The 1,153,433-nt window shown below is 41.7% G+C and overlaps 9 protein-coding genes across 22 annotated transcripts in view; 4 read left to right on the top strand and 5 right to left on the bottom strand.

Moving 5' to 3' along the window:
• Positions 1–7,909, bottom strand: part of gsg1l (gsg1-like) — a 45,565-nt gene extending 37,656 nt beyond the window's left edge. The window contains exon 1 of the mRNA XM_075453987.1: positions 7,621–7,909. Within this exon, the coding sequence (XP_075310102.1) occupies positions 7,621–7,909 (289 nt within the window). The remainder of the gene's footprint in view (positions 1–7,620) is intronic.
• A 41,147-nt stretch (positions 7,910–49,056) lies between these two features.
• Positions 49,057–49,618, bottom strand: hoatz (HOATZ cilia and flagella associated protein). The gene has a single exon (XM_075454580.1). The coding sequence runs from the start codon at positions 49,615–49,617 to the stop codon at positions 49,159–49,161; it is 459 nt and encodes a 152-aa protein (XP_075310695.1). The 5' UTR covers position 49,618; the 3' UTR covers positions 49,057–49,158.
• A 38,530-nt stretch (positions 49,619–88,148) lies between these two features.
• tmem100a (transmembrane protein 100a) lies at positions 88,149–97,438 on the bottom strand. Its single transcript, XM_075453814.1, has 2 exons — positions 97,192–97,438; positions 88,149–90,599 (listed from the first exon to the last, which is right to left on the bottom strand). Exon 2 carries the CDS (start codon positions 90,508–90,510, stop codon positions 90,106–90,108), a length of 405 nt encoding a protein of 134 aa, XP_075309929.1. The 5' UTR covers positions 90,511–90,599; positions 97,192–97,438; the 3' UTR covers positions 88,149–90,105.
• A 3,689-nt stretch (positions 97,439–101,127) lies between these two features.
• pctp (phosphatidylcholine transfer protein) lies at positions 101,128–113,544 on the top strand. Its single transcript, XM_075454439.1, has 6 exons — positions 101,128–101,301; positions 102,691–102,808; positions 106,254–106,333; positions 106,417–106,588; positions 108,195–108,262; positions 112,920–113,544. The coding sequence occupies exons 1-6, from the start codon at positions 101,173–101,175 to the stop codon at positions 112,992–112,994; spliced, it is 642 nt and encodes a 213-aa protein (XP_075310554.1). The 5' UTR covers positions 101,128–101,172; the 3' UTR covers positions 112,995–113,544.
• A 66,041-nt stretch (positions 113,545–179,585) lies between these two features.
• Positions 179,586–180,749, top strand: LOC142371464 (noggin-like). Its single transcript, XM_075454137.1, has one exon. It carries the CDS (start codon positions 179,649–179,651, stop codon positions 180,477–180,479), a length of 831 nt encoding a protein of 276 aa, XP_075310252.1. The 5' UTR covers positions 179,586–179,648; the 3' UTR covers positions 180,480–180,749.
• A 28,683-nt stretch (positions 180,750–209,432) lies between these two features.
• cbx2 (chromobox homolog 2 (Drosophila Pc class)) lies at positions 209,433–218,146 on the bottom strand. 2 transcript variants are annotated; one of them, XM_075454244.1, is made up of 5 exons: positions 218,053–218,146; positions 217,887–217,930; positions 213,080–213,145; positions 212,771–212,840; positions 209,433–212,692 (listed from the first exon to the last, which is right to left on the bottom strand). In XM_075454244.1, exons 1-5 carry the CDS (start codon positions 218,122–218,124, stop codon positions 211,334–211,336), a joined length of 1,611 nt encoding a protein of 536 aa, XP_075310359.1. In that variant the 5' UTR covers positions 218,125–218,146; the 3' UTR covers positions 209,433–211,333. The 2 variants fall into 2 exon arrangements, with proteins under 2 accessions (XP_075310359.1, XP_075310360.1); XM_075454245.1 differs by lacking the exon at positions 217,887–217,930 and having other exon boundaries at positions 218,053–218,128.
• Positions 218,147–221,693: 3,547 nt separating this feature from the next.
• Positions 221,694–230,672, bottom strand: LOC142371862 (ectonucleotide pyrophosphatase/phosphodiesterase family member 7-like). The gene is made up of 7 exons (XM_075454605.1): positions 230,435–230,672; positions 229,179–229,324; positions 227,454–228,083; positions 223,756–223,990; positions 222,792–222,824; positions 222,418–222,538; positions 221,694–222,081 (listed from the first exon to the last, which is right to left on the bottom strand). Exons 1-7 carry the CDS (start codon positions 230,670–230,672, stop codon positions 222,024–222,026), a joined length of 1,461 nt encoding a protein of 486 aa, XP_075310720.1. The 3' UTR covers positions 221,694–222,023.
• Positions 230,673–353,803: 123,131 nt separating this feature from the next.
• Positions 353,804–970,743, top strand: LOC142372105 (RNA binding protein fox-1 homolog 3-like). Of its 13 annotated transcripts, none has more exons than XM_075454900.1 (17): positions 353,944–354,114; positions 445,220–445,344; positions 515,256–515,338; positions 611,195–611,257; positions 717,666–717,759; positions 830,541–830,650; positions 928,412–928,714; positions 937,420–937,563; positions 942,558–942,611; positions 945,127–945,219; positions 945,853–945,913; positions 946,007–946,060; positions 950,484–950,616; positions 951,680–951,719; positions 953,907–953,965; positions 956,284–956,362; positions 958,405–961,597. In XM_075454900.1, the coding sequence occupies exons 5-17, from the start codon at positions 717,738–717,740 to the stop codon at positions 958,447–958,449; spliced, it is 1,197 nt and encodes a 398-aa protein (XP_075311015.1). In that variant the 5' UTR covers positions 353,944–354,114; positions 445,220–445,344; positions 515,256–515,338; positions 611,195–611,257; positions 717,666–717,737; the 3' UTR covers positions 958,450–961,597. The 13 variants fall into 13 exon arrangements, with proteins under 13 accessions (XP_075311023.1, XP_075311015.1, XP_075311018.1 ...); XM_075454905.1 differs by lacking the exon at positions 958,405–961,597 and adding an exon at positions 965,529–970,743 and having other exon boundaries at positions 353,946–354,114; XM_075454906.1 differs by having other exon boundaries at positions 353,949–354,114; positions 928,412–928,663.
• Positions 970,744–1,001,108: 30,365 nt separating this feature from the next.
• grin2ca (glutamate receptor, ionotropic, N-methyl D-aspartate 2Ca) lies at positions 1,001,109–1,087,339 on the top strand. The gene is made up of 13 exons (XM_075454764.1): positions 1,001,109–1,001,538; positions 1,024,403–1,024,838; positions 1,039,370–1,039,971; positions 1,051,219–1,051,333; positions 1,061,731–1,061,942; positions 1,070,459–1,070,627; positions 1,077,135–1,077,288; positions 1,077,460–1,077,585; positions 1,080,805–1,081,034; positions 1,083,249–1,083,409; positions 1,083,499–1,083,686; positions 1,084,354–1,084,586; positions 1,085,124–1,087,339. The coding sequence occupies exons 2-13, from the start codon at positions 1,024,419–1,024,421 to the stop codon at positions 1,086,738–1,086,740; spliced, it is 4,227 nt and encodes a 1,408-aa protein (XP_075310879.1). The 5' UTR covers positions 1,001,109–1,001,538; positions 1,024,403–1,024,418; the 3' UTR covers positions 1,086,741–1,087,339.
• The last annotated feature ends 66,094 nt before the right edge of the window (positions 1,087,340–1,153,433 follow it).

Raw genomic sequence — 1,153,433 nt, 5'->3', positions numbered from 1 at the left:
TTTGTTCACCCTCCCTTTCTCCCTTTGAGGCAGGCTGTTGAGGAACACGTTCTGGCTAAAGACTGATTAAACCAGGCAATGATGAATTGCAGGTTGTAAACAAAGCTGCCACGCCAGCATGTTCACCTCAAACTGAACGCTTCAGCGTCTCAACAACAGAGTCTGTATCAAGATGGACGACATGACAGCTCAGAAATTAGGCCGAAGCAGTCACACTCTGGTAGCTAGGCTGGAAGAAAATGCCCAAAGTTTTGAGTTAATCAGGTTTTTTGTGTCATGAGTCTGATCGGTTTGTTCAGGATTAGTCTGTTCGTGTTGTAGAAAGAGAGTGTGAGACCAGGACTGACAGCTGTGATTGGCAGATGTCTGGAAGTGAATCTCTTCAGGATGATCTCTTTCTCTTTTATTCTTTTTTTCTAAAGTATTTTTTGGGCTTTTTGTGCCTTTATTGGATAGGACAGTGAAGCAGAGAGAGGGGGAACAACATGCAGCAAAGGCCCGTCCGATGCGGGACTCAAACAGGGGCCAGCAACAGCGAGGACTATAGCCTCTTGAACATGGGGCGCCTGCTCAACCCACTACGCCACGGACCACCCCACTTTATTTTATTCTTTGCTCTGATATAAAAACAGTAGGGCTGAGCAATTTTATCAATACTGCGATATGTGTCGATGTTTTGTTTCCCGATAAAGTATCGATTTTTTTCAGCTATGAATATCGAATTTGTTTGTTTGTTTTAAAGCAAATTTTATTGAAAAGTCCGACGTTACAATTAGTGAAAACACAGAACATTAACATAATACAATACAATGCCAGGGGGGGTCACATTATACAAAACGGTGATAAATGAGTTCATAAAAATGTTAAAAAGTGCACAGCTCTCACGTTTGTGACATGTTTGTTTGTTTCTGTTTGTCTGGAGGTGTTGTCCTTCCGGTTCAAAGGTTGGACCACTGGTCCAATCAGCAACGATTCATGTCAAAACACACACAAAAAAAAATCCCCCTTTTTTTTCAGAAAATTATGTAAGTATATCGAATCGATTCGAATCGTATCGTTGGCTGAATATCGTGTATCGTGAGATTAGTGTTTTGCGACAGCCCTAAAAAAGAGGTAAAACTTTTTTGTAAAGGTACGCTAACAGAGAGCAGCAGGGTGAAGTCAGAGCACAATGTAAATGTGAGTCAATTAAACTTTTCATCATGTCAGAATCCTCTATATCCTGCAGAGCAGAGGGTAGTTCACCTTCTACAGCATCGTCAGGTCATTTATACTGATTTTAAACAGTAAAACGATGCCACAAACCTGCGCTGAAATATAACCATTATATATATATATATATATATATATATATAAAAATATATAATATATAAAAAATATATATATAAATATATATTTATATATATATAAATATATAAAAAATGGCTGCACGGTGGTGTGGTGGTTAGCACCATTGCCTCACAGCAAGAAGGTTCCAGGTTCAACACCCAGCTGGGGCCTTTCTGTGTGGAGTTTGCATGTTCTCCCCGTGTATGCGTGGGTTCTCTCCGGGTACTCCGGCTTCCTCCCACTGTCCAAAAAATCATGCATGTTAGGTTGATTGGCATCTCTAAATTGTCCTTAGGAGTGAGTGTGAGCGTGCATGGTTGTTTGTCTCGTTTGTCTCTATGTGGCCCTGCGATGGACTGGCGGCCTGTCCAGGGTGTACCCCGCCTCTCGCCCATTGACCGCTGGGATAGGCTCCAGCCCGCCCGCGACCCGATCGACGGATTCAGCGGTATAGATAATGGATGGATGGATATATATATAAATATAAATATAGCTCAAACTCACCAAGAAAAACAGCAGCAATCTGACCACTTCGAGGCCAAATGGAAAATCCTCGAGAAATTTAAACATGCATGAGATTTTAAGTTTTGCAGATCTTGTTGATTCTAATTGTACAAAGTTATTTTTTAATAATATTTAAATGGAGTTGCTCCTCGGCACCATTTGTAAATACATAAATAAAAGCGCCCAGGCGTCAATTTCCGTGAACAAACTAAAACTTTGCAACTCGCCTCCCGACCGTCTCAGCTTCACTACTTTCATAAGGGACACGGAAACTTAAAATTTAAATAGTTAGTTAATTTGGTCAACTAAATATGAATAGACTCCAGCCACATGGTCACAGCCTCTCTTTAGACCAATAGTTCAGCCTTAAATACCCTTCTACTTGGTCTCTTCCATGATGTCATGAAGTACAAAGGCTATAAAACAGGAAGTGATTCCTTTATTCTACCTTTTGACCCTGGAACACAAGGTAAGTTCACAAATGACCAAACAGATGTTAATAAAGACGGTTAATTAAATAGTCTTGATTTAACAGATGTTGATGTATTTTAACTCTAAAAAGGATCAAGTAGGAAGTACAACCCAAACAAACCTGGGATGGTAAGTGTCCACTAACGCTAAAATACTTAAATTAAGACAGAATTAGGTTTGTCACAGTTTAAACTTCCATTCTGGGTATTCTGTTATAATCATGCTTCAGAGTATTTAGTTTAACTTGTTTTTCCCTTCTTGGTACAAATGTCACAAATTAGCACTGTTATACTTGCTGTTTTCAGCTTATCTTTGTACATTGTATCAGTCCCTATCAAATAAACCATAAATAAAGGAACAAATAATTTACATTTTGCAGCGAAATGGGTTGGAATATTTGTGATTCTCAATCATCCTCTGACGTTTCGCCACTTTAAGGCACCAAAAACTCTAATTCTTCCTCATAAACTTGTTTAATATTTGTCCATCACTGACTGTCTTGGTGGAGTAACCAATAAAAAATAAGCCGAGTTGATATTTTACTTGAATAAATTAGAGTAAAATGATGACCGCCTCTGCAATCTAATCTTTGCTTCCCAACAAATAAAGCAAACAACGACGTGTAGAGATATGAGGACCATAAATAAGGACTTTCTCTGTGGTCGTATTATAAAGTAATCAGAGTATCAATGTGGCAGCATCTCAGTTTCAAAGCATCCATCAGCTGCCTCAACAAAAAACTAAGATTCAGAGCAAATTAAAGGCAAGAAGCACTATAAATTAATCAAATTACATAATCAGAGAAAAGTTTGTGGTAAAGTTCGTGTGTTTTCTGACACACGAACGCACACGGGATCGCTCATCACATCCGAGGTGATGTTTCATGCACAAGGATTCCACCCGGACGTGTAAACAACATATAAACAAGTAAAAAATGTACACTTGTTTTATCAAGACGGCCGTCATCAAATACTTTGAGTTTGTTCCAACTCCGTGAAACGTTGAGTTAAGCTGCTCGAGTTCATCGGCACCAGAGAAAGGCAAAAGTTCGTGAAAGACACCGGATGCAAAACATCTGGGAAAAGTCGGCATTGGGTGTAGAAAATACAGGATTCCTGATAGAAACACATTAACACATTCATAACCTGATTAATTTCTCTCAGCGTAAACATCTTATTAATTTAATGTACAGCTGAGACGAGCCGACGCTGATACGAATCTTGTTTTTAATCAATCTTACAGCCAAAAGACAGGATTTATTCTCTGAAATGTATCACCTGAGGTCTATTACAGGTGACGTTTATGTGATTAAAAATGGATATTCTTACATTTCTTTTGTTTTCTCTGCTTAATCTTTAAGAGTTCAGATTATATGTGGAAAAAAATCTCAAATTTGTGTCTGACGTGAAGAAGAATCCTGCTTTGTGGTCAGGAGAGACAGAAACTCTGAAAAACAGATTATTTATCTTTAAAATTAAAGCAAAATCTATCCTCAACAATGATGCAAAGGCACACAAATAACACACAATGCTTCTATGGATAAAAATGTAAATAAAGACACCTGATCTGTCATGTTTAAGACATTTTTTACTGTAAAGACCAGCACAAAGCTACAGGCTTCTCTTTGAAAATAGACAGCAGTACAATGGATGTTATGTCCTCTCTGGAACTGCTTCTCTCCTCATTTCATTGTTTTATGTCTTCTCAAGTAAAATTCAGAGGGCCGTGGTTTAAAGCTTTAACTGAGGAACACACTTGAGCTGCTAAATGTGTCACTTAATCAATTTATCTGCATTAAGATGAAGGACATTAAATCTCAATTAACTTTGTTCTTTTAACGCCTTAAAACCTGGTTCGGTTTAATAAATAATGGATTTACTCATTTCTAATACATAATATAGGTTTGGTTAATTAAATGGTAAATGGCTCAGGTGACCCTGAAACATCCCATAGTTCTGCTGCTATGGGGGAGCTCCCATGATGCACCTCTCCTATATTTTGAACACCTCGGGACTCGAAACTGTAAATTGTGTTTTTATAGATTGTGACTACAGAACGAATATATATTCCAGACCCTCTCTCGGAAGTTGTTTTGAGCATGTTTGTGTGTGTTAAATGTTCTTGAATATCTAAGTACTATATTTCTGTAATGAATGTTGAAACTCTGTTTCAGAGGGTTGGAAGTTTTTCACTGCATATTTGAAAAGCATTATTCCAGATCTGTACTACAAAAGTAATGGGACACCTGCCAGCTTCTGCTTTTGTTAAGCTTCTACATTCTCAGTTTTTATTTACATTGTCAGAAAGGTGATAATTTGACTTTATTTTTATCACTGAAGTTGTGGTGGATGGTGCTGGTCTACCATTATAGTGCATTATGTTGACAATGTACCTAATATTTTGTCCCAATAGTGTATATTGGATGCAGTGTCTGTTCATGTCAGTCATGCCAATGTTTAACTTATGGCTGCCCCATAAAAGTTTGGGCAATTCAATCCACAATAGTAGTGGATTTACTTTGACTGTTCTTGTTAAACTGTTTAAAATGAAAAATAAACAGTTTAATTGCATTGTAATTTAGTTGTGTGATATGTGATAAATATATATTAAATGCATAGAGTATTGTTTAAATTTATTTGGTAACATTTATCAAAAGAATAATGGCAATGATTACCTAATTTTAGTGAGTAATGTAACGTAACGCAACCAAGTAAATTAAAATGTCAGGCACAAGAAAATAATTAAAATCTACTAAATTACTTCATAACAGCAAATACTACAGATATATAAAATTTTGAGTAAAATGATGTTCCTGCCTATGAAAAACAAGTAGACTTTACTTAATTTATTTAAATAAATATAACTTAAAACATAGATGTAATTACGTAAATGTTACTTAATATCTTCACAACTGTTATGTTTTATGGTAAGTAAAATTTACTTGATATTGCAGCATTAAATTTTACTTAAATCATTTGAGTGCAGATACTTACAGAGGGTTTTTTAAGTAAATCTTATGAGTTATTTTTTTCAGTGTACATGGCTTGAATTGGACTGTATCTTTGGAGTGGCCTGAGATTATTTGGTCAATTTAACGACAATATAATAATATAAATACATAAAGCCACAATAGTTGTCTTTCTATTCTCTCATGAAGCAAATCTGAAGCGATCTTCTGGAGGCCGCACAGTGTGTTGGTGATGGTAATAATTCAGCAGAAGAAGTAGTCCAACTTATATCATAGCTGGGAAGATGTCGCTCAGTCATGTGTGAGTTTATTATTTTGCAGCTCAGACTGGAAACAGCTGCTGAGTCATTTTCCAATCTTTTTACAAGGTCGGATTCAATTCCCAAAGCTGTTTCCATTCCCCAAATGAAAAACAACCACAGCCTTCTGTAGCAATACGAGTATTTCTGTGTTCTCTTAACTCCGTTCCAGTGGTTTTTTTACCGCTATCGCCCCTTCACACCTTATCGCTCTTCCTTTATTAGCTCCCTCTGGAGCAGAAATCTGGTAAATAAGGTAAACATACAGGTCCTGGACATCGGGACGGGTCAACAGCAGCTTTTAACTTGTGTTAAAACACGACTTCTACCTTTTTATCAGAGCACAGAAAGATAACCGACACTTAAATACTTCATCACACGAGGACTAAACAACAGAAACAGTTCGGAAAACAGACCCTGACAAATTCCCTGTTCTTCGGTTTAAAGAAATATAAAATATCTAATAAACTGGAGACAGAACAAAGATTGTTTCTAAGTGTTTTCCTTTACAATAAGCACATTATTTGGACTCGTTCATTGAAACGTGAACAAAACTAATGACTAAAGAATAAATATAAATCTCTGCTAAATTAAGGATTTATCTGAATCCCACAAACCAAAGTAAAAGTCAAAAGAGATTCAGTTAACTTGAATGTATTCAGAGAATATCAGAAAACAGTGTTTTGTTGGCATCTGGAGCCAAAGACAGTTTGCCTGGTTTATTCTTTATGAAATAAAGATGCCAAAGAATCTGCTGACAACAAACACTAAAAAACGAAAGAAGAACAAATAGCACTTTTACTCTCATTAGTTTTGGTCAGAGGTGGGTAGTAACGAGTTACATTTACTCAAGTATGTTTTCTAAATAATCATACTTCTAGGAGTAGTTTTAAATCTCTATACTTTTTACTTTTCCTTGAGTAGATGTGTGCAGCAGAAGCTGTCCTCTTACTCTGCTACATTAGGCTACAATGAGCTGGTTACTTTTCTTCTTACCTCTTTGGTATTCTACGCCTCATTATTTTTATCCCCCCGCGTACGCCTCATTTTAATGTTTTATTCTGACAGAGAGAGAGACTTCCGCCAAAGGCTCTACCACCTGACTGTGTTCCACCAATCAGACGCAGCCGTGCGGTCTGGTCACGTGACCGTACTCGATCTCAGCGGCGGGACGGGTTAGCTTTAGCATTAGCAGTCGTAGCAAACAAAGAAAGAAACAGATGAAAAATGTCAGAACCAACGGTGGGAAATGAAGACGCAGACGAGGCCTCATACTGAAAGCATGTTTACCTTACAAAGAGTGAGAAACAGCAGCTACATTATGTGTCTTCTGTGGCAACCAAAACAAACGCACATTTCAGCAGAAACTCAACATCTAACTTGAGGAAACATGTAGCGCTAAGTTTCCTAAACTCGTTTTCCCCCCATGGATAGGTGAATGTTTGTTTTTTAGGTTCCATATGGGTTACATATGTTTTAAACATTTCCTAAGTCTCTTTTATTTTTTATTGAAGTTCTTGAATTTACCTGGATTATTTTAATTTAAGCTATTTTGTAATTAATGAATTCATTTTAATTTATTTTATCAATTGGATGAACTCTAATTTGCCTAAAGATGACTATTTAGTATTTTTGTCTGTCTGATTGAGTTCTTGTGTTAACAAATAAATCAGACGTTACTCAACAGTTACTCAGTACTTGAGTAGTTTTTTCACCTCTTACTCAAGTAATTATTTGGATTACTACTTTTTACTTTTACTTGAGCACAATTTTTGGCTGCTCTACCCACCTCTGGTTTTGGTTTTACGCACAGAAATGTGCGTGTTTTGCGTGCGTAAAAACGGCACGTCTGACCTGTTAGATTCATGACTGCAGCCAAGCATGAACAAAGTAAAACTTATGGAGAGAGTTAAGCTCCCGAACCGTTTAGAATTAAAACACACAACAGAATCGCTGCTGGTTCTGGTCCCGGAGGCGCTCAGGAAAGGTTGGGTTCTGATCAAACCTCTTTCCCCGCAGACATGTGACCCCACGGAGTGTCGCACCCACCTGTTCCGTGGATGTTCTCCTCGCAGGAGTACCAGATGCCGGTGTGGAACCGGCGGAAGAGGAAGCGGTCGTCCCCGGTCTCCCAGCTGTAGTGCACCTTGTTCTGGTCCGTCTCGTTCACGCCGTAGTCGATGCAGTTGTGGCGCCGCTGCTTGCTGCAGTTTGGCTTCGGCACGCGCTGGGTGCCCTCGCACCAGTACGTCGTGATGAAGGCGGTGGTGGAGAACAACAGAGCCACGAGGTTCAAAGCCACCGACAGCAGCGCGCGACATTTCCGCGTCGTCTTCATGATGTCGGAGCGAGCAGAAAGTTTATCCAAGGAGCGGAGAGGCTGCAGCGGTCAGTGGGGGGCATGATCCGGCGGAGGCGCACACAAGAGTTACGCGCGTCTCCTCCCGAGGCACGTGACGGGTGTCCAGACCACAGAGAGCAGAGATCAATAAATCTATATTTATTTATATAAATACCTTCCATCCACTCAGGTATCACACCTTTACACCTTCCAGTTAGAGAAGGAGAGCTGCTCACCGTCAGAGAGCCGCGCGCGGAGTGGAGTGAGGGACCGTGATGCTGAGCGGAGCGTCCTCCTCTCTGTGCGCGCGCCGTGCGTCATCATCGTCACCGGACGGGAACCCATCACCTGCACCTGTTCAACACCTCAGCGATGATTAGCTTTCACCTTCTGACAAGTGCAGCCAGTCTCAGATGGAGTTTATTATCATGGAAGATAAAGGAGAGAACTTTCAAGTCTTCAGACATGCTTGAAAAAAAAATTCAAACTGATTCTGACTCCTCTCCAACATAAAAACAAAGTGCAAAAAACACATTTTTGGTAACTCATGTTTTTAACAGTATTTTTTCATGTCCATCCCAATGGACGCCACGATAACATGGGCATAAAATGTCATAAAAACTAGGGCTGGGCGAGTTAACTTGTTATTATCGCGTTAACTCGCTAATTATTTAACGCCGATAAATATTTTATCGCGCATTAACACAGTTTTTTTTATTATTATTATTTTTTAATTTATTTTTAATTTATTTTATTATTGTAAAAGTCTGTTGCTCACAGGCTTTTATTCTGTAAAAGTCTGCTGCTGTCTGCTGTGGAACAGGAAAAGAAAGTAATCGGCGGATCCACCAAACATGGAGAAGGGTACGGAACTTTTACTCGGCCATTTTCATTTTAAAGTTCTTCCAGACGGCGGAGTCGACAGAACCAAAGTCATCTGTAAACACTGCCAAGTTGAATTGTCTTCTCAGCGTAGTAGTTCCAGTCTAAAATATCACTCAAAGGCCCCACTCTGTGGAACCAGCTGCCAGTTTGGGAGGCAGAGCCTTCAGTTATCAGGCCCCTCTCTGAGGAACCAGCTGCCAGTTTGGGAGGCAGAGCCTTCAGTTATCAGGCCCCTCTCTGTGGGACCAGCTGCCAGTTTGGGAGGCAGAGCCTTCAGTTATCAGGCCCCTCTCTGTGGAACCAGCTGCCAGTTTGGGAGGCAGAGCCTTCAGTTATCAGGCCCCTCTCTGTGGAACCAGCTGCCAGTTTGGGGGGCAGAGCCTTCAGTTATCAGGCCCCTCTCTGAGGAACCAGCTGCCAGTTTGGGAGGCAGAGCCTTCAGTTATCAGGCCCCTCTCTGAGGAACCAGCTGCCAGTTTGGGAGGCAGAGCCTTCAGTTATCAGGCCCCTCTCTGTGGAACCAGCTGCCAGTTTGGGAGGCAGAGCCTTCAGTTATCAGGCCCCTCTCTGTGGAACCAGCTGCCAGCCTGAAAATAATAATATGAAGTTTTCTTCTGCATGATCCACAGTGTGATTAGACTAGAATCTACCAATAGCTAGAATAATATTATATCTATTAACGACAAAAAAAAAAGTTTGTTAACTTTGTTTTATTCTCATCTAATAAGGTGAAAATACTGTTTTGTGGGAATGTTTAGCCGCTATATATTATTCAAGAAAGGCCACCGTTGTATTCAGAGTTGATAATCTTATGTCAAATGTAATAATGTGTTATTTTAACGGCTCTTTGGTACTAATCCATGTGGATTACCGTTGCAGGACTTTTACATTTAACTGAGTATTTTTACATTTCCATATAGTTACCTTTAGTTACGTAAAGGACCTCGATGCTTTCTCCATCGCTGCTTGCTCGGCAACCTTGGAAATAATGAGGCCAGCTGTGTTTTTAAGATGAACATCGGTTGAATGTGTCAAAGTTGGTCAACTCATCCATCCGCAGCAGCACCCCGCCATCACCTTACTTACCCCTTTACTGCTGTCGTACTTTCAATGTCACAATAAAACACCTTTATGGAGGTCATGGAAAGCGGCTTTCACAAACAACCTACAGGGTCATTTTTTATTGACTTTATTTACTTTATGGGCGGGCGGGCTTGTTCATTTCTGTGGCTAAAATTGCCATTACCAACAGTTATGAGTTATAAATCACACGTTTGGTTTGTTTGACTCTGCCGGTGCCATCCCGGGCTTTTTTTTTTACTTACTTTTTTATTTCATGTGCTTAACATTCTCCATTAGTTTAAATCCTACAGGGAAAATCCTGAAAAAACAAGCTTTGCCTTCAAATCAATAAATCAGATTAAGACAAAGATGAATGAGATGAGTAACTCATCTCATTTCATCTCAGGTCCAAAGCTCTCGGGCTATAAAAGACGAGCTTTACATTACATTACATTACACTTAGCTGACGCTTTTTATGAGCTGGACATGTTCTCTGTTATTTGTTTTTTTTTGCAGGATTCAATGAATATGTAGAAACTGACAGTCCCTCTTTATTGATCGGCCAGCAGGGATCTCACATCTCCAGGCATGAAAATCACCGGTGACAAGGCCGCTCACTGCCCTGATCCATCACCGCTCACTTTATGGCTCCCACCTTCAGATCAATGCGGCCTCCATGTGTGTGAGCGTGTGCTTTCCATGTGATTCATGGCAGGTCAGTCGGATTCAGAGCGACAAACTACCCCAGGAGTCAATGAACAGAACAGGAAATAATACTGTTGGATTTATCTGCTATTTAACTCTGAACTCTTGAAATATTAATGTAGCTCGTACAGTCTCATTGTTTTATTACAGCAACAACAGTTCAAACAATGTTCAGACTGTGGTTTGACCTGCTGGTAAAAGGTTGGGCCTCCTTTGGCCTTCAGAGCTGCCTTAATTCTTCATCCTTTCAACAAGGTGTTGGAAGCATTCCTCAGAGGTTCTGCTCCATGTTGACATGACAGCATCAGGGCAGCTGCTGCAGATGTGTCGGCTGCACATCTGTGATGAGAATCTCCCGTTCCAGCACATCCCAAAGCTGCTCTGTGGGACTGAGATCTGGTGACTGTGGAGGCCGTTGGCACAGGTGGTCCTGGCTCGATTTACGCCCTGGGCGAACCATCCCTTACCCCGGCGCCAACACAGCAACATATTATATTATTCGTATTATTTAATCATATATAATCTTAAATACAAAAAGGTACAAAAAGAACTGAGAAAAAACACGATAAATAAATGAAATACAGAATATCAGAATCAGAATCGCTTTTTATTGCCAGGTATGTGGACACACACGAGGAATTTGACTCCGGTTACACCTCACTCTCTTTAGTGCAACAATTACAAAAAAATAGACAAAAAATAGTCATAGAACAAGATTAAATCAGAAGTGCAAATCGGTGCATGGTGCAAGGATGAAACACTGAAGTCCGGTTTTAGCTGTTTAACACAGAGACAGCCTGAGGGAAGAAGCTGTTCCTGTGTCTTGTTGTTTTGGCGTACAGAGTTCTGTAGCGCCTTGCAGAAGGGAGGAGTTTAAACGGTTTGTGTCCAGGGTGTGATGGGTCTGCAGAGATGTAACCTGCCCGTTTCCTGACTCTGGACAGGTACAGATCCTGGATGGAGGGCAGGCTGACACCAATAATCTTCTCTGCAGACCTTATTGTCCGTTGCAGTCTGTTCTTTTCCTGTTTGGTGGTTGATCCGAACCAAACGGTGATGGATGAACAGAGAACAGACTGAACAATGGCGGTGTAAAACTGGATCAGCAGCTCCTTAGGTAGGTCGAGCTTCCTGAGCTGCCGCAGGAAGTACAACCTCTGCTGGGCCTTTTTGATGGTAGTGACTGTGTTGGTCTCCCACTTCAGGTCCTGAGAGATTGTGGGGCCCAGAAACCTGAAGGATTCCACAGCAGACACTGCGTTGTTGGTGATGGTGATGGGTGGCAGAGTGGGGGGGCTTCTCCTAAAGTCCACTGTCATCTCCATTGTTTTTAGCGTGTTCAGCTCCAGATTGTTCTGACCACACCAGCAGACCAGCCGTTCAACCTCCCGTCTGTATGCAGACTCGTCACCGTCCCGGATGAGGCCGATGACCGTTGTGTCATCTGCAAACTTCAGGAGTTTAACAGACGGGTCTCTTGAGGTGCAGTCGTTGGTGTAAAGGGAGAAGAGCAGTGGGGAGAGCACACACCCCTGGGGGGCGCCTGTGCTGATGGTCCGGGTGCTGGATGTGATGCTCCTCAGCCTCACCTGCTGCTTCCTGTCAGTCAGGAAGTTTGTGATCCACTGACAGGTGGAGGAGGGCACAGTGAGCTGGGTGAGTTTGGTGCGGAGGATGGCTGGGACGATGGTGTTGAACGCCGAACTGAAGTCGACAAACAGGATCCTGGCGTACGTCCCTGCAGAGTCGAGGTGTTGCAGGATGTAGTGCAGTCCCATGTTAACGGCATCATCCGCTGACCTGTTCGCTCGGTAGGCGAACTGCAGGGGGTCCAGCAGGGGGTCTGTAATGTCCTTCAGGTACCCCGACACCAGTCTCTCATATATAAATATAATAAAAATATAATATAAATATCAATCACAAATCCTTAAATAACCTCAAAATAAAATAAAATAATTCTAGTTCAGCAAAACTAAAAATCAAACACAGTCGTGGCTAATAGCAACATATTAGCAAGAGGCTAACAGATAGCATGTAGCCTACGTCACTCATAGAAATCTGCGTCCCTTTATCTTTTGCCCGTTTCTCTTCTTCTTCTCTTCTCTTTCTAAACTGAAGGTATATGGGTCTATGTTCATTTTAGGAATGAAATACAGTTATTTTGGATTGGACGCACTTTGTGTTGTGGGGCCTGGGATCAGTCTATCTCCCCTCTTGCCTCTTCTGACACACACAACCTCCACTCCACTAACTTGACATGGAAATGAGCGGTAGTCTAGAAAAAACTGGCAAGTTTTTAAGAAAAAATTTGAGGGCGCTTGTGCGCCCTGGGCGGTCGCCCACATTGTTCAAGCAAAAACCGGCATTGACCATTGGAGTACAGGAAACTCATTGTTCATGTTCAAGAAACCAGATTGAGATGATCTGAGCTCTGTGACCTGGTGCAGAATCCTGCTGGAAGTAGCATCAGAAGATGGCTCATAAAGGGATGAACATGGTCAGCAGCAACACTCAGGCAGGCTGCAGCATTTAAACGGTGCTCAGTTGGTACTAAGGGGCCCAAAGTGGGCCAATAACATATCCCCCACACCATTACACCAGCAGCAGCCTGAACCGTTGATGCAAGGCAGGATGGATCCATGCTTTCATTACATTACATTACATTACGGTCATTCTGCAGACGCTTTTATCCAAAGCGACTTACAATAAGTGTGTTCCACATGGGTGGGCAAAAGAACTTCAGGCCACAAGAAATCATAAGTGCGTTTCCTTCCAAAACCAAACAGCTAAGAGCAGAACTAGTGCTAGAGTAAGTGAGATAAGTTAGGTACCGAGACAAATGGGAAGACAATTTAGAAAACAAAGACAATTTAGGAAACAAATAAGTGCGTAAGGAGCTGGGACAAAGCAGGTGATGTCCTCAGAGGGCGGATCTGGGTAGTGTTTCCTGCAGATGGTTTGCAGCCTGCGGCCAAAGATGGGCAGCGACTCAGCTGTCCTGACATCAGTCGGAGATCGTTCCACCATCGGGGGGCCAGAGCAGAGAAAAGCCGTGACCGTGTGGATGGTGCGCAGGGACCCTTTCCCTGAATTCACCCTCTCCGTTGCCACGTTACGCCACGGCACGCCAAGTGTTTTTTATGTCATGTCATGTCTTTTGTTTAGTTTTTCTCGTCACAGTTATATCCATGTTTTTGATCCCACAGTTTAGTGTCATCATCCGGCGCAGCCGTGCCCTGTTTTGTCTTTTGTTTTTCAGGTCCTGATGTGTCAGCAGGACCTGGAAAAACTAGTCCATGCATTCATCTCCAGTCGGCTTGATTACTGTAACAGCATCTTTACAGGTCTACCTAAAAAGTCAGTTCGACACCTACAGCTTATTCAGAACTCTGAGTCCTCACTGAGACCAGAAAAGTGGACGCCATCAGTCCAGCTCTGAGGTCTTTACACCGGCTGCCTGTCCATCAGAGGATAGACTTTAAAGTTCTGATGCTGACCCAGTATGAACCTTCCAGACCCCTCAGCTCATCTGGATCCGGTCTTCTATCAGTTCCCAGAGTCAGAACCAGACATGGAGGAGCTGCATTCAGCTTCTATGCTCCACATGTCTGGAACAAACTCCCAGAAAGCCTCAGATCAGCTGGAACACTCAGTGTGTTTAAGACACACCTATTTTCAGCTGCGTTTGAATAAAGCTCAAAACTTAATCACATTTTAACTACTGATTTTATCCATTGTTCTTATTTCTTTCTTTTTGGTTAAAATTTAAATCATGCTTTTTATTTCTACTGTTTTAATGTCTCCGTAAAGCACTTTGAATCGCCTTGTAGATGAATTGTGCCGTACAAATAAACTTGCCTTGCCTTGCCTTTTGTGGTTTTGTTATAAAACCAAGTTTGCTTTTCTACCTCTGAAGTCCACATCTGTGTCCTGCCAACCCATACTCTGACAATTACAAGATCTGTCAAAATTAATTAGTTGTAAATATGCACACATCCGTTAACGAGTTAAATTTTACATTTCTAGAATGATAACAACAACACGGCAGCTCTGAGCTAACACTGCAATAGAACGCGTTCATTCATTCATTGGTCTTAAAGTATCGGTGAAATAAAGACAGATAATGCCTTATTCAGAGGCTGTATTGTCTCTGCCCTGTTCTCTCCCGTTATATATGGATATACGCCGATCTCCAGTGATCTAAATATCTTCAGAAGGACGCCGACTTTCACCAAACTGTTATCGGTGAGTAGATGAACGTGTTTTATGCCAGAAATAAGGTCCAGGTTTAAAAAAAAAAAAAGAACTTCCCCTTTAACAGGTCATTAACCAGGTGTACCTAATAAAGTGGCCGGTGAGTGTATATTCAGATGTGTTTATCTTATAGGGTCATTGGGTTTTATAAGTTAATATATAGTTATTGTAATAAACGTGTTTCATTGAAACTCATTAAAAAAGATTCACATTTGGTTATGAAGAGTAGAAATCCTGAACTTAGAAGTCATCCTCAGAGCAAGCAGGAATACAATACAAACCTGTTCCCTGATGCACATTTTAACATTTGAACTATTATCCCAAAACCAATGATTAACCGTATTAAATCACATGTATTAACACAGCTCACTTTGCTTTACCAGATCAGCTGGTGTGACCATTTTTGCCCCTTTCTGGGGTTGCTGCACATTTAAATGTATAAATAAATTCAAGCTTTGACGTCACATAATGGTTAACAATTCAATAAAGATGAACAATTCCACCACCCGAAGCTCATCAAACAGGTTGAATTGGTGAGAAAGTGGTACCATTTTGCTTTTACCTTGGTGTATAAATTGGTTTCTTTTAGCTGTGAATCAGTCTCTCTGTGGCCACTGCGTCCCTCTCCTGGCTTCAAATGCACTTTGTTGGATAGATTCCCCTAATAATATTTCCCATTGGATATATGGGACCATCTGTGGGTTTGCCACAGCTTTGTTTGCAGCCTGAATTAAATTACTGCACCAGCAAGTGGATCACGACGTCAGAGTTAACACAGCTCGCTGCAGCAGCAGGTAACGCAATATGCCCCAGGCGGCAACAACAACAACAACACACCCCTGCTCTATACACACCGCTCTAAACTCATCTTCCAGTGTGAGTTCGAGATTGAAATGCCTGGAACTCCAAACCTGACTTTTAGAAAGTTTAGTTTTTCTATCTCCAGAGGTTTTGGAGAAACTTTTGCAGAGGACAGTGGTCAGAAAAACGTGGGTTTCCTTAAAGGAAAGCTTTAAAACTAAAGAAAATCAACATAAAACCGAAAATAAAGCAACATAAAGTGGATTTCTTTCAGGGGAATGTTAAAATGATCTAATCAGATGGGTCTTTAATTAAAACAGTTACTCGCTATCCTATGAAACTGTAAATTATTCAGTAGTTCTCATTCATTCTCACTGTCTCCTGGATATTTTAAATAATAATAATAACTTAAATGTGTCGTTTCTGACCAGTATTACTTTAGTTTGGAGTATTCATTCTGTTACGAATAACATAATCTAGTCTTTGTTGTTGTTGTTTATTGCCTTGTGAATTACACGGTCAAACCAGTTCAACTGTAAACAAATTAATTTACTATACTTAGCATTTTATAGCATTCAAATAAACACAAATTTTAAACCATACATTTTAAAGCTTCACAGTAAAACATATGAGCATATCACAGCCAAAGTTGAGCTGGCTTTAACTCACATTTTACAACATTATAAGCCACATATAATTTCCCTTTGAACACATCATCCTCAATCTGTTTGATGCTAGCATTTCGCTAACTAGCCGCTAACGTACAGAACCCTTAAGACACAGCTAGCATATTTCAATAGCTTAATGCTAATCTGCAGAACAACCCATGCAGAAAAAACACATTTCCCGATTGTTTACGTTCAAAATGAACTTACCACGTTGGGCAATGTATCAGAATGTAAGTCAAAGTATTCTTAAGTTTTAGGTAGCTGGTATGCTTCTTTTAATGACGTCAAAGAAGTTCCCGTTTTCTTATTTATTTTCTTAACTACATCACTTCCGGTTTTCGTCAAGACCCAAATCGATGCGATCTAAACAAAACGAGGCTGGAACTCTGCTCTCAGGACGCAGCAGGGGGTAAGAAGATGTTCATAAATGATGTTGCTGATATGGGATGTCATACAGCTTCATGTCAAAAGAGGCGAACTATCCGTTTAAGGCTGTTCCCTGCTGTGGCCGACGTCTAAAAGCAGTTAGTTATGCTAGTTAAAGGGCTTGAACCAAGGGGGGGTTACAAAGAAGAACAACATTTCATCACCTTAAACACGTGTGACCTACAGCTTAGCTTGTGTGATGGTTACAAACTTGAATCCAACCAAATATTTACCATTTTGCCAGGATTTCCCGACACTTCTCCCTTGGCTCCAGTGACACGATAACCAGCCGAACAGAACCAAAAATGTCTCATTTGTGGAGCTCTGGACCATCTGCTCGGGCGTCTCTGATGCCAGACGTTGATTGTGCCGCGGCTCTTTAATGGTCTTGGCATGACAACAAGTCTCTCCCGTCTTTGGACGAGTCAAAGCCGGACAAAGCTCCCAATGTTGGAGGAATTCCTCCAGCTGTTCATCAGAGTGCTGACTGGGCTGATCCCATTAGTTTACACAGCCCCACACTCCTCAGAGGAGAAAATTACTCTGCCTCTTAAAACACTTTAAAGGACCTTACATAACCTCTGCTGAAACATAATCCTAATTCATCAGTCATGCTAATGCCACACTGGCACAAGACTAACCGACGACCGCTTTTTACAGCTTCTGCTTTTTGTGGATGTTGAAAAACTCCCGTTTGTCCATTTTTTTTTTTTTATCACTGTAGACTAGGGCTGGGCATCGATTAAAATGTTTAATCTAATTAATCACATGATTTCCCTGATTAATCACGATTAATCACATTTGTACGCAGAATCCAAAAATGAATCCAAAAGTAGTGTATAGCTTTTAGCATTTAGCTTTATTTTAAATGTGCTACCATATGAATGAAAGTGCCATAACATTTGTTGTACAAACACACTTTTAACATCAGCATCTTTCTGTAGTTTTTATGTAGAAGCCTCGCTCCACTGTCTGTTTCCTTGAATGACTTGCTGCTATCAGTTGTGTGTTTTGCCTTTAAGTGATATTTTAGACTGGAACTACTACGCTGAGAAGACAATTCAACTTGGCAGAGTTTACAGATGACTTTGGTTCTGTCGACTCCGCCGTCTGGAAGAACTTTAACATGAAAATGGCCGAGTAAAAGTTCCGTACCCTTCTCCAGGTTTGGTGGATCCGCCGATTACTTTCTTTTCCTGTTCCACAGCAGACAGCAGCAGACTTTTACAAAATAAAAGCCTGTGAGCAGCAGACTTTTACAATAATAAAATAAATAATAAAACAGGTGGTTTCTGGCGTAGTGGGTTGAGCAGGCGCCCCATGTACAGAGGCTATAGTCCTCGCTGCAGCTGGTTCGAGTCCCACATCGGATGGCCTTGTGCTGCACGTCGTTCCCCCTCTCTCTGCCCCTGCTTCCTGTCTCTCTGAACTTTCCATTAAAGGTACAAAAGCCCACCAAAAAATTAAAAATAAAATATTTATCGACGTTAAATAATTAACGAGTTAACTCTACTGTAAACATTTGTTTGTCTAACAACTAAAGAAACACGTTCTTTAAGCTTTAAAAAGGATACAGCTTTTTATTTTCACCTTTTCACAAAAGTGAAAGCTTTGCAGGTTTGGACACATGTGAATGACCCTCATGGGGAATATGCAGATGAGTTTAGTTCCGTCAGGAAGTGATCAACATCTGGACGGGTCTGCCTGTGATCTTCCTTTGGTCTGTGTGTGAAGGATGTCGCCATGCCAACCTCCCTGATGATTCAGGGGAAGTCTGAGATGAGCAGAGATCCAGCCTGGAAATCTTTGCATCAGTATAAAGTCTGGATATAAATCATAACATTTAAACACAGACAACACAAAATAAATGTCAATTTAAGGTACAAATGTGCAACAATGACTGCTTTCAGTAGTACTTTACTACTTTATATGTTTTTATGAACTTAAATTGAAGGATTTATAACAATTTTACAACACATTTGACATAATGGGCTCACTTTTAATTGCACTACAAGTTCCTTAGTGATGAACCTGAAGGCGTGTGGGGGGGTGATCTAATCTTTATTTAGAAATAACACCGTCTTTCTGATCAGTTCCATCAGTTCCAGCTAATTGCATTGAGTAGAAGACAAGAAATACTGTTTAAATATTAAATGGATGGCAGAACATTAAAACAACCTCCGCTGCTAACACTGAGTAATTATTGCACCATTTCCTGCCTGAAGCTCTCTTCATCATTAGCAGGCAATACGGAGCATTTAAAGAACTGAAAATAATCATTTTTTCTGACACATTCGGCTGGTGAGCTTCAGGTTTTCTTTTTCTTTTCCAAGAATGTTAGATGAGGGATGAATAAGATCGTGGATACGAGTGGGCAAAGCTTTCTCTGAAGGATGGCAGGCCTCATAAGAACAGGATGAGGCTCAGAATAGGACGTATTCCAGAGGTTTTTCCAGGGCCGGTTTTTGCTATGGGCAATGTGGGCGACCGCCCAGGGCGCACGCTATGTGGGGGCGCCCTCATTGTCTCGTCAACTTGCTGCTGAGAGTCACACAGGTTGTGTTTGACAGGAGAGGCGGGGGGGCAACACAAACTGCTGCCAATCCAAATAAACTGTATTTCATTCCTAAAATTAACATGGATAGATAGATAGATAGATAGATAGATAGATAGATAGATAGATAGATAGATAGATAGATAGATAGATAGATAGATAGATGGAGTATAGGATGGATGAGGATAGATAGATAGATAGATAGATAGATAGATAGATAGATAGATAGATAGATAGATAGATAGATAGATAGATAGATAAGTACTTTATTCATCCCAATTTGGGAAATTGTTGTGTTGCAGCAGCATACAGTAAAAGATATGTAAAAAATTAAAGTAAAAACAAGCAAATAGAATAAAATAAAATAAATATGAAATAAAATAAAAATAAAAATAATGAATAAACATTCATGTAATTAACTGGGTTATGTGAAAAATGTCAAATAAAATTAATAAATCTGTGCAGTCATCTACTTGAATGTGTTTACATCACGTGACTCCGGTTGATTGACGGCTGAACGGACGGCGTTAATGGGAAAAGCAAAGGTAAAAATGTGGAGTCATCATGGATCATCATCATGGTGAAAGACCAAAGAAGCCATCAGGTGCCCAGTTTAGAAAGAGAAGAAGAGGAGAGGGCAAAAGATAAAGGGATGCAGCTTTCTATGAGTGACGTAGGCTATAGGCTATCTGTTAGCCTCTTGCTAACATGTTGCTATTAGCCACGACTGTATTTGATTTTTAGTTTTGCTGAACTAGAATTAGAATTCAACTAATTATTAGAACTAGTTTCACCCAAAGGCAACCTGGTCTAGTTTGTGTTTGCGACACAACAAGTTAATGTTAAAGCCAGCTGTAAACAGTCTGAGCTCTGTTGGTATCATTACTGCAGGAATCTTTCTTTTATGCTCCATAGAGTAGACTTTATTTATTTATTTTTAGCTTGCTTTGGTTATTTTTAGGATTTTTAGGTTATTTAAGGATTTGTGATTGATATTTATGTTCTGTATTTCATTTATTTATCGTCTTTTTTCTCAGTTCTTTTTGTACCTTTTTGTATTTAAGATTATATATAAGAAAATAATACGAATAATATAATATGTTGTTGTGTTGGTGCCGGGGTAAAGTGCGTCAAGGGATGGTTCCCCAGGGCGTAAATCTAGCCAGGACCGCCTGAAGTTTCAGGACTGACCTGATACTCGGAGAAACTACCAGTTGGAAGTTACAGGAGGTTCCTGGGAGGAGGAGGGTCATATGGTCTCTGCTCGTTAAGTGGTAGAAGATGGCTGCTTCATTGCTTCAGAAGCTCCATCTGGCTATCACTACAGAACAGGATGCTTTTTAACCTGTAATTGTTACATCTAAATACTTTAGATGACATCAGTTTGGATATTAAAACCCTAAAAGACAGGTTCATGTCTTACAGAATACCTCAGAATCAAAGATGATGTGTTATAAATAAGAAATGACTAAGAACAGGCGCCACACGACTGGGTGCCCCCATTGCTGTCTGCTGGAGCCTGTCCTAACACCGGTGTTTAATTCAGTGGATCGCCTTGTTGGGCTCTGACACACTCAAAATAAAGAGCATCAGTTCGTGGTGAAAATAACCTGCGAATCAATTCCACGCTCAGCAGATTTCACCTGCTTGTGTTTTTCCAATTACGAGTCGGGATGAGGGAACGTTAGGGGAGGCGGTGAGGAGGCGCGGGGTGTTTATTTTAGCCCGTAAATGACATTTATGCAAATCCCCGCTGGTAGGATTGCTGACAGCTGATATGTGTGTGGCGTATTGATACAGATGCATTAACAATTATGTTGTTCCCCAGCATGGTGGTGGGATTAATTGACCGAGCAGCTGTGGCCTGAATGCTTCGAGAAATTTAAGCTTCTTGTCCACAACTGGTGATCCGGAGCATTCCGTTACCGGATCCTGCAGGGCAAATGTCCTTGTTTTTGCTTTTCCCGTCGTTTACAAATCAGAAAGGATCAAATGTAAGCGAGAGGCTGTTAAAAATCAAAAATACAACACTAAGCATACCTTCATATGATGTATGACATGGTTTTGTTGTGCTCAGTTTTGTGGTAAAATGGTAAAAATAATGTAAAACGGCTAAATTACTCCAAATGTTTGACTTGTATTGTGGTTCTGACATTTTATTTCTGATTAATTCATGGATGAAATAAAGCTAACCACAACCAAACTAATCCTTTTCCTGGTGGAGTCAACACTAAAAAAAGAGCCTAAAACACTTAAAGGGATAATCCGGAGTAAAATGCACTTTTTTTTTACAAACATAGTCCAGTATTTCTTTCGAAAGTGAAATGAAGTTGTATGCAACAGCAAAGCCTAGCTTACTAACAGGTTGGAATTTTATAAAATGTCACGTGACCTACAGCAAAGCCTAGCTTACTAACAGGTTGGAATTTTATAAAATGTCACGTGACCTTACGTCTCGCGTGACCTAGCCTCCTGTTTACGGAAGACGTCTTTTGCGTGACTGGAGTGACCATCACAGAAGAAGGAGAGGTGTGTGAGCAGATTGTTGAACAAACAGCGGAGCAAACTTTTGGAGTTATGGTGCGTGTTTTCTTCCTATCCTGGCTTTCGAAAGAAATACTGGACTATGTTTGTGAAAAAAAAACGACAACGAAATTGTGAATTTCCAGAGCGTGTTACTCCACACTCGGCTCTCAACTCATACGGACTTTACGCTGAAGATGCCAGCTGCAGCAGGAGCATTTCCGGAAAGATACTGGCTTGATTAAATTCATTCTGGACTCTCTATCCAACCACATGAAGACCTCGGGACACTTCTGTTTGGATTTAGGGACCCTCTACTCACTACCACGTAAGTGTTATGTTGTTTGGAGCTGTAGAAAAGGTGTAAAAATAGCGTTTTGTAGCGGCGATACCATATGCCCCGCTCTCCTCCAGGCTAACGACTTTTGGCTGAAAACGGTCAAATCAAAATTCTCAAAACACATCAGAATTAAATGATTTTGATGTTAACTCAACGTATGTACTCCCAACATCCCGTAAATTGACCTAAAGTGCATTTTACTCCGGATTATCCCTTTAAATGTACTTAAAGCAACACAAGAGAAGTTTGTGAACCTTAAAACTACGTGATTCTGACCAGTTTGTGTTGTAAACATTGTTGAGATACTGCTGTTTACGCGACACCGTTTTGCTTTACGGTACCACGTAAAACGCTCGTAACTAGATAAAAACATACTTTCACCATCATAAATAACGTAAAAAAGAAAGAAAGACAAATGTCATAACTAAAAGAAAAACCTCTATGGCATGTTTGGCAAAAACAATGCCATGAGAGGAAGTGGGAAACAAGAGATTTGAGGAAGACTCGGGACAAGAATAAACATCGGATTAGATTTTACTGCTGAAGAGCTCAGAAAAAAATCGTCACCAAAGGTGTTCCCCAAGGTTCAGTGTTAGGACCTACTCTCTTTACAAAATTACCGACACATCCGTACATCTTTATGCCGATGACGCGACTGTTTTTTTTTTTTTACGCTTGAACACCGTTATCCTGCATTAGATATGATTCACAGACACTTGTCTCATCTTAATTTGTTACTGAATGCTGGTTATGTGGACTTAAACCCTAAATCCACATAAGGCACTTCTATCAACTTTGTGGCTTCTTATAAATATCTAGGCATTCCAGCTGATGAAAATCTCTCTTTTAAGGCCCATATAGAACATCTTTTAAAGAAATTTAAACGGTTTTCTTTCTTTATCTACTTTCATAGAAAATGTTTGTTGTAAAGTGGGTGTTACTGACGTCATCATCGTGCTACTACCACAGACAGCCCACAGACAAACACACACAGACTTTATGACAATGTCAAAAAACCGGTCTTATCCTTTAAACAATAACCATTTATCCTTCTGCGGTGTAAACCTACCTTCTCTGCATTCCCGTTGCCGGACCACCGCACAGTCCCTGAAGGTGTGTGGTTCTGGAACAACAACAGGCAATGCCCCTGGAGCGTCTGCGCATATGAGACACTCCGTCGCTGTCAGTTCTCTCGTAGTGTACCATGCCCATCTATACCACATATTCTGTGCTGTCTTCCCCCACAACCCATCTTCCACAGTTACACTGTTTCCCTGTCTCTTCATGTGCATGTACCCTCCATATGTTCTTGGATTAACATGATTATTCCGTCCTGTAGTGCTAACGGTATCAAGTCCCCCTAGACTTTCACGAGAAATCTTTCTATTCTTACCACCATTGTGAACAACTCCTTTCTGGCCCGAGGAAAACCTGATCTCCCCAGATTGCCCCTTCGTTTTGGCGTCCGGAGGCGGTGATTTGGTCATCTCCTCCACCGGACCCATGATCCACACTTCCTCACCATCCTTTATTCCCACGTACTCATGACATTCCTCTCCCACACTGACAGATGCAGTTAGCTTTGATTTTGCTATCACTAAGTATAAACTTATCGTCTCTGTCTCACAGATGAAGCCTCAGTTAGCTCCTCAGTTCTGTTTCAGACTAACATGGAAATAAGCTCTCATGTAAAAATATTTTGTCAATTTCACACCAAAATCTTGGAAGTTTGCAGCCTTTTATAGGGTTCTCTACCATCACATTTCACACATTCAAATCCTTCAGAAATGTAAGTCAGAAAAAGCTAAATATATTACAAAGAAAGTAGAGCATTTGATTTCTTTAAGTCCTTTTGTGAGCGTGTTTGTTCATCACATATAACAATATATTTAAAAGTATGCAGTCATAAACTTGTTAGGTCCTGCTGTAACATTAATACAAAACATCTCTTGACATATTTGGTGGCTTCTGGAGGCGTCTTCGTAAGCCTCGAAAACCATGACAACAAATTTCCGTGTACAGCAGTGCGTGTGCAGGGCTCAGACAGGGGGGAAACATTCACTACATTTATAGGATAACCAACTAGATTAACCAGGTTTCCATTTATCAGCACAACAAATCTGGAATGATTTCGGCTGCTTCTGACTGGCGATTTTCACATGTTACGATGCGTAACCGTGGCAACGGGAATGTTGTTAACCTTTTGGTAGCAGCTAACTGAGCTTTCCAAAGGCCCTAGTAATGCCCTGAATAAGACACCAAACCAAGATGAATTGAAGAGGAAACGTCTAGGATGCAGAGCAGGAACAAAATGGAGGAAAAGGAGGAGGAAGTTTAAACCATATCTTCCCTTGATCATCATGGGAAATGATGAATAAAATGAAATTTTGTTACCTGTCTGTTGTAAAAGCAGATCTTTAATAGATGCGATCTACAGGTCTACGCTTTTTGAGGAATGAAAGTGAAATAATCTAAACAAATGCATGGAACTTTTGACTTGTAACCTCTCTGTTACACTTCAGAGAGTTGGCTTCACAGGACATACCTCATCCTTATTTTGGATATACATTGATTTACCGTACTCTTGTTCGTGCTGACGGAAACGTAAAACTAACTAAAATGTTCGGAAGATGAGATCTCTGTAAACGATCTGTGGCGTCATCAGTTAATTAATTCCAAGATGCTTAAGCGTAGAATGGTACCAGAAAAATAATCAGTTTTTTCACAAATTCTGGCATTTTTAAGCTTGTAAATGAGCTGTAATGTGAGCTCTTTCAGATTAAGAGATGTCGACGTATACCTGTGACCAGTTGCTGACTTCAATCTTCTTCAAGGTGCTGTGCTCGCACACAAATATCAGCTGTTATCAGTGTTTCAGACGGCTGACACAACAACAGTGCTCACTCCATGTGAGTTTGCAGTGAACACGCCGGATCATCCCTGCATCTTCCTCATTTCCCTTCGGTAAAGAGCTGTGGCTGCGTGCTGACCTGCAGCCTATTATACCCTCTGCTGAACCTGCACTTCATGCTTCCCTCCTCCCCAATCTAATGGGAGTTTCTATCTGTCTCTGGCAGCCATTCGTATCGGGTTTCCACCAAAGGTCAATCCAGCATTGGGATTATCTTAAGCTCTTATCTTTGACTGTTTATTTTACGTCAACATTTATGCACATTCAATATATGTTGGACACTAAAAGTCTGGGTGCAGGAAGTTTGAATAAACCTGTTGCCAGATGGTGTGGAGGCTGGTTTCAGAGTATATTAATTAGATCAAAGTGATTTACACACACAGATGGATGAGAACTATGGTAAAGTTTTGATTTTAATTCTATTTGTTGAAGTCGTTAAACTCTGTTTTCACAAAGGGATGCAGTGAAAATAAGCATATCAGTTTAATTCAGTTTTATTTATAGAGCGCCAAAGCAGAAATGTCAGCCCAAGGCACTTTAAAGATAAAGTCCAATTCAAGCCAATTCGTGATAGTACAATAATTATCTAATCAAATCAAATTAATTAAAATTAGTCCAATAAATCCAGCACACACTGGCAGCTGGTTCCACAGAGAGGGGCCTGATAACTGAAGGCTCTGCCTCCCAAACTGGCAGCTGGTTCCACAGAGAGGGGCCTGATAACTGAAGGCTCTGCCTCCCAAACTGGCAGCTGGTTCCACAGAGAGGGGCCTGATAACTGAAGGCTCTGCCTCCCAAACTGGCAGCTGGTCCCACAGAGAGGGGCCTGATAACCGAAGGCTCTGCCTCCCAAACTGGCAGCTGGTTCCACAGAGAGGGGCCTGATAACCGAAGGCTCTGCCTCCCAAACTGGCAGCTGGTTCCACAGAGAGGGGCCTGATAACTGAAGGCTCTGCCTCCCAAACTGGCAGCTGGTTCCACAGAGAGGGGCCTGATAACTGAAGGCTCTGCCTCCCAAACTGGCAGCTGGTTCCACAGAGAGGGGCCTGATAACTGAAGGCTCTGCCTCCCAAACTGGCAGCTGATTCCACAGAGAGGGGCCTGATAATTGAAGGCTCTGCCTCCCAAACTGGCAGCTGGTTCCACAGAGAGGGGCCTGATAACTGAAGGCTCTGCCTCCCAAACTAGCAGCTGGTTCCACAGAGAGGGGCCTGATAACTGAAGGCTCTGCCTCCCAAACTAGCAGCTGGTTCCACAGAGAGGGGCCTGATAACTGAAGGCTCTGCCTCCCAAACTAGCAGCTGGTTCCACAGAGAGGGGCCTGATAACTGAAGGCTCTGCCTCCCAAACTGGCAGCTGGTTCCACAGAGAGGGGCCTGATAACTGAAGGCTCTGCCTCCCAAACTGGCAGCTGGTCCCACAGAGAGGGGCCTGATAACTGAAGGCTCTGCCTCCCAAACTAGCAGCTGGTTCCACAGAGAGGGGCCTGATAACTGAAGGCTCTGCCTCCCAAACTAGCAGCTGGTTCCACACAGAGGGGCCTGATAACTGAAGGCTCTGCTCCCCAAACTACCTCAAATCAGTCAAGTAGCTCAAAAAAATTCTTAATATTTACAATGATTGTATATTAACAACAACAATAATAATACCAATTCTGATCAAAATACTACTACTAACTAATAATAATAATAATAATAATAATAATAACAACAAATTACTAAATTAATTAATTAAATAAATAAAAAATGATTATGTATTATGAAATTATGACTTTCCGGTGGAAGAATGTGGTTTGTCCAGTTGAATATCTGGAGTCACACCTCGTTAGTTCATCAGTGTTTTTAAAACTCAGCGGGTAAATGGACCCGGTGTCGGGCTCGACAACACGACCTGTTTGTGTTGTGACTCCAGAAATCAGCCCAGCTTCTCCTTAAAAAAAAGAAGAGCAGCACCACAGGCCTGAGCTGCAACTTTAAATTACTGTCGCTGTGATTTAATTTCACACCTGCTGCGGCTTTCGTGGGACACGGATGAGCTGTTTCTCAGGTGGAGAGTCGGCCCCCCGCGACTCCATCTTGTCTCTACTTGTTCTGACTCATGACAGCTCTGCAGGTTCTCTGATCGACTGATCCGACGCCCTTTAGAGCCGCCTCATTTATCCGCCTTTCATATGCCGTCTCTCTCAAATTTTCCCTTCTTAATTATTTTCTTTACTTTCATTTTTCTTTAAAGTGGTGCTGCAGTCCATCAGAAGAAACTCAAACTGTCCTGAATCCCAGATCCTCACTGGTGGTGACTAAGGTTTGCATTCATGGTATAGGATGGAAGTCCCTGTCGGTGCAGCTTGTGTTATCAGAGATACTTCAGGTTTTCAACCGAACTAAAAAAGATAAAGAAGAAGAAACTGTAAAAGGGTTCGACGGCATCATTTCAGAGGCTTTTAAGCCTCTCAGGCCAAGCAAACTGTCTTTCTGGTTGTAAGCAGCATGTGTCATGGGCTGTGTTCGAAACCGCATACTACATACTGCATACTACATACTGTATACTACATACTTCCATACTACATACTGCATACTGCATACTGCATACTGCATACTACATACTACATACTGCTTACTGCATACTGCATACTACATACTGCATACTGCACACTGCATACTGCACACTGCATACTGCACACTACATACTACATACTGCATACTGCATACTGCACACTACATACTGCACACTGCATACTGCACACTACATACTACATACTGCATACTGCATACTACATACTGCATACTACATACTACATACTACATACTGCATACTGCACACTACATACTACATACTGCATACTGCATACTACATACTGCACACTGCATACTGCACACTGCATACTACATACTACATACTACATACTGCATACTGCATACTACATACTGCATACTACATACTACATACTACATACTGCATACTGCACACTACATACTGCACACTGCATACTGCACACTACATACTACATACTGCATACTGCATACTACATACTGCATACTACATACTACATACTACATACTGCATACTGCACACTACATACTGCATACTGCATACTGCATACTGCATACTACATATTACATACTACATACTACATACTTCCATACTACATACTGATCGATCAGACAGCATGCAGAGCGTTTACCCACAATGCATTTTGCTCCTGCCCGAGCCGAAATCAGCCGGCCTGAAGCTGATTTCTCTTAAGCTCTAAACTCTGTAAACTTTAGCAACATTTGAAACATTTTCAGGTGAGAAAGTAGTCGTTTAGATCCCCAACGTGTTGAAAACCTGACAAAATACCGGCTGTTTACGATTTTGTTCCCACGAATTCAGCGCTACTAAAGCTAGCCGCAGTGAGCAACGCACTTCCGGTTATTTTCACAAAATAAAATACCCGTTGCCTTTTATCATAGGGAAAGCCATTACCATACAATTGGTGCTTTTGTTTTGAAAACAGGAAGTGAACCTACCCTCGTTGTAGCTAGCTTGAAACTGCCGTTTTGACAGGAAATGACGATCGGCGACGTCACGTTACGTTGCATCTTGGGTAGTTTGAGTATGAGTAGTAACCTCATGATGCATACCCAACATTTCGGAGAATCTAGTATGCATCCGGGAACTTCTCGCTTACTCAAACTCGCATACTAACTCAAAAAGTTAGTATGAGTAGTGGGAGTAGTATGCGGTTTCGAACACAGCCCATGTTTTCTTCCCTGACTGTTACCATAAAGGTCAGTGATACGGAAGTGGTTTGGATTCAGTTAAGGATGAAAAACAGATTAATTAATGTGTGAACTTTGTCGTAAGTTGGTGAACACCAATCGTCCCATTGACTGTGCAGAAAGCATGAAAATGAGGGCCGACACGACTCGAACAGAATGTACCAGAACAGTAGTTTCATATTTCAGAGCAAAAGATATACTTTAGATGCAGAAGAGTCTTAAGATCCAGCTTCAGGTTTTGGTTTTACATGCAGTTTTTATTTGATTACAAGGAGAGAAAACTTGAATTGTTCAACAGCTTACGTTGCACAGAAGCCAGAGAAGGTCAGACATCAAAAGGATTCGTCTTTTAAGGTGTTTAAAGAGGTCCTGGTCAAAGGAAGTTTAAGGAAAAATAGAAGAAATGTGCACAGAAGCTGAGCAAATAGGTAAAAAGAAAAGAAAAGAATGACAAAACAATGAGAGAAACACACCAGATAAGACAGATCATCTAGTTCTAGTCTCAGTGAGGTGAATCATGAAATAGTCCCAAATTCCTAGGTCCACAGGGTCCTTATTCTGGCCAACACAACCTCGTATGATGTGCTCACTCATTAGGAGTGCTGAGTGTGTGGGTGATTTCCAGTCTTTATATGTCTCGGCCAGCTGAGGCCATCAAAACTGAGTATGCTCTTTTTTTATCAGAGCTGGGATTTCTGTTTTATGTCCCAAAAGACCTAAACGAGGAGACACCGGCAGGGAATGAACTCCTTTCTAAAGTTGAACTGTTTTCTTTGGGCCCTTATTTGTGCACTTTTGAAACTGCACCCATCTTCAGATGGTTTGTAATTAGCTTATAATGACAAAGAGCTTTCTCTTGTGAGTGAAACCTCTCGATGATTTGTTAGATTCCTGGAGAGATGAGGTGGTGGGTGAAGGAGATAATGGTCTGGGCCGGACTATCCAGTTCCAGATAGCCATGTATAACCCCTAAGAAGTATGCTGATATTCTAAGCTAACCCGCGCTGACTGTGGGAGTATCAGCTAGTTCAAAATGAGTGAGAGTTCTAGAAGTGAAGCACAAGAGGGGAAAAGAGGAGAGGGAGGTGTCTTTATTAAGAAGTTTGCCATCTATTGATATGTTCTTTGTCAAAATCAGGATGGAGAAGTTGTGGAAAAAAGAAGCTTAGCTGGAATCTGCAGAAGCTACTGTTAGCACAACGTAATCCAGTGCTAGCACAGAGCAACCAGGTACTAGCACAGCGCAACCCAGTGTTAGCACAGAGCAACCCAGTGCTAGCACAGCGCAACCCAGTGTTAGCACAGAGCAACCCAGTTCTAGCACAGAGCAACCCAGTGTTAGCACAGAGTAACCCAGTGTTAGCACAGAGCAACCAGATGCTAGCACAGCGCAACCCAGTGTTAGCACAGAGCAACCCAGTGCTAGCACAGCGCAACCCAGTGTTAGCACAGAGCAACCCAGTTCTAGCACAGAGCAACCCAGTGTTAGCACAGAGTAACCCAGTGTTAGCACAGAGCAACCAGATGCTAGCACAGCGCAACCCAGTGTTAGCACAGAGCAACCAGATGCTAGCACAGCGCAACCCAGTGTTAGCACAGAGCAACCCAGTGTTAGCACAACGTAATCCAGTGCTAGCACAGAGCAACCAGATGCTAGCACAGCGCAACCCAGTGTTAGCACAGAGTAACCCAGTGTTAGCACAGAGCAACCCAGTGCTAACACAGAGCAACCCAGTGCTAGCACAGCGCAACCCACTGCTAGCACAGAGCAACCCAGTGTTAGCACAGAGCAACCCAGTGCTAGCACAGAGCAACCCAGTGTTAGCACAGAGCAACCCAGTGTTAGCACAGAGCAACCCACTGCTAGCACAGAGTAACCCAGTGTTAGCACAGCGCAACCCAGTGCTAGCACAGAGCAACCCAGTGCTAGCACAGAGCAACCCAGTGTTAGCACAGAGCAACCCACTGTTAGCACAGAGCAACCCAGTGTTAGCACAGAGCAACCCACTGCTAGCACAGAGCAACCCAGTGTTAGCACAGAGCAACCGAGTGCTAGCACAGCGCAACCGAGTGCTAGCACAGAGCAACCTAGTGTTAGCACAGAGCAACCCAGTGCTAGCACAGCGCAACCCAGTGCTAGCACAGAGCAACCTAGTGTTAGCACAGAGCAACCGAGTGCTAGCACAGAGCAACCCAGTGTTAGCACAGAGCATTGCAACCCAGTGTTAGCACAGAGCAACCCACTGCTAGCACAGAGCAACCGAGTGCTAGCAGCAGTGATAGTTCACAGTGGGTTTACCAGCTGTTTGACCTGTTCTTATTTGCCTTTGTTTCTGGGTCTAAACCTATTGCTTTTTCTAAAAACTTTACTTCTTGTCTGCTAGTATATATTCGCATAATACATGTAAAAAAACATAATAACAATAAAATGAGGAACTTACCTCAAAATGTCGTGGAGTACACAGCATCTACTTACAGAGTAATAACACACTATAATGAGATATGTGATAATCTCTTCTACACCAGGAGAGGGACAGCAGGTGTGTGTGTGCATGAGTTAGAGAGAAAACGAGAGGATCTGTTCAGACGCTGCAGCCACTGAAGAGTGGAGGAGGAGAAATTAACCAAGACAGAACGAGGAGAGGAAGACGGACAGAGATAGAAACCCTGAAAGCCTGAGCTGAGCTGGAGAGCAGGTGAGTGACAACGTACACGAAACACAGTTTTATGGGCGGTCATTTCCATCTCCGCTCAGGATGCAGCAGACCTGATTTAGGAAATATTCCTTAGCAGATAAAAACATGAACGAGCTACACTGTTTACATACTGATCAAGGCTTAAATCCCGGCTCATAAAAACCACCACGATTATGTAAAGTAGTTCTGCCCGAAGAAGACAAAACGAGCTGGAGCAGAAATAAACACCTCTGTTTTATCCGCGTTTCGTCTTTGTTGGACTTCAGAAGCACAGATAGCTTTGAAATGTCAGAAACACATGAAATCAAACCAGAACCTCTAATAATGATGAGCAGTTTACCAGAGAGTGCAAAGTAGAGAGATGAATGAGGGGTTTACAGCCTATAAACCCCAGGACAACATCTGTAGAGGCCTTCGTGTAGATCAGGGATGTCCACATCTGGCCCTCGAGGGCCGCTGTCCTGCATGTTTTAGATGTTTCCTGCTTCAACACACCTGATTCAGATGAAATGGATCTCTTCAAAAGATTAAGTTCTGCACAAGCCTGCTAATGATGCCTTGATCTGAATGTGTTGAAGCAGGGAAACTCACTCCTACTACTGGAATTTGGGACTATTTCATGATTCACCTCACTGACACTAACTAGATGATCTGTCTTATCTGGTGTGTTTCTCTCATTGTTTTGTCATTCTTTTCTTTTCTTTTTACCTATTTGCTCAGCTTCTGTGCATATTTATTCTATTTTTCCTTAAACTTCCTTTGACCAGGACCTCTTTAAACACCTTAAAAGACGAATCCTTTTGATGTCTGACCTTCTCTGGCTTCTGTGCAACGTAAGCTGTTGAACAATTCAAGTTTTCTCTCCTTGTAAAACCAAAACCTGAAGCTGGATCTTAAGACTCTTCTGCATCTAAATTATATATTTTGCTCTGAAATATGAAACTATTGTTGTGTTACATTCTGTTCGACTCGCGTCGGCCCTCATTTTCATGCTTTCTGCGCAGAAAATGGGACGAATGGTGTTCACCAACCTACGACAAAGTTCTCCCACTACTCATACTAACTTTTTGAGTTAGTATGCGAGTTTGAGTCAGCGAGAAGTTCTCGGATGCATCCTAGATTCTCCGAAATGTTGGGTATGCATCATGAGGTTACTACTCATACTCAAACTACCCAAGATGCAACGTAACGTGACATCGCCGATCGGCATTTCCTGTCAAAACGGCAGTTTCAAGCTAGCTACAACGAGGGTAGGTTCACTTCCTGTTTTCAAAACAAAAGCACCAATTGTATGGTAATGGCTTTCCCTATGATAAAAGGCAATGGGTATTTTATTTTGTGAAAATAACAGGAAGTGCGTTGCTCACTGCGGCTAGCTTTAGTAGCGCCGAATTCGTGGGAACAAAATTATAAACAGCCGGTATTTTGTCAGGTTTTCAACACGTTGGGAATCTAAACGACTACTTTCTCACCTGAAAATGTTTCAAATGTTGCTAAAGTTGTAAAAGCGAGATGCATTGTGGGTAAACGCTCTACATACTGTCTGATCGATGAGTATGCAGTATGCAGTATGTAGTATGTAGTATGCAGTATGCAGTATGCAGTATGCAGTATGTAGTATGTAGTATGCAGAATGCAGTATGTAGTATGTAGTATGTAGTATGTAGTATGTAGTATGCAGAATGCAGTATGTAGTATGTAGTATGCAGTATGCAGTATGCAGTATGTAGTATGCAGTATGTAGTATGCAGAATGCAGTATGTAGTATGTAGTATGTAGTATGCAGTATGCAGTATGCAGTATGCAGTATGCAGTATGTAGTATGCATAATGCAGTATGTAGTATGTAGTATGCAGTATGCAGTATGCAGTATGTAGTATGCAGTATGCAGTATGTAGTATGCAGAATGCAGTATGTAGTATGTAGTATGTAGTATGCAGTATGCAGTATGCAGTATGCAGTATGCAGAATGCAGTATGTAGTATGTAGTATGCAGTATGCAGTATGCAGTATGTAGTATGTAGTATGTAGTATGCAGTATGTAGTATGCAGTATGTAGTATGTAGTATGTAGTATGTAGTATGCAGTATGTAGTATGCAGTATGTAGTATGCAGTATGCAGTATGCAGTATGTAGTATGCAGAATGCAGTATGTAGTATGTAGTATGCAGAATGCAGTATGTAGTATGTAGTATGCAGTATGCAGTATGCAGTATGTAGTATGCAGAATGGAGTATGTAGTATGTAGTATGCAGTATGCAGTATGCAGTATGCAGTATGTAGTATGTAGTATGTAGTATGTAGTATGCAGTATGCAGTATGCAGTATGTAGTATGCAGTATGCAGTATGTAGTATGTAGTATGTAGTATGCAGTATGTAGTATGCAGTATGCAGTATGCAGAATGCAGTATGTAGTATGTAGTATGCAGTATGCAGTATGCAGTATGTAGTATGCAGTATGCAGTATGTAGTATGTAGTATGTAGTATGCAGTATGTAGTATGCAGTATGTAGTATGCAGTATGCAGTATGCAGTATGTAGTATGCAGAATGCAGTATGTAGTATGTAGTATGCAGAATGCAGTATGTAGTATGTAGTATGCAGTATGCAGTATGCAGTATGTAGTATGCAGAATGGAGTATGTAGTATGTAGTATGCAGTATGCAGTATGCAGTATGTAGTATGTAGTATGTAGTATGCAGTATGTAGTATGCAGTATGCAGTATGTAGTATGTAGTATGCAGTATGCAGTATGCAATATGTAGTATGCAGTATGTAGTATGTAGTATGTAGTATGCACTATGCAGTATGTAGTATGTAGTATGTAGTATGCAGTATGTAGTATGTAGTATGCAGTATGCAGTATGTAGTATGTAGTATGCAGTATGCAGTATGCAGTATGTAGTATGTAGTATGCAGAATGCAGTATGTAGCATGTAGTATGCAGTATGCAGTATGCAGTATGTAGTATGTAGTATGCAGTATGCAGTATGCAGTATGTAGTATGCAGTATGTAGTATGTAGTATGTAGTATGCAGTATGCAGTATGCAGTATGCAGTATGTAGTATGCAGTATGCAGTATGTAGTATGCAGTATGCAGTATGTAGTATGCAGTATGCAGTATGTAGTATGTTGTATGTAGTATGCAGTATGTAGTATGCAGTATGCAGTATGTAGTATGTAGTATGCAGTATGCAGTATGTAGTATGTAGTATGCAGTATGCAGTATGTAGTATGCACTATGCAGTATGTAGTATGCACTATGCAGTATGTAGTATGCACTATGCAGTATGTAGTATGTAGTATGCAGTATGCAGTATGTAGTATGTAGTATGTAGTATGTATAGTTTCGAACATGAACCCATGAACTCAGTTTTGGGTTTTCTTGCTGGTTTGCAACCAGCTCAGAGGTGCATTATCGCCACCTAGTGGACTGGAGTGTTCAGACATCTGGTTCTGTGGACGGATCAGCTGAGAATGTTTGGTGAAACGATCCAGAACAGAACCTCTAACAGGTTCCAGGTAGATTTTAATCCACTGGCGTTACAAAGCCGTAATGTTTCCATAAAGCTTTTCCTTTGCTTGCTTTATTCCATCAACATTTGGGTGTTAGATGAGGAGAGAAAGTCTGAAGTTTGGACAGAGAGGCTGAAGCAGTAAATCTGCCGTCTCCCTTTGGTTGCAGACGGAGCGTTGGCCTTTACAACAGAGGCAGATGTGACTGATGGCCGCGGTCTGGAGACCGAGGATGGCGAAATAACGGACAGCACGAACTTGAAGGCTGATATATTATCCCTCTGTTCTCACTTTCTCCCCCTGCAGAAACCAAAGCTGAACAAACGGCTCAAACAGCCAAAAATAATCATCAATGTCTGAATTAAAATATCTGCTGTCGCCTGCCAGTCAGGGACGAGGTTGAATGTGTTTCCTTTCCACTCCTTGCTGGCAAGAGCCGTGTTTCCCCTTTATTTTAGCCGTTCGTCTGTTTCCATAAACGGTGGTTCATATATTTTGACATGTTAGTAAATGAAAGCCCTGAGAGACGCACCTAAAACAAGCTGTATCAGATTTAAAGGACAACTATAGAAAGCTGATTAGAAGTAGGCTAATTAAAATCATTTTCTGTGTGTGTTTTATAAACCAAAGTGTTGAATTTTGCAGAGCAAAGATGCCACAAAAGAGAGGATAAAGAAGCAAAAATACAGCCGTGGATCTCTGACCAGCTGGGTTAAGATAAACTCCACAGGTCTACATCTAAAGATGGGTTATTAGCAGAGGTGGGTAGTAATGAGTTACATTTACTTGAGTAAGTTTTTGAAAAACATTATACTTCTGGGAGTAGTTTTAAATCTCTATACTTTTTACTTTTCCTTGAGTAGATGTGTGCAGCAGAAACTGTCCTCTTACTCCGCTACATTAGGCTACAATGAGCTGGTTACTTTTCTTCTTACCTCTTTGGTATTCTACGCCTCATTATTTTTATCCCCCCGCGTACGCCTCATTTTAATGTTTTATTCTGACAGAGAGAGAGACTTCCGCCAAAGGCTCTACCACCTGACTGTGTTCCACCAATCAGACGCAGCCGTGCAGTCTGGTCACGTGACCGTACTCGATCTCAGCGGCGGGACGGGTTAGCTTTAGCATTAGCAGTCGTAGCAAACAAACAAAGAAACAGATGAAAAATGTCAGAACCAACGGTGGGAAATGAAGACGCAGACGAGGCCTCATACTGAAAGCATGTTTACCTTACAAAGAGTGAGAAACAGCAGCTACATTATGTGTCTTCTGTGTCAACCAAAACAAACGCACATTTCAGCAGAAACTCAACATCTAACTTGAGGAAACATGTAGCGCTAAGTTTCCTAAACTCGTTTTTTCCCCCCATGGATAGGTGAATGTTTGTTTTTTAGGTTACATATGGGTTACATATGTTTTAAACATTTCCTAAGTCTCTTTTATTTTTTATTGAAGTTCTTGAATTTGCCTGGATTATTTTAATTTAAGCTATTTTGTAATTAATTAATTCATTTTAATTTATTTTATCAATTGGATGAACTCTAATTGGCCTAAAGATGATTATTTAGTATGTTTGTCTGTCTGATTGAATGCTTGTGTTAACAAATAAATCAGACGTTACTCAACAGTTACTCAGTACTTGAGTAGTTTTTTCACCGAGCACTTTTTTACTCTTACTCAAGTAATTATTTGGATGACGACTTTTTACTTTTACTTGAGTCATATTATTCTGAAGTAACAGTACTTACTTGAGTACAACTTTTGGCTACTCTACCCACCTCTGGTTATTAGCGGATAATAGTTAAACATTTCCGTGGTGGCAGGGTGGGGTTCTGGCTCAGCTTCAGGGCAGACAGGTGAGGAAACGGTGCCAGGGCGGCCTGATGAATGCAGCTGTGGGACGTCGTTCACTGAGGTCCCGAACAGCCAGAAAAACAGACCGCAACCCGCCAGATGTCAGGTTCCAGTCGGCACATTTCTGGGACCGAGTTTGTAATAAATCCTGCAGTTTCATTAAAGCTGGTTGGGGAAAGCATGAGAGAGATTCATCAGTAGCAGACGCACTGTTTGTGCATCGTGTTACACCAAGGGTTCAAAATCAGGTTAACACATGGAAACTACTTAGTAAAAGTATAAAAAGCTTCTTCTGTAACAAGTAGGCTCAAGGTTACAAATAACCGGCAGGCTGAAGCAGAAAACCCTGCTGAGGTTAACGAGATGACCAGAGAAGAGGAGAGAAAAGATATTTATCTGACAGTCTGACCATCCTCATATTCCTACCTGCCGCTCTTCTAAAGTCAAACTGCTGGGAATCAAGAATAAAATTAAAATGTTTAATCTAATTAATCACATGATTTCCCTGATTAATCGCATTTTGTACACAAAATCCAAAAATGAACTCAAAAGTAGTGTATAGCTTTTAGCATTTAGCTTTATTTTAAATGTGCTGCCATATGAATGAAAGTGCCATAACATTTGTTGTGCAAACACACTTTTAACATCAGCATCTTTCTGTAGTTTTTATGTAGAAGCCTCGCTCCACTGTCTGTTTCCTTGAATGACTTGCTGCTATCAGTTGTGTGTTTTGCCTTTAAGTGATATTTTAGACTGGAACTACTACGCTGAGAAGACAATTCAACTTGGCAGTGTTTACAGATGACTTTGGTTCTGTCGACTCCGCCGCCTGGAAGAACTTTAACATGAAAATGGCCGAGTAAAAGTTCCGTACCCTTCTCCATGTTTGGTGGATCCGCCGATTACTTTCTTTTCCTGTTCCACAGCAGACAGCAACAGACTTTTACAAAATAAAAGCCTGTGAGCAACAGACTTTTACAAAATAAAAGCCTGTGAGCAACAGACTTTTATAAAATAAAAGCCTGTGAGCAGCAGACTTTTACAAAATAAAAGCCTGTGAGCAGCAGACTTTTACAAAATAAAAGCCTGTGAGCAGCAGACTTTTACAAAATAAAAGCCTGTGAGCAACAGACTTTTACAAAAATAAAATAAATAAAACTAAAAATAATAAAACAGGGGGGGTCCGTGGCGTAGTGGGTTGAGCAGGCGCCCCATGTACAGAGGCTGCTTCCTGTCTCTCTGAACTTTCCATTAAAGGCACAAAAGCCCCCCAAAAAACTGTGTTGGTGGATCTGTCCGACCTGGGTTGGTGTCACATGACCAATGGAGCGTAACTTGATTGGCTGCCGTTGGATGAATTGAGAGCAGGGATCAGGTGCTTCTTCCTGGTTACCCGGATGTTGAGTCTGATTCTTTATCCACTGAATTTTCTTTTTAGAAATCTTTTGAGAGGTTGAATTTTTTTACATGTTGAATTTTGAAAAACTGAATATTTTCAGACATTGATTTTTTGTTTTTTACACTGAATTTATTTTAACATTGAAAAAAAAAATCAGAGGCAAAAAAAATAAAAAATCGGTGCTCGAAATTTGATGGTTTTTAAAATTCAAAGTCTGATTTTGATGCTGTAAAAAATTCAATATTAGAAATTCATATTCAAACTCTTGTGGCACAGAAAAACTTCCATAATAATAAACTTGTTTCTTGAACATGAACAATGAGTTCCCTGGACTCCACAGTCACCAGATCTCAGTCCCACAGAGCAGCTTTGGGATGTGCTGGAACGGGAGATTCTCATCACAGATGTGCAGCCGACACATCTGCAGCAGCTGCCTGATGCTGTCATGTCATCATGGAGCAGAACCTCTGAGGAATGCTTCCAACACCTTGTTGAAAGGATGAAGAATTAAGGCAGCTCTGAAGGCCAAAGGAGGCCCAACCTTTTACCAGCAGGTACCTGATAAAGTGGCCGGTGAGAGTGTTATGGCCTGGTTTTAAACAGTCAGCAGTAAAAGTTCAGTTTCAGTCTCTCACTTCAGAGTTGAGTCTGCATTTAGGTGTCACGGTGTGTCTCAGGTAATGATGTGGAGGAGCCAAATGAAGCCGGAGGGAGAGGAAACTCAGACTGATTTATTAAAACAAAACAGAAAACACAGTTAAAAAGTAAACTGCAAAACAAAACCGGCTGAGAACGAGAACAAACTGGGAGACACAAATCGTGAAAGAAGTGACGGCAACAGCAAGGATCTGAGAAGGACTCAGCTGAGGATGAAGAGCTGAGGATGGAGAAGAGCTGAGGATGGAGAAGAGCTGAGGATGGAGAAGAGCTGAGGATGGAGAAGAGCTGAGGATGAAGAGCTGAGGATGGAGAAGAGCTGAGGATGGAGAAGAGCTGAGGATGGAGAGCTGAGGATGGAGAAGAGCTGAGGATGAAGAAGAGCTTAGGATGGAGAAGGGCTGAGGATGAAGAGCTGAGGATGGAGAAGGGCTGAGGATGGAGAAGAGCTGAGGATGGAGAAGAGCTGAGGATGAAGAGCTGAGGATGGAGAAGAGCTGAGGATGGAGAGCTGAGGATGGAGAAGAGCTGAGGATGGAGAGCTGAGGATGGAGAAGAGCTGAGGATGAAGAGCTGAGGATGGAGAAGGGCTGAGGATGAAGAGCTGAGGATGGAGAAGAGCTGAGGATGGAGAAGAGCTGAGGATGGAGAAGAGCTGAGGATGAAGAAGAGTTGAGGATGAAGAGCTGAGGATGGAGAAGAGCTGAGGATGGAGAAGAGCTGAGGATGAAGAAGAGCTGAGGATGAAGAAGAGCTGAGGATGAAGAGCTGAGGATGGAGAAGAGCTGAGGATGAAGAGCTGAGGATGGAGAAGAGCTGAGGATGGAGAAGAGCTGAGGATGAAGAGCTGAGGATGAAGAGCTGAGGATGGAGAAGAGCTGAGGATGAAGAGCTGAGGATGAAGAGCTGAGGATGGAGAAGAGCTGAGGATGAAGAGCTGAGGATGAAGAGCTGAGGATGGAGAAGAGCTGAGGATGAAGAGCTGAGGATGAAGAGCTGAGGATGGAGAAGAGCTGAGGATGAAGAGCTGAGGATGAAGAGCTGAGGATGGAGAGCTGAGGATGGAGAGCTGAGGATGGAGAAGAGCTGAGGATGGAGAAGGGCTGAGGATGAAGAGCTGAGGATGAAGAGCTGAGGATGGAGAAGAGCTGAGGATGAAGAAGGGCTGAGGATGGAGAGCTGAGGATGGAGAAGAGCTGAGGATGGAGAAGGGCTGAGGATGAAGAGCTGAGGATGAAGAGCTGAGGATGGAGAAGAGCTGAGGATGAAGAAGAGCTGAGAATGGAGAAGAGCTGAGGATGAAGAAGAGCTGAGGATGAAGAAGAGCTGAGGATGAAGAAGAGCTGAGGATGGAGAAGGGCTGAGGATGGAGAGCTGAGGATGGAGAAGAGCTGAGGATGGAGAAGGGCTGAGGATGAAGAGCTGAGGATGAAGAGCTGAGGATGGAGAAGAGCTGAGGATGAAGAAGAGCTGAGAATGGAGAAGAGCTGAGGATGAAGAAGAGCTGAGGATGAAGAAGAGCTGAGGATGAAGAAGAGCTGAGAATGGAGAAGAGCTGAGGATGGAGAAGGGCTGAGGATGGAGAAGAGCTGAGGATGAAGAGCTGAGGATGGAAAAGAGCTGAGGATGGAGAAGAGCTGAGGATGAAGAAGAGCTGAGGATGAAGAGCTGAGGATGAAGAAGAGCTGAGGATGAAGAAGAGCTGAGAATGGAGAAGAGCTGAGGATGGAGAAGAGCTGAGGATGGAGAAGAGCTGAGGATGAAGAGCTGAGGATGGAGAAGAGCTGAGGATGGAGAAGAGCTGAGGATGAAGAGCTGAGGATGAAGAGCTGAGGATGGAGAAGAGCTGAGGATGAAGAGCTGAGGATGGAGAAGAGCTGAGGATGAAGAGCTGAGGATGGAGAAGAGCTGAGGATGGAGAAGAGCTGAGGATGAAGAGCTGAGGATGAAGAGCTGAGGATGGAGAAGGGCTGAGGATGGAGAAGAGCTGAGGATGGAGAAGAGCTGAGGATGGAGAAGGGCTGAGGATGAAGAGCTGAGGATGGAGAAGAGCTGAGGATGGAGAAGGGCTGAGGATGAAGAAGAGCTGAGGATGGAGAAGGGCTGAGGATGAAGAGCTGAGGATGGGGAAGAGCTGAGGATGAAGAGCTGAGGATGAAGAGCTGAGGATGGAGAAGAGCTGAGGATGAAGAGCTGAGGATGGAGAAGAGCTGAGGATGAAGAAGAGCTGAGGATGAAGAAGAGCTGAGGATGGAGAGCTGAGGATGGAGAAGAGCTGAGGATGGAGAAGAGCTGAGGATGGAGAAGAGCTGAGGATGAAGAAGAGCTGAGGATGAAGAAGAGCTGAGGATGAAGAAGAGCTGAGAATGGAGAAGAGCTGAGGATGGAGAAGAGCTGAGGATGAAGAGCTGAGGATGGAAAAGAGCTGAGGATGGAGAAGAGCTGAGGATGGAGAAGGGCTGAGGATGGAGAAGAGCTGAGGATGGAGAGCTGAGGATGGAGAAGGGCTGAGGATGGAGAAGGGCTGAGGATGGAGAAGGGCTGAGGATGGAGAAGAACTGAGGATGGAGAAGAGCTGAGGATGGAGAAGAGCTGAGGATGGAGAAGAGCTGAGGATGGAGAAGGGCTGAGGATGGAGAAGAGCTGAGGATGGAGAAGAGCTGAGGATGGAGAGCTGAGGATGAAGAAGAGCTGAGGATGAAGAAGAGCTGAGGATGGAGAAGAGCTGAGGATGGAGAAGGGCTGAGGATGGAGAAGAGCTGAGGATGGAGAAGAGCTGAGGATGAAGAAGGGCTGAGGATGGAGAAGAGCTGAGGATGGAGAAGAGCTGAGGATGGAGAAGGGCTGAGGATGGAGAAGGGCTGAGGATGGAGAAGAGCTGAGGATGGAGAAGAGCTGAGGATGGAGAAGAGCTGAGGATGGAGAAGGGCTGAGGATGAAGAAGAGCTGAGAATGGAGAAGGGCTGAGGATGAAGAGCTGAGGATGGAGAAGAGCTGAAGATGGAGAAGGGCTGAGGATGGAGAAGGGCTGAGGATGGAGAAGGGCTGAGGATGAAGAAGGGCTGAGGATGAAGAAAGGCTGAGGATGGAGAAGAGCTGAGGATGAAGAGCTGAGGATGGAGAAGAGCTGAAGATGGAGAAGGGCTGAGGATGAAGAAAGGCTGAGGATGGAGAAGAGCTGAGGATGAAGAAAGGCTGAGGATGGAGAAGAGCTGAGGATGGAGAAGAGCTGAGGATGGAGAAGAGCTGAGGATGGAGAAGAGCTGAAGATGAAGAGCTGAGGATGAAGAAGGGCTGAGGATGAAGAGCTGAGGATGGAGAAGAGCTGAGGATGGAGAAGAGCTGAGGATGGAGAAGAGCTGAGGATGGAGAAGAGCTGAGGATGGAGAAGAGCTGAAGATGAAGAGCTGAGGATGAAGAAGGGCTGAGGATGAAGAGCTGAGGATGGAGAAGAGCTGAGGATGGAGAAGAGCTGAGGATGGAGAGCTGAGGATGGAGAAGAGCTGAGGATGGAGAAGAGCTGAGGATGGAGAAGAGCTGAGGATGGAGAAGAGCTGAGGATGGAGAAGAGCTGAGGATGGAGAAGAGCTGAGGATGGAGAAGAGCTGAGGATGAAGAGCTGAGGATGGAGAAGAGCTGAGGATGAAGAGCTGAGGATGGAGAAGAGCTGAGGATGAAGAGCTGAGGATGGAGAAGAGCTGAGGATGAAGAGCTGAGGATGGAGAAGAGCTGAGGATGAAGAGCTGAGGATGGAGAAGAGCTGAGGATGGAGAGCTGAGGATGGAGAAGGGCTGAGGATGGAGAAGAGCTGAGGATGAAGAAGAGCTGAGGATGGAGAAGAGCTGAGGATGGAGAAGAGCTGAGGATGAAGAAGAGCTGAGGATGGAGAAGAGCTGAGGATGGAGAAGAGCTGAGGATGAAGAGCTGAGGATGGAGAAGAGCTGAGGATGAAGAGCTGAGGATGGAGAAGAGCTGAGGATGAAGAGCTGAGGATGGAGAAGAGCTGAGGATGAAGAGCTGAGGATGGAGAAGAGCTGAGGATGGAGAGCTGAGGATGGAGAAGGGCTGAGGATGGAGAAGAGCTGAGGATGAAGAAGAGCTGAGGATGGAGAAGAGCTGAGGATGGAGAAGAGCTGAGGATGGAGAAGAGCTGAGGATGGAGAGCTGAGGATGGAGAAGAGCTGAGGATGGAGAAGAGCTGAGGATGAAGAGCTGAGGATGGAGAAGAGCTGAGGATGAAGAGCTGAGGATGGAGAAGAGCTGAGGATGAAGAGCTGAGGATGGAGAAGAGCTGAGGATGAAGAGCTGAGGATGGAGAAGAGCTGAGGATGAAGAGCTGAGGATGGAGAAGAGCTGAGGATGAAGAGCTGAGGATGGAGAAGAGCTGAGGATGAAGAGCTGAGGATGGAGAAGAGCTGAGGATGAAGGGCTGAGGATGAAGAGCTGAGGATGGAGAAGAGCTGAGGATGAAGAGCTGAGGATGAAGAGCTGAGGATGGAGAAGAGCTGAGGATGAAGAGCTGAGGATGGAGAAGAGCTGAGGATGAAGAGCTGAGGATGGAGAAGAGCTGAGGATGAAGAGCTGAGGATGGAGAAGAGCTGAGGATGAAGAGCTGAGGATGGAGAAGAGCTGAGGATGGAGAAGAGCTGAGGATGAAGAGCTGAGGATGGAGAAGAGCTGAGGATGAAGAGCTGAGGATGGAGAAGAGCTGAGGATGAAGGGCTGAGGATGAAGAGCTGAGGATGAAGAGCTGAGGATGAAGGGCTGAGGATGGAGAAGAGCTGAGGATGAAGGGCTGAGGATGAAGAGCTGAGGATGAAGAGCTGAGGATGAAGAAGAGCTGAGGATGAAGAGCTGAGGATGGAGAAGAGCTGAGGATGGAGAAGAGCTGAGGATGAAGAGCTGAGGATGGAGAAGAGCTGAGGATGAAGAAGAGCTGAGGATGGAGAAGAGCTGAGGATGAAGAAGAGCTGAGGATGGAGAAGAGCTGAGGATGAAGAGCTGAGGATGGAGAAGAGCTGAGGATGGAGAAGAGCTGAGGATGGAGAAGGGACATGACAAACATTAGAAACTCCATTCACAGAAGTTTGGACGCTGTGTGAAATAAATCAACGTTTTGCTCAGCTCTGCAGCAGGAAAACATTTAATGAGAAAGTTATTCAGCAGCTCGATAGAAACATCCCAGAGAAAAAGCAGCTGGGAGGGTTTGGTTTAGTTTCTGTTCTGTTTTCTGGTCTCTCGGCTGTTATTTGGGTTTATTCTGTTCTGATTCATCTTTTTGCTCTCAGATTTCTCCTCGTTCTCAGCTGGCATTTAGTTCAGTTTGTGTTCGTCTCGTCTTTAGTTGCTCGTCTTGTTTCTTGTTCCTGGTTCTCACCCACAGTTTCCCTCCTTTGTCTGGTCCTCAGCTGCACTGCCACACCTGCCCATCATCACCAATCAGTTCCCCCTCGGTGTTAAAGGGACAGTTCGCCTCTTCTGACATGAAGCTGTGTGACATCCCATATCAGCAGCATCATTTATGAACATCTTCTTACCCCCTGCTGCGTCCTGTGAGCAGTGTTCCAGCCTCGTTTTGGTGTTGATGAAGGTAGTCCGGCTAGTTGGCTGGGGTTTAAAAAATAAAGCGTTTTGCTTCTCAAAACAATATGCGTTCAACAGAGTAATACATTTGCATCACAAAATGGTTCTACAGGAAAAAGTCAGACCTCACAATCTCTTGGCCCTATTTTCTCTCCCTTCGTATCACTGCCTGCTGTGCAGACCGAGCAGCAAACAGCGTAACAGGCACGGCTGTCGGCAGGCGTCTTTCCTTTTGTTTCTTTTCTTCCCTTTTGTTTCTTTCCTTTTCTTTTGTTTCCTTTTGTTTCTTTTCTTTCCTTTTGTTTCTTTTCTTTCTTTTCCTTTCCTTTTGTTTCTTTTCTTTCCTTTCCTTTCCTTTTGTTTCTTTTCTTTCCTTTCCTTTCCTTTTGTTTCTTTCCTTTCCTTTCCTTTCCTTTTGTTTCTTTTCTTTTCTTTCCTTTCTTTCCCTTTTTTCTTTTGTTTATGTGCCGAGCAATAAATAAATAAAGCGTTTTGCTTCTCAAAACAATATGCGTTCAACAGAGTAATACATTTGCATCACAAAATCGTTCTCCAGGAAAAAGTCAGAGCTCACAATCTCTTGGCCCTATTTTCTCTCCCTTCGTATCACTGCCTGCTGCCGCCTGCCGACAGCCGCGCCTGTTACGCTGTTTGCTGCTCGGTCTGCACAGCAGGCAGTGATACGAAGGGAGAGAAAATAGGGCCAAGAGATTGTGAGGTCTGACTTTTTCCTGGAGAACCATTTTGTGATGCAAATGTATTACTCTTTTGAACGCATATTGTTTTGAGAAGCAAAACACTTTATTTTTTAAACCCCAGCCAACTAGCCGGACTACCTTCATCAACACCAAAACGAGGCTGGAACACTGCTCACAGGACGCAGCAGGGGGTAAGAAGATGTTCAGAAATGATGTTGCTGATATGGGATGTTACACAGCTTCATGTAAAAAGAGGCGAACTATCCCTTTAAACTCCCCTGGTTCCTCTCAGATCCTTTTCTCTGTGTGTGCAGCTTCATCTGCCTCCAGTTTAAAGCAGTTTAAACACTGAGATGCTCTTAAAGTCAGAGAGCAGCTTGGTCATTAAAAGCTGGACTTTTTACGGGGCTGCTGTGAGTGCAAAGCATCCCACCGGCTGCCCAACTTTTCCTGGAGAGGACACAGTTGTAGATCAGCTCAGGAGCATCCAGTTGCAGTGATTTTGCACAACAGTTTATCACAGATTGGTAAATATCATAATCTCTTGCACCACCTGAGCAAATAGAGCTCCAGTTCTGCATCTTGGTAGCACACATAAAGCACCCGCCGGCTCTGAAACAAACAGAATCTGCATCCTGCAGAGCACAGAGAGGCTGGCTGCGCGTTCAAACTGGACTATTACTGCGGGGTTGCATCATGAAGTGGCCCTTTGATGCTAAGAGTGTTGTATTATTCAACCAGAGACGAGGAAAAAAGCCTCAGACGACCGCTGCTTTAAACGTTGGCTTCGACAGAGATAAACTGAGCTTCTGATGACAGAGGAAGAAGCTGCATTTATCAAATTCTGGCTAAACGGGGGGAGTGAATAACAGATTTCTTTAGCTCGATGGGAGCTTCGGGGATGGACAGAAGGGATAAGACTGGAACTTTCCTGAGATTAACATCGACTTTGTCTCATCAGCTTCATTTAATTTGTTCAAATACGTCCATTTTTTGTATTTGAAGCCTGCAAAACCCTTCAAAAAAGTCAGAATAGGGGAAATTTAGGGGTTTTAAAGAGGTTAAAACTTCATCTAAAAGGCTGAGTCTTTTCTGGATCTCCAGGAATCACCTAAATATTCAGCTGAATACTATTTTATTTAGACATATTTAGACTTATTTAGCCACTTACAGGATGTTTCACAGCTAAAAGAATGCAGAAAGGTAGAAGAAGAGAAGTCAAAGTGACAGAAAGAAAATTACCTGGAGAAATAGAAAGAAAGAAGTGGATGGTGTGGGAGGAAATTGAGGAGAAACATCAAAGGAAAAGGCATCAGGAGGGAGAAAAGGGAAGTAAATTCAGAGGCAAAAAGATGCTGGAGAAGAAGTTACGATGGGAAGAAGCACAAGATCAAGAGAAATGAGAATAAGAGGGAAAAAAGGATGAAGAAGAATAAGTTGGCAGAGGAAGATGAAGGTTAAAAGAGGAGAGGAAGGAAGAAAAGGACGTAAAGAAAGAAATATCAAAGAGAAAGTGCAGAGAAAACGTTGCTTTGCCAAAGAGGAGAGCCCTCTGAAAGGGGTTTATTTTGTCTTCTTTTGGAAGTTTTATTCCAGAGAAAATTGCAAACAACTTTGAGTTTTATTCTTTCTTTTTCATGTAAACTGAAGAATAAAGATTTGTGTTGTCCTGAGCCCATTTAACCAGGCCACACAGAGTTTAGTTCAGCTGATCAGGTCTGAATCCCGGCTGTGAGATGATGACCACAGCTCTCCCTCACAGCTCTTCCTCTCCTTCCAGCGAACTGAGCGAACAGCAGCTGGCGGGCAGATATCACAGCGATCCGTTTCCACCCTCCAGAGGCTGCTGGGCGGAGATATCAGACACCAGCACATCCGAGCTGCTCCAGGTTGTGAATTACAGGCTGAAGACAGTTTGAGTTCACCTCAGCACATAAACAGTCCTAACTGCCATGGAAAATCAGCTGATTCCAGCATCTTTTTCTTCTCGTTAAAGCATTTAATTGAACACAAACACTCTGTAAAGGCCGAACAAGCCTCAGAACAGACACAGAGGGCGGTGAGCATCAAGATAAACCAATAACGAGCTTTTACTGACACCTAGTGGCGACCTCCCATCACTACACCAGCCTGAAACAGACCGGGCATGTTGTTCCCTCTCTGCCTGGTTTGTGGCTTTCAGCTCCATGTCAGCTCATAGAAATATATATTATAGACATATATATATATATATTTAACTTTAGGAAAAAAGATCAATAGTTGCCTGATACAGCAGCTCACTGAGTTTTTAATCTAATGTAAGGAAATAGTGCTTTTACTGGGGACTAATTTCACATGTATGTACTGTTAAAAACTCCTGATCAGACTATCTTTAAGCTTTGAAAGTGGTTCTGATCAATAGTTCTCCAGCTTTCTGAAGGTCTTTCAGAGTTTTTCTGCTCTTTTTCACCTATTTTCAGTCCAGAGGAATGTGTTTTTTCTCTGTTAAGCCACTTAACTCTGACCTATGAGACATTCAGGCAGGAAAAAGGCTCCTAACTCAAGGGATGAACCAGTGTTGTGTCCACACAGAACAGACAACTTAGCAAAGAAGCCATTTTAAACTGGATCTTTAGGCACTTTGTTCCCAGCAGCTTGTCACAGAGACACATCATTTGTTCCCATTTCTTTACATCTGTGAAAAACAGCTTCACAGTTTCAACTTTTTTGTACATTTACGTTAAAACTGCTTTCAGTTACCAAAAGAGTCAAATTAATATAAGAAATTCAGTTTAAAAAAATCCTAATCCCAAAAAAATTAATGTTATCACGTCTAAAAGTAGAAAAGTAGGAAAAAAACAGACAATAATAAGAATTATATGTTAAACAACATCAAGAAAATGAATGAGATTCATTTTAAAGCTTAAAAAGGAATATAAGATGTAATCTAATGACTAATTATGGAACAATTCATATAAATGAAATGATTAAACTGTTTTATGCCACCAGAAATGAATAACCTAGAAGCTCTTTGTGGGTTTTAGACTGGAATTAAGATTTGTTCCCATTTCTTTAGCTGCATGTGTGAAAAACAGCAAAGATAACACAGTGTGACAGACAGAAAACAGGATTTCTGCAGCAACAAGGTGATTCCCAAAGAGCTGTTAGCTGAAAACTTGGCATATCTCAGCATGGTGTGCAGTGTGTCCTTAAAGCATTTGAGGAAACTGGACAAGTGGAGGACAAAAGAAGAAGTGTCAGGCCTAAAGAACTATCTCCAGCAGATGCACAGGATCTGAAAGTGATGTCCTTAAGAAAGAGGAAAACATCCAGCAAAGACCTGACACAGGAGCTGAGAGATGCATCTGGACCTCGGCCTTCTCAGCTGGACATTTGGAATCTGAACATCCACACAGGCTTCGCTTCACATTATATATGATGTGGTTTGAATTAGACTTTAAATGCAGTCAGATTATTTTATTCTACATGGAGATCAGCATGTTTCACAGTGGTGCTCGTGCTGATTATCATTTTAGTTTGTCTGCAAGAGGCTAGAAAACATTTTTCAGAACTACTTAACCGTCTCGATGTTCATCTTGCATATTGCAAATAGATATAATTTCATTTTTTAAGAATTAAAGGGCCTATTAACTAAAAAAGTTATCTAAAATCTGACAATAATCAGGTCTGATGAGCTCATTTAATGCCTCTATTTGTCAATATGTGAAATATGTGAAAATGGCCTTTTAAGAACATGAAAGTGGACATTTTTCATCTTTTCCTTAAAGTTCATCACTCTTTTTATTTAATCAGGTAAGTGTGGAAACAGATAAATAAACACTGGAGTTTGCTCCAGCTTCTGCATCCGGATAATATGATGAATTTAAACAATGTTTTTTGACTTTATCACAGTTTAATATCAATTTACGCAGAGTTTAAAGCGGTTAAAGTCCCTTAGATGCTCCATGTGGCTCACTGAAGCTGTTTCAGCCTCTTCTCCATCTCACAGTCTGGAGGATCTTGAGGTTTCCTCGTCTTTGTTCTCCCGACCTCTCTCGGTTTGAAGCCCGCAGACAGCAGCTCTTTCTGGATCCTCTGCTGCCTCTGCCTCCCCAGCAGAGCCAGGATCTCCTTCCTCTGGTCGGCCATGGCCTCGTACCGCCGCCTCTCCTCCCGCCTCTGCCGGAGAGAGGAGCCGGCCGGCGGCTCCGGAGCTCCGGGAACAGCGGCGGCGCTCCTGCGCTGCGGCCGGGACACCGGCAGCCTCTGGCGGACGTCCGCCGACACCAGGCGGGACTCCAGCGGCGGCAGCAGGGACAGGGAGCTCCACAGCTGCCTGGCATGGGACACGTCCTCCGGAGAGGAGCCTTCAAACACGGTGAAGAGCTGATCGAACTCCTCTTCCTCCGGAGCCTCAGTTTGTAGAGACATATTCTCCGTGACGGTCGCTGTAGTTTACTGATGTTACCATGGTAACGCAAGACTAACGGTGGTAACTAAGGTAACTGGCAACGCAAGACTAACGGCGTCAAACTTTTACTAAACAAAAACACCGACTGAAGGTGGTCAGCGGGGCTGCCGACTCTCACGCATTTGATCGGTTTCTCACGCTGAAATACACATCAACTTTTAATCAAAGGTTAAAAACGGTTCTGAATATAATTATGGAAGTTTTTCTGTGCCATCAGAGTTTGAATACGAATTTCTAATATTGAATTTTTACAGCATCAAAATCAGACTTTGAATTTGAGAAACCAATAGTGTAAAAAAAAACAAAAATAAATCAATTTCTAAAAACAAAAATCAGTGGAAAAAAATTCAACATGTAAAAAAAAAAATTCAACATCTAAAAAAAAAAATCAACTTCTAAAAATTTAGTGGATAAAGAACCAGACTCAACATCCGGGTAAACAGGGAGAAGCAATCGATCCCCGTCTCAATTCATCCAACGGCAGCCAATCAAGTTACGCTCCTTTGGACAGATCGGCTCAATAGATATTAAGTAATATCTATTAGATATTAGAATAGATATTAGTAATATCTATTACTCGATTTTACTAACACAAATGGCAAATAAAGTAAACTCACTCACCGAAGCACCATCACCCGCGTTGGTGGACATGGCTGATCTGTCCAATGGAGCGTAACTTGATTGGCTGCCGTTGGATGAATTGAGAACAGGGATTTTCTTTCGCGGCAGTGATACGAAGGGAGAGAAAATAGGGCCAAGAGATTGTGAGGTCTGACTAATGACAGCTTGGATGGGCTCCAGCCCCCCGGTGACCCTGAATTGGATTAAGTGGGTATTGAAAATGGAAAAAATAAAGATGGTAATTTTCTACTGGAGTATTGAACAGGACACAAAACAGAACTTAAATCCAAAGGATCAGCTGGCAATCTATTGCAAATTTTCTAATACAGCATAGCTGCGTTTGTCTGCCTTTATGTGACTACGATGCGTCAGGAGAGGACGTGTGAAGGACATGAAAGACAAGCTATCAAATCAGAAAACAAGGCTGAGAATGAGCAGTTTGCTTCTGTCAGTCAGTCCTGCAGTCTGTTACACTGATGTGTTAACAGAAGCAGCTGCGGGACAATCTGGAATCAATCTGACATCATTCTGCTTCTACATCCTAATCTAACATGAGTGTCTCTTACAACGATGGTTTTTTTGTTGTTGTTATAGATGCATTGGTGAAGTAAAGTCTCCTCACCTGCAGAAGGCAGGAAAGCCAACTCCTCCCAGCTCCTTTAACTCAGAGAAACAATGGACCCTGGTTTCCAGAAAGACCGGAATCTGTTAAACCTGCACTAAAGGCCTCGGTATGCTTCCCCGTCGCTATCCGTCAATCCGTCTCCGTGGTCACGGAGAGGCTGTTAAACCTTTCGAAGTTCTCCGTCGGGCTGTCGGATACCAAAGGCAGTTCACCTCCCGATCAGCAGGCGGCGCTACGTTAGACGACCCAATCTCTTACGTCTGTGGTGAAAGTCGTGGATTGGTTGTTCACACGGGCGGATCTAGGGGCACTTCAGGGGCCAATCAAATTAGAGGCGGGGCCAGAGGGGCCGAGGCCCCGCCCCTGTCCTGTCAATCACCAGGCGAGAAAAACAAGTGGAGAATTAAATGATCACTGTTGCAGTTCCACCCCCAAACTGTGGGTGGCAGTGCGCTGGTTGTGTCAATACAACTGAATAGAAGAAGAAAAGTACTAAATCTCAAATGGTGCACTTTACTTCAGTGTTCATGTTTTAGTGTGCATGGCGTATTAATTACTTGAATTCGAGCTGGAAGCTTAAGAAGGTGACTTATTGTTACTTGGTGAGTCAAATCTTCTTGTTTGTTGTTAAGTTGAGGTTTATATTAAACTAAACTGTGACTACATAAAACGGTTGGCTTCTAAACTTGTTATCCACTGCACTTGTGTCATAAGTTGCTATTTTGTTGGTGGGATAGCAATAGCTTTGACCTGCTTGTTCAACGCTTAAGATATGTGATTTTGTGTTTTGTGTAATATTAAGATTTTGGCAGAGATAGCAGCAGACAGCATGAAAACAAAGTCAAAGGGAATTGAGCAGTTGTATACATGGTTTTTGCTACCTTGTTAGGACTATAAACAAACCTAAGAAGGAAAAGCTGCTATAAATATGTTTTGTTGTTGATGAAAGTACTAAAAGTGCAAAAACATTTGTTTACTGACAGGTTAGGGTAAGGGATTGTTTTGGTCAGGGCACAGTTCAGCATTCACTAATTTTGAATGCTAGTAAAATGCATTGGAGTCAATGGAAGGTGCTCACAAATATAGTAAGGTGTGTGCGTGTGGGAGGGAGGGAGAATGAGATTGAATATGTTGTTGTATATACAGTTAAAAGCTGTTATGTTTTATGTTTTGTGTGTTTTCTGTACCCTTAATGCACACTGAATTAAAGCAATACTATGTAACATTTCTACCTTAAAATAACAGCTTGAAAAAAATTGTGCAGCTAGAATGAGTTTTAATATTACGATTGGCCTGTCTCCTATGCCCTTCGGGGGTCTGAGTTGGAAAAACTGCGCTATGTAACTTTGCTGGAGCGGCCCGGGAGCTGAGCGGAGTACTTCGATTTGCTTTCTGGCACACCTACCGCAAAAACAAATAGACCCCTCTCACGCTCCCAGGTACATTTGATTACTCTTACCTTCTCGGTCGACATAGCTTGCACCTTCTGACTCCTCGCCGGTTCGTCAACAAACGTGAAACGTGAAAGCGAAAGGGTGTTGTATTTACGACAGTGTAACCGTACATTACCTCCAAGCCTGTAGGGGGAGCTCCATAATGGGCTTTTTGAGAAGTTACATTGTATTGCTTTAAAAAAAAGAATTATTACAAACGTTACTGATTCATGATTTTTTTATTTCAGTTTCAAAAGGGATACTGAATTATTCCTTTTTGTTTTTGGATAGTAGACTAGAAGTAGATGTTCTTTACTGTCAGTATACTGTAGAAGAGTAAGTTTAAAAAAAATTGCAATGATGTATTACAGTATGCAATACACTAAACAAAATATCCAAATCAGGTTGGTAGCCTATTTACCATGAGGCTATGATTGGTAAATTAATTGAGTAAGACTATGATGTTTTCTCACCACCTGCTGGATAATGTGTGTATTGCCTTGTCGCCAATTGATGTTTATTTAAGCAGCGTCATCACTGGATATCAGATGGTGGTGACACTGTTGGCCCCTGAAGGTTACATTTGGCCCCATTGTGGCCCCTGTTTCAGAAAAATCCTAGAACCGCCACTGGTTGTTCACCTTCTGGCTCCGTTCCTCCTCACAGCGAACGAGGGCGACCGAGAGAGAAAGACTGTTGTTGGAGTTGGAGCTTGTTGATGTTGAAATGCAAATAATTTTGACCAAATGTTGACCGGCACACAGTAAACTCTTTCAAAGATGGCGGCGTTGTTGTTCTGAGAGGAAGGAGCTAAACCGGGAAAGTGATTCCGGAAATGATGTTGTTAGCCGACCAATCACAACCCTTGGGGTCTCCGTCTCCTCGACGAATAGATAGATAGGAATGTTGGCCGACGCACACAAGAGACGGAGAGCGTCACTGGGAGGGTCTCTGTCTCCGTAGACGACCATAAATCAGGCTTTGATTTGTGGTCGTCTACGGAGAGCCCTAAAATATGTATAAAATAAAACAATAATCCGAACAAATCCCATGAATTTCATGTTGTTTATTAAGATAAAACGACGTCATTTGAAAGACTCGGAGATCTGTTGATGCACTGAAAACTACTGGTCATCAAACCCCGCTTCGCAGACAAAAACTTTCGAAATTTGCGGCATCTGGGAAGCAAAGAGTTCCCATTTCAATGCAAACATGTCAAAAAGACAGCTGAAAAAAGGAAGAGTTGCACAACGCTTCGAAACGAGCCTTAAGCCGGATTTATGGTCGTCTACGGAGAGCCAAAGAGACCCTCCCGGAGACGCTCTCCATTCCAATTGCGTGCATCGGCCAACATTCCTATCTATCTATCTATCTATCTATCCTCATCCATCCTATACTCTATCTATCTATCTATCTATCTATCTATCTATCTATCTATCTATCTATCTATCTATCTATCTATCTATCTATCTATCTACGCAAGGGTTGTGATTGGTCGGCTAACGACATCATTTCTGGAATCACTTTCCCGGTTTAGCTCCTTCCTCTCAGAACAACAACGCCGCCATTTTTGAAAGAGTTTACTGTGTGCCGGTCAACATTTGGTCAAAATTATTTGCATTTCAATATCAACGAGCTCCAACTCCAACAACAGTCTTTCTCTCTCGGTCGCCATCGTTCACTGTGAGGAGTGGAACGGAGCCGGAAGGTGAACAACCAATCAACCACTTTCACCACAGACGTCGCCAGATTGGGTCGTCTAACGTAGCGCCGCCTACTGATCGGGAGCTGAACTGCCTTGGGTATCCAACAGCCCGACGGAGAACTTCCAAAGGTTTAAAGCCTCTGTGTGACCACGGAGACGGATTGACGGATAGTGACGGAGAAGCATACCGAGGCTTTTTTTTACACAATGATTCACAGTGATGAAAATCCCCCCAAAAACACTAGCAATGTTACACAAAGTCTCACCAATACTTTAAAACTTGCTGTGTACTGAAGGTGTGGACCTTTTTAGCATTCACGCTAAAGGTTATCACGGATAGAGGCCAGAAAATGGGAATGAATCAAGTGAAACAGACGCACTGCAAATTAAAGAATTTAAACTTTTGAATACATTCTTCAGCTGTAAGAATGCAAAATCTGTTCATGTTACACATTTGCATGGATCAAATGAGAAGATTAAAGAAGTCACTAAAAATCTGTTTATGGGACACTTTTCCACAGGTTGTGGGTATATTCACGTGTTCATGTGAATGTAACGGCTGTCAAACAATCGTATAACAACCCGTTATTGTCAAACTTAGGAAATAAAACTCTTAAAAAACTCGAGTAATCAGTAAAGCAGGTCGCACCCCAAAGGGTCAGAGAAATTTCAAGTGTACGACCTCCATATTCAGGTCGTTTTTTAGTATTGCCTGGAGTTTCCGGCATCCCGACGGAGAACTTCGAAAGGTTTAACAGCCTCTCCGTGATCACGGAGTCGGATTGACAGATAGCGACGGAGTAGCATACCGAACTTCGAAAGGTTTAGTGACCACGACAGCTAGCCAACTTCACCGACAGCTAGCCAACTCCACCGACAGCTAGCCAACTTCACCGACAGCTAGCCAACTCCACCGACAGCTAGCCAACTTCACCGACAGCTAGCCAACTTCACCGACAGCTAGCCAACTTCACCGACAGCTAGCCAACTTCACAGACAGCTAGCCAACTTCACAGACAGCTAGCCAACTTCACCGACAGCTAGCCAACTTCACCGACAGCTAGCCAACTTCACCGACAGCTAGCCAACTTCACAGACAGCTAGCCAACTTCACCGACAGCTAGCCAACTTCACCGACAGCTAGCCAACTTCACCGACAGCTAGCCAACTTCACCGACAGCTAGCCAAGCCAGGGCAGGAGGCCGGTACCGCGGCAGCAGCAGGGCAGGTTGCCCGTCAGCCTGTGCTGTGCAGTATAGCCTAAAATAATTGTAAATTATTGTCATAACATTTATAACTATGGATATTATTTGAAATTAAGGCTTGTGAGTCCCACAGCATTGTCAGTGAGTATTTGTATGTTGTTTTCAGCAGTTTTGATATGTGGCTACAGCCCAGATACAACCAGGAAGTGAGAAAAGCGTTGGCTGTGCTAACCGAGCGGTACCACTGGGCCCCATCTTTCCATTCTTACAGGTGTGTTGGGTACCTCTTTTACTATGAAACTCAAGAATTAGTGAGCAGACTCAATGGCGCCCAATGCTCTGGTCTATGAAAACGACACCTCTGCAAAAACTGAGAGTGAACCTCAACATGTACAGTATACAGTCAGCACAGCACTCGGTTGAATGTGAGCTTATTTCTAAGTCTCAAGCTTATTTGATTTGACTTTTTGGTGTGTGACATAACAAAGGATACTGCTCTAAAAGTACATGATCCATTTATAAATGTTAAATAACTTTGAATGCAAAATCTGTTCATGTTACACATTTGCATGGATAAAATGAGAAGATCAAAGAAGTCACTAAAAATCTGTTTATGGGACACTTTTCCACAGGTGGTGGGTATGTTCACGTGTTCATGTGAATGTAACGGCTGTCAAACAATCGTATAACAACCCATTATTATCAAACTTAGGAAAAAAAACTCTTAAAAAACTTGAGTAATCAGTAAAGTAGGTCGCACCCCAAAGGCTCAGAGAAACTTCAAACGTATGACCTCCATATTCGGGTCGTTTTTGCAGGTAAAATGTCTCCGTTTAGCCCCTGATTCCTGCTGTGGAAACGTTGGGACTCAGAGAAAGCACCGTGTGAAAACTTTGTTTCCTGGAAAAGCTTCCTGCCATTAAAGCACTGGTCAACAGATGATTGACGGAGAACAACACAAACATTTTAGAGACAGATTCCAGGGCTTAATCCTATGCAGAAAACTCCAGATGTGGAGCCAGAGTGATGTCACGGCACAGAGGCAAACCTTTAAGATTTAGAGATGAATTCAGCTTCATCCAAAAGTTCTTCTTCGTGTTAATAAGATAATGAATATCAAGCATGTACCAATGTGAGTTATTATGAGTTATTGCTGCCTGCTGTTGGTTTATAAAGCCTTTAAAGGTTCAGATCTCCTGGGATGTTATGAACCCTCTGACTTCTCTGATTGTTGGGAACATGGAAAATGTTCTTTCAGTTTTTAGGCACTTTATATGTGGAGCAAACTCCCAGAGAACCGCAGGTCTGTGTCAACTTTAAATACAAACAAGACTTTGCTCTTAACTGCTGGATTTAATCGATTTCACTAGAAAAAAATCTAAGTCTTACCAAGTATATTTGTCTCACTTCTAGTCAAAATATCTCATTACACTTAATATAAGACACAACTGCCTAACAAGTGCAATTTCAGCCAGATATAGGGACTTGTTGGAAGACAATACATCTGGAATATCTTGTTACATGAAAAAGTCTTGAAAACAAATTGTTTTGAGTCATATTTCACATGAAACAAGCTTTTTTTTTTTTCATTTGAAGAGGTTTTTAAGCTAATTTCAAGATCACTTTTAAAGCTATAATGTGTAATATTTCACGGACAATGAATGTCTCCATGTCGCTCCGCCATTTTAAAACTACGGGATTTGTAGAAGGACATGTCATCAGCTTCGCATTTTCCGTTTACATTGGAAACGGAAAATGCGAAGCTGATGACATGTCCTTCTACAAATCCCGTAGTTTTAAAATGGCGGAGCGACATGGAGACATCCATTGGGGTGTAACACTCTTATGTACATTCGAATGCTGAATATAAAGAATATAAGAGCACGGCACTTTTGTGATGGAGGTAATTAATAACGATTGAGGTAATACTTGTGAATGATAAGACTCAAATTTGTTAATAAACGACGTGAAATATTACACATTATGGCTTTAACTCAAAAGTCCTAAATATCACATCTTATTTCAAGAAATCTTGACAAGCCGATTTTCACTAGTTCCATTGGCAGAAATCGTCTTTTATTTGTTGTTTTTGTTACTTATTTTTGGAGGGGCATTTTTTCCAGGGTTATTTGACTGAATTGAAGGACTTTGATGTTTCACTAAACTTTACCTCCAACTTTAGTTTTGATACTTTTATGTTCTGTGTAAAGCACTTTAAATTTTAAATGACCCAGTTCATCTCACTAATAGTTTACATGTTCGCTGAGGAAACAGAAAGGCTCAGAAGTTTAACAGCTGCGCTGGAGAACAGAATGAACATGGCAGCACTCTGGATTCTTCCCTCACATAATAAAAAAAGTATAACATAAACAAGAAGAGCGTGAAATCAGCTGCTAATGTGCTCCAGCCCTGCTGCAGAACAGATCCAGACAGCCACCATGTGCGCTGCCTCCTGGTGTGAACGCTGAGGGTTGGCGGCAGATGCACACACTTGCATGACCTCACCGCCCCGCTGACGCTCAGGCATGTAATCCCTCTATATGTTCAGGAAACCGATGTCGGAGGCGAAAGGCTTGACCTGGATCCTGCCGTACTTCCACTCTGGCTGCTCAGGATGGGAACTGGGGGATCATTTGTCTGTGAACAACAATGACCTCTGTGCGTCATGGATCCAGGTCCAGAAGTTTGCATCTGGAAACAGTCAAAGTGCCCCCCCCCACCCCACCCCACCCCCCGCGTCCTGGAACCACTTCAGCTACAATTGTACAGAATATTTTGATAATATGACATGCTGCAGTCAGGAAGAATTGGGGAGTTTTAACCCCTTCAGACCTGCATTTTTTTGGCTGAGCAAAATAAATCTTTTCAAACTGATTCTGACTCCTCTCTATGGAAGCCTGTTTCCGCCACTTAATAAAAATAAATTTAGAAATACTATCTCATAATTATGAGATACTAAATCTGTTCAATGAAAGTTGCCACCTCAGCCCCATCGGTTTTGTTCTTTCTACGCCAGAGTTGCTTCTTGCTTAAAATCCTTTCAAGGGTGCGTTTGCTCAGTACAATCCCAGGTGAATCAGCAAGAAAATTAAGCATTTCCTTTGTTGTAAAGCCACGTTTAAAGTAGTCCTCAAAGTACTCACAATCCATTTCTGTGTCAATCTTCCAAAGAGCTGCAACTGGAACTGCTGTGTGAAAATATCTCATAATTTCGACTTAGTATCTCATAATTATGACTACAATGAATAATAATTATGAGATAGTATTTCTAAATTTTTTTTTATTAAGTGGCGGAAACGGGCTTCCATATCTCTCCAACATAAAAACAAAGTGCAAAAAACACATTTTTAGTAACTCGTGTTTTTAATAGTATTTTTTTTTTTTAAATGGGCGTAAAATGTCATAAAAACATTAAAAAAACTAATGCTTTTTCCACATATTAACCAATCAGGTATGACCTAAACATCTGGAACTGGATGTTTGCACGGTTTTGAACATGAACTTGATGGTGTATCACAGCGTGGGTGATATAAATATTATCACTTGCAACTGTTACAGTTATACTGAGAGCAAATTTGTTTGACCAGCATGAAGATAAATTGATATTTTTGATAGAAAATGGGCTCCTCCCTCTCTGCAGTCTGATGTCTGAGATCAGTGTTACTTCTTTTAAAGAGGAAAGACCACCTCAGAGACCACAGAGGATGAATGATGCACTTAATTTTCTGGGTTCCACTCTTTGATGCAGAAGTCAGTGATGCCGTGCGGTTAAATCTGTTTTGGATCCACGCATCAGATCATTTCTTGGTCTTGTTTGTCAAAGACGGGAGAAATTAAATGTATACATGAATGAGATGACATCCGGAAAAACCCCGAGTGTTTTATGTGTTCCACATAACTGATAAAAGAGCTTAAATGGGATTTAACATGGGTTTTACAAGAATCTTACACACAGGAATATGATTCATAATGCAGATAAATGTGCTCATGTGGGGTTAACCCTTTGATATTCGCTGACTATACTCTGTTTTATTAAAGATTAGTGGAAGTAAATCCACCCAAACCATCTCTAAAGCTTGATTTAGGTATGTAATACTAAAAGAAAGCATCTGTTATGACTTTATTTGTGGCAAATTTCATACTTTTCCCATAAAGTGTCGCCCCAACCCCCCCCCCTTTTTTTTTTTTTTTTAAATCAGAGCAGAAGTTGGAGAGCCAAGAGCTGAAACCTCATCCCTCTTCATGATGTTAAAGCTCTCCTGCAAAGATAATCTAATGCGGATGTTATTTCACAGTCTGGTTCCAGCTGTTTTAGATCATAAACCAGAGAATAAAAGAGACTTTTAAGGGAAGTAGCTTTGTGTCAAGAATAATGCTGGGCAACGATTAAAATGTTTAATCTAATTAATCACATGATTTCCCTGATTAATCACGATTAATCGCATTTGTACGCAGAATCCCAAAATGAATCCAAAAGTAGTGCATAGCTTTTAGCATTTAGCTTTATTTTAAATGTGCTGCCATATGAATGAAAGTGCCATAACATTTGTTGTGCAAACACACTTTTAACATCAGCATCTTTCTGTAGTTTTTATGTAGAAGCCTCGCTCCACTGTCTGTTTCCTTGAATGACTTGCTGCTATCAGTTGTGTGTTTTGCCTTTAAAGCTGCAGTCTGCAACTCTTTTTCAAGCATAATGCCTGGAACTGTCCGGGGATTCTGAAAGTAGTACATTAAATACCCCAATACAAAAAAAAAAGAGTTCTCTAGGTCCCCTATATGTCCCGCTAGGTCCCTCCAAAGCCAGCAGGTTTGTTTACAAAATTGCAGACCGGACCGGTAAAAGGTAACCAATCAGGTTACGAGCTGGGCTCTGCTGCCTGTCAATCACCGACTGTGCACGCGCGATACAAGGTAGGCTCGTCCCCACGCTTATTTATCTGGACTATTGAACTTCATTACGGGCTAGTCTACTTACTGTGTCTTCCATGATCGCAAATGACAGGTGAGTTGATGAATGAGGAGTCGTGTAGGCGCATCTGGCATGCACGTCTACGTGCACAAGTTCTCATGTGTTTTGATGGGGCGAGACAGGAAGTTGAATAACTTTTTATTTTTCGGTTAAAAAATAAGCATTTCTTGCATTTTGCGACTACGGAGGTCACCGTTTTCAACTTCAAGCGTTCTGATAGATCATGTAAACTCTTAAAATGCCAAAAAGTAGGACTTTACGTATGACAACAACAAATCCTGCAGACTGCAGCTTTAAGTGATATTTTAGACTGGAACTACTACGCTGAGAAGACAATAGCTTGGTTTCAGTCACGTGGTCGTAAGGGGGCGCGGTTTTCAGATGGTTGTCAGGAAGTGAATTCTGCCCATAGAACTGCAAGCAAGATGCCCGTGTTTTGTGCTGTTTACGGCTGCTCCAACCGTTCTACCCGAGAAAAGGACAAAAGTTTTTTTTAGAATACCAAAGGTGGTCGTACACAAAGGTGAGAAATATAAAAAGCTAACAGAACAACGCCGTAAAAAATGGATTTTAAACCTCCGTCTGCAGTCGGGAGGAGCAGAGTTTGTTTACTCTCGTGTCTGCAGCGACCACTTCGTCAGAGGTATGTTAGCTAACTGCTAACTTTGTTTTTGTGGCTGTGTTTGTATAGCATTGGGTTGTTGTTAAATACTCATTTACTTAGTAATGATTATTAAAGGATGAAGCTCAAGGAAGACCAACAAACACAGTCAGCATGTGCAGTGGCTATGTTGGATCTCCAGCTGAGACAGCTGAGAGCCCGGGTCTGATGCAGACAGCCGAGCATCCAGCTGACAACCCACAATCAGTGGGCATCAGTGGGAATGGAACATTAGATCATCCTTTGCTCTCGTTGAAGAGATGCCTCGGATTTCGGCTCAGTGGTTTCATAACCGAGCTTGACCGTCGGAGCCCAGTCTACCGACTCAACGTCACCCAAAGCGCTAGGGACGCCTAAAAAGTCACAATGAAGCCCATATTAGACTACCGTAAACTTAATAATCATTACTAAGTAAATGAGTATTTAAAAACACCCCAATGCTATACAAACACAGCCACAAAAACAAAGTTAGCAGTTAGCTAACATACCTCTGACGAAGTGGTCGCTGCAGACACGAGAGTAAACAAACTCTGCTCCTCCCGACTGCAGACGGAGGTTTAAAATCCATTTTTTACGGCGTTGTTCTGTTAGCTTTTTATGTTTCTTACCTTTGTGTACGACCACCTTTGGTATTCTAAAAAAACTTCACGTCCTTTTCTCGGGTAGAACGGTTGGCGCAGCCGTAAACAGCACAAAACACGGTCATCTTGCTTGCAGTTGTATGGGCAGAATTCACTTCCTGACATCCATCTGGATTTCGCGCGTTCGCGATGCAGCACTGTGACGTCACGTGAAACCCTCCTATTCAACTTGGCAGTGTTTACAGATGACTTTGGTTCTGTCGACTCCGCCGTCTGGAAGAACTTTAAAATGAAAATGGCCGAGTAAAAGTTCCGTACCCTTCTCCATGTTTGGTGGATCCGCCGATTACTTTCTTTTCCTGTTCCACAGCAACAGACTTTTACAAAATAAAAGCCTGTGAGCAACAGACTTTTACAAAATAAAAGCTTATGAGCAACAAACTTTTACAATAATAAAATAAATAATAAAACAGGTCTTTGGCGTAGTGGGTTGAGCAGGCGCCCCATGTACAGAGGCTATAGTCCTCGCTCAGCTGGCCCCGGTTCGAGTCCCGCATCGGACGGCCCTGTGCTGCATGTCGTTCCCCCTCTCTCTGCCCCCTGCTTCCTGTCTCTCTGAACTTTCCTATCCTTTAAAGGCACAAAAGTCCCCCCAAAAAATTGTAAAAAATGGATTAATTTGCGATAAAATATTTATCTACGTTAAATAGTTAACGCGATAATAACGAGTTAACTCGCCCAGCCCTATTTAAGAACCTTTTATAATTCAATTCTGTGGGTCAACATGATTCAGCACATCTTAATAACTCAAATTTGTATGTTCGCTGATTCTGTGACCTGGAGCCTGATGGTTTTCAAAGGGATGCACCTCTGTGGGATGTTTCTATTGTGGTTGCACCACATTTTGAGTGTTTTGCAAAGAGGGATTCATCGCTAGAATAGATAAGGCAAAAAAAAAAAAGATATTTCTCCGTGTTTGATGCTGTAAAAAGGTGTATTTCAAGGCAAGTCAGTAAACCAAACCAAAGAGCTGCACTGGATAGAGTATCCTGGTTGACAAATGTGCAAAAATAACTAAATGGAGGAACTCGGCCTCACCTGAAACAGTCATGAAACGACTGTTTGGAGGCTGCAGACGTTGGTTGGTGGAGCCACACGGGAGCCAAATTCCAGGTTGTGTTTTCACCCCTGATGTTTTCAGGTAACTTTCACTCTCTGTATCATCGCTGTCTTACACATTCAGACTTAAAAGGTACTTGGTTTAGGTTCAGAAAAGATTAATCAAGGCTTCCATTAAGATTGACACTGTTATCATTTATTGAATGGTATTATTCTATGTTATTGGCTTTCTGATTTTAATCAAGCTCTAAGAGATTCAATTAACCCTTTTTTTTTTGCAGTTTTTGCTTGTGTTTGTTGTGGCGTTCGTGACCAAAAGGCAACTTAAATATAAATTTGGCATCACTGATGGCTCACGGTTTGTAGAATAGATAATAGAAGAATAGAAATAGGATAGAAAATAGAAAAATACTTTAGTCATCCCCCAATGGGGGAAATTCAAATTGGTCAAGTAGCTCAATATATATATATATATATATATATATATATATATATACATATATACATATATAAAAAAAAAATGTAAGGCAAGGCAAGTTTATCTGTGCAGTACAATTCAACTACAGGGCGATTCAAAGTGCTTTACAGAGACATTAAAACAGTAGAAATAAAAAGCATGATTTAAATTTTAAACAAAAAAGAAAGAAATAAGAACAGTAGATAGAATCAGATCAAATCAATATTAATATATACAATGATTGTATATTAACAACAATAATAATAATAATAATACCAATTATAATAAAAATACTACTAACTAATAATAATAATAATAAATGACTAAATAGATCAAATTAAAAAAATTATCGATTTTAATAATAATAAATAAAAATAAAAACATAAATTAAATAATAAAAGGGAATTAGACCTCCTTATTGGTCCTATTCTCTGAATGTATTTAATCCTGTGTGTTGTTTATGTCGGTGATGTTTAGAGCACCAATCAGTCCACAGACAGGATCAGTTATTTCCAGAGACAGAAGAGCTCTTAAAGAAAAGATTCCAAGCTCTAAAAACAGCAGCGCTGCTTCTGTCCCGGGGATGTTTGTGTTGTTTTGGTCCAGAGACCAAATGATGAGCTCAGAGGATGTAATAGGTTTGTCTGTGTGTACACCAGACCTCTGGGTGGAGTCTCTCCTGCCCCTATCTGCGGGCTCCATCTCCCCCAGCGGCGGGGTCTGGTGCCAGGGAGTCCGGCTGCTCCTGTGGGGCCTGACGACAGCCAGCCAGCAGGGAGAGCTGGGAGAGTCACTTTAGATTCTCCCCATGGCCCTCAGAGGCGGTTTGTTTCACCGCGGGTCTCCCTGCGGTGGTCCGCACCCTCGATCCGACACCTGCTGACCTCAGCCCCTCCTCTCCAATCATGGATCCCGGCAGGGTCTCCTGACCTTACAGTGCGAGCTCCGTCAGAGAAAACATCCATGTGGGAGACGGTTTTATGTCAGATAAAAGTGCAGAAATAGGCCTCAAAGAGGGAGAAAAAACATTTCTGTGGACTGCTTGTTTTACTTTTCTTCTTTTGCCAAAGATTGTGGGCTCCAGTAAATCACTTTTACTCTTTTCTATGTCAAGTTAACTTAAGAAATAAGTGTTTAGAATATGCATCACAAATAAACCAGAAGAAAAATAAACGACTAAATTTAACGTGTGATTTGATCTTATCACATTTTTAAAGAAGGACAGACATGAATAAACTAGGGCTGGGCGAGTTAACTCCTTATTATTGCGTTAACTGAGTAATTATTTAACGTCGACAAATATTTTATCGCGCATTAGCACAGATTTTATTATTTATTTTATTATAGTAAAAGTCTGTTGCTCAGAGGCTTTTATTTTGTAAAAGTCTGTTGCTCAGAGGCTTTTATTTTGTAAAAGTCTGTTACTCAGAGGCTTTTATTTTGTAAAAGTCTGTTGCTCACATGCTTTTATTTTGTAAAAGTCTGTTGCTCACATGCTTTTATTTTGTAAAAGTCTGTTGCTCAGAGGCTTTTATTTTGTAAAAGTCTGTTGCTCAGAGGCTTTTATTTTGTAAAAGTCTGTTGCTCACATGCTTTTATTTTGTAAACGTCTGTTGCTCACAGGCTTTTATTTTGTAAAAGTCTGTTGCTCACAGGCTTTTATTCTGTAAAAGTCTGCTGCTGTCTGCTGTGGAACAGGAAAAGAAAGTAATCGGCGGATCCACCAAACATGGAGAAGGGTACGGAACTTTTACTCGGCCATTTTCATGTTAAAGTTCTTCCAGACGGCGGAGTCGACAGAACCAAAGTCATCTGTAAACTCTGCCAAGTTGAATTGTCTTCTCAGCGTAGTAGTTCCAGTCTAAAATATCACTTAAAGGCAAAACACACAACTGATAGCAGCAAGTCATTCAAGGAAACAGACAGTGGAGCGAGGCTTCTACATAAAAACTACAGAAAGATGCTGATGTTAAAAGTGTGTTTGCACAACAAATGTTATGGCACTTTCATTCATATGGCAGCACATTTAAAATAAGATTGCCTGCCAGCCATTTAACAGCATGGCCATGACTGTTGAAGCAAGGGTGGTAAAGAAGGCACATACTATCTGTGATGATGTGTCACACCCCTTACATCAGAAATATGAGTTGTTGCCTTCAGGCAGGAGGTTCAGGCTGCCTTTATTCCAGACAAACAGAGCTCGTAGATCATTTATACCCACCAGGACATCCCTGTTAAATAAGGGACTGTGAAATTGTACCTTAATAACCCATTGCACTTGGTCTCTGAACAACTGCACTTTACAATTGTATTCTATTTAAAAATATGAGGGGTTTGTTCTTTGTTCTATGTCATCCTGTCTTTTTTGTCCTGGGGGGGGGGGGGGGGGGGTTATTGTGTATTTTTGTTTTGTGTAATTGTATCAGACGCACTGTCAATGGCACAGAACAATTTTCTGCAAAGACAAATAAAAAATCTATCTATCTATAAAACTAAAGGCTAAAAGCTATACACTACTTTTGGATTCATTTTTGGATTTTGCGTACAAATGCGATTAATCATGATTAATCAGGGAAATCATGTGATTAATTAGATTAAACATTTTAATCGTTCCCCAGCCCTAATATTATTACAAACCACAGACGGTCTGCAAATAAAACGTGTTCAGAAAGTGAATTGAGGTTTAAAGTTTTCCCCAAATATGTGACGTTTTGATGGATGGTTTAAAAGTTCCGTACCCTTCTCCATGTTTGGTGGATCCGCCGATTACTTTCCTTTCCTGCTCCGCAGCAGACAGCAACAGACTTTTACAAAATAAAAGCCTGTGAGAAACAGACTTTTACAAAATAAAAGCCTGTGAGCGACAGACTTTTACAAAATAAAAGCCTGTGAGCACCAGACTTTTACAAAATAAAAGCCTGTGAGCGACAGACTTTTACAAAATAAAAGCCTGTGAGCACCAGACTTTTACAAAATAAAAGCCTGTGAGCGACAGACTTTTACAAAATAAAAGCCTGTGAGCAACAGACTTTTACAGAATAAAAGCCTGTGAGCAACAGACTTTTACAAAATAAAAGCCTGTGAGCAACAGACTTTTACAAAATAAAAGCCTGTGAGCAGCAGACTTTTACAAAATAAAAGCCTGTGAGCAACAGACTTTTACAAAATAAAATAAATAATAAAACCTGCGTTAATGCGCGATAAAATATTTGTCGGCGTTAAATAATAAATGAGTTAACGCGATAATAACGAGTTAACTCGCCCAGCCCTAAATAATACTGCAGAATAAGAAATTGTCAGCTGTCTTTGTGGGCTAAAAGTGGGCGTAACCCGAGTACAGTCTCATGTCTGATGACATCACGTTCATTCCCTTCTATACATTGTCCTTCTAAATCATATGCTTCCCTCTTTCTGTGTTTGGTTTGCCATCCAACAGCCTTCCGGTTGTTTCCACACCATCTTGTAGTTAATCTATCGATGTTCAACATCAGCTCCACACTTGTGAGTCTCTGGTTTCTGCCTTTTAAACAATGCTGTAAAAGCTGTGATTACAGGCCGGAGAGAGTGGAATTTAAAGCTTCTTACTTACAGTTACACAAGAAGAGAGTTCGGGTTACGTCCACCGTTCATTTGTTTAAAATGTGAATGAAGTGGGGCTCCTTTGCTGAGCCTGGGGGGAACATTTTCTCAAGCCTGAGCTGGTTTGTAGGGCAGAGGGCAGTGATGAGGTGAACGTGATCCCCCGTCTCCTTTGTGTCCTCGGCCTGAGTTACTGCAGAGACGTTCCATGAGGTCAGCAAGGAGGTGTTACACAACCAGGAGACAGCTGAGGGGAGCTCCTGCTGGGCTGCTCCTAATCGCTGGCTCCGTGTGACCGCTCCATTTATTTATTTATTTCCTTTTTCAGCTTTTACACATTTCTGCTAAAACTGAGCGCTTCCCATTAGACCTTCTCTGAATGTCTCAATACACTTTAAACTGGTTCCAAATGTTTTAAAATGACTTCAACACTGCAAAAAGTGAAATCTAAGTAAAAAGAAATATCTCAGATCAAAGGGACATATGCTTATTTTTTGTCAGATAAGATAGTTCTTCTTAGTAAGCAGTTTTTAATGTTAGACTGTTTCACTTGTTTTAAGTGTTTCTGTACTTAATTATCTAAATAAGATATTACAGCTTGTTACTGAGATTTTATGACCTGTTTTGAGTAAGTACATGCTTGAAGCTGGAATATCAACAGTTTCAAAGCTGGTTTAAAGAAATATAAGGCCTGGCGACGTCTATGGTGAAAGTGGTTGATTGGTTGTTCACCTTCCGGCTCCGTTCCACTCCTCACAGCGAACGATGGCGACTGAGAGAGAAAGACGGTTGTTGGAGTTGGAGCTTTTTAATGTTGAAATGCAAATAATTTTGACCAAATGTTGACCGGCACACAGTAAACTCTTTCAAAAATGGCAGCGTTGTTGTTCTGAGAGGAAGGAGCTAAACCGGGAAAGTGATTCCGGAAATGATGTCGTTAGCCGGCCAATCACAGGCCTTGTGGTCTCCGGGAGGGTCTCTTTGGCTCTCCGTAGACGACCATAAATCAGGCTTTAGGCTCGTTTCAAAGCGTCATGCAACTCTTCCTTTTTTCAGCTGTCTTTTTGACATGTTTGCATTGAAATGGGAACTCTTTGCTCCCCAGATGCCGCAAATTTCGAAAGTTTTTGTCTGCGAAGCGGGGTTTGATGACCAGTAGTTTTCAGTGCATCAACAGATCTCCGAGTCTTTCAAATGACGTCGTTTTATCTTAATAAACAACATTAATTTCATGGGATTTGTTTTATTTTATAAATTTTTTTAAAACTTTCTTTTGATATTAAAATTTTTTCTATACAAGAGGTACCGGATCAGCCCAAATAAGTCCCGGAAAACACGGGCAGGCCAAAACCAAGAGGCGCCGGATCCTGTTTAAGCCCTGCTTCCTGGTTGTATCTGGGCTGCAGATACATATCAAAACTGCTTTGTTAAGGTTGGAAAAGATCCTGAAGATCCAGTTTCTCTCACAACCACTGGAGCTTGGATATTCTTTTGAGGAATTTTAAGTCATTATGACCTGCAGAAAGGAACATCCCGTGTGGGGGGAGGACAGCCTGAGACCCTGTAAAACTTCATTTAAATGAAGAGTTCAAAGTCAAAGGCAGTAATCTGGTGTTTCTCCATTTTTATCACTATCACTGTTGCCTGTGAAAGGGTTACAGGCCCGTCAACTGGTCTCTCATTTGGAGTTTAGAGTAATTCAAAATCAATTGCATTTAATATGTTTTATTATATTTAAAGTGTTTTTCATGTGTATTTCTTGATTTAATTTGGAAAATATTAGGGCTGGGCGAGTTAACTCGTTATTATCGCATTAACTTGTTAATTATTTAACGCCGATAAATATTTTATCGCCCATTAACGCAGGTTTTATTTTGTAAAAGTCTGTTGCTCACAGGCTTTTATTTTGAAAAAGTCTGTTGCTCACAGGCTTTTATTTTGTAAAAGTCTGTTGCTCACAGGCTTTTATTTTGTAAAAGAAAGTAATCGGCGGATCCACCAAACCTGGAGAAGGGTACGGAACTTTTAATCGGCCATTTTCATTTTAAAGTTCTTCCAGACGGCGGAGTCGACAGAACCAAAGTCATCTGTAAACACTGCCAAGTTGAATTGTCTTCTCAGCGTAGTAGTTCCAGTCTAAAATATCACTTAAAGGCAAAACACACAACTGATAGCAGCAAGTCATTCAAGGAAACAGACAGTGGAGCGAGGCTTCTACATAAAAACTACAGAAAGATGCTGATGTTAAAAGTGTGTTTGCACAACAAATGTTATGGCACTTTCATTCATATGGCAGCACATTTAAAATAAAGCTAAATGCTAAAAGCTATACGCTACTTTTGGATTCATTTTTGGATTCTGCGTACAAATGCGATTAATCATGATTAATCAGGGAAATCATGCGATTAATTAGATTAAACATTTTAATCGTTGCCCAGCCCTAAAAATATGTGAATTTCTTTGAACAAAAGCTCTTAAAAGTTATCCAAAAATGTTCTTTCTTGGTTGCTTGTTCTTACAACTTCTTTTTAAAGATTAGCTACTATATGTAATTAATGGTTGCATCAGTTTATTAGTTAAATACTATTCCTTCTTTCTCAAATAACGAGCTCTGACTCTGTTGGTGGATTCGGGCCGTGATTAAACATTCTGCAGGCTCTGCTGCTCCTCTGGGATCCGGCTCTCCTTGATGGACCACTACAATGAAGTTTTATTCATGACGACGTGGACAGCCAGGAGAGTAACCATGAATAATGCAGATGGTGTAAACCAATAGCCTCAGAAGCAGCCAGCAGGAGGACAGAAGGGAGCTACGGATGCAAAGTGGAATTACTTCAGAGGAAAAACTGTGAAGACTTTAATAGATCAAACTTTAACACTGGGAAAAATCTAAATCTTACCAAGTATATTTTTCTCATTGAGTATCTCATTACACTTAATATAAGACACAACTGCCTAACAAGAGCTATTTCAGCCAGATATAGGGACTTGTTTTAATACAATACATCTGGAATATCTTGTTAAATGAAAAAGTCTTGAAAACAAATTGTTTTGAGTCACATATCACATGAAACAAGCTTTTTTTTTCATTTGAAGAGGTTTTTAAGCTAATTTCAAGATCACTTTTAACTCAAAAGTCCTAAATATCACATCTTATTTCTAGAAATCTTGACAAGCCGATTTTCACTAGTTCCATTGGCAGATTTATTGCTTATTTCAAGCAAAAACGTCTTGTATTTGTGGTTTTTCTTACTTAATTTTGGAGGGACATTTTTTCCAGTGCTCTGGAAAAAATCTAAATCTTACCAAGTATATTTGTCTCATTGAGTATCTCATTGCACTTAATATAAGACACAACTGCCTAACAAGCACCATTTCAGCCAGATATAGGGACTTGTTGGAAGACAATACATCTGGAATATCTTGTTAAATGAAAAAGTCTTGAAAACAAATTGTTTTGAGTCACATAGCATATGAAACTCGCTTTTTTTATAACATTTGAAGAGGTTTTTAAGCTAATTTCAAAATCACTTTTATCTCAAAAGTCCTAAATATCACATCTTATTTCAAGAAATCTGCACAAGCCGATTTTCACTAGTTCCATTGGCAGATTTATTTTGCTTATTTCAAGCAAAAACGTCTTGTATCTGTAGTTTTTTTACTTATTTTTTACTCATCAGATCAGCTGTTCCTTTCTGAACCCAGTGGAGATGTGAGCGGTTGGGGGGGAGGGTGTGGTCGCACCCCGCAGACAGCAGTGGGTGATGGACAGGCCGAGGAGCTCGCAGATCTGATAAAGACCCAAAGAGAGCCCTTTCCTTCCTGAGTGGCGGACTGTTTGTGTTAGAGCGATCTGCGTCTCTTCTTCTGGGTGTGGGAACCTGCTCCTCCCAGAGTTCATGGTTTCCTCTCGCCAAGGACCCGCCATCAACCGGGCTGCGTCTGTCTGTGTGTGTGTCCAAATCTAACTGAAAAGTGTGTGTGCACCACTAAAAGCCTGCTCATGGGATAGTTTTAACCCTTGTTAAAACCATCTTAACATTGTGTTTACTCCCCTTGTCCTACGGGTCAAAAATGAGCCGCCCTACCAAAGCCCCAAAATAAAGCAACTTAATTGAATTTTAAATCCAAAATCTATTTTGTATGATGAAACCACCTGTTATTTATCTATTCAACTCAATTCAATACATTTTTTATCATGTATTTTTTGTTACACAATACAAAAAGACAATCACTTTTCAGGATTACACTTTTTTTATTACCACAAACCAACTGTCAGTCGGACCAACAGTTTTCTTGTTTTCTCAGTTTTCTTTTACATAATAAAGGTTTATTATTGCTATTATATAAATGTGAAGTAATTACTTCTGAATTAATTATGTTGAAAGGGAAAAAAACAGTGAACTTTTTTCTGGTGTTTAAATGTTTTTATAATTCACGGGTCAAAAATGACCCATAAGACAATCTTTGTGCCCTAGTGGTGTACAGCCCACATGGAAACATGAACAAAAATAAAGTATGACTTTTTCTAATGTCGATTTAGGAAAAGTCATAACATTTCAAGTTGGAAAAAGATAGTTTTAGGTATTTTTTCCACAGCTAAACATGGTAGTGGCTCACTTTTGACCCGCAAGACAACAGGAGGGTTAATGAATAACGGATAAGAAACAGGCTACTTTTCTTTTTGGGCACTTTATTTGCACCAGTGACAACAGAGTGAAACACATGGGGCATTTTAGAATTGCGGGGTACATTTCAAGTTTAGACAAAAATAATTAATAATTTTTTCTTTAACCATTTTCATTCTCAAAGAGAATACTTTAAATTTAACACTTCCAGCATTTGCCAAAATTAAACATGTAAGATTTAAAATATTTAATCTGAAAATCATCGTACTGACAGTAAAAAAAAATCAGTCAACTCTGCTGCAGACAAATTAGGGAAAATATTTATAGCACTCAAATGTAATACATTTTAAAACCATGTCTTCCCGTAGAGAACTTTTGTCTTTACATCCACTAATTCAAACTTTAAGTTTTCTAAAATACAGACTCTTTTTTTTTTCAGGAGTAAAAACAAAAATCTATTGTTTGTTCCTTTTGTGCATGTGCGAAATGTACAAGCCGACTAAAACCGTGGCTTTGATGTAGGCGGGTGCTTATAGAGGGCTCACTACCCATAAGTCACGCGCAGAAGTGGGTAGAGCAGCCAAAAAGTGTACTCAACTAAAAGTACTGTTACTTCAGAATAATATGACTCAAGTAAAAGTAAAAAGTAGTCATCCAAATAATTACTATTGAGTAATTGTACTGAGTAAGTGTTGAGTAACGTCTGATTTATTTGTTAACACAAGCATTCAATCAGACAGACAAAAATACTAAATAATCATCTTTAGGCAGATTAGAGTTCATCCAATTGATAAAATAAATTAAAATGAATTAATTAATTACAAAATAGCTTAAATTAAAATAATTAGGAAATGTTTAAAACATATGTAACCCATATGTAACCTAAAAAACAAACATTCACCTATCCATGGGGGAAAAACGAGTTTAGGAAACTTAGCGCTAGGTACCAGAGGTGGGTAGTAACGAGTTACATTTACTCATTAGTAAGTTTTTGAAAACATTATACTTCTAGGAGTAGTTTTAAATCTCTATACTTTTTACTTTTCCTTGAGTAGATGTGTGCAGCAGAAACTGTCCTCTTACTCCGCTACATTAGGCTACAATGAGCTGGTTACTTTTCTTCTTACCTCTTTGGTATTCTACGCCTCATTATTTTTATCCCCCCGCGTACGCCTCATTTTAATGTTTTATTCTGACAGAGAGAGAGACTTCCGCCAAAGGCTCTACCACCTGACTGTGTTCCACCAATCAGACGCAGCCGTGCAGTCTGGTCACGTGACCGTACTCGATCTCAGCGGCGGGACGGGTTAGCTTTAGCATTAGCAGTCGTAGCAAACAAACAAAGAAACAGATGAAAAATGTCAGAACCAACGGTGGGAAATGAAGACGCAGACGAGGCCTCATACTGAAAGCATGTTTACCTTACAAAGAGTGAGAAACAGCAGCTACATTATGTGTCTTCTGTGGCAACCAAAACAAACGCACATTTCAGCAGAAACTCAACATCTAACTTGAGGAAACATGTAGCGCTAAGTTTCCTAAACTCATTTTTCCCCCCATGGATAGGTGAATGTTTGTTTTTTAGGTTACATATGGGTTACATATGTTTTAAACATTTCCTAAGTCTCTTTTATTTTTTATTGAAGTACCTGAATTTACCTGGATTATTTTAATTTAAGCTATTTTATAATTAATTAATCACCTTAGAAATGAGTTTACATGAAACGGTGGGACAGGACAAACACACAGGGGCTCCAAAAGTATAATTCTCTGATGTGAAACAAAAGGAAAGACGTTTATTCTCACAATCTCAGCCTGCGGGCTTAATCAGACCTTCATAAAACCAAAAGAAAGAACAGGTTAAACATTCTAAAACAACGTTCCCGTCTTATTAATTGAGTCCTTGGTTAAAAAGGCCAGTTTAAATACGTCACCCCAGCAGCTCGTGTGCTGCTCACTCAGAGGAATGTCCACAGCTGATAAAAACAAAGAAGCACCCTGAGACTTCACGAAAACATTCCTCCCCTGCCGGGGTTCCCACTAATTGTTTGCGTGAGGATGAAGGAGGGGGTTGCTGATCGGATTCAGGGTGGTCCGGTGTGAAGACTGTGGATAAAAAAACGGTTTGTTGCCGGTTTGACGTTCCATAAATTAAAAGATTTACGATCATGTGGCTCAGATATGTTTTCCAGATGGATGATTCCTCCGTGACTGTGCCATATATTTCTGTAATTACACTCCGCAGCCAACAGTGACCTTGTGCGGTGCAGTTTTTGTTCGCTTTATGACAGGAGAAATGAGGGAGTGGAACTTCCCGAGGTTTTACAGCTGAAATGCTTTTCCATGTCAGTGACAAGATACACATTGTTATGTTTATTTTCCTCCCAAAACTTCAGTGTTCTTCTCTTATCGTTTCGTTACACAGAGAACACAAACTAAGGCTGTTTGTCCAATATTTGGTCAAAAAAAACAAAATATTGGACAAGTAATGACTCCCATTCTGGCAGTTGTTAATTCCTTTGAAATGCATCTGTGTTTTATGAACTTTTGGATTTGGATAGCCTTAAAATGTCTGGGAGTATGTCTCTATACCTCGTTAAGGAATCTATAGACACGCTAAGCAGGGCAAGCGTTGGGGAGAGGCAGCAGCTTGGCTGGTCGAGGCCCAAATCAGTAATTTGAGTGGTTCCCTCAGTCTTCCGTGTGGATCATACATCCACAACAACCAACCCAGCAGGTTGTTAACTGTTTCAGGTGTGGATTATCAAATTTATCCAATAAAGTTACAGTGATAATATTGAGCTGACAATTCGTTCATCTTCTTTCTCATTTCTTCATAAAATTTGATTATCAGAGACAATTTTGGACTTGTTGAAATTCGCATCTGTTCATTAAATCAGACAAACAAATATATGATGTAGATACATCTTTCCATTCCAGACTCTCTTTAAAGCATGACCAGGAGGGGATGCATATTTCGGCAAAGGTCTGCATTTCTCCGCATAAGCTCCCCGATAACAACAACACGGCAGCTCTGAGCTAACAGTGCAATAATACACGTTCATTCATTCATTGGTCTTAAAGTATTGGTGAAATAAAGACAGATAATGCCTTATTTAAAGGCTGTATCGTCTCTGTCCTGTTCTCTCCCGTTATATATGGATATACGCCGATCTCCAGTGATCTAAATATCTTCAGAAGGACGCCGACTTTCACCAAACTGTTGTCGGTGAGTAGATGAACGTATTTCATGCCAGAAATAAGCTCCAGGTTTTAAAAAAAAAAACAACCTTCCCCTTTAATAAATCACTGTTTATTTTTTATTTAATTTGCAATTACTAGATCAGATTGAGCAACAACATTTGCTTGCTTAGGTTGAGCAAAACAATCTGCTTGGGTTTAGAAAATGCTGCTTCTGAACATGTTGGATAATGACACAGAGAAACACCCAGTTTCACAATGCATCTGTCACCAAATCCTCCCTCTGTGTTGATTTGTGATGTCAGGGGATGCTGGAAAAAATGGAATTTGGAGGGACAACAGTGTGTAGCTCTAAGCTGTAAACACAGTTTAGCAAAACATAGCAAACTACTTGCATTTGGAACAGCCTTATAGCTTATAACTTCCCACTATTGGCTCTGTTTTAGCGGTTCCTAAAGGTTATGAGCTCACGTTTCTCTCATGGTTTCCATGCATCTGTATTACATTTCACTCAACACTTTTTATTCACAGACGTGTATAAAACTACAGAAACGAGGCAATGAAACCTGCAATAATCTGTGTGCAGCAAAGCAGCTCAATGCACTGTTATCATGTTTAACTTTAAACTAAACGCCACGTAGACACATAAATACAACTAATATCTGATTTAAAGCCTGTTCTCAAACATTTTAACTCAGGAACCTGAAGAATTTTAGACAAAAATAAAATCCTATAAAGGAGAAACGTAATAAGAATAAGAGGATTTAAGTCCAGAAACTAGAAATAACAAACTAATTTTGCTCGTTTAGTTTTGGATAATGACTGCAGCAGTGGAGGTGAATGTGGAAAATAGTTTGGGGGGTCTGTTTTGGAACTTTCAGGCTCAGGCGGGAGAGTTTCAGCCTGCAAAGTGTCTCAGCTGTTCGGATGAAAAGGAAACCAAGGACTGTGAAGAAGCTGCTTCCCATGACATCACTGTGTTTGTTAAATGACCTCTGGGTGTGTCAGACACACCTTCCCATTTCCTCCCGTTCAAATGATGGGCTTCATTTACTAATAAACAAACTTTTGTTCTGGAAACGATAGTTCTGGAAACAGATTCACCTTTTAAAGCAGAGCTGCAGGCAGATTAAGGCATTTTTCATTCTTTAAAGGCTCAATAAATGATTTAAAACTATTTTCCTTGCATTCATTGCAATGTAGGAACTCATTTCTTACATTCAAATATTGTAAATACTGTAAATAAAATGGTAATACTCACACTTCAGCATCTTTTCTTGGTCTTGTTTGCTCAAATTGAAGTTACATTTAGACTCTTTTGTCAAAAAAAATTAGTATATCTGTCGATAAACTACATAATAGAGGTTTTCATTTGTGTTTGGGAGAGATTTTCAAACCCTGATACACACCAGACAACTCACTTTGTTATAGTTTTTTATAATTAATTAATTATTTAACGCGATACATATTTTATTTTTTTATTTTTTTAATTAAAATTTTTGTTTTTTTAAAAAAAAATTCAGGCTTTTATTTTGTAAAATAAAACTAAATGCTAAAAGCTATACGCTACTTTTGAATTCATTTTTGGATTTTGCGTACAAATGCGATTAATCAGGGAAATTATGTGATTAATTCGATAAAAAATTGAATCGTTGCCCAGCCCTAGTTTTTTAACATCTGTGTAGATATAAGGCATCATCCAAACTTAAAAAACCTTCTCTAATGAGAAGATTTCTAAAAACTGTCAGTGTCAGTCCACTTTTAACTGTAGACTCTGACCATCGGTGGATTTCTAGTTCATTTAACTGAATCCAGGGATCAGAATATCTGTTCCTGTTACATCTGAAACACTGAAATCAGTGGATCTTGACACGTTAACACACCACTAAGCCCTGCCATCCTCTCACTGGGGACTCGTTTGCCTGTTAAAGCTGACACTGCTTTCATGTAACAATGTATTCCTGTGGTCGTCTTTTAGACTATGTAACAGTTTTAAGTGGTCTGAGCAAGAGTTCCTCAGGCTTTCTGGGCGTCAAAGTTCTTCTTTGGACATTGGCTGCTTTTTCACTCATTTTCTGTCTACGCTTGATCATTTTCAGAGTTTTTTTTTATTCGATAAGCCATTTAACTCTGACCTATGAGTCATTCAAACAGAAAAAAAGACGCCTAACTCAACCGGTACACCAGCCTTGTGTTTACACATAACAGAAAACTTAGCAAAGAACTACATTCTGTGAAGAAATGAGCCAGAATGCTGCCCAGAGAAGAATATGTTTCGAAATTTTTTTTCCTAATACACTGGAAAAAATGCCCCTCCAAAAATAAGTAAAAAAACAACAAATAAAAGACGTTTTTTGCTTGAAGTAAGCTAAATAAATCTGCCAATGGAACTAGTGAAAATCGGCTTTTAAAAATTTCTTGAAATAAGATGTGATATTTAGAACTTTTGAGTTAAAAGTGATCTTGAAATTAGCTTAAAAACCTCTTCAAATGAAAAAAAAAGCTTGTTTCATGTGAAATATGACTCAAAACGAGATGTTTTCAAGACTTTTTCATTTAACAAGATATTCCAGATGTATTAAAACAAGTCCCTATATCTGGCTGAAATGGTACTTGTTAGGCAGTTGTGTCTTATATTAAGTGTAATGAGATATTTTGACTAGAAATGAGACAAATATACTTGGTAAGATTTTGATTTTTTCCAGTGCACACATGGACATAATAACCCAGCTTCTTGGATATCAACTTTCCTTTTGTTCTGTTGCTTTTGTCGTCCCCTGAGGAGGCACTTGTCTTCTGCTGTTCCCCCCAAACTTTAAACTGAAGAGAAAGGGATGCAGATGTGGTTCAGAGTCGAACATCAGAGCAGAAAGCTCATCTTGACGTCAGACATGAGTAAATGTGCTTCTCCGTAGCTTTGTTTTTACGGAGAAAAAAAGCAACAGGGAACACTCGTGGGTTAGAAAGTGAAAGCTCACTGGGTCACCAGAAAGTCGAGGATAAAAAGCACCTAAGTTGAATCTTTTTATGTAAAAATGTGTGTTCTAACAAATCCTTTTAGCTTGAATATTGGGACATTTTTGGACTTTTTTAGCAGGGCCCACTGCTGTCCTGCCGGGTGTGTGTTTGAGGATGTTCATTTATCTGTTTTATCTTGTAGAAAACTAAACAAGTCACTTTAAAGTAGGGCTGAGCGAGTTAACTCGTTATTATTGCATTGCAATCGTTAACGCATTAATTATTTAATGCAGATAAATTTTTTATCGTGCATTAACTCAGGTTTTATTATTTATTTTATTATTGTAAAAGTCTGTTGCTCATATGCTTTTATTTTGTAAAAGTCTGTCGCTCACATGCTTTTATTTTGTAAAAGTCTGCTGCTCATAGGCTTTTATTTTGTAAAAGTCTGTTGCTGTCTGCTGTGGAACAGGAAAAGAAAGTAATCGGCGGATCCACCAAACATGGAGAAGGGTACGGAACTTTTACTCGGCCATTTTCATTTTAAAGTTCTTCCAGACGGCGGAGTCGACAGAACCAAAGTCATCTGTAAACACTGCCAAGTTGAATTGTCTTCTCAGCGTAGTAGTTCCAGTCTAAAATATCACTTAAAGGCAAAACACACAACTGATAGCAGCAAGTCATTCAAGGAAACAGACAGTGGAGCGAGGCTTCTACATAAAAACTACAGAAAGATGCTGATGTTAAAAGTGTGTTTGCACAACAAATGTTATGGCACTTTCATTCATATGGCAGCACATTTAAAATAAAGCTAAATGCTAAAAGCTATACGCTACTTTTAGATTCATTTTTGGATTCTGCGTACAAATGCGATTAATCGTGATTAATCAGGGAAATCGTGTGATTAATTAGATTAAACATTTTAATCGTTGCCCAGCCCATATTCAAAACATCTACTGACGTATGAAAGGTCTGAGAATAAAGAATAAACTCAGCTGTATAGATGTTTATAAGATAATTAATATTGCAGCTATTGCATACATTGTTTTTACGGCTAAGAATCTATAAACCTCTGCGTTTGGGGGCAGTAAATGTGACGCTGTTTTGGCGTTCACTGGAGATGATGCTGCAGTCCTGTTGATGTGGGATTTGCTGTAAAAATGGGAGGAAACGGCCAGGAAGAGCTTTCTCTTTATTATGTGGTAGGATGACAGTGACCCAGCCAGCGGCACCTCGGGGACTGTGGGCGGCCAACATGTCAGACGCTCCAAGAAACACCTGGCAGCTCATGAAAGGACCCCAGAAGGAGCATGTCATGCAGAGTTTCTAACACATAAAAGATGGCCCTCCTTTGTTATGTCACATTGCACAGGTTTGGTGTATTAAAGATCGGCCATAAATTGTGTCTTTGTGCATTTTTGTGCTGGTTTCTAATGGGAAACGTTTGTCAGGAGGCTTTGATTCGTGACAATAAAATGAAATAATGTTTCTACCATTTAAGTTTAAGTCTTTTCATCTTTTGAACCAAACCAAAACTGCTCCAAACTAATTACTTTGCATGCATCTGAGGGTTTTCGATCCTTAAGGATTGACTCTCTTGTCCACACTGCATCTCTTATATTGCCCCAAAGCTGTCACAGGATCATAAATCTCAGATGGAATCCAAACAAGCCGTGGGATCAGGGAGCAGACACACCTCTCTGGGCAGGAAGGAGCTGAGCTGAAGCGTGAGACTGAGTTTCAAAGACACAGTTTGGCTCACCTTTTATGCCCGGCTCTGATTCTGGACTTCCTTGCGGTGGGTGGGGTCCGGCCCAGCGATAATTCGGTGGAGGGAAAAGCAGCAGAGGCGTTCAAAGTAAAATAAATGATGCCCGAGTGTCTGACAGAGTGCAGAATTAGAATAGAAGAGGGTTGAAATTCTGTTTTTAAAACCAAACTTTGTTTTTTTTTCCCTCAACGATAATATAAAATCAGCTATTTCAGAGTCCAGTTTTAATACGAGTAAAACAGCGCAAAGGAAAACCAGGAAGTGGAAAATAAAATGGTCTATAATAGGGCCGGGCAACGATTAAAATGTTTAATCTAATTAATCACATGATTTCCCTGATTAATCACGATTAATCACATTTGTACGCAGAATCCAAAAATGAATCCAAAAGTAGTGTATAGCTTTTAGCATTTAGCTTTATTTTAAATGTGCTGCCATATGAATGAAAGTGCCATAACATTTGTTGTGCAAACACACTTTTAACATCAGCATCTTTCTGTAGTTTTTATGTAGAAGCCTCGCTCCACTGTCTGTTTCCTTGAATGACTTGCTGCTATCAGTTGTGTGTTTTGCCTTTAAGTGATATTTTAGACTGGAACTACTACGCTGAGAAGACAATTCAACTTGGCAGTGTTTACAGATGACTTTGGTTCTGTCGACTCTGCCGCCTGGAAGAACTTTAACATGAAAATGGCCGAGTAAAAGTTCCGTACCCTTCTCCAGGTTTGGTGGATCCGCCGATTACTTTCTTTTCCTGTTCCACAGCAGACAGCAGCAGACTTTTACAAAATAAAAGCCTGTGAGCAGCAGACTTTTACAAAATAAAAGCTTGTGAGCAACAGACTTTTACAGAATAAAAGCCTGAGAGCAACAGACTTTTACAAAATAAAAGCCTGTGAGCAACAGCTTCCTGTCTCTCTGAACTTTCCTATCCATTAAAGGCACAAAAGCCCCAAAAATTTATATATATATATAAAAAAAAGCACAATAAAATATTTATCGGCGTGAAATAACTAACGAGTTAACTCGCCCAGCCCTAGTTTCAAACTCTTGTCTCATCACCCAAAATTCTGTGGCATTCTGCCCCCGCCCTGTCAGCCAGAATCTCCACAGCTCTGCTTTAAACGATTATCTTGTATCGTTACATTAGTGCATGAAGACTCCTCACAGAAACAAGTTACCTAACCCTCCTAATGCGGTCTTGTTAGCCTGTTCTCACTCAGTGGGGTCACATGGCTCTGAAAGGATCAGCTTATTGGCTAAATTACAATCAGAACGAGCTGAGCGAGGGTAATTCTCCTTGGATATATGGTGGTGAATGAATGGGATCAGAGGCACAAAGCGTGTCATACCCCGGTATGATAGGTGGCGCTGTACCCATTCCAGCTGTTGCTAATAGAGCCACTTCCTGTTGACCTCTTCACCACCAACAACAACAACAAACTCAGGCATTGGAGAAAGATGGAGAACGCAGAGCCAGATAGAACAGTAACATCGCTTTTTTGTTTTTTTTTAAAGTATTTTTTGGGGCTTTTTATGCCTTTATTTGATAGGACACTGGAGAGAGACAGGAAGCAGGGGGCAGAGAGAGGGGGAACAACATGCAGCAAAGGGTCGTCCGATGTGGGATTCGAACAGAGTTATCTCGGGGTCTGAATCCGATCGCGAGTAACTCGATTCGATCCAATTTCTTGACAGATTAAGGCGTCTACATGCACTTAATAACTCAATCTGATTATAATTTAGCCAATAATCCGATCCTTTCAGTGCCGTGTAACCCCACTGAGTGTGACACAGTCAAATACTTCTGTTTTGTCAGGTGTTACGAATCGATACAGAAGAAAGCCTCCAGCACAAGTTTTCAAATTAGCGTGTAAACACAGTGAAACTCTCCAACATACTTAATGTTGTGAAGTGGCATATTTTACTCCCCCTAATCAAGTAGTACCTAAACCCGACCAAGGAGTCGTGGTGCCTGAACCTAACCGAGCAGCAACTCTCCATGATGTGGTGTCAAACTCCACTCTGACTCCACTGCCAACATCCAGTGTTTTAGTGCTGAGTTCACCATGTTTAAATGAGTTTCAGACTTCATTTTGGACAGTATTAGTAAGAGAATCCAGCTGTGACCTAGTAAATGTTAAAGGGGATAGAGAATCAAAATCATCTTTTTCCCGTTTTTGGTGTTAGTTCTGAGTCTCCCCGCTGTGGGGAGTACACACCAAGTGCCAGCAAGTGTCAGAACCTGTTTCAAGTACTCCCCTTTTTTGAATTGCCGCCAGAAAATGGGCAAATCCGTGTTTGAGCATTAAGTGACGTATCTTTTGGCGCAATCGCCCCCCCCCCCCACACCCAAATCCACAGCCACCCCGTTTCAGACACGCCCCTTCGGCGAGAAACAGGAACAGGTGTGCCTTCCAAGGCTGTGAAAGCGGACTACGATCGTTACATATTCTTCCCCTGGAAAGCAATGTTCGCGATCAATGGCTTTTATTTATTTTTAACAGCATCCCCAGTACATACAACCGCCGACTTTTCCTTTGCTCTGCGCATTTCACGGAGGACAGTTTCACAAAGCTTGCACGATTCCGAGCAGGCTTCAGTCGGAATTTAACGCTCCGTAGAGGGTCAGTTCCGACTTTGCAACAAAATCAACCCCAGCAATCAGTACAGCCTGTAAGTATCACATTTTATTCTGTTTTAAATGTGTGTTGTGCCATATTCCTGTTGTAAGAATTGCACGTTAGCTCTGGCTTGTTCATCTAAAGGGAATGAGCTAACCAGCCAATCAAGCAACAGCAACCGAATAGCGCCAACACCTACCTGCATTTCATAATGAGGTTGCCAGATAAGCTCTGAAACGACGCCAATAAGGGCAAACGAAGCATTCTAAACCCAGAATAGTAACATAGCTGTTTCAGAGCCTTTTAGGGAGGTTCTGAGCCATTACAGACCCAACCAATTTTTTTTGGGGCTACATATCACATCACAGAACAAGGATTAATGCCCCATTCAACCTTTCTCTATCACCTTTAAGATGTTCTGAAAAAACACTTGAGAACGAGTATAAAACACCACAGATATGAAAACCGGAGCAAAAGCCAGCAGGAGAAGACAGAATTTTGGAGAAAAATGCTCATTTTTATGTCATTTCTCTTCCTTCCTTCTCTCAGAAGAGATTTGTTGCTCGTCCTGTAACACTGAGGAATAAACAGTCGAATTAAACAAACATTTGGCCTCTCTGTGCTCCGTCCTGTTCCAGAAAAACGACACTTCGGTCTCAGCCTGTTCACGCTCCGGCTGCACAGCTGGTTTATCGGAGAGAAGTGGACGGTGCAGGATGCCTGTGAAGCTCAGCTCGTTATGCTTAATTGTCCAGGATTTGAACAATGTGCAGTCAGGTGTGCTGAAGGCTGGAATTTCACAGTACAGTCGGTTTTTCTTTGGTGAAAGGGGAGGAATGTGAATTATGTTTCCTTCTCTATTCAATCCGTACGTCCATTCATCTTTTCTTGGCTTTGTGTTGCTTCCTTCTTCCTTTCTTCCTTGTGCAGGTTGGATTGATGTGATATGTTGGTGTTACTTAAAGGCATAACTGGTAATCCTTCTGCTTATTTGTTGTATTGTCAGGCGATTGGTTGTTTTCTTTGAAGAAAACTTTGAAACTCACACTGAGCAAAGCATGAACGTTGCGTTTTTAAAACTTTAACTGTATTATTCCCCTGAACCCGACCACAGTCTTTTCCTAAACATAACCGAGTACTTGTTTTTTTTATTATGACTTAGTTTTCCATAAAGAAAAATACACAACAGTTCCAGATTAACATAACACAAACATTGGCATTGGTAAATCTTCTGGACTCTCCATAGCATGTGCCACTATGGAAAATAATAGAAAAAAAATTACTTAATAAAAAAATTAAAATAAAAGACAATAACATCAACTACCACTAACCAAAAATCTACGTATATAAATTAACTTAAAAAAATGCCCTACATTACAGTATATTCAGATCATCAAATTAAGTTTGAGCTGGAGATGCCATTTAACCCACATATGAAAAATAATGGGACCACTTTTTGTTGTACTCATTAATTCTATTTAGCAATCTGTATGATAATCTTTCTAAGGCAGCAAGTTTGCCCAGGGCGCTACATAACCAAGTACTTGTAATGCTCAAACCTTACCAGAATGGGCAAAACTGAAGTAAACAGCTTATGAAGGGACACAAGAATGTGAATAAACAGCTGTCCTGAGACGCTCTTCTGTGATGCAACTTTAACTGTGAATTATTCCCCTAAATAATGTCTTGCACTGAGCTGTTCGTCTTTTGCCGTCAAAATGGTAATTATGAAAGCTGAAGACGACGACTCTCGATCCCCCTCCCGCTGACATGTTGATGCATATCTGATATGAGTCAAGTCTCAAGTCTTTTCAAGTCACAAGTCTTTTATTTTTTGTCAAGTCAAGTCACAAGTCTTTTATTTTTTGTCAAGTCAAGTCACAAGTCTTATTTTTTTTCAAGTCAAGTCACAAGTCTTTTATTTTTTGTCAAGTCAAGTCACAAGTCTTTTATTTTTTGTCAAATCAAGTCACAAGTCTTTTATTTTTTTTCAATCAAGTCACAGTCTTTTATTTTTTGTCAAGTCAAGTCACAAGTCTTTTATTTTTTGTCAAGTCAAGTCACAAGTCTTTTATTTTTTGTCAAATCAAGTCACAAGTCTTTTATTTTTTTTCAATCAAGTCAAAGTCTTTTATTTTTTGTCAAGTCAAGTCACAATTTTTTTCAAGTCAAGTCACAAGTCTTTTATTTTTTGTCAAATCAAGTCACAAGTCTTTTATTTTTTGTCAAGTCAAGTCACAAGTCTTTTATTTTTTGTCAAATCAAGTCACAAGTCTTTTATTTTTTGTCAAATCAAGTCACAAGTCTTATTTTTTTTCAATCAAGTCACAAAGTCTTTTATTTTTTGTCAAGTCAAGTCACAATTTTTTTCAAGTCAAGTCACAAGTCTTTTATTTTTTGTCAAATCAAGTCAAAAGTCTTTTATTTTTTTTCAATCAAGTCAAAGTCTTTTATTTTTTTTCAATCAAGTCAAAGTCTTTTATTTTTTGTCAAGTCAAGTCACAATTTTTTTCAAGTCAAGTCACAAGTCTTTTATTTTTTGTCAAATCAAGTCATAAGTCTTTTATTTTTTGTCAAGTCAAGTCACAAGTCTTTTATTTTTTGTCAAATCAAGTCACAAGTCTTTTATTTTTTGTCAAATCAAGTCACAAGTCTTATTTTTTTTCAATCAAGTCACAAAGTCTTTTATTTTTTGTCAAGTCAAGTCACAATTTTTTTCAAGTCAAGTCACAAGTCTTTTATGTTTTGTCAAATCAAGTCACAAGTCTTTTATTTTTTGTCAAGTCAAGTCACAAGTCTTTTATTTTTTGTCAAATCAAGTCATAAGTCTTTTATTTTTTGTCAAGTCAAGTCACAAGTCTTTTATTTTTTGTCAAATCAAGTCACAACTCTTTTATTTTTTTCAATCAAGTCTCAAGTCTTTTATTTTTTGTCAAGTCAAGTCACAAGTCTTTTATTTTTTGTCAAATCAAGTCACAACTCTTTTATTTTTTTCAATCAAGTCACAAGTCTTTTATTTTTTGTCAAGTCAAGTCACAAGTCTTTTATTTTTTGTCAAATCAAGTCACAAGTCTTATTTTTTTTCAATCAAGTCACAAGTCTTTTATTTTTTGTCAAGTCAAGTCACAAGTCTTTTATTTTTTGTCAAATCAAGTCACAAGTCTTTTATTTTTTTTCAATCAAGTCACAAAGTCTTTTATTTTTTGTCAAGTCAAGTCACAATTTTTTTCAAGTCAAGTCACAAGTCTTTTATTTTTTGTCAAATCAAGTCACAAGTCTTTTATTTTTTTCAATCAAGTCACAAGTCTTTTATTTTTTGTCAAGTCAAGTCACAAAGTCTTTTATTTTTTGTCAAATCAAGTCACAAGTCTTTTATTTTTTTTCAATCAAGTCACAAAGTCTTTTATTTTTTGTCAAGTCAAGTCACAATTTTTTTCAAGTCAAGTCACAAGTCTTATTTTTTGTCAAGTCAAGTCACAAGTCTTATGTTTTGGTCAAGTCACAAGTCTTATGTTTTTTCCAAGTCAAGTCACAAGTCTTTTATTTTTTGTCAAATCTCAAGTCTTTTATTTTTGTCAAGTCACAAGTCTTTTATTTTTTGTCAAGTCACAAGTCTTTTATTTTTGTCAAGTCACAAGTCTTTTATTTTTGTCAAGTCACAAGTCTTTCACTTTTTGTCAAGTCAAGTCTCAAGTCATCAAAACAGCGACTCGAGTCGAGTCCATGTCACAGTGACTCGAGTCCCCATCTCTGGTCAGGACCATTGAATATATGCACTGAATACACATTTCTTTACTTGTAACGGAGTGATACTCTGTTGTGGTAACTCGACTCCACTGGAGCGCCTCCTGTTTATTGATAAACTGAGGCGGCAGCGTGGCACTGGGCGGAATGACAACCATGCGAGGCACAAAAAGTGACGCACACAGACTCTGCAGCCGAAGAGGCTAAAGACGCTGATGGCGAGCAGCTGTCAGACTTCATATCAAGTCTCCCATTTTTCCAGCTCCGGCCCGACAAACGAGGAGGAGACGCCTCGGTGTGTCATGTGTCCCATAAAAGCGTTACGGATCCGGCTGCGTGTGCGGCGGCGATCTCCCGAAAGTGACAAAGTGTGTTGTAGGTTCTCCTCTGACGCAGGGAAACCATTTAGTTGTAGTGTCTGGTGTCACACAAGACGCGTAGCAACGCAAACGCAGCCTATAAATACACTTCCATGTCCAGGCTATTTTAAAAACTAAATAGGGTCAAACAGGAGAGTTCAACTTCCCTTCTGCATTTGAGAATTTATATCCCGAAATGTTTAATTATATAAAGATGCCAGAAAGGAAAGCGGATAATTGCTTGGACGCTGAGGTAAACAGCTGCCTTTTGGGAACAATCGGAGGATGTTGAGCTCCAACTAATAAAGAAATATTTAATCAAATCAGGAGAAAAGTTGCTCGTGAGTGGAAGAAGTGAATTTCATGTTTCCCACGTGTTTTCGGCGCTTCCCCGAAGAGAATTTCATGTTTTTTCTCCATCTAAACTGCTGTGAATGGCTTGTTGTTGTTGTACACTGGAAAAAAAACTAAATCTTACCAAGTATATTTGTCTCATTAAGTATCTCATTACACTTAATATAAGACAACTGCCTAACAAGCACCATTTCAGCCAGATATAGGGACTTGTTTTAATACAATACATCTGGAATATCTTGTTAAATGAAAAAGTCTTGAAAACAAATTGTTTTGAGTCATATTTCACATGAAACAAGCTTTTTTTTCATTTGAAGAGGTTTTTAAGCTAATTTCAAGATCACTTTTATATTAAAAATCCTAAATATCACATCTTATTTCAAGAAATCTGGACAAACCGATTTTCACTAGTTCCATTGGCAGATTTTTTTGCTTATTTCAAGCAAAAACGTCTTGTATTTGTTGTTTTTTTACTTATTTTTGGAGGGGCATTTTTTCCAGTGTAAATCTGAATTGAGTTTAATCTTTCCACAGGGAAAGTTAAAGGTCGTAGTATCAGCAGTTGTGAGTCAGTTCATATAAAAACAGAAGCGGTGAAAAATGGTAAACTCTGACCAGTCTGGGTCCAAAATGTCCCAGATCTGGGATTGCTTCAGCCAACTCAGAGGCTCGCCAAAGGATGAGTTTATGGCCATCAGCAGTAAAAACTGAAGCTTTTAAAATGTTCCAACCTAAACCCAAAACTCACAGTCTAACTTCTGAGGTTTGTCTCTAACATGGAGCTGAGTTTTAGAGCAGCTGGAGTTTGCAGTGAGTGAACAACTGGCTGTTTCCTGGCCTGCAGCAAACAGCATTTGCACATCAATACAGCAGTTTGAAAAGAAGAAAATTGAGTTCTTTCCAAAAATCAATAATGAGCATAAAATATAAAAAAATCAAAACAAGCTCTTTCTGTTTAAAGAAAAAACATCTTCCATTCAGCTACTCATTAAATCAAGGAGTTTGAGATCCAGAAAATCCAGTTTTTAGTCCTTCTGAGGGTTCTGTGATGTAATAAATACACTCTTACTAAAGTAGTGTGTATGTCTGTGAAGGTTGAACGTTTTAAAAACAGAAGAAGCTATAGTCCTCGTTGCAACTGGCGAGTCCTGCATCAGACAGCTCTTTTCTGCGTGTTGTTCCCCCTCTCTCTGCTCTATGCTTCCTGTCTCTCTGAACTTTCCATTAAAGGCACAAAAGCCCCCCAAAAATGTTTTTAAAAATTAAAAAAAAAAAAAGCCTAATCCCCGATAAAATGTTTATTGGCGTTCAATAATCATCAATAATCAATTACGCGATAATAACGAGTTAACTCACCCAGCCCTACTTAAAATTATAGAGCTGAATTTAATGTGTTTTTTATGTCGGCATTTTGTGACAACCAAACATTTATCTTGTGATCTTATGATTCTTTAGAGTCTTTTTTACACTTATGCTAATTGCAGATTTCTGTGCTGTGGCTGCAGTCCTGGCCAGGCATCTCGTGGTTAAAGATTAGAAATGACACTGATGACACACTCGTGTTTGAGGAACCAAGCATTCCTTCACATCATGGAGTAACTCATCACTTCTCATAAACTCCCAAACTGTCTCTGAGGAATACGAACCCGCACACCAACGCGCAGTTAGTCACATTTCCTCTGATTACACAAAGCCTGGCCTGATCCCAAGTAAATACCCAACTCTGACCTACAGGCAAACTGCTGGAATACAAAGTTTTCAGGTCATTCAGACACTTTTTGGATGAAATAAAATCAGAGCAAAGCGAGGCCAACTTTATCTGAGCCGGATCTTTCCATCTGCACCAACAACCCAGGCTCTAAGAGGAAACAGGTTTGAGTAATAATGACTTTATTAAAACTCAAAACGTCTTGTTATCAGTTAATACATGCAACGTTAAAGAGAACATACACTACTTTTTTATTTTTACAGTATAGACAACAAGACAATTTAAATGTTACAAATCTTCCATAATAAGCAATAATACTCAAAGATTGTGTCGTATGTTGACTTTGTTAACAGTTGCAGTTATTGTTTGATATGAATAAAATTTCTTTATGTATTAAAGGTTACATAGTCCTCTCTGGCTGTGTTCAAAACCGCATACTTCTCCTACTACTCATACTGACTTTTTTCCCCGGATGCATACTAGATTCTCTGAAATGTTGGGTATGCATCATGAGGTTACTACTCATACTCAAACTACCCAAGATGCAACGTAACGTGACGTCGCCGATCGTCATTTCCTGTCAAAACGGCAGTTTCAAGCTAGCTACAACGAGGGTAGGTTCACTTCCTGTTTTCAAAACAAAAGCACCAATTGTATGGTAATGGCTTTCCCTATGATAAAAGGCAACGGGTATTTTATTTTGTGAAAATAACCGGAAGTGCGTCGCTCACTGCGGCTAGCTTTAGTAGCGCCGAATTCGTGGGAACAAAATTGTAAATAGCCGGTATTTTGTCAGGTTTTCAACACGTTGGGGATCTAAACGACTACTTTCTCGCCTGAAAATGTTTCAAATGTTGCTAAAGTTTACAGAGTTTAGAGCTTAAGGGAAATCAGCTTCAGGCCGGCTGATTTCGGCTCGGGCAGGAGCGAAATGCATTGTGGGTAAACGCTCTGCATACTGTCTGATCAATCAGTATGCAGTATGGAAGTATGTAGTATGTAGTATGTAGTGTGTAGTATGGATGTATGTATTATGTAGTGTGTAGTATGTAGTATGTAGTATGTAGTGTGTAGTATGTAGTATGTAGTGTGTAGTCTGTAGTATGTAGTGTGTAGTATGTAAGATGCAGTATGGAAGTATGGAAGTATGTAGTATGTAGTATGCAGTATTTAGTATGCAGTATGTATAATGTAGTGTGTAGTGTGTAGTATGTAGTATGGAAGTATGCAGTATGCAGTATGGAAGTATGCAGTATGTAGTATGGAAGTATGCAGTATGTAGTATGTAGTATGTAGTATGGAAGTATGTAGTATGTAGTGTGTAGTATGTAGTATGGAAGTATGCAGTATGCAGTATGGAAGTATGCAGTATGTAGTATGTAGTATGTAGTATGGAAGTATGTAGTATGGAAGTATGTAGTATGCAGTATGGAAGTATGCAGTATGTAGTATGTAGTATGTAGTATGGAAGTATGTAGTATGGAAGTATGTAGTATGCAGTATGGAAGTATGCAGTATGTAGTATGTAGTATGTAGTATGGAAGTATGTAGTATGCAGTATGGAAGTATGCAGTATGTAGTATGTAGTATGTAGTATGGAAGTATGCAGTATGCTGTATGTAATATGTAGTATGCGGTTTCGAACACAGCCTCTGTCTGTTTGAAACATGCTGGTGCCACGTACCATACGTTCATTCCCAGTAGGATGAACTGTGGCAGCTTATAAAGAGATATGTGCAAAAGAAGGTTCAGTAAATGAGGTGTGAATAACGTCCCATTCTCCTTCCTGGCTGTTTCTTTTCCACAGTCCCGTGCATTACAACCAGAGCTGCCCCATGCAACAGCATAGAAACGAGGGGCTTCCTCCACGCCGCCGCGCACGGTGCTAATTCATCTTAAATGAGATGCATTCCTCCTGGCCGGGTTCCCAGCTCACCAGATGCTCCACGTCTGTTTGACAAATAAGTCCCCCCGCACCGTGTTCAAAGCTTTGAGTTCTGGGCCTTGAGAGTTTTCACAGATTCGGACAATCCAACACAAAGCTGGATGACATCTGATTCCAGCCGGTTCTCCTGAAGATCAAAGACGGATCCTTCACAGACTCAGGAAAACCAGGGTTTGCGATAGTTCGAGCTGAAAAGTTTCAGGTGAAAATGCTCCTCCGGTGCACCACCAAGGCGGTTTGACTCTCCCGCCGCCTCTCCTTCTTCCTCTCCAGCCTCACCTTCCAGCAGATGGCGCTGGACACCAAAAGCACGAGCCCGGCCGAGAGGAGCACCAAGCCGAAGTAGGAGATGGTGGACCCGTGCGAGTTGAAGCTGTACGCCACCGCGGTGACCACGATGCCCGCGATGAGCACCACCACGCCGAAGGGCACGGTGCAGCGGTAGCAGGAGAGCTCGGCGCCGCCGGTGGCCGCGGTCAGCTGGACTTCGTTCACCAGGGGGATGTTTAACATCGCCATGGCAGCCGCAGGGAGCTCGGCGCCGTTGGGCTTCTCCGAGTTAGCCGGCGTTCTCATGGCGTCCTTGTTGGCTTCTTCTGGCATGGCAGGATGCGGCAGCTCCACGTTAACCAGCCACAGACGGTCCCTCGCCGTCGCCCTTTCCCCTCGATTCCACGTCAGGCTCGGCCGGTCTGTGAACAAACACACCAGGCGATGAAGGAACACTGGAAAAAATCTAAATCTTACCAAGTATATTCGTCTCATTGAGTATCTCATTACACTTAATATAAGACACAACTGCCTAACAAGCACCATTTCAGCCAGATATAGGGACTTGTTTTAATACAATACATCTTGAATATCTTGTTAAATGAAAAAGTCTTGAAAACAAATTGTTTTGAGTCACATATCATATGAAACAAGCTTTTTTTTTACATTTGAAGAGGTTTTTAAGCTAATTTCAAGATCACTTTTATCTCAAAAGTCCTAAATATCACATCTTATTTCAAGAAATCTTGACAAGCCGATTTTCACTAGTTCCATTGGCAGATTTATTTTGCTTATTTCAAGCAAAAACGTCTTTTATTTGTTGTTTTTCTTACTCATTTTTGGAGGGGAAGTTTTTCCAGTGTACAGCTTTTTCCACATGATGCACTGGAAAAAATTAAAGTCTTACCAAGTATATTTGTCTCATTTCTAGTCAAAATATCTCATTACACTTAATATAAGACACAACTAGCTAACAAGTACTATTTCAGCCAGATATAGGGACTTGTTTTAATACAATACATCTGGAATATCTTGTTAAATGAAAAAGTCTTGAAAACAAATTGTTTTGGGTCGGATTTCATTTGAAACAAGCTTTTTTTTTTTACATTTGAAGAGGTTTTTAAGCTAATTTCAAGATCACTTTTATCTCAAAAGTCCCAAATATCACATCTTATTTCAAGAAATCTTAACAAGCCGATTTTCACTAGTTCCATTGGCAGATTTTTTTGCTTATTTCAAGCAAAAACGTCTTTTATTTGTTGTTTTTCTTACTCATTTCTGGAGGGGCATTTTTTCCAGTGAAAGGAGCAAAGATGCAAACCGGACACAGCGAAGGAAAAGAGAGGCCGAGCAGATGCTTTTTGTTAGAATTCAACACCACATTTCACAATTCACCACCACGCTCTGACCGCCGCACGCTGCTCTGATGAACCCACGTAACCTCTTTGCACAATCCCCACCCGCCTCCCGGCCCCGGCCAGAGGAGGATGACGCAGGTCCAGCCGGCCCAGCACGAGCTGAGACATTCCCTGGAGAGCGCAGATATGACATTACAAGCTGCTCCGTGAAATGCAAGAAGCTTTGAAATCACAGGCACTTTCACAACTGCTCATTCTTCTGCCCTCACATCTGCCGGGTGGAAAGCCGGGATTCAGATGCTGAGACGCACGCCGTCACCGCTGCTTCATGCCTGCCGGATGTTAATCTTTTAATTACAAAAAAAGGATTCTGACTCGAGCCCCCACACTGAAAAAATGCCCCTCCAAAAATAAGTAAAACAACAACAAATACAAGATGTTTTTGCTTGAAATAAGCAAATAAATCTGCCAATGGAACTAGTGAAAATCGGCTTGTCAAGATTTCTTGAAATAAGATGTGATATTTAGGACTTTTGAGATAAAAGTGATCTTGAAATTAGCTTAAAAACCTCTTCAAATGTCAAAAAAAGCTTGTTTCATGTGATATGCGACTCAAAACAATTTGTTTTCAAGACTTTTTCCTTTAACAAGATATTCCAGATGTATTGTATTAAAACAAGTCCCTATATCTGGCTGAAATAGTGCTAGTTAGGCAGTTGTGAGATATTTTGACTAGAAATGAGACATAAACTTGGTAAGACTTTGATTTTTTCCAGTGCATCATGGGGAAAAAGCTGTCGCTCCCATTGGGTTCTGTGTCCTCTGTATTTGGCTGTTTGGTTCCATCACGTCTGATTTTAGTTCATCCGTAATCATTAGTTTGGATGTGCATGAAAGTAAGAATTGTTTTGCTTTTTGTTAACTCCCTCCATCCTGCCCTTTACAGAACTGATTTTAAACTTTTAATGTTGGTTTTTAAAGCTCTTAACGGCCTCGCCCCGTCGTATTTATCTGAGCTTTTAACAGTCCTGGTAGAGCTCTGAGGTCAGCAGATCAGTTTCTGCTGGAAGTGCCCAGGTCAGAATACAAACCCTGGGGTGAGCGAGCCTTTTCCCAAAGCTGCCCCCAGGCTCTGGAATAAGCCCCCCGTCCAGCTGAGTCTTATTTCTGACCTGGGCCTCTTCAGATCCAGGCTAAAAACCTGCTTATTTAGGATGGCTTTAATACCCAGTAGTATGATGACACTTTTATCTTATTTTATCTTAATTATTTTGTTGTATTTTATTGCTTTCACTGTTCTTTTATTGTTTTAATTTGTTTTTACTTCTTCTTCTCTTTATTTATTACCTGCTGTAAAGCACTTTGGTACACCGTAAGGATTGTCTGTAAAGGGCTGTATAAATAAAGTACATTTACATTTACAACTGCTAAACAGGATAAGTCACACAAACTGTCACTTTAACCATTGGAGTTGCCCATTTTTAATTGATTTTGATCAATGATTTTATGTCTCCTGCTCCAGGTGTGTAGAAGCAGGATGTGGGTCAGGAGGGATGATGCTTGAAAACCAGGACGGTTTCGGGCTTTTTCGTGCCATAGAGCAGCGGTCCCCAACGGACCAGTTAAATGTCAGACAATAATTTCACAGACCGGCCTTTAAAGGGACAGTTCGCCTCTTCTGACATGAAGCTGTGTAACATCCCATATCAGCAACATCATTTCTGAACATCTTCTTACCCCCTGCTGCGTCCTGTGAGCAGAGTTCCAGCCTCGTTTTGATGATGAAGGTAGTCCGGCTAGTTGGCTGGGGTTTAAAAAATAAAGCGTTTTGCTTCTCAAAACAATATGCGTTCAACAGAGTAATACATTTGCATCACAAAATGGTTCTCCAGGAAAAAGTCAGACCTCACAATCGCTTGGCCCTATTTTCTCTCCCTTCGTATCACTGCGTGCTGCCGACAGCCGACAGCCGCGCCTGTTACGCTGTTTGCTGCTCGGTCTGCACAGCAGGCTGGAACTCTGCTCACAGGACGCAGCAGGGGGTAAGAAGATGTTCAGAAATGATGTTGCTGATATGGGATGTCATACAGCTTCATGTCAAAAGAGGCGAACTGTCCCTTTAAGATCAGATTCTGCAGATAAAATTTCAATAATAAGGTGGCTTGACTTGCTCAAGAAAAAATTACTTGAGACTTGCACATGTGTGACTTGGTCCCATCTCTGATTAAGAGTGAGTCACAGACGGATGTAACGGAGAGAATTTGGTCATTTTTCAAAATAAAACATTGTTCAGACTCAGATAATAAATAAAACGGAAATAATGTAAGTTATTTAATCTTTCTGTGCGGCCAGGTACCGGGCGGCGGTTCCGGGGGCCCGGGGGTTGGGGACCGCTGCCATAGATCACCTTCCGCTTGGGGGCTGTGATAGAAAATGACAATGGCTGTGTTCGAAACCGCCTACTTCTCCTACTACACCTACTAACTTTAACTTTCCGGATTCATACTAGATTGGCCGAAATGTTGGGTATGCATCATGAGGTTACTACTCATACTCAAACTACCCAAGATGCAACGTAACGTGACGTCGCTGATCGTCATTTCCTGTCAAAACGGCAGTTTCAAGCTAGCTACAACGAGGGTAGGTTCACTTCCTGTTTCCAAAACAAAAGCACCAATTGTATGGTAATGGCTTTCCCTATGATAAAAGGCAACGGGTATTTTATTTTGTGAAAATAACAGGAAGTGCGTTGCTCACTGCGGCTAGCTTTAGTAGCGCCGAATTCGTGGGAACAAAATTGTAAACAGACGGTATTTTGTCAGATTTTCAACACGTTGGGGATCTAAACGACTACTTTCTCTCCTGAAAATGTTTCAAATGTTGCTAAAGTTTACAGAGTTTAGAGCTTAAGGGAAATCAGCTTCAGGACGGCTGATTTCGGCTCGGGCAGGAGCAAAATGCATTGTGGGTAAACGCTCTGCATACCGTCTGATCGATGAGTATGCAGTATGCAGTATGTAGTATGCAATATGTAGTATGCAGTATGCAGTATGTAGTATGCAGTATGTAGTATGTAGTATGTAGTATGCAGTATGTAGTATGCAGTATGCAGTATGCAGTATGTAGTATGTAGTATGCAGTATGCAGTATGTAGTATGTAGTATGCAATATGCAGTATGTAGTATGTAGTATGCAGTATGTAGTATGCAGTATGCAGTATGTAGTATGTAGTATGCAGTATGTAGTATGTAGTATGCAGTATGCAGTATGTAGTATGTAGTATGTAGTATGCAGTATGTAGTATGCAGTATGCAGTATGTAGTATGTAGTATGCAGTATGTAGTATGTAGTATGTAGTATGCAGTATGTAGTATGCAGTATGTAGTATGTAATATGCAGTATGCAGGATGTAGTATGCAGTATGCAGTATGCAGTATGTAGTATGTAGTATGCAGTATGTAGTATGCAGTATGCAGTATGTAGTATGTAGTATGCAGTATGTAGTATGTAGTATGTAGTATGTAGTATGTAGTATGCAGTATGTAGTATGCAGTATGCAGTATGTAGTATGTAGTATGTAGTATGCAGTATGTAGTATGCAGTATGCAGTATGTAGTATGTAGTATGCAGTATGCAGTATGTAGTATGTAGTATGTAGTATGTAGTATGCAGTATGTAGTATGTGGTATGCAGTATGTAGTATGTAGTATGTATTATATAGTAAGTAGTATGTAGTATGCAGTATGTAGTATGTAGTATGTAGTATGTAGTATGCAGTATGTAGTATGCAGTATGCAGTATGTAGTATGTAGTATGCAGTATGTAGTATGCAGTATGTAGTGTGTAGTATGTAGTATGCAGTATGTAGTGTGTAGTATGTAGTATGCAGTATGTAGTGTGTAGTATGTAGTATGCAGTATGTAGTGTGTAGTATGCGCTTTCGAACACAGCCAATGACTCCGGAGAGGAACTTTCAGTGCATGGGATGAGCCAGGTGGGGTGTATTTAGTTGGTTGCGGTCAGTGAACCCCACAGACTGCTCCTTTAAAGAGGTTAAACACAGCTGGTGTTTACATTCGCAGCTCAGCTTTCTGCTTTGGAACAAAGCAGATGTTTAGTCCCAGATGTTTCAGTTTTTTTTCATCAAACTGACTAAATACTTATCAGTTAGATCTCTTTCCTGATTGGACATGGTGGTGTCCATACCAGCAGGGGTGTCACAAATAACTTTTTTGAATTTACACAAGACTCGGAATAGAGCCAGGAGTTCATCTGTTGCACAACCGAACGAAGACACGCTGCCAGGAAGTTAACCAGCGTCTGTGTAATACCTGGAAACACAGCTCTCATGTTCGGGAAAACAAGATAATCTGCAAAATCAAGGATCAAGAACCCTCATTTGTACGTGTTGGATTCATATTTCAGATGAACTGTAACACAGATGATTTGGTGTCGGACTGAGACGTAAAAGCATTCCCACCTCTTAAAACGATCCGATGGACAGAAACAATCAAACAATCGAGTTTGTTTCACTGAAACTGAGTCAAGAAAATTCAACTCAGTATAAAAACTTTAATATTTTCTCTACGGGACCAGAAATTCTTCTGGTTTTAATTTGTTTGATTAAAATTTGATACACAAATTGGTCTTTTTTCCAGTTTCTTATCAACACGGTGAAAGGACTTTAGGTATTAAACTGTTAACAGAATACAAAAGAAAGAAACTTTTCACGGACTTTCTTCGTGGTGTCACTTTTTCAACAGCGTGTAGATCTTTGTAACTTAGTCTCTGTTACAGCTCTGCAAGAGATCACCACATAAATGAGTGAAAAATAAAGAACCTGTACAGTAAAAATGTAAAAAATCTGATCATTTACCGTCTCAAAGCTGTTCCTGTGAATGCTTTCATCTTTAATTTTGCTAAATGACCCAACAACTACCACAAAGAACCAGGAATGAGGTGTCAAATGTAGACTTTACGCGTTTAGGAGGATTTTAGAGTAAAAAAGAAATTAGAAATAAACTCCTGATTTGATCGACTGCTTTAACTGCTTTAACTGTACAGATGTCATGGACAGATGTGTGTCCATTCACAAATGAGCTAAATTACTTTATTGAAGAACAGGAAGGGTTCAAAAGTTTGTTTTAATCCAAAAAGTCCACAGAAATCAGAAAAATATTCACATCTAAGCGGCTGAAAATGATCATGATCTTTTTTTTTTTCTGAAGAAAATCAAACAAATTGTAACTGATATAAAAAGTCTGTGAGCAGCTAAAGCTGCAAAGAATATCTGGTTCAGAAAAAAGCAGCATCAGGAGGACAGACTGAAGAAATTACGCGTAATCTGGGGCCATTTAAAGAAGGGACGGATCGAAAAAAAGGGGAAAAGCCCCCAGATCTGAAGCCACAAGATCTTAAAACATGCAAGAAAATCTGCAACAGAAGAGGCTTCAGGGTTTCATATGTCAAACACCAGCTTTGAAATGGTTTTCAAGCACAAAATAAAGAGTTTTTTCTCAATTATTCATCAACCTAATGAGTATAATTTTACTATTTTTTTTAAATCCAAAACTTTAAACGATAAGGTTGAATAAGTTACACGTAAGAATAAACTTTGTTTTTTATTTAGATTATAAATCTGGTTAACAAAGGTTACCTCACAGCCGTTTTCCATGCCGGACCGGCGGCTCCAAAGTGTCCGACCTGCGGCTCCAGTGTCCGGGAGTGAAACCCGCTCCCACAGCCTCCTCTGGTTCAAAGCCAAAGCTGTTTTTTCTCAGTGCTGCAGCTCAAACAAAGTGCCTGAAATCTGACTCCCATTCATAACAAACGTGTCCCTGATAAGTCTGCAGGCTGAGAGCTGGGACACGGACTGCCATCCTCAATGAGCGCGAGCGCCTCAAGTATCGATGACTGCAGCGTGAAGCTGCACGTGACCAAGGAAGCTGATAGAACCGCCTGGATTCTTCACAATAAAACGAGCGTCTGGGCAAATACAACCAAAGGACTAATATTTGGTTTCATGCGTTTAAGCACTAAGTTAATAATAAACTACACTGTAACGAATAGCTGTATATTTACGGTGGATTTACAACAGTATCCGACTGTATTTTACAATAATTGTACAATAATTGTTTTTACAATAAATGATTTCCCTGATAAATCACGATTAATCGCATTTGTACGCAGAATCCAAAAATGAATCCAAAAGTAGCGTATAGCTTTTAGCATTTAGCTTTATTTTAAATGTGCTGCCATATGAATGAAAGTGCCATAACATTTGTTGTGCAAACACACTTTTAACATCAGCATCTTTCTGTAGTTTTTATGTAGAAGCCTCGCTCCACTGTCTGTTTCCTTGAATGACTTGCTGCTATCAGTTGTGTGTTTTGCCTTTAAGTGATATTTTAGACTGGAACTACTACGCTGAGAAGACAATTCAACTTGGCAGAGTTTACAGATGACTTTGGTTCTGTCGACTCCGCCGTCTGGAAGAACTTTAACATGAAAATGGCCGAGTAAAAGTTCCGTACCCTTCTCCATGTTTGGTGGATCCGCCGATTACTTTCTTTTCCTGTTCCACAGCAGACAGCAGCAGACTTTTACAAAATAAAAGCCTGTGAGCAGCAGACTTTTACAAAATAAAATAAATAATTAAACCTGCACTAATGCTCGATAAAATATTTGTCGGCGTTAAATAATTAACTCTTTCGGTGCCATTGACGTCTATAGACGTCAATTTAAAAAAAAACGTTCACTGCCAAAGACGTCTATAGACGTCAATTGCGTTTTTAACGGAGCGGGCTGGAGGACAATCTAGCGGAGTTTGTCACTAAATCTTAGGCTTGTAAACACTAAACAGAGAACATACTGGCAAAATTACCCGCTAGGTGGCAGCAGTGCCACTTTGCACATAAAAAGAAAAAGAGCTCGTTTTCTCCATTTTTTGGGTCAAACAGCTGTTTTTGGTGAAACCAACCTATGTTCTACTGTCTATTACTAAAAGACTGAAAATGGTAGAAACAAACTTTTTTTTCCTGATCAAAGAAGAGAGTCTACTCTTTCTTTTGGTAATTTCGGTGTGTACATAGTCATAAGACACACTTTTCTGTGGGTCTTGGAAAATCAGTCAAAATACTGAAAAACACTTGTCAGTATGGGTGGCTCTGAACTGAAAATGGCTGGCAGCCAATGAGTTAACGCAAGTTAACGCGATAATAACTAGTTAACTCGTCCAACCCTAATATTCATCCCTCATATGTAAATTAACAGTTAAATCAGTCATTTAACAACACCAGATAACTGTAATTTAACAGCATTAAACAGTATTTGTAATGAATTGATGTCCAAATCCAAAATACGTTATTATACTGTTAAATAAATTACGGCAGATGCGCTGTAAAATTACTAAAACACAGTTATACTACCGTCATGTACTGTAATCCAAAAAACGGTAATATACTGTTAAAATAAACAACAGTAGTTGCACTGTAAAATAACGGTAAAATACTGCAGCAGGGATGCCAGTATTCTTTGCAGTGTAAGTTAAACTAAGTTAATCATATTTTAACTTCTGATTTTATCTGATTTTATCTATTGTTCTTATCTCTTTCTTTTTTTGATTAAAATTTAAATCATACTTTTTATTTCTACTGTTTTAATGTACCTGTAAAGCACTTTGAAATACAGATAAACTTGCCTTACATTTGCGACATGCTTTCAAAAGAGTCGCCTAGAACTGAACCTTTATTTATCTGCAAACAAAAGGAAGCGTTAGACCGTCTTAAATTGGCGGTTTATTCTTATTTTTTCAATCATTTACATGCTCGTATTTCAGCTCCCAGGACACCACTTTTCTCTCTGTTGCACAACACTGCTTATTCTGCTTATCTCTTCTTTCCCAACCTCAGCAACACATTTTTAGGCCAACAGCTCACTCATCTATTGCAATGTGATTTCAACACAGTTTTATCTTTTATTCTACATCAAATGAGAAACAGAGCAACTGTGGTCAACAGCCGCCCAAATCAGTGATTTAACGTCGGAAATGGAATTTATCTACAATCCTGAGACTGAAAACTTCTCATCTGTGCATGATGCCTCAAAGGTGGCGTTTAACACAGTATTTATGCACAGTACATGGAAACAATGTAATAAATGTAAGAAGCCTGAATAACATCCGTTTGGACTGTGGAGTCTACATGAGAAGTAAAACCTGTTTCTGTTACTATAAACTGGTTATAGTTGATGATTAACTGAGACACTTAGACCCGAAATTCTTCAGGATGCTTTAATGCTTTCGGTCTGCAACATTTACTGGAATTTTCCTGACTCTGACTAAAGGTTGAAGAGGTGCTGTTAAATCCCACATAGTTGTTCTGATTTAGCTGCAAAGTCTAATTCAGCATGTGCTTCACCGTCTACAAGCAGGTTTAGTGTGCCTTTCAACCGAGGTCAATACCCTCTCTAATCTTACAGCAATGCGTTAGTCCGTCTTCCGTCCGATTCTTTGCAAAAGGTGCTCGAAAACTCTTGAAATTTTGCGAGCGCCACCTGCCAGCCGACAACATGAAAGAATCTAAACTTTATATTTTTGGGAGTCGCTCATTGACTCTGTAGCGCCCCCTATAATGCTTAAAAATGGTCCCTGTATTGGGTTTAGTTTCGCGTAGGACGATGAAATTCGGTACACTCATTCATCATGCCCAGACGCACAAAAAAGTCTCATGCCGCCATGGTCCCACGTCCACAGGAAGGCGGCCATTTTGGATTTTGGAAGGTGTGTTTTGGTGCCATTTTTGCCCGATTCCACGCCTTGCTTATGATCAAACTCCTCCTACAGATTTAATGCTACAGACTTCAAACTTGGCCAGGTTACTCTTAAGACATGGAGGGAAAAATATTACGATACAATTGGTGCTTTTGTTTTGAAAACAGGAAGTGAACCTACCCTCGTTGTAGCTAGCTTGAAACTGCCGTTTTGACAGGAAATGACGATCTGCAACGTCACGTTACGTTGCATCTTGGGTAGTTTGAGTATGAGTAGTAACCTCATGATGCATACCCAACATTTCGGAGAATCTAGTATGCATCCGGGAACTTCTCGCTTACTCAAACTCACATACTAACTCAAAAAGTCAGTATGAGTAGTAGGAGAAGTATGCGGTTTCGAACACAGACCAAGTCAGGTTCAACCCATTTTTGAGACTTTGGCTCCCCGACTAATAATTAAATAATCATGAAAATTCAAGTTTTCATTTAAATTTGCATATTGATGATGCCTTCACTTAATAAATTATGATACATTGCTCTCCCCTACACAAAAGTAGATGGTAGTAGTAAAAAGTATCGGTAATACTGGCCTTGTGTTTACTTAGTATTAGATCGATACCACATTTTGCAGTATCGCACAGCCCTAACAAATAGTTTGGTTGTGCTGTGGTCATATACATATATATACATATATATTTGCATTAAATTGAGCCAAAATCATCTAGTGTTGGAGGATAAAGGAGCTCAGAGCAGATATTATGTAATTGATTGAGCCTTTTGTTTTGAAAGCGCCAGCCGGAAGTCCAGTGTGTGATTCCAGCTGTCAGCTGATGGTCGGTGTGAGGCGGGCAGAGGCAGAGCCGTCATGTCGCTGCAGTTTACGGATGAGGAGTTCCAGCGCGCCTGGAAGGAGCTGGACGAGCCGCAGCTGGACGGAGGATGGGAGCTGTTCACCGAGACGATGGGAGTGAAAATCTACCGGCTGTACGACAAGGTGGGAGCCCCGAGAACAGCTGCTGCAGCCGGGGAAGCTGAGCAGCACTGCCCGGTGAATGGTCCTGCGGCTGCTTTCCTCTGCACAGCCAAGAATGATCACAGATCTCACCTCCCCGAGTCACACGCTCCCAAAATGTTCAGTTTTTTTGTCTGGTATTATGTATTTTTCAGCAACAATCACATCAGCAGTGACGTCCTAGCGGCCAGTTTGGGGATTACCCGGAAACTGTTGGAGTATAATGTTGTTTCTCTTGAGCCAGAAACCGGCTGCACCAGTTTAGTTTCAATGATTAATGAAAACAGGGAGTTTTTTCATGTGCATTACAGTGTAAAAGTATGAATTTCTTTTTAAATCACAAGGAAAATGGGGGGGAAAGGTGCAGTGATTTACTGACACATGTACAAACATAAAACAGTATATGAGGGGAAAAACAAGGAGCTTTTTCATGTACATTACAGTGTAAAAGTATTCACACACCCGTCATTTCTTTTTAAATCGCAGGGTAAAAGGTGCAGTGATTTACTGACTCATATAAGGCAAGGCAATTTTATTTGTACGCTGGAAAAAATGCCCCTCCAAAAATAAGTAAAAAAACAACAAATAAAAGACGTTTTTGCTTGAAATAAGCAGAAAAATCTGCCAATGGAACTAGTGAAAATCGGCTTATCAAGATTTCTCTAAATAAGATGTGATATTTAGGACTTTTGAGTTAAAAGTGATCTTGAAATTAGCTTAAAAACCTCTTCAAATGTCAAAAAAAGCTTGTTTCATGTGATATGTGACTCAAACAATTTGTTTTCAAGACTTTTTCATTTAACAAGATATTCCAGATGTATTGTATTAAAACAAGTCCCTATATCTGGCTGAAATGGTACTTGTTAGGCAGTTGTGTCTTATATTAAGTGTAACGAGATACTCAATGAGAAACATGTACTTGCTAAGATTTAGATTTTTTCCAGTGTAGAGCACAATTCGTACACAAGGCAACTCAAAGTGCTTTACAGCTACATAAAATCACAAGAAGACAATAAAATCATTCCAAAAAAAAACATAAAAAATAATCATTAATTAATTAATTTAAAAGTGAAGAGTGCAGATAAAATACTTTCAGGTGTCATATGCACAGCTAAATAGAACTGTACAAGCATACAACAGTATATGAGAGAAAAAACAAGGATCTTTATGGTCCAATGGACACATTCCCCCCATATAAGTGTGTGTTTCTGCACTTCTTGCAGGCTTGAATGCAGTCCTGTGAGCTGTGAGTGAGGGCGTGCCGCTGGCTCTAATCAGAGTGGTGTGCTCTGGGATTAGTAAAGCATGGGTGGGTGTGGTGTGGTGTTTGGCCTGCAGTGGGAAAACAGAGCTTTCATGTGCTGCTTTCAGGAAACCGGACTTTACGAGTACAAAGTCTTCGGCGTGCTCGCCACCTGCGCTCCAGAGCTGTGTGCAGACGTCTACATGGACCTGGCCTACCGGAAACACTGGGACGGATACGTCAAAGGTAAAAGAATAGATTTCCCCGGCCCTCATTTCATGAATAAATATGTTGATAAATGCCACGTTTGTGTCCTTTTCAAGTTTTTTTTTTTTTACCCTTTCCATTTAATTATCTTTGCTTTCATGCACATCTGCAGTAACAAGCAGGTAACATGTTTCAGCTGTGGCCTGTACATTGGAAAAAATCTAAATCTTACCAAGTATATTTGTCTCATTGAGTATCTCATTACACTTAATATAAGACACAACTGCCTAACAAGCACCATTTCAGCCAGATATAGGGACTCGTTTGAAGACAATACATCTGGAATATCTTGTTAAGTGAAAAAGTCTTGAAAACAAATTGTTTTGAGTCACATATCATATGAAACAAGCTTTTTTTTCATTTGAAGAGGTTTTTAAGCTAATTTCAAGATCACTTTTAACTCAAAAGTCCCAAATATCACATCTTATTTCAAGAAATCTTGACAAGCCAATTTTCACTAGTTCCATTGGCAGATTTTTTTTGCTTATTTCAAGCAAAAACGTCTTTTATTTGTTGTTTTTTTTTACTTGTTTTTGGAGGGGCATTTTTTCCAGTGTGGTGAAGTGAGCAGAATGGATTTTTGTTGTAGTGGGAACACACTGGAAAAAATGCCCCTCCAAAAATAAGTAAGAAAAACAACAAATAAAAGACGTTTTTGCTTGAAATAAGCAAAAACAATCTGCCAATGGAACTAGTGAAAATCGGTTTGTCCAGATTTCTTGAAATAAAATGTGATATTTAGGACTTTTGACATAAAAGTGATCTTGAAATTAGCTTAAAAACCTCTTCAAATGAAAAAAAAAGCTTGTTTCATGTGAAATATGACTCAAAACAATTTTTTTAAAGACTTTTTAATTTAACAAGATATTCCAGATGTATTGTATTAAAACCAGTCCCTATATCTGGCTGAAATGGTACTTGTTAGGCAGTTGTGTCTTATATTAAGTGTAATGAGATATTTTGACTAGAAATGAGACAAATATACTTGGTAAGATTTTGATTTTTTCCAGTGCATATAGCCTTTAGTTTCAATGAAACCAGCATCGTGTTTTAATTGTTTTCCCCCTAAATTCTTTGCATTTTTGCAGCTGAGCTGCAGACCTATCAGTTACAGATTGGAGTCTTTCTACATAAAGACACTGATTCTGTTAGAGATCAGCCGTCTTAAGGCAGACACAATGTCCTATTTCAGCATACGTGATGGAAACGAAAGGACCCTGAAAGCCGTTATCACGGGAAATGACTTTATTCTTCTGTAATGACCAAGGCTCAGTCCCATTTCACAGCGTTACCCCTTTAAACTGATACACAGGGAATAGAGGTGGAAATATTCCCGTAAGGAAAGGGACGCCCCATCCACAGATGCAATGAAAATGGCTGCTGCTGTGGTCTCTCACACATCATTTTCCATATGTTTAGCATGTAAACCATCTATTTGTGCACATAACCACAGACCCTGGATCTCACGTCAGGATAGTGTTTCTGCACTCAACCTGAAGAATTAGCCTCCAGAATTATTCAACCAAATGCTAAACATGTCTGTCTACTTCAAGTTTCAATATTAAAACATCTTTATTTTCAATATAGTAACTTAAAAAGCCACTGCATACCTCTGAAAGTATTATTTTTTTGCCTGCTTTCATCAATTAGACACGTTCTCCTGCATATTTGCCTGCTTTTGGCCAAACAAAAGAAAAACTACTCGGGCCTTCTCTCTAATGGCAGGAAAACGGTACCTGGTGAAGCTGGTGTATCAGTTTGTTGTTTGTTTGATAGCCTGCAAACAGATTTAGTTGCTTTATCTTATCAACAGTTAAACATACAGTTAAATCTTGATTGATCTACCAGGTTGAATTCTTTGTTTCCCCTCCTCCTCCCTCACAGTTCATCATCACTTCCGCCCTGTAACGAAGATTTAAACTGTGGCTAACTGTGTGCTGTCGGATGTGTTGATGAACATGTCTGGATTTAAAAATGTCTCCATTGGGTGAAAGTTTAATCTCCACTGGCAGTTTGTTCCACTTGTTTGCAGCATAACAGCTAAATGCTGCTTCTCCATGTTTAGTCTGGACTCTGGACTGGACCAGCTGACCTGAGTCCTTGGATCTAAGAGCTCTGCTGGCTTTATATTCTCTGAACAGATCAGCAGAGGTGGGCAGAGCAGCCAAAAAATGGTCCTCAAGTAAAAGTACTGCTACTTTAGAATAATATGACTCAAGTAAAAGTAAAAAGTAGTCATCCAAATAATTACTTGAGTAAGAGTAAAAAAGGTGAAAAAACTACTCAAGTACTGAGTAACTGTTGAGTAACGTCTGATTTATTTGTTAACACAAGCATTCAATCAGACAGACAAAAATACTAAATAATCATCTTTAGACAAATTAGAGTTCATCCAATTGATAAAATAAATTAAAAATTAATTAATTAATTACAAAATAACTTAAATTAAAATAATCCAGGTAAATTCAAGAACTTCAATAACAAATAAAAGAGACTTAGGAAATGTTTAAAACATATGTAACCCATATGTAACCTAAAAAACAAACATTCACCTATCCATGGGGGGAAAAAACGAGTTTAGGAAACTTAGCGCTACATGTTTCCTCAAGTTAAATGTTGAGTTTCTGCTGAAATGTGCGTTTGTTTTGGTTGACACAGAAGACACATAATGTAGCTGCTGTTTCTCACTCTTTGTAAGGTAAACATGCTTTCAGTATGAGGCCTCGTCTGCGTCTTCATTTCCCACCGTTGGTTCTGACGTTTTTCATCTGTTTCTTTGTTTGTTTGCTACGACTGCTAATGCTAAAGCTAACCCGTCCCGCCGCTGAGATCGAGTACGGTCACGTGACCAGACCGCACGGCTGCGTCTGATTGGTGGAACACACAGACACAAATACTAAATAATCATCTTTAGGCAAATTAGAGTTCATCCAATTGATAAAATAAATTAAAATTTATTTATTTATTACAAAATAGCTTAAATTAAAATAATCCAGGTAAATTCAAGAACTTCAATAAAAAATAAAAGAGACTTAAAACTACTCCTAGAAGTATAATTTATTTAAAAAACTTACTCAAGTAAATGTAACTCGTTACTACCCACCTCTGCATATCACAGATTGTGAACCATCAGCAGGCTTTTAAAATCTATTCTGGAAGCCAGAGAAAAGATTTTAAAGCTGCTGTGATGTGTTCAGATCTCTTAGTCCGGGTTAGAGATGTAAAAATCTAATTTACTACATCACAGAGTTCCCATGTGCACCTGCTGCCTGAAGCAGGTGAAAGATTTGGACTCTTTCCCTGGTTGAGACGGTCTTTCCTTAGGTTAACCTCACATATTATTGCACAGTTTTCTCACACGTGTTTACATATCAACCTCCAACTGCTTTCGTATTGAATGTTTTTGTCCTTTCTGTTCATTCAGAGCTCTATGAGAAAGACTTTGGTGGACAGACTGCGATCTACTGGGAGGTGAAGTACCCGTTCCCTCTGTCCAACAGAGACGTATCCTTCTGGTCCGCAGGAGTAGTGCGATTACTCGTGATTCAGTGTGATGGAGCGCGTTTCCCTAACAGCTCAAACTCCAGTACGTGTACGTCAGGGAGCGGAGGGACCTGGACGTGGACGGCAGGAAGATCTGGGTGATCCTGGCCAGGAGCTCCCAGGATGCACCGTGTGCAGAGAAGAGCAGCGTGCTGCGGGTCAAAGACTACAAGCAGAGCGTCTCCCTGGAGAGCGACGCGGCCGGCGGGACCAGAGGTGGAAGGATTCAACCGTTTAAACATTTTAACTGTCACAGGTTAAAGGGACAGTTCGCCTCTTTTGACATGAAGCTGTATGACATCCCATATCAGCAACATCATTTATGAACATCTTCTTACCCCCTGCTGCGTCCTGTGAGCCGAGTTCCAGCCTCGTTTTGGTGTTGATGAAAGTAGTCCGGCTAGTTAGCTGGGGTTTAAAAAATAAAGCGTTTTGCTTCTCAAAACAATATGCGTAATACATTTGCATCACAAAATCGTTCTCCAGGAAAAAGTCAGACCTCACAATCTCTTGGCCCTATTTTCTCTCCCTTCGTATCACTGCCTGCTGCCGCCTGCCGACAGCCACGCCTGTTACAGTGTTTGCTGCTCGGAAGCAGGGGACTGCTCGGTCTGCACTTCGGTCTGCACGGCACATAAACAAAAGAAACAAAATGAAAGGAAAGAAAAGAAACAAAAGGAAAGGAAAGAGAAGAAACAAAATGAAAGGAAAGAGAAGAAAGGAAAGAAAAGAAACAAAAGGAAAGGAAAGAAAAGAAACAAAATGAAAGGAAAGGAAAGAAAAGAAACAAAATGAAAGGAAAGAGAAGAAAGGAAAGAGAAGAAACAAAAGGAAAGGAAAGAGAAGAAAGGAAAGAAACAAAAGGAAAGGAAAGAGAAGAAAGGAAAGAAAAGAAACAAAAGGAAAGGAAAGAGAAGAAACAAAAGGAAAGAAACAAAAGAATAGGAAAGAAAAGAAACAAAAGGAAAGGAAAGAAACAAAAGGAAAGGAAAGAGAAGAAAGGAAAGAAAAGAAACAAAAGGAAAGGAAAGAGAAGAAAGGAAAGAAAAGAAACAAAAGAATAGGAAAGAAAAGAAACAAAAGAAAAGAAAAGAAACAAAAGGAAAGAAACAAAAGAATAGGAAAGAAAAGAAACAAAAGGAAAGGAAAGAGAAGAAACAAAAGGAAAGGAAAGAGAAGAAACAAAAGGAAAGAAAAAAAACAAAAGGAAAGGAAATGAAAGGAAAGACGCCTGCCGACAGCTGCACCTGTTACGGTGTTTGCTGCTCGGTCTGCACAGCAGGCAGTGATACGAAGGGAGAGAAAATAGGGCCAAGAGATTGTGAGGTCAGACTTTTTCCTGGAGAACCATTTTGTGATGCAAATGTATTACTCTGTTGAACGCATATTGTTCTGAGAAGCAAAACGCTTTATTTTTTAAACCCCAGCCAACTAGCCGGACTACCTTCATCAACACCAAAACGAGGCTGGAACTCTGCTCACAGGACGCAGCAGGGGGTAAGAAGATGTTCAGAAATGATGTTGCTGATATGGGATGTCACACAGCTTCATGTCAAAAGAGGCGAACTATCCCTTTAAAGGATTAACGGAGCAAAAACTTCTGCTTTCATAGAGCTGCTCACACTGACTGATGATCAGTAAACTGACCCTCTTAATGGGAGCAGGAAGGGTTCACTTAGTTTTTTATGCACTGCTTCTGCTTTTTGTCTCAGATTTTGTTCCATAACTAATGACATAGTGTTTTATGTCACGTTTTGTTGCATTTATCTAACTTTGAGATGTTTGTCTGAACATTAATCACTCTTTAAATATTGCATTTCAGTTTTCCTGAATTACTTTGACAACCCTGGGGGTATGATTCCCACATGGCTGGTGAACTGGGCTGCGAAGGTGAGTGAATCTAAGCTGGAATGCCATCATTTGCACATCTCCTCAGCTAATTCACTGGAAAAAATCTAAATCTTACCAAGTATATTTGTCTCATTGAGTATCTCATTACACTTAATTTTTTATGGGTTTTTTTGGAATGATTTTATTGTCTTCTTGTGATTTTATGTAGCTGTAAAGCCCTTTGAATTGCCTTGTGTACGAATTGTGCTCTACACTGGAAACAATCTAAATCTTACCAAGTACATGTTTCTCATGGAGTATCTCATTACCCTTAATATAAGACACAACTGCCTAACAAGCACCATTTCAGCCAGATATAGGGACTTGTTTTAATACAATACATCTGGAATATCTTGTTAAATGAAAAAGTCTTGAAAACAAATTGTTTTGAGTCATATTTCATGTGAAACAAGCTTTTTTTTTTCATTTGAAGAGGTTTTTAAGATAATTTCAAGATCACTTTTAACTCAAAAGTCCTAAATATCACATCTTATTTCAAGAAATCTTGACAAGCCGATTTTCACTAGTTCCATTGGCAGATTTTTTTGCTTATTTCAAGCAAAAGCGTCTTTTATTTGTTGTTTTTCTTACTTATTTTTGGAGGGACATTTTTTCCAGTGTTCATTTCACAAACAGTGCAGGCAACGAAACATTAAGAGCTTTGCATAAAGGATAACATTTTAAACTAGATTAAGTAGCTTAACCGCTCGGGTCAAATATTTAAAGTGCAGAACTGAGTCTGCGAGTTGCAACATGAAGGCAACATGTCTCCCGTCACGTTGGAGCAGAACCCCTCGGTGTCGCATTTCGGTGAGCTCATTAACCTTTTGCATCATTTGTCATCGTGCAGGTTGGTCCGATTCCTGATAATGTGGAACACATCATCAGTTTAGCACAAATCGTGCTGCAAATGCATACAATGAATGCAAAAAGAGACAGTTTTCAGGTCGTGCAACACACCCAGCGGCAGATTTATTCCTGCTCGTGCACGGACTGCTTCCTCAGATTATTTGAGTTGGCAGGCTGATGGTAATCAAAAGCCTGAGCTGAGTTGAGCAAGCTGAACACATGCCTGCTGCAATATCTTAATTACGTCATTTGAGATTTTTAGAATCGACAGAAAATAAAAGTTTCGCCTGATTTGCAGAAGTGATCAGAACTAAACCTTTTTTAACTTTAATTAAACGCGTTGAAGAATAAGTGCATCTCTGTCTGGTTCAACACTTTTTTTTTCTCAGTGGAAACACTTCTGTTGTCATCTGTACTCTTTGCTCCAAAAATGCTGCATGTATTGTGAGGATATGTCTTTGCTAGGGCTGGGCGAGTTAACTCGTTATTATTTAACGTCGATAAATATTTTATCTAAATATTTTATACTGCGCATTAACGCAGTTTTTTTTTTTTAATTAAAAAAAAAAAAAGTTTTTAATTAAAAAATTTTTTTTTTTAATTAAAATTAAAAAAAATTTAAATTTGGGCAGAGAAAATGCCAACTTTTTATTATTATTATTTTTTTTAAATTACAAAAAAATTTTACACAATTTTTTGGGGGGCTTTTGTGCCTTTTAATGGATAGGAAAGTTCAGAGAGACAGGAAGCAGGGGGCAGAGAGAGGGGGAACAACATGCAGCACTGGGCTGTCCGGTGCGGGACTCGAACCGGGGCCAGCTGCAGCGAGGACTATAGCCTCTGTACATGGGGCGCCTGCTCAGCCCACTACGCCACAGACCACCCCTGTTTTATTATTTATTTTATAATTGTAAAAGTCTGTTGCTCACAGGCTTTTATTTTGTAAAAGTCTGTTGCTCACAGGCTTTTATTTTCTAAAAGTCTGTTGCTCACAGGCTTTTATTTTGTAAAAGTCTGCTGCTGTCTGCTGCGGAACAGGAAAAGAAAGTAATCGGCGGATCCACCAAACATGGAGAAGGGTACGGAACTTTTACTCGGCACAACAGTTTGCACAACAAATGTTATGGCACTTTCATTCATATGGCAGCACATTTAAAATAAAACTAAATGCTAAAAGCTATACGCTACTTTTGAATTCATTTTGGGATTTTGCGTACAAATGCGATTAATCGTGATCAATCAGGGAAATCATGTGATTAATTAGATTAAACATTAATTAGATTAAACAAGCCCAGCCCTAGTCTTTGCATATGTTGCAGTTATATCCAGATAATTTTTCTCTACCAGCAGAACTGAAATCAGCCCCAACTGTGAGCACTTTTAAATCCAGGTTAAAAACATTTCTCTTTCCGTGTGCTTATGGTTGAGTTTATATTTTTTTGTTTTTCCCCTCTTCTTTGATTGCTTTTAACTGTGTTTTAATTTTTATTCTATTTTTTCCTCTTTAAATTGCTTGTTTTTCTGCTCTTTTAAATGCCTTTATGTAAAGCAGATTGATTTGCCTGTGGTATGAAATGCGCTGTATAAATAAAGATGCCTTGCCTTGCCTAACCAATCAGGTGGCAATCTCCTCGTGACTTTTAATGACATCGTCTCAGCCGCCCTGCAAGAATCCACAGAACTGCAACAGTAATTGTCGCACAAGAGGTTTAAAGTTCTGTCATGGCAGCTTGAACTAGTTTAAGTTTTCTTCTTCTCCAAACAAGCTGCACGTGTAGATTTCATTGAAAAACAAGTGTCCTCAGTGCATTAAAATGTGCAAAAACATGGTTTTAATTGATGTAAAATGACCTCGTGGAGTTTTTGTGAAGATTGTTGTTCACACGAGAATCTTAAGAGATAAACATCCAACAAAACGAGTATTTTACTTTTTTTTTTTCTTCTTCCTCGTCGAATTTCTGTCGTCATCTGGTATAAGTGATACAATTGGCTATGAATCGTGCGCAAAGCAGCATGGGAAGAACTAGACGCCATTTGATAGACATTCGTAGCGCCCAATAAACGGCTCTAGGCATTCGTAAACCACGCCTCAAATACGAGAAAATGCACACCTAGTTCCCAGACCACCATCTCATCCAGATGTGGACGCGTCAGCCAGGCTAAGTTATACCATCTACATGATTTAAAGACAGGACTATGTCCCAGTGTCTTAAACCCAGGTCAAAGTAAAACTTATATTAAACTAAACAAACCAGTCATGTTTGCTTCCATTAAATTGAGCCCTCATAAAGGAATGAATGCGTTGATTGTTGCTTTCTAAACTAAAAAAAAAATCACCCCGAAAAACAAACCAAAAAATAAATTAGACAGAAAAACAGAAAAAATGACCCTGAAAAACAAATAAAAAAATAAATTAGACAGAAAAACAGAAAAAATGACCCTGAAAAACAAACCAAAAAATAAATTAGACAGAAAAACAGAAAAAATGACCCTGAAAAACAAACCAAAAAATAAATTAGACAGAAAAACAGAAAAAAATGACCCCGAAAAACAAACCAAAAAATAAATTAGACAGAAAAACAGAAAAAAATGACCCTGAAAAACAAACCAAAAAATAAATTAGACAGAAAAACAGAAAAAATGACCCCGAAAAACAAACCAAAAAATAAATTAGACAGAAAAACAGAAAAAAATGACCCCGAAAAACAAACCAAAAAATAAATTAGACAGAAAAACAGAAAAAATGACCCCGAAAAACAAACCAAAAAATAAATTAGACAGAAAAACAGAAAAAATGACCCCGAAAAACAAACCAAAAAATAAATTAGACAGAAAAACAGAAAAAATGACCCCGAAAAACAAACCAAAAAATAAATTAGACAGAAAAACAGAAAAAATGACCCCGAAAAACAAACCAAAAAATAAATTAGACAGAAAAACAGAAAAAAATGACCCCGAAAAACAAACCAAAAAATAAATTAGACAGAAAAACAGAAAAAAATGACCCCGAAAAACAAACCAAAAAATAAATTAGACAGAAAAACAGAAAAAAATGACCCCGAAAAACAAACCAAAAAATAAATTAGACAGAAAAACAGAAAAAAATGACCCCGAAAAACAAACCAAAAAATAAATTAGACAGAAAAACAGAAAAAAATGACCCCGAAAAACAAACCAAAAAATAAATTAGACAGAAAAACAGAAAAAATGACCCCGAAAAACAAACCAAAAAATAAATTAGACAGAAAAACAGAAAAAATGACCCCGAAAAACAAACCAAAAAATAAATTAGACAGAAAAACAGAAAAAAATGACCCCGAAAAACAAACCAAAAAATAAATTAGACAGAAAAACAGAAAAAAATGACCCCGAAAAACAAACCAAAAAATAAATTAGACAGAAAAACAGAAAAAATTAACCTGAAAAACAAACCAAAAAAAAAAAAATTAGACAGAAAAACCAGAGTTTTTTGTTTTGTTTTTAAGTGAATGCAATATGCTTCCGTACCCAGACAGGGAGATCTTGCAGGAATCGTTTCCCACCAACACTTCCCAGCCTCTGAAACGTACATGTGTTCCGTGTTGACCCGCTGAGGAGGATCTTTGATGGTGTTAAACTCTCAGGGCCCTCAGAGCGCCGTCCCTCTGCCTGCTCGGCGCTTTTCCACCGTTATTGTTTGCAGATGTATCGCAGGGTGACGTCAGCGGCTCCCTTTATGTTGCCCCTCCTAGGTGGGTCCTCTTGGCACATGTGTTCATGACGCTGGCTGACTCAGATGTGTGTGTGTGTGTGTGTGTGTTTTAAACAGAGCGGGGTCCCAGGCTTCTTAACGGACATGCAGAAGGCCTGCGGCAGTTACTCAAACTACTGCCAGAAGAAGTGAGCGCCACTGAGGGAAAGGTGGCCCACACTCCAGGGCTTTCATCCCTTTTACTGCTGTTGTTTTATTTTCTTTCGGGAGGCTGTGTGGAGGTTAATGTGGCGCGGTGTGGGCCGCCGCTTGTTTTCGTAGCTGGCTGTTTACTCAGGCATGATGTGCATGACCGGCCGCCCTCATTAAAAGGCTGGTGTGAATCATTTCTGTTCCATTGTGCTGTGTTAACCACGACTCTGCCGTCTCCTTTGTGCAATCGAATGTTTCCCACAGAATCTGCCTCTTTCCTGCACTGAATTTTATTCTTTTTGTGTACATTTTGATGTATGAGTTAAACGAAATGTTTTTTTGTGGGTTTAATCACACTGGAATCTCGGGAATATTACCAAACCTTGGGAGGATTTATGGGTTCCTAACGGATGATGTATTGATATAGGCTGTTCCTCAGTACCTTTGACCTCCTGTTGAGGTGATTATGGTTTGCTCTGATCACGAATGGACTATTACCGTGTAATATAATTGTGTTAATGACACAAATAAACTCAAATTTTCATTGACACTTATGCACTAATGTGTGTTTTATTGTATACTCTACACATTAGGAAACCAAGGTGGAGTAACAGTCCCTAAAGCTTTGTCGCTCCAGCTGTAGTGCAGAAGATTGGAAGCATTTTAGCTTGAATATTGGGACATTTTTTGGACTTTTTTAGCAGGGCCCACTGCTGTCCTGCTGGGTGTGTTTTGGGGGGGGTCTTTGAGGATGTTAATTCAGCTGTTTTATCTTATAGAAAACTAAACAAGTCAATTTAAATTAGGGCTGGGCGAGTTAACTCGTTAATTGTTTAACGCCGATAAATATTTTATCGCGTATTAACGCAGGTTTTTTTATTTATTTTATTATTGTAAAAGTCTGTTGCTCACATGCTTTTATTTTGTAAACTTTTGGATTCATTTTTGGATTTTGCGTACAAATGCGATTAATCGCGATTAATCAGGGAAATCATGTGATTAATTAGATTAAACATTTTAATCGTTGCCCAGCCCTAATAAATAACTTACATTATTTCCTTTTTATTTATTATAAAAGAATGTTTTATTTAGAAAAATGACAGAATTCTCACCCTAATTTAAAGTATTTAATTTAACAGGCAAACACACCTACAAACAGACCATTTCTTTTAAGTCGAGCAGAGAAAACTAAAAATCGCTTTGTTGGAGCTGCTCTGGCTTTTCTGACTACTTGAATGGAGGAAAAACGGTTTTCTTTATGGATTAAGATCCAACTGTTTTCCCATTTATAAGAAAATTGGACTGTGTGCTCTTTGCTCTGTGGCAGGATGCTTTATCATCCTAAAAAATGACCTAGTAATGTCTGCTGGTACTTGATATCAACCCTGGATCATCAGTTACTGTGGAAATGTGTTTGTTTTCTTCAGCCAGTCAACTTTCTGTGTTTTATTGGACCTGCACCAAACTAAAGGTCCAAACTAAAGTGTCCTTGTCCAAAGCAGGTTGGTGATTTATCTCTGAATCTCACTTCCATCCAAGCATCCACAGCCCATGGCTGTTTCTCTTTATCCCACTGGAGCCCGGTTTTCTTCTCTTTAGGCGTTACTGATTACTGATTCTCATACACAGCTTTTTTTTTTACCACCCGTACTCAAATTCTATCCTTACTGTTCCATATTTCTAATTTTTATTCTTTTATCTTATTGTTGAGTGTTGTACTTTGAGAGTGAAGTTTAACCGGAGTCAAATTCCTTGTTTGTTTACTCAAACCTGGCCAATAAAGCTGATTCTGATGGTTTACTTTACTTTCACTCCTGTTTCCGCCCATTTGTTTTGCTTTAGTTGTACTTTCTATTTTTCTGCCCAAAGACTTTGATGTACTTCTACCGTGGTGAAGTTGGTTTGATATTGGATATTCGGATATTCAACAGATATTCACAATAAGGAAATAAGGTGTTTTTTTTTCCCAATACCTCCCAAGTCATGTGACCTAGTGACTCCAAACCGATGCAGAATAGTTCTCCTATGTAGTACCAACCACACACACCTTTTTTTTTTACATCAATTGTATGCACACGCTATTTTATATGATTTTATTTAAGAATCCAATTCATTTCTCAATAGCTTCCATGTTATGGAACCCAAACACCCCAAACCAATGAAGAACTGTTCTGCTATGTGGCACTAATAATCTTGCCAGTGTCCTTTCCTATGCTGAATTTTGCTGGGGAGGTAGCATAAAGAAGAGGGATGTTGGATGACTTGACAGGCTGGTAAACAGAGCTGTAGTTGGCATAGAGCTAGTCCGTACTTCTCAATAAATTCTATTTAACAATAGTGACAGCTTTGCACTGATTATATCCCTGCACTGTTTACTTTTTTATTTCGCACTACGACTACTACACACAATGTACAATAACATTTTATCATCATTATCATCAAAGGGGAGTGACAGATCATAATTAAAATCAATGGTTTCATATAAGTTGGCTATAACTCTAACTATAGGCCTACAGTGTAAAAAACACTCCAGGGTTCATAATCCACAATGCAGGTTGACCAGTGGGTGGCGACCATGAGCTTGAATGACAGTGACCAAGTGTACATGAAGAGAAAGTTAGAGCACGTGGGAGAACAGTTGAATGGCATGGCTCCACCTGGCTGCTTCAGGAGAGATTTGTTTGTTTGTTTGTTTGTTTGTTTGTCTCTGGCAACACAAATAAACACCAAATAAACCGGAAATGTTAGGTTTATCGGCGGCTAACTGTATACCCGGTGAGTAACGTTAAAAACAGCAAAGATAACACAGTGTGACAGACAGAAAACAGGATTTCTGCAGCAACAAGGTGATTCCCAAAGAGCTGTTAGCTGAAAACTTGGCATATCTCAGCATGGTGAGAAAAACATTTGAGGAAACTGGACAGAAGAAGAAGTGTCAGGCCTGACAGGAGTCTGTCTCCAGACTTTAGCACTCTGAACAGGACCATCAGACTCTTATTTATCAGCGACCTAGCACAATCAGTCCAGTTTCTGTGTTTTTAGCACGTTTTTGCATCAGAACTCTTCAGGCTAAAAGCTGATTCTTGCCTAATGTTTCCAGAGTTCTGCAGACCTTCCTCAGTGTTGGAGTCTCTGGAGGAAACCTCTCCCTGATCAGTGCGCTGACATGTGGCTTCATTTTCCATCCTTGGACGTGTTCTCCACTGAAACAGACTCAGGATCCTGAGGTTGGTAACAGCTGCTGTTGCATGAGAACTAGTGATGGGATACTCGATTCCTTTTACTGACTCCAGTTTGTATGAGTCACTTAAAGGTGGGGTAGGGGTTCTTTTTCTGGAGTATTTTTTTTACATATTGCTTGAAATACTCTTCACACCCCCATTACAACCAATTAATTAAAAGTTTTAGTGGCCTCTAGAACGTACAATCCAGGAAAAACACTATCCAATCATACTGATGATTGGATTCCGATGCGTCTATCAAACTGCAATCTGCTCCTCCCTCCCCCTGTGCGGGTACCCTTCTCCGTGAACGAATTACGCGTCCAGAAGCTTGGCAGGAAGCTAAACTAGAGCCAGCTTGGCTAGCACCTAGCATTATTAAACGGTTCATTATGATGTTGAAAGGTATTTTCTTACCTGTGAATCCGCCATGAGAAAAAGTTAGCAAAAGTTAGCCAAACCAATCGATGCTTGCTGTCAGAACAGTGCACGTGAACAAGCATTGCGCGTTCATGTACTCTAGAGGCGTGGCTTCGGGGGGAAAGTCTGAAGAAAGGGGTTGGGACTTTTTACCGGTGTATTTTCAAAATGCAGCTTCGCTGGACTCAAAATCCAGGATCTCCTACCCTACCTTTAAGTGAATCGGGTTTTCGAGTCACTTGAGTCAATCACCCAAAGTGTGCTCCACCGAATATACAAACAAGTTCCAAATCATTGTGAAAAAGGTCAAAAATCAAGAAGTCTCCGAGGCGAAACATTCAGTTTTCTTTCTTTCTCTCTAAATAGATTCAAATAACCCAAACAGCCAATAACTTAACATTCAGTACGAAACAGTGCAAAAATGTATGAAACGGTGCATTTAAATAACCTGCAAAAATAATAATATTCTAACATTCAACAGTGCACCATTAGAATAAAATAATTATGTACAAAATGAATGAACTCCCGCTTCCTTCAAAATAAAGCCGGGAGGGAGAGAGAGCTGTGAGCTGCCTGTGAACTGTGAGTGAGTCCTGAATCGCGAGTCCTGAATCGCGAGTCCTGAATCGCGGGTCCTGAATCGCGGGTCCTGAATCGCGGGTCCTGAATCGCGGGTCCTGTATCGCGAGTCCTGTATCGCGAGTCCTGAATCGCCGGTCCTGAATCGCGAGTCCTGAATCGCGAGTCCTGAATCGCGGGTCCTGAATCGCGAGTCCTGAATCGCGAGTCCTGAATCGCGAGTCCTGAATCGCGGGTCCTGAATCGCGAGTCCTGAATCGCGAGTCCTGAATCGCGGGTCCTGAATCGCGAGTCCTGAATCGCGGGTCCTGTATCGCGGGTCCTGAATCGCGGGTCCTGTATCGCGAGTCCTGAATCGTGAGTCCTGAATCGCGAGTCCTGAATCGCGGGTCCTGAATCGCGAGTCCTGAATCCCGGGTCCTGAATCGCGAGTCCTGAATCCCGGGTCCTGAATCGCGGGTCCTGAGTCCTGAATCGCGAGTCCTGAATCGCGAGTCCTGAATCGCGAGTCCTGAATCTCGGGTCCTGAATCGCGAGTCCTGAATCGCGAGTCCTGAATCGCGAGTCCTGAATCGCGAGTCCTGAATCGCGAGTCCTGAATCGCCGGTCCTGAATCGCGAGTCCTGAATCGCGAGTCCTGAATCGCAGGTCCTGAATCGCGGGTCCTGTGAGCTGTATTAGCTCCAGAGCTAATGCAGTAATTAGCTTTTTACTTTTAAGGCTGATTCATACTCGGCGCGACCTCGCTCATACTAGCTGGTCGCAAATGGCGCAAACGGTCACGTGTCCCAAAATTCCGCCATGCCCCCCTTCGCAAGCTAGAAAATCCTCGCGCGGCGCAAGGGCGCGCACACAACTTTTTTTCTGACTTCACGCGCGCTCAACCGGAAACAGCTGACCAAGAAAAAGAAAAACTGAACACTGCAGAGACCGCGGTGACCGAGAGGATGCGCCTCTACAAACATCTGTACGACACGTCTATGAAGTTACACTGGGACAACGTTTGACAAAGTTTGTCTTGTTACAAAGGACGAACATTCCACCTTCTCTTCTGTTTTTGCCGCAGCCGCTTAGCTCTGAGATACATATACAGTTCTACACCCAGAGTAAATTCATTCCGCATCAGATGTGCCAGCCTCTGCTGACGTGACACCACAGGTGGCATTGTGTATGCTTTCTTCGTATGCTTTTCAGCTTGTTTCCTCAACAGTGACGCCCGCTGGTCTGGAGAGAACTGCAAATGTGACGCATTCTCGGCGCAAACTGCGCTTATGAGCTGAAGGAACTGTGAAGGGGCTGGCGCTTTCGATGACGTCATTAATGGTTCTCGAGCCAGAACAGTTGCGCGTTTGCGCCGAGTATGAATCAGCCTTTACGCAGCTGCAGTCAGAATAACAGTTGTGTGGCATGTCTCCTCTTTGCAGTTAGCTGGCAGCAGCAGCGGTGAGTCAGTGAACGAGTTAATGGAGACAATGACTCGTAACTCCAGAGTCAGTAAAAAGAATCTCGAGTTTTGAACGATTGACTCGTAAATCGCACATCACTGAGAACCCAAAAACACACTGTAGGATGTATAAATGTGCTCATTAGGATCTAATGTAACGGAGCTTTTGCATTATTCTTCATCTCTTGTATAAACCTGCAACTTATCGTGGAAAGATAAAACTGTGAGCCCACGCCGTGCTGTGTCAGTGGAAACAAAGACTTGTAGGTTAAAGATATCTTTATTTATACAGCTTTTACATAAAGACGAGGCATTTAAAAGAACAGCATAAAAACAAGCAATTTAAAGAGAATTAAAAAAAAAAGGATTTAAATTAAAACGCAGTTAAAAGCAATCAAAGAAGAGGGTTGATTTCCCTGCTGCCCCTGTAATCCTCCTTATTACCCCTCAGTTGAAAGCGAAAGCAGGCTCGGAGCCTTTCTCCCCCTGCTCTCCCACCCCCGACTCTCTGTTTGTTGGTGAAGTGTTGGCCCAGATGTTTCCTGAAGGAAGAAGACGGTTGTAGTTTCCTATGAGGTCACTCAGCTGGTGATGCAGGGATGCTTTTAGTGGAGTTCTGGCTGTTGTTCCTGAAAAAAAAAGGTTTCAAATGGATAATGGCTCCATGTTTTGATTCAAATTCCATTTATCTTTCTATTTGAAAATGACAACTCCGCTCTAAGATTTGAAATTAATCTCCAAATGTAATATTTTTGGCAGTAACTCGTCTTAAAATGGCTGTTTTTATGGGTAGTTAAAGCAAGAAAAAAAGTCGCATTACATATGTTCAGAGCTTTTAAATTGTGGTTTGAAATAATCTTGATGTGATTTAAGCATATCGCCCAGCTTATTAGTCAGGTTTGTTGTATTTTACAGTTTATAGTAGTCTTATATTTTGTGTATATTTATCTCTGGACGGGCGACACTTCAGCACAAAGCTGCTGTTTGCATCCTTCGGGCTCCATCTGACCCATATCTGATGTCTTCACTCCCTCTGCTGTTGGAACGGCTGCACTGACAGAAAGCTGCTCAACTCAACTGTTTGCAAGCAATATTTTGGCTCTATATTATATTTTATACTTTCTATTATTTAAAGTTCGTGTCCGAGCTGTGGAAACATGTTATCCGTGTGAATTATTCATCATGATTTACCATGAAAATGCTCATTTTTCCTTGATTTTTCTTTTTTAACGACACTTTTTATAGCGCACCATACGACGCTGGACTTTTACAGATTGATTGTTTTATAGATTGCTCATTATTTATTTTAACCATATTTGGATAGGAAGGCGGTAATTCAGTGATGGTGTTTGGACAAAAACATGAATATTAAGAATTAAAGGCTCATTTTCATTAAGACCACCATCCCACTGAGCAGATGGAGAGAATCTAACTACAAACAACATGACTTCTGTCAGAAATGTGTACATTTAGCGTTGCATGAGGGGAAAATGAGCTTTTTTAATAGCAGGCTGCAGAAGCTGAAGATGTTTGGGAAGTGGCGTGTTCACAAACCGAATCTTTGCTCATAAAAGGCAACAGAATCAGTGCCTCTGTTGCTTTGAAGTTGTTGAAATACCCTCTCAGGTCCGGCAAGGAGAAATTTAAATATGCAGCCTCACTTTATTGTTAATCTTCCTTCAGCTAAAGCTCTGAATATAGTTCCTCTTGGCGTTTTCTTACCACTCGGGGGCGCTCTCAGAGACATGCAGAAATATCTGAGCCATCAGCTGCTTGTGTTGTTGGTTCATTAGCTTTGCTCTGCTGTGGAGGTTTATGTTAATGGAGGGAAACTTGGTGTTAAAAATGTTAAAAAAAGCTGTTTTTGGTGCCTCTTTGCTCACGCTAACTTCCAGCCAATCAGAAGCCCGGATGCTGTTTGTCTGCATTGAAAAGAAATGCCCCAAATCTTTTACTTTGCAGGGGCAAATGAAAGGAAAATACCTTTCTGCAAGCATAAACAGGCCCTGAGATGAAGCAATATGTTGCTCTAATACTTTATCAGTCTGGATTAAAGTTGCTTTGTGTATATATGCAGGTTAACTTTACCATGTGCACCTCCATGCAGCCGCTGGCTTTTATTTCGACAGTTTAGTAGTAAAAAGCTGTACATAAGCCTATAAATACATGCTTTTTAAAAAAAGAAAAGCAAAGAGTAAATAAACCATACCTCAGATAATCTCTCCCCGTTTTACAGAGATGTGACACAATAACCCGTTTCAAGATGGAAATCAAAAGTGAAAAAAACATAAAGTTAACATGTAAGATTAGATACAATTACAGAAATGGATAATCTTCCCATTTGCTAACATGAATATCATCAGATTTCACATTTTGGCCTGTAAAAGCTGCCTCCTGCAGCCCAGAAGTTGGAAATAAAGTTGATTCATCGCCCGGTTTGCAGCCTGTGGTGCGATTCTTCAGCTAAATGCACAGCCATGGGGGCACTTTTACAGCAAGATGATTTCACCTTTTTGAATTTTCAATGACCAAATAAAGTTTTAACAAATCATAAAATGTGTTTTAAAGACTTTGTACCCTCTTTAGAACAATTCTATCCAGATTTGAGCAGTGTAACTATTGTAGTTTCCATACAGGACCTAGTTTAGGGCGATCAAAATTCAGTAAAACGGCCCTGTTCTGCATTTTCACAAATCAGAAATAGGTTTCACAAATCCCAAACAAGGTTTTAATGAATCTATAGCCTCTTTAGAATAATTCCATCCAGATTTGAGCAGTGTAACTATTGTAGTTTCCATACAGGACCTAGTTTAGGGCGATCAAAATGCAGTGAAATGGCCCTTTATGCCCATCCATTTAATTTGCAATTGGGATGCCAACTTCAGCATCGTGTCTCTGGGCTTGATGTGGCGCTCATGTGCCCCCCCTGGAACAGCTAAAACATTTACTGGTCATCATGGTGACCTAATTTTCAGCAACGGTGAACATTTCCCTGCAGATTCAGCGTGTCACATACACTGAGAATATGTTATTGCATGTAATGATTATGATTTTAACTCTAATTACAGCATTTGCATGCGACTGGTCTCAAATTACAGCCAGGCAAACGTTTGTCTTCATTTTACAAATCGGGTGAATCATGGATTATATCAGCAGTAGCTGCTGTGCAGCAGCAGAACGTGCAGTAAATCCACAGCAGCAGCAGGCCACACCGCAGCAGTTCAAAGCGCACGCCACACAGCTGCTGGGAAGCTGGCTCGGCTTTCCTTTTTTTTTTTTTTTTTTTTGAGGACCTGAAGATCTCAAAGCACCGGTTTTCAGACCAAGATTTCTCCGATTGTGATTTTTATGCTGAAAAACTGCTGAAATTCTCTTTAAATAACATTTTACACAAGGTTTCGATCTATTTTTGGACATATTGTTTTATCTGAGCGACTAAAAAGCAAACACCAGATGCTGTAATGGGATATTTTAACCTCCGCATATCACACTTAACTAACTAAATGGAACATGGATTACATGGCGTATATTAAGCGGTACGACTTTAAATGTGTTTTTTTTTTTAAACCACGAGAAAGGGTAGAGTACCATTTATTAATCCCGAAGGAAATTAAGGTGTCTAGTAGCAAACATATATCAATACAAAATACACAAGGCACTATACACAACATTGCACATATATCAGCCATATAACTCTTCCATACATTCAGCAAAAAGGCAGATCTCACACACACACACACACACACAGTATGTATCTATTGTCCAAGTGAAAAGCAGTAAAAAGAGGGTGACTGTGGTTGTCCATTATAGAGAAGAGTCTGCTCAGTGTCCTCTTCTCAGCTGTGGTAGTGAGAGCCTCCAGTTCTGTGCCTACAACAGACCCAGCCTTCCTCACCAACCTGTCAAGGAAGTCCAGCATCTCTCTTCCTAATGCTCTGCCCCCCTCCCAGCATGTCACAGCATAGCAGAGCACACTGGCCATGACAGACTGGTAGAACATCAGCAGGAGTCTGTTGCAGACATTGAAGGATCTCAGCTTCCTCAGAAAGTAGAGCCTGCTCTGACCCTTCTTGTAGAGCAGTGTTAATTTCGTCAGCTTTTTTTAATTTAGTCTTAGGCTGTGTTCGAAACCGCCTACTTCTCCTACTATTCCTACTAGTCATACTTTTTTAAGTTCCCGGATGTATACTAGATGCATACTAGATTCTCCGAAATGTTGAGTATTCATCATGAGGTTACTTGTCACACTCAAACTACCCAAGATGCAACGTAACGTGACGTCGCCGATCGCCATTTGAACGGTCAAATTCAGTCAACGGGACGAGAGCAGTCAAAACGGCATAACCGGAAGTGCGTTGCTCACTGCGGCTAGCTTTATTAGCGCCGAATTCGTGGGAACAAAATTGTAAACAGCCGGTATTTTGTCAGGTTTTCAACACGTTGGGGATCTAAACGACTACTTTCTCGCCTGAAAATGTTTCAAATGTTGCTAAAGTTTACAGAGTTTAGAGCTTAAGGGAAATCAGCTTCAGGCCGGCTGATTTCGGCTCGGGCAGGAGCGAAATGCATTGTGGGTAAACGCTCTGCATACTGTCTGATCGATGAGTATGCCGTTTTCAAGTATGTAGTATGTAGTAGGCGGTTTCGAACACAGCCTTAGTCTTAGTCACAATGTCGAAAATCAATTTTAGTCTTAGTCAAATTTTAGTCAACACTGTACAGAATAAAACTTCTCCACACACTGCTTCTCTTTTTCTCTATTTTGTTTATATAACACAGTCCGGTCCCCCCACATCTTGGCCACCACCGACATCGGCGCCATGATCATTCATTATCATGCAGGTTGTTTTGTTGTCCTTCGCGTTGTAAACGAAATGGCTCCATACATCCAGGCGTTGTTTTCGCCCAGCTCCAACAAACCGTATACCGGTATCCGAGCCCGACGCCATGACTGGACTGCAAAGTTGAACTAGCTACGGTTAAGTTATAGCTAGCTACCGGCTACGTTACTTGACATGGGAAGGGCCTAAACTCAAATGAACTCGACTGAACTGTGGGACAGGCGCCGTGCAGGGACAAACAGGGCAACAGCGCGTAATCTTCTATGAAGTTAAAGAAACACTTATATTAACAATTACAAATTACAAATTAATTAAACAATTACATTTTTTAATGTCCATCCGTCCATGGCTTGTAAATTTCGTCTTGTCTTAGTCTCGTTAACGAAAATAATTTTTTATTCTCCACATATTTTTATTTTCTGGAAGCAATTTTGTGCGTCATCGTCACGGGAAAAAGGGGCGTTAACAAAATATTTTCGTCATCGTCCTGGTTGACGAAATTAACACTGTTGTAAAGTGCGTGAGAGTTTGCAGACCAGTCCAGTTTGTTGTCCAGATGTACCCCTAGGTACTTGTACGTGCAGACTGTCTCCACTGTCTCCCCCTCGATAGAGACGGGCACCAGTGGCGGGGTGGTTGGCCTGAAGTCAACCACCATTTCCTTTGTTTTGGTGGTGTTCAGCTGCAGCTGGTTGGTCCTGCACCACCTGACAAAGTTCTCCACCAGTCCCCTGTACTCCCCCTCCTGCCCATTCTTAATGCATGCAACAATGGCGGTGTCATCTGAGAACTTTTGCATGTGGCAGGTCTCTGAGTTGTAGTTGAAGTCAGTGGTGTACAGGGTGAACAACACCGGGGAGAGCACCGTTCCTTGGACGGATGCAAAGAAGATGAAGACCCGTGACATTTAAGGAAGTCCGTCGAACATCATCATCATCAACACGGTGCCTCTGAAACATTAAGAAAATGTGTCCTAATGACCTCCTTTCAGCTTCAGCCTGAAGCATCCGAAGAGTTTTGTCTTCTCGTCTGTTTGTTTGGGAATAAAATCGTTTGCACTGACCAAACCAGACGCTCAGATCTGGCTTTAATGCAACATTTTATCCCCTGGAATGTCTCGGTTGAATAATATTCGGTCCTGGAGTCTCTCCGCTGCCAGTCTCTTACAAATGGAAGACAAATATATTTCTTGGCCGGCCGTTGTGTTTCAGAGTGGGGTTCTTTTTGATTGGTAATATAAAGGGCTAATTAGCCAAAGAAAGTGATATAGTTTTTCTGCCGGCCTGCTGCTGCTGCCCGTTAAAATCAGCTCAGATTTCCCAGGTGCCTCGCTGTCTGCCAGAGGGAACGAAATAATGGCTCCACTCGGAAGCTTATTTTTCAATGTCCTGCTTTTTTTTTTTTTTTTAGTATATATTCATACAGCTATTAGAGATATTGGTGCACTCGAGGAAATTCTTAATGTTTGAATGGGCTTTTATATGCTTTTATTCTTCCTCTACAGTCTGTGGAAAAGGCAGATGTTTCATGATACATGCATTTTTAAACAGAGTAAAAGTACTGTTACTTCAGAATAATATGACTCAAGTAAAAGTAAAAAGTATTCATCCAAATAATTACTTGAGTAAGAGTAAAAAAGCGCTTGGTGAAAAAAACTACTCAAGTACTGAGTAACTGTTGAGTAACGTCTGATTTATTTGTTAACACAAGCATTCAATCAGACAGACAAAAATACTAAATAATCATCTTTAGGCCAATTAGAGTTCATCCAATTGATAAAATAAATTTAAATGAATGAATTAATTAAAAAATAGCTTAAATTAAAATAATCCAGGTAAATTTAAGAACTTCAATAACAAATAAAAGAGACTTAGGAAATGTTTAAAACATATGTAACCCATATGTAACCTAAAAAACAAACATTCACCTATCCATGGGGGAAAAAACGAGTTTAGGAAACTTAGCGCTACATGTTTCCTCAAGTTAGATGTTGAGTTTCTGCTGAAATGTGCGTTTGTTTTGGTTGCCACAGAAGACACATAATGTAGCTGCTGTTTCTCACTCTTTGTAAGGTAAACATGCTTTCAGTATGAGGCCTCGTCTGCGTCTTCATTTCCCACCGTTGGTTCTGACATTTTTCATCTGTTTCTTTGTTTGTTTGCTACGACTGCTAATGCTAAAGCTAACCCGTCCCGCCGCTGAGATCGAGTACGGTCACGTGACCAGACTGCACGGCTGCGTCTGATTGGTGGAACACAGTCAGGTGGTAGAGCCTTTGGCGGAAGTCTCTCTCTCTGTCAGAATAAAACATTAAAATGAGGCGTACGCGGGGGGATAAAAATAATGAGGCGTAGAATACCAAAGAGGTAAGAAGAAAAGTAACCAGCTCATTGTAGCCTAATGTAGCGGAGTAAGAGGACAGCTTCTGCTGCACACATCTACTCAAGGAAAAGTAAAAAGTATACAGATTTAAAACTACTCCTGGAAGTATAATGTTTTCAAAAACTTACTCATGTAAATATAGCTCGTTACTACCCACCTCTGTAGCACTAAAACTGGAGATGCCTGACTTTGTGCTTCCTTTTATCCCGACAGAAATAACCAACACTTGTTCCCAGGAGTAAAAACTTCACATGTAATGAAGAACGAGTGTTTTGGGATGAACGTTCAGATTGGTGTTTGGAAGGTGAATGGAAGTGAAGGGACGGATTTGGGCCTGTTTCTGTTGGAAGAACTTCACGAGTTGTCAACAATTCAAACACCGAGAGGTGTCGACTATAATTCTGCATATTGAAATCTGAAGCGTATTACGGTACACTGAAAAAATGCCCCTCCAAAAATAAGTAAGAAAAACAACAAATACGAGACGTTTTTGCTTGAAATAAGCAAAAAAATCTGCCAATGGAACTAGTGAAAATCGGTTTGTCAAGATTTCTTGAAATAAGATGTGATATTTAGGACTTTTGAGTTAAAAGTGATCTTGAAATTAGCTTAAAAACCTCTTCAAATGAAAAAAAAAGCTTGTTTCATTTGATATGTGACTCAAAACAATTTGTTTTCAAGACTTTTTCACTTAATAAGATATTCCAGATGTATTGTCTTCCAACAAGTCCCTATATCTGGCTGAAATGGTGCTTGTTAGGCAGCTGTGTCTTAGATATTTTGACCAGAAATGAGACAAATATACTTGGTAAGACTTTGATTTTCTTTTTTTCCAGTGTATTCGGGTAATTTCGGGGGGTTTTCTGCCTGAATGAGCGTGTGAAAAACTTGATGAACTGTGGATTGTGTCGGCCTCTCCGGCCTCTGAAAATGCTGAACACTCAGACCGCCCACAGATCAGCACTGATTTGATTAAAGAGTTGTTTTTCCCAAAAAGAAAAGCCACACATCAGATATATATCGGCTGATAACGCTCACCTTCAGGCTGTGAGTTGCATTATACTCTTTTTCATTTTTAACTCGAGCGCAGCCGTGTCTCTCCTGCCAATTTCCAGCCGAGTAAATCAAACGCTGAACATTTTGAGGTAACTCTACCTCGGTGAGAGATAATCCATCAAACTGTACTACGCTTAAGTGCATTACTCAGTTTCCTATAAAAGAGGAAGTTGCCCTCAGGTGGTGTAATTTAGATGTGATCTATGTTTAGGAAACGGCATGAAATAACTTTGGATTCTGCTTGATTTTTGTTTCTTTTTAAAAGATGCAAACGGTGATCGGAGTCACTTCGGGGATCCAGCTGGTGTTTGTGTTTCTTAATGGCCGTTCTTTAAACTTTAAAGCTGATAAACCTCTGATTTATACTTCGGTTTTCTTCTCGTTTGAATAACAAACCTGGAATATTAGCTGCTTTGAGAGACGTAAATAACTCGGATATCTCACCCACAGTCTTACCAAGTATATTTGTTTAATTTCTAGTCAAAATATCTCATTACACTGAATATAAGACTGCCTAACAAGTACTATTTCAGCCAGATATAGGGACTTGTTGGAAGACAATACATCTGGAATATCTTGTTAAATGAAAAATTCTTGAAAACAAATTGTTTTGAGTCATATTTCACGTGAAACAAGCTTTTTTTTACATTTGACGAGGTTTTTAAGCTAATTTCAAGATCACTTTTATCTCAAAAGTCCTAAATATCACATCTTATTTCAAGAAATCGTGACAAGCCGATTTTCACTAGTTCCATTGGCAGATGAGTCTGATGTTGGGTCACATAAATGGGTCCAAGCTGCCAAATCAAGTCATGAATTCAGTGAAATTTTCTATTTTGAAAGCACAGTTTGCATCCAGGTGAAACTGAAAGGAAGGAGAAAGATTTAGGAGAAAGCACACAAACCTGGAAGATGTGGGTATTTAATGAAGGTCACATCTTCCTACAAAGCAGAGAATATGTGTTGTAACACAAAGGGTGAGATGGTTGATCAGGCTGTGGAGCTCCGGCAGGCGAGCAGCGTCGGATAAAATGTGATGCCAGTGATACGAAGGGAGAGAAAATAGGGCCAAGCGATTGTGAGGTCTGACTTTTTCTTGGAGAACCATTTTGTGATGCAAATGTATTACTCTGTTGAACGCATATTGTTCTGAGAAGCAAGACGCTTTATTTTTTAAACCCCAGCCAACTAGCCGGACTACCTTCATCAACACCAAAACGAGGCTGGAACTCTGCTCACAGGACGCAGCAGGGGGAAGAAGATGTTCATAAATGATGTTGCTGATATGGGATGTTACACAGCTTCATGTCAAAAGAGGCGAACTGTCCCTTTAAGGCTGAGCAGGAACGAGGACTTGGATCCCAGTTTCTCTGCATTTTTAACATTGAACTGTGAAGGTAAATTAACTGCATTGATACAGCTCTGTAGGCCACGTTCAGCATTCACACAGACGTCACGGGGATCAAACCACCGACCCTCTTCTTTGTTTTTAGGCTTCGCTTCTACAGGAGCTGTTTCCTCCCCTAAAGCCAATTCTTTCTGGTGTGTATTTAGAATAAAATTAGCCTGAACGAGAGAATTCTTCTTCTTCTTATCATGAGGAATGTAAGGGAGCAGCCACTGTTTTCCTTTAGGTCTCTAATTGTAAGGTGTATCTCCGTCTCCACCCGCCTCCTTCCCGTACGCCTGCACTGAACGCTCCTCTAAACGCTGAGCCCTGCTGCTTGTCTGTGCTGGTGTAGATTTGATTGCATAACTAATGCTCATGGGCTGCGTCGCAGACGGCATGGCTAATGCCAGCTATTTGTTTTCCCGGGTGTTCATTAAAAATAATTGTGTTTTCTGCCGAGCAGACCACAGACTGGCACCTCCTTTTTGGAGCGGCCCTCCAACGTAAGCCCCCGCATACCGAGGAGCGGGACTACCAGCGTCTACCCGACGCAGACCGGCAGCCGGCCGAGGGTCCTATCCTCTTTCCTCTGTGGTTTCTGGCAGCCGGCGTCGGATTCCTCCGTGTCTATCAGTGCAATCAGCAGGCCAGACCCACAGTCGGCCAAGCAGCTTGAAACAAAGCAGCATGAGCCACCGAACATAAAATAGGTGAAGCGTTTCTTTTTGGGATGCCGAAGGTTGGAATCTGTTTTCCCTCAGATCTGTCAGGTTTCCACTCTTCCTCACCAGAGAATTATTGCTCTTGTTTTATGATAAGCCAAACTGGGTCGTGCATCTCGGAAAGGAAAGTTAATGCATCATAATTATAGTGTGTTTTAACACTATCTTTAAAACGTCAGCAGGGTTTTTTTTTTTTTTTTTTGTCTGTTTGGCTGCAGCCGTCGCTCTCTAAATTATGTCATTACCTCTAACTATGCATGTGCTGATATGCAAAGTATGCTCTTTAAATGGCAGAGGATGTAAAGCATGCAGAAAATAAGGGTGTTGGTTTTAAAAATGCATGTAATGCAGAGACATGTTTGCTGTGGAATGATAAGTAGAGCGATTTGTGTTGGCACCAGCCGACTGCTTTTCTTGGAGCAGAGTTTTTACCTTCGGTGATTATTTGGATTAAACCAAATCGTAAGAATGCCAGTCAATAAATGGCAGAAAAATATGAAACCTGCAGGGAAAACTCATAATTTCCTATCATTTTTGCTTTCAACTAAAGTTTATTTTAGCAGGTTTACTAATTGTAAGCAGAAGTTGGAGCTGTTATGATGCTATCGGCCCAAATTGGATTATTGTGGACTGATCTGCATCAATGTTTCTGATATGAAAGTAATTCCTTTTACCTTCAGTCATTATTTGGATTAGACCAAATCGTAAGAATGCCAGTCAATAAATGCAGGGCCGGCCCAAGCCTTTATGGGGCCTTAAGCAGAATTTCATTTGGGGCCCCCCTACCATCACCTCAGCTCCAGATGCCTCATTATTCCATAGGCTACACTGTTATGTGTGTAACGGACCCACAATCATTAGCATTATTTGTAATCATCTTACATTATACAGGTGTCATTCTTGTTTTTAACCTTAAAGGGATAGCAAACTCATAAACTCATAAATATGGTTTAATTAACTTCTACATAAAGAGTGATGTATAAGTGTGGCTCATTAATTTAACTATTTGAAAGTAACATCAGCAGGCTGGAGACTGCATTTATAGTAAACACGTTAAATAGTTTAATTTCTTTCAGATGTGCAATGGTGTGCAAAATGTTCAAAATACAAAATAGAATCAAATGACATTCACATTATCTTACAGAAAAATAAAGTTGTAATCAAAATTAAATACTTAAATAATAAATACAATACTTAAATAATTTTGCCCAACGGTGGCAGCAGCCAACAGGAGGCATAAATTAACCTAGTATTAGTATTTTGTGAATTTTTTTTTCTTTTTTTTCTGGTGTAATACAATTTCGTTTGAATTATTCAATGTTATTTTAATTTCATGTATATATTTACTTTTTTATCACATCGTCTCAGTGCTCTCTGGGGCCCCCTGGTGGCGTGGGGGCCCTAAGCGACCGCATAGTTGGCATATGCCTTGGGCCGTCTCTGAATAAATGGCAGAAAAATATGAAAGCTGCGGGGAAAACTTGACAGGTTTCATAATTTCCTATTATTTTTGCATTTATTAAGTTTATTTTAGCAGGTTTACTGATTGTAAGCAGAAGTTGGAGCTGTTACTTAACAGTTACTTGCCATTCATGGCCGATTTATTGGATGATGCTATTGGCCCATATTGGATTATTACAGACTGATCTGCATCAGTGTTTCTTATATGAAAGTAATTCCTGTACCGAACATGGAGAAGAACAAAGTTCGTTCGCGTAGTTTAGAGATTAGGTCATAGATTTTTCCAGTAACGCTCGAATAAACGGCCGTGCAGAATCGCATTTAAATAAATCGATTGAAAAATGAGTTTCTCACGCGTTTCATCCGTTTATTTCCATCAAACAAAGACAAAAAAAACACAACATCTAGTTTATTTTAAGGGAACTATGATCATCGAATACTTTAACCATAAGCCAGTTGGACGCTTAAATTCTGGGTTGCCAGGTCGCTCAACATTTAAAGAGGGTGAAGGTTTCAGCAGACCCGGTTTAAGTCCAGATTCTGACCCTTTTAGTGCATGATTGGATTTTTTCTGGATTAAAAAGCCTAAAACCAGCTCACATGACCATTTATTCACATTGACAGTGGTTCCAAGATGGCAGCTGCGCTGGTATTTACATGGACAGCAATATTCTGACATTATAACCTGGAGAAGAAGCTACTCTGAATAAGACGCTGCCATGAAAGAAGCATTTTCAGATTATCTTAACTGAAAAAAGGTCATTATCCGGGGAAAAAATGGAATTAAACCATGGGAAGTCTGCTGATTTTACTCGTGTTTACGGCTTAATCACATTACGTCCTGCCGGAGTTTCACGGCATCTTGTAGCCCACACTGCTGCTTTGATTATTATTTGCTGTTCATGTATATTTATTGATTGATACTGATGTCATGTGACTATAGTTAGCTTTGGCTGAATTGACGCCGCTGATGTCAGTGGTTCAAAAGGCCGTTAGCAGGCTTTGCCTTCATGTTTTTTTTTGTTATTTTCATATTTGTGCATCCTTTTAATTCGCCTCACCCTCTTCTTCGAATACTTCTGGCTTTAAAAAGTGGCTCAAAGTTTTGTTTATTTCGATTAATCTCCCATCGGCGGCGGTAAATTAGCATTTTTATGGATGGAATCCCACAAACGGACGCTCCTGCGAGTCGGCGCTCTGCGGCCGACCTTCCTCCAGGGTGATGATGCATGCAGAAACTCACCTCCACGCTCCCTAAGGCCGCGTGCAGATATGAATCTGTCTCCACTCCTTTGGGTTTCAATAACCCCTCATTTTCTGCAGAGCAGTGAAAGTGTTTTAGGAGAAGTGTTTGTTATTTCACACCGAGCTCATGGAGCCAGCAGTAAACCCGTCTGTGGACTTAAGTGCTCCTCTATAAACTTCTCAACAGTGTATTCCCCAGTAAAGAAAATCCAGTGTTGCTCAGAGATGGGTAGGGGGGGGGGGGGCGATGTGGGGAGCAATAAATCCAAAATACACAAATACCTCAAATGGGATGTCTGATTGCAGACTGATTTACTAGTTTCCACAATCAAAGAGCAGTCACCCTTATAATGTCCCTGTTCACAGCCACATCGGGAGTCGTGGGAGCACGCACAATGGCTCAGGCCGTATTACTGTTATTATCATTCCGCTGTTGTTCACTCCACGCTATCAAATCACTGGTAATAGATGTAATTCTTGCTCTGCTGCAAAGTTGCTGTGGAAATCCCTCTTTAAGTTGTCTCATTACGGACATAACAGTGTTTTATGGGAGAAGCCAAGAGGGAAATGTCTCAGAATCGGAGATTCGTCCAAGTAAAAGCCAGAAAATGTGAAAAATGAACCTGTCCTCCACCTAAAACTGATTTCATTCTCGGTGTGTGAAGCACTGACTGCACATCCTCTCCCTGATTTCCACTAATGCACTTGGATGTGATTGAATCCTGCTCCTTTTTAAAGACACGTGCCTGAAAAACTACCCCATTAGGAGCCCAGTTAACTGCGGTAATCCGCGCCGCGGCGGCTGCACATCTTGCAGTAACATTAATGCCGCTGCTTGTTATGGCTTCGTCCTTGGATCCACACGTGCTGGCGGTAATCGAAAGTGTTTCATGGCTGCAGCCATGGCAACAGAAAGTCTAAAGCTTTTGCTTTTTCCAGGAAAAATGTATCGTTTATCGACTTGGAGTTTAATGTTGTAGCCAGGGTAGAATTATATCCCCTCCATCTTCTCTTTTTCTTACTGATTTCATGTTTTTCTCTGCAAAGAACCGGAACCTCCTGCATCCACAAACAAAAGCGGTTAATATATAAGAATTATTCACTCTTTCTCGATTTAATTTGGTTATTTTGTCAGCGTGTATTTGGAAGCAGGAGACAGGCCGAGGGCCCAGACTCTTGGGCTGGGTTTGAAACCGAATACTGCATACTTCCATACTGCATACTCATCGTAAGTAAGTCAAGTATTTTTTTCTTGGGCAAGTTAAAGTCAAGTCACCTTATTTACATGGACTGCTATTTACATGGACAGCAATATTCTGACATTATAACCTGGAGAAGAAGCTACTCTGAATAAGACGCTGCCATGAAAGAAGCATTTTCAGATTATCTTAACTGTAAAAAGGTCATTTTCAGAGGAAAAAACGGAATTAAGCCGTGTGGAGTCTGCTTATCTTACTCCTGTTTACAGCTTAATCACATTACGTTTTCACGGCATCTTGCAGCCCACACTGCCGCACTGTCCTGGCCCCCCGAGTTGCCAGGTTTGCCGCACTGTCCTGGCCCCCAGAGTTGCCAGGTTTGCCGCACTGTCCCGGCCCCCCGAGTTGCCAGGTTTGCCGCACTGTCCCGGTCCCCCGAGTTGCCAGGTTTGCCGCACTGTCCTGGCTCCCCGAGTTGCCAGGTTTGCCGCACTGTCCTGGCTCCCCGAGTTGCCAGGTTTGCCGCACTGTCCCGGCCCCCCGAGTTGCCAGGTTTGCCGCACTGTCCCGGCCCCCCGAGTTGCCAGGTTTGCCGCACTGTCTCGGCCCCCCGAGTTGCCAGGTTTGCCGCACTGTCCCGGCCCCCCGAGTTGCCAGGTTTGCCGCACTGTCCCGGCCCCCCGAGTTGCCAGGTTTGCCGCTCTGTCCCGGCCCCCCGAGTTGCCAGGTTTGCCGCACTGTCCCGGCCCCCAGAGTTGCCAGGTTTGCCGCACTGTCCCGGCCCCCCGAGTTGCCAGGTTTGCCGCACTGTCCCGGCCCCCCGAGTTGCCAGGTTTGCCGCACTGTCCCGGCCCCCCGAGTTGCCAGGTTTGCCGCACTGTCCCGGCCCCCCGAGTTGCCAGGTTTGCCGCACTGTCCCGGCCCCCAGAGTTGCCAGGTTTGCCGCACTGTCCCGGCCCCCCGAGTTGCCAGGTTTGCCGCACTGTCCCGGCCCCCCGAGTTGCCAGGTTTGCCGCACTGTCCCGGCCCCCCGAGTTGCCAGATTTGCCGCACTGTCCCGGCCCCCCGAGTTGCCAGGTTTGCCGCACTGTCCCGGCCCCCCGAGTTGCCAGGTTTGCCGCACTGTCCCGGCCCCCTGAGTTGCCAGGTTTGCCGCACTGTCCCGGCCCCCCGAGTTGCCAGGTTTGCCGCACTGTCCCGGCCCCCCGAGTTGCCAGGTTTGCCGCACTGTCCCGGCCTCTGAGTTGCCAGGTTTGCCGCACTGTCCTGGCCCCCTGAGTTGCCAGGTTTGCCGCACTGTCCCGGCCCCCTGAGTTGCCAGGTTTGCCGCACTGTCCTGGCCCCCTGAGTTGCCAGGTTTGCTGGGCCCTGGATTACACAGATCCAGATCGGCCCATTTATCTCCACTTGCTCCTTTCTTCAGCCAAAGAAGTGTTAAAGCATGCGAGTGTTTTACCCCGAGAAGAATGAACCTGCTTCATTTTTTTATTTTATTTATTTATTTTTTAAATCCCTGCCAAGTCGGCCATGTTTTCAATCACCGAAACACAAACAAACCCACAAACTCGGCTGAAAACTGGCTGAAAATGGCCTTTAAATCGGGACCTGCCAGCTCAGAGATGAAGCGAACGCGATCAGCCTAACAAGCGTTTGATATTCTAATCTAGACTTTGCTTTATGCTGAATAATTTTTCACCCACATCTGTTTATACTTTCCATTCACTTGACGATATTGCAGATCTGTCCAAATAAATGGGATAATAATGTCCAGATGAACTCTCTCCATCGTGGTCGGGAAGCTTCAGCTGCTCTAACCACACAACTTTTGCACAAGTGGGGTGCAAGAGACTTAAAAAAGGGTAAAATAACCTGACATATTTAGCTGTTTTATTACTTATTGAACAGATAACAGAGTCGGTAAGTGGGGAAACGAAGATCCAACAGCCTGTGGAGCCGTCTTCAGCAGCAGCGACGGCTTGGAATGACGGTTTTCTGTGTGGTATCGGCCTCTCTCTGGTTGTGCAGGAATCTTGGCCCGCTCTGCTTTCCAGCGCTGCTCCAGCTCATTGATGTTTGCAGCATTTGTTTATGCACGGCGCTCTGAAGGCTGAGGTCTGCTCTCTGACTGGACCATTGTCAGTGTGCGTGCCACAGCGTTTGATCTCTAAGTAGTTTACCTGCTGCTTACTCTGAGCCCTGCTCAGGATACAGAGTGGATTGAGAAGAGCAGCTTTGCCCTTTGTAGTCCCCCCGAAGAGTCCGGGATGGACGGAGTCTTTGTTTAGTCTGCCCTCAGCGTGCTTCCTCTGCTCCCCAAAGCCTCTGGAGACACCAATCTGAGTGTCTGAATGTCCAGCAGCACATCAGTCACTGTCAGCTCTCAGCTTCACCTATTACCCAAACACTGGGGGGAAAAGAAAAGGTTTGGAAACTGAACATTTCAAGGCAACTTACTGGACACATTTGACTTCTGGGGGCAACTCAAGCTCCAAAGTTTTGAAGAAAGTAACTAGGGCTGGGCGAGTTAACTCGTTATTATCGCGTTAACTAACGAGTTAAATAAATAAATAATAATAAATATAATAATATATTAATATATAAATAAATAATAAATATTTTATCACGCATTAACGCAGTTTTTTTTGGTTTTTTTAATATAATTTTTGGGGGCTTTTGTGCCTTTAACGCCTATTGTCGCATATATGTTACAAACCGTTTGACTCAATCAACCAGCTGAGATAGCATCTTGTTTCTAGTGGGACCGCAAAGTGACGGACTTATTTCCTGTTGCAGATTTATGTAAATAAATATGTAAAAAAAAAAAAAGGTGAATTTCACTGTTATATTACTGTGTTGTTATATTATTTTTGACCATTATGCCTGTTGTCGCAAATTTGCAACATACCAAAATTTCTATTTATTTTTTGTGCAAAAGTGAAATTAATAATCTCAGCATTATTTACCATCTACTTAAAGGCTAAAACACACAACATTTTTTTATATATACAGCTATATAAATTCAGGCGTTAAGGGGTTAATGGATAGGAAAGTTCAGAGAGACAGGAAGCAGGGGACAGAGAGAGGGGGAACAACACGCAGCACAGGGCCATCTGATGCGGGACTTGAACTGGGGCCTTTTACATAAAAGCAGGGCTGTGGGAATATTTCACGATCTTTTGATACGCTTTAATTCATTCACTGTGTCGCTGCATAAATGCTTTTAACCCTAATCCCTGATAGGGGACATTTTTGTTCACTTGGGGTGTACTTTCTCCTCTAATTTCACACTGGAAATAGTGATACTCATCATATTTGGTCCAGTTGTGCATTTTTTTACTATTTTTTTCGAATTTCAGACACACATCATATAGCCTACAATGCAATTTTTCATTGTGTACAAAAAAAACTCCTTAATTTCTGAAAAGGGACATTTTTGTCCCCTTCTAAAATGATCCCCAAAATACCATGTTAATATTTTTTTCCACTTTTTTTTTTCCAGAAGGCTTTTCTTCCACTGGTAACGCCAATTAAACTAACTGTCATGTCAATCTAACAGCTCCAAAATTGTGCTACTGACATAAAACCTTTACATTTTAGTGAGGTTGGCACACTAATGAAATGGCAGTTGTGCTCTAAAAATTCAAATTTTGCAGATTTTGGCCAAAACTTTGGGTAGCTTGGAGGCATGCTGTGGGAAATCCGTAGCAGGTATCGACATGGCGTCTTCACTTCTGAACACAGCACGGACGTATCTACAAACTGACATTTGAATGGCGTTTCTAGGTTAATGCATGATGACACAGTAACTGCTCAAAACTTTGGTTTTTTTATGATTTTTCCAGGTCATCCCCCTGTTTATTCCTAGGGGGGCTTTGGGGAGCTGTTTTTTGCTTATTACGTCGCCATGGTAACTCCAATCTTCAATAAAAGTAATAGCCCGTGAAAAGTCATCGAGCCGGTCGTTTTGATATATATATTGTTGGGATGTATTAATGTGGACGGAAGAATAAATATACCTATAAATAGAGACGTTTTCCATGTTAAATCCCATAGACTTTTGCCAACGGAATAGTAAAATAAGTGCCTTGCCATGCATTTGCATGGCAAGGCACTTATTTACTTATGGAGTCAATGCCATGCAGTGACTCCATGCTTCGCAATGCTATGCAGTGCTCTCCTATGCAATGCTATGGCAGGCCCCAATAAAACAAACAAACAAAATGGTTAAAAAGTGTTTATCCCAGCTGAACTAACCCATCCTCTGGGGTTGACTGAATGCTAAAGACCCACACAATGAATTTTTTACAGTTTGTTGGAGCTCATTCAACTGAATATTTTGAGCTCAGTTGGTTTACAATTGATTTTTAAAAGGAACAACTTTAACGTTCTTCTTTTTATAGCGTACCTCAGCTTCTCGGTAACTGCCTCGGTTCTTGGAGTTTCCACTTATGGATCACAGAATCCTCCCATCGCAGCTCTTTAATCGTCTTGTACTAAACAAAGTATGTAGAGTTGGCTTCTTTTCTTTGACGAGTTTAAACACGCGAAGAGTTTAAACGCAGCAGCGTCGGGATCAGTGTGGACTTTAAATGTAAAAAAAGGGGGTTCGCTGCACAGCAGCTGAACTAAATACCTTTTTACTCCTCAGAAAGCTCTTAGTGAAGCTGATGGGAACGAAGAAAGATGGATTTCTACCTTCAAAGCCGTCCATATTTTCATCAGAAGTCCGAGGGTTGCTATAGGAACTATGATTCCAGGGTTATCTGTGTAATAACTCAGCAGATAAGTGGCATTTACCACAGATTATTCAGAGGCTGTGAATAGAATGTAGGTTTGATGTGGACGAGGGTTCAGCCCCATCGTTTTTAAAGGCTGACCTGGACTCACCAGGTAATAAACCAGGGGTGTCGAACTCATTTTCACCGAGGGCCACATCAGCATAATCGTTGCCCTCAAAGGGCCAGATGTAACTTATAAATGTAACTACTCCTTTAATGTTAAATAACTCTGAATTTATTACTTATTCAAGTTACAAATATTACATGTATATTTGCATAGATGTAAAAAAAAAAACATGTTTGCTTGTTGCTCTGTTATTTTATTACAATCACTGGAAAAAATCTAAATCTTACCAAGTATATTTGTCTCATTGAGTATCTCATTACACTTAATATAAGACACAACTGCCTAACAAGCACCATTTCAGCCAGATATAGGGACTTGTTTTAATACAATACATCTGGAATATCTTGTTAAATGAAAAAGTCTTGAAAAAATCTTGTTTTGAGTCACATATCATATGAAACAAGCTTTTTTTTCATTTAAAGAGGTTTTTAAGCTAATTTCAAGATCACTTTCATCTCAAAAGTCCCAAATATCACATCTTATTTCATGAAATCTTGACAAGCCGATTATCACTAGTTCCTTTGGCAGATTTTTTTTGCTTATTTCAAGCAAAAACGTCTTTTATTTGTTGTTTTTTTTACTTATTTTTGGAGGGGCATTTTTTTCCAGTGAGTCCTTTTAATTTGTCAGGTTATGAAACCCACATAACTCCATCCATCAACTATCAAACTATCCGAGTGAATAAAGAAAAATAACATCAAACACAAGTTAGGACATTTACTTTGTTCCAAACTTGAAATATCAAACAAAGCTAGCTTTTACTGACGCATTGTTTTTGGTTGCGATCGCAGTTTGCCTTTTAATTCTTGGGCATATTTGTGGTTTTTCTTGATGTAAATGTTGGCACACTGAGCTCCGTGTTTGGTCTCAGAATGCGAATGTAGATCGTACTCTTTGACCACCGCCTCACAACACAAAAGACAAACTGTTTTTTCTCCTTGAAGCACAAACACGTATTCGCCTTCCGATCTTTCTTGAAACAGAAAAATAGATGCAGATGGAAGGGCATCTGCATCAGTTTTTCTCTTCCTGGACATTTTGGGATCATTATTTGTATTTCTCAATTCCACTTGTTGGGAAAATCGCATCGATTTGGAAACATTGCAGTCCAGTGGCGGGATGCCGTCATTTCGTGCATAACATAATCAGCATGCATTGTGGGAAATGTAGTTTTTGGTCACTGGACGTATTTGACTTATTTATTTTTAGACAATCAGACCTTTTTAAGCTCTCATGGGCCACATTTGGCCCACGGGCCTCGAGTTTGACACATATTACTCATTGCGCGGCTCCTCAAGCTCTATTTGGTGGCTCGCACTCGCATAGTAGCTTATAACAATATGGTAACAATAACAATACATTTTTTCAAATAACACGCAGCGAATACTGCACAGTATTAAGTTTTTTTTATTAAGTTTGCGTTTTTGTAGTATTAAGGCTTAATGGTGTTTCCTAAAGGGGGAACTGTTAAACCTGGCAACGCGGCCCGCTTAAACCACCGTCACACCTGACCGCAGAGCACGCTAGCTCCTTTAGCCAGCGCGAGATGCAGGCACAATGGATCGGTTTTTAATTAAAAATGGCAAAAAGCAGCACAAAAACCATGCTCATCCTGAATGTCTCACTATGATTACAACAACAAACTACAAATACAACATGAAGAAAGTCGAGCACATGCACGCCAGCTTCCGCTCATCCCAGTATTAAGGTAAATATGGTCTTAATTGAAAATGTATTGGCTGTGTTGTTTCTTTTTTCTGTGGGATGTTTTATATGTAGAAATGCATATTTGCAAAAGGGGACTTTAGTTTGTCGTCGTAAAAGTGGCTCTTCCCTTGATTTTGCTGCCAATGTGGCTCTAGTGATAAAAATAGTGAGTATCACTGTAATAGAGGGAGAATAATTGTGTGGAATCATCCTTTACTGACCCCATCAGATAAGTGCATAGTTTTCTTCTGAAATGTGATGCATTTAAAGTACGTGTCTAACATTTTTCTGACGCTTATTGAGGTCCCAAAGTAAAGTAGAGTTTGTTCTTTCCAACTCAAATGATTTATATCTTATCTGTTGGAGCAGAAAAGCAGCCGGACCTCTGCTCGTAGCTTCTGTGAGATTCGTGAGCGTGGCCTGCGCTGCGCCATGTAAATGAAGACGGTGGAAGATGTATGAAGCGGCGCAGACGCAGGCTTCCTGCCAGGCCGGATCAGAAACACAATAAAAACAGGCCGACCACAGACCGCTCGGCTTTCACGGTCAACACTCTCCCGTCTGTCCTCACCAGCTCAGTCGTCCTGTTTCTGCAGAGAAGTCTGTGAAATGGGCTGAAATATGAAATAAATCAGCTGTGCGGGGGTACAGGATGTCGACCTGCTGTCTGTCAAGCTGCGACTGCCACAACTCTGCTCCACCGTCTGCTTCTGCACACGTTATTTTTAATCCGAATCCAGCGGGGATATCGGGCTTCATGACTCTTATTTTTAAACATTTCGTCCCATCAGGGCTCTGAAACTGCTCAAACTTTTTCTCTTTTCCCGATCAGCTGATGTCTTAACTCTTTTCTGCTTCACCTTCTGTCGACACTATCGTTTCTGCTAACTTGTTATTTTTAAAAATGTGGATCTGGGTGGTCCCGGTTTCTTTTCTCTTCGTGGGGAGCTTCTCAGTCGAATGTCTCAAAGGCACCCAGGTAATCTGAGTGTCTCCTAATTAATTGGTGCAGCATGGCAAATAGGAGTCCCCCCTGCCTTTTACTCGCAGACTTTGGTTGGCGTCGGACTGACATTCAAAGAAGGCGAGGGGAAAAAAGCGAGAGAGTTGTGAGTCATTCTCAGGGTCGGGTACCGGGCCTCTGTCTCTGAGCCACTGTTTTCATACTTCAGTGTCTGGGAAGCTGATTTGGAGCAATAAATGTTCGTAGACGGTTTGATGGATTTTCACGGCGCTGTTGAGGATCGGTCGGAGCAGCTGGACGCGGCGTAGCGACGGTGGGCTGAGTGTAAAACCAGATGCAGCCGATGGAAAGGGATGGATGTCATATTTATCATAAAGACACATCGTTGTTCCAGTCAATTTAAGGACTCTCCGGGCGCTCCATCATTTTATATGACCAGAGAACATTAAAATGCCATCGACCTATTGTGAGGTGAATTTCTGCAGGAGTTCAGAAGAAACTTTGGGCCATTTATGTTTAATTCTGTTTGCCTAAAGGAAGCCTTATTGTTTAGTTATCTTAAGACACCGTAAAAAGTCCACTTTCTGATGCCAGTATACTTTTAGCTCGTGTGAGTCCTGGTGATTAAAAATGAGTAAAATCGGACTGTATCTGTAATACAAACCCAGAAATTCTATACAAAACTTGACCACAAGTGTTTAATTTGTTATTAAGGATCATAACTTGATCTTTCCTGAGGCCCCAACAATATGACTCCATCATTATTTATGCCAAATAATTCTAATCTGAATCTAAAAGGGTTGACCGATGTGGTTTGTGTCTGATGTGAGGCATCGGCTCAACTTTAAGACGACCTGGAGAGATCCTGAACATGTCGATGGCTGTGTTCGACACCGCATACTTCTCCTACTACTCATACTAACTTTTTGAGTAAGCGAGAAGTTCCCGGATGCATACTAGATTCTCCGAAATGTTGGGTATGCATCATGAGGTTACTACTCATACTCAAACTACCCAAGATGCAACGTAACGTGACGTCGCCGATCGGCATTTCTGTCGGAAACGGCAGTTTCAAGCTAGCTACAACGAGGGTAGGTTCACTTCCTGTTTTCAAAACAAAAGCACCAATTGTATGGTAATGGCTTTCCCTATGATAAAAGGCAACGGGTATTTTATTTTGTGAAAATAACCGGAAGTGCGTTGTTCACTGCGGCTAGCTTTAGTAGCTCCGAATTCGTGGGAACTAAATTGTAAATAGCCGGTATTTTGTCAGGTTTTCAACACGTTGGGGATCTAAACGACTACTTTCTCGCCTGAAAATGTTTCAAATGTTGCTAAAGTTTACAGAGTTTAGAGCTTAAGAGAAATCAGCTTCAGGCCGGCTGATTTCGGCTCGGGCAGGAGCGAAATGCATTGTGGGTAAACGCTCTGCATACTGTCTGATCGATGAGTATGTAGTATGGAAGTATGTAGTATGCAGTATGGAAGTATGTAGTATGTAGTATGGAAGTATGTAGTATGGAAGTATGTAGTATGCAGTATGGAAGTATGCGATTTCGAACACAGCCGATGAGAAGGCGTCTCTGCAGCCCAGATGTTGAGATGTTGGCTGTTTCTGTCCATGTTCCGTCCTGAGATTTCACCTGTTACCTGCCGACGCTGTGGGACGTCTTCAGCCAAGTTGTTGCTAAGCTACAGAAATCGGTACCCAACCCCATTGGTGGTGATCTCTAAAGTCCAGCAAAGAAAGGTGTAGAAATCTTCAGATTAAATGAAATATACTTTATTTATCCCAAAGGGAGTTTCCATGGACTGCCGGTAAACAAATGTCTGCAGAAATCCTGTTTTCTGTCTGTCACACTGTGTTATCTTTGCTGTTTTTCACAGATGCAGCTAAAGAAATGGGAACAAATCTTAATTCCAGTCTAAAACCCACAAAGAGCTTCTAGATTATTCATTTCTGGTGGCATAAAACAGTTTAATCATTTCATTTATATGAATTGTTCCATAATTAGTCATTAGATGATATCTTATATTCCTTTTTTAAGGTTTAAATTTAATCTTATTTACATTTTCTTGATGTTGTATAACATATAATTCTTATTATTGTCTTTTTTCTACTTTTAGATATGATAACATTCATTTTTTTGGGATTAGGATTTTTTTAAACTGAATTTCTTATATTAATTTGACTCTTTTGGTAACTGAAAGCAGTTTTAAACGTAAATGTACAAAAAAGTTGAAACTGAAGCTGTTTTTCAAAGATACAACTAAAGAAATGGGAACAAATGATGTGTCTCTGTGACAGGCTGCTGGGAACAAAGTGCCTAAAGATCCAGTTTAAAACGGCTTCTTTGCTAAGTTGTCTGTTCTGTGTGGACACAACACTGGTTCATCCCTTGAGTTAGGAGCCTTTTTCCTGCCTGAATGGTTCATAGGTCAGAGTTAAGTGGCTTAACAAAGAAAAAACACATTCCTCTGGACTGAAAATGTGTGAAAAATCAGCAAATATCCAAAGAAAAACTCTGAAAAACCTTCAGAAAGCTGGAGAACTATTGCTCATGAGCACTTTAAAAGATTAGAAGAAAGTCTGACTGCTTGGATGCAAAATATAAAGGCATGAGCTGTGGCTTTGCCCCCTTTATTTTGTGCACACTGCAACTTTAAAGATGAACTTGACTGAAAATCAACCCCCAAACCTGCTCCTGGTTTCGGGAAGATACTTTGAAGCCGTGGTAGGAGAGGTAGTCTGAAACTTTTAAGACCCAAAAATGACTCAACAGCGACCTGGCCCCTTTCCTCATCTGATTTTAATCCTCTTTCACAACCTTTGGATCACTCTCAGATGTGACATTTACAGTTCGAAAAGACAATATTTCTCTTTGAACGGCGTTCGGGAGGCTGCGGTTGCTGCCTCAGAGAAAGCTGATCGGGAACACTTTAAAAAAAGAAGCCTTACAGACAATATGGAGGGAATATTTCTGGCAGTTACTGAGAGCTATAATGGCTTTAGTGGTCACTGAGTATTTTTAAAAGGCCACGAAACTTTTGTGTTGCACTTGATTTTAAAAATTGAGGATAAACTGTATTTTTCTGCATTGTAGGACAGATAATTAAACACACTTTCCCTGAAAAATGCAACATTTATCAGATTCAGAATGCATTAATTTGATTTATTCATCATGAAACTGATCGTACTGAATACGCCAAACATGTAATGCACTTGTTTAAGTGCTGATGCAGCTCTAAATGTTTGCTTTAACCCTTGTGTGGTCTTAACATTGTGTTTACTCCCCTTTGTCCTATGGGTCAAAAATGACCCGCCCTACCAAAGCCCCAAAATAAAGCAACTTAATTGAATTTTAAATCCAAAATCTATTTTGTATGATGAAACCACCTGTTATTTATCTATTCAACTCAATTCAATGCATTTTTTTTTATCATGTATTTTTTGTTAAACAATACAAAAAGACAATCACCAGTTTTCAGGATTACACTTTTAAAAAAAATTTTTTTTACCACAAACCAACTGTCAGCTGGACCAACAGTTTTCTTGTTTTCTCAGTTTTCTTTTACATAATAAAGGTTTATTATTGCTATTATATAAATGTGAAGTAATTACTTCTGAATTAATTATATTGAAAGGGGAAAAAAAACAGTGAACTTTTTTCTGGTGTTTAAATGTTTTTATAATTCACGGGTCAAAAATGACCCGTAAGACAATCTTTGTACCCTAGTGGTGTACAGCCCACATGGAAACATGAACAAAAATAAAGTTTGGCTGTGTTCGAAACCGCATACTACATACTACCACAGCCATTACAACGAACAGCCTTGCCACTCTGTATTAAGCCCCATTGTACCGGCTTTTTGGCTGCAGTTCCACCGGAATTCCACTGGGGGCGTCGGTGGAGACCAGAATGAATGGGGCCCAATGGAGCTAGATGCTACAAATGGTCAGTTTCACCTAAGTCTCCTCAAGAGCGCTCAGATTTTAATGGGTTTCAAGTCAAAAATCTATTGAACGAGTACATATATCCCTTTGATTTCTTACAGGTTGGCTTCTTGTTGTCCACCACGCGCTAGCATTGTGCTAATGACAGCGCTCGACCAGAATTACGACCAGAGGCACCGCTTGACGGCTGGCTCCATACCAAGCGACAACAGAATTAAGATGGACTTTTTCCGCTTATGTTACCACAGCCTAAGAATCTGTGATGTTACCACAGATTCTCTCTTACTACAGCTCTTCCTTGAAAACGCTGCTGCCTTTGAGACCAACAACAAGCAGGATTGTTGCCGTAAAGCGGCATCTCCGGTCGTAAGCTATGTATGACGTCATATACACTTCAAATCCTTTTTTTAAGCAAATGAGTGGCTCTAAAAATCTAAAACTCAGCCATGGGTATTTTCTAAACATCCTCTTTCGAAAACAACATTCGAATTACTAGAGAAAAAATTATATCTTGAGATAAGGGCACGCTAGGGCGTATAGCTCCATAGGACTCCATTCATTCTGGTCTCCAAAATTGAGCGCCCCACGTGGAAAAACGGTGGAACTGCAACCAAAATCGCCTCGTTGGAAACCGGAAATGCACCGTGAGTGGCGTATCTGTACTATTATAGAATCTGTGATACTACATACTCATCGATCAGACAGTATGCAGAGCATTTACCCACAATGCATTGCGCTCCTGCCCGAGCCGAAATCAGCCGGCCTGAAGCTGATTTCTCTTAAGCTCTAAACTCTGTAAACTTTAGCAAGATTTGAAACATTTTCAGGCGAGAAAGTAGTCGTTTAGATCCCCAACGTGTTGAAAACCTGACAAAATACCGACTATTTACAATTTTGTTCCCACGAATTCGGCGCTACTAAAGCTAGCCGCAGTGAGCAACGCACTTCCGGTTATTTTCACAAAATATAATACCCCGTTGCCTTTTATCATAGGGAAAGCCATTACCATACAATTGGTGCTTTTGTTTTGAAAACAGGAAGTGAACCTACCCTCGTTGTAGCTAGCTTGAAACTGCCGTTTTGACAGGAAATGACGATCGCCCACGTTACGTTGCATCTTGGGTAGTTTGAGTATGAGTAGTAACCTCATGATGCATACCCAACATTTCAGAGAATCTAGTATGCATCCAGGAACTTAAAAGTTAAAGTTAGTTAGTGTAGTGGGAGTAGTAGGCGGTTTCGAACACAGCCCATGACTTTTCTAATGATGGGGTCCCTTTAGGAAAAGTCATAACATTTCAAGTTGGAAAAAGATAGTTTAAGGTGTTTTTTCTACAGCTAAACATGGTAGTGGCTCACTTTTGACCCGCAAGACAACAAGAGGGTTAACTGAATATTAACTCATACTTTAAGGATAAGTTGATGATTTGCTTGTGAAATCATCACGTTGCAGAGCACTTCTTCCCTGCTGCTTCATCTCAAAGAATCTTTTTTCTTTGCTTTTTTTAATCGAGTAGGGTTTTGACCCCCTATAGAACTGAGATTGTAGCATTGCTTGTACATTTTTAGTTCCCAAACTAAATCAGCGAGGCACGTAAAGTGCTCTCATGTCAGGGGTTTTAAAGATATTAAAGGGTACAGTTACAGGTCGTAAATTCCTGTATTTACCATTTTTTGTTTGGTTAAAAAAAAATGTTGAGACATTACTAAGTTGATTTGAAAGCAGATAAGATGCTTCTGCTTTGCCTTCATATGGGCATTTAAGCACAGCTTGTGTTTTTCTTTAATAAAGCACCAGCTTGAGTCGCAGAGTCAGCAGGGATCGAGCATCCCGGTTACTGAGACGAGTTAAAGATCTTAAGCTGGGTGTCTCTGCCCTGCACCCAGTGGGCTTAAACATATATCACACTGGCAGTTGGCTGTTTGCTTTCAACCCCCCCCTCCCTCTGCAGATCCAGCCACTGATCCCCCTCGCCTTCCCTATCACAGGGAATCTCTTCTGGTCCAGGACTCTGGGTCGAGTTTTCAGTCCTGCAGCACCCATGCTGGCCCAGAGGGTCTTTGATCCCCCTGAACAGGGACCCTCCTCCATCGGCTCAATTATGTGTACTTACTAACAAAAATAATCATTTCAAGAAGGCAAATATGTGTTGCCTTCGTGACACGTAACTGCAATCTGATACTTGGACGTTTCTTTAAGTTGCAAAATCAATTTTAGTTGGGCCTGAACTGAGCAGAAACCTGAACCCCGATGACACGGAACACTGGAAAAAATGAAAGTCTTACCAAGTATATTTGTCTCATTTCTAGTCAAAATAACTGCCTAACTAGTACCATTTCAGCCAGATATAGGGACTTGTTGGAAGACAATACATCTGGAATATCTTGTTAAATGAAAAAGTCTTGAAAACAAATTGTTTTGAGTCATATTTCATATGAAACAAGCTTTTTTTTTTCATTTGAAGAGGTTTTTAAGCAAATTTCAAGATAACTTTTTATCTCAAAAGTCCTAAATATCACATCTTATTAAAAAAAAATCTTGACAAGCCGATTTTCACTAGTTCCATTGGCAGATTATTTTGCTTATTTCAAGCCAAAACGTCTTGTATTTGTTGTTTTTCTTACTTATTTTTGGAGGGGCATTTTTTCCAGTGAATCCAAAGAAAATTACTTTTTGGTTTTAAAAACACTATATAAACTTGTGATCTTTAAATGTAGATCTGCTTGAGAAATTCAATTAAATTCAAAATGTATTTATATAGCACATTAAAACAACCTCAGCTGACCAAAGTGCTTCACAACTGCATCACATATTAAGAGAGTCATCAATAAAATAGCAATAAGAATAACTTCACACTCAGATAAAAATGAAATTTGAGATAAAATTAGCAATAAAATAACAAAAGTAGCAAGCCAAGGTAAACTCCATTTCAGCTAGTGGAAGGCCAAATTTTACTAAAAAAGAATATAACAAGAATGTTGTTTCCAAATGGGAGAGCAGCTAAATTTCAGAGCTCCACAGTCGACACGGCAGGGGATGAGATGCAGAAATATGCAGAGATTCTGAGGCCGGTATGGGTGTGAAGAACTGTCCCGCTGACCCCTGGGGCTCCTTTGATCACTGGACCTTGGTGACAGTGCGCCATTCCGTGCCAAATTGCCATGTCACAACGTAGCAGACCATCTATCAATCTGGATTTCCCCGCGCCGGATTTGCAATGCTCCCAAAGAGGCGCGACCAACTCTGCAAGTCATTTTCTGTGGGTTTTAATCTCGAGCTGAAACAACTAGTCAATCAGAGTGGCTGAGTCTTTATGAACCGAGGTTATTTTCTAATGTAGGAAGAGAAAAAATCTCCTTAAATGTGAAGTCCGGTTAGGACTGAGCCCCAGAGGAAAATGTCTCAATCATTACGTAAGACAAATATAGTAGCAAAACAACCGGAGCGTTAGCTGTGATTGTGCTGGTACGAGTTACTGCTGACATCTTTGTTGCTTTCCACTCGCTGTTGTGACCACGTTCAGATACGAGCGGTTTTTTAATCGACAAAACATGGAGCCTCGCTTTGTCTAAAGAAAAAAAATTAGGGCTGGGTGAGTTAACTCGAGTTAACTCGATAATAACGAGTTAACTAATAAATATTTTGTCGCGCATTAACGCAGGTTTTATTATTTATTTTATTATTGTAAAAGTCTGTAGCTCACAGGCTTTTATTTTGTAAAAGTCTGTCGCTCACAGGCATTTATTTTGTAAAAGTCTGTCGCTCACAGGCTTTTATTTTGTAAAAGTCTGTCGCTCACAGGATTTTATTCTGTAAAAGTCTGTTGCTCACAGGCTTTTATTATTGTAAAAGTCTGTTGCTCACAGGCTTTTATTTTGTAAAAGTCTGTTGCTCACAGGCTTTTATTCTGTAAAAGTCTGTAGCTCACAGGCTTTTATTATTGTAAAAGTCTGTAGCTCACATGCTTTTATTATTGTAAAAGTCTGTTGCTCACAGGCTTTTATTTTGTAAAAGTCTGTTGCTCACAGGCTTTTATTCTGTAAAAGTCTGTAGCTCACAGGCTTTTATTATTGTAAAAGTCTGTTGCTCACAGGCTTTTATTTTGTAAAAGTCTGTTGCTCACAGGCTTTTATTTTGTAAAAGTCTGTTGTTCACAGGCTTTTATTTTGTAAAAGTCTGTTGCTGTCTGCTGTGGAACCGGAAAAGAAAGTAATCGGCGGATCCACCAAACATGGAGAAGGGTACGGAACTTTTACTCGGCCGTTTTCATGTTAAAGTTCTTCCAGACGGCGGAGTCGACAGAACCAAAGTCATCTGTAAACTCTGCCAAGTTGAATTGTCTTCTCAGCGTAGTAGTTCCAGTCTAAAATATCACTTAAAGGCAAAACACACAACTGATAGCAGCAAGTCATTCAAGGAAACAGACAGTGGAGCGAGGCTTCTACATAAAAACTACAGAAAGATGCTGATGTTAAAAGTGTGTTTGCACAACAAATGTTATGGCACTTTCATTCATATGGCAGCACATTTAAAATAAAGCTAAATGCTAAAAGCTATACACTACTTTTGGATTCATTTTTGGATTCTGCATACAAATGCGATTAATCGTGATTAATCAGGGAAATCATGTGATTAATTAGATTAAAACATTTAATCGTTGCCCAGCCCTAAAAAAACCCCAAAAACTACCATTCCTGTGTCATTTCCTACCAGCTGTGTGTTCTGCCCAGATGTTGCTTCACACCACACCCCTCGCAGTTCCAGCTGTGAGAAAGTCCCGAGCGTCTCATTTATGAAACCAATAAATAAATAAATGGAGATATTGAACAGGCCAAACATTGGTCACTCGTACCAGCAGCTTTTTTTTTTTAGGCAAGAATCAACTAATCGGTCAAATTTATCACATTTGTGAAAGATTACAACCTTAATTAACATCAATTACTGCTTTTTTGTTAATGGCTGATAGTGTAGCCTACAGATGCCAACCAGTGTTCTGTCATAAAGAACTACTTTACTCTGACATTTTACCTTTGAAATAACACAAGTTTGCTCATTTCTGCTCATTGTTGGTTTAACCGGGCCTGTAAATTTTTTGGTTGTGCTCTTTAACCAGCTGTTACTCGTGGAAACGGTTTGTCTGGGTCCTTCTCAGAGGAAAAGTTGTAGGATTTCTGTTTATCTGCAGCTAAAATGTTAAAGTCGTGACGGCTCCAACCACAGCCAGCGTGATGAATGGAGTCCGACGGCAGTGTAAGCAGAGGTGGGTAGAGCAGCCAAAAAATTGTACTCAAGTAAAAGTACTGTTACTTCAGAATAATATGACTCAAGTAAAAGTAAAAAGTAGTCACCCAAATAATTCAAACATTCAATCAGACAGACAAAAATACTAAATAATCATCTTTAGGCAAATTAGAGTTCATCCAATTGATAAAATAAATTTTAATTAATTACAAAATAGCTTAAATTAAAATAATCCAGGTAAATTCAAGAACTTCAATAAAAAATAAGAGACTTAGGAAATGTTTAAAACATATGTAACCCATATGGAACCTAAAAAACAAACATTCACCTATCCATGGGGGGAAAAACGAGTTTAGGAAACTTAGCGCTACATGTTTCCTCAAGTTAGATGCTGAGTTTCTGCTGAAATGTGCGTTTGTTTTGGTTGACACAGAAGACACATAATGTAGCTGCTGTTTCTCACTCTTTGTAAGGTAAACATGCTTTCAGTATGAGGCCTCGTCTGCGTCTTCATTTCCCACCGTTGATTCTGACGTTTTTCATCTGTTTCTTTGTTTGTTTGCTACGACTGCTAATGCTAAAGCTAACCCGTCCCGCCGCTGAGATCGAGTACGGTCACGTGACCAGACTGCACGGCTGCGTGTGATTGGTGGAACACAGTCAGGTGGTAGAGCCTTTGGCGGAAGTCTCTCTCTCTGTCAGAATAAAACATTAAAATGAGGCGTACGCGGGGGGATAAAAATAATGAGGCGTAGAATACCAAAGAGGTAAGAAGAAAAGTAACCAGCTCATTGTAGCCTAATGTAGCGGAGTAAGAGGACAGCTTCTGCTGCACACATCTACTCAAGGAAAAGTAAAAAGTATAGAGATTTAAAACTACTCCTAGAAGTATAATGTTTTCAAAAACTTAACTCGAGTAAATGTAACTCGTTACTCCCCACCTCTGGGAATTAGTTTAATATTTCCTCCTCGTGGATTAACGGTCGCAGATTGGCAGAAGGTAAAACCATAGAGGGGCCGCTCCGCTCATCTAGTTTCCGAATAGAGCGGTAACTCTGACTCTTTCATCGATCTTTTCATCGTTTGACGTTTACGGACGTTGGTGCATGGGCGTCGCACCGGGGGGGGATGGCGGGTGTTTCGACACCCCCACTTTTACAGCAAGATGATTTCACCTTTTTGAGTTTTCAATGATCAAATAAAGTTTTAACAAATCATAAAATGTGTTTTAAAGACTCTGTACCCTCTTTAGAATAATTCCATCCAGATTTGAGCAGTGTAACTATTGGAGTTTCCATACAGGATCTAGTTTAGGGTGATGAAAATGCAGTAAAATGGCCCTGTTCTGCATTTTCACAAATCAGAAAAAGGTTTCACAAATCCCAAACAAGGTTTTAATGAATCTATAGCCTCTTTAGAATAATTCTATCCAGATTTGAGCAGTGTAACTATTGTAGTTTCCATACAGGACCTAGTTTAGGGCGATCAAAATGCAATGAAATGTTCCTTCATGCTCATCCATTTCAGTTTCTTTATGGTTTGATGAGCTGTAGCTTTGTGCTGACATATGTTGTGCATGGACCATATAGCTTTTAGAAGTACTCAAGTGGTCATCAACTCATCTGAGGAAAGAGATTTGTACAACAGTAGAGCTGATTAAGTTGGCGTTCCACCTCCTGGACTGTTGGTCTGAAAATAAGAAAAGCAACGGTGAAACATTTCTTCCGTCCGGCCTCCAAACATCTTGCAGTGAGTTAGCTTAGCAGTCAAAGCGAGTGCGACCCAAACAGAAACTTCTTTCCTCAAAAACACAACCTCGTTCGCTGAAACGTTATACGTGTCGCGCTGGATGAGAGCCGGAGTCTGGACGTTGTGCTCTGCGTGAGAAAACCGCCTCGGAAAACAAACAGCAGCTCTCGGCCTGGAGCAGTGGAAAATGTCTTTGTTTCCGTGTTTATGTGACGGTCTAATTTAAACTAAAACAGATCTCATTGGGACAAATTGCCTGTTAATTTGCTTGTGTGCAATGCAGATGTTTGATTTGGTTAACCCCCCTCCCCTCCCACACTCCCTTTAAAAAAGAAAAAAACGCATGAAATTGCCTTTAATTTGTTCACTTTGTAAATTAAGTGTCCAGATGGATCCAAACTTTATTGACTCCAGGAATCCTGTGAAAGGAGCTTAACCCTAATCCCTGATGGGGGACATTTTTGTCCACTTGGGGTGTACTTTCTCCTCTAATTTCACACTGTAGATAGTGATACTCATCATATTCGGTCCAGTTGTGCATTTTTTACTATTTTTTTTTTATTTTAAACACACATCATATACAATGCAATTTTTCATAGCCTGATGCTGTATTCATTATAATGGATGTCTATGGGAGCCGTTTCTGTAATCTGCCATTGCAGAAAAACTAAAAAGCTGTAAAAACTGATGTTTTAGCTCATCAATGACATATACCAGACCTAATAATCCCCCACAGAATATTTCACTTTGCATTGCATACATTGAAAATACAGCAGTTTTTGTGTGTGTTTTTTAACAGAAATTAGTGTTTACCTCATGTACACTAGTATTTAAAGGGTTAATTTTTTGAAAATAATTGAAAACTTGGTGTTTATGATCAGAACTGAAGTGGAAGAAAAGATTTCTGGGAGAAAAAAAAAAGCGGAAAAAATATTCACATATGTTTTTAGGTAGTTTTTAAAAGGGGACAAAAATGTCCCTTTTCAGAAATTAAGTTGTTTTAAATCAGGTATGAGGGTTAATCTGCTACCTGAGCAGGTAAGAACTCCGGCTTTGACTTTCTCTGAAGAAAAGAAAGATGAAGTGGGAACAACTGACACTTTTTCAGCGTTTAACTGCAAGTTCTTTGGGAAGAATGCGTCTCCCAGTAAAGCGTCACCTCTTAAAGAAAGCATATTATGTTACATGCAAACATGTCATTTGTGGGACGCTGGGGTGGAAATGTCTCCCCGGGGAGCAATCAGACTGACTCCAGCTTTTTAAAAAGTCTCCTCTCTCCACCACTCCTCATTTTTCAGGCTCTTGGAATCGGTGGAAATCCTAGCTCGCACTGTTTGCCTTTACCCACACGGCTCGATTACATTGATTAGAAATCAATTAACGTTTTCCTGTTTTTTTTGGAAGCGCCTTTGTAATTCAACTCCACCAGAGATAAATTGAGGTTTTTCCTCCACAGACTGTAATAGTTTTCTGGCGGGCTGTTGAGGTTGAGAACAAATCATGTGGAATGAAAGCCTTGCCAAATTGCTTATATTGATTATCAAAGCAGAAAAGTCATAAAAGCCAGTCTGTGATCTGGGCCAGTTCTAAAGTTAAATGAATTAAGTTGGAGTACAAACCAAACCCTGCCAGGGAAAGTGTTAGAAGCTGCTGACATTCTGTACTTAGGAGCTTTAAACCACGAGTGGCCCCTCTCCCACATTCAATGTTAGCTGTGAATCCTGAGCTGGGCGATTTTTATTTTTACATCGGTCGATATCAATGTATATCGGGTCCATAACTTTCAGCATCCACTTGAACCCCTTATTTTCCACTGTACTTATTGGCAGCATGTCTTTTGCAACACAATAAGCTGCATCTGTAACATCACGGTGTCTCTTAGAGTTCGTGTCATACGACGCTGGATAAAACACTCTGTGGTCTTCTTTATATTTATTTTTTCAGTTTCCTCTCTAGCTATTGGTCAGTCAATGAATTATTATTATTTTTTTAATATTTTTATTTATTTATAATAAATCACCTTAAAATAAAATATATAAAAAAATCAAAAATATAAATATAGAAAAATAAAAACACATAAAAAAAAAACGCATAAAAAAATATATTTTTTATATATATATATACATATATATATATATATATATATATATATATTGTGAAAGTTTGCATTCTCCGTGCTCAGACGGGTGGTGCTGCTTCAGGTGAGCACTCATTTTCTTTTTTTTTTTTTTCATACGGCTGCAGCAACACAAACGAACAAAAACGTGCCACGACTAGCTGCTGGCACGGCTCTATTCCAGCCTCGTGATTGGTTCAGGGCGGCGCTAAAAATGGTGATTGCTCAGACGCAAATGTTGCCTCGGACATTCTAAAGTGGACTGGGAAAGCATTTTAATATTGAACATTAAAGGCTTCATCAGTCTTTTTCATTGACAGCATTCAGATTGTTTATGAAAGTGATGTAAAATCCATCATATAACCTGAGGTATAATACGGTCTTTATTATATAATCGCCGTAACTGTTCACAGTAGAGGTGACTGTGGATATAAGCTACTGAAGCTTGTTGAACTGTCGGTGTTGCACTTGTTGGAGGTTTGATTACGCTTCAGTAGTAGCTTGAGATTAACGCCCCACAAAACTGCGTTTGTCCTCTTATAGTTGGAACATGTTTCATTAAACAGAAACTGTGTTTAAAAGGAAAAAGGCGGCTTTAAACAAAGGTGGATAATCCCACAGAGAGCAGAAACTGAAGCTGGAACACTTTTTAACGCAGTTTATTCTAAAACTATTCAGCTGCTGCTAATTATTTTTTAATTGAACCACAGAGGAAGAAGGTTTAAAGTGATGCGAAAGAACTTGGTTTAGCGTTACAGTTGTGGCATGTAACACCACTTCCTGTGAGATCTGTGTGTGTACAGCTATAAACAGAACGGTGAAGAGGCCACAAAGACGCCATCAAAAGATGTCAAGCCAACGTTAAGCACAATTTAGAGGTGCAGGACTCGAAACTCTGATCCTGAACTGTGGTACCTCAGCCCCCCGGGAAGTCTCGGGTTGTTCGATGACAAGTCGGTCTGCTTAAAAACAAGTCAGTAGGACGTAGTTTTAAGGTTTAAACGGTGCCGTTATGAGTTATTTATAGAGTTAACTCGTTATTATTGCGTTAACTTGCTAATTATTTAACGCCGATAAATATTTAATCGCGCATTAACGCAGTTTTTTAAAATTTATTTATTTATTTTATTTATTTTATTATGGTAAAAGTTTGTTGCTCACAGGCTTTTATTTTGTAAAAGTCTGCTGCTGTCTGCTGTGGAACAGGAAAAGAAAGTAATCGGCGGATCCACCAAACATGGAGAAGGGTACGGAACTTTTACTCGGCCATTTTCATGTTAAAGTTCTTCCAGACGGCGGAGTCGACAGAACCAAAGTCATCTGTAAACTCTGCCAAGTTGAATTGTCTTCTCAGCGTAGTAGTTCCAGTCTAAAATATCACTTAAAGGCAAAACACACAACTGATAGCAGCAAGTCATTCAAGGAAACAGACAGTGGAGCGAGGCTTCTACATAAAAACTACAGAAAGATGCTGATGTTAAAAGTGTGTTTGCACAACAAATGTTATGGCACTTTCATTCATATGGCAGCACATTTAAAATAAAGCTAAATGCTAAAAGCTATACACTACTTTTGGATTCATTTTGGGATTTTGCGTACAAATAGGCCCCGGGGAAGACCCAGGACACGTTGGAGAGACTATGTCTCTCGGCTGGCCTGGGAACGCCTCGGGGTCCCCCCAGAAGAGCTGGAGGAAGTGGCCGGGGACAGGGACGTCTGGGTTTCTCTGCTCAAGCTGCTACATCCTTTCAACAAGGTGTTGGAAGCATTCCTCAGAGGTTTTGCTCCATGTTGACATGACAGCATCAGGCAGCTGCTGCAGATGTGTCGGCTGCACATCTGTGATGAGAATCTCCCGTTCCAGCACATCCCAAAGCTGCTCCCAAAGAGGCCGTTGGAGTCCAGAGAACTCATTGTTCATGTTCAAGAAACCAGTTTGAGATGATATGAGCTCTGTGACCTGGTGCATTATGCTACTGGAAGCAGCATCAGAAGATGGTGCACTGTGCTCACAAAGGGATGAACATGGTCAGCAGCAACACTCAGGTAGGCTGCGGCATTTTAAAGCCCAGTGAGCAGGCCGTTACAGCAGTCTACCCTGCTGGAGACAAACGCATGGATCAGTCTCTCTAAGTCTGGTTTAGACACTATTCCTTTGATTCTGGCAATGTTTTTTAGATGGTAAAAAGCTGCTGATGTTACAGATTTAATGTGGCTGTTAAAGTTCAGGTCTGAGTCCAATATTACCCCGAGATTTCTAACTTGGGCTGCGGCTACACGGAAACGTTTTTCACTGTAAACGATACTTTTTCTTATCGTTTCGCTGTCGCGGCCACACGGAGCCGGCGTTCCCACTACCCCAAAACGATAGTTTTTGAAAACGGGTTCCAGAGTGGGAAAGTTTGAAAACGGCCTCGTTTCGTTTCCATTGTTACAGCTAAAACGTTTTTGCGTCAGTCACACGCTGACGCTGTGAGCCAATTTAAACACTTCTCTATTGTCTCACAGCGTGGCGTGTGTACTGCATCGTTTCATCGTTTTCGTCTGGACAGCAGCGCGTTTCCGTGTGGTCGCAAGAATTTTCGCACCCGTTTTCAAAAAAAACCTCGTTTCGTTTTCGTGTAGCCATAGCCTTGATAATTAGGTTTCAGAGAGAGTCTGAAGGTGACTGATAACACTTTCTCTTTGTTTCTGTGGGCCACAGACAATGGTTTCAGTTTTGTCTGAGTTTAGCTGGAGAAAATAGTTTTGCATCCACACACTGATCTGTTCGATGCAGTGACACAGTGTATCTACAGGCCCGTGTTCTCCTGCCGTCACACGTAGATCCGAGTGTCATCTGCGTATTATCATTTTTCATTTATTTATTTATTTAAAAGGGGGACAATGCACAAAAGCATTAATTGTGAGAGAAGAGATGCCTTGTGCCAGGTTGTAGCAGCATTTGCTAATTTCCACCTGTAGTCCCTGGGCACGTAAGGTAAGAACAGATTAAGATTGTAAAATATGACAGATAAAAGTAATATGCAGACCACAATTTTTTAAAAATAGACAAAATACAGTGGCAAAAAAGAGAAAGGAAAACAGGAAACAAGGGTGCCAAAATCATGAAGTGCACAATAGGGATCAACAGCACATACTCTCTTTTACTCTCATCACACATTCAAACACAAGCACACACACAGATAACATTAGCTGGCCTAATGGAAGCATGTACAGATTGAACGATAGGGGTCCCAGGATTGACCCCTGGGGAACCCCACAGGTCATAGCCATTTGGTCTGAGACAGTTACCGATTTCAACAATATATTTCCTGTCCTGGAGATGGGACTTGGACCAGTTTAAAGCACGACCAGAGATTCCCACCCAGTCTTCTAACCTCTGTAATAAGATCGCATGGTCCACTGTGTCAGAGGCAGCACTCAGGTCCAACAGAACTAAGACTGAGACTTTGCCTGCGTCTGTGTTCAGGCGGATATCATTTAAAGGGATGAACATGGTCAGCAGCAACACTCAGGTAGGCTGCAGCATTTAAACGATGCTCAGTTGGTTCTAAGGGACCCAAAGAGTGCCAATAACATATCCCCCACACCATTACACCAGCAGCAGCCTGAACCGTTGATGCAAGGCAGGATGGATCCATGCTTTCATGGTGTTTAAGCCAAATTCTTTAAATCTCCTTTCTTCCCCGTTCTGATGCTCGGTTTGAACTTCAGCCGGTGTCTCGACCACCTCTACATACCTAAATGCACTGAGCTGCAGCTGATTGGCTGTTTGTTTTAACAGGTAATTAAACAGGTGGACGTGATAAAGTGGCCGGTGAGTGTAGATATATATTAATGTTACAGTAATAAGGGAAACTGTGACACTTAACTCGGAGGCTATTGTTGCCGAATGAACACACAATGCTGTTTTATAAATATACTCTGGCTGGTTACTGTAGATATTAGCCAAATTATGTCAAGCTTGAGTTAATGTTGCATGATCTGAATGTAAAGCTTTGCTGTTTTATGCACCAGGCCAAGAAAAGTACAACGAATCCATGCAATTCTCCTTACTAAGACCCCAGATGATGCCATTCTTGCTGTTGTAAAAGCAAGCATCATCTCTGAGGTGCATGAACAGCGTGTAGAGTTATGACTGAAGCTGTTTGTACGCACAAAGAGGATTTCATTTTTATCTGCTCCCTCGCTTTATCTGCTCCCTCGCTTTGTCATTTGAATATAAAGGGATAGTCTGTGGTGCAACTACATGGGTATGATGATGCAATTAACAGTAACCAAATTTTCTTTTCATGCTTTTACTTCAAAAAGCCGTTTGAAAAAAGCATCCTAAGAAGAAGAAGAAGGTTCAGAAAGAACCAACCCTAACCGACCCAAGTCTTTGGTTTTAACATGGATCTGAAAGGCTGAACTCTTTCAAAGTTCTGGTGCAGACGTCATAAATCCTCTCTTTCATCCTCGGCTAGTCTGGGTCAACAGGCACTGGCTGCTTAACTGGATTTTTTATTTTTTTATTTTCTCTTTAGACTTAAGCATCCAGCCCACAGACCCAAACCTGGTCCTGTTTATTCCAGCAGCAGGACGAGCATCTGCTCGGTGGCACCGAGGGTGGTTGTATGAGGTTGCACTCCAACATTTACACACTTGGCAGGGGCAACAAAGCAGCCATTGCTCTGGCAACCTCCGCCAGTCATTAAGCGTAATTTGTCTGGTGTCCCCGTGTTGAAAATGAACAAAACAGGGTGAGTAAAGCCAGCATGAGGTTGTCTTCTGAGCTGTCATGTAGAAGGTGCTGGGGGGCCGCTGGGGGGCCCCATGCGGGCAGACAGCGACAGAGAGGCTGGCCCAGCTCCCACAGGACTGTTTGGGGACAACAGCAACCCGAGAGGGACCCCCTGCCCCCCCACCCCCACCTCCCTTTTCTCTGCATATCCACCTAGAATCCCAGCACCACCCCCTCCCTGCAGCCGTGCATTCGACGGTTAGAACAACAGCCCCTGCGGCCAGCCAGGCTCCAGATTCTCCCCGACTGGATTTACGCTTCTTTCCGAGTTCCCACCAGCCCTCTGCTCTCCCAGCGCTCTCCTCTGTCTCTGCCTCGCTTCGTCCTGCGGTTTCCAGGAACTGTGTTCCTTTCTTTGCCGTCAGGCTCCCTCTGCTCCTTAGGAAAACAGTTTCTGCAACAACATGCCACAAAGCCGGAGCCAAAAGCACTTCAGGGATGCTAAATTTCACCTGAAAATTCCACAAACCATCGCTATGAAAAGCGTATTGTGAAGATATCGTAACCCTCGTGGTTTTTGTGTTTTACTGAAGCAAATAAGGTCACAACTGCTGTGCAGCTTTGTACATTTGCTTACATGTACTTGTATGATTGAACATTGACAAAACTTAAGCACATTTTTCATTTAATTGTTAAAATTGGCTTTGTTAAAAGCTGTACTTTTCCACGATGGACACGATATGTGACCTTAAGTGATCCAGGAATAGGGAGGCAAAACAATTGGCCTGGTAAAGCAGCTGCAAGATTCACACACACATTATTTGGCTTATTCAGAGAATATGACGAAGCATGTTGAACCTACTCATGTCCAAATCATATTTGGTCCACAATGAGTCCAACCTATGTGAAACAATGAGTCATATAAATACAAAATGTTACCGGAAATCGGGGCTCTGTCTGACGGATTTCGTGCGAGAGGTCTGCCTCAAATAAAGACTTCATTTAACTTGCGATTACTCCGGCTTGTTCTTGAGCTCCCAATGAAATGTCTTTTGGTAAAAAGTGGTGCTGGATTGACCAACTGGGCTCTGTCTGTCGTGGTTCTTTATTTAATTCTGTTGTACACGAGTGCAAGTTCCCCGCAAAACTGTTGGTCAGCAACATTCGCCATCAAACTTATTTAGTGCTGGGCAACGATTAAAATAGTTTTTTCACGACCCCAGGAAAACATCTGGAGCATGCGCAGAACGCAAAGTCTGATTCACCACGTGCTTCAGCGTCTACAAGCAGGTTTAGAGTGACTTTCAACCCAGTTATCTCGGGTCTGAACCCGATTCTTAGTCAGATTAAGGTGTCTACATGCACTTAATAACTCAGTCTGATTGTAATTTAGCTAATAATCTGATCCTTTCAGTGCCATGTGACCCCACTGAGTGAGACTAACTAGATGATCTGTCTTATCTGGTGTGTTTCTCTCATTGTTTTGTCATTCTTTTCTTTTCTTTTTACCTATTTGCTCAGCTTCTGTGGACATTTCTTCTATTTTTCCTTAAACTTCCTTTGACCAGGACCTCTTTAAACACCTTAAAAGACAAATCCTTTTGATGTCTGACCTTCTCTGGCTTCTGTGCAACGTAAGCTGTTGAACAATTCAAGTTTTCTCTCCTTGTAATCAAATAAAAACTGCATGTAAAACCAAAACCTGAAGCTGGATCTTAAGACTCTTCTGCATCTAAATAATATATTTTGCTCTGAAATATGAAACAACTGTTGTGGTACATTCTGTTCGAGTCGCGTCGGCCCTCATTTTCATGCTTTCTGCACAGTCAATGGGACGATTGGTGTTCACCAACATACGACAAAGTTCACACATTAATTAATCTGTTTTTCATCCTTAACTGAATCCAAACCACTTCCGTATCACTGACCTTTATGGTAACAGTCAGGGAAGAAAACATGGGCTGTGTTCGAAACCGCATACTTCTCCTACTACTCATACTAACTTTTTGAGTTAGTATGCGAGTTTAAGTAAGCGAGAAGTTCCCGGATGCATACTAGATTCTCCGAAATGTTGGGTATGCATCATGAGGTTACTACTCATACTCAAACTACCCAAGATGCAACGTAACGTGACGTCGCCGATCGTCATTTCCTGTCAAAACGGCAGTTTCAAGCTAGCTACAACGAGGGTAAGTTCACTTCCTGTTTTCAAAACAAAAGCACCAATTGTATGGTAATGGCTTTCCCTATGATAAAAGACAACGGGTATTTTATTTTGTGAAAATAACCGGAAGTGCGCTGCTCACTGCGGCTAGCTTTAGTAGCTTCGAATTCATGGTAACAAAATTGTAAATAGCCGGTATTTTGACAGGTTTTCAACACGTTGGGGATCTAAACGACTACTTTCTCACCTGAAAATGTTTCAAATGTTGCTAAAGTTTACAGAGTTTAGAGCTTAAGGGAAATCAGCTTCAGGCCGGCTGATTTCGGCTCGGGCAGGAGCCAAATGCATTGTGGGTAAACGCTCTGCATACTGTCTGATCGATCAGTATGTAGTATGCATGTATGTTGCATACTACATACATAACGTACATAAGTAAGACTCTTCTGCATCTAAATTATATATTTTGCTCTGAAATATGAAACTACTGTTGTGGTACATTCTGTTCGAGTCGCGTTGATCATTCTGTTGATCACTGACTGAAACGCTGCACCTCTGCAACAAAGTTTTCATGAACTAAATCCGTGCAGTTCGAGGTGACGGTTGGACGTGGTTTTCTCAGCTCTAGTGCGATTTCATCGCATCAGGTTAAACCTTCATCACTGCTTTTTAAAGAAAAATAAAAAGGAAGGAAATCTTTGGTAGATGAATAAACTGTAGAAGAGAGAAAGTTTAAAAACTAGGGGTGGGACGATATGCTTTGGTCACGATTCGATTGTATCACGATTCTTGATAATTGCGATTCAATATAATCAGTAATTGCAATTTTCTTCCTCCTTAAAAAACAAACAAGTTGAATCATACACTTCTGGAATGAATGTCGTTCCCATAAACGATGCACATCAGTCTGTGTCAGTCAGTCCAGCAGCTGACATTTATTTCAACTGAGACAAAAAGAGGCATTTTTTTAAAAAGTTTACAGTTACAAAAGGAATTGAAATGTCCACACAGCACAAATGTGGGCTAGTTTTAACCTAACTTAATGTAATGAATTGATGAAGTTTTTCTGGACACGGATATGACGGAATATAATCGATTCAGGGGATAAAAATCGATTTTTAAAATCGTCCCATAAAAAAAAAAATCACGATATGTACATGAATCGATTTTTATTTTTTTCGCCCACCCCTATTAAAAACCCAGCCTGTAACCTTTTGCTCTTAAACTTAATCTTAATCGTACTCAACAACCATGAGAAACCCATGAATTTAACATCTTGTTTTGTTCTCTATCTCACCATGTGAGTGCTGAAACCTTTAGATATTACAACACAAACTTCGTCCACTTGGTTTCACATTTTATGACAAGAAGGGGTGAAAAAAGAACAGAAATCCAGTCTGTCTCCATGTCTGTTGGAACTGAAGGCATCAACACTTGTGTGACTTTGTTAAACCACCGCAGGAGCCCGACTGAGGTGAGAAATGGAGGGGAGTGTGGGCAGCTTACAGAGGCAATAAAGTGATTATAGGGTCCTTCCTATCCGGCCCACAGATCTGCTCCAGCTGACTGAGATCTGACAGCATTTCACATTGGTTCATTTAATCCAACTTTGATTGATAGATTTTTATTTTCGAACATGTATAAAAAAGAAAACGCATGTAACTATTTGTACATACAAAAGAAAGAAAAAGAGAAATAAAAAATAAAAAATTCAATCACATAAAGTGCTAATACATAACAAAACACTGCACATTGTTCGAAAAAGTGAAGAAGTGCAATACTTTTTTAGTTGCCCACCCCTTTTTAACTACTCTTCAGTTTGTAAATATCCTAACTATAATACACCTATATAAAATAAATATATGCCATATATACACTTCCTACACTGGAAAAAATGCCCCTCCAAAAATAAGTAAAAAAACAGCAACTAGACGTTTTTGCTTGAAATAAGCAAAACAATCTGCCAATGGAACTAGTGAAAATCAGCTTGTCAAGATTTCTTGAAATAAAATGTGATATTTGGGACTTTTGGGATAAAAGTGATCTTGAAATTAGCTTAAAAACCTCTTCAAATGAAAAAAAAAAGCTTGTTTCATGTGAAATATGACTCGAAACATCAAGACTTTTTCATTTAACAAGATATTCCAGATGTATTGTATTAAAACAAGTCCCTATATCTGGCTGAAATGGTACTTGTTAGGCAGTTGTGTCTTATATCAAGTGTAATGAAATACTCAATGAGACAAATATATTTGGTAAGATTTAGATTTTTTCCAGTGTAAATATCTAAATAAATATATAAACACAAAAATAAATATATACTACACACACATCCATGTAAATATAAATGTAAATATGAATATATATATAACTATCCCCATAAATAAATATATACCATATACTAATTAAATTACAATATAACTGCTACTTTATTGTCCCAGATTTGTTCGTGACTGACACAGACCTGAAATATGAGAAGCTGGAACCAAACCACTGAAATTACAAGTGACTTGCACAACTTGTGCTGTGAAACGACCTGGGTGTCGGTTATGGTTTCTTCTCTAAACACGGAATTTTTTTTTTCATCGTGTGAAAGCAGTTTAAGTCTGAACCTCCATCCAAAAATATCATCACGTCGCCACTTTTCGTTGAGACGCTGGAATGAAACCATCGCGTCCTTCGTTCTGATGAGATGAAGCGGAGTTGTGAGGTCGTGCTTTTCTGGCCCGTTTTTGGCCACACGGACGCTCCTGCTGCTGGGGTGAGGAGCAGGGATGCTCCTGGGTGGCAGGGCAACGCACGGGGCCTCCCCGGCTGGCGCCTGTAATTTTACCTTCCCATTCATCAGCCACAGATATTAATAATAACAGCACATCTGGATTCACTTTACTGTCTCGTGTTAACCCTTTCCACAGCAGCACTGACTGCTACTGCAGCTGCTGGCGGGACCCCAACCCCCTTCTCCAGCTCCAGTCCTCTCGCTGTCGGTCTTCATTTTAGTCTGAAGCCAGACGGCTCACCTGAAAAACATCACAAACCCTCTCATCTTTTGGTTTTTTTTGCTTTGTTGTGACTGATTTAACTGTTAGAAATGAAAGTGGAAAGAGGGACGAGTTAAATTTTAAATACATATAAGCAGCAGTCGTGGCATCATTAACCTTATTTAACTGTTTGGAGGTGAAAAAAAAGTGACTTTTTGCTCAAACTAAGCGCAGCAGCAGCATTAAGGACGGCTGAAAAACTACACTGGAAAAAATGCCCCTCCAAAAATAAGTAAAAAACAACAAATAAAAGACGTTTTTGCTTGAAATAAGCAAAAAATCTGCCAATGGAACTAGTGAAAATCGGCTTGTGCAGATTTCTTGAAATAAGATGTGATATTTAGGACTTTTGAGATAAAAGTGATCTTGAAATTAGCTTAAAAACCTCTTCAAATGTAAAAAAAAAAGCTTGTTTCATATGTGTGACTCAAAACAATTTGTTTTCAAGACTTTTTCATTTAACAAGATATTCCAGATGTATTGTCTTCCAACAAGTCCCTATATCTGGCTGAAATGGTGCTTGTTAGGCAGTTGTGTCTTATATTAAGTGTAATGAAATATTCTGACTAGAAATGAGACAAATATACTTGGTAAGACTTTGATTTTTTTCCAGTGTAAATAAGGTTAATGATGCCACGACTGCTGCTTATATGTACTTAAAATTTAACTCCTCCCTCTTTCCACTTTCATTTCTAACTGTTTGGAGGTTAGCCGGAAAACTAAGAAACCGACCCCCCCCAGAGGTGGGTGGAGCAGCCAAAAATTATACTCAAGTAAAAGTACTGTTACTTCAGAATAATATGACTCAAGTAAAAAGTAGTCATCCAAATAATTACTTGAGTAAGAGTAAAAAAGTGCTCGGTGAAAAAACTACTCGAGTACTGAGTAACTGTTGAGTAACGTCTGATTTATTTGTTAACACAAGCATTCAATCAGACAGACAAAAATACTAAATAATCATCTTTAGGCAAATTAGAGTTCATCCAATTGATAAAATAAATTAAAATTAATTAATTAATTACAAAATAGCTTAAATTAAAATAATCCAGGTAAATTCAAGTACTTCAATAAAAAATAAAAGAGACTTAGGAAATGTTTAAAACATATGTAACCCATATGTAACCTAAAAAACAAACATTCACCTATCCATGGGGGGAAAACGAGTTTAGGAAACTTAGCGCTACATGTTTCCTCAAGTTAGATGTTGAGTTTCTGCTGAAATGTGCGTTTGTTTTGGTTGACACAGAAGACACATAATGTAGCTGCTGTTTCTCACTCTTTGTAAGGTAAACATGCTTTCAGTATGAGGCCTCGTCTGCGTCTTCATTTCCCACCGTTGGTTCTGACATTTTTCATCTGTTTCTTTCTTTGTTTGCTACGACTGCTAATGCTAAAGCTAACCCGTCCCGCCGCTGAGATCGAGTACGGTCACGTGACCAGACCGCACGGCTGCGTCTGATTGGTGGAACACAGTCAGGTGGTAGAGCCTTTGGCGGAAGTCTCTCTCTCTGTCAGAATAAAACATTAAAATGAGGCGTACGCGGGGGGATAAAAATAATGAGGCGTAGAATACCAAAGAGGTAAGAAGAAAAGTAACCAGCTCATTGTAGCCTAATGTAGCGGAGTAAGAGGACAGTTTCTGCTGCACACATCTACTCAAGTAAAAGTAAAAAGTATAGAGATTTAAAACTACTCCTAGAAGTATAATTATTTCAAAAACTTACTCAAGTAAATGTAACTCGTTACTACCCACCTCTGGTTATTAAGTAATAGTTGCTTTTTTTTTGCAGTTTCCCATCCAGTGATGAATGTTTTCATCAAATCCAGCAACATAATGAAGGATTTCAAAGTAAAAATGAGGGGCAATGCTGTGGAGTAACAATTTTTTTTTCCACATCTGCTTTACTGATAAATTGTTTTAAAATAAACCGGAAATGTACAAAAAAAAATTACAAACATCTGATTTAGAATAACTAGGCACGACTGGGCACTGAACTGCTGTCAAACTAAACTTGTAGTAAATCATGTTAAATCATATTATTATTGCTGATATTTGACATAAAACACTTAAAAAGTGATGGACTTTTACTTTTATTTACTGAAAACTTCTACGATTCCAGCCTGAGACGATGGCTTCGTTGACATGAAACTACGAAACTTTCGAAGGAATACCGGTGGAAGACCAATTCAGGAAGCTCCATAACTGATAACTGATCGTGACGAACACATGAGGACTTGGGTGACTCGGCAAGGAGGACCTCTGCTTATCATCTTTAAAGGTAGTCTTCTTCACACAGTCCTGCAGGGTTTTAGAAGTATTTTTCTATTTATTTTTCGACTAAAAACCTTAAATCTTCGGCCATTTTGAAGGATTATTTCTTATCTTTAGCTGTTAAACCAGACAAAGTTGTAAATATATTCACCCTCAACCTCCTAACTTTGCAGGAATTACAGCATAGTTTATGTCTGTATAGGTTTGCTACTCATTACGCTGGAATTTGTGTCCATTCTTCCAGAGAAAACTACTCAAAGTCCTTTAAGCTGGATGGAGCCACAGATCCTCAGATTCAGGCCTCTGGTACCTGTAAATGTTTCCCCACACGGAGTCATTATCACGCTGAAAGATGAACCTCCCTCCTGCAGAATTTCTGTATTTAGCATCATCCACCATTTCTTTATTTCTCACCAGGTTGCCAGGCCCTGCAGCTGAACAATATCCCCCTTTAACTGCGTTACTTTACTGTAAAATACTGAGGAAGATGCTCCAGCCTCCACTCTGGAGTTACCTTTTGGTTTCTTTGTTGCTTCTATCATATTTTCCCCGTCTGCTCTGTGAATTTTGTCGGTCTGCCCTTTTCTTGGCCGGTTTGTGGCAGCGACCGTATTCTTTCCATTTTCTAATAATATATTTAATGATGCCGTGAGGAATGTTCTCACCGTTGAATAATCTTTTCACAACCCAGCGCTCGTCTGTTCTTCTCTGGAATTTGTCACCGGCCTGTTTGGAGAAATCTTTATTTTAGCATTTTATCGAAGGTATTTCAGACAACAGGTGGACTTAATTTAATCAGGGTGACTTTTGAAGGTAAGTGGCAGCACTATCTTGGTTAAAAGTTTCATATCGAAGTAGCTGAATACCAGAAATTTGACTTTTTTAGAGTTCACTTCACCAATTTGGACTGTTTTGTGTGCCAATATTATGCTGGAATGGATAAAAATGGAGAGAAGCTTTGCTGTTTTTATTTAGTCGGTGTAAAGTTGCCATCAGGTGGCTTGAATACCAGAAATTTGACTTTTTTAGAGTTCACCTCACCAATTTGGACTGTTTTGTGTGCCAATATTATGCTGGAATGGATATAAATGGAGGGAAGCTTGGCTGTTTTTGTTTAATCGGTGTAAAGTTGCGTCAGGTGGCTTGAATACCAGAAATTTGACTTTTTTAGAGTTCACTTCACCAATTTGGACTGTTTTGTGTGCCAATATTATGCTGGAATGGATAAAAATGGAGGGAAGCTTGGCTGTTTTTGTTTAGTCGGTGTAAAGTTGCCGTCAGGTGGCTTTGGAATAAGGTTCTGAACAGTTTCAGACGAGTGTATCTGGTCTGAGGGCTCAATCAGAAGTTGCTGTTTGCATGTAAAATCAGGTGAAAAGGACATATTTAAAATGCTGATGAAAAGAAACAAGATTTAAAAAGAGCAGAAGTGGATTTCCATTAGAGGTTAGATCAGCGAAAGGGTTACCTGTGACACGGTCGGTGGCGTTTATTTCTTCAGCAGGTTACCGTAAGAACATTTAAACAGCAGAACTCCTGATTGTATGCTTCAATAAGTGTGAAACTGCAGCTAAATGCAACTGTTGATTCAATAGATTTTGTGCCAAAGGGTGTAAAAACTGGCCAAGAGATGGAGGAAGGAGCCAGGGAGGCAGGAGTAACTTTCACCTGGTGTCACGCTGATTTACGGTGGTTATAGCGCCTAAACCGTCATTCAGATCTGGGCTAAAAACCTACTTATTTAGGATGGATTTTAATACCCAGTAGTATGATGACACTTTTATCTTTATCTTAATCGATTTTGTTGTATTTTATTGCTTTCACTGTTCTTTTATTGTTTTTACTTCTTCTTCTCTTTATCTATTACCTGCTGTAAAGCACTTTGGTACACCGTAAGGATTGTCCGTAAAGGGCTGTATAAATAAAGTACATTTATATTTTACCTTTTTCGGTGTCTACTACTGAACATGAAAAAATCAAAGTCTTACCAAGTATATTTGTCTCATTTCTAGTCAAAATATCTCATTACACTTAATATAAGACACAACTGCCTAACAAGCACCATTTCAGCCAGATATAGGGACTTGTTTGAAGACAATACATCTGGAATATCTTGTTAAATGAAAAAGTCTTGAAAACAAATTGTTTTGAGTCATATTTCATATGAAACAAGCTTTTTTTGACATTTGAAGAGGTTTTCAAGCCAATTTCAAGATCACTTTTATCTCAAAAGTCCTAAATATCACATCTTATTTCAAGAAATCTACACAAGCCGATTTTCACTAGTTCCATTGGCAGATTTATTTTGGCTTATTTCAAGCAAAAACGTCTTGTATTTGTTGTTTTTTTTAAACTTATTTTTGGCCCTACCAGTACTCGTAGGAGTACACGCCATGATACATTTCAGGGATTACAGACTGGGGCGTTGGCCGTGTTGCACGCCGCTGCTCCTGTGTACATTTATCCGCGGACACTGTGCACGGAGGCCGAGTAAATCACCCTGCTGGGCTGTCTATAGGTGGAGCCAGGGTCCTGCCGCTGGCCGCCAGGCTTGGCTCCACGCCCGCCGCCTGAGCCTCCCGCTGGTGGCAACAGGTGACAGAGGTCTGCTGTGTGCCGAGCCGACAGCCCCCCTCACAACGCATAGAAACACTTGCTTCATTACCAGCCCCCCCCCCACCCCCCCACCTCTAGCTGCAGAGAGACAGACGGGAGCAGAGTGAGGCTTTACTGCTGTTTGTGTGCCACTAAATACGAGTTTGAGAGGAGGCAAAAAGCTCAGTGTGCATCACTCATCTGCTCCTGAGTCAACACTCATGATGTCACACGCCGGCCTGCCAGCCTCACACACAACTATACTGTATTACCAATTTTTTTTTGTATAAAAGAGCTTATTTATTAAAAACAGGGGAGAGTCGGCGGCTCTTTTTCCATGCAGTTTGGACTGAGCCGTACCTCCCAGAGAGTCCTCACTGTTAAACCGGCGTGCCACAAACAACCTGCTAAAAAACACTTATTCCTCCCGTACAGAAATAAACACCGGCCAATTAGTGCTCTTATTTTTGGAACTCCGTTAGCTGCCAGAGGAGTTCGAAAATATAACCGAGCAGACGTGGGGAGGACTTCTGGGGCGTCTCCGTGTGGACGAGCAGCTATCGAGGCCGCACATTATCAATGATGCTCTGTCTCTGGGATAATAATGAAGCTATTATGCAGCACGGAGAGAGATGGATTCAAACAGGGGACGGGACATCTTGATTTATGAAGTGTGAATTAGGAGCTGAGAGTTTGAGACCAAGCTGGGGATGGCGGGGAGGTGGAGTTTGCGTGGCACAAACAGCCGTCTGTGTTGTAGAGGCTGGAGACACCGCGACAGCCTCCCGTCACCCCCCCCCCCCTTACGCTCTGACTCCCGGCCTGTTCGCTCATTCATGAGAGCCTCTGCTGCCTCGACCCCTGATCCGCACAGATCCAGCCAGGTCACGCCACAGCCAGAGGACGCCCGCTGCGTGCCTGCGCTGGTCGTCAGGCTTCATTTCTGCCGTACAGCAGGTTGATGGAGCGCTGCGTCATCCATCAAGAGCGCGAGTGTTTACCGAGGTTCCAGAGAAGTGAAGGCTCGTCTGAAGCCGCTGACCTGGATTCCTCTTTGAGCTGCGAGAGTTCATGGCGGCGGTTGTGTTGGTCCGCTGTGTAAATACTGTTCATACCTGCAGAGTCCACAGTGAAATAACCAGAGAGAAAAATCTCTTAATTTGTTTATTTTTTTTCTTTGGGTTGACCAACGATTCAAATGTTTAATCTGATTAATCACATGATTTCCCTGATTAATCACGATTAATCGCATTTGTACGCAAAATCCCAAAAATGAATCCAAAAGTAGTGTATAGCTTTTAGCATTTAGCTTTATTTTAAATGTGCTGCCATATGAATGAAAGTGCCATAACATTTGTTGTGCAAACACACTTTTAACATCAGCATCTTTCTGTAGTTTTTATGTAGAAGCCTCGCTCCACTGTCTGTTTCCTTGAATGACTTGCTGCTATCAGTTGTGTGTTTTGCCTTTAAGTGATATTTTAGACTGGAACTACTACGCTGAGAAGACAATTCAACTTGGCAGTGTTTACAGATGACTTTGGTTCTGTCGACTCCGCCGTCTGGAAGAACTTTAAAATGAAAATGGCCGAGTAAAAGTTCCGTACCCTTCTCCATGTTTGGTGGATCCGCCGATTACTTTCTTTTCCTGTTCCACAGCAGACAGCAGCAGACTTTTACAAAATAAAAGCCTGTGAGCGACAGACTTTTACAAAATAAAAGCCTGTGAGCAACATACTTTTACCAAATAAAAGGATCTTTTGTTTTGTACATCCATCCGATGACGCCACATTTAAGCTGAGGAAAAGTCTGCCAGAAAGCCGTGTGGTGCGTTTGAGGACCAGTTGTCTTGTGTCTATGGCTGTGTTCGAAACCACATACTACATACTTCCATATTGCATACTCATCGATCAGACAGTATGCAGAACGTTTACCCACAATGCATTTCGCTCCTGCCCGAGCCGAAATCAGCAGGCCTGAAGCTGATTTCTCTTAAGCTCTAAACTCTGTAAACTTTAGCAACATTTGAAACATTTTCAGGCGAGAAAGTAGTCGTTTAGATCCCCAACGTGTTGAAAACCTGACAAAATACCGGCTGTTTACAATTTTGTTCCCATGAATTCGGCGCTACTAAAGCTAGCCGTAGCGAGCAACGCACTTCCTGTTATTTTCACAAAATAAAATACCCGTTGCCTTTTATCATAGGGAAAGCCATTACGATACAATTGGTGCTTTTGTTTTGAAAACAGGAAGTGAACCTACCCTCGTTGTAGCTAGCTTGAAACTGCCGTTTTGACAGGAAATGACGATCGGCGACGTCACGTTACGTTGCATCTTGGGTAGTTTGAGTATGAGTAGTGACCTCATGATGCATACCCAACATTTCAGAGAAGCTAGTATGCATCCGGGAACTTCTCCCTTACTCAAACTCGCATACTAACTCAAAAAGTTAGTATGAGTAGTAGGGGAAGTATGCGGTTTCGAACACAGCCGTTGTCCCTTTCCACTTTAACCTCTGGTTATAACTCTTTAACCAGAGTTATCTTTCACCCTGTTAGTGAAGTATATCAGCGCTGGACTCGGAGGGACAGAGCTTTCACAGGAAATCCGTCAGACCGAGCCCCGATTTCCGGAAACATTTCATATTTTTCTGACCCTTCATTTCCTAGAGGTTTGACTTACACTCAACAGAGTATTGACCCATCCCGTGTGACGTCAGCGCAAAAGTTAGCGCCATTTTGGACATTATCTCCAAAATTACCACACTAAAATCACATGCCATGACACCAAACTTCTACAGTAATACAAATATGGTCTGTACTCACCAAACGATGCATTTGGAAGTTTGTACATAGTCCAGGAGTTTATTATTATCAACACAAGCCTGATAGCGTCTCTGCTGCTAAAGCTGCGTCGACGTCACTTCCTTGATCTGGGAGCTTCAAAGTGAGATGAGGATTGATCTACTACTGTAGACAACAAAGTATATGCTATATTCTACATGAATTTTTATGTTGTAGAGTTGTGAATTTATTTTATCAATGGAGAAATTGAGCAGCCTTCCCAGTCATCTTTATTGATGCATTTTTTAAGCTGCAGCCACATTTTGCTAACCCATCAGCATCATATACACACTGGAAAAAATAAGTAAGAAAAAAACAGAAAATAAAAGATGTTTTTGCTTGAAATAAGCAATAAAATCTGCCAATGTAACTAGTGAAAATCGGCTTGTCAAGATTTCTTGAAATAAGATGTCATATTTAGGACTTTTGAGATAAAAGTGATCTTGAAATTAGCTTAAAAACCTCTTCAAATGTAAAAAAAAAAAAAAAAAAACTTGTTTCATATGAAATCTGACTCTAAACAATTTGTTTTCAAAACTTTTTAATTTAAAGGGGAACTGCGGTATATTCAACATTAAGCCTCTTTTCTGAGTCGTCTGCAATGTTTTAGAACCCCCCTCACCGCTTTTTTGATGTTTACTGCTGTCTCTGTCCCTAATTTTGATTCTTCTCAACCTGCTTCAGAATGGCAAGTCATGTGCATGTACAGAAAGGTCCGTAAAAGCACCATAAACATCCGTTTTCAAAATAATCAACTCACCGGAGTGGTTACTGGTGTGCACTGGTAATCCATATCAAATTTCGTGGCGAAAAGTTGCTTCTGTCGTGTTTTATTTGGCAGCTCGTTCATGCTCGCACTATTTTCTTAGCGGTGGCGGAGTAATATCAACGAACATCCAGTACAAAATGTCAAATAAAACACGACAGAAGCAACTTTTCGCCACGAAATTTGATATGGATTACCAGTGCACACCAGTAACCACTCCGGTGAGTTGATGATTTTGAAAACGGACGTTTATTGTGCTTTTACGGACCTTTTAGGACATGCGCATGACTTGACATTCTGAAGCAGGTTGAGAAGAATCAAAATTAGGCAAATACCGGAGACAGCAGTAAACATCAAAAAAGCGGTGAGGGGGGTTCTAAAACATTGCAGACGACTCAGAAAAGAGGCTTAATGTTGAAAATACCGCAGTTCCCCTTTAACAAGATATTCCAGATGTATTGTCTTTAAACAAGTCCCTATATCTGGCTGAAATGGTACTTGTTAGGCAGTTGTGTCTTATATTAAGTGTAATGAGATATTTTGACAAGAAATGAGACAAATATACTTGTAAAGACTTTGATTTTTTTTCCAGTGCATCAGCTCAGCTGAGTGCATCTGTTTGTGAATAATTCAATTAAACCTGTTTTTTCATAGGCAGAACTGCAGGGTACTGCGTGTTAATATCACCCAGACTGTGTTGGCTGTGGGTTCTTACCCTGAAACAGGATGTTATAACTCAGGATACCATCAGGAGCCATCTCCAGCCGACTTTCTGTTTTCACTTGTGCTTTTGCATCCGAGCCAAATGATATGGGTTATCAAAAGTCTGGTATGGGAAGTCCATATTTAATGTGTGTGAAATTCCTCTCAGATGAACCCTAACAAGAACTGTTTTTTCAACTCGAATTCAGAATGCTGCAGGAGTTGTGAAAGGGGAAAGAAAAATAGGTGTGCACAATGAGCCGAAGTCTCGGGGGTGACGAAGTTAAACAAAGCCGCAGTTCAGGAGTTATGAGCGGGACATAAAAATACTTGTTACGCTGCCACCAGCTGACCCATTGGATTACTCTGCGACACCCTGACAGATACTTAAAGTCGATTATGATTCTAATCCGAGTAACGGAATATTTCATCCAGAAAACAAGTTCAGATGTAAACACCTGAAGAATCTAAATATCCTGCTGTTTTTATCCTTTTTTATTGTTCCATTATTTCAGTTTATGATCCGGTTAACTCTGCTTTCTGTCATCTGAGTAATCGCAGAGTATTTTGTTACAAGTTCTGGTTTAACGACTTTGTTTGGATGATGAGTTGTGTCTGTGAAAACTTTATGGAGGAATGAAAGGAACACAAACTCTCGGGTTTGTTTTTCATTAACACTGCGGCCTGTGGGAAAAATTTGCTAAATGAGCTAATTATAGAGCTGGTTAAAAGCCGCCGATTTTCATTGTGTGTGTGTGAATGTTTACAACCTGAAGATGGTTTGGTTTGGAAGAAAGGATTCCTTCGAATTGAATGCCAAGAAACGTCAAGATGACGTAAAATATCATTTTGTATAGTAGAGTTTTAATGATTACTGTCTCGGACACCTTGTTAGGGCTGTGTTATGCGTTATAAAAACCCGAAAACAGTCGAACCTCGTCCCAACGGCTTCTCTAAACGACTGCCAGTTTTATTTGATTGCTCGCAGGAATTGTGGAGTTGAAGTTGAGGTCTAGACCAGAGGTTCCCAAACTGTAGATTCTCTTGAACTTAGTTAAATCGTAGCTGCAGAGTTGACGGTTTGATTCTTGACAAAGCTGTTTAAGGCTTCCCTACTTCTGCGTAAAGTTAATTAAATACAAATGTTACAATATTGAGAGATGTCGGGCAGCTCAAAGCTTTAAATAAATGAGACGAGAAGAGTGTGACATGCGAGAATACACTCAGTGGGGTCACATGGCACTGAAAGGATCAGATTATTGGCTAAATTACAATCAGACTGAGTTATTAAGTTCATGTAGACACCTTAATCTGACTATAAATTGGATCAAGTTACTCGTGATCGGATTCAGACCCCGAGATAACTGGGTTGAAAGTCACTCTAAACCTGCTTGTAGACGCTGAAGCACGTGGTGAATCAGACTTTGCGTTCTGCGCATGCTCCAGATGTTTTCCCGGGGTCGTGACCCGGTAGTCAAAGGAGACGATATTCCTGTTGTTGTCGCCGTCAGAAAGAAACAAACAACGCGATGGAGAATGCTCCGTTGGGCTGTGCGCATTACGAGCAACATTGAACACAGTTTGGAAAGTAAAAGGACCTAAAACTGAACCTTGATGCACAAACACACAGACAGATGTGTGGACAGGGCGGTCTCAGTCCAAACAGTTGGTGAATCTGTTGTTCCGTGATGGTGGGAGGAGCTACAAAATGCTATCAGAGCATGGGCGTCCATCCATACCTTCAACACCAAAACAGTTCTAACTTCATCTGACAAACCGGATGTTAAACGCATTTTGTATTGAATGATTTAGCTTTACGGAAACTTCATTCAGTGGGGTTACATGACACTGAAAGGATCGGATTATTGGCTAATTTACAATCAGACTGAGTTATTAAGTGCATGTAGACACCTTAATCTGACTAAGAATGGGATCGGATCGGATTCAGACCCCGAGATAACTGGGTTGAAAGTCACTCTAAACCTGCTTGTAGACGCTGAAGCACGTGGTGAATCAGACTTTGCGTTCTGCGCATGCTCCAGATGTTTTCCCGGGGTCGTGACCCGGAAGTCAAAGGAGACGATATTCCTGTTGTTGTCGCCGTCAGAAAGAAACAAACAACGCGATGGAGAATGCTCCGTTGGGCATCGAGTTTGTGCAACAAGCAGCTCATCACAGACCAAATGTTGAGGGACGTAGCTTCATCTGGCTCTGCGTTCTCCATCTTTCTCCAATGCCTGAGTTTGTTGTTGTTGTTGGTGGTGAAGAGGTCAACAGGAAGTGGCTCTATTAGCAACAGCTGGAATGGGTACAGCGCCACCTATCATACCGGGGTATGACACGCTTTGTGCCTCTGATCCCATTCATTCACCGCCACATATCCAAGGAGAATTACCCTTATAACTCATTCTGATTGTAATTTAGCCAATTATCTGATCCTTTCAGTAAAATGTAACCCCCCCCCCCCCCCTGAATCTGTCATCGGACTCATGGTTCGTGGTCACAAGTAGCAATTAGTTTTAATTTAGCTCACAGCAGGAGTGATTGTTGCGATTGTGTGCTTTTGGATTGCAGAGGAATGGAAAAAAGTGCTAAACAAACTAGCAATTTGCACACCTCCCAAGTGCCAGAGTAAACAGAGTGGCACCCACTTCATGTCTGTGTGTATTCAGCTTGGCAGTGTGGGCTCAATCAGCACGAGGTGTGATACAACGCACCGAGGGAGATGAAGCGTCCTCTGAATTACGCCGGAGCTGCTCCGACCTGCTCCTGGAACCCGGAGCTCTCCTGGCCTCGTTGTTTCTTTAACAGAAAGCCTGAGATTTTCTACGCATCTCAGGGGTTTTTAGTGGCTTTAAACTTCTTTCTGTTGTGTTTCTGCCTGAGCGTGACTCTTTTTTGGGACCTGTGCTGAAGATGGCTGCCAAGACAGAAGTCTGCTTTTCCTCACTAAATGAGGAATCAGCGGGGAAGGCTGCAGTGACCTGCACTCGCCTCGAAACACGGAGATTAATTATGAATGTATATCCTAAAGCGCAGGTTTAAAAGTCTTCAGGAACCAGACCCTGCATTTAAAAGAGAAGCCATTACAGCGGGCCATTTATTAGCCAAAGAGAACTGTGTTTGGTTAGCTTAGGAGTAAAAAAAAAACTCTTCAATTAAGCAGGCGTCTGTCTCAAGTAGCCTTTTTTTTTTTTTTTTAAGGAGGAATATTTCACTATCAAAATGTTCCTGTGGTTAAACAGTAGGAAGGGATTAGAAGAAAGCAAAACAACTCGGCGTTAAATGAGCCTGGCAGTCGTTTAATGAGAACCATATTTGGGCTTCTCCCATGCAGCCACGTCGGAGTGAAATATTGTTTCCGAAGAGAACCAAAGTGCAGATTTTTTAGTTTTAAACTCGATTAAGCACGAGATGAAGCGGTCCAAATCGGTGATTTCTTGTAATCTGATGCTTGGCACTGAGGTTTGTTTGTGTTTGGGCTGTTTACTCTGCACCGTCCCCCGTGTGAATGCGCTGGATTCAGCCTATCTGTCAAGCCTTCTCAGCAGCCGTGGTTTATGATACCTGCTGGTCGGATGAAAAATATAAGGGTGACATTTTCCAGACTTTTCACCATCATTTGACCGTAAACTAAATGAGTCGTGTGCTGAAGTGCTTGTGTGAATTAGCTCATTCAAAATGAAACAGAGATGCATTTATCTTAAGCCGATGGTTTACGGCTGATGTAGCAGCTGGCTAAGTTCTTCCATTAAATTATTTTTTTTTTTTTTTTCAAAGAATGATTCTCTGAGCTCGACTTTAGACAGGTTCACAAATTGTGATACTTTCCATGGCTGCGCTTGGTGATGGTTGTTTATTTGGGAGTTAATTTGGCCGGCTTTATTGAGGCCACGGTTACAGGCAGAAAATATCGTCCCACTTCAGCTGGACACGGGCTGTAAATATGCTGCAGAAGGCAGCTGGCAGCCCACTTCATCTCATGATCAGACTGTAAATCCTGCTTTTCTGCAATCAAGTATAAAGGATTTTAATTTATTTTCTTGTTTACTTTTCTTGTAGAACTGTCTTTGGCTTTTTTTTTTTTTATGAAGAAAGTTGTACTTTTACATCAGAGAAATGGCTCTGAACACATTCACATCAAATAAAAAACATGTTTCCCCACACAGGTCAACATGGGTGTTCTCTAAATGTGAGTTTTCCCACCACGCACTGTGAAAAGCTGCCAGACCAACATGCATCTTGTCCTTTAGCTTCATAGCAAATTGTGCTACCAAATTATTGAGCACTTAGTGGCTGCGTTCAAAACCGCATACTTCTCCTCCTACTCATACTAACTTTTTTTCCATACTAGATTCTCTGAAATGTTGGGTATGCATCATGAGGTTACTACTCATACTGAAACTACCCAAGATGCAACGTAACGTGACGTCGCCGATCGTCATTTCCTGTCAAAACGGCAGTTTCAAGCTAGCTACAACGAGGGTAGGTTCACTTTCTGTTTTCAAAACAAAAGCACCAATTGTATGGTAATGGCTTTCCCTATGATAAAAGGCAACAGGTATTTTATTTTGTGAAAATAACAGGAAGTGCGTTGCTCACTGCGGCTAGCTTTAGTAGCGCCGAATTCGTGGGAACAAAATTGTAAACAGTCGGTATTTTGTCAGATTTTCAACACGTTGGGGATCTAAACGACTACTTTCTCACCTGAAAATGTTTCAAATGTTGCTAAAGTTTACAGACTTTAGAGCTTAAGGGAAATCAGCTTCAGGCCGGCTGATTTCGGCTCGGGCAGGAGCGAAATGCATTGTGGGTAAACGCTCTGCATACTGTCTGATCGATCAGTATGTAGTATGCGGTTTCGAACACAGCTAGTGACCCATTTCTCCAGAGAAACTGCCTGTGAACAGAGCTGATAATCGCCCACAATCTTAGAATAGCAGAAGCCTCTGATATTCCCACTAAAGGGAACTTCCCAAAAGGTTTGCAGCAGAGAGGCCAACGCATCCTGTTGCTGTATCATGTGCAACTGTTAATGGAAGCTAGGGGTGGGCGGATCGATTTAAAATATCGATACTAACGTTGGTGTTGGGTACTGATCGATAGTTAAGTTTCAGTTTCTCTTCTGTGCAACTCCAGGGGCCTCATGTACAAAGACTCGCATGGATTTCCTCCTGAAACATGGCGTACCCTCAAACCCAAATGCCCTCCAACACACACAAATATCCGGATGTATGAATCTGTGCGTACGCGTGAATCCAAGCAAATTTCCTTTGTTCATCCCAATCATCGTGGAATTGAGCGCACATGCCGGAGCCCCCGACTCCTCCCTGTCCACGCCCCTACATAAAAATATGCACTTTATTTGCACAACTTACTTAGTACATTTCAAATTAAAAACATCTTGAGTTTGTTAATTGCAAATGCAGATTACCGCCCCAAAAGGGAAATTTAAGCTCTAAGTTTTCTATAAACATTTATGAGTTCCTTAATAAAAGTATTTTTATGTGCCTGAAAACTTTGTCCCGTGTTTTAATTATCATCATAAACATGATTAATTAAAGGAAAACTCACATATTTAATTAAATAATCATAATAAAATAATCAAATTTGCATATTGATGATGACTTCACTTAATAAATTATGATACATTGCTCTCCCCTACACAAAAGTAGATGGTAGTAGTAAAAAGTATCGGTAATACTGGGTTTGTATTTACTTAGATACCAAATTTTGCAGTATCGCACAGCCCTAACAAATAGTTTGGTTGTTCTGTGGTCATATACACATATATATTTGCATTAAATTGAGCCAAAATCATGTAGAAATGTATTTTAAGAGTTATAATTTCATTGAATGTTGTCTCCACATGTGTTCTGTGCATCTGGAATGCATTTATTGACAGCTTACCCAACCCACTGAGGATTTGTGGAAAATTGTAATTTTCCAACGTTTTCTATCAAAAAATGAAGGGAACATACACTAAAATGGCCACCATTTTTTTTCCGCCATGTTTCCGGCAGAGCAGACCCTCTGATTATTGCTTCTTAGGGTCAAAGTGAACATAAAAAACACAAATAAAAAGTATGGCAGACCATGTCAGGTTCAACCCATTTTTGAGACTTTGGCTCCCCGACTAATAATTAAATAATCCTGAAAATTCAAGTTTTCATTCAAATTTGCATATTGATGATGCATTCACTTAATAAATTATGATACATTGCTCTCCCCTACACAAAAGTAGATGGTAGTAGTAAAAAGTATCGGTAAGTATCGGGTCCCTAAATGCTCAAAGTTCTCTGCCCCACTATAGTTTTATCTATGGTGGCAAATTAAATGCTTGTAGAGGAACAACAGATGTTTGATGTGTTGTAAATACATTTTTGGGGCAGTTTCTGTTGTATTTGCATCCATTAAAACCATCTGTGAGCTTTTATTATATATATATATATATATATATATATATATATATATATATATATATATATATATATATATCAGAAATCTGACAAACTAAAGTGTCCCACGTGCCTTTAAGTTGCACTCGAACACATTTTGTCACCAGTTGGTTAAGATGTTGGAGTGTTTGGATTCACCGCGACTGACCAACAAACGCGAAGACTCAAAGACGGATTGAATGCTGTGTGGAAAACCAACAGGGGGCGTCTCCTCTCCGCGCGCCCCCCTCCCACCTCCAGCCCACCTCCCCTCCCAGCGCGTGGAAGAAGGAGGTATTGGGGATCGCCTCCGAGACAACAAACCTACATTCAAAGAGGGGCGCACGGATTACATCACGCTGCGCGTGGAGGATAAAACGCAGGTCGCGGCTGTTGCTCAGCACTTTTCCGCGGAGGAGACTACTTCAGCATCATGCCGAGCCCTCGCGCGCGCAGCATAAGGAGACAGCTGATCTTTGTCACGCGTTTGCTCGTCACAGACAGTTTCCACTGATGATCTTTTTTTTCGCTGGCACGGATTTTTATGATGGGAAACTGAATTTTGAGCGACATTCGAGACGCTGGTTTTTGGATAAGGCTTCGCGCGTAATTGCGCACAAGGAAAAAAGTGGCCCTTTCAGAAGCTCCGTGCGCGCGCTGATCTCCCCGTTGGTCATGGATCAGTCTCATCAGTGCGCAGCCATATATCTGCTGATGCTGTCTGTGGGACTCCTCATGGACAGAGGGATCTGTCAGCACTACTACCTTCTCCGGCCCATCCCGAGTGACAGTCTGCCGCTGGTGGAATTAAAAGAGGACCCGGATCCCGTCTTTGACCCCAAGGAGCGGGACCTTAACGAAACCGAGCTCAAGAGCATCTTGGGAGACTTTGACGGTCGGTTTTTGTCCGTGTCGCCGCCCTTGGAGGACAAATACACTGGACTCGACGAGCTCGACGTCTTCGAGAACTTGAAGGCGGCTGGAATACTGCCGAAGGAAATCCGCGCGGTGGACTTCGACGTCCAGTTCGGGAAGAAGCACAAACCCAGCAAGAAGCTGAAGCGGCGGCTGCAGCAGTGGCTGTGGGCGTACTCCTTCTGCCCGGTGCTGTACACCTGGACCGACCTGGGGAACAGGTTCTGGCCGCGGTTTGTGCGCGCGGGCGGCTGCCTGAGCAAAAGGTCGTGCTCGGTGCCGGAGGGGATGGTGTGTAAGCCCGCGAGCTCGACCCACCTGACCATACTGCGGTGGAGGTGCGTGCAGAGGAAAGGGGGGCTGAAGTGCGCCTGGATCCCGGTGCAGTATCCGGTCATCACAGACTGCAAATGCTCCTGCTCAAGCTGAAAGAACTCAATAAAGTTAAATTATAAGCTCAATATTTTTCTAATTATTTTTCCACGTGCACTACGGAGTGTAGGAATGTATTTTCTGTATATGCGTTGTCATGCAGGTTTTATATATAAAACTCCCTGTACAGTCAGTATTATTTGTAACCAGAGTCTACTTTATTTGTGGAGAATATTGGTTATATATATAAATATATATATATATTTGTATTTATGGAGCCGTGGCACGCGGAGCCACGTACGGACTTGCTGTTTTTTTTCTTCCAAATCCGGATGAAGCAGATCGACCTCAGTGTTGAACGTTGATTATCGATACAATCATGTATAAATGACTGGTTTTATCCTGTAAATTAAGGAAATGTATTATTTATTCTTTATATTCGTACAATAAAACGACACTGAAATGATTTTAAATGCTTCATCTCTCCTTTCTTCTGGGTTCTTTTAAGTCACCGCGCGCAGAGTGGAGTTATTATGAGGATTTTACGCATCGCCTCCTTTCTGCAACCAGCCGCTGCGTAATAACAGCAACACGGCGTCATTTGGTGATGGGTTGCAGGTGTTTGAAATGAATGTTTCTCCTGGTTTTGAATGCAGTTTTCAGATGTAACTGGTGTTATCACACCGCTGGTGGGCCGACATCAGACCTTTTACAAGGGAGCAGAGATTGAGGGGTTGAAGGAATCAACAGCTGCTCATAGGTTACTCTCATCTGCACAATCCCTCCTCCCCATTTGTAGCCCAGCAGGAGCTGAGGAGCAGAGCCTGGAAACTGACTCTCCAGCACCATTTGAACATTAAAAATTAGCTGCCCAACTTCCTCCAAATGACACAAACTGACATCTAACACGTGTTCAACAGTCCGTCTTTTCTTCTTAGCAACTGTGACCTGGAATATTTAGCTAAAAACACGTATTTAGCTGGAGTTATATGTATATATTCCCAGTTTACACACAAATAACTTTTCTTTATGGACTCTGAATCCCTTAAACTCAAACTTCTCCTCAGGTTAACAAACTCTGCTTTAGACTGGATCCCATCGCTTTGTGGCAGATATTTGTCAATGCAAATGATTCATTATTATGTTTTAAAAGCGTGTTTTTAAGTGGAGGCAAAATCATTTCTAAATAAATATGCTGGATAAGCATCGTTCTCCCATGTTTAAACAGCTCCTGGCACAATTATTTCCATATATTTACATCTTCTGGCTTGTATTGCACCAAACATTTCATCTACATCGGATTCTAGACTGAAATACGTCGTGTTTAAGTTCTAGAAATTTAAATTTAAAAAAAAAAAAACACAAATTTGTAGGAAAGACGACCACAAACAAATGATTTCTTATTTCTGCTATAAAATGCAAAGTGAAATGAGGGTTTTATGGTGCACTAAACAGCCGAATTATAGCTGCAGCTCATCGCTGCGTCTCTCAAATTGAGCTTTTGGGATGAAACATGCATCTATGAGGTGGTAAAGACCTTGAGAAAATAGAGACTCCAGAGAGCACTTGTATTAATTTTGAGTCGTCGTGGGTTTGTGTTGTTTTACGCATCCTCCCCCCCTCAGTTGTTCCAGAGCCTCAGCTGGGCAGACTGTAGGGCACCAGGGAGCCTGTGTTTTGTTTAAGTTGTGTTTAGTCCGTAATGATGCTCCTTAACCTCAGAGCCGGCTCGGGGAGCGCGTGCAGCTGACAGATCCCTGTGCTTGTCGCAGGATAACGTGAGGCCAAAGATCTGAGCGCCGGGCCTGAGCAAACACGGCGTTCAGCCTTTGATGTGTGCGTGTTGGATCCTCGGTGTTTGCTGGTAATCTTATTGTGTCGCTCACGGTACTTCTGTCCATTATTTCAGGTTTGTTGTGTGAGAGCTCTGGGAGGGAACATCTGGCCCATAAACCATGTGGAGGAACAGTTTCTCACGACGTTAAACCCAATCAGAGTGTTTGCTCACTTCTTCCTTGTTCTTTCCTCTTCTTCTGCTCTCTGTTTTTCCTGCCTGCTGTAAAACGGGCTCAGTTCTGACGCCGCGCGGAGGATTTGCGTGTTGGACTGACGCGTGTTGACGGAGCGTTCGGCGTCTGCTCGTACCGGCTGCAGCCGGGAGGATCACTTCTGAGCAGAGATGGGGACTCGAGTCGCTGCGACTTGGACTCGAGTCGCTGTTTTGATGACTTGTGACTTGACTTGACATAAAAGAAAAGACTTGAGACTCGACTCGGACTTGGAAGTTAAAGACTCTGCACTTGACTTGACTTGTGACACGATGACTTGAACGACTCGAGTGTTATTCAGTTCATGTTTTCAGTTTGAATATAAAATTAATAAATTAATTAAAAAATAACATGGATTACCCGGTAGGAGCGCAGGCTGAGAATGGCGTCATGATTGGATCCCTACCCTGTCCATCAGTCATGCCCTCTCTACATACCTTAGTGCTTATTGGAGAGAATAAACTTGTCTTCGGCTTTCATAATCACCATTTTGACGGCAAAAGACGAACAGCTCAGTGCAAGACATGCGGCATCAACATCTCAGACAGCCAGACGACAACTTCCAACTTTGTTCGTCATTTGAAGATCCATTCTGACCAGTAAAATTAGCTAATATTATCCTGTTAGCCTAGTCGGTAGTTAGCTAACGTTAGCTTCAGATCAGTTTCTGCAGGTAAAATTGCAATAATAAGGTGACTTGGACTTCACCTATTATAGGACTTGACTTGCCCAAGAAAAAATTACTTGGGACTAGGGGTGCGCGATCTGACGATATAAAATCGTGACTGGCGAGGAAGAGTGGAGAATCGCAGGCGATCTACCAAATTAGAGAAACCGTATAGATCGCCTTTGCCAATCTGCGCAATGATTTTTATTTTATTTTTCTTAATGCTGGTTCCCGCCGATGCGGCAGACGTAGGGCGTCCTCAACCTAACCGACCAATCATAGCAAACTGTGCGTCATGACACTTTCTTACACGCCTCCATGTTGTGTTTGTAAAAACTTAGAAAACGCATGGACAGCCATGGCTGAAAGCCAAGCCAACGAGCTGGTGAAGAGGAGGAAATCCACCTCTGTAATTTGGTTTGGAATTGGTTCGGGTTTTCTTCTACCCTAACCCACTGCTGCTGGTCCACATCAGGAATGGGAACAGCAGCAGCGGCACCATCCACAGCACATCCATAGCGGCGCACGGGAGAAACTCACGGCCAGCAGCAGCACTCTCGGGTCGGATGAGTAAACCGCTAGCTCGTAAGCTAACTACGGTGCAAGAGAAAAGGGATGCACCGCGACCGTGACAAACATTACACAGCTGGAAAGTATTCCTTCAGGGCGCTCTGGTGATGGCAGTGCGTGACTGTGGCTGCAGTAAATGAACATGCAGCGTTGCTCATCTGTTGCTAAATGGCATCATGAGGTGGAGTCAAGTCGTCATCAGCGGTTCGTTTTTCTATTTCCGGTTGCTTCACTCTCACTGTGTCAGATGTCATCAATTAGATCATTATTTTTCATCTTGAATTGGGTTACAGTTGAATTACAATGTGTTGATTGCCAAATTCTTTCTTTTACTCCTTAGCTCTTCTGTGGTTCAGCATGTCGACTTAACTCTACTGTAATTGGTCTTTTTTTTTTTTTTTTTGGATGGAAGATCGTGATAAAAAATCGAAATCGTGATTTTATGCAAAAAAATCGTGATACAACATTTTTTCCATATCGCCCACCCCTACTTGGGACTTACTTGAGACTTGCACATGTGTGACTTGGTCCCATCTCTGCTTCTGAGCTCCCAGCGTGGCGCTTCACAGCCTCCAGCCCCGCACATCCAACAGCGTAATGCTTTGAGTCGCCAGCAATCCATTAACTTAATGATCTCTTTAGGTATGTGCTTGTCTCACCGCTGCTCTACTCCTTCCCTCTTTAACCTAATCAACTTTCTTTCAATCTTTTTTCTATTTTCAGGCCAAAACATTTGTGCTGATTAAATTCTCCTGCTTGGTTCAGAGGTTTTCCTGATCAAAGCAAAACTTCTCCTGGTTTGTTTAGCCAACGATATCAAACGGAAGTCGTTCATTTTTCAGTACAGATGATAAAATAAGTTTTTTGTTAATTAGCTCGAAGTAGAAGTTGGAAAAGTCAGACAGACGTGGAAACGACACCTTTCTAAATAATTCTGTTTAACAGCTGAGACCATGAAAGGATGCGCTGTACACTGGAAAAAAATCAGTCTTACCAAGTATATTTGTCTCATTTCTAGTCCAAATATCTCATTACACTTAATATAAGACACAACTGCCTAACAAGCACCATTTCAGCCAGATATAGGGACTTGTTTGAAGACAATACATCTGGAATATCTTGTTAAATGAAAAAGTCTTAAAAACAAATTGTTTTGAGTTGGATTTCATACGAAACAAGCTTTTTTTGACATTTGAAGAGGTTTTTAAGTTAATTTCAAGATCACTTTTAACTCAAAAGTCCTAAATATCACATCTTATTTCAAGAAATCTTGACAAGCCGATTTTCACTAGTTCCATTGGCAGATTTATTTAGCTTATTTCAAGCAAAAACGTCTTGTATTTGTTGGTTTTCTTACTTATTTTTGTAGGGGCATTTTTTCCAGTGTAATGATCGGGTTTGAAAGCTCTGAATATACATTTGGACTGCAGCTCTGTAATAGAATTATACAAAACCGTGCGCATTTATTCAGCAATGAAAGACGAGAAGTGGTCTTTGATCCCGATAATGCAGCTCAAAGATTTGGGCTGGCAACAAAAACCTCAGCTCTGAGACACGTTTCAGACCTTCACCCCACAATTTTCCATTTTTCTAGCTTCTTTAGAGGCTGAGAAAAGAGGGATTTCCTGAAAACCTTCAGGTTTGAACTGTCTGAATGGCTTTAAACTTCTAAAGCAAGGTCTTTACGACATAGATGCATTTTTAATCCCAAAAGCTCAATTTGAGTAACACGACGATGAGCTGCAGCTATAATTCGGCTGTTTAGTGCACCATAAAACCCTCATTTCACTTTATATTTTATAGCAGAAATAAGAAATCATTTGTTTGTGGTCGTCTTTCCTACAAACTCGTGTTTTTTCTTTATATACGAGGTATTTCAGTCAAAATCATAGACGTAGATGAAATGTTTGGTGCAATACAAGCCCAAAGATGTAAATATATGGAAATAATTGTGCCAGGAGCTGTTTAAACATGGAAGAACAATGCTTATCCAGCATATTTATTTAGAAATGATTTTACCTCCATTTAAAAACACACTTTTAAAACATAATAATGAATCATTTGCATTGACAAATATCTGCCACAAAGCGATGGGATCCAGTCTAAAGCAGAGTTTGTTAGTATTTCGCAGCTTGTGGGTGAAAACAAGCCCTTCTTTAATGTTCTGAGCAACATGTCTGCACACATCTGTCAGTATGATCAAATCTGAGGAAATCTAAAGAAGTTTCACTCTCTGGCTGTCCAGATGTCCGGCTGAGGCCTCCGGTACACGGGCCTGAATGAAAGCAGGTGTTCTCTACCTGTGGAGCCGGGAGCAGCTGTTTCTGCTCACAGAGCTCAGATATGAACCTGTCGCTCAGTTACAGCCTCATTTATCTTCCCCAGGTTTCCAAAATGGAAAGTTGTTCTCTTCATGTCGACTAAGAGCCGCCGCACAAGCTGCAAAACCCTATTTTAAGTGAATGGCGGTTCATTTTTGGTTGGATTGTTCTGCATTTTTCTTGGGCTGTGTTCAAAACCGCATACTACTCCTACTACTCATACTAACTTTTTGAGTTAGTATGCCAGTTTGAGTAAGCGAGAAGTTCCCGGATGCATACTAGATTCTCTGAAATGTTGGGTATGCATCATGAGGTTACTACTCATACTCAAACTACCCAAGATGCAACGTAACGTGACGTCGCCGATCGTCATTTCCTGTCAAAACGGCAGTTTCAAGCTAGCTACAACGAGGGTAGGTTCACTTCCTGTTTTCAAAACAAAAGCACCAATTGTATGGTAATGGCTTTCCCTATGATAAAAGGCAACGGGTATTTTATTTTGTGAAAATAACAGGAAGTGCGTTGCTCACTGCGGCTAGCTTTAGTAGCGCCGAATTCGTGGGAACAAAATTGTAAACAGCCGGTATTTTGTCAGGTTTTCAACACGTTGGGGATCTAAACGACTACTTTCTGTCTGAAAATGTTTCAAATGTTGCTAAAGTTTACAGAGTTTAGAGCTTAAGTGAAATCAGCTTCAGGCCAGCTGATTTCGGCTCGGGCAGGAGCGAGATGCATTGTGGGTAAACGCTCTGCATACTGTCTGATCGATGAGTATGTAGTATGCAAGTATGTTGTACACTGAAAAAAACAACTCATAAGATTTACTTAAAAAACCCTCTTTAAGTATCTGCACTCAAATGATTTAAGTAATATTTAATGCCGCAATATCAAGTAAATTTTACTTACCATAAAACATAACAGTTTTGAAGATATTAAGTAACATTTACTTAATTACACCAAGTTTAAGTTATATTTATTTAAACAAATTAAGTAAAGTCTGCTTGTTTTTCATAGGCAGGAACATCATTTTACTTTTAAGTACATTTTATATATCTGTAGTATTTGCTGTTATGAAGTAACTTAGTAGATTTTAACGATACACTTTCAGAGTAAAGTTTATGTAGTTTTTCTAGGTTTATGTACATACAACTATTAAACATTTAAATTGTATGAGGAAACCTAAGTAAAACTTACTCTTCCCCCATAATTCATGTTATTACGTTAATAAAATGTTTAATTTTACTTAAGAAGCTCGAGTTCTTACTGAATCTTAAAAATACAAGGCAGAAACTATGACAGTTACTCTAATAGAGTTTACTTCACCAAAAAGTCACTTTTGTGTGTGTAGTTTGCGGTTTCAAACACAGCCAATGATTCGCTCTTTTGTGACTGTTGTACAGAACATGTAGGTTCACTAGATTAATTACTGGCTTATATTTCCACCGGGAATCCGTCACTAATGACTTTCAGAAGGAGCATGGGACTAAACCGACTGTTAATACATTTTTCCCATAATGCCAGAGGCCAACTCCTGCCTTTAATTTTTATTGGAGGCTCGTTAAGATTCTTAATTACATTTAGTTCTTTGAACAGAGATTTTTTTTAATCTAACCTGATGACACTCAACGACTGAGGCCTGGTTAGATTTACTACCTGAAGGGAAAAGGCTCCTGATCCAAAGCGGCTCATCTGTTAAACACGGCGGCGGCAGTGTGATGGTGTGGGCATGGGCGGCTGCCAGTGGAACTGGGTCACCAGTGTTTAGGATGCTGCTGCTGATGGGAGCAACAGGAGGAATTCTGAAGCATAGAGGGAATAATTCTCGTTCCGATGCTGCAGGTGGCTAACGAAGCGTAACTCGGTGAAAGCAGCCAAAGACACAATATAACTGAGCATGCTCTTCTCTAAACCAGTGCAGGGTGCTTTGAAAAAGACCAGGGACCTGCATACATCTCGACTTTGACCCCCTGTTCCGCCTCTACGTGTCGTGCACCATCCGTCCCGGCTTGAAAGAAGCTAACTGATTAGCGTTGCACCAGAAACCTGCCCGCTTATCGCCCTTTATATTTGTGTTTCTCACGAAAACGGACAGCTTGAAGCCTGGGAGGATGGATTCTGTCCCGGTTGAGAACTTTCTGATCTCGCAGGAATCCAGCCGCTTTGAAAAGTCGAGCCGTTCATCTTCCAAAGACAGAAACTCCTGGCAGTGGAAGAGACGAACGAGCAGAAACGGAGGTTCTAGCGCAACAACCAGCCAGACTTCCTTACCTGCAAATGATTTGCGTCCAAGTCTTAAAGATGATCTTTAAATCTATCATTCTGCTAATTCATCCAATTAAGATTGTGAAAATGGAGCAGCTTTAATTTCTAAATGTTTTTATAAAACCTTTTGAGTTAAAGCTGAAAATCTGCACTTAAGTGACAATAATCTCAAACCAATGTAGTAACCGACAGATGTGAAATGCAAAGCAATGAAAATATCTGTAGATCATTTATTGTATAAAACGCATTAAATCATTAAGAAAAGCAAAAATGTCACATATTCTCCTCCATATTTCTCTTTTACACTCGTCAGCTGTAGTTTTTGGACTTTTTTTGAAGAAAAAATGAATAAAAAAATGAGTTTTCTGCTTTAAAATCATGTAATCAAAGGGAAACTGTGCAGATGTGTAAAACAATGTTGTTAATCAGAGTGCATTCCCTCACCAAGGCTGTGTGTAATGGTCATTATAATTATGTCTTGGTCGTTCAAAGCGGGTGGAGTGATGCTCAAAATGTGCCTCTGAAAAGCATCTCCTCCCACTTCATTCCACTGTCAGACCTGAGGATGATTCCATGAGAAATATGAGAACTTTGGGCCTGAAGGAATCCTTTTTATTTTTTTTTTTAACATATTTTTGTTGCTTTTTTTCAAATTACACACGAAAAGCTTTGTACAGAAGCATGAAAGCGCCTTATATTACACAGAACGTGGTGAACAAGCAAGCAAGCAAACAACCATACAACAGCAAAAACCCATACAGTGAAAGAAAAGAACAAAAAAAAACAAGAAAACCTGAACAAATCTATTCAAAACAGATTAATATTAAGTACAGACAAGGACCAAAACAAAAAGAAACCATACAACGACATTAAAAGCTCAAATTTGTTCATCGGTTAAAGGGATAAGCAGACATCAGGTATTACTCCCTCTGGGAGATAAGTCCATAGAGTCTGTGCACTCTCCATACCAATATAATCTAAAAATGGATCCCAAGTTTTATAAAATAAGACAGGTTTGTCCTTAAAGGGATAGTTCGCCTCTTTTGACATGAAGCTGTATGACATCCCATATCAGCAACATCATTTCTGAACATCTTCTTACCCCCTGCTGCGTCCTGTGAGCAGAGTTCCAGCCTCGTTTTGGTGTTGATGAAGGTAGTCCGGCTAATTGGCTGGGGTTTAAAAAATAAAGCGCTTTGCTTCTCAGAACAATATGCGTTCAACAGAGTAATACATTTGCATCACAAAATGGTTCTCCAGGAAAAAGTCAGACCTCACAATCTCTTGGCGCCAATGTTCCCTCTGAGCTGCTCGCACATTCTCAGCGCACAAGAAAATCTATGTAGCGCATAAAATAAAATTCACCATAAAAGTATTAATTAATATCTAATACTAGACCTAATCTAATTAATTAGACCAATAATGTGTTTTTCTGTACCATTTTTCAATATAACGCCAGGTGTTCAGCCAATGATACGGTTTACTTACGCTATGCAGCCAATCAGAGCATTGATAGTGCAGGTTAGCTAGCTAACAACAGTGCGGCGTAGCTAAGAGACGCCCCTTATCATAGCGAAACCAACGGGCAGCGCCAGCGACACGTCCACTCACCGAGCCAAAGTAAAACAGAAATGCGGTTCTTTTAGGATGGAATGGCTGTCTGAGTGCAAATAGAAGAACAAGCGGTGAGACTGGGGGAGAGTTTTTCTTTTTCATGTGAGAAAACATGCAGGCTGCAAGCATGACTCTCACATAACAGATAACATACTACACATCTCATGAACAACAAAATTTTTGTCTTTTTAAATGAGACCAGGCTAACTGCAGGTGCTTTTAGCAAGAAGAGGAACTAAAAATATTCACATTTCGCAGCCTGCTTTCCAACTTTTTCCCCATTAAGACTGTTTGCTAATCAACCAAAAGAGGCGAACTATCCCTTTAAGCCAAGGAATCCTTTTAATTTCTAAACTAATCACCTGCCTCTGACTGTAGTTCTTGGTGTGAGTACGAGACGTTTGCTGGTGTGCCGTCAGAAGTTTAGTTTTGGCCGTTCGGCGTGCCGCTGAGCTCGCCGTGTTCTCCCACACGTCGGATAATTGGAGGCTTTTGAAATCTCCTGGTCACGATGCTCAAACTTGGATGTGTGGCAAGGTTGGATTTTTTTATTTTTTTTTGCTGGCTGTAAATTCTACCGAGCTGGGTTTGATGATTTGTGGGGGCGTGATCCTGCCGTTTGATGTCCAGACCTCATTAATCGAAGCCTCATCTGGTATGCAAGGTCAGAGCTGACTTTGATGTGCCAAGTTCAGAGAGTTAAAGAGGGGCACCGTTCGTTTAGGAAAAAAAATCAGGAACCGAAGCAACTCTGACACGGTTTGGCTTTCCTCCACCGACCGCGATGAAGATGAGTACCGCTCGTTAAAGGGGCCTCTCTGCCCCCCCGGCAGCCCAAAGCATGAACACTTTAACATCCACAGTGAAGCTGAATTCAATGCAAATCATTCCCTAAACGTGCAAATAATATGAGGAATGTTCCAAACTGTCAGATAGTGCAAGGCATCTTTATTTATATAACGCATTTCATACCACAGGCAACTCAATGTGCTTTACATAAAGACATTTAAAAGAACAGCATAAAGCAGCATTAAAAACAAGCAACTTTTAACCCTCCTGTTGTCTTGCGGGTCCAAAGTGAGCCACTACCATGTTTATCTGTAGAAAAAATACCTTAAACTATCTTTTTCCAACTTGAAATTTTATGACTTTTCCTAAATCGACATTAGAAAAAGCCATACTTTATTTTTGTTTATGTTTCCATGTGGGCTGTACACCATTAGGGTACAAAGATTGTCTTATGGGTCATTTTTGACCCGTGAATTATAAAAACATTTAAACACCAGACAAAAGTTCACTGTTTTCTTCCCTTTCAATTTAATTAATTCAGAAGTAATTACTTGGCATTTATATAATAGCAATAGTAAACCTTTATTATGTAAAAGAAAACTGAGAAAACAAGAAAACTGTTGGTCCAACTGACAGTTGGTTTGTGGTAAAAATAAAAAAAAGTGTAAACCTGAAAACTGGTGATTGTCTTTTTGTATTGTTTAACAAAACATACATGATAAAAAATGTATTGAAGTGAGTTGAATAGATAAATAATAGGTGGTTTCATTATACAGAATAGATTTTGGATTTAAAATACAATTAAGTTGCTTTATTTTGGCCATTTTTGACCCATAGGACAGGGGGAGTAAACAACAAGGGTTAAAGAGAATATAAAAATTAAAACGCACTTAAAAGCAATCAAAGAAGAGGGGAAAAAGAAAAATATAAACTCAACCATAAGCACACAGAAAGAGAAATGTTTTTAACCTGGATTTAAAAGTGCTTACAGTTGGGGCTGATTTCAGGCGAAAAGGCAGCGATAACAGAATATTTCCATGTGTGGACTCCCTGCTGCTCTGTTTTCTCTTTAAAGATGGTTGTATATTTCCCTGTGGTGGAAAAAAAACTGGGATAGTATTTAATTCCCTGGTCCCCGAGCTGCGTGACACTCCAAACAAACGCTGATTAATTTGTTTATTTGGACTCGAATCCTTCTGCGTCTCTGGATAGAGATCTCGTTGAAACGGAGAGGGGTGAGTGGAAGTGGGGTGTTTGTTGTGTGAAACAAAGCAACAACAGCCCCTACTTTGCACCCAGCGCAGGAATTCACCGCAATTAACTCCCGAGCGTCGCGTGTAAATATGAAGCTTTGCAGCTCAGCAGGCCGGCCGGCCGGCGCTCCCTCGCCGGGATCCTCGGCCTTTGTTCTCTTTGGGCTTTGGCCAGACGCTGCACCGCCTCGGTTGGCAGCATCCGGCTGTAATTTTCTCACAATGAAGCGGCGTGTGAGCCTTCCATCACTCCTCTACCCCGTCTCAGGGCTTCTTCTGTCCAGGTTTATCATCTTACACAACTAAACAAGCTGCCTAATTCACTCTTTTTACCAAAAAAGATCATTGCAGAAAGTGTTTCCAGAACCAACTCGCCATCCTGGTGATGTATAAAGAAGAGTTAGTTCAGTTCTGAGCAGCTTTAAAGTGAATCTCTGCAGATGTTTCCATGGTAACAGCTGCAGAGATTCACTGAAACATGTTCCAACATGAACATAAACCCAGAATCTGAGTCAGAACCAGAGTTAGTTCAGTTCTGAGCAGCTTTAAAGTGAATATCTGCAGATGTTTCCATGGTAACAGCTGCAGAGATTCACTGAAACATGTTCCAACATGAACATAAACCCAGAATCTGAGTCAGAACCAGAGTTAGTTCAGCTCTGAGCAGCTTTAAAGTGAATATCTGCAGATGTTTCCATGGTAACAGCTGCAGAGATTCACTGAAACTCCGATGTTGTGCTTTACTTTGCAGCCGTCTTATGTTCAGGTCTGCCAGCAGTGTTTCCTCCGTCAGATCGGCCTTTTGTTCAAACTTTATTGGAGCATCTCAGACAGCAGCAGCTTCGTTTGCATGGCAGCATGACTTCTCTGCTCGCCTTGCATTAGTGCATACTCGACCCATTCTGGATCCTGTGGAATTAGGTTTTCTGGTGTCCCATCATGCAGCGATGGGCCACAACATTCAGCAGCTGAAAGCTGAAGGAAATGACACTGATTGCCTTGTTGCTGCGGCACCTGTTAAGGAGATTAATTAAGTTCTTTAGACTGTGTCGGCATCTCCAGCAGCAGCAGAGCTCACCGAGTGCTTCAGGTACGCAGTGTTTCTGTACCCTCCAAAAGGAGCAGGAAGAAATTATTAAAGCATGAGCACCTAATTAGTGTGTGTGAGGAGTGAAACTGCTAAAAACCTTATTATTGTTCATGCTATGGGAGCTAATTAGGAGGCTGTGCAGCAGTTTAGTGACCATGCTGACTGATACACATCACTGAGAACACATTAGCAGCAGAACTGGACCTTTTACAGTATACAACCCCAAGTAAGCTGCACCTTTTTAACCCAAATATCCCAGATACTTGCATTAAATGTAAGCAACAAAAAGGTTCTGTATTCCATTGCATGTGGGAATGCCCTCTGATACTCTCTTTTTGGGGAAAAGTGCCGAATCATTGAAAAAGTGCCTCCTCTCAAACCAAAGTTTACTAAATATTCACCCGGACAACTTTGTGACCTCCAGAAATGAAAAATCCTTACTCAATATTTGTTTTCTGGAAGCTAAAAGATGTACAGCCTGTTCATGGAAAAGGGATAAACCTTGTACTACTTCGCAATGGTTAACAGGGATGTCTTTTTACTTGGCTTTAGAAAAGATGAGCTACGCCGCAAGTTTTGGAAAATCTGGAAGGTTTTCTGTAATTTCCTTGAAAAATTATATTGAAGTAGATGTAATGAAGATTTATCTTCAAATCTTTTCATACTATCTTACTATCATACTATCTTTCATACTATCTTGATTTAGTATACACATTTAGACCTTTACATATATGTATAGTAGGGCTGGGCAATGATTGAAATGTTTAATCTAATTAATCGCATGATTTCCCTGATTAATCACGATTAATCGCATTTGTACGCAGAATCCCAAAATGAATCCAAAAGTAGTGTATAGCTTTTAGCATTTAGCTTTATTTTAAATGTGCTGCCATATGAATGAAAGTGCCATAACATTTGTTGTGCAAACACACTTTTAACATCAGCATCTTTCTGTAGTTTTTATGTAGAAGCCTCGCTCCACTGTCTGTTTCCTTGAATGACTTGCTGCTATCAGTTGTGTGTTTTGCCTTTAAGTGATATTTTAGACTGGAACTACTACGCTGAGAAGACAATTCAACTTGGCAGTGTTTACAGATGACTTTGGTTCTGTCGACTCCGCCGTCTGGAAGAACTTTAAAATGAAAATGGCCGAGTAAAAGTTCCGTACCCTTCTCCATGTTTGGTGGATCCGCCGATTACTTTCTTTTCCTGTTCCACAGCAGACAGCAGCAGACTTTTACAAAATAAAAGCCTGTGAGTAACAGACTTTTACAATTATAAAATAAATAATAAAACGAGTGGTCTGTGGCGTAGTGGGTTCAGCTGGCCCCGGTTCGAGTCCCATATCGGACGGCCCTGTGCTGCATGTCGTTCCCCCTCTCTCTGCCCCCTGCTTCCTGTTTCTCTGAACTTTCCTATCCATTAAAGGCACAAAAGCCCCCCAATTTTATTTTTAGTTATTATTTTTTTAAATAAATAAAAATAATAAAACCTGCACTAATGCTTGATAAAATATGTATCGCGTTAAATAATTAAGGAGTTAACACGATAATAACGAGTTCACTTGCCCAGTCCTAGTATTTGGGAATGAAACATTGATGGCAATATTGCAAATCAAAGCCATTTTACTCAGATTGTAACCAAGTGATCTCACGCTGCAGATATATACCGTAACGGTTGCAGTTATGGGGGTTATTCTCACGTAATTTTCCTTTAATTTAGCTGCTTTTTCTGTGTGAATCGTACCGCTGAAGGGTCTACGAGAGAAATCCGAGTCAACTTTATGGAGCAGGAGGAGCTTTTAAGTGTTCTGTAACCTTCAACAGGACCGAGGAGGTTTTTCTTTTTCTACTTAATTGATTATATTATGTGTATTTCCAGAGGTTCAGCATTAACAAAGCCCTCCAGCATCGGAGACTGAGACGAAACCCCACCTGGCGTCTCCATCCTGTTGACTGAGCCCCGTCATTAACACGCCTGTGGGTTGCTGATTTAATTACATTCTGTCAAGTTTCTGCACAAACATGTCAAATACTGCATCTTTCATTGGGGAAAAATGACCATTTCTGCAGTGGGAGCTGGGCAGATCGTCTCAAAAGGAAAACCTTTGGAGTTAATTCCATCTCATGTCTGGAGGGTCTAATGCAGCACATGGATTAGATTTTAAATTATCTGCAAAATAGCTGGAGCATGCGGCGACTCCTGAAACCGCAAATTGTCGGTTTACATTTCTGATTTTAGTATAGATTACAAACAAGATGCAGCACGTCGACGGGAGCGAGTTTTGGCGTCTTTCAGCTTCCGTTCTGTATGTCGAGCCACCTGGAGACGCTGTTAAACTCGAGCATCTTCTCTGCGCTTTTTGTCTTGAGTCAAACAATCAATTTCAAGCTTTTCCTGCCCCAGCAAAACAAACTGAAGCTGCCTGAACAGAGAGGGCAGAAAGAAGCTTATAAAAGAGAGGAACGAGGAAGATTTATCACCCGGCTGTGGAGTGGAAAGAAGTGCAGCAAGTCTGGAGAGTGGGTTTCCACTTCAGACTAATTCAGTGTGAAGTGTTTAAGACACACCAGTTTGGGGAGATGAATGAGAAAGCCAGGCTTTTTCCACGGGACTGACACCTCTCCGTATTCTCATCTATAATCCACTCCCTTGGGAGGCGTTTGCCACAGTTTTACTGTAAGTTGTTGATCCGGCGCTCGTCTTGTTTTTGCGGTTTGACCCCCCCCCCCGACTAAATGTTTTATTTTTAGACGTGCCTGCAGGGTATCGGTTCAGAAATCTCAATAAAGGAATATTAATGACAGCTGTGTGCTGTGTTCTGAACGGTATGGAGCTGCATATGTGCCATCTAGTGGTGCAGATGCCTGCAGATGTTTCTCTGGATTACCTTTAAATCCTCCTCTGCTTGACTCAGTTGGGATGCATGTTGGATACAAACTGGAGCCCCTCTGGGGTCTGATTTAAGCACAAATGTTCAGCATGTTAACATGTATCCAACACTGAGGAATCCCTTTGATTCCAGACGCTTCAGCTGCAAGCTTTCCGTTTTTCTAAGATGTTCATGTCTGCGTATGTTTGTAGATCAAATCAAATTAAACTTTATTAATATAGCACTTTTCATCCTAAAAAGCAGCACAAAGTGCTTTACATAATGAAATAAAATCAATTCATGCATCCATAGGCCGAGTAGGCATAGTTTTTCCCGGTGTTGAAGATCCCCATGAGGAAAAACATAAATAAGAGGATAAATAAGTGTATAATAAGTATATAATAAAATAATAAAAAAATAAATATTCAAATTAATGGATGAATAGATAAAAGTAAATAATAAAACATGGGTGGTCCGTGGCGTCGTGGGTTCAGCTGGCCCCGGTTCAAGTCCCATATCGGACGGCCCTGTGCTGCGTGTCGTTCCCCCTCTCTCTGCCCCCTGCTTCCTGTCTCTCTGAACTTTCCATTAAAGGCACAAAAGCCCCCCAAAAAATAATTTGTAATTATTATTATTTTTTTTTTAATAAATAAAAATAATAAAACCTGCGCTAATGCGCGATAAAATATTTATCGGCGTTAAATAATTATTTAAAATAATGGATGAATAGATAAAAGTAAACACACAAAACAAACATAAATAATAATATAAAAAAATAATAATTATATATATATATATAATATTTTTTTTGTTTGTTTACTTTTGTCTATTCATCCATTATTTTAAATATTTATTTTTTATTATTTTATATATATATATATATATATATATGTATATAATGATATAAATTAAATAAAATTCAGCTGTTCAGCTAAACTAAAAAAGTAGGTCTTGAGCTTCTTTTTAAAAACATCACCAGTCTCTGCAGCCCTGAGGTTCTCCGGCCGGCCGTTCCACAGACGAGGTCCATAATGGTGGAACGACGTCTCACCATAAGTTTTTCTTCCAACTTTAGGAACAACTAAAAGGCCGGAGAGGTACCAGAGGACCTCAGGGTCCGCGAGGGCTCCTCATTTAAAAGCAGATCAGATAGATAAGAAGGCCAAAGACCATTAAGACATTTATAAACCACTAAAAGAACCTTAAAACCAACCCAGCCATTTTAAGATGAGTCCTTTGCATTAACCGGTGTATTCAATGCTCGGTCCTCATACTTCTTTATCACCTGAGCGTGCTAACCTGAAACCCTGCTCGGGCTCTGAGGAGAAGCTGAGGAGCTGCGTGAAAATGATTACAGCAGCAATTATATCAGGCACTTTGTGGGACTCCTCATTGCCCAGCTGTCTGCCTCCCGCTGCCCAGAAATGGATTACTTTCCCCGCTCCTCTAATAAGACGGTTAAACCGACAGCGTGAGCCCAAACAAGCGCTGTAGATGGGGAGGATGGAGAGAGATTAATGTTGTCAGGCTGCGGCCCGGCTCTTCAGCCGCTCATTATCTCTGACACTCACCACCGGATCCTGTCAGATGTCCTCACACAGGACCCGGCCGCTCACACAGAGAGCGTTCTGTGTACCGGGAGGTGCGATCCCAGCGGTAATAAAACTCAGGCAGGCCGTGTTGGTCCTGTAAACGTAATCTGCAATGTGTTAATTACAAGCTGGCGCCTCTGTGAAGCCGTGTGTGCTGGAAGTCAGCTGAGCCGTCAGCGGCGTCCTGATCTCCTTCCCAAACAACGGCGGCTCCAGCCATGGCGACAGCCCTGGAAACGAGATTTTCTCCCAGCTGGAGATCCTGCTTGAATGGGCAGCTTTAAACAAATTAAGAGCCAGTCGGATGCTGTGTTTGTGTGACCCTTCAATGCTCAGGGGGGGGTGGGGGTCCACCAGAGATCCTGTGTTGTTTACTGTCATTCATGTGTGTGTTGACCCCCCCCACACACACACACAACAACCAAGGAAAAAGTTTCTCAGGAACGAGACTCCTGGATTCATTGATCAACGAGCCGATCATTTCAGCTTCTGCAGCTCGTAGATTTGCTGCTTTTCTTCAAGAAAAGTTTATCTGTACGGCACAATTCAACAACAAGGTGATTCAAAGAGCTGTACACTGGAAAAAATCAAAGTCTTATCAAGTATATTTGTCTAATTTCTAGTCAAAATATCTCATTACACTTAATATAAGACACAACTGCCTAACAAGTACCATTTCAGCCAGATATAGGGACTTGTTTTAATACAATACATCTGGAATATCTTTTTAAATGAAAAAGTCTTGAAAACAAATTGTTTTGAGTCACATATCACATGAAACAAGCTTTTTTGACATTTGAAGAGGTTTTTAAGCTAATTTCAAGATCACTTTTATCTCAAAAGTCCTAAATATCACATCTTATTTCAAGAAATCTACACAAGCCGATTTTCACTAGTTCCATTGGCAGATTTTTTTGCTTATTTCAAGCAAAAAAACGTCTCGTATTTGCTGTTTTTCTTACTTATTTTTGGAGGGGCATTTTTTCCAGTGGCACGCTTGATGCAGATCTGACAGATTGCTACTCGGAACCAACACTGGAAAAGAATCAAAGTCTTAACAAGTATATTTCTCTCATTTCTAGTCCAAATATTTCATTACACTTAATATAAGACACAACTGCCTAACAAGTACCATTTCAGCCAGATATAGGGACTTGTTGGAAGACAATACTTCTGGATAAAAAGAAAATTAGATAAAATCAGGAGTTAAAATGTGATTAAGTTTTGAAACTCAAGCTTCAGATTTGGAGCTTTATTCAAATGCAGCTGAAAATAAATCAAATCAAATTTATTTGTATAGCAAAACAATACAAAGTGATTCACATAAAATAAAAGCATTAAAAAAAAGAACAAAAGAGAAACAATTAAAATCATTAAAATTAATTTAAAAACAAGCAACAGTCCAGATAAATTCAAAGATATCGTGCAGATTTCATGCATAGACACATGAGACAAGAAATGTCTTTAACCTGGATTTAAAAATGTCTCCATTTGGTGAAAGTTTAATCTCCACTGGCAGTTTGTTCCACTTGTTTGCAGCATAACAGCTAAATGCTGCTTCTCCATGTTTAGTCTGGACTCTGGACTGGACCAGCTGACCTGAGTCCTTGGATCTCAGAGCTCTGCTGGCTTTATATTCTATAGATAAAATCAGGAGTTAAAATGTGATTAAGTTTTGAAACTCAAGCTTCAGATTTGGAGCTTTATTCAGCTGAAAATAGGTGTGTCTTAAACACACTGAGTGTTTCAGCTGATCTGAGGCTTTCTGGGAGTTTGTTCCAGACATGTGGAGCATAGAAGCTGAATGCATCTTCTCCATGTCTGGTTCTGACTCTGGGAACTGATAGAAGACCGGATCCAGATGAGCTGAGGGGTCTGGGAGGTTCATACTGGGTCAGGAGGTCACTGATGCATTCTGGTCCTGGACCATTCAGAAGCCAAACGTTAGTCTTTCTGTGAAAGGATCTGCCTGTGGACTCGATGGTAGAATGATATCTGGTTCTCAGGACAGTCGGCCCCTACCTCTGGTGGATGAGACTGAACTCAGATTCTGTTATTGTGTAATGGTTTCCCAAAGGTTGATGGATGGCTCCACTATAGGTCTCCCCGAGGAGCATAACCTCTATCTACACATTAATCTGCTGCTGTGAGACAGACACGCTTGTTTAGCTAGCACAAAGCCCAGTAAGCTGTTGTCTCTGAGAAAAAGCTGGCCGTCTGCAGAGCCACTGGAGGCAGCCATGGCTGGAGCCAGAGTAATGACCTGTGAAATTCAGCGATAGAGTCGTCCTGTTGCACACAGGTCCGCTGGCTCCAGGCCGCGTTCGCAGCCTGCTGCTGATTTATCAGAGCGCCACTGGCTTTATGTGGATTTTATGTGGGTTAACTAAAGGACCTAAGAATTTGGGGGGGGGGGGAATAATGGAGCTTTTGTGATACAAATGGAATTTGATTTTGTCTTTAAACTTAAATAAAGATAAAAATGAGATGAAAGATTAGCATGAATTTGATATTTTCTGTCCTTAAACGTAAATTAAGATAAAAATTAGATGAAAGATTAGCATGAATTTTATATTTTCTGTCTTTAAACTTAAATAAAGATAAAAATTAGATGAAAGATTAGCATGAATTTGATATTTTCTGTCTTTAAACGTAAATAAAGATAAAAATTAGAGGAAAGATTAGCATGAATTTGATATTTTCTGTCTTTAAACGTAAATAAAGATAAAAATTAGATGAAAGATTAGCATGAATTTGATATTTTCTGTCTTTAAACGTAAATAAAGATAAAAATTAGAGGAAAGATTAGCATGAATTTGATATTTTCTGTCTTTAAACTTAAATAAAGATAAAATTAGATGAACCAGTCATTTGTTGTGTTTTATAAAGCTTCCATTTAGGAGTCACATTCCTTCTTTTCCACTGTGGAGTAGCATAGCAATAGCTTCAAATATTTACACTGCTTTGTCTTGTAAAATAGTCAATATATTTCCCCCCCTCTCCCCCCAATCTGATCAGGATGTGAGGCTGGAAGAGAAGGGGCGGTGCCTTTGACGGTGGTAAGGAAAGTAGCTGTGTCTTCCCCAGGGCAGATTATAGAAGGATCAGGAGGGCAAACGTCCCGCTGGCCCCTTGAATCTGGTAGATACACTTTGACTTTGTTACCTCAGTTTCACAGCAGAGGGAGATTCCTCCTTATTCCTTTCCCTGTGGGTGTTTAAAGAAACTCCTCGGTGGGAGAGAGGCTGAGCTTCATGTAAAGAAGTCATTCTACCCGCTGCCATCTTTTGTTCTCTATTTTATTCCAGCATTTCACAGCATTGTGTTATTACCTTTAAAATGATGAGATGCCTGAACTTGAACCCAATCAGAAACTGCAAGCTTAGAACTGTTGAAACTACGGGGCGGCTGTAACATCTGCTGGTTTTCAGATGCAGATGTTCCCGTGGGCATTTAAAGCTTTAAACACGTGTTTAACTGTGAGAATTTCAGAAACGGTACTCCAAAAATCACAAAACCTTCTCATAATTATTAAGGTTTGTCATAATAGTGAAGAAAAAAAATAATCTTACAAATGAATAGCATCACTCAGTGGGGTCACATGACACTGAAAGGATCAGATAATTGGCTAAATTACAACAAGAACTAGAGAGCTGCAAGCAGCTGTATGCGGGACCGAGATATGCGCACGTTGGGGCATGCGCTGGATGCCGTAGTCGCGCAACTCTGCGATATCCTCTGCGTACATACGAGCACATAATAACCCAATGCGGAGGGGTTTTTGCAAATTTCTAGGGGGCGCCACTGAGCCATTTTGCTCCACCCACACACGATACCCTTTACATATGTACGAGGTCGTCAGGGTGGACGTGTGCGCCAAGTTTCATGACTTTGCGATGATGATAAGACTTTCAAATCCCAAACGCCATCACATGATTTTCACCGCCTGGCCACGCCCACACCGTTCAGAGTTTGGAAAAGTTTCTCCATGATTTCCCCCCCCCCCCATGTCTTAAGAGTAACCTGACCAAGTTTGAAGCTTGTAGCATTAAATCTGTAGGAGGAGTTTGATCAAATGCAAGGTGTGGAAAAAAAAGACGTTTCCAACGACCAGCAGGTGGCGCTAAAGGTGGATGTCACTATGTTAAATGTGCGCGTTCAGGCTGGGTCCAGCATTCAGCGTATGAAGTTTGGGACAGATTGGATAATGTATGTGGGAGTTATAAGCGACTTAATTTTTTGTGGCGAGTGATGGCGTGTCATCAAACTTTGAAAGTTTAAGTTTTGAAAAAGTTTCTCCATGATTTTTTTCCCCCCATGTCTTAAGAGTAACCTGGCCAAGTTTGAAGTCTGTAGCATTAAATCTGTAGGACGAGTTCGATCATATGCAAGGCGTGGAATCGGTCAAAAATGGCACGAAAACGCACTTTCCATCCAAAATGGCCGCCTTCCCGTGGACGTGGGACCATGGCAGCAAGAGACTCTTTTGTGCGTCTGGGCATGATGAATGAGTGTACCAGATTTTGTCTTCCCATGTGAAACTAACCCCAATGCGGGGACCATTTTTAAGCATCGTAGGGGGCGCTACAGAGTCAATGAGCAACTCCCAAAGATATAAAGTTTAGATTTTTGGGAGTCCCTCATTGACTTTGTAGCGCCCCCTACGATGCTTTTTCATGTCGTCGACTGGCAGGTGGTGCTCGCAAAATTTCATGAGTTTTCGAGCACCTTTTGCAAAGAATAAGAAAGAAAGAAAGAAAGAAAGAAAGAAGAAACTTTACAGATACAATAGGGTCCTTGCAGTTTCACTGTTCGGCCCCTAATGAGTTTTAAGGGTAATTCTCCTTGGATATCTGGCGGTGAATGAATGGGATCAGAGGCACAAAGCGTGTCATACCCCGGTATGATAGGTGGCGCTGTACCCATTCCAGCTGTTGCTAATAGAGCCACTTCCTGTTGACCTCTTCACCACCAACAACAACAACAAACTCAGGCATTGGAGAAAGATGGAGAACGCAGAGCCAGATGAAGCTACGTCCCTCTACATTTGGTCTGTGATGAGCTGCTTGTTGCACAAACTCGATGCCCAACGGAGCATTCTCCATCGCGTTGTTTGTTTCTTTCTGACGGCGACAACAACAGGAATATCGTCTCCTTTGACTTCCGGGTCACGACCCCGGGAAAACATCTGGAGCATGCGCAGAACGCAAAGTCTGATTCACCACGAGCTTCAGCGTCTACAAGCAGGTTTAGAGTGACTTTAAACCCAGTTATCTCGGGGTCTGAATCCCATCCGATCCAATTCTTAGTCAGATTAAGGTGTCTACATGCACTTAATAACTCAGTCTGATTGTTATTTAGCCAATAATCCGATCCTTTCAGTGTCATGTAACCCCACTGACGGAAGTTTCCGTAAAGCTAAATCATTCAATACAAAATGCGTTTAACATCCGGTTTGTCAGATGAAGTTAGAACTGTTTTGGTGTTGAAGGTATGGATGGACGCCCATACTCTGATAACATTTTGTAGCTCCTCCCACCATCACGGAACAACAGATTCACCAACTGTTTGGATTGAGACCGCCCTGTCCACACATCTGTCTGTGTGTTTGTGCCTTTCATCCATGTGCAAACATAGTTTTCTGATTTTTAAAAAGTTGCCATGATTCCACAGAACGCTGCATTCCTCCTTCCTGTATTTTAGTCTGCAGCAAAGTGTTGGAAAGGACCAGTTTTGCCATCCCTAATGTGGACCATGACTAACAGAAATGTTTTAGACTTTACTTTGTAGATGTTTTTTGACACTTTTTGTAACAGTCAATGATTCCTGTGTATCTTTGTGATGGTAAAAAAAACATGGCTAAAATGGATTTAATTAAAAAGAAAGCTATGATCAAATTCTAAAGTTTGGCATATCCTTTGGTGTGCATCAAGGTTACGTTTGAGGTCCTTTTACTTTCCAAACTGTGTTTAAAGTTGCTCGTAATGCGCACAGCGCTGCACCCCGTTGTGTTAGAAGCACAGAAGTGTTCCTGATGTCTGAGAGCATTTACTCCTCCATCAAAAGTAAAATGTGAAACTGAAAGTAGAGCTACAGCTGATGGCCTTTCTGCTCAAATGTTCTCTAATCATACATTTAGTTTTCGTGTTTTTAAATTTTCCGATTAGAGATTCGAAAGGAAATCTTTTAGTGCATGAAAACTGACATTTTCACAGATTGATTAGCAAGAGAAAAGTGTACAAGGAGGCTGGATGACATCAGATACCACGACTAATCAACAGGACCCCTCTCTGCCTGCTTGCCCTTCAGGTGTCCGCAAAGGAGGTGGAGTTCATCTGGTGTAATAAAAGAAAAGAAAACCGGGAGGAAAATGTGACAGATGTGGAGGTCTGTGCCAACGAGAAAAGCGAGAGTGGGACTGTCAGACATGTCGACTCCGGCGTGGTGATGGATGGAGAGTGAGGTAAGACGGATGACATCGTCTGTCTGAGGCCGTGTTGTCATAGTGGAGGATTGCCGCTTGTCTTAACCTCTCAATATCAGAGAGCAAACTGAAGTTTGTTTACACTGCTCCAGTGGAGTGATTTAGAAGGAGGGGTAAAAGGGAGGCGTGGGTTTTAGGTATGTTCGCTGGAGGGCCGGATCAGGTTTCTAAACATTCCCTTTGAAATCGAATAGCAACCATCCCAAGGGTTTTTAAACCCAAGCAGCCACGTTTGGTTACAATCCTCGTGGAGAGGAGTCCAAACACAAACAGAAAATTAAATATCAGCGCCGGCCTTGACGTCTATCGCTGTTAATATTCTGGGATGTTGGCTGAGATTCACTGGAAAAAATGCCCCTCCAAAAATAAGTAAAAATACAAGACGTTTTTGCTTGAAATAAGCAAAAAAAACTGCCGATGGAACTAGTGAAAATCGGCTTGTCAAGATTTCTTGAAATAAGATGTGATATTTAGGACTTTTGAGATAAAAGTGATCTTGAAATTAGCTTAAAAACCTCTTCAAATGTAAAAAAAAGCTTGTTTCATGTGAAATATGACTCAAAACAATTTGTTTTCCAGACTTTTTCACTTAACAAGATATTCCAGATGTATTGTCTTCCAACAAGTCCCTATATCTGGCTGAAATGGAACTTGTTAGGCAGTTGTGTCTTATATTAAGTGTAATGAGATACTCAATGAGAAAAATATACTTGGTAAGACTTAGATTTTTTCCAGTGTTAAAATAGAAGACACACTGGAAAAATGCCCCTCCAAAAATAAGTAAAAAAACAACAAATGCAAGATGTTTTTGCTTGAAATAAGCTAAAAAATCTGCCAATGGAACTAGTGAAAATCGTCTTGTCAAGATTTCTTGAAATAAGATGTGATATTTGGGACTTTTGAGATAAAATTTATCTTGAAATTAGCTTAAAAACCTCAAAAAAAGCTTGTTTCATATGATATGTGATTCAAAACAATTTGTTTTCAAGACTTTTTCATTTAACAAGATATTCCATATGTATTGTCTTCAAACAAGTCCCTATATCTGGCTGAAATGGTGCTTGTTAGGCAGTTGTGTCTTATATTAAAGTAATACTATGTAACTTCTCAAAAAGCCCATTATGGAGCTCCCCCTACAGGCTTGGAGGTAATGTACGGTTAAGACACTGTCGTAAATCTCTTTCTCTTCCTTGCTTCATCAGTCAACGTCTTCTTCTGTTTCTTCGGTGCCTCTTCCATGATGATTGTACTGACAATGTTGCACTAGCTTAGCCTTATACCTGGGAGCGTGAGAGGGGTCTATTTGTTTTTGGGGTAGGTGTGCCAGAAAGCAAGTCGAAGTACTTCCGCTCAGCTCCCGGGCCGGTCCAGCAAAGTTACATAGCGCAGTTATTCCAACTCAGACCCCCGAAGGGCATAGGAGACAGGCCAATCGTAATATTAAAACTCATTCTAGCCGCACAATATTTTTCAAACTGTTATTTTAAGGTAGAAAAGTTACATATAATTGCTTTAAATGTAATGAGATATTTTGACTAGAAATGAGACAAATATACTTGATTTAGATTTTTTCCAGTGTTAAAACAGAAGATAAAGATAAATCATAATAATGATGTTTTCTACTCTGTATGATGTAAAGATTACACTATGCAAAGCAGTCTTTTTCTACAAAGTGAAAAGGTAAGCAACATAAGTTCCCCATACAGCCCCAACAATGCATTTGCCTGCTTTAATATAAATGCATCATGGAAAAAAAAAAATCTCTTTTTCGAGCTTTTAAACCCGAGGCCAGGGTGAAGCACGGAGATGATTGATTTATAGCAACTTGTGTTGCTAAAACAATAAGACATCCTGCAGGAAAAAAACAAAAACATCCCCAGAGATGAACTTGCCGAACACCCTGCAAAACAACGTGGTTAGGGATGTGTGTTATTGTGATGGAAGATGGATTAGAGTCTGGCTTATATAGCCAGGAGTCAGGTGTGGGGTCGGGGGATCGGTGTTGGTGCATCGGCGCTGGGGGTGAGGTAGGGGTTTAGGCTCATTTCCAAACTCCGCCTGAAGTCAGCGCTGGACTGTTCGGTATACGTGTGTGTGTGTGTGTTTGGTTGGGGGGTGTGAGGTTGGGATTACACTGTCACACTGTTCATACTGTTTATGCATACCAGGCCACTGTGAGTGCCTCTTTGTCGCATAAGTGTTTACTTGAATTTATTTTGGGAGAATTCCACATGACTGGGACAGGGATCTCTATAAATTATGGAATAGAGCGCTTTGTGTAATGATAACTTCTGTCAGTTAGTCAGGCTGTGTGACAGTGTTTTTAAGAGTGTGTAAATACAGGGGTGGTGAAAGAGGGAGTGGGGCGTCTGTGTGTTGAAAGGTGCTGCAGACTTTCCCCTTAAACAGAACAATAACAATGCTTTCCAAAGAACATCTCAATCCACTTTCTTTACTCAATGTGCTTTAAATACAATAGTTAAAACACATTGAGTAATGTGTTGTGCATGAGGGAAGTGTACCCTGAGAGAATGCTAGCTAGCAGCTAGCCCTGACCAAGTTGCTTTGTAGCACAAAAAAATGAAAATACAGTCATTTAAATCCACTACTTATTTATTGTTTTCAAATAGTTTTTAAGGTTTTCTCAATATATCAGAATATTAAGTTTGACATGGCTGAAGTCATGGGTACACAACAAGCTTATTTGCAGCTAACGTTAGCCACATTAGCTGCAAATAAGCTACTTGGTCAGCTACTTGGTCAGTGTCAGCTAGCCCTGACCAAGTTGCTTTGTAGCACAAAAATAATGAATATACAGTCATTTAAATCCACTACTTCTTTATTATTTTCAAATAGTTTTTAAGGTTTTCTCAATATATCAGAATTACAAGTTTAACATGGCTGAGGTCGTGCAGCTAACGTTAGCCACATTAGCTGCGCATTAGCTAAGCACATCAGCAGTTTTTCTTTATTTTGTGTGTGTGCTATTTAAATAATGGCAGTCTAGTATGAAGACTGTTATTTGCTTGCGACACTTAAAACAAAACATTCAATCTTCTTTGCCCGTGGCCAAGATATTAGCATTAACAGCCTCAACAAAGAGGTCGATGGAGACAAACTAGCTTTGAGTGCTTAACAACTTGGGCTGCAATGGGAGGGTGTTACATGGTGTAATCAAGCAAGGGCTTCAAAAGCTCAACAACCAACAAGACATCTCAGGCAGGGTAGGACTTAAGGTGCAATTATCCACCAACCCATTAAGCCTAAATGCAGCATTTGGGTTCTACAGTTTTCATGATTTGAGACGACGACGGGTCCAAATAAGCTGAATAATGCTCCAAAATGCAGTTAATTGGGTTATTGATTGAAATGTGGTGTCATTTATCGTAACTCATGTTGTATTTATGCACGGAAATGCTATACAAGAGTCGGCAGGAAAGGGCCACACCCGCAAAGCATCGTATGGCCACCTTCCGTAGCTTCGCCACATCTGGCTCCAACATACTGACGGTTAATTTAAATGTTACTTGAGGCTGACGCAGAGTTCTCTCATGGATATAATCAGTGTTGCAGTGTTAGGATCTACTAATTATTATGTTATCATTATGTTTTTCGTTGGTACATAATGGTATGAGGCAGAGAAAAGCTGTATATACGTAGACTAGAGAAGCTGCTAAACACTTGTTTGTTAAATTTTTATTTTTTTTGTCTTTTCAGTAAACAATCTGTCACTTTAGGATGGTGAATGTAGCACTTTTATTTTCCAGTATGATTCCAGTGCACATGTGTAAGTTTGACAGAAAATTAGGACCAGAAAATGACGGGTTGCTGTGATGCTGACTGACGATTTGAATCTGTAACTGGCTGTTTTTGGCTGTCTTGTAAAGGAGTCTTTAAAGAGTTTATTTGAATGACTCCTTGCCAAATCAGAAGCCGAGTTATTCTGTTCAGTCATGACCCTCAAATCCTCTTAATGATGACTGGAGTTTGTGGGTTAGAGACACAAACTGCTGCACAGCAATCCATAAACATAGCCAATACCTGGACTCGCTTCCCGTTAAGATGATCCGAAATGTTGTCGCTGGCTGGGAAGTGAAAGTGTGGCCAAGCTGGAAGGATTAAAGGTGTTGATATAATCAGATAGAAATGGAGAAGAGCTATATTAGGGTGACCATACGTCCGTATTTCCCGGGACATGTCCGTATTTCACGGGACGCCCGGGACAGGAAGTGAAATACGGACGTGTCCCGGGAAATACGGACGTATGGTCACCCTAAGCTATATTTATTCTGGAACACACATGAAAGAGACAGACTGTGGTTGTCGCTGGTATCAATCTTGGGTGAATACAGCTAATCAAGAACACCTTCAAGTGCAACAGCACCATCTAGTGGCCCTTTCAGGCCATGTATTTATCAGTTGCAAAGAAATCTGGCACTGATGAGATGAACATTAACCAGGTTTGTGCCCTTTTTCGTGAAAGGAAAGGATAATTTCTATTACATATTGATTTGGGTGCTCATTAAGGCTCAAACTGTTGCTTTAAATATGAAATAAAGGATAAAATCCATCCTTGAGCTCTTGTAAAAGCTTATTTTTGGCATAATTTTAACACTGAAAGTAGGGCTACGTGTGCTTCTGTATCGGCGTTGTTTAACACATTGGTTAGTCTGTAAAATGGGAGAAAAGGATCAATGATAATGAGCCCTTATGGCATTTTTTCAACATTTCTTGTTTTGCTGGTCAGAATTATGATAATTCCAGGACTGTATTTAATATCTTGATAAATGACACCAAACAGACCGATTCTGTAATGGGTACATATTTTAATAAAATGTACAGAGAGGTTTACAAGGTTCATACAAATATTCTGATGAACTCTGGACACACCTGTGGATCTAAATTAAGTCACTGAAACTCAAATTAACAAGTAAATGGTGGATTTTCTGCGAGTACAAAGTCGAAAGCCATCTCAGAGCAACATGCAGAATTCCAAAGGCTGCAAGAAACTCTTAAAAAACATCTGGAAATCTGTTTTAGTCAAATGGTAAAATTGCTCCTATGCTTCATTGACGTTGTGCTAACAAAAAACACTTGTTGAGAGGCGACATCCAGAGGACTTTAGGATGATGGAGCAAACCTGTGTGGTGTTTTAAGGCAAAGGACAAGCAGGATATTACTGTTGAAAGGCACAAGAAACATGAGCTCCTCAGAAATGCAGTGCATTGGATTGTTTATGGGCAACAAGGCGACATCTATACGGAGAAAATGTGTTTTCGGTGCTGTTTCTGGTACTGAAGGCACATTACTGAGGCCGTTTGGAGTGAAATGTGTCATCTGGTGTCGGGAAATGAGATTTAAATATTGGGCCTGGTCTTAATCCTGTAAAAAAAAGAAGAAAGAAAAAGTCCTGTAAACTGGAAGAAAAACACTGAAATGCCCAGTAAGTTGTTTTTTTCTTTTATTTCACTATACAAACGCCTCTTTGTGTCATTAAATAACTTACTCCATTAAGCATTTACTTTAAAATGTAGAAAAAGATGCTGTTTACACTGAAGGCTAAAGGAATTTCAACAGGAAATTAAGCGAGGCATCACATTTTATTAGTAAATATCGATGACACAGTCCTAAAGGCTTTTTAATTTGAAAAATAAATAGATTGCAAAGAGAACATCATCCCATTGAGATGGTCAGTTGATCTGTAGGAGACCACAACAGGAAACAAAGCGATGCCGAGATCTTCTTCATGAATACTGGAAAGCAGAAAACGTGACATTACCCCAGAGACCTCGACGAAGCCAAGACTAACCTCACACCTACTTCTATAGCTCGGAACTATACCATTCTTATGGCTCCCGTAGACTTTACCCCCTTTACAGAACAGATAAAAATAAGAGGTGCAGGGGGTGTTCCTTCATTCGGCAACCTGAAACTCCAGCTATCTTTGGTGCCTTTTGTGTTCAGTCTTTGAGAAGAAAAAAGGCACAATCTGCAGGGCAGGATTAAACGGACAGGTTCAGTTGAAGTGCTTTGTTGCCCGACTCCTCTCAGGGGAGCAGAAAGTAGCGCACATTGTTGTGGTTTCTTTTCCGTTCACATCAGATAAGGACTTTCTTTCCTCCTCCCCTCCTCTGGCAGGGCCAGGCCTGCGGCTGGGGAAGCAGGTGAGACGTCCGAGTAACCAGAAACAAGCTGTAGCAAACTTTAAGACACCGATATGATGATATGATTCCAGCTCAGCTGCCGTCCACACCCAGCCCTTTCCTTTTGTTGTTGGAAGCGGCGGCCTGAAAGGGCTTTTGGGAAGGCATTGTCCATGAATCCTCCTCGTTTTCAGGTTTCTGTCTGTGTTAACTCACCAGTCTGAGGTGCCTGGTGAGTTTTACTGAAGGACAGGACCGATGTGAAGGCCAAACCTCAGCGAGACCCAAGCCTTATCTCGGGCGGGCGGATGGGGGGTGGACAGAGATACCATATCTGCCCGCCCGCATGCTTCAGCCCGTTTGGAAAACAGTGGAATGAAGCTGCTCTTTGAGGCGATAACGGTGCGCACAGTTAAAAGCATGAAAGTCCAACACGTTTAGAGCTGCGTAACAGTGATGGGATACCCTGAAGGGAAAAGGTTCAACCTTCCCAAAAGACTTGGATTCGAATGTGAAATTACAAACAAGAGGTAGCTACTTCATGAAGTACTAAAAAAATAGTTCTATGACTCGATACTACTAAGAAAAACTGGCTTATGAAAATATTCCCTCCCTCCATCTGCTGTGTTGTATAAAAAAACTGTTCAGAAAGCCGCCATGAACCCGCATTCTGTGGAATGATCAGCAGGGGGCGACTCGTGCGGTCTGAGAGAGCGATATTCCTCCTCACCGGATTCGTGAGCAACTCTACATAATTAAATAAATAAAATCTTAATGATTTTATGGCCTCGTTTTAGAGAAAAAAGATGATAAATCGGTGCATCTGTGAAAGCCAAATGTCCGAAAAGGGTGACGTCTGAGTGGCTGTATCCAGCTGTTCTGCTGCATCCAGCTGTTCTGCAGTCTGTGGCGCTAACCAAGCAGATTGTAGACTAAACCGATGTGAATAAATTTGTCAGGACCGTAAACGAGCATCTTCTCTCCTCCGTCACCACGGTAACTCACCGGAGTCGCAAAGACGTGCGTCACCGAGCAAATAAATAGTTACAATTCATAACCGACTGTTCTTTTTATCTCTAAAACGTGTTTTTAATGACAGAAACCGAAGAACAAATCAATCCCTGATGCTGTAACTTCCATCCAGGTCTCTCAGAACCCAAAATCCACTCCTGGAGCTTCGAAGAGTCCCCGTCTGCAGGGGTCCGATCAGTAGTTGCGGAGGTTGAAGAAGCCCACGCTGGTTGGCGACTCTTTGACCGTGACGGTGACCAGATTGGCGGTGACGTCCGTGACGAACACGTGCTCGATCAGGCTGCGCGTGGGCTTCCAGTCCTGGTTCTGGACCGCGATGGAGTGACCCTGCCCCGCGTAGGAAGAGTCGTGGTCCGAGTCCGAGCTGCTCTCCTCTTCCCCCGTGCTCATGTCGGTCATTTTGGCCTTCTTGCTGCCTTTGGAGGCCGATCTCTCCGGCTGGTTCTGGATCTCCGTGCAGGATTTATCCAGCCTGCCCTGAACCCTGGAGCTCTGGACCTCCGGCGCCTCCCTGACTTTCTCTCCCGCCGGCGGCGCCTTCCTGGCCTGCGGTCTTCCGGGGGTCGCCGGAGCTTTCGGGGGTTCGCATTCCTGCTTTTTTGCGAGCGTCGTCTTCCTGGCGGGGTTTGTTGCGTTCCTCAGGCCCGACAGCGGCGGCGTCGTCCCGTTCCCAGGAGCGCCGCCGCTTTGAGACGTTTTGTTTTGGAGGTTGAGGGGCTGCGGGCCGGGACCCTGACTGGACGGGGGGTTCTTAGCCGGCAGGGAAGCCACCGCTTTAGTATTGGCTGTCCGCTGCACCGTTGACACGGGGGTCTGCGGTTTCTTTTGTCCGTTAGGCGGGCTTAGCGTGTGCTGCGTGGTTCCTTGGGTGGGATGTTTGGAGGTATTCAGATTCAGCGCTGCCACGCCTTTAGATTTACTCGCAGCCGTTTTCAGATCCAGACTCGGCCCGGCGCTCACGCCGGAGACGGAGAGTTTCCCCTCCGTCCCGCTCCTGCTCTGGCTGGATTTGTTCTGGGGAAGAGGGGAGGTTTGGGTCGACGGCCTGCCGGCGCCGACGGGGCTCATGGAAGTTTTGGCCCCCCCTGCCTGGGTCAGGTGGCTCCGGCTCGGACCGCCCGGACCGCCCGCCGCCTCCTTGGCCGAGCCTCGATGGAAACCCATGAAGGTGAAGCTCGCCGGGTGAACGGGCTTCTTGATGGCTCCTGGGAGATCGGCGCCTTTGGGCGTCTTCAGGATCTTGCGGGCGCCCTTGTTCTGTTGCAGCTCTTTGACCTCGGGGGGGAGGGGCTTCCTGCTGCGTTTCTTCGGGGGCTCCTGCTTCGCCATGACGATCTGCGCCTTCTTCTGAGGGACGGGGTGCAGGTCTCTGGTTCTGACGCTCGGACTCGCCTGTTTGACGCGGCTTTCGTCGTCATCGTCATCGTCTTCGGATGATGAAGACGAAGAAGAGCACGAGGACGACGAATCGGAAGAGGACGAGGAAGAGGCGGATGAAGAGCTGCTGGACTTTGAAGCTTCGGGCACGTTCTCCTGAAGTTTAAAGAACAGAAATCAGACGGTCGGTTCTCAGTCCCAACAGAACGATGCTCTGCGGTGACTCGTACTCACTAGGATTTTCCGTGGTCGTCCTCTGGGCCGTTTGCCTCTCTTCAGCATCAGAAGCTCCTTTTCTTGCTCTCTGGTGGAAAAATATGAACAAATTCTCAATTTTTTTTTAATTTAATGTTGTTAAACACGATTAAAGTATAAAATGACACGCATGATGGTTGTTATTAAGGTCGTTTTGAACCATCTGACCCCGTTCATGCTCCAATAAATGGCTTTTATTCCCCATGAGGGTCAGATGGAATATTAAGTGATCAGAAGTGTTGGTTTAATAGGTGGTTTAGATTAAAAACAATCTAATAAGACGCTTACTTTTTGTTGAAGGCAGCCAACAGTCTCGGGTCAAGGATGTTTTCCTGAGGCTCCCAGCTGTTGTGTCTGAAAGGAATGGACATTCAGAGCATTAAAAATAAAGAACAGGCAACATTAAAGGCAGTGACCACGCGTTTCATTCCGGCCCGGAGAACTCGGTTTCAGCAGCGACTAACTCTACACCGACGATTGCCGCAGTCGGCGTGAGAATAGATTCATTTTAAAATTTGCTGACGATTCGGTAACAGTCGGTTTTTTACACGATGACGAATATGCCCACAGTCCTGTGATCAATGCTTTTCTCCAGTTAAATGTGCAGAAAACTAAGGACATGTGCATTGATTTCAGACTAAAGCCCCATAACACCAATCAAAAAACAGAAATCAAAGGTTGGACAGTAGACATGGTCGAAAATTACAAACATCTTGGGATTATTTTGGATAATAAGTTCAATTTCAACTGAGAACCTGCAAACATCTTCTTCAAATCTAGGCTAAAAACCTACTTATTTAGGATTGCTTTTAATACCAAGTAGTATGATGACACTTTTATCTTATTTGATTTTGTTGTATTTTATTGCTTTCATTGTTCTTTTATTGTTTTTACTTATTCTTCTCTTTATTTATTACCTGCTGTAAAACACTTTGGCAAACTGTAAAGATTGTCTGTAAAGGGCTGTATAAATAAAATACATTTACATTTAAATCAGAAAGTAAAATATATTAAAAAAATACGCCATTTATTACCTGAACAAAAATCTAGAAGCATTAAAGAAGAATTGTATATGTAATTAAGTCCAAAGCATCTTTCCAACGTTAATCTTGCGTCTTTACATTTCTAAATGTCTTAATCAAGTCATTCTGGGTCGGTTTCTACTGATTTTGCATCGAACTCTGGTTGTTTTATGACTTCTGTAATGATTCTGCATGTCTTTCGGGTGACTTTTTGCCTAATTTTGCATCTTTTCATAATCATTCCATTTTCCCTTTGTGTTTTTTTTTTTTGTGTTCCCTTCAGCAGGACTAATCTGAGACGTTGGAGTTAATCAGGGTGAGTTCAGAATATAAAAGGAAAATCTCGTCTCTGAGCCCACAAACTTAGAAAACTTCTTCTTCTCTTTATTTATTACCTGCTGTAAAGCACTTTGGTACACCGTAATGATTGTCTGTAAAGGGCTGTATAAATAAAATACATTTACATTTACAAACTAAGTCTGAGAAAACTCTCCAAGTTTCAGATGATCTTATTCTACAGATCATAAACTGAATCTGTGCTGACCTTAACACAAGGTCCAAAAAAATGCACTGAGCAGAGAGATAACGACGAGCAACAAGCAACGGATCTGTTCAACAGACAGATAATCAGGAGGGCTGATGCCGTTCTGTCTGACAGCTCCCACCCTTTACATTCTATGTAAATGTTGCTATGTATGAAGAGCAACAGGTACAAGCACTCCTTCGTCCCTACGGCTGTTTCCCTTCTGAACTCAGGACAGGGTCGGAGGAGTCGTACCCGATTGGTTGATATTAGCCGCATTCGGACAGAGCCGTTCTAAGAATTTCTTTCTAATAACTGCCCTTCCCCAGGGCAACTGTTTCAGTTTGCATTCCCACATGAGTCAGACCTTGATGGGACTGATGCGATGCAACAGTCTGCGACAGCGACGTGTTACTTTAGCGTTAGCCTGGGAATTCCCATGCTGCTTTGCGTGCGATTTCATTCACACTGCAAAGGCAGCCTGGAAACCACCGCCCTTATTTTTGCCTGAGTTAGGGAACCAATCACAGAACAGGGGGGGGCGGGGGACGATGACGACGTCTATGCGTGACACCGAAGCTTGTTGTAGAGTGTTAATCCAACATGGCGGCGGACACAACGTTACCGTTCGATGCAGCCTTAGAAAGTGTTTTAAGTAGCTTAGAACGCGAGTTTACTTTTAAAAAAGAGCAACGCGTCTTCTTCTTCCTCGTCGAATTTCTGTCGCTCTACATACGTCATCTGGTATAAGTGATACAGTTGGCTATGAATCGTGCGCAAAGCAGCATGGGAAGAGCCAGACGCCATTTGATAGACATTCGTAGCGCCCAATAAACGGCTCTAGGCATTCGTAAACCACGCCTCAAATACGAGAAAATGCACACCTAGTTCCCAGACCACCATCTCATCCAGATGTGGACGCGTCAGCCAGGCTAGTTTAGCGCCACATTCAACACCAAAACAGAACAAAACAAAACCCGGTAAAAGTAAGGAGAGAAGAAGAAAACACCAGCAAGAAGCTAATATTGGCCGCATTCCCACAGTAGGAACCGTATGCAGTTCCTTTAACCTTTCCAGGAACGGGGTTGTTTTTTTTCATAATTCGCACATCAGGGACCACGGCCCTCAGTTCCTGGAACCATTTCAGCTCCTTCTCCTCAGCTGGGTCTGTTCTGGTTTCCATAGGAACACATCTGACGGAGGTGTTTGGTGGCCGGTAGCTCCGCCCCTTGTCATGTTGTCAGGCTGAAATGTTTCCTCATACGACATGGACACAACCTTGGCGTGTTTAATAAGTTAAACCTCCACGTGGTCTCCTTTGTCTGCGGCGCTCTGCTCTCCTTCCTTCATGAAACCAAGAAGTATGGCCTGCGCTCCATCCTTCGTCTCCTGACTCTCTCTGTGAGCTCTTCCAGCCTCCATGTTAGACGCCCCATGTGATCGTCCATGATTAATATCACCATCATGCAGACCGTGAACACGGTGGCCTCAGGAGTCAGGAGACGAAGGATGGAGCGCAGGCCATACTTCTTGGTTACCTTGGCTACCAATCACCAAACACCTCCGTCAGATGTGTTCCTATGGAAACCAGAACAGACCCAGCTGAGGAGAAGGAGCTGAAATGGTTCCAGGAACTGAGGGCCGTGGTCCCGAGTTCCTGTATGTCCGAATGAGGGAAAAAACGTCCCCGTTCCTGAAAAGGTTAAAGGAACTGCAGAAGGTTCCTACAGAGGGAATGCGGCTAATGTTTCTGTTTGTCTCCATGTGGTGTTATTGATGTTGGCAGAAATTGATGATACGCACCGTTCGCTACTGATGTTGTTTCAGCACACTGTATCATCCCTCCCTCTTAGACTTTTAATTTTTATGTTTTATGTCCTTTTTACTTGCTGTAACACAAATAAAACTGAATCTGAAACTGATTTTTTTTAAAAGATTAGCTGAGAAAGTTGACTCCAGCTCGTTCAAACAAGACGAGGAACTAAATTCCTCCTTTTGAAACAACAGATTTGCTCTGAGCAGACCCCTTTAAACCGGTCTCACTCCAGCCTGCGAGTTAAATCTCTGCTACGCCAACAAACCTCACAGACCTTTAAATTTACGAACACCCCGCGGCACCATCTGCTTCCTCAGTCAGACGAAGCACGCATTTCAACAACGTGACACCCGTAAGAGCCGAGGAGGCAAACTGACCTCCCTGCAGTCCAGATCCGTCACCCAACCACAACTTTTTGGTTTAAAATGAAAGAAAAACTTCCACCGACGCGCCCCCCAAACCCGTCGAGCAGCTGAAATCTCACAGAAAAGCAAGAATTCGTGAACATCTTGTTATCTGGTAGAGGTGATGGAACACAGCTGTAACAAAATTCAACTTTTTCTTTAAAGAAAAACATGTCTTTCTAAATTAAATAGGTTTAAATGATAATATTCAGTTTTTAATTCCATTTAACAAGTGGTTTTTTTTATTATACCAGTACGATTACAGACATTTAGAAAGCACCAGTGAGTAAATGTGGGCCCAGACTCTCAGTACTCCCTTTAACTTTTCTAAATTTAAAACTAAAGTTCCTCTAAAGTGTAAATAAGCATCTATATAATCAGATCCCACAATCAAGCGTTAAATAAACAAGTCGTGTCAGAGCAAAACTTATCATTCTTTAGTTACTTCGGGGTTTTATCGAGCAAATAAAGGGAAATGTGGAATATTTTCCAATTTTTTGTGCATATTTTAGCTTGTAGGCACACATTTACGCTCTTCTTTAACTCTATATATGTTTTAATCTGAAAGTTAAGAGTGCGATTGTGTTACGAGCCTTACGAGGAGTCCAGGAATTTCCCAGCTGAGGCCGGACAGCAGAAAGCAGGCCACAGACGCAGATCTGAGCCTCATGCATATGTAATTACCTTTTTCCTACATCACCAGAACTGAATAGTCTATTCTGATCAGCAGGCACCAGTGCAAAAATAATCAACCCCCACCCTTTTCCCCTGCACACAAACACACAAAGGATGTGGTTCTAACAGAAAACCATGGAGCTGGCAGGCAACAGTGTGCACTGATGGTGGATTACAGCAACAATGTGAGCACAGGAGGGCAAAGTGGTGAGAAATGAAGGTGGAGGGCAACCTTAGGGGCAGCAGCCCGACAATAAGGCAACATAAAACAGCTATAACCAAAAAAACGTGTTGAATTATTGCAGAATTTGGGGATTTATTGACCCCCGAATCACGCACAAACTCGATTAAAAACAACTAATCGATCATTAGAATAATAAAGTGTTAATAAACGCCTTTGAAATATGATGGAGGTGAAATGTTTCCGCTAACTTTGGGGGGGAAAAAACGCTTTTTCTGAACAAAAGGCACAAAAATGTGAAGGTAGATTTTTTTTGTGAGCTCCATGTGAACAAACCGCGAGCAGCAGCCGAAAATAAGTCCACGTTGCGGGGTCGGTTCCGACGGAAAAAGCCCTAAAAAAGCGACGGCGGAGGCGACACGTTGTTGTTGTTTTCATTGTTTCGGGGGGCTGAGCGGCACCACTTGCACTTACTTGGATGACCATCCCCTCCACTTCACCAGAAACTCCAACTTTCCCTGAAATACAAGAAGAAGAAAAACAAAAAGAAAAACGAGAGAGAGAACGTTTGCGGAAATCCACCGAAGAAGAAACAAGGGGAGGAGGGGAATGAACAGAAAAGTAGTTTCGGAGCTCTGACCTTTCTCAGTCGTTTGTTCAGAATGCATTCCGCATCAAAAACCTGCTCTCCCACGGCGCTCAGCTCCTCCATGTCTGCCTTCGCCCCGAAAACGGATTCTTTATCAAGAAGCGAGCTGCGCTCAGCCAATCAGAAGCCGCGATGGGACGGGACCGGAAGTTCAAAGTGCAGCCTTCACAATAAAGGCTCACTCCGCTTCATTCGCCTTTTTTTGCTTGGCCTTAAAACTCTTTTACATCAGGGCCAGAGGTGAGGAGCAGCCAAAAATTGTACTCAAGTAAAAGTACTGTTACTTCAGAATAATATGACTCAAGTAAAAGTAAAAAGTACTCATCCAAATAATTACTTGAGTAAGAGTAAAAAAGTGCTCGGTGAACAAACTACTCAAGTACTGAGTAACTGTTGAGTAACGTCTGATTTATTTGTTAACACAAGCATTCAATCAGACAGACAAAAATACTAAATAATCATCTTTAGGCAAATTAGAGTTAATCCAATTGATAAAATGAATTAAAATGAATTAATTAATTACAAAATAGCTTAAATTAAAATAATCCAGGTAAATTCAAGAGCTTCAATAAAAAATAAAAGAGACTTAGGAAATGTTTAAAACATCTGTAACCCATATGTAACCTAAAAAACAAACATTCATCTATCCATGGGGGAAAAAAACGAGTTTAGGAAACTTAGCGCTACATGTTTCCTCAAGTTAGATGTTGAGTTTCTGCTGAAATGTGCGTTTGTTTTGGTTGCCACAGAAGACACATAATGTAGCTGCTGTTTCTCACTCTTTGTAAGGTAAACATGCTTTCAGTATGAGGCCTCGTCTGCGTCTTCATTTCCCACCGTTGATTCTGACATTTTTCAACTCTTTCTTTGTTTGTTTGCTACGACTGCTAATGCTAAAGCTAACCCGTCCCGCCGCTGAGATCGAGTACGGTCACGTGACCAGACTGCACGGCTGCGTCTGATTGGTGGAACACAGTCAGGTGGTAGAGCCTTTGGTGGAAGTCTCTCTCTCTGTCAGAATAAAACATTAAAATGAGGCGTACGCGGGGGGATAAAAATAATGAGGCGTAGAATACCAAAGAGGTAAGAAGAAAAGTAACCAGCTCATTGTAGGCTAATGTAGCGGAGTAAGAGGACAGTTTCTGCTGCACACATCTACTCAAGGAAAAGTAAAAAGTATAGAGATTTAAAACTACTCCTAGAGGTATAATTTTTTCAAAAACTTACTCAAGTAAATGTAACTCGTTACCACCCACCTCTGGTCAGAGCTATCAGTTGATTGTCTATATTTAACAGATTACTCGCACAATAATGCGCTTTTAATGTGTTCTAAATGCAGATTTTTTTTCTCCATAATAAGAGGCGGACATTCATGCAACAATCCAAAGCAAATTGTCTTGAAGAAGACTGTTATGCTGTTATATCTGTCCACTACAAAGCACTGACGGATATAGCTAACGAGAATAACATGAAAAGCGGGACTTTCCTTATATGAGACTTTACTCGAACTGATTTAACTTCTTTTCAATCTCTCACTTTCATTCCATTCAGATTTGTAAAAACTAAAGGAGACATAAAAATGCAGAAAGTTCCTAAGTAAGCTGTCGGACATGTTCACATAAATGTAAACAACTGTTTAAGATATAGGAAGTCTCTGTTCAAATCTGATTGGTATGATAACAGTATATGTTTTATTCATGATTTGTTATATACTGTTATCATACGATGACTTTATAAAGAAATATAAGATAGAGATTTCACGTTACGGTTATAACAAGGTTTGTAAAGCAATACCCAACCATTACTCAAACTTCCAAAGTACCATGCAGTATTCTTCGATCCACACTAGCTTGATCTCGCTGACAATTGAAAATGTATTGTTCTTTATTTCATGGACAATCTGAACTCTGATGTCTCGATCATTTTGAGGAAGTATTTTATTCATACATGTAAATGGAAAGATACTGTTCCGCTGTTTACTGTCTTTCTAAACTACTTTGTTCAATATTTTAAATCACTTAAATATGTCTCTAACCCAAGCAAGAAAACAACTGTGATCCATCAAAGCAGTGCTAAATCTTTGCTGTTTTATATATGATGCTCAGCCCACGCCACGTTTGTTCTTATTGTTCTTTTTGTTCCTTTCTTTTTCACTTCACGTTCGGTTTTGTAAACTGTAACACTAGAGAGCTCTAATAAAGTTTGTTTAATTAAAAAAAAACAAAAAAACTGTTTAAGATATAACAGATTGATGACAAATTAAGATAATAGATTTGACGATCTCATATATAACGTTACTTGGTTGCTAGGCCACCATTTAGCAATACACAGTGGCTAGTAAAGTATTTTTATATTAAAACGAACAATTTGTTAATTTATTATCTTTAGAAGTGTTACGCTTACTGTTTCATAACTATCAGCATCTCATTCATTGACAGCTTGCGGTTGTATATACTTCAGGGATCAAACACGACCACATGGGAGTCAGAATACTGTCATATAAACGTTCTTCAGAATCTCCAAAATAAAAATAAGAAGCTTATCATAAACTCTGTATTGATCACATGTGGAACATTTACACAAACTACAGACTGTAACGTCCCATTTCCATGCTCTGATCGAGTTATGATTTTCAGACACTGTGGTCCAACACAGTCAATAGGATTCAGTCTCTTACAATCCCTCATTGTTGTTTTAATTACCGTACCCGCGGATAAGTTGGTGATAAACATGTATCAACTGGCAATAGCAAAGGATTTGATTTGCTTAATTAAGCAGATATACCTGTGTTTAAAAAGCTGTTTAAACACACTTCTTTTGGTGTAAAATGGCTTAAGACGGCTTCCATTGTGCTGTCTTTAAAGCACTTTATCGGCATCACTTAGCTTATGAAGTTACTCCTTTTATGATAGTTTATAGGAAACATTTAATACCTTCTCTCTCGTCAATGTTTTCCGTTTTTTAACAGCAAATCGGCATCAAAATTAGCCAAGTTGGGGAGAAAGATGCTGTTCTGACTCATTAATGGGTTGATAAAACTATAGATGCACAATTTCTCCATGAATTTGACTAAATTTAGTAATATTTCTGCTATAGATGGCTAAGGATGTGCATTCAAACTAGCAAACATTTATATCTGCATCAATTTAATCATTAAAAAAAAAAAATATATATATATATATATATATATATATATATAAATTTGCTACCAAAACGTTAAAATGGCGGTGACATGTCCTTTTAGATATTTGGTTATTTCATTATATGACACGATTTTTTTTTTTTTTTTTTTTAAGTAGATAAATGTTTAGCAAACATCAAAATGGTTTAATTTTGAAAGTCTGAACCGGAAGTGTGGCGCTTCCCTTTGTAACTTGACACTGGTACTCAAAGAGAGGCGGGCAAATTGGAACGTAGGCGCTGAAATATGAGATAAGGCAGCCACCGTAGTCATAACGGCGAGTGTTTTTCTTTATTATTATTATTATTGTAAATGAATGTAGCAACATTAAATCGTCATAAAATCTGATTTCAGAATGCATTTTAAATATTTCATAGATGAATTAGTCATCATTTTATTGCCATTTTCACTGAAATAATTCACATAATAAATAATTATTGATTTACAACCTTTAACAACAACATACTCCTGATGAATTAGTGGGAACATGGAGCTTAATTACATTTTTTACAGAAAGTATACAAAAAAAAACACTTTTTTCACATGAATTGTTTTGACCAAAAACTAAAGAACATTGAGTATAGTTGAACTGATAAGTTGGTTTAACCATTTTAATTCTGTTTCTTTTTTGTTGCTGTTGTTGATTTAGTTGTCTGTTAAGAACCCAGGAATCCCTCGCACATTGTTCTGCTTCTTGGTTCTTTGTGTGATCCACGTGGCTTTCCTCAGGGGCAATAAGACTGTCCACATGGGCACTTGTTTCTCTTTTCCTAGGTGACAATCAAAGGGAAGTCTGTTTCGTTTCATCTTTTTCTGGATAACTTCTCAAACTTCCTGATCTGAAACGGACACAAAGATATTTGTTATATATAGAAATAGAAAAATACTTTATTTATCCCCCAATGGGGGAAATTTAAATTAGTCAAGTAGCTCAAAAAGATTATTAATATTTACAATGATTGTATATTAACAACAACAATAACAATACAAATTCTAATAAAAATACTACTACTAACTAATAATAATAATAATAATAATAATAATTATATATATATATATATATATATGCATAGTTTTACAACAGAGGGGGCAAAAAAAGTCAAGTTTGTTAGAAATGTTTTTTTCACCATTATGTGCCCTTACGGCACATGACGTTCAGTTATTTAGTCATTTACCTTCTATTTTCACGTCTTCTTTTGAGTAATTTATGTGATGTCATCGCTATGGCAACTATAAAAAGAAATCCAGCTACTGCACCCAGTCCAATGTAGACACTTTGAAGGACGCTCCTGGGTTCTAAGAGGAGAAAACGCAGAACATTTCAATGATTAAAAAAAAAATTATGTTTTCCTACGGAGGTCAGAAATCAAATGGACCTTTTGTGTTACTTCAAGTAGACTTTTTTTTTTTTAAATTACAGAGAGTACAGTGTCTGCAGGAAACTACATACTGGAGCAGTGAGCTCAACCAGCCACATGATGCCGCCATACGTGCACTTTCTAAGTTTGTGGGCTCAGAGACAAGATTTTCCTTTATATTCTGAACTCACCCTGATCAAGTCCAACATCTCTGATTAGTCCTGCTGAAGGGAACAGAAAAAACCCACAAAGGGAAAATGGAATGATTATGAAAAGATGCAAAATTAGGCAAAAAGTCACCCGAAAGACATGCAGAATCATTACAGAAGTCATAAAACAACCAGAGTTCAATGCAAAATCAGTAGAAACCGACCCAGAATGACTTGATTGAGACATTTAGAAATGTAAAGACGCAAGATTAACGTTGGAAAGATGCTTTGGACTTAATTACATATACGATTCTTCTTTAATGCTTCTAGATTTTTGTTCAGGTAATAAATGTAAATGTACTTTATTTATACAGCCCTTTACCTTTACCCTTTAGTACCAAAGTGCTTTACAGCAGGTAATAAATAAAGAGAGGAATAAGTAAAAACAAATAAAAAACAATAAAAGAACAGTGAAAGCAATAAAATGCAACAAAATCAAATAAGATAAGATAAGAGTGTCATCATACTACTGGGTATTAAAAGCAATCCTAAATAAGTAAGTTTTTAGCCTAGATTTGGAGATATTTATTTATTAAATATTTATTTGAAGATGATTTAGTCTGGAAAAAAAACAAGAAATTATGAACCGTTTCCTTCTGTTTCAGCGCTTTTTCATAAAGCACAGCTCTGAAGCTCTTAAAAACGAGCCTAAAAACTAAATTTTAGCCCATTTCTAATGATTTATATCTTCGATAGTAACCGGGGGATCCTAGGCAGAATTGGAAAGGGAGGAAGAGTTTGAGGTTAATTAGGCAAACTTGAATATTGTTGGTCTTCACATCCAAATAACCTTTTAATGATACCAATGCAGTGTGGTTTTACCCTACAGTTACCCTGTATGTGATTGGGACAGAAGTCAGAAATGATGGATGAATGTCTCGGTAATGAGGGGGCAGGTGAGGCAGCGACACACTTTTGGGGCTCATTAGTGCGATATGAAACTCACCTGATGGAAGAGCGCTGGTGACCAGCATGTGTTTGGTGGCATCGAGGTGGCCGTCATTGACCTCGGGCTCGATGCCCAGAATGTGACACATCAAGGAGTAGATGTTCACCGTTTCAAAGGGGTCCACCAAGAGGTTCTTGTGGAAGGCCGGGCCCACCGCCCTGAAGAAAGGCTTCATGTCCATCTCTTGGTTGTCGAAGCCGTGCTCGCCTTTGTTGAACTGGACCGCGAAATACTGCAAGAACAAGATGGATGGTGTAACTGGCATGGCCCAGTTTGGGAGGTTCAATTAGAATGTAACTGGGGAGAGGAAAATGAAAGGTTTCCTCTCCCAAAAAAGACCAGGGCTGTGTTCGAAACCGCATACTTCTCCTACTACTCCTACTACTCCTACTTCTCCTACTAACTTTTTGAGTTAGTATGTGAGTTTGAGTCAGTGAGAAGTTCCCGGATGCATACTAGATTCTCTGAAATGTTGGGTATGCATCATGAGGTTACTACTCATACTCAAACTACCCAAGATGCAACGTAACGAGACGTCGCCGATCGGCATTTCCTGTCAAAACGGCAGTTTCAAGCTAGCTACAACGAGGGTAGGTTCACTTCCTGTTTTCAAAACAAAAGCCCCAATTGTATCGTAATGGCTTTCCCTATGATAAAAGGCAACGGGTATTTTATTTTGTGAAAATAACCGGAAGTGCGTTGCTCACTGCGGCTAGCTTTAGTAGCGCCGAATTCGTGGGAACAAAATTGTAAACAGCCGGTATTTTGTCAGGTTTTCAACACGTTGGGGATCTAAACGACTACTTTCTCACCTGAAAATGTTTCAAATGTTGCTAAAGTTTACAGAGTTTAGAGCTTAAGGGAAATCAGCTTCAGGCCGGCTGATTTCGGCTCGGGGAGGAGCGAAATGCAGTGTGGGTAAACGCTCTGCATACTGTCTGATCGATGAGTATGCAGTATGGTAGTATGCGGTTTCGAACACAGCCCAGGAGAAACTCCTCCATGCATTCATCTCCAGCAGACTCCATCACTGTAACGCTCTTTTAACTGGACTTCCCAAAAAGAGCATTAAACATCTGCAGCTCATCCAGAACGCTGCTGCTGGAGTTTTAACCCGGACTAAGAGATCTGAACACATCACAGCAGCTTTAATATCTTTACTCTGGCTTCCAGTCAGTCACAGAATAGATTTTAAAAGCCTGCTGATGGTTTACAATCTGTGATCTGTTCAGAGAATATAAAGCCAGCAGAGCTCTGAGATCCAAGGACTCAGGTCAGCTGGTCCAGTCCAGAGTCCAGACTAAACATGGAGAAGCAGCATTTAGCTGTTAGGCTGAAAACAAGTAGAACAAACTGCCAGTGGAGATTAAACTTTCACCAAATGGAGACATTTTTAAATCCAGGTTAAAAGCATTTCTGTTCTCATGTGTCTATGCATGAAATCTGCACGATATCTTTGAACTTATCTGGACTGTTGCTTGTTTTTCAACTTCATTTAAATGATTTTATTTGTTTTTCTTAATATTCTTTTATGTATTTTTAATGCTTCTTCCACTCCCTGCTGCAATGCTTTTATTTTATGTAAAGCACTTTGAATTGTTTTTGTTTATACAAATAAATTTGATTTGCTAACTTTCACAAAGCAGGAATCTTTAAAAAACAGAGGTTTAGCAGATTTCCAGCAGAGGGAGATGTTGGCCTAGGAAAGGAGCCAAAGCTGCAGAATGAGGGGGCTTTTCTCTCTTTTCTCTCTTTGTGACTGCTGTAACCCAATGAAAGTGTTTCAGTGGGAATTTGATTGCATCTAAAATGTCCTTTTCATGAAATACTTGGAAGGCATGAACATCGTTTGATTTAGTGTTATATATATATATATTCGTGTTTATAACCGAGCCGTGTCGTGTAAATATCAGTCATTTGGAAGACTCTGTTATCTCAGAAATTATATAACAGTCATGATGTCCTTATAATCCTCAAGGATCAAACTTATAGCGATAAATGTCATAAAGGGAGAGAGCAAAGAGTCGGCCGGTTTCACCATCACTGCCGGCCCTAACCTATAGACTTTAGATAACCCTCTTTTATCAGTAGGTTCACAGGACTGATTTTTATTTTTTTATGATTTCAGCCCTGTTCTCTCGGTAAGTCGTGGTTTGATGGTTCACAGTATCGACTGACACGTTCGGCTGCAAAGTTGCTGCACAGTGGAGTGGCTGCTGGAGTGTGGAGCCAAATGAAAATGCTAATTTTTTGAATTTTTGAGGCCTGAATAGGCTTCATGAAACATTTGAGAGCGCGGCGTGTCATCCGCCAGGCCTGGATTATCCGTGCAAATGCACTTGATTAAAATTGTAATGTACGAAGATTAGAATTTAAACTCCCTGTTTCTGATTGAAAAGGGCCCAGTTTTTTTTTTTTTGCATCTCCAATCAGCAAATCTGAAGTAATTTCATTATTTCTGTGGTCAAGACACGAGGATATTTCTGGAATCGACTGGTTGGCACACACAGATTAGTTATCTGGCCTGTTATTTCTGCCCGTAAGTGCTTGTCATTTGCTTTCCTCATGATCAATTAAGCAGATCATAATCGCATAAATTTTACTGACTGCTGTTAATTTGTTACCTAAAACTGTTGTTGCTGAAGATGCAAATGTTTGCTACTTTTAACTGGCTTTAAATGGCAATTTAATTTACCCTTTAAAGGGTAAATCAATAAGACTTCCTGCTGCAGCACCTGTCTCTGCGTGGGAAAACTTTCCAACATGTTGCATGAGACAAAATGTGAAAATCTTGGACAAAAGAACGGATGTCCTGTCTCGCTTTGGAGAGACTAACATATATTGTAAAAAAGGTCACTTATGGAGACCTTATCTGGACTTTCTGGAAACTCACAACCTTGAATTGTGATTAACTGTGCAAGTTCTGCAATGTGTGCACTGCTGTGACCCTATTGGAAAGTAATTTTGTTTTATTAATTATTATTTATCTACATTAGTATCATTTTGTTTGTTTTATTCTATCTGTTTATTTATTTTTATTATTATTTTTGCCAGATGGGGATATTATGTTCATTTTTTAAATCAATGAAAAATCATAATAAAAATATGTTTAAAGAAATATATAAAGTTGAATTGGGATTAACTGCACATGGAATGTAATTTTGTTTTATTAATTATTATTTATCTACATTAGTATCATTTTTTAAATTTTATTCTATGTTTATCTGTTTATTTATTTTTATTCTATTCTATTCTATTTTATTTATTTATTTTTATTCTATTTTATTTTTTTATTTTTATTCTATTTTATTTATTTATTTTTATTATTATTATTGTCAGATGGGGATATAATGTTCATGTTTAAATCAATGAAAAATCATAATAAAAATATGTTTGAAAAAATATATATAAAGTAACTAATAGACTTTTTCTGGATACTTGAATTGTGATTAACTGTACAAGTTCTGCAATTTGTGAAATGCTGTGAACCTATTGGAATGTAATTTTGTTTTATTAATTATTATTTATCTACATTGTCATTTTGTTTTTTTTTATTCTATGTTTATCTGTTTATTTATTTTTTTTAATTAAATTTTTTTATTTTTATTAATATTATTGCCAGATGGGGATATAATGTTCATGTTTAAATCAATGAAAAATCATAATAATAATATGTTGAAAATCTGTTAACGCACCCCATTGATCACATATCCGTTGTCGGCCCATAAAACGATGGGAAGGATGCGCTCGTGATTGGCGAAGTGGAGGTGCTCGGGCATCTCTTCCTTCTTGTACACGTGCAGGTGCGGGTGGGCGTTCTTCAAGGCGTTGTACACCTTCTCCAGCCTCCCCGGCTTGGGCAGCAGCATCCCGGAGGGGCCGTAGTCCACCATGTGGAAGCTCAGGTCGCTGAAGGAGAAGCCCGGGATCTTGAACAGGACGATTTCCTCCACGCCGGCGCCACGGAGCACCGTGCTCATGCCGTGGTCGGCCGTGATGATGATGTTCAGGCCGTCGTTCAGCCCGTGCTGCTCGGCAGAGCGTCGGATGTAGCCCACGGTTCGGTCCACCTGCTCCACCATCGCTTTCCGCTCAGGGGAGTCGGGCCCGTATTTGTGGCCGGTGCCATCTGGCTCACCAAAGTACAGGGACACGAAGTCCAGGTCCTGATCTCTGAACCAGCCCATCACCTTGTCCGTGTTGTTTCGCCAAGCTGTCTCGTTCTTGTAGTTGTAAAGCATGGGCTCCACTTCACGCAGCATAGCAACCTGTCCCTGGTAACTGGAGGCTGTGCCAGGGAAGTGAAGAGAGCCAGCTTTCAGGCCCTGGAAGAGATGGGGGGGGGAGGGCACATTAACATGAATATGACATATGTGGCGGACTTGTTGACAAGCATGCACATTCTTCATGAGTTCATACTGTGAGTCAACCCGGTAGGAAGGCAAAAGCAGTCGTTTTCAAGCATTTTGAAACATTTTCTTCCACCTTTTACTTGCAGTTTGCATTCATACTAGGGCTGGGGAGTTAACTCGTTATTATCGCGTTAACTCGTTAATTAGTTAACGCCGATAAATATTTTATCGCGCATTAACGTAGGTTTTATTTTACTTTACTTATTTAAAAAATATATTTTTTTTGAGGCTTTTGTGCCTTTAATGGATAGGAAAGTTCAGAGAGACAGGAAGCAGGGGGCAGAGAGAGGGGGAACGACACGCAGCACAGGGCCGTCAGATGAAGGACTCGAACCCTGTTTTATTATTTATTTTATTATTGTAAAAGTCTGTTGCTCACAGGCTTTTATTTTGTAAAAGTCTGCTGCTGTCTGCTGTGGAACAGGAAAAGAAAGTAATCGGCGGATCCACCAAACATGGAGAAGGGTACGGAACTTTTACTCGGCCGTTTTCATGTTAAAGTTCTTCCAGACGGCGGAGTCGACAGAACCAAAGTCATCTGTAAACACTGCCAAGTTGAATTGTCTTCTCAGCGTAGTAGTTCCAGTCTAAAATATCACTTAAAGGCAAAACACACAACTGATAGCAGCAAGTCATTCAAGGAAACAGACAGTGGAGCGAGGCTTCTACATAAAAACTACAGAAAGATGCTGATGTTAAAAGTGTGTTTGCACAACAAATGTTATGGCACTTTCATTCATATGGCAGCACATTTAAAATAAAACTAAATGCTAAAAGCTATACACTACTTTTGGATTCATTTTTGGATTCTGCGTACAAATGCGATTAATCGTGATTAATCAGGGAAATCATGTGATTAATCAGATTAAAAATGTTAATCGTTGCCCAGCCCTAGTTTAAACACACAGAACATTTAGCAGAAGGACAGAGGTCATACATCAGAAGCTGTTCAGGTGAACTAAAGACAGAAATCTCACAGTGATGAGTTGGAACGTGTGCCGCACTGACCTGTTTCTGAGCCGTGATCCAGATGGGCAGGCTGCCGTTGTCCCACCACTCGTTGACAAACTGGGTCTGGTAGTAGGGCTTCTTGGCGGAGGTGGTGGTGTTGAACCACATGTTGTGGATGACTCCGTGGTTCTCGATGTAGCGGCCTGCAGAAGAGCATCGCCGTCAGCCTCGCTCGCACTCTCACTGTTCGCAGCGTGACGCATTCGCATTAAAAATTCCATCAACTTAACAGGCTGAGTGGCATGACGCTTTTTTTTTTTTTTTTTTGGTCAAGGTCTTACCACCAACTTTGGAGATTAGAGGAATTTAATTTCAAGGAAGTTAAATTTTCTTTTAGCAGACGCTGATGATTTGAGAGTCAAAATAAGAAAGGGAACCGAATTCTTCCCTCACTCATCCAAGCATAATCATCTTACTCAGCTATAAAAGCTGCTGGACCCAGGGACATTCAATTACAACTAATTCCTCTTTTCCTGCGGCCCTTTTCTCAATCCTTGCAAAGTAAACTCAGAGCGTTTTTTTCCTGCTGTCATGATATGCAGATCTGCTGTAAATTAAATCAAATTTATTTGTAGGATATTTCATGTACAAACAATTCAAAGTGCTTTACATAAAATAAAAGCATTGCAGCAGAGAGTGGAAGAAGCATTAAAAATGCATAAAAGAATATAAAGAGAAACATATAGAATAATTTAAATGAATTTAAAAATAAGCAACAGTCTACACTGGAAAAAATGCCCCTCCAAAAATAAGTAAGAAAAACAACAAATACGAGACGTTTTTGCTTGAAATAAGCAAAAAAAAAATCTGCCAATGGAACTAGTGAAAATCGGCTTGTCAAGATTTCTTGAAATAAGATGTGATATCTTGAAATTAGCTTAAAAACCTCTTCAAATGAAAAAAAAAAGCTTGTTTCATGTGAAATCCGACTCAAAACAATTTGTTTTCAAGACTTTTTCATTTAACAAGATATTCCAGATGTATTGTCTTCAAACAAGTCCCTATATCTGGCTGAAATGGTGCTTGTTAGGCAGTTGTGTCTTATATTAAGTGTAATGAGATATTTTGATTAGAAATGAGACAAATATACTTGGTAAGACTTAGATTTTTTCCACTGTAGATGAGTTCAAAGATATCGTGCAGATTTCATGCACAGACACATGAGAAAAGAAATGTTTTTAACCTGGATTTAAAAATGTCAGTGGAGTTTAATCTCCACTGGCAGTTTGTAGTAGAAACTGGAACATTTTTACCTGTCAATAGGGTGAAGTGTGCCGGGCTGGTGATCGTGACATACGGAGGTGTGACGTACAGGGCTTTGACTCCATCTTTGGACATTTGGTCGAGGTTCGGCGTGTCCACGTCCTGGTCGTAATCCCACCGAAAGCCGTCGAAGGAGACCAGCAGCAGCCTCTGCCTCCCTTTGCTGACCGGGAACCCCAGAACGGCGGCGGCGGCCCAGAGGATGCAGAGACCGGCTCTCCAAAGCATGACGAAGGGTTTGCGGATCGCACTCAGAAAGGAACACGACTGGTTTGTTTAGGTGACGATCCTACGAAGCTATCAAGGCTAAAAAAAAAAAGAGAGACGGAGAAACAGATATTTATGCCAGTTCATCGCACGGTCGTCATGGTTTCAGACAGTACGTAAGAAGATAAAAGCAAAGTGCTGGAGTCCTGATATTAGCTGGGGCCAGAAAGCGAGATAGGCCAAGATACAGAGTTCCAAACTGAGGTTTGGGGTAAACAAACCGGTCACCCTGACCTTCTCTATGCTCAATATGTAACACACAGATTAACGCTCTGCTGGAATGAGCCGTACCTTTTGTCTTATTTCAGGGAATCCAAACCAAACCAGTCCTTCGGCTAAACCGAGAGCCCAACTCTCCTTTATATCCCACTCGAGTTCACGCAAACAAAAAACTTCTGTACAAAGTTTCCCCACCTTATCTTATCCGGCTGATTAGATGGACTTTATCTCGGCTCCTTATTCATGCGGCCTGATGAGGTTTATGGGAGGGCTTTTATGGCTGAGAGTTCTGCTCGCGGTGAATTTCCCCCCCCTCGTTTTATTCTTGAGCACCGGCAGTAAAGCAGATTAATTTTTCCGGGCATCTTGCCTGTTTCGGGTTGTTGATGCTGCCTTTCTGTTTGTCTGTGTTTCGGAGTTTCCTCTGAATCACTGACAATGGGGGAATGACACTTTGATGGGTTTCACCTTGAGTTGGGATGGTGCATGATTGATCTGACACCGGGAAAATGAAGAGGAGAATGAGAGTGTGTATATCTCATCCTCAGCCGGCAGTGGTCTCTAGGGACGGAGAGACCCTAATAGACATATTCTTTTTAATAACTCTAATGTGTAGATTCGCCCCTGGATATTGTTCGGATCCTTATAAAACTCGCAGTAATGGTCGAGAGGAGGGGTAAACTACACTCTCAGAAAATAAAGTACAGAATTGTACCTTTAGGGGTACGATGGCTTGTCACTGGGGCAGTACCCTCAGAGGGTATAGTTTTGTACCCTTATACTGAAGTAGCCTAACACAGACTGTCTATTGTACCCCAGAATGTAGAAAAAAAGGTACATACATGTACATTTTACCATTTGAGTACATATGTGTACCTTTTGGACCCTCAAAAAGGTACATATAGGTACATTTTACCACTTGAGTACATACATGTTCCTATTGGACCATCAAAAAGGTACATATATGTACATTTTACCACTTGAGTACATACATGTACCTTTTGGACCCTCAAAAAGGTACATATAGGTACATTTTACCACATGAGTACATAGATGTACCTATTGGACCATCAAAAAGGTACATATGTGTACATTTTACCACATGAGTACATAGATGTACCTATTGGACCATCAAAAAGGTACATATATGTACATTTTACCACTTGAGTACATACATGTTCCTATTGGACCATCAAAAAGGTACATATGTGTACATTTTACCACATGAGTACATATATGTACCTTTTGGACCCTCAAAAAGGTACATATAGGTACCTTTAGGTCCAATAATTAACCCTAGGGGGTACATTAGTATAGATTGTACCCCAGGGGACATAAAAGGACTCGTACTGGACCCCTGTTTCTGAGAGTGTGGCCCTCCTTTCTGTTTCGGCTCAGATCATCGTCGGTATTTTCTTCCTGACATTGTGTATCACTGCGATGCAATGTAACCTTATCAATGTCCATCAAATTGCTAGACAAGCTAACTCTTCAAATTTGTTCTTTATTGTGTGTGTCCTTGGCAGAGGTTCAAGGGAATAGACTTAATCTTTATGGAGATAAGGGATAACATTCATCAGCTTTCATTTACCTCATTCATATTCATCGGCTTTCACATATTAACTCTATCCGCTCGCCGTCCACCGTCAGCAAGATTTGGAGGAGTGTTTTTTTTTTTTTTGACTGCTGAGACCAGTCAGTCTCAGATCTCTGCTATGAGAACTTTATCAAACACAAACACACACACACACACACACACACTCTGAACTTGTGGGGCGAGCCAACTTTAATCTGACCCTCTCAGTCCTGCACAGAAACTCCAGCGGGGTTCTTACATATTCTCCAAGAAGAAAAATGAGCTTTTTGCCTTCAGCGCTGCCTCCTGCTGCACACCTTCCCCACACACAGCCTGCCAGCAAGCTCCACCACTCTCCCTCAGAAAGGGTAGTAACGATGCAGGAATTAAGTCCCTGCACTGCTGACACTGTTGCATCTTTTAACCGAAGCAAAGACTCGGATAACTTTCAAATAAATGAGCGTCGCAGATGGTGCTTAATGTCCACCTTTTCTTTACTTTTTTAAAATTTGACCTAGGTTATGGGCAACGATTAAAATGTTTAATCTAATTAATCACACAATTTCTCTGATTAATCACGATTAATCGCATTTGTACGCAGAATCCAAAAATGAATCCAAAAGTAGTGTATAGCTTTTAGCATTTAGTTTTATTTTAAATGTGCTGCCATATAAATGAAAGTGCCATAACATTTGTTGTGCAAACACACTTTTAACATCAGCATCTTTCTGTAGTTTTTAGATTAGATTAGATTAGATTAGATTGTACTTTATTTATCCCACAACGGGAAAATTCACTTGCCACAGCAGCAACAGCAGATATGAACAAGAAATTTAAAAAAGAGAAATTTAAAAAAAGAGAAAAGGCAAATACTAAAAGTAAAGTGACCTAGTATAAATAATATTGCACATTGTGAAGTTGAAATGAATAAAATATAAATAAATACGGATAAAGTAAAAGTTCCGTACCCTTCTCCATGTTTGGTGGATCCACCGATTACTTTCTTTTCCTGTTCCACAGCAGACAGCAACAGAGTTTTAAAAGATAAAAGCCTGTGAGCAACAGACTTTTACAAAATAAAAGCCTGTGAGCAACAGACTTTTACTAAATAAAAGCCTGTGAGCAACAGACTTTTACAAAATAAAAGCCTGTGAGCAGCAGACTTTTACAAAATAAAAGCCTGTGAGCAGCAGACTTTTACTAAATAAAAGCCTGTGAGCAACAGACTTTTACAATAATAAAATAGATAATAAAACAGGGTTCGAGTCCCGCATGGGACGGCCCTGTGCTGCGTGTCGTTCCCCCTCTCTCTGCCCGCTGCTTCCTGTCTCTCCGAACTTTCCATTAAAGGCACAAAAGCCCCCCCAAATTTTGATTTTTTTGATTGCTTTTTAAATTTAAAAAAACTTTATTTTATTTTTATTAACTTTTTTTATTTTACGATCGCTTGGCTCTATTTTCTCTCCCTTCGTATCACTGCCTGCTGTGTAGACCGTGCAGACCGAAGTGCAGACCGAGCAGTCCCCTGCTTCCGAGCAGCAAACACCGTAACAGGCGCGGCTGTCGGCAGGCGGCAGCAGGCAGTGATACGAAGGGAGAGAAAATAGGGCCAAGAGATTGTGAGGTCTGACTTTTCCTGGAGAACGATTTTGTGATGCAAATGTATTACTCTTTTGAACGCATATTGTTCTGAGAAGCAAAACGCTTTATTTTTTAAACCCCAGCCAACTAGCCGGACTACCTTCATCAACACCAAAACGAGGCTGGAACTCTGCTCACAGGACGCAGCAGGGGGTAAGAAGATGTTCAGAAATGATGTTGCTAATATGGGATGTCATACAGCTTCATGTCAAAAGAGGCGGACTATCCCTTTAAAGCATTTTGGAACATGTCCCTCTTTTCTGGAAATTGGTTAAATTAGAGCAAATGATTTTGTTTTTAATCCTATTGAGGATTATAGAAACCAGATGTGAAGCTGCTCTGCTGCAGCTGGAGAAAAGTTCCTTTGACATTAGTTGTGTTTGTGTCTCAGTGCCTGGATGCGAGAATTTATTCCCATCTTTATGCAGAAGATCTCGCCCTCACCAGAGATGTATGAAATTCAAAGAATACGTTTCTAACAGTTTTTTTCCCTCTCTCTGGAGTTGAGACAGTTTAAATAAATCACCACATTTGTTGTGTCAGGTTTAAAAAAACATTACCCAACTCATCTCGCAAACAAGCAAAAAAACTTCCAGAATGCACACCAAACATTTACTCTTAAATCAGAATTTCTGATGAAAGACGAGTGAGACCCAAATGCAAAACACACAAACACAACCCACCCTTTTGTAGGTTGAAAATAAACCCTGAGCTGCATCTGTATTCTGCTCACTTTGGAGTTTGAATCGCAGGCTGCTCTGCTCCCTGCTGTGACTGGAAGTAGACCATCAAGTTCATGCCAGCGTGCTAAGATCGATGTGTTCTGAATTGTGTGCAAACAAACTTTTAATGCATGAATGACTGATTATCAGGTTATATGAAAGTAAGTTCAAGCGTAAAACTCCTAACCGCAGGATAACTCCACTGGAAGTGCGCCGCGTTCACACAAGTAGTTCTGACTTAATAACTGCTATGGATACATTAAACGGTAACGTTTTAACAGCTTGTTCGGGGTGGTTAATTGCTGCCATGCTACAGAAAAACCACTGCGTGGCTTTACCAGCAGGTTTAAATGCAACATGAGGAAATGAAAACAATGTGCGAAACCTTAAAACATGTGAGAAACATGTCAGGACCATGAGGAGTGTGCAGGCTTCTACGTACAGCTGTGAGCATGCAGCCCTCTCTGCTGCATTAAAGTCAAAGGTCAAGTTTATTTGTAGCACATTTCATGTGCAAAACAATTCAAAGTGCTTCACATAAACTAAAAGCATTGCAGCGGGGAGTGGAAGAAGCATTAAAAATACATAAAAGAGATGGAGAAACAACTAAAATGATTAAAATGAATTAAAAACAAGCAGCAGTAAAAGAAACCGTGCACCTGAGGTGGCGTCGCAATCTTCACTATCACGGATTATGTACAAATTTACACCTGTCGTGGCATCGCTATCTTCACTATCACGGATTATGTACAAATTTACACCTGTCGCAGATTATGTACAAATTCACACCTGTCGTGGTTCGCTATCGCGGATTATGTACAAATTTACACCTGTCGTGGTCTCGCTCTCGCGGATTATGTACGATTTCAATCCTGTCGTGTCTTCGCTATCACGGATTATGTACAAATTTACACCTGTCGTGGCATCGCTATCTTCACTATCACGGATTATGTACAAATTTACACCTGTCGCAGATTATGTACAAATTCACACCTGTCGTGGTTCGCTATCGCGGATTATGTACAAATTCACACCTGTCGTGGTTCGCTATCGCGGATTATGTACAAATTCACACCTGTCGTGGTTCGCTATCGCGGATTATGTACAAATTCACACCTGTCGTGGTTCGCTATCGCGGATTATGTACAAATTCACACCTGTCGTGGTCTCGCTCTCGCGGATTATGTACGATTTCAATCCTGTCGTGTCTTCGCTATCACGGATTATGTACAAATTCACACCTGTCGCAGATTATGTACAAATTCACACCTGTCGTGGTTCGCTATCGCGGATTATGTACAAATTCACACCTGTCGCAGATTATGTACACATTCACACCTGTCATGTCTTTGCTATCGCGGATTATGTACAAATTCACACCTGTCGTGACATCGCTATCACGGATTATGTACAAAGTCACACCTGTTGTGTCTTTGCTATCGTGGATTATGTACAAATTCAGACCTGTCGCAGATTATGTACAAATTCACACCTGTCATGTCTTTGCTATCGCGCATTATGTACAAATTCACACCTGTCGTGGTCTCGCTATCACGGATTATGTACAAAGTCACACCTGTCGTGTCTTTGCTATCGCGGGTTATGTACAAATTCACACCTGTCGCAGATTATGTACACATTCACACCTGTCGTGGTTCGCTATCGCGGATTATGTACAAATTCACACCTGTCGTGGCATCGCTATCACGGATTATGTACAAAGTCACACCTGTCGTGGTTCGCTCTCGCGGATTATGTACGATTTCAATCCTGTCGTGTCTTCGCTATCACGGATTATGTACAAATTCACACCTGTCGCAGATTATGTACAAATTCACACCTGTCGTGGTTCGCTATCGCGGATTATGTACAAATTCACACCTGTCGCAGATTATGTACACATTCACACCTGTCATGTCTTTGCTATCACGGATTATGTACAAATTCACACCTGTCGTGACATCGCTATCACGGATTATGTACAAATTCACACCTGTCGCAGATTATGTACAAATTCACACCTGTCGTGGTTCGCTATCGCGGATTATGTACAAATTCACACCTGTCGCAGATTATGTACACATTCACACCTGTTATGTCTTTGCTATCGCGCATTATGTACAAATTCACACCTGTCGTGACATCGCTATCACGGATTATGTACAAATTCACACCTGTCGCAGATTATGTACAAATTCACACCTGTCGTGGTTCGCTATCGCGGATTATGTACAAATTCACACCTGTCGCAGATTATGTACACATTCACACCTGTTATGTCTTTGCTATCGCGCATTATGTACAAATTCACACCTGTCGTGGCATCGCTATCACGGATTATGTACAAATTTACACCTGTCGTGGTCTCGCTCTCGCGGATTATGTACGATTTCAATCCTGTCGTGTCTTCGCTATCACGGATTATGTACAAATTTACACCTGTCGTGGCATCGCTATCTTCACTATCACGGATTATGTACAAATTTACACCTGTCGCAGATTATGTACAAATTCACACCTGTCGTGGTTCGCTATCGCGGATTATGTACAAATTCACACCTGTCGTGGTTCGCTATCGCGGATTATGTACAAATTCACACCTGTCGTGGTTCGCTATCGCGGATTATGTACAAATTCACACCTGTCGTGGTTCGCTATCGCGGATTATGTACAAATTCACACCTGTCGTGGTCTCGCTCTCGCGGATTATGTACGATTTCAATCCTGTCGTGTCTTCGCTATCACGGATTATGTACAAATTCACACCTGTCGCAGATTATGTACAAATTCACACCTGTCGTGGTTCGCTATCGCGGATTATGTACAAATTCACACCTGTCGCAGATTATGTACACATTCACACCTGTCATGTCTTTGCTATCGCGGATTATGTACAAATTCACACCTGTCGTGACATCGCTATCACGGATTATGTACAAAGTCACACCTGTTGTGTCTTTGCTATCGTGGATTATGTACAAATTCAGACCTGTCGCAGATTATGTACAAATTCACACCTGTCATGTCTTTGCTATCGCGCATTATGTACAAATTCACACCTGTCGTGGTCTCGCTATCACGGATTATGTACAAAGTCACACCTGTCGTGTCTTTGCTATCGCGGGTTATGTACAAATTCACACCTGTCGCAGATTATGTACACATTCACACCTGTCGTGGTTCGCTATCGCGGATTATGTACAAATTCACACCTGTCGTGGCATCGCTATCACGGATTATGTACAAAGTCACACCTGTCGTGGTTCGCTCTCGCGGATTATGTACGATTTCAATCCTGTCGTGTCTTCGCTATCACGGATTATGTACAAATTCACACCTGTCGCAGATTATGTACAAATTCACACCTGTCGTGGTTCGCTATCGCGGATTATGTACAAATTCACACCTGTCGCAGATTATGTACACATTCACACCTGTCATGTCTTTGCTATCACGGATTATGTACAAATTCACACCTGTCGTGACATCGCTATCACGGATTATGTACAAATTCACACCTGTCGCAGATTATGTACAAATTCACACCTGTCGTGGTTCGCTATCGCGGATTATGTACAAATTCACACCTGTCGCAGATTATGTACACATTCACACCTGTTATGTCTTTGCTATCGCGCATTATGTACAAATTCACACCTGTCGTGGCATCGCTATCACGGATTATGTACAAATTCACACCTGTCGTGGCATCGCTATCACAGATTATGTACAAAGTCACACCTGTCATGTCTTTGCTATCGCGCATTATGTACAAATTCACACCTGTCGTGGCATCGCTATCACGGATTATGTACACATTCACACCTGTCGTGGCATCGCTATCACGGATTATGTACAAAGTCACACCTGTCGTGGTTCGCTCTCGCGGATTATGTACGATTTCAATCCTGTCGTGTCTTCGCTATCACGGATTATGTACAAATTCACACCTGTCGCAGATTATGTACAAATTCACACCTGTCGTGGTTCGCTATCGCGGATTATGTACAAATTCACACCTGTCGCAGATTATGTACACATTCACACCTGTCATGTCTTTGCTATCACGGATTATGTACAAATTCACACCTGTCGTGACATCGCTATCACGGATTATGTACAAATTCACACCTGTCGTGACATCGCTATCACGGATTATGTACAAATTCACACCTGTCGCAGATTATGTACAAATTCACACCTGTTATGTCTTTGCTATCGCGCATTATGTACAAATTCACACCTGTCGTGGCATCGCTATCACGGATTATGTACAAATTCACACCTGTCGTGGCATCGCTATCACAGATTATGTACAAAGTCACACCTGTCATGTCTTTGCTATCGCGGGTTATGTACACATTCACACCTGTCGTGGAACAACAGTCCAGATAAATTCGAAGATATCGTGCAGATTTCATGCATAGACACATGAGAACAGAAATGTCTTTAACCTGGATTTAAAAATGTCTCCATTTGGTGAAAGTTTAATCTCCACTGGCAGTTTGTTCCACTTGTTTGCAGCATAACAGCTAAATGCTGCTTCTCCATGTTTAGTCTGGACTCTGGACTGGACCAGCTGACCTGAGTCCTTGGATCTCAGAGCTCTGCTGGCTTTATATTCTGTTTATATACTGTTTTTGAAGATTGATGTTTATTTCTTAATAAGTTAGTGACTGTTCATGCTATTTATGGCTCCAAATGGAATATTTCCGTCTGCTTAAGCATAAGAGAAACCTTTCAGATGAGCCTCCACATTTCGGTTTGTGGTGCACATATTTATTATTTTAATTATAAAAAAAAACTGCAACATAAGGGCTCTGCTTCCAAGGTTATTAATTTTATAATGACTTCAAATAAATTCAATGACTTCTCCTGCTTGATAATCTACAGCTTGCAACTAATATCGAGACAAAAGCATGATTTAAAACGTGCAACAGATTTCAGTGCATAATTAGTTATTTTATGAGTTTAAAATGAATGTCCTTTTATATTTAATGTACTCATCTTAAAAGTCTCTGAGTTTATGGGAAGTGCTGATGTTATCTGTTCCACTATATTTCAATTTTAATTTGGACATTTTTAACTTCGCTGTGAACTTTTCTTTTGGGTTTTTGTGAGAAACCTGCAGCTTTAGTGTCGTTTGATGGGGAAAGCAGAGGCGTTTTCTAAATGTTAATTAAGAAAAACTGCTCTGTCCTATCAATGGCACGAGTCCTCACGAGTAACGGTACTGAAAACGGTTCTGAACTTTAAAATCACATCATGAATGCACTCTTTTCAAAGGTTTCCTTAGAAGGGATGTCTGTGTTGGTGAATAAAATGACCAAATGAATACAGTCTGACAGCATGTGTTTCTATCTTTTAAGAAAGTAAAGGTAGTTTAACACCACACTGTTCAAGTCTCTTTGGTTCACTATGTGCTGCTGCTTGAAGTTTGTAACCAAAACAACTCGAAAAGCATAAGATGGAAGCAACTAAAGAAGGGAACCGAGGCCATGAGAAGTGGACGGCTTTGTAGCCACGATGAGCTTAACATCTGGTTTGTCTGGAATGAATCATGAAACCATGAAAAGTATGTGTCAGAAAACATGTTAAATACATGAAATGACCAGAAAAAATAAGAACAAACGGAAATGTCAGCCTAAAATGTGTCCGTTTTTGGTCGTAATTTGTGTCTGTTGACCCAGAGATAGTAGTTTTTTTTACAGGTTTACCCAGATTACCCTCAAACCACCTCAACTAGATTTTATATAATTGTCAAGCCCAATTAAGGCAATTTTATTATTATTTTTTTTAATGTTGCCAAGAAGAAAATGAGATCAAATACTGGTTTTAACCCTTGTGCGGTCTTAACATTGTGTTTACTCCCCTTGTCCTATGGGTCAAAAATGCCCCGCCCTACCAAAGCCCCGAAATAAAGTAACTTAATTGAATTTTAAATCCAAAATCTATTTTGTATGATGAAACCACCTGTTATTCATCTATTCAACTCAATTCAATACATTTTTTATCATGTATTTTTTGTTACATAATACAAAAAGACAATCACCAGTTTTCAGGATTACACTTTTTTTTTATACACAAACCAGCTGTCAGTTGGACCAACAGTTTTCTTGTTTTCTCAGTTTTCTTTTACATAATAAAGGTTTATTATTGCTATTATCAGGGCTTGAAAACTAAATTATTTTTCAATCGTTCCGTTCCGAACGGTTCAGGCATGTTTAACGTTTTCGTTGTTGCGTTCCGCCACCAACATCTCGTTCCTGAACCGGTTTGGAACGTAAAATATCGTTCGTTCTTATCGTTCCGGCAGTGTTTGGCGGGCCTATCAAGTCTACGTGTGTGGACTTTACCTTAGAATAGACCTACTCATTAGTATTTGCCCTTGATTTACACCGTAGCTCTATGCCCAGAAATAATAAATCACCGGCAGCATCCAAAAACATTCAGATGGGCTATCCATCCCACATAGCTTACTGTAGCCTATAGGCCTGTTCTATGATAAATAATTTCTTATCAAAAACATTTCTGGATAAGTGGGGGAGAGCCGGGACAAATGAAACACGTGCGCCAATGAGCGACATCCAAATTTCTGTTAAGCTTTTTTTCTGCCATTCTGAAAACTATATTTAATCTAATTCACTTATTCTATAATTATTACTTTAGGCTACTTACTTTTAGCCTGACTACGTCATACTCACGATTCTAGTCAGAATGTGAGTCTGATACCGCTCAATAGAGTTTTGGGTATGGGGCGTGTTTCAACCGAACCAGGAGAAAAAATGCCTCTTCGCTCAATTGGATAGACCTACAACCAATCAGAGCAACGTAGTATGTGACGTAGATTAAGCAACACACACTTGTTGTAGGAAGGACGGCAAAAACATCTTTTCTATCGATAAAAGCCTTTATCGCGTTCCTCTGTTCGTCTTTCAAAATGAATGCAATGTGGAGATCCTGTAGAACAGACTCGATGGCAGAATCTACACGCCCTAGCTCTCCAGCGGCAGCCATGTTCAGCTCTTTAGTGACGTACTCGATAATGTCCCTGTTGATCATCTGCAGTGTTGTTTTCGGCAACGATTTCGATGACGAAATCATTTCGTTGACGCCACTTTTTTTCATGACGATAACGAGACGGTGACGAGATAAACATAGCTCTCTGATGACGAAAACATGACGAGACGTGTGTGAGTTTTCGTTGACGAGACGAGAATGGACGAAAATGTTAGTGAGTGATCTGTCAGACGTTTAAAATGCATGACATTTCTGCTTATTGTGTGTGTCAATTAAAACCTAAAAAGTATCTGCTGCGGCACCTTAAGGCTCGCCACAGGGATATTTTTTCAAAGGTAAGTTACAAATGCTGTTAACATAATCGATAACTTTCATAGTAAGCTAATACATTTGTATGTTTTCCACATACTCCTGGCGCAAATGGGCTGCTAACTTCAGGCTAAAGTTAGCTTTTGTAACGCTAACGTCAATTCTATATGTGTGTGTTACTTTAGCAGCATGTTTAGCCATGTTTACATTCAGTGACGGTGTGGTTATCTCTTTGTGTGTATGTTCTGTCTGCACGTAACTTGATATGTTAAACAGGTCGAGTTACTGTTATATGTAGAGTCTGCTAGCTTTAGCCTAAAAGCCACAAGTGACGTTGTACGCTTACAGTAAAGTTGGGACACGCACAGTACAGAATGAAAAATCAGAAAGCTTTCGTACAGGGTCAGTTAATAAGTTATGTATTTATGTTCTGCTTGTTTGATAGTTAAGACCATACTATTTTCTTAACACGGTAGACTATACTTATTTTTTCTTTTTTTTTTTTTTACTAAAACTAGACTAAAACCTTTTTGAGTTTTCGTCGACTAAAACTAGACTAAAACTATCACATATAGAAGTGACTAAAATGTGACTAAAACTAATAAGCATTTTAGTCCAAAAGATTAAGACTAAGACTAAATCTAAGATGGTTGTCAAAAACAACACTGATCATCTGTCCATCATCGTATAAAGCCCGCCCTGGCAATCTGATTGGGTCGACCGATTCTTGGTCGGGCATAATGATTTCCCAACTGAGCAGAGCCAGACCGAACTTCCCGACCAAATCTTTTATGGGCGGGGCTAAGTTCGGATGGCACCCAGGCTATCTTACTTTAGCCCTGTTGCCGAATTTATAGTGGATCCTCCTGTTTTATTTTGACCCAGCATTAAGGCGTGGGTGACGATTGAAACAAGTGTTTCATTCGTCCTCCTACTGACACTTAAATGCTGTTTGTCAGTAAACCTGACAACGTTAACATTTCATACTTTCGGATTTATTAAAGTAACGATTCATCTGCTGTATGGTCATAACATCCTACTGCATAAAACAACTAAAACAACTTTTGATCACAAAAAAACTGCGACGGGTAAGATTTTACTTATCAGTGTCAAAAACAGGCTGGTGGGGCTAACGCTGGAACGAGGTGACGTGACGGGGATTCGTGACAGCTGCCTGCATTGAGCCTAGCGGGCAGCGAAGTGAACGCACAACCGGAAGTACTCTTTTTTTTTTCCCTGACAAAGGCTACGCTTTTGTGAAATCTTATAATATATATAGAGAACGAAAAAAAAACGTTATTAACCGGTTTTGTGGAGTTCAGAATAACGTTTGTGTTCCGGAACAGTTGAAGACAATTTCCTTTTCGGTTCCGTTTCCGTTCCTCGTAAAATTCAGTTCGTTTTCGGTTTTCGTTTTCGTTCCTTGAACCGGTTCGGAGCCCTGGCTATTATATAAATGTGAAGTAATTACTTCTGAGTTAATTATATTGAAAGGGAAAAAAAGCAGTGAACTTTTTACTGGTGTTTAAATGTTTTTATAATTCACGGGTCAAAAATGACCCATAAGACCATCTTTGTACCCTAGTGGTGTAGAGCCCACATGGAAACATAAACAAAAATAAAGTGTGACTTTTTCTAATGTCCCTTGAGGAAAAGTCATACAATTTCAAGTTGGAAAAAGATAGTTTAAAGATCAAGGCTGTGTGGTGTCATCATAAGGCAGCTGTGTAAACAGTGTTGCTCATAGCTGTGATAAAGGAGCAGATTCTCTGCTAATCAGAAACAAATCTGCTCTGAGCTCCTTTCTCCTCCAGCACAGCCTGAACCCTCTCAGACAGCTTTCTGTCCTTTCTTTAAGGAGTCTTCAGGAATAGTTCTCCAGGCTTCTTGAAGGACATCCCAAAGCTCTTCTTTGGATGTGGGCTGCCTTTTGTTGCGTTCTCTGCCAACATGATCCCACACTGCTTCAGTAATGTTGAGCTCCGGGCTCTGGGGAGGATTCATCCCTCCATCAGACCTGCTGCCACTGATTTTCAGCCCACTTCTTGTGTCCTTTGGCCCAGCTCAGCCTTTTCTCCCTGTTTCCCTTCCTTAAGAACGGCTTCCTGACAGCCACCCTTCCATGGAGCCCATTTCTGATGAGGCTTGGGCCAACAGCAGATGGATCAGCTGAAGGTCCAGATGCATCTCTCAGCTCCTGTGTCAGGTCTTTGCTGGATGTTTTCCTCTTTCTTAAGGACATCACTTTCAGATCCTGTTCATCTGCTGGAGATAGTTCTTTAGGCCTGACACCTTTTGTGTTTTTTTGTGTTTTTTTTGTGTTTTTTTGTGTTATTTTGTGTTTTTCTGTTTTATTCTGTGTTTCTTTTGTGTTATTTCGTGTTTTTCTGTGTTATTTCGTGTTTTTCTGTTTTATTTTGTGTTTCTTTTGTGTTTTTTCTGTTTTATTGGTGGCTTTGGGTCAAATTTCCTCCTGTTCATCTGCTGTAGATAGTTCTTTAGGCCTGACACTTCTTCTTTTGTCCTCCACTTGTCCAGTTTCCTCAAATGTTTTAAGGACACACTGCACACCATGCTGAGATATGCCAAGTTTTTAGCTAACAGCTCTTTGGGAATCACCTTGTTGCTGCAGAAATCCTGTTTTCTGTCTGTCACACTGTGTTATCTTTGCTGTTTTTCTAAAGAAATGGGAACAGATGATGTGTCACTGTGACAGGCTGCTGGGAACAAAGTGCCTAAAGATCCAATTTAAAATGGGTTAAGTTGTCTGTGTTCACCCTTTGAGTTGAGGGGTCTTTTTATGCTCGGATGGTTTATACGTCAGTGTTAAGTGTGTCTCAACAAACAAACAAACCATTTTCACCTGAAAATGGCTCGATAACAATGACTGTATTTATTTTGGCTGAAAAAGCATCAGTGGAAAGAGGGGAAAGTATTGCTCAAGATCACTTTATAAGATCATAACTGAGTCTTATCTGCTTGGAGACTAAATAAAAAGATTTTTGTGCTACACACTGGAAAAAAATCAAAGTCTTACCAAGTATATTTGTCTCATTTCTAGTCAAAATATCTCATTACACTTAATATAAGACACAACTGCCTAACAAGTACCATTTCAGCCAGATATAGGGACTTGTTGGAAGACGATACATCTGGAATATCTTGCTAAATGAAAAAGTCTTGAAAACAAATTGTTTTGAGTCACATATCATATGAAACAAGCTTTTTTTACATTTGAAGAGGTTTTTAAGCTAATTTCAAGATCACTTTTATCTCAAAAGTCCTAAATATCACATCTTATTTCAAGAAATCTGGACAAGCCGATTTTCACTAGTGCCATTGGCAGATTTATTTGCTTATTTCAAGCAAAAAAGTCTTGTATTTGTTTTGTTTGTTTACTTATCTTCTTGAAATAAGATGTGATATTTAGGACTTTTGAGATATATTTATATTATTTATATTATATTTCTCTCAAAAGTCCTAAATATCACATCTAATTTCAATATTTCAATATCACCTCTTATTTCAAGAAGATAAGTAAAAAAAACAACAAATAAAAGACGTTTTTGCTTGAAATAAGCAAAAAAAATCTGCCAATGGAACTAGTGAAAATCGGCTTGTCAAGATTTCTTGAAATAAGATGTGATATTTAGGACTTTTGAGATAAAAGTGATCTTGAAATTAACTTAAAAACTTCTTCAAATGTCTAAAAAAAAGCTTGTTTCATGTGATATGTGACTCAAAACAATTTGTTTTCAAGACTTTTTCATTTAACAAGATATTCAAGATGTATTGTATTAAAATAAGTCCCTATATCTGGCTGAAATAGTACTTGTTAGGCAGTTGTGTCTTATATTAAGTGTAATGAGATATTTTGACCAGAAATGAGACAAATATACTTGGTAAGACTTTGATTTTTTCCAGTGTGCACTGTAGGTGGCTCTCCTGTTCCACACCTCGCTTTGTGATGCCTGCTGCTACAGATTTAGGGAAAAGGCCTTTTTTATTTTACGTGGAACACTCTTATCAGGGAGCAGATTGAAGCAGAGTGAGGATGTGAAGAGTGGTGGTCATGTTGCAGAAGGAGAAGAGTCTTTCCCACCTGTCAGACGGCTGAGGAGGGTTTCTGCCTGTGAGTTACGCAGCTGGTTAATGCTCCTGGCTCAGCACAGAGCATCTCCACATATGGTAAACATGTGATGACAGCAGAGGTCCTCAGGTCAGAGGTTCACATCGAGGTGAACATGTTTTTTTTTTTGAATAAATACAGTCCTTGTCATTCAAATCCAGTGTCACTGTTGGTTGCCGCGCGGAGCGTTAATTTCCACGTCAGCGCTTCGTCAGACTCCCGCCGACCTTGAGCATCTGTCTGTATAGTTGAACAAAGCGTATATATGAATACTGCTCCTGTAATGTGCGTTGACATTGATTTGATAACAGTGAGATTAACATATAGAGAGGGTGGCAGGCGTTTCCACCTGAATCGCACAGCAGACGTAACATACATTATTAAAACTGTACGGCAGAAGAGAGACAACAAATATTTTCTTAATGTAGGAGGGAGGCGTCCTCTAACGGACCCGGGCTTTTAATCATCTCCTGAGCCCACGAAAAGTGAGATGAACACGTCCTTTCTTTGGGTTTGTGTTGCTTGCAAACATTGGGACCTGTTGCGTAATTATTCATTGTAATAAATGATCAATTAGATTACGTTCCGATTGTCGTAAACCTAAAGATTGCTTTTAAAAAGAGTTGATTTTGTTTTTTATTTCGAAGCTTACAGCTTCTTATTGGGATGTCATGTCAAGCTTGCTGTTTTAACTTGACTGTCTGGACCAGTGGGTTTCAAAGAAAACTGGAGGGAAGATGAGAAAAAAAAAAATAGAATCAAATTTTTTTTAAACATCATTATATAAAATAGTCATATTTCTTTAATCAGTATTGTAAAATACCATTTATAATATATGGGCTGGGCAACGATTAAAATGTTTAATCTAATTAATCACATGATTTCCCTGATTAATCACGATTAATCGCATTTGTACGCAGAATCCAAAAATGAATCCAAAAGTAGTGTATAGCCTTTTGCATTTAGCTTTATTTTAAATGTGCTGCCATATGAATGAAAGTGCCATAACATTTGTTGTGCAAACACACTTTTAACATCAGCATCTTTCTGTAGTTTTTATGTAGAAGCCTCGCTTCACTGTCTGTTTCCTTGAATGACTTGCTGCTATCAGTTGTGTGTTTTGCCTTTAAGTGATATTTTAGACTGGAACTACTACGCTGAGAAGACAATTCAACTTGGCAGTGTTTACAGATGACTTTGGTTCTGTCGACTCCGCCGTCTGGAAGAACTTTAAAATGAAAATGGCCGAGTAAAAGTTCCGTACCCTTCTCCATGTTTGGTGGATCCGCCGATTACTTTCTTTTCCTGTTCCACAGCAGACAGCAACAGACTTTTACAAAATAAAAGCCTGTGAGCAACAGACTTTTACAGAATAAAAGCCTGTGAGCGACAGACTTTTACAAAATAAAATAAATTTTAAAAAACTGCGTTAATGCGCGATAAAATATTTATCGGTGTTAAATGATCGAGTTAACTCGCCCAGCCCTAAAAACAAAAGCAAAAATAGGATCAATTTTTTTTAAACATCATTCTAAAAAATAGTCAATTTTTTTATCAGTATTGTAAAATACAATTTATAATAATATATCATAGGACACTGCTGCCAAAAAAACCTAAGAACTGGCCGACTAAAATCAGAAAGTAGAGGCAGCATACATTAAGTGTGGCTTTACAGCCTTACAGAAAAATGGCCACGATTGCCCGAAATGCGTCTGGAGACCCTCTCACATGAGTGTTCAAAACCTTCGAAACTTCAGCGTCACTTGATACAAAAACATTCGGCAGACTTCTTCAGACGTAAAGAAGAGCATTTAGTCAGGCTGCATTCACACAGCGAGCTGCTGTCCGTGAAGAAAAGAAAGAAAATACGTTCCAAAAGTTGATGTTTCCTTACATATTTGTAGCATTGTCTGTGGTTTGCAAAGGGCCAGAAGCTAATACTGTTTGGGGGGCCTTGGCATGGAAAAGTTTGGGAACCCCTGTTGTATACCAATAAGAAAAGCCATTGTTATGTGAAGTGGACGCGTTTATGTCAGGATGACACGAGACAAAACGAGAAATCCAGACTTTTCCGACTTCTTTAAGGTCAGCAGATTTTTTTAAAGACGATGCCTTTTCTGTGACTTGTTTCCATTGAGGGAAACTTGTGTAGTTTTTGCCCTTCTGCACTTTTAAAGCTGTGTTTTCATCAGCATTTCAATGCAAAGCAGAGACGTTTAGAGACGCTTGTTCTCCAAGATCTTTAAACACTGTTCACACAAAATTTACAGCTATGGTGTCGCACTGGTTCAAAGGAGGTTTAAGGCTTATGGGCTGAACGTAGTCTCTGTTATACGCTCTCTGCTGGTGCCTTGCAAAGCTACGTGTTCAGATATTCCAGCTTTTTCTTGCCGCTCGGGGACGGTCTCTGGGTTGTTGGTGCCGTTACTGTTCCTTAAGCTTTGCTCTGCTGTGGAGAAGATCTGTTTTGTGTGATGGTGTAAAACTAAGTGTTCATAATGAAGATTGTTCAGTGCTGCTGTGATCATTGTCTTTTTCCCCCTATGCTTGCTTTTTTTTTCATGGTGTTTGGCTTTTTATCCTCTCTGTTGTGAAACTGTCGGCCCACCTGGCTCGAGTTAACTATCAGCCAATCAGTATTCAATCACCGGGACCTGTGCATTGACGGCACGTCTGTCTTTATTAAAGATACGTCTGTCCGTGGAAGCTGAGAGCTCAGCAAACGGTTACATCCTTTAAAGTATGAAATGTACCTTGCATGACTACCAAGAACCCACTATGTTCATTGTAATAACGGGTCATTACCAGCCGTAATGTTCCTACAAGAACAGCTTCAAACTGTGATTAATATGAGGACAATTTGCAAGATACTTTCTTGGCTTGAGGACATAAATGTGTGTGACTGCCTAATAAAACTCCAACATAACACAGCCTTGTCACTTTATCCGGGCCTGTTTACGTCAGAACGTGCGTCATTCAGTGAGCTGTTCAGATTTGCAGCCTGTTCAGATGTTGCAGCTGAGCTTGAACCGCTAAGTGAGCTTCACGTGTAAACTGTCAGTTGCATTGACCCCAGCCTCGGGGGGGGGGGGGGTATAAGAGCTGAGTGGACAGACAATATTCCAGCCACAGTCAGCCAAAATCAGTTGGTATTCCCCAACTTTTTGCCAGTCAGTGAATGACTCAAAAAAATTGTGCCTGAAAGAGGGATCAATATCAACTGTGTGTGGTGAACGTGCAAACGAGAGAAATGTAAATATTTGAGAAATAAGTTTTAGATTCCTTGGCTGTTTGCAGAGTTAGCATGTTAGCATGCTAGTTTATGGTTGATAACATGCTAGAGTTAGCTTGCTAGTTGATGATTGATAACATGCTAGAGTTAGCATGTTAGCATGCTAGTTGATGGTCATAGTCATAGTTTATTTATAGAGCACATTTAAAACAACCTCAGTTGACCAAAGTGCTGTACAGAAGCAAAAGCATTATAAAAATAATCATAAACACTACAACAACAAATACAACACAAGGGATGCTAATCATTCAATATAAAACAAATTAAGATTAAAAGTGAAAATAAGAGAGTAAGAGGGATAAAGAGAAAGCAAGAGTGTGGTTGATAACATGCTAGAGTTAGCATGCTAGCATGCTAGTTGATGACTGATAACATGCTAGAGTTAGCATGCTAGTTGATGACTGATAACATGCTAGAGTTAGCATGCTAGTTGATGATTGATAACATGTTAGAGTTAGCATCTTAGTATGCTAGTTGATGATTGTTAACATGCTAGAGTTAGCATGTTAGGAAGCTAGTTGATGACTGATAACATGCTAGAGTTAGCATGCTAGTTGATGATTGATAACATGCTAGAGTTAGCATCTTAGCATGCTAGTTGATGATTGATAACATGTTAGAGTTAGCATCTTAGTATGCTAGTTGATGATTGGTAACATGCTAGAGTTAGCATGTTAGCAAGCTAGTTGATGACTGATAACATGCTAGAGTTAGCATGCTAGCATGCTAGTTGATGACTGATAACATGCTATAGTTAGCATGCTAGTTGATGACTGATAACATGCTAGAGTTAGCATGCTAGTTGATGATTGATAACATGCTAGAGTTAGCATCTTAGCATGCTAGTTGATGATTGATAACATGTTAGAGTTAGCATCTTAGTATGCTAGTTGATGATTGGTAACATGCTAGAGTTAGCATGTTAGGAAGCTAGTTGATGACTGATAACATGCTAGAGTTAGCATGCTAGTTGATGACTGATAACATGCTAGAGTTAGCATGCTAGTTGATGATTGATAACATGCTAGAGTTAGCATGTTAGCATGCTAGTTGATGACTGATAACATGCTAGAGTTAGCATGCTAGTTGATGATTGATAACATGCTAGAGTTAGCATGTTAGCATGCTAGTTGATGATTGATAACATGCTAGAGTTAGCATGTTAGTTGATGACTGATAATATGCTAGAGTTAGCATGCTAGTTGATGACTGTTAGCGTGCTAGTTGATGAGTCTGCCAACCCACACGCTGCACTGAGCAGGGCTATGAAGACTGGCTTGAGAAGATTGACGTGGCAAAACAGACAAATACTTAAACCTGTTTTAAATTTAGTATTTATGGAGACATTTCTCCCTTTTTAGTGGGAGGCGTCAGACTAACAATTTGCTGGATCTGTTGGCAAATGAAGCACGGCCACCACTTGCTGGTCCAAAGCATTGCTGGCGCCCCCTACAGGTTGCAGTGAGCATTATCAGCAGCTCAGGAGGTTCAAGCTCCAGCTTTTCCTTGAATCTTTTGATTTTGATGCGTCTTGTGAAAATTTGTGTGGGGAATTTTGGACTTCTGCTTGTCACCAGTGTCCAAAAGCAGCCTCCCTCCGAATAGCAGGGTATCAGCATAGTGACAAAGATGAATTAATGCAAATTAAACAGCCCTGCAGAAATGTTGCCACAGATATTCATATCCAGGATGGAAGGCCTTTCAGATATGTGGCGGACAATATTTATGAGCCAATATGGGTTGTGCATTTTATGGTCTATTTATTTTTTTTAATCTTAAGCCCAAGCATGTGTACCATATGTGTAAGCTGTGCATGCGTATGAGACGGATGAGTAAGAGCCGGAGCAGAGTGGAGGAGGCTCAGGCTTGTGGAGGCAGCCCGGCTGATTTGCGGCTTCATTCCAGCAGCGTAGGCCCTTTCAGGCTCTGTTGCTTGTAACAGGTTGACGTGATAAACTCTGCAGCCGAGCCAGTCAGAAGTGGCACTTCGAAAGGCACCCTCCTCCTCCTCCACGCTCCTCCTCTCTCTTTTCCCCTCGGCCTGGTGTCTCATTGTGGGGCTCCGGTGTGCTGGCATTACACTTTCTCACGGCAGTAATTGATTTCTTTAATTTGCTTCAAGAGAAACTGTTGTCAGCCAACCAAGCAGCCATTTTTCAGGCCACTTTAATTAAATGCCAGGTCTTTAGGTGTGATATGAAATTCGTTTGGCTGCTCTGATCTTCTACTCCTTAGACAATTCATTAACATTTTCCTTTCTGCCTTTATGTTTTACACAAAGCTTCAAAGAAAGTGCTCATCAGTGACATTTCCATTCTTGCGCTTTACATTCAATCATTTATTTAAGTGCATTTAAACTAGAGATTAAATGCACTGGCTGTTTCACATGAGATAATACAGAGTTTCTAGAGCCTCGGTCAGCTTAGAAATTCGTTTTTTTATTCCAGACTCTGTTTTACCGTTGATTTTTCACTGTTTCGGGTAACTAAAATATACCCGAAGACATGCTGATATAATTAACTGCATTAAATGTTCATCATCAGCTACATTCATCTACATCTTTGGTGATGAGATTTCATCCCGATGACCTTTGCTGCTTTCACACATCCCAGGAGTGTCACTGGGTCTGTAATCTGTCAGGAGTCATAGGTTTAGTACCATCGAATCCCCCCCCCCACCTCTCACATGTTATATGTGAAGAGGCAATGCAGCAGAGCCGTTTATTTCAGCTGTAACAGGAGGGCAGCAGGCACACCTCCCTAATAATATCCTGATGCCTCACCACTCGTTCTGACTCAGATCTTCTCAAAGGCCCCTTTTTACTCATCCTCTTGGAGTGGCCTTTCTCTCAGAGAGATGAACAGGACCAGCCTCTTCCTACCTCCCACCATACGTCAACACTATGCCTCCCTTTGTATCTTACCTTGATACCACTCAGTGGGGTCTCATGGCACTGAAAGGATCAGATAATTGGCTGAATTACAATAAGAATGAGCGGAGCAAAGATAATTCTCCTTGGATATATGGCGGTGAATGAATGGGATCAGAGGCACAAAGCCTGTCATACCCCGGTATGATAGGTGGTGCTGTACCCATTTCTTTTTTTATTGACATTCAGAAACAAACATTCACATCCGGTACATGTGCGTACATCTTGTATCTGTTGTCTGTCCTCAATGCCAAAGTGGTATTTTTGTTTTATGTCTAAACGTTGAAAAGAGAACCAAACAACAACAAAAAACACAAGACTATGGCTGTGTTAGAAACCGCCTACTTCTCCTACTACTCCTACTAACTTTAACTTTTTTTAAGTTCCCGGATGCATACTAGATTCTCCGAAATGTTGGGTATGCATCATGAGGTTACTACTCATACTCAAACTACCCAAGATGCAACGTAACGTGACGTCGCCGATCGTCATTTCCTGTCAAAACGGCAGTTTCAAGCTAGCTACAACGAGGGTAGGTTCACTTCCTGTTTTCAAAACAAAAGCACCAATTGTATCGTAATGGCTTTCCCTATGATCAAAGGCAACGGGTATTTTATTTTGTGAAAATAACAGGAAGTGCAAATTTCTCCAGTTTAAGATTAATAAATGCTGTTATTCTCTCCATTTTATATATGTCCATTGTGATGTCCATCCATATGTTGAGAGTTGGGCTCTCTTGTGATAGCCATTTCCTGGTAATATTCTTTTTACAAGCCATCAGCAGGGTATTTATGAGGTGCTTATCTCTTTTCAGCCATCCCTCAGGTATGTGTCCAAAAAACATAGTCTTAATTTCGAGGGGTATTTCGCATGGTTGAGTTTATATCTTTCTTTTTCCCCTCTTCTTTGATTGCTTTCAACTGTGTTTTTAATTTTTATTCCATTATTTTTTTCTCTTTAAATTGCTGCTTTATGCTGTTCTTTTAAATGCCTTGTCTTTATGTAAAGCACATTGAGTTGCCTGTGGTATGAAATGCGCTATATAAATAAAGATGCCTTGCCTTGCCTTGCATTTGAAGATATCCTGCAGGGCGTTGTGTATCTCTTTCCAATAGTCCTTCATGAGCGGGCAGTCCCAGAAAATATGGTAATGGTTTGCATTTTGATTTCCACAGTTCCTCCAGCAGACAGAGGAGTTATTATCATAGTGAGATTTCTGGGAGGGTGTAATAAAGTACCTAATCAGGCTTTTCCAGTGCTGTACCCATTCCAGCTGTTGCTAACAGAGCCACTTCCTGTTGACCTCTTCACCACCAACAACAACAACAAACTCAGGCATTGGAGAAAGATGGAGAACGCAGAGCCAGATGAAGCTACGTCCCTCTACATTTGGTCTGTGATGAGCTGCTTGTTGCACAAACTCGATGCCCAACGGAGCGTTCTCCATCGCGTTGTTTGTTTCTTTCTGACGGCGACAACAACAGGAATATCGTCTCCTTTGACTTCCGGGTCACGACCCCGGGAAAACATCTGGAGCACGCGCAGAACGCAAAGTCTGATTCACCACGTGCTTCAGCGTCTACAAGCAGGTTTAGAGTGACTTTCAACCCAGTTATCTCGGGGTCTGAATCTGATCCGATCCAGTTCTTAGTCAGATTAAGGTGTCTACATGCACTTAATAACTCAGTCTGATTGTTATTTAGCCAATAATCCGATCCTTTCAGTGCCATGTGACCCCACTGAATGTTACTCTGTGGTTGTGTGATTGTATATTTCTAAAGGAGAGGTTAGTTTTTAGAGAAGCCCCGCTGTGTTCATACAGGTAACAAAGTCTTGTCCGATCATATTTTTCCCTTTAATTCAAGTGAATCCTTTTTAAAGTGTAACAAAACCAGGCAAACCTTTTAGGATATGTTGTTGTGTTAAAAGACAGGAAAATACAGGCATGACATGAATAGATTAATCCCTATAAAAACTATGACTGGAGTGATTTTGGAGTCCACATTTGAGCTGGATCCCGGTAGGACGTCTCCCTTCTGAGCTCATATTTTTTAGCTACATGCATTAAGTCATTGGCTGTGTTTGAAACCGCCTACTACATACTACATACTTCCATCCTGCATACTCATTGATCAGACAGTATGCGACGTCATGTTACGTTGCATCTTGGGTAGTTTGAGTACGAGTAGTAACCTCATGATGCATACCCAACATTTCGGCCAATCTAGTATGCATGCGGGAACTTCTCGCTTACTCAAACTCGCATACTAACTCAAAAAGTTAGTATGAGTAGTAGGAGAAGTAGAAGTATGCGGTTTCGAACACAGCCACTGTCTTCTGAAAACATAAGGATAATGAACATGAGGATTTGTACATGTGTAGAAATGTTTTTTACACTCTTTTCCCGGATCGATCCTTCCCCACGTTCCCCCACAGAATGATTCTGCCATCACCGTGTTTGACTGCACGGATGGTTTCAGATGAAGTGTCACTCCACATACTTTTAGGAAATATGGCCAAATGAATAGTAACATAGCAACGAATGGCTCCTGTTTGGCTGCACTGCCATGAAGGCCTGGAAGGAACTCAGGATCTCGTTCAGTTCCCGTCGGCTTGTCGGTTTCCTGTCTCACCAAATCCCTTCATCTGTGATTACTTGGCAGCCGCTTTGAGAGCTTCTGTCTCCAGACAACTCTTTGGTTTCTTTAAATACTGCAGAAATGTCTCAGTATCCATCCATTCATCTCTACTACAGTTTTGACTATTCTCTTCACATCTTTGTTGCATTGTTATCCCTCTAACATACTTTAACTTTTAGACTTTATGCGTCTTCTAAATAGTGTCGAATGTATTCAATTAGACACAGTTAAGCTACAGTTGAGTTGAGACAACAGCATGTCAAGGCAGCAGGATACACCAGAGCTCAGTTTCTCGTGTCTTAACAAAGCGTCTGAATACTTGTGTAAATTGGATTTTGAGCCTTTTATTTTCAGTAAATCAACTAAACTCTTCAAATACCTGTTTGTTTTTTTGCTTGTGTTTTAGTGAAAGTTGTGTGTAAAAAGGGAAAATATGGAAATACAAAACTTTCCTTATTCACAGTCGTACTTTCTGGAAAGTTTTCCAGAGATATCATTAATCCATTGGATAAGAGAGTCGTCATCATTCAAACCTTTTTTCTTGTCTAAGTGAAACATGAAACGCGGTAATGCTTAGAAGGCATCGTTTGTGTATTGTGTTTATCAGTCATAAACCCACACTCTCCTGACAGCTTCTTGAAGCAGTGAGACTCATTTTCTCTGACGGTTAGCATTTTTCAGACTGTCTTTTTTGAGCTCATCATCTGTGACTGCTCATCATCTATAACTGTGACAGCCGTAATTCTCGGCTGTTCGGCAGATTTTCTCCCTGCAGTAAAGACATTATTTCCTCCAAGGCGGAGGGACGCGTTACACAAGCCTGCAGACTCTCCAGCAGGTCAATGGACTGACTTAAACTCTGAACTGTAAGCACACTTTAAAGTACTGGCTACCCAAACAATGTGGCAACATAGAACCTGTAATGTATCACTGGTAGGGATGGGAATTGTTAAGAATTTAGCAGAAATAAAGAACAATGGATAAAATCAGAAGTTAAAATGTGATTAAGTTTTGAAACTCAAGCCTCAGATTTTGAGCTTTATTCAAACGCAGCTGAAAATAGGTGTGTCTTCGACCTAAACTTAAATACACTGGAGCTGTGTTCGAAACCGCCTACTTCTCCTACTACTCCCACTACTCCTACTAACTTTAACTTTTTTTAAGTTCCCGGATGCATACTAGATTCTCTGAAATGTTGGGTATGCATCATGAACTCACTACTCATACTCAAACTACCCAAGATGCAACGTAACGTGACGTCGCCGATCGTCATTTCCTGTCATAACGACAGTTTCAAGCTAGCTACAACGAGGGTAGGTTCACTTCCTGTTTTCAAAACAAAAGCACCAATTGTATGGTAATGGCTTTCCCTATGATAAAAGGCAACGGGTATTTTATTTTGTGAAAATAACAGGAAGTGCGTTGCTCACTGCGGCTAGCTTTAGTAGCGCCGAATTCGTGGGAACAAAATTGTAAACAGCCGGTATTTTGTCAGGTTTTCAACACGTTGGGGATCTAAACGACTACTTTCTCACCTGAAAATGTTTCAAATGTTGCTAAAGTTTACAGAGTTTAGAGCTTAAGAGAAATCAGCTTCAGGCTGGCTGATTTCGGCTCGGGCAGGAGCGAAATGCATTGTGGGTAAACGCTCTGCATACTATGTAGTAGGCGGTTTCGAACACAGCCTGAGTGTTTCAGCTGATCTGAGGCTTTATGGGAGTTTGTTCCAGACATGTGGAGCATAGAAGCTGAATGCAGCTCCTCCATGTCTGGTTCTGACTCTGGGAACTGATAGAAGACCGGCTCCAGATGAGCTGAGGGGTCTGGAAGGTTCATACTGGGTCAGGAGGTCACTGATGCATTCTGGTCCTGGACCATTCAGAGCTTTATAGACCAGCATCAGAACTTTAAAGTCTGTCCTCTGATGGACAGGCAGCCGGTGTAAAGACCTCAGAGCTGGACTGATGTGCTCCACTTTTTTGGTCTTAGTGAGGACTCGAGCAGCAGAGTTCTGAATGAGCTGCAGTTGTCTAACAGACTTTTTAGGTAGACCTGTAAAGATGCTGTTACAGTAATCAAGCCGACTAAAGATGAATGCATGGACTAGTTTTTCCAGGTCCTGCTGAAACATCAGATCTTTTAACCTTGATATATTCTTAAGGTGATAGTAGGCTGACTTTGTTACTGCCTTAATGTGTTTTTCCAAATTTAGGTCTGAGTCCACCACTACACCCAGATTTCTGGCCTGGTTGGTAGTTTCTGGGTGTATAGATTGAAGTTCAGTAATCGTTTCTCTTTGGCTCCAAAGACAATTACCTCAGTTTTGTTTTTGTTGAGCTGGAGAAAGTTGTGGCACATCCAGTCATTAATCTCCTCAATGCATTTACCAAGAGCCTGTACAGGACTTCGGTCTCCTGGTGACATTGTAATATATATCTGAGTGTCATCTGCATAGCTGTGGTAGTTTATTTTGTTGTTTTTTTTACAATCTGTGCCAGTGGGAGCATGTAAATGTTAAAGAGAAGAGGTCCCAAGATGGAACCTTGGGGAACTCCACATGTGATTCTTGTCTGCTCAGATGTAAAGTTACCCATTGACACAAAGTACTAAGTATGTTTTGAAGCAGTTTAGTACAGTTCCGGAAAGACCCGCCCAGTTCTCCATTCGTTTCAGTAACATATTGGGGTCAACTGTATCAAATGTAAGCATTATTCACTTTACCTGAGCTATTTTAATGTGCTCAATGGGTGTGTATACTTTCACTGATGGTAACATTGGCTTACTGTGATTAAGCCTGAATTTAGAGCTAATATGTTGTATATATGAGCATCATAAAGCTCTATTGTGTTGGTTGTTGTGACACTTTGTTACCACCTGCTGTGATAGAGGGGTGAGGACGGTGACCCACAACCTGCCTGAATTGCTTCTTCTAAGGAAATGAAACACAATAGTTCTTATTTTCGCGCAATTTTGTACGTATTGCGCCATATTATCATTCACCCAGACCTTCAAAGGTCTCTAGAGAAAACCTCTACAGACTGAACTTAAGACTCTAGGGTATCAATGAATAATATGCCTGTCGGCGGCTGCATTTCCTCATTTTTAGAGTTTCTTATAGCTCACATAATTTGTATTTTACAAGGATATTGAACACAAGTTGGCATATTATTCACAAGTGGGTTTGTGCCTGGACTTCAGTAATTTTAATTACTGTAAGCAGCAGCCTGTAATCTTTTTCTACTTCCCCAAATAGAGTAAAAGTCATATAATCGAAATTAAAAATGAGTGTTTTTGCGTGTAAAGAGGGAGTCAACTGAAGCACGCCATTAAATATTAATTCTGTAATGAATAGCGGCATTTATATCCATTCACAAGTGAATTTCACACTGCAGACACACACCACCTCGAGCAAAAATAAACCTGAGGGTTGAACAAAGAAAGTTGTCCCCGCAAAGATGTTGGTTGATCAAAAAATGACAGAATTCACAGTGCATGCAATGTCAGGACTTCATCCCAAAATGCATTTAAAAGAAGGTTTTCATCTGGAAATGGAGCGGCAGGCATTGTAAATGGGACATTAAAAGGATTCCCACATCAATTTCCCGTACCAAATGCTGCATAACAGGAGTCATTTTGACAAAGTAGCCGTGTGATTATTTTTTTATTTCCATTTGAAAGCAATTAGCTGAAAGGTCCTTCCCTTGAGTTTCTGTGGCAGAATGTGTGGAATGACTCAGGATAATTGCTGTGAAATGAACAGAGTGTCAAGTTGAGAGAAGCACGAAAAACCGCTAGGGTTCCCTCTCCATGGAAACGCCCTCTGCCTTTGTCAGTGCACCAGGAAATTAGGCAGCAAGTGATAACGGGGCTGAATGAGTAACAAATGCAGGGGGGCGAGTGATATTTACTCCATTTCAAGCCATTACAGAAATTGAGTGTTTCCCCCCACGTCTCGCACCGCGCCCACTGAGCGCTGGATACAGCAGGAGGAGGGTCATTAAACACTGGAAAAAATGCCCCTCCAAAAATAAGTAAGAAAAACAACAAACACGAGACGTTTTTGCTTGAAATAAGCAAAATAAATCTGCCAATGGAACTAGTGAAAATCGGCTTGTGAAGATTTCTTGAAATAAGATGTGATCTTTAGGACTTTTGAGTTAAAAGTGATCTTGAAATTAGCTTAAAAACCTCTTCAAATGTCAAAAAAAGCTTGTTTCATATGAAATCCGACTCAAAACAATTCGTTTTCAAGACTTTTTCATTTTACAAGATATTCCAGATGTATTGTCTTCCAACAAGTCCCTATATCTGGCTGAAATGGTACTTGTTAGGCAGTTGTGTCTTATATTAAGTGTAATGAGATAGTTTTCCAGTGTGAAAGCCGGCCCGACAGCACAAAGCTCACACCACCGATAGGCAGGGCAGACATAACGAAGCCCGGTACTGTCAGTGAATGGCAGCAACTGATGATGCCGATGCCTGAGAGGAAGCCGGGGCGTTAGACAGAAGACGAGTCTGAGACCGTGTTCGCCACAAGCTGCCTCCTCAGCTTCCGCCCTAATTGCTGCCTTGCTTGGAGGCAGATCTCCCTCGGTGCGCCTCTCACGTCTGCCCCAATTGCATCAGCTGCAGAGCGATGTGATTGTTATTGTCATTACTCTCATTAGTAATTAAGCAACCATCGGCTCCTTCTTCACATTCAGCCCATTTGATTAGGCCAGAGGCCCTGAGATATGGATTTAGCTCGTGCAATAATGCAGCTGTCGCAGGCTGCAGCCTTTTCTTGGCTGGAGGCCATGTGGTCATTCTACGGAGAGAAAGAGGGAGAGAGTGCAAAAGAGTAAGAATTCAACTGATCTTAACATTTTGTCAGTTAATTCGAGAACACGCTGCGTCCTTTGTCCGAAACGGCCGAGTTCTCGCCCACCTTTTGGCTGAGGAAGTTGGAAATCACCAAAGCAGAGCTATTGAGAACCTGCTTAACTGATGCTCAAGTGTGTATATATATATTTCATCCTTTTAGTTTTTGAGAATTTCGTTCAGAATAAACAGAAGACGAGCAGAGGAGTAACTCCACAGTGCGATGTGTGAGAGTTGGATCTTGACCTTGGTTTTCTGGCTGAGCTGAGTTCCTGTATTCATTCAGTCTCTTTAGAAAAAAGCTCAGAGTGAAGGAGGAGAAAAAATAAAGAGGGCAGATTCACAGCAGAACTCTGTAAACTTTAGCAACATTTGAAACATTTTCAGGCGAGAAAGTAGTAGTTTAGATCCCCAATGTGTTGAAAACCTGATAAAATACCGGCTATTTACAATTTTGTTCCCACGAATTCGGCGCTACTAAAGCTAGCCGCAGTGAGCAACGCACTTCCTGTTATTTTCACAAAATAAAATACCCGTTGCCTTTTATCATAGGGAAAGCCATTACCATACAATTGGTGCTTTTGTTTTGAAAACAGGAAGTGAACCTACCCTCGTTGTAGCTAGCTTGAAACTGCCGTTTTGACAGGAATTGACGAAACTCCAGAAGACTCAGGTGGAGGCCTCAACAATCACCTGGATTAATGACTACCTGACAAACAGACCACAGTTTGTCAGACTGAAGAATTGTGTGTCTAACCAGGTGATCAGCAGCACAGGAGCACCACAGGGGACTGTACTCTCACCATTCCTTTTCACTCTGTACACTTCAGACTTCCAGTACAAGTCAGACTCCTGTCATCTACAGAAATATTCAGATGACTCTGCAGTGGTCGGGTGTATCAGAGATGGACAAGAAGCTGAGTACAGAGAGCTGGTGGACCGCTTTGTGGCATGGTGTGGGAACAATCATCTCATCTTGAATGTTAACAAAACAAAGGAGATGATTGTAGATTTCAGGAGAAACAGGGTCAGATCAAACCCTGTTTCCATCATGGGAGAAGAAGTGGAGGTGGTTGAGGAATATAAATACCTTGGTGTTCATCTGGACAACAGACTGGACTGGAAACACAACACTGAAGCCATCTACAAGAAAGGACAGAGCAGACTGTACTTCTTGAGGAGGCTAAGGTCCTTCAAGGTTTGCAACAAGATGTTGCAGATCTTCTACAAGTCTGTTGTTGAGAGCGTCATTTCCTCTTGCGTCATCTGTTGGGGCAGCAGCATCAGAACCAGGGACCTAAAAAGACTCAACAACCTGATAAGGAAGGCTGGTTCTGTTCTGGGGACGACTGTGGAACCTCTGGAGACAATAATGCAAAGAAGGATTTTGCATAAAATCAAGAGAATTATGGACAACCCTGAACATCCTCTCCATGAGACTGTTATCGGAAAACAGAGTCTCTTCAGTCAAAGGCTTCTTCAGTTTGGATGCAAAACGGACCGCTACAGGAAATCTTTCCTGCCCACAGCCATCAGCATCTATAATAACTCTTTGATTTAATTGAGCTACATCAACATTTAATTTCCTTCTGGGATAAATAAAGTATTTTTGAATTGAATTGAATTTGTCACGTTACGTTGCATCTTGGGTAGTTTGAGTATGAGTAGTAACCTCATGATGCATACCCAACATTTCAGAGAATCTAGTATGCATCCGGGGACTTCTGCTTACTCAAACTCACATACTAACTCAAAAGGTTAGTGGGAGTAGTAGGAGAAGTATCGTATCACTCGCGATCGGATTAAGACCCCGAGATAACTCGGAATGCCTGAGTTTAATGTTGTTGTTGGTGGTGAAGAGGTCAACAGGAAGTGGCTCTATTAGCAACAGTTGGAATGGGTACAGCGCCACCTATCATACTGGGGTATGACACGCTTTGTGCCTCTGATCCCATTCATTCACCGCCAGATATCCAAGGAGAATTACCCTTAATAACTCAGTCTTATTGTAATTTAGCCAATAATCTGATCCTTTCAGCGCCATGTGACCCCACTGTGTGGCCCTGTGATGGACTTTTGTGTCCTTGTAAACTTCTCAGTTGTTTTGTAGTATTTCTTTCTGAAGTCTTGGCCAACATATCAGTGGACGATTCAGTAATATGATATAATAAATAACAGTAAATTGTGGGTGACTTTCCTTGTAATTGAGTTCCAGCAGGTGGTTTTGAGTTTTTGGTTGTATTTCGGTGGCTCCTGGGTTGGTGTGTTGGCTCTGATCACGCAGAGCCCCGATGGATAGAGACTCTAAAACCCTTCACTGATCGTTTAATCTCGTTACGACTCGTAGAAACCGCCACACACGAAAGCAACCGGCCGATCGGCGCGGTGACAACTTATCACTGAAGGTGACACCAAAAAAAATCAAAGAAGCTCCAATCCACTGGGTTGCCATCTTTAAAACCCCAGGGATTCCCTTCTTCTGGGAGAGTGGAAGAGGGATATGAGAATAATAGTCTGAGTATAAAAGAGGGAGTTCAGTAATCATGCAGGAGTGACAAGGACCCAAAAGCAATTCCTGACTGAGCACTAATCCTCACTTTTTTTTGTGGAACGCACGGAGTGAGATAAGCCTGGAGGTTAATGCAGAGGCATCTCTCCTCTGTCCTCGGTGGTGACAGCCCCTGACAGGCGGACCCCAGCAGCACGCCTTGTTTATGTTAATGCAGGTGGCCCGGGCCAGCTCCCACACTGAGCAGCAAAGATAGAGACGTCAGGGGCTCGTCAGAGTGGCACTTGCAACCTCTTGCTGGGCTTCCCAGGATCTCCGAGTTTGCATTAAGAGGGTTGGCGGTGGTGGTGAGAGGGAAGGGCTCGCTGTGGCTCCCATCCACCTCATCATCTGTGGACGCTTTGTCTGAACCACAGTCGTGGAGAAAGAGGCAGAAGATCTTTCAAAATGGGCCTTTATTCCATTGTGTTGGGTCAGACTGACAGTGAGAATCTTTGCATTTATTCTCCGTGCACTGATGGAAACTCTGACTTTAATTTAATGGTGGAATTGACAGAGGAGGAGCTGCTTTATCAGAACAAAATTGCATTTTTTGTGTTCAGGATTTTTTTTATTCTGATATGTAAGCCGAGGAGAAACTGTGTTCGTGTTTTAACTAAGGCTGGGCGAGTTAACTCGTTAGTTATTTAACGCCGATAAATATATTATCGTGCATTAATGCAGTCTTTTTTTTATATATATAATTTTTTGGGGCTTTTGTGCCTTTAATGGAAAGTTCAGAGAGACAGGAAGCAGGGGGCAGAGAGAGGGGGAACAACACGCAGCACAGGGCCGTCCGATGCGGAACTCGCAAAAGAAAGTAATCGGCGGATCCACCAAACCTGGAGAAGGGTACGGAACTTTTACTCGGCTATTTTCATTTTAAAGTTCTTCCAGACGGCGGAGTGGACAGAACCAAAGTCATCTGTAAACTCTGCCAAGTTGAATTGTCTTCTCAGCGTAGTAGTTCCAGTCTAAAATATCACTTAAAGGCAAAACACACAACTGATAGCAGCGAGTCATTGGCAGCACATTTAAAATAAAACTAAATGCTAAAGGCTATACACTACTTTTGGATTCATTTTGGGATTTTGCGTACAAATGTGATTAATCGTGATTAATCAGGGAAATCATGTGATTAATCAGATTAAACATTTTAATCGTTGCCCAGGCCTAGTATTTATCCACCACTACTTAAAACCTGAATCTCTCCACTATATGACCCCTTTCAGGAGCCCTTTGAAAAGTTCAAGTTCAAGGATAAACGTATCAAAAGTTAAATCCAAACCAGTATCATGATTGGCAAACAAGTACTTATCAGGGGATGGAAGACGAGGGGAGAACAGAAGACCCTCTGTTCATGAGTAGGCAGACTGGATCCACATGAAGCAAAGTGGAGAAAATGCTTTAACTTTTCAAAGGGCTCCTGAAAGGGGTCATATAGTGGACGGTCGCTGCATGTCGTTCCCCCTCTCTCTGGCCCCTGTTTCCTGTCTCTCTGAACTTTCCTATCCATTAAAGGCACAAAAGCCCAAAAAAGAATGATAAAATAAGAATTTGCTTTCAGAAGGGTTAACTCGCCCAGCCCTAATAAACATAACAGTGCTTCTTCTTATTGTTATTTATTAATTTTCTATTAACCGATTATTTCTTTGACGTAGTGCTTGTTTGGAGCTATATTCCGTGTCTAAGTTTGTTATAACCAAAAAGGGGATCAGCATGGACGGTGGTGGCTTGGGAGGGGATTGTTGGCTGGGGGGGGGGTTACTGTTGTTATTGTATTGTTGAAATAATGGAATAAAAAATGTTAACCACAAAAAAAAAAAGAATATCTAAAGTAAATGAACTCAAACGGCCACTGCAGCTCTGCAGCAGACATACTTTCATTTCCATCCTGTATGGTTCCCTTGTTTATCTGTTTGTTACTGTGAGGTATCACTCTCATCATATGCCTTGTCTCACGCTGATGAATGGTGGTGCCTCGGTGACCTGCCACCCCCCCTCCTCTTGTTTATGTCAGTGTGATGTAGGGCTGACCCGGGGAGCTGTGAACAAGGTGGGGACATTGAGACGGATGAAGGGTCAGAAATGTGCGCTGAGAAGCTTCTCCTCTGGGTCTCCTTCACCTGGCCGAGCTCGACCTGCGCCAGCCTTTCATTCTAATCTGATGATAATGATATTTGCTCAGGACGACCTCTGCTTGCACAGTGTAATTACCCCCCCAGCTTTCTATGATCTCAGCTATTGGAAATCGATGGGCCATAAGAGTGCCCCATCAGAGCTTATTATTATCACCACTCTCTTTTCGTTACGGCGCCATCAGATTTAATATGTTGTTGAGATTTTAACCAAATGTCGGCTTCGAACTCTGCCGTCATCGAAATATTTCAACCAAAATGGAATGGCTATTCGTCCTCTTGTGTCAATAATCAAAACAAAAAAAAAATGTCAAAACCATAATAAACTAAATGAAATCAAACGGCTACTGAGACACCTAGGGAGGGAATTTACGCAGGTAAAATAAGTCCAGGCAAAAAAAATAGGTTTCTTTAGGTTTATTGCTCCAACTAAGCAAACAAACAAAGAACAATGGGCCTTTGCCGCCTCTCTTACCCTCGTAAAAAACCATTAGCCCCACTGGAAAAAAATGCCCCTCCAAAAATAAGTAAGAAAAACAACAAATAAAAGACATTTTTGCTTGAAATAAGCAAAAGAAATCTGCCAATGGAACTAGTGAAAATCGGCTTGTCAAGATTTCTTGAAATAAGATGTGATATTTGGGACTTTTGAGATAAAAGTGATCTTGAAATTAGCTTAAAAACCTCTTCAAATGGAAAAAAAGAGCTTGTTTCATATGAAATCCGACTCTAAACAATTTGTTTTCAAAACTTTTTCATTTAACAAGATATTCCAGATGTATTGTCTTCCAACAAGTCCCTATATCTGGCTGAAATGGTGCTTGTTAGGCAGTTGTGTCTTATATTAAGTGTAATGAGATATTTTGACCAGAAATGAGACAAATATACTTGGTAAGACTTAGATTTTTTTCCAGTGTATACAAAAGAATAATAAAAATAGTAAAAGTAATGCATCGACTCCCACAAAGGCTCTGAAATAATGAAAATTTTAAGAATTCTTAACATTTTAGAACATTCTTCTTCCCCGGTTCCATCCGCTCGCACTCAAACTGCATCTGTTGATATTGTTGAGTGTTATTCTGCCTCCTTAATGCGGCACCTTTGGCTTGGTGGCACTCAGCATTTCCATGCTCAGCCGTGCATTTGTGAGTGGATGCCTATTTAAATCAGTTAGGGGAATCTGCTGTGGATGACTCCCTTCATTAGCCACTCATCCGGGGTTAAGTACCCTCAGAAACGGGCGGCGGCGGCCATCAGGCGACCCTGCTTCTGAACAGCTTTGATTGAGACACTTTAGCCGAGGCCCCTGCCACCGTGACCTTCCCAAAGCCTCCTGCAAATAGACCTTCCTCGTGTTGGCACGCGTATGCGTGTAGGTTCGCTGATCCGAACAATATCTTCAGCCTTTTCATTGTCTTTGCAGCGACCTTTATTGTGAGTCTTATCAAAGAGATGAGGATCACAGCTAAGATTGAATTCTCTTAATACTCTTTTTTTTTAGACAGACGACTCTGCCTTATATACAATTAGACAATAATGATTTGCTCTCTTTGTTCTCTGGAAGGAAGGCTGAAGACGCTGTTTATTTGTTGTTTAGATTAGGTCAAGGTTTGAGTTGTATGTCTTGAGTCACACTCACCGGAGCTTCTTTGAGCAGCAATTTCCTTTTATTGACCCCCTGTAAAGTGCCCGGCTCTGTAAACATCTAGAGGCTGTCGCGTTTTTATGAGCTAAAGGAAACCAATAACAACGGTGATCAGCATTTGTTTTAGGACGAGTTTTCCTCTGACCTCGAAATAAGCGCGATGGTATCTGTAAGGTTGAGGAGTCCTGAGGTCAGGAGGCGGAGAGAATCATGGAAAGGGTTTGAGTCGAGGGAGGCAGACTTGGGGTAATTGGGGGTGGTCATCGGTGACACGAATTGGTTGTGAAAATGTATTTTTAGCTCGGGACAGAAAAGGTGACAAAGGAAGGGGGGGGGGAGGCAGAAGTGATCGATATGTTTGTGCAAAGGGCAGAGGACTGCCGAGACACAACAGTGGAAGTCATGAGTGAAGCGGTCCCTCAAGGGGACGGCGAGCCGGACCATCGTGTAGACACAACAAATGAGGAAACGGTAACGGAGACATGTCTGATGAGCAGTGAAAGCGCTGCAGACGTGGCTGTGCTGTAAAATGTTTCAGAGGCAAACTGCATGCTGGGTAAACACCAGAAAAAGGCTTCCTTTAACAGCATGGGCGTCAATTGGGTATGGCAGCCCGCCACACACTGGAAAAAATGCCCCTCCAAAAATAAGTAAAATAACAACAAATACAAGACGTAGAAATAAGCAAAAAAATCTGCCAATGGAACTAGTGAAAATCGGCTTGTCAAGATTTCTTGAAATAAGATGTGATATTTAGGACTTTTTAGTTAAAAGTGATCTTGAAATTAGCTTAAAAACCTCTTTAAATGAAAAAAAAAGCTTGTTTCATGTGAAATATGACTCAAAACAATTTGTTTTCAAGACTTTTTCAATTAACAAGATAGTCAAGATGTATTGTATTAAAACAAGTCCCTATATCTGGCTGAAATGGTGCTTGTTAGGCAGTTGTGTCTTATATTAAGTGTAATGAGACAAATATACTTGGTAAAATTTAGATTTTTTTCCAGTGCACCTTGGCTCCAGGGGAAAAAGTAAATGTTTGTTTTACTTTTTTCCTTTAAAAAAAAAAAAAATCAATTTGTCTTGATTATTCTATTATTTAATACATATAAATGAACTACAAATAAAACTCTGAAAAACACAATCTTATTGATCTAAGCATCATCTTCCCTTTTGAAATGTGGTATCTCCCAGCCCCCCCTCCCTCCCACGAGATGACAGAGCCTGAAGGTCAAAGCTGATGTTAATAGCTGGATTTGTTTTTTGCTAATTAATGTAAAATATGAAAAGGAAGCAGAAAAGTTTAGATTTATTTATCACCAAAAAAAAGGGCAGGTGGGGATGGGTCCAATGTTGCCCCAGTGGCGGAGGAAGGAGGACCAGGCAGTAGACCCCGAAGCCGCCGCTAGGCGCCGCCAAAAGCGCCATTTAGAATTCCAGCCGCCGCCAGCCAACAATTTTGTAAGTCAAATTGAGCCGCCATCTATTAAAATTTGGCTGAGCCACCAAGAATTACGTGCACCTGCACCAAATACCCAATGGTTTTATCCACATATTAAGCTAGAAGAAAAATTACACAAATTTGCACACTGGTAACAATAGAGAAGCATACAGTAGATTAAGGCCACTGATATCACAGTGGGTGCCACCAAAAGAGTGCCGTTGTTACGATACACTGGGCAGCGGGAGACGACAGAGAATAGAAAAAAAAACTGAGATTTGACAGGAGAACTAGAACTCTAGAACTTTCATCGAGCCGCGCGAAGTCGACGAGAATGGCTGCCTTCTTTGTTGCTGCTGCCAAGGAGGGAAATCGAAGAGGTAATTTTTGTTGTTTTCACATTCTTTCATCGTAGTAAGCTAGCTGATAACCTTTTCAGAGACTTACAGTATACTATGTCTGACTGACCACTGCTAGTAAGTTATTTGAACGATGCCTTTCTCGAACAGTAGCAGGTTAGCATTTAATAGTCATGCTCGCTTTATTATCAGATAAGTAAAAACCCAGAGACCTGTGGTAATTTGCTATTTATTCCCCCCAAATCTGTGTTTGTAGCGTTCGCCTGAGGATAAGATACACAGCGACTGAGATAATACTGTAAATAAGACATGTACATGTATTTGTTCCCAATCAGCACATTGTGCTTGAAAAGGTGTTTTTAATATGATTTTTTTTAAAACTTTTAATAAACAAATGCTAAAATAAATACATTATTTGTTGTAGTACTATCTGTTTTTTTTTTGCTAACCTGTGTTGTGGAAATAGTCTATGTATATTTGTAACCAGTACACTGCATGTTGGGACCTTGTTAATCAGTAGAACGTAGACCATAGGCATGAAGTAACTGTATGAGCCATTTACAGCCATGAACATTTTGGTGGCTGCAGCAGCCATTAAAGTTTTGGCTCAGCCAGCTAGCCAGCCAATAATTTCATCAGCCAGCCATTATCCTAAATACAAACGGCTTCGGGGTCTACCAGGTAGTGAAGGCGGGATTCAGGCTGTTAGCCGCTAATGCTAATGCTAACGCTAACAGGGAGACGGAGACGAGTCCATTGTAATGTTAGCGGCTATGTGAGTGAGACTGCATTTGCACACAGATAAGCTACATAGCAGACTTTTGTGGTGATTATTTGCTGTTCATGTATATTTATTGATTGATACTGTAGTCATGTGACTATAGTGAGCTTGCCATACCTTAGCTTTGGCTGAATTGACGCCGCTGTTTAACAGGACTGAGGAATGCAGAGAAACCCGGGTTTTATTATGAGTAACTCAGAGGCTTCTGTGTTTGAAGGAGTGAAATGTTCTCCTTTCATCTGAAAATGATCTTAAAATTGCAAAAGATTAATAACACATGAAATTAGGCTGTGTCATTATTAATTTAACAAACACTAACTTTGTCCAGCCTTGCTTCTTTCATGGGAATTAGGAGTGTAAAGAGCACTTGAATAATCCATAAAAGCAGAAGTTCTGCAGCATTCAGGTGTGAGTTAACACGGTGCCAAAGAGGAAAGACATCAGCAGCTGTTGCTGCTTATCAACCTGGGAAGGGTTATAAGGCCATTTCCAAACTATCTGGGGTCCATCATTCTACAGAGAGAAAGATTAATCCCCCCCCCCAACAAAAAAAAGACTTACCCCGCCACCAACACAACAACATATTATATTATTTGTATTATTTTATTATATATAATCTTAAATACAAAAATATACGACATGTAGCTTACAAAATGCCATGTCAGTGTATATTAGAAGTTATTTAAGTTATTTATTTAGAATAGAATAGAAAAATACTTTATTCATCCCCCAATGGGGGAAATTCAAAATAATTTGAATTTTCAAAATAATATAAATAAATAAATAAATATGAAATAAATAAATAAATAAATTTGAAATAAATAAATTCAAAATAATTTAAGTTATTTATTAAGCGTATAGCTCATAACCAAAAAAATAAAAATCCACAGTCGGGACTTCTGTGTGAATTTGCACTTGTGTTGCAAACACAAACTAGACCATGTTGCCTTTGGGTGAAATTAGCTGCACGACATGATGTCAGAAGATGTTCATAAATGATGTTGCTAGTATGGAATGTCATACAGCTTCATGTCAAAAGAGGCGAACTATCCGTTTAATGAAACAAATTCTCCTTGGTTACTCTGCATGTCCAAGTTTTTGTATTTGCTTCACGGTGTACGAATGTGTATTTTTCTGACTTTGTGTGCGTGTGCATGTCCGTGCATGCGTGTATTTCACTCAGCTGCGACTGGTTAAATGATTTCTTGAAGGGCTATAGAGCAGCCATTTCATTTTGGCAGCTAATAACAGTCAGGTCACACCGTGCCCCAGCTGATCCTCTTTGATATGGTCCTTGCACTTGCCCAAGCCCCCTTTCACAGGTGTCAATCATTATAATCAAGCCTCCATCCCCACCTCCATCACCAGCACCGTCTCCTCCCTAAACCCTGAGGGTGCGTGTAGGCTTCACAGCAGGTTGCATCGGCCCATATGCTTTGACCCTTTCTGACACCATTTGGCAACGCTCTTCTTCTCTTGTTTCTAGAAATAAGAACTTTTGCAGTGAACTCAAAGCACTTGAAATATTTCTCCATATGCATCCTCCAAAGCAGCTTTCATGCTCAATGGCACCATGACAGGAAGAACTAATGGTTTTGGAAGGCAGAGCTTTGCTCGCTGATACACTGCAGACACATATCAGCTGGTGTGGGAATTCAAACGGGTCATCTGGCAAAGGTTGCTCATTTCAGAAAGGCCGGAGTTCAAAGGTGAGCCTGGTTTCCAGAGCCCATGAATTGCTGGCTGCACATTATATTTAGCGAGTGGCTGGGTCTGACACTGCCCTTTTCTGAGATGAATTACTGACTTCATTGCTCTCCCCACCGCACTGGTCAGTGTTAAGCCAGTGACAGCAAGACAGAAATCAAATTGAACTCCAGATCAAATCAGGGCAACAGGCGCCAAAGGCGACCTCACCTTTAATGAAAGCTTGTAGACCCACTGTGCAGCTTTAAAAAACAAACAAAAAAACAACAAACATTTGTTTGTGATTGCAACTTAGGCTTAATGTGAGTAAAGAACCTTCATTTTATGGGTTAGTTTTAGGGCCGGGACTTTAACGCGTTAATTAAGGTTAAGTAATTTCACAAAACTTTTTCGTCAACGTTTCTCACTGGATGAGTTTCAGGCATACCGACTGGACTGGAGCACCAACTAATGTTCATGACTTCAGAAAACAACAAACCAGCGCAGCTAGCGTGGAAGCTAGCCCGGACGTTAGCCCGAATCCGAGTACAAGGACCCATACCCAACCAGATGACTGGTTTCAGGGCCAGGATAACTCAGTCCACGTCTGAAATAATAACCAACTCACTGGATTGCACTCGACTGTAGACCACTTGCAGTGGTAGAAGATAAGGGGCTGCAAAAGGTATTACAGATATGAGCTGCCATGCAGACAGATGGTGACAAAAAGAGGTTCTTGCTGTTCTCAGGTCAAATATTTATGTGATTAAAAATTAGATTATTTTTTTTAATCGAGTCCGTGCCATTAATTTGGCTTAATGTGAGTAAAGAACCTTCATTTTATTGGTTAGTTTTAGGGCCGGGAATTAACCCGTTAATTAAGGTTAATTTCACAAAAATTAGCGCAATTATTTTTGCGCCACTGAACGTTTCTCACTGGATGAGTTTCAGGCGTACCGATTGTACTGGAGCACCAACTAACGTTCATGACTTCAGAAAACAGCGAATCACAGCGAACAATAGTCAAACCTGAACAAAGAGGCTGATGAGACCGCTTTAGTTGGCCCTGTGGTTGAGAAATGGACGGGTGGAAGCGTCGATAAGAGCAATTATATAACAAGGAAATCGCATATCACCCGCAGCACATCAAGCCTCAAGTGTCACCTCAATGACCAGAGAACAGTGATATAGCAGCTAGCGCGGAAGCTAGCAGCTAGCGCAAAAACTAGCAGCTAGCGCGGAAGCTAGCAGCTAGCGCGGAAGCTAGCAGCTAGCGCGGAAGCTAGCAGCTAGCGCGGAAGTGGGTTTATTTGAATTGGCTCTATATGAATTAATTGATTATTTTGAAAATAATTATGATTACAATGAATTGAATTCCAATTGGCTTGAATTGGACTTTACTATTGAAGTGTCTTGAGATGACATGTGTTGTATTTGGCGCTATATAAATAAAACTGAATTGAATTGAATTGAATTGAATCGCCGCAGTCTGGTGACGCCAGTTTATTCGCTTCAAAGCAGTCAATGGAAGCGTGTCTGGTTCATATTTCTTTTCTGTTGCTTTTCAAAAGATTGGTTCAGATTTACTTCACAAGTGAAAAGAAAACCCGGCTGGTAAAACAATAGCGATCTCAGATTCAGGATTATAATTCACAGGGGATTACTGGAGTTGATTACAACTCCTTGTTTCTATAAAATCTAACAGGCGATAGTGGTTGGGGATACCACCTGATGCCCTGATGTTGATAGCACATGAAAACCTTCTTATTTCAGAGGAAGAAGAACATGTTGTGATAAATAACACCAGAGAATAACCCTGCACATGCACAGCCGTACACCTGAAGTTGTGGTAGTTTTTAAGAGGTCAAAAAAAAAACTCACGAAAGTGGCAAGTGACCACAAAGCCAAATGATGTGATGCAGTTTTAGACCCGGGAATATGCAGAACTAACATACTTCAAAATTAATCAGAAGCTCGTAATTTAAAGATTTCCAAAGTTTTCATCTGTTCAGAAGAGCGAAACCAAACTGACGAAAAACATCGTGCTTTAGTGTGTTGTGCACATGTAGCTTTTATTTTCTTCATTTCATAAAATGTTAATCATTTAAAATGACAAAAAGCTATACCAACACATAATGTTTATCTTATTTATTTGTTTATTCGATCAGGACAAGCACATTAATCAACATATCAGCAAAAGTTGGCACAGATGCTAAATTTCACCCGTTGTCCTCAGGCAGGCATCCTAAAAAACAGATAAAAAAATCAGACAATACGCCATGACAAATGGATCAAACATGTAGAAATCGTACACACAACACAAACAAAAGTCCTTAATACTTGTTATTATTATTGTTAAAAACTCTAAATGATTAAATAAGATTGCATGATAAATCAGAAGCTTTATTTTGGGCATCTGCTTATCTATCCTCCAGCAATCGGCGGTCGGAGATTAGCCCTAAAATTAGTGACCGAAGCACCTTTAGTCACTTAATGTGTTGTAATCCGTGCTACTTCCCTCCCGTGTTTCGCCACGTGTGGTTCGGTATCTTTCCCAAGGACACTTGAACATGTGTAACCCGGGAATCAAGCAATAGACGACCGCTCGGCTGCCTCAAAAAAATTAAAGAGCTCTTCAACAACAAGTCTGCGTGCAAGCAGGTTTATTATTAACGAGCCTCGGTGATGAAAAGAATCACGTGGATATTGTGAATTTAGGAAGGAAAAAAACTGGCAAAGTCTACGTTATAACGTCCTCTTGCAATCATTGCAAATAATTCAGCGCATACTTTGCCAGAGGCAATAAACAGTGAGTTATCTCCGTGCTATAAAACCTTAAAAAATTTATAGCCTGATGGTCTTTTCATGAGGCAATCACAGAAAACAGCCAGAAAGTAAGACTTAATCAATTAAACATGCGTTACAAGAAGCAAGGAAGTAAGTTGTGATTTGATCTAATTTCATTGTATTGATTTTAATCTGAATTTTCTTGTGAACACTCTCCTGTACATGGAACCTAAATTAAGAATGAAGGCAACTGATTTCCTGTCTGCCTCGACCAGATGATAAACTTTCTGAGGCCTGTGGCTAGCAACACGTAGCAGTTATAACTCGCCGCTGGATTTCTCTTTGAGCGTCGTCAAAATAGCCACGAGGCAGGCATTACACATGTATTTTATACAGTGATGTAGAAGAGCAAAGGCTGGACTACAAACAGAGATTTTCACAGAGTTTAGGAGCCGCATCTTCTGTCGGAGAGAACAAATCCCTTTGGGCAAAGGACTTTTGACTTTCTAACTTTTCAGACCTTTTAAATGCACAAAATGGCTTTTAAAAAAAAGGGTAGAACACAAAAAGCACAATGTGAATAAACTTAAAGGAAGTCCTGGTCTTAAGTCGGTATTGGACAAAGTCGGTGTTATTCAGGACAGGGTTGTAGTTTTCAGTATTTCCTAAACTTTCACTGTTTTTGAAAACATTATACTTCTAGGAGTAGTTTTAAATCACTATACTTTTTACTTTTCCTTGAGTAGATGTGTGCAGCAGAAGCTGTCCTCTTACTCCGCTACATTAGGCTACAATGAGCTGGTTACTTTCCTTCTTACCTCTTTGGTATTCTACGCCTCATTATTTTTATCCCCCCGCGTACGCCTCATTTTAATGTTTTATTCTGACAGAGAGAGAGACTTCCGCCAAAGGCTCTACCACGTGACTGTGTTCCACCAATCAGACGCAGCCGTGCAGTCTGGTCACCTGACCGTACTCAGTCTCAGCGGCGGGACGGGTTAGCTTTAGCATTAGCAGTCGTAGCAAACAAACAAAGAAACAGATGAAAAATGTCAGAATCAACGGTGGGAAATGAAGACGCAGACGAGGCCTCATACTGAAAGCATGTTTACCTTACAAAGAGTGAGAAACAGCAGCTACATTATGTGTCTTCTGTGTCAACCAAAACAAACGCACATTTCAGCAGAAACTCAACATCTAACTTGAGGAAACATGTAGCGCTAAGTTTCCTAAACTCGTTTTTCCCCCATGGATAGGTGAATGTTTGTTTTTTAGGTTACATATGGGTTACATATGTTTTAAACATTTCCTAAGTCTCTCTTATTTTTTATTGAATTTACCTGGATTATTTTAATTTAAGCTATTTTGTAATTAATTAATTAAAATTTATTTTATCAATTGGATGAACTGTAATTTGCCTAAAGATGATTATTTAGTATTTTTGTCTGTCTGATTGAATGCTTGTGTTAACAAATAAATCAGACGTTACTCAACAGTTACTCAGTACTTGAGTAGTTTTTTCACCGAGCACTTTTTTACTCTTACTCAAGAAATTATTTGGATGAGTACTTTTTACTTTTACTTGAGTCATATTATTCTGAAGTAACAGTACTTTTACTTGAGAACTTGTTGACTGACTGGTGAAATAACCGAACTACTTCGATGTAAAAGAAAAGCACCACAGCCTCCGAAATGAGCCGATTCGAAGGTGCTAAAAATGCTTCCACTAAAAACCTGAACATTATTAGCCTCTTATTGCAGGGTCTCTGCATTAGGCTGCATTTGTTTTTAGCTTTAAGCTCACGCGAGTCTTTGTTCCAGTAAAAGAAGCTGCTCCGCTACTCAAATATTAATCATCTACAACACGAAATGGAAAGTTTGTGTTTTTTACGCCTGAAAATCCAGGGCAAACAAACCCAAAACAGGGTTTTCTTTTTCTTATATTAAAACAGAATGTACAATATATCCCATCACCGCGCTGGTGTGCTTTACTTATTTACTTATTCATGTATTCTTTCCTGCCAAGGGCTGACCTTCATATGGTGTATGTTTATGCTCTCCCTGTTACATATGAAAGGAATCTATGTACTGTCACAAAGTGATTGTTGTATTTCAATGCAATCTCCTCCAAAGGCAAATCTGAAAATAATTCATGGAACCCGACTGAATGAAATATTTATTATTTGAAGGTTGGCTGGACATTTAGTGGTGAAGGTGTACAGGAACAGCAAATACGACACGCAGCCGCGGGGAAAAATAAACTCTTTTTGTACAGAATAACATAAAACTGGTTCTTACCTGGTAAATGAAACTTCAGATAAGCAACACCACGGGACATATCGCACGGTTTTATTGTGTATTGTAACAAAAACTAGTTTTTTTTGCCTCTGTCAATTGATTTTGAGTCCCGATCCGATACTTCTACAGTACATTAAAAGAAAATTAAGAACAGTGAAGAAACAGATCCAGGATGTCCCTGATTTTTTATTTTATTCACCTTATTTTATCATTTAACACTTATAAACAGAGCACTTCTGTGAGGTAGCTTGTTTGGGATCATTGTCCTGTTGATGAGCCAGTTTCAGCCAATGTGACAATTAAAGGGGAATGTGTGGAGATTTTCCAGCCCTATAAAGCAGAGATGGGGACTCAAGTCACTGTGACTTGGACTCAAGTCGACTCGAGTCGCTGTTTTGATGACTTGTGACTTGACTTGACAAAAAACAAAAGACTTGAGACTCGACTCGGACTTGGACGTTAAAGACTCTGCACTTGACTTGAGACACGATGACTTGAATGACTTGAGTGTTAAGCATCTAGCATAACTTCCAACTTTGTTCGTCATTTGAAGATCCATTCTGGCCAGGAAGTGCTTGTCAAATTAGCTAATATTATCCTGTTAGCCTAGTCGGTAGTTAGCTAACGTTAGCTTGATATGATACGGGGTGGACAGGTTGGACACATTGGCCAATGATGTTTACTGACAGTTACTTATATCTTTGTCTTTTCACTTTATTAAGATCATATTCTGCAGGTAAAACTGCAATAATAAGGTGAGCTGACTTTGACTTGACTTGACCTGTTACAGGACTTGACTTGACTTGCTCAAGAAAAAATTACTTGAGACTTGAAAGCTAAGACTTGAGACTTGAAAGCTAAGACTTGAAAGCTAAGACCTGAGACTTGAAAGCTAAGACTTGGGACTTACTTGAGACTTGAAAGCTAAGACTTGGGACATACTTGAGACTTGAAAGCTAAGACTTGGGACATACTTGAGACTTGAAAGCTAAGACTTGGGACTTACTTGAGACTTGAAAGCTAAGACTTGGGACGTACTTGAGACTTGAAAGTTAAGACTTGGGACATACTTGAGACTTGAAAGCTAAGACTTGGGACATACTTGAGACTTGAAAGCTAAGACTTGGGACTTACTTGAGACTTGAAAGCTAAGACTTGGGACGTACTTGAGACTTGAAAGTTAAGACTTGGGACATACTTGAGACTTGAAAGCTAAGACTTGGGACTTACTTGAGACTTGAAAACTAAGACTTGGGACGTACTTGAGACTTGAAAGTTAAGACTTGGGACTTGAAAGCTAAGACTTGGGACATACTTGAGACTTGAAAGCTAAGACTTGGGACGTACTTGAGACTTGAAAGCTAAGACTTGGGACATACTTGAGACTTGAAAGCTAAGACTTGGGACATACTTGAGACTTGAAAGCTAAGACTTGGGACATACTTGAGACTTGAAAGCTAAGACTTGAGACTTGCACATGTGTTACTTGGTTCCATCTCTGGTATAAATACCTGAGAGTAGGGATGCACCGATCTGATATCGAAGAAAATTCGAGATCGGGTATTGGTGACAATGGGCCGATTTTTTTTATTTATTCATTTATTTTTGAATTTTTTTGTTTTTCTGTATCGGAGGTGAAAAAAGCAGATTGATACATGCCTAACTGAGGGTCCAACTGGATAAACTGAACTGGTAAAACAGGGGTGGTCCGTGGCTTAGTGGGTTAAGCAGGCGCCCTATGTACAGAGGCTACAGTTCTCGCTGCAGCTGGCCCCGCATCGGACGGCCCTTTGCTGCACGTCGTTCCCCCTCTCTCTGCCCCCTGCTTCCTGTCTCTCTTAACTTATCAATTAAAGGCATAAAAGCCTGAAAAAAAATTTAAAAAAATGGACAAAACATCTACCAGTTCTACCAGTCGGTTATGGCGAGCGCCATCTTCTATGCAGTGGTTTGCTGGGCAGGCAGCATCAAGAAGACTGGAAAACTGGTGAGGAAGGCAGGCTCCGTTGTTGGCACGGATCTGGACCTTTAAACATCCAATCAGCAGGCTCCTGTCAATCATGGACAATCCACTGCATCCCCAAAACAACAACATCTCCAAACAGAAGAGCAGCATCAGCGACTGGCTGCTGTCGCTGATGCTGACAGACGGAGATCGTTCCTCCCCCACGCCATGAGACTCTAAACTCCTCTAAGACTCTTAAAAGTTTTTCCTTTTACAGTTTGTTTGTAAGTTACTTTTAGTTAAGCTGATATATCTGCCTTTAACTTGTTGAACACTGCTGGAAACTGAATTTCCCTCTGGGATGAATAAAGTTTTTATTATTATTGAGCTTTAGCTGTCGGACAGACGGCCTCACATCTGACTCTAGAACACTTTGGTATCCAGAGGAAATGATGCTGGACTCAATGGCTGCAAGGTGCCCAGGTCCTGTGGCTGCAGAACCAGCCCAGATCATCAGCCCTCCACCACCGTGCTGGACAGTTGGCGTGAGGTGTTTGTGCTGATATGCTGTGTTTGGTTTCCTCCTAAGAGCTTTCACAGAGGTGCTCACATTAGCTGATGATCTGTTAATCACACACATTTAATTAACAGCATCTGGCTGCTACTCGGCCTCTTAATTCCTGTGAAAGCAGTGACGTTTTCCACACATTCCTTCAGCATTTCGTCTGTTTTTTTTGTTGAATAAATGATAACATAGTGTAATAATTAACATGTCTTGGCTTGGAAAGGACCCAGATGATTGGCAGTGTGTGTAAATTCTTTTTTACACTATATGCAGTGTATATATATTTATTTATATATATATATATATATATATATATATATATATATATATATATATATATATATATATATATATATATATTAGTGTGTGTGTATATGTTTGCAATTTGTGTTTGGTCATTATTTTCCCTTCACGATGTCATTGTAGAATCCAGATTGATACATTGCTTTAATTACTGAGAATCCCATCTCTCGCACACCACTGCGAGTCTTTCCCCAAACACTGATTTATCCATACACACGATTTCCGTTCACAAACAGGACCATTCTCCTCGCCCGCCTCCCCTGGGACAAACGTTCCCTTCGATTTTTACAGAGGAAAATAAACATGTTGGAGGTGTTTGTTTTTCTTTTTTCTCTTTCCTCCCCCATCTGCCATGTCCAGAGACTCTAAAAAAGCTTTAGCTGTTTCCCTCTTACAGGAGCAGCACCTTAAACCGGTTTGAGCCAAAATAAGATGCAACAACTTTAAAGTAAAGTTCCAGCCCTGCTTCTGTGAGTGTGATCTAAACAGCTGGGGTGTGCAGAACACCTAGTGATGGCGTTAGTATTCAAATAAAATAAAAAATGGCACTTATAAGTGTTAAATGTGTCCGTAAATGGGCTATAATAGTCATTTTGACCCTTCTAAATGTAGCTTTGGTTCATGTTTCGGATAAATTAAGTAATAAACATGTTTTTTTTATGTTTAAAGCTGGAGCTAATCTTTCAGTCTGATCATGTGCCACCATTAGCACGGTGAACATTTATGGTGATCAGGGATGGATTCGGGCAAAATATGGCCCAGGAATTAGATTTTGTACTTGTGTAAGAAAAGCATCTGTTGGGGAGATGTTAGTCAAATTTTGTCTCTTTTTTTTTTTTACTGCAATTTGAAAGATAGAATCAAGTAAATCGAATGAATCGATTTACCCTCCCCCCGCGACCCTGAACGGAATGGATGGATGGATAATCTAATTACTATGTAATAAATATTTTATCACCCATTAACGCAGGTTTTATTTATTTAAAAATTAAAAAAATTAAAAAATTAAAAAAATTTGGGGGGCTTTTGTGCCTTTAATGGATAGGAAAGTTCAGAGAGAGGGGGAACGACACGCAGCACAGGGCCGTCCGATGCGGGACTCGAACCGGGGTCAGCTGAACCCACTACGCCACGGACCACCCCTGTTTTATTAATTATTTTATTATTGAAAAAGTCTGTTGCTCACAGGCTTTTATTCTGTAAAAGTCTGTTGCTCACAGGCTTTTATTCTGTAAAAGTCTGCTGCTGACAGGCTTTTATTTTGTAAAAGTCTGTCGCTCACAGGCTTTTATTTTGTAAAAGTCTGCTGCTGTCTGCTGTGGAACAGGAAAAGAAAGTAATCGGCGGATCCACCAAACATGGAGAAGGGTACGGAACTTTTACTCGGCCATTTTCATGTTAAAGTTCTTCCAGACGGCGGAGTCGACAGAACCAAAGTCATCTGTAAACTCTGCCAAGTTGAATTGTCTTCTCAGCGTAGTAGTTCCAGTCTAAAATATCACTTAAAGGCAAAACACACAACTGATAGCAGCAAGTCATTCAAGGAAACAGACAGTGGAGCGAGGCTTCTACATAAAAACTACAGAAAGATGCTGATGTTAAAAGTGTGTTTGCACAACAAATGTTATGGCACTTTCCTTACTAGAATCAGATTTTTCTTCACTACACTGACCTGAACATCTGAATCTTTCATACACAACAAACATGGCTCACATTAATGTCAGATGGTCTTCAGGCTGATTCTGTTGTGTCTGTATTAAATGTTCCAGACGCTGTATTTTTCTCTAAAATGAGTCGCATGCCGCTGTCCGTTCACATCGTTACATTGCTTATCACCTCACATTTAATTGAAAATTGACTGAACGCCATGACTTAAACTCACATTTGCATATTTTAATGGTGATGCTGCATTGTGTGCGAGCTGCCTCGATGGGTGAAACGACTAAATACTCTAAATTCTAGGTGTAGCGGTCATTATGCACCTTTATGTTTTGTGATGCACGCAGGTGCATGAATATGATGCAGAGTCCGAGCTAACAAGCAGCTGCAGGAATGACACGTTTTGGTACACATGTGGAAACTCTCGTGTCCGGTGGCTTCACCACAATGTATTGATCAGTTCATGCAGAAGAATCCGACCATACCGATAACTAATGCTACGGAGGTGTTTTATGCAGCTAAACATGCTTCTTTTTTTGTTTTTTTGTACATATACAAATATATTATATACATTTATACATATTATATTTTATTTATTTATTTATTTATTTAAATGTATTTAATTTATTTAATTTATTTTATTTAGTCATTTATTATTATTAGTTAGTAGTAGTATTTTTATTAGAATTGGTATTATTATTGTTGTTGTTGTTAATATACAATCATTGTAAATATTAATAATTTTGAGCTACTTGACTAATTTGATTTTCCCCCATTGGGGTATGAATAAAGTATTTTTATTATTATTATTATATATTATTTATTATTCTATTCCATTCTATATACGTAGACTCAGAACCGAGTTTCCCTCCCAGGCTGCAGAAGATAACAAGGTGTTTGTGAAGTCCCAGTTTTTAAGGTCAGAGGACTCTTTCCAAGCTGCAGAATCTGTGGAAGAATAATATTTTTATTAATCAAAAGCTTCTCGGTTTGATAGCAGGATTCTTTTTTTTTCTTCCACGCTCATTTATTCTACTTCTCTGCCTCTCTGCTCACCTACAACTTTTTTTTTTTTGCCGAGCTGCAGCAGGACTCGGCTGCTTAATTGGGCTACTCTCCTCTTTCCCAAATATTAACGCTCGGGAGGGGGAGTCAATTTACCGGCTCAAGTTTGACTGACGCTGAGCGCCGTGTGAGTAAATGTTCCAGCGTCTCTGCTGCTTCTCAATTAGTCTGCAGAAGATCATCTGAGAACAGCTGAATTCACTGCTTTACGTCAGCCGAACGGGGGTGATGCTGAGGTTATAATAATCAGAATCAGGCTGATTTTCAGTCTCCGGATGTGTTTAACTGTCTGACATCAAAAACAGAATTAGGGAATTTGACCTTCTTATTATGAATTTAGACTTTGCTTTAAAACCTTGTGGATATTTTATGTTATTACTAGTTTCTTGTTCTTCTTCTTCTTCCGTTTGCTCTGCAGGAATTGAGGAACATGTACAGAGTTTAGCTGAGTTTACATGAGTAATTAAACTCGTGCACTATCTGGGTTAGTTTCAGTTGGACCAATGTGTTTCCATGGATTTTAGTCCAGTTTTGGTTGGATACACACAATATTAAGTTTACTTTCTTGCATGATGCAGGGTTGCCAACTTTTCCAAAAACCTTGGAGTGAGATTTCAGCGGGTCGGTTCGCGACACGCATCTCAGAAGTTGTTCCACAGTACAGATATATATATATCTGTGTAGATATGATGTAGATACATGTATACATTTTATGAATATGCAAGAGTGCAGAGTGTGGGGCCTTCCTCTAGAAAATTTTGCATTTCTTAAATGCAATTTCTTCCATTCTAGTCGATTTTAGGGTGACTATTTAGACATGGCAAATCCTAAATTCGCTTGAATCGAATAACACTACATTGCTGTAGTGAGACAGCGCTGCGTTACCAATCAGATTTCGCCTTGGCAAACCAACGTCACTGACGTACCGACTGACGTACCGACTGACGTAATGACAAGCCGTTTCCAGCAAATCAACAATCAGAGAGGGATTAGGCACTCTGCTGCAAGGGCGTAATAATGGTGTAGACATTGGTGGGGACATAATTTGCCACTCCACCACCAACTACGTTTGAGGGACACCTCATTTGTGTGGGTGGTCTGGGGGTCCTCCCCCAGAAATTTTTTTATTTCTTAGATGCAATTTCCTGCATTTTAACCAATTCTGGGGTGAATAATGGCAAATCCCATCTGATTCACAGCCCTCTGATTTTTTTTTAATGTAAACCATAATGGCAAGATTGAGAATTTATTTTTTTATGCAAGTCACTCAAGTTTCTGGTGACTTCAACATTATCACAGGCCCAGGCAGACATTGCCACAGTAAGATGTTTTATTATTACATGTGTTTCTGAAATTTCAGGATCTGTAAGTTGATGAGTTTGGGTGCATTTTGTATAAAATATCAACTGATGAAGTTTTGAAAGTGCACACTGCAAATATAAGTGTGAAAAGTGTGAACAATAAAAGTGGAAATGTACAATTTTTGAAAAATGTAGGCGGATGACTACTTAGCATTAGCAACAAGCATTTATTAGCTCTGCACAGTTCCCACACAAATAAAACACCAGCAGTCAAAAGTAGCTAGCGAAAATAATGCATTTCGCCAAACACAGACTTTTGTGCAAGTTAGCACCAGAACTGATATAGTTCATCATAAACAAACTCAAAATAAGGCTCAAAGTGCTAAAAACCGGAATATGCCTTTAACAATAACATACCTTGTAAATGTATTACTCTCATCCATCAGACTTTCTCAAGCTGTCCCGCTGTGTCTCTTCTTCTGCTGCTGACTGGATGCAGCGCAGAGGGTTCAGTGGCGCTCATTAGCGCCGACTAGCGGCGGGGAGGAGTATTCGCGGCTCAAGGTCGCATTATTATTTTTTGCCGTGTGAAATGTGATGTGTGGCGTGTGTGCGTGTGAAAACAGGCAAAAGAGTGTGTCACACGGTGAAACCGTGAGAGTTGGCAGCTCTGATGATGTAAACACACTGATTGTTGCTCGTGCAACTGTCCTGTTCCTCAGTATTTTTTGGGGGGGACAGAAGTGGTATATCTGAGTGTGAAAATGAGGAATCTTAAATAAATCGCGTTACTTTTACAACCACAGTATGCAGAGCGTTTACCCACAATGCATTTCGCTCCTGCCCGAGCCGAAATCAGCCGGCCTGAAGCTGATTTCTCTTAAGCTCTAAACTCTGTAAACTTTAGCAACATTTGAAACATTTTCAGGAGAGAAAGTAGTCGTTTAGATCCCCAACGTGTTGAAAATCTGACAAAATACCGGCTGTTTACGATTTTGTTCCCACGAATTCGGCGCTACTAAAGCTAGCCGCAGTGAGCAACGCACTTCCTGTTATTTTCACAAAATAAAATACCCGTTGCCTTTTTTCATAAGGAAAGCCATTACCATACAATTGGTGCTTTTGTTTTGAAAACAGGAAGTGAACCTACCCTCGTTGTAGCTAGCTTGAAACTGCCGTTTTGACAGGAAATGACGATCGGCGACGTCACGTTACGTTGCATCTTGGGTAGTTTGAGTATGAGTAGTAACCTCATGATGCATACCCAACATTTCGGAGAATCTAGTATGCATCCGGGAACTTCTCGCTTACTCAAACTCGCATACTAACTCAAAAAGTTAGTATGAGTAGTAGGAGAAGTATGCGGTTTCAAACACAGCCCTGGTCCCCCCCTCATTCCCTGCTGAGGGCAACACAGGACCTGCACACCCACCTGCTGTTAATACACACATTAAATAAAACATGTGACAGTTTGTTTTTGCCTCATTATTGAACATACTACTCATGTGACCTCCAAGACCAAAAGTCAGTAATGAACATTACCTTCATTACAGGGACTGAAGGGGGCACACGAGATGAGAAGAGTTAATCTTCCAGTGTTAATTACAAATTTGAAGAGCTTTGTTTAAAGCTTATAGAAGCAACCATCACCTAAAAACCCATTTTTTAAGGCACTTTATTCTGATTACACTGAATATGCATATTGTCTACTCGTACAATTAGTTCGTTTTGATGTCTTCATTGATACAAATATTATTTTTCTTTGTGTAACACAAGGCCTTAAATGCATTAAAAGCTTAAAAAGCTGCCCTACTTCTGTTTCTATGTGGTATTAGGAATTAAATAACCTTTTTTAAAGGTCGGTGGTGGCAGAATTTGTCTTATTTCTTCTCGTACAGAGCCGAGAAGTCTTTCATAAACACTGTGAGAGCAAACTGTTTCTTAAAAGGGACTCTTGTGGGTTTGGTGCATGCAGTTTGTTCAATTTGTTCAACTAGTTTGCATTAAAGGCAGACTGTGTGTTATTTTGGGTTCCTCTCCAAACTGCCGGCGGAGGCCAGAGGAGTTGGAGATGGTGGTAGCAGCATGGTTTCACCTGTGTTTTAGCTCTAATCTGTAATTGCATCCAGTGAAGGAGGAACAAGCTCTCAGACGTGACCGGCCGAGGAGCGCCGGGCCTGAGCCGCCACGCAAAGCCACACAGAGATGGAGAGATTGAGCGGGAACAGCAAACACAGATAAAAATGAATAAAAAGAGAAAAAGCAAACGGATTGACTTTGGTAAGAGGTCACTTTTTGAAAGTCCTCCCCAAGTGATTGTTCGAAAGTACCATTTTTTTCTCAGTTCAGGACACCCCAGAGATGTGAAGTGTAAGGTTATAGTATGGCCCAGTGCTCTATATTAATGGTGACTTTGGCTCACCTAATACGGATTCTCAGGGTTATAGCCCCCGGGTGCCTGCTGAGCAGAATGTGAATGCAAAGAGAACCAATCCCTTTCCCCATCCCCTCCCTGGTCACCAGGGCCCCACCAGCCCTCGCTCAAGGTTACAGCCTGGCAGCGATGAAGCCATCAGCGCTGATTTTAAATGATACCCCAGACTAGCCTCCATTTAACGTGCTCCCCTCGTCTTTTACTTTTACTTTAAACTCTTGATTATCCTCTTTTCAAGTTGAGAGTGTGAAGCGTGATCAGAAGAGATGCTGAATGGGAGAGACGTACTTCTCCTCGAGTCGGTTGCCGGAGTTCCTGCTGGGAGGAGAAAAAAAAAAAAAAGAAGAGGTTATGATCAAGGAGCTGCCTCTTAAGCCTGGAGCTGTGCACAGGATGTTTTTGTATTTCACTCTTTATTTCGTGTGTGAACCGAGCCCGGGAATAGATGATTTGCTATGCAGAACTGCTGCAGAAACGAGCCTCTGGATGTGTCACACATTGCTTCTCAGAGAAACTATTCCGCTACTACATCCTGTAATTAGACCTACAGATATAGTGCTTCAGAGAAAGAAAGCCACGGATACCGACACTTTTTTTGTGTGTGTGTCACTCCCACCTTATTGCTCATGTAGATTTCACTAATGCTTATTTGACGAGTGAAAAATGTTGTTCTAATGATGGTCGAGGGAGCCGGGTTTTTAGCAGGTAGTTGTTATGGAAACTGCAGCTGCAGCTTAACTGTGCGATAAGCCTCCTCTCTTACCCCCCCCCCCCCCCCCCCCCCCCCCTCCCATCCTCTCTTCCTTTTAGATGTAGTGAACACAGCATGCCGGAGTCATTACCAGAGTACAAACGGTTAAAGACAAAAGGGTGACGACGTGCACTCGGATGCCCAGAAAATGTGTGCCAACTGTAAAGTGAATCAGCTGTCAGGTTCCTGTTTTTACAGCCAGACAGAGGAGCATTGTTTGTGTTTACCAGATGATGTAAAAGCTAGTGTACTGACAGTGATGACTAATTAAAATAACTCTGCATCTCGCCTTAGTCATGCAGGGATTACAATGGTACTCTGCTCTATCATGTAGAATCCCTGATCAATTATTAACCGCAATTCTGGTGTTATAATGATCAAAATAAATGAGAAATCTGCATCAAGGTACCACCTTCAATTGGAGGGGAAACAGATTTTATTATTCACTTTTTATTCTTCTTAATAGTTTAATTAATAACTACGACCGGAATTAGCATATTAATAATAATAGCTGGCGAGGGCTGGAGGATTTTAAGTCTATATTAAATAGACTTAGAACATGCTCGAGATGATAAAAAGCTAAAACAGAATATATGTGCTGCACATTAAAATAAAAAAAGAAAAGAAGTGAAAGTGTGTTAGCATGTGTGCCGGATAGTGTAGCCTCTGATTCTTTGGGTTGCTTCAACACATTTGATAGAAAAGGAAACAAAAAAGAGCATCAGGACAAGTTTGAAAGCTCAATCCTGTCTTCAGAGGTGGGTAGAGCAGCCAAAAATTGTACTAAAGTAAAAGTACTGTTACTTCAGAATAATATGACTCAAGTAAAAGTAAAAAGTAGTCATCCAAATAATTACTTAAGAGTAAAAAAGCGCTTGGTGAAAAAACTACTCAAGTACTGAGTAACTGTTGAGTAACGTCTGATTTATTTGTTAACACAAGCATTCAATCAGACAGACAAACATACTAAATAATCATCTTTAGGCAAATTAGAGTTCATCCCATTGATAAAATAAATGGAAAATTAATTAATTAATTACAAAATAGCTTAAATTAAAATAATCCAGGTAAATTCAAGAACTTCAATAACAAATAAAAGAGACTTAGGAAATGTTTAAAACATATGTAACCCATATGTAACCTAAAAAACAAACATTCACCTATCCATGGGGGAAAAAACGAGTTTAGGAAACTTAGCGCTACATGTTTCCTCAAGTTAGATGTTGAGTTTCTGCTGAAATGTGCGTTTGTTTTGGTTGCCACAGAAGACACATAATGTAGCTGCTGTTTCTCACTCTTTGTAAGGTAAACATGCTTTCAGTATGAGGCCTCGTCTGCGTCTTCATTTCCCACCGTTGGTTCTGACATTTTTCATCTGTTTCTTTGTTTGTTTGCTACGACTGCTAATGCTAAAGCTAACCCGTCCCGCCGCTGAGATCGAGTACGGTCACGTGACCAGACTGCACGGCTGCGTCTGATTGGTGGAACACAGTCAGGTGGTAGAGCCTTTGGTGGAAGTCTCTCTCTCTGTCAGAATAAAACATTAAAATGAGGCGTACGCGGGGGGATAAAAATAATGAGGCGTAGAATACCAAAGAGGTAAGAAGAAAAGTAACCAGCTCATTGTAGCCTAATGTAGCAGAGTAAGAGGACAATGGCTGTGTTCGAAACCGCATACTTCTCCTACTTCTCCTACTAACTTTTTGATTTAGTATGCGAGTTTGAGTAAGCGAGAAGTTCCCGGATGCATACTAGATTCTCCGAAATGTTGGGTATGCATCATGAGGTTACTACTCATACTCAAACTACCCAAGATGCAACGTAACGTGACGTCGCCGATCGTCATTTCCTGTCAAAACGGCAGTTTCAAGCTAGCTACAACGAGGGTAGGTTCACTTCCTGTTTTCAAAACAAAAGCACCAATTGTATGGTAATGGCTTTCCCTATGATAAAAGGCAACGGGTATTTTATTTTGTGAAAATAACCGGAAGTGCGTTGCTCACTGCGGCTAGCTTTAGTAGCGCCCAATTCGTGGGAACAAAATTGTAAACAGCCGGTATTTTGTCAGGTTTTCAACACGTTGGGGATCTAAACGACTACTTTCTCACCTGAAAATGTTTCAAATGTTGCTAAAGTTTACAGAGTTTAGAGCTTAAGAGAAATCAGCTTCAGGCCGGCTGATTTCGGCTCGGGCAGGAGCGAAATGCATTGTGGGTAAATGCTATGCATACTGTCTGATCGATGAGTATGCAGTATGGAAGTATGTAGTATGTAGTATGTAGTATGCAGTTTCGAACACAGCCAGTTTCTTCTGCACAAATCTACTCAAGTAAAAGTAAAAAGTATAGAGATTTAAAACTACTCCTAGAAGTATAATGGTTTCAAAAACTTACTCAAGTAAATGTAACTGGTTACTACCCACCTCTGGTTGTGTTTTAAAGACGGAGCCCATTCAGAAGCTGGTGTTTCGTTGCTGCTGCTCCACAGAGACGTCAGAACAGCTGCTTTTGTCCTCTTGTCCTCCAGATAAGTGTCACCCAGCCCATGAGATGGCAGCGAGCTGCTGTTTTCTGTTGTTGGCACGACGGGAACGATGATGCATCGACTGTAAAATGTAAAAAACCGAGGAGTCTTTTAGCTTTGGGAGAGGGATGTTGTCCCATTTTCGTCTGATGTTGGACTCTCGCTGTTCGACGGTCCCACGTCTTCTTTGTCATATTTTGCATTTCATGACGTGCCAAATTAAAAACAAAAGATGCGGTTCAACACTCTCTGAAAGAGATGACTATGTGCAAGCATTTGCTGCTCCAGAATATATTTCAGCATTGATGGAGCCTTTCCAGATGTGCAGGTTTCCAGTTCCTGAGGCACAAACAGCTTCAGAGATGGAGGCTTTCGATCTGAGCACTGATAAAGCAGCTTGGATGGTCACTCTGCTCTTTAGTCCAGAGGCAGAAGACAGCTGTGTTTAATCAGGAGCTTTAACCTGCTCAGACAGTGATTTCTGGAACTGTTCCTGAGTCCATGCAGGGATTTCCTCAACAATAACCCGTCTGTTTTTAGTCTTTTGATTCGATTATTTACTGTAGATGAGGGACTATTCAAGATGAGCAATATTCCTCATGAAAGAGTAAAATACCTCACCTTCAACATGTGATACATTTCCTGTGTTATATTGTTTAAGTTTACATTTGAAACTCTGATTTTAACCCTTACTGTGTTCCCACCGCTCCTCTAACTCCATCAGTGGCAGTAAAGCAGGAATGAAGTGAGAGGGAAGTGGAAAAGTGTGATTATTTTTTAAGACACAAAGCCGTCCCTGCCTTCCTCCTCTTTATGGTCGACACAAAAAGACCTTGAAATCGTTCACTGCAGTCTCACAGGCTGCTTGTTCACCACCTGCTGAATCTGATTGTCGGGTTTTGGAAATGTTCTGAATGCAGCTGCAGTCAAAGTGTGCTGAAACCGGCCGCTGCCTTATTTTTGAGCTGGCTCTCAAAGCTGACATATTGCTTCGTTCTTGCTGCTGGTCGAGTCGACTTGGACACGATTCCCAACTTGTTGACTTGTAGTTAGCCCTGTGTTCCTTGCTCATGTGGAACTTTAGGTCCGTTTTCGGCTTTGAGCAGAGTGCACCTGGGTCGGGGAGGAGGGGGACTTTCCATGTTTCCAGGAATGATTCTTGTTTTTATTTTGAAGCAGGTCATTAAATGCAAAATGTCCAACATCTGAACAACAGTTCGTACTTAATGTATCTTAATGTAACAGAGAGAGTGACTCATCATTTATATTTATAATTTAATATTTATATGTAAATAAAATATATAATACTCACAAGAGTTCCTGATAAACCTAGAAAAACCTAGAAAAAGAGCTGCAAAGTGCTGCTTTTTGTTCAAGGATTCTATTCATTCATTCTTAGGCCAGAAATATACCTGCTTTTGATTTGGATACACGTGTTTATCCCGGCTGCCTCTTTGTTTGGAGCATCCTTTGTTCACATCCTCAACAGTTAGCATTACGCGCTTGCAATTTTCTGCACCTGCAAAGGTAATTTTGCGTAAAAATGGTAAATTTAAGGGTAAATTTCAGTTATTTTTCTCCGTCAGCGGAACTAGCGGAAATGTCGTTTTTCTGTTTCGCCGCTAATTCGGCTGCGACTGAAATCCAGACTCGTCAGACCAGGCAGCGTTTTTCCAACCTTCTACTGCCCAGTTCTGCTGAGCCTGAGTGAATTGTAGTCTCAGACAGGAGCCTCTGTTATTGATCATTTTATTTACACATGCACAAAAGATGTTAAATAAAGATGATGTCTATCCGAAATTATTTTCCCCCATTGCTTTGGCGCCACATGTAATAGCTACATACCCACTTTCTGCGCCACCGTCTCGGGGTCTTGTTCATGAATGGAGCGGGAGGTTGACAGGTGATGTGGGGCTCTGCACCGGCCTGTCGGGGTGAAGAAGGAGCGGATTTAGTGGATGGAAACAAGTTGAAAGCAAAGATCTATAAACAGACCAAAATCACTTAAATTGTGATCAAATTATTGCTCAACGACTTTAAGAAATCTAATAATTGGAGTAAATTGAGGTTGTAGATTTGGGGTAGTTCTTTGGTTTGCATCCTTCACTTCCGTTTGACCATAATTCTTACCTTTTTTGCTCAGTTTTCACCATTTTAAACAGTTTTTTAAATTGTTCTTTTAAATTTTAGATTGTTTTTTAAGTTTTTTATAATTGTATAAACATTTTTATTGCTTTATTATGTCTTGCTACTGGATGCTTGAATTTCCTTTGGGATCAATAAAGTATCCATCTAGCCATCCATCCATCCATCTAGCTATCTATCTATCTAAAACATCAGGATCTTATAAATTGACCACATTGCTTTCAAATTAACACGTGTAAGCCATGTTTTCTACAAAGACTCGATGACCCAAAACGGTTTGAAGTAAAGCAGCTACCTGAGAAATTAATTTTTAGAGACAATTTTGCTTGGAGAAGGATGGAGTTCCAGTTCATAATGAGGAGCTGTGACAGCGGGCTGCTGGTTTATGTGCCTTTTGAGAGATTTAAAGTATCATTTAGTTATAATGGGAGAGGAAATTATACTGTTGAAGAAAAATAACTAAGAAAATAAAAGGTGAAATTCAGTTGATGAACCAGTCTGAAGTTGAAGTGTAGCAGAGAGAGTGAGGTTGGCATTTCCAGGAATCACCATGAATACATCGAGGTGTTTTTCACTTCGTAGCAGCTGAGCTGATGACATCACATGCAGCATCAGCAGGTGACGGAGATGAAGTCTCAGGAGAAAACCTGCATTGAAACATATTCCTGCAGCCACGTGTCAATGAACAACATGTTTGATGTGTCAGCACTGAAACTCATCAGTGTTATCCGTCAGTGAGCTTACATTCCCCATCACAATCAAGAGAAGAAATGTTTGAACCTTCCTTTCTTTTTATCTTATAACTTTGGCCTTATATCCCCTTCATCTTCTTCGGGTTTCTGTGTCTCACCCAAAAGGATTACTTTAAAGAGCTCAATCAGCTGCTCTCACATGTAAACAACGTTCCCCCCTTCGGACCCACGTGTCGCATCACAGCTACGTTCAAAAGTTTTGGCAACATCAGCAGAAATCCTTCCAGCATCACAGGATTCCAACCAGCATATCAGAGCTTTAACTGTGGCACAATCATCGCCCCAATAAGAAACTGGACAATGAAGCTGGTATTGGTCACTCTTTAGATTAGGGCTGAGCAATTTTATCGATACTGCGATATATGTCGATAGTTTGTTTCGATAAAGTATCTTTTTTTTAATAAATCTTCATTTTTTATTTATTTATTTATTTTTTAAAGCAAACTTTATTGAAAAGTCAGACGTTACAATTAGTGAAAACACAGAACATTAAGGTAATACAATACAATGCCAGGGGGTCACATTATACAAAACAGTGATAAATTAGTTCATATAAATGTTGTATAAAGTGCACAGCTGTCACGTTTGTGACATGTTCGTTTGTTTCCGTTTGTCTGGCTGGGTTTTCCTTCTGGTTCAAAGGTCGGACCACCGGTCCAATCAGCGATGATTCATGTCAAATTACACTGTCCCTTTTTTTTCCCCAGAAAATGATGTAAGTGTATCGAATCGTATTGAATCGTATCGAATCGTATCGAATCATATCGTTGGCTGAATATCATGTATCGAATTGTATCGAATCGTATTGAATCATATCAAATCATATCGTTGGCTGAATATCCTGTATTGAATCGTATCGTTGGCTGAATATCGTGTATCGAATCGTATTGAATCATATCGGATCACATCGTTGGCTGAATATTGTGTATCAAATCGTATTCAATCGTATCGAATCGTATCGTATCATATCTTTGGCTGAATATCGTGTATCGAATCGTATTGTATCAAATCGTATTGAATTGTATTGAATCGTATCTTTGGCTGAATATCATGTATCGAATCGTATCCTATCAAATTGTATTGAATTGTATTGAATCGTATCTTTGGCAGAATATCGTGTATCGAATCGTATCGTATCAAATCGTATTGAATCGTATCTTTGGCTGAATATCGTGTATTGTATCGTGAGATTAGTGCATCGCTACAGCCCTACTTTAGACTCCCTTCAACAAGTGTGGGAATCCATGAGTCCAGTTCCATATAAAATCTTGCATCCACCTTTATTTGACTTTCCATTTGCATTATCTCCATGGTGTCGACACATTAATGCAACTTATTAAAGGGTGAGTAGTTTGTCCTCATCACATGTAGCTGCTGTTAGAGATGCACCAAACAGATCCAGTTTTTTTCCGTGCACTTATAGAAAGTTACAGAAAGTTATATACCCTTAAAGTTTCTACGGACGACCTCCACTGAAAGAAATAAGTTCCTGTTCTGCCAGAACTGATTATCTGAGGGGGGGGGGGATTTAAATGGGATGTGAGCAGCGCTCTCCCATGTCGAATGGTGAGGTCGCACTTTGTTGACTCAGCCGTTCACCCATGTGTCCTTCTTTATGTTGGATGTCACATCGCTTTGCTTCTTCTATCTGAGTGACATCTGTCAGGATTTGCATTTCCACAGCAGCTTCTTCTCAGGTCAACATGAGTGCAGCTCATTTTAGTTCCGACAACAAATAATCCTTTTATTTAAAAAAGGCTTTTTAAAGGTAAATATGAGACGAAGGAAAAGAGAACGTTAGCTTGTATATTTACCATTTGGCATCCATTCTTCTTCCTCTCCTGAAGTTTGAATAGCGGAATGGTTAACCCTTCATCATTGTGTTTAGCACCAAAGTAGACGGTCTGCTTTGGTGTTTGAAAAAATTAAATACTGTTTACTACAGTATTTGCAAAATTAAATACTGTAGATAAGTAACACCAGCATAAGATTCCACTGTTGAGGATTGGGCAGACACAGAAAAATGGGATTCACACTGATATTTATTCCAGACTAAAACCAAATAAAAAAGCAATAGGCTAAAAAACCCAATAAAATGTGCCGATTAAAAATATTAAAATGCAATAGGTTAAAACCATTAAAATATAACAAATAAAAGAGGATAAAAAGAGGCAAGAGGCTAAACAAATAAAGTGCAGCAGTCAACAGGAACAGGAGGAAGTACTTTGCCAACTTAACACAGGCCGTTGTGATAAGTTCTCGTCCTCTCCACCTCGCCGCCGTCCTGGGATAAAACGCCTGCTCGGATCCGCGTAGCCGACGGCAGGCTCCAGTTTTACCCATTCGGCACCAGCGAAGGTGTCGTTGTTTTCCTTCCACTCCCGTTCCTCTTGCCGTTGCTACTGTCCTTCTGCTGTCATTCCTCTCATTGGTTCCCCCTTGCCGGTTCTGCTAGTTCCCCAGTTCCCCTAGTTTCCCAGTTCCCCAGTTCCCCAGTTCCCCTAGTTTCCCAGTTCCCCAGTTCCCCTAGTTCCCCAGTTCCCCTAGTTCCCCTATTTCCCCAGTTCCCCAGTTCCCTAGTTCTCTAGTTCCCTAGTTCCCCAGTTCCCCAGTTCCCCTAGTTCACCTAGTTCCCCAGTTCCCCTAGTTCCCCTAATTCCTTAGTTCCCCTGGTTCCCAGTTCCCCTAGTTCCCCAAGTTCCCCAGTTCCCCTAGTTCCCCTAGTTCCTCAGTTCCCCTAGTTCCCCTAGTTCCCCTAGTTCCTTAGTTCCCCTGGTTCCCTAGTTCCCCTAGTTCCCCAGTTCCCCTAGTTCCCCAAGTTCCCCAGTTCCCCTAGTTCCCCTAGTTCCTCAAGTTCCTCAGTTCCCCTAGTTCCCCTAGTTCCCCAGTTCCCCTAGTTCCCCAGTTCCCCAGTTCCCCTAGTTCCTCAGTTCCCCTAGTTCCTCAGTTCCCCTAGTTCCCCAGTTCCCCTAGTTCTCTAGTTCCCTAGTTCCCCAGTTCCCCTAGTTCTCCAGTTCCCTAGTTCCCCTGGTTCCCCAGTTCCCCTAGTTCCCCAGTTCCCCTAGTCCCCCAGTTCCCCTGGTTCCCTAGTTTCCCCAGTTCCCCTAGTTCCCCTAGTTCCCCAGTTCCCTAGTTCCCCAGTTCCCCAGTTCCCTAGTTCCCCAGTTACCCAGTTCCCTAGTTCCCAGGCTCCCCAGTTCCCTAATTCCCCAGCTCCCCAGTTCCCTAGTTCCCCAGCTCCCCAGCTTCCTAGTTCCCCAGTTCCCTAGTTCCCTGGTTCCCCAGTTCCCTAGTTCCCCAGTTCCCTAGTTCCCCGGTTCTCTAGTTCCGTAGTTCACCAGTTCCCTAGTTCCCCAGTTCCCTAGTTCCCCTAATTCCCCAGTCCCCCAGTTCCCCTAGTTTCCCCAGTTCCCTAGTTCCCCAGCTCCCCAGTTCCCCAGCTCCCCATTTCCCCAGTTCCCTAGTTCCCTAGTTCCCTGGTTCCCCAGTTCCCTAGTTCCCCAGTTCCCTAGTTCCCCAGTTCTCTAGTTCACCAGTTCCCTAGTTCCCCAGTTCCCTACTTCCCCAGTTCCCTAGTCCCCCAGTTCCCTACTTCCCCAGTTCCCTAGTTCCCCTAATTTCCCAGTCCCCCAATTCCCTAGTTCCCCAGTTCCCTAGTCCCCAAGTTCCCTACTTCCCCAGTTCCCCAGTCCCCCAGTTCCCTACTTCCCCAGTTCCCTAGTTCCCTCAGTTCCCCAGTCCCCCTGGTTCCCCAGTTCCCCTGGTTCCCCAGTTTCCCCAGTTTCCCTAGTTCCCCAGTTACCCCAGTTCCCCTAGTTCCCCAGTTCCCTAGTTCACCAGTTCCCTACTTCCCCAGTTCCCTAGTCCCCCAGTTCCCTCCTTCCCCAGTTCCCCAGTTCCCTAGTTCCCCTAATTTCCCAGTCCCTCAGTTCCCTAGTTCCCCAGTTCCCTTGTCCTCAAGTTCCCTACTTCCCCAGTTCCCCAGTCCCCCAGTTCCCCAGTTCCTTAGTCCCCCAGTTCCCTACTTCCCCAGTTCCCTAGTTCCCTCAGTTCCCCAGTCCCCCTGGTTCCCCAGTTTCCCTGGTTCCCCAGTTCCCCTGGTTCCCCAGTTTCCCCAGTTTCCCTAGTTCCCCAGTTCCCCAGTTCCCTAGTTCCCCAGTTCCCCAGTTCCCTAGTTCCCCTAATTTCCTAGTCCCCAAGTTCCCTACTTCCCCAGTTCCCCTGGTTCCCCAGTTTCCCTGGTTCCCCAGTTCCCCTGGTTCCCCAGTTTCCCCAGTTTCCCTAGTTCCCCTAGTTTCCCCAGTTCCCTAGTTCCCCAGCTCCCCAGTTCCCCAGCTCCCCATTTCCCCAGTTCCCTAGTTCCCTAGTTCCCTGGTTCCCCAGTTCCCTAGTTCCCCAGTTCCCTAGTTCCCCAGTTCTCTAGTTCACCAGTTCCCTAGTTCCCCAGTTCCCTACTTCCCCAGTTCCCTAGTCCCCCAGTTCCCTACTTCCCCAGTTCCCCAGTTCCCTAGTTCCCCTAATTTCCCAGTCCCCCAATTCCCTAGTTCCCCAGTTCCCTAGTCCCCAAGTTCCCTACTTCCCCAGTTCCCCAGTCCCCCAGTTCCCTACTTCCCCAGTTCCCTAGTTCCCTCAGTTCCCCAGTCCCCCTGGTTCCCCAGTTCCCCTGGTTCCCCAGTTTCCCCAGTTTCCCTAGTTCCCCAGTTACCCCAGTTCCCCTAGTTCCCCAGTTCCCTAGTTCACCAGTTCCCTACTTCCCCAGTTCCCTAGTCCCCCAGTTCCCTCCTTCCCCAGTTCCCCAGTTCCCTAGTTCCCCTAATTTCCCAGTCCCTCAGTTCCCTAGTTCCCCAGTTCCCTTGTCCTCAAGTTCCCTACTTCCCCAGTTCCCCAGTCCCCCAGTTCCCCAGTTCCTTAGTCCCCCAGTTCCCTACTTCCCCAGTTCCCTAGTTCCCTCAGTTCCCCAGTCCCCCTGGTTCCCCAGTTTCCCTGGTTCCCCAGTTCCCCTGGTTCCCCAGTTTCCCCAGTTTCCCTAGTTCCCCAGTTCCCCAGTTCCCTAGTTCCCCAGTTCCCCAGTTCCCTAGTTCCCCTAATTTCCTAGTCCCCAAGTTCCCTACTTCCCCAGTTCCCCTAGTTCCCCTAGTTCCCCTAGTTCCCCAGTCCCCTAGTTCCCCAGTTCCTTAGTCCCCCAGTTCCCTACTTCCCCAGTTCCCCAGTTCCCTACTTCCCCAGTTCGCCAGTTCCCCAGTCCCCTAGTTCCCCAGTCCCCTAGTTCCCCAGTTCCTTAGTCCCCCAGTTCCCTACATCCCCAGTTCCCTAGTCCCCCAGTTCCCCAGTTCCCTACTTCCCCAGTTCCCCAGTTCCCTACTTCCCCAGTTCGCCAGTTCCCCAGTTCCCTACTTCCCCAGTTCGCCAGTTCCCCAGTTCCCTACTTCCCCAGTTCGCCAGTTCCCCAGTTCCCTAGTTCCCCTAGTTCCCCAGTTCCCCTAGTTCCCCAGTCCCCCAGTTCCCTACTTCCCCAGTTCCCCAGTCCCCCAGTTCCCTACTTCCCCAGTTCCCTAGTCCCCCAGTTCCCTACTTCCCCAGTTCCCTAGTTCCCCAGAATCTCCACAAAGAATGAAGTGTGACTTTTTTTTTTTTTTTTTTTTTTTTTTTAGGGGGAGTAATTTGAGATGTTTTTAATTCACTTGCCTGAGCTCAGTGTGTCACTATAAGTTATTATGTTTTAAATGGTGGTCAGAGGTTCCCCAAATTTATTTCAGTTTAAAGGCTTCAATTAACCAGGAAGGGAAATCTTTTATGAGAAAAGTATCTTCAAATATCTTCCCTCGGCCAGACCTTTCACATCTGCAGAGCGGCTCGTCTTCCCCCCAAACAAATGTTTAATTCAGAGAAGAATTCAGATTGGAGACGGGGAACTGCTCCGCAGATTGAAGGCCAAACAAAATGTAATTACTGCGAATAGAAAAAAAAGAAAAAAGTGGATATTTTGACTTTTTTCCCCGTTTTGACATGGCTGATAATGGAACTGAACTGTTTGCAGTGGCTAATGAGCTCCATGTGAGATCACTCGGGTTTCAGCCGACAGCTTCACAGCTTAATGTGACTCGGTTGTGAGTCACAGAGTCTCTCAGCTTCCATCGAGACTCGCTGAACGCGCCGAACTTCCACAAACTTGAGCTGAAAGTGCGGTAATGTCAGTAATGATCTCCATGTAAACTCTGCTAAAATAGCGCGGTGACCTGATTATTGTTTCCATAGTTACAGAATGGCAGGGTTACAGTTCCTATCTATAGCAGCATTCACTCCACACAGAAAGCACCGTTTTTTTTTTACAGATGATGGCGGTGAGCAGTTAAATTGCTAAATAAAACGACTCGTGGTTATCAGATTTATTGGAGTTGTTGGGTGGCTTTGCCTTTCTTTGCTGCTGTGAACAAAGAACATTCAAACACCTGGAGCTCCAATTCCTCCACTGCGATGAAATAAAATGTGATGTAAATGTATTTTATTTATTGGCCCTATATTAAATAGTATAATAAATATATAATAAATAATAAATAAATATATATTACATATATAATAAATATATAATAAATAAATACTAATTATTATATAATAAATAAATAATAATAATTATATAATAAATGTATAATAAATATATTTATTTATTTATACTATTGGGTATTAGGATAAAAAAAAAAGTGATGTTCGATGGTGATCGTATCGTATTATCTTTGGTAATATTATTTAAATTGCACAAACAATGATATCAGCTTCTCTGCCACCCACCCACCCGTTTTCACACTCTGTGCCAGGGAAAAGCATCACACTTTAAACCGAACCAGCTGGCTTTTCTCAGGCAGGGATCCAAAACGTGGATCTATATTTACGAGCTTATATCACTGTACATGAGTCAACTAAAACAGAAGATATTAATAGAACGCCTCCAAAGCCTTCTTCTGTATGTTCAAAAGATTGCATTTTATGCCTTCATGCAATATTTCGCTGTGTGAGAGAGAGGATGCTTGGCTCATATCCTGGCTTTCCCCAGTGAGGCGGCTGTTTTTGTACGTCTTTGTTGTTCCCGTTTTCGTCTCAGTTGATTTGCGGTAAACTCGGCTGTAACCAGGCACAGCGAGGGATGTGTCAGCAGATTCAATGACAGATTAGTGCCGAGATTTCTTCTTAAAAAGTCTGCTTCTTGTAGGTCAATTGTTTGGTTCTCAAACTGCTGCTGTTCTCTGTAACTGTGTTAAACCTGCAGCCCTCTGTGCTGCTGTGAGGGGTCACCAGTTGATGGTGGAACCAGCAGGAAGAAATTAGCACTCATTCAGCCTCGAGTATTCCGGTTCACATCAAAAGTGTTCGATCAGGTTGAGTTCAAGGCACTGCTGCAGCCTTTCAACAATAGTTATTTCTGATGGTCTTTCAAAGGATTTCTTTGGACATCGGCTGATGTTTAATCATTTTCAGTCCATTTTTTTTCAAAGGAATGTTTGTGTGTGTTTAAGCCGCTTAACTCTGACGTATGTATCATTCAAGCATAAAAAAAAAGCACCAAACTCAAGGTATGAGCCACAGAACAGACAACTTAGCAAAGAAGCCATTTTAAATTGTATATTTAGGCACTTTGTTACCATTTCTTTAGCTGCATGTGTGAAAAACAGCAAAGATAACACAGTCTGACAGACAGAAAACAGGATTTCTGCAGCAACAAGGTGATTCCCAAAGAGCTGTTAGCTGAAAACTTGGCATATCTCAGCAAACAACAGACAACTTAGCAAAGAAGCCATTTTAAACTGGATCTTTAGCCACTTTGTTCCCAGCAGCCTGTCACAGAGACACATCATTTGTTCCCATTTCTTTAGCTGCATGAGTGAAAAACAGCTTCATAGTTTCAACTTTTTTGTACATTTACGTTTAAAACTGCTTTCAGTTACCAAAAGAGTCAAATTAATATAAGAAATTCAGTTTTAAATAAATACGTATCCCAAAAAAATTAACGTTATCACGTCTAAAAGTAGAAAAGTAGGAAAAAAAACCGACAATAATAAGAATTATATGTTAAACAACATCAAGAAAAGTGAATGAGATTCATTTTAAAGCTTAAAAAAGGAATATAAGATATAATCTAATGACTAATTATGGAACAATTAATATAAATGAAATGATTAAACTGTTTTATGCCACCAGAAATGAATAATCTAGAAGCTCTTTGTGGGTTTTAAACTGGAATTAAGATTTGTTCCCATTTCTTTAGCTGCATGTGTGAGAAACAGCAAAGATAACACAGTGTGACAGACAGAAAACAGGATTTCTGCAGCAACAAGGTGATTCCCAAAGAGCTGTTAGCTGAAAACTTGGCATATCTCAGCATGGTGTGCAGTGTGTCCTTAAAACATTTGAGGAAACTGGACAAGTGGAGGACAGAAGAAGAAGTGTCAGGCCTAAAGAACTATCTCCAGCAGATGAACAGGAGGAAATCTGACCCAAAGCCACCAATAAAACTGAAAAAACACAAAAGAAACACAAAATAAAACAGAAAAACACGATATAAAACAAAAGAAACACAGAATAAAACAAAAAACACAAAAAAAAACACAAAAAACACAAAAGGTGTCAGGCCTAAAGAACTATCTCCAGCAGAGGAACAGGATCTGAAAGTGATGTCCTTAAGAAAGAGGAAAACATCCAGCAAAGACCTGACACAGGAGCTGAGAGATGCATCTGGACCTTCAGCTGATCCATCTGCTGTTGGCCCAAGCCTCATCAGAAATGGGCTCCATGGAAGGGTGGCTGTCAAGAAGCCGTTCTTAAGGAAGGGAAACAGGGAGAAAAGGCTGAGCTGTGCCAAAGGACACAAGAAGTGGGCTGAAAATCAGTGGCAGCAGGTCTGATGGAGGGATGAATCCTCCCCAGAGCCCGGAGCTCAACATTACTGAAGCAGTGTGGGATCATGTTGGCAGAGAACGCAACAAAAGGCAGCCCACATCCAAAGAAGAGCTTTGGGATGTCCTTCAAGAAGCCTGGAGAACTATTCCTGAAGACTCCTTAAAGAAAGGACAGAAAGCTGTCTGAGAGGGTTCAGGCTGTGCTGGAGGAGAAAGCAGCTCAGAGCAGATTTGTTTCTGATTAGCAGAGAATCTGCTCCTTTATCACAGCTATGAGCAACACTGTTTACACAGCTGCCTTATGATGACACCACACAGGCTTGTTCTTTAAAACCAGCATTTGGTCTCATTTTCTTCATGGCAACGTTAAATAAATACATAAAAAAGAAATTGCCTTAATTGGGCTTGACAATTATATACATAAAAACTTGTTTTAGTGAAGCAGAAAAACAGCTTCTGCAAGCTGCTGGAAAGTTGGAAGCCTAATTTTAGTAAACAACAGTTTTCATGGATGTAATGCAGCTTTGAAATGTTCCAAACATGCTGCTGAAGGGTGTGAGAGTGCAGAGGTCAGCATCAGACACACACCAGGCTGGTTGTGGAGCTCTACTGAGCCCAGGAGAAGTCTTTAGTGCTCTTTCATGCTGGCTTCTTTGTTAGCTTCCACCCATTTGTTAGTGCAATTAAACGTATTTAAGATTTAATACTATATTGTTGTGTTTTTCCTAGGGCTGGGCAACGATTCAAATTATAATTTAATCTAATTAATCACATGATTTCCCTGATTAGTCACGATTAATCGCATTTGTACGCAGAATCCAAAAATAAATCCAAAAGTAGTGTATAGCTTTTAGCATTTAGCTTTATTTTAAATGTGCTGCCATATGAATGAAAGTGCCATAACATTTGTTGTGCAAACACACTTTTAACATCAGCATCTTTCTGTAGTTTTTATGTAGAAGCCTCGCTCCACTGTCTGTTTCCTTGAATGACTTGCTGCTATCAGTTGTGTGTTTTGCCTTTAAGTGATATTTTAGACTGGAACTACTACGCTGAGAAGACAATTCAACTTGGCAGAGTTTACAGATGACTTTGGTTCTGTCGACTCCGCCATCTGGAAGAACTTTAAAATGAAAATGGCCGAGTAAAAGTTCCGTACCCTTCTCCATGTTTGGTGGATCCGCCGATTACTTTCTTTTCCGGTTCCACAGCAGACAGCAACAGACTTTTACAAAATAAAAGCCTGTGAGCAACAGACTTTTACAAAAATAAAAGCCTGTGAGCAGCAGACTTTTACAAAATAAAAGCCTGTGAGAAACAGACTTTTACAAAAATAAAAGCCTGTGAGCAACAGACTTTTACAATAATACAATAAGTTCGAGTCCCGCATCGGACGGCCCTGTGCTGCATGTTGTTCCCCCTCTCTCTGAACTTTCCTATCCATTAAAGGCACAAAAGCCCCCCCAATTTTTATTATATTTTTATTTATTTTTCTTAAATCATTGAAAAAAAAAAGTGAAATAAAAAATAAGATAAGATAATAAGATACGAATTATGATAAGATGATTTATATGTTAAATATAAATAAGTAAAAAATAAATAAAATATTTATCGGCGTTAAATCATTTACGAGTTAACGCGATAACTCACCCAGCCCTAGTATTTACACAAATTTACTCCTCCACATTTACCCCACCCAGGTCGGCACCTGTTGAACTCACACCTGCACAGGGTCACTCATGGCGACGGAAGCCCCTCCAGCTGTCAGTTCACCAACCTTTGAGCAGTGAGAGTGGGACTCGAACTGCTAACCTTCAGGTTACTGGACGACCCGCTCACACCTTACTGAGCCACGGCCGCCCTAACATCAACAGAACATCAGGCGGGTGTAAGCCGGCCACCATCTTCAACGTGCTGCCCCTCTGGAAACATCCGGTCCATGAGCAGAAAGACGGTTCAAACCTGCTTCTGCCGTGGCGTGTTTCCTTCTGTGAGCAGGCGGTTTACAGGAAGTCCACGCTCTGGTGTTGGTGTTGTGAAACGTTGTGAAAGCTGAAGCTTCAAAGGTCCCGGCACCGACTTCCTGGCCGCCCACGGCGGATCAGTTCTGTTTCCTCAGCTGTAGCTCTGTGAAATTCAAGGAAAAAAAACAATGCAGCCCAAGAAGAAGTAAACATTTCCCTGCATTGATTTGTCAGTTGTGTGGGCAACAAAAACCGCAGTGAGAATGAACAATGGAGTCTCATTAAAGAGAACAGAAGCTGCTGCTGCATGTGTAGGTGAGCTTTAAAGAGCCTGGTGCATTAGCTTTAAAGAAAGGAGTGATGCTTCCTTTATGTTTAAGGCTCTGAACGGCTTTCACTCCGCCCCCTTGAACAGATTAATCACACAGAAGGGTGACAGTCATGTTGCCATTTGGCTGCACCACATCTGGACAAACTGTGCCGTCAGTAATTAGAAGTAAATATTGGAATAGCATCCCGCTAGCGATGAAGTACCGCTTTAGTTTTTTCTTTTTTCTCACCGTCCAGCGGATTCCAAATAAAACCGTCTGATTTTTGCTCTAATCTGGAATCTTCTCATCCAGTGCTTTTTACTGTTGCTCATTAGCATGTTGTCCTTTAGCATAAAGTGGGATGGGAAATATTTCTCCAAGGATAATGAACGTAAACACATAAAAGGTGAATTTTAGGTGACGTTTCTGATGGTCAAATAACGGTTTACACACGTTCAAAGTCACACTGTTCAGAAATAAGCAGCTTTTTCTTATTTTTCTCCTTGTTAACTCATGTTTGAGTTGAACTTCATGGTTTTATGATTTAGTTAACATTAGCACACGTCCAAATAAGGCAAATGGAGCCCAATCACACATCAAACAGTACAGCACAACTTGGGAAATGTCTTTTTTTAATCTATGTGATATAACTGCGGTTAAAAGCATGAAAATCTGATTAAGAGGGAGTGCCTCTGAATAGGGCGACAGCTATTATTTTCCTGATAAAGCATTCTATTACAAAACCATCAATTCAATAATTGGATAAGAAATACTTTTGCCTTTTTTAAAGAGCAATAATGATGATTGAAAGGTGAAAAATGACAGGCTTCTTAAAACGAAACGCGGGTCGTTCCCTTTTGAAAGCTAAAAGAAGCGATAATACTGATAATGTACTGACAGAACACTAATTATTGGCATTGTGCGTCGGCAGATGACATCTGCTGACTTCTCTTCTGGCTGTGCTCTCCTATAATGAGTTTTAATTCTGTTTTGTTTATCAGACAATGCAATAAATCAGAAACAACAACTAAAATTAAAGCTGCGAGGTCTTCAGGGTGTGTGCCAAGTTTCAGGACTTTGCGCTGATGATAAGGCTTTCAAACCACAAACACCATCACACGATTTTCACCGCCTGGCCACGCCCACACCGTTCAGAGTTTGGAAAAGTTTCTCAACGTTTTTTTCCCCCCATGTCTTAAGAGTAACCTGGCCAAGTTTGAAGTCTGTAGCATTAAATCTGTAGGACGAGTTCGATCAAATGCCAGGCGTGGAATCGGGCAAAAATGGCACCAAAATGCACCTTCCATCCAAAATGGCCGCCTTCCTGTGGACGTGGGACCATGGCGACATGAGACTTTTTTGTGCGTCTGGGCATCATGAATGAGTGTACCGAATTTCGTTGTCCCACGCGAAACTAACCCCAATGCGGGGACCATTTTTAAGCATCGTAGGGGGCGCTACAGAGTCAATGAGCGACTCCCAAAAATATAAAGTTTAGATTCTTTCATTTCGTCGACTGGCAAATGGCGGTTGCAAAATTTCAAGAGTTTTCGAGCACCTTTTGCTAAGAATAATAATAAGAAGAAAGAAGTTTCACTGCTCGGTCCCTAATAAATAATGCTGAGTTTTTCCACATAGTAACCATAGTAACTGAACATCTAGATGCAAGATGTTGCAGTCGTGCTAATGCTTGATGGGCCCGGTTGTTCTTTTGCTCACAGTCCAGTGTGACGGTGAAGTTGTCCCAAGTTCCTCGCCGGATCTTTACCCGCTGATGGCTCCGTAATGAAAGGAGAAACGATGCAGTGAATCCAAAGTCTGACATTTTTATGCGTTGGGCTCGGCCGCGGTGAGAAAACGGCGTTGCGACGCGCCTCGCTCTCGCCTCTGTTTCCTTAATTTGGAGTCAGAAGTCGGTGTGTTTTCTCATCACTGCACACCGGCGTGTAAACAAACACGAGCTGGTGGTTTGCTCATTTTCGCAGAACGCAGCAGAACTCCATCTTGCAGGCCGAACGCTCCGACCACGCATTGTTGAACCGCAGGTTCAGCCGCACACAGGTGCTGTTGAATATTCATCGCCAACCAGCCCTCATGGATTCTAATCACTGTCAATACGTGTGCACTTTTCAACCGTCTACTGTTCGGGAAAACAAAATGTGCCCCTGCATCAGCCATGAATGCAGATGGAAAAACGAGGGGATCCCGGTGAATAAAAGTGGAATTTCTGCAACGAGCATAAACAATAGAACTGTTTAAATGTCTCCCTCCTGCTTAATCTGCTTTAAAATGCCTGATATTTGCTTAATGCTTCACCCGTTTGATAAATCTGGCTTCAATTTAAACTTTAAATGCATATAGTTGTAAGAATAAAGACCTTTTGAAGATTTAACAAACAATACACTGGAAAAAATCAAAGTCTTACCATGTATATTTGTCTCATTTCTAGTCAAAATATCTCATTAATATCAGACACAACTGCCTAACAAGCACCATTTCAGCCAGATATAGGGACTTGTTTGAAGACAATACATCTGGAATATCTTGTTAAATGAAAAAGTCTTAAAAAAAAATTGTTTGGAGTCACATATCATATGAAACAAACATTTTTTTACATTTGAAGAGGTTTTTAAGCTAATTTCAAGATCACTTTTATCTCAAAAGTCCTAAATATCACATTTTATTTAAAAAAATCTTAACAAGCCGATTTTCACTAGTTCCATTGGCAGATTTTTTTGCTTATTTCAAGCAAAAACGTCTTGTATTTGTTGTTTTTCTTACTTATTTTTGGAGGGGCATTTTTTCCAGTGCACTGGAAAAAATCTAAATCTTACCAAGTATATTTGTCTCATTGAGTATCTCATTACACTTATTATAAGACACAACTGCCTAACAAGCACCATTTCAGCCAGATATAGGGACTTGTTTGAAGACAATACATCTGGAATATCTTGTTAAATGAAAAAGTCTTAAAAAAAAATTGTTTGGAGTCACATATCATATGAAACAAACATTTTTTTACATTTGAAGAGGTTTTTAAGCTAATTTCAAGATCACTTTTATCTCAAAAGTCCTAAATATCACATTTTATTTAAAAAAATCTTGACAGGCCGATTTTCACTAGTTCCATTGGCAGATTTTTTTGCTTATTTCAAGCAAAAACGTCTTGTATTTGTTGTTTTTCTTACTTATTTTTGGAGGGGCATTTTTTCCAGTGCACTGGAAAAAATCTAAATCTTACCAAGTATATTTGTCTCATTGAGTATCTCATTACACTTATTATAAGACACAACTGCCTAACAAGTACTATTTCAGCCAGATATAGGGACTTGTTTTAATACAATACATCTGGAATATCTTGTTAAGTGAAAAAGTCTTGAAAACAAATTGTTTTGAGTCATATTTCACATGAAACAAGCTTTTTTTTTCATTTTAAGAGGTTTTTAAGCTAATTTCAAGATCACTTTTATCTCAAAAGTCCTAAATATCACATCTTATTTCAAGAAATCTTGACAAGCCGATTTTCACTAGTTCCATTGGGAGATTTTTTTTGCTTATTTCAAGCAAAAACGTCTTTTATTTGTTGTTTTTTTACTTATTTTTGGAGGGGCATTTTTTCTAGTGTACTAGTCAACAAATGTTTCTTATAAAAGCCTGAGAAAATGTTTCAACTAGATTGAACTGCACTGTGAACACGTGTTAAACGTTTATACTGTGGGCTCCTTATCGATGCTCAGGAAGGCGGCTTTAAGTGGAACCACTTGAACAACCAATATCTTTTTTTTTTACTAGCAGACTTATCTTCATTGTGCCAACTGGCGCCAGAGATAGAGACGAAACAACTTCTCATTTGCAGTTTGTCTCCAAAATCTTTTTAAGAGGCTTTCCAGATGTCGCCGTATAGATGCTCTGAAATACGACCGGCGGCGCCTCGTGCATTCGTTCCTCTGCCGTTTGTTTCACGGCGTGTTCATTTGAACAGACAGTTTCCACAGCGGCTGAGAAGACGTTTGTTATGATCAGCTTTTTTAGCTTTTATTGTTGTTATCCGACAACATTTACAGCATTTGACAGGGTCCTGCTACACTTTCCTTTGAGATGAAGATCTGATTTTACAGCTGCTGTGAAGGATCCGTCTGCAAACCAAGGCTCGAAACTGCTGCATGTAACCTTAAAGGGATAGTTCGCCTCTTTTGACATGAAGCTGTATGATATCCCATACTAGCAATATCATTTATTAAATATGACAAAAAGTGTAACAGACTACACGACTGACTGACAGAATCAAACTGCTCATTCTCAGTCTTGTTTTCTGATTTGATGGCTTGTCTTTCATGTCTTTCACACGTCCTCTCCTGACGTCTCCGGCATCGTAGTCGCTTAAAGGCAGACAAACAATGCTTTATTAGACAATTTACAATAGATTCCCATCATTTCAAATCAAATCAAATCAAATCAAATTTATTTGTATTGCACATTTCATGTACAAAACAGTTCAAAGGGCTTCACATAAAATAAAAGCTTTGCAGCAGGGAGTGGAAGAAGCATTAAAAATACATAGAATAGAAATAGAAAGAATAGAAAAATACTTTTTTCATCCCCCAATGGGGGAAATTCAAATTAATCAAGTAGCTAAAAAAAAATATTAATATTAATTAATAATAATTATTAATGATTGTATATCAACAACAACAATAGTAATAACAATTCTAATAAAAATACTACTTCTAACTTATAATAATAATAAATGAATAAAAATAAATAAATGAATAAAAATAAATAAATAAATAAAATAATTTAAATGAATTTAAAAACAGGCAACAGTCCAGATAAGTTCAAAGATAGCGTGCAGATTTCATGCATAGACACATGAGAACAGAAATGTTTTTAACCTGGATTTAAAAATGTCTCCATTTGGTGAAAGTTTAATCTCCACTGGCAATGGATTTGGATTTAAGTTCTTTTTTGTGTCCTTTTCAATACTCCAGTAGTAAATTACCACCTTTATTTATTCCATTTTCTATACCCGCTTAATCCAATTCAGGGTCACCGGGGGGCTGGAGCCCATCCAAGCTGTCATTCCATGTTTTTAAAGGGTCATCCATCCATGATCCATGATCGTGTTTGCTACTCGGTCTGCACGGTCTACACAGCAGGCAGTGATACGAAGGGAGAGAAAATAGGGCCAAGCGATTGTGAGCTCTGACTTTTTCCTGGAGAACCATTTTGTGATGCAAATGTATTACTCTGTTGAACGCATATTGTTTTGAGAACCAAAACGCTTTATTTTTTAAACCCCAGCCAACTAGCCGGACTACCTTCATCAACACCAAAACGAGGCTGGAACTCTGCTCACAGGACGCAGCAGGGGGAAAGAAGATGTTCAGAAATGATGTTGCTGATATGGGATGTCATACAGCTTCATGTCAGAAGAGGCAAACTATCACTTTAACAATGCTCGTTTTAAACCAAATTTAGCTCAGTTGTGACCCAATTTTCCCTCGACTTCCCATCACCAATCAATATTTTATATATATTTTTTATTATTTTTCAGTCAAACACACAAACATAAATTGTTCCCACCCCTAGATACCAGATCTTACAATCAATATTGTTAATTATTGTCCGACATATTCTCCTATCATAGAAGAAAAGAAGATAAATAGCACTCTGTACACTCGTGAGGATCAATAGGTCGCTGAAGGATGTGACGTCTCTGATCCACTGGCCAGATGTTGGGGGTCGACAGTCCTTCCATTTAGTGAGGATAAGTCTTCTGCGACCCTCTTTGAATCGGGTTTATTCGGACAGCGAAATCAAAGGAGTCGCGTGGATTGTTTGTCCTGATATTTTGGGGTAAGTCTCAAAGATTGAGACTAAAACATGTGAAGCAGTGATCTGTCCCATGTGGGATATAGGTCCAGGTTAATCCTCAGACCAGTGAAGACCGTGTACAACTTAAATCGTATAACAGAGTGTCTGAGGTGGAGCTCCTTCTTTCCCCTTTTTGTTTCAGCTCATCTAAACTAGACATTTTGTATTCATTACATTTTTTTTTACCCATAATCTGTTAGAACCGAGTCTAACAGAGAAGATGGAGGGAAACACTCAGAATCAATCAATGATCTTTGGAGTAAACATTGTAATCGGAGGCCTTCGTCTGATTGTCCTCATCAGAAAAGCAGCAGTTTTGGGAGGTTTGCTGCTTGCATCCGTATCCTGTTGGAGCTTTTTTAGGGAACCCAAAGCAACACTCTTACCCAAAGCTTAACCAAGTGGTTCTATACCGAAGCTCAAATAACCCTGCAACACAACACCGCCAAATGGTTAGAATTACTTCCAAATGGACTAAAGATTAGTGATATCCTTCCAGCTGGGAATTGTTGGAGGCAACAACAATGATACAAGACGTGCTCTGTTATTTTCAGGATTTATTTCTAGGATGCGACATTAGATTTAATACTGACTTGTGCACCCGTTTTTCCTTTCATATTGATAAAACAATGAATAATTATGGAAATAAATAGAAATAAAGGCTGTACCCCATTATGTGTAATTTGACCTCGTCACAACATGAAGATTTAATATTGATAAATGGGGTGAAGTCAGCAATGCTCAATTAAAGCTGATGGTTTACGATATCAAATGTATTTTAAATCGTTTTTCTCAAGAAATAAAAGGTTTTAAGGTTTAGAAAATTAAATTTAAACAAAGTCTTAGCTGTGGACGAGTCTGAAAGAGCATATAAATCCAATATATGTACCTTTGTGCAAGCGGTATGAGAAGAAAAGCTTTCTTTGATGCATTTTGAAACCAAATCTGTGGACTGAAAGCATTGGAAGTGCTCCAGTCATGCTTTGAGCTCGTGTTGCAGGCAGTTCCACACTGAACATTTCTTCAGTAGAAGAATGAACCGATTCAGTTCACCAGCGAACATCACACAGTCTGTAAAAATAAGAACTTAAGGATGGAAAGAGATGGTTTCTTCACTGAGATAATGATCATTAAAGAAGCTCAAAGTCTCTCTCAGAGCCATGACTCGCTCAGTCCTCCATCTTCTACACACCAGCAGACTTTAGAAGCTCAAGTTTATCATATAACTGACCCTTTTGCACATAGAGTGGACGCAATTCCTTCCTGTTCTGATCCAGTTCATTTGCTTGGTTTTAACCCTTGTATGGTATTCAGGTTAAATTGACCCATTTCAAATTTTCAAAACAAGAAAAATGGTACAAGTATACATTTTTTCTACCTGAAACTCAATGGCCTTAGCTTATTTTCTGTGATAAACATGTACAAACCAAAAAAAAAATTTTTTTTTTAGCACACATGCTAATACATACTACTATACCTCACACATTTACATCCTTCATATGGTCTTCGGGTCATTTTCGGGTCATCAAAGCACACAGAAGCTGTTTGTTCTCACTTTCTTTTTTAGATGTAATTCCATAACATTTTCTCGCACTATATGCTTTACACCTGCACATCAAGGGGGTGAGACAAAGAGATAAATACCTCTAAATCACAGTTCAGTCTTCCAGCATCAGTATGACCAAATGATTTAGCTGCCAAAGGACTCCTATTTGAAGACAGTCGGGCACATGTGGAGCGATGTGGAAGAGGAAGATATATCCAAATATGAGGATAATTTAGATCTCAATCTGAATGTGAATTTGAAGATGGCCTTCACTCGGAATATGCACCACAAGGAGCACCACAGGTGGCCGCTGGAGCAGCCCAAGAGCCAGCCACTGGAAGAGCCTCAGACATATTTGTCTAAGAATGGTCAAATTGAATGGTATGTGACCATGTGACCAGTAGAAAGAGATGGACATCATGCATCTGCATGCCTACTTTGGCATCCTCATCCTTGCTGATGTCTACAGGTCAAGAGAGGAGTCGACTGAGCCACTGAGGCTGTGTTCGAAACCGCATACTTCTCCTACTACTCATACTAACTTTTTGAGTTAGTAAGCAAGTTTGAGTTAGTGAGAAGTTCCCGGATGCATACTAGATTCTCCGAAATGTTGGGTATGCATCATGAGGTTACTACTCATACTCAAACTACCCAAGATGCAACGTAACGTGACGTCGCCGATCGTCATTTCCTGTCAAAACGGCAGTTTCAAGCTAGCTACAACGAGGGTAGGTTTACTTCCTGTTTTCAAAACAAAAGCACCAATTGTATCGTAATGGCTTTCCCTATGATAAAAGGCAACGGGTATTTTATTTTGTGAAAATAACCGGAAGTGCGTTGCTCACTGCGGCTAGCTTTAGTAGCGCCGAATTCGTGGGAACAATATTGTAAACAGCCGGTATTTTGTCAGGTTTTCAACACGTTGGGGATCTAAACGACTACTTTCTCACCTGAAAATGTTTCAAATGTTGCTAAAGTTTACAGAGTTTAGAGCTTAAGGGAAATCAGCTTCAGGCCGGCTGATTTCGGCTCGGGCAGGAGCGAAATGCATTGTGGGTAAACGTTCTGCATACTGTCTGATCGATGAGTATGCAGTATGGAAGTATGCAGTATGTAGTATGTAGTATGTAGTATGCAGTATGTAGTATGTAGTATGTTGTATGTAGTATGTAGTATGTAGTATGCGTTTTCGAACACAGCCGATGTCTCTGAAAAGCTTCCATGTATTCTCCAAGATAAGCATGATTTATGACACCCTAGTATTGAGTATAGTGGATTTTTAACATCAAATGTCACCTTATGACAAAAAGAGAATCACGCCTCCATTATTAATTGTGTTCTAGTAGAGACTGATTGTATTCATTAAACATATATGTTATCTCAGTTGTTTAAAATTGAGAGAAAGACAAAATATGTTATGTTAATATGTTAATGGATTATGAAATTTTTAAAGCCCCAAATATGTCCCGGGTCAATTTGACCCGAGGGACACCAAAGGGTCCCAAAAGTGAAGACCATACAAAGGGTTAAATGGTATAAAGTATTGGTTTATCCTTCTTTTTAAAGGCAGGTCATCTTAATCCCTGCATGGAAATCTTGTCAGTTTTACTCTGTAAAACACTATAAAGTTGTTGTTTTTTAGTCTGATTCTTTATCGTGAATTTGACCTCGAGAAGAAAACAAACTGATTGTTCTTTCTGAAGAGAAGATTTCGGAGAGGAATTCTTCCATGACACGAGATACAAACACTTACATTCCTTTAACCCTTCGCACGATGGCTTTGGTTCAGTCCCAGCTGCAGAGGTGGGTAGAGCAGCCAAAAATTGTACTCAAGTAGAAGTACTGTTACTTCAGAATAATATGACTCAAGTAAAAGTAAAAAGTAGTCATCCAAATAATTACTTGAGTAAGAGTAAAAAAGTGCTTGGTGAAAAAACTACTCAAGTACTGAGTAACTGTTGAGTAACGTCTGATTTATTTGTTAACACAAGCGTTCAATCAGACAGACAAAAATACTAAATAATCATCTTTAGGCAAATTAGAGTTCATCCAATTGATAAAATAAATTAAAATTAATTAATTAATTACAAAATATCTTAGATTAGAATAATCCAGGTAAATTCAAGAACTTCAATAAAAAATAAAAGAGACTTATGAAATGTTTAAAACATATGTAACCCATATGTAACCTAAAAAACAAACATTCACCTATCCATGGGGGGAAAAACGAGTTTAGGAAACTTAGCGCTACATGTTTCCTCAAGTTAGATGTTGAGTTTCTGCTGAAATGTGCGTTTGTTTTGGTTGACACAGAAGACACATAATGTAGCTGCTGTTTCTCACTCTTTGTAAGGTAAACATGCTTTCAGTATGAGGCCTCGTCTGCGTCTTCATTTCCCACCGTTGGTTCTGACATTTCTCATCTGTTTCTTTGTTTGTTTGCTACGACTGCTAATGCTAAAGCTAACCCGTCCCGCCGCTGAGATTGAGTATGGTCACGTGACCAGACTGCATGGCTGCGTCTGATTGGTGGAACACAGTCAGGTGGTAGAGCCTTTGGCGGAAGTCTCTCTCTCTGTCAGAATAAAACATTAAAATGAGGCGGACGCGGGGGGATAAAAATAATGAGGCGTAGAATACCAAAGAGGTAAGAAGAAAAGTAACCAGCTCATTGTAGCCTAATGTAGCGGAGTAAGAGGACAGTTTCTGCTGCACACATCTACTCAAGTAAAAGTAAAAAGTATAGAGATTTAAAACTACTCCTAGAAGTATAATTTTTCCAAAAACTTACTCAAGCACTGGAAAAAAATCAAAGTCTTACCAAGTATATTTGTCTCATTTCTCGTCAAAATATCTCATTACACTTAATAAAAGACACAACTGCCTAACAAGTACTATTTCAGCCAGATATAGGGACTTGTTTTAATACAATACATCTGGAATATCTTGTTAAATGAAAAAGTCTTGAAAACAAATTGTTTTGAGTCACATATCATATGAAACAAGCTTTTTTTGACATTTGAAGAGGTTTTTAAGCTAATTTCAAGATCACTTTTATCTCAAAAGTCCTAAATATCACATCTTATTTCAAGAAATCTTGACAAGCCGATTTTCTCTAGTTCCATTGGCAGATTTATTTTGCTTATTTCAAGCAAAAACATCTTTTATTTGCTGTTTTTCTTACTTATTTTTGGAGGGGCATTTTTTTCCAGTGAGTAAATGTAACTGGTTACTACCCACCTCTGCCCAGCTGTCTTAGGATGTAACCAACGCCATAAACGGGTTGACTGTAACACATCAGACCCGTGTTTGCATCCTTCCAACGGGACAGTTGGTGTTTGCTGTTGTTTCACACATGCTTATTCGTGGCCGTTAGATGAATCATCTTTAAAGACTTTTGGAAGGCACGTGGGATCAGAAACTTGACAAATGAGGCTGGAGAGAAGAGGCCTTTCGTGTTGGACAGTTTTTAAAAAAATCAGCAGCTTCTACCAGTGTCCTACAACCAGCTGGCAGAATCTTGAACCGCAGTCCTCCAGTGAACCGGGATGAGGGATGGGAGGTCAGTGCCAATGCCATTGCCAGGGCTGACTGAGTCATTTTACACTCTGTCATCACTCTTATCACAATTTCCCCCCTCTTTCACTCTATCTTGATTGGTCACTCCTCTCTGGAACACGTCTGCAGCCTGGAGAATTTATCTGCGATTCCTTATCACCCCCTTCTCGGGCCTATCTCTCACGGCTGCCCCCTTCTCCCTTCTCGCTGCTCCTCCCTGTTTGTCTGTTGTGTTTGTCCTTCTCTATCTTCTGTAATAGAGTTGGAATTATACGTGGAAAGTAAACAGCGCGGGGGTAAAATAGACGTAGGTTTCAGCCGGGAACCCCTTCGGGGGAGCTCGCGTTTACTGCTGCCGACTCAATTATATTGTTCTTCGCCGGGTACATTTTGCATCACGTTTCCAGGTTTTACAATGTAATCACAGAGATGAACTTATCAGTGTAATAGATCAGTGAATAAACTGGAGCTGCACTTTACACATTGCACAATGTAAGCCGGGCCGGACGCTAATTATGATATTTTCAAAGTCATATTCGCTGTAGAAGCACATTTATGCCGGGTCCATTTAAATTCTTAATTGCGCCTCGGTGTTATGCGAGCCTGAGTATTGGGTATATAGCCTTGGGGGCTGTTTGCCCTTGGTGATTCTTTCATCTTCAGATTTAATAGCATGAGTCAAACAGTGTTTGGTAAATTTGACTGGAGTACATAAAGTAGCTGGAGCTCATTGTGCTAATATTGACCTGAAGGAGAAGGTGAAAAAGATCATGTGGAATATGAAGATCCAAAAATGCAGGCAGCGTTGTTCAAGGACGGGCGTGTTTGACACGTGTCCTTTGCCTTTCTTTCTTTGAAAGTCACTCGTGTCCAAGACTTTGCATCTGATTTTCATAATGAAGACGAGTTAAAGTTGGCCCAACGCTGCTTTGAGGGTGTCAGACTTCAGGTGTTATTTTCTTGGCTGAGCAGCGCCTCATTTAAAAGGAAAACGTGACTGTAAATCAGGGAGTTTACTGTTAGCACTGGAAAGAATCAAAGTCTTACCAAGTATATACCAAGTATATTTGTTTAATTTCTAGTCAAAATCTCTTAAACACTTCATATAAGACACAACTGCCTAACAAGCACCATTTCAGCCAGATATAGGGACTTGTTGGAAGACAACACATCTGGAATATCTTGTTAGATGAAAAAGTCTTGAAAACAAATTGTTTTGAGTCACATATCATATGAAACAAGCTTTTTTTGGACATTTGAAGAGGTTTTTAAGCTAATTTCAAGATCACTTTTATCTCAAAAGTCCTAAATATCACATCTTATTTCAAGAAATCTGGACAATCCGATTTTCACTAGTTCCATTGGCTGATTTTTTTGCTTATTTCAAGCAAAAACGTCTCGTATTTTTGTTTTCTTACTTATTTTTGGAGGGGCATTTTTTCCAGTGAGCAGCTAACGCAGCTGTTTCCACCTCAAACAAAGACTTTTTTAGGTGTCCTCGTTTTGAATTGACGAAAGGAATAAAAGCTCATGTCAGTACATTAGTTGAAGCTTCTAAAATGTTTTCACTTGCTGATAAAATTCACCACAGTGGATGTTGTAGCTTTTTCAGAGTTTTTAGAACATTTATGCATTCAGATGCACAGCCCCAGACCCTTGTTCACACATGGATAACGCTGAAACCACAATAATGTTGCTTTGAATGTAAACAGAATATCTGATTAGGTCACCGCCGCTCTCGAGTACAAACACGCTCAGAATAAGAACCGTTCAAAGGGCTTTCAGAGGGGAAACAAAGGTTTGGACTTTTTTATCTAAACCTGTTACTTGTCCGTGCTTTTGTCTCCTCGAGACTGGACGACTGCAAAGGGTCCCGATGTGTCATGTCCATGGGGTTTTCCCCATGTTTTGGGTTCTTAGTTTGGCTGCCTGTCCATCAGAGGATAGACTTTAAAGTTCTGATGCTCTGAATGGTCCAGGACCAGAATGCATCAGGGACCTCCTGACCCAGTATGAACCTTCCAGACCCCTCAGCTCATCTGGATCCGGTCTTCTATCAGTTCCCAGAGTCAGAACCAGACATGGAGGAGCTGCATTCAGCTTCTATGCTCCACATGTCTGGAACAAACTCCCAGAAAGCCTCAGATCAGCTGAAACACTCAGTGTGTTTAAGACACGCTGAATAAAGCTCCAAATCTGAAGCTTGAGTTTCAAATCTTAATCACATTTTAACTCCTGATTTTATCTGATTTTATCCATTGTTCTTATTTATTTATTTTTTTGTTTAAAACTTAAATCATGCTTTTTATTTCTACTGTTTTAATGCATCTGTAAAGCACTTTGAATCGCCTTGTAGTTGAATTGTGCTGTACAAATAAACTTGCCTTAGTTTACTTCATGCCTCAGTTTTCTTAGTTCAGGTCTTGTATTTAGTTTTTCCTTTGTTTTCCCCACAGTTTCTGTTTCCTCAGTCCCCATGTTCAGGTCATTAGTTCATTCACTTCACTGTAGTGTAAATTATTCATATTTCATGTAAGCACACACTAGTGTATAAACCGACATTTTCAACTTTTTTGTAAAAAATGTTTTTTTGCAAATTTTACGCTTGTGGAAACACATTTCTGCACTCTTTCAGTTCACTAAACAGTCTGGAACTTTGGACAAACCTCACGTCAGCTGATGCCTAAAGACTGTATTCATATAAAACCCCTTAAACATCCACTTTATAGGATTCATTGTATAGTAGAAGTAGCAGATTGCGTGTTTGAGGCAGTAGAAACGCCTCCAACAAAAGACCACGGCCTCAAAAGTTCAGTGCAGTTACTCTGAATCATGTTGCAATAAACCGAGCGCGCAGCACGTTTGATTAAGAGAACACAGATTTGTGTTTGGCTCCATCTCTTACCCCTGAATGTGTGCACTTGAGCACATTAGTATGTGTGTGTGACTCCTGCCACACCTGGCTTTCCAATCTCTTCCACTCCAACTCAACACATTGTGTTGGCACCAAACTTGCTTTTTGATGATTATTCTGGCAGCAAACATATTTTTATACTCTTTTGAAGCGAATATATTTTAGAAACGGCTCGAAGTCCTTCGCTTTCCTAAGTTTGTGGTTATCGTGGGCCACAGATCTGGAGACTTACCTCATTTCCCTGTTTTTATCAGTTAATTCTGTCCAGAATGACTTGCTGTTATTTTCGCTACTTGTTTAATAGAACAGCATTATCAAGGCCCCCTGTTTTTATGAGATAATGCCCGGGAAGACACTGTTCAAGGTCTGGCATGGTCGAGCAGATGTCAGATTACCGGGAGGAAAAGGCGCTGTAAATAAAAAGCACAGGCTGTCTGTCCGTTGCCTGGCAAAATATCACAATTATGCACCTATTACAGTCTTGACTGTGTTAAAATCCAGTACACGGCCCTCTTGTGTGCAGTGAAAATCAGCATCACCTCATCCAGAAATAAAGCAAGTGAAGGCATTGTACAAAAAAATGAAAAGACTTGTCCAGCCTCCGGCGAGCTCCATCCCGTTTTATTTATTTTTTTCCAACAGGCGAGTCAGAGCTTACATCGTCTTACGTTTGCCCCCATGTTGTCATTCTCAGCACATTTCATAATGGATGAACATATTTCCTTCGTATACAGGAAAGCGCTGATAATGAGAGTTATCGTTCTTTAGAATTTGCACCACTGATGATAATGGACTTCATTATGTCCCTCTTCCAGTGAGCTGTCACCCTGAACAAATTTAAATTAGCCAACCCAGAACAGATCTTACACCGAGATTATTTCCATTCAAGGCACCATTTGGAGCTGTTTTGATTCGTTTTAATGCAGGACTTTTCACTCCGGCGAGCAGCGACACTGTTTATTCGACTGTCACAACATTATAAATTACTGGCAGCTCTCTAAGCAATGACAAGAGGGGAGAGAAAAGTCACCTAGAGCCAGTCTGGGCTAACGGAGTGGGCCGATGTGGAGGGCGCCGGCTCGCTGGCTTCCAACGGGGGCAAGGTTGGGTCTTGGGCAAGAGACCCTGAGGGAACCATGTGGTGGAAACCATACTGTGACTCGTTCAATAAAGTTAATTAATGATATTTTACACATAATGAGGGTCGCTGTCCCATGTGGTCCACTCTCGGGTTGAGTTCACGGAGAGACGGCAGTTTAACGGCTGCTGCAGGGACCGTTCTGGGAACAAAACGGGGGTTTAAACACATCGGTTTGTGTTCGGGTCGTTATCACTTTTCTTTTCAGACGCACATGTTCAATGATAAAAGGTTTTCGGTTGACTGGAAACTGGTCCTGTTGCAGGCAAAGCTGGATACTTAACAGGTCTTACTCAGTTTATCACACGGAGGCCTTGAAAGGCAGGGGAGTGAATATAATTCACCAAAGCCTGATATGGCTTTTTTTTTTCTTCTTCTTCTTCTTCTTCTTCTTCTTCTTCTTCTTCTTCTTCTTCTTCTTCTTCTTCTTCTTCTTCTTCTTCTTTCTTTTCATCTGTTAGATAGAGGGCTCATTTTTCTAGGTTTTTCCTTCTGTAGCACTCATTCCACCCACAAGAGGGTGAAGTGCACCACCGCCCTTGACACCTGACAGACTCGGGTGAGGGTAAAAAAAGCCTTTAGCCATGCAAACTCTGCCCGCTGTTGTGAAAACATCTGTGTTTTTTTTAAAGTTTCTGCGTGTAATTTAAAAACAAGGCACCATGCAGTGTGTTTTGGCTTGAAATATCATTGTGTTAGCGCTCCTTGGAGAGTTTAATGCTGGTGAGGTCATTGCTGTAGATGGGGTTTCTAACATTTGTTTGGCCCAAATTAGGTTTCTGTAAACTAGTACCAAGTCAATATACATTTATACATTTTATACATTTATTAAACCGTTTGAACTGTACAGCTGTGAAATCTTCACTGTATGAAACACACAGTGGGGTTACATGGCATCTTAAAGAATCTAATTAATGGCTAAATTACAATAAGACTGAGTTATTCAGTTCATGTAGACACATTAGTTTTCTTTTTAAAGTATTTATTTATTTTTTTGTATTCCTTTATTGGATAGGACAGTTGGAGAGAGACAGGAAGCAGGTGGCAGAGAGAGGGGGAACAACATGCAGCAAAGGGCCGTCCAATGCGGGACTCGAACCGTGGCCAGCTAGAGCGAGGACTATAGCCTCTTGTACATGGGGCGCCTGCTCAACCCACTACGCCACGGACCACCCCATGTAGACACCTTAGTTTGACTAAAAATTGGACCGGATCGGGTGACTCGCAGTCGGATTAAGACCCCGAGATAACTCGGATGATAGTAAACGTGCTTGTAGACAGTCAGTGGGGTCACATGGCACTGAAAGGATCAGATTATTGGCTAAATTACAATAAGAATGAGCTGAGCAAGGGTAATTCTCCTTGGATATATGGCGGTGAATGAATGGGATCAGAGGCACAAAGCGTGTCATACCCCGGTATGATAGGTGGCCTTTCTCCATCTCGTTCTCCATCTTTCTCCAATGCCTGAGTTTGTTGTTGTTGTTGGTGGTGAAGAGGTCAACAGGAAGTGGCTCCATTAGCAACAGCTGGAATGGGTACAGCGCCACCTATCATACCGGGGTATGACACGCTTTGTGCCTCTGATCGGATTCACCGCCATATATCCAAGGAGAATTACCCTTATAACTCATTCTTATTGTAATTTGGCCAATTATCTGATCCTTTCAGAGCCATGTGACCCCGCTGAGTGTTAATTACAGTCGGTATGTCAGGAAATCAAAGCAGAAACTAAGCACATGAGTTAGCCTGACACTGTTGGTAAAGAATGCAAAAATATTTAGGCATCTTAATTACTTGGTTAGGTTTATTAGCTTAGAATTTCCTGGAAAATGCTAACTGGGTTTTGGCTCTGATCTTGATGGATAAATCAAGCCGCTCTGACTTAAATATGTGAAATTAGATTGTTGGGCTCCAGTTGGAGAAGGGGACGCTCGTTGCTCTCTGTGGTGCGTAGCTTCAACACATTTAGTCCTCCCATCACATAATGTGAGCTTAAAGGGATAGTTCGCCTCTTTTAACATGAGACGCTTTGTGCCAATGATTCCATTTACTCAACGCCATATATCCAAGGATAAATGCCCTTGCCCAAATAAGGAGCAAGATTTCCAACTATAGCTTTAATCGAATTAATCTCATCATGTCGACCCACTGACTGAAATGTCGCAAATTCTTTTATCGACTCCCATTTTGAAGCCTTGCAGGTGGAACCTGATTGGACACAAGTGTTTATCCTAGAGACATAATACATATTTAAGTATTTGTGAAAGCACCCCCAGCACAGTGATCACAGGCAGTTATTGTTGTAAATGACATCATAATGCGTAGGAAGCATTGAGAGTGATTGATTGTTGAATGGGAGTCAACGGGAGCCAGAGACCCTGTAAACATTTTGCATTATCATGCGTCCTCTGCGATCCAGTCAGAAGCGAACAGCTCCAAGTACATGATTACATGTGCTCAGCCCTGGTGCGACAATGCATTCCCACGTGTGCGCTCAGTGACCATTTATGATTTCCCTCAGCTAACTGACAATGTTGGCCTTTGATTGGACCCTCTCTTGAGACTACGGGGGGTTCCATTTCATGTCCACAGGCTACAGTAGCAAACAATAGTCGTTTTTTTTTGTTAGAAAGCGTTGGCCCCCTTTTCTGCTACGCAGTGCACAGAGCTTTTCTGGGGCAAGGCCCATTCAAAAGTCTCCCAGGACTGACGAGAAACTCCACTTCTTTAGTTGAGTTTTGCCATGTCGGTGGCCCGGCACACATTCGGTTCAGGCTGCTAAAGAAATGTGTCCTCAGTCACAGTGATTTCATCACCCAGGACACACTCTGGCACCATGTTTGAACGAGGCCAAAGATGTTTTCGACCAGTGGCCAACATGACCCTACATACTGTGTCATTGGCAGGGCCGCACATGGGATTATTGAACTGGGGGGCACCAAGATGTCAACAAATGATTTCAACTCAATAAGTTAGTTTATCAACTCAAAAACTTAGATTTTTTCCAGTTTATGAATCTTTGCAAGTACCGTCTGCGCCCATGGTCATCGGCTTCACGTTTAAGAACAAATTGCACACACTGACTTATATAAATGCAGTCTCTGGTTCTCTATTATATTGGGATTACCACATTATCTGGGGTGTTCACCTTTTTGCCTTATTTTTCTGTCAGAAACTGGGTCTGAAAATCAGCTCGTTCAAGTCACTTAAAGCATTTCCCGCCCTAATAAATGGTTTTTATTATAGCCGCAGCCTTATCTGACCAAATTAAATTCAATAATACTTTAACAATCCCTGAAATCAGCTTTTAAGTAAAAGACAATGCCTGTGCAGTTACTGCAGCTACACTTGCATGTGCCACGCTCTCCCACAGAGAGGGAAGCAGCAGAACGTTTTGTCACACAGTCCAAAGCATCCGACGTGGGGACCACATCTCAAATATTGCTATGCAGTTTTGTGTTGTGTAATGATAAATACGTATAATCTACAAAGCTGCTTGCAGTTCTCGCTGTTCAAATAGAACCACGGTTTTCAGATTTACTCTGTGCTGAATGAAAGACTGAGACAAAGATGTTAAAGCAAACACACACGGTGCAGAATATCCGTCCTCCATATGACAGGGATTAAGTTTCATGGGAAGTGTAGTCCTGATTCTGAGGAAATATAACCAGGAACAACACATTGGCGGCAGCTAAAAGCCAACTGATCGTCGCATGTTCCTCTCAGTAAATAAAGCAACAAAAAAAAATTGGTTTAATAATAATGTGTGCGACCAGAAGTGCTTCATGGTCAGAGGTGGGTAGTAACGAGTTACATTTACTTGAGTAAGTTTTTGAGAAAATTATACCTCTAGGAGTAGTTTTAAATCTCTATACTTTTTACTTTTCCTTGAGTAGATGTGTGCAGCAGAAACTGTCCTCTTACTCCGCTACATTAGGCTACAATGAGCTGGTTACTTTTCTTCTTACCTCTTTGGTATTCTACGCCTCATTATTTTTATCCCCCCGCGTACGCCTCATTTTAATGTTTTATTCTGACAGAGAGAGAGACTTCCGCCAAAGGCTCTACCACCTGACTGTGTTCCACCAATCAGACGCAGCCGTGCAGTCTGGTCACGTGACCATACTCGATCTCAGCGGCGGGACGGGTTAGCTTTAGCATTAGCAGTCGTAGCAAACAAAGAAAGAAACAGATGAAAAATGTCAGAACCAACGGTGGGAAATGAAGACGCAGACGAGGCCTCATACTGAAAGCATGTTTACCTTACAAAGAGTGAGAAACAGCAGCTACATTATGTGTCTTCTGTGTCAACCAAAACAAACGCACATTTCAGCAGAAACTCAACATCTAACTTGAGGAAACATGTAGCGCTAAGTTTCCTAAACTCGTTTTTCCCCCCATGGATAGGTGAATGTTTGTTTTTTAGGTTACATATGGGTTACATATGTTTTAAACATTTCCTAAGTCTCTTTTATTTTTTATTGAAGTACTTGAATTTACCTGGATTATTTTAATTTAAGCTATTTTGTAATAAATTAATTCATTTTAATTTATTTTATCAATTGGATGAACTCTAATTTGCCTAAAGATGATTATTTAGTATTTTTGTCTGTCTGATTGAATGCTTGTGTTAACAAATAAATCAGACGTTACTCAACAGTTACTCAGTACTTGAGTAGTTTTTTCACCAAGCACTTTTTTACTCTTACTCAAGTAATTATTTGGATGACTACTTTTTACTTTTACTTGAGTCATATTATTCTAAAGTAAAGGTACTTTTACTTGAGTACAATTTTTGGCTACTCTACCCACCTCTGTTCATGGTCGTAGCTCAAGTTATGTAGCAGATTTCTGATACGGACAGTAACAGAAATAAACATCAAGCTTTCATGAGTAACAGATGTATAAAGTTCACTGTATTCACAACAGAATCGACAGCCAAGCTGTTCCACATTTCCTTTTTTATCCGTTTGAGGCCCTGGGAGCTGGATTTGCTGCCAGTTCGTGCTTCTGATTAGCACGTTTTCCAGCTGTATTGACTTGACGGTGCGACTCCGGGCCGGCTTTCCTGGAAAGGTGTAATGAACACAACATGGGAGGATGCAGCATCTGCATTAACACCTTGCTGGGGACGTCTCCCAGGGCCCGGGAGCCGGGGACGGTGCCTTCCCTTCACACCTCGTTACTCCCGTTCCCTCCTGTGACCTTTCCCTGCAGGCAAACACGCACCCCAAGAGACGGAAAACCAATCAGTAACCTCTCTCCATCCAACCCAACCTCTCATAACCCTTCCTCTTTGTCTCATTCGCTTTTTCCTCGGCTCAAACACTCTGTCGCTGCGACTGTCATAGACTCTTTTGCTGAGTGGTATCGTTGTCACGGGCCCCCCATCTTTGTCCTCCACTCGATCAGTCGGAGCTGTTTACGGGAGATTTCTGCTTTGAGTTGCCGTAGTGGAAACTGACGTGACCTTGGAGAGAACGACTGCATCTTTCAAACCTGAAGAGGAAGGCGAACGCTCTTTGAAAGTCTTGTCTTTCATGCCACTAGACGGGGAGGTTGTCTGAACATTTTCTTTTCTTTTTTTTTTGACCAGTCATTACAAAGATCAGGATGGGCTTGAATGCATCAAACCTTGGGAGAGTGAAAGTGGGAGTTCTCCAGGTGAAAGGAAAACAGGCCCTCTGGCAAGGTTGCGTGGTTTGTCTTTGATGCTCCTGGCTTGACACGGGGAGCTCACCTTGACTGGGTCATTTATTCAGACACACACTAAGTCACTTGGCACTAGAAGGCTGAAAGACAATTACTTTCAGCCTTCATGGAGCAGCGGTGGCAGGGCACCGGAAAACATCTACATTTTGAACTTCCAGTGACTCGTCACAGTGTGAACGGTCCAAAATTAAAACTTTTTTTTTTTTTTGTCCTGAATAAAAAGTGGAACTATCTTTGCTCTCGATTTTAATTACATTGCTGTTAATTCTTCCCCTCAAAGCTTTTCCAAAGTTGAGAAAGCCCTTTTTAGTCGGTTCTGTGAAAGAGATGAGAGAAATATATTTCCAGTGGGCTTGACGGGGACTGTCATCCTTCAAGCTGGATTACTAAAGTCGACACGAGTGACCGACAAGTGTGCGAGTTCGTTTGTTTGTGCGTGTTTACATCGGTTGGTGGCCTGGTTAATCACACCGCTTTAAATTGTGTTGATTAAAAAGAAAAGTTTGTAGATTTAAATAGGTTCTTTAAAGGGATAGTTTGCCTATTTTGACATGAAGCTGTGTGACATCCCCTATTAGCAACATGATTTATGAACATTTTCTTACCCCCTGCTGCGTCCTGTGAGCAGAGTTCCAGCCTCGTTTTGGAGTTGATGAAAGTAAATGTAACTATATTTTATTTATACAGCCTTACGATGTACCAAAGTGCTTTACAGCAGGTAATAAATAAAGAGAAGAATAAGTAAAAACAAATAAAAACAATAAAAGAACAGTGAAAGCAATAAAATACAACTAAATCAAATAAGATAAAAGTGTCATCATACTACTGGGTATTAAAAGCCATCCTAAATAAGTAGGTTTTTAGCCTGGATCTAAAGAGGCCCGGGTCAGAAATAAGACGCAGCTCGACAGAAACTGTTTCCAGCAGAAACTGATCTGTTGACCTAGACAGTAGTCCGGCTAGTTGGCTGGGGTTTAAAAAATAAAGCGTCTTGCTTCTCAAAACAATATGCGTTCAACAGAGTAATACATTTGCATCACAAAATGGTTCTCCAGGAAAAAGTCAGACCTCACAATCGCTTGGCCCTATTTTCTCTCCCTTCATTTCACTGCCTACTGCCGCCTGCCGACAGCCGCGCCTGTTACGCTGTTTGCTGCGGTGGCCGACACGTGCAAACACGCTGCAAACAGAAAAACGAATCCAACAGTAAAACGGTGCAAGAGACACATGCAGCAATCACAAAAACGTCCGGAGCACAAACGCTGCAAACTCCAAAACACATGCAGCTCTCATGTCCCGTCTCTGCTTCCTGGCATTGCCCCTGTTACTCTTCTTCACATTTGTTCTATTTTCTCTTCCCTTGCCAAATCCCACTACTCTCTCTGTAATTTCCTTGCACTCTGTTTGTCATCTCTCTTACCGTGTAAGTGTCCAATATGAGGAGACGATGTCCCCGAGCGAAAGCTAACATTAAATTAAATTAAAGCACGCTAACATTAGCGACATAACTCCTCTGCTCTTCTATAATGAGGTAAAAGATTACGGCCAAGTGTTTAAAAAAGACAACGTACCTTTTGACTTTCTTCTCTTTTGTTAATATGGTAGATCTCCCATAGTCGATCCCCTATCCCACAGGTCGAGACCGCCTAGTGGCCTGGCGAACTTCCGTTGTGTTTTGGAGTTTGCAGCGCGTGTGCTCCAGTCGTTTTTGTGATTTCTCTTGCAGCGTTTTACTGTTGGATTTGTTTTTCCGTTTGCAGCGCGTTTACACGTGTCGGCCACCGTAGTTTGCTGCTCGGAAGCAGGGGACTGCTCAGTCTGCACTTCGGCCTGCTCGGTCTACACAGCAGGCAGTGATACGAAGGGAGAGAAAATAGGGCCAAGCGATTGTGAGCTCTGACTTTTTCCTGGAGAACCATTTTGTGATGCAAATGTATTACTCTTTTGAACGCATATTGTTTTGAGAAGCAAGACGCTTTATTTTTGTGGCTCCAGCCAACTAAATCAAATCAAATCAAATTTATTTATATAGCACATTTCACGTACAAACAGTTCAAAGTGCTTTACATAAAATAAAAGCATTGCAGCAGGGAGTGTAAGAAGCATTAAAAATACATAAAAGTAAATAAAGAGAAACAAATAAAATCATTTAAATGAATTTAAAAACAAGCAACAGTCCAGATAAGTTCAAAGACATCGTGCAGATTTCATGCATAGACACATGAGAACAGAAATGTTTTTAACCTGGATTTAAAAATGTCTACATTTGGTGAAAGTTTAATCTCCACTGGCAGTTTGTTCCACTTGTTTGCAGCATAACAGCTAAATGCTGCTTCTCCATGTTTAGTCTGGCCGGACTACCTTCGTCAACGCCAAAACGAGGCTGGAACTCGGCCCACAGGACGCAGAAAATGTTCATAAATGATATTGCTAATATGGGATGTCATACAGCTTCATGTCAAAAGAGGCGAACTGTCCCTTTAAGTGCGTCGGATGTTCAAATCAAATCAAATCAAATTTATTTGTATAGCACATTTCATGTACAAACAGTTCAAAGTGCTTTACATAAAATAAAAGCATTGCAGCAGGGAGTGCAAGAAGCATTAAAAATGTTGAACAACGAAACTGCTGCAATGAAAGAGGGAAGATGGTAGATCCTGTGCATGTTTGGTCGTCTCGTGCCTCCTTCTGTTTGCAAACACAGAGCCTACATCAGCTGACCGAGTACATTCAGACACTGAACCATACATCATTTATCCAAGCATTAACATGCTTCAGATTAACCTGCTGAACATTGTTTTCCAGCCTTCCAGTTATGTAAGCTCATTTTGTATCCGGCCTTCGAGAGAAGTAAAGAAACACGAGATAAAATATTTGTAATCTTCTGCTGATAGTGACACACAAACAGAAGCTTTTAACCCCGTAATTATGACGACTCGCTGCTTTGTGTCTGTGACACGTCGTTGGGAAGCTGAGGTTTTTGTGGTTTTATTTATGCAAAGTATTTTCACGAGTAGTCACAGTCTGTACAATCAACACTGGTGAATATATTATGTGCAACTTAACTAGATATAAAGCCTCCTGGTAACGCACTGGTCATGTTTTCTTTTTAAAAATGTTTTTTTTCTCATTGACGACGGTTCCTGACAACCCAGTTAAGAAATAATAATACTTTCTTCTCGATATTCCCACAGATTGCCTCATCTTTATGGGCTTCATTTGCATGTAAACATCCTTGATATCACGCTCACTTGAGACTATAGGAGCTCTGATGTCATGTCCACGGGTTACAGTAGACAGAACCATCTGTAAACGACCTCCTCCGGGTCAAGGCCAATGAAAATGTGACTCGTCAGACTGACGGAAAAAGATCCGGAGCTTCAGCTTTGCTCACTTGTTTCTGCATAAATGAACATCAAAGACGAACAGGAGATGAATAATTCATCCCGAGAGTTTTGACAATGCTTTTTGCTCGGGCTGGGCGAGTTAACTCGTTATTATCGCGTTAACGTGTTAATTATTTAGCGTCGATAAATATTTTATCGCGCATTAACGCAGGTTTTATTTTGTAAAAGTCTGTTGCTCACAGGCTTTTATTATTGTAAAAGTCTGTTGCTCACAGGCTTTTATTTTGTAAAAGAAAGTAATCGGCGGATCCACCAAACCTGGAGAAGGGTACGGAACTTTTACTCGGCCATTTTCATGTTAAAGTTCTTCCAGACGGCGGAGTCGACAGAACCAAAGTCATCTGTAAACACTGCCAAGTTGAATTGTCTTCTCAGCGTAGTAGTTCCAGTCTAAAATATCACTTAAAGGCAAAACACACAACTGATAGCAGCAAGTCATTCAAGGAAACAGACAGTGGAGCGAGGCTTCTACATAAAAACTACAGAAAGATGCTGATGTTAAAAGTGTGTTTGCACAACAAATGTTATGGCACTTTCATTCATATGGCAGCACATTTAAAATAAAGCTAAATGCTAAAAGCTATACACTACTTTTGGATTCATTTTTGGATTCTGCGTACAAATGCGATTAATCGTGATTAATCAGGGAAATCATGTGATTAATTAGATTAAACATTTTAATCGTTGACTAGCCCTACTTTTTGCACAATGTAATTTTTCCAGAAACCAGAAGAAGAAAACACAACCTGATGGGAGCTCGGCTGCTTGCAGAGGAGTGTGTCATGTCTGCAGAAAGTCCCAGAACGTGTCCCTAAAATCAGATTATCCTAAGAGTATGGGACAGAAGTGTTTACCTCTGTCCTCATATGGCCTGAGTGATTGGATCTCTAACCCGTGTTTACCTGCTACTTTGGACACTTGTTTGTACCAAATATGAACAGGGCCTGAGGAAAGACTGTGTGTAAACTGGAAAAAATCTAAATCTTACCAAGTATATTTGTCTCATTGAATATCTCATTACACTTAATATAAGACACAACTGCCTAACAAGTACCATTTCAGCCAGATATAGGGACTTGTTTTAATACAATACATCTGGAATATCTTGTTAAAGGAAAAAGTCTTGAAAACAAATTGTTTTGAGTCACATATCACATGAAACAAGCTTTTTTTTACATTTGAAGAGGTTTTTAAGCTAATTTCAAGATCACTTTTATCTCAAAAGTCCTAAATATCACATCTTATTTCAAGAAATCTTGACAAGCCGATTTTCACTAGTTCCATTGGAAGATTTATTTTTACTTATTTCAAGCAAAAACTTCTTTTATTTGTTGTTTTTCTTACTTATTTTTGGAGGGGCATTTTTTCCAGTGTAGCAGAATTTTTCAAATAAGAAAATATCTCATGGCAAAATACAAGTTATTGTATGACCATCACGAGGAAACTTCTATCCAATTACAGCCCCTTTGCATTTTCCATTTGTGCTCCAGTGGAGCACTGCGTCCCCGTACCAGATGAACATGGTGTGTGTTGGCATGATATGCGCCTACACGTCCTGGAAAGGTGCACGCCGAGCCGCAGAGACGCTTCGGGTTAAATTATGGCATTATGGAGTAAAACACGGCCCGAGGACCAGAAGCGAGCACCTGCCTGCGATGTCGTCAAATGAAAAAACTAATCAAGCGAAACCTAATAAAACACGAGTAAAAAAAGCTGTCATTTCATCTGATTGTAGCAAAGAGCGGCGTTCACATTTCAGCCAGGCAAAAAGTTTACTCCGACAGTTGACCAGGGATTTGTGGGCGTCTAAATATTTTTGTCATTAATGGAATGGCGGCTGCATGCGGCCTCCGGGAAACTCGTGATTGACGCAGAAGAAGAAAAAAGCTCTGAATTCGTCTTCAGACTTAATTTCCAGACAGAACGCAGTCAACCATCCACAAATTGGCAGAGCTGACTCAATATGTCACAAAGCTTGGAAACATTGAATTTTTAAAAGTCTGTGTGACGGACAGAGGTGGGTAGAGCAGCCAAAAATTGTACTCAAGTAAAAGTAAAAAGTACTCATCCAAATAATTACTTGAGTAAGAGTAAAAAAGTGCTCGGTGAAAAAACTACTCAAGTACTGAGTAACTGTTGAGTAAAGTCTGATTTATTTGTTAACACAAGCATTCAATCAGACAGACAAAAATACTAAATAATCATCTTTAGGCAAATCAGAGTTCATCCAATTGATAAAATAAATTAAAATTAATTAATTACAAAATAGCTTGAATTGAAATAATCCAGGTAAATTTAAGAACTTCAATAAAAAATAAAAGAGACTTAGGAAATGTTTAAAACATATGTAACCCATATGTAACCTAAAAAACAAACATTCACCTATCCATGGGGGAAAAACGAGTTTAGGAAACTTAGCGCTACATGTTTCCTCAAGTTAGATGTTGAGTTTCTGCTGAAATGTGCGTTTGTTTTGGTTGACACAGAAGACACATAATGTAGCTGCTGTTTCTCCCTCTTTGTAAGGTAAACATGCTTTCAGTATGAGGCCTCGTCTGCGTCTTCATTTCCCACCGTTGGTTCTGACATTTTTCATCTGTTTCTTTCTTTGTTTGCTACGACTGCTAATGCTAAAGCTAACCCGTCCCGCCGCTGAGATCGAGTACGGTCACGTGACCAGCCTGCACGGCTGCGTCTGATTGGTGGAACACAGTCAGGTGGTAGAGCCTTTGGCGGAAGTCTCTCTCTCTGTCAGAATAAAACATTAAAATGAGGCGTACGCGGGGGGATAAAAATAATGAGGCGTAGAATACCAAAGAGGTAAGAAGAAAAGTAACCAGCTCATTGTAGCCTAATGTAGCGGAGTAAGAGGACAGTTTCTGCTGCACACATCTACTCAAGTAAAAGTAAAAAGTATAGAGATTTAAAACTACTCCTAGAAGTATAATGTTTTCAAAAACTTACTCAAGTAAATGTAACTCGTTACTACCCACCTCTGGTGACGTAGCCCATCATACAGCAGCTCTCTGATTACTTTAGGATTAGTCTATGGCTGTGTTCGAAACCACATACTACATTCTGCATACTCATAAATCAGACAGTATGCAGAGCGTTTACCCACAATGCATTTCGCTTCTGCCCGAGCCGAAATCAGCCGGCCTGAAGCTGATTTCTCTTAAAGGGACATTATGTAATTTCTTCCCCCATCTAGTGGTGCAATTTTATTTTGCAAAGTCGAATGAATTTGCTCTCTAGCGCCTCACGTTTTCAATTGTGCGCTGCAACTTCTTGAACTACGGCAAGCGGAATGTGTCAAGATTCAAGAAGCTATAGCTTCAGACTCAAGGTCCATACAAACAAAAAGAAATCAAGACACACAGTACAAAGGATTACATAACACACATACAACAACACTATGAATACAGATGACAGATAACATGTCAGATAACATAACATCTCCTTTGGTGTGCAAGCAATGCAATTAGTCATATTCCGGGAGTTACCGGAAGTGACGTCGACGCAGCGTTAGCATTAGCCTGCGTTAGCAATAGAAGCATTAGCAGCGGTAAATAAACTCCCGGTAAACTTACAAACTTTCTAATGCCTCGTTTTGTGAGTTAAGAGCCTATGTGTACTACGGCAGAAGTTTGGTAACAATCAATGCATTATTAGTGGGATCATTTACGAGATAAAAACTATTTAGCATTTTTTTTTTTTTTTTTTTAAACTTTATTAGTAAATCAACAAAATAACAGTTTACAGATGTGAGCATAACGCCAAAAAGAAGATATCCAGGGGGAGCATAGGAATAATAATAAAAAGAAGAAGATGATGCACTTACAAAAAGAGAGCTAATGAACACAAAGACATATGTGCCAAGGAATAAAATCTATTTAGCATTAGCGGCTGTAAGCCATTTGGCGGAAATGACGTCACAATGACGTCATTTCTGCTTGTAGGCCTGGTGGGGAAATCGCGATTCGAAGTGCTTTATGTCCCTCTCGGCACTTCGTCATTTTTCATAGACCGGAAGGACATGGCAGCCTCCATAGAGCTTACCTGCTCTATGTAGATACAGACAAGTTATTCTTCACTCAGGAGGATAAGTGAGATTTTTGACAGAGATCATTTTACACCAATGAGGACTAACTTATGAATGAATATGTTGATTTGAGCTAATAAATGACTTAATTTATTACATAGTGTCCCTTTAAGCTCTAAACCAGTGTTAATTTCGTCAACCAGGACGATGACAAAAATATTTCGGTAACGCCCCTTTTTCCCGTGACGATGACGCACAAAATTGCTTCCAGAAAATAAAAATATGACGAGCATAAAAAGTTATTTTCGTTAACGAGACTAAGACAAGACGAAATTTACAAGCCATGGACGAATGGACATTAAAAAATGTAATTGTTTATAATTAATTTGTAATTTGTAATTGTTAATATAAGTGTTTCTTGATGTAGAAAAGGCTCCAAAGTTGAGATTTGTTACGTTTATAGATGAATTGTTGGTCAGTTCAGAGCGGAGCGGCCCCCTGCTGGTCATGTAGCGTAACTGTCGGTGATCGGTTAGAACAGGTGTGTGCTCTGATGAGTCGACAGAGGGAAGACCGAGCTGTTGATTAATGTCCCGGCAAGTGGTGTGTGCGTAAATGAAACGTGAGTATGGTTGTATATATTGTTTATGTAATGTATTCAGGTTGCTGCAGCCGTAGCTTCTGTTGCTTTGATGTGTAACTCGCCATATATGCTAGTTGTAGCACTTAGCTCACCTGCCTCTGATTGAGTGTACGTCACGTCACGTGTTATGTCTGTTGTTACCGCTCCGACTCATTAGTGTGATGTTTACAGTTAGTGTTACCACCATGTTATCATGTGATGTTGTTTATGTGTTTAATAATAATAAGTCAGGTGAAGTGTGTTTAGGACTGGGATAGTGGGAATTAGAGGCAAATGGAGATGTAGTAATTTCAGTAGGCTACTCCTTTATTAGAGAGAAAGAGCTTATTCTTTATTCATTTGGGTATTTGTTATTGTTCTTTTGATAGGAAACCACACACATGACCTTATTGCCTGCAACAAAAGGGAAATAAATCACCTGAACCATCATTAACCTGCCTCTTCCTTTGGACCCTCTGGAAGTCTGATTGGCCTTAAGTTGGTGTTCTGGCCGGCACCCCAGTGTGAACTTTTTGTTAACCCCTGAACTAACGCCTGATATAATTTAGCCCAGTGTCTTCACTACACTTGAACTTCATAGAAGATTACGCGCTGTTGCCCTGTTTGTCCCTGCACGGCGCCTGTCCCACAGTGCCTCGCGCGGCTCAATCAGTAGTCATTCAGTGAGTCGAGTTCATTTGAGTTTAGGCCCTTCCCATGTCAAGTAACGTAGCCGGTAGCTAGCTATAACTTAACCGTAGCTAGTTCAACTTTGCAGTCCAGTCATGGCGTCGGGCTCGGATACCGGTATACGGTTTGTTGGAGCTGGGCGAAAACAACGCCTGGATGTACATGCCCAGTAATATTGGTGTAATGTTTTAAATACTTGAACGCAGTTTTTCTAGAGAAGATAATTGTTTTGTATATGTGATTATCGTCCATTGACTCTTTTGGGCTTTCACATGCGCGAGCGTACAACTAACCGGTGAGTTACATGCTGTTTATAAAGTTGTTTTGTAACGTCCCCATGCCAGTAATGTGAGAACCATGCATATGGTTTTGATGGTAAGGCTTGTGACTTTATTGTCGGATGGTTTATAAAGTGGTGTGACGTTTCTGCAGTGTGCAAGTTGTTGTTTTACGTGGAAGGGTTAGCGCTTGCCCCTTAGCCACCACGTATTAGCCTCGCATGACAGGCTGTGCGAACAGCGCGATCTCCACACAGGGAGCGCAGATTTGCACCTGTCTGTGTCCTACTATCAGTACCTGACAAAATACCGGCTGTTTACAATTTTGTTCCCACGAATTCGGCGCTACTAAAGCTAGCCGCAGTGAGCAACGCACTTCCGGTTATTTTCACAAAATAAAATACCCGTTGCCTTTTATCATAGGGAAAGCCATTACGATACAATTGGTGCTTTTGTTTTGAAAACAGGAAGTGAACCTACCCTCGTTGTAGCTAGCTTGAAACTGCCGTTTTGACAGGAAATGACGATCGGCGACGTCACGTTACGTTGCATCTTGGGTAGTTTGAGTATGAGTAGTAACCTCATGATGCATACCCAACATTTCAGAGAATCTAGTATGCATCCGGGAACTTAAAAAAAGTTAAAGTTAGTAGGAGTAGTAGGCGGTTTCGAACACAGCCAAAATGTGTCGGGGGGGGGGGGGGGGGGATGGCGTCCAACCTTTGATGACCTGCATCTGTTTGATGGACCCTAAATCCGGTGTGAGCCCCTCCACCCTTCTGCACAAACCATCCCAGCCTGACCCAGGATGTTTGCAAGTCTCACACAGCAGATGAGTTGCAAACTGCAGTGTGGCAAGTCAGAGCAAAGAAAAACCCTGTTAATTGGTCCAGTCTGGCTGGCCCCTGTCAGACGAGGCCTTTCATGGCCTTTTCATGAGTTTCTCCTGGGAAAACCGAGGAGGCTGCCTGTAATGAGGCACTGTACCTGGCTGCAGAGGGGGAGGGGGGATCAGGAGGGTCGCTCGTGGGCAATTAGAGAGAAATAATGAGAGCTTTCTCTTTCTCTCCGTCTCCGTTTCTACCCCCCCACCCTCACAGAGTGAGAACTCTGGCTCATCAGGTAACTTTTTAGGGTAGCATCCCGTGAGAGAGACGCCTCAAAGCCCGAAAGCAGCGCTGCACAAAGAGAGATGCACAAAAACACTCCACACACTGGCAAAAATGCCCCTCCAAAAATAAGTAAGAAAAACAACAAATACAAGATGTTTTTGCTTGAAATAAGCAAAAAAATCTGCCAATGGAACTAGTGAAAATCTGCTTGTCAAGATTTCTTGAAATAAGATGTGATATTTAGGACTTTTGAGTTAAAAGTGATCTTGAAATTAGCTTAAAAACCTCTTCAAATGTCAAAAAAAAAAAAGCTTGTTTCATATGATATGTGACTCAAAACAATTTGTTTTCAAGACTTTTTCATTTAACAAGATATTCCAGATGTATTGTCTTCCAACAAGTCCCTATATCTGGCTGAAATGGTACTTGTTAGGCAGTTGTGTCTTATATTAAGTGTAATGAGATATTTTGACTAGAATTGAGACAAATATCAGAAGAATCAGAATGCCTTTATTGTCATTATACATGGTACAACAAAATTTAAAGCCACCAAAAACAGTGCAAAGAGAGTGCGAATATAAAAATATAAAAAATATATAAGTAATGTAAAAAAAGGGTGTAAGATGCACAGTTTTGTTTTGTTACGGTAATAAAATAAATAAAATGTGGTGTTAGTGGTAATAGATAAATAAGGTGTAAGTAGATTCAAGTATATAGATATATTGCACACAACAGTGTTTGGGCATAATTGTTGAATATTGCACATTAATAGGGATTGCCCAAAGGGAAGATAAGGTAGACTTGGTAAGACTGATTTTTTTCCAGATATAGGGACTTGTTTTAATACAACACATCTTGAATATCTTCTCAAGTGAAAAAGTCTTGAAAACATCTTGTTTTGAGTCAAGCTTTTTTTTTTTTTCATTTGAAGAGGTTTTTAAGCTAATTTCAAGATCACTTTTAACTCAAAAGTCCTAAATATCACATCTTATTTCAAGAAATCTTGACAAGCCCATTTTCACTAGTTCCATTGGCAGATTTATTTTGCTTATTTCAAGCAAAAACGTCTGGTATTTGTTGTTTTTCTTACTTATTTTTGGAGGGGCATTTTTTTCCAGTGCAGGCCCTGCTCTGCTGCCCAAGATGATGTGGAAATATGTATGTGTGACAGGATCATAAAGTGATGGCATGTTATGAAACAGATGGATCTGTGTAGCTATCATGCTGCCATATCTGACGTGTTGTGACCGCCCAAGAGCTGAGATAAGATACCCCGGATTACCTGGTATACAGGTTATCATACTGATTCAAGATTAGATGCCGTGGCTTCACTTGCACACAGTTCATTATACAAAACTAGTTTCCCCCGGCACTCCTGGGATTTTTTTTGTTTTTCATGCAGCTGCTGTTAGCCGCCACAGCTCCTGTCTGGAGACCGATCTCCACTTCCCTGACAGAGATTGATGTGCTGCCTTTGCCTGGCTGTAATGGCACTCAGCCTCCACTGCACTTAATATCCAAAATGGCACCAAATCAAAAAAAGCACAGCCAGTCTGACACTGGAAACACCTCAGCAAAGTGTAGCACCTTATCTACATGCAGAAAGCAGATTCCTTTTTTTTTTTTTTTAGGGGGGTTGGAAGGTGATCAATAATTTATATGCACATAAGTGCCTGATAAGTGTGAAATTGTCTGCACGCCTATAAGAATAATGGAGAGGTATTTGAATCGCAGTGCAGATTCTAAAGTTATTGCATGAAAAGATCCATAAAAACTGTTTAGGATCAAATTTAAATTGAATAGCTCTTTTTGTGGTGCATTTGCAGCTAAAGGGAGCGTGATTATGTTTAGAAAATATATTGTTGAAGTAATTAGTTTTGCCTGTTTAGGAGTGGGAAAAAAAATGAGCATTCAGCTCTAACGTTCTGCATCACATCAAACTGAGATCCACTGGCTTAAACCTGCCGTTTTGACAGGAAATGACGATCGGCGACGTCACGTTACGTTGCATCTTGGGTAGTTTGAGTATGAGTAGTAACCTCATGATGCATACCCAACATTTCGGAGAATCTAGTATGCATCCGGAAACTTCTCGCTTACTCAAACTCACATACTAACTCAAAAAGTTAGTAGGAGTAGTAGGAGAAGTATGCGGTTTCGAACACAGCCACTATGAAGACGAACATCTGCATGAAGCCTGAGTGGCGAGTCTGGAATCATCCAATCGGAGCAGATTATGCCCGTTAGGAGGCGGCCCTTAAAGAGCCACGAGCTAAAACCAGCTGTTTCAGACAGAAGGTGCTGGAGAAATCCAACAGAATGTAAAATATTATCTGTTTTTTTTCACTTTAAAGCATGTAGAACTCCTCTCAAATGAGCATAAGATGGAGTTAGCAGCTAACAGTTGTTCTTATCATGCATCAGTTTTCAGATTTATTTCCCTTTTTGAATGATTGACTTGTTATAATCTCATAAATGTGGAGAAATTATCTATAATTGACCTCATATCTATATTTATTGGCCAGTCATCTCGGCTTTTCTTGTGCAGACGCAGGTCATTTAATTTATAACTAAATTCACAAGGTAAGAAGCAACTAAAGCATAACTAAAGTTATTGCATGCACTGGAAACAAATCTAAATCTTACCAATTATATTTGTCTCATTGAGTATCTCATTACACTTAATATAAGACACAACTGCCTAACAAGTACCATTTCAGCCAGATATCGGGACTTGTTTTAATACAATACATCTGGAATATCTTGTTTTCAAGACTTTCAAGACTTTTTCATTTAACAAGATATTCCAGATGTGTTGTCTTCAAACAAGTCCCTATATCTGGCTGAAATAGTACTTGTTAGGCAGTTGTGTCTTATATTATATTAAGAGAAATGAGACAAATATACTTGGTAAGACTTTGATTTTTTCCAGTGAATAGCTCTTTTTGTGGTGCATTTGCAGCTAAAGGGAGCACGATTATGTTTAGAAAATATATTGTTGAAGTAATCAGTTTAGCCTGTTTCGGAGTGGGAATGAGCGTGCAGCTCTTGCGTTCTGCATCCCATCAGACTGAGATCCACTGGCTTAAACCTCTGCGAGCCCGATCCTCCCACTCATTTCTACTCTATTGATAATCACAGATTCCCTCTCTTGCTTTTGTCTTCCTCCCTGATTTGAATGCTCACATTGGTGAGGAACATGGAGCTGCATTCGGTGTGTGAAATGTGTCTGCTGCCCTTAGGGTGGACGGATCAGATCAGGCTGAAGGAGACGGGGGTGGGTGCAGCCCTGCTACAGACGGCCTGTGCTCTGCAGTTTTGTTTTGAAGCAGTATGACAACACTGATGGCGTGACAGATTTGGGTTAGGATCCGAGACCTTGTTTTTTGTTTTTTTCTTGCCTTGGAGAAAGGGGGCCATAAATGTTCCAGCAGTGGTGGAAATCCCTGCCTGGTAAATGTTCCATCTGTGCACTCAGAGCGGCGGGAGGATGTGTGCGAGGCAGTAAAAAATGAACGGGAGGATTGTGAGATGGCCCAGGGAGTCTGTTACACTGATAGAAAATGTAAAGTGCTATAGTCATGGATGTAATGTAGAATGATTGTCTGTCTCCCCTGTTTATTTGCCAGTGTAAGGGCTGTAATGGAGACAAATGCTCGTCTGAGTCTGTGAACCCAGCGCTTTGGTAATCTGGCTCTTCAGTCTCTGGCTGCTCTGCAGTCGGCTCTGAGAGGTGTGTGGAGGCAGGTGAAAGGTCCTGAGGTGACTAGCCTGGGTTTTATGCCTTAATGACTCCTTGTTATTCTCAAACCTATTTCCCAATTGCCACCAGCAGTTCCCCCCCCCCCTCTCTGTGTCCATTAGATGCAGGGAGCACAGATCAATATGTGATGCAATTTCCCTGGAGATTGAACAAAAGCTTCTTTAGGGTGGCTGTCTCCCCTTCTTTTCACTCTCTTCTGCACCCCGCTTCTTCACTGGAAAAAATGCCCTTCCAAAAAATAAGTAAGAAAAACAACAAATAAAAGACGTTTTTGCTTGAAATAAGCAAAAAAATCTGCCAATGGAACTAGTGAAAATCGGCTTGTCAAGATTTCTTGAAATAAGATGTGATATTTGGGACTTTTGAGTTAAAAGTGATCTTGAAATTAGCTTAAAAACTTCTTCAAATGTCTAAAAAAAGCTTGTTTCATATGATATGTGACTCGAAACAATTTGTTTTCAAGACTTTTTCATTTAACAAGATATTCCAGATGTATTGTCTTCAAACAAGTCCCTATATCTGGCTGAAATGGTGCTTGTTAGGCAGTTGTGTCTTATATTAAGTGTAATGAGATATTTTGACTAGAAATGAGACAAATATACTTGGTAAGACTTTGATTTTTTCCAGTGTTCCTCCTTGTAATTCATGCCGAGCAAAGGCGCGTGTTTTATCTAATTTAAGTTACAGATAACAGGTAAAAACTTAGCAGCAGTGGCTGGAACAGAAGCCTGTCACCCGGGTCGTTTTTAAAGCAGACGAGGAGTGAGTCATCACCGGTCCAACGCCCACCCAGAGAGCCGAGGCTGGCACTCAGCATGCCAGCAACATCATCTGCCTTACAAGGGATGCTGCCCGGCTATTATCTTTGGACAATGAGACACGCTTTGCTAGTATTCGATTTCGCAAAGGTCAACATCATTTTGCCAATGGAGTAAAGTGTTGTTTTCATAATGAATATGCCCCAGATTATGCAGACACAACACTGCCGCTGCAGTCTCAGCGCAGGGAGCAAAAAGCATTGCTTTACCCAAATATAAGCACAGATACCACGCTGTAAAAGTGTCCTACTACAACTGAAACTCTATTATTATGACCGAAATTGTACATTCAGTACTGTAAAAGAGTAAAGATACTCAGCGCAGGGCTCGTTTTCCCCTGTGAGTCATGATACTGCTGTATCATTCAATTAAAGAGGCTCTCCTATGCTTTTTAGCTTGTTTCCTTCCCTCTGGTGTGCAAGTCTGAAGAGCTACAAAGCTTCAGTTCTGCACCAAAAGGTGTTATTCTCACCAACGGGACACCAAAGAGCTCCTGAACTGTCTCTAATACCTCGTATGTGCTCCAGGTTTTTCCTTCCCTTACTTAATGACACTGTGGCTGTGTTCAAAACCACATACTACATACTCATCGATCAGACAGTATGCAGAGCGTTTACCCACAATGCATTTCGCTCCTGTAAACTTTAGCAACATTTGAAACATTTTCAGGAGAGAAAGTAGTCGTTTAGATCCCCAACGTGTTGAAAACCTGACAAAATACCGGCTGTTTACAATTTTGTTCCCACGAATTCGGCGCTACTAAAGCTAGCCGCAGTGAGCAACGCACTTCCTGTTATTTTCACAAAATAAAATACCCGTTGCCTTTTATCATAGGGAAAGCCATTACGATACAATTGGTGCTTTTGTTTTGAAAACAGGAAGCGAACCTACCCTCGTTGTAGCTAGCTTGAAACTGCCGTTTTGACAGGAAATGACGATCGGCGACGTCACGTTACGTTGCATCTTGGGTAGTTTGAGTACGAGTAGTAACCTCATGATGCATACCCAACATTTAGGAGAATCTAGTATGCATCCGGGAACTTCTCGCTTACTCAAAGTCGCATACTAACTCAAAAAGTTAGTGGGAGTAGTAGGAGAAGTATGCGGCTTCGAATACAGCCTCAATGAAGACAAACATCTGGGAAAAAAAATGCCCCAAATACAAAAAATACAAAAAACAGCAAATACAAGACTTTTTGCTTGAAATAAGCAAATAAATCAGTCAGTGGAACTAGTGAAAATCGGCTTCTTGAAATAAGATGTGATATTTGGGACTTTTGAGATAAAAGTGATCTTGAAATTAGCTTAAAAACCTCTTCAAATGTCATAAAAAGCTTGTTTCATATGATATGTGACTCAAAACAATTTGTTTTCAAGACTTTTTCACTTAACAAGATATTCCAGATGTATTGTATTAAAACAAGTCCCTATATCTGGCTGAAATGGTACTTGTTAGGCAGTTGTGTCTTATATTAAGTGTAATGAGATACTTTGACGAGAAATGAGACAAATATACTTGGTAAGACTTTGATTTTTTCCAGTGTGAGTGGCGAGTCTGGAATCCACCAATCGGAGTAGATTTTTTCCGTTAGGAGGCGGCCCTTAAAGAGCCACGAGCTAAAACCAGCTGTTTCAGACAGAAGGTGCTGGAGAAATCCAACAGAATGTAAAATATTATCCGTTTTATTTCACTTTAAAGTATGTAGAACTCCTCTCAAATGAGCATAAGATGGAGTTTTCAGCTAACAGTTCTTCCTATCATGCATCAGTTTTCAGATTTATTTCCCTTTTCGAATGATTGACTTGTTATAATCTCATAAATGTGGAGAAATTATCTATAATTGACCTCATATCTATATTTATTGGCCAGTCATCTCGGCTTTTCTTGTGCAGGCGCAGGTCATTTAATTTATAACTAAATTCACAAGGTAAGAAGCAACTAAAGCTGTCGGGTAAATGTAGTGGAAGGGGGAAAAGGTAAAATATTTTAGTGTGCAATGTGTGGTGGAGAAGAGTTTTAAAGAAATAAAAAAGTGGCACAGGCACAGCACTTGAGTTGATCCAGTAAATTACATTCCACCACAGATTTGGCTGCTCTGAAACCCATAAATAATTAAAGGGATGCTGAGTAGGAGAGGCTGCTAAAAGATGCCTTACATGTCCCTGGACTTCTTTACTCGGTGATAAGTCAAGGCTCCACATGTATCGCTGACTTGTGTTTCCATGACAACGTTACTCTTATTCTAATTTTGAGTAGCGCAGTCTGGGGACTTTTTTTTTGAGCACGCTGAAAATAAGATGAGAAGAAGAAGAAGAAAAACGTCTCTCAGTTTTCACTCAATCTTTATAATGTGCTCAGGAATTATGGATAATGCCGGACTTTATCATCATTAATGAAACCCACAGAATTCCCAAAGCCACTCTGTGTATGTTTGTACTTAAATATATAGATATAATAAATCAAATCAAATCAAATTTATTTGTATAGCACATTTCATGTACAAAACAATTCAAAGTGCTTCACATAAAATAAAAGCATTGCAGCAGGGAGTGGAAGAAGCATTAGAAATACATAGAATAGAAATAGAAAGAATCGAAAAATACTTTATTCATCCCCCAATGGGGGGAATTCAAATTAGTCAAGTAGCTCAAAAAATTATTAATATTTATTATTAATAATTATTAATGATTGTATATCAACAACAATAATAATACCAATTCTAATAAAATTACTACTACTAACTAATAATAATAATAAATGACTAAATAAATTAAAAAAATAAATAAAAAATAAATAAATAAATAAAAAACATAAAAGAATATAAAGAGAAATAAACAAAATAATTTTAATTAATATATATATATATTCACTAATATTTTGTACATATATTTTTATTATTTTATATTTTATTTTTTATTATTTTTATTATATATTTTTTTGTTTGTTTGTTTTATTGCACCAAACAGACTGCTTGTAATGTGAAAATTACTTGGCAATAAAATCTTTTCTGATTCTGATTCTGATATAAAAAAAAACAGGCCAACAAACATTATTTCAAATGATTGTCCAAAAGAAGTGATACTGACACCTCTTGTTTTTGAAAAAAATGCATCTTTCGGTGTCCTCAGATGCTCAGACAGGTATGAAGAACTGGAATCACCAAGACGCCCTGTCCTCTTTACACAGGAGCTTGTATGCTGTCAGCTGGAAGCATGCAAAATAAGCCCCAAGTCTCCATGGCAGCCCTGAAATAGTGATGGCAGTCAGTGACACAGAAATCTCCTCTGGTCTTTCTGTGAATCTGACAGAACAAGAACTGTGTTTCCCTGTAGAACAGCGGCCATTGTTTCTGTGCAGAAACCCCCCAACCCCCCACACCCACACCCACCCACCCACAGAGCTCAGCCACACTGAAACCATTAACTTCAATAATTAGAAAATGCCTGGAGTAGATGATGCTGAACGCTGCACCCTCCTCCACTAGTTTGCCTACAAAGCCATCCTCTAAAGACACTTGAGAAACCTCAGGAATCCTTCCAGGCCTCGTTTCTGTTCGTTTCGCGGAGGAAGAAATCCACAAAGCGTGTTTTCGGACACACGATCCAGCTGCTGCATTGCAGAGAGCTCCGACATAAACATGCAAAAAACAAAAAGGAGGAAGCTGCACTGGAAAAAAATCAAAGTCTTACCAAGTATATTTGTCTCATTTGTAGTCAAAATATCTCATTACACTTAATATAAGACACAACTGCCTAACAAGCACCATTTCAGCCAGATATAGGGACTTGTTGGAAGACAATACATCTGGAATATCTTGTTAAAGGAAAAAGTCTTGAAAAGAAATAGTTTTGAGTCGGATTTCATATGAAACAAGCTTTTTTTTAGACATTTGAAGAGGTTTTTAAGCTAAATTCAAGATCGCTTTTATCTAAAAAGTCCTAAATATCACATCTTATTTCAAGAAATCTTGACAAGCCGATTTTCACTAGTTCCATTGGCAGATTTATTTAGCTTATTTCTTATTTATTTTTGGAGGGGCAATTTTTCCAGTGTTGTTTGAAGACAATACATCTGGAATATCTTGTTAAAGGAGAACTGCGGTATTTTCAACATTAAGCCTCATTTCTGAGTCGTCTGCAATGTTTTAGAACCCCCCTCACCGCTTTTTTGATGTTTACTGCTGTCTCCGGTATTTGCCTAATTTTGATTCTTCTCAACCTACTTCAGAATGGAAAGCATGGGGCAAACTAAAAGGTCCGTAAAAGCACCATATACGTCCGTTTTCAAAATAATCAACTCGCCGGAGTGGTTACTGGTGTGCACTGGTAATCCATATCAAATTTCGTGGCGAAAAGTTGCTTCTGTCGTGTTTTATTTGGCAGCTCGTTCATGCTCGCACTATTTTCTTAGCGGTGGCGGAGTAATATCAACGAACATTCAGTACAAAATCTCAAATAATGATAGTTCTCCTTTAAAGGAAAAAGTCTTGAAAACAAATTGTTTTGAGTCGGATTTCATATGAAACAAGCTTTTTTTGACATTTGACGAGGTTGTTAAGCTAATTTCAAGATCACTTTTATCTCAAAAGTCCTAAATATCACATTTTATTTCAAGAAATCTTGACAAGCCGATTTTTACTAGTTTCATTAGCAGATTTTTTTGCTCATTTCAAGCAAAAACGTCTTGTATTTGTTGTTTTATTTACTTATTTTTGGAGGGGCATTTCTTCCAGTGTGCACCTGTTCCCACTCTGCTTTTTTATCATGTCGCCGGCTGCGGTGTCAGTTAATCAAAGTGCACGTTCCAGATTTTCTTTACTGAGTGAGGTTAACAGGAACAGCTCCACCTTTCACCTCGTAACAGTGGACAGTGGATGAACCATATCCTTGAATTAAGAGGTGTGAAATCCAGTGTTTTGGCGAAGGACGAGTCCTCAGATTCAGAGATGTAGTGCTCAGCGTTCGCTCAACTCGACCGACATCAACGCTTTGACTGATTTATCACTCCCATTATTTGACATTATCGTGTTATTTGGGTTCTCGTGCCATTTTTTTTTGCACTGTGTGCCTCTTAACCCTCATACCTGATTTAAAACACAACTTAATTTCTGAAAAACAACCTAAAAACATCATATGTTAATATATATATATGTTAATAATATGTGTGTGTGTGCCATAGTCTAATGCTGTATTCATTGTAATGGATGTCTATGGGAGCCGTTTCTGTAATCTGCCATAGCAGAAAAACTAAAAAGCTGATAAAACTGATGTTGTAGCTCATCAATGACATATCCCAGACCTAATAATCCCCCATAGAATATTTCACTTTGCATTGCATACATTGAAAATACAGCAGTTTTTGTGTGTGTTTTTTAACAGAAATTGGTGTTTACCTCATATACACTGGTATTTAAAGGGTTAATTTTTGGAAAATAATTGAAAACTTGATGGTTATGATCACAACTGAAGTGGAAGAAAAGATTTATGAAAAAAAAGTGGAAACAAATATTAATATATGGTACTTTGGGGATCATTTCAGAAGGGGACAAAAATGTCCCTTTTCAGAAATTAAGGAGTTTTTTTTTTTTTTAAATCAGGCATAACAAAAAAAATAAAAATCCCTAAAAATGAATGTTGTTGCTAATCATTGACATATCCCAGACCATAATTATCCCTACTCAATAATTCCACTTTGCATTCCATATTTTGAAAATACTGGCACCTAAAGGCTTAAAATTTGGGCTAAAAAGTTCAAATTGGCATCTAAAGGGTTAATTTTTTGAAAATAATTTAAAACTTGGTAGTTATGTTCAGAACTGAAGTGGAATAAAAGATTTATGAAAAAAAAATATTAATATATGATGTTTTTGGTCGTTTTAAAAGGGGACAAAAATGTCCCTTTTCAGAAATTGAGGAGTTTTTTTTTTCTACACAATGAAAAATTGCATTGTATATGATGTGTGTTTGAAATTCGAAAAAATGTTCAAAAATGCACAAATGGACCAAATATGATGAGTATCACTATTTCCAGTGTGAAATTAGAGGAGAAAGTACAGCCCAAGTGGACAAAAATGTCCCCTATCAGGGATTAGGGTTAAGCAAAAATTCGGTGGTTATCTACTCCTGCGTCTTGCGGATGTTTCAAGACCGACAAAAGTGCACGTTTGAACTTTAGAGAAGTGGCAGCGGATTATGTCACCAGACTTTCAGCGAGGAGATTTGTGTTGGGAGTCTCAGGAAGCAGAAATATACTGTAAGCCCTTTACAGACGTAGGATGCATAACATTAATGGCTTCAACAGTCTGTTAATCCGCTATGCAACCCGGAGGAACATATGCAAAGTTTTACCTTTCAAACCTGAAGCAAATGCACACATTACATCAACATTTAGTCACGCTATTTTCATTTTATTTTAAATATGATAAAAAATTTGTAGAAAGTAAGAAATTCACAATAAAAGCTGAAGGTTTAACCCCTCAAATGCTTTTAATTTCCCTTTTTTTTTTTACTTTCTGAAGGCTTTCTTTGAATAAGAACACATTTTTTCCACTTACAGCTACATATTTAATTGTGAGCTCTGGAATAACTTCCTCCTAAAACGTAGACACAGACCCCCATTCGTGGAGCTCAGACTGTGTGAAGATAACCAATGAGCTGAATAAGTAGGGGGAATAAAAGTCAAATAAGGAAAGTTTTGGCAGCAATGCTATCTAATTATTTGATAATAATAATAAGAAGAAGCCAACTTTTGGGCTTCTCTGAAAAGCAGATCACACTCCAAATTAAAGGAGAAATAGCAAGTCAAAACTCTTGGTTTTAGGCTTCATTATAAACGATTGATTCTCATCAGCAGTGATACAGTTGGCTTCAGAAAGGATTTTGTTTTTTTCTTTGTAAGCGAGCTTTCTCAGATTACTTAGAATAGTTGATGGAGCTTTTTTTTTTTTTTAGCTTCTTCACTTGGAAATCTGAGACTTGAAAATCAAGAATTCTTTCGTTCATTGTGACGTGTGGCAGTCAGTGGGGTTACATGGCACTATAAAAATCAGATTAAGGGCTAAATTACAATAAGATTGAGTTATTAAGTGCATGTAGACACCTTAAAGGCATAGTTCGCCTCTTTTGAATTGAAGCTGTATGACATCCCATAACAAACAATAGCTTCACAAGCTTGGTTGGTAGACTTTCAAAATAAATGGATTGGCCCATACCAATACCCGATCTACAGTTTTCTTTAGTGTCGGGACCGATAAAAATATTGGATCATTGCATCCCAAGTGTAAACATCAGAGTTAGGAATGGGGCTAAAGTACCGTATATTGTTTTACATTCAGCTTAGATTTGCGTCTAAATTTGATGTAAACATAAAAGCAGGTAAGCATGGAAGAAGTCCCACTTCTCAAGGCTTTCCTCCATTATCAGGGTTTCCACGGTGATGCTGTGTCTTGAAACCATACCATACCAACTTTATTTAGAAAGCACTTTATACACCCACAGGACCAAAGTGCTATACACAATCATAAAATAGAAGGGTCAAGTATAAAAGCAGTACTAAAGTAATTGAAATATAAACACAATAAAACAAAGTCAAGTCTCAGATTGTGCCAAAGGCCAAAGAAAAAGAAGGGATTTAAAAACCAATCGAAACATTTGCAGGTTTTTCCAAAGTTACTTTAAAGTTACAGCTGGCCTGATGTTGAGAGATGAAATGAATTCATTCAGGTGTTTGTGGGTCCATAATAAAGGCAAAAGGCTAACATGTTGTGCAGCGCTGAGATGCTCCTGTGCTCCAGTGGCTTTCTGGAGGTTAATTGTTTCAGGATGAACAGATTGTAAATGCATAATTTAATGTTTTTAAGGCGGTGAACCTTTTTTTTCTCCGTCTGTATTCCAGCCCGTCACGGGTCAGTGCTTTCCTGTGGGCTTGTTTGGCAGTTAGAACCTTGTAGCTATTGAAAGATGTGCACGGTGCTGTGGGTGATCAGAGAGTCTGAAATTGGTCCACATAGAGTGCTGCTGTCTGAAGAAAAAGAAATGGAAAAACGCCATCCCCTGCTGGGTGAATGAATACATGAATATCCTGGTGAACCTTCGGTCATACAGCTTGAATCTCGGCGTCGGCGAGAAAGCATTAAAAAAAAAAGTAGGATTATTTATTTAAAAATTTGCAATTTAGGGGTGACTCTCTTTAAAGGAGAGGACACTAAAGTTAATGCTTCCCCCCTTTTGTTAGATTTGTCCTCAGAGATATTTCTGTCACCCATTCTGTGTTGATTTGAAAGGAACATCGGAGCTCTTTCTCCTCGTCTTCTCTTAGCGCATAATGTTATCTTTCCCCAGCCCTGGCCCTGCGTTTGTCCCTGTGACTGTTTCACGACTGTAAGCGCGGCTACTGAATGGCACTATTTAAGAGATGAAAGAGCAGTCGTGCAAACGCTGTAAAACAGCAGCAAAGACCCAACTAAGTGGGAGGATGCAACAAAAGCCACAAAAAAAGGGAGGCTTTGATTCAGGATCTAAAGAGGAGTCATCAGTACTTGTGGGCAGTGTTAAATAATTCACTGCCTGATCATACCCTGTTTAATTAGCCCTTGTTCCTCCAATTTAATCAGGCCCTCTTGGTCAGGGTGTTGGGCTCTGAACTGTTGGGGGCAAGGAGGCATGGAGGCATCATATGCTGCACTGCTGTGTGATCACAGCGGGGCCCGAGGTGGAGGGCGCAGGGACGCCACCAGCAGGACATAACCGCAGACCAGAGGTGGGTAGAGCAGCCAAAAACTGTACTCAAGTAAACGTACCGTTACTTTAGAATAGTATGACTCAAGTAGAAGAAAAAAGTAGTCATTCAAATAATTACTTAAGAGTAAAAAAGTGCTTGGTAAGAGGACAGTTTCTTCTGCACAAATCTACTCAAGTAAAAGTAAAAAGTATAGAGATTTAAAACTACTCCGAGAAGTATAATGTTTGTGATAACCAATGCAACACTTTGCACGTCTTCATTCTGTTTACTGGCCTCTAACCATGCTGTATGAAGTCTTTGCATGTGATAGTGGCTGTGTTGGAAACCGCATACTTCTCCTACTACTCCCACTAACTTTTTGAGTTAGTATGAGAGTTTGAGTAAGCGAGAAGTTCCCGGATGCATACTAGATTCTCCGAAATGTTGGGTATGCATCATGAGGTTACTACTCATACTCAAACTACCCAAGATGCAACGTAACGTGATGTCGCCGATCGCCATTTCCTGTCAAAACGGCAGTTTCAAGCTAGCTACAACGAGGGTAGGTTCACTTCCTGTTTTCAAAACAAAAGCACCAATTGTATGGTAATGGCTTTCCCTATGATAAAAGGCAACGGGTATTTTATTTTGTGAAAATAACAGGAAGTGCGTTGCTCACTGCGGCTAGCTTTAGTAGCGCCGAATTCGTGGGAACAAAATTGTAAATAGCCGGTATTTTGTCAGGTTTTCAACACGTTGGGGATCTAAACGACTACTTTCTCACCTGAAAATGTTTCAAATGTTGCTAAAGTTTACAGAGTTTAGAGCTTAAGAGAAATCAGCTTCAGGCCGGCTGATTTCGGCGCGGGCAGGAGCGAAATGCATTGTGGGTAAACGCTCTGCATACTGTCTGATCGCTCAGTATGCAGTATGTAGTATGTAGAATGTGGTTTCGAACACAGCCTGTGTCTGCGTGTCTGTTGGTGAGGATGCCACAAAGCACCAGAGCCGGAGCTGCTGCTCCACCTCCTCTCTCAGGATTAGTGGCAGCATCTTTAGAACTTTCTGGAAAAGATAGCAGAGAAACGGCGCCTCTAAGTATTGTGTTGCCAGAGGCTAGTTTAGAGGGACTGTGAGCTGCCAAAGAATCCAATTTCAGGCCATTTCCCAACCCCCCCACCCCCTAAAAAAATGGTCTGAAGTGGAAAATCACACCTGATGGCCCACTGGTCTGGCTTTCAAGCCACTAGATGGTGGTGTGGAAGTCTTGGTACAAATCAATTTTGTAAAGAAAAAAAAATGTGGTTTTGATAAAATAAAAAGAAAGGTTGGACAAATGTTCTTTGGTTCTTCTCACACTGTGGGATGGAGGACATTGGAATTAGTTTTTAAGATGCGGTCCCATGACGTGCAGCCAGATGACTTTGATTTGTGACATGCGTTGAAACGGGGGGGTTTTAAAAGAGGAAGAAGAAGCGAGTGGAACAGAAATGCAGTGTCCCACTGTGTTAATTTGCCTTGGGTCTTACAGAGTCTTACTCGCACTGCTGGCAGAGTGGCATGCAGGCTGCTGCAGGAAAAGAAGATGATGTGGGAACAGCGTGAGGAAGCAGCGGAATCACAAGTGTTTTGGCTTTACCTGTGTAGCTTCAGAGGAAATGAAGGGGCGAGATGGAGGTAAGCCTGGGGAGGAGTAGGGTTTAACTAATACTCAGACAAAAGGTGTGCGCCCACTCGTGAACGCAGCCATCAGTCCATGCACGTGGGAAAAAACTGAGGCCGGTTTTAAGGGAGTGTAGCAGTTTTGTGCACACATAAGCGCCCGCGACACCTTTGGCGGTGCCAGGAGGCCCACACATCAGCCGGCGCTGACAGCGTGCCTGGCACATGCCTGAGGGGCTGGGAAACTTCCCTTCTATAATTGCATCCCATGTCAACCTGTGACAAGTCATGCTCAACCAGCAAGGGAGCTCGCTAATCACCGACCAGACCTCCTCCATATCCTTTACCCCCTCGTTCCCAACCCATCCACACTCCCAATCAAGCTATCTGTTGTTTGCATCTGTTGGGGTAGCACCCCTGAGCAAGCCATTACATCCTCTCCTCAGCACCTGATACCATCGGCGTGACTCAACAGTCAAAGCAGCGCCATATCATTAAGGCCTCTTATTTAAGCTGGTTACTGATACCTGTAACAGATGAGATGTTATAGTTTATAATATAATATAATATAATATATATAAAATATAATAATAGTAATATAATATATATATATATAATATATAATGTATATTATTATTAGTATTATATTATATCAGATTATATATAAAAATATATATATATTAGATAATATGATAATGATATATGTGATATTATATATATTAATATAAGTTATAATAATCTGTTATCTGTAACAGATAATGTTATAATAATATAATTAATAATATATATATAATATAGGTTCAGTCTGTATATAGTATAAAATATGATAATATAAATGATAATAATCTGTTATCTGTAACAGATTATATGTTATAATAATATAATTATTAATAATAATAATATACGTTATAATAATCTGTTATCTGTTACTGTGGCTGACACGTTTTATCCATTTTATGTTAATTACAGCACATTTTGTTAAAGTTAGAAGGGGGATTCTTTTACAGGATTATTAGCCGGGGACTGGTGAGCTTTTTCTCACCTTTCAGGAAATGTCAGAGCGACAGCGATGCAGGGAAGTAACCACGGGGCGTTTCAACAATGTACTTTTGTGATTTCAGACGAGGAGGAGATCTGTAACGAGCTAAAATGCGTGATGACGGGTTTGCCGACAGTCCTGTTAATCTTTGGTGTGAGGCGTCTCCGTGTGTGTGTGACCACATCTTTGATCTCAGGTGAATGATGTGTGTGGAAGTGAGAAAGGGAGCGTCATGGTGCGAGCGCCTCCTGCCTCCCACAGATTGAGGTGAGAGCAGCCAGGTGGGGCTCGGTCGTGTCTCTGCGCTACAGTAACTGGATGTGATGGGTGGCCTCTGGGGGATCTCTGCCTTAGAAGTGCTAAACGAGCGAAGCAGAGCAATCACACTTTTCCTGCTTGTGTGTACGCCTCCGTTTCTGTGTGTGTCGCCATCCCACACACTCCTAAATATGATGGTCGCTCTGCTTCCTGTTGACACTGGCTCTGAGTAGGTGTGTGTGTGTGTGTGTTTTTCCCCTTTAAAGGACGCTGCTTTTTTTATCCCTTTGCTAAATATAAGCACCGTGAGGTGGATGATGAGATTAAGGAGAAAAAAGAAGTGGTAAATGTATGAAAAAGGTTGCCAGGTAACAAGCCTTTTAAGTAACAAATAGCCAACATGGCCGCTGTCGCAGGTCAGAGCGATGATGCTAAGTGATGCTAAGTGCTGCAGATGCTAGGGGTGGGCGGATCGATTTAAAATATCGCTACTAACGTTGGTATTGGGTATTGATCGATACTTGTGTGATGAGATCGATTCTTAAAGGGATAGTTCGCCTCTTTAACATGAAGCTGTGTAACATCCCATATCAGCAGCATCATTTCTGAACATCTTCTTACCCCCTGCTGCGTCCTGTGAGCAGAGTTCCAGCCTCGTTTTGGTGTTGATGAAGGTAGTCCGGCTAGTTGGCTGGGGTTTAAAAAATAAAGCGTTTTGCTTCTCAAAACAATATGCGTTCAACAGAGTAATACATTTGCATCACAAAATCGTCCATTCAGAAAAAGTCAGAGCTCACAATCGCTTTGCCCTATTTTCTGTCCCTTCGTATCACTGCCTGCCTTCTCACGCCTCTGCAACGTAGGCCTACTTTAAGGGAAATTGAGTTGCACCAATCTTAAACTGTACCAAAAAGTATCACAGGTATTTATTTAAGACCTCAGGATATTGTGTCAATTTGTGAAAAACAAACGCATTTATTAACGCAAGTGTTTCTTATTTTTAAAAAAACAAATAAACAGATATAAATGTATTGAAATACTTATTTATGTAATAAATGTGCACCAGTAAAACAATCTTAACCATAAAAATGTAACAAGTAGAACTGGTTCAGTCAGTGCAATTAGGGATTCAAAATCCAACGTAAAACTAAATATTAGATAATAAAGGAGCTGAAATTGAGAAAAAAACAATAGCTTTACTAGCTTGGTTGGTAGACTTTCAAAATAAATGGACCTCACAGTTGCTTGGCGCTATTTTCTCTCCCTTCGTATCACTGCCTGCTGTGCAGACCGAGCAGCAAACAGCGTAACAGGTCAGGCTGTCGGCAGGCGGCAGCAGGCAGTGATACGAAGGGAGAGAAAATAGGGCCAAGCGATTTTGAGGTCTGACTTTTTCCTGGAGAACGATTTTGTGATGCAAATGTATTACTCTATGAACGCATATTGTTCTGAGAAGCAAAACGCTTTATTTTTTAAACCCCAGCCAACTAGCCGGACTACCTTCATCAACACCAAAACGAGGCTGGAACTCTGCTCACAGGACGCAGCAGGGGGTAAGAAGATGTTCAGAAATGATATTGCTGATATGGGATGTCATACAGCTTCATGTCAAAAGAGGCGAACTGTCCCTTTAAGTTTCAGTTTCTCTTCTGTACAACTCCAGGGGCCTCATGTACAAAGACTCGCGTGGATTTCCTCCTGAAACATGGCGTACGCTCAAACCCAAATACCCTCCAGCGCACAAAAATATCCGGATGTATGAATCTGTGCGTACGCGTGAATCCAAGCAAATTTCCTTTTTTCATCCCAATCAACGTGGAATTGAGCGCACATGCCGGAGCCCCCGACTCCTCCCTGTCCACGCCCCTACATAAAAATATGCACTTTATTTGCACAACTTACTTAGTACATTTCAAATTAAAAACAAAAAATCTTGAGTTTGTTAATTGCAAATGCAGATTACCGCCCCAAAAGGGAAATTTAAGTTCTAAGTTTTCTATAAACATTTCTGAGTTCCTTAATAAAAGTATTTTTATGTGCCTGAAAACTTTGTCCCGTGTTTTAATTATCATCATAAACATGATTAATTAAAGGAAAACTCACATATTTTATGAAATAATCATGAAAATTCAAGTTTTCATGATCAAATTTGCACATTGATGATCCGGTAGCCGGTAGCACGACTCACAGTTAGAGATGCGGTAACCAGATACCGGTTCCAGTCTGGATGCTCCGACCCTATGCTCCTTTAACCACCTCCACCCACCACGTCTCAATGTGATTGTTAGCCCGAAGCCCCAGAAAGGGCAAACTACCCCCTCCCCTTCATTAAGCAAATGGAATTGACATAATTCAATTAAGGAGTAAAAAATTCTCTTCCCAGGAGAGGAGCCCGTGTTTGTGTACATCTCTGCCTTTTTGCACGCCAGCTGCGGCTCTGCGTGTCCTCTCACGTGCACACACATATCACACGTGCACACACGTATCACACGTGCACACACGTGTTACAACCTGCAAAACGGGGCTCTCGTGCATATGAGAGCGAGACAAACGGGCGCGTGTCACAGGTTGCGTTCTTGCCGCGGGGCGAATCGAGGCCCAACGGAGGTGACTCTCCCACGGAGGAACTACGCCGGCGCCCCGGTCCCACAGCTCCGCCCGCGCCCTTGTGCACCGCCCGAGTCGAGGTGAATGCCAAGAAGTCTCTGCGCCAATTCGGTATCGATCCAATACTAAGTAAATACAGGGCCAGTATTACCGATACTTTTTACTACTACCATCTACTTTTGTGTAGGGGAGAGCAATGCATCATCAATATGCAAATTGGAATGAAAACTTGAATTTTCATGATTATTTAATTATTAGTCGGGGAGCCAAAGTCACAAAAATGGGTTGAACCTGACATGGGCTGTGTTCGAAACCGCATACTTCTCCTACTTCTCCTACTTCTCCTACTACTCATACTGACTTTTTTCCCCGGATGCCTACTAGATTCGCCGAAATGTTGGGTATGCATCATGAGGTTACTACTCATACTCAAACTACCCAAGATGCAACGTAACGTGACGTCGCCGATCGTCATTTCCTGTCAAAACGGCAGTTTCAAGCTAGCTACAACGAGGGTAGGTTCACTTCCTGTTTTCAAAACAAAAGCACCAATTGTATGGTAATGGCTTTCCCTATGATAAAAGGCAACGGGTATTTTATTTTGTGAAAATAACCGGAAGTGCGTTGCTCACTACGGCTAGCTTTAGTAGCGCCGAATTCGTGGGAACAAAATTGTAAACAGCCGGTATTTTGTCAGGTTTTCAACACGTTGGGGATCTAACCGACTACTTTCTCGCCTGAAAATGTTTCAAATGTTGCTAAAGTTTACAGATAAGTTGGCCAACATCTGCTCCTCAGCCGTCACTGGAAAAAAATGCCCCTCCAAAAACAAGTAAGAAAAACAACAAATACGAGACGTTTTTGCTTGAAATAAGCTAAAAAATCTGCCAATGGCACTAGTGAAAATCGGCTTGTCAAGATTTCTTGAAATAAGATGTGATGTTTAGGACTTTTGAGTTAAAAGTGATCTTGAAATTAGCTTAAAAACCTCTTCAAATGAAAAAAAAAAAGCTTATTTCATGTGAAATATGACTCAAAACAATTTGTTTTCAAGACTTTTTCATTTAACAAGATATTCAAGATGTATTGTATTAAAACAAGTCCCTATATCTGGCTGAAATGGTACTTGTTAGGCAGTTGTGTCTTATATTAAGTGTAATGAGATATTTTGACTAGAAATGAGACAAATATACTTGGTAAGACTTAGATTTTTTCCAGTGTTGCTTGAGAGCTGACGAGCACAATACATCTATGGTAATTGAGACGGGGAGGAGGAGGAGGAGGAGGAGGAGGAGGAGGGTGTGTTGGATGTGGACGGGTGATTTGTGTGTGCACGTGTGTGCACGTGTGTGGAAACATGTGAATGGGAGGAAGAGCCTTCCTCTTGGCTCTCGTTTCTCGGTACCTGTCACTGACGAGGAGAAGCTTCAGCCTGAAGCTGTCATCCTCTGAAAATGTCTGCCTCAGTCTATCAGCCTCCTTCTTTCTTCTTCTTCTTCTTCTTCTTCTTCTTCTTCTTCTTCTTCTTCTTCTGCGTGTTTATTCAGAGTCGTGAGCCAGCCAGTGAGCCAGTGAGTGTTGTGTTGTTGTAGGACTGGGCTCAGGCAGCTCTGGTGTTTAAATCGGAGACGCCGGCAGACGGACCGGGGTGCAGGCAGCCCGCCGCCCTTACACCGCCGAGACCAACGCTCCCTCTCCCGGACTGACAGGCCAATCACAAGCCACCGCTCGCCCTCCCTCCATCCATCCCTCCACACATCTCTCTCTCTCTCTCTTCCAGCTCCCTCCTCCTCCACTTCTTCCTCTCTCTCTCTCTCTCTCTCTCTCTCTCTCTCTTCGGTTTTCATTCCTTAGCGCTCAACCCGTGCATCCCCTCCTCCTCCTCCTCCTCCTCCTCCTCCTCCTCCTCACACCTTTTGGTCAGAAGAGGAAGAGGAAGCCCAGCCCAGGGAGAGAGACGCTGAGAGGATGAAACTCTGACACGCCGGCAGACCACAGGGAAACAAGAGCACAACTGTGAGTACAGCAGTCCTTTCACCTCTCACTCAGGCTTAACGCTGTCACACACACTTTGTGTCACACACACACGTGTCCGCCACGTTTTCCCACTCTGACTCCACTCCACGCGCTCGCCACTCATCCTCCGCTCAGCTGTCTTTGTCTTTTTTTTTCCAGGTGGGCAAAAAATAGAAATGAAAGAAATGCATTTTTCTTAATGTCTGCCGTCTTGTTTCCTGCTGTTTGGGTCGAGCTTTTTTGTCTTTTTGTTATTTTACAGACGTAAAAAAACAGTCCAGGAAAAAGTCCGACCCCCCCCCACTTTGAGACGTTTTTCACTCACTTTAACAGGCTGAGTTTTTTATCTCCTGAACACGGCGTCTTTATTTGCTTTGGATTTAATCAGGAAGGTCAGATGAAAATGTTTTTACACTCTCACGCTGGGAGCCTTTTGTCTGTGCAGTTCAGCTGTTTTTATTGGCCATAAAGGAATGCAGGAGCACCACAGGAGGCAAGCGTCTCTGCTCTTATCTCCCATCTTAAACGTATAAGCTGCTATAAGCCAATAGATGCCTGAGGGGTAAAAAAAAAAAAAAGAAGAAATAAATAAAAAAAGAAGGGGCGTACTTTCTTCTCAATGGCACAAGCCATCCCGAGCACTGCTTATTATTTAGCACTAAGCCAGGGGGAGGTCTGCGCCGTTTGTGCTGTTTTTTTTTTATTATGTTCCTAGTTCGTCTCTGGCCGAGGCGATTTCCTATTTCCTTCTCCCATTTCGAGAGCGGGGAGTATAATATGATAGGCGCTCACATGCGGGGAAGTGCAGACAGTGGATCTGCACAGAGGACACAGATTGCATTTCCCCTGGAGAATGCTCCTGCTGTATTAAAGGCACTAGAGGGCTGCGCGGCACTTGTCATCAGCTTCGGCGGTAATGCCGGCGGGGGGGGGGGGGACGGCAGACGTGGTGTTTACAGCCACACTCTCATTTAAAGAGCTCCCATTGGCCCTAATGCTGCAGCTGCACCACACCGGCCCGTTGCATTCCAGGTTATATTACATTTTGTGGGAGCCCAGGATATTGTGCGGCGCTTCACTTTGCTTCGACAATCTGATGAGCAAATGCAGAAAATGAAAAGGTGTATATGTTAAACACCCCCGCAGTATATTAGATTTGTTGTTGCGCTGTAAACTCCTGGAGTGAGAAGTAAAGCATTTGCATTTTTATGACATGGTTTAACAGGAATCAAATGTTTTTGAGCGTTAATGCTCAAAGTTGGAGTTCCTGCTGCTGGTTTTTCAGAGATGGGGACTCGAGTCGCTGCGACTTGGACTCGACTTGACAAAAATAAAAGACTTGAGGCTTGACTCAGACTTGGAAGTTAAAGACTCGGCACTTGACTTGAGACACGATGACTTGAATGACTCGAGTGTTATGCAGTTCATGTTTTCAGTTTGAATATAAAATTAATAAATTGATTAAAAAAATAACATTGATTACCCGGTAGGAGCGCAGGCTGAGAATGGCGTCATGATTGGATCCCTACCCTGTCAATCAGCCATGCCCTCTCTACATACCTTAGTGTTTATTGGAGAGAATAAACTCATATCAGATATGCATCAACATGTCAGCGGGACCGAGAGTCGTTGTCTTCGGCTTTCATAATTACTATTTTGACGGCAAAAGACTAACAGCACAGTACACACTGGAAAAAATGCCCCTCCAAAAATAAGTAAAAGAACAACAAATAGAAGACGTTTTTGCTTGAAATAAGGAAAAAATCTGCCAGTGGAACTAGTGAAAATCAGCTTGTCAAGATTTCTTGAAATAAGATGTGATATTTAGGACTTTTGAGATAAAAGTGATCTTGAAATTAGCTTAAAAACCTCTTCAAATGTCAAAAAAAGCTTGTTTCATATGATATGTGACTCAAAACAATTTGTTTTCAAGAATTTTTCATTTAACAAGATATTCCAGATGTATTGTCTTCAAACAAGTCCCTATATCTGGCTGAAATGGTGCTTGTTAGGCAGTTGTGTCTTATATTAAGTGTAATGAGATACTCAATGAGACAAATATACTTGGTAAGATTTAGATTTTTTCCAGTGCAGTGCACACTGGAAAAAATCTAAATCTTACCAAGTATATTTGTCTCATTTCTAGTCAAAATATCTCATTACACTTAATATAAGACACAACTGCCTAACAAGTACCATTTCAGCCAGATATAGGGACTTGTTGGAAGACAATACATCTGGAATATATTGTTAAATGAAAAAGTCTTGAAAACAAATTGTTTTGAGTCACATATCATATGAAACAAGCTTTTTTTTTCATTTAAAGAGGTTTTTAAGCTAATTTCAAGATCACTTTTATCTCAAAAGTCCTAAATATCACATCTTATTTCAAGAAATCTTGACAAGCCGATTTTCACTAGTTCCATTGGCAGATTTTTTTTTGCTTATTTCAAGCAAAAACGTCTTGTATTTGTTGTTTTTCTTACTTATTTTTGGAGGGGCATTTTTTCCAGTGCGAGACATGCGGCATCAACATCTCAGACAGCCAGACGACAACTTTGAACTTTGTTTGTCATTTAAAGATCCATTCTGAACAGTAAGTACAAATTAGCTAATATTATCCTGTTAGCCTAGTCGGTAGTTAGCTAACGTTAGCTTGATATGATACGGGGTGGACAGGTTGGACACATTGGCCAATGATGTTTACTGACAGTTACTTATATCTTTGTGTTTTCACTTTATTAAGATCAGATTCTGCAGGTAAAATTGCAATAATAAGGTGACTTGACTTTGACTTGCCCAAGAAAAAAGTACTTGGGACTTGCACATGTGTGACTTGGTCCCATCTCTATTGTTGTTTGGAAGTTTGTAATTCCAACTCGTCGTTCATTTATAATTCTAATGATTTTTCTGGCATGTTTTGCCACCATAGGTGATATTTTTCATGTTTTCCAAGTTGCTGAATCTAAATGAGCGATTGATTTAGACTGTTGGAAATGTGCGGGGGGGGCGGGGCTCTCGGGACCCAGCCAGGCTCCAGTTGCAGATGTGTCAGCAAAAGTGAATGAAAAGCCTCGGATTGACATCCTCGATCTGGCCTTGGCACATTTTTCCTCCATCCTTGTGGTTTAACAACACACACAGACACGGTATTAAGTCAAGGTAAACAAGGCGATCATGGATCAAAACAAACCTGGGAAAACAGGTGGAGGACTTCAGAGTTTAAAGGAAGAAAAACCCTACGAGAGAAACTTTTACGAACCACCATCAAAGCTGCGAGATTACAAAAGCCACACCGCAAAAAAAAACTAATTTAAATTCTCTCAATTAATGCAACTTTCATTCCAGAGTTGCCTGTGGCTTTCATGGGAAATGTATGTGATTTAAATGCGGAAAAGCCCGTCTGCTTCTGACCAATTTAAATGGAGCGTTTCCACGCTGTATGTGTCATTGTCAAGAAACATATTGAAGAGAAGTTAATAGGCTTTTATGCAAGGAAACATATTTAATTACGTATATCTTTCACTTTAAAGCGAGGACCCCCGAGGTGCTGTTAACGTAAAGTCTGTGATCTTTGCAAATATTAAACAGCTGGTGAAAGCCAGATAAGTAGCCGTGACGCCATGTTTATTCCCGTTTGATGGTGTGCGATATGCACCTATTGATCAGATGGTTGGTAACCAGTTGTGATCATCAATACAGATCCTTACAAAGTGAGGACCAGATAGTCTCTCCACTCTCCCTGAAGGCTCAATTACACAGCATACACAAGGAAATGTGGGGGGATGGAGATCAAGCTTCTGACAAGGTCGAATTATATATGTCAGCTTGGAATCATTTATTCAGCCATGTCTGAATGTATAAAGAAAGACACATTTGGGGAGTCAGTAAATGTTGCATGCCACAGCCTTTTAAACGGTTTAATCAGATACTTTGCTGATTAAATTATGTCCACTGCAAGAAGAAGAAGGGGGGGGGGGGGGGTTCAGCTCCTTATGGCTGTTTTCTTTTTCTTTTCCACCTAACTTTGGAATATTGGATTCCAGTAATTGCACATCTTGAATAATGAGCGATGGAATTTACTAATTTGCCAGCTTCTGATTACAATTGCAATTGTGGTTTTTTTTTGCAGTGCTACTGGATGAAAGCTGATGCTGTAATTCATTAGAAAAATGCCTATTCAAAGGCTCATGAATACCACAATTCACTGATGAAGGACATGTGCTGCAAATCTTTAAGATACTTTGTTTTGTGTGTGTGTGTTTTTTTTTTCATTATTGATGGAAAGCCAGAAAGCAGAATTGATTTCACAGTGGAGCCTGGGAAGTGGAGCACTGCCTCAAAACACCGTGTGAGGAAGATGGTGATTGCAGGGGTGAAAGTGCTGCTGATAAAATACAAGATGGTTACGCCGCGGCTCCATTTGCAAGCTTTTAGTAGATATGCAAACCTACAAGTGATTAAAAAAGGACACGTCTTCAGAAAACATCCTTTAACACTGGAAAAAATGCCCCTCCAAAAATAAGTAAGAAAAACAACAAATACGAGACGTTTTTGCTTGAAATAAGCAAAAAAATCTGCCAATGGAACTAGTGAAAATCGGCTTGTCAAGATTTCTTGAAATAAGATGTGATATTTAGGACTTTTGAGATAAAAGTGATCTTGAAATTAGCTTAAAAACCTCTTCAAATGTCAAAAAAAGCTTGTTTCGTATGATATGTGACTCAAAACAATTTGTTTTCAAGAATTTTTCATTTAACAAGATATTCCAGATGTATTGTATTAAAACAAGTCCCTATATCTGGCTGAAATAGTACTTGTTAGGCAGTTGTGTCTTATATTAAGTGTAATGAGATATTTTGACTAGAAATGAGACAAATATACTTGGTAAGACTTAAGACTTTGGTAAGATTTTTTGCATTGAAGGGTCAGCTCCACTGTAAAAAATCAAAATCTTACCAAGTATATTTCTCTCATTGAGTATCTCATTACACTTAATATAAGACACAACTGCCTAACAAGTTCTATTTCAGCCAGATATAGGGACTTGTTTGAAGACAATACATCTTGAATATCTTGTTAAGTGAAAAAGTCTTGAAAACAAATTGTTTTGAGTCATATTTCAGCTAATTTTAAGATCACTTTTAACTCAAAAGTCCTAAATATCACATCTTATTTCAAGAAATCTTGACAAGCCGATTTTCACTAGTTCCACTGGCAGATTTTTTTGCTTATTTCAAGCAAAAACGTCTTGTATTTGTTGTTTTTTTACCTATTTTTGGAGGGGCATTTTTTCCAGTAGATCCCTATGCATTTTCTTAATTATGCTTTTGGAAATATCCGTCTGAGGTACTAAAAACATTGAAAACTATAAGAACTCAACGCTGCTGTTATGCCCTTTCCACCGATGTAATAACCCACGTGAGAAATAGTGATTCAAATGATAATTTATCCTTGACTGGCAGCCCACGGTTGATATTTTAACTCGCTGATATTTCTTTACAGTTATCAGAGTAATTACTTAGTTTTAACATGGTCTCAGAGACTATAATAATGTAGTTAACTCCCTCTGCTGGCATTTGCCATAATAGCCGAGCTTCCATTACCACTTCTGACATTTAGAAGATGTGTATAAGAAAAGGTGAAAGGAGAAAAATAAAAGAGAAAACTTCCACTGATCCACTAAATGTTTATAAGCCGTACCAAGAACTATGACTCACCAGCTGTTTCCAGTCCAAGCGAGCGAAGAATAAATTCTAATCTCGTATGACTGACTGGCGTCTTCCCAGATGTATGATATCTCAGATACTCCCAGAGATAGAATAACTTCCTGAAGAACAGCTCTCTGTGTTTTCCCTTATTGATGTCCACCACAGTTTGATTTTTCATGACGCTTTGTTCCCAGTTAGGACGGCCGATTCTTCTGCTGAATTTACAACAAATGGCAACATAACCGATTTCTGGCAACATTCACATCAGACAGCTCTATGGAAACATGTTCTCATTTCTTCTATGTGGCTTTTCCAAACACGGATTTTTATTTGCTTTGCTTGTAAAAAGGAAACCAGGTTATTCTGTTTGTACGCTACAGAGACAGAATGAGGTGGAACGTTGTTGTGCCTCTGATTTCTGGATTCTACCAGATGCAGCTGCGTTGGGTTCCTTCCTTTATGTGGCTTCATGTCGCATCAAGAGCAGAAACTGAGCTTATCGACAACCCCAACTTTGTTCCACATGGTGTCATAGGCTACCTTTTTTTAAATTATATATCTTTGGTTTCATATAACACCTCTGATGCCTTGACGGTGACCTGCTATTTGCTCAGTAACTCGAGTCTTTGCCTTTGACTCTGTTCTGACTACATTAGCAAACGGCTAATAGTGTGTTGCTAATGTTAGCTTAACCTGTTATCCTACAGTAGATAGGTTTGTACGTACAACTTCACAACGATGTTGATTTATCTCAGTTTAATAAAATTATTCTTGACAATTTTTTTTAAAAAACTGTCCATTTTCTCTTGGGTGTCATACCTTTATTAGAATTAAATGTCTTTGGTTTCATAAAACACCTCTGATCCCTTGACTCTGTTTTGACTACATTAGCAAACGGCTAATAATGTGTTGCTAATGTTAGCTTAACCTGTTATCCTAAAGTAGATAGGTTTGTACGTACATACAACTTTACAACGATGTTGATTAATCTCAGTTTAACCAAATTATTCCAGCCAGAAATGAAAATATTCCAATGTTCAGCCTTGTAGCCTCCATCTTGGCTGAAACTTGATTTAGTTTTAACTAAGTTAGCATAAAGCATTTGTTAGACAAACCTCGTTTACAGTCTTATTAATTTACCTACGAGGTAAATTCTATTTGCTGTATCAGTTGGTTTTTAGGTAACTTCTAGTGACTGCTGCAGATATACCCAGATGTAAATCGAGCCAGGCTACAGGCATGTTTTCCATTTCTCCCGGGTGAAGTTTTTCACTAAGTTGTAACTTGGCTCACTCGGGGAGCTTTCTCGACACTGCTTGCTCCTGATTGCCAGCTCTGACATGTCCCTCCCTGCAAGTTGACGTCTGTAGGTTTAATATGTATGAAACTTCATCCATGTTTTAGAGACTGTTATTGGCACAATGAGGAAATGTTGAGCCATACCATTGACTGCTTGTCACTCAAGATAAGTCCTCCAGCTGGTAGAAAAATACTGAAAAATACTCTATACACAAGAGACAATATCAGTGATTTTTAGAAATTCTGATAAAGATACATCAACTGATTATCATATGTACATATATACGCATAATTCATATTATTTGTCTGACTCCAAACACACTTCAGCAATTTTTCCTGCTTAATGTTTTGCAAAAGAAACGGTTAATTTTAATATTACAATGATCTGTAATGATTAGGGCTGGGCAACGATTAAAATGTTTAATCTAATTAATCGCATGATTTCCCTGATTAATCACGATTAATCGCATTTGTACACAGAATCCAAAAATGAATCCAAAAGTAGTGTATAGCTTTTAGCATTTAGCTTTATTTTAAATGTGCTGCCATATGAATGAAAGTGCCATAACATTTGTTGTGCAAACACACTTTTAACATCAGCATCTTTCTGTAGTTTTTATGTAGAAGCCTCGCTCCACTGTCTGTTTCCTTGAATGACTTGCTGCTATCAGTTGTGTGTTTTGCCTTTAAGTGATATTTTAGACTGGAACTACTACGCTGAGAAGACAATTCAACTTGGCAGTGTTTACAGATGACTTTGGTTCTGCCGACTCCGCCGTCTGGAAGAACTTTAACATGAAAATGGCCGAGTAAAAGTTCCGTACCCTTTTCCGTGTTTGGTGGATCCGCCGATTACTTTCTTTTCCTGTTCCACAGCAGACAGGAACAGACTTTTACAAAATAAAAGCCTGAGAGCAACAGACTTTTACAAAATAAAAGCCTGTCAGCAACAGACTTTTACAATAATAAAATAAATAATAAAACAGGGTTCGAGTCCCTCATCGGACGGCCCTGTGCTGCGTGTCGTTCCCCCTCTCTCTGCTCCCTGCTTCCTGTTTCTCTAAACTTTCCTATCCATTCAAGGCACAAAAGCCCCAAATTTTTTATTTTTTTAAATTAAAAAAACCCACAAAAACGTTAATGTGCGATAAAATATTTATCGGCGTTAAATAATTAATGAGTTAACGCGATAATAACGAGTTAACTCGCCCAGCCCTAGTAATGATCAATATGAGGAACATGCATCTTTCACCCTGGGTTTTTACCTTAACTATCCAAATCAAAATGTCGTCTTTTTTTAAAGAATATCCTGTTGCAGCCTAATAAGAAGCCCAGAAACATTCATGTTTAAAAGATGTTGACCCGGCAAATGTTTGGCAACAAGGAAAAAAAAGGTAGGAAGTATTGGCTTTTGTAGATTTTCATGGGAAAATTGATTGTGGATCGTCTCAGACTTACCAGGACAAATTTCTTTTCTTTTGTGTCAGAAGACAAATTGCTATTGAGTTTTTTTTTTTTTCCAAATGTTTTGAATGCTTTGAGGTCTACACATGAATTTCCTTTCACCTGTTTTTTTTAATATTTTTGGTGTTTGGGGACATATATCTGAAAACCGACAGAAAGGAAAATGAAACTGTTTTTATGTTTGTTCATCACCAAAGGGCAGGAAAGGGAAATGTGTTTTTGTAAATTACCTTTTTAAAGTCCTATAGTGAAATTCTCTTGCGAGCAGTGTTTACTTAGTCCATTTTATTAGAAAGTTTATAGCGCGCCCTGCACGGGCTTTTGCCATTCGGTCGCCATTTAATCAGTCTGTACCCCCGGCATTAACCTTCAATTCCTCTCTGTCATTCTCTGCAGGGTCACACAAAGTATCATCAAATATTTATAATATTAATAACTGCCTTTAGGAAGGAAAAAGGAGAACATAAATAAATCTGCTCTGCAAAGCATTCGATTAAGGAGTCCATTCCGTGTAATAAATGGGTGAAGGGGAAATAAAAGGGCAGTCGCGGAGCAGAAGGGGGCGAGACATTAGAGCCGGTGAAGGAGGAGATGCCACAGAACCTCCCCCCCCCCTTTTTTTTTGTCAGAAAGCAGCACATTCCTCCTGTAAATTCTGGAAATGTGCATTATCCGGGTTGTGTTTGTTCTGAGAGCTAATGCGAGCCTGAGAGAAATCGTTGTTGTGGATGGCTTGAGCATCCACAATCCCCAGAGGTGGGGGATGGGGGGGTGGTGGGGGTGGTGGGGGGGGGCCTCCTACATCGACAGACTCCAAATAGACAAATGCAGACACCCACACACATGCGCACACATATGTACACAGGGCTGTTTAGCATGGAGGCTGATTGAGGCAGGGCCCAACATTAATTATCTGTTTTTCAGCCGAGGTCTGGTGACAGTGATTAGAGTGAGGGCTTTTTTGGAGAGTGCTGCACATGCGGTCTAATGAGGAAAACTGGCCTCTCTATAGAGCTCTCCAGGCACACTTGATCTGCTTTGTGGTTCAGCAAGTGTACGTATGTGTGTGTGCGAGTGTGTGGGTGTGACTGTAGCTCCTCCAGGCTCGCTGCTGGGAGGGAGGCTGTGAATCTGAGCTTTAGAAGCTGATGTAACACCGGCAGTTTGAGGCTCTCCCAAAGCATTAAAAAGAAAAAAAAGAGGCTTTTTTTTTTCTTTTTTTACATAATTGCTGTTTAATTGTGTCTTATTGTGGTGATTTATGTTTGGTTTCCTGGTCGAGCCCTTTCGGCTTCAGTGCTTAGAAATAATGTGATTCTGTGAGGAGATCACATGACGGCATGAGCCGGTTTGCATCCCACACTGGAAAAAATGCCCCTCCAAAAATAAGTAAGAAAACCAACAAATACGAGACGTTTTTGCTTGAAATAAGCAAAAAAATCTGCCAATGGAACTAGTGAAAATCGGCTTGTGCAGATTTCTTGAAATAAGATGTGATATTTGGGACTTTTGAGATAAAAGTGATCTTGAAATTGGCTTAAAAACATCTTCAAATGAAAAAAAAAAAGCTTGTTTCATATGAAATCCAACTCAAAACAATTTTGTTTTCAAGACTTTTTCATTTAACAAGATATTCAAGATGTATTGTATTAAAACAAGTCCCTATATCTGGCTGAAATGGTACTTCTTAGGCAGTTGTGTATATTAAGTGTAATGAGATACTTTGACAAAAAATGAGACAAATATACTTGGTAAGATTAAGATTTTTTCCAGTGTGACGGCATGGGCCGCTTTGCATCCCACACTGGAAAAAATCAAAGTCTTACCAAGTATATTTGTCTCATTTTTAGTCAAAATATCTCATTACACTTAATATCAGACACAACTGCCTAACAAGCACCATTTCAGCCAGATATAGGGACTTGTTTTAATACAATACATCTGGAATATCTTGTTAAGTGAAAAAGTCTTGAAAACAAATTGTTTTGAGTCACATATCATATGAAACAAGCTTTTTTTTATAACATTTGAAGAGGTTTTTAAGCTAATTTCAAGATCACTTTTATCTCAAAAGTCCTAAATATCACATCTTATTTCAAGAAATCTTGACAAGCTGATTTTCACTAGTTCCATTGGCAGATTTTTTTTGCTTATTTCAACCAAAAACGTCTTGTATTTGTTGTTTTTCTTACTTATCTTTGGAGGGGCATTTTTTCCAGTGCATGGAGTCTGTTTGGGGGCGAAAAAAGAAGCAAGCTGCTTTCCCTGTGCAAGAGAATTATAAATGGCTGTGTCCAAACTTTTGGCAGCAACTGAGCCAAAAATACTCGCAGCACAGTAGCGTTGGAGCAGCAGTGAATCTTGTGTTGATCTCAAAACAAAAGGCTGATTTCCTACTGGCTGAGAGAGAGAGGAAAGAGCCGACTTTGAATGAGGTTGGAGATTTAAAAATTTCCCAGTGAATTGCTCACAGGGTTCACGATACTTTGACCTAAATCTGCTCCGAAATGCTGCAGGGTTTCATAAGTAAAGCGCTGTTTTATGGAAACATGATAGCATTCAAAATGAAAGCAAAAACGCGCAGACGTTTTTGGAGCAGCAGGAGCTGCAGATTGCACGGCTTTAAATCGTAGTTTTCCTTCAGTAAAAGCACTGGTCCAGCACACCGGCTCCTCCAGTATCGTCGACTAAATCACATTTGTGTAAATGCCAATGTTGGTGTGCACCTGACTGATAGATTTCTGCCTGCGTGCGGTTGGCTTTAGGCAAAGGCCTACACGTCATTTTCCACACCATTTTGTCCCAAAGTCGATTACTTTGCCTCTGCAGCTATGGCCGCCTCTGAATTGAACCACACATTTAGCTCGCAAGCTGCCAATAAAAGTCAGAGAGCCCGGCTTCCATCAGCGTAATGATATTTCAGCCTCAGTATTAGTTCAGCACTGTTCTCCACAGCGGTTTCTGCTCAATTAAAGACGGTCCATATTTAAATACATAGAAAATTCGCAGGGTGGGCCCGGCCCGTGTGCATTCAGATGTGCTGTCAAACGGTTAAATGATTGAGTTTGAAATGGACTTTTTAAGGAGCCGCACGCTCCACACCTTTTTGAGTTTGAACAAGGGGAGCCGTTCATTTTCTGGCCGTGAAATTTTCTCCCCCCCTTTAACGTCATCGGTGTAGATTAACTTTTTGTAAAGGTACGGTAAGTAAGTGAAATGTGAAATAATTCATCAAGAGGCAGCCATGTAAGAAATGTGATTTTCGCTGGCAGAAACAGAAAGACTTGTAGACCATTACCACAAACAGAGGAAGTAGATTAAGGGTGGGGTTCTCTTCTATTCTCCCTCCTCATTCACTCAGTCTCCGGGCCCCCAAAAAAAGGGATGAACGTGGCATTTTCCAACCAGAACCGCCTGGCAGAGTGCAGGAAATAAATTGCAGCTCGTGTTGGAACTTCCTTTGTCTCTCCCTTTCCCCCCCGACCACTTCGGCTTTATGTAGCGGGGAGCTGTCATTTCCCATAAATCCCTAGGAGGAGGCGTCCGTCAGAGCTGCCAGCTCCCCTGTGTGGAGCATCTGTAACAGGGGAGCGAAGTGACAGTTGTGCTGGGACGGTCCCATCAAACGGACACAGATACACACACACACACACACACACACACACTGAGAGGATTGCTTTCTCTAAAAGCTTTCAGGAAGTTTTTTAAACGACGCAGCAACAGCTCAAGCAGTTACTGAAAAGTCGGAGCAGAAACCTGATCGATTGTTTAATTTGAATATCTTTGGAAGCTTCCACCTGCTCCCAAAAGCCCAGATAAGCAGCATTTAAATACCACTTTCCTGGTAAATAAATATTCGAGTTTTTTACTTTCATGGTTTCATATAACACCTCTGATCCCTTGACGATGACCTCCTATTTGCTCAGTAACTCGAGTCTTTGCCTTTGACTCTGTTTTGATTACATTAGCAAACGGCTAATAGTGTGTTGCTAATGTTAGCTTCACAACGACAAACAAATTATTCTAGACCATTTTTTTTTCTAAAAACTGTCCATTTTCTCTTGGGTGTCATACCTTTTATTAAAAGTAAATGTCTTTGGTTTCATAAAACACCTCTGATCCCTTGACTCTGTTTTGACTACATTAGCAAACGGCTAATAATGTGTTGCTAATGTTAGCTTAACCTGTTATCCTACAGTAAATAGGTTTGTACGTACATGCAACTTCACAACGATGTTGATTAATCTCAGTTTAACCAAATTATTCCAGCCAGAAATAAAAAAAATGTTTTTAAACTGTCCATTTTCTCTTTATTAAAATTAAATGTCTTTGGTTTCATATAGCACCTCTGATCTCTTGACGATGACCTGACGGTCCCATCAAACGGACACAGATACACACACACTGAGGATTGCTTTCTCTAAAAGCTTTTATGGAAGTTTTTAAACATAATGCAGCAACAGCTTTAAGCAGTTGCTGAAAAGTCGGAGCAGAAACCTGATCGATTGTTTAATTTGAATATCTTTGGAAGCTTCCACCTGCTCCCAAAAGTCTAGATAAGCAGCATTTAAATACCACTTTCCTGGTAAATAAATATTCGACTGAGTTTCTTACTTTCATGGCTCAGTCCCAGTGTTTTTGTATTTAAATCTGTTCCTGTCAGCCTTGACACTTTAATGAATGACCACATCAAAAAAATTTACCCAACACACAAGGTCATTGTATCTGTCAAACGTCATTTGCCACAAACTAATTGTTTCATTATTATATTTATAAATGTGGCATAAAAATGCTTGTGAGGTGGAAAAAGAGAAGCTTTTTTTTCCCTTTTTTATCTGATTCAGCTGTCAGCGCACATGCTCCATCATCTGCGCTCCAGGAAATTAGAAAGGAGAAACGTTTGACAGCACAATTTCACAAAACACAGCCACGCCATCATTTCATTTTCTCCGAGCCGTTCTTTTTTTTTCATTTATTTATTTCATTATTGTCTTTTTGGAAAACAAACAGGGCGATAACAGCGGTTCCTTTTCAGGTAATTTATCCATGCCGCTGCGTTAAGTTTAAACTCCAACCAATTTGCGGTTACGCGTGGGATTGTCTCCCAATCAAAAGAGACAGTCGGATCATGTGGGTGCTGGCCTGCACGATTAAAGGGGTAGTTTGGTTTTTACAATTGATGGCTAGATTAATTTCTTATGAGTGTGATCAACAGTTGCAACTGTAAGGTTTTACATACACTGGAAAAAATGCCCCTCAAAAAATAAGTAAGAAAAACAACAAATACAAGACGTTTTTGCTTGAAATAAGCTAAATAAATCTGCCAATGGAACTAGTGAAAATCGTCAATTGTCAAGATTTCTTGAAATAAGATGTGATATTTAGGACTTTTGAGTTAAAAGTGATCTTGAAATTAGATTAAAAACTTCTTCAAATGAAAAAAAAAAAGCTTGTTTCATGTGATATGTGACTCAAAACAATTTGTTTTCAAGACTTTTTCATTTAACAAGATATTCCAGATGTATTGTCTTCCAACAAGTCCCTATATCTGGCTGAAATGGTACTTGTTAGGCAGTTGTGTCTTATATTAAGTGTAATGAGATATTTTGACTAGAAATAAGACAAATATACTTGGTAAGACTTTGATTTTTTCCAGTGTGATCAGGTTTTACATATCGAGGCATAATGGTCCTTACCAGGTCTTAAAATGAGGTAAATACGACCTCAGGTGCCTAAGAACACATAATTTATTACACTGTGTCGTTATTTGTTGATGTAAAACCAAAACTAAAATGAAATGCAGAAGCAGTGTGTAAAAAAAAAAAAAAAAAAAAAAAAAAAAACTCCCACGGGAATTAAGAGGGTAAGTAGCAGCCAGGAGCTGCTAATCAAATATAATTAATTGATCATCAGTCAGTGTGAGCAGCTCTATAAAAGCAGAAGTTCTGCAGCATTCAGGTGTTCATTAACACGATGCCAAGGAGGAAAGACATCAGCAGCTGTTGCTGGCCGTTTCCAAACTATCTGGAGTCCATCGTTCCACAGAGAGAAAGATTATTCACAGGTGGAAAACATTCAGGACAGCTGTCAATCTGCCCAGGAGTGGATGTCCCAGCAAGGTCACCCCAAGGTCAGAAACCCAAGAGCTACATCTCAGACTCTGCAGGCCTCAGTCAGCATGTTAAAGGTTAAAGGTCACTCCAAGGTCAGAAACCCAAGAGCTACATCTCAGACTCTGCAGGCCTCAGTTAGCATGTTAAAGGTTAAAGGTCACCCCAAGGTCAGAAACCCAAGAGCTACATCTCAGACTCTGCAGGCCTCAGTTAGCATGTTGAAGGTTAAAGATCACCCCAAGGTCAGAAACCAAAGAGCTACATCTCAGACTCTGCAGGCCTCAGTTAGCATGTTAAAGGTTAAAGGTCACCCCAAGGTCAGATACCCAAGAGCTACATCTCAGACTCTGCAGGCCTCAGTTAGCATGTTAAAGTTTAAAGTTCATGACAGCACAGTTAGAAACAGACTGAACAGGTGTGGCTTGTGTGGAAGGGCTGCAGGAGAAAGCCTCTTCTCTCTAAAGAGAACATGGCAGCACAGCTTAGGTTTGTAAAGCTGCATCTGAACAAACCACCAGACTTCTGGAACAATGTCCTTTGGACAGACCAGACCAAAGTGGAGATGTTTGCTCATAATGCACAGCAGCACGTTTGGAGGAAACCAAACACAGCATATCAGCACAAACACCTCACACCAGCTGTCAAGCACCGGCCTGAAGCTGATTTCCCTTAAGCTCTAAACTCTGTAAACTTTAGCAACATTTGAAACATTTTCAGGTGAGAAAGTAGTCGTTTAGATCCCCAACGTGTTGAAAACCTGACAAAATACCGGCTGTTTACAATTTTGTTCCCACGAATTCGGCGCTACTAAAGCTAGCCGCAGCGAGCTAAGGCACTTCCTGTTATTTTCACAAAATAAAATACCCGTTGCCTTTTATCGTAGGGAAAGCCATTACGATACAATTGGTGCTTTTGTTTTGAAAACAGGAAGTGAACCTACCCTCGTTGTAGCTAGCTTGAAACTGCCGTTTTGACAGGAAATGACGATCGGCGACATCACGTTACGTTGCATCTTGGGTAGTTTGAGTATGAGTAGTAACCTCATGATGCATACCCAACATTTCAGAGAATCTAGTCTGCATCCGGGAACTTCTCGCTTACTCAAACTCACATACTAACTCAAAAAGTTAGTAGGAGTAGTAGGAGTAGTAGGAGAAGTATACGGTTTCAAACACAGCCCATTACTTCAGCTCACTGCTGCTGAAGCTGCTGGATCAGGGGTTCACTTAGTTTTTGCTCAATAATATACAATCAAACAGCAACATATGTTGTGTTGTTATTAAACCTTGGTTGCATTCAGCTCATTTCAGAGCAGGTAATGACCAGATAATGTTGTCCATCATGTCCTGACAGAGAACCGTAGAACTGAACGGGACTCCTGGCTCCTGGACCTGCCTGGCTGGTTCAGCTTTGCCCTTCATTTTCTGGTCCCAGTTGTCCTGGCGAGTCTTGACCAAAACATGAAGAAGTCATGGGGGTTTGCCGCTCGGCCACGGCAGTTATTCATCACCAATGTCAGTAGCTGACTGCTGCTTATCTCTCACGTATCGATCGGAGGACTGTGCTGCGGGGACCAAAGCACCGCGGCCGATCAATCGGGGGCATTTCGTTCTCCTTGAACATCTGCTTTTTGATCTCCACCACTGATTGGTTGGGCTCATTCTGGTACTGTGTTTTTTTATTTTTTTTTCCTGCTCTATTATGAAAAGGAATGGGAGGAGAGTGATGAGCGCTTTGGTGTTGGCAGCCTGCTGAGCTCCTCGCCGATGTGCACGGCATATGTGTAAGAATCCTGTTGTGTTCCTCCTTCGCTGCCAAGAACCCACAGATCTTACTTAGAGGTTTGCTTCAAAATTTGCACCTTAATGTCAACGCACGTAATTTCATCGCAGAGATATGACGAGCAAAAAAAACAAAAAGATTCCCCGGATTACCTTTTGTCTCACGACTTGATATATGAATAATTCATATTAAAAATATATATATATTGTGTACGATGTGGTTGTTGGAGAGTTCATCTTGTGTAGTTAACTTTGAAAAGTTGTTATTTGACTGTTCACAGTAAATTGAGATGTTTGAATGGGACAGAGGGCTGTATGTCGGCTCTTAAAGGCACCCAGGAGGTCTCGAGTTTCATCTGAGAGGATCAACGCAAGAGCTCACAGACAGACGAACTTATAACGAGGCTTCCAAGTTGAGCCCTTGATCTCGAAGAGAAGACATTGTTCTAATCAGCCATCAAGGATGGAACTTTTTTCCCCCTCCCAACTCCAACTGGAGCTGCTGCCAACCTCTGGTCCCCTTGAGGGAACAACAGCATCTGAGATGAAGTGAGCATTATTAGCTGTTGTTAGCTGGAAAACTTAAGATGACTCCACCCCAGACAGCGAGACAGAGGTGGGTAGAGCAGCCAAAAATTGTACTCAAGTAAAAGTAAAAAGTAGTCATCCAAATAATTACTTGAGTAAGAGTAAAAAAGTGCTTGGTGAAAAAACTACTCAAGTACTGAGTAAATGTTGAGTAACGTCCGATTTACCTTTTACCACTTGAGTACATATATGTATCTTTTACCACTTGAGTACATATATGTACCTTTTACCACTTGAGTACATATATACCACTTGAGTACATATATGTACCTTTTTTGAGGGTCCAAAAGGTACATATATGTATCTTTTACCACTTGAGTACATATATACCACTTGAGTACATATATGTACCTTTTACCACTTGAGTACATATATACCACTTGAGTACATATATGTACCTTTTACCACTTGAGTACATATATGTACCTTTTACCACTTGAGTACATATATACCACTTGAGTACATATATGTACCTTTTACCACTTGAGTACATATATACCACTTGAGTACAAATATGTACCTTTTACCACTTGAGTACATATATACCACTTGAGTACATATATGTACCTTTTACCACTTGAGTACATATATGTACCTTTTACCACTTGAGTACATATATACCACTTGAGTACATATATGTACCTTTTACCACTTGAGTACATATATACCACTTGAGTACATATATGTACCTTTTACCACTTGAGTACATATATGTACCTTTTACCACTTGAGTACATATATACCACTTGAGTACATATATGTACCTTTTACCACTTGAGTACATATATACCACTTGAGTACAAATATGTACCTTTTACCACTTGAGTACATATATACCACTTGAGTACATATATGTACCTTTTACCACTTGAGTACATATATACCACTTGAGTACATATATGTACCTTTTACCACTTGAGTACATATATGTACCTTTTACCACTTGAGTACATATATACCACTTGAGTACATATATGTACCTTTTACCACTTGAGTACATATATACCACTTGAGTACATATATGTACCTTTTACCACTTGAGTACATATATGTACCTTTTACCACTTGAGTACATATATACCACTTGAGTACATATATGTACCTTTTACCACTTGAGTACATATATACCACTTGAGTACATATATGTACCTTTTGGACCTTCAAAAAGGTGCATATAGGTACCTTTAGGTCCAATAATTAACCCTAGGGGGTACATTAGTATAGATTGTACCCCAGGGGACAAAAAAGGACTCGTACTGTACCCTTATTTCTGAGAGTGTACCCACCTCTGGGACTGAGACAGACGGATGCTAAATATAAGTTCTGGGTTGTTGTGATGCTGAAACTGTCTGCAGACCTTTTCCAAATGCTGTTTTTTAAAAAGTAAAGATCATGTTGCTGCTCAGCTTGAGGTCACGTCTTAATACCGGGGTCTTTGCCCTTTGTGCCAGAACAAAATAAGGAGTCACTCCAATGAATCTGCAGTGAAACAGACAGTTCAAGTTATCCAACGTGCCGTTATTTCAGCTGCTGTATTCACAGGGCAGTTGGGAGTCAAATTTTTATAGACGTTCATATTTAATTCACGAGCCTCTCCGAGACGGGTGAGAATGTTTGATTGAATGACTGCGGTCACAAGGATGTTTAAACTTAAATAAAAATTAGCATTTTTACGGCATCTGTGTGAATATAGTCACCAGGAATTACCATTTAGACAATATTCTCCAGGTTTTTTAGTGTGTAACACCCACTGACATCTTGGCTTCGGAGTGAAATGGAAAAGTTTTGACTCCTGCTTGAAGCTGCAGGTGTTCGGCTCCGTCTCTGATCGGCATTGATGGGAACACAGCGCTCTACTTTGACACCGTGCTCGGGGCTGCGAGGGTTTTGCACCGCTCACCTTTTTCAGAGCAACGGCGACCGACTGTAACGCCTGACATGAAAGCGTTGGGACTGACGGCAACAACGAGCGGACCAAAACAGATGAGATGGATTGATCTTTCCTTTTTCGCCGGCTGCAGGGCAGCTGATAGTTCAGTGTTGATGCCATCATTTCGTGTTATTGGAGCTTATCAGGGAGTGCGTTGCAGCCCTCAGCACACTGAGGGCAATCCTACATGTTCCCCTACTTCTTTAATGCAGCAAAATGGACTTAAAGGGGTAGTTCGCCTTTTTGACATGAAGCTGTATGACATCCCATATTAGCAACATAATTTCTGAACATCTTCTTACCCCCTGCTGCGTCCTGTGAGCAGAGTTCCAGCCTCGTTTTGGTGTTGATGAAGGTAGTCCGGCTAGTTGGCTGGGGTTTAAAAAATAAAGCGTTTTGCTTCTCAAAACAATATGCGTTCAACAGAGTAATACATTTGCATCACAAAATCGTTCTCCAGGAAAAAGTCAGACCTCACAATAGCTTGGTCCTATTTTCTCTCCCTTCGTATCACTGCCTGCTGCCGCCTGCTGCCGCCTGCCGACGCTTTATTTTTTAAACCCCAGCCAAGAGGTTTTTAAGCTAATTTCAAGATCACTTTTATCTCAAAAGTCCTAAATATCACATCTTATTTCAAGAAATCTTGACAAGCCGATTTTCACTAGTTCCATTGGCAGATTTTTTTTGCTTATTTCAACCAAAAACGACTTGTATTTGTTGTTCTTTTACTTATTTTTGGTACTTGGTGAAACTGGCTGCTGATCTGACCCATAATGAGGCAGCGGTTGTTACTACAACATGAGATGCTAGTGTCTAACCCAACAACCCCGCAGCATCATGCTGCTGAAATATGCATATCCTGTTTATACCTTTCTGCATTGATGGAGCCTTTCCAGATGTGCAGGTTTCCAGTTCCATAGGCACCAATAACCCCCCCCCCCCCCATACTATCAGAGATGCAGGCTTTGAACTGGGAGCTGATAGCGAGCTGGATGCGCCCTCTCCTCTTTAGTCTGGAGGACGCAGCATCCATTCTGATCCATCCCCACTCTGCCTCAGTCCGTTTTAAACAAGCTTTTTGTCCAGAGAAGACGGCAGAATTCCTGGATCATGTTCACATTTGGCTCCTTCTTCACACGATGGAGCTTTAACCTGCATCTGTGGATGTTTACGGTGAGCTGTGCTCACAGACGGTGGTTTCTGGAAGTGTTCCTGAGCCCAGGCAGGGCTTTTCATGACGGAGACGTGTCTGTTTTTGATGCAGCGCTGCCTGAGAGCTGCCTGAGGGCCTGTATGGATTTTCAGCCGTGTCCCTGTTCACAGATGTTTCAAGATTCTGTGAATATTTCTGATGAGATTATGTGCTGTGGATGATGGAAGTCTTGGCTTGCTGCGACCTGCTGAGCCTCTGCCCACCTCGACTCATCTCCCAGGTCATGCAACCGACCTGTTAAAAGATGTTGGCCAACTTATTTCATCTGATTTAACCACTGGAAAAAATGCCCCTCCAAAAATAAGTAAGAAAAACAACAAATAAAAGACGTTTTTGCTTGAAATAAGCAAAAAAATCTGCCAATGGAACTAGTGAAAATCGGCTTGTCAAGATTTCTTGAAATAAGATGTGATATTTAGGACTTTTGAGTTAAAAGTGATCTTGAAATTAGCTTAAAAAAAGCTTGTTTCATATGAAATCCGACTCAAAACAATTTGTTTTCAAGACTTTTTCATTTAACAAGATATTCCAGATGTTTTGTATTAAAACAAGTCCCTATATCTGGCTGAAATGGTACTTGTTACACTGGAAAAAATCAATAATTTCAAGATCACTTTTATCTAAAAAGTCCTAAATATCACATCTTATTTCAAGAAATCTTGACAAGCCGACTTTCACTAGTTCCACTGGCAGATGTTTTTTCTTATTTCAAGCAAAAACATCTTGTATTTGTTGTTTTTCTTACTTATTTTTGGAGGGGCATTTTTTCCAGTGTGCTGATTAATCTAATTGTTTCTTTTTAGTAACTTTGCAGCTAACTTTGGATGTTTGACTGCATCAGAGTCGTCTCTCGTCTTATAATTTCTGAATTAATCCCGCGCCACTCATCCTGTGATGTTGCCCAACTGGACGTTCTCATTTGTCCACAGCAGCCGGATTCCTTTAAGAATATTCGTTTGGAGTTTGATGCATCGTTTCTGAAGGATCGCAAATTATTCACCTTCATTTTTTATTGTCACCACATGACATTAAACACAAATCAAAATGTGCAAACTTTAGGTGTATGGCTGCTTATCCTCCGTGCTTTTGCAAATGAAAGATTAATCAAAGGAAGTTTTGAAGACGGGACTGTCGGTGCCAGAGAGAGAAACAAATGAGTCGCTGGTTTAACGGAAGGGAAAATCAAGATTTCCTTCAGGATGGATCTCCGTGTAATGATTGTTCTTTTGTAAAGGAACTGGCAGTTCAGGCCATTTTATATGCTCTTTCAGCTTTTACATTCACAAAGTACTTTGTGTATAGATGGCTCATATTGAATTCATGAGCCTGTCAAACAGAAAAAACGGAGCACCTCTCTGTGATTCGCTTTCAGATGGGAAACAGACAAAGACGGTTACGCCACTCTGTTTGCGGTTCTTGTGGGTCCACGGAGTTCACAGTTTGCATGATATCTTTCTCACAGGTCTCCTTAACCTTTCCGGAAGGCTATTGACTCTCGCTAACCTTGCAGAGAGCTGCTGGAGGACAGGAGATGATGAGCGTTGCTCAGTATATGGGGAAAAAAAGGCCCGTGCAGAGGTTTTCCCGCCCCCATCCTGCCCCTACCGAGCAGCACTACTACTTACACTTTGCTCGACCTTTGCCTCCTGATCTCTGTTACCATGGCGAAGCGCACATTGTTGTGAGTTCTGGCACGGCAGGCGTACCCGTCATATCTATGAGACGATGTGCCTTTAATGTCCTTCCAGCAGGTGCAGCATGATTTTTTTTTTTTGAGCATGAACATTTTTTTATATATATTTTTTTTAAATTTAATTTAATTTAATTTAATTCTATTATTTATTTATTTTTTTTTTGTTTATTTAGTCATTTATTATTATTGGTTAGTAGTACTATTTTTTACTAGAATTGGTATTATTGTTGTTGTTAATATACAATCATTGTAAATATTTCTAATTTTTTTGAGCTACACTGGAAAAAATGCCCCTCCAAAAATAAGTAAAAAAATTGCAAATACAAGATGTTTTTGCTTGAAATAAGAAAAAAACATCTGCCAGTGGAACTAGTGAAAATCGGCTTGTCAAGATTTCTTGAAATAAAATGTGATATTTGGGACTTTTGAGATAAAAGTGATCTTGAAATTAGCTTAAAAACCTCTTCAAATGTCAAAAAAAGCTTGTTTCATATGAAATGTGACTCAAAACAATTTGTTTTCAAGACTTTTTCATTTAACAAGATATTCCAGATGTATTGTCTTCCAACAAGTCCCTATATCTGGCTGAAATGGTGCTTGTTAGGCAGTTGTGTCTGATATTAAGTGTAATGAGATATTTTGACTAGAAATGAGACAAATATACTTGGTAAGACTTTGATTTTTTCCAGTGTACTTGACTAATTTGAATTTCCCCCATTGGGGGATGAATAAAGTATTTTTCTCTTCTATTCTATTTCTATTTCTATGAGTAAGGCTGGAGGCTACGTTGGAGGTTAAAAAAAGAACATTTAATCCCTCTCTGCACTGGTTAATATGTGTACATCATCAGTTTTTATACGCTCCCTTATGACTGACATGAACCCTCACCGGCTGCTCATGCTCGAACAACTTTTAGTGTCATTCTCCTCCGACCACCACTGGCACTATGATTGCAGTGTACATACTGAATGCATCACTGCCAGATGCAGCGGTGTGTTTATCTGCTGCAGGATCCAGGGGATGTGGGAGAAAAAAACCCGAGTGTGATGCACAACAAACTGCTGATGTAGCAGCTGAGTTTTCCGCCAGGAAAGGGATTCCTCCCTTATTTCCTCGTCTTAAAAACACCATTTCCTTTTAATTACATATACAACCATTTCTGCATTCACGAAGAGTCACAGATTAGTCATAGAAGCCCCAAAGTGAAAAACACTGTGAATGCATAAAGAGTTATCTTAGCTGGATTAATAAAACTCTGCACATATTTATACTAGGGCTGGGCGAGTTAATTTCATATTATCGCTTTAACTCGCTAATTATTTAACACCGATAAATATTTTATCGCACAGTTGTTTTTTTTAAATTACAAAGCTCACAGGCTTTTATTTTGTAAAAGTCTGCTGCTCACAGGATTTTATTTTGTAAAAGTCTGTTGCTCACAGGCTTTTATTTTGTAAAAGTCTGTTGCTGTCTGCTGTGGAACAGGAAAAGAAAGTAATCGGCGGATCCACCAAACATGGAGAAGGGTACGGAACTTTTACTCGGCCATTTTCCTGTTAAAGTTCTTCCAGACGGCGGAGTCGACAGAACCAAAGTCATCTGTAAACACTGCCAAGTTGAATTGTCTTCTCAGCGTAGTAGTTCCAGTCTAAAATATCACTTAAAGGCAAAACACACAACTGATAGCAGCAAGTCATTCAAGGAAACAGACAGTGGAGCGAGGCTTCTACATAAAAACTACAGAAAGATGCTGATGTTAAAAGTGTGTTTGCACAACAAATGTTATGGCACTTTCATTCATATGGCAGCACATTTAAAATAAAACTAAATGCTAAAAGCTATACACTACTTTTGGATTCATTTTTGGATTTTACGTATAAATGCGATTAATCGTGATTAATCAGGGAAATCATGTGATCGTGATCGTTTGAAAAAAGGACTAAATTAAAATAAGTAACGGGAATGAATCGAGGCTTTGCAGTGGTTTCAAAAGAAAAATGAGAACGCGAATGGTTTGATTACAGAGAAGATGACCCAGGTCCTCAAACGTGTCGGTAAGAACAGCCCATTGAAGTCTTCATATACCGGAAAATCTGAACTATCCCTGCGTATTTTGTTCTCTTTGTGAAGTTGCATTAGCCAGCAACCACAGCAATGGATGCGCAAATCCATGAAAATGTCCATTTTTTTCTTCATTATGCTTTTTTTTTTGTTGTCTTCTTTGCTTCCTCCTTACCATCTGAGTGTTACATTTCTATTAAGAAGATGAACGCATAGTGTGAACAAACTGTTGGCCTCACCGCACGTTCTTCTTTTATAAATGCCAGCTTGTGTGCTGGAAAAGGCACATGCATCTACAGTGTATATACATATATATATATATATATATATATATCTTTTATACCTGTCACAGTGCATGTGACTACCACACAGAGAAGCATCCATGAGCAGTAAACAGTGTCTGTGCCAACAGTCTTAATGCAGAACATGTAAAAACTATGTTGGTCCACAGTTTGCCTTCAAAATGACTGAAACTGTCACAATTTTACTATTTGTGAGGCATTACATATAGAATATGCATCGGAAAAGAGTCTTCTTTTAGCACAAATTTGTTGGTACAAATGATTTAACCGACCTTTTACATCAGTAAAATCCTTTTAGCTTGTTCAACTGTTACCCACTGAATTACTTTTCACTACTTTTATAGGAAAAATAGGTAGCTTGCTCTGGAATTAGGCTGCCACTCCAGCCATCCATCCATTTTCTATACCCGCTTAATCCAACTGTCGGGTCGTTGGGGGGGGCTGGAGCCTATCCCAGCAGTCATTGGGCGTGCATAGGCTGCCACTTTCAAGCTAAAGTCAATCCAACTGGTTACTGCCAGCGGTTCATGTCAACCTTTGAATATCTGCTGATATATATCTGCTGATATATCTGCTGATACTGCCTCATACACAAAAAGAGTGATTACCTAACCCATAAGCAGGGGTGGAAGTAACGAATTACAAATACTCACGTTACTGTAATTAAGTAGATTTTTGGGTACTTTTATGAGTATTTTTTTCACGTGTATAATTTTACTCATACTTGAGTACAATTTACACCATGGAATCTACTCTGCGACTTTTAAAATCAAAAGTCGCTGCTGAGTTCGCCCACAATTTAGATTAATATTCAAACCGTCAGATTTTTTATTTTTCCAATGCAAATCCTTGTTGGCCGTCAGATCGCGCCCGGGCCGATTAATCTAAGCCGTAATGTAAAGAAAGGCCAGGAACAGGTTCCCAGCTCTCTGTTTACATATAGCAGGAGACCAGGGGTCGGCAGGGGTGGGTGTTTAATACAGGTTACAGGTGAATCCAATCAAACATCCATCGGTTAAAAAGTAATTTATACTCTGAGTAGTTTTGGAGAAGATTTGTACAAATGTTCAGTCCTCTTTCCACCTCTGCTTCCTAACATCTGGAACCAGTCTGCCCATTCTCCTCTGACCTCACACATCAACAAGGCATTTTCACCGTATTTGGTATGTTTATAGAATATTTAGAATATTCATAGAACGTATAAAGCGTACGCACAGCTAACTTTGCGTTAAAACGTTACATTTCAGTACCAGGCACTAGGGGAAATTTCATTTCCGATGTAGGTACCAGATCGGATCGGCTCTGGGTCCATCGTCTGCTGATTACGTCGCACAATATGGCTGAACGCTTGAATGGGAGTTCATTGCGATTGGCTGTAGTAGCCATAGTAACCGTAACTAGGCGCTGTGCGTCGGAGAGTTTTTTTCGCGGTCTTTCGATGATCGGCAGCAGCTACGGAGAGCTTTTACGAAGAAATTACATATTTCCTACAAAATAGTGTGTACCACACCTTGACCACCACTAGCCCCAAAGCTTTCAAATCTAGTTTGTTTAGTTTAATCATTTTGGCCTTTGTTCACTCTGAAGAGAAGCTTCATTTTCAGTTTTGTGTAACGTTTGTGTGCTGAGCAGCAATAACTTCTTTGACGATGTGCGAGTGGACTCCTGCACATACATGTACATAAAACTTGTAAAAGTTGTTCTGTTGGGTATGTGTGTACATATATATAGTCTAAGTAAATAAGACAAATACACACATTGAAAAATTAGCTTAAAGAATTAGCTTAAAGAAATGGCATCCATCTGTCGTGAAAGTCGAATGCAACGTAATTTGTCCGAGCCAATCACAATGTACTCCCATTCAAGGCGTACAGCCATATTGTGTGACGTAATCAGCAGACGACGGGCCCAGAGCCGATCTGGAAGCCGAGCCGAGCTGGTCCGATGACGCGTTAGCGGAAAGCGGAAATTTTCCGTTCCGCCACTAACTCGACAGCGACTGAAATCGAGACTCGTCAGACCAGGCAGCGTTTTTCCAACCTTCTATTGCCCAGTTCTGGTGAGCCTGTGTGAATTGTAGCCTAGAACTATAGTACTTTGTACTTTTACTTAAGTATTGTTTTAACACTTGTACTTTTACTTGTAATTGAGTACAAGCTAAGCAATGTAACAGTACTTGTACTTGAGTACACATTTTCAGAACTCTTTCCACCTCTGCCCATAATATCAGTAAGACTGTTGGTGCAGACTGACACAGATTTAGTATTGAAAGTAGTAACGGGGATATTTTGGTACTAGCAGTTAAGTAGTCGTGGTGGCTGTACGTATGACAGAATTAATAATAGTGTTTCCTTGTATTAGTTCTAGCACCAGGATTAAAGCACTACTTCCTGTTTTTACTATGAAGCATGAAAACTTCAAAGTATTATATTAAATACGCTTAGTTGTCCTTAGAATAAAGTTGGCTAATAAGGACCAATCAGAGAAGAGTAGGCATTAGAGTCTGCCCCCCCCCCCCCGACAGAGAATATTTCAGAGCTTGTGTTAAAGCTCATGTTCTAGCCAAAGGCTGTCAGGCTCCACTGCTGCTGAGGCTGAATTTAAAATCCAGGGAGCCATCAAACAGAACCCATTGTATTACGTTGCGGGTGGACAGTTATTTTTCCTCCTATTCACTGTTGAATCTGGAGAACGGCTTTTGTGCTGTTGGTGGTGTTGGAGGAAGGGTCAAAGCAAGACACGGCTGTCGAAACACAGAGAGCCATCCCTCACGTCTGACTGTAGTGGTTAAAGGGCAGCCATGCTCTTAAAGAAACCATTAGCATTTAGATTTGAGACTCTTCCCCCCACAGAGTAGCAGGGAGTGGCTGCGTCACACCTCAGACTTCTATGCTTTTGAGTGGGCCCAAGTGGCAGCTCCGTAGCCCTGATCAATCTTTCAATATGCCTAAATTGCTTTGGATGACCTCCTCGTGAAGAGACGGGATTGGCCATACTGATTCCCCTCCAATCAATAGCAGATGCTATCATGGCTCATCAACAAAGAACTGTTTTAATGGAGGTCAGGGCATGGAAGATCTAATTCATTTTAATTTGTAAATTGTGGCATGACAAAATTCTAATCAGGACGCTTTTCCTATCAGATATGCTAGACTTCGGAGTCTCTTGCTCTTGTTTCTCCCGCTCTCGACGCTTCTTCTTCCTCAGCCTCATTTGCATTCATGGCCGGCTGTGTGTATCCACACAGGACCGGGAAGCATGAATGTATACATGACATATATTAAATATCAGTCAGCATTGAGTATCACACAGTTTCCAGTGCCGAGTGCTTCCTTCTTAAGGTGCATCGTCTTTTTTTTAGCCGAGTCTCACATACACACCCCCCCCTGCACGTGTTCCACCTCATTAAGTAAAGATTGAAAAGATGACAAATATGACACGTGCAATTTATTATCTTAATTAATTCACTGTCTTCCGTCTGAGACAGGCAGGGCAGTTCTGTCATCTGAAAACTGTTTTTCCTCGGGGTGTTGTCGTGGGAAGCCGGCACTGTGTCGTTTGCCCAGATTAGTGTAAGAGGTGAGCCTTTTCCATCTCCCCTTCCATTTCAGCTAAATTTGTCTCAGCCACAGTAATATGCACCGCGGGACTTTTTTTCCCCCCTCCCCGTGAGCGGAAATGCAATTGGAATGGGACGCGGCCGTCCGTTGTGATTGTGTGCAGATGAACCTGTCTGGCCTTGCACCCAGTGCATGAGTGAGGCCATGCGATGCTCATTGGCTGCGAAGGACGAGGGCAGGTCCAGGGGCCAAGCGAGGCAGCACATTTGCTGGGCTGTGACGAATGCAATCAGGGCTGAAGATCGCCACGCCATTTCAGATGGATTAAACTTCCCCTCAACATGGGAAAAATGGGCCAAAATCTCCCTGTTGCTGTTGGGATACGCAAGGAAATAGGCAGCAATCATTATAGAGAAATAGGCATTGTTCGAAACCGCATAAAGAAATGAAAAACCAATGAGAAACAGGAGTCAATGTTTGTGACTGAAGTGTAAGAAACCAGAAAAGAGCAACATGGACCATCACTAACACGTAAAGAGAAGGAAACAAAGGTCACAGTCGGACAAGGAGACGATGCTGGAGCTTTAGTTTGCTCCAATGAAACATCGGCTGTGTTCAAAACCGCTTCTCCTACTAACTTTTTCAGTTAGTATGCGAGTTTGAGAAAGCGAGAAGTTCCCGGATGCATACTAGATTGGCCGAAATGTATCGTAATGGCTTTCCCTATGATAAAAGGCAACGGGTATTTTATTTTGTGAAAAAATGCGTTGCTCAAAACTGTAAATAGCCGGTATTTTGTCAGGTTTTCAACACATTGGGGATCTAAACGACTACTTTCTCATCTGAAAATGTTTCAAATGTTGCTAAAGTTTACAGAGTTTAGAGCTTAAGTGAAATCAGCTTCAGGCCAGCTGATTTCGGCTCGGGCAGGAGCGAAATGCATTGTGGGTAAACGCTCTGCATACGGTCTGATCGATGAGTAAGCAGTATGGAAGTATGTAGTATGCGGTTTCGAACACAGCCAAAGAAATAGGCCGCAGTCATTATAGAGAAATAGGCTGTGTTCGAAACCGCATACTTCTCCTACTACTCCTACTAACTTTTTGAGTTGGTATGCCAGTTTTAGTAAGCGAGAAGTTCCCGGATGCATACTAGATTCTCCGAAATGTTGGGTATGCATCATGAGGTTACTACTCATACTGAAACTACCCAAGATGCAACGTAACGTTACGTCGCCGATCGTCATTTCCTGTCAAAACGGCAGTTTCAAGCTAGCTACAACGAGTGTAGGTTCACTTCCTGTTTTCAAAACAAAAGCACAAATTGTATCCTAATGGCTTTCCCTATGATAAAAGGCAACGGGTATTTTATTTGGTGAAAATACCGGAAGTGCGTTGCTCACTGCGGCTAGCTTTAGTAGCACCAAATTCGTGGGAACAAAATTGTAAACAGCCGGTATTTTGTCAGATTTTCAACACGTTGGGGATCTAAACGACTACTTTCTCACCTGAAAATGTTTCAAATGTTGCTAAAGTTTACAGAGTTTAGAGCTTAAGAGAAATCAGCTTCAGGCCGGCTGATTTCGGCTCGGGCAGGAGCGAAATGCATTGTGGGTAAACGCTCTGCATACTGTCTGATAGATGAGTATGTAGTATGTAGTATGGAAGTATGTAGTATGCGGTTTTGAACACAGCCACATTCAAGTCAAAGATTGTGCTCGTTTAGAGGAAGAAAATTGGCCCTGATGCAGCCTAAACTGGTGGATTTCTTTGGGAGGGATTGGGCTGAAACACTCTGTTCAAGGTCTGTTGTTTTCTCCCCATCGGTTGTAACACAGAAATCCATGAGTGAATTATGGAGAATAATTATTGATGAGAGCCAAGGGCATTATGCTGGCCTGAGAAGAGAAGCTTCAGAAGCGAGCAGCACAAACTCCCCCCCCCCACCCTTCCTCCGTCTTCACTCTCGAGTGTCCCCATTGATTTATCAGGACTCTATTTTTAGTTGCACGTGGAACAGTAATGGATTTGTGGGAATTAACAATGATTCATGCGGAGCTAATATTGTAGATTTCAGAGGCTTGATTAATGCTGGAGGAATTCACTGCGTCAACTCCCCCAATTATTTATAACATTTCTCACACTGCATAAACACAGATGCTTGTCAGGGAGAGGCTTGTTAGAGGGGCAGGTGTGTTTGCTCTGGTGTCACACCGCAAACTGTAAGAGCATCTAATGGGCTGCCAGTGATGATACTTTACCTTTGAGCTCTGATTTATATGGAACAAATGTTTTCAGTGCCTGCTGTTAAGATTAAAAATGCAAAGCCGTAAAAGTCACTCTTGTGGCTGTCCATTTGTGAGGTTTTTCTTTCCAACCAGAATAGATCTGATTTAATTCAATTTAGTTGTGAAGGCATGACGTCTGACCTGCAGCTTCAAGCAAGATTTACAGCTTTTTTTTCTCACATTTCCTAATTATTTTCGCCAAGTGTATTATTAGTTTGTGTCTAAATTGCAGGCTTTTTGGCACAAGAAGAGACGGGACCAGCTTTGAACAGCAAAGCCCTCTTTTTTTTACGCCTAAAGCCACTGTGCAGATTGGTAAAATGGATCCACGGTTGCCTTAGTACCTGCAGGCTGGTGCTCCTGTCGGTTTCAAAGCCTCTGTGGGAGACGCTTCGCTGTGTAAATGTGTTCTTAAATCTCGTTTCCGGGCTTAGCTCACGCACGCAGTCCACTCGGATGTCACGTTTACGTCACTTCTGATCAGAGCTTTGGGTCATAAATACCAAACGTGAAGCTGTCGACTCTTTTATGAAGATGGTACAACAAAATTCACAATGTTGGTGGGTGTTAACAGTCAGTGGGGTCACATGGCACTGAAAGGATCGGATTATTGGCTAAATTACAATAAGAATGAGTTATTAAGTGCATGTAGACACCTTAATCTGACTAAGAACTGGATCGGATCGGATTCAGACCCCGAGATAACTGGGTTGAAAGTCACTCTAAACCTGCTTGTAGACGCTGAAGCACGTGGTGAATCAGACTTTGCGTTCTGCGCATGCTCCAGATGTTTTCCCGGGGTCGTGACCCGGAAGTCAAAGGAGACGATATTCCTGTTGTTGTCGCCGTCAGAAAGAAACAAACAACGCGATGGAGAACGCTCCGTTGGGTATCGAGTTTGTGCAACAAGCAGCTCATCACAGAGCAAATGTAGAGGGACGTAGCTTCATCTGGCTCTGCGTTCTCCATCTTTCTCCAATGCCTGAGTTTGTTGTTGTTGTTGGTGGTGAAGAGGTCAACAGGAAGTGGCTCTATTAGCAACAGCTGGAATGGGTACAGCGCCACCTATCACACCGGGGTATGACACGCTTTGTGCCTCTGATCCCATTCATTCACCGCCATATATCCAAGGAGAATTACCCTTATAACTCATTCTTATTGTAATTTGGCCAATTATCTGATCCTTTCAGTGCCATGTGACCCCGCTGAGTGTTAATTACAGTCGGTATGTCAGGAAATCAAAGCAGAAACTAAGCACATGAGTTAGCCTGTCACTGTTGGTAAAGAATGCAAAAATATTTAGGCATCTTAATTACTTGGTTAGGTTTATCAGCTCAGAATTTCCTGGAAAATGCTAACTGGGTTTTGGCTCTGATCTTGATGGATAAATCAAGCCGCTCTGACTTAAATATGTGAAATTAGCTTGTTCGGCTCCAGTTGGAGAAGGGGACGCTCGTTGCTCGCTGTGGTGCGTAGCTTCAACACATTTAGTCCTTCCATCACATAATGTGAGCTTTTTTTGACATGAAGCTGTGCGACATCCCATATCAGCAACATCATTTCTGAACATCTTCTTACCCCCTGCTGCGTCCTGTGAGCAGAGTTCCAGCCTCGTTTTGCTGTTGATGAAGGTAGTCCGGCTAGTTGGCTGGGGTTTAAAAAATAAAGCGTTTTGCTTCTCAAAACAATATGCGTTCAACAGAGTAATACATTTGCATCACAAAATCGTTCTCCAGGAAAAAGTCAGACCTCACAATCTCTTGGTCCTATTTTCTCTCCATTCGTATCACTTCGAGTTGTTCACAAATCTGATTTTAATTATATTTCCATATATAATGTATATCTGTACCGATTTCTATGTAATTCTATCTTTTTATCCTTTTTCTTTTCTTAAGAATCAAACTGGATAAAACCTACTGATGCATGTTTTATTGTTTCTCTACAGAAACTTTACGTTGAATAACTGTGATTAATGGATTCACGGTTTTTGTATGTTTTTTAGATCCTTTGTGAGGAGCTATTACACATCCTAATAAATCTAAAACACTGTCAGGTGTGTTTACATGCCAGGAAACATGATAAAAACAGATTTGGGCTTGTGGTCTGAACGAGGTTTAATTTAATCAGCTGCACACAGAGGAACCTGTGAATTTAAATAAGTGTGTGAGGTCCGCCGTGTGAAGAGAGTGCTGCAGGAAAAAGGCTTTAGGCCACTAAGAAAACTGACTGTATAGATCATTTCAATGAGGGTAGACCAACAGTGTTTTTCCACTTCTCAGCTCCAAGCATTTATTTATATATTTATATTAGGGTTGGGCAACCATTAAAATGTTTAATCTAATTAATCACATGATTTCCCTGATTAATCACGATTAATCGCATTTGTACGCAGAATCCAAAAATGAATCCAAAAGTAGCGTATAGCTTTTAGCATTTAGCTTTATTTTAAATGTGCTGCCATTAGAATGAAAGTGCCATAACATTTGTTGTGCAAACACACTTTTAACATCAGCATCTTTCTGTAGTTTTTATGTAGAAGCCTCGCTCCACTGTCTGTTTCCTTGAATGACTTGCTGCTATCAGTTGTGTGTTTTGCCTTTAAGTGATATTTTAGACTGGAACTACTACGCTGAGAAGACAATTCAACTTGGCAGTGTTTACAGATGACTTTGGTTCTGTCGACTCCGCCGTCTGGAAGAACTTTAAAATGAAAATGGCCGAGTAAAAGTTCCGTACCCTTCTCCATGTTTGGTGGATCCGCCGAGACTTTCTTTTCCGGTTCCACAGCAGACAGCAACAGACTTTTACAAAATAAAAGCCTGTGAGCAACAGACTTTTACAAAATAAAATAAATAATGAAACAGGGGTGGTCGGTGGCGTAGTGGGTTGAGCAGGCGCCCCATGTACAGAGGCTATAGTCCTCACTGCAGCTGGTTCGAGTCCCACATCGGACGGCCTTGTGCTGCGTGTTGTTCCCCCTCTCTCGGCCCCCTGTTTCCTGTCTCTCTGAACTTTCCTATCCATTAAAGCCACAAAAGCCCCCCCAAAAAAAAGCATTAATGCGCGATAAAATATTTATCGGCGTTAAATAACATTAATGTTAATATATATTAATATATATGTATATGCATCTGTATATATGTGTGTGTAAAGGACAATATCCTCAGAGTAAAAGACTGAACTCCCAATAATGAGCACTTTCTTGAGGCAAACATAATCCACTCTGAAGTATCAAGTTTGTTTATTTGAATCTGTGGCTTGAATCTGGAGGAAGTAATTCCAGAGTTGTTTCCCCGACAGACGCTTAAAGAGCCAACAGACAAATTCAAATAGTCACGAATGAAGGAGGAGAGATTAGCGATTTGCATTGTCTGAAGTGAAATTGGTTTGAGTGTGTGTGTGTGTGTGTGCAGGAGCTTTGCTTTCTGCTTTGCTTTCTGCTTCGCTGTCAGTCGTGTTGTTTGTGAGGCGCTGGAAGCAGCCATGTTGGCCACTGCTGCCTCTGTTAGGACAACACCAGGTGTCACTTCTTCTCTCAGGCTTACATCTCACACAGCCTCCCCCCCCAAAGCTGTTCTCTGTGAGGTGGGAGTCCTCGCAGCACAACATTAACCTCGCCCGGGAACTCTTGTTGTTTACAACCGAGCACAAAAAGCCACCCCGCATCAGTGTTGAGTTCATGAAGGCTATTATGAACGTTTTCTTATTAGTTCGGCCTTGCGAGTGATTATAACACCTCCACGCTGTCTGGTGGGGAAGCTCCGGCTCTCCCGTTGTGTCAATATGTTTCCTCTATCTGTTCTGTGCCATTAATGTTTAATCCAATCAGCCTCCTTACATCCACATTCAAACAGTGTCTCTTTGACCTTCTGCTCAAATGAGAAGAAATTGGGCATAATTACTGAAGCTGAAATGGGTTTCTGACAGTTTTTGGATGCCTACGGTGTGTATTAATGGCTGTGGTGATGAATGCATGTGACAAGTGGACTTAACTGTTTGTGGCGTATGTGCTTATTCGATGTCGATCTGAACATGTGTTAAGGAGCATTCTGGTGCTTTTTCTGTTATAATTTACAACTTTAATGTTGCTGAGGCCTGTCCAACTCCTGCCAGTAAGAATTCTTACTGTCGTCAGGACGTTTAAATGCTATTTTCCAGCTGCTCCTACCCAGCGCCGGTTTGTCTTATACATCCACAGCATTGTTGTTGTGCAAACCTGAATTATTACTGCAGTTTGGCTTGTTGTTTTAAGTAAACTCTGACTCTGAAAGGACTGTTTGTCAGTGTCGTTGGTAAATGAACAAAGGTGTGAAGCACATTAACATAAATGAGTCATATGAACGAATGGTGTCTCTTTAACAGGTTGATGAAGCCATTAATGCATATCTGTTGTCTGAAAAGGGTTTAAATAATGCATAAAGCTCTTTTTTTCTCCCTTTATTTTCTTATATTTGACAGCCGAAATGTTTTCTTTTTTTTTTTAAAACAATAACCAGTCGATGAAGATGACATATTTGTGTTCCTCCAGTTTTTATTTATTTTTTTTTTATTGAAGATTTTCACAATATACATAATACAAACGGTGTACTGTATCTAGTCTAATCCCCAGTATCCACCCATCGTACCCGCCAGACCCAACAGAGAGAGACGCAAACGAAAAAACAAAAAAGACAACAACAAAACAAAAGAAAAACAAACAAGAAAACAAAAACAAACACAGCACAAAACAAGTCTATGGGGTTACATTCTCTGCTTCCATTTTTTTCTACAAATGTCAAGAAAGGCTGCCAAACTGCAAAGAATCTCTGAGCAGACCCTTGGAGAGAGTATCTGATCTTCTCTAGTTTAAGATGTTGCATAATCTCTTTGACCCAATGAGAATGCGTAGGGGGGAGAGGGTCTCTCCACCTGAACAGTATAAGTCTCCTGGCCAACAAGGTGCAAAAGGCCAACATGTTGCACTTATAATTACTGAGACGTACACATTGCGGTGCAACACCAAATAGGGCAACAAAGGGGGAAGGATCCACCGGCTCTTCTAGCACTTTAGAGAAAGTCTTGAAAATAGATTGCCAGAAATGATATAGTCTTGGACATGTCCAGAACATATGTAATAGACTTGCAGGAGCTTGCTTGCATCTATCGCATGTAGGGTCCAACTCCGGTCTAATTCTAGACGACCGAACTTTCGACCAGTGAAGTCGGTGTACTATCTTGAATTGCACAACAGCATGCCGTTGAAAAATGGACGATGAGTGAATCCTTTGGATAATTTTCTGCCAGATTACATCTGGGATCTGCACATTTAAATCCTCTTCCCATTTGTGTTTGAGGTGATCTAAAGTTGTCAGATTATGTAGATTGAGAAGGTTATATAATAGATATCCTACCTATAATCTGCCTTAAATCTGTCCTTAACTTGAAAATAGAATCTAACAGAGATGGGGGGGGGAAGGGGAAACAATTGGAGTGTGAAGTTATAAAGTTCCGCAATTGTAGATATCTATAAAAATGAGGCCAGTTTTCAATTTTTTATTTGTAGGAACAGAGGGAGAATGGTGCTGATGATATGCTACATATAGCACATGCTGTGCAGCCATCATCGCTACATATGAGATATAGAAAGTAGTCAAACTAAAACATGTGATTTTCATCTTTTTCTTAACTAAATGTACATTAAAACTCATCAGTTACACATTCGTGCATTTGAATTAGCTGGAAGGAAAATAATCAGACGCTATCCTACATCCGTGGCTCAGTGGTCAGAGCGGGTCATCCATATAACCTGAAGGTTGGCGGTTCGATTCTCACTGCTCAAAGATTGCTGAACTGACAGCTGGAGGCCGAGGTGCCCTTGAGCAAGGTTACCACTGTCCCACGGCACATGTATACGGCATCTGTTTCCCTGAACTGTAATGTATTGTGTATTATTGTAAATACATGTAGATGCATGTAAATTTCTCCTGGTTGGGTTAAATGCGCACCTGAACATGCACATGCACGTGCACGGGGTCACACTCATAGAGACAGATGCCATAAACAGTGGAGCGGTGGGCAGCCATTCCCAAGGGCACCTCGGGGTCGACTGCCACCCCTCCAGCTGTCGGTTCACCAGTCGGAATCGAACCGCCAACCTTCTGCTTATTGGACGAGAGGTTCCAACCCGGATGGGTTAAATGCGAAGGAGTGATTTTTGTGTATCTACATGAAAATAAAGTCGCGTTGGGGGATTCTCTTCTCTGAACAAAGGGGGAAATGTTCCACGAATGCTGGAGAAGACAACAAATCTGGGATGAAAGCTGCCCGTGGGTGGAAGTCTGCAGGAGGAATTAAACGCCAGCGAGTTCACGTCTGGGTCACGAGATATTAAGCAGCCCTTTGAGATGCCTCGGATCCAACTATCACTCGTTAAATTCTGTGTTTCTGTATTTCTGAATTCTTCCCAACACGAGCACCGACGAGTGAAAGAGGGAAACTTTTGAGCTCGATATTAGCTGCTTGTTATGTGCAGGAAAACACGACACAGATTTATTTTCAAAAGCACTTGTCTAACAATATTGCACTTGTGCTTTTCATACCTTTCGCACAGCTATTACAGTTTGCCAGGCTGAAGGCACTGAATAATGAGAATTTGCCACTTCTAAACTAAACACCGTGACATGGCCCTGCTCCCCTGAGTTACACCGAGATTATATTATTTTGAAAAATATCTCTTTTTATGTGTATCAAATGGTTAATCCAAAATATTAAAAAAGCAGTAGCTTGACAGTTACGGCTATTAAACCAATTCTGCAGGAAAAAGGAGAGTTGGTTGCATGTGAACACCACCGAAAAAAAGCCTCCAGAAACTGCAGCTCCCTTTAAACCGAGCGATGATTATGTTACTTAAGCCTTTCTGCGATGTGTTTTTTCTCATTAATTCAGACCGTTTGGAAGTTTGACTTTAATGCCGTCCGTAAATAAACAGGAAACTGTACTTAGATGGTTTAAAAGCAGCATGTGCTGCCTATCAAACAATCCTGTGGAGTTTGTTTATGTTTGCAGGAGCTAGCATGAGTTCTGAAAGCATTAAAAATTAGCTGAGATAAAATCTCTCTAACGACATGTCGTGTGAGGGAAAAGCATCAGAGAAGCAACTAAAGACTAAGTCCTGCATTAAAGTCATTAGATTTCTAAACTTAAGTGTGGATGCAGCATTTTTGAGGAATTTGAAATTGAAATTGCTCCCTGTGTTGCACTTTAAAGTCCACTGTATATAAAATCTGAGTTTTAAATAAACCGGAGCAACATAATGATGTAAAAGTGAAGTATTTTCTTCTTAAATCTTGTGGAACAGAAGTATTAGATGACATAGCATAAGCAATGTTTTCTCTGTTTTCTCCCATTGGTCCTTTTTCGACCATGTGACCAACGGCGCACATCAGAAATGAGGCACCAGGCGGTTTTGAGCCGTTCTCACATGGTCACATGGTTGAAAATGGAGGAGCTGCACAGAACAGCGTGTGATTGGGGTCGTTTCTACACAGAGAGGTTAAAACTGTGCATTCTGTATGAAACGCGTCCTGTTTGACTTCTTTCAATGCTGCAGCGCCTCATACATGAAGACTCATGGCCTTTGTTTGTGTTAGCATACGGGTCTCACACAGCTGCATTCAGGTGGTGTCCTCCAGATTATCTGGTTGGATTTTGCATTCCTAAATGCTGTCTTCAGCTGGTCCTGCTCACCGCTGGCTGTAGCTGGCTGTAGATTAAGATCCGATTTATTGGTCATGAAATTTGTCCTCCACTTTTAACCCATCCAGGTTGGCACCTGTTGACACGCACATGCACAGGGTCACACACTCAGAGACAGATGCCAAACTGGAGCGGTGGGCAGCCATGAAGCGCCCGGGGAGCATGGGGGCACGGTGCCTTGCTCAAGGGCACCTCAGCCGTGACAAGGAGGTGGACTGACACCCCTCCAGCTATCAGTACCACCAATCTTTTTCTTTGAGTGGCGAGAGTGGGAATCGAACCGCCAGCCTTCCGGTTATTGGACGACCGACTCTAACCACTGAGCCACGGCCGCCAAGCTGGCTGTCTGTAGCTGTCTGTAGCTGGCTGTAGCTGGCTGTAGCTCGATGTAGCTGGCTGTAGCTGGCTGTAACTGGCTGTAGCTGTCTATAGCTGGCTGTAGCTGTCTATAGCTGGCTGTAGCTGTCTATAGCTCGCTGTAACTGGCTGTAGCTGGCTGTAGCTCACTGCAGCTCACTGTAGCTGGCTGTTGCTCGCTGTAGCTGGCTGTAGCTGTCTGTAGCTCGCTGTGGCTGGCTGTGGCTGGCTGTAGCTGGCTGTCGCTGGCTGTAGCTGGCTGTAGCTGTCTGTAGCTGTCTGTAGCTGGCTGTAGCTGGCTGTAGCTGGCTGTCGCTGGCTGTAGCTGGCTGTGGCTGGCTGTAGCTCGCTGTAGCTGGCTGTAGCTCTCTGTAGCTGGTTGTAGCTCACTGTAGCTCACTGTAGCTGGCTGTAGCTGGCTGTAGCTCGATGTAGCTGTCTGTAGCTGGCTGTAGCTCACTGTAGCTCCCTGTAGCTGGCTGTAGCTGGCTGTAGCTGGCTGTAAATGGCTGTAGCTGTCTGTAGCTGACTGTAGCTGGCTGTAGCTGGCTGTAGCTGGCTGTAAATGGCTGTAGCTGTCTGTAGCTGGGTGTCGCTGGCTGTAGCTCCCTGTAGCTCCCTGTAGCTGGCTGTAAATGGCTGTAGCTGTCTGTAGCTGACTGTAGCTGGCTGTAGCTGGCTGTAAATGGCTGTAGCTGGCTGTCGCTGGCTGTAGCTGTCTGTAGCTGTCTGTAACTGGCTGTAGCTGGCTGTAGCTGTCTGTAGCTGTCTGTAGCTCGATGTAGCTGTCTGTAGCTGGCTGTAGCTCACTGTAGCTCCCTGTAGCTGGCTGTAGCTGGCTGTAGCTCACTGTAGCTCCCTGTAGCTGGCTGTAGCTGGCTGTAAATGGCTGTAGCTGTCTGTAGCTGTCTGTAGCTGTCTGTAACTGGCTGTAGCTGGCTGTAGCTGTCTGTAGCTCGGTGTAGCTGTCTGTAGCTGTCTGTAGCTGTCTGTAGCTATCTGTAGCTATCTGTAGCTGTCTGTAGCTGTCTGTAGCTATCTGTAGCTGGCTGTAGCTGTCTGTAGCTCACTGTAACGCGCTGTAGCTGTCTGTAGCTCGATGTATCTGGCTGTAGCTGTCTGTAGCTCACTATAGCTGGCTGTAGCTGTCTGTAGCTCACTGTAGCTGTCTGTAGCTGGCTGTAGCTGGTTGTACCTCACTGTAGTTGGCTGTAGCTGTCTGTAGCTGGCTGTAGTTGGTTGTAGCTCACTGTAACTGTCTGTAGCTGTCTGTAGGTGGCTGTAGGTGGCTGTAGCTGGTTGTAGCTCACTGTAGCTGTCTGTAGCTGTGTGTGGCTGTCTGTAGGTGGCTGTAGCTGTCTGTAGCTGTCTGTAGCTCACTGTAGCTGTCTGTAGCTGTCTGTAGCTCACTGTAGCTGTCTGTAGCTGTCTGTAGGTGGCTGTAGCTGTCTGTAGCTGTCTGTAGCTCACTGTAGCTGTCTGTAGCTGTCTGTAGCTCACTGTAGCTGTCTGTAGCTGTCTGTAGGTGACTGTAGCTGTCTGTAGGTGACTGTAGCTGTCTGTAGCTCACTGTAGCTGTCTGTAGCTGTCTGTAGGTGGCTGTAGCTGTCTGTAGCTGTCTGTAGCTGGCTGTAGCTGGCTGTAGCTGTCTGTAGCTCACTGTAGCTGGCTGTAGCTCACTGTAGCTGGCTGTAGCTGGCTGTAGCTGGCTGTAGCTCACTGTAGCTGTCTGTAGCTCACTGTAGCTGTCTGTAACTAGCTGTAGCTGGGCTGTAGCTGGCTGTAGCTGGCTGTAGCTGTCTGCCAGGCAGCTGTTTTTTTGAGGAATCCTCACCATGTCTCCTGGGCATCAAAGCTGGTACATTTTTCAGGAGTTTTGCAGCTCGTCTCTCTGAGAATTTCAAAGTGGGACACGCTATCACTCCAGGTCATTCCCGGGATCTCGGTGTGCCTCGGGGACTCGATGTGACAGTTGTAAGTTAATAAAGCTTCACAGCTGCGGAGATGAAGATGCTTTGGTTGATGCTGACTTACATGGAAAGATGTAGGATTCTTATTATGAGAAATAAACACCTCTGGGGTATCCTAAATGCATCTGATGCTTGTTGGACTTGGCTTTTGACCTCATTATCTACACGGCTGTGTTCAGAGGGGGCTCTGCTCAGACAGCTGAGCAATAATGGATCTACTTAGTTAGTCAACACAGCCGCGTGCACAGCTGAGCTGAGCGACGATTAGAACCCAACTTGGCCGGTTAACTCGACCCCCATCCAGGAGCATGATGGATTTAATGTCATGTGCCACCACGCTGTGGACTGAGACTTCTGGTGCTTCAAAGTTCAGCTGAAACTCACTGAAGTTACTTGAATAAAACCAGGATTTTATCAGAGCAACAGTCCAGAAATGCTTTGAGACCACGAGTAGACGTGCAGGCACACTTTCTGATGCATTTAGCCGTCTGTTTGGCACTGTTTTTACATAAAGAAGCAAAAAGATGGAGCTTTGGAGTCTATTTCAGTCTATTTCAACCGGAATAACCTGTTCACTTGCATTTCAAACATCCAGTTTTGGTCGGACTAGCACAATAATTCGCTTTAATTAGAGTTTTTACAATACTTGTTACTTTTTTAACTGCTGCCGACTATCAGCCCCACTCTCACTGCCACACGACAAGAAAAAAGCTGTTTACTCGAGTAATACAACATTTTTTTTTACTTGGTTAATTCCCACCACGGGCTCTGCCGCTCTGCTGTTTAATAAAAGCTGTAATCGAATCTAAAACTTATGAGATGTTACAAACCGCAGCTCTTGTCAAAGCAATGGTCTCTATTAGTGACCGTGTCTCATTGTGAGTGTTGGGGCTCATTTATCACATGTTGGCAGCTATTTCTGCCGCGCTAAAGCAAGCGCACGAGCAGCTGGAAGCAGGATCTACGGGGTTTTCTGTCTAAATAAGAAAAAAATGCAGAAATCACCTGAATGCCACTGATTGTGGTGTCCTCATATGTTTCAGCAGAGCAGTAATCGATGGCGAGCGCAGGCCCATTTCGGTGTATTCTTCCACAGCTGTGGGATGAAGAAGAACACACCACACCTGTGTTCTGTAAACCAATAAAAGGGTTTTCCTCTAATAAATATAGGATTCTAAATGAAGAAGCACGTGTTTTTTTTTTTAGGCCATTTTCACCTAAAGAACTAAAGTTGTGCTGAAATGAGATAACAGTAAGGGAGATGTAAGCTTTTAGCTCAAAATTGATTCAGTAAGGTTCCTGTAATACCTTTTTCCCCCCCGACTCGTAGCCGTGCGAGCATGCTCCATATGTCGTTGTTTTTGGGGTGCAGAGATTGGTCCGTTCTGGGCCGTTTTTTTGCGAATGGTAGGAGGCAGGGGTGCAGTGGGAGACAAACAGCCCGAGGCTGGGTTCAGGAGAGGCTCGCTGGTTTGTTCGATTAAAGAACGGCTTTAATTAAATTTCTCTTGTTAAGGTTGTTGAATTGCAATATTTATGCAGGATAATACAAACCAAACAAATGGAAAATGTGTCCTTTCAGCTGGTGACGGGTAAAATATACCGAGTTGCAACTTTGCAAAGTCTTAAAATGTTTTTAAGTCGTCATGACCTTGAGAAAGCCCTAATAAGGTCAAGGTCAGACTGTTGCAATGCGCTTCATGTGGGCGTCTCCCGGTCTTCTCTCAGCCGCCTTCAGCTGGTGCAGAACGCTGCTGCTCGTCTTTTATCCAACACCAACAGACGTGTGCACATCACTCCTGTTCTTAACTCCCTCCATCGGCTTCCTGTCCTTTATAGAACTGATTTTAAACTTTTAATGTTGGTTTTTAAAGCTCTTAACGGCCTCGCCCCGTCGTATTTATCTGAGCTTTTAACAGTCCTGGTAGAGCTCTGAGGTCAACAGATCAGTTTCTGCTGGAAGTGCCCAGGTCAGAATACAAACCCTGGGGTGAGCGAGCCTTTTCCCAAAGCTGCCCCCAGGCTCTGGAATAAGCCCCCCGTCCAGCTGCCTCTTATTTCTGACCCGGGCCTCTTCAGATCTGGGCTAGAAATCTACTTTTTTTTTTTCAAACTTTTTATATTTTTCATTAACCATTTTTTACAAACATACACAATTCACTCTTTGTCCCGTTTCACATTTTACATCTTATTACTATCATATCTACACAGACCATTTTAAACATTTTAACCTACCGTACATATACCGGCCGTCTATTCCGACTAACGTAAGTCCTCGATATAGGCAAAAGTAAACAAGAATATATTTCTCTCAAATATCCATTAACCTCACTCAGAGATTATAGTTACCTTTAACAACATCTATGACCATGTAAATACGCATTAATTACGGAACCACAGTGAACATCGGAAAACTAAAAACTAAGGTAATAAAGATGCATAACACCAACTAAACTAAAAAAATAAATAAATGAAAATAAATAAAAAATAAACCTAAACCTGCTTATTTAGGATTGCTTTTAAAACCCAGTAGCATGATGGCACTTTTATCTTAATTTATCTTAATCGATTTTGTTGTATTTTATTGCTTTCACTGTTCTTTTATTGTTTTTAATTTGTTTTTACTTCTTCTTCTCTTTATTCATTACCTGCTGTAAAGCACTTTGGTACACCGTAAGGATTGTCTGTAAAGGGCTGTAGAAATAGAGTACATTTACCAATACATTTAATAGTGTAACGTATGACGTTAAAGTTGTTGGTTATTTAGCTTGAGCAGCAGATAAAGTACAGAATCTCCCTGTCTGCCCTTGTGAAGCAGCATGAAACCTGGCTGAGAAGCAGGAAGGAGTTGGAAGCCGGTCTCCCGTCACCTGGTCACTCAGACCAGCAGACAGCACTGGCAGTCTGTCCACTCGTCTCATTTCCATCCCCTTGGCACGCTGGGTAATAGAGATCAGTAATTGGTTGCTATAAATCCTGGCCGAGGACAAGGTGGGTCAGAACGGGCTGATTACTTAGGCATTACAGTCAATCTAAGCAAGTCCTTGAATTGAAATATTTGGTGAGGTGGATTCTCATTATCGGGCTCAGTGCATGCATGCGTTTGTGGGAAAGAGGAAGGGCCAAGGTCCCCTTCCCGTCCCCTTCCCGTCCCCTGTTGCAGGATGACATTACGCGACGCTCCGATGCCCTCAGCCGCGCGGACTCGTAAACATCACAACAAATTTATTTACCTCATTCTCCCACAGTTTTACAAGAATGTTTTTTTGAGATTGTCAGAATGGTTTCTCGGCGCTTTCTTGGAGCTTTAACCCTCCTGTTGTCTTTGGGGGTCAAAAGTGACCCACTACCTAACAAAATACCTTAAACTATCTTTTTCCAACTTGAAATTTTATGACTTTTCCTAAAGGGACATTAGAAAAAGTCATACATTATTTTTGTTTATGTTTCCATGTGGGCTGTACACCACTAGGGTACAAAGATTGTCTTATGGGTCATTTTTGACCCGTGAATTATAAAAATATTTAAACAACAGAAAAAAGTTCACTGTTTTTTTCCCTTTCAATATAATTAATTCAGAAGTAATTACTTCACATTTATATAATAGCAATAATAAACCTTTATTATGTAAAAGAAAACTGAGAAAACAAGAAAACTGTTGGTCCAACTGACAGTTGGTTTGTGGTAAAAAAAAAAAAAAAAGAAAGTGTAAACCTGAAAACTGGTGATTGTCTTTTTGTATTGTGTAACAAAAAATACATGATAAAAAATGTGTTGAAGTGAGTTGAATAGATAAATAACAGGTGGTTTCATCATACAGAATAGAATTAAAATTCAATTAAGTTGCTGTATTTCGGGGCTTTGGTAGGGCGGGGCATTTTTGACCTATAGGACAAGGGGAGTGAACACAATGTTAAGACCACACAAGGGTTAAGACTCCTGGATGGATTTCGGACCTCTGTCTGACATTCTCTGGGGTGGGGGGGGGGGTCGGTCAGTGTTCAGATTCAGTCTGCAGCAGAAGAACGAGCCCGACTCCGTCTCGAGGAATCCGCCTGCATCGCGCCTGTTTATCTGTTCGTGTCGCCAGCAAACAAGCTCTCAAGGTGATTAGCTCTGTCATTTAACATGAAGCAGATTGATGGCTATGTGGTGAGATGCACCTTTGTGTTATTTTTCATCTGGGAGTCTATGAGCCTAATCCATTTTAAGCTTCTCAGTGTAAAAAAAAAAAAAAGGTCTATGGAAGATGAATTAGGGTGTAAAGCTGAAGTCTTTCTCAGCATTCTATCCAGCTGAAGGTGTGACTTACTGGATTATGGGAACAGTAGTTTCTGCTCCAACCCCTTTAACTTCTCCCATTGGGCCTTTTATTCTCCCGTCTATTTTCGTACTTTCTCGCCCTGTATCCAGAACACATCGGCACATTCTGACTATGAATCATGGGCGTCGCACCCGTGGGGGATGGCGGGTGTTTCGACACCCCCACTTTTACAGCAAGATTAATTCACCTTTTTGAATTTTCAATGACCAAATAAAGTTTTAACAAATCCCAAACAAGGTTTTAATGAATCTACAGCCTCTTTAGAATACTTCCATCCAGATTTGAGCAGTCTAACTATTGTAGTTTCCATACAGAACCTAGTTTAGTGTGATCAAAATGCAAAAAATGCAGTAAAATGGCCCTGTTCTGCATTTTTACAAATCAGAAAAAGATTTCACAAATCCCAAACAAAGTTTTAATGAATCTATAGCCTCTTTAGAATAATTCCATCCAGATTTGAGCAGTGTAACTATTGTAGTTTCTATACAGGACCTAGTTTAGTGTGATCAAAATGCAGTGAAATGGCCCTTTATGCCCATCCATTTAATTTGCGAATCGGATGCCAACTTCAGCGTCCTGTCTCTGGGCTTGATGTGGCGCTCACCTGCCCCCCCTGGAACACCCCCACATTTAAAATCACTGCTCCACCCCTGCTATGAATCTCTAAATCACGAGTTTCCCCTTCTCTGTGCCGTCAGTGCTCAAAGAGTCTTTAATTCGCACTCTTCAAAGTCATTTTGTCTGAGAAAATAAAATCAGCCCCAAAAATGTAAAACTCGCGTCATGAATAGCAATGCGGGCTCGGGGTCCCCAAATATGAGCTAAGTGAGCAAATGTGATAAATTAACTTAGCATGCATTTAGCTGAGAGGAAGAGGAAAAAGATACATGACACGTTGATGGTATAGCAGCAGTGCAAAACCCTGCAGTGTGAAGTGTTCCCACTCAGAGAAGCACTCGAGCTAGCATCATCCCTCGACTCCTATAACAGCATGCTACTTCACTTAGCAGCCTCCATTTGGGATGCAGCACAAACACTGTTTTAGCGCTTTTATCTTAATGCACTGCAACACTCTGTGGCTGTAAAGGCATGATTATTTTACAGAGAGAGAGCAGCCGCGTGCGTTTAAACAAGACTTATTTAGGCGGAAAAGTTAGCGCCAAGCTAACCACTCAAGGGCAGATGGCCTTTGTGATTCTCACTGCTTGTTCGCTTCATTTTGCTAAATGGACTCTTTGCATATATTTTAATACAACACTAATTCTTTGCATCATTATCCCAGTTCAAACCGTAATATCCTACTGAGTGTGTTTACTGTTTTGGAGAGCAGTTTATCTGCCAGATACCAGACTGTTGTCACTTTAACCATCTGCTCGCTGGTTTAGCTGTAAAATACTCCACAAGGGAAAAAAAAAAACCCAACACATTGGATGTTTAAAGGGATCGCAGTGAAGTTGGATTACTTATTTAAAAATGTAATGCAGTGTGCGACTCATATGGTGACAATGGGGGGGGGGGGGGGGGGGGGCTTTGCAAGTTAAAAGAGTAAAAGGATTAATATAAATAGAATGCATTAGAGGTGAAGCATGAAAATGCACCGTAAAGCATCTTTATTGGAAAACAATTTAATTGAATTGGATTAAAAATGATCAAATGGTCCCCAAAGAGAAGTTATATTTGATATATTATCAATATTTGATATATTTGTCAGAGTTTGGAAGAAAAATGAAAGAAAAACTAACAATAAATAGTCGTTGGAGAGTCTTTACGTGGGGGGCAGGGATGACTTCCTGTGTTGGTCTTTATTCCAGTTTTATTCTAAGGAAGATCAAGCTGAGCGCTTGGGTTTTTGCTTATTTTACAAAATAAAAGCCTGAAAAAAAGTGTTTAAAAGAAAATCAAATTTAAATAAAACTATAAAAATATCAGTGGCAACAGGTCTATATAAAAAAAAATATAAAAATATATAAAATATTTATCGGCGTTAAATAAAAAACGAGTTAACGCCCCTAGTTGTAATATTTATGATTACGGATAAATGTTTCAACCTGTTATTTGTTGCTCATTTAGGGGGATGGAGTCGTAATTATGGGGGTTAACCCCCCCCCCTGTAATTCTCACTATGGGCATATGAATCCTGTCAGCTTTGCGGTCAGGGCAGGTGTGGAAGCGAGCTGCCACACCCCATCTGATTGAATGTGAAAGGATGAAGCGTCTGTCACCCTGGACTCTGAGGCATGTTCTCACACTTTAAGAGGCCACTGATTTAATGGAGGCGCGGCGTCGGCGCTGACCTCACCCCGTGATGTCTTCACAGCTTAATGCCCCAACATGTGACAACCACAAACCCGCAAGACAAAACAGTAAAGCAGGAAGATGGATTGGCAGAGAGACTTGTTCGTCTCTCTCTGGCCGGACGGAGGAGGATGATGGACAATATTCAGGAAGACAGCTGTGTCAACAGGAAATGACAAAATCAAGCGTGATGCAGTTTATTTAGTGACAGGTCTCATGTAATGTTAGATCACATTATGTCATGTCACATCACGGCGCGTTACGGCGGCGTGGGTGGACATGTTTACTGTAGTGCGGAGCGGTAAATATTTCTGCTCTGTCCGTACGCTGATTATTTTAAATAAAGCAAACTCCACGGAGATAAAGAAGGTGAGAAAAGGGCTAAAGGCCATTTGTGACACGGGAATCAGTGCTTCCTCATTGTAAAAAACATGTATTTGTCCTTCTGTAAGCCGGCTGATATAGACTCTTTGGATTAAATACGATCGCGCTGCAGCCTGGTCATTACCACCAGTCTCTGAGGAAATTAGCTGTCACTTGGCCGTACTCACCAGCCGTCAGCCTCCAGCAGCCAGAGTAAAAAAAAATCAGGCTTTATGTTGTGGTGGCAGCTAAAGCCTTCGTACTCTAGGTAATGGGGACCTTAGAAGTCCTTAGGAGGGACTTGTTAATGTGTTAATGTGTTGGTAAAAATGAACTAAGTATGATATCAGAGAGTAGATTAGTGAAAACCTCGAGTTTAAAGTTAAAAAGCAACATTGTTAAACAGTTATCTTAATCTGAAATCTGAAATTTTTCACCAAATGGAGACATTTTTAAATCCAGGTTAAAAACATTTATTTTCTCATGTGTCTATGCATGAAATCTGCACGATATCTTTGAACTTATCTGGACTGTTGCTTTTTTTTAAATTCATTTAAATGATTTTATTTGTTTCTCTTTATATTCTTTTATGCATTTTTAATGCTTCTTACACTCCCTGCTGCAATGCTTTTATTTTATGTGAAGCATTTTGAATTGTTTTGTTCATGAAATGTGCTATATAAATAAATTTGATTTGATTTGATAATATAAATACATCTATATAAAGATAGTATATATATATACATAAAGGGCTTTGCAAGTTAAAAGAGTAAAATGATTAATATAAATACAATGCATTGGAGGTGAAACACGAAAATGCACCGTAAAGCATCTTTATTGGAAAACAATTGAATTGAATTGGATTAAAAATGATCAAATGATCCCCAAAGAGAAGTTATATTTGATATATTATCCATATTTGATATATTTGTCAGAGTTTGTAAGAAAAATGGAAGAAAAACTAACAACAAATAGTCGTTGGAGAGTCTTTACGTGGTGGGCAGGGATGACTTCCTGTGTTGGTCTTTATTCCAGTTTTATTCTAAGGAAGATCAAGCTGAGCGCTTTGGTTCTTGCTTGTTTGGCTGCAGCCTGGGACCAGAAACAGGAAGCTGAAAAGTTTAAAATTATCTGCTGACAGCCTGCAGCTCGGCTTCCCGGGGCTAAAAACACGGCTTGTAAGTTTAATAAAGTAATATGCTTTTATGCTGTTTTCTTTCTAAAAACGATTACGGGTGGTTAAAGCATATTAAAAGTCTTTTTTTTATTAATAATATACATTTCCTGTTGAGTTCTATGAGTGACTATGACTTCAGTTTATGCAGCTGTGCTTTTTTAAGGACAACTATCCATATGTAACCTCATGCGGTTGAATGTGAAAGCAAGTAACGCTAAAACACTGTTAATGTGTTGTTTTTGTTTTATTAATTCGTGCTTAATGAAGCACTTTTCTCACCACGGCTCCAGCAGCAGCAGATCTGTTGAAGTGCATCAACTGTATGAACTGCGATTGCATCACAGAGAAGAAGGAGCTCGTGGTAATAAAGCAACAAAATGGCTTATTAAATATTTAACAATGATGTGATAGTTTGGCAGAAAACGATTTCTTCCAAAGCAATCCTCAGCTGTGAGCATAAATCTGGTTAAAGTTGGCTTGCAAACAAAAGTAAGTTTCCACTTATTTCTCCTCCCCATCCAACATTTATTTGCACCTTCTTCTTGACATCCCATACAAGCAATATCATTTGGATTATTTTATAAATAATTATGATTGCAATTAATTGAATTCCAATTGGCTTGAATTGGACTTTATTATCTAAGTGCCTTGAGATGATATTTGTTGTGTTTGGCACTATATAAATAAGAATGAATTGAATTGAATTGAATTTCTGAACATCTTCTTACCCCCTGCTGCGTCCTGTGAGCAGAGTTCCAGCCTCGTTTTGGTGTTGATGAAGGTAGTCCGGCTAGTTGGCTGGGGTTTAAAAAATAAAGCGTCTTGCTTCTCAAAACAATATGCGTTCAACAGAGTAATACATTTGCATCACAAAATCGTTCTCCAGGAAAAAGTCAGACCTCACAATCTCTTGGCCCTATTTTCTCTCCCTTCGTATCACTGCCTGCTGCTGCCTGCCGAAAGCTGTTATATATCCGACAATATTAGATATATAAATATATATAAGTACATATTACATTTTTCTTGTCTTGTTTTTTTGCTTTGTAGGACTTTGAGATAAAATATAAAGTGCAATGCAAATAAAATGTATTATTATTGTTATCATTTAAGTTTTGAGTTGATTTTTGTCAGTTAGAAAAATCCGGATTTTTATTAGAGCAGAGCGACAGTCTGGAAACGCTTCAAGTGACCGCTCGTACCTTTAGCAATCTGACCAAAATATCAGACAAATTAAAGCTGCAAGCAGCCTTGAGCGGGGCCGAGCCTGTGCGCACGTCGGTGCACGTGCTGGACGCCGTTGTCCCGCAGCTCTGCCCACACACCATACCCTTTACATACGTACGAGGTCGTCAGGGTGGACGTGTGTGCCAGGTTTCATGACTTTGCGATGATGATAAGGCTTTCATATCACAAACGCCATCACACGATTTTTTTTCCCCCTATGTCTTAAGAGTAACCTGGCCAAGTTTGAAGTCTGTAGCATTAAATCTGTAGGAGGAGTTCATACGATCATATGCGGGCGTGGAATCGGTCAAAAATGGCACCAATCTCACTTTCCATCCAAAATGGCCGCCTTCCTGTGGACGTGGGACCATGGCGACATGAGACTTTTTTGTGCGTCTGGGCATGATGAATGAGTGTACCCGAATTTGTTGTCCCACGCGAAACTAACCCCATTGCGGGGACCGTTTTTAAGTATTGTAGGGGGGCGCTACAGAGTCAATGAGCGACTCCCAAAAATGTAAAGTCCAGATTTTTTCATGTCGTCGACTGGCAGCTGGTGCTCGCAAAATTTCATGAGTTTTTGAGCACCTTTTGCAAAGAATAATAATAACTCAGTTACAATAGCAGTTTCACTGCTCGGTCCCTAATAATAATGAGAGCAGCTTTAATGGGAATTCGGCTGCATTATTAAACACTTCCCCTTCACAGAAATGCAGGAGGGATTTAACCACCAACCACATCATCTCGGTGTGTTCGTCCTGCTTTGAGAAGCTCAGTTTTGCACTATTCCGTCGGACGTGTTCCATATTCGCTTGGACTGTTTCTGGCATCACGTAGATGATTAAAGCGAACACGGTAACTTCTCCATAAAGCAGCGCCTGCTTTGGGTGTGAGTTCGAGGGCCTTTTTGGCATTTCCCACTTTGCTTTAGTTGACCTGAATCCAACACTGCAGAATGAGCCTCAGATACATTTAGATGAAAAACAATTACTGCGCATTAAAGCATAGGATTGATCTAATTCGACAGACTACACATTAAGTATAAAGAGACGTGATCTGCTTTGACAGCTGTCTGCTCCGTTGTGTGGTCCTTCTGTACGCTGCCACATTCAAACCGGCTCTCCAGTATGTTAGTGGAGCCATTTGTGTGTCAGATTTTCCTGTGCTAATATCCCTCAGCTGTGAGGGAACCTGCAGAAACCACCATCTCACCATCGCACCACGTGGGTTGCTTTGAAGTGGGCGTGTATGATGTTGTTTATCCACGACGACATGCTGTGCAGCCGGCTTCAGAGGATAACAACACCATATGTTTGTACTTTGTTTTCGCACGGCACCTTCAATCGACTTCCATTAATTAAAGCACTTTGCTACCAATGACAGTACAGGCTTAAAGGGATAAACGGTTTCTAAATTTACCTCCAAGAGATGCCAGAGATGCCCTCCATTTAGAGAAGCAGACGCAGAAACTTACCGATGACTTTGAACGAGGTCCGGTGGAAAAACCCACTGCTCTTGTTGTATCATTGGAACAGCTTTATCCTGCCTGAGCAGTGCAGTCTTCCACACTGGAAAAAATGCCCCTCCAAAAATAAGTAAGAAAAACAACAAATAAAAGACGTTTCTGCTTGAAATAAGCAAAAAAATCTGCCAATGGAACTAGTGAAAATCGGCTTGTCAAGATTTCTTGAAATAAGATGTGATATTTAGGACTTTTGAGATAAAAGTGATCTTGAAATTAGCTTAAAAACCTCTTCAAATGTAAAAAAAAAAAGCTTGTTTCATATGATATGTGACTCAAAACAATTTGTTTTCAAGACTTTTTCATTTAACAAGATATTCCAGATGTATTGTCTTCAAACAAGTCCCTATATCTGGCTGAAATAGTACTTGTTAGGCAGTTGTGTCTTATATTAAGTGTAATGAGATATTTTGACTAGAAATGAGACAAATATACTTGGTAAGACTTGAATTGAATTAATTTTTTCCAGTGCAGTGCCTGGATAGGTTAATTTTATCTCATTGCCTGACACCGGAACACAGGAACCATCTGTTCAGGTCTCAGAAACACTTTGACATGTATGCACCTGCACATCCGTGTCCTACAAGAGGACAAAACGAAGATTATTCTCCATAAATTCTTTACAAGATGGAGAAAAAAACAAAAAAAGCCACCCACTCGGGATTGTGTTTACACCTCCAACAGAATCCTTGCTAATTTTCTCTGAAACGTGGGCAGACCACGACACCTCGAGATGTGTGTGTAATAGTCTATGCACGGACCAGTCGTCTTAACAATTGCATTAGCAGGGAATTGATTTGCATTCTACAGTGTTAAAATATACAACAATAACGTTGTTACAGCAGAGTTTACGGGCGTCAGCTGAACTGTCACGCGTGTTTTTTGTTATTGGAGGTGTCATCAGTGAATGGAGAGTGATGCACTGCTGGAAAGTGCTGTGCGCAGAAGCTCACGGGCTCCTGCTGCTCGCTATCAATACATCAATAAATTTAGCTCATCAGAATATACACAGTGCTGAAGTGGGTTCTTGTGGAGTTGTGCGACTCCTAATAACATTGGACAGTCGAAGGGACCTGATCCAATTTAACTCCGGGTAAAGCCGTGAATTTACTCGTTTTAGCAGAGTGTTTCCATGTGAAACAGTTACTGTTGCAATTAAACACTTAAAGGGGTAGTTCGCCTCTTTTGACATGAAGCTGTGTAACATCCCATATCAGCAACATCATTTCTGAACATCTTCTTACCCCCTGCTGCGTCCTGTGAGCAGAGTTCCAGCCTCGTTTTGGTGTTGACGAAAGTAGTTCCGGCTAGTTGGCTGGGGTTTAAAAAATAAAGCGTTTTGCTTCTCAAAACAATATGTGTTCAACAGAGTAATACATTTGCATCACAAAATTGTTCTCCAGGAAAAAGTTATTGGCTGTTTGGGTTATTTGAATTTATTTAGAGAGAGAGAAAGAAAACTAAATGTTTGGCCTTGGAGACTTCTTGATTTTTATCCTTTTTCACAATAATTTGGGACGTGGTTTGGAACTTGTTTGTACATTCTGTGGAGCAAACTCTGGGTGATTGATTCAAATGACTCAAGTGACTCGAAAACCCGATTCACAAACTCGAATTAGTAAAAGGAATCGAGTATCCCATCACTAGTTCCAGCCTCGTTTTAGCGTTAACGAAAGTAGTCCGGCTAGTTGGCTGGGGTTTAAAAAAGAAAGCGTTTTGCTTCTCAAAACAATATGCGTTCAACAGAGTAATACATTTGCATCACAAAATGGTTCTCCAGGAAAAAGTCAGACCTCACAATCGCTTGGCCCTATTTTCTCTCTCTTCGTTTCACTGCCTGCTGCCGCCTGCCGACAGCAAACACCGTAACAGGCTTTAATTTGTCTGATATTTTGGTCAGATTGCTAAAGGTACGAGCGGTCACTTGAAGTGTTTCCAAACTGTCGCTCTGCTCTAATAAAATTCTGTATTTTTCAAACTGACAAAAATCAACTCACCTCACTCAAACTTAAATAATAACAATAATAATACATTTTATTTGCATTGCACTTTATATTTTATCTCAAAGTGCTACAGAGCAAAAACACAAGACAAGAGAAATTTAATATGTACTTATTTATATATATATATATATGTATATATATATATATATATATATATATATATATAATATTGTCAGATATATAACAGCTATCGGCAGGAAACGCTTCAAGTGACTGCTCGTACCTTAAGCAATCTGACCAAAATATCAGACAAATTAAAGCCTGTTACAGTGTTTGCTGCTCGGTCTGCTCGGTCTGCACAGCAGGCAGTGATACGAACGCAGAGAAAATAGGGCCAAGCGATTGTGAGGTCTGACTTTTTCCTGGAGAACCATTTTGTGATGCAAATGTATTACTCTTTTGAACGCATATTGTTCTGAGAAGCAAAACGCTTTCTTTTTTAAACCCCAGCCAACTAGCCGGACTACCTTCATCAACACCAAAACGAGGCTGGAACTCTGCTCACAGGACGCAGCAGGGGGTAAGAAGATGTTCATAAATGATGTTGCTGATATGGGATGTCATACAGCTTCATGTCAAAAGAGGCGAACTATCCCTTTAAGTTTGAGACCTGTGCACGACACCAAACGGTGAAAGTCCGGGAGTTTTTCATGCCACTGAGCTAGATGTTATGGTCGGGTACTGTGAGCTGAGGGATGTGAGACCGAGCAGAGTGACAGCTTGGAAACATCCTCAGTTAGTAAAGCAGGGCGGGAGTCTATGGAGAAGACGGAGCGGGAGTGGAGCGGACAGAAAGTCAATGTGCAGGAATGTTTACACATAACTTTTGTCTCAGGAACAGAAAGAATGTTTAAGCCGGTCGGTGCATGTGGATTATATTCACCCAGATTCACACGTTTTCACGCAGGATTCAGCTCAAATGCATCCCGCGTTTACATCTTTATCAATCAGTTCTGAGATGTTTTTTTACTTTTTGAGTTGCAAACTTAATGCGTTTGATTCCATGAGGGGTAAACGGTTTTAGAGATTAATAATTAGTCATTAGATTATATCTTATATGCCTTTTTTAAGCTTTAAATTGAATCTCATTCACTTTTCTTGATGTTGAATAACATATAATTGTTATTATTGTCTTTTTTTTCCTACTTTTCTACTTTTAGACGTGATAACATTCATTTTTTTGGGATTAGGATTCTTTTAAAACTGAATTTCATATATTAATTTGACTCTTTTGGTAACTGAAAGCAGTTTTAACGTAAATGTACAAAAAAGTTGAAACTATGAAGCTGTTTTTCACAGATGCAGCTAAAGAAATGGGAAAAAATTATTTGTCTCTGTGACAGGCTGCTGGGAACAAAGTGCCTAAAGATCCAGTTTAAAACGGCTTCTTTGCTAAATTGTCTGTTGTTTGCTGAGATATGCCAAGTTTTCAGCTAACAGCTCTTTGGGAATCACCTTGTTGCTGCAGAAATCCTGTTTTCTGTCTGTCACACTGTGTTATCTTTGCTGTTATTCACACATGGTGCTAAAGAAATGGGAACAAAGTGCCTAAATATACAATTTAAAATGGCTTCTTCGCTAAGTTGTCTGTTCTGTGTGGACACAACACTGGTTCATCCCTTGAGTTAGGAGCCTTTTTCCTGCCTGAATGGTTCTCAGGTCAGAGTTAAGTGGCTTAACAAAGGAAAAACACATTTTCTGGACTGAAAATGAGTGAAAAAGCAGCCAATATCCAATGAAAACCTTTCAGAAAGCAGAGAGAACTATTTCTCAAGACCTCTTTAAAAAATTATAAAACAGTCTGGCTGCTTTGAAAAGAAACATAAAGAGACTTTCAGAGCTGCAACCAAGCAGGTTACTGAATGTATTGAATACAGACCGGCTGCATTTATATTTATAAAAAGTACAGAATCAACAGCTGCCCTTGAGACAGTCTGTTCAATTACATTAAGATTCGTTAGGAGCCTGCAATGTCAACCCACTTCCGAATTGTTCTTCTGTTTATTTCTATTATTCTGTACTCTCCTTTGCACGGATCGATATGAGGGAGCAGTGTTGTGGATTGTTTTGTTTGAGTCTTCTAACAGTGGAGAGGAAAAGTTAGAGGACAAAATAACACCGAATCTAAAAAAAAAAAAGCCAGACGTGTGAACACCTTCAGTGGATTGAGACGCCCGACACATAGCTAACAATGCCATGAGTGGCACAGGCACCTGGCCATCAGACTGTGACATCATGCCTCAGTAAAGCTGCTGCAGTGGAGAAAGAGCAGAGAGAAGAGGCCCGCTGCCTTTCTGAATCACGGCTGTTTTATTAGATTATGTGAAATAATCCACCTTTAGAAAAGTGCCGGAGCATGCTGAACACCGATTTCACTGAGTGGTTTATCGTCACCATTTCGCCTCCAAACTGAAACAAAACTCCTGATGGAAATTAATTCAAAATGAGAGAAAATAAAACCCACCTGATGGTAAAATCAAATTCTGAAAGAAAAGTAGAACCGATTTGAAAATGTGGAACTGAAGTAACCTTGATGTGAATCTTCTGTTTGCCACGCTGCAGCGTGTTTGTGTTTGTGTTGTTCGTCGAACGCTCGGTGCACACTGGAAAAAATGCCCCTCCAAAAATAAGTAAGAAAAACAACAAATACAAGACGTTTTTGCTTGAAATAAGCAAAAAAAATCTGCCAATGGAACTAGTGAAAATCGGCTTGTCAAGATTTCTTGAAATAAGATGTGATATTTAGGACTTTTGAGATAAAAGTGATCTTGAAATAAGCTTAAAAACCTCTTCAAATGAAAAAAAAAAGCTTGTTTCATATGAAATATGACTCAAAACAATTTGTTTTCAAGACTTTTTCATTTAACAAGATATTCCAGATGTATTGTATTAAAACAAGTCCCTATATCTGGCTGAAATAGCACTTGTTATGTGTCTTATATCAAGTGTAATGAGATATTTTAACAAGAAAAGAAAGAAATATACTTGGTAAGATTTAGATTCTCATTGAGTATCTCATTACACTTAATATAAGACACAACTGTCTAACAAGTACCATTTCAGCCAGATATAGGGACTTGTTTTAATACAATACATCTGGAATATTTAGTTAAGTGAAAAAGTCTTGAAAACAAATTGTTTTGAGTCATATTTCATATGAAACAAGATTTTTTTGACATTTGAAGAGGTTTTTAAGCTAATTTCAAGATCACTTTTATCTCAAAAGTCCTAAATATCACATCTTATTTCAAGAAATCTGCACAAGCCGATTTTCACTCGTTCGTTTGGCAGATTTTTTTGCTTATTTCAAGCAAAAACGTCTTTTATTTGTTGTTTTTTACTTATTTTTGGAGGGGCATTTTTTCCAGTGTGATCCCTGCAGAACGGACTAACCTGCCAAGCCCACAGCGGCGCAAACAACAAGGACCCGCTGTTTCTAAAATGATTGAGCCATGACTTGTCAGCAAGAATCTACTTTTGCCCTTGAATGCTAATTACTGGATGTTTATGCAAAGTCACGTGCGCGCTCCCCAAAGGATCTCAGGCTGGATTTCTAAACTCTTCAAACAAACCTAAACATGTTGTCAGCATAACAATGTCAATAATGTGACACTTCATTTTGTGTCAGAAAGACGCTTTTTTTTTCATTCCCCCCCGATCAGCAAAGGCTTTAAGATCCTGAAACACCAGCATCATCCCACATTATCAGAATCTGTGACACAGTTTACACAATCAGCCTGACAGCTGCCCTAAAACAAATTAAAATGTATGAACCGAAATGCAAATGCAGTCTAACTCATTTCAAAAAGGTTTTCTGTTTAAATGTTTGCTGGAATCTGTGTTCAGGCTGCGGAGCGCTAAACCCAGGAGCGTATTTTTATTAATATTTAAAAGTTTCCGACTTAAGTTTTTATCTTAAAAGTCATCGAGTGCCTCACTTTTTGCACCAGCCGCCTGCTCCTCTTCGGGTTTGTCTGGAACTTACTCGCAACTCGCTGAAATTGAGATAGGAGGTTATTATAGTTACTCGCATGCTGATGACCCGGTTGAAAATCAATTGCCGGGGTGACAAGATCAAGTTAATTACTGTGCCCCTCAATTGCAAATAACATAATTGAATCATGATTTTGCTGAATCACATGATTTCCCAGCAGCCTGGTGGTTGTCAGGGGCTGTGGAGCATGAAATGAATACAGGGAAGGCACCGAAATGAGCCAAGGCTGCAGTTAAGTAAAACTACACGACATTGCAGATAATTCAACAAAACTTGGACCGCTCCATTTTTACAGACGTGTGAACATTTCATTTGAAGCACAGAAGAGTGGAGATGTGATCCAATCTACCGTTGCATTGTCATTTATGGAAAAACACGAGTAACTACAAATCTGGATCTGCGCTGTAACCGCTCAACAGTCTGGCTTTTATTTCAGATCAGGTAGAGAAAAAAACGCGGTATCACCTCATCATTTAGATTTCTAAAACAAATACAAGTCTGAAGAGTCAAATTAATCTGCATTTAAGGGTGCTGGCAGAGTTTAGGGAGCTGTTACACCTCGCTGATTGGCAGAAAAGCTCTCAGGACAGAAAACTCAAAGCAATATTTGTGAAAATGTACAACAAAAGAAATGAAAAACCAATGAGAAACAGGAGTCAATGTTTGTGACTGAAGTGTAAGAAACCAGAAAAGAGCAACATGGACCATCGCTAACACGTAAAGAGAAGGAAACAAGGTCACAGTCGGACAAGGAGACGATGCTGGAGCTTTAGTTTGCTCCAATGAAACATCGGCTGTGTTCAAAACCGCATACTTCTCATACTACTCCCACTACTCATACTAACATTTTGAGTCAGTAAGTGAGAAGTTCCCGGATGCATACTAGATTCTCTGAAATGTTGGGTATGCATCATGAGGTTACTACTAATACTCAAACTACCCAAGATGCAACGTAACGTGACGTCGCCGATCGTCATTTCCTGTCAAAACGGCAGTTTCAAGCTAGCTACAGCGAGGGTAGGTTCACTTCCTGTTTTCAAAACAAAAGCACCAAATTGTATCGTAATGGCTTTCCCTATGATAAAAGGCAATGGGTATTTTATTTTGTGAAAATAACCGGAAGTGTGTTAGCTCACTGCGGCTAGCTTTAGTAGCGCCGAATTCGTGGGAACAAAATTGTAAATAGCCGGTATTTTGTCAGGTTTTCAACACGTTGGGGATCTAAACGACTACTTTGTCACCTGAAAATGCTGATTTCGGCTCGGGCAGGAGCGAAATGCATTGTGGGTAAACGCTCTGCATACTGTCTGATCAATGAGTATGCAGTATGCAGTATGTAGTATGTAGGATGCAGTATGTAGTATGCAGTATGTAGTATGCAGTATAGTATGTAGTATGCAGTATGCAGGATGTAGTATGTAGGATGCAGTATGTAGTATGTAGGATGTAGTATGCAGTATGTAGGATGCAGTATGCAGTATGCAGTATGTAGTATGTAGTATGTAGGATGTAGTAGGTAGGATGCAGTATGTAGTATGTAGTATGCAGTATGTAGTATGTAGTATGTAGGATGCAGTATGTAGGATGTAGTATGTAGGATGCAGTATGTAGGATGCAGTATGTTGTATGCAGTATGTAGGATGCAGTATGTAGTATGCAGTATGTAGGATGCAGTATGTAGGATGCAGTATGCAGTATGTAGTATGTAGTCATAGAAACTGGCTGCAGACAGCGAGCACATTTCCACCATCACTGATGATTTTGGGCAGAGGAACATCGAAGATGGCGGCCATTAGCTCTTCAGTAAATGCACGGATGGACACATCATTTTTCAGGATGATCGCACATCAAAAAGCCTTCGAACATTTCCTCAGAAAAGACATCAGTTTAAGGACACGACCAGCAAACAACCCAGATCTCAAGCTGAGTCAGAATGTGTGCTGCAAACTGAGAAAAAAAACGGTTCAAAGCTTATCTGTCAACTGTTATATTAGAAATTCAGAGCCTGACTGATGAAGAATATTGTTTTTCATTTGTAAAGTCCGCGTCTCAGATAATTCAAGCTGCCGTAAAACCCAGAGGAGGCGAAACGCAGCACAAAGTTTTTTTTGTTTTCTTATTTCTGTCTCCTGATAGCTTAAATTTTCCCTCCTGCTTTTATTACTTTTTTGGGGGATTAATTTACAAAGCCAGCTTGTTCAGCTGTTAACGAATAGTGTGGTGACTTCATATTTCTTTTTTTGCCACCGTATAACACAGTTAAATCTTACACTGTCATTATCATAGGTTGCTACATTTTCAGACTAAAGACATTTGTTTGATATCCTCGTGAAATTTCACACTGAGAGCAATTTGCTTCAACTTATTTACATTTTGCCGGTAAAAACAAAAGATAAGGACAGTCTGTTCTCGTTCTCCAGCTCCACGAGCACCACCCACCACAAGAATGGTTGACATTCAGGATGTCAGTGATTAACTATTAGTGATTTAAAGCAGTTGATATTCTAATCAATTAGAAATGTATTACCCTATAAGGCAAGACATGAGAGATGTGCTGTCAAACTGTTGGGTAAACGGATACTTTTAAAAGCTATGTTGGGCCTAATTTCTGACCATTGCTGCCCACTCCCGCAGCACAGGTCATCCATCCCAGTGCAGTCCTCTCCGCAGGCACAGAGCTGTCAGCTTTTACATAAATAAGGAAAGGAAACCACCATTAGAAAGCTAAATGAGCGTCGTTAGCTTTCTAAATCACATGCAAGTAAAAGCAGCCAATGAACAAGGAGAAAACTACAAGATAAACTGCCGGTTACACATGTAACGTTATGTTTTACTTTGGGCTGGGCGAGTTAACTCGTTAATAATTTAAAGCCGATAAATATCTTATCGCGCATTAATGCAGGTTTTGTCTTTGTTTTAATTTTTTGTTTGGGGTTTTTGTGTCTTTAATGAATAGGAAAATTCAGAGAGACAGGAAGCAGGGGGTAGAGAGAGGGGGAACAACACGCAGCATAGGGCCGTCCGATGCGGGACTCGAACCGGGGCCAGCTGCATCGAGGACTGTAGCCTCTGTACATGGGGCGCCTGCTCAGCCCACTACGCCACAGACCCCCCCTGTTTTATTATTTATTTTATTATTGTAAAAGTCTGTTTCTCACAGGCTTTTATTTTGTAATCCACCAAACAGCGAGAAGTTCCCGGATGCATACTAGATTCTCCGAAATGTTGGGTATGCATCATGAGGTTACTACTCATACTCAAACTACCCAAGATGCAACGTAACGTGACGTCGCCGATCGTCATTTCCTGTCAAAGCGGCAGTTTCAAGCTAGCTACAACGAGGGTAGGTTCACTTCCTGTTTTCAAAACAAAAGCACCAATTGTATTGTAATGGCTTTCCCTATGATAAAAGGCAACGGGTATTTTATTTTGTGAAAATAACAGGAAGTGCGTTGCTCACTGCGGCTAGCTTTAGTAGCGCCGAATTCGTGGGAACAAAATTGTAAACAGCCGGTATTTTGTCAGGTTTTCAACACGTTGGGGATCTAAACGACTACTTTCTCACCTGAAAATGTTTCAAATGTTGCTAAAGTTTACAGAGTTTAGAGCTTAAGGGAAATCAGCTTCAGGCCGGCTGATTTCTGTTCGGGCAGGAGCGAAATGCATTGTGGGTAAACGCTCTGCATACTGTCTGATTGATGAGTATGCAGTATGGAAGTATGCAGTTTGCAAGTATGTAGTATGCGGTTTCGAACACAGCCATCGTGAGGTTAAAAGCTACAAACACACATGGCTGGGGTTTGAAAATGATGCCATCTATTTCCAGCTGTGGATTATAACATACCATAGACGTGGATAACCACACCTGTCACATATTTCCTGATCAGAGTAGGCTGTAGATTGATAAATACAAATGTATGTTATTGATCACGACTGCATAAATTAACATGAGCAAAGCAATTCTGAAGAGGTGCCAAAACCCCTAATATATACATATATATATATATATATATATATAGATATATATATATATATATATATATATATATATATATATACATATACACATATGCTGTGTAATTAAAAATAGATGAGCAAAGAAATATAAATGAGTCTGATGCAGAATAAGATCTGCTGTTTATTTAATTTTTTCCTTGGAGGGAGTGCGATGGATTATTCTTTGAGGACAGTGTGTTCAGTGCTGTATTATTATAAAATAATAGAAAATAAAAGCTAGAAACCATATCACACAGATGGCTGTGAGATAAAAATGTAATTTACAGATGGCTGGGCAGAGCAAAACGGCAAACACAGACAGAAGAGCAAAAAGAACAGTTCGTACAGATGGTAGAGCAATTTAAAAAAGAGAGGAGTGAAATAAATGGCTGTGAGGATTGGCAGTAAGAAGAACAGTGTGTACAGGTGTGTGGCACAACGCTGCGTTCACCTGTTCTACAGAGGTGAGAGGTTGGAGACGGTTTTTGTGAAGGAATTACTTTCTTGAACGTTCTTTATGACTGAGTCTGTTGGAGAATGAGCTTGCGTGTCTCACGGAGGGGGATGTGATGGATTGTTCTTGTTTTCCATGATCTGGTGGTGGTCTGTTAAATGACCTCCTCTTCCCCACTGACTCAGAATGGTTCAGTCCCTTTATGAGTTATTAAAATCCTGCTGGCTTCTAACGTCGATGCTGCTCCTTCAGCAGACCACAGCACAGGAGATGGCCCACTTGGTGTAGACCCTTGTTAGTTAGACAGATTAAACAATAGTTAAAGGGATAGTTCGCCTCTTTTGACATGAAGCTGTATGACATCCCATATTAGCAATATCATTTATTAAATTTGACTTACCCCTTGCTGCGTCCTGTGAGCCGAGTTGTGGCCATTTATGTTTTGTAAGTCATGGGTTCTATCGGTTTGGTTTTCTTTGGGCAGTTGGAATGTACTTTGGTTGATTTGGAGTCAAGATTTGGGGTTCATTTTTGTATTTGAGATTGTTTAGATTATTTTGGTGACTTTTAGACCCGCCCATTAATCAGACAGATTAAGAACACACCAGGGGCTCTTTTTTGTTTGTCAAATGTCTGGTGTGAGGACGGGAGGTGGTGGTGGAATGATTTTTTGACCACTTTTAGATCTTGTTCAATCAAAGTAAGTTAACTTTCGTTTTCATCCAATTGTAAGAATTTTTTTTTATTCTTCAAAAGTCAGACCTCACAATCTCTTGGCACTATTTTCTCTCCCTTCGTATCACTGCCTGCTGTGCAGACCGAGCAGCAAACAGCGTAACAGGCGCGGCAGCACGCAGTGATACGAAGGGAGAGAAAATAGGGCCAAGCGATTGTGAGGTCTGACTTTTTTCTGGAGAACGATTTTGTGATGCAAATGTATTACTCTTTTGAACGCATATTGTTTTGAGAAGCAAAGCGCTTTATTTTTTAAATCCCAGCCAACTAGCCGGACTACCTTCATCAACACCAAAACGAGGCTGGAACTCTGCTCACAGGACGCAGCAGGGGGTAAGAAGATGTTCATAAATGATGTTGCTGATATGGAATGTCATACAGCTTCATGTCAAAAGAGGCAAACTATCCCTTTAATAAACAGTAGTTTTACATATATTACATATACAGCACTACACATATTTTTTTTAAACGATTACAGCTCTCTCTTGGGTTAGGGTTGGCCACCTGTCTCTGCTAACTATGTCAGCTAACTTAGCTAGCTACTGGGTACTCTGTTGATGCTAAATGAAAAGGGATGTGTTTGAATTGTCCACTGATTCACTAAATAGTAAAGTGCAACCTCATTACATGCTACATGTTACGGTGTAACAGCCTCTGTACGCTACATCGGTTAAGATAGACCGTCATTTATTTATTCTAGCTTGGAGTCAGAAGCTAACTGAGCATGCTAATGCTAGCACTAGCTACCACCGACGCTTGTAATTGTGATTTTCTTATCCTTTAGTCTAACCAGTAAACGTGTTTATTTCCATTCTAGCTACAAAAATGGGGCCATTGAGGCTTTTTGTTTACAAAATAGTTATTTTTGTTTCACACTTTGATTTATTTATTTATTTATTTATTTGTGGGTGATATTAATTCATCATTGAAGATTATCATATCTTCACAGACAAACTGTATTGTTGCCTGTCTGAGGTCAACATGCCACCAACTGAGAACTCTGGATGCCTCACAGCTGTGTAATGAGTGCAGCAAAGATGTGAGTCAAAGTTTTATCTCAACGTTGTGCTGAGACACATGAGACAATTTGATCTAGAGTTAAAAAATCCCAAGTTAACATATTTTCAAAATATGAGCGCTGCTAGTGACAACGTACACGCTGCTATTAAGGAATGATGATGCGAATATCCCGCCTTACATGCTGCTTTAAATCTCGATGTTAACAAAAAGATCTCAAAATATTTTTGACAAGATGTTATTAAACTTTATATGGAGGAACAAAAACCACTATATTATAAAAAAATCAGTAACAATGAACTCATATAATAATGGTGGCCTTAACTTTCAAGACTTTTACACTTTAGATAATTTTATACCAAATTTTCTCTAAATTTAGGAGGCCTAAATGTCTTTTACTTTGTAATTATAATCTCTAACTATCCTACTTTCATAAACAGAAGCTTCTTTCTTGGTCATTGATCCACAAACATCATTTTTCCCCACATAGATACTACATATGGAACGATATTGAAGTTCCAAATTGAAGATGGGTTCTTGATGAATTGTTTTAGCCAACTTAATTTGAAAGTATTATTTCCGTTTTGGTTAATGTCGTTGGCGTTTCTCTTTTGCCGTTGTGTCGTCATGGTAACCTTTGGTAAAAACCTTTGGAACCAAAGAGTACCTGCAAAACAAGTTTTTGTCATTGTTGTCTGACCCTGACAATTTAAGGTTACCAACACTTAAACACGGCTTGTTTCGCATGTTGGTTTGACAGCTTTATTTTTGTTACCTGACGTCAAATGAAAAGCCTCGATAAATCAGAGTTATGTGATACCCTGAGTTGTAAACGTGAGCGCTGCTTGTGATGGCTTGAAATCTGGCAGTCGATAAGTTTGTGTTTATTTGAGGCATTATGAGCCTTTTCTGTCTGCAGAGGAATTGTGGGGGATTAAAAGTGCTTACGAGTTATTTAAACAATGAAGTGAAGCATGCCGACATTTCCATATTTTTTCCATATTCATGTCCAATCTGAACAGAAGCTGCGGCTGACTTAAGTGACTCAAATATCGTAAAACCAAACCATTCCAGGTGGAAGTAATAACACAAAAACAACAGAATTGGGGAGCGCACCCCTAGATGCAATCAATATCACACACACACACAATCAAAAAAAACAATATATATATATATATAAAAAAATAGAAGAGGGTAGGTTGAGACAGGTTGAAATCCGATCTGATTGGTTTTACATACTCGTTCCACTTGGTCCAGATCTTATAAAAATTCTTTCTCGACTTTGAGGGAAAAAGAAATCTTCTCCATAACATAAATCTCCTAAACAATTTCAATCCATTCGTCGATGGTGGGAGGTTCCACTTTTAACCATGTCCTTGTGACACATTTCTTACCAGCTGCCAACAACATAGTCAACAATTTTTTTTGTCTTTTATGTTCCATGTTTCAAACTTTATTTTGCCCAAGAACATAGTTTCACATTTTAATGGAATGTTCACATTAAATATATTTTCAATATGTTTGTGGATTTCTTCCCAGTAGGGTCCTGAAAGATATGGAAGTGGTTGGCTCCATTAGACCCACAGAGTCTCCAACAAGCGTCCCCGCTGCCCTGATGACGTTTCTGAATGGGTGTAGTGAAAAATCTTGTTATACTTTTCCAACAAAACTCCGGCCATGTATTTGACCCGGTTGAGATCCACTGCAGTTGGCATATTTTCTCCCAGATATATTTGGGCTGAGCGAGTTAACTCGTTATTATCGCGTTAACTCGTTAATTATTTAACGCCGATAAATATTTTATCGCGCATTAACGTAGGTTTTATTTTTTTAAACATTTTTTTCAGGCTTTTATTTTGTAAAAGTCTGTTGCTCACATGCTTTTATTTTGTAAAAGTCTGTTGCTGTCTGCTGCGGAACAGCAAAAGAAAGTAATCGGTGGATCCACCAAACCCGGAGAAGGTTACGGAACTCTCCTGTGTGACTATTATCCTTATTTCCGTTTCCCATTTCCTCTTTATTTATTCAGTATTCTCTCGTTTTGTTAGAAATGTGTATTTTTTTCAAACTAATCCAACATTAGATTCCAGTTTACCTGAAGCTCTTTGCTTGATTTTTGGAATAACTCATGCGACAAGGTCCATTTATCTGAAATTCAGATTGTCCCTTTGAATAAATTCCACCCAAATGTCACCATATCCAAACCATCATCCATATAAAGCTATTTCTACTTCTCTGTCCGAATCACAATTTCCTGTGTAAATCCACTGGATGTGTCAACATCTAATCAGTTCAATTTGAAAATGGGATGGGGGGGTAGGGTGGGGGGGTTGAGGAGAGAAAACGAAAGCCAAAGAAAAATGAAGCGTTGGGAGGGGGGGAGTCGCTGCCGCCCACCGCTGCCTGGCCCTGACACCTTGTGAAGAGTGCTCATTCATCACGCGGCACAGGGCTTGAGCCTCCGTAAATCACTGTGGATAAAGGATGCGCCATAAAGAATGGAATTGTGAAGGTAAGGGTTTTAAATCCCCCTAGATGATCCGAGATAAACACGGAGAGACTTTTGACAGTCCCTCGTTACCGCCACAAGCGAGAGGAGCTGTCACCGCTCCCTCCTCGCCTTTCATCTCTTGGTAACAGTCTGGCTGCTAATATCCTCAATTATCTCTGCAATATGTTGCTGGGAAAAAGGGAAAGTTCCGAGGAGGCATCCACGCAGTTTAAAAGTTTTTAATTTGACAGCTCGGGGTGCGATGATGAGTTGTGATTAGGGTAGAGGGGGCAAGCCGGCCTCCACACTTAGTGTGACAGGTGACTGGGGCCAGACAGAGAAGGCTTTTTTGGATGTCAAAGCTCCATGTCAGAAAGGTGAATGGACGTTTTACAGGACGCAGGGGAGGAAAAAAGGCTCCAGCCCCTGGATTGTAAATGCCAACTGGCATTTCGTTTATTGTCTGTTTTGTAGAGGGAAGGAAAACATTTCATTTCCTCTCTTTTTACCAAAATCCAAATGAATTTTTTTTGCCCGTCACCAAATGATACCACCAACAGTTTACACTGGAAAAAATGTCCCTCCAAAAAATAAGTAAGAAAAACAACAAATACGAGACGTTTTTGCTTGAAATAAGCAAAAAAAATCTGCTAATGGAACTAGTGAAAATCCGCTTGTCCAGATTTCTTAAAATAAGATGTGATATTTAGGACTTTTGAGATAAAAGTGATCTTGAAATTAGCTTAAAAACCTCTTCAAATGTAAAAAAAGCTTGTTTCATATGAAATCCGACTCAAAACAAATTGTTTTCAAGACTTTTTCATTGAACAAGATATTCTAGATGTATTGTCTTCCAACAAGTCCCTATATCTGGCTGAAATAGTGCTTGTTAGGCAGTTGTGTCTGATATTAAGTGTAATGAGATATTTTGATTAGAAATGAGACAAATATACTTGGTAAGACTTAGATTTTTTTTTTGAGGGGCATTTTTTCCAGTGAGTCCTTTTAATTTGTCAGGTTATGAAACCCACATAACTCCATCAACCAACGATAAAACTATCCAAGTGAACAAAGAAAAATAACATCAAACATAAGTTATGACATTTACTTTGTTCCAAACTTGAAATATCAAACAAAGCGAGCTTTTACTGACGCGTTGTTTTTGGTTGCGATCGCAGTTTGCCTTTTAATTTTTGGGCATATTTGTGGTTTTTCTTGATCTAAATGTTGGCACACTGAGCTCCGTGTTTGGTCTCAGAATGCCGACGTAGATCGTACTCTTTGACATCCGCCACCGCCTCATAACACAAAAGACAAACACGTATTCGCCTTCACATCTTTCTTGAAACAGAAAAATTAAAGCAGATGGAAGGTCATCTGCATCAATTTTTCTCTTCCTGGACATTTTGGGATCATTATTTTATATTTCTCAATTCCACTTGTTAGGAAAAATCGCATCGATTTGGAAACATTGCAGTCCAGTGGTGGGATGCATTGTGGGAAATGTAGTTTTTGGATCACTGCACGTATTTGACTTATTTATTTTTAGACAATCAGACCTTTTAATCTCTCACAGCGGGGCCACATTTGGCCCGCGGGCCTCGAGTTTGACACATATGGCTTAGAGGGTAAACCAATCGATCATTCAGTGTCTTGAGTAATAAGTGGACGTGATGAATTATGGCTTTGCACTCAGGTTTATGAAACATTGTCCGTCCTGCAGGTGTGCTGCATTATCTGGTCGTCTGTTTCTGGGCTGAGGTGTCGGAGCATGTGGGCAGCGCTGAGCTGCGAGGAGCGGGTAGAAGAAGTCATGGGCGTCAAGTGGGTATGGCAGCTGCCACACCTGGGCTCCAGGGGAAAATGGAAATGTTCGTTTTTCTTTTTTAAAAAAAAAATGAAGTTATGGAATTACTCTGTGTCAATTTGTATTGATTATTCTATTATTTAATACATATAAATTAACTACAAATGAAATTCTGAACAACACAATCAATTGATCTAAGTATCATCTTCCCTTTTGAAATGTGGTATTATGCTAATGCTAATGCTAACAGGGACACAGAGTCCATTGTTATGTTAGCGCTATGTGAGTGAGACTGCATTTGCACACAGATAAGCTACATAGCAGACTTTAGTGGTGATTATTTGCTGGGCATTTATATTTATTGATTGATACTGTAGTCATGTGACTATAGTGAGCTTAGCTTTGGCTGAATTGACGCCGCTGGAAGAAGTGCACTCCACTCCATCAAGGGCTTTGTGCTGCAGCGCAATTAGTCAACAAGATATTACCATAAAAATCAAGGCGTGGCGTTTCCGCCGGGGCGCGACTTAAAAGTTCAAGGTAGTTCACGCCGCCGCAGTCGTGTCAATCTTCTTTCGCCGGAGTAATTGCCTCGGGTTCATTCAGTTTGAGTCAGTATGAGATGAAGTCAATAGAGTCGGGTGGCATAATGACGGAATGCGCACTCTCTTGCTCACATTAACAGCTTTTTTCTTGATAGATAAAAGTCCCAAATAATGCCTCCTGTGATGGAGTGAAACCAGGATAACAAATTGGCCCTTTGTGATAACAACCCCCCTGTGAGCTTTCCCGGCCGTGAAAGATAGACGGACAGCTTTGAGGAGAGTCAGGTCTGCAGCAGCTTTGGCGCCAGAGGAAAAAAGCTCCTTTTGCCCTTACAGAAGGATGGATAGTGCGAGATTTGTAATGGTTCCACCCTGCTTTTGACAAAATAACCCAACCTGCAACCTTCATCCTCATTGGCTGAGTGAAAGGGCACTCGCAGAGGAGCTGGCCCCGAGATAAGTGAAGTCTGTCGCTCCGGCTGCTGTGTTATAAATTGTAGCTACCTCAATCATGTGCATGAGACAAGCGAGCTGTCTCCTTCTGACAACCTCCCTGTGACTCGACATGCTAAAAAACAAATTGATACAAGGCAGAGAAGAAAGGATTGAGGGAAAAACGAGGGCTGAGCAGATGTGGGAGGTGATATCTTTCCTGCACAACTTTTATTTAACGCGGCATATTGTGCTGTGCAACACTCGCACTAAGAAGTGGTGCTGCAGGACAAAGGGCTTACCGGCATCCATAAATTAAATTCCATGGATTCGCTCTTTTTTCCCCCTTTTTTTTTTGTTCAAATACAGTCAGGTGTAATTTTGCATGTGCAGGAGCCATATCATAATTTACAATTTTCTCCAATTGCCTTCAGCAAATACTAGAAAAAGAGCTTAAATAAAAAGTTTCATGCAAATTTAACCCTCTCTGCCACCCGGCAGAGGAGTGGAAATGTGGGGAAATTATGCTAACTGGTCCAAACTGACACATGGAGCCGCCAAAGGGTCAGGAATACTCCTCTGATAATATTCAGCCGTGCACATTAAGGTTTGAATGTGTTTGTTGCTTGTGCACCAAACAGCAAAAGCCTGTAATGTAGATTAAATTAGTTTCTGAATACTTTATTTGTGCTGCTTTTGTTTAAATGAAGTCCCGGGTTGTAGTGGTTCGGTGAGGCAGATTTAGCATCACAAACTCCTTTGCTGGGGTGTATCGTCATGGTAACCTTTGGTAAAAAATGAAGCAGGTTGGGTTCCAGATAAGAGATCAACATGTTTGATAGCGCGGCCTCTTGACCAACCCGCTGGACACTGAACAGGGAACTAATTACTCTAAAGCTCGTTAATCTTATAAGATTTGCGAAGTTGCTTTAAAACCAGGGTACAGAGTTCTTATTAGACCAAAGTTCCTTACAATCTTTCATTGAGAGATATTGTTGTGGAACTTATTGATGATTCTCTGATGTAGTTTGGCACAAAGTGTTGAACCACGACCCATCCTTGTTGGAGAGACTGAGGCTGTGTTCGAAACCGCATACTTTAGTATATAATATATACTTTAGTTTTAGTAAGCGAGAAGTTCCCGGATGCATACTAGATTCGCCGAAATGTTGGGTATGCATCATGGACCACTTGAGTACATATATGTACCTTTTGGACCATCAAAAAGGTACATACATGTACATTTTACCACTTGAGTACATACATGTACCTTTTGGACCCTCAAAAAGGTACATATATGTACATTTTACCACTTGTGTACATACATGTACCTTTTGGACCTTCAAAAAGGTACTTATAGGTACATTTTACCACTTGAGTACATATATGTACCTTTTGGACCCTCAAAAAGGTACATATAGGTACCTTTAGGTCCAATAATTAACCCTAGAGGGTACATTAGCATAGAGATTGTACCTCAGGGGACAAAAAAGGACTCGTACTGGACCCCTATTTCTGAGAGTGTTTTTTGTTTCTTTGTTTAAAGTTAGACAGGAAGAACTGTGGGTCCAGTCCCTATAAATATACAAACGATTATTAACCTACAAATAAACTCTGTAAATATAAAATGTAACCCCCCCCCCCCCCAAAATATAAAGTAACCCAAGAATAAATTTGAACTAAATTCAAAGTAATGAAGATAAGGAATAAATAGCTCCAACAGAAGGGTCACTATGAGCAGGGCTGATGACACCTTTTAGTTGTTTTGGGTTAAAGTCAGATAACCAGAGGGATGATGTGTTTGCCTCACAGTCTCCTGGTTGTTTTGGATTATCCACCGACAGTAATTTAGAATAATCAGCATTAACGCCATCGATTTCTTTCTTTTGAACAAAATTTCACAGTCGCAGGTTTCCTACTAAACAAAAAAAAAAACAAAACAGAAATAATTGGCATGAGTAGACTTAGTTTTTTTTAGATGAACTAACCCTTTAATCCTGTCTGCACTGGCATACCCAACCCCCACAGGTGTTTTCACTTTTTGGGCTAATTAGGCTCTTTCCTGCGTCTGTGTGGGCGAGCACAGACTGCTGCTGACATCTCCACTGAATCTTTTGTTTGTTTTTTCGAGCTACTGTCTCTGTAAATTTGGACATGCAAGGCGAGGCGGCACATAACCCGTTAGACGTAGAATATAACAGCGCCGCAACGCTTCTGCTGCTGGGGGAGCACCGTCGGTGAGTATCTGTTTCTTTGTTTTCTGTTGCTAAGTGCCCAACATGTGGAAGAAGTCCTCTGCTGTTATATGTAACGCAAAGAGATTACACAACCTCAGCTGTGTGTGTGTGTTGTTTTTTTTTTTTTTTTTATGTGGGAGTTGCCTTGGACAAGCACAGCTCTTTGTTGATCAAAGTCGCTCAGAAATAGCTCGAGTTATCTGACTGAGGAGATGGACACTTCCTTTTAACCCACTCTCTTACCCAGTCTGTTCCGCAGCTTCTGCAGAACCCTTTGGACTTTTTGTTCTCGTTGTTGACCGTGTGCACAAACACACACAAATTCTCTTGTTATTGCAAAACCCAAAAGCCAGGCATTAGCTCTTTTTTGGCAAAAGACTTGGAGGAAGGGTATTAATCACATGACCACAGTTCACTGAACTCTGCCTTGAAATATGAGACTCATTTCTCATTTCTCCTGGATAATCAACTTAAGGGGGGGAGAAAAAAATCCAATATTTCACCTTGAAATGCTTCATAACTTGCCTGCGGGATTTTTTTAAAGTTGCCATGCTCATGCCTGATTATACTAGACAAAAAAAAGAACACAAAAGCACAGTCTGCAGCGTACCTTCTCTGTGCAAGCCAGCATTAAATGAATAAATATACATGAGAGCTTGTATTAATTAAAATGTAGTTTTCCTACTCTTCGAGCTGACAGCAGATGGATTACTTCAGCTATTTGGTTGGTTTTGCCCACCTAACCAGACCCATCCTCTCTCGTGAACATTAATCAATCACTGACACTCTGAGACAACTTCATAGGATGCATCAGAGACCGTCCCCTCTTTGTTTTTAATGTTAATAAACAACTTTCCTGCCTTTTCATTCAAACCGCCCAGCTTTCTGTCAGCATTTTCCTGCATTATGCTATGAAAGGGGAAGAAACGCAAACTTCACATCAGCACGAGTTTAAAAAGTCAGAGGTTGTGGGTTTTCTTTGAGTCTCACTGGAAAAAAATCAAAGTCTTACCAAGTATATTTGTCTCTTTTGTAGTCAAAATATCTCATTACACTTAATATAAGACACAACTGCCTAACAAGTACCATTTCAGCCAGATATAGGGACTTGTTTGAAGACAATACATCTGGAATATCTTGTTAAATGAAAAAGTCTTGAAAACAAATAGTTTTGAGTCGGATTTCATATGAAACAAGCTTTTTAAGCTAATTTCAAGATCACTTTTATCTCAAAAGTCCTAAATATCACATCTTATTTCAAGAAATCTTGACAAGCTGATTTTCACTAGTTCCATTGGCAGATTTTTTTTTTTGCTTATTTCAAGCAAAAACGTCTTTTATTTGTTGTTTTTTTACTTATTTTTGGAGGGAAGTTTTTTCCAGTGGTTTTTTTATAGTTTCAAACTCTGTTTTATGCAAAAGAGCCACTTGTCAGATGCTGAGTTTCCACACGGCAACACTCCGCCGAGCACTAAAGGACAGTTTTGTTGCTAATTGTGTAGACAACCAGTCTTTCCCTGAGCTTTCTGGCTGCTATACCAGGGGAAATATCCATGTTTCTTAAAGAAGACCACACTGACCCGAACACCTGTCTCTGCCGGTTAACCTTTTTCTTTTAGCTTTGTCAGGCAGTGCAGGCTGTGCACAGGTGAGCAGAGTATTCACGCTTATTTTTCAGTCTTTCTCTTTCCTCTCTGGTGTCCTTTACAGTCAGTGGGCTGTGGATCGAAGGTCTGACCTGCTAATACTTGTTTCCTTCATTAGACGGGTGGGTTAGGTTTTATAAAGAATAACTTTATATAATTAAGCTGGGGTGGAAGTAACGAATTACAAATACTCACGTTACTGTAAATAAGTAGATTTTTGGGTACTTGTACTTTAATTTTACTCATACTTGAGTACAATTTACACCGTGGCTGTGTTCGAAACCGCCTACTTCTCCTACTACTCCTACTAACTAACTTTTAAGTTCCCGGATGCATACTATATTCTCCGAAATGTTGGGTATGCATCATGAGGTTACTACTCATACTCAAACTACCCAAGATGCAACGTAACGTGACGTCGCCGATCGTCATTTCCTGTCAAAACGGCAGTTTCAAGCTAGCTACAACGAGGGTAGGTTCACTTCCTGTTTTCAAAACAAAAGCACCAATTGTATGGTAATGGCTTTCCCTATGATAAAAGGCAACGGGTATTTTATTTTGTGAAAATAACCGGAAGTGCGTTGCTCACTGCGGCTAGCTTTAGTAGCGCCGAATTCGTGGGAACAAAATTGTAAATAGCCGGTATTTTGTCAGGTTTTCAACACGTTGGGAATCTAAACGACTACTTTCTCACCTGAAAATGTTTCAAATGTTGCTAAAGTTTACAGAGTTTAGAGCTTAAGCGAAATCAGCTTCAGGCCGGCTGATTTCGGCTCGGGCAGGAGCGAAATGCATTGTGGGTAAACGCTCTGCATACCGTCTGATAGATGAGTATGCCATTTGCAAGTATGTAGTAGGCGGTTTCGAACACAGCCTATGTGATTTCTTGTCAGATTTAGGTTTGTCTACATGAACTTAATAACTGAGTCTTATTGTAATTTAGCCAATTAGCCGATCCTTTCAGTGCCGTGTAACCCCACTCTGGCCTCCCGTATAGAACGTGCACACATTACAAAGCTAACTTTGCATTAAAACGATAAATTTCAGTTATTTTGCTTTAATTTTGGGACCAAAAATTTTGGCTAGGGTTCCAAAATTAAAGCAAAGTAACCCGGTACTAGAGGCTAGCAGTAGCGGAAATTTAATTTCCGGTCCGTTGACGCGTTCGTTCCGTTTCGCCACTAATTCGACTGCGACTGACTCTGGTGAGCCTGTGTGAATTGTAGTCTAGTACTAGAGTACTTTGTACTAGAGTATTTTTTTTTTACTTAAGTATTGTTTTAACACTATTACTTTTACTTGTACTTGAGTACAAATTTTCAGCACTCTTTCCACCTTTGTGATTAAGAATAATCTTTTGTCTTTTTTTAAACTGCTTATTTGGTGTATAAACCCAATGAAAACGGCACTTTATTACAGAGGTGGGGAAATTCAGAACAACAAAAGGAAAATAAGTTTAAATATGTTGTCACATTAAGGTAGGCTGATCACACTCAAACTCCTGCTTGTATTTATTTGCATGAATGCCAATTATTATTTGCAGTAGAATAAAAATTGAATCGGTTTAATGATGCGGCTGCGAGGAATTATAGCACAGCATTATATTCTGTCCATCAGAAAGGCTGCACCGAATATATTCAATATATGCTAAAGGAAAATAATAACCAAAGCACTAAAGCTGGTGTAATGGGACCCTTCATGAGCAAAGAATGTCCATTTGACCAATGATGGGCGGTTGGACTTAGACTAAACAGACAGCCATGGGCGACTTGCAGCTTACCTGCCCACTTGGTTTGTGCAGCACTGTGGCCTTAAGTAGTTTATGAATAGAAGAAAGAAAGGAATAGAAACTATTAAGCAAATCACACAAACAGAAATAGCTTTCAGAATTACAACTCTATAGGTGCTGCATCTAATTGGCTGTTTAGAGAGATAAGCTGCAGAAGGAAGGTGAGGAAGTCATCCACTGAAGAAGCATCATTACTTATTGTAGTTTCCTCATTAATTCAGTTCAGATGTTACCATGGACTCCAGGTGGAAAGCTAAAATTATACAAACTAAATGACAAACGTAAAATCTTGGCTATAAATCCGTCTCCCTCAGAAGGACGGCTGTGCCAAAGTCTCCGTTATCATTTAGGCTAAACTACCAAGAAAGATTTTCAACATTTAACTCTTTAAACCGCAGTCATAAACCTTTTAAAAGTGCCTTTTTGTGTGTGTGCAGTACATAAAGCTGTGAAATATGCTCAAAACAAAGACACGTCCACTTCATCTGTACGTGCACTAAAGTTGGGTATATAAATATGAAGATATTTCTACCTTTTTGTTATTTATTGTTCTTTACGATGAATTTAAAACTGTGAAATGTCCATCTTTAGTCTTCGGAGTAGCACAGACTGGTACATCTGCTCTTCTTCTGTAGCTAATCTTAGCAGAGTGTTTCCATGTGAAAGAGTTAATGTTGCAATTAAACTCTTAAAGGGACAGTTCGCCTCTTTTGACATGAAGCTGTGTAACATCCCATATTAGCAACATCATTTATGAACATCTTCTTACCCCCTGCTGCGTCCTGTGAGCCGAGTTCCAGCCGCGCCTGTTACGGAGTCTGCTACTCGGCCTGCACGGTCTACACAGCAGGCAGTGATACGAAGGGAGAGAAAATAGGGCCAAGAGATTGTGAGGTCTGACTTTTTCCTAGAGAACCATTTTGTGATGCAAATGTATTACTCTGTTGAACGCATATTGTTTTGAGAAGCAAAACGCTTTATTTTTTAAACCCCAGCCAACTAGCCGGACTACTTTCATCAGCACCAAAACGAGGCTGGAACTCTGCTCACAGGACGCAGCAGGGGGTAAGAAGATGTTCAGAAATGATGTTGCTGATATGGGATGTCATGCAGCTTCATGTCAAAAGAGGCGAACTATCCCTTTAATTTCAGAGGGATTGGCTGTGTTGGAAACCACATATTTCCATTCTGCATACTCATCGATCAGACAGTATGCAGAGCGGTTACCCACAATGCATTTCGCTCCTGCCCGAGCCGAAATCAGCCGGCCTGAAGCTGATTTCACTTAAGCTCTAAACTCTGTAAACTTTAGCAACATTTGAAACATTTTCAGGTGAGAAAGTAGTCGTTTAGATCCCCAACGTGTTGAAAACCTGACAAAATACCGGCTGTTTACAATTTTGTTACCACGAATTCGGCGCTACTAAAGCTAGCCGCAGTGAGCAACGCACTTCCGGTTATTTTCACAAAATAAAATACCCGTTGCCTTTTATCATAGGGAAAGCCATTACCATACAATTGGTGCTTTTGTTTTGAAAACAGGAAGTGAACCTACCCTCGTTGTAGCTAGCTTGAAACTGCCGTTTTGACAGGAAATGACGATCGGCGACATCACGTTACGTTACATCTTGGGTAGTTTGAGTATGAGTAGTAACCTCATGATGCATACCCAACATTTCGGAGAATCTAGTATGCATCCGGGAAAAAAAGTCAGTATGAGAAGTAGGAGTAGTATGCGGTTTCGAACACAGCCTTTGTTACCTCCTGAAGCTAAGTTGCAATAAGTAAATAATACTGGTTCATTTTTGAGCAAAATGAATATAAAAGTATAACATAAACCTTTGATGCACCTGCTGCATGAACTAGAAATAAGAATAGATAAATAGATAAAGTCCAGAGTAAATATTAAGAAGCACTCACTCCTGCAGGCACCTCTACATGTTGACACACTTTATTCCTCACATGAGGAGACAGTCCAACCTCCTGGAATATAGGTGTATGAGATATGCACTTGTTGATTAATTATAAAAAATGTTCCCTAACTTTACCAAACACCACCACAGGTTTAGTGGCAGCTTCAATGTGGAAAACATGCTAACGCTAACAAAGTTAATCAACACAAATCAGGCTGCGAATCAGTCGGGCGTCTCCTAGAAACCTGAGATGAGCAACAAAACTTATCGCTTTGTCACACACAAGACAAACACCGCCTGCCTTTTGTTATAAGTTCGGCGTACCCTCAATTACGTGAAGGAGCCTGAGGAGGAAGAAACGACTACACGTGAAGGCGGTTTGATGTTGGAGGTCAAAGTGTTTCCCCGATGGTTCCTCGTGCCGAGCGAAGCCTCCCCCGTCACCTCCGCTGTTCCACTCCTCTCAAACGGCGCTCTGCATTCGGTCCTCTCAGAAGAAGCTGTGCCCTTCCTCCCAACACGCTGATGTTTAATTCATTCCCAGACGCCCGGGGGGACACTCATAATAACAACAACAACAACTGAACAAAAAAAAGGACAAAAGGAGAGAGAGAGAGGGAGGGATGGAAAGGAAAGAAGAAAGGAATTAGAAATAACTAAATGTTTGTTCTACTTTTTTGCTGTAAAGAACGAGGGGCCCGAAAATAAGAGCAGGAAGACTTGAGGCCTTTCAGAGGCTGTGAAGCCGAATAAAGCCCATTTCCTTGTGTTTTGATTGGCTTCAGGGGTAGATTTGGGGGGGCAGTGAGGATGTTGCCGGACACCTCGGCGTGCTCCCTCTTAATCAGAGGTTGATTAAGCGCACTTTCAGAGGCATGGATTAGGGGGGCTCCCCTCGGACTCGGCTAAATTGGTCGGATGGGAAGGAAGGCGGTGTGTTGAGCACCGCTGAGGGAACTTTTGATGTGTCAGTCAGAGGATCTGGCATGGCTCGCTTTTATTGACCTTCCCATCCTTGATTTGTGACAGATCCCCCGGTGGTGGAGTTAGGTGCGGAAGGTTAGAGGAGCTTCGGCTTTTTGAAGAAGAAGAAGAATTTCCAAATTGTGCTGAGCCAGAAGGAGCTGCCACGAACACATGCACCCACTGATCATGTTCAAATCAAATAAAATTTATTTGTACACTGGAAAAAATGCCCCTCCAAACATAAGTAAAAAAACAACAAATGCAAGATGTTTTTGCTTGCAATAAGCAAAATAATCTGCCAATGGAACTAGTGAAAACCGGCTTGTCAAGATTTCTTGAAATAAGATGTGATATTTAGGACTTTTGAGATTAAAAATTATCTTGAAATTAGCTTAAAAACCTCTTCAAATGTCAAAACAATTTGTTTTCAAGACTTTTTCATTTAACAAGATATTCCAGATGTATTGTCTTCCAACAAGTCCCTATATCTGGCTGAAATAGCACTTGTTAGGCAGTTGTGTCTTATATTAAGTGTAATGAGATATTTTGACTAGAAATGAGACAAATATACTTGGTAAGACTTTGATTTTTTTTCCAGTGTAGCACATTTCATGTACAAACAGTTCAAAGTGCTTCACATAAAATAAAAGCATTGCAGCAGTGAGTGGAAGAAGCATTAAAAATACATAAAAGAATATAAAGAGAAACAAATAAAATAATTTAAATCAATTTAAACAGTCCAGATAAGTTCAAAGATATCGTGCAGATTTCATGCATAGACACATGAGAACAGAAATGTCTTTAACCTGGATTTAAAAATGTCTCCATTTGGTGAAAGTTTAATCTCCACTGGCAGTTTGTTCCACTTGTTTGCAGCATAACAGCTAAATGCTGCTTCTCCATGTTTAGTCTGGACTCTGGACCAGACCAGCTGACCTGAGTCGTTGGATCTAAGAGCTCTGCTGGGTTTATATTTTCTGAACATATCACAGATGTATTTTGGGCCTAAACCGTTCTGGGATTTGTTGTTGCATTTCCATGATAATCCACCACTCGTATAGAGTGTTGAGAGTAACGGCGTTTAAGTATAAAGGCGTTACTAACAGCGTTATTTTTCCAGTAACGGAGTAATCTAATTAATTACTTTTCCCATCGTTACAACACCGTTATCGTTACTGAGAATATAAAGTGGCGCGTTACTACACTTTGATTGTAGGCTTTCGGCTACACATCAGCTGCCTGGAGAGAGCAGGGGTGGGGATGATGACACCGTTGCAAATGCGATGATGATTGGCTGTGTGGGCGGAGGCCCTGCTCACGCTGTCTCACTGCACGCGCTGACGACTAAACACACACAAGACAGCGACAATGGCGACGAGCCAGGGAAGTTCAAAGGTAGCGCTCTCTAACTGGAAGTACCGGCACTATTTCTCACTCGTGGAGATAAAAGGCAATAATGTGTATGTAACATGCACGCTATGCCCAGGGAAAAAAACTTTATCCACGTCTGCCTCAAGTAACTCAAATCTGATGAAGCACCTTACATCAACCCATGCGAATATGAAGCACTTGTTGCTTCTGCAGCTGCTAACCCAACCCCAGGCCCAAATGAAGCTAGCTAACCCAACCCCAAGCCCAAATGCAGCTAGCTAACCCAATCCCAAGCCCAAATGCAGCCAGCCAACCCAACCCCAGGCCCAAATGCAGCTAGCCAACCCAACCCCAGGCCCAAATGCAGCTAGCTAACCCAACCCCAGGCCCAAATGCAGCTAGCTAACCCAACCCCAGGCCCAAATGCAGCTAGCCAACCCAACCCCAGGCCCAAATGCAGCTAGCCAACCCAACCCCAGGCCCAAATGCAGCTAGCCAACCCAACCCCAGGCCCAAATGCAGCTAGCCAACCCAACCCCAGGCCCAAATGCAGCTAGCCAACCCAACCCCAGGCCCAAATGCAGCTAGCCAACCCAACCCCAGGCCCAAATGCAGCTAGCCAACCCAACCCCAGGCCCAAATGCAGCTAGCCAACCCAACCCCAGGCCCAAATGCAGCTAGCCAACCCAACCCCAGGCCCAAATGCAGCTAGCCAACCCAACCCCAGGCCCAAATGCAGCTAGCCAACCCAACCCCAGGCCCAAATGCAGCTAGCGTGAGCCCCAGCGAAGGAGGCGGAGCCACTCGAAAACAAACACTCGGTTTTTTTTTTTTAATTTGGGTCAAACAGGTGACCACCATCACCATTTTATATTCAATATTTATGTTTTTATTTCTATGCATCATATGGCAGGCTGCAATCTATTGAGTTCAAATAAATACAGAATGTTCTAAATACTGTATATAGTGTTTTTATTCTTCAATCAGTTAATATAAACATATTTGATGTTATAGAACGTAACAGCGTTATAGAACATAAAAAATAACGCTACAGTTACTTTGCTGAGTAACTAATTACTTTTACAATGTGGTAACTGAGTTACTAACTCAATTACTTTTTGGGAGCAGTAACTAGTAACTAACTAATTACTTTTTAAAAGTAACTTGAACAAACCTGCTCATATAGAGATTTTTCTTTATCCGTATATTTATATTTTATTAATTTCAACATCACAATGTGCAATATTATTTACTTTTTGGTCACTTTACTTTTTAGTACTTGCTTTTTCTCTTTTTAAAAAAAAATATATATATTTTTTTTTCTCTTTTTTGAATTTCTTCTTCATATCTGCTGTTGCTGCTGTGGCAAGTGAATTTTCCCGTTGTGGGATATATAAAGTACAATCTAATTTAATCTAAAAGATTATATTTCTGTCGTTTATTTTCTTTATTTGGCAGAAAGATGGAAAACCAGGTGTCTCGGTTCAGTCTCATAAATTCCAACAGACTCTCATTTAAATACACAAACAGTTGGCTTTTACTCATTTCATGTTTCAGCCACCGTTAATGGATTCAGAGTGCCCCCCCCCCCCCTCCCCTGCTGTATGTACAGTGTTTACAGTGTGTGTCATTTATGGATTTATGGTTAATAATAGTCTGATGCTTTCTCCGGCTGTCAGACTGGTTTGTAGCCCCTTCACAGAAGGAACGGCATTATTCATGTTGCAGCAGTGGCACCACTATTAATGTAATGAGTCAGGCTGTTAATGTGATCCAGCTTCAGACACAAAGGGGATCTCTGAGGCTGAGCTGCTGCCTCTGCTGCTGCTGCTGCTGCTGCTGCTGCTGCTGCAGACAGGAGACCTCTGCGCCCTACATAACAACGATGTGATGTGTCATCGCTGATTTATTTTGCCCTTGAACCTCCCAGTGATAGGACCTTGTGGGATAGCCTTTAAAAGAAGCGCCCAGAGATGAAATGAATGCTCTGTTCCAAACTATTGAGAGACGTGCCACTACAGCTAAAGGCTTTTAGAGGGAGTGCTGTAATCTAAAATGTGCTATTTCTCACACATGGAGCAGCTCTCTGGGATGGGCTGATCAGATAGCCTGAGATTAATCTGACTTGACCTGTGAGCAGCAGTCGCTGCCTTCTGCATCGCTTGGCCATGAGAGGAATTTGCAATGGATTCCACAAAGATAGAAATCAATTTGAATTCAGCCGAGGCACCTCGCTGCGATAAGCTATTGCTGCACTTACATGTGGACTCACAAATTTCATAATGAATAGATAAGGATTAATGTAATTTCAAACTGTCACCTTGTTGCCAGACGGCGTGTCACGAATGGCTTATCGTTGTGTCCTGATTTTTATTTACATCCAGGAACACAAACAGCCCGGTTTATTCATGTCCTCTCCATGGTAACCTTCCGCAGAGATGCGTCCTCAGAAGTGTTTTAAACTCCTGTAATTACTGTCTGCCTTCAATGCAGCAAATATGCACGATGTAACCTGCGAAGATGTGCAAAATAATCATGTGACAGAGATCAGGACGGCCAATAGAGGCCTGGTCTGGAAGGGCAGAGTGTCGGTCCGGGTTAATGGCCAGAGATTAGCTGGAGTTAAGGCAAAAACAGCGATATTTACAGAAGGATGTGTTGATAAATCATTCCTGGCCTGATTTGTGTGACATTATGATAAAATAATATGGCGAAAATAGATTTTTTTTTTTTAGGTCATGGGCAGTATATTTGTATTTCCTAGGAAATGAAAGCAGATATCCTGAAATCCTTCTATAATTCTCGTTTAATTCTGTGTGTAAACAAAATAAAAAGAATTTTGCACCTGCTTTATCATATGTTCAGATCTATATTCTGGAAATATACGCAAATGTGCGCATATTTAATGAGATAATGCCTAATTTGCATACTTAAACATACAAATTTCTAAAACTTGTAATACATTTTTTTTCATACTTGTATAAGTAATCGACTGAGGAAGTTTCATGGTGATATCTATTATTTTAAAATATTACCCCATTCACCTGTAGTGTCTCGCCTTAAAGAAAGTAAGCAGAGAGGCATTCAAATGTACTCTGATAAAGCCAAAAATCCTCTTTTTTTTTAATCGTCTCATTGGTCCAGGACTTCACCAAGTTCCCTGTGCAGGCGTTTTAAAAAGCGTAAAATCCTTTGAAAGAACTCTCCATTTGAGCTGGACTCTGCTGCACCGTCCATAAATAGCCAACCATCTGTTTCCTGCTTTTTGCAGCAGCCAAAACACTGAGCTACAAAACCATCTCAAACTGAGTTTTGATCAGAGAACAAAGGAGGGCTTGAAGCGATGCAAACCGAAGATGGTGTTGGACCAGGTGTCTGGATCCTCTGACAGTCAGCACAAGCAGAACGATCTCGCTTTTTCAACCCTTTGTGTGGTCTTAACATTGTGTTTACTCCCCTTGTCCTACGGTTAAAAAATGAGCCGCCCTACCAAAGCCCCAAAATAAAGCAACTTAATTTAATTTTAAAATCTATTTTGTATGATGAAACCACCTATTATTTATCTATTCAACTCAAATCAATACATTTTTTATCGTGTATTTTTTGCTACACAATACAAAAAGACAATCAGCAGTTTTTTTTTTTTTTTATTACCACAAACCAACTGTCAGTTGGACCAACAGTTTTCTTGTTTTCTCAGTTTTCTTTTACATAATAAAGGTTTATTATTGCTATTATATAAATGTGAAGTAATTACTTCTGAATTAATTATATTGAAAGGGAGAAAATGCCCCATAAGACAATCTTTGTGCCCTAGTGGTGTACAGCCCACATGGAAACATCAACAAAAATAAAGTATGGCTTTTTCTAATGTCCCTTTAGGAAAAGTCATAACATTTCAAGTTTGAAAAAGATAGTTTAAGGTATTTTATCTACAGCTAAACATGGTAGTGGCTCACTTTTGGCCCGTAAGACAACAGGAGAGTTAAGGGGGAATGCCACTCGTAGTGGAGTGGACCTGTGATCGATTGGGATGAGAGGTGGCTTAGCAGTCAGTACCTCTGTGTGTCAATAGCTTCAGCCTCCCTCTCAACCCTGTGATAAAACAGAGGCTCGTGGAACTGGATCGCAGTCTGCGAGCACCTCTGAACCTGCCGGCACCATCATATATTTCATCTCGGGGGGGCGATTCGTAGCTTACTCCTTCTGATCGCGCCATCAAAGTTTTAAACTCGAACATCATCGAGCCCAGGCGGCAGAGACGTGTCGACGTTAAAAAGGCTGAACTGACAACAAATTAGAATGCAGTCCGCAGCACGATGGATTGAGACGAGGATTTAATTGGCTTCATATCAGGGTTAGATAGCACCATTGTTGACATTTGATTGGGGGGGGGGGGGGGGGAGAACAAGGTGACTTGATATTGTGGTGATAAGCAAAAACCCCAACTCGATCGCATCGATACTTCGCTCGGGTGCAGTGAGGTGTCTCACCTTGTAACCAATGACGACGGCGGCTGCTGCGAGTCCCCGGCAGATAAACGGGAGGTTCTCATACAGTAATTGTCTGTTTTTTTTCCTTCTGATCATTCGTGTTGCTTTCGACGCGCCGTTGACCCGCGGGTCGAGCTGCACCAAAGCGTAAACTTCTGCAGCGTTGCTGCTGGCTCGTTCACAGCGTGTCGCTTCCCAGCTCCTCAAAAGCAAAGGTCACCTCTGAGCAGCACTTAGTGGCTTTTTACGTCCGTTTTTACAGGCAACTGTGCAGATTAACCAGCAGACGTGTGCAGACCTGGAATAACCTTTTTGTTAGTGAAAGAAGGGGATCTCCTCAGGCTGCTTTCTGTTTTTAAGCAGAGAAAAGGATGACTTCTACATTAAATCCTTTAAAAAAAGGTCACATTTAGGAAAAACTAGGGCTGGGCAACGATTAAAATGTTTAATCTAATTAATCACATGATTTCCCTGATTAATCACGATTAATCGCATTTGTACGCAGAATCCAAAAATGAATCCAAAAGTAGTGTATAGCTTTTAGCATTTAGCTTTATTTTAAATGTGCTGCCATATGAATGAAAGTGCCATAACATTTGTTGTGCAAACACACTTTTAACATCAGCATCTTTCTGTAGTTTTTATGTAGAAGCCTCGCTCCACTGTCTGTTTCCTTGAATGACTTGCTGCTATCAGTTGTGTGTTTTGCCTTTAAGTGATATTTTAGACTGGAACTACTACGCTGAGAAGACAATTCAACTTGGCAGTGTTTACAGATGACTTTGGTTCTGTCGACTCCGCCGTCTGGAAGAACTTTAACATGAAAATGGCCGAGTAAAAGTTCCGTACCCTTCTCCATGTTTGGTGGATCCGCCGATTACTTTCTTTTCCTGTTCCACAGCAGACTTTTACAAAATAAAAGCCTGTGAGCAACAGACTTTTACAATAATAAAATAAATAATAGGGCTGGGCGAGTTAACTCGTTATTATCGCGTTAACTTGTTAATTATTTAACGCCAATAAATATTATATCGCGCATTAACACAGGCTTTTATTTTGTAAAAGTCTGTTCCTCACAGGCTTTTATTTTGTTAAAGTGTGTTGCTCACAGGCTTTTATTTTGTGAAAGTGTGTTGCTCACAGGCTTTTATTTTGTAAAAGTGTTGCTCGCAGGCTTTTATTTTGTAAAAGTCTGTTGCTCGCAGGCTTTTATTTTGTAAAAGTCTGTTGCTCACAGGCTTTTATTCTGTAAAAGTCTGTAGCTCACAGGCTTTTATTTTGTAAAAGTCTGTTGCTCACAGGCTTTTATTTTGTAAAAGTCTGTTGCTGTCTGCTGCAGAACCAGAAAAGAAAGTAATCGGCGGATCCACCAAACATGGAGAAGGGCAAAACACTGCATCCGACGCTTTGCGTTGCAGTTGCCATGGAAACCCACTCCATTAAGCTCTCTGCGCTCTGTTCTCGAGCTAAACTGAAGCCAACATGAAGTTTGGAGCTCTGCAGCGACGGACTCTGCAGAAAGTCGGCGACCTCTGAGCGCTATGCGCCTCAGAATCCGCTGACCCCGCCTTGTCGTTTTACGTGGCCGAGCTGCTGTCGTTCCCAAACGCTTCCACTTGGTTATAACACCACTGACAGCAGACTGTGGAATATTTAGCTGCGAGGAAATCTATCACGGTACCAGGCTGGAGTCCGCTGAGCTCCTGAGAGCGGGCCATTCTTTCCCAGATGTTTGCAGAAGCAGTCTGCATGCCGAGGTGCTGGGATTCACACACCTGTGGACACGGAAGTGATTGTAATACCTTTGGCAATATAGTGCATCTTAAACATGTCAGAAGACCCATCTTGTGTTTGTGGAAAAGATGTAACCACTAAAGCTGTTAGGAACTGTCCAATGCATCTTAAAACCTGGAGGGATGGCGGTGAATCATCATCTTTGAGGAAGAATGGTGCATGGAAGTGAATCTTGAATGACAATCATCTGAGATCACTTGATTCTTTGAGATTAAATGGAAGAAAATTGACCCTAAAACATACTGAAATGCTTAATATTTAAAGAGTATTTTTCCACTGAACTGTCTGGCCTTAAAGAAACCACATAACAGTGAGGGTTGTTCAAATAGAGGAAATAGTTATTTGCTTTGGAGCATAAATATTGGAGTCTGAAGTGAAACAAAAAGGTCATCCGGTGCGATATTTACTGTCTGTTGTGTTGATGCATCAGGGTAAGAAGACTCCTCCATAATCACTCCAACAACTTATTCAGAAATGATTGCAACCCTGGATGGATCGAGATGCTGTGACACTGAAACATGGCAAAAAGGTAACCCAGCAGAATCTAAAGCCCCGTACACACACACACGTCGCTGCTATTTACTCGCTCAGCGAGTGAAGTCAACAGAATGTCTATGTGTTCACGCGAGGCGAGGAGGCGAGGAGGAGAGTACAAGCGATGCGATGTGGGCGGATTCCGAGATGAACATATTTCAACTTCGAGCGACGCGAGTAAAAGCGAGTAGCCAATTAAAATGCAGAATACAGATTATTGACAGGTGACGTTCCCCCAGTGTTCTCCAAACAGTGGCCACCCAACTTCTACACACCAAGTCAGCAAAAGCACCCAAGCGAGTGGCGAGTAGGCGAGTGAGCGAGTAAATAGCAGCGACATGTGTGTATGGGGCTTAAGTGTGTGACTTTTTTTGGCCAGGCAGTTTGTAATAAATGGGATCTGAAAAGTGTAGACTCTCGCTTTAATGAGAGCAGTGTTCCCCCCCAATTCTGGTCCCTCACTCTGCATGTTTTACATGTTTCCTCTACTCCAGCACACCTAATTCAAATAAATGGGTCAGCTCTTCAGCTTTTCATCAAAGCTCTGCAGAAGCCTGATAATGACCCATTCATTTGAATCATGTCTGCTGGAGCGGGGAAGCATCCGAAATGTGCAGGGCTGGAGGAGCCCCGGGACCGCTGAATTAGAGGGTAATCCCATCCATATTTGGGGAAATTTTCATATAGAAGCCTCGCTCCACTGTCTGTTTCCTTGAATGACTTGCTGCTATCAGTTGTGTGTTTTGCCTTTAAGTGATATTTTAGACTGGAACTACTACGCTGAGAAGACAATTCAACTTGGCAGTGTTTACAGATGACTTTGGTTCTGTCGACTCCGCCGTCTGGAAGAACTTTAAAATGAAAATGGCCGAGTAAAAGTTCCGTACCCTTCTCCATGTTTGGTGGATCCCCCGATTACTTTCTTTTCCTGTTCCACAGCAGACAGCAGCAGACTTTTACAAAATAAAAGCCTGTGAGCAACAGACTTTTACAAAATAAAATAAATAATAATAATTATCGCTGCAGCTGGCCCCGGTTCGAGTCCTTCATCGGACAGCCCTGTGCTGCGTGTCGTTCCCCCTCTCTCTGCCCCCTGCTTCCTGTCTCTGAACTTTCCTATCCATTAAAGGCACAAAAGCCCCAAAAAATAATAATACTTTTTTATTTTTTTTAAAACCAGCGTTAATGTGCGATTAAATATTTATATTAAAAATATTTATTTTATTTTTTAATATTAAATAATCGACGAGTTAAAGCGATAATAACATGTTAACTCGCCCAGTCCTAGTAGAAACCTCTGTTGTGACTCAACTCTAGCCACTAATGTTTGAGTACACATTGTATATGTCACGTTTTATATTAGTGTGACCATAAAATCAGCTGTTTTACATGATTCCGTCGTAAAATGCTCACCCTGGCCCTCATTATAAATAAGCTGTAGGTATTATAACTTATGGAACCCACAGTATGATGACTCCTTCTCTGATTTATGGGCATCTACTGAATGGGTTTGCATGTCTTTGCTGCAGATATCTCAAAGCCAAAGTCAGAGAGAGCGTGCGTGTGTGTGTGTGTGTGTGCATGTTACTGAATAGAAAACGAGCATCAGGCACCGTTACCTGGTTTAGTGTTAATAAATCAGACTGTAATGGCCTCAGAAGGTGGTAAGAAACTGTAGTGATTTCAGGAAGAAGAAAATAAACTTAAGTCCTTCATGTCGGGGTGTTTGCTACGTTTCCTCTCTGAATCATAAAAGATGCATCGTTTTGTGTTATCAGTAAATTCACTGTGAGAACTTACGAGTGAAGCAGGTGTCTGATAAGGTTGATTTAGTAACTGAAAACTAAGAAAATAAGGCGTTTCAGGAAGTTTCGGAGCCTTTATGCTTCTGTGAAGGACAATGACGCCCTTCAGTGTATCAAATCAAATTTATTTTGTAGCACATTTCATGTACAGAACAATTCAAAGTGCTTCACATAAAATAAAAGCATTTCAGCTGGAAGAAGCATTAAAAATACATAAAATAATATAAAGAGAAACAAAAAACATAATTTAAATGAATTTAAAAACAAGCAACAGTCCAGATAAGTTCAAAGATATCGTGCAGATTTCATGCATAGACACATGAGAACAGAAATGTTTTTAACCTGGATTTAAAAATTGTCTCCATTTGGTGAAAGTTTAATCTCCACTGGCAGTTTGTTCCACTTGTTTGCAGCATAACAGCTAAATGCTGCTTCTCCATGTTTAGTCTGGACTCTGGACTGGACCAGCTGACCTGAGTTCTTGGATCTAAAAGCTTTGTTTGCGAGCCGTTGCATGAAAACATGCCAAAGGACGGGAGGAAATTCCCAAATCTTAACACGACCTCTTTAAGTTTTAAAAAGATTAAAAACAACAGGTGTTGGCTGGTTAGGGTTGTTATTTTTTTTGGGGGGGGGACATACGTTGAACAGTTGGGACTGTACCAAGTAGCACTGCAGCTGGGGGAGGACACAGTAATGCGTTTTATTGGTGTACTTTCTTCATTCCAGGCATTGTAAAATGAAGTCTGGCTTTAATTGTTTGTTGCAGAGTTATTGTGCATCTTAAGGTCTCATTGACTTAGAGATTGACGAATAAAATAGATTTAATTGCCTGTTTTATTTCACCTCTGCCATTGGCAAAGTAGTTTAAGCGTGATGCATTTAAAGCTGCTGTTAAAGTGATTTGGCGTTTTGTCTGGGCCTTAGAATGGCCACCCCATCAGGTTAGTGAGTTTCCTTTTGTTTGGTGTTGAGGAAACTTCTTTTAATTAGTGCCTATCGAGTCCAACAGGGTGCCCAGCTGCTGCTGCACACCCTGACCAACGATGTTTAATAACTTTAATAACCATCGGACACCCCTAAATGTTTCCATCCAGAGCACGAGGAGAGGTACGCACTGCACCAAAATGACTGACGAATGACACTTTGAGAGTGTGATTTATGTTCCGAACAGGATAAATAATGCATGAGGATTTGAGGACTTCGTCTCAACTTATAAATTCGTATTATTAGAAGACTTCTTTTTGCGTGTGACCGGTTTTCAATCTGAATTTCCCCACGTTGTGCAGAGCTTTTTGCTCAGAAGAAGGCGTGGTGCCCTAAATCCTGCTTTTGATGTTTGGGTTTCAGAGTGGAGTTATTTGGTTATTAGTGTTTTGATTCGCTTCCTTGGTGTTTGACGGAGCTGTGTGCAGTAAATGTTCCCGCTGATTACAGGTTGAGCTCTCTGTGAGAGGCTGCGTTGACATTGTGTCTCTTTTGTGTGAACTTATCTCCGTGCCCCACAGCCCTGCTTCTCTCATACCACAACGCCGCTCCGTCCTCGACTGCGAGCATATTAGTCTCCATGGAAACTCGTTTTTACCAATACTTCATTGGTGCCAAATGACCCTGCGCTGTTACTTAGCTTCTCGCTGCTTTTGTGCGGAAGTGTTTTTCTTTTGGAGATTAAACGTTTGAAGGCAAATTGAGGTCCTGCTGGTTTCATCGCCGGGATATTGAATAAGCACATGTGGAAAATACCAAAGCGTGCTAACTGTAACACTCGGTATGAAAACAGACTGATGTGTTTCTGTGCTTCTTGGGGGCCAAGGGGGATAACAAGAAGTGCAATGCCAGAGGTGATGCACAATTTTATCAGGTGGAACCAGCATCTGACTGCTGTTATTTGATATTTTCCTGGTACTTCATCGTGTCATACATTTTTTCTCGGTTGTCAGACATGAAAACAACGACTCGGGTTGCTTTTATGCAGCCATGTTTGGTTTTTCACAAGCCTGTTTTTGTATCGATTGGCATTTGTTTTGGGGTTCCCTGTTCCCTGAATGCAGCTATTGTTATTTCCAGTGCAAATCTAGAGAAATTTGTGGTGCATAAAAGCCATTTTCTCAACATGGCTTCCTTTCCTTAACCCTTGTGTGGTCTTAACATTGTGTTTACTCCCCTTGTCCTATGGGTAAAAAATGGCCAAAATAAAGCAACTTAATTGAATTTTAAATCCAAAATCTATTTTGTATGATGAAACCACCTGTTATTTATCTATTCAACTCAATTCAATACATTTTTTATCATGTATTTTTTGTTACACAATACAAAAAGACAATCACCAATTTTTTTTTTATTTTTTATTTTTTTATTTTTACCACAAACCAACTGTCAGTTGGACCAACAGTTTTCTTGTTTTCTCAGTTTTCTTTTACATAATAAAGGTTTACTATTGCTATTATATAAATGTGAAGTAATTACTTCTGAATTAATTATATTGAAAGGGAAAAAAACGGTGAACTTTTTTTCTGGTGTTTAAATGTTTTTATAATTCACGGGTCAAAAATGACCCGTAAGACAATCTTTGGACCCTAGTGGTGTACAGCCCACGTGGAAACATGAACAAAAATAAAGTGTGACTTTTTCTAATGATGAGGTCCCTTTAGGAAAAGTCACAAAATTTCAAGTTGGAAAAAGATAGTTTAAGGTATTTTATCTACAGATAAACATGGTAGTGGCTCACGTTTGACCCGCAAGACAACAGGAGGGTTAAATATTCACTTTGCTAACACGCATCACACTTTCCGGTTTGCTTCTGTACCATTTCAAGCCGGTGATATGGCACATTACAGTTCAACACAATGGTAATATGGTAACCTGTAAACATGCAGATACATTTAATACGTTGAATGTGGACAGTTGAGACCTCCATTTATTGTCCGTGCAGACTCTCTAATAAAACATTGAGATATTCTATAGTTTTAAAGCTGAAATCTCACAAATAACTTTCCAAATGTGACCCTGATGCTGATTAACAGGTAACAGTTAGACCAAGTCACAAGTAATTTTTTCTTGGGCAAGTCAAAGTCAGCTCACCTTATTATTGCAGTTTTACCTGCAGAATCTGATCTTAATAAAGTGAAAACACAAAGATATAAGTAACTGTCAGTAAACATCATCGGCCAATGTGTCCAACCTGTCCACCCCGTATCATATCAAGCTAACGTTAGCTAACTACCGACTAGGCTAACAGGATAATATTATATCGGCTGTCTGAGATGTTGATGCCGCATGTCTTGCACTGTGCTGTTCGTCTTTTGCCGTCAAAATGGTGATTACGGAAGCCGAAGACAACGACTCTCGGTCCCGCTGACATGTTGATGCATATCTGATATGAGTTTATTCTCTCCAGTAAACAGTAAGGTATGTAGAGAGGGCATGACTGATCGACAGGGTAGGGATCCAATCATGACGCCATTCTCAGCCTGCGCTCCTACCGGGTAATCCATGTTATTTTTTAATTAATTTTATATTCAGACTGAAAACATGAACTGAATAACACTCGAGTCGTTCTAGTCATCGTGTCTCAAGTCAAGCGCCGAGTCTTTAACTTCCAAGTCCGAGTCGAGTCTCAAGTCTTTTATTTTATGTCGTCAAGTCACAAGTCATCAAAACACCGACTCGAGTCCAAGTCGCAGTGACTCGAGTCCCCATCTCTGGGTAACAGTGACGTGTCTTTGTGTTGGGACACACGTCTCGCAGCCATAGCGTTGCCTCAGATGTCTGTGTTTTCTGTCGACTGCACCGTTTAGGGGGATTTCAGACATTTGTCCATCCGAGCACCAGCTGGTCAACCGACTCGATGCACAATTTTATCAGGTGGAACCAGCATGTGGAAGTCGGCAGCACAAGCATCTGACTGCTGTTATTTGATATTTTCCTTGTACTTCATCGTGTCACACACTTCTTCTCGGTTGTCAGACATGAAAACAACGACTCGGGTTGGTTGCTTTTATGCAGCCATGTTTGGTTTTTCACAAGCCTTTTTTTTTTTTTTTTGTATCGATCGGCATTTGTTTTGGGGTTCCCTGTGGAATATTCACTCTTTCTCTCTCCAAAAATGTCCACAGATAATTGCTCTGAAGGAAGCACCCAGGAAGGTCATCCAAGAATCCCGCTGAAGGTGCCAAAGTGAAAATCTACAGGACTACAATTACTTGGACAGACTTCGGCTGCAGAGCAAAGTGAATGACAGGTAGGAAATAATTCATATGAATCACCTGCTGTATTATGAATAGCCACCTGCCGAGAGGACATAGCACGGTCAGTTATCCTCAGAATTGCTTCTGAATTGCCCTTTTTTGTCATTTGTTAGTAATTGCCTTATTCTCTTGATAATATAATGAAATTAACCTCAGAACATTTCCTCCTTATGACATTTATGAGACAAGGTTGAAGTTGACATGGTATCAGTCTTGGAATTATATTTAGATGATGTGAGTCTGATGAGGTTTGGCTTCTCTTTATGTTGCCACTTTAGAGGTTGTTTTTCCACAGCAGCTTATAAGAAACACAGCGGGTTTTTTTATCCCACTCGAAGGGAATTCTTTCAAGAAATTCAGGATCACTCGCGTCTATTTTCTGTTTGGGTACGTCTGACCTTGTAGTGAGCGGGCATAAAAGGCTGTCAGTCAAACCATCATGCAGTCTTTGTTTCCTTGTGCTTGTCATTCTCTGGAGGAGTCGAGCAGCCACTGACTTAAATCTAGTGATTCTGCGCTTCTGGCAAAATGCTCGTCAGTCCTTCTTTCTACCAAACTCTGCAACCGCCTCAGGGTAAGGTGGAAAGAAGGTGAAAATAAGAAATACGAGGAAAAAGTTTTGAGAACAGTGCTTCAGAGAATATAATCAAGGCCAGCGGTTAAATAGTTTTTCTTTCTTTTTGTATCAGTCCAAGTTAACGTTTCTGACCTTGGAGAGATTTTTCTGTCAAACCCGGAGTAACAAAGAATGTTTGCTGTCAAACAAAGTGGAATATCCCTCTGTGTGAGACGTTATAGTTACGCTGCAGCTCCTAAACGCCGTTTCAAATGCCGAAAGGTCGGGCCTCTGGGCTCTTTGTTGAAAACCAATGGTCTACGCTGCAAAGAAGGAACTATCGATAGAAAAAGTGAAAATGGCTCGTTCTGGTGCTCGTTCGTCTCCATGGCGCAGCTGCGTTGTACTGCCGTTACGCGTCGGGGACCCAGTACATCCGTCTTCGGCGTTGGTTTTCCTTCCCCGAGGCTCCTAACATGCATGTTTTTGGGGACGGTGGGAGGAAGCCGGAGTGCAAAGTCCGCTCAAAGGCTCCAGCCGGGAATCGAACCTGGAACCTTGTTGCTGTGAGGAGACGGTGCTAATCACTATTTATTTTTTGGGGGCTTTTGTGTCTTTAATGGATAGGAAAGTTCAGAGAGACAGGAAGCAGGGGGCAGAGAGAGGGGGAACGACACGCAGCACAGGACCGGGGCCAGCTGCAGCGAGGACTATAGCCTCCTGTACATGGGGCGCCTGCTCAACCCACTACGCCACGGACCACCCCTGTTTTATTATTAATTACGGCTGGGCAACGATTAAAATGCTTAATCTAATTAATCACATGATTTCCCTGATTAATCACGATTAATCGCATTTGTACGCAGAATCCAAAAATGAATCCAAAAGTAGTGTATAGCTTTTAGCATTTAGCTTTATTTTAAATGTGCTGCCATATGAATGAAAGTGCCATAACATTTGTTGTGCAAACACACTTTTAACATCAGCATCTTTCTGTAGTTTTTATGTAGAAGCCTCGCTCCACTGTCTGTTTCCTTGAATGACTTGCTGCTATCAGTTGTGTGTTTTGCCTTTAAGTGATATTTTAGACTGGAACTACTACGCTGAGAAGACAATTCAACTTGGCAGTGTTTACAGATGACTTTGGTTCTGTCGACTCCGCCGTCTGGAAGAACTTTAACATGAAAATGGCCGAGTAAAAGTTCCGTACCCTTCTCCATGTTTGGTGGATCCGCCGATTACTTTCTTTTCCTGTTCCACAGCAGACAGCAGCAGACTTTTACAAAATAAAAGCCTGTGAGCAACAGACTTTTACAAAATAAAAGCCTGTGAGCAGCAGACTTTTACAAAATAAAAGCCTGTGAGCAGCAGACTTTTACAAAATAAAAGCCTGTGAGCAGCAGACTTTTACAAAATAAAAGCCTGTGAGCAGCAGACTTTTTCTCAACACGACTTCCTTTCCTTAATATTCACTTTGCTAACACACGTCACACTTTCCGGTTTAATACAGATGTGCATTAAAGTTTGCTTCTGTACCATTTCAAGCCGGCCATATGGCACATTACAGGTCAACAAAATGGTAATATGGTAACCTGTAAACATGCAGATTAATACATTTAATTAGGGCTGGGCGAGTTAATTCGTAATTATCGCGTCAACTTGTTAATTATATAACGCCGATAGATATTTTATCGCGCATTAACACAGGTTTTATTTATTTTATTATTGTAAAAGTCTGTTGCTCACAGGCTTTTATTTTGTAAAAGTCTGTTGCTGTCTGCTGTGGAACAGGAAAAGAAAGTAATCGGCGGATCCACCAAACATGGAGAAGGGTACGGAACTTTTACTCGGCCATTTTCATGTTAAAGTTCTTCCAGACGGCGGAGTCGACAGAACCAAAGTCATCTGTAAACACTGCTAAGTTGAATTGTCTTCTCAGCGTAGTAGTTCCAGTCTAAAATATCACTTAAAGGCAAAACACACAACTGATAGCAGCAAGTCATTCAAGGAAACAGACAGTGGAGCGAGGCTTCTACATAAAAACTACAGAAAGATGCTGATGTTAAAAGTGTGTTTGCACAACAAATGTTATGGCACTTTCATCCATATGGCAGCACATTTAAAATAAAACTAAATGCTAAAGGCTATACACGACTTTTGGATTCATTTTTGGATTTTGCGTACAAATGCGATTAATCGTCATTAATCAGGGAAATGATGTGATTAATTAGATTAAACATTTTAATCGTTGCTCAGCCCTAGTAAAATCCTTATCTTAGTACAGCCCGGTCTCGCCAGTGAACATTTCTTTATGCGTCCAGTTTGAAGAAGTTTGTCAATTCAAGCTTAAACTGTGGACGACGACACTTTGGTTGGCAGTTATTTTTCATGTGTCCACGACGATTTATAGGATTTGAACCAGCGATCTGACATGAAGACATCGGCTCCTCCTCCCCCCAGTACAGCATTTTTTGTCCTTGTCAGCCTGTCGACATCATTACATCATCGTCTCGTTGCGACAGGAGCTGTGTCACAGAGAGAGAACGAGGCTGTTGTACATTTTTGAGCCTTTGTGGTGAAATTGCTGCTTTTTTTGTTTTTGTGTGTAGCATAGATTTAAAGACTTAAAACCCCACAAAGTGTCCTTCCATAGAGATGTTTCACCAGTGTGGTCAGCGGGGCAATTTAAACTCACTGGAAAACTTCAGCCTATATCTTTATATCTTAAAATATTATCTTAATATTGAACCCTGAAAGTCGAGTCTCCTGATGATCCCCTGATTAGGCGTTTCGTCTTATCAGTTCCCAAAAATCGAGTAATAAGAAAGAGGATAGGCCTTTTCTGTGTTATTTCCAGTGCAAATCTAGAGAAACTTGTGGTGCATAAAAGCCATTTTGTCAACACGACTTCCTTTTCTTAATATTCACTTTGCTAACACACGTCACACTTTCCGGTTTAATACAGATGTGCATTAAAGTTTGCTTCTGTACCATTTCAAGCCGGCCATATGGCACATTACAGGTCATCAAAATGGTAATATGGTAACCTGTAAACATGCAGATTAATACATTTAATTAGGGCTGGGCGAGTTAAATAGTAATTATCGCGTCAACTTGTTAATTATATAACGCCGATAGATATTTTATTGCGCATTAACACAGGTTTTATTATTTATTTTATTGTAAAAGTCTGTTTCTCACAGGCTTTTATTTTGTAAAAGTCTGCTGCTGTGTGCTGTGGAACAGGAAAAGAAAGTAATCGGCGGATCCACCAAACCTGGAGAAGGGTACGGAACTTTTACTCGGCCGTTTTCATGTTAAAGTTCTTCCAGACGGCGGAGTCGACAGAACCAAAGTCATCTGTAAACACTGCCAAGTTGAATTGTCTTCTCAGCGTAGTAGTTCCAGTCTAAAATATCACTTAAAGGCAAAACACACAACTGATAGCAGCAAGTCATTCAAGGAAACAGACAGTGGAGCGAGGCTTCTACATAAAAACTACAGAAAGATGCTGATGTTAAAAGTGTGTTTGCACAACAAATGTTATGGCACTTTCATTCATATGGCAGCACATTTAAAATAAAGCTAAATGCTAAAAGCTATACACTACTTTTGGATTCATTTTTGGATTCTGCGTACAAATGCGATTAATCGTGATTAATCAGGCAAGTCATGTGATTAATTAGATTAAACATTTTAATTGTTGCTCAGCCCTACATTTAATACGTTGAATGTGGACAGTTGAGACCTCCATTTATTGTCAGTGCAGACTCTCTATAGAATATCTAAATTTTTTTAGCAGTTTTAAAGCTGAAATCTCACAAATAACTTTCCAAATGTGACCCTGATGCTGATTAACAGGTAACAGTGTTGTGTGACACGTCTCGCAGCCATAGCGTTGCCTCAGATGTCTGTGTTTGCCGTCGACTGCACCGTTTAGGGGGATTTCAGACATTTGTCCATCCGAGCACCAGCTGGTCAACCGACTCGACCCCTCAGGAGCACATCAAACCATCGGAGTATCTCGCTGCTCGGCTCAGTTTCACATAAAAAGATAAAGTGCTTCCTAATGTTTTCATTCCAGTTGAAAATGTCACATCGTTTTCAAAGAGAACTTTCTTCTTTTCTTTTTTTTTTTTTTTTTAAAGATGGGCCTGAAAAAGCTTTGTCATAAAGCAAAAGAACATTTACTGTGGAGAAACGGTGCACACGCTGCAGAAAATGTTGAATTTTGATGACGGAAAAACACTTCAAAGGGGAACTAAACACCTTTTTCGAAACGGTTTGAGGCAGAATTTTGTTTTGCTGCTCTGAGACAATATTGTTGGTGTTTTTGTTGTACTATAGGTTGAAGCCTGGATGAGTTTGTTCTCCTTGTCAAGTTTATTTGTATAGCACATTTCACGTACAAAACAATTCAAAGTGCTTTACATAAAAAGGATTGCAGCAGGGAGTGGAAGAAGCATAAAGAATACATAAAAGAATACAAAGAGAAATAAATAAAATGATTAAAAACAAGCAACATTCTAGATAAGTTAAAAGATATCGTGCAGATTTCATGCATAGACACATGAGAAAAGAAATGTTTTTAACCTGGATTTAAAAATGTCTACATTTGGTGAAAGTATAATCTCCACTGGCAGTTTGTTCCACTTGTTTGCAGCATAACAGCTAAATGCTGCTTCTCCATGTTTAGTCTGGACTCTGGACTGGACCAGCTGACCTGAGTCCTTGGCTCTAAGAGCTCTGCTGGGTTTATATTCTCTGATTCAGTCGTCTGATGACAGAGACACATAAAGTTGTTTATCGTCTGCATAACTGTGATAATTGACGTTAAAGTTCTGGAATATCTGACCCAAAGGGAGCATATACAAGTTAAACAGAAGAGGTCCAAGAATTGACCCCTGGGGGACTCCACAAGTCATGGCCACTCGCTCAGATTCATAGCTGCCAATTGTAACAGAATAACTCCGGCCTTCTAAGTAGGACCTGAACCAGTTAAGGACCGCTCCAGAAAGTCCAACCCAGTTTTCCAGCCTGTGCAACAGGATTCTGTGATCTACAGTATCAAACGCAGCGCTGAGGCCCAACAGAACCAGGACTGGAACATTACCAGCATGAGTATTCAACCTGATGTCGTTTAACACTTTGACCAGAGCTGTTTCAGTGCTGTGATGACGTCTGAAGCCTGATTGAAAGTTATCAAGACTTCCAGTTTCACTCAGAAAGTCGCTGAGCTGGTTAAATACAACTTTCTCAATAATCTTGGATATAAAAGAGAGATTAGAGACAGGTCTGTAGCTGTTCATCATAGAGGCGTCTGGAGTTCTCTTCTCTAGGAGTGGCTTAATGGCAGCTGTCTGTAGTGACTTGGGAAAAATGCCTGATGCCAGTGAGCTGTTAACTATCTGTAGGAGATCACTTTCTACTGAGGTAAAAACTTGTAGAAAATGATCTTTTGCCCTTCTTTCTTGTTGTAATAAGAGCTGTTCACCTCATTTTATTCATTATGGATTTTTTTTTATCTTTAACTAACGTTATGAGGGAATTTTTCATATCCCAACTCGGTCCTGTAGCCTGAAGTCTCTGATTGGACGAAGTCTGCATGCTGCACTGTAATAATCCAGATTTCTGTTTCCTGATATTAGACATTTAGATCCTTTTTTGAATAATGACGATGATGCCGTTATTAGTTTCTGTGCATGAGGAAAAAGACTGGAAGCTTAGAAGTGCAAAAATGTTTAGTTAAATACTCGACATGCAGCTTTCGCTTTTATCTAATTCGCCCTTGACTTCATAGGTTTATTAACAACAGGGTGAATAAATAAAGCGAAGAGGCAGTAACATGCTGTTCCTACCCTATGAGCTCAAAATGAGGCAAATTGTTTTTTTTCATGGCTGGAACTGAAGATACTTCAGTTAATTCGTTCAATATTCAGTATGACAGAGCAAGATGTCTGTACACAAATAAAAAAAATATTAAAATGTTCTTTAAAAGACAATCAGGGAAAGAATTAAGAATAATTTGAGTGATTAACATAACAATAGTGTCTTGAAGTAAAATAAGATTAAAGTAGGTTAAATTAAAGTGTTTTGTATGTTGGATTTAGAGGGTTTAGTGAAATCGGTTGAACATATGACATGCACACGTAAGGAGAAAGGCAAAGAATAAGTGGATTAAAATCTTCACTAATGTTTACTTGGATTCAGGATATCTTATATTTACGCTTGAAATTTTGACCTGACAATTCTTACATCATAGTTTTAAGTCTAATCCTACTTTTATCTGCAAAAAAAAGGTGCAGTTTGTGGAATAAGATCCTTCATGTCACGCTTACAATAGAAAGAGTCTGTGCTTATTTTCCATAAGTATTCCGGTCCTGATGCCAGCTGCTCCTCTGGTGCTCATTTAAGATTTAAACTGTCTGTAACGCATCAACTTTAGCTTTATGTATGAAACCGAGGTCCATTGTAATTATAAATATGGGTAAAACTTGGAGGTGAAGTTGCTGTGTCGGCTGTACCTGACATGATGTCGTTCATATTTACAAAGTGACGGTTTTGTCGTTTAACCCGGTGACCCGATGTCTCGTCTGTATTCTTAAGGGATCTCTCTTGATGTTCAGTGTGACGGTTTGTCACGTAGAACCGTCGAGTAGGTTGTTGCCAGTTTGTTGAAGGGCAGACGCTTCAAAAAGTTTTCGGCAGATGAAAAAGAGCGCTCTAACTTTGAAGGTGTCATATGCTGCAGGGTACCGTTTAGCATAGTTTTTTTATGTGCAAAGTAAACATTATTGATGCCGGGATATTGTAACCCAGTGGTTTTAGTTCCTGAACTTAACCAGGTAGTTATAGTTCTTTAATTGCCTGAACTTAACCAGGTAGTTGTAGTTCTTTAATTGCCTGAACTTAACCAGCTAGTTGTAGTTCTTTAATTGCCTGAACTTAACCAGGTAGTTGTAGTTCTTTAATTGCCTGAACTTAACCAGGTAGTTGTAGTTCTTTAATTGCCTGAACTTAACCAGGTAGTTGTAGTTCTTTAATTGCCTGAACTTAACCAGGTAGTTGTAGTTCTTTAATTGCCTGAACTTAAGAACTGAGGAGTCGTGATGCCAAAAGTTAACCATCTGTGAGTGAGACCAAATATTAAAAGGAAGCTACTGAGCAGCCGGTTCACAACGATTTTGTGATGCAAATGTATTACTCTTTTGAACGCATATTGTTTTGAGAAGCAAAACGCTTTATTTTTTAAACCCCAGCCAACTAGCCGGACTACTTTCATCAACACCAAAACTCAGCTGGAACTCTGCTCACAGGACGCAGCAGGGGGTAAGAAGATGTTCAGAAATGATGTTGCTGATATGGGATGTCATACAGCTTCATGTCAAAAGAGGCGAACTATCCCTTTAAAGTGTAATAAAACAGGATGGTAGTAAAGCAAAGGAAGTCGAAATAAAAACAAAAATCCTTTTGTATTTAACACCGAGCATTTGAGCCCTGAAAGTAATTTTTGCAGCTTTAGATGCAACTTTACCATCAGAGGTCACATTTATATTACTCATATCACTCAATATCTGCTTGTGTCGAGTTAAGGGAAACATTAATTATCATAAACATAATTATCAACCCCTGCAAAGATCAATCAGCTTCTGTTGGCACATCGGTTCAATCAATATCCCCTCATAACAGCGCTTTGCCCCACTACAAGATGGTCAAAGTGGGCCATGTCCATCATAACGCATCCAGTTACTACTTAGTCTGCAACCTGCCTTTCTATCGTCTATCTCAAGAGACATTTCTGCACAATGGTGAAAAGCATAGTAGCTGCAGAGGGCCAGTGACAAATTAGCATCAAGTGTCCAATTAACATCACACCAACACGAGCTAAGCTAACTTCAGCTGTGGGTGAAAACAGCAGCAGGAAAATATGCTTTAAGGAAATTAAGAAAACCGACCAGCAGCCGCCAATCATTCTTAGTGGGAAAGCGTGACACAGGTAAGGACAGCGCGCAGCATAGCTCTCTGTGCCAGGACCAAAACAAAAGTTCACTTCAGTTAAAGGTGCCATCCTCTGGCTTTGTGCTGTGCAAAGTCATCCTATTACATGCTTCAGATTTAGCTGGCAGGCCTGCTTCTGTTCTATCTGCTCTGCGAGTGCAGCTACGTCGTACCATGGGCGTCAATTGGGTATGGCAGCTGCCACACCTGGGCTCCAGGGGAAAATATAAATGTTTGTTTTTCTTTTTTTTTTCTTTAAAAAAAAAAAAAATTAATTTATGGAATTACTGTCAATTTGTATTGATTATTCTATTATTTAATACATATAAATTAACTACAAATGAAATTCTGAACAACACAATCAATTAAGTATCATCACCCTTTTGAAATGTGGTATTTCCCAGCCCCCCCCCCCCCCCCCCCCCGAGTTGACAGAGCCTGGAGGTCAAAGCTGATGTTATTAGCGGGATTTGTTGTTTGCTAATTCATGTAAAATATGAAAAGGAAGCAGAAAACTGTAGATTTATTTATCACAAAAAAAAGGGCAGGTGGGGATGGGTCCAATGTTGCCCCAGCGGCGGAGGAAGGAGGACCAGGTAGTGAAGGCGGGATTCAGGCTGTTAACGAGGCTGTCCACTTCAGCACCTCCGCCGCTAATGCTAAAGCTAATGCTAACAGGGAGACGGAGACGAGTCCATTGTTATGTTAGCGGGGTGTGAGTGAGACTGCATTTGCACACAGATAAGCTACATAGCAGACTTTTGTGGTGATTATTTGCTGTTCATGTATATTTATTGATTGATACTGTAGTCATGTGACTATAGTGACCTTTGCCATACCTTAGCTTTGGCTGAATTGACTCTGCTGCGTCGTACTACACTTGTCCTTGCATTAATTGTACATATGGATGTTCCATCGTTGAGTAAATATAGATGCATAGTAAAGTCTGGTGATTTCTTTCATTCTCGTCGGTTACAAACGGCCTCTTTCAGTTCAAGATTTGCAGAAAATATGAACAAACACGTTCACAGGCTGCTCTGCTAACGTCTTTAGCAGCTAGCATTGTATACAGTAGCTAAAGTAAAAGTTAACTCGGGTGCATTTAGTTTAATTTAAATTGTGTGTTGGTCTCCTCAGTCACCCGAGCTTTCACTGCTCATGCAAACAGCCTTTCTTTCTGTCGGTAAATGAAACTCAGACTAAGATAAGCCGTGTTTAAATCATTAAATCCAAAGGAAAAAAAACACAAATTGTTTGCAGAGGGGAACGCCTTGTTGGACGTGACAATGCCTTCCAAACAAGCAACTTTAACACCTCGCCTCGTGGTATTTCAAGCACGACCGCGTGTTATCTCCCGGCCTCGTCCTTTATTCCCACGTCTGGAGCCACACCCCATGTGTCGGTTATACACGGCTGGAATGGGAAATGAATCATAAAATGCTTGATAACAGAGCTAATACAATTACAGTAGAGTGATTAAAAAAAGGTTAAATAGGTGATCTATTACATTGATCTTAAATGCATTCAGATTTAATTTAATTTAACAGAACTATAATGCTGTAGTTAAAATACGTCCTATTAGTGTTTGGAGCCTGTATGTATAACGATTAATTACTGAATAATTGTTCATGCATTTCAACAGTGGCAAGCTCTGAAGGGTGATTTATTTTCTTCAGTGGCTGTACAGAGATAGGGCTTAATTACAGTGGATAGCCTTATCTCCCCTCTCTAATCCGCTCTTTGGAGTCTCCCGCGTTCACGCCATCTAGTCGTCGATATCATCACACTGTTGGCAGAGCCAGAGAGAGAAAGTGATCCCCAATTTCTCTGTCACATTAAGGCTTATTCATGAAGTCTCCACTGTGAACCTGACTTAAGAACTCCAAAGTGGGAGGAAAGAGGAGCTGCTGAGTGCTGGAAACCTCTTCCCCCCAGCCTGACAGTCTGAGGTCAGTGAGGCTGGCACATTACCCACTTGTGCTGTTTTTGTCAGCTGGATGGACTGAAAAATGTGTGGTCAAATCTGATCAGATAATGGGCTGAGCTTCTTGCCAGAAGCAATTTGTTGTGGATATTCTTGTGCTAATGTAGGCAATTTGACGGTTTACCTCCTTACTGCGATGTGCAGAAACTGTGTGCCTCTGCAGCTCACAGTCATGTTGACCAAATACTTGCAAGATAAGCCATTATTAACTCGGTCTGCTCGCATGCAAATGTCTGTTTTGACTTTTCGCTGATAGCTGTTTTCGCTTGATGATTCACAATCAACCGTGGCAGATCTTTATCAGGGAGACTAAGAGTTTAATTATTGTAGCTTGATGGATAATTTCCAGCGCACTAAGAGTTGCATATATTAAAAACCATGCCGGATAAATAGTTGGCAGCTCCAACAGACTGCCAACTTGCCAAAACGGATTGGGATCAAGTGATGTCTGATCTGCAGTGATGACACCTTCAAGATACGCGCAGTAAATGTTCTAAATTGGACTCTTTGGAGTTGCATAGAAGGCAGAACCCTTACTGTGCAGCCTGAATCTGCACCGAATGCATAAAGGATGGATTGTAATGCGGATCGCCTTCAGCCGTCCACTTACTTTTGGCCATCTCTGCTCGTTACAGTGATGTCATACAAGAAGTTATAGCAGAAAATACTAATTATCTTCTGAAGAGGCTGGAGTAAGAAACCGTTTTCATTACCAGTTAATAACTTGACTGGTTTTATTGCTTTTTATGTGTTAGTAAAAGTGTCCATCGGAGAATCAAGGATGATATTTCCAATTTCTTGTTTTCTCACCCCGACAGTAAAATACCCCAAATTAGTTTTTAAGTTGCATTAAATTGGAAAAAAGGGTTAAATCTCCCCCCAATGCAGAATCTGATCACAAAAACTGATTTTATTTAATTTCTTTTTAAAGTTTTCTCGGCTAACCATTCAAAATAACAGTTTAATCATTAATGGATCGCCGTTAGAATGAAGACTTCCTAATTTCAGGAAGTTACAGCACATTAAAACCTTCATAGATTAATTAAATATTGCTAAGTTGAATTAAATGATTTGTTGAGACGATAATCTATAGTAAAACATAAAAACTAGGGCTGGGCGAGTTGACTCGTTATTGTCGCGTTAATTCGTTAATTATTTAACGCCGATAAATATTTGATTGCGCATTAGTGCAGGTTTTTTTATTTATTTATTTATTTATTTTTAATTGTTTTTTGGGCTTTTGTGCCTTTTTTTTAATGAATAGGAAAGTTCAGAGAGACAGGAAGCAGGGGGCAGAGAGAGGGGGAACGACACGCAGCACAGGGCCGCTCGGTGCGGGACTCAAACCAGGTTTTTATTTCGGCTTTTATTATTGTGAAAGTCTGTTGCTCTCAGGCTTTTATTTTGTAAAAGTCTGTTGCTCACAGGCTTTTATTTTGTAAAAGTCTGTTGCTCACAGGCTTTTATTCTGTAAAAGTCTGCTGCTGTCTGCTGTGGAACAGGAAAAGAAAGTAATCGGCGGATCCACCAAACCTGGAGAAGGGTACGGAACTTTTACTCTGCCATTTTCATTTTAAAGTTCTTCCAGACGGCGGAGTCGACAGAACCAAAGTCATCTGTAAACACTGCCAAGTTGAATTGTCTTCTCAGCGTAGTAGTTCCAGTCTAAAATATCACTTAAAGGCAAAACACACAACTGATAGCAGCAAGTCATTCAAGGAAACAGACAGTGGAGCGAGGCTTCTACATAAAAACTACAGAAAGATGCTGATGTTAAAAGTGTGTTTGCACAACAAATGTTATGGCACTTTCATTCATATGGCAGCACATTTAAAATAAAGCTAAATGCTAAAAGCTATACACTACTTTGGATTAATTTTGGGATTTTGCGTACAAATGCGATTAATCGCGATTAATCAGGGAAATCATGTGATTAATTAGATTAAACATTGTAATCGTTGCCCAGCCCTATATAAAATCAAGCTGCTCCTCAGTCAACGTTTCCAGCTTCATATTCTTTGTTTTCTTGAACTCTTCCATGTGCAGGGAGTTCATTTTATCGGTCTGCTGCAGCCGCTCGCTGTACAAGGTGAAATGTAAACGCTGAGCGGCGAGGATGAGGATGTCGTCCCCTCACTTCATGGTGATAGAGAGGGGTAAGAAGGAAATGCAGTGTTCATCCAGTCTGGCACGCTGAGCGAAGAAAGGCCTTCCCTGGTCTCCACATGCGTCTCAGTTGCTCAGTTTGATTCCCTCCTGGCAGCATGATTTCCATGATCCAGTAATCCTGCATTTTCTTCACATTAATTCACTTTCTCCGGCGCTGGGAAACAAAGATGTAATTTTGGATAGTAACATTTGCACGTACGGTGGCTCTGAGCTGTCAAACATTGGTGGGTAACTGTGATTGTATTTATTTTTGGACATGTGACAATATTTGACGGACTTGATGTGCAAATGGTGAGATAATAACGCCGCTTTTTGAATTACGATTTGAATTATAATGGCATTAGAGATGCAGACATCTTGGCTCAATTCCATTTTTGATTACACTGAAATATTTTTTTACAATGTGTGTCGTATCAGAGTTTATTCTAAAGAAAAGTACTTGAATATCTCCTTTCCTGCTGGTAACCATGCTGTTCTGAGAAAGTTGGGTTCTTGGCAGGGGCGCAGAGGAGATTTTTGAACTGGGGGGACCAAGATTGTTTGTTTTTAGAAAAAAAAACACTCCGATTGTCTTTTTGTTTCTTCATTTTCTTTATTTATTTTTCTTGAATTGAAACCATCCACTCCGTCACTGACACATGTGCAGCAACTCCTTCCTCTTTAGGACCCTGGGGAGTGACGGCCGTCCCTTTGGTGCGTTCACTTACAGTGAAACTCCCAGCGCATCCCAGCCTTACAAACCTACAGAAAAGCATCTAACTGCTGTTTACAGGAGATAGCATGAATTCTATGTCGGGCTGGTAGGATTAATCCGACTTCACATGGGGTTCAGATTAAAAATCTGACTTGGATCTAGGAAATTCCGACATCCGTGTACAACTGGAACACATCATTAGGCTCTCAATGCACGCTGCAATGGAAATTAGTCAAAGTAACGGGACATTAATCTTTGGGTTTATCGGCGATGTTTGGTGCCTTAAGTACGGACGGGATGGGGGTCATACCCCCCCCCCCCCATCCCCAGTGTCATCTGTGCCCATGGGTCTTGGAACACATGTGGATAAACCAGTGACATCTACGTAGTCCTCGAACTCCATGACGGCTTTAAGGCGAGACACGGCAGGCAAAAACATTCATGCACTGGTCAATTTTGAGATTTTGGGCCAGTCTACTTCTTCAATATGTGTTCTTTCAACCTGCTATTAAGAAAATGTTGAAAACATAAATAAATATGTTTATTTTAATACATTTTGTTTACTTGCGGCGGCACGTTTCGCCCGAATTTACCAAAAAGTTAGCATTCCAACGCGCCATGGCGAGCTTCGTCTATTTCCTGAAGTCTGTCATGACCGGTGTCGTTGGAAAGCTCTGAGTCTCCTGCACAATGATATGTCACCCAAATAATGCCGCTTCCTTTCTATCAGTAACCAATCATGGATGTCTAAAGGCGAATTTATAGCTAATGACAAAATCTCATTGGCTACAGCTCATTTCTGCTAACGTGATTCGCTCAGACGCATCACGCGGTGGACTCTGATGCTCCCGTGTTTGCCCCATAACGCCGCAACTTTCAAAGAAAAGAAAGCAACAATTGCGCTTTGCAAGATGCAATAAAAGAAAATCTGTTAGATCAGCTGATGAACCATCAGGAAGCAGCACACCTGACCGTAAACTGTGGTTAGGAAACCGAGGGGAGCTAATGACATCATACATATAGCACATCTCAATTAAATAATGCGATCTTTTATTGTATTGAGCTTGTATTCTTTTAATAATAAGATTATTTTATTCAATATTAGTATTACTAAGGGCCTGAGCATTTATTCTGTTTTTGAGCAATTGTTTCCAATACAAATTTATTAAATTCCCCTATTTAAATCTTTAAATGCCGTTTTCTCAAAATCAGTATTTTGTATTTTTCCAGTATCAATATCTCAGCCTATGGAGCACCTACTAACACCAAACTTTCCAGTTATACATTTAGCAGTATTCTGAAGATATTTACAGAAGGATTTGTTGATAAATCATTCCCGGCCTGATTTATGTGACATTATAATCAAAAAATATGGCGAAAATCTATGTTGTTTTTTTTTTTTTTTTTTTTTTAGGCTATGGACAGTATATTTTGATTTCCTAGGAAATGAAAGCAGATATCCTGAAATCCCTCTGTAATTTTCCTTTCATTTCGTGCCTGAACAAAATGAAAAAAGAATTTTGCACCTGGCTTTATCATATGTTCAGATCTATCTTCCGGAAATATATGCAAATTTGCGCATATTTAATGAGATTTTGCATAATTAAACATACAAATTTCTACAACTTGTAATATATTTTATTTTCATACTTGTATAAGTAATCAACTCTGGTGATATCTATTATTTTAAAATATTACCCTATTCACCTGTAGTGTCTCGCCTTAATGGGATGCTCCAGAACAATCCCAGGTCCCCCACGACCCCACCCACCAATAAAAGATCCGCTGCCAGGACATCGAAAGCTGCTGAAGCGTCAGAGCAGGTGGATTTAATGTTCTAGGAATAAAAAGAAAAGGGGAGAAACTTCCCTAAACTTGTTTCAGGAGGTTGATGTGCATGGTTGAACTTGAACAATCCCTCCTTGTTTTCTGGAGTGTAGGAAATGCTTAATATGCTGATTTGTCAGGCAGATGACAGGAGAGCCCAAGTGTTCTTCCATTGGCTGAGTGAGCTGATGTGTGTCAGGGTGGCAGGCGTCGCCGCTCGTGAGCAGTCTGGGCATCCTCAACCGCTGGAGCCCGGTGCTGTATTCCTCGTTTTTAAGTGACCGAAGAGGGAGAAAAGAGTCGAACTGAACGCACCGACAGATCCGTTCTTAAATCGTCTCTTCAGGCTCGGTGACAGCTCTGCTAGAAAATGACACAACTTCCAGTGCAAAGCGACATCTAAGCGAACTAATTAGAGCAGAGATTCCACACGAATGTTTAATGAAGAGATAATGTATCACCGCAGTGCTGGTGTAATACGACCACTTAAGTCATTTGTCTTTTTGTCTCAAGAATGACATTTTTTTCCCCCTTTTTCCTCACATTTTTGCAAGTATTGCCTCACTTATGGAAGTTTTACTGTAAGTTTTAATAAGTTTACTTTTTTTGCTTGATATTCCATTCAGGCTTTCATGATGGAGTACTCTTCTCAACATTTACAGTTGGTTATAGAAGATTAGTCCTCCTGCCTTTGGCTTCTTTTAACGATTATCTCAATATTACATGGGCCACTTGTATTTTTTGAGTTATGGATTTTAAACACACTCATATCTCTCATATCAAACATCCTACGCCACCATTTTACCATTTAATAAAAGGTCATTAAGCTCCACATTGGGCATTTATTCAATATTTATACTAAAAAAATTTGAAAAATATTCCCAAATATCTATCAATTTAGAAGGATTCTTAACATACTGAATATTTGAAAATTGCAAATTGCTCCAGTAATGGAATTTCTAAGCGGATCCATCAATCTGTGGCTGCTCGATACGATAGCTGTGGTTCTTCTTTGACGACGGCTTGTGAGGCTTCAAGTATGATAATAACGTCGGAGAATAATCCATAAAACAAGATGATAAAAATGTTAATAACTCTGGCCTTTGTTATGTTAACATGTCCACATGAGATCACTCATCTCAGTTGGACGTTTCTTTTTTTTAGATAATTAGTTAGCCTTTATCGTCCTTGTGACAAACATCCATTGTTGTTTATGCATTATTATTTACCTTTTTTATCAGCCCTGAAATATCAAAGCTATCCAAATTAAGTCCTTGAGGATCACTTGTTATGCCCCGTCTAGGAGTAACCAAGGCACAGCATAAATGTGACCCATTTTCCTCAACCCTCAGGCAGCCACGGAGACATTATTTAGAATTTAACATGAAATTATTTAGAATTTATATAACAAATATATGGTCCACTTGGAGATAAACTAATAGGCTTTCAGGATGGGCCAAGGACAGAACAACAAACAAACAAAACTATCTTCAAAAGGGAAGCCGGCCTAAACAAAGCAAGTTGAAAACAAAAGACAACAGCTGTGTTCGAAAACCCATACTTCTCCTACTACTCCTACTAACTTTTTGAGTTAGTATGCGAGTTTGAGTAAGCGAGAAGTTCCCGGATGCATACTAGATTCGCCGAAATGTTGGGTATGCATCATGAGGTTACTACTCATACTCAAACTACCCAAGATGTAACGTGACGTCGCCGATCGGCATTTCCTGTCAAAACGGCAGTTTCAAGCTAGCTACAACGAGTGTAGCTTCACTTCCTGTTTTCAAAACAAAAACACCAATTGTATCGTAATGGTTTTCCCTATGATAAAAGGCAACGGGTATTTTATTTTGTGAAAATAACCGGAAGTGCGTTACTCACTGCGGCTAGCTTTAGTAGCGCCGAATTCGTGGGAACAAAATTGTAAATAGCCGGTATTTTGTCAGGTTTTCAACACGTTGGGGATCTAAACGACTACTTTCTCACCTGAAAATGTTTCAAATGTTGCTAAAGTTTACAGAGTTTAGAGCTTAAGAGAAATCAGCTTCAGGCCGGCTGATTTCGGCTCGGGCAGGAGCGAAATGCATTGTGGGTAAACGCTCTGCATACTGTCTGATCGATGAGTATGCAGTATGGAAGTATGCGGTTTCGAACACAGCCAACCACTTACCTTCCTAGACTAATAAAACAGGAGAAACCCAAGAAAATAATATGCAGCCCACCCCTACAAACTGTCATCCTCCCAGGTGCCGGTAGCCAATCCTCTACGGGCTCTTGATAGCCAATCAGAGCTTGGCACTTGCAGCACCTAATTTGCATAATATGAACAAAAAAATACAATCGCCTTGTAATTTAAAAAAAAAAAAAAAAAAAAAAAAGAATAAATAAATGCACCTAAAACAAAAACTCGTCAACTTTTTGTGAAATTAACTTCATCACTAACCCCCCCCCCCCCCCATCGTTTCTCATTATAATTCTGGCTTTATTGCCTTCTTTTGGCGTTTAAAGTCCAACCTGCCCTGAAACTTAATCAATATTCTAAAGAGGTAGCTGATTTCTGCTAACTGAATACCATATGCCGGCACCTGATGTTAAAGTGATGGTAATAGCACTGTCAAGTTTGACAATGAGGAGAAAGCAATACCATCATTCCCCATATTCACTTTTGAAAATCTCATTTTGCTTTCATCTCTCCACTAACACAGAGCTGTCAACATGTAATTCAATGAGTGTCACCACTGTGCTTGAACATTTTCTTCATCTCTTTTGCCAACATTTGCTGCCCAACTTCTGTTGAGTTTAAATGATCTTATGGCCACTTTTGTGATGAACGTACTTTATCATAATGCAGTAGATCATCTGGTATGGTTTTATTGTTTAAGGTCTTTGTTTGTCAGGAACGCGTGGTCTGAAAGTGATGTGCACCGCTGCATAACAGTGGCCTTATTCTAAGTTGTAGGGCTGTCAGGATGGAGGAAATTGAAACCGGTCTGTCTCTCAGGCATTGTGGGAGCACTATCTTCTGTTTCCAAAAGCAGTCAAACACAAACACCGCAAAACCTGTTCTATATATCTCAGTTTTTCTTTTTCTTATTTGCAATCTGCCATCTTCCTTTTGTGAAATCTCAAAAGGGAGAGCCCGAACAAAGAGTGTTTTCAACCAAGGTTGTCCTGACTTTTAGATTGAGGCAGATCCTGGCTTTTTTTTTTTTTTTTTTTTTTTTTTTTTCCTCAGAGGACTGTGTCGACAATCAGTATTTTCCTTTTATTTACACCATCAACATGTCACATTTAAAATACCAATGGCTATCAAATGTTTTCAGTGTGATGTGATATGTTGCTCTCGCATCAATCTGAGTCCACATAAAAGAACGTTTGTTTTTGCTTGATATTCACGTGATGTCACCGCTACAAAAAGTATTTCACCAAAAAGATGACAAAGGAGTCGCAGCCTTATCTCTAAATGGTGATGAATCATCCTGTATCCTCGAGCGTACACTGATTTAGCATCCACATTAGCATTAGCATTAAATATATCCCAAAGTCTGGAATGTCGGGAGACGGTGGATGGGACCTTCTCCGACCACCGGAGCTGACCGGTCAGAGCAGGGTTGGCTTTTTGGGAGGTGGGCACTGTAAGTTTTTACAGTGAGTATTTAAAGAATCCCTGCTGAAAATCTTCCCAACAACCATTTCATGGATATATTTCCATCCATTGATGGAATAATATTGTCACGTTTTTGTTTACTTTTCCATTTTTTTTTCTTAGGGACACTATTATCTCTGTCTTCCTGCGTTAGCACACCATGTTAGCCATTAGCTCCTTAACTAATAATACATTTTATTTGTATTGCACTTTATATTTTAACAATCTCAAAGGAGAACCTATAAAAGATATTTTAGCAATAAGCTTTCTTAAAAAGATGAGTTTTTAGGTCTTGTTTAAAAGATAAACTATATAGTTAGCCTGTGTTATAGCTAACTCAGGCTAACGCTACAAAATTAGCTAATGGCTAATTAGCTAACTGTTGTGTTTTTTAGCCAAATGTTCACTATTAAGAATCTAAATATATAAAGTAACAGACAAAAACAACTGGTAACTTAAAAACAACCATTTAAACATTTAACACACCTTTAAAACTTAAGTCTATCAGATTTCGACTGTTAAGCGGGATTTGTTGAAAGCAGAGAAACGCATAAAACCAGCGCTGGTTTTCTTCAGCAACGCAGAGAACTTATTAAAATCCGCTTACAGATGGTTAGTTTTTCTTTCTTTTCTTTTATCCGCAGACAGGCTTTAGGTTGTGTGTTTAATCGGTTTCCTTGTATAACAACAAATCTTTTTATTTTTTTCTTCTCCCAATCTTTACAAGGGATCCAAAGATTCAAACGGATCATTTACATACAAAAGGATGATCCCCTCTTTCTCAGCCCTACCAGTCATGGGAATTATCCAGTGGAGTGCTTCTTGTGTTGTTGGCTTGTTTCACGATAAGATGTGTGAACAACACTTCAGTTGTTTCCAAGCAGGGCGACACTACAGTCATTTTCATCAGCACTCTTGTTCAGGTGACGTTCCTTCAGGCTGGCTGATTTCAGGGCTTATCTTGTTAAGAGCCCCCTGCTTCGCCACAGATCTCTGCGGCTGTCAGAGACGGAGCGCAAACACATTCCGCCACTATTATTGGTGATTGTGGAATGACACTAATTAAAGTCATTGATGTTTAAAATCAACCGTCCCGCTTGTTTTGTCACAAAAGCTCAGAGAGCTCCTCAGCCCGGGCCTGTCGTGTAGTTATCATGTCATTTGTTTTCAAGCCGTGTGGAGATGCTAGCATGTGTGTGTCACTTCATTAAAAAGCACACGCCTCAGGAAGGGGGAGAGGGCTCTGCTTGAGATATTTACATTTCAATTTCAGCTTTCATTTCTTTACGGCAGGTTGTAATGCAAAAGCTCAGCGAGTCTGCGTTTAATCTCATTTTTATTGCAACAGAGCAAAACAAAAAATAACTGTAAAGCATCGGAGTATCGCCTCTCAGCTGATTCTGGTGACAAAATTCATTCTAGAGTCATTACCTGAATGTGGTATACATATGATTCATTTTGTTTGCAGTTTGGGAAGTAATTCTAACTTTTTATCGTTTATACTTTCAGGTACGCTGAAATATGAGAGATAGATTTTTTTATTTTCAAACATGTATAAAAAAAGAATGTATGTAACTATTGTACATACAAAAGAAAGAAAAAGAGAAATTAAAAAAACAAATTCAATCACATAAAGTGCTAATACATAACAAAACACTGCACATTATTCGAAAAAGGAATGGGAAGAAGTACAATACTTTTTTAGTTTAAATAGTGTAAATATCTGTAATATTTCTAATTTCTATAATTCTACTCTTCAGTTTATAAATATCCTAACTACAATACACCTATATAAATATATGCCATATATACACTTCCTAAATATCTAAATAAATATATAATCACAAAATAAATATATACTACACACATATCCTTGTAAATATGTGTGTGTGTGTGTGTGTGTGTGTGTGTATATATATATATATATATATATATATATATCTATATATATCCATCCATCGGCCTCCGTTAACATACTTCCTCTTCCATGTACTTGTTTAAAAATATTTTTTGTACCTTTTTTTTTTTTAAACAGAATAATGAAACTTACTGTAAAATTTTGCGGCAAATTGCAACTACAATTCAAAATACAACCAATCAAAGCATAAAAAACGCTTATGTCTCATGAAAAGTGACAAAAACTAAACAAAAATGCAACAAACAAGAAGACTCAACAAAACCTTCATTGTGTTGTTTTCCTGAAACTTTATTCGTATCGTAGAATTTTACACAAATTTTAGGGCAAAGTTCAAATGTTTGCAAAGTTATTTTTCCCTCCTAATTCAAACGTTTGGTCTGTGTCTGAGTCTCTTTCTACACTTACTCACAGCCTGAACCTTTTGCTGCAGAGTTTTTTTTTTTTTTTTTTAGTTTTGAAAATACCCACTGACTGACCGCTGGACAAATCAGCCAACACAAGAAGGTGGCTCTCCCCCCCGACTTGTCAACCCTGCAGTGTTAATCAGAAACCTGTTTTGCCACATGTGTTCGTGGAAATTTGACAGGTTTGCCAGAGAAGCTGCTGTGTCTGGTATTTTTGGTTTGCAGAGGGAGGACAGGCAGCAACTCACATCTAATCAAGTGCAGAAGGGCACATAATGATCTTGGCAAAGAAAAGTTTCAGATATTTATCAACTGGCTGAAAAGTTTCCTTTTTTAATTAAAAGTTATTTTTCAACTATTTGATGCCTTTCGTAAGTTTTACATTTCTTTGGTAAAGAGAAACAAGCATTTAATGAAATGCACGACTTGAAGCTTAAGACATTTGCACATGAAATATTGTTGGAGAAAGGCCCGCCCGCACCGGGAGAGAATAAAAATGTGACGCGTAAAGCGTAAGATAACAAAGAATGTCGGTCTTTGATCTCTTTGGTTTGATAGTGAACTGAAGTCTCTGGTGTTTAGAAACCTGGAGATCCCCCAGCATCACTGCATTCAGAGTATGTCACGCAGGTGAGACACCTTGTTATGAAGTTACATGCGTGTACAGTACATATACAAAAGCTTTCATGTTGTGGAAACGCTGACAACAGTCATTTATCCAATGTTTTTCTGAGAATGCTGCATGCTTTAAGACCTGAGGAATACTTTTCCTATATTATCAAACATGGAGTGGGAAAAAAAAATCACTTCTCTAAAGTAATCTGGTCTGAAAGGAATATGTTTGACATTAATCAGAACCCTTAAAGCAGCCTTGTTTGAAAGTCAGTGCCTAAAACACCAACTTGGACCACTTCATGGATTTTAGTTGACTTTCGTTTCTTTTGGATTTTTGTGCATATTGTGTAGCCGTTTTGGTCCATGTTTGTAAGCCTTTTTTATCTGGATTAAATGTTCTAAAGTTGCAACAAGTTGTATCGGAGTCTGTGAGTCTATGGTTGAAAACCAGCACGGTCTGCTTCCCGTTCAAGGCATCTCCTCCTCCGGATGCCGAGACTTTGTTTTTTTTTAAACTATGCTTTTAAAGACAGAATCACATCTGTACACATGTAAATGTATTTTATTCATACAGCCCTTTACAAACAATCCTTACGGTGTACCAAAGTGCTTTACAGCAGGTAATAAATAAAGACAAGAAGAAGTAAAAACAATAAAAGAACAGTGAAAGAAATAAAATACAACAAAATCGAATAAGATAAAAGTGTCATCATACTACTGGGTATTAAAAGCCGTCCTAAATAAGTAGGTTTTTAGATATGTCTTAAAACATGTAAAATGCATGAACTGAAAGAAGGGACTCACCTGTTGAGGAAGACAGATTTGGTGGGATGCCGGTATGGTCGGACTGCTGGGATGGTGGGATGTTGGAATATGTCGGACTGGTGGGATGTTGGACTTTTGGGATGTTGGAATGGTCTGAATGGTGGGATGTCAGACTGGTGGTTGCCCTCGACTTTGAACTTAGGCTTTTTCTCAAAGGTTCATCTCGTCTAATTTCTATCCAACATCCATCTTCTTCTCCCCCGTGAATGTCAACCCTTTAAAACCTTGGCACCAGGGAGACGATATGAGCCCTTTGCCCTGCTGCTGTCAATAATCTATATGAGCGAACTACAGCATAGCACACCTTTTATAAAAGTAGCTTATGAAAAGACAATTATTGGACAAAGAGGAGGAAGACTACTGAATTAAAGAGTTGTAGAATCAGAGATGGTGAAAGCCTAATGACTACGAGTTCGAACATGGGCCAAGAACAAGGTTTTTAAATAGAAATATATGCCTATATATCACTAACTTTTGTGCAATTTAAAGAGAGAAAAAAAAAGCACACCTCAGTGATGTGATGTAGCACGAGGGAGAGCAGCCAAGTTTAACAATAAGAAATATGGATCCACACAGTTCTGAAGCTGTGGAGATCAAAAATGTAATTGCACAACCGCATGACAGACCACAGCCCTGTAATTATGAACTGATATATGTCAAAGACACCTGGAAAGGGACAAGGATCGGGAGAAATATCATCCATCAAAGAGAAATGAGCCTGACGTGGGGAGAAGCAGTGGAAAACTGACACAGTACTTTACTGCTGGAATATTAAACAACACCATAAAAACAGCCTCATTCCCAAATACATTTCCATGATGCTACAGAGGAGATTAAAACTGCTACATTAGACAATAAGACTAATAATGAGCCGACTGTCCTGACGGTCTAACACTGATGCAGACCTACAGTAGAAGCAGCCGAGCAAACCGCCATCTTCCATCAATCTCACGTGATTCTGGCTTCCTGCAGTCGCGTCTCATAAAAAACATCACATTAAGTTGGTTACTAACTTTTTAAACAAATATTTAAACATGACAAGCTGCTATTTGATCTTTAACTTGACTGTGAGTGGTTAGTAAATAGGTTTTAATTTAGTGATGGTGATTTGCTGTCAGGTGGGAGTGTAGCTGTAACACTTAACCTCACATCACTTTAGCGGGAAGTTGATGACAGCCGCACGCAACACTTTTTTTTGACAGTTATCTTTGCCATCACAAGTGTTTTCAACAACAAGGGGGGGAAAAAGCATTAGAAAGCGTTCCTTTTTTTTTTTTTTTTTTTTATCAAATCAAATTTATTTGTATGGCACATTTCATGTACAAACAGTTCAAAGTGCTTCACATAAAATAAAAGCTTTGCAGCAGGGAGTGGAAGAAGCATTAAAAATACATAAAATAATATAAAGAGAAACAAATAAAATCATTTAAATGAATGTTTATAAATGTTTTTTTATTTTCGGAAAATTTTTACCCCACAAGAATACAGCACATGTACATGTTATTTCAATTTACGCAGTCATCTCCAAAACACAGGGTGCAATGTTACATTGGCCAGTTGAGTCCCCCCCACCCATAGGGCTACAGGTTCCCAAACACACCTAATTTAATTAAGCAACCAAATGAAAACTAGAAAAATAAAATAAGACAACCAGGAAAAAAAAAAAGGTAAATAAATGCATACAAACCAAGAAGGGGGAACATTCCACCAATGCAAAAGGTCATGTATATGTTCAAGTCTACTCATCAAGGGGTTCTTGTAAGGAGTCATAATAATCAAGAAAGGGCCTTCATACCTTGAAAAATGATTGGGAGGATCCTTTAAGTGTGTATTTGATTTTTTTTCTAACTTTAAGAAGTACATGATGTCTTTGACCCAGTGAGAAAAGGATGGAGATGTGTGCTGCTTCCATATGAAAAGGATCAAACGTCTCGTAGTGAAAGCTATGACAACATAAGCTTTAGTTGGTAGGGCAGCTCGAGATTCCTCAGATGTTACACCAAAGAGGGCACAAATCGGGTCGGGATCTAATCGAGCTTTAAAAATACTTGTCCAAAAGGTAGAAAGGTTCGGACATAGCCAGAACGTGTGCATTAAATCTGCAGGTTGACCCCTACATCGGGGGCATAATGGGTCAAGGTTCGGATAAATCTTCGTGAACCTAACCTCTGTGTACGACTTTCAGTTGGATTAGGCCATGTTTAGCACATGTAGATGATGTATGTATCAGATTTAAAGGGATAATCCGGAGTAAAATGCACTTTAGATCAATTTACGGGATGTTGGGAGTACATACGTTGAGTTGACATCAAAATCATGTCATTCGGATGTGTTTTGAGAATTTCGATTTGACCGTTTTTGGCCAAAAGTCGTTAGCCTGGAAGTGATGAGGGCATCGAGTATCGCCGCTACAAAACGCTATTTTTATACCTCTTCTACAGCTCCAAACAACATAACACTTACGTGGTAGTGAGTAGAGGGTCCCTAAAGCCAAACCGAAGTGTCCCGAGGTCTTCATGTGGTCGGATATAGAGTCCAGAATGAATTTAATCAAGCCAGTACCTTTCCAGAAATGTGTCTGCTGCAGCTGCCGCTACAGACCGTGGTGAAGTTGGTTTGATATTGGTTTGAAAAAAAAGACACTTCCTTATTGTGAATATCTGTCGAATATCCAATATCAAACCAACTTCACCACGGTCTGTAGCGGCAGCTGCAACAGACACATTTCCGGAAAGGTACTGGCTTGATTAAATTCATTCTGGACTCTATATCCGACCACATGAAGACCTCGGGACACTTCGGTTTGGCTTTAGGGACCCTCTACTCACTACCACGTAAGTGTTATGTTGTTTGGAGCTGTAGAAGAGGTATAAAAATAGTGTTTTGTAGCGGCAATACTCAATGCCCTCATCACTTCCAGGCTAACGACTTTTGGCTAAAAACGGTCAAATCGAAATTCTCAAAACACATCCGAATGACATGATTTTGATGTCAACTCAACGTATGTACTCCCAACATCCCGTAAATTGATCTAAAGTGCATTTTACTCCGGATTATCCCTTTAAGACGAACTTCCACTGATCATCTCTGAAAACTACTCCAAGGTCAGAATCCCAGGCCTTCCTTAAATTTTCCGTCGAGTGTGGGTCAATTTTCTGAATGAGGTCATAGATCTGAGTTCCAGAATACAGTCTCTATGGGTTTTTTTGGAAATGAATGGAACGTCTTTTGTATGAAGCTTCTGACCTGTAAGTAACGGAAGAAATCGTTTTTAGGTATATTGTAGGCTTGGGAAATTTGCGAGAAGGACGCAAACGTGTCTTCTATGTACAAGTTACAAATTGATTTGATCCCTTGATCGAACCATTGGGTTAAATGTAGGGTCTGTATAAGAGGATAGAAGGGCCTTTTATTCCAAAATGTTTTCTAAATTGAGCCCAAATTCTTATAGAATGGTTAACTATTGTATTTGAAGTCAAACTGTTACAGACTAGGGGCAAGGAAGTGTTCATTTCTAATGGAACAGGGCAGTGAGTGAGCTTCAGCTTTGGTGTTTCCAGAGCTGTAGAAACATTACGTTTAATAACTGTGGTGATAAGAGACAGTATTGGCTGATTTATCCAAGGTTCCCCACAGTCTCGGTTGAAGTTTGCAGTGCAGTTCTTGTTCTGCTAAACCACTGCTGCAAATGTACAACAGTGGAATCAGTTGCATTTGTCCACCTGGCTCCATTTCTTCTTCTTCTTTGGTCCGCCTCAATCAGCCGCTGTTCACCGCTTTGTGGTCCCTTCACTATCCTGGACCACACGGTTTCTTAGAGGTGGTCAAAGGGTTGGTCAGCTCACTTGACGAGCGGGTGTTTGCTCTGCCTGAGACACCGTGGTTCACTGATTAGATTTAATAGATTTTTCTCGACAACAATGGAGCTCATTTCTGTTGCGAGTCGGTGAAGCAGAGCCGAACAGAAGAAATTACCATTCGGTTTCTCAGGCCTTCCCTGAGTGAACAAGTAAAATAAAAAAATCAGTCGATATATCCTTAATTTGGAGAATAAGAGCGGTGTCTTTTTAAAAGTCTGAGTTTATAGATATGTAAAGTTTTCAAGGCAAAACAAATTAATTCAGTTTGTTTCCGACGGTAGAGATATTCTCAGAAGAATCCGCTCGGTGTGTTGTTTCATTACGGTCGCTGCTGTGTTGTTTCTCTCAGCTTTTACCCGTTTTCTCACGCTGTTGCCGTGCTGCCTTCAGCCTCCTGTTGGAGCAGCACAAGACTGATAAATTAATAACCGATAATTTATTCTGTTATTGGTGGAAATTTGCACGAGATGCACACATTTAATTGAATAACCGGATCGATACTGTTTTCAATTAGTCGCTCAGAATCAGCCAAATTACCTCTCTGGAATGACTTCAGGGGTCCAAGTCCACCCAAGGACCAACATTTGAATAACCCTGCCTTAGGGTGGAAAGAATTGACAAACTTTTGATTTGCGACACACCGGCTTTTCACCTCCCTGTTAAGGGATGCCGGTTTCATGTTCGGCCTTTTATTTATGGCCATTGTAGCATCTGGCTGGCAGCCACAAGCAGCCGCAGCCCCTCGCCACCCCTGCTTAAGATGCAGTGGAGCCTCTATGGGTTAGGAGGGCCAGCTCTATCAATCTGCTCCCTTCCGGCCCCCACGTTCCCCTGTGCGGTTAATCACTGCCACTAATTAGTGCTAATTACTCATTGCTGCCCGGGAGAGCCCCCCCTCTCCGGCTCCCCCGATCTGAAGGTCCTCTGTGGCGCCCCGGCTGCTTGGCATTCCTCAGGTATGGGAAAGGGGGGAGGGGGGGTGCAGGTACGTGGGAGGTGCTGAGGAGGCTACAGGGAAGCTCATCTTTAGCTGCTTGGGTATGGCAGCTGCCACACCTTGGCTCCGGGGGAAAATATAAATGTTCGTTTTAATTTTTAATTTTTTTTTTTTAATGAATTTATGGAATTACTCTGTGGCTGTGTTAGAAACTGCATACTCATTGATCAGACAGTATGCAGAGCGTTTACCCACAATGCATTTCGCTCCTGCCTGAGCCGAAATCAGCCGGCCTGAAGCTGATTTCCCTTAAGCTCTAAACTCTGTAAACTTTAGCAACATTTGAAACATTTTCAGGTGAGAAAGTAGTCGTTTAGATCCCCAACGTGTTGAAAACCTGACAAAATACCGGCTGTTTACAATTTTGTTCCCAGGAATTCGGCACTACTAAAGCAAGCCGCAGTGAGCAACGCACTTCCGGTTATTTTCACAAAATAAAATACCCGTTGCCTTTTATCATAGGGAAAGCCATTACGATACAATTGGTGCTTTTGTTTTGAAAACAGGAAGTGATACTACCCTCGTTGTAGCTAACTTGAAACTGCCGTTTTGACAGGAAATGACGATCGGCGACGTCACGTTACGTTGCATCTTGGGTAGTTTGAGTATGAGTAGTAACCTCATGATGCATACCCAACATTTCGGAGAATCTAGTATGCATCCGGGAACTTAAAAAAAGATAAAGGTAGTAGGAGAAGTATGTGGTTTCGAACACAGCCTGTGTCAATTTGTATTGATTATTCTATTATTTAATACATATAAATTAACTACAAATGAAATTCTGAACAACACAATCAATTGATCTAAGTATCATCTTCCCTTTTGAAATGTGGTATCTCCCAGCCCCCCCTCCCTCCCACGAGATGACGGAGCCTGAAGGTCAAAGCTGATGTTATTAGCGGGATTTGTTGTTTGCTAATTAATGTAAAATATGAAAAGAAAGCAGAAAACTTTAGATTTATTTATCACCAAAAAAAGGGCAGGTGGGGATGGGTCCAATGTTGCCCCAGCGGCGGAGGAAGGAGGACCAGGCAGTGAAGGCGGGATTCAGGCTGTTAACGAGGCTGTCCACTTCAGCAACTCCGCCGCTAATGCTAAAGCTAACAGGGAGACGGAGACGAGTCCATTGTTATGTTAGCGGCTATGTGAGTGAGACTGCATTTGCACACAGATAAGCTACATAGCAGACTTTAGTGGTGATTATTGTATATTTATTGATTGATACTGTAGTCATGTGACTATAGTGACCTCGCCATACCTTAGCTTTGGCTGAATTGACGCCGCTGCAGTGGCTGCAGGTGGCAGGCCCGGCAGCTCAGACCGGTTTGTTCTGGTCTGGCTGCTGGCCTTGTCTTTCCACGCCCGGGCCTGACCAGGCTTAATGAGCCAGCACCTTTTTTTGCTCCCACTGTCATTAATTGTCTGCAACCATGACTCTGGGTTACATCGCGCTTGGTTCCTTTTTCTCCCAGTAATTTTGCTTTAATAGATTCAATTTGCTTTCATTTGCCTGGTATTGATTTATTTGTCCCGCTTTGTCTCGTCAACCATAGAAACCTATAATTTCTCACAAAAGTTTTTGTGAGGAAAAAGGCAGAGGGAAAAAAAAACATTTAATTTGCTAATATTGAGCGAATTATTTAAAAAAAAAAAGAGGGATAACAAATGATGTTGATATGGGGTGGAAGTGAGGCTTGACTGAAGCTGAACTCATTTCTTGGCGCACACAAATATTACAGATTTCACATCAGGTGCAAACAGCGGGGCTTAATAACAGGCGGAGGGCTTGGTAAGTCTGACAGTCACGTTGCTAAATGCCATCATTTGATCCGTCAGATCTTAACCTTTTAAAAGAAAATATTCAGTTTTTTCTAATGGAAGGTGAGTGCTTCATGTTGGCCCTAAATTATACAATGACAGCTGATTGGGGGGTTGAAAGTGTAAATTGGTGTTTTTGGAAGGACATTTTAGACAATGGGGTTGAGGATGCGTCTGTAATGGATTGCTTTAGCCTCTGTCAGAGGGACAGGGAGTACAACACCGTGTGTCACCAGGAATCAGCGAGGGGGTAAAGCCTTTACCTCTCACTGACCTCCAAATGTGTCCAGCTGGGGTAACTGTGACGGATGAACCCGCCACAATCATAACACAGTCGCACACAAACACACGGCGCTCCTGCTATGAATGCCTGTGTTTCCCATCAAGAAAACCAAACAACTTCTTTTCCAATTAAGCCCGAATCGTCACGATATATCAGCCATCAGAATTGTTTTTAAATGACCAGCACACGTCAGCTGACAGACGCACGGTTCTTTCTGTTTGCTTTCGCTTGGCAGCTGAACTTAGCCGTGACCATGTGTCCTCCTGTCGCAGCGTTTATCTGAGAGATTCTGCCCGTCGGGGTAAATAAAAGCTATGCCAGAAGGCTCGACGATGAAGAGCGAACAGTCTGTTCGTGGCTCTGTCATTACTTTCAGAGTGAACAGCAGTACATTTGGAAAAAAAGATACTCGCTCGCAGCCTCTCAAAGAGAAAAGTAATTTAGAGACGTCCTCGGCAGGATGATGGACTTCACACCCGCTCAAACTTTAGACTCGTGGCAGGATCACGCTCTCTTTCTGCACCGAAACCCTGACGGGTTTTTACATTCCTGATGACAGGGGTGTCAAATTAGTTGACAGCACGTTTAAATGTCCTTTTGAGAAAATAAGACCTAGGAAAGGATTCATTTTCAGACTTGTTTCATTTCAATATATTCTCAATTCTGATTCGGCTTGGCAGTAAAATCAGTTGGACTCAAATTAAGGTTCAAGTGACTCTGTTTAGCATGCAACTCAGGCCTGTGTTTGGAACGCCTCTGATTACCATATCGGTGCAGATGTGCTATTTCTCAGTGCGTCGTTGATAATCAATACATGGCGCCATGTTTGTCTTGCATGAATAAAACTGTTGCAACTTACAAATATCAATGAACTAGTGGGAGACGGTCCAAAGAGGTATAGTGGAAGTTTTCAGTCCCATCATGGCACAAAGTACTGTGTCATTAGCTTATTATTTAATACATCTGTTTTTAGATGTTGCACCAGGTAAAATAAGGATCGTCCACAGCTGTTCACGCTGTATTTTTGTTGTCTTTTGCACATCAAAGTTGGTGTGAAATAGTTGTTGGGGTTACATGACACTGAAAGGATCGGATTATTGGCTAAATTCCAATCAGATTGAGTTATTAAGTGCATGTAGACACCTTAATCTGACAAGAAATTGGATCGGATTCAGACCCCGAGATAACTGGGTTGAAAGTCACTCTAAACCTGCTTGTAGACGCTGAAGCACGTGGTGAATCAGACTTTGCGTTCTGCGCATGCTCCAGATGTTTTCCATATATCCAAGGAGAATTACCCTTGCTCAACTCATTCTTATTGTAATTTAGCCAATAATCTGATCCTTTCAGTGCCATGTAACCCCACTAAGCGACTGAGGCGTCACTGCGATTATCAGAGTGGGAAAAGAAAAAGGGGAAGTAAGTTTTTTTTTTCCCATTAGCAGGTGCTTTCAGACATTTATCTCACCGTTTGGGAAGGAAAAACGTGACGTTTTTAGATCAAATTGACCAATTCGTAAAGTTAAAGGGAAACCTGTTGTCATAGTTACAGTAATAAACATACAAACGGCTGTCTCCCAGCGCTTGCTGACCCATCTGTCCAGTGCTCTGTGGATTTCTCTTGTTTTTCTCAGGAGTACATGTCTGAACATGTGAAGATGGAGGACAATGTGAGCCTGAACAGCTGTGATTTTTGTCATCACCACAGGTGGATTTAGCATCAATAACAATACTATAAACCATCCTCAGATTCATTCATTCATAGTTGGTTGCGAATAAAAGACTTTTTAAAGGAGTTTTGAGATCTAGAATTCAACCTTTGTATTTCCTAGTCATTTTAAAATGGCTGCATTGGTGTTGATAAGGTGCAATTTACTGAATAAAGTGCTTCATACAGACTGCGCAGCTACTCTGCAGCACTTTTTACAACAATGCATCCTCATGCAGGTTATTGTTGCTTCCCTTTTCTGCTTTAAAGTGAGAAACCAAAGCTAATGAATTTTTCTGAATGGAAGATATAAAGCTTCTTTTCAGTTTGAAAATGCATTTATCTCGTGTCGGTGTGGCTCCCCTGAAAGTGTGGAAAAAAAGATCCCCTCTGCGTGCACGTTGTTCATTAAACCTCTGAGATTCTTTCAGGTTTATTTTTAGAGTCATAGCCGTGTTGATTTTCCACACAGTCTGGAGGGTTTTATATACGTTTCCTTGGAGCAAAACGCTCCAATAAGGTTAGAGGTGATCTCCTAAACGGTGGCATTCAGTACGATTTAAAAATTCCAGGACAGGAATGTCCTTTCTGCACAACTGGTATTTCTTTGTCTTCCCCATTTTAAATTGATCATTGGTATTCATACATCCAGCCTTGTTTTCCGCCTCCTGACAACACGAGGTGTGTGAAGGTCAGGTTTTCTTTGTGTACACCAGCACTTAGAAATAAGTGCTGGTTGTGTTTTCTTTCACCCAGTCAGCTGTGCGCAAATCAAAATTAATTGGTATTTCTTTATTTTTCACAAACTGGCTTAAAATTACGAAATAAAATTCATATTTTTACCAAAAATGAACAAACACGAGGGACTAGAGGGAGATGATAGTGCGAGCCAACTTTTCAGTTGTAAAGGATCTTCTTTCCTCGTTTGGAAAAGCTGGTGATAAACAAAAGCTCACCCTGAGAAAAGATGCTAAGTCTGTGCATTGTTTACGGGTGTCTTCTGGAGGATTTGTCTGCACGATACTTTGTTTGCTTTGTTTTATTTCCCCCCAAAACCCAAAATACTCTGACATGAATGAGAAACAGCAGGTGTCCGATGAAGATATCCTGTCGGTAAATAGTGTCTTTGTCACTACATTGTTAAATTCTCAGTGCAAGGATGCCTCCAAAAGAGCCCCAAACATCTAAGACTTACCCCCTAAAAAAAACAGGGACAAAACCCTTTAACTTGCATCAACCCCAACCATCATTTGCATGTAAATTTGGAGTAATAATTCTGCCATAAATGCCACGATTATCACAGACACGTGGGACATCAAACAAACTGTAATCTGTTGCATTGCACCGGCTCCTTATTGACCTTTTTGTTCTGTGTCCCTTTTTACTTTTCCCTTTATTTCTCAATCCAGCAGAAATAAAGTCATCATCCTGAAACAAAAACCCTGCAAAGCCGAACCTAAAGGCCATTCTTATTCATTAGACAAGCTCGCGGTGTTGTTGGCTGCCGGTGCCACCGGGGGCCTGTCCGTGACAGCAGCCGACATCTGTTGGCATAATGTAGCGTTCGGGGCTGCGATTGGCAACAGGAACTGATTTATAAGGTTCTCTGTTTAAGTGGGTGTCTTAAGGTAATTATAAACTGGTGGGGGGGTTGCTGCTAATTGCACCTTCCCTGATCTGTAATGAAGGCCAAACAGCGTGAATGAGCCCATCCTGCGCGTCTCAGGCAGCGGAGGAGCGAGGGCAGCTGAGCTTGACCAGTTAGTGTTGGTTTAGCTCTGGGCTGGAGCGCCTCACCTGCTGTTATGCCTCGTCTTCAGCCAATTTCTCTTGAGTAATTAACTGCGGTGCCACATATGGTGCAATGGTGGAAAATTCTGATCGCTGGCGGATGCAGAGGAGTGGAAGAGGAAAAAACTGGATGCGGGAACCCTGCAGTGACCAAAGCTCCGAACACTAAATGGGACGCCTGGAAAATTCTTTTGACATGCACAATTAAAAACAAATGTTGTTTCCACATGACACAAATGAGCGTAATTAATCACTGAATAAATGAATTATTAGGAAAATTAGAAAATGAGGTAGATTAAGTACACCAATGAGGCTTGAATTATTAGCAATACTTGTATCGGATGATTAAGGTGTTACATGAAGACGGCACGTTCTGCTAACAGATGGCGAAGATAGAGATCATCATACATGATGTATGATAACGTTCATGGAGCAAAATGAATAAAAATAGCTGCCTGAAATCTGTGTTTCCTCTCATATTTAGTTATTTTCACCCTTCTTAGCTTGCATGTACATTCATTTAACTTTGATACGGTTACCTGTTGATTCCAGATTGTTCGATTATTTTTGAGTCATGTGGAACCATCATCACCAAATCCTCTGGAAAAACTGCATTAGATGTTTTGAACAGCCTTGCCTGCCGTGTCTGGGAAGTTTCTTAGTGAAGCCAGAAGAATTGGAAGCCAGATAAATCTGTAAAGTAAATCCAAACTTGTGTGTGAGAGGACATGAAAAGGATAACTCTACAGGCTGCGTCACACACGACTATGATGGTGTAACCGGATGCACATTACAGGCTGCGTCACACAGGACTATGACGGTGTAACCGGATGCACATTACAGGCTGCGTCACACAGGACTATGACGGTGTAACCGGATGCACATTACAGGCTGCGTCACACAGGACTATGACGGTGTAACCGGATGCACATTACAGGCTGCGTCACACACGACTATGATGGTGTAACCGGATGCACATTACAGGCTGCGTCACACAGGACTATGATGGTGTAACCGGATGCACATTACAGGCTGCGTCACACAGGACTATGATGGTGTATCCGGATGCACATTACAGGCTGCGTCGCACACGACTATGATGGTGTAACCGGATGCACATTACAGGCTGCGTCACACACGACTATGATGGTGTAACCGGATGCACATTACAGGCTGCGTCACACAGGACTATGATGGTGTAACCGGATGCACATTACAGGCTGCGTCACACAGGACTATGACGGTGTAACCGGATGCGCATTACAGGCTGCGTCACACACGACTATGACGGTGTAACCGGATGCGCATTACAGGCTGCGTCACACACGGCTATGACGGTGTAACCGGATGCGCATTACAGGCTGCGTCACACACGACTATGACGGTGTAACCGGATGCGCATTACAGGCTGCGTCACACACGGCTATGACGGTGTAACCGGATGCACATTACAGGCTGCGTCACACACGGCTATGACGGTGTAACCGGATGCACATTACAGGCTGCGTCACACAGGACTATGATGGTGTAACCGGATGCACATTACAGGCTGCGTCACACAGGACTATGACGGTGTAACCGGATGCACATTACAGGCTGCGTCACACAGGACTATGACGGTGTAACCGGATGCGCATTACAGGCTGCGTCACACGGCTATGATGGTGTAACCGGATGCACATTACAGGCTGCGTCACACACGGCTATGATGGTGTAACCGGATGCACATTACAGGCTGCGTCACACACGGCTATGATGGTGTAACCGGATGCACATTACAGGCTGCGTCACACACGACTATGATGGTGTAACCGGATGCACATTACAGGCTGCGTCACACAGGACTATGACGGTGTAACCAAGACGACACAAACAATCTCATCCACAGAAAAGAGAAAAATGGCTTCAGGGCTTTTTTTCAGCTTTGTGCATTGATTATTCTTGGATCTCGATGAGTATTGACCGCATTCATATGGAGGCAGAATATGCATCTAAATAATTCATATGAATTCAACTTTTGCCACATAATTCACTCACAGAGGATGATTCTGTTGCATTTTGAGAACAACTTTATTTATTTAAGGGGTTTAAAACAACAATAATCCTGTTTTTTTTGTTTTTTTTTAATATTAGGCGGTGGTGGTGTCCGTCCTGAGAGAACAGATTACAAAATGGTCTGATTTAGGCCTAAAACTAGCAAACTAGCAAAACGGCAGCAATGAACCCACATGGGACACACACACACACACACACACACACACACACACACACACAAAAATATGAGCGACTATGACAATTGAGCACAATCTTTATGATGTGTGAAGTTCCTTTAGTATGAAAACCATTTTCAGGTTTGTTTCATACATTTCATGCTTGGGTTTGAGCACCAAACCTGGTTAGCATAGATCCGGGGCCCTCTTCTTCCAACCGTGCTCGTGCACAGATGTTTAAATTTACTAATATATAGTTGGGAAGTGTGTGTGAATGTAAACACAGCTCTGATGATGCTTAAACTCATAATGTAGCAGCAAGGAAGCACATAGGAAGCAGTACTCAGCAGTCTTCACATCCACTTTTTTTATTTCCTTTACTTGGTAATTGCTCCAGTTATTATATTTTGTTGGAAACAGACAGGGAGTCCAACTGGTGTGAACACTCTCAAAGCACATATACTCTGAAAACATCAGGGCTGATGAAGCATTATACCACAGTGAGCTCCAGACAGCAAGCCTAAACTGCTTGGCGAGAGATCAGTGAGGCTCTTGAGCTGATACTGCTTCCCATAAAAGATCCTGCTAGATTTATGTTGTGATCAACAGCACCTGGGACCTGTGTTGCAGAGAGAGAGAGAGAGTAACTGCATGAAAGCCATTCTGTTGCATAAACAAGTTTTGGCCACTGGCATTTTCCAGCACAAGATAGGAGACGGATCAGGCAATTCCCAACCATCGCTGAAGCTGGATTTAAACCATCAGTTTTGCATGTCGTCATTTCCCCGAGCCCCAAATATACTCGGCTCATTTCTATCCAAAAAAAGAAAGAGTCTTTAATCAGGCTGGCAAAGCAAAAGTGTCCAAATGTGCCAATTCTGTGGTGTTCTGTCCTCTTTGAGCTGGAAATATGTCTAGTTTCTTTGGTTTTAAGTTTGATTTCAAACCATTTATCTTTGTATGCAGCATCAGCATCAATCAGCTCAGTGATCAACAGTCAAAAGTAAAGTTTCTTTTAATTTATTTATTTATTTTTTGGGGGCCATTTTTCTGGGAAGAAACAAAACATTAGCTGTGTTCGAAACTGCATACTTGCATTTTGCATACTCATCGATCAGACTGAAGCTGATTTCCCTTAAGCTCTAAACTCTGTAAACTTTAGCAACATCTGAAACATTTTCAGGTGAGAAAGTAGTCGTTTAGATCCCCAACGTGTTGAAAACCTGACAAAATACCGGCTGTTTACAATTTTGTTCCCACGAATTTGGCGCTACTAAAGCTAGCCGCAGTGAGCAACGCACTTCCTGTTATTTCCACAAAATAAAATACCCGTTGCCTTTTATCATAGGGAAAGCCATTACCATACAATTGGTGCTTTTGTTTTGAAAACAGGAAGTGAACCTACCCTCGTTGTAGCTAGCTTGAAACTGCCGTTTTGACAGGAAATGACGATCGGCGACGTCACGTTACGTTGCATCTTGGGTAGTTTGAGTGAGTAGTGACCTCATGATGCATACCCAACATTTCGGAGAATCTAGTATGCATCCGGGAACTTCTCGCATACTAACTCAAAAAGTTAGTAGGAGTAGTAGGAGAAGTATGCGGTTTCGAACACAGCCGTTGTATGCTGTTAGCATATATGCTAAGAAAACATGGGTTTTCAAGGGATGTTTTGTTAGCATATACGATAAATTGAGTAACGTGTGGGATTTGTCAACAGCTGCTTATTTACTAACGTGCGTACAGTCAGCTTGCACGTGTTTGATAGATACAGTTTGTTTTATTTCATACTTCTGATGCATTTCGTTTCATTCTGAGGTTGATAAATTGGGTCTGCGGCTCACTAAGTATTCCACACAAACTTGATGTTTTTTCAGACCTCTGAATGAGTGCGAATGGATAATATATGCTGGCGCGACATGAAGAGTACGTATTACATGCCTCCTCCACATACTGTGGTGTTATAAGAGGCAGCACTTATTTCTGTGAGACCAGGCAGTGCATGAAGCTCGGTGTCCTCAGTGAGTCTCGTGCTTGAGTCAAACCTCCAAATGTTGACTTAGTTTTCCGCCTCGTATCCGCAAACACTGATGTCGTTTTGGGAGTCATTGGCAAACGGATCTATTCTGTTGTGGAGGAATGAGGACTTGTTTGTCTTTCCCTGCTTCCTGGGTGTTTAATTCTTGGGCTGCACCAAACCCTGGGTGGTTCACTGGAAAAAAATCAAAGTCTTACCAAGTATATTTGTCTCATTTCTAGTCAAAATATCTCATTACACATAATATAAGACACAACTGCCTAACAAGTACCATTTCAGCCAGATATAGGGACTTGTTGGAAGACAATACATCTGGAATATCTTGTTAAATGAAAAAGTCTTGAAAAAAAATTGTTTTGTCACATATTATATGAAACAAGCTTTTTTTTTTTCATTTGAAGAGGTTTTTAAGCTAATTTCAAGATCACTTTTAACTCAAAAGTCCTAAATATCACATCTTATTTCAAGAAATCTTGACAAGCCGATTTTCACTAATTCCATTGGCAGATTTTTTTTGCTTATTTCAAGCAGAAACGTCTTTTATTTGTTGTTTTTCTTACTTATTTTTGGAGGGGCATTTTTTCCAGTGTTGTATTAGGCTCCTGGAAGAGTTTTGTTGTCTTGGTATGAACCATCTCGTACCACCACTTACTTTAGAAATATTTAATCAAGATTAAAATCTTTCCTTAATCATAACTAAGTGCTTTAACTCGCCTCAACTGACAACCATGAGACATTAAAACGACTGAAGAATGATGTTCCAGCTTTACATGAGCAGATGTTGGGGAGAGAACTAAATAAATGTGCAGTTAGTTAACAGTTTTCCTGCCAAACAAAGTAAAATGCATGTAGTCTTTGTCACATGCATTTGTTAGGATGATAATATATAGACGAACCAACGAATACACGTATTATCCCAGATTTGTGAGCGTAATGTGTCTAATATTTGAACAAACCAGACAGTCATTACTGATGAAACTGCCCGGAATGAATAATGGCTTGTATGGCTCTGTGCAAGAACTGACATTTCAAATTTCAGCCTTTTATTTAGGGTAATAAATGGTTTGTCAAATGATCAGAGAAGCACAATAAGCTGTAGTTCAAGATGGCTCTTGTGTGTGTAGAACAGTGAGGCACGATGGGGTATTAAAACAGGGGAGGTGAGGCTGTGTTTAAGCACTGAGTTACAAAGAAAAGAGTTTCCGTCGAGTGAGTGACACAAAAGCAAGATTAGGGGATCAAGTGCTGAAAGATGAGAGAGGAATTTAGTGGAATTGACAGCACATTCGAGGGCTTCCGAGAGGAAGTGGAGACGAGAGACAGGGCGATAATTTTAGAGATTTTGAAGGGTCAAGATTAAGCTTCCTGATAATGAGCAGAGTGAAATGAACCAATTTTGAAAATATATGCTGATGCAGTGCCGGGGTGGGGATGGAGGGGTTGTCAGAGCTTCCACAGATGACTCGGTATCAGACAACAGGCTGCTTGCAGCGGGGTATTTATGCACAGATCCCAGACCAGGCTGCATTACGTCTCCTGCACACAGGAAAAAATGCCCCTCCAAAACTAAGTAAGAAAAACAACAAATACAAGACGCTTTTGGCTTGAAATAAGCAAAAAAATCTGCCAATGGAACTAGTGAAAATCAGCTTGTCAAGAATTCTTGAAATTAAATGTGATATTTAGGACTTTTGAGTTAAAAGTGATCTTGAAATTAGCTTAAAAACCTCTTCAAATAAAAAAAAAAGCTTGTTTCATGTGATATGTGACTCAAAACAATTTGTTTTCAAGACTTTTTCATTTAACAAGATATTCCAGATGTATTGTCTTCCAACAAGTCCCTATATCTGGCTGAAATAGTGCTTGTTAGGCAATTGTGTCTTATTTTAAGTGCAATGAGATATTTTGACTAGAAATGAGACGAATATACCTGGTAAGACTTTGATTTTTTTTTCCAGTGCAGGCTGCCGTTTTCTTCACGGTAAATGTGAAAGACCAATAAAGAGTCGGGGGGGGGTTTCTCTTGGATGTAATTAGCCGATCGTTTCTAATAGTGTCCATAGCAATGCGTTTTCATGGCAGTGTCATTTTACCCTGGGCAATATGCCTGGTGGTGTAATTTCTGCCTGAGCGTTTAGACACGGAGCTATCGATTGCATTCAGTGAATGATCTTCTCAGAAACCCATCATCTGCTTTAATAATGTCACTCGCCGACCACATTCTCTTTGCTTGGTTTCCATTAATACTCGGTCTACGTGACATCGTCAACATTCGCCCCTCAAACAACGGGGTCTTTGAAGCATGGTTAGTTTGCAACTGGGTCATTTAATCAATTTATACAATTGAACCTATTTAACATATTGATATGCAGTTACCCTGTAATGTGTGTGGCCTTTATCCCCTCAAGTGAAACAAACTCCGAGGGAGCTTTTGGAGATCTTCTGCCGTTATTTATCATGTGACATTTAGCTGGGCCCTGATGGCGGCAGCTCTCCACTTTAATTAAAGGTTCAACCTCTTCACTGGATGACAAATTGACTGTTGTGCCTTGGAAAAGTGGAGGAACATGTCTAGTCCAGCCTGACGGTGGGCTAGCGTCAGGGAGAGGGAGCTGGCATTTTAGTGGAGTCATCATGGAGGAGCAAGGTCAGAGAATCTGCAGGAGTTTGGGAGTTTCATTGACTCAGGCTGTGTTCGAAACCGCATACTAAATACTACATACTAAATACTACATACTACATACTACATACTTCCATACTACATACTACATACTACATACTTCCATACTACATACTACATACTTCCATACTACATACTTCCATACTACATACTTCCATACTACATACTACATACTTCCATACTACATACTTCCATACTACATACTTCCATACTACATACTACATACTTCCATACTACATACTACATACTTCCATACTACATACTTCCATACTACATACTACATACTATATACTTCCATACTACATACTACATACTTCCATACTACATACTTCCATACTACATACTTCCATACTACATACTTCCATACTACATACTACATACTATATACTTCCATACTACATACTTACATACTACATACTTCCATACTACATACTATATACTTCCATACTACATACTTCCATACTACATACTTCCATACTACATACTTCCATACTACATACTTCCATACTACATACTTCCATACTTCCATACTACATACTACATACTTCCATACTACATACTTCCATACTTCCATACTACATACTTCCATACTACATACTTCCATACTACATACTTCCATACTACATACTACATACTTCCATACTACATACTACATACTTCCATACTACATACTATATACTTCCATACTACATACTTCCATACTACATACTTCCATACAGCATGCTGCATACTGATCGATCAGACAGTATGCAGAGCGTTTACCCACAATGCATTTCGCTCCTGCCCGAGCTGAAATCAGCCGGCCTGAAGCTGATTTCACTTCAGTTATAAACTCTGTAAACTTTAGCAACATTTGAAACATTTTCAGGAGAGAAAGTAGTCGTTTAGATCCCCAACGTGTTGAAAACCTGACAAAATACCGGCTGTTTACAATTTTGTTCCCACGAATTCGGCGCTACTAAAGCTAGCCGCAGTGAGCAACGCACTTCCGGTTATTTTCACAAAATAAAATACCCGTTGCCTTTTATCATAGGGAAAGCCATTACCATACAATTGGTGCTTTTGTTTTGAAAACAGGAAGTGAACCTACCCTCGTTGTAGCTAGCTTGAAACTGCCGTTTTGACAGGAAATGACGATCAGTGACGTCACGTTACGTTGCATCTTGGGTAGTTTGAGTATGAGTAGTAACCTCATGATGCATACCCAACATTTCGGAGAATCTAGTATGCATCCGGGAACTTCTCGCTTACTCAAACTCACATACTTACTCAAAAAGTTAGTAGGAGTAGTAGGAGAAGTATTCGGTTTCGAACACAGCCTCAGTGTAACATTTTACTTAATTTTGCAGCAAAAAAAAGGCCAAACAAAAGGATGTTTTTGCCTCCCTCCCTTTATTTTTCTTTGTATTTTCTTTCCAAACTAAATATTATTTCCTCCTTGAACGATTCTTTTAAGTTTGCCGTGACCTTCTGTTTGTGCAGATGCAAGATCTGCAGCTCGGTCGGTAGCAGCAAATGGCTAATGGTCCATCCCCCGGTTATTTTACGGCAGGCTGGAGAATATGTCCACTTTGCATGGTTCCCTTCTTCCATTTTTCAAACTTCGCCTGAGTTAGGGGTGACACAGCTTGAAACGGGTTTCAGGAGAAGCAGCAACACAAATGGAAGAGTAGGCCCAGATGATACAATCACTTTGTTCAGCATGAACACTTCTGCAAACATGTTGGGGGTGGGGGGGGCAGGGGCTTCTGCAGGGCAGGCACCGAGGCTTCTGTGTTAGATGAGATGGTGTAAACAGGCAGATTGGCTCTCTTCACAGCATTGGCTTCTTGAGATTTCATGCTAGCTGGATTTATAGAGAGTCGCAGTGCATTGGAATGTGCCTCGGGCTCCTCCGGGGCCAGTCTCAGAGAGGCTGCAGAGCTGTGAACCTCAGATGATAAACCAAGTCTAAATCTATAAAAAAAAAAGAGAAAATAGTATGTTTTACAGCCTTAAATTATCATTTTAATGTTGCTTTCACATGGGAGTTATCCAGCTCCTCTGCCTTGATGTTTTATTATCTGTTCTTTTATCAGGATGCACATTTTATTGTTCTGTTTAATGCAGCTGTTTAAGAATTCTGTTTATTTCTCATCAGACAGTTTATCCAATTTATCCACTCCACACTCATGTCTCAGTTTTCCACTTAATTATGAAACATTTGGTGCTGCATTCTACGGTGGCTCTGAGGTGCAAAACGTAGGTTAGCATCGCTGCTTTAAGCTCCAGCAGAGTCGGTGCAGAGCAGGATGGTAAACTCAAAGTTATGCTGGTTTAATATGAAGACTTTGGATGGGTGCTAACGTTCCAGTGGTGCAGAGAGATGTAATGTTCACAAAAGGCATTCATCAGACTGTCCTCTTTAATATCTAAGGGAGGATTTGAATTGAACATCCTGTCTGCAACTCATGTAAACACCAAAATTGAATGTCAGTAGTCTAAATTTTATTTATTTATTCATTTTAATTAATTAATTTTTTTTTCTCTAATTTATTTAAATTTTTATTATTTATTTTATTTATTTTGTAAATTATTTATTTTATTATTTATTTATTTAAAAAATATTATTATTATTATTATATATTTTTTTTGTCAGTAGTCTTAATATTGTAGTGCAGATAAACACGACACATATGCACTAAAGCAAAAAGTTAGCGATTTAGCTTTGAAATGAGTAGAAATAAACTAGTTGAGTCTCAGATGCACTCCACCACTGTTCATGCCAGTGTTGCCATCTGATTTAGTTCAAAATTGAAACTGGTGACTCCGTACTGCTGCGGCTCCGGAGGAATACATGCACCATATGCAATCCATAAGTAAAGCCCACGATGTGTTTAAATTTCACTGTGCACTGCAGACCTGACACATCAATACAAAACACTTCTACCTCTCTGACTGACTCACCAAAAACAAATGCATGGAAACCAACACAAAAAGGACGAAATCAAACCAGCAGGCCTGGGGAAAAGCATGCAAAACGTCGTCCAATCAGAAGACGGCGCTGTGCAGCCACACTGTGTTTTAGGCGGGGTAAAAATTTATGGCTGCGCATTAAAAAACATACGTCTCCGACTGGAATCGTGCGTTAAGGTGATCTTTAACGGCGGTGAAACGGCAGCGTCTGATTAGACGGCCGTAAAAATGCTCATTTGACACCAGTATATATGAAAGCATTAAACAGACAGAAAGAAGCGGGCCGTCCCTGAGCACCGCAGAGTGGACGGGGAATGATCGAGGGGCTGCAGATCCCTAATGACGGTCCCCTGCCGAGGGGACAGTTGTCTCCGCTATAAGCCCCACTTCCTTGACAGCCCCTGGGATCCTTTTGTCCTGTTATAAACTATTCTGAAGGAAGGACATTTAATTGCCCGGCACACACTAATGAGTTTGCAAACTAATTAAAGGGGGTATATTACGCCCTGTGGAGGCCCACATCACTAAGAAAGCCAGGGACATCTTTAATGAGGAGCCTTGATAACCCTTCAAAGGAGGGATGTGTAGTGTCTGTAATGATGCCCAGGGTAAAGCCGAGCTCAGCCAGGGAAAAGTGTGTGCGCACCGGCTTGTGCGTCCCTCACCTCGGGTGTGTGGAGACTTGCAAGCAGATGCCAAGTGTTTTCAGTCCATCGCCCACAGCTACCTACCTACATGTCCTAATCAAAGAGTTTCACTCTCCCTCCAATAGGTTCAAAGAGACCGGCTCCACCTCTTCCCTCGGTGGGTGGTGCACGCAGATATCTGGGTTGCATTATTCTATTATTCACCGCAGCATAATCAGGATTATTAGGGAATCAGAGGAAGGTGTTTTAGGAACATTTTCCTGCAGTTCGAGCGACCTGTAAGCAGAATAAAGATGCACGCGCGCGGTGCAGAGGAGGGAAATGTTGGCTGGGTAAGAAAGGCGGAGGTATGACACGGACAGATGGACCGCATATGCCGTCAGAATCGATGAAGGTCATGATTAGTCCTCATTTTGGAATTCATTAAAGCACCCGGGGCGCTGTATGTTTTCAAGCGAATTAAAGACTGTTGCCGAGGTTTCAGCCGCTGCTCGTGTCAGCTGGAGCTCCTGCTGAGGCTCCATGCAGCCGGCAGCAAACTCAGTCCCCCCTCCAGTAAACAAGAAGTGCATTTTTTTTATTTATTTATTTATTTATTTTAGTGTGTGTGTGTGTGTGCGGTCACAATATTTTCCTCCCAGACAGTGACGGCTGTTATTTCGCCCGTGGCTCCTGTCAAAACTAACATGGCTTAATTGACTGTGAGCGAATGAGCTCCTGGATTGATCCTGTCAGTGCTCCTCAGGAAGTGATGCTGCTTCCATCTGTGAGGCGGCAACTCCAGCGACAGCAGCAATCTGTTGCTTGGGAATGAGCCAAGGCGAAAGAAGAAAAAAAAAAAGAAGTCAAAATTACAGAAAGTACCTCAGGCGCTGTGTATATTCTGATCAGCTGTCAGCGATGACACACTCTGATGAGCACGCACGCGGAAATAAAGCGGCGAAAAAAAGCCAGACGGGGAGACGGATATTCACATATACACAATGCAATTTTTGCATCATGGTTAGCAATGTCACATTCGAGTGGGGGCTTGTGTGTCTCCCTGAAGGTATGGCATGGAATCAGAATGGTCTTGTCTGGCTTGTTAGACATTTGATGTCAGGCGAGGTTGTCCTGAGGGTATATCCGAAACACAACCTGTCATCTCGTCCTGCACCGCTGTCATTTGTCCCAAAAAAAGCGTGGCATATACTGTCATCTTCTGCTTCTACCTGCGACTCTGCTCGGCCGGGCCGAGCCGTGGCTCCGCCTCCAGCCTCTCACCTCTCTCCTCTCTCCTCCGGCCTCACCTTTCATCTCTCACAGCCTGTCTCTGCAGTGGGAGACGCTGTGTTTGCTGGGCTCGGAGTGTGCGAAAGCAGCAGCAGCAGCAGCGCCTTCTGGCGCGATTAAATATTTAGACTGCTGTCCATGTAGATGGCGGTTTCGAAGACGCGGAGGAATAATCTGCCAGACAGCTGCTGTAGCACATCTGGGTGTCACTGATAGCAGGGGAAGGTGTGCGGCTGGTGTTGCCATGGAAGGAAGGGAGGCTTAAGAGACACAGCTGTCAATCAGCTGAGTGGCCCAGGCGCCGAGGCGTCATACCGTCCCCCCACGGTGGGCCGACTGACAGCTGACAGGCTGAGGCTGCCACTGATGTCTGAGCCCGGCGCACTTTTTGGTGAAAACTGCCACATAATGCTGCCACCAGCAACACTTTATACCCCTCAGTGCAGAGCCCCTGTTTCCTGCACTGAAAAAAGTGACTTTTTGGTGAAGTAAACTCTATTAGAGTAACTGTCATAATCTCTACCTTGTATTTTTAAGATTCAGTAAGATTCTCCCAGGCTTTCAGATAAATAAACGTGACCTTGATGTTTCCCATCGTGTTCCATCAGCTTCCTTTAATGGCTAACATGGACGAGAGGTCGGTTGTAAACATTAGTAAAGTTCTGGATGGGTTAAAAACCAAAAAATACAACAAAAACTTGGCAAAGCAAATTTGTTTGAAACTTTATTCAACAGAGCAAGAGAGTCATGCTTCCCATCGTGTTCCATCAGCTTCCTTTAATGACACTTTTCAACGCTTTGGGAACTGATTGTTGCTGGCTTTTCAGAGGAATCTGGGTCTATTCCTGCTGAATCCAGGATTTCAGCTGCTCAGCAGTCCCTGGTCGTTGTTGTTGTCTGGTTCTCCTCTTCATGATGCTCAACATGTTCAACAGGAGGCAGATGTGGACAGATGTGGACTGCAGGCAGGCCGGTCGAGCTCACACACTTTGGCTGTGTTCGAAACCGCATACTTCTCCTACTACTCCTACTAACTTTTTGAGTTAGTATGCGAGTTTGAATAAGCGAGAAGTTCCCGGATGCATACTAGATTCTCCGAAATGTTGGGTATGCATCATGAGGTTACTACTCATACTCAAACTACCCAAGATGCAACGTAACGTGACGTCGCCGATCGTCATTTCCTGTCAAAACGGCAGTTTCAAGCTAGCTACAACGAGGGTAGGTTCACTTCCTGTTTTCAAAACAAAAGCACCAATTGTATGGTAATGGCTTTCCCTATGATAAAAGGCAACGGGTATTTTATTTTGTGAAAATAACCGGAAGTGCGTTGCTCACTGCGGCTAGCTTTAGTAGCGCCGAATTCGTGGGAACAAAATTGTAAACAGCCGGTATTTTGTCAGGTTTTCAACACGTTGGGGATCTAAACGACTACTTTCTCACCTGAAAATGTTTCAAATGTTGCTAAAGTTTACAGAGTTTAGAGCTTAAGAGAAATCAGCTTCAGGCCGGCTGATTTCGGCGCAGGCAGGAGCGAAATGCATTGTGGGTAAACGCTCTGCATACTGTCTGATCGATGAGTATGCAGTATGTAGTATGCAGTTTTGAACACAACCTCTGTGTATCATGCAGTTTTTAAACCAATCAGTGATTCTCAGATGGAGTTTTAGCTCAAAGCGATGAGATGGCACCCAGTAGACCAGGGGGATTCAATTAAGTCACTGAGGTCCAGTTATTAAATTTTGTCCAAGTAGTAGGTCCGAACCGAAGTCCAGCCTATGTCCACATTTTCATATGGTTGCAACAATAGCTATGGTTAATTAATGCAGGAAATGAACTGAGTGTACAACTATCTCTTTTACCATAAATAAAAGTGGTCTCAATCAAATAAATTCAAGGCCTTTATTTCATATTAAAGGAAAAAAGAAATAAAAAAGTGCAAACCGAGTGGAATAACTCATTTTTCTCTTAAATTAAAGATGTCCCAACCTGAGGAATCAAAGGCAATTCAAGTAAAAAAGTCAACTCAGAAAACAACTAAAAAGTGCAAACAGAGCATTGACATAAGATTTTCTCTTCTTTGTTCTTAAAATAAGGAGGTAATGAGGGCATACTTTTCAAGAAAAAAAAGAATTTTTCTTTTTCTCTTTTCTCTTTTAATTCTTCTTCTTTTACTTTTCTTAATGATAAAAATGAGAATGTGGCTGACTTGCCAGTAATTTAAATCTTGGTTGGAATGGAGTTAGTGCCATTATCATGCAGACATGTAGGTGTTCATTGTTGAGCCCAGAACGGTATTTGTTTTTGACAAACATTCGTTTGCACGTTGCTGGGCTGTAAATGCATGTGTGATGAGTCAGGTAGACCTGTCATACTGTGCTTGCAGTTCGGTTATTTTGCGTGCCCTCAGCTCGGACTTCAGGGGATAACTTTGCTCAAAGGACCTGTGCTTCGTTTGGTAGTGGCGCTTCACGTTGCCGCTTTTAATTCATGCCGCGTTTTCGGAGCATATGAGGCACACTGGTTTTGAACTGTTCGCCGGAAGAATTATATTATGTCAACATTATATAAAAGATTTAAATCATTACAAGTCAATGATTGAGCACAAAAGGGTAAGTTATTTAGCTACATCAAATACTACCTGGAAAAATAGCAGGGTTGGTGGAGCCCTGGGTTTCATCTTTGCCTCGCAAGGCGAGCCCGAAAATCCTGCAAAATTCTTCCAAACTTCCTTCTCCGCATTAGTACGACGACTAAAGGGCACTTCTGTCAGAAACACTAACGCATTGTTGCACTCGATACTCGCCATCTTCTTCATAGAATGTTTTTTTTTTTTTTTTTTTCTTTATTGAAAACCACAATGTTACAACAACAAGTAGAATGTTTTTTTTTTTTTCTTTCATGACAGCTTTAATTTTGGAAGGGAAGGTTTGAAGAAAGTAACAAGCCGAAATGCCAAACATTAAGGCGCAAACCATCCAGCTAGCACACAAGTAGAACGTTCATGGTCCCGCGCAACAGACATATGACGAAAGCACGTTGTGTGTCGTTTGTGCGAGCACATAAACCCTCATAGAAAATGCATTGGGAGCAGGATTTTTGAAAAAAACCGAGGTCCCATTCATGTCAATGGGAGCTTCCTGGTGCAAATTCGACCCTGACAGAAATCGCACAAAATGGGCGTAGCAACACCAGGCGCGACCTTAATCTGATTGGACAATGACATATACAACCAGTGTGCCTACAGCAGATCAGTCTCACCTTAGCAACTAGATTAAAAAACAAAACAAAAAACTCTGTGTTTGGTAGTGCGTCGCACAAATCGCCCCTATGGAGGAGCCGCCGCTGTTACCAACATTACAATCTGACCCACAATAAAAGAAAAGAAGCTAGTTAAGACGTTTCCTCCCTCAGTGATACTCTGACCTCATGCAAAAGACATTTTAGGCTTTTTAATCGCACCGATCCTTGTTTAAGTTGGCTGGAAACGGAGGTGGCTGGAGGTGCAGTGTCAGAAGATTTGAAGAAGATCGAGTGTGAATAGCCGCCCCCCCTCCTCCTCCTCCTCCACTCTTCATCCGCCAGCAGCCTCAACTTGGAAGCTGCACAGCAGCACTGCGAGGCCGGCTGGCCTGAAAATCACTTTGTGTTCCTCTCCCAGGCACATGCGATATGGATGCGTCTCCGCTCGACTCAGGCCCTCCCGACATCGTGATTAATGGCACTCGCTTCTCTCCCCATCTCATTCTGTTACTGTCAGAGTTAAGTGGGCCGAAGACAATAATAAACAGTCAGTCTTCTGTGAACCCCCTAACACGATCATTCCACCCCACCCGATTCCCCCTTTCCAATGAGAAAAAGAGGAAGAGAGATGGAGTGAGAGATGGAGGAAGTGTGCACGTGTGTGCGTGTGTGCGTGTGTGTGCTGCAGCTTGGTGGATAAATGCAGAGTTGAAGACACAGAAACACGGCTCAGTAATGGAAGTGGGAGCTGGAAAATGCGTCTGTAAATCAGATTGTGCCTCATGAGTACATGGAGTTTAAGAAGGGAACCACTTTGTTTGGATCTTACAGGAAAACTCCAGTTTGAATGCTGAATGTGTATATGATGAATACATGAACATATTTTTATTTATTTGTATTTTCAAATGTGTGACGAAGCGTTTTCTGATGGTTATTGTTTCTCCTCTATGTTTTCGCATCTTATGAATATCAAGTTCTTGTTTATTTGCACTTTAATAAAACATTACAAACAAGAGTATATCACGTAAAAGAAAGAAATAGAATAAAATAAATAAATAAATATATATACAATAGATAATAAATGATAAGCTGCAATGAATCAGTGCTGGAGAGGTTATTATTACTCACCATTAAGATAAATAAACAAAATGAAATGTATCTTATCAGGATAAAACAACAAATGGATTAATGAGAGAGAAAAGAATAAAAACAACATCACAAAAATCAACAATCAAGCAATAAATCAAGAAATAAATTACAATAAATCAATAAACTGAATTGCAATGGCAACTATAAACAAAAAAGAGAAGTAGTATTAAGACAGTCCCATAGAGTACAGGTGATCTTTTAATTTCCTTTTATAGATGGGTAGGGAGGGAAGTGGCAGAGCCTTGAAACTTGAATACGCTACATTATATTATGTATGCTTCTAATATGATTATATGGTGTTCATGTGCAAATCGCTGTACATCCGTGACCTCCCAACATCACTGCAGAGATCACATGACAGTGAATAAAGACTTCATCTGCGCTGTGATCATTTCACAACTCCAGCAAGTGTCGTATAGATTTTGATATTGTATGGACATTAATGGGAAAGCCAATGAGTTCCCAGAGCGTTCACTGCTGTGATCCACTTAGTATCAGTGCTGTTACGCAGGGAGTCCGAGCATGCTGCATGCCAATAATGCATCGGCTGCACTGCCAAATGGGGAAATATGAGCGAGAAGCAAAGCAGCTGCAACGCTGGACCACCCCTCATTTCTTTGTGTTGCCATGAAACCAGGAAGGAGGAGCAGTGATTAATGGAAACGTCTGTAAATGGAAATGCAGATGATCTCCCACAGAGAAAGTTAGAAGCTCGAATGCTGCCTTTTGTTGCGTTCTCTGCCGACATGATCCCACACTGCTTCAGTAATGTTGAGCTCCGGGCTCTGGGGAGGATTCATCCCTCCATCAGACCTGCTGCCACTGATTTTCAGCCCACTTCTTGTGTCCTTTGGCACAGCTCAGCCTTTTCTCCCTGTTTCCCCTCCTTAAGAATGGCTTCTTGACAGCCACCCTTCCATGGAGCCCATTTCTGATGAGGCCAGTTTGAATTCTGAGTGATTATTTGTCACCTATTAGGCGAAGAAATTAAAAAAAAAATACGACCAAAACAGCTGAAATCCTTTTGTAATGCAAAAATATTTCATGAAACTAGTTGGTCTCCTCAGTCCTTAAATATTCAGCATTGTTAAAACAAGACTTGGATCTTTTTCCAGAAGATTTTACAAACTGAAAAACAAAATTTCTAATCATGTCTCCGCATTAGATTTAATTCTGTCTGAAGCTGTTTGCACATCACTCTCTTCTTCTTCTATCTAAATTCAGCACATCGGCTGTGTTCGAAACTGCATACTCATTGATCAGACAGTATGCAGAGCGTTTACCCACAATGCATTTTGCTCCTACCCGAGCCGAAATCAGCCGGCCTGAAGCTGATTTCTCTTAATCTCTAAACTCTGTAAACTTTAGCAACATTTGAAACATTTTCAGGTGAGAAAGTAGTCGTTTAGATCCCCAACGTGTTGAAAACCTGACAAAATACCGGCTGTTTACAATTTTGTTCCCACGAATTCGGCGCTACTAAAGCTAGCTGCAGTGAGCAACGCACTTCCGGTTATTTTCACCAAAATAAAATACCCGTTGCCTTTTATCATAGGGAAAGCCATTACGATACAATTGGTGCTTTTGTTTTGAAAACAGGAAGTGAACCTACCCTCGTTGTAGCTAGCTTGAAACTGCCGTTTTGACAGGAAATGACGATCGGTGACGTCACGTTACGTTGCATCTTGGGTAGTTTGAGTATGAGTAGTAACCTCATGATGCATACCCAACATTTAGGAGAATCTAGTATGCATCCGGGAACTTCTCGCTTACTCAAACTTGCTTACTAACTCAGAAAGTTAGTAGGAGTAGTAGGAGAAGTATGCGGTTTCGAACACTTTTCTCAGAATCACGAGGTAACTCCCCAAAGGGCTGAATATCAAATGACCTGCGAGTTTCTCAAATTGAATCACTCGCTTCATGAGAATATCACATGTATTATGAAGCAGGAGGGGGAAAAAAATCCCTTCTTTATTCAGACCCAGTCCAGTGTTTGTCGGACAGTCCTGCCTGTTCATGCCTTCTCTCTGAGCGAGGACCACTTCGTTATAGCCTGAGAAAAAGACGGGTCCACTCTGGAATGCTGAGTGACTGAGAGAAAAGAGAGAAATTGAGATAACTCCAGCCAGAAGAAGCGAGTGAAGTGAAGACTCTTGGATCCCAGACCTGCTGTTTCAGTCACTAGTGAGGCTGTCTGTTCCTGCAGCCTCCTGCCTCTTCCTCCCAAGGCCTGTCACTTCACTCTGCCACATCCTCTTCAGTCAAGCACTCCCTCCTTCTCCCTCTCTCTCTGACCAAACTGCCTCACAAGCAACAGCACTGTGCTCAAAGAGCAACAGCACCGCTCAACTCTCTAAGGGTTTTCATACACAAGCAGGAATAAAGGATCCAAGTTTGAGTTCCAGTCACTGACCTCGGCTTCCTCAGAAACCTCCACCGAGGCTGTGAGACCCTTCACCACTGTTGCCATCACATCTCTCCCCCCTCCTTTCTCCGTCTTCTTTCCCTCTCTTATTACTGGGGATGACCCGCCTCGCAGCCCTGGGCTCAGTGACCGAGAAATCCTCCAGCCCTCGCCATCCCCGTCCTCCTCGCTGCTGGTTAGATTGTCTTTTGTGTCTACCGGAGTGGCCTCGGAGAAATGAAGTGCCATGATCTCATCACGCCAAGCCCATTGTTTTCACTCTCATGCACACTGTGTAATAGCCATGGAGATAAGGGGATGATTCAGGCCTTTCACGAGAAGGAAATATGAAAAAAGCCCGGCTGTGAGAAAGTGAAATTACTGTTTTGATGGCTTTTGATGGCAGGGGGCATAATTGCTGGATGGAAGGAAAGATGGAGGGTGAAACACACATAGGAGATTAGTATTTCTAATACGGGAGACGATTGGTTGGAGGCCTGCAGGAGGTTACGCACCCAGTGGGTAGTTCTAATGAAGCTGCCATGTATGTAGAATAGCAGTTTGACTAAAATAGCTCATTGTTCTTCTTTGCACGGCAACCTTTGCCCTCCTGGATTCAAACTCCAATCTCGATGGAAGCGCTGATTATGATATTGTTCGATGCTCATTGCCATAGAAACTGTGATTAATGTCGTAAAAAGATAGTTGCCCGAGCCTTTCGGGAATGTGGGGGGGAAACAAGTATTTTTTTTTGGCAGCCGGCATAAGGCTCATCAGCACATGCACACAACAGGGGTCGGAGGATTACAGCATGTAGTAATGACAGGAGCGAAGCATAAATAGTATAAATACTCCATGGGATTATAATTAGCCTTACTCTGCACATTTAGACACACTCAAGTGGAACTAAAACCTTATTGACTTCTGGAGACAATTTCATATTAATTGGATGCCTCTTCTTTCCCCCACTGCCGTCTTCCTTGGTTTGTTTCGGGAGCTGCTGACAAACGTGCAGCCGGTGGAGAATGCAGAGAGCGGAGCAGATTAGCACCAGCGACAACTCAAATGTGAGAAACCGATGGAGGGGTGAGGATCAAAAGGTCCGAGCGGGTTTGAAGCAGTCGATGACGAGCAAAAAAAAAGAAAAAGGGGGGGGGGATCGATGAGAGTGGGAGGCTGAGAAGATAAAAAACACGCTGGCGGAGTCGTCAGCTGCAGGTGGAAAGATGGCGAGGAAGACTGGCTGTGTTCGAAACCGCATACTTCCATACTCATCAATCAGACAGTATGCAGAGCGTTTACCCACAATGCATTTCGCTCCTGCCCGAGCCGAAATCAGCCGGCCTGAAGCTGATTTCCCTTAAGCTCTAAACTCTGTAAACTTTAGCAACATTTGAAACATTTTCAGGTGAGAAAGTAGTCGTTTAGATCCCCAACGTGTTGAAAACCTGACAAAATACCGGCTGTTTACAATTTTGTTCCCACGAATTCGGCGCTACTAAAGCTAGCCGCAGTGAGCGACGCACTTCCGGTTATTTTCACAAAATAAAATACCCGTTGCCTTTTATCATAGGGAAAGCCATTAGGATACAATTGGTGCTTTTGTTTTGAAAACAGGAAGTGAACCTACCCTCGTTGTAGCTAGCTTGAAACTGCCGTTTTGACAGGAAATGACGATCGGCGACGTCACGTTACGTTGCATCTTGGGTAGTTTGAGTATGAGTAGTAACCTCATGATGCATACCCAACATTTAGGAGAATCTAGCTTACTCAAACTCGCATACTAACTCCAAAAAAGTTAGTATGGGTAGGAGGAGAAATAGGAGAAGTATGCGGTTTCTAACACAGCCTTGAGCTTTTCCCAATGAAGCCGTACCTTGAACACGTTAGGAATTAATGTAAAACTTGTCCCACACATAAACACAGTCCGTTTCATCCTCCTTCAGCTTTCAGTGGTATCAGCTTCCTTTAATGACACTTTTCAACGCTTTGGGAACTGATTGTTGCTGGTTTTTCAGCAACAATCAGGAATCTGGGTCCATTCCTGCTGAATCCAGGATTTCAGCTGCTCAGCAGTCCCTGGTTGTTGTTGTTGTCTGGTTCTCTTCTTCATGATGCTCAACATGTTCAACAGGAGACAGATGTGGACTGCAGGCAGGCCGGTCGAGCTCACACACATTGGCTGTGTTCGAAACCGCATACTACTACTCTTACTAACTTTTTGAGTTAGTATGCGAGTTTGAGTAAGCGAGAAGTTCCCGGATGCATACTAGATTCTCCTAAATGTTGGGTATGCATCATGAGGTTACTACTCATACTCAAACTACCCAAGATGCAACGTAACGTGACGTCGCCGATCGTCATTTCCTGTCAAAACGGCAGTTTCAAGCTAGCTACAACGAGGGTAGGTTCACTTCCTGTTTTCAAAACAAAAGCACCAATTGTATCGTAATGGCTTTCCCTATGATAAAAGGCAACGGGTATTTTATTTTGTGAAAATAACCGGAAGTGCGTTGCTCACTGCGGCTAGCTTTAGTAGCACCGAATTCGTGGGAACAGAATTGTAAACAGCCGGTATTTTGTCAGGTTTTCAACACGTTGGGGATCTAAACGACTACTTTCTCTCCTGAAAATGTTTCAAACGAAAAAAAAAGGGGGGGGATCGATGAGAGTGGGAGGCTGAGAAGATAAAGCAGACGCTGGCGGGGTCGTCAGCTGCAGGTGGAAAGATGGCGAGGAAGATGGGCTTTTCCCGATGAAGCTGGACCTGGAACACGTTAGGAATTAATGTAAAACTTTGTCCCACACATAAACCATTTAATCCTCCTTCAGCATTCAGTGTTTGTCTCTCTCCTTTTTTTTATTTTTATCTGTGCGCCGACCACAAATTTATCCCCTTATTTTCCACCCAGAAGAGGGGGAAAGTTGTAAAGCTAATTAAGGGAGTGTGGATGCGGCGGCTCGACAGATGTGAGCCGAGATGGGTGCTATTGAGTAGCGGGGATAATGGCGTGCGGACCTGGTGGGCAGCGGGGTTGTGTTGGAGGGAGCTCCTACCTGGGCATGCATGTTAATCAGTGCGCCTGTCTGTTGAGAGCTGGGGGAATTAAGGGGGAAGGGAAGCGTGTCGCCAGCCTGGAGTGAAGAGACAAGCAAGGAGAGCTGATTAAGAGCACAAATTTGCCAGTTTGGTCAGACAGGGAGATAAGTGTATGGAAGAGGGAAAAGGGCAAGAAAAGTGTGTATTGATTAACAGTGCTGGAGGTGAAATTCGAGAGAAAGAAGGGTGAAATCTACTTAACATTGTCAAAAGAATTATTTCACAGCACATGAAGGCATCACAACTCTTCAAAAAGAGGCAAAAATCCCCAAAATGACCATCGCACGCCTGCAGGGGGGCGATGATAGCCTCTTCTACATGTTTATTACTCAGCGATTGTTTGACCCACGCTGAGGTTTCTGCCCATGAAAACCTACTTTGACGGCGTTATGAACACAAACTGGCACGTTGATGGAGTCCATGACATTCAGTCTCCTTCACGTGCTTTTTTTTTAAGCTGCTCTGCGGTGGAAGACGGAGATCCAGCAACATCCCGGCTTTTAAAGAGCTTTGGGCTTCGTCCAAAAAGCAGCACGCAACAAAGGAAGTGCAGTTTTCATTTGTCTCTTCCATAAAAAAAGCCTGAAACCTCTGAAAATAACCACTGAAATACTTCAGAAAGTACACATTCTCATTTGTTGTGTACATTAAAATGACTGTATTGTAGTTTAATATGTTTATGGGTGAGGATTAACATATTTCTATGATGTCATACAGTAGGTGATGGTATATGTATGCCAAATATCTATTTTTATGCTAAAACAGCCTTTTACAGCAGAATTTTTTTGCTGTAAAATGGTTAAAGTGCAAATTATTAATTCATTTATTGAGCTAATGTCATGAGTCACCCTTCAAGTCTCTGTTTTCTGCAGGGAAAATGGGAAATACGTGAGGTGACGTACCAACATAAATGGAAGAATAATGTATATAAGCCGAGTTTTATATAATATTTAGCAGCTTTAAAGTGAATATCTGCTCTGAGCTGCTTTCTCCTCCAGCACAGCCTGAACCCTCTCAGACGAGCTTTCGGGCCTTTCTTTAAGGAGTCTTCAGGAATCGTTCTCCAGGCTTCTTGAAGGACATCCCAAAGCTCTTCTTTGGATGTGGGCTGCCTTTTGTTGCGTTCTCTGGCAACATGATCCCACACTGCTTCAGTAATGTTGAGCTCCGGGCTCTGGGGAGGATTCATCCCTCCATCAGACCTGCTGCCACTGATTTTCAGCCCACTTCTTGTGTCCTTTGGCCCAGCTCAGCCTTTTCTCCCTGTTTCCCTTCCTTAAGAACGGCTTCCTGACAGCCACCCTTCCATGGAGCCCATTTCTGATGAGGCTTGGGCCAACAGCAGATGGATCAGCTGAAGGTCCAGATGCATCTCTCACCTCCTGTGTCAGGTCTTTGCTGGATGTTTTCCTCTTTCTTAAGGACATCACTTTCAGATCCTGTTCATCTGCTGGAGATAGTTCTTTAGGCCTGACACTTCTTCTTCTGTCCTCCACTTGTCCAGTTTCCTCAAATGTTTTAAGGACACGCTGCACACCATGCTGAGATATGCCAAGTTTTCAGCTAACAGCTCTTTGGGAATCACCTTGTTGCTGCAGAAATCCTGTTTTCTGTCTGTCACACTGTGTTATCTTTGCTGTTTTTCTAAAGAAATGGGAACAAATGATGCGTCTTGGTTCATCCCTTGAGTTGGGAGCCTTTTTTCTGCCCGAATGACTCATAGGTCAGAGTTAAGTTGCTTAACAAACAAACGCATTCCTCTGAAAATGTTCAGGTACAAGAACTGGACTGAAAATGATTGAAAAAGTCAAACTTTATAAGAATTTCAGAAAGCCTGGAGAACTACATGTCCGCTATCCTACTTCCTACTAAAAAACAGGTTTCTTATACAAAAGTTAAAGGTATTCTATGTCAAACAATCACATTTTTTAAAGCCCAGAAGACCCGTCTTCACGAAAAACAAACAAAGTTGAAACTTCAATGAGATTCAGTCTTTTTCTGATTAAATATTGATGTTTTATCCTTGCTTTTTATTCCAAAGGAAGACTAGTGATTCGGTTTAGTGGCAGTTTCTCAGCAGCACAAAAGATTTTAACACACGAGTAAATATCAATTCTCTCCTATAGAAAGATGTGATGTGCTTTATGCTTTCTGGCTCACATATCTGTGAGTTTTTAATTAGAATTATCTCCCTTTTCACCAGCACAGCCTGATCTAATTTCTCTGTAATTGTTGTTATTTACACAGTAAAGGTTTACGGGTATTTATCGACATTCCCTTTCCCAGATCTTGGTGCCTGCCGTCGATAATGAGTGGGGAAATTATTTGCAACACTCAGACATTATCAGTGTGTTCAAGTAGTCTTCCTTTTAATATGCTAATGCGGCAGATATAATCAGCTGGTAATTGTGAAACACTCAAGTACAACACATTTTGTGGCACTCTCTCCTGAATAAAGAAATCACAGGCAGTTGGCAGCCGAGATCTGTGGCTGGATGAGCTGACGATGCCAGACGCTGTTCAGGGAGGCCCCGCCGATCGACCCCGCCATCAAACAAATCCAAATTACAAACCGATTCCTATAGAAAAGTGTAGGCTGGTTTTGAGTTGAGTCGCGGTGGCCTTTCTCTGAGGGGCGAAACGCAAGAAAACCCCCCAAAAATGAAGCAAAATATCACTAAACATGACAACTACTCGCAAAACAATAAAAACTCCAAATCAAAGGAATGCGACATTTTAAAAAGGGGAACAAAAACACAAGTAAATGTCACTAAACATGACATTTAACTAAACGAATTGGGGCGTAATGACTCACAATCTGTGCAGAAAACGTTTCAGAAACGACGAAAACGCTGAACACACAAAACATGATAAAATGGGATCGTAGAAAAGTAAAAATGATCAAATTAAATCTAAGAAAATAGAGTAAAACAGCAAAAAAATGTGATGAATAAGAGCACAACGTTGCGATTCCCGTTTCAGTCGTTTTTTTATTTGATTATTTGTTTTTTCCCGTTTCAGTCGTTTTTTTATTTGATTATTTGTTTTTTCCCGTTTCAGTCGTTTTTTCATTTGATTATTTGTTGTTTTTTCCCGTTTCAGTTGTTTTTTATTTGATTATTTGTTGTTGTTTCCCGTTTCAGTCGTTTTTTATTTGATTATTTGTTGTTTTTTACCGTTTCGGTCTTTTTTTATTTGATTATTTGTTGTTTTTTCCCGTTTCAGTCGTTTTTATTTGATTATTTGTTTCCCGTTTCAGTCGTTTTTTATTTGATTATTTGTTGTTTTTTCCCGTTTCAGTTGTTTTTTATTTGATTATTTGTTGTTTTTTCCCGTTTCAGTTTTTTATTTGATTATTTGTTGTTTTTCTGTTTCATTGAAGGTTTTTCTGACACATTTGTTGCTTTTTCTGTTTTGCTTTTTTCGATATCAGGTTGTGAAATGCATTTTGGATTTGTTTCCCAACATGTTATTTTGGATTTTCTCTTCTCTCGTCTGCTCGGCTTCATTCTGACATGTCTTTGTGTTTTATAAATTGCCGTATTTCTGGTTTTGTTGTTGCATTTTGTCCAACGTTGTAGTGTTTTGCCCCTCAGGGCCACTGAACGTCATGCTTCTTATTCTTAAAAATCCTCACTTGATTAGCATTGATCCTCCCTCTGACTTGGTTTATACCTGCGTTCTATTTGTGTCGCGGCATCATAAATGAATCTTTTGTTATTGTGTCTTAACCACGGTGATGAAAGAAGTGCTCTCCCCGTGTCCTCCGGGGATGCTGGAGCTTTTCTGCGGAAGAGGCTGGGATCCCGACTTTGTTTTTCTCCTTCGGCTGTTATTTCCCTGTAGAGAAGAAGCCAAGTGAAGGGAGCTATGAGTGATCGACTCTGCCTTTATTCTCCAAGTTTTCAGGGGATTTGAAGTTATTGAAAGTGTGGGGATGGGTGACAGCTCGGAGATGCCTATCAGACATGCAACGGTCACTCTCTCTGTGTGTGTGTGTGTGTGTGTGTGTGTGTGTGTGTGAGAGTGTTTGTTCCCCTTCCAGGCAGAGGCCACGAGCTCCATGCCCTCAAATGCATGTTATTCTCGTGGCCAATCATTTCTGTTCACATATGTCATCTCTCCCAGATTGATTTCATTCAGCTGCAGAGGGCGGCAAGATCAAACAAACGTTGTTTGAAATAGCGCCGGTAGTGCAGAGACGTGGAGGAAAGGTGGTCAGAGGTGGGAGGTTGGTCGCTTGAAAGATGAAGTGAGGGATGGAAATGGAGTTTAGAAAAATCTGTCATCCAGTCGGCACTGCGGCGTGCTGGTGCCATGGTACGCTGGTTACTCCATAAACCTACGCTCCTCTCAACAACTGCTCCTTTTTTTTCTGTAGACGTGGTGGCGGGGAGGCGGAGGGGGTGGTTCTGTTCCTTCACGATGCCTCTGAGTACCCATGCAAGGAATAATGGATGTGTAATATGGAACGACAGCTTGCAGAGCACTATCATTAATGTTGTAATTCACTTTTAGTGTTTCTACTATTGCGCTGCAACAGGAGGCACAGATGCCACCTGAATCTGCTCCTTGTAGCAGCCAGAGCGCACCCGCTTTCCACCAGCTGTCTTGGAACGCGCCCTGCCAGCCCCCCCTGTGCGGCCAAATGTGGGCATGAGCATATTTGCGAGCATGTGGGGTCTTGTTTTGCATTTTGATTACATGTCAGGATTTTCTTGAGATTTTGGAGCATCTGATGTTTGTTACTTTTTGTGCATCTAGAGCAGTGATACTCAGATTGGCGGCAGAATCAAGGGCAGAGCCACTTTTACCACAACATACTAAAGTCCCTTTTTTAAAATATGCATTTCTACATATAAAACATCCCACAAAAAAAGAACCAACACAGCCAATACGTTTTCATTTAACCCTTGTGTGGTCTTAACATTGTGTTTACTCCCCTTGTCCTATGGGTCAGAAATGCCCCGCCCTACCAAAGCCCCGAAATAAAGCAACTTAATTGAATTTTAAATTCAAAATCTATTTTGTATGATGAAACCACCTGTTATTTATCTATTCAACCCAATTCAATACATTTTTTATCATGTATTTTTTGTTACACAATACAAAAAGACAATCACCAGTTTTCAGGATTACACTTTTTTTTTTTATTACCACAAACCAACTGTCAGTTGGACCAACAGTTTTCTTGTTTTCTCAGTTTTCTTTTACATAATAAAGGTTTATTATTGCTATTATATAAATGTGAAGTAATTACTTCTGAATTAAGTGGTGTACAGCCCACATGGAAACATAAACAAAAATAATGTATGACTGTTTCTAATGATGGGGTCCCTTTAGGAAAAGTCATAACATTTCAAGTTGGAAAAAGATAGTTTAAGGTATTTTTTCTACAGCTAAACATGGTAGTGGCTCACTTTTGGCCCGCAAGACAACAGGAGGGTTAAAGCTCCGCTGAATGCAGGCGTTATTTACAGTTAGGCTTTGGGTTTAAGGGTAACTAATCTCTACTGTACACTGGTTTTCTGTGGGATATGGAGGGATGCAACATTTTCAACTGAACCAAAAAAATGTCCCGATCCCAGGTGTGAAAGAAAAACCCACATAGAAGTCTTCTCTCTGCCAGTAGTGGGCAGACTACCTACAGTGCTTATCTCAGCCTCAACAAACCATAATCCTCTGCAGCAGCCACAGATAATACTAACTGTGTTTGAAGATATTTTCTTGTTCCTTTTTTTTTTGGTGGGGGTTTTAAGAGTGACTCAAACTAAAATAGATGCTGTCTTTTCAGATATATAATGCGGTAATAGAGCTGAATAGGCTGGCTGAGAATGTTAGGGAATATATTCACTGCTTTAAGCTGAAACATTTGATCTAAAACAGTAAAGAAACTGAAGTTTCTGGCCTCCTGCTGCTTGTACAGTTTAGTTCTGATATCTTGGTTTCACTTTTAAGGTCGTTTTTATCATTTATTATTCTAGATTATTAACCAGGAAAAGTTTCTGTATCGTTAACCAACAGAAAAAAATGTATTTTAAATGGTAGTCGGCACACATTTGAACCTTTTGTATCCAACACGAGGAGGTTAAGTTGTTTTGGGTGCAGCAGGTCTGTTCTCTCGTGTTTTATATATCTTGACCTGCAGATCTGCAGCACAGTTTTCACCAGAAAACATGTAATAAGTGCGTTTGTCCACATTAAAGCTACAGAAACTGAGAGGGTAACATTTTTCATTGCCTGTTGTTTAGTTTAAGGAGGCGTTCAGGTGATGTAACGTGAACTTCTAACTATCTACTAATTTATAATTAACCATTAACCTAAGGAACACTGGAAAAGCTGCTGGATAATAATGTAAATATACATTAAATTAGCCAGAGTTTCCCTCTCTGTCCGCTCTGCTAGTCCAGGGCTGAAATGTTTTCTTATTCTAAGGTGTACAAAGCTTACTTTTCGGCAGATTCAGACCCACTGGTAAACTTTCATTTAATCTACAGTGATGTGATTTATTCATTCCTTGTATTATTTCAGCTAAAGCAGCTTTAACTGATGCAGACTTCACCTGTTCCTCCTCTTCTCTGCCTGTCTGCGACGCTCGACTTTTCTCGTTGTTCGATAGAAAACGTTTGATGCTGATAGTTTCTTTTGCCAACTGCATGTAAATCTGTGGAAATCATACGTGATTTAAGTGCAGTTTTGTTAGTTTTGTGTCGTATTGGATACAAAAAAAGGGCACACGGACATGTAGCAAGATTTAAAAAAAAATTGACTTTCAGATATGGTCTTTAAACACCGCTGACAACATTAGTGGATTGTGTGTTTTGCTCCATCTTTAGAGCGCCTTATCTGGAAGATTAGTGGTCAATCTCCGGTGTTGAATTCTTTAGATACCGTTTGAAAAAAATTGACGTGCTTGATTTGATCTAAACGTTCTGAAGGCAAAGATCTGTGTGACGAAAAGGCTGGTGTTTGGTTCTTCCGCCTGCTTTGGAAAGAGCGATAATACGGCCGTATGAAAGAGGCTGCATGAATGCAGAAAATATTGCCTAAAACTGCTCTCCGCATTGAATGCCATCAAAAGCTAGCTGCACTGGACAAAAATGCCCCTCCAAAAATAAGTAAAAAAACAACAAATAAAAGACGTTTTTGCTTGAAATAAGCCAAAAAATCTGCCAATGGAACTAGTGAAAATCGGCTTGTCAAGATTTCTTGAAATAAGATGTGATATTTAGGACTTTTGAGGTAAAAGTGATCTTGAAATTAGCTTAAAAATTTAATTGGAATAAAAAAAAAGCTTGTTTCATATGAAATCTGACTCAAAACAAGATGTTTTCAAGACTTTTTCACTTAACAAGATATTCCAGATGTATTGTATTAAAACAAGTCCCTATATCTGGCTGAAATAGTACTTGTTAGGCAGTTGTGTCTTATATTAAGTGTAATGAGATATTTTGACTAGAAATGAGTATAAATGAGTGTAAATGTGTAATGAGATACTCAATGAGACACATATACTTGGTAAGATTTAGATTTTTTCCAGTGTGGGAGAAGCCCAGCTCCTCTTTTCATTATTTTAGCTGTGTAATCTCTGTTATTATGTGTTTTTATTCACCTTTACCAATCTCCATATGTGTGGTTATGCTCTCTATAGTATTGCAGTTCACATATTCCTCATTTCTGAGCCGACTTCATGCGCATTCATTCACCCATCAGTCAAATATTTAGTCTCCCTGCTTCAAAGTGCAGCCTTTTTTTCAGGCAAAATGCAAAACAATAAGTAAGTAATGATATGGATTTCATGGACACCCAGGCTCTAATTGAAACAGGTGTGATTAGCATATTGTTTGTGCTTCACGCTGCACCGTAGGCCTGTTTGTGTTGTACGGGGACCTTTATGGAAATGAGCGCAGAAATGTAACCTATTTCTTTTTTAAAAAAGGGGGCACAAATTTACTGTGAAGATCATCCTGGCAAAACCACAGAGGGAAATGTCAGAGCGCTGAAAAGAAAAGGTTCAAAGGGAAAATAGCTGACTGACTCTGTAAGTGAAGCTAAGCTGGAAATGAAAAATGTTCATTATACGCCCGTCAAGGTGAAAGGAAGCCATCTCCTCAGCGCTGCAGTTAAAATGTCGACCTCTCAGATCACCTCCTTCTCTGAGGGTGAAAAAGAGGAGAAAACCCTGCTCTGTGAGTGTGTGAGTGACTGATCTGAGCTTCACTCCAGACAAGGGCAGCGATGTTAATGGTGCTGCTCAGTAAAATGACCCTCACATACATTTCCCCGTGCTTCTGAAGTCCTCATATTTTCCCCGCATCAGCAGCGTTTTTGTGTATCATTGTTATGTTTTTTTTTTTTTTTTATCGTGTGACCTCTGCGATGAGTGCGGCGCCCTCTCGGACCCCCGCCTGTCTCTTTGCATGTATCCGTTCATGTTAAGGCTGTAGAATTACACTCCGGATGCGTTTCGTTCAGCTGTGAGGCAGGATGTTTGCGCCCGACCTCTGCAGATCACGGCTGCCGTCCCCCGGTGCCTCATTACTGACAGTTTATGTAATCTCGTGTTACTCGAATCACTTGCCGCATCGGCCGCAGCCGTCTTTATGCTCCAGATTTACTGAAAAATAAAGCAGCAGGTGGGGAGCCGAGCAGCTGACCACATTTCTGACCGGCAAAAAAGAAAGTTAGTTGAACAGCTTTCATGGCCTGACTGCAAATGAGCGAGCGGCCCCTCCACCCGATCCCAGACCCGATCGGATTTTTGTGAGGTTCGATGCCAGCGTGGCGAATCTCAACTATTTGTTATGGATCATGAGCCGACCTTCCACCTCGCCGGCTCCTCTCCTGCAGCAGTGTTGGCTGTGAAAGATCTTTTTCTAAGAGTATGAGCAGCATTAAAGTGCACCAAACTCTGTGTAGATATTCCACCACATCATTAACAGCCTCTCCTCCGCCGCACGCTCAACAGTTTCTCTGCACTACATCATTTAGTTTGAAATTTTTGGGATAAGTTGTGAAATTCTTGGTTGTTCTTTTTTGTCAGCCAATCACATTAGAGCAGCTTTATGTATCTGTTCCTCTGTATCATGGATAAGAATGGGGATCGTTAAGAATTTAGCGATTCTGGTTCCTTATCGATTCTCTTAACGATTCTCATCCGGTTATATATTTAGTACAAATATAGTAAAGATGACTTTGGTTGCCGTAAGACTTTAATTTCAAGTATGCACTCACTCGTTTTTATTTGATTATTTGTTATTTCCCATTTCAGTCGTTTTTATTATTATTATTATTTTTTCTGTTTCATTGAAGGTTTTTCTGACACGTTTGTTGCTTTTTCTGTTTTGCTGTCGCAGCTTCTGGAACTCCGCCGTTCCTCTTTCTCTCGCTCTGTTTTGCTTTTTCGATATCAGGTTGTGAAATGCATTTCGGATTTGTTTCCTAACATTTTATTTTGGTTTTTCTCTTCTCTCGTCTGCTCGGCTTCATTCTGACATGTCTTTGTGTTTTATAAATTGCTGCATTTCTGGTTTTGTTGTTGCATTTTGTCCCATGTTGTAGTGTTTTGCCCCTCGGGGCCACTGAACGTCATGCTTCTTATTCTTAAAAATCCCAGTAACACTTTCATTTCAAGTGTGCACTCACCTTCAACTACATCAAAACTGGTTTAAGCTGAAAAACAGGAACTCTTTCTAATGTACATTGTGACATAAAAACAATCCTAAAGATCAACTTTTTGCACATTAACAGTTTTTGTGCATAAAAATTAGCATGTTTGCCTTTTCAGGAAGGAAACGAGACCTTTCAGGACTTACTATTATTATTATTATTATTATTATTATTATTCATACAGTATGTCACCAACAATATTACAATGAACAGGACCTAAGAAACCAGGGTGTTCTGATCGGATTTTTGTGAGGTTCGATGTCTGTTCCTCTGTATCATGGATAAGAATGGGGATCGTTAAGAATTTAGCAATTCCGCTTCCATTATCGATATCGATTCGGGTCCTTATCGATTCTCTTAACGGTTCTCATCCGGTTATATATTTAGTACCAATATAGTACAGATGGCTTTGGTTGCCGTGACACTTTAATTTCAAGTGTGCACTCGCCTTCAACTACATACAAAAGCTGGTTTAAGCTGAAAAACAGGACGTTTTTCAAATTGTGACATACAACAATCCCAATGATCAACTTTTGCACATTAAAGGGACAGTTCGCCTCTTTTAACATGAAGCTGTGTGACATCCCATATCAGCAACATCATTTCTGAACATCTTCTTACCCCCTGCTGCGTCCTGTGAGCAGAGTTCCAGCCTCGTTTTGGTGTTGTTGAAGGTAGTCCGGCTAGATGGCTGGGGTTTAAAAATAAAGCGTTTTGCTTCTCAAAACAATATGCGTTCAACAGAGTAATACATTTGCATCCGAGCAGCAAACACCGTAACAGGCGCGGCTGTCGGCTGTCGGCAGCAGGCAGTGATACGAAAGTAGAGAAAATAGGGCCAAGGGATTGTGAGGTCTGACTTTTTCCTGGAGAACCATTTTGTGATGCAGATATATTACTCTGTTGAACGCATATTGTTCTGAGAAGCAAAACGCTTTATTTTTTAAACCCCAGCCAACTAGCCGGACTACTTTCATCAACACCAGAACGAGGCTGGAACTCTGCTCACAGGACGCAGCAGGGGGTAAGAAGATGTTCAGAAATGATGTTGCTGATATGGGATGTCACACAGCTTCATGTCAAAAGAGGCGAACTATCCCTTTAACAGCTTTTGTGCAGAAAAATTAGCATGTTTGCCTTTTCAGGAAGGAAACGAGACCTTTCAGGACTTATTATTATTATTATTATTATTATTCATACAGTATGTCACCAACATTATTATAATGAACAGGACCTGGACGTTTTACGTTACCTTTTGAGACGGAAGACGCTGTGCCACAGGCTGCACCGCGAGAGTCGCCGCCGTTGCTTAGCAGCGTGTCACAGACTTTCCATTTGTGCAAAGTAACTGCATGCTGTTTGGTCACATGTTTCAGCATGTTGGAGGTATTTCCCCCCTTTGATGTGATCACAGCTCCTTTTTGTATTGTCCTTTTTGGTGACATATAACCAAACTTTGGCCCGCTTCTGCCTCGACGCCAAACATGACGCCATCTTGCAAATGCGTCAGACGTTAGCAGAACTTATAAACGTGATCGTTAGGCAAAAATCGAACTACTGGGAGCCGGTTCTCGATTCCCCATCCCTAATCATGGAGCTCTGTTGTGATCCAAAACCTATTTATTACACATTGTAGTTTATTTTAACTCAGTCCCTCATATGCTGCCCTTCTGCTGCTCTCACTGAGGCACCAAGTGTGGATTAATTCGCAGCTGTGGATATTCAATAAAGTTTCCAACATACCCTATTTTTAGAAATCATGAGAAAAAAATCAGCAGTTTTTTTTTTTTTTTTACAAAGATTCACATATTCAATATTTGACGAAGACAGTCGGGAGGTTGGAAAAGTTTTCTTCCCTCTAGTTGGTTTAATTCTCCTGAAAGAACTCGAGCAGCGTCTCATATCAGATGATCTTTAGCGGCACATCAAAGGACAGACGCGTCATATCTGCTCAGCTCAGTGACGCTTCTACTGTATTAGTAGGGCTGGGCAACGATTAAAATGTTTAATCTAATTAATCGCATGATTTCCCTGATTAATCACGATTAATCGCATTTGTACGCAAAATCCAAAAATGAATCCAAAAGTAGCGTATAGCTTTTAGCATTTGGTTTTATTTTAAATGTGCTGCCATATGAATGAAAGTGCCATAACATTTGTTGTGCAAACACACTTTTAACATCAGCATCTTTCTGTAGTTTTTATGTAGAAGCCTCGCTCCACTGTCTGTTTCCTTGAATGACTTGCTGCTATCAGTTGTGTGTTTTGCCTTTAAGTGATATTTTAGACTGGAACTACTACGCTGAGAAGACAATTCAACTTGGCTGTAAATGCAGGAGTTTTTTTTTTAAATTTATTTTGAAATACGTGCTTTTATGTTGAAACAAGTAAAACAGGAAGTAGCGCCGGTTAGCTCCGTGAGCTCCACACACTGGCTGTGTTCAAAACCTCATACTACATACTTGCAAACTGCATACTCATCGATCAGACAGTATGCAGAGCGTTTACCCACAATGCATTTCGCTCCTGCCCGAGCCGAAATCAGCCGGCCTGAAGCTGATTTCCCTTAAGCTCTAAACTCTGTAAACTTTAGCAACATTTGAAACATTTTCAGGAGACAAAGTAGTCGTTTAGATCCCCAACGTGTTGAAAACCTGACAAAATACCGGCTGTTTACCATTTTGTTCCCACGAATTTGGCGCTACTAAAGCTAGCCGCAGTGAGCAACGCACTTCCTGTTATTTTCACAAAATAAAATACCCGTTGCCTTTTATCATAGGGAAAGCCATTACGATACAATTGGTGCTTTTGTTTTGAAAACAGGAAGTGAACCTACCCTCGTTGTAGCTAGCTTGAAACTGCCGTTTTGACAGGAAATGACGACCGGCGACGTCACGTTACGTTGCATCTTGGGTAGTTTGAGTATGAGTAGTAACCTCATGATGCATACCCAACATTTAGGAGAATCTAGTATGCATCCGGGAACTTAAAGTTAAAGTTCGTGGGAGTAGTGGGAGTAGTAGGAGAAGTATGCGGTTTCGAACACAGCTACAGACCGAGGAGCACCTGTAGCGGTGATGTTACCTGCTAGTTTATCTTTATTTTATTCCTCCATGCTTCGTGGTGTTTGCTGTAACCGTGTGAATGTGATGCATTCAACAGACTTTTACAAAAATAAAATCTGCGTCAATGTGCGATAAAATATTTATCTGCGTTAAATAATTAATAAGTTAACGCGATGAAAACGAGTGAACCCACCCGGCCCTGTATACTAGATGTTGAGTGGAAATCTTCTCCATTATTCTACGGTGCATCTATTTGTTTCAACAGTATATTAACAGTACATTTCAGATTTGAGTATGTGATGGGCTCCGGGTAAATTTACAGCATCTACCAAACATACTGCAGTTTAAAAGAGAAAAGTTTTTCACATAAAATTAACAAGTCTCCTCTGAATCAGGTTTGTCCAGCAGGTTGTTTTCTGACTTCACTTTTTAACTATTCCATAAAAAAATCTGTTTGTAAATTATGCATCAGCGGTTAATCTAGTTGAGAAGCACAGCAGAGGTAGTTCTGTAAATGAACTGCAGACGTATAGCCAATGAGCTAGTTATAAACATCCATTTTAACCGTTAGATTTAAATAGGAAACATAAATGAATTATTAAACAGCTAATACAGAAAGACTGATGCATCCTTTCAGCCATTAGAGCCCGGTCACCGCAGTGAGTTTGTTGTATTATAGAACAGCTCTCCTGATTCCTAAAGACTCTCTGCCAGGAACTTTTCTGCCAGGAAGCCCTGAAGGAAAAAACGTCTCCCAATAGTCATTCTTTTCAAATATTTTGTGGCTTGATGACAGCCGGCAGCATCCCTCGCTGGCTGAAACAGAAAGTGCCTGTATGTGGAAAAACCTTGTACAACTGCACTCCTTATGTTTCATTTAAGTGGATTTTATTTCAAACTTTTCAGCTCGTATTTTACTTGATATCATCATTGTATTTACTAATATTTGTCTGTTATGTCGGCATCAGTTATCGGTACGTTTAATATCCAAATTACAAATGTTTGAGAATAGATTAGAGGATGATATCTTCCTGTGACTGAGAGTTATGATGATATTATTTACCTAATACATGATTTAAAATCTGCATCTTATGTTACAGTTTGGTTCGAGCGGCTTTTTAAATTCTTTTAAGTGGTTTAATCCTAAAATTGGATTGTAATTGAATGAAAAATCTGTTCCTTATTGCAGGGATGCTTTTTGTCCTTGTGTTTTCAGATTAGATTAGATTCAGCTTTATTGTCATTACACATGTGCAGGTACAGAGCAACGAAATGCAGTTTAACATCTAACCAGAAGTGCAATAAGCAGCGAGTGCATGCAGCATAGATAGTGTGGTACATGGAGGTCTGTACAGATTGTTTTTATAGCATTTACAGCTGAAAATCTATGTACTCAAGTAAAAGTAAAAAGTAGTCATCTAAGTAAAAAAGTGCTTGTTGAAAAAACTACTCAAGTACTGAGTAACTGTTGAGTAACGTCTGATTTATTTGTTAACACGAGCATTCAATCAGACAGACAAAAATACTAAATAATCATCTTTAGGCAAATTACAGTTCATCCAATTGATAAAATAAATTATAATTAATTAATTAGAAAATAGCTTAAATTAAAATAATCCAGGTAAATTCAAGAACTTCAATAAAAAATAAAAGAGACTTAGGAAATATTTAAAACATATGTAACCCATATGTAACCTAAAAAACAAACATTCACCTATCCATGGGGGGGAAAATGCTAAAGCTAACCCGTCCCGCCGCTGAGATCGAGTACGGTCACGTGACCAGACTGCACGGCTGCGTCTGATTGGTGGAACACAGTCAGGTGGTAGAGCCTTTGGCGGAAGTCTCTCTCTCTGTCAGAATAAAACATTAAAATGAGGCGTACGCGGGGGGATAAAAATAATGAGGCGTAGAATACCAAAGAGGTAAGAAGAAAAGTAACCAGCTCATTGTAGCCTAATGTAGCGGAGTAAGAGGACAGTTTCTGCTGCACACATCTACTCAAGTAAAAGTAAAAAGTATAGAGATTTAAAACTACTCCTAGAAATATACTTTTTCAAAGACTTACTTAAGTAAATGTAACTCGTTACTACCCACCTCTGGTTAAAGGTGATCAGAACATAACATACAGATGGATAAACTATTCACAGGAAGTACAGCATGATTAACAATAAAGGAAACAGTCAGGTGATATAAATGCAGATGGGTGAGGATTAAATAGTTGCATAAATATCAAACAGTAGCTACCTTCTGACTAAATTAGAGCAATATTCTGAACGTAGTGCTGTGCAGACATGGAGGGACAACGATGCCTTTATGTTCCACTCCGATCACATCACCAGCTGACAAACTGCCCTTTGTTTATCATCTGTTTTACAGTCACCAACTGCTGTTGTGCCGAGCCTCCTTTGGACCGCACCACCTGCTGTGTCGACGAGTGATTTCACCTGCAGATCGCACAGGTAGGACGACTCGCCTGTGACTAATGGGTAATGAAAGGAGCTTTCGTGGGGAGGCCGCAGGTTGTGAAGCACTTCACAATTATTTCTGCCGAGGAAAGGAAACATTTTAACTTCACAAAGGCACAAAATGGAGTGCGTCCTGCAGATGTTACTGGCAGGTTGTGAGGAAAATGCACGACAAAAGGGGGAGAAAAAAGACTGTTGTGCATCGTGTAACAACTATAAAAATCAAAGTAATCTTCTGCTGCGCACCGCCTTTATAATTTCTCATTATTTAGCTCATCTTTTAATTAAAAGATGCCTCGGCAGGTTTCTAAATGCTATATTAACTTAAGTTACAAACCACTGGACAACAAAGAAATCATCATTTTTCTTCTTTTGCCATTTTGTGTAATGAGCCGCCGTCTCCACGTCGCTCTGCACGGAGCTGGAAGCCTCTCGCCTCTCGGCTTGTGCAACACTCAGACAGTTAAAAGACATCCGAAACAGACTCATTGGAATAATAATCTAGTGTGTGTGTCTGCACTTATGGGGAATATCTCCAAGCATGTCAGACTTGCATCAAAGCCGCTGTTGTAATTTTCTTTTCAAGGGCAACTTGAAAGAGGGAGTCGGGGAAGAAAGTAGCATTAGTTTCTGTTTTTTTTTTTTTTTTTTTTTCCCTACAAGGCTTCAGAAGTAACCCCGTAGTTTCTGAGGAGAGTGTGGGATGATTCAGCAGGAACCCGGGCCGCCCGTCTGACTGATTCCCATTTAAACATAAACAGAAATATGGCTGCTCCAGGGAGCTCTGCACAGGAATGGAAAGCAGCCCCAAATTTTTCCCAGCAGCAAATCAAACGTCTTTTTATCCAGCTCCACCTTTCTGTTTCCCCTTCTTCTTCTCCCGCTCCCTGTGGCTTTGTGCACACATAAGGGCACCTACTGATTGGCCTTATTTGAAGCACGTACCCCGACATAAAAAAAAAAATGGAGAAGAGGAGATTTTCCTGTGTCACAAAGGGATTGAATGTGGTTCTCCAGAAGAGGAGGGCCTGAGAGGATTATATGGCTCAGTGGGCGCTGCATTGTGCAGGGAGTGGATACAGCAGGTACCCAGCGAGTCCCGGCCAGGAGACAGACTCAGTGTTGCTCGGGATAATGTTGCCTCCCAGCAATTAAACTCTGGAGATTTTGGAGTGGTTTAGAAGGAAGCTTGTTAAATGATCTTATCTCTTCTTTTCCCCCTTTTTTTTTTCTCTCGTCGCTTGTTGCCTCTCTGTTCACTGCAACAAAAAACCCGAAAACTACGGGAGACATTTGCCTTCATAACTTTGCTGCTTAATTGAATTCCCTCCTTTTTGGCTGGTCAAACCATTTATTAAACAGGCACAAATGAATGCTTAAAGGGAAACTGCAGACCCAGATTCACTCTCAAAGCAGCAAAAATGCCCAAAGCTGCCAGATGATGGCAGCTTTGAATTGATGGAGTAAAAAAACAGGACAGTGGAAATCAGAAATGGTCCCATTTGATGCCTTTATAGTGTCAGATTTTGCTTGGAAGTTTGGGTAAAAGTTAGTGGAGGAGCACAGAGTTGAAACTGGGGTTTTAGGGATGTGTAGAGTAAGAAAGACATACTTTCAAACACTTCTCAGAGACTTTAAAGTCACAGTTTGTACCGAGTTAGTGACATCTAGTGACCAAGCTGGAGAGGGCAACCGTCCACTCGCCATCCAGCTGCAAATGGCATCTGGATCAGTCGGACTTTATTTTCCCAAATCTGCTCGGCCAACGTTATGTCTCCTCTTCTTTGATGAGGCTGATTCACACACTCGAAGCATCACCGCTGATTGCTTCGCTTTGTTTCGTCTTCTGAACCGTTTTCTTGTGCATTTATGGCCGAAGGATCATCTGCCCAATATAAGCAAAATGGTTCTGATAGAAACATCGGTTCTGATCATGATTCATCCATTTTTCTCTCATAAATCTTTATTTTTTCAAGTTGTTGGATGTTCTTGTTTTCTTACCGCAGCATCAGGGGTGAAACGTATCTTTTTATTTATTTATATATTTATTTATATATATATATATATATATATATATATATTTATTTATATATATATATATATATATATATATATATATATATTATTTTTATTTATTTATTTTTACAAGTTGTTGGATGTTCTTGTTTTCTTACCGCAGCATCAGGGGTGAAACGTATCTTTATATTTATTTATTTATTTATATATTTATTTTTACTTTTCTAAAGTACAGCTTTTGAATTTCTAAATATTTTGCTGCATTTTTTGTGGAAATGCAGCAAAATATAATAAAAGATATGATAACTTTCCTCGCCGCTACACTTTGAAACCCTGCAATGATTATTAAAAATTTAAAGCCATGATATACGTCGTATGTACTCTGAGAAACTAAGTTTTTGAGCAAACTTGCATCAAGTTTTTTTTCTATTTATAAAAGTAAAGAGTCCTCTCTCTTCTATCCGATGACCGAACTCTTGCTCTGAAAGTTTCGGCTCATGCCGGATGCACTTTTTCTCGACTTTGCCCTTCACTGCAGCCTCCATAAAGCTCCCGTCTTTGTTTGGGTTTTTATGTGGAAAGCAGCGCTCGCTAACTTTGACCGGCGTCCTCGTCCTCGGGGGCAAACAAACGGCCCATTTCAAAAGGTGAAAGTCCGTGGCTTCCACTCTTGGAAAACAAAAAACAAAAAAAAACGTGCTAATTTATTTCCGAATGTGACACTGTGCTTCCTCACACCCTTGGGAGTTCTGTGTCCGTAGTTCCAGGTCGGTTAACCTCCCTCCTACACCGCCCTGCACACACGTACCTCAGAGTAACTGCGGGGAGCGGCGCCCCAAAGCTTCCTCGTCCAGGACAAATTGGTAGCGAGCGGCTCATTTACTCGGAGCCGTCATGAATGGACTGTGCCGTGACTGTGTAAACAAGTGCAAAGACTCCCAAGGGCATCCCTGCATAAATAATGACTCCGAGAGATGTTTGCCATTTGTACCACTCACCGGTTGCAGACATGGGTCAGGTAGTCTCCTCTGCGGGGAGTCTTCAGTAAACAACCACCGCGGCGGCGTCCATTAATGAGGAAAGTTTACCTGGTCACAGGTGCCAGGGCCGGTCTCCCAGTGCTGCAGCATGCTGGGGATTTAGTAGCTCTCATTCTGCACTTATTGGGTTTCTTTTAAGTAAGTTTGAACTCAAACTCAAACCACACTGGAAAAAATCAAAGTCTTACCAAGTATATTTGTCTCATTTCTAGTCAAAGTATCTCATTACACTTAATATAAGACACAACTGCCTAACAAGTACCATTTCAGCCAGATATAGGGACTTGTTTTAAGACAATACATCTGGAATATCTTGTTAAATGAAAAAGTCTTGAAAACAAATTGTTTTGAGTCATATTTCACATGAAACAAGCTTTTTTTTTTGACATTTTAAGAGGTTTTTAAGCTAATTTCAAGATCACTTTTATCTCAAAAGTCCTAAATATCACATCTTATTTCAAGCAAAAACGTCTCGTATTTGTTGTTTTTCTTACTTATTTTTGGAGGGGCATTTTTTCCAGTGCAGCTCGTGCACAATCTCAACCACACTGTGTTTTTTAGTCACATTTGGGAGCATGCTGGACTTTTTCTGTCTTCCTGGAAAGAGGCAGAAGCTGCACTTATTGATATTCTCGAGTTAATTTCAGTCACTTTGCCAAATGAAGCAAACTGAAGGATTCAGTTTGATTAAATTCCTCCGAACCTCTTCTGAGTGAGCGCACCCGAGGCTGATATTAGGAGGGGAGCGCTGTGATCCTGGCGTGATGAAGGTGTTTGGCAGAGATGGGACCAAGTCACACATGTGCAAGTCTCAAGTCTTAGCTTTCAAGTCTCAAGTAAGTCCCAAGTCATTTTTTCTTGGGCAAGTCAAGTCCTATAATAGGTTAAGTAAAGTCACCTTATTATTGCAGTTTTACCTGCAGAATCTGATCTTAATAAAGTGAAAACACAAAGATATAAGTAACTGTCAGTAAACATCATTGGCCAATGTGTCCAACCTGTCCACCCTGTATCATATCAAGCTAACGTTAGCTAACTACCGACTAGGCTAACAGGATAATATTATATCGGCTGTCTGAGATGTTGATGCCGCATGTCTTGCACTGAGCTGTTCGTCTTTTGCCGTCAAAATGGTGATTACGGAAGCCGAAGACAACGTCTCTCGGTCCAGCTGACATGTTGATGCATATCTGATATGAGTTTATTCTCTCCAATAAACACTAAGGTATGTAGAGAGGGCCTGGCTGATTGACAGGGTAGGGATCCAATCATGACGCCATTCTCAGCCTGCGCTCCTACCGGGTAATCCATGTTATTTTTTAATTAATTTATTAATTTTATATTCAAACTGAAAACATGAACTGAATAACACTCAAGTCATTCAAGTCATCGTGTCTCAAGTCAAGTGCCGAGTCTTTAACTTCCAAGTCCGAGTCGAGTCTCAAGTCTTTTTTTTTTTTTTTTTGTCAAGTCACAAGTCATCAAAACAGCAACTCGAGTCCAAGTCACAGTGACTCGAGTCCCCATCTCTGGTGTTTGGAATTAACCTTGGTGTGGCTGAAGATCACTGTTTATGTGACTGGCTTAGATAGATAGATAGATAGATAGATAGGTAGATAGAGATAGATAGATAGATAGAGAGATAGATAGATAGATAGATAGATAGATACTTTATTAATCCCAATTTGGGAAATTGTTTTGTTGCAGCAGCATACAGTAAAGATATGAAAACAATTAAAGTAGTAAAAAACAAGCGAATAGATATAAAATAAATAAAAATAGTGAATAAACATTCGCTATGTACAAATCTACAGTATTTTATTTATTTATTTATTTATTTTTGTTATTGTTTTTTAGGAGAGACTTCAAGCCTATTGAGGTTGAAGTTCTCTTCCAGCCAGAGGGGAGGTACTCATTTTGAAAAGATATTCAAAAGTAGAGCAGAAGGTCCTTTTCAACCACCTAAGACTCTTTAATATGGCGGCGGTGTAAGTGAGGCTTATTGCTCGATGCTTTTAAGAGAAATGGATCACTTTCTGCTGGTGGTAAACCTGAGGACGGCTTCCGTCCCTCTCACCTGCACCCAGGCTCCTCATTACACATTATTTAGCTAAATTATTAGATGGATTAAAAGTCTCTGATCCTTATTATTAGTCAGCTGAAGAAGAAAAACATGCCGTTACCTAAATCAAAAGGGTTTATCCTCTGTCTGAGGGGCACTTACTGCTTGTCAAACTCGGCTTGCTGAGCTAAGCTCGAGATTGTCAGAATTGCCTGATCTTTCATCAAGCTAAGCTTCGCTCCGAAATGAATGCAACCGTGAGGGGTGCTGACATTTAAAATGTACGTTTATCATTTAATCTTTACCCAAACGTTAAGCACAACCCAGTTATATTTCACCCCCAGCTGCGTTCTCGTGCTAAATCAGCATCTGGAAAATGTTTCAGCATTGATATAAGAGCATAAAACATCTGGGAATGTTATGAAATGCAACGTAAAACGTGACATTCTTTGGCTTTTTTTTTAACTTTTAAGACTCGGGTTTGAATCGCACAGCCTATGCATGCTCCAGACAACTTTTAACTTGTCTCATTAATTCTCATTTTTACATCTAATGTGACTAAACAGCAATCTAGAGAATGCACTCAGCGGCGCACAGACGCCTGTCAGGAAGGTGTATTGAGTCATTTGTGCTGGTGCAGGACCGCACCGTGCAGGAATAATAATCTCAGAGCTTACAGAGAGGATTTATTTGTTTCTTATTTTCGTAGCCGAGTGAAATTATTGCTCGTGAGCTGTTCAATTTTCTTATTTATAACATAATCTGTAACGATTATTGAATTTCTGTAAATAATTAGATCAAGGTCAGAGTCTCATTAAAGCCCTTAATGTGTGCAGTAATAAAGCATCTACTGCACTTGATTTGTTCAAACCTCACTTATTAAACAGTATTTGCCGTGTTTGCTCTTTGGTTCGGTCTCTTCACGCCAGATTTTATGCTAACAGACGCGGTAATTGACCCAAATGTTGGTGACATGTTGGACATCACCAGGGCCTGCCTGAGAATAAATTGATATTTTTTTTGATTTGCATACTTGTGATGTTCAGCAGGTTCCGTGTTGTGGTAAAGTTAATGTTACCGATGTGAACAATCCATTTTGCATGTTGAGATCTTTGACACATTGGCGGGCGGAAAGATGAGCCCAAATTAAAAAGGCATCATCGCTTAATTGCTCCGTCAAACCGGGATGGTGGAAAAGGTTTACTTTGATGGCTCGGACATGATGTAATTATGTTATCTATCACGTTCCCTAACCTGTCACTGGTTGAATCCTTTGACCCGGTCCGCGTGTCTTTACAGATTGGACATGTTGGCTTCTTTGGTCACAGTGTAGCTTTAAATCATCATTTACAGACGGGCGTTGTGCTCTCCTTTGGCTCTCCCTGACTGTCAGCCATGCACTTTTCCTGTGTGTACATTGTTGGTGTCTCCTCTTGTTTTTGCCGCTTTAGTTTAATAAAGCTGCACCACAGGAAGCACATTCGTTCATTAGGTACCAGCCTCTTAATGCGAACCCATCAGCTGTAGTATGATCATTAAAAACAGGCAAATATATCCAAATGACAGAAATTTGTGCCAAAACTCCCCGTTTTTAAAAAGCTGATGTGAATTGGAATCGTTGCAAGGAAAACACTGGAAAAAATGCCCCTCCAAAAATAAGTAAGAAAAACAACAAATAAAAGACGTTTTTGCTTGAAATAAGCAAAAAAAAAATCTGCCAATGGAACTAGTGAAAATCGGCTTGTCCAGATTTCTTGAAATAAGATGTGATATTTAGGACTTTTGAGTTAAAAGTGATCTTGAAATTAGCTTAAAAAACTCTTCAAATTAAAAAAAAAGCTTGTTTCATGTGAAATATGACTAAAAACAAGATGTTTTCAAGACTTTTTCACTTAACAAGATATTCCAGATGTATTGTATTAAAACAAGTCCCTATATCTGGCTGAAATAGTACTTGTTAGGCAGTTGTGTCTTTATATTAAGTGTAATGAGATACTCAATGAGACAAATATACTTTATACTTTAAATATACGTGGTAAGATTTAGATTTTTTCCAGTGTAACGGATGGTTTCACACAATGTTAACGCAGCCAAAGCCCGCTCAGACATAATTAAATCAAAATCATGGACGTTAAAAAAAACAAAAAACCCAAAATAAATGGAGCCGACGTAAACCTGCATTTTTATCTTAATGCAAACAGTCGGTTTAAAGGTCTATCGGAAAAATGATTCCGCTTCTAATTTAATTTGTGACCTCATTAAGCAATCTTTAAATTGCTTTACGGTCCTAATCACTTGGTTCTCACATCTTATTTCTTGAGTTTTGCAGAGAAAGACTATATTTACCCTCTTGTTGCTTCTCCACGTTGCATTTAAAAGGCCCTAAATGGCCGAGCTCCATCTCACAGAGGAGATCTTATCGTTCCCTGTTGCCCCACAAGAAGTATTCACTGTAAGAATGCAGGAAATATATAATAAATATAAAGCTTTGGTTGTCAGGCTCATCTGCTGTGGAACTTTTAAGCTTTTAAGACTTAAAATATTTCTCTTTCTTCCTTTTTCTGTTTTGTTTTTTTACTTTTTTGTTCCTGCTTTTTGCTTTTATTGCTTTTGATATTAATCTATCTTGTATCTATCTCGTCGGCCTGTTTGAAAATTGCTTTTGTTGGTGTCGTTAACCTCTCAATTTTTTACCTTTTTCTTCTAATTCTTGCAATATTTCCCCCATTAAAGCACTCTGGGTTGCATTTTGCATGTTGCAGAAATGCTATTTAAATAAAGATGAGTTATTTCATAGAACACGTTTTCCAATTTATGAACTATGGTCCCAATTTTGTGTAAAATAAAGCATTAGAGCAGGGCTACGTTTTTGATTGACAAGCTGCTGTTCGAGGGATATCAGCTTCCTTGTCGCTGACTTAGAAACGTCTAAATCGTCAACTCAAAGCTCCAAAATATGAATCAACAAACCAATGCGTGACATTACAGTGGCTACATCTATCTATGTCCAAATTCTAGTTGATTATATCACAGATTTGCAGCAGAATTGGACAAAAACGGGACGCTCTTGTCCCATTGCTTCATATCTCTTACATTTATTTGAGTTGAATACTCTGAGAGGCCTGTGTAGGGCCTTTGTTAGGTAGGCTTGTTTCTTATTTATTCTCATTCTTATCACTATGGCTGTGTTCAAAACCTCATACTACATACTGCATACTCATTGATGAGACAGTATGCAGAGCGTTTACCCACAATGCATTTTGCTCCTGCCCGAGCCGAAATCAGCCGGCCTGAAGCTGATTTCCCTTAAGCTCTAAACTCTGTAAACTTTAGCAACATTTGAAACATTTTCAGGAGAGAAAGTAGTCGTTTAGATCCCCAACATGTTGAAAACCTGACAAAATACCGGCTGTTTACAATTTTGTTTCCACAAATTCGGCGCTACTAAAGCTAGCCGCAGTGAGCAACGCACTTCCTGTTATTTTCACAAAATAAAATACCCGTTGCCTTTTATCATAGAGAAAGCTATTAGGATACAATTGGTGCTTTTGTTTTGAAAACAGGAAGTGAAGCTGCCCTCGTTGTAGCTAGCTTGAAACTGCCGTTTTGACAGGAAATGACGATCTGTGACGTTACGTTGCATCTTGGGTAGTTTGAGTATGAGTAGTAACCTCATGATGCATACTCAACATTTGGGCGAATCTAGTATGCATCCGGGAACTTCTCGCTTACTCAAACTCGCATACTAACTCAAAAAGTTAGTAGGAGTAGTAGGAGAAGTATGCGGTTTCGAACACAGCCACATCTTTTGATAATTAATTATTGTAATGCCTACAAAACAAAACATAAAACTGTGCACGTGTATATATGCTCCGTAAACCTTTGTGTTCTTAGACGAGTTGGCCTCGAAAAACCTGGAAAAAGTTCCATTTTTATGGTGAGCTGCAGAGAGAGAGAGAGAGAGACTGCCCTGTCTGCCAAGATGTTGGATAAACAAAATAATTTACAGGTTAACAAAGCGTTAACCTGACGAACCGTTCTGCAAGGTGTGCATTTAAAAGATCCTTTTAATGCATTCATCTGAACAGAAACTTCCTGGTTTCCAGCACGGCTTTACTGTAAAAGATGCACAATCGTACGGCTGCGCACAGACCACAGTGGTTCAGAATGAGTCAAGCAGCACCAGTGTGGGATGATAAAGTCATTTTAATGAATATAAATACCTAATCCAGTGTTTTGGTGACACTAACGGTGTCAAACCCTTCTTTTACCTTGTTTTTGTCGTGGCTCAATATTTGATGGTCGATGTCTCTGTCTCTGTAAAGTCGGATGGATTTCCTCATCCATGAGTCCAGCTTATCGTGTTGCATGTGTGTCAAACATCTCTCTGCAATCGCTCTCATATTTGTTGAGACAGTTGTCTGGCCATCATCCCCACAAGAAGCCTGGTGGCTTAAAAACTGCGTCTGAACCACACTCTTCATCTTCAGTTTGCTGGGGAAGCTGCAGAGCGCTGACCTGGCATCACCTGCAGCACCAGCATTATGTTCTTCCCACCGTTGTTACCGCTCGTCAGTAGCTGGCGGGAACTCTGCAGTCGGCTGTATCTTTCCGACAGCCACACAGGCTGCGAGCAGCACCCCCAATTGTGTTGCATAATAATTGTGTGGCATATAGGTTTCCGCTCCAAGCGTGGGTTTGAGGGAGAATGCAAAAGCAAGGAGATGTGTTGGTGGGAGAAAGGGGAAGAAATAAAGAGGGAAAAACAAAGCAACGCCCACTCCTCATTAGCTTAAACATCGCGTGTGTCCGTTATCCCGTAAGATGGCATTTTAAGAAGAAGAAAAACAGAAGCCCACATCTACTGCGCCACAACACGGGATGGAGATATATAAAACAAATCTCCACACTTGGGCTCTGCCATCTGTTCATCTTGGAGAAGAGTATGCCTTTGCGACATTCTTCCCACCTCCCTCAGAGACCATCAAGCGCTCTCAGAAGCCTGACAAAGTGACACGCCTGCACGCCGACCCTGCAGCTGCACGCTTGCTTCCTCCTCCCTTTCATTTTCTCTTCTTTTCTTTAACTTTTTGCGCATCTAAATCCGTTTTTTTTTTTGATGGCATATGCGAAATACAATGTGACATAATACAATCTGAGCTCCATGTGAGAAATGGGATTATCTGGGCTGTGATTGTCGGCTCTGTGTTGCCGTAATCACTTCCTTCCACCAGCGTAGACGTGACTCACTCCCAACTTGACCCGCCGTCATTATCCATTCACTCTGACACTATTTATGCATTTGGCTTGATATTTTTGTTTTCCTTCAGGTGAAGTAGAAATGAATTTGGAAGCAGAATAAATAAATAAAGGCATGATGAAAAAATGAGTAATCTCCCTGCAAATTGGAACAAGGAGTAAATCCCACCGGCAGTAAATCCGCCACTGTTTTCGTTTTTTTTTCCCCTTCTCTCTGAAAACGTGTGTGGAAGCTTCAGAGGAAGTGGTCGATCATCGCAGTGGAAGCTTCTTCCCTGTGTTGTCCACAGCCAGACGAACTCCGCGGTGGTCTAAATGATATAGGATGTGTTGGGAAGGTCACCTCACATCAGTCCGACTCAGATTTTCCACCTCTTATATTCGTATTTTGTTTCCTTCAGCTATATTCCAGCTTTTATACACCTTTTTACAGTAAAACTACTGTATTATTATATAAAAACCTGCACTTTACCTTCATGAAAATGAAGAAATAGCAAAGAAATGTTGACTTGAATCGTTTAATTAAAGCAGAATTAAACAAGTTTTGCTATTTTGATGATTTTTATGACACTGAGCGATTTATTAATTTATTAATCTTCAGTTACTTATTTACATAGTGTATATATAGTGTACATATTTAGTCTGTGTATATATAAAAGCATAAGTTTGCATTTCTGGTTGGTTGCTAACTGCATTTCACTGGCTTGTACCTGTACTTGCTCTTTGACAATCTAATCTAATATGTTTTATACTATATTATATGTCTTGTGTGAGAATTTCAGTTGCTTTAAAGCCTTAAATAAACTTTATTAAGAATTATAATGTAGAGACAAAGAATGGTCAGTGCTCATACACCTAAAATACTCATTTATTGTCTGGTTGTTTATTTGAGTCTGTTGCCGGGCTTCCATCCAAATGTATGTGCAGATACATATGCGTATCCGCCCACCAGCCTTATTGGATTACTAAGGGCTGGTTCATCGAGATAAGGGGTGGGTGGTGCCAGTTCTCCATCCAGAGCTGCAGAAGAGGAGGACGACGCAACAAAAATCACACAATTAAAGCGCACCAGCCTCACGTCGAATGAAAGGAAACACAAAACCCATAAATGCTGCACTCAGCGGAAACTTACTGTTACAAGGGGTCACGTAATCCTCGTTGGAAACTCGAGTGTTTCGGCGTTTATGAGAAGGAAAACTTTTTTTTTTTTCAGCTGTTGTTTGAGTTAAATGAAGCGTTTTGTTGCTAAAAGCCAAACGATAAAGAAATCTGGGCCGCAGCCAAGTTTCCTTCACATTATATTCAGCGAACGTGTGGGTCCAGATGACATGATCTCGAGTTGCACTTTCCCCTCCGTCAGTATTTTAACATAATGGAAAGCCTGGTGACAGAAAGTGGGGAATAGAAGAAGCTATAAATTTTACAACAAGAATTTCTTCTTGGATGTATAAAAATAGATGTTTTTGATCCTAAAGGGTGACTTTGCTTGATTGTGTTGCTGTAGATACGTGCAGCTTAACTTAAAGCAGGTGCGTTACTCGAGGAAATGCTAAGAGGCTTGACACCTGGCTCTATTTAACATGCAGCAAATGCAACGTGTGTAAAACACAACTGATCAGAATGAATAAATTCATTGGTTCGGTGTTCGATAGAGTCTACGACTTGTTTTTCACATTATAACAAGCCTCACGCTGTCAAACCAGCTCCAAATCTGTAAATCTGTGCATGTTTCAGGCTCCAAAAAATGTTTGCAACATGCTTATATTTCGCATTGCATGAAGCTGTTTATAGCCAACTTTGCTCCTTCATTGTCAGTCGTGATTAAAGGGATAGTTCGCCTCTTTTGACATGAAGCTGTGTAACATCCCATATCAGCAGCATCATTTCTGAACATCTTCTTCCCCCCTGCTGCGTCCTGTGAGCAGAGTTCCAGCCTCGTTTTGGTGTTGATGAAGGTAGTCCGGCTAGTTGGCTGGGGTTTAAAAAATAAAGCGTTTTGCTTCTCAGAACAATATGTGTTCAAAAGAGTAATACATTTGCATCACAAAATCGTTCTCCAGGAAAAAGTCAGACCTCACAATCGCTTAGCATTATTTTCTCTCCCTTCGTATCAAAACTGTGGCAAAACGTAGACAAACGGACTGGTTAATTGCATCTATGCATCCAGGTAGTCCAGCGTCATATATGTGTGCAAATCAGTGTTCTTAGTTTAGCTTTACTTGAATAATAGTAAAAATAATGTTTCATTTTGTCAGATCTTTTAATATACCATTGTATGAGTAATCAATGGAAAATGGAGGGTTTAGTTTGGCTGGAGTTTCCCACCCTGCAGCCTGTTTACAGCTTCACTTTGCCTCCAACTCGCAGGTTAGGAGGTTTATTGTAGCTGTATGTGCGTTCAGTTGAACCTTTCACTGAACAAAGTCGATGACAATATACAGTGATAAAAATTAAGTGCCTTTACCTGCCCACTTAAGGCTGCATTGCCTTTGACAACGTGGACGGAAGCCAAGCTGCAGTCGGACTCTTAGTGGTTTTCCTCCGCTCCGTTCTGCCTCTGCACACTTCAGGCCTCGCGGCATCCTGCAAAGATTTTGTGTTTCTGTTGTAAAGAAAGTGCTGCGCTTCCTGCACTCAGATCAACTGTTTATATTTCTCTTTTATTAGATTATCCCTGGAACACACAGGCAGATGTAAAGACCCAACTGTTGAATTCATCTAAAAAATGATGTGATAACTGCGCTCGCTGCCAGGTTTCTACCCGACATTGTTTACCTTTTAATTTAGACCTTTAAAGCACACAGAGGGACGGGGCTTTAAGAGTTAAAACATGTAGAAAAGGGGACATTTGATTCCCGTTTCCCCCCTGATTGCCAGGGATTAAGTGGAACACGTATCTCTCTGTGTTTTTGGGCACGGGTATCTGGGTGTCACACCCCTGCCAGGAGGCGACACATGGCCGGGGTGTGCATCATTTTATGAGCATTTGGCTGAGGCCGCATCCTCCCTCTGTAAAGAGGACATCCATCAGGACAGGTGTAATTTGCCATGCAGTCCCGCTTCTTTGCTAATATAATTTGTTAACCGGTTGTTATATATACGTGTGTGTGTTTCTGAATGTCCAGATTAGTTTCCCAGAAATATGGTTTGGCTCTTTTTTTTTTTTTTTTTTTTTTTCCTGTGAACTGAGCTTCGTTTTCTTTCATGTCTTTTAAATTTTGCAGCTTTAAAGGGATAGTTCGCCTCTTTTGACATGAAGCTGTATAACATCCCATATCAGCAGCATCATTTCTGAACATCTTCTTACCCCCTGCTGTGTCCTGTGAGCAGAGTTCCAGCCTCGTTTTGGTGCTGATGAAGGTAGTCCGGCTAGTTGGCTGGGGTTTAAAAAATAAAGCGTTTTGCTTCTCAAAACAATATGCGTTCAACAGAGTAATACATTTGCATCACAAAATCGTTCTCGGTCTGCACGGTCTACAAAGCAGGCAGTAATACGAAGGGAGAGAAAATAGGGCCAAGCGATTGTGAGGTCTGACTTTTTCCTGGAGAACCATTTTGTGATGCAAATGTATTACTCTGTTGAACGCATATTGTTTTGAGAAGCAAAACGCTTTATTTTTTAAAGACATGCTATGCAACTTTTTCATGGTCATAAAATTGCTTGGCAATCATCAGTTTGCTTGGCTGACCCGTTCCGATGAAAACGGTGACATTTCCATCTCCATCTGGTGGCCCTAGCCCGAAACAGCGCTTGCAACTTTGCCTGTGGCGCCGCATGATTTGTTTAGCTCTGGAAGTCTCGCGACACACGAGAGCCGAGAACTACTGCTTCACGGCAGGTCGTAAAGGGCTCTGAGCCGAGACAAATATGCACATATGGTTTACAATTCATTCTTTGCTTTTATACTGCTTTGATAATTACTTTTACTACATACCTTTGAAGACATCGCGAACCTCCGTCTTCTCCAATTCTCTGCTAGTGCCTTGAAAAATAAACCGTAAATTGCCTCTGGTGGGTTTACGACAGTCTGGCTAGACTGTCGACTATTTTCTACGGAGCTCCCCCTACAGCTTTGGGGTGTGTATTGCATGGTAAACAAACCCCGTATTACTGAGCCCTGCTTTAAACCCCAGCCAACTAGCCGGAACTACTTTCTAGGTCAACAGATCAGTTTCTGCTGGAAACAGTTTCTGGACAGTTTCTGTCGAGCTGCGTCTTATTTCTGACCCGGGCCTCTTTAGATCTAGGCTAAAAACCTACTTATTTAGGATGGCTTTTAATACCCAGTAGTATGATGACACTTATCTTAATTTATCTTATTTGATTTTGTTGTATTTTATTGATTTCACTGTTCTTTTATTGTTTTTATTTGTTTTTACTTCTTCTTCTCTTTATCTATTACCTGCTGTAAAGCACTTTGGTACACCGTAAGGATCGTCTGTAAAGAGCTGTATAAATAAAGTACAATTTAGATTTACATTTACTTTCATCAACACCAAAACGAGGCTGGAACTCTGCTCACAGGACGCAGCAGGGGGTAAGAACATGTTCATAAACGATGTTGCTGATATGGGATGTCATAAAAGAAGCGAAATATCCCTTTAAAGGATGCAGATATTGTTTTTTTTTTTGGTTTTTTGTTTTTTGCTTATTAGTTTTGCCTTCATCTAAATGACTGATAGTAATTATCAGTCATTTAGGAAATAAAGTCAGGGAAATAAACTTTCTATTCTTGAGACAGTTATAATATTGTGGAATAAACAGTATTCCTTGGCTGAGAGTGACATTTGGGTGCTTCAGAAAATTAAATTAAAGTGTCATTTAAAGCTCAGCAACATGCTGTTTGTGCCCCTCGCTGGACTTTTGCATGTCTTTTCCAGCTGTAACGGTAATCTTTTTCCTTTATTTTAATTTGGCTTAATCCAGTCTTGCATCAGTCGCAGCCATGCACTGAATTCCACCGACTGGGTTTCCTGGATAGCCTCGCACAAAGCAGTTTAATTCTGGTTACACAACACTAGATGTCACTCCAATGTTCTGAGATTAGTCTGATGTGACTGCGTTTGCCCACAAAACTGGGTGGACATCCCCACTCGCCTTTTTTTTAGTGCGTTTCCACACATGGGCTCGCCTGCTTTCACATCACATTACATCACATATCCCCGTAGTTAACCGCGGATCAAAAGCTCGTGTCAACCAAGTCAAAGATGCCGTCTCAGATAAGCAGATTTAAAGTGTGTGTTATTTGAGCAGAAAACTGAAGTGTGGGGGGGGGGGTTACTGCTGCGGTGTGATCCCGGGTCTCGGGGGGGAGGCTCCCGCTTGTCAGAATGTGCTGTTGCAGGATCTTCCTGATGAAGTCATTAAGAAGTCATTAAGAAACCATTAAGAATCATTAAGTCGGCGAGGTGGCACTCCAATGCGCGCACAGCGAAGCACCAGGCATCAGGAAAACTTGTTAATCACGCAGTTTATTTGTTTCCCCAGTGTGAGACTGTAAATACTATGACAGTGTGTTGAAGTGTGCATCCTAATGAAAGTCTGTATTAGCGCCTCTGCCAGTGTGAGCGCCCGTCTCCAGAGGGGCCGCTCTCATCATCACACGATGGCTGCCTCCTTGCCAGCTTACTCTCTAAAGCAATAAACCAGAGCGCGCCATTCTGATTCTGTTCACTCGTTTCCCCCCTTAATCGCCCAGGTGGCTGATTTATAAAACGGCAGAGATATCAGGGAGCGCCACGCTTTGTTTCTGCTCCTTTTTCCGTTTCCATTTGTCATCTCTGAGCCGGGCGCTAATGTATATGCGCGGGTTGCTCTGTTGACAAGTGTCTGCACTTGCCGTGCATATATAGGTACGGCCCCGGTGTTTTTCTAGCTGATTGTCTGCAGCCACTACAGCCCCAGCGTGGCGACGGGTCGGGAGGAGGAGGGCGCTGCTTGAAAATCCACTGAAGGGCTCTTATCTTACTCATTAGGCCTGGGCGAGATGTCGCCTTCCCCCATAATTATCTCCATACAGTAAATCTCTCATTAGGAGGGCGCCCTAAAGCAAACCCTAAGAGACGCGCGGCTATCTGGAGGAGGAAGAGGGAGGGATGATGGCTCAGGTGTTGCCTGATGCCACCGACAGAAGGAATAAGGCTTTACAGGGCGAGCACTGCGGTCTGGTTACTTTAAAATTAGGGCTGGGCAACGATTAAAGTGTTTAATCTAATTAATCACATGATTTCCCTGATTAATCACGATTAATCGCATTTTGTACGCAAAATCCCAAAATGAATCCAAAAGTAGTGTATAGCTTTTAGCATTTAGCTTTATTTTAAATGTGCTGCCATACGAATGAAAGTGCCATAACATTTGCTGTGCAAACACACTTTTAACATCAGCATCTTTCTGTAGTTTTTATGTAGAAGCCTCGCTCCACTGTCTGTTTCCTTGAATGACTTGCTGCTATCAGTTGTGTGTTTTGCCTTTAAGTGATATTTTAGACTGGAACTACTACGCTGAGAAGACAATTCAACTTGGCAGTGTTTACAGATGACTTTGGTTCTGTCGACTCCGCCGTCTGGAAGAACTTTAACATGAAAATGGCCGAGTAAAAGTTCCGTACCCTTCTCCATCTTTGGTGGATCCGCCGATTACTTTCTTTTCCTGTTCCGCAGCAGACAACAACAGACTTTTACAAAATAAAAGCCTGTGAGAAACAGACTTTTACAAAATAAAATAAATAATAAAGCAGGGGTGGTCCGTGGCGTAGTGGGTTGAGCAGACGCCCCATGTACAGAGGCTATAGTCCTCGCTGCAGCTGGACTCGGTTCGAGTCCCGCATCGGACGGCCCTGTGCTGCATGTCGTTCCCCCTCTCTCTGCCCCCTGCTTCCTGTCTCTCTGAACTTTCTATTAAAGGCACAAAAGCCCCCAAAATAAAAAATAAATAAATAAAACCTGCGTTAATGCGCGATAAAATATTTATCGGCGTTAAATAATTAACGAGTTAAAGCGATATTTTCTAAAATTAAAGTGATGGATGTTACAAATAATTGTGGAAAGATGAGGAAAAAACAGCTGGAAATAGATGATAAAAGTGGTTTAAAATGAGTTTTGGGTCAGATATGATGGGCGTTGCAGCCTCTTAAGAGATAATTCACCTTTTTACAGAAAGAACTCTGCACCGGGTTATAGTTGTACAGCATAACATATACAGTCCACATAATAATGTGCAATAATTGGAGGACATTTGTTGGTGTTTGAGTGTAATGCTGCAGCTACTGCATTGTAAATGATGTTGGGGAGTTAGTTAAGAGGGCGATGGTGAGGGGGAACGAGCTGCCTCTACCAAGAACATCACCTGTTTCCTCCCAGCTCCTTAAGCACTTATTTGTTTTCTAAACTGTCTTCCCATGTGTCTCGGTACCTAACTTTCCACACTTACTCTAGCACTAGTTCTGCTCTGAGCTGTTTAGTTTTGGAAGGAAATGCACTTATGATTTCTTGTGACCTGAAGTTCTTTTGCCTACCGATGTGGAACACACTTATTGTAAGTCGCCTTGGATAAAAGCGTCTGCAGAATGACTGTAATGTAATGTAATGCCCAACACACCTATGAACATATCTAACACCTCTCAGAGTGTTTCTGTGCCGACTTTCAGCATCATTTCACATAAAAGGGAGAAATATCTCTCACTTTTCTTTTCTTTTTTGCATTTAGAATTTGATTCTCAGCTGGCTCTTTTTGTCCTTTTGATTCTTCTGTTGTTATTTCTTTTTTTTAAAGGAGTTATGATAGTGGTTTCCTCTCTTTTTCTTTCTTTGTTTGTTGCAGTCGCTGCTGCAGTCACACTAAAAATATCAATTTTGGTAAAATGAGTCTCATTCAGACTTTAACAATGCGGCTCATTTGTTCCACACCTCCCGTCTTGTTTTTTTTACAGCTGATGTTGGAATTTCACTCGTATACGTTTGTTTGCCAGCAGTGTCACAGTTATCTCTGATCACTGAACCCAGCACCAGATTCTCAAGTGGGTCCGAAGAACAGAACAAACCAGATTAGCACGACCGATATCAGACGATTCTGGAGCAGCCAGGAAATCTTGATAGTCACAGGCAGAGGTGGGTAGAGTAGCCAAAAATTTATTTGTTAACACAAGCATTCAATCAGACAGACAAAAATACTAAATAATCATCTTTAGGCCAATTAGAGTTCATCCAATTGATAAAATAAATTAAAATTAATTAGTTAATTACAAATAGCTTAAAATAATCCAGGTAAATTCCAGAACTTCAATCAAAAATAAAAGAGACTTAGGAAATGTGTAAAACATCTGTAACCCATATGTAACCTAAAAAACAAACATTCACCTATCCATGGGGAAAAAACGAGTTTAGGAAACTTAGCGCTACATGTTTCCTCAAGTTAGATGTTGAGTTTCTGCTGAAATGTGCGTTTGTTTTGGTTGACACAGAAGACACATAATGTAGCTGCTGTTTCTCACTCTCTGTAAGGTAAACATGCTTTCAGTATGAGGCCTCGTCTGCGTCTTCATTTCCCACCGTTGGTTCTGACATTTTTCATCTGTTTCTTTGTTTGTTTGCTACGACTGCTAATGCTAAAGCTAACCCGTCCCGCCGCTGAGATCGAGGATGGTCACGTGACCAGACTGCACGGCTGCGTCTGATTGGTGGAACACAGTCAGGTGGTAGAGCCTTTGGTGGAAGTCTCTCTCTCTGTCAGAATAAAACATTAAAATGAGGCGTACGCGGGGGGATAAAAATAATGAGGCGTAGAATACCAAAGAGGTAAGAAGAAAAGTAACCAGCTCATTGTAGCCTAATGTAGCGGAGTAAGAGGACAGTTTCTGCTGCACACATCTACTCAAGTAAAAGTAAAAGGTATAGAGATTTAAAACTACTCCTACAGGTATACACCTCTGGTCATAGGTCATATTCACAGTAAGCAATAATCAAGTTGAAGTCATGTGGAGTCTGGACATGCGTACACCAGAGTTTCAGCTGCATCTCACAGCTTTACGATGTGCAGCCTGCTTTTATAAGCACAAAGCTGTTTGTTTTGTGCTTGTTTTCATGGATCGAGTTGCTTGTTTCTGTTACGAGATCTGGCAACACCAGTTCTGGCAGAGTGCAGTGCAGAACAGGAGGGCTGCAGTAAAAGGAAATGACACTTTTGAGAGGCGGCAGAAACCTGTGTTGGCTCGTACCTTAAAACATTTGAGGGTTATGGATCCATCAGCGAGTTATTGATTTGCATAGAATATCCAATCAGTAAGTCGGGGTAATCAGGGTTTGGGTCAGAACTGGGTGAGTTTGTTCTGGTAGATCATTTTATTTTGATCAGTGTCTTTATCGCTGTGTTTATTTTGGAGCTCGCAGCCTTTGTAATTCACAAAGTTAAAGAGGAAACACACATAGATGCTATGTTTGCTCCCCCTGAATGCAGCTCAGCAGGATCTCTGACACGATAAATACCTGTCATCCCCGCCATGTTCCAGGCTGTGCTTAGCTCTGGGGCCCCTAAAGCCCATAACACCCCCCCACACGACTGTCTGCTGTGACCAAACATCCAAAACAAACAATAAAAATGCAGGTGTGCTAAATCCCCACATGAACTTTTACCACCAACCCAGAATATTGACCAAAATGTGCTGAAAATAGCAGAAATGCTACATGACAGCTGGGATCTAATCATCTTTTGTATGTGCCTTTTGTCCACGCGTTTGGCTTGTTTCCTGCCACCCGCTGCTCCCCAACTCAAAAACACAACCCTCCCGCTGACGGTCCGACCCGGGTCAACCAACTTCTCTGAGGGATTAATCCTCGTTGTTGTGTAAACACATCAACCGGCAATTAATATGGAGATTCTGCTCCAGATGTGCCTGTAAAAGTGGATTTTGGACTTGGCAAGCTGCTTTTCTGATCCATATGGGTTAGCCGCCGAAGCAATATTCCACCTGCTCCTGCAGCCATTATTTCTCACACAGGCAAACAAACGCCCCAAATGAGAGTGGCAGCATTTGGTTGAACGGCGCTGATGAGGGTGGGGAGGGGGCGCTTCATCCTCGCAGCGTTCTCACACACCTGGTTGCTATGTGTTCAGACGCAGTGGAGAACCTCTTCCCTCCGTAATGTGTAATTCCAGTCCTCCCACCTCTTGGAAGTTGATGATGTGAGACTTTCGTCAACAGCTGCAACTGACTGCGACGCAGCATTACTGCCGTGTCGGTGCTTTTCCGTCCACTCGTTAAACCGGACCAACTTTCGCTTTTTGGATTCTCTCCTGATGGCGAGGATGGAAAAAGTGATGTAAAAGGTGGAAATATTCGAAGCCGTCGGCCATTGCTCGGCGCCGTCTGTTGCACTCGACCTCACCTGCTTCCTGGCAAACGCAGACAGGCCAGGATTCCTCAAACAAATTGAACTGAATTGTGCTAAATTACTTTTTTTTTACGTATCGATCCGGCTTATTTTCAGGCCATGTAATTTAACACTCGGATTACCAGGCCTATATATCATCTTTGTTTATAAAGAGAAGGCCGGATCAATAAAAAATAATACTCACTCCCTTTGAAAATGAATCAAAGTGAAACATGATGGCGCGGTATTATCATTCAAAAGCAGTGTGGCAACCTGATCTGTGTTAGATGTACTGTCACAGCTTCAGTGGCAAAGGTCTTATCTGACTGGCAGCATGAAGGCATTAAAATAAAACAAACAGCGGAAAACAGCTCGCTGAAACAGATAAAACTCGTGGCGCGAGCCAACCAGAAAGCTAATTCTTAGCCCGTCTGCCGGCTGACTTGTTGTTTTGTGCTTTGCAGTCGTCTGGTCTTCTCATTCAGGTGCAGGCAGGTCACAGCTGAGATACGGTGTAATTCCTGCTGAGACGATCAGTCGCACCTACCAGCTGCAGGAAGAATGATTGCGTGCAAGCTCTGTTAACTCCCATTCTCATCAGGATTTCCTCAAAAAAAAAAAACACTAATTCAGAATTCAGGGCAGCAGCAACACAAGTGGCTAGTTTTCATGTGTCGCACATCCGCACGAGTTGCTGCACCATAATCATCAACAAGATCGACTGCATGATAGAAATATAAATGATTGCATATTTTAAAGCGGCCATCTTTTTGGATGTATCGCCACTAAACAATCTGAAGACTCCCGAGGTGCTTTGCATTCCTTCCCATTAATCTGAACACTCGGTTTTACGTCTAAATGAAGACCCTGGTGCTTTTTCACTGGAAATCTGTGATGGAAATTTTAATTTCAACACACGGCCCCAAAGTCTGAGCTCCGTGCAGCAGCATCAACAGAAGCAGCAGTGGTCTGCGTTTCCTTCTCCGTTAGCAGGGCCGGGTTGTGCTATGGGCAATGTGGGCGACCGCTCAGGGCGCACTCTAAGGGCACACGAGCGCCCTCAAAAAATAATAGTAATTTTATAAAACTCGCCACTTTTTTTCACGCAAAGGCAACCTGGTGTAGTTTGTGTTTGCAACATAACAAAGTTAATGTTAACAGGTTAGGTTATTTAAGGATTTCTCACTGATATTTATATACTGTATTTGATTTATCGTGTTTTTTCTCAGTTCTTTTATTACCTTTTTGTAATTAAGATTATAAAATAATCCAAATAATATAATATGTTGTTGTGTTGGTGCCGGGGGGGGGGGGGGGGGGGGGGGTAGGGATGGTTTGCCCAGGGCGTAAATCTAGCCAGGACCACCTCTGTCCATTAGTGGATGCAGCACCTCAAACCATGCAGCCAAACGGATGGAAACAAAACAAACTGAATGTCCTCTGTCACATTATTGGCTTGAGCTGTCTGAAAAACACACGGTGGACAGGAAAAAAAGTCAACTGGGGTGAAACTAACATTATTTTATTGCACTTGTTACTTTAAATGCAAAAGCAGCCACAGCAGAAGAAGCAGCCGAAGGTTAAAGAAGGTAAAAAGTAGCTTACATCTAACATTTCTGTCCCTTTGCTCTGTCAGATCGGTGCTGTTCGGAGGCTTCTTTATGCCTCCCTTCAAAGCTTCTGATTTATCCACGTGAATAACCCGTAAGTTATAACGCCCCTGGTACTCCACCACTGCCAACGCTGGGATTTTCCTCCATCTTTCTCCCATTGTCCTTTTTCAGAACTAACATCCCGCTCAGCCACCACAGAAAGTTGAATACATTTCATCTGGGACGTGGGCAGGTGTGTTTTTCAGGTCTCCGGGGACTGGTGACCCCGGCCCGCCCACTCAGAACCCCCCCTTTGCACTCTTACCTCTCACTGAAAATAAACTGATTACTATCCGGCGTTTCAGGAGTTTCATTCCTGACCCGACTTGTTGTGGAATCTTGCTCCAATGGAAGCAACATTCACCTTTAATTCTGATATTACCTTTTGTATCTTTTTGGAAACGGGGATATGAACACATCTAAAGCTTAAGAATTAGATAAGATTATTTAAAAAGGCTAATCAAAGGCGAGTATCACAGATCATGGGCGTAAACGACACTGGGGATAGGGGGGGACATGACCCCCATCCCATCCGTACTTAAGGCGGCAAACATCGCCGATAAAACCGATGATTAATGTCCCGTTACTTTGACTAATTCCCGTTGCAGCGTGCATTGAGAGCCCGGCGTTTGTGTGCTACAGCTAATGATGCGTTCCAGTTGTACACGGATGTCGGCATTTCCTCGATTCCACGTCCGATTTTTAATCTGAACCCCATGTGAAGTCGGATTAATCCTACCAGCCCGACATAGAATTCATGCTATCTCCTGTAAACAGCAGGTACATGTTTTTTTTTTGTATGTTTGTAAGGCTGGGATCAACTTTGGGGTCACGTTGTTCCGAGTTCCACTCCCCAGGGTCCTAAAGAGGGAACGAGTTGCTGCACGTCAGAGACGGAGCGGATGATTTAATTCAAGAAAAAAATAAAGAAAATGAAGAAAAAAAAGACAAAGATACAATAAAAAACAATTATTCCAGATGGTTTTATAACGTATGGCCAGAGGTGGGTAGAGTAGCCAAAAATTGTACTCAAGTAAAAGTACTGTTACTTCAGAATAATGACTCAAGTAAAAGTATTTAGTAAGAGTAAAAAAGCGCTTGGTGAAAAAACTACTCAAGTACTGAGTAACTGTTGAGTAACGTCTGATTTATTTGTTAACACAAGCGTTCAATCAGACAGACAAACATACTAAATAATCATCTTTAGGCAAATTAGAGTTCATCCAATTGATAAAATAAATTTTAATTTAATTAATTACAAAATAGCTTCAATTAAAAATAATCCAGGTAAATTCAAGAGCTTCAATAAAAAATAAAAGAGACTTAGGAAATGTTTAAAACATATGTAACCCATATGTAACCTAAAAAACAAACATTCACCTATCCATGGGGGGAAAAAACGAGTTTAGGAAACTTAGCGCTACATGTTTCCTCAAGTTAGATGTTGAGTTTCTGCTGAAATGTGCGTTTGTTTTGGTTGACACAGAAGACACATAATGTAGCTGCTGTTTCTCACTCTTTGTAAGGTAAACATGCTTTCAGTATGAGGCCTCGTGTTGTTTATCCATGATTTCAAATAATCCTACTATGTTTTTTTTAGTGCAAACTATTGGCCCATAGGGGATAACCGGTTATTTACATACAAAACTGTCATCATTTTGGTCAAGGTATTTGTTCAAAATTGCTTTCAGCACTCCATGAATATTTCCTTGTGGCCAAATGCTCATTTGGTGCAGAGGTCCTTAAAGCTCAGCATACTTGATTCTATCAATTGTCAGGACATGCCTAAAGGTTACAGTATTGACCTGAAATTGGCAGATGGTGCCAAATCTAATGCATCTCCTTCTGTCGATGTGAAAACAAAAAGCAAACACTGCATCCACGAGGACCGATATCCTTCACTTGGCAGGAAGCACTGGGATTTGTAGGAGATGTGACCTTAATTTTATACCTGCGCCATCACCTCCAGCTGCAGTAAATTTACAATTAATTGGACTTTATTGCTTCATTTTTGAGTCTGAAACGCTCAGCGTAGCACTTTTACAGGCCGCTGGGATGCTTTGGCTTAAATTAGACGTCAACAGTAGAAAAACTTGAAACGAGATACCGAGCTGATGGCTGTTTCAGGAGCCACTGCTCCAAAACTCCCACTCACCGCCACATGGGGTCTGTCCTCTAGCTTGGCCCGGATGGACGAGCGGTCCCCTGATGGTTGCATCCTTTCTCCTGAGGTCTGCCGTGTGCCCACGAGTATAAGAGAGAGATGCACTAGCAGACGCTGGCCACAGTTGCTGTGCCTGGCATGAGCATCGTGTTGGCTCGGACCGGACCAGAGTCTTCCAAGAGCTCTGTCTTTTCCGGCCGGCCTGGGCGCCCGCATGGGGCCTGGCATGCTGAGTGTGAGCTTGGCATCCCGGACAAACAACAGGGGGTGGAGGCATCCTCGCTCTTTCTCTCTCCTGATGATCTGCTCCAAGGACGATTTCCCTTCTTTCAGAAACTGGCTGCTGTTTTTGCACACAACAGCAGCAGCAGCAGCAGCAGTAGCAGCGTTTACAGACCATCCAAAGGAGTAGAATAGAACAAAAAGGAACTGAGGGAATAGGTTTGTTTTGCTTGATTCATATTGTATAGAATCGCATCCAGGCTAATTAAATTGTATTCATGTTTGGATGCAGATGTACTAACGCACACAAAATGGAGGCATTGTGTGTTAGAACCACTGATAGGGCCTTGGCCTGTGTGATTGAAAGATGGAACATGTTTAGCAGGTTTTCTTTGTATCTGCCATTGATTAAAAAAGCTAAAGGTTTACCAGCTGAAACGACGATCGGGTTAAAGTAACAGACATTATGTGTGCCGATACTGTTTTCTTTTTAGTTGTTGGCTGGGGGTGTCTGTCATACTTAATAATTAATCAGTCTGCACAGTGTTTAGTTGTACATATTGATCGCAATGGATAGCTCATTAGCAGTGTTTATCTACCGTTAGCTGTAGCCATTGCCATCACAATAGCAACTAGAACATTTCTGAAGAAGGGTGCCAATCTACTGCCCGCCTTATCAACAAACCCTTTAGTTCAGTTGAAGTTGAGTCTCCTGTCACATATAAACTTTGAATGAGGTCTCTGTGATGCTGTAAGGCTGAGTTATGAGGCCTCCAAAACAGGCGTTTGGCATTTTTGGCTCGTTAAGTGCTTTTCAATGCATTTTCCCATTCACAATTTTTCCAGTTTTTCACATTTTGCTGGAATTCCTTTCGACTAATGAGAGCCGATACGTAGTCTTAACATGTTGATTCTCAGTCACAATTTCTTACTAGTTTTTATTAGAAAAGAATAGAAATAGAATAGAAAAATACTTTATTCATCCCCAATGGGGGAAATTCAAATTAGTCAAGTAGCTCAAAAAAAAAAAAAAAAAAATCAACAAATCTTTTTTATATAATAAAAATAATAAATTAAATACAATAAAAAGAAAAAAATTGATGGAAATGCAGAAAAATATATACAGTAAGTGAGAGCAGCTTTATTGGTAATTCTGCTGGGAAATTGCCAGAGAATTTGAACTTAATATAAAAGTAATGTCTCAAAATTTAATCCATAAGCACACAAGGGGTGATACGGATTTGTTTATTAGATTTCTGAATAATTTAGACTTACAATGTTGACTAGAACAGTGTCGGCTTGAAACCAGGAGCGGTTTGTCTATGAGGGCGATCGGGCGACTCACCACCAAAGGGAAAAAAGAGGAATTTTTATTTGAATCTGTCATATTTTTCCACAGTGTTATACGTAGCGGGAAGATAGCTACAGGTAGCTAGCGTAGCCACCACGCGCTAGCCCTTCTCAAGGTCAGCATGGCGAGTGTACGGAGTAACTCAATTGTTACATTGAAAGAAATCCCCTTCGGTCAGAAATCCCCTTTCAACTTGTATCTGTCTGTGTCCGAAACCGCATACTTTTCCTACTTCTCCTACTACCCCTACTAACTTTTTGAGTTAGTAAGCGAGGTTGAGTAAGCGAGAAGTTCCCGGATGCATACTAGATTCTCTGAAATGTTGGGTATGCATCATGAGGTTACTACTCATACTCAAACTACCCAAGATGCAACGTAACGTGACGTCGCCGATCGTCATTTCCTGTCAAAACGGCAGTTTTAAGCTAGCTACAACGAGGGAAGGTTCACTTCCTGTTTTCAAAACAAAAGCACCAATTGTATGGTAATGGCTTTCCCTATGATAAAAGGCAACGGGTATTTTATTTTGTGAAAATAACAGGAAGTGCATTGCTCACTGCGGCTAGCTTTAGTAGCGCCAAATTCGTGCGAACAAAATTGTAAACAGCCGGTATTTTGTCAGATTTTCAACACGTTGGGGACCTAAACGACTACTTTCTCGCCTGAAAATGTTTCAAATGTTGCTAAAGTTTACAGAGTTTAGAGCTTAAGCGAAATCAGCTTCAGGCCGGCTGATTTCAGCTCGGGCAGGAGCGAAATGCATTGTGGGTAAACGCTCTGCATACTGTCTGATCGATCAGTATGTAGTATGCGGTTTCGAACACAGCCAATGTCTTTATTAACAGTGAAGCAGATGTCTCTCTCCATGTTCAAAGGTATCTGAAGGTAATCTGATTACCTGCTAGCATGTGGCAAATGCAGCTAAAGGGAAAATCTTTATCTTTAGCAATCTGGTGCTTTTATGCGGTGTTGGTAATGTAAGTTGACCAGTAAAAAAAACTAAGTGTGACAGCTGACTTGCTACTTATTAATTTACCCATTGAACGGGTCACTTTAGTCATCATCACTGCTACTGTTGCCCCCTCCCACACCCCGAGAAATTTGTCAGGATTTTAAGCCACTGCTTGAAACTCCACAGGGAAAAAAATTGAAAAAAATAGAATTCTCACTATACAGTTGTGAAATCTTTAGTAGCTCAACTGTGCAATAAGTAGATATGCTAATATAAATGTATTGTTTCTCTTTGGTAAATGCAATGAATGTTTTACATTATTTGTTCCTCTGTGCAGTATGTACCCAGTGCACACACCCCTGTGTGTGTTTTTCACCCAGAAGAATGTAGAATAACACGCTCGGCATGAATGGATGGTGTAGAAATGTTTTAACACTGAAAGCTGAAGTCATGGCATCACTTCCTGCCTTACCTCTCCTCTTTTCTTCTTCTACTGGATGCGGTCTCTCATGTTGTGTTTAATATAATCTTTTCCAAGCAGCTACAAGTGAGGCAGCAGGGGTGCTTTGCTCGGAGTAACTTTGGGTTTATCAGCTGTTGCTGATAGTTTCTCAGCTGAGACTTAACCAAAGGGGACCTGTTCTTTTACTCTGTTAGCTTCAGAACTATTGAACCCAACCTCCTCTCGCTATCAGCGCAGCTCAGTCTGCTTCATTTACAAAATCCACATGTACAGATCAGTGCATCTGTAGAACTATTATTCCTTCCAGAGTTTAATGCGTTCCTGTCTATTTGAACCTTGACACAAATCAATAAAACTGCCAGCCTAATGCGACCATGATGGCAGATGGAGTTTAACACCAGTGGAAATGGTTTAAAGCAGCAGGAAGGAAGCAGCTCAACCAGTTCAACTGGTCTTTTTTTTTTTTTTTTTGCCAGTAGACTGCAAAATACACTCATATAAGATGTTTTAAAATATTTACTGTTTAAATCATCTACCAAGTCCCTTCATGTTTTAAACATTGACATGTTGTATTTTTGATTTTGTCATTTGTTGTCGACCTTAAATCTATTAAGTGTCATACAGAGGTGGGTAGAGTAGCCAAAAATTATACTCAAGTAAAAGTACTGTTACTTTAGAATAATATGACTCAAGTAAAAGTAAAAAGTAGTCATCCAAATAATTACTTGAGTAAGAGTAAAAAAGTGCTCGGTGAAAAAACTACTCGAGTACTGAGTAACTGTTGAGTAACGTCTGATTTATTTGTTAACACAAGCATTCAATCAGACAGACAAAAATACTAAATAATCATCTTTAGGCAAATTAGAGTTCATCCAATTGATCAAATAAATTAAAATGAATTAATTAATTATAAAATAGCTTAAATTAAAATAATCCAGGTAAATTCAAGTGCTTCAATAAAAAATAAAAGAGACTTAGGAAATGTTTAAAACATCTGTAACCCATATGTAACCTAAAAAACAAACATTCACCTATCCATGGGGGAAAAACGAGTTTAGGAAACTTAGCGCTACATGTTTCCTCAAGTTAGATGTTGAGTTTCTGCTGAAATGTGCGTTTGTTTTGGTTGACACAGAAGACACATAATGTAGCTGCTGTTTCTCACTCTTTGTAAGGTAAACATGCTTTCAGTATGAGGCCTCGTCTGCGTCTTCATTTCCCACCGTTGGTTCTGACATTTTTCATCTGTTTCTCTGTTTGTTTGCTACGACTGCTAATGCTAAAGCTAACCCGTCCCGCCGCTGAGATCGAGTACGGTCACGTGGCCAGACTGCACGGCTGCGTCTGATTGGTGGAACACAGTCAGGTGGTAGAGCCTTTGGCGGAAGTCTCTCTCTCTGTCAGAATAAAACATTAAAATGAGGCGTACGCGGGGGGATAAAAATAATGAGGCGTAGAATACCAAAGAGGTAAGAAGAAAAGTAACCAGCTCATTGTAGCCTAATGTAGCGGAGTAAGAGGACAGTTTCTGCTGCACACATCTACTCAAGTAAAAGTAAAAAGTATAGAGATTTAAAACTACTCCTAGAAGTATAATGTTTTCAAAAACTTACTCAAGTAAATGTAACTCGTTACTACCCACCTCTGGTGTCATATGAGTAGAAGTGGTAGCCACTAAAGCATTAATACTATCCTGCTGCACGAGACTGTATTGGCATATTATTTTTCTCATTAATAAAGGGTTAATAAAGTTACAATGAATTTACACAATTGGACAAGAACGCTTCAGACTTTGTGGCAAAGTTGCACACTTTCTGCACACAAGAGGCCAAATAAACTCAAGTTAAGCATGAAAGTCCTGCTGTTTTCTGCTGTGTTTTTTTGCAGCTCGGAGGGATATAAACTACTGACATCAATTCAAAGGTTCTCCTACAGTTGGTGCGAATGTGTATTTTCTTGTTTCACTTTCACAAGTCAGAAGCTGAAAAAGGTCAAAAGTAACCAGCAATGTCAAAAGAAATCATCCAGCCCCCCCCCCCTGTCTGTTGAAAAACGCACAACTTTCATTTGAATTACATTTCAATCACAGTTTGCAGCAGGGCACCATATCGATCTCACACTGTGGCTAATGAGCTGGAAGCTACTTCCTTCTCTTCTCCCACCGCAGCGACTGACCAACAGAAGATTTGAATCCTAACAATGTCCTTCAGGCGTCACGTGACCGGAGCAGGCATCTAATTTTCCTACACGGCTCTGCGGTTGGCTGGTTCCTGACCGCCCCAGCAGACGGAAAAATAAAGGAAACTGTATTTTAAAGAAGCGCCCTTCCTGCAACCCCCATAATTCATGCTGTTTATGATGTAAATATTTCAGCAAGGTGAGATGACCCCACGGCACAGCAGAGGCCATTAATAATCATAAAAACACAAACCACCCTCTCGGTGATTAATTACATGCATTTTGCATAATGCTTTGTTTGCGGTAAGCTTTAAGCAGTTTACTATCAGCCCAACCAAACTGTCAAAGTAACCAAGGCTCCAAAGTGATTTTTTTTTTTTTGATTTTTTTTTTTTTAGTCCGGGTATCACTTGTTTCTTCAGAGTTATCTCCATAAAGGCCGAAAGCTGCAGCATGGCTGCTTTAAAGTCCAGAACGGCGCGTCAATAAACAAGAATTATTGCGAAAAGAAGTGATTCTTGAAAGCAGAATTATCAGTGGCTCCTGAAAGACGAGTGCTCCTGCGCTTTACATCACCGCCGTGTGATAGGTTTATCGTTCTTTTTGAACCGCCGCCGCATTTCCGAGGGACAAATTTTTAGAATCTCATTGTTTTATTGATCTCAGGAACAGTGAGAATGGACTGAGCGTTCGCCGTTCTCGGTCTCTTTTTGGCAAGATGAGTCGATTTATCACGTGTAGATAAAAATGTTTCCCAGGTGCATCAAATTTTAAACAGCAGGGAGCTACAAAAACGCCTGATCCATCACTTAAAAATCCAACTCAGTGGCATCTTTTTATTAGAAATATGTTGACAGAAGCTGCAGAATTGCCTTACCGGTTAGCCACATTACATATATTTTGTCTCAATACTGTGACTTGCATGTAGTCGGCACCGACTTACTATGAGGGTAGAAATGATCTGCCAAATGTTGGCCAAGTGGACCTGGTGGCTTGGCAGCTTCCACACTTCCTGCTGGCTTGGCTGAGGACGGTTAGTTAACTGGATCATTCATATTAATTTATTCAACATTTCATTTGAACATAGAACAGATGGATCACCTCATCCTCTGCTACACTGTGAGAAAATCTTTTTTTTAATTCTGACCATATGCATTACTTCTGGGTCTATCACTGGAAAAAGTTTAGACGAATATATGAGTTCAGCAATGTTTATCAAACTTGTTTTATGAGTATTTATTAAGGCTGTAGGTCGCTGGCACTGCTGCGCAGGTTAATTATGCCAACTCTGAAATGATACCGATTTAATGTGTTCCACACTAATATTCATTTCAATGACAAAAAGATTAAGGCTGTGTTCGAAAGCGCATTCTGCATACTCATTGATCAGACAGTATTCAGAGCGTTTACCCACAATGCATTTCGCTCCTACCCGAGCCGAAATCAGCTTCCAATCAGCTTCTGTCTAATTAGATTTTCCGCCATTTTGAATTTTATTAGAAACCTTCAAAAAGCATTTAAGGTCACGCAGATTGTCCGATTTCCACGGGACTTGGCACATAGAATCTTCAGACCAAGCCGCACAAAAGTTATCATGTGGATTTTTTCATTTCACTTACGTTTGCCCGTGGCAGCCAATCAAACTCTATGCCGACGCGCAAACGGGACATTAGGCCGTATCTCAAACATGGCGCCTTCCTGAGCAGCCCAAGCCTTCCCTATTGTGCCATGCTGCTACCCCCCCCATCGCTGCTTGCAGCTATATTTTTTCTAGTTTTCATTTGGTTGCTTCAGTAAATTAAGTGTTTGGGAACCTGTAGCCCTATGGGTGGGGGGGACTCAATTGGCCATAACTGATGTAACTGATGAACGTTGTACCCTGTGTTTCGGAGGTGACTGTGTAAATTGAAATAACATGTACATGTGTGGATCATTTTGAATTAATGTGCAAAATTGTCCTCCAAAAACTGTTTGTACCGTCTAAAATTTCCCTTCAAGACGACCTCCAGTGGTCCTGAGTTTAGCTGAACCTAACCAGGTCACGGTGCACTCATGTCATTGCCAGCATGTGACCCCCCCCCCCCCATCATGCGCTCCCCCCTTCATTTCATCTTAAGAGGACTTTGTGGCTTGTAAGGAAACGCTTGAGGATGTTGTTTCCTTTGATGTGGAAATGCTCATATTAGTCGTATTTGACAGAGTAACAAACCCTCCGCATGGTCATTTCTTTCGGAGTTATTTATTACCTCCTGCTGCCTGTAGGTGCAGAAGATATTCAAGCTCAAGAATACTTTATTACTCCCAGAAGGGGAGAAATATTATGTTATTTTTGATAGATAACAAATTGATTTAAAGGAGTTTATATGTGGCAGAGAGAGATGTGAACGGGTTGTTGTCTCGTTTCTGTCGCTTGGCAACAACTCGGCTGATGATGTTTAGCAGGAGAGTAGATTGAAAAATAAATATGTTCTTGATTAAAGACGGTTGTCTATAAATGTTGTCGAATTGGTCTCCAAACGGAATGTATGAAAAACACTTTAATATGTTGTTTAAGTCTGTGACAACTCGAACTCTCCTGCTTTTTTCCCTTTATGATTTGAGGAGTTTAACGTGTTAAGTGAACATCTCATCTTATCTTCATCATCAGTCAGCGGCACATAGTCACTTTAAAAGCTTGCTGCACTGTTTTATGGCACAAAGCAGACTGCTTAGCAGCACAAAAGCAGAACTCTCACAGTCGGAGAGTAAACATGAGATGCAAGAAAGCCAAGTGTTTGTGTCCTCGTGGCAAACAGTCCTTCCAAGTTATTTTGGAGAAAACTGAGCAGAGAGAAGTATTCGTGGAGTTTTAGATGGGCTTGATATCGCATGTGTGACCAATTAAAAGTCCCAGCTGTTTTCTCTCCCATCTGTTTGAAGCAGCTCTGTATTATAGACTGTGTTTGGATGTGATGTGATGTGTCATTCCAACGCCGAATAACCAGACTCCTCGTTTGTTCTCATCAGATGAGTTGCTGTCTGATTTATCCTCATCCATCTCCGGTCCTCATGTTCTTGTCGTTTTAAAATCTTCACTCGGTCGATTAGACAACGGAGCAAGTCTTTAGAAAGAAGCTTTTTTTACTGGAAACAAGGCTGCGTAACTTCTGAAAGTGGTAAAAAAAAAAAAAACTTCCTCCTACAAATTACCAAACTTTGTGTTTATTTGTATCAAACTGACCAAATTTTCCTTTCCAACTTTTCCTTCCTATACTTTAGATTAAAATCTTTAAAACTCAACACATACAAAATGTTTCAGGCTGTGTTCGAAACCGCATACTTCTCCTACTTCTCCTACTACTCCTACTAACTTTTTGAGTTAGTATGAGAGTTTGAGTAAGCGAGAAGTTCCCGGATGCATCCTAGATTCGCTGAAATGTTGGGTATGCATCATGCATCACTACTCATACTCAAACTACCCAAGATGCAACGTGACGTCGCCGATCGTCATTTCCTGTCAAAACGGCAGTTTGAAGCTAGCTACAACGAGGGTAGGTTCACTTCCTGTTTTCAAAACAAAAGCACCAATTGTATCGTAGTGGCTTTCCCTATGATAAAAGGCAACGGGTATTTCATTTTGTGAAAATAACCGGAAGTGCGTTGCTCACTGCGGCTAGCTTTAGTAGCGCCGAATTCGTGGGAACAAAATTGTAAATAGCCGGTATTTTGTCAGGTTTTCAACACGTTGGGGATCTAAACGACTACTTTCTCGCCTGAAAATGCTTCAAATGTTGCTAAAGTTTACAGAGTTTAGAGCTTAAGAGAAATCAGCTTCAGGCCGGCTGATTTCGGCTCGGGCAGGAGCGAAATGCATTGTGGGTAAATGCTCTGCATACTGTCTGATTGATCAGTATGCAGTATGGAAGTATGTGGTTTCAAACACAGCCAAAGTTTTACTGAGTTAAAGGTGAAGAACAAGAGCGAATGCAGTAAGATGCAATACCCACAATGCCCACTAGGTGCCGGCTCCAAAACACCTCTGGCTCCTACAAACTACTAAGTTTTTTGGCTCTAATCATCATCACACTATTAGGTTGTGCCTTTTAGTCCATAATTAGGTTGCTATAAAGCCTCAAACTGACATTTTTATTCTATCAGATTTCAGGTATCACTGATTAGCTCCTCCCTCTTTTCAAATTATGGTCGCTTATGGCTTCAAAACTTTGGAAATTACATTCATGTGTTGCAACAAGCTCCACATTTGTAGGTGGCAGCATTATGCCAGCCCAGAACTTTGAGTCTTATGTTATACCATAAGGTTCAGAAAAAAGATGAACTGAGTAAAGTGGAACCCTTTGGTTGGTGGCAACCTTCAACCATCTGCAACATTTTGTGTTCATCTGTTGCTGACTTTATTCAGATAAATTGTGTCTTCAAAACTACTTGTTTAACAGAAAGTGTGGAGAATAAATGAGGATTTAGTGTGACATTACCTGTGGGTGCCCTTGTAACCACAAACGCTGCTGTTATTGCTCGATAAGGAAAACAGTAATATCGCGGCAATTGTAATTATCTTAAATTAACCTCATTTCTTTACTCATAGCATACACACTGAAGCAATTAGTAGATTAATTGCATATTCTATTTAAAAAGTGCAAGTTCAGGTTAAATATAGTATAAAAATGAAAAATATGTTGTTCAAGCTTTTCCAACCAAGAGAGAGTGTTTATCAGTGTAAATCTATTTATCAGTTATCTCAAACTTTATTAGTGTAAGAAATCTGGTGTTTTTGGGTTTATTATCAGTGTAAATCACTTTATTAGTTATCTCAAACTTTATTAGTGTAAGAAATCTGGTGTTTTTGTGCTTATCAGTGTAAATCACTTTATTAGTTAAAGAAATCTGGTGTTTTTGGGTTTATTATCAGTGTAAATCACTTTATTAGTGTAAGAAATCTGGTGTTTTTGGGTTTATTATCAGTGTAAATCATATTTATCAGTTATCTCAAACTTTATTAGTGTAAGAAAGATTCTTTCCAAGGTGTCCGCTGCACCTCTCAGAGCACATCCTCTGACCTCGCTGTTTTCCCACCATTGTGCAGACTAAACATAACTGCAAATGGATGAATTGACAGCTGAATCGATAGCGCGCATCATCGCGATTTGCAGAATCACATTTCATAGCAATATATCGACAGGCTGAGCCTCAGGTTTACTGAGGCGTCAGCATCTGGGCATTGACGGAACAAAACTGGCCAAACAAAGGGCTCCTCTGGTGGAACGTTGCAAGTGCTGGAAGTCAATAGTCGTATTTGATGTAGATCCCTTTGAGGCTGAACTGACCCCCCCCCCGCGCGCTCCACTGTCGTCGGGCAAAGACGATGCATCTTGAGGCCTCATGAAACAGATGTTTGATCGGAGCTCCACAACCAGCCGACATTTTTCCTAGTATTTAATAAAAGCCACTTTTGATTAGTGAGGCCTTAGCACAATCTTTTTATTTATTCTCACCGGCAGAAAAGCATTAATTCACGGTAATTAATGAACAAGTGGTGGAGGGCCTGGGAACAGCTGCCTCCTCTGGGAGGCTGGAGGAAGGGACTCTTTCCTTTTGCCCTGATTAGATGCACTCCATTTCCAAGCTTCCCGTGACGCTCACTGCCTCATGGCAGTGGCTGCTGGAGCCTTATACCTGAGCTGGATGTTGCCTTATACCTGAGCTGTATGTTGCCTTATACCTGAGCTGTATGTTGCCTTATAGCTGAGCTGGATGTTGCCTTATACCTGAGCTGTATGTTGCCTTATACCTGAGCTGTATGTTGCCTTATACCTGAGCTGTATGTTGCCTTATACCTGAGCTGTATGTTGCCTTATACCTGAGCTGTATGTTGCCTTATACCTGAGCTGTATGTTGCCTTGTACCTGAGCTGTATGTTGCCTTATACCTGAGCTGTATGTTGCCTTATACCTGAGCTGGATGTTGCCTTATACCTGAGCTAGATGTTGCCTTGTACCTGAGCTGTATGTTGCCTTATACCTGAGCTGTATGTTGCCTTATACCTGAGCTGTATGTTGCCTTATACCTGAGCTGTATGTTGCCTTATACCTGAGCTGTATGTTGCCTTATACCTGAGCTGTATGTTTCCTTATACCTGAGCTGTATGTTGCCTTGTACCTGAGCTGGATGTTGCCTTGTACCTGAGCTGGATGTTGCCTTATAGCTGAGCTGTATGTTTCCTTATACCTGAGCTGTATGTTGCCTTGTACCTGAGCTGGATGTTGCCTTGTACCTGAGCTGTATGTTGCCTTATACCTGAGCTGTATGTTGCCTTGTACCTGAGCTGGATGTTGCCTTATACCTGAGCTGTATGTTGCCTTGTACCTGAGCTGTATGTTGCCTTATACCTGAGCTGGATGTTGCCTTATACCTGAGCTGGATGTTGCCTTATACCTGAGCTGGATGTTGCCTTATACCTGAGCTGTATGTTGCCTTGTACCTGAGCTGTATGTTGCCTTGTACCTGAGCTGTATGTTGCCTTGTACCTGAGCTGTATGTTTCCTTATACCTGAGCTGGATGTTGCCTTGTACCTGAGCTGTATGTTGCCTTATACCTGAGCTGTATGTTGCCTTGTACCTGAGCTGTATGTTTCCTTATACCTGAGCTGTATGTTGCCTTGTACCTGAGCTGTATGTTGCCTTATACCTGAGCTGTATGTTGCCTTATACCTGAGCTGTATGTTGCCTTATACCTGAGCTGTATGTTGCCTTATACCTGAGCTGTATGTTGCCTTGTACCTGAGCTGTATGTTGCCTTATACCTGAGCTGTATGTTGCCTTATACCTGAGCTGTATGTTGCCTTATACCTGAGCTGGATGTTGCCTTATACCTGAGCTGGATGTTGCCTTGTACCTGAGCTGTATGTTTCCTTATACCTGAGCTGTATGTTGCCTTGTACCTGAGCTGTATGTTGCCTTATACCTGAGCTGTATGTTGCCTTGTACCTGAGCTGTATGTTGCCTTATACCTGAGCTGGATGTTGCCTTATACCTGAGCTGGATGTTGCCTTATACCTGAGCTGGATGTTGCCTTATACCTGAGCTGGATGTTGCCTTATACCTGAGCTGTATGTTGCCTTATACCTGAGCTGGATGTTGCCTTATACCTGAGCTGTATGTTGCCTTATACCTGAGCTAGATGTTGCCTTATACCTGAGCTGTATGTTGCCTTATACCTGAGCTGTATGTTGCCTTGTACCTGAGCTGTATGTTGCCTTGTACCTGAGCTGTATGTTGCCTTGTACCTGAGCTGTATGTTGCCTTATACCTGAGCTGGATGTTGCCTTATACCTGAGCTGGATGTTGCCTTGTACCTGAGCTGTATGTTGCCTTGTACCTGAGCTGTATGTTGCCTTATACCTGAGCTGGATGTTGCCTTATACCTGAGCTGGATGTTGCCTTATACCTGAGCTGGATGTTGCCTTATACCTGAGCTGTATGTTGCCTTATACCTGAGCTGGATGTTGCCTTATACCTGAGCTGGATGTTGCCTTGTACCTGAGCTGTATGTTGCCTTATACCTGAGCTGGATGTTGCCTTATACCTGAGCTGTATGTTGCCTTATACCTGAGCTAGATGTTGCCTTATACCTGAGCTGTATGTTGCCTTATACCTGAGCTAGATGTTGCCTTGTACCTGAGCTGTATGTTGCCTTATACCTGAGCTGGATGTTGCCTTGTACCTGAGCTGTATGTTGCCTTGTACCTGAGCTGTATGTTGCCTTATACCTGAGCTGTATGTTGCCTTGTACCTGAGCTGTATGTTGCCTTATACCTGAGCTGTATGTTGCCTTATACCTGAGCTAGATGTTGCCCTGGAACGACCTGCTGCTGCTTTAGCTCTGAATGCTGCTGCTGTTCCACAGATTCTTGTGAAGGTGTCTCCAGACTCATCGATATGCGTTGATAACGAAAAATCTGATTTTCACGAGTCCATTTGAAGTCGTTCCTGTTGCCTCCCATCGTACGTTGTACCCCTTTCAATTTTCTTCTTTTTTTTAAATCACTTTATTAGTGTAAGAAATCTGGTGTTTTTGTGTTTTTTATCAGTGTAAATCACTTTATTAGTGTAAGAAATCTGGTGTTTTTGGGTTTATTATCAATGTAAATCACTTTATTAGTGTAAGAAATCTGGTGTTTTTGGGTTTATTATCAGTGTAAATCACTTTATTAGTGTAAGAAATCTGGTGTTTTTGGGTTTATTATCACTGTAAATCTATGTGGAGGTGTCTCCAGGCTCATCGATACACGTTGATAACGTAAAAACTGAGATTTCTGATTTTCACGAGTCCGTTTGAAGTCGTTCCTGTTGCCTCCCATCCTACGTTTTACCCCTTTCAATTTTCTTCTTTTTGTTAAAGTTCAGAGTCATTTTGTTGTCTTCCAAACCTTCCATTCTCATATCCTCCGTCTTTGGCTGTCACTCGATTTTAGTCAGAAGGATGAGCTGATCTCTTTTATCCACACTTGATCTTTCTCTCTTTTATCACCACGTCTTGATTTTTTTTTTTTTTTTTTTTTTTTTTCCCCATGACATCCCGTTTCCTTCCAGTTGGCTGGCCACAGAGCTTTGGTTTATGAAAACAGTTTAGACTTGAAAGGCAAGATTACTGAGGTGGCGTTGGGGAGCCCAGCCCATAGGTCAAACTTCCTTTTTATTTTTCTTGTCACTATGAAAGCCAGGCATCAGGGTGTCGCATTTCAAAGGCTACTAATTGTCTGTTTCACATAGACACCAGCTAAAGACTCAAAATTAGACTTACCTACGAGCCAAAAGTAGGTCTTTCCTCCCTGAAGGATGCAGTGAAGGTAAAGCCGTCTGTTGCATCCTGTTTGAGACGCATGCTGCTTTACTACTAATGGCTCAGTCTGAAAGCAGAGGCTGCGATACGACCATCTCAAGCTTATTTATTGCAACTGGTCATTTACATTACTGGTAAATGTGTTTTGGATAAAAAAAAAAAATTTAATTAGATAAAACCAGCCCCAAAAACTATAATAAATGATCTCATGATGAACATTTACTAAACCTGTTAAACTGTATTATATTTAAATCTTTGTTGTGTTTATTATCAGAGTAAATCTATTTATCAGTTATCTCAAACTTTATTAGTGTAAGAAATCTGTTGTTTTGTGTCATTTACATTACTGGTTAACGTGTTTCATATTAAAAAAAATAAAAAAATCGATGGTTTAGTTTGTGAAATCTTCAGCTAAAGGGCAAATCTAACACATTATAAAATAAATAATACCAGCCCCAAAAACTATAATAAATTATCTCATGATGCACATTTACTAAAACTCGATGAACTTTGTTAAACTGTATTATATTTAAATCTTAGAGTAGAGGCTGCGATACGACCATCTCAAGCTTATATATTGCAACCGATCATTTACATTACTGGTAAAAGTGTTTCGGATAAAAAAAAATAAATAAATAAATTGATGGTTTAGTCTGTGAAATCTTCAGCTAAAGGGCAAATCTAACACGTTTTAAAATAAATAATACCAGCCCAACAACTATAATAAATGATCTCATGACTAACATTTACTAAACCTTTGTTAAACTGTATTATATTTAAATATTTCTCCACACACTGAAATACACCCGCGCCTCTAAGTAGGTCATCCTTGCCATGCCATTAGCTATACTCGCTAATCCTTTCAGAGACTCGGCTGGCATTGGTCGAGAGGTGGCGTGCAGCCTACAGGTCATTTTTCAGTCAGAAGATAGTCGACCATTTATGTTCGCATTCCCACCAACAGCCATTTTTTAAATAAAAATCCCTAATGAACCAGTGAGAGGAAGAGCATAACGGTGCATACGCCTGGCGGTAAGGACCCTGCCAGCCCGGCGGTTGTTGCTGTGCACCACCATCCTGTTCAATCTGTGTCAAAACGGGCAGATTTTGACTCGTCAGTCATTAGAAAAGTGAGCTTTGTGACACGATGAATGTTGTGAGAGAGTCTTTTGCATCCACGTGGACCTGCTCAGCAGCATATCTAAAAACCAGAGACCAAGCCTAAAGATGGGACTTTTACCAACACAACAACCCCTGGAAATCTTGTATTCCAAGCCAAATATTGGCCAATGATATTTAGTTTTGAGTCCACGATGATGTATAATTACATCCAATACAGAACACTTTAAATTGCTCCTGAAAGATTGACGAGTTTCTCTCCGGTTTGAGGGACATTTTTTCTTAAATCCCCCAGAAAATAAAGCTGTATATTTCTGAGTTTTTTTATCAAGTTTGATATTTTTTGATAGGAAACCGACGGCCTTGGAGCTGTGTGCCACAGATGGGGCGGGGAGGTCAGAGAGGACTGAAGGACAGTTTGCACATTGGTGGTTTCAGTCTTTTTCATACTGTGGATTCTCTTTTTTTTTATTTATTTCTTTGCTTGACAGTCAGAAAAAATTCATGATTTTTAACCTTATTATTTGGTTATTATGGTTCTCCAACACAAACTTTGTCCACTTAACTATCAGGACCACGATGATGACCACGGTTTGATTATTTCCTGGGATTAACAGTCGTTTATATGGTGATCAGATGTTGAAACCGCACTCTGAGTGCAGAGTGAAAGCTGCAGATGTTTGTTGTTATGCAACGTGCAGCGAGATTATGGTCGATTAAACCTCCTGTGTGTATGGCTGATTTATGGGAGTCTATTTGTAGAGTTTCCATTTAATATTGATGATGATGTTTCATAACAACAGACACGTGAAAATTAATTGTCAGTTCAGAACAAACATTTTCTTCTTGGAGAAAGGACTGCCGAAGCAAAGAATTTAGTATTTTTAGAGGAGTTCTTAGTTTCTTCAAGGCACTTGGAAAGAAAGGAAAGGGGGGGGGGGGGTGTTTAGTTAGTTGAAATTAAACGATTTATTTATCCCAAAGGGAAATTATATTGTTACGTAATGAAGTTTTTCAATTAAGTTTGGTTGGAATCTGCAGTTTCACCACTAGATGGTGCCAAATCTGATGCGCAGCTTCAGATTTGGATGAAGGTAACTAAAACAGTTGGCATTTATAAAATAAAGTCCTCATCCTACACTAAAGCCAATGCTTTATTGCTCAATTTAAAAAGAAAATGTGCCAAGTTTCATTAAATTCTGCCTTTGGACGACTTCTGTCTGAAGGTGTCCACGTGTTGAAGTCCTTGGGCACGACACTGAACCCCACATCGCCACTGATATGTTCACCGGTGTGTGATTTTAGTAGGGCTGGGCAACGATTAAAATCTTTAATCTAATTAATCACAAGATTTCCCTGATTAATCATGATTAATCGCATTTGTACGCAAAATCCAAAAATGAATCCAAAAGTAGCGTATAGCTTTTAGCATTTAGTTTTATTTTAAATGTGCTGCCATATGAATGAAAGTGCCATAACATTTGTTGTGCAAACACACTTTTAACATCAGCATCTTTCTGTAGTTTTTATGTAGAAGCCTCGCTCCACTGTCTGTTTCCTTGAATGACTTGCTGCTATCAGTTGTGTGTTTTGCCTTTAAGTGATATTTTAGACTGGAACTACTACGCTGAGAAGACAATTCAACTTGGCTGTAAATGCAGGAGTTTTTTTTAATATTTATTTTGAAATACGTGCTTTTATTGTTGAAACAAGTAAAACGGGAAGTAGCGCCGGTTAGCTCCGTGAGCTTCACACCTGTAGCGGTGATGTTACCTGCTAGTTTATCTTTATTTTATCACTCCATGCTTCGTGGTGTTTGCTGTAACTGTGTGAATGTGATGATAGGAGAAGTGGAAGTTAAAGAATCCTTGTTTTGACCCTGAAGAATGACTCTGCCGTTGGTTAAGAAGCAGCTAAAGTGGCCAGTATTACTTTGATTATTTATTGGTACCATCGACAATGCTAAGAATGCTATTTCTTTAATGATTACAACAACTAATGTTGTCTTTTACTTTGTTTACTCAAACATTTAGTTCTACGGTGTTGATATGCCGTTAATAAACATCTGTGAAGAGAACCGGAGTCTCGCATCCAATCAATGGGCGGCATATTGGCAGAGTTTACAGATGACTTTGGTTCTGTCGACTCCGCCGTCTGGAAGAACTTTAAAATGAAAATGGCCGATTAAAAGTTCCGTACCCTTCTCCATGTTTGGTGGATCCGACGATTACTTTCTTTTCCGGTTCCACAGCAGACAGCAACAGACTTTTACAAAATAAAAGCCTGTGAGCAGCAGACTTTTACAAAATAAAAGCCTGTGAGCAACAGACTTTTACAATAATTAAATCTGCGTTAATGCGCGATAATATATTTATAAATAATTAACACGTTAACGTGATAATAACGAGTTAATTATTAGTTTTTAGACAAATGAACACACGTTAAGTAGTTTGTAGAACCCAGAAGGTAAAAAAAAAAGCTGCTATGAAAGCAGGGAACGTGCAACAAAAACAAATGTAATTCATCAAAAATAAATTCTGGACTTGGACAGACACAAGTTAACATAACTTCCATTTTGGTGCTGATGTACTCGTACCATGGCGACACTTTTTATCAAAAGCACCTGGTTCAATTTTCACCTGAGGTGCACGCAGTCGATCACTCCAACGCTGTATGGATGACATCACATGATTAGTATTTGTAGAAACATATGTAGTTATGCCACGTGCAAGTTTTAGATATTACATTTAATATTATACCACCCGATTAGATTGTATGCATGATCAAGTTCTGATGGCGCCACGTTGGAAATGGACAGCATATTTTATTCAACCTTCTGTTCTAATTTGTATGAATGTATGAATAATGAGGAGAGCAGTGCGGCTGTGTATTGAACCTTGTATTTATGGGCCCAATGCATTAGAAAGTGCAATTCCTGAATGATAGAGAAACCCATTAAAGTAGTAATAAAATTGCAAATGTCTCCCTTCCTCTGTTTTCCTGCCTTTCAGTATGGGCAGCAGAACACGTCGCACTCACCAACTGTGTGCGAGCCGCTGGCGAACACATACATAGCAATATGATACAGAACACATTTCCCAATCCAATTCCTGCCCGCTGCGTTGGTGAAACACTTGGTGAGATCCATCTTTTTCAATTACGCCGAGAGAGGACAGGCGTTCCTTTTAAGCCTGGAGGGAGAGGGAGTTTTTAAGGACAGGTCTCATCTCCTGATCTCGGGTTGCATTAAAATGTACTGGTGTTATTGGATATTAAAGGAGAATCTACTGGATTAATCAGTGAGAGGCTCGCAGAGGGATTGTCATCCAGAGACGCCGCACACTTACAGGAAAGACTGCTACAGATACAAAAAAAAAAGCAGACCTGAGGGGTTTATCCAAGATGTTAAAACCTGTTTCTTCCACTTTTTGGATACAATTCCATTCACTTAGTTCTTTACCATAATTTCTAACAGTTGTACTGATGCACTCTTGGTTGGGTTTGGAGGTTTTTTATGCACAAGGCGAAAGATCAAAGAAACCAACGTTGAATTGGTTAAAGAACTGCATCCCGAGGAGTCGAAAAGCCGCTTTAGAGCCATCCATCTCGAGGTCTGATTGGTAAAAAGGTTTGATCCTTTGTTCCTGACTGGAAAGGCTTGTTATTCACACAACCACCTGTCAGCTGAGCCGAGGTGTCTGTGGGTGCTACACTTGCAAAGGAACTTTGTTTCCCTCGAGGACAAATTAATCAGAATGTTCTCAGTGTAACTTGGAAAGAAACTTATCCAGTTAGTGATTCTGGTTCTAAACAAACTAGATTATCCATTGGGCCTCGGTATTCATCCCCCGATAACTACAGAAAGTCCAGTGGGTCAAAGCCTAAAAGCCTAACCAGCAAGGCTGTAGTTTAAAGAGAAGAGGGTAGATTAGTTTTTACTTTTTAAGAAATGTCTGTTGGTTATGTTTCAATCTGCATGTCAGTCCACTTGATTTCAATACTTTTTAGGGCCACACCTGCAGTGGCATCAAGTTATTCATGTCCTGTGGGATTCTAAGGGGTTCCAAGGCCAAATGAGATATCTTATCCCTCTGGAATTTTGGCATTTGCCCAGAATGTCTATGAAGTATCCCAGTCAGATTCCTTAAGCCTCGTTTCCACTATGCAGTACGGTGCGGACGGGTCCTGTGTGCGAGGTACCCCAAGCAGAAGGGTTACAGACATGGTAACGGGTTCCATGGGACCGGTACGCTTTCGTGATAATGGAAACATTGAAATAAGCGAACCGTTCTGATCCGACCCATACCGGACTGCATAGTGGAAATGGGGTTTTAGTATCTGAGTTTCCGTCAAAATATCCGTCTGGGTCTGTAGAAGTGTGCAATGGCTTTTGGCTCTCATTACTTAAAAGGTTTTTTAGAAAATGGCTGTGGAAACGGGCCTCAAGGCCCAAAATTCAATGAGAAAATCGATTTTTCAAAATCGAAAAGCACTTAACGAGCCAAAAATGCCAAAAACTGCCCTGTTTTGGAGGCCTGATAACTCAGCAATACGACATCACAGAGACCTCATTCAAAGTTTATGTGACAGGAGACTCTCCAGTTTATAGGGTTTGTTCCAGGCATATGCATCGGGATTAAAACTCATGGTCATAAGGAGAGAAAAAGAAGGCTCTTTTGCATCAAATGCCAAAAACTGCCCTATTTTGGAGGACTCGTAACTCAGCCATACGACATCAGAGACCTCATTCAAAGTTTATATGCGACAGGAGACTCTCAACTTCAACTAAACTAAACTTTTTTTTTATAGGGTGGGCAGTAGATTGGCATCCATCTTCAGAAATGTTCTAGTTTTCTAGAAAGTTACCGGCCACGGTAGGTCTGACACCATCTTTCAAAATATTCAAATCCTTTCTTTACCCAAAAGCTAAAAACCCTAAAAACAATAACAGTCTCAAACTAACAGGCTTAAACTTCTCTAACATCTAGAAACTGTCTTCAGAAGACCTGTCTTAGGAATTTTGGACCTCGAGGCCCAAAATTCAATGGGAAAATCGATTGAAAAGCACTTAACGAGCCAAAAATGCCAAAAACTGCCCTGTTTTGGAGGCCTCATAACTCAGCCATACGCCATCACAGAGACCTCATTCAAAGTTTATATGGGACAGGAGACTCAACTTCAACTAAACTAAACTTTTTTTTATAGGGCGGGCAGTAGATTGGCACCCATCAAAATTTCTTAAGAAATTTTCTAGTTTTCTAGAAAGTTTGGTCCGACCACCTTTCAAAATATCCAAATCCCTTCTTTACCCTAAAGCTAAAAACCCTAAAAACAATGGACCGGACACAAACAATATTAACAGTAGGAATGATGACCAAACTGTGAAAGTAGGACCCCAAGTTGTTAGAAAGTGTACTTCTTTCCTAAGTGAGAAGGAAACGAGGAACAAAAAGAAGACGAATGGAGGAAAAAAAAATTGTCACCCGAAGGTGCAAGTAAAGATTCACAAGTCAGCCACTAATGGTGTTTTCCACCTGCAGTGTGAAGGAACACCGGCTGTAAAGGTTATGGCCACGGAATGCGCCTCTAGCCAAGTCCCCCTCGCAGAGCGCTATAATCAGTTCAGTATGTGATCATGGCGTTTGGTATGTGATCACTCAAAAACCCTATTGTGAATACGGATTGGAAACACCGGGACCTTTATGAGTAATGGACAGAGAGGGGTCCCCGTTTCCTAACCGGCCTTCTTCTATCATAGAGGGCGGGTGAGCCACACCGACGGCGTCAAGCGTTTGATGCTCGCCCCACCTCGCCCGTGATTCACAGCTGCTTATTTGTTTTGCTTTATGTTGCGCGTCGTAGACGCCGTGGCGGCCTTTCTGATCACCTTAAACATGCACACTGATGTGTGAAACCACACTGGCAAGAAGCCAATCGCATCCTCAGGTTGCTAATCAAAGAGCTGGGCAGCATCCCTCCTCCTCCTCCTCCTCCTTCCTCCTCCAAGTCCTCACTCCCTTGACCGACCAGGGGAACAGAATTACATTTCCCCAGGGTAGCCCAGCAGTGGGAAAACAAGCCCCCAATGGCCTCACGTTGGGGGGGGGGGAGTGAAGATAGCCTGTGGGGTAGATTGAAAAAGTGAGAAAATCTTCCCCAAATAAGAGGGGTGACCTCGCCCAGATTGTTTGGCAGATTAAAAGTCTAAGTTTGTGATACTTTTCATTTGTCAGAGTATGGTGATTGATTTGTGCTCTCAAGCCTTCTTAAGTGCAGTGGCATCACGGTGGTCAGACGGCGCTGGGTCGCGCTGACATTTAGAGCGCCGCGATGGAGACACACGGAGGCTAATATCTACCCACTGCTCTCATATTCACACCAGTGTCTGCTAATGAAACGATAAGGCGATTCATTATTGATTTGATAGACGGCTAATTCATTAAGAGCGAGTTATTTTATATGCTTTTTATCAAAGTAATTGCTTGGTATCGAAAACTGTCAAAGATCATTTTTAAAGTATCATGTTTTATTGAATATTTGCTCTTAAAGGGATAGTTCGCCTCTTTTGACATGAAGCTGTGTGACATCCCATATCAGCAACATCATTTCTGAACATCTTCTTACCCCCTGCTGCGTCCTGTGAGCAGAGTTCCAGCCTCGTTTTGGTGTTGATGAAGGTAGTCCGGCTAGTTGGCTGGGGTTTAAAAAATAAAGCGCTTTGCTTCTGAAAACAATATGCGTTCAACAGAGTAATGCATTTGCATCACAAAATGGTTCTCCAGGAAAAAGTCAGACCTCACAAGCGCTTGGCCCTATTTTCTCTCGCTTCCCAGCCAGCATGTCCATGTGGGGCCCATAAGGTTTAAATTTGGGCTGCAGATATGGGTCCCAATTGGGTTTGTCCGCAGTTTCCACGGTGGCCTCACCTGTGTTTGCCCATATGGGTTTCAAAGTGCAACTTGAAGGGTCAGGGGTTAAGGTTACCCTAAGCCTTAAATTATTCCAAAGGCAATCCAGATAAACACATCACACAAAGTAAAAGAATGTTCACATTCAAATTGGCTAAATGCAAAGTCCAACTAAAGCCACACAGCAGCTTGAAACCCATATGGGCAAAACACAGGTGAGGTCACCGTGGAAACTGCGGACAAACCCACTTGGGACCCATATCTGCAGCCCAAATTTAATCCTTATGGGCCCCACATGGACATGCTGGCTGGTTTCGTATCACTGCGTGCTGCCGACAGCCGCGCCTGTTATGGTGTTTGCTGCTCGTTCTACACTTCGGTCTGCACGTCCTACACAGCAGGCAGTGATACGAAGGGAGAGAAAATAGGGGCAAGCGATTGTGAGGTCTGACTTTTTCCTGGAGAACAATTTTGTGATGCACATGTATTACTCTGTTGAACGCATATTGTTCTGAGAAGCAAAATGCTTTATTTTATAAACCCCAGCCAACCAGCCGGACTACCTTCATCAACACCAAAACGAGGCTGGAACTGTGCTCACAGTACGCAGCAGGGGGTAAGAAGATGTTCATAAATGATGTTGCTGATATGGGATGTCATACAGCTTCATGTCAAAAGAAGCGAACTGTCCCTTTAACATTGTGGACGCTTGGCAGCATTAGACGAGATGAATTGTGACGAAAATGTGCATCTAAACCACCTGAATAGTTCAGAATTCATACAGTAAACGCCGACAAAGTGGCATCTCCATCATTTTGTTCCGCTAAATCTTTTGAGAAAGCTCCATAAAAAGCATCTGTCATTTAAAACGGGCGCTGGGATGCCTCTTGCCCCGTTCCCCTGACCTCGCAAAGGTCGTCGTCAGACTTTGTAATAAAACTTTATGGGATGAAAGAATCCCCGACTGAGACGAGACCTTGCTTGATCTCCTTCTGCTTAACACAAGAGAAAGAGAGGCAGACCCGAGGTCTCATCTGTGATATTCAGTGATGAGTCTGAGTGACACGGAGTTGAACGTTTCCATGCACCAATCAGGCTGATCCTCCATTGTTTCGCTGTGAAAAAAAAAGAAGGGCTGAGCGTGCAGGAGGCTTTTGTTTTCTCCACACTCATCACTGGTCTGTTCTTTCTGATCCCAGTGTCCCAAGTCTATTCTAAACAGATCCGGTGATTGTCTGCAGAAACAAAACCTCGTTCCCAAGCGATCGCTTTCATTGAGCCGCGGACACTCTGTGAAAATATGTACTCCTGTATTCAAGCACGGGAAAGGGCAACCGTCAACAATACCTTTGCCTTTTTCCATTCGCAGCGCATATCAAAAGACAATGTAGTAGGAAATGCAGCGTCGCTGCCAAGGACTTCACAGCAATTCCACTTTTTTTTCTCTTATTGTGGCTTTTGTGTCCTCTTTATAAAGCATAACAATGGTTTATTGTGTCTGTCTCGCGAGCAGGGACTCCATGAGGAAGAGTAATAGGACACACAGGTTGGGGCATATGCTGGCGCAGACATGGCCCCTAAATTTCCTCTCCATCATTCTCTCCATTTACCCACCGCTGAGGCACATCTGGGTCCAGGTGGCATTCGTACATGTTGTCAGCATGTTGTGGTAACTGCCTTAATGGCTTGAGTCATTCTAACTGACAAGATGGGAAAACAGACATGGCAGAGTCTCACTCAGCCTCTTTATCTTGTGTTTACCCACCACTGTTCCACTGATAACAAAGAGCCCCACACCCCGACCGTGCAGGAAAGGGCCCAGAGTAAGCTGCCGATGTCTTCTGGCTTCTCATAAAACACATCTACATCCGGGCAGCTGGTGTAAATGAGAGACGGTACAAGAAATAAAGTCAAATTAAAACGTCAATTTGCTGTTTCTTTTGAACATTGAACATGTCCGGGTACTTTCTGCCCAGAATAAGAAGCATGGCACAGTTTAAAGAAGGTGGAAATGTGTTGTGAACGGACAGTTAGGTGACATATATGCCTGGTTTTCTGTTGCACAATCCAAGCAACCCTTGGTCAAACATGCACATGTATTCTCATTGTTGGCAACTTTATAAAAAAAGTAGCTATAGCATGAAATATGGCACATTGGAAAAAAATGCCCCTCCAAAAATAAGTAAGAAAAACAACAAATACAAGACGTTTTTGCTTGAAATAAGCAAAAAAATCTGCCAATGGAACTAGTGAAAATCGGCTTGTCAAGATTTCTTGAAATAAGATGTGATATTTAGGACTTTTGAGTTAAAAGTGATCTTGAAATTAGATTAAAAACTTCTTCAAATGAAAAAAAAAGCTTGTTTCATGTGAAATATGACTCAAAACAATTTTGTTTTCAAGACTTTTTCATTTAACAAGATATTCCAGATGTATTGTCTTCCAACAAGTCCCTATATCTGGCTGAAATGGTGCTTGTTAGGCAGTTGTGTCTTATATTAAGTGTAATGAGATATTTTGACTAGAAATGAGACAAATATAGTTGGTAAGACTTTGATTTTTTCCAGTGCAGCGTGATGGGATGAGTTTCAAACACTTTTCTTCCCTCGCCTCACCACAGCTCTGAGCTGTACATCATTTAACATGTAGATATATCCAAAATCATTAAGCTATCACCATGTAAAAGTTGAAGAGGGACTTGTGCATTTAAAGAACTGGTCTATAAATCACTTTAAATGTCAAAAACACCCCAAAAAACTTATAGAAATCTATATTTCAGTGGCCACAGCTGTTTGGTATCATGTCTATATAACATGTTTCTTGTTCCTTTACTTATAAATTAACAGTTTTACTAATTTTTACAACTCAACCTTCACTTTGTTGCTCTATATAAATTTTAAAATGTTGTCTAAACACAAGAAGTTGTGATATTTGGGCCACTTCACCCGATTATTGTTTAAATGTTGGACAGATGCATCCATAAGCTCACCGCTAACCGCTGTTTGCTCTATTTAGATTAATGACGGTAAAATATTGGCAAAAAAGACGATGAGCTAATGATCCCTGAAGTGCTTGGCAGCTGGCTGTGGTGAGAGTCGCCTGCAAACGGATGAAGTTACTTTCTTTCTTTTGGTAACTTTGGCACCCGTTTCCATCATCATTACTCGCCGCGGTGGTGATTTACAGAAGTCCCCTGAACGGCTCACAGGAAGGAAATCTCTCACTCGGCACCATTTATTTATTTATTTTTTGCCCCGTTTAAAGCAGATTGGATGAGCGGTTTGTTGAAGAGCACACGCAGATTCCTGCATGTCTTACAGAGATTACTAAGTCATTAAATCATCCTCACGTACTACAAGTATTCCACATAAGGATGAGGGCATATTTAAAGATTTAAAGATAGCGGTGTCGTTTCATCTGCGCTGCTTTGTGATAACGACGGCTCTTTAGTAATACCACGACGCTTTGCAGGGCAATCAGGAAGGCCGGCGCTCGAATTAATCCTCACATTACCCGTTAGCCGCCGTTTATTGTTGAGAGTTCACCAGCAGCTAATTTAAAAAGTTGAGTTTATTCTACTTGACATATTCCCGGTGTGCATCGACATGTTCGGCGTGACATAAATTATAATCCCGTCAGCACGCATTCAATAATAACACTTAATGCTGATGTAGAATACACACACACACACACAGGTTATGTCTACAGTCTTTAGAATAAAGGATAAAAGTTGGCTCTGCATGAATCCTAATGAGCTGAACTCCCCAGATGAACTCAGGAATATTTAATTGACAGCCCAGTCAGCTTGTTGCGCGCACACACATGCGTAGGCATCAAATAAATTGGCCCTCGCCTCCATAGAGCTTTGAGTGTTGTGTAAGAGCTTCCAGGTACATCCTTAAAACATTTTTTTTTTTCCAGTAAACAGTTGGGGATTAGTCCTTGTTTGTATGACATGTGGATACGTGATGACCCAGAGGAGTTGGGGATATTATCTGGATAAGGGAGGGACTGCGAGCCACCATAAGTCATTGTGAGACATGCACTTATGTTTAATTAACGCTGAGTTCAAGAACTGCGGGCTTCATCCGTTACACAGACGGGGAGACGGAAGCTCCTTTAATTGGGGATGAGGGGGTGGGGGGGGGACTAAAGGAAAAAAAAATACAATTGAGCTGAATAGATGGGTCATGCATTAAGGTCAACATTTTTCATGGAAAGCTGCGATCCTCTCAGCCGCACGGCGTGATTAACTCTGTCACAGCTTCATTTTCCATGTGTGCGCCATGAGATAATGAGTTTTAGAGTTAAAGCTATAACTCACATTTTTCTCAATTTCCGCTTCAGTTCAAAACAAGATATTTTCACTATCTGTTAACGCCGGAAAATTACTCAGGCCAAGAATACAGACGCTGATGGTGACCTGAGGATGGACGAGGTGACTCAGGTAATCAGAGAGCTTTTCCAAATTTATTTCTTCACGTTATGATGCCACAAAGCCAATCTGCATTAATGCAGATTAATGTCGGCGACAGTTCACTTGACCCCCAACACTGTAGATTGCTCTTATTTATCTAAACTACTGATTTTGTTAATTTGTCAATGGAAACGGTAACCGTGGTTGCGCAGGAAACTTGACATTGGAAAACCGTCTGCATGAAATTGCTCTCCGTGTGTTTTCCTCCTCGGCTTTTGAAGTTTGTTTGTGTCCATAAATTTTCCCCGGAGGGCGAGAACATCACGCAGTTGTGAAAACAGTAAAAACATTTATTCACCGCTGCATAATGAACGCGGGCCTCGGTGCGCACGCTCACCTTCAGTTTGAAGGTGTTCACGGCTCTTTAACATCTGCAGCCCTCAGATGCCACCAGTCCAAACACAACTGTAAATATAGTGTTTTTATTACTCGTACACCTGCTGAAAGTCCTTTGCATGAAGCAGCCGAGTGACATCTGGAGGCCATGGACTCTTACTTGTGCAAACACACTTTTAACATCGGCATCTTTCTGTAGTTTTTATGTAGAAGCCTCGCTCCACTGTCTGTTTCCTTGAATGACTTGCTGCTATCAGTTGTGTGTTTTGCCTTTAAGTGATATTTTAGACTGGAACTACTACGCTGAGAAGACAATTCAACTTGGCAGAGTTTACAGATGACTTTGGTTCTGTCGACTCCGCCGTCTGGAGGAACTTTAACATGAAAATGGCCGAGTAAAAGTTCCGTACCCTTCTCCATGTTTGGTGGATCCGCCGATTACTTTCTTTTCCTGTTCCACAGCAGACAGCAGCAGACTTTTACAAAATAAAAGCATGTGAGCAACAGACTTTTATAAAATAAAAGCCTGTGAGCAACAGACTTTTACAAAATAAAAGCCTGTGAGCAACAAACTTTTACAAAATAAAAGCCTGTGAGCAACAGACTTTTACAATAATAAAATTAATTTAAATGAAAATTTAAATTAAATAATTAACGAGTTAACTCGCCCAGCCCTAGTTACAACGTTACTATCAATTAAAAGTAATCAGTTACGTTACAGCGTTACCTATTAATAAAAGTAACGCGTTAGAGTACTTTAGAGCCGTTTGCAGCACCTCGCAGATGCTGCAGCTTAACTGACGGAGACATCCTGACAATGAATAACAGTCATCCAACCAGATTAACTCTGCAGGATAACAATAACAAGAACGACGGTCAGTTATATGCCACATAGCATTTTATTATTATCTTTTATGTGATCAAAATTCAGGAGGTGCCTAACGTTTGTTTTTGTCCATCTCTGGCGTTGGTCTTTAGTTCAGCAGGTGAAGCTCAGCTCGATGGACTCGGCCTTTGCAGAGGACAGGTTCGCGGCAGGTTCCCAGTCCTCTCGGCTGTGCTGCATGTGGCTGAAGTTGAGCAGACGGTATATCCCGACGCACCTCAGAATCCATTCAGCTGCTTCTGTCTTCTGTCACATCATCAATAAGCACCGCTGACGCAGTTCTCTTTGAAGCTATATGCATGTCCATATACATGAACCATCTACACCTTCTCCAGATGTCTGTCTTCCCATCTTTCTGGTGCAGGCTGATCTTGGCTTCATCTCTCCGAAGCTACAGAACTGTTCCGGCTTTTTATTTAACTTCTCTTCAACGAAGTCTCAGCTGGCCTTTCTGTTATTGAAGCTTATGAATGGTTTGCACTTTGCGATGAAGTCTCCAGTTGCTCTTGTGAAACATCTTTCCCGTGATGGGTTTAGATGCCATGCACGTTTCTCCCGGAGAGTGTTTGTCACTCGGCTGGCTGTTTGTGAACCGGTTTTCTCTACAACTGAAAGGATCCACCATTGTTTTCTCCCCTCTGGGCTTTCTATGTTGCTGAACTCACCATTTTTTGTTGGTGAGCTAATCATCCCATTCCCTCTGAATTAGTTTAGCTTTTGCCTGCATTGAGAGCTCCTTTCACTGCGTGTTGTTTTATAGCAGCAAATGCCACACTCAGAATTAACTTGATCTTTTACCTGCTGATTTAGTGAAGAAATAAAAAAGGAAGAGCCCACAACTGTCCTCGAAACAGCTTATGAGTCAACTGTGCAATTACAATGTAACGCATGAATGAGAATGCCCTCAAATTAAAGCCGACAGTCTGTGCTTTCATTTCATATTTTGCTATTTATACCCATGTTTTGAAGGGTTTCTTTTTACAGATATCATAAGTTATGCATCCAATGATTTATTCAAACACCAATCAAACAAACCACATAATGTTTATCTGGTAAAAATTCTAAATTGCGATGAGAATAAACATTTATCTGAAGAAGCTAAAAGTAGAGCTAAATGGAGCAAATGAAAAGCATTAAAAAAAAAAAAGCTTCATTAAGTGTTGCAGTATGCCGTGAATGTGAACCAGCATGCAAAACAGATGAACTTCCCCTATGGAATGCAGCCATCCTGAATACTTCCCCTGCTGCGACGTGCCAACATGTCTGCTTTGAAAATGTACCCAAATTAACTCTGTTTACCATGAAATATTTAACAGATACAACTATCCAGCTGATCAGGTGGTAAATAAATATAAAATTCCAACCGTATGGTGTGCCACTATAGACTTTCCAAGTTTATTATTACAATTATTACAGTTAAGACAACTATGTTTTGTATTGCAAGTTTAGAATTACATGTCTATTAGATTAAATTTACTATTATGCAGCCAAAAAAACGGGCTAATTTATACAAGCCAGGTGCAAAGTTTTCATTTGAATTCTGTTGACATGTTGGAGAAAAGCTGTTTCACGAGGATATTTTGCATATTGACAAATTATACACGCTGAAACAGCCAGAAAGACATGAATTTTTGCCAAGTTTTTTGGGAATAAAGTGCTCTATAAATCAGCATGTCAATACGATTATGATGATGTGACTTTTAAGGATATCGAAACAAACTCGGCAACACATATTAGGTTAAAAAAGCTTATTTTTTGGTGAAATTAGGAGAGATCTGGAGATGTAGACAGGCAAATTATCATGAAATAAACATTTTTAGTCCAAAAAAAGACATCCAAAGGAAGCAAAATGAGCCAAAAATGTCAAAAATGACCAGCTGATGCCACCATATTTCGCCTGTAATGGAAGAAAACCCAGTCCTTTCTGTAAAGGTATATGTAAGAGGGGGAAAAAGGTATGTTAGAAATAATTGGAGATTAGGTAAAAACGCGAATCTGCTGCACAGCCCTTGTTTTAACTTGTCATCTCTGATTTACTCTTGCAGATGGAATATTAAGTATGTTCTTTCAAACACAAGTGGGGAGAAAAACTGTAGAGAAAGGGAATTAATCCGCTTGGCTTTATTTTGATAATGTTTTAGAGCTACGCCTGCCCAAATCCATCGGCAGAGCTGCTCTACTTTCTCTTCCACAGACGAGCCAATTCTTAATCCCAATTCATCTAATTGTACCTCAGAGTGCTAATAAATATTGTTATGAATTATTCAGGCTCTGAGTGGGCTGATGACACAGAAACGGGTGCAGTGAGCAGAATTCAAAGCACTTTAGATTGGAAATGGGGGAAAGTGCACTAAATTCTCTCCGAATTTGAATTAATGAAAGTTACATGGAAAATGAATAGTGTAGGGACCTTCTCTGTATGATTACTGCACTAATGGGGATGTTAGTGCAACTGTCCAAGGCAAAATAGTGCCAGTTCACAGAATGCAAGCTGATATAAAAGGTAAGTGGCATTAAACCATCATGCTGTTAGTGGTAATAAACAGCCCTGCATTAATATGCCCATTAAACATGAAAGTTTGTGCACTTAACAACTGGCTGTCTGAACCCGGAGTGTTGCCTTGGTGTTTCTGTCAGAGGACGGTTCAATCACCTGTTCACGGCACACCTGCTACTTCTTTTTATGTAGTTTAAGCACTGCTTTTAATGCATTCATCTCTTAATTCGCCGCTCAAATACTGTATGTTTTCAAATGTCACCCGTGTTCTGCGCAGCTGGGTTTTTTTTTTTTACAACCGGCTTCTTCTGCTGCCGGGTCCGCAGGGAACGACGGGGATTAGGCTCCGTGGCAGCAAAACGCCGAGCCTGTCTGGTCGCGGTGCTGTTCCGCCGCTGAGCTCCACTAATGGCCACGGCTCAGGCCGGGCCTCATTAAGGCAAACTGACACCAGGAAACAGGGGCTCGCGGTAGGCGTGATTAGATTAAAAGTTCAGACAAGCCTTTTGGTCTGTGTAATTTGCGGGGCTTCGGTGATACACAAATAAACAAAATGCAAGAGTACTTCAGAAACAGCCCCCTTAATTAGCTCGTTGAGACTTGGGTAAGCAATATCAACATTGTGGCCTTGGGCTGTGGAAGGAGACGCTGCTGCTGGAATAAGGATGGAGCTGTGTGTGGGGGGGGGTGCTGCGGGACAGCAGAGTTATCCACCACGGTGTCGTTTTTCTGCAGCAGATGCAGGCAGGAGGTCATTGAAATCTGCAGCTCGGGGTCCGAGCTGCTGATTTGAAGCTGGAATTAAAATGTTCCACAGCTGTTTGGCTGCTCTCTGTACCTTGACTAATGAGTTGTGGAACAGGCTTGATATCTCGCCAGTCGGCGACATCCTCGCTCCGACCAGTCGACTGTTTCAAAGTGTTTTCTGACTGAAATACCACCTGCCCCGCTCAGCTGTTGCTTCAAACAGCTGCGTCCCAACATGTGGATGCAGATTTAGCTTTTCATCAAGTCTGCACCGGTCGTCGGGTTTTTTTGACCTGACGTCTCACACGGGCACCGGAGATAAAGCTAAAAGAACATCAAATAATATACTGCAGCTGACTGCACCACCTTCAGATGACATCTCTACTACTTATAAGTTAGTAATTATCATTATTGGTCATGTTTTTGGGTCAGTGTGCAAGTATGATCCCGGTCGTTTTTTGACCATGGCCAAGAATCCCTTGATAATTCAATTCAGTTTTATTTATATAGCGCCAAATACAGCAAATGTCATCTCAAGGCACTTAAATAATAAAGTCCAATTCAAGCCAATTGGAATTCAATTCATTGTAATCATAATTATTTTCAGAATAATCCAATTTGTTCATATAGAGCCAGTTAAAAACACTTTCCTAGCTGGGGTCTGAGAAGACAGAAACAAGGGAAAACTACTGTAACACCATTCAAAGGATACCTGTTGGAACCGGGAAACACGAGTTAATGACCACAATAATGTCACATGTACATAATATCATTTGAGAATTTAAAAGAAAAGAGTAAAAAGAGAGTAAAGTGAGGAAAGGTGTGACAGATGAGCCCCCCAGCAGTCTAGGCCTATAGCAGCTTAACTATGGGATGTTTCAGGATCACCTGAGCCATCCCTAACTAAAAGCTTTGTAAAAAGGGAAAGTTTTAAGCCTGGTCTTAAAAGTGGAAAGGGTGTCTGCTTCCCGGACATTTACTGGCAGCTGGTTCCACAGAGAGGGGCCTGATAACTGAAGGCTCTGCCTCCCAAACTGGCAGCTGGTTCCACGGAGAGGGGCCTGATAACTGAAGGCTCTGCCTCCCAAACTGGCAGCTGGTTCCACGGAGAGGGGCCTGATAACTGAAGGCTCTGCCTCCCAAACTGGCAGCTGGTTCCACAGAGAGGGGCCTGATAACTGAAGGCTCTGCCTCCCAAACTGGCAGCTGGTTCCACAGAGAGGGGCCTGATAACTGAAGGCTCTGCCTCCCAAACTGGCAGCTGGTTCCTCAGAGAGGGGCCTGATAACTGAAGGCTCTGCCTCCCAAACTGGCAGCTGGTTCCACAGAGAGGGGCCTGATAACTAAAGGCTCTGCCTCCCAAACTGACAGCTGGTTCCACAGAGAGGGGCCTGATAACTAAAGGCTCTGCCTCCCATTTGAATTTTAGAAACTCTGGGAACCAACGAAGAGAAGCTAAAACGATAACAAACGTCTACATCAAATAATACACTTTATTTTGAATCTATACACTATTTTCCAGCTGTTCAGTTAACTGTAAATTACTTGTTACGAGCACCATCAACTGTGCTCACTTTTTGACCTCATAATGACAAATTCTCCAAACTACTTTCCAATTAACTATTAATTAAATATCAACCAACATCCGAGCAACGGACACAAAAGAACCAAAACTCATCATTTCGGTCATGTGGGAGTTTCCATCAATTTAAAATCTCGGTACAAGATTCAGCTTCCTCGATGCCAGCTCTCTTTGTCTCCCTGACAAAAGTGAGACAATGTACTCATGTTGCTGCATTTACATGCACAGTGACACGCGAGAATGACTAATGTCCTTTCCGAGGCAAGTTTGTGCACGTCGTGTTTTACATTCCTGATAATATAATTAAAAATGACAAATTGTTTCTTAATACTAGAAAAAAAATCAGTAGAGATTTTGAAGGCTACCAATGAAATCCCACTAAAATCATCACATTCTAATGAATATATTTATCTAAATTTAAAATCTGTCACTTTATTCTAACAGGGTAACATTTATGGAGTCTGGTCACTTTTTGCCTGGCTCAAGAGGCCTTTTTTTTTAAAGAAAATAAAGGTTGAATAATGAGTTTTTCTTGTTATCCATTTAAGGGATCTGTGCCCTTTTATCCTGAATTCCACAGAGCATCTCACTGTCTGATCAGAGATGACACAATGTTTGAGATAATACAGGGCCTACGGGGGGCAGCCATGATGAAAGATTTCCCTGAGAGAGAATGACCTGATGTGGCACTGCTTACTATGATTATTCCTGCCTTTTTTTTGGGGGGGGGGGGGCAAACAGGGAGGCAAACTAAAAACGAGGTTGTTTTCTCTTAATTGTTTCAGCAAAATCCTGTCGTTAATGACACGTAACGCCAGCATACCTCTGATCGAGCGCCGTCTTTTGATGTATTTTTGATGTATAAGCACAATAATAAGTGGGTTCAGTGCTTTCAAATCAGCTCCCTTAATAACAGTTTCACATGTTCCAGCATATCAGTAATGAAGTAATGCATATGCTGTGCTTCTCAGGGGTGGGCAATAGCAGCGATGATGACTAAAGTGACCCGTTCAATGGGTAAAATGAATAAGTAGCAAGTCAGCTGTCACAATTAGCTTTTTTCCTGGTCAACTCACATTACCAGCACCGCATATAAGCACTAGTTTGCTAAAGATATAGATTTTCCCTTTAGCCGTATTTGCCACATGCTAGCAGGTAATCAGTTTACCTTCAAATAGCTACCTTTGAACATGGAAAGTGACATCTGCTTCACCATTAAGACGGGGACTAGATACAAGTTGAAAGGGGATTTCTTTCAATGAAACAATTGAGTTACTCCGTACACTCGCCATGCTGACCTTGAGAAGGGCTAGCGCGTGGTAAGCTACGCTAGCTACGCTAGTTACGCTGGTAATGCTAGCTATGCTGGCTATGCTAGCTATGCTAGCTACGCTGGCTGTGCCAGGTGAAGCTGCGTTTCAGTTTTATGCTCCTATAATCTGGAACTGTCTTCCAGAAGATGTGAGACAGGCTTCAACTCTGACAATGTTTAAATCCAGGCTGAAAACAGTTCTATTTAGCCGTGCATATGACACCTGAAAGTATTTTATCTGCACTCACTTTTAAATGAATGAATTAATGATTATTTTTAATGGTTTTTTTTATTTTTTATTCTTTTTTTTTAATGATTTTATTGCCTTCTTGTGATTTTATGTAGCTGTAAAGCACTTTGAATGACCTTGTGTACGAATTGTTGCATTATATTATATTCACGCAAGCGATGGAGAGCGTCTCCTGGAGGGTCTCCGTAGACGACCATAAATCAGGCTTTAGCCGTATTTGCCACATACTGGCAGGTAATCAGTTTACCTTCAAATAGCTACCTTTGAACATGGAAAGAGACATCTGCTTCACCATTAAGACAGGGACTAGATACAAGTTGAAAGGGGATTTCTTTCAATGAAACGATTGAGTTACTCCGTACACTCGCCATGCTGACCTTGAGAATGGTTAGCGCATGGTGGCTACTCTAGCTACGCTGGCAATGCTAGCTACGCTAGCTATGCTAGCTATCTTCACATTACTCGCCCCAACGTGCTTTCATCATACGTATTTAAATTATTTAAAGTACGCTTAAATAAATAAATAATTAAAGTATTTAAACATCATAGATTACAACACAATCTCTAAGGAACCCATAGAGATTGTGTTGTAACGCAAGTCAATGGGAGCAGTTGGGGCGATTTTTCACCCGACCGAAATCGCCCCAAAGGGGCGGTACGGCCTTACGCTGATTGGACAGTGACATACAGAGCAGCTGAAACCATCTTGAACTGTCACAACCGCCACAACGCTGTGTAAAAATACGATTTGGTGGTGCGTTGCCCAATCGCCCTTATGGACAAACCGCCCCCGATGTTATTACAGATTAAGCTTTGTTTAGGATTAATAGAGGATTTGAAGATTTGAAATGTCACCGTGTGAAATGCCGGGTCATGGCGTGGCAGAAATCAAAGTAGATTTCGGAAAAGAGTGAAAGAAAGATGCTGAATTACAGTGAGAAACTGTGCCGAATCTGAAGAATTTATTGGAAGACTGCACAGAGGAGAGTGTGGAAGTTACTGTACTGTAAGGGTAACTTCTGTTGTGGCCTTGATGCTTTCACCTTCCCTGTTCTAATCTGTGTCGGGCACTGCCTCCGACAGTCTCAAATACACAGCTTCACATCATTAATCTCGCGTCTTACTTTTACCTTGCCGCACTGTAAACTGGCACTTCTCTGTGTGCTGATATGTGACACCAGGAGGTCCTGACAAAACAGCAGTGTGCGATGCCCTCAATTAAGAATGAGCTGGACAAGCAGACATACAGACACGATGCCTCCGGCAAAGATGACACCGTTGTAATGATAATTTACTGTTTCTCTGCTTTGAGATCCTCCCCCCTGCCACAGACACTTGTCTCAAGGTTACCTGGGCAGGAATGCAGGCAGATCTTGATTGCATCAAAGTCTTTTCTTGGACTTTGTCTCTATTGTCCTATGCCGGGGAAATATGATTTAGGGTGTTTTTACTGCTGTTGCATGCCAGAATTAATTGGATTTGTCTTGATCTTTATGTAAGTCTTAATAAAAAGTTCCATATGTCATGAATAACACTTAAAAAAGGTGGAGTTAAGCGACTGCAATTGGAAAAACTGAGAGTGCCGTCTGTATTTTCCACACAAAAACCAGATTATTTAGTTACCTAACCTCAAAAGGAATTTAGTCGGGGTAGTTAGTGAAAGGAATAAGGTGCATCGATCATTGAGCATCAGCCCAACATGCAACCGTTTTATTGATGCTCTTAATCAGAAGACCTAAAGGGGACGCAGATATCTTGGATTAAATGAGAATAAACATAGATTAAACAAAGATGTCAGTTTATTAGTGACGCTGGTTGAATAACCGACTGCAGTGTAAAGAAATTTCTGATTTTTCAAAGTCTTTGATAAAGTATAGTAATATGTTCCTTCTGTCTGGAGCACCATTAGTAAACGTTATTATAGGAGCTGCATGATAACTGATCTGACTGATGGATCTTACATGAGCAATGGTGACACATAAGTGATGGATAGTGTTAATATATAACCCGTGGATTTTCTTTTTTTTCAATACGGCTACACTTATTTTCTGTCCACCAGTTAACTTCCATTTATCATCACATTTGTCAAAATATGTGAGCTAGATGCATTTTTTACCTCTTTTCTCACTCTCTTGGGTCGATAAAGTTTCCCGCGTGGTGATTGGTGATTTGCAACCGATGGGTAATCGGATTAAAGGGATTTTCCCGAACCTTTAATATTCAGGCTTTGGAACTGTCATATCGTGGCCATGCTGTCAGAGGGAGGAGAAGAGAAAAGAGGCGGTTTCGAGCAGTTCTGCCAGGCGGTTTGTGTGTATGCGTGAGGTTGTTATGACTGCACTTCTGCAATATGTCAGAGTTGCTGCATTCTTAATAGAAGATGTGCTGTTCCTGTTTTCTTACCTGCTCAAAAGGTCAGTGAACATTTTTAAGATTGAAAACAAGAGTCCAACTTGTTGTTATTCTATAGTGACAAAATGCCCCCTAACACCATAATCCTTGCTCATGTGCAAGTAACTATACTCACGGTAATTATCATTGCTAATTTATCCCGAACGAGCACAATTTTAAACTGTAGATTCTGTTTAAAATAACCAGAGGTGGGTAGAGCAGCCAAAAATGATACTCAAGTAAAAGTACTGTTACTTCAGAATCATATGACTCAAGTAAAAGTAAAAAGTAGTCATCCAAATAAAAAAGTGATCGGTGAAAAAACTACTCCAGTACTGAGTAACTGTTGAGTAACGTCTGATTTATTTGTTAACACAAGCATTCAATCAGACAGACAAAAATACTAAATAATCATCTTTAGGCAAATTAGAGTTCATCCAATTGATAAAATGAATTAAAATGAATTAATTACAAAATAGCTTAAATTAAAATAATCCAGGTAAATTCAAGTACTTCAATAAAAAATAAAAGAGACTTAGGAAATGTTTAAAACATATGTAACCCATATGTAACCTAAAAAACAAACATTCACCTATCCATGGGGGGAAAAAACGAGTTTAGGAAACTTAGCGCTACATGTTTCCTCAAGTTAGATGTTGAGTTTCTGCTGAAATGTGCGTTTGTTTTGGTTGCCACAGAAGACACATAATGTAGCTGCTGTTTCTCACTCTTTGTAAGGTAAACATGCTTTCAGTATGAGGCCTCGTCTGCGTCTTCATTTCCCACCGTTGGTTCTGACATTTTTCATCTGTTTCTTTGTTTGTTTGCTACGACTGCTAATGCTAAAGCTAACCCGTCCCGCCGCTGAGATCGAGTACGGTCACGTGACCAGACTGCACGGCTGCCCTTCATGTGGGTGACCGGAGTTCGAATCCTGGGTACTACCTTTCATGCAGGACCTTAGTAGGGGACCTAAGGAAAGACCCCCTTACGCTACCTGCCTACCTGGGATATAAGTGTACGTCGCTTTTTTATTAAGATAAACCTTTGTACCGTCTTTCAGACCAGCCGTTTCTAGACCCTGATAGGACTTCTCGATATCAGTCACTTCTTCAATCTGTTGATGGAACATGCCATACAGAGTCCTATCCTTCCACGGTGGTCCAAGGTGGAGTGGCCAGTCTGGATTGGGACTGAGTTAGTATCTCAGGGCCTTGTTCACCAGGTGGTAGAATGGAGCGGGAAAGGACAGGTGGATTGGGAAAGGCAAACCAGTCAATCTATGCTCCAACCCTCATCTATGGTCATGAGCTGTGGGTAGTGATGGAAGAAACTTAGATTATGAATACTAGCAGCTGAAATGAGCTTCCTCCAGAAGGTCCCAGGACTGAACATAGTTTGTTCTACGCTCCTCAATGGTGCTTCACAAATGCACGTCTACATGTTATTAGCTTTTTGCTTCCCTTTAGGGGCAGTCGCATAAATATGTTGGTCTGGGATGCAGGTTACTGGTTTCTAAACTGCTTTTTTACTAAACCTAATTCAGTTTAGTTAGTCTTGAAGGTGGAAGTACTTTTTTATTTTTTATTTTTAGAGAGAGATCCTGAAATGGTTTGTATCAATAGGATAAATTTACTTGAAAATGTTCTAACCATCAGAACCAGCAACGATGTTAACTCGCTGGAACTTGCGTGTTGAAATGATGCCAATCATCTCATTCTGACAAAGCGTTTCACTGATTCTTTAAAAAAACCAAAAAGATTAAGAGTAATCCTTAGAATTTGCATTTTCACTGCATAGCGTCTGATTGGCTTTTTTTTGAGGGAACAAATTGTGTATTGGCTCATTAAAATGTACAAAGGCTTAAAAATGCAATTGTTTACCCAACATAAATGTGCCCAGCACAGATAATCCGAGATGTTCAAGAACCTAAGGATGGTTCTGCTTATGCGTCGAGTCTTATCCTTTTTGTTTGTTGAAGTTCTCGTCCCTTCTTCACGTATTAAGAAACACAAGGGGCTGGTGTACTTTTAAACGTTATTTTTGAAAGTCCATTGTTTTCAGTCTTTTATTGAACCCACGTATTACACTGACGGGGACATTACAACCTGTTCACACCGGCCACGCACGGTTGCTTTGTCCATTGGCACAGATGATACGCCTGTAGTGTCATCTCTCAAAGCGCACTGTAGTCTGATAGAGTACACGTCGCCATGGTAACCGAGAAAATGTACAAGTTGGAAGCAGAAGGCAAAGGTTTTCCCAGCGAATGTGGCTGTTAAAGGGGTCGTGTAAAACGCACACAAAGGACGCCAAGTTATTCCACCTGGTTGAAAGTCTTTCATTTTTTCTTCCACTTCTTCACCAAGTAAGATGCTAATACAGATCAATACCCTGCTAAATGGACCAAGTGTGTTTAAATTTGATGCCGAGGGGCTCTCCCGACCAAGTGTCAGTATGTGATGAGTTGGGAATGAGAATGTGTTGTGAGCTCACGAGAAGCGATGCGGTGGTTTAATGCTCGGTGCAGCTCGAGGGTTTGTGGAGGAAAAGAAGAAAATCTGACAGACGGGTCAGACCATTTTCTATTCCTTTAAGATTCCCCGTCTTCTGGCTTCTGCCACCCACAGTGCTAAATCAAGGGCCAAGTCGGGCTCACTTCTGCTCTGTGTGTGTGTGTGTGTGTGTGTGTGTGTGTGTGTTGGCCCAACACTACACGTCTGGTCTAAAGGCCATGCCTGCTCCATGGTTGCCTCCACACCACTCTGCTCCCAAAACATCCTCACCGCCGAGCAAGCAAACACCTCTCAAAGTGCGATTACACAACACATAAACACGGTGTGTTTGCACGGGGGCTTGGTGTTTACAGTAGACTTATATAGTGTATATGTGTGAGCACACACTCATCGCAGGAAGTGCAGAGTAGGAGGACAGGCCCGGTATCTCATCTGCTTGCCTCTTCCTGTCACTGTGCGGTGGCGTGGTGGATTCAGGCCTTGTGTTTGGCACAAAGGCCTCCTACATGCCTTGCGGGCCATCTCCTACAGGCCGTTTTTCTTCTTTTTTTTTACCCAGCAGGTTTCCTCCCACCAGGATCCCACTGGTGAATCATTAACTCTTACCGAGGCTTTTTCCTGTCGGAGATAAATCTGGCTAATAGAGAACGCAGAGGTCACTGTCACATTGACAGAATTTAGCTCGTGTTGCTCACTTTTTTTTCTGCCTCACTTCTTTTCTCAAGTACTCAAAAAAGCAAAACTGACTGATTGTCTTTTCTACCAGCTAAATAATCCAATCAATCCTCAGAAGTCAGTTCTGCTCTGCGGTAGTTGAGGTAAAATATGATGGCCAGAGCCTAATTTCCCCATTTTTACTGAGTGCATTCTCCTAAAGTGCTAAAGATATAATACAGCTTCATTTCTCTTTTTATATTCTCATCTGGCCTTAAGGGTATTTTCTTAAATGAGGTTTCTAGCTTTTGCTTCTATAATTTTTTTTTCTCCCCCTCTTAGCTAATGGGATTATTTCTTAGCCTAGTTGTAACCTCTGAACTATCATCCACATCTCTGCTTTTTTTCAGTAATTGAAATAGGTCTGATGTTTAGCCCCATAGGCCTTCCTCACAACACACATTCTGACTTGTCATGGTAGGAAAAGCACGTGTATTATTGTCATTATGATGAATATTCCTCATGAGAGCCACGACAGTTTCAACTACAACCCAACCAAGGCAAAAAAAAAAAATCAAAAATCAAATGTGAAGCTGAAACAAAATGGTTTATTATCAGGTCGATTATTTCCTCCGTCTGCTTTTCTTCTCCCAGCAAGAAATGCGTTTGATGAGCCAAACTCCCGTCTGCTCCCTTCACCCCCGGAGACTTTCATTTTAGCGAACTGACCTTCAAAGAGAAGCTGGTGACTTGCCAAGATTAGCGTAATTAGAGGACAGTGGGTTGTTGTGTGTGTCAGGGTTCAGAGTGGCTTTAAGAGCAAGAAGTTGGGCTCAGTTGCTGGAAGTATTGTTTCTAATGAGAGTAGTTTTTTTTTTTGGTTTTTTTCATTAAAAAATAACCTTAAGTCTCAAATGAGGTTGTTAGAGTTGAGATGTAAAGCAGTCACGGGGACTTTTAGACGAAACAAGCAGTCGCCGCACTTCTTTCCGAGCGTCTACCTAACGCCGGCGCGGGGACGCAGGTTGAATGTCATAACGAGTCTGGACAGAATCAATAAACATCTGCGCTATGATTGATGAAGACCCAGAGCTGCGTGGAGTGTCTCACTTGTGATCCACTTATAGTAAAACACATGTTAACGTGTCCCGAACCAAAGAACAAAAACAAGGCCAGACTCTCCGGGGAGCGTTGTCTAATTCTTCTCCGTTGTGCACGATCGGGGCGTGGTGGCGTCCTACTGGCCCATTCCAGTCACCATCAACTAAGCGCCGTACTCTGGGGCCTCCAGACCTGACTTAATCAGACCAGTCATACATAAATAGCATGTCAGCCATATGGTTCCACCGGTTCCTCGTTCCTATAGCTTTGGTTCTCGTCCTCCTGCAGGGTTTGGAATAAATAATGAACATCTGCGTTGTACTGTAAGTGTAGAGCTGGCCTACTGTACGGCGTCTGCACTCTATGTGTGGTTCATACATGTAGAAGAGCCTCAGGCAAGGCAACATTCACCATACCTGTAGGTCGGCGCAGAGCTGAATTCACAACGTATAATTTAGTCACATGAACACTCGTTTGTCGAGCAGGTTGGAGGGGGGGGAAAAGAACCCGGCGCTGCTGGCTGTGGAGCTGAAGGGAAGGAAATCTATAAATGTTTGCTGTATATTGTGTCAGAAGCAGCGTAATTGTAGCCCATTAAATCAGCGGGGTGTCTGGTGGGCCAGCTCTGATGAAACGGCGCTCAGCTGCTGCCTCCACCAGTCACAGCAGGGTCAGCAGGCTGGGGACCACCGAGATGATTTAAGGCCTGAGTCACTGGTTAATACTTAATGAGAGTGAGTCGTTCAGAAGCTCTGGACGGTTTCCAAGTTTTTCGGGCGGCTCGGGGGGGACGCAGCAGCGCTGGAATAGTGAGGCAACGCAGAGGTCTAATCGTTTAGTTAAATAAAGGTTTCCCTCCTCTTCATCTTCTGCAGATGGCTGTGCACACAATAAGATGGAAAATAAACACAAAGGATGCACCGAGGCGCTCCCGGGATGGCGTCCCCCGTCTCATCTGCCGCCCCCTGTCCCAGAACCAGATTTACAGCCCTTCCTGTCACCTCTGCAACTGGTTCCCTCTGAATTTTATTTTTTTTTTGTCCCCTTGTTCATCATTTTTCCATTTTTCAGGCCTGCACACGTCGAGCCCATAATTCAGGATTGCCGGATACCTTGTCATTCAGCCATCTCCCGGGGAGGAGGGTAGAAACCCGAGGCTTCTGCACACAGACGCTTACAAGGGTGCGTCTGTCGTGCCCCTCCATCCATAAATACAGCTGCAAGGAGTGATAAGTCAAGAGAGAATCAAGGGCACATTAGTGTGCAGAGAAAAAAGCAGACCTACAGTAAGAATCCATTATTACCACAGGTGTTTGGCTAATGCACAAAGTGGCTATTATCTGAGCCCGGCTGCCACACTCTTCTCTTTGGTTTCCGAGGTGTTTATTGGTTTATTAGGATCCACGCTGACTTCACTGTACCAATTTAATGCAATGGAATTGAAATAGAGCAAGATATTAGCGTTGTCTGCAGAGAGAACGGCGTCACGTGGCCCGTTAATGTTGTTTCATTACGAGGGAATTTAAACGACTGTGTGCCTGGCAGAGGTGACAGTGAATTATAACTGGACACAGATTCCCGCTCTCCAGTGAGTGGGGATTGTTTGCCTTTTCGTTCCGTCCTGTATGCATCTGTGCATACAGCACCATACGACCGGCTTTGTGTGTCTGTACGTTGCTAGCTGTGAGAAAAGACAGAGATTGGCCAAGAGCTGTAGAGAGACTCTCCAGGGTTTAGAGAGAATGCTCATTAAGGCCTCCTATAGCACAGCCAGCTCATTCCTCACAGTCCCAGCGGCCGGCTCTACTACGCTCTGCTTCCTCACCACATCCTCTTCCCCTCTTTATCTGCTCTCCTCTATTTCTGTCTTCCTTTCTTTCTGTCTCCTTCCCCATCTGTGTCTCAGCAGCTTCCTTTCGCGCAGTATCCTACCTGCCATTTCCAAGCTCCAAAAGCAGATGTGTTGACTCAGGGTAGACAGTTTGCACGATTGTGGAGTACTTTAGCAAACAGGAAATTAAATTAAACAAAGTATGTCTGTGTTCTTTACTTGCTATTTAGAGTGTTTTGTTTAATTGAGCCGTGCGAGCCTTCCTGGGGTATTCTCTACGTGTAGACGTCAACAGAAAGCAGCTGGATGGAGCAGATTGACGTGGGAGCGTTTGCTCGGTGTTTATGCGCTACCTCTTGGACTTGGGGGTCTTTCTGAGTGTTGAAAGTGGAGGTGTTGAACAGGTGGAGCTGTCACCGACGAGCCCGCCGCCAAATCTCTGGAGGCTCACAGCTCACATGAGCAGTTTTATATTTAACTCACCCATTTTGAGTCTTAGCTAGCCATACAACTATGGGTGAACACTAATTTCCACCTCGTATCCAATGTTTGAAGCTAATTAGGTTACTGCAAAATAAAAATATATTAAACAGCAGGAGTTACTTTAACATTCTCTTGACCAGTTGTTCCCACACTGTGTGCCGCGGGATTTTGTGACAACCATACACTGGAAAAAATCTAAATCTTACCAAGTATATTCGTCTCATTGAGTATCTCATTACACTTAATATAAGACACAACTGCCTAACAAGTACTATTTCAGCCAGATATAGGGACTTTTTGTTTTAATACAATACATCTTGAATATCCTGTTAAGTGAAAAAGTCTTGAAAACATCTTGTTTTGAGTCATATTTCAGATGAAACAAGCTTTTTGTCCTAAATATCACATTTTATTTCAAGAAATCTTGACAAGCCGATTTTCACTAGTTCCATTGGCAGATTTTTTTTTTGCTTATTTCAAGCAAAAACATCTTGTATTTGTTGTTTTTTTTACTTATTTTTGGAGGGGCATTTTTTCCAGTGTACGTTATTATTGCAATATACAACAACACAAAAATAATTATTTTTTAATTTACTATATCAGTACTTTGTATGCACTCATTTTATAATACAAACTCTATACCTAAAAACAATTAGAACAATTAGAGCAGTTGATAATTTGTAGTTCAGGACCATGGACAGCTCCCTGTGCTGAATTTCTGGAGTTTCCTTTGCCTCATTTTTAATTTTGTCTGGTTTAAATCAATGTGTTGCTGCTTTGATGAAGCCTAATTTGATAAAGTTTCAAATTAATGTTTGAAATATTTTGTTAATATTTCATGAGTAATATCTTTGGCATTAGTAAATAATTATGCACATTCACAGATATTTTACATGATATGAGTGATAACACGTGTTATAAGGGCTATTTTGCACAATAGGTGGGCCTTGAGATTTTTACTTGTCCTTTGGTGCGCCTTGGGCACAAAAAGTTTGGGAACCACTGATCTAGACTAGTTTATGAAGAATTTGCATTAGAGACCAAAAGCAACGATTATGACCTGAATTACTAATACATAATTACTTTTAATGTATACTTTTGTTGATTAATTCTCCCCTCAACCTTCCACCTCCTGCACACACCTTCTGAGGCATTGCAAAGGAAAGCCTGTTGACTGGGCGTGTGTGTATTTGCGTGGCGGTGTGTACAGATGAGTGTCGGTGACGTTATCCGTCATGCAGACAGGCAGCCCGCTGTCTGCTTGATTACCGTTGGCCAGCCAAACGCTTGACCCTCAAGCGGTCGAGGCCCCGGCGGTGGCAGCGGTGGGAGCATTATCCACCTCCACCCCTGCCTGTGTGTAATGGTCCCACCATGTGATCGATGGCCTGTGTACCTGTGGAGCCCAGCAGCTACAAAGGCAGACACGCACGCACACACCGTCTTATACAACCAGCCGGCTTTCATAAAGGCCTGGAAACAAACGGCGCTCCTCAGGAAACACCTCCAAGTCTCGCCCCGACACATGGATCCATTACGCAGGCTTGACTACATGTATGGTATATTAATCATCTTGTCCAAATAGCATGCAATTTCGCAGCTGAATTGCCAAAACGTTTACTTCCTTCTGTGCCTTTTTGTTTGCAAAGAATATAGAAAGCAACAAAGTACAGATTATGAGAGGAATCCTTGGTCCATAAAATGTTCCCTTAGGAATCAAACGTCCAACCTAGTGTATCATTTTCCAGTGAGCCGTTATAGATGTGTACACTGGATCAGCTCTAATTGTTATCAGGTGGCTTAAAAAACTCAAAAAAATCAGATTATCTCATTAACACCTCATCCTCTTTAACTCCACAGGGTGGCGACTGTAAGATAGAAGCTGCGAGAGCTACCTCCAGTCTGAATGACGAGGACCATTTCACATCCCACTTGTTCCTGAAAGTCTTGATACCAATTAGCTAGCGAGCCTATGTGTTTCTCAAAGTCACAGCCAGAGGTGGGTAGAGCAGCCAAAACATTATACTCAAGTAAAAGTACTGTTACTTCAGAATAATATGACTCAAGTAAAAGTAAAAAGTAGTCATGCAAATAATTACTTGAGTAAGAGTAAAAAAGGTGAAAAAACTACTCAAGTATTGAGTAACTGTTGAGTAACGTCTGATTTATTTGTTAATACAAGCATTCAATCAGACAGACAAAAACACTAAATAATCATCTTTAGTCCAATTAGAGTTCATCCAATTGATAAAATAAATTAAAATGAATTCATTAATTACAAAATAGCTTAAATTAAAATAATCCAGGTAAATTCAAGTACTTCAATAAAAAAATAAGAGACTTAGGAAATGTTTAAAACATATGTAACCCATATGTAACCTAAAAAACAAACATTCACCTATCCATGGGGGGAAAAAACGAGTTTAGGAAACTTACCGCTACATGTTTCCTCAAGTTAGATGTTGAGTTTCTGCTGAAATGTGCGTTTGTTTTGGTTGCCACAGAAGACACATAATGTAGCTGCTGTTTCTCACTCTTTGTAAGGTAAACATGCTTTCAGTATGAGGCCTCGTCTGCGTCTTCATTTCCCACCGTTGGTTCTGACATTTTTCATCTGTTTCTTTCTTTGTTTGCTACGACTGCTAATGCTAAAGCTAACCCGTCCCGCCGCTGAGATCGAGTACGGTCACGTGACCAGACTGCACGGCTGCGTCTGATTGGTGGAACACAGTCAGGTGGTAGAGCCTTTGGCGGAAGTCTCTCTCTCTGTCAGAATAAAACATTAAAATGAGGCGTACGCGGGGGATAAAAATAATGAGGCGTAGAATACCAAAGAGGTAAGAAGAAAAGTAACCAGCTCATTGTAGCCTAATGTAGCGGAGTAAGAGGACAGTTTCTGCTGCACACATCTACTCAAGTAAAAGTAAAAAGTATAGAGATTTAAAACTACTCCTAGAAGTACAATTCCTTGGTAGGACTGATGCTTCCGAATCACGTCCCTCTTAGAGACTTCGTCCTTGTATTAAAAAACAACAGTTAATGGAACAGTGCTAACAACTAATATGCTGAAAACAAATCAAATTCGAATTTATTACACCAACGACTGTTCTGTCTGTTGCATCTCAAAAGGACGCAAAGGATTGTGGGTGTTTTTGAGAAAGTATATGATGCACAAAAGCAGCCTTGGGTCCTCTGAAGGATCCTGGACACCAGTGTAGGAGTATTTCAGTGAGGTTTGGTGGCATGGGTCCTAACACTAAGGATCTTTGCTCGACTTTGAGAGGCACGTACTGTTTGTTGTTTGTCAGCCGCACATGATTTATTGGCTTTGATTCTCATTAGCAGAACATTAGCTTTCATATCTAAGGCTTCTCCTAATTACTGGAATAGTCATCATTCTCTTCACTGCGTGAGAAAGTTGTGGGATTGTTTCATGTGATCTGCAAAGCTTCAGATGTCATCATGGAACTATAGACTAATGGCCTTTTTTTTTTTTTTTTTTCTTTTGGAAGTGACGCATCAATCTAAGCCACATATGCAGCAAGTAGTGTTTAGATGACAGTTTTTAAAAATGCACGAAACATCCTTCCATCATTAAACCTTTGCATTGCGTTGTATAGGTTTGACACCACATTAACAGAAAGCTTGTTCCTCACTGAACTGCTGCCTATGTGCATTTTCTTCTTCATTTTCCTCCACAATGCATTGCCGGTGCACATTATTCCTTCATGTAGCAGCGTCACTCCCCTCTGGCTGTGCAGTGACAGCGTAAGCACATATGTACATGGATGTTTTTCCCTCCTCCTTTCCCTAACAAATATTGATAATAATTCTGAAAATAGCCCTGAACTCAGTAGAGATTGTTGTAATGATGACATTTGGCATGTTGGGAGGAGAAATCTGCCTGCCCCTATCATTGCTCAGTTAGCTTTGGTGTAATTTGGTTGAAAAAGTTGGTCAAATCTGTCCAGAAAAAAGCGAGAGGAAATGGCCCTTACAGAGGGATATTGAATCGTGCTGCAAAGGAACAAGATAAACGGCACGGATCCTGGTGCCGGACTGGATAAATGACCCCGATGCATTCACTGCTTTCAGATTCCTGCACATTGTGAAGTTTCTTTCGGGCTCACTTTGCATGCGTTTAACAGCGAGACTTCCAAGAAACCTTCCAAGCGGTTTCATGGTGACTCTGTCTAATTTCTGCTGATTAACAAGGAGGATTTTTTTTTTTGCTTTTTCCTTTCTAAACCCGTCACTCTTAATAAAGTGAACCAATAACAGGGCGTTCGGATACATTCAGCTGTGTGTTGGTTGTAGTCGTAGTCGAGTTTTTTTTAATTGCTTTGCAGAAGTTTAGTGTAATCCAGAAACCTCTAAAAAAAATAAAAAAAAGTTGATATGTTTATCTTTTTCTGGAATGGAATGAGACAAGTTCAAAGACAAGTCTCAACAGTCCTAAAGGTTAGTAAGAACAGATTTGTCTGTTTATAAGCCGAACCCTTATAGTATGGAAAAATTCAACTTATTGGCTTCACATTCTCTATTCAAGCAGTTTAAAGACTATGTAAAACCAAGAGGCACCTTCCTCTTTTCAACAAACAAACAGTTTGTCAGTATCTGCAACTAGGGATGCACCGATCCGATATTTGGATCGGATATGGGTACCGATATCGAAGAAAATTATATTTCTGGTATCGGTGACAATGGACCGATCCATATTGAATTATTATTTATTTATGTATTTATTTTTATTTTTTTTCCTTGTCCTGTCCATTCATCCATTATTTTTGTTTTGTTTTTACCAAGCTAGAGAAGCTATTGTTTCGTTCAGATGCTTTTGTAATGGATGTTTAATTCCCATTTGCACTAAACTATATAAAGAGCTGATTGCTATTTATTTTGAAAGTCTACCAACCAAGCTAGTAAAGCTATTGTTTTTTAACTCCATTTCAGCTCCTTTATCATCTAATATTTAGTTTTGCATTGGATTTTGAATCCCTAATTTCACTGACTGAACCAGTTCCACTTGTTATATTAATAGGAAAGAAATGTTTAAGTCAAGTCTAATGTTGCCTTGCACAAAAGAATGATCCCAGTCTTTTCCACACATTGAAACTTACCGTTTGTTACCATAATTCCGCGCTGTTTCTCTGTATCGGTATCGAATCGGCCGATTCTTCACCTTAGATATCGGTATCGGAGGAAAAATAAGTGGATCAGTGCATCCCTACTTATAATCAAATTTCATCTAATTAATTGTTTAATTTCAAACTAAATCAGTCAAATATATAATAACATTTGTATTCATATTATTCAGTTCATATGAGAAGAAATATACATATTTAACATTTACATGCTCCCCACTTACTAAACCTCAGATATCGGTCGGTGAGGTGGTGAAAAAAGCGGATCGGTGCATCCCTATCTGCAAGGATTTTGTAACTCTACCCATATATTTTGTAACCGGCTGCCCTCACCATGTTGTCAAAGTCTAACCAAAACCATTCACGTGTGGGAGGGAAAGTAGAAAAGTGCAAGGACTGTGGAAAAGTCTCCAACTTATAAAGGTCCTTATGAAGGTTTGTGGCTTAATGAGCTGTCTGACACAGTGTAGCGTTCTGATGGAGTCAAACTTGTAAGGAACAAAGTATACAAAGATAGTAACAGCCTTTTTTTGTGAAATCCAACCTTTTTTTGGACCTGGGTGGCTGTCGTGAGGTTAGGTTGTTGTAACGCAGATAGGTACCCGTCTGAGAGGTTTTTGAACTTCCCCATCTCTCCACAATGTGGCTCAAAGGCTGTGAAATAAAAATGGAAAAATAAACCGTTTATTGGACTTAAAAAGCGCCCCAGTTCAAATGTAAGGGATAGGATACAAACTGGAGCAAGAAAAAAAAGAAGTGGTGCAAACCCCAGCAGGTGAGCTTTTTATCTTCATAGTTTAAGCCAGTTTGAGACAATTAAACCACCAAAAAAACGCCGCCCTCGCACCACCTGAAAGACGGTTGCTGTGACGCAGTTTCATAACATTTTTGCCCGTTTTTTTCCGTATTTATAAGCAACCTTGTTAGACTGCACATCAACACATCTTGTATTCATATATGAAAACAGGAAAGCAATAAAAGGAAGCCAGTTTAATGCATTTAAATTCCTTTAGTTGTGCTTCCCACACTTTCTTTCCTTTAGGCTCTCATTTGTATTCCCTGTCACATGAAAGGGATTCGTGTGATGATGCTTCATCTAGATCACAACTCAATGAGTGGAATAGGAATCCTAAAAGGTTCCTTTTGTGGAACAATGTATATGAATTCTCCATCCACACCTGTGTTTCCTGTCCGTCTCCTTTTTATAAACAAACCCCTCCTGCTTGATCTTTTCAAAACTCCCCGTTTGTCTTTTGGAGAGCCAAGGTTACCGTGTCCATCGCTGCCTCCTGCTGCAGCAGAGATCTGTCAACAAACTTCTGAGGACTTTCTCTCTTGGCAAACTTAAAGAGGAGCGCGGGGAGTGTCCCAGGAGGTAATCAAGCTCCTCCTGCAACCGTGTATCTTTAAACAGAATAGATAAAGGAGGGAGCGGGTCACGCAGGAGAGAGCTCAGGTACTCGGCAGGAAAAGTTCAGCGTATTGATGTGCTGCAAAGGGGCCGGCGCTTCAGAAAGAGGAGCCCGCCAGACCGCAGGCTTGATACCTGCGCTGGTAGCCCAAAGGGAGCCGGGTTAGTGCCCAGAGAAATGGACTTACTGGGGAAAAAAATAAGAAGAAGAAGAACTTTTGTGCAAAAGAAGAAGAAAAAAACTTGGATAAATGACTGGCTGTGTTCGAAACCGCATATAACATACTCATCGATCAGACAGTATGCAGAGCGTTTACCCACAATGCATTTCGCTCCTGCCCGAGCCGAAATCAGCCGGCCTGAAGCTGATTTCCCTTCAGCTCTAAACTCTGTAAACTTTAGCAACATTTGAAACATTTTCAGGCGAGAAAGTAGTCGTTTAGATCCCCAACGTGTTGAAAACCTGACAAAATACCGGCTGTTTACAATTTTGTTCCCACGAATTCGGCGCTACTAAAGCTAGCCGCAGTGAGCAACGGACTTCCTGTTATTTTCACAAAATAAAATACCCGTTGCCTTTTATCATAGGAAAAGCTGTTACAATACAATTGGTGCTTTTGTTTTGAAAACAGGAAGTGAACCTACCCTCGTTGTAGCTAGATTCTCTGAAATGTTGGGTATGCATCATGAGGTTACTACTTATACTCAAACTACCCAAGATGCAACGTAACGTGACGTCGCCGATCGTCATTTCCTGTCAAAACGGCAGTTTCAAGCTAGCTACAACGAGGGCAGCTTCACTTCCTGTTTTCAAAACAAAAGCACCAATTGTATGGTAATGGCTTTCCCTATGATAACAGGCAACGGGTATTTTATTTTGTGAAAATAACCGGAAGTGCGTTGCTCACTGCGGCTAGCTTTAGTAGCGCCAAATTCGTGGAAACAAAATTGTAAACGGCCGGTATTTTGTCAGGTTTTCAACACGTTGGGGATCTAAATGACTACTTTCTCACCTGAAAATGTTTCAAATGTTGCTAAAGTTTACAGAGTTTAGAGCTTAAGCGAAATCAGCTTCAGTCCGGCTGATTTCAGCTCGGGCAGGAGCGCAATGCATTGTGGGTAAACGCTCTGCAAACTGTCTGATCGATGAGTATGCAGTATGGAAGTATGTAGTATGAGGTTTGGAACACAGCCATAGACTTGCTGGGGAAAAAAAAAAGCAGAAGAAGAACTTTTGTGCAAAAGAAGAAGAAAAAACTTGGATAAATGACTGTTCTTCACAGGAGACTAATGATCCACTGGTGTCTCTGAGTCTTGGCCCTGAAAGTGGAGAAGAGCTTTGATGATGGAGCATTGCGGCTGACAGATAAAAGCTGGATTCCCCACCTCCCTCAGATGCTCCCCATCTCTCATAATACTTAGTTATGTGCTCCACTGTTATCGCCATGGCAACCCGTTGTTATTTTATCTCATCTTTGCCACGAAAGTTCAAGCTGACGGCAGAGGGAGCCCGGCACGGATCGAGGTCTCCTCTCACTTGGCTTCTCTTTGTCTGCCGTGACGGTCTCTTCTGTCTTTGGAGCAACATCTCAAATCTGTGGACGCATTTATACGACCGTTACATATCTAAAACTGTCTGTTCCCTGCGCTGACCTTCCTCCTGTTTGACTTTAATGAAGCGGGTGCTGCTTTAAAGCCAGCTTTGTGTGAATTGGTCGGCGTTATTTCTGTAAATTGTCCCTCTGAGCTGTTTAAAAGCTAAAAAAGAAGCTGAACTCTGAGAAAACGTGACTGTTTTCGAGCCCCTTTCCTCTCCTCTCCCCACCCGACTCCTCACTTTTTTTCATTCGAGGACAATTCGATTTGACTTGATTTGATTTGAGCCCTGCCACTTTCAGTTTGAATAAGGTAACCGGGAGTTATTTGCTAGGAAAGACAAGGGCCTCACCGGACGGGAGGTTTGATGAATTTTCATGCTGCTTAAAAATTCCAACTTTGCTTTATTCAAATGTAACGCATGACGACAAAGAGCCAGTGTTTGATGAGGTGTATGAAATGTAAATGTCGACTGGAGCCTCTTTACTTATCTGCCCTGCCAAGGAAGGTGCCTAGCATGGCAATCATCCCATCTGAATGGATTCAAAGTGTGCTCCTTGATGTGAATGAGTGCTGCTCCATTGCTTTGACAGGGGAAGCTGTACAGTTACATCCCCCGGGGGCTCCATGGATCAGATAGAGCAGACTGGGAGATGTGCTCTGCAGCTTCTCAGGGAGCCCACATGTAAAGTTATTTTTCTGGCCATTTAAATCTCTTCAAAATCCCAGATCTCCACTTTGGTCAAGCTAAATTTACACCAGAGCTTAGCAGCATCGCCCCCCTCCAAAAAAAAAACTGAATAAATTAAATCCTCTGTGCTTGAACTCTTTAACTGGCTGGATGTGTCCAACAGACAGAGATTTAAGATGAGATTTATCTTTTTTCCAGCCTTCCAGCTGCTCTTGCATTAACCTTTGCACTCACCTGCTTGAAGTGTTTGCAGTTGGGTTATTTGAAATTACTCCACTCCGTGTATCATAAGGCTCTCCGGATAAGAATGTCAGCTGAATGTCTTTCATGTGAATGTATGCAAATGTTCGCCCTCCCGTGAGCAATCAACCTGTTCTCATTGCAGAGCATCAAACACCGCTGTTTGGTGAGTCTATTCAAGGTGTCCTTTCCTGTTTTTATGTACACAGCCTCAGTTGTATTTCCTTAACAAGAAACAGTCTGTGGTTGGAAGCTTTGAAAAATGACAATAACTTTGCCACCATGATTATGTTTTCCATGTCACTTTCCTGCTTTATGAGGCCTGAGCACAACAGTTAGTTTCTTACAATTAGGAACCAAAAAGACTGTGGAAAAAGATCCAGATTTTTGCCTTAAATACATGAACTTGGCCCTTAAACCGATGCTTGAGTTTACACGGTGCGTTCTCATTGGTTGGTCTCAGTGCCGTTATGAGCATCTTTACCTCTTTGACTGGGTGAGGAGAATAAGACGGAATAAAAAGATGTTTTAATCTGATGATCCACAACCAAGGAAGGAAGGAAGGGAGGAAGGGAGGGAGGGAGGAAGGAAGGAAGGAAGGAAGGATGGAGGTGAAGAAGGAAGGAAGGATGGAGGTGAAGAAGGAAGGAAGGAAGGATGGAGGTGAAGAAGGAAGGAAGGAAGGAGGGAAGTGAAGGAAGGATGGAGGGATGGAGGTGAAGAAGGAAGGATGGAGGGAAGTGAAGGAAGGAGGTGAAGAAGGAAGGAAGGAGGTGAAGAGGGAAGGAGGGATGGAATGGAGGGATGGAGGTGAAGAAGGAAGGATGGAGGGAAGGAAGGAGGTGAAGGAAGGATGGAGGGAAGGAAGGATGTGAAGAAGGAAGGTTGGAGGGAAGGATGTGAAGAAGGAAGGATGGAGGGAAGGAAGGATGGAGGTGAAGAAGGAATGACAGAGGGAAGGTTGTGAAGAAGGAAGGATGGAGGGAAGGAAGGATGGAGGTGAAGAAGGAATGACAGAGGGAAGGTTGTGAAGAAGGAAGGATGGAGGGAAGGAAGGATGGAGGTGAAGAAGGAATGACAGAGGGAAGGTTGTGAAGAAGGAAGGATGGAGGGAAGGAAGGAAGGAGGTGAAGAAGGAATGACAGAGGGAAGGTTGTGAATAAGGAAGGATGGAGGGAAGGAAGGATGGAGGTGAAGAAGGAATGACAGAAGGAAGGATGTGAAGAAGGAAGGATGTGAAGAAGGAAGGATGGAGGGAAGGAAGGATGGAGGTGAAGAAGGAAGGACGGAGGGAAGGATGTGAAGAAGGAAGGAAGGTTGGAGGGAAGGATGTGAAGAAGGAAGGAGCAGGATAGATGGTAAAAAAAAGGTAAAATCATTGACAAAAGTCCAGAAAAGGACACAAAATGAATGGGAATATTTAAAAATACTGCGTCCAAAGATAGAAATTTGAGGTAGTTTGTAGCTACAGAACGTAGCTTGTTGTTAAATATGTGGTAGTTTGTAGCTACAGAACGTAACTTGTTGTTAAATATTTGGTAGTTTGTAGCTACAGAATGTAGCTTGTTGTTAAATATGTGGTAGTTTGTAGCTACAGAATGTAACTTGTTGTTAAATATGTGGTAGTTTGTAGCTACAGAACGTAACTTGTTGTTAAATATGTGGTAGTTTGTAGCTACAGAACTTAGCTTGTTGTTAAATATGTGGTAGTTTGTAGCTACAGAACGTAACTTGTTGTTAAATATGTGGTAGTTTGTAGCTACAGAACTTAGCTTGTTGTTAAATATGTGGTAGTTTGTAGCTACAGAACGTAGCTTGTTGTTAAATATGTGGTAGTTTGTAGCTACAGAATGTAACTTGTTAAATATTTGGTAGTTTGTAGCTACAGAACGTAACTTGTTGTTAAATATGTGGTAGTTTGTAGCTACAGAACGTAACTTGTTGTTAAATATGTGGTAGTTTGTAGCTACAGAACGTAACTTGTTAAATATGTGGTAGTTTGTAGCTACAGAACGTAGCTTGTTGTTAAATATGTGGTAGTTTGTAGCTACAGAATGTAGCTTGTTGTTAAATATGTGGTAGTTTGTAGCTACAGAATGTAACTTGTTGTTAAATATGTGGTAGTTTGTAGCTACAGAACTTAGCTTGTTGTTAAATATGTGGTAGTTTGTAGCTACAGAACGTAGCTTGTTGTTAAATATGTGGTAGTTTGTAGCTACAGAACGTAACTTGTTAAATATGTGGTAGTTTGTAGCTACAGAACGTAGCTTGTTGTTAAATATTTGGTAGTTTGTAGCTACAGAATGTAACTTGTTAAATATTTGGTCGTTTGTAGCTACAGAACGTAACTTGTTGTTAAATATGTGGTAGTTTGTAGCTACAGAACTTAGCTTGTTGTTAAATATGTGGTAGTTTGTAGCTACAGAACGTAGCTTGTTGTTAAATATGTGGTAGTTTGTAGCTACAGAACGTAACTTGTTAAATATGTGGTAGTTTGTAGCTACAGAACGTAGCTTGTTGTTAAATATTTGGTAGTTTGTAGCTACAGAATGTAACTTGTTAAATATTTGGTCGTTTGTAGCTACAGAACGTAACTTGTTGTTAAATATGTGGTAGTTTGTAGCTACAGAATGTAACTTGTTGTTAAATATGTGGTAGTTTGTAGCTACAGAACTTAGCTTGTTGTTAAATATGTGGTAGTTTGTAGCTACAGAACGTAGCTTGTTGTTAAATATGTGGTAGTTTGTAGCTACAGAATGTAACTTGTTAAATATGTGGTAGTTTGTAGCTACAGAACGTAGCTTGCTGTTAAATATTTGGTAGTTTGTAGCTACAGAATGTAACTTGTTAAATATTTGGTCGCTTGTAGCTACAGAACGTAACTTGTTGTTAAATATGTGGTAGTTTGTAGCTACAGAACTTAGCTTGTTGTTAAATATGTGGTAGTTTGTAGCTACAGAACGTAGCTTGTTGTTAAATATGTGGTAGTTTGTAGCTACAGAACGTAACTTGTTAAATATGTGGTAGTTTGTAGCTACAGAACGTAGCTTGTTGTTAAATATGTGGTAGTTTGTAGCTACAGAATGTAACTTGTTGTTAAATATGTGGTAGTTTGTAGCTACAGAACATAGCTTGTTGTTAAATATGTGGTAGTTTGTAGCTACAGAATGTAACTTGTTGTTAAATATGTGGTAGTTTGTAGCTACAGAACGTAACTTGTTGTTAAATATGTGGTAGTTTGTAGCTACAGAACGTAGCTTGTTGTTAAATATGTGGTAGTTTGTAGCTACAGAACATAGCTTGTTGTTAAATATGTGGTAGTTTGTAGCTACAGAATGTAACTTGTTAAATATTTGGTAGTTTGTAGCTACAGAACGTAACTTGTTGTTAAATATGTGGTAGTTTGTAGCTACAGAACGTAACTTGTTGTTAAATATGTGGTAGTTTGTAGCTACAGAACGTAACTTGTTAAATATGTGGTAGTTTGTAGCTACAGAACGTAGCTTGTTGTTAAATATGTGGTAGTTTGTAGCTACAGAATGTAGCTTGTTGTTAAATATGTGGTAGTTTGTAGCTACAGAATGTAACTTGTTGTTAAATATGTGGTAGTTTGTAGCTACAGAACTTAGCTTGTTGTTAAATATGTGGTAGTTTGTAGCTACAGAACGTAGCTTGTTGTTAAATATGTGGTAGTTTGTAGCTACAGAACGTAACTTGTTAAATATGTGGTAGTTTGTAGCTACAGAACGTAGCTTGTTGTTAAATATTTGGTAGTTTGTAGCTACAGAATGTAACTTGTTAAATATTTGGTCGTTTGTAGCTACAGAACGTAACTTGTTGTTAAATATGTGGTAGTTTGTAGCTACAGAACTTAGCTTGTTGTTAAATATGTGGTAGTTTGTAGCTACAGAACGTAGCTTGTTGTTAAATATGTGGTAGTTTGTAGCTACAGAACGTAACTTGTTAAATATGTGGTAGTTTGTAGCTACAGAACGTAGCTTGTTGTTAAATATTTGGTAGTTTGTAGCTACAGAATGTAACTTGTTAAATATTTGGTCGTTTGTAGCTACAGAACGTAACTTGTTGTTAAATATGTGGTAGTTTGTAGCTACAGAATGTAACTTGTTGTTAAATATGTGGTAGTTTGTAGCTACAGAACTTAGCTTGTTGTTAAATATGTGGTAGTTTGTAGCTACAGAACGTAGCTTGTTGTTAAATATGTGGTAGTTTGTAGCTACAGAATGTAACTTGTTAAATATGTGGTAGTTTGTAGCTACAGAACGTAGCTTGCTGTTAAATATTTGGTAGTTTGTAGCTACAGAATGTAACTTGTTAAATATTTGGTCGCTTGTAGCTACAGAACGTAACTTGTTGTTAAATATGTGGTAGTTTGTAGCTACAGAACTTAGCTTGTTGTTAAATATGTGGTAGTTTGTAGCTACAGAACGTAGCTTGTTGTTAAATATGTGGTAGTTTGTAGCTACAGAACGTAACTTGTTAAATATGTGGTAGTTTGTAGCTACAGAACGTAGCTTGTTGTTAAATATGTGGTAGTTTGTAGCTACAGAATGTAACTTGTTGTTAAATATGTGGTAGTTTGTAGCTACAGAACATAGCTTGTTGTTAAATATGTGGTAGTTTGTAGCTACAGAATGTAACTTGTTGTTAAATATGTGGTAGTTTGTAGCTACAGAACGTAACTTGTTGTTAAATATGTGGTAGTTTGTAGCTACAGAACGTAGCTTGTTGTTAAATATGTGGTAGTTTGTAGCTACAGAACATAGCTTTTTGTTAAATGTGGTAGTTTGTAGCTACAGAATGTAACTTGTTGTTAAATATGTGGTAGTTTGTAGCTACAGAATGTAACTTGTTGTTAAATATTTGGTAGTTTGTAGCTACAGAATGTAGCTTGTTGTTAAATATGTGGTAGTTTGTATCTACAGAATGTAGCTTGTTGTTAAATATGTGGTAGTTTGTAGCTACAGAACATAGCTTGTTGTTAAATGTGGTAGTTTGTAGCTACAGAATGTAATTTGTTGTTAAATATGTGGTAGTTTGTAGCTACAGAATGTAACTTGTTGTTAAATATTTGGTAGTTTGTAGCTACAGAATGTAGCTTGTTGTTAAATATGTGGTAGTTTGTATCTACAGAATGTAGCTTGTTGTTAAATATGTGGTAGTTTGTAGCTACAGAATGTAGCTTGTTGTTAAATATGTGGTAGTTTGTAGCTACAGAATGTAGCTTGTTGTTAAATATGTGGTAGTTTGTAGCTACAGAACGTAAGTTGTTGTTAAATATTTGGTCGTTTGTAGCTACAGAACGTAGCTTGTTGTTAAATATGTGGTAGTTTGTAGCTACAGAACGTAGCTTGTTGTTAAATATGTGGTCGTTTGTAGCTACAGAACGTAACTTGTTGTTAAATATTTGGTCGTTTGTAGCTACAGAACGTAACTTGTTGTTAAATATTTGGTAGTTTGTAGCTACAGAATGTAACTTGTTGTAAATATTTGGTAGTTTGTAGCTACAGAATGTAGCTTGTTGTTAAATATGTGGTCGTTTGTAGCTACAGAACGTAACTTGTTGTTAAATATGTGGTAGTTTGTAGCTACAGAAACGTAGCTTGTTGTTAATCTAATTTATCAGTGAGGTTCCTTTGCTGTTTTGTGTTTCTTTGTGAGCTTTAAACAGTGTGTGCGACCACTGAACCACCTGAGTTCATACCCTGATCATAGGAGCTATAAATACATGGAAAATGCATTCTACCACAAAGGTAGAACACCGATTATTGGCTTAGCGGTATAAGCCGCCCTCTGCATCCACCTCATGAGGGAGCGCAGGACGCCATCTGCATTGATTTGTGAATCCAAAGATTCCTGGCAAAACGGCAACATGTGACGTCTGGGTCCAAAAACATGAGACCCCCACGGCCTCCCTGTCGGCTGAAAGCTGGAGCTCGTGCAGGACTGATAAATGTCGGGCGTAATCTGAGCTGGAAAACACGGCCACGAACCTGAATGGTTATCAACAAGTTAGTTTCCACAGCTTCTTAGTTTTTAAGAAGAAGAAGAAGAAGTTCTCTTATTCCCATCCTGCTCACTGATGCATCATCTCCACTGCAGTTGCTGTGGTTGTTGTTGAAATTAGTGCCGCCGTCCTGCAGGTTTTAGATGTTTCACCACTCCTGATTCCGACAAAAAACGGATCTCTTCAAAAGGTTAATGTAAATGTACTTTATTTATACAGCCCTTTACAGACAATGGTAAATTTAGATGGTAAACCTCTACTGTTACACCTTAGGAGCACGACCAGACTGCCAGTCTCACCAGAAAACATGTAACATATTGCCACAATTCGTGGTTGTACATTATAGATTCCGACATCTCCCTGAGCTGCAGTTTTCAGTCGAGCGGCACAAAGGGAGCCGAGACTCATGAATAGTAAAACATGTAAGCCGAAGCATGTAGATCTGAGCATGCACATTGATTCTGATCCTAACCATTGTTGTGGGAGAGTCCATTTGAAAGGTAAAAACAAGTGTAAGGAGTCCCGTCTTCCACCATCTCCTCTGTCTTGATTAAACATGTTTGTGGCCAAATGAACTCTGGCGAGACGTGGAACTGAAGCTGCGCCTGTGTAGACATCAAATCAAATTTATTTGTATAGCACATTTCAGGTACAAAACAATTCAAAGTGCTTCACATAAAATAAAAGCATTGCAGCAGGGAGTGTAATAAGCATTAAAAATACATAAAAGAATATAAAAAGAGAGAAATAAAATAATTAAAACAGTCTTGTTTGTCACAACAGTCTAAGTTTGCGAAACCCTCATTTACTCGACTGAAAACAACTCTGCAATTAGCACATTACCTGAAGAAAACTAATAGCTGCGGACACCCGCGCAAACAGCGGCGACCCGGCGTGCACGCGCAGCCCCTTGTTCTCCCCCCTTTTTATCTATGCCAAACCCAATATTGAACAGAAACCACTCGAGATCTGCTGGAGCAGTCAAATATCTTCAAGCGGCGAATCCCCCCCCCCCACAGTTGCATAAAAATAACCGAAATTCTTTCCCTGTGTCCTACAGTTTCAATTTATTCAGTACATCCGACTCTGTTTCGGGAAAACTGCCACGCAGCCCAGAAGTCTTCAATCCTTCGTCCCAACAATCGTCAGAGGAGAAGACCTTCCGTCCCGGAATTCATCCAATTTTTTCCTAGTCAACCCACTCAGTTAGGGAATTACAAACTACTCCGTCACACAATAGCTATTTGCGCACGGAAACCTCTTAATTTTGACGACAAGTTCCCTGAATGGGATATTCATTTATAAAATGAATTTATCTTGTCTTTTATTTGTTCGAATTCACCTGTCAGGACACTTATTCACTTTCCCTGTATGAGGCTATGTGTTTATACTTCACGTGTTACCATTCAATCAGACAGTACATCAACACCTGGATTTACCATGATCAGAGGACAACTCAATTCAGACAACTTCATTTAGGTTATTCAATATGCAGAAATTTCATCATTAAGTGGTGTTCCGCTCACCTCTTTTCTGGCCCTTCAGATTGTCTGAAAAAAGCTGTCCCTCCTATCACCTCGAGCCGTCCTCCCTCGCACGGGGGTCGCACGGCACCGTGGTCTCTGAGCTCAGCAACCACGGGTTCACGGCACCATTTGTTAGATTCGGTTCTTTTAGTTGGGAGCTCAAGAACGGACCGAAGTAATTCAAGTGAAAATGAAGTCTTTAATTGATGGCAACAAGTGAAGTATTTCAGCGCTGGTCTCGGTATGACAGAACTCTCGCAGGAATCCGTCAGATCGAGCCCCGATTTCCGGGTATCATTTGTATTTATAGCCTCATAGGTTGGACTCACACTCGACCGAGTATGATTGGACATGAGTAGGTTCAACATGCTTCGTCATATTCTCTGGATCAGCCCAAAACAATGTGTTTTGTCTTTCTACTCCTGGATCACTTTAGGTCATAATGGGAAAAGTACTGAGACTTATTTCATTCATAATGTCTAAGAACATAGCCAATTTTAACAAGTTCAAAGATAGCGTGCAGATTTCATGCATAGACACATGAGAACAGAAATGTTTTCAACCTGGATTTAAAAATGTCTCCATTTGGTGAAAGTTTAATCTCCACTGGCAGTTTGTTCCACTTGTTTGCAGCATAACAGCTAAATGCTGCTTCTCCATGTTTAGTCTGGACTCTGGACTGGACCAGCTGACCTGAGTCCTTGGATCTCAGAGCTCTGCTGGCTTTAGACACCAGATATCTATTTTTTTTTTTTTTTTTTTTTTATTGTTCAGCTGCTCCGCACCATAGACTGAAGTAGCTATTTCACATTCTGTCTTGAGAGCTGGTGGCTATAAACATCAGCACTTACAGGATCCACATGAACTCCTGCCATTCGGTTGAGTTGATGCTTCACTCCATCCGCCCTGAAACCGCTGAACAGTAGCAGGCAGGGACGAAATCACCCAGTTTACACAAATCAGAATGTTCTAAAGGAAAAGGCAATGTTCGAGCTTCGATACACTGGAAAAAATGCCCCTCCAAAAATAAGTAAGAAAAACAACAAATAAAAGACGTTTTTGCTTGAAATAAGCAAAAAAAATCTGCCAATGGAACTAGTGAAAATCGGCTTGTCCAGATTTCTTGAAATAAGATGTGATATTTAGGACTTTTGAGTTAAAAGTGATCTTGAAATTAGCTTAAAAACCTCTTCAAATGTAAAAAAAAGCTTGTTTCGTATGATATGTGACTCAAAACAATTTGTTTTCAAGACTTTTTCATTTAACAAGATATTCCAGATGTATTGTATTAAAATAAGTCCCTATATCTGGCTGAAATGGTGCTTGTTAGGCAGTTGTGTCTTATATTAAGTGTAATGAAATACTCAATGAGACAAATATACTTGGTAAGATTTAGATTTTTTCCAGTGCATACGAGGATGTGTAACAACATGGTGGTTGTGCCTGATATCATTGCATTAGCTCTCTGAATGCAAAGCGGCTCGTGTGAGAGGCTCATGGTCCAGTGCATGCTTTGCTCGCGGCCAAGTCTGTGGATGTCTGCCGGGGGTCACGGGCGAGCTAAGTTTGAGTTCTTTGTGTGTGTGCGACTGGGAGTAGTTTGTGTGCATCGGCTTGTATTTGTCACTGTGCATTTGAGCTCTAAACCACGCTGCTCACTGCCTGCCTGCCTGTCTCCTGCCCACCTCCCCAAGAGGGTCATTCGGCCCCTCTCTCAGCCTCTAATCCCGTCTGTCCGAAGGAGATAGAGGGGAGCAGGACGGCCGCGGCACACCCGGGGCACCGCAAACACAATCACCAGCCTTTCACAGACACTTAACGGGGCTTTGCGCTTGTTCAACAAGGCAAAACGCGGCAGGAGGGATCAATTTAATACAAGGTCTGACTCAAATGGAAAGAGGGTAAATAAATAAGCAATGACAGCGAGGACTGTTGCGCAATTTGTGTGTGGTGGCCGTCCACTTTCTCTCAGTCTCTTCCTCTCTCGTCTATATGGTTTCACTTCCTCCCTCTGCGGCATGCGAGGATGAGCCGAGGAGCAGCAGCCCTGGCTCTTCTCTCATCAGGCTGCGTGTTATTTTAATAAATCACTTCTGCCATTGCTTGCTACATTAATTCCCTGGGCCCAGAGGGCTGTGTTGCCACTAGCAGCGATCTGCATGAGGCGCTAAATGATGTGGGGGATCCCCCGGTGAGAGAACAGAGGCTCTGTGAATCTTCCTTCCATCTCACCCTGGGCTAGCCCTCTACTCAGCAGACATCATAATCAAAAAAAGGAGCAACGACCTCGTCACACTGCACATACCAATGAGATATCCACCAGGGACGTTACCTGACGCTTAAGTTTGCAGACTCCAGCCGTTTGAGAGTCTGGAGATTTATCATTTCACACTGCACGTAGAACCTGTTCTCCTGGACAGATTATCTTTTTTCATATAACCTAAAGACAACAGCTGAGATGCCCATTGCATGAGCATGAGCTATTGCTGTGTACTAAACCGCATACTACATCGATCAGACAGTATGCAGAGCGTTTACCCACAATGCATTTCGCTCCTGCCCGAGCCAAAATCAGCCGGCCTGAAGCTGATTTCACTTAAGCTCTAAACTCTGTAAACTTTAGCAACATTTGAAACATTTTAATCCCCAACGTGTTGAAAACCTGACAAAATACCGGCTATTTACAATTTTGTTCCATCGATTTCGGCGCAATGTAAGGCTCTAGCATGGTTGCCGCGTCTGCTAGCGCGAGTGGTGTTGATGACGTCACGATTTCGTGCCGGCTATATCGCAAGTCGATACGCCAGTAGTTGCAATTTTCTCCGTCACAGAGGTGGCGCTGCTACGTGAAGGTTACCGCTACTCTACAACCACGAAAGTCGAGAAGAAAACAATGAAGAGCAGGAACACTGTCATCAATGATGCTGCTGCAGTATCTGGATAATTTAATTTTAATTCAGTTAAAAGAGGTGAAGGTCTGAAGCCCCCGGCATCCCCACTCTGAGTCTCTGCCCTCTTCTTTGCCTTCATGTATCTGTCCCGTAGCTTCTTCCACACATTCTTACAGAACTCTCCCTCTTTCCCCAAAGTTCTGCCAATCTCTGTCCACAAGTTCTGGGAGTTTACGTGCTCCCTGTGCTGTTTCACTGCAGTGTCGTACAGCTGCCTGTACAAACGCACCTCCTGACTTAGCCTGGTCTCAAATTGGTCCATCTGGTTTGTCGTTCTCGACTCAGCCAAGTTACAAAAATCGACTGGTGCACGACAACGCGCTGCGCCGTCTTTTCAAGGCAAAGTGTCAGGCCTGAAACGCCATTTTGACGTCAGGGGTCGGCTGCACCGTGAGCAACGCATCAGCTGTAAGTCCAGCTTAAAGCTAGCAGCAGTGAGCAACGCACTTCCGGTTATTTTCACAAAATAAAATACCCGTTGTCTTTTATCATAGGGAAAGCCATTACGATACAATTGGTGCTTTTGTTTTGAAAACAGGAAGTGAACCTACCCTCGTTGTAGCTAGCTTGAAACTGCTGTTTTGACAGGAAGTGACGATCGGCGACGTCACGTTACGTTGCATCTTGGGTAGTTTGAGTATGAGTAGTAACCTCATGATGCATACCCAACATTTCGGAGAATCTAAAACTTCTCGCTTACTCAAACTCGCATACTAACTCAAAACGTTAGTAGGAGTAGTAGGAGAACTATGCGATTTCGAACACAGCCTTTGTACATGAGGCCCCTGGAGTTGTACAGAAGAGAAACTGAAACTTAAGAATCGATCTCATCTCAACAGGTATCGATCAATACCCAATACCAACGTTAGTATCGATATTTTAAATCGATCCGCGGACCCCTAATGTCTGCAGGTGGTGTAGAAATGCTAAATAGATGTGGCTGCTTTGCATGGCTGCTTGATGGAATTCGGCACAATGTGACTGCACAGAGCCAGGTGGTATGAATAGCAGACACCAAAGTGGCAGCAGTAGTAGAGGGGATGGAAATGAATGTGTTTCTCCAGCAGGGGTTACCACACATTACCATTTTCCCTCTCCAAAATTCATTCACTCGCTCGCAGCTTTTCCTCTTTTCTTTAGACATTACAACTCCTTAAATAGAGGTGAGGTTGCCATTGGTATGCGCAGACGACACCGGCAGATTCACCACCCAGAATGCCGCTGGGAGATTACACTCTTCCTGCTCCACGCAGCGGGGATTCGGCCACCGTAAATAGAGCGCTTGGGAGTGTGCCGGTGTGCCCGGAATGACAGAGCACTGCAGCGGCAGGCGCCGAGCACAAACTCAAGGACTGCTGCAAATACAGTAATCTCTCATGCTTTCTTCTGTAGTTTTTACTTTTCCTACGGGGACTCGGTTCGAATCTATCCGGCTGATTGTGCAGTGGGATATGAGTTAAAAACAAATGTGTTGGACTTCAGGAAAGAAATGTCACTTGAAATTGGAAAAAAAAAAATGTTGTGTGCACAGGGGCCCTGTTGTCTGCGTCGGGTCATTTTTAAAGCCAGAAAATGGCATCATTTCTCTGTATTTCACTCAAACGTCAGATTAAAATTGAGTTACATGAATATGCATCGGTAATCTCAGCAGTATCGGCGGTTGCAGATAGCAGTGAATGAAAAGCAGGAGTTTGTTTTGAAGGCTTACAGAATAAAGAATCAGAGACAAAAAAAATTGAATGACATGGAGGGAGGTAATTTGAACGAGTGTAATGACTTGCTGTTGCTATGGTGTGCAGTGACACAGAGTGGAAACAGGCCGAGAGTGAAACCCGAGATGAGAAGCGCTCTGACGTGTTGTAACAACAAGCCCGACCACCTTTTACATTATGAATGAGTAATTAATGCAAATGTGTAGCCAAACTTTTTTTGAGCAGAAGTTATTGCTTAAGTTTAATTAAAACGCTTCATGGTCATTTTCAGTTTCCATCATCGTGCTCTCCGAGCCTCCTCTTCTTCTTTTTGTTTTCCTTATTTTTTCAACTCATTTGTCTTACATGTGCTCGCCCTGACCCATTAAAACTGCATCTGTGCATTTGACTTAATAATGGGCACGAAGGGCTGTCTTAATTAATAAGCAGGCATCCACCAAACTAATCTGCCTGTGTTGTGAAGTCTGTCCTTTCCATTAAGTGGGACTCACATTATCTCCTAATCAAATTAGTCACTTAATTGTGGCCCTCCCTTGATGGATCCCATGAAAAAAGGAGCGGCGTGTTTGCTGGAGGGGGGATGTGTGAAGATGGAACACGGCTGTTTCATTACGATATGAATTTTTTAATAACCAAAGCGTTCGCTGTCATCATCTTGCTTTGAACTTTGGCAAAGGGGTGAAGTTGAAGTCGACATTTTGGTGCGCTCACACAGCCGAGTGTCTCGTCGACGTGTCGGCGCTAAGCACCGAGCACAAGGCCACTCCCCCCATCGCCCAACGGGGGATTGACCCCCATCATCCGTCTGCTTTTTTAATCACTTACCCACATCGTCCTGGGCGCTACCCGATCTTAGCCGCATTCGGACAGAGCCGTTCTAAGAACGGTCCACCTGGAATTCCGTTCTATTAACCGCCCTTCTCCAGGGGAACTGTTTCAGTTTGTATTCGCACATGAAATTCCCAACATAAAAACTTTCTTTTTATTTGAAACTGAGCCGAGCAGCGAGATACTCCGATGGTTTGATGTGCTCCTGAGGGGTCCAGGCGGTTGACCAGCTGGTGCTCGGATGGACAAATGTCTGAAATCCCCCTAAACGGTGCAGTCGACGGCAAACTCAGACATCTGAGGCAACGCTATGGCTGCGAGACGTGTGTCACACAACACTGTTACCTGTTAATCAGCATCAGGGTCACATTTGGAAAGTTATTTGTGAGATTTCAACTTTAAAACTATAGAATATCTCAATATTTTAAGCAGAGAGTCTGCACCGACAATAAATGGAGGTCTCAACTGTCCACATTCAACGTATTAAATGTATTAATCTGCATGTTTACAGGTTACCATATTACCATTTTGTTGGACTGTAATGTGCCATATGGCCGGCTTGAAATGGTACAGAAGCAAACTTTGAGAGTGCACATCTGTATTAAACCGGAAAGTGTGATGCGCGTTAGCAAAGTGAATATTAAGGAAAGAAAGTCATGTTGAGAAAATGGCTTTTATGCACCACAAGTTTCTCTAGATTTGTTCTGGAAATAACAATAGCTGCATTCGGACAGATCTAAGAACGTTCCACCTGGAATTTCGTTCCAAAGAAGAAAACGCCACCAAGAAGCTAACAATAGCCGCATTCCCACTGTAGGAACCCTCCTTAAACTTTTCAGGAACGGGGCCGTTTTTTCCCTCATTCGCACATACAGGAACTCGGGACCACGGCCCTCAGTTCCTGGAACCATTTCAGCTCCTTCTCCTCAGCTGGGTCTGTTCTGGTTTCCATAGGAACACATCTGACGGAGGTGTTTGGTGGTCGGTAGCTAAGGTAACCAAGAAGTATGGCCTGCGCTCCATCCTTCGTCTCCTGACTCTCTCTGTGAGCTCTCCCAGCCTCCATGTTAGACGCCCGATGTGTTAATATCACCATCAAGCAGACCGTGAACACGGTGGCCTCCCCGCTCTCCATGTTAGCTTCTTGGTGGTGTTTTCTTCTTCTCTCCTTACTTTTCCCGGGTTTTGTTTTGTTCTGTTTTGTTGTTGAATGTGGCGCTAAAGTAACACGGCTGCGCCGCATCAGTCCCTATCAGGTCCGACTCATGTGGGAATGCAAACTGAAACAGTTCCCCTGGAGAAGGGCAGCTATTAGAACGGAATTCTAGGAGGACCGCTCTTAGAACGGCGTCCTTAGAACTTCTCTGTCCGAATGCGGCTTTGGTTTCATGAAGCAAGGAGAGCAGAGCGCCGCAGACAAAGGAGACCACGTGTCAGTTTAACTTATTAAACACGTGCCGGTTGTGTCCGCGTCGTATGAGGAAACATTTCAGCCGTGACAACATGACAAGGAGTGTAGCTACCAAGCACCTCCATCAGATGTGTTCCTATAGAACACAGAACAGACTGTTATAAATTGGCTTTATTCTTAACCTTTATGTTTCATATTCTGTAGTTCACTAAAGAATCTATGTTCCTAGTTTGTACGTTTACACTCTGCTCATACAAACGCAATGTATGTCCAAGACTTTAAGGTGACGTAGCGGGATAAAATAACTGGGTCAGATAAAGCGTCTCTATTAGGACAGATAGGTCTGGTATAGTAGATGCACGCCTGAAACAACACACACACATTGTTTATCACATCCAAAGAACATGACAAAGATGGTGGATGTCCTGCTCACATCACTAGTAAATGTTCGATGATACGTTGTCGAGTGTTGGTACAACCTCTGAGATAAAGGTGAACATAAATATGAAATGTTTCCGGATATCGGGGCTCAGTCGGACGGATTTCATGCGAGCGCTGATACTTAACTTATGACCACCAATAAATACTTTGTTTAACTTAAGACTTCTCCAGCTTGTTCTTGGGCTTCCAATAAAAGAATTGGGCTAAAAAGACCCAGCCTCGGAGAAGGAGCTAAAATGGTTCCAGGAACTGAGGGCCGTGGTCCCTAGTTCCTTATGTCCGAATGCGGGAAAAAACGTCCCCGTTCCTGAAAAGGTTATAGGACCTGCCAAAGGTTCCTACAGTGGGAATGCGGCTTTAGTTGATGCATTAGCTCCCTCCTGCTTGATAGAACTACCCTTCCCAGAGTCGTGAGGAAGGAGGAAAAGCTCAAGTGACCGAAGACGCTTCGGCTCCTGGGAGCTCACATTTAGAGGAGCAGCGAGTGCAGCCTCTGAGGAGTGGGGGGAACCCTGAGTCCTGACGAATGGAGGCATGCGTGGTCGTTTGTCCTGCTGATTGAGTTTTATCCCCTGCCCTTTCACAGCAGCCAGACAATAAACAGAACCACATCCAAGCGTGACAGGTTAACCTAACAGTAATAGAATACTCTTAATGGTCTGGCCCGAGCCAAAGTCCACGGCAGGCAGAGGCCGGCCAAATAGCCTGGCTCCTGCGACAGTGTGAGTGCTGGGGGGGTGCGCGGCACCGGCAAGGACAAAGAGGGCAACTTGATGGCTTAATGGGTGGTTTGATGGCTTCATAGGGTGAAATTGAAGTTGTTGAGGGCAACCAAACAGATGAAAGAGGGGAGATGGGGGTATTACACAGAAAGAGAAATTAGATATGTACTGTATAAGCATGACCGGCTTGCACGACTTGTATATTTCATTGGAATCCTTGAGCTGTTGCGAGCTGCGCCTCTCCTTCACACGGGGAGTGATTTATCTCGGATGCTGTGACACCGCCATTCCCATACAGCAAAAGAAAATAAACACAATCAAACCGAGCAAACTGTCAAAAGAGATTTAGATGATGTTGTCATGACGCTTGACGTGAACGTGGCTGTTTTCTGGCAGATAATCCCCACAAAGAGAATCCTCCGGGCTACATGCACCCGCGCAGGCAGGCGAAGGCTTTCTGTTTGTTTCCGCAGCACCTCTGCTTGCAGTTTGTCATGTCTGACTCGGGCTTTAATTAGGCCTGCGGATTGAAGCGGCAGCAGCAGGGCTGGGAGCCCTCTGTCCACAGCTCAGCCGTCCTCCACGGCGTCTCCTCCGAGGACCTCTCTGCTCTGTGTGGTAAAGATAATAAAGGCTCGCTCAGAAGATGTTAATTGAGGGGAGATAAAGTGCGGTACTGGCTGCAGGGATGCAGCGTGCGGGGGTGGAGGGGAATGGGGGGGGGTTTACCTGATTAGAGGCTGAGGTGTTTGACTTACAGCTCTCCGTTTGATGGCAATATATGCACTGCTAGATTTTAAAGCAGGAAGTTGGAATATACAGGACAAAGAGATCAGATCACATCACCCCAGTTCTCAGGTCTTTACATCGTCATAGAGTCATTTGTGCGACTGCTTAGAGCAAGTCAAAGAGTGGATGAACCAAAATTTCCTTCAGTTAGATCAAGAAAAATCTGAGGTCATTGGGTTTGCTGTCAGTAAAAACCTCGAGTCAATGGCTGTGTTCGAAGCCGCATACTTCTCCTACTGCTCTTACTAACTTTTTGAGTTAGTATGCGAGTTTGAGTAAGCGAGAAGTTCCCGGATGCATACTAGATTCTCTGAAATGTTGGGTATGCATCATGAGATTACTACTCATACTCAAACTACCCAAGATGCAACGTAACGTGACGTCGCTGATCGTCATTTCCTGTCAAAACGGCAGTTTCAAGCTAGCTACAACGAGGGTAGGTTCACTTCCTGTTTTCAAAACAAAAGCACCAATTGTATCGTAATGGCTTTCCCTATGATAAAAGGCAACGGGTATTTTATTTTGTGAAAATAACCGGAAGTGCGTTGCCTACTGCGGCTAGCTTTAGTAGCGCCGAATTCGTGGGAACAAAATTGTAAACAGCCGGTATTTTGTCAGGTTTTCAACACGTTGGGGATCTAAACGACTACTTTCTCACCTGAAAATGTTTCAAATGTTGCTAAAGTTTACAGAGTTTAGAGCTTAAGAGAAATCAGCTTCAGGCTGGCTGATTTCTGCTCGGGTAGGAGCGAAATGCATTGTGGGTAAACGCTCTGCATACTGTCTGATTGAGTATGCGGTTTTGAACACAGCCACTGTCTCTAGAAACTAAAGACCAAGTCCGGAACCTCGGCGTGCTGATTGACTCAGACCTGACCTTCAACAATCATATCAAATCAGTCAACCAAATCAGCCTTTTATCAACTTAAGAACATATCCAGAATTAAGGGTTTCATGTCCCAAACAGATCAGGAGAAGCTTATTCATGCTACATGCTAATGCTAACGGTCTTCTGACTGGACTCCCCCAAAAGAGTCTGAAACAGCTGCAGCCCGAGTTTTAACCAGAACAAAGAGATCACATCACATCACCCCAGTTCTCAGGTCTTTACATCGGCTCCCGCTCAGATACAGAATAGATTTTAAAGTTCTGCTATGGTTTAGGTCCAGAACACATGAATGACATGCTGGTAGAGTATAAACCCAGCAGAGCTCTGAGATCTGCTGACTCAGGTCAGATAGTGGAGCCCAGAGTTCAAACTGGACCCGGTGAAGCAGCTTTTAGCTGTTATGCTGCACACAACTGGAACAAACTACCAGCAGAACTGAAATCAGACCCAACTGTGAGCACTTTAAATCCAGGTTAGAAACATTTCTCTTTCCGTCTGCTTATGGAATTGGATTATTGGATTATTGATTATTGAACGAATTGGATTATTTTAATGAATTATGATTATTATTAATTAATTGAATTCCAATTGGCTTGAATTGGACTTACTATCTAAGTGCCTTGAGATGACATTTGTTGTATTTGGCGCTATATAAATAAAAATGAATTGAATTGAATTATAGTTGAGTTTATATTTCTCTTTTTCCTCTCTTCTTTGATTGCTTTTAACTGGGTTTTAATTTTTATTCTATTTTTTTTTTAATTCTCTTTAAATTGCTTGTTTTTATGCTGCTTTATGCTGTTACCTTGTCTTTATGTAAAGCACATAGAGTTGCCTGTGGTATGAAATGCGCTGTATAAATAAAGATGCCTTGCCTATACAGGAAAAACAATGTTTAAGACTGTTATTAAAGTTTCTCTTGTGTTCAACACCTTTCTGGAAGATATATTTTACCTCTCAGATGTTCTTAATGGTGCTGTCGAGTTGTGGAGTCGAGTTTTATGGAGCTTTTTGTTGGGGGGGGGGGGTAACTCTGCTCGGACTGGAGGGAAACTGAGGTGATCTGACCAAAAACAGCTGAAGTGACAGCAGCTACATTAATAGTGGCATATGTCTGGAGCACGGAGAAACTGAAAGAGTGAGAAAACAGACCCTCCGTCAGGCTGAGAGGGGACGGTGGTGGTGGGGGGGGGCGAGGAAGAAGCAGAAAACAGTGCCAGCAGCCTCTATAATTGCCTCAATGCCACTGGGATTGCTTTCATTCAATTGAAGCGTTCTCTTCCACTGTACATTGGAGGTGGAGATGTAGTTGAGGTGGGTGGGGTGGGGGGGCAGGCGGACGGACAGTTTGGCGTGGGCGGGCGGGAGATCCGACGGTGCCCTCCCTCTCTCTGTAGCGTACAGCGATGGGAGGGGGGGGCGACGGCTCCCCCCGTAGCGCCCGAATGTTCGGCATCAGCGTGAGGAAGTGGGTGAGATTCAGAGAGATTCAGAGTATAAGCAGGGAGGTGGACCACAGATCCGACCTGTCAGATGTGACTGCGTCCGAGTGCCACCCCGTCAGCGAGTGTGTTTTAAAACGTCCCAAAAACAACCCCCCCCCCCACCCCGAACACGCTGCTGGAGGAATCCTGTCTTTCTTTATTTGGGCTCCTGTTGGTGCGTGCATTAGATGCTCAGCTCCCTCCTCCCTCTTCTTCTTCTCCTCCTCCTCCTCCTCCTTGTCCTGCTCTTCTCTCCTCCTCCTCCTCCTCTCCGTTCTCGCTTTGCCGCTCTCACAGCCTAGTTTTCTTTTTTTTTCTCCTCTTCAATCTTGTGCAGGTTGTATCTGACGGAGGGACCGGCGCCGCGCTCCCATCCCTGCGCTCCTTCAACAACAACACTGTGAGTATTCTCATGCTAATTTCGCTTCCCTAACGTCGGTTTGTCTATTCCTCTCTCCCTCCTCCTCCTCCTTTCTTTCTTTTTTCATTCTTTGCCTCTTTTATGTTCCCATCCGACGCGTCAAACGCAGCGGCGGCAGCAGCAGCAGAAACAGCAGCAGCGCGGGAACGCCGGAAAAGAAGTGTAGACAAAAAGGAATGAGAGAGCATGCACAGAAATGGAGAGAGCAGAGGAAGAGGGGAGGGGAAAAGAGACGAGGAGGGAGAAGGATCATTGCTGCTGCTGCTGCTGCTGCTGCTGCTGCTGCCGCTGCTGCTGCTGCTTCAACCCGTTCTGCTTTCGGAGGTGTTTCTCTTGGAGGATGGTGGAATTGCCGAAGGGATGTAGGGGGGCGGGTCTTGGTTTTGTGAGTAGATAGTTGTGCGGGAATGATAGGGGACGTTGTTGACAAGCATAGAGTTTGCTCATCAGGAACTCTCTCTGTTGGCTAAACTTCTGATTCATCCCTTACTTTTCACATATACACACACACACAGATATACACACACTTTTAAATGACATCGCTCTCTATTTCATTCATTTCATCACGTCGGAACGAGGACTTTTGTTGCCGCGGTGATGTGAGGATGTATCGCCCGTGCAGATGGGAGATGAATCATACATGGATGCTTCTCTCCGTGCATCCGTTTTTTTTTGCCCGAGATGTGCCGAGCATATGCGCGTGCCATTCATAATATGCATGCAGCGTAGTTTTAATGACTGCAGCTGCACAAATAAGCTTTCTTTCTCACATGTGCATCATCGACCTCCTAGTAAACACAGACAGTAATGAGTGTGCATGAACATATATATATCTTTCCTCTGTGTGTGTGTGTGTGTGTGTGTGTGTGTGTGTGTGTGAGAGGAGGTCAGAAAGTCAGTGTCCATTCCTGCTTGCTGCCCTTTGATCAAAGAACCTCATTTAGTCCGCCCACGGCATGTGTCTGAGCCATATGAGGAGTGGGTGTACTTTATGTGCGTGGGGGTGGGGGGGGCTGAGATAGATGGGGCCCTGCGCACCGACTGCAATGTTGAGGCTAATGGGCACTCAGGTCGGCAGGGGTGGATGGGCGTCCTGTTGTGCAGATTTGTCACCAACACCAAAAAAAACCACCACCTCCTCCGAGGCCTTCACCGGTGGAAAATCTTAGCAAAAAGAAAAAAGCATATTGGGCCAACAAAACGTTCACAAACACACTTTGGCATATTCATTTGGCAGAGTAAAAAGGATTGATCTGAGCATGGCAATTAGGCAAATTTCAGAACTAAGCATCTGGCGAGGCGAGAATGCTTCGCCTGGCAGAGGATTACCATTTTAGTTCCATTTTCAGCCCAGAATGTGTTATTTCACAGCACTCCAGCAGCACTGCGGCTCACGCTAAAAAAACCAGCACATGAGGGATCTTTATGCAGCATTTCTTGTTGTGTGTGTGGTGTTGTTTTTTTTTATTATTTCCACAACCTTCTAAGTTAGAGCAGCGCTTTGATTAATGGTGATTAGGTTTAATATGTGTGTTAGTAGCTGTAGTGGCCGACCTCCCTTTTCCACGGCCCTTTTATGAAAATGAATTGTCGGGGATGGATAAAAATGCCCGGGATGATAGCAGCTCTGCCGATGAGCTTGCTCTCTAAAGTAGGCTGATATGAATGAGAACCATTCCCCCAATTACGGAAGATTAGGTTACCCTCCACCAATCTGAATCCTTAAATCCCTTCTGTTTTTACAGCTCTGCCTGGTGAATGTAATTCAGCCTTGAGACCTGGGCAGAATAGCAATAAAAAAGAAGGTAGAAAGTTTTGCAGTGAAATCCAGGCAGTAAAAATATCCATTGGGAGAGAGCTAAAGCACATGATAATTGACACTGCGCTGTGTTGCGGTTGGCTGTAATTAACTGTGTAACAGAGGTTGTCAGTTGGAAAGAGAGAAAGCTCTATCTTAGTGCATTTAACACACTTGAAAGTGCAACATTTATCGTGTCTTCCCAGCTTTCACCGGGGGTGCGTTTCAGGTTAGCGTGGGCCTCTTCGCTGCATTTATCCACATCTTTTTACTACAAGCCCAGTCAGACATTATCCGCCGCTCCCTTCATCCTTTGTACCACAGTTTTGAACACAGGAGAAATCAAAAGGGAGCCATTGTTTCTGGGGCAAGCGGAAAAGGCTTATCATCTATTTTTAGTGTGCTTTTCTTTTTTTTCTTTTTTTCCTCGTTGTTGCCTGGGCCACGATTCATGCTTATGTCTAGAGATTTTTTTGTGCCATAAACTATGTTGTGGGTTCGCAGCCAGGCGCTGGCTGGTGACAACTCTCACCCACACGTTGGTGATCTACGAGCCCATGTAGCACGGACCCCCCGCTGCCTCGCCAGCAGCGTCACTCTCCGTGTGTGACGGCGCCCATATGTGCACAGAGCACCTGTATTAACGAAAATGTGGCCCAGGCCTTTTATTCCTCATCACTTATCACAAGCCGCTACACGCTGTACCGAAAAGAGGAAGAAAAAAAAAAAAGCTCATAAAGATAAAAATCACATTTCACTAGAGGGTGCTTGTGTGACAGTGATATATGCTGCGAGCATCCTGGCACCTCATTGAGAAGAGAGTGAGTTCTGGGTGGGTAAATCAATTTGTGCAGAGGCCGTTGGTGCTAGTATTGGTTTCGTGATATGATCTTTGTTGTCCATTTTTTAGAGGTCAGCGTGAGCGCAAAACGACAAGGGCAGAAGAACCCGAGCGCTTTTTTTCTTTTGTTTTCTTGCCTGGTAAACGATCTCCCCCAAGAGGATTGTGGGTAAAGTAAGTCTTAATATATAAAAAAAAAAAAGAAAAGGTATGTGTGTTTTTTTTTTTTTTGTTTTTGTTTTTTTCCTCGGTTTAGGCACTATGGATTCTCTATTAAGAATGTACATTCATCCATTACCACACGCGTCTTGATAGAGTGTCCAGAGCCAGAGGCGAGTGCAGTCTGTGCATTAATCGCTGTAATTACTCAGCCAGGGTGACAGTGATTCTGGAGGTGTGTCTGAGTGCATATACCAGTGGAGGACAGTGGTAGACCAGTCAATAGGTGGATCTCAACTCCGTCTGAGAGCTCTGGTCAGAAAGTAATGAAAAGAAGGCTTCGTAATCATCTCAAGGGGGGTGTGTGAAGTCATAAAAGACCTAATCTGAGGACTTTGGGTGGGTTTAAACGTCTGAAAACCAACATTTCTGCTTCGCTCTTGTGTTTCGATCCTTCGACAAACACAAAGTTGTGAGTCAAAGTTTCCCTTCGGAAGCCCGGACGGACTCTTTGACCGACCAAAATCACCACAGCAACGACTGCTTAGCAACAAAAAACGTTTCTTTCCATCCATCGTAAGAAAAAAAACGAAGAAAAAACCAAGTGAAATGGAGATAACAGAATCATCACTGGGGGTGCGGGCTTGGTAGATCATTTTTGTTTTATTGCAGAAACTGCCGGGATGTGTGGCCGCCTGCGCAGCTTTCCAGCGTGAGAGATGCTCGTAAAGAGGAGGAGACGAATGGTCGAATGAAACGTGTCAAGTCAGGGATATGAAAGCGGAGGAGGGGGGGGCAGGAAGGCGCTGTAGCTCGCAGGGCTGTGCACTGTATTGTCTGCACAAGGGCAGCAGAGTTCCTCTTTGTGTTCCCGCTCCTGGAACGTGTCGTCCAACACCGCCGACGTTCCGGCTAATCAGAGCGGCATTGTTGGTGGTAATAAGTGAATAGTTTAATAGGTGAACGTATGCCACTTGGCTTCTTATCTCCGCAGTGACTTTCACTTGCACCGCCTGCAGCCAGTCATCATGAGAAATATATGACTGAGACACCGTTTTTAATTAAGGACAGTTCTAAGCATCATCAAAAAAAAAAAGAAGAAGAAGAGCGGTGGTGCAGGAGGGGTGGGGGTGTTGGTTTGAATATGCTGAAAGACTTGTTCTGGCACGCACACATGCATGTGAGCCATTTTTCTTTGGGTTTCTCATTAATCACAGAGCCATGTCTGATACCGGCGAGCAGGAGAGGAAACCGAGCTGGAATATTTGAACGTCTCAGCGCTGATGTGTGCAAAGCAGAGTGTGTGTCTGCAGGGGAGGCTTTGAAATTTCATCCTCTCCATCCCTTTTAACTTGGATGTGTGCGCCTGGCTCCAGTTAGCCAATGGCTGTTAGGAAGCTCCTGAATATCCCCGCTGCCACCACCCCTCCAACCATTCACACACTCCTCACTATCCCCCCCCCCCCCACTCCACAGACCTGCATTGTGTCAGATAGTTTAATGTGAAATTGCTTTTCTTTCAAATTTCCCTCTGGAAACGTAGGTCGTGGCAGAATGTTACATCTCATAATGGTGTGTTATTGTTGTCCTTTCATACGAGTCCTTGGCTTCTGAGCAAAGGCTTTTTGAGCGCTGAACTGAGCTGGGTTTTTTTTTTTTCCCGGCATCTCGGATTCTGGACCGCGTTCTTCCTCCGCCGGCTGCGCCCACGGTGTAACCTCGCTGAAAAATTCATCGCCAACCCCGTGATTACGCTTCCGCATTAGCGGGGCTTAAATTTAATTTGTCGGCGGGCCCCTCACGGCGGTGCTACGGGCCCGGCCTATCAGAGACACTTTGTAAAAAGGCCTCTGGAAGAGCCTCCCGGGGTCATCCTATCAGTCAGACACACTGTCAGCAGACACACTCAGTTAGTCAGCATGGAGGCAGAAATGTGGCCCGGCCAGGCCACACGCCACCGTCGGCTGCTCCGCTGGGCCGCTGCTGTGGGCATCCGGCTCCCACGCCTGCCAATCAAAGCTCCAGCACGGACGCTGACCTTTGTTCCCCTGCCGAAACGAACGCCCTGCAACAGGTGAACCCACGACACCCGTGACTCGGCACTGGGAAGTTTAAATATAGCATAGTTTGCTCAGTATTCTGCATCGAACACTGGAAAAAAATCAAAGTCTTACCAAGTATATTTGTCTCATTTCTAGTCAAAGTATCTCATTACACTTAATATAAGACACAACTGCCTAACAAGTACCATTTCAGCCAGATATAGGGACTTGTTGGAAGACAATACATCTGGAATATCTTGTTAGATGAAAAAGTCTTGAAAACAAATCTCAAAAGTCCTAAATATCACATCTTATTTCAAGAAATCTTGACAAGCCGATTTTCACTAGTTCCATTGGCAGATTTTTTGCTTATTTCAAGCAAAAATGTCTTGTTTTTGTTTTTCTTACTTATTTTTGGAGGGGCATTTTTTCCAGTGTGAAGCGTCACTCGTCCGAACTTTTACATGAATTTAATTTCATTTATTTATTTATTTAAAACAGGGAGAATGCACAAAAGCATTAATTGTGAGAGAAGAGATGCCTTGTGCCAGGTTGTAGCAACATTAAGCTAATTTCCACTTGTAGTCCCTGCGCACGTAGGGTACACTCGAAAAAAATGCCCCTCCAAAAAGTAAGTAAAAAAACAGCAAATACGAGACGTTTTTGCTTGAAATAAGCAAAAATATCTGCCAATGGAACTAGTGAAAATCGGCCTGTCAAGATTTCTTGAAATAAGATGTGATATTTGGGACTTTTGAGATAAAAGTGATCTTGAAATTAGCTTAAAAACCTCTTCAAATGTCAAAAAATTAACTTATTTCATATGAAACATGACTTAAAACTATTTGTTTTCAAGACTTTTTCATTTAAGAAGATATTCCAGATGTATTGTATTAAAACAAGTCCCTATATCTGGCTGAAATGGTACTTGTTAGGCAGTTGTGTCTTATAAGCTAATTGTGTGTTTTTAAGCTAATTTCAAGATCACTTTTATCTCAAAAGTCCTAAATATCACATCTTATTTCAAGAAATCTTGACAAGCTGATTTTCACTAGTTACATTGGCAGATTTTTTTGCTTATTTCAAGCAAAAACGTCTTTTATTTGTTGTTTTTTTTTACTTATTTTTGGAGGGGCATTTTTTCCAGTGAACCGCTGACATTATTTCATATATTTTTAGACTTAATTCGGCGGCTGTGTCAATCCTCTGACAATCGCCTTGGTAATAATCACCTGTCGTAAAGTGGCTATTACTGTCTTCCACTGCTGTGATTTACATTAATACCTGGTAGTTAATGTCATGTTTCTTTATTGAGAGAATGTGGGACATTAAATCCGACGTACTGCCTCTGCAGCTATATTATTCCCTCTTTTACACTTCTTTATTTTTTTACTTTCACATTTTCTCCTTTCAGACGGCTATCAAAAAAAGCTTGATCTGAGGGCACCCGAGGCTGCTTTTATCACCGCTCCCTGAATGAGAAGGTCAATTTTCAAGGCGTTTTGTGTGTGTGTGTGTGTGTGTGGGGGGGGGGGGGGGGGGGGGGGGGTGTTAAAACCAGCCAGTTACTAAGAGAACCGAGAGGGAGCCTCTAATTGGGATCCATTTTCATCTCGTATGGTTTTAAATGTCAAGAACAGAGCGCATGCAAAGTGTTTTGAATTTGTTGAGGAAGGCTTCAGTCCCTGGGTCACGTAGGTCGGAAACATATTAGTTTATTATGAAAAGAGGACAGAGTGTAACAAGGCACTTTATTCTGCAGCCGAGTTTCGCCATTGGAGAAGTTAAAAAAGCTGATGTACTGCCTCTGACCTCATCCTTGCTCCGCCGGGAACATAATGTCAAGAAGTTTCCGGGCGCTTTTCTCCGTTTGACAGAAACAAATCCTCAGGAAGGGCTCGTTCCTCCCTGTGTGGAGGATTTATACCCCCCCCCCCCCGACGCCCCTGCTTCCTCTCACTGTCCAAACCATCACACCACCAGAGACTCCCAGGCCCCCCCCACAAATTTATGAATGCTAATGTTTACTTCTTAGTTTATGCACGGCTTGGTCAGAGGGCGAGAAATTAACGGCGTGGAATACGTGAGAGTAAAAGGTTGGTGATATAACACACCGGGAGAGTCGGGTCATGGCTGCAGAAGTTGGTTTTACCTGAACTATGTTGCTAAGAAGTTTCTTTCTGTACATTTTGCCTCCTGCTGTGTGAAGAGATGAGTGTCGGCGTGGAGCTTTGATGGGTTCTGACAGCCTCTGCTGGAACACAATACTCCAGTTCAAATGCGTTTCGTAAGCACATCTGCGGCGTTAAGAGGCGCGGCTCTCCCGTTAAAGGGACAGTTCGCCTCTTTTGACATGAAGCTGTATGACATCCCATATCAGCAACATCATTTCTGAACATCTTCTTACCCCCTGCTGCGTCCTGTGAGCAGAGTTCCAGCCTCGTTTTGGTGCTGATGAAGGTAGTCCGGCTAGTTGGCTGGGGTTTAAAAAATAAAGCGTTTTGCTTCTCAAAACAATATGCGTTCAACAGAGTAATACATTTGCATCACAAAATCGTTCTCCAGGAAAAAGTCAGACCTCACAATCTCTTGGCCCTATTTTCTCTCCCTTCGTATCACTGCCTGCTGTGCAGACCGAGCAGCAAACACTGTAACGCTCTCCGTCACATTCCTTTCTATCCGTTGAGGTGACGGAGACTCGCTTAGACTGTAAGGGTTGTGATTGGTCGGCTAACAACATCATTTCCTGGAATCACTTTCCCGGTTTAGCTCCTTCCTCTCAGAACAACAACACCGCCATTTCTGAAAGAGTTTACTGTGTGCCGGTCAACATTTGGTCAAAATTATTTGCATTTCAAAATCAACGAGCTCCAACTCCAACAACAGTCTTTCTCTCTCAGTCGCCATCGTTCACTGTGAGGAGGAACGGAGCCGGAAGGTGAACAACCAGTCAACCACTTTTACCATAGACGTCGCGAGATTGGGTCGTTTAATGTAGCGACGCCTGCTGATTGGAAGGTGAACTACCTTGGGTATCCGACATCCCGACGGAGAACTTCGAAAGGTTTAACAGCCTCTGTGTGACCACGGAGACGGATTGACGGATAGCGACGGAGTAGCATACCGAGGCCTTAAAGTGATACTCCGGAGTAGATTCAACCTGGGGTCATTTGAACCGTGACATCCAGCCAAGTAGCCCACCCGCAGTTTTTTCGATATTGGCTGAACATCAGCTGAGTTACTGAGTTATCCTGAATAGCTTCGTACAAGGGTTAATGGATCCTGGCAGTATCTCCAAAATTACCACACTAGAATCACGTCATGACACCAAACTTCTACAGTAGTACAAATATGGTCTGTACTCACAAAACGATGCATTTGGAAGTTTGTACATAGTCCAGGAGTTTATTATTATCAACACAAGCCTGATAGCTTCTCTGCCGCTAAAGCTGCGTCGACGTCACTTCAGAGAGCTGGGAGCTTCAAAGTAAGATGAGGGTTGATCTACTACTGTAGACAACAAAGTATATGCTATATTCTACATGTTTTTTTATGAATTTTTATGTTGTAGAGTTGTGAAGTTATTTTATCAATGGAGAAACTGAGCAGCCTTGCTTTGTTGTCTACAGTAGTAGATCAACCCTCATCTTACTTTGAAGCTCCCAGAAGTGACGTTGACGCAGCTTTAGCTGCAGAGAAGCTATCAGGCTTGTGTTGATAATAATTAACTCCTGGACTATTTTCAAACTTCCAAATGCATCGTTTGGTGAGTACAGACCATATTTGTACTCCTGTAGAAGTTTGGTGTCATGGCATGTGATTTTAGTGTGGTAATTTTGGAGATACGGACCAGGATCCATTAACCCTTGTACGAAGCTATTCGGGATAACTCAGTAACTCAGCTGATGTTCAGCCAATATCGAAAAAACTGCGGGTGGGCTACTTGGCTGGATGTCACGGTTCAAATGACCCCAGGTTGAATCTACTCCGGAGTATCACTTTAACAGGCGCGGCTGTCGTCAGCAGGCAGTGATACGAAGGGAGAGAAAATAGGGCCAAGCAATTGTGAGGTCTGACTTTTTCCTGGAGAACGATTTTGTGATGCAAATGTATTACTCTTTTGAATGCATATTGTTTTGAGAAGCAAAACGCTTTATTTTTTAAACCCCAGCCAACTTGCCGGACTACCTTCATCAACGCCAAAACGAGGCTGGAACTCTGCTCACAGGACGCAGCAGGGGGTAAGAAGATGTTCAGAAATGATGCTGCTAATATGGGATGTTACACAGCTTCATGTCAAAAGAGGCGAACTATCCCTTTAAATGTCACGGAAACTGACACAAGATGGCTGAATCTTGTTTTCTGTGTGTTTTTTAAGTGTTTGAAACTCTGCCGTGAGGCCACTTAAAGGCAGAAATAAACATGGCTTCTGAGTTTGAGTTGTCACACTGCTGTTCACAAATATTCCGGTTACATTCCATTTGTGAACGAAGTTATTAATGTTGATAAACGATGTGATTTACAGTCGCTGGCGGCCATGTCCTGCCAGTGATGCAGCTGAGATATGGAATGCTAATGGAGAGCCCGTCCAGCTGTGATAACCTGTGGAAGAAGTGTATCTTCAGCTCTGTCTCAACACTCGCCATCGGTACTCGTCTAATTTTTGATTTTTTAAGTAGGAGCGCAGTCCTCTTAAGCTCTTCTAAAAAAAATAACCCACACTGTGTCGGATACACGGCGTCTGTCACACATACAATGTGCCACAACTTCAGTCCACGGAGGATAAATCTTATTCTCTGAAGTGGGGAGTAGCCGCTCCGACATCTACAGCGTTTCACCTGCGTTATTTAATCCGGTTCTTCCTTATCCGACTATGCATCTGCAGGATAAAAAAGGCCTAGTGTTTTCCCCCCCTTTCAGATCAGAAAACATGCATTTTTATCCTCCTGCAGGACGGACATAAAGGTGCCTTTCTGATGTCTAATGCGGCCATTTGAAGTGGTTGCTTCCTCTGCTTTTGGACTCTTTGTTCTCTCCCTTCCCTCAAAGGTCAGAAATGTCAAACGCTTTGCAACTGGTGAACCGCACGGATTCATGTCAAGGGTTGACCTCGGTGCGAAAGCCAAGCGAGCCAAGCAAATCCACTGACAGCAGCGTTTCCTAATGAAAATGAATTTAATGTATTCAGAAATGTTACTTCTGTGCACCGCGGTGTGAACGAGCCCAGAACGCCGCTCCGTCTGCACCTGAAGCCGGCCCACTATATATGACTTTGAATGGCTGTTAGGACAATACATTAATGAAATCCCCCCGGAGCCTCGACTTTGCAGCTGAGGTTCAAATGCAATTTTTCTTCCTGTGACAACGTATAATCCCTTGTCCAAGCAGGCCTGTGTTTCTACCTTAAACATCCCTTTCATTCCTTCATTTAATAAATGACACCCAGAGGACAAAACGGGGACAAGTCCCCACTGACACCTGTGAAATATAGACTGATAATGCTCCTGCCACTCGCTTAATGCCGCTCCCTTCCACCTCCTTGGGTGTGACAGGCCGGCCCCATGCATGTATCATAATGAGTGGATCTCTCCAGCGTCAGTTAGGAGCACCTTAAGCATGTGACTCAACTTCTTTTACTCCTGAGAATAAAGGAAGAGATGAGAGAGATCTCCCCCCTGCCTCATGGGAGCGAACGCCGTTTCTCCTTGGAGTGCAGCCACCTCGGCGGCAGCCATTCCTACTTGATGATTACGAGGACGGCGGCCATTGCTTCTTCATTGTGTGTGTCTGTGTTCGAAACCGCATACTACATACTTCCATACTACATACTTCCATACTGCATACTAATCGATCAGACAGTATGCAGAGTGTTTACCCACAATGCATCTCGCTCCTGCCCGAGCCGAAATCAGCCGGCCTGAAGCTGATTTCCCTTAAGCTCTAAACTCTGTAAACTTTAGCAACATTTGAAACATTTTCAGGAGAGAAAGTAGTCGTTTAGATCCCCAACGTGTTGAAAACCTGACAAAATACCGGCAATTTACAATTTTGTTCCCACGAATTCGGCGCTACTAAAGCTAGCCGCAGTGAGCAACGCACTTCCGGTTATTTTCACAAAATAAAATACCCGTTGCCTTTTATCATAGGGAAAGCCATTACCATACAATTGGTGCTTTTGTTTTGAAAACAGGAAGTGAACCTTCCCTCGTTGTAGCTAGCTTGAAACTGCTGTTTTGACAGGAAATGACGATCGGCGACGTCACGTTACGTTGCATCTTGGGTAGTTTGAGTATGAGTAGTAACCTCATGATGCATACCCAACATTTCAGAGAATCTAGTATGCATCCGGGAACTTCTCGCTTACTCAAACTGGCATACTAACTCAAAAAGTCAGTAGGAGTAGTAGGAGAAGTATGCGGTTTCGAACACAGCCTGCGTCTGTGCAGCGAATGTGTGGTGATGGTCTCAGGGGCGATGTGACAGAAAGGAGTGAAGAGCGTCCCCCCTATCAGAAAAAAACCCAGCCCAGTCATTGTTTGCATGGCTCACTTTGAATGATTTAATTACTTGCTTTAGACTTGAGCAATTATAGCTGAGCAGCACATATGTTAATTATATCTGACCTCACATTTTTGCTGCTCTGTTAATTGTTCGCTCCGATGACATTCGAAGATGACTGTCATTGCCGCCTGCGTATCGGGCGATTTATGAAAAAAATAATTGACACGGAGGTTTGCTGGGTGACAGATTCTGGTTGATGGAAAAGTTTGAGCTGCAACACTCCAGGTTCCAGATGGAGCAGGAGGGGAGGTCACGGAATGAGGGCGTCATGACTCGTCTTTTTAAACCCTTTTGTGCATCTGTTGCCAAACATGCTTCAGCGGTGGTTTCTCCTCCAAATCGAACAGATTAGACGAATGAAGCTGAGGATGCAGACACCGAGCCCACTTCCTGTTTCCTCAGAGATAATGCATTTTGTTTTTTCTCTCGCCATTATTGCCCAGGAAAACATCAAAACCCACTTATGTCCCAAGCTGACGCTCACACAGACGGTTCTAATGCACATCTGCCTCCGGATGTCAAAAAATCCTGAAAAAAAATCCATTAAAAGCAGCATCCAAAGACAAACTACCTGATCTGATGTGTCGTGCTAAATGACACATGTGCTGCATATTTTTGCAAACATGATTTCATCACGTAGCTTATTATCACATTTAATGGGGGCGGTTTTCACTTTTGCTAGATGTGCACTGTGTGGTTTAATTCCTCTGCCAGTGGGGAGCAGGAAGAGTTAAGGCGGCGTGGAAGGCAGATGCACATAGCGAGTTCTTCAGATTCATTTCGTCTTGCAGGATGATTGCGGTGGCGTGACTGTGGCTTTATGAGAGAATGAGAAATACTCGTGCTGCTCAACATGATTGTGTTTGATAATGTTGCTGTATGTCTCTGCATGCTGTTACTAATGGACTGCGCTTTTGTTTGTCACCTTAACTGAGCAGCGACGTTTCTCGTTTCACTTCGCTAAACCCGAAATGAATTCTGGACAAATAGGATCCGGTCTTGTTTTGTATTTATGGAGAAATAGGTTTGTTTTCCCCTCTACTGTCATCACTACGGAAACCAGTGGCTATATTCGCTGCTCTGAAAATGATTAAAACATTTTTAAAAAACATCGATTTTCACTGACAAAACTGAAAGTTCAAGCTCAGCTGGGAAGTGGTTGGTGTTCTGTGGCTTTCTAAAAGCTCAAAATCCAAACCAAATGAGGTTATTCGAACCCACAGAGACCCAGAGACTTTTGTTCCTGTCCTTAATGACATCAGTGTGTTACTCCCATGTCGTCACATACTGACGCTTGTTCAGGAGCCCACTGCCATGGTTTTAAATGGAAACATTTCTGCTGTAAAATGTTCGGATTGAATCACTTTTTCTTATTTAAATGTGTTTTATTTTGCGACCCTTGTTGACCATTCACACCGAGCCGGCCGGGAGACGAGTTGCTATGTTGAATTGTAAAAACGCTGCAAAGACTGCGGCTCTGATGCCTGTAGCAAACTGTAATGAGCAGCACAGCTCCTACATTTAGAACAGTGTTGTTGATTTGGGCTGTTTTAGCTGAACAGCAGAGTCCGTTTGGAGGCTTCATTCACACTAACTGTTAAAGGGTGGGTGCGAGGCGTGGAAGGATGCAGATACTTCAAAAACAAAACTTGGTTTATTTTCACAAAGAGAAGGGCAACAGAAAACAAAGCTGAGCCTGATACCAAAACTGAACTGTGACAAAATTAAACGTGACTATGGTTAAACAAAACGTGACTATGGTTATAGTTAAACAAAACGTGACTGGTTATAGTTAAACAAAACGTGACTATGGTTATAGTTAAACAAAACGTGACTATGGTTATAGTTAAACAAAACGTGACTATGGTTAAACAAAACGTGACTATGGTTATAGTTAAACAAAACGTGACTATGGTTAAACAAAACGTGACTATGGTTAAACAAAACGTGACTATGGTTATAGTTAAACAAAACGTGACTATGGTTATAGTTAAACAAAACGTGACTATGGTTATAGTTAAACAAAACGTGACTATGGTTATAGTTAAACAAAACGTGACTATGGTTATAGTTAAACAAAACGTGACTATGGTTATAGTTAAAAAAACGTGACTATGGTTAAACAAAACGTGACTATGGTTATAGTTTAACAAAACGTGTCTATGGTTATAGTTAAACAAAACGTGACTATGGTTATAGTTAAACAAAACGTGACTATGGTTAAACAAAACGTGACTATGTTTATAGTTAAACAAAACGTGACTATGGTTATAGTTAAACAAAACGTGTCTATGGTTATAGTTAAACAAAACGTGACTATGGTTAAACAAAACGTGACTGGTTAAACAAAACGTGACTATGGTTATAGTTAAACAAAACGTGACTATGGTTAAACAAAACGTGACTATGGTTATAGTTAAACAAAACGTGACTATGGTTAAACAAAACGTGACTATGGTTATAGTTAAACAAAACGTGACTATGGTTAAACAAAACGTGACTATGGTTATAGTTAAACAAAACGTGACTATGGTTAAACAAAACGTGACTATGGTTATAGTTAAACAAAACGTGACTATGGTTATAGTTAAACAAAACGTGACTATGGTTATAGTTAAACAAAACGTGACTATGGTTATAGTTAAACAAAACGTGACTATGGTTATAGTCAAACAAAACGTGACTATGGTTAAACTAAATGTGACTATGGTTATACTTAAACAAAACGTGACTATGGTTAAACAAAACGTGACTATGGTTAAACTAAACGTGACTACGGTTAAACAAAACTTGACTATGGTTCAAAAAAACGTATAAAACGTGACTATGGTTAAACAAAACGTATAAAACGTGACTATGGTTAAACAAAACGTATAACACGTGACTATGGTTAAACAAAACGTACAAAACGTGACTATGGTTAAACAAAACGTACAAAACGTGACTATGGTTAAACAAAACGTTATAAAACGTGACTATGGTTAAACAAAACTTGACTACGGTTAAACAAAACGTTATTATGGTTAAACAAAACGTGACTACGGTTAAACAAAACGTGACTACGGTTAAACAAAACGTGACTACGGTTAAACAAAACGTTATTATGGTTAAACAAAACGTGACTATGGTTAAACAAAACGTGACTACTGTTAAACAAAACGTGACTATGGTTAAACAAAACGTGACTACGGTTAAACAAAACGTTACTACGGTTAAACAAAACGTTACTACGGTTAAACAAAACGTTACTACGGTTAAACAAAACGTGACTACGGTTAAACAAAACGTGACTTCGGTTAAACAAAACGTGACTATGGTTAAACAAAACGTGACTACGGTTAAACAAAACGTTACTACGGTTAAACAAAACGTGACTACGGTTAAACAAAACGTTACTACGGTTAAACAAAACGTGACTACGGTTAAACAAAACGTGACTACGGTTAAACAAAACGTGACTACGGTTAAACAAAACGTGACTACGGTTAAACAAAACGTGACTTCGGTTAAACAAAACGTGATTATGGTTAAACAAAACGTGACTACGGTTAAACAAAACGTGACTACGGTTAAACAAAACGTGACTAAGGTTAAACAAAACGTGACTACGGTTAAACAAAACGTGATTACGGTTAAACAAAACGTGATTACGGTTAAACAAAACGTGACTACGGTTAAACAAAACGTGACTACGGTTAAACAAAACGTGACTACGGTTAAACAAAACGTGACTACGGTTAAACAAAACGTGACTACGGTTAAACAAAACGTGACTACGGTTAAACAAAACGTTGTGACTATGGTTAAACAAAACGTTGTGACTATGGTTAAACAAAACGTTGTGACTACGGTTAAACAAAACGTTGTGACTATGGTTAAGAAAATATTGTGGAGGGTGATTGGTGAGTGAGTACAGCTTATGGGGAAAACACAGTGAAGCTGATGACCTGAACTTGGGGACTGAGGAAAGAACAATGGCAAAACATGGAAAGACTTAAAGGATAAGACCGGTTTTTTGACATTGGGCCCTTGATTTCACATTATAGCATGATGTTCTACTCACCCCTGCTTGTTGTTTGTCATTTGGAGCTGTTCCGAAGATATTCGCGAGGCGTCTGGCTGCTCTCTTGAGATATTCGGCCATGAAACGGTTTCCTATGGGCAAGCTCATACAGGCACAAACTATGCTGTTTATAATTTATTAATTACTCTACACTAGCACTGATAACGTGGAGGTGCGTCGCTTACTTAAAAAAATCCGGGTTATTGTAATTTTGATTTTTTTGTCGTAAAGTGGGTGTTACTGACGTCATCGTCGTGCTACTGCCACAGGCAGCCCACAGACCTGCTGCCTATTTATTCATTCGGCTAAAATTCAAAATTAGTAACCCGGATTTTTTTAAGTAAGCGACGCACCTCCACGTTATCAGTGCTGGTGTAGAGTAATTAATAAATTATAAACAGCATAGTTTGTACCTGTATAAGCTTGCCCATAGGAAACCGTTTCATGGCCGAATATCTCAAGAGAGCAGCCAGACGCCTCGCGAATATCTTCGGAACAGCTCCAAATGACAAACAACAAGCAGGGGTGAGTAGAACATCATGTTATAATGTGAAATCAAGGGCCCAATGTCAAAAAACCGGTCTTATCCTTTAACTAAACATGAACTTAAAAACTAAGACATGACCTAAAACATGATAAAACATAGAACTAAAAACATGGGGGGAAAAACCCCTCGAACACTAACAAATCAGACTGTCAGCTGCCGGTAAACATCCTCTTGAGCTGTTTGTCCCAGGCCGTGATGACGTATTATTACGATTGTAATGCGACCACAAACGTTTGTGAGAGCAACTCCATGTAAACTGTAAAAATGGCGTCCATCGAAGTGACATTTGCTTGGTCAGTGTTGCCTAAATCCAACCAGGAAGTAAAAACGAATGCTATTGTTTAATGAACTTGACGTTAAAAACAGTGTTTTGATATGTTGGTCTTGAACTCGTGCCATCCAACCCCCTGTGACCTCATTATCAGGGTTTTGTGGCTTTTCTTGATGAAATCCTTTGGAGTGATGTGTGCTCTGATGTTGAAACGCTCACATGAGTCATTCTTCCCCCATGCTGCTTGCAGGGGTGGTACTTTCCAGGGTGCGCCACAATAAGTCTCATTTAAGGGCACGAACAACATAATCTGCACGATGGTTTCAGCTGGTAGACCTGTTGGCTGGTGTTGCTTCACCTCATCTTAAACCAGCATAAACACGTTAAAGTGTGAACAAACGCTGAGACTGAATGTGTCAGACGTTAAAGCGTGCAGACCTATTGTAACAGATCCAAAAAGTAGAGTGATGAGCTTGTAACTGAACTCAGTGTGAGCTCTTAAAGTGGTCACAGAGCTCAGTTTTGAAAGGTAAAAAGATGACGGAAAACAAGCTGCCGCCAGCAGTTGCGGTTAATGAGCGATGGGACCGGTGCCTGATTGAAATTCAGCCATCTTGTGTCGATTTCGGCAGCGTTTCACAGGAGAGCCACGCCTCTTCATGCCACGGCGATGCTTAGGAAATGCATTTGAACTTCTCGAGCATTGTGTTTATGCAGAGGCTGTCAGACCTGTCCAGAGCCGCCCGGCAGAACAGATCCACCCTGACAGAAAACGCTATGGGAAACACAGCGTGATGGAGAACTTATAGAAAACTTCTGTGCAGGCTGCTTTCATTTTTCTTAATTCTTTGTTGGTGTGAAGCGTATTCAGATGGGCTTTGCTCTCTTTGGCACACATTCCCTGCACCGAGTGCGCCCCTGGGGGGCTCTGGTATTTATTTCAGGCCGTCCCTTTTGCAGATCAGGCACCCAGACTGTGAGACATTACTCGCTACTATCTGAAAACATTGTTTCCAAACTACACCAGGCTCCTGTTCTAATTATAACCGTCATTCCAATTAGCAGCATTTGACAGTCAACTGACGCGCAGTAAATAACACAGCATCCCTGTTGCTGAGTTCCGGCATGTGTCTGTTTCTCTTTGTTGATTCACTTAGCATTTGGCAGACGCCGTCTTCCTTTTGCAAACTTCTTCCTCCTGAGATATTAAATCATTTAGTAGTTTGCTTGACTGATGCACATGTAACGTGCTTTGAAAAGCCCTCCGGAGTGCCGATTGTGTGACATACTTTGCTTGTTTGCCCTCTGTGATTAAGTGCCTCCAAAGAGCTCTTTTTCCATCAGGTGTTGCTTCATATTTCAGCTAATAGTTCCTCTCTTTTGATGCAGATTCTGATGGCAGGGCACATTCATTAGGTGGCTCGGGCTTCTTCCCACTAGGATTCGCAGACAGCTGTCAGTTTGGTGCGGCTGTCCTGCACTGATTGAGCATCAACATTCCCTCGTCTTGCACATTGCATTCGCACATCCACTTACTTCGACATTTACATGCCCATCAACACATTGGACTGATGCAGCGTGAGCTCTGGCTGACTGTCAGGACAGATTACGCAGCTCCAGACCTTCATTCTGCACATGTGCACATAGATGCTGGAGCATATTAGCGAGGTAACATGCAGATATAGCTGTGTTATAGCTGAGTTTGATTTTACAGTTAACATCCAGCAGGTTCAGAGCAAACTTATCATCTTCATGATGTCATTTTTGAACTGGACTCTTTGGACGTATTCTTCTTTCTTTACCGGCTGAACTCACTCAGTTTGTTTGTTTGTTTGTTTGTTACTGGATCGGTTGTACAGTACAGTGAGTTTATCAGAGCTTTTTCTCCAGAAGACAGTTGCCTGCTGCTGCTGCTGGAAATGGGGCGAATAAGAGCACAAAGACTAATCTATGCAGCAAATGTGGTGTAAAACCCATGGTGTACGTGGCCTTTGTGAAGTCAAATGTAACTTCCTGCTAAGAATAACTATAGTTTGAATTGTCGGGTAAAATATTTTTTTAAAAAAATCCAGCCTCTATACTTTTGTCATGAATAAGAGAATTAGCTGTGGAGACCGAAATGTTTTGTTTTCTGCTCTAAATTTAGTTTAGACGCAGGTCTGCAGGGATTGAGCCATTTTTGGAGCAGGCCCCCAAGTGGCCGTTTGAAGAACTGCAGTGCAGTGAAACGGCATCCACAGGATTCTGCACACCCTCACACTCCTATGACTCGTGATAAGATCAGACAGGATATCCCATCCATGTGCACAGTCGGGAGACGTGTGCATAACTTGCAGATCCAGCTGTCTCCGTGTCTCTTCACATGGCTCCACAGTGATAAGCAGTTGATCCCGCGCACGTCAAACGAATGCTTTCTGCAGGGGAAAGAGACGCAGAGTCGGACTGAGTCAGGCTCCACCGTGCAGTGGGGGAAAAAAAATGAAAGAAAGGTCTTTTTCTCCCCCTCAAGGTGTCCGCTTCTGTAAAACTTTTCACCAAAGGGGGCTAAAATACTGCAGAGTTGGAGTTGGTATGAGTAGAGTTTAAGATTCTCTAATTTCAGAGCATTTGTGATTGAAATAAAACGCTAAACATCAGGAATAAACATCTGCTTTTGTCTGGTTTCTGCTCAGAGATCTTTGATCTCAGGGGAGACTTTTTCCTGGTTTAGTAAAGGTGAGAATAATGATAATAATTCTGTATTATTTTGTCTTCTGTAACCTATGACGGTTATTGTGTAATTCTTTTAATCTAAACATTTGTTCTCACAGAATTGGGAGCGTGTGATCAGCCCTATGTTATTCATTTTTAGTGAAACTGAAACTCATTACCTGAAACTTTCAGGAAAATGCAAATGCACACCAAAGTTTTACTTTGTCTAATTGTTTCTTAGATTTGAAATCCCTTTTTATTTTCTTTCATTCTTCCCGTTCATTGCTGCTGTATGGAGTTCATTATTATCATGCATTGGTATTCAGGCATGCCGGCCCCATGTGGCAGTCTGTTAGAGAACGTGAACGGGGGTGTCACCTCTCAGTTAAGGGAGCGCTGCCACCCTGGAGCCTCTGTGTGCCTGGACAGCCGGCCTCAGAGTTAGCAAGTGTAACTGTGGAGGAATGGCTGCTAAATAACGCAGCCTGCAGCTCTGACTGGGCTAGCTGGCTGTGCTAGCAGGCGTGACGCGACAGCACTGAGGCCAGAGCCAGCTACAATCCATTACTTTTACCTGCGGAGGAGGAGAGGGAGAGATTGAGTTAAGGGCCGGAGCACCTTTCAGCACTCCCCTCTGCATGCTAATGCCGCCGGCGCTTCAAAAGGGATCAAAATCTGCTGCCTGCAAAATGTAGCTCCTCAACTGACGGAAGGATGGAGAAATCCTCCCTCCTCCTTGATGCTTTTCTTGCACACATATGCATAATAACACACGGCAGCACACTCTGTGTAAATGTTTTTTTTTTTGGGAGTGTTAGTGCACATCGGCCGACTCCAAACCTGCAATTCAGATGTTAAGCTTTTATGTTTGTGTGACCGTGTTCCACGCTGTGTGCATAATAAGTGCAGAAAGTGTCTGCTTTTAAAGAATAAATGACTAATTCATTCAAATTCAAGTTGGGAAATGAGGAAAAAAGAAACCCAGCTGTCAAATTCCATGTCTTTTTTTTGCCCCCCTCCTCTAGATTTATCACTCCCTCAGTGATGTCACGACACACACATCCACACCAACACAAATCACCGCCATCGCCTAAAAAATGTCCCCATGCACAGCAGACAGAATGCGATGAGCATTTGTGCAGAGAGCATGAAGCAGAGGGTGATTTTTGAGGCGCTGCTTAAAGCTATCACTATCGGAGTGGAAAGTACACATGACAACTGGTTTGCAGGTTCCAAATGAGAAACCATCACAAACCGTGTGGGTGTGGGGGGGGGGCAGAGGGAGGGAGGAGGAGGGAGAAAGAAAAAAAACGGGCTGGATTGGCACCCTGTGACAGTGATAAATTTCACCAATCGTCCAGTGTGAAGATCTGTCTAATCTTTGCGGTGGCTCACAGCGGGGTAGGACCCCATCACTCTCCCATTATTTGACAACAAAACATCCGCGGAGAGCAGTGAGCCAGGTTCAGTTAGCCACAATACACTCCCTGCATACACAAATCCCCGGCGAAGGGGATTATAAAGTGGCTCGGTAGCCGGCCGTTAAAGGGGCAGGGCCATTAAAATGCAGCCGCAGCCACCTATCCGCACTCTCACTGCTCAAGTGCTTTTGGAGAGAACAAAAACAAAGCCGTCTGTCAATAGCCTTTAATTTTGAATAGAGAGCAAGTAAAAATTCGATGCCTATAATGGCCTTCATTTTCCTCCAGACCCTTGAAATTGATTCGATGGCTTAATTTGGGGCTGGCAGGTGGGCTGCGGTGTGTGGCTGCATGCGTCTCACCCCAGATGACACGATAAACAGCAGTTTAGCAGCAGAACCTTTCTTTTTCCCGAGGCCGTGCATTACCCCGCTCCATATGCAGCCATCGGCAGCCATGTGGCGTTCCGTTGGCAGCTACCAGCCCGTCGTTTACACCCAAAATGTTAGTTTGATTTCCCTGACACGGAGATAATGTTTCATAACACACAGTCAGTCACGAATTAGCCCATCTGTCTGTTTGAGCTTCCCGGTGCTTATGGAGTCGGTCGGTGTTTGTTTGCGTGTGTTTATGTGTGTGTTTGACCACAGAAGCTCAGCCCTCTCCCCACCAGGATTCACTGACGGCTGTCAGCTCATTGAGTGACTCCTCCACAGATTGTATTTGAGCCAAAATCCTGATCCCTCGTCTCGCTGCTCCTGTCGCGCTTTGCTTCTCCCACTCCTCCCCTGGCTTGTCGACATGCATATGCTGACATACTCGCACATGCACAGTTTATACAAGCGCTCCCACACGCAAGGGGGGGGGGGTTTGTGTATGTTGCGTTGTTCAGCGGGACGCACGCGTGACGGTGTGAAAATCAAGCCTGGAAATGCATTTTAAGTTATTCTTACAATGGAAAAAATCAAAGTCCTACCAAGTATATTTGTCTAATTTCTAGTCAAAATATCTCATTACACTTAATATAAGACACAACTGCCTAACAAGTACCATTTCAGCCAGATATAGGGACTTGTTTTAATACAATACATCTGGAATATCTTGTTAAATGAAAAAGTCTTGAAAACAAATTGTTTTGAGTCGGATTTCAAGAAATCTTGACAAGCCTATTTTCACTAGCTCCATTGGCAGATTTTTTTTTGCTTATTTCAAGCAAAAACGTCTTGTATTTGTTTTTTTTACTTATTTTTGGAGGGGCATTTTTTCCAGTGTAAGAAGCATCAGAATGTGAAACAAAGCCATACTGTTGCACACACTGGAAAAAAATGCCCCTCCAAAAATAAGTAAGAAAAACAACAAATACGAAACATTTTTGCTTGAAATAAGCAAAATAAATCTGCCAATGGAACTAGTGAAAATCGGCTTGTCAAGATTTCTTGAAATAAGATGTGATATTTAGGACTTTTGAGATAAAAGTGATCTTGAAATTAGCTTAAAAACCTCTACAAATGAAAAAAAAAGCTTGTTTCATGTGATATGTGACTCAAAACAATTTGTTTTATTAAGACTTTTTCATTTAACAAGATATTCAAGATGTATTGTATTAAAGCAAGTCCCTATATCTGGCTGAAATAGCACTTGTTAGGCAATTGTGTCTGATATTAAGTGTAATGAGATACTCAATGAGACAAATATACTTGGAAAGATTTAGATTTTTTTCCAGTGCACAGTGGTATCTCCATTTATATGACAGCATTATGTGGAAGTCTGCCGATCAATAACCTCTGAGAGGCATATTTAGACCGTCGCAGTGGCTTGTCTCTTCATGTTGTCCCAGACGGACTCCGTGATGTTGAGATCAGGGCTCCGTGGGGGCCCCCGCCATCTGTTGCAGGACTTTTTGTTCTTCTCGTGGACGGAAATAGTTCTTTGTGGACTTATTGTCGCGCAGCGGAAAGTGTGATGAACTGATCCGTGACAGTAGGTGATGGATGGAAAAAGTAAATCATCATCGTGAGGTGCTCCGTATCCATACTGTCAGTGATGGGAAGCCACAAAAGAGCGGCGAGAAATACAGTTTCTCAGGTTTGATTTAAATAGTTTTCTTTCCTGTGTTTTGATGACATGCAAACAGATCAACAGCAGCAAAAACAGCTGGAAAAGTCCGGTTAATTTCATCCATGTGAGGCTGCACTGCAGTAGAGTTTATCTGAAGTCCGAGGCTAAGAGTTGTCTCGTTGATTCTAAACCAGATGTGCAAATTGTCAGCATTACTGTGCTGTCTGGTCTTTTTTTGACAAGAAATGTATGGTAGTGACAGCAGGAGGGGTCGAGTTAATGTCTGTGTTCAAAACCGCATACTACTCCCACTTCTCCTACTACTCTTACTAACTTTTTGAGTTAGTATGCGAGTTTGAGTAAGCAGAAGTTCCCAGATGCATCCTAGATTCTCTGAAATGTTGGGTATGCATCATGAGGTTACTACTCATACTCAAACTACTTAAGATGCAACGTAACGTGACGTCGCCGATCGTCATTTCCTGTCAAAACGGCAGTTTCAAGCTAGCTACAACGAGGGTAGGTTCCAATGCCGGTTTGGCAATGGTATTATCCGGGACCTATCCCGGCCCAAACCATCGACCCAGGCTGCTTGGCCCATGGAGAAAATAGTTGTAACTAATTTTTGTCACTTATCTTATTCTTGCATTAATATCAATTCAACTGTAGTCTGCATAAATTCACCATTGCAGCGCAGCCGCCTGCTGCATCACAGCAGATTAAATAGGTTCTACCATGTAAGGGAATTCTCTCCTCCCAAATGTTTCAGATGGTTTGGCCCATGGCTCGTCTTTTAAATAACAATGGCGCGAAACAGAGCGCGTCAGTGATGGAGGGTAGAAAGAGGCCAGGTGGAACAGAGAGGGCTAAGCTAAAAAAAAAGACAGGAGGTGGCAGCCAAATGTGCCAAATTGACAGATATCTTCTCAAGACAAGCTGGTAGGTTACTGAGAGATATGGATAATAGGCCTAGTTGTGAATTTGATCAAATAGGCTATAACGTGGCAAACGTTTTTCAATGTCAACTCAACTGTCATGTCATCTGACAGCTTTTGTTGTTAAATATGTAAAAAATCTCACAATTTATATGATTTAGAAGTGTAGTCCTATATTCAAAGAAGAACCGAACACTTTCTTTACATTCCAGATCTGATGAACAATTGCTTAACGCTTTATCACGCTTTATCTCCTCATCAACTGTAGCCTGCATTCCCACAAGCGCGCACGGCACATGGTTACTAACGCAATATTAAATAGGGGCGATCACATTTGTTGTTTGATATTTGTTATTAAATGCATCTCAAACATGCAATTAAAATAAATATAATTATTTAGAAGGGCTGTATGCAAATATTGTACATGGTTCGCGTGCGCAGGGACAGGGGCAGTATGGCAGGGCAGGGGCAGCGCGAGCACGTTGGGGTGTTTAGTTGCCTTTTTTAATTACTGGAGAGTCTGTACGCGCGTTCTATCCGCAGGAATCAGCATCATGTTTCATTTTCAAGCATTCCCCTCCCATTTATTATAATGTGAGCTGAGCCCGCTCACGCCCGTGCAAGGAATAGACTGTTCTATTTTCAAGTTGCAATGAGCACTTATCCGGACACCGCACGGGCACGACGCTTTGATGTGAAAGGAAGAATCTGTTTTCTTGTTGATTTCTATCCATTTTGGACAGAACACGAATGTTTTTTGTTTGTTTTATCTTTTTTCATGGACTCAAATTCCTCCTCCATATCAGAGTGGCCTGAATTTGAATTAAATTCCCGGACTGAGAAAATGGCCCACCCCGGCCCTGGTAGGTTCACTTCCTGTTTTCAAAACAAAAGCACCAATTGTATGGTAATGGCTTTCCCTATGATAAAAGGCAACGGGTATTTTATTTTGTGAAAATAACCGGAAGTGCGTTAGCTCACTGCGGCTAGCTTTAGTAGCGCCGAATTCGTGGGAACAAAATTGTAAACAGCCGGTATTTTGTCAGATTTTCAACACGTTGGGGATCTAAACGACTACTTTCTCACCTGAAAATGTTTCAAATGTTGCTAAAGTTTACAGAGTTTAGAGCTTAAGAGAAATCAGCTTCAGGCCGGCTGATTTCGGCTCGGGCAGGAGCGAAATGCATTGTGGGTAAACGCTCTGCATACTGTCTGATCGATGAGTATGTAGTATGCGGTTTCGAACACAGCCTTTTTCTTATTTTGTGTCACTGTTAGGCTGACGCGTAGCAGACTCACCTCAGTTAGGTTTCTGTGCGGATTAGTGTCGTCGTCATTAACCGACATGGTTCAAATGTCCTTAAATCTGTGATTCTACGTATGTGCGATGCACATAATAATGGTTTTATTACATGATGTTAAATTCCTCTGGTGTGTCTGTCATCTGAAGGGTTTCTGCCATCCAGAGAAGCTGCTAGCTGTGCATCTTTAGTCTTATTGAGGCCAAAATCAGGATAAAGAAATGAACCAAACACATTTTTATCAACCCCAACAAACACTTCTCCACCTGGTTAAAAGACAGGGAGAGTTTCACACTAATTTTCTTAATTTTTATGCGTTTTTCTACCTCTTAATTGTTCAATTTCAAAAATAAATAAATTAGATGATTATAAAATGACCTGCTCCAAATACTTTTCTGGAGGGATAAAGTATTCGCAGATTAAAAGAAATCGAGGTACTTCCATCTTGTGCCACACAGATCGCCATAAAGTCGAGTTCCGCTCTTAATAAACATGTCGAGCTTTTATTTTTCACCTCAGGTTGGTGCACATCTGCACCCAGAAGCACCCTGCATCCTCCCAGCGTCTCAAATCAGTGCAGATGTGCCACTTTTTTCTTGTTATTTGCTTTATGGTAGGACTTAACTTTCCCTTTTGACTCTTTATTATGGCCCAGTTTCTTTGTGTGCTCCCCTCATTTGAAGACATCCTCAGCTGTGCATCGCTCTGCAGCGCCGCGGCTGCTCTTTTGTGAACAAAGCCCAAACCTACTTGTTCATCCCTCCGTCTCATCAGACTCCTTCTCTCCATCCTCCATCAAATAATTGGCGGAAAAGCTTTCTGCGCCTGAAGACTCGAGTTGCTGAACAATTTTTGATCAGGATATAAATTTTTAAATTCGAGTCCGACAGGAAAAACGAGTTCAGTTCTGAATAAAGAATCAAAGCTTTTTTTTTTTTCGAGCATTTTTCACATCCTCCTCGTTGTCAAACATTTCTTTTACTGTCGTTCCCCCCCCCACCCGTCGCCCCCACACACTGTTTTCTGAAATGCAAAGAGGCGACGATGCCCAGATTGAGAACCGCCACGATTTACATGACTGATTACGGTGTAATTTCACACTTATTTGCATGGATCTCCTCAGCAATCCTCGCCAAGCTTAATGGATTGTCGGAGCTCTGCGGCCCGGGCCGTCCGTGCAAATGAGGGGGAACGAGATGGAGTGAAAGACGGAGGGAAAAGGAAAAGAAAAAGCAGACAAAGTTGAAGTTAAAGTTCAAGGTCCTTCGTCTCCACGGCCGTTTATCACGCGCAACACTTGGTTGGAAAGAGAAAGGAGAAACCTGCGAAAAAAATCCAATTACATCCAACTAATCAGCAAGCAGTCACAAAAGCAAATGAAACGGAGCGTCGAAAGGACGTGGCGGCGTACCAAAACCTTCTAATCAGCCCTGGAAAAAGCCGATGCTTTATTAAGCTCAGGAGAGTGTGTTCAATAGCAGCGTTCCACGCTCCTCATCAGGGTCACTTTACTTCATTAATACACACTAACAGATTGTTCACCCACCTTCAGCTGTGGGCTAACACCTGAACGCTGAGGAAGCCTTTACTCGAGGTGGAGATATTCACTGTGTGCATTACTAAATTTAAATATTTACGCCCACTGACGCTCTCCTCGCACAGCAAACCCACTCACAACAGAAAGCCTGCTGAATATTACATGTTCGGAGAGGAGAGCATAGGAGGCAGTGTGCCATTTAATTGAGGTATCTGACACTTGCTTTTAAATTATTACTCAACAATAACCTTAATTAACCGACACCGGCGAGGATCTTCAACGACATCTGCCTCTGAAGTGCGTCTTTAACTACATCTGCCTGAAGAAACTGGGCTCAGTGAAGCTGCGGTTGCAGCATGTTTTACCAATAAAATGTAAAGAAATGTAGCATTAAGGGCTTCCTTCTGCTGTTAAAGGGGCAGCAAACCCCTCAGAGTCTGTAAACAGACAGCCTGCAGTGGATGGAAGCGGCTCTAAATGTCTACTTTCTGCATGTTAAAGGGGATATTTAGCATCAGCCTTCGGGTTTGAAGAAGCATGGAGGAATTCTGACGCAGGGGCTAACGCCTACAGCAGGGGGCCACGGAAAAGCACATTTTCACCTCCAAATGTCACAGTTGTTTAAGCGCCAGCTGAATTGAGGGTTTTAACCCTGTGACCTTTAGCGTGAGACAGTTATTTACTTTGTCACTGCATGTTCTCAGCCACGGAACATCCGTGCAGCGCCATGGCTGATCGCACCGACTGTTCTGATCCTGAAACAGACTGCGAGACGGTTAAATGAGACCTCGTCGGACCTGGAAGGGAGATTATGTTGCTGCAAGTGTTCGTAATTATTAAGGATGTCGTGTTGTTTTAGACAGAGAAGAAAATAATGCATAAATCGGATGATAAATATGTTGGAAGTTGAGCTGGAGCAGAGAGAAAGGTGTGCTAGAAATCTTCAGAGGTTGGCATCAATGTTGCCATGGTTACGCGTCATAACGGCAGAGGTGGGTAGAGCAGCCAAAAATTGTATTTAAGTGAAAGTACTGTTACTTTAGAATAATATGACTCAAGTAAAAGTAAAAAGTAGTCATCCAAATAATTACTTGAGTAAGAGTAAAAAAGGTGAAAAAACTACTCAAGTACTGAGTAACTGTTGAGTAACGTCCGATTTATTTGTTAACACAAGCATTCAATCAGACAGACAAAAATACTAAATAATCATCTTTAGGCCAATTAGAGTTCATCCAATTGATAAAATAAATAAAATGAATTCATTAATTAAAAAATAGCTTAAATTAAAATAATCCAGGTAAATTTAAGAACTTCAATAACAAATAAAAGAGACTTAGGAAATGTTTAAAACATATGTAACCCATATGTAACCTAAAAAACAAACATTCACCTATCCATGGGGGAAAAACGAGTTTAGGAAACTTAGCGCTACATGTTTCCTCAAGTTAGATGTTGAGTTTCTGCTGAAATGTGCGTTTGTTTTGGTTGACACAGAAGACACATAATGTAGCTGCTGTTTCTCACTCTTTGTAAGGTAAACATGCTTTCAGTATGAGGCCTCGTCTGCGTCTTCATTTCCCACCGTTGGTTCTGACATTTTTCATCTGTTTCTTTGTTTGTTTGCTACGACTGCTAATGCTAAAGCTAACCCGTCCCGCCGCTGAGATCGAGTACGGTCACGTGACCAGACTGCACGGCTGCGTCTGATTGGTGGAACACAGTCAGGTGGTAGAGCCTTTGGTGGAAGTCTCTCTCTCTGTCAGAATAAAACATTAAAATGAGGCGTACGCGGGGGGATAAAAATAATGAGGCGTAGAATACCAAAGAGGTAAGAAGAAAAGTAACCAGCTCATTGTAGCCTAATGTAGCGGAGTAAGAGGACAGTTTCTGCTGCACACATCTACTCAAGGAAAAGTAAAAAGTATAGAGATTTAAAACTACTCCTAGAAGTAAATTTTTTTCAAAAACATACTCAAGTAAATGTAACTTGTTACTACCCACCTCTGCATACATGCTCCAGAAATCCGTGTTTTTGAACAGAAGATGCAGAAAAAAACGCCGGCAGGTCCAGAGGAGTCCCTGAAGTGTTGGAAAAAGATCCTTTGGGCCCCTGTGGGTTGGGGTCTTTATGGATTTGGTTTGCCTCCAAAGATTCTCAGCAGATCTCAGATGGGGAGTTTAGAGCCTCGCTCCACTGTCTGTTTCCTTGAATGACTTGCTGCTATCAGTTGTGTGTTTTGCCTTTAAGTGATATTTTAGACTGAAACTACTACGCTGAGAAGACAATTCAACTTGGCAGTGTTTACAGATGACTTTGGTTCTGTCGACTCCGCCGTCTGGAAGAACTTTAACATGAAAATGGCCGAGTAAAAGTTCTGTACCCTTCTCCATGTTTGGTGGATCCGCCGATTACTTTCTTTTCCTGTTCCACAGCAGACAGCAGCAGACTTTTACAAAATAAAAGCCTGTGAGCAACAGACTTTTACAAATATAAAAGCCTGTGAGCAACAGACTTTTACAGAATAAAAGCCTGTGAGCAGCAGACTTTTACAAAATAAAAGCCTGTGAGCAACAGACTTTTACAGAATAAAAGCCTGTGAGCAACAGACTTTTACAAATATAAAAGCCTGTGAGCAACAGACTTTTACAAAATAAAAGCCTGTGAGCAACAGACTTTTACAGAATAAAAGCCTGTGAGCAACAGACTTTTACAGAATAAAAGCCTGTGAGAAACAGACTTTTACAAAATAAAAGCCTGTGAGCAAAAGACTTTTACAAAATAAAAGCCTGTGAGCAACAGACTTTTACAGAATAAAAGCCTGTGAGCAACAGACTTTTACAGAATAAAAGCCTGTGAGAAACAGACTTTTACAAAATAAAAGCCTGTGAGCAAAAGACTTTTACAAAATAAAAGCCTGTGAGCAACAGACTTTTACATATTAAAAGCCTGTGAGCAAAAGACTTTTACAAAATAAAAGCCTGTGAGAAACAGACTTTTACAAAATAAAAGCCTGTGAGCAAAAGACTTTTACAAAATAAAAGCCTGTGAGCAACAGACTTTTACATATTAAAAGCCTGTGAGAAACAGACTTTTACCAAATAAAAGCCTGTGAGCAAAAGACTTTTACAAAATAAAAGCCTGTGAGCAACAGACTTTTACAATAATAAAATATATAATAAAACCTGCACTAATGTGCAATAAAATATTTATCGGAGTTAAATAATTAACGAGTTAACTCGCCCAGCCCTATTAAAAAAAACAAAAGAAAAAACTACAAAGCTACAGGGAGTTTCAAATATCCCATACAACTTGCAGAAAGTTGTAGAGGACTTTACTTTGAGTTTGTTGTGCGTTTAACACATCCTGCCAACACACAAAATATTGTAATTAGAGAAAAAAAAACACAAAACATCTGCTTTAAATACCAGTTGCCACTGCAGTACTCTACTTCCTGACATCGCTGGAGTTTAAATGGAACAAACTGGTCTCTTAAACTGTGTCTGCAGAAGCAAGTTGGTGTTTAAAAAGCCTCCAGGAAGGAGCGACGTATGGATAGCTGGTGCTGCACCATTCAGGTTTTAAGAATTCAAGTCTTCAGTGTCAAAAGAAAAACCCCATCAGAAGTATAATGGTGTGAAATTATGGGGAGAATGCGTGACTTGGGTTTGTGGATGTCTGTGATGTTCAAGGCTGTGGTGCATTTGTGTTGCTGCTGTTATCAGTGAGGTCTACGTTTCCATCTGTAAAAGCATTCCTCTCCAGATGCCAGTTATGATTTTGTCTGAGAATTTCATCAGTGCTCTTTATAAGAGGTTGGCTGTGTTTGACACCACTTTTATGAGGCCAGTTACTTTTTATGTGAAGCCTTCAGTGGAAATGTTGATGTGGTATGATTGCGGGGATTGTGAATTTTACAAGTGAAGGGCTCCGTCCAAAGCACGCGGATTCTGCTCAATTAAAAAGTAAACACCCACACTGGATAAAATCAAAGTCTAACCAACAGGGCTTTAAATTAACACCAGCCAACCGGCCAAATACTGGTGAAATTTAAGTTTGGCTGGTAGAAAAGACCAACTTACTAGCCACTTTGACCCATTAGTGAGTGTGTGTTTGGCTAGTGAGATTAACATCAACTAGCCATTTTGGCTGGTGATGAAAAAAGTTAATTTAGAGCCCTGCTTACCAAGTATATTTGTCTCATTTCTAGTCAAAATATCTCATTACACTTAATATAAGACACAACTGCCTAACAAGTACTATTTCAGCCAGATATAGGGACTTGTTGGAAGACAATACATCTGGAATATCTTGTTAAATGACAAAGTCTTGAAAACAAATTGTTTTGAGTCACATATCATATGAAACAAGATTTTTTTTCATTTAAAGAGGTTTTTAAGCTAATTTCAAGATCACTTTTATCTCAAAAGTCCTAATATCACATTTTATTTCAAGAAATCTTGACAAGCCGATTTTCACTAGTTCCATTGGCAGATTTTTTTGCTTATTTCAAGCATTTCCAGTGCAAACAAAAGGTTTTTTACCTTAAGTTTATATATATATTTTTTTTGTCCTCTGCAAAGTTTTTTGCTCCTGCTTTGTAATTTCTTGCATCAAGTCAATAATTTCCACTTGTTGCCTTTAGTTGAACCAGTTAAAAAAAAGTGAATTATGGTCAACTCCCATGCAAATAATGATTAATTGCAGCTGGCTCCAGTCCATTTGTTCTCCTGGAGGCTGCACAGGGCAGCTCATTTCCCCCGGTTCCACACATATGTCGCTCCCGCACCTTTTCATCACCCCCTTTTTTTTGTTTCCCTTCACTTTCATCATAAGCCGCCTGCTAATGTACTGCGCGGGCCACGGGCAGAGGCTGGAATACATCATTGTCTGATTACATTTTATAAGTGGATTTGTGGCTATTTGCACAGAGGAAGTGTCACAGTGACATTACGCATGAAAAGCTAACTTTTGGGCGCAGGTAGAGCCGGAGCAGCTTGTCAGCGTGTCCGTGTGCTCTGCAGCAGCAGAAACTGCAGAGGGAATTACCAGCCGTCAAGGGGGGAAGCTCCATTAGAATATCTGTGATGGATCCCAGAGTGAGAGTTGACGTTGAGGCTTTTTCCCCCCCCCCAAGTGATTTTTTTTTCATTTTTTTAGCTACCTTATGCATAAATGGTGCAATTCAGACTGCTACTTAAGCCCTTGGCTGAGGTGCTTAAGCCTTCTCTCACACACAGTTTCTTCCCCGCTCCGTCTGACATTGAACTGAAGTGCAAAGCTGTGCGGCTCCCAGCAAGATGCTCAAAAACGGGTCATTTGCATTATTTAAAGCTTCCAATACAGTCTCTTCCTGGCACTTTCACTCACGGGCGCCTTTAAAAGTTACTTCATTAGTTACACCTACACATTTTATTCAGCGAGTTCTGACCGAAGTCGATGTCTCTCTGTGTTCTGAGGACGCTTAGAACGAGATAACAAGACATTCCACTTACGAGGCACAGACGGGGGAATTAAAACCACTAGAAATGTGAAAAATACCGGTGGAAATCAATAATAGTAATAACGTCCGTGTTGTGATGTTATTTTTGTGGAAACCAGCCTCCTGATCTAACTTTTACCGTCAGTCTGTCACAGACAACACGCTCTTTGGACTGTTGTGTGTTCAAACATCTGGAGATTGTTAATGTTCTTAATGTCGTGCTGGATGTTGGGATCGTGTGAGGTGCGCGCTCTGCTGCTAACAAGATATTTATTACCTTTTTGTTTTGTTTGATTAAAAAGCCAAAACATCTGATTGAATGTGGAAGAGATTGAAAAATGGAAAGAGAAATTAAACTGCGATGCCTTTGGGTGTCGTTTGGAAAGGAAGGAAATATGAACGCAGGAACTCAGATTAATCACCACAGATCCATACGTTGGGCTGTATTATTCCCCATGATGCATCAGCTCTGCTCATGATGCTGAACATTTTAAATTCAGTTTTTTTTTTATATATTTCATATATTTTTAAGAACATCTGCACGCTGCTGTGCCAAAAAAAAAGCAAAAAACGGATCCTCTGCAGAATCCATCGCCTGTTTTAGCCAAATTATCTTCCAAAAACAATCAGCTGAGCATTTATTTTGATAAATCACAGGCAGAGGTTTTCATCGGGGACGATGATTGCCAGAAAAAATAATTTTTTGTGTACATAAACAAAATTCTAAACAAAACAAAGACCCACAACTACCCAACATCCATCACTGTGTGTTGTCAGCGTTCTCCACTGGAAGTGTGGGACTCTCAAGAGTTCAGGGGGGCCCTGTGGAGTCCCTTTAAATGTTAATATAATTTAAATATCACAGTAAATGTTTCTCACGAATGCAAATTTAATGTTATTGATAAAAGCCTATGCGGGACTCCTAGACTACTTATAGGCTGTGTTCGAAACTACATACTTCCATACTGCATACTCATCGATCAGACAGTATGCAGAGCGTTTACCCACAATGCATTTCGCTCCTGCCCGAGCCGAAATCAGCCGGCCTGAAGCTGATTTCTCTTAAGCTCTAAACTCTGTAAACTTTAGCAACATTTGAAACATTTTCAGGCGAGAAAGTAGTCGTTTAGATCCCCAACGTGTTGAAAACCTGATAAAATACCGGCTGTTTACAATTTTGTTCCCGCGAATTCGGCGCTACTAAAGCTAGCCGCAGTGAGCAACGCACTTCCGGTTATTTTCACAAAATAAAATACCCGTTGCCTTTTATTGTAGGGAAAGCCATTACGATACAATTGGTGCTTTTGTTTTGAAAACAGGAAGTGAACCTACCCTCGTTGTAGCTAGCTTGAAACTGCCGTTTTGACAGGAAATGACGATCGGCGACGTCACGTTACGTTGCATCTTGGGTAGTTTGAGTATGAGTAGTAACCTCATGATGCATACCCAACATTTCGGCCAATCTAGTATGCATCCGGGAACGTCTCGCTTACTCAAACTCACATACTAACTCAAAAAGTTAGTATGAGAAGTAGGAGAAGTATGCGGTTTCGAACACAACCTTAGTGTCTGAGTACAGGCAGCGTCACCCGTTGCAGGAAATGGTTTAGTCCGCTTTTAACTGGGCTTTTTACTGCTTGGGCATCGGAACCCCAGAATTTGGTGCCACGCCCCTGCTTGTAGGCTATATTTTACAATATCATCTGCATGAGATGCTCTTCTCTGTGCATAAGTTACAATTTTGTGCCTTTTTTTTTTTTTATTAATTAGATTTATTTGTGATAAACCAGGACAACACAGCAGATCAGCTTTTCAGCTCATTACACAATGTTAATATGACCGTTTTTTTTTTTTTTTTTTTTTAAATATTAGATCAGATCATTTGAAGAATTAAAGTAGAAAATAATTACATGGCCTTGAAATGTTTCCTTTAACTCATGTGACAGCTGCTCCTATCACTCATTATTCTAAAGATAATCTCTTAATAGTAAAGCTTACAGGAAAATATAACCCTAAAGGAAATAGTGTTTAGTTTTGAATTAACTTTGGGTTTCCAACACACTTTTTTACTGTGTTTTAAACATGAAAAACTAATTGTAAACTGTAAATTAGTAAGTGGCAGGACTGATGATGAGGGGAAAAATGTACATTTAAAGTCTTTTAGGGAGGTCGCTGATAGACTGATCACGCAGATTCCTATAAACTCATGTGTGCACTTAAGATTTCTATCACTTTGTGTAAATAAACTGTATTCTGGTGTCTTATATTGTTGAATTAAATCAAACTTACAGCTGGGAGCAGACAGCAGACGCACTGTAACGTAGAAGCAGATTGTTTTTACTGTTATTTACCGTGCATTTAATTTGAAAATAGCAATTTAAAGTGAAGTGAAATTTATTTAAATAGCACTTTTCAGCAACAAGGCGATCCAAAGTGCTTTACAACACAAAAAACAACAATCAGGCACAGAAATACAGAAATAAAAACATCAAAAAATCAAACACAGACATACAGATACAGAACATCAATCAGGTAATTTTAGCTAACAGTAAGATTGGTATAACTATAACAGAGCAAAAGTAAATTTAGCTAATAGTAGGATTGGTATAACTATAACAGAGCAAAAGTAAATTTAGCTAATAGTAGGATTGGTATATCTATAACAGAGCAAAAGTAAATTTAACTAATAGAAGGATTGGTATAACTATAACAGAGCAAAAGTAAATTTAGCTAACAGTAGGATTGGTATAACTATTACAGAGCAAAAGTAAATTTAGCTAATAGTAAGATTGGTATAACTATAACAGAGCAAAAGTAAATTTAACTAATAGAAGGATTGGTATAACTATAACAGAGCAAAAGTAAATTTAGCTAACAGTAGGATTGGTATAACTATAACAGAGCAAAAGTAAATTTAGCTAACAGTAAGATTGGTATAACTATAACAGAGCAAAAGTAAATTTAGCTAACAGTAGGATTGGTATAACTATAACAGAGCAAAAGTAAATTTAGCTAACAGTAAGATTGGTATAACTATAACAGAGCAAAAGTAAATTTAGCTAATAGTAGGATTGGTATAACTATAACAGGTAATTTGAGTAAACTAACAAAAGCTAACAAACCGGATACACTTTCCTCTAAGAGGAGGCATTTAAAAATATAGCTAATAACAGAACGGTTGATATAATGAATGATAACAGATCTTTAAAAGACTTTCATCTGAGAGGAAATATTAAGGTTGACACAGTGGTAATAGGTCTCAATTTAAAGCCAGGAAAAAAAATACTAGTTGTAATTGCTGACAGCAAACAGAAAAAAGCCCTCAGGGGCCTTCCATAAAGAAGGTCCTCAACATGTTCGCCGCTCTCTTTCTATCCAGGCACTCCACATTCCTCCTGCATTTACTTCCAAAACATCGGCCACAAAAGGCACTCAGCAGCAAGATATAGAAAACAACCATTTTGTAATTTTTTACCGGTGACCAGAGGGAGTTAAACGAACCCCTCCGACACTTTTAAAAGATGCTGTTCTGCTGGCTGAATCACCACGAGGTCTAACCCGCTGTACTGCAGCTCCAACGCCTCTCCACCACTCACTGTACTGTAAGTCCAGTCTGCACCCAAACCTCCACACTTCCACCCCCTCCTGGCTCTGTAGTGTACTCTTCATCTCGCCGTCTTTGTCTTCCACTCGCCGTGTTTTCTTCCCTCCTCCTCCTCCTCATCACGGTGGGGCTCTGCCAGAGGCTTGTGATCGGATTTAGCGCCGCGTTCTCACTCAGTTTCGCAGAGATGAGTGACAGATGGTGGCCATTAGTGTATATTCCATGCATCTGTTGCAAGGCGCTAATTTATCTCATTAGGGGAACGTGTCGGAGGGGGGGAGGAGGAGTGAGTGTGTAGGAGCAGGATGGAGCGTTTTATTACCAGTGTAAAACACGGGGAAAGATGCACCGAGCTGGCTGACGGGGAGCGAGGAAGGGGGCGGAGCGTCCGAGTCACGCGGTCGTGGAGTGCAGTTCGGATACATCTGCGTGCATGTGTGGGTATGAGAGCATGCATGCATTTAAATGGGTCACTCTGTGGGGTGAACGGCACACAAACGCTGCATATTTGCACCAGCTCGGGCCTAATTAAGGCTCCTCGCTGCTGATATGCTTATCTTCACGGTGCCTTATAGACTGTGTGTGTGACAGGTTGACAAAGTCCTCTGAACACACCATTAGTGAGCTGACATATGCTGCTGCCTTGCAATGTTGCTCCGGTTTTTTTTGTTTGTTTTTTTTTGTTCTGTGATAATTTATCTGTTTTAATGCCGGTGGGGAATATCTATCTCCCGATTGGCTGGCGGGAGGCCAGTGTGAGATAACCCAAACGGTGTAAAAAAAAAAAAATAAAAATCACGGGTAACCATAGCAACTATACTTAATGCAGCATCACCAAAGTATAAATGAAATAAATCTCGACGTGAGTTTCCTGCTGCTGTGTAGAAAAAGGGAAGCTTCTCTGAGCACAAAAAAAGCAGAAGCTTCTAAAATAAGGTTTTTATTTTTTTTTTGGTCTCGAGAGCTTCTCACAGAACTGCTGATTGAATTTTTTTAAAAGAAAACCTCAAGGAAAGGGAGTTGATCTTAATAAAGTGAAAAGACAAGATATAAGTAACTGACCCCCACCCCGTTTCATATCAAGCTAACGTTAGCTAACTACCGACTAGGCTAACAGGATAATATTATTTGACAAGCAGTTACTGGTCAGAATGGATGAGGAAGAATGTTTGAAGTTTGTTCTGTTGCTTTTGTCGTCCCCTGAGGAGGCACTTGTCTTCTGCTGTTCCCCCCAAACTTTAAACTGAAGAGAAAGGGATGCAGATGTGGTTCAGAGTCGAACATCAGAGTCGAAAGCTCATCTTGACGTCAGATATGAGCAGAGATGGGACCAAGTCACACATGTGCAAGTCTGAAGTCTTAGCTTTCAAGTCCCAAGTATTTTTTTCTTGGGTAAGTCAAGTCTTATAATAGGTCAAGTCACCTTATTATTGCAATTTTACCTGCAGAAACTGATCTGAAGCTAACGTTAGCTAACTACCGACTAGGCTAACAGGATAATATTAGCTAATTTGACAAGCACTTACTGGTCAGAATGGATCTTCAAATGAAGAACAAAGTTGGAAGTTGTCGTCTGGCTGTCTGAGATGTTGATGCCGCATGTCTCGCACTGTGCTGTTCGTCTTTTGCCTTCAAAATGGTGATTATGAAAACTGAAGACAAGTTTATTCTCTCCAATAAACACTAAGGTATAGAGCTTGAAAGTCCCGCCCCCTTTTTTGCTTCTTCTTCCTACTTCCGTCGTCCCCATGGGACCTCATGCCTGGATCTATTAACATGGGCAGGATGATGTCTTCTGTTCCCAGTCATTATATGCCTTTTTACAGTACACGCATGATGTTCTGGGGTTAAATATGGATGAGTTCATGCAAAAACATTGGCGATTTGTCGTAGGAGTGCCTGGTTAAACGTTGTAAAAAAAAGTTAGGGTAAAAAGACTACATTGCGTCGCATATGCTACGTCACTGATCCCACCATTTTTTTTAAATTTCTCGCTAGCTGGCATGGACGAAGCCAGACATATCACCACCAGCATAGCAGAAGCTCTCCACGTGCCCCGACTGGTAGTGGTTCTCTCCTCGGCTCACAAGTTTTCGTTCGCCCTCGAAAAACTGAGTGAAACTGGCCAACGACAGCGCCATTCTTCCACTCCTCCGCGCGCCCAAACGTGATGACGTTTATTTTCCGTGCCAAACGCTACATGCTGTAGTTCGAGAAATGCTCAGAAAAATAACTTAACAATGAAGCACTTATGCCCGCTAAACTGTTACGCTACTGGTATGAAAAAATATTAAAAAATGTCCTACACAACATATGTGAAATGCAAGACTCAATTCCATCAAGCGCAAAAAATAGTTTTATTCCGTCATGGCTCCGTCATTGACTTGAATTGCAAATTATTACACTTCCGTGGTCCCGAGGGGAGGAAGTTGAATGACGTCAAGGAGGCGGGACTTTCAAGCTCTATGTAGAGAGGGCATGACTGATCGACAGGGTAGGGATCCAATCATGACGCGATTCTCAGCCTGCGCTCCTACCGGGTAATCCATGTTATTTTTTAAATAAATTTATTAATTTTATATTCAAACTGAAAACAGGAACTGAATAACACTCAAGTCATTCAAGTGCCGAGTCTTTAACTTCCAAGTCCGAGTCGAGTCTCAAGTCTTTTATTTTTTGTCAAGTCAAGTCACAAGTCATCAAAACAGCAACTCGAGTCGACCCGAGTCCAAGTCACAGTGACTCGAGTCCCCATCTCTGTCCTGTGCCGTCATAAACCAGCCGGTAATCCGGGAATCACCGCCTGGAGTTTACCTGCTCAGCTGCAGATGTGAAGTTGTTTGTTGCTTTGGTGACGGCGTGCACGGCTCCAGCTTTTAAAAACTAACACAACTCTGCCTCATCCAATTTATTCCAGAGTTCGTTTCCGCCGTGAGATATCATCAGCCTAATCCAAGACATGTTTATATGTTGGAAAAGGAAAAGAAATGAAGAGATATTCAAAACAACAATAAGCCTGAAAGGATTAAAAAACAGCATGTTGCTGCCCGCAGAAGAAGAAGAGTGTGAGCTGGATTCTTGAAATATCAATATTGTCTCGGTAAAACACAATTAATAAAATCGTCTCTTAGCTTAAAAGTTTTTTCGCTCCTATTTTGAAAGTAAAAGAGACGAAAAAAAGTCAAATCAAAGCATTTAATGTGTTGATATTATTTCTGTGACTGTGTGTAGAAAAGCACGGATCGTGGCCGTCATTTCCAGGATGTTTGGTTTAACTCGCTCTGCAGCTCTGATCTGTTTCACCTCCACAGCAGCGTCGGGCACGAGGACAGTTCATATCATCCCGTGATTTTTCAGCCGAACACTGAGCTCTGTTTTTTTTTTAAAAGACTGAACCTGATCGCTGCAGAGGAAAAGAGGACGTCCGGTCCCATCCGGCCGTCCTCCTGAAGCCAGAACTCCTGAGCAGTTAGTTTTACGTATCAGCAACGCAGGTTGGGATGGAATAAAATGTTCAATGACAGATTCGTCCACATCTACAAAACGTATCAGTTCTCCTCATTAGTTCGTTTTGTGTTGATTATCAACACTTGATCGACTTGCGTTAATCCGAGCATCCACACAGGCTGCAAAGTTCCATCTTTTTTGCATCTTTTTGTCACTGCACTGGAAAAAATGCCCCTCCAAAAATAAGTAAAAAAACAACAAATACAAGATGTTTCTGCTTGAAATAAGCAAATAAATCTGCCAATGGAACTAGTGAAAATCGGCTTGTCAAGATTTCTTGAAATAAGATGTGATATTTAGAACTTTTGAGATAAAAGTGATCTTGAAATTAGCTTAAAAACCTCTTCAAATAAAAAAAAAAAAGCTTGTTTCATGTAAAATATGACTCAAAACAATTTGTTTTCAAGACTTTTTCATTTAACAAGATATTCCAGATGTATTGTCTTCAAACAAGTCCCTATATCTGGCTGAAATGGTACTAGTTAGGCAGTTGTGTCTGATATTAAGTGTAATGAGATATTTTGACTAGAAATGAGACAAATATACTTGGTAAGACTTAGATTTTTTTCCAGTGCAAATGTTCCCTGGAGCTGCAGAGCTGTAGAATCCAGTGATAAAACTACAGGTTGTTCACTCTGACAAACCCCCCTTTTCACATTGAAATCAGTCCAGTTTTGTGTTTTTTAGTGGAATAATTCCGATCGGTGAAGCTTTTAATTTAAATTGCTGCTTCTGGTTAACGCGTCTCTCTCTGGTACGATCTGTCAGGGACTGTATTTGGGTCTGAGACACATGGATTCTTGGATTCTTCCGTTGATAAAAGCTGGCTGTCTGCAGCTGTCTGCAGCTCCTGCTAACTAGTAGAATTTGACAGTTTTTTTTCTTCCAGCACAGACAAGAAAACAGCCTCTAATCTTCCATCTGGTTGGTGTTAGAGTTGTGATAGGAAGAAGTGCACCTATCCAGTCTCTTTGCATCTCCTGGATTCAACTCGAGCACCGATGACAGCTGCAGAATTAATTAGTATGATTTAATAGCAGTAATAGTATCGTAATAAAACAAAAATAAAAGCCTGACATTTGAAGCTTTCTGCTCTTTAAAAGCCTGTTTAAAAAAAAAAAAAAAGCTTGAAAAGTTGATGAATGCTGTATTTTAACATAAACACTCATTACTGCACAGGTTTCCACTCACTGGCATAATTAAACAAAAGGAAATTGCAGAGATGATTGGCAGCCTCCTCTGCTGGCTGCATCGTGGAGGGAGTTTGCTCATTTCTGCAAGATTTCTGCAAGATTTCCAGACGAGATATTGGTCCAAAAAACGAAAGCAAAGAATTGATTTTAGCTCAACAACAAGAAACTTAAGCAGCCACTGAAGGGAAGATGTGTTTTCAAGCTGACTTGGAGTGAAAGCGATAAATATTCAGTCTCTAGCCCTCCAGCACTGATGAATTAGGAGCAGTGGAACCCAGAGATTTATTCTCTTTTTTATTATTATTATTTGTTACATTAAACTGGCAATAAATAACTTCCCCCTGTAGTGTTCCCATGTTGTTGCAGCTCTGGCTCAGACCGGATTGCTTTCCGTTTCTGTCCGACAGCTATCAGCAGAGAGGAAGTCTGTCCTGGATGCTGAAGTTTGATTCGAGGGGTTCACTGAGGCCTGTTTTCTGATCGGGAAAACTTCCTTTTTGTGTATTCTGAAGGAGCAAACGCAGGGACACGGTTTAAATATTAGCCTAAATATCACAATACTGATTTATAAACGCTGCTACAGACAACAGTCGGTATTTGTAGCACTGACTGAGATCAGTGAGCACCGGTGCAAACAGGATTTCTGCAAATTCTTTCAAGTTGTGTCTGAAACAGCAGCTGGTGCTATTAGAAACTTTATAAATTCAGCTGAAAATGTGAAAGCGTTCACAAACCTGACCTTAAAATGAGTGGAGGAGCTGCTGTGCTTCCACTTTCAAGCTCAGGTTTAATTGTTCTCTCTCATATTAAAGGGATAGTTCACCTCTTTTGAGATGAAGCTGTATGACATCCCATATTAGCAACATCATTTCTGAACATCTTCTTACCCCCTGCTGCGTCCTGTGAGCAGAGTTCCAGCCTCGTTTTGGTGTTGATGAAGGTAGTCCGGCTAGTTGGCTGGGGTTTAAAAAATAAAGTGTTGGCTGTCGGCAGGCGGCAGCAGGCAGTGATACGAAGGGAGAGAAAATAGGGCCAAGCGATTGTGAGGTCTGGCTTTTTCCTGGAGAACGATTTTGTGATGCAAATGTTTTACTCTGTTGAACGCATATTGTTTTGAGAAGCAAAACGCTTTATTTTTTAAACCCCAGCCAACTAGCCGGGACTACTTTCATCAACACCAAAACGAGGCTGGAACTCTGCTCACAGGACGCAGCAGGGGGTAAGAAGATGTTCATAAATGATGTTGCTGATATGGGATGTCACACAGCTTCATGTCAAAAGAGGCGAACTATCCCTTTAAGATGTTCTGGTTGGCCCGGGCTGTGGAACCAGATAAAAACCAATAATGTCATGAGTCGACCCGTATAGACTCTGATGCAGAATGTCTGTAAATGGTCATTTATCACGACTTCAAAGAGAGTGGACACGTGTTCATCTTAAAAGCAGAGTGTGTTCTCATGTTTGGCCGTTTAAGTGCATAAACTCCTCCTTCATGCTGTAAATCAGTCGTTTGTTTTCCAAGGACATTTCATACCTGACCCCAAACGGAAGTGACCTGGATGCAGATTGTGTCGTTGTTCTATGGCCATTGCATAACGCAATCAGCTCACATTGTGTAAGTTAAAGCTCACACACACACGTACCTCTGTTGGATTAATACTTTTAATTAAGGCGTTGAATGGCCGTATCGTTTTTATTATTACCAAAAGCAAAAAAAAAGGTTTATTGGGAAATGTGGAGTGAATTAAAACACACACTCACAGTTCTATCAGCATGCAGCAAAGGCTTTCAGCCCGCGGTCTCATTCGTTTGCAGTAATTATATCTACAGTAGGTAGGCTAATTTCTTCAACAATAAGCCACTGATTAGTAAAAGAAAAGTAGAAACGTCACCTCCACAGCTGGATCCAGTTCTGGGGGGGAAGTCTTCAGTTCTTCTTCCTGTGCTGAAAGTGCAGCAGTGATGTTGGCTTTCTGTTGGGAGTGGATTAGAGAGGCCTGCCCTCTGCATTTTGTTCACAAACTCCCTAATGCCTCCAAAAAAAAGATTGTTTCAGCACATATTCATGAATAAAGAGCGAGTTTAAGGAGATTTGGCATCAGGGCTCTTATTGACCCGTCTTCTGTGTCAGGTTTTGCAGAGGCTATCAGGCGGCCCAAGGGAGGGATTTAGCCTGCCCAGGAAAAAAAATAAAAAATAAAAATCTAATATTTCTCCACATTAAAGGGATAGTTCGCCTCTTTTGACATGAAGCTGTATGACATGCCATATCAGCAACATCATTTATGAACATCTTCTTCCCCCTGCTGCGTCCTGTGAGCAGAGTTCCAGCCTCGTTTTGGTGTTGATGAAGGTAGTCCGGCTAGTTGGCTGGGGTTTAAAAAATAAAGCGTTTTGCTTCTCAAAACAATATGCGTTCAAAAGAGTAATACATTTGCATCACAAAATGGTTCTCCAGGAAAAAGTCAGACCTCACAATCTCTTGGCCCTATTTTCTCTCCCTTCGTATCACTGCCGCCTGCCGACAGCCGTGCCTGTTACGGTGTTTGATCAGGAAAAAATCAAAGTCTTACCAAGTATATTTGTCTCATTTCTAATCAAAATATCTGATTACACTTAATATAAGACACAACTGCCTAACAAGCACTATTTCAGCCAGATATAGGGACTTGTTGGAATACAATACATCTGGAATATCTTGTTAAATGAAAAAGTCTTGAAAACAAATTGTTTTGAGTCACATATCATATGAAACAAGCTTTTTTTTTACATTTGAAGAGGTTTTTAAGCTAATTTCAAGATCACTTTTAACTCAAAAGTCCCAAATATCACATCTTATTTCAAGAAATCTTGACAAGCCGATTTCCACTAGTTCCATTGGCAGATTTATTTTGCTTATTTCAAGCAAAAACGTCTCGTATAAAACTTGTAAAATCTTGTAAAAACAGTGTAGTGCTCGGAAGCAGAGGACTGCTCGGTCTGCACTTCGGTCTGCACAGCAGGCAGTGATACGAAGGGAGAGAAAATAGGGCCAAGCGATTGTGAGGTCTGACTTTTTCCTGGAGAACCATTTTGTGATGCAAATGTATTACTCTGTTGAACGCATATTGTTCTGAGAAGCAAAACGCTTTATTTTTTTAAACCCCATCCAACTAGCCGGACTACCTTCATCAACACCAAAACGAGGCTGGAACTCTGCTCACAGGACGCAGCAGGGGGTAAGAAGATGTTCAGAAATGATGTTGCTGATATGGGATGTCATACAGCTTCATGTCAAAAGAGGCGAACTGTCCCTTTATAGTCAAATAAAAGCCACCTGGCAGCTCCTGTGTGCACGTGGATGTGAGATGATACAGCAGGTGACCTGCAGCCGCTCACCGGAACCCGAGTTAACCGCTCCGGTTCGAGGTGACGCGTCCTCATGATGTGTGTGGGCTGGTTCCACGTTCATGTCGCTCAGCAGTGTTCAGCCTTTTCCTGCCGTCGTGTCCTGAGCAGAAACTGCAACCCCAGAACACGTGAATTATGTTGCGTTTGTTTGTCTCGTTTGTGTTTAAATTGATTAAGTCTCTAAAGAAAAAGAGAGCAAACCGGCACGCTGCTCCTGCTCGCCATCATAATTTGATTTATTCATCAAGACTGCTGTAAGGGCACTCCTGACGAAGGCCCAACGTTAGTGTGATCAATAAATTTTGATGCTGAGAAAGAGGAGCCAGCAACATTTTACTGTGTTTTGACACCTTAGTTATACTCTCCAACGCACCTGTGCCAGAGACGGACAGATGCTTTAATTTGATTATTGAAATGTGGGAGTAAACAGAAAAATCTCTCTCTCACACTTCAGTGAAACTGTCATAAAAAGGAATGACTTAAAGTGATAAATACTGCGATATGTAACTAATAAACCAGCGCATTTAATAGATATAATACAATTAAATGTATAAACGATACATAGCATCAGTGGTAATATGATTATTGAGCTTTTGAGGGATTTTTGTGTTTTGAAATCTTTATTATTGTTCATTTAACTTTGGACAGCACTTATGGAAATGTGGAGGATTTTAACCGTTTAAGTTTAACGAGTTCTTGTCATCAAATCTGGATCAATGGGCAAAAAAAAAGCCTTTATTTGTTTCCTCTTCGCTGAGAATAATCTATTCTAGGACGCAGACAACAATAAAACAGTTAAATTAAGTAATTAGGCTGTTTTCGAAACCGCATACTTCTCCTACTACTCATACTAACTTTTTGAGTTAGTATGCGAGTTTGAGTAAGCGAGAAGTTCCCGGATGCATACTAGATTCTCTGAAATGTTGGGTATGCATCATGAGGTTACTACACACACTCAAACTACCCAAGATGCAACGTAACGTGACGTCGCCGATCGACGGCAGTTTCAAGCTAGCTACAACGAGGGTAGGTTCACTTCCTGTTTTCAAAACAAAAGCACCAATTGTATCGTAATGGCTTTCACTATGATAAAAGGTAACGGGTATTTTATTTTGTGAAAATAACCGGAAGTGCGTTGCTCACTGCAGCTAGCTTTAGTAGCGCCGAATTCGTGGGAACAAAATTGTAAACAGCCGGTATTTTGTCAGGTTTTCAACACGTTGGGGATCTAAACGACTACTTTCTCACCTGAAAATGTTTCAAATGTTGCTAAAGTTTACAGAGTTTAGAGCTTAAGCGAAATCCGCTTCAGGCTGGCTGATTTCGGCTCGGGCAGGAGCAAAATGCATTGTGGGTAAACGCTCTGCATACTGTCTGATCGATGAGTATGTAGTATACGGTTTGAACACAGCCTTAGGCTCTGTTTTGTGTTGAAAGTCCTTCCTTCAGCCTTAAGTCATTCCCACTCTGGACATCTGCACGGATGCGATCATGATTCCAGCTGCTGAATTAAACTTTTAAAGCACATGTGCTCTCTGCATTGTTGTGGGCTTTAAGGACCCCATCATGTATAAAACATAAATAATGTAAAAGAGGAAAAATGTGGAATACTGAGTGTAATCTCATTGTGAAACGTTGCTGCATGATTTATCTCCGCCGGGGCTCTCTGGTGGCTTTCTTCTTCTCTGTGCATCATAAATGACAGCGTTGAGAGATTTCATCATTTCCTGTGTCGTAGCTCATTTGGGAGAGTAGGTGAAAAGTTATCTTAAAGCCAGGAGGAAATAATGTAACGCGCCGGCCTTGCTTAATAAAACTTGACACCTTTTGGGATGAAGAAAAAAGTTGCAGGTTTTTTTGAGGAGATTTACGGCGGAATGGCAGGATCTTTATCTGAGATTACGCTGCCACGGAAAGCGTTTCATTCGTATCTCTGTGTACTTGTCTCTGTCTGCCGTCACATGTCTCTGTGAAGCTGCTGTATTGTTTGTTCCCCGCTGCCTGCAGCCATGCTGGATGAAAGCGGCGTTGGTGGAGGATGAGAATCAAATGTGGGCAGCCTGCAGTGCATCTGTGAGCAGTGGCTTGTCTTTATGGGGGCCAGGTCACTGGGAGGTCTCCTTTCATGGAGGTGACTGATGTAAAGAGAGATTCATATCACTGTGTGTGTGTGTGTGTGTGTGTGTGCGTGCGTGCGTGTGTGTGTCACGGAGATCCTCTTCTTTTGGATTTTTACCCTGATCAAATTAGACCTTCCCATAGATGAGAATGTTCATTTAAATGTCAGCACTCATATTAGCGGGCCTCCTGTGAAATATGGGGGATTCGGGCGGGAATCATTTAGATGTCAGCCTTCATTTTATATCTTCACTTCGGTGATGAATGGCACCGGTTTGTGTCTCCTGAGCAGACTCAAGGGGAAGGTCTCATCATGTCGAGTCAATATTCAAATCGGGAGATGGGAATCTTTTTTGGATGAGATGGAGGGTGAGAGTTCAACTTAAATCAGCAGCGCTGAACATCTGTTATTACACCTTAGTACTTATTACACCTCAAAGCAAAGAACGGATGTGGAAAAAACACCATTTATCTTCTTTTTATTCCTTAGAAATAGAAATATTCCTGTTGTGATTAGTGTTGTTTACTTTATGAAAGTGGGGATGTGAACTTCACCCTGGAGTTTTGACCTCTCAGATGTTGTGTTAGGAGACCTCTGATGTAGAAATGAGAGAGTTTTCAGATTTTTATTCAATTTTTAGTAGGTTTTTAGGGAAATGTTGTAAATAATCAATGTTGGGCATAGTTGGGAGCAGAACTGTCTGGGGTACCGCCTGCAGGAATTTTTCCCTGAATGAACTCGGTATCCAGAGTTTGTCCTTCTTTTCCATCTCTGACACAGTCCAGTTGTTTATCGTACTAAAAGGAACACATGCACCCCCCCAGGGCTGAGCAATTTTATCGATACTGCAGTATATATCGATATTTGTTTCCTGATAAAATGTCTATTTTATTTATTTTATTTATATTTGTTTTTTATTTATTTATTTATATTTGTTTTTATTTATTTATTTATATTTGTTTTTATTTATTTATTTTTATTTATTTATTTATTTTAATTAAAGCTAACTTTATTAAAAAGTCAGACATTACAATTAGTGAAAACACAGAACATTGATATAATACAATACAATGCCAATGGGTGGGGTCACATTATACAAAACAGTGACATAATATTTTAGTTAATAAAAATGTTATAAAGTGCACAGCTCTCATGTTTGTTTCTGTTGATCTGGCGGTGTCGTCCTTCCGGTTCAAAGGTCAAAGGTCGGACCACCCGTCCAATCAGCGACTTATCGTGTCAAATCACCTTTTTTTTCAGAAAATGATGAAAGTGAATCGAATCAAATCGTTGGCTGAATATCATGTATCGTATCGTGAGATTAGTGTATCGTGTATTAGTGTTTCTTTTTTTTTGGTTTGTGATCATGTGAGAAGTGCAGTTTCCTCATGTAATGTGTAGCGTTGTAGAATTACAGCAGAGACATAACAAAATGACTAAATACGTACATGTTCTACACATTGTAATAAACACAAAAACAAATATCTAAAGAATTTTACCTACTTTAATCCAGTCATGCAAAAAAAAGAGATGAGTTCAACGAGTTTAAGGCCAGATGACCGGACCTGTGGACACTTCTTCTGACCAACAGTGTTGTGTTAATGGGACCAGCTGTGGGTCTCACAGGGGTTAAACCAGCAACCTTCTGCTTATGAAACAGGCTCCACGGCAGCCCAGTCCATTCAGAGTGAAGCATTATGGGTATTCAGCCAATGCAGCTCACAAAGCTAAAGGCAAAAATGCCTGTTACGCTTTTGTCTTAATATCATCTCTGTTTTTCATACTCAATCATTTTTTGTGGCACTCCTGCATTTCCGTATATTTCTGGGCCTGCTTTTAAAAAAGAAAAAAAAAAAAAAAAAAGCTTGATTTGGCACGTGATGTGTGTTGTTTAATCTGCGCTCGCTGTGATTCTGGACACAAAGGGGGTGTTCACGATGTGTGAACAGCAGCTCGTCGTGGACGTTATCCCGGGGCAAAAAAGGAACAAATTTGTTCCAGGAATATTTTAACTGACTGAAAAACAATGGACGGAGTAAAAAAAAAAAACAGCTCTGAGTTACGACCACACAGCGCTGCGTGCTTTAAGTAAAAGTCCACAAGCTGATGAATCTATCAGGGGATGCACTGCAGTGTTTTTCTCTATATTCATACTTTTTTTTCTTCTTTACTTCGACACTTCTTGTCCAAAACAGCACAAACTTTCCTCAGCCCTCCAGCAAATCTATAGCGCATTATGCTGCATCCTGCCGAGAACCAGACTATCACCCTGAATAATTCACTCAACTCCATCAACGTGTTCGGAGAAAAAAAAAAACAACAACAACAAAGGGAAAGAATAAGTTATCGCTGCCTCTCTCTCCCTCCCTCATCCTCCTCTATTTTGTTTTATTATAAATCCCACCACAGCTTTTTTTCCCATTCGATGCAGGGAGTTCTGCTGGAAGCTAACAAAGCTAAAGCGGCGAGGATGCACCCCCCGTGGGAGACAGGCAGCCAGACGGGCACCTGTGTTGCTTGTCAGCCTCCCTTTGTGTCAGCCACCTAATTGGGAACAATTAGCCCAAAGGTTGTTTTACATGGAGGAAACACGATAGACTTCAGTTATTCCATTGTTCCTGTTTTCTGAATGGCGCTATCTGAATGAAGCTCTGATTGGAATTGTCTTTCAAGGCGAGGCGCAGCGGCGTGTCGGCCTGTCAGAAAGACGCTTTCCTGAAAGCTCCTTGGTGGGAAAAAAAAGGCGCTCAAGTCGGGAAGGTCGTTGTCATCAAACGCGCGGTTTTACTGCTTGTATCTGATGATCCGGGGGGGGGGGGGGGGACAAGCCTCTCATTTCTATCAGAGAAAGTAAGAAGCTGTCATCCAAGAACAGCACAACCAAGTGTGCGCATGATATGATCAGTTGTGTTGATAATAAGTCCTGATGGATAGCTGTTAGCATTTAGCAGAGATGTGACCAAGTCACACATGTGCAAGTCTCAAGTCTCAGCTTTCAAATCCCAAGTCTTAGCTTTAAAGTCTCAAGTAAGTCTCAAGTCTTAGCTTTCAAGTCTCAAGTAAGTCTCAAGTCTTAGCGTTCAAGTCTAAAGTAAGTCTCAAGTCTTAGCTTTCAAGTCTAAAGTAAGTCCCAAGTCTTAGCTTTCAAGTCTAAAGTAAGTCTCAAGTCTTAGCTTTCAAGTCTAAAGTAAGTCTCAAGTCTTAGCTTTCAAGTCTCAAGTAAGTCTCAAATCTTAGCGTTCAAGTCTAAAGTAAGTCTCAAGTCTTAGCTTTCAAGTCTCAAGTCTTAGCTTTTAAGTCTCAAGTAAGTCTCAAGTCTTAGCTTTCAAGTCTCAAGTAAGTCTCAAGTCTAAAGTAAGTCCCAAGTCTTAGCTTTCAAGTCTAAAGTAAGTCTCAAGTCTTAGCTTTCAAGTCTCAAGTCTTAGCGTTCAAGTCTCAAGTCTTAGCTTTCAAGTCTAAAGTAAGTCTCAAGTCTTAGCTTTCAAGTCTAAAGTAAGTCTCAAGTCTTAGCGTTCAAGTCTCAAGTCTTAGCTTTCAAGTCTAAAATAAGTCTCAAGTCTTAGCTTTCAAGTCTAAAGTAAGTCTCAAGTCTTAGCTTTCAAGTCTCAAGTAAGTCTCAAGTCTTAGCTTTCAAGTCTCAAGTCTTAGCTTTCAAGTCTAAAATAAGTCTCAAGTCTTAGCTTTCAAGTCTAAAGTAAGTCCCAAGTCTTAGCTTTCAAGTCTAAAGTAAGTCTCAAGTCTTAGCTTTTAAGTCTCAAGTAAGTCTCAAGTCTTAGCTTTCAAGTCTCAAGTAAGTCTCAAGTCTAAAGTAAGTCCCAAGTCTTAGCTTTCAAGTCTAAAGTAAGTCTCAAGTCTTAGCTTTCAAGTCTCAAGTCTTAGCGTTCAAGTCTCAAGTCTTAGCTTTCAAGTCTAAAGTAAGTCTCAAGTCTTAGCTTTCAAGTCTAAAGTAAGTCTCAAGTCTTAGCGTTCAAGTCTCAAGTCTTAGCTTTCAAGTCTAAAATAAGTCTCAAGTCTTAGCTTTCAAGTCTAAAGTAAGTCTCAAGTCTTAGCTTTCAAGTCTCAAGTAAGTCTCAAGTCTTAGCTTTCAAGTCTCAAGTCTTAGCTTTCAAGTCTAAAATAAGTCTCAAGTCTTAGCTTTCAAGTCTAAAGTAAGTCTCAAGTCTTAGCTTTCAAGTCTCAAGTAAGTCTCAAGTCTTAGCTTTCAAGTCTAAAGTAAGTCTCAAGTCTTAGCTTTCAAGTCTAAAGTAAGTCTCAAGTCTTAGCGTTCAAATCTAAAGTAAGTCTCAAGTCTTAGCTTTCAAGTCTCAAGTCTTAGCTTTCAAGTCTCAAGTAAGTCTCAAGTCTTAGCTTTCAAGTCTAAAGTAAGTCTCAAGTCTTAGCTTTCAAGTCTAAAGTAAGTCTCAAGTCTTAGCTTTCAAGTCTCAAGTCTTAGCTTTCAAGTCTCAAGTCTTAGCGTTCAAGTCTCAAGTCTTAGCTTTCAAGTCTAAAGTAAGTCTCAAGTCTTAGCTTTCAAGTCTAAAGTAAGTCTCAAGTCTTAGCGTTCAAGTCTCAAGTCTTAGCTTTCAAGTCTAAAATAAGTCTCAAGTCTTAGCTTTCAAGTCTAAAGTAAGTCTCAAGTCTTAGCTTTCAAGTCTCAAGTAAGTCTCAAGTCTTAGCTTTCAAGTCTCAAGTCTTAGCTTTCAAGTCTAAAATAAGTCTCAAGTCTTAGCTTTCAAGTCTAAAGTAAGTCTCAAGTCTTAGCTTTCAAGTCTCAAGTAAGTCTCAAGTCTTAGCTTTCAAGTCTAAAGTAAGTCTCAAGTCTTAGCTTTCAAGTCTAAAGTAAGTCTCAAGTCTTAGCGTTCAAATCTAAAGTAAGTCTCAAGTCTTAGCTTTCAAGTCTCAAGTCTTAGCTTTCAAGTCTCAAGTAAGTCTCAAGTCTTAGCTTTCAAGTCTAAAGTAAGTCTCAAGTCTTAGCTTTCAAGTCTAAAGTAAGTCTCAAGTCTTAGCGTTCAAATCTAAAGTAAGTCTCAAGTCTTAGCTTTCAAGTCTCAAGTCTTAGCTTTCAAGTCTCAAGTAAGTCTCAAGTCTTAGCGTTCAAGTCTCAAGTCTTAGCTTTCAAGTTTCAAGTAAGTCCCAAGTCTTAGCTTTCAAGTCTAAAGTAAGTCTCAAGTCTTAGCTTTCAAGTCTCAAGTCTTAGCTTTCAAGTCTAAAGTAAGTCTCAAGTCTTAGCGTTCAAGTCTCAAGTCTTAGCTTTCAAGTCTAAAGTAAGTCTCAAGTCTTAGCGTTCAAGTCTCAAGTCTTAGCTTTCAAGTCTAAAGTAAGTCTCAAGTCTTAGCTTTCAAGTCTAAAGTAAGTCTCAACTCTTAGCGTTCAAGTCTAAAGTAAGTCTCAAGTCTTAGCTTTCAAGTCTCAAGTAAGTCTCAAGTCTTAGCGTTCAAGTCTCAAGTAAGTCCCAAGTCTTAGCTTTCAAGTCTAAAGTAAGTCTCAAGTCTTAGCGTTCAAGTCTCAAGTCTTAGCTTTCAAGTCTAAAGTAAGTCTCAAGTCTTAGCTTTCAAGTCTCAAGTAAGTCTCAAGTCTTAGCGTTCAAGTCTAAAGTAAGTCTCAAGTCTTAGCGTTCAAGTCTAAAGTAAGTCTCAAGTCTTAGCTTTCAAGTCTCAAGTAAATCTCAAGTCTTAGCGTTCAAGTCTCAAGTCTTAGCTTTCAAGTCTAAAGTAAGTCTCAAGTCTTAGCGTTCAAGTCTAAAGTAAGTCTCAAGTCTTAGCTTTCAAGTCTCAAGTAAGTCTCAAGTCTTAGCGTTCAAGTCTCAAGTAAGTCCCAAGTCTTAGCTTTCAAGTCTCAAGTAAGTCTCAAGTCTTAGCGTTCAAGTCTCAAGTCTTAGCTTTCAAGTCTAAAGTAAGTCTCAAGTCTTAGCTTTCAAGTCTAACGTAAGTCTCAAGTCTTAGCTTTCAAGTCTAAAGTAAGTCTCAAGTCTTAGCTTTCAAGTCTCAAGTCTTAGCTCTCAAGTCTCAAGTCTTAGCTTTCAAGTCTCAAGTAAGTCTCAAGTCTTAGCTTTCAAGTCTAAAGTAAGTCCCAAGTCTTAGCTTTCAAGTCTCAAGTAAGTCTCAAGTCTTAGCTTTCAAGTCTCAAGTAAGTCTCAAGTCTTAGCTTTCAAGTCTAAAGTAAGTCTCAAGTCTTAGCTTTCAAGTCTAAAGTAAGTCTCAAGTCTTAGCTTTCAAGTCTCAAGTAAGTCTCAAGTCTTAGCGTTCAAGTCTAAAGTAAGTCTCAAGTCTTAGCTTTCAAGTCTAAAGTAAGTCTCAAGTCTTAGCTTTCAAGTCTAAAGTAAGTCTCAAGTCTTAGCGTTCAAGTCTCAAGTCTTAGCTTTCAAGTCTCAAGTAAGTCTCAAGTCTTAGCTTTCAAGTCTCAAGTCTTAGCTTTCAAGTCTAAAGTAAGTCTCAAGTCTTAGCTTTCAAGTCTCAAGTCTTAGCTTTCAAGTCTCAAGTCTTAGCTTTCAAGTCTCAAGTCTCAAGTCTTAGCTTTCAAGTCTAAAGTAAGTCCCAAGTCTTAGCTTTCAAGTCTCAAGTAAGTCTCAAGTCTTAGCTTTCAAGTCTCAAGTAAGTCTCAAGTCTTAGCTTTCAAGTCTAAAGTAAGTCCCAAGTCTTAGCTTTCAAGTCTCAAGTAAGTCTCAAGTCTTAGCTTTCAAGTCTAAAGTATGTCTCAAGTCTTAGCTTTCAAGTCTAAAGTAAGTCTCAAGTCTTAGCTTTCAAGTCTCAAGTCTTAGCGTTCAAGTCTCAAGTCTTAGCTTTCAAGTCTAAAGTATGTCTCAAGTCTTAGCTTTCAAGTCTCAAGTCTTAGCTTTCAAGTCTCAAGTCTTAGCTTTCAAGTCTCAAGTCTTAGCGTTCAAGTCTCAAGTCTTAGCTTTCAAGTCTAAAGTATGTCTCAAGTCTTAGCTTTCAAGTCCAAAGTAATTTCTTCTTGGGCAAGTCAAAGTCAAGTCAACTTAGTATTGCAATTTTACCTGCAGAATCTGATCTTAATAAAGTGAAAAGACAAGATATACGGTAAGTAACTGTGAGTAAACATCATTGGCCAATGTGTCCAAACATTTGTGGGGGGCGACGACAACAAGCCTCTAATTTCTATCAGAGAAAATAAGAGGCTGTCATCCAAGAACAGCACAACCAAGTGTGCGCACGATATGATCAGTTGTGTTGATAATAAGTCCTGATGGATCTCGTAACGACTCCGCTGGCTTTGCCACCGCGCAGGCATCATCACCTTAACTCTTCCACGCTCGTTTGTGAACGGGCCGAGGCCAACTGGGCCCGCCGGCTGCCAAATGGAGCCGACCCGGAGCCAGGCGGCGCTGAGTCTCCTGTCTCCCCGCGGCTCTGGAAGGGAAGCCATCTTCTGAGGCCAAGGCAGCGTCTCCCTGACAGATCCCTCTCCTCCGTCACTCTGCGGGCACGAGTGTGTCGGTGTCAGAGCGGGTTTGTGTCTGCGGCGCCTTCGCTGCTGCTCTTTTTATCCAACGTCACATCTGATTCAGTCAGCGCGAAGCACACTTAGTGCGATTTTAAAAGAAGGCCCCTCCAAAAATAAATAAAAAAAACAACAATTACGAGACGTTTTTGCTTGAAATAAGCAAAAAAAATCTGCCAATGGAACTAGTGAAAATCGGCTTGTCAAGATTTCTTGAAATAAGATGTGATATTTAGGACTTTTGAGTTAAAAGTGATCTTGAAATTAGCTTAAAAACCTCCTCAAATGGAAAAAAAAAAAGCTTGTTTCATATGATATGCGACTCAAAACAAGATGTTTTCAAGACTTTTTCACTTAACAAGATATTCCAGATGTATTGTATTAAAACAAGTCCCTATATCTGGCTGAAATGGTACATGCACTGGAAAAAATGCCCCTCCAAAAATAAGTAAGAAAAACAACAAATACAAGACGTTTTTGCTTGAAATAAGCAAAAAAAATCCTCCAATGGAACTAGTGAAAATCGGCTTGTCAAGATTTCTTGAAATAAAATGTGATATTTAGGACTTTTGAGATAAAAGTGATCTTGAAATTAACTAAAAAAAAAGCTTGTTTCATATGAAATATGACTCAAAACAATTTGTTTTCAAGACTTTTTCATTTAACAAGATATTCCAGATGTATTGTATTAAAACAAGTCCCTATATCTGGCTGAAATAGTACTTGTTAGGCAGTTGTGTCTTATATTAAGTATAATGAGATACTCACTATACTCAATCTTACCAAGTAAAATATACTTGGTAAGATTTAGATTTTTTTCCAGTGTAATTGGTTTGTTTATTGATCGCTCCTGCACAAATCCAATATCTTCAGTTGATATTAAAGCACACGTTGGGCACTTAAATGCCAAAACCGCCTTGACAGATGATGCGGTTTGCAAAATTTCCGCCGTTTCCTCATTAAAAACAAGCAGATCCGGGAGTCTCCAGCTGATGTCAATCACTTCCACTTTTTCCATTTAGCCTCCTCCTCTTTACGGCGGGGCGATCGGGTGCGAGCTCGGGCTTCAGATGAATACATTTCTGATGTTCTTACCAGATACTGCAGTCACGCTTTGTGCATGTTTGTGCACGTGAGCCAGAGGTCACTTTGCTGCGTTTCTATTGTTTGACTTTACTTCATTTCTGATTGTTTTTGGGCTGAGATTTTAGCGCGTTTCTGAGCACCTTTTTAAATGATTCTTTATTAAAAAAACACATAATTCTGCCGTTCTGTCAGGAAAAAGAAAGAAAGAATGGATCGGATCAGCGTTTGATGAAGGGATCTAAGGTGCGAACGCTGAACAAAAGAGGAAATAAAGGCTTAAATAATGTATTTTCTGCAGCTGGAGCCGGTGATGCGGCGGGTCGCCCCGTTCAGCCCTCTGCCATGTCGGAAAAGACAAAGCGACACCGGCTCTGGAGCGGGCCTTTTTGTGCTTTAGCTGCCCCCATAGTTTTTCTCTTTCACAATTTTGAAGGGGATGTATTTAGCTAGTTGCAATATGTCACTGGGTGTCACCGCCTCCTACACGCTGTAGGAGCGAGGCTACCCCACACGCTCAGATTTACTCCTCTTCGAACTGTTTTTTCCTTCCACACAACTCCTGGGGAAAAAGTAAAAGTAAAGCCCCCTCAGATGCTGCTTTAACTTTAACTTTCGGTGCCGTCTGCGCAGTGCACACAGCGTCTGTTCTGAGTGTGAGAATCCCCCGAGTCTGGGACCAACATTTATTCATTTGATTTTCCTTTTTTTGCCAGTGTATTTTGTCTATTTTCAAAATATTATGGTCTGCATATTACTTTTATCTGTCATATTTTACAATCTTAATCTGTTGTTACACTGGAAAAAATCTAAATCTTACCAAGTATATTTGTCTCATTGAGTATCTCATTACACTTAATATAAGACACAACTGCCTAACAAGTACTATTTCAGCCAGATATAGGGACTTGTTGGAAGACAATACATCTGGAATATCTTGTTAAATGAAAAAGTCTTGAAAGCAAATTGTTTTGAGTCACATATCATATGAAACAAGCTTTTTTTTTTTACATTTGAAGAGGTTTTTAAGCTAATTTCAAGATCACTTTTATCTCAAAAGTCCTAAATATCACATCTTATTTCAAGAAATCTGCACAAGCCGATTTTCACTAGTTCCATTGGCAGATTTTTTTGCTTATTTCAAGCAAAAACATCTCGTATTTGTTGTTTTCTTACTTATTTTTGGAGGTGCATTTTTTCCAGTGTACCCTATGTGCCCAGAGGGACTACAGGTGGAAATTAGCAAATGCTGCTACAACCAGGCACAAGGCTTCTCTTCTCTCACGATTAATGCTTTTGTGCATTGTCCCTGTTTTAAGTAAATAAATTAAATTAAATTTGAGTAAAAATAACGGACGTTTTTGCTTTAAATAAGATGTGATATTTAGGACTTTAGCTTAAAAACCTCTTCAAATGTCACAAAAGCTCGTTTCATATGATATGTGACTCAAAACAATTTGCTTTCAAGACTTTTTCATCTAACAAGATATTCCAGATGTATTGTCTTCCAACAAGTCCCTATATCTGGCTGAAATAGTGCTTGTTAGGCAGTTGTGTCTGATATTAAGTGTAATGAGATATTTTGACGAGAAATGAGACAAATATACTTGGTAAGACTTTGATTTTTTTCCAGCGTTAGTTAGAAAAGGTTCTGATGTTCTGAGACTTGTTTCAGAGGCTTTCCCACAAATAAAAATCTGGAGGAAGTATTGAACGCTTCCCTTTCTTTTGGGGGTGGGGGGGTATTGGATATATGGATTCCCACATCTTCTCTCTCTGTTGCCCGGCTGAATATCCTGTCGTGCATGTGTCTCCACTCCGCTTTGGGACAGCTGCCACGGCGTCCCCACATCTTTCTGTGCTGTGCTGCTGGAGCTGAGTGGGTTTATGTGTGGGGCAGTATGGTCCTGGGGGGGGGGGGTAGTTGCTGCTGCTGGTCGGTTTGTGTTGGCAGGCCTGGTCCCTGGCTTCATTCTTTCTTTAGAGCTTGGCTGCCATGACCGGAAGTAGCAGCAGGAGGACGGTGCAGAGCTGCACCACCAAACAGAGTGTTGGTGTTATTTGTCGTATAAATACAGAAAACACAGAAAACACATCCCCATGTTCGGCCCCGTGTGTTTATGCTGGACAAGCACTTGGCCTGGTTTTGTTTGTGTACATCCACTCTCTTGTCATGATTTAAATGTGTACATTCTCGTGCACGGCTGTGCATGTGTTTCCTGCCAGCGGGTGCAGCTTGCAGCTCAGTGTGTTTATATATTCCTGCTCGCAGTGTGAGCGCCCGGCACCGCGCCCGGCTTCACCTGAGGCCAAGGAATGTCCTCCTCTTCCTCCTCCTCCTTTTCCCAGCATGCCCTCACACTCCCCGCCCACGCCCTCAGCGGGGCAGCGGGGCACCTCCGCACAGCCCAGGCCAAGCGGCCCTGCCGGGCATCTGGGTCGACTGAACCCATCTACGTTCACCTGGACCGGGACAAGGTCAGGAAGTTGGGAAAGAACATATATATATATAATGGCAACATGCTCGTTGCCCGGGGCAAGGAAGAGCCGAGGCAGCGTGAACCCAGCAGACCTTCTGTTCCTGTTCACAACCAACTAAAAAGGACTTCTATTGTTGGGTTGGAGCAGGCAGAGAGAATCTGCACTTATTCCAATAACTCAAGAGGTTACAGCGAAAACAAAATTCTATTAAATTCAGTTTTATTTATAAAGCGCCAAATAACACAAATGTCATCTGTCAAGGCACTTTAATAATAAAAGTCCAATTGAAGCCAATTGGAATTCAATTAATTGTAATCATAATTATTTATAAAATAATCCAATTCATTCATATAGAGCCAATTCAAAAACAATTTCCTAGCTAAGGAAACCAACAGATTGCACTGAAACTTGTCTTCAGTCCAATCTCCCGTCCTTTGCTCTCTAGCGCCTCACGTTTTCAAATGTGCGCTGCAACTTCTTGAGCTACGGCAGGCAGTATGTGTCAAGATTCAAGAAGCTATAGCTTCAGACTCAAGGTCCATACAAACAAAAAGACATCAAGACAGACAGTACAAAGGATTACATAACACACATACAACAACACTATAAATACAGATGACAGATAACATGTCAGATAACATGAGTTGACATAGCCTTTGGTGTGCAAATCATATCCCGGGAGTTACCGGAAGTGACGTTGACGCAGTGGTAGCGTTAGCAGCGGTAGCGTTAGCGTTAGCAGCAGTGTGTAGTTGCTATCTGGAAAGTGTTCTTTTAAATAAACTCCCAGTAAACTTACAAACTTTCTAATGCCTCGTTTTGTGAGTTAAGAGCCTATGTGTACTACGGCAGAAGTTTGGTAACAATCAATGCATTATCAGCGGGATAATTTACGAGATAAAATCTATTTAGCATTAGCGGCTGTAATAAGCCATTCGGCGGACGTGACGTCACAATGACGCCATTTCCGCTTGCAGGCCTGGCGGGGAAATCGCGATTCGAAGTCCTTTATGTCCCTCTCGGCACTTCGTCGTTTTTCATAGAGCGGAAGGACATGGCAGCCTCCATAGAGCTTGCCCGCTCTATGTAGATACAGACAAGTTATTCTTCACTCAGGAGGATAAGTGAGATTTTTGATAGAGATCATTTTACACCAATGAGGACTAATTTATGAATGAATATGTTGATTTGAGCTAATAAATGACTTAATTTATTACATAGTGTCCCTTTTAAGATATGATGGAGCTTGGAAAATGAAAGCAACGAATTTATCCGGGCCGAGGCGGTTCTGTTTTCCCCGGCGTTCCGGCTGCAGTGGGAATGAGTGAACCGGGGGTTATTCAGGGGATTTTCATGCTGTGCTGCATCACCAAATAGGCAGAACCGTAGTCAGGCAGAGAAACGGCGAACTAACCCCTGGATCACTCGGTGTCTATAAGGAAAAAAAAGCCAGATTTCTCCTTCACACAGCAGACGGTGTAGCTTTGTCTCGTCAATCTCACACTCCCAGAATACAAACTAATACGAGGCCCGGCCCACGAGCGTCTCACTCCGGCAGGAAGCCGGCTACAAGAGATTTGCTTCACTTCAGCGCCTTTGAAACGGGTTGTTTCCCTCATCGCGTTGTCTGTTTGACTTTTTAAAGACGACGCTCCCAAGGAATACGGGCACGCCATCTTCCAGGCTTTTACCGGCTGGCAGAAAGCCTGGAATTCGCATTATTTACCTAAAATTAGAGCACAAAGAGATAAAAGTGACTTTTTGAGACATTCATTCAACAGGAGATTTTCAGCAGGAAATGACTCTGTTGGCATAGAGAGATATGGGTCATGTGGACATTGTTTTCGCATTATTTACCCAAAATTAGATATGGAAGCCCACTTAATAAAAATAAATTTAGAAATACTATCTCATAATTATGAGATACAAAGTCGAAATTCTGAGATACTAAGTCGAAATTGTGAGATACTTTCATAATTTCGACTTAGTATCTCATAATTATGAGATAGTATTTCTAAATTAATTTTTATTAAGTGGCGGAAACGGGCTTCCATAATTAGAGCACAAAGATATAAAAGTGACTTTTTCAGACATTCATTCAACAGGAGATTTTCAGCAAGAAATGACTCTGTTGACATAGAGAGATATGGGTCATGTGGACATTTTTTCCCGGATGCATACTAGATTCTCCGAAATGTTGGGTATGCATCATGAGGTTACTACTCATACTCAAACTACCCAAGATGCAACGTAACGTGACGTCGCCGATCGTCATTTCCTGTCAAAACGGCAGTTTCAAGCTAGCTACAACGAGGGTAGGTTCACTTCCTGTTTTCAAAACAAAAGCACCAATTGTATGGTAATGGCTTTCCCTATGATAAAAGGCAACGTGTATTTTATTTTGGGAAAATAACCGGAAGTGCGTTGCTCACTGCAGCTAGCTTTAGTAGCGCCGAATTCGTGGGAACAAAATTGTAAACAGCCGGTATTTTGTCAGGTTTTCAACACGTTGGGGATCTAAACGACTACTTTCTCACCTGAAAATGTTTCAAATGTTGCTAAAGTTTACAGAGTTTAGAGCTTAAGGGAAATCAGCTTCAGGCCGGCTGATTTCGGCTAGGGCAGGAGCGAGATGCATTGTGGGTAAACGCTCTGCATACTGTCTGATCGATCAGTTTGTAGTATGTAGTTTGCGGTTTCGAACACAGCCTGTTTGACTTTTAAAGACGACGCTCCAAAGGAATTCGGGCACGCCATCTTCCAGGCTTCACCGGCTGGCAGGAACCAAGGAGGATTGTGGGTAGCGCGGTCGTCACCAGCCATTCAAATGGGCCTGATCCACTTCTCATGCAGCGTGGTTCCCTGGATGTTTCCAAGGCCTCGATTCCTTTTCACAAGCTCATTCTCTTACTTCCTTACCCTCATTTTTATCACCGTCGTTAAACCGAACCTCCTCGCCCCCCGACAGCGGTTTTTATAGTCCTTGAAGTTATTAAACATGTATAATTACTTTTAGTCGCTTCTGCCGTGGGGAGATGAAGAGAGAGTGCAGAGGGAAAGGACGGAGACGGAGGGAAGGGGGGGGCGGCGGAGACAAATAGAGTCGGGTTTTGTGTGCTCGTATATCCTCGTTCTTCACAGAGCGAGTCGCAGCGCTGTGTGCATGCGAGTGTTTGCCCTCCCGCTACATCCTGCTCATATTTTTTTTATTGGCTTTTGTGGCGTTGGTGTTGGAGGGCTCCGGGCGACCCGGGGGTAAAAAAGGTGCCAACTGCCCAGGAGTGAGGTGCTCGCTGGGAGCCATCGGAGCAGCTGCAGAATGGCCGCCGGGGCCTCCATTGTTTGGAACAGTGTTCGTCTCCTATTCATTATTCACAGGCTGGCTTGTGTTTTTGTGAGCACTCTGATTTGATCTTTTTTTCTTTTTTTTTTTCTCCTGCTATCAGGCCTTTTGAACAGCAGATAGGAGTGTTAAGGTCAAGCTCCAGTAGGGGGCTCACTCACCCCGTCGCGTGGGCTGACAATTGATTTAGGTCATCCGGTGAAGGACGTACAGTAGGAGCCGGTGTGGGTTTGTGTGACATTTCGGACATGGCTTCTCACCGAGCGCCCCTCCTTTGAGCCTGTGCGAGCTAAATATAAAACAGGAGACAGTTTTGTGCTTCTCGGGGGGATTTAGCTCCTGTTTAAGCGGCTGAATCTGTTTCCCCGGCAGGGTCGGGGGGGGTGACAGCGTGGCTCTCCTCCGCTGAGAGCGCAGGGGCTGATGGGTACAGGCAGGCAGAGGCTGGCTGGAGTTGTGGGGGCTTTCAGAAGGGGGATTTTTCGAGGGTGGGGGCTGCAGTTTTGGCACGGGGTCGGATGAGGACAGAGGGGCAGCAGTGTGTGGCATATCAGGGACATCTGGTGGACAAAGGCGGTACCGCAGCGCAGTGCTGAAACACGTTTTTCATCCATCTTTGTTGTCTCTGAGTGTTTAGTCAGCAGTATTTTTTAATTTTTTATTACAGATGATATTTAGAATCTAACAATACCGATAAGATAGTTTGTTTCAGCGACTAAAACACCCAAATATTTCACAGATTTGAAATGAAACCGCCTCACACGTCTTATTTAAGCTGTTTTTATTGGAGAACCTGCTTCACTTCACCCCCATCTTTACATGGCCGCTGTTGTGTAACACTGAGCTGCTCTGATTGCCTCTCCTCCCACTCGTTTTGCTGCCCTGTTGTGGTCGTCGGCCAGTAGATGGCAGCAGTGCTCCGGGTTTGATCTTCAGTGGAACAACAGACCCTGTGAACTCCCTTTGTGTGGTGGAATGAAACATTTACAAATGCCTTCACTTCCATGCTTGTGTTACATTTTTCTGTAAATGATTCATCACGACGCGATCGCATGTGCAGATATTGAAATTATGCGACTTATGAGATTATCTCATATCCTTTGTTATTGGTCTTCCTTTCATATTAATAATGAGCATAAACAGGAGATTTTCAGCAGGAAATGACTCTGTTGATATAGAGAGATATGGGTCATGTGGACATATTTTTTCGCATTATTTACCCAAATTAGAGCATTTGTGGAAAGGCCTCTGAAACAAAAGTCTCAGAACATCAGAACCTTTTCTAACTAACGCTGGAACCGGCACAAAAATCAAAGTCTTACCAAGTATATTTGTCTAATTTCACGTCAAAATATCTCATTACACTTAATATAAGACACAACTGCCTAACAAGCACTATTTCAGCCAGATATAGGGACTTGTTTTAATACAATACATCTGGAATATCTTGTTAAATGAAAAAGTCTTGAAAACAAATTGTTTTGAGTCACATATCATATGAAACAAGCTTTTTTTTACATTTGAAGAGGTTTTTAAGCTAATTTCAAGATCACTTTTATCTCAAAAGTCCTAAATATCACATCTTATTTCAAGAAATCTTGACAAGCCGATTTTCACTAGTTCCATTGGTAGATTTTTTGCTTATTTCAAGCAAAAACGTCTTGTATGTGTTGTTTTTTTACTTATTTTTGGAGGGGCATTTTTCCCAGTTCAAATATCCACTTTTTTTAAAATCTGAAGAAGAATGAATAGATTATCTGTCAGATGACAACAAAGTTTGAGGTGTGTTGCTGCTCTTTAAGCACAGTTCACTGTGAGATAAAGGAAAAAAAGAGCTGGTTCGTGTGTAAACACCAGCGGATGCAGGGTGCATGCAGCGTTCCAGGCCTCCACCGACAGCAGCAGCCTGGGAAGAAACTGGGAAAGCCTCCCTGCGAACGTATCAGCAGCTCCCTGCCAGCTGCCTGTCTGGAATAAACAAACACGAGCTTATTTGTTGCAGGCGGAAATAGGCAGAATCAAACTCTGTGCCGCTTATTAAAAAGCTCTCCTAATCTTTTGCACAGCACACATGCTCTGAGATAAAGACCACCAAATTAATTACCGGTTAATTATCACTTCTCACAGTGCTCGTTCGAAGGAGGACAATGGAGTCTTTTCCCCTCCTTTTTTCGGTCCCGCTCCTCCCCCCGACATAGGTTTTCCTCTCTTCCATGGCTTGATAAAGTGTTTATTTATTCCTCCAGTATATTTGGCACACACAACCTTTTCAGAGCTACCTCTGGAGCATCTGCACTTGAGCATGCTGGGAGAGGAAGAGGAAATATGATTTGAATGCAAATCAGTGATGTAAACACAGACAAGCAAAGCAACATGTTTTGTTGATTATGGAATAATATTCAAATAGAGGAAATTCAAGAGGAAAAAAAGAATCAGCGCTGAATAATCACTTCAGTGAAGCTATCAATGAGTAAAAAGAGAGGAGGCGCATTTACAGCAAACAGGGGAATGACTGTACTTATCAACTTGTCCTCTCACAAAGCAGCGTGATTAAAATGTAATGTTTAAATTATGGAAATATTTGATCCTTTCTTTCCTTTTTTTTTTGTTTGGTGCTTGCCATTGACTTTAAATAGCTGCTTTAAATCTCCAGGCGGGCAGGTTTTCAGACGGTTTTCAGGCGGTTTTTGCTCCCAAAAAACGTCCAAATGGGGTCGATGCAGGCAGAAATTACCCACGATTACATTCAAACACTATGTGGCGTGTAGAAGTCGTGCAAGTAGTTTCCATTAAGTGGCGTAGAACAAAGGGTATATGTTAGCCGTGCAGGTTTATCATCTAAATCCAGGTAGGAAGCATGCAACAGTGGCTTCCACCTGCCCTTCTTTGTTGCATTTTTAAGGAAAAACACTGAAGAATGAGGTCATACGACCTATATGGACATACGTCATTAGAGGTCCTATTTAAGGATGACATTATGTTCATTTTGATTGGAGGTTTTGGAACAGAGAGGATGCTGCTTCCTTTGATATGTTAGACGCCATCACATGTGCGAAAGTTGAGCATAAAAGGCTCACAACGGTATAAAGATACTTGGAAGGACACAGTAGTGCTAATGAGCTATCAAGCATCCAACAAATGTCTCTTTCTTTGCTGCGTTTTAAATGAAAACTAAAAAAAAATGTATGAAAAAGTACATTTTCCGAACTGAATCATGTCCCTGAAATCAATAAATTATACTTCATTGTCCTCTATGGGGATTCTTTTTTCATCGGGGCAAAGTGCTGAAAGACATTAAATTGTGTAACAACCTGCAGGGATATCAGGACGTACATAAGGGACAGGATAAAGCAGGATATAAAAGGGGAATAAATGCTATATCTGAGGGAAACGATGAAGAGAAATCTGAATGTCGGGCTGCAGCTGTACTGGTGAATTTATCACCCAGCCAGGAAAGTACATTGAAGTTAAAACATGAGGAAAATGGAACATTTGCATTAGAAATAAACTACAAAATGTTTAATTATTTAGCAGTTTGATAGATGTAGGAGTAAAGGAAAGCTTGAGGTGATTGTTGGTGCACTTCCAGGCTCTTTAGTGCCCAGATGAAGGAAACCGATCAAATTAAGAGAACAGGATGTGATTTTTAAACCTCCTTCTTTCACCACACAGTTTCAACCCATTAAATCTGGATGTTTTGCGGTAGTTTTATATGATGTCGAAGGTTTTTCTGTTTGCCTCAAACGCTGAGAAATGAAGACTTTAGGGAACTTAAACAGTTCAAACCAGTATTTAGATGTTCTAATCCATTTTTAAAGGCTGTAGTTTGTCACCGTGGATTAAAACACGAGCCGATATCTCGTGTGTTCATTAGTTTTTTTTAAGGTTATTATTTATGTTGTGTTGTTATGGTTTAAATTGGACTGGATTGACTTATGTCCCCGTTTACAAAAACAATCATTTGTTTTTCAGTAATGAGTCGATGATTAATGAATAGACGAAAAATGCAGTTTTGGAGGTTATTTTCTTCATAATGCCAAGGTTGTCCAATGCATTTTTAAATAATGCCCTTTAGGCAGCTTAAATTGGTTAAAGTCGGCCTAAGTTTCTCACAAGATGTTCAACAGAGAGAAGACGCATTTGCAGATCAAACAGATGCATGAGAATTCTGAAGAAGTCTAAAGTTAACTACCACAGCTATGCAGATGACACACAGATATATCTCACACTGTCTCCAGATGACTGCAGTCCTATAGAGTCATTGTGCGACTGCTTAGAGCAAGTCAAAGAGTGGATGAACCAAAGCAGAATCTGATCTTAATAAAGTGAAAACACAAAGATATAAGTAACTGTCAGTAAACATCATTGGCCAATGTGTCCAACCTGTCCACCCCGTATCATATCAAGCTAACGTTAGCTAACTACCGGCTAGGCTAACAGGATAATATTAGCTCATTTGACGAGCACTTACTGGTCAGAATGGATCTTTAAATGACGAACAAAGTTCACAAAAGTCATTCAAGTCATCGTGTCTCAAGTCAAGTCAAGTGCCGAGTCTTCAACTTCCAAGTCTTTTATGTTATGTCAAGTCAAGTCAAGTCACCAGTCATCAAAACAGCGACTCGAGTCGACTTGAGTCCAAGTCACAGTGACTTGAGTCCCCATCTCTGGTAAAAACCCAGCAGAGCTCTGAGATCTGCTGACTCAGGTCAGATAGTGGAGCCCAGAGTTCAGACTGGACCCGGTGAAGCAGCTTTTAGCTGTTATGCTGCACACAACTGGAACAAACTACCAGCAGAACTGAAATCAGCCCCAACTGTGAGCACTTTAAATCCAGGTTAAAAACATTTCTCTTTCCGTCTGCTTATGGTTGAGTTTATATTTTTCTTTTTCCTCTTCTTTGATTGCTTTTAACTGTGTTTTAATTTTTATTCTCTTTAAATTGCTTGTTTTTATGCTGCTTTATGCTGTTCTTTTAAATGCCTTGTCTTTATGTAAAGCACATTGTGTTGCCTGTGGGATGAAATGCGCTGTATAAATAAAGATGCCTTGCCATGAGAAGACCTGAATTATATTCGTATAGCGCCACCTGTGGGTGCAGTACCCAATGCTTCGGGACCTTCGGACCACCCCGTGCTTTCAGGTGTTCTTCCTCTGCCAAGGCAGTGACTGGTTTGTTAGCTTAAAAAAAAAAAAAAAAGAGGCCCAACAGAGGCAGATATAATGAAGCATGGACAAAGGAAGCAGCCATTAAATTTTAGTGTGGATCGGGATCACTTTTGTGAAAATTGCAAAATACACCATTGTCCTTGGAGGAGGAATCGCTCTCTCAGCCTTTTTTCTGCTTTTCGCTGCACAAACACTTTTAAGGCAGGAAAACTAAACAGGAAGAAGAATCTGAGCCAAACAATAGGCCAACACCTCCACAGCATGGGCCCACGATAAGATTAATTAGAATAATATTCATGATAATAACAATAATGGTAACAAACTAAATATGGTCCCGGAGGCTGGGCTGCTCGGGCCTTTATTATTATTATTATTATTATTATTATTATTATTATTATTATATCTGTTTAATGTTATTTTCTTATTTCCTCTGTTCCACGGAGCTCCGTTATTGTCCAAAAACTATTAAAAACACATCTGTGAGCCACACTGTTGCACTGGGCAACGCGCTTCTTTAGTATCATAGTTCATTCTGTCTCGGTCCCACTTAGACTGACCCGCTCTCAGTGATGCTCATTACAGCATCCAATGTTGAAGCTGGAAATTGTTCCCAGGAAACACACAAACATCTTTCCTGTCCGCAGCGTTCTGCCGGACTCCAGCTGTTTTAGGAACTCACGCAGTTGTGTTTCTGTTCTTTTACTAAAACATTAAGCCCACAGACGGGTCGTACTCAGCGCCATACGAGACCAACACTGAGGATTGTTGTGGATTTAAGATCATTTTTTCATTTTCTTTATTTATGTTTATTAAATTTTCAAAAGACAAAACAGAAATACACACATTTGGCTCACATACACATCCAAATTCAGATTTAAATTTATACGGGCGAGAGATTCAGGAATCATCGCATATAAATAAGATAAGCAAGCAAAATAAAACTAAGTGTACACTGCCATGCATGATACATTCACATGATCAAAGAAAGGTACACAGATTAATAAGACCCATAATAGGCTACTCACCTTTTCTTTGAGAATTTGTCCACGTACATAGAGTACTAGGGATGCAATACGTTTGTCATTGCTTGAAGTTTACGCCCTGTTCAGTTTGTGCTGTTGTTTTGCTAATTTTATTATTTTTTTTTTTTTATATTTTTTATTATTATTTAAATTTATTTCTTTATTTTTTTATAAAGGCATATTTATTTTTTGTTATTATTCATTATTTTTCTTTAAATTTATTTCTTTATTTTTTTACATAGGCATATTTAATTTTTGTTATTTATTATTTTTCTTTAAATTTATTTCTTTATTTTTTATATAGGCATATTTATTTTTTGTTATTTATTATTTTTCTTTAAATTTATTTCTTTGTTTTATATGGGCATATTTATTTTTTGTTATTATTATTTATTTATTTTTTCTATTATCCTTATTTCTCTTGTATGTACTACACGACTTGAAAAAGACAGAATAAAAATACTGTTAAAAAAAAAAAAGAAAGGTACACAGGAACAAAAACATACCAATTAAATGGTAGGGTGCCATTCTTTCTTAATGATACAAACCCGTAGAGATATTCAAACCAATATATGACAAAAAGTGTTCCCATTTTTACAGAAAACATCATCTTTGCTCTAATTTACACGTCAGATAGTCCAAAGCAACATATTCGAGTATCACCCTGTGCCACTGAGCCTTAGATGGGGCTTTATCCATTATCCAATTCAAAAGAATACACTTTCTAGCACAGAAAGCAAGCGTTTGGTGAAGTTTTCTCTTAAATTTGTCAGTAATGGACAAAGTAGCAGATAGGAGGGGTCATTATTTCTATTAGTAAGACAGAATCTTATTCATTTCTTGCTCAATGACCCTCCAAAAACTGCTGTACTTTTCCACAGTGCCACAAACAATGTGTAAGACTACCGGTTTCTGTTTTCCACTTGAGTTGAACTTATGACGTTGAGAGGGAGATATGTGGGCCCTATGCAGGAGCTTCAGTTGCATACACTCAACGTTTTGGCATTCTTCCACACATCGTTCCAGCCTTCTTTTTCCCATGAGCTTTTCAGGAAATAAGAGTTGGTGTTATACCCCTTTAAGGATATTATAGAATGAGCTGATAGACCTGCCAGATTTCTGTAAAAAGAGTCGTCTCTCTACACTGTAGCATCTTTTGTGACGAAGTTTCTTACTTAAAGAAATCCTGTTGTTGATTTAAGATGATTTGATGGTTAAAGCAACCTTCATCGTGTTTTTTTTAACCGTTATTTATTCATCTCTCAGACAACCTGAGAGCTTGGAAGTCTGATCCTGTCCAGTCTGATCTTTGCTACTTTCAGTTTCTACAATAACTCTCAGAGATGTACGCTCACTTTTTCTAATCCGCCGCTGTCACTTTTCATAAGCCGAAATACGCAACTCATCCGTTATGAATGCGGTCATCGCTTCGGGGGAAAAAAAACTGATGAGCTTTCCGAAGTGGTTCAGTTTGCAAAAAAAAAAAGCCCCAAAAATCTATGGAAATGATTGTTTCCTTGATAGATCTCGGATAAACTTGTAAATCACGTCAAAAGCTCCGAGATGAACGATCAGACTTTATTTATAGGCGTTATTTATCCCAGCTCTCCCTCAAAAATGAGATGATTAAGGGATTTATCCTCTGATTACATTCTGAAATTAAGCTCATCAATATGTTATTTTCAAGGGCATCTCTTTCAATCCATCATCCGGGGGTGAAACTAATTGAACGCGCAGGATTTCTGCTGCAGAGTGTTTTCAGGTGAGCGTGTATTCTTAGCAGCAAGATGAAAGCAAAGCGGATCCGTCTCCGCCTTTTTCCTCCCGCGGCCCGGGGGTTTGCCTCCGAGACGTGGAGGATTTTATGTTTTCCTCTCAGCGCTCCGGTTTAACAGCTAATGACAAATCAGTGCGGGGGTCAGAGGTCGCGTCCAACACGACTTTGTGTGAACACCGGCTAATTGGCTTGATTTTAGAGTTCTCAGAAGCTGCGGCCGCAGTCTGCTTTCTCCTCTTAATTAAGACGATCAGGATGGGATCAGGTGGGAGCTACGCAGCACGCCGCGGCGGAGGCTACACAGTCTGAGTCTTTTGTTTTTAGGAGTTAACAGATGGGTTTTCTACACTGCTGCACCTTTCAGGTGCCTGAGAGTCCATAAGAAGCAGGAAAAAGAATGCATGTCGCTACACTGGAAAAAATGCTCCTCCAAAAATAAGTAAAAAAACAACAAATACAAGACGTTTTTGCTTGAAATAAGCAAAAAATCTGCCAATGGAACTAGTGAAAATCGGCTTGTCAAGATTTCTTGAAATAAGATGTGATATTTGGGACTTTTGAGATAAAAGTGATCTTGAAATTAGCTTAAAAAACTCTTCAAATGTCTAAAAACAAAGCTTGTTTCATGTGAAATCCGACTCAAAACAATTTGTTTAAGACTTTCAAGATATTCCAGATGTATTGTCTTCCAACAAGTCCCTATAACTGGCTGAAATAGTACTTGTTAGGCAGTTGTGTCTTATATTAAGTGTAATGAGATATTTTGACTAGAAGTGAGACAAACATACTTGGTAAGACTTTGATTTTTTTCCAGTGTATGTTGTGCACCTGGATCCAAAATGCTGGTTTCAGCTCTGTTTCAGGCCTAAAAACGTAGCGGTGCCACAGCTTATATCTTTAAATGGTGAAATGATAGCATCTGACGTTTTCTGGCAGCCTTTGCACGACATGACGGGAACAGCTGTGCATTAGTAGTAAAATGTGCGAAGCATAATCATTAATGCTACATTAATTCCCGCCCTAATCAACTTTATATTTTTAAACTTAGCCTGTGGACTGGTTTCCATCCTTTGTCCGTGTTATTGGCGGCGTTGGGGGTCAGTTCCAACAGGAGGGAGATGTAGAAAATGTGCAGAATGAGGAAAATTTTAATAATTGACCAATTTACCAGCCTTTTTTTGTGTGTCTATGATGTTTTTCTCATTTCAACTTTTTTTCTGTTTGATCGAAAAGGGAAAGTTGTGTTATTTAACAGTGAAACAGCATCAGGAGCGTTTAAAAATGGGGTAATTTACAACGAGACCAGTCATTTTGATATGAGAACTCAATCGTAGGTTTACTTAGTATAATATAAAACACACCTAGCATTAGTAACAAACAAAAATATGAAAAATTGGGCGAGTTATGCCGGCTTCGTGGATCAAACTTCTCCCTTCGTGGACGTGTTATTATTTTATTATTATTTTATTATATGTATATTATTTGACTTCAGTCTGATCAACAGGGAGACGCTTTGAGAGGCTGCTGCAGCTGCATCTGATGCTGCGTTTATTGACCGGTGGGGACTTGGGTTTTTTCCAACTTGGACTGGAACACATTCCAAAGAATGATGCAAGAAGTCTGATTTTTGAGTCAGGTTTGTTCACCCCTGACTTCTGAATTTTTACACACTTTCCCAAAAGTTCAGCTTGCTGTTCACACATAAAATATTCAGTTTATGTGTTTATTATATAGCTAACTTTTAACCAAATACATCATGATTATTATCAGCAACCTACTTCTGAAGTCCCACAAATGCAGCTACTGAACCTGCTCGATGGGCTGAACCATTATGAGTCTTTCAATGCGTTTTATACTCTTTTAAATTCGTATGTTTTGCAGTTTGCAATGAAATATTGAAGGGGAACAACAGAAATGGGGGGTCTGTCCCTGTGGTTACCATCCCAGGACTGATCTACAAGTCTAAATTAAATCTAATTGAACGGTTCTCGGTTACAGTTTGTGACTTCTTTCTGTTTTAGATCCGTTGCCGGAGCAGGAGGCAACAGATCACCAGGTTTTAGTGTGAAAAGAATCAGCTGTTGCCTTAAACAACTCGGTTTCATCGCAGCTCTCACCTGCTTTTGTGTGTTTGTGTTGCAGAAGTTTAAAAAAAAGAGGCAGTTTTTCAACATTTCAGCCTAATTATTATAGAGTAATTAAATATTCCCCAACAGAGTGACTTGATATTTCTTCACAGAGAAATAAAGCATTTTAATTCAGACCTATTTTCTTTGTTTTCATGCCTTGGAAACAGCTCATTAAATGAAACAAGTGAAATGAAGGTACGGACGCTCTTGCCTGGATGAATCTGAAGTGGTACCATGGTTACGGGCCTCAGCATCCTGGGTGGAGCAGTGCACTGAAAAAAAATGCCCCTCCAAAAATAAGTAAGAAAAACAACAAATACAAGACGTTTTTGCTTGAAATAAGCAAAAAAATCTGCCAATGGAACTAGTGAAAATCGGCTTGTCAAGATTCTTTGAAAAAAAATGTGATATTTAGGACTTTTGAGATAAAAGTGATCTTGAAATCAGCTTAAAAACCTCTTCAAATGTCAAAAAAAGCTTGTTTCATATGATATGTGACTCAAAACCAGATGTTCTCAAGACTTTTTCACTTACAAGATATTCCAGATGTATTGTATTAAAACAAGTCCCTATATCTGGCTGAAATGGTACTTGTTAGGCAGTTGTGTCTTATATTAAGTGTAATGAGATATATACTTGGTAAGATTTAGATTTTTTCCAGTGTGATGGATTCACCCATACAGCTGCAGATTTCTCTTTGCAAGTTTCCCCCTTTTTTAAAGAACAACTGAACCCCGGCTGCCGTGTTTTGGCTGGCGGTACGGGCCGAGTCTCCGCCTCCCTCATTGGTTCCCTTTGCCTCTCCGGTGGCTTCCAGTGTCAAAGACTCGACTTTGCTTCAAAGCCGGCGCTGAACGGTGAAAGGCTGTATTTGTAAAGTGCATTTGTAGAGCTCTGTGAATAAGAGGAAAGCTGCAAACATGTTGAACAAACCTTTTTCTGTGGAAACTGTAGAGGAGTAAACGCTGTTGCCCGAAGCTTTAACGCCGGGCGCTCTCCACATAAAGAGTGGGTAAACAGAGCGTTTCTGGAGCTGCTCCGTGCAGAGCAGGTACATGGACTCGATGATAAGGCCGGGGACGCCGAGGAGACCCAGCACAAATGAAAGGCTAAGTAAGGCGGGCAGGCGATCTTGTCATCACATTAGCCCGGCCTCATTGTAATTGTGAGGCGGCTGCTGTCAGCCCCGGTGCAGCACAAGAGCTCCGAGTCAGAGCCGGAGCCTGTGCCCTGGATAAAGTGCTCCGCCGACTGGAGATAATTGAAAATCCAAAAAGACTCAGGCTAATTTGATTACACCAGGCAATCGCTGAATTGTTCCCATTATTAAAGGGATTTGATTATGACATGAAGTCAAGTAATTATTGGTGCCGAAACTGCAGGAGCTGTCCCTTCTGATGAGGGCTACTGCTGAAGGGAAACAATGGTCCCTCCGAGCGTTCGTGTGTGCAGGGTTTCAGACCAATGTGAGCACCAAGGTGTTTTTTTATTCAAAAAGAAATTAAGGGAAAAGAAAATCACCAAATGTCAGCCGCAGAAGTCCTTCAATATAACCTAATTTTACCAAAGTGATCCTTCGGATTTGACTGGAAATGAATGGTGGGATCCATTTATTGTTCATAAAATGTGAAATATCCACGCTTTTAGCTCCAAAGAATATGAAGAAACTAAGCTTCAATAACCAAAAATCCTGTATTATCCATGTCATAAATACACTCTTTCTAAAAAAAAATTCCACATAATGACGTGATCGTCTTCAGAAGATGGCGTCAATTAGGCCGTGAGATAAACCCGTGTTTGCAGAAACAAAAAAACAACCCGCTACACAAATGGAGAAAACAATAAAGCTCCAGTGCTGCTCAGACCCCGATGTACATTACATTTGTGGAGGCAGCAGTATGGCTCTGCAAGCTGTTTTTTTTTAATGGATTTCTGAGAACAATGGGCGCAGGAGCAAACCTGCAGTGGAGCAGGCTGTCGCACAGCACAGGTTTCGACTTCTCCCAGGTTTTAATGGCAGCGGGAAGGGGGGCGAAAAAGTCCAATTGCTGCAGTTTTTGCCTTTCACTTTTGATCCATCACTTCCAGAGGATGAGGCAGCCCATGCGACAGCACAGTATAATTTGGGCAAATAGAGTGAAACTACATAATCTCACTTAGGGGGGGATGGGGAGGGCTTGTGTTCCTGACTCTCCTAAGTGATTTAGGCTGATGGGATGGGTGTGTTTCTGTGGCTCGTCTGTGTTTACTTGCAGAGGATGTCTGCACGCAGGGGCAGCCTGCAAGGCAAAGTTCAAGAGTTCGACCTGACTGTTTCAACCTGACTGTTTTATCCCGACTGTTTTATCCCGACTGTTTCAACCCGACTGTTTCTGACTGTTTTAACACGACTGTTTTAACCCGACTGTTTTATCCCGACTGTTTCTGACTGTTTTATCCCGACTGTTTTATCCCGACTGTTTTATCCCGACTGTTTTAACCCGACTGTTTTAACCCGACTGTTTTATCCCGACTGTTTTAACACGACGGTTTTAACCCGACTGTTTTAATCCGACGGTTTTAACCCGACTGTTTTATCCCGACTGTTTTAACCCGACTGTTTTATCCCGACTGTTTTAACCCGACTGTTTTAATCCGACGGTTTTAACCCGACTGTTTTATCCCGACTGTTTTATCCCGACTTCTTTTATCCCAACTGTTTTAACCCGAATGTTTTATCCCGACTTCTTTTATCCCAACTGTTTTATCCCGACTGTTTTATCACGAATGTTTTATCCCGACTTCTTTTATCCCAACTGTTTTATCCCGACTGTTTTATCCCGACTGTTTTATCCCGACTGTTTTAACCCGACTGTTTTAACCCGACTGTTTTATCTCGACTGTTTTATCCCGACTGTTTTATCTCGACTGTTTTATCCCGACTGTTTTAACCCGACTGTTTTATCCCGACTGTTTGAATCCAACGGTTTTAACCCGACTGTTTTATCCTGTTTGAATCCGACTGTTTTAACCCGACTGTTTTATCCCGACTGTTTTAACACGAATGTTTTATCCCGACTGTTTTATCCCGACTGTTTTAACACGAATGTTTTATTCCGACTGTTTTAACCCGACTGTTTTATCCCGACTGTTTTATCCCGACTGTTTTAACCCGACTGTTTTATCCCGACTGTTTTATCCCGACTGTTGTAATCCGACTGTTTTAATCCGACTGTTTTATCCGACTGTTTTATCCGACTGTTTTAATCCGACTGTTTTAACCCGACTGTTTTATCCCGACTGTTTTAACCCGACTGTTTTATCCCGACTGTTTTAACCCGACTGCTTTATCCCGACTGTTTTATCCCGACTGTTTTAACCCGACTCTTTTAACACGACTCTTTTAACCCGACTGTTTTAACACGAATGTTTGAATCCGACTGTTTTATCCCACCTGTTTTAATCCAACTGTTTTATACCGACTGTTTTAACCCGACTGTTTTATCCCGACTGTTTTATCCCGACTGTTTTAACCCGACTGTTTTAACCCGACTGTTTTAACCCGACTGTTTTAACACGAATGTTTGAATCCGACTGTTTTATCCCGACTGTTTTAACCCGACTGTTTTATCCCGACTGTTTTATCCCGACTGTTTTATCCCGACTGTTTTAACACGAATGTTTTATTCCGACTGTTTTAACCCGACTGTTTTATCCCGATTGTTTTAACCCGACTGTTTTATCCCGACTGTTTTAACACGAATGTTTTATTCCGACTGTTTTAACCCGACTGTTTTAACCCGACTGTTTTATCCCGACTGTTTTATCCCGACTGTTTTAACCCGACTGCTTTATCCCGACTGTTTTATCCCGACTGTTTTAACCCGACTGCTTTATCCCGACTGTTTTATCCCGACTGTTTTAACCCGACTGCTTTATCCCGACTGTTTTATCCCGACTGTTTTAACCCGACTGCTTTATCCCGACTGTTTTATCCCGACTGTTTTATCCCGACTGTTTTAACCCGACTCTTTTAACACGACTCTTTTAACCCGACTGTTTTAACACGAATGTTTGAATCCGACTGTTTTATCCCGACTGTTTTAACCCGACTGTTTTATCCCGACTGTTTTATCCCGACTGTTTTAACCCGACTGTTTTATCCCGACTGTTTTATCCCGACTGTTTTAATCCAACTGTTTTATCCCGACTGTTTTAACCCGACTGTTTTATCCCGACTGTTTTAACCCGACTGTTTTAACCCGACTGTTTTAACCCGACTGTTTTAACACGAATGTTTGAATCCGACTGTTTTATCCCGACTGTTTTAACCCGACTGTTTTAACCCGACTGTTTTAACACGAATGTTTGAATCCGACTGTTTTATCCCGACTGTTTTAACCCGACTGTTTTATCCCGACTGTTTTAACCCGACTGTTTTAACCCGACTGTTTTAACCCGACTGTTTTAACACGAATGTTTGAATCCGACTGTTTTATCCCGACTGTTTTAACCCGACTGTTTTATCCCGACTGTTTTAACCCGACTGTTTTATCCCGACTGTTTTATCCCGACTGTTTTAACACAAATGTTTTAATCCGACTGTTTTATCCCGACTGTTTTAACCCGACTGTTTTAACACAAATGTTTGAATCCGACTGTTTTATCCCACCTGTTTTAATCCGACTGTTTTATCCCGACTGTTTTAACCCGACTGTTTTATCCGACTGTTTTAACACGACTGTTTTATCCGACTGTTTTAATCCGACTGTTTTATCTCGACTGTTTTATCCCGACTGTTTTATCCCGACTGTTTTAACCCGACTGTTTTAACACTGTTTTAGCACGAATGTTTTATCCCGACTGTTTTAACTCGACTGTTTTAACCCGACTGTTTTAACCCGACTGTTTTTTCTCAACTGTTTTAACCCGACTGTTTTAACTCGACTGTTTTAACCCGACTGTTTTTTCTCGACTGTTTTAACCCGACTGTTTTAACCCGACTGTTTTTTCTCGACTGTTTTAACCCGACTGTTTTAACCCGACTGTTTTAACACAAATGTTTTAACACAAATGTTTTAACCCGACTGTTTTAACACTGTTTTAGCACGAATGTTTTAACCCGACTGTTTTAACACTGTTTTAGCACGAATGTTTTATCCCGACTGTTTTAACCCGACTGTTTGAACACAAATGTTTTAACCCGACTGTTTTAACACTGTTTTAGCACGAATGTTTTATCCCGACTGTTTTAACCCGACTGTTTGAACACAAATGTTTTATCCCGACTGTTTTAACACGACTGTTTTAGCACGAATGTTTTATCCCGACTGTTTTAACCCGACTGTTTTAGCACGAATGTTTTATCCCGACTGTTTTAACACTGTTTTAGCACGAATGTTTTATCCCGACTGTTTTAACCCGACTGTTTGAACACAAATGTTTTATCCCGACTGTTTTAACACTGTTTTAGCACGAATGTTTTATCCCGACTGTTTTAACCCGACTGTTTTAGCACGAATGTTTTATCCCGACTGTTTTAACACTGTTTTAGCACGAATGTTTTATCCCGACTGTTTTAACACTGTTTTAGCACGAATGTTTTATCTCGACTGTTTTAACACGACTGTTTTATCCCGACTGTTTTATCCCGACTGTTTTAACACTGTTTTAGCACGAATGTTTTATCTCGACTGTTTTAACACGACTGTTTTATCCCGACTGTTTTTACACGAATGTTTGAACACGAATGTTTTAACCCGACTGTTTTAACACTGTTTTAGCACGAATGTTTTATCCCGACTGTTTTAACACGAATGTTTTATCTCGACTGTTTTAACACGACTGTTTTATCCCGACTGTTTTTACACGAATGTTTTAACACGAATGTTTTAACCCCCCCCCCCCCCCTCTGCTCCCTGATTCAAACATCAGCTGAATTCAGTGAACGCTCCCATTAAGGCCGGCCGGAGACGAGTCTTGTGTAATGTATGCCCCCTCATGCGGCTCCCCACACATTCCGCCTTTTCCCTGCCTTTGGGCGCGAAATTCATATGAGGGATTAAGAATCCTTCGTCACTGGACCCCATTGACATTTGAGTGAGCATTAGTGAAATTGTAACTGCATCTGGACGAAATCCAGCCACTTTTTTTTAAATTTTTTATTTTTTTTTATATCCTCTGTTGGAAGATGTAGCCAACAAGTGTGACCAGAAGGGAGCAGTCTTGAGCCTGGGAGTGTGTGTGTTGGTGTGTGTTTGTGAGCCGTACAATATGTACACCCATGCACACATGGGGTATGCAGAGATGGAAGTATGAAAGAGTGATTTTGTCCCTTTTGTATCTCGGCGAGCAGCGCCCTTAGTTCTGCTTGGATAAAGGTGTGAAGAGTCGCAGTGGGAGGAAAAAAGGCGCCGTTCTCTTTAAGTCAGGCTTTACCCACTCAAGTGTCCCCATTTGAGACACAGTGGCCAGCTTATCCCCCCAAAGCACCTTGGACTAGGCCAGCTTCTGCCCCCCCCCCCCCCCCCCCCCACTACCCTGTCGACCCCTGCAGGAAGAGTGTGGGCAACCCGACCGGCAGAGATGACTCATCCTCAGCCTCCCTTCCCCTTCAACCTCCCTCCTTTCCTGCTTTAACCAAATCTGAAAGTGAGTGTTTGTAATTCACCCCTGCGCTTGAATAAAGCCGCGCTCTTATCCGAAATGAGCTCGATACACTGTAGATGTGCTGCGGTTGCTCGTGCTCAGCGGCAGCAGCAGAACACGAGTGGTTTGAGGTTTATTTATTTATGCCTTTCAGGCTCTCTTTTCCTCTTCATTTTGGGGCTAAGAAATGGCGAGCAAATGCCGCTGGGGCTGCAGAGATTAAGTTAGCATTGATTGCTTTATTGGTGTGGTTGGATTGTTTCGTATCTGGGAACGTTTGACGTGAGCACAGACATTCGTCTTGTCCTGTGCTTGTCTCTGTTTCGTGGAAAGATCATTCATTTCTCTCAGTGTATTTATTTATTTGTCATGCAGAAATAGGCCGAACACGCTTCATTTCTTTTTTTTTTGTTGTCATTTTTAATGACGGATCGGGATACAGGTCCAATCTTTGGCCCCTGCTATTATCACTTTGATTTGAGCTGTTGGAAGTAATGTTCCAATTTTAATCAACACCTAATTACATCCAATAATGTCCATGTAGCTAATCGGCAATTGTAATTACCACGTAGTCCGGCTGGAGAAGTATGGATCCGACTTGCTTATTGGGAGTTCTGCTGCTGTGGACTTTTAGATGTACCGCAGCATTGATCATAAAATTCAATCATGACACACATTATAGTAACTTTTTTATGAGGACTCTGCAACCGTATGCAATCCCTCCCCCTCAGTTTGATGCCCCTTTCTTTATTTATTGTGCTGAGCTGGTGTTATCCCCTCCAGACCTCATTGTGGATGTCTTCGAGTGCATCAATACCATACTCTTTTGGCATCAACCATCAATAGTCCGCCCATTAAAATGTGGAATTGCTTAACGTAACACAGTAAGATGCATTTCTCCGTATGGAGACGGGTATTTGCAAATAGTCCTCAGATCAATGGTCTTTTACTGCCTTCTGAAACCATTGTCTGCAAAACAATTGGAAATCTTTGGGAGAGTATAGTGGGTGCAGCATGAGAGGAGCTGGAGGAGACGGAGCGTCCCAGCACAGCGGCGAATTAATTACCCTTTTGAAGAATGAAGGTCTGTGAGATTTGCTTTTTGGGCCATTATCAAGTGACACTGCGAACGAGTGTTTGTCCCTCTCTGGGTAATGTAGCCCAAACAATGGCTGGCCTGCACCATCATATGGATCATTAGCAGCTCACTGTTGGGACCCCATCCTGTGAAGCTGCCCTTCCGGGGGGGGGGGTTCTGGGTGCTCTTCCTCCTGCCCGTCCACCAGGGGACCGACAGCTGACAGCCCACAGGAGAAGCCGGTCACTGGCTGCTGCTCATTAGGAATAGACGGTTTGTCAGAGCAACTCCCGGCGGGCGAAAAACGCAGCCATCACTGTAACCGTTAGACCGCCGAGACGCCAAAGCTCAGAGAGGCACCAGAGACACCAGACGCTGCCCTCAAGTCCAAACAATAAACGCCAAGAGTGCGTCTTCGTCCGATGGATTTCAGTTGTTGGGTTTCTACTCAATGAATCGCTCATAAAAAGAAGATTCTTCACTCTTAAACAGATCTTCAGTCGGTTGGTGTTGAGTGCACTTCACAGCTTTGAAGCGTCCCGCGGGAGAAACTTCTGGCCTTCATGTGGTTCTTCATGTAGCAAGATGACAGACCCATGAGAACCGAGGCTCGCCCAGGACTCTGTTTATCCCTCACTCAAAGCAGAGGCTTGCATTCAGACCCACTGAGTGTTGCACTGGATCAGACGCTCCTTAGTACCGTCGTGCAGCAGTGAAAATGTGCTTATTTGATTCTGTTGGACCAAACCTGCTCGTTTAGGTCTCCCCGCTGTGCTATTTCCATCCTGCAGTCTGTGTTTGAACCCCTTCTTTCCATGCGTCCATTACCCTCTCCAGAAGGAAATTATAATATCGGATATTTTTCGTCTATTTATATAAAGCCCCGCTAATTAAAAACTATGCAGCTAGCTACCTAACTGGGTCACATGTGTTGTGGCATGCAGTTTGAAACGTTGAGTCTGGAAATAATCTTTTACTCTGTGATTACGAAGAAGTGGAAAAATACAGTTGAAAGTCTGGTCATGTCATTATCAACCAGTTTGGGCTTCTTACCAATATTGGTTTAGGACTATTTAAGTAGGCTTCTTATTGTTTTGCGTACCATATATTCAGTGTGAATACATTAAATTACTCATAATATGGCTCTCTGCAACACATGTGCAAACTCAGGCGATCTTACATCCGTGTTAAATGTACATTTAACAGGATTTGATGTAGTTTACCTGTTTGTTGGGACGTATAACAGCAGGATGCTCCGCTACGTGCATTTCTAAGCATTAGTAACTAGTTATTACTAGTTAGAAAACTAGTTTTTACCAGTTTAGCTCATAGAAATACAGCAGTTTATGAATTAACTCGGATTTTAATAAAACAAATTAAGTACATATGATTCTAAAACAATAATTTTACAGACTGAATCGGCTTTGAATGCTTTAAGATCTTTTATAAGCTCCTTTTTCTTAAAACAGTAATTTACATTTTTAACTCCAAACTAAATACGTTTACACCATAGTACAGCTACAATTACTGACATAAAGAAGATGAAAAGCCTCTCCCAGCCAGGATTGCATCATGAATAAAAATCCCATTGTAGCTAATTTATCGCTGTTGTTGGAAGGAAAATATAAATATATGTACAGATAAGCTGCCGGTGTCAGACTCTGAAGGATGCTCTCTCACAATCTTTGGAAACACTCGAGTTCACTCAACTTTTTGACTGCGTTAGCAGCCTCACTGTGCAGAAGAAGTGCAGAATTAGCAGGTGATGTGCAGCCAAAGGTCTGATGTGATCAGCAGCATCTTATTCAGAGCAGAACTATGTTTGGTGTTTAGGTGAGGCGACGCTGACATGTAAACATGTGTTTATTAGTGTTAAACTCTCCGTTTTCATGGCTTACGTTCACCGACCGACACTGACAGCAAAGTAGAAACGTCTTTGAACAATATCGGCTCGGTTGGGGCTCAAACTTGACGTTCTGAGGCGTAATGCCACCTTCCACCCATCGCTTCCCGCCTCCTTTTAAGCATTTATATGTTTTAATCGTGTGTCATGCTTGAAAATCGTCACATAACCCAAGACTTGGCCCAGAAAGTGCAGTCGTTGCAGTTTTTTGTTGCCTGTGCTGTATATAACTGTGCTGAAACATATAAAACAAATAAAAGTATGTTTTTATTTCAGTCCATGGGAAATATAACCCGATATATGCTTCCACCTTGTAGAAGAAATGAATCTGAACATTTAATTTTTCACACAAATGTCACAATTTAAGGCTTTTCTACCCATGAAGTTGTATCAATTCGAAACAAACAAACACGCTAATGAAATGAATGAATGGGTAAAACACTTTACCTTGGAACTACGGTCCAATTTGTTTGTCCAAACAGACACGTAATTTAATTCCAGCGCATGTTTTGAATGTAGCGAGCACGCTAAGAGAAACGCATTTCCCCAGTGAAATGGGGAAAAAAGCACAAACAGAATTGGCGAGGTGCTGATGGATTTTATGTACAGAGGATGCATAATGCCCCGTGTCAAAAAAGCAAAGTGAAATTTGCTGTTAAATATGCAAAATCCCGGCTGTCTATTGAATGATAATGGCTCGGCACCTTGTCGCTGGGCTGCTGACTCCGTTGGCTGCGCTTCAAAGGCCTGTTGACTAACTTTGAAAAGACCTTGTGTTTCCTGACTCTGGGCTTTCTAAGATTGGACAAATGCAGCAGAAAGAGGGGCTGTACGGGTGCCAGTCACGGCTTCCCCGAGACGCCGGGGGGATGTCAGCCTTTTGAAGTGATAAAGACCCTCTGTTTCTGAGGACAGCCGTCTCGATGCACTCGTGTGTTTTCTTTAAAAATGACCATGTTGCTTTTGTGTGCTTCGGTCACATGCTGCCCGAGTTCAACTGTAAACGATTTCTGCGAAGTCAGGGGGTTCAAGTGTGCTCATGGTGCATGTTCTATGAGCATAAGTATGTGGACACCTTGTCTATGTTCGAAACCGCATACTTCTCCTACTACTCATACTACTCATACTGACTTTTATACTAGATTGGCCGAAAATGAAATGGTATGCATCATGAGGTTACTACGCATACTCAAACTACCCAAGATGCAACGTAACGTGACATCGCCGATCATGGGCGTCAATTGGGTATGGCAGCTGCCACACCTTGGCTCCAGGAGAAAATGTAAATGTAAAAGAAAGCAGAAAACTTTAGATTTATTTATCACCAAAAAAAGGGGTCCAATGTTGCCCCAGCGGCGGAGGAAGGAGGACCAGGTAGTGAAGGCGGGATTCAGGCTGTTAACGAGGCTGTCCACTTCAGCACCTCCGCCGCTAATGCTAACGCTAACAGGGAGACGGAGACGAGTCCATTGTCATGTTAGCGGCTATGTGAGTGAGACTGCATTTGCACACAGATAAGCTACATAGCAGACTTTAGTGGTGATTATTGTATATTTATTGATTGATACTGTAGTCATGTGACTATAGTGACCTCGCCATACCTTAGCTTTGGCTGAATTGACGCCGCTGTCGCCGATCGTCATTTCCTGTCAAAACGGCAGTTTCAAGCTAGCTACAACGAGGGTAGGTTCACTTCCTGTTTTCAAAACAAAAGCACCAATTGTATGGTAATGGCTTTCCCTATGATAAAAGGCAACGGGTATTTTATTTTGTGAAAATAACCGGAAGTGCGTTGCTCACTGCGGCTAGCTTTAGTAGCGCCGAATTCGTGGGAACAAAATTGTAAACAGCCGGTATTTTGTCAGGTTTTCAACACGTTGGGGATCTAAACGACTACTTTCTCACCTGAAAATGTTTCAAATGTTGCTAAAGTTTACAGAGTTTAGAGCTTAAGAGAAATCAGCTTCAGGCCGGCTGATTTCGGCTCGAGCAGGAGCGAAATGCATTGTGGGTAAACGCTCTGCATATGGTCTGAGTATGCAGTATGGAAGTATTTCAAATTCCAAAGGCGGGAACTCTGCTTCCAACCTGCTGGCAGCAACAGGAGGGGAGACTCTCCTGTGTTTTTATTTTTGTTTTGTTTTGACATGACGGTGCATAAAAACCACAAGCTCCTCAAATAAATGCATTTTTCCAGATGTGCAGAGAAGAACTTTCAGAAAGACTTCACCCAAAATCCAATTACAAATGGCTGAACCCCTTCAAGGGACCGGAGGCAAAAAGAAATCTGCAGTCAGGCCCCTGCTGAGGACCCACCCACACATCCTCCAGCCTTTGTTTACCCTGTTGCTCAGAATTCTCATCAAATGCTGTGTGTGGGAGGAGCTCTGCATGAGAATTAATTGTCAAACGTAACTTAAATTTGAAGTATTGTGAGTGCAGTTTGAAGTAAAGCTGGAGAACACACATTCATCAGTGCACATTAGGGTTAGGGTTAGTTTTATATGCACTAAAACTGGGGCATGACACCCACGTGCAGCATGGAAACGGATAAAAAAAGCAACATAACAGTGCAATCTGTTGGTTTCCTTAGCTAGGAAATTGTTTTTGAATTGGCTCTATATGAATGAATTGGATTATTTATAAATAATTATAATTACAATATATTGAATTCCAATTGGCTTGAATTGGACTTTATTATTTAATTGCCTTGAGATGACATTTGTTGTGTTTGGCGCTATATAAATAAAAATGAATTGAATTGAATTGAACAGCAGAGCAAACTGAGGCCGGTGACAGCTGCAGCTACCAGAAAGCGCTTCTTCCTTCTGGCCGGGGTGCAGACAGGCTCGTGGGAGGCAGGTTAATCAGCTCCGAGCTCCGTGTGGTTAAAGTCATGTGACGGCCCGTGATTTTTCTTTCTTTTTTTATTTCCACCTGGAGGAACAAAAACAACCTAATCAATTAAAAGCAAAAGAAAAATAAGCTTTCCCAGACCAAATAACATCAGTTTCTGTCTGAAGACGGGCAACAGATATGTTGGCATGCACCTCCAGCCCGTCACCGACTCTGAGTAAAGAGCTTCTTCAGACAACTTAAGAGTGAAACGTAAACTCGGGACAGCCGTGACAGAAGCAGCCGTCTGCACTCTCCCTTCTGGCTTTTGAATTCGAACTTGGCAAGGCGAGTTTATTTGTGCAGCACAATTCAACTACAAGGCGATTTAAAGTGCTTTACAGATACATTAAAACAGTAGAAATAAAAAAGCAGGATTTAATTTTTAAACAAAAAAGAAAGAAATAAGAACAATAGATTAAATTAGGAGTTAAAATGTGATTAAGTTTTGAAACTCAAGCTTCAGATTTGGAGCTTTATTCAAACGCAGCTGAAAATATGTGTGTCTATTATCAAGGGAATACTACGGCTTTAGGATTCAGTATCAACTCTGAGAGCGAGAAGTCGAGGAAGCTATGTTCTGCTAAAGGTTGCACTGGAAAAAAATGCCCCTCCAAAAATAAGTAAGAAAAACCACAAATACAAGACGTTTTTGCTTGAAGTAAGCAAAAAAAATCTGCCAATGGAACTAGTGAAAATCGGCCTGTCAAGATTTCTTGAAATAAGATGTGATATTTAGGACTTTTGAGATAAAAGTGATCTTGAAATTAGCTTTAAAAATCTCTTCAAATGTCAAAAAAAGCTTGTTTCAGATGAAATATGACTCAAAACAATTGTTTTCAAGACTTTTTCATTTAACAAGATATTCAAGATGTATTGTATTAAAACAAGTCCCTATATCTGGCTGAAATGGTGCTTGTTAGGCAGTTGTGTCTTATATTAAGTGTAATGAGATATTTTGACTAGAAATGAGACAAATATACTTGGTAAGACTTTGACTTTTTCCGTTTACCGTTGTGTTTTACTCATTTCATTATGACTTTGTGGCTAGAAAAGCCTTAAATCGTGACATTTTGGTATCTTTTTGCCGGTAAAAAGCAAAGTAAAGTGATATGGGGCTGTATTTCACATGCTAAAATAACCAGGCACCTTTATTTGTTAATGTTTGGTGCCTTTCCTGTTAAACCCTGATGCCCTTCTCACCGACTGAGAGGAGAATCCCTGCTTCCAGGTTTTCCGACCTGAACAATCACTTACAGTCCGACGCTGTGTGGAAGTCCGTGTACTCGTGGCCAAGTTTCCTGCCCTCCTCGGACCGATTTGTCATCGTCATCAGCATGTGTCGCCGCAGCATCCTGTTTTCCCCAAATCCAGTCTGGCTCGGTGCTTTTCCCGCCTGCCAGTTGTTATGTCACATCTGTAAGGGCTTAATAAATCGTTTTGCGGAGCTCCAGTTCGTGAAAAATGGGGCTGCTCCTCGTAATCAATGCAGGAGCAACATGAATCCGGCTGGCCATTATTTCGTCGGCATAATCATTTGAAGAACCCGAGACAAACTACCACCTGTGCTCCTCGCATTGATCATGTGTAGGTATTCTATTAAATCTAATAATACACTTTCTTTTGGCTAAATCGCCCCGCACATTTCAATACCAAATGACTTCTGTTCATTCTATTAAAGTGGAACTACTCTCAATTATGTTTCATACTCCTATTGTCTGATACTAATGAAGATGAAACACTTTCATTTTTTCCACTTAATTAGTTCACATTTAACAAAGGTGCTGTGCCATCAGACTCCAAGGAAGTATTTTTCCTTTTTTTTTCTCCCCCCTCGCCCTCCCCTTCCTTTCTGTTTCTTCTTGCCTCCTTTGGCATTGAAAATAATCCCTTTTGCTTTTATCCTTCTGTAGAAATTGTCTGTGTGCTTTTCTTGTTTCTTACATTTTTTTCGACACTGTTTTAATTGAATTCCTCAAAAGAATCCACCTGATCCTTTGCACTTTTAATGTTTTTTTATTTTTTTGGTGGTGGTGGTGGAATGAGCTTATGCATTGTGAATGCACTCGTGCTCAAGGTCCCGTTGGCAGGCGGTGCCAGGGACGGCTAATTGAAGGTGAATTGATAATGCCCCAGCTGTCTGTGTGTTGCAGCCTCATAGCCAGTCTGCTGTGCGCGTCTTTGATAAGTAATTCATCTGTTTGGCCTGGCAGCAATGCCTCGCTGCTTTCATGTCACTCTCTCTGTGAGCGTGCACACACATGTGAGGCCTCGGATGCCCCCCCCCCAGGCTACGTGTCTGTAGTCGTGGTCAACAGGGGGTGAATCCTCTGCTGTCTTGGCTCTTGCACTCTGGGTCTCTGGGTGGCATTCTGGTGCTTCATCTCTCTCCCAAGCTTCCTCTTAATTGGATTCACTCCCAACTTGGCCCCAGAAAGAAAAATCTCTGTAACTCATCCACCTATCATAACCCACACAAAAAACTTGAAGAGAGCCGGAGATGCACCTGATGCGACATCGAAAGCTGCAGCTCGCCGGGGCACCGCCACCCCCCCCCCCCCCCCCCCCCCCCCCCGCTGCTTTAACGCTGCTTTAACATTCTGTTTACTCCCCTTGTCCTATAGATCACAAATGCCCCGCCCTACCAAAGTCCCAAAATAAAGCAACTAAATTGAATTTTAAATCCAAAATATATTTTGTATGATGACACCACCTGTTATTTATCTATTCAACTCAATTCAATACATTTTTTATCGTGTATTTTTTGTTACACAATACAAAAAGACAATCACCAGTTTTCAGTCAGTTGGACCAACAGTTTTCTTGTTTTCTCAGTTTTCTTTTACATAATAAAGGTTTATTATTGCTGTTATATAAATGTGAAGTAATTACTTCTGAATTAATTATATTGAAAGGGAAAAAAACAGTGAACTTTTTCCTGGTGTTTAAATGTTTTTATAATTCACGGGTCAAAAAATGACCCATAAGACAATCTTTGTACCCTAGTGGTGTACAGCCCACATGGAAACATAAACAAAATAAAGTATGGCTGTGTTCGAAACCGCATACTACATACTTCCATACTGCATACTCGTTTACCCACAATGCATTTCGCTCCTGCCCGAGCCGAAATCTGAAAACTGAGCCTGAAGCTGATTTCGCTTAGGCTATAAAATAAGTAAATATATAACTTTAGCAACATTTGAAACATTTTCAGGTGAGAAAGTAGTCGTTTAGATCCCCAACGTGTTGAAAACCTGACAAAATACCGGCTGTTTACAATTTTGTTCCCACGAATTCGGCGCTACTAAAGCTAGCCGCAGTGAGCAACGCACTTCCTGTTATTTTCACAAAATAAAATACCCGTTGCCTTTTATCATAGGGAAATCCATTACCATACAATTGGTGCTTTTGTTTTGAAAACAGGAAGTGAACCTACCCTCGTTGTAGCTAGCTTGAAACTGCCGTTTTGACAGGGAATGACGATCGGTGACGTCACGTTACGTTGCATCTTGGGTAGTTTGAGTATGAGTAGTAACCTCATGATGCATACCCAACATTTCAGAGAATCTAGTATGCATCCGGGAACTTAAAAAAAGTTAAAGTTAGTATGAGTAGTGGGAGTAGTAGGAGTAGTAGGCGGTTTCGAACACAGCCTATGACTTTTTCTAATGATGGGGTCCCTTTAGGAAAAGGCATAAAATTTCAAGTTGGAAAAAGATATTTGAAGGTATTTTTTTCTACATCTAAACATGGTAGTGGCTCACTTTTGACCCGAGAGACAACAGCAGGGTTAACGCCGCATTAACGCCGCTTTAACGCCGCTTTAACGCCATCTCCAGTCCTCTCCTCCGACCCCCACCTTCCTCCCTCCACACGCAGACATACTTCACCTCCGTCCACCCGCCCCACCTCTGCTTTTGCGGTGCGATTCATTAACATGTTTGAGGTGGACATGGCGGGCTGCGGAGCGGCATCTGAATCAATGCCCTTGTCTCCCAATCTGCCCTTTATCATGTTAATATGATTTCCATTGATGGAACGCTTTTTCAAAATGGCATCCCTCTATGGTTTTACATATTGACTTTTTAATTCATGGCCCTCAGTGCTGCATCACTCTTGTTATGCCGGCGCTGCAAGAACGCTCCCAGATCAGAGACGGATGTTGCTTGAGTGTGGAATTGACTTCGGGGCAGTGTTTTTCTTTTTTTTTTCCTCCTCTTTTCGTCTTACTTTGTGGCTGTATGTGTGCAGCTCCACCCACTTTCCTCTCCGTCCCTGATGGTGTTTGCATCCTCTTGTTAGGCCCAAGTCATGAAATAGAAAAAAAAACACACAACAAACTCTGGTTTCATTTCACAGGGGCAATGAGTAAGTTGCTTCTTTGCTAATGTTCCCACCAAAATACAATCTTGGCCTCAATAGTAATAATGTTTACGGCTCCTCCCAATAGCCAGTGGAGAATTGCCTGAACCTGTAACACTGCTATAACAGGAAATGAGAGTTTAATGCCCCGTAGAGTTACGTTCTACCAGCAGTAAAACATGTATTTTATTATATATCATGAAGGTAGAATGATGTAGCTCTATTGTAGCTCTTCTGGTTTTACATGTCTGTTTCTTGGAGGGTTTAAACGGTTTAATTCTCTCACACGGCCTGGAAGAATATGTAGACTAAGCTAAACATTTTGTAGATGTTAGATGAAAGACAAAAAGCAACACTGGAACCTTTAAAAAAAAAAAAAAGAGGTCAGTGTGTTCAAGTCTGACTTCTTAAAAGTCATGAGAAATTAATAGAGTAGAATTAAGATATGCATATGTAGTCAGTTTCTCACTTATATTACATGCTTTTATGAGGAGTTCTATCTCATCGACTTAATGTTTAATGTTATTAATGATAATCTACAGTTCAATATCGGGCTTCTGCACTCAACGTGAGCAGGACGCTGAATTAGGGGGTCTGTGGGCAGGCTGTCAGAGAAGAGGCATCACGGGAAAGTGTGCCCAGCACATGAAACCACTGAAGATGTTGCCAGGGGGAAAGATGGGACAGCAGTGGATGGAAGAGACAACTGTGTGTCTCAGCTATTATCATTTAGAGAAATACTTTCCATCCTCATATTTATGCACCTCACATGGACTTTAGCCACGCTTATGGGATGGAATTAAGGTTTTATTCATAAAGCACATTTAAAAACAACACGAGTTGCATTGAAACGCTTTTTTACGGAAAAAGCTCGACAAACCTAAGAGAAGTAAAACAATAAAAAACAAATCAAAGAGAGTGGGGCGAAATCAATAAAATAATACAACCGAAAGTGGAAAAATATGATTTTAGCTCCTCTCCTCAGCATTTACACAGTGTGAGTAGTTGTTGCCTCCTCATTGCTGCAGCCTCCTGCACTGGACTTATTTTTCTTAGCTTATTTTGCTCAGGTGGGAACCGTCCTAAGCAAAAAAAAAAAAGACTTTAGTTTGGTCTTCTCCGTCCTGAATTCTCTTGAGAACAGACCACAATATGGAATTATCCTCAATCCGGACAAATACAGTCATCTTCTGTTATGTTCACTGACTGCATTACCTGTTAATTAAATGCAAAAACACAGGATAACTATGAAATGCACTAAGATGCTGGTGTAGAAGTCTCTACACTGGGGGAAAAGTCAGGTCAACACAAACAGTTTTATCACTTTTAATCTGTCGTTAGAGCTGCATGCTGCCAAGAAGAAACTTCTAGAACATTCTAATGGGGGCAGTTATATACATTAATGTAAAATTGGAAAATTTCCATTACCGCTTCAGCTCTCGTGCATAAGTAACTCAGAGCACCGAGGGGGAGATCGGGCCCTGGATATAACAGCATGGAGTGGTGGGGGGGGGGGGGGGGGGGGGGGGGGGGGGGTTGGTTATACTGGGTAGCTCAATGAGAAAAGTAAAGATTACCGGACTGAGACATGAAAGACTTTACATTCCTTCGTTTTGGAGCGGGAGACAAAATGTTTTAATGAATAGGAAGTGAAGTGAATATGGCTCTGTTCGAAACCGCATACTACATACTATTGCATATGGCATACTTCCATACTGCATACTGATCGATCAGACAGTATGCAGAGCGTTTACCCACAATGCATTTCGCTCCTGCCTGAGCCGAAATCAGCCGGCCTGAAGTTGATTTCTCTAAGCTCTAAACTCTGTAAACTTTAGCAACATTTTAAACATTTTCAGGTGAGAAAGTAGTCGTTTAGATCCCCAACGTGTTGAAAACCTGACAAAATACCGGCTGTTTACAATTTTGTTCCCACGAATTCGGCGCTACTAAAGCTAGCTGCAGTGCGCAACGCACTTCCTGTTATTTTCACAAAATAAAATACCCGTTGCCTTTTATCATAGGGAAAGCCATTACCATACAATTGGTGCTTTTGTTTTGAAAACAGGAAGTGAACCTACCCTCGTTGTAGCTAGCTTGAAACTGCCGTTTTGACAGGAAATGACGATCGGCGACGTCACGTTACGTTGCATCTTGGGTAGTTTGAGTATGAGTAGTAACCTCATGATGCATACCCAACATTTAGGAGAATCTAGTATGCATCCGGGAACTTCTCTTATACTAAAACTGGCATGCTAACTCAAAACATTAGTAGGAATAGCAGTAGTAAAGTATGCGGTTTCGAACACAGCCTATGTTATGTAACCCTGCTTAAAGGAAAAGTTAGTTTTTTTTGTTTTTTTTTTAAACCTGGACCTTATTTCTGGCATAAAATACGTTCATCTACTCACCGATAACAGTTTGTTGACAGTCGGACGCTATTTAGATCAATCGAGATCCGCGTATATCCATATAACGGGAGTGAACTCCATTTGTCGTCTTCAGAATCTGCAGCAAACTCTGTGTGAAGTTAGCCGACCGCCACAGAGCACGGAGTGAATGAGCTGTGCTGCAGCGGCGCACGTTGATGACGTCAGCCCAGTAGATGTGTGTGTACAAAGCTTCCTATAAGCCCCCCGATAGCCCCTAATAACAACAACACTGTAGCTCTGAGCTAACAGTGCAGTAGTACGCGTTCATTCATTCATTGGTCTTAAAGTATTGGTGAAATAAAGACAGATAATGCCTTATTTAGAGGCTGTATTGTCTCTGATATACGCCGATCTCCAGTCAGTGGGGTTACATGGCACTGAAAGGATCAGATTATTGGCTAAATCACAATAAGAATGAGTTGAGCAAGGGTAATTCTCCTTGGATATATGGCGGTGAATGAATCGGATCATTGGCACAAAGCTAGTCAAAGCGTATGATAGGTGCCGCTGTACCCATTTCAACTATTGCTAATAGAGCCACTTCCTGTTGACCTCTTCACCACCAACAACAACAACAAACTCAGGCATTGGAGAAAGATGGAGAACGCAGAGCCAGATGAAGCGACGTCTAATCTAACGTCTAAGTCTAATTCACCACGTGCTTCAGCGTCTACAAGCAGGTTTAATTTAACTTTCAACCCAGTTATCTCGGGGTCTTAACCCGATCCGATCCAATTCTTAGTCAGATTAAGGTGTTTACATGCACTTAATAACTCAGTCTGATTGTAATTTAGCCAATAATCCGATCCTTTCAGGGCCATGTGACCCCACTGAGTGATCTAAATATCTTCCGAAGGACGCCGACTTTCACCAAACTGTTATCGATAAGTAGATGAACGTATTTTATGCCAGAAATAAGGACCAGGTTTAGAAAAAAAAAAAGGAACTTCCCCTTTAAAAAAGCTTAAACATAAAAACATTTGACTGGTTGTTGATTTATTGGCTTTTTAATACCAGATGGACAAGAACGTCAACCAAAAACACATCCCCATAAATAACGTTGCCCTCTCAAAGGTTTTAACTCCACTCTGATTAGCTTTAAATTAAGGCCTATAAATAAGCAATAATCTCAGTTTAAAAGTGTTTTAGCTGTTTGTTGCAAACCAAAAGCTTCCAGAGGGCATCGTAATGGGTTCAGTCATACGCATCGATGTAAAATTTGAACCAGCACGGTCTCTCCCGCTGTCATTTGAGTTGTTTTTTTGTTGATGAAACAACAGTTTCTGAGCTTAATCGGTACGGTTGGTGTTTCAGGAGTGGAATGTCAGGCGTTGATTCTCCCCCTCGTCGTATTTTCTGAAGTAGCCGTGACCCGAGGTGGGCGTCATTTGAAATCTCGCCGGCTGCAGATGTACATTCTTGCACCGAATCCTTGAGCAATTTTTTAATGCGGGTAAGAAAGGGAACAAAATGTGTAAGTTTCGATAAAGTTGCCAAGAGCCAAATGAATGTAAAGTGTAATTGCTTTATAGCCACACGGTTGTCCGGGGGCTTTTGAGACACGTCCAATTTACCAGACAAACTGCTGTGCGCCACCAACTGTGAGCAACAGTTGCTCATATTAACAATTAAACGAAAGTAAAGTTCCTGCCAATGCACCAACATTTTGAAGCAGTTCAACTGGCCAACTGTTCGACTGTCCAATCCTGCGTCTCGTCGTAAAAGCGACTCGATTACAGCTGCGGCACGGAGCAGCCAATCACGCCTGCTTTCGCTTTGGCTGTTGACACTGAACTTCAGCCATGTGCTTCTGGGGCTCCTTGGTGGAGAGGCTTGCAGATCTATGTTGAGCTCAGTGATTAAGCAGTGGCTCTTCTCTCCATTTCAAACGACAAGCTGCCAGGGACTTTGGTTTTAAATTGTGCAATTAGTGATCTGGCATGCTTTGCTTGGCTTCAGTCACACTCAAATCCCAGTCCGGGGCCTTGCCGAAGCACAGTCGACAACACATACTCCAGGAGCATTTGTCAGACAAATTCATCTGAGCCTCCACTTCCGTTTTGCTCTCTGAGCACACTAACCTCCCTCAAATGTCAGCCAGAGTATTTACCGTCTCACTGGTGGGTAAACAGTGGTTATCCACATTAGGTAGACCAGATTTACTGTGATTCTTCTCAATCAGAGCAGATAATATTTCACGATTTGTTTGTTTTTTATACAAATGCACCAAATTACGTTGAGTATGCATGGTTCTCTGCCAAAGGTTGAGCTACTCCTTACTTCCACTGTATTAAACATGATCTATTTCCCTGCAGTCATAAATCATAAATATATTTACATTTCCAGGACTGCTGTAATAAATCTACAAGATTTTGTTGGGTTTACTGCAGCAAATCTATGAATAAGGTTGCTCATTTTTAGGTTGCAAAACTCCAAACTAGCCACCTCTTGATCATAATGTTGGCTCTAAAAAGGGAAAACCGGCTTATATAACCTAATTATTACGGTTCTATATAAATAACCTAAGTTTGAATAATATTGGGAACAGCTTAGATAATAGCCTTAATATTTAATTTTCTCTGAAGTTGAAGTTGGGTACATTAAAAGTTCAAGAAGAATATGGTTAAAAACTTGTCATCACCACCAAGATTCATTTGAACATGTATTTTTAATGGACTCTTGTAGGAGTCGAATTTCCACAGCTCCGAAAAAACTGCTTTCATTTCGGCAGTAGTTTGTTTCATGTCTAAAGCAGAGCATCAGGAGTCTAACATCTGACCAGCTGGGATTTAATGTGCCTTGCTGATAGATGAAAACCTGCTAAGTTGCAGAAAAAAATATTCTGAATTACAAGTACCCCCCCCCCTCTCTCACGCATCCAGAAGTACAGCTGGATACTAAATATCATTTTTCCGGTTGGCGGAAACGACAGTCATCTGCAGAAATGCCATTATGTGATGTTTATCACTGCTGTATTTGCCGTGGTAATTAACTTTTTAATGCTGGGAGTTTTGATATCTATTACAAATTAGCAGTATTTTTTTGTGCTTCTCATCAGGGACACAACAAACATGAGACGTTAGACGCATTAGAATGCTAATTTCACTCTGCAGCTTCTCCTCCGTTTTCCATCACGAGTGCTGGGATTGTTGTTCCAGCGAGAACGGGGTGTTCTCGCGTTCGTGCTCGGCAGATCCGAGTTTCAAAAAAGAGATAAAATGGCAGAAATCACCGCCTGTGGTATATGTTCCAATTTTTTAGTTCAGCCTTTCAAATCTGTGAGGGTGATTTCTCTGATGATCACTCCTCTCCCTCAGGAACAGGAGCTGTAAATGTTAACAACACGGGCTGAAATCCCATCTATCTGCCTATATATGCCTCTGCTGTTTAATATGCTTTAACCCGTCGTGACTAGCCAGGATGGAAAGTTGGAACATTTGCTCCCCAACTGTCCTAAAGTAACTTTGGAATAAGTTACAAGCTTGCATTTCTGTTTCGGAGCGAAAAGACTGAACATTTTTGCTTAAAGTTAAACTCTTGAAATTGGATTTTATGCACAAAAAACATATGAATGAGGAACAAGTACACATTGTTCTGTATGGACGCCTGTAGAAGAACTAATTAAATGACGCACAAAAACGATTTAATTATCATTTGAGATGATTAAAGTAATTTAAATTAAATGTTATGAGTAAATTAACTGCAATCATTTTCACATACATGTGATGTTCTAAGTGATCAGAAAAATATTGCACAAAGTCGTAGTTAGGGCTGGGAGATATGGGAAAAAGTCATATCACAATATATTATTTTTGATATCAGTCGATATCGATATATGTCACGATATATTATTACTACCAGTCTAAATCAATATATATATCGCAATATATTTTTTGAATATCAGTCGGTGTATATAGATATATATAACGATATATTTTTTACTATCAGTCTATATATCATGATATATTTTCTAAATATCAGTCGATATCGATATGTCACGATATATTTTTACTACCAGTCCATATCTCTATATATATATATATATATATATATCGCAATATATTTTTAAATATCAACACGATATATTTTTTACTATCAGTCTATATATCGCGATATATTTTTACTACCAGTCTATATCGATATATATATCGATATATATCGGGTCCATAACTTGTAGCATCCACTTGAACCCCTTATTTTCCACCGTGCTTATTTGCAGCACGTCTTTTGCAGTACAATAAGCTGCATTTGTAACATCAGATTTCGTGTCATACGGCGCCGGAAAAAGCAGACTCTGTGGTCTTCTGCTGCTGCACAGGCATTGTTATCGGGGGAAGATTGGCGCTTGTTCCGGGTTGTTTGTAAAAATTAACATTCTCCGTGCTCAGACGGGATGCGCTGCTTCAAGTGATGAAACAGATTAGCGGTATTCTCTGTCTTTGTCGGAACATGTGCTCGACATAATTCGCAGTGCACGCTACTCTGTTTCGTGTCGGACTTCAAAAAAACAAAATAGCTCCACACCACCGAACTTTTCGGGCCCTTCTTATCAACAACGTCATCCCTTCAGCTTCTGCCGTGTCTTCTGCCGTTTCTTCAGAGGGAGCACTCGTTTTTATACGGCTGCAGCAGCACAAACAAACCGACAGCTAGCTGCTAGCATGGCGCTATTCCAGCTACGTGATTGGTTCAGCGCTGCGCAACTCACGTTGTCATTGGCTGTTCGTAATTTCCGTCAAAAGATGGACGAATCTATGGAAAAGTATATCGACCATGTTTCATATCTCTATCGAGGAAAAGTTATTACAACATTAAATTAGAATTAGCTTTTTATTTAGTCACACAAAGGTAAATGTGGAAAAAATAACCATCAGCAGCATCTTATAGTGCAAAAGTGCACAATATTTAAAACATGAAATAGCTGAAGTTTTCCAAACATATTCCTACTTTCACTCCACGGCACATGTCAATTCTGAGTATCTACACTAAATTATTCACTGTAGGTCTATTTATAGTGTGTTAATAGCCTGTCTGACGTTAGAAAATTAATGGATAACCGTTAATGTGTCAGAGAGCAGGGACGGTGTATCTTAGGTTATATTATGTCCAATTTTACACATCACAGGGAAACACGACTGACAAAATAATCTAAGTCTCTGTTTATTCAACTGAAACCGGTCAGGATTTGTCATCATGAGTCTTAATTTAAGCTCAAACTATAACATTAAAGCAGCTGACAATAAAAAATCACCTAGATTCTAGGTTTCTGGCTCCCAGAAAAGTGTTTTTTATCCTATTGTGTCATCAATGAAATGTTTGATTTGTTTCATTTATTGGCCAAAAACCCAATCGTGGTCTTCCACTTTAAGATTTCTTCTAGATGATCCTGAGATTTTGCATTTACAAATAAGGGATAGATGGATGAAAACATGATTCCTGCAGAGACGTATGTGTCCAGAGAATTCTTTATTATTTTTGTAAATCTGGATTTTAGAGCAGAGCAACGATGTGGAAATACTTCAAGCAAACAGTGTTGACACGTAGTCTTAATGGATTGATTTTCTGAGCAGCTTTACTGGGTATTTGGCTGTATTATTGTGCTTTTACACTGGTCCATGCACTCTGCACATGCTCCATTTGAGTATAATTGACCACATACATAGAAGAGTGATTCAAACCCCAGCCCCATTATCTGGCTGTGTTACTCCGATGAAGCTCAACTTCATATGATTGTGTTCAGATGGCATGTTTACGGTCAGACTAACGCAATCTTTTTCTTTTTTACTTCTACAGTCGTGTAAATGTGCTTATTGTTTATATTTAAAATACGTCTTTATTACATTTAAATATTGCCCACCGTACAGCAGAGTAGTGACAAATTTTTTTTTTGGTTTTATTTGAACACTTATGTGTGAATTAAAATGATTAATAATGAATGAATTAATTTTTACATGAGGTATTATTTTGAGAAAGTCGCCTACCATCTCCTATAGTTCGCATTAAAGTGCCCAACAAACACAGATCTAAAGTTAAAATGATATTTAAAATATATCTTTATTACATAATATACATTTAAATATTGCCCACCGTACAGCAGAGTAGTGACAAAACAAGCTTTTCATTATCTTTTTGATATTATACGAACACTTATGCGTGAATTAAAATGATTGATAATGAATTGATTATTTTTACATGAGGTATTATTTTGAGAAAGTCGCCTACGGGCTCCTATAGTTCGCATTAAAGTGCCCAACAAACACAGATCTAAAGTTAAAACTGTTTTTGTGCACAAAAATGGATCCGTAGTTATTCTTCATTGGATATCAAGGGGAAATAATACCATGACTTTGCACAATTAGCACTTCCACTCTTCATTCTATTTAATTTTTGTGCGGATTCAAATAAACTTTTACGTAACCATCATTTTTTTAAGCAAGACTTCTGCTTACTTAGCTTTTTCACCAGGATGTATTGTGCTGCTGTAGCCTATGTATGCCAAACCTGAGCAAACAAGCAAACCTTTTATAATTAAAGTGTAAAGTTGAGATAATTAACCTGTTGAGTAAAGAAAACAAAGCGGAACTGAGCGGTGAATATCAGTTACAAGTGCTCGTGCTCGAACAACATCCTGGAATCAAAGGCAGGTGTTTTTCTGTCATGACACCATCACTCTATGAATGGAACTGATCCCTTCCATTAGTCAAGTGGATAACAGCACTCAGACATTCAGGCAGACCGTGACCATTGTGTGCGATAATGCAATATCCAGAGTTGTATTTCTAGGTAATTGAGAAATGCCAGCGTGTTTCAAACACATGGTCCCACCACGGTTGTTTGCTCGTCTCCCAAAGCAAACATAGCAATTACAGGGACTGTCAGTCACTGTCAGATGTGGCATCAGTGATCAGTCAAGCTCATTGGGCTCAGGACATTAGACATGAACATATATGAAAGGAGTTAAACCCTCCCCCAGCTCCCCGGCCTGCTGCTCGTTCGGCTACCTTAACTGGGATTGAGGGAGACTCCATTGTTTGCTCCAGGCTTGTGGAGGTGCTGCTTCTTCTTCAGGGTCACCTGAGCACATAAACTCAAACATTTAGCATGTATTGCCTTTTGTTCTTGGTCAGCCTTTTTGCTTACTCTGTGAAATAACTCGAGAAAATGAATAAACTCGATTCATTTAGTTGTTTCGTTTTAAATCCGTTGCTTGAGATATCAAACGCAGAGGAATCAGGGTGGAGGAGGCAACGATAACATCTCCAGATGGTGAGCTCTGCAGGACAGAATGGCTGATGTACCCTTTTATCTTTTCCTTCCTTTTTACAGTGCTCACAGTGACAATTAAATGCTTGCTTAGAAGTGTGTTGCACTGTTATTCTAATATTATTTAACTGTCTGTTGTGAGGTTTGCAAAAGAGTGCCAAGAAAAAAGAAGACATTGGCTGTGTTCGAAACTGCATAATACCATACTACATACTCTTCGATCAGACAGTATGCAGAGCGTTTACCCACAATGCATTTCACTCCTGCCCGAGCCGAAATCAGCCGGCCTGAAGCTGATTTCTCTTAAGCTCTAAACTCTGTAAACTTTAGCAACATTTGAAACATTTTCAGGAGAGAAAGTAGTCGTTTAGATCCCCAACGTGTTGTGTTCTGACAAAATACCGACTGTTTACAATTTTGTTCCCACGAATTCGGCGCTACTAAAGCTAGCCGCAGTGAGCGACGCACTTCCTGTTATTTCCACAAAATAAAATACCCGTTGCCTTTTATCATAGGGAAAGCCATTAGGATACAATTGGTGCTTTTGTTTTGAAAACAGGAAGTGAACCTACCCTCGTTGTAGCTAGCTTGAAACTGCCGTTTTCACAGGAAATGACGATCGGCGACGTCACGTTACGTTGCATCTTGGGTAGTTTGAGTATGAGTAGTAACCTCATGATGCATACCCAACATTTCGGCCAATCTAGAATGCATCCGGGAACTTCTCGCTTACTCAAACTCGCTTACTAACTCGGTGGGGGAGGGCTGATGGTCTGGGCTGGTTCTGCAGCCACTCTGGATACCAAAGTGTTCTAGAGTCAGATGTGAGGCCGTCTGTAGTACACCGAGTAGCAGGAAGAAAAGGGAGGAAACAGAAAATGTGTGTGAGTATATGCATAAAATATGTGTTTATACACACACGTGGGATCATTATAATGATGGCTTATGACACAACAAACAAATTAAAGAATGCTGTTGATCAACAGAAAGAAAAGCAGTAAAATATCAGTGTATATTGTCATGGCACATCATCTGTACATCCTGAACGAGCCTCGGCGAGCTAATACATCCCAAACAACCATAAATCCCTTTTCTGTAGGCAAGCTCTATGCTGCCTGTGCAAATAACTGATTATCAATTACGAATATGGAACCTCCCTCCACCATACAGCCTCACAACAATTAGACGGGATGAAAGGACAAAGCCACCACGGCGCATGTCCGTCGGCTTAATGTAGTAATATCGGGGCATATAAATCAGGGAACCAGCCACTTTTATGTAATTAACAGCAGAATAAGCAGCTATCAGCATCGCTGGAGAAAGACAACACAGCCATGCAGTTCATAAACAAACATTCAGGCAGTCGTTGCACATTTATTTTTACACACAAAGCCTCCACAGCGAGGCGGCTCGAGTTGGAGCCATCACCGGGGTTTCTCAGCAGACCTGTTTCCATGTAGACCTCCTCATTTTGCTCTAAACTAGGCAGATGAAATAAACTGAAGAGTAACGTTTGAGCCCAACACCTCTGCTGCTGCTTCACCGGGTTTTTCATTTCTGAAACAATCCTGCAACACGACGGTCTGACTCCACAGTTGCTTCTCGTCCTTTCTCCTGATCTCAGCAGTTATTATTAGAAGTTAGTTTTGAACCTTATCTCTAAATTTGCCTTTTGCTGACTCTGAATAACCAAAAGGTTAAGCTAATGTTTGCTGAACCAGAACAAACTGTGTCACCGCGTATAAATGTGAAACTCGTGGGCCACGGTTAATTAAATTACCTGCACATGGTCACACAGGTTGTTGTTTTCTCTCCACATTTCTACCCTGTCATGAAGTGAAACTGGTCCCATAAATGTGTTCTGCTTTAACCTGAGCTGAAACTGATTGGGGGTCTCTATCATGAATGTATGCACGGTTCTTCTTTAACTCTCACAGAGGCTAATTCAGAAGCTAATTCAGAAGCTAATTCAGAGGCTAATTCAGAAGCTAATTCAGGTAAGAGCAAGTTGAGTTGATAGAAAAATCAGGTTGTTTTTCCTAAATAATGCAGTAAAGATGGTAAAATGTGTAACTTTAACCTTTGCCTGTTGGTATCCACTTTATAAAGTGTGACCTCACTTAAAGGGGAAGTTAGTTGTTTTTTTTTTTTAAACCTGGACCTTATTTCTGGCATAAAATACCTATCTACTCACCGATAACAGTTTGGAGAAAGTCGGCGTCCTTCGGAAGATATTTAGAGACAATACAGCCTCTAAATAAGGCATTATCTGTCTTTATTTCACCAATACTTTAAGATGAATGAATGAATGAACGCGTACTATTGCACTGTTAGCTCAGAGCTGCCGTGTTGTTGTTATTGTCATCGCCGCGTGCCGCTGCAGCTCATTTAGCTTCTGCTAGTTTTGTGCAACATGGCAATTTGGAAATATGCAATAATGAACCATGTTACCAGCGGCAGCGGCAAACTCCGTGAAAAGACGCTGTGCGTGTCGATGACGTCATCCCAGTAGACGCGTGTGTAGAAAGGCAAATTTAGGCAAGGCAAGTTTATCTGTACAGCACAATTCAACAACAAGGTGATTCAAAGTGCTTTACAGATACATTAAAACAGTAGAAATAAAAAGCATGAATTAAATTTTAAACAAAAAAGAAAGGAATAAGAACAATAGATAAAATCAGGAGTTAAAATGTGATTAAGTTTTGAAACTTGAGCTTCAGATTTGGAGTTTCGTTCAAAAGCAGCTGAAAATAGGTCTTCAACCTGGACTTAAACACACTGAGTGTTGACATGTGGAGCATAGAAGCTGAATGCAGCTTCTCCATGTCTGGTTCTAACTCTGGGAACTGATAGAAGACCGGATCCAGATGTACCTGAGGGGTCTGGAAGGTTCATACTGGGTCAGGGGGTCACTGATGCATTCTGGTCCTGGACCATTCAGAGCTTTATAGACCAGCATCAGAACTTTAAAGTCTATCCTCTGATGGACAGGCAGCCGGTGTAAAGACCTCAGAGCTGGACTGATGTGGTCCACTTTTTTGGTCTTAGTGAGGAGACCAAAGCCCCCCATAAGCCCCCGATAGCCCCCAATAACAACAACATGGCAGCTCTGAGCTAACAGTGCAATAGTACGCGTTCATTCATTCATTGGTCTTAAAGTATTGGTGAAATAAAGACAGACAATGCCTTATTTAGAGGCTGTATTGTCTCTAAATATCTTCCAAAGGACGCTGACTTTCACCAAATTGTTATTGATGAGTAGATTAACTTATTTTATACCAGAAATAAGGTCCAGGTGTAAAAAAAAACGAACTTCCCCTTTAAGTGGTGTCTGTTTTCCTACTGTTTGGTGCCACTGTGTTGGCTTTGGGGCTGTGGATGGTCATGAAGCTGCCCGTCCAGCCCCAGATGCTGCAGATAAACCGCTGCACGTTGGAATCCGCTGGAAAACAGCAGCTCAAGCAGTGGAACAAAGTGACAAGCGAGTAGAGCGGAGGAATAAAAAGGCTGCTCTTAAACAGCTGCTGGAACACGGTGAGCTCCACAGATGGATGAATATCAGAGGATCTGAGTGTGGAGTTTTTCCTGTAAGTGCACAGTTATCACAGTCTCAAACCACAGAGGAAAACAGCCATAATAGCCCCATTCTTAACTTTATTCCAGCGTAGCCTCTGTGCATGTGCATTATTCTCTCCTGCCCCTGTCACCCTTACACTCAACAACAGATAGAGATCTATAACTACGATTGCCAGTCTGGAGGGAACCGGGGGGGGGGGGGGGCTTTGTTAGGCTGCTGGTCCTCGCCTGCACTGCTGCGCTCCTGCACGGGTAAAAAAAAAAAAAAAAAAAAAACAGCTTTACACACTGACCTCAGAGCTGTTGTTTAATCACCAGGGCATTTTAATGGCTTGTCAGAGTAATGAAATATGGTTGGAGGCTACCTGGTGCAAACATTACGATAAATCCCTCTCACACAAGTCTACGCAGGGCTTAATGGTTATAAATCATCACTTTGGGGAGAGAAAAATGACAGCTATTAAAATAATGAATGGGATGATTAATTTTTCACATTAAAGATTAAAAGCTATGAGAGGTATCATCAGATATTTGAGCTGCCGTAAACGGTTGAAAGTGAGAGCTTATTTTCCGCACTTTATGACGCCCTCCGTTTCTTCACTGTCATCCGAGTTTCTGCCTGATTTTTCTTCCTTTTTTTTTTCTATCATTTTATTCATTTTCTGTCTCTTTTCTTCGTGCGCTCGCCCGGTGTGCCGCCGAAAAACAGGCGTTCCTCTCACCTAATTTGTGCTCTTGTTAAAGTGCTCGGAGGAGAAAAAAAAGCCTTGAAGAACACTTATTGCTCGAGGCGGAACAGGACCCTCTCAGCCTCTCTGCAGGAGCTCCTTAAGGCTCTCACCCAAATTATTTCACACTTCTAAAGCAAGCGTACCTATAGCCTCAGAAGCCTTTCTGCAGAATCAGAAAAGCAGGCCGGAGGTAGTTTGATTCCTCTTCTCTTTTTTTTTGGGGCCATTTTTTTTTTGAAGCTGCATCTGTTTTTTTGCTGCCAGCAAAGAAGTTTCTGCTTCAAACTGCACGTCGAACAAAGACGGTAGATAATCGCACATGCTCACTGAGCTGGCATAAATCCCTGTGTATAGACAAACTGTGACAAGCTTTCCCTCTCCATCAGATGGCTCCCAGGAGAAGGTGTGCTATTGCATTCATTTCCAGGGGGACTCGCAGTGTTTCTCAAACATACATCATCGAAATTGCAAAGCGAAAGATTGGAGGGGAAAATCATAATTAGAACATTAATAACCATACATGTTAGAGAGCATAAGTGAGTTTTTTTTTTATGATAAATGGGAATGTAAACAAAAGGCAGGAGAGTAAGAGCTTCAATTAGATATCCAAAGCTGTCTCAGCAGAGGCGTGAATGCAGGCTTCTTCTTCCACTGTAGCCCAATTATTTCTGCATTCCCAGGCAGTGGCAGCACTGCTTGTCCATCTGCAGCCTTCAAAGGCATTTTCCAATCGTCTCATCGAAGCAACGACTCCATTTGTTGGCAGAGTCCGGGATAGACATCCACTCAGAGCAGAGCCAGGGATTTGAGCAGGTAAAGTTATTTACAAAGTGGTGCGGTTTCCGTGTGCTTTTTATAAAATTTTCTTTGATCCGTCTCTTTATTTCTTTTTGTTTCTCATGTTGGCCGCTCACACCTCCTTCATGCTCCTCCAGTTCTCTTCCCTGCTAATGATCCGGGGGGGGGGGGGGGGGGGATGCCAAATAAAGGGCCACTGAAACAAAATGGCCACCGTAGCTGCCCACTTATACCTCAACCCTCCCCTCTGGAATCAATTCTGACATTTCATTCTGCCCTTATAGAAGGTAATGGTGCATTCAGAGGTTGTTACCGATAATGTTGAAATGGTATTGCTTGGTTTCATTGGACAGACGTACTGTAACCTCTGCTGGAGGATGGCCTCGGCTCCTCTTCCTCGCTTCTTTGTGCCTTCTCGGCCGTTGTTTTCCCTCTCAGACTTGAGATGTTTGGTATTTACCGGCTCCGATCTCTCTTTTTGGTGCCGTTTTTTCCATTTTCTCCTTTAACAACTAACCAACCAGTGTTTGTTTTATCCTCCCTCTCCCGTGTTCGCGCAACACGAAGTGAAAACACTCTTTTAAGTCGGCTAGTCAATATGCTGTTTCTAATATATTATTTATCGCCTATGGGCTGTATATCAGAATGTGCTCAACAACTGTTTCGGTTTCGCAGTCATAATCATGTAGAGGAAAATCACAGAGCCAGATGTCTGGCCCTCGTTTTACAGCGTTTATGTTTTCCTCCGAGTTTATGCAAAATTCATCCTTCCCTGTTTTATTTATTCCCCCGTTTTCACCGACTCAACAATTAGTCAATTCCCAATCAACAAGAGAAAAGAAATTGCTTTTAATTACTTTTGATAAATGACAAATTGTGTTGGCATGGCTCCCTGCAAATGCTTAATCAGGTGCTGGGCGGGATGGGGAGGCGGGAACCAGGAGCAGGGATTTCTGCTGGGATGAAATCAATGCGCCTCTCTCTGCGGTTCACCGGCTGGGCTTCTGGGCAACAGCCAACCAGAGGCCTGCAAAGATACACCAGTCAGCAGAAAAGCTTCTGCTTTATGGGAACAGTCACACACTGAGGCAAAAACATGCTGTAACACTCAGATATATGAGCTTTATATAAGGGCTGTGGGGCGGGCATTCATGGGCTGTAATGTTAGCTCTCAGGATAGAATACAAACACAGCTGATCCGACGCACATTCAGACGGGACATTAGTTAAAACTGAAGCTTTTTAGCAGTTCTAATCACACAACTAACAGCTACAGATGACTTTCGTTGGGAGATTGTGTTGCAAAGAGTCCGAAACAAAGCTGTATTTTCCGGTTCCAGCGCGACGCGTCCCCTGGAATCACACTGTTTGGTTTGCATGTTTGCTGTGTGCGCAGATCAAAGAGAAGTCCTCTTGAAGGACAGCGTTGCTTCATGGGCTTTTTTCTCTGGTTGGATTCACACTGCAGATGACTGAAGTGATGCAACAGCCAGCTGGCGGGTTGTCGATGAGTCAAAATCATATAGTCTGTGCGATCGATAAACCCTCGGCTTCACTGGCGGTCAACTTTTCTGTGTGTCGTGGCACTGAGTTGGAGCCATATCACATGGAATATTAAGAATAAAAACAGCATATAGACTAAGGCTGTGTTCGAAACTGCATACTACATACTACATACTGCATACTCATCGATCAGACAGTATGCAGAGCGTTTACCCACAATGCATTTCGCTCCTGCCCGAGCCGAAATCAGCCGGCCTGAAGCTGATTTCCCTTAAGCTCTAAACTCTGTAAACTTTAGCAACATTTGAAACATTTTCAGGTGAGAAAGTAGTCGTTTAGATCCCCAACGTGTTGAAAACCTGACAAAATACCGGCTGTTTACAATTTTGTTTCCACGAATTCGGCGCTACTAAAGCTAGCCGTAGTGAGCAACGCACTTCCGGTTATTTTCACAAAATAAAATACCCGTTTCCTTTTATCATAGGGAAAGCCATTACGATACAATTGGTGCTTTTGTTTTGAAAACAGGAAGTGAACCTACCCTCGTTGTAGCTAGCTTGAAACTGCCGTTTTGACAGGAAATGACGATCGGCGACGTCACGTTACGTTGCATCTTGGGTAGTTTGAGTATGAGTAGTAACCTCATGATGCATACCCAACATTTAGGAGAATCTAGTATGCATCCGGGAACTTCTCGCTTACTCAAACTCGCTTACCAATTCAAAAAGTTAGTGGGAGTAGTAGGAGAAGTATGCGGTTTCCAAAACAGCCCGTGTCTTGTCTTACAGCAACATTAGAGAAGTTTGTCAGCCATAAAGCGATGAACCTCTGACTCGTTTTGCATTAGTTCTGCATTAGTTCTTCATATTCCCGGGCCTGAAACTACCCTGGAGCGCCCGTGGGATACCACAGTTTACGACTTGGGTTTGCAGCCCCACACCACACGGTTTTGCTTTAAGGTCGCTTGTCATTTCTGTGGGCTTTTGTTGGCACCTTGTGGCCTCTTTAACATGTCAACATATAAATGTGTGTGGTACACGTGCAGGCTTCACACGGACATTTGTTTTTATGACTGTGGTGCTGCGTCCCTCAGCTGTGGAAGGAGCCAAAAGAACAGGAAGATGCCAAAGTCCGTTGTGTTGCTTCGGTCTACTTCTCAGTAATCCCACTTCCAGGCAGCTCAACTGCAACGTTGCTGGGCAGCAAAGAGAAGGAACGCTTCAGTTGCAAAAGCCGTATTTAACATGGCAGCGCAGCAAGTTGTTGGTTTTCTTGGTAATGCGGAGTTTCGCTGTACAGATGTTACATTACATTACGGTCATTCTGCAGACGCTTTTATCCAAAGCAACTTACAATAAGTGTGTTCCACATCGGTAGGCAAAAGAACTTCAGGTCACAAGAAATCATAAGTGCATTTCCTTCCAAAACCAAACAGCTAAGAGCATGGCTGTGTTCGAAACCACCTACTACATGCTACATACTTCCATACTCATCGATCAGACAGTATGCAGAGTGTTTACCCACAATGCATTTCGCTCCTGCCCGAGCTGAAATCAGTCGGCCTGAAGCTGATTTCTCTTAAGCTCTAAACTCTGTAAACTTTAGCAACATTTGAAACATTTTCAGGCGAGAAAGTAGTCGTTTAGATCCCCAACGTGTTGAAAACCTGACAAAATACCGGCTATTTACAATTTAGTTCCCACGAATTCGGCGCTACTAAAGCTAGCCGTAGTGAGCAACGCACTTCTGGTTATTTTCACAAAATAAAATACCCGTTGCCTTTTATCATAGGGAAAGCCATTACCATACAATTGGTGCTTTTGTTTTGAAAACAGGATGTGAACGTACCCTCGTTGTAGCTAGCTTGAAACTGCCGTTTTGACAGGAAATGACGATCGTCGACGTCACGTTACGTTGCATCTTGGGTAGTTTGAGTATGAGTAGTAACCTCATGATGCATACCCAACATTTCGGAGAATCTAGTATGCATCCGGGAACTTAAACAAAGTTAAAGTTAGTAGGAGTAGTAGGAGAAGTAGGCGGTTTTGAACACAGCCCATAACTAGTGCTAGAGTAAGTGCGGTAAGTTAGGTACCTAGACAAATGGGAAGACAATTTAGGAAACAAATAAGTGCGTAAGAAGCTGGGAGGAAACAGGTGATGTCCTAAGAGGGCGGATCTGGGTAGTGTTTCCTGAAGAGATGGGTTTTCAGCCTGCAGCCAAAGATGGGCAGCGACCTAGCTGTCCTGACATCAGTCGGGAGATTCCTCGCTCGCCATCTGAGCCATCATGGCGTAACGCCAAGTGCAGCATCATGAAACATAACACCACTGATGAAAAGCTGGCAATAGGTGCCGGTTCTCCACGCTGAGGTCCCGACTGTGCTAGGCCCGTTTCGAGCTAACCCGCTGCTTCTGTCGCTAAGGGCAACGACCACATTCTGTCACTATCATGTATAACCCACCACTGCCATCTAATGGCTAACATGAGCACATTAATTTGGTAACTGTAAACTTTACTGTAAAATGCCTGTTTTTGTCTCAGTTGAAATAAATGTCAGCTGCTGGACTGACTGACACAGACTGATGTGCATCGTTTATGGGAACGACATTCATTCTAGAAGTGTATGATTCAACTTGTTTGTTTTTTTAAGGAGGAAGAAAATTGCAATTACTGATTATATCGAATCGCATTACTAGTAGAATCGCAATTATCAAGAATCGTGACCACACTGGAAAAAAAATCAAAGTCTTACCAAGTATATTTGTCTCATTTCTAGTCAAAATATCTCATTACACTTAATATAAGACACAACTGCCTAACAAGTACCATTTCAGCCAGATATAGGGACTTGTTTTAATACAATACATCTGGAATATCTTGTTAAATGAAAAAGTCTTGAAAAAAAAATAGTTTTGAGTCACATATCATATGAAACAAGCTTTTTTTGACATTTCAAGAGGTTTTTAAGCTAATTTCAAGATCCTAAATATCACATCTTATTTCAAGAAATCTTGACAAGCTGATTTTCACTAGTTCCATTGGCAGATTTTTTTCGCTTATTTCAAGCAAAAACGTCTTGTATTTGTTGTTTTTCTTACTTATTTTTGGAGGGGCATTTTTTCCAGTGTGAAGCATATCGTCCCACCACTAGACACAACGCATCTGATACCAACTAGAGCTGAGCTGTTCCACGATGAGCCGTAACTTTCTCAGCTGTATCTCACAAACAAACTTCACTCTTTCTGTGTGTGCAGGGTTCGTCAGCACCTGTGGCAGCAGCAGCGAGTCGAGTGAACCAGCTCCAGGCCGACCGGCTTCACCTGTACATGGAGACCCCCAGCTGGGCAGGTCAGAGTCCCCAAACCCACCATTACTTTGTTTTACATGATGCAGCTTCTCTCTAACTGCCATTCTGCACCCAATCCACTCGGGATGTGTTTCCTTTAGAATGTGGATGGCAATCAACAGCAGGTGTGGCCATAAAAACTATGATTTACACCTTCACAGCATATAAATCTAATGGAAATATAGAAACATAATGTTTGACACGAGTCAGACTTCTGAGATTAATTAGAATTATTATTATTATTGATGCATATGATATGAGCAGGGACGCCTTGTGCAGATTAGAGACACTTTTCTTCAGAATTGGTTTTTAAAAAAAAAAGGAAATTGTTTCTCTTTAAACAAACAAACACAGTGTGGTAATGACTATTAGGAAGAGATTGTGTTCAAACCCACATCTGTTCTGTGGGAGAAGCGTTTCAGTCGGGTGGTTTGATGAGCCCAAGGAGCTGACTTTCTTCCCACATTTTAACTTTCCACGAAATAAGGATAAAAAAAATCTTATTCTCTCATTGTTTTTCAAAGATTTAGAGCGGCTGAACTGTATTAAGGGCAGAGGACGGATGTTGTTCGGTGCAGGACTGTGAACATCGTCACCACGGGCTGGATTAATTTCCTTAATAACAAGTCCAGTTTGTGTTGGACCTCAAGTGATAATATGCGACCCAACGGCCGTCGTCCCCTCTGACCCCCTTTTATGATCTCCGTATTTATCACAAAAATGATTCAAATCATTTCCTTTGTGCCACTCGTGGTTCAGTTTTAGGTTGTTTGGGTTCACAAACACACTCCTCGGGTCCAGGAAGAGAAATGGTTTAATGGTTTAACGGTTTAAGAAAGCAATTAGAAGAGCTGACCTGCGTTTTTCTGCTGGAAGTGAACGAAAACTGAGCAGCCTGGTTACAAATTCTCCCATTATGGAGGTGTACTGAGGGGAAACGCCTTATAGATGGCTCGTAGGTGTGGTTTCATCGGTGCACGACGGAGCAGGTCTGCTCCTGTAATAAAGGATAATTGCTTTTAATTCAGACCTGCAGTAATTCATACGTATTTTTATATTTTTGAATTTCCCCCATTGGGGGATGAATGAAGTATTTTTCTATTTCTATTTCTATTTTCTTTCTAATTCTATTCTATTCTATTTTCTATTTTTCTATGTATGCAACTCTCTTTGGGTCATGCCAGCTTTTGCTGCAGAGGTCTAAACCAACTGAAAGCCATGTCTGGAAAAGTAGCGTGAGCTCCCAAAGACGCATGAATTTTACATGAATCGCAGTGTCTCTGAATCCAACCAAAAGTAAACACAAAAAGTGCCTAAACTGCTATTGTGTTTGGCTGCGTGGGGACCTAAAATCCATCTGCTGCATCATATGCTCCCTTTACATGCAAGGCTGTGCAAAGCTTTCCATTTATTCTATTTATAGAGGTTTGAGAGTACAAAGTTATCGAGTTATAAATACAATAAACCAGAGTTATCTTCCAACAGGGCTAATTTGTCGGCTGAATGTTAAAGGGGTTATTTTTGCTCGATGTGGTCAGTTTTGTGAGGCTTTTTAACACATTTTTCACCATTTCGGAGCTCCTTTTTATCACCTGTCGTCCTCTGAGAAGCCGATTGTTCCAGAGTCTGAGTTAACGGCTTTCAGCCCTTTCAGCGTGGAAGCACTCTCGCTGTGATAAAGGCTGCGTGTACGCACGCCTTACTCTTCCCCCATCCGGCCGTATTGTGCTAATGTGTGCTGGTTAAGTAGCGCAAGACTAGAAAAAGACTCTTATCCATATGCCGGAGGGCCGGGTGTCGGCGTGATCTCTCCCCAGCTGAAGCCCTCTGCCTTCCCGCCCATCCTCTGCGGAGCCATATAGCAGGTGGCAGTGAGGATCAATGGGCCTCCGCCATTACCTCCTCTCCACTTCACATCTCCAGCCTCATCTCCGGTGGGGTGGGGAGGGGGGGGGGTTGCGCGGCCCGCGGGGTATTGCATCACTGCAACACACCAGGAGCAACGAGGACGTTTTCCATTAGTCTAATTGCTCGGTTATAGTTCTATATTATTGCGGTGATCTCCACTGTGGCTTGATAACGATGGACCTCCCGTGACCCCTACGTATAGCTGGGTGGGTGTTATGTCTCCCCCGTCGCCGCCCATCGAAACCGCAGTGGGTGTGGGCGGCGAGATCCAAGTTGACGAAGAACGGCGCTCCTCAGACGTTTCCGACAAACTGGTTTGATCGTATCACCTCGGCTGTTTCCGCTCTCAACAGGTGCAGCGTCGAGCTGATTTATCAAACAAACCCAGGAGCTGTAGTGCTAAAAAGTGGCCACACTCTCAGAAAATAAAGAACAGAATTGTACCTTTAGGGGTACGATGGCTTGTCACCGGGGCAGTACCCTCGGAAGGTATAGTTTTGTACCCTACAGAGACCAATCTTGTACCTCTGGTGGCAATTTTGTTCCCTTATACTGAAGTAGCCTAACACAGACTGTCTATTGTACCAAAGCATGTAGAAAAAAGGTACATATATGTACATTTTGGACCCTCAAAGAGGTACATAAAGGTACCTTTAGGTCCAATAATTAACCCTAGGGGGTATATTAGTATGGATTATACCTCAGGGGACAAAAAAGGACTCGTACTGTAGGCCTATTTCTGAGAGTGTACATGGGGCTGCTGTGGCCACTGGTTACAAATGTTTATGTGATGTAATAAGAAAAATGGGTAAAAGAGTCTTTTTACGCGGCTCAGGCCTTATCAAACACAGTAAAATTAGCTCTGCAGATATCTCAGAAACTTTTCATTTGGCACAAAATTAGTACACAGCCCCAAGCGCAGCATCATCGAGATTTTTTAAGAGATAAAAAACCCTCTAAAATCCCATTAAAAATGCCTTCACAACACCTCTTTGCGTTATGGTTGCACATATGGTGTTAATATTCTGTTCCAGTAGTTTTCAGTTGTGCGTGTGTATGTGTAAAGGTAAAAAAAACCCTACAATATTCTTAAAATGACACACATTTTCAGCTAAAACTGGTTGGGAAGGCCCCTTTAGCCGCAGCACTAACCATGTTAAGTAAGTTTTATTCTGTGTACCTAAGAGAGGAGGAGCAGTGTGTCAGCTGGAGGAGGCAAAGGCAGCGCTGTTGGTGTTGAATTTGTTGTAAATTAGTAACTAATTATCAATTGATAGCTGATTTTATCCAATTCTGCAGTTAAAATCCGGTTCATGAAGATAATGATGGACCTCAGACGTTCCGACGAACTGGTTGGATCGTATCACCTCGGCTGTTTCCGCTCTCAACGGGTGCAGCGTTTAGCTGATTTATCAAACAAACCCAGGAGCGGTAGCAGAGATGGGGACTCGAGTCACTGTGACTTGGACTCAAGTCGACTCGAGTTGCTGTTTTGATGACTTGTGACTTGACATAAAATAAGACTTGACTCGACTCGGACTTGGAAGTTAAAGACTCGGCACTTGACTTGACTTGAGACACGATGACTTGAATGACTTGAGTGTTAAGCAGCTAGCATAACTTAAGAAATTTGAAGACATTTGAAGATCCATTCTGACCAGTAAGTGCTCGTCAAATTAGCAAATATTATCCTGTTAGCCTAGTCGGTAGTTAGCTAACGTTAGCTTGATATGATACGGGGTGGACAGGTTGGACACATTGGCCAATGATGTTTACTGACAGTTACTTATATCTTTGTGTTTTCACATTATTAAGATCAGATTCTGCAGGTAAAATTGCAATAATAAGGTGAGCTGACTTTGACTTGACCTATTACAGGACTTGACTTGACTTGCCCAAGAAAAAATTACTTGAGACTTACTTGAGACTTGGAAGCTAAGACTTGAGACTTACTTGAGACTTGAAAGCTAAGACTTGAGATTTACTTGAGACTTGAAAGCTAAGACTTGAGACTTACTTGAGACTTGAAAGCTAAGACTTGGGACTTACTTGAGACTTGAAAGCTAAGACTTGAGACTTACTTGAGACTTGAAAGCTAAGACTTGAGACTTGAAAGCTAAGACTTGAGACGTACTTGAGACTTGAAAGCTAAGACTTGAGACGTACTTGAGACTTGAAAGCTAAGACTTGAGACGTACTTGAGACTTGAAAGCTAAGACTTGAGACTTACTTGAGACTTGAAAGCTAAGACTCGAGACTTGAAAGCTAAGACTTGAGACGTACTTGAGACTTGAAAGCTAAGACTTGGGACTTACTTGAGACTTGAAAGCTAAGACTTGAGACGTACTTGAGACTTGAAAGCTAAGACTTGAGACTTGAAAGCTAAGACTTGAGACTTACTTGAGACTTGAAAGCTAAGACTTGGGACTTACTTGAGACTTGAAAGCTAAGACTTGGGACTTACTTGAGACTTGAAAGCTAAGACTTGGGACTTACTTGAGACTTGAAAGCTAAGACTTGAGACTTACTTGAGACTTGAAGGCTGAGACTTGGGACTTACTTGAGACTTGAAAGCTAAGACTTGAGACGTACTTGAGACTTGAAAGCTAAGACTTGAGACTTGAGATTTGAAAGCTAAGACTTGAGACTTACTTGAGACTTGAAAGCTAAGACTTGGGACTTACTTGAGACTTGAAAGCTAAGACTTGAGATTTACTTGAGACTTGAAAGCTAAGACTTGGGACTTACTTTAGACTTGAAAGCTAAGACTTGAGACTTACTTGAGACTTGAAGGCTGAGACTTGGGACTTACTTGAGACTTGAAAGCTAAGACTTGAGACGTACTTGAGACTTGAAAGCTAAGACTTGAGACTTACTTGAGATTTGAAAGCTAAGACTTGAGACTTACTTGAGACTTGAAAGCTAAGACTTGGGACTTACTTGAGACTTGAAAGCTAAGACTTGAGATTTACTTGAGACTTGAAAGCTAAGACTTGAGACTTGAGACTTGAAAGCTAAGACTTGAGACTTACTTGAGACTTGAAAGCTAAGACTTGGGACTTACTTGAGACTTGAAAGCTAAGACTTGAGACTTACTTGAGACTTGAAAGCTAAGACTTGAGACTTGAAGGCTGAGACTTGAGACTTGAAAGCTAAGACTTGGGACTTACTTGAGTCTTGAAAGCTAAGACTTGGGACTTACTTGAGACTTGAAAGCTAAGACTTGGGACTTACTTGAGACTTGAAAGCTAAGACTTGGGACTTACTTGAGATTTGAAAGCTAAGACTTGAGACTTGAAGGCTGAGACTTGAGACTTGAAAGCTAAGACTTGGGACTTGCTTGAGACTTGAAAGCTAAGACTTGGGACTTGCTTGAGACTTGAAAGCTAAGACGTGAGACTTGAAAGCTAAGACTAGAGACTTACTTGAGACTTGCACATGTGTGACTTGGTCCCATCTCTGAGCTGTAGTGCTTATTCGTAGAGCTAAAAAAGTGGCTACATGGGGCTAAACGGCAACAATTTGCTGGTTCCGAACGTTTATGTGATGTAATAAGAAAAATGGGTAAAAGAGTCTTTTTTTTTTTTTACGCGGTTCGGGCCTTGTCAAACACAAGCTCACAGACTCCCTAAATGATAATTACATTCCTCAAACACACCCTTACATTTCACCCTCTCACATGGACTTTGTTCACAGTGAATGTGGGGGGGTATTATTATCATTTTAAGGTGAAATGGCACAGTATTATTCCCACATCTGAGGCCCCCTCCCCTCCATCAGCGAGCAGATGAGGTGAGGATTATAATGAATCCATTTACCCTCCCCGGTAAATCTGCCTTTCTTCTTTCTGTTTGTAATATCCTATTTGAATAGCGGAGTCTCGTGTGATGGGAGCATTTGAAAGGCCTCGCGCCGGACTAATCGCTGCTGAATATTTCACTGCTGACCTGTAGCTCTGCCGACAAGTCGGCTTCCTGTTTTGGATTTCCTCTCAAACGCTGGAATTGTTGCTGATTACCTCGTCTCTTATTCCGTAGCAGCAGAAAAATCCTTGACCGTGATTCCTCGCCTGTTCTTATTTTTTTCTTTTTCTTTTACAGGTGTGGGTATTGATCTTTTTGCCTTTGCTGCAGGGGAATGTGTTCACTTAAAAGGCCCACTGATGTAGCAGAGCTTATTAAACAAATAGGCCGGCGAACAAGGCCGCCATCGCTTTGAATCATGAAGGAGGTTGCCTGTCTTAAAGCACTACTGTATCAAATATGAAACGCTCTGCTAACAAGGTGTGTAATCTATTTCTAATCAGATCATATTTTATGAAACAAGGAGAAGCTTGAACTTAAGCAAGAGAGAAAGACAGGGATTCTGAGAGGGGGTGGGGGTTGTATTTTGAAATTGGATGTGACGGCCAGGGACCATGACTTGATTTTACATGCATGGCTTTATAATGAAGCCATGCCAAATGGTCAGTAATGGTTAACTTTAGAGGGAGCTGGAGCCTTTGCTGTAATGGGAGGCTAATTCAGGGCCCATACTGCCTTGACAGGCTGCAGAGCACAGCTGGAATATGGAGAGGAATGTAAGTTAGAGGCTTTGGGGGCTGCAGTAAAGGTCTGTGTTTGTCTGCAAATTGCCAGGTTGCCTGAGGATATAACAGGGTCAAGTGTAGCGTAGCATATTTTGTGTTCACAGATATAAATACAATACAGAAACACACTCAGACAGAGATACTACCTAACTCGCTCAAATAAAGTGCTGCGCAGGAGTGACTTCATGTTGTCATTGCAATTCAGGCCATGATCTTTTTTTATATATCTCTACACCGGCTGGGTTCAGAGGCGAGTGTTTTCATTCCTTTTTTTTTCTCGCTCTCCTGTGACACTACAACACATTCATACATACAAATGTGTGTGTGTATCTATATATAAGGGCCCTACATATGATAAAAACGTGTTATTATATCCATTGAAATTGTGTTTTTGAACAGAAGTTGGCTTTTTTTCTGTATTTACACTGGAAAAAATCTAAATCTTACCAAGTATATTTGTCTCATTGAGTATCTCATTACACTTAATATAAGACACAACTGCCTAACAAGCACCATTTCAGCCAGATATAGGGACTTGTTTGAAGACAATACATCTGGAATATTTTGTTAAGTGAAAAAGTCTTGAAAACATCTTGTTTTGAGTCATGTTTCACATGAAGCAAGCTTTTTTTTTTTTTAATTTGAAGAGGTTTTTAAGCTAGTTTCAAGATCACTTTTAACTCAAAAGTCCTAAATATCACATCTTATTTCAAGAAATCTTGACAAGCCGATTTTCACTAGTTCCATTGGCAGATATTTTCGCTTATTTCAAGCAAAAACGTCTTGTATTTGTTGTTGGAGGGGCATTTTTTCTGTATTTATCTGCATGTCTTCCGTAGAAACAGCACCTAACAGTGGGCAGGTGCCCTTCCCAACTCATGAAAAGCCCATTTTGCTCTGAGTGGTCAGCTCCCCTCGTCTCGGCTGGCACTGTCCACGGTTCTAAATTAGCTCTGCAGATGTCTCAGAAACTTTTCATTTGGCACAAAATTAGTACACATCCCCAAGCGCAGCATCATCTGGATTTTTAAGAGATAAAAAAAACCTCTAAAATCCCATTAAAAATGCCTTTACGACACCTCTTTGCGTTATCGTTGCACATATAATGGTGTTAATATTCTGTTGCATTAGTTTTCAGCTTCGTGTGTATGTTTAAAGGTAAAAAAACTACAATATTCTTAAAATGACACACATTTTCAGCTACTTAACATGTTAAGTAAGTTTTATTCAGAGATGGGGACTCAAGTCACTGTGACTTGGACTCGAGTCGACTCGAGTTGCTGTTTTGATGACTTGACATAAAATAAAAGACTTAAGACTCGACTCGGACTTGGAAGTTAAAGACTCGGCACTTGACTTGACTTGAGACACGATGACTTGAATGACTTGAGTGTTAAGCATCTAGCATAACTTAAGAACTTTGTTCGTCATTTGAAGATCCATTCTGACCAGTAAGTGCTCGTCAAATTAGCTAATATTATCCTGTTAGCCTAGTCGGTAGTCAGCTGACGTTAGCTTGATATGATACGGGGTGGACAGGTTGGACACATTGGCCAATGATGTTTACTGACAGTTACTTATATCTTTCTGTTTTCACTTTATTAAGATCAGATTCTGCAGGTAAAATTGCAATAATAAGGTGACTTGGCTTGACCAAGAAAAAAATAGTTGGGACTTACTTGAGACTTGAAAGCTCAGACTAGAGACTTACTTGAGACTTGCACATGTGTGACTTGGTCCCATCTCTAGTTTTATTCTGTCCACTTAAGAGAGGAGCAAGTGTGTCAGCTGGAGGAGGAAAAGGCAGTGCTGTTGATGTCGAATTTGTTGTAAATTAGTAACTAATTATCAATTAATAGCTGATTTTATCCAATTTTGCCGTTAAAATCCGGTTCATGAAGGTTTTTCCTGCAGATCCGACACAGAGTCGAAGCATCAACGTCATAATAAATGTCAGAGTGACCTCACCAGAGGTTTTTCACACCATTTTAACAGCAATGCCACGCCGTAGAAGTGGGGCATGTCTCCACAATTATTGCTTTTGCCAGGTAAACGCAAAAAACACTGACAGGGAATACGCCATGACTTGTTTGGCAACTATTTGGATTTCATCAGAAGGAAGGAAACACTGGAGTCACGATCATCAGCAGCACAACAGATGCGAACACCTGGTTGAGACGTCATGGTGAATCCATGGATGCTAATTCAACGCTAAGTTAATTCAACGCTAAGACACAAAGAACTAAAAGGTAGTCACAGCATCTTTGCTGCACTGGAAAAAATGCCCCTCCAAAAATTAAAAGTAAGAAAAACAACAAATACGAGACGTTTTTGCTTGAAATAAGCAAATAAATCTGCCAATGGAACTAGTGAAAATCGGCTTGTGCAGATTTTTTTAAATAAAATGTGATATTTAGGACTTTTGAGATGAAAGTGATCTTGAAATTAGCTTAAAAACCTCTTCAAATGTAAAAAAAAGCTTGTTTCATATGAAATCCGACTCAAAACAATTTGTTTTCAAGACTTTTTCATTTAACAAGATATTCCAGATGTATTGTCTTCCAACAAGTCCCTATATCTGGCTGAAATGGTACTTGTTAGGCAGTTGTGTCTGATATTAAGTGTAATGAGATATTTTGACTAGAAATGAGACAAATATACTTGGTAAGACTTTGATTTTTTCCAGTGTGAAGAATAAAGTGATACAAATCCAGCTTTTCCTGAGCTATGAAGCAATAAGAATACTTCCCTGATTCTTTATCAACCATATCGGTTTGAAGGTAGCTAAACAATAACACACTTTATTATTTAGACTAGAAAATGAATAATATTGAGAACTGAACACAAAAATAAGTCCTTTCTATGACATATTTTACCCTCTGTGAAATCGATACACAGAATCTGATCTCGTGAGGACTTTAAAATGGCGCTGTGCAGGATTTAATGACATCTAGTGATAAAGCAGCAGACAGCAGCCAAATTAAAGCCCACCACTTTTGCAAAATGTGTGAAAAGAAAACTGAAGCGTCCCTCCCCACAAACAGTGTTTGGTTTGTTCTTTCTGGGCTACTGTAGATAGATGGCAGTGCAGCATGCTGTACTGCGAGAGAGAGAGAGAGAGCCTGCAGCATCTGTAGAGCTAAGGAGCTAGTTCCATGCAGTTGGACACTCGTAGAAAACATAGAAAAATCTGATTATTAATGAGTTTTGTGTCATGTTTGTGTGGAACCAAAGAACCGAAGAGCATAGTGCGATTTCAGCCCAGTTTTTAAAGAAAAGATGCAGTGTTTCTGTGTTGCAGATAGAATAGATTTCACCACTCTGGCAAGCTCCACTTGCTCCAAATGATTCATGTAAATAAGACGAAAGGAATTCCTGAGAGATCAATCTGTGCACCAACACAAAAAGAATCCACTTAATGCAAAGAAGTGTTAAACATCAAAATGCAAATTACCGCATCGTTCCCTTTTTAATGCCGCCCAGGTAAATCTGAAGCTTCACATTGTTAGTTTCTGGGAGTGTTTCCAGGGCCCCTGTGCTGGTAGCAGAGGGGTGATGAGGAAAAAAAAAAAAGGGGGAAGAAGAGTAAGGATGCCTGCGTCTTTAAAAGCGAGATGGAGTGAGGGAGCGGGGCGGACGGGTGGCTGGCAGGATTGTGCTGACGGCAGGGCTTTGGTTCAGAGCATGCCCATTAGAGGGAGCCATAAATCCTGGGCTCTCTGGGCCGGGCTGTGTCAGCAGTCCACTGAATGAATTGATTTTAAACGCCACTGAAAAAAGAGAAAGTGCGAGAGAGAGAGGGAGAAAAGGGGAGGGAGAGTGACTATTTAATTCACCCTCCGCCAGAAGCCCACACCCCGTTCCACCCCGCTTCTCAATTCAGGACCGTCGTTGGAAAAAAAAGGGGGAGGAGAGGAGTCAAGAAACACTGAAACTGTCACCAGCAACAAGCCCAGGGCTGCGTGGCCCCCGCGCCTTTGATTTAAACAGGAGGGAAACACACAAACCAAATACATAATCTCAAATTCCATACAGCATTTGTTCTCCCACCCCTCTAATTTTTCCTCTCAGCCCTCTCTTTTTTTTGTATATCTCCACAAGAGAAATGAGACATATCGTAAAAAAGGAGGAGGGGGGGGGGGCGTTGCTGCATTTGAAATTCAAATGTGTTGGATTTTGAAATTGATGTATGTGTTTATTCATTTACGAGCAGCATCCATGTGTGCATGCATTTATATATTATCAGCAGCAATGAAACGCTGCATAGAGGGCTCGCAGCCCATCTTTCTCCTCCTCTACGGCTCCCCCCCCCCCCCCCCCCGCTCGTCTTTGTTTCACCCTCAAAGCTGCGGCTGCCGCCACGTTCAACGCTGGAAAAAAAGATGTCTGCACAACAGACAACGCTGTAAATTCTGCATGAGGACCAGTGACGGCGTGTCATCACTTGTTTTTATGTAAACACATTTAGGTTTGCGAACAAACTTTGATTTAGTCACGCTTCAGTCCTTGGCTGCTGCCTCCGTGTGCAGACCTGTTGGAGTGTCGTCAGGCGGCGTGGTGGTGGAGCTGGAGTGCTGCCGCACGGATGCCGTGTTACGAAACTCTTAAAAGCCTGCAGTGCAAGGCAGAGGACAGCCGTGATCAATATTGTATGAATAAATATCCAGAACTCCTGCGAGAAAATGATCTTGACAGAAGCCGAATCCTGTTCCACCTAAATTAGGAGCTGTTTTTTGATCATTAGACCCTCGTAATGAATTTGTATTCGTCTTTCTTGACTATTTTAGGGGCGGAGACGCAGAACATTCTAATAAGTTTAAGCGCAAATCCTGGATTTTTCACGGAAAAGGCCACAAAAACATCTGGAAAGTGGGCGAGAACAGGCGGTGGCACCAGAGGTCGGATAATATGTCGTTTAAATGAATATACGTCTGTTTTCTACTCCTAAAAATAAGCTTGTTCCTTTATAATCTACACAAATACACTCTCAGAAAATAAAGTAGAGAATTGTACCTTTAGGGGTACGATGGCTTGTCACTGGGGCAGTACCCTTAGAAGGTATAGTTTTGTACCCTTGTGGTTTGTAGCTTACAGAGACCAATCTTGTACCTCTGGTGGCAATTTTGTTCCCTTATACTGAAGTAGCCTAACACAGACCATCTATTGTACCCCAGCATGTCGAAAAAAAGGTACATATATGTACATTTTACCACTCGAGTACATATATGTACCTTTTGGACCCTCAAAAAGGTACATATAGGTACCTTCAGGTCCAATAATTAACCCTAGGGGGTACTTTAGTATAGATTGTACCTCAGGGGACAAAAAAGGACTCGTACTGTAGGCCTATTTCTGAGAGTGTAGAGTGAAAACGTTATCACAGTTAGTTAAATGCAGAAGTAGGAAATACAAGGTTGGTTACAGTCCGATATTTTGAGGAGGATTCCTCATATGCAGGTTATATACTCGGTGTGGTAAGACTGTTATCCTGTTATCAGATCTTCATGACAAGAATATTATGGCCAATAATAGAAAATTAAAAAAATCTGATGCTTTGTGATTAGATTGATTCGTCTTTAAAGTTTTTTTTCTCCTTAAATACACACAAAAAACAAGGTATAGAAGTTTATAGATGACTTTATAGATATTATATGAAGTTGTTCTATCAGCACAGAAGTGATACTCGATCCTCACTCGTCTGTAACACGACTGAATCGTTACAAATTCCCAACATTTACGCAGCAAACGTTGATGAAACCTCAAAATCAGACAAAAACGAACGCTTTTCTACCAAACACAGTAAATCAATCGGCCGGTCTCCAGAAACCGCAGCTCCAGTTCACAGGATTGAAAATGTTGATGTCGGATCAAGTTGGACAGAATTCTAACTAGCTGCTGATCGATTCTGCCTTTTTGTAATTTTATAAGATGGTTATCACTTTAAACAAAAAGGTAAATCTGTAAGATAACTGTGTGTTTATCACCTTACACTGGAAAAAATCAGTCTTACCAAGTATATTTGTCTCATTTCTAGTCAAAATATCTCATTACACTTAATATAAGACACAACTGCCTAACAAGTACTATTTCAGCCAGATATAGGGACTTGTTGGAAGACAATACATCTGGAATATCTTGTTAAATGAAAAAGTCTTGAAAACAAATTGTTTTGAGTCGGATTTCACATGAAACAAGCTTTTTTTTTTACATTTGAAGAGGTTTTTAAGCTAATTTCAAGATCACTTTTATCTCAAAAGTCCTAAATATCACATTTTATTTCAAGAAATCTTGACAATCCAATTTTCACTAGTTCCATTGGCAGATCTTTTTGCTTATTTCAAGGAAAAACGTCTTGTATTTGCTGTTTTTTTGCTGTTTTTTTGCTTATTTTTGCTTATTTTTGGATTTTTTTTTTTTTTTTTTTTTCCAGTGTAGTTTTGTTGCCTTGGTTAGCAGGAATAAAGGTTTACTTTTGGACGTTGTTTCAGTGTTGGGTGACTGCAGGGAGGCCTGGTTCTGGTGAAGAAAGAAGGGAGGGATCTGTGAAAGGAGGTGGGGAGGGTTTGAAGGGGGCGGTGGCGGCGGCGGCGGCGTCCTCTCTGGCTCATTACGCTGTTTAAAGAGCCGGCGCCTCCGAATCACCTGCCCAGCTCCATGCTTCAAACAAGCTCAGCCACCAGGGATCATACATCAACTTCTCCATCAGTCCCCCCGGCTTCACTTTTTCACCATTCGGCTCCCGACTCACGAGTCTCTCTCGCGCACACAGCCCACACGGCGGACGTGGAAAACAGATAGCGTTGCTTGTTGAATACTGATGTCAACGCCTGCTACAACGAGAATAATAAATGAGTCGCAGAGCAGCCTTACGTTGTTATATATGTGATCATGAAGTTAATTGAATGCTTCCAGTGGACTTTGAGCATCAGAGGCCCGGTTTTGTGGCCTCAACATTGTTAAAACATGGCTTCCGTGTGTGGAAACGACCCTCTCTCATGCCTAATTACCCACAGGCTAAGGCACGAGGAGGACCCGCTGCGTATTACTATAAAGATTGTGAGGATATTTCACTTTGAGAAATGGTGAAGCACACAGGACTAAGGGTTTGATTACAAGGAGTGGGGCGCGCAGCCTCTACATCTTCCTTCCCTCATTTCAATTATGGCTGACTGGAGGCGCGGCGCTGCCACCGTCCTCAAATAAAACTAAAATATGATAAAGCTGAAATATCAGGCCCGGGACCGCTCCCAGCCTCCAGCCATGGAAGGCCAAGATACTCTGCACGTAATTACAACATTTGCCAATATTTTTTTGACAGGAGGTTCAACATGGATATGAATGAAAGCAGGTGGGGGGGAGGGGGGCATGAGGAGTGTTGATGACACATGATAAAAAGCACATTTCATTTTCCTTCCCGATGGATAACAGGAGACATTATGGAGCTGCCGTGGTGCCCCTCTGTGTGAAGGTGTAGGATAGCTGTGTTATTTTTAAGTTGCCAGATCATTACTCATGTGAAGATGCATGAGTGAGAGGATTTGCTGTCACAACAGTGGACGAGGAGTGTGGGGAGAGCCAGAAAGAGTTTGTCAGTTCTACTCGGGAGAAGAAGAAGGAGAAAAAAAAAAAGGGGGGGCTTTCTTGTTTGAAATGCAGCTCTGTGGTTTTTCACGTCTGAACAATCCAGCAGCTCGTAGGCAAATGTTTATTTTATTTTTGTAATGGAGAAGGGAGGAGAGCAACACAAACTCCTCACTGGAAAAAAAAATCTTTGACACTTCCTCGTCCTTTGTTTCCTTCTCTTAATCTCCTAATTTCTCCTTTTCATTCAGAAGAAAAACACTTTCTCTCAACAGTGTGCTGCAGTTTTTTGTTTACCACACTGGAAAAAATGCCCCTCCAAAAATAAGTAAGAAAAACAACAAATACGAAACGTTTTTGCTTGAAATAAGCAAAAAAATCTGCCAATGGAACTAGTGAAAATCGGCTTGTCAAGATTTCTTGAAATAAGATGTGATATTTAGGACTTTTGAGATAAAAATGATCTTGAAATTAGCTTAAAAACCTCTTCAAATGTCAAAAAAATCTTGTTTCATATGATATGTGACTCAAAACAATTTGTTTTCAAGACTTTTTCATTTAACAAGATATTCCAGATGTATTGTCTTCCAACAAGTCCCTATATCTGGCTGAAATAGTAGTTGTTAGGCAGTTGTGTCTTATATTAAGTGTAATGAGATATTGTGACTAGAAATGAGACAAATATACTTGGTAAGACTTTGATTTTTTCCAGTGCACAAACACTTTTAGATGTTTTATTTATTTACAAGTGTGCTGAACAAATGCATCAGTTATTTTAAGAGTGATGCATTAATGTCCAAAATGCTGCGAAAAGCACCTTTTAAAGATCCGTTTCAGTGTTCATCATCATGAGGGAGACGGTGAGTAATGTCCCCGAAGCCCAACGATTGGTACACTGGAAAAAATTAAAGTCTTACCAAGTATATTTGTCTCATTTCTTGTCAAAATATCTCATTACACTTAATATAAGACACAACTGCCTAACAAGCACCATTTCAGACAGATATAGGGACTTGTTTTAATACAATACATCTGGAATATCTTGTTAAATGAAAAAGTCTTGAAAACAAATTGTTTTGAGTCACATATCATACGAAACAACTTTTTTTTTTCATTTGAAGAGGTTTTTAAGCTAATTTCAAGATCACTTTTATCTCAAAAGTCCTAAATATCACATCTTATTTCAAGAAATCTTGACAAGCCAATTTTCACTAGTTCCATTGGCAGATTTTTTTGCTTATTTCAAGCAAAAACGTCTTGTATTTGTTGTTTTTCTTATTTTTGGAGGGGCATTTTTTCCAGTGCTTATTCAACTCGTGTTTGCCCTTTTTAAACGATGCCCCCTGGCGACCCCCCTACAGCCGCTTCCTCACCATGACGCCCCCAACAAGGTGGCGCTCCCCTGGAGCCCACGTTCCTCCGTGGCCTCCGCACCCCCGCCAGCCGCGCTCCGACCTCCTTTTACGTCGGTGTTAATAACAGTCTGGCATGCTCGCCACGTCACCGGCGCCGCTCGGGGTCAGCGCTCCGCAGACTCGGGCTTTGTGAGGAAATCCCAGCCAGCGTGCCGCAGAGTCTCCTGACACACCGGATGCATTACAATGAATATGAAGTTGCAGAGGATTTGCAATGAATGCAATCTATTTTTTGCACATTTTAAATTTAACCGTTATTTGCTCTGGGAACGCACTTTGGTTCTTTTGCTCCGTTTGTAAAGCGACAGCTTACAAATGCAAACACTCCAGCAATTAAATAGAGCAAAAAACACATGTTTATGGTACATGTGGTTTGGGAGCTGACATATTAGCTCTCTGCAGAGTCGTGTTGGTTTAATCTCTTTCTAATTCCTCTCCTATGTCTGCGAGGAGCTGCCAATGAAAAACACACCAGCATGGCCTATAAACACAAGTATTACTTTCCAAGTAGCTCCTTCTCTGCTTCTTCTTCTAGCCTTAAATCTACTCTGACCCAATAGTGACTTTGAGATAAAGTAATGAATATATTTTACGTTTTTGGGAGAACATTACAAAAGGGAGTAGATGATGTATCATTTTGTAGGTTTGATCTTGCTCATTAAATGTGGAAACCGAGTGAAGTCTCTTCTTGGCCAGAGTTCCTGTACACTGGAAAAAATCTAAGTCTTATCACAGACTTTTCTTCAGCTATCTAAGGCCTGAGACTTGAGTAAAAGGTATCTGAGACTTTTCCAGTAGCTTTGACACTTCCTCGTCCTTTGTTTCCTCCTCTTAATCTCCTAATATCTCCTTTTCATTCACAAACACTTTTAGATGTTTTATTTATTTACAAGTGTGCTGAACACATGCATCAGTTATTTTAAGATTGATGCATTAATGTCCAAAATGTAGCGAAAAGCAGCTTTTAAAGATCCGTTTCAGTGTACGTCATCATGAAGGAGACGGTGAGTAATGTCCCCGAAGCCCAACGATTGGTACACTGGAAAAAATCAGTCTTACCAAGTATATTTGTCTCATTTCTAGTTAAAATATCTCATTACACTTAATATAAGACACAACTGCCTAACAAGCACCATTTCAGCCAGATATAGGGACTTGTTTGAAGACAATACATCTGGAATATCTTGTTAAATGAAAAAGTCTTGAAAACAAATAGTTTTGAGTCACATATCACATGAAACAAGCTTTTTTTTACATTTGAAGAGGTTTTTAAGCTAATTTCAAGATCACTTTTATCTCAAAAGTCCCAAATATCACATCTTATTTCAAGAAATCTTGACAAGCCCATTTTCACTAGTTCCATTGGCAGATTTATTTTGCTTATTTCAAGCAAAAACGTCTCATATTTGTTGTTTTTTTTAAATTATTTTTGGAGGAGCATTTTTTTCCAGAGCTCACCCATTAGTGACTTTGAGATAAAGTAATGAATATGTTTTACGTTTTTGTATCATTTTGTAGGTTTGATCTTGCTCATTAAATGTGAAAACCGAGTAAAGTCTCCTCTAGGCCAGAGTTCCTGTAGAGAATCTCAGTTTCCTTGTGTTTTCTTCCCCCCCCCCCCCCCCGTTTTGTTCTCATTTTTTCTTTCTCTGGGTGTTGAAGTAGCTCCAGCACCTGCTTCTCAAAGTGAAGGAGGAAATGTTTTGCAGAGGGAAGAGCTTCTGCAGCAAAATCAAGAACTATTCCCCCCCACACCCCCCTCTTTCACTCGTCACAGTGTGGGGGATTCAATCAAAAGTCTGCCCTGTGACCTGTTCTCCGAGAAACAAACAGCCAGCAGAGTCTCCAAAGACCAAAGCCATCAGAGGAGGGCGGCTTGTGTGCGAGCCAAATCGTGGCACCTTTCTGAAAGCCTCCATCATAGAAAAATTGTGAGTTGTCGCAGTGGAGAGTGACTAGCATGGCGGTACATTGATACATTGATGCAGTGAATGCCTTGGACAGTGCAGTAAAAGTGCTGAGGTTGAAATTAAGCTGTTATCTCTCGCATGTATCACTGGGGAGGCAAGGAGCAGCGGAGCAGAGGCAGTAGCCTGTTTGCTTTACTGTTATTGCCTCTGCGTGTCCGTCCTCATCCAACTCGCCTCCGACATTTTAAATGCAACACTGCGTTCGCTCACCTTTTTTTTTTTTTTATGTTTTGAAATGATCTTTTTCCTGTTGTAAAGAAAATCAATTCTTCTTACTTTTTTTTTTTCCCCCCCTCAAAAATCTATTACTGCCACTAGCGTTGGAGCCGTTTGAACACCGATGTAAATTACAACCTTAATGTCTCAGGAATGATTATAATCACCAGAAGCACACGAGAACATCACTGAGAAAATTGCTAGCCTGATACGAGCCGGGCGCCACGTCGAGCATCGTTTCGGCTTCTGTCTCCCAGAATTAAACCCAAAAAGACTAAAAAATGCATCCAAATGACTCCAAAGTGGATAATCAGCAGCACATGAATGTTTCAGACTTAATCTCAGTGAACAAAAGCAGACACACAGTAACCTCTGGCAGTACTCTGTACAGTAGGCATAGCCTTCATGGGATTAGCATCCGCTTTAAGCGTCCTCTGTAACTTGGAGTTAGTGTGTGTTCGGCTTGAGTTGGTGGGAGGTCTGCGCACCATAAATACTACTAAAAATTGAATTAACTGATTTAGTTTATTTACCTTCGAGCAGAGACAAATGGGCCTTTGGGGACGGGCAGTTAATTCTTCTGTTTAAGGCTCTCGTGCACAAAAACAAAGCATAGTGTAAATTTAAAGTAAAGCAAAAGATTACCTGAACTCCAGAGGCCAAGACTCGGAGATGAGGCTTTACTTTGAATGTTTTATAATGTTCCATTTTCTTCAAATTACAAAGTTTAAAAGAAAAGACGGTCTTTCATTTCTTTTTTGTGGGTTTTCTGTTGGATTTTAAAGCATCTTCACATATTTTTGGTTATGTTTATTTCAGTGGACTTTGACAGAATCAGCCAGTTATTGTCGTTTCCTCCTCAGCTGTTTGACAGATGCTGGGATCCTTTATTACAGAATTTACTGGTATTTAACAGAATCTATCGATCATTGTCCATGATTGCAACACGAGCCCAAAGCATGATAGGTCCACCCCCGTGTTTAACACTTGAAGAGGTGTCCTTGTCATGAAATTCGCCACATTTTCTTCTCCAAACTATTCCAACAACATCAGGCTACTAAATAGCTTTCCTACAAACATCTTCTCTTGATTTAACAGACCTCACCTTGTCCGTCATCTTTCCTGTTTCCTGTGATTTCTCAATCACATTTCAAACACTTTTGCTGTCCTCTTACGGCCTTCTCTACGTTGTTTTTTTGGCATCACATATTTTCAGACGGCACAGGAGGCTGATGATTGGTTTGGGTGAGGTTTAAAGAGGATTTTGGGTTATATTTACAGACTTTTCTTCAGCTATCTAAGGCCTGAGACTTGAGTAAAAGGTATCTGAGACTTTTCCAGTAGCTTTGACACTTCCTCGTCCTTTGTTTCCTCCTCTTAATCTCCTAATTTCTCCTTTTCATTCAGAAGAAAAACACTTTCTCTCAACAGTGTGCTGCAGTTTTTTGTTTACCACAAACACTTTTGTGCAGAACAAATGCATTAATTATTTTAAGAGTGATGCATTAATTATTTTAAGAGTGATGCATCAGTTATTTTAAGAGTGATGCATTAATGTCCAAAATGCTGCGAAAAGCACCTTTTAAAGATCCGTTTCAGTGTACGTCATCATGAAGGAGACGGTGATTAATGTCCCCGAAGCCCAACGATTGGTACACTGGAAAAAATCAAAGTCTTAACAAGTATATTTGTCTCATTTCTAGTCAAAATATCTCATTACACTTAATATAAGACACAACTGCCTAACAAGCACTATTTCAGCCAGATATAGGGACTTGTTTGAAGACAATACATCTGGAATATCTTGTTAAATGAAAAAGTCTTGAAAACAAATTGTTTTGAGGCACATATCATATGAAACAAGCTTTTTTTTGACAGTTGAAGAGGTTTTTTAGCTAATTTCAAGATCACTTTTATCTCAAAAGTCCTAAATATCACATCTTTTTTCAAGAAATCTTGACAAGCCGATTTTCACTTGTTCCATCGGCAGATTTTTTGCTTATTTCAAGCAAAAACGTCTTGTATTTGTTTGTTATTTTACTTATTTTTGGGCATTTTTTTCCAGTGTAGAGACAAAAATCAACAGATTGGTCTTTAAAACTGGCACTCGGGACGCTATCCTGAGATTACCCCCCCCACCCACCCGAAGGGCATTATGTTTTCCGGGTCCTAAAATAAGTTTGCTAGTTAAAAGTTCTGGACGCTCATATGTCATATTGGTCTCCCTCGGGTGCAGAGAGTGAGGCGAACACAGGTGGAGGTGTTGGTTCTGTCACGTCTTACTGACACCCTCATGAGTAATCTGGTGCATGATAAACAGAGGGTCGAGGTGTCACAGGAACACCTCAGCGCCTGGCACAAGGGTAATTACTCTTCCTGCGTGGGTGCAACTCAAAATTTTTGAACCTTTTCTTTCTCCAATCATACTTGATGGATTGAGTAGAGGAAGGCGATCATCTGGTTCTTAGCAGGCTCACTGAGCGTGGTAGGCCTCTGTTGATTAATGATATCTGCTGCGAGTCACCAAAAGCGGAAATTAAGTATTTCTGTTTAAATGTAACATTTGTCTCCTTTGCTGGTGTTGAGAAAAGCATTTGTCAAAATCCCCAGGCTCCGGCGAAAGGTGGATTTCCTCCGGGAATTACTCCTTACTTTAACATTAATGGCATTCAGCGTTACTGTTTTACACCTCGAATCCACTTTTCACCTTTTCACCTTTGCGATGGATTTTGTATATTTAATCGTTTACATTATAAAACTTGACAGTTTGGGATTAAACATGTTGTAGATTTTAGCAGAAAGCTGAGGAACGACCTTGGCTGATTTCTGATGGCGTCTCTGGTTGGCGGCGGTAGGGTTTCTGAGGGTTTTCGCCGGTTGAGTTGGGTTACCGTTTGTGCTGATGGCGAGCCCGGGCCGAGCTGGAACAGAACAGACTCCTGCTCCCGGGGAGACTAATGGTTACAGGGCCTGGCCATCGTCCAGTGCTGCCCCAGCCGTCGCTGGGATATCATTACCTCCAATGTGTTACATCAGACTCGCTTGGTCAGGCCCACGAAACAGTCAATACTCCACAATTTAGAAAATCAGCCAAGTTTGCAGAAACAAAGAGGCAATATCGGAAATAAAAGACGGATATATAATCTGACGCCAGGCATTTTTTCATGCTCGGTGAATTATTTGTTGTCCGGGAGGTTGGGACGCGGACGGATCGGAGGGAGGGAGCCCGGGATCTGTCAGGGGTTAGAGGAGGTGGTCAAACGGCCTGAATAAACGTGCAAATCACAGCGCCCAAACCACTGACCCTCCCCGTCTCATACAAGCAGCCTCCACTTTTTCCATCAATGGAAATCTAATTGCTTGAAAAGCGATCAATGGAAACTAAATTGGTTTTGTGTGGAAGCGCGCATGGAATAAGCTCTGAGCTGTTTTAATGTGTGTTGGTTTTGCATCTTAAATCACGGTAATATTTGGAGCAGCCCCCCACCCCCGCGCTCGCTCTCTGGAGGGGGGCAAACTTTGGTGGTGTCGAGGCACCGGGGAGGAGGCACTCAATCAAGCTCCTAATAAAAATCACAGGCTTAATTGTTTTTCCAAACTCATAAATCGTCCGGCTTAATGGGTTAATATTAAGACTTATACAAGGTTGGTGAGGCGCCGGCTTCCAAGTGGCCGGGAGCTCCTCATTGTGGAGCTGCGACCACTGATAACCCTCTAGTGATCTGATATGACTAATCCCCTCTAATCCTTAATACACTCCTTAACATGCTCCTAACTGACAGCAGTCGATATGGGTGCACTTCTCTGTCTTATCGCTGATCTCTTTGTCTTTGTGCGCTCTCTGCAGTGAAATTTGCTCTCCCACTCATCCTTTTGACTGCGGATCACTGGCACATCTGCATCAGTGTCACATACTTTCAGCTCTGGGCACTTTTTTTTGGATAAGCCAAAGAGTTGATCAGAGTTTTTTAAATTTTTGCACCGACTTGCTGGCAAGAAAGTCAAAGAGAGCGGCGGACAAATGGCAGAAAGCGATCTTCCCTTTACGTGCACTGGAAAAAATCAAAGTCTTACCAAGTATATTTGTCTCATTTCTAGTCAAAATATCTAATTACACTTAATATAAGACACAACTGCCTAACAAGCACCATTTCAGCCAGATATAGGGACTTGTTGGAAGACAATACATCTGGAATATCTTGTTAAATGAAAAAGTCTTGAAAACAAATTGTTTTGAGTCGGATTTCACATGAAACAAGCTTTTTTTGACATTTGAAGAGGTTTTTAAGCTAATTTCAAGATCACTTTTAACTCAAAAGTCCCAAATATCACATTTTATTTCAAGAAATCTTGACAAGCCGATTTTCACTAGTTCCATTGGCAGATTTTTTTGCTTATTTCAAGCAAAAACGTCTTGTATTTGTTGTTTTTCTTACTTATTTTTGGAGGGGCATTTTTTCCAGTGTGCCTTTCCCAGCGAGATGGACGGCTCGGGAGGTCGGGACGTGGCCGATGTCCACCCCGGTCGCGTAGTCTCACCCCGAAAAAGAACGGTCCCAGCAGAGTAATTTATTGACTGCGATGTGTCTCTGGTCAGGTGCTTCTCTCAGCCATCCCTCAGGTGCTTATCTATCAGTTATCAGTGCAGACAGAGCACAGGCCCAGGTTGTATTTCTGTCTGCCATTGTAATTACATTGTAATTGATCTGAGGCCACTAACCCGTGCAGCAACTTCCTTCAGAAAACCTTCTGTTTCTCCAGTAAAATCCTTCGTGCATGTGCAACAAAACGCAGACGGACACGTTTCCATGTTCAAATCGGCTTTATTGCTTTATTACAGTGATACTCACTATTGTTTTCACAAGAGCCACATTGGCAGCAAAATCAAGGGAAGAGCCACTTTTACGACAACATACTAAAGTCCCCCTTGCAAATATTCATTTCTACATATAAAACATCCCACAAAAAAAGAAACAACACAGCCGATACATTTTTAATAAAGACAATGTTCGAAACCGCATACTTCTCCTACTACTCATACTAACTTTTTGAGTTAGTATGCGAGTTTGAGTAAGGGAGAAGTTCCCAGATGCATACTAGATTCTCCGAAATGTTGGGTATGCATCATGAGGTTACTACTCATACTCAAACTACCCAAGATGCAACGTAACGTGACGTCGCCGATCGTCATTTCCTGTCAAAACGGCAGTTTCAAGCTAGCTACAACGAGGGTAGGTTCACTTCCTGTTTTCAAAACAAAAGCACCAATTGTATCGTAATGGCTTTCCCTATGACAAAATGCAACGGGTATTTTATTTTGTGAAAATAACCGGAAGTGCGTTGCTCACTGCGGCTAGCTTTAGTAGCGCCAAATTCGTGGGAACAAAACTGTAAACAGCCGGTATTTTGTCAGGTTTTCAACACGTTGGGGATCTAAACGACTACTTTCTCACCTGAAAATGTTTCAAATGTTGCTAAAGTTTACAGAGTTTAGAGCTTAGGAGAAATCAGCTTCAGGCCGGCTGATTTCGGCTCGGGCAGGAGCGAAATGCATTGTGGGTAAACACTCTGCATACTGTCTAATCAATGAGTATGTACAATGCTAGTATGTAGTATGCGGTTTCGAACACAGACCACATTTACCTTAATACTGGGATGAGCGGAAGCTGGCGTGCATGTCCTCGACTTTCTTCATGTTGTATTTGTAGTTTTGTTGTTGTAATCATAGTGAGACATTTAAGATGAGCATGGTTTTTGTGCTGGTTTTTGCCCTTTTTTAATTGAATGAATGAGTTTATTTAAAAGACAGCATGCGATACCATAAATCAGCCATTTCATGAACAACAACAAGATTACAATTATTATTATTTTTTTCCTTTCTTTATTTAAAAAAAACAACCTAATTACCAGTGGGTCTATTTTGATCATTTTAATGTGTTCATTTCCGAATTATACATTTTGATTCATATTTTAGTTAATATTTTATTCAAAAAAGTCTTTAAGAAGCCTGATTTAAAACAAAACAAAAAATTATCCATTGTGCCTGCATCTCGCGCTGGCTAAAGGAGCTAGCGTGCTCTGCGGTCAAGTCTGAGGTGGTTTAAGCGGGCTGCGTTGCCAGGTTTAACAGTTCCCCCTTTAGGAAACACCTTTAAGCCTCAATGAATACTTAATAAAAATACCTAATGCTGTGCAGTATTCGCTGTGTGTTATTTGAAAAAAATTATTGTTATTGTTACCATATTGTTTTAAGCTACTATGCCAGTGCGAGCCGCCCATTAAAGCTTGAGGAGCCGCGCAATTAGTATCTCTGTTTTGGGCTCTCGGGCTCCATCTTTTTCCGGTTTGGCACTAATTGGACCCTATTTGTCAGGGATTTGATGAATTGTGGTGGTTGTGGAAACTCAACTGAAGGCTGTTTCTTTTAAGCTGAAACCAAACCAGCCAGGCTGATTAACTGCAAAACCCAGACAACGGATCAAACTAGCGCAATGAGCATCTCTGCTTCATTAGAATTAACGCCGATCCCGTTAATCTGAGAGCTTGTGTTTTCCATTTTCTGTGCCGTCGCCCTCACAACAACAACGCGCCGCGCTTTGTGTATCATTCCAATCACGCGTATTAACCAGCCCTCGCCGCCCATCAATCTTCCCGCCACCATTTTGTAACTGATGCCGAAATGATGTTGTAAATGATGTTTGAAAAAATATCCCCTCGCCGACCTGCATCAGCAGTCTGAAGGCCGATCAGATGTTCTCGCACGCACATCTGTGAGCTGCGCTCACCTCCGGGAAATTAGCAATCAACCTTTTCCCAGCCAACACCTGTATGAGGAACACGACGCTTCCCCCCACCCAGCCGCTCGTAATGTCAGGTCACACACCCTGCACACCGTTGTGGTGAGGATGTTTCTGGGATGTTGATAGTAATTTCACATTGCTAATCACTGTCACGGCTTGTAATTTGCATGTTGACTCCTTGTGTGTAACAACAACAGCCTGAGAGCGGCGGTGAAGCCGGCGCCGGGTTCACACAGCTCTTGAAGCTCTTGTGCAGTCTAATGTAAGTATGCAACGCTCTCCCTCATGATCCCTCATTTATCATTTTGACACTGGCTACTTTTTTGAAGTGGAGAAAAATGTTGCAGTCAGCTCTTCCTTTGGTCTGGGAGAATATGTGTGAATGAGAGCGTGTGTGTGTTGGACTCGACTGCATGTGGAAGATAGAGGGGAGGAGCGTGTGCGCCTGTGCGTTATATTGTGTTTGTGTACTTGCATCAGTATGATTAAGGAGCATGGAAACATGGCACTGGCTATTTACTGCTGATAAACCGGTGTTGTGTTGCATTTCCTGCTCGCTTGTTGTTCTTTTATTCGTACGCTCCATCTATCCTGCTTTATGTTCTCTATTTTAAAGGGATAGTTCGCCTCTTTTGACATGAAGCTGTATGACATCCCATATCAGCAACATCATTTCTGAACATCTTCTTACCCCCTGCTGCGTCCTGTGAGCAGAGTTCCAGCCTCGTTTTGGTGTTGATGAAGGTAGTCCGGCTAGTTGGCTGGGGCTTAAAAAATAAAGCGTTTTGCTTCTCAGAACAATATGCGTTCAACAGAGTAATACATTTGCATCACAAAATGGTTCTCCAGGAAAAAGTCAGACCTCACAATCGCTTGGCCCTGCTCGGTCATCACAGCACATAAACAAAAGAAAAGGAATTGAAAGGAAAGGAAAGGAAAATAAAAAAAAAAACAAAAGGAAAGGAAAGAAACGAAAGGAAAGGAAACAAAAGAAAAGGAAAAGAAGCATAAGGAAAGGAAAGAGAATGAAACAAAAGGAAAGGAAACACGCCTGCCGACAGCCGCGCCTGTTACGGTGTTTGCTGCTCTGGCTGCACAGCAGGCAGTGATACGAAGGGAGAGAAAATAGGGCCAAGAGATTGTGAGGTCTGACTTTTTCCTGGAGAACGATTTTCTGATGCAAATGTATTACTCTGTTGAACGCATATTGTTTTGAGAAGCAAAGCGCTTTATTTTTTAAACCCCAGCCAACTAGCCGGACTACCTTCATCAACACCAAAACGAGGCTGGAACTCTGCTCACAGGACGCAGCAGGGGGTAAGAAGATGTTCAGAAATGATGTTGCTGATATGGGATGTCATACAGCTTCATGTCAAAAGAGGCGAACTATCCCTTTAAGAAGCTCGTTGACCTGATGCAAGAAAAAAAAAATCCACACTTTGGCGCTCCCGCTTATCTATAACAGTTCGATGTCGTTTTTCGGCGCCGCTCGGTTCGATGTTGACCCAGAAACACTGTTTAGCAGAACTCCTGACATTTACCTGAGCGCGGACTAATATCCCCGTTAAATTGCATCAATAGATATCTGAATAGGTATCCATATTGATCGTGATGGAATCGATGGCTGACATTATGATCCTTCTCGCAGCGTGTTGGTGGAGAGCCTCTGATAAACAGTCTGATCCGTCGGGCTGCACAGAGGGATAATGTTACTTGGCTTTTCTGTTGTGTGTGCGTGTGTGTGTGTGTGCGTGTGTGTGTGTGCATGTGTGTGTCGGAGTGTGTCGTGGCAGGTTACAAATGAGTTTGTTTGTGTTCTGGCCGCAGAAACCTTTTATGCCCCGGGCTGTGTGTGTTGTGTGGGTGGGTCTTGGAGAATGTGATAGAGACTAAGGGTTTGTGTGTGCGTGTGTGTGTGTGTGTGTGTGTGTGTGTGTGTGTGTGTGTGTGTGTCCAAATAGCTTCATATGAGTGGGATGGTTTTTGAGTTTCAGATTTCTTTTTAGTATTTTTTTTTTTCTGCTTGTTACCACCTTAAGCCATACAGCTTCCTGTCCACTTGGTTTCGATCTCCGTGCTCGCGCTGAGGTCAAACAGGTGACCTATTGGTAAAAGTGCCTTGCGTGCCAATAAATGCCTAGCAGTATTAATCACATAGGAGCCCTCACTCTGCGAAGAGGTCACCGCTTTAAAGGGCACCCAGAAAGCTGCCTGACTGAAATACAGCCAGGGCATCTTTCTGGTTGAATGTACCAAAAGTTTTATTAGTTCCCCCAATGAGGTCAGTATGCCCTGCATAAATGAAATCTGTCGATATCCCATTATAGGCTTTAGGAACTTGATTGTGAGGCATCTGTCAGATGCATATTTCATTCTAAATTTAGTTAGCCGGCTGTAAGTAATGCATGCATTACCACCGGCTTATTTCCCAGTGTACACGGCTGCAGAACATCTGTTTTTCTATTAAGTGAGAGATGAAATATTAATCTGAAAGCAAATCTGGTGCGAGTCGATCACTGACAGACCGCAGTGACAGCTGCTGTGAAAGTAACACCAGCATGTCAGGTGTCTGCCTCCATACATCTGATCACGACATCAACACGCACTGTAGCTCAGAGCCAAAGCACCAACCCCATCACCAGATCAAATGGACTGTTTTATGAAGCGGGCCGATCCCAGTTTGCTGCTGCAGAGCAGCAACTGTTGACGTGGTCTAAAGGAGCCCTGCAAATTCCACCTTAAGTTATTAGACACTTAGACAAACGACCTTTGTGCAAAGATGCAAACCTCTGCGCCGCTGGCAGCAGCCGAAATCGACATATATCACATAGTTTAGAAAACGGGAATTAGAAAAACCAGGATGGACATTATTTTAAGCAGGAGCAGTCATTTGCATTGGCTTTAACTCATTCCCACGTCGCCTTAACAGATGTGCACGCTCGATATAATGCAGGCTGCACCCTTTTTTTTTTCCCACACTCTCTGTCGGAGGGGCTGCAAAATGAGACATTTTGTGCAACAGGAGTTCTGACGAAAGAAATAAAGTCTATTTTAGCTCGGAACAACAACAAAAAAAAAAGTCTCCAGACTCTTGTCGAGCAGATGTAATAGATTTTCCATTAATCACTGAATACACCATCCACCCATCAAATGTATCAATCCACTCAATGAATTCATTGAACAAAAAGAGATCCATACTATGTAATTATTGCGCTCTAAATAGCCCCTGTGAATACTTGAAAAGCTAACTGTATGTCAATACTGCTCAAAGGCGAATTCTATTGACGTGCGGCATTTGAAGAATTTAGTATTTGGCTTGCTTGCCAGGTGATGGGCACTAGACCTTGGCTGCAGGCGCATGTATTGAATGTTTCTCATCATCTAGACTTTAACAGTGCACGAGGATTTCAGCATTGTGTCGTTCGTGTGAAGAATGTTGTGATCAAACAATGCAACAGCATGCACGTTTCACACAGAATGAATCCTTTCACGCAGCTTTTGTTTGGCGTCAGACTCATCAGAAACCACGAGTCTCTGCAGTTTCTGCAGCATCTGCATTGCCCCGCAGCACCGTGCAACGCCAGGATGTTTACAGCGGGGATGCTGTATGCACAAAACATTCAATTATAATGGTGCGGCCTAATGTCAGCCTTGTTGCTGTGAATGCTGGCTTTACAGTCGCTGTTACTCACACAAACACAAACTACAGTGGCCGAGAGAACAGAAACCGTGCTGCAAAGAAAGAAAGAACACGTCTCCATGGCCGCAGATGCACTCAAGACATTCACAACAAACAAAGAGTGGGAACAGAAACGAGCTGTAAATGGTGCAGACGAAGTGGTTTCAGGACCCAAAAAGGGCCAAAGCAGGATGTAAAGATGCAACGTAGTCGACTGCAGATTAATTAAATTCCCATTCAGACTGATAATTTGATAACAAGCTAATAACGCTGATCAAAAGACGGAAGGTAGGTTATCTCATCTGCCAAAAAATAGGCTGTGTGTCTCCAGTTGTTAGAATAAACCCAAAAAATCCACACTGGAAAAAATCAAAATCTTACCAAGTATATTTGTCTCATTGAGTATCTCATTACACTTAATATAAGACACAACTGCCTAACAAGTACCATTTCAGCCAGATATAGGGACTTGTTTTAATACAATACATCTGGAATATCTTGTTAAATGAAAAAGTCTTGAAAACAAATTGTTTTGAGTCATATTTCACATGAAACAAGCTTTTTTTTACATTTGAAGAGATTTTAAAGCTCATTTCAAGATCACTCTTATCTCAAAAGTCCTAAATATCACATTTTATTTCAAGAAATCTTGACAAGCCTATTTTCACTAGTTCCATTGGCAGATTTTTTTGTTTATTTCAAGCAAAAACGTCTTTTATTTGTTGTTTTTTTAATTATTTTTATGTTAGAATGAACCCAAAATTTTTTACTTTTTCATTAACTGCCCCATGTGTTCAGTTTGCTGTCCTCCACACATCTGTATTCACATTTCTTAGTGTGTTCATGGGGAGCGGTCTCCAGTTCCACAGCTGGATTCAGTGAAAATCACCTTTCTGAACATGTGAATCTGATGTTTTTTCACTGCTGATGGAGCTGCACACATGGCTCACCAGTTCTGAATTCGCTTGGCTGCCAATGATTATATACGAAAACGCAGCAAATACACATAATTTATAATGTTTATTTAAACTTCAATGCTCTTTATATAGAGTAGATGTGAAAACCTGGGCTGTGTTAAAAACCACATACTGCATACTGATCGATCAGACAGTATGCAGAGCGTTTACCCACAATGCATTTCGCTCCTGCCCGAGCCGAAATCAGCCGGCCTGAAGCTGATTTCGCTTAAGCTCTAAACTCTGTAAACTTTAGCAACATTTGAAACATTTTCAGGTGAGAAAGTAGTCGTTTAGATCCCCAACGTGTTGAAAACCTGACAAAATACCGGCTATTTACAATTTTGTTCCCACGAATTCGGCGCTACTAAAGCTAGCCGCAGTGAGCAACGCACTTCCTGTTATTTTCACAAAATAAAATACCCGTTGCCTTTTATCATAGGGAAAGCCATTACGATACAATTGGTGCTTTTGTTTTGAAAACAGGAAGTGAACCTACCCTCGTTGTAGCTAGCTTGAAACTGCCGTTTTGACAGGAAATGACGATCGGCGACGTCACGTTACGTTGCATCTTGGGTAGTTTGAGTATGAGTAGTAACCTCATGATGCATACCCAACATTTCAGAGAATCTAGTATGCATCCGGGAACTTCTCGCTTACTCAAACTCGCATACTAACTCAAATAGTTAGTATGAGTAGTGGGATAAGAAGGAGTAGTATGCGGTTTCAAACACAGCCAGGGAGTTGCAACAGCTCGACCACACACACACACACACACACACACACACACACACATATATATATATATAAACAGCAGCATGGAGAAACAATAAAGGGGATTGTGTCAACAAATGAAAAGTATAACGTTGTGCTAAACTACAACTTGTCAGGGTGTCATACATTAAAAAAACTTGAGAAAAATGTCCCATCCACCTGCAGGATGGAGCTGCCTTTTCATGGCTGGCCACTGTGAGCGAGGTCTCACCATGATTAACAGTCAGCCGCGCTTTATTAGCTTTGTTAACACCGTAATATGTGTTTCGGGCTCCTGCAACCTGTGTGCACCATGCTTCACTTCAGTCTCTACTATTCCACTCGTCTTTCTGGGAGGTTTCTTATGCATTTTCATGCGTTTTCTTTGGTTGTCTCTTTGAAGTCGGAAACTCGAGGCTGAGCCCGGTTGACCTTACCTCGATGTACTTCCTTCTCAGTGGTGCACGCTGCGTCTTAAAGACCACAATACTCACTGTAACAATGCAAAAGTATAAAGTTTAAATCAAAGCAACTCTGAGGCTGGAATGGCTCAAGTTTTTTTAAGGAGAAAGACTTGAAGGTACAATGCATTTAGCTCTCTCAGCTCCTGTGGAAAACAGATCCATAACACAACTGGAGGTCAAAAACTCCACGGGGTAGAGTTGTTGAATTTGCACTTTTTTTTTGGGAACATCTTTTTTTTTGTTCTCTCTCTTCTGGTGAATGTTTAACAAAACAAAAGAAAGACAAAAGACCAAAGAAAAACTAAAAGAAAGAAAAATTAGACGCTACATAGCAGCATCGGCGAGCAAAAAGCTCTCCTGTAAAAAAAAATCCTGATGCGGTGCAGTTTAGCAATGCAACATATATTACTATTACGAGCCATAAGCTGCATCAGCGTCTTCCATTGTTCCCGGGCATGCGGCAGGGCTGCACCGTACGTCCCCGCAGATCTCCCTGCAGGCCTGGATTGTGTGCCGACACGAGCAGAACTGTCCTCCCTCTTGAGCTAAAGATGCTTGGACATTAGCATACACAGGTTGTCAGTGGTAAATGAATGACAAGACTTTCATCTCCCGATGTGTCAGCCTCGCTTAGCGGTGACACGGTTCAACGTGCCCGCAAAGTGCCACTGTGGTAGCCCGTGGAAACCGGCGCGCCATTGGAGCTCTGCCTCGCAGAGATTATTTAATAAACGGAATAATTTCGCCATCAATATAATACCAGCTTTGTGACAATGTCAGAAGAGGAGAAGAAAAACATCCAATCTGTGTTTGTTATCCTCTCAGTGCTCGTGTGTGCACCCGTTCAGACCTTAATGTGAAATGGAGATATGTTTCTGTTGCACTTTGCACACGTGGATGCGGATATATCCTCGCAGGTTTTATGCAGACAAAAGACGGATTTATATATACGGCAGGTGAGTGAGCTCAACTGCTGTGTATAAATTCCACCCCTGACAGTTAAAGGGGGTGCCAGTTAGTTTTAGTTGGGGATATTTAATCCTCATTAAAAATTAAATGAATGATGGCTCACTTTGCTGAGGGGAAAAAAAATTAAAACATGAATATTTTATGGGAGCTTTCTTGTCCGTCTCGATGACTGTGACCAGTTCTGCCAGCAGCTGCTCCCAAAAAATCTCTGCGAATCCCAAAACTTCCTCACGCTCCCGGCCCCCAGAATGGATGACATCTCCATTTCCCCCGGTAATGAAATCATCACTTGGATATTGCAGACGGTTTTAATTCTGATTAAAAGTCATTTATTAAAAGAGATGACCTCAAACATCTCACTTCTCTAATCTCCGCTCTAATTCTTCATTTCCCATTGCTCGGGAGCCGAAAGCCCTTAGTCGGCAAAATTCCTGCTGGTGAATAGAAAACGTTTATCAAATTTCTCCCATTAATCTGATGTGTGGGGGCCTTGATTAAAACGCTACCCCACACGGACAGGGCAGATGCTCAGAGTGCAGACTTATAGGAATGTACAGATTGATACAGATGTGATGCGCTCCTCCACCTCATCCGGACGCAGAGGGTGGCGGCGGTGGGGAATCGATAAAAGGGAACGCTCTCTGATCGGTGGAGGGGGGGGGGGTCGGCTTTTGTCTTTAGTGTTTATCCTGACTCGGCACAAAGTCAAAAAGGCAGCATGTGACCGAAGGGAAGACTGATGTGTCGAACACCCCCTCCCTCCCCCTTCCCGATCCGACCATCAGGGATTCCACGGAGCGAGCAGAGATTGATTCTCTCCCCACCCAGAGATATGGGGCTTGTTTTTCACATAGGGTGATATGAGACTCTCGGAAAGAGTCTGGCGGGCGGGCGGGGGGGGGGGCTGGTGGGATTGGTATTGGTGGAGATGACAGCGCGGTGATGTGGGGATAGGCAGGGCTGATTGGAGTTGAGAAAGAAGTGAAAAACTGGAGACAGAGATGGAAAACCGCCGCCTCATTCCAACCATCTCGCGCCCTGAGACTCCACTCGGGGCCCGGGCCAGTTGGGGGGGCTTCTGGACAAGCCTGTGTATAGATCCGCTGTCTTCTAATGCTGATTGATATTAATCAAATTGCCTTTGACTGACACAGCAGCCAAGAGCCGCGATTTCTTAACCCAAAAAGGCAATTTTCTAAAATGGACCCAGGGTTTGGAGTCTGCAGGCTTTCTTTGCCGGCTGCTCCTGCCAGGGGCCACTGACCCCCGGATAGCACATGTAATGGATGAGTACATATGCCTCGTGCTGTCTCCCCTCTCTCTGAGCGGAGGAGACATGAACTAATTAATTACGGGGGATGTTGGCCGGGCTGGACGCTGACACGATCGTTGTGGCTGTGTGGTTATTGACTACTCCGCAGAGGAAAGTTGCTCATTTAGCACTGTGTTGCCAGCCTGGGAGGTCACTGATCATTGTGGGAAGAGCATATGCTCGCCGTTTGTCCGTCTCTCGGCCTGCGTCTTCTCCCCGTCACATGCGGTGCACATACGTTAAAGGGACAGTTTGCCTCTTTTAACATGAAGCTGTATGACATCCCATATCAGCAACATCATTTATGAACATCTTCTTACCCCCTGCTGCGTCCTGTGAGCAGAGTTCCAGCCTCGTTTTGGTGTTGATGAAGGTAGTCCGGCTAGTTGGCTGGGGTTTAAAAAATAAAGCGTTTTGCTTCTCAAAACAATATGCGTTCAACAGAGTAATACATTTGCATCACAAAATCGTTCTCCAGGAAAAAGCCAGACCTCACAATCGCTTGGCCCTATTTTCTCTCCCTTCGTATCACTGCCTGCTGCTGCCTACCGACAGCCGCGCCTGTTACGGTGTTTGCTGCTCGGTCTGCACAGCAGGCAGTGATACGAAGGGAGAGAAAATAGGGCCAAGCAATTGTGAGGTCTGACTTTTTCCTCGAGAACGATTTTGTGATGCAAATGTATTACTCTGTTGAACGCATATTGTTTTGAGAAGCAAGACGCTTAATTTTTGTGGCCCCAGCCAACTAGCCGGAACTACTTTCGTCAACGCCAAAACGAGGCTGGAACTCGGCTCACAGGACGCAGCAGGGGGTAAGAAGATGTTCATAAATGATGTTGCTAATTTGGGATGTCATACAGCTTCATGTCAAAAGAGGCGAACTATCCCTTTAATGCATATTTGAACCTGTCGTGTTATAATATTTGGATTTGACACCTGAAGCACGCCGGAGCCTCTTATAACGGGCGGCTTTTGCTTCTCAGAGCTCCAGAGTGTGGCTGTGGACATTCAAAGAACATGGCAAGTGGAGTAGATCAGAGGGTTATGCCCTTGAACATCCCCGTTTCTCTGTATTATTCTGAAAATATAGATTACAGACTTGGGGTCAGGTGGAGCGCCACAGGAGACTATAGAAAACCACTGCAATCATCTCAGCCAGTCTCCAGCCCCTTGATTCACGTATGCTTTTGAAATTCTAATTCAAGATGGATGTGGAAAAGTACTCAACAGCAGCTTTAAAACAGATAAATTCTGATCAGCAGATGGACTTAATGGTGGGGGGGCCTGTCGGCGTCGGAGCGCGTGGCGTTCCGGATTTAAATGGCGTACCTCAGGGCCCAGATCGGGCATTCTCTTTCTTCTTCAGATGCTTTTCTAATTGCTTTGGCTTTCGCCTTTTGACTGTCGGTCCTCCGTCATGTGCACCAGGGCCCGATGAGCGGCCGAGGAGCCAAGGTCTTCTGGGGGATGAGTTGGGCTTGGATTGCAAATATTGTCAATGCAGGAGGTTGAGTCTGAGTCTGTGGTTATGCTGCTGTTTTATTTATAAGGTTTAACACCAGGCAGAGATTTATGGTGGGAATCCCATGCACCGTATGTATAATAGGCTTTTATCTCTCACACATGCAGAAGGACGTTGATGCATCCAGACAATTAGAACTTCTCAATCACCTGTTTTTCAAGTAAAACTTCCTGAAATTACAGCTCATAATTTGGACAATTGTCCCCACATAATGCAACTCAACTGAAGGCCTCTATTAGACAATCCTGGTTTATGTCACCATCATAATTATCCAGAGAATGCGTGACTGAAAACAAATGGAAAGTAGTAAAATTGTATGAGATTTTTTTTTTTTTTTTAGGGCGGGGCAACGATTAAAATGTTTAATCTAATTAATCACATGATTTCCCTGATTAATCACGATTCATCGCATTTGTACGCAGAATCCAAAAATGAATCCAAAAGTAGTGTATAGCTTTTAGCATTTAGCTTTATTTTAAATGTGCTGCCATATGAATGAAAGTGCCATAACATTTGTTGTGCAAACACACTTTTAACATCAGCATCTTTCTGTAGTTTTTATGTAGAAGCCTCGCTCCACTGTCTGTTTCCTTGAATGACTTGCTGCTATCAGTTGTGTGTTTTGCCTTTAAGTGATATTTTAGACTGGAACTACTACGCTGAGAAAACAATTCAACTTGGCTGTAAATGCAGGAGGTTTTTTTTTAAATTTATTTTGAAATACGTGCTTTTATGTTGAAACAAGTAAAACAGGAAGTAGCGCCGGTTAGCTCCGTTAGCTTCACACCTGTAGCGGTGATGTTACCTGCTAGTTTATATTTATTTTATTACTCCATGCTTCGTGGTGTTTGCTGTAACTGTGTGAATGTGATGCATTCAACAGACTTTTACAATAATAAAACCTGCGTTAATGCGCGATAAAATATTTATCGGCGTTAAATAATTAACAAGTTAACGCGATAATAACGAGTTAACGCGCCCGCCTCTCATTTTTTTTCCTTTTCACGGCTGCTTCAATCTGCTCAGTGCACGTTTTCAGAGTTGTTTCAGTAAACACAATAACACATTAACCAGACTCTTTGATTATTTGAGTTTACCGTTTACCGCATACGTTTGGCCTTTTAATTCACATGCAAGCCAACAGCTGTAGCCCTGATATGTGCCACAGAAGAAAAACACGTCAACTTCATGTTGCAGTTACTCGATCATGACAGGCGCCGTTATCTTCCCAGAAACTGGGTCCGACCTGCAAAGGTCTGCTTTTACTGTATTCTGGCTCGGAGCTGATAACTTAATTTCCTCTTCTGAGACACTTAACATGGTGTACAACATTTAGATAACAGTTATCCTCCAACCTAAGTCTATCTGGACACTTAATAGCTGATTATGAGTAATCTGATCACCTCTGTTGGCATGCATTTCTCAGCTGCAGTCATGTTCTGCTCTGCTGCATCCCTCAGGTCATTACTCACTGGGTCTGCACCATTACCATAGCTCGCCATCGGTGTCCAAACAGTCTGCAAACCACTTCAGCGACACATCCACCGGAGCATATGTCGGCTGCCTCGTTCAATTCAGGCGACCGAAGCGTTATGTTTTGCTCACGGTGCAGACCTAACTGAATGAAAAAAAAGTTGTTTTTAAACAGCTTTAGTTAAAGGGATAGTTCGCCTCTTTTGACATGAAGCTGTGTAACATCCCATATCAGCAACATCATTTCTGAACATCTTCTTACCCCCTGCTGCGTCCTGTGAGCAGAGTTCCAGCCTCGTTTTGGTGTTGATGAAGGTAGTCCGGCTAGTTGGCTGGGGTTTAAAAAATAAAGCGTTTTGCTTCTGAAAACAATATGCGTTCAACAGAGTAATACATTTGCATCACAAAATGGTTCTCCAGGAAAAAGTCAGACCTCACAACCGCTTGGCCCTATTTTCTCTCCCTTCGTATCAATGCCTGCTGTGCAGACCGAGCAGCAAACACAGTAACAGGCTCGGCTGTCGGCAGGCGGCACCCAAAAAAAATGTAATTATACTTTGTTCTATGGGCTGAAAACTTTGAGAAACAAGCGAATAATACGAGGTGGGTAGAAATTCGATCATAACAAGGTGATAAACTACATGACAGAAGACCAAATATAGTGTTGTATGCACAGATTATTTTGTCGAACAGCTATTAATTGAGATTTAAGAGCCGATGACCGAGGCTGAGTGGTGTCGACGGCAGGTTGAGGTAAAATAAAAATAGAATAGAAAAATACTTTATTCATCCCCCAATGGGGGGAAATTCAAATTAGTCAAGTAGCTCAACATTTTTCTAAACATTTACAATGATTGTACCAACAATAATAATAATATCTATCTATCTATCTATCTATCTATCTATCTATCTATCTATCTATCTATCTATCTATCTATCTATCTATCTTATACTCTATCTATCTATCATAAATGACTAAATAAACAAATAATGAAAAAAATAAATAAATAAATAATCAATCAAAAGACGCTAACCAGTGAAAACTACCCGCCTTGGTCTACATCCGACTGGATTCAGAGCAGCTATTTCCATTCTTTCCAATCAGTAAGTCATGAATAACTCGCACGCCAGGCTGTGCATTAAAGAACAGGCGATCATTGGCATATATTTGTTTTTCTCTGAGACTCAATAAACCTTAAGACGACGTCTCCTCTGGCTGACGAAGTTTCGTCCCTTAACGCCGTCTCTTTAAAGGTCGAAGCTCAGCCGCTAACAGTACATTTATGCGTCTCTAACTTATTTAATTTGGTTCAAGATTCAACAGATTTTAAATTGGTTATCAATCGCAGAGTTCATGCAATAATTCTGGATTATTTGCTGCGAATTCAAACCCAGGATTTGAAGATAATAGGACCAAAAATAAAAATAGAACATGAAGCCCACATAGATGTGATTTAAGAGCAGCCTCTGATTCTTCAACATATAATTGGCTACCTGTCATTTCGGGTGTTTTTCACTTGTTGTTGCTGCTGAGGCCCACTTCAGGATGGCTCCGCTCGCCGCTCAACAGAAACCAGAAACCTCGAGGAAGCAGCTGCATCACACAGCTCAATTAAAAAAGCTGTTAATAAATTATACCTTTAGTATCTTTTCTCTCTGCTGTCATAAATCTAATAAAGCTAAGGTCTTGTGGGTCTCCTCATAACAGATGAAGACAAAACTCCCCCCGGGACCAATTAGACCATCAGGAAATTACTATCTATTGGATTGTGTCCCGTTAGAAAAAGAATCATACTGAAGAGCGTTTCCACAAACACTTGACAGGAAAACAGGATTTTGGGTGACTCGCATGAGGTCCCGTGAATTCAAACCTGTGGATATCGTCTTTTTATGTCTTTATGAGCCACTTGACCCAGCGGGGCCAGAATCTACCAGTTCATTATGAAGGAGTCAAGGCCTGTGTTCGAAACTGCATACTACATACTTCCATACTGCATACTGATCGATCAGACAGTGTGCAGAGCGTTTACCCACAATGCATTTCGCTCCTCCTGAAGCTGATTTCCCTTAAGCTCTAAACTCTGTAAACTTTAGCAACATTTGAAACATTTTCAGGTGAGAAAGTAGTCGTTTAGATCCCCAACGTGTTGAAAACCTGACAAAATACCGGCTGTTTACAATTTTGTTCCCACGAATTCGGCGCTACTAAAGCTAGCCGCAGTGAGCAACGCACTTCCGGTTATTTTCACAAAATAAAATATCCGTTGCCTTTTATCATAGGGAAAGCCATTACCATACAATTGGTGCTTTTGTTTTGAAAACAGGAAGTAAACCTACCCTCGTTGTAGCTAGCTTGAAACTGCCATTTTGACAGGAAATGACAATCGGCGACGTCACGTTACGTTGCATCTTGGGTAGTTTGAGTATGAGTAGTAACCTCATGATGCATACCCAACATTTCGGAGAATCTAGTATGCATCCGGGAACTTCTCGCTTACTCAAACTCGCATACTAACTCAAAAAGTTAGTAGGAGAAGTAGGAGAAGTATACGGTTTCGAACACAGCCCGTGTGAAGTTTGCTGACTGACTGGCGCTCGTTGATGACATCATCCCAGTAGACGGGTGTGTAGAAAACTTCCTATAAGCCCCCCAATAGCCCCCAATAACAACGGTGCAATAGTACGCCTTCATTCATTCATTGGTCTTAAAGTATTGGTGAAATAAAGACAGATAATGCCTTATTTAGAGGCTGTGTTGTGAGTAGTGGGAGTAGTAGGAGAAGTATGCGGTTTCGAACACAGCCATGTTCACCTCTCCCCATCTGTTGCCGCGGCGACAGTGATGTAGCGCAGACAGGTGACATGAGTGAATTGGCAGGTGTGTCTTGTTGCGGTTGACGGGCGGGGGAGCGGTGTAGTCCCGGATGGTGGGATGATCCTCCGCCCGGCCGCGGTGACACGGCGATGTGTGCATTTTTAATGGTTTCTCACTCCTTCTCGCTCCTGGTTACTGCCCGTCCAACCTGTCATGGCGTTGGGCCCGCCAGCCCTCAGACACGGAAACCTTCCCCTGGACACCTCAATAATTTAGTGCATGTGTTTACAGAACGTTGACAAAGTCAAGTGCGACGGCACTGTATACATCCCGGGATGAATAATACATGCGGGCCGTTTCAATAATGCGCCTCGTGGTATGGAAGTTCAGATCTACCACACATAAGCAGAGTAAATGTCCTGACATTTCAAATATCCACTGTGCTGAAATGTGCTGAACGCACAGAACTGCTCAGACTCCCTGTGAAGAGGGAGAGTTGGTTAGGAGGTGGTGATGGGGTGGGAGGGATGAGGATTGTTCTCCAGAAATAGTTTCTCTCTCAGAACAACGGCCTCAAACAAACCCTGCATGGCCATGGGCTCCTTGACAGGATGTTTGATGCCGCTGTGCTTTTATCTGTTGTTTGAGATGCTTAGGAGAATTACAGACGGTGAGAAAATGTGGGTGTTATGTTAAGCCAGAATTACATGTTTTTCTTCTTTTTTTTTTTTTTAAAGATTTTGATCCCAGGAGAGAAAAAAAGGATCTGCAGGAGGAAAGGCAGGAATCTACACTGCTTGTTTTTCCTTTTTCCCCCTCTCTCTCCCTTTTCAAATGAAGTGTTGAATCTCATCAGGAGGGAAACGATGACTAATCAATTTTTTACAGCCCCTCCGGTGCGGCAGCCCAGGACACGGAGGAGCTCTTCTTCCACTTGTTCCTGCACGAGTTTGTGTTGCCGTGTGAAACGACACAAACAAATCACGCTGATGATTGATGCTTTTGTAATATAATGTGCAGGAATGAATCAGGGAACCACCTCCTGTTGCTTTTTTTAAATTTTAAAATTTTTTTTTTTTAATTTTTATGTTTCCTCCTAAAAAAAATGACAACCAACAAAGAGCAATTACAACTTTGTGAGCTACGGCGCCATTTTTTACTGTGGACAGAGATGTAAAAAGCCCTCCTCCCCATCAGTGCGATTGTTATGCACACCGTGACATGTGTGCGTTCCACTGGATCACATTTCAAATGGAGTTATTTGCAAGGAAGACATTACACAATATTGTGTTAGACCTGTGTACACTACATATGCAAACAGGCGCAGACACGGCTCGCAGTGTGTTTTCCCCAGGTGACATCGTTGTCTCTGAAATGAAGCAGACAGTAAACATTTCCTGTTTGTTGCGTTGTGTGTCTTCTTTTTGCTCCAGTTGAGACGGCATAATATCTACGAGCCTGTAATCCAAACGACGGCTTCGAGCTTGATTAGGTTCTCTCACAAAAAATGCTCAAAAAGAGACGTGAGAAGTCAGAGTTGTTGTTGGTCTGGTCACCAGATGTTTGCAGAAATTAATCGAATAATGGTTTTAGACGCTTTGGTCTGATTCTGCGGCTCGTTAAGAGTGTTGTGTGTTTTCCTAACCCTAACCTAAGGAGCTCCGGTGCTGCCACAACCTCTCCAAAACTGACTAAACTTGTACTCAACTAAAAGTACCGTTACTTCAGAATAATATGACTCCAGTAAAAGTAAAAAGTAGTCATCCAAATAATTACTTGAGTAAGAGTAAAAAAGCGCTTGGTGAAAAAACTACTCAAATACTGAGTAACTGTTGCGTAACGTCTGATTTATTTGTTAACACAAGCATTCAATCAGACAGACAAAAATACTAAATAATCATCTTTAGGCAAATTAGAGTTCATCCAATTTGTTTAAATAAATTAAAATGAATTAATTAATTACAAAATAGCTTAAATTAAAATAATCCAGGTAAATTCAAGAACTTCAATAAAAATAAAAGAGACTTAGGAAATGTTTAAAACATATGTAACCCATATGTAACCTAAAAAACAAACATTCACCTATCCATGGGGGAAAAACGAGTTTAGGAAACTTAGCGCTACATGTTTCCTCAAGTTAGATGTTGAGTTTCTGCTGAAATGTGCGTTTGTTTTGGTTGCCACAGAAGACACATAATGTAGCTGCTGTTTCTCACTCTTTGTAAGGTAAACATGCTTTCAGTATGAGGCCTCGTCTGCGTCTTCATTTCCCACCGTTGGTTCTGACATTTTTCATCTGTTTCTTTGTTTGTTTGCTACGACTGCTAATGCTAAAGCTAACCCGTCCCGCCGCTGAGATCGAGTACGGTCACGTGACCAGACTGCACGGCTGCGTCTGATTGGTGGAACACAGTCAGGTGGTAGAGCCTTTGGCGGAAGTCTCTCTCTCTGTCAGAATAAAACATTAAAATTAAATACCAAAGAGGTAAGAAGAAAAGTAACCAGCTCATTGTAGCCTAATGTAGCGGAGTAAGAGGACAGTTTCTGCTGCACACATCTACTCAAGTAAAAGTCAAAAGTATAGAGATTTAAAACTACTCCTAGAAGTATCATTTTTTCAAAAACTTACTCAAGTAAATGTAACTCGTTACTACCCACCTGTGGGCGCGTGCATCAAGTATGCTGCACAGCATTGGGTTTATTTGAAATGCACATTTAAAATAATTGTGCTTGTAAAGTGCTGAAGAGTAAATGACATCAACCTTAGAAACAAGAGTAATCAAAAATAATGGCAAAATTTAAAAGCAAATCAATGAAAATGTGTTTCAAAGTTAGATTTATAAACAGGCAGTGTTGGAGTCGCCTATGAGGAAGTTGGTTTAACAGTTTTAGGGCCTGCTCTCCTCTGTGTGTCAGCCTTGACCTTAGGACAGCTTAAACAAGCGATCAATACTTCTATGAGGTTGTCAGAGCTGGGAAACATACAGAGGAGCAAATCCTTTGGATTATTAATGGGACTGTGCTCTGTAAACAGGTTTATGAATGGAAAAAAAACATCTGTATCATAACCGGAATATGGTGTTATTTAGAATAAAGGTCAATAATCTAAATATTACATATATCCAGTCATCGGAGGTGAATCGATAACCCTTATTCCAACAAGTTTGGAAGCTGTAAAGTGTTTTAAAAAGTTGAAAGTCAGACATTTTTAGTGCTTCATGAAATAGATATTCGCTCATCTCGAATTTAATGGCAGCAGCACATCTCAAAAAAAGTTGTGACGGGGCGATAAAATGCTTTGAAAAATAAGTTGTACTGAAAAGAAACTGTTTAGGACTGGGTGTAAAAAGAGCACCTTAGAGAGGCAGAGTCTCTCAGAAGCAAGGATGGGCGAGAGGTTCGGAAATCTCCAAATAACTGTTGAGCAATTACAGAATTAACGTTCCTCAGACTTTTGAATTATCCATCGTCTATGGAACATGATGTCATCTAAATATTCTGGAGTGAAATCCTCACTTCCAGATGTTTACAGATGTTGTTTAAAGAAGAGGGGATGCTGCACAGTGGGGAAACATGGACCCGTCCCAATATTTATGAGACGTGTTGCTGCCAATCCGATTGAAGATGATCCGATACTTTCATAAAATAGTAAAAATGTCTCATTTTCAAACATTTGACATTGTTTTATACGTATGTATATGTAAAAAATGTATTATGTTCTTTGTTCTTTGGGCTGAAAACTTTGAGAAACAAGCGAATAATACGAGGTGGGTAGAAATTCGATCGCAACAAGGTGATAAACTACATGACAGAAGACCAAAATATAGTGTTGTATGCACAGATTATTTTATCGAACAGCTATAAATTGAGATTTAAGAGCGCTCCGCTGCTCACTTTGTTATTAGGGGATTAACCCTCAAACACAGGGGCGGGGGGGAAAAAAGAAGACCAGCCTTTCAGATAGATCCTCGTTGTCTTTATGGACTTCGTGCTCTTCTGAATTTAGAGAGATCCCGGCGCCCTGCCCTGCCTGGACGGGCTTATTTAGCCGCCGCCTCGGTCGTGTTTGCAGAAGTCGTACTCGTACCTGTAAGCCCTGAGTTCACCTGGGGGGTCCGTGTTGACGCGGGCTGACTCCTGATCGAGGGGCTGCCCCTCTCCCCCCTTTGCAGATTCATGACTGAGAGGATTTGTGTCCGGTTGGGGCTACAGGCGGCTCAAACTTATCTCGCTGATTGACAGCCTTGTAGATTTCCTCGGTGGGATTTATGATCTGTGGGAGCCGGCGTTGTCGGGGGTAACGCTGCGCACCCCATGCGTCCCCGTTGTACACTTTGTTTGAACTTTACATTTCCACACAGCTTTGTCTTCCCGCTCTGAGTGGCTCTCCACCTCCAGCCATTTACTAGGAATGTAATTATTTATATTCCAGCACAGAGAAAGATTTTTATAAGCAGCCGCACATTTTTATCTAATTTTCGCTCGTCTCTCTTGAAGATGGGCGATAATGGTGTTGAGTTTCTTCCGATGCCATATATAGAACATTTTTTTTACTACATTATTTTAAAGTCAGCGTGATTTATGAGGGCCAGACTCAAGACGTGATGATTGTAATTAATCTGAACCGTTGTGAGAGGAAAAGGGCAACCACTGATCTATACACGGCATATGGCTGAGGGATCTTATTCTCCCTGCACCAAATCACACTCCTTCCACCTGAATCAGCATGTTTGGCTTCTCTATGCAAGGCTGCTCTGCCAAATTCCAGTCATGCAGTCATCACTCTTTATCACATATGCCTCTTTAGACATCTGGTTAAATAGGTATGATTCCCCCAAAACATCCAGCAGCTGCTTCCTCCGTGGTATCCGAGGCGAGGAAACGCACCTTTTTGGATCGAATTAGAAATCTCTGCTTGCACTGGAAAAAATGCCCCTCCAAAAATAAGTTGAAAATACAGCAAATACAAGACGTTTTTGCTTAAAATAAGCGTAAAAATCTGCCAATGGAACTAGTGAAAATCGGCTATCAAGATTTCTTGAAATAAGATGTGATATTTGGGACTTTTGAGATAAAAGTGATCTTGAAATTAGCTTAAAAACCTCTTCAAATGTTAAAAAAAAGCTTGTTTCATGTGAAATCCGACTCAAAACAATTTGTTTTCAAGACTTTTTCATTTAACAAGATATTCCAGATGTATTGTCTTCAAACAAGTCCCTATATCTGGCTGAAATGGAACTTGTTAGGCAGTTGTGTCTTATATTAAGTGTAATGGGATACTCAGTGAGAAAAATATACTTGGTAAGATTTAGATTTTTTCCAGTGTAAGCTCCATGTGAACACTGGAAAAAATGCCCCCCCCAAGAATAAGTAAAAAAACAACAAATAAAAGACGTTTTTGCTTGAAATAAGCAAAATAAATCTGCCAATGGAACTAGTGAAAATCGGCTTGTGCAGATTTCTTGAAATAAGATGTGATATTTAGGACTTTTGAGATAAAAGTGATCTTGAAACTAGCTTAAAAACCTCTTCAAATGTCAAAAAAAGCTTGTTTCATATGATATGTGACTCAAAACAATTTGTTTTCAAGACTTTTTCATTTAACAAGATATTCCAGATGTATTGTCTTCAAACAAGTCTCTATATCTGGCTGAAATAGTACTTGTTAGGCAGTTGTGTCTTATATTAAGTGTAATGAGAAATTTTGACTTGAAATGAGACGAATATACTTGGTAAGACTTTGATTTTTTCCAGTGTGCTGTTTTGGTGGGGAAACGGGCGGGGACTGTATGTGCAGGCAGCTTGTCCCCAGATGGAGATGTAGGCTCATGAGTTGACCTTTTCAAACTGAACACTTTTACAGCAAAAAAAAAAGAAGAATTTAACCCAAAAAAAAACAAAAAAAAATGATCTGAGGCTCAGACCAGCAGACAAAAGAGACGCTGGTAGCTGGAAAGACAGAGAAAATCCTGAGTAATATTGATCTTAGTTAATTAGATTCCTATCTGGTCTCTGGGGACTTGTGTTCCGGCAACACATTTCAGAGTGAAGAAAGTGGCTGAGAGATATACCAGTATATGAACTCAGTTAATTTAATTTTAAAGCCCCGAGTACAAAATGTGATTTGATTATTGGGAATATTTTTCATGTCTAATTACAATTTCTCCTTTTTCTCCCCCAAAGTTTATCTAAACTTTGGGTTTTTTTTTTCCTTCGATGCATCGTAATGAACCTCAGTCCTTGTTTAGAACTAATGACCAAGTGTTTATCCCCCCACCATCACCACCACCCACCCCCACCCCCTGCCATGCAGTGCAGTAATTCAATCTGCAGCGCAGAAAAATTGGATTTGAAATTGAGCCTTGATATTGTTAGTTTCTCCCCTCATTGAAACTAAATGAATTTGCGCGTTGGATCTCTAATTAGAAGGTATTTTATTTCACTTTACCTCCATAAAAGATATTATAGAGGTAAGTCCAATCGCATTCTTTTAACCCTTGTGCAGTCTTAACATTCTGTTTTACTTAAAAATGACCCGCCCTACCAAAGCCCCAAAATAAAGCAACTTAATTGAATTTTAATTCTATTTTGTATGATGAAACCAGCTGTTATTTATCTATTCAACTCAATTCAATACATTTTTTATCATGTATTTTTTGTTACACAATACAAAAAGACAATCACCAGTTTTCAGGTTTACACTTTTTTTTTTACCACAAACCAACTGTCAGTTGGACCAACAGTTTTCTTGTTTTCTCAGTTTTCTTTTACATAATAAAGGTTTATTATTGCTGTTATATAAATGTGAAGTAATTACTTCTGAATTAATTATATTGAAAGGGAAAAAAAAAGTGAACTTTTTCCTGGTGTTTAAATGTTTTTATAATTTACGGGTCAAAAATGACCCATAGGACAATCTTTGTACCCTAGTGGTGTACAGCCCACATGGAAACATGAACAAAAATAAAGTATGGCTGTTCGAAACTGCCTACTACTCCTACTACTCCTACTAACTTTAACTTTTTTTAAGTTCCCGGATGCATACTAGATTCTCCTAAATGTTGGGTATGCATCATGAGGTTACTACTCATACTCAAACTACCCAAGATGCAACGTAACGTGACGTCGCCGATCGTCATTTCCTGTCAAAACAGAAGTTTCAAGCTAGCTACAACGAGGGTAGGTTCACTTCCTGTTTTCAAAACAAAAGCACCAATTGTATGGTAATGGCTTTCCCTATGATAAAAGGCAACGGGTATTTTATTTTGTGAAAATAACAGGAAGTGCGTTAGCTCACTGCGGCTAGCTTTAGTAGCGCCGAATTCATGGGAACAAAATTGTAAACAGCCGGTATTTTGTCAGGTTTTCAACACGTTGGGGATCTAAACGACTACTTTCTCACCTGAAAATGTTTCAAATGTTGCTAAAGTTTACAGAGTTTAGAGCTTAAGGGAAATCAGCTTCAGGCCGGCTGATTTCGGCTCGGGCAGGAGCGAAATGCATTGTGGGTAAACGCTCTGCATACTATCTGATCGATCAGTATGTAGTATGTAGTATATAGTAGGCGGTTTCGAACACAGCCTATGACTTTTTCTAATGATGGGGTCCCTTTAGGAAAAGTCATAACATTTCAAGTTGGAAAAAGATAGTTTAAGGTATTTTTTCTACAGCTAAACATGGTAGTGGCTCACTTTTGGCCCGCAAGACAACAGGAGGGTTAAATATGCGAGCAGGTTGCATTGAAGGGAAAAATCCTGTCAGTTTTTATCCGTAACTTCCAGTGTTGTGGTTTTACTGAGGAATTCTGTGCACGTGTGTTTGTGTTTGTGTGTGACGGCAGGGGGGGACGTTGGGGGGCCCCGATGTCCCGGGGCCACACGCCAGGTCACTGCCTTTCATGGCTGATCTGTTTGTCATAATGGCTTTTAAAAGGTCACATGTGTTGATTAAAATGACTGATCATTAAATGCATCCACTAAATTGAATTGAACTGAATTGAATCCACTGGTAACACACACACACACACACACACACAGGCATACATCCGCAGGGCATGTCCAGTGGTGTATGCCACCATTTACTATGGATGGATGCAGAGGGCCACGGATACATGGATTAATGGAGTAGGTGCCGCACTCCTAAAAAAAAAAAATCCTGCCACACAAAGGCAGTTTTCAGGACTTTTTTTTTTTCCAGAAGTGGAGATGGAACACGAGCAGATGGAGAGAGGCGTGCAGCCCTAACACATGCTGAAAAGGATTATCCATGTATTCTCCTCTCACTTGTCATCATTTATCTCTTACATATTATTTTTGCGCTGCTCTGGCTACAGCAGATTCTGGCTTTGCTGCAAGGCAATTGCTCTCATGCATAGCAGGGGAATTTATTGCTCTGCTCTGCTAGAGATCCAAATGTATTACTATGAGGCTGCTGGCTGTGAGTGGCTGGCTGCATGGAGGACGTACCTGTGTCTCCCCCCCCCCCCACATACACGCCTCCCCCCTTCCCGAGCAGCTCCCCGCCCCCGGGCATCCCGTTGTATGGGGGCTATAATTGTTGCTGTAAATTCTGCCGCTCCCCTACGCCCCTGTCTTAACCGCCCATTACGCATGGTTCACTACGGCCCTTGTTGATTGCAACTGTCAAGAAGGGCAGATTTATGCACTCTGGCTGGGAGATGGAGGGATGAAGGGGAGGGGTGAGAGAAGGGTGATTAGGGGAGATGCTGGTTTATTGGGGTAACCCACGCTTGACCCCCTCCTGGAGCCCGGTTCGCTCCTCGATGGTGCGGGCGGAGACGTGCGAGGCTGAAAGTGGAGCAGCTCGGGGGGACTCGGGCCGAGTGTTTAAAGGGATAGTCCGCCTCTTTTGACATGAAGCTGTATGACATCCCATATTAGCTATATCATTTATGAACATCTTCTTACCCCCTGCTGCGTCCTGTGAGCAGAGTTCAGGCCTCGTTTTGGCGTTGACGAAAGTAGTTCCGGCTAGTTGGCTGGGGTTTAAAAAATAAAGCGTTTTGCTTCTCAAAACAATATGCGTTCAAAAGAGTAATACATTTGCATCGCAAAATCGTTCTCCAGGTCAGACCTCACATTCGCTTGGCGCTATTTTCTCTATTATTTTCTCTATTTTCTCGCACTATTTAGCTCACTGCGGCTAGCTTTAGTAGCGCCGAATTCGTGGGAACAAAATTGTAAACAGCCGGTATTTTGTCAGATTTTCAACACGTTGGGGATCTAAACGACTACTTTCTCACCTGAAAATGTTTCAAATGTTGCTAAAGTTTACAGAGTTTAGAGCTTAAGAGAAATCAGCTTCAGGCCGGCTGATTTCAGCTCGGGCAGGAGCTAAATGCATTGTGGGTAAACGCTCTGCATACTGTCTGATCGATCAGTATGCAGTATGTAGTATGCGGTTTCGAACACAGCCCTAGAGTTTGCTGCTGCTAGTTTTGTGCAACATGGCAGAATATTTATCAGATTTTGACGACGACTTTGAGTACGATGGACGTCCTTACCGGAGTAAATGAGCTGTGCTGCAGCGGCGTGCGTTGATGACGTCATCCCAGTAGATGCGTGTGTAGAAAGCTTCCTATAAGCCCCCCCGATAGCTCCCGAAAAGTCAGACCTCACAATCGCTTGGCGCTATTTTCGCTATCGAGAAAATAGCGCCAAGCGATTGTGAGGTCTGACTTTTTCCTGGAGAACCATTTTGTGATGCAAATGTATTACTCTTTTGAACGCATATTGTTTTGAGAAGCAAAGCGCTTTATTTTTAACCCCAGCCAACTAGCCGGACTACCTTCATCAACACCAAAACGAGGCTGGAACTCTGCTCACAGGACGCAGCAGGGGGTAAGAAAATGTTCATAAATGATGTTGCTGATATGGGATGTCACACAGCTTCATGTCAAAAGAGGCGAACTATCCCTTTAAGATGGAGGGAGAAGTGAGAGCTCTAAAGTGGGCTGGTGATGAGATCTGCGACTGCTCCTTTGAGCTTTGTTATGTGTGTTTTATTTTTCTGCTGCTCACACACCATCCTCGCAGCCAGCCTCTCAGACACCCTGTCTTTTCTCAGAAAACACCACTTGTGTAACAATGGCTGCTAATCTGTTGAGTACAGCAGTGAGCCCAGTGTGGTGGTGGTGGTGGTGGGGGGAGCACTTCCCTAGCCCATCACAGAGTCCGCTGTGGTCACACTCTAATCCACTGAGCCATCACAGCACTAAAATAAACCATTATGCTCAGATAGGGCTGCTGCTCTGCTCTGCAGCTCCTCACCGTTATGGAGCAACAAAAAGACTCGGGCTGTGTTCCAAACCACATACTACATACTGCATACTGCATACTACATACTGCATACTGCATACTACATACTACATACTGCATACTGCATACTACATACTGCATACTACATACTACATACTACATACTGCATACTGCATACTACATACTGCATACTACATACTACATACTGCATACTGCATACTACATACTGCATACTGCATACTACATACTGCATACTACATACTACATACTACATACTGCATACTGCATACTACATACTGCATACTACGTACTACATACTTGCAAACTGCATACTTCCATACTAGCATTTCGCTCCTGCCCGAGCCGAAATCAGCCGGCCTGAAGTTGATTTCCCTTAAGCTCTAAACTCTGTAAACTTTAGCAACATTTGAAACATTTTCAGGAGAGAAAGTAGTCGTTTAGATCCCCAACGTGTTGAAAACCTGACAAAATACCGGCTATTTACCATTTTGTTCCCACGAATTCGGCGCTACTAAAGCTAGCCGCAGTGAGCAACGCACTTCCTGTTATTTTCATAAAATACCCGTTGCCTTTTATCATAGGGAAAGCCATTACGATACAATTGGTGCTTTTGTTTTGAAAACAGGAAGTGAACCTACCCTCGTTGTAGCTAGCTTGAAACTGCCGTTTTGACAGGAAATGACGATCGGCGACGTTACGTTGGATCTTGGGTAGTTTGAGTATGAGTAGTAACCTCATGATGCATACCCAACATTTCGGAGAATCTAGTATGCATCCGGGAACTTCTCGCTTACTCAAACTCGCATACTAACTCAAAACGTTAGTAGGAGTAGTAGGAGAAGTATGCGGTTTCGAACACAGCCTATGTTACAACAACCGGTTGTTCAAATGTAACATCGCACTGTGGAATAAAAAAACAGCTGATTTAAGCTGATGTAATTTAAGGGCTCCAGAAGCTGTCAGTTAATTTGTATGACCTAATCTTATCCCTGGAGTATGGTTTGTTATGTGCATCACGTGCTCGGTTGCCATGCGTCGTCCTGCCAAAGATGTATTACATTTTCCTCCATTTTGTGGTGCATTTAGGTGTTTTTTTTTCTTTGAGTTTGTGACTGTTGCTGTTGGAAAACATGGTGGACGGTTGGATTGGTAAAAGCTTTTTGTTAAAATCATGAAAGTCTGCTGTGGGGGGGGGGGGGGGGGGGGGGGGGGGGGGCATACTACATACTACATACTGCATACTGCATACTACATACTGCATACTGCATACTACATACTGCATACTACATACTACATACTGCATACTACATACTACATACTGCATACTGTATACTACATACTGCATACTGCATACTACATACTCAAGGGCGTCAGTTTGGTTTTAGAAGTGGTGGGGACAAAAAACGTAATGCATTCTATGCCCCCCACGGACCACCCACCAACCAGGACATTAAAAAGTAACGCATTCTAGATCTATTCCAGCGTCATGTTTAATAAGCTGCCCTTTTTTTTTATGGACGCATACAGAGTTTATAAAATATATCCTTTAATTTCATGTTTCCATATCATTATGATCTGATTCGAAATTATGTATTTATTCATGAATTAATTACTGTTAATTAATTACGCTACTGTACTGTTTGTAAGAAAGAACAGTGAAAATGATCTGAACAACAGAAAAAGGGGAAAAGTGCAACTGCAACTGCAGTTGTTAGTCCGGACAGACTATCAAAACAAACACAGACTTCGGCCAACGGGTCCTATAACTAAGCAGAAACCTGTAGTCTGTGGGGCTCCTCATTCCTCCTCATCGAGCCTCTCACTACCACCTTTCCATCAACTACATTTGACACTGAGCATATACAGAATGTTATTTTCAGGAGTTGCTAAAAAAAACAAGCAAATAACTAGCTTAACCTTTCCTTGGCTAACCTAATACTAAAATGCTAACGCTGCACGCGGAGACTTCATAGCCACCATGGCAAATTATATTCATAATATTATAGTCTACACGTGACAAATATTTAACACACATTTCACACACAGACAATATTTCAGATGATTTCTATGGATCGTATATGGTTTGCTTATCATTACAAAACATGAATGTGGAAGGCTATTGAGTAGCCTACTGATAAAAATAAAACGTTAGACAATTTACCTTGATAACTGTGTATATACTCCACAAAGAACTTGTACCCTTTCCTCAGCCTGGACTGTGGTGTTGGTGAGTGTGACTCCACGATCCTGTGTATATCCTCTAAAGTTATCCTTGGAAGAACCACCAGCGAAGTTGCGAAGAAACGCTGCATTTTTGTTTGTGTAGAAGTAGCTCTAAATGAGTTTCGCCGGGAAAGCGGTTTACCCGGGGTCCGTTTCACAAAGCAGGTTCAACAAACTCTGAGTCTGTTCCTGAACTCAGAGTTGATTAACTCTGAGATAGAAAATTCTGAGTTTTCGGTTCCAGAAACGCTGATTTGAGTGAGTTTAATCAACTCTGAGTAGGACCTTGAGTTTAGCGCGTGCACCACAACTTTAAAAAGCCAGCATCAATGGAGCCCCGATTCGACGAGTCACCATGGCAACGGGGAAGAGGAGGGGCTACGTTTTTCACCAACCTCGAATGCGCTCATACGGCGAGTTTCAATACGTTTTTAGAAATAAGTGCAACACCGCTGCAGCAGCAAAAGTGTAAGTTTAAATGTAGTCCTTTGCAATCACAATAATATTACAGAGAAACTGCTTGAATGGTAGCCCATTCATTTATTTCATTTAGGTGCAATCCCGCGGGGGAGAAGCGCACTTGGCAGCAGTTTAAGATGAAATATAAAAACATTGTTCAAACAGGTGAGACCTCGGCATGGAGGTACCTCATTCTGATCATGTTTTACACTGTAAAGTAAATAGGCAATGCAAGGCAAGGCATCTATTTATATAGCGCATTTCATACTACAGGCAACTCAATGTGCTATATTTAAATATTAAGTGGCTATTTGACTGTGCAGTTATTTTATTCCCAACATAATGCTGTTTTCACACACATAAACTATGTCTTCTCATCTATATCATGTTCTGTTAAATAATTAAGCCTATATTTAAACTATCACAGACTTCTACTAAGCCAACAGAAAGAAGGATGCCCGTAAAACGGGTGCTGCCCAGCACCGCCACCTCTAACGGGAGCAGTGGCTGAGGGAATCCCCGGAGGGAATCCACCCCCAAGAGACAAGTGTCTTTATAAAATATAATAGGCCTATATAATTTTTTTTAAGCCTATTCATACAAATATTTATTTGTATTTTATGTCTTTTTTTTCTTTTGTCCCAACAAAATTCTGATGGTGCCGATCAAAAAGATAATTGTCTGGAAATGCAAAAATCTATGCGGTCTGATAACCATCTCCTGAGGAATATTTAATTCTCTGCGCAGTAATGCTGCACCTTCATCCACGGGATCGTTGTCAAAAGGACATTTTGGTGGAAACAGTCGCCTCCTACTGTGCCAAATGGACTTCTTGAAGTAGAAGAACTCGCTCTGCTGACTGAATGAATGAGGAAATCAAATGGCTGAAAGAGGGCGGAGACAGAGAGAAACTCAAGGTTTATTGAGTAAAAGTTTCTCTCATTTCAGGGTTAATCAACTCAGAGTTTTCACTAAACCTGCTTCGTGAAACGGACCTCTGGTGTGACGTCATTGGAATGCACCGACTCCGCTGTCATTTTACAACTTCATGTTTCTACAGTGGCTCACAGTCGGCAAATCAAACGACTAAATACCAAATTGGGGTTTTCACATGTTCGTGCGCGCCTATCGCATGATTTAGACAGGACGATTTCGGTTGAGTATGTGGGGATTTTTTTTCGGTCGCATCAGAGCACATTTTTAAAAGTCGTGGGGACAAAATTCAAATCATAAATAGTGGGGGGGACATGTCCCCACCGTCCCCCCGTAATCGACGCCTATGTACATACTGTATACTGTATACTACATACTGCATACTACATACTGCATACTACATACTGCATACTACATACTGCATACTGCATACTGCATACTACATACTGCATACTACATACTACATACTGCATACTACATACTACATACTGCATACTACATACTACATACTGCATACTGTATACTACATACTGCATACTGCATACTACATACTGTATACTACATACTACATACTGCATACTACATACTGCATACTACATACTGCATACTACATACTACATACTGCATACTACATACTACATACTAGATACTGCATACTACGTACTACATACTACATACTACATACTACGTACTACATACTGCATACTGCAGTATGCAGGGGGGGGGGGGTCAAAGGCATGAGCCACCTTCCTCATTGGGTGGTTTTAGATTGGATTCATTATGATCTGTTACAGTTTCGGTCGAGTGAATCATACCTTTCTCAGGTTGTGACTTAAATAATTAAAAGAGATAACACAATTATTTAAATGATGTTCATCGAGCTACAGCCTCCGGGATAATAGAGACTACTGTCCCACAGAAGATCAAAGAACAGCTGTACAGTGCACTGACTAAGGAATAAGAACTAATTTACTAAAAATGTGTAATCATGGAGATGTCCCTCTAATCTGTGGGGCCAGTATTGATTTCAAAATCAGCACGTCTTCTGCGGCTAAACTTAATTAGATTAATTTCTGCTTCTGGCCCATTTCTGGGTTAACCATGAGTCATGTTACGCAGTTCTGTTCATAACTCATGCTGTTCTTCCTCTGCTTGACAGGATTACAAAAAGGGGGAAACAAAAAGAAAAGCAAGGGCAGAAAAGAAGACTTTTCCCACTTTTTTAAGGCATCATTTCAACACAGATGTGTTCAACATCTGCAGCATGTCTCATGAAATGATGTTGATTTTCCATCTGATATTTGTCTGATTGACCAATCTGATTATTAATCTGATTACTGTTCGTATGCATCGTTATCTACAGTATGTCCTCATAGTTTTACGAGGTTTTTTTAATCTGACATAATTGATTTTGAGGTTGAGATGGATACTTGAGGGATAATTTAGGCCACTCAGTCGAGTTAGCTCGCCCACAAGAAAGCAAAATGGAAGAAATTAAAGCTTCGTACGATCTGCAAGATAGCAAATGTTTCTTTAGAAAATTATTTAGGCAGATATATATATATATATATATATATATATATATATATATATATATATATAGATATATATATATATATATATAGATATAGATAGATATAGATATGTGTGTGTGTGTGTGTATTAAGGCTGGCGGAGTTAACTCGTTGTTAACGCGTTAACTTGTTGATTATTTAACGCAGATAAATATTTCATTGCGCAATAATGCAGGTTTTATTATTTATTTTATTATTGTAAAAGTCTGTTGCTCACAGGCTTTTATTTTGTAAAAGTCTGTTGCTCACAGGCTTTTATTTTGTAAAAGTCTGTTGCTGTCTGCTGTGGAACAGGAAAAGAAAGTAATCGGCGGATCCACCAAACATGGAGAAGGGTACGGAACTTTTACTCGGCCATTTTCATGTTAAAGTTCTTCCAGACGGCGGAGTCGACAGAACCAAAGTCATCTGTAAACACTGCCAAGTTGAATTGTCTTCTCAGCGTAGTAGTTCCAGTCTAAAATATCACTTAAAGGCAAAACACACAACTGATAGCAGCAAGTCATTCAAGGAAACAGACAGTGGAGCGAGGCTTCTACATAAAAACTACAGAAAGATGCTGATGTTAAAAGTGTGTTTGCACAACAAATGTTATGGCACTTTCATTCATATGGCAGCACATTTAAAATAAAACTAAATGCTAAAAGCTATACACTACTTTTGGATTCATTTTTGGATTCTGCGTACAAATGTGATTAATCGTGATTAATCAGGGAAATCATGCGATTAATTAGATTAAACATTTTAATCGTTGCCCAGCCCTAGTATGTATCTTTCGGGGGAAGTTGTGGGGAGATTATAAAGCAATAAATTCATAAAAGTTTTAGCTATGACAGAAGAAAATCACAGAGTTTGATGTTTGTCTGTGATGAGAACTGCTTCCACATCTCTGGTTATTTTTTTTCTGTCATCACAGGATCATCGTGGGACATTTGGTTGTTTTATATTCGGCTAATCCTTCATGTTAATGCCGACTGTTAATAACATGTTCTTTTGCTCTGTTTCGTATCGACATATTTTCCTTTTGTCCCACTAGTGTCTTTTAAACTGATCCGTCTACACTGCAGAGCAGCAGCGGCTGTTTGTTAGATAGTGATAGATAGTGCTTGTTGCCCAGTTGGCAGCATTACTGTAACGCAGCTAAACGTGCACAAGTCTCTAAGTGGTCCCTAAGTTGTCCTGCGGGATGATGGGATGCCATAGTAGCAGCAGTAATGGAATTACAGGAAAGACCCTGCCCTGGTCGCACTGACGAAAAGCACAAATGGAGGATGAGATGGAGTGAGGAGGAGAGGCAGAGCCAGAGCTAACAGACCAATCTACACTATGGCACTTATGGAATTATCCACTTCACCTTCTTCAGACCAAGGAATCAATGGCGCTCATTAATAATTTACAGTCTTACGAGGGAAGCATAACTGTCATAAATGGTAATTTTGTTTGATCATTACTGTCCTTTCATTGGGATAAATAGACATTATTCATCAGCAGATAGTATAAATATTCATGAAATGCGCACATTCTTCATGCAGTGACAACAACGTGTGGAAAAAAACACATATCCAGGCTGTATTGATGCGATTTCCCCCCAGAATGATGAAATAATTTGCAGGATTGATTAAGGTGAAGGCTAATCTTTTACGTGGCATATATGGCTGCATGTGAGGAGGTGGACGGATGCTGAGCCGCCGTCACCGCGAGCAAAGCGTCATGGAAACATCAGAGGAAGTCAGGAAATCTTCAGCGCTGGCCACGAACACTGTTCCCTCTCATGCATCCGACAATATGTCACCTTCATTTCATTATCTGCCGAGAGTATCAACTCTGAACCACTCTGAATTTTTATTTATGGCTCCATTGCTTCTCTAGAATCATCAAAAACGCAATCACAGTTACCGATGCAATCAATATCTATCTGTACTGTCTAAAATAAGTGCTGTGATATTAGATTGCCACGATGCCGGTTTGCTTATGAAAAGGACGAAACAGATGGGCTATTACAGACACAGAGACTGGAGCAAATTGAGGTCATTGAGCAGGTCTTGTGAATCGTGCGTTGAAGACGACGGGCAGTCGGCGTAGAACAGGAAGTTTTTGTTTCAAGAGGTGTGTTTTGGCGCAAATGTATTCTGCACATATGGGACAGGACGGGCCTCCAAGCACAGACAGCAGTCGGTGGGAAGAGATCATTTGATGAATGCATTTGCTCCCACCCCGACACTCCTTCGTCACCAGATTTTTTTTTGTTCTCTGGCTTCAGTTTTTGGTGGAATTTGTGCACGACTGCAGGGCCGGGTGACGTCAGGAGAGCTGGATTCTCTCCAGCACCGTTACCCACCATGTGAGGGTGCTATGGAATGAATGCACATGCATGTCGCAGTGTCTAAAATTCAAATGATGAGCCATTTAGACAGTCTACAGGTTGTTTTTTTCGTCTCGTTTCTGCCCTGAGTTACAGGATCTGATCTCGGCTTTGTTTTGCTTTCCCTCTCAAGAGTGCCGGCGTGTTTGCAGAGTGTGTGGGAGCAGCCACTGACTGCAAGCTAGTCACCACCGGGGAGCGATTTAGGGGCCTTTTATAGAGATAGATCCGTCCGGTTTACTGGGCTGAAGCTGGCTACCAAGAGTTGTGACAGACATGTGCCTGCTAGACCTCATACATAAACCACTGTGGGTGTTTGTATGCGTTTGTGTCTATGTGCTGTTGGAGATAGCGATAGCTGTTGTATCTCTGCTCACGTGCCTCGCTTTCAATTGCCCAATCAGTCAGTGGAACCCTTCAGACAGTCTCCTCTTAATAAGGAAGCTTCCAGCCCAATTCCCACAGATAGCCTAAGTAAATCAAAGTGGTGAGGAGGAGAGCCTCTTCAATCAGGCTCTAGAGAATGGAGCCCGGGCAACTCTGGCACTCCAGACAATAAGAGAGACAAGGAGGTGCGGGGGGGTGTACAGTGATATTCCTGTATGGTGATGACTATGCTCAGAGTGAGGTATACCATTCATCTGGACACAGCCATCTTCTTAGAGCTGCATCTCTGCGCCCTCAGGTCCTCTCACGCTCTGCATCTCGCAGTAAAACATCCCACATTGTAATTCATGTTATGCCACAAAAGCCTGGGCTTTGGTACAGACTCACAAGTGAATACAGCCTCCTCCACCTCCCCCTGCTCGCCGCTTTATAATACAGTCCTCATGGCGAGCTGAGTGAGCCATAATGCCGTGTTTTGTATTCATTCCCGACAGCAGCCATTTCAGCGAGGCCACAAACCGGCGGCTGCAGCTTTGGCGCTGGTCAGAGTTCAGCTCGGACCATTCGGGGAGGTCCCAAGTCGGCAATTTGGGGCAAGAGCACTCCAGGCCACATGCGCCTCGTCTGTCGGTCGCAGGTGAAGGGGAGGAGGCTGGAGTTGAAAGGCGAGGTCCTGGCATCTGCATCAGGCCAGGCCAGCAGATGTGGCGATCCTGGTCTATTTGAGCTAAAGTGATGATTAAGGGATCATGGCCCTTAAATAGACAATCCTGTTTACCCAGTTTAGGGCTGCAATCAATCCGCCACTCGCCAGATTAATTGAGATGCTTCCGATTGATTTTCTTTTTTTTTTTTTCCCTCCTCTCGCTCCCCTCCTCCTCCCCTACTCCTTGCCCAGGCTTCCTATCAATGACTTCTCAAACTGCAAGACCATAACTCATGAGAGAGGGCTGCAGGGGTGGAGTGAGGACTGGGCTTTAATGCCTGGTTAAAAATGTATGACATCACGTTACATCACTGCCTACCTAAACTACATGGATGTAGACTTTGTTCTGACTGGTAGGGATGATGGGTATCTTTTCCTCAACACACTCCCCCGAAGCTCCTTTTCACAGTAAACTTGACTTTCCAGGTAATTTATGTCTTTTATTCTCCCACATACAGGTTTCCTATTACTTCTTCTTCATTACTTAAATGTATAGCAGGATGGGAAATGTCATAAGATATGTCGGGGTGAGGAAATCTCTCTATTGTCCCACCTGTAACGATCCTCATTAGTGGCCGTTCTGTTGCAAGCTGACAGAAGAGGCATCAGTTAATTAGGCCAAAAGGATGAACTTTACTCACACATCCCTGGCACCAGATGATAAGCACATCAAGATGTTCGAGTGCCCCCACACCTCCCTCTCTCTTCTGGAAAAGATCAACCCCAGCAATAAGAGGAGGAGGGACACTTAAAGCCTCTTTTATTCTCGGCGCGCGTAACGTTTGCCTTCTTTTTAACTGCCTGGAAGAAGAGAACACGGGACGGACACGTGTTTTTTTGTGCTTTTAATTGGCTGAGAATATGCCGTGTGTTCATTTATTTATCCGTCTCGATCAGAGAATGACGGGAAGGAAGGCGATCGCAGCCGAACTCGTCTCCAGCTGATCTGCCTCGTGTGACACATTGTCTGTCAGCCATCGCTGCCATCTGTCAGAACAAAGAATCTGTAAAGACTTCTCTCTGCACTTTGCCTTCGGGGCAAACACATTTCTCATGTTGTTACCCCCCCTCCACACACACCACACAACCCCCATCTTCCAATAAGTAAAAAGAAAAACAAAAGCTGGAAAACAAGGCAATGAGGGTATCAGTTTTGAGCGCTTACTCTCACGGAGGCAGATTTGTCAGGCTTCGAGGGGCTTCTTCTTGACAGCTTAAGCACAGCAGCTACCTCCCTGTGAATTTCCTGAAACATTTTGTGCAAAGTAGCCATAGATCATCTCTGAATCCCCTTTTTTTTTTCCGGTCAGCTTGATTAAACAACACGGATGATTGCATGAGCGTGTTAATCACGCCAGTAATGTGGTTTGTGTATTGGTGGTGCTTTATTGAATGTGACAGCCAACATCAACAGGGACAAGATGACATATAGTTAAACATACGCACAGAGTTGAAACACAAAAGAAGCGTCCCGCGTCTGATTCCCTTTTATTTGTCACCTGAACGTTAAAAGAACTTGGTCATAAACAAGCTCTGGTTCACTTTGTGGCGTCTGAGCTCGGATAGAAAACATATTTACTGTCACACGTCGCGCTGCTATCACAGCCAGCTGACTTATATGGACAAGGCGAGACAATAGTAGCATGCGTGCTTCATGATGTGGAATGCTACATTGGGATAAAAAGCTTTTTAAATACAGATTTCTCAATGAGACCTGCAGGTGTGCCAGCAAGGTGCTTTGTGGAAGTGTGGCACTTCCTCCTTCTGTCTTGTGCTCTAATTTGATTACAGACTGATTAAACCCTCCCTAATGCAGTCAGAGCTACGGCATGCTAATGTAATAAAATCACTTACAGCTAAAACAGGTTAGCTTAATTGGCAGGAGCCACGATGCTGGGATTTGCATTAAATTATTTATTTGCTTAGCAGACGCCCTTATGCAGGGCAACTCTCAATTCCATTATACACATTAGCCATTTGCGCAGCCAATTTAACTTGAGCACCTCGTTCAAGGATATAGAACAAGTGTCGACCAACGCTAACCATCCACAGCACAGATAGCATGCGGATGTGGGACTGTAGGCATTCTTCTGGCCCGGAAAAAAACTGATGTGAGCCTGAACTGGTCCATATAGTAAATGCTAGATTTGGGCCAAATATCACAAAATACGGGCCAGTTTTGGCTGATATATGGCAAATTAGCAACAACTAATCCAGTTGTGAGCCTAAAGTGGCCCACATATAATGAAACACACTTGGCCCACCTTTGTTGAAACATATTTGGGCCAGTTTTGGCCGATATATGGCAAGTTAGCAACAACTAATTCAGATGTAAGTTTTTTTTTTTTTATGGAGGGCAGCTAGCTTAAGCTAGCTCCATTTGGTTTCCTGAGGAGCATGAGGAGAACAGGAAGTGACACCTGAGCCGGAGGCCATCCGGTGAAACATGTTCTTTTTTAGCCCCTGCTGTAGCCCTTTTTCTGTGTTTTAGCAAACCAGAAAGTCCACTTCATGTTTGGAGTTGAACGTAAACAGCACACACCGACATTAGTGCGCCGTCCCGGTCAGCCCACTGAAAGTCAAAGCATAATTGAGCTGCTCCATTAGCATCGAGATCAACCAGATGGTGCCCCTGTTCTTTTATTCACCCATTTATGTGGGCATGTCATTCTTCCAAGTTTAAAAAAAAAAAAAAAGCATGAGATTGAATGAACGTTTGCATGCGTGTGTGTGTGCGGCAGGGTGAAGGCGTCTCGGATAGCCGTGGGTGCCTTCAGACTCCCACCTGTTAACTAATCTTTCGGCTCGGTGTATCAGCACGATCACCTCCTCCTGCTGCTGCCCTGGCTAACTTAGTTATCAGACACACCTCTTGTAGGAGTGTGCACGGAAAGAATGAATTCAACTTCCCACTTTTTTTTTTGTTTGTTTTTAAAGATGCGTGCTTACGGCATCCAGAAAATCTAAATGTTTGCCCGCCATTTGTCACATTTCACGAGGTATTTAGTCGGGCTTTCTTGGATCTCAAATGGGTAACTTCCACTGCCAAATCTCTTTTGGACACGCTACACAGTAGAAACAAAAGACATGAATATTATCTTCTCCAGCCTTTTTAACATACGATAAAAACCCCTGTGACGTATCCTATTTAGTAGCTGTGTTGATAAGAATCCATTTCTGATTAAGCCGCACATGCCAAGGTTTATATTTGGCTTTGTGCATTCAATTTGCCTTACATTTAATACAGTGTCTTTCACCCGGTAACAGAACTGGCTGCCTGCCACAGAGGCTTTTGATTGGAATTGAATGCACAGTCATTTTCTCTAATATAAATCAATACTCTCCAAACCTGCCACAACACGGTTTTGATGCTCACTATTGCCTGTGTGCAGGTTGGGAGCGCCAGTCGAAGCGGTCGCACACGTTTTTTTTTTTTCCTCTGTTTGTGAAGCCACCCGTAGTTAATCAAATTACCTCGCTAAGTATGAAAACTCAGATTTGTTTCTCATTCCAAACTTATTGGATGTCTCCTGGAGGCGTGCGGGGCTCCAGCTTTGTTCGGGGCTGTTGCACGGCTCCTTTGATTCCCCCTACATTTCCAGCCGTGTTTGAAATGTGATGTGGGTTAAATGGCTGTAGTGGCTTTTTTTTTTTTTGAAAGAAGCGCATTACAAAGTAAAACAGTTGACCAAATTATCAGACACCGGATCCCCGGCTCAGGCGCCTGTGTTTCTCTCTCCCATCGTTTTTTTTTTTTTGTTTTTTTCTTTGTTTTTTTCGCTGCAACAACAGTATTGTTTGCATTAAGGGCCTGGCTGGAGTAAATGGAGCTGTTTTCAATTAGTTTTCAAAGTGCTTATCCCATTAAAGGTAATGACTTATTGATTTAACGACAGTGGCGCTTTTGGTGTGAAACGTGGTGCTATTATGACTCTCTCCTCTGTTATTTGAAAGGGGCTGGTTGATGGTGAGCGGCGGCCGAACGGCTTCCGTCTCAGCCTTCCTTGTTGTTGTTTTTTTTTGCCGCGGTCTCCGGGTCATTATTGAGTGGCGTAAGTAACTCTTTGCTCGCAGGGTGGAGCAGGTGATTTATTTATTTTTTTCCTCCTCCTGGCCTTTTGCCAGCTGTGTCATCTGGGATCCAGGAGGCATCACAGAGGTGGGAGAGCCTGATGTCATTGTCAATGTTCCTGTGCGTCCCGCAAACCGCAGTGCAGAGGAAGCGATGGAGGGCCCCATGCAAGCTAATGTGCCCGCTGCCTCCCCGTGGGTTCCACTTTGCCATGCAGCCATATGGCCCTGCTCCTCCCCTCAGTAATCCCTCACCGGTGTCAGCATCCAACCCAGGAGGGCCACACTTTTGTGTTTTCTCCTTCTCACTCTCACACTGCCTGTCTTTCTCTCGCCCTCACATTTCTTTTTTATTCGCTACACACACGTCTTTTCCGTGGCGTACGTCCCTGTTGAACCGCCTTTTTGTTTTGTTTTTTGTCTGGTTTCTTTCAGCAACACTAAAGGTTGAAACATTGTTTTTTAACCTTGACGGAACTTTTTCGAAGGCCAAACTGCTCGGTACAGTAATATGCACCACACCGTGATAATTGGCTTTCACTTATAACTCATCATCAGCGGTTGCCATGTGTTAATGTACCGCGTGTCCTCGCTATCGTAAAAAAAAAAAAAAACTTTATTTCTCTTTATTGCTATTATGAGTCTTCCATATTTTTATAATTACATAAACTCGGTCATCCACATTCTGATTTCTCATTGCTAATTGAGCTCAACAGAAGACGCATCACTGTTGTAAGGAGCAACTCAAAGCAATCTGAGCCTCTGTTCCACTGATTTCCTCTCTGCTGGAGTATGGATACGTAGTGGACCAAGAGGAAGATGCTCAGTTGCTGACAGTCGCTGTTTCAAGTAATGAGACGAGTGATAAGTCAGCCAGCGACCTTGTCTTATTCCCTTTGCTTTCTCTCCTCCTTTTAAATACCAGACGTATACTGTGAGCACACCTAACCGCGCTGGTGTTGGTTGTGTTTAATCTTCCACTACCTCAAAGTAGAATGAGATAAATGGATAAATAACAGCCGGAACAATTAAACAATTACTGAATTATTCAATCGAGAGAACGCGGATGAAATAAATTAAGTGAATTTATTCGTTTTGGTGCAGGTAGATACACGGAAGCAACAAGAAAGAGACAAAAACCAAGGTGCTGGGTGGAAGAAACCCCAGATGGGTAAATTATTAAACACAACAGGAGAATGTTAAGAAATTAATTTAGAAATAAAAACCTTTTTAAGTTTTTAGACCGATCCATTAGTTTTACTAAGTTTAAAGATCGATGGGCAACGATTCAAATGTTTAATCTAATTAATCACATGATTTCCCTGATTAATCACGATTAATCGCATTTGTACGCAGAATCAAAAAATGAATCCAAAAGTAGCGTATAGCTTTTAGCATTTAGCTTTATTTTAAATGTGCTGCCATATGAATGAAAGTGCCATAACATTTGTTGTGCAAACACACTTTTAACATCAGCATCTTTCTGTAGTTTTTATGTAGAAGCCTCGCTCCACTGTCTGTTTCCTTGAATGACTTGCTGCTATCAGTTGTGTGTTTTGCCTTTAAGTGATATTTTAGACTGGAACTACTACGCTGAGAAGACAATTCAACTTGGCAGAGTTTACAGATGACTTTGGTTCTGTCGACTCCGCCGTCTGGAAGAACTTTAACATGAAAATGGCCGAGTAAAAGTTCCGTACCCTTCTCCATGTTTGGTGGATCCGCCGATTACTTTCTTTTCCTGTTCCACAGCAGACAGCAGCAGACTTTTACAAAATAAAAGCCTGAGAGCAACAGACTTTTACAAAATAAAAGCCTGAGAGCCGGTTGGAGTCCCGCATCTGAGGGCCCTGTACTGCGTGTTGTTCCCCCTCTCTCTGCCCCCTGCTTCCTGTCTCTCTGAACTTTCCTATCCATTAAAGGCACAAAAGCCCCCCAAAAAATTAATTAAAAAAAGAAAATTAAAATAAATAACACCTGCGTTAAAGCGCGATAAAATATTTATCGATGTTAAATAATTAACGAGTTAACGCGATAATGAAGTTTATCCCCCACACAAGTAAGCCAAGATGAGCACATATTGCTGTTTGATATATCCTGACAACAGGGCTGACGTCCTAACTGTTAGAGTCTGACTGTAAGAAACAGTCCAATTACCTCCGAACAGAGTATCTGAGCTAATTTTAATACTGATAGCTGATGTAATATTTTCTTAATGCTTTGAGCTCCCACAGAGAGGCCCGCTGCTTGAAATAAAACACTTTTCAGGACCCTGATGAGAACGTTAGTTGTGTGAGTCTGGAGGCCCGTTGTACTGCAGTGAAATGGACAAAATGAGGAACTGCCAGAGGTTATATTCGTGCTGAAAGCAGTGATAAACCAGCAACTGGTAACTGGTAGGTGGTGGAAGATGAAGCCCAACGCACCAGCGAGTGCTTGTGCTAAACATTTGCACTACCGCAAGAAATACCAGCAGGACGGAGCAGAAAAGTCCACCAATGTTTGCATCTCTGGGCTCAAACAGTTGGTCTTATGTTTGTTATATTAATGGTATTAAATGCACTGAAATGAGTGAAAAACATCCCACTTTTTGTCTTTGTTAAAGAGAAACCATGAGAAAACGTAACTGAACCCAAGGACACAAAGTTAGCATCTTCATACATTTAATATTATGTCAAAAACAGAAAGCACAGAATATAAAGAAGCAAAAATAATCAGATGAAAATAAAAAAAATACCTGGATAATATTCCCAGGAATAAACTTTATTATTCAATTATGAGCTATTGGAAAATATTAAACAATTCCCGCTGACTCTACATTGTTTCCGCGCACCATAAAGGTCAGAATAACCGGTGCAATGACTTTACAAGCAGCTGCTTTGGTCAGAGAGATGCAAATAATCTGAGGCCTCAGCAAGCTGGTGCACAGCTGAGGCTGTTGGCTGATGTGGTGGGTTGATGGGTCGGCGCCGGCTTATCACAACCACATCAGCCGGGGCTTCAGCCGCCTTAATGCTCTGAAGTATTTTGTCTCTTATCCTGTGCCGTAGCTTGTTGCCGACAAACTGATCTCTGTTCAGTGCTTAAGAATCAGCAGAATTTTTAAGCATCTTGGACTGTAACTAAAGACGGACGGATGAGGGAAATGTTGGAACCCTAAACCTCTGTCATACATGCAGCTGATGGATGCGTCCTCCCTGCTGTTCTGTAGCGTCAGACTTTTCACCAGATGTGGAGACTTGGCTGCAGTGAAGTCAGGAGGGACCGGTTGGATCCAATAGGGTTTGGCTCACAGTCCAGGGTCAGACGGAGTCGATGTGAGGATGCTGATCTTTGTTTGTCATTGACATAAAACTAGGGCTGGGCAACGATTAAAATGTTTAATCTAATTAATCACATGATTTCCCTGATTAATCGCGATTAATCGCATTTGTACGCAGAATCCAAAAATTTATCCAAAAATAGTGTATAGCTTTTAGCATTTAGCTTTATTTTAAATGTGCTGCCATATGAATGAAAGTGCCATAACATTTGTTGTGCAAACACACTTTTAACATCAGCATCTTTCTGTAGTTTTTATGTAGAAGCCTCGCTCCACTGTCTGTTTCCTTGAATGACTTGCTGCTATCAGTTGTGTGTTTTGCCTTTAAGTGATATTTTAGACTGGAACTACTACGCTGAGAAGACAATTCAACTTGGCAGTGTTTACAGATGACTTTGGTTCTGTCGACTCCGCCGTCTGGAAGAACTTTAAAATGAAAATGGCCGAGTAAAAGTTCCGTACCCTTCTCCATGTTTGGTGGATCCGCCGATTACTTTCTTTTCCTGTTCCACAGCAGACAGCAACAGACTTTTACAGAATAAAAGCCTGTGAACAACAGACTTTTACAATAATATAATAAATTAAAAAAATTAGAAATAATAATAATAATAAAAAAAACCCAACTGCATTAATGTGCGATAAAATATTTGTTGGCGTTAAATAATTAACGAGTTAATGCGATAATAACGAGTTAACTCGCCCAGCCCTACATAAAACGCAAACTGTTTCCACAAAGCTGAAGGAACACTGCTGCCTCAGAGGTTCAAAAAAGCTCATTTAAAAGGAAGAAAACGGGAGCGTTTTCAGACTGATGGTGAAATCTAATAGGTATGATGCAAATAAACAACAAAATATGGTTCAAACAGCAAATGCTTAAGGATGCAGTTTGTAGTAAATAGGAGGGAAATTTAGGGGTTAACCTCTCCGGCTTTAACATCCGAGTACATCAGAAAGTTCAACTTAATCAGCAGCATATCTCAGTGAAACAGCATCGCGGCAAACAGAGTCTGATTGCACATCTCTGGCGATAAGAGGTCACTGCTGTGGTTATTTTACACAAAGATGGGGACAAAATCAATAGAAGAAGGAGCCGGCGCCGCTTTAACAACACACTCCTGATGAGGACATCTAAATGTAACCGTGGCTTTTACTACTCAAAGGAAGTTTGGCTTCCTCTTCCTTTATCTGATTGTCATTTTTTAACCGCCTCTGGTGGCTTTTTGAGTCCCTGTGAAAACCTCGCAGCTTGTCGGGTCCATACAGTTATTGAACAGCTTGAGTCGGTGCTCACTGTCAGCGAGCAACTTGATTTCTGTTTCCCCCGAGGATGGGAAATTAAATTATTTTTGCGCTCAGTAAGCTGCGTGATTGACACGGCCTATAGTGTGCACATGTTTCTTTGGTGCTTTCCAATGACCACAAGAAAGTTTCTTATAATGTCTCGGTATATGTAGATTAAAGGAACAGTTCGCCTCTTTTGACATGAAGCTGTATGACATCCCATATCAGCAACATCATTTCTGAACATTTTCTTACCCCCTGCTGCGTCCTGTGAGCAGAGTTCCAGCCTCGTTTTGGTGTTGATGAAGGTAGTCCGGCTAGTTGGCTGGGGTTAAAAAAATAAAGCGTTTTGCTTCTCAAAACAATATGCGTTCAACAGAGTAATACATTTGCATCACAAAATGGTTCTCCAGGAAAAAGTCAGACCTCACAATCGCTTGGCGCTGTGTCGCGGCCTTCTAAGTTTCCAAACTACATTTTCTAAGAAAGATGATTTGATTCTTGCACGCACTTCCGACTTGATTGTTTAAAAAATATATGTACTTTATTTCCAACAAAAAATATCAACAAAACAATAACTAAAAATCTCTTACAACTTAGATGAAAAACGAAAGTTAATCTGATTTTACAAGCTCAAAAAGTGGTCAGAAAATCATTTTACCAAAACCTCCCGTCTTCAAAGCGGACATTTGACCAACAAAAAGCTCCTCCAACACGCCCCCCGGTGTGTTCTCAATCTGTCTAATTAATGGGAGGGTCTAAAAGTTACCAAAATAATCTAAACAATTTCAAATATAAAAATGAATTACAGATTTTGATTCCAAACTAACTAAAGTATATTCTAACTGCCCAAAGAAAACTAAATTGATAGAACTTATGATTTACAAACATAAATGGCCACAATGCCCTATTTTCTCTCCCTTTGTATCACTGCCTGCTGCCGCCTGCCGACAGCCGCGCCTGTTACGGTGTTTACTGCTCGGTCTGCACTTCGGTCTGCACAGCAGGCAGTGATACAAAGGGAGAGAAAATAGGGCCAAGCCATTGTGAGGTCTGACTTTTTCCTGGAGAACCATTTTGTGACACAAATGTATTACTCTGTTGAACACATATTGTTTTGAGAAGCAAAACGCTTTAGTTTTTAAACCCCAGCCAACTAGCCGGACTACCTTCATCAGCACCAAAACGAGGCTGGAACTCTGCTCACAGGACGCAGCAGGGGGTAAGAAGATGTTCATAAATGATGTTGCTGATATGGGATGTCACACAGCTTCATGTCAAAAGAGGCGAACTATCCCTTTAAGCTTGTTTGAGCACAATTAATAAGTAACACAAAAGGTAAAAGAGTTGTATAGAGTGTGTGTCCCTCGGTGAAAGGACATCTTAGGACATCCTCTCTCTGAGGAGAAGCCGGTCCGAGCAGCAGCCGGGCTGAAGGCCAGCAGGAGGGAAAGTGCTCACATTGTACTCGCATGAGAGTCCGGGCCTGCGGTTCACACGCTGCTCTCAGCGAGCTTTGGTGCAGCTCGCACTGCAAACAACAGGGGAGGGTGCTGTTGGATCATAAGGTCACCAGAAAGCACGGACACAAGGTTGTGCTCCCTCAGATCATTCTTATAAAACCGTTTAAATGATGAACATCCCTGCGACCCTGGAACGGATAAAAGCAGGAATTAAATTATGAAGATCAAAAAAAAAGAAAAGTTTCAAGGTTTGTCTCAGGCGAAAACTTTGGGTGTTAATCAGTGATGCTAATTATCTGCGTTTGTTTAGCTTCTGATGATGTTATTTAAAGGAATCTGCTGGATAATTCTGACTGAAACCGGTCCAGTGTTGACTGGGAAGAACTCTGAAGCACAAACAGATGACGTGTCGGCCCGATCGGACCAGCGGAGGCGACTGGAAATGTGTAAATATACAGTACCGAGACCAACGGCCCTCCTATCGTCAGACTCGGAATACAACGAGATTACAGCAGTATATACATAAGAACACCTTGTGCTTTATATTAAATCACTTGTTCTTTGGACAGGAGGAAAGAAATCAGTCAAAATAATTCAATCTTTCTCTTAATTTTTGCTCTCATAATACAGTAACCTGCTGACTGAAAGGAAAAACCTTCATTTTTCATCTCAGCTGTGGTTTTAACTTCTTTTTTTTGCAGATGAACTTGTTGATATGTGGGTTGTCGGGGTTTCTTTGTAAGCAATAGTCTGAACAGGACTTCTTTATGATAGCCAGGAATATTCTGTTTGCCTTTTCTTACACTGGAAAAAATGCCCCTCCAAAAATAAGTTAAAAAAAACAACAAATACGAGATGTTTTTGCTTGAAATAAGCAAAAAAATCTGCCAATGGAACTAGTGAAAATAGGCTTGTCAAGATTTCTTGAAATAAGATGTGATATTTAGGACTTTTGAGATAAAAGTGATCTTGAAATTAGCTTGTTTCATATGATATGTGACTCAAAACAATTTGTTTTCAAAACTTTTTCATTTAACAAGATATTCCAGATGTATTGTCTTCCAACAAGTCCCTATATCTGGCTGAAATAGTACTTGTTAGGCAGTTGTGTCTTATATTAAGTGTAATGAGATATTTGGACTAGAAATGAGACAAATATACTTGGTAAGACTTTGATTTTTTTCCAGTGTAGGCATTTCCTGTCAGTAATACTCTGATTGGTTAGCTCCATCTGCCTGGAAGGAAGTTTCCCCCCTTTTTGTTCTGTTTGCTACACCAGATACTGACGTATAACCGTGCGTATGTTGAGTTTCCACTGCTTAATCGTGTGAAACTGCAGCCGATCTGAATGGAAACGATCGGTGATGCGAGCTGAAATTAGCAGCTGCACATGTTTAGCCATTTTTTCCAGGTCATCCTCAACAACTTTGGTGTGTTTTATGCACAGCTGCAGCAAAAAAAAAGTCCTTTCTGAGGGAATGTGAACCTTTTGTAAAGGAACGAGATGAAGTAACTAACTCAATTACCAAACTAATACACCACTTGTGACCTTTAACTTAACTTCTATTAGAGGGCAGTCTTTGAAAAAAGTTTTGATGGATAGATCGAGTTGCCTTCCAGCGTGTGAATTAGTCTTACCTTTGCTGAATTTAAGAAGGTGGGCAAATGCAAATGTGAGACTGGGATGTGTGAGGGTGTGCTCTGTTGTCTGTCTGCTGCGGCGGTGCGATGATGGATAGGGCTGCCAGCAGACTGGGGTTTCACTAATACTGGAGCCTCTGTAGAAATAAGGGAGGGATGCATTAATGGATGTGTGTGTGTGTGTGTGTGTGTGTGTGTGTGTGTGTGTGTGTGTGTGTGTGTGTACCTGCATTTTCCGGTTAAATGTGTGCCTTTTGGCCATCGGTATTTCAGTGGAGCTGTTCTGTGCACTGAGGCTTTGTGCAGCTGCAGCTGGAGGAATCTTCAATGCTTAATATCGTGTTAATTTCATTATAAAAGTCAATGGGGTTGATAGAATTGCTTCATTTGATTCCGTTTGGAGTTTCAGCTTGGTGCTAAGTGAGTTACAGCTGTAATATCTCGGTGTTCGCTTTGATATTAGGCAGATGGGGCATACTCTAGTGGGTGTTGTCCACTTGTGATCAGATGAGCTGCAAGTTTCCTGCATATATTTTCCTGCTGAGTTCTTCTTTTTATTTTTTATTTATTTAGTCATTTATTATTATTATTATTAGTTAGTAGTAGTATTTTTATTAGAATTGTTTATTATTGTATTATTATTGATGTTGTTAATATACAATCATTGTAAATATATATATATTTTTTGAGCTACTTGATTAATTTGAATTTCCCCCATTGGCGTATGAATAAAGTATTTTTCTATTATATTTCTATTTCTGTTTCTATTTCTATTCTACACTGGAAAAAATCTAAATCTTACCAAGTATATTTGTCTCATTGAGTATCTCATTACACTTAATATAAGACACAACTGCCTAACAAGTTCTATTTCAGCCAGATATAGGGACTTGTTGGAAGACAATACATCTGGAATATCTTGTTAAGTGACAAAGTCTTGAAAACAAATTGTTTTGAGTCGGATTTCAAATTTTTTTTTTCATTTGAAGAGGTTTTTAAGCTAATTTCAAGATCACTTTTATCTCAAAAGTCCTAAATATCACATCTTATTTCAAGAAATCTTGACAAGCCGATTTTCACTAGTTCCATTGGCAGATTTATTTGCTTATTTCAAGCAAAAACGTCTTTTATTTGTTGTTGTTTTACTTATTTTTGGAGGGGCATTTTTTCCAGTCTATTCTATTCTATAGACGGCTCTGAGGACGTTCCTGGAGGGAAACATGTCGCTTTTAGGTTAGACTAAAAATACGATTTCTATTACTAGTACAGCAGCTGGTATAAATGAATGTATGTGTAAGTTAAACCCAGCCCAGTCGCCTTAAAAAAACACTTTTTTTTAATGTTTCCTGGAATCAGGGACACGTGTGAACGCCTCTGGGCCAAAAGAGGCCGGTGACTTTCACACGTTGTCACACGGTGGGGCCTTTCCTGGTTTAGTTGCCTCGGACACGACCGAAGAACACAACGGTGACGCCTGCTGCATTTCAAAAGTCAAATTTGTCTTAATCAAAACTTTAATAAAGTGTGCTGTCACATGAATACTCATCTGGCGTTTGTAAGGAATGAAACCAGCAGAAAATAAGTGGAAAAAGTCAGTTTTCATTGTGATAAAACCCTCCTGCGTTGGCGGGCATGCATGCTTTGTACACTGGAAAAAATGCCCCTCCAAAAATAAGTAAGAAAAACAACAAATAAAAGACCTTTTTGCTTGAAATAATGAAAAAAAATCTGCCAATGGAACTAGTGAAAATCGGCTTGTCAAGATTTCTTAAAATAAAATGTGATATTTGGGACTTTTGAGATAAAAGTGATCTTGAAATTAGCTTAAAAACCTCTTCAAATGTCCACAAAAAGCTTGTTTCATATGATATGTGACTCAAAACAATTTGTTTTCAAGACTTTTTCATCTAACAAGATATTCCAGATGTATTGTCTTCCAACAAGTCCCTATATCAGGCTGAAATGGTACTTGTTAGGCAGTTGTGTCTTATATTAAGTGTGATGAGATATTTTGACTAGAAATGAGACAAATATACTTGGTAAGACTTTGATTTTTTCCAGTGTATCTGCTGTGATATAAAGGAGCAAACAAAATGCTGTCTGGTTAGAGTGATAAATGTGTATTATTCTATTGGGGGGTGAAATTTAGCAGATGTTTTGATACGTTTTGGCCCTCATTTCTGCAGGGATACGGCGTCCCTTTTCTTTCCTAGGACTAGTGCTCATCCAGCTCTTCATCTGGGGCTTTGGGTGGGTGCCCGGGTGAGCAGATGACCCCTACAGTTTGACCCCTAAAGGACGAGGGGCGCCTGATTCCCCTGAAGTGTTTGGGTCAAGGAGAGGAACTCTGTAACTTTTGCAAAGTAGCTGCTTCCTTGCTGGTGCTCAGCCAGCTGAAACTTATGGAGAGAGACGCACCTACTGAGATCTGTGGGAGGTCATCTGAGGCGGGAGAGGAGTGGGATCCTTTTTGTTTAACCTTGGTTTTGTTTTTATAATCGCCAAAGAGAGAAGCCTTCTAAAATATAAAGAAAGAGTGTCCACCTCTGTGGTGTGGGTGCTTAAAACACGCACAGATTAAAAAAGGAAAAAAGACGACGCAAAGCAAAGCTCAGATGTTTTTTTTATTGGATTCAAAGGAACACAAATCAACCCATTAAAGTCCATGTAAACAGTTCTTTTATCTGATGATGCTGCTAAAACAAAGTGCGTCGTGTGAGCGTGATGCTGGGCTTCATCTTCTTGTGATCGTATATTCTTTCAGGTTTTATTTTTGGACCGTTGCTGATGCTCAGCCGAATATCTGCGGCACGCTGGAAAAAATCAAAGTCTTACCAAGTATATTTGTCTCATTTCTTGTCAAAATATCTCATTACACTTAATATAAGACACAACTGCCTAACAAGTACCATTTCAGCCAGATATAGGGACTTGTTGGAAGACAATACATCTGGAATATCTTGTTAAGTCTTGAAAACAAATTGTTTTGAGTCACATATCATATGAAACAAGCTTTTTTTGGACATTTGAAGAGGTTTTTAAGCTAATTTCAAGATCACTTTTATCTCAAAAGTCCTAAATATCACATCTTATTTCAAGAAATCTGCATAAGCCGATTTTCACTAGTTCCATTGGCAGATTTATTTGCTTATTTCAAGCAAAAACGTCTTTTATTTGTTGTTTTTCTTACTTATTTTTGGAGGGGCATTTTTTCCAGTGTACAGCATTTTCCCCATGATGCACTGGAAAAAATCAAAGTCTTACCAAGTATATTTGTCTCATTTCTAGTCAAAATATCTCATTACACTTAATATAAGACACAACTGCCTAACAAGCACCATTTCAGCCAGATATAGGGACTTGTTTTAATACAATACATCTTGAATATCTTAAATTAAATTAAATGAAGTAAAAAAGTCTTGAAAACAAATTGCTTTGAGTCACATATCATATGAAACAAGCTTTTTTATAACATTTTAAGAGGTTTTTAAGCTAATTTCAAGATCACTTTTATCTCAAAAGTCCCAAATATCACATCTTATTTCAAGAAATCTTGACAAGCCGATTTTCACTAGTTCCATTGGCAGATTTTTTTTGCTTATTTCAAGCAAAAATGTCTTTTATTCGTAGTTTTTTTTACTTATTTCTGGAGGGGCATTTTTTTCCATTGGCACGTTTGATGGAGATCTGACAGATTGCTGCTCGGATCCGAAGCGTTTGACTGAATGACCAACGTGCACTGCAGGACTCGGTTATAGGCTGGTGGCGTTTTTGCTTACCATTGCGGATGAAATCAGCAGAACTGACAGTCACCTTTTTATATTTTCTCCCGTGATGTTCTCTCCTGGTCATAAAACTTTAATTTTACTGACTGAAAAATGCTTAACAGTGTAAGTATGCGGCATCCCGGCTCGAGATGGCCAATCTGGGCAGCTGCTACATTAAGAGTTGTTGCATTATGGCTCTGCAGAGTGTAAACAGCAGCATATATCTGCGTGCATGTGAGTGTGTGTGATTGAAAGCCTCGGCAGCACACCTGCTCGGCTTGGACAGGCAGTGTCTCTGGACCTCATATCCCATTCAGGCGAGCTCCTGTGCGGAACAGGAGCATATGGTGTAAGTTCTTCCTTCCTTTGTGCCACTGTTTTACAGAGGGCTCGTATACCCGCAGCACTCCCAGGAAAGCTGTTCCTTATTCTTCTTACCCACAGCACTTTGCCCCTGTCTGTCTCCTCCGCCTCATCCGTGATGGCTTCGGCGGTGTTCATCATCTGACATATGAATACAGAGACACCCTGGGAGGCAAACTGAGCTCGATCTTCACTCAGCTAAAATAACTCTGCGGCTTGAATTTAAATTTCATCTCAGACTCGTTTGAGATGCCGTTTCCCTTTTTTTTTCTCCCTGAGATTTTTTAGAAAACAAGAAAAAAGAACACAGTCGAATTAGAGAACGTCACAGTCCCATTCAGGGAGGATTTCCCTCCAATAATAGCTGAGTAGGTGTTGGAGACGAGGCCGGTGGATGGATGGATTACTGCCTCGTGTGAGCTTCTCAGACTGTTGCACTATGTGCCGTTCACTATTGATGTGCTTTCTCATTGATGCAGAGATTTGGGTTGAGGGAGCACCTCCACTCTGGAGGAACACCTGTTTCAGCCTGCATCCAGATGGTTAGCAAATCTAAATGCATTTTATATGATGTCACACTAATCTGAATATAGCACGGCGTGCACATCAAAAACAATGCCTTAGGTGGAGATGGCAGCATCCATATGCCGTCATACATGAAACATGCTTACAATAATGTTGTTTGGTCGCAGTATTGGGTCTGATATATCATCCGTGTTAGGGTTTCTCTCACTTCTTCATTTGTTGTTTTAGCTGCAGCCATCCTCCACTATGAGGTTGTTTACGGCCGTATTTCACTGCTATTTGCTGTCCTGGTGTTTAGTGCTGGGAACATTTTACAGACCTTTATGGGGGCTGTTTTTTTAAGATCTCTCAGGAGCCGAAAGTCGAACTTACAGTGATTCATAACGCTGAGATTTAACCATGGAGGCAAGAAGACAACCACGAGATAAAAGCCTGGATGAGATGGCGGCATTATGGCTCAGATTCTTCCTCATTTCACCGCACTTTTCGTCAGATTTAAGTGTTTGTTTTCACTTTAGTGTGGCCTAAAGTAACTATATCTACAGTAAAACGTGCAAACTTCTGTACTTACTGCTAACGGTATCAGATGTAGTCTGGGCCGGGCTGCTGTGTAACGTAAATAAAAGTAAATAAATAATGATATGCATTCATTTCCTTACTATTTAAACTCTCAATTAGTCATAAATCAAAAGAAAGATGGCATATCCGACGTTGAAACAGCTGAATTAGATGCCAGAAATGCCTATTTTTACAAAAGTTGGAGGATTATGATGTTAAAAAACAAATGAATAGAAAAACTAACATTGATAGATATCTGATTAAGCGGATAATAAAGCAAAGGATCGAGTACAAACTAAGCATCCCACAGAGGCTTTTTCAATAATGTTTTCACAGTGTGAAATGAGAAAGAGCTTCTTATCAGCGTTATTTCTCTCGTTTAGGCTCGTTTCTCAGAATGAATTAAAGGATATCTGAGTCGACCTGGAAGCTGGAAACACCACGGCTGCTTTTTGTCCCCGTTTTGACCTGCGATGACTGTGATGATGAGTCATTCGGATATTTCCGCGTTTCAGTTTGACGTGCATGAATCCTGACGTGTCTGCAGTGTGTAACTGTTTTTACTTAATTGATGTTGTTTTGTGTAAGCTGCTGCCACCCGGCTTAACCGGGACACTCATGCAAAACTCATTTTGAATCTAACAAATCTAATTTTTGTGGTTATACAAAGGTTGAATAAAAGACGAGCGATTATGTGATTAAAAAATTAGAGGAAGTCGGTCTAATCTGGGAGGTGAACGACAACAACAAGTGATCGTCTTCAGGCCTTCAGACACGATTCTGACCCAGGAAAGTTGTGTTAGAGCAACACAAACCACTTTCTGGGGTTATTCGAACGGCACGATTCTATTAAAAGAGTCCAGGTGCTGAACTGACCTGCCACTTAAAGCAGAGATGGGGACTCGAGTCACTGTGACTTGGACTCGAGTCGCTGTTTTGATGACTTGTGACTTGACTTGACATAAAATAAAAGACTTGAGACTCGACTCGGACTTGGAAGTTAAAGACTCGGCACTTGACTTGAGACACGATGACTTGAATGACTTGAGTGTTAAGCATCTAGCATAACTTCGAACTTTGTTCGTCATTTGAAGATCCATTCTGACCAGTAAGTGCTCGTCAAATTAGCTAATATTATCCTGTTAGCCTAGTCGGTAGTTAGCTAACGTTAGCTTGATATGATACGGGGTGGACAAGTTGGACACATTGGCCAATGATGTTTACTGACAGTTACTTATATCTTTGTGTTTTCACTTTATTAAGATCAGATTCTGCAGGTAAAATTGCAATAATAAGGTGAGCTGACTTTGACTTGACCTATTACAGGACTTGACTTGACTTGCCCAAGAAAAAATTACTTGAGACTTACTTGAGACATGGAAGCCAAGACTTGAGACTTACTTGAGACTTGAAAGCTAAGACTTGAGACTTACTTGAGACTTGAAAGCTAAGACTTGAGACTTACTTGAGACTTGAAAGCTAAGACTTGAGACTTACTTGAGACTTGAAAGCTAAGACTTGAGACTTACTTGAGACTTGAAAGCTAAGACTTGGGACTTACTCGACTTGAAAGCTAAGACTTGAGACTTACTTGAGACTTGAAAGCTAAGACTTGAGACTTACTTGAGACTTGAAAGCTAAGACTTGAGACTTACTTGAGACTTGAAAGCTAAGACTTGAGACTTACTTGAGACTTGAAAGCTAAGACTTGAGACTTACTTGAGACTTGAAAGCTAAGACTTGGGACTTACTCGACTTGAAAGCTAAGACTTGAGACTTACTTGAGACTTGAAAGCTAAGACTTGGGACTTACTTGAGACTTGAAAGCTAAGACTTGGGACTTACTCGACTTGAAAGCTAAGACTTGAGACTTACTTGAGACTTGAAAGCTAAGACTTGGGACTTACTTGAGACTTGAATGCTAAGACTTGGGACTTACTCGAGACTTGAAAGCTAAGACTTGAGACTTACTTGAGACTTGAAAGCTAAGACTTGAGACTTACTTGAGACTTGAAAGCTAAGACTTGGGACTTACTCGACTTGAAAGCTAAGACTTGAGACTTACTTGAGACTTGAAAGCTAAGACTTGAGACTTACTTGAGACTTGAAAGCTAAGACTTGAGACTTACTTGAGACTTGAAAGCTAAGACTTGAGACTTACTTGAGACTTGAAAGCTAAGACTTGAGACTTACTTGAGACTTGAAAGCTAAGACTTGGGACTTACTCGACTTGAAAGCTAAGACTTGAGACTTACTTGAGACTTGAAAGCTAAGACTTGGGACTTACTTGAGACTTGAAAGCTAAGACTTGGGACTTACTCGACTTGAAAGCTAAGACTTGAGACTTACTTGAGACTTGAAAGCTAAGACTTGGGACTTACTTGAGACTTGAATGCTAAGACTTGGGACTTACTCGAGACTTGAAAGCTAAGACTTGGGACTTACTTGAGACTTGAAAGCTAAGACTTGGGACTTACTCGAGACTTGAAAGCTAAGACTTGGGACTTACTTGAGACTTGAAAGCTAAGACTTGGGACTTACTTGAGACTTGCACACGTGTGACTTGGTCCCATCTCTAACTTAAAGCAAGAATGGGAGTTGTTCTCCTCGGCTGCCTGCTGTTGCGGCACACAGACCCCCAACTTCTTCAAATTTAAATGAACATATTTTCCTCGGAACAAAAAAAAAATCTCTTTATACCATTTTAAATTAAATTCAGTGTGAAAAGGCTGTGCAATAATTTGCAGACCGGCATTGTTTACGTTTCACAAACCAAACCAGGGTTGCACAGACAAACTTCCCACCATTATTACACTATCGTCTGAATTCTAATCGTGTTCCACTGTTAGATGTGCGGCGGTCGTTTTTTTATGAATAACGTGCAGTTTGAGTGGAAACACTAAATATATGAAAACAATGGAGATTTCATAACACGAACATGATAACTGCTCAGAAAAGAGGAGCAACACAGATGCAGAAAGATGGCTGACAGAGATAAAAGCTGGAAACGTGTTTTTCTTTTAGCCTAAAATCTACATTTAGACTCTTAGCAGCTTAAAGTGTGACATCCAGCCAGGAAACATTAATGGCAGCACATAAACATACTTGGGCTGAAGCTTTGATCACAGCTCTTCTTCCAGCTTCAACCTCGCGTGACATCCCCTGTGTGATGTGTTAGGAAGAAGCCGATGCCCCTCCTCTCTGGTGCAGTTCACAAACCTCCACATGTGTGAGCAGAGACTCTGTGCAGAAAGCCTGGGAATAACTACATGCTATATCCACATGGGGGTGTGAGCGCATTTGTTTATCAATAGTTAAATATGTGTAACACATGCCAAAAAGCTCATTTTTCCCATTGGTTTCTGTCCAGTGCTGCAGGGTTATATGTGTCTCTCCTCTGTTTCTTTATCTATTTCTTTTTTCAGCTTGTGTGTGTGGCCCCGGCCCCTCGTGATCCATCCTCCTCTGCACCGGGGGTTAAAGCCGCATATTCGGGGGCAGAGGGGCTGCAGGAGGGAGAGCGCGGGTGGGCGGCTCATTAAGTAGCACTCCCCGCGGAGTGGGAAGGAGAAAAACACCCATTAGCAAAACAAACGACGTGCCCATCGCTCACACAAACACGCAGATTGTTTACCAAGAGCCGGGCGGACCGGCCCGTTGGCACGCCGCGCCCGCTGGGCGGCCGCCAGTCCACGCACTTCCGGGGTCACATACAGGGTTGAAAAGAGGGAAAAGCACCGTGTCGGATGTATTCGGTACCTTATGGATACCTGTTGTGTGTTCACTGTTCACTGCGAGCGGTAAAAAGAAGAAGACAAAGTGTTACTTTTATAGCTGTAAAAGCAGTAGTGTGGAAAAAAAAAAAGTACATGAGGCCCAATCCTCAGAGAGGCCTCAAATGAAATTTATATAAGATAGCAGAAATAAAATGTAAAGTATGCAGCAGGACATTAATTATTCATCGATGCATTACAGCTCTATGGAGCTAAGCATTTTTAAGCTCGCTGGTTCCCCCCCATCAGCAGGACTTTGTTTATCAGTGCCATCAAAAGCGTTACAAATGATTATTTATAGGTGACATAAAAGAAAACCACAGCGTCTCCGTTTACGGCTGCTCCGGTTCGGCGAGGCTTTTGTCCGGGCTTGGGAGCCGTTTGTGGTCACGGTTTAAAAGTCGGCGTGCAGCACAGCGGCAGCAGGCTCTCGTGTCAGCTTCTGGGGGGACAAAACTGTTGAAGCTCTTTGGTCTTCCATCTTTTTCTGGATTTTTATTTTATCTGCTCATTTGATATATTGTGTTGTGCACGTCGAGGCCCTGAAGCGATTTAAAAAAAAACCCAAAACAAAATGTACAAAAAGAAGCACGTAAAAGAAGTTTAAATGATTTGTTTATCATTAGAAGAGGGGAAAAACTAAAAGACAGATGGGAAAACATCATATCAAACATATGGGATCTTTCACGGCTGCCTCCTTAACATTTCTACTTTGTTTTTATTTTTAGGTGAAAGGTGAATCTTTATCAAAGTAAAAGTCACAGCTACTCTAACAGGGGGTGGGTCAAATCGAATGTTTTCACCTTAATAATTGAGCAGGTTTAGGGCTTTAAAAGAGCTTCTTGGTAATGTTTTACACCTGCTGTGTTGCTTGAGGGGAAAATGTGTAGTTTCTCTATGAAGACCGGTGTTGCCCCAATTTGACTTTATATTTGATTTATACCAGATACAGACGCCTCAGAAATTAGTGTAAACAAATTGTTATAAAAAAGAAAAAGATTTTATCTGTGTTTTTTTTCTTTTTTTAAATAACTTAATGCCCTCAAAAAGTTTAAAAGACAGTTTGGTTGTTCTTACTGTCTGTGCACCTGTGGTTTAATTTAGGATTCTGTAACTCCATCTGTAGTAGGGACGGGAATCGAGAACCTTCCAATGTTTGCTAGGGCTTTTGTCGCAAATCGTATTTTTTGAACAAACTAAAATGTTTCATAGCATTTTTACTTTTTATAATATTAAGGGCTTTGGTAAAGGAAAGAAAATCTTTTTGGAGAAAGACTGTTGTTGGAGTTGGAGCTTGTTGAAATTGAAATGCAAATAATTTTGACCAATTTTTTTTATTAAAGATTTTTAACAAAATGTACAGAAACATGTGGCTTGTATACACAAAGGTAAATCGGGTTGAATTTTAACCAAATGTTGACTGGCCACGCAGTAAACTCTTTCAAAAATGGCGGTGTTGTTGTTCTGAGAAGAAGAAGGTAAACCGGAAAAGTGATTCCGGAAATGATGTTGTTAGCCGACCAATCACAGACCTTGTTGTCTCCGTCGCCTCGAGGGAATTTTGGCCGACTCGCAAGCGACGGAGAGCCTCTCCTGGAAGGGTCTCCATCGACAGAGAGCCCTCTTCGTTTCCTAACCGTAACCGTTAATCCGCCTGCCGAACGATCCCGTTTAAAAGTTCTGCTAAAGTCTGACGCATTTGCGCAATGACGTCATATCCGGCTCAGAATGTTTCCAACATGGCGTCGAGGCAGAAGCGCCCCAAAGTTTGGTTATATGTCACCAAAAAGGACAACATTAGGGCCACTTGCAACACGTACAGAGCTTTGGTCACACCAAATGGGAGAAATACCTCCAACATGCTGAAATGTTTGACCACACAGCTACTTTGCACGAATGTAAAGTCTGTGACACGCTGCTAAAAGATGGCGGCGGCGGACTCGTGGCACAGCGTCTTCCTCCCAGGTAGTCACACTTTTTTTTTTTTTTTACACGCACTCCCGCCACACAAAAACAATTGTAATGTAAATTTCTCTGGCGTGCCGCTATCGCTATGGAAACGAGAGGAAACAAGCACGTATCCCAGTTATTAAAAACAACAACACTAATAATAATAGTATTATTAATGAAAGACCCACATTCCTGCGACCCGCCCCCGACAAAAAAAACATAAAGAACACAATGTTGTCTATAAATAGTTTAAAAATAAATGAATAAAATAAAATAAATGAATTAAATTCTGGTCTAAGTGCTGTATTTGTGGCTAAAGTAGCCTTAAAAACATTCATCACCCTTAGAATAAGAATATTGTGATTTTTATCACTAAATTATTTTGTTGGAAAATATTCAACTTCAGCTGTTGATAACTTACATTAAGATGATAATTTTTTGTGTTTCAAGTTTTTCCGAAATTGAATGTTTTACGTGCAAATGAGCCACTTTTTAATGAAACATGCGCTGTTTTGCATAAACTGACAAAGTGTTGTAAAGTTGAACGCATAAATGCGTATTTACGAACGTGTTCATTCTTGTAGTCCCAGAAAAAGAAGAAAAAAAAAGTCGAGCAAAGAGCGAGCGTCCCCACAGGACCGCGATATGAAGCATGTTGCTGTGTCCTGATGTATGCTTATGTCATTTGTTCAGTGGAGCTCATCCCTGTGTGCGGGCAGCAGCCTGTGCTTAGCCTCTTGGGTAATTAGTGTATCGGAGGCAAGTCCATCTATCTGACCTCTGACCTCTAAAGCTGTCCTCCAACACTACAGTTCCCGTCCCTCTCCCCTCCCTGACATCAACTCTGGCATCTCCTCATGAATCTCTGCCAAACAAAAGAACACAGATGAATCCCCGGGTAGAACACCAGTGCTAATTTGCTATTATGCGGCATCTTCCACTCATTTGTTTGGCTGACTGACTGCACAGTGTGTGTTATGGTCCGTCTGCGGTGTCCTCCTGCCGCTAAGTGAATGATGGAAATTATTTTCATCAGATAAAAATGGGGGGCCAAGCCTTTTTTTCCCTTTTAAATAGTTTTTTATTTTTCCGGCGGATTCTGTGGCGTCTGGCTGGGTTTTATATTCATCTTCATTTCGCTCTGTTTCGTTCGAGCGTCCCGCCTCAGATCTTAAGTGGAGTCACTCAGCCTGATCTCCACGCTCGCTGTGGTCTCTATCACGAGTTTCTGCAGATGACTAGTCTGGAAGGTGCTGGTAGCAGGTTTCTCTCTCCCTCCCCCCCGTCGCAGTGTCTCTTTACAGCCAGATAATTAGCTGCCGACTGTCAGATAATTAGTCAGGGTGCATCTAATTTTGGTCACAACCTCGGATGATAATGGTCAAATGAAATCAATGGCATACAGGAATGTGTGGGATTGGTTAAGCAGCAAGTGCTCAATTGGCTCATTCCAAATGGTCTGTCCCAATTAATGAGTTAGTTGCTTTGTGTTAATGGCTGCTGTCACATCCTAAGGGTGGTCACATGCTTTTATCTCATTTGAGAAAATGCGAAACTGTAAATTAATGGGACCGTGAGACGCACTTTTACCGTTTGTCCCCGTTTCAACAAGACTCTAACGCAGTGATACTCACTATTTTTCTCACAAGAGCCACATTGGCAGCAAAATCAATGGAAGAGCCACTTTTACCACAACATACTAAAGTCCCCTTTTTGCAAATATGCATTTCTACATATAAAACATCCAACAAAAAAAGGAACAACACAGCTAATACATGTTCAATTCAGACCACATTTAGCTTAATACTGGGATGAGCGGAAGCTGGCGTGCATGTGCTCGACTTTCTTCATGTTGTATTTGTAGTTTGTTGTTGTAATCATAGTGAGACATTCAGGATGAGCATGGTTTCTGTGCTGGTTTTTGGCCTTTTTTAGTTAAAAACCGATCCATTGTGCCTGCATCTCGCGCTAAAGGAGCTAGCGTGCTCTGCGGTCAAGTCTGAGGTGGTTTAAGCGGGCTGCGTTGCCAGGTTTAACAAAGCCCCCTTTAGGAAACACCATTAAACCTTAATTAATACTTAATAAAAATACTTAACCCTTGTGTGGTCTTAACATTGTGTTCACTCCCCTTGTCCTACGGGTCAAAAATGCCCCGCCCTACCAAAGCCCCGAAATAAAGCAACTTAATTGAATTTTAAATCCAAAATCTATTTTGTATGATGAAACCACCTGTTATTCATCTATTCAACTCAATTCAATACATTTTTTATCATGCATTTTTTTGTTACACAATACAAAAAGACAATCACCAGTTTTCAGGATTACACTTTTTTTTATTTTTACCACAAACCAACTGTCAGTTGGACCAACAGTTTTCTTGTTTTCTCAGTTTTCTTTTACATAATAAAGGTTTCTTATTGCTATTATATAAATGTGAAGTAATTACTTCTGAATTAATTATATTGAAAGGGGAAAAAAAACAGTGAACTTTTGTCTGGTGTTTAAATGTTTTTATAATTCACGGGTCAAAAATGCCCCATAAGACAATCTTTGTACCCTAGTGGTGTACAGCCCACATGGAAACATAAACAAAAATAAAGTGTGACTTTTTCTAATGATGTGGTCCCTTTAGGAAAAGTCATAACATTTCAAGTTGGAAAAAGATAGTTTAAGGTATTTTTTCTACAGCTAAACATGGTAGTGGCTCACTTTTGACCAGCAAGACAACAGGAGGGTTAATACTACAAAAACGCAAACTTAATAAAAATACTTAATACTGTGCAGTATTCGCTGTGTGTTATTTGAAAAAAATGTATTGTTATTGTTACCATATTGTCATAAGCTACTAAGCAAGTGCGAGCCGCCAATTAAAGCTTGAGAAACCGCACAATGAGCATCTGCTTTAAACCACCAGCTTCGCCGTCGCTGCATACCTCAAACCGTGCCGCCGACTGATGCCGGCTGAGGTTCTGAGTGAGACAAAATGGATCATAACGAGAAGCACTGTGTAGATTATTTTAGCGCGCATCGTTTTCCAACCAGCACGCTTGCATACATACGGCACAGGTGATCTGAAAATGTTGCAGAATAGCTTCCCACGTTGAGCGTTTTGTCAAGAAAATGATCTTGGTGAAGACACTCGTGGCGCTGGGAAGTGCCATTAAGTTGAGTAGCAAGCATAATAGGCAGGTGTGACTGAAGAAATACCCCCACCTTTAAGCCCCCACTGACACCTCCCAGCGCCAGCCGGGGATTTGGGTTAATGCAGAGTTATAAAGACATTCAGTAGAAACGGAGGATTGGAGGCGTACATCATCATGATGCACCTCAGTGTGATGACAGCCGTACTGTATGTGACAGTAAATCCTTGATACTTATGCATCATTTTCTATTTCCTGCTCAGTGACGACTGAAGGAAAGTATCGAAAGTAATACAACAATTTCTGCCGGGGCATCAGTCTCCCTGAAAGCTGAAACACTGCGAATCTGCAAAAAAAAAAAAGAGAGCGCAGCCAGTACAGCCTCATCAACCGTGGGCACAGTTTGTTCCAACATGGGGGATGTTTAAGAGTTTAGGTCGGCCCCAAATAATCAGGGATAGCGCTGATTTGAAGGCATCTTAAGTGCAATATATAATCCAATGCCAGAGCAGAAAGTAGTGCGGTAGAGAGTCTGGGTTGTGATTAAGCTTCTGAGTCGGGGTTCAAGGTTGTGTTGGCACATCCCTGCAGGAGACGGCAGGTCACATCCTGTCATAATGCAGCAGCTCGTACTTTTGTGGAGCCCTAATTGCTCTCTTAACAATGCTCCCTTTTGTTTTCATGGACATTTACAGCATTAACCATGTAAAAAGCTGATGTAAAACACAGACTAATCAGATTAATTGAAATGGAATTGAAATCGTTCGCTTTGGACAGATTCAAGGCACTTCTAACCTCGCACCAGTATTTCTGCAGCTGTAAGTAGCTCTGTAGCTGTGTCTGCACTGGAAAAAAATCAAAGTCTTACCAAGTATATTTGTCTCATTTCTAGTCAGAATATCTCATTACACTTAATAGAAGACACAACTGCCTAACAACTACCATTTCAGCCAGATATAGGGACTTATTTGAAGACAATACATCTGGAATATCTTGTTAAATGAAAATGTCTTGAAAACAAATTGTTTTGAGTCAATTTCATATGAAACAAGCCTTTTTTGACATTTGAAGAGGTTGTTAAGCTAATTTCAAGATCACTTTTATCTCAAAAGTCCTAAATATCACATCTTATTTCAAGAAATCTTGATAAGTCGATTTTCACTAGTTCCATTGGCAGATTTTTTTGCTTATTTCAAGCAAAAACGTCTTGTATTTGTTGTTTTTTCTTACTTATTTTTGGAGGTGCATTTTTTCCTGTCTTCTAGTTCGCTTTATAGTGAGTCAGCTCCTCCAAATTTCAGCTTTTCATCGACTGTATGACTCACCATGAACTCCTCAAGTGGTATACTTAAAAGTTGTGCACAGAAGCTGCAGCAGACCACCATGCAAAGTGGACTGAAGCGTGCTAACGCTAACCAACCAGTCTCTTCTTTTACTTTGTTCAGACACATCCGATCACTTTTTGAGGATCATATTAATTTATAATCGGTCCAGTTGAAGGTTGGTAACAACTAAAAGGAACTCCAGGTGCACGCAGATTTGTGTGACATGTTTTCTCACCAGAAAAAAAGCAAAGTTTGTGCCATCTATCATAGATTCGGGGTGTACCTGTCGAGCCAGTGTTTGCTTGTGTGACACGTTACTAAGAGTATCTGGCACATAATTATGTTGCAAGATATCAGGGAGCACAGTTTCTTAGACAGTAAAAGATCATTTTTCTCCTGCTTGTCTGTTTTCTCTTGGTTTCATTAGCTTTTTGGTTACTTTTGGGCGTCGCAACATATATATGTCACTTCATACCAACAATTCTATTTGTAGTGACATGACAATGAACCAAAATCTCCATGTTTCACCTTAAAATTCTAGGATGTGAGAGCATTAAACACCACATCAAGAAAGAAATGTGATTCTTACACATTTCCTTTGAATGCTTTAAAGTTAATAAACTAAAAGCTTGGCAGCATAGGTTACTTATAGGTTATAAGGTCCTCACTGGAAACCTTTTTTTTTCATATTTTCTGCTGGCTCAGACCGGAAACACCTGGTGAGTCGTGTCATTTTTATCCAACAAAGTTGTTTCTCTTCTATTTCCAAGACTTGCATGAAATTGTCCAAAAAATCTCCCAAAGGTTTAAATTTTTCTTTACGTTAGCATCTAGTTTCCTGTTTTTAATCCATATATATATGGATTTAAAAAAACTGAAAAAAATTACTCATGAGATTTACTTAAAAGTTGCACTCAAATGATTTAAGTAAAATTTAATGCTGCAATATCAAGTAACACTTACTTGCCAGTATCAAGTAAATTTGACCATAAAACACAACAGTTGTGAAGATATTAAGTAACATTTACTATATTACATCTAAGTTATATTTATTTAAACAAATTAAGTAAAGTCCACTTGTTTTTCATAGGCAGGAACATAATTTTACTCAAAATTTTAAGTAAATTTGATCTATCTGTAATATTTGCTGTTATGAAGTAATTTAGTAGATTTTAGTTATTTTCTTGTGCCTGACATTTTAATTTACTTGGTTGCATTACGTTACATTACTCACTAATATTAGGTAATCATTGGCATTCTTTTGATAAATGTTACCAAATAAATTTAACCAATACTCTATGCATTTAATATATATTTATCACATATCACACAACTAAATTACAATGCAATTAAACTGTTTATTTTTCATTTTAAACAGTTTAACAAGAACAGTCAAAGTAAATCCACTGCTATTGTGGATTGAATTGCCCAATCTTTCATGGGGCAGCCATAAGTTTAACATTGGCATGACTGACATGAAAAGAACAGACACTGCATCCAATTATGGCTGGCGATTTAGCTTAAAAATAAAACCTAGATTTTTTTTTAAATTTTATTTTTTCTTCTAACTTATGGACGATTTTCGATTTAAACCTAGATTTTTTTTCTGTTTTTTTTCTGTTTTTCTCTAAACAAACCAAACCAAGGCAAAATTTAAATACATATTTTCTTTATTGACACAATTGAGAATTACCAAATGACAAATGAGATGACTAAGTAGTCTAGGCCTATGTGAACAAATCAGTTCAAGAATAAAAAACAAAAAATGAAATAAAAACAGAATAAAAACTGTCATTAATGTGCAAAATTTTCAAATTTAAAAAAAAAAAAAATCTCTTGCAGCTGGGCAGTTGATACTTCGGGTCTATCGTTTGCAGCATCTTAATGAACCCGTTTTTTTCTACGGTATAGATGGGGACCATGGCTGTGTTCGAAACCTCCTACTACTCCTACTAACTTTAACTTTTTTTAAGTTCCCGGATGCATACTAGATTGGCCGAAATGTTGGGTATGCATCATGAGGTTACTACTCATGCTCAAACTACCCAAGATGCAACGTTACGTGACGTCGCCGATCGTCATTTCCTGTCAAAACGGCAGTTTCAAGCTAGCTACAACGAGGGTAGGTTCACTTCCTGTTTTCAAAACAAAAGCACCAATTGTATGGTAATGGCTTTCCCTATGATAAAAGGCAACGGGTATTTTATTTTGTGAAAATAACAGGAAGTGCGTTAGCTCACTGCGGCTAGCTTTAGTAGCGCCGAATTCGTGGGATCAAAATTGTAAACAGCCGGTATTTTGTCAGGTTTTCAACACGTTGGGGATCTAAACGACTACTTTCTCGCCTGAAAATGTTTCAAATGTTGCTAAAGTTTACAGAGTTTAGAGCTTAAAGGAAATCAGCTTCAGGCCGGCTGATTTCAGCTCGGGCAGGAGCGAAATGCATTGTGGGTAAACGCTCTGCAAACTGTCTGATCGAATGAGTATGCAGTATGGAAGTATGTAGTATATATTAGGCGGTTTCGAACACAGCCCATATCTTTTAAAAAATCGGTTACATTTCCTACATCCAATATACACTATTGGGACAAAATATTAGGAACGCCGTCATCATGATGCACTATAACGGTAGACCGGCAGATGTGCACCCGGTCATGGTTGTTTGGTCTCTTTCCCCTCGTCCTGCATCCCTTCTGCCAGCAAAGATCCTCCAGGCCGACTTTACTCAACAGTGTTTCCTCCTCTAAATAAAAGAACAGAATAATCCGACTCGGCTCCCGTTTCTTGTCCTGTTTGGACTGCACAGGAGCAAGAAAAATAAGACCCAACTTTTCCGTCTGAATCATTGATGCCGGCTTCACGACAAACCAGAGAAGCTCATTTGGTGGACACGATCTCCAGGAGTCCTCCTGAGATTCACCCCCAGCTCGTGGCTTTGGGGACGGGCTGGATGTTTGTGCTTCTCTGCCACACTCCCCCATGCACTTTGTTCCTCTGTATCTTTTGCTCCAGAACTTTTGTGTGACATTAGTATTCCAGCAGCATTGCAGGGGTCATACGATCTACACCCGCTCCCTCCCAGCAGTGCGTCTCATTGCTCCCTCCCTCCCCCCCTCCTTTCTTCCTCTCCCCTTTTCTCCTCTTTCTCCATTTTGTGGGCTGCAGCACTGCTTTACAAGAAGCACGGGGAACAAATAAAAATAGATGGGCAAAGTTGTGAGATGTGAGCCCTGAGGGACGCACTGTACGGATATACATTTTCTGTGCGCATTTGGAGCGGCCCCTAATCGTCAAAGAATATTATCCCGGCCCCCACCTCACCCCTCCCATCTTTGGATCACAGCAGTAATTCAATTGGGGATAGACAAGAGCGGGTTTCCTTGATGCTTTTTTTCCTTTCCCTATAAACGGGTTGTCTGCCTGTCAGCATTGATAATGCTAGCTGATGCACACTGCGGCTAACTCTTCCCAACCTGCACTGCCATTCTCCATACTGCTCTGGTATTGAGGAGCTTCTCCCTGATTTACTTTATGCTTGTCTGCCCATCTGGCTCTTTTTTTTTTTTTTTTCTCCCTCCAGAGGACTCGCCTGCCTGTCTCTCATTCTCTCTCGCTGATCTGTTTTTCTGTTTGACAATCTAAGCATTGTCCATCTGATACGTCTGCGTGTCTGCGGCTATCTTTCCATCTGTGGAGATGGGGGATGAAATGTGATCTGACAGGAGGTTGGGTTTACTGTATGCTTCCATACATGCACCCCTGATCTCACACTGGAAAAAATCTAAATCTTACCAAGTATATCTTTCTCATTGAGTGTCTCATTACACTTAATATAAGACACAACTGCCTAACAAGTACCATTTCAGCCAAATATAGGGACTTGCTTTAATACAATACATCTTGAGGTTTTTAAGCTAATTTCAAGATCACTTTTATCTCAAAAGTCCTAAATAACACATTTTATATCAAGAAATCTTGACAAGCCAATTTTCACCATTTCCATTGGCAGATTTTTTTGCTTATTTCAAGCAAAAACGTCTTTTATTTGTTGTTTTTTTTACTTATTTTTGGAGGGGCATTTTTTTTTTTTACAGTACAAGTACCATTTCAGCCAGATATAGGGACTTGTTTTAATACAATACATCTTGAATATCTTGTTAAGTGAAAAAGTCTTGAAAACATCTTGTTTTGAGTCATATTTCAATCAATCAATCTTTATTTATATAGACCTTTACAATAGCCAATACTGGTACTCAAAGTGCTTTACAACAGGATAAAAACAACAATACATAAAACAAAACATTTATTTCACATTAAACAAGCTTTTTTTTCATTTGAAGAGGTTTTTAAGTTAATTTCAAGATCACTTTTATCTCAAAAGTCCTAAATATCACATCTTATTTCAAGAAATCTTGACAAGCCGATTTTCACTAGTTCAATTGGCAGATTTTTTTTGCTTATTTCAAGCAAAAACGTCTTGTATTTGTTGTTTTTTTTACTTATTTCTGGAGGGGCATTTTTTTTTCCACTGCAGCTCTCTGTTTGAGGATCTGAGATCTGATCCATTCTCCTGCATATCTGATCAGCGAGACCGGGTTAACTTCTGGTTGAAAATAAGCCGACGCACAGCAGCGAGGTAGTCCAAAGCGATTCACATCATCAGTCGGCTAACAAGCACCCACATAAGTAACTGATTTGCAGCCTGACAGGTGTGATCGACCCAAAACCTCAACACGGAGTGTGGTTCTTTTCCGCTGAGAGCTTCGTCTTTGAGATTTTATTCTGACAGTTTCTTGACAGCGTCAACTTCAGAACTGTATCTACCCCTCAAACATGCTGTTACAAATTTCTAAAGTGTTCACCGTCATGTTAATGGGTGTCAGAAGAATGTGACAGGGTGCGGCAAACATCACAGTCGCTCTTAAAGCGCCTGCACTTTGGCTTTTTGTCACAATAATGGAGAGCAAAGATCGAGCCGAATCCGGAGAAGTTCGCAGACGAGTCGGCGCTCTCGGGCCCGAGTTCAGACGCGTGCGGAAGGGTTTGATACGCAAACAATGCGATTAGGAGTCGGATTCACGCAAAACACAACAACATCCAGTTTAAGGAAGGCCCAAAAGTGCTCAGTGATGTTACAATAGAAACATCAAATGTGCTTTTCTTCTGGCTTCTCAATAGTTTTTGTCTTTTATTCATGTCCCAACGATGCATAAAAGCAATAAGTTAAAGAAAAAAAGTAACTTTCCCCTCAGAAACCCCCCCCTGTATGCCTTCTCAACTAATATTACACGAATCTTACATTTATTATTAACAGATCTTAATGCACTAAAGGTTGGACACGTGAATGCTTTTTACAGAACATGACAAGAGCCACAAACCAGAAGAAAAGAAGTCAACAAATAGACTGAGGGGAAATATTCAATATAAAGAGAAAAAAACAGATATTACCTGAGTAAAAACATCTGGATGTACATTAAGAAATGTGACTAAATTAATGGTATTTATTCCCTGTAAATATCTCTTTTCTGGCTAGTTTATTCTTTCTGTTTTAATAAGTTTATTTTGTTTTCCTTCACTCTTAACCCTGTTTTAGCAAAGTCAAAACTTCAGAGGAGTTGCCAGCATCTCATATATCTCATATATATATTAGGGCTGGGCAACGATTACATTATAATCTAATTAATCATATGACTTGCCTGATTAATCACGATTAATCGCATTTGTACACAAAATGCAAAAATGAATCCAAAAGTAGTGTATAGCTTTTAGCATTTAGTTTTATTTTAAATGTGGTGCCATATGAATGAAAGTGCCATAACATTTGTTGTGCAGACACACTTTTAACATCAGCATCTTTCTGTAGTTTTTATGTAGAAGCCTCGCTCCACTGTCTGTTTCCTTGAATGACTTGCTGCTATCAGTTGTGTGTTTTGCCTTTAATGGCCCTGTCACACTGTTGCGTATGGCACTAGCGTATGCCAGCGTATGAAAATTATCACTCATACGCTGGTATACGCTGACATACGCCAGGGGAACGTTAGGCATAGGTTGTTTCAAGCACGCTGGCATACGTTGGCATACGCAGAGGTAGAAATAAATTTTTGAACATGCTCAAAACTTTTGTGCGTATGGTTAATACGCTAGAGGTACGATATAGGTACGTTACTGATAGGTCGAGAACGCTGGACATAAGTTGCCATATGTTGGCACGAACGTGTACCGTACAGCTAGCGTATTTATAGCCTCCGCCCGTCTGCCGCCTCCATCTCCGCCCGTCTGCGGACGGAGATGGAGGCGGCAACTGACATATCTGAGGCAACCGACAATTCACGGGAGCGGTCAGGAGGAGGAGTTGGGGATCTTGATCGCTCAGAAGCATGTAACTCATCAGCCGCAGGTGCATCAGGCATTTCAGCAGGTTTGGGTGAGAATGATTCTTGTGTTTTTTTGCCTTTTCCTCGACCTCGGCCTCGGCCCAGGGCCCGGGCAAACGACGATTGCTTCTTGGGAGGCATGATCGAGATGAATGTCTCGAGAGATGTTGATAGCGCGTCGTCTACTGCAATAATGGAGCAATGTGGAAAGGCTGCTGATGTAGGCGCGTTGAAACGTACGCTGGGCATGCGCAGTTCATATGCTACTCATACGCTAGTCATACGCAGAGTACGCTGGTTATACGTTGTTCATACGCTGACATACGCTGACATTTGCTAACATTCGCTGTCCATACGCTGTCAATACGCTGACCATAAACTACTCATACGCTACTCATACGCTAGTCATACGCAGAGTACGCTGGTTATACGTTGTTCATACGCTGACATTTGCTAACATTCGCTGTCCATACGCTGTCAATACACTGACCATAAACTACTCATACGCTACTCATAGTTTCAATACGGTAAGTATACGCACAATTCTTTATTTTCAAGGACTTTTCGTGCGTATGAAAATTATATTATTAATTTTCATACGCTTCTCTCATACGCAACAGTGTGACAGGGCCATAAGTGATATTTTAGACTGGAACTACTACGCTGAGAAGACAATTCAACTTGGCAGTGTTTACAGATGACTTTGGTTCTGTCGACTCCGCCGTCTGGAAGAACTTTAAAAGGAAAATGGCCGAGTAAAAGTTCCGTACCCTTCTCCAGGTTTGGTGGATCCGCCGATTACTTTCTTTTCCTGTTCCACAGCAGACAGCAGCAGACTTTTACAAAATAAAATAAATAATAAAACAGGGGTGGTCCGTGGCGTATTGGGTTGAGCAGGCGCCCCGTGTACAGAGGCTATAGTCCTCGCTGCAGCTGGCCCCGGTTCGAGTCCCGCATCGGACGTCCCTGTGCTGCATGTTGTTCCCCCTCTCTCTGCCCCCTGCTTCCTGTCTCTCTGAACTTTCCTATCCATTAAAGGCACAAAAGCCCCCAAAAATTATATATATGTAAAAAAAATAAACTTGCGTTAATGCGCATTAAAATATTTATCGTGTTAAATAACTAACGAGTTAACTCGCCCAGCCCTAATATATATATATATATATATATAGAATCCTCAGTAATTTATGAAGGATTTTCACCCTGAAGAGTTCCTTAAAGCAGAGAAGAAAACTCCTGAAGGACAAAGAGGGTGAAGATGTGCTCCAGTCGATGGATGACAGTGAGCTCGTAAAACTCCACAGATCAGACCGTGCAGGGGTCACATCTGTCAATCAGTCGATCTTTATTTATATCAAGAATAAAGCCAAATGTAATACAATGATATTTCTAAATCGTGGCTTATAACATAGTATTTGTGTGCATGTGCTTCTTATTATACTGTAGCTGCAGGGTCAGTCCTATCTGCTCACTGAGATGAGAGGTTTTGTCTTCTCCTTGTCCAGAGTTGCTCTGAGAGAGGTTAAAAGTCAGAAGTTTTAAAGCGAATTTCTGAGCTCTCTGAGAGGATTCTGGTCATTTGTATGCATCTGGGTCCGTCTGGACTTAAACGTTCAACTTTCTGACGACAGGGCGCAGAATAAGCCGAGCAGAGTTCAGGTTGTTGTTGTTGTTGTTGTTTCCTAGCTTCAGTTCAGCTTTATTCATGAATTACAGCAAATATCATCTGGAAGCGCTTCAAAGATGCAGTCAATCACAATCTAATCTTGTTCATTATAATCCAAATTAGTGCAGTGATTCGTCATATAATGCCAATTAAAAGAAAATGAGCTTTAGTTCAGGCCACAAACATACGTCCCCCGTCCTGATCGTGCACAAGGGGACTTTTTTTACTTTTACCAGGAAAATTGGGCAAAAAATAAAGTTTAAGTAGTTTGATAAAATAATTTAGACCAAAGAAGAGAAACATAAATGCAATAAACACATTTACTCCTCTTTAATCTAATTAATTATGCAAATTATTACATTTGCAAATGTAAAAAAGAGCTTAGAAATATGCTAATAGTGACGGTTTCATTTGTCTTTATTTGCTAATTTATTCCTCTTTTTATGATCTTAATTATTTTCTATTTTTTATATATTGTGGCACTCGAATCAAACCAAAATGTGCGAGTCAGGGGGTTTCGTGAGACTGCAGCTGACCGATAAAATGGAAGGACTTGGAAAATCTAAAATCCAGTCTTAACTGTCAAAGATGTTGAGGTTTTATCTGACGGAGACTCGCTGTAGAGCAACGAGGACCGAGATGGAGAGGGCGAGAGTAATAGGCTGCATCAGAGTGGTGAGGAAGCTAATGCCTCTTGAGAGTGTTTGTAAGGGAGGGAGGCCTTTGGATGGCGAGCTGACTTCAGTATGTGCATTACTCAGCCACATAAATCTGGGAGCCCCCGCCTCGCCTGCCTGCATTGGTTTGGCTTTAATTACCTGAGCTATCCTGCACTCACCACCAGCACTTCCCTAATGGGGCTGCCTCAGTCGGGCATCACTCACGCTCAGTCCGGCCAGCTGGCAGGATGGCCTGGGGGGGGGGAAGAGCCTGGCCCTCCTATTATAACTCCAAGCCTGTGCCCTAACACACCTGTAGTTTGAGTGTGTGCTGGCTGTCCAACCGCTCAGCTGTCACACAAACCAACTTTTTCAAAAGCTAAGGCAAGGCGAGTTTATTTGTGCAGCACAATTCAACAACAAGGTGATTCAAAGTGCTTTAGAGATGCATTAAAACAGTAGAAATAAAAAGCATGATTTAAATTATACAGGAAAAAGAAAGAAATAAGAACAAAAGATAGAATCGGATCAAATCAGGAGTTAAAATGTGATTAAGTTTTGAAACTCAAGCTTCAGATATGGAGCTTTATTCAAATGCAGCTGAAAATAGGTCTTCAACCTGGACTTAAATACACTGAGGCTGTGTTCGAAACCGCATACTACATACTTACATACTACATACTACATACTTACATACTACATACTACATATTTCCATACTACATATTTCCATACTACATACTTCCATACTACATACTTCCATACTACATACTACATACTTCCATACTACATACTACATACTTCCATACTACATACTTCCATACTACATACTACATACTTCCATACTACATACTACATACTTCCATACTACATACTTACATACTACATACTACATACTTCCATACTACATACTTCCATACTACATACTACATACTTCCATACTACATACTACATACTTCCATACTACATCCGTCCATACTACATACTTCCATACTACATACTACATACTTCCATACTACATACTACATACTTCCATACTACATACTTCCATACTACATACTACATACTTACATACTACATACTTCCATACTACATACTTCCATACTACATACTACATACTTCCATACTACATACTACATACTTCCATACTACATACTTCCATACTACATACTACATACTGCATACTTCCATACTACATACTTCCATACTACATACTACATACTTCCATACTACATACTTCCATACTACATACTTCCATACTACATACTACATACTTCCATACTACATACTTCCATACTACATACTACATACTTCCATACTACATACTTCCATACTACATACTACATACTTCCATACTACATACTACATACTTCCATACTACATACTCATTCGATCAGACAGTATGCAGAGCGTTTACCCACAATGCATTTCGCTCCTACCCGAGCTGAAATCAGCCGGCCTGAAGCTGATTTCTCTTAAGCTCTAAACTCTGTAAACTTTAGCAACATTTGAAACATTTTCAGGCGAGAAAGTAGTCGTTTAGATCCACAACGTGTTGAAAACCTGACAAAATATCGGCTGTTTACAATTTTGTTCCCACGAATTCGGCGCTACTAAAGCTAGCTGCAGTGAGCAACGCACTTCCGGTTATTTTCACCAAAATAAAATACCCGTTGCCTTTTATCATAGGGAAAGCCATTACCATACAATTGGTGCTTTTGTTTTGAAAACAGGAAGTGAACCTACCCTCGTTGTAGCTAGCTTGAAACTGCCGTTTTGACAGGAAATGACGATCGGCGACGTCACGTTACGTTGCATCTTGGGTAGTTTGAGTATGAGTAGTAACCTCATGATGCATACCCAACATTTCGGCAAATCTCGTATGCATCCGGGAAAAAAGTCGGTTTCGAACACAGCCTGAGTGTTTCAGCTGATCTGAGGCTTTCTGGGAGTTTGTTCCAGACATATGGGGCATAGAAGCTGAATGCAGCTTCTCCATGTCTGGTTCTGACTCTGGGAACTGATAGAAGACCGGATCCAGATGTACCTGAGGGGTCTGGAAGGTTCATACTGGGTCAGGAGGTCACTGATGTACCAAAATCTTGGAATATGAACAGAAAATTCAGATTTCAGCTCTCAAACCGGAGCTAAAACGTTTTCACGTGCGCTCCCTCTGACCCACACCGGCCACTTATTTGGCCTTGGGTTGCAGTATTTAGTATCTGGTTAGTTATATGTCCTTGGGGGTGGGTGGGGGGGGGTTGCTGTCCGTCAGTGGCATGTCATGACAGCTTCACCGCTTGTCAGGCATGTGTGCTTTCATTCTCCTTGTGTGCGGCTGCCTAACAATGTGCCAAGAGCTTTCAGCGCCGACTTAAAATGCATCGGAGCTTTTTTGTTCCCGCGTGCGAAAAAAAAAAAAAGACACATAGAAGACTTGGTATGAGCTCCTCGCATCCCGGCTGCCGCTGAATGACTCGCAGTGACCTTGGAGATTATTGCTATACTAGACAGAAAAAATGCTATATGTTTGTCAAGAGCTGTCTGTCATCAATGAGCTTTTGTGTTGGCTATCGATCGGCTCCTGGGCAGGACACCGGGGTTGATGGATGCACAACAAACAGACTCTGCATTGCCAGCAAGCCGCCCAGCCAGCACCACCCCCCCCCACCCCACCCCCCTCCCTTCATGATGGGATGTCAAGTCTGGGAGGCTGCCACTCGCCCCTCACGCAGCCTCCCTCGGATGTGAATTTGCCCGAGCGTTGGCCCCGCCCTCCGCCTGATACAGGACTGAGCTGCGTCCCTAAATGGCGATTCATTAGTAAACATGGAGTGGATTACTGTAGTTTAGCCCTGCTACCCGCACATCGATAACAGGCCCTGATTGCTTTGTAAAATGTTGCAAGCTGTGAGCAAGCGCTGTGCCACTGTATCTGCAGTGCACACATATAAAGATAACGGCACAATTCCCCTATCAGTTGACCTGGTTTCTCTTCAGTTAGCAGGCTCCAGCCTCTGGGGTGCAATTGAGAGCGCCTTGGTCCGATACTGAATACAACACAAATGCCAAGTGCAATGCAACAGTCGTCATCCCCTGTGATTTTGGTGATTTTTCAGGAAGTGAGCAACCACTGCTACATTATTCAGCCTCAGCCTCTCACACAAGAGAGAATGGCATTAAAGTTAATTTCACCGTCACCCCAGCTGCTGCTGTTGCACATAAAAAAATAAACCACGTGCAGCGATGAGCAAAAGTCTTGAGCCACCTCCCGTTTCTTCATGTGATGCCAGGAGAATGGATGGGATGTTGGGATGTGTGCAAACGAAAATGTTAAAACAGAGTTTGTGTTTTAACGGCTTCCTGACAGCCACCCTTCCATGGAGCCCATTTCTGATGAGGCTTGGGCCAACAGCAGATGGATCAGCTGAAGGTCCAGATGCATCTCTCAGCTCCTGTGTCAGGTCTTTGCTGGATGTTTTCCTCTTTCTTAAGGACATCACTTTCAGATCCTGTTCATCTGCTGGAGATAGTTCTTTAGGCCTGACACTTCTTCTTCTGTCCTCCACTTGTCCAGTTTCCTCAAATGTTTTAAGGACACACTGCACACCATGCTGAGATATGCCAAGTTTTCAGCTAACAGCTCTTTGGGAATCACCTTGTTGCTGCAGAAATCCTGTTTTCTGTCTGTCACACTGTGTTATCTTTGCTGTTTTTCACACATGCAGCTAAAGAAATGGGAACAAATCTTAATTCCAGTCTAAAACCCACAAAGAGCTTCTAGATTATTCATTTCTGGTGGCATAAAACAGTTTAATCATTTCATTTATATCAATTGTTCCATAATTAGTCATTAGATTATATCTTATATTCCTTTTTTAAGCTTTAAAATGAATCTCATTCACTTTTCTTGATGTTGAATAACATATAATTCTTATTATTGTCTGTTTTTTTTCCTACTTTTCTACTTTTAGACGTGTTAACATTCATTTTTTTGGGATTGGGATTTTTTTTAAACTGAATTTCTTATATTAATTTGACTCTTTTGGTAACTGAAAGCAGTTTTAAACGTAAATGTAGAAAAAAGTTGAAACTATGAAGCTGTTTTTCAGAGATGCAGCTAAAGAAATGGGAACAAATGATGTGTCTCTGTGACAGGCTGCTGGGAACAAAGTGCCTAAAGATCCAGTTTAAAACGGCTTCTTTGCTAAGTTGTCTGTTCTGTGTGGACACAACACTGGTTCATCCCTTGAGTTAGGAGCCTTTTTTTCTGCCTGAATGACTCATAGGTCAGAGGTAAGTGGCTTAACAAAGAAAAAACACATTCCTCTGGACTGAAAATGAGTAAAACTTTGAAAGACCTTCAGAAAGCTGGAGAACTATTGCTCAGGACCACTTTAAAAGATTACAGAAAAGCCATGAAATGTGACTCTTTTCCACAATCCTGGTCTGATTGTAAGAGTAGAAGCTGCAAAAGGTTTGAGAATGAGCAACTCTGTTTTCTGAGGTGTTTGTTTTCCTCCTTTGACTGGGTTTAACCCCGCTCCCCTGCTCAGCGTTGATATGCTGTGAGGTCACCGATCGATCTGCTTTGATATTTTATACACCCCGCTCAGGTTCCACCAGTATGAGCGGCCACTGCCCAGTATTTCCCCAGTGCGAGATTAATGATGTGATCCCCTCGCAGCCTCCGGAGATGTGGCAGAAACGCACGTCATCGGCCGGCCGCCTTCCAGAGACACAAACACACACTCATCCCTGCTCCTCCAAACAAATCGGGGGAAACAGCAATTGACCTCCACAGTAAAACATCTTACAAAGGCGGAAAACATCACAAAATATAAACAGTGAAATTTTTACCACCCGTAACCATCTTTCTTTGCAGTTTTACTGTCACATTATCCCGAACATCTGGGCCAAGAGTGTGTGGCACTAAAAGCTCGTGTAATTCACCAACATGGGCAAAAAAAAAGCCCCAACAAAAGAAGCCATCCTGTGCGTTTCAAAGCTGCTGGACCGCGTCCAAATTGATAACAATTTATTCAGAGTTTGCAGACTCAATAACACTTAGAAGGATGCAGAAAAACAACAGCACCGGACACGGAGGGATGGAGGGATGGAGGAGGAGGGGGGGGGGTCCGGCAGATTACAGGAGATTTGTCGGCCCCTGGGAGTTCTCACTCAGCTGATGTTGACAAAGCAGAGCTGATGTGAGTTAGTAGAGGAGGATAAATGAAAAAAACTCCTTTAGAATAAACGGTTCGCGCACACAGGCCAGCGTGTTGTGTGAGACGTTCTGAACATTTCTTTTGTCTTTTCCTTTTTCAACACCCTCCCTCCTTCCCCATTCTGCACCAAGGGTGGAACATCAGTGAATAATTCATCAGTCAAATCCAAAAATCTATGAAATAAAATCATTTGTTGCCCTATAGTGTGCTTGACAGAGAGCTTGTTTATAAGGGTGGTAAAGCAGGACTGGAGTGTTGGTACAATCGATAGTCTGATGGAATCCCGAGGCCCTCGCTTGTTGGCAACGCACATCCAGACTGAGACATCAAAACGGCTTTTGGTTTCTATCCTCGCTCGTGTCTCCAGTAGATTTCAAGCCAGATGGGCAGTTCAGGCTTTTTTCATGGCTTGTTTTTTAGTTGCATTATTTATTTCTGCATTAACAAACCGCCCCCCCCCCCCCACCCGTTCGTTCCACATCTCGAGGTTGTCATTAGCTCCAGAACGTTCTGATGATGCTGAGGACAATTAAGATAAAGACGCCGTGACCAATCATAATGGCGATAATGATAATGAAGCGATAATGATAAGAAAGGAGGAAAATGACTCCAGCAAATAGGGTTTCTGTTTTGAACACCAACAACACGCTTGTGTTGCACCAATAATAATAATAATAATTATTATAATGATGATGACGAGTCCAAAATGCATCCTCCACTCGTCTTCATTAGAAAAAGAAGGGGTCATAGCTGCAGGTGCCCCTCTACCCCTGCATGCTTTCAGCTCGTAATGCGGTCAGATGATGCAAAGCAACGCTGTTTCTCTCCTGGTTCGGCTGAATTTCTCCTTTAATATGAGCTCCCATTACGTAAGATGACAGAGAAGCGTGAACACGAACACTCAGTCAACAAAGTCTACTGAAGGAATCCAGAAAAAGGATAATTTTCTAATCCCCAGCACAAATAAGACTGTTGCAGGAAGGCCAGCTGACGATCGGGTCATTTACAGCAGCTGCTTGTTTATCGTACAAACAAACTCTGACCGCCAGCTGTTAAATTGTTAAATACTCAAACTGGGCTTTCTGGCTCGGATTCTTTGGCCTGAAATAAACTCAATATTTAGGTTTTTTTTTAGGGTTTAGAACCATTTCGACTTACCGAACGGCCACTAATCACCATTTTTTCAGATCTAAGGTTAGCTACCTTCAACTCTAACTGTGTTACAGTTGCGTCATGGCACAGGAAGATTTGTCTTTACTTTGATATGTGGCACACATTTGTCTGTGAAATGCATATTTCACAACTGCTTTAACTTATACATCATAGCACCGACTTATAGATGCTGTAATTACCTTTGATCTCATCGACTTGTGTCGAAGGCGTAGCTTGAAATGCCTGAAGCGTCTGTGTCTTGATCTTGTGTGTTGCTGTATAAGCTTCCAGGAATTAGCCAGATCCCTTCTTAAAGAATCTTTATTGAATTTTCTTTTCAAAAAAGATATACAAGAACAAAAAACAACGGACAAGAGTGTAAAATAATGCAGAAGTGTACCAACATACATCGTCAGGTCCAATTTTCATGCAGTACACACTTGGTCCGTACAACAGTACCAACAGACTGAAACACAAACATGGCGGTCAGAGAGCTTCCTCTATGAAGGCACATAATCATGAGTCCACAGAAGATATATTATCATATTGTATAGTCCAGGGGGGCAGGGGAAGAAAGAACTGAGTCATGCAGAAGTTGCTCTACCATTCCAGGCCCGTCCATCAGATGTGAAGAGTCATTGTCCTTCATATAATTAGTGAAGCGACCCCAAACATTATGAAATGCCTCCTGTCTGTATTTGAGAGGTAAACAAGCAGTTAGTTCCCTAAACCACACAGCGATAGCGGGTTTACCAAAGTTTTTCCATGATAAGGCTATAGTCCTTTTTGCTTGTAGAGAACACATATCTATAAACATTTTTTCATGGCGCTTAATCCTATGAGCCAGCAGAAAGAGCCGAGGTTCCTGGTCCAGTCTAATTGAGAGAATCTGTTGTACAGTCAGTCTAACCTCCTCCCAAAACTCCCTCACTCTTGGACATTGCCAGATGCAATGAAATAAGGCGCCCTTATCTACCCCACATCTATTGCAGGTGTCTGGAATATTCAAATTAAATTTGATGGATTTTTCTAAAGAATCCAAATTTAACTGTGAATCTGTTGCATCTGTTCACGACAGTGTTTGTTGGGGGAAGTTGTGGACTGGATTGGCAAGAATCTGGCGAGTGGGGCCAGCTGATGTGCTGTAAAAATGGGTGGAGAATGCACCATCTCAGTGGATTACTGGTGTTGTAGTGGTGCAGACCGTCTCTGACAAGATAAAGCTGCAGGTAAACCTCAAGGTTAGGGTTGGTATCTGCTAGTTTCTCACTCCTTTGCCTTCATATATTTTCAATTATAGTTTTAGCATTAAAAATCTAGTCGTTTGATCCATATCGTTTTAATCTTTCCTCCCCTAAAACATATATCGGCGTTAGAAAACTCAAAATACAAATTCTTGTCGGTTTTATTCTGGTAAAGTACTCGTGTGGCATTGGAAAATTTAAAAAAACGGATAAATGAATTAATAGATGAATAAAGCTGCTCTCTTTCCTGTCACGCCTCCATTTTGCAGAGGCTGTTGCAGCCATATCAAATGCAAAATGTAAGACATCTTTTTTTTTAATTTAGGCAGTGAATAATGCTGCTGCAGAAAGGAAACTCCAATAAACACAAATTCAGCTGCCTCAAAAAAATCTATGCCCACTCACTTCTGGAGCAAACATCACAGCGCCTCCTTAGCGAATCCTGAAAGTATTTATTTATTTATTTTTTTAACCGATTAAACATCCTGGCATGAGCAGGCAGCAGCTCCATCAGCTGTTATCACACAACAATGGACTAAAAATGAACATTTGTAGAAGAATAAGCAGGTCAGAGGGGGCAATAATAATAGTCAAACACAACATCTGCAGCAGGATGCGTTTCCCTCCAAATTATCTAAATCTTCCTTGAAATATTTCAAAGAAAAACAGCCTGCAAAGATTATTTAAAACGCCCTTTCACCCTGTTTTATATACGGGCATCTTCAGAGATGCATAAAAGAAACAAGCTTTTAACACCCCCTCCCCAAAAAAAGGGGATTTGGTGTTACAAAACTGTAAATCTGACTGCCTTAGAAGTAGCTCATCTGCTACTTGTGACCCTTTGTTGATCTCTTCGGACCACTGGTGTAGAATATTATATGCAGCAGCATCAGGCTTCCCCTTCATTAGGCTCCCGATGATGAAAAAAAAAAATCACGCCAGACTTTCAGCCATGAAGTGTACATAATGCAATCAAAGAGCAGTCATGTTCTTTACGGTCAGAGATTACAGCCGCTGTGTCTGAGCTGTGTTTGATCTTTATTAGCTTCCTCGCACCTCTATTTTTAGCCCCTTTTAATTTCATTACGGCGGAAAAATGTTCGCTTTAAATTCAACAACTGATCTATTAAAGCAGAGGCTGTGTTATGAGAAGACCACCAAGAAACCACCCCCCCTCCCACCCCCCCGCGGGCGGTAATGCAGCAGAGTGCCTCGGCTGTATGCAAGTGTGTATACATTCAGCAGATAGAAATTAGGCCTAATCGAGCCTGCGGCTCTGCAACAGAAAAGGAGAAGAATCCACTTAGCAACGTGGCTAATTTGCATCGCTTTGAAGAAAACGGGGTCTGTGTTTAGTCAGCTTAGATGGCAGCAGAACGTCAGACTCTGACACTCGGCGGGAGACAAAGCAGCTGACTGACTGGTTTGTCTGACGTTCAGGCTGGCTGGATGACTAGCTGGCTGCACTGGTATTGCTTTGAAGTACGAGGCACCTCATCAAACTGTGTTTATGAAGGTGCACAGATATACTTTGGTGGTTGAACCCACTGAAGCAGGAGCTGTCAGATTTTGTGAATTTAAAAGTGCCTAAAAAAGAAAAAAAGAGAAAGAGGCGTGTCTGCCTCTTACTGCAATTCTGTCAGGGGGTGGGGGGGGACGTATCTGGAATGGCTTTTAGGCCATTAAAGTGTGACGAGGTTGTAGAAATAAAATGTAGGTCAACTGGGTAACAAAATTCTTCTACAAAAAGCATTTTCATTTCATTCTTTTACCTTCTACTGTACTTAAAAAAAAAAAAATGTTGGATTTGAATTCCTCATCAAATTCACTGTTAATATCCACCAAATTCACCTTTTAAAGCTTAAATATGCAAGAATTTATACATTAATACAGCAGGAAACAAATGTTTGCAGTGTAAAGTTTCTGTGTTATGTTGTTTCAGCTGGGCCGGTCCTGCATGCATGCTAGTGTTAATCGTCCTCATATGAACCGTGTATCCCTTTGGGGTGCTTACAGGCTACAAGCTAGGTCGTGCTTTAGGTTTAGCTTCCTTTCCACCTTTAATCGTGTTGTTTTTTCCATTCCTTTGGCTTTATTTCAGTTAAAATGCCTTCATATCAATCATAAGGACCTATAAAGGTTCCACCTGGACATCGAGCTTCTGTAACTGGTTGAAATCGTAAAGGAAACGTAAGAGATTTCCTCCCAAAATAAGTCGGAATAGAGGAAACAGCTGGCCTGTTTGTGAACAATTAGGATGCCAAGCAAAGAATAACACTTCACGTCTGCTTGGTTTGATAGCTGATGTGTTTCTTTGCTTTTTCCACTCGTGTTCCTTGAATCTAAGATCCTCCAAGCAAGATGTGACAGAGAGATGCGAGGAAGAGACATAAGAGACCAAAAAAAAACTGCGTTTCCTGTGTTTCTTTGCTCTCGGCTCCGTCGGAGGCTTCCTGTCTCCTCATTTCTTCGATGTAAATTTAAGGGATTGGAAAATCCCCAGGAGAGAGAGGGCAGGAGGAAGCATTAGTTAGCATAATGAAGAGCACCCGATGTTACAGACTGTATATTAAAAATAAAGGAAAAAAACTTCCTCATGTGCTGTTTTACAGAGCCGAACCGCTAATATTTTGGCTGGAACTACAGGCTCACTTTATGCAGGTTAACCAAGCTAGTATTAGCTAATGCCTTCAGTGTAAATACGAGGAGCTTCTCAGAGTCCTAGAAGGGTCCTTAACGTCTGGATTCCTCTTCATAAAATCTCTCTGAAGGACCGTTTGGATGTCAAGGATCCTTTGAAGGACTTGGTCCTTTTATTCAGTGAGATTTCAAGGTTGCTTCTGTGTATCCGCTGTTTTGTCTTCAAAGCACCCACAATCCTTTGCACATGACGGACCGAGGTTGGGGCCATGTTGTTCTACTTTTAGTTTTGTGTTCATCGTATCTATCGTCATCGTTAAGTTTTAGCATTTAATGTCTCAAATGTTTCATCAAAGGAGAGTTTATTATGAATTGCCAGTATAAAAGGCTGATGGGTAGTCGGCTAACGGCTATTTAACGGCCATAAGTTTTCAGTTGTTGTGTGTTTTTGGATGTAATTGATGGTGAGACAAGGATAGAGTCTTAAGCCTAAGAAGGACAATCCTACCCAGTGTTGTTTTTTGGGCACTTCTGGCTCTAAATAACCAAATGCAAAAGGCTTAAGTGAGGTCACGCCAACCATGTCCAAGTCACCTTCCGGGTCTTCTGTAGACAAACGGCGTCATATACGACAATTAGTCATGTGACTGTTTGATATCCATCGTATTGTAGGTGAACAACACTGACTGTCACAATGATTTCTCATGAAAAGCCGAGATGTCAGCCAGTCATAACACAATCTTCATCTTTCTGACCTCCTGCCGTCACTCTTCCAGCGCGGCGGCCTCTGATTTAAGACCTCTGCAGCAGTTTATGGTGTATATATCCTAAATGGACACTTTAATAGGCTTTTACTTTTTTCATTGTATGCTGCAATGTAAGCAGTAATCATAAATTACAATTATTCTAATTTGTTGCTGCCGACTGAAAATGTTGCAGAGAATCGCCGAAATGTCAAGTTTTCACAAAGAAAAACAGCTTCTTGTTCTGAGCCCGAGAGAAGATCTGAGAGGATTTATCAAATGCTGGTTTACGGTTTCAGTGAGAACATAAAAACAGGCGAAATGAGCGCTGAAATCTGCATTTTTTCCTTTTTTATATTTGCAACCAGGTCGAGCTCCAAAAACGTCCGTAGATGCCCGAATATTTCTTAAGAAAAAATACACAAAATACCAGAAATATTTCAATTTGACTGAATGATGCAGTTACAAAACAAAGAATTAGTGGCAGCTTTAAATAATTGAACCCATATAAACATCATAAAGCTCAGTCAGGGAGGATTAAGATGTTTTTTAAGCATAAAGTTGCAGTTTTGGACATAAAGTAAAGGAGTTAAAGGGGAAGTTAGTTTTTTTTAAACCTGGACCTTATTTCTGGCATGAAATACATCTACTCACCGATAACAGTTTGGTGAAAGTTGACGTCCTTCTGAAGATATTTAGATCACTGGAGATCGGCGTATATCCATATAACGGGAGAGAACAAGGCAGAGACAACACAGCCTCTAAATAAGGCATTATCTGTCTTAATTTCACCGATACTTTAAGACCAATGAATGAATAAACACATACTATTGCACTGTTAGCTCAGAGCTGCCGTGTTGTTGTTATGGGGGGGCTTATAGGAAACTTTCTACACACCCGTCTACTGGGATGATGTCATCAACGCGCGCCAGTCAGTCGGTTAACTTCACATAGGCTGTGTTCAAAACTGCATACTTCTCCTACTACTCATACTAACTTTTTGAGTTAGTAAGCGAGTTTGAGTAAGCGAGAAGTTCCCGGATGCATACTAGATTCGCCGAAATGTTGGGTATGCATCATGAGGTTACTACTCATACTCAAACTACCCAAGATGCAACGTAACGTGACGTCGCCGATCGTCATTTCCTGTCAAAACGACAGTTTCAAGCTAGCTGCAACGAGGGTAGGTGCACTTCCTGTTTTCAAAACAAAAGCACCAATTGTATGGTAATGGCTTTCCCTATGATAAAAGGCAACGGGTATTTTATTTTGGTGAAAATAACCGGAAGTGCGTTGCTCACTGCGGCTAGCTTTAGTAGCGCCGAATTCGTGGGAACAAAATTGTAAACAGCCGGTATTTTGTCAGGTTTTCAACACGTTGGGGATCTAAACGACTACTTTCTCACCTGAAAATGTTTCAAATGTTGCTAAAGTTTACAGAGTTTAGAGCTTAAGGGAAATCAGCTTCAGGCCGGATGATTTCGGCTCGGGCAGGAGCGAAATGCATTGTGGGTAAACGCTCTGCATACTGTCTGATCGATCAGTATGCAGTATGGAAGTATGTAGTATGCAGTATGTAGTATGCAGTATGTAGTATGCGGTTTCGAACACAGCCCTAGAGTTTGCTGCTGCTAGTTTTGTGCAACATGGCAGAATATTTATCAGATTTTGACGACGACTTTGAGTACGATGGACGTCCTTACCGGAGCTGTGCCCCCCGATAGCCCCCAATAACTACAACACGGTAGCTCTGATTCATTGGTCTTAAAGTATTGGTGAAATAAAGACAGATAATGCCTTATTTAGAAGCTGTATTGTCTCTAAATATCTTCCGAAGGACGCCGACTTTCACCAAACCGTTATCGGTGAGTAGATTAATGTATTTTATGCCAGAAATAAGGTCCAGGTTTAATAAAACCCGAACTTCCCCTTTACCATCATCCCAAAAAAAGCCCATCTTGCTTCAAACTTGCTCTTATTTTTACTGGTGCCTGTGTGTTTTATTCATGCTCACTGTCTTTACTCTGGAAACTGCCATCAGGCTCGGAGGCAATTTACGGTACCTCTGAACACGTCCTTAACGGTACCATCATGCGTCCATCAGTGCCACAGTGAGCACAATTTTATTACTCAATTTGATTCCATACAAGGTTCATTCCCCACATTTTTTATGCATTGTGGGCTCAGCTCAGGCAGAAAATAATCTGGACAGCGAGGGCTCTGTATTACGGCTCAAACAGGATAAAGCACTGACAAATTTCGGTCCGGAGGACTAGTGAACGGGGAGGACAGGGAGAAAGAGAGATTAAGAGCTACACCATTGTTTACCTCCCCTCTAAGGTGCAGGATACTCTGTCATTTATAAATGTTGGTAGCTGTTATTGGTTACCTCGCAGGCTTCAGGGGAAAGAGGAAAGGAAAATGAAGAAAAAAAAAAACTTTGGGAAAGACCCGGGGGGTTGGGGGTGGGGGTGGGGGGATTCGATACAACTTTAATAATGCGTAGCAGGAGCTAAATGAGCCATTCTGCGGTACTTTAAGACGTCTTTCCTCCACCCAGCCCCCCTATCACCACCCCCCCCTCACGGTCTCAGGGCCTGAATTATTAAAAGTGTTGTTTTCCCTTATTGCATTGCAGCAATGTGCCTCTTTGCTAGAAATGAGCTGGAATGCTTAAAACCTCCAACAGCAGAGCCGAGAGAGCCGGCTGGAGAGCAAGCAGCTGGGGGCGCTACACAAACGCACCTTTAAATGACTACCGCCACAACGACGGCTCAAATATGTCGGTCATAATTCCATTAGGGATAGTTTGCCTCTTTTGACATGAAGCTGGGGTTTAAAAAATAAAGCGTTTTGCTTCTCAAAACAATATGCGTTCAACAGAGTAATACATTTGCATCAGAAAATGGTTCTCCAAGAAAAAGTCAGACCTCACAATCGCTTGGCCCTATTTTCTCTCCCTTCGTATCACTGCCTGCTGCCGACAGCCGCGCCTGTTAAGGCCTCGGTATGCTTCTCCGTCGCTATTCGTCAACCCGACTCCGTGGTCACGCAGAGACTTTAAACCTTTCGAAGTTCTCCGTCGGGATGTCGGATACGCAAGGCAGTTCACCTCCCTATTAGTAGGCGTCGCTACGTTAGACGACCCAATCTCGCGACGTCTATGAAAGTCGTTGATTGATTGTTCGCCTTCCGGCTCCGTTCCACTCCTCGTTTGCTGCTCGGTCTGCACTTCGGTCTACACAGCAGGCAGTGATACGAAGGGAGAGAAAATAGGGCCAAGCGATTGTGAGGTCTGACTTTTTCCTGGAGAACCATTTTGTGATGCAAATGTATTACTCTGTTGAACTCTGCTCACAGGACGCAGCAGGGGGTAAGAAGATGTTCATAAATGATGTTGCTGATATGGGATGTCATACAGCTTCATGTTAAAAGAGGCAAACTATCCCTTTAACACCGTGTTTAATCATTACGGTAAACAGCTGTTTTCTCTGTCCTAAAAAGTCCTCCTAATTAACAAAGTAGGTGACAACTGTTGAGTAATGAGTCATCATTAATATCCACTCATTGCTGGACTGTATTTCCAGGTGAATCGACTGTTTTTCAGATGAATTAAATCCAAGTGATAAACAATAATTGTGGTAAAAACCTTCCTCTCATTGTTTCCAGCTGTTTTTGGTCCGTAGTGCAGTTAAAGAAGTATCATTTCTTTGGCTCCAGAGTGTTTTCAGATGCCTTTTTATTTCCACTGCAGGCAGATCTGAAGGTGCAACAATGTTTATTTGAAACAAACTGGAGGGAATCTTTCAGAGTGCTTCTCAGACTCAGATGCAGACGCTGTAAGATCGAGACTTGCAGCAATCGATGCACCATGTCTGATGTATTGGGTGTGCTGCATTTTCTTGATTGCATACGTGATGCAGACGTAATAAATACTTGCAACGACTCCACTTTCACAAGTGCGCATCCATGTGTGCGTTAAAGCCGTCTTCTGTAGAACAGTTTGTAAAAAAACGTTGAAGCTTTTAGCTCGAATCTCGGCATTTGGAATAATTCAGCCCTGAAATACAGCTGGAGCGAAGCCTCCATACATGTCTGCACTGAAATAGGAGGAGAAGTCTTGACTTGCAGCCAGTAGAAAATTGAACCAGACTCAACTAGACATCACTCACTTAATAAAACAATACCTTCTCCTTTCCTTCTTCTGCTGCTGCAGTTATCGTACATGTCCGGTCTTTTGGGGAGTAAATAATTTGATGCCTGCAGCTTAAACGTCCTGCTCTGAAATACGAGAAATAAAAAAAAAACTCTTAAGTTGTAGATAATGCAAAGTGTGCACTGCAGGTTGCATTCCTCCACCCCTTCCTGCAAGACACACACTCGCAGCAACACACACTTTAATCACACAATTAATAATTAATCAGAGGCTGGGCTCAATGCTGTCAAGTCTGCAGATGAGAGAACACCCAACTGCTGAGAAGGGCCATAAAAAAAGGCAGGATTAACAGCCAAAAGAAGCGTTATCAACCGCTCATCGCAAAGCACTAAGCAACATGTCACCGGTTGCACTCGATTTTATTAAATGGGAGAAAAATACAGATGCTCCAGCGGTACGAACGCGCAGAGCTGAATGCATTTTTAATAACCAAGAGTAAATAAATAAATAAATAAATAAAAGCCCACTGGCTCCACAGTTCTGCAGAGTTTGTGAGGGGGAAAATTAAGCTGTCTCTTTTATGTGACATTTTCTACATGCAAATATGGAAAAATTTGATTATGTGCTCTATTCGCTGTATGTAAACACCATTAATAATACCATAACAAACCGGTTCTAGAAGAATAGGTCAGGGATGAGTCTTTACTGTTTGTGTTGTGCGTTACACCCACTGCGGTGATTGATTTCAGAGTATTACACCACTCTGAAATTGATCAAAACAACCATGATCATTTTGTTCAGCTTATTTATTCTCAGTGATGTATTAAATATTTTCCGATACTGTTAGCACAGCAGCTCAAAGGTGATGGGTTTCCATCCTCTTTGAGTCTCTGTGTGCTCCCGGTGCCGCAGCAGAAAGCAGAGTGTTTACCCAGCTGTAATTACAACATGCACAATGACCTCATTCTGCTGTGTCAGTCCTGGTAATGTATAGCTTTGATGTTAAACTGCAAAGAAAAATGGTGTGCACTTATTCTCAATATGCTGACTACATTCTCGGCATTTTTTTTCCAGACGTGGCCGTGAAGCCGGATCAGAATTTGATATAAGCGCTGGTGCTCCTATTCCTCTGACAAGGTCTCTCTGCCTTAATATGCATTCAATAATGTGAAATGATATTAGCTGTAGGAGCTCATTGAGTGTGCACTCGGGGTCTTGCGGTGTCTCTTTCTCTGTCTGTATCATGCTCCTTATCTGTTTCTCTTCCCTGCACACACACTGAAGTGAGGGGTTGAGGGGTGGGGGGGTTGAACTGCAGATAGCAACAGCAGCAGAGCAATCACACCGAAGCAATGCCCCCCACGCCTGGCCCATTAATAACAGTAATACGCACACCGCGCCCAAGCCAGCACTGCCGAAAGCACCACTGACACTTTAATGGGCATTTTTTACTTTTGTTTTTAAATAATGCATGTGCTGCTTGTCAGCACTGCTTCACTCCACCCCTGGTGTGCCTTTGCAGCATTCCTTTGTGCAGAAATTACAATGGAGACCTGTGTTTTTCGGCACTGCCTGCTCCATAAGCTGCATTCATCACATACGAGGGGACATCGGTGCGCGGCACATCGCACTCCTGGGGACGTGTGTGTGCGTTTGTGTTTGTGAAGGGCCCTCATTGGCACCGAGCTAATTTAAAGTGTCTTTGCGAGGGTGAACTGCGTGGCTCCGTGGCAGTGAACATGACTTATAAAGGAGGGTTGATGCTATACATGCTACAATAAGCTCCACACGCCACGGTGGATGTGGATCCATCAAACTAAAGGCCGCGCCATTTACATATCTGCGTTCTGCTCCGGCCCTATAGAAGAATCCGGGCTGCGCGCATTAACTGCCACGCCGTCCCGTTCCTAAAGACGAATGTTTTATTTAACGCTCATCGTATCGTGTAAGGGCGAGTGCGTAACCAGAACCAAAGGTGCATCCAGCCGCATGCCCGAGCTGAAGCAGCAACCCTATAAAAACTTCTGAGTTAAAAGAATTACTGATCTCATAAGGGCCTGAAGTCAAAAATGAATCAGACACACTTCTTACGTTTGTAATTTTAACCAGACTGCAGTCCATTACCTCCCTGTTTCTGAGGAGCAGCCCATGAAAACATGTCTTCCTGTGAAGTCGGGAGCTCCACGCTCACTCTGAATCCTAACTTTAAGGATTTTTCAACCTCTTTTCAAGTCATTTAGCATGTTAACAATCTCAGACGTGTGCAATTATAACGCAGGATAGCTGCTTCGATTCAAAGTTTTCAGACTAAAATATCTCCTCCTAGCAAAATGCAAACAGATTGAAAACTATTTCTACGTACAGAAGCAGCAGAAAAGAAAGAAAATGTACACTTTACGTATAACAGACCAGTCCTGATTGCACTATAATAACTGAGTCCTGTGCTTGTGTTTAACCCTCTAAAGCAGCGGGCCCCGGGCCGGTACCGGGCCGCACAGAAAGCATAAATAACCCACATTATTTCCGTTTTATTTATCATCCGAGTGAACAATAGTTTTATTTTGAAAAATGACTGAATTCTCTCCGTTAAATACGTCTATGATTCGCTCTTTTTTTTAAAATTATTATTATTTTTTTAGGGCTTTTATGCCTTTAATGGATAGGACAGTTTAGAGAGACAGGAAGCAGGGGGCAGAGAGAGGGGGAACGACATGCAGCAAAGGTGCGGGACTCGAACCGGGACCAGCTATAGCCTCTTGTTCATGGGGCGCCTGCTGTACCCACTACGATAAGATCTATGACAAGATGCTCGTCTCGGTCACGTGATACGCTAACGCTAATATTAAACACACAAGCTAGCAGAATGAGTGAAAAACAGACGTCTTTGCAAAGGGGAAAAGACGAACACATCGTCTGACATTAAACTGGTCCGTGGCGCAAAAAACGGTCGGGGACCGCTGGTCCGAACCGCATAAAGTCCAGGTGGATTTAATTAGTGTTAAACAGCCAGAAACCTGCTTACAAATAAGTTTAATATCAGCAAACCTAACTTAATGTCCAGCAGACTGCTTTGTATTGAAAATACACCAAACTGCACCAAACTACTGGAGACCACTACTTTGGAAGATCTTTGGGAAATTCAGCGTCTCATTTACGGAGGAGCCAGAAATCTACAGATAAATGTCATTTATATCTTTTTAATTCAGTGTGATCTTTTATTCTACATTAAACTCAGTGTTGTTTACATCTTGTGTTGTTTGTTTCCTGCTTTTCTGAGTAAAACCCTCAACATTCCATGTTGCAGTGATGTACTACACACAGTAAACCTCAATGGCCGGACTCCAGCACTGGAAAAAAAGCCCCTCCAAAAATAAGTAAAAAAACAACAAATAAAAGAGGTTTTTGCTTGAAATAAGCAAATAAATCTGCCAGTGGAACTAGTGAAAATCGGCTTGTCAAGATTTCTTGAAATAAGATGTGATATTTAGGACTTTTGAGATAAAAGTGATCTTGAAATTAGCTTAAAAACCTCTTCAAATGAAAAAAAAAGCTTGTTTCATGTGAAATATGACTCAAAACAAGATGTTTTCAAGACTTTTTCATTTAACAAGATATCCCAGATGTATTGTATTAAAACAAGTCCCTATATCTGGCTGAAATGGTGCTTGTTAGGCAGTTGTGTCTTATATTAAGTGTAATGAAATACTCAATGAGACAAATATACTTGGTAAGATTGAGATTTTTTTCCAGTGTGGGAGCAGTTTTCATGGGAATTAAAAGCTGCTGTTAACTTTAACTCTCAAACTGAGCCGGTTTTAATATCAGCCGCTTATTTATCAGCGACCGATGGTGAATTCCAGCAACACGGAGAATAAAAAAGAGAATGTGGTTGGATGAAAACCCAAAGATGGGTCTCAGTCATGGCTGCCCGTCTTCTCTGGAACCACTTGACATATAAAACCGAAGCTTGGAGGTGTTGCTGGTGGGGATAAAGCAGACTCGGACTCAGAAAAAGGTTTCAGGAGCATCGATGCTTTAATGAGATGATGCTTGTAGTTGTTCTCTCTGCACCTGATTTGTTTTTTTGTTAGAAGTGGAGCTCAGCCTGCCTCAGTTGTGTTGCTTTATTGATTTCAGACGAGCTATCTATGAGTATTTGTCATTACATGTAAGGTCAATAAACAGCTGAAATCGATATTTATAACAATCAATGTTGCGTTCTCTATTATTTTGCTTCCTGCACAATGATTTCCTTTGATTGAATTTGCTATATTTTCCCTCTCTGAGCAGCGAGTTGCTGCTTGAGTACATGCAGTTGCCCCCTTGCTGCTTCTTGTCCGTTTCAATGACGCCCGCCTGTGTTTCTTTGTGTCCCTGCAGGAAACACGTTGTGTAAGTCAGGAAGCATTGCTGTCTTCGGGAACGTGGTGTACAGCGGCCTGCTGAACGATCACCTCTGGCATTTGGGAGTGCCCCTCTTTACAAGACTGGTAAGAGCAGCTGGGCCCCTCTGTGCGCACTTACCTGCGTTTTGTCCAAAGATTTCCACGCGGTTGTGTTGAATCCAACAGGCTTCGGGTGTGGAATTCCCCCAAGCCTGTAAAAGGGCGGCTTCTGAAGGTTGCAAGTTAAGACTTGGCGTGCAGGTTGTGACAGCCCGACCTCTGTTGTAGATTTAAGCCGAGGAAAACCCAGCTCATCTGAGCATCTTGTGTTGTAAAAAAAAAAAAAAAAAGAAAAGGAAGAAATCCCATTTGAGGCATAACATTGATTCTTTTGCAACCACACCAGGATTCCTTATCATCTATCTGGAGCTAGGTAGGACTGTAAATTACAAGACTTCAATTAAGAGCTGGGGCAGTAGGTGCTTGCGTTAGGATTTAATGATAAATGTCTGTGGGAAACTGACTGTTGGTTTTAGACTCTCTCTAACCGCTGATAGAAGATGAGCAGCTGCAGCACAACGGCAGAAACCATGAGAGTCACACAGCGATTTTTTTTTTTTAATTTTATTTTATTTTTTTATCCGAAGAAGAAGAAATCCAACACAGCTCTTTTTCTTCCCGTTAATTACCCCGTTTCCAAGCGGGTCGCAAGTTTTCATCAATGTTTATTATTGATTCAATCTGTCGCCGTAGCTGTCATTTATGAGTCAGGAATTAGTGTTGATTGGTGCACAAGGGTTGCATATAATTGGGTTACATTAAATAGATAATTCAGCTGATCTCATAAATGTCTGATGTGAAGGCTTGTTTGATTATCAATTAATGTCAAACAGAGATGCAAGAGGCTGTTTGGATTCCAGTTGGGTTTGCTTATGTGGCGTGTGGGGTGAAGCTTCTGGATTTCTCTCCTCGGGACTCTGAGATCCTGCAGCCTGTGCCGTGCAATGTACATTTCATATAATCCATGCACTAATGAAAACAAAAGCGGCTTTGAAACATGCGTCTGAGAGATGGGACAATGATGAATCTCACACCACGAGTACACTGGAAAAAATCTAAGTCTTACCAAGTATATTTGTCTCATTGACTATCTCATTACACTTAATATCAGACACAACTGCCTAACAAGTACCATTTCAGCCAGATATAGGGACTTGTTTTAATACAATAGATCTTGTTAAGTGAAAAAGTCTTGAAAACATCTTGTTTTGAGTCATATTTCACATGAAACAAGCTTTTTTTTTCATTTGAAGAGGTTTTTAAGCTAATTTCAAGATCACTTTTAACTCAAAAGTCCCAAATATCACATTTTATTTCAAGAAATCTGCACAAGCCGATTTTCACTAGTTCCATTGGCAGATTTTTTTGCTTATTTCAAGCAAAAACGTCTCGTATTTGTTGTTTTTCTTACTTATTTTTGGCGGGGCATTTTTTCCAGTGTAACAGAGGTTCCAGATTAAACACATAATGGCTCAAAAGTCCCTTTGTGGAGCAGAAAGTTAACATAACAGGGTGGTATTCAGCTAGAATGTTTATTATGGCTAAAAAAAACCAAAGATTTAAATGGCTTTTTAGATGGATGGTGGTAGCTTCCTTGACCTAGTCCAACAAATAATTTCCCCCGAAGGAACTGGTCTCAATTTAACTTTAGCTAAAAATCTGCCGATGCCATCAGTGGGAGCTCAGCTTTGTTTAAATGCACAGCTCTAATGTTAATAAAAGGTCGTCATAATGCAGCTGCTCAAATGTTCGAGGATAAACAGTGAAATAAACACCCGGTGGCACTAACTGTCCACTCAGGTGCCGTTAAACTGCAGCAGGAGGAGGCACAACGTTCAAGAGCGCGCTGATGAAATACCTCTCTGTTAGTTTAATCCAGGCGTTTAAATGAAGATGATTGGACGATCTCATTGGGAGATCCTTATTTTACATGTCAGGGGTTTCATTTTCCTTCAGAAGAACGCTGTTTGTTGCTTTCATGTCGCTCTCAGCGGGTCTCGTGGGACCAAAGAGACTCTGCACTAACAAGATGACACATGATTAACGGCACAGAGCAGCAGACTTCTGGTTGTCTTAGTCGCTGCAGCTCAAGGGTTGCAAATGTGCGCATTGATTTCATCTGGAGAGATAAGTGGACTAAAGGTAGGAACGGGCACGTGACTTGGCTTGGATCTTGTGAGAACCTGACAGAACGGATTCATTTTCAGCCGAGTTGTTGCTCAATCAGTTGGATTGAACCCGGTGACGATGCTGCCCTGCATCCCTCGTTCTCCTGCTTTATAAGTAACAGTGAGTCTGGCTTTAAAAAAAAAAACGAAACGTACACAAACGCTTTTATCGGGTTGGAAAGATCCAATGCAGCATGGGAGATGTAGAATCCAGCTTTTTCTGGAGTTTTGCCCGCACTTATCAGCGCTAGCTGCTTTCACTTTAACTACCGTCTTGTTAATCTGTCTCTTGCAAGTCATCCAATTTTATTAGAACTCAGTACTAAATTGATGGTGTGTCTTTAAACCTTTTTTTTCCCTCATGAATTATGCATTTTTACAAAAAGATTCGAACCTCCTCGTCTCAGAGACATAAAACGGTCAAACCAGAACATGGAGAAGCCATTCTTGTGCTCGTATAACCTGCTTTTATCTGTATCTCACATATTCACTTTTTGGGGAAAAAAAACACCAGAACTAAGAACTAAAAACAAAAATCAAATGGAGAAAATAAATAAATAAAAGACTTCTGAAGCAGCCGAGACTTGAGATTTTTTTGTCTCCTGCATCAAAAGTAAAGAACTGTGCAGAGGTCTTGAGCAACCTTTCTTTTCCCGACACATTACCAGGAAAACTGGCCATAAGTCCAGAGAATTATTGAAACGTGCAGATGAAAACCCACACTGCTTCAGTAATGTTGAGCTCCGGGCTCTGGGGAGGATTCATCCCTCCATCAGACCTGCTGCCACTGATTTTCAGCCCACTTCTTGTGTCCTTTGGCACAGCTCAGCCTTTTCTCCCTGTTTCCCTTCCTTAAGAACGGCTTCCTGACAGCCACCCTTCCATGGAGCCCATTTCTGATGAGGCTTGGGCCAACAGCAGATGGATCAGCTGAAGGTCCAGATGCATCTCTCAGCTCCTGTGTCAGGTCTTTGCTGGATGTTTTCCTCTTTCTTAAGGACATCACTTTCAGATCCTGTTCATCTGCTGGAGATAGTTCTTTAGGCCTGACACTTCTTCTTCTGTCCTCCACTTGTCCAATTTCCTCAAATGTTTTAAGGACACACTGCACACCATGCTGAGATATGCCAAGTTTTCAGCTAACAGCTCTTTGGGAATCACCTTGTTGCTGCAGAAATCCTGTTTTCTGTCTGTCACACTGTTTTATCTTTGCTGTTTTTCACACATGCAGCTAAAGAAATGGGAACAAATCTTAATTCCAATCTAAAACCCACAAAGAGCTTCTAGATTATTCATTTCTGGAGGCATAAAACAGTTTAATCATTTCATTTATATTAATTGTTCCACAATTAGTCATTAGATTATATCTTATATTCCTTTTTTAAGCTTTAAAATGAATCTCATTCACTTTTCTTGATGTTGTATAACATATAATTCTTATTATTGTCTGTTTTTTTTCCTACTTTTCTACTTTTAGACGTGATAACATTCATTTTTTTGGGATTAGGATTTTTTTTAAACTGAATTTCATATATTAATTTGACTCTTTTGGTAACTGAAAGCAGTTTTAAACGTAAATGTACAAAAAAGTTGAATCTATGAAGCTGTTTTTCAGAGATGCAGCTAAAGAAATGGGAACAAATGATGCACACCATGCTGAGATATGCAAAGTTTTCAGCTAACAGCTCTTTGGGAATCACCTTGTTGCTGCAGAAATCCTGTTTTCTGTCTGTCAAACTGTGTTATCTTTGCTGTTTTTCATAGATGCAGCTAAAGAAATGGGAACAAAGTGCCTAAAGATCCAGTTTAAAATGGCTTCTTTGCTAAGTTGTCTGTTATGTGTGGACACGACACTGGTTCATCCCTTGAGTTAGGAGCCTTTTTAATGCCTGAATGGTTCATAGGTCAGAGTTAAGTACCTTAAACAAAGAAAAAACACATTCCTCTGGACTGAAAATGAGTGAAAAAGCAGAAAATGTCCAAAGAAAAGCTTTGAAAGACCTTCAGAAAGCTGGAGAACCAGTGATGGAGACCACTTTAAGAGATTAGAAGAAGGTCTGAATGTTTGAGAGGAAACGGAAACGAATGACGGCTCAAGACTTCTGCACAGCACCGCAGTTCTGTTTATTAGTGTCTCTCCAGCCTTTGCGACAGAGCAGCGGGGATCTAACATCGACCTCAGCATGCAACGACAGAAATAACCATAATTAGCACCTGACACGAACAAGCTACAAACAAGGGATGAAAAATAGCTTCCACGGAGGAGAAAACACATTTAAGGTTACTCGTTTGGTCTCAAAATGCTCCAATGTCTTTGGAAAAGTCAACACGGTTAATATGAATGAATGAACGAACACAGACCACACGTGTTGCTCATGTTGAGAGGACAGATACCGCCGCTGTCATGGAGCTGGCATCCCTCACATCCCCTTTCAAACGTGAGACTCACGACTGAGCTCTGAGTCTGCGGGAGCGCTTGTTGAAGCGAGAGGTGCGACTTCTCGCTGTGACAGAAAGGTGTGGCCCCATGTAGCACTCCTGCCTCCGACACACCAGGCCGGCCCAGCGGTGGTATCAGCATGACACGCTGCGAGCCTTCACATCCCCAACACACAGCCCCTAATTACCGCACAGCCCTGCCAGTTTGTATCCCTAGGCCAGCACTGACTGCTCAATGCCAAGATGTAAACACTGCATTATTAACACTACATACAGTCTGTGCACACGGCCATGTTTAATGTACTCTTTGGATGTCTACACGGAGGCATTACTTTAGTGGGATTCTTTATGTGCGGAGGCATACAATGAATTTATTGTCTCCCCGACACTGAGTTCCAAAATCACCAGATGGGCGATTTGCTGTGTATAGTGTAATGTATGCTTACAAATGATGTTTAATGATATCTTACAGGGATGGATGCAAAACATTCCCCTTTTCAAGGCTAAACATGCAGGCTGTGTGAGGAAGCTGGAGATGCAGAATTAAGTTTCCTGTTATTTTATACGCGGTTAGTTTCTGCAGTAAGTCACAGCCCAGGCAGGCAGTTGGCTGAAATGTGAAAAATCTCTTTTTCACTTCAAATTTCTTTCACTACGATGAAGACAACTATAAATGCATGGGTGCTTTACGTTTTCCCCCTAAAAACAAGCTAAGAAGGCCCGCTCTGATTGGTCAGCTTCACTGGCTTGAGCAGACTCGCTGTTTTCGATGTTTTTGGATGAATTTTCCAACCTCGGTTGTGTGTAGTTTGACCTCCTTCCTGAGTCTTGCTGCCAGTTGGAGGCACCTTGCTTCGTAAACATGTTTAAATACATGTTTATCATTTTAAAACATGCACCGTATTTTGACTAAAAGCGTCTCTTAACGCTCTCCTTGCTGCTGTTTTGTGGCTGCAGGACTGATTACGACGTAAAAAAGCAGAGCAGTAATAAGCAGAAGGTGTACTGTGGCTGCAGTCGTGCAAAATCTAGCAACGTGGCACCTTCTCACCGGGCCGTGCTGAATGATGTTTAATGATATCTTACAGGGATGGATGCAAAACATTCCCCTTTTCAAGGCTAAACATGCAGGCTGTGTGAGGAAGCTGGAGATGCAGAATTAAGTTTCCTGTTATTTTATACGCGGTTAGTTTCTGCAGTAAGTCACAGCCCAGGCAGGCAGCCGACTGAAATGTGAAAAATCTCTCGTGTTCTGCACAGAATCGACGATTTCTTTCACTACGATGAAGACAACTATAAATGCATGGGTGCTTTACGTTTTCCCCCTAAAAACAAGCTAATGTTAGCTGCTAATGTTTTTGGATGAATTTTACAACCTCAGTTGTGTGTACTTCGACCTCCTTCCTGAGTCTTGGAGCCAGTTGGAGGCACCTTGCTGTGTTAACATGTTTAAATACATGTTTATCATTTTAAAACATGCACCGTATTTTGACTAAAAGCGACTCTTAACGCTCTCCTTGCTGCTGTTTTGTGGCTGCAGGACTGATTACGACGTAAAAAAGCAGAGCAGTAATAATGTGGCTGCATTCGTGCAAAATCTAGCAAGGTGGCACCTTCCCACCGGGCCGTGCTGAGTTGTGGGCGTTTCTTTTTGCGGTTTAGAATATAACTGCTGTTTCTCTGATTCATTGTTTCGCTCGTGCCAAACGCTTTCCTCATTCTCTTTGAAGCTGACCGCACCACCAGCTGATTGAAACGCACTCGAGTGGTTGTGTTTGAATGTTGAGTTTCAGCACGTAGCAATCCTGCAGTACAACTTAAAGCCGCTGGATTTTGTGAATTGTGACAGTGATTAAAAGCGATCGGACTTAAGGAGGAAAAATAGAAAGCGCTTGAAAGCCCCACCACAAAGGCACAGGTATTTCTGGGCCTGATAGTATGAAACACAAAGACTTGATAAATGAACTGGGATCCAACCTTAAAGGGAAAACATGTCCCAGGTACTTTGTTTAGGCCCTGGTCCCTTGCAAAGGTCTTGCAATAAAAACACAGTTAGTTATATGTTATGACAGGAAAAGTGAATCAAATGGAAGATTTATTGATTTTGCAGGTGAGCTACCAACTTTTGGCATAGTCTCATGCTTTTCCAGTTCCCCAAAACAGTTTGTATTGGATGCACGACTGCGTTTAAAGCACATTATTTAAGTGTCGTAAATGTTCTGTAATTTAGGACATGGTCAGTGGGTAGTTGACCTCACTAACCCCTTTAAATCTGAGCTACTGTGGTAATATATTAAAGCAACATGGCAGGAAGATGAGGTCTTTGAACAAAACTACCGTAAATTCCGGACTATAGGCTGTGGGTGTCCACATTGTAATATGAGATATTTACACAGATGTTAGATGTGAGGATTTTTAAACTTCTAATTGAATGCGTATGGTAACATAAACGAATACATACTGCAAAAGCTTTTTTTTTACCCCCGAACAGTGCCTGTGACACCGATGGTTTAAAAAAAAAAGAAAAAAAAAGACAGTAGCCTAGCAGGAAAAGTCATGGGCTGTGTTCGAAACCGCATACTACATACTGAATTCTCATTGATCAGACAGTATGCAGAGCGTTTACCCACAATGCATTTCGCTCCTGCCCGAGCAGAAATCAGCCGGCCTGAAGCTGATTTCCCTTAAGCTCTAAACTCTGTAAACTTTAGCAACATTTGAAACATTTTCAGGTGAGAAAGTAGTCGTTTAGATCCCCAACGTGTTGAAAACCTGACAAAAACCGGCTGTTTACAATTTTGTTCCCACGAATTCGGCGCTACTAAAGCTAGCCGCAGTGAGGAACGCACTTCCGGTTATTTTCACAAAATAAAATACCCGTTGCCTTTTATCATAGGGAAAGCCATTACCATACAATTGGTGCTTTTGTTTTGAAAACAGGAAGTGAACCTACCCTCGTTGTAGCTAGCTTGAAACTGCCGTTTTGACAGGAAATGACGATCGGCGACGTCACGTTACGTTGCATCTTGGGTAGTTTGAGTATGAGTAGTAACCTCATGATGCATACCCAACATTTCGGAGAATCTAGTATGCATCCGGGAACTTAAAAAAAGTTAAAGTTAGTAGGAGTAGTGGGAGTAGTAGGAGAAGTAGGCGGTTTCGAACACAGCCATTGATCGCCTTTAATTTAAAAGCTGCATCTTATGCATTTCTTCGTTTTTTTTCCATGTTGAGGGCGAGTGCAAATTACCGATTTACAATAATTTAGTCGTGCAAGTGTGTTTGATTTATCGTACGATTTCATTGGACTACTGTGAACTATTCGTTAATTTTATTGATCGAAATTTTTTTGGTGGCATGAAAAGAAAACATATATTATGAGCCGCGGTGCTCAAAGCCTGGGGGAAAAAGTAGTGGCTTATAGTCCGGAATTTACGGTATTCTTATTTCGATGAAGTTTATCTGTTAAAGGGTTATATTACGCTGCATTTTTGCCAATAGAACAAACAAAATGTTGCACGCAGAAACTTTGAAGGGAACAGAGGGATCAGAGGTGAGACGGGTTACAGAAGCATCGTCTTTTTTTCCTCTTGTTTCCCTCTGTGAAGCCTTTCATGATGCGGTTTCCTGAGGTTGATGTATGTCGTATAGAAACGTCAATACCTACCTGTGGAGCTGATGAAGACACATAAAGAGATAAAACGAGTATGGCGGCGTATCCTTGTCGCGCAGCTGTAAAGCGGGTCACTCCATAAAGTGAAGTGTGTGATTAGAGAAAAGCCAACCTGAGAGACACTCGGGATGGAGCGGCGTCCTTCTTTGAGTTTCAGCCGACCGAGCGGCGCTCGCACCAGCTGAGGCCGGCCGGAGCGTTTGATGAATGAGGACAAAAGGCCGAACTGGCCATAACCGCAGCCCGCCGCTCCACAGGGAGTTTGAGGGGATGAGAGTGAGAACCTGAGTCTCCTCTGGAGTCTCTCTAATGATAAGATCCCAGCGTAGTTTGACAGAAGTTGCTCTGCCAGTAGCAGCACGCCACAGAAAAAGAGGCGAGATGGTCATGAAATATTAAGACGGCAGATCTGGAAGTCGGTGAGAGTCGGAAACAGACGGACATTTTAGGCCAAACACGCACTGTGTGAGGCCTCGGCTTCCTCTTCTCTTTGAAAGCTCCATCTTTGTAATGGATGGCGGGGTCTCTGGGGAGTGTCTAGACTATGGTGGGAAGTCTTAAATGGTTGGGCAGAGCCACTCGTGTTCTTGGTAAGTAGTGTGGAGCACGGCAGAAGTGCAGCTCAGAGAGGTGACAGGAAGCAGGCGGGGGATCACATCAGGTCTTCTCCACCATCTCCACCTAATTTCCATTTTCATCTGTAATTGAATGAAACTCCTGGAATGGAGATGTTGAAATTATTTGATGCATAAATGCTGTCTGATTATTATTTTCTACCTTCTTTCCTAATCCTCTCCAACCTCGAGCGCCCTGAGCTCCAGACCACGATGCTGTGTCTACACCCCCGCTCGTCTCCCCCTTCTTTCTTTTCTTTCTTAGCCTCCACGCTCCTTCTTTCCCTCCGTCTCTCCCCCTCAGTTATTTATGAGCAAGACTTGAAATAGACTTCAGGATTTGATAAAAGCGTGATCTTTAATCTGAGTTGCCTGAGAAGTGCATTTCATTTTTATTTCCCATCAGAGATTGATGGAGGAGTGGGGAGGTTATCCACTCTGTGATTGCTAATGTAAATCCATGGTGTTGTGGTGGACATGTTTAAAGATGTGGAAGGGGCTCGAATGTGCAGAGATTGTTGTAGTGTGTGTCTAAAAAACGGAGGAAATGCCGGATTGGGAATGCGCCTGCGAGCCACACCGGCGGGCTTAGAATTACACGATTAAAACCCTCCTCCTGGAGTGAACTGCTCTCCTAAAACAGGAGAATCTGAGCAGAATTACTCGCCGCCGTATCATATTTCAACCATTCGGTTTAGCTTTTCTGAGGAGGGAAGAGAAATAAAACGGGTGATAAATTCAAGATGACAGTTACGCCATACGAATGAGGCCCCTTGTGTATCAATTCGCTCAAAGCCAGCTGCAAATCTAACTCTGCCTCCTTATGTGGCAATTACCGACGGGGTAACACAACCTGAAATGTATCTGCTCTGTTCATTACGGCAACGTTCTCTATAGCAGGCAAATGTTCTTTAGGATCCTACAGCAAATTAGCTCATCCCCCAGGACGCCTTTTATTGGACGATCCTGCACCAGAGGATGCCGCAAAACCACTCGAGCTCTCCGCAGCCTGCCCCGGCTGCCACAGGGTTAATATTTAAAAGCGTGAGCTCCTAGTCGTGTATTGATGATATGTTTTGAAAATTGCTGAGGCAGGCTCATTGTTACAGTGCTGTCTAGAAGATAGCCAAGCCTCCCCCCCCCCCCCCCGCTCCTGTTCTCCCCTCCCTCCTTTATAGCCGCCAGATGGAAAACACACTAAAGCATGTAATGTAATATAGCTTGGCACACAAAGGTATTTCACACCAACTTCATCTGGCCTCTGATCTGCCACAACACATCACCTGGAGGAGGGTTTTTTTTTTACCCCCCAACCTCCCGGTCACTAACCCTATGAGCAAATAAAAATAAAAAAAAGAGCGAACACACAAGAAGACGAGCAGCTAAAAAGTAGAAAACAAGTGGAAAAAAAAATAGGCTGTGCCTCCCAGATGTCTGTGCCACTCTTTCTCTGAGATCCCCTCCATTTCTTTTCTCCTTCAGCGTCGCCTTGGTCTCTCCAGCGAACTAAAACTGCCACAACTTCAATGAAACTCATCTCAGTCACAGACAGTGAAAAGAAGAAAGAGGAGCGATCTGTTAGTCCTCCACTATCACCAGCATCAGTCCCCCCTCATCCTCACCCCTCCTCCTCCCTGCAGAGCTTTCCGCCGCCACTCCTGCCTTCTTGCCTCCCCCCTCTCCCGCCTCTCTCTCGCCTCCCTCCCCCCCCTCCTCCTCCCCGGGACGCTGAATTTTACAGTACCGTCTGCAGGATCCCGGATTGTTGGGCGCACTCCTCTATGCAGAGCAACACAGCTCCGGTGGAGGAACGCTGGAGGCAGCTGTCAAGCGCAGGCTGCTGCTCCTGCTGCTCTAGTTGAGCCTCGGCGCCGTACCGACTGATTTCACATTCACCAATAAGAGACGGCACAGGGGGGAGAGAGAGAGAGAGACACAGGGAGGGAGGGAGAATCTCCAAGTGAGTGGTGTGGAGAGGCAAGTGGAGTGGAAGAGTGTCAAAAGAAAAAAGAGGTTACAACACCTCCCCAGCTCGCTTTCCTTTTTCTCCCGTCTGCTTTTTTCTCCCCCTCTTTCTTGTGTTGGCTCAGAAGAAGGAAGAAAAGGGGGGCTTTTAAAAAAATTAACTGACGAACAAGCCGCTTGTAGAAGAAGAAGAGGAAGAAGAAGAAGAAGGGGGGTAAAACCTCAAGTCAAGCCCTATTGAACAGTTGAGAAGCAGGGCTGCCTCAGAGGACCAGGGACCAGTAACGCTCTCTGTCCACGCGCTCGGACTCCTCCCGACTCCCACACTGGCTGGACTGGTCCCAGTGCTCGGCCCCGCTCTCCTGCGCCCGCCTGCCCACACCTGCCCCGCTTCCAACATGATGATGTACTTTTGGGTGAGTACCGGAGCTCAGAGTGTGGATATCAGGCATGGGCAGGGAGCTGGTGTGCAGAATGGCTGGTGACGTATGCGTCAGAGCGTGTTTTAGTCCTTATAATAAATATATATGTTCATGCAGTGTGAGTTTGACAGCGTGTGTGTGTGTGTGTGTGTGTGTGTGTGTGTGTGTGTGGTGTTGCACCTCCCACATGCATGGGCAGAGCTGCTGGTTTTTCCACTTCCATGTGTTTTATTGATGCTGCAGCCAGCAGCTATAGAGGCCTGTGTTTACGTGACAGACTTGTTCAGCCTTTAAATGAGAGGATGTCGGGCTGTGATTATCACCAACGCTAATACCTTTACAAGCTTTGCTATTCAACTTCCTCTGACTGTCAAACTATCCAGCGTGCAGCGTGTCGGCCGTCTGAACCAGCATCCCTCCAGGATGAGCTTTCCGGGGTCTTTCGGGGACACGTTCAGATTTTTTCTTGGGTCTCTGCTGGCTTTAAGATGTTGTTGTTTTTCGTTTGCTTTACATATAAGTCAGGCAGAATTTCATAAATTAAACGGCATTAAGCGCAGAATGAGGATGATTACAGATTGTTAACCAGAGCTGCTGATTAATTCTCTTTGAGATCATGTGTGATTAGTCAGATTGGTTTTGTCTCCTCGGTGGTTTGTATTCTCACCACAACAATACCCGCCCAGTGCTGGCTGCTTTTTCCATTTGCACTCTTTCCTTTTTCATTTCTCACTCATGCACGCTGCAGATCATTTTTAATCCTCCGCTGTTTTGCTAACTTTGATTTTTGCACCTTTGCAGAAATACAAAGTGAATGAATATTTCCAGAGTTGCCCCTGTAAACAGCCTGGGCTGTAATGCAGTTATAGATGTCTCTCCTGCAGACTGTGTGTGTGTGTGTGTGTGTGTGTGTGTGAAGCTATTGATCGTGAGTTCAGATTTCTGGAGAGAGAGCATCGGGGGTTTTTTTTTTGGGGGGGTGGGGGGTTACTTCACGTGGATGAATCTATTATAAATGGCTTTATACTTGAAGCACTTTCTTGTACTTGGATGTGAAAAACAAAGCATGAATAACTAAAGTATGTTTTGCACGCTACGAATGAAGCAGCACTGAGTATCGATTCAAAGCTCAGATATCTGGTGGAAAGGATGTTTTGGGGCCAAAGTTGCTCTAAGTGGAGAGATGAGCTCTTATTTGAACCATTTGTAAAGTTTGCTTTGTGCCTCCAAACTAACAGGAAGTGACAGGAAGGGGTACGATTTCCAAATTATTTCATAACTACGGGAAAATAATCCGGCGATGTGGTGCTCGCTGGCTGCCTTTGGGGCGGCGCTCCATCTGAGGCCTCTTTGATACTCGAAGCGTTCGTCTCGGAGCGTCTCCTGGGTGTTGATGCTCATTGAGAGAGGCTCATCACTGTCTTCTGGCCTCTTTGAAGGTGCGCTGCGAGGATGCCGCTCACCTTTCTCCTCCTCCGGTTTCATCACAAATTCCCCCTCCAGCCAGTCGGAGTGATGACCACACACGGATGCGGGCTGGGTGGAGCGAGGCAGCGATGCTGACAGTTTACAACCCCGCAGCCTCATCACTGGAACAGTGGGCCTCGTGTATACTGTAGCCGGTTTATTCTCATCGCATTAGTGGAGCAGCAATCGCCTCTGTGATTGTTTTCAAAGGTTCATCCCTGAATTCATTAGAGTCATGCTAAATGAAAGTCTCCATGAGCCCTACTTTCTGAAGTCAACACGTTATACTTCTGATTCAAATCTTTTCTACTTGGAGGGGCCTGTTTTGTGCATTTTCACGTGAATTTTTACGTTTTTTTAGGCTCAAACAGAGAAAAAGAATTCGTTTTGAGGTTTAGTGTATAGCTGAGAATAAAAGTCGGTTGAGAATTTGGACGAGTCGTCAAAAAAAACATAAACAAAAAGCATCATAAGGTCAAGAAAAGGAGTTATAGGAGTGTATTTATAGGAGTCCTGGTGCGCTGCTCTGAGAATCCGACTCGCAGTCGCAGGTCTGCGGCGGTAAAACTGCAAAGATGGACTCCAAAATAAAAGTTTTAAATGTGGACGATGCAGTGAAAACATGTCCCACCAATCATTAAACAGAAACAGAAATGCGTCAGTGTTGCTCCTTTTCTTTAATCACAGAGGAGGAGTCCTGCTCCTCCGACTTAATTTCATTCTTTGAATCTTAACCTTTATTTAACAAGGAAGAAAAACACCCTGAGATTTCAAATCTCTCTGAACAGGACAGGAAGCAGCTCGGGTCAGCTGCAGTCACAGATATTTACTCGTATAACACATCAGTACTTACACTGAAGCCACATTAAGACCCGTCGTTTAAAGATAAAGGGAACGAATATTCAGACCAGAGAAAATGAGGTCTGCTGCTTGCACTGGAAAAAATCTAAATCTTGCCAAGTATATTTGTCTCATTGAGTATCTCATTACATTTAATATAAGACACAACTGCCTAACAAGCACCATTTCAGCCAGATATAGGGACTTGTTTGAAGACAATACATCTGGAATATCTTGTTAAGTGAAAAAGTCTTGAAAAATTGTTTTGAGTCGGATTTCATATGAAACAAGCTTTTTTTTTTACATTTGAAGAGGTTTTTAAGCTAATTTCAAGATCACTTTTATCTCAAAAGTCCTAAATATCACATCTTATTTCAAGAAATCTTAACAAGCCGATTTTCACTAGTTCCATTGGCAGATTTTTTTTGCTTATTTCAAACAAAAACGTCTTTTATTTGCTGTTTTTTTACTTAATTTTGGAGGGGCATTTTTTCCAGTGTGTAAGAAGATTTGTGTAAGAATAGCAACGACTGAGTCTGAGGAAGGAGAAGCAGAGCAGCAAACCTGAGAATGCAAAGGAAGTTCACTACTACGTGGAGGACTGCGGTGGCCACGAGTTTGCTTCTGGCCTTAAACGAAAGCGAAGAAAAGAAACTGAGAGTTCCACCAGCCCAGAAGCTCTTTGTGATGGACTGTTTTTACAAGGCAAATAAAAGGTTAAAGTCATTAAGTCAAAGCAGTGACGGGGAGGAGTTTGCCGGTTTTTAGCAGAATTGGAGCTGCAGCTTTGTGCAGAATCACAGATGTCTTCGGCCAGCGTTTAGCTGGAAGAAGAAGGTGCGACCGCCTCCCGTTCGACCTGCAGGTGGTGAGCATTACCTGCGGTCCCACCGGAGGCCTGTCAGCCGTGCATCAGTCTGGGGAACCTGCAAGCTCCCCTCATTAGAATATTTATTCACCAAGCAGATGTTCTTATCCAGGGCAATTACCTTTGGCTTACATTTCCCTGTTGCCCACTGATATAGATGAATGTGTATACAAAGGCGTCCCAGGTTATGCATGGGGCCCCTGGGTGCCACCCACCTTTCCCCTCCACATATGCGCGGCGGGCGAGTCAGCCACCGTCTGGCCTGGCACGGGGCTCGGCCTGAGCAGCCAGCCTGGGCTCCGCTGTGGTAATTGGAGGAAGTGGAGGCGACATTTCCTGGGACGGCCACAGAGTGATGGAAAGATGGCCTGTATATCATTCTCTCCACCCGGCTGTTCCTTTGAATTAGAGACAGAGAGAAAAAGGGAAGAGGCATGGAGTGGAGAAACCATGCATGCTTCTGTCCTCCCCTCAGTGTGATGAATAATTTAGCAGTGCAGGGCCCTCGCTGTCGAGTAGAGATGGTGGTAATGGGGAGACTGGATATATATGGCATGGCAAGGAGCAATGCTTTACGTTAGACTTCCACCGACCGACCGACGGACGCACTGGAGTGTGCCGCAGGCTGCTCGCACGGCGTGTTTCTCCCCGCATTAAAGCTTTGTTTTTATTTAGCAGGAAAGCGTCTAACGACGGAGCCGAAGCCATTAACAGTGGTGGAGGCAGGCGTTCAGTCAAAGCTCTGAGGATCGGGTCATCTGTGCTGCATCAGACTGCTGGTTTAAAGCCTTTTCTCCAGAGGAGCTTGTGGTTTTTCTTTGGTTGCTGCATATATGTACAGCGTGTGATGTGTTGAGCAGGGGGAAGAAGCCTCTGAGGCTCTGTGGCAGAGGATGTTGGAATTCATGACGAACGGCGTGGGGAGGCAGAGCTGATCAGCCATTCTGGACGGCAGGGCAGCCGGTCCAGGCCGAGCGGTTTCATATTGCAAGATGAAGTGCCGGCGATCGTTTGTTAATGTATTAATTGATCTGTGTCCTCAGACGGGCGAATCGGGAGTCGTGTCACGTAGACTCTTTAGTACTCGCCGAGACGCCTTCATTAGCTGCTGCTGGCCGGCTCTCGGCCCCCATTACAGGACCGCGCCGCCACACACTTTACCCGACTGCTGTAATAACTTCAGACACTTCTATCTCCCGGCAGGACCCCAACAGTTTGGGGGCTTAAACATCAAATGTGAGAGGTTCTTTGAAAGGCTCCCGCTGCAGGTGATTCACTCCAGGGGCGGCGTCACGTGGGGTTGTTTAGTCTGCGAGTGGTTGCTCCCCCTTTTTTACTTGCCATGTTTTTGAGTAACGGGCTGTTGCAATCAGTCGTTAACTCGCAGCTTAATGTTTTATAATCTGGAAGGCACGCGGGCCTTTGTAGCAGAGCTGTTACATCAGCTCCCCTTCAAAGTCGAGGAAGCGGCGGAGTCGGTACATCCAGGAAACCTGTTATCTCTTTAACCACCAACACCAATGAGATCCTTGCAACTTCATTGGGTTGTGAAATTGTATACTTTTCAAGTGCCAGTTCGTACAGTAAAATTACAGCAGTGGAGTTTTTTTTTTGGGGGCGGGGGGGGAATCCAAAGCCCCCTCCCTTTGTTCTCTGTGGGATCGTTTTCAATCAGTAGTTTTAGCAATAATTCTGTCAGCTTTTGGTCTCTTCCCCCTTGGGGCTAATGGGTCTAGAGCCCGGCTAATTGTGATTAGGGCTCTGACAGCAGGTTTTACTTGCAGGATTTTCTCACCACAGTCCTCTTTGATATTAGCTGCACAGCTGATAAAGAGATTAGATACAGGAAGGGGGGGGAGGGAGAGAAGAAGGAGGTGGTAGGTGTTCTTAAACTACAGAAAGACACCTACACGGGGGAAATCACTGGTGAGTTTAGCAGAGGAAAATAAATCCGGCCGCAGTAAAAGCCTCGCGCTCGCTTATTGCACCTGCTATCATTAGCACTTTTGTACACATGGTCAGCCTCCCAGGGAAAAGTCATTATCCAGCTGTGCCGTTATTTTTCTGCTGTTTTCTCCTAGTGGAGTGTGACTTCAGGGCTGTAGCCAGCGCACCATTTAATGCCTCCAACACAATAAAGGACTCCAGCCTTAATGATGTGGGATTGGATGGCCATGCCTCAGGTTGTCCAGGGGCTTGTGAGCTGTTACTGCGAGCGGCCATTTTGCCTTTGCCGCTGTCGAGGCTCCGTGTCAATTCAACTCCAAGCAGTCCAGAGGAGGCAACAAAAAATAAAATAAAAATCAGATTTCGTGATTAACTGCAGCCCACGTTCTGCGACCCTTAAAGAGCCGGAGCAGCGCAGCCTCACCGGCAGAACAGCGAGGGATGGAAAGGTGCCAGTGCACGTTAACGTGCCAGAACACCAGGTGATATCATCTGTTTTCCTCTCTCTGACTGAGCCAGCGAACACGTGTGCCTCGCATGCACCGAGACGTCTGATTATGCAGAGTGTTTCGACGTTTTTGCATCTCAACGACCCGATAAATTAATCATTAAGATATTACGGCTTCTTCAACAAAAGAATCTGGAGCTAAAGTTCAAAGATTTCTTTTGCCCCATATTTTCCAAGTGTTAAAACCTAAAAATAGGCAACAGCCTCATTTTGGCTTCTCACAGCAGGACAAGCAAGTTTTCAGCATCCCCAGTACGTGTCATTTAGCCCGGGAGAAACACAAAAAACATTTAGATAGCGTGGCCTAAAAATGTCCCCGTTCCACTGATCTGAGGGAAGAAACGGCTTCTCTCAGCACCGATTCCTCCATCCTTCAGTTCAGAATGTGCTCCAACACAAGCCTCCGTTTAAATGAGCTTTTCCAAAGCCAAAAACGTCACATGCTGGTAATTATATTTGCAGCCCTATTTATTTATTCGACTTTTTTCGCGGTTGGCCTGTTGCGCTGTCAGTAGCTCCAGAAGTCTCTCATGGCAGTCCTTCATCCTCCACGGCTGCGTTGCTGCAGAAGGCGTGTGCACCACTAACACGCCTGTGCCATAGATATGCCCCGAAGTGTCAACGCTCACATACGGAAAAGATTGGAGGGGAGGCCCCTGTGAGAATGGCAGCAACATATCCACTGGCAACCTGCCACGCATGATAAGAAAAACCTCCTCGGCTTTCTCTCTCTCTCGCAGCAATAAATGTAATTTGTGTGCTTTCCACTATTTTAGACTCTAGTTGTTCAAACAGAAAATTGTTTGTGGGTGTAAAAGATGTAAAAATACCATTTCTGGAAGCTTCTCTGCATCTTCTGCTATGAATCGGTTGTCCTCTCAGATCCTCAGTTACCTTCATATAAAACAATCTCATCGGAGCACTTACTATTACTCTGTATACAGCTGTGTTCCTATACAACTTCTATTTACATACAAGCATAACCATTTGCACATATTAGCATATATTAGCGGGAGCTGAGTGAGGACAAATTAGATTCAATACGAGGACCCAATCTTTCATGAAACACAAATAAAATAAACGCTGTTCCTCTTTGGGGGGAAATTTGAAGGGTTTTTCTAACCTGGGGGAGTCTGCACTGTGCACAGAGCAATGTAATATATATATGTGCTGTGCATTTGATCCGCTGGTTCTGCTATTTATAGACACAATGTCACTTTAAGTGCATTTAGAGAAACAGAAAAATGTGACATACCAGGTCAAGAGAGAGGAGGATGGAGCCACCAAGGGCTCCAGATATATAACCTGAACCCCACCAGCAGCTTTCTCTTTATTTATTGTGTTTTACCCACCAAAAGGCATCAAATGTTCTATTTTCCATCAGTCCTTCAATGCATCATTTGTCATTTATGGCTCTTTAAAGAAAAATTGAACCCGAACAACATGTTTAACTCGGGTGTCTTTCAAATTTATTTCAAATAAACACTAACAAGACGCCATAAAAAGAAAGAAGGAAATTCTGCACTCCTCAGCAAAACTGAGAAGCTGCTTTTTTTTCCCATGAAGGTGCAGGACTATATACCGCAGTGAAAAATGAGCCCGCAGAGAGTAGAAATGTAACAAGAGAACGCCCAGAAACAGCTCGAGGTTCAGAGGGTTAATGCCTGCGAATGGGAGCTATGTGGAGCACTTTAAATACGAATCCCTAACTTTAAAGTTGACATGTCAGGGCAGAAGTGGGCTGAAAACACTGAATATTACTGTGTTTCTGCCATGTTAATAAGAGGAAAAAGTCTTTTCACTGGTGTTCTTCATACATGTGTTTATTTTTATGAGTGCAAAGGCTCTATTCAGAGCTTGTTATATACTCTTCTCAATCAATCCCAGCCAGTATAACCCCCCCCTGTCACGTAAAAAGGGGGTTAAGAAACAGTGTGGCACACTGGCTGTAAAATTAATGGCAGGAGAGTGACATTAGTGTTATAGGTTATTGACCGATTCCATGGAATTTATGACCCTAATCGAGAGGCGGTGTCAAAGGGAGTGAAGCAAATAAGAGTGGTGCTGACAGCAGGGTTGTGCTGCGGCCACTGGACACCACAATTTGAGCCTTTCCCAGTAAATTGTAGCTGGGACTTTATAAGTCTCTGCGGAGGCCCCCCCCCCTTTTTTTCGCTCTGGGTGCCCGGGTCCCGAGGCCAAGCCCCGGGCATACCTCCATCCTCCGGGTCAGACACAGCCAGGCTCGGCAGATGATGAGAAACGCTACTTCATCTCACCTCATGTCAGGCTTGGCCTCTCATGGTGTGTGTGTGTGTGTGTGTGTGTGTGTGTGTGCACCTGTCAGTGTGATTTTCAAGTGTTTGTTTCTGAGGGGGGGGGTGGGTGCTGGTGTTGGTTCTCATGCAGTTTTCATGATCATTATATAACCTCCTGTACAGTGTATTTGTAGCTACCGGTGTCTGTTTCCTACGCCTGGGAGAGCTGGTCAAAGCTCCTGTTTAAGCCCCCAACTAGAAACAGAAATATTCAGCAGCGTGCAAACGGCCGGCCCGTAAAGATGACTGCACTCCTGCTGATAAATAATTCCAAGTGAAAAAGCCGCATAATGTGACAGCGTTGTCATTTTAGTCTAAAAATATACACGTATGCACCGGTGAATGGAGGTGAGAGGATAGCAAGGCTCTGGCCAAACGCTGCTGGCCTTTGTTTATCTATTTGTTTACTTCTCTCTTTGTGGTTTGTGCTTTAACCCCTGACAGGCGGGAGGTAGTTTGTGCAGCGAATCTGCAACAAAATGCATGTTTGGGCATCAAACTCAACTCAACATTTCTTTTATTCTTCAGTAAATACTTGCAGGGTGCAGTCTTCTTCCCCTCTGATTGGTTGGTCACATGCAGGTGATCCGTCTTATATCCACAGACAAAGAGTGCAACATTATCTGGCAAATGAGCTGTTTTACAAATGAAAGAATAAATAAAATATCTCACAGCTCTGTGGCCAATCAAGAGTTTTTACTCCGGAGGAATAGTTATTTTCTATGGAATTTAACTAAGAGATTAAGATTCGTTCACTCTTAATATACAATTTATCTGCACCTTATGTGTGGATAATACTCATTTCATTTTTTTACACTGAAGTGTTCGTAACCAAGGAGATTTATCTTTTGCTTGTAAAAAAATTTGGATAGAAATCTTAAGTTTTTAAAGAAAATGGGCCTTTTTCCCTCCTCAATTCCAGAAAAAAACCAAGAAATTTCAGTGCAAACACAAGCAGGACAATGTCTAAAATGTCCAGTGAGCAACAACACCAACAGCTGATCTTATATTCCATGCAGCCACCTTCTTCTCAAACAACTACAGGTCGTCTGCAGCTGGATTTTCAGGCCTTTGTTCTTTAAAATAGTCGCAGAGTTGTTGGCGTCTCCTGTTGTCATCAAAGAGGAATCCGACGGATACTCTGAGCCTCTGCTGTAAAGCCACCATCACGGTCAGTTAAAGGTAAATAAAGTTCATTATTAACGCTGGAACGGACGCTGGAGAGGCCGTCCCTCCCCAAAAATAACAAGTCTGCTCCGATTGGTCGGCACCTGTGGCCTGAAATTAAAATCTCCATAAAGGGTTTCACTGGATGCTAAATTAGCCTAAGCCCCCCGAGAGCCGGATGAGGGGAAGACGGACCATTAGACACCGATAAATGACTTAATTGTTGGGCCTGGTGCATAAATGAGATATTGTGCATTACTAATAATGTTAAAAGCTCTAAAACAATCCATTTTTAATCTGACGGTTGTAGGTTTAAAGTGAAGAAGAGTCCTCAAACATGCAGCCTCGGCGCTTTTTAATCAAACCCACCAGTGTTGATCCTCAGGAACAGGAAGGGGGAAACTAAACGGGAGGGAATTAATGCTTTAAAAGAGCCGGAGACTCTTTGATTCCTCTAAAAATAGAAGCTGACATTATCTTGTTGTTAACAACTTGGCTTGTGGACCACCCAGAGAGCGGTGACTCTGTGTGCTGTTTGTTTACCCGGGGTCCTTCAGGCGGTGTGAGGACGGTCAGCTGTGGCCACACCGCCTGCGCCGTTCTGCCCCAGCGCTCTGTGGCTTTGTGCGGCGCCCTAACCTGCTCTAAGAGTCCTTTAGTCTGGTTCTGACACGCTGTGCCATCACACCGCGGCCTCTGCACAACGTATAGAGCCATTCAGACACTGTGCGGAGTGGAATGAGTTTTATCCAGCGGCTGACGATTGAATGTAATGGCGCTCTCTCCAGGGAGCAGAGTTTTCCATCCACTGATGTTCGCAGTGATACGAAGCGGCGGCGCCGAGGAACAGCTTGGCCTCGGCTCGTTTTAAATTATGCATTTTTACGACCAGAATATGGGAGAAGAGCGTGCCACTTCCGGACGTTTACATGAAACAAAAAGGGATGCGATGCATTATCAGCAGCCGCACGGCTGGAAAACATCAGAATAAATGTGTTGTTTTTCTTTTTTTTACAAAAAGGAAGGCTGATGAGCTGATGAATGACATGTAATAAGAATTAATATCTACACGAATGTCATCGTTTGGGATCTGAGGGCTTCCGTGACAGCTTAATCCCAAGAAACAACAAACAGAAAATAAATTTCATCTGATTGATGATGTGCCGACAGTCTTGCCAGTGCTTTTCATACAGTGATGAACATATAAACATGGACAGCCCTCTCCTCTCCTCTCCTCATCACCATCAGCGCCGCCGCCGCCACATTTGACAGAGAGCCCAGTGGTTTGCTTTTTAATTAAAAAGAAAATTCAATAACCTTATCAAGACTTGCCATTTTACTTTGAGAAGTATTGATCGGCCGTTCGGTTATGCAGATCTGCCGCTTTCATCTTCTGGGGCAATTTTTTTTTTTCTTCTGGTAACTGAAAAGATCTTATTTCAGAAAAATCTATTTTGTACGTTATTCGGCTCACAATACGATATTTAACCCTCCTGTTGTCTTACGGGCCAAAAGTGAGCCACTACCATGTTTAGCTGTAGAAAAAATACCTTAAACTATCTTTTTCCAACTTGAAATGTTATGACTTTTCATCATTAGAAACAGTCACACTTTCTTTTTGTTTATGTTTCCATGTGGGCTGTACACCACTAGGGCGCAAAGATTGTCTTATGGGTCATTTTTGACCCGTGAATTATAAAAAGTTCACTGTTTTTCTCCCTTTCAATATAATTAATTCAGAAGTAATTACTTCACATTTATATAATAGCAATAATAAACCTTTATTATGTAAAAGAAAACTGAGAAAACAAGAAAACTGTTTTTCCAACTGACAGGTGGTTTCATCATACAAAATAGATTTTGGATTTAAAATTCAATTGCGTTGCTTTATTTTGGGGCTTTGGTAGGGCGGGGCATTTTTGACCCGTAGGACAAGGGGAGTAAACAATGTTAAGACCGCACAAGGGTTAAAGGAGTGGTCGTGTGCGGCGCCGTGAAGGTGAGCGGCGCCCAGATACCCAGGACGAGCCGGACCAACCGGGGGGAAACTGTGCCGCTGATGAGCCGCCTCAGCAGTAGGCTAATTGCCCCGCACGCATACCTTTTTTTTTTTTTTTGTATCTCTTATTTAGCTTCTTTTCCGTTGCACCACGTCTGCTAATGGAATTAAAAACATGTTGCCAGGGGTCTTTGCAATTTGGAAAATAAGTCCATTAAGTTCATTAATTTAATAATAGGCAATAATAATGAATAAAAAGTATTGCTCAATTAGAGGGGAGCGTACGGTTGGCTGTCTCACATTCATTCGAAATCACCTCGGTGTGCAATAGCTTAATGAGATTATAATGGAATTGATATCGCATAGGTAGTGAATTAAAGCGTTACCAGAGAACTCATTAGGAATGAAATTCTAATCCTGAAACACTTGTCACAGCTAAAATAGGCTTCTACTTTTGTTATTAGCCGTCAGTGGAAGGCATCAGTCTCAGCTGGAGTGCGAGTCTGAAGGTGAATCTTCCGTGATGATGAAATAAAGTAATTCTCCTTGATGTGTGTTAATAGCAGCGGATGTCAGGCGCTCCCTCAGTATTTGTTTGGGATTGTATCACCGCTGTATTCGACCACCGATCCCTCCAATCGGCGGGCCGCCTCCTCGGGTTTCATGGCCGCCGTTTTTTTTTCCCGAGCAGCAAAGCTGCTGAGGGCTTCAGTTAAAATTACACAGACAGCACATTCATAGTAATCTAAAAAGGTCAGGATAAATTACACTGCTTATTTCAGTGAAAAAGCCCAGTAATGTGATCTGCTGCGAGTAGTTTTTCATGCTGGCCCCAGTATATTCGCATGGCTTATGGTGCAGATTTGACTCTTTGACTTTTACACGCTTGACACTTGATGTCAATTTACTGTCTGGGTTTTAAGAGCGGCGGCCACTGAGCGAGCTGAACTTTTCCTTTTCATCAGGGCATTACAATAATTTGAGGTGTTTTATATGCATAATGGCTTTTTTACAGGAACACTTAAAATAATGTGTCGTTGGAGGATGTTGTTAAAATCAGAAATAGATTGGTTCATAATTTAACTTTTCATTTAATGTGGGCGCCGTGATACACCTTGTAAATCCACATTATCAGCAGTTTGTGCCGCTTCAGCAAGGCAAGCATGTCAAAATGTATTATCAGTGTCAGTCTTAATGTTCTATATATAATGCATAATGAGCTATATATAACGGATTCAATCAGAAAAGGAGATCTCTGCTGTTAGAAGAATGTGGAAACTTGGACGATTTAGAGTTGGACTTTTTAAAAAAAAAAAAGCCTGAAGAGGAAGCTTCCCACTCGTTTTTCTCTGTGAAATAGAAATATTGTGTTTATCAGTAGAGTTAATCAGTAAGATGTGGATGCAAACAGGTTAGAAACAACCTGGATCCCGAGCGTCCGTATAGCTGCACGCGTGTGCATATGGGCGAACATGTGTGTGCGCTTAATTAATATTTAAGCCACCTTCAGCACACCCTGCAAAGGAAGTAAAGGGGATTGTGTTCTCATGGATCCTTTAATCCTCTGAATTAGCAGTTTAATAACAAGAAGCCATTTGTAGATTAGCAAGATCAAGCTTCCGAGACATGCTTGTGTACAATCTACTTAAACGCTTTGATATTTGATGTTGGAAAACTTCCCTCTCACACGCCGCACGTACAGCGAGGGCGCAGCCGTGCGCGCCAGCGTGCGCTCATAGCCGTTAGGGCCCCTCTCATTATTTCATTATATTTTTTGGATTACTGCTGAAATGATTAGTTGATTAAATGAAGCATGGGGAATTAATCAATAGCAGTTTTTGATTGACAGTATCATAATTCAAGCAGAACTGCCGACTGCACAGCTCCCTCTGATCCCGGCCGCTCACATGTGGCAGATCTGCTGATTCCCCCGGCTTCGGAGCGCAGACTTTATTATAAAAGCAGCGTTTTCTACAGTTTAAATCTTTCCCCTTCTCCTCCTTTATGAGTCCGCCTCGCTGCTGAGCCCCACGACAGGTGTGTGGGGAAATCACCCAGCATGCAGCGGGGCTGCGGGCTCCTTTAACTTCAGCTTTTAATAGTGTGTTCCACCTTCTATCCGACAGCATCGTCACAGTTTCCACACTTTTAGCCACGCGGGTATGAGAGCAGGTCGCTCATTAGGGCCGAGGTTGAAGGTTTGAATCCGGGTTTTTCTTCAGCTTTACTGATCAGGACACTGAACCCCAGTCGGTTGTGTTTGCACGGTGGAGCGGAAACGCGATACTTCGATAGTAGGAGTGGGACGATATGCTTTGGTCACGATTCTTGATAATTGCGATTCGATATAATCAGTAATTGCAATTTTCTTCCTCCTTAAAAAAACAAACGAGTTGAATCGTACACTTCTGGAATGAATGTCGTTCCCATAAACGATGCACATCAGTCTGTGTCAGTCAGTCCAGCAGCTGACATTTATTTCAACTGAGACAAAAGGAGGCATTTTTTTAAAGTTTACAGTTACAAAAGGAACTGAAATGTCCACACAGCACAAATGTGGGCTAGTTTTAACATAACTTAATGTAATGAATTGATGAAGTTTTTCTGGACATGACGTAATATAATAGATTCAGGGGAGAAAAATCGATTTTTAAAATCATCCCATAAAAACAAATTGCGATATGTACATGAATCGATTATTTTCGCCCCCCTATTAGATAGGTTTTTAATGTTTTAACCAGCTGTTTTTGGTTTCTGTTGTCTTTTAAATGCAGGCTGAACATCATCTGAATGGTCCTGAACACAAACGTTGATTTTAAACGGGATTTTTAATCGGGTGATGACTTGATCAGGGTTAAAACTTGACTCTTCAGCTGCTGGTGGTCTGGTCATTCTGACATTAAAACGCTCTAATCTTAAAGAAACAAGCTTATCAGATTCTCCTGATGCACACACAGTAATGTTGGAAGGTAGATTACATCTGAGTAAAGATGGCCGTATGATTCCCCTCAGTAAATATCTTCACTGAGCATATTTACTGAGGTATTTTTCAGCTGGTAAGTCACAAAAATCCTCCTTTTTAAATCCCGACCGTACATGTTTCATTGTAAAAAACGCATTCATGGCGTCATTAAACTGTAAAAAGCTTAAAAAAGTTGAGCCGAACGACTGTGTGCACGTTAGCCATGTGTGGCCCTGTTTGTTTTGCATCCACACAGCTTCCCCGATCCTCCACACACACACACTCAGATCCCATCTCCTCTATCAGTGCTCGGCGTCAACATTCGCCGGCGATGACAGCCGCCTCAGTTTAACCGCCGCAGATCAGCGTGTCACAGCTCCCGTGTTTCTAATCATCCCCACGCAGAAAGTCTCTGTCTTTGTTGGCGTTGGCTGATAGCGTCGCCGCGTTATCCCCGACTCTCCCACCCGGCCAATATCAGAGATTGATTGCTTTTGTCTTGTTATCGGGGTCGTTTAGGTGAGATTGACACGTGCTCGCAGGATAAGGAGGCTCTGAAGGGCTCTCAGACTCCCCGTGTATGGGGGGGGGGGGGGGGGGGGGTGTTGGGTTCTCAGTAAAGTACAGTGGCGTGCCGTTAAACATGCATGATGACCTGCATGAATTGTTGATGATGAATAATCAGCTGCATCATGGGGACTGTAAATAGGTCAAAACGACTTCTCTGTGACTCACTTTGTTTTTGGCAGATATGCAGGAAGGAAAAATTATATTCTTTTTTTTGCAGAAAAGAGACAAAAAAAAGAGGAAGAAATCTTTTAAATGTTGCTCTTTAAGTCCACTCCTGCTGTTTACCTGCAGCCCAACGTCAACTCCTGCACGCCTACCAAACCGAGGCGGAGAAGAAGAAGAAATAGAGATCTCAGACGGGCGGGTGTTTGTTGCGCACTGAATTTCTCGGCCACTCTAAGCGCTCGCCGGGCGGGGTGGCTTCATGCTCTGCACACTAGCCACACATCCTAAATAATTCACACTCTACTTGAGAATTCTCCAACGGACTCACTGCCGCCATTAGACACTCTCTGGCTGCCAGTTTTTCTTTTCTTTTTTCGTTGGGGGGGGGGGGTTGTTTTTCACATTCTGACTTACACTCTCAGCACGGAGGGAAAGAAGAAGAAGAAGAAGAAGAAGACGGCGGCAGCGGCGGCGATGCGCGGTTTGAAGAGGGGAAGAAATGAAAAACGAGCGCTGCCTCGGGTCGATGAGAGTTCATGGACAATCCAATATATAAAAGCAAGTTTACATGCATAACACTTCAACATTAAGATTTTTCACAGAGTTCAGCAGATTTTCCAGAACTCTCCTTCGACTATTTCTTTCTTCTTCTTCTTCTTCTTTTTTTTTTAATCTGAGATGCCTCTTTGACAATGTCTCCCTCATGCAAAATGCATGAGCGCTTGTGGATCGATACGGGCCCTTTAATCTCTCTACATAGACAGCTCCCGCGCTCAGGCGTTGAACCCACACCCATTCCTGCCACCGCTGCAGCCCAGATCAGAGGCCAGGGGGAGGCAGGAGCCATCGCATCGAACCACCGGGGGTCTTTGGCCCCCGATGTGGGAGACGCCAACTCTGCAGCATCCCAGAAAAAAAACACTGCAGAAGCCTCTTTCTGCTTTGTGCTTCTCCCCAAAAAAATTGCAAAACTGCTCACAAAGACAAAGAAACTGAACAAATCTCTGGTGTGAAGACACCTTTTCTATCTGTTGGAGGCCATTATCGCTTGTTCTGCTACCATATGTGTTTGTTTTGCTCTCATATACTGTGGAGAATTAGACGCAGGCTGCTGCTAAGCAGCATACTGTTGATGCTCCTCCTTTCACAACCAAGACGTGCGGAAGTGCTCCGCAGCAAGCTAACATCCTGCATCGCCTTCCTGTCAGCAAATTACTTAAAAAACACCGATAAAAATAGTGCTGTGTGTCCAAAGCTTCCTCCACTCATGACTCAGTCCCTTTTATATCCGGCCTGCTGACCCAAATACTCTATTCAACATCCAATGTGGATTAATCCACCGGAGAAAGTAGTCCCCAATAAATAAATGCACAATATCCTCCAAACTTAAAACAGTGAGCAACACTTATATAATACATACATATATGTGTATGTGTATATATATATATGTGTATGTATGTATATGGATCACCTTCACACCAACATCTGTCCCAACAATCTCCTGAAAGGCTTTTTATAAGGATTGCTTCTGGTATTTTATTGCTTTAATTTCCTGAAAAGTCATTAAAACCGCACATGAGTGACGAAGAAAGGTGGGCGGGGCCTGTTCAGGCCAGCTGAGCCAACCAATCAGAGCGGACTGCTTCAGGGGCTTTAAAGTTATTTAGAAAGCTGCGTTCTTTTGCTTTAAAAAGATAAAAACTGCTCCAGGAGGAGCTAATTCGCCGCTACAATCAGCTGCTAATGAATAAAAGGGACTTTTTCATTCATCACTCCCACCTTTCTCCTTAACAGTTTGATTGCACAGATAGATGGGGAGAAAGCGTAGCAGTTATTTCATTGTATATCAATGAAAAAGAACCGCCTTGTTTCAGTGAGCTACCTGCAACATTTAGATGGTGTTCGGATTGAGATGGAGGTGGAATAAGTCAGATATTTCCGAGCAAACTGCACAAATGAAGCTTTTAGTGAGTTATCAGTAAAGAAGCTGTTTTTGGGTTAATTCAGTCTTTTGTCTGATCAGTTTCTCACACAGATTGTTGCTTAGTTGTCTTTAAGTTGAGCCTCTCATTAGGCAGCCCCCCCCCCCCCCCCCCCCCCATTTCCTTCTCCCACAAAAGAAGCTTCCTTTCATCAACGCTTTTGTTTACACGGGATGTGCCAAACGCGGGATTTAGTGTCACATTCGTCTGAGTTTTTGGCACCTTAACCCAGCTCGTACTTCAGCTGAACTTATTCTCAGCCATTTTGAGGCTGTCACTCACTTTTGCCAGTCATTTACTTATTTTTTGAGGCGGCGGCGCTCCGCGTGGTGCTTTGATCACATTTTGTACAAACAGATTTAGGAAACAAAGAAGAGGTTGCTGCAGGTTTCTGCTGTTTGTAAATATTAAATGAGGGGGAAGGACTGCTACGTTTAGCAAAAAGGAGATGTTCCTCAATAAAATATCAAAATTCTGTTGACGAATGATCTTATCGAGCGGGAGTTGATGAGCCCGGAGGACTTGTGATGTTTGCACAGTTCAGCTGAAGAAGGAAAATAATGAACAATTAGCTCCCAGATTGAAACGGAGAGATATCGTTTAAGTGGAGTGTATCAAGGCCCACCTCTGGATAATGTGTGGCAGTTTAGAAATGATCCAATATGGCTGATGCATCAGCTCAGCCTCCCCATTGTCTTCCACCCTCAACAAACCCCCTCCCTCGCTCTTCCGCTCCCCATAATGCAGTGCAGCTTTTGTTCACTCATTCTTTTAACCGTTTCTTTGGCTGCGAGTTGTCACGGTGGGACAAATTAAGGAAGCGGTAATAGGGTTATGTCAAGTAGACGGAGGTGCTGGCTCTGTGTGGATGCCTCCCTCCCTCTGTCTCTGTGAAAGGTTACTGCACTCACTGGGTTTAGTCTCCCCCGCTGTAATGAGAAAGGCAAAAGACAAGCCTCTATCAGTCCTGCAACACCTACTGACAGATAGCGTTTGGAGACCGGAGAAAAAGAAGCATTAGGGAAAGAGCGAGCGAGCGTCACAGGAAGTAATACAGAAACATGAGCATGACCGATCACAACAGACGCGCTTGACCAGGAAAAGCAATCCCTCTGAGCAGAGGTGCTGCTCCCCAACATTTACCTATGTGACACCTCCACGTGTTTATATGCATGCTTGTAATTTTCTCAGTCCCGGGTTGATATCATGGCCTCAGCGGCGCGGCATTAAAATCAGACGTCTTTTTAAAATATTGAGCAGAGATCGCAGCGTTATGCTCGGGCATAATATTACATTCCTGCCTCCCACTCAGAGATATTACGCTCACATTTCTTCAGCCTCCTTTGGGCGGATTTCTTTCTTTCTGAAGCCCTTTTCTTCTTCCAGCCGCCGTCGTTTCCGGGCAGAAGTCCGAGGAAAATGTGTGTGAATGCGAGAGTGTCCCGTAGCTACGTTGTGATGGCTGTGAAATGGCAGCGGTGCAGGAGACGGCGGGGTCACTCTGCGGGATGTGGTCAGAGGGCACGGGTGGATCTTAGGTAACAACAGCAGGCACCTCGTCCTTCGCAGGAGGGTTTTGTAGCCCGGCAGGTATCTTCAGCACAGAACACAGCTATAGCCGGAGATGCAAACACGGAGGGAAACACGGCAGAGGCACACACCCACACAAACTTTATATTTAGAGCTTCTATTTAAGTTGCACTTCTCAAAACATGAGAGCTTACCAAACGCTAAAAAAAAGAAAAGAAGAGAGGGCTACATAACACGTCCAAACAGTCGGATTTATCAGGAGGCCTTTTGGAACGAGTAGTATTTGGGAGGCGATTCAAAGTGATTTAACCACTGCGACATCCACAGCCTGCAGGACCCGATGGAAAAGACTCCTCAAAAGCACCATCATGATCATGATTTATTAATATACTGTATATATATATATATATATATATATTAGGGCAGAGCAATTTTATCGATTCTGCGATATATATCGATATTTTGTTTCCTGATAAAGTATCGATTTTTATTTATTGAAAAGTCAGACGTTACAATTAGTGAAAACACAGAATCGAATCTTATTGAATTGTTGGCTGAATATCGTGTCTCGTATTGTATCGTGAGATTACTGTATTGCTACAGTTAACTCGTTAATTATTTAACGCAGATAAATATACATATATATATATACATATATATATATTAGGGCAGAGCAATTTTATCGATTCTGCGATATATATCGATATTTTGTTTCCTGATAAAGTATCGATTTTTATTTATTGAAAAGTCAGACGTTACAATTAGTGAAAACACAGAATCGAATCTTATTGAATTGTTGGCTGAATATCGTGTCTCGTATTGTATCGTGAGATTACTGTATTGCTACAGTTAACTCGTTAATTATTTAACGCAGATAAATATACATATATATATATATATATATATATTATATATAGAGGGGGAACGACACGCAGCACTGGGCCGTCCGATGTGGGACTTGAACCAGCTGCAGCGAGGACTATAGCCTCTGTACATGGCGCGTCTGCTCAACCCACTACGCCACAGACCTGTTTTATTATTTATTTTATTATTGTAAAAGTCTGCTGCTCACAGGCTTTTATTTTGTAAAAGTCTGCTGCTCACAGGCTTTTATTTTGTAAAAGTCTGCTGCTGTCTGCTGTGGAACAGGAAAAGAAAGTAATCAGCGGATCCACCAAACATGGAGAAGGGTACGGAACTTTTACTCGGCCATTTTCATTTTAAAGTTCTTCCAGACGGCGGAGTCGACAGAACCAAAGTCATCTGTAAACACTGCCAAGTTGAATTGTCTTCTCAGCGTAGTAGTTCCAGTCTAAAATATCACTTAAAGGCAAAACACACAACTGATAGCAGCAAGTCATTCAAGGAAACAGACAGTGGAGCGAGGCTTCTACATAAAAACTACAGAAAGATGCTGATGTTAAAAGTGTGTTTGCACAACAAATGTTATGGCACTTTCATTCATATGGCAGCACATTTAAAATAAAACTAAATGCTAAAAGCTATACGCTACTTTTAGATTCATTTTTGGATTTAAACATTTTAATCGTTGCCCAGCCCTAATATATATATATATATATATATATATATATCTTTAAACCTCTCTCTCCTGAAAGGCCAATTCTGCTCTGATTGGTCAAAAGCTGCCCATCCAACCCGGGTTTGGCCTGAGTTTGTGATGAAGTAAAGAAGGAACACCGTAAGAATCATCGATATTGCACGGACCGCGTATTCTTAATGGCGTTGCAGAGTTCCAGGACAAAAACCGCCTGCATTCATTTTGCTTTTAAATAAAACCCTTTGTAAATAATGTTGCTGTAAATTTACAAGATTCGTTAAAAATGCTGCAGACCTCGTTTCTTCCTGTTAACGTTTACAGAGAAAATAAAAAAAACTTGAGTTTACGGACGCAAACATCCAGTTCCAGATACAAAAACAAATGTGAAAAGTTTCATGAATATAGATGCTGAGCAAAGCCCGAGCGAACACAAATATTCCTAAATCACTTCAATCCGTTTAAGACAAACATCCATCTGATGTTCCCGGAGGTGTCTGAAGCCGGTCAACAACATGCCACAGTTTCATTTTTCAGATAAACTGCTGACGATGTTTAAGTAACTGATCAATCTTTAAATTAGCTACAACTAACAAGAGCTTTCATATTTCTTATCGGAGAGATTCAAAAGCCTCTAAAAGCTGCCGTCGTCCCCATTAGCACATCAAAGGTAAAACAAACCTAAGTGTGATTTAAGATGAATGATATAGTGGAATGAGATTTTTTTTCTTCTTCTTCTTCTGAAGATAAACACAAACGCCTCAAATTCAATGCGACAAATCGTCTCCACGACGATCCCCTTGGATGATTTTTTTTTTTACCTGCGGTTTGGTTCTGGGGGAGAGAGCCATCGATACATGAGCCAGACACACACAGAAATGTTCTCAGAGTCCAACAAATGCGCGTTTAACAGCAGCGGCGGCGGCGGCGGCGTGTCAGAAGCTGTGAGTCGCACATGTTCACACATTCCCCGACACCTCCCGGCCCTGCTGCGGTTTGTTACGCTCCATTCTAATATGATATGTGTGTGCAGGAGGCCGCTGTGGCCCAGTGCGTCTGACAGTATTGATGTACCATTTCTCACCTGCCGCTGCTAAATATGAGAGCATGGTAGCTGCAGAGTGAACCCCTGACCCCTCTGGGAGACACACCGGCATTCACAGTTGTGGGAAATAGGTCTCTGGTTCCCTAAATGCCTGTTTAGAGTAATGGTCAAAGGTATGCCTGCTGGAAGGGAACATTACTGGGCATGACCAATCTGCTCCCAAATGGAATACACTTTATGTCACTGCACCAATCTATGTAATTGACTTGGCGTTGGGCTGCAGCCATTATGGTTAAGGGTGCTTTTTTTTTTTTTTTTTTTAAACAGAACGTCAATGAAAACTGAAACGCACGAGGATGGTGGATTCTGAGAATGATTGCTTTGGACAGGTTTGAATTGTGGGACATTTCGGGCCATAAAGAACACCTGATATGTGTAATGTGCTTGTCAAGCGGCACATCCTGTCTGGTGTCTCCGCGCTCGGGGTCCAAAGTACTGCCGGTGTGCACAGCTTCCCGGGAGTATTTAATCTCGCTGCTGGATCGCGGGCCGATTTCGGCGTGGGACAACAGGTGAATGCAATTAACTAGATGGCAGAGGAGGGAAGCGGCAGCTCTGGGGACCCTAAGGATTGGATTTGAGAACATTGGTCTGACTTATTGATTGGTACTAAACTTAGCAATGGCATGATTACAGTACTGCTCGGTGGGTGTGTGCGCCGGTGCACCTCTGGGTTAAAATGGAGTTATATGGGAGGACTCACTCATGCAGGCAGATTCTCGATGGTTTGACCCGACTTTCTGGATTTAATGAGGTTTTATTCTCATATAATGTTTAATCTTAAGGATAAGTAACAGATTCTATGCTGGTTTAGATGTTAAATTGCAAATAAAAGCGTTTCCTTGTGACTAAATGAGGAATCTTTTACATTAAGTTGGTGGTTTGGACGGGGCCACCTCACTCTCTCTGTGTGCACGTTGTTTTGTGCATTAGTAAAGCACATTCAGCTAATCGCTTTGCCTTGCAGTGATCCTGTGAATGCAATATTACCTCACCCCCTAACGGTCTGATTCTGTCCATCTGAGGACAGTAAAGGGAGATCACAACTAAACACAACAGCCTGACCTCACAGCAGGATTAAAGCCCAGCACAAAGGGACACTTGTAGTGCTTGAAATGTAATCTCCGTCTCAGAGTTTGCCTTCTCCTCCTCTGAAAATCAACACATTTGGACCTTGTGGTGGTAGCAGCGTTATACTGAAATATAAAGCAGTGCCAAACTGTTTAAACTCTGTGGAAAGGAGGACTTCTGGTAGGTGTAATCATAGGCCGTGGCTGAAAGATGGACGTTAGAGTGCAGGAACTGATTGCAGCCTCCCATTCAAACAGAAAGCTGAAAGTCAGGGAAGGTTTCATTAGTTGGATTCACTCCTTCTGATCAAAGTTCTGCTGATGCTTTGGAAACTAATTCCTTAATTAAAGAGATTTGTGGCCTGAAAGATATGTACTTTTGTCCAATCAGGTTTAAAGCGTCACTCCTGCAGCTCTAAACATGGTCACCTCTCCGGAAAAACTAAGGCTGTGTTCCAAACCGCATACTGCATACTACATACTGCATACTACATACTGCATACTACATACTGCATACTACATACTACATACTGCATACTGCATACTACATACTGCATACTACATACTGCATACTACATACTGCATACTGCATACTACATACTGCATACTACATACTGCATACTGCATACTACATACTGCATACTGCATACTGCATACTACATACTGCATACTGCATACTACATACTGCATAATACATACTGCATACTGCATACTACATACTGCATAATACATACTGCAAACTGCATACTACATACTGCATACTGCATACTACATACTTCCATACTACATACTACATACTTCCATACCGCATACTACATACTGCATACTGCATACTACATACTACATACTACATACTGCATACTACATACTACATACTTCCATACGGCATACTGATCGATCAGACAGTATGCAGAGCGTTTACCCACAATGCATTTCGCTCCTGCCCGAGCCGAAATCAGCCGGCCTGAAACTGATTTCCCTTAAGCTCTAAACTCTGTAAACTTTAGCAACATTTGAAACATTTTCAGGCGAGAAAGTAGTCGTTTAGATCCCCAACGTGTTGAAAACCTGACAAAATACCGGCTATTTACAATTTTGTTCCCACGAATTCGGCGCTACTAAAGCTAGCCGCAGTGAGCAACGCACTTCCTGTTATTTTCACAAAATAAAATACCCGTTGCCTTTTATCATAGGGAAAGCCATTACCATACAATTGGTGCTTTTGTTTTGAAAACAGGAAGTGAACCTACCCTCGTTGTAGCTAGCTTGAAACTGCCGTTTTGACAGGAAATGACGATGGGCGACGTCACGTTACGTTGCATCTTGGGTAGTTTGAGTATGAGTAGTAACCTCATGATGCATACCCAACATTTCGGCGAATCTAGTATGCATCCGGGAAAAAAGTCGGTATGAGTAGTAGGAGTAGTAGCTGTAGTAGGAGAAGTAGGCGGTTTCGAACACAGCCTAAGATGGCGAAGCTGCAAAGCATCAGCGGCCATCTTTTCCATCCGGCCTATAAGTGTGATGCAGAGTTCAAAGCTACGGGATGAGAAGCAACGGGCGCTGTTGTCATTTTAAACTCCAGCAGAATTCTACATATGCACGTATAACTCTTTCAGCGTGGCCCTTTTTGTTTCCCTCGTCTTCGTTTCCTTTCTGCTACAAAGCTCACCGACAGCTCCGCTCCTGGAAGACAAAATGGGGGACTGCATGTTTGCACGCTGACACATTAGCCTCTCCGCGTACATTCAGGAGTCTCACGCTTACATGCACTATGTGACATCTTTCCCGAGAGCGACTCTTGCCGCCACTAAATTTTTCATCATTGATCTGATGTGATTTCCATGCTTGGCCGTCTCCCTGCCCTGTCAGCTCTCCCTCCATCACAGCCTCTGCTGGCCCGGAGCGCTAACGGGGCGTGAGCAGTCGCCCCACGTTTGCTTTCTTTCCCACCGAGCCTCAACAGAACCCTTCCCCGTCTTCCACCCACCACCTCAGGCTACTGCACGCGCCCGGGCCTGGCTGCTTTATAGCCACGAGCATGCTAGACCTTTGGATGAGAGGGTGGTAAAACGCTCGATGTATTGACACTGACTGTCCGCTGCCATAAAGCTCCATCAGCCCGCTCTGTTTCTGCCTTGCTGCAGCAGCAGAGCCTCGGTGTGTGCGTGAGAGAGAGTGTTTTGGGTGTAGACGGTGTTGATATATGACTGTGTGGGAGGCAGAGTCGGTACCCGTCGGCTTCTCCGCCGCCTCCTCCAATAGAAGCTTTGGAAACGTCCTAATATCTTGGCCAGAGCCGGGTGAGCGATGGCCGGAGCCAACCTGCTGATCTTAGCACCGGGTGCATTAGTTTGCCATAAAGAAGCCGTGATTGTGAAACGCAGCAGGCGAAAACATATGAGGATGAATGGCACCGTATAAAAGCCGAGCTCTGTTTCAAAATCCATTAGAGGCAAGTGCCTGAGCTCCGAACGCAGCAGAAGCCGGGGCCCTGCATCCTACCCCTGCACGTCCGTTTGAGGCATGGATCGCAGATCACTCTCACGGTTCCTCCCCTAACTGTCCATTTAATCAAAATTTTTAATCAATGCATTAGCGGATGACAGCTTCGAGGACAGAAAAAGCATACTTCACTCGGTGCCAGCTATTGGCATCCAGCGATAGGTGAGAGATGAATGCAGCTCATTTGGTGCGAAGACAAGAAGAAGAAGAAGAAGAAGCAGCAGCGCTGGCATTCCTGTGGATCACATGTGTGATTGTGTGCTACTTTCTCTTTGTGTTTGTACGCGCTTCCATGAAAGCTCCAGCCTCCCCCTGTGGACTGCCTCCTAATTACTCAGATCTGCGCTCAAAGTGAAGAAATAATGAACGAGAGCTTTAATTATGCCTCCAGACAAAGGATCCCTGATGCCTGGTGAGGGCAGGTTAAACAGGGAGCCGCTCCTCAAGGCTGACCAGCTCTGGTCAGCCTGACATGGAAGGGGAGGATTTAAAAAAAAAAAAGATGAGCAACATAGGTTTGTTATCTCTAACAGATATGACACAACCTTTAATTAGTGAGGATCCCCGAAGCGCCGGGCCTGAGATATAATCAGCGGACCTTTAGCGAGAGCGCGACCCGCGGCGGCGCCGGTCGCCTCGGGGCGCGCCGATCCAGGCGTCCTCGTGCACCCTTCCACGGTCGGGGTTGTGCCGGCGCTCTGGCGACGCCAGATAATGAGGAAGCCTGTCAGAGGGGCACTTCAAGGCTGCCCCTCAGAAGGCTTTAGAGCTTCTTAACAGAACCCACCATCACCAGAATACGACCGCTTTGTGTTCCTTTGGAGGTCCGAGCCGCGCGTCCTGCAGGCTGGACCGAGAGTGCACGGAGTTCCAACATGTGCATGACGCTGCACTCTGTCCAGTCTGACCTGTTTGTGCTGCTCAAACTCTGGCTGTCGTCCTGATGGGGGAGCTGTGTCCATGTCGAAGCACAGAGTGCAGCGGTGGGAAGGAACCAGGGCAGCCCTGAGACACTCCAGGAGCTCCCGCTTCTGCTGCGTTACGTTCAAGAAGGAAATATTACACTTCTAACACGTTACAGTTACTCTGCAGGCAGTTTAAACCGTGGCAGGATGATGGAGATCCTGTTGTTTTGTCTTCAGAGGTGCATGTATGATGGAGAAACAGCTGATCCAGGGAGATGAAGGTTGTGTTTTATGTTAAAGAAACGATAAATTAAAGCCTCTGAGTGGCTTAAAGTGACATTTAAAGTAAAAAAAAACGTGTCGGACTAACAGATGAGCATGAATCTGACGCCAGGAAAGCTGAATTTCTTCCTTTCAGACCTTTTTTACAGACAAAGACGTGGCAGGATGATGGAGATCCCGTTGTTTTGTCTTCAGAGGTGCATGTATGATGGAAAAACAGCTGATCCAGGGTGATGAAGGCTAAAGAAATGATAAATTAAAGCCTCTCAGAGTGGCTTAAAGTAACATTTAAAGTAAAAAGAACGTGTCGGACTAACAGATGAGCATGAATCTGACTGCAGGAAAGTGCAAAAAGCTGAATTTCTTCCTTCCAGACCTTTTTTACAGGCAAACACGTCGTCTTTTTGTATTTTTTTCCTCCTTTCAGACGATGGAAGTGACCATAAAAGCTAGCTCAACTTGTCCAAAGTTGATAGTTTAACGACAGCTGCAGCAACTTCAGTGCCACGGAGTTTAATTATTCCTGGTATAAAGTTTAATTAACTTCGCTTTGCTCACAGTCTCGCCAACTAAATGAGATCCTTCGAGACGCTTTGCATCTATTTTTCACAAGTGGTTGAGAGATGATGGCTTGATCAACTGAAGCTGATCTTACCATTGGAGCCATGTTGAAAAGACTTGAGATATCCACCTTATAATTAAAAAAACACACAGATCTTGTTGGTAAATGGTAGAGAAACCACATCTATAATTGCCGGTAAAGATGAAGGACATTTGAAGCAACGTTTCATGGTATCCGTACGTGTTGGAATGAATAAAACGGGCGTACGTTGCTGCTGTTGGGTCGCTGAAAGTCAATAAAACTGGCCGAAGGACGGCAGCTCCATCTGAAAGTGTCACAGCTTAACTCGTGATAACGCCTTTAAAATGTGACCTTATATTCGACGTATTCAGAGCCTTTAAACGGGTTCCGCTGGACTTTGGCTTTCAGGGGTTATTTTACAGTTATTGGCACTCTTGAGTGAAGTAGCTGAAGAATCCGAATGCTGGGAGTGATGGGAGTTCAGGGAAATAAACAGTCATCTCTTATGATGATTAGTGCGAGTGTGCCGTATTGATCAGCGGTCATACGATAAACAGTGGAGAACTGGAATGTGCCGCCAATCGTTTGGGCCCCATTAGCCGTCGCCTGTATTGCCTCTGATTATCGCTGACTGAGCCTCTCGGTGCACGTGACGGCCCCCTTTTTTCTGAATCCCGTGCACAGAGACGGATGTATTAGTGGAGGTTTTTGAGTGGAGATTAGACCAGGTTTAAAAGCTTGTAATGCCTCAAACCAGCAGAGACTCGACACAAACGTGCACAAACGTGCACACGTGAGTGCACGGGCCCTCCCTCGGGGGTGAATCCTGTTCTGTAGCTGGCCGGCAACACGGGCTCAGAAGACAGACGTGGCTGTTGCCGGTGACAGTGATGATGATGGTGATTGTGGTAATAATGATTATGCTGATTATTACGGGGCTGCCACGGGGATGTGGTGATTGCACGGCGAGAAGAAGGAGCAGAGCAAGACAAAAGGGCGACGGTGACACACAAAAAAAACAAAGAGGATGATTAAGATCACTTTTTTTTAAGTCCTTTTGGTGATCAGCTGCGAGGCGTTCGCAGCCGTTGTTGATCTTTTGGTTAATTGGCGGCGCGGCGGCGGGGAGTTTGGGCTTTGATTTCACATGACAAAAAGAAAAGGCACCGTTGAGAACATTCCAGCAACTCCCTTTGAAGGGAGTGATCTGGCAGTGCTCATTTGAATTATTAACTGGGCGAGACAGACAGACTTAGTTGGGAAAAAGGGGAGCAAATGAGCGAGAGACAGAAAAACACACAGATGGACAGACGGGGAGATGGATTCCCATCTTTAGCAGGCGGACCGCTCAGCCTCAACCGCATCAGATATCTGTGACGACTGATCTCCTGCATCAAACAGTCAGGCCAATTATTCCCAACCAGAATGTATACTTGCAAGATGGCTGCCGGTGAGGTGAGGTGAGCTTTTATTTGAATTAATGATGCTTTATTATTCAGTTTTCACTCTTTGGAGATCATGAAATTGTAGAATGAATGTGTAATTACAGGCCGACCCTCCCCCTGCTGCCTGCTTATTTAATCTGTGGGTGGGTGGGTGTGGGTGGGGGTGTCCTGGAGAAAGTGGGCTCCCCTACAGATGGACCCCGCTGTAACAGAACAGAGGAATCTGGGTTCACCGTGAGTCAAAAAGCTGCAACAACAACGGTGCAATTTCATGCAGCCGTAACAGAACCAGCCACACAAATGATTCTGACAGGCCCGCAGAAGCATTCACAAGAACATCCAGCGCACAGAAGCATGTTCAAGTTGACTCACAAAGCCTGCGCGGCTGCATCAATCTCCTCCACACTCGTCGCCTATTTTGTGGCGCTGCTCGCGATGCCATTATTCTGGCTCTGGCATGGGAAGATAACATCCCTGTTCTTAATCCTGCCTACAGAGCTCAGATTGTCTTTGTTGTGTTGGGGAAACAAGCCATAAATGAGCACACAACACCAGACCTATTTGAATCGCTGAGAACACACACAAAAAAAAAAAGAAGAAGAAGAAACCCTGTGTGTGGACGGTGATTCAGAGGCCTGGAACCGGGCTAAAAATATGCCACCTAAAAGATGGAAATCATCCTGAGAGGGACGGAGCTGGATGGTCCAAGCGGCTCACTCTGCATCCATCCCTTTAATTCCTCCTGCTGCTTTCTGGATCTAAAGATAGAGAGAGAGTTGTACATTGTGCAGATTCTAATCCCCTCAGGGACAAATTTGTGATTTTGGCCTTGATGAATAAAACATGTCTCGACTTTGACTGTATTAACAAGAATTACAAGCTCAAGAGTAACTCTACCTTGTTGTACCACGGCGATGACCCGTGTTCCTCCCGTCTCTGCTGAGGCATCATGGTTATGAAACCACCCCGGATGAGAATTAAGATTGATTTCATGCGTCTCCTCCCCGGCTCGCTCGCACCTCAGCAGCCAAACCGCGCTGGTGACGTAACGAACCCGTCTCCTACGTTCTCTTTGTCTGTTCCTTTTAAAGCCGAATCAAACGCAATTAATCAGAGAGACTCTTTATAAAAAAAAAAAAGGGGGGGGGGAAGCTCTGAGTCGTCTTTCTTGTGCAGTTTAGCGTGCGCTGCAGTGCACGCCTGGCCGGATGTGCGTTTTTTTGCCCCTCGGTGGACGCAGAATCGCGGCCGGGGCCTCGCAGCAGCCCGCCTCTGTTTCCCTGCGTTTCCTCTGGCTTTGGCAGATGTGTGCCATGCGTGCTTGTACAGTTTGTGTCCTTGAGTGTGTGCACGCACAGGGCGCGTGTTTATGTGCGTGTTTTTATGTGCGTGTTTTGCGCGGTTGGGGCAATTAAAAGGCAGCATGCGGTGTCCCACGAGGTGCTAATGCCCAGGATCAGCTGTTCTAATGTCATTCACATCCCCTCTGCTATTCAGCCGGCCCGTTTGATGTATGAATCCACCAGGGACTCCATCCACCCCCCCCTCTCCTTCCACTCTACCACCACTACTGCCACCTCTTTCATACCCCCACCCTAACCTACCCAACCCCTCGCCGGCTCTCCAACCCCTCCTCCTCCTCCTCGGCTTGCTCAGAACCTCCCCTTCTGTGTCTGAATGCTTATGTTGGCTTTTATCGCACACAAAGTAAACAGAGTGGCGGCAGGGATAGCGAGAGAGAGAGCGAGAGAGAGAGCGAGCAGCGATAAAGGTGGAACATGCACATTGTCTGCGCGCCGCCACATCTTCAGTAGAGACACAAAGATTTTCTAAAAAGGCGAGAGGAAAGGAAGTGATCCGAGAGGCAGAGAGAGAAAGCGAGCGAGCGAGCGGGATCGCGGTTCAGAGGAAGGAAGACCGAAGAGCGAGAGGATCTCCTGCTCAATGCGCAAAGCGTCCCGTCACCCCACGCTGAGCTCCATGGCCAACTCCGGCTGCCTGCTGCTCTCCGGCTCCGGGATGCTGCCTCACTCGCTCCAGTGTCCCCCTGCCTTCCTCTACCTGCCCGAGGTAAGACTGAATGAAGCTGGCTGCGTCCACCACCACCCCCCCCCCATCCTCTCATTTCTCCGTGCGCTCCTCAGCGGCACGTGATAGCATCGCGCTGGCTTTGTGTTGTGTTACCAGGAGTGCTTTACACCCCCCCCCTCCCGCCTAACCCCTGACCCCCTCACCCTGCCTTGCATCGGGGGGTCCGGAGGGGCCGTTTGGCTCCGTTCTCCGGACCGTCCTGCTCTAATGTTCCCCGCTGAAATGAAAGCAGCCGGTTACTGTGACGTGGGCTCGCGCAGTGTTTGTGTTCATGACTCATTGTGCTGGGAAATGTTTTCTCTGTCGGCGTCTGTCACTTCTCTGCTGCTCACATTCAGCCAGTTTGTGCAGTTGTTGCTTTCACGCCACATTTTCTTAAAAAAAAAGAAAAGAGAAGAAAAAGAAATACGCTCCTTTCGTCTGCACTTTTTATGCAAATGGCTGCCCAACTTTTTCCTCTCGTTTAAAAGCAAACACGCGTGTGTGGTGACCGAATCCTGAGTGCGTTACCTCGTCTTAACCCCAACATCTGCATTTCATTCATGTTTGTGTTTTTTTTTTTGTTTTTTAAACATGACATTTAATTTAAGCCCCTGAATTTTTAAAAGTTGGACCTGAGAGGCCTGCTGGCATTTGAATTATTCTACACCTTATTTTTATTTCCTGGTTTGTTTCTGTGACAAAAATCTAAATGTTTCACTTTTTTTTAGGATTGTTAACTTCAGACTTTAGCAGGTGAACTCTTTTAGCTTAAATTACACAGTCTGGTGAAATGAGGCTGCAACTTCTTTTCAGAATTAAGGCGATCCCCCACTAAATGAAAAGCACTTTGAATAATTATATCTAGCTCTGCAAATTAACATTGATTTTCCCCCTTCTTCTTATTTTTTTGTCCCTCCTTTGGAAATTGATTCTGTCACTGATCCCCTCGTTTTGTGAAACCCAAAGGCTGCAATTTTCTAAAGGCAGGTGAAAAAATCAACAACAAGGTGACTCCTCAGAGCCCGTGTTGCCCGTCTGTCTGCTGAATTATTCACATGTTTTAATTCAGCGAGGCGGCGGCGGCGCTGTTAGCGGTGGGATGATGGGTGGGCGGCTGGATGGGGGTCGAGCGTCCAATTTAGTTTTTACTGCCGGCCGCATGTGTTGCAGTAAACAGTGTGTTACCGCGGTGATTGAGGGGGGGAAATGATGGCGAGGCTGCTAACGATGGAACTCCTGCACTCCTCATTTTGAACCCCCCCACCCTCCTCTCTCTGCTCCCTCAACATCATGGTAATGGCCTCCACCCCCTCCCACCCATCTGTCCAGATCGGGCACACCCCACCGGGCTGGCGGGGACGGGGGGCATTTGGACGACCAGGTGCCACCAACTGTAGGCGAGCCAAAGCCATCTCCAGAAACCCGCTGAAAACGTGTCGTTTCTGTTTTTAACGGCCTTTTAAAATGCAGACGTAATATCACCATCTTTTTAGATGTTAAAAGCCTCCTGAGCTCCTGTTTCCACCTGTGAAAATACCAGTAAACTGAGTGGGTTTACCTTCCACTACATCCCTGTTACACTCAAATCCTGAGGATGAGCAGCGAGCCTCTGGAGTCGCTGTGTGTGTGTGTGTGTGTGTGTGTGTGTGTGCGCCTGGCTGTGTGTGTGTTTACATCCACAGTCCTTTAAAAGTCCAAGACAGCTGAAATTGAAACTTCCTGTGTGCTATTTTCATGAAACATCCCTTTCTGTTTCAGACCCCTTTAATGTCTCAGCAGCTTTTGTTCCATCTTTTTTCTTCTTTCCGGTAAATCCTCGCCCTGCAGCGCTGCGAGGGGAAACAACCCCTCTGAATCACACTGTGGCCGGCGTCCCCCCCCCCCACACACACACACACACTTCACCCATCCTCCGTGTTCCCCGCCCCCCCCCCCCCCCCTCGCCACAGTGCAGGACTGCAGCATCGGCTCATGTGAGATGACAGCCAGTGAACAGAAGGGGAATAGATTGAGGTGATAGCCTCTGCCTCACAGTTTGTTTGCATTTCAAGTAAGACTCTGTATTAAGTTGGGCTCTGAACAGCTTTGCTTATTATGTGCGAACATGGCGCCCGCTTGATATCGCGGTGACACAGGAGTTTATTACATAAAGATTAGCAAAGCATACCTTTGCTTTATTTGTGAGCAGCGGTGTTGGGGTGTGTGTGTTCCCGGGCACTTTTGCTTTGATGCTCTTTGTAGTCGGCTGCGGCGCGCATGAATCCCGGCTAAATGTTTGTTTTCATTAACACGAGGAGAGGCTCCCCGCGGTGTGGAGGGAGAACTGTGGGCTTCTGATTGCAGAGAAGTGTGGGTATCACGCCGCCGCCGAAGGGCCGTTGCTCTGCTCGACGGGGGGAGAGTTTCTCCACCACATGGAGTGCCGGCTCCATCCTTCCGCAGGATGATGTCACTTTTCTTCTACCCTCAATTTGTATTGTAGTGGCTCATTTTGTGAGTTATGACGCTGGATATTGAGGGAGTTATGAATTACAGTGCGGCGGGACTTTTATGGGATGCAATGCTCACTGCTGTAGGCCTGCATTAAAGCATGAATTTATTTATGGCGCGAGCCCAAGCTGACGGGGTAACTCGGGTTTGCTCAGGGTAGTTAGTGGCTGTCTTCAGAGTCATAAAAACATGGCATCTCATGGATTTTCTATTTACCAGGCACTGGGTGGGCATATGGCAACGCTCGTAAATGTAACTCTATTATCTAAGACGGGGCTGTTGGGTGGGAAGCATGGTGTTACTTATGTCTAAAGAGGAGAAAGCAGCGGTTGTTTTTTGTCTCCATGCCACATCTCTCTCTGTCTTTGCCTCAGATTTATCTCCAGATCTCCCGTTTTTCTAAAATTGCCTTCCTTTGATTTGTAATTGGATTTTCTATCATGGCGTTCCACTCTGCTGATGTCTATTGTTATTGTTGCATCAATTGATTTCTTTTTGTGGCTTTTTGGTCAGGCTGGTTTGAATCCCACCCCCCCCACACCACCCCTGCTGCTCCTTCTCCAACTGTACACGATTTCAGTGTCGTTCTAAGTGGTTAGGTCACCGAGAAGGGGGCGATCCTTTCATGTTGGTGGATCCTGCGAGGAGTCGCCCTGCCTCTCTGGTTTCAGCAGCCTCCTCCTCCTCCTCCTGATCTCTTTTCCACGGCTGCTCTGGTACCGGCTGCCTCTCTTCACACGCGCACACACACTGATAGATCCGGTTAAAGGCGAGGGATTGCAGAGAGGAGAGAACTGGGAATACTTGTGACACACTTCCCCCCGCGGTTCGAGCCTTGATCCTGCCTCCCAAAGCGCCGCCATTCACGGGGACTTTAGATATCGAAGGATTCAGGTTGGCGGACTAATGCCAACCCTGCAGAGATGGCTCCTTCCTGGGGGACAATTATTGTGGGCCGAGCTGCTCTATCGACGGCTGTAAATGGAGATGCTTTCTGGCCCCTCTCTTTAGGCCCATGGGCTCGTCACCCTGATCAATAGTTCTGGTTCTATGTTTTCACTGGACTCTGACGGGTTAAATCTGGCGATATTCTACATTTTGTGCACCAAAAAACCCACCAAGTAAATTAATTCCAAGCCACAGAGCTCCTAGTAAGAAGTCCTTTTAAATCAGTGGTGGACGTGTTCTTTCATTACCATAAACACGGGTTGCTTTGAGTGGATCTGACACGCTGGAAATACTCCCCCGATTATAAAAAAGTAATGAAAATAGTCCCCGATCGCACTAAGTTAAACATCCAGAGTGTATGTGTGGAGGCAGCCAATGGGTCTGAAGTGAAGCGAAATGAACAAACATGTTCAACAGCAAGAAAAACACTTTGACTTCAGCCTGTTGCGAGTCAAAGCCCGATCTTATGATTAGGTGTTTGTCTCATCCGCCTTCACAAGCTATTTCTTTTTGTTGTGCTGGTGCAAGATAAAAGCTGCGTTTTTTTTAAAGTATTTCCATTATATCACAAGGCAAACGCCAGCTTTTGTTGTTTTTCAGTCAGTTTAGTCAAGCACAATTCACTCAGATTCAATCAGGCACAAATCAAAAAAACTTTAAACCCAATTTCATGGGCTCCAGAATATACCTCTCAATATGTTCTATGTTTTGGTGTGAAATCATTCAGTCTTTCTCTCACCCGCTGTTCAGCTGTTTTGTCCCTTAAACAGCTGATTCATAGCAGCATAACAAAGGCGGAGGGACTGATTGAAATGTTTTCTCACTTTTCTCTGCCCCGGAGGAAAATTGTAAATCACAGCTCAGTCGTTTATTTTGAAATTTCATTTGGTGTGTGAGCGGCTGCCGCCTTGTTCTTCAAGGAGCCTTCACAGTCAGGCAGATTTCAGCGTGCACGTGTGCGTGCGCACACACACACACACACACACACACACACGTTTTTCTTAAGGCTACCCACCGTCTTACTCCACTAGACCTTTGTAAATGGAACAAAATTAAATTTGTTGGCTGTATAGAGGAATGGCACAAACGGTGCAATAGGTTTAGCCACCAACAAAGCTTTTTTTTCCACTCGGAGGGGCGGGGTGCGTTCCCCCCGTCTTCTTAATGCACATATTTACGCTGACCCACCTATATTCGTGCGTCTACCTGTTAGGAATTCTTAGCATCCGTGGGCGGACGCTCGCAGGGTTTTGCATGCACGCTGCTGTGTGGCGCATCAATAGATGCGTGTTTACATTTTGCCAATAATGCTAAATATCCCCCAGTCATTAATGGTGAGCGCTAGCTTGGAGAGCTGCTGTCCGTTTTCTATTAGCATGCACAGTGCTGCTCATGCTAATATACTCCACTTCTGGAAAACAAAGCTGCAGATGGCCTCACCTTGCAATAATTACCAGGCTTTTTTTTTTTTTTCTGAGGAGGAGGAGGGTGGCAAATATCTAATGAAGCTTTTAATTAACATCAGTGTTGAACATTAACTGTTGCACGCCGCACAGAGAGGAGGAAATATGACACCGCAGGAGATGTTTACATGCTAATTTTCTTGGTGCTAGGAATTCTAAAGTTGCCAACTCTGGAGCGGCGCTGTCTCATTCGCTCGCTCCTCAAAAGTTCAAAGGTTCAGAGCGAGGCTGCGGGTCGCAGAGGGTAGTCGACAGTCGCTGCTGTCCGTCCTGACCTTATCTCCCACCCCGGCTGTTCAACACTGCTCAGGCGTGTCCGCTTGCTCAGGAGATCTCAGCTTCCTGCAGCCCAGAACCAACAGGACGGACGCGTCCTCGTCTGGAAGCTGCAGGAGAGGAAGGATGGCCGAGAGAATCTAATCTGACCCGAGGTTTTTTTCCCCTTTTTCTACAAATGGCGCGCTAAAATGCTTAAGCAGCTCGACCAGCTTGAGTCCAATTATTTCTTTACTGCGGTATCTTAGCCAGCTGTGATTATTATGTTTATAATGTAGTGTCACTCTCGTACTGTCCTTCAAGCTTTCCCCTCGCGGCGGGATCCTCTCAAATGAGACGTATTACCCTGTGTGCTGAGTTAACAGAGTGGCCGTACAAGTCGGGGCAGAAAAAAAGCCGTGGCCGGCCATTAAAGGCACTGCACCTTTTTATCACCAGCAGCTTAATGGCAGTGGTGAACAGCAAAGCATTATTACAGTTGTGCTCCTGCGTGGCCAGGAGGCATGCTGCTGCTTTCTGCTGCTTTCTGCTGCTTTCTGCTGCTGCTGACAAATAGATCTGCAGGCCAACACTGAAGTTTTGTTTTTCAAAAGGTCATTATCTGTCTCCGTCAGAGCGGCGTGCTCGTGGCCCAGGCACCACCGAGCCTTTTTCCTGAGAAGTTTCTGAGCTTTTTTTTTTTTTTTTTTAAGAGATGCAGCTGAACAAGTGCGTTTGACTACTAAGAGGCACCCCGGGTCACCCGCCGGAGAGGATCGATATTTGAACTTTGCCGTTGTGGGTCAGCACGTGCGGGTATATAAAATGAAATGGGGCTTGAAATTGATTTCAAATTCTCCTTGAAAAAAAGTCTCCAGGTGTTCTGAGCTGAGGAGGAGGCCACCTCCACCCAAGCTGCTGCTTAATTCTTTTCTGTTTCTCCAAATGAAATGAGCCCTTTCGTTATTGTTATTGTTGCTCTGATCCGTTGGACCTGCAGAGTTTGGGGGGGGGGGTTATAAAGTAACGGCTGCGATTTCCTCTAAAACTGTGAAACAAACCACTCTGGGATGGACTTCAACATAAAAAATGTAGTTAATCTCAGCTCCGTGTTGCATGAACAATGGGAGGTTAAAAAAAGCCAGACTTTGTTTTCTCTTTGTCCTCACGGGCAAAGCGAACAGGTATCCCTCTGATTGCTCTGCCTCTCGTTGTGTAATGGCTGAGAAAGGAGAGGAGCTCATGTAATTTAGCTCAAATCAGAGGCCTGCCCTCCTCCTCCTCCTCATTTTCCCTCCGTCTAAATATCACTGCTTCCTCTCGCAGCAGTTTGTTAGTGGAGCACGCCTCTGTGTTTTTCTAAAATCATCTATCAAGGTGAGATCTGTGGGAAAGAGCAGCGCCTCGGGCTTCCTCGCCGTGTGCTTATGAGGTTTTATTAGGTCCCACAGGACCACTGCTTTGGTGTGTGTTAAAAACAAATGGAACTTACAAATTACACATTATAGCCTCCACAGGCTCGTGCATCCACCTTTCAGTCCGATTGTGTGTGTGTGTGTGCACGTTTTCCTTTTTCTTTTAGTGGCCAGCAGATGAAGCAATGTGCTTGTTTGAGGGAGGGTTGGCCTGGTGATGGAGGCGGGGCCAAATTAAAGCTAAAAGGAACATTCTTCTCAGTTTATGTAGCATCTTCTCATGTATATGCCTTAAAAAGGACATTTTTAGGTACTTAAACATTTGAAATAAACCAAAAAGCAATTTATTAGACAAAGAAAAGGCAAGGAAATGCGTTTGATTTGGTCACAGCAGAACGTAACCGAGGCGATCGGCTCCAGGAGGTGAAACAGAAATGTCCAGACAGCAACGCATCGCAGCAGCCCAACAACAATGTTGAAATCTCCCCAAAAAATTAGAGCAATGAAATAAAACGTGAAAGCTTTAAAACATTTAGTGCACGCTGGGTTATTTACTGTGGAAAGTAAAGGAGGAAATGATGATAATACGAAGAGCAGATCTGTTTTGTTTAAAGTTAAAACCCTCCTCACACACGTGCACGTGGTCTGAGGCGTGCACGTGGGTTCTGTACATCCTCATGAACACACTCCATGTAGATTTTCCCCAAACCCAAATATTTTGGCAATTTTCATCACTGTATTGCAAAAATACCACCTTAAAATTTAAGGACAATTTTTTCCTGGTTTATTGATGCTTAAAACCAGCAAATACGGCTGCGAGTAACTCTCACGTGATATATCTGTCATTACAGCACATAAAGTGCTGACGTACAGCTCAGAGCAGAGTTATTGAGGACCCCCCCCCCCCATTCCTTTTTATAGGGGCAGTGTTTTCCTTAAAATTTGCAAATAGATAAATAAATAGAAACTCTGAATATCTGCTCTGAGCTCTTTTCTCCTCCAGCACAGCCTGAACCCTCTCAGATGAGCTTTCCCTCTTTCTTAAGGACATCACTTTCAGATGCTGTTCATCTGCTGTAGATAGTTCTTTAGGCCTGAGACTTCTTCTTCTGTCCTCCACTTGTCCAGTTTCCTCAAATTTAACCCAACATATTGAGCTATAACCACAGCTGACAGTAAAACTGTGTTATCTTTGCTGTTTTTCATAGATGCAACTAAAGAAATGGGAACAAATGATGTGTCCTTGTGACAAAGTGCCTAAAGATCCAGTTTAAAATGGCTTCTTTGCTAAGTTGTCTGTTCTGTGTGGACACAACACTGGTTCATCCCTTGGTTAGACGCCTTTTTATATTCTTAAACGATTCACAGGTCAGATAAAAAAAAACACATTTCTCTGAAAATGGTACAAGGACTGGACTGGAAATGTGAAAAAGCAGCCAAAGAAAACTTTGAAAGACCTTCAGAAAGCTGGAGAACTATTGATCAGGACCACTTTCCAGCTGCGTGTAAGAATAATATGAAGAATTGAAGGATAACTTTTGCACAGTTCTGTATTTATAACTAAATAGAGAAGAGCAGATAATGCATTTAGCATTTAGAAAGACATTTCTCTTGCTGTTTGACAACCTACGAATATAAATGTAAGAAAAGCTTCTGCTCAGTTTCCACCGCTATCACCAGCATCTGATAGCGCTAACAGATAGCTTAAAAAGAAGCTAATCTTAGCTCCACTTTGGACGAGGCAGCCCTCTAAACCGTTACACGCAGTGGAGGCTCAACAGGGATGAGGATTTTCCGTTGCCCACCCCTCCTATTCATCCCCTTCCCTTCTAATTTAATGACTCAGAATTGTAACTCCCAACATTGTTATCATTCAGCAATAGCGAGTAATGAATAGCAATTAACGTTTTCAAAGGAGGGAGTAAAGCTTGAGAGACGTCGCTTTTCACCCAGAAATGTTGAAACAGCGCAGTCGGGGGAGATACTGTCATGTAGAGAAAGGGCCTAATTTATCCGTCCAGCTGTTTTTGGTAAATAACTTTTTTTTTTTATGCTTCTTCTTCTTCTTCTTCTGCTATCAGCGCAAACACGAGTAATCACTCTAATATCCAACACATTCCGGCTTCCTCAATGAACTGTAATAAACTGTAATAAATTACTCTGCACATTTTTGTCCCAATGATTGCTCTTTTTCTGGGGCCCGGGCAACAAAGTGCTAATTAACTGGATATGAATGAAATTCTGGGGCAGCGGCGCGGTATCAACGGCAGGGAGACAAATGCGATTTGGTTCTGTCGTGAGCGAGTGGAAAATTGCTGTGTAAATTGGAGGTTGTTGCTGCAGAGCGTTTTTCTGTGTGCTTACATTTCATGGGTGAGAATCCAATCTCACAGGACAGCATGTGCGGACTGCCCTCTCTGATACACTCCACCGTCCTCCACCTACTCTATGATAGCGCTCTAAAAGCTCCCCCAAATCTCTCCACACACACACACACTCGGAAACACAAACACACATCTCAAAAGGTGGGAGCCATTGTCGGGCTGAGAGGTAAAGATGTAAGACTCATCTTCCAATTCACCAGATTCCCCCGACACTTGATTTCACGCCACGTAAACAGAGCAAATTCTAATTGTCACACTTGTCCTCTCCTGTACTCCCGTTTTTTTTATTTTTTTTGTTGCATATTTTGCTGCCCTCTTTGAGTCAGAAAAAGACCGCAGCCTCCTCCTCCTCCTCCTCCTCCTCCTCCGGACTCATTGTCCGTTTTCGCCTCTTTGCACTTTTTCATCTGTAGCTGCAGTGGCCGATTTTTATCTATGGGTTTGGGCAGTTCGGGGGAGAATTACGGTGACAGAGCCGTGGAAATGATAGGCCGGCAGTGAGATATCTCTGCCTCATAAATTCTACATTGCTCAAGATAATTTACGAGGGAGGTTTGTGTGCGTAAGACAGACAGTGCTGCACGGTATCCATCCACTCCACAGCCTCCATTCACTTCAGCCCCGCGAGTGCAGTCGATTTATCGGATTTATTTTCACATTCGTTCCTCTCATTCCCAAAGCATCACTTTGAATGATTATAATCATTTTTTTTCTCACCTTTTATTTTTTGCTCTGAATATGCCCGGGTATTATTTATGCCGTCAGGATTATTACAGATAAAAGAGCAAACTAATAGATCTTGCATGCAGTGTCTACTGCTTTACGATTGAGGGGCCTTCACTGTGAGGTATTCTGCCATCAGCAAAGGTCATCAGCTCCCCTGGTCGTGAGCTACGTGCACGAGGGGAGGCCAAAAGGCACGAGGGCGCTGAGATTAGAAATCATTCTGTTATGCATATTTCTGCAGGAGGCCTGAACCGGAGGACGTTTATCCCGTTTTCTGGCCCTGATCAGCTGGCGAGGTCACTTTATTTTTCAGTTTTCTCTGAAAGTTTTCAGTGTTTTCCCCCTGAAAACAGATACTTTCTTTACTATTCAATTGTTTTATCAACTTCTTTCACTTGGCTGTGAGCAGAAAACACCGAAATGCGTCGTTCTCCCGTGTTTAAACATGCAGCCTTTCACCTCGATGCCCAGCGTGCACCGGCGGAGGTTTGGCCCCTCGTAAGAAGACATAAGTTCCCCTGAAAACACAATTTGTGAATTTTTTGGGGCGTAATACATGAAATGAGCAACGAAGTGTGAAGCCTCTCCTCAGCTGGCACACGGCGGCTCACAGAAGAAGGTCCACTCGTTTCTGATGCAGCGTTTTAAGCATCGAATCTTGGAATTGTTCATAGGAATGACTCAGAGTTTGAGTCGTAAGCGGCGCCCTCACAATGGGCCACCCTCTGCTGGATTTGAGCGATTATTCTCCGGTTGTTAGAAGGCATGATTCATTAGCACTGAATAAATAATGTGTTGTTTGTTTTTCTTTCATTGAGTTGGACTTTTAACTCTTCCACCACAACAGCACCTTCGGTGAACCTCCAGATTCACGCTTTCAGACGCAGAGAGAGAGACGATAAATAAAGCCAGGAGCTGATTTTTATGCACAGTTTAATAATGGAGAAACAAAATATCATCGAATCATGCTTTCAGGTTCTTTTTTTGTTTGCCGTGCACGCAGTAAAAAGTGGCATCAGAATGTGATTCTGTGTCTGCAGCCACTCTCGGGCTCCATGCTGCTTCTTCTTGTTGTTATTTAGTTTCTCCCGACGGGGGGGCCCGAGTCCCCTCCTCTAACTCACAGGCTGATCCGATGAGCAGAATATGACTGCAGCCCCTCGGGCGACAAAAGTTTACAACTCGGTTAGCGCCGGCCTCTGCCCAGTTTAGGTTTCTGTGGCCTTTATTTTGGTCTTAAAAGCTCCCGCGTCTCCTTCCGCCATGTTGTGTTTGCAGGGCGAGACGCACCTTCAGGGACCTCGCTGATCAGCTGAAACACTCAGTGTATTCACTGGAAAAAATCAAAGTCTTACCAAGTATATTTGTCTCATTTCTAGTCAAAATATCTCATTACGCTTAATATAAGACACGACTGCCTAACAAGTACTATTTCAGCCAGATATAGGGACTTGTTGGAAGACAATACATCTGGAATATCTTGTTAAATGAAAAAGTCTTGAAAACAAATTGTTTTGAGTCGGATTTCATATGAAACAAGCTTTTTTCTTCATTTGAAGAGGTTTTTAAGCTAATTTCAAGATCACTTTTAACTCAAAAGTCCCAAATATCACATCTTATTTCAAGAAATCTTGACAAGCCGATTTTCACTAGTTCCATTGGCAGATTTATTTGCTTATTTCAATAAAAAACGTCTTTTATTTGTTGTTTTTCTTACTTATTTTTGTTTAAGTCCAGGCTGAAGACACACCTATTTTCAGCTGCATTTGAATAAAGCTCCAAAACTGAAGCTTGAGTTTCAAAACTTAATCACATTTTAACTATTGTTCTTATCGCTTTCTTTTTTGTTTAAAACTTAAATCCTGCTTTTTATTTCTACTGTTGTAATGCACTTTGAATCCCCTTGTTGTTGGATCGTGCTGCACAGATAAACTCGCCTTGCCTTGATCTCCATGTAAAGCGGTCACTCGGGGGGGGTTGGAGGCCGTACGTGAGCGGCGTGTTTGTGTTTGTGGAATTCTCCGCAGAGTTTCCAATCAGCGGCAGTATTCCCAACACGACTCTGATGTCAGCGCACCTGCTTATTGCCACGGCGTACCTGCGTGGTTTTAACTAGACAGGATGCACAATGGAAGCAGACAAGGCTCTTTCACAGGGGAGTTAATCTAATCTACTCGCACTCAACTTGGACATTGGCTGTCAGTGACACGCCGGCGTCGCCTCCAATAAAACGGGTGAAGGCAGAGCACGTCGGCCGCGGCTCTGCAGGTAACTGGGGCTGGCACTCTGCTGGGCTTTCATGTTAACCCTCCCCGGGCTCCATCCCATCATTATACATGAGCGCTCCCTCTCAATTTGGTCCGCTCTTCAAATCGGTTATTTTGGCTGTCGCTTTGTCTCGGAGAAGCGGCCGTGATGCCGGTGACAGGAGAGGCCTCCAAAAATATGTAAAGGTGTTTGGAGGGTTAGACACTCCTTCTGTTTCTGCTTTGCTTTAGCTGTCTGCGTAGGTGTGTGTGTGTGTGCACGTGTGTGTGTGTGCGCACAGGTGACGAGTCAGTGATTCAAGTGCTCAGCAGCAGGTTATTTCCTCTGAACTGGGGCCCTTATTTAATGGTAATTGTAGCAATTAGCATGTGAATGAGGTAAGAATTGGATAATAGAACTAAGATAAATATTGATGTTAATTCACATTGGAGAAATAATGTGTGTGTGTGTGTTGGGGAGGGGGGGGGGTTGGTGCACAAGTTCCCGTAAATTTCTCCCCAACTCTCATTTGCATGCATTAATGCGGCAGCAATTACGACCTCAAAAAAAACACATCAATGCTGCTGATGTTGAAAATAAATCAATTACTTTTTTGAAGGCAACTATGTCATAGCAGCAGCAAAATGGAGGTGTTTTTCGGCTCTCCTCCCTCAGCCTTATTTACTTTGGTGTCTAAACCCGTAACCAGCTGTTGGGAAGGTTAAATGACATCCATCACCTGTCAGGCGGCTGACCTGAGGATGAGGCTTTTCATTCTGACTTTGTAATAACGCCAGTTTCGCTCACAAAATGAGACGGATGACCTTGCTCGGTCCATTTCGCCGGCTCTGGAAAGCTCTCTCCTCGCAGGTGAATAGCAGGTGATGAGACTCGTGTCATTTTCTCCACTGAGACGCGCTGGTAGTTCTCTCTTTGAAGACGCGCCGGCGCCACTGTGTGTTTTTCACCACCGGAGGCTCAAAAAAAAAGAAAGAAGAAGAATTGACCAAAGATAGCGGACGCTCGGAGGTAAATAGGTTCTTGGTTGTTGGAGTGGAAGTAAAAAATGCACTCCCAGAAGGCAGCTGCCATCTGGACACTGGCCCTCGCACGCATCGCATCGAGCCCTCGCACGCATCGTGGCGAAGATCAGAAAGAAAACATTCACATTTTTTACTTCCCCCTTCTCCACCCTGTCTGCTGCTGTTTTTTTTTTTTTTTGAAAGCAAAATGTGAGAGAGGGAGGCAGCCAGGGAAAGGGTGCAGTGCCAGGGGCGGGCGGTGGAGAAAACCTCATTTCTTCCGGCGTGCTGCAGCGAGTGGGTTATTGAGGTGGCTGTAATTTGATAAGGAGAGGAAACTCAATGGACTGTGAGCAAGTCAGCAGTTTGAGGCCAGTCACATTTCTGATGTGATGTGGAGGTGGTGGGAGGAGGGAGAGAGCTGGGGGGGGGGAGAGCTGGGGGAGGGAGGGTTCCCTGACACTGGTGGCGTTTCCTCTCCTCTATGAGAACAGAACGGGAAGGAGGAGCAACTCTTATCCTGTTCCCAGGAAGATGGCCCATATATACACGGGTCTGATCGCTCTAATCTGCACATCTCCCCACAGAACCCCCCCCCCCACGCCTTTATCCCCACCTTTCTCTCCGTGCTCCGAATTTCCAACTCTCCTCACAAAGTCACTTTTTGTTGTTGTGGCTGTTTCTCGCTCGCTAGATAAGAGACACAAGTGTGATCAGCGGAACCTTTGAAGTTCCCATAAATAATCGGGCGGCGTGGCCCACTCCGGAGCCCTCAGCTTCCAGTTCAGATCAAAGATTAGCCTCACGTCGGCCCCAGCCCTGGAATAAAGCACTTTATTGGATTCCAAAAGCCGGGCAGGCAGGCAAGGGCCCTTCCTCTCTCACCACGGGTCCTCGTCAGACACAAGGCCCGAAGACTTTCACACGCAGCCTATCGAGCTGTTTGTACTCCCAGGATCCACAAGAAAGAGAAAACAAGAAAGCCTGAACATTGCTGACTTTTTAATCAACGCCACGTTCAGAGGCAATCAGCAACCAAAGCCTGACGTCTGAGAAATCTCTTTGTGGAAAGAAATGGGACAGAGGGATTTTTTGAAGTTACTGTTAAACAGGCTGTAAAATGCTCCCTCAGACCTGGGGGGCATTTGGATCTGGCGAGCCCGTGCAGGCAGTCGGGGCTGTTCACACATGAGCGGGCTCTCTCATCTGGCTGAGGGCAAAGTCAATCTGGGGCCCGGTGTAGGAGAATGGCAGCCCACCATTCAAAAGGTCGGCGCCGGGCCTCTCTGGCTCGTGGTCACACATCTATCCGGGTGCGCCGCCGGACCTGCGCTCCAGCACGGAAAAAATGCCCCTCCAAAAATAAGTAAGAAGAACAACAAATACGAGACGTTTCTGCTTGAAATAAGCAAAAAAATCTGCCAATGGAACTAGTGAAAATCGGCTTGTCAAGAATTCTTGAAATAAGATGTGATATTTAGGACTTTTGAGATAAAAGTGATCTTGAAATTAGCTTAAAAACCTCTTCAAATGTAAAAAAAAAGCTTGTTTCATGTGAAATATGATAAAAAAAAGCTTGTTTTATATAAAATATGACTCAAAACAATTTGTTTTCAAGACTTTTTCACTTAACAAGATATTCCAGATGTATTGTACACAAAAAATCAAAGTCTTACCAAGTATATTTGTCTCATTTCTAGTCAAAATATCTCATTACACTTAATATAAGACACAACTGCCTAACAAGTATCATTTCAGCCAGATATAGGGACTTGTTTTAATACAATACATCTGGAATATCTTGTTAAATGAAAAAGTCTTTCAAAAAAGTCAGATTTCATATGAAACAAGCTTTTTTTGACATTTGAAGAGGTTTTTAAGCTAATTTCAAAATCACTTTTATCTCAAAAGTCCTAAATATCACATCTTATTTCAAGAAATCTTCACAAGCCGATTTTCACTAGTTCCATTGGCAGATTTTTTTGCTTATTTCAAGCAAAAACGTCTTTTATTTGTTGTTTTTTTTACTTATTTTTGGAAGGGCATTTTTTCCAGTGTATTAAAACAAGTCCCTATATCTGGCTGAAATGGTACTTGTCAGGCAGTTGTGTCTTATATTAAGTGTAATGAGATGCTCAATGAGACAAATATACTTGTTAAGATTTAGATTTTTTTCCAGAGAGGTTAGAAAACCGGCCTGGCTGGAACGAACGCCGCCAGCATCTAGATGTCTGAGGAACTAAAGGGTAAGCTGGTTAAAGACGGTGCTCGTTGAGCCTTTTGTGAGGGATGAAAAATGATGCCCCCCCCCCCCCCCCCCCCCCCGCATGCAGTGAGAAACGGCTGGTGGGGGCGGCGCCTTTAAACCCCTGCGAAGAGCAGAATTATTTCCTTTCTGCACCTCCCACTTGCCACCTTACAATAAGTGTCCCGTACCACTCAACATCAAAAGTTATTGTGGAGACTTTACGGGTCTGCAGGAGCATCAACAACACTGTGTAAAACATTAACAGGCCGGTTTAATGTCGCCGCAGCTCTCCTAACATTGCACATTTTTGACAATAGGTAATACTCAAATCTCTCTTCCAGAGCCTAAATCCCCATAAAAACACATCTCATCATGGCAGCTGTATTCTCTGGGGATTTGATGTTCATGTCATGAAAAGCCACAGTGTGCAGGCACACTGAGGCGCCCACGCACAGATTAGGCTGGTCATACCAGCTCCCTCTCAATTCTTACATTTCTTTCTTTATTTTTCCTCCTTTTGAATCATACTTGGTAAACAGCTAAGGATTGTACCGAGGGGAAGGATTTTATGAGCAACAAAACATGTAATGGTGATAAAAAAGCAAAAAAAAAATCATTACTTCGAGCTGAAAACTGTTTCGAGCCTTTTTTTTTTCTTCTTTTTTTTAAAAAGAGGTGCAGAGCTGACTGAGCCAAAGATGAGATGAAAAATATTCTGTCAGCAGACACCGTCTCCTCACATCACCCCATCGCTCTCCTAATTGATAAATGATGTCCATTTATTTCACCAAGGTCAGCATACAATTAAAACTTCCACCATTCAACAGCCGATGAGCGGAAAGCCAAAAAATCAGCAGGGATGGCAGGCAACAAGCCTCCGTGTGTGATGGCTCCAACATGTAGCGGCGATGTCGGCTTTGACCCGAGCAGCTCGCCGAGGATGCGCCGCTCCCGGCTGCTCCCGGGCGTGAGGACTTGTCAAGTTGTCAGACATGCAGGATTCATCCTTGTCGCCCCCGTCTTTGGCAGCCGGTCCATATTTCAATATATGCTAATGTTTGCGTTTGTGCTACTGTGGCTTTTTGTTGACGAAAGGAGGTCCTTGGGTGTTTTCTCCAGGCTATTCCAGGCTAGAGTGTGCAGAGACCGTAGATCTGAATCCCCATGAGGTATAACCGGCGTCTCTGGATAACGACACCGGTTTTAAACGCACGTTTAGCTTTAGCCGCGATGCTAAAACAACGAGCTAAAGCAGCTGGTGCTCATCACTTTAACATATTCACTGAGGCATACTGTTGTAGTTCCCACCAAATCTTTTTGTCTCTTTCATGAATAAAAACCGAGCATTTGTTGACAAAAGCTAAATAATTTAATTTCCACGGTGTCTGTGCAGTCTTAAGTCGCCGTATCCATGGAAACGGGTATGAACACTTGTGCTCCTCATAAACTTCAGATTAGCTCGCAGGCTGTGATGTAAGGGGGGGGGGGGGGGGTGCTCAGTCCTACTTCCTGCCTCGATTTGATGTCTCGCTCGCTCTGAGTCTCTCCAACGTCGGGGTAACATGCGGGGAGTGTTGCACTGGAAAAAATAAGTAAGAAAAACAACAAATACGAGACCTTTTTGCTTGAAATAAGCAAAAAAAAATCTGCCAGTGGAACTAGTGAAAATGGGCTTGTCAATATTTCTTGAAATAAGATGTGATATTTAGGACTTTTGAGTTAAAAGTGATCTTGAAATTAGCTTAAAAACCTCTTCAAATGTCAAAAAAAGCTTGTTTCATATGATATGTGACTCAAAACAATTCAAACAAGTCCCTATATCTGGCTGAAATAGCACTTGTTATGTGTCTTATATTAAGTGTAATGAGATATTTTGACAAGAAATGAGACAAATATACTTGGTAAGACTTTGATTTTTTTCCAGTGTGGCCACCTGCCCCAGAGCAAGAATTTTTCTATTATGAAAAAAGAATGGAACGGAGTAGAATAGGCGCAGTCGTTAGCATTTTCTATCCTTTCCGCACTGCCTCGCAGCCCTGTCGGTTCCTTTAAGGTCCACAGCTAACTGTGACCTGCCTAATGTTCATGATGTCTGTGGGAGGACGCCTGCCTGCAGAAATGAACTAATTATGTGGATCGTGTGCGAGTTCACAAGTTTATAACCAGCAAAATTCCATGAAAATCAGTAAAGAATTGAGCGTTTTCGTCAGTTTTGGGACCATGATGTCCACCAGCAGCCAAAGGAGGATCTATGTTTCATATATCTATGCAGGGTGGAGGGTGGAGGAAGGGTTAGTTTGCTGTCCTACATGCATTACATTATCTGAGCGTGTGTGACTCACATCAGCATCTTTAGATATTCTACCTGCTTGTAGGCCATTAAAAAGGCATCGATTCTCCCATTTTAACATGATTCTAAACCAATGAAAAGGCTTTTATATGAACCAAATCATCATTTCAAATGTATTTAGGAAGCTCATTGAATAAATTCCGCCTCTAAATTCCATTTATCTCTCTCAGAACTACGCTTTAAGTGGTGCTCGTCAACAACTTTTAAGTCCCTTTTTTGCTCAATTTGTCGTCACATGCTCTCTTTTGTTAGCCCCTTTTTCCACTCAGGCAGGATAACTAGCACATCTTAATCGCAGAAATTAAAAGAAGCACATGAGCTTCACGATAGCCCACGAGATAAAGCAGCAGCATATCCAGTGTGACATTAAATTAAAGATACTGGCAGCTGTGAAATGGAAAGCCATGCTATGCCAGGCCAATACAGTCAAGCTGCAGCCTCCAGTGCTTGTGCTTTTGGGTGGATTTCCATTTTCAGAATCTGCATTACCTTTGCATATGAATTAAAAAGGTCATTACAAAGTCTCCTTTTTGATGTCTGAGTGATAAATAATATATATAAGCTTTTGCAAGATATGCTCTTTCAAGTCCTATCTGCGGATCTTTTCTTAATATATGCGCTACATTACTGAGCATGCACACCCTTTGGTGCACATCCCCCATGCATACTTGAGATGTATGTTAATGACTTTAATGGGCTGTTCTGTTTCCATTTAATCAGAATCTAAGTTCTGGGATACAGCTGTGTGCTCGGTGGTGTCAGAGATTCGTGTTCAGGCCCAGCCGAAAGCCGCCGCCGATGCTCCCAGCATCCCAGAACCCAGACTCAGACGCCAGCTTGATTGCACTCAGCGAGTGTGTGTGGAAGGAGAGGTGTCAGGTGAAGTTTAATGTTTGTAAGAGAGAGATCTCGGCGTGAGAGGATGAAATATGAGAGGTTTGCTTGATGTGTGGCGGCTGCCGTCTTGCAGCGCTCACCTCAGACGCTTCAGTCGGTGGATGTTTGACGACACGGCTCGCGGAGCCTTTTTTCCCACTTCCCTTCCTCGCTGTGTGCTCTGGCTTTATGAAGTGAAAAAGAACAAAAAAAAAGAGAGATAAATGCATTTTTTGCTCATATCCCATCAGCTGTAATGAGTTTCCTCCCATCCCAGTGTTTACTTCTGTCCCCCCCCCCGTCCTCCCCGTGGTGTTTCTCTGGCTGCGCCTCCTCAGTGCAGAGCAGCCCATCCAACTGAACCTGATACTCAGATTTGTGCAGCTAATTCCCTGCACTCACACAGCTCAGTGTGGTGTCATAATTGGCACACCATTGATTTATGTCTCCTCTTACAGCGCCCTGAATGGCTGATGAGTCCAGCTTCCTGTCATAATAGGCCTTGTCCAGGCCTCTTGCCGCTCGGCTGCTCACCGCACTCCTTCCTGTCCTCCGATATTTGTTGTGGCTGAAACCCGGCTGAAACTATGTTAATTTCCTTTTTACACGGGGACAACACGGGACCAGCACTCATATATTACCTTGTAGTTAATAACATTCTGTACATTTCAGGTCTTTAATGGGATTTGAAACCACATACATCCACATTGCCTGAGCTCCGTTGGTCAGTAATTACATTGCAGTTGTCCCGGAACCTGATGCAAGACTACACTGGAGGTTAATGGCTCGAGCACGTTTCTGTCCTTTTTTCATTTAAAACATGAGAATCTTCATCAGGCTAACCCGTGCACGCAGGCCGGGGAGGGATACTGAAGCGCGCTGTCCTTCTCAGGCAGCCAGCAGGGGACCGCTGGCTTCTCCCCGGGGGCTTCTGTAATCTTGTTGTCCCACAGTAGGGGATGCAGGGAGGAGGTGGAAACGAGGGGCTGCCGCCCTGAGAAGCTCCAGGCCTCTTGCTTGGAACATTCTGCACCATCTTCCCAACTAACTCTGTGCTGCCAAAATTCTACAAGTAAGCAGTAAAGGTGCACAAGTCATCACAATCCCGCCTCTCGGGCTCTGCCCTCATTGATTTGTTTGTTAGATCCAAAGAGAAAGGAATTGCGCCTGATGAAATTGAGTTGTCCTTTTCTTTCTGGTACGTGTGATGATCTTGTGACACACTACTGGGCTCTGAAATGTTTCCCAACATTACATTTGCCTGTAAACAAACAAAACAATCCATATTAAGCCAATGCGAATTGTCAGAAATATGAAAAATGTATGGAAAGCTGCGAGCTATGTGGCTGGTGAGAGCAGCACAGTGGTGCATTCTGCCTGTTGTACTTTTGTCTTCTTGCTTGCATTTCATTAAAGTTTCAGTCGGCTGGCTCTGGGAGATCAGATACCATCACAAAGACAGTAGATACACTCAGATAAGAGCGGGGAGGACGGGGAACTGCCAGCGACACAGCTGAGTCAAGGGTCACCCGGGTTACCGGCGGTGAGCTGGAGAGTAAGCAAAGCTGAGATCAGTGGAGGGCTTTAGCCCCGGGCGCAGTCCTGCCCCCTCAGACTCCCTGCGATCGGACAGGTGGGGCTCAGCCAGATGAGCTGTCAGGCAGAAGCCGGAGCATCGACGGGAGGCAGCAGCACGTGGACGGGAGGCAGAAAAACCCCAGACCTTGTGTTTCTAAAGCCCAGCTCATACATTGCTAATGCCTGGAGTAATATGGGTCTCATTCATAATGGATAAACCCTTGGCCCCTGCTTGCAAAGTATATCATGCGCACTGTAAAGAGGTTAAAGATTGGGTTATGTTTGCCGGGAATGTGGCGACCACTTCTGGCCCGAGCATTAGTGTTTGCTGTTGTTGTGAATGTGGATTGCAGGGAGGGGCCACTGCAGTACAGGACAGGAGGCCTTTGGGGGCGGGGGGGGGGGGGGTGCAGACGACTTGAACCCTGCTGCACTGAAAAAAAATGCCCCTCCAGAAATAAGTAAGAAAAACAACAAATACAAGACTTTTTGCTTGAAATAAGCAAAAAAATCTGCCAATGGAACTAGTGAAAATCGGCTTGTCAAGATTTCTTGAAATAACATGTGATATTTAGGAATAAAAGTGATCTTGAAATTAGCTTAAAAACCTCTTCAAATGTCAAAAAAAGCTTGTTTCATATGATATGTGACTCAAAACTATTTGTTTTCAAGACTTTTCAATATATTCCAGATGTATTGTCTTCAAACAAGTCCCTATATCTGGCTGAAATAGAACTTGTTAGGCAGTTGTGTCTGATATTAAGTGTAATGAGATATTTTGATGAGAAATGAGACAAATATACTTGGTAAGACTTAGATTTTTTTTCCAGTGTGACGGTATCTCAGCCCTCAGATCGTGTCGTTCTGGCCTGTAGTTTTGGTTTTGTGTTGGCTGATCCCCGAGTAGTTTATATTCTCTAACTATGCATCGTTTTTAACAAAGATTTAGCAGAGAGGGCATCTTACGTGAATTTGAGTCATTTTTAAAGTTTTTAAGTATTGCATTGAGTAGCGTTTCTTAGTGATTATCAGCATCTTCTAATAGGATGAAGTATTTATGAGATCATTTGTACTTTATAGCCTAAATCTTGGGTTTATCCTTTATAACACAAGCTTTCCCAGCCAAACAAGATTACAAACTTTTACACGATTAATATTCGAGAGACAAAGAAGCACAAAAAAAGACCGTTTTTGATTCGAGGTGCTAGAAGCTTTCACTGTAAATAACCTTAAATCCTCACGAGGCTTTTTAAAAAAGGGTTATTCCAACATTAGTGTAAATAAGGGTGTGAAAGAGCATTTGTTTCATAAGGCCCTGATGGCAGCAGCCACGAGGTGGGTCAGAGCTGCAAGGTGGTGGCACCACCAGAGAGGAGCGCTCCCTCAGGCGGCTTTTAATCTGCGACCCGGCCGGCAGTCGAGAACACTCCCAATTAAAAATGCAGCAGATACGATTTAGGAAAAGTTTAACCACGGCGTGGCAGAAGCTCTCAGCGTGTCACGAACACTTTTTTTTTTGGGCTGCTGACAGCAGGGCCGAACACGGCACGGTGCAGATGAGGTGAACTGCTTCCTGGTGGAAACAGTTCTTCTGCCCCTCTTTTTTGGCTTTTACCTCGGTGACTGTGCACATAAATCAGCACTCCGGTTTGGCCCCATTACCGAGCACTTCCTCCGCCACCATCCGGCCTCCTTCTCCTCCGATCCGCTGCCTAAACAATGCATGAACCTCTCAAAGGGCAAAATGCTGTACCACTTAGCAAATGAATATTTTATAGTGTGTAAAACTATGTACAGCCTCCCTTTTTGGTGCTGCTGGAGGCCCTGGGATGCTGATTGTCTCTTCCAAAGGGTCAAAGATCACTCCGCGTCTCCCACCGCACAACATGGCTGCTCCTAAGTAGCATTCCAATTGGATCTTTTGATAAGGCGGAGTGCTCTGGTGCATTGAATGTGTTGTAATTTCATTTAATGTAATCGAATCAAGCCCCAGAAGTCCCTTGTCAGATTACATGCAGCCCAGCGGAGTCCAAATGGGCGGCGGCAGGACTGCAAAGAGTTCCATAAAAACGGAGGGAACTTATGAGAAGAATGCATCACAGGACCGCGGCTGTGGCTTCGTCTGCGTCCACGAGCCCGCTCAGCGATGGCGGAGCTTTCTTTTACATTACGGTCATTCTGCAGAGCGACTTACAATAAGTGTGTTCCACATCGGTAGGCGAAAGAAGTCATAAGTGCATTTCCTTTCAAAACCAAACGGCTAAGAGCATAACTAGTGCGGTTAGTTAGGTACCGAGACAAATGGGAAGAGAATTTAGGAAACAAATAAGTGCGTAAGGAGCTGGGAGGAAACAGGTGAAGTCCTCAGAGGGCGTTCTTCTTGGGTCGGTGGTCTTTGGTTTAATGATCTGTCGGTTTCAGATGTCTGATCCCTCGTCCTTTTCACACCTCTGTTTTTGTTGCTTCCACCCCCCCTCGCATGTCTCTGTGTGTGTGTGTGTGTGAAACCCACTAAAAAACTTTTCTGCAACTTACCCACATACCTCACCTCTTTGGCCTCCATTTCCGCTTTCCCTCTTCCATCTCTCCAACCCCCCGTTTCTCTGTTTTTTCCCTCCCATCTCTTTCTTTCGGTCCCTCCCTCCCTCTCTCTGCTGATCGATATTTGGGGCTGAATTGGCTGAAAGGGGAAAAGAGGCCTGTAAAATTGAGGAGACAGGCTGTTGGAGGGCAGCCAGCCTATCTCCCTGGCTTGTTTATGCTTCAGGAATGATTCCCAATACCAGATAACCTGCAGTAACGTCAGCATGTGTCTGTCTTGAGGGATGGCCATGATCCGCCAATTTCTAATTATCGGGCAGCCGACCACTTATCTGAACTGTATTTATTGTTATTAAAAAATCTTGATTGCATTGCAAATGAGGCAGCTTTTCATGTGTTTCATGAAGTGTTTTTTTTTTTGTTTTGCATGGGGCCGAACACAAAGCAGGTCTCTGCACCGCGGCGCTCCACATCTCCCGGTGTGTACGTGCACAAAGGGGCCCCTCGGGGAGTTTGTCTTTCTCTATTTGTGTTTGTCAGGGGATTTTTCGTGGCAAACACACACTTCATCACTTTGACATTGATTAAAAATACATGGCCCTATTCTCGAGGACAGTCGGTGCACAAATCAGCACTCGCCGTCCAAAGACTCTCCGGCTCCTTTTCCTCCGGTTTGAGCATCCAGGCCCCCTTTTTGCTGGTTTAATTGCGGTGCTGCTCTGGGCAGCGTAACGGCAGCTCGTGGGGCTGCGGGTGCACATCCATCCGTCAGCGTGCTCCGCCACGCTCGGCTGCTCGCGCGCACGCGCGTGCTGCATGTAATCGAGTTTAAGGCAGTGCTCGGTGTGATCATCATTCTAAAAGCAATCAGAGAAACTTGTCTGCGATGAGCATCTTTTCCTTTGCATACTCCCTGCGAGCGGCTTCACCACAAGCTGACACAGACACCCGTGTGTTCCACTCTGAATGGACTCCTTCCTCTTCATTGTTCCGACAGTTGTTTTGGTGCCGTGTTGCTCTTCCTCTCTCGGTTCCCACCTCTTCCTCGTCCCCTCCTCGGCTCTCCTCCTTCGGTCCCCGAGCGGCTCTCTTGTTTCTTCGGCTCATCTGTTAAGTGGGAGATAAACCACAGTTAGCTTGTGTGGAAGTCTTTTCAGTGGGGGGGGGGGGCACTGTTACACGAGACGAGGCCGTGGTCGGAGGAGCTGTACGCTTCGGCGTGTCTTTAAAGGGATAGTTCGCCTCTTTTGACATGAAGCTGTGTGACATCCCATATTAGCAATATCATTTATGAAGGTAGTCCGGCTAGTTGGCTGGGGTTTAAAAAATAAAGCGTTTTGCTTCTCAAAACAATATTCAATTCAGTTGTATTTATATACCGCCAAATACAACAAATGTCATCTCAAGGCACTTAAATAATAAAGTCCAATTCAAGTCAATTGGAATTCAATTCATTGTAATCATAATCCGATTCATTCATATAGAGCCAATTCAAAAACAATTTCCCTGTTGGAACAGGGAAACACGAGTTAATGACCACTATAATGTCACATGTACATAATATCATTTGAGAATTTAAACGGGGGAAAAAGAGAGTAAAGTGAGGAAAGGTGTGACAGATGAGGCCCAGATGCGTTCAACAGAGTAATACATTTGCATCACAAAATCGTTCTCCAGGAAAAAGTCAGAGCTCACAATCTCTTGGCCCTATTTTCTCTCCCTTCGTATCACTGCCTGCTGTGCAGACCGAGCAGCAAACAGCGTAACAGGCGCGGCTGTCGGCAGGCGGCAGCAGGCAGTGATACGAAGGGAGAGAAAATAGGGCCAAGAGATTGTGAGGTCTGACTTTTTCCTGGAGAACGATGTTGTGATGCAAATGTATTACTCTGTTGAACGCATATTGTTTTGAGAAGCAAAACGCTTTATTTTTTAAACCCCAGCCAACTAGCCGGAACTACTTTCGTCAACGCCAAAACGAGGCTGGAACTCTGCTCACAGGACGCAGCAGGGGGTAAGAAGATGTTCAGAAATGATGTTGCTGATATGGGATGTCATACAGCTTCATGTCAAAAGAGGCGAACTGTCCCTTTAAACTGGCGAGCAGGAATATAAACTCGTCGTTGCATTTTAGTGTACCTGCTTCCTCCCTCGGCTAATTCGGCCCCTCCCACTCGCTTCTCTCCCGGAGCATCTGGTGTGGTCATCCATGCCTAATGGGCTTACAGTGAGGCCCGTTTTCAAGCTTTGCCAGCAGAATTGTTGCTCCATCGGTTACTGTGGGGGCCATTTTGCTGGAAAAAAAAGCTGGGTGGTGGTAACACAGGCAGGGCAATTAGAGGGTATACGGAGGGGGTATCACATCCACTCCCCCCCCCCCCCCGCCCTGCCTCCTCATCACAGCTCTGGGGTGGCAGAGCTGCCGATCGATGGCTGGACCAGGACGAGGAGCGAGCTGGCTGATTAGGGAGGGATCAGTTGGAGAGCCCCAGAGAAGCCACAGCCACTTCTCCCTGTTCCTTTTCCTCACTCACTCTCACTCCACTATCTCCTCACCTCCGACACTCTTGCCCCCATTTAAAAAAAAAAAAAGAAAGAAAGCGTGAGGGTGTGTGCGTGCTGTCTCTACCCTGACATCAGTGTGACATGGCACTTAATGGACTCTGCCATGTGAAACAAGCGCCCTCAGTTAATTACCTTGCCAAGGCCTTGGCCTTTCTGGAGCAGTTCATTCCCACTTGGGCGGAAGCTGCTGCTGCTGCTGCTGCTGTTGCACGTGTATGAGAGTGCACGTAGGAGTGCGTGAGCTCTCCATTGTTGCTCTAATCCTCTGAAGTTGAATCAGATTCGGGCTCTTCCCTCTAAAAACAAGTGTTTTGTTGTCGCTTGTGCACAAATGCAGCAGCAGGCTGAGGCTAGAGGCGAAGCGCTAACAAAGAGCCAGAGATCCAGTAAAGCTGCCGGCTATTCTGGGAGTGGAGGGCTGCGGCGGCGGTACACTTCCTGAATAATCCTGCCTCCCTGCCTCATTCATATGTCGATTAGCATTGAGTCCGTTTTTATAAAAGCTCGCGTTTGACTGGAACTGACGAGCACTTTGTCGACACTTTCTGTTCAAAGACTTTCCCTTCAAGTGGCTGTGCTTTTTTAATATAATCACACATTTTCTCCTCTTTTATGAGATGCATATTGTAGCTTCCATCTTATTTATTCTCTACTTCTTTTTATTAAACTCTCCTCGGTTGGCCTGGCCGACATTGCGGGCGGATGTCTGAGATTCTGGGCAACATTCTCAAGTTGACTGCCCAAGCGCTTCCTGTGAAACAGGTGGTGTGGAATAAAATATTTAACAGCGTTTTCTGAATGTACACACGGCGTTTAGCATCCTGTGCAGCCCAGTCCATATGCCACACGAGTAAACACATCCCACAGCCTCGCCGAGCTGCACAACACGATAATATACGTGTTGGTAAAGTGGCCGAGTGAAGCGCTTTAAGCTTGTTCAGGAACATCAACAATGAAGGCTTTGAAGCAGGGTTTACTGCTTTTATTATTAATTACCTTTCATGTGCAAAAATGCTGCATCCGCAAGTGTGAGACGAGCTTTTGTGTTTCAGAGCACAGATGGAAAGTGAATCATTTGCAGTCAAAACTAACCCGCTTGTTTCCTTGACCTCCTTCTTCTTCTTCTTCTTTTTTTGGTTGTTTTTAAATCATCAAACCGAAATTTGGGGAAGAAGTGGACAACACGTGCTAATGCTAACGCTAACCCCCTCACAGATGCTACAGCTAACAGCATTACGCTAACACTTCACTCTGATGGTACTTTGTGCATGATGAGGCTTTAATTATGTCATGTAAAACTTCTCAAAGTGACGGTATCTCTAAACGCTTGAGCAAAAACAACACAATTAATTAATTTGTTTCTTAGTCGTCATGATTCATGAGTTTTTAATTCATGTTCTTCAGGGTGAAATCTGCAGAATGAGCTAAAACACCCTTTAATGAAGCATTCAGTCACACCTTTAACTCAATAATAATAAACTATGACCAACTGATGTTCGTCTAACAAAGTCCGGATTAATTTGTAGATTTAATTTCAGGTGATTCATCAACAGAAATTAGGGTTGGCTGCAGCTGAGAGGTGGAGAAAGATGGAGAAAGATGGAGCGATGACGCCTCAGAATAAAAAGAACAGTGAAGCTGAAGCGTTCCTTCTTTAATAACAATAAATAATCAATGACTCTGAGGTGTGAGTCGTGGATTTTAACCGTTTAATTACAGCTAAGCTATGATACAATGTCATTAAATCAGCATTTCAAACCTCTTAATATCTGTTTTTTGTGGTTTTATTTATGTAAATAGTCACATTTTATTCTATATTTTTTCAATTATGAAGCCGTATTTTTTTTCTTGAAGGAAGGAGCCACAAACACGATGAAATATTCCGAATCCACATTCACCGCTGGGAGTTTCCATCACTCCATAAACAGGATTAATAACTCCTGAATCATGACGAATAAGAAGCTGTCGTTGTTGCATTAAAGCGTGTGTAGATTCCTGATAGTTTTTACCTGAAATAAAGCTTTTCCGTGCATGAAATCGCATCAATTGACGAGGCTCTGAGCTATTAAAAAGAAGCTCTGAAATAAGATTCCACATGTTGGTTCTAACTGGTTTTGCGTCCCTCCATTTGCATGAAGATTCAGTTAGCTGTAACTTTCGGAGCTGTCGGCCGTCAGGAACAAAACTAATTTAGTCGGTGTTGACAAACTGCAGCTTAACAGTCAGACCTTGTAGTCCTGCTTTTTGTCACCAGGATGTTTCATATGCAGCCGCAGATTTATGGCCTCCTGTCCCTCGCTGCCGATGCTTCGCTGGGGCTACCCTGTGTTTATCTCTGAATTACAGGTTGGGCCTCTAAATACACTTTATATGTTGTTGTCGTCTGCTCGCTGAGATTTCTGAGAAGTGGCAATTTTTCAGGTGAAATCAAAAAGCGGTATCGATTGCTCCGACGCAGAGTTCAACTCCCGAAAATAAAGTATGGATGTGATTTGAAGGCTTGGAACTGAACTTAAGGCACTTTGATCAGGAAATCTGAGGAGGCAACAATCGTGACATGGTTGTCTTCGCTGGAGATGAAAGGAGATTTTTTTTTTTTTTTTTTGCCTTTTCCTTTTCCTGCTGTCTGTCTGTCTCCATTATGCATTTCACCGTAAACAATCTCTGACAGAAACTCCATCTCCCTTTGAAATGCGAGTCATCCAGGATTCAATCAAAGTCGAATTTGGAAGACGGGGGAAAAAAGTCTCTTAATTAGTTCATTGTTTTTTTGCACTCAGTTAAGATTAAATTTCAGACACAAGACGGCAGCTTTCATGTTCGGAAGTTTCCCGTGACGGCTGCCGGTTGAATATGCCTCTTTTATTACTCATAAACTTCCCAATGGAGTCCGCCGCGTGCCAGCCCAAAGTTAGCAGATCGCTCCATCTCCTGAGGTGTTCTATCCGTCATGGCCGATTATACAGCATGACCTGCCAAAGCAGAGCCAGGCCTGGCTTTACCTCTGTCATTACCATAGTGTGGATATACACGACATCACTTCTCTTTCAAGCTCCCGGGCCAGTGGCAGGCAGGAAGGACTCTGGCTGCTGGGCACTGCTGCACAGGGCGTCAACCGCCTTCATTAATGATGCAGCAGACACCACCTCTTCTGTTGCCAAGACAGACAGACAGAGGGAGAGGAGAAGGGCCCCTGAACTGAACAGCCCCATGGGTTAGTCTCTAACAAACCCCCCCCGCCAACCCCACCAACCCCACCGCCCTGCCTGCAGACTCAGTCCAACTCCCTAGCTCATCCTGTTAGTTTCCAACCACAGTCAGGCTGAAACTGAGCCGGTCCCAGAGCAGCTCGGGTGGGGGGGGGGGTGGGCAGGTGAGGGTGAAATGGAAGGAGGAAGAGTGACAGATAGCGGTTAAGGATGCTGACCGGAGCCTCAACCGCACTTCTGCTAGCCAAAGAGATAAGCGACATCCTGCTGGATTGGGGGCTTGAGAAGGGGAAGCTCCGGCCCTCTGCGCTTCCTTTCTGCATCGCCATTCATTTCTTCTTTTCACGCTTCAAAGCTCCACTTCAGCAGGATCAAATTGTCTAGTTGTTTTTACCTGATGGAGCTTTTCCACCAGCTTGACTCGAGACGCAGGAAAAAAAGGACCCAAATTGATTCAAATCAGCCATTGATGCTGCTTGAGTTTTGTGCCATCGTTGCCCCATGGCCTTCCCTTATCAAGGCAAGATAAATGGACCAATTTGTAGCCCTGCCTTTATTAGATAACAAGATGCTGTTATTCTGAGGGTATCACACTCCTAATCTTATGCAACCATATGAAACGCAGTCCCCAGCAGTGAGTACCTGCAAGGCTTTCTGGCTGCAAATGACTACCTGAGCTCGCATGTTGCTTCAGAAAACAGATAAAGCTCCCTTTGTGGCGCTCGGGGGAACCGATCTGCAGCCCCCACTAAACTTCCAAGAGTTTTGAATTACTCCCAATATTGCGCCTATAAAGGACTGCGGTTTGAGGAAATGTAAACGGAGACCAATTTAAAATTTCAGCCACCGAGGGGCTGCTTTGTGGTGGATGTAAGAGAAGAGGCGTGGTGCGCCCTGCCCACATCACCGTAATCATTTGGACGGAAACAATAACCCGGTTTAGTGCAGTTTTGTTGCGCTCAGCACAAAGACACGTAGCGACATGACTAGAAGGTGTACGGTCCGCGGGAGATCTCACCATGCAAACTATCCCTCTTTCTCTCCATCTCTTCCCCAACCACTCCCAGCAAAGTGGCATTTCCATTTTAAGATTGCCTCCCAAGTCCCTTTTGTGAAAAGAATCGAATTACGCTGAAAAGCACCAATTGATTCTTTCGGAGCACAATAGTTTTCATCATTTAAGCCAATCCCAGCAGGTTTCGCTTTTCTTCAAGTACCTATTGAATCCGGTCCCAAGGAGTCATTGTGACCGTTTCATTGTTTCAAAAATGGGTAAATGGTGCTCTGGGATCAGGAAACATGGCTCTGAGGAACCATGTCAGAGGAGACGGGTGTGAGTGGGGGGGTAAGGAGGGGGGGAGTCAAAGGTTCAGGTCTGGGGCATGCCTTTCATTGCTTTAGCACACCAATGATCTCGTCACTAACCCCCTCACAGATGCTACAGCTAACAGCATTACGCTAACACTTCACTCTGATGGTACTTCGTGCATGATGAGGCTTTAATTATGTCATGTAAAACTTCACAAAGTGACGGTATCTCTAAACGCTTGAGCAAAAACAACACATTTAATGAATTTGTTTCTTAGTCGTCATGATTCATGAGTTTTTAATTCATGTTCTTCTTCAGGGTGAAATCTGCAGAATGAGCTAAAACACCCACTCGGTCACACCTTTTTGCCACATGTTGAACACGATAATAATAAAATATGACCAACGGATGTTCGTCTAACAAAGTCCGGATTCATTCGTAGATTTCAGGTGATTCATCAACAGAAATTAGGGTTGGCTGCAGCTGAGAGGTGGAGAAAGATGGAGAAAGATGGAGAAAGATGGAGGGATGACGCCTCAGAATAAAAAGAACAGTGAAGCTGAAGCGTTGCTCCTTTAATAACAATAAATATTCAATGACTGAGGTGTGAGTCGTGGATTTTAACCGTTTAATTACAGCTAAGCTATGATACATGGCTCTGAGGAACCATGTCAGAGGACAGCGGTGTGAGTCTGGGGCATGCGTTTCATTGCCACTCCAATGATCTCGTCACTGGGTCTACCTAGGACCCGAGAGTGCTTTTTAATGGCGGCATTGAGGACTGGATTCCAGCTCATTATGACTGCTGATTTGCCACGAGGACAGTACACCAGAGAGAACGGGTCCAAGCTCAAAGTAAAGCTAGTTGAGAGGCTTTTTTTTTATCATGCATGGCACATTTTTGATGGAGGAGAAAGGAGGAGGGAGGGAGGGAGGGAGGGGGGGGGGGGGGGGGGGGGGGGGTATCCTCGAGGTGTTTAATAAATGAGCACCCGCCATCCAGTTCTTTGCTACCCACATCCAGGCCACCCTATCCCCACCTAACCAGAGCTTCTGATTACCCTTTGAGGGCGCTGTAACGCCGCCTCCGTGGCGGTGGTCTGCATACACAGCACCACCCTAACCCCCCCACCACCACCCCCACCCCGGCAGTGATGAAAGGCAGGGCAGGTGAGGAGTTCACATCTCCACTCAGGCTTTAATCAACTTTCCTGCAGACATGCAGTAATGTAAAACAGAGGATGAGAGGCCAATCCTGACTAACACCATAACAAGCCCTGCCCCACCCCTCCTCCACCACCACCACCCCCCCTTTAGCTGCCTTTTTACAGATGAAGTGAGAATGGGGAGCATCATTTTTCCAACCCCACTCAGCAGCTTCTGACACGAGCTGCCAAGTCTGCTGGAGACGGGCGGCAGGAAGCCTCTGGACCAGGCCCAGGCTTTGTGTCTCCACCTTCTGACGGAGCTACCTGCGCTGACGGACAAAGCCAACAGAGGCGGTCTGGGGAGTCAACAAAGGGTTTGAGTCGGATGTGTCGCCAGGAGCTGCTGCAAGTGATGTTCAGCCAGCGATACATGGACGAGACCCATGTGCGCTGTCACACCGGCACTGGTGTTGTGTATCTGCAAGACACTCCAGTTCCCTGCTGGAGGGATGCCAGTCTGATGAGCTGGAAGCTTGGCAGATTTTGTTGTTTTTCGGGTTTCAGATTCGACTTTTTTTCCCCTCCGCTCATCAGCAACAACACACAGAGACTCAGTGTCTGGCATCTCCTTCAAGGCTCTACTTTCAGCTATGACACAGGGACTGAAAGTGTGTGAATCATGTGCCGGTGTAACAGCTGTGGTCATGCCCCCACCTGCTCATGGGCACCGACTTCAATTTCATCCCTTTTCTAAAGGCAACCCTTCCCCGCAGCTATAAGAAAATTAGACTTGAGCCATGACAGTGACCTACACTGTTGTGAGCACTGTAACATCAAATATACGAATGGAAGTCTAAAAATATTCACCTTGGACCTGCACAATTCATTTATTCCTCGATATTGAGACGATTTTTGGACGTAATCTTTAAAAGTTACATATTTTCGTGTGTGAATGAGTTGAAGCACGATGACCGGAGTTAATCTAACGTATATTCATGGGGTCTGTAGGGTTTTTTGTGTCTGTATCATGAGACGTGTTGCAGCGTTTAGCTGTCACAATTCAGGATGATTAGGATCTAAATCATCTCTCTGTTAGCACAGGGCCTGTTAGCTTTAGCTCTGTCACATGATTTAATAACAACTTTAAAAGAACTTGTATTACTGGCTAAATGAGATAACCACGTCAAGCTTTTTTTCATACCCTACCGATCGCTAACAAATGCCCTCTGGTGGCCGTTTGGGTGAACTGCAGCTACATGTTTAATCTACAGTTGGATTATTTCAACCCTTTTAAGCCCTTTGGTGCTGCCGTTTCTGCAGAAATCTGCAGTTAAACAATAAAAACACTAGTTGGCAGGAGAGTTTTTAAGCCATGGTAAGATGTTCTTATCATTTCTTTGATTCCTATTGGCTCACACACCCTTTACAGCATCAATTCCAACCAACCAACACATCCAAAAGTGTTGGGACATGGCGTTAAGATAAAAAGAATCAGTTCTAAATCTCATATTTTATTTACTATAGAACATGTATCAAATGTTGAAAGTAAAATGTTTTACTATTTCATGAAACATATTGCACATATATACACACACATATATGTTTGTGTGTGTATAAAATCTCCACCCTTGCAACAGAAGATCAGTTCGACTCCCAGCCAGGGTTTGCCTCCAGCAACCTCGATACGAGATACAAGAAGAAGGAACATGAGAATCTTTAAAAAATACCGAGGGCTGAAGGAGGAAGTTGAAAAGATGTGGGAACTGAAGGCAGCAGAAGTTTCGGTGGTAACTGGAGCCCTCGGAGCCATGACCCCTCAAACTGGGAGAGTGGCTCCAGCAGGTCCCAGGAACAACATCGGAAGTCTTTGTCCAGAAGAGCTCAGATACTGAGGAGAACTTTGAGCTCTTCTACGTAATAAATGCAGAGTTACCGCTGCACTGCACTCGTTTTATACTCAAACTCCACCTGTTGTTGCTCATGCTCCAACTTTTTTAGAGTCGCGTTGCTGCATTTGTTCTTCTGCATCTTCTAAAAGTGGTTTATGAGATCAGCAAATCATTCTTTTTCTTTGCAATTTACACAGTCTGAACCCTTATTTTTTTAATCGGGGGTTAACGGCTTTAAATACGATCAAGAAAAACGCGTGAAACGGGACCGACGAAGAGACTCTGCCTACCTGCAAGTGCAGCAAACACAACGTCTCTAACTGATCAATGAAAGTCACAAACTTTGAGTTCATTTGAAAATGAAGATGTAAAAGACTTAAAGGGATAGTTCGCCTCTTTTGACATGAAGCTGTATGACATCCCATATCAGCAACATCATTTATGAACATCTTCTTACCCCCTGCTGCGTCCTGTGAGCAGAGTTCCAGCCTCGTTTTGGTGTTGATGAAGGTAGTCCGGCTAGTTGGCTGGGGTTTAAAAAATAAAGCGTTTTGCTTCTCAAAACAATATGCGTTCAACAGAGTAATACATTTGCATCACAAAACCGTTCTCCAGGAAAAAGTCAGACCTCACAATCGCTTCGTATCACTGCCGACAGCCGTGCCTGTTACGGTGTTTGCTGCTCGGTCTGCACAGCAGGCAGTGATACGAAGGGAGAGAAAATAGGGCCAAGAGATTGTGAGGTCTGACTTTTTCCTGGAGAACCATTTTGTGATGCAAATGTATTACTCTGTTGAACGCATATTGTTCTGAGAAGCAAAACGCTTTATTTTTTAAACCCCAGCCAACTAGCCGGACTACCTTCATCAACACCAAAACGAGGCTGGAACTCTGCTCACAGGACGCAGCAGGGGGTAAGAAGATGTTCATAAATGATGTTGCTGATATGGGATGTTACACAGCTTCATGTCAAAAGAGGCGAACTATCCCTTTAAGCAGAAGAGCCTTCTTTTGCTTCGTTGAACAAACTTACGCAGAAATCGTCAACATGTCTAAATAATCTGCGTCGACCACTGAAAAGCTTGCGTGAGAAGGCGCCGCAGCGGGCGGACCGATCCCACGCCTCCATTTCTGGGTGCAGATCTAATGCAGAGCAGCAGATGTAGCTCTGAGTTTCCTGCGTGTCTCACTGAAGGCAGCTGTGTTTTAACATGGAGCTTTCCTGACCTCCGCCGCCCGACTGAGGACTGCTGAATTATTTACCGTCCACAAAAAAAATTGTCACTTTGCCCGATGGAGCCCGATCAGTCATGTGGCCTGCGTGACCAGCGATTACTCCCACCCCCCCTGCCTGCCTGTCAGGCCGACGCCATCGGGCCCCGGTGGCTGCTTTGGTCCTTTTCTCTCTGTAATGTAGTATTTCATGCTTTCTTGGCCGATCTGCTCGATCAGCAGTATTCCCTGTGCGCCTCCCCCTCGCTCCGCCCGTCCATTTCCTCCCTCCATTGGTTTGACGCACGGCGAGGAGCAGAGAACTTGCTTCTCACCGAGCCGGATTCACTGGAAGTTTGGATCATGATGCGCGTATTGACTTTCCTTCGCCTCCCATCTTTGAAGCTTGTCTTAGAGTAATGGGGAGAATAGAGAGAAATGTCAGATTGACCAGAAAACTATATTACACTTAATTCTCCTGCTCTTATCTAAGCAAATGAATTCTCGATGCTATCGCGGAACATTTCGCAGCGTGGGCGAATTTTAACGGTTTCTTTAATGTTGACAAATACTTAACTGTCACAGGGTCTTTGTAAAATAGTGTATTTTTCCACCAAAAGTGGTGAATTAAAGTTTTAGTGAACCAGCCGAGAGAAGAACTTAATATGTAACGTGAGGTTCCTGGATGAGATCAGATATAATCCTTCTGCTCTTTCCCTCCATCGTTGGATAAACAGAGACAATCTCCAAGCTCTCTTTATTTATATCCTTAAGACCAAACCCAAACCTTGACTGTATATTTCTCTTTTGAAGATCCCTTCCACGGATTACGGTGCTCCTAATTGACTCAATTATCCTGTCCAGCCAAAGTTTGAAAAGTAAAGTGTGGGCTGTGAGGATTTTTCTGGCATTAAGTCGTCATTGAGGGGGCACGCGGGCCCGGCGTATTTACTGCCAGAGCCCACATTTATCCGACCTGATGCCTCTAATGCGGGTATCAATCTCCACAATGCGTTCTCCCTCCAATATGGGTCGTGTCATCCCTGGTTAGTGGAGTCTCCTGATGAAATTGTCCAAAACTCCACCGATCAATCAGGCTTGCCGAGGGATTGATTTTCTTTCATCTTTCCCGTCTTCTCTTTCTCTTCTTGCCCCTCTTGAATCCGAGGCCTCCGATGTTTCTCGGTGTAAGACGAATGTCGCACAGAGGGTAGAAGAATGGCACGCTTTGACCCACATCTTTTTTTTTTTTATAGCTTTCTTTCTCCTTCGAACCCTCTAGACCATATGTGTCAAACTCAATAGAGCTTAAAAGGTCTGATTGTCTAAAAATGAATAAGTCTAATACGTGCAGTGACCAAAAACTACATTTCCCACAATGCACTGGACTGCAATGTTTCCAAATCGATGCGATTTTCCCAACAAGTGGAATTGAGAAACACAAATAATGATCCAAAAATGTCCAGAAAGAGAAAAATGGATGCAGATGCCATCTTCCATCTGCATCCATTTTTCTGTTTCAAGAAAGATGTGAAGGCGAATACGTGTTTGTCTTTTGTGTTATGAGGCAGTGGCAGCGGTTGTCAAAGAGTACGATCTACATTCGCATTCTGAGACCAAACACGGAGCTCAGTGTGCCAACATTTAGATCAAGAAAAACCACAAACTGCTTGAAATAAGCAAATAAATCTGCCAATGGAACTAGTGAAGATCGGCTTGTCAAGATTTCCTGAAATAAGATGTGATATTTGGGACTTTTGAGTTAAAAGTGATCTTGAAATTAGCTTAAAAACCTCTTCAAATGAAAAAAAAAAAGCTTGTTTCATGTGAAATATGACTCAAAACTATTTGTTTTCAAGACTTTTTCATTTAACAAGATATTCCAGATGTATTGTATTAAAACAAGTCCCTATATCTGGCTGAAATGGTGCTTGTTAGGCAGTTGTGTCTTATATTAAGTGTACTGAGATACTCAATGAGACAAATATACTTGGTAAGATTTTGATTTTTTCCAGTGTTTATGATAAAATAACAGAGCAACAAGCAAACATATTTTTTTTTGTACATCTATGCAAATATATATGTAATATTTGTAACTTGAATAAGTGATAAATTTAGAGTTATTTAACATTAAAGGAGTAGTTACATTTATTTTACAGTGCATTTAGTTACATTTCTAAGTTACATCTGGCCCCTTGAGGGCAAACAATTATGCTGATGTTTGACACCCCTGCTGTAGACTTTGGGAACACAACCATCTTTGTATTTACGGTGGCTTTCAGCAGCTAAACATCTGTGAGGGTAAAATATGCAGAAAGGAAGGCTGTTGGGCAGGCAGGACTGCCCCCGGTTTCCCTCTCCGGATCAACAGCCCCCCCCCGACCCCCCATTTCTATGGGCCTCACGACTTTCCCCATAATGAAATATTCACAGGTCACTGGTTCCCTGAGAAATGATGGGGGTCAGTCAATTGCTTTTCAGCGAGTAATTTTCTCCCCCTTCAGACGGCCCTGCTTGTCGTGTTGACAGTCATTAGCGCAGGAGGAAGGCTGGATCGAAGCGCAAGTGTGACACTTGTCAGACAGTAGCAGTCTTTAGCTTCTCTGCCTCTCTTTTTATTCCCCACAACCTTTTCTTCCTCTATTTTATCTGGCTTTTATGCTCCTTTTTTCTGCAGCCTGCTGCTTTTCAGCTTGAAGTCGGCTGGATAAATCATGCCACTGCAGGTTTTTTTTCCCCCACCGTTTCCTCCAGCCTCGCTCCTTTTTCCGAGTTGGTTAATTCCATCCCTTTGTGTTATCATGTTAAAATGACCCGCTTGTTTTCTTCTAAATGTCTCTTCCCGCGTTGTAGAGTCGCTGTGAAATGAGGCCATCAAAAGCCAATCAAAAGAGACACTTCAGATTTGGAGATTGGTGATTAGACCTCCGGAAATCCCGCGGAAAGTTTAGCCAAGGCTCTTTTTTCTTTATGACTCCCGGTGACCTTTAAAGATATTAACATTTGACATGATGAATGGCGCACAGAGGAGACAGAGACTTTTCCCATTAACCAGCCCCCCCCTCTCCACATCTCTCTGTCCTTAAAGGTGGAGAGAGGAAGGGAGTCGCTGTTAAAAACAATGCCGGGGTGTTTGAGTGGGGGTCTCTGCTGGTAAAGGCGCTGCAGATGGCCGGCCTGACCCTCAGGAAAACTCCAATTAGCGAGCAGTAATGGCTGGGCCTGGTGCCTGGTGTCTGCAGGGCTGACCCTTAGGCCTCACATTCCCTTGTTCTGCTGAGATGTGATGGAGAGCTGCGGAGCAATCTGTTTCCATTGTGTCAGCTGCCACATAGCAGAGCCTTGACACGTGCACGGTGCATGCATGTCTGTGTGCTCAGGTTACACCCGTATATCTTGCTGATTCTGGTCTTTGAATAACCGCTGGATGTCACCGGACAGGCTGGTGGCTTTAAAGCAGCGAGCTGCAGCGTGAGCTGTGAGTCGGGTTCAGTTCGGTGGTTCTGGTCGTTACACTGGAAAAAATCTAAATCTTACCAAGTATTTCTCATATTACACTTGATATAAGACACAATTGCCTCACAAGTGCCATTTCAGTCAGATATAGGGACTTGTTTTAATACAATATATCTTGTTAAGTGAAAAAGTCTCAAAACAAATTGTTTTGAGTCATATTTCACATGAAACAAGCTTTTTTTTTTTACATTTGAAGAGGTTTTTAAGCTAATTTCAAGATCACTTTTATCTGAAAAGTCCTAAATATCACATTTTATTTCAAGAAATCTTGACAAGCCAATTTTCACTAGTTCCATTGGCAGATTTTTTTGCTAATTTCAAGCAAAAACATCTTTTATTTGTTGTTTTTTTTACTTATTTTTGGATTATAAGTTTTGTCAGATGAAATTGTGGTGTTTGAACACGTTGTTTACAGCACGTGTGTTTGGATCCAGATGCAGAGTTCAGATTTTCTCCAATTAGCGAGGCTCGTGATCGTTTCCTGGATCCTTGACGAGCTTTGGTACGGCTGCAGGTTGGAACTAATACACAAACAGCTCTGCAGTGCACCTGCACTGGAAAAAATAAGTAAGAAAAACAACAAATACGAGATGTTTTTGCTTGAAATAAGCAAAAAAAAAAATCAAGATTGTCAAGATTTCTCTAAATAAGATGTGATATTTGGGACTTTTGAGTTAAAAGTGATCTTGAAATTAGCTTAAAAACCTCTTCAAATGTCAAAAAAAGCTTGTTTCATATGATATGTGACTCAAAACAATTGGTTTTCAAGACTTTTTCATTTAACAAGATATTCCAGATGTATTGTATTAAAGCAAGTCCCTATATCTGGCTGAAATGGTACTTGTTAGGCAGTTGTGTCTTATATTAAGTGTAATGAGATATTTTGACGAGAAATGAGACAAATATACTTGGTAAGACTTTGAGTTTTTCCAGTGTGGTAATGTGGCCCACATGTTGTTTACTGCCTTTCGCCCCTTTAACATCCTTATTATTACCATGATGAGTGAATCCTCCCCCGTAGGTTCTGTAGATTGGCTTAAAAACAGTTTATGTCTGCTGTCAGACACGATCAGAACTGTTCCATCTGGACCAGGTGGCAGCATCTCCTGCCTGATCTGTATCTCACAAAAAAAAAAAAATCCAGCTGCCTTTAAAGATAAACTGCATCTCACCCGGGAAAGATGAAACCGTAGTGGGCAGCCGCATGTCGGCACCCAGTGATTCTGAAGCTGTGCTGCAGATTCACACGTTTTTCACTCGAATATGTAAGAAAAAGACACGAAATGTGCTTAATCTACATTTTAGATGTTGTTGCATTGCTTTCCAGAGCAAAGCCTGTTTTTACGGGGTTTGTTTTGCATAGTTTTGGCTTATAACGAGCTCTGGGAACCAGATTACTACATTACTGCCACTGTTTGACCAACCAACACATCTAATTATGATTCACCATCAGATCTAAACTGATGACGTCAGAGTTTTTACTTCCTTAAGAGATAAAGCACATTTTCTCCATCTGTGGCATCTCTTTGTGAAGGACTCCTGACTCCAGCCTTATTGACTCAAACGTGCACACGTATCTCATGCACGGACGTGGATCATCTTGTCCATCACAGGAACAGAATTACTTGGAACCCGAACACAATAACAGACCCTTCAGAGGCAGCTTCCTCGGCTCCTTTTCTTTTTATTTCCTCGATTATGTGGCTGAACAAAAAAAAAAAAAAACGCAGCTGCTTCTTTTCCAATAATGCAAATCAATGTTTTCAAGCCACTAGTTTTAGAAACAAATTCTCTGCACTCTGTCCTCAACTGTAGTAATTTCCCTCTGAATAAAAACATGACAACTTTATTTATTTATTTACTTCTGTGGCTACTTGTTTATTCATTCATTACCTTTTTTTTTTTTTTTTTTTTTGCTGAGTGTGCAGCCTCTTTTCCAGGCATCGCCCCGCGGTGCTCTCACGCGGTCTTGCATGTTAACGCTCGGCGGCGCGGTCTCGTTTTAGCGCCGGCGGCCACCGAGGAGCTCAGTCAGTTCGGGGGAGAAGTGCTTAGCTGAAGGGCACGTGAGCTGGAGATGGTGAAAGTTAATTTACCTGCCAACACTCTGCGCTCGCAGCCACCGGGAGGAATTATATTCAGCAGCTGAAATCTCTCTAAATTTCAGGTTTCTGCTGCCACTGATAACAAATGTGTCCCCCCCCTCTCAGTGAAAGCTCGATTTTAGGTCAGTCTGTTGTGAAGGGTTTTGAATGAGGCTTTTGGATCTATTCAAACCTGCTTTCTTGGCCTCGTGGCTCCTAAAACTTCTGCAGGACAGCTTATGAGAGACCGATGTAAGTTACACCGTGTGTTCATGGCCACAGCAGCCGGTGGCAAAGCTCGTTAGCAGGATCAATTTACAGAAGAGAAATAAAAGAGGCTTAAATGAGACGTGTTTGACTCAATTTCCTGAGTTCTCTATGAAATGTCGTTGAGATAATGTGGTCAAAACAGTACACAGAAGCTTTTTTCTTCATCCAATCATTTACAAATCTACAGGGCAGCTGGTGGGCGACCGATCCCTCGTCGTTCATAAACGCCCCGCAGGACGTAGCGGCCGCCAGCCGGTTCGTACGTCACTGAGAACACGTCGCATATCTCGTTTCAGCCTCTAATATTAGGAGCCGTTGCTTATACGACCAATATTTTTCACCAATGTTTGTTTTTGTAGAAGTCGTTACCAGAGGTGTGACCAGAATGGCATGTGTGGGGGGGCAGTTAGCTCATCTGGGGGGGGCAGAAAACAATACCTGAAAAAATCAATGGAAAACCACAACTACAACTTCAAGCATAATAATAATAATAATTCAATTCGGTAATGAAAATATGGTCACACTAGCATAAATCATGTTAAATTTAAATTTGAATTAACATGCTCCACATTCTCCATTGAGGGTTTAAATTCAAGTAGATACTTGGGGCAAGACATCCAGCCAACTCCAGCTTTTTATTACCTTCATTAAGTCTACATTTCAGATCATTACATACAACAAAAACATCTGAAAATGTGAAAATCACCTTTTTTTTCAGCAGCAAGGGGTTAAGGTTACGGAGGGGGGGAAACACGATAACAACAAAATAAATAAAGCTATAAACTTTGCAGATATATGTTTTTTTTTAAATCCCCACCTGCATTTATTCTATCAATACAAGACACAAACAGAGATAATAAATCGTGGCCTTTCTTCTGGCCAGTTTTCTTTGGATGGACAGGGCAATTCTAAGGGGGGCAGGGCCCCCAGCCCCCCCGTAGCCACGCCCCTGGTCGTTACTGGTGTTGTACAAACGGTGCATTCAGTGACGGATGGAAAAATCAGAATTTCCGACTTCCGACCAATTAGAAGTCAGATTTTTTTCTCACCGGGGGAAAAATATGAAACCACGAAGCCGGAACATTAGCTGCTTTATTTCTTCCGTTAATGAAATGACTAATGATGAGGTTTCATGTTAATGCGGCATCATGTGATGGCGAGGAGGCCGTGTAACCGCTGGAAGTGACCAAACTTTACCGTGCGAATCCGAACAGCTCAGATTTTTTTTTAATAAATATTTTAATATATATGCCCCCTTTAAAATGTGTATGTTCAGAGCGAGAATCCCTGTCACAACAAACTTTATACTTAAAAAATCAAGCGGTTATTAATCAGGAAAGACGGCTCTCTGTTTCTGCGAGCCCCCCCCCCCATCCGACAAGGGGCTGCGTGTTTATGAAGAGCAGCAAAGCCAAATATCCAGCCTCCATCAGAGAGCAGAGCTCTTTCAAAGATGGTTTGATCTTGTTTAGATTTAGATAAACATGAGCAGAATGCGAGCGGCCTTTGGTATCATCTGTGTGTGTGTGTGTGTGATTATTTTACGTGTAAACAGGACCTGCTGTGTATCACTATTACAGCTTGTGTCAACATGTAAACATCGCGCAGCATCAATCTTGCACTCAGCGCAAGTGGACAGAGCTATTATGTTAAAAGCCCATTTGCCCGACATGTTCCTACCAAAGATGGCCTCCTCTGGCAGTGGGAGGAGCCTCATCCAGAAGGTATCAATAAGCTCATTGATTGATTGATGGTCCCTGGTGATTTATCGATCCGCCCCGGGTTCCAAATGAGCTTCGAGTGCTTTCCTGGCCCGAGGAAAACACTCACACAACCGCACGAGCCCTGTAATGAGAATTCACCGACTTATTTTGAGCTGCACGGCAACACATAACCACCACCTCCACCTCCACCTCCACCCTTCCTTCCTTTTTTGTTTTTTTTTGTTTTTTTCCAGGGGAAGAGATGTGCCGTTTGAAATTGAAAATGAAAATTGTTGCACGGCGTTGTGTGCTGTGAGATTTGGAGAAAGATTTCACTCAGGCAGAGCACTTTACCCGATAACTGTACAAAGTCAATCTCCTCCTCCCGGGGTTTTTAGGTGGAGTTTCGGGGCGTCCTCCGGTAGTTAAAAGAGCATCGGCTGTGGATGGGCTGGTGGGATGTGTGGATTAATGCAGTGGAAAGCCATCCTTCAAAGTGCTTAGAATAATTAGAGTCAGGCTTCCAACAGAATGGGCATGTCACCGGAGGAAATTGTATTTTTATTTACTGTGTCGGGTCTCCCTTGGCCTCCCTCTCGCTCTGTCTCTGCCTCTCTCCATTTGTACGGCGGCGGCGGCGGCGCTCGGTATTCAGGAGCCGGGCGTTTCTCAAAGTGTCTTAAAGGTGCTGTCAGAGCGCCTTGATGCATCTCTCAGATTTGTATCTCTGCGTGTTTCCACATATTCTGCGCCGGCATTTGCATTCAGGAGTAAATCCCAGTTCTGTAGGTGTGCGTGTTCACGTATGTGCCGAGCTCGCGGCCGCGTATGTAAATCTGCCGCATTAGCATGCGTTTGAAACCTCGCATGTGCATTTAAGAGTGCTGCAAAGTAACTGAGTACATTTTGGTAATGGGCTCGGGGGCTATTTTAGCATAGTTTCACTCGTATATATCACCAATTTATGCATCTCCACACTTGGAATCCACAACATTTCAGAGGAAAATATTGTATTTTCTTTCCCCCAGCTGCTCTTATTAACTTCTCTGTTGACGCTGGCTCGTATCAGCCCGAATGCTGAAAAGAGAATTTCTTAAAAAGCGACATTAAATCTGCTTTGATTCCGCGTTGAATGCTTTCTTAAAGCTCTGTGTAACGTGTCAGCCCTCGCTCGAGTGTTCGCTGCTTTTCTTTATATGTTATAATCAGAACTAATAAGATATCAAGAGGCGAACATTTCATCAGCTGGTGGCGTAAACTGTGGATTTAACTATGCAGCTGCTGTTGGAATAATTAAAAAAAAAGCCCCACTTCTTGCACAATAGTGTCTCTTAAAGCAAGTGAATGAGTTACATGAGGGGAGATGATGCGATTGTTCTGTTTTATCCTTCCTGCTCACCGGCCTGCGGAGGTATTTCCCATCTCAGTGAAGTGGACGCTGCTGGACAGCGAGGCGGGCCATTGATAAATTGATCAGAGTGAAATGGTGGAGTAGTGAGACATGCTCTAAATCCCTCCCCCATCGCCCCACACACACACACACACACACACACACACACATGCTCGCTGGCTCTGGCATCAATTATTGTGGATTGCGTGGTTGACAGAGTGTAAACCAGGTGCCAGCCCTCAATCCAATTAAAGAGATTTAATTGGGGAGAACAAATGGAGTGTGTCCACAAAGTGCTGCCTTTCCTGCATTTAGAAGATTTCACCTTTTTTTTTTGAAAAGTTAGCTTTTGTTTATGAAAGAATGATCGAATCTAATAAAGCCCGGAGGTTGTTGCTTTTCCCACACCGCCCCTGCTCCACAGGTCAGTAATGCAAACAATCCAATTTCTCCAGTCTGAGAGCCACGCTGGCATGTAGAAATGGGATTATTATCTAAAATTGGCCCGGCGGGTGTTTCAGGGGATGCGCTGTGATTTTAGGAGAGGGATAGTGTTTCCACATTGCCCGGATTTAAAGTCCCACAGATGCTTTTAGGACGGAGTTTCTAACTAATAAGTTGATAAAGCTGCCCCAGTGGCGCGTTAGCTTTATTTGCCGGAGATCGGAGCCGTTTTCCTGAATTTCCTGCATCAGCATGTGGATCACCTGCAGGCGTGTGCAGGCAGGAGGAGGCAGCCGTCACAGTTTGAGGAGTTCATCCAGCTAAAGAGAGGCATCCGAGGCGGTCAGGTAGCGCTCAGGGTGGGCTCCACTCTTCTACACCCAGCTCTTTTCTATCCAAATGTCTCCCCGGGGATAAGAGAGTGAGGCTCGTTCCTGTCGCCCCCCCCCTCACATTCTACTCCTCACAGGGGACGGACATGCATAATTCAGGATTGTTATCTGTCGGCTGCTAACCCCGTTTCTCCGCCCATACGCACTCACACATGCACACGCAGAACTGCAATGAAACAGTATGACTGCACATCAATGATTCACCAGACAGCAGCGGCCCCCCCACACCCTTCCTCCTCCACTTCTTCTTCTTCTTCTTCGTTGAGGGAATCGTATGGAGCCGACAGGGACTCCACAAGCATGCAACTCCCTATAATTGGAATGAGAAAAAAAAAAGGGGCGAGCCGGAGAAATGCTGTATCAGGGATCTGGTGTTCAAACAGCCACTCAGCAGATGGGTGACTGGGTGCCGACGGTGGCCCACTCGTTAGCCGCCGAGGGAGACGGAGAGGTGATGCAGCACCGCAGGCTTTAAGAGGGAGGAACACTTCAGAGTTTGGATTCATCTCTGTGGAAAAAGGCCGATTTTTTATTTTTTTTTAACTCTGAAAGCTCCAGGCCTCCAGCTGCCAACGTTTCCCCTACGATGCCTCAAAGTTCTCAACTTCTTGTTCCTTAAACATCACAGGAGCAGATCAGCAGACAAGTTAACACGACTGTTTTAATCCGACTGTTTTAAAACTGTTTTAACACGACTGTTTTAACACGAATGTTTTAACCCGACTGTTTTAACCCGACTGTTTTAATCCGACTGTTTTAACCCGACTGTTTTAATCCGACTGTTTTAACACGAATGTTTTGTCCCGACTGTTTTATCCCGACTGTTTTAACCCGACTGTTTTAATCCGACTGTTTTAACACGAATGTTTTGTCCCGACTGTTTTAACACGAATGTTTTGTCCCGACTGTTTTAACCCGACTGCTTTATCCTGACTGTTTTAATCCGACTGTTTTAACCCGACTGTTTTAACACGAATGTTTTATCCCGACTGCTTTATCCTGACTGTTTTAATCCGACTGTTTTATCACGAATGTTTTATCACGAATGTTTTAAAACTGTTTTATCCCGACTGTTTTAACCCGACTGTTTTAATCCGACTGTTTTAACACGAATGTTTTGTCCCGACTGTTTTATCCCGACTGTTTTAATCCGACTGTTTTAACCCGACTGTTTTAACACGAATGTTTTATCCCGACTGCTTTATCCCGACTGCTTTATCCCGACTGTTTTAACCCGACTGTTTTAACACGAATGTTTTGTCCCGACTGTTTTAACCCGACTGTTTTATCCCGACTGTTTTAACCCGACTGTTTTATCCCGACTGTTTTATCCCGACTGTTTTATCCCGACTGTTTTAACCCAAATGTTTTAACACGAATGTTTTGTCCCGACTGTTTTAACACGAATGTTTTGTCCCGACTGTTTTAATCCGACTGTTTTATCCCGACTGTTTTAACCCGACTGCTTTATCCCAACTTTTTTAATCCGACTGTTTTAACCCGACTGCTTTATCCCGACTGTTTTAACCCGACTGCTTGATCCCAACTGTTTTAACCCGACTGCTTTAACACCAATGTTTTAACCCGACTGCTTTATCCCAACTGTTTTAATCCGACTGTTTTAACCCGACTGCTTTATCCCGACTGTTTTAACCCGACTGCTTGATCCCAACTTTTTTAATCCAACTGTTTTAACCCGACTGCTTTAACACCAATGTTTTAACCCGACTGCTTTATCCCAACTGTTTTAATCCAACTGCTTTATCCCGACTGTTTTAATCCGACTGTTTTAACCCGAATGTTTTAACACGAATGTTTTAACACGAATGTTTTAACCCGACTGTTTTATCCCGACTGTTTTAACCCGACTGTTTTAACACGAATGTTTTATCCCGACTGCTTTAACCCGACTGTTTTATCCCGACTGTTTTAACCCGACTGTTTTAACCAGACCGTTTTAACATGAATGTTTTGTCCCGACTGTTTTAACACGAATGTTTTGTCCCGACCGTTTTAACCCGACTGTTTTAACCAGACTGTTTTAACCCGACTGTTTTAACCCGACCGTTTTAACATGAATGTTTTGTCCCGACTGTTTTAACCCGACTGTTTTAACCAGACTGTTTTAACCCGACCGTTTTAACATGAATGTTTTGTCCCGACTGTTTTAACCCGACTGTTTTATCCCGACTGTTTTATCCCGACTGTTTTATCCCGACTGTTTTATCCCGACCGTTTTAACTCGACTGTTTTATCCCGACTGTTTTAATCCGACTGTTTTATCCCGACTGTTTTAACCCGACTGTTTTATCCAGACTGTTTTAACCCGACTGTTTTAACCCGAATGTTTTAACCCGACTGTTTTATCACGAATGTTTTATCACGAATGTTTTAACCCGACCGTTTTATCCCGACCGTTTTATCCCGACCGTTTTATCCCGACCGTTTTAACCCGACTGTTTTATCCCGACTGTTTTATCCCGACTTTTTTAACCCGACTGTTTTAATCCGACTGTTTTAACCCGACTGTTTTATCCCGACTGTTTTAACCCGACTGTTTTATCCCGACTGTTTTATCCCGACTTTTTTAACCCGACTGTTTTAATCCGACTGTTTTAACCCGACTGTTTTATCACGACTGTTTTATCCCGACTGTTTTATCCCAACTGTTTTATTCCGACTGTTTTAACCCGACTGCTTTATCCCGACTGCTTTATCCCAACTTTTTTAATCCAACTGCTTTATCCCGACTGTTTTATCCCGACTGTTTTAACCCGACTGTTTTAACACGAATGTTTTTATCCCGACTGCTTTAATCCAACTGCTTTATCCCGACTGTTTTAATCCGACTGTTTTAATCCGACTGCTTTATCCCGACTGTTTTATCCCGACTGTTTTAACCCGACTGTTTTAACCCGACTGCTTTATCCCGACTGCTTTAACACGAATGTTTTATCCCGACTGTTTTAATCCGACTGTTTTAACACGAATGTTTTATCCCGACTGCTTTAACCCGACTGCTTTATCCCAACTGCTTTATCCCGACTGCTTTATCCCGACTGTTTTATCCCGACTGTTTTAACACGAATGTTTTATCCCGACTGCTTTAACCCGACTGTTTTAACCCGACTGCTTTATCCCAACTGCTTTATCACGACTGTTTTAACCCGACTGTTTTGTCCCGACTGTTTTGTCCCGACTGTTTTAACACGACTGTTTTGTCCCGACTGTTTTAACACAAATGTTTTAACCCGACTGTTTTAACACGACTGTTTTGTCCCGACTGTTTTAACCTGACTGTTTTATCCGACTGTTTTATCCCGACTGTTTTAACCCGACTGTTTTAACACGACTGTTTTGTCCCGACTGTTTTAACCTGACTGTTTTATCCGACTGTTTTATCCCGACTGTTTTAACCTGACTGTTTTAACCCGACTGTTTTAACCCGACTGTTTTAACCCAAATGTTTTAACACAAATGTTTTAACCCGACTGTTTTAACACGAATGTTTTGTCCCGACTGTTTTGTCCCGACTGTTTTAACCTGACTGTTTTAACACGAATGTTTTGTCCCGACTGTTTTAACCCGACTGTTTTGTCCCGACTGTTTTAACCCAAATGTTTTAACACGAATGTTTTAACCCAAATGTTTTAACACGAATGTTTTGTCCCGACTGTTTTAACACGACTGTTTTGTCCCGACTGTTTTAACACGAATGTTTTGTCCCGACTGTTTTATCTCGACTGCTTTAACCCGACTGTTTTAACCCGACTGTTTTATCCCGACTGTTTTAACCCGACTGCTTGATCCCAACTTTTTTAATCCAACTGTTTTAACCCGACTGTTTTATCCCGACTGTTTTAACCCGACTGCTTGATCCCAACTTTTTTAATCCAACTGTTTTAACCCGACTGTTTTAACACGAATGTTTTGTCCCGACTGTTTTATCCCGACTGTTTTAATCCGACTGTTTTAACCCGACTGTTTTAACACGAATGTTTTAACCCGACTGCTTTATCCCGACTGTTTTAACCCGACTGTTTTAACCCGACTGCTTTATCCCGACTGTTTTATCCCGACTGTTTTAACACGACTGTTTTAACCCGACTGCTTTAACCCGACTGTTTTATCCCGACTGTTTTAACCAGACTGTTTTAACACGAATGTTTTGTCCCGACCGTTTTATCCCGACTGTTTTAACCCGACCGTTTTAACCCGACCGTTTTAACCCGACTGTTTTATCCCGAATGTTTTAACCCGACCGTTTTAACACGAATGTTTTAACACGAATGTTTTGTCCCGACCGTTTTATCCCGACTGTTTTAACCCGACTGTTTTAACATGAATGTTTTGTCCCGACTGTTTTATCCCGACTGTTTTATCCCGACTTTTTTAACCCGACTGTTTTATCCCAACCGTTTTATCCCGACCGTTTTAACCCGACCGTTTTATCCCGACCGTTTTATCCCGACTGTTTTAATCCGACCGTTTTAACACGAATGTTTTATCCCGACTTTTTTAACCCGACTGTTTTATCCCGACTGTTTTATCCCGACTGTTTTATCCCGACCGTTTTAACCCGACCGTTTTAATCAGACTGTTTTAACACGAATGTTTTATCCCGACTGTTTTATCCCGACTGTTTTAACCCGACTGTTTTAACCCGACTGTTTTAACCCGACTGTTTTATCCCGACCGTTTTAACCCGACCGTTTTATCCCGACTGTTTTATCCCGACCGTTTTAATCCGACTGTTTTAACACGAATGTTTTATCCCGACTTTTTTAACCCGACTGTTTTATCCCGAATGTTTTAAAACTGTTTTATCCCGACTGTTCAAAGTTCTCACCTTCTTCCTTAAACATCACAGGAGCAGATCAGTAGACAAGTGATTGTACAAGTTTTCTCAAGCTTTGGAGAATTACCACCATTTCATCATGGATAATCACAGTTAATAACCCTTCTCATTAAGGAGACGAGAATCACGGGTCATTAATATTGTTAATATCTTCTCCCTTTCCTTCTCTTCTATCTCTCTTATTCCCCTTCTCTGCGCGCCAGAGGGAGTGGAAACAAAAGGATGACTAAAAAAGAGCTTAGCGTGACAGTGATTAACCGATCGGGGTAGATGGACTGTGATGAATCAAACTTATCTCTCAAATCTTAATAACTGGAATTAGCCCCTGATTAGATGAGCTTTGCTACGGTGGGGAGTAGTCGGCTTTATTACTTCAAAGAATCCTGCCCATGTAAACCTGTCCCTCCTTCCAGTGCAGAGTAAAGGCAAAAAAAAAAGAAGAAGAAGAAAGAAAGAAAGATCCAATGAGGCAAATAGGCCAACGGAAGCCAGAGATGCAAACACAAAGGGAGTCTTGGGAGAGAATGAAGAGATAATGCAGCGTTACACCTGTTCTCCTCCCAGAACTCAGTCATTATCGGGTCTTCTTTTCCGCTCATCTCCCCTTTTTTTTGCTTTTTTCTCCTTTTTCTAACATGCTCGGGGGTCCGGTGGGAGGTGTCAAACTCTCCGTGACAGGGTCGTAATGAGAGTGGCACTCTCCCGCATTTGCATATGTTTGCCTTTGTCACAGCGGTCAGGGAATGTCATGTTGAGATTCCTGCATGCTTAAGTAATGACACTTTATCCCCACGAGGAACTCTGGCCCGGGTATCATAACCCTCGCACGCCCCGGTGACATGACAATCAGCTGATTCTAAAACAAATGTTGTCATTTTTTATCTCATCCGCAGTCCGAGGAGCAGGCGTGACGACACCGTGGAATTGCCTCTCGGGTTTTATACGACCACGATGGCAGTTTTTATCTTATTCTGGTCTTTATCTTAGTGATCAATATCAATCTCAAAGAAGTCGTTGAGTTTGGGAGGATTTTTTAATAGAGCTCGCGTCAATATCACTTTGTTCTGACAACGAAGAAGAAGAAGAAGAAAAATAATAAAAACACGGGGGGATGAAAAAGTTCTGCGGTGTGTTTTTTTTTGACTAGGTCAGACTCCCGTAAACGAGTCTGAACGCCCAACTGGATGCATTCCACAAGTTAATCCACATTTTTGACACCCAGTGTGGAGTAATTAGTCCCAGATGTAAATATCTGTTATGCAACAAAAGAGGCAGCGGCTCTGAAACCGACAATTATCTCCTCTTATGGCGTTGGCGAAATGTTGTGGGTCTAACCATGTGTAACTGATGGCTTTTTCACAGGCCCTCCAGGCTTATTCGCTGGTGTTTTTGTTTATTTATCTGCGTTTTTCACCAGGCGGCGCCTGAGCCCAGACACCGGCGTGGCTGAGACAGACAGGTTCATTACATGTCACAGGAGTTCAAAGTGATCCTCTGTCTGCTCTGTTTATTAAGAGGCGCTGCAGCGTCTCTGAGGTGTAGTAACACTCGTAGTCGCAGCGCTAAGAGCGCTCCCGCCTCGATACAAGGCGACTCGGCTGCAGCGTAATGAAGAAATCAGCAAGGGATTGAGGGGAAAATGAAGTCCCTTTCTAATACCTCTCCATCCGAGGCCGTGGAGCAAATAAGTGCTCCCCAATAACGAGGAAAAATCAAGTTAGAGCGGATGAAACATATGTGACACGTGAAAGCGATTAAGCGCCCTCAGAAAAAGGAGCGAAACATGCACGACACCCAAATTGACTCGGACGCAGAACGAAGACACTCAGTGTTTATTTTCATGAATTGATTTCTCCACAAATGAGATGGAAAAATGGAAAGACGAGAGTTTTGCAGGGGGGGGGGGAGGAAATGTGAGACGAAACAATAACCCGCTCCCCAGCCTATTTGAAATGATAAACCTACAGTGATGGAGAGGAAGAACGGGATTTTGGGGGCGGTGGGGGTGAATCTGCATTAAATTGGGCTGCTTCTCCGCATCGCTCTCACTCGCACGCTGTAATTGGTTGACTTGGGGGAGGGGAATAGCCACTGCACCAAATATGTGGCTCCTCGTGTGAAGCTCTGCTGAAGGTGTTTTGTTGTTGTTTACCTTGGACTCGCCGTGTGACGCGTGGTTGTAATTAACGCACGCCGCAGCCTCTGGTGAGCGTTCACACAGAGACTCAGACTGAGATCGTGTGGCTGTCCTAATTAAAATGGACCCAGCTAGACGGCTTTTTTTATTTTCTATTTATGCGCCTTCCAGACAAAGTGAACGCCAGTTGCCTGTGGAAATAATCTCAGGCTGTCTTTTTTTTTTCGCCCGGCTACAATTAACCGAGCATCAGCACCAGAGCCGAGGACAAGAAGACGCTTTCATGTCTCTGGCTGTAAACCACCCAGTGTTTCATTTGTGTTGCATCAACTGATTGCCACGCGTTGGCCTCCTCACAATAAACCCTGCTCGGGTTTGTGCCGCGGTGGCGCCGACCCCCCCCCCCCCCCCCCCCCCCCCCCCCCGTGGGATTCGTCCCAAGTTTGCCACCATCGCTGGCTGTCAGTCGGTCATTAAAACCCAATGAGCGTTGTTCCAGAGGAGCTCTTAATGCCAGAGCCTTTGGACGAGAGCACAACCATTTCCAGGCACCGAAAAGCTTAAGGTTCCCTTTGGAAAATGTCGTGTCGTCTGTAATTTGACAAAGCAAGCCGCCCCGTGTGTGTTTTCCATGAATGAATGAGACAGCGAAGCTGGCGTGTTGGGTTTCGTGTCGTCTGGATTATGCACAAACACTGCAGTATTGCTTTATGTGTATTTAGTTCTGTACAGCAGGAAGCATGTAAAGGTAGAAAGGGCCTCTGCTGAAAAATGATCCGAGCCGGAGCTATAAAGCTGCCCACTCCATCACGGCTCCTATCGCTGAGATTGATCAGCTCGCTCCCATTTGAGTGATTTCCCCCCGGATTCAATGCAACGCAATTAGTCGCCGGCCGTATTTTGCCTTTGCGATGCTCTTTGACCCTCCGGTGCAGCACTCTGCCGTTATGAGTTCCTCCCGTGTTTTCGCGCGGCTCCGTCTCCTTTTGGCCTCTCAACGCCGTTAGCCCCAAAGCTCCACTAAAGAGGATCAGGAGCGGCTGGCGAGCGGCCAACACATCGTACCTGCTGAGATGGAGTGCAGCCTTGACCATCCACCCCGGGGTTAACGCCAGCGAAAGTGTCTGAGTGTCTCCGAGACTGGCGGCATCAGCAGTGGGCATCATCACCAGCCCCCCCCCCCCCCCACCACCCCCGACCTCCTTGGCTCTCTGACACGGTCTGTAAAAACAAAAACTCCACTTCAGAAGTGATCTCCTTAAGTAAGGGTTTCCAATCCAATTTTACACAAGGAGAGTGCTTAAGATTAGAGATAGTGTTTTTTATTGTGCTCTCCAGTAATAGAAGCAGCAGAAGGGGTGAAGGGAGAGATTGAGGGAAGGAGGGAAAGAGGAATGGAAGGGATGGGAGATCGATACGGGCTGCTCTCTCCGGTTGCCTCGGCTCTTCGTCATCGTGCCCGTGGAGATGAGCTCTGTGGCTGCAGGCCATGTTGGGAGGACATTAAAGTGTTGCGAGGGGACGTGCTCCTCTCTCATAAACAGCTCTGCAGGTGGAGGCGCGCCGCACGTGTAGCGCCGGCTCGTTGGCGAGCAGCAATCTCTGCGGCGGAATGCGTACCTGACTGGTTTGTCATGGAGGGCTTTTCATTAGGCTGCGCGCTGATTCTGCCCGGCGCAAAGGGCGCGTGGTCGCACTGGGACGAGCTCGGCTCGCCTGATTTGCATGGGCCTTTATTCTTTTCCCAGTTCATTTCCAGTTGAATAACTCGTTTGTCACATACATCAGAGGAAGGCGAAGATCATACGAGAGCCAGTGTTACTTTGTGTTTCGCTAATGAGGCCTGTACTCTCCGCCTCCTTGCTTTTGCCTTGCTGCCCTTTGAAACTGCAGCGACATGGTGCTACAGCACTTTAGTAGTTCTCTTTTCTCTGATACCGAGGCTCCGGGCTGTGATCCTGTTTGTGTGTCACTCCGCTCGGTCTCAGTCCTCTGCACTCGTTTGAGGCTCAAACAGCTCACAGACCTGACACGCAAACGCTAACCAGCGCGGCCGTTCGAGTGCCACGAGTGGGACTCTGACCCGCACACGCAGGGACACTCCAAGGCAAATGGCTGCTTAAAGAGTTTAGTGAGCCACATCACAGATTTACCAAACTTAAAGGGACAGTTCGCCTCTTTTGACATGAAGCTGTATGATATCCCATATCAGCAACATCATTTATGAACATCTTCTTACCCCCTGCTGCGTCCTGTGAGCAGAGTTCCAGCCTCGTTTTGGTGTTGATGAAGGTAGTCCGGCTAGTTGTCTGGGGTTTAAAAAATAAAGTGTTTTGCTTCTCAGAACAATATGCGTTCAACAGAGTAATACATTTGCATCACAAAGTCGTTCTCCAGGAAAAAGTCAGACCTCACAATCGCTTGGCCCTATTTTCTCTCCCTTCGTATCACTGATGAATTGAATAATAATTGAGGAAAATGTTGTATAAAGTGCACAGCTCTAACATTTGTTTCTGTTTGTCTGGCGGTGTTTTCCTTCCGGTTCAAAGGTTGGACCACCGGTCCAATCAGCGACGATTCATGTCGAACCACACTGTCCCTTTTATCTCCCAGAAAATTAAGTAAGTGTATCAAATCGTATCGAATTGTATCGTATCGTGAGATTAGTAAATCGCTACAGTCCTGCTGCAGACAGCCGCGCCTGTTACAGTGTTTGCTGCTCGGTCTGCACAGCAGGCAGTGATACAAAGAGAGAGAAAATAGGGCCAAGCGATTGTGAGGTCTGACTTTTTCCTGGAGAACCATTTTGTGATACAAATGTATTACTCTGTTGAACGCGTATTGTTTTGAGAAGCAAAACGCTTTATTTTTTAAACCCCAGCCAACTAGCCGGCTGGAACTCTGCTCACAGGACGCAGCAGGGGGTAAGAAGATGTTCATAAATGATGTTGCTGATATGGGATGTTACACAGCTTCATGTCAAAAGAGGCGAACTGTCCCTTTTAAGAACAGTCAAACAAAAAGCCGAGAAGCGAAGCTGGAAGGATTCCCTGAGAAATCTAACACATTGTGTTTGCTTACTTGTGTTTGGAAGCCTCCTGTTTACATGATTCCAGGCATGTTCCCCCACATGTTCGGCACTCTGTCATTCTCATTCCAACCCGGTTACCTAAACGGTTTAAGCCGAGTGTAATTTGGTTTCTGGCTGGCTGGACGCTGTTGCATGCACCACTCTTGCCTGACTGGCATCTAATTGTTATTAATGGAAGACAAGAACAACAATATTTCTCATGTGTAATTTTCTTTTCAGCATGTAGATCATTATATTTCTGTTGCTGTTATTGATCGACCGACGCTAGCTTCAGAGAGCTTCGCCCGGCAGACAGAGTAGCATCGATGAGCAGATGAACGCGATGCTTCATGGGAACACGCGTGTTACCTGCGGTTGGCAGAAATGTGTGTTTCCTCCGCTGCAGCGGGGGCATCTCAGGCACGATGACGCTGCAATGCATTGTGGCAAAGCTTTTTGCCGCATGACCCTGCATATTGCTGCAGCCTCCTGCATCATGATGCCTCCCGTGCCAATGCAGGGATCTCATTGAAAGACTAATGAGGGAGTCTAAGGTGCGACCGCACTGGAAAAAATGCCCCTCCAAAAATAAGTAAAAAAACAACAAATAAAAGACGTTTTTGCTTGAAATAAGCAAAAAAATCTGCCAATGGAACTAGTGAAAACCGGCTTGTCAAGATTTCTTGAAATAAGATGTGATGTTTAGGACTTTTGAGATAAAAGTGATCTTGAAATTAGCTTAAAAACCTCTTCAAATGGAAAAAAAAAAGCTTGTTTCATGTGATGTGACTCAAAACAATTTGTTTTCAAGACTTTTTCACTTAACAAGATATTCCAGATGTATTGTATTAAAACAAGTCCCTATATCTGGCTGAAATGGTGCTTGTTAGGCAGTTGTGTCTTATAGTAAGTGTAACGAGATACTCCGGGATTAAATCAGCACAACCCAACCGGTGTCCTCAGGCATCCTGAAACGGTGGCGTAAAGGTCCGTCCTGGAGCCTGAAACCTGGATTTTATCTTTGTTTTGGGAGCATAAACCAGGTGTCTCGTCAGCGACTGAATAAAGAGACATAACGGAGGCTTTGAGCTCTAATTACACCAAGCGTTGTTTGATGTACAAGCTCTCTGCTGGACGTGTCCACGGCCCGCACAGGCTGGTTTAAAGGAGGACACGGATCCGGTGGCTCTTTAAGCTGCCGTACCGGGAGGTGCATCTTTTTTTATTTTTTAGGTAACAAACCCAATTCTTCTTTTTTAAAATGTGCGCTTAGAAGTTAGAAAATTGCCAACATCAAGAGCTTCCTTGAATTAGGATGCCCCGCAATGCAAGTGTGTTATATAATGCCGTGACTGGAGGGGGAGAAAAAAAGTAGAGCACAGGGGTAGAGATTAAAAAACTTTCTGCATAAGAAGAGAGGAGGGAGGCAGAGATGAGCATAAAAGGGAAGGAGGGGGAGGAGGATTGAGGGAAAGATGGAGGAGACAGAAATACAGTATAATGAAAAATAGAAGGGGGGGATTAGGTCAGGTGGGAGTGAGGGTTCAGTCCTCCGGCGGGCCTGGCAGGCTGCGGGAGGCTGGTCAGCTCTTCCGCTCTCTTTTTTCATTTAGATAATGGAGCATTTGGTTAATTGGCGGCGTACGGTTTGTTTGCCAACACGTCAGAGCAGAATTATTTCCACTACATTTACAGCATAGTGTTGCTGGGCTCCCTCTCATTAAAACCTCAGCCTCCTCTTTGCCCAGACCGAGCTTTTCTGTGGAAATCTGCAGGAGGAGGCCAAACACCACTGCAGCAAAATAAAAAAAAAGAGGAATAAAACACATTTATCTACTATCTCACCAAGCCCAGCCAGCTTGTAAAGGCAGAGACAGAAACTTCTCTATCTGTTTACTGTTATTGTTTTTCTCCACTCATAAACCTTTACTTCTGGCTGCTATTGTGTGCTTTTTTTTCTCCTCTTATCTCATCCAAAGAGTTATGCGTCTAGCTCGCATGATCTGTATCTTTAAATTTGATTGAGGGTACTTGCGGGGGGTGTTATTGGATTGCGGTGTGATTGTCTCACCTTTTCCCTGCGTGTGTTTTTTAATGTTGGGATGGATATGCGCTCCAGCAGCACTGATCTCACTGTTCTGCTCATTAGGCTGGATTCACAGAGACTGGTGCTTCGCCACAATAAGACATGCACTTCTGTAGTCCAGCCATTACCAAGTTTAACAATGTGCACCAGCCAGAAAAGTCCATTATTTCTGCAGCTCATCATCCCGAGCATCCACACGAGACAAAGGCTCTGTGAAACTGCTTCATTGCAAAGGGCTCATCTATCACTTAAGTCAGAAGCAGGGAGTAAAAAACATATGTGCTGCACATGCCACATACTGGGAGATGTGGCGGCATATGGAGAGGCAGTAAGAGTGAGGCTTCAGCGGTTTTTAAGGGACTGAAGAGCGTCTCCAATGAGTAGAAAAACTAAAAAAAACTGCTTTTTTGTGCACAGAGGACTCAAATGTTCATCTAAGACTTCACATTTGCTCACAGAGCGCGGCGCAGGATGCTGCAGGAAGTCCGAAAGTGCAGCCGGGTGAGGGAGCGGCTGCTAATTTAACCGACCTGTCACTGAAATCAAAGACCTTAATCAAAATTTTATCAATTAATTGATCTTTCCTCTTGTGCTTTGCCACGAGTGCAGTTGAGATTCCCCCTGACTCTTGCCCCTCTGACTGCAAGCCATGCTCTACCACATAAACTGTGTTCATTAGCAGTGATCAAGGATTCCTCTAATGGGAGCTGAGACGTGCTATGATGACTGTTTCCCCCCGACTCCGGGCTTCGGAGGACAACTCTCCCCGGCTGCTTTTTCCCGAGTCAAACACTGTGCTCCAACTTTTATTCCCGCTCCGAATGTAAAACCCGCGTCTTTTGTGTTGTTTCTCGCAGGGTAACCAAGAGGCCACCAACCCCCCAGAAGCGATGGCCCAGCCGTACACCCCCGCCCAGTACCCGCCTCCCCCACAGAATGGCATCCCCGCAGAGTTCGCGGCACCGCACCCGCTCCCGACGCAGGACTACACCGGGCAGAGCCGGGTCCCCGAGCACGCCATGACCCTGTACACGCCCACACAGACGCACAGCGAGCCGGCCGGCACTGACAACAGCACGCCCGCCATCACCGCCACCACGACCGCACCGGTCAGTGTCCTCCATCACCTGCAAACACTGTTCTCAACACGCTGTCAGCAAGTAAAATATATTCTTACTCTCTTTTGTTTTTTTCCTTTTCTTCTGTGAACTATTTTAATCTATAATGAACAAACTGTGCTTCTTTACTTGTGTTTGTCGTAAAGAAAACTAGCTGTAGTCTGCGCACGCGGGAGGGTTTCTGCCTTGGATATTTTGTTCCTCTGATGTTCATTAACCACAACAGGAGAAATATTGCTCCCCAGATGCATTAAACTGCGGCGATAAGTTCCCAGATTCCCCCCCCCCCTCGTTCTGAATCCCAAAGCCTGCCTTTTCTCTCTGCAAAACAGGGAAATTACCTCAGGTGTAAACAATCAGTGCCTTTAATTAAATATCACATAAATCATAATATAATGTGTTTAAACAAGGTGTGTAAACAGATTGTTTCAAGAGAAAATTATTTTCTGCATAATTTAACATGCACATGTGGCCCCATCTGTATTACTGCCTTCTATAGGCTTACTTTATTACGTTTACATACGTCGTATCGGGAAGTTTCACACTTTATCTTATTTTTTTAGTCTTTAATTTACACCTTTTCCTGCCCTCAAGGCCGGTCCTTCCCCTCCTCGTGCTCCAATTATCATGAAATTCAGTTTTTGAGCAACCTTGCAAGCAAATGCCAATCATGCTCTTCCTCCTCGGCGAGTGGAGGAACAAACTGTACCGATGGCAGCACCTCGGTGGTAAACACGGTGAGGTTAACAGTGGGAGTAGCTGCAGACTTTGATGTCCAGGCGCAGCTCGCTGCCTAATGATGGAGGTGAGCTCGGCTGTAAACGTTCATTTGGAGCTCCTTGCTTGCATGAGGGAGAGCTGACATGCTGCAGACATGAATGATTCAGGCTCTCTGAGAGGCGGACACGCCCCTCCATCCTTGTTGGACCCCGTGTTAAAGAGCAGGAAAAAAAAATGCCTTTTCCTCCAGCAGCTCGGAGCAGTTAATTATCTGAAGCTTCCTGCAAACAGAAGACGGCGTAGGCCCCCCCGTTTTAACTCGCTTCTGACTGGACTCCCCCCAAAAGAGTCTGAAACAGCTGCAGCCCGAGTTTTAACCAGAACAAAGAGATCACATCACATCACCCCAGTTCTCAGGTCTTTACATCGGCTCCTGGTCAGATACAGAACAGATTTTAAAGTTCTGCTACGGTTTAGGTCCAGAACACGTGAATGACATGCTGGCAGAGTATAAACCCAGCAGAGCTCTGAGATCTGCTGACTCAGGTCAGATAGTGGAGCCCAGAGTTCAAACTGGACCCGGTGAAGCAGCTTTTAGCTGTTATGCTGCTCACAACTGGAACAAACTACCAGCAGAACTGAAATCAGCCACAACTGTGAGCACTTTAAATCCAGGTTAAACACATTTCTCTTTCCGTCTGCTTATGGTTGAGTTTATATTTTTCTTTTTTCCCCTCTTCTTTGATTGTTTTAATTTTTATTCTCTTTAAATTGCTTGTTTTTCTGTTTTTTTTTTTTAAATGCCTTTATGTAAAGCACATTGAGTTGGCTGTGGTATGAAATGCGCTGTATAAATAAAGATGCCTTGCCTTGCTCTCACCTCATCGAGGGACTGCGAGCGCTCACAGTGTCGTCACTGAGCAGAAATCAAGGCTTGTAAGTGGAATTCTACATTTATAAATTCTACATTTAAGTATTTTGTGCTGATCTTACATAAGACGCCTTGACCTGGGATTTTATATCCCAAGATGGAGATAAAAGGGAGAACGAATTAGCTCCCAAGTTTAAAAAAAGCATCTGAAAAGGGGGATGAAAAAAAAAAAAACCTCTTCTCCTGTAGCATGAAAACACCTGCTGTGTGTGTGTGGGGGGGGGGGGGGGGGTCACAGAGAGGCCACAGCCCTCCTGAGAGGGATCTGGGTCACTCATAAAGAACACCGCTAATACCTCCATTTTCCCGGCCTCATAATTACGGAGCAGCCATGAATATTTGGCAGCAGAAAAGTGCTTATGCAGCACGAGCGGAGCGACGGCGCATTATCATCGCCTTGTAATGTAGCAATGTTTGATTTGAAGATTTGTGTGACGCTCTCCAACTGCTCCACGGTTATATCCTGCACTTACAGTAATGGCTGACACGCAGGAGAGTTTGAAGTGAGGGGGGGACTTGGCAGGAGGTTCAGCCTCCCCCTCTCCACACTGTACCACCACTCCTCCCTCCCTCCCCCTCTGCCTCTTCTCCATTTCGCATTTGATTTCATTTCATCTGTTCGCCCGCTGTGAGAAAAAGCCCAGAGATGGTGGCCGTGGAGAGATGAGAGCTCGTCTCGCTTCTCCCTGCTTCCCTCCATCTTCTCTCTCTGCAGCCGAGCTCTCCCCCGCCATCCGGCCGTCTCTTTCTCGGGGAGGACGGAGGGATGGGATTAGTGGGGTGTAAACAGAAAGTCTAATCCTCGGGGGCCGCTGGTGTAGTGTCGCCCACCGCTGCGTTCCCCGGCTTTAATGACAGACCCAGCCTGTTTGCACTGGGTGCCACAGACGGGCCCGGGTGCCTTTGATTAGGGCACCCTGCAGAAACACAGATTGAGCGAGCAGATCAGCTCCCCCCCCCCCCCGACTCTGCTGCGCTCAGCTCCTCCACCCCACGACGGCGCTTTGCTCTGCACATCTTCTTGACTTAAAGACTTAAAAAGAGTCAAGTGAGTGAAAATTCACTGAAACGTATGGATTCTGTGTCAATTCCCTGCAGAGAGAGGGAGAGTGTGTATGTTTTAATGAGGCGCCGGGAGTCCTGCTCTCGTCTGACAGACACTCACCAGTCTATACTGGGACGGTGGCATTGTCCAGAGCCAGATCTCTGGGACCCCCGCTCTGTGCTGTGTTCAAACAAGCTGACTTGAAAGCAAAGCGACTTGAGGAAGAGAGGCAGCAGCCCCCCCCCGACTTTTCCTCCAAATCCTTAGAGATGAGGCTAGCAGAGGGCTGCCAGGGAGCTCTGCTGCAGAAAGAAAAAAAAAAACCAGAGCTCGTTATCTGGCTCAGTTCAAATAGTCTGAGGTTTGGTTGAATTTCATGAGTAATCATTCTCTTTTCAGATAACAAATTAAGGCAGTGGCATTAGGGCAGCACTCATTTCCAGATTTTCCACAGCCCGTGTCAGCGGCGTGAAGACTTTCCAAAGGGTATTCTGGGGGACTGTGATAACACGCACCAGAGCGGGCGGGAAACATGGCCGAGCGCATGCAGACATCCACTCATGAGCTGTGTTTGTGGCACGGAGACACCGTCGGGTGTAGCTTTCAGAGACGGTGCTGATGGCAGCATGTAGGCCACTATTAAAAGAAGATGACTGTGTTATCTGGAAGTGGGAGGAGCCGCTCGGTTTTCTTTCCTGTAAAGTCCCCCTTTTTCAAAGATACCGTCTGCTGGATCATTTAACGGATACACTTCTGTATTCTAATTATTACCAGCTGAGCTTTGTTTTGGGTAATAATCCTACGGTGTTGTAAATGATGAGCAAACCTGGTGCAACAGTGTGGCTCAGCGGTGTCGTCGGTGGTCTCCGGACCCCCAGCGGAGCCGTAAGATTACTCCGCTTGTTTGGTCAAAGGATGGAATTCGCTGACAGTTGGAAAAATACATTTATCTCACCAGATTGAAGATACCGAAGGTCAGCGTTAACCGAAGCTCTGAGGCGTGTCTGCCAGATGTGATGCTTTTAACCTAAACACGATGCCCTCAGGCGCCCGAGCTTCCAGTGTTTTAGAGGTAACAAATGAAGCCGCTCCGTCACTGGAGCATGAATACAGTTAACACCTGATAACATCTCGGTTTCCAGGGGAACAGATAACAGTTTGCATCGAGTCCCCCCGGACAGACGATCATGTTGTAGTCATGTGAGATTATCTCCTCCAGCTCCAGTCGGCGGTGATGGAAACCTGAACTTAGGGCAGCTCCGTCCATCTCAGGAAAAAGTCTTAATTAGCAGAAACCGGTCGGTCGGTCGCAGCTTTCACCACTAACAGGAACATATATAGTGTTAAAATTGGCTTTGTTCTTAGACATTATGAATGAAATAGTCTCCGTACTTTTCCACGATGGACACGATATATGACCTTAAGTGATTCAGGCATAGTGAGACAAAACAATTCAAGATTCACACACACATTGTTTCTGTGGGGATATTCATTTATAAAATTAATTTATTTAGTCTTTTATTTGTTCGAATTAAATTATCCGGACACTATTTACTATGTGAGACTATGTGTTTACACTTTACGTATCAGCATTCAATGTGACCATCAGACAGTAAATTCATACTTGGATTTTTAATTCAGATAACTTAATTTAGCATGACCAATGTGCAGAAATTTTACATATATTCATATAAGAAGTTTTCTGCTCACGAATTGTCTGAAAAAAGAGCCCCCCTCGATCCCCTCGGACAGTCCTCAGAGTCTGCCATCCGGGTCACGGCACCAAATTGTTAGCTCGATTCTTTCATTGGAAGCGTTTAAAGTGTTTATAGATGGTCACAAGTGATGCATATCAGCGCTGGGCTCAGTGGAACAGAGCTCCCGCAGGAAATCGGTCAGACCGAGGCTCGATTTCCGGGTATCTTTTGCATTTATAGCCTCATAGGTTGGACTCACACTCGACCGAGTATGATTGCACATGAGTAGGTTCAACATGCTTCGTCATATTCTCTGGATCAGCCAAACAATGAGTGTGTGAATCTTGCACCTGCTTTCCCAGGCTAACTGTTTTGTCTCATGATTCCTGGATCACTTAAGGTCATAAATCGTGTCCATCGTGGAACAGTACAAAGACTATTTCATTCATAATGTCTAAGAACAAAGCCAATTTTAACATTTGGCTGATCCAGAGAATATTATGAAGCATGTTGAACCTACTCATGTCCAATCATACTCGGTTGAGTGTGAGTCCAACCTATGTGAAACAATGAGGCTATAAAAACAAAAGATACCCGGAAATCGAGGCTCGGCCTAACGGATTTCCTGCGGGAGCTCTGATGTGATTCACGTGTGACCATCAATAAACACTTTATTTAACTTGAGATTCCTCCGGCTTGTTCTTGAGCTTCCAATGAAAGAATCGAGCTAACAATAGGGTAAGTTATGCAGTGATTTTTGGCGTAAAAAGGGTTTAAAAGAGCGGCGTACGTGTTGCAGAGATGATTCAGGAAGGTGGGACTGGTGTCCGTGACAGTGGATGGGACCCACTCTTCCCTAAGTGCCTCTGAATGCTCGGCTACTTTACACAAATCAGGCGGATGAGCTCAGAGCCTCTTCTCACTCACTCCCTGCTCTCTCTGGTGATGGAGAGGATATATTTGCTGCTTCTTTAGAAAAAGAAAACAAACAGTGGAGGACCGGAAGAGGAAAGTAATGAATTAAGGCTCAGGCATTATAATTCTTGTGAGCGAAGACTCTAAACCCCCCCCCACCAACCCACCAACCCACCCCAACTCCTATTTAATCGGATGTAATCTACCTGCTTGGCAGCATTCCAATCAGATAGTTTCAATTATGCTCTTGTAATGCCACTCTGCGAGGAGGGGGGGGGGAAGTGCTGAGCAGAGCACTTTGCAGGCGATTTGCAAATAACAGCAAGGGAGTCTTTTAGAGAAATGACTGAACAGGAAGCCGGAGAGTTGCTGGAGTTGACAGCTCTCTCACTCTTAGCTTTGCTGGCTTCGGCGGTGATGGTGTGTTTTGCATCCCGCCTCCTCCTCCCTTTGACAGCAGCTGTCGGGACAGTAAAGTGCCACTGAAGGTGGCCTCCTATGGTAATGCGGAGGTAATTATTTTCCACTGCTACAGCACCATTTCACAGCCAGGCAGGCAGGTTGGAGCCTCGGGAGCAGAGCGCACAGGCAGGCGTCCTGGATCTCGGTGACACTCGAAGTTATTGAGTTAGTAGTATGCAGTCTGGGGTGCTTGGAGTCAGCGATTCAGCATTTGTGTTCCCCGTATGTGTGTTTGCCCCTGATGTCAGCGGGCTGCTGGCCTGTCTGAGCACCGAGCGAAAGTTAATCTGGATGTCTGCAAACACGCGACCGCCGTGATAAAACGCCACACAGACAGAGCTGGAGGACAATCGGTGCTCAGTAGTCTGGCAACATATGCTAAAGGTCGATAAGTGTCATGTGTGACCGATGAAACAGATTGACCCGTGGGGCTCCGGTACCTTGTCACCCTCCACAGTCCCAGCATCTGTCTGCAACGTGTCACCCCTGGGGCCCAACATGGCTACTCAGGCTATTAACCTCCAGCACAAGGGGACACGCCAGAGTTAGGACCCCTCCACCCGTCTCTCCCTGTCACAAATCCACTCCTTATTCCAGGTCCGGCCGGCTCAGAGACTTTTCCTGCTCTGCCGTCCTTTAGTAGTTGTTAACCTCGGGGCCGGACACTGTCGGGGCCCAGGTGGGACTCAGGGAAGCTGCTGCATACCTGGATGGCTGCAGGGGAGACAAAGCGGGACCTTGAATCAAACAACTGTCACTGCTAACAGTGTATGTCACCGTCTCCGAATGGGCCATAAAAACCAAATAAATGACGGCCATTACAGTGGAGATTGTGATTATGATAATGAGAATAATAAAGGCGATCATCATTACGATCATGATGATAATGATAATACCGCGATGATGAATTATAATGAATAAATCCTTAGCCCATTTCCTAAATGGTGGGAAATGTATCACAAAGAGGGAGGCCTGCAGCCATCCGGCAGCCTGGGAGCAGGGCGAGGGTTACCCGAGTGTGAGAGCGTTTCCTCTCCTTTCACGTCTGCATCAGAACAAGATTGTGTCTGTGTGCGCCGTGCTCCGAGCACTTCCCAGGAGACCTCGCAGTTTACATATCACATTCAAACAGCTTTTGTGCTCAATATCTGCCACTTCCACTCTCTCATTTCTCATCCCTCCCCTCCTCTCCTCGCTCTGTTGCTTTACTCAGTCCCCTTCCAGAGTCGCCGGCACTAAATCAGCATTCATTTTCCGTTTCCTTTTATTAATTTGTTTGCTATTGTGAGATGAAAACTGTCCCCGTCAGAAACACCTCAGCGTTTACTGCTTGTTCAAAGGCCCAAAATCAAAGTTTATCTTTTCCTGATGAGTGACCTCTTGTGGTCATGAAGGTAATTACTGTGAGGAAAATATGGAGGCCGTGCAGCGGCGTGATTTCCTTAAAACTTCTGTGTTGTTTACTTGCTCACAGCATCGGCATCGAGTGCTGAAACTCGTGTGTGAAGTATCCCCGGCATCAGAGGAACGGTTTCTGGTACAATGGGGACAAAAACTAGGACAATATTATTAAAAAAACAGCAATCTGTGCAGATTAAAATAAGCAGCGTGAAGGAAGCTATATTCAGAACCTTTATAAAAAGAGTGAGAGAGACGTTTTTATGGAAAAAATGGCAGCAAAATAGGATAAAAGTAAAGTAAAAATGCTGTTTTTACACTCTTTTTAATGGAAACACTTCAGATTCAAGTTTATAATTCAAAACACAAGATAAACCTGAAGGTTCTTGAGCTAAAGGCTTAGCTTAGGACGTCACCTGTTTTGTCCCAGCTCCTTCTGCACTTATTTGTTTCCTAAATTTTCTTCCCATTTGTCTCGGTACCTAACTTACCGCACTTACTCGAGCACTAGTTCTGCTCTTAGCTGTTTGGTTTTGGAAGGAAATGCACTTCTGATTTCTTGTGACCTGAAGTTCTTCTGCCTACCGATGTGGAACACACTTATTGTAAGTCGCTTTGGATAAAAGCGTCTGCAGAATGACCGTAATGTAATGTTAAATAATGTAAGTTGAGATAAGTAAAGCATCCAACATGTGACGGAGGCCAAAAAGGTTATTAAAACTAAAAAGAATCATGTGTTTCAAACTGTCAACTTCACATAATAAGAGTGAAAGCAGCAAAAAAATGGTAAAAACTCAAGTTAGAAATGTCTTAAAGTTCTACTTCAGTCCTTAAATGTTTACACTGTGAGAAGGCAGATTTGATAGGAAGCTCATTTATTGATATTAGTCGTCTTAAAGCTTTAAAGCGCAGAGAGAAGGCAGGTCTGAACGCACGTTGTTAAAAAAACGCAAACGACTTAAAAGCGAGAACAAACTGTGCGTTTGACCAACGAGCCTTTTTTTTCGCCCACGGAAAATAAAACTGCCTCCAAAAACAAGGTCCATCTAAGCAGACAAGCAACCAGAACGCTCAGGGAAATCCATCATCGGTGTCACACAGAGAAACAAGTAGAATTTGTCAATGACATCAGACACGTCATTTATATAGAAATGTCAGCGTCGCATTCGCATAATGATGGAAACAACAACGCTGAGGGCTCTGGGCCTCGCACTTTGATGGCTGTGTGCAAACGTCACCAATAATGTGTCTTTAGTCTAGACATGTCAGGGCTCCGTGGGATCTATATCCACGCCTTTTTGTCAGCACCTTCAATCTTCCCTGTTGCTCAGGAGCTAAGTGCAAGAGATTAATAAGTGGATTTGTAATGCACAACCTCAGGTTTGACACTATAAGTCATCGGCTGTTTATCGCCTTGGCTTTCTGGGCAGATTGAAAAATGGCAGACGCTGAGTAAGTTAGTCAGTCAGGCCTCACACCCCCCCCCCCCTGCTCTCATACCGCAGGACCAGGAGGTACAGTACACTGTAGCAGCTAATGAGTAACCTGTGTCTTCTCTGTGCTTGTTTCCCCCCGGCAGACAGATGATGTGACGCAAACGGAGGGCTCTCAGCAGCTCCAGCTCCAGCACTCAGACTCTTCAGAGAAGCAGCAGCCCAAAAGGTTACATGTCTCCAACATTCCCTTCCGTTTCCGGGACCCTGACTTAAGGCAAATGTTTGGGGTAGGTATAAAAGTAAAGTAACAAATTACTGTAAGGCAAGGCAAAGTTTATTTTTGTGCAACACGATTCAACAACAAGCTGATTCAAAGTGCTTTACAGAGACATTAAAACAGTAGAAATAAAAAGCATGAATTAAGTTTTACACAAAAAAGAAAGAAATAAGAAGAACAATAGATAAAATCAGGAGTTAAAATGTGATTAAGTTTTGAAACTCAAGCTTCAGATTTGGAGCTTTACTCAGCGTGTCTTAAACACACTGAGTGTTGCAGCTGATCTGAGTCTTTCTGGGAGTTTGTTCCAGACATGTGGAGCATAGAAGCTGAATGCAGCTCCTCCATGTCTGGTTCTGACTCTGGGAACTGATAGAAGACCGGATCCAGATGAGCTGAGGGGTCTGGAAGGTTCATACTGGGTCAGGAGGTCCCTGATGCGTTCTGGTCCTGGACCATTCAGAGCATCAGAACTTTAAAGTCTGTAGTGGCTCTGATCCCACAGACACATACAGTAAAAAAACCCAAAAAACTGCTGACCTGAATGTTGCTTTACAGATTTTCCAAAATGATCTAAACCACTTTCCGTTTAATGGTATTAATCCAGGGCTGCACCCCCCCTAATGTCAGAGGAAATTATTACAGCTTTATGAAATGGAGCATTTGGCTTCAAGGAAAACATCACATAACTAAAGCTGCCACCGTCGTCTCGTTAATGCATTGATTGGTTCCGTTGTCTGGGACGGGGAGAGCGGTATTAGCGGCTTCGGGAGTTTTTTTTGCAGGTGATAAACGGCTCAATCCGTCACAATCGGGTTGTGAACCTGCAGGTCGAACCCGAGGGAGGAGTTAGCCGAGCAATGAAAGCCGCTCCACTTTGACTTCTCTATCAAAAAGATTTGTTCGCAGGTTTTATTCTTTGTTTCAAAGAAATGCAGGTGTCAGATTGAATCATTTTCCACACGCGGGACGGTCAGCTGCAGACTAACCAGTTTACACATCAGGAAACCAGGGGTCCTCGTCAGAAATCCTCCGTCTCCCCCGGCTAATTAACGAGGCAGTACGCAGTTCAACGGCTCGCCCTCGTGTCTCACAGAAGCCTCGATAACAACGGAACCAAATTCAATAACGATAATGCATCTGAATTGAGACGATTGCCAAAAATGTACTTCAGAATGTTCAGCACTAATTGGACCATTAGGAGCCAAAGGCGTTAATTCTCGTCATTATGAAGACAACATCCAGCTGATGATATTAATTACTCATGAGCCCTACCTGTGGCTTTATAAATTGCAGACAACATGGCTGCTTTCTCTCTGATTGTTGGCTTTATTGTTCCCAGCTCCGGTGCAGGTCGTGTGGAATCCAAATCACCTCCGTAATTAGCTCGGAGGCTTTGTGTGCCCGGCCGCTGCATGCAGATATATGATGGAAAATTGATTGCAGCCCACCCAGTCTCCCTCAATCATCCCCCTCAGTCACATGTTGCCTGTTCCTAACCGTTACCCTCCTTTTCACTCTCCTGGCATAGTGAAGGATTGTGGGATTGATTGTCTTGGTTAGAGCTTGGCAAGGAGATAGCTGGTCCGCTCCACCCTCTGACATGGCCTCCACAATGGGCCTTTGTGTGATCAGCGTGTGCAAAGCCTCATCCCTCCAGCTCTAATGGCTTCTGGAGCGCCACCGGCTCAATACGCCATTACTGTTACGCCTGAGTGAAACCCCACAGACGTGCAGGCAGGGGGAAGACGGAGGAGAAAGAGAGTGGAGGTGCTGCACCGCTCGCTGGAGAGAGCGTCTAACAGCAGAGCAAAGCCCCGCCGGGAGCTCCATCTGCTCCCGCACGGCTCAGAGGAGCCGGGCAACAAACGCAGAAACCCCCGAGACGCACGCAGCAACGCTGCCGCAAAGTCGAGGGTGTGGAGAGACCTGTGAGCTTTTAACGAGGCGCTGAATGAAGGTCTCATTAGGGCATCCGCGGCGGACGTTAATCAGTAATTAGAAACTGTGATCTCGGAGAGCTGGTAAGTGCGCAGGAAATGAAAACACTCCGAGCGCCAGCCAGCTCCGTGCGGAGGAGCCCATGCTGCGCTGCTGGAGGGCGCCCTCATTTGTGCGACTGGATTCTTCAGCGGTGCTTCTCTCAGTGCATGTAAGGGCTCTCACAGCGTTCCCCAGAGCAATCAGCCCCCCCCCCCATCCCTCCATCCTACTGTCACACTCACTGCTGTGCTCAAACATGCTCTCCACACAGAGCACTGCGGCGTAATTATAGGTTTCTGAAGAGCTCAAAGATATTCAGGCTAATCAAAGGTGGAGGCACGAGGACCTCAATCTTGTTTGTTGCTTCCACACATTCGGAAGCTCACGGGCAAATAAACACAGCCCGCCTTTAATTTTATTCAGAGAAAGAGCCTCCAAGTCCAGAAAATATTGCTGTGTTTACAACTTTTAGCTCCTTCACTGCAAATTAAAGCTGCTAACTTTCCCACAGATGTACAGCAGTCGGCTTCTGAAACACATCTTAAGTGCAGATCACATTATTTCATATGCTTGAAAATGATTATCTATTAGGAGTTAAGTGGCAAAAGGACTAAAAAATAAAGCGTTTTGCTTCTCAGAACAATATGCGTTCAACAGAGTAATACATTTGCATCACAAGATCATTCTCCGGGAAAAAGTCAGACCTCACAATTGCTTGGCCCTATTTTCTCTCTTCCTTCGTATCACTGCCTGCTGTGCAGACCGAGCAGCAAACACTGTAACAGGCGCGGCTGTCGGCAGCAGGCAGTGATACGAAGGGAGAGAAAATAGGGCCAAGCGATTGTGAGCTCTGACTTTTTCCTGGAGAACGACTTTGTGATGCAAATGTATTACTCTGTTGAACGCATATTGTTTTGAGAAGCAAAACGCTTTATTTTTTAAACCCCAGCCAACTAGCCGGAACTACTTTCGCCAAAACGAGCCTGTTCAATGTTCATAAATGATGTTGCTAATATGGGATGTCATACAGCTTCATGTCAAAAGAGGCGAACTATCCCTTTAAATGAGTAAGCCAGCGGTTGGTGGGTGAACTTAAAGGGTTTGTTTCTGCGCTCTGTGGATGGATGGAGCTGCAGCCTCTTAGTGTAGATGACATCAGTCTCCCTTGTCCTCCCTCTGGAGACTCCTCCCATTGAAGCTATTGTTTATCAGTGCTGCTGATGCAGCTGTTTCTGAGTGTGTGCGATTGAGGGAGTAGGTGGGTGGGGGACAGAAGTGTATGAGATCAGCGGCGAGCAGCGAGCAGTCCCCAGCGCCATGTGGAAATCCACAAAGACGACTTCCTCTGAAACTAATTAATCGACGCCACAAGCCCATTACACTCGGTTAAAACAATTAGCATCTGCACGTTGCGTGGGGGAAGCATTGTCTTCTCAGGCGAGAGAAAGGGGGCATCACGCTGGGATATAAATGCCCGCGTTCCCCCGTTCGAGTCAGTGGAGCCGAGCGCCATAGGAGGCAGATGTGTGGATAGGATCTATGGAGGGAGAAGACGCTTTTAAATAACCGAGCCGTTTCTTTTCTGTAACTCAGTGTGGAGAGGGTTGCTGCATTAGCCATGAGGAAACATAAGTTTTTTCCTCTAACCCTCCGCTCCTCAAGCTTACTCCACTCCACTCACTCCAGCCAGATAATAGCCAACTCCTCCTAACCCCTATTAGTGGCTCAGTCAAACGATCCATCCATTCCCATTGAGCGTCGACCACATGGAAGGCCCATTTCTTCCCTGTTGTGCTGAAATGAAGGCGACGCGGACCGCTTGACAGGGTAATTACTTTTAATGAAATAATACGGCCATTGTAGACAGCAATTAAAAGTCGCACTCGCTCCACTCATTAGAGGAACTTACAGTTTACTTTCATTCCTCTGTTTTCTAATGATCCAGAGGCAGGCCTGTTAAATCGAAAGGCTGGAGCATGTTAAGCCCCGGGGACCGGCCCTTAGGTCCTGTTGACTGTGCGGGCGCACAAACAAAGAGAGGATAAAGAACAGAGAGGCAGCACTAAACTTTCCACAAGTTGAAGCGGCATCAGAATAACATGTGACGTCACCGTTTATCCTTTAACCCTTGTTGTTAACCCTTGTGCCGCCCTACCAGAGCCCCAAAATAAAGCAATTTAATTGAATTTTAAATCCAAAATCTATTTTGTATGATGAAACCACCTGTTATTTATCTATTCAACTCAATTCAATACATTTTTTATCATGTATTTTTTGTTACACAATACAAAAAGACAATCACCAGTTTTCAGGATTACACTTTTTTTTTTTTTTGGTCAGTTGGACCAACAGTTTTCTTGTTTTCTCAGTTTTCTTTTACATAATAAAAGTTTATTATTGCTGTTATATAAATGTGAAGTAATTACTTCTGAATTAATTATATTGAAAGGGAAAAAAACAGTGAACTTTTTCCTGGTGTTTAAATGTTTTTATAATTCACAGGTCAAAAAATGACCCATAAGACAATCTTTGTACCCTAGTGGTGTACAGCCCACATGGAAACATAAACAAAAATAAAGTATTTTTAAATAAAGACTTCTTCTAATGTCCCTTTGGGAAAAGTCATAACATTTCAAGTTGGAAAAAGATAGTTTAAGGTATTTTTTCTACAGCTAAACATGGTAGTGGCTCACTTTTGTCCTGCAAGACAACAGGAGGGTTAAAAAACCCATGAATTCTGTGACGTAGTATTTCTTGGTCTCATTTCACACAGTATTGACACAGATACAAAAAGCAGCAGCAATGAGCTCTCTCTTTTTTTTTTAAAACAATGCCAGCAACCTTCAACAACTGTTTGCTGAGCTAACAAATGCAAATTGACCACCATTTCCTCACAAAAGTAACATTTCCATAATGCCTTAATGGTTTTTTTCTTTCTCCAGCCTTCCTTCTCACGAATTCACAGCCAGCGAGGCTTTCTAACTCCGTCACTGCTCTTCTCTCTTTCTTTTCTCTCTGCAGCAATTTGGAAAGATTTTAGATGTGGAGATTATCTTTAATGAGCGAGGATCCAAGGTAAGTGAACTAGAACGCCAGCTGCTTCATTACCATGTACTTCTTCTGTTTCCTAATGATGGCATTAGTGTGGTGTGTACATTGGCTGAGAGTAGTGGTCTCTAAGCCTGGTCCTGGAGAGCTGCATCCGCCCAGCCTCTCCGTCTCTTTCTCCCTCTCTCCCTTTTGTTTTTGTTGTTTGTTGCAGCTCTCGCCCAAGTTGTGAATCATTAGCCCTGTCAATCAATTTATTATTGAGCTGTTTCAGATTCACTTAATCCACCAGCAGGCTGCAGGTCCTCAAGCATATGCAATTGAAAACTAGTTGTGTAGGGGCCTGGAAACGGTCCGACATTATTCAGGTTTATCAGCCTTCGTGATAACGAATATAAATATAAAGACTGCTTTTACCTCACATTTCAAACAGGACACCCTTTGTCAGTTTGCATATATTCACTTCCAAGCAGCCAATTGAAGGATGAGCTTGGCCTTCCTCTGCGTTTGTTCATCAAAAATCCAACGATAAGAGCAAAACTAACAACGTGCTACTCCCTCTCTCAGCACTTTCTGACTTTCCACCACTTATGCGGCTCTGGGCCTCGAGCTCGCCAGTTCCTACCGAGGTTGTTAGTCTTTATAAAAAAGGTCACAAATATGCAGATTTATTTGAATAAACAAAGCTCAGCATTTCTGGGGGAGGGGGGGAATATCAGGACACTGTTGTTTTATGTAAACTATAGTTGGGCAGGGAAGCAAAAGTGCAACTTTTGGGTGCTGTTTTCAGCAGATTAATGCACGACTTTCAGTCCAAATTAACAACGCTGTGAGTTAGCGGTTAGTTTGTCGATATATACAGAGAAAAATGTATCGATAAATCATCCGAACCCCCCAAACCAGGAGCACCAGGCAGCCATGAGAACAGGGCTGCAGTATCATTCTCCTAACCACGCACCGGGACAGGTGAAGCCTGCGGCGGTGTGAACAGCCCACTGCTTCTCATCCAGCTGTTCATTTAATAGAGTGCACTAAGCTTCACATATTCCCATTCATAAAGGCGACAGGCTCCCTGGCTGGGTGTTGAGCCATGAATACTATCGATTCCCATTCATACCTGGGAGTGCTTTTGGGCTGGTGCAGCGGCATGCAGAGAGCCCTGGAACCAGGCGCTGCTGCAGCACTCAGGCCCCCTCTGCCAGACAAGATTGAGCACCGGATAAACCTGCCTCCTCCGCCGTAACAAGCATTTATTGTTTGTGCCCCACAAAGCCATTACCCATGATGCCTCTCTCCCTCGCACACTCTCTCTGCTATATAATGAACCTATCAGCCCATTAATAAATAATCTATTTCCTATGAAGCTTTGGCAATTTGCATTCAATATGTTTGTCTCCTTTGAAAAATGGTGGCTCCACTCTCTCTTCTTGTAAGCTAATTATTCGTGGATGATAAAAAATAAATAAATAAATAAATAAAAAAGATGGAGGGGGTAACCACAGTCGGGTGAATGTCCAAAGGATTAATTCTGCCCTCAATTCCTTTTTTGAATTTATTTCTTTATCTCTCTTTTCCCCCCAAGGACAGGTCCCGTGTCATTTATGCCAGAAATAGCAGCCCGGGGATCCTGTGTATGCATGCAAGATCACACTGCGCACCGTCTCTCACATGTATTACATCCTCAAGCAATTATCGGGCGGTGCGGCCACGCTCCCCGTTCCCCCACACATACCTCTATAAGCATACATATATATATATATATATATATAGAGAGAGAGAGAGAAACTAAAGGAATGGGACTTGTTTGGCCAGAATATCTTAATGCCTCCACTACAGAGCTCAGGTCCAGGATCCCAGTCCACATAACTCAAGGAAGTGACAAACCCCCCCCAGGGAAGCGTGGCAGGCAGAGAGTTTGGGGGGATGGGATGGAAATGAGAGGTTTGGCTACATGTTGGTCAGGGTCTAGAGTCAATATCGTTGCTCTTCTCCATCACAGAGGGTTCTCTTTGCAGCCACACCACTCACTCTTTCCCGTCCAACCTATTAGCGCAGTGAATTAAAACCGGGCCAGAGATCAAGTTAGCGTCGATCTGAAGAGAAGCCGTCCTCACTCCCGCTCCCGCTGCCCACATCTTCAAAGGGAGCCCGTCGTGTAGTTGTGCAGATAATTACAGCAGCCGACAGTGTTTTGCATTCGCAGCTTCCCGAACATTCACCGGTGCCACCGCAGCTGTGCCGTTTAATTGGGTAAAGCGGGCAGGTTTGTTGGTGTTGCTGTGTGAGGTCGTGTCACCGGCATCCTCTCCTCCTTGGATCTCTCTGTTTGCTGTTTCCTGACACCTCACTAACTGCCTCTAATTAATCTGGCTGCTTACAACTCGGCTCTGCCGCCGCTGCTGCTCACCTACTCCAGTCTTCTCACCTCTTTCTTCCTCTTCTCCTCCCTTCCCCTTTCTTTTTCCGCTGTGCGTGTGTGTCCATCTTCTCCTTCTTCTTCTTCTTCTTCTCTACCTGTGGCTAACGTGGCGCTCTCTCTCAGGGCTTTGGGTTTGTAACTTTTGAAACAAGCACAGATGCCGATCGTGCACGGGAGAAACTAAACGGTACAATCGTAGAGGGACGCAAAATAGAGGTGCTTTCACTTTTCCCTTTTTCCCACATGTTCTCCTTCTTGCCTGCTGCCTTCTCGACTTACCTTTAAACATACGCATGTGGCTGCTGTGTGTGTGTGTGTGTGTGTGTGCCTGGATGCATGCATGCATAATGGTGCGTGTAACTCGCTCTCAGTAGAATGTGGAATCCATACATGTCAACCTGGACGTTACCTGACAAAGCAGAATGAGTGCATGCCATCATCCTCTTGAGTTCTTATCCAGTCCCCCCCCTTCACCATCGTTTAACGTTGCCTGCTCTAATTCTGTTTCTGTTTACGACAAACGCTCATTCTCATCAGGTCCGCAGAAGAAAATCTGCGTTTTTCTTTTGGAATCCATTTGTTTATCCAACAGAAACCGGAGGATGTTTTTATTTATTCATACCTGTGGGTAACTGGTGCATGTTCTCTGTAAAAAAAAAACAAAAAAAATCTGTAAAAGTCATGACAAGATGAATCCAAAAACATTTACATCGTCATTTGATTATTATTTCACGGATTAAGGAATGTTTCTCTGGGTTTGCTGCTTGCTTTGTGGCCCTCATCCTGGATGTTTGCGTGGTGTCTTAAACGTGTGATCACAGGGTGTGTGTGCTTTGCTGCTCCGAACAGGTGAACAATGCAACGGCACGGGTGATGACAAACAAAAAAGTGGCCAACCCCTACACAAATGGTACGTGCCAAACTGACTTTGTAAAAGTCTTTGAAAAGACAACAGTGTTTGCATTACGTTGCCTGGGTGAGTTGAGCTTCTCTTTGTTCACAGGCTGGAAGCTGAATCCAGTCGTAGGAGCTGTCTATGGTCCTGAACTGTATGCCGGTAAGAGCTCCACGAACGCTTTCTCTTTCTTTCTTCCCCCTGCCTACCTTCCACCACTCGCACTGTGCTATACCTGAGGCCACTATCAGCCGCAGCCAATCCCAATCTAACCCCTGAATTTCTACAATCGGGATCATCCTGAACCTACTGAACATGAAATTCCCCTTAAATCAAAGTGAATCTGAGAGCAGCTCAGATAAGCAGTGGATGATCCAAGCTTCTGTGAGTGACTGAGGGGAGCCTGAGCCATTGTTTGCTCGGTGTGCAACTGTAAAGCTGGAGAAAAAAAAAAATGATTTCAAGAGCAAGCGCCCCTGCAACTGTTATCTGATTGTGGAGGCTGCTGCTGTGGATGGATTTGCCAAGTGCGCCAGATTGACTTTTACAGAGCTAACCGAATAAGGGAGATTGAGTGAGCGATATTGTTGGCACCCACCCTGTCGAAGGCCGCTATTCCTTCTGGTCTCAGTAATGGAGGAATGAGATGAGCTCAGTGGGGTTTTCCCTATCTCTCTCTCTGCTTCGACATGCCAGCTTTATTGCTGTATGTTATATGAACCCTTTGCATTTTAATGAGGGGGAAATGGTACTATTTCATTTGGAAGAAGTGCTGAGCACATCGCGCCACTTTAACGGCTTTCCTTTCTGCTCATTAGACTAAAATCTGTTCATTCCCCGGACAGCTTTACGGCGAACCTCTAAATAACTGTCCATGACAGAAAGCAGTCATCTATCATTTTTATTTCATCCTCAACCCCTCACCCCCTCCTCCCCCCGCCTCCCACTCACCTCCTCCTCCTCCCCCCCCAACACTCCTTTGGTTTCGACATCTTCCCCTGATAATTATTTACACACACAAACATGCGCGCACGTCAGGACGTACACAAGTTCAGGCGGACTTTTCTCTGAATCGTTTTTACTCGGGACGCTTTCACCTGCTGCTTCCTCTTCCTCTCAGACCAAAGAATACCAGCATACAGAAATAGATAACCAAAGTAGAACACAGACACTAATACATGTTCCCTCTTCCATGCACGCTTTCTCCATTTTACACACACACACACACACACGTTTCCCAAATCATCTCATAAATCAGAGGGAGTGTGGTCCACCACTCCAGGCAGGGGAAGCAGGAGGGGTTGGGTGATTTATTGGCTGCTAATTTTTCAAGTCGTCTTGACATGGCGCTGGAGTTTGCCAAGCCTAAACGACAACATATGCTTGCCAGCTGGGAAGATGGGAAACATAAATAAGAGATACATTTTTGAAACAAAACCTCCCTAATGAGCAGCAAAAAGGCTGTTTTAACGCGCACGGAAAGGGGAAAAAAAATTACCTTGACCAGGATTTCAACCGGTTTACGTTCCTCCCTCCTTCATAAAAAACAAAACAAGAATTGTGTTGCAGAATTCAAGACATATTCCAATATCATCATAGCTATGGTTAATACACTTTTGGTGGGAGTAAAATGGGATGTAAAGGCGATTAATCACTGTTTATCAGTCCTCATTTCTGTGCAGGAGATCAGTGAAATTGGGAGCCATAAATCCTGGCTCGGTGACAGCACACTTCGTCTCCATTCGTCCTGGCGCTACAGGTTTATTGTCCTCAAAACCCATTCAGGAGAATGACGGATGAGAGCCTCACGCCGGCTCCCCGCTCTTAACCTCTTCCAGGGTAGATTGGCTCCACCTCCTGATGGAGGAGGGGAGCGGGGAGTACCTGGTGGGGTCTGCGGCACCGGCCCCGGGTCCAGATAACACTGTCAGCAGAACCCTGCTGAAGGGTTGCCGCGTCTCTTATACTGAACAAACTCCACAATGTGTTTGCTGCGTTTTACGTATGGAATATCAACAACAAAAAGTTTCAGCTCGGTGTTTTTATTCCTAAAATTAAAATGGTTGCAGTCATTAATATTACATCAAAACCTGAAGGAAAAACCCCTCCGAGGCAGATCTGCATACTGCACTGTTTTGCTCCTCTCCACATAATTGGCAAACTTTTTCTTCCTTACTCTTGTTGGAGGTTTTTTAGCGCCACGGACAGCTGTCACTTAGAAATGGCGTCATATGGCCACCACCCCCCCCCTCAGGCTCCCACTCTGCAGCTAATTCTGAGGGAGGCAGGAGATGAGTAGCTTTTCACTCACCAGTTCATATTTTCCGTTACTGAGGTGGAGTTTTCTTGAGCACTCATGAAAAGCTACCAGCTGTGTAAATGACAGAAAAGAAAGGCTAATTGCCATCTTAATATATGTAGACAGATCCTCTCATTGTTGGAGTGTACTTTAGGGGGATAATTAAGCTCCAGACTCTTGATTAGATTAAGCTGTTTTTGGTCCCCGGTGCGTGGATTAGGTGCTCATTGCCCGATGTATTTGAGCGGGAAGTATTAGAGAGATCAACCTTGTGGAAAATCAGATCTTTCTTTATGGGAGCCGGTTATGACCCCATCATTGGCACAGAGCTGGATTACCCCGGGTCCAACTGGCTCTGCAGGTATTGAGCTTCTCTCAAGTTGACACATATGACATATGAGGTGCAGTGTGACCCTGCCGCCCTCCAGCACATAACTCATATTTTCTCCTGCCCCCCTCCCGGAAAAGGTGTTTGACTTTGGTGGCTAGACCAGGTTTGTGCTCTCGTACACCGTGGCTGTTGTTGCTTTTCACGCGCTTACCAAGGTGTGACAGAGCCTTTGATTTATGGGTTATTATTGAAGCAGTGTAGCCTATCGCCAACTCATTATGAGTTTACATTCACATACATCACTGCATGCATATCGCATACAAATTTTCAAAAGAAAGGAAGAGGCTTCTTTTTTTTTCTTTTTCAGGAGGGGGGGCAAACAACAGCAGAGATTTGTAAGGAGGAAACAGGGAAAAAATACCTCTGAAACCATCAAGGAGGATTGTTTTTTGCCCTTTAGCAACTGCACTCTCAGATGTCCACCGCTCCGAAAAAAGAGACTAATTTAAATGTCAAGGTCAGCATTATAAATCTCTCCGGAGGGGGGGGGGGGGGGGGGGGGGGGCCTGCAAGTCCAGGCACTGTGTTGGTACACTGGCAGTAAACAAAGTGCCCTGCAGGTTAGTGGGTGGGTGCAGCGGGGTACGTGGGCGTCACCTGGCCAAATGAGACGCTGAGTTTGAATATGTGTGCGGACCCCACTAATGGAGCGTGATGTTAATGGCAGAAGACATTAAACCTGGCTCTCTCTGTTTTTAAAAGCACCACTAATCTGTCTCCCTGTCAGCTATATTGAAGCAGCGGGGCTGGAGTCTGCGTTGTTCATTACGGTGCTCAGTGGTCGCAACCAACTGCAAGGTTAACACTGCGCCCGGGAACACCAGGCGGAAGCTTTCGCCGCTATCGTGGGTCTTCGTTGCAGTCTACTTTTTTTCTGAGACTGCGACGAACCGTCTGCCAGCGGCGGCAGGTTCACATCGGATGCATGTTATTAACCTGCGCTGTTCACCCTAACAGAGGCCCCGTCTCAACCCGCCCAACGAGATGAGACAAGCCGCTATCATAGAGTGAACTCTGCTTGTAGGAAACTAAGCAGCATGTCATGGAAATGGGTAAAAAAAGGAGTGAGGTGAGGGGAGGGTGACAAAGGGGCGTTTGCTGGAGATGAAGAAAAATGGGGCTGACTGTTTTTTGATGGACTCTGTGTTGGGGAAAGGGGGCTGTGAAGGAATTACAATTGCAGGAATGGTGGAGACTGACTTAATCATGCCGAGAGCTCGGTGTGTTTGTATGCAGCCTGTAATCAGACAGCCAGTGGACTGATTGAAGGTTAAATGGAAACCCGACGTGTCCTCTAATCTAACTGTAACCATCACCAACCTTTGCTGTTCACCCCAACTCACCCCATTTCATCTGCAGAGGACACATGTAGCTGTGACCAAAGACCCGGGTGGGTCTGATGGGGCTCGGGCCCTCCAGCACTGTTCTAAGCAACCAGTTGGGTTGTTCACCAACGCTGCTTCCCATTCGTCTTTATCCAACCCGAAGAATCGCCCTCTACCCTGTCCACCCTCCCACTCTCCTCTTCGCTGCTAGCCCATTGTGTCTAAACTATGCAAAAGCCGTGGTGCGAAACTAGTGGTATTGCATCCATTACCTGCTTGGGCTTCAAGGCTGCCCCTCGCCAGGCATCAGGGAAGGATGCGTACAGCAAATGTGGATCCTTGCTGAGTATGGCACAAAGCAGCGAGCTGGGAAAAGGAAGAGTGCTCGATGAGGCGCACCTAGAAAAGATTAAATCTATTGTTTCCTTGTCTTCCACATAATGCATTCTGTCATAGGGAAAGCAGTGCCACACGTCTCTCTCTAATGTATTCTGTCATAAGGTAAGCAATGCCAAGTGGAGGATGCTCTCTGAAAGTCATTTTCTCTTGTCTCGTGTGTTTGTTCCACAGTAACAGGGTTCCCCTACCCTGCCACAGGCGCTACGGTGGCCTATAGGGGTGCCCACTTGCGAGGACGGGGACGGGCTGTGTACAACACATTCCGCACAGCTCCTCCACCTCCACCAATCCCTGCTTACGGAGCGTGAGTGTCCAATCTCTAACCTCTCTAGTCTGGAGTGTATTTAACTGCAAACGTTGGCGTGGGAGTCGAAATCTAGTACATTACATTACGGTCATTCTGCAGACGCTTTTATCCAAAGCGACTTACAATAAGTGTCGGTGGCCAAAAGAACTTCAGGTCACAAGAAATCATAAGTGCATTTCCTTCCAAAACCAAACAGCTAAGAGCAGAACTAGTGCTAGAGTAAGTGCGGTAAGTCAGGTACCGAGACAGATGGGAAGACAATTTAGGAAACAGAAGATGTCCTAGTAGTTTTATGAATCTAAGATACTCACTAAAGCATCATGGTCCAATTCTGTATTTCAGCACCTACGTCCTAACCCTGCCCATCCTTAGAACTGTATGTTTTTTTTTTTTGTTGACAAAACAAGCAACCTACAAAGGCAAGGCGAGAGTTGTAGAGGGCTGAGATAGTGCATTACTGGGCAGATCTCACTGGACTATGACCAGTGCCTACGCTGATCTCCTGGCTTTGTGCAGCCCTGCCTCACGCACTCTTATCAGCAGTGGTCTGTGTGGCCGTGGGAGAGGTCCGCCGGAGGCCGGCCGAGGGCCCAGTATAGCCGTCTATCTGTGATTAGATCAGGATCCGTCTTACTGCGCAGGCACTCGCTGCTGAAACCAGGACTAGAAATCCCACGTTCCCCTCCCTCCCACTCTGGGGCCCTTTGCTACTGATGGCAGCCGGTTGATTTATATAGCGGAGTCATGTGACAAAGCTGCCTTCACTGCTTTCGATTGTCCTCCCCTCCTCTCTCCAACACCACCAGCCCTCCTGACAACAACTGCAGCAACTGGAAAGACAAACAACTTTAGCAGAGCAGAAAATTGGACAGGGATCTGAAACGGTTCCACCTTTCAGTTTAATGTGTCATTCATTATTTGTGGTACAGTGCACCGACGCTGCCAAAAGCTGACCCTATAGACATGCAAACAGTCAAAATAGTAAGAATGGCTCGGGCTGGGACTCAGCAGCGTAGACCGAATCAAACTAATCCTCCTTTCCTGTTCTACAATTTCACAGGGTGGTGTACCAAGATGGCTTCTATGGTGCAGAGATCTATGTAAGTACAGTCGGCTTTTCTTCCTGCCTGCTTAGATGAAACAGAAGTAATGCAGACAAGGGCTTCAGCCCTGGAGACAAAAACGTGATCTCCTCAGCCCCAAGCTTTCAGCGAGCCTTGCTGCCAAGCCGGCGTCGATTAGGCCTCTGTCTACCGTGCCAAGAAACCCAACAACAAAATTTAAAACCCCCTCAGCTCCTCCCTCCTCCCACTCTTCTTATGATCTCAGACTTTGGCAAAAAGGCGGGCCCTGACTCAGTGTCCCATGTCAAGTTAGGTCATTTACTCCTTTAGATGCATCTGGCTTTTTGGGCCCCCCCTCCTTCCTCCTCTCTGTTTTGTGTTCACTCAGAGGGCTTGGCTGGGATATCCCTGCCTGCCTCAGGGGGGTCTGCGCAGGCCTAAGTGGAGCCGGTTCCTCCCTGCCATTGCCGTGAGGGAGATAAGAGGAGCAGCCGATAAAGGGATTTGCTCTCCCTCTGGAGCTGTCCGTGCAGGCAGGGTCACATCAGGGGCTGGCCCTGCTCCACGTCGCCCTTGACAAAGAGGAGCACGAGCGCTGGGGAGATAATGCCGAAATTACCACGCTGCCCCCCTTTGACACCAGCCCAAACGTTTGTAATTTGTCCCTTTTGATTTTTGCTGCTTTTTTTCCCCCGTGCCGCCGTCTGCTGAGATAGCGAAATGACAGCGGGCACAGCGGCAGTGACAGTTGCCTCTCACTTTCACCCTGACGGCGTCTGGGAATGAAATGCTAAACCGAGTGATATATGGCCTGCACACCAGCCCACATGATAGGACGGTATTTCACTGGTTTTTATTGCAGAGACACCCACCATCATAGCAGAGACCCAGGCTGTGCTCTTGAGTGATGTTGTTTGTCTCTCACACTTGTTCAGGCACCTCCAGCCAAGTCCCGTACACCACCGTCCCCTGACCGAGGCCTGGCCAGGTTGATCAATCACTCACCCAGTCGGTCCGGCCTCTGGGGCTTCGCTGCCATTATTTTTGGCAATGGCCACTGCACTGCTTCAGACCGGCCGAGTGTGCGTGAAGGTCTCGAGTGACCGGGAGGAAGCCGTCCCACAGCCCTCGGTGTCCCCAACAATCATTCAGGGGACACCGGAGTGCTGTCAAAACCAGCCGGCTAATATCTGAAAAAGTGTATGCACATAAATATACACCGCCAAGATTGCATGTGCTAATACATATGCATGCAGAAACACGTCAGTGCGCACATACATGACTGCACTAACACATAGTCTCCGTGACAAAATAACAAATGTGCTGCACTGCTGTGTGCAGGATTTGACAATGTTGGTGGAGTGATTTATCGGTTCGTGTTTGTTGGGGCTGTTGCTGTAATCAGCACAGTCCCAAGGCATGCCTGTTCCCACAGGAAGTCATCTGCCTGGAGCGCCGCGACTTCCTGTCCCCCCGGAAAACCCTGACGAGGATTGGGGGGGAGCGGGATTCAATCGGCATGACGCACGCCTTGATTTCGCGTGAAGCGGCAGACGCTCCCGATCGGGCGACTTCCCCCTCGAGTTTAAAAATGAATGAAAACATGCATTATTAAAAGCCACCTATCCGCCGTATGGACACAGATGGGCACGCACTCCAGTAGCACTAATAGAAAAACAGTGGGAGAACAGCTTCATTTTTCAAAGAGAGTAATAGCAGCACTCCACAATGAGGTCTTTAATTCCTTCCCCACTCTGGCAAATGAATACAGCAGTCCTGACTCCCCAATGGTCGAACCTTCTCCTACCTTCCTGCGAGCCGGGGGGGTCGTGTAAAGGAAAAAGGGGGATGTTCAATAATGTAGCAGCAGAGACTCCTCAGTCTAAAAATGGGCTGGATTTGGGGACTCGGCTCACGTGGTGACGCCGCTGCAGCTACTTGAATGTGTGACAATGGGTCGCTCCCCAAATGTGCTGCTTCTCAGAACATCACTCATCCCCCCCTATTGCCACCTCCTGCCGAACGCACCATACATCAAACAGCACCCTCTGGTGTCTCTGAGGGAGCCTGCAGCGTGGGCTAATGACCAAAAAATACTGTGCAGTGACATTTAACTATTAAGGCAATTTAAATCTGTGTCTGTATTGTTGTTTTCTTGAGTATCTGAATTCTAACCTTTCTCCAGCAGGGTTGAGCTTAATTAATACTCTGGTATCTTAACAGGGAGGCTATGCAGCATACAGATTTGCCCAGCCCACCACCACCGCTGCTTACAGTGACAGGTGAGAATCCCTCCTCATTCAGTCAAAACACTTAATGAAATTGCCTTACCTTAGATCTCAGAGCTGAGCAAAGACCACCTTAATGATGCATGTACTCTGGGTCTATTGAGCTTTCCATGCAACTGCAAAGACGAGACAGATTACCCAATCAAACAATCATCAGCAACCGTTTGAAGCCAAAAACACAAAAAAATCTGCCGTGGAGCAGCTCGCTGAGACCGCGTCGTGCATGAGAAACAAAGTGCGATACCGAGGCGTTGAAATGATAGAAACATCCATACGGTGTTCGACAAGCTATCGTTGCTAATGAGCAACTCCACTGAGTGAAGCAGGGAGTGAAGGACTTGCACAGGGGAGATTTTTACCTTCCATAATTAGTGTTTTCCTAACAATAAGGAACACATCTACAGGCCAAACGTATCAGTGATGAATGGTGGCTGCTTCCTCAGCGTTTTACTATTTATTCTGTGAAGGTTATTTAGGGGTTTCCTGAGGTTTTCTGCCTCTCGTTTTATCTTATCCATTAGGCACGCCGCCGTATTCTTTTTTAGCTCGGAGCTAAAGAACATGCAGACTAACCTTGTTGGACTCTATGAGAAAAGCAGTGATATATGTCACGACTCTCTGCTTGTGATGGGAGAGTGGGTATATCACTGCGGTATTTATGAATGGCCTCAGGTCTGCGGAGGGGAGGCTGGGAGACGGAGAGCGAGGGGGAGAAGGACCAGAAGGAGCTCCATCACTTCTGAGTGATGTCACTCCGGTTCAGGTGTGCTCTGTTTGAGGAGGCGTCGCTGATTCATTTCGGGCCCCTGAAAGCTGTTGTCAGCCGGGATGTGGGCTGGTTTGGGAATCTAATCTGGGAAGGATTGAGCATGTCACTTGTGATAACGTACACCCTGCCCAAGAGCCAGAAGATCATATCGATAATGTAAGATTTATCAGGCCTCGCCGCAGCTCGAATTATGAGCAGCCGTGCTCGGCGAAAGCAGAAATTGGACAGCAGCTTTCTCCCCGCCCCCCCCCCTCTTCTCTGAGTGATTTAATTCCTGTTTCTCTTGCTCGTACTTTTCCCTGAGATTTAATATAATTCGCCTTTGAGTTGTTTGTTTTGCTTTGTCTCTTTGTTTCCTTTTGAATAAGCGGTCATGCCCAATGGATCAATAGGGGTTTGTCTGTATTGTCTCAGCAATACCTTATCGGACTTACCGCGGAGCCGTCGGCCCAATCATAGAAAAGCCGGCGGTGATCACAGGCAGCATTACCAAAGCCTTTTAAGTAACTAAGCAGAGTTTATATCGGGCGAGAGCGATGGATCAGAGCCCGTGACGTTCCAGAGACCCCGTTAGCTCTCTGCTGAGGCTCTGCTGAGGCTCTGTGACATTGGACGGAGTGGTTTGACCCGCCAGCCGTCAGCAGTGCCACTCTGCTGAGAGTCATTTTGTCGACATATTAGACTTAGAGGGCCTGTGGGGTTTAGTGCTCGCCGAAGATAAGAGGGCCACGGAGACCTCCCCTGACCGTCTCGTGGCGCCGGCCTCCTCCCCGGGAAGCCCAGACAGCCTTTCTGACCTTGGGTGCTGCCGGACTTAAATGGGCCGAGCCATTTTTAGGTCTTATGTAACTGGATGTAGCTCATGCGAAAGGCATGAATGCTGCATGTCTTCTTGTTGTTTCCTTTGGGAGAATTTCTTCCTCTCTCTCCACTTTTTTTTATTTTTTTTATTCCTGGTTGATTTGGTGCCCTCAGTCCTTGGCTGGGTGTGCCTTATCTGCTCCGTGCAGACCCTCATTTGCAAGCAAGCATAGGGGAGAAGGAAAAAAAAAAAAAGAAGGGGAGAGTAAATAGAGGAATATGTGAAGACGAATAAATAAGGCAGACACATCTTGTCCTGTCTTAGAAGAAAATTGGAAGGATTAGTTCCAAACCAGCAACAATGAAAAGACAGGGGCGTGAGCCCAGTGTGCAGCCTGGGTAAACAAGCACAGGGTGAGAGACCAAGCCCTCCAGCTCCAACTGTGTTCTCTCTTTGCATCTTTCTCCTGCCGCCTCCACCCACTCATTACCTATTCCATCCACCTAATCAAGATGACAACGAAAAGACAAGTATAATTCACCAACCTTTGAACTAGCCTTTTTGAACCACCTTGTATAATGCAGCGAGCCCAGGAGGCCGAGGAGGGAAATAATTGATTGTGTTAGAGACTTGAAAGAGTTGACTTGAGGGGTTGAGCATTAAACAAGCATGCATAAATGTTCCGCTCCCCTCGTCAATGATAGATCAATGACCGTGTTCTCTGTGCCTCCTGTCGTGCAGCTATGGCAGAGTCTATGCAACAGCAGACCCCTATCACCACACGATTGGCCCTGCCGCCACATACAGTGTGGGGACCATGGTAAGTCTCTGAGAAGCCCGCCTGTTCCTGTCTTCACCGTCTCCAACATCATGACACTAGCTGGCACACACTCCAAAGTAAAGGCCGGGGACCGCGCCGGTCGCTGGCCTTTATTCACGTATTTTTTTCATGAATTTCTTTTAGTTTCTGTCATGCTATCTGGCACACCCCAGTGGAGCTGAGCAGTACTGTGAAAACCCGGCATGTGGAAGTTGGCTCAGACATTTAGTGCAACAAACATACTGTCACTGCAGTTTTACCCCATTTCAACACAGACTTTGCATTTTCAAGCTTTCTTTTCATTTTCCATCATCCGACTCGCTGTGGAGCGAGTTGGATCATCTTTTTTTTTTTTTCCTCCCCATTCAGACAAACTTAAAGGGATGAAGTTGAATTGTTAATGTCTGTTTTTAGCTAGCTTTTGCAGCTACTGTAACATCAAAGATGAAAAGTGTTATTTAATAAAAACAGAATCTTTTTTTTTTTCTTCTTCTTCTTTAAACTGAGAGAGATTCTCTTTGGTTTTGTTTTTATGGCGATGAGGGGAAGGGACCGGGCTCACAGACCAAACCTAGAGATTAAGGAGCATCAAACGCATGCAGCAGTGTGCCGTGGGACACAAATGAGAGCGAGACGGAGGGAGGGAGTTGTCTCGCCCTCCTCTTCTGCCCACAAGCTTGATCAGAGGCGTGCTCTCTGCTTGAGAAACGACTCAAATTTACCGTTCCGGCATGCATGCGATTTTTCAACAGCAATAAAAAGAAAAAAAAAACAGTGTTCAGTTCCCCGGTGCAGCTGCTAGCTAAAAGCTTTCATTAATTAAGACATTTCTTTCTCCCTCTTCATTTACTTAATTAAAAAATGTGCTTGAATGTTTTTTATTCTTTTCCCTCCAAATTTCCTTCCATTTCTCTCACACTTAAATCGTCCTCTCAGTGAACGTAAGGAGATGGGATCCGGCCCCCTTTAAAAATATCTGAGCTAATGCTGTGTGTGTTGGGAGCTCGGGGAGCTAACACAGACTCGAGAGGGTGTGTGTGCGCGGTGTTGAACAAACAGCGAGGCTACTGGGAGACACTCTGTGCCGAGGCCAACAACTAATAAACTCCCGAGCCAAAGAGAAAAGACCAGTTTGGTTCCTAATTCTTTTAATCATATTTGATTAATGCTCCTCCAGCCGAGCGCAGTCATTTTTGCATTTAAAAGCTATACAATAATTAGTTCCTCTGAGGTTGGAAATTCTCTTTACTCGTTTCCAGCTTACAGAGGCATCTCATATGGATAAAAGTTTTGTTCGAGCAAGAGGACTCCCTGAAATTAGGCAAAATTAGCCTTTGAAGACATTCAGTAGCCTTTGGAGTTAGTCTGAAATACTAATTGCAACAGAGCCACATAGAGATGAGAGGAGGGAGTGTGTGTGTGTGCATGTGCAGGTGTGCATGCATAGGCCCTCTTGCATGCGTTATGTGTGTCTGCCCTAGATATTTTGAGCATGGTGCTAAATCTAAGGGCTAATATCCTGTGGTGGTTTGGCCCTTCCGAAAGGTGCAGGCACCTCTGCCAGACATGAAAAGGAGCTGTGATTAAACCTCTCTGAACTTATTCTGCTTTTGGTTGGATGTCTGATATTGTCATGGCCCTGCAAGGAATGATTTTATTTAAGGAAAAACAATATATTTTCTCCTTCCATTCAATTAAAACATCCAGGACCAGTGTTTCTGGGATTGCCATCCAATAAATTGCTGCTTCCCCCCCTTTTCTTTGCTTTGCTACTACGGATTATAAATTGCAGCAGCTAAGCTCCAAATCCACCAATCCACTTCAACTCCTGGTGACCCTGTTCCTAACACACACCCAGAGTATATGCAGTCAGGCAATTCATTCAGCAAAACCAATTATTGGCTTAAATATATCAAACTATCAATCTGCCTCACATGGAAAGTTACTCCAACTTTAAAGGAAGGAAATTTGTAGAGAAAGAGAAACCAACTAAAGCTGTCACCTGAATACTGATTGGTACTTTTTCATCTTTGATGTTGCAGGCTAGCCTATACAGAGGAGGGTACAGTCGCTTCACTCCCTACTAAAAGAAAGAAAAAAAGCGAGAAAAGACAGAGAGAGACATTACCCCAAACAAAACAAAAAACTATCTCCAAAAAAAAAAAAAAAAAAAACACAAAACGAACGAACACCCGATCCTTGGTGGAGAGCTAAATCAAACAAAAAGCTTCCAGGTCCACATGCTGAGCCCCTCCCAAGCAGATATTTCTACAACAACCTCTTTGATGTCATCATTGGTCTGCTCTTGTTTTGTATTCATTTTGTGCTTCTGGTTTTCTTTTGGAAAGTTTTATGCACATGTGCATTTATCTTGATTGCTGTATATGGGTGCTGTGTCACCATAACCAATGTGAGCCTACTGCAGCACGCATGATGCATGCTCAGAGGTGTGTGTATGCAGCTGCTGTCGTCTGACTAAGAACATACCGGGACATTTCCACCACCAATAAAAACACACAACAAGCAGGAATCGGCTCGATTAACAGCCCATTTAACCGCTTTCCTGGCATTAATCTTCCATGTAACGTGTAGAAATAAAGACCCCCCCCCCCAGTGTCAACACTGACTAACATGCCTGGTATTTCTTAGCTCAAAGACAGCACTGCTCCGACTGCTTTTTCTTTTTCTTTTCCTTTTATTCCTTGGAGTGTCCTACTGTTGTGCACTTGCAGTGGAGCCTTACAAGCTGTACAATGTGGTATGACAGCATGCAGAGTAAAGGGTCATGAAGGTCACCGGGCGACTCGCGTCTCCTGCAAATCAGCGCATATGCAACTATTCTGCAGAGGCGGTTTTGTTTTGGGGGAAGTGTGTTGCTGGCTGGGTTTGTGTTCAGGGACGCCGGCTGTATAAGTACAGCCAAAGGTAAATATCTGGGATGAGCATTAGCTTTTTCCCACCGGCAGCCTGGGTTCACATCTCATCTCATGCTCAGTGGTATTTTTAATATTTTATAGGAGCAATTGGAAGTGAACACGAAGCAAATGAAGCATGTGCTTTAAGCTGCCTTAAGCTCTGAGGGTTGCCAGTTTTTTTTTTATTATTTTTTTTATTTCATCTAGTTGGTAAATGTCTTTTCTTTAAGCTCGTGAAGAAATCAGCTCTTTACGGCCCTTCATAATGCTCCAAAAGAACCACTGAAGACATTACACAAGCGCTTTGAATAGTTCTCCTGATGAAATGCACACAGGTCTTATTGTCTGTTCTAAAAGATTAGAGAAGAAGATCGTTATAAGACCATCCTTCTGGAGGAAAAAAAACAGGATTTCCAAAGCTATTTTAAAAATTAAAATTCAGCACAGACTGCATCACGTAAATAAGATTTATTACGAGACTGCTGTAAAAGATTAGTGCAATTAAATTAGCCCATTGACAGGCCGGTCCCCGCTTTGGAAAGTGAGACTTTGGTTCTGGAAACAGGCAGTCTGAAGACGTCACCTTTGACTCTCTGGGAACTCACGATAAGCATTCTCAACTATTTCTTTTCACACTTCACTGACTAAATGAGTCAACTGGCTAATCACATTAGCATTACAGTAGGCAGGGATTTGTGTGTGTGCAGTTCCCCCAAAACAAGCCTTGTTGAGAGCAAAATAGTGGCGTATGAACCTGAATTTGCAGAAGACACGGCGGCGGCGTATTCTCACTAATACACAGTGGCAGATAATCTGTACACACGGTGTAGTTTAACACCAAACATTTTCCACATCGACTCACGCAGTAATGACACAGCACTGAGGTGGATGAACCCAGCAGAGGGGCTCTTCTTTTCTTTAAGCATTGCACAAGATGTTTTACCTCAGGATGAACTATCTGAACTTCACAAACTAGGATACAGAGCTACTCACTTCTCAGCAGGCAGGACAGTTTTGTTTCTAACACAACCAGCAGGTTTGTCCTCTTTCAGCTCCAGGAACAGCTGATTTATTATTTTTTGTTTTAAGTGGAGACCCAAGAGAGGATGATAAAATAAGACTGTACTGTTCTTTACTAAAACTACTGTATTATATATATAAATATATATATATAGACATATACTGTATAACACATTTTCCACTGTATACACACTGAAGTACAGAAAGATATTATATAAAAGCACCCAGGCGTTAGGAGATGCAATGTAGGTGTAGAGAGCAGAAGTGCTCGTCTCTTAGCCGACATACAGTCACTGCATTGGCTTCTATTTGTGCTACGTGAGGTGGATTTAAAAGAAAATCTGTGTAGCTACGTTAGCTGTCAAGATTTCAGTGCAGCTATGGAAACTCAAAGCTATTGCCAATAATATTTCATTTACATGTGCTCACAGAAGTGTTTGTGGTCTCGAAAAAAGCAGAAAAAAAATGTTTGTTTGCACTTCATTTGTTCTTTTTTTTTTCAATACTTTCTGAGATGTAACATATTTATAGAAAAAAAAATCTCACATACAGCTAGTTATGTTTAGTCGAGATGTTAAAATGATATAAAGTAATGTTGTATATCAAAAGAAAAAAAAGAGTTAAACCATTATCTCATGAGTTAAAAAAAAAAAAAATCTATGTGGGACGGATGGGAGGGAGGGAGGAAGGGGGAGAAAAAAACAAAAACAAAACAATGTTCTTCCTTTTCTATGGTAGTACGTATGCGCCGCTACATTTTGGGGTTTTTATAAGGAGCTAAAACAGACTTTGAACGTTATTTTTTATCATTTGCTAAGAGGAGAGTTTGTCAGATAGAGTTAACGTGCGGGTGTTCAGTTAGTGAGCGCCGCTAGTCAGCGAGACTTTTTCTGTTTGTTTTTCTGATCTGAATGTGTGTGCCTATGTGCTATATACATACATATAAAAAAAAATATATATATATAAATATGCATTAGACTGTGCGAAGGAGGAGGGGATGCAGTAAGCTAACAGTTTGGTGTGACTTTACTCCCGAGTCCCTGTAATAACATCACAGCACAAAGCATTAGTTTCATTAAAACTTGGGAAATTTTCTAATTTCTTATCATCTGCAGACAAGTAAAAAGCCCCAAAAGTGTCCGATTTATGCAGTTAGAGATAAAAAAGATAGATATTTATGTCCTTTCCGGTACAAACGTGTTTTCAGACTTTTTTTTATATATATATATGAAGTAGTTGCCGTCGACTTTCAGTCATGATTCGGTTGGGTTTAGGCAACAATGCGCCCCTTCACAGCATGAGATGCAGCTCCTACTGAGCATTTTATAGCAAACAAGCCGTTTTCTTTGATCCTCGTTGCAGAAATTTAACACCCAACAAATCCACGTGGATCGCTGCAGAAACACATTGGTTTAATTTCTTATGAGCTGCAAACGTTGATGCAAACAGTTTGTAGTTACCAGAGAGCCCGCCAGGTGCTCATGAAGGCATAGATCACCCCAAACTCGGCTCCATTTATCACAGGAACGACCGTAAATCATCCAAGCCATCCATCAAGCATTCACGAGCTAATTGTGAAAGTACAAATCTACTATTAATTATTAAGTGCGTGTAACATCGAATTAGAAAAATGATGAAGGGTTATTTTATGGCTACTTCTACATATTAATTCAGAACTCGCGTTGAAATGATTCGATGTAAATCTGACGCTGCAGAGTGAACACGTGAATTCTGATGGTGTAAAATCAACTTTAATAATTACTTTGGGAGGTTTTTGTTCTCATAAAAACGGACTCTTTTCTCAGTAAATAAATTAGTGCTTTAGTAATAGTCCAGGCGCAGACTTTTTAATCCTCCGTGGTCATCGGAGTGTGGTGAGACACTAATTTGCTTTTGGGTAATTACGCCGAATGTTAAAGCATTAGCATAAAGCACATCTGTTTGCGAGAGTAGAAGTTATCCCAACAAACATCTTTAAAAACACTTGTTTTCCCATCCCTGATGTTATTACTGGGACCAGTTTGAGCATCGTCATCGGGAACGACTCCCAACAGTCTGCACGGGTTTGTCAACAGTTTACAGAAAAAGTTCAAATTAGCGTTGTTTAACTGTTTCAGTGTCAGCTTATCAAGGCTTAAATGTTAAAGATTATTAATAACTAGCAGTCGGTATTGTACACTAAAGCTTACACTTAAGTCAAATGTGAATTTATAGTTCGAACACTTTTGAATTTTTAGGTTCGTTTGCTTCTGTTGTATCCCACGACCAGTTTAATATGCAACCAGTCCTCTATTTGATCCATCTGTTTACACTTATGAATAGTAGTACTGAGACATGTTTACATATGAAAAGAAGAATACACTTTATGCATCATTTATATCTACAAGTATTCACTAAGCCCTGATAAGCTGGCAGGTGAATTTATCGATCCACCTAAAAATATTTGTACAAAAGAAAACCGAGCAAAAAAGTGACAGCACCTGTAAATACATTTAAATGTATATATACACAAACTATATCACGATTCTCTGAGTAACTGTTTTATATGTATTCCTATATGAAGTGGGGTTATCTGTGTATTTTCAATTCAGCTGAACTTGTTCTTGAATTCTATGTAATTTCTATAATGAGAATATATTGTCTGAAAGGTGTAAAGTCTTTTTCTTTTGGGTTAATTTCATAGGTAAAAGTATACTATTATAAGGCTTTTCTTTATTCTTGAACTATTTTTGTTGTCAGTATGTGACATATAAGTAACCTCTGATTGTTTTCTGAGTGTCAGAATAAAGCAGTTATAAGAACATCATGTCTGCCTTCACACATGGATGTTGTTGCTTTTTCACCATTCTCTCCCTCTTTCTCTCTTTTTTTACTTCATCTATGGCGCACGATTTATTTCTACAGTCTGACTTATACCTGCTGGTGTCTGGCCACTCAGATAGTCGATCTAAAAGCATGAGGAAGACATGGAAAACTCATCCAGATTTTAGCCTTTCAGATGAAGCTTCTCCTGAGATATGTGGCAGTTTTGTAGGAAATTCGCCACTTTTTCAGCCCGTTGTAACAACTTTACAGCGAGATTTCATTATCGTGTTTAAGTAACTGCATGTTTTTGTACATTTTTCTGCCGAATTAAATTCCAGCCGACGGAAAACAAAGCGCCACACGAATCAGAGAGGAGAAATTCCCTCTAATCTTCAAATCTTGTCAGTTTAGTTTTCTCCCGTTTTCCAATTCTGAGACGCGGCGAAACATCTACAGAGCAGCCTGATTAAAAGTAATCTCATCACATCCTCGCTCGGCTAGAGCCACGTTCTGCTCCACCTTCTTAAAGGGACAGTTCGCCTCTTTTGACATGAAGCTGTGTAACATCCCATATCAGCAGCATCATTTCTGAACATCATCTTACCCCCTGCTGCGTCCTGTGAGCAGAGTTCCAGCCTCGTTTTGGTGTTGATGAAGGTAGTCCGGCTAGTTGGCTGGGGTTTAAAAAATAAAGCGTCTTGCTTCTCAAAACAATATGCGTTCAACAGAGTAATACATTTGCATCACAAAATCGTTCTCCAGGAAAAAGTCAGAGCTCACAATCGCTTGGCCCTATTTTCTCTCCCTTCGTATCACTGCCTGCTGCCGCCTGCCGACAGCCGCGCCTGTTACGGTGTTTGCTGCTCGGTCTGCACAGCAGGCAGTGATACGAAGGGAGAGAAAATAGGGCCAAGCGATTGTGAGGTCTGACTTTTTCCTGGAGAACGATTTTGTACAACTAGCCGGAACTACTTTCGTCAACGCCAAAACGAGGCTGGAACTCTGCTCACAGGACGCAGCAGGGGGTAAGAAGATGTTCAGAAATGATGTTGCTGATATGGGATGTCACACAGCTTCATGTCAAAAGAGGCGAACTGTCCCTTTAAAGGGGAAGTCCTGAACCCAGGACATGGAACAACACACACAGCTGATAGGCTTCCAGGTGATTTACAGTCCAGGTATCGGCTCACGCTTTGCCATCAAACAAAATGTAAACACACGAGTGTTTTCAGCTACTCTCAGACCGTAGTTTGAAATGATGCTAACGACCCAAATGTGAAGAATCGATCACCTGACCTCCTGCTTTTATGTGCGATATTCGACCTCCTGCAGTAAAAACAAACGCATCTTAAAGCTAAAACTATCTGCATGGCTCAGAACTACCAGGTTTAAGCAGACTTCACAGAGCAGCACAGGCTCTAATACCCGAACTAACCCTCTCCTGAATCCTTCACGTCAGCGGGTGATTAATATTTGTGTCCGCGGTCTCTCCATTTCTAGGCTGCCTGTCAGCGAAGGACTATATGTGGCTCCGGCGCTATTGTGCTCCCTCCCCGCTGAGCTGTAAGACTGCATGTGGATATTTTTGTATGGCAGGTCCCAGGCGAGCACGCAGTAAATCTGAGGTATAGAATAGATGGGAGGTTGTGAGAAGCTCGGGCCAGTTCCCTCTGTAATAAGAGATGAATGGAGGGAGAGGGAGCCGGGTGGATGCTGATTGAGCGCGCCACTTGTTTGACTGTTTGTCTCTCTGGGTTGGAAGTCGGAGGGGGTGGAGAAGCCGACTACAAAGCCGTTTGGAAATTAAAGCCTCATCTTCTTTCATTTGGTTATTTTTTTCATCAGGAGCTCCACAGAGCTGCTGAAGATCACCCCGAATTAGCCAGAGTCTGTCATGACGAGGGTCCTGGGACGCATGCTTGCCTGCCCCCCACCCATTCTCCTCTGCTTCCATCCAGCCCCATTACGCTGAGACTTTCTGCCGATCTCCAACTTGTATGATTACAGCTCGCTCTGATCTTTATTCTGCGGGGAGCGGCAGCGCCGGTTTTGGCAGGCCTCGTCTTTTATGCCACATTACAAGAGCGGGATGAAGCTGTTGTTGTCTCTCGGCTTTTTCCAAAACTTTTTCACACGCAGTCGAGGTTAAAGCGTTTCCATTCTGACCTGACACTGAACCCTTCTACTCGTAGAAATGTATATCGCACATATGGGGGGAAAAAACCTAAAAGGAAATCTTTGTTGTTGATGCTCACATGCATTTTCTTTCTGTTCAAAGAGCCATTTCTTAGCCTATGCTTTCTATAAGATCCCCCGACAGAAAGAAACTTGACTCTTAAGAGCACATCTCATCATGTTTACCTATCAGAGAGCGCATGACATTCTCCATATTTACCAGTCTCCCCGCTTCTCTCCCCTGTTTCCAGTAAATACAAAAGGAAGAGCTGTACTCAGTATTGATGGACATCACAGATGAAAACAACGAAGAGAGGAGAACTAGCTTTAAGAAAATAACACAAGAAGAAGAAGAAGACGACGAGAAGGAGTCCCTCTACTGAGGCTGGCGAAGGAAGACGGGAGGCGTACAAAGTGGCACCGCGGCAGCGGTGTCAAACCAGCCACAAACTTGACAGATGGAGTGAGCCAGTTTCCACCAGGGACCACCTTTTTGCCGGGTAGAAAAAGACAAGAGAGAGAAAGAAGTGTCCCGTTATTATAAAACATTTTATTTTTCTATACTTTTGTGATTTACAATGGTAAAAAAAAAAAAAGTGTGTATAAAGCAGTATATATGTACAAATCTCTTTTTATGTTTTTTGGTAAGGGAGATGAACAGTTGGCCCTTGATGCTGATTCTGTGGTATGCAGGAAGGAGGAGGGAGGACCCCCGCCCCCCCCTCCCCCTCTCTCTATGGCACACTGCTCTGTCGCCGAGGTCGTGTAAAAAGGATAGAAGAAGAAAAAAAAAAAAACGAGAAAAAAGAAAGCAAAAAACAGAAAAGGTGGCAGGGAAAGCTCGGCATCCAGGCAGAAGCACTTTCTACACTGTACTTCCTGTGGGTGGAGTCAAAGGTCAGCTTCCTGGTCTCACTGCTCCGCCTTCTTCCTTCCAACCTCCTTCCTTACTACCTTCCTTCCTTCCTTCCTTCCTTTTTCGGCCGGTGATGACACAGCTTCCTCCTCGTTGCGCCGTCACTGGCCTGCAGCGCCTACTGTTAGCAGCGTCCCCCGTGGATACTGTCGTGATGTCACTTCCTCCTGGCAGCACCATTGGGCATCCTCACCCTCCCCAATGGGCAGCATCACTGGTTTACAACGTTGGGGAGTGGGGGGGATGAGCCACGGCGGGACGGTGAGACCGTACAAAGCCGAGCCTCCCCGTCTGCCCCTCTCCACGCCCCAGCAGAGGTCACTGACTAAAGGACTATTTAAGAGAAAAACGGCGCAGAGGTCGCCGACTTTCCTCACCTGCCAGACTCCGAGCCCAAGCCTTTGTGTCACTCTGCACCGACGGACGAACTATCAGACCAACACGATAACAAGGTGCGTACAACTACCAAGGATGCACGTTTCCATCTGACGAGTATAACTCATCAACGTCCATGTAACAAATTGAATTATAATCGAATAATCCCATTGTACTACATCAGCAGGTGCATAACCAAAACACAAGCCTGAGGCATACAGACTATGTCGCTAGATAAAACATTATAGAAATACAGTAGTGCCCATCCAATGGTATCAAGGAACGAGGGCTGAAATATGTGATTTGTTTTTTTCCAATGTAGTCTGATAAAAAACTTGTGTGTTTCGTTTTTTTTTTCTTTTTTCTTTTTCTTTCGCAGCACTGAAAACTTTCGAAACAGGAAAAAATGTTTTAATTTTGTGGAAGCAGAACCTTAATTCTTTATATCAGGAGAGTCACTGTAAACGTGTTTAATCAAGAATGTTGGTTCAGTTTTTGAATGTACTTTAATGTCTAGGGTGTCCAATAAGTATGTATTCTTTTTCTGTATATAAATATATATACATATCTATTATATGGGCTGTGGTGATGTCAGGGAATAGAGGGGGTGGCAGGAAAGCCTCTGGCCCCCGAGCATAGATATCATAACCCCTCCCCCCCCCCTCCAACTAAATATGTCCCTGATATTTACTGTAACATGTGATCATGTGTTATATGATTGAAAGTGTGATGGTGATAGTGTGAACTGATCTCCCCTGAAATCCACCTTTTCCACACAAAACAAACGCTCGCAGACGGATTTACAGACCCGACCCCCAAACATCGTCGCCCCATTCAGAGCAAACCATCCCAACAGATGCTTACATCTGCAGTAGTCCTGGCCCCGGCATCGGAGCTGCAAAGACTCGCTAATTAGCGTAAGGTGTTGGGTTAAAAAAAAAAAAGAAAGTTTATGAATATTGATTTTTGTTTCTCACTTGAACCAAAGTATGATTTGAAGACACAGTCTCAGCGCTCTTTGATCAGGAGACGAGCGGGACTCTGAAGATGGCGGAGCCCGGATGTGTATTGACGTGACCCAGATTTTATTCGCTCATCGCCGCTGAGGAAGCGCTCGCTCTTCAGCCGATACAAAAGAGCCGTGACGACGAAGACCGGCTCGCTTTCACGGTTCACGAACCGCTGTTTCTCACGCTGACCCTGGTGGGCGGGTGGCTTTATCGCATATTGGATATAACCTGCTGGTCCTGAAAAGAAACTTTCTCATTCGTTTTCCTTTTTTTTTTTCCTGCTTTTGTTTGTTTTTGATCAGAGGCGAGCAGGTTTGGGTGAAGCACAACTTTGTTTGAGAGTTCAGGGTACACACTTTACTGTGTGAGTTATTCCAAGAGGGTAAGAGTAGGTAAAGCTCCTGACTTCCTGTACAAACTACAGTGTGTACTGTTAATATCTTGTACAGTAAATCTCACCTCACACTTCTATGATTAACTTCATCTTATTTCAGGTTTAAAAAAGAAAAACTTGTTCTGAATCAGGGCTCCTACCCACGCGACCTCTGCTCATCTGTAGACAGCTTCTCATATATTACAAAGAGTATCTATATCATGGCAACTAACTGTTGTGAAGTCTAATTGGGGTAAAGTCGGTCATTTGTTCTCCCACGCAGCTATCATATGCAGATTTAGCATCTTCATACCTGTAAGTTTATTTCTGAGAGTCACACGGTTCCTCTGGCCTACTTACGGCACCACAGACTCGTGGTGGGTCAGGAACACATCAGGAGCAGGTTGGAGTTTTAGCTTGATTGGAGCTTCCAGGGAGGCAGAGATAAAGAGCCACAGTTCGTTTCTTTCGTCTTAGTTTTATGAACTTTAAAGTTTTGTCACATGGTTGGAATTTGTCCACTGAATTATCTATGCATTTTGCAACAAAAACACTTGATGTCATGTGTGATAGGCACATTTTTTGGAAAAAGAACACTGTTATCTACTTATTCTCGTTAGCTATTAGCAGATCAAATCTGACAGGATGAAGCTGGTTTTATTATTATTATTCTGTGTTTTAATTTTGTCAACAAATCTCACAAAAAGACAAAACAAACAAAAAAAAATGTGTGTTTGTCTCTCAATAGTCTGACTTAGTTATATCTTGGTATAAAAAAAATTTTAAAAAGGTATAAGTTTTTAAAATACTGGGAAAAACAAGGGAAAAAAAAGTAGTATTTAGCTAGTATTACTCAAGCTGAAGTGCATTTTTGGGACTATTTTCAGCAGCGCATGAATCCACTTAAGACGCTCTTTTGGGGATTTGTGGCAGCAGGAACAAGTCGCCACCGGCAGACGTGTTTTTAATAGTCTTTGGACAGAGATGGAGCTCTTTGATACAAAAGTGCATCCAACACGTGCTCATGGCTACATTTTGGTTTTTTGGTCTTTTCATGGGATTTGAGCCGCAATCTCTGCTCATTTTATTGTGTTTGATGTCAGATACGTAGCATTTTCCACGGGACAGTGATGCAGAAATGCATGTCAGATATCAGACTGCCTCTGTTTTAGTTTATGCAAATTGAAAATAGTTGACTAATTCTGAACTGGAAGTCTGGTTAATTTGGATGCACATTACAATCGCAACATTTGCGGAACAGTGTTCAAAAGACTATTTTTCATTGTTTCTAGTTTTATTGTCCTAGTAGTAGGAATAGTAATAGGGGCTGCGTGCAATGTCGCCATTTTAAGTATTGTACTAAAAAGTTCGCCTGAGGCTCCTTTTCACCTGCAGATCACAGTTAAAACAACGATGTACAACACTGAACATGTATCACAGGTACATCACTTCCTCTATAATACTTGTTTTAAATGTGTATGCAGCTTTGCAGCTAACTTTAAAGTCAGAGGTGTTTTTTTTTCCTAGAAACTGAAAAAAAAGAAGAAAAAAACGGATAAAATAGAGAGAAATTAGAGCTCTTTTTGACGTGTGTGTGGTGATGAAGAGTCCCATCCTGCTTACGGGTTAGCTCCTGTTCTATAGCTTTTATTGCATGATGGTATTTTGTCATATTCTTTTTCATTCAGCAACTACAGCTCCCATGAACTCGACTTCCTTTGATAGTGCTGAAGCCTCGTGGGAGCTGTAATTGAACACTGAGGGGGTAAAAAAAAAAAAAAAAAAATTTATTGCCTTAGGATTTTCTGTCTTTTTATCCACTGTTGATATGAAAAATACTAAATACATTTTAAATGTTCTAAATGAAGTAGTTAGATGTTACTAGTGTTGGTAGCTGCACTAGCAGCAGTGGTCAAGTATGGATTAAAAGTTTAAAAAAAATACTGTTTTTGGTATGTAGGAGCTTTTTTGTTTGGACTGTGGTTGTTTGTCTCTGCCGGCCGGCGCACAGTCTGAACTCAAACTGCGTCTGCATCCAGAGGAGTTCTGCCTTTAAGAAAAAGAAATGGTCTCTCTAAAACTCCAGCCTGCACCGTAGCAGCGGGATGGAGCGGGGGGCGGGGTTACAGTGACCCTCCCTCCCTTCCTTCAGATGCCTTCAGTATAACGAACTAGTCCTGATCTTCCTGAGCACAACTGCTTGAGCTGTGACACTAGCAGGACGCCCCCTCTGAAAGTCCCCCGCTTCCAACATACCCCATATAACACCAACCCCCCCCCCAGCCTTCTAGTGTGTGAGTCGACTGGCCCCTTTTGTATTCCTGGTGTTCTGTACATAATACTCCTCACCCCTAATTACCTCTCTTTTCCTCCCCCAGCTGTCCTTTCAGGGGGAAAAAAGTGAAAAAGAAAAAAAAAAACATCCTCTGACTCCCCCAAAATCTTGTATTTTGTTCTAATAATGACAAAATTTATTTATAAGGATTTTTTAAAATCTATCTCTTTCTCTTTTTTGTAAATGTTCCAGTTAAATAAAGTTTAAAAATGTTAAAAAATTAAATGGATATATTGAAAGGTTAAAAAAATGTCTCTAGAAGTCCCTGCCCCCTCCTCTGGCTCTGTACTCTAAACTTTGTGTTTTTGGTTTTTCTCTTTCTGTATGCTTCTCTTTACGTGCTTCAGATGAAGAGTTCTATTTATTATGACATTAACGTTATTATAATTATGACTAATTATTAATATTATCATCCTCATCATCCTCATTATTATCATTAATAAACTTGTCTACTTCAGCTGCTGAGTGTCGGTGCCGTTTTGTGGTGAGTGATGGTTTTCTGAGTGCTCAGGGTGGACGGGGACCGCTGGTGTCGCTACAAATCCCGTGACACAACAGGACTGCGACACGGCGTGAGATAAGCCAGGTGGAACGGGGGCGGGGCTACTCCCGCAGACCCATTTGTCTTACGCCAAACCCCCCCCCCTCCGGGGCTACAAGATGGAGAGCACCTGTCCGTCGCCGAGGCCGCCATTTACCCAACCAGAGAAAGACAAACTCTGAAGACTGGAAGAATGTAGACGCACGTTACCTTGGAGGGGAAGGAGAAGCAAAACAAATGTAAATACTTCCAAAGATCAGCGGCGCTCCATCGCTGTTGACTTTGTTTAATCCTTTGAGCCTCGACAAACACCAGGAGATGAGATTCTTTTGTCACAACAACAAAAAAAAAAAGAAAACGGGAGGAGGAGAGAGATTGGAAATCCAGAAAATGTTATTTGTGCCACATCAACATTTGCACAACAAGGCGTGCGCACGCTTTCGATAGGTTGTGCACTTCTTTTTAAAGGTTAGCATCTTCACAAAGCTCAAGGCCTCCATTTGGAAGCGGAGCCGGAGATATTTAAGGTTTGGTTTGTCGTTGCACTAAAACAAAAAGGAGGTTTTAATGCCATCCGTGTAATAAAAGGTTATGTCTGAATAAATATTTAAGTATTTCTGTTGCGGTGGAGCTCGGAGGATAATTTCAGAGGAGAGAAACGGCTCTGGGCTCCGGTGGAGCGGCGGGGGATACTTCTCCATCACCGGCCAGACGAGCAGCAGGGTGAACAGGTTGCGTCGGGTATTACGATAATGTCCCCGTTTGTCTTGATAATTACAGATTCTGTTTTCACCACCTCAGAGAAGTAAATCAAAAGAAAAGAATCGCTGTAGGGTTTTATATTAAGACGGCTGATCACTGGACAAACACACGACTCGCATAGAGTTAGGGATATTTGGCTTTCGAGTTCACGCTACAGTGATTTATCATGAAAGTAGAAGCATGCGGTGGTGATTTCCTCATCTCATGGTGGCTACACCACAACAAAGAATGTAAATAACTTGTCATGTGCCCTTGAGCATCAGTTACAGCTTGATGACGACGTCTCATGCTGTTCACAAGTGGACTTATTGTCGGCTGAGGCTGTGGCGTGGCCCTCAGGTCATTGAGGTTCTGGGGTACAGAGTTACGAGCCTCCACACGGGGGGGCGACTCGACTGAGGATTTCTATGGGATTCAGGTGCAGCCCGGTGTCCAGCAGCCGTTCCCTGATGATGTGACCTCGATGTGCTGGAGCATTGTCATCCACGAAGATGAAATTAGGCCCGTGTTGTTCATGCAGGGGCACGTTGACTGGATTAATGTTGTTATTCAGGTAGTATGGGCTGGTCACTGCGCCATTCACAAAGTGTTGGGCAGTTCTGTACTGTTTGAACACACCTGCCCCCGAAACTGTAGCTGATGGATTGCGCTCTCTTTTGGCGTGTTTCCACTATGCAGTCCGGTACGGGTCGGGTCGGAACGGTTCGCTTATTTCAATGTTTCCATTACAACGAATGCGTACCGATCCGTACCGTTACCATTCCTGTAACCCTTCTGCTTGGGGTACCCAGCACACAGGACCGGTTCCAGGCTCTGCTCTCCGGTGTTGGTGAGGAGGCTGTGCCAAACCAAAAAGTTTCCAAGCTGATTAACGCAAAAATGGCAGAGAGTGGTTCCAAATTATGGATGTTATTTGTTATTTACTCTTCGGCACACACCCCTGAGGGTCCCCTTTGTACAGTGGGAACGCAAGCTGACCCCAAAGCAACCCGTACCGGACTGCATAGTGGAAACAAGGCTTTTGACGTCTCCAACATGGTTGGCGGCCATCATTTCTGCTCACCGTGAACCGACTTCCATCAGAGAACAGCTCTGAGTCCTACTGGTCGCTGGCCCATGCAAGGCGATGACACCTGTGCCCGGTGGCGTGGTCAGGTGCCCTCGCAGGTCGTCCAGCACGCAGACCGCGCTGATGTAAACGGCTTCGACTGGTCTGACGTGACACTTGGGTGCCTCTCACCTCCCTTAAATGTGCCTGGAGTGGAGTGCCGCTCATCATCTGGTTCCACAGGGCGCCGTTCACAATGAAGCGGCCAAAGGACGTCCACTTCTGTGACTCATCTCTGTAGCAACCCGCTGATTCCCACGCTCTGGGATGCTCTGAGCTCCGGCTGAGAACATCCTGTTTGAAGCGAGGTACCGTTGATCAACTGTTAGGGGTCGTCTTGGTTTGCATGTTGAGGAGGACTGTTTAAATACCGATTCTAATTGAACCGGGACATTTATTGGTCGATTCCTGGACCTTTTAGTGAGTAGCACTCATTAAAACATGGTGTTTTCTAACTGAAAGGATCTCAGGGGTACCTATACTCAGAGCTGGTGGGATCACAGCAGGAAACACCAGATAATGCTTCATCAAAGGAAACTTTAGTAATAAAACCAGACCAATGATGAATGGCGAGGCTAAATATGACGAGTTGGAGCAACCATTTTGATCATTGTATATTTTTCCAACATCATCCACACACAGGTTTATCTTTGGCTACATTAGATTGAGCGCTGCTCTGTTAGCATAGCTGGTGCTAACCTTACTTGCAGGAGTTTTTACATGTTTGCACATACTTGTACAGTTACAAGCTGTCTATACTGAGGAATGGAGGCCTCAGAACACGTTATGGATTCCTTCGCTACATCAGACACTTTGCTGAAGAATATTGTTGAAATTCTCAATTATGCAGTGAAGGAAACCGTTAATATCACCTGTTGGTTCTTTTTTTTTTTTTTAAAGTTACAAGCACACTGCAGTACTATGTGTTTTAAACAGAATGGAGGAAGGAAAACCTGGGTACTTAGCCTTAAAGTGACAGCATATATTCCCTTCCTTCCTTTTCTAAATTGTTTTAAGGCGAGACCCTACAGGTGAATAGGGTAATATTTTAAAATAATAGATATCACCATGAAACTTACTCAGAGTATTACTTATACAAGTATGATTTTTTTAGAAATTTGTATGTTTAATTATGCAAATTAGGCATTATCACATTAAATATGCGCAAATGTTCCATAGATCTGAACATATGATAAAGCCAGGTGCAAAAGAAAATTACAGAGGGACTTCAGGATATCTGCTTCCATTTCCTAAACCCCAATGTACAGGCGCACAGCCGGGGGGCAATAAGTATGCCCACACCTGCTCTGCGCCTCTCACCACGGGCAACTCCAGAGTGGAAGAGAGTCCAACCCCTCTCGAGGAGGCTGGTTCCGGAGCCCAAGCTGTGCGTCGAGGTGAGTCCGACTTTATCTAGCCGGAACCGCTCAGGCTCCTTCCCCAGCAGAGAGGTGACGTTCCACGTCCCAAGAGCCAGCTTCAGTAGCCGAGGATCAGACCGCCAAGGTACCCGCCTTCGGCTGCCGCCCAGCTTTTGTGAGCTGCTCTTTGTCTGGACCCTCATCTAGGATCTGTTTGCCTTGGGTGACCCTACCAGGGGCTTAAAGCCCCAGGCAACATAGTTCCAAGACGATGACGACGTCTATGCGCTACACCGAAGCTTGTAGAGTGTTAATCCAACATGGCAGCGGACACAACGTTACCGTTCGATGCAGCCTTAGAAAGTGTTTTAAGTAGCTTACAGCGAAAGTTTACTTTTATTTTACTTTTTTTTCTTCTTCTTCCTCGTCAAATTTCTGTCGTAATCTGGTATAAGTGATACAATTGGCTATGAATCGCGCGCAAAGCAGCATGGGAAGAACCTGACGCCATTTGATAGACATTCGTAAACCACGCCTCAAATATGAGAAAATACACACCTAGTTCCCAGACCACCATCTCATCGAGATGTGGACGCGTCAGCCAGGCTAGTGTTATGGGGCATTTTCGGAGATTCCGCGAAAGCTAAACACGTGATGCGTCTGAGCGAATCACGTTAGAAGAAACGAGCAGTAGCCAATGAGATTTTGTCATGAGCTATAAATCCGCCCTTTAGACATCCATGATTGGTTTCTGATAGAAAGGAAGTGGCATTATTTGGATAACGTATCATTGTGCAGGAGACTCAGAGCTTTCCAACGATACCGGTCATGACAGACTTCAGGAAATAGACGAAGCTCGGCATGGCGCGTTGGAATGCTAACTTTTTGGTAAATTCGAGCGAAACGTAAACAAGCGAGTAAACATTTTAATTTATGTTTTCTTTATAGCAGGTTGAAAGAACACATATTGAAGGAGTAGACTGGCCCAAAATCTCAAAAATGACCACTGCATGACAAAAAAAAATAAATCACTGTTTTTGCCTGCCGTGTCTCGCCTTAAAGGGATAGTTCCTCTCTTTTGAGCACCAAGAGATTGTGAGGTCTGACTTTTTCCTGGAGAACCATTTTGTGATGCAAATGTATTACTCTGTTGAACACATATTGTTTTGAGAAGCAAAACGCTTTATTTTTTAAACCCCAGCCAACTAGCCGGACTACCTTCATCAACACCAAAACGAGGCTGGAACTCTGCTCACAGGACGCAGCAGGGGGTAAGAAGATGTTCAGAAATGATGCTGCTGATATGGGATGTCATACAGCTTCATGTCAAAAGAGGCGAACTATCCCTTTAAATTACCAAGTTAGCTGGCAAAGCAAAACACTTCAGAGGTTGTTCTGGTTCTTGATTCAGCATCTTTGTGCATCATCTGATATGCACTGACTGCTCCGATAATCTGCTTTCAACACATTAACGCTATTGACAGTTTCGTAGGAACTTGAGCTTAGACCGGCTTGCTTCAGGAACTTACATTTACAGAGCTTAGGAGTCTAATCAGCATGCATCACTGCCACTTCGCCTGTGTGCATGACAACACCTCTGCTTTTTCCAAGTTGTCGGTTTAGCTCTAAGAACTCTTACTGTCGTCCATCTATTCGTGCAAAGTCTGACTGTGGAAAAGAAGCGGTTAACCTCCAACAATGACTCTTTCCTCCTTTTATATCAGAGTTGTCTTGCATGAAATGTATTTGTAAAATGGATGAGGAGAGATTAATTACGGAGGCTGAGAAATAACGGGAGCTATACAGCCCTCCATCCTGTCATTAAATCAGAAATATTGCTCCTCTGGTCCCGTGTTTCGACACACGAGTTTAAGCCAAAGTTTGAGCGTGGATGAAAACTTTTTGATCATTCCTGTGACTTATAGATGAAAAACCCTCCATTGTGCTAACAGTTCAGGTGCTCGTGTTGTGATAAACAGGGAAATCTGACTGTTCTACCAGAATCTGCTGAACATGGGCTACTGCTTGCTGTGGAAATTAAGCGGACGTGCCGGCAATGACATCTGAGACAAAAAAACAGTCCTAAAAGTGAAAGAATATAGAAGGTGTTTAGCATTCCAATCCAAACTCCTCAGCCGTTCCTATCACTCACACAGACGTTTCATCAGCTCCTCCCCTCTTAATATACACATTCCAGATCAATAAACTATCTCGCACAGCAGGAAGGCTAGTTGGATTTCACTGTTGCCAAATAGATTTAGTGACTTTAAGGCTTTTTTTTTCCTCAGAGCCGTAGCACATTTTTTTCTCAGAAGCACCAAGCGAAAAATAAGCTTTTCTACTAAACTTAATTACTTTCTGTGAGACACTTTCAGTCCTCTGAGCCTGAAGCGCAGAGAGGGCAGATCTCGTATCGGAGCATTATTGTATGACCATAAGGCGGCCGGGTTCAGCAACCTCTGATCTGAGGGAGTAAATATTGGAGCTGACCATTCGAACGCAGTCTGTTAAGTGTGTGACAGAATCAATTAATTTTTTTAAAAATCTAATAATCACACAAAATGTGCATCAAAGCAGCAGCTAAAGTATCATTTCACTGCTTGTTCGGTCCAATTTCAGCATGAATCGGTCCAGAACCGACAAACTTTTCCAGCAGATAACACGAGCGGAAAAATTTAGCAAACTTAACCGAGCAAAAATAAAGCCTCAAAGGCTTCACTTTACTATCAAAAGGATGGAAAACGCACTTTATTTGTCCACATATGGTGGATTTTAGCTGAGTGATCCGTTTCTGCCTTTTAGTTTAATTGCACGTGACGTGCTGATGGTCATATTTACCTTCCCAGGTTGCTGTGCTGTGACTGTAATGTATTCCAACTCCCACATGGTGGCATCATTCATCAGTCTTACACGTATGTATGGAGGCCTCAGCAGTAATCCATACAGCGGCGCCCACTGCTTGTTGGCGTTTACTCGACTGTTTCATCCTTCCTCACAGCCTCGTGTTGCCTCGGTGTTTCTCACCTCACCGCTGAGATGTTATCGCTGTGTTTTATTCATACATGCAACGCTTGATTAAGGTCAAATGAGGATCTAAAATATGATAAAAGCATCTGTTGGGCTCAAATAGAATCTGTCACCCCAACCACAGCAATTGACCATAATCACACAATTATGAAGTGATGAGACACTTTGGCTTTATGGGGAGGGTGCTTTGCTAAAATGGCCCACGTAAAACCCCATCTGTACAAATGGGCCTTGGATTTGAGCCAAAGCAGGGGCTAAAAGACCCAATATATCAAGGCACGGCACATCGAGCAGAGGGGAACACACAGCGGCTGACAAAACGATGAGTCAGTCGGTGTCAAGGAAAAACGCGGCCTAAATATTTGTAGGCACTATCAATTTTGTAGGTCCAGGGTTTCCTGGTGCATCTTTGGTGGTAAATACAATTAGCAAAGATGATTCATGGGCCGAAGGATGGCAGAATCCAGAACAGCTTGTAAAACACATCGCTCCTCGGTTTTATTCCAGTACTCATATCACAATAATCAATCTGAGATGACACGACAGTAGGGAATGAAGTCAGCCGGCAGCATGTTTCTTATGAATCTGCTGCGTGTAAAAGCTGCTTAATTCAACAGTCTCACAGCTAAAGTGAAGCTTTCCCTTTCTGAGGATGTTGTTTATGGTTCTGTTAGAAACGTGCACATTAAGACAACCTCTCTTGAATCATTTTAAACCTGCACATATTAATATGAATTAGGGCTGAAATGATTCGTTGAGTGACTCGATTGCCAGGTCTTTGCTTCGTTTAATTCCCACAAACATGGGCTGTGTTCGAAACCGCATACTACAGACTTCCATACTGCATACTCATCGATCAGACAGTATGCAGTGCGTTTACCCACAATGCATTTCGCTCCTGCCCGAGCCGAAATCAGTCGGCCTGAAGCTGATTTCTCTTAAGGTCCCCAACGTGTTGAAAACCTGACAAAATACCGGTTATTTACCATTTTGTTCCCAGGAATTCGGCGCTACTAAAGCTAGCCGCAGTGAGCAACGCACTTCCGGTTATTTTCACAAAATAAAATACCCGTTGCCTTTTATCATAGGGAAAGCCATTACTATACAATTGGTGCTTTTGTTTTGAAAACAGGAAGTGAACCTACCCTCGTTGTAGCTAGCTTGAAACTGCCGTTTTGACAGGAAATGACGATCGGCGACGTCACGTTACGTTGCATCTTGGGTAGTTTGAGGATGAGTAGTAACCTCATGATGCATACCCAACATTTCGGAGAATCTAGTATGCATCCGGGAACTTAAAAAAAGTTAAAGTTAGTAGGAGAAGTAGGCGGTTTCGAGCACAGCCATGCTGTGCTCAGAAAGTTTCGCGTTAGCATTTTAATGGGAATCAGTAGGCTAGTTAGCTGAGAAGCTAGCAGATCTGATTTTTTTTTTCTGTACGGTCAAATCTATGGAATTCTCACAACTTCTTCGTCACAAGATGGACGACAGCACAGACGTTAGCCAGCGAAGTGCTGGACTTAATAAGCTTTTGGAGATTTAATTCCTCCATCTGGTGACGTCTTTGCTTTTTGCACATCAGGTTCAGTTCACACTGAAATCATTAAGAAAGCCAACGTGAGCAGGCCAAGGCATCAGAGGTGGGTAGAGCAGCCAAAAATCATACTCAAGTAAGAGTAAAAAAGTGCTTGGTGAAAAAACTACTCATTTCTTAACACAAGCATTCAATCAGACAGACAAAAATACTAAATAATCATCTTTAGGCAAATTAGAGTTCATCCAATTGATAAAATATCTTAAAATAATCCAGGTAAATTCAAGAACTTCAATAAAAAAATAAAAGAGACTTAGGAAATGTTTAAAACATATGTAACCCATATGTAACCTAAAAAACAAATATTCACCTATCCATGGGGGAAAAAACGAGTTTAGGAAACTTACCGCTACATGTTTCCTCAAGTTAGATGTTGAGTTTCTGCTGAAATGTGCGTTTGTTTTGGTTGAGACAGAAGACACATAATGTAGCCGCTGTTTCTCACTCTTTGTAAGGTAAACATGCTTTCAGTATGAGGCCTCGTCTGCGTCTTCATTTCCCACCTGTTTCTTTGTTTGTTTGCTACGACTGCTAATGCTAAAGCTAACCCGTCCCGCCGCTGAGATTGACTAGACTGCACGGCTGCGTCTGATTGGTGGAACACAGTCAGGTGGTAGAGCCTTTGGCGGAAGTCTCTCTCTCTGTCAGAATAAAACATTAAAATGAGGCGTACGCGGGGGGATAAAAATAATGAGGCGTAGAATACCAAAGAGGTAAGAAGAAAAGTAACCAGCTCATTGTAGCCTAATGTAGCGGAGTAAGAGGACAGTTTCTGCTGCACACATCTACTCAAGGAAAAGGAAAAAGTATAGAGATTTAAAACTACTCCTAGAAGTATAATGTTTTCAAAAACTTACTCAAGTAAACGTTACTCGTTACTACCCACCTCTGGAAGGGATGCAGCCGTTAGCCTTGTGGATGGTTTATTTAGGTTCTCTAAGTTATCTGATGTTACTGTTAATGTGAACTGTGTCTTAAATATCACTTCCTATCACTAAAATAGATATTTGCTCACACTTCAGAGGATCCTTTGCACCGTTTCCTTTTGAATGTAGCTTAAACCTTCAGGGCCACCGTACCTACAAATGTCACAATCCATAATTGGCTTTCCCACCACCAAGCACGCTATAATATATAAATCAATAAGTAAAGAAAACATTTAATGGCATTAAACACCAATAAATTATTCTAATTAATGCTTATTTCAATGTGAACAATCCTCTCCTCTCTTTTGAGAAATGGACGTGAAAAAATATGGACACGGAGCTTTGAGTCTATGAACTTTAACAGCCCAGTAGATGAGGCTGAACTCAAATCAACAGGGTAGGATGCAGACCACATCATGGCCGTAATAAATCAACAGAAGTAGCATTTATCAGCGTTCTCTGTGTGCGTTGTCTGGATGTTTGAGAGCTGCAGAAGCTCATCCTCCTCAGCCGCTCTGAGTTTTTAAGTCTGAGGGGGAGCAGCAGGTTTCTTGTCTGGACTTTTCGACAGTGCATCCATCAGCTCAGCACTCCGCCATCTGCTGCAAACACTGCAGCGCCCGGCCCAGCTAAGAGCCATCTGCAGCCAACTTCACTTAAACGCTCAGAGAAGTTTTTAACTTTGGACTCGGGCGCTGAGTGGAACGGCGGCTACTTTATAAAACAGTGGTGATCCTGTTTGTCATTTTGGAAAGCAGCTGCAGAGAGGATTATAAAAGGCCGCACTCTGAAAGCTCTTCACCACGCATCGATCATCCAGCACCACTGAAAGGTTAGATGTTTTCCTAGCATAGCTTAAAATTTAGGATTCATCACTTATTCAAGCAGCTCTTAGCTTGAATGTGCCTTCTGTCCAACTCTAAGTGATCTATCTTTACAGGCTGCAGTTAAGCTGTCTGACCAGATGAGGGAGACAAACAACTACGAATCACGCAGAGTTGGAGGAAACTGCTGCTCCTGCTCTGCAACAACACAGCAAAACGGTACCAAACAAGCAGCGTCACCTACAGGCTGAGGTCATAAAGTATGCAGGGTGATGAGGGAAACAATGAGAAGTTTCTGCGACCAAATGCTGCAGAGATAAAAACATGAGGTGAAAGTTAATCTCAGTTCGCCTTCTGCACTCTGATGACATCACGCAACCTTCATGCAACCGTGCCTCACCTCCAGCTTTCTTATCGACAACCTTCTGACCTTATTCAGCCTAATAAAGTACACTGTGTGACATTTACAATACGCAGGATTTATGGGTTCTGTGTTTAACGATAGAAACGTAATAATAAGTGCTCATTTTTAAGATTTTATCACAGATAATTAATAGGGCTGGGCAACAATTCAAATGTTTAATCTAATTAATCACATGATTTCCCTGATTAATCACGATTAATCGCATTTGTACGCAAAATCCAAAAATGAATCCAAAAGTAGCGTATAGCTTTTAGCATTTAGCTTTATTTTAAATGTGCTGCCATATGAATGAAAGTGCCATAACATTTGTTGTGCAAACACACTTTTAACATCAGCATCTTTCTGTAGTTTTTATGTAGAAGCCTCGCTCCACTGTCTGTTTCCTTGAATGACTTGCTGCTATCAGTTGTGTGTTTTGCCTTTAAGTGATATTTTAGACTGGAACTACTACGCTGAGAAGACAATTCAACTTGGCAGTGTTTACAGATGACTTTGGTTCTGTCGACTCCGCCGTCTGGAAGAACTTTAACATGAAAATGGCCGAGTAAAAGTTCCGTACCCTTCTCCGTGTTTGGTGGATCCGGTTCCGCAGCAGACTTTTACAATAATAAAATAAATAATAAAACAGGGGTGGTCTGTGGCGTAGTGGGCTGAGCAGGCGCCCCATGTACAGAGGCTACAGTCCTCGCTGCAGCTGGCCCCGGTTCGAGTCCCGCATCGGACGGCCCTGTGCTGCGTGTTGTTCCCCCTCTCTCTGCCCCTCTGAACTTTCCATTAAAGGCACAAAAGCCCCCAAAAACTGCATTAATGCACAATAAAATACTTATCGGCGATAATAACGAGTTAACGCGCCCAGCCCTAATAATTAGACAGGACTGTTTGGAAATAAAATTAAAAGTCCAGCAGTTAGGGGTAAGGAGAGTGACCTGCAGCGGCTTTGGATGGAAGGTAATCAATACGGTTGTTTTCACGCTGTTTTCCACGAATATGAACAGAGAAACTGCCCTACTGCCCGGATATTTCTCTAAAACTAATTGAGGGAGTTCTACTGAACTGATTATGCAGAAGATTACGTCTCTTTGGTCACATTTGTGCCGCAGTCTTCATTCAAAGCTACCTTCCATTGAGTCGTGTTCAGCCCTATCCAGCAGAGGCATCACAGGAACAAGAGGATATACGGGCCTCGGCCCACCGTGGGCGGCTTAATATGATTGTGGTTTAATACCCATTACAACAGTGCGAAGGTGCTGTCATTAGCAATTCAGCTGGGCTGTAGCTCAGTCAGCTCCCATACTTATAATGATAAGGACCCTGAGAAAGAGGCAGCTATAAATGGAAACAGAAGTGCTTGACTCGACAGAACAGCAGCACCAGCTACAATTTGTGGGATTAGGTGAGCATGTTGATGACCTGCATCTTTGTGGGTAATGCAAGGTCAGTCTGTGTGTGTGGGGCGATCTGAAAGACGGGTGTGTTGGCACGAGGCTGCAAATCAACGGCCGGCGAAGAGCAAAAGACTCTGAGAACCAGGAGCCTCAGAAACAGAAACGCTTCAGCGGCTTTGGATGAGTCGAATTTTCTTTCTTTTGTCAATTAAATGTAAATACACCAAGATAAAAGGCCATTAAACTCAATTTACAATTGTAAAAAAAAGCCAACGAGAGGAGAAACTCGTGTAAATGTTCCGTCACCTGTAATATTTGAGTGCATCAGCACCTTTCGTGTCATCATTTAGGCCTCAATAACACGGTAAATTTCATAAGAAACACTGAATTTTAACTGGAAAAACTCCAAGCAGTGGCTTAAGTTTCTGGGACAGAGTTTGGAGTCAGAGTCTAATCCAGAACCAGTTCTGTGTAGCACCAACTCACTCAGTGGGGTCACATGGCACTGAAAGGATCAGATTATTGGCTAAATTACAATCAGACTGAGTTATAAGGGTAATTCTCCTTGGATATGTGGCGGTGAATGAATGGGATCAGAGCACAAAGCGTGTCATACCCCGGTATGATAGGTGGCGCTGTACCCATTCCAGCTGTTGCTAATAGAGCCACTTCCTGTTGACCTCTTCACCACCAACAACAACAACAAACTCAGGCATTGGAGAAAGATGGAGAACGCAGAGCCAGATGAAGCTACGTCCCTCTACATTTGGTCTGTGATGAGCTGCTTGTTGCACAAACTCGATGCCCAACGGAGCATTCTCCATCGCGTTGTTTGTTTCTTTCTGACGGCGACAACAACAGGAATATCGTCTCCTTTGACTTCCGGGTCACCACCCCGGGAAAACATCTGGAGCATGCGCAGAACGCAAAGTCTGATTCACCACGTGCTTCAGCGTCTACAAGCAGGTTTAGAGTGACTTTCAACCCAGTTATCTCGGGGTCTGAATCCGATCGTTAGTAACTCCTAGCTTCTTACGCACTTATTGGTTTTCTAAATTGTCTTTCCATTTCTCTAGGCACTTACTCTAGCACTAGTTTTGCTCTTAGCTGTTTGGTTTTGGAAGGAAATGCACTTATGATTTCTTGTGACCTGAAGTTCTTTTGCCTACCGATGTGGAACGCACTCATTGTAAGTCGCTTTGGATAAAAGCGTCTGCAAAATGACCGTTATGTGATGTAACTCGAATCGAGCCAATTTCTTGTCCGATTAAGGTGTCTACATGCACTTAATAACTCATTATGGGTGCCAATGCCGAAGGCATTAGACACACATATTACTCCTGTGCTGGACTATTATTCTCCCGTTTCCGCCCTAAAGTTCGGCGCGCTACTAGTCTAACAGCGATGGTCCGACTGGCATAAAAAGCACACCGCTGCGTGCGCATCGACCTCGATCGGTGTATTGAAAAGCACTTACCGAGGCCATTTTGAAAATGCCATAAAAGCTGTATTTTAAACAGGACCTTGATAAAAATGACATAGCTGTCTACAGCACACCTGTCTTCTCCATTTTGGGACTCGCAGAGGTGCAAAATTCAATGGGAAAATCGATTGAAAAGCACTTATAGAGCCAAAAACGGCCCTATTTTGGAGGCCTCATAACTCTGCCATACGACATCACAGAGACCTCATTCAAAGTTTGTATGTGACAGGAGACTCTCAACTTTAACTGAACTAAAGGGTTTGTTGATAGGGCGGGCAGTAGATTGGCACCCAGGCCTGGAATTTCGTCATTTTAGGGGCAAGGCCACTTGGCCTTTTGAGTTGTCAATTTTTTAAGGGCACAAAGGCCAAAAGCCAGGGCACCAAGGCCATAAATTAAAACAATGATTTAACATATGATATGAAGTGACTACGATTGTATATGCATTTACAATACTTTTATATATACTTATTAAGCATTTAATGTACACCAAATTGCAATTAAACAATTTTTTTATTAAAACTACACAGGATTCTTATAGCACAGACATGTTTGGCTCACTGTGAGACTGTGGTAGTGGGCCTACGTTGAAAGGACGTCACTTACAATGTAAGTGAATGGCAGTTGCTATGCTAAGCTAACTAAGCTAGTTCTGGCCAGTGGGTGTAATGTATTTTTTTTGTGGACAGTTTAGGCATGCCACAAGACATGTGAATGGGTATTTTGATTGCATTTTGAAAATGGGGCGATATCATTTATATCCACTAGCCACAGACAGATGAGACCCACTGAATTCATTTGATCAATTTATTAACTAAAGCTTTAAATTAATTTTACAGTGAAATTGGGAATGTACATCCAATTAAAATAATTACAATAATTAAACTTTTGTACATACAAAACTTATTCTAACATTTCATTACTCCTCAACCCTCACAGACTATTCAGGGTAACATTTTTTGTACATAAAAAAATAACTTTAAAACTGACCTATATTCATGTGAACCCTGAATCTACAAAAATGGAAATATTTAACAACTTTCTAACCATGTTTTAGTGCAGATAATGCACACAATTAAACACAAAACTATGTGCAGAGACTAATTATGGAATTATGGATACTGTGAAATGCTTAAACATCGTCCGAGCTCTCTGAACTGTCTTCGGATCTATCTAAATCAGTTCCATTTTTCCCTTTTCTCACAAAGTGTGGCCGGCGTGTGCGCAAACTGTCACCATGCCAGATTCAATATATTCAAAATATCATCCTCCTCCCCTCCTTTGGCAGGCATATCTTTTCTCTTCACGACCGGCTGTCCCAACCATCGCCACATTTTGTTAGTGTTTGCGTCTGTATTTGCACCAATAACGCAATGCATTAATTTACAATGATGGAGCAGAGTCACCTAAATAAAGACAGAAGTGTCCCAAATACAAAAATCAAATGGTGAATGACACCCCATTTGTGCATGTTAAGCTAACTGCAAGTTAGCTAACTGCAACTGATAAGTGTTTTATTACTTTGCATGTCTTCCAAAAGAGAAAATAATCAGACGCAGGGTAGCAAAACATTATGGGCGTGAAAACGAAACTTAGAAAATCGGCTCGGCGCATGCACAAAGCAGTAATTCTCGACAAGTAGGAGAAATCGGCTGAACACCGGCGTCTATCGTATTTCCAAACCAAGAGTGACCCACTCCCCTAGTACGGCAGCCTCGGCGGATGCGTTCCCATAGAAACTGCGCTCGCGCGTCCCGCGAAATAGATGGTAAAGTTCCTCATTTATCATCGGCCAAGCCGGCTAGTGAGTTTTTTTTAATACACGCCAAAAATAACTTTCACCCGCATTTGGCGGGTTGGCGGGTGTTAATTTAGAGTTTATATCATATAAACGAGCAGCAAACGAACCTGCACAGAGGTCTTTGACAGCTAACAACACAGCGCTAACTGCCTAGTTGTTAGCTAACTGCCTAGCACTAGATAAAAATAAAAGAACACAACTGCAATGTAACTTATCCAAGTAGTAACAAAAACACTTCAAAATATTATAATTATGTATTACCATACGAGCAAGAAATAGTAATGTTATCCATAAAATTACACTTAAAGATGGACAAATGAAAAACTTAACGGCAAACAGGATCATCACAAAACCTTACCTCACCTCCAGCGGAGAATCAGCTGGCTACGCACACGGACGCGTGAGGGGGTGGGCGGAGATAGACTGATGTCAACTGTCATCATAGACCGTCCGAGCGGTGTATTCCAGGCTCGAATCAAGCGCACCGCTGATTTTTTTTTTTCTCCACCAGATGCTCATTGATCATTGAAGCCGTGTCAGAAAAGAGGCAGACTGCTAAACCGCAAAACTTAGTCAGAGAGGGCATCAAGGCCACTGTGGCCTTATAGCAGATATAATTTTCAAGGGCACAAGGCCAAAGTGGGAGGGCACGAGGGCCATGGCCCTCGTGGCCCTCGTGAAATTCCTGCCTTGTTGGCACCCATCAAAATTTCTTCAGAAATGTTCTTGTTCTTACGTGTAATTTAGCCAATAATCCGATCCTTTCAGGGCCATGTAACCCCACTGACCCCTGGAAAAACCGACTCCAGACTGGCTCCAACAGGCATTAGATGAACTAAATGTGGGTGATCAACAGAAGAAAGTGCATGTTGGGATTTATTCTAAGGCTCAGGAGCTTGGTTTAACAGCAGAGGCTAATACTGCCCTGTTCCAACCATAACTACAAGATAAACAGGTTCCAGACAGTTCAGGGTGAATAAAGACACCCAACTGTCCTCCCTCCTCTCTGATGGAAGCTCAGGGTTTCAGACAGGAAAGCCCTCAGAATTAATAAGCTTCAACTCAAACGGCTTTACCATCACAGACCATTATAGAAATTAGTGAAGCAAATTTTACCTCTGCACAAAGTCACTGCTGGGTAATTCCCCTCGCTGCAAGAGCTGGCCTCATTATGTGACGGGTTTTTTAATCAAACAAAGAAGAAACACTGCGGCGCCGAATCCAGCTGATGTTTGGACAAAGCAAAGGATTCTTTGCCGTCTTCATTAGGAGGCTAAAAAGAGAACTGGGTTTCCTGAGACTTACTTCCTGCTGTGTTCAATTTATTTTGCCCTCAACCCAAATTGACTCATTCTGTTATGGCTGAAGGAAACATAAGCCCCGGGGATGATTGATTCTGCTGCCAAGTTTGAGCAAAACGGCGCTGAAATTAGCTGGAAAGAAAGGAAGGTGGAGAATGTGTTGTATCTGAGTACAGATGCAACCGGACAGAGACATTTTAAAGGATATAGGTTCTGAATCCTTGACCTCAATAATCCCTGCCTTCCACTGTTAGTCACACATGTGAGTCCCAATATTTCTGCATGGACGTGTAATTATAAAGGATCAGGGGACCCCTGATCTAATTTTAGAAATGCATCATAGGTCCTTGAAACGGATTCAAAATGACCAAAAAGTTGAAAAAAATAAGGAAGAAATTACCAAAATATCACAAAATGTGTACATGAGGACCACAGAGACATTTTAAAGGATATAGATTCTGAATCCTTGACCTCAATCATCCCAATATTTCTGCACATCTTGTGTTTTGTTCATTTAATTTTTTATTTATAAAGCGCCAAATACAACAAATGTCAAGCCAATTGGAATTCAATTCATTGTAATCATAATTATTTATAAAATAATCCAATTCATTCATGTAGAACCAATTCGTGGCTGTATCCATGGACTTGTAATTATACAGATCAGGGGACCACTGATCTAATTTTAGAAATGCATCATAGGTCCTTGAAACGGATTCAAAATGACCAAAATATCACAAAAGGTGTACACGAGGACCACAGAGACGCATAAAACTGTTATTACAGAGACATGGTAAAGGATATAGATTCTGAATCCTTGACAATCATCCCTTCCTTCCACTGTTAGTCACACATATGAATATTTTTGCTCATCTTGTGTTTTTATAACTGTATCCATGGACGTGTAATTATACAGGATCAGGGGAACCCTGATCTAATTTTAGAAATACATCAAAGGTCCTTGAAACGGATTCAAAATTACCAAAAAGTTAACAAAAATAAGGAAAAAATATCACAAAAGGTGTATACGAGGACCACAAAAACACATAAAACTGTTTAAGATAGAAGCAAAATTATTCAAATATGATAAAAACACAACCCATTTGATACAGAAAGTGGATTCTGGATGCTAAAACATCCCTCTGACTGATGATATCTCGGCTAAATTGTTCCTTAATGATGGTACGACGTGGACCCGATGATGCGTTGGAGTGACCGCGCTGTTTGCACGGTGCCAAGGCGCGCAGGATTTAGAACCACTACTGGTGTCCATCTGCACACCGGATTTAAAATGTGGCTTCGCTGTGACCCGTCTGTCGTGAGAGGCCTCTGGAGACGGCTGTGCCAGGAAACACTCTGCCCGGTTCCACGCTTCACAAAAAACACGTCCCATCGTTCTGCTGTTCTGGGGAATAAAATCCTTTCCTCACAACTGCTTCTTCTTCTTCCACAACTTTCAGTCCTGGGAGACCTGAGGGTGTTTTTACGGGCAGAATCTAAGCTGCTAATTAGCTTTTTTGTTTGTATTCAGACATTTTCATCAAAAGGACGACTCTGAGTGGTAAAAAATCAGGAGAGAATCTGTGCTGTGGACAGTCATGCATCTTACTGTGTGTGTCTGCTGCAGCCAAATCCATTTTTATTCACCCTGTGGATTATATGACAGGTTGCCAGGGCAGCTCTTGTGGAACTGAAAGCCAAGAGAGACACGCTGTGAATGCAGAGCGCGGAAAATAGCAGGAAACTGTTGATACCTTCCACTTCTTTTATTGCTTTGGACAATAAAGAAGCTTTTTGGAGGAGCAACCCAAACCGAGGACAGTGCTCAGATGGTGTTGTATTGATTATTTTAAACTGCCTTCGGAGGGCGCTGTCACACTGGCGATGACAGCCGCCGTCTTGACGGGCGCTGAAGATGCACTTCTCGGCCGCTGCATGTGTGTGAAACCTCGAGGTCGGCGCTAACAGGTGACGCCCGCCTGCAGAGGATCAGGCCTGTGTCCTCGTGACATTAAACCGTCGTTATTCACCTTAAAGACACATTTCTGTTCTCATGTGTCTATGCATGAAATCTGCACGATATATTTTAATTTATCTGGACTGTTACTTGTTTTTAAATTAATTTAAATTATTTTATTTGTTTCTCTTTATGTATTTTTAATACTTCTTCCACTCCCTGCTGCAATGCTTTTATTTTATGTGAAGCACTTTGAATTGTTATGTACATGAAATGTGCTATATAAATAAATTTGATTAGATTAAAGTGCTCTTGAAGTATTTACATGAAGCAGGAAGTGATCTGTGGCAGACCCTCTGAAAATAAAGAGCTAGAATGTCCTAAAAGACTCAAATCTGAGGAATTTATAATCACAGCATATTCCTGGAAATGTGCCGATTTCTACATGATGTCTAAATTAAATCAAATTTATTTGTGTAGCACATTTCATGTACAAAACAATTCAAAGTGCTTTACATAAAATAAAAGCATTGCAGCAGGGAGTGGAAGAAGCATTAAAAATACATAAAGAGAAACAAATAAAATAATTTAAATGAATTTAAAAACAAGGAACAGTTCACATGAGAACAGAAATGTCTTTAACCTGGATTTAAAAATGTCTCCATTTGGTGAAAGTTTAATCTCCACTGGCAGTTTGTTCCACTTGTTTGCAGCATAACAGCCAAATGCTGCTTCTCCATGTTTAGTCTGGACTCTGGACTGGACCAGCTGACCTGAGTCCTTGGATCTAAGAGCTCTGCTGGCTTTATATTCTCTGAACAGATCACAGATTGTAAACCATCAGCAGGCTTTTAAAATCTATTCTGTGACTGACTGGAAGCCAGAGTAAAGATTTTAAAACTCCAGCAGCATGACACCTGAAGTTGCTTGGAAGGGATTTAAAAAAAATAAATAAAAGGCTGTTTGTCCCAATTCTGTCTCTAAGGAGGAAGACGAGAGCCATCCACCTGGATGCCTGGCTGGTAGGCGAGCTGCAACGGTCCTCATCAGGTGTGACATTAGCGCCACCAGCCTGTGGCGTCTTTGGCCCCTGAATCACACGGACGTGTTCCACAGCTGTGGCACCCTCTCCAGCCGCGAGCTCGTGTGGAAGAGGTGCTCGGTGATCCCACACAGCCGATCTGTGCTGGACACGAGGGGCCCGGAGCCGATGCCATCAGGGCACCTTGAGCTTCTCTCACACCTGGGTTGTTGTCACAAACAGGTGCGTTCGTACGCCTCATTTGTGTTGGCATAGAATAAATCCAGCGTTCTGATGCGACTAATGCTAACCGCTAGCAGCTCAGTGTCCTTGGAGCACAGTTGCTCCTTGATCGGGATGGCGGGGAAGGAGCATTTGAGAATTTTATCAAGTCTCCACCTGTAAAAACAGAGCCGGGACAAAGGCCGCTGTGCTTAAACTAACAGGTATTTTGTCCAAAGCTTTCTTCATAGATCTCTAAATATCTAAAAACCTACTTATTTAGGATTGCTTTTAATACCCAGTAGTATGATGACACTTTTATCTTATTAGATTTTGTTGTATTTTATTGCTTTCATTGTTCTTCTCTTTATTTATTACTTGCTGTAAAGCACTTTGGTACATCATAAGGATTGTACATTTACATTTACAGCTCAATAAGACCTTAGAAAATGTACCCTAACCCTTAGCCTGTTCAATTAAAGGACTTAAAAGTTGGTTTTCTCTGTACATGTGACACACATCGCATGTCAGTCTGTCCTGTAACTCCATTCCAAACATCATTTTGAAATAGGGCTGCAACAATTCGTCGACAAAAAGCGATATTAGAAATATGTGTGATTGTCGCCAGATGTGTTTTTGCAACAGAGTGAGGCATCTCACTTAATTACCATCTCTGCCGGGAGTCGCACATGCACAATAGCGTCTCTGTGGAGCGGTAACGTGCACAGAAATGGCGGCGTCCAACACATCAGCTACGCTTACCAAAACTTCTAAATAGGGCTGGGCGAGTTAACTCGTTAATAATTTAACGCGATGAATATTTTATTTATCGCGGATCCACCAAACCTGGAGAAGGGTACGGAACTTTTACTCGGCCATTTTCATTTTAAAGTTCTTCCAGACGGCGGAGTCGACAGAACCAAAGTCATCTGTAAACACTGCCAAGTTGAATTGTCTTCTCAGCGTAGTAGTTCCAGTCTAAAATATCACTTAAAGGCAAAACACACAACTGATAGCAGCAAGTCATTCAAGGAAACAGACAGTGGAGCGAGGCTTCTACATAAAAACTACAGAAAGATGCTGATGTTAAAAGTGTGTTTGCACAACAAATGTTATGGCACTTTCATTCATATGGCAGCACATTTAAAATAAAGCTAAATGCTAAAAGCTATACACTACTTTTGGATTCAGCTACAAATGTGATTAATCAGGGAAATCATGTGATTAATTAGATTAAACATTTTAATCGTTGCCCAGCCCTACTTCTTAAGTTTGGGAGCATTTTAGCCTGAATACGGCGAATAAAAAGATTACTTGGCGTATCACTGCAGCTCCTCGGTGATGCACGAACATTTAAAGAGAAAGCACGTCGGCCAGTTGAACCAGTCTGACTCGCCTTGGTAAGATTCAAGTAACATTCAAGCCAATACGTTTTGCTTTTGATGTACATTGTACATTTTAAAAGCGTTTTAATGTTATATCTGACAAACGTATTTTATTGGATTGTAATTAATTACATATTTTTTTTATAAAAACACATTTGCCTGTCCTTAAAAAATGTAAAAAAAATTAGGTTTATTTATTTATTTACTTATGGATTTATGTCTATACTGACCGAGCACTGTGCCTAATTGGTTTTAAATTTAGGACATTTTTATTTATTTATTGCATGAATCAGCAGCAAAGTTGAATAAAATATGCATTTTTCATTGAAGTACCCATCTTTCTTGTGTTTATCATCATTTAAGAAAAAATTAATAATTATCCAATTAGTCAACTATTAAAACAGTCGCCCCTATTTTGAAACAAACTCCTGATGTTCTATCAGTGATATCAGCTGTGGTTGATTGCCTGTCCAGAAACACTGTCCCTTAATATCAGTGTGACAGTTTGGCTAATGGGTCTGGATTGCAAACATCTCTCCCTTGTGGTTTGTAATTCGGCGAGTTACTGAATAAAACTAGCATCTGCCTGCTGTCAGGGAATGTGTGGGTTTATCAGTAACAGATACATCAGCTCTGTGCACTCACCGTGATTATAGAGACAAACTAATCTATTGCATGTGATACGGTACATACATGCACTGGAAAAAATGCCCCTCCAAAAATAAGTAAAAAAACAACAAATAAAAGACGTTTTTGCTTGAAATAAGCAAAACAATCTGCCAATGGAACTAGTGAAAATCGGCTTGTCAAGATTTCTTGAAATAAGATGTGATATTTAGGACTTTTGAGATAAAAGTGATCTTGAAATTAGCTTAAAAACCTCTTCAAATGTCAAAAAAACTTGTTTTCAAGACTTTTTCATTTAACAAGATATTCCAGATGTATTGTCTTCCAACAAGTCCCTATATCTGGCTGAAATAGTGCTTGTTAGGCAGTTGTGTTTTATATTAAGTGCAATGAGATATTTTGACTAGAAATGAGACAAATATACTTGGTAAGACTTTGATTTTTTCCAGTTTGTCAGGATAATGACTGGCGTGTGTCAGAGATGAGCTTTACACTGGAGAAAATCTAAATCTTACCAAGTATATTTGTCTCATTGAGTATCTCATTACACTTGATATAAGACACAATTGCCCCAGATATAGGGACTTGTTTTAATACAATACATCTTGAATATCTTAAGTGAAAAAGTCTTGAAAACAAATTGTTTTGAGTCATATTTCACATGAAACAAGCTTTTTTTGACATTTGAAGAGGTTTTTAAGCTAATTTCAAGATCACTTTTATCTCAAAAGTCCTAAATATCACATCTTATTTCAAGAAATCTTAACAAGCCGATTTTCACTAGTTCCATTGGCAGATTTATTTTGCTTATTTCAAGAAAAAACGTCTTGTATTTGTTGTTTTTCTTACTTATTTTTGGAGGGGCATTTTTTTTTCCTGTGTATATAACTTGTAGGATTCTGTTGTCCTGATTTTTTGGCAGTAAAGAGGGAAAATGAGATCAGCAGCCAGAGAGATGATATTGAGGTGTTTACAGAGACTGCATCATTCATCGGGCAACAGGTCTCAGTGTGGCACCGGTTCCAGAAAACACAGATGCTTAATGGCTTAACAGGTTGTGTCCAGGTTCTCAGGCCATGACCAAATGATGGCAGCTGGATGGAAACACCACACAGCCCCAGGACACCCCGTGGACTCTTGGAGAGTCATCGCAGCAAAGGAGGGACAAACTGAGATGCCAGATTCTGTTAAAAACAGTTCAGAGGACCGGGGTGACGCTGTGAACGAGGCTTTTATCTTTATAACATTATTCTATGTCAGAGTTTCTTAGGATTTACACTCCTTTCAGAAGCAGCCAGGCAGGACTGAGGCAAAGAAACCCAGGTTTCTCTCTGAAGAGAGTAAGCCGAGATGACACTGGTCAATACTTGGAGTCGGCTGGGATAAATTTGGCCTCCCTCCTGGGACACACAATGCCAAGTTTGGCCTTTTGCTTTCCTGTTTTCTCCAGAAACTCTTGAAAATAGCTCCGAGCAGTCCCAGACAGACAGGAAGGGAGCGTGGCCCAGATGACGTTTGCTTTGCCGTCTGCGATATCATTTTTTGGGTCAGATGTGCTTTTTTTCTGCCATATTGTCGGATGGAGCAGGAGGGTCGGGCCACAGAGAGAGAGCATATGCCTGCCTTCCCCCTTTGCTGCCGCCCTGACATGTGTTACTTCCTCCTTGCTCGGCCCACCCGCTCAGCCAAAGCCTCATAACGTCACACGGATGCAAACCGACAGCGACGGCGTGCACAATGTGTTCATCTGCAGAGATGAGGACTGGTCAATGCTCATCAGATTTTCTTCTATTTTTAAATATTGCAATTAATAAGACAAAAAATAAAATATCAAACTTTGTGATTATTTACACAGAAATAATCAGTTTGAAGAGTTTCAGTCAGGATTCAGAGCACAGAAGCAGCACTGGTGAAAGTGACCGCTGATCTCCTCGTAGCCTCGTCTTTAAGCTGCATTTGATACGATCGACCACAGTATCCTGCTACCGAAGCTTCAGCATGTTATTGGGATTAAATTAACTGCTTTAAGTCATATTAATCTGATGGATTCCAGTTTGTTCGTGTAAACGAAGAATCTTCCTCACAAATCAGAGTAAGTGATGGAGTTCCACAGGGTTCTGTGCTCGGACCCTGGCATACATTTCCACTGCTATGCTGATGATACTCAGCTGTACTTATCTATAAAACCAGATGAAACCAATCAGTTGGTCAGACTACAAGCATGTCTTACTACTACTACTTCTTTATTTATAAAGCCCTTTAAAACAACAGTAGCTGCGACAAAGTGCTGTACGGACGAAAATCAATAAACATGCAAAATATGGAAAAGACAAACAGAAACAATAAAACACGATGACAGAAGTAAGAGCAAAAGTCTCAACATGTGTTAAAAGCCAAAGAATAAAAATGTGTCTTTAGATGAGTTTTAAAAGTGGACAATAAAGGGGCACTTCTGATATGTAACGGCAAATCGTTCCATAGTTTGGGAGCTAAACACTAAAAGCTCCGTCTCCTCTGAGCTTTAGTTTAGACCTCGGTACCTCCAGGATCAGCTGACCTGAGGCAACGAGCGGGAGAATATGGGTGAAGCAGCTCAGAGAGGTAAGATGGGGCAAGAAGACCATCTAAACTTTAAAAAACAAATAAAAGAATCTTAAAATGAACCCTAAAATGCACAGGCAGCAAGTGGAGAGAACATCTTAAAGCCCTGGATGATTCTGAAGCTGTTATATATGTATATACTCTGGATGGTATTTCTTTGGCTTCTAGTACAACAGTGAGTTATTTTTGACTCACATATTAAACAGGTTTCTAGGACTGCCTTCTTTCACCATCTTCTGGTGCCCACAGATCCCAGCCCAGGATGGGAACTGTGGAGCATGAACTTAATGCTGAAGCTCTACTACCAACTGCATTATCAAATCAAATATATTTATTTATATAGCACATTTCATGTACAAACAATTCAAAGTGCTTCACATAAAATAAAAGCATTGCAGCAGGGAGTGGAAGAAGCATTATACATAAAATAATATAAAGAGAAACAAATAAAATCATTTAAGTGAATTTAAAAACAAGCAACAGTCCAGATAAGTTCAAAGACATCGTGCAGATTTCATGCATAGACACATGAGAACAGAAATGTCTTTAACCTGGATTTAAAAATGTCTCCATTTGGTGAAAGTTTAATCTCCACTGGCAGTTTGTTCCACTTGTTTGCAGCATAACGGCTAAATGCTGCTTCTCCATGTCAACACATCAACTATGAAAAATCCAATAGAACAACAGGACCAACACCTGCAAATGTACTTTAAAAGTTCAGGTTTTGGTCAGACGAGCACAACAATGTAAACTACTCTCCAACTTTGTTGGTTGCCTGTGAACTGATTTCTCTCTGAGCACAACTTCAGAGTCCAACATGAGTACAAAAGAGAAAGAATGAAGCCCGAATGCCAAACATTGAAGGTCAACATCAGACGGGCATTCGATTTAATTTGGAGATCAAAACAGTGCCAGAAACTTGTTCATATCAAACAATAAACCCGGTTATTGGTCGATTAGAATATGAACACAATGCCGGTCATCAGCATTAGATCACATTACAGGCAAAAAAGCCTTTAAGATTTCATCTGTTTTGTTCTAAAACAGCACAAGCCAACTTTCCTTTTTGCATTTCAATAACATCTTACCGCCTCATCAATCCAGGAAATCTAGCTCTACAAGTTGTTGATCACGAGCAGGGGTTTTGTGGACATGTATGGTGTGATGGGGTCGTGAGGCACCGCCTCATCTCTCAGTGCAGCCCTGACAGGCTCATAAAACCCCACTGATGCCCTCCTGCCGCGGAGAAAGGACTCCTTTTTCAAAGCATTCATCCTAAGGGGAGAAACTGGAAGATTACTGGCTGCTGAGTGCAAAAACAGTTGGCAGTTACCTTTGTAAGAGACACCGTCTGCAGCTGAGATAACACATGCAAATGTGACCTGGAAGTGGATAAAAAGGTACAACCGAGATGATTTTGTGCTTTCTGAAAGTCGGCTCTGAAGTGGACAAAAGGAGTGAGGGCTTGAATGATATCACATCAAGAAACAAAGCAAAGCGAATTAGAAATTTCAGGTGAATTTCAGGCTCTTCTTTCTAAACTGTAGGGGGGGCTAGCGTCCCAATCCAAAGATGAAAGTGGAGCTGGAACAGCTCGGGGCAGTGAATCTGTGGCGAGGAGACGAGTCACCTGCAGACAGTCGGCTCGGTCTCGGTGTGTCCTCAGAACCAGCCCGACCTTTCTGGGTGAAACATCCTGCAGACGCAACGACAACACCGAGCCGCTGTGGTCTGAAACGAACCGTCGGGAGAACATGTGCCGGATTGATGGTCAAGGTCAATCAAAGCTGCCGCTTTATTTAGCAGCAGTGAGATCATTCTGTGCTCGTAATTATCATTTTCAACGCGTTTCCACACCTTATCCTTTAGTTTTTTTATTAAACATATTTTTATTCTGATTTTTCATTGATTTAAACATTGACATTTAAACATGAACATTATATCCCCATGTGGCAATAATATATATATATTTTTATTAATTTATTTTTATTCTATTTTATTTATTTATTTTTAATATCATTAAATAATAAAAAATAAATAAATAAATAAAAATATATTTTCATTAAAATATTAAATAAATATTTGTTTAATTATTTATTTTTATTTATTTATTGTATTATTAAATATTATTAAAATAAATAAATAAAATAGAATAGAATTAAAAATAAATAAACAGATAAACATAGAATAAAACAAACAAAATGATACTAATGTAGATAAATAATAATTAATAAAACAAAATTACATTCCAATAGGGTCACAGCAGTGCACACATTGCAGAACTTGTACAGTTAATCACAATTCAAGGTTGTGAGTTTCCAGAAAGTCCAAAATTCTTTTTCTTTTTTACAATATATGTTAGTCTCTCCAAAGCGAGACAGGACATCAGTTCTTTTGTCCACATTCCAATAGAAGGTGTGTCCATACTTTTCCTCAATAATGCAATTATCCTCCTGGCTTGTAAGAGTCCAAAGTCGATGAGCAGTGACACAAAGTTCCCAGTAAACATATTTTGGCTCGCAATGGAACTTTTCTTCCAACTATGAGGCCGATACAATGTAATACATTTTCCAGAATTGGTTTATCTTTGAACATTCCCACAAACAATGAAGCCTTATCCTTTCGTTAGTTTCATCAGAGCTGAGAGCTGAACGTCGGCTGTTTTAATCAGAAAAGAGAGCAACAACTGCCCGTTTCTGCTGGGCAACGCAGCAAGTTGAGCAACAGATTCATTACAAACTACTTCATCAAACACTTTCATATTTTACATAAACATCTGGAATATTTTGACAATATTTTTTTAATCATTTGATTGTGGTGGAAACTTTGAACCGAAATGACTTATGTGAGTACAAAGTACAGAAAGAGCCAATCGAAGCAGTTCTATGGGAGAGCAATCCAGCTTGCTGTCAGCTTTCATAATGAAGAAATGCAACTAAAACAGCAAGCTAAGCATTTAGGAGAGGACAATCATGACACCGGAGCAATTATGAAGCCGTGTTTTCCACTTTGTACAGAGCAGCGGTCTTACCACCCAGGTGGGACATAAGATTCATGCAATTAATCAATAAATATCTGCACGATTTGTTGAAAACTGAATTCCTCAACAGGAAAACAGTCACAGAGGACATCTAAACTTCCAAACTATTTCAAGTAATGATGATAATAAAACTGGAAAAATGCTTGGGGAAAGTAGAGCAAAAACAAATTGGGTTGAGCAACAAAAATAAATGTGGGTGTAATTCATTATGGCACCTTCCAGTGACCCACAGAGGAACGTCAGCAAACTCAGTAAAAGGAGAACTGGTCCAAAGAGTGTGTCAGAAGGAAGAGTGTCATGCATAAAGAAGTAGCTTTCAGGAGAAAACGAGGTTCGGTTCACAGCTGAAGCTGCAGCCCTGCGAGCTCTGATTACTAATGAGGGCAGACAGGGCTGACGGGTCCTGGCACCGATATCATGACTGATTTACAGTCATGCATCTGTACGGTTGTCATTGCTTTCATGCATTACCCGCAGATAACCCCAGGAGATGTATATTCCAGGCTCTTTCCAGCCAATCCAAGTATACAAATAGCCATTTCTTTTTTTATTTTTGGCTGAAACGCAACTCAGGGAGAAGAAATCTCTATGTTCTCCTTGATTGAGAGAGTTTAATAATCACCGGAGTACAAACAGCCGGTGATATTACAAGCAAGCCAAGCACAAAAAGCTGCTGCTGCCTCGGTTTGAGCCGGCCAACACCGTCCTGCACAGTTCAGAACAAGACCTCGACCTCCGGCCGTCCAGCAGAAGCGGTACAGCCCCCCCCCACGTGGTGGAAATGATTGTAAGAGTTTCCAGAAACAACGCTTTCTAACTGCAGTGTTTTAACTGTGGCTCACACGGGTGCAGCTTCACCGGGGACACATATGGCATTAGATTATATCAGCACAAACAGTGCTGGCTCACTTCACAAATCTTGGTACGCTGCCCGGTGTTCTGAAAGTACACATCTGAGAGTATTTTGAATTTCAGTGAACTTGCTGGGATACAACTAGACAACATGCAAGTGGTGTTATTATAATGTTTTAGTCTTTTACACCCTGAGCTCGAGTCTACAAACTAATCGAGGATCAACGAGTGTCGCCTTTACCCTTCATCTGAGAGAACAAAGAGTCTTATCATGTCAAATAAAAGACGATGGAGCTGCCATAACAAACTTTTCAGCGTATGCATTTGACTGTAATGTGACAAATAGTTTGTACGGCAGTGAGTTTAAAAATGTAAGAACTAGCGCTGGGCGAGTTAACTCGTTATTATCGCGTTAACGCATTAATTCTTTAATGCCGATAAATATTTTATCGCGCATTAACGTATGTTTTTTTATTTTATTTGTTTTTTTAATTAAAAAAAATAAAAGATTTAGAGGGCTATTGTTCCTTTAATGGAAAGGAATGTTCAGAGAGACAGGAAGCAGGGGGCAGAGAGAGGGGGAACAACACGCAGCACAGGGCCCTCCGATACGGGACTCGAACCGGGGCCAGCTGCAGCGAGGACTATACCCTCTGTACATGGGGCGCCTGCTCAACCCACTACGCCCTGTTTTATTATTTATTTTATTATTGTAAAAGTCTGTCGCTCACAGGCTTTTATTTTGTAAAAGTCTGTTGCTCACAGGCTTTTATTTTGTAAAAGTCTGTCGCTCACAGGCTTTTATTTTGTAAAAGTCTGCTGCTCACAGGCTTTTATTTTGTAAAAGTCTGTTGCTGTCTGCTGTGGAACAGGAAAAGAAAGTAATCGGCGGATCCACCAAACATGGAGAAGGGTACGGAACTTTTACTCGGCCATTTTCATTTTAAAGTTCTTCCAGACGGCGGAGTCGACAGAACCAAAGTCATCTGTAAACACTGCCAAGTTGAATTGTCTTCTCAGCGTAGTAGTTCCAGTCTAAAATATCACTTAAAGGCAAAACACACAACTGATAGCAGCAAGTCATTCAAGGAAACAGACAGTGGAGCGAGGCTTCTACATAAAAACTACAGAAAGATGCTGATGTTAAAAGTGTGTTTGCACAACAAATGTTATGGCACTTTCATTCATATGGCAGCACATTTAAAATAAAGCTAAATGCTAAAAGCTATACGCTACTTTTGGACTCATTTTTGGATTCTGCGTACAAATGTGATTAACCGTGATTAATCAGGGAAATCATGTGACTAATTAGATTAAAAATGTTAATCGATGGCCAGCACCTAGTAAAACCTAAGGTCCAAAGACAAAAGTTAAGGGTGCGAAAGGCTTAAACCAAGCATGCTCAGGGGGGACAAACATGAGAACTTCAAGCTGAGGGCTGATCAGATCAGGGCTGAATACTTCTCTGGCTGAATGGAGGATAATCCCTGCAGCCAGGTTCCAGAATCTGTTGGAAAAGCCAGACACCAGAGACCTGGAGGCAGGTTCAGCAGATTACTGCCCACAGGGAGCCCAAAAACCCAGCAGGACTATGTTAGCGCCCTCTGGTGGATAAACTCTGCCATGGCAGCACAAGTTTCAGTCCCATGTGCTTATATTCCAGATAACAGGTTGATTAAAGTGGGCCAGACGCTGCCATGTTCTTTCTTAAAGCAGAAACATACAAAAAAGCTCAAACTTCATGAAATGAGCATGAACGCAGGAAGGACGAGGTGAGCACCGACTCCGTCTGTCCCACAGAACCTTTCAAGGACAAACCTGTTGAGACGTGAGCTGCACTGAGGCAGACGAGCCGGGGCGCGCATGGAGGGAGCCGTGCAGATTAAATAAAAGGAGAGACGAGGCACCAGACTGTGGAGGCTGGAAAAGGGACCGTGAGATATGTCGAGAGTTGTAGGACGGCAGAGCGAGAGAAATAAACGGGAGGGGAGGGGAGGGAGGGAGGGAAACAGAGGAGGGAGGGAGAGGGAGAGGATAAATCCTTACTACATAATGATTAGAGCTCACAAGCCTTTCCTGTGACATGGAATGTAGGAGTCAGGATTACAGCCAGAGGAAAAGCTCTCATCCGTGGTGGGAGGGGTGCAGGTAGGAAACATTTCCACCAAAAAGTGAAGACGAGAACAAGCAAACAGAAAGGTGTGTTTCTCAGGAGGCCGTCAAAGAATCTCCAAACTCTGGCAGCTGACTCATATCTGCACCCCTGCTCCAGCCATCTGTCGCCGGCCGCCCGGATCCTTCCTCAGAGTCTCGTTTTTGATGGAGTGGCTGCTCGAACCAGAGGAGGGCAAAGGAGGAAGGCTGGGAAGTGGAGACCAGGGTCACCCTGCAGAATCTGAGCCAAAGATGGAGTACGTGCGTGCGTGTCTGAAAAACTTGACGATGCGTTCTGAGCTCACATTTAACAGGGTTTAAGTTCGACCCGAGTCTCATCGTCCAGACAACGGAGGAATTATCTCTTCTCCAGAGGTGAGCAGCTGGCGAAGACGGGCAGTTATGCTCCTCAAAGCATTGTGGGACATCTCACCTGAAAGCCTTCTCCTGAGGTAGCCGGGACATTCAGCCAGGAGCACAAGTGCATTTGTTAATTCGTCTTCCTCCTCCTCCTCTGGCACCTGCTCACCTCCATCACTTCTTCCTCCTTATTTTTTCCCCTCCTCCCTCTTTTTTTTTTTTTTTTTTTACCAGCGAGTGATAATGTGACCTTCTGCCAAAATGCTGGAAACCATGCCACCGTCGCAGCGGGCTCCACTGTTGCTGCTACTGAAATAGACTCAAACAAGTGCAGCGAGAGGAAGAGGAAGGGGAGAGGGAGAGGAAGAGAAGAAGGGGCCAAAGGGGAGAAAAGGAAAGGAGGAGAAAGGAGGAAGGAAAAACAGAATAACTGGAAGAGTGGACGCGGGACGAATGGTGACGAGGAGCCAGGGCTGGATGTGGATTGCCAACACAGGTAAAAAGATCAGCCTCATCCATCACTTACTGCTGCTCGTGTGTGTGTCATCTATCACTCCATTTAAAAACATTTTTAAAAGCTGAGCGCACTGAAATGTGTTCTGCTTGTTTTCTGCAAACTGTGTTGGGAGACTGTCTGTTAGTTTTTTTTTAAAGTGGCGTCCCCTTTTATCGTCTTTGTTCTGTCAGTCAGAGGAGAAATTATCAGAGCGCAGAGGATCGGATCAGAAAAAGCAGGACCCCAGCAGAGTCCTGGGTGTGACGGCGCGCTGGGCTTTTGTGCTCGCTGTAGGTGTGTGTGGCGGCTTTAACTGTTGCTTTAACTCACCCGGCAGCGGGGAAGATTAAGCAGAGTAGATCGATGCATCGTTGTAAACAGTCGGAGCAGCTGAGAGGGGCTTTGATGCCGGACCTCGGGGGGGGGGGGGGACTTTTTAAGGTCCCAGAAAAACGAGGTTACGCTCATTACTGAGGGCTTCGCTCTCACACTTTGTGGACACAGAGCAGCTTATTGCTTTTTTTGTTTCCTCACATAGAACAAGAAGTAGTTCATAACTCTGTGGCCCATACACGCTTGTAGGACTGGATTAATTGTTAATTGATGTATACACATAAAAAAATGGCCCTTAATGACACCAAGGTCACATGTCACAGAAAGGTAGAGCGGTTGGAAGAGGAGGACTACGACGCAGCCGCCTCTCTGGCCTCCGCAGCTGTGTTTGGCCGCTTCATTACGACTGTAAACCAGATGTCAAACTGATAAATAATTAAAGATATTTAGTGACAAACAATGCTGAGGTCTGGCCGGAGGGAAAAATCTATAATCCTGTTAAGACGTCACTGCCTGGCGGTGGCTCCCAGCCTTACGTGTTATCCCAAAAGCAAACATGAGCCCCATCGTGTTTTTAACTGTTTAAGTAGCAGAATTTAAATTAGAGGTTATCTCCATCCTTATTGCTAATCATCTTTCAAAAACTTTGGGGTTTGGACCCTTTAAATGTCATTAAATACCCTTCTTTGGTAGATAAAAATCATGCATTCCACTCCAGGTCAAAGATAATCTGTTTTCCTTCCACTTGTTTTACTAGAGAAGAAGAAATGGGAGAACGGGCTGAGAAGCACTGCAGCGCCAGTTAGGCACGTGAAAAAAGGCTGTTCATTATGTTATGCCAACCATATCCTGACTCCAGTAATTGGATGTATGTGAGAGTAATGCCAACATGCAAAATGCACATGCACGTGTGTGCGTTTGCTGCAAGAAACCAGCGCGACATTGGACCCAATCGCAGGAATATCCCTGCACACAACCGGCCGTGATGGAGGTTCTGCTGCGGGCCGTCAGGCTGAGGGAGCAGCTGATCAATAACAAGCCGTTTTGTTTTCCTTTTCTAACCCTCTGCATTAATATGACACAACTTAATTATCTAAAACCGGTCCCTGAGTTCTGATCTTTGACTCAAACGTCCACAACCAGCGCAGTGACATCACATCTGTCCGTCGGCTTCTGCTTCGTCAGAGTCTGAGCGAACGAGCTGAGACGATGCAGACCAACAGCTGTAAACCTGATTATGCCGGTTGCAATTTGATTATCCAGAACCGAGTGATAACTGCCCCCAGCAGCAACTGGTAGCTTTATAACACACACACGGGGGGGGGGCAGGTAGCTGCAGGCTGAGGCAGCTGTCGTGCTCTCTTTGTTCTGACTTTATTAGTTTAGTTTATTAGCATTGATTCCATCGACTCTCCTTTCTACAGTTTTTATATTTAATCAGTTCAGGACTTCGGGCTGTACAGCATCAGTAAATTAAAGAAGTGGTCCTGTTATTGTGCTTAAAACACTAGGCTCTGTGATCAATTAGTAAATTGAATTATTTCCATCTTTCTGAAGACATTTCGAGCATTTATTGCTCATCTCTACACTTCAAATCACAGCTGAATAAAATCTAAAAGCAAGCAGTTAAAAAGGAACACAGCTCTGCTGCTGTTTCAGGTGAGATATGTACCATCTTATCATGTTTTCATCCTCCATACAGACTGAAATAACCCCCCAGTCTGTGAGTGTGTGTCCAGCTCCAAATGTTCGAGGCACCACACCTCACAGCGATGTCACGGGGAGGCTGACAGGACACAAGGAGCAGAGAGGGAGGGAAAACACAAACAAATGGGCACACATGTGGAAACAACTGCTTCAAATAGATGCAGACGGACAGCCAGTTACACTTATCCAGGACAGGAATGAAGCCTTTACTGCGGGGTGGGAGGGGGGGGGTATCAGAGCGATCCCAAGGTCATGAGAGAGGAGTAGTAAATTCCACTCAGAATCAGGTGATCAGCTGCATCAACACATGATCCATTTCTCACCGGTTTACAGAGGTCTGACAGCGAGACGTTCAGTCCCAGCACGCCACTCCTCAGAGCGGCCTCGAGCAAACCGAGCCGCCCGACGCGGATCTGAGACGTGTGGCGGAGGAATTCTGTGAGGAAGGCTGCGTTGGTCGGTCTTCCTCTGCTCGCACCGGCACAACAGATACTCCCAGTCCATTTATATTCATGCTGCAGCGCCGCCTGCACCGTCCCGCTCCCGTTGAGAAGGAAAACTGACACGCCGTAGGCTGGGAGACGGGGGTGGGGTGAGGGCACTGTCAGTCTTCTACCTCTGGTGGATACCGACACCAGCCTGAGCACCTGTGTGCGTGCAGCTCGTAGCGCAGGAAATTGATTAGCTCTCATCGTTTGCTGCTCGCTGCTGCGTGTGTGCGGCTTGATTTTTTTCCCCAATTAGCCCCGAGCGGTGACACGGCGGGGAGAGTCTCGATGAAGGATGATGACAAAGATACCCTTAAAAGCTAAAAAGTGGACAGTGACAGGGGGCCCGTGAGATGGCTTTCAGCAGTTTGACTTTGCAGGATTCATGTGAAGAAATCAGGCTGAATTATCTGCGCTACAGGCTAACAAAATGTGACACACAATGTTCTGGTGGCCCAGCTGGTGGGGGCAACGCGCGATCGTGACGTAGTTTAGGTTTATTTCAGCTTTCCCCGTCACGCTTCTCCTTTATCACCCTTTTCGGTCCCTCCTGTCACACTCAATCGTCACCTGAAAAGCTGGAAAGATGCTGCAAAAAGAAACTTTTTGCCTCAGACGGCTTCTAGAAGTCATTCAAACAAAGCTCCCCAAGAGGATGAGGAGGCGTCTTCATCGTCCTGGATGTTTTATTTTCTCCAAACAAAAATCAATGCAGCGAAATCTCCGGAGAAAACTATACAAGCAGAAATCTTTATGACGTGCTCTGATGGCATCCAGAGGGATCCTAAATGTTTTAGCTGGAATTAGAGGGGGCCGGGGCCATCTTTACAGATTCTGTCAAACCGTGTCCATCAGTCAGTTATCCAGCAGAAAAACACTTAAAGCAGCGATATTATCCCCTCATTGGTTTTCTTTTCACAATAATTCCCTTCAACTGTTGTGTCAGATTAGAGTTGACATCGATGAATGCAGGCAGGAAGCAGTTTGAGTGTGTAATACGAGGCTGCCATCACAGGAAGTCCGGTTCCAGGATTATTTTAGGCTAAACCAGGGACAGTTTGCAGTAAGACTCCTTTCAGAGAACCGACCCCAGAGGAAAATGTTCAGGGAGACCATGAATCCCCCAGAGTCTGTGTGAGGTAACATCACCAGCGGAGCGCTTTGAGAGAGATGCTGCGTTCACTTCGAACGTGAGAAAAACCTCACGTGGTGACAGACGTTTGTCAGCAGGAGACTTTATCTGATGCAGGAACTGACGACGAGCAACAACAAAAAACGTCTTAAGTCTGAGACAGAATTAGCTTGCTAGTTGAGATGGATTCCAGTAAGGAATTCGTAAGGAAAAAGCATTCGATTACTCGAGTTATCGCTGGAATAAACAACAGAATACTCTCTAAATCTAAATAATCTTGCGCTGCAGCCCTACTTCTACATCTCGACTCTTTTCTGACGGAGAAAACGGATGGTTTGAGAGAGAGGAGTCATGGAGGCCATCTTTGAACAGAGGAGGTGGTCTCGGGTATCACCTACAGAGCAGCATTGTCTCTCCTCCTCACACCTTGGATCCTGTGACCGAAACAATTCAGAGGTGATAATAGCCGCTTTCGGACTGTAGGAACCATTGGCAGTTCTAATAACCTTTTAATCCGCGGGGCCGTTTTCTCCCGTGTTCGGACATACAGGAACTCGGGGCTTTCTCCCTTAGTTCCTATAACTATTTAGCTCCTTCTCCAAGGTCGGGTCTTTTCATAGTTCTATAGAACTAATCTGACAGAGGTGTTTGGTGGTCCGTAGCTACGCCCCATGTCATGCTATCACGGCTAAAATGTTTCCCGGCGGGTGTTTAATAAGTTAAACTTACACTGGTCTCATTTGTCTGCAGCGCTCTGCTCACCTTTCTTCCTTCATGAAATAAAAAAGTATCTCCTGACTCTCTTTGTGAGCTCTTACAGCCTCGATATTAGACGCCTGATGTGATTGTCCATGATTAATATCACCATCATGCAGACCGTAAACACAGTGGCCTCCCTGCTCTCCATATTAGCTTCTTGGTGGTGTTTTTTCTACTCTCCTTATTTTTACCGTTTTGTTTTGTGTTTGAATGTAGCGCTAAACGGCTAACGGCTAACACGTCACTGAAGCAGACAGCTGCGCGCGGCGCATCAGTCCCTATCAGGTCCCGACTCATGTGCGAATGCAGACTGAAACAGTTCCGCTGGGGAAGGATAGTTATCAGAACGAAATTCGAGGAGGGTAGTTCTGATAACTACTTTCTTAGAACGGTCTGTCTGAAAGCGGCTAATGACTCTAACGACATGGGGGGTCACTCAGTGGGGTCACATGGCACTGAAAGGATCGGATTATTGGCTAAATTACAATCAGATTGAGTTATTAAGTGCATGTAGACACCTTAATCTGACTATAAATCAGAGATAACTGGGTTGAAAGTCACTCTAAACCTGCTTGTAGACGCTGAAGCACGTGGTGAATCAGACTTTGCGTTCTGCGCATGCTCCAGATGTTTTCCCGGGGTCGTGACCCGGAAGTCAAAGGAGACGATATTCCTGTTGTTGTCGCCGTCAGAAAGAAACAAACAACGCGATGGAGAATGCTCCGTTGGGCATCGAGTTTGTGCAACAAGCAGCTCATCACAGACCAAATGTAGAGGGACGTAGCTTCATCTGGCTCTGCGTTCTCCATCTTTCTCCAATGCCTGAGTTTGTTGTTGGTGGTGAAGAGGTCAACAGGAAGTGGCTCTATTAGCAACAGTTGGAATGGGTACAGCGCCACCTATCATACCAGGGTATGACACGCTTTGTGCCTCTGATTCCATTCATTCACCGCCATATATCCAAGGAGAATTACCCTAATAACTCAGTCTGATTGTAATTTAGCCAATAATCTGATCCTTTCAGGGCCATGTGACCCCACTGAGTGAGTTGGTGCTGTTGAGCTGCACAGAACTGGTTCTGGATTAGGCTCTGACTCCAAACTCTGTCCCAGAAACTTAAGCCACTGCTTGGAGTTTTTCAGTTAAAATTCAGTGTTTCTTATGAAATTTACCGTGTTATTGAGGCCTAAATGATGACACGAAAGGTGCTGATCCACTCAAATATTACAGGTGACAAACATTTACATGAGTTTCTCCTCTCGTTTGTTTATTTTTTATAATTGTAAATTGAAGATTTGTGGCTCATTTGAATGTGTCTTTAATGGCCAGGTTTAGTTTGACTTTCAACCGAGTTATCTCGGGGTCTTAATCCGATCCGATCCAATTTCTTGTCAGATTAAGGTGTCTACATGCACTTAATAACTCATTCTTATTGTAATTTAGCCAATTATCTGATCCTTTCAGAGCCATGTGACCCCACTGAGTGACTTAGGAGCCCATACTCCCAACCATTTGGTTCAGAACCGAAGAAGTCTTTCCGATGAGAGGTGAAACGTCTTTAAGATCCAAGAAGAAGTCCAGTTGCCCTTATTCAATCTTCATCAACACACGTTAGATACCGACTATTCACTGGTCACTTTATATTTTTAAACTGTTTTTTTTAAATAGTTTTTAAAGTGTTTATAATTGTATAAACATTTTCATTGCTTTATTATGTCTTGCTACTGGATGCTTTGAATGTCCTTCGGGATCAATAAAGTATCTATCTATCTATTTAGCATGTCAGAAAACAAGCAAAGTGTCTCTTTGAAGCCAAACATCCATAAAAACGGATACAATCTTTCCAGTTCTGCACCAATATGTGAGAAAATGTGATTCATAAGAACTGAGAACAGAGTTTAGATGGTTTTATCTGACACACTGGCAAAAAACTAAAGGGGAGAAAACATCATCAGTGCAACTTAAAAGCAAAAGACCAACCGCAGAAACACGCACACAGCACAGATTATCACCAAAGTGGTGTGCTCATGTGTGGATTAGAGCATGTGCATGTGTGCGTGCGACAGCTGGATCGGCGGCAGGGTTAGACGGGGGGGGGATTCTGGTTAACCAGGGTCTTAAGACTGATCTGTGATCTGCATACGGAGGCAGAGAGGAAGGCTCGCCCCTCCACCAGCCTCCCTGTCGTCTGCCACGATGGGTTTACAGTAAGGCCGGACCTCAGGGTCAAAGTGGGAATATTAATATGAGAGAAGCATGCAGAGGCCTCAGGTAAAAAGTGGATTACACCTGCAACAACCGCTGTAACCCTAACTGCCCTCGCACCTACAATCTGCTCCGTTTGCCCACACGTGGAGCCGGCGAATATATGCACATAAAGATGTAAACGCGTGTCGAACATCTGCCGGGACGAGCTTGTGTGAGAAGCACGGGGGGGGAGGGTCCTGTTTTTATATCTCTATTGTTTTAATGTGGAGCTAACCCGAGTGACACGATGGAGGTTATGCTACACATGTGGATGGGGGAGCTTTGCTTCAGCACTTGATAGGATTTTAAAGATGGGAGTTGTAACCGAGCACAACGAGATAGCTTTCCATCTGTTGTGGCATTTAAACCTCTGACATTATGGACTCAGAAAATCCAGCTGCTCAATTCAGCTCCACTTCCTTTTCCTGAATATTTAAAGAGACACCACCCAGAGCCTTTGATCAGCGGCGTCAATTCAGCCAAAGCTGAGGTACGGCGAGTACACTATAGTCACATGACTACAGTATCAATCAATAAATAAATATACATGCAAATAATCACCACAAAAGTCTGCTATGTAGCTTATCTGTGTGCAAATGCAGTCTCACTCACATAGCTGCTGGCATAACAATGGACTCGTCTCTGTCTCCCTGTTAGCATTAGCGTTAGCATTAGAGTTAGCATTAGCGGCGGAGGTGCTTAAGTGGACAGCCTCGTTAACAGCCTGAATCCCGCCTTCACTACCTGGTCCTCCTTCCTCCGCCGCTGGGGCAACATGGGACCCCTTTTATTTGGTGATAAATAAATCTAAAGTTTTCTGCTTTCTTTTCATATTTTACATTAATTAGCAAACAACAAATCCCGCTAATAACGTGGGGGGGAGGCGTCTGGGAGATACCGCATTTCAAAAGGGAAGATGATACTTAGATCAATTGATTATGTTGTTCAGAATTTCATTTGTAGTTAATTTATATGTATTAAATAATAGAATAATCAATACAAATTGACACAGAGTAATTCCATAAATTCATTTAAAAGAAAAAAGAAAAAAAGAAAAACGAACATATACATTCGTGGCAGCTGCCATACCTCGGCATACCCAATTGACGCCCATGCCTTTGATGGATTCCTCGTGCAGCAACAAGAGGACGTATGAGGAACTTAAGGGCCTGCACGTCCCATCCGGCCCTAAGTCGGAGACATCAGTAAAGATCACATCAGATTTATTGAGATTTCACACAGACAGGTTCTCATCCAACGGCAGATCAATCATCGCTCGTGTCCGGTTCATGCGGCGGCGTCCGTGTCTTAAATATGTCTGCGGCGCCGGCAGCAGAAGTGAAGAGAAAGCGTGGAACAGAAGCTTCCATCTGAGTGAGTCTGCCTCCTCTGTCCTCAGGGGTCAGAGGAGGCCGATAAATCACGGCTGCTTCAGACTGCAAAGCCTCCGCACCTCACCAAGACGACGACTGGGTCTGACACCGTTTCATACGGCGGGCGGCCATTTATCACACGGCCAGCGAACAGACAGCTGCTCCGTAAAGACTGGGAGTGTAAATCACCAGGCCGGGTTAGGGATGGCCAAAAGAAAGGGAATTTAGTGCCGAGTCCCGACCTTGAGCCCGGAAAACAGACCCGGGAGTCTGATGTGGTTCAGCTGAGGTGTCGGATGGGCTGCGTGCCCCCCCGCCACCTCAGTTCAGAACCTTTTAACCTCTTAGCATGAACCTCACTTCTCTCTGCTGGTGCTTAATGCCTAATTAGCATATGTTCACACAGCAGAGCATATCTAATGTCACCCAGCTATTATGCAATGGCTGCATTAATGTGTTCACAATATGCCACAGATTAGCCGTTAAGTCTCTGTTTGCAGGACATTTTGTCACAAAACTGGGTTTTTCTTAATAATCTTAAATATTCACGACCTTTGTTGCATTTTTTAAAAGGTGTAGCATGTGTGAATGATGGAAACATGTTCAATTTAAACTAATTAAACATAGAAGCCAGGCAAGTTAAGCTAATTAACAGATTTTTCTGCTAATCTGCTACTTTGCTGTTGCTTCTTCTTCTTCTGCTCCAGCAGCATCGGTGACTCAGTGATGTCACACTTAATGAGACTTTTCATTGTTTTTAACACAAATAAAGAGGCTTAAAAGAGAGAATAAAACCAGAATGACCTGAAAACATGAGCACTCCAGATAATTAAGAGGAGACATCATCAGTCTGTTTGGCAGGTGATCTGTGGAGAGTGAAGCTTTGCGAGTGGAATAAACAAAAAATGAAGCGGTTCTGGTAGTTGGTGGCACGAATGCTGGTGATTTATTAAGCACTCCGCTGTCCCACAGAGGTTTAAGGCCTCTCTATTTGTTTGCTGAGGATTCCTACCTGCCAACGTGGTTCCAACACCTAACTTGGAACCACTTCTTTCTGTTTGGACCGTCAGTTTCCACTGAAAATGGAGCTCCAGTCTCACATCGGGGACTGGGTCGGGGTTATGGAGCCCCTCTTATTTCCTGCTGTTTAAGGTTTTAATATCACCAGACGCATTTGTGAAGGCGTTGGGGACAACTGTGCTTCTAAAGATGTTTGCACCTTGTTTTGCTCTAATTATCACAAACACCAACTCCTATCTACAACAGCTGTTAGAAACCAGACTTGTGATATGATGACATCAGCTGGCTGAGAAATAGCTGATAATTACTCTTTCTTCTTTGTTTCTGAGTCGATTAATCAAACAATATATCGTTTCAATTCACTTAACAACTATTTTCTGTTGAACTAACTGACATTTTTGTTAATTCAACAATGACTAATAGCCATATCTTGGTTTTGGTTGATAATTAAAATCATATTTCTGATTATTTTGGTCAGAATTTCTCTTTTCAGCATCAGACTTTCCAGAACTTTAATCAGCGTAAAAATAAATCTGTAAATAAAAGTTTTAAACAAGCAGTTTTTCTGCTGCAGAATGCAGAGCATCAGTTTAATTGGTCAGTGTTTAAAATGATTCACACACTTTGGGTGATTTGCTGGGGGATGGGTGTAAACTATGCTACTCGAATCTACAAAGATCACATAATCAATGTTCTTTAAAGGGTCTGAAGCAGCTGTTTTAGAAGATCAGCTAAATAAATCAGAGAAATTCTAAACTGAAGCTGAATCGGACGCAGTTTCAGTCCATCTTGAGTCATCTTCGTTCTTAACAAATGTCCAAAGTGCAGACCAGGACAACATGGATGATGATGATCTGGCTTAAGTCCGGGGGACTTAATCTGATTCGGTGTTTGTAAAATTATCGGTTCATGTGCAGAGAGGAGTTTAGAGTTAGCTCTATGTGCTAAATGTGTCACAGCTAATAGAAACTATCATTTTATTTGACACAAACTGTCTCAGACTGTGGGGTGTTTCTCCCCTATTCTTCGATCACTGGAAGTATAATAATGATGGATTTAAGGAGATTAGCACGGCTGTATGTTATACCAGTACGATACAAATACGAAACCTTTTCAAAAGGGATAATAGTGACCAGTTTAGGTGCTGATGAAAAACATTTGCTTGGAAATTATCGGCCCACTCTTTGAGGTTTAAACCATTCAGAAACCAAAGCAGGGTTTGAAACCTGCCTCCTGAAATCTGAGTGTTAAAGAAGCTAGATAGATAGATAGATAGATAGATAGATAGATAGATAGATAGATAGATAGATAGATAGATAGATAGATAGATAGATGGATAGATAGATGGATAGATAGATAGATAGATAGATAGATAGAGTATAGGATGGATGAGGATAGATAGATAGATAGATAGATAGATAGAATGGATGAGGATAGATAGATAGATAGATAGATAGATAGATAGATAGATGGATAGATAGATGGATAGATAGATAGATAGAGTATAGGATGGATGAGGATAGATAGATAGATAGATAGATAGATAGATAGATAGATAGATAGATAGATAGATAGATAGATAGATAGATAGATAGATAGATAGATAGATAGATAGATAGATAGATAGATAGATGGATGGATGGATAGATAGATAGATAGAGTATAGGATGGATGAGGATAGATAGATAGATAGATAGATAGATAGATAGATAGATAGATAGATAGATAGATAGATAGATAGATAGATAGATAGATAGATAGATAGATAGATAGATAGATAGATAGATGGATGGATGGATAGATAGATAGATAGAGTATAGGATGGATGAGGATAGATAGATAGATAGATGGATGAGGATAGATAGATAGATAGATAGATAGATAGATAGATAGATAGATAGATGGATAGATAGATGGATAGATAGATAGAGTATAGGATGGATGAGGATAGATAGATAGATAGATAGATAGATAGATAGATAGATAGATAGATAGATAGATAGATAGATAGATAGATAGATAGGTACTTTATTCATCCCAATTTGGGAAACGATTGTGTTGCAACAGCGTACAGTATAAAATATATGTAAACAATTAAAGGAAAAACAAGCAAATAGAATTAAAATAGAGAATTAACATCAGCTATAAACAAATCTATAGTATGAAGAGCACACAAAAACCACAAAAAAAGACTGAATTGGTCCCCTTTTTTCTGCTAAAAACGAAAAATAAATGCCAGTTTCAGTGTGAGACACACTTCATCTGTCAGTAAACTCTGAGGCAAAATAATCCGGTTTATAGATCTTAAAATCATTCATCACCAGCTCAAAGAGGAAAATGTGTGCTAAAAAGACCAAAACAGACCCATCAAGCTGATGTTCACTAAGTTTTATGGGGATATAACAAGAGAAAGCATCTGGAAGTTTCAGTGAAATGTGAAAGACGGCACCGGGAAACGCTTTAGTTTCCATTGTTATAGAATAATCTTATAAGGTGATACAGCAGCTCATAAAACTGTTAACTCGTGGTTCTCTCGACTTTGATGAAGTCAATCCCAGGGCAGTAAGCAGGCGTGGCGGTCGCTGTGGTCGCAGAATAATTCCACGTAAAGGTCACGGGCGGTTTAAACGTGGGCTGACCTCTGCTGACCTCTGCTCCTGTGCGGTTTGGACCATCAGCAGTTTCTCTGATAATCGCACAGAGGAGGCGTTTGTGAACCACAGATGCAGCGGGCTGCAGATCCACGGATGGGTGTATTGATCACGTGACAGGCGAAGGAACAGGTGTACGCTGTGCTCCAGCTGCGGCAGAGGCTCCATGCCCAGAATATAAAGGCGGCGGTTAAACACTGCGCAGACGAGACCGCACCTCTGAGCCAGATGTACTCACCACTGCAGGCTCGCGGCAAAGAGCCGCAGGGACGGCGTGGAGGCGTCGACGCCTCAGCGGGAACCGTCTGACAGATGGAAGCGGGTTTTAGGGTTTTTCTTCTGAGGTTTTCAGGCTTTATACTCAATATCTGATCTCTAAAACTGTGTTGTGAGCAAGCCCAAGATGCCCCTGAAGCAATAACTGATGGGACAAAGCATCAGATAAAGAGCCAAAAAAAATGTGCATTTATATTGCTCTAAATAAAACAATATGTATGAAGATATGAGCAAACCTGAGATGAATTATAATGCCACGGTGAGAGATTATATTATCCACAATGTTCAGTATCAGATGCTTTTATAATGTGCTCATGTTGTCACTGCTGAGTGTGCAGATAACATGTGTTGCTGTCCACATGGTGAAACATAAAGAGGAAAATAACATGTGATGAAGCTCCTGCAGCTACTCTGAGTCTCAGCAGGACTTGACTGGCAGCTTTTTCTGTAAAGATGCTGCTTCCACCATATGTCACCCACTAGAGGGGGATAAGCACATCTTAAATGTTTCTAACTAACTGAGGACGATCTGTAGGGTTTTCCATCGAGTCTCTGTTTATTCTAACCGGATGACCGACATGAAACTGCCTCTTATGTCCTTTACATCTTTGGCAAGTAAAGAAATAAACTAAAATGGGTGACATGTATTATTCATGTGAAGATTCACCTCCAAACTGTCCCACATAACTCACGCCTTGGGACAACCTGCTAACCCAAATGTGTCGTCTTTAGGCCAAAGTTCCTGTATAATTTCATCTAAAACGTGTGGAAATATCTCCTAAAATCTATTCAAGTGTTATATTTTCAGGGTACAGTCAATTCAGTTTAAGATAAACAACCCTCCACTTCGTCACCTTTAAAAACAACCGAGGTTGACCACAGAATAAAAATACAACCGCCATAAAAACTACAGTAGAAACTGCTCAACTCGAGGAGCTGGGTCTGTTGTAATGGTCTGAATTGCTCAACAGTGGGAGCAGATCTATGATAAAAGAGGTAAAAACCAGACCACCTTTTCTGGTGAAGCAGCCAAGACGTTATGAAGGCAGGGATCCCCCTGTCCAAATGTTTAAAAGCATCTTTTATGCTCCATATAAGACTGAATATTACAAGCAAACAGACTGAGAGTGTCCATGTGAAGAAGTTCAGGATTTCCAAAGACAACAACCGAAGTCTCATTTTCATTAGAGCTGCAGGACCCAATTATGTAGGTAATCGAGTATTTAATCAAATAATCAAGCAGTGAGATAAGAAATACTTTTTATTGTCTGTTATCAGACAACACAGTGGCTCAGAATAACAGCAGTTAACACGACACCTTAACCAGCCGTTCTCTGATGTTACAGATACGGTCTGATAAAATGAGCTGTTTTTATTCTGGTTGGACTTTGATGTGACTCAGAATATTAGTTCACATTAACAGCTTCCAGGCTGAAGCTGCTCTGATGGGCACATTAAGGACAATATGATGGTGTGCTTGTGCTAGCGGGGTAGTTCTTAGGACATTTCAACAGAAATGAGCCACTATTTGTCCAACACGATAAATGGTTGGTTTGCTTCAGCTTCCTTCTGTTCTCTGCTAGCTTCCCTCTGTTCTCTGCTAGCTTCCTTCTGTTCTCTGCTAGCTTCCTTCTGTTCTCTGCTAGCTTCCCTCTGTTCTCTGCTAGCTTCCTTCTGTTCTCTCCTAGCTTCCTTCTGTTCTCTGCTAGCTTCCTTCTGTTCTCTGCTAACTTCCTTCTGTTCTCTCCTAGCTTCCTTCTGTTCTCTGCTAGCTTCCTTCTGTTCTCTGCTAGCTTCCTCTGTTCTCTGCTAGCTTCCTTCTGTTCTCTGCTAGCTTCCTTCTGTTCTCTCCAAGCTTCCTTCTGTTCTCTGCTAGCTTCCTTCTGTTCTCTGCTAGCTTCCTTCTGTTCTCTGCTGGCTACCTTCCTTTCTCTGCAAGCTTCCTTCTGTTCTCTGCTAGCTTCCTTCTGTTCTCTGCTAGCTACCTTCTTTTCTCTGCTAGCTTCCTTCTGTTCTCTGCTAGCTAGCTTCTGATCTCTGCTAGCTTCCTTCTGTTCTCTGCTAGCTACCTTCTCTGCTAGCTTCGTTCTGTTCTCTGCTAGCTTCCTTCTGTTCTCTGCTAGCTACTTTCTTTTCTCTGCTAGCTTCCTTCTGTTCTCGGCTAGCTTCCTTCTGTTCTCGGCTAGCTTCTTTCTGTTCTCGGCTAGCTTCTTTCTGTTCTCTGCTAGCTTCCTTCTCAGCTAACAAGCCGACTGATTTCCATTAAAATGCTCACGTGAAATGTTCCCTTGTGTTCGTTCCACTCAGTGGACTCGATATGTGAATTGGCTGCTTTCTGCTGAGATGCTGTAGCATTTACGTTGTGCTATCGTGCTAAGCTAACAAATCAAGCTGTGCAACAGTAACTACCGTCCATGTGAAACAAAGCGACCACTGAAGCATCGAAGCAAAAATAGTTTCATCAGGAATCGTTTCAGGAAGTTTAAGTTCATTCATGACCTAATGTCATTCTAAAGTCACACACTTTTCTTGGGTTTAAAGGAAAATAAATGTGTACGTCATCTGCAAAATAGTGAAATTGACAAGTAATTTTCATTGAGTTTTAATCTGACCTTTATCATTGTTATTGTCACTTTCCGCTCATTTATCAGTCTATAAATCTAAAAAAATCTAGAAATGAGACTTTTGAATATTCGCCATGATTCAAGTCTTTATAAGAACCTTGAAATAAAGAAATAAACGGCAGTGTAAATAGCTCTAACTTGCCTGAGCAGGTGTAGTGAGACACATTTCAGTCAGATACTGAAAAGTGCATTTTGATGCCTTGCAACAGTTAAATGTGTCTGTGGTTAATGTCCCTGTGCTCGGGGCCTGTTATAATGACATTCTGAGAATTATCCACACATCATTTTCCTCTCCAACTTGGACAGCAGCCCCGGCGGCTTTACTTTTTGAAGATTTCTACGCAGTGCAAGGTGCAATATTCATGGATGAAATGTGAAATTAGTGAAAAGTGGAAACCATCTACAATGTTTCACACTATGAATCTTAATATATTCATATTATGTGAAAATGAGGAAAACTGTTTATTTGCTTTAGATACAGCCACAAAGTTTGCTCTTTGGGTCGGTATTATACTACAGAAGAAATAAAGTCATATTTTGCTGCATTATTTTTCCCCAGCACTTCCCAAAGATTCTCAAAGGAGTTAAAAGTCTGTGAAAATGATGTCTCGCGCTCCCTGAATCAATTATAAACTATTTAAGTGGATTGAATACCCTGGTGCAGCCATCTTGGGAGGAGAAACTCTGGTTAGTCGGTGCACAATCCCAGTTCAGAAACAGCTGAGACGCTGTGTGAAACAGAACATGATCATTTGCAGATCTTATAGACTTTCATGTTGTTCACACATGTTGAACATCTGGACAGTCCAGCAGCTCTTCAGACTCTTCTACTACGAAGCTGTTGGAATAGATGCAGGATGTGCTGAAATAAGCAAGGCCTTCCCTGAAGAAGGGAGCAGATGTTGCTCTAAAACCTGTTTATACCTTTCAGCATTGATGGAGCCTTTCCAGATGTGCATGTTTCCAGTTCCAGAGGTTTTAAACTGAGAGCTGACACCAAGCTGGATCTCTCCTCTTTAGTCTGAAGGACGCAGGGTCCATTTTGATCCATCAGACCACCGAACAGTTCCCCACTTTGCCCATTTTAAATGAGCTGTGGTCCGGAGAAGACGGCAGAGTTCCTGGATCATGTTCACATCTGGCTTCTTCTCTGCATGACAGAGCTTTAACCCGCATGGCCCGCTGAGCTGTGCTCACAGACAATGATTCCTGGAAGTGTTCCTGAGCCCATGCAGGGATTTCCAGGACAGAATCAGGTCTGTTTTTAATGCAGAGCTGCCTGAGGGCTGCCTGAGATTACAGCCATCAAATATTAACTCTCAGCCCATGTGCACAGAGATGTCTCCAGATTCATCTGATATGATGTTCTGTAGATGTCAGAATATTCTGAAACAGAGGGACATCTCTTCCACCACCACAGGTCGTTGCTCCCTGCGTCAGTCAGGGTTAAATAACTCACTGAAAGCTTAAACATATTAATCACTGCAGTGCTTTTCCACTGGGAAGCTTTTACAAATGTGCTCAGTTAAAACCAGGTGGTTCTTTCCCTTTTTTGCAGGCGGCATATTAAACAAACGATGAATCGACTTTCCATAAAAAGAAAGCAGCTCTGTTACTTTGTCACTATGGAGTGCCAAACTGAGCGTTAATTGAGTGTTAACATAATTCAACAATGATGGAGCACTTCCTGGATCACCAGGTGACTCACTGTAGTCCAAACAACGCAGGAGGATGCACCTGTATCCTTCTCTGAAACCAACAGATGATGTAAGACAGTGATGCCAGACCCTCAAAGTCAGAGTGAAGTCTGAACACAACACATCTACAAAGCCTGCCTGCATCTGAGCTACAACATGAAATAAAATGTGGGCCAAAGATCTCTTTAGTTTCAGAGCTGTCAGCCTGAAAACATGATATACGAGTAGAAAAGAATCTGCCCTCAAAATCACTTAAAAACCTGGTAAATGTACGTATTTCTTTAGATGACACAGGTAAGGCAAGGCATCTTTATATATATATATATATATATATATATATATATATATATATACCTTTATAAGGTAACAGCATAAAGCAGCATAAAAAAAGAAATTTAAAGTGAATAAAAAAATAGAATAAAAAATTAAAACACACAGTTAAAAGCAATCAAAGAAGAAAACAATTAAGAGGATTTATAGCATTATGCTTTAAAATGATTTAAAGGAACTCAACCATAAGCAGACGGAAAGAGAAATGTTTTTAACCTGGATTTAAAGTGCTTACAGTTGTGGCTGATTTCAGTTCTGCTGGTAGTTTGTTCCAGTTGTGTGCAGCATAACAGCTAAAAGCTGCTTCACCGGGTCCAGTTTGAACTCTGGGCTCCACTATCTGACCTGAGTCAGCAGATCTCAGAGCTCTGCTGGGTTTATACTCTACCAGCATGTCATTCATGTGTTCTGGACCTAAACCATAGCAGAACTTTAAAATCTATTCTGCATCTGACCGGGAGCCGATGTAAAGACTTGAGAACTGGGGTGATGTGATGTGATCTCTTTGTTCTGGTTAAAACTCGGGCTGCAGCTGTTTGAGACTCTTTTGGGGGAGTCCAGTCAGAAGATCGTTAGCATTAGCATGTAGCATGAATCAGCTTCTCCTGATCTGTTTGGGACATGAAACCCTTCATCCTTGATATGTTCTTAAGTTGATAAAAGGCTGATTTGGTGACTGATTTGATATGATAGTTGAAGGTCAGGTCTGAGTCTATCAGCACGCCGAGGTTCCGGACTTAACTCAAGGTGTTTACTGACAGCAAACCTCTTCTCTTTGTTGCCAAACACAATGACCTCAGTAATGTGTGACCGTCCAGACTTAACTGGATGTTTGGTAACATGAGCACTGGTATCTGCGTATGTTCTCCTTCCTCCCCTGAAACCTGTCAAACATTTCACTTCTGACTAGGGCTGGGTAAAATAAAAATCGATTAAATCGACTTTTGGATCATCGATTTGTAGGGCATGAGATCGATTTTTATGTTTTATTTTTTCATGAAGTTAACCCCAGTAGTGCGTGATGCAACAGTGGAGCTCATTTTCCTGCACAAGAATCTCACAATAACCAAGTGAGAAAAAAGTCACAATAACAGGATTTGACTTTAGATCGTTTAAGTTTAATTTTAGTTTTGTTGCCATTATTATTATCATTTTTGCACATTAAGAAACAATGCCTTAATGCAATTTGCAGAGATGGAATGATGTAGTTCAAGTACACTTTCACTTGCAATTCCTTTATAGTTTTAAAACGGCACTTTTGAGACGGTTGTGTTCACAGCTGAAGTTTAAACTGTCCAATTCACAAGTTTGCACTTAAAACCTGTTGTTTATGGTGAAAATAATAGATAAAATAAAATACATTAGTATTTTGTAAAACAGTTGAGCCATTTTCATTATTTAAGAGCAGATTGAATTGAACTGAATCGTGATTAATCGATTCAGGACCTTGTGAATCGAAATCGAATCGATTTAGGAAATTGGCCACGATACCCAGCCCTACTTCTGACTCTCAAATTTAACTTCAGCAGCAACTATCTATGCAACAACTATACAACTTGTGTGCTGATCGTGTTTATTACGTTGATTTTCATCCAAAAACATTAAACCGTAACTCTGTCACTCCAACTGAAAGGAGGGTGCAGGATGTCTTCTAATTGTGTGGACTAATCCACTTAAATAAAGACAAATAAGGCAGCATTTACATGCTGAAGCACCACTAGGGTTGCAAAGGGGCGGAAAATTTCCGGTAAATTTCCATAGGAAGTTAAGCTTGGGAATTTTGGATATATTCCATATTGGAAACTTTCCATGGGAATTATGGGAACTAATGGGAATTTAGGAGAACTAACTGGGAATATATTATATCCAAGCATAAATATAAACAAAAGTCATAAGAAAACATCCATACAAAATGTTTTCAGCTAGCCTGGAAAACCAGCGCCAACTGCTGGACGGCAAAATGTTTTGCCTGCGGTTGGGTCTGGCCTCGATCCACTTGTCATTTTGAAAATACTACCCTGAATCTGGCAGATGGCAACTAAACCAATCACAACGCAGAGATGTGTTTTGAATCAACGCGGGCGGGCCATAGGGTTCTGGTGCGGGGTTTTGAGGGAGTGACGACAGAGCAGTGCGACGTTGGGCAGTGGAAGCAAACATAGACAAGCGAAAGTACAACAAGAAAGATGGCGGCGGCAATGGAACAGTGCTCGTTTGATTCAGCCTTGGCACACAGCCATTATAACGAACAGCCTTGCCACTCTGTATTAAGCCCCATTGTACCGGCTTTTTGGCTGCAGTTCCACCAGAATTCCACTGGGGGCGTCGGTGGAGACCAGAATGAATGGGGCCCAATGGAGCTAGATGCTACAAATGGTCAGTTTCACCTAAGTCTCCTCAAGAGCGCTCAGATTTTAATGTAGTTTCTGAGAGCTCAACATGGGTTTCAAGTCAAAAATCTACTGAACGAGTACATATATCCCTTTGATTTCTTACAGGTTGGCTTCTTGTTGTCCACCACGCGCTAGCATTGTGCTAATGACAGCTGGTCGACCAGCTATGTATGACGTCATATACACTTCAAATCCTTTTTTTAAGCAAATGAGTGGCTCTAAAAATCTAAAACTCAGCCATGGGTATTTTCTAAACACCCTCTTTCGAAAACAACATTCGAATTACTAGAGAAAAAATTATATCTTGAGATAAGGGCACGAAAGGGCGTATAGCTCCATAGGACTCCATTCATTCTGGTCTCCAAAATTGGGCGCCCCACGTGGAAGAGGGTGGAACTGCAACCGAAATAGCCTCGTTGGAAACCGGAAATGCACCGCGAGTGGCGTATCTGTCCTATTATAGAATCTGTGCTTGGCATCAGTTTTGGAAGAGTCCCCTCCCACCAAAGCTTTCTGTCGCGCTTACTACGTCACAGTCAGTTGCGCTGATTGGTCAGAGCGTTGGCCTATAGGCACAGACGCGGTTTGAAAGACAACGGGTTGTGCTCATCAACAATGTTCCGTTGTATCCATTGATCGGTGCCAGACTAAATTAGACATCCAATCCATTTAGGCTGGTTTATCAGGCTAGTTTTCAGCAGATATTTCAACAGATTTATTTGTAAGTAGAGTAGAACACGTTCTAATTACTTGTTTCATGGATGAACAAAAACAGGAGTGTTGGGTTCAATATTACCCATCCCCTAACCCCACTCAGTCAAAAATGCCCCCCCCCCCCCCAATCCAAAAATCTCCACAAAGTCCCATTCAAAATGTTAAATGAAAAATGCCACTCTTCCTCCAAAACGTCCCATTAAACATGCAAATCTTCCTTCGAGCAATCCTCTGCATTTTTGCTCAGTCAATAGACTCTTCCTGGGCCTCATCAACAGGCTACAGGTGCAAGGGCCTCATGATTATGCTAAAATATACTTAATATACAACTATATTTAAGTTCCCTAGAAGAGTTAACCTTCAATTTTGAAAATTCCCAATTAATTCCCATAAATTCCCATTAATTCCTGTTAATTCCCTTAAATTCCCATGGAAAGTTTCCGTCTTTCAAAATTCCGTGAATTTTGCAACCCTAAGCACTACGGTATGAACAGCCTCCCACGTGCACAACGCCTCTAATTTGCATTTGAAGCTGTGACATGCATTAATAAGTATTCTGGAGACGCACCAAACAAGCATGCGTGCTCCTTCACCATCTGCACGCAATGTTTTCCAGGAGTTAACTGCCGAGGCCCAAACAGGCAGTAAAACAGAACCGCACCAACACAGCTGCACTTGTGCAGCAGCCAAAATCTCTTGATAAGTTCATACACTACAATCAAGCTGCGGGCCATGACGCCTGGCAGGGATTACCAAAGGATTACAATATATTCACCCCACTGGGATGCCATCACATGCTGGATCAGATCTCTGTGACAGGGGACCAGTGTGCAGCACTCCCTCAGGGCGACCAACACGACTGTGACAGATCTGACAACGAGCTAAAGAGCCTAAGTCTGTCTGACAGCTCAACACGCTCTGCTGTCTGGCTACAATGTGAACAGCAAACTAACACTGCCAAAGAGTTCCTCCATTATCTTTAAGATAGGGTAGAAGACCTGGTTAAAATTCAGTTCAGAATCGCTACTTTTCCTTTAAAATGTCGGTTTCAAAGCACATAAAAAAGGTATATGCGTGAAGACCGATTATTTTTGAGTGCCTTGGACTGATGACAATTTCAGTAACAGCATCAAAAGTAATGTCACGAGAGGGAAATGTTTAAATCCCCTTGTTCTCCGTTTGTTGCATTAAACACTGGACACCATCTGTTGTGTTGGACCTCGGAGTACAACAACAGCAGGGTGGCAGCTGCCGCCCTAAGACGCAGCAGCCTGGCCGCAGTCCCGTGTTGTACGTGAACACACTAAAAATACCACTCTGCGCTGCCTTAATGGGCTCTTATACTGCCCCACTCATGGCAGGCGGACCTGCACGCTGAGCAGAGTCGAAGATTAAAGGTCACTTACCAAAAACTCTGACCGGACGGGATTACTGAGTGTTATCGCAACATTTCATAGGACATGAGCTAGTCTCAGTATATGTGCTGTGATGCACCTTAGCAGTTATCAAATCAAATCAAATTTATTTGTATAGCACATTTCATGTACAAACAGTTCAAAGTGCTTTACATAAAATAAAAGCATTGCAGCAGGGAGTGCAAGAAGCATTAAAAATACATAAAATAATATAAAGAGAAACAAATAAAATCATTTAAATGAATTTAAAATCAGGCAACACAGTTAGACAAACTCCTTCCTGACATCACGACTCTGGAGACAGTTGTCCACAGGTTTAATGACGTAAGAAAGAGTAAAACTAAAACACACAAAGACACAATGAATACAAATAAAATTGCTTCCTCATTATACTTACACACACACACACACCATGTAAATACACTGATTCTTAAATCAACTAAAGTGCTTGTTTTTAACTGCTACCTTTCATGTATTTATTACCTTTTTTTTACCTGCAAAACCATTGTATTTTAATATATTTTAACGTATAATCAACTATTTATTCACATTTCTTCCCTTATGTGAATTTTAACAACAGTAACAGTAACTATAATGACTCAATAGACTTCCTGCATAAATAATCTGTGAATCTGCGATCATTTATAACAATAAAACTACTTGATTCATACCAACGATGCCATCAAAGGGCATAAGATGCAGGTTCAACAGGGTAGAAAAAACTAACAAAAACCGCACCTCTGAAGCATGCTTCTCCTCACTTCCTGGTTATAAGCAAGGAAATGAGTCACCTGAAATGTGACATGTATTTCCTGTTTCAAAATAAAAGATTTACAGATTGTAGCAAAACACAATGGCTGTGTTCGAAACCGCCTACTACATACCGCATACTCATCTATCAGACAGTATGCAGAGTGTTTACCCACAATGCATTTCGCTCCTGCCCGAGCCGAAATCAGCCGGCCTGAAGCTGATTTCCCTTAAGCTCTAAACTCTGTAAACTTTAGCAACATTTGAAACATTTTCAGGAGAGAAAGTAGTCGTTTAGATCCCCAACGTGTTGAAAACCTGACAAAATACCGTCTATTTACTATTTTGTTCCCACGAATTCGGCGCTACTAAAGCTAGCCGCAGTGAGCAACGCACTTCCGGTTATTTTAACAAAATAAAATACCCGTTGCCTTTTATCATAGGGAAAGCCATTACCATACAATTGGTGCTTTTGTTTTGAAAACAGGAAGTGAACCTACCCTCGTTGTAGCTAGCTTGAAACTGCCGTTTTGACAGGAAATGACGATCGGCGACGTCACGTTACGTTGCATCTTGGGTAGTTTGAGTATGAGTAGTAACCTCATGATGCATACCCAACATTTCAGAGAATCTAGTATGCATCCGGGAACTTCTCGCTTACTCAAACTTGCTTACTTACTCAAAAAGTTAGTAGGAGTAGTAGAAGTATACGGCATCTTGGGTAGTTTGAGTATGAGTAGTAACCTCATGATGCATACCAAACATTTCAGAGAATCTAGTATGCATCCGGGAACTTAAAAAAAGTTGAAGTTAGTAGGAGTAGTAGGCGGTTTCGAACACAGCCCATGAGTCACCTGAAATGTGACATGTATTTCCTGTTTCAAAATAAAAGATTTATCGATTTTAACAAAACACGATCTAATATGTCAACCCTCCACTCTGACCCCTCCTCCAGGCAGAAGGTGACTGAGATGGGCGTTCGTCTAGGCTGCTGGAGCGACTCCCCGTGGTGGCCGCTGCTGCTGCTGTTCTGCACCATCCCCTGCTGTCCGGGCCGGCCCTTCGGGGTCCCCACGCCCTCTGTGAACGTTGCGGTGGTGTTCAGCGGCCCGGCCTACCAAACGGAGATCAAGGGGCGTCTGAGTCGGGAAAACTTCATGGACCTGCCTCTGGAAGTGAACCCCATCACTGTGCTGGTCAACAACACCAACCCACGGGCGCTGCTTACACGCATCTGTGACACTCTCTCGACCAACCGCGTTCATGGCGTGGTCTTTGAGGACAACGTGGGCTCCGAGGCCGTCGCGCAGATCCTGGACTTCATTTCCACTCAGACGGCTGTTCCGATTGTGGGCATCAGCGGAGGTTCTGCTGTCGTCCTGCCATACAAGGTCAGTAGGGGGCGGGGTTTAAGGGCGGGGCCAATCGGGTTTTAGTGTCACTTCATGTAGTCCAAAACCAGAACTGTTCCACACATAAACGGTTAAACTGCATTTTTGAGCGTTCACCGCCTGGCCACGCTCACACCGTTCAGAGTTTGGAAAGGTTTCTCCATGATTTTTTCGTCTTAAGAGTAACTTGGTCAAGTTTGGAGCTGTTACCATTAAATCTGTAGGAGGATTTCGATCAAATGCGAGGTGTGGGGGAAAAAAAAAAAAGATGTTTCCAACCACCAGCAGGTGGCGCTATAGGCAGATGTCACTATAATAATATGTACGTGTTCAGGCTGGGTCCAGCATTCACCGTATGAAGTTTGGGACAGATTGGATAATGTATGTGGGAGTTATAAGCGACTTAATTTTTTGTGGCGAGTGATGGCAAGTCATCGAACTTTAAGGCGTCGCCACGCCCACGCCCTTTAAGTTTTGAAAAAGTTTCCCCATGATTTCTTCCCCCCATGTCTTAAGAGTAACCTGGCCAAGTTTGAAGCTTGTAGCATTAAATCTGTAGGACGAGTTCGATCATATGCAAGGCGTGGAATCGGTCAAAAATGGCACCAAAACGCACCTTCCATCCAAAATGGCCGCCTTCCTGTGGATGTGGGACCAAAGCTACCACCACTAGAAATGTAGTGAGCTAAGCTACAAAAATGTGGGGGAAAGTAGTTCACTACATCAGAAGCTACATTGTACCGACATAATATCAGATTGATTTAAAATAACAGATATCTTCATTAAATAAAACATCAAATGCTTTTCACAGTAGACAGATAAGTCTAGTGTGTTTAACCAGAGTCAGTTTAGTGCATGTGACAGCTTTACAGTAAGAGTTCAGCAGGGGGTACATGCTGTATCACAGGAAAGGGAACACAAGGCCTGCCATGAAATGCTCCCCATCAGCACAATTTTATTTCTTTGACCTCAGCATTAGGTACTGTTAACTGCATGAATTTGGTGCCAATATATGTGTGAGTTTGATAGGTCTGATAACAGATATGTTAGTGGTGGATTGGTTTATTGTATTTTATCTTATAAAGCAGCAAGAAAAATATTTAATTTCTTAAAAACAAGAGTAGCTATTGAATATGAGAATATGTCCTTTAATGGTGAGAAACACACAGATGCTATGACTTGTCTATCAGGCATAGATCAAATTACATTTTCATACAGTGATATTCAGGATCAGAAGGCTATTGTTTCGACCTACACAGCCTACAGGTTAACACAAATAAAAGCTGGAATCATATTTAGTCTTGTGAAACCCCAAGTCAAATATATTCACCTTGTTTTGAAAAAATCAAGTCCATTCATTTTGTACTTATGGCTGGGGTATATATTTTCCCAGAACAGAAAAGTGTTGTTTTGTGTTCACTATAACGCTATTTTGTGTTGGGAAGAACATCGGTACACTCTTTAGACTTTTTAAATATTTTTTAAATATTTTTTTATGCCTTTAATGGATAGACAGTTGGAGAGAGACAGGAAGCAGGGGGCAGAGAGAGGGGGAACAACACGCAGCAAAGGGCCGTCCGGTGCGGGACTCGAACCGGGGCCCGCTGCAGCGAGGACTGTAGCCTCTGTACATGGGGCGGCTGCTCAACCCACTACGCCACCGACGAAGAGGGGCGCCCTCTTTAGACTTTTAATCACTGAAAGCAACAGATGTTCTTCTCTTCCATTTCCTTCATAAATAATTAAATCGTAGAATAGTATGTTCCCCAGCGTTTGTTTTTGCAAATGCTTCACTTTCTGAACAAACGAGTGGTGCACGCTCGCTCCCGCGAGGGGGTGCATCTGACGGCAGGGGTGCCGAATTCGGCACAACACCGGTATGTATGCAGGCGGCACTAGCAGGCGAGTGGGAGCAGCTTGCGCATGACGTTCAACAGACATTCACTTTATTGTGTTCAAAACCATGTTGTGATGCTGGTAACTGCTGTTTTCCTCAGGCATGACCTGAAATTTTGTAGCTTTTGTGGACGCTACGTCACTACTTGACAAAAAAAATAGCTAACTACAGGGACGTTACTCGATACATAAAGTAGTGACGCTACGGCCAAGCTACTGGGAAATGTAGTTAAACTAGTAGCTTCGCTACAAGTAGTGACGCTACTGCCCATCACTGTCTCCGTCTCCCTGTTAGCATTAGCATTAGCATTAGCGGCAGAGGTGCTGAAGTGGACAGCCTCGTTAACAGCCTGAATCCCGCCTTCACTACCTGGTCCTCCTTCCTCCGCCGCTGGGGCAACATTGGACCCATCATCACCTGCCCCTTTTATTTGGTGATAAATAAATCTAAAGTTTTCTGCTTCCTTTTCATATTTTACATTAATTAGCAAACAACAAATCCCGCTAATAACATCAGCTTTGACCTCCAGGCTCCGTCAGCTCGTGGGAGGGAGGGGGAGGGGGGGCTGGGAGATACCACATTTCAAAAGGGAAGATGATACTTAGATCAATTGATTGTGTTGTTCAGAATTTCATTTGTAGTTCATTTATATGTATTAAATAATAGAATAATCAATACAAATTGACACTTAACTTCTTTTTTAAAAAGAAGAAAAGAAAAACGAACATTTACTGCCATACCTTGGCATATCCAATTGACGCCCATGATTTGAGCGTTGAGCAGTAATGATCCATCTGCAGGGGCATGAACAACCTCCACAAGACTCAGCCACAGAGACAGACTGTAATCCTTTCAAAATGGCTTTTCTTCTGGTGACATTTCAGTGTTCAGGGTGTCAGAGAAAGAGAAACCGGAGAGATCCACAACAAACTTTAGGTGTCGATGTTAAGAACCGCTGAGATAAACCTTTAAGCACAAAAGAACCAACTGAGAATATATATATATATATATATATATATATATACACACATACATACACACACATATAAGTTTTACCATTTCGTCTCTGGTCAGAAACTCAACTTCCTCGTGACACACTCTGACGTGAAGGACAAAAACTCCGGCTACAGCTCTGTATAATGGATTAGAATTTGATTAACCTTTAGAGTCTAACGTGATCTTTCAGCACCGAGTCTAGAGGCATTTTCTTTTTAGTGAGAAACAATGAGAACCCTTCCCGCTGATTTCATTAATTCATACAGGTTCGGAGACAGATCCATCCAGTTTTGAGTCGAAGTTGTGCGATTATGCCATCAGCAGGGTTTCTCCGGGGTAATGAAGGATGCCACTCAGCTGTTAATACCTCCTGCTGCTCATTTACACACTAACAATCCAACGTAAGGACGGGCAGAGAGCGAATCAATCATAAGAAATTAAGAGAATAAACACGCGTTGGAAGAAATAAGCTCGCCGGTGTTGAATGAATCACTGGTCTTCATCAGCAATTAGCCAGAAAAAAGTTCAGATCATTAATAAATGCCACTTAGTGGAGGCATTGCAGAGCAGTAAAAGCATGCATTATTAATATGAACGCTCTCTGTTGGAATGCAGACGTAATCTTCTGCGACCCACTGAGGTCCCGGGCTTCTGATTGACGTGCCGGGCCGGATAATTTCATTATTTCTTACGGCTCTGGGTCCTCCTGCAGCCAAGGCTCCGTCCACCCCACAAACAGCTTAGATGTGGTTTCCCACCGGTCATAAAGCACCGAGTGTGTTTAGGGTTTCTTAGCTTTCAGGTTGAGAAAACTTATGTGCAACCGGGTTGTTTCTGAGGCAAAAAAAACATGTGACAGAGCAGCTTTATTGGGAATTCAGCTGTATTAATATACGAAAATATGCACCAAACTATGAAGCTTTGGACCACGTATGAGGCGCTAATTTGAGCCCCAAACTCATTATCTGGGTGAGTTAGTTCAGCTTTTAAAGCCTCAACGTTAATCTCAATTTTCTTACATTTAAACGGACATGATCGTCCTATATTTAAAACATGTGCTCCTCCAACGCAACGCAGACATAAATCAAGCGCTCCCTGTTGACCATGTGTACTTCTATGGCTGCGTTCGAAACCGCATACTACTCCTACTAACTTTTTGAGTTAGTGTGCGAGTTTTAGTAAGAGAGAAGTTCCCGGATGCATACTAGATTCTCTGAAATGTTGGGCATGCATCATGAGGTTACTACTCATACTCAAACTACCCAAGATGCAACGTAACGTGACGTCGCCGATCGTCACTTCCTGTCAAAACGGCAGTTTCAAGCTAGCTACAACGAGGGTAGGTTCACTTCCTGTTTTCAAAACAAAAGCACCAATTGTATGGTAATGGCTTTCCCTATGATAAAAGGCAACGGGTATTTTATTTTGTGAAAATAACAGGAAGTGCGTTGCTCGCTGCGGCTAGCTTTAGTAGCGCCGAATTCGTGGGAACAAAATTGTAAATAGCCGGTATTTTGTCAGGTTTTCAACACATTGGGGATCTAAACGACTACTTTCTCACCTGAAAATGTTTCAAATGTTGCTAAAGTTTACAGAGTTTAGAGCTTAAGAGAAATCAGCTTCAGGCCGGCTGGTTTCGGCTCGGGCAGGAGCGAAATGCATTGTGGGTAAACGCTCTGCATACTGTCTGATCGATCAGTATGCGGTATGCGGTTTCGAACACAGCCGATGTTTCTATTTTTCTTGTAAGAGATGCTCTGAATAGCAGGAATGTAGGATGAAAGCTACCCGACTTCTACTCTACCCCTTTTTTTATGTCCTCTTTACCTCGCGGCGTTTATCCGAGTCTGTTGCTAATCTGAGAAGGTGCCAGTTGATTCGACTTATGGGGAGCTGTCAGGGGTACACCCAGGTGATGGAGCTGATAAACATCACTGAAAGCACAGTTTGATCTCTCTGAAAGTCACAACATTACATTAGGTGAGGAACTGATTCCTGTCCTTGGGAAGGCTAAATGCTCAGATGGACTTTTTTGCTAAGATTTGAGATTATTCAAGCTAGGTGCTCTGTGTGCAAACATCGCATAAATCAATGTGAGGGGTGCCAAAAGAAAAATTAAACAATCATTCATTCATTCTGAGCTGATACAGCTTGGTTAATATTTGGCTCCATTTAGGCACGCAGAGGAGCTCAAACTAACATTTAATGAAACGTAAAAATGAACACATGTGAAAGAATTTAGGCTAACAGCTGCAGTGGAACAACTTCATCTATCATCATATATCCAGTTTGATGTTACGACCTGAAATTCAAAGCAGCCTTTCAGGCTTCCAACTCTGCAGTTTGACGGATTAAATCCTCTTTAAGTGAACAAAACGTAAGCCAGACAAGAACAAAACTGTGATTGTCTTTGAGAGAACACGAGCCTGAGGCTCATCTCCAAACTGGAGCAGTTCCTTTTTTATTTTATTTTCTTGCCCGTCTGCCTTCTCTGCTTTTTGAACTCGCCGCCGCGTCCTGCATCTTAAAAGCAGCGGCACAGATATTGCGTAACCTGTCTCGACTGAAGAAGACAAAGATCTGAACGGTGGCAGAAAGCAGCCGGCGGGTGGGAGCAGACAAGGTGCTGGCAGCGAGTCGGTGCAACTTCAGAGGAATATTCATGAACAATGGTTAAAGCACAGCCCTTAGCTTTCAGTTAAGAAAGGCTCCACCTGAAGGTTAAATGTCATTTAAACAGAAAACTGCACATTCTGCAGATGTTTTTCTTTAGTAAAATAAACTTAATCTGTTGTATGACACTAAATCTCTGCTCCAAATGTAATTCAGTTTTGTACATAAGATGAATTTAATGTAGTTTGAGGGTGATGGGGCTGTGTATAATATATGTATTCTGTTTTTTAAGTCCTTATGAGCCGTCTTACCTGCAGCAGACATCAATCAGAGTGCTCACAGTTTGGTTAACAAGAAGATCTCCTGTCAGCTACACTAAAGCTAAAAGCTACTCAAAGGCAGGCCAAGACGAGAGGGAATAGTTTCTCTTCTAAAACAACTCAAGGCACGTGGATTTCCTGTGTGAAAAATGGATGGAGCTCTCTGCTGTTTGAGTCTACAGCGGTGGCAAATATCCAGGGAGTTGTGTTTCTGTCCCTGGTCACCGCGCAGATCCGAGTGACGTCAGCAGCGCAGGGAGGCGTTGCCAAGGCGCTTCCTGCGGCGTGGCGGAGGCAGACATATGTCGCAGATAAGAGCCACGGCCAGAAGTCACTCTTCATGGAGGCATACAGAAAGAGATGGAGCCCCCCCTCCATCCTTCAGTCTTCAGGGATCATTTCACACACTTTTACTGCTTTACATCATCACTGTGGCTTCAGGATTCTTCAGATTTCACCTCTTAACTCTACTTTAAATCAAATCGAACTAAACTCAAACACAGTGCATGTGTTCATCTGTGCACAAAATGTTAAATACGAGTAAATAAAACATGAGTTCTGCATGTTTCACCTGTTAGACTTCAGAAACAAAGATTTTCATTCAATGGCTGTTAGATTTTCTCTTCCGTGGGAACTAAAAACTACCCTGAACACCCCGTGAAACGCAGCGAATACTGAACATACAGCATCATATGGCACATACTCTTCAGTGTCCTATAAATCACCATTCAGGGTCTCCTACTTTACTTTTTAGCAGAAACATCTTACCCGAGAATCAAAAACCCTACTTCATGAACATCTGAGAAAGAGATTTTTTGCAGAGGAATTTTAGGTTTAGATAATTTCGATTATTTGTGTATCATACATCAACGCTCTGCATCGTTAACATCCATCCTGAACATCTCTTTCACCAAAAAGCCAACACGAATGACTGAAATTCAACTCAAATATACAAGAGCAACAATTAGAAATAAGATGTTTACGAATTAAATGAAAACCTGAACAATGAAGTTACCTAATATAATATATGTATATATATATATATATGTAAAGCTGCTGTTATCAATCATATGATCACATATTTGAATTTAATTTACAATCATTAGCTTAGAAGATAATCACCTTTCTTCTCACAACAATGCTGGTGTTTAGTCTCCTGTGAGAATTAAAGCTGCACAGAGTCAACATGAATAAAAGTTGTAACGAGTTACTCGCTGCAGCAGGTCTCAGCAGGTACCCGAGTGACTCTGGGACCTCCTGCCTGCACCCGCAGACCTCTGGAGGTGGATTTAAAATCACAAACACTCCTCAGTCCTGTTGTTCTGACCAACAGCTGTGTGTTTCTCACAGCCTCGTCATCGCTCTTTTAAATATTACTCAGAAACGAGCAGGTTTAAGGGTCTAAAGGAACACGTAAATAAACTGAAACTGCTCGATTAATCAACTGCTCGGGAACATAAATACACAAATCTAAAGATAAAATGATAGAAACAGTCACCGGAGCTGATTTTTCAGGAGTCGAACCATCATCTGCAAACAACAGGTCCGATCCCAGACTGAAATCCCGTGTTTTTGGATGAGATAACGTGACTCTGAAGCCCACTAAAGTTGCCTTTAACTTTAATCTGCATGTTTCGCTGTGGCCAACTGTGCAGAGTCGGCTGGACAAATTGCCGGCCAGCAGAATCCATGAAAGTGTTGGAAGTGAGGCTGTTCATTTTCAGCGGCTGGAAGGCCAACAGAGATAAAAAGAAAAAACACACCAACAGGAGGCAGAATTATTGGAGGATCTAAAATGGAGGTCAGGCAATCTTTTAAAGGATGACAAGGTCAGAGTCTGCAGCGTCTTAAAGCGAGACGTTATTTACATTCAGCTTCCAGCTCTAGGTCCTCTGAGCACTTCTTAGCCCCGCCTTCAGAAGCGTTGCCCTTTTTGAGTATGTACAAACATTTCGGGCTCATTTCAAGCCTGCTCAACTCTTAAATCTGCGTTTGCCTCCTGGCGTTCACTTCTGGTGGAGAAAGAAATTTACATTTTGTGTAAATGACTGCTGGCTCGGTTTCATTCCCTACCAGCGCGCACGCCTCGGCTACGCGCTCTGCACACTGACGAGGCAGTCGTGACTCCAGACTTTGAGCTGCAGCTGGGCCTCAGGTGATGCCCACGGCTCATTTGGACCGCGCCACCAGTCTGCTCCCTGCTAATTAAGCTGCTGAGTTCGGAGGTCTTTAATCTGTCGGTTCTTTGGGATATTAAACCCAAACTCTACAACAGAGATGCTCATTGCGCGGCTCCTCAAGCTTTAATTGGCGACTCGCATAGTAGCTTATAACAATATGCTGACAATAACAATACATTTATCAAATAACACACAGCGAATACTGCACAGTATTAAAGGAGCCATGGCATGAAAATAAATGGCGGATTTTATGTATTTTTATAGGCTTTAGTGGTCCCCTAATACTGTCTCTGAGTTTTTTTCCCCAAAATTCTGCCTTGGTGCAGAATTACAGCCAGTCCCAAAAATGAGCTTTCCTTAGGACCCCCAGATTGAGCTGTTTAGTGGGGGTGTGGCCTTAATTACGCCCGTGGTACCTTGCGCAAATGTTTTGTGAATCGCTATGGCACGTAGATGGCACGGCAGCCCTTTGCCGTAAAACTAGCGAAACCTGTTGAAATGAGCTTACTTTGACAATATGACGAACTAGTCAGTGAACAACTCTCCTAACACAGTCAAACATCAAGCAAGTGCTACACAAGGCACAGCAAAAAAGGCGTGCGTGAAGGGGAAAGCAGGAGTGAGGATTTTGACATTCTCAGCTGATTGCTCTGGTTTGCAAAGATGCACGTAGCGCGAGTCATTTCCATCAGGGGAAAGGCAGATATCGTGCGCGCCATAACACCAACAGCAGGACGGCTATCAAAACAACAAATAAGTACACAACACTCGCGTTACAGTAGATGAGGTGTCCACTCGCATACCTCATGCTATTTACCGTTACATTAACGACAGTGACCGAGCTATTAGCTGCAGAGCTAACGACACAGACAGACTGACCGTTTTGACTCTGGAACCATGAATGAATCATTATCCTGATGAAATGCACTGAATTTGCGGATTCATTCTTCTTCAGGAAGCTTGAAGTCGGGGGTTTTGGTCTAAAATGAGCGAGCTAACCATCTCATGGGCATGCAAACACCTCCAACAGCCCAGTTGGCAGAGATAAGAGCTTGCAGATGCTATTAGCTGCATAGCTAACGATACAAACCCTTTCCTGTGGTAACAAGCTATGTAACTATACTGTAAATACAGGAAAGCAACACAATTATAGAGCGTTAAATTACTTACTTGTCCGAGGTCTGTAGTTGGGCCAAAGAGAATTGGTACTGATCCAGGGTTAGTTTTCAGCCATTCGGCAAGGCCAGCTCGGTATTAGCCCAAGTTCTGGAAACATTCTTCGGTGAATTGTTTGGCGCACACATACACAAATCTCTTCGGTTCTGTCGTCACTTTCCCAGAAAAAATAAATCTGTCCACTGGCTCTTTAGAGGTTCTGATGCAGGAGCTCTAAACAGATTTTTTACATCCATGTACAGAGCAATGAGCTGGCCAAAGAGCTGTGGGCGGGGAAAGGCAGTTTATTGGCTCTGGGTGGAAACAACCTCCACGTCATAAGCGGCGGCTTTCCCGATCAGGCCATCTGCATGGTCACATTTCCAAAGGCGGAGAATAATTTCCAGTGCATGGTTTAGGTCTATCGTCATTTTTAGCCACTGGGGGACCGCAGGCAGGCTAGAGGAACTCATATTAATGTTAAACAACCTTAAAAAGTGAAAATTTCATGCCATGGCTCCTTTAAGTGTTTTTATTAAGTTTGCGTTTTTTGTAGTATTAAGTATTTTTATTAAGTATTAATTAAGGCTTAATGGTGTTTCCTAAAGGGGGCTCTGTTAAACCTGGCAACGCAGCCCGCTTAAACCACCTCACACCTGACCGCAGTGCACGCTAGCTGCTTTAGCCAGCGCGAGATGCAGGCACAATGGATCGGTTTTTAATGAAAAAAAAGGGCAAAAATCAGCACAAAAACCATGCTCATCCTGAATGTCTCACTATGATTACAACAACAAACTACAAATACAACATGAAGAAAGTCAAGGACATGCAGGCCAGCTTCCACTCATCCCAGTATTAAAGTAAATGTGGTCTTAATTAAAAATGTATCGGCTGTGTTGTTTCTTTTGTGGGATGTTTTATATGTAGAAATGCATATTTGCCAAAGGGGACTTTAGTATGTTGTGGTAAAAGTGGTTCTTCCCTTGATTTTGCTGCCAATGTGGCTCTGGTGAAAACACATAGTGAGCATCACTGGTCTACAACATGTGAAGGCAGAAAGCTGCACAGAAACCCTCAGACACCTGTTGCTGCACCCACTGATGGTGAAACGCTGCTGCACCTTTAAAATTGAGGCGATAACGGCAGAAGATTTGCTGTGGGACGGTGAGGCGAAGGGGAAAATGAGTAGATTTCTAAGATCTTCCAAAGCTACTGACCTGCACCCGTATGGATGTATGCTGCCTCCTGCCTCCAGCGCAGCAGTCCAATCCATCTCAGTCCGCTGCATCCCGCTGTGGTGGTAGTTGTTGGGCATCTGATAAAGAAAATGCACAGAACAGGAAAGAGGAATTTATTACGCAGCTCATGACAGGGGAGAGGTCTGAGGAAACAAGAGTGGCCACCAGAGAAAGAAAATGTTTTCACGGCTGTGAGCACGGAGCAGTCAGGGGCACGGAGTCAGTGGATTTAGCCATGACGTCTGAAACTCTGAGACGCTCATACATCACAGGACTGCTGAATTTCTCTCAAGGACAACAGGAAGACAGGATGAATAAGATCACAGGCCTTCGTGCAGGCTCGGGATACCTGACCCCTCCATTTTCTGAGGATGGAGAGGCTTCTCCCCAGAGAGGGAGAGAGGTCAGGAGGGGGCGGCCAGCCTCACAGAGCTTTCAGACCAGGATTACAGAGTCACAAAGTCAGATTTATACAGTAGAAAGTTGGGTTTTTTAGGTTCAAAACTATCCATCCATGACACATTAATTATAACTGAAGCACACTGGATTTTTGGTGCTCGTTATACTAGGGCTGGGCGAGTTAACTCGTTATTATCGCAGTAACTCGTTGATTATTTTACGCAGATAAATTAGATTTTTTGAGGCTTTTGTGGCTTTAATGGATAGGAAAGTTCAGAGAGACAGGAAGCAGGGGGCAGAGAGAGGGGGAACAACACGCAGCACAGGGCCGCCTGGAGAAGGGTACGGAACTTTTACTCGGCCGTTTTCATTTTAAAGTTCTTCCAGACGGCGGAGTCGACAGAACCAAAGTCATCTGTAAACACTGCCAAGTTGAATTGTCTTCTCAGCGTAGTAGTTCCAGTCTAAAATATCACTTAAAGGCAAAACACACAACTGATAGCAGCAAGTCATTCAAGGAAACAGACAGTGGAGCGAGGCTTCTACATAAAAACTACAGAAAGATGCTGATGTTAAAAGTGTGTTTGCACAACAAATGTTATGGCACTTTCATTCATATGGCAGCACATTTAAAATGAAGCTAAATGCTAAAAGCTATACGCTACTTTTGGATTCATTTTTTGATTCTGCGTACAAATGCGATTAATCGTGATTAATCAGGGAAATCATGTGATTAATTAGATTAAACACTTTAATCGTTGCCCAGCCCTACTCGTTAGAAATACACCCCACTTTTATCGAGGAATAATTGTATTCAGCCTTTACATAACTGCCGAGGCTCCTTATTTTCTCACAAGCCATCTGCAAGACTTAATGAGGATTTAAACCAAAACTAAGTAGTTCTGGTGCCTCAACAAACACGAAAAGGAAAGCAAACCAAGTCCTGAAATACAAGAAAACTCAAGTGTAAAACTAACACAAAACCACTGTGATTCTGAGCACGACACAAATCACCGTCTCTCCAAAGTCTTATGCAATAACCGCATGCTCCCAGCTTCAGAATATGACTTGAGGGAAGGAAAATTGACAGCCACATGCCAGCAGGGACAGACAAAAAGGGCAAAAATGACACTGGCATCTCAGAGTTTCACCGTTTATGGCAGAACTAATCTGATTTGTGCCGTGGATCCACACAGACCATAAATACATTTACTTTCAGCCGACATGCCTCGAACAGTAATGCCACAGCAGATGTTTTTGTCTGAAAACTTAACATTCCAGACTACTTTCGGACACCACGTGAACCTTTACTCGAAGGGCAAACTGTATCACACCACGAGAAGCTTATTTTCCTTTTATAATTCACTTAGCAGATCAGCCATCCTCGTTCCTCTCTTAAGGTCAGCGCGCTCTCAGGAAAGACGGATGAAACACAGAGCAGGCGCTGGCCACGGTGATGGTGCCATCCCTCTGAATTTGCAAGTATGGATGACGGCCGGTGTTTGCACGGTAAAAATAAGGCGTGTGGGTTTAAGTGATGAATGAGTCTGCAGCTCCTGGAGGAGCAAAATAAAGCAGAGCCAGTTAGCGTCTGTCAAAGCTGCGCTATAGACTCCCCCGCTGGCCAAAGCTACTCCTGCTCCACATGAATTATGTGTGCGAGTGGTGCAGAAGTGAAATGAGTTGGTTTTATTTTGCTGTTTAACTCGGGAGTAAAATGGGCGCCACAGGTTAAAGGGACAGTTCGCCTCTTTTGACATGAAGCTGTATGACATCCCATATCAGCAACATCATTTATGAACATCTTCTTACCCCCTGCTGCGTCCTGTGAGCAGAGTTCCAGCCTCGTTTTGGTGTTGATGAAGGTAGTCCGGCTAGTTGGCTGGGGTTTAAAAAATAAAGCGTCTTGCTTCTCAAAACAATATGCGTTCAACAGAGTAATACATTTGCATCACAAAATGGTTCTCCAGGAAAAAGTCAGACCTCACAATCGCTTGGCCCTATTTTCTCTCCCTTCGTATCACTGCCTGCTGTGCAGACCGAGCAGCAAACACCGTAACAGGCGCGGCTGTCGGCAGGCGGCAGCAGGCAGTGATACGAAGGGAGAGAAAATAGGGCCAAGTGATTGTGAGGTCTGACTTTTTCCTGGAGAACCATTTTGTGATGCAAATGTATTACTCTGTTGAACGCATATTGTTTTGAGAAGCAAAACGCTTTATTTTTTAAACCCCAGCCAACTAGCCGGACTACCTTCATCAGCACCAAAACGAGGCTGGAACTCTGCTCACAGGACGCAGCAGGGGGTAAGAAGATGTTCAGAAATGATGCTGCTGATATGGGATGTCACACAGCTTCATGTCAAAAGAGGCGAACTATCCCTTTAAGACGAGACACGGCAGGCAGAAACAGTGATTTTTCATGCAAGTCTACTCCTTCAATATGTGTTCTTTCAACCTACTATTAAGAAAACGTTGAAAACATAAATTAAAATGTTTATTTTATTACATTTTGTTTACTCGCGGCGGCACGCTTCGCCCGAATTTACCAAAAAGTTAGCATTCCAACGCGCCATGGCGAGCTTCATCTATTTACTGAAGTCTGTCATGACCGGTGTCGTTGGAAAGCTCTGAGTCTCCTGCACAATGATACGTCACCCAAATAACGGCGCTTCCTTTCTATCAGAAACCAATCGTGAATGTCTAAAGGAGGATTTATAGCTAATGACGAAATCTCATTGGCTGCTGCTTGTTTCTGCTAACGTGATTCGCTCAGACGCTCCCGTGTTTAGCTTTCGCTGAATCTCTGAAAATGCCCCATAACACGGCAACTTTCAAAGAAAAGAAAGCAACAATTGCGCTTTGCAAGATGCAAGAAAATCTATCAGATCAGCTGATGAAGCATCAGGAAGCTGCACACCTGACCGTAAACTGTCGTTAGGAAACCGAGTTAATGACAGTGGCTGCTAATACATGTCACACATCTCAATGAATTGATATGCGATTTTTTATTGTATTGAGCTTGTATTCTTTATTAATAAGATTATTTTATCCAATATTAGTATTACTAAGGGCCTGAGCATTTATTCTGTTTTTGAGCAATTGTTTCCAATACAAATGTATTAAATTCCCCTATTTAAATCTTTAAATGCCGTTTTCTCAAAATCAGTTTTTTGTATTTTTCCAGTATCAATATCTCAGCCTATGGAGCACCTACTAACACCAAACTCTCAAGTTATACACTTAGCAGTATTCTGAAGATATTTACAAAAGGATTTGTTGATAAATCATTCCTGGCCTGATTTATGTGACATTATAATAAAAAAATATGGCGAAAATCAATGTTTTTTAGGCAATGGACAGTATATTTTGATTTCCTAGGAAATGAAAGCAGATATCCTGAAATCTCTCTGTAATTTTCTTTTCATTCTGTGTGTAAACAAAATGAAAAAAGAATTTTGCACCTGGCTTTATCATATGTTCAGATCGAGCTTCCGGAAATATATGCAAATGTGCGCATATTTAATGAGACAATGCCTAATTTGCATAATTAAACATACAAATTTCTAAAACTTGTAATACATTTTTTTTCCATACTTGTATAAGTAATCAACTGAGGAAGTTTCATGGTGATATCTATTATTTTAAAATATTACCCTATTCACCTGTAGTGTCTCGCCTTAACTACAAGTCTCTGATCTTCATAATGACGCCATGTTTTCGCCCTCTTCCTCCAGGGTGAGGGCTCCAATTTCCTCCAGCTGGGATCCTCCATTGAGCAGCAGATCAACGGCATGTTCAAGGCGATGGAGGAGTACAACTGGGACAGCTTCGTGGTCATAACCAGCTTGTACCCGGGTTACGAGGCGTACGTGGATTACATCAAGTCCTTCACAGACACCAGCTACTTCATGTGGGATCTGCAGGACGTGCTGACCTTCGACATGTCCGCCGACAGCACCAACGACATACGAGCACGGAGGCTGCTCCAACAGATCGACGCCCAGGTGCTGTTGGTGTACTGCTCCCACGAGGAGGCCGAGTACCTGTTTTCCATGGCAGCCGAGGCTGGACTCGTGGGGCCGGGTTACATCTGGATTGTCCCCAGCCTGGCCGTGGGAAATCCAGACATCCTGCCGCCGGACAGCTTCCCCGTGGGGCTCATCAGCATCATCACAGACCGGTGGAGGATGAGCCTGAGGAAGAGGGTCCGGGACGGGGTGGCCATCGTGGTGAAAGGCGTCCAGAGCTTTCGGAAACAACGGGGCTTCGTTCCTGAGGGGCAGAGTGACTGTAATAACCCCATCAAGCACTCAGCGACAAATGACACTCTGTTCAGGTGAGCCTCAGAAAAAGTCTAATATTTGCCTTTAATTCTTGTATCATCATCATTTTAAGTAGATTAACTCATACTTTGACACACTTGTTAATTGATTAATCCTTCACATTTAAATGTTGTCTTAATATATTTAAGTAGATTTTCACGATGCATATTTTTTCTCTGAGGAATATCCTCGTCTTTAATAAGTCAACAATAGCGCTGGGCAACGATTAAAGTGTTTAATCTAATTAATCACATGATTTCTCTGATTAATCGCATTTGTACGCAAAATCCAAAAATGAATCCAAAAGTAGCGTATAGCTTTTAGCATTTAGTTTTATTTTAAATGTGCTGCCATATGAATGAAAGTGCCATAACATTTGTTGTGCAAACACACTTTTAACATCAGCATCTTTCTGTAGTTTTTATGTAGAAGCCTCGCTCCACTGTCTGTTTCCTTGAATGACTTGCTGCTATCAGTTGTGTGTTTTGCCTTTAAGTGATATTTTAGACTGGAACTACTACGCTGAGAAGACAATTCAACTTGGCAGTGTTTACAGATGACTTTGGTTCTGTCGACTCCGCCGTCTGGAAGAACTTTAAAATGAAAATGGCCGAGTAAAAGTTCCGTACCCTTCTCCAGGTTTGGTGGATCCGCCGATTACTTTCTTTTCCTGTTCCACAGCAGCAGACTATTACAAAATAAAAGCCTGTGACCAACAGACTTTTACAAAATAAAAGCCTGTGAGAAACAGACTTTTACAATAATAAAATAAATTTAAAAAATAAAAATAAAAATGCGTTAATGCGAAATAAAATATTTATCGGCGTTAAATAATTAACGAGTTAACGCGATAATAACGAGTTAACTCGTCCAGTCCTAGTCAACAACCATTTTATTAACACTTCCTGCACAGATTTGCCACAACATAAGTCTTCAAGCTACTAAGAGCATCATCTCTACCTTTGTCGATCGATTTAAAACAATCAGGAAAGGCTCAAACGTTCATCAAACAGTTAAAAAAGTGAAAACGTTGTATTGTTCTATATAAATATGAATGTAGAAGTACAAAACAACCAGCAGCACTCTGCAGGGGACACATAGAGCGGTGCACATTAAAGTTATAATTAAGATATAATTAAGACTCACTTCAAGTGAGACTTCACTTCACTACAATACGATATGATCTGTGTAATCTACAACACGATGTTTGTTGTGTATACATGCACAGCAGACATAAAAACAATATTTTTACAATCAAGCTATGCTTTCTAAATGTCTCATTTTTGTTTTTAAGTAACGGCCTGAAAAAAAACTGGCTGAGATGGTTCTGGTTAAGCTCCATTAAAGTCAGGATAAATGAAGTCATTGACGACTGTTTTGACCCGGCTATGCCTCTATGTTGATGCAGCTTGTGACATTAAATGAGAAAATAGTTTAATATCAATACGTGTGACATTTGAAAATACCAAGTTTACATACTTAGTTTCTGATTCAAGTAAAAAAGGTAAATTCATAATACAGTTATCATCGGTACAGTCATGTGACGGGTTCTGGTGACAGTCATCATCGGTACAGTCATGTGACGGGTTCTGGTGACAGTCATCATCGGTACAGTCATGCGACGGGTTCTGGTGACAGTCATCAGTCATCATCGGTGCAGTCATGTGACGGGTTCTGGTGACAGTCGTCATCGGTACAGTCATGTGACGGGTTCTGGTGACAGTCGTCATCGGTACAGTCATGTGACGGGTTCTGGTGACAGTCGTCATCGGTACAGTCATGTGACGGGTTCTGGTGACAGTCGTCATCGGTACAGTCATGTGACGGGTTCTGGTGACAGTCGTCATCGGTACAGTCATGTGACGGGTTCTGGTGACAGTCGTCATCGGTACAGTCATGTGACGGGTTCTGGTGACAGTCATCATCGGTACAGTCATGTGACGGGTTCTGGTGACAGTCATCATCGGTACAGTCATGTGACGGGTTCTGGTGACAGTCATCATCGGTACAGTCATGTGACGGGTTCTGGTGACAGTCGTCATGTGACGGGTTCTGGTGACAGTCATCAACGGTACAGTCATGTGACGGGTTCTGGTGACAGTCATCAGTTCAGTCATGTGACGCGTTCAGGTGACAGTCGTCATGTGACTGGTTCCGGTGACAGTCAGGTGACGGGTTCTGGTGACAGTCATCAGTTCAGTCATGTGACGCGTTCAGGTGACAGTCGTCATGTGACTGGTTCCGGTGACAGTCATGTGACGGGTTCTGGTGACAGTTTCTGGTGACAGTTTCTGGTGACAGTCATGTGACGGGTTCTGGTGACAGTTTCTGGTGACAGTTTCTGGTGACAGTCATGTGACAGTTTCTGGTGATAGTTTCTGGTGACAGTCATGTGACAGTTTCTGGTGACAGTTTCTGGTGACAGTCATGTGACAGTTTCTGGTGACAGTTTCTAGTGACAGTTTCTGGTGACAGTTTCTAGTGACAGTTTCTGGTGACAGTTTCTGGTGACAGTCATGTGAAAGTTTCTGGTGACAGTTTCTGGTGACAGTTTCTGGTGACAGTCATGTGACAGTTTCCGGTGACAGTTTCTGGGGACAGTCATGTGACAGTTTCTGGTGACAGTTTCTGGTGACAGTTTCTAGTGACAGTTTCTGGTGACAGTCATGTGACAGTTTCTGGTGACAGTTTCTGGTGACAGTCATGTGACAGTTTCTGGTGACAGTTTCTGGTGACAGTCATGTGACAGTTTGTGGTGACAGTTTCTGGTGACAGTCATGTGACAGTTTCTGGTGACAGTTTCTGGTGACAGTCATGTGACAGTTTCTGGTGACAGTTTCTGGTGACAGTCATGTGACAGTTTCTAGTGACAGTTTCTGGTGACAGTCATGTGACAGTTTCTAGTGACAGTTTCTAGTGACAGTTTCTGGTGACAGTTTCTGGTGACAGTCATGTGACAGTTTCTGGTGACAGTTTCTGGTGACAGTCATGTGAAAGTTTCTGGTGACAGTTTCTGGTGACAGTTTCTGGTGACAGTCATGTGACAGTTTCTGGTGACAGTTTCTGGTGACAGTCATGTGACAGTTTGTGGTGACAGTTTGTGGTGACAGTCATGTGACAGTTTCTGGTGACAGTCATGTGACAGTTTCTAGTGACAGTTTCTGGTGACAGTCATGTGACAGTTTCTAGTGACAGTTTCTAGTGACAGTTTCTGGTGACAGTCATGTGACAGTTTCTGGTGACAGTTTCTGGTGACAGTTTCTGGTGACAGTCATGTGACAGTTTCTGGTGACAGTTTCTGGTGACAGTCATGTGACAGTTTCTGGTGACAGTTTCTAGTGACAGTCATGTGACAGTTTCTGGTGACAGTTTCTAGTGACAGTCATGTGACAGTTTCTGGTGACAGTTTCTGGTGACAGTCATGTGACAGTTTCTAGTGACAGTCATGTGACAGTTTCTGGTGACAGTTTCTAATGACAGTTTCTAGTGACAGTCATGTGACAGTTTCTGGTGACAGTTTCTGGTGACAGTTTCTGGTGACAGTCATGTGACAGTTTCTGGTGACAGTCATGTGACAGTTTCTAGTGACAGTCATGTGACAGTTTCTGGTGACAGTTTCTAGTGACAGTCGTGTGACAGTTTCTAGTGACAGTCATGTGACAGTTTGTGGTGACAGTTTCTAGTGACAGTTATGTGACAGTTTCTGGTGACAGTCATGTGACAGTTTCTGGTGACAGTTTCTGGTGACAGTCATGTGACAGTTTCTGGTGACAGTTTCTAGTGACAGTCATGTGACAGTTTCTGGTGACAGTTTCTGGTGACAGTTTCTAGTGACAGTCATGTGACAGTTTCTGGTGACAGTTTCTAGTGACAGTCATGTGACAGTTTCTGGTGACAGTTTCTGGTGACAGTCATGTGACAGTTTCTGGTGACAGTTTCTAGTGACAGTTTCTGGTGACAGTTTCTGGTGACAGTCGTGACAGTTTCTGGTGACAGTTTCTGGTGACAGTCATGTGACAGTTTCTGGTGACAGTTTCTGGTGACAGTCATGTGACAGTTTCTGGTGACAGTTTCTAGTGACAGTTATGTGACAGTTTCTGGTGACAGTAATGTGACAGTTTCTAGTGACAGTTTCTGGTGACAGTTTCTGGTGACAGTCATGTGACAGTTTCTGGTGACAGTTTCTGGTGACAGTCATGTGACAGTTTCTGGTGACAGTTTCTAGTGACAGTCATGTGACAGTTTCTGGTGACAGTTTCTGGTGACAGTTTCTGGTGACAGTCATGTGACAGTTTCTAGTGACAGTTTCTAGTGACAGTTTCTGGTGACAGTTTCTGGTGACAGTTTCTGGTGACAGTCATGTGACAGTTTCTGGTGACAGTTTCTGGTGACAGTTTCTGGTGACAGTCATGTGACAGTTTCTAGTGACAGTTTCTAGTGACAGTTTCTAGTGACAGTCATGTGACAGTTTCTGGTGACAGTTTCTGGTGACAGTCGTGACAGTTTCTGGTGACAGTTTCTAGTGACAGTCATGTGACAGTTTCTGGTGACAGTTTCTGGTGACAGTCATGTGACGGGTTCTGGTGACAGTTTCTAGTGACAGTCATGTGACAGTTTCTGGTGACAGTTTCTAGTGACAGTCATGTGACAGTTTCTGGTGACAGTTTCTGGTGACACTCATGTGACAGTTTCTAGTGACAGTTTCTGGTGACAGTTTCTAGTGACAGTCATGTGACAGTTTCTGGTGACAGTTTCTGGTGACACTCATGTGACAGTTTCTAGTGACAGTTTCTGGTGACAGTTTCTGGTGACAGTTTCTAGTGACACTCATGTGACAGTTTCTAGTGACAGTTTCTGGTGACAGTTTCTAGTGACAGTCATGTGACAGTTTCTGGTGACAGTTTCTAGTGACAGTCATGTGACAGTTTCTGGTGACAGTTTCTGGGGACAGTTTCTGGGGACAGTTTCTAGTGACAGTTTCTGGTGACAGTTTCTAGTGACAGTCATGTGACAGTTTCTGGTGACAGTTTCTGGTGTCACTCGTGACAGTTTCTAGTGACAGTTTCTGGTGACAGTTTCTAGTGACAGTCATGTGACAGTTTCTGGTGACAGTTTCTAGTGACAGTTTCTGGTGACAGTTTCTAGTGACAGTCATGTGACAGTTTCTGGTGACAGTTTCTGGTGACACTCATGTGACAGTTTCTAGTGACAGTTTCTGGTGACAGTTTCTAGTGACAGTCATGTGACAGTTTCTGGTGACAGTTTCTGGTGACACTCATGTGACAGTTTCTAGTGACAGTTTCTGGTGACAGTTTCTAGTGACACTCATGTGACAGTTTCTAGTGACAGTTTCTGGTGACAGTTTCTAGTGACAGTCATGTGACAGTTTCTGGTGACAGTTTCTAGTGACAGTCATGTGACAGTTTCTGGTGACAGTTTCTGGGGACAGTTTCTGGGGACAGTTTCTGGTGAGAGTCATGTGACAGTTTCTAGTGACAGTTTCTGGTGACAGTTTCTGGTGACAGTTTCTAGTGACAGTTTCTGGTGACAGTTTCTGGTGACAGTTTCTGGTGACAGTTTCTGGTGACAGTCATGTGACAGTTTCTGGTGACAGTCGTGACAGTTTCTGGTGACAGTCATGTGACAGTTTCTGGTGACAGTTTCTGGTGACAGTCATGTGACAGTTTCTGGTGACAGTCATGTGACAGTTTCTGGTGACAGTTTCTGGTGACAGTTTCTGGTGACAGTCATGTGACAGTTTCTGGTGACAGTTTCTGGTGACAGTCATGTGACAGTTTCTGGTGACAGTCATGTGACAGTTTCTGGTGACAGTTTCTGGTGACAGTCATGTAACAGTTTCTGGTGACAGTTTCTGGTGACAGTCATGTGACAGTTTCTGGTGACAGTTTCTGGTGACAGTTTCTGGTGACAGTCATGTGACAGTTTCTAGTGACAGTTTCTGGTGACAGTTTCTAGTGACAGTTTCTGGTGACAGTCATGTGACAGTTTCTGGTGACAGTCATGTGACAGTTTCTGGTGACAGTTTCTGGTGACAGTCATGTGACAGTTTCTGGGGACAGTTTCTGGTGACAGTCATGTGACAGTTTCTGGTGACAGTTTCTGGTGACAGTCATGTGACAGTTTCTAGTGACAGTTTCTGGTGACAGTTTCTGGTGACAGTCATGTGACAGTTTCTGGTGACAGTTTCTGGTGACAGTTTCTGGTGACAGTCATGTGACAGTTTCTGGTGACAGTTTCTGGTTACAGTCATGTGACAGTTTCTGGTGACAGTTTCTGGTGACAGTCATGTGACAGTTTCTGGTGACAGTCATGTGACAGTTTCTGGTGACAGTTTCTGGTGACAGTTTCTGGTGACAGTCGTGTGACAGTTTCTAGTGACAGTTTCTGGTGACAGTCATGTGACAGTTTCTAGTGACAGTCATGTGACAGTTTCTGGTGACAGTTTCTGGGGACAGTTTCTAGTGACAGTCATGTGACAGTTTCTGGTGACAGTTTCTAGTGACAGTCATGTGACAGTTTCTGGTGACAGTTTCTGGGGACAGTTTCTGGGGACAGTTTCTAGTGACAGTTTCTGGTGACAGTTTCTAGTGACAGTCATGTGACAGTTTCTGGTGACAGTTTCTGGTGTCACTCGTGACAGTTTCTAGTGACAGTTTCTGGTGACAGTTTCTAGTGACAGTCATGTGACAGTTTCTGGTGACAGTTTCTAGTGACAGTTTCTGGTGACAGTTTCTAGTGACAGTCATGTGACAGTTTCTGGTGACAGTTTCTGGTGACACTCATGTGACAGTTTCTAGTGACAGTTTCTGGTGACAGTTTCTAGTGACAGTCATGTGACAGTTTCTGGTGACAGTTTCTGGTGACACTCATGTGACAGTTTCTAGTGACAGTTTCTGGTGACAGTTTCTAGTGACACTCATGTGACAGTTTCTAGTGACAGTTTCTGGTGACAGTTTCTAGTGACAGTCATGTGACAGTTTCTGGTGACAGTTTCTAGTGACAGTCATGTGACAGTTTCTGGTGACAGTTTCTGGGGACAGTTTCTGGGGACAGTTTCTGGTGAGAGTCATGTGACAGTTTCTAGTGACAGTTTCTGGTGACAGTTTCTGGTGACAGTTTCTAGTGACAGTTTCTGGTGACAGTTTCTGGTGACAGTTTCTGGTGACAGTTTCTGGTGACAGTCATGTGACAGTTTCTGGTGACAGTCGTGACAGTTTCTGGTGACAGTCATGTGACAGTTTCTGGTGACAGTTTCTGGTGACAGTCATGTGACAGTTTCTGGTGACAGTCATGTGACAGTTTCTGGTGACAGTTTCTGGTGACAGTTTCTGGTGACAGTCATGTGACAGTTTCTGGTGACAGTTTCTGGTGACAGTCATGTGACAGTTTCTGGTGACAGTCATGTGACAGTTTCTGGTGACAGTTTCTGGTGACAGTCATGTAACAGTTTCTGGTGACAGTTTCTGGTGACAGTCATGTGACAGTTTCTGGTGACAGTTTCTGGTGACAGTCATGTGACAGTTTCTAGTGACAGTTTCTGGTGACAGTTTCTAGTGACAGTTTCTGGTGACAGTCATGTGACAGTTTCTGGTGACAGTCATGTGACAGTTTCTGGTGACAGTCATGTGACAGTTTCTGGTGACAGTTTCTGGTGACAGTCATGTGACAGTTTCTGGGGACAGTTTCTGGTGACAGTCATGTGACAGTTTCTGGTGACAGTTTCTGGTGACAGTCATGTGACAGTTTCTAGTGACAGTTTCTGGTGACAGTTTCTGGTGACAGTCATGTGACAGTTTCTGGTGACAGTTTCTGGTGACAGTTTCTGGTGACAGTCATGTGACAGTTTCTGGTGACAGTTTCTGGTTACAGTCATGTGACAGTTTCTGGTGACAGTTTCTGGTGACAGTCATGTGACAGTTTCTGGTGACAGTCATGTGACAGTTTCTGGTGACAGTTTCTGGTGACAGTTTCTGGTGACAGTCGTGTGACAGTTTCTAGTGACAGTTTCTGGTGACAGTCATGTGACAGTTTCTAGTGACAGTCATGTGACAGTTTCTGGTGACAGTTTCTGGTGACAGTCATGTGACAGTTTCTGGTGACAGTTTCTGGGGACAGTTTCTGGTGACAGTTTCTGGTGACAGTCATGTGACAGTTTCTGGTGACAGTTTCTAGTGACAGTCGTGTGACGGGTTCTGGTGACAGCGTGAGATGACTTTGTTACTCTTGATAGCCAACATAAAAAACATAAAACAGTAACTTCTCAGACTTCTGTTCGACCGATAAAGAAAGTGGTCACCAATGGCTGATTTATTAATGACTTCCCATCTGCTTGCCTGGTATCCATCCATCTCCTCATCTGCTCAGCACTCTCCTGCATCTCCTGGAGACTGAGCTGGAACGGGTTAGTGACGCTGGATAAGGGTGTGGTTTCCCATCAGTTAAACCATCCCCGAAAGAACAATCTGACGCCATCTGTGCGGCGGAGAACAGAGCAAATCCTATTTTGTTGGGAAAATGTTTAATTCAGCAAAGGGGATAACAACTGTCCCAGCTACAGCTTTTAGCTCGTATAAGCCAAGGTTATTCAGGGAGAATGTGCGGTGAGTAAATGTTTGTACTGGTTGTTGTGGATGGGCACTGAAGGCCGAGCTAACACGCATCGTCACAAACTCGTCCTGCATTATGAAACATGGCCTTCTCCCTCTGATGTCAGAAGTCGTTTTCACTGCAGAGCCTGCAGAGCCTTCAGGGGGAACAACTTTTTCTTTCGTCAACCCAAACGTCCATAAAAAAAAAAGTGGAAAAGGTGAACATAATCTCAAGCTTTGATATGGTACAAACCCTTCCCGTTTAGACATGCCAACCCCAGTAGGCACGATTTGAGCAACGCGAAGGTCAGCGAGAGGGAACAAAGCACTTTGAATTAGCTTTACACTCAGATCTCTTCTCTTTGTCGGATCAAACACCAGCAGCCTCCTCTGTTCTCAGATTTGTCATCACTTCATTGGCTTTTGATAATGAGTCAGCTCACCTGTTAATAAGATTATCACACGCTACCAGATTAAACTGGCTTTTCACACACACACCAGGCTGAGGACTTTTCTCCTCCCGACAGGCTTTCATCACCTCTGCTGGAGTGGCAGCTGAGGTGAGAGCTCAGCGCCACGGGCCTAATGTAACGGAGGATGTGAGTGATGAAACAATGGAGTCTAAAGCAGCAGATATCTGTTTTCTACACAGCCAGGCAGCTTTCACCACTCCTTAGCCCCAATAATGGGAGATAACATAACCACAAACCAACTGGTATTCATAGAGAAAGGATGTTTATTCATAAATAAACACGAAAAATAGATCCAATTATCACTTAATAATCTTTCTGCCAGGTAAAGCTGGTCATTAAAATAGTTAATAACTACATACCTTGATAAAGGCAAGTTTATCTGTGTAGCACAATTCAACAACAAGATTATTCAAAGTGCTTTACAGATACATTAAAACAGTAGAAATAAAAAGCATGATTTTAATTTTAATAGGGCTGGGCGAGTTATTATTCGTTATTATCGCGTTAACTCGTTAATTATTTAACACCGACATTTATTTTATCGCACATTGCCGCAGGTTTTATTATTTATTTTATTTTGTAAAAGTCTGTTGCTGTCTGCTGCGGAACCGGAAAAGAAAGTAATCGGCGGATCCCAGGGGTGGAGCAGTGATTTTAAATGTGGGGGTGTTACATGAGCGCCACATCAAGCCCAGATATACGACGCTGAAGTTGGCATCCGAATCGCAAATTAAATGGATGGGCATAAAGGGCCATTTTTTGCATTTTGATCGCCCTAAACTAGGTCTTGTATGGAAACTACAATAGTTACACTGCTCAAATCTGGATAGAATTATTCTAAAGAATCTATAGATTAATTAATACCTTGTTTGGGATTTGTGAAACCTTTTTCTGATTTGTAAAAATGCAGAACAGGGCCATTTTACTGCATTTTGATCACACTAAACTAGGTCCTGTATGGAAACTCCAATAGTTACACTGCTCAAATCTGGATAGAATTATTCTAAAGAGGGTACAGAGTCTTTAAAACACATTTTATGATTTGTTAAAACTTTATTTGGTCATTGAAAATTCAAAAAGGTGAAATCATCTTGCTGTAAAAGTGGGGGTGTCGAAACATCCCCATCCCCCCCGGGTGCGACGCCCATGGCGGATCCACCAAACCTGGAGAAGGGTACGGAACTTTTACTCGGCTATTTTGATTTTAAAGTTCTTCCAGACGGCGGAGTCGACAGAACCAAAGTCATCTGTAAACACTGCCAAGTTGAATTGTCTTCTCAGCGTAGTAGTTCCAGTCTAAAATATCACTTAAAGGCAAAACACACAACTGATAGCAGCAAGTCATTCAAGGAAACAGACAGTGGAGCGAGGCTTCTACATAAAAACTACAGAAAGATGCTGATGTTAAAAGTGTGTTTGCACAACAAATGTTATGGCACTTTCATTCATATGGCAGCACATTTAAAATAAAGCTAAATGCTAAAAGCTATACACTACTTTTGGATTCATTTTGGGATTGTGTGTACAAATGCGATTAATCATGATTAATCAGGGAAATCATGTGATTAATTAGATTAAACATTTTAATCGTTGCCCAGCCCTCAATTTTTAAACAAAAAAGAAAGAAATAAGAACAATAGATAAAATCAGTAGTTAAAATGTGATTAAGTTTTGAAATTCAAGCTTCAGATTTGGAGCTTTATTCATAAAAAAATAGATAAATGGAAAACTGGAGGAATTAACAATGAAACAGGATAAATCTTCATTTTTAAAAGGTCTGCAGCAGCAGAAATGTGGTTGGGGGAGCTCAATCTGTACTTTCGTTAAGAAATCCCAGGTTTATGGTTCACTTTCTGTAGTAATACAAAGTATCCGTCAGTGGATGAGGCCAAAGATAAGAGTAAAAATCTGTAAACATCAACTCAGCATAAGTGAGAAGCATCTGTTCAGAGCACTACAAGACAAAAGCCACCACTGCCACAGCCGAATAACCCTGCTGCCATCTGTCAAAGTCATAAAAACCCATTTTCTGCTGAACGACAGCTTGTGCCACTTTGAGTCTCCTTCGATTCTTTTATCTGTCTAACTTGCCTTCACAGGAGGCAGAAATGTGACATTTCGTCGGCTTTGGGGAAACTCTGAAGCTTATTACCGATCCTTCATTTCCGTTTCTCCTCAGGCACATGCTGAATGTTACATGGGAGCACAACGACTTCTCCTTCAACAGTAACGGCTACCTGGTCAACCCGGCCATGATAATCATCACGCTGGACAGGGAGAGACAATGGGACAAGGTGAGATCTTCTTCACTGTGTTTCTGGGATCATTACTGAATGCATAAAAACGGTCATTTTGCTCATCAAGGCGAGACACGCCAGGCAAAAACAGTGATTTTTCAAGCAGTGGTCAAGTCTACTCCTTCAACATGTGTTCTTTCAACCTGCTATAAAGAAAACGTTGAAAACATAAATTAAAATGTTTATTTTATTACATTTTGTTTACTCGTGGCGGCACGTTTCGCCCGAATTTACCAAAAAGTTAGCATTCCAACGCGCCATGCCGAGCTTCGTCCATTTCCTGAAGTCTGTCATGACCGGTGTTGTTGGAAAGCTCTGAGTCTCCTGCACAATGATATGTCACCCAAATAACGGCGCTTCCTTTCTATCAGAAACCAATCGTGGATGTCTAAAGGCGGATTTAAAGCTAATGACGAAATCTCATTGGCTTCTGCTCGTTTCTGCTAACGTGATTCGCTCAGACGCATCACGCGGTGGACTCTGACGCTCCCGTGTTTGCCCCATAACACCGCAACTTTCAAAGAAAAGAAAGCAACGATTGCGCTTTGCAAGATGCAATAAAAGAAAATCTGTTAGATCAGCTGATGAAGCATCAGGAAGCAGCACACCTGACCGTAAACTGTCGTTAGGAAACAGAGTTAATGACATCATACATATAGCACATCTCAATTAAATAATATATGATCTTTTATTGTATTGAGCTTGTATTCTTTTTTTAATAAGATTATTTTATTCAATATTAGTATTACTAAGGGCCTGAGCATTTATTCTGTTTTTGAGCAATAGTTTCCAATTCAAATGTATCAAATTCCCCTATTTAAATCTTTAAATACTGTTTTCTCAAAATCCGTTTTTTGTATTTTTCCAGTATCAATATCTCAGCCTATGGAGCACCTACTAACACCAAACTCTCAAGTTATACACTTAGCAGTATTCTGAAGATATTTACAAAAGGATTTGTTGATAAATCATTCCCGGCCTGATTTATGTGACATTATAATCAAAAAATATGGCGAAAATCTGTTTTTTAGGCTATGGACAGTATATTTTGATTTCCTAGGAAATGAAAGCAGATATCCTGAAATCCCTCTGTAATTTTCTTTTCATTTTGCGTGTAAACAAAATGAAAAAAGAATTTTGAACCTGGCTTTATCATATGTTCAGATCTATCTTCTGGAAATACATGCAAATTTGCATATAATTCGCATATTTAATGAGATAATGCCTATTATTTAAAATTATTACTCTATTCACCTGTAGTGTCTCGCCTTAAATGAGAAAACGAGTTACAGTATATATCGGTGTTGTTTTAGAACTACTTTGAGGAGTCCACACACGTCTCTCACCTGAACTCCATCCTTTGAAAACACATGAAAAGGAAAAAAATGGGCCTCATCAACGTGGACACCATCAGAGCGGAGGACATTTCACTTTCTCCTCCATGCCAAAGGAGGTGCTTAGTTAAACAGCTCTCTGAAAGTGAACAGCCTCAGGCATTTCACACCTAATTATGTTATACTAATGACTTCGGTTGTTCCAATACTCTCTATTAACTTCCAATATACTGCAGAGAGAACAAGCTAATAGGAGCAGTGATGGCAAAGGAACAAATTTGTACTTGGAAGCCATTTTGTGTGCAAATCAATGCAAAAGCCTGGTCCAAGGACTCAGAAATCACTTTGTATTTTCACTAAATAACAAATACTTTAGCATATTTTTAACATCTTAGATATAAAATACTATAATTCAACTATTTCTGAAACATTTAAACCAATAAAGCCGAATATAATGGACACGGAATGATGTTGAATGATTGGATGCCAGTACAACAGATTGTTGGGTTGGTTTAAAAACTGGAATAAGGGGTAAAAACTAGTGTTTTGGGGGGAAATGTGCACAGAATCAGCAATAACTGTGTAACTCCTGTACCACAGAGGATCTAAAGGAAGTGCAGAGTGCACTTAACAAAAGAAAAGGAGCTCTTCTCTCTCAGTTTGCTGTCCCAGCGACTTATTTCTCCCCTCCCAGAGGATTAGGCGTCTCATTGTGTGCTAACAAACAGGGAATCTGGCCCTGAAACTCCATCTCCTCTACTCCTATCAAACAGAATTCAGAACATTGGATTAAACAGTGACACAAACATGACCTGGATATGTTGTCGTCTTTAACGAGCTTCGCTTATCTAGACGTTTCTGTGACGTTTAATCAGAAATCAGAGTATTAAACAGAAGACGGGGGACCTTCAAACTGAAGCTGGGAGTACATTCGTCCTCTTACTGCCTTCCTGATCTCAGAACTCCTCACTTCCTCCTTCCTGACCTTTAAATAAACCTTTCATGGGAGGGAAATTACAGTTTTTTTCTCACTCCGTGAAACAACAATGTTGTGCTGATTTCATTAGATTTCAGCCAAGAAGTGTAATGCAATCCATTTTTTTTGTGCTTAAACTTCGGCTGCCTGTGGGCTATTTTCTCTGCAGGCTGAAAATCAATTCCACCTTGGGATTGCCTTTCTGCCAGCTTCTCATCGTGCACGTTGCAGGGCAGCCAGCCTGTTACACTCATACATCACCTCTGTGTAACCAGCTCCTGTCTGACACTAAATATACACCAATACTTTCATTATATGCCCCTTTTTCCCCCCCACTTATTAAACCTATATCACTGCAATGCTCTTATCACATGCAGCTTGCTGAAAACGGCAGCTTTCCAAGATCCAAAAAGTCAAAGGCACTAATGACAATGGAGGGAGAGAAGAGAGGGAAGCAGAGGAAAGAAAAGAAGACGAGAAGTGCCCCCGACACCAGCGTTATCTGCCAGGGTGATATACTGCGAAGCACCGACTGCTGTGTATCTGTAATGCATAGAAACCCTGAAATTAAACTCTTTTTGAGAATGGATTTGTGAAAGGTGACAAAAAAAAGGAGAAAAATCTAATTTTATTTCCACAATGAATTCTTTAACACATATACCCCCCCTCTACAAACACTGTACGTTCTTCTTTCTGCTCCACAATGTCGTTTAAAACTTGCTGTTCTTTAAAAAAGAAACGACGAAAAGCAAAATTATAGAAAAACACGACAAAAGTCTAAAGTTTGGGAGCATTTCAAAGTACTGTACATTGTGTCAATTGTAAAAGCCAGTTAGCTTAGCACGATAGCACAACGTCAGTGCTACAGCATCTCAGCAGAAAGCAGCCAGTTCACATATCAAGTCCACTGAGCGGAACAAACACAAGGGAACATTTCACGTTTAATGGAAATCAGTCGGCTTGTTAGCTGAGAAGGAAGCTAGCAGAGAACAGAAGGAAGCTAGCAGATATCAGAAGGAAGCTAGCAGAGATCAGAAGGAAGCTAGCAGAGATCAGAAGGAAGCTAGCAGAGAACAGAAGGAAGCTAGCAGAGAGCAGAAGGAAGCTAGCAGAGATCAGAAGGAAGCTAGCAGAGAACAGAAAGAAGCTAGCAGAGAACAGAAAGAAGCTAGCAGAGAACAGAAGGAAGCTAGCAGAGATCAGAAGGAAGCTAGCAGAGAACAGAAAGAAGCTAGCAGAGAACAGAAAGAAGCTAGCAGAGAACAGAAAGAAGCTAGCAGAGAGCAGAAGGAAGCGATCAGAGATCAGAAGGAAGCTAGCAGAGAACAGAAGGAAGCTAGCAGAGATCGGAAGGAAGCTAGCAGAGAACAGAACAGAAGGAAGCGATCAGAGATCAGAAGGAAGCTAGCAGAGATCAGAAGGAAGCTAGCAGAGATTGGAAGGAAGCTAGCAGAGAACAGAACAGAAGGAAGCTAGCAGAAAACAGAAGGAAGCTAGCAGAGATCAGAAGGAAGCTAGCAGAGAACAGAAGGAAAAAAGCAGAGATCAGAAGAAAGCTACCAGAGAACAGAAGGAAGCTAGCAGAGAACAGAAGGAAGCTACCAGAGAACAGAAGGAAAAAAGCAGAGATCAGAAGGAAGCTAGCAGAGAACAGAAGGAAGCTAGCAGAAATCAGAAGGAAGCTAGCAGAGATCAGATGGAAGCTAGCAGAGATCGGAAGGAAGCTAGCAGAGAACAGAACAGAAGGAAGCTAGCAGAAAACAGAAGGAAGCTAGCAGAGATCAGAAGGAAGCTAGCAGAGAACAGAAGGAAAAAAGCAGAGATCAGAAGAAAGCTAGCAGAGAACAGGAGGAAGCTACCAGAGAACAGAAGGACGCTAGCAGAGAACAGAAGGAAGCTACCAGAGAACAGAAGGAAAAAAGCAGAGATCAGAAGGAAGCTAGCAGAGAACAGAAGGAAGCTAGCAGAAATCAGAAGGAAGCTAGCAGAGATCAGATGGAAGCTAGCAGAGAACAGAAGGAAGCTAGCAGAGAACAGAAGGAAGCTAGCAGAGAACAGAAGGAAGCTACCAGAGAACAGAAGGAAGCTAGCAGAAATCAGAAGGAAGCTAGCAGAGATGATCGACTTTGTAGTCGTATCATCGGACTTGCGGCCGTATGTCCTGGACACTCGGGTGAAGAGAGGGGCGGAGCTGTCAACTGATCACCACCTGGTGGTGAGTTGGCTCCGCTGGTGGGGGAGGAAGCCGGTCAGACCTGGCAGGCCCAAACGTATTGTGAGGGTCTGCTGGGAACGGCTGGCGGAATCCCCTGTAAGGAGGAGTTTCAACTCCCACCTCCGGCAGAGCTTCAACCATGTCCCGGGGGAGGTGGGGGACATTGAGCCCGAATGGGCCATGTTCCGTGCCTCCATTGTTGAGGCGGCCGACTGGAGCTGTGGCCGCAAGGTGGTCGGTGCCTGTCGTGGCGGCAATCCCCGAACCCGCTGGTGGACCCCAGTGGTGAGGGAGGCCGTCAAGCTGAAGAAGGAGTCCTATCGGGCCTTTTTGGCCAGTGGGACCCTGGAAGCAGCTGATGGGTACCGACAGGCCAAGCGGAACGCAGCCTCGGCGGTTGCTGAGGCAAAAACTCGGGCTTGGGAGGAGTTCGGGGAGGCCATGGAGAACGATTTCCGGACGGCCTCGAGGAGATTCTGGTCCACCATCCGGCGGCTCAGGGGGGGGAAGCGGTGCACCGTCAACACCGTGTATGGTGAGGGCGGGGCTCTGCTGACTTCAACTAGGGACGTCGTGAGTCGGTGGGGGGAGTACTTCGAGGGCCTCCTCAATCCTACCGACACGCCTTCCGATGAGGAAGCAGAGTTGGGGAGCTCGGACGTGGGACCTCCCATTTCTGGGGCTGAGGTTGCCGAGGTGGTCAAAAAACTCCTCGGTGGCAAGGCCCCGGGGGTGGATGAGGTCCGTCCTGAGTTCCTCAAGGCTCTGGATGTTGTGGGGCTGTCTTGGTTGACACGCCTCTGCAGCATCGCGTGGACATCGGGGGCAGTGCCTCTGGACTGGCAGATCGGGGTGGTGGTCCCCCTCTTTAAAAAGGGGGACCGGAGGGTGTGTTCCAACTATAGGGGGATCACACTCCTCAGCCTCCCTGGTAAGGTCTTTTCGGGGGTACTGGAGAGGAGGATCCGCCGGATAGTCGAATCTCGGATTCAGGAGGTGCAGTGTGGTTTTCGTCCTGGCCGTGGAACAGTGGACCAGCTCTATACCCTCCGCAGGATCCTGGAGGGAGCATGGGAGTTCGCCCAACCTGTCTACATGTGTTTTGTGGACTTGGAGAAGGCGTTCGACCGTGTCCCTCGGGGACTCTTATGGGGGGTGCTCCGGGAGTATGGAGTGCCGGACTCCTTGATATGGGCTGTTCGGTCCCTGTATGACCGGTGTCAGAGTCTGGTCCGCATTGCCGGCAGTAAGTCGGACATGTTTCCTGTGAGGGTTGGACTCCGTCAGGGCTGCCCTTTGTCACCGATTCTGTTCATAATTTTTATGGACAGAATTTCTAGGCGCAGCCAGGGCGTTGAGGGGGTCCGGTTTGGCGACCTCAGAATCGGGTCTCTGCTTTTTGCGGACGATTTGGTTCTGTTGGCGTCGTCAGGCTGTGACCTTCAGCTCTCACTGGAGCGGTTCGCAGCCGAGTGTGAAGCGGCTGGGATGACCATCAGCACCTCCAAATCTGAGACCATGGTCTTCGGCCGGAAAAGGGTGGAATGCCCTCTCCGGGTCGGGAATGAGATCCTTCCCCAAGTGGAGGAGTTCAAGTATCTCGGGGTCTTGTTCACGAGTGAGGGACGAATGGAGCAGGAGATTGACAGACGGATCGGTGCGGCGTCTGCAGTGATGCGGGCTCTGCACCGGCCCGTCGTGGTGAAGAAGGAGCTGAGCCAGAAGGCGAAGCTCTCGATTTACCGGTCAGTCTATGTTCCTACCCTCACCTATGGTCACGAGCTGTGGGTAGTGACCGAAAGAACGAGATCGCGAATACAAGCGGCCGAAATGAGTTTCCTCCGCAGGGTGTCTGGGCTCTCCCTTAGAGATAGGGTGAGAAGCTCGGTCATCCGGGAGGGGCTCGGAGTAGAACCGCTGCTCCTCCGCATCGAGAGGAGTCAGATGAGGTGGCTCGGGCATCTGGTGAGAATGCCTCCTGGACGCCTCCCCGGTGAGGTGTTCCGGGCCCGTCCCACTGGGAGGAGACCCCGGGGAAGACCCAGGACACGTTGGAGAGACTATGTTTCTCGGCTGGCCTGGGAACGCCTCGGGGTCCCCCCAGAAGAGCTGGAGGAAGTGGCCGGGGACAGGGACGTCTGGGTCTCTTTGCTCAAGCTGCTGCCCCCGCGACCCGATCCCCGGACCAGCGGAAGATAATGGATGGATGGATGGATGGATGGATGGCTAGCAGAGAACAGAAGGAAGCTAGCAGAGAACAGAAGGAAGCTAGCAGAGAACAGAAGGAAACTAGCAGAGAACAGAAGGAAGCTAGCAGAGAACAGAAGGAAAAAAGCAGAGATCAGAAGGAAAAAAGCAGAGATCAGAAGGAAGCTAGCAGAGAACAGAAGGAAGCTAGCAGAGACCAGAAGGAAGCTAGCAGAGATCAGAAGGAAGCTAGCAGAGATCAAAAGGAAGCTAGCAGAGATCTTGCAGAAGCTAGCAGAGATCAGAAGGAAGCTGAAGCAAACCAACCATTTATTGTGTTGGACAAATAGTGTCTCATTTCTGGTGAAATGTCCCCAGAACTACCCCGCTAGCACAAGCACACCACCATATTGTCGTTAATGTGCCCATCAGAGCAGCTTCAGCCTGGAAGCCGTTAATGTGAACTAATATTCTGAGTCACATCAAAGTCCAACCAGAATAAAAACAGCTCATTTTATCAGACCGTGTTGTATCTGTAACATCAGAGAACTGCTGGTTAAGGTGTCGTGTTAACTGCTGTTATTCTGAGCCACTGTGTTGTCTGATAACAGACAATAACACAGGAAATAAGAGGCTTTATTAGGATTTCAGCTGCATTAAAATACAGTTTATGAAAGCAGAGACGGTAGGAGAGAAGCTAACAGATGTTAACACAGCTGGATGTTAGCTAGAAAGCTAATACCTGCTGTTCTATTGTCCTGTTATCAGTATCAGGAGGAGGATAAATGTCCCCGATTGTGGCTTGTTAATAATTTTAATAGCTATTCCAAAAGTATTTCTTATCCGATTACTCGATTAATCTATGAAATAATCAATAGAACATTTGATTAGCAGCAGCCCTGCTCAGTATATTTTCCGTATCAGATTGAGCTGATGAGACGCCCATGAGTGGCGCCACAGTTAAACAGTTGGCAGCGATCGATACGACTGGCAGGAGAGTGAAATAACTGCAAAGTCCAGAGAGAACAGAGATATTTGCCCTCCTCCCTGTTCAGTTTTTTTCATTTCCCCGAGACAGGCTGTACCGACTGCTGTGATGAGATAGGATTGCCCCCCTTCCTGCATAAACAGCAGAGATTATGTGGGAGGAATAACATTTTGTCCAGACTGACGCTTTTTTTTGTTTTTTTAAATCTCTCCAGTAAGTTGGTGACATTTACAGAAGCAGAGTCAACTGAATGAGAAAGTCTATTGTTTAAATATTAATCAGCTCACATTTGAAGTAAAAGGAAAGTGCAATAAGTTTTTTTTTTTATACATTTCAGGAAAGTTTAAGCTGGTTTTATCTCATATTGCTATTGTGTAATGATGTTTTACAACAGAAAACATACACAGGTCTGCCACTGTCATGGTTTGAGTCTGAGTTAAGACAAGCATGCTAATATCTTACTCAAAAACACACCTTTAACTGAGTAACAACACAGAGTTGAGTCAGATCTGAGTCGACAAGCGACGTCAAAACTGAAAATTGTGAATTTATCGCATAATTAAGGTGGAGAACTAGCACATTAGCTACTTAAATATGATGCTGAATTAGCACCAGAAACACAAAGCTGCTCGTCACCTGTTTTCATCGTCAAAGGTTACTAAAACGAAACCTCGGATCCAGATTAGAACTAAAAGTTAATCACTTCATAGAATAGAATAGAAAAACACTTTGTTTATCCCCAATGGGGGAAATTCAAATTAGTCAAGGAGCTCAAAAAAATATTAATATTTACAATGATTGTATATTAACAACAACAATAATAATACCATTTCTAATAAAAAAAATACTACAACTAACTAATAATAATAAATTACTAAATGAAAATAAATAAATAAATAAATAAATAACAATAATCATAGTTGTGTCGATGACTTTTTAAAAAAAACCTGCAAACCAGACATAAATTCCTTTTTACACAACAGATCAACACTGTTTTGTGAACATCAGCTCTGATGCCTGCAGTTCTGGATGTGCCGTGTTTTTATCTTAATTATCATATTCGAGGGGGAAACAGCAGTGTGACACTTGGTTTGATATCCATCTAATTCAAGGTTATGAAAGCATAGTTGGAACCAGAGATCTTTGGAATTCAAATTTGGGATAATTTGATGTTAATTACCAGCTTGCAAATGAGAATCTTTTACTTGTATTTTGTCAAAATGAATCTTGGTGATGTCATTGTTAGCGGTTACAGAGTCTTTGGCTGTGTTCGAAACCGCCTACTACATTACATACTGCATCGATCAGACAGTATGCAGAGCGTTTACCCACAATGCATTTCGCTCCTACCCGAGCCGAAATCAGCCGGCCTGAAGCTGATTTCCCTTAAGCTCTAAACTCTGTAAACTTTAGCAACATTTGAAACATTTTCAGGAGAGAAAGTAGTCGTTTAGATCCCCAACGTGTTGAAAACCTGACAAAATACCGGCTGTTTACAATTTTGTTCCCACGAATTCGGCGCTACTAAAGCTAGCCGCAGCGAGCTAACGCACTTCCGGTTATTTTCACAAAATAAAATGCCCGTTGCCTTTTATCACAGGGAAAGCCATTACCATACAATTGGTGCTTTTGTTTTGAAAACAGGAAGTGAACCTACCCTCGTTGTAGCTAGCTTGAAACTGCCGTTTTGACAGGAAATGACGATCGGCGACGTCACGTCACGTTGCATCTTGGGTAGTTTGAGTATGAGTAGTAACCTCATGATGCATACCCAACATTTAGGAGAATCTAGTATGCATCCGGGAACTTCTCCCTTACTAAAACTCGCATACTAACTCAAAAAGTTAGTATGAGTAGTAGGAGAAGTATGCGGTTTCGAACACAGTCTTTGTCTTTGCAAATTGTGAGATGAAATGATCATCAGAACCATGTTTCTTGTGGACAGAGCTCCTCTGTCTGTACAGAATAAAATTAAACGTGTTTATGTGGTAAAGCGGTACCGATAAAGGCTGCAGGTTCAGCGCTGTCCTGAGTAAACTGAAGCTCTTTACTGTGTTTGGTGGACTCAAACAAATGTTGCTGAAATATGGCAGCCGAAGCAGCTGACTGAGCAAAGTTTGCCATCAGCAGGATGTGTAAAGCAACCGAGGTCGAATCGGCCCTCTGCGACCTTCTTCCATTTGTTTCTGTCCGATTTAAAGCAGAGGATTCAACCAATAAGGAAGCTTGAAAGGTTTCATTTCAGATCTTGATTATGCATTCAGCGCACGAATGCTCATTTCCTCACAACATCCAATTAAAACCAGCTTACTGGTAATATAGAAGGGGTTGGAGCTGCTTTCATAGCATTAAGGTGTATGATTATGCTCCGTTCATCACCCGTGAAACGAAAGAATTCCTTTAAATAGTCTGTTAACTAAAACTCTGTCTACTGTTCTGGATCCACACACTCAAATCTACAGATTTAATGCAGATGTACAGTGATTTCCTGAGACTGTGCAGATATGTATTAGCTTTTGTGACTGCGATAAACAGGTCTCGATGATCCTCTGCTGTTTATTCGTGGCGTTTTTCCCTGTTTTTCAGCGTGTCGCTGCAGTAACAAACGAGCACCGTGTTAGCCATCTGCTGCTTGGTGCAGAGATTTTTCACTGCCCCGTGTTGAGTCACCCTTACTCTCTCTGACTCTTTCAGGTGGGGACCTATGAGATGGGGATACTGCAGATGAGATACCCCGTGTGGCCGCGGTACGGCTCCTACCTGGAGCCGGTGTCAGATTACAGGCACCTGACGGTGGCCACGCTGGAGGAACGGCCCTTTGTCATTGTGGAGTCGGTGGACCCTGCGACCGGTACATGCGTCAGCAACACCGTGCCCTGCCGACGACAGTCCAACAAGACAGAGGTGTAAGTTCCCTAAAGCCAGAAATCACCCTACTGGATCAGATTGAATATACTCTGTATTTTAAACAAATAAGTGGTGAAGTAATTCATGTTCAGAGCCTGTAATTAGGAATGTAATTACAGGTTACATTCCTGAGATACCCCGAGTCAAAGGCCTACTACTTACTACCATACTACCATACTGCATACTGATCGATCAGACAGTATGCAGAGCGTTTACCCACAATGCATTTTGCTCCTGCCCGAGCCGAAATCAGCCGGCCTGAAGCTGATTTCTCTTAAGCTCTAAACTCTGTAAACTTTAGCAACATTTGAAACATTTTCAGGTGAGAAAGTAGTCGTTTAGATCCCCAACGTGTTGAAAACCTGACAAAATACCGGCTGTTTACAATTCTGTTCCCACGAATTCGGCGCTACTAAAGCTAGCCGCAGTGAGCAACGCACTTCCGGTTATTTTCACAAAATAAAATGCCCGTTGCCTTTTATCATAGGGAAAGCCATTACCATACAATTGGTGCTTTTGTTTTGAAAACAGGAAGTGAACCTACCCTCGTTGTAGCTAGCTTGAAACTGCCGTTTTGACAGGAAATGACGATCGGCGACGTCACGTTACGTTGCATCTTGGGTAGTTTGAGTATGAGTAGTAACCTCATGATGCATACCCAACATTTAGGAGAATCTAGTATGCATCCGGGAACTTAAAAAAAGTTAAAGTTAGTAGGAGTAGTGGGAGTAGTAGGCGGTTTCGGACACAGCCAAGGTCATTTGATTTTGAGTATCTGCCGGTCCCAATCCGATACTTCTCCTGTACATTAAAAAAAAAATGAAGAACGGCCAAGAAACAGATCCAGGATGTCCCCGATTTTTTATTTTATTCACCTTATTTTATCATTTAACGCTTATAAACAGAGCACTCCTAATTCTTACTCTCCTCCTCTGGCTTCACAGAAGGAAATGTACGTTTTTCTTGATTAAAAACCAACATCTAAACCTCGTCAGTTTGAGCCTGTTCCTGTTCTCATCAAGGATGTTAGCCATGTCCTCGCCACCTCTTGAAATCCCAAGTTTGCTTATCTCACAGTTTCCACTTTAAAATCCCTCCACACCGCGGACATTCGCGCCCCCAGCTTCAAGCTGCTGCCGTGTTCTGCTTCGCTTTACGACAGCAAAGTGACGTCATGCCGCATGTTTCTGTGTGGAGCTGAGACCAGAGACATCAAAATTCGGGGAGTTATGATTATTGTAGTTGGGGATAAACACCTTCCTCAGTGGAAATAAATGCAATGTGGAGGCATTGGAGACCCATCCAAGATGGCGGCCGCGCTGATACGTCAGCTCCAACAGGCAGCGTCAGCCTATGAGGCGTCTACGTATGTTATGTCTATGGTTGAGACGGTCTGACGGTACCACCAGATAACAGTAAATACTAAGCATTTGTTTTGAAATATTATAGTTCTGATAAAAAATAAAGAGAATAAATATACATATATAGATCGGCTACATATCCGATCCCTGATCGGAATGAAACGTCCGATACCGATCACGTGATCGGATCGGGACATCCCTACCTGTAATTATAATACTGGAGATCCTTACAGTTAGGAGCAGCCTGGTATAATAAACCTGACATGCATTGTCGTTTATAGTTCCCATAAAACATCTTATTAAAGGTTATGAGACACAGATCTGCTGTGAGAGTAGATGCTGATGATGCTGCAGCCTAAATGACCTTTTGAGGAGGAACAAAGGACTCCGCTAACACTCCTAAAACATTTGTAATTTCTATCTTATAATCCTCCATTTCTCACGTGTGTACCCTCAAACTTCCCACCAAACAGCATCCACAGCCACCGATTCCTCCACTTCCAGAGGTCTTCTTCTACCTGCCTTTTATCACTTTAACGAGGTTGTTCTCCCTGTAAAAGCAACTAATAGATCTCGCAGGTTCATTCAGAGAAACGGCTCATTTGACAAAGCAATTAGATACCGATAGAAACAGATTTAATAATAATATCAATCTTTCTCTAAGACATCTGTGACTGTTACACTCTGCAGTTTAATCAAATTTGATTTCATGGGTACTTCAGACGCCGTAGGAAGAGTTTCCCAAACAACAGGACGGATGGTTATCTGCAGCTTTGTGCAGAATTTTACACAACAGCCAACTTTAATCTTGGCTTTTTTGGCCTCTGCTAGTCACCTGGGACTGAAAGCTCACCTAAAAAGGTGGCAGAAGAGAAAAACTTGCTTCCTGAATGATTCCACACCGCTTACAAATGGGCACAGAGATAAAAACGTGTGTTATTCTTGTTTGATCAACCCTGAACCGTATTTGTGGAAAGCTGTTGAAATGAAACCCTGAATGTTTGCTCAGATCAGCCAAGATAAAACAATCCTTTTAGGTCCAATAAACTATTACTGTACAGTCACTCAGGCACTCTTACTTAATTGATTTTGTATCCAACCTGAGAGGTGCCATTCGGCTCTTCCCTCCCATTAGCACATGCATGGCTTCTTATCACTCAATGAAGTGAGATACTCATTAGGCTGCTTGGCCAGAGTGAAATATCCCAGGGATCACCCGGTGACCGAATCAGGGAAATATATGCGCTGCGTGGTGGGTATCAATTAGACGGGGCAATTAGGCCATGTCATCAATCCTGAATCCTCAGCCAAGAGACTGATATCGGTGTTCATTAGTAGAGCAGAGAGGTGCTCGCCGTTATCCGTTACTGACAACGGCGTTAACAGGGTGAAGGAACAGAAGATTAAGATCACCTGTCTTCGGTGTTATGGAGCATTGTAGTGCTTTAATCGCCCTCACTGACCAAACCGTAACCATTACCATTACTCCTTGATCCCTAAAAGGGGCACCTTACCTCAGCAGAATAGGGAGGTATGGCCAAGTGGTGGGCCCAAGGGGAGGAAAAGGGATTAGGCCTTTATCTGCATCTCCCACATGGTTTATAATTCCCTTCCGGCCGAACAAATGTCCAAAACTCAGACCCACATCCCTGCTTTCTGAACGTGGAGCCATGCAGATTTTCCATTCCAACACCTCGACCCTCGGGCCGAGCATTCGGCTCGCCAGAAAGACCATCTGTGTGCTTTACTCCTCAGAGAGGCCTGACATTGGGCACCAGTGTTCAGCTCAAACTTGGCCACAGCGGCTAGCTGAAGCTCTTCCCTCTGAGCATCCAAACAGGAAAAATCTGAAAAATCTGAGCCTCTCCTCACTGCCTCTGATCTGCAGCTGTTTTCTCCCACAGAGCACTCTGTGGGAGATTAATTCAGAAGTAATGCCTTTGGTGTGGCGGTGACCTGAGAAGATGTCATCAGACATTAGCAGCTTTCAATGGGTGTCAGATCATAAGCTGATTACATTAAAGCCGAGTCCAGGAGCCTCGTAGCAAAAGGACGACGCACTACAGCATAAAAATCCACTCAGACACTTCACATATTGGTGGCTTCATGATAACTACAGCAACTTTAAATTACACCAGTCACATCAAAGGTGCTCGCGACAGTTTGACACAGCGATCCAAAACATTCTAGCTGGCAAATCTTGAAAAGACCCAAAACCCGTAGGGCCTGTGCCTGGCAGGGCTCGGGGCCCGAGGCATCTGTTGGGTCTCAATCAAAGCCAATACACGAAAGAGCTGTTAATGACCTCAAATAAAGCAAAACTAATGTTTCCTCTCTGGTTGAAAGAAAAGGCCCAAGAACAGGTAGGTTACCATGCAACATAGATCATTCAAAGGGATTCAAAGAGCTTTAAATCAAGCCAAAGCAATGCGTTAGAGCAGAGATGCTCATTGTGCGGCTCCTCAAGCTTTAATTGGCGGCTCGCACTCGCATAGTAGCTTATAACAATATGGTAACAATAACAATACATTTTTTCAAATAACACACAACGAATACTGCACAGTATTAAGTATTTTTATTAGTATTAGGTATTTTATTAAGTATTAATTAAAGGGGAACTCCGGGGCATTTGAAGCGCATTCCCATTGCCAGAGGTTGTCAAATACTGATAGTAGGACAAAAGAGTCGATGGACGATAATCACATATACAAAACAATTATTTTCTCTAGAAAAACTGCGTTCAAGTATTTAAAACATTACAACAATACATGCCCAGTAATATTGTTGTAATGTTTTAAATACTTGAACACAGTTTTTCTAGAGAATATAATTGTTTTGTATATGTGATTATCCTCCATCGACTCTTTTGGGCTTTCACATGTGCGAGCCTACAACCAGCCGGTGAGTTACACGCTGTTTATAAAGTTGTTTTGTAACGTCCCCATGCCAGTAATGTGAGAACCATGCATATGGTTTTGATGGTAAGGCTTGTGACTTTATTGTCGGATGGTTTATAAAGTGGTGTGACGTTTCTGCTGTGTGCAAGTTGTTGTTTTACGTGGAAGGGTTAGCGCTTGCCCCTTAGCCACCACGTATTAGCCTCGCATGACAGGCTGTGCAGACAGAGCAATCTCCACACAGGGAGCGCAGATTTGCACCTGTCTGTGTCCTACTATCAGTATTTGACAACCTCTAGCAATGGAAACACGCTTCAAATGCCCCGGAGTTCCCCTTTAAGGCTTAATGGTGTTTCCTAAAGGGGGAACTGTTAAACCTGGCAACGCAGCACGCTTAAACCACCTCAGACTTGTCTGCAGAGCACGCTAGCTCCTTTAGCCAGCGCGAGATGCAGGCACAATGGATCAGTTTTTAATTAAAAAAGGACAAAAACCAGCACAAAAACCATGCTCATCCTGAATGTCTCACTATGATTACAACAACAAACTACAAATACAACATGAAGAAAGTCGAGGACATGCACGCCAGCTTCCGCTCATCCCAGTATTTAAGTAAATATGGTCTGAATTGAAAATGTATTGGCTGTGTTGTTTCTTTTCTGGGATGTTTTATATGTAGAAATGCATATTTGCAAAAAGGGGACTTTAGTATGTTGTGGTAAAAGTGGCTCTTCCATTGATTTTGCTGCCAATGTGGCTCTGGTGAGAAAAATAGTGAGCATCACTGCGTTAAAGTAAAGACACACAAGTCTAACATCAGTTAAAATTACACTAAAATTAATTTTCTTAAGAAAGCATCAGATATATTTTCCATTACACCCATTTTGATCCACTGCAGCTGGTGAAACAGGATGTTGGGACCACTGTGTTCACTCCTGGTTTGATGGAGCAGCCTCATTCTCATCTAACATGTTTGTTGTGGCCGTCTTCTGCCTTTCGGTCGTGTCTCATTGCATCCTGGTCCATGGGCTGCATCCTGCATACCGTATCCTTGGTGAAGCCCATTAAACTGTGGGTCTGGGGGAGGTTGGGGGTGATGTGTCATTAGAGCTCTCTGCCTTGCACCCATGGCTCACTAGTTCCCTTCCACATCACCCCTAACTGCCAACCTTGTGAGGTATAAAAGGGGATGTTCATTTTGGTTTCACTACAAGCATATTAACCTTTAATGGTGAACCATATTCTCTTTGTGGATGAACAAAGAGAGACACAAAATGGGCCGCTAAGTCTGTCTGAAATGATCCTCCCAACATGCCATCAAGGAAAAACAGCCCCTTCCAACCTTCAACACATTTAGAAAGAACACCCCCACAAATACAATTATGCTGTAATGGGCTAGAGTGGCTTTTATGGGTGCTGTATACAACGAAGTAACATAATCCTCGCAATATTTTAGGAAGACCAGCCTTCGAGCCACAATGTGATTAAAAAAGATTTTCAAAACATTAGCACCAATGCAGAAAATCCCAGTGGGGCATATTCCATATTAAACTAAACATTTTCAGCTTTAAACCTGATGACGATGGAGAGATAATTCACAAGACAAACATCTATAAGCAGTGCTTCAGCATCGAAGCGGCATGGCAAGGCTAAACAAATCTATCCAACCACCTCAACACAAAATATTAGATAAACCTGTCTGAAAACAGCCGGCGGACCACACAAACATCCATAACTCAGGCGCTACAAAGTGCTTCATCATAACCTTCAAGTTCCCTGGGGCACAAAAATACAACAAACACTATCATCTGACATCTGTCCACAGACATGGCTGCAATCAAAACAGCTGAAAACTGCAGATCTGCAGCTGTGATGAAGACTTTCGATATTTTACATCCAGCGTTGAATCCCAGCTGGGAGAGAACAATTAGAAAAATTAGCTTGACTGCAATTAAAGATTTACAGATTGACGTTGTTATCGGTATTTGCTGCTTACTTCAGTTAGAAGTGGAGGATGGAGCTTGCTCTGGCTCAAAAGGAGCTCAGCCCACCTAAACACAAGCTTTAAACGGGGGGATTAAAAGTGCTTGAAGCAGTGTTTTAGACATAAATAGTGATCCAAACGCTCAGGAGCTGCGCAACAGTGAATATATGCTTTAAACTATCAGCAAAGTCAGTGTCAAACCGAGGTGAAGACACGAAAAGGAGGAATTTACATTCAGATCCCCATCGTTTTTAGTCGATTTAGCTAATCCACCTTGGTTTTTAACTTATGGGATATTTAGCAAATACACCTTTGTAGGACAAGAGCTATTTAATAGTTATTCTTATTCATTATTATTAACATTGTATGATTTTTTTCCAACAGGAAGGAACGTTTTAAGTCCAGAATGTTATTGTCTAATTGTTCAAATCAGAATGTCCTGGACAGTGTTTTACTCCATTTTAAGGGATAGTTATAGTTATAGACATGAAGCTGTATGACATCCCATATGACTTTTTCCTGGAGAACGATTTTGTGATGCAAATGTATTACTCTGTTGAACGGATATTGTTTTGAGAAGCAAGACGCTTTATTTTTTAAGCCCCAGCCAACTAGCCGGACTACCTTCATCAACGCCAAAACGAGGCTGGAACTCTGCTCACAGGACGCAGCAGGGGGTAAGAAGATGTTCATAAATGATGTTGCTGATATGGGATGTCATACAGCTTCATGTCAAAAGAGGCGAACTATCCCTTTAAGTACAATAAATAGAATGAATGAGTAATGACTCATTCTCAGGCACATTGTTGGTGTGTTTGCATAAATGGTGAAGTGTCCCGTGCCTTGTGAATGACAGAAAAAAGGAGTCCCAAAGAAAGACTAACACATGTAAGCGGCTCACAGAGATGAGAACTAAGAGGGGAGATGGTGAAGCTTTTTCTCTAAATCAGACCAAAGGATCTTTTTACGAGGCACAACACTTTGCTTTTTCACCCTGACTCGTGATCTCACTGGGTGAAAGTGAAGGACATTTTCATCTTAACATTCCTGGTAACCCTGCTGATAGCTGAGGGGAAATGATCTCAGACTTTTTCTTTTGGTATGCAGAGCCTTAAACTGTCCATTTGGCTTCTGCCGCTTGCTCTCTCTGAGGATCAGTGTGGTACGCACGAAGGCATACTGAGTATTTTTGTAGGAGTCACTCAAACAGCTAAGTGTGTCCTCTTTAAATCCGTTAGCGTACCGTAGCCACATGCCGGGAGGGGCAGGTGTTCGTCCAAAGAAGACACAGCTAAAAGTTTCAACATGTGGCATTTTAACAGCAGTACAGCGACAGTGAGCGAGTTCGTCATAACTGAAGAGAGTTTAAGCCTAAAAACGATGTTTTATTTCCCCAAAAACACAAGCAAAGACATCAGTTATGTGATTTAAGAGCACCAACCTTGTGACAGACAAATGGAAGTTTATCTTTATCAGCACAGAGTCTGAGCTGAAGGGTGCCACACGTTTGGAGAACCGTAATTATGAAGCATATAAATATGAGGATTTACAGCCGTTGTGTGCTTTATCACCGTTAAACTTCCCATCTTTGGGTTTTCTGACGCTTCCCATCATCATAATTTCTAGTTTTCTGATGTTTAACTTAGCAGTAAACAGATTATATGGCAGACTAATCTAAATGAAGATGAAAATAAAAGCTTTTGGAACACATAACACTCATCTTGGTGCAACCAGACAGAAGTTTGTTTATACTGAGCCCAAATATTGTCTCATTTCCCTACTGAATGAAATGAAAATGGACAAATCAGACTATGTGGTCCAAACTTAAAGCAACAAAAAGAATTAAAAAAGAATTAAATTCAAAAGACGTGCTTTGACATCAGACCCTTAAGACTGGTGACTATATCTAAGTCATCACATTCCTGCAATAAGTTTCACTTCCTGATACCATTGTTTGTTTGTGATTAATTCATGTTGGATTTGTTCTGGTCGGCCCAGCTGTCGGTCCATCTGTTGGTACTGTGGCATAATGTAAAAGCCTGTGGAGTAGCTCCAAGTTTCCCTCCTCTAACCCCGGTTCCTGACGTCAGGGCCTCAGCCTCAATGTCGAGGCCGCGGCTGGTCCTCAGCCCCACAAGCTCGATTTAGTTTATTAACATATTCTAACACTATGTTAAATGTGCAAAATGAGCAATCTGCTGGATAATGAACAGAATCTACTCGTCAGAGAGCATGACTAAGATTTAACCTTTTATTTTCCTCTTTGTTTCCAGTATTGTGGGTCACAACACACCATACACTAAACTGTGCTGTAAAGGCTTCTGCATAGACATCCTGAAGAAGCTGTCCCGCACCATAAAGTTCTCCTACGACCTCTACCTCGTCACCAACGGCAAGCACGGCAAGCTGGTCCGGGGAATTTGGAACGGGATGATCGGAGAGGTAAGAACGACAGGCTATCAAGTCTCTGCTGGCTGTGTTGTCAGGAGTTAAATATTCACTGCAAAGCTACACAATAATGTCTTATATACCTTGAATATTAAATCTAATACGAGTAGGTTTAGTTGGAGCATCTGTGAAATACTATATCCTGAATATACACCAGAATAAGCACTATTTAGCAGATAGATAGATAGATAGATAGATGGATGGATGGATGGATGGGATAGATGGATGGATGGATGGATGGATGGATGGATGGATGGATGGATGGATGGATGGATGGATGGATAGATGGATGAACGGATGGAGAGGATAGATGGATGGATGGATGGATGGATGGATGAACGGATGGAGAGGATAGATGGATGGATGGATGGATGGATGGATGGATGGATGGATGGATGGATGGATGGATGGATGGATGAACGGATGGAGAGGATAGATGGATGGATGGATGGATGGATGGATGAACGGATGGAGAGGATAGATGGATGGATGGATAGATGGATGGATGGATGGATGGATGGATGGATGGATGGATGGATGGATGGATGGACGGATGGATGAATGGATGGGATAGATGGATAGATGGATGGATGGATAGATGGATGGATGGATGGATAGATGGATGGATGGATGGATGGATGGACGGATGGATGAATGGAGAGGATAGATGATGGATGGATGGATGGATGGATGGATGGATGGATGGATGGATGGATGGAGAGGATAGATGGATGGATGGATGGATGGATGGATGGATAGATGGATGGATGGATGGATAGATGGATGGATGGATGGACGGACGGATGGATGAATGGAGAGGATAGATGGATAGATGGATGGATGGATGGATGGATGGATGGATGGATGGATGGAGAGGATGGATGGATGGATGGATGGATGGACGGACGGATGGATGAATGGAGAGGATAGATGGATAGATGGATGGATGGATAGATGGATGGATGGATGGATGGATGGATGGATGGATGGATGGAGAGGATAGATGGATGGATATTGAAATCTCCATCTCACTCGGCACTGTTATATACAGAAATGTACAAAGGACACAACAGTGGGAAACACCAGCACCCGTATAAAGATAATAATAATAATAATAATAATAATAATAATAATAATAATAATGCTTCATTAAAGGTTTGCATCCTACAGATATTTGTGGAGTATTTTATGGAGCCAGAGTGATTTCCTTAGTTCAGTGTAACTTATTGAAATGAAAGATCACTCAGACCTGTCCCCAATCCCTGTGAAGGCATGAATTTGCTCATCTATCTGCAGAGCAGGGTGAAATGACCATGGGGAGTTATACCGTTTACCACATTGTGAAGGAACAGCTGCCATTCAATAAATCCGACAATCAGAAAGAATGAAAAACATACATATAAGAAATAAAAACATAAATAATAATATGTGCCGTTTTATTTTAAAGAAAGGGATTCGGTTGGTTGGTGCCTATGTTTTAAAGCAATAATTTTTATCAGTGATACAGTGAGGAGGATTAGGGTTAGAGTTAGAAAATGTTGTATCGCAGGTCAATTTAATGGAAAAAGGTAGCCTGGAGCCCTAAAACAGTTAGCTTCCATTCAACTGGGAGACACAAAACTCTGAGTTTGTAAGAGTTAAACTTGAGGTTACTCCAGTATTTATTCATCTTAAAGTAAATAACTCACTGATGCCCAAACTTCTGTCCCATTAATGGAGAATACAGGCTCAAATAGTGAAAATTTGACATCAATGGCACCGAGAAAATGAAATAAAACTGCTCAAACACTTCTCTGCGGGCTACTCTTTTTTACCCCACTTTTTACCGATTTATAACTGAAACGTGCTGCTGTGCCAGTGTTCCCCTTATGCTACCTAATGCTACCATAGCAGACTGATGGGGTCGAGAAATACTTTCGGTAATGCTGCCTGAATATAAATGCTAATTAGCCACGAGCTAGTTACTTTCTGTTGAACGTCTGTGTAAAGATTCAGGGTTTATAGCTGTTGAACATTGGGCTCCATATCTGCCCATCACTGGTTTTAGACCCTTTGTAAGAAAGCACCCAGTGAAAAATGTAGCAACCTTTTAAACAAACTATAATTACTTTCTGAGCATCTGTTCCTCATGCTGCTACGCTCTGCTTCAAGCACAGAGGGGGAGTGTAACTGCATAACTGATCAAAATACGGACTTAAATGGGGTGACTCGCTACTCTACCAGTGTGCAATATGAATGACAATTAATTAGAATCATCATTGTAGGATCCTCTGAGACCGGGAGAATATTTTTATTTTCACGACACGCGTTTATCGTCGCTACCCTGTGTATCTCGCATTTGTTTGGAGCGTCATTTGTGCATGTTCTGAGAAATTATCACTTCTCAAGATAAAAATATGCAAGGGAGCAGCGGGAGCAGCGTAAGGCCAAATCTGACCAGATGGAGGCAAGGAAAGGCAGGTTTATCTGTGTAGCACAATTCAACAACAAGGTGATTCAAAGTGCTTTACAGATACATTAAAACAGTAGAAATAAAAAGCATGATTTAAATTTTAAACAAAAAAAGAAAGAGGTGTGTCTTCAACCTGGATTTAAATAGGCTTTCTGGGAGTTTTATTCCAGACATGTGGAGCATAGAAGCTGAAGCAGCTTCTCCATGTCTGGAGGGTCAAAGTGCTAAAAGTCTGCAATTACTTCATCTTTACGATGTGGCTTATACGATTTTCACAGGCCTATAGGACACATTGTAAACATTGTGCTTGTGAAAAATGTTGGTTAGAGATCATTTGAGAATGAGTCATCTGGTGCGCCCCCTAATGGAAGCTGCTAACACAAACATGCCATTAAATAGAAAGTCTATTCCTGGCCTAATAAGCTCCAGGCTTTGCTTGGGACAGCACAGCTTTCCTCTCCCACGTCTCCTGGGACCACCGATCAACTAATTTTAGGGGCGAATGTCAGCACATAACAATTAGCGCCCAATTAACTTTACCACCTCATTAACTGTAAAGTCGTAAACTTATCAAATTAGATCATTTCTATCCTTCTTATCAGTGCAAAATAACTGAAAGCAAAGCTGTGTCCTTTGCTTCGTAACAAATTAAATGGTTCTGTGCCACAACAGCAAATTACACCAAAATGAGACAAAACCAGAAAAAATAAGAAACAAATATTTGTAACATCACTCTGACTTCTTATTTAAATTTGTCCCACATCCCATAACAGATATATATATATATATATATATATATATATATTCTTACATTTTTAAGATATTTTGCAGTCAAATTGAGTCCGTGAATTTCAATAATTTTGATTTTAAGAAAAGCTGATTTGTGTGATCTCTGTAACCGGTACTGTGAATATTTCCCTTGGCCCTTTTTCAGAGTATAGATAATGATGATAATGAACATTTATATGTATAAATGTACAAACTTTTGGTCCACAACGTGTTTAGTTTTATTCAGAACTAAAAACTTCTAGAGACTTTGTTATGTACATGTCTTACATGAGATCTCCAGCTTATTCTATCATTAATTATCCTTTTAACCTCTTTCCGATTACCAAATAACACGTTTTTTACTGAGATTTAAAGAAATCTTATTACTGTCAAACCACTTCAATCCAAACTTAACTTGTCCATAAACTCCTTTAAATTAAAAAAATATTGGTGTCATACTAATTTTAATCTATCAGATATCTTACAGATGTCACTTATACACATAACAATTGTTGGCCCAGAATCGAGCCTTGGGGAACGCCACATGTAATATCCAAGCATGATAAGGAATATTCTCCCATCTTCACTGATTAACTCCTGGTCTTTAAATAACTTTCCACCCAGTGAAAAACTCCCCTTCTGATCCCATACATTTCCATTTAATTGATTATGTTATTGATTAATATGTGATTGATTGGACCCAATGTTTTTTTTTTTAAGATCCAGGAATACTCCAACTGCAAATTACTTCTGATCAATAGCATTTGTAACATCCTCAATAGACTCAATTATTTGCCAGTGTTGTTGAACTGTAGAATGCAAAAGGAAGTGTGCCTGTGAATGATCTAAAGTCAGATTATTTTAGCTGGCCCTCCTCCTGGAGAGCTGAGGGAAAACAACAGTAGCTGGCCTCAAACCCACAAGGCCAACGTGCTCAATGAGGCATCAGCCTTCATGGGAGAGCTAATGGCTTGTATGAGGCGGGGTGTCTGGACTGTAAATCCACAGGCTCTCCATCAGCATGACAAAAGAGGAGTATGTTATTGCAGAAAAGGCTAAAAAAACACTCACATAGGAGTCTGAACCGTACTGTGGAGTCCAACAGGGTGCAGCATGAGCAAGAATAACCCTGCAAAGTCATCAAAAATGTATTTGTTTTCAGTTACATGTTTTAAGCAGGTGCATTATGAACAGTAATAATCACATTTGTATGTGCTGTTGCATCTTGCTTTATAAATAATGAGTGAAAGTGGAACTACTGCAGCTCTAACCCACCACAACAAATCCACCTGACCTTTTGGAGATAAAACAGCTTCATAATTATAACATATTCCACATTTAAAGGCATTTTAGAGAACATTTAGTCAAATATGTCCCTCGTTTGTTTTTGTCTGTTCTTTTTTGTATATCTCTCATCACACATCCTCTGAAACAGCAGGATGGAACAATGCAAAGGTGCGTGTGAGAGATACAGAGCACAGAGCTAAAGCCGGGTTTCATAATCTCTACGATGCAGCGTGACACAAGCTGTCACCGGCATCTGGTCGTTAAAAACAAAAGACGATTACGACCCTCCGATGACCTGAGACACTGCAGTCTTACTTTTCTGAACAGGAAGAGGAACGTCACCCAAAAATAAGTTCATCAACTTACGAATGTTGCTAAAAAATCTACCAAAATGTGAAAGAAGAACTGGTTGCTCACAGCAACAGTTTGAGTGAGTCAGAAATAACACAAAGTGTAGAGAGTTCGCTGTCAGTGACAAAAATTAACTTAAATCATGCAATGCAGTTCATATGGTTTTATCCGAATGGCATCACTGACAAATGTTTTGAAGGGAAGAAAGAATTTGTAGAAATACCAAAAAAACAGATATATTTTGTGGGTTTAATCGGTCATTGATCTTTTGTTTCAGATAATATTAACATTTTAACCGGAGGTCACTAAAAAGGCTGATCAAAACATTAGAAATCAATAAATAAATAAGAGAGGAGCCACATTGTTTTATCCGATAAAGCCAAGAAGCACATGCTCTTAAACCAACATTTCATATCTCTTCACACTCGGGTAAATCACATAAACAGGAAACTCAGTGTTCTACTGAAAATATCGTCACAACAAGCAGCAGGGGGAGGTCAACGCTGATCGCTGGATTATTATTCACCCACAGGGGGACCAGTTTACTTAATTTACACGGGTTTGCATCTATATCTCTGCATTATGTGTGAGGCTGAGGGCTGCTTGCTTTTTCTTTTGGGAGACAGGAGGTTAAAGCTTACAGATTTTCCTAAAGATCACTACATTTCCAAATGTTTGCACAGCATTCTTCATGGCATTATTGAGGATAATGTTGTGTAAATGTAGGTTTTTGTGGGTTCAGTTACTGCGTTTGATTTAAAAACAACTTTTGATTTCTAACGTGAAGGATTTCTGTTTAATAATAACGTTTAAAAGCTTATTCGAAACCTTTAAAAGAAGCGTCAAAGGTCTGTTAGAGACAGGGACAGACATTTGAACCAAACAGGTTCATGAAGCAACTCCTGAAACACTCAAACAAGTCATAAACAAACCAACTAAATTAAAACTAAATAGACAAATAAATTAAGCCAAAGTGAAATGCTTTGTTCATACTGCCTGTGTAATTTAATGTAGTTTTGTTTTTCTTATCGTTCTTTCCAAGTTGTTCCCAGTAACCAACAATAAGAAGAATCTGATGCATACGATGTCAATTTATTATCTAAAATGAATATCCAACATGCAAAGCTACCGGGGATATCACATTAGTAGATAAGAGCACCCTTACTCTTGCAGTTTTTTCCATTTCAGATAAAAGAGCTGCTTGGTATTTCTTGAAATGGTCAGTTTTGTCACTAAAGCGTCTTTATAAATGCTATCAAGATGGAAAAAGGACAAAAGTGTTGCAATGAAGTAGTTTTAAATGGCGCTCTGTAAACGTTTAGTTAGCATTTCTGTCCCCATAAATGTAGCAGGAAATCTTGGCATCGGAAGACCAAATTTTACTTACTTCATCTTTGAGTCCATGTTCAAGAAATAATACAATTATTTTTAGGTATTGGAGATATGGGAAAAAAAAAAACACCTGAGAGCCTTTTGAGTTGTGTCTGTAACCGCTGATAAAGTCCTGAAGGAACAAAACTGTACATCACCATCAGGGAAAGAGGTGTTTACTTCACTGATAAATGAGATTTATCTCCAAGGTCAGGAGCGGCTGTCCAGTAGGATGTCAACTCTCCACTTCCACTTTCATCCCACCCAAACAGGTGTTCTACAAACGGGCAGACATGGCCATCGGCTCGCTGACCATAAACGAGGAGCGCTCAGAGATCATCGACTTCTCGGTGCCATTTGTGGAGACGGGGATCAGTGTGATGGTGGCTAGGAGTAATGGGACCGTCTCTCCATCTGCTTTTTTAGGTGAGAAACAACTTAACTATCAGCAGAGCAATGGGATGGCCTCATGGAGCAGTGACATACCCAGTTGGTTATATAATTCAAGCTTCTTAGAGTGCCCTTTTGTAGTACGTCCATCTTGTAATTGCCAGGAAAAGCCTTGTATTCATCTTAAAAAACTCCCCGTCTCTGCAGAACCCTACAGTCCAGCAGTCTGGGTGATGATGTTCGTCATGTGTCTGACCGTCGTGGCCATCACAGTCTTCGTCTTTGAATACTGCAGTCCTGTTGGGTATAACCGCAGCCTGGTCACTGCCAAAGGTGAGTCGGTCAGCTGGTGTGAGATCACCTGCTTTACTGAAATGTGGGTTTAATTGATAAACGTGACCTGAGAGGGTGAACAATTAGGTCACATTTCTGTACCTTTGACCTTCAGTGACACCTTAACCATTTGGGAAAAACTCTGGCTGTGTTCGAAACCGCATACTTCTCCTACTACTCATACTAACTTTTTGATTTAGTATGGCAGTTTGAGTAAGCGAGAAGTTTCCGGATGCAGACTAGATTCTCCGAAATGTTGGGTATGCATCATGAGGTTACTACTCATACTCAAACTACCCAAGATGCAACGTAACGTGACGTCGCCGATCGTCACTTCCTGTCAAAACGTCAGTTTCAAGCTAGCTACAACGAGGGTAGGTTCACTTCCTGTTTTCAAAACAAAAGCACCAATTGTATGGTAATGGCTTTCCCTGTGATAAAAGGCAACGGGTATTTTATTTTGTGAAAATAACAGGAAGTGCGTTGCTCACTGCGGCTAGCTTTAGTAGCGCCGAATTCGTGAGAACAAAATTGTAAACAGCCGGTATTTTGTCAGGTTTTCAACACGTTGGGGATCTAAACGACTACTTTCTCACCTGAAAATGTTTCAAATGTTGATAAAGTTTACAGAGTTTAGAGCTTAAGCGAAATCAGCTTCAGGCCGGCTGAAATCGGCTCGGGCAGGAGCGAAATGCATTGTGGGTAAACGCTCTGCATACTGTCTGATCGATGAGTATGCAGTATGTAGTATGCAGTATGTGGTATGTAGTATGTAGTATGCGGTTTCGAACACAGCCATTGATTCTTATTATTATTGCCTTGAGGAAAGGGTTAAATGCTACTTTCATATCTGCTTAATATCTTACAGTTTTTACTTTTTTCTATTGTGACCATATTAGGGAAGATAATTACAATGACTAAAACATTTCTTAACATTCTTATTTAGAAAAGCAGTTAAAGACCATTAATCCAAATACCAGCAGAGCTGAACTTCCAGGAGGGTGCGATATAGTGTACCTCGTCCACCGCAATCTGAAGGATATCAAGGGGCTTTAGAGAAAAAGTGCCATCCAAGCCCATTTACAGTGGTCACATAGTGGATCAATGATGTTAAACTGAGACACTGCAGTTTCAATTCAGAGCCATGTGGTCTATACCATTCCCCATAATGAAAAAAGGCCAAATAGGCAACATAATGGCTTATCTATTGATCTTTGTTAAATCTGTCTTTCCCTTTGTACATTATTTCATAATGTGCTACAGAGCATACAGCATGCAGTGGGTTGTATAGATTTTATCTCAGAATGTTATAAAGTATTACCCGACCTGAGTTATCAGTCAGAGCGACAGCTGTTTCTCCATCATTGTTTGTTATTGTCTTCCATGATTCAATCTGCTTCCTCGTTTTAGTTTGAGAATCAATGTCGGTAAAAGTGAGACGTTCTAATTTGTATTAAAGGGCGTAACCAACAAAGCAGGTCACCTGTAGCTGGATCAGGTTGCACAACAGCTTTGATAGATAAAAATCTAATCTAATAATCCCGTTTTTTGTGAGAGTTTCAGTGACATGTGAGCAAAGCAACATATAACACTGAATCCATACTAAAAAGAGAATTTTCTAGAACTTTAAGGATTAATATGTGGGGTTTCGTAACAGGTAATGGTTATGTATGTCTATGGGAGCCGTTTCTGTAATCTGCCATTGCAGAAAAACTAAAAAGCTGTAAAAGCTGATGTTGTAGCTCATCAATGACATATCCCAGACCTAATAATCCCCCATAGAATATTTCATTTTGCATTGCATAAATTGAAAATACAGCAGTTTTTGTGTGTGATTTTTTAACAGAAATTGGTGTTTACCTCATATACACTGGTATTTAAAGGGTTAATTTTTTTTTTAATAATTGAAAACTTGGTAGTTATGATCATAACTGAAGTGGAATAAAAGATTTATTATAAAAAAGTGGAAAAAAATATTAACATGTGGTATTTTGGGGATAATTTTAGAAGGGACAAAAATGTCCCTTTTCAGAAATTTTCAGAGTTTTGTTGTTGTTGTTTTTTTTTTAAATCAGGCATAACAAAAAAATAAAAATCCCTAAAAATCAATGATGTTGCTAATCATTGACATATCCCAGACCATAATTATCCCTACTCAATAATTCCAATTTGCATTCCATATTTTGAAAATATTGGCACCTAAAGGCTTAAGATTTGGGCTAAAAAGTTCAAATTGGCATCTAAAAGGTTAATATTTTGAAAATAATTGAAAACTTGGTAGTTATGATCAGAACTGAAGTGGAATAAAAGATTTGTGAAAAAAAGTGGGAAAAAATATTAATATATGATGTTTTTAGATCGTTTTAAAAGGGGACAAAAATCAGACATAGCAAAAAAAAATTAAAAATCTTGTTGCTGATCATTGACATATCCCAGACCATAATTATCCCCACTCAACAATTCCACTTTGCATTCTATATTTTGAAAATATAGCAGTTTTTGTGGTTTTTTTTGTTTTTTTTTTTACAGAAATTGGCGTTTACATCATATAAATCAGTATTTAAAAGGTTAAATATTTGAAAATAATTGAAAACTTGGTAGTTATGATCAGAACTGAAGTGGAATAAAAGTCCTACGGAAAAAAAAGCAGAACAATTTTTTAACATGATGTTTTTAGGTCATTTTAAAAGGGAACAAAAATGTCCCTTTTCAGAAATTAAGGAGTTTTTTTTTTTTTTTTAATCAGACATAGCAAAAAAAATTAAAAATCCCTAAAAATCAATATTGTTGCTGATCATTGACATATCCCAGACCATAATTATCCCCACTCAACAATTCCACTTTGCATTCTATATTTTGAAAATATAGCAGTTTTTGTGGGTTTTTTTTTACAGAAATTGGCGTTTACATCATATAAACCAGTATTTAAAGGGTTAAATTTTTTAAAATAATTGAAAACTTGGTAGTTATGATCAGAACTGAAGTGGAATAAAAGATCTACGGAAAATAAAGCAGAACAATTTTTTAACATGATGTTTTTAGGTCATTTTAAAAGGGAACAAAAATGTCCCTTTTCAGAAGTTTTAAATCAGGTATGAGGGTTAATCAATTAATAAAACGGATAAAAAGATTTTCTAGCTTTCCATTTAAGGGACAGCCTACTAGGTAAGAAAACATCCTCCTACTAAGGCGCGTCCACTCTTGCGCCCATGTTTCTAGATCCCGGGGGTCCGACCTTCACCATTGGGAAGTCAGTGTGGCTGCTGTGGGGAATCGTCTTCAACAACTCCGTCCCCATTGAAAATCCAAAGGGCACCACCAGTAAGATCATGGTCCTGGTCTGGGCTTTTTTCGCCGTCATCTTCCTGGCTTCCTACACAGCCAACCTGGCTGCCTTCATGATCCAGGAGCAATACATCGACACGGTCTCTGGACTGAGCGACAAAAAGGTGCGGACCCTCGTTGTCATTGACAATGCCTGTTGTTCTGTTTCATGCACAGCTTAGGGAAACACAAAGCGCTCTATTCTGGGTGGGGAAGCAGAGCCGGCCCAAGGCATATGCCAACTAGGCGGTCGCTTAGGGCCCCCACGCCACCAGGGGGCCCCCAGAGAGCACCGAGACGTTGTGATAAAAAAGTAAATATATACATGAAATTAAAATAACATTGAATAATTTAAACGAAATTGTATTACACCAGGAAAAAAAAAAATTATTTTGACAAAATACTAATACTAGGTTAATTTATGCCTCCTGTTGGCTGCTGCCACCGTTGGGCAAAATTATTTAAGTATTGTATTAATAAAGTATTTAATTTTGATTACAACTTTATTTTTCTGTAAGATAATCTGAATGTCATTTGATTCTATTTTGTATTTGGATTTTGAACATTTTGCACACCATTGCACATCTGAAAGAAATTAAACTATTTAACGTGTTTACTATAAATGCAGTCTCCAGCCTGCTGATGTTACTTTCAAATAGTTAAATTAATGAGCCATACTTATACATCACTCTTTATGTAGAAGTTAATTAAACCATATTTATGAGTTTGCTATCCCTTTAAGGTTAAAAACAAGAATGACACCTGTATAATGTAAGATGATTACAAATAATGCTAATGAGTGTGGGTCCATTACACACATAACAGTGTAGCCTGTGGAATAATGAGGCATCTGGAGCTGAGGTGACGGTAGGGGGGCCCCAAATTAAATTCTGCTTAAGGCCCCATAAAGGCTTGGGCCGGCCCTGTGTGTAAGCAGTGTGGGGAGACTACCAACAGTAAATATTCCAGTCATTGGCTGTAGTTTTCACCTTTAATTCATAGAGCGTGTGGTGGAAGTGAACCACACGCGTTAATGGAAAGCGTATGGCGTCTTACATATGAGGGGATTATAATTTCCTGGTATTTTCTCATGCGAATTTGTCCTGCCTGGGGAAGTCTTCTATAGAGCTGATGAGGAAATCCGTGTTAAACCATCAGAATGAAAAATGACTTGCAGAGGAATTAGAGGTATTTGAGGAAAAGACCAAGCTGTCCGTTACTCATTATGACTCCAGCACGGTCATTTACAATTAACTTCTCATTATGCATCAACTCTGTGACGCAGTGAGAGAAACCAAGATGTTTTTTTAGAGAGTCTATACGGTGTTGATCACCATTCTTTAACCAAGCACAGATGTGCTGAACTGCTCGGGAGGAAGTCAATGTGAATGAGGGACGAGACAAAGCCGAAGAAAGTGACCTATTGTCAAAATCAGCGAAAGGCAGACGATTACCTCACTGAATGAGTAACTCTGACGTCGTCCCACCACCAGTTTGTGTGCCACGCACTACATCTCTTCCCTATGTGAAGCCTCGAAGGTGCAGCCAGAAAACGTTTCTGCACCACGCTGTCAGGATAGTGGCAGTAAAATCCAAGAGAACAGCATTAGCCCTTTGAGTCATATCCTTTACAATGATACATTTTTAACATTCCCCTCTAAGGATCCTCATCTGGTGCTGGGAATAGTCTTCGCTTTCTCTCTAAAGTGAGATAATTAGAACATTTCTGTATCACCGCACAGCCTCTGAGAGGTAAGGTTACAGCAGATGTTGGATTCAGAGAAAGCCTTTTCTCTTATACTTCTAATACATAAGCTCAGATTGTCCCTTTACTTATGTGCTCTGAGAGTATTTGCATAAGGTTAATGAAAAAGAGCAATTGCTGTATTCCCACCCGTCTTTCTTCCTTTCCACACATAATTGCACGCATATAGTACCCGCCAAAAGCAAAATGATAAACGTGAAGTTCATTTCATGCTGGAGACAATGAAAGCAAGAAGGAAGTTTGAACGCCTGTGGACACTACATCCCAGACACCCCGTTAATTTCTATCTTTGTGGTGTGGGATGTGTAAATTAACAGAATAACGAAGCCTCCAGAAGTAAGGCCAATACGGTCAATGTTATTGTCATAGTGTCCCTGAGCTTTAAATGTGTGACTTTTTAATGAAACCACAAAACATCAGGGTGATGAAACAAATTGAATTTCATCATATGCATGTGTTACAAACTAAAATCTCAACAATGAAGGCTGATTTGCTTTTATTCTGTTCCTTGGGTGGTAAGTCAATAACACGGATCATGTTGCATTATCAAGTCATATTCCATCTCCCTCGACAGTTTCAAAAGCCACAGGAGCAGTATCCGCCGTTCCGCTTTGGTACAGTCCCAAATGGCAGCACAGAGCGCAACATAAGGAGTAACTACCCCGAGATGCACTCCCACATGGTCAAATACAACCAGAAGGGAGTGGAGGATGCCCTTAATAGCCTCAAAACAGGGTAGGTGCCTGCCGAGAATCATATACAGTATAAGCACAGTGCACACAAAGCTGTTATCCGAGTAAGAATCCTGTCCTTTACCATGACAGGAAACTGGATGCCTTTATCTACGATGCTGCTGTGCTGAATTATATGGCTGGCAAAGACGAAGGCTGCAAGCTGGTGACCATTGGCAGTGGAAAAGTGTTTGCTACCACTGGTTATGGCATCGCTCTGCAGAAGGATTCGCGCTGGAAACGACCCATCGACCTGGCCCTGCTGCAGTTCCTGGCTGATGGTAAAGTATTTGCAGTGTTTCAGCACGCTTGAATAGCAAATGACAACGAGGAATGAAAAAAGGCGTACATAACGTAGTCTTAGGATACAATAAAAAGCCACTGTACCCATAAAAGAAAGAAAGAAAGAAAGAAAGAAAGAAAGAAAGCGAGGAAGGATATGAATATAGATTACAAAACATCGTTTATCTCAGCGAAACATAGCCCACAAATGCATGTCAATAAAACAGAGTTTAAAGAGGGGATTTATTCTGGTAACCTAAGCCTCAAAGCCTGGTCACCTTCAGCAGAATATGCAACTTTTAGCAAGAGGGATGATAATAATGTGGAATACATAATGTCAGAGCCGACAGGTTTCTTCTCACGTCAGCAGAAAAATCCTTTGATTTAGAGAGAAAGCTTTTTTGTTTAGGTGATGACAAAATAACGAAAATAAGATTATTTTATTATTCTTTTGGAATAATAACAGCTGTGTGAGCACGATTTTAAAAGTCAAGAGCAGAAGAGCCCCACAAGTTTAGTTCGTTTGATCAGCTGGATATCTGAGAGAATTTCATCATCCCTTCCGAATGCATTTCATAGGATGTTCAATTACTTGTCTGAAGACGAGGTAATACCGGTGTTATACAAACAGGGATTAAACCTTTATTCTGTGCTCCTCACCGACAGGTGACACACAAAAGCTGCAGACTGTCTGGCTCACGGGCATCTGCCGTAATGAAAAGAAAGAGGTCATGAGCAGTAAGCTGGACATTGACAACATGGCTGGAGTTTTCTACATGCTGCTGGTCGCCATGGGCCTGAGCCTGCTGGTGTTCGCCTGGGAACATCTGCTCTACTGGAAACTTCGCCATTCAGTCCGGAAATCCGAGCGACTGGACTTCCTCCTGGCTATCAGCAGAGTAAGTAATCCTCCCATAGAAAAGTGGTTTATTTACTGTAATATACAGTTCCTGGGTCTTCATAAAATATTCAGACTGTTGTAAAGCTCCCTCGGAGGATTGGAAATGCATTAAGTCAAATCGCTAGACAACTGCTATAGTTCAAGGGCCACGACAACTGAAGTGAAATAAAATGAGCTCAGAGCAATGAAGGACTTTGTGTGGACTTTCTTGAAATGAGTTGCTGAAATAAGACTGAATTTAAATTGCTCGATTAGAAACCTTCATCTCTGCATCAAGACCGGTCACAAAGGTGAGATTCTAAAATATGGTATTTGCATGATCAGTAAATCACACATTTATATGCCTAAAGTATTGCACTTTGAGAAACGCATTCAATCACAGCGACACAGAGCAAGCAAACCATCTCCCTCTGCAGCAACAGTTTTCCATTTAATTAGTTTTATAGAGATCTGACAAATTAATCACCGTAACTAAATGTGAATGTAACTTTTGGGAGATTGTTGGTTTAATTTTAGTCTTTTCATCCCTCTGCAGGGCATCTACAGCTGCTTCAACGGGGTGGAGCAAACCGACTACAACGGGAGCATGCAGAGTCCAGACATCACTACCAACTATACACAAGCCAATATGCTCAAGATGCTGAAGACGGCCAAGGACATGGTGTCCTCCGCCAGAGTGGAGAACTCTCTCGACAGTGCCACCAAAACAATAGAGAACTGGAGCAGACGTGGAGCCGACAATGTACGGGTCGGCCTGCCACCAAGAGTAACAACCACAGACATGGGCCACGGCCGGCTGCCCTACATCTCCAGCATCACGGACAACCACTCACCGTACCCTCAGAGGGCCATGACACCAACCTTTCCAGTTCATTACGGGGACACGTCCACCCAAGCCCTCCTGGAGAAGCCCAGGGTGGTAACCCGGCCCACACCGCTCCGGTACACGCTGCCCACCCGCAGCAGCCAGCATATATTAGGGAGAACTCTGCCCATCTCCAGCCTCAGCAGCCCACACATCGCCATCAGGGATCCGGCCACTTCCGGAACTCCAAATCCCCACCAAAGCAACCGGCTGTACGTGGAGAACCAGGCAATGCATCCCACATCTCCTTTTGTTCCTTACAGGGAGTTCCAGGTGCCCGACATCTACGTTGAGCACAAAGGACCCCTGAGGAGGAAGTTTAGTTACCCTCCTGACTGTGTGGGCCGGGGAAGGAGGGCCTTCAGCTATGTGTTTGATGGTGCAAACCCCAGAGTGAGAGGTGACTACGATGAGCCTCGATCTTGCTTTGCTGAGCTGAGGGCCAATCACCTGTTGAACAACCATGCCCCTGACGGAGCTTCCATGGCCTGCCCTGCGGGACACTACCCTGGTGGTAGCCCCAGCTGTAACTCCTGTATGAAATCCTACCTGGAGCCCGAAATGGATGACATACCGCTCCTGGGAAAGGACAAGCTAAACCGACGCGCCTCATTCCTCAAAGCCACGTGGGGCAATGACAGAGTCCATCAGGTGGATGAGACAAAGCCCTCCACATCTGCCTCCTCCCGAGCAGACATGCCGGATCTGTTTCCACGGGTGGGTGGGCCTCACCCAAAGCCTCACAAGCTATACGGCAGTCTGGGGCACAACCTAACCTGCTACCCTATGGCTGCTGAGCCGGCCTACTTGGACCCAGCTCACATGGGTTCCTACCCCTACAAGCAAAAGCTCAAGTACTCCGAGTCAACCCGACTGCCCTCTTACAGGGAAGCCATCCTGCAGAACGCCGCTGCCCTTCGCCGCTCCTCCTCCACGGTGGTGCATAGACATTACTCCACCTACCTGAACTCATACACAGACTTACCAGTCTACGTGGGGCCGCTGGCGCAAGCACCATCCCAGTTCTACAACAGTCCAAAGGACATGTGCCACTTGTTTCCCTGTACCAGCCACTGCCAGGATAATGCAGCAATGCTGCCGCGTATGAGTGACAGGCAAGTGGTTTACCACAACAATATGTTTGGGGCCTATGATGGTACAGGAAAGAGGGAAGACCCAGGCTCTGGGAGCAGAGAGCGGAGGCAGGTGTTGGTGGCGCGCAGAGTCAACAGTCCCTATGTGCCAAAGCCCTGGGGCAGGGTATCCAGCCTGGAGTCTGAGGTCTGAGCAACCATCCTTACTGGTGCTCCATTAGGCACACTGACTGAACGGTTGGAGGCTCCGCCCTCTGCCTCTGGTCAAAGCAAAAATAAAACTCTACACCAATAGTGTATTTGAGAGTGTTTACTCTCAATTATCAGTGCAATAATATCTTGGGCAGCAACATTTTAAGGAGAAAACACTGAGAGGTAAATTTCTGCTGGGACTTTGTAAGCCAAACTTATAATACTACTAGAACAAATGGAAATGTTGAAAAGTATTTAATACATAAGAATTTAACCTGTTGATTGTTATTTAAAGGATTTTTAAATTCTGTGTTGGTATATGAAAGAATTCTGGGAGACAATATAATGTAGCCTCTCGATCTGATTACAACTCAATGCATTTACCTTTTTTCTTCATTTTATTCTATTTTTTCAAAACCGTCTAAGTAGATTAATCGATGAAATTATTATAAATTATAAGACAATTTTGTGATCAAAGCACTGATGTGTCTTCCGTAAATTTTCTAAGTTCACGACCTTGGGTGCACCATTGTTCTGAGACTTTCTGGTCATTAATGTAATCTCATTGAACTTCCAAAAAAAAGGGAAAAGCATATAAAATATCATGTGTATTTCCATTGTTATACTACCCTTTAATAAAGAACAAGGCCATCTCAAGGGCCTTTTGCAATCATCTTCAATCCCCTTAATCTACATGCTCTACAATAATTCAATGCATATCACTCTTCACTTGTTTGATATTATACACACAAAACCTATTGGGTGATACAAAAGCTTGGGTTTTAATAAAGAACCTCCAACCTTGTATTCAGAAAACGGTCAATATGTCATATTGAAATGACATTGAACTGGATAAAACTGAGCAACCCAGTTCACCCTGATGGGACGGAGAAGCCTGGTGATGGTAAATGGTAAATAGACTTTCCTTATATGGAGCTTTTCTAGTCTAGCTGACCACTCAAAGCGCTTTTAACACTATATGCCCCATTCACACACAGGCTGTGTTCGAAACTGCATACTTCCATACTGCATACTGATCGATCAGACAGTATTCAGAGCGTTTACCCACAATGCATTTCGCTCCTGCCCGAGCCGAAATCAGCCGGCCTGAAGCTGATTTCTCTTAAGCTCTAAACTCTGTAAACTTTAGCAACATTTGAAACATTTTCAGGAGAGAAAGTAGTCGTTTAGATCCCCAACGTGTTGAAAACCTGACAAAATACCGGCTGTTTACAATTTTGTTCCCACGAATTCGGCGCTACTAAAGCTAGCCGCAGCGAGCTAACGCACTTCCGGTTATTTTCACAAAATAAAATACCCGTTGCCTTTTATCATAGGGAAAGCCATTAACGATACAATTGGTGCTTTTGTTTTGAAAACAGGAAGTGAACCTACCCCCGTTGTGGCTAGCTTGAAACTGCCGTTTTGACAGGAAATGACGATCGGCGACATCACGTTATGTTGCATCTTGGGTAGTTTGAGTATGAGTAGTAACCTCATGATGCATACCCAACATTTCGGCGAATCTAGAATGCATCAGGGAAATGCGCGCTTACTCAAACTCGCATACTAACTCAAAAAGTTAGTATGAGTAGTAGAAGTATGCGGTTTCGAACACAGCCACACTCATACAGCACGACTTAGTCTAATCCTACTTCCTACTACATTCACGCTGCATTCATACACCGATGGATGCATCGGTAGGCAACATCGGAGGTTCAGTGTCTTCCCCAAGGATGCTTCGGAGTCGAACCCCCGACTTTTCCGATTGGTGGGCGACTGCTCTTCATCGTGAGCTACAAAAATCTTTGTCTTCTCCTTTTACGCCACAAAATCAAAGGTTTTGAGTTTGTTTTTCTATGCGTGAAAGAAGGAATTTGTGCCGTGACAGCGTCTGAAAAGTGCGACTTGCGAGTCTGACAGTCAATGAAAGTCACCGGCAATAGAGGAACTGATACACCATAATCAGCACTTTTATCACATCAAGTGCATGAAATCATCACAGTACACGTGTTAAAGTAAAACTTAACCATAACAAGAGAAATCCCAGACCGTTTAAGCCAAATGACATCGTTACATATATGGTAGTATAAACTCAGAAGTAAATCTACAAACCCAAGACAAAACTGATTTCAAAATAAAGAAATAATTTGTTGAAGGTTCAAAACCGCAGAGACCTAAAACTTCCATAACTACCCATAAGAAACACAGCTCAGACAATCTTAAATTTAACTGATCAAAGCTCAAATCAGCAGCAGGAAAGCACCATAAAAAATAAATAATAAATAAATAATCAATCCTCCTACCCAGTTGAAGTAAGTCTGTGATGATGAGGGTGTCAGCTGGGTCCACGTGAGGACGCCCACAGTTCCAAGCTACAAACACAGAAAATAGATCAGCGGCTGGAGACTTGTGTTTAAAAGGATAATGATGAATCAATTAAGTTTACATCAATAAAGCAAAATATAACACCAGTCAAAGCTTCAGTGAGCAACGGGTAAATAAAACCAACAATCCAGCTGCTAAGATTCATCCCAAAACACAGGTTTACTTTTCAAAATACTATATAGGCCCCACTTAACCAGCAAAGAACAGAGGGATTATACTCAATTTAAAACAGTTGCTTTGTTTAAACAGGATGTGTTTAACTCCAAATATTTGCTTAATTCTACAGAAACTGGGGATCCCATCTAAACTCTCTGAGGCACCCCTTTTAAAAAGAATTCAGTATCTAATATATATTCTAATCAAAGTAGAAGCAACTAGCTTCCTTATATGTTACCTAAACTGAGTCCAACTAGTTATCTTTCAAGCTATTTATTTATTTACTTCCCTAAATTGCCTCTGCATGGTTATTCAGCCTGTGCACCATGGCTGCACTTATTTATTTAAATCAATCTGGTAGACAGTGTTTTTGATTAATGCAAAATAAATAAGATTTCCTGTTTATTTCTTAAAGTGGGTATTCAACTAAACAAAAAAAAGCTAATTTTGTGGTTATTTTTCCCTGTTTGCACCTGTACAATGCAAGCAAAAAGCATATTTTAGAGGAAAACCTTACTTTACATAATGCAAATGCTTGTATTTTCAAGCTTTTACGCCTTTGTAAGCAAAATTTGTCGGATAAATATTAACCTTTGTTGTAGTTGCGTTTGCATGAAAGACGGTCTATATATTTCTACAAAAAGAAAAGGGTTTATTTTGCATGAAAAGACAATTACAGCACACTTAAAAGTAATTTAAAACTTATCTGACTGATATTTTATTACAAAAGACGATGCTTTGATGGTGTGGTCTGAGCTTATAAAATCATAGAATCGGTTTTAAAATAAAATGAATGGTCTAATCGTTAAATAAGGCACAAAACTACAATCACTCACAGGCTCCAAAGAGGTTATTCTAGTTAAATTAGTAAACACTTTTATCTTTTTGTTTTCAGAGATGTAAGGACCTTTGTTTTCACATGATATGAAACATGAACAGGGTTACCTTTATCGACAAGGAGAAACTTTTTTTTATCGTTAAGAAGTAAACTCCAGGTCAACTGCACAGTAACCGCCACAGCTAACCGTCGCCTGATTGGCATGTGGGGTTTCCCAGTCAGACCTGCAGGGGCCAACAGAGGGCGCTCTAACGGGCCGACAGAGGGCGCTCTAACCGGAACCTCCGCATATGCGGAAGTTGCTCTAAACAACACTTAAAATCACTCACTCCTCACTTTATAGTGCACTTTATTGGTCACTATTCTAATAAAGGACCAACAAGGAGAAACACTGCCATGCATCACCCGCACTTCTGTGGGTTTTAAGCGAAATTTGCCTGTTTTAGGACAGGTGGAAAACATTTGAACCACTAAAAAACATACCACCATGCTGCACACTGTCTGGATATAAATCAAATCAAATCAAATCAAATTTATTTAATTATATAGCACATTTCATGTACAAACAATTCAAAGTGCTTTAAATAGAAGCATTGCAGCAGGGAGTGGAAGAAGCATTAAAAATACATAAAAGAATATAAAGAGAAACAAATAAAATAATTTAAATGAATTTAAAAACAAGCAACAGTCCAGATAAGTTCAAAGATATCGTGCAGATTTCATGCATAGACACATGAGAACAGAAATGTCTTTAACCTGGATTCAAAAATGTCTCCATTTGGTGAAAGTTTAATCTCCACTGGCAGTTTGTTCCACTTATTTGCAGCATAACAGCTAAATGCTGCTTCTCCATGTTTAGTCTGGACTCTGGACTGGACCAGCTGACCTGAGTCCTTGGATCTCAGAGCTCTGCTGGCTTTATATTCTCTGAACAGATCACAGATTGTAAACCATCAGCAGGCTTTTAAAATCTATTCTGTGACTGACTGGAAGCCAGAGTAAAGATTTTAAAGCTGCTGTGATGTGTTCAGATCTCTTAGTCCGGGTTAAAACTCCAGCAGCAGCGTTCTGGATGAGCTGCAGATGTTTAATGCTCTTTGTGGGAAGTCCAGTTAAAAGAGCGTTACAGTGATGGAGTCTGCTGGAGATGAATGAATGGATGAGTTTCTCCTGGAAACCTTTAATTCTGTTGATGTTTCTGAGGTGGTAAAAAGAGACATTTCACTTATCCCGTAGAGTGCACCAGGAAAAGTAGTGTTGAATCAATTATCACTAATTGAATCACTAACAATCCCACCAATTTTAGCAATAATATGTCATTATTTCAAGATATTTAATGTGTTTCTTTGCTTGTTTTGCTTTGTTTTTCAACCAATTTTACAAATATTAAAAGAGAGAGTAGATCCTTCACCGAAATTAAACCCTATAAAGCTAAATATTTCTGTCAGTGTTCACTAATAGGCTTAAAAACTTTCCTTTTTTTTATAATAACTATAAATTCGGACTGGTTTCAGTGATCCAGAGCCTGCTGAGGAACATCTCATGATCATTGATGCTGACTTAGTGCTGCAGCTGTCGCACAATAAAAGGGGATGAAAAACAATCTATCCTGTAGTAATTTTCCAGCTCATAGTGCTTGATGTCAACACATTTTATAGGACATGTAATCACTCTGATTCGACCTCTCTTGGACAGAAAAAGTCGCGTGTTTGACGCCACAGTGTTGTCATTTTGTAAAACTCTTATCTGTGTTTGTCATGCCTCGGGCTCCCGTGTGTTTTCATGTTGGCTCAGACACAAACAGGGACACAATGGTGCAGCATTGAGGCATTTATGTATTCTGCACTGCTCTCTGAGACCTGCACAATTGATGGGGGGGCTGGCTGATTGCGGCGCAGATGATAAATGATTCTACACGGGCAGATAAAATATGACCAGCGATTTGCTTGTCCAGTGTCCAAAATGTCCACACACACACACACACACACAGCTGCACTGTTACTGTTACTGAGCTGCACACTGCTGGGAAAATGAAAGCTATTTAAACATCATAATTCTATCTGGAGTTCTCCGGGAGTCCTTGTGCCACAGTGGAAACATTTGATAATTGATTACTCACTGCATAATTTCTCATGCCCACGAGGACCCTCACTTAGTGAACAAACATTTCAGGACTAACATACTCTGACTGGAAGCACATCTGACTTCCCAAATGAAAAGAGGATGAGATGTAATGCTGCATGAGGAGTGAGCTACGGGTTTAAACCACCTGCTAATGGACAAATTAGATTACACTCTACGCTGTAGAAGAGGTTAACTGCCCCTCACTTTCGGGTCTGGCTGTATTCGTCATAAAGAAACTGAACCAACTCCATTTATTTTATTATTTTGCTATGTGGTGGACTTGAATCTTCCTTCTTTTTGCAGCTTATTCTAAGTCTACAGAGTGCCATATTTAAACACATTTTTACCCGACTTTGTACAGGTTGTAGGTGCAGTTAAAACAATCAAATCTTGGCAGCGAACATGATAAGTTCCCATCCTTTTTGGAGGGAAGGGATGGGAGAATGTGCCACTGTGTCAGTCTGAGGGAGGACAAGGCATTCGACCTGAGAATACAAGATAAAGTACACTGATGAGTTAGAGTTCTAAGGTTTGTAATGAACCTTAGAGCTCATGGGAGACTGTATCTATTGTAAGTAGGCATTGTGAAGCAGCATGCATATAAATGATATAACCATAATCCAGCAGCCCCTTTTTTAATTAAACAAATTGCTGGATCTTAGGCGTAAAGCAGGGGCTTATAAATCATAATTCCCAGTATCTGCACTGAGGTACAGACTTAACCACAAAGGGTGGTAATAGATGAAAGACTCAGTTTTTTTATTTTGCATCGGAGAACTTCACACATTTTGTTTTGTCTGTATTCAGAATAAGTTTTGACTCACACAAGGTGCACTGTACAATATAAAAAAAGCTTGTTGTATCTAACAAACAGGGCACAGAGGCAGCACAGAACATCACAGTATCATCAGCATAAAAGAAGAATGAATGGGCCCAAAACTGACCCCTGAGGGACACCTTATAGAGTAACTAGCCTGTACACGCTACTCCAAACCATCCAATGGTAAGCTCAGACAGTCCAGCATCAATACTGACTGATCCACTGTGTAAAAAAACCTTAGAAAGATCATCGAAGGCGGCTTTAGATCATCAACATGACAAGCAATATGTCCCCATCCTCAGATCCTCACATCCGTTATCTTCTGGCTACTTTCTGGCTGCTCCAAACACATCTGATGCCAAAAAAATAAAGCTCTGAGAGAAGTTTAGTTAAAGAGAAACTGTACCTTGAATGGAAAAGAAGTCGTGCTCTTTTTTTTTTATCCTTTCAAATTCACTTTTGTTTTCTGGAAAGTTTCTTTTTCAATTCTTTCTCAAGAAAGTTTATGTCATCCATACAAGTGAAGTGAAGAAACAGTTGGTTTCAAAGTGAGTCCCGTGGATGAAAGTGTTGCTGTGCAATGGCACGACCAACCTTCCTTCTTCTCCATCCTTCATCCAGGAGGCTCATCAAAGGAAACACTTGAGAACGACATTTGCTCCGATGTAAAAGCGCAAAGGATGGGAGTTAAAAAAAGAGCTATTTGTGACGCCCTAAACCGAACCAAAACATTCTTAATGGCGAATCCTAACCAGTAATTTTGGATGCCAAACTCTCACCAAACACACGGTGAACAATATCAAGCATTGGCTGAAAAGAAACCTGAAGTTTGAAATGAAAACAGGTGTAAAAAACTGTTGGTTCGGACCAAAAATTAATCGTAACCGTACTGTGTAGGATCACTTAGATTTACATTTTTCCTTGTTAAAACTTATAAATGTTCTTTTATTGAAAATCTCACAAAATAGTTTAATATTGTCACAAGACACAAATCAATATAATGACATTATATGAAAGTTAAAGCAACTTTAACAAGGGAATTAAATCAGTTTCCAATCCCACATTATAGCCAAGCGGATATTTCCAAAGACCATGCAGTTACAGTAGATATTCACATATTTTGTGTGTAACTTTTGGGAAAAGAAGGGCTTAATTATAGTTTGAAAGGCCTTTCTGGATTAAAAACCCTGCATGGCTTCATCTAAGCATGATATACTCTCTAACTTCATGCCTAAATCACTTTTGGCAGCAGCGTATTATCATATAGAAACGTGCTTTCTAATTGGACAAAGAGAGATTAATGCCACATGCATTTAATAAGTGTGAGAACCGACTCTCGGCCGAATTAACTCATTTCTGGAAACCTAAAAGTATCTCTCCGTGGGCAAATGTGTGAACTCTTTCATTGTGCTCACTGACCAGACCGATGGACATTAATTTCATCTGGTAATTAACGGCTGATTCTGTGATCTGTGCGCTCTGTAACGTGTCACATTCATTTCCTCTCGCTCCTCTTTGAAATGTATGAATTCTCAGAAGCTGTGTGTACAAAGACGAGCCGTGCGGGGGAGCTTCATTTCCCAATTTTACAACATAAACACTGGACGAGATTAAATCCAGTTTATGAATATAATTTCGCTCAGAATATTGAAAATATTCAAATGAGTCTCGGGTACATTTGAGGTGCTGATGTGCAGCTGTAGTGTGGGAAGAGTCGGCCACAAGCCTCAGGCGCTCACCTCAGAGTGGGGGGGGTTTATGACTGAACAATTAATTTACTGCTGCTCTAAAACAGCTTCAATTACTGTCTTCTACTTATTCATTAGCTGAGAAACAAACTACAGACAACTTTAAGGCAGATAATCAAGCATTTATTGTTTGAAGCTTTTTAAGTCTTGGCAAAGAGTCAGAAAAACCATTTCCCCGTATTGATTTAATCCTGGAAGCTGTAATTGGTTTAAAATGTTTAGAATATTTGCCGTGGTGCAGGTTGTTCCTCTCTCTGCACCCTCTTTTTTGGCAGTGATGGATCCGTCACATGAAGAGCATTTCCAAAGCAAACAGCATGAAGCACGGCTGCTTCGATGCAGGCTTACTGACAACATGAGACGGTGAAAGTGCAATCACTGTGGAAGGACGGCTCTCTTTATGTGTCCAGCACAAAGACAGAACAACCCAAAAGGTTCATTGAGATGGAGTGGCAGAGTTTAAAGTGTCCGTTACACTAAACATTCGCTTAAACATTCTGCGTTGTGGAGAAATTGTTTTTGTTTAGTTCAAGAAGAAAAAGTTTGGAGAGTTCAAACCTTCATAAACACTCAGTTTTACTGTCAAGTAAATGAACCATTCAGGCAGAAAAAAGGCTCCTAACTCAAGGGATGAACCAGTGTTGTCTTCCTGTAATTTTTTTAATTGGTCTTCAACAATAGTTCTCCAGCTTTCTGAAGGTCTTTTAGAGTTTTTCTTTGGACATTTTCTGCTTTTTCACTCGTTTTCAGTCCAGAGGAATGTGTTTTTTTCTTTGTTAAGCCACTTAACTCTGACCTGTGAACCATTCAGGCATTAAAAAAGGCTCCTAACTCAAGGGATGAACCAGTGTTGTGTCCACACAGAACAGACAATTTAGCAAAGAAGCCGTTTTGAACTGGATCTTTAGGCACTTTGTTCCCAGCAGCCTGTCACAGAGACACATCATTTGTTCCCATTTCTTTAGCTGCATCTGTGAAAAACAGCTTCATAGTTTCAACTTTTTTCTACATTTACGTTTAAAACTGCTTTCAGTTACCAAAAGAGTCAAATTAATATAAGAAATTCAGTTTAAAAAAAATCCTAATCCCAAAAAAATGAATGTTAACACGTCTAAAAGTAGAAAAGTAGGAAAAAAACGACAATAATAAGAATTATATGTTATTCAACATCAAGAAAAAGTGAATAAGATTCCATTTAAAGCTTAAAAAAGGAATATAATATATAATCTAATGACTAATAATGGAACAATTATTATAAATTAAATGTTTAAACTGTTTTATGCCACTAGAAATGAATAATCTAGAAGCTCTTTGTGGGTTTTAGACTGGAATTAAGATTTGTTCCCATTTCTTTAGCTGCATGTGTGAAAAACAGCAAAGATAACACAGTGTGACAGACAGAAAACAGGATTTCTGCAGCAACAAGGTGATTCCCAAAGAGCTGTTAGCTGAAAACTTGGCATATCTCAGCATGGTGTGCAGTGTGTCCTTAAAACATTTGAGGAAACTGGACAAGTGGAGGACAGAAGAAGAAGTGTCAGGCCTAAAGAACTATCTCCAGCAGATGAACAGGATCTGAAAGTGATGTCCTTAAGAAAGAGGAAAACATCCAGCAAAGACCTGACACAGGAGCTGAGAGATGCATCTGGACCTTCAGCTGATCCATCTGCTGTTGGCCCAAGCCTCATCAGAAATGGGCTCCATGGAAGGGTGGCTGTCAGGAAGCCGTTCTTAAGGAAGGGAAACAGGGAGAAAAGGCTGAGCTGTGCCAAAGGACACAAGAAGTGGGCTGAAAATCAGTGGCAGCAGGTCTGATGGAGGGATGAATCCTCCCCAGAGCCCGGAGCTCAACATTACTGAAGCAGTGTCTTATATACCTTTATGTTTGCACATGTTCAGAAAGCGATTTCCTGGGTTTTTTTGGGAATATATGAAGAAATGCGAGCTGGCTTCAGACTTTTACACAGCACTGCACAAACACAAATTAGCAGCAGAGCATCACAGAAGAAGGAATCCACACAAAAAGAGACACCACTGTAAATATAACTCTTATTTCTGGTTAAAACCCCCCCAAAAAATCCACTGTTTCTCCCTCTGTTTGCTTTTTCTGCCTCTATTTTACCCTTTTTTGCCTCCCATAGCCTTTGGCTTTACCAACAGATGTGTTAGTGATGAGTATAATCAGCCCACATGGATGGCTGCGAGCTGGCAGGGCGCCACACTTAACTCTCCGACACACACACTGACCCACTGAGGCCTCTGTCATTAGCTCAGTCATGATGCGCAGACCTGAGCTGACCAGCTGTGCAGGTGGTTGAAGAGATGGAGGCCTGCTGTTTGTTAGATGAATCCTTGAACTCCTCTTTCGCAGCAGGGGTGACAGCTTTGTGGACGGAGGTGCAAAGCTGCATGGAAGGTGGACAAAATAATCGAAACAGCACACGGTAGAGATTTCTAAACTTTTATCACAGCAACACGCAGAAGTTGGCTGTATTCGAAACTACATACTACATACTTCCATACTGCATACTGATCGATCAGACAGCATGCAGAGAGTTTACCCACAATGCATTTCGCTCCTGCCCGAGCCGAAATCAGCCGGCCTGAAGCTGATTTCTCTTAAGCTCTAAACTCTGTAAACTTTATCAACATTTGAAACATTTTCAGGTGAGAAAGTAGTCGTTTAGATCCCCAACGTGTTGAAAACCTGACAAAATACCGGCTATTTACAATTTTGTTCCCACGAATTCGGCGCTACTAAAGCTAGCCGCAGCGAGCTAACGCACTTCCGGTTATTTTCACAAAATAAAATACCCGTTGCCTTTTATCATAGGGAAAGCCATTACTATACAATTGGTGCTTTTGTTTTGAAAACAGGAAGTGAACCTACACTCGTTGTAGCTAGCTTGAAACTGCCGTTTTGACAGGAAATGACGATCGGCGACGTCACGTTACGTTGCATCTTGGGTAGTTTGAGTATGAGTAGTAACCTCATGATGCATACCCAACATTTCGGAGAATCTAGCATGCATCCGGGAACTTCTCCCTTACTCAAACTCACATACTAACTCAAAAAGTTAGTATGAGTAGTAGGAGAAGTATGCGGTTCCGAACACAGCCAATGCGAACACTTATCCAACAGTTCATGGTTATAGATTGTGAGATGGCGACATATGAGGACAGAGTATTTATGCAGATTGGGATTCAGGTTTGCAGAGTCGTCTACAGTGGTTTTCAAAGCGGGGGCCTCAAAGGGGAACTAGGGGGGCCTCAGAAAATTGGAGGGAAGATAAGAAAAAATAGAAAAAATAGAATCAAATTTTTTTTTAAACATTGTAAAAAATAGTCACTTTTTTTAATCAGTATTATAAAATACAATTTATAATATTATTTCATTTTGAAATGTTATTTGCCATGCTTGTCTTTCTGAATGGCTGCCAGTCAAAACATCGTAGATTGCGCCTGTTCTGAAGCTGCTTTGCTCCTCAAGCTAGCATGTAGGTAGCTTAGCCAAAATGGACGGTTGTTGACCAGGAAGAGACCGAAGGAACAGACCAACAGCCCTGCTGTGGAGGACACTGCTGCAAACAAAACCTAAGAACTGGCTGACTAAAATCAGAAAGTACGAGGCAGCAGACATTAAGTTTGGCTTCACAGCCTTACAGAAAAATGGCCACGATTGCCCGAAATGCGTCCTCTGTCTGGAGACCCTCTCACATGAGTGTTCAAAACCTTCGAAACTTCAGCGTCACCTGATACAAAAACATCCGTCAGACTTCTTCAGACGTAAAGAAGAGCATTTAGTCAGGCTGCATTCACACAGCGAGCTGCTGTCCGTGAATAAAAGAAAGAAAATACGTTCTAAAAGTTGATGTTTCTTTACATATTTTGTAGCATTGTCTGTGGTTTGCAAAGGGGGCCAGAAGCTAATACTGTTTGGGGGGCCTTGGCATGGAAAAAATTGGGAACCCCTGGTCTACAACATCTGTTCCCTCCTCTTTATAAGTGTTTGGAGTCAAATCAGCAGTGTGAACACGTAGTGAGTCGTGGAAAGCAAGACTCCCAGCATGAAATCTGTCACGTAGCAGGACCGACACTGCCTCCCCGTAGGGAACGAGTCGGGTAAATGTAGTCATTGTAGTTCTTAAGCCACGATTATGAGCTGTGAACTAACATAGGTCAGGTCAGCTTCTTCATTCTAAGTTTTAAAAGCAAAAAGGATGCAGCAGAGATGCTTCAGTGCAGTCACACACACACACAAAAAACTGGTTCACTGGGAAAAATGCCCCTCCAAATATAAGTAAGAAAAACAACAAATAAAAGACGTTTTTGCTTGAAATAAGCAAAAAAAATCTGCCAATGGAACTAGTGAAAATCAGCTTGTCCAGATTTCTTGAAATAAGATGTGATATTTAGGACTTTTGAGTTAAAAGTGATCTTGAAATTAGCTTAAAAACCTCTTCAAATGTCAAAAAAAGCTTGTTTCATATGATATGTGACTCAAAACAATTCGTTTTCAAGACTTTTTCATTTAACAAGATATTCAAGATGTATTGTCTTCAAACAAGTCCCTATATCTGGCTGAAATGGTGCTTGTTAGGCAGTTGTGTCTTATATTATCAAATCAAATCAAAATCAAATCAAATTTATTTACAGTATATATCACATTTCATGTACTAACAATTCAAAGTGCTTTACATAAAATAAAAGCATTGCAGCAGGGAGTGTAAGAAGCATTAAAAATACATAAAATAAAATAAAGAGAAACATATAGAATAATTTAAATGAATTTAAAAACAAGCAGCAGTCCAGATAAGTTAAAAGATAGCGTGCAGATTTCCTGCATAGACCCATGAGAACAGAAAAGTTTTTAACCTGGATTTAAAAATGTCTCCAAATTAAGTGTAATGAGATATTTTGACGAGAAATGAGACAAATATACTTGGTAAGACTTTGATTTTTTCCAGTGTGAAAGTGCCAAAGCTTGACCACAGGTGAGCATCAGTTTCCCTCTCAGACAGAAGAAGAAGTGGAAGTGTCAGACTTGTGCTCAGATGCCTCTCAGATCGCATGAAAACATGATTTGAAGCCCCAGAAAACGCGTAACTGGTGTATTTATCAAAATGTCCAAAACGCAGAAGTCTGACAATTCGTGGTTATAAATTTTCTGTAGAGAAAAACGAGGTCGCGCATGAAAATGGACACTAACATAGACTCAGGTGAGGCAAAAAAATGTACCTGCGTCTTTATCTGTAGAGCGTGGCAGAAACAAAGACCAAACATGACATAAGGAGGACACTCAAAGTCGAGTATGTGGTAAAATAAACATGCGATACGGGTTTGGAACAGGAACAGGAAGTACATTTAACAGAATGCATGATGGGAACACGCTCCACAAAATGAAACAGGGAGCGAAGTAACTGAGGTGCAGACTCTAACCCTCACTTTGTAGCTGCTTTGATCTTCTGCTCTGAGCATTCATGGATGAGGGCGCAGAAGAGAAAGAAGGAGTCTGAGGGAAGTAGAAAGTGTCCAGAACAAGACTCGAACCAATGAATTACAGGAATTTTTCCTTATAAGCATTTGTGGCCAAAATAACTCTAACCAGACCTGGAAAGTCGAAGTTATGACGTGGGAACTAAACTCAAAGCTGCATCTGTGTAGGGAACGGGATAATGTGCAAAATGTGCTATTTGTAACATGTTTAGGGATGTTGGCCCGTAAAGATGCATCACAATCACCTGTTTTAGCTTAGCTTCTGGGTTTCATGCACCATAAAGTGCAATAAAAGTCTATTTCCATGTTGTTCCTCACATCTCACGCTGCAGTCCTGTTGTTTCTGAGTCTTATTACTCATACTTAAACCAGAGAGGGTGCTCATCTGGTGGGTAAACCCACAAAAAATCTGTGGATCTTGGTTCGTTTGTATGTTTTAACAGCATCGCTTTGTTCGGTTTCTGGTTCTTTTTTATTTGTTTTTGCCCTTCAGACTCCAAACACTTAAACTTTCTGTGTTCCAGGACCTCCTGTTTGATGCATAAAGTACAGAGTAGGGATGAAATGTGGACTATGAATGAAAAATACAAATATAAATCAAAGAAAAAGGGTTAAGAGCAGCAAACTGTGTGCTAAAAGGTGTGACAAGCAGGGTCGGAAGTGACTGATCATCATATTTTATTGCTGATGGTCCGTGAAAACACAGCTGCATGGTCAAATAAATGAATGAACCCTCAGAAACCCTCCAAATATTCACAAATGTTGTTTTAGGCCAACGTGTTATGAAGAGGAGACTCAGCGAATGTTTGGTCCAGATGTGGCCCACATGTGCAGTTTTCTTATGGCTCATGTTTGGCCTTGAATGATTGACTCAGGGTGAGCGCGGCTGCCTAATCTCACTCACAGATCCACCAGATATGCTCCAAAAGTGCATTTTGTCTGGGCCTCTGGGCCACATTAGCCCCATAAAACCCCCGCCGGTGTCGTAACTGAGCGTAAGTGCCAAAAGTCGCACAAATAAGACTCAAATGTGACTCACACACAGCATCACAGCTGGGCTGATCGTGTGTATTTACTCATATCTAGTACAAACAAATGAACTAATACATGAATATTTAATCATTTATCTGATCAGAAGAAGAAAGTAAAACAAGCAAAAACTTTATTTTGTGTTAAACGGAGAGAAAAATTGCTTTACTGCCACCAAGTGATGCTGTAAAAAAGCAAATAACTTGTTTATATAAAGGTTTAAACATCATCCGATACAACGGATGTTACAGTTTATACCCAGAAAGCAGGAAACTATGTTGAAATCACATGTAAAAAGCTTTATATCACTGTGAGAATCAGTCTTCTAATTATTTATTTGACAGATTATGCAGCAGATTGGGTTAATGGAAGTTCAGAATAATGTTCAAAACACAGAGCTGTGACACTGAGCTCAGCGATCAATACTCAGATATAAACACTTTTCTATATAAACTATCCAAAGCATGTCTGAGAGGCTCCTTTTCCTGTTGTTTCACTCATTCTCAAATAAAACTAAATTACCAAAATGATGTTTTTCTCTTCCACATAGACGATGAAGTGCATTGAAATGCAAACTGAATGTGTTTACTGTTATTGGCTGTTGAATTAAAATAAGTAAGATGCAGCTTTTTTTGTCTTTTTTCATACAAAGAACAATTTGTTTCATACAATATAAAAGATAAACACCATTTATTAAATGCATGGTGCTGCACACCCATTAAAAAAGACAATTTTTACCAAGATTTTTAATTAGAATACCATTTAAAAAAATACTATACTTAGAAATAGAAATGTTTTTGACCGAGTAGTGATTCTCTGGATGCTCCTTTTATACCCTCACCTGTTAGTAATGAACCCAGGACGCTTTTACTTGGATATTCTATAAACTTATCTGCCTTTCTTTGCCTCTCTAACAACGTTTTTTTTAATTATGTGGCTGCATCGACGTCTGTAATGAGCTTTTAGATCAGTTCTGAAATGAAAACACGATGCAAATATCCCAACAACGATGAGTTGATATGGTTCAGTAAATAATTGTGGTTACTTCAACAAAATGATTAATTTAGGAAAGCCAAATTCATTTATTTCAGGGGAAGTTTCATTTGGCATATATATATATATATATATATATATATATATATATATCGATCTGTTGTACCAGAGAAAATGTCTGTACTACTCGTTTCTCGGCTCATTGATTGAAGCACAGCAGTCAAACGTTTGAGTAAAAGCTAATGAAGTCTTCACATTGGATTTGTCTCACACATCACAGGCAGATTAAGAATGCCGTCAAGCTAATTGCAATACAACTACTTTGCTAAAATTTAGGGCTGGGCAACGATTAAAATGTTTAATCTAATTAATCGCATGATTTCCCTGATTAATCACGATTAATCGCATTTGTACGCAGAATCCAAAAATGAATCCAAAAGTAGTGTATAGCTTTTAGCATTTAGTTTTATTTTAAATGTGCTGCCATATGAATGAAAGTGCCATAACATTTGTTGTGCAAACACACTTTTAACATCAGCATCTTTCTGTAGTTTTTCTGTAGAAGCCTCGCTCCACTGTCTGTTTCCTTGAATGACTTGCTGCTATCAGTTGTGTGTTTTGCCTTTAAGTGATATTTTAGACTGGAACTACTACGCTGAGAAGACAATTCAACTTGGCAGAGTTTACAGATGACTTTGGTTCTGTCGACTCCGCCGTCTGGAAGAACTTTAACATGAAAATGGCCGAGTAAAAGTTCCGTACCCTTCTCCATGTTTGGTGGATCCGCCGATTACTTTCTTTTCCTGTTCCACAGCAGACAGCAACAGACTTTTACAAAATAAAAGCCTGTGAGCAGCAGACTTTTACAAAATAAAAGCCTGTGAGCAACAGACTTTTACAAAATAAAAGCCTGTGAGCAACAGACTTTTACTAAATAAAACAAATAATAAAACAGGCGCCCCATGTACAGAGGCTATAGTCCTCGCTGCAGCTGGCCCCGGTTAGAGTCCCGCATCGGACAGCCCTGTGCTGCGTGTCGTTCCCCCTCTCTCTGCCCCTACTTCCTGTCTCTCTGAACTTTCCATTAAAGGCACAAAAGCCCAATTTAAAAAATAAAAACTGCGCTAATGTGCGATAGAATATTTAATTGCCGTTAAATAACTAACGAGTTAACTCGCCCAGCCCTTTTATATATGTATCGATCTGTTGTACCAGAGAAAATGTCTGTACTACTCGTTTCTCGGCTCATTGATTGAAGCACAGCAGTCAAACGTTTGAGTAAAAGCTAATGAAGTCTTCACATTGGATTTGTGTCACACATCACAGGCAGATTAAGAATGCCGTCAAGCTAATTGCAATACAACTACTTTGCTAAATTATGAGGATGGATTAAAAACTCGGTGATCTCCTGAATGCGGAGTCGGTCCGGTGAGGAAGGATCCACTGACCCCAGGAGACATGGACACCAGGCCTCCTGACGCTGGGATGTATTTGTGGGCAGATGCCATGATATCTGGGTCAATGAGAGACCATCAGAAAGCGCAGGCGCTGAGCAGACAATGTACAGACGAGTTTTAATCATTCGTTATCCAAGGCCTGCAGATAAGTCGGGGTCCCACAGCGGCTTTGCTCTGAGCTGCGCCGTCAGGAAAAGATGGTGGACCACATGTGAGGGGTTGTGGTGCCAAGATGATGCAACCAGAACAGAAGCAGAAGACCGTCTCTTTGCTTTGCTCGAATCCTCATCCTGTTGAGAACTGGTGAAAATGAGTCGATTTATAAACCCGCATCAGCTTTAACAGACTTAAAGGGATAATCCAGAGTAAAATGCACTTTAGATCAATTTACAGGATGTTGGGAGTACATGCGTTGAGTTGACATCAAAATCATGTCATTCGGATGTGTTTTGAGAATTTCGATTTGACCGTTTTTAGCCAAAAGTCGTTAGCCTGGAAGTGATGAGGGCATCGAGTATCGCCGCTACAAAACGCTATTTTTATACCTCTTCTACAGCTCCAAACAACATAACACTTACGTGGTAGTGAGTAGAGGGTCCCTAAAGCCAAACCGAAGTGTCCCGAGGTCTTCATGTGGTCGGATAGAGAGTCCACAATGAATTTAATCAAGCCAGTACCTTTCCGGAAATGTGTCTGCTGCAGCTGCCGCTACAGACCGTGGTGAAGTTGGTTTGATTTTGGATATTCGACAGATATTCACAATAAGGAAATAAGGTATCTTTTTTTTCCAATACCTCCCAAGCCTTGTGACCTGGTGAGTGTAGTACCAACCACACACACCTTTTTGTACACCAATTGAATGCACACTCTATTTTATATTCATTTCTGTCGAATATCCAATATCAAACCAACTTCAACACGGTCTGTAGCGGCAGCTGCAGCAGCAACATTTCCGGAAAGGTACAGGCTTGATTAAATTCATTCTGGACTCTCTATCCGACCACATGAAGACCTCGGGACACTTCGGTTTGGCTTTAGGGACCCTCTACTCACTACCACGTAAGTGTTATGTTGTTTGGAGCTGTAGAAGAGCTATAAAAATAGCGTTTTGTAGCGGCGATACTCGATGCCCTCATCACTTCCAGGCTAACGACTTTTGGCTAAAAACGGTCAAATCGAAATTCTCAAAACACATCCGAATGACATGATTTTGATGTCAACTCAACGTATGTACTCCCAACATCCCGTAAATTGATCTAAAGTGCATTTTACTCCGGATTATCCCTTCAACTAGCAGGGCGCAGAGACACAGGGAACACTAAGAGATACGACCTGTTTTACTTTGTGTGTTTATGGAGCTGCAAACTGTTTCAGAATAATGAACAAATCCATTATCGAATTGAATTCTTCCTCCCGCACAGACGCGCACCTGTGATAGAAACTAATCATGACACAGGCTGGGTGGTACTGTGGAATAGGAGGCAGGGATTACCATCCGGATGAGAGTCTGATGTGTTTTGTTTTGGCGGAGGAGAATCGGCCTCAGGAATATTCGATTTCTCAGAACAGCACATGCTTGGAAATATAACCTCCGAAAAAGGATCATCGAGGTGAGAGAGATAAACTCGGCCAAATCCACTGCTTCCTCGAGGAAAGATTAAAGGAAACACAAGACTGTAAATAAGGGAAAGATGTGCACACGGTGTGAAACAGTGGGACACAAACGTGTGACTGAAGATGAAATAATGAGATTTTTTAATAAAGTAAAGAAGAGAATTAAATTCACTTTATTTTGGCTGAAACTATGATGATTTATGAGAGAAACTCAGGCCAGATAAAACTTTCAGAGTGGAATAGATCAAAAATATTTGGATTAAAAAACAAGTTCTATCGACTTTTAATTTCTGTATTATGTCTCGAGTTTATGGGGCCTGGTTTATGTGACTGTATTTAAACTTATCCAGGAGCATTATTTATGGAGAATCTGAGGCAGAACCAGAGTTAGTTCAGTTCTGAGCAGCTTTAAAGTGAATATCTGCTCTGAGCTCTGAGCCTGAACCCTCTCAGACGAGCTTTCTGTCCTTTCTTTAAGGAGTCTTCAGGAATAGTTCTCCAGGCTTCTTGAAGGACATCCCAAAGCTCTTCTTTGGATGTGGGCTGCCTTTTGTTGCGTTCTCTGCCAACATGATCCCACACTGCTTCAGTAATGTTGAGCTCCGGGCTCTGGGGAGGATTCATCCCTCCATCAGACCCGCTGCCACTGATTTTCAGCCCACTTCTTGTGTCCTTTGGCACAGCTCAGCCTTTTCTCCCTGTTTCCCTTCCTTAAGAACGGCTTCCTGACAGCCACCCTTCCATGGAGCCCATTTCTGATGAGGCTTGGGCCAACAGCAGATGGATCAGCTGAAGGTCCAGATGCATCTCTCAGCTCCTGTGTCAGGTCTTTGCTGGATGTTTTCCTCTTTCTTAAGGACATCACTTTCAGATCCTGTTCATCTGCTGCAGATAGCTGAGAAAACAAAAAAATAAACTCCTTCCTAGATATGATATGATATAGTTAAAACAATCCCTGAAGAAGAGCTCCCTCAGACCCAGTCGGACCAACTAAAACGTGTTTTTTTTTTACCACCAGATGGGGTCTCGACATGTAAAACAACTGTTAACGCAATAGTTCTCCTACAGAAACGAGCCATACGGATTATTAATAAGGTTTATTATTATGCACACTGTTTATGAAATCACATTTTATGAAATTCAATGATCTGGTATATTACAAAATAATGCAAATAATGTGTAGAGCTGAATCAAAGTCACCCCCAGTCAGCATACAAAGCTTTTTCTCATCTCAAGAAACAAAATATAATTTAAGAGAAAGGCCAAAAAAGAAATGAAAAGGAGATGCATATCTGTTGTTGGGCTTTCATTATGGAATGATGCTAATATAAATGTAAGAACATTTTTGGTTTTCAAAAGGATGGTTTCCAAAGCAAATTTTGAGGGCTACAAGTATTTATATTTTGTGAAGGATTTTGTGTTTATTTATGATTTTGCTTCATTATTCTTCTATTTTTTACTTTATTGAATGCAATTTTGTTTTTTTGTCTTTTCACTATTATTTTTCTTCTTACTTTAGTATTTGTAATTTAAGTTGTATAAATGTACTTCTAAAATACTACGAATAAGTTCAGTTTGTGTATTGTACAAAAATTGTAATGTACTTAGCCGCTTGTTTTTTATATTATTTTTGCTTGGAATAAACTAAACTAAACTTTATTATTTGTAAAAAATATAGGTCGATGGGTAGCTTAATTTTGTTCAACAGGCAGGCTTAAATTCAATGTAAATATTACAAAAAATGTTGAGCTACTTGACTAATTTGAATTTCCCCCATTGGGGGATGAATAAAGTATTTTTCTATTCTATTCTAAATATAAGCATTACGTTTCAGCCTGTAGGCCTTTTCAGTCAGTTAAAAAATGCTATGATTGTACTGAACACATTTGTTTTATACTATGTGACTGAATAAACAAACAAACAGCCTTGTTTCTTCTCTTCTCTTCTCTTTAATTCTTAGAACGAGCATCTCTACCTGCAGGTGTCAGGAAGTAGTCCCTTCCCACAATCCACAGGATGAAAAATAAAACAAATTACCTTTAGAATAGCCTCCAGATTTCATATTTACCTACTTTGTAATTTAGATTCTTCTTTAAGTCTGAAGCCCATCATCGGATTGTCTGTGATCCACCTTCTTTGCTTTAGCCTTTACTGCTTATTGAAGCCTGACCCTGCATGTTTATCATGCATTACTCTTAGTTTTGCATTAACCGTGTTGTGTTTTGTACACTGAGCTGTGAAAGTGAATGTTGGAAAAGTTAAACAGCATATGGCTTCAGCTCTTCCTTCCCTCCTTTTTTTCATTTCACCATCTGGATCAGACGGGAGCCCCGCTGCTCACAAGCACCTCTCCACACTGGTGTTGGTGCTGTTTGCCATCAGCTCACTGAGTCAAATTAAGAAACTAACAGTCTGTGTGTCATTTAAACTTCCTGTCTTTAAAGATTTAATCAAGTCTGTGTTGCTTTAAATTAGAGCTGGGCAACGATTAAAATGTTTAATCGCTTTTGTACACAAAATCCAAAAGTATTGTGTAGCCTTTAGCATTTAGCTTTATTTTAAATGTGCTGCCATATGAATGAAAGTGCCATAACATTTGTTGTGCAAACACACTTTTAACATCAGCATCTTTCTGTAGTTTTTATGTAGAAGCCTCGCTCCACTGTCTGTTTCCTTGAATGACTTGCTGCTATCAGTTGTGTGTTTTGCCTTTAAGTGATATTTTAGACTGGAACTACTACGCTGAGAAGACAATTCAACTTGGCAGAGTTTACAGATGACTTTGGTTCTGTCGACTCCGCCGTCTGGAAGAACTTTAACATGAAAATGGCCGAGTAAAAGTTCCGTACCCTTCTCCATGTTTGGTGGATCCGCCGATTACTTTCTTTTCCTGTTCCACAGCAGAAAGCAACAGACTTTTACAAAATAAAAGCCTGTGAGCGACAGACTTTTACAAAATAAAAGCCTGTGAGCGACAGACTTTTACAATAATAAAATACAGTGGAAACCACTTATAGTGGTCACGGATATAGTAATCAACCGCTTATATAGATCAAAAGGCTTGGGACAGAATAATTGCTATACAAATGCTGTTTAAATAATTCGTTTATAGTAATCAAGAAATCCGCTTATAATGTTCATTTTTGGCCATTTTATGAATGTAAACGTGCAAAAATAATTTTAAGACTATGTGTAGCTATTTTATTTTTTACTCCCTTGATTCCTTGCTGGACGTCTGCTTCTGCCTCGCTAGCTAACGTAACGAGTTGACACCGGGCAGCAAGCGCGCGAATCATGGCTGGAAAAAGGAAGTCATTTTCTCTGAATGAAAAACGTAGTCTCCTCGAGGCGTATGACAAATTACCAAAAACGAGTCAACGAGATGCTGCGGCGAAGCTTGGCATTCCTCAGGTGCTTTTTCCGGGCGCCGTCGTTTTCTTTCTCCGTCGTTAGCATTCATGTCTCTCGTTGCTTAACTCTTTCGGTGCCATTGACGTCTATAGACGTCAATTGCGTTTTTTAACGGAGCGGGCTGGGGGACAATCTAGCGGAGTTCGTCACTAAATCTTAGGCTTGTAAACACTAAACAGAGAATATACTGGCAAAATTACCCGCTAGGTGGCAGCAGTGCCACTATGCACAAAAAAAAAGAAGCCTGTTTTCTCCGTTTTTTTGGTCAAACAGCTGTTTTTGATGAAACCAACCTATGTTCTACTGTCTATTACTAAAGGACTGAAAATGGTAGAAACAAACTTTTTTTTCCTGATGAAAGAAGAGAGTCTACTCTTTCGTTTGGTAATTTCGGTGTGTACATAGTCATAAGACACACTTTTCTGTGGGTCTTGGAAAATCAGTCAAAATACTGTAAAACACTTGGCAGCATGGGTCTCTCTGCGCTGAAAATGGCTGGCAGCCAATGAGTTAATTAGACTACACAAGGTAGCCTGAGGAATGACAAGCTTCGCCGCAGCATCTCGGCTTGCTGCCCGGTGTCAACTCGTTACGTTAGCTAGCGAGGCAGAAGCAGACGTCCAGAAAGGAATCAAGGGAGTAAAAAATAAAATAGCAAAAAAAATAAAATAATACAAATTCGGTTTTAGTAATCAACCGCTTATAGTGTTCAAATTGGCTCTGGACCAACGTGATCACTATAAGCGGTTTCCACTGTAAATGATAAAACAGGGGTGGTCCGTGGCGTAGTGGGCTGAGCAGGCGCCCCATGTACAGAGGCTAAAGTTCTCGCTGCAGCTGGCCCGGTTCGAGTCCCGCATCAGACGGCCCTTTGCTGCGTGTTGTTCCCCCTCTCTCTGCCCCCTGCTTCCTCTCTCTCTGAAGTTTCCTGTCCATTAAAGGTAGGGTAGGAGATCCTGGATTTTGAGTCCAGCGAAGCTGCATTTTGAAAATACACAGGTAAAGAGTCCCAACCCTTTTCTTCACTTTCCCCCCGAAGGCACGCCTCAGTCTAGAGTACACGAAGGTGCACGAGCACGAAGGTGCACGAGCGCTGTTCTGACAGCAAGCATCGATCGTTGCCGTATTTAGTATTTAGTATATGCTAACTATACGTTTAATAATGCTAGGTGCTAGCCAAGCTGGCTCTAGTTTAGCTTCCTGCCAAGCTTCTGGACGCGTAATTCGTTCACGGAGCAGGGTACGTGCACAGGGGGAAGGAGCTGGAGGGATGAGCAGGTTGCAGTTTGATAGACGGCATCAGAATCCAATCATCGTTAACGGTCCGTTCAGTATGATTGGATAGTGTTTTTCCTAGATTGTACGTTCTAGACGCCACTAAAACTTTTCATATTTGTATCAAAACTTTTAATTAATTGGTTGCAATGGGGGTGTGAAGAGTATTTCAAGCAATATGTAAAAAAATGCTCCAGGAAAAGATCCCCTACCCCGCCTTTAAAGGCACAAAAGCCCCAAAAAATGTCTAATAATAATAATAAAAATAAAAGCAGTGTTAATGTGCGATGAAATATCTAACGGCGTTAAATAATTAACGAGTTAACGCGACAATAACGAATTAACTCGCCCAGCCCTACTTTAAATTAAAAATATAGCACAAAGACCCTCCTGATCCTGCTAATGTTCCCATCATGGAGACGGCTCCATGACCTTGTGGCACTGATGGGTATTTATTCTCCATTAACGTGACATGCTATTAATTATGCCACATTTTTATCAATTAACACAAAAGGCAGTGGATTGTGATCGTTTAGAAACACAATGGATTTAATGACCTCTGCATGTTTCCGCCTCCTTTAAGCTGTGTTCATGCCTCCAACATGATGCTCAGGTTATTGCACAGGATACAGAGCGTAACGTGCACACTCCAAACATGCACCGACACTAAAAGGACGAGCAGACCTTTTAATGCTACTGTCCCACCTTCCTCCCGAGCCTCGCACACGTTCACCTTACGGCTCTATAAGTGACGTCCGTGCGTTGCATAAATTGCCTCGCACTCCATAAATTTTCCCAGATGCTGAGAGTCACTTTGAGAACAGAGTGTGGGGTTGTGATGAGGTGTCACAAGGGTGAGAGTGTGGATGGGAATGAGAAGAAGATGGGATGGAGAATCCTAAAAAAAGCCTCGTTAAAGGAAAGTCTACTTTCCCAGAAAGTGAAGTAAGTTTACTGTATGTCATTTTAAAACTTTCCTTATGAAAATAAAACGTAAAACATACATGATGTGGATCTTTGAGTGCTGATATCCTGAAAAAAAGAAACATTAGTCACATTAAGAATCAAATAAAATCAAATTTATTTGTATAGCACATTTCGTATACAAAACAATTCAAAGCGCTTTAAATAAAATAAAAGCATTGCATCAGGGAGTGTAAGAAGCATTAAAAATACATAAAAGAATATAAAGAGAAACAAATAAAATAATTTAAATGAATTTAAAAGCAAGCAACAGTCCAGATAAGTTCAAAGATATCGTGCAGATTTCATGCATAGACACATGAGAACAGAAATGTTTTTAACCTGGATTTAAAAATGTCTCCATTTGGTGAAAGTTTAATCTCCACTGGCAGTTTGTTCCACTTGTTTGCAGCATAACAGCTAAATGCTGCTTCTCCATGTTTAGTCTGGACTCTGGACTGGACCAGAAGGTGAAAACCGGCCTTAAACACACTTGTTTTGTCATTGAAACTCAGGATATTGCAGCTCAAGCTGCAGCCAGGTCAAATACACACTGAAATATCAATATAATAACAATAATCAGTCATCCTGGGTCAGAATATGCTTCGATTACTCTTCTTATTTTTCCTGTTGGAGGATCACAGATCCCATTTAGAGCTGAAACATTTTAATGACAGTTCTTTCTCTGATACTTTTATCAACGTTAGTCCTTCAATCCATGTGACCTTATGAGTGTGGAGATAACGCAGATATAAAAGGAATTGGCTACTGGATGCCAGTTTAAATTGTTTTTTCACTTTTGGAGGAACATTTTAGGCAATAAAATGACTCAAGCTTTGTTAGGGATAGAAAGATATGGCGCTTAAAGCTCAAACACATTCAGTTAATGGCTGATCCTTCACATGGAGCTCCTCACACAACCACGAAAGGCAGCTTAATCTGAAAACACTAATTCAGGTCATAATCGCTTTCTGAAACAAACGAGCAGGGGAAACTCATCAAAGCTGTGAAAGGATACTTCCAGTGTCATCGGCCAGCTTGGGGAGAGGAGCTTAGAAAACATGGATGTAACACTTTTTAAATGGAGTTTCTCATGATTTTAGACGTCTTAAATTATTCATTTTGTCTAATGAATGTATGTGTAATGTTTCGTAACTGTGCTGTTGCCGCACAGGGGTCTCAATGAGACAGTTTCCGGGTTGATGAAAGGTTAACAGACAAATCTACATATTGTGAGGATTACTATGTATGAAAAACACTGGATTCCAGCGTCCAAAGTGTGTTCACCAGACAGGGATCAGGCTGTAATCAGCAAAGGGAATAACGAGGTAAGACTAAACAAATATGTATCAAAGTTAATTATTCAAAGTCCTTCTTTTCAGCTTAGTCGGTTAATTAAATGCAGTCTTTTTTTAAAAAGCACGACTTATCTGGGAGTTTGCTCCACATAAATGGTGCACAAAACTGAAAGCAGCGGTTTAGTTTCCGTGTTTAGTTGGAACTCTGAGGACCGAAAGCAAACCTGGCAGCAACAGGACACGAGAAAGCAGTGAGAAACGGACGTAAAAAACAGAAAAACCACGAGAGAACCAAAGGAAATGCAAGAAACCGGGAGAGCAGCGCAGGTGTGACGTAACCAAGAGAGTGAAATATGATTAAAAAAGTGATAAAACTGAGCCAGAAAGGAAGGTTTCACTCTCCAAGTGGTCTCTATTTACTTATATACAGCAACCATTTTATAAGAAACCTCAATATGATGATAATATTTCAGAATTAAAGGATTGTTCGTGGTTAAACCAGTGCTTTCCAACCTTTTATTAAAGAAATTGAACATGTCCATGTATGTTAGGAAGCGTTACCAAAGCCTCATGGAAAATGTTGGTAAAATATAATCTAAGGGGTAAAAAAATTAATTAAAAAAACCAAAGGCCCGAACAAATATGAAAAGCATGTGCGTATCGAGCTGTGGGGTGACTTTGTGGACAGAAATAAAACAAAGTGCAAATATAATTCTGTTTAAAAAAAAGGTACAAATATTTACAGGATATTTACAAACTGAAGAGTAGTTAAAAAGGGAAACTAAAAAAAGTATCGTACTTCTTCCCGTTCCTTTTTCCAACAATGTGCAGTGTTTTGTTATGTATTAGCACTTTATGTGATTTAACTTTTTATTTATTTATTTAATTTAATTTCTCTTTTTCTTTCTTTTGTATGTACAAATAGTTACATACATTTTCTTTTTTATACATGTTCGAAAATAAAAATCTATCAATCAGTCAAAAAAAAAAAATTGAACAGCTAACCATGTTTTCCCAACAATAATCGAGAAATTATACTGTCGAACCTCAACCGAGTACTTTTAACAAAGTGGTGCAGTAGTACAGTAAAAGTTAAAAGTTCAAATAAAAAGCTTGTTGAGATTCATGCTTTAATCTCGTAGGAAAAGGAGGAAGAGGACCCAAAACGCAGGACTAACGAGATGAGACGATGGATGAGGCAGGAAATCATAAAAGGAAGTTAGAATAACAGAGCTAAAGAGTTACCAACAGACGTACGGACAACGAGAAACACAGGCTTCCAAAAACAACAATGATCTGGGAAATGGCTGAGGTGACCAGAGAGCTACAAACACAGGGAGGGTTGATGAGTAGAGCCACAACAGGTGGGTGATTACTGGGAGGCAGGTGTGAATGAGACCAGGGGGAGAAGACCAAGCCAGCTGGTGACATCTCAGAGTAAAGACTGAGGACCGAACACAGAGCAGAGACTAAACCAAGGCTCTAAGATTATAGAAAAACACAGCAAAGGCTCAGAAACCAAAAGACAGAAAACCAATACACAAAAAAAACATGAACCATGGCAAAGCTCGGGGGTCGGGAGACTGTCCCCCTCTGGCCCTCCGACCTCATTACTCAAGTGATTGACGTATTTGCTTATAAGTGAGCCCAATACATTGATGTTTGCTATCTGCACGGCTTGTACATCGCCCACGGCGACAGAGGGAGATAACTGGCCACAGCAGCACTTCCCTGTGGCCAACTGTGCATTAAAAACCGCTCCAAAGACCCAGTTTTCTGTGTGTGTTGTAGACAAAAAGCTGAGAAACAGAGCAGCAGAACCTCAGTTGGGAGTCCCATATAGATAACATTGTTCAAGCTTTCCACTTATGTGCTACTTTATGCTAACTAATGCTCAGAGGTGGGTAGTAACGAGTTACATTTACTTGAGTATGTTTTTTAAATAATGATACTTCTAGGAGTAGTTTTAAATCTCTATACTTTTTACTTTTCCTTGAGTAGATGTGTGCAGCAGAAACTGTCCTCTTACTCCGCTACATTAGGCTACAATGAGCTGGTTACTTCTCTTCTTACCTCTTTGGTATTCTACGCCTCATTATTTTTATCCCCCCGCGTACGCCTCATTTTAATGTTTTATTCTGACAGAGAGAGAGACTTCCACCAAAGGCTCTACCACCTGACTGTGTTCCACCAATCAGACGCAGCCGTGCAGTCTGGTCACGTGACCGTACTCGATCTCAGCGGCGGGACGGGTTAGCTTTAGCATTAGCAGTCGTAGCAAACAAACAAAGAAACAGATGAAAAATGTCAGAACCAACGGTGGGAAATGAAGACGCAGACGAGGCCTCATACTGAAAGCATGTTTACCTTACAAAGAGTGAGAAACAGCAGCTACATTATGTGTCTTCTGTGGCAACCAAAACAAACGCACATTTCAGCAGAAACTCAACATCTAACCTGAGGAAACATGTAGCGCTAAGTTTCCTAAACTCGTTTTTTCCCCCATGGATAGATGAATGTTTGTTTTTTAGGTTACATATGGGTTACACATGTTTTAAACATTTCCTAAGTCTCTTATTTTTTATTGAAGTTCTTAAATGTACCTGGATTATTTTAATTTAAGCTATTTTGTAATTAATTAATTAAAATTTATTTTATCAATTGGATGAACTCTAATTTGCCTAAAGATGATTATTTAGTATTTTTGTCTGTCTGATTGAATGCTTGTGTTAACAAATAAATCAGACGTTACTCAACAGTTACTCAGTACTTGAGTAGTTTTTTCACCGAGCACTTTTTTACTCTTACTAAAGTAATTATTTGGATGACTACTTTTTACTTTTACTGGAGTCATATTATTCTAAAGTAACAGTACTTTTACTTGAGTACAATTTTTGGCTACTCTGCCCACCTCTGCTAATGCTAAGCCTAAAGCACAAAGAACTACGGGGCAGAGACCACAACGGACCGGCGAAGAGCAAAGGAAAACCCAGAGAATAGACGCTAAGGGGCTAATTACAACAGGCGGGAGCAATAACTGTAAACCAGGCGTGAAACAGGAAGTAAACTAACCCAAAACCCACAGACCATGACAGTCAATCCTTTAAGGTTTGTTGTATGAATCTCTTTTCATTCAACATTTCATCTTAACCCAAAATACTGGAAATGACAGTTCTAACTGTTTTAAAAAGCAGCTTTTAACCTGTAAAATAACAGTAATTTATCTGCAAATCCTTAAAAAGAATTACTTTGGAGCATTTGCTGCCCGTCATATATGTTTATTTATTTAACAGTAAAGATAAGATGTGACAAACCCTGCCTGCGCATGGATATCACAGCTTTAAAAAGTGAAAAAAAAAGACTTTTTATTGTCTTTTTTCTAAAAAACGAGGACATCAGCTGATCAGTGCCATCCCACTCTGAAATCATCTGGTATCGACCTTCAAAATCCCATATAAGTCACACGCCTCCTCTCACGTTTAATCCTCCAGCATCGCGTGTCTTTGGTGATGGCTGGTGCAAGGGCAATGTGAGTGCTTTAATGGGGTCCTCCCTTCCTCCTCCATTTCATTTCCCATGTCTGTTAGAGAGACACATGAAAGAAGGACAGGCCGGATCATTACTGAGAGCCATTTCCTCCCTGGTAATGAGACTCAGCCAAGGTTAAGTTAGAGAAAATTCACTGATTCTTCTTTTGTTCAGACTCCATTTTTAAAAACACAGCTGAGACTGTATTTGTATGCACGCCGAGCAGTCTGTGAGTCATCAAGGTAAAATCAATACCAGCTTAATGTCCCTCGAAGAAACTCCAATGTCAACATGTTTGTCCATTGTAACCCCCCCCCCCCTCCCCGCCTCCTCCTCCGGCCTTTGTTAAAGGAACGTCTCTACAGAATCTGTCAATACATGAACAGAAGGGGCTGAACGGCACGAGATGCTTCCTCTGTCTGAAAAATAATCACAAGGGCAGTTTTTGACACAAATTTCAAAGGTAAGTCAAACAAACAAGGCTAGTTTGATGCCTGTTCATTCATAATAAATCCCAGCCGGGATGTGATTGAGAAGCACTCGCACCTTTGAACTCAGACATGCCGACAGGCTCTTCAACAAAGCTGCCGCTCGGCGACAAGAGGTGGTGCCTTTCTGCCTTCACCCCCCTGGAGCTCATGGAGTCAGGGGGATTTGTTTGTTACTCATCCAATCAGGAGAATGTGGCGATGACCCAGTGCAAGTTCATCTGTTCGGAGAGTTGGAGCACGGGCAAGAGAAGAGCCTGTTTTATCAAAACTGTGGGTGAAGAAAGCTTTGGAGGATGATATTTATGTATAGAGTTGCTTGAAAATGCTATGACCCAACTAGGCTGCATGGAGGTTAGCCCTGATGCCCCTCAGCTGGGGCCCTTTTGGTCCTCCCACAGTCCAAAAGCATGCACAGGGAGGTAACTGGTGAGTCTAAATTGATTGTAGGAGTGAGTGGGCACGATTGTTTGTCTCTGTGATGGTCCTGCGATAACCTTTCTAGGGTTTATCCTACATCTCTCTCAGTGGCAGCTGGGTTGGGCTCCAGCCCCCTCGCTACCCTGAAATGGCTAAAGCTGGTACAGAAAATGGACGGATGGACAGAGCTCCAGTACGTTGCCTCGTACTGCTGTTGCTGCTGTTGCTGCTATTCCCCAAATCCCCCCTGATTATGGAATAATGGGGATTTGTTTGTTACTCATCCAAGACGAGAGAATGTGGCGATGACCAAGTGCAAGTTCATCTGTTCGTTAACTACTCAGAGAGTTGGAGCACGGGCAAGAGAAGAGCCTGTTTTATCAAAACTTGCAGCTTTGGAGGATGATATTTATGTATAGAGTTGCTTAAAAATGCTATGACCCAACTAGGCTGCATGGAGGTTAGCCCCGATGCCCCTCAGCTGGGGCCCTTTTTGGGTAAAGTTTGCATGCATAGGGTTGGTCTGGGCACCCTGGTCTCCTCCCACAGTCCAAATGCATGCACGGGGAGGTAACTGGTGAGTCTAAATTGATTGTTTGTCTCTGTGATGGTCCTGCGATAACCTTTCTAGGGTTTATCCTACATCTCTCTCAGTGCCAGCTGGGATGGGCTCCAGCCCCCTCGCTACCCTGAAATGGCTAAAGCTGGTACAGAAAATGGACGGATGGACGGAGCTCCAGTACGTTGCCTCGTACTGCTGTTGCTGCTATTCCATTTTGACGAGGGGAAAAGCAGTTTTTGCTAGCTTAACAAAAGCCACGATAAACGAAGCAACCCTGAGGCTGAAAATATACTTTTAACTTTTAACTTCGTGCCCACATAGGCAACTTCTCCACTGTGGGCAAATAGTCGTCGTACTCGGCTCCTTGCAGGTCGTTTGACTGCGTTTGTTGGGAAAGTTCACGCTCTGCCAGCCATCTCTGGATTAAATAGAGCTTTAAGAAAAACACCAACAGTTTGAGTATCAGCATCTTAAACTACTCGCAACATCTTAAAACTATCTATAAGGCCAGGAAACGTAGTTTCAGCGTTAGAGTCTCAAAGCGTACTTTCAGGCCCCTCTCCCTCCAGACGAGCCATCCATCAGTTTGGCCTGATCCATGAACTGTTTTCTTCTCCGTAGTTAATGAGCTCAATGTCTGGCAACAAGTAATCGACTCATCCTGCAACTCTCCCATAGATTTCACCATCACAGGCATTACAGATGGTTGACTCCTGATCATTTTTGTCATTGATTTTTCCTCACAAGGCCAAATGTGACACAGCCAGGACGCAGGAGAAATGATCGTATAAATCTGGGATGATACTCGCAGCAAACAGGAGGTTGCAGTCTGCAAAATAATGCGGCAATCCTTCAAAAAGTTTCAGGTGGAGGTCAGAAATTAGGGTTTACGTAGAAAAGTGAAAATTTACTCCAACGACAAGACGCAGCAAAGACAGCTGAGGTGAAGAAAGGTCGGCTTTAATTAAACTTACTAAAATAACAAAGAGCGCTGCGAGAAAAGAGGCAGTGAATCCTAAAAGTCGATGACTAACCCAACTGGGAAATCAAGACAGGTGAAAGACGCAAAGACAGAGGAGATCAGGGCTCCGAGTCATCCTGAATGAATTCAGTCATCCTCAGACTGCAGGGTCGGTGGTTTCTGAAGAGTCCTCGAGCGAGACACAGAACCCCACATCAGCATGTGACAGTAGAGGAAGAAGTGATGGATACTCTACAGCTACACACAGATTTATAAGAAGAAGAAGAACTGGATCAGTGTGTGTAGCACGAGGCCAACTGTGCCGTTTGACTTTCACTTAGAAACATCGTCTTCATGAGAGATACTGTGTGTCAGCAGAAGATAACACTTGTGTAGATTAAACCAGAGACTGATGACTATAAGACGACTCAAACCCAGGACAGGCAGGTGGGCTGTTTGTTCAACAGGCTGGTCCCAGAGAAGACGGGAAGAGGAAGTTAGAGGAAATAAAAGGCTTTATTTACAAGAATGTGCTGTGGTTTAAACCGGAAGTTTCATCCAGGGGTGTCGGATTGGGTCTCTAGTCTCTAGATGTCATGGTTTTTGGTAGTTATTTGACCCACATGCAGAGATTCTCTCAGGAGGTAGAAGATGGTAAATAAAGTTTATTATTCAAAGAAGTTGTGAAGAGTCTCTTTGTCTGGGGCAGCTGGGGATGAGGTTGGATTTTTTTGGGCTCTGCAGTGGGAAGTAAAGATGGCGAGTTCCAGAACGTTTAGCCAGGAAGATTTTGTGGAAGGACGACACATGTGATGAATGGAAGTCCGCCAGGGAGAGGTGAGTGGAAGCTAGGTGCTTGGGTCCAAGGGAGGTTTCCAGGAGAGTTCCAGGAAGTCCGAGGATCCTTGGGAAAATCCAGAGGGAGTTTATAGTGGGTGTGAGTTGGAGGACGAACAGGGTTCGGAGGGTTGTTCACAGGGAGGAGCAAGTTACGCCAGCCAGATTGCCAGGGCGGGCTTTATACGATGATGGACAGATGATCAACAGGGACATTATCGACTACGTCACTACAGAGCGCTTGGTTTGAATTAGTTTGAAACAAACATGGCTGCCGCTGGAGAGCTAGGGTGTGTAGATTCTGCCATCGAGTCTGTTCTACAGGATCTCCACTTTGCGAAGACGAACAGAGGAACGCAATAAAGGCTTTTATCGATGCAGAAACTGAAGGAAATCCAAGGCACTCTCCTTTAGAGAAAGTTAAAAAGCCTTTATTGTGATGGCTTGGTAATTCTAGACATTTAAAAGACCCCAACGCGACCCCAAAGAAGGCAGTCATGCCTTCTTTAGGGAGTCAAAAAGGCTTTTATCGATAGAAAAGATGTTTTTGCCGTCCTTCCTACAACAAGTGTGTGTCGCTTAATCTACGTCACATACTATGTTGCTCTGATTGGTTGTAGGTCTATCCAATTGAGCGAAGAGGCATTTTTTCTCCTGGTTCGGTTGAAACACGCCCCATACTCAAATCTCTATCCAGCAGTATCAGACTCACATTCTGACTAGAATCGTGAGTATGACGTAGTCATGCTAGGAAAACACAAGGAATGGCTCAGAGTACCATGTATGGCTAACACTCAGGCGCTGAAGGACTGGCAACCTGCTCCTCTTATCCTGCTGCTGATGATTCTTGATGAGAATCAGGTGTGAGCAATAATCTCCAGACCGTCCTCCAGGCATGCTCCACAACTCCCCCTGGTGGAGAAAACAGGAAACCAAACCCCAGCTTCCTAACACGAGATGGCTTTTAAAATGTGACGGTGGCAGTGAACTGCGGCTCAATCCTCAGGCAGGAGGAGAAAACATCGGAGGTAACCCAAAAGGTAAGAGAAACTGAAATGGTTTTCTGAAAGGTAGGGAGCAGGAAACAACACTTTTGACCGGGTTGTAGCACATAGGAGAACCAAAGCATGTGAGGAGATTGGAGCTTATAGCCACATCAGGATGAGCCGCAGGTGAGTGGCATCAACAACCAGGAATCACGCCCACAGGGAAGCAAACGGGTTACGTAGACCCTGACTTTATCATTATAAAACACAGCCAAGGCAGGGAAATCCCAACAGGACAAGAAAGAAGGCACGGCACGACCCAACAACAACAAGGAAGGCGTGGAAATCAGAGGGAGCCCCAGGTGTGTAACACAGGCAGACACTAGGGAACACACATTTCTTCTGGATGACGGTGAGCAAACAGCATCATAAAGATCGATGAACACACCCGGCAGGTCAGAGAGAAAGTTGTGGGGAAGTTTCAAAGCAGGGTTTGGTTATACAAACCCGAGCGGGTATGACACGGCCGTCCACCCGAATCTGTTCACAGGACAACTGTCAGTCGTCACTAATCGGGCTTTTATGGAAGAGTGGCAAGAAGAAACCCATTGTTGAGAGAAATCTCAATTCAAGTGGAAGAAGGTGGTCAAATGAGACCAAATAGGAACTCTTTGGTCTCATTTGTAGGGGAAACACAACAGAGCACATCAACCTGAACACAGCATCGTGCTGCAGGGATGCTTTTCTTGAGCAGGGAAAGGGAAGCTGAGGTTCACCTGCAGGACAACAAGCCCAAACATACAGCCAGAGCTGCGATGGGATGGCTTAGATCGAAGCCTCTTCATGTGGTGGAAAGACTTGAAAATGGCTCTCCGTCTAATCTGACTGAACAGGAGCTATTCTGCAAAGAAGAATGGAAAGAAAGTCCAGTGTCTCCATGAGCAAAGCTGGTGGAGACTTACCCCAAAAGACTTTAAAGCTGTAACTGCAGCAAAAGGTGGTTCAACAAAGTATGGATTCCAATACAAATGCATGCCACACTTTTCAGATTTTCCTTCCATTTTGTGTGGGTCTGCAACACAAAATCTCAATTTAAGTCTGTGGCTGTGGATTCAAGGGGTATTAATATGTTTTCAAGGCACTTTACACCCTTTTTAGAATTGCAGCTGAACAATTACAACAAGACAAACATTAACATAAAGCCATGATTTACATTTCCACAGAATGAGATGTTAATGAAGACGCAGGTAGGCTTCTGTTCTTCGTGATAAGCAATAAAGTGAAAACCTGCTCCCACAAGGACGAACATTAAGACTCCTCTCCTGCAAATGAAGGAGACTGCAAACAAATGTCATTACAAGAGATAGATTTGTTCAATACAGTACACCAGTGAAAAAGGAAACATATTAAAAAGTAACTAGGCACAAAGAGAAGTTTAAGAGAAGACAGCGAGCGGGAGTTGAGGAGTTGTCTTTTATGGCCAGTCTTCTCTGAAGGGGAAATTTCCCCAGAGGAAATCGGTGAGAAAGTAGAAACCATTTATGTGCTCAGTCCCCCCTATTGCAAAGAAATTATCCCGTACAACACCCCCCCCCCCGCGCATCTCTGGGAGCTGAGCTACTGTGACCTTCATCACGCTCCACCTGGAAAGACTTTCAATTTTGTGAAGGAGCGAAAATTGGAGCGAGTGCGAGCGTCTCAGAATAGCGTGCGATGGCATATCCACGGTGGTGAAAAACAAACTGACACATGCAGGAAAGGCTCATCCTAATTTACAGGTGTCAGGACACCTGTGACGCCCACGTGTGATATAAAAACATAATCTTTGTTTCTGTTAAGTAAAATACATCTAATTCTTTTTTTTCCCCCAAATCTCTTCATTGAGTTTTTGCAGACAGTATAGAAAGAAAAAAGATATCAGTTTCCAGAGACTGATTTAAAGTGAAGTATAAAATAAAATAAAAAAGGAAACAGGACAAAAAGAGAACCCCAACATAACTATCCCCCCCGACAACCCATGTAAGATGTAGTCACAGCAAACAGCTTAGTTATTATACAGCATATGGCAACATAAGTGAAAAATTTAAGTATGATAAGACAAAAAAACGAACAAATAATAATAAATAAATAAATAAATAAATAAATAAATAAATAAATAAATAAATAAATAAATAAATATAATAATAATAATAATAATAATAATAATAATAATAATAATTAAAAGGATAAAGGACAAGAGAAGAAAATAAATAGATAAAGTGTGTAAAATATATCTAATTCTAAAGGGTTGTTTCCTTATTGGAGTTTTGAGGCAAGTATCACTTCCTGTTGGACACAATTTGAGCAGCACAGCCTCCAAATGTATGTATTTCCTAAACTCCCCTTCTGCTAAAAATCAAGTTTTTAACCTTTTAAACATGCCCATAAGATGTTTTTTTTTATGTAATACCACTGAAATATATACAGTTCATCTCTTCTGAATATCTTCCTGTTAACTTTTGTGTATATTGTTGACTGATTCATCTCTTTATGTATATCTTTAATCGTCTCCACTCATATTCTTCAGCCGATGTTTACTGTTATTGTGCCACAACACCGCAGCAGGTTCCTTATCTCGACATATTTCTGTCTTTCTTTGAATTTTCTTTAAATCTTCTGAGCTTTTCCTGTAGAAAAAACACAGATTCCTGGAGCATTTTTCTGTGCTGCCGGAGGGATTTCTGCTGATAACTCTGGGCAATTTTCTTTTTTTTTTTCTCCACAGCTGTTATGATGACGTAGCCATGGCAACGGGACAGTTTTTTAACCGGCTGGAGCGGCTGACTGAGCTTTTTTCCGAAGCCCAGGTAATGAAAACCCCCAAATGAAGATGAGTTGGAGAGGAGACGTGTTGGAAGAAGACCGGAAACGCTGTAAATAGAAGGGTGAAAGAGGGTTAAACCATTTCTTTCCTTGGTCATCATCATCATCATGGGAGGTGTGGGATCACTGGCAGATGGTCGGGGCCAAGCTTGGACCGCTGATGAGGACACAGCAGGAACATGAGGAGGGCGATACAAGTTTTTCATGGAGACATGGCTGCAGGAGCAGGTTTTGAGACTGGGCTGCAGATGGGGTTCACCTGAGCCACCTGTCAATGCCGTGTGTCACACCATCAGCTAAGCTACAAAAACAACGCCCAGTGATGGCGACCTCCACCACACCTTCCTCTCTGCTGCACTTTTGCTGCTACATGTTTGTCATCTGATTCATATGGTTTTCTGTTAGCTATCTGCACCATTAGCACATCTTTAATAACAATTTATACAGCAGCAACATGACTGCTATTGATAAAGTATTATTGAACTGAGGTGAATTTGTGCAAACAAAACGTGACCGTGAGACTCAGAAAGGTGAGATCTGATGGTTTGTATGCTCTGCGTAGATTATTTGGAAGAACCAGGACTGACCAATCCTGACAACTCGCTAGGTGGAACTGTGCAGCTGTGAGGGGCAAAAGAAATGAGAAGCTAGCAAGCTGAGGACTCATTACAGCGTTAGGTGGAGAACATAGCAGAAGCAGCCAGGAACCGGGATGTCAAACTCCGGTCCTGGAGGGCCGCTGTCCTGCAAGGTTTTAGATGTTTCCCTGCTTCAACACACCTGATTCAGATTAAATGGAGCTCTTCAAAAGATTGTTAAGTTCTGCACAAACCAGCTAATGAGGCATCGATCTGAATCCGGTGTGTTGGAGAAGGGAAACATCTAAAATCTGCAGGACAGCGGCCCTCGAGGACCGGAGTTTCAGATCCCTGCCAGGCTAGCAGCCAGGCTAGCAGCCAGGCTAGCAGCCAGGCTAGCAGCCAGGCTAGCAGCCAGGCTAGCAGCCAGGCTAGCAGCCAGGCTAGCAGCCAGGCTAGCAGCCAGGCTAGCAGCCAGGCTAGCAGCCAGGCTAGCAGCCAGGCTAGCAGCCAGGCTAGCAGATCTGGGCTGTCCCAAATCTGGGGAAATGGACTTCCTTTGGGTAGCGATGAGCAAGCTTTGTTTCTGCAGGTAGCAGCTCCTGATTGTTGAGAGCAGACGAAGTGAAATTATCACCATCATGATTATTCATGCCTGTGATCTTGTACAATTTTTTCAGCTTTCTTGAGGAATTGCTCTCTGGTTGAGCGATAAATGGTTGGCTCTGTTGAACATACAGTCCTAAATCTATAGCTGAATTACACCCATAATAGAACTGGTTACTGCTTAGTGAAGACGGGAAGGGTTGGTGTCAGCAGCTGGCAGGTGGGGATGTGGGTGCGGCCTGATTAGCATATTCATAGAGAGGTAATGTCCTATCATGAGCAAGGTTTTTTCTCCCTGAATGTAACTTTAAAACGTATCATTTAGAAGTGCAGAGATTAGTTTTTAGCGGATTTATGAATGCTAAAGTGAGACTTTAAGTGCCTGGAAACCAGAAAAACACGAAAAGGAGACTTTTAACATGCTTAATGAATAAAAAACCCTCTATAACATATTAGTTTTTAATGCCTAACCATGAAAAAAGAGTGAATAGTGAAGGAAAAAAGGTAAAAGGTAACACTGGGTCAACTGTATGATTATTGCCACACACACTCTTTTTAATCTGTTAAAACTGGTGACTATTGCTTTGGAGAAATTTACACAAGTTGTGTCTCAGGACTTATATCAATAGATAACCTTCTGACCTCTTTTGTTTAAGCAGTTATTCAATATACAGAAGGTTTCCAGTCTAAAAGATATGAGCAAATTTAAAACTTGATGCAGCAACACACTCAGTAAAAGTTGTTCTGGAGTCATGTTTCTCATTGTGTTCCATCAGCTTCCTTTAATGGTTTGGGAACTGAGGACACTGAGTAAAAGCCAGGCCGACTCACAAATTGGACTCAATCTCAGAGAGATTCGAGTAAAGGCGAGGTTTGTAAAAAGGTTGGCGCAGCCGATAAGTGGATCCAGGTGAACAGGTAACTCTGAGAGGAGTCGGAGAGAGGGTAATCTGTCCAAGAGATGGGGAGTGTTTTTCCTCTCTGAGTCTTTCCAGAGTGGAGGGGAGGGCGCTGGCTGTGGTGAAGAAGGAGCTGAGTCAGCGAGCAGGCAGGTGATGAATCCACAGTGGAGAGTTTAACAGACACACTGCAGCAGTGGGAACAATCTGACGAAGCCTGGTTGCTCCTGCAGATCCTCATGAAGGCGTATGAAAGGAAAGCAGTCGTCTCTTACAACTTTACAACTTTCAAATCTGAGAAAACCACACAGGTTAAGGAGCCATGGCATGAAAATAAATGGAGGCTTTTATGTATTTTTATAGGCTTTAGTGGTCCCCTAATACTGTATCTGAGTTTTTTCCCCAAAATTCTGCCTTGGTGCAGAATTACAGCCAGTCCCAAAAATGAGCTTTCCTTAGGAACCTCAGAATGAGCTGTTTAGTGTCTGCAGCTTTAAATGCAAATTAGGAGGAGAAAGGCGGGGCATAGATGCTAGCGGCTAAAACTAGCGAAACCTGTTGAAATGAGCTTACTTTGACAATATGACGAACTAGTTACTGAACAACTCTCCTAACACAGTCAAACATCAAGCAAGTGCTACACAAGACACAGCAAAAAAGGCGTGCGTGAAGGGGAAAGCAGGAGAGAGGATTTTGACATTCTCAGCTGATTGCTCTGGTTTGCAAAGATGCACGTAGCGCGAGTCATTTCAATCAGGGGAAAGGCAGACATCGTGCGCGCCATAACACCAACAGCAGGACGGCTATCAAAACAACAAATAAGTACACAACACTCGCGTTACAGTAGATGAGGTGTCCACTCGCATACCTCATGCTATTTACCGTTACATTAGCGACAGTGACCGAGCCAGCGCCGGCGCCACGGGGGGGCACTCGCGGGCATTGCCCCCCCATCCACGCCGGTGTGCCCCCCCTGGGTTCACTTTGACATTTGACCGGAGATTGCCTCAAACACTGCAGTGCATGAGGGGACACGATCTAAAAGTCTTAAATAAAAAATACGTTTTTTAAGGTCTTAAAATGTCTTAAATTTCTCTGATTTTCGAAGAGTGGCATTAAATTTCATCTGGGCGGAATGAAAGAAAGATATGTCTGGAGAGAGCTTTTGTGTGTGCGCCAGTACTTCCGGTGAAAACTTCCGGTGATTTGACAGCTAAGCTAGCGCGTCAGGTTAGGGCCAGTGGTCGTAAACAAAGGTTATAGCCGAGAAGAAAGATGATAATATAACGTAGCTAAAAAGACTAGCTTTCTTCAGTAGCCTAATGCTTACCGATTTAGCAAGCCTAGCAGCCTAGTTGCTAATGCTAGCCGCCGTAACGTTACCAACCATACCCGAAGTCAAGGAGTTGGCTGAGCAGGGGCAAGAGTATGGGGCTGACAGAGTTAACTTCATAATGGGTGAGTGCAGGTTTCATTCACTTGTTTTCATTCTTTCACAGGATTGATCACTTCATTGGTTTATCCGATTGCTGGCCGCCGAGCCATTATGTGTCTGGGTTTGTGTAGGTTACTGATCATGGTTGTTAGCCGATAGTCAGGTTGTATGTTGTGTGTGTATTTTTTCTATGGGTACATGCCATTGACTGAGCGGTCTGTGCTCGTTTTTTATTTTTATTTAATTAGATTGGAGATACTAATTAATACTGAGGGGGGGGGGGGGGGGGGGGGGCTGGTCCCGGGGAAAATAGCCAGGGCCGATTTTTTTTCCCAGTCCGACCCTGAACTACATGTTCAAATGCGTTCTGATGTCGGCTCAGCGCCAGTCTGAATTCACTGTGGCCGTGCGTGGGCGTTGCTGTTGTTGTTGCGCTCCTGTTTGCTCGTTGTGTGTATTAGTATTAATGGCGACTAGAAAGGGCAAACGTAATCTGGGCTTTGCGTTCAATTTATGCACCGATGATTATACAGAGTGGATGAAACTGTGCAGGCTATTCGAGATGTCTCCGAATGCCTACTTTAAAGGAAGCGTGATGTGTTTGCCAGGGCTGCCTAAACGAGTTGCCAACCGTCCCTTGAAATAATGGAATCGTCACGTATTTAGTAACAAAAGGACAGTTCCTTATTGGGCTGAAACAGGGCCCACAATTCGGTTCAAATCATTATCCTGATGAAATGCACTGAATTTGCGGATTCATTCTTCTTCAGGAAGCTTGAAGTAGATGGTTTTGGTCTAAAATGAGCGAGCTAACCATCTCATGGGCATGCAAACACCTCCAACAGCCCAGTTGGCAGAGATAAGAGCTTGCAGATGCTATTAGCTGCATAGCTAATGATACAAACCCTTTCCTGTGGTAACAAGCTATGTAACTGTACTGTAGATACAGGAAAGCAACACAATTATAGAGCGTTAAATTACTTACTTGTCCGAGGTCTGTAGTTGGGCCAAAGAGAGTTGGTACTGATCCAGGGTTCGTTTTCAGACATTCGGCAATGAGCAATGAGCTGGCCAAAGAGCTGTGGGCGGGGAAAGGCAGTTTATTGGCTCTGGGTGGAAACAATCTCCACGTCATAAGCGGCGGCTTTCCCGATCAGGCCATCTGCATGGTCACATTACCAAAGGCGGAGAATAATTTCCAGTGCATGGTTTAGGTCTATCGTCATTTTTAGCCACTGGGGGGCCGCAGGCAGGCTAGAGGAACTCATATTAATGTTAAACAACCTTAAAAAGTGAAGATTTCATGCCATAGGACCGTTAAAGAAATATTTAAGTTTGAACAAGGCTTGGGTATCGAGAAACATCTCTTAGTCGAATGAGATGTTGAACTGTTGAACAACATTTACAGAGAATGTAAAGATGGGCACATGATCAGGGCCAAAAACACACGCTCATCTTCTGTCTTTAATTTGCAGCCGCTCTACTTCTTTGGATGCTCTTTCGGAGGCACTCTTCCTCAGAGTGATAGCGCAGCACTGCAGCCGCTGGTCCTGTTTACCCCTCAGAGTGGTCAACACTCAGATAAGGCGAACAGACAGCTCAATGAGCAAAACAATAAGCGCTGAAATAACAATTTCCCTCGGCGGCACGAGGAGGAAGAGGCAGAAAGACCGACAACACACAGCATCTGAGAGAGGGAGGCGAGGGTCCTTTATCAGGAAACGGGGGAGCTGGAGTTCAAGCTCCATCTTGTGAGGCTGACAATTTAATAGATCTCTGCTGTGTGTGTGTGTGTGTGTGTGTGTTGACGCTCTGCGACAACATCAGCTGAGTGTGTTCTGACTCTTTGCCCTCAGCTCCACCTTCAGTCCCACAGGTCCATCTCTACACACAAATCTGTTCCTTTGTTGCTTGCCCTCTTGACTCCGTTCCGCTAAGATTTTATTTATTATTTATTTCTCGCAGAGAACGTCTCAAAGTCACCGGGGACGAGGTCAGGAGTTTCTTCACGTCATATATAACGGCCCCTGAGAACATCTAAAAAAAACGTGTGATACTCAGGAGGAAGTCCAAAAACAAACGCCTGTTCAATTATTCGTCTGTGTCAGCGATTACCGTTTAAATTTCCAGGAAAAACTTCTGTAATATGTGTTAATGAAGAAGTCTTGCATGCATCCAGTATTATAAATTATAATTAAAGGGATAGTTCGCCTCTTTTGACATGAAGCTGTATGACACAGAAAATGTTCATAAATGATATTGCTAATATGGGATGTCATACAACAGAGATACTCATTGGGCGGCTCGCACTCGCTTAGTAGCTTATAACAATATGGTAACAATAACAATACATTTTTTCAAATAACACACAGCGAATACTGCACAGTATTAAGTATTTTTTATTAAGTTTGCATTTTTTTAGTATGAAGTATTTTCATTAAGTATTAATTAAGGCTTAATGGTGTTTCCTAAAGGGGGCTCTGTTAAACCTGGCAACACAGCCCGCTTAAACCACCTCACACTTGACCGCAGTGCACGCTAGCTCCTTTAGCCAGCGCGAGATGATAACTAAAAAAGGCCAAAAACCAGCACAAAAACCATGCTCATCCTGACTGTCTCACTATGATTACAACAACAAACTACAAATACAACATGAAGAAAGTCGAGGAAGTCGTGTTTTATTTGGCAGCTCGTTCATGCTCGCACTATTTTCTTCCCGGTGGCGGAGTAATATCAACGAACATCCAGTACAAAATGTCAAATAAAACACGACAGAAGCAACTTTTCGCTACGAAATTTGATATGGATTACCAGTGCACACCAGTAACCACTCCGGTGAGTTGGTGATTTAGAAAACGGACGTTTATGGTGCTTTTACGGACCTTTTTGGACATGCATATGACTTGCCATTCTGAAGCAGGTTGAGAAGAATCAAAATTAGGCAAATACCAGAGACAGCAGTAAACATCAAAAAAGCGGTGAGGGGGGTTCTAAAACATTGCAGACGACTCAGAAAAGAGGCTTAATGTTGAAAATACCGCAGTTCCCCTTTAAGCCTTTCTTTCCTGGATTAAATGTTCATTTAAAGTTGCATTTTGTTTGTTTTTTATATATGTTTTAGGATGAACTGCCTATTTTTAGTGAGAGAAAAAGTGGCCACAGAGCCTGAGGCAGATAAAATGTAAGTTTGAAACAGTATGCCCCCCTGAAAAAATGTAATGCCCCCCCTGTAATTTGTTTCTGCAGCCGGGTCTGCTCATGTATGAGGTGGTGGAAGGCTGTTAAACCGTCGCACACGTACAGACAGGTGGTCCGGTGTTGCTGATGAATAGCGCAGCACATTAAATCTGCTCATTTACTCTAATGACTCGACTTCTTGACTCTTCTATGACGAGCTGTTTTCTTCTGTCCTGCTGCAGACGTATTCTTTTGCTATTCATCAGCGTCCGAGATTGATGAAACTTGGTTTGTTTTTGAACGGATGCCAGCGTTGCACCATCTGTCTCCACCTGTCCGGTACCGGGGGGGGGGGGGGGGGGGGGGCTGCAGGAGCATCTAAACTCTGGCTGTTCCAGCTTACCGGCTGGAAAACAAAGAAAAAGATGCAGACGAATAGCTTCGAATCATGAGGAGACAATGGTACAAATGCGTCTTCCTAATGAAGCAGGCAGTCATCCACTGATTTAATCAGTCATAAGTGTGTCATCTTGACCTTGGAGCTCTTCAGCCTGATTCTGAAATCAACCACAAGAGTCGTCAAATCTGCTTTATGGATGAATAAACAACCAAATGAGCTCGGAGCAAGAATTTACCTTGATACATATTTCTTTGAGCAGCTGTTGTGAGCCACTGAAGTTTGTGCCCTGCTGAGCATCTGCCACAGTGAATTGATTACCCAAGGGGAGGCCAGACCCCGCCCCCCCCCCAACACATTAACCACAGCTGCTGCTTTGATTAAAGCCGAATTCAAGTCCGCTGTTTTCACCTCGCAAACGTCCACCTGTGAAGTGGGACCGACGTCACCTGAAGAGGACACACGATGTGAGCCACGTGTTTCCGCTGCTGGGAGGTTCAGGCTTTACTCCTTACAGCTGGTCAGTGGAGTGTGTAAATGTGACGCTGAAGGCCAAATTAAACGGTTTTTAACTAGTTAAATGCTTAGAAAGTTTCCCAGCAGATTAGGCTTCACTGTTCTTTGGATTCTGAGGGATTTCAGTGCAGAACAGAAGTTTATTGGTTATATTTTAGGCTGGGCGAGTTAACTCGTTGATTATTTAACGCGATAAATATTTTATTGCACATTAACGCAGTTAATGTTAGTTTTTATTTATTATTTTTGGGAGCTTTTGTGCCTTTAATGGATAGGAGAGTTCAGAGAGACAGGAAGCAGGGGGCAGAGAGAGGGGGAACAACATGCAGCACAGGGCCGTCCGATGCGGGACTCAAACCGGGGCCAGCTGCAGCGAGGACTATAGCCTCTGTACACACAAGAGGCCACATTATTTTTATTTTCAGTTTTTAACACTTTTACATACAGCCTTTACATTTGTATATCTTCCTTCAACTTCCATACAAAAAGTCGCTGCATTTGTTTTAAAAACAAGTAAAAGTAAAACAAAACATAACACTCAAAACAAGGATGCTCCTCCTGTTAACCAAGGTGATAATCTACTGTATATACAAACAAGTATTATTAATAAATGCAAAATACGACACAAATATAGAGAAAACTTACAAATCTTACAAGATCAGGATCTGCATTGCCCACAAAGATTAGTCATCCACTTCTTCATCTATTAAATCCAAGTCCTCAATGAAGCTGATGAAAGGGCTCCACATGTCTTCAAATAATTGCCGTTTAGCCTTTAATATGTGAGTTATTCTCTCTAATGGAAAGCTTGCTAACATCTGTCTTATCCACTGAGTAGTACTCAGACTACAGATCTTTTTCCACAATAATGCAACACATTTCTTGGCATAAAGCAAACTGAGGTCTATAAATACCCGCTCATTCCTACTATAGTTACGTTTCTCTGGGTATATGCTCAACAAAAAAAGTTTAGGGTCCAAGACGAACCACCTCTGATTTATTAGGGACCGAGCAGTGAAACTGCAAGGACCCTATTGTATCTGTAAGGATTATTCTTATTCTTTGCAAAAGGTGCTCGAAAACTCAGGAAATTTTGCGAGCGCCACCTGCCAGTCGACGACATGAAAGAATCTAAACTTTATATTTTTGGGAGTCGCTCATTGACTCTGTAGCGCCCCCTACGATGCTTAAAAATGGTCCCCGCATAGGGCTTAGTTTCGCGTGGGATGACGAAATTCGGTACACTCATTCATCATGCCCAGACGCACAAAAAAGTCTCATGCCTCCATGGTCCCACGTCCACGGGAAGGCGGCCATTTTGGATGGAAAGTGCGTTTTCGTGCCATTTTTGACCGATTCCACGCCTTCATATGATCGAACTCGTCCTACAGATTTAATGCTACAGACTTCAAACTTGGCCAGGTTACTCTTAAGACATGGGGGGAAAAAAATCATGGAGAAACTTTTTCAAAAATTTAAAGGGCGTGGCCGTGGCGACTTCTCAAAGTTCGATGACTCGCCATCACTCGCCACAAAAAATGAAGTCGCTCATAACTCCCACATACATTATCCAATCTGTCCCAAACTTCATACGGTGAATGCTGGACCCAGCCTGAACGCGCACATATAAAATAGTGATATCAACCTACAGCGCCACCTGCTGGTGGTTGGAAATGTCTTTTTTTATCCACACCTCGCATTTGATCAAACTCGTCCTACAGATTTAATGCAAAAACCTTCAAACTTGGCCAGGTTACTCTTAAGACATGGGGGGAAAAAATCATGGAGAAAGTTTTTCAAACCTCAAAGGGCGTGGCCGTGGCGACGCCTCAAATTTATGACTCGCCACAAAAAATTAAGTCGTTTATAACTTCCACAAACATTATCCAATCTGTCCCAAACTTCATACGGTGATTGCTGGACCCAGCTTGAATGCGTACATATAACATAGTGACATTCACCTACAGCGCCACCTGCTGGTGGTCGGAAACATCCTTTTTTTCCCACACCTTGCATATGATCGAACTCCTCCTACAGATTTAATGCTAAAATCTTGGCCAGGTTACTCTTAAGACATGGGGGGAAAATTAATTGAAAAACTTTTCCAAACTCTGGACGGTGTGGGTGTGAAAATTATGTGATGGCGTTTGTGATTTGAAAGCCTTATCATCATCGCAAAGTCATGAAACTTGGCACACACGTCCACCCTGACGACCTCGTACGTAAGTAAAGGGTATCGTGTTTGGGTGGAGCAAAATGGCTCAGTGGCGCCCCCTAGAAATTTTCAAAAACCCCTCCGCATTGCGGTTAATATGTGCTCGTACGTACGCAGAGGGTATCGTGCGTGTGGGCAGAGCTGCGTGGCCACGGCTTCCAGCGCATGCCCCAACGTGCGCACACTCGGTCCCGCATACAGCTGCTTGCAGCTTTCTAGTTATTTATTTTATTTTGTAAAAGTCTGTTGCTCACAGGCTTTTATTTTGTAAAAGTCTGTTGCTGTCTGCTGTGGAACCGGAAAAGAAAGTAATCGGCGGATCCACCAAACATGGAGAAGGGTACGGAACTTTTACTCGGCCATTTTCATTTTAAAGTTCTTCCAGACGGCGGAGTCGACAGAACCAAAGTCATCTGTAAACACTGCCAAGTTGAATTGTCTTCTCAGCGTAGTAGTTCCAGTCTAAAATATCACTTAAAGGCAAAACACACAACTGATAGCAGCAAGTCATTCAAGGAAACAGACAGTGGAGCGAGGCTTCTACATAAAAACTACAGAAAGATGCTGATGTTAAAAGTGTGTTTGCACAACAAATGTTATGGCACTTTCATTCATATGGCAGCACATTTAAAATAAAGCTAAATGCTAAAAGCTATACACTACTTTTGGATTCATTTTTGGATTCTGCGTACAAATGCGATTAATCGTGATTAATCAGGGAAATCATGTGATTAATTAGATTAAACATTTTAATCGTTGCCCAGCTCTATCTAAAATGAATGATCAGAGAATAAGCAAAGGGATGAAGCTGAACACAGCCTGCTTTTCTTATGCTAGCTCAGCTGGACTAAACCTAAATCTCCATCACAGGTCCTGCATTGATTATCAAGAGGTTTCTTAAAACTCGTGCGTTCCTCTTCAGGCTCTGCATGTAACAAAATATACCAATCAGCTGTCACGTCATTCACAAGAGGAGCAGGTTGAAAACTATAACAAACATTACAAGGTCAAACTCAGTGAAAAACGAGGCTCCTCCAGTTTCTGGCGACCACTATAATCACCTCAGAGTGAAAAAGGAGGAAAACTTTCACAGGAAATGAGTCAGTTGTTTATCGGCTTTCACAAAACTACATCTTCATGGACCAACGAGATGAACCTCAATATCTGTCTCTGCCGCCAATACCTAATTAACTCAGCTGCGTTCAGCGGAAACAAGAAGTGACCTTTGGCTTTATGACATTTCTGGAAATCCAACATCAATCTTATCGACTCACCAGCAGAGCCACGCTTCACTTTTTAACGTTTTCTCCGGCTCATTCCGGTTTGCTTGGATGGATTTTTGTGGGTCAATTTAACTTATTTGAGTCCTATTTTTAGTTATTTTTACGAAAAACAAAGTATTTTCTCTTTGTTTCATATTTTTTAACCATCTACCCCCTGTGCTGTGTCCAGAAAAACAAGAATCTGGCCCAGTTCTCATGACACCAGCTCATCAGTCCACATCTGTCCCCATCTGCCTCCTGTTGAACATGTACGGAGCATCATGAAGAGGAGAACCAGACAACAACAACAACCAGGGACTGCTGAGCAGCTGGAATCCTGGGTTCAGCAGGAATGGACCCAGATTCCTCTGAAAAACTGCAGCAATCAGCATCCTCAGCTTCTAGATACAATGAAGCTGGAGATATATATGAGACATTTCTTCCTTCTTGTAAAAATAAAGGTTCAAAGTAATGAAAAAAAATCCCAGATTTAAGCTTTTTGTAGCGTTTTAGAAGATCAGAGACCGGCTGGAAACTTAAACACTCAAAGGAAAAGAACAAAGAGAATAAGTTTCTCTGGCGTTCTCCTGCAGGCTGTGTGAGATTCTCTGAATCCTGCGGTGCAAACGCAGTCTCGACTCAGAGGAACTTTCTTTACAGCGAGAGCTGCTCTCGAACCTTCTGGAGTGAACGATTTATTCTGGTCTCTGTTTTTCTGTCAGAATCCCTCTATGCCTCATTTGTGCCGAGCAACAGAATTTCCCTTTACTCAGATGACTCAGATTCAATTCAATTCATTTTTATTTATAAAGCGCCAAACACAACAAATGTCATCTCAAGGCACTTAGATAATAAAGTCCAATTCAAGCCAATTGGAATTCAATTCATTGTAATCATAACTATTAATAAAATAATCCAATTTGTTCATATAGAGCCAATTCAAAAACTATTTCCCAGCTAAGGAAACCAACAGATTGCACTGAAACTTGTTTTCGGTCCAATCTCCCGCCCTAAGGCGATGGGTGTACAGCGACTCAACTACACCAGCAGGACAGGTTAGCACAGGTTAGGTTCGTGCCCCTTTAAAGCCACCGACTCCTCCTGTTTTATTTAGGATATATATAATCGCTCCAGTGTCTTCTTGTTGCATCCATGGGTTTTTCCAAGTGGAAGGTCTCCTGAAGGCATTACAATCAGACACCCAACCGCCTCCTTTTCACAGGAAGAAGCTCGACTCTGAGCTCCCATTGTCTGAGCTTATCTCCATCTGTGATTTGAGCAAACTTCTTGAACTCATGGCCATAAAAGCTGACTTTTAAATGAGCAGCTTTCCTCAGAAGTGGCACAAATTGTGACTCAAGAAAACAAGCTTGCAGTTAAAGGCGGGGTAGGGGATCTTTTTCTGGAACATTTTTTTACATATTGCTTGAAATACTCTTCACACCCCCATTGCAACCAATTAATTAAAAGTTTTGACACAAATATGAAAAGTTTTAGTGGCCTCTAGAACGTACAATCTAGGAAAAACACTATCCAATCATTGTGAACGGACCGCTCACAATGATTGGATTCTGATGCGTCTATCAAACTGCAATCTGCTCCTCCCTCCCCCCCCGTGCGCGTACCCTGCTCCGTGAACGCATTACGCGTCCAGAAGCTTGGCAGGAAGCTAAACTAGAGCCAGCTTGGCTAGCACCTAGCATTATTAAACGTATAGTTAGCATAAACTAAATACTAAATACGGCAACGATCGATGCTTGCTGTCAGAACAGCGCTCGTGCGCGTTCATGTACTCTAGAGGCGTGGCTTCGGGGGGAAAGTGAAGAAAAGGGTTGGGACTTTTTACCGGTGTATTTTCAAAATGCAGCTTCGCTGGACTCAAAATCCAGGATCTCCTACCCTACCTTTAAAGTAAAGAAAAGAGTCAAATATAATCAACAGAAGATGTACCAGATAAACTTCAAAGAAGTTTCTGTTGATTAACTTAAGTTCACAAACATACATATATATATATATATATATATATATATATATATATGAGTGTATTAGGGCCTTCAATCAATTAAAATATTCAAAATATTTAATCACAATTAATTCATAGTTAACTGGCAATTAATCGCAAATATATATTTTAGTATGTTCCAAATGCAACTTAAATGTGCATCTGCTGTGCAGACCGAGCAGTAAACAGCGTAACAGGCGCGGCTGTCGGCAGCAGGCAGTGATACGAAGGGAGAGAAAATAGGGCCAAGAGATTGAGAGGTCTGACTTTTTCCTGGAGAACCATTTTGTGATGCAAATGTATTACTCTGTTGAACGCATATTGTTTTGAGAAGCAAAACGCTTTATTTTTTAAGCCCCAGCCAACTAGCCGGACTACCTTCATCAACACCAAAACGAGGCTGGAACTCTGCTCACAGGACGCAGCAGGGGGTAAGAAGATGTTCATAAATGATGTTGCTGATATGGGATGTCATACAGCTTCATGTCAAAAGAGGCGAACTGTCCCTTTAAAACGTTAATTTGGCAGAGTTGATATCTGTAATACTGTTTGGTGAGACCTCCATTGTTGGGGTCAGTTAATACAGTTAATCTACTGATATATTTACAGCATAAGTTGCTAAAATGACCCACCCCAGTGAGAGGGAACCAGGTGACACTGAAACCCCTGAGGTGAATGTGACTTTACCTCAGTAAGATGCTTGTCTTGATTCATTGTACAAGCCACAAAAACAGTAAAACACAACAACAAAACTAATAAAAATTTAACAACAATTTAGGAAACAGAAGAAAAACAATGTTTCCTGGCACCTAAAATCTACTTTGATTTGATCACAGCTGCTGTTCCAGCAGAAATAACCTCCAATTGTGTCAGAGTCACCTTGTGATAATAAAGAAATACCCTATTTGTGTCAAAACACAGGTCAAACTCTGAAGATAAGATGCTGTTTTTATGGTTTTGTGTCTGTGTGCAGGATAAAAACAGCACATGCAACACCTGGTTTATTCTGTCAGATTTAATCAATAAACATTTTATCATGTGATTTGACTGCATTTATTTATTTATTTTTTATCATACTTGCTCACAAATAGCTCGTCTGCCCCGTCACTAAAAGCAACGCCGGCGTGACATGAGTTATTGCGCTCTGTAAGATGAGACGGCGCTGAGGCCCGTGTGGGAGGCCGGTTTTCACTCCTCAGAAAACATAGCCAAACAACAGAAAAATCGATCCGGTGTAATTCCTGGAATGAGAAAGTCTTGGGAGCAAATATAGTGAAACCAGAGCAGGAGGAGGAGGTAGTGAAGAAATATTATCTTTGGATGAGAGTACAAAAAGATAAACCAGCTGGCAGTAAAAGAATGACTCTCAGTCGTCTCATGAAAACTCCTTTTTTTGCTGCTTTATGCGATGCAGTAAACAAGGGAGCAGAAGAGGAGTAATGGCCATTTTATCAACTGGAAATGTCTGAGAGTCTGTTTCTCCCAGCCCCAAAGACTCATATTAGTTTTATTCCCCTCATTGTGAACTTCCTGGAAGCTTTTTTGCCACATTTGGCAACGAGGCTCGTTTCGGCTTTCGCTCAGATTTACACACTCGGTCTGCTTCCTCACCACTTTGAGGACTTTTCTTTTTTATTTCACCACTTACCGGGAGGGGAAAAGTCAGTCAGAGGTTTTTCAATAATGTCTAATGGACATTCACCAATTTTTCCACAAAGCAAGATTTTGACCTTTTAGATCAAAATATACAATTACAAACCTTGCATGGGCAAATAAGAGCTAGAGATGGGACCAAGTCACACATGTGCAAGTCCCAAGTAATTTTTTCTTGGGCAAGTCAAGTCAACCCCCAGTGGAATTCTGGTGGGACTGCATACAATGGGGCTTACGGAGAGTGGCGAGGCTCTCCGTAGACGGGCTCTGATTTCCTGTCAAAACGGCAGTTTCAAGCTAGCTACAACAAAAGTAGGTTCACTTCCTGTTTTCAAAACAAAAGCACCAATTGTATGGTAATGGCTTTCCCTATGATAAGGCAACGGGTATTTTATTTTGTGAAAATAACAGGAAGTGCGTTGCTCATTGCGGCTAGCTTTAGTAGCGCCGAATTCGTGGGAACAAAATTGTAAACAGCCGGTATTTTGTCAGGTTTTCAACACGTTTGGGATCTAAACGACTACTTTCTCGCCTGAAAATGTTTCAAATGTTGCTAAAGTTTACAGAGTTTAGAGCTTAAGAGAAATCAGCTTAAGGCCGGCTGATTTCGGCTCGGGCAGGAGCGAAATGCATTGTGGGTAAACGCTCTGCATACTGTCTGATCGATGAGTATGCAGTATGGAAGTATGTAGTATGCGGTTTCGAACACAGCCAATGAGCTGCGCTGCAGCGGCACGCGTCGATGACATCATATTACTAGACGTGTGTGTAGAAAGCTTCCTAGAAGCCCCCCGATAACAACAACACGGCAGCTCTGAACTTACATCCATTCATTGGTCTTAAAGTATTGGTGAAATAAAGACAGATAATGCCTTATTTAGAGGCTGTGTTGTCTCTGCTCTGTTCTCTCTGTTATATGGATATACGCCGATCTCCAGTGATCTAAATATCTTCCGAAGGACGCCGACTTTCACCAAACTGTTATCGGTGAGTAGATGAACGTGTTTTATGCCAGAAATAAGGTCCAGGTTTAAAAAAACGAACTTCCCCTTTAAGGAGAGCGCACTTTCTTTTTCACAGGATTGTAAATGGTGAACTGAGGAGACCACAGCACCACCAGTAAAGCCCAGCACATCTTAAACATATTAAATATGCACGACACAGTCTCATACACTAAGCTAATGACCAGCCTGGAGCCAGCAGCTCCCTCCACAAACATCCTCATCATGTATTGACCCGTCAGGGCCACAGACTGAATTAACATTCTGTAGGTCTTACATGCACAGAGGAGGAATTTCTGAACCCGACACTGTGACTTAATGCGGTTTGGTCATCAAAGATGATCAGCAGTCTCAAATCCAATATAAAAGGCAGTGATTAAAGAAGTGATTACAGCCTTTAGCAATAAGAAATGGAAATGCATCAGCCTGTTCGCACAGATCCCAGTGGCCACATTTAACATTTATTCAAGGTTGTTTTCTTCATGATCAGAACTGCAAAGCCTCCAAACCCTTAAAGAACTGTGCTAAACAGCTGTCAGCTCCCAGTGTACTGCACGGGCGAGAGGTTAACAAACAGATCCGTCATTATGGCCAAAACAATCTTCTTCCTACACAATTAGTGCCAAGGCTCCCAGCGGAGCCTCAGTGCCACAGAGAGGCCTTCTGTCTGCTCCCTGCTCCATCCTGGATGACAAATGTTCGCTCATAGAGGATTCTTCCATCCCCAAGGTTTCACAAATCCCAAACAAGGTTTTAATGAATCTATAGCCTCTTTAGAATAATTCCATCCAGATTTGAGCAGTGTAACTATTGTAGTTCCCATACAGGACCTAGTTTAGGGCGATGATAATACAAAAAAAAGCAGTAAAATAGCCCTGTTCTGCATTTTCACAAATCAGAAAAAGGTTTCACAAATCCCAAACAAGGTTTTAATGAATCAACAGCCTCTTTAGAATAATTCCATCCAGATTTGAGCAGTGTAACTATTGTAGTTTCCATACAGGACCTAGTTTAGGGCGATCAAAATGCAAAAATGCAGTGAAATGGCCCTTTATGCCCATCCATTTAAGTCGCGAATCGGATGCCAACTTCAGCGTCGTGTCTCTGGGCTTAATGTGGCGCTCGTGTACCCCCCCTGGAACACCCCCACATTTAAAATCACTGCTCCACCCCTGCCGGGCAGGGTGTGCTTCCAGAACTAAGCAGCTGCAGAGGGCAAAAAACCATCCCCAAAACACAGAAAACTGGAACAAAATAGACTCAAGTTGCCAGATTTTTCCATTTGAGACACATGTGGGTCAGTTTTTGGGTGACCCACATCTTAGAAAAGTTCAACCATCACCAGTTTTCACTTCCAGCGTAAGTGGGCTGCAGCTCTGAATAATGTTCTTATGAATGAGGTGAGCTGTGTGGATGGGAAATATATTCAAAGCTGCAGCCTGAGGTGGAAACTCGGACTCAGACTTTTTTTCTTTGTTGCTTGATATTAAGCTCCGAGTTCATTTACACGTTAAAGGGATAGTTCGCCTCTTTTGACATGAAGCTGTATGACATCCCATACTAGCAATATCATTTATTAAATTTGACTTGAGATGAACTTACCATTAAAAAGAGCCTTTTCTTTATCCAGTTTAGCTTCTCGTCCACCAGATTATGCTGCATCCCTTCCTGATTTGTCAAACTACGGAGCGGCCCAACGGTCATATTTACTGAACGAACCCACGTTAATCTTGCATCAAAAAAATGAGTGGCGTTAATTGAAATTTCTGTTAATGCGTTATTAAAGGGACAGTTCGCCTCTTTTGACATGAAGCTGTATGACATCCCATATCAGCAACATCATTTCTGAACATCTTCTTACCCCCTGCTGCGTCCTGTGAGCAGAGTTCCAGCCTCGTTTTGGTGTTGATGAAGGTAGTCCAGCTAGTTGGCTGGGGTTTAAAAAATAAAGCGTTTTGCTTCTCAAAACAATATGCGTTCAACAGAGTAATACATTTGCATCACAAAATCGTTCTCCAGGAAAAAGTCAGACCTCACAATCGCTTGGCCCTATTTTCTCTCCCTCCGTATCACTGCCTGCTGTGCAGACCGAGCAGCAAACAGCGTAACAGGCGCGGCTGTCGGCAGGCGGCAGCAGGCAGTGATACGAAGGGAGAGAAAATAGGGCCAAGAGATTGTGAGGTCTGACTTTTTCCTGGAGAACGATTTTATGATGCAAATGTATTACTCTGTTGAACGCATATTGTTCTGAGAAGCAAAACGCTTTATTTTTTAAACCCCAGCCAACTTGCCGGACTACCTTCATCAACATCAAAACGAGGCTGGAACTCTGGTCACAGGACGCAGCAGGGGGTAAGAAGATGTTCATAAATGATGTTGCTGATATGGGATGTCATACAGCTTCATGTCAAAAGAGGCGAACTGTCCCTTTAAGACAAACGGCCTCGATCTAAAGCAGCTCAACGATTCGTCTGGTGTTTATAAATCTCTCCACAGGCAGCATCACTGATGCGAGCGTTGGGCCAAACATCATCAGGACACCCCAATGAGACCACCTCTCAGCTCCGCATTTCTGTCACAAGAAGCGTTTAATATCGACAGAAAGTCAACGATTTTATGTGATTTGGAGAAAAATTGGCTTTAGTAAGAGGTGAAAATCAGAGGTAGAAGCTGGCCAACACAATTCTGCCCTTTTTCTGCATCTTCGAGGCTGGAACTCTGCTCACAGGACGCAGCAGGGGGTAAGAACATGTTCATAAATGATGTTGCTGATATGGGATGTTACACAGCTTCATGTCAGAAGAGGCGAACTGTCCCTTTAACGTTGTGAAAATGTGGAGAACGAGGGGCAGAGACCCGAGGGTGTCAGAGAGTGTGACAGAAGCTGATCAGGGACACCTCCTTGGATCCGTCACGGCCGTGCTGCAGTAACTGATGCTCGCCCTGAACCCATTTTCACTGCGTGCGCTCAGCAGACACGGCGCGCGGCAGCCGAAGGACCCTTGATTTATTGTCATGCTCGGTTGGCAGGACCGGCCTGAGCCAAGTGGCTCGTCTGGAGGAGGTGGCGCTTGACAGGCCGGGTTCGTCCTCCGAGGCTGGGCCCGGGCGGCGTGGTCAGGGCGGCGTCCATGTGTGAAGGCCTGCGAGGGAACACTGAAAAAAACAACTTAAAAAACTCTTTGTAAGTATTTGCACTCAAATGATTTAAGTAATATTTAATGCCGCAATATCAAATAAATGTTACTTACCATAAAACATAACAGTTTTGAAGATATTAAGTAACATTTACTTAATTACATCCAAGTTTTGAGTTATATTTATTTAAACAAATGAAGTAAACTACTTGTTTTTCATAGGCAGGAACATCATTTTACTCAAAATTTTAAGTAAATTTTATATATCTGTAGTATTTGCTGTTATGAAGTAACTTAGTAGATTTTAACGATACACTTTCAGAGTAAAGTTTATGTAGTATTTCTAGGTTTATGTACATACAACTGTTAAACATTTAAATTGTATGAGGAAACCAAAGTAAAACTTACTCTTCCCCCATAATTCATGTTATAAAATGTTTAATTTAACTTAAGAAGCTCGAGTTCTTACTGAATCTTAAAAATATAAGGTAGAAATTATGACAGTCATTTTTTTCAATGCATGGATGAGGGAGAAAAACCAAACGAGCAGTAATGCGCTCATCCATAATGTGCTGAGCAAATATCCCATAATTACCGCGCTCTCAGGTCCAAACATAGATTAGCATTGATCATTACAGCACAAAGCTTCCTGGTTTAACCAGCTGATGATACCAATCAGAACCTTAATGAATCCCACTCAGCACCCGTGGCCAGTTACTGCAAAGTGATTCCATTCCCAGATCCGTCACAAAGTGCTGCAGATGTTTTATAATCCTGCAGATCAGAGCTACACGCAGCTGCTGCCTGACTGGAAGGTCGTCTGAAGGAGACCTCGGTTTGCATTTGCATCCAAAGAAGTTCCGTTTCAGGCTGAAAAAGTTAAGCTTTTACCTTACTCTGCTGCTTTTTCAGAGCGCCCTTCAGCTACAAGTAAATGAAAAAAGCATTTGGCTTTTTTTTTTTTAATGACTTTGGTCACTTAGAGGAGCGATGGGCCATTCCAAGCAGGCCTAACGACTTTCCTCCTCCGGCTATCAGCGGAACAAGTCGGACGGATTTACAGCATGCGGTGGGTGAGTGTCAGATTTGGAGCGCGATGATCTGCATTATCACTCTGCTCAGAGGGAGAGTGGCCGAGGTGGAAATGGTTTCAGTGTTTGTGGAGAGTTTCAATCAAGAGACAAACAACTGCACAAGAGTGAAATTACACTGGAAAAAATGCCCCTCCAAAAATAAGTAAAAAAACAACAAATACGAGACGTTTTTGCTTGAAATAAGCAAAAACAATCTGCCAGTGGAACTAGTGAAAATCGGCTTGTTGGAAGACAATACATCTGGAATATATTGTTAAATGAAAAAGTCTTGAAAACAAATTGTTTTGAGTCACATATCTTATGAAACAAGCTTTTTTTTTTACATTTGAAGAGGTTTTTAAGCTAATTTCAAGATCACTTTTAACTCAAAAGTCCTAAATATCACATTTTATTTCAAGAAATCTTGACAAGCCGATTTCAAGCAAAAAGTCTTGTATTTGTTGTTTTTCTTACTTATTTTTGGAGGGGCATTTTTTCCAGTGTGATGCACTCCACAGTTTTAACCCGAGTAGAACAGATTTTGGTTATTTCAGAGTGGAGTTCTGTCTCTTAGTGGTAGATTTCCTGTCAGGACGATTGTTTACTCTCCTAATAGAAGCCGACACTGTTGGCAAACGTTCCCACACTTCCCCGTCAACCACCCCACCTTTCAAAGCCACTCTTGCCCCCTTTTAATTGGCAAGAAAAGGCAGCAATTAGGAGTCAGGATGACCAAAGGGAGTTAAGAAAGCTCAGGCCGAATCCTGAGGACACGCAACCTGCAGCTGATTTGCAGCTTTCTCACGGCCATGAAACGAAAAAGAGTCTCTCACGTGCCAAGAAGCATTAGCAGAGATTTAACCACACTGTTTCCAGAGTCTCTCACGGGGGAGGCAGGAGCGCAACAAGGCAGCTGGGCGCAGCCAGAGGGGAAGGATGGGCGTAAATCTGAGGACAATTTCAGAGGTGGGAGCAAACACTCGGGGGGGACAAATGTTGTGTCATGTCCCCGTAAATACCAGCAATAAAAACATCCGTATCTTCTGGTCCTTGGAGAGCTTTCAGCCGATTACTGAGACAGCAGGGGCAGTCCTGTTTGTCAAATGGACAAACCTGTGGATCATGGTGCTGTGGGAAGCGGTTTGGGTCGGATATTAAAGTGATATTTCACTTTACCTTCCGCGGTTTTACTCTTCGGCAGCATATTCCTGCAGGAAATCGAGTTCACGCCATCCTCTCATTGATTAACTCAAAGAAAGAGCCTGAATACGGCCTAAAGTAAAAGGTTTGAAATGAATTACTTAAATGGGGGGTTACGTCTCAACATCTCGGCTCATTTCAAGGCTGCGGCTCCATTCTCATTTTTAAAGGTTCAGCTTTGCTTTATGCGGCCCATAAACGGGATTCACGGTCCCACGTAGTGTTTTATCTGCGGCTGTGAAGTGGTCGACAGGTCGGAGAGGTGGTCAATGCATCATGTTGCAACAATATCAATAAACGGATGAATAAATCTGAACCTCCTTCAACAAACCCTGACACAGAACTTCTGGGATTTCTCCAGATGAGGAAGACATGGACACATTAAGAGGGTCGCACATAATTCTGCCAGTCGGCCTGAGTCACAGGCAGAGGTGCGTAGTAACCAGTTACACACTGGAAAAAATCAAAGTCTTACCAAGTATATTTGTCTAATTTCTAGTCAAAATATCTCATTACACTTAATATAAGACACAACTGCCTAACAAGTACTATTTCAGCCAGATATGGGGACTTGTTTGAAGACAATACATCTGGAAAAGTCTTGAAAACAAATTGTTTTGAGTCGGATTTCATATGAAACAAGCTTTTTTTGACATTTGAAGAGGTTTTTAAGCTAATTTCAAGATCACTTTCATCTCAAAAGTCCCAAATATCACATTTTATTTCAAGAAATCTTGACAAGCCGATTTTCACTAGTTCCATTGGCAGATTTTTTTGCTTATTTCAAGCAAAAACCTCTTTTATTTGTTGTTTTTCTTACGTATTTTTGGAGGGGCATTTTTTCCAGTGCATTTACTTAAGTAAGTTTTTGAAATAATTATACTTCTAGGAGTAGTTTTAAATCTCTATACTTTTTACTTTTACTTGAGTAGATGTGTGCAGCAGAAACTGTCCTCTTACTCCGCTACATTAGGCTACAATGAGCTGGTTACTTTTCTTCTTACCTCTTTGGTATTCTACGCCTCATTATTTTTATCCCCCCGCGTACGCCTCATTTTAATGTTTTATTCTGACAGAGAGAGAGACTTCCGCCAAAGGCTCTACCACCTGACTGTGTTCCACCAATCAGACGCAGCCGTGCAGTCTGGTCACGTGACCGTACTCGATCTCAGCGGCGGGACGGGTTAGCTTTAGCATTAGCAGTCGTAGCAAACAAACAAAGAAACAGATGAAAAATGTCAGAACCAACGGTGGGAAATGAAGACGCAGACGAGGCCTCATACTGAAAGCATGTTTACCTTACAAAGAGTGAGAAACAGCAGCTACATTATGTGTCTTCTGTGTCAACCAAAACAAACGCACATTTCAGCAGAAACTCAACATCTAACTTGAGGAAACATGTAGCGCTAAGTTTCCTAAACTCGCTTTTTCCCCCATGGATAGGTGAATGTTTGTTTTTTAGGTTACATATGGGTTACATATGTTTTAAACATTTCCTAAGTCTCTTTTATTTTTTATTGAAGTACTTGAATTTACCTGGATTATTTTAATTTAAGATATTTTGTAATTAATTAATTAAAATATATTTTATCAATTGGATGAACTCTAATTGGCCTAAAGATGATTATTTAGTATTTTTGTCTGTCTGATTGAATGCTTGTGTTAACAAATAAATCAGACGTTACTCAACAGTTACTCAGTACTTGAGTAGTTTTTTCACCTCTTACTCAAGTAATTATTTGGATGACTACTTTTTACATTTACTTGATTCATATTATTCTGAAGTAACAGTACTTTTACTTGAGTATAATTCTTGGCTGCTCTGCCCACCTCTGGTCACAGGCAGATGTGGGCAGGACTCATATGAGTGAGAACAAAGTGGAGGCCCAGGCTGGCAGGACAGTGCCTCAGAGGGATGATACTGGGATGGGACGGATAAGATGAAAAACAAAGCACCTGGAGGCTAATTAAAAATTGAATCTGCCATCACTTGGTACCCCGCGCACGAGCTCCGGCAGGACCGACCTCGACCAAGGGCGAGAGAGCGAGGCAAGAAGAGGAAAAGCTCACCGAGGTCTGGAAGGAAAAGAATTCATCAGAGAGCCGCCATATAAGAACTTAACTCTGGATCTGCTCAACGGGGAGTTAATGCATATGTTGCAATGACTGGTCAGGTAATTAATGAAGAAAAATACGTCTTCAAAAATGATTAATGACTTCTTCTAACTCTTGCCTCTCATTTGACACAATTCTGACTGAATGTCTTTGACCTCTCGACAGGACAAGCAACACATTTAAAATGTCTCCATCTGCTAAAATAATGTGTATTCTTAACACATGTGTATTATCTAACATCTTCTTTTACAATCAGTAAAGTTTTCCTTAAAAATCACAAGCAAAGGCTGAATTTTAAGATAAAAACACACCGATTAATCACCCGGAGACAAAAGAAAACAGCTTGACAATCAGAAATCAGTTTTTTTTTCCAGTCAAGTGAATGTATGATGCTTGTAGCGCCTCATTACTGTATGTTTTCTGTGAAGGGAGGACCCAAAGCTGGCACTGTGCACCCTCCGTTAGGTGTTGGAACTTTTGTCAGAGGAAAGAATATCGATTTTCCATGGAGGAGCGTCTCCTGCTCAGTAATACGGGGGCTGCAGTTTACTTCAGTTTACTTCACGAGGCCTGTAATGATTAAATGTTTTCTGTTTATCATTTATACGGTTCCACCCACTGACCTTCTTAAAAACAGTCCGAGCAATTAGCCATCCATCAGTCCCGCACAGTCGACATTAACACCCGAAAAAGAACAAAAATACATCAAGAACTGTATTCACAGGCTTCTGAAAGTGCTGCTTCCCCCCCCCCCCCCCGACATAAGCATTACCTCAATAAATGATCACTTAGATAAGCATTATCCTTATTTACCTGCACTTATTGATCACAGAATATTCTCTAAGACAACATTACATTATATGGGCATTATGTAGCCTAATGTAGTGTGTAATTGTACACATCTTAAGTGAAGTGCAACCTCAAAATGACTCAAAAGGTGTGATGCACACAGCGGTTAACGGGGAAATCTGTTTTTATTGACGTTCTATGGTGTCCTAAATGTATTATTTTAGTTAATTATGGTTGAACGTGAAACAAATGTTTCCTCACTTGGTTGGAAATGAATAAAACAGATCTTTATATTTTGATAATGTCCTTTTTCTGCATTTTAATTGATCTGAACACTAGTGTTGGTTGTGATTTTGCAGCATTGAGAGACAAAAAAAGGACAAAAGCTCCATTCTTCTCACATTGCATTTGTTCTATGCAGGAAAATCTTGGTTCTTTTGGTGCACAAACCAGCCTGAGAGTGGCTGCTGGAGCGCCCCGCCGGCTGAAGGCAGAGGACGGAGGCAGGAGGGCCATATGGCCTCAGATGCAGCAGCGCTGGGGGTGTACGGTGTGTCATCAATTCATTTGAATTGCATCCTGAATCCCAAATGACGCTCCTGTAGAATTTCAAAGACGCAGCAACAGCTTGAACATCGAGCCCGTGAGGAAAATCCATGTGACCCGAGTTTAATTAGGAGCAGGAACATGCAAATCCATCACGGCATCAAAGGCAACTCAAACCTGAGCTGCTGGAAACTTCCTGGAGAAGTTCAGCCGGACTGATGCAGCAGGCACATCGATGCACCTTGAAACCTTAATAAGGTCTTCCTTTACACACTTAACCAGCTCCACCTTTGTGATGACTAAATGAAAAGGTAATTGCTGGATATACAGAATAAGTCGTGACCACCCTTTGCTGTCCTTGTGATTAAGACTGAATCAATCTGCGCGCCGTCAGCAGAGCGGACGGGACCCCAGGCTGCGGCTTTACAGAGCAAAGACCATCGGACGCATTTGGACTGTTGGAAAGTCAAAATTTGTGTGATTGAAACAGTCACTGAACGTCTTAATCTGCCCCGAGAACAGAAAGAGTCGGGTCTCAAAGAGTCCTCTGCTCATGAATCCAGATCCTGACACGATGCAGGTTTGAATGAGCAGCAAACATGCAGTGAAGACAAACAGTTATCACTCAGAGGAAAAGGAAAAATAAGGAAGAGTGCGTGAGTTTGTGCACAAAACCTGCCGAGGCGCCAAAAGCTTCACTACACTGGAAAAAATGCCCCTCCAAGAATAAGTAAAAAAACAACAAATAAAAGACGTTTTCGCTTGAAATAAGCAAAAAAATCTGCCAATGGAACTAGTGAAAATCGGATTATCAAGATTTCTTGAAATAAGATGTGATATTTAGGACTTTTGAGATAAAAGTGATCTTGAAATTAGCTTAAAAACCTCTTCAAATGTCAAAAAAAGCTTGTTTCATGTGAAATATGACTCAAAACAATTTGTTTTCAAGACTTTTTTATTTAACAAGATATTCCAGATGTATTGTCTTCCAACAAGTCCCTATATCTGGCAGTTCGCCTGCCGACAGCCGCGCCTGTTACGGTGTTTGCTGCTCGGTCTACACAGCAGGCAGTGATACGAAGGGAGAGAAAATAGGGCCAAGAGATTGTGAGGTCTGACTTTTTCCTGGAGAACCATTTTGTGATGCAAATGTATTACTCTGTTGAACGCATATTGTTCTGAGAAGCAAAACGCTTTATTTTTTAAACCCCAGCCAACTAGCCGGACTACCTTCATCAACACCAAAACGAGGCTGGAACTCTGCTCACAGGACGCAGCAGGGGGTAAGAAGATGTTCAGAAATGATGTTGCTGATATGGGATGTCACACAGCTTCATGTCAGAAGAGGCGAACTGTCCCTTTAAGACAAACGTCCTCGATCTAAAGCAGCTCAACGATTCGTCTGGTGTTTATAAATCTCTCCACAGGCAGCATCACTGATGCGAGCGTTGGGCCAAACATCATCAGGACACCCCAATAAGACCACCTCTCAGCTCCGCATTTCGGTCACAAGAAGCGTTTAATATCGACAGAAAGTCAACGATTTTATGCGATTTGGAGAAAAATTTGCTTTGGTGCTTTAGAGGTAGAAGCTGGCCAACACAATTCTGCCCTTTTTCTGCATCTTCCAGAGGAAATCTGTGACATGCTTTGGTCAAAAATAACAGAGTTGCTGCTCAGCAGGAGTACACAGCTGCTGGTTTTAGCCGGTTCTTCCTCCATCGTACAGCTTTGAGCTGCCGTGCACATTTAAAACCGGACACAGCAGAAGCCCTGTGAGCGTAAACAGAAGCCTGATGCTCTCATTTACTCATGAGACACTCCTAAAGATAATGTGCTGCGGCACAAAGGAGGGGGGGAAGCATTAGTGTTTAACTTGTTCTTTTGTCTCCTGCAGACTTTTGTTTTGAAAGAGTTTTCCTTCTTTTGTGTCGGTCCCTGATTGTTTAACCCGAGGACGACTACCTTCCACCCTGCACGTAGCTCCGCTGTCGGCTGGTCTGTCTGCAGGGAAAGAGCTCCTCGTGTCTCACTTTGTTTGTCAGCTGGATGTTTCTTTATTTTTGCTTTTTCTCGCCAACACTCTGCAAGGTCTCCAAGGTCCTGTAACAAATAAATTTCAAGCCGACGCATCTCACTGTCATTTCAGATGCTGCACAGCACACGTTTTACAGGATGGAGTGTGAACATGGATGTGGTGGCTCTGCCTGAGGAAGAGGAGGTCATCCTTCCCTGTTAAACACTGTTTTTATGCATCTGTGATGAGGTGACATCATGAACTGAAGCTCGACATGATGCTGTACGACACAAACAGCTGGTGTAAATGACACTGCAGTCAAAGTCAGCGTGGGACGCCGAGGTTTGGGATGGACCGCGATGGCCTCGTGTCAAACCTGCCCGCCGTCCCACTGCGGCTGTTTCAGCATCATCGCTCTGTGGGGCTTAAGCTGCTGTCACTTCCACCATTTTGTATTCCGACGGCGAGTCCTAATGAGGAGTGTGGAGGTGACTCTGCGACCCCCCCCCCCGCTCCGCTGTCCGACCATATCCATCCTCACTTTGTCATTTAATCCTCGGAGGACCGACCCTTCTGGAGGGAGGCGGTCGATCCACATCCACACGTGCCCCCGACTTTAGATTTACAGAAGAAACCGTGATGCTGAAAATATGGAGATGACAACGTCTGGTCAAAGCTGTAAAAAACACTGCCAGAATAAGACATGAGATTATTCTTTCCTTCAGGATTTCCACTGCAGCATATTACTTTCTTACTTTATTTATTTATAAATCACCTTTCATGCATAAAATGTAGCACAAAGTGCTGTACAGGTTAAAAGGTTAAAACACCCTAACCCCCCCAAATCTCCCAAATAGATATTCAAAGTAGGAGTAAAAAATAAGATAAGAAGCAACAAATAAAATAAATAAATAAATAGAAATGATAAAAATAACGATAACAATAATAACAGAATACAATAAATACAATTAAAAGATATTATTCTTAAAACATTATCCTAGAAAACAGCCTAAGGCTAGGATCTAAGTTAAACACCATAAATAAGTAGTTAAAAGGGATATAAGTAGGAAATCAATTAAAGCCAAGTTAAAAAGGTGTGTCTTGAGCCTGGTTTAAAATATATATATGTATATATATATATATATATATATATATATGTATATATATATATATATATATATATATATATATATATATATATATATATATATGTATATATATATATATATATGTATATATATATATATATATGTATATATATATATATATATATATATATATGTATATATATATATATACAACCATATGAATATTAACTATTGAAAGTGAGACATTTTACTTCACTTTCATTAAAAAGAATTTGAGCTCATCTTGAATCTAGTCTCTAAAAAGTTGAAGCTGGGACAACAAAAGGCCCGAAAAGTGAGTGATTCTATGAAGAAGCAGCTGGAGGAACATTTTGAAAACTAATCAGGTTAATTAACAACAGGTCAGTCACATGATTGGGTATAAAAAGAGCACCTCAGAGAGGCAGAGTCTCTCAGAAGTAAAGATGGACAGAGGTTCAGAAAATTCAGAAATCTGCAAGAAACTGAGGAGAAATTTCAGAAAAATGTTCCTCAGACTTTCATCTGCAGAACATAAAATCATCCAGAGATTCAGAGGATCTGGAGACATCTCTGTGACCTTCAGGCAGCTCTCAGGCAGCTCTGCGTTAAAAACAGACCTGATTCTGTCCTGGAAGTCCCTGCCTGGGCTCAGGAACACTTCCAGGAATCATCGTCTGAGCACAGCTCAGCGTAACGTCCACAGATGCAGGTTAAAGATGCAGAGAAGAAGCCACATGGGTCGTCTTCTCTGGACCAAAAGCTCGTTTAAAACGGACTGAGGCAAAGTGGGAAACTGTTCTGTGGTCAGACGGATCAGAACCTGATGCTGCGTCCTCCAGACTAAAGAGGAGAGAGGGAGCATCCAGCTGCTTATCAGCAGTTTCTGCAGAGCTGCAGTCATATGTTGCACTTTCAGCCGGGATTTAAGAGAAAAATCAACAATGAGTTTACAGCAAACTAATTAGAGGAGCAGAGCAGAGAGAGCTGGAGTGATCAAAGTGGGAGTGTGGACGGAGAGTTTAGGATCTCTCCAAGCTTTCAGAATTATTTACAGGAACTGCTGCTGTTTCTTCCTCCGTCTTCTTTTATGTTTTATGACAATTAAACACACCATAAGAACTTAACTGGGCAACGTTATTGCTGCAAAAATCACCAATTAATGACCCCGTGTGTGATCATTTTGCAGAGATGAAGATGCATCCTGCACTGAGCCCTGCTCACTGTGCAGCTGTTCATTTTTAGACTTTACCAAACGGGAGCTGAAACAAAAGAGCGGAGACAAACCCAGCGTTGTGTTGAAAAGGAGAACATTTCACCGATAAATAAACAAATAAAGGAGAACATTTCACCGATAAATAAACAAATAAAGGAGAACATTTCACCGATAAATAAACAAATAAAGGAGAACATTTCACCGATAAATAAACAAATAAAGGAGAACATTTCACCGATAAATAAACAAATAAAGGAGAACATTTCACCGATAAATAAACAAATAAAGGAGAACATTTCACCGATAAATAAACAAATAAAGGAGAACATTTCACCGATAAATAAACAAATAAAGGAGAACATTTCACCGATAAATAAACAAATAAAGGAGAACATTTCACAGATAAATAAACAAATAAAGGAGAACATTTGACCTCTGCAGTTTGGGTCCAAAGGAAAAAACTGAACAGATAAATAAATCAAATCAAATTTATTTGTATAGCACATTTCATGTACAAAACAATTCAGAGTGGAAGAAGCATTAAAAATACATAAAAGAATATAAAGAGAAACAAATAAAATAATTTAATTAAAAACAAGGAACAGCAAATAAAGGAGAAGTTTGTCGCCTGGAACCCAAATCGCTCGATAAAAGACCCGAGCCGTCCTCCCTGCTGGTGTTAGAAAGCATCCACTTCAGTTTAAAAGATATTCTTTTCCCCTGTAACACCATCTGAAGTGAACTCAGCTGCACACCTGTGCTGGACGCCGAGCCTTCCTCCCTCCTCCCGGGGCCCACGTGAGAAATATTAAATAATTAACCTTGTTAACCTTCCCGTGGGTTTCCCACAGCTGTGCCACCGATTTCACCCCAGTGAACAAGCCGAGATGGGGATGAGAATTTTAACAAGCGGATTCATGGTGCACTTAATGACAGAAACAAACCCCGACACATGTCATTTCACAGGTGATTACCCACACAGCGCCGAGTATTAACTCCTCTTGAGCATTAAGTGCATCCTGATTAGCTCAGGGTTTATCAGAACGTGGACTAATGCTGAATATGAGCAGCAAAATGAATTATCAGTCACACCTGAAGCTAACAACATTAACCATCAGCTATCACTCAAGTTACCACGTCCACAGACTTATGTCTCAGGCTTTGGTGCAACGTTCTTCAGCTGCAAAGCACAGCAACACGGCTTCTTCGTGTTTCCTTACACCTGCACCTCAGACCAGAACACACCTGGGGAAGTCCAAGCTGAGCTTCAGCCAAATCAGGGAAGAAACCGAACAAGAGAATTAGAGAATCCAAAAAGAATACGTGCATATATATCGTTATAACTAGGGCTGGGCGAGTTTTTTAATTATTTTTATTTATTAGAAACAATCAAAACACAGCTGGAGAAGACATCTCACAATTATAGTAGAAAGTTTCTTTTTTTTTTTTAAACATAGAACCTTGACAACACTATTGAAAACCAAAACAACACATAATAGA

Source organism: Odontesthes bonariensis, chromosome 21 (genome assembly GCF_027942865.1).
Source record: "Odontesthes bonariensis isolate fOdoBon6 chromosome 21, fOdoBon6.hap1, whole genome shotgun sequence".
NCBI lineage: Eukaryota > Metazoa > Chordata > Actinopteri > Atheriniformes > Atherinopsidae > Odontesthes > Odontesthes bonariensis.
This window is presented reverse-complemented; position numbering and strand designations above follow the sequence as displayed.

Excerpts from the sequence above, each read along its gene's own strand:
- grin2ca (XM_075454764.1), top strand. The coding sequence starts at position 1,024,419 with ATGGGCGTTCGTCTAGGCTGCTGGAGCGACTCCCCGTGGTGGCCGCTG. Across the intron at positions 1,039,972-1,051,218 it reads ACAAATGACACTCTGTTCAG|GCACATGCTGAATGTTACAT; the intron begins GTGAGCCTCAGA and ends GTTTCTCCTCAG. Across the intron at positions 1,070,628-1,077,134 it reads GGAACGGGATGATCGGAGAG|GTGTTCTACAAACGGGCAGA; the intron begins GTAAGAACGACA and ends CCACCCAAACAG.
- LOC142371464 (XM_075454137.1), top strand. The coding sequence starts at position 179,649 with ATGATCTTTTTTTTCGCTGGCACGGATTTTTATGATGGGAAACTGAAT.
- hoatz (XM_075454580.1), bottom strand. The coding sequence starts at position 49,617 with ATGTCTCTACAAACTGAGGCTCCGGAGGAAGAGGAGTTCGATCAGCTC.
- LOC142372105 (XM_075454903.1), top strand. The coding sequence starts at position 717,738 with ATGGAGACCCCCAGCTGGGCAG. Across the intron at positions 942,612-945,126 it reads TTAATGAGCGAGGATCCAAG|GGCTTTGGGTTTGTAACTTT; the intron begins GTAAGTGAACTA and ends GCTCTCTCTCAG. Across the intron at positions 956,363-958,404 it reads CATACAGTGTGGGGACCATG|GCTAGCCTATACAGAGGAGG; the intron begins GTAAGTCTCTGA and ends TTGATGTTGCAG.
- LOC142371862 (XM_075454605.1), bottom strand. The coding sequence starts at position 230,672 with ATGCTTTGGAGAGCCGGTCTCTGCATCCTCTGGGCCGCCGCCGCCGTT. Across the intron at positions 222,825-223,755 it reads CACCAGCGCTCTTCCATCAG|CAGGACTAATCAGAGATGTT; the intron begins GTGAGTTTCATA and ends TGTTCCCTTCAG. Across the intron at positions 222,082-222,417 it reads AGAAGACGTGAAAATAGAAG|ATCAGGAAGTTTGAGAAGTT; the intron begins GTAAATGACTAA and ends TGTCCGTTTCAG.
- pctp (XM_075454439.1), top strand. The coding sequence starts at position 101,173 with ATGTCGCTGCAGTTTACGGATGAGGAGTTCCAGCGCGCCTGGAAGGAG. Across the intron at positions 106,334-106,416 it reads TCCCTCTGTCCAACAGAGAC|TACGTGTACGTCAGGGAGCG; the intron begins GTATCCTTCTGG and ends CTCAAACTCCAG. Across the intron at positions 106,589-108,194 it reads CGCGGCCGGCGGGACCAGAG|TTTTCCTGAATTACTTTGAC; the intron begins GTGGAAGGATTC and ends ATTGCATTTCAG.
- tmem100a (XM_075453814.1), bottom strand. The coding sequence starts at position 90,510 with ATGCCAGAAGAAGCCAACAAGGACGCCATGAGAACGCCGGCTAACTCG.
- cbx2 (XM_075454244.1), bottom strand. The coding sequence starts at position 218,124 with ATGGAGGAGCTGAGCGCCGTGGGAGAGCAGGTTTTTGATGCGGAATGC. Across the intron at positions 213,146-217,886 it reads TGGAGGGGATGGTCATCCAA|ACACAACAGCTGGGAGCCTC; the intron begins GTAAGTGCAAGT and ends CATTCCTTTCAG. Across the intron at positions 212,693-212,770 it reads GACGACCACGGAAAATCCTA|GAGAACGTGCCCGAAGCTTC; the intron begins GTGAGTACGAGT and ends TTTAAACTTCAG.